The sequence below is a fragment of the Canis lupus genome, chromosome 8 (assembly GCF_003254725.2).
Source record: "Canis lupus dingo isolate Sandy chromosome 8, ASM325472v2, whole genome shotgun sequence".
In the NCBI taxonomy this organism is placed as follows: Eukaryota; Metazoa; Chordata; class Mammalia; order Carnivora; family Canidae; genus Canis; species Canis lupus.
This window is the reverse complement of record NC_064250.1, coordinates 34,525,388-35,652,217: the sequence shown is the minus strand read 5'-3', so window position 1 is coordinate 35,652,217 and position 1,126,830 is coordinate 34,525,388. Positions and strand designations below refer to the sequence as shown.

Below are 1,126,830 nucleotides of genomic sequence, written 5' to 3'. Positions count from 1 at the left end.
GTAACTGGAGCCCCAGTTACACTTTGCTGAATGATTTGCCAGTGGATTGCACTGCTTAGAGGTCAATACAGTCTTACCTCAAGACTCCAGTCTCTTGTTTTGTTTTGTCTTGTCCTGTCTTTGACTTTTCCTAAATCAAACACCTGTAAAATAAATGATACATTTTTGTTTTCTTTCCTACATAATTTCACAGTCAGGGATTTTAAGAACGTAGTTATTGAGTGCATCTGAATTCCCTGATAAAGACGTATCTGCTGCATGTGAGAGTCATAGACTGGAAGACAATGAGGTCCTAGTCTTTTGTGTAAATCCATTTTGACATTTGGGGGAGAGATCTTGGTTTCCCTTTCCTGGGCCTCAAAGTTGTGTGTTGCTAGTGGATGAGAATAACATAAAAAAAGATCTAGAAATTAAAAAAAAACAAACGTTTTACTGTCTTTGAATTTACAGTATTACAATTTTACACTCTCAAACATTTATTCATAAGTTTAGTATTCTTTCAGGTGATACCATATGCATAAATATAGATATATGTTTATGTATTTGGTGGTCTAAATTTTTAGATTATGGAATTAATTCAATATCCTAGTTTTAAGATGCTGACTGTCCTAATAAGCTCCCAAGGTAGATTATTCTATTTCATGCATTTTTCCCCAGTATGTACCTTGTAACAAAGAACAGAGATGCCTCTTTATTGTGTATTCCTGAGAACAAACACCATTTGTCGATCTACACATATTTTATAGATTTCCTGGCACTGTGAAATTAACTGGCAAAAAATATTATAATTCAAATGTTCTAATTTTAAGAGATTAGAATATTTTTATTGTTATTTGCAAAATTATTCAGTTATTTTTTAAATGATTCAAAATTGTTTATGTTGTTAAGTGGAGAAAATTTGTGTAAAGCTTAAATGTGGGAAAATGTACCATTTGAAAGTAATGATTAATTAGCAGTAATTTTTTTTTTAATGTTAGGCTAACTATACAACTCTGTTTTGACCTCTAGCTTGTGGTTAATCCTAGGCATTTGAATGAGAATTTGTATTTAAACCAAAGAGTATATTATAAGTCATACTCTTTGTTTAAACTACAGTCTTAAATTCACTTTTCTCTTTTTTCTGCTTCTGTGGCATGATTCTAAATCTGCACAGGGCTAATTATACCACAGCATAACTTGCTTAGGGCTATACCACTGTGGGTTCTTGTATGAAGGATTAATGCTTAAAAATGTAACCAGCATGTCACTTATAAACATTTTATTATCAGTAATTAAACATTAGTTGAATGACTGGAAGAAGAATTAATTCGTAGTTCTCTACTGGAACTTTATTTTTTTCCACCAGCAGATTATTTTTGGCCATTTTCAAATCCAAGATCAAAGTATCTTTCTAAAATATACATAGAAATCTTAAAATTTAATGGAGTGAAAGAGTGTAAGTTCTTTTATGCCCTTTAGGATGAGCCAAACAGTATTCATGTTAAATTATGTGTGTGTCACGTATATGTATTAATTACATGTATTTTATGTGTAAATAATAATTTCCTTCCAATACTGTAAAATCAAATAGAGGTATTAGCCTCTAATAAAAACCTAAAATTTCCTGGTAATCCAGTTGGTTAGCATAAAATAGTTTTAAAATATTGTGTTATAAAAATAAATAAGTACTGCATTACAAAAAAATACATTTACATGACCTCTTATCTTTCAAAGCAGCAAATCTCAACAGAGAGCAATTTTACTCCCCCTTTCAGGGGACATTTAGCAATGACTGAAGATACTTTTGGTTGTCACAACTAGTCTCTAATGGGTCGATGCCAGAGATGCTGCTAAACTCTTACAATGGACAGAACAGTCCCCCAAAACAGAACGTCAATAGCACCACTGTTGAGAAACTGCTTCAAAGAATCTCAAAATAATCATCAAGGCATAGACATACAAAACATGCTAAAATTCTTTTTTTTTTTTTAATTTTTTATTTACTTATGATAGTCACACAGAGAGAGAGAGGGAGAGAGAGAGAGGCAGAGACATAGGCAGAGGGAGAAGCAGGCTCCATGCTCCGGGAGCCCGATGTGGGATTTGATCCCGGGTCTCCAGGATTGCGCCCCGGGCCAAAGGCAGGCGCTAAACCGCTGCACCACCCAGGGATCCCTGAATACTTATACATTTAGAAATATCTCTGGAAAAGGTGGAGTTTTGTTTCTATCATGTTGGAATTTATATTGTTTGAGTAATTGGTGGGATATGCAACAATGGTTGAAAGTTATTCTTCAGCCCTTCTCTATTTTACAAATGAATAAAATATGAAAACAAAGGAGGCTAGTGATTACTTATGTTGCACAATGATTAGTGGCAGAGATAGATTTAAAACACAGATTCAAACCTCTATCCATTATATACCTTACTTTCCCTACCCAAGGAAGATGGTATAAATGCAGTTGAGTTTGAGCCCAGAGGCTCTGAATCACACATGAATATTTATTGGTGGCTGCCATGTGTGAGGTCTTAGACTGTTTCCTGTTGCTGTGACTTTCAGAGGTGGGTGCACTCTAGTTCGTGGTTCTCAGAGATATTTAAACCATTCTGGGTCTTGTCAAGTTTTGTACCCTTGCAAGCCATTAAAAGGCCTAGAATTTCATATGTGACTTTGGGACTTCTCTGAGGGGGTGGGAATATTGGAGTCTGGGTTTAATTGAAGACCTTTCTCTGAGTCATCATGCTGTATACTATGGGAAAATGGGACTGAATCCAGCCTCTTGGGGAGGAGAGATTGGAGTTGAGGTGCTGGAAGGCTTGGTTTAAGTAAAAAAAAAAATCTGAACTCTTTTGTCAGGTTTTTCAAAAGAATAACAGTGATGCTCACTAGCATTTCTATAATTAACAAGCTGTCAACATTTCTATTACAACCACAGAAGTCTATTACAGACCACAGAATTGTGATAAATGTTTCTTTAGGTTTGAAATGTTAGCCTTCATCTTCTTTTCAGCCTGAGGGCAATTTTTGAAACCAATTTTGTTTCAATCATTTTGGATCAGTTGTGTGGTAATTTTGGAAGTGCAGATGCTCTAGGCCCACCTATTGAAATAAAGATTTTTAAATGGAAACACAGAGAGGAGTCTGCTTAAGCCCCAGTGGGGACCAGCTGCAAAGCTCTGGTAGGGAATTATACAGGCAGACAGTGGGAATAGATTTAGAAAAAAAATTAAGGGACAGAGAAATGTGTGTGTGTTTCCTTTAACAGCACTTTTTTTTTTTTTTTCAGATCCTTCAAACTATGGAATTTTAATTCTCTGCTTTTTCTGTTTTGTATTCTGTCTGTTATTACTTTATTATTCTGGGGTTTTGGTGAAATTTGTGTAAGAAAATTTGACATTACAGCTATTAAAATTTGAGGCTGAAATGACTTTTTGGAATTTTAGTATTTAATTTTTACCCTTCATTTAATTAAATTTTCTTCCTATTCCTCTCATCTCTTTTATGCTTACCTACCTTTTTATCCTTACCTATCCTTTTTGTGGACTCTGAAAGTTCATATTTCCCAATGATTGTAGTTCTCTGTAGTGTAATGATTTGTATTTATTTTCTCTCTTTTCTGTTTGTTCCCATTCCATGACCCCTTCCTTCTGCTTCCCATTCTCCATTGCCAAATACCTCCTCACTAAACTAAGCCTTGTTAAAATTGTGAGATAGACAAAGTGCTTACTCTTGTAGATAGGGAATGGGAGTGGTTCTCAGAGAAGAGGGGTATAGTGTCACTATAGTGATATTTAAGGGAAGTGATGCTTCTCAAGCTAAACTTTGTGTAAGTAGATAAAATAGTAGGAATAGCAAGGACTCTAAATAATTTAACTTTATATCATTACACTAACCACATGATATTAAGCTGCAGTTTCTTTATTGGATTCTGCATGACTATTCCTTGCATAGTGCCTGGCTTATAGTAAATTTACAAGTATTAGTTCCCTTCTTGTGGAAAACCATCCAGTTAATCTGTTAGTTTGACCCTCTATGTTTAGTGATAGGCTCACTTTGCATCTTGTCCTCCGTCTCATAATCCTTTGGTGTTCTGCTAAGTTCTTTTGAAACTTTCCAAGGAATAAATTATTTTAAAGTAGACTTCGCTGTTCTGTGGCCCACTATTTTTGCAATAGGTTAGTCTAAAGAAGTCAGTTGATAGTTACATGAAATTTCCCAAATGCTCACTATATTAGTTTCTAATAGCTGCTGTAACAAATTATCACAAACTGGGTAGCTTTAAACAACAGAAATGTATTCTCTCACGGCTCTGGAGGCCATAATTCTGAATCAACATGCAGTGCTCCCTTCAGAGGCTCTAGGGAAGAATGAGTTTCTTGCCTCTTCGAGCTTCTGATGGCTTGCTGGCATTTCTCAGTTTGTAGCCACATTTCTCTAATCTTTGCTTCCTTCACACCACATCTTTTCCTCTCCTTTCCTCTTTTTCCCTGAACCCCTGCAATCTTTTAAAATAAATTCCAATGTTGGTAACAAACAGCTATATTATTTTCAGGTATATAATATAGTGATTCAATAGTCCTATACATTACTCAGTGCTCATTAAGATAAGTGTACTCTTAATCCCCTTCACCTATTTCATTCTCCCCACCCCCCACCTCCCCTCTGGTAACCCTCTGTTTGTTCTCTATACTTAAAAGTCTGGTTTTTGAAGTGTCTCTTTTTTATTCATTTGTTTTGTTTCTTAAATTCCACGTATGAGTGAAATCATATGACATTTGCCTTTCTCTAACTTATCTCACTTAGCATTAAACTCCCTAGCTCCATTCATGTTGTTGCAAATGGCAAGATTTCATTCTCTTTTATGGCTGAGTAATATTCCATGGTACATATGTGCCACATCTTCTTTATCCATTTATCCATTGATGGACATTTGGGCGGCTTCCATAATTTGGCTATTGTAGCTAATGCTGCATCCTTTCCTCCTGTCTTGCTCTCACTCTCACTATCTCTGTGAAAACTCCTTTGGTTTATATTTTGTAAATGCATGTGATTGCTTTTAGGGCCTACCTGTTTAATCCAGGATAAACTCCTCTTCTCAAGATCCTTAACTTAATCATATTTTTGCCATATAAAGTGATATTCAGAGATTCTAGGGGTTAGGAAGCTTTTTTTCTGAGCCTACCACACCCACTTATATGACAAATGTGCTAGTCTCAAATGTCTCTTGGAAGAAAAGTAAGAGAATAGGGCATTATAAGTAGTCTGCAAGTAAGAAAATAACCTTTTGGCTTTGTTATTATAAATTATAGACTTCTAACCTCATCATTATTCAGAGTTAAGATCGGCAAGATCCTAAATAAAGGAGAATGGTCATTAATTTCTTTATTTTCATATTAACTTTTCTTTTAAAGCTTCCCTTACAACAATAACTGAATTAAACAATTAAAGTAGTAGATTTATCTTATGTGGTAAGATAAAAAAGAAGATTCTATCTCTCTGCATGTGTTTATTATAAAAATAAAACATATTATGGTATTAGGTTGAAGTACAATTCACAGATATGAGAAGAAATTTACAGTTTATTTGTAGTTTTCTTTAGTTCAGTTAGTTGAAATATATTTTGGAAGTTCTGCAGTCATTTTTAGTCCATCAATGGTTATGTTTCTTTGCCCTGCTCTCCTTGATTGTTATATATGACTCTACTACAGTTTATAAACTAGATACTCAGGGACACCTGGGTAGACTCAGGTCTACCTTTGGTTTGGGTCATGATTCTAGGGTCCTGAGATCGAGCCCCACATCAGGCTGCCTGTTTCTCCCTCCCCCTCTGTCCCCACTCATCCTCTTTCTGTCTCTCTGCCAAATAAATAAATAATAAACAAATAAATAAATAACCTTTTTGAAAGATACTTAATATTCCCCAATCAAGATGTACTGTTTTCCTACCATAAAATTTTCCACAATGGTGCACCAATTTGCATTCCCACCAATGGTGCAAGAGTGTTTCCCTTTCTCCACATCCTTGTCAACACTTGTTGCTTCTTGTGTTTTTGATTTTAGCCATTCTGACAGATATGAGTTGATATTTCATTTTGGTTTTGATTTGCATTTTTCTGATGATGAGTGACTTTTCACATGTCTGTTGGCCATCTGTATATCTTCTTTGGAGAAATGTCTATTGCTGTCTTTTGCCTATTTTTAATTGGATTATTTGTTTTTTGGGTACTGAGTTGAATCAGTTCTTTATATATTTTGGATACTAATCCTTTATCTGATATGTCATTTGCAAATATCTTCTCCCATTCAGTAGGCTACTTTCCTTCAAATTCTTGGAAGTGAAATGAATGGGCTAAAGGATTTGCACATTTGAAAAATTGATACATTTCCAAATTGTCAGCCAAAAGGATTTTTACTTCTATTCATACTATATAAGCAACTAAGAGTATAAGATTTCCTCTCATGCCCTGACTATTGTTATTCTTTTAAATTTTTGCCAAATTGATAGATGAAAAATGGTTTTTCATTTTTAAAATAGGCATTTCTCTGGTTATTAATAAGGTAATATTTAGATTTCCCCTTTGAGAATTTCTCAATTATATACCTTGATTGGGATTCTTTCCCCTTCATTTGTAATATTTCTCCAAAATATTAAAGATCTGTTTTTCCCTGTCCTATATTGCAAATGTTTTTCCAACTTTTTCACTTGCCTTTTAACTTTTGGTGTTGTTTTCCCTCTAAATTTATAATTTTTACATAGATCTATCAAATCCAATTCTTTTTTTTTAAAGATTTTATTTATTTATTAATGAGAGACACAGTGAGAGAGAGAGGCAGAGACACAGGCAGAGGGAGAAGCAGGCTCCATGCAGGGAGCCGATGTGGGACTCAATCCCGGGACTCCAGGATCACTCCTTGGGCTGAAGGCAAGCACTAAACTGCTGAGCCACCCAGAGATCCCCATCAAATCCAATTCTATTTTGGATATTGCCTCCCTTTCAAATTATATAAATAATCTATATATTTTTTCTCCTACTCTACCTAGATTAAAAACATGGTTTTTTTCCCCTTCAAATTATTTTCTAATTCTTCTGCAATGCATTCTTTTACTATGGATTTGAGGTGCCACCATTATCACGCACTAAATTTTTATATATACATATTTCTATATACTCATACAATACATAGGTATTCTTCTGAACCTTTTATTCTTTTTCTTTGCTATGTCTAGTCCTATGATTTTACTGTAGTTAAAATACATTTTAATTTTTTATATTTTTAAAAGATTTTATTTATTTATTTGACAGAGAGAGAGCATAAGTAGGGGGAGCTGAAGAAGAAGAGGGAGAGGCAGGCTCCCCATGGAGCAGGGAACCAGTCATGGGGCTAGATCCCAGGACCCTGGGATCATGACCCGAATAGAAGGTAGACACTTAACTGACTGAGCCACTCAGGTGCCCTTAAAATACATTTTAATATTTGATAGGGCAAATTATTCTTCAGCATTTTTAAAAGAAAATTCTTTGGCTGTTCTGTCAATATTTTCTTCTAGATAAAGGGTCAGTTTTGTTAAGTGTATTTTTCACACCCCAGGAAGTCCAGTGGGAGTTTTTGTGGAATTGTGTTTATTTGCAAACTGGCCCCCATGTATGGAAGGCAGGAAGAAACCAAAGAAAGAAACAGACTACTCCAGATTGGTAGGTGGCAGATTTAATAAGCAAGGTAACTTGCTTACAAGATAAGTAGATCTCTGTACCTGCCTACCAAACTTAAAAGTTTATATAGAGGCCATAATTGGGTTCAATCATGATTCAGGTTTCAACAATATCTTACCCTCTCAAGGCTATGTCCTTGAAAATGTCTCCCACTGTGGAAATGGTAGGCAGAACTTACATTCCAAGGATAGAGAATGGGGTGAGGAGGCTCCAGTTGACTGGGCCCAGCTCTCAGGTCAATGTGTAGTCATGTCCTCTCAATGACGTTCTCCAATACTCCATCCTTCATGAGTGGCTCTTACAATCTTACATACACCCATCTTCCACATTATGCCCTGAGCAGTCAGTAAGGGATTTCATTAGCATAAAGATGGCCTATTTGGTGGCTTTCTAGCAGTGGGATGACACCATCCTGGTGGGATGCCCCATTGTAAATTCCAGTAGATGTTGCCTTTCCCAGGTGTGATGGAGCTTTGGTGTTCTCAGGAGCATAGCAGGCTTTTGTGTATGTGTGTGTGTTTGGTTTTTTAAAGGAGAGAGAATTTTATTGAATACACTTCAAGGGAATGGTGGGTAGGAGAGCAAAGGAGAGACTGTCTGCCATGAGGCAGTGGGTGTGGCATATACTGCAAGGGAGAGGCATTCAGGACAGCAATGGAGAGGCTGTCTGCCAGCAGCATAGCATGTTGATCCTTGGTGAGAGCTGGGGCAGTGGCTGTTTCCTACAACTTCCATATCTTTATGGTATTGGCTATCAGTAGGAGTCCCCAGTCTGGCATATGGGGGCAATAGGCCCTACTGGTTGATCATTCAAATATATTAGAGCCTAGGACAGTAGTCTATTTGGCCAAGGTGGTCTTAATTTAATCTGTTGCTTTAATATTATATTTTCCTTTCTACTAACTCTGCTGCTTATAGATTATAGGGGAGATGGAACTTCCATTCAGTGTCATGTTCTTTGATACATTTTGCATATCATGACCTTTCAAATGTGATTCCCAATCACTGTCTATTTGATGAGGGTATCTGTACATAGTACTCAGATTTGCTAATGCTCTAATGGTGGTGGCCAGGTTAGTGCAGCAATAGGGGAAAGCTTGGGTTAGGCCATATGCAGTATCCATACAAACCAAGGCACATTTAGAACCCTCACTCTGAGGGATGAGGCCAATATAATCAGTTTTCCCATTTTTCACTGGTTGAGAACTCTGGTGGATGGCCCCAGACAATTGTCTCAGGTATTGTTTAGAACAAACAGGGCATGCTATTACTGCATTAACCAAGTCACTGTATTTCAAGGGCAATCCAGCATCCTTGGCAATATGCCATCCCACCCGGGTGCTGTGGTGGCTGCTCTTTCTATACACCAAATCTGTAGCTATTGAAGGGTCAGTTGCGAGGGCTCATACCCAAGCCAAAGGCATCAGCTTCCTGATTGCCAGCAGGTGCCAGTGCCTTATGAGCTTGGACATGGAAGATAATGAGGACTGCCTCAGGCTCTGGCAGGTGAATCCAAATGTCTTTCTATATATCCTAACCACACAAGGGCTTATTCATGATCATCTACCCCTCAGCTTGCTATTATCCAAGCCAAAGGGTTAATCCCTTCAGAACAGCCTGTCAGTGCAGAGGGTAATGGCCAGGGTTCATAAGTCAAACTTATGATGCTGAGCCCATTGAAAATCACACATTGAACATCAAACTGTTCTAAGTTTAGCCTATTGGCTGCTTTGGTTTGTTCCTGTTTCCAAGCATCTGTATACCAGGCATCAGTGGGAATTCCCCCCACTCTCTCTCTACAGCTTGCAAGGGTCATCACAAGAATAGGAGCAGGAACCAGGTGCCTGGATGGCTCTGACAGTCAGGCATCTGGCTTTGGCCCAGGTCATGATCCCAGGGTCTTGGGATCCAGCTGCCTGAGCAGGGAGCCTACTTCTCCCTCTCCCTATGCTGCTCCCACTGCTTGTGCTCTCTCATTCTATCTGTCAAACAAATAAAATCTTAAAAAAAAAAGAAGGAATAGGAGCAGGAGCATTTGGAGGATCTACATACTCTACAGGACTTGGTAACACAGCATTTATAGAGACAATGGGCTGGCAGACAGGATACTCCTCTGTTACAAATAAGCATGCCACTTAGACTTAAGAGTTTCAGCTATGGCAGAAGTGGGTCAAAGGAACATATTCTCCATGAGCTGCTTGATAGGAAGGGAAGATCTTACTGTGATATGCTGTTCCTTTGTGAGAGGCTCTACCTAGAGGAACACTGTATACACTGTTAGAAGCTGTGTGTTTATGTGGGGTATATGGAGTTTCTGCCCCCTTCCAGAGCTGGGACAAAAAAATCCCAAGGTTACTCTCTTCTATTTCCTGTCCCATAGTGCCCAACCCATACCTTCTGGAGACATAGACACTTCTCACTCAAATGATAGCTCTGTGTGGGAGATGCCTAGAGCTTTAAGCTGCTTCACTAGTATTTTTGCCTTTTTAAAACTGGCTCTGATATCCAGCCCTACATGTACCCTTTCTTCACCAGGTGGTATAAGAGACAGAGGCACTGTAACAGATGAGGAATAAAAGTCCTCCTAAATCCCAAATCCTTATAAAAGCTTGTACCTCTTTCATATTCTTAGAGGTTGGCTAGGCTTGCATGTTATTGATCACAGCTTCTGGGATAACATGCATCTTTCCTGACCAAACAATTCATAGAAACTTTACAGCAGTGACTGGGCTCTGAATTTTCTGTGGGTTCACTGTCTATTCTCTCCCTCACAGATGTTCTAGCAAAGTCTATAGAGTGTCATGCAGAGGCAAGACTTTACATGTTAGTTCTGTATTGTCAACATAATGGGCCAATTTTACTGATAAGAAGAACAGGGATAGGTCTCAGGCTACTATTTTATAATGCAGGGCTGTGCGGATAGCCTTGGGAAAGCACATGAAAAGTCTATTATTATCCCTCCCATGTGAAAGCAAATTGAACTTAGTTATCAGAAACCTATGCTTGTCAGAGTCTTTTCTATAAGTATCTTTGACGATGAAATACTTTTGCAGGAACACTTATATTAATAACATATTTATGTGAAATAACTTAAAGTTTAGCATCACTTCTTTTTTTTTTTTTACAATGCTTTCTATGTAATTTTACGTGACAAATATGCCTGATTAGTCTAATATCTCTCTTTTATAAGGAGAGAGAGCATATTTTTTGAGGTATTCTAGGGTTCCTCTGAAAAATCCCAAAGTTAGCTCAAGGTCAATAAAAGCTTATTTAGAATTTGATTTTGGGGAATTTTGTCAAAATTATCAAAAAGTTAAAACTCTTGATTAAATAGGATTATAGGTCACTGTGATACAATACTTCAGTTATCCATTTAGCCAAAGTGATAATTAAAGACTTCAAATACCCAGGAATAAACAAGAAGGTGAAAGACCTGCACTCCGAAGCCATAAAATACTGATGAAAGAAATTAAAAACAAAACAAACAAATGAAAGGTATTCCATGCTCATGGATTCGAGGAATTAATACTGGTAAAAATTCATACTACCCAAAGCAATCTACAAAGACAATGCAATCCTTATTAAAATACCAACAGCATTTTTCACAGAAAAAATAATACTAAAATTTTTATTTTAGTATTTACAAAAGACCCCAGATAGCTAAAGCAATCTAATCTTGAAAAAGAAGAACAAAACTAGAGGTATCACAATCCCAGATATCAAGATATACTATAAAGCTATACTAATCAAAGCAGTGTGGTACTGGCACAAAAATAGACATATAAATCCATGGAACAGAATAGAGAGAATCTGTGACAAACAAGACAAGATATACAATGGGGAAAAATTCTCTTCAATAAATGGGGTTAGGAAAGAAAATTAAGTTTCAGTTTAATGTAAGAACACTGTTGATTTTAAATCTTTTTTTTCTGTAAGCCAATTGAATAGAGCTCTCTTACAAATTAATTTTGGCAATACCTTCTGGAGGCAGAAAGTCATCACATATATATAACATATATTCACAGACATGCGTAAGCATACAGACAAAATCAAAGACTCTGTAGTTTTCATTCCAAAACTTTATTCTTGAGTCAGGTATAACAATGTAAAACTCACTAATTTCTAAAACCCAAATGTGTCTCTGATGAACCCAAATGTGTCTCTGATGCAACAAGTTAAGGTTACTCACTAATGTGGCTAAAGCTTTTACTATTTGTGGAGAAGACTTTTAAGATTTGTATTTGCCCTTTACTAGTAATCTTTTGGTGGACTGGATCTGGAGCAAGGAAGGTTCTGTAGCTGTCTTTATTTTTAAAAACTTCTAGTGTGTCCGGGTATCTCAGTCGGTTAAGTATCTATTTTTGGCTCAGGTCCTGATCCTAGTGGGACTGAGCCCCAAGTCAGGGCTCTCTGCTCAGTGGGGTACCTGCTTCTCCCTCTCCTCTCTCTCAGCCTCCCTCTTCCACTGCTCCCTCTCCCTCTTGCTTTCCACCAGCAAGTGTTTTTATTGGTTTTTCCACCACCTGCTTGTGCTCTCTCTCTCTGTTCAAATAAATAAATAAATGAAATATTTCTTTTTCCTTTTCCTTAAAAAACATTTTATTAATTTATTCATGAGAGACACAGAGAGGCAGAGACACAGACAGAGGGAAAAGCAGGCTCCTTGCAGGGAGCCCGATGTGGGACTTGACTGGATCCCCAGACCCCGGATCGCGCCCTGAGCTGAAGGCAGACAGACATTCAACCATTGAACCATCCAGGCATCCCAATAAATGAAATCTTAAAAAAAACCTTTCCCTCCCCTTTTTCTTCTTCACTTTCAGTCAATTGTAGGTCAATGTTTTAGTTATCTGCTGGGATGTTTACATTTCAAATATGATAAATTTACAACCTCAAAGGACAAAGAAAGAATACACATTTTCTCCTAGGAGTTTTGGGGTATATTTTTCTATTTTCAGAATTCTAGGATAATTACTATTTAAAATTGTCCTTTGTATTATGGGTCAGACAGCATGGGACACTCTGTATCATTGTGGATAACCACAATGATACAATCCACTTTGCTCTCCTCACTTTTTCAGTAATTCTACCTTTTAGCATCCTAATCAGGCTTTGTCACAGGTGTTTGGATCTTAATCTTTGGCAGTTTGTGCCCTCCTTGCTTTGCAAAATGGCATGCTAAAGTCTCCAACTTATTTCAGAAACTTACTTCTGTAGACAGAGGGCAAGAGAAACCAAAGGAAGAGTCAGACTGTTTCAGGCTGGTAGGTGGCAGGTTAAATAAGCAGGGGAACTTATTTACAAGTCTTATCTTGGGTGGCACAAGATGAGTAGATCTCTGTATCCACCTGCCAATCTTAAAAGTTTATAGAGGCCTTAACTGGGTTCAATCATGTATACAGTCCAGTTGGTCTCATTAATACCTTACTCTCTCAAGACTATGTCCTTGGTGGGACATGGTAGGCAACCCAAGGATAAGGGAGGAGTTGAGGAACCTCCAAGTGCTTGGGTCTTGCTCACAGGTCAACCAGCAGCCATGTCCTCTCAATGACCTCCTCCAAAAAATTGCATTACATAAATAGATTAATTTGGGATAAAGTACAGCTTTACGACGTTGAATATTCCCATTCAGGTACGTGGAATGGCTGTCACTTATTCAAATGTTCTTTTCTGTCCTTCAGTAAGATTTTATAGTTTCCTCATATAGGAAAAGCAGACATGAGAACTGCTTTCAGGTTATTATTAAAAAGGTCTTAAGTCCTATACAATTCCATAGATTTTGTAGGCATCATTATATACAGCATTGTACAATAATGAATATTTACTATTGTTTAAAATGAGGGCAGCCCTGGTGGCACAGCGGTTTAGTGCCGCCTACAGCTCAGGGTGTGATCCTGGAGACCCTGGATTGAGTCCCACGTCAGGCTCTCTGTATGATGCCTGCTTCTCCTCCCTCTGCCTGTGTCTCTGCCTCTCTCTCTGTCTCTATGAATAAATAAAATCTTTAAAAAAATTTCATTAAAAAATAAAATAAAATGAATGAGGAAGTTTTTCTGTTGAATCTCCCTGAGTTGGTAGTTATAGATAATTAAAAGGGGAAGAGGAGCAGAAAATGAGGTTATAGGGATCCCTGGGTGGCTCAGCAGTTTAGCGCTACCTTCAGCTCGGGGCATGATCCTGGAGACCCAGGATCGAGTCCCACATCAGGCTCCCTGCATGGAGCCTGCTTCTCCCTCTGCCTGTGTCTCTGCCTCTCTCTCTCTCTATCATGAATAAATAAATAAAATCTTAAAAAAAAAAAAGAAAATGAAGTTATAGCTTGAAAAATTATCCAGAGCAGGACCGTGGTAAATGGACTCTGTTATCCCTTCTTACTCCTGTGAATGCACCCAGACTGAAGCCTAAGAAATAGTCTGTAATGAAATTGAGTGATTAGCCTGGCAAGGTATTGGTCTCTCAAAATAGTGTTTATGCTTATTCTGAGCTTAGAAATTATGCTAGTACATTTAACAAGTAGTAAGGCACCTGAGGTGTTTAATGATATGGTGAAGAAGATATGTGATTCTTCTCTTTATAGGTGGGGAAAAGTATAATTGAAACTCCAGGAAAAACAAAGTATGTATAAGAAATCATGGACCAAATATGAAACAAACTAAAACATGGCATGATTATAATTAATTGATGGAAACTAAACAAAGAAAATTTAATGAACTTTGATGCTTGGGAACTCAATGCAATGAATTTTCAAATGGCATATGTAATGATACAAAATTTTATCATCTCTGTTTTTCTGCATTTAAATATAAGTGCAGGCAATATAAACTGAACTTAGACTATCATGAACAAATAGGGAATCTATTGACTTATAGAACTGGAAGTCCAGGAGTAGTTGACTCTTCTATATCTTGTTTCTGCTTTTGTCTCTGTTGCCTTCATTATAGGGCAGGTTTTTCCATGTGGAGAGAAGGACACTGAGTAGCTCCAGCGTTACAAGGTTTTTGAAGCTCAGTAGCTTAGAGAGACATTTTTCTTTTATCATTCTGCACATACCATTTAAGGAAAGACTGGCCCGGGGGATGGGGTACTGTGATTGGCCAGGCCATTCCTGGCCTGGTCACATGTCCATCCCTGAGATGAGCCCTGTGATAGCTAGATACATAGTGTGATTGGTTTCTGTTAAGATAGAGGAGTTCTTTTTGTCTGAGAAGGGACTCTTGAATGTCCTAAGCCTTTATTTCTCTACAACTGATTTAATTGGGTCAAGAAGAAACTTTCCAGTTGAGAGGAACATTGAACACAAAGCCATGGAGGCTTAAATAAACATAGTGTCTTCATGGATCAGTGAGAGAATTGGGCTGCTAAAAAGAGAGGATTTTGTTGGGAAATAAAATCGAGGTCAAATTATAGAAGGTCTTAAAATAGTACAGACATTCCAATTTGAAGGAGAGGAAAATATAATCATTAATTTCTTTCAAATTAGATGGATACCATAATGACATAGATGCAAGAAAAGTCAGTATTGTTGTCAGATGGAATAGGAAGAATATAAGATAGATCAAAGGGATTGGATCATCCCCAGTCTGTTATAGTAATCCTGATATGAAATGATAAAACCATTTCTTTAGCACTTCTCATTCATTCATTCATTAAAGTATCTGTTGAGTGTTTATCTTGTGTCAGGCACTGGCTAGATGTTGGGCGTACAATGGTGAATAAAAAGGAATAAAAGTAAAGAATTATGTGACATGAAGGATAGAATAAGGGAGGTAAGTTAGAATTTAAGATCTCACTTATTAGGATTTTAGAAGTAAGTAGATATACTTAGGGAAATAGGATTGCATCAAAACCAGAATCAAAGATACCTGAACAGTAAAACAATGAATGGGTCAAATTAACATTAAATGGTGCCTCTGAGATCTACAGGAACAAAAAAGGCTGTTTTCATTTGTTTGTTTGCATTTGCCTAATATGGTTTGCATGCATTTAGAAGGAAACCTACTAGGATTAGGATTATAGTCAATAAAACAGAGCAGAGTTGTCAAATAACTACTCGTATTTTATTGATGTGGTAATTCAAGGAAGTGATGAAAGTACAAACCTAATGTGGCCAGGAAGGTGATCTAATCTTACCACAAGGGATCAGATGAAGAAATAAAGGAGAGAGGGTTGTTTTAATTAATATTAACATGTAAATTTAATAATAAAATGTAAATTTCATCATGCATATTTGAAAATCTGGGCATGCTTTAAGCTTTTTATATTTTTCATTGACCTGATTGCCATTTATGTAAATAAATTTGTGTTAGCAAATTCAAATTGCTTTATTTCCTCCTCTATGATTGTTTTCCCTTATAAGGACTGTTCTTAGAATGGGGTGCCATTTAATACCTTATAATTGCATGTGAATTGAATTGGGATTATTCTTTGTGGCTATCAAAGTGTTTGTGTATTGGGGGAGGGGTAACAGAGGGGATGGGGCCTGTTCTTAGGAAATCTAAAATATAATGGATGAGAGAGATATTTATATAATAATTACATAATGTAGAATTATAACCATGTTAAAGGCTATGAAGGATGAATACATGAACTCTGAGAGTTTATAATGAGCATTACGAGGCTATGATACTTGAATAGAGATTTGAAGAGTTAGGATTTTATTAAATGAAGGATAGAGCATTCCAGGCTGAGCAGCCAGCAAGTACAATGTCTGTAAAGGAACATGTTAAAAACTGAAAGAAGGTCTATAAAGCTGGATTCCAGGGAAGAAAATAAGAGTTGGTATAATATGAAGAAGCAGAGGTAGATAGGGACAGGATCATAAAGGGCCTTACAAGCCATAATAACAATTTGGTCCTCAGAACAATAATAGAAAGTCATTGCCATTGAAGTGTTTTAAGGTGTGTGTGTATTAGAGACAGAGAGACAGAGACAGATACAAAGAAAAAGGGAATAATAAACTTGCATTTAAAATCACTCCACTGAAAGATGAATGAAGAATGGACTAAAGGGCCAGAGTAGATATACAGCAAAACTAGTTTGGAAGCTATTCTAATAATCAAGGTGAGAGAATGATGGCAACCTGGACTAAAATAGTGGCAATTGAGATGGAGAGAAATGGATGGATTTGAAAGATATGTAAGAGGTAGATTAGATATGGCAGATGATATGAAAGGAAAACTGTCAATGATGATGCCTAGATTTATGGCATGTACAAATGGACACTGGTCATATTTATGGAAAGAGAGATAACAAAAAAGGCCCAGCATTATTGGAGGGAAAAACATGAGTTATGTTTTGGCTAATTGTGTAGGCAATTAAGATATTTACATCTGCAACTCAGAGGATAGGTATCATAGAAAGTTTCTGTTATTTTTTTTACTTCTCAGCATTTAGATTCACTTATAATTAGAGAATATTTTTTACCTTCAGTCTTAGGGAAACAAGAGATGGAGCATGTGGCCTAGGCTTCCCCAAATCAAATGTACCCATCCCAAATTTTGAATTGGGAGTGACACAAAGAAGTGTGCCCTGGGAAGAATTTCCTCTGTCAGTGGTGGCAGTTAAAATAAGATCAAGTTTGTAGGGCAGTTTTGGTAGTAGAGGTAACAGAAGCATCTTGTGCTGGTGGTAGTGGAAAAAACTATAGTCCTTAGTGCTTTGTGGTTGTGTTGTCTTGACCTCCAATTCTTTGATATGAATTTAGGTATTGCTCCTTGCTAGGTTGCCTCTGAGTCTGGTTCTGTAGCTATTCTGGGGATTTTGTGATAGGCAATATCATTTAAACAAATTCTGTTTTTGCTTAAATCTGCTACAATCACCTTCTGTTGTTTGCCACTAAGGATGTGGATTGATACTAGAGGTCTGGGCTAGGGATTTACATTTGTGAGTCATCTGTATAGTAGTTGTAGAGCAAGCTGCGTGCAGGGATGAATTACTTTAATGTAGAGTACAGAATAAGGAAAGGGCTAGGAATGAGCCCAAGGAATTTATAACATTTTGTGATTAAGTAGAAGATGAATCTGAAAGAAGAGATCAATTATTAGAAATAGAAAAAACAGGTAAATACTGTATCTCAGAAGTCAAGATGCTAGGTTTTTGTTGTTGTTGTTGTTTTGTTTTGTTTTTAAATAATCTCTAAACCTTACATGAAGCTCAAATTTACAATCCTGAGATCAAGAGTTACCTGTTGTACCAACTGAGTCAGCCAGGTACACAAAGATGTTAGACTTACTCATTCTCATTTTATATTTGAGGAAACTAAGCTTGGGTTAGAAGCTTGCCCAATGCTTTAACTTAAGAAATTATAGAACCAGAAGTTGAATCCATATCTGTATGCCTACAAAAACGGTTTATGAAGTTGATTGGATATATATGAGGGATATATTAAAGAAAAAATCAACAAGACTTTGTGAATAGTTACAAGAGATGAAGGGAGTAATGAGTCATAAAAGATACCAACTTTCCATGTAATTGATTTTGGGGGAGGATAACTGTGCTACTGAGACAGATGTGTTAGAGGGAAAGGAAGAGATGACTTTGAATTTGGATCAGATTGAACCCAGATTGATGGAAAAGCATGTAAACGTAAATATTTATATAACTCTCAGATAAGAAGATAGGACCAGAAATACAGATTTGGGAATTTAAAGCACAGAAATAACTAAAGTCATTAGAATGAATAATCCAAAGAAAAGAGTATAGAGAAGGGCAGAGTTCAAGAAAAGGCTTTGATAAGAGTCCATAGTTGGGTAGTGATGGTAAACAGTAAAGAAGTAGAAAGCAGAATCAGAACTGCAGGTAGGAGAGGTAGAAAACTATGAGAGACTAGTGTCTTGGAAGTCAGGGTTGCAAAGACTTTTCATAGGACCAAAGATGGGGAAGTTTTTAAAAAAGGTGGGGGGTTAAGACTGAGAAAAGACCATTAGATTTGGGGTAAAATATTTTATTGATTATCTGATAAAGCAGCTAAATGTGATGGGGATAGCAGATGAGTTTAAAAAGTCAACGGGGAAAGGAGTGGAAATCAATAGTAAATAGGAGATGTGTTTCTGTTGGATAGATTTAGAAGTGAAAGGAAGAAAAAGAATACAGTACAATTAGAATGGGGAGCAGGTTTAAATAATTTCTTCAGTTTCTGATTTGCATGTCTGGAGCAAAGAGGAAGGTGCTAATAATAGGTAGGAAAGGATTTTTTATGGGAGTACTTTCCCAGAAAATGATTTGTTAGGATAAGTGTTTACCTGAGTCAGTGGTCTGTAAGTTTTCAAATGGTGCTGTATATTTTATTGGGGTAATATAGAAGGAAGAATAAAATTTGTTATTTAAAACTCTCCGGTAGGGACACCTGGATGGCTCAGTCTGTTATGTGTCTACCTTTGGCTCAGGTCATGATCCCAGGGTCCTGGGATTGGCCCCTCACCTGGGAGCCTGCTTCTCCCTCTGCCTGCTGCTGCCCCTGCTTGTGCTCTCTGTTAAATAAATAAATAAATAAAATCCTTAAAAAAATAAAATCAAACTCTCTAGTAGTTCCAAAATCAACTTCTTCATTTTCATTGCTTTCCAGAAGGAATTTTTTTGGAATGGAATCCGTAGTAGTGGTTTTGGTAGAATGCAGTTGTATTTTTGTGAGAATAATCAGGATATGCATAATGTGAATTTAAATGCAAACACATTTATTTTCAGGTGTCAGCAAGGTGGGGTTTCTAGGTTTCCACAGATTTTTATAAGAAAATCTACTTTTAAGTTGAACTGAATCAACTCTTTTGACCTACCAAATTGTCTTGACAGTCATAGCAATGTAGTACCAACAAATCTAAATAAGTTTAACTTTCATATTTATGCTCTTATGCCTTCCTAAACAGATGTCATAAACAAGTATAAGAATAAAGCTGTTAAATCTCTTACATCATTCAAACTTCGTTTTGACGGCTTACTATCATTAATACTAATGAGCAACTTTACATCACATAATAAAGTCAGTTATGCACACATAATCTGAGGTATATAAGCAAGAAAAACCTCTGAAAATTTCTTTTTCATTTTCATAATCTGTGAGTTTGAGTTGCGAATTGAGGCAATTATTTAGATCATTTAGTATTAAAAATGTCTTTACCAGAAATATACCAATAATTAAAACAATTGGGGGCTAATTTGCTTAAATAACTTTTTTTCTCCACTCTTTTCTACTTTGGATATGCTGACAAATTCTAAGAGCACAAATTATCCAAAGCTAAGCAATTCGACAAAAAATATTAACGTGCATTTTAGTTGAAACTACACAAACGAGTCACTCAATGTTTGTTGAACGAAAATGTGTTTGAATTACCACGCTTGCTTTTAAAGAAGCTTTGAAAATGCTCAATGCAAAATTGAATTCCGATGATTGATTTCGAGTTTTTTTTTTTTAACTTTCACGTTACAGTAATTACCAATTTTTATTGCCGTTCTCTCAAAACACTTTTTTAAACTGTTCTGTCACGAGAGGAATGAATAGTCTTAAAACAGCATTTGTCTTCAAGGCCACAGGAGAATCCCTGACGGGTCCCCCGTCCCTCTTGTCAGGGCTCCCGCCTCCCCACCCCTCCGGGGGTTCCAGGGAGCTCGGCTCGCGCTTCGCCGGGGGAGGCAGGCCGAAGGCCGCGGCGCAGGTCTCGCGGGGAGTTCGATCTCGCTCCGGAGCGCGATCTGCAATTCCCGCCGCGGGCTCCGCGGGCTCTCCCGGGGCTGCGTGGCGCCGAAGAGGACGGCCGCCCTCCTTTCGGTGTCGGCTTCTGCGTCCAGGACGCCGCGCCGGTACCCTGAGTGGAGCTGAGGGACCCGGAGAAGGGACGGTTTGAACGTTCGGGTCCCCGAGGGGCCGTTGAGGTGGGCGGGGAAGAGAGCTGTGTGCGGCAGTTCGTCCCTGGGCCGGCGAGCCTGAGGGGTCTGAGGGGTCTGAGGGGCTGACGGGCCGCGTCCCCGGAGTTCGCGCAGCGGTCGCGTGGGGGGCTTGCGGGCGCGCGGCCTCCCCCTTCCCGCGGCCCCGGAGCCGCCCCAAGCAGTGGGCGCCTCCGCGCGGCCGGAGGGCGGGGAGGGAACCGGGTGAGGGGAAGCGCCTAGGCCGCGAGGGTGGGGCTCGTGAGCGAACTTCGCGCTTCAAAACGGCTCCTCGAATCTGCGCGTGACGGGTAATACGAGTCCCGCCTCGGGCGTATTTTGTAACGCGGCTTGGCAGTCCTGTGGAAACCTCCACTTTTTAGATTTTTTGGTGGGAAATTCGTTAAGTGTAAATTAGCCCTCTTCCTTGTTTTTTTTTTTTTACCTTGGTGTCGGTTAAGGACTTTCCTTAGGGATCTTGCTAAGGCGTAGTAGCACAAACGCTGAGAAATGAGAAAGGACATCCTCAGAGATAATATTCATTTTAAAGGTCATATCCTCTAGAGAAGTCTTGGTGTCTGTGCACTCCAGAAATTCAACGAAATGTTGCAATACCCCGTATGAAGGATTATGAGGCCCCTCCCCCCGCTCGCGCCCCCAGATGTTTCAGTCCTGCAGCGAGTTTCCGCAAGTTATTCACTAAGTGCCTTACTAGGGCTGTGCCCAGTCCTGGGCTGAAGGGGTCTCGCGCCTCCTCACTGCTTGCTCCCCCCACATTTTTCTGTAATAATGCCTGGTTAAAAAGGTTGTTACCGAACGAATATATGCTATTTTGTATATGACTTCAGAAAATCCTTAACAATTCTTTTTCTTTTTTTAAATACAGTATTCAAGATGAATGACAGCCTCTTTGTCAGTTTGGACAGACTTTTGCTAGAATTTGGTAGGTATAAAATGAAAAAGAAATAGGTAATTATTTGTATTATCATTTAACATTTTAACAATGAAGTCACAAAATAATTACTGTTTTTTTTTAGTTTTCCAGTATGAGCAAGATATAAGTACCAAAGGAGATATGATTCAACGAATTAATAGTAAGTCTTTTTGCATGATAAAGTTATTCTGTTTTTTAAATTTTTTATGGTATATAAGACAATAAACATCTGCCTTGTTTAGGATAACTTATAGTTGGCATTTTAACTTTTGTGCCAGTTCTATATAGTGACTAATACTAAGCTGTTTGCCCTAATTACAGCTTTTCAGTACTAAATTTCTGTATTCATCCTTCAATGATTTTGCATTGAAGAATTTTGCTTTAAGCAGACATAATGACTTAATTAAGCACAGTTGAAAATACGTTATTTTTCTCAAATAACAGGTTATTTCAAACGAGTGAATTTTTTGATTTTATTTCTTTTTAAATTTTTTTAAAGATTTTATTTATTTATTCATGAGAGACACAGAGATACAGGCAGAGGGAGAAGCAGGCTTCCTGCAAGACGCCGGATGCGGGACTCGAAGGCAGACACTCAATCGCTGAGCTACCTGGGCGTCCATTGATTTTATTTCTAAATTTATTTTTTTTGTAGTTTCAAGTTTTTATTTAAATTCCAGTTAGTCAACATGCAGTGTAATATTAGTTTAAGGTGTAGGATTTAGTGATTCATTACTTACATGCAACACTCAGTGTTCATCCCCAGCATCCTCCTTAATACCAATCACTGATTTAACCCATTTCCCCCACCTACCTCCCTCTAGCAAGCCTTGGTTCTCTATTGTTAAGAGTCTGTTTTGTGGTTTGCTTCTCTCTTTTTTTCCTGTGTGTTCATTTGTTTTGTTTCTTAAATTCTACATGTGAATGAAATCATAAAGTATTTGTTTTTCTCTGACTGACTTATTTTATTTAGGATAATACTCCCTAGCTGCATACGTGTCATTGCAAGTGGCAAGATTTCATTCTTTTTAATGGCTGAGTAATATTCCATTGCATATATACACCACATCTTTTTTTTTTTTTAGGATTTATTTATTTATTTATTTTTTAAACTTTTATTTATTTATGATAGGCACACAGTGAGAGAGAGAGAGAGGCAGAGACACAGGCAGAGGGAGAAGCAGGCTCCATGCACCGGGAGCCCGATGTGGGATTCGATCCCGGGTCTCCAGGACCGCGCCCTGGGCCAAAGGCAGGTGCCAAACCGCTGTGCCACCCAGGGATCCCTAGGATTTATTTATTTATTTGAGAGACAGCATGAGTGAGAGGGTTAGAGGGAGAGGGAGAGAGAATCTCAAGCAGACTCCACACTGAGCATGGAGCTGTTTGGGGGGCTCAATCACACAACATGGACATCAAGACCTGAGGTGAAACCAAGAGTCAGATGCCCAACTGACTATATCCAGGTGCCCCTACACCATATCTTTATCCATTCATCAATGGATGGGCATTTGGGCTCTTTCCATAATTTGGCTATTGTTGATAATGTTGCTATAAACATCAGGGTGCATGTGCCCCTTCGAATTTTTTTTTTTTTTTAAGAAAGAGAATGTGCAGGGGCGAGGGGGTTGCAGAGTGAGAGAGAAAGAGAATCCTAAGCAAGCTCCACACCCAGCACAGAGCCTGACCCAGGACTCCATTTTACAACCCTGAGATTATGACCTGAGCCAAAACCAAGAGTTCATTGCTTAGCTGACAGCCACCCAGGCACCCCTCGAATCAGTATTTTTGTATCCTTTGGGAAAATAATTAGTAGTGCAATTGCTGGATCACAGAGTAGTTCTATTTTGAACTTTTTGACAAACCTCCTTACTGTTTTCCAGAGTGGCTGTACCAGTTTACGATCCCACAGCATTATAAGAATGTTCCCCTTTCTCCATATCCTTGCCAACATCTGTTGTTAATTTTAGCCATTCTGACAGGTATGAGGTGATCTCTCATTGTGGGTTTTTTTTTAATTTTTGTTTAAAGATTTATTTATTTATTCATAGAGACACACACAGAGAGAGAGAGAGGCAGAGACACAGGCAGAGGGAGAAGCAGGCACCATGCAGAGAGCCTGACCTGGGACTCATCCAGGGTCTCTAGGATTACGCCGTAGGCTGCAGGCGGTGCTAAACCGCTGCGCCACCAGGGCTGCCCTCATTGTGGTTTTGATTTGTATTTCCCTGATGATGAGTGATGTAGAACATCTTTTCATGTGACTATTAGCCATCTGTATGTCTTCTTTGGAAAAATGTCTGTTCATGTCTTCTGTTTATTTAACTAGATATTTTGTTTTTTGAGTGTTGAGTTTGATAAGTTCTTTATATATTTTTGGATCATTTAAGTGAATTTTAAAAATCTTTTTAGACATAGTTGGCTATTGTGGACATTGCTGCTATAAACATTGGGGTGCAGCTACCCCTTTGGATCACTATATTTGTATCTTTGTGGTAAGTACCTAGTAGCTATGGAAAGAAGTCAGATGTCCATTGATAGATGAATGCATAAAAAAGATGTGAGATATATGCATATATATGCATAAATATATATGTATATATATATGAATATTACTCAGCCACCAAAAAGGATGGAATTTACAATGATATGGATGGAAGTGGAGGGTATTATGCTGAGTGAAATAAGGCAGTTGGACAAAGACAATTATATGGTTTCACTCATATGTGGAATTTAGGAAGCAAAAGAGATGATCATAGGGGAAGAGAGGGAAAAAATATGAAATTAGAGAGGGAGGAAAACTATAAGAGATTCTTAAGAATAGGAAACAAACTGAGGGTTGCTAGAGGAGAGGTGGCTGGGGAGTTGGATAACTGGATGATGGTCGTTTAGGAGGGTACAAACATGGACGAATAACAACTCTACTTCTGAAACTAATGATACAGTATATGTTAACTAATTGAATTTAAATAAGTGAATAAAAATAAATCTTTTAGATGTCATTATTAATTTCTTAACAGTTCTGAAAATGTAGAATTTGGTTAACATTCTGCAACAAAAAAGAATGTAGTGTTAAGGCTTTATTTTAATCTTTAAGAAATTGCATTTTTGTATTTATTCCCTAGTAACAAAGAAATAAGTGAGTTGAAGGTGCATTTAATAATTAGTTGACATGGAATCAATGAAGACAAATTTTATATTTGTCAAAACCAAGATCAGCTAAATGAGACTAAACATTTACATGAACTCATACTGTCATAAGATGCCATTGATCTTAGATGTCACTTAATCTAGCTCTCTTATGTTAAAGATAAGGAACAGGGACATTTCTTTCTTTTTTAAGTTTTTATTTAAATTCCAGTCAGTTAATTTCTAGTATACTATTAGTTTCAGATGTACTTCTCTTCTGTCCCAAACACAAATCCTTTGCTTCTGGATCTAGGAGCAAGCCTGGTTCTGGTTCTGTGCTTTTTAGTATTGGGTCTTCCCATCTCAGTCCTCATTTCTTCTCCTTTCTCTAATTCTCCTCCTTTTAGGTCAGTTGCTATACCCCTTTTTCCTCTGTATTTGTTAATTTTGAGTTTATGATTTCTACCTTAAGAAAATAAACATTTCTCCTTTCCAGAATGCTTTGAAGATATTAAAGAAAACAAGGCAACTATTTGTAAGATACATGAAACTATAAATACAACAGATGAGGAAATTGGTCATTACTGTAAACATAGTAAGGAGATCAAAGACAACTGTAGTAAGTGAGTATTTGAAAGAAAGTAACTTTCAGTAATTGTTAGTAGGTTTTTAAAAAGATTTTATTTATTTATTCATGAGAGACACACAGAGAGAGGCAGAGACACAGGCAGTGGGAGAAGCAGGCTCTATGCAGGAAGCCCGATGTGGGCCTTGATCCTAGGACTCTGGGATCATGCCCTGAGTCAAAGGCAGACGCTTAACCACTGAGCCACCCAGGTGTCCCTGTCACTAGATTCTTTATTCAAGGTTTCTGTTATTTATAATTTATATCATTTATAATTGAAGACATTGTTGCTTTAAAGTAGTGTTTTGTACTATTAAATAATCAGGTCTTAAATTGCTTCGCTACATGCTTTGGTAAAAAGGGATCATAGGAAAATCAAAAGAAAAGTAGAAGTGCTGTAAGATCTCTCTAATTAATACAGCTCCAACTCCAGAATTCTACAGAATTTTGAACCATATAGGCTCAGTATATAAAGTTCCTATTAATTAGGTCAGTACAGTTGAAATGATTTCTGTCTTTGAGTTTTTAAGATCATTATCTAGGGGAATCTAGACTCAAATAAGTTCCTTTTCAAAGTAAAAATATTCAGTATGTTAAGAATTCTTTCAACATGGCTTCAGGTTCTGGAACATAGTAGTTAAATTTATTATAAGACATAAACATTTTGAAACAGAGGCTTAACTAATGGAACTTTATTGTATATTAAGAAAATAAAATGTGTTAGTTTTCTGTGCTTTATGTAGACCGTTATCTTTGTATTAACTACTATACTTTAGAATCATATTTGTTTTAAAAATATTTATTCAAAATTTTAATGTCTTTTTTGATTTTCCCTTTTATAAAGATAATACATACCTAGAATAAAAATTTAAAAACTATATAAATGTGTAGAGTAAAAAGTTATTTTCTGCCTGCAGTTCCCACCTCAACCCTGTCTTCTTCCCTATAGGTAATCATTTTTAATGGCTCTGGCTATCTTTTCAGACATTTTTCAATAAAAATTCAATGTCATTATTAAATAAACTATGTGTACATCTATCTATGTATTTCTTTTTACAAAATGGGATCATACTGTACTTACTATTTAAAAAATCAACATTATGTTCTGTAAATGATACTATACATGTAATGATTATGTATAGATTTCAATCTTTAACAACTCCATAGGATATAGTCTTGGTTTATTTTAAATTTAATCATTCTCCTATTATAGACAGTTCGGTTTCCAGTTTTTCCCTCTTATGAACAACCTGTACAGGTATCCTTCCACATTTATAGACCTGTTGCTGTATAATGAGTCTAGAAGTGTGGTTGTTAGATCAGAGAGTATGCATATTTAAACATTTGATAGATAATGCCAAACTTCTCTCCACAAAAGGATTATATTAATTCATACTTTGGCCAACAGTGTATGAGCGTTCCTGTTTCCTCATGCCCTTGCCAACACTGGAATTATGTTTATTTTTTAATTTTTTTTATTTTTTAAAGATTTTATTTATTTATTCAAGAGAGACACACACACACAGAGAGGCAGAGATACAGGCAGAGGGAGAAGCAGGCTCCATGCAGGGAGCCTGACATGGGACTTGATCCCGGGACTCCAGGATCACACCCTGGGCTGAAGGCAGGTGCCAAACCGCTGAGCCACCCAGGGATCCCCTGGAATTATGTTTAAATTATTTGCCAATCTGATCAACAAAACATATTGTTGAACTTTCTCTTTTATTTTGATTTAAGCTTTATTGTAGGACATTTTACCAGTGGTTTCCCTCAACTAGCTGCAGTGGTCGTGGGAAAAATAGTTTCCTTTTAGAACCTGCTGTGTCCAAGATATAATGTACTTCATACGTTTAATCTCTGCTGGGTTCTGAGGACAATTTTTTTTAAAAAGGTTTTATTTATTTATTCATAGAGACAGAGAGAGGCAGAGACACAGGCAGAGGGAGAAGCAGGCATCATACAGAGAGCCTGACGTGGGGACTCGATCCAGGGTCTCCAGGATCACGCCCTGGGCTGCAGGCGGCGCTAAACCGCTGCGCCACTGGGGCTGCCCGGTTCTGAGGACAATTAGTAGGATTTTAATACCATGATATACCTCTAATTCATGATTTCAGCATACTGGTTAAGAGATATAAATGTGGAATATGAATTCATAAAAGTACTAGAAGAAATATAAGTGGCTGTATAATCTCGGAGAGTAGAAGGCCTTTGTAAGTGTAACATCAAAAGTAGAAAATAGGGAGATCCCTGGGTGGCTCAGTGGTTTAGCTCCTGCCTTTGGCCCAGGGCGTGATCCTGAAGTCCCGGGATTGAGTCCCGCGTTGGGCTCCCTGCATGGAGCCTGCTTCTCCCTCTGCCTCTCTCTCTCTCTATGTCTATCGTGAATAAATAAATGAAATCTTTTTTAAAAAAGTAGAAAATAAAAGGAAACAATGGATAAATATGATTACACACAAATTAAAAAGAGAAATGCCCTCAAATGATACAAAAGGCAAAAGGATAGGGTAGGAAAAGTATCAAGTAAGTGCTAATTTTTAAAAATACAAAGTACTTGTGGAAAATAAGTAAATACCAAAATGAAGAAACATATGTCTAATAAATATGTGAACAAATGCGCAATCTTACTGTTAATCAGACATCCAAATTAAAGCAACAATAAAATGCTATTTTTTTTGCCTTTAAGTTTTGCAGAAATTTAAAGAAACACAATATCCTGTGTTGACCAGGGAATAAGAAAATCACTTCTCTTGTACACTATAGTAATGTACACTGGTATAAACCTTTTAGATGACCCATCAGTGTATTTTTAAAAAGCTTTAAAAATAAGCCTGACTTTTGATTAAAAGTTTCCATTTCTGAGAATTTTTCATAAGGAAATAATTAGGCACAATACTGTACAATAAGGTGTTTATTTCAAACTTTTTAAAGATTTTATTTATTTACTCATGAGAGAACAGAGAGAGGTAGAGACATAGGTAGAGGGAGAAGCAGCCTCCCCATGGGGAGCTTGATTCAGAACTTGATCCCAGGACTCTGGATCACGCCCTGAGCCAAAGGCAGACGCTCAGTCACTGAGCCACACAGGCATCCCTATTTCAACCTTTTTTTATGATGGGAAAACATTGGAAAGATCTAATGTTCAACATTAGGTGATGGGTTAAATGAATTTTGGTATATGCATATGAATTAACAGTAGGTAGCCAATAAAATTATAAGTGTATATTTATTGATATGGAAAGATGTTAACTTTCTATTAATATGGAAAGATGTGTATTACGAAGTAAGCAAAGCAATGAAACAGCATTCATAGTATGAGCCCAATTAACTAATTGTATATATATAGTAGAAATAATCTAGGAATATGTATGTCAAAATGCTTACAGGAAATACCTTTTTAAGGAACATGTATTTCTTATGGAATTTTTAAAATACTCAGAATATGTGTAATGTATAACCTTTGACCTTATTCCATTTTGGGGAAATGATTTCTAAGGAAATGATTGGAAATTCAGACAAACATGTAAATAAAAGTTCTATTTATAATAGAAAGACAGATAAAGCAAAAATGGCCAACAAAGTGGGAATAGTTAGAACAGTTATGGAACATGATGTATTTATTAACAGTGAATTCTTAGTGACAAGGAAAATGTGTATAATTTAAAGGGTGATAAAGGAGCATACGTTGTTATGTATATGAATATCATCTCAAAGATGTAAAATATAGGGATGCCTGAGTGGCACAGTCAGTTAAGCCTCTGACTGTTGGTTTTGGCTCAGCTTGTGATAGGGTGGTGAGATCCAGCCCTGCATAGGACTCCACACTCAGCGGAGAGTCTGCTTGAGACTCTCTCCCTTTGCCCCTTTCCCCACTATTCTCTCTCTCTCAAAGATATAAATAAGTCTTTAAAAAAAGATAATAAATATATACTTTATAATAATTTGGAAATAATTTAAACAATGATAGTAATTATTCAGTGTTGAGAATAATGGATAATGGTTATTTTCTTACATATACTTTTCTGTGCTTCCAGAGTGGGCATGTGATTGTTTTGAATCTGAAAAGAATATTAAGACATTAGAAAAAAGAGAGAAAATAGTTGAACAACACTTAGAATGGAAGCTGACATGGTGTATGCAAATTTTAGATTTTTCCATACTGGTAACATTTTTTAAGTCTTGTAATAAGACAAAAAATATATAAGATAGCTATTCATTTTATTCTTAGCCTCTGCTTTTATAAATTATTTTGGTCTAGTTTCTTTCTTTCTAGTTCAGGAGGGTATAGCAACCTGACTAAGTTTCAAAAGAAAAAAAAAAAGCTTCTCTTTAACCCCTGTTCTTTGAATCCTTAACTCCAAAAGAATTTCTTAGCCAAGATCTTAGAAGTATGATGGAAGAGAAGCCCGATGGTGGAGTGTTGCACAGTATCTTCTAGAAATGCTGGAGCAATACACAGTCCAGCCATGTAACATTTGCTCCTGCCTTAGTCATGGTTCCACAATGGGTTTTATGTAAAAATTAATGGATATTTTTCCTTGAGTGTATTATGATTGCCTGAATGATGGTAGTGGTGGTGATGGGGGGTAGGAATATTTTTTTGATATAAGCTTATTTTCTCTAGGAAGAGAAAGATTCATTTATTTCTAAATGGTTAAATTCATTTTTATTATCTCTTACAACTTATCATTCTGAGATTCTAATTACATTATTTTTTTTTTCCATAGCTGGAAGCCAACATGTGATGTTTTTCATAAGCATGAAGACTATATGCAGGACCAATTTGCTGTTTATCAAGAAACTATTGAAAAAGACAAGTACAATACATATATTAAGTTATCAGTTCTATAATTTAGTACTGATAGGATATGCTTAGTAAAAATGTTGCTTAAAAAAATGCAGAAACTTTGTATATTAGGAGAGGTTCTTTTTGTTTTTGTTTCTAAGTAAACACAGTGCTTTGGACTCTTTGGGTGCCATTGGAGGCCTACTTATTTGTTATAAAGTTCTACCAAACTCTGAATATGTTTAGATGTGTCCTTAGAAAAAAACAATTTATCAGTAGCAATTATTATACAAGAGTGCTTTGATTAATGGTTTTTATAATTGAATTGTTAGAGGTAAACATCTGGGGGAATAGTTAGCTATAGAATTAGCTTATGAAAAATTTGGAGTATTGACTTTTGAAGGGGATTCTATATGAAACTTCTTTTTTTCAGAGAGCTTATGTAGTGGGGTGTTATATTCTAATGTAGAGACCCGTTGTATAGGTTTATTTTAATAATGTATAAAATAACCTCATTTTGAGGACTAAATATAATTAGTGAATATAATGGAACAAGGTGAGAGACTTTGAACACATATATAGCATTATAATTTCACTTAATTTAAAAATTTAAGTGTTTTCATTTTTAATATAATTGGACAAGAGCATAGTTTTATATATACACACACACACACACACACACACACACACAACATATATATATAAGAGAGAGAGAGAGAGAGAGAGAGCACAAGCAGGATGAGGGACAGAGGGATAAGCAGACTCCCTGCTGAGTGGGGAGCCCCATGTGGGATCCAGTCCTGGGATCATGACCTGAGCCAAAGGCAGATGCTTAACCAACTGAGCTACACAGGTGCCCTGATTTTTTAATATTTTTTATATTTTTGTTATCTTTTTATACTTTATTTTTATTTTTTACTACTTTTCCTCCCAGCTTTATTGAAATATAACTGACATAACATTGTTTAAGTTTGAGAGGTACAAACATGATGGTTTGATACATGTATATAATTTAAACTGTCACAATAAGGTTAGGAAGGTAGCACATCTGTCACCTTGTATAAGTACTATTTTTTTTGTAGTAAGAACATTTAAGATTTACTCTTAGTAATTTTTAAATATATAATGCAGTATTGTTATATTTACCATACCGTATATTAAATCCCCAGAACTTAATTCACCTTATAACTGGAAGTTTGCATCCTTTGAGTAACACCTCCTTATTTCCTCTACTCCTGGCCCCTGGCAGCCACCATTCTACTCTTTGTTTCTATGATTTGGCTTTTTAAAAATTTTACATATGAGTAGGATCATACCATATTTGTTTTTCTCTTATTTAGTCAGCTTAGTACTCTCAAGGTCCATCCATGGTGTTGAAGATGGGAGCAGTTCTATTTTATGACTGGATAATATTCCATTGCATGCATAAGATTCATTTTATTATTATTATTTTTTAAAGGGTTGAAACTCAGTGCCCAATGTGAGGCTTGAACTCATGATTGTGAAATTGAGTCACATGTTCTCCTGACTGACCCAGCCCAGGTGTCCCTATATACACATTAAAAAAAGTTATTACTGAAGAATAATTGATGTACAATGTTATACTATTTTCTGGTAATACAACTTAATGATTTGACAATATTTTTAAAAGATTTCTTTATTTAGCTTAGAGAGCACTCACAAGCAGGGAGAGGGGCAAAGTGAGAGGGGGAGAGAGAATTTCAAGCAGATTTCCTGCTAAGTGTGGAGGTCGATGTAGGGCTTGGGATCCCATAACCCCAGAGATCATGACCTGAGCCAAAACCAAGAGTTGGACACTTACCTCACTGAGCCACCCAGGTACCTTCTCATTTATTTTATGACTGGAAGTTTAAACCTCTTTTTTTTTTTTTTTTTTTTTTTTTAAGTTTAAACCTCTTAATCTCTTTCATGTATTCCACCTCCCCTGCTGCCCCTATCCTGGCAACCACTAGTTTTTTTTTCTGTATTTAAGAGTCTGGCTTTTTGTTTTGTTTGTTTTTAGATTTCACATGTAAGTGAAATAATGTATTTTCCTTTCTCTCTGTGACTTATTCCACTCACATTAGTACCCTTTAGGTTCATCTATGTTGTTGCAAATGACAAGACCTTATTCTTTTTGTGGCTGAGTAATATTCCATTTCATATATATATATGGATGATATATATATCATCTATAGTATGTGTGTGTGTGTGTGTGTGTATATATATCTCACTTCTTTATCCATTCATCTATTGATGGACACTTGGGTTGCTTGCATATCTTATCTTGGCTATTGTTAAACAATTCAACTGTAAACATACGGGTGCATGTGTATTTTTGAATTAGTAGTTTTATTTTTTTGGATGAATACCCAGTAGTAGAATTACTGGATCATAGAGTATTTTGGGATCATTTCTATTTTTAATTTTTTGAGGAATCTCCATACTATTTTCTATAGGGTTGCAGCAATGTACATTGCCACCAATAAGTGCACACGGATTCTTTTTTTTCCACATCCTTACCAATAATTATTATGTCTTGTCTTTTTGTTACTAGTCATTCTGACAGGTGTAAGGTGACATCTCATTGTGGTTTTGATTTGCATTTCTCTGATGGTTAGTGATGTTGATCATCTTTTCATGAACTTTTTGATCATTTGTATGTCTTTGGAAAAATGTTCAGATCCTCTGCCCATTTTAAATATGAATTAGCCTTTTGCTATTAACTTATATGAGTTTATTATATATTGATCCATGAACACAGAATATCTTTCCATTTATTTGTGTCTTCTTCAATTTCTTCAATCAATGTCTTACAGTTTTTAGTGAACAGATCTTTCACCTCCTGGATTTAATTTACTAAGTATTTGATTATTTTTGATGCTATTAGAAATGGAACTGTTTTATTTTCTTTCAGATAGTTCATTGTTAGTGTATAGTGATTTTTGTATGTTGATTTTGTAGTGTGAAATTTTACTGAATTTGTTGATTAGTTCTAACAGTTTTTTGGGTGGAGTTTTTTATGTGTAAGATCATGTCATTTTGCAAACAGAGACCATTTTACTTCTTCCTTTCCTACTTGGATGACTTTTTTTCTTTTTCTTGACTAATTGCTGTAGTTAAGATTTCCAGTACTGCACTCCTATTTGATTAGGAGTGGTGGGAGTGGCACCCTTGTCTTATTGGTGTTTTTGGAGGAAAAGCGTTTAGTTCTTCAGAATTGACTGTGATGTTAGTTATGGAATTGTCATACATGGCCTTTATTATGTTGAAGTATGTTCCTTCTGTACCCAATTTGTTGAGATTTTTTATCATGAAAGGGTGTTGAGTTTTGCCAGATGCTTTTTCTGTATCTATTGAGTGGATCATATGAGTTTATCCTTTATTCTATTAACAGTGGAATATCATGTTTATTGACTTGTGTATGTTGAACCATTCTTGCAACCATGGATAAATCCCACTTTGTCATTGTGTATGATCCTTTTAATGTGCTGTTGAGTTTGGTTTGCTAGTATTTTGTTGAGAATTTTTTCATCTATATTCCTCAGGAATATTGGCCTGTATTTTTCTTTTCTTGTGGTGTTCTCATTTGGCCTTGGTATCAATGTAATGCTGGCTTCATAAAATGAATTGGAGGGTGTTGCCTCCTCTTCAACTTTTTGGAAGAGTTTGAGAAGTCTCTTATGATCCTTTGTATTTCTGTGGTGTCGGTTATATAATTCTTTGTATTTCTATGGTGTAATAGTTCCTCTTTCATTTATAATTTTGCTTATTTGAGTCCCTCTCTCTTTTTTCTTGGTTAGTCTAGCTAAGGGTTTGCAAATGTGTTAATCTTTTCAAAAACCCAACTCTTTCTATCATTGATTTTTTTCTGTTGTCTTCCTCTTCCCTATTTCATTTATTTCTGCTCTAATCTGTGTTACTTCTTTCCTTCTGCCATCTTCAGGCTTAGATTGTTCTTCCTTTTCTAATTCCTTGAGGTATAAAGTTAGTTTGTTTATTTGAGGTCTTTCTTTTTTCTTTTCTTTTCCTTTTTTTTTTTTTTTTTAAGATTTTACTCATTTATTCTTGAGAGACACACAGAGAGAAGCAGAAACATAGGCAGAGGGAGAAGCAGGCTTTCTGCAGGGAGCCTGATGTGGGACTCGATCCCTGAACCTGGGATCACGCTCTGACCAAAGGCAGACGTTCAACCACTGAGCCACCCAGGCATCCCAGGTCTTTCTTTTTTCTTAATGTAAGCATTTATTGCTATAAATTTCCCTTTTAGACCAACTTTTGCTGCATCCCCTAGGTTCTGATGTATTGCATTTTCATTTTCGTTTGTCTCCAGATACTTTTGATTTCTTCTTTGACCCAGCACTGATTGGGAGTGTCTTGATTAATTTCCACATATTTGTGAATTTTTCATTTTCCTTCTGCTGTTGATTTGTAGTCCTATATCATTATGGTCAGAAAAGATACTTGATATTATTTCAGTCTCCTTAAGTTTATTAAGGTGGCTTTGTGACCCAAGATATGATCTCTCCTAGAGAATATCCCATGTGTGCTTAAGAGGAATATATGTTTTGGTGTTGTTAGATGGAATGTTAGATTGAATGTTTTATATGTGATTGTTAGGTCTATTTTGTCTATAGTGTTGTTATTCAGATATACTGTTTCCTTACTCTGTCTGGATGATCTTCTAAGTATTGAAAATGGGGTATTGAAGTCCTTGACCATTATTGTTCTTATCTTCAGTTATGTTAATGTTATGTTATGTTAATATTTGTTTTAAATATTCAAGTGCTTTAGTGTTGGGTTGTGCATATATTTTCAATTGTTATATCTTACTGGTGAATGATCTTTTTATCATTTTATAGAGATTTTCTTTGTCTTATGATTGATTTTGACTAATGTCTCTTTTACCTGGCATAAGTATAACCACTTATTCTCTCCTTTGGTTGTCATTTGCATGAAATATCTTTTTCCATTCCTTCACTTTCAGCCTTTGTGTGTCCTTAAAGCTAAAGTGAATTTCTCATAGATGGCATATTGTTAGATCTTGTTTTTTATTTTATTTTTTTAAAAAATTTATTTATTTTTAATATTTTATTTTATTTACTTCTTTTATTTTTAAAATTTATTTATTTGACACACACAGAGAGAGAACACAAGCAGGGGGAGCAGCAGGCAGAAGGAGAGGGAGAAGCAGGCTTCCTGCTGAGCAGAGAGCCCAATGTGGAACTTGATCCCAGGATGCTGGGATCATGACCTGAGCCAAGGCAGAGGCTTAACCAACTCAGTCACCCAGGCACCTTCAATCTTGTTTTTTAAATCCATTAAGCTCTGTACCTTTTGAATTTAGTCTGCTTATGTTTAAAGTAATTGTTTTTTAGAAGATGTATTATTTGAGAGAGAGAGTGTGAGAATGTGAGACTTTGGGGCAGAGGGAGGGGCAAAGGGAGAGAATCTCAAGTAGACTCCATGCTGAGCATGGAGCTTGATGTGGGGCTTGATCCCACATAACCTGAGATCATAACCTGAGCTGAAATCAAGAGTTGGGCACTCAACCAGCTGACCCACCTAGGTACCCCTAAAGTAATTATTGATAAATAATTATTATTGCCATTTAGTTAATAGTTTTCTAAGTTTTTAAAATGGTTTCTGTCTTCCTCTCTTGTTATCTTTCTTTGTGATTTGTTTTTCATAGTGGTATGCTTTAATTCCTTTCTCTTTATCTTTTGTGTATCTACTATAGGTTTGTTCTCTGTGGTTACTATGATGCTAACATAAAACATTTACAAATGTAACACTATTTTAAGCTGATACAACTTACCTTCAATGCATATAAAGACTCTACACTTTCACTTCCCCTCCCCAAATTTTATACTACTTACGTCTTTATTTTTTTAAAGAATAGGGGTTATATAGGTGGTTTATTAATTAATTAATTAATTAATTAAAAAGTTCCTTTTATTGTTTAATACATTTTTAAAGGTAATCTCTACCTCCAACATGGGGCTCAAACTCAGGATCCCAAGATCAAGAGTCAGACACTCCACTCACTGAACCAGCCAGGCGCCCCACTTTATATCTTTTATACTGTGTATCCATTAATAAATTATTGTAACTATATCTATTTTTTAATATTATTGTTTTTTAGCTTATATACTAGAGATAAAAGTGATTTGCAAGTCATTAATACAGTAGTATAGTATTCTGAGTTTGACTATATGTTCACTTTTACCAGTGAATTTTATACTTTTATGTGTTTTCATGTGGCCTTTGTCATTTCAACTTGAAAAATTCCTTTAAAAATTTCCTGTAAGGCAGCTCAAGTGGTAATGAATTCTCTGAGCTTTTGTCTGTCTGGAGATGTCCTTATTTCTCTTTCTTGAAAAATGATTATTTGAGTTCTTTGGAGGTAAATAGTAGATCCCTATTCCTTTGGGGTTAGTTACTAAAGCTTTATTACTTTCCTGAGTGGTTTCATATTTTCCTGGTATTTTGTGATCTGTGTAGCTTTGCATTAGTGTCTTTATACTTGAATGAACAAAAAGCTCTTTCAGTCTTTACAGATTGGTTTTGGCAGGTAAAGACCTTTTCCTGTTGGTTTCTTAGACTGATGAGATTATCCCTAGACTTGCAGTCATGCTGAGTTAGAGTTGGTTTTGAGGCAGTCACTTTGTCTACATTGGGATCCATGGTTGGTGTGCTTATTATGAGGGACTCAGGCAGGTATGATCCTTCCTGGTCCCTGGGTGAGTGTAACTGCTTCCAGTACTTCATTAAGTTGGATAGCACTTGGGACAAAGGTCTGCTTCAGGTTCCACAGTTGATCCCCAGTCAGCAGGACTCATATGGCTCCCACTAAGAACCTGGTAGAGCTCTTGCCTGATCACTGGATGGATCTGCGGGTGGTCAGAACTGGCTCTAAACTGTGGCCAGGAAGGGCTAGAACTGAGCCTCAGAGATGTTTCAGGTTCTACAACGAAGACTGAGGTCGGTAGTCCTGGTTCTGAAGGCACAGATGGGCATGTCTGCCACCAGTTCCCTGGGTAGGCTGGAGTATTCCCTGACTGTATTTGGGGGACTGGAGCCAAGTATAGGGCCCTTTTAGGATCTCCAGGGGTACATATAGGAGTACCTATTTCTGGGTTCTAAGGCTGGCAGTTCTGCTGGTGGCTTTTAGCTATGAGGGACCTGGAGTATACCCAAGTATATGGTTCTTTAGAATCTATTAGGGTGCAGATAGGAGTGTCTCCCACTGGGAACTAGTTTCTCAGTACTGCTGGCAAACTGTGGCTCTGAGGGGGTTGGAACCAAGTATAAGGCGCTTTCAGGATCTTCAGCGGCACAGATAGGAGTGTCTCCTGCTGGGTCTCTGTGCCAGCAGGATTCTTTGGTGACTGTGGCTGGATTGGGCTGGACCCCAGTTACAGGGCCATTTCTGAATCTATGGTCTGAATGAGTTTGGCAGGCTAACCTCCAGGGGCTCCCAGATTGCAGCCACAGGGACTGGAGCTGGTTCATGGGTCACTTCAGGATCTATAGCTGGACCAGAGTATGTATGCCTATTAACTGACACATGGATAGGCATGACTTCTTCTGGGTCCTTTAGTGAATGGTGCTAGTAATAGACCCAGAACCAAATGGGGCTGTAGCTAAGTTCTCAGGGGGTATTAAACTATTTCCAGGTCTGTAGCCAGGACCACAGTCAGTGAGTTAGCCACCAGGATGTGAGCCTGCTTTCTCAAAATGACTCTCCTTAGTGTTGGACTACACTAGGGCTTCAGTCTTCTATCTGGATCCAAAAGCTCCCCCCCCCCCACTTTTGTCCATGGATGGATGTTAAATAATTATTTTTGATGTGCAGTACATGAGGGATGTTTTATTCTGTCATTTTGCTGACATCACTCCAGTTTTTTGTATTTTAATTAAAAACAAACATGTAAAATCTAGACTACAATGCCCTTTATATTTAAAAATGAGTCTTAAGAGAAGGTAGGGACTAAAGTAATAGTAATGAATTTCATATAATTTTGATGTGTCATGAAATATTATGATGACTTTTTCAATAATTTGAAAGTCCCACTTAAGACTTGTGCCCAAATAGGTGACCGCCTATCTCTACCTGAGTTGGACTGGAGGAGTGCCTCCAAACTGCTGTAATTTTCTTCTTGTTTCCCCTAATCTTCCATTCTAGACATTCATGAAGACTAGTATTGTTGGTAACAGATGAGATAGTCACGGTTCTTCCTGAATCATGACTTGGCTCTGCTGGTGTCTGCTAAAGTCCCTGTATGGAGCGTATAAGAAAGTGGGCATGAATATAGAAACTGGTGACTCAGACTCAGTTTTCTAATAGGTATTTCCTTCTTCCCTGGACCAATTCCCCAAGAAGTGAGAGATTAATTAGCAAATACACATTTAGAGGAATAGGAGTTTGTTTTGGGCTCAACTGCTTTATTTTGAAAAGGAGACAGAGTTATTAAGTTAAAAGTTTTTCATATATTAAGAAATCAAAACGTTCAGAAGATTCAGATCTGCTGACCAGTACAATGTTGTTATCCTTATTTTTTTCCCTCAGTATACAAGCATTTATGAAAACTATTCTTGTTTTCTCATCTACTAAGATGAGATCATCATTTTAGTATCTTTAAATAAATTTCCCCCATATAGTATGTCTTGATTTAGAAAACTTATAGAATTATTAGGAGCATAAGGACTATATATATTTTTAGAAAATTTTCAATGAGTAGTTCTTAAAACTAAGTATTTGACAAAAATTGAGTAAAAGGATCTAATAATATATTTGCTATAATGAACCTGGATTGAACGTTCTCATTGTTGTAGATTAGGATTGGCAAACTTATTTTTAAAATAAAAGGCCAGATAGTAAATATTTAATAATTTTAGGCTACTTGTTATATAGTCTCTGTTGATACTTAACCTGCTGTTGTAATGCAAGGACAACTTTAGATAATATGTAAATGAATGTGTTCTAATAAAACTTTTATTTGTGGATATTATAGCTTGAATTTCATATAATTTTGATGTGTCATGAAATATTATGATGACTTTTTCAATAATTTTAAAATTCAAAGATTATTTTTAGCTCACGGGCCATACAAAGGTGGCAGGTTAGATTTGGCCCTGTAGGTGAGGATTAGCAAAAAAATGAGATGGAAGAATTAATATCCTTTTGCAAGAATTAACTCTGCCACTCAAGACTTGTGCCCAAATAGGTGACCACCTATCTCTATGTGAGTTGGACTGGAGGAGTGCCTCCAAACTGCTGTAATTTTCTTCATAAAATAATTAATGGAGTGTGTAATAATGATTATGAACCCAGAGTTCTAATACATAAAACATGATCTTCTGTTAAAATGCCAGCTTAGAGAATTGAAGACTTAAAAGACATAGTTATAGAGATAGCTGAACTGAGGAGAGTAGAAACTGAAAACTCCAGGAGGATAGAGATCAGGAAGTCATTGGAAGAACCATGTTCTCATTGTAGTTCTAATTTGTGTTTCCCTGATGATGAGTAATGTTGAGCATCTTTTCATGTATCTGTTGGCTCTCTGTATATCTTCTTTGGAAAAATGTCTATTCATGTGTTCTGCCCATTTTTAATTGAATTATTCATTTTTGGATGTTGACTTTTATAAGTTCTTTATACATTATGGGTACTAACCCTTTATCAAATACGTCATTTGCAAATATCTTCTCCCATTCCATAGGTTGCCTTTTAGTTTACTGTTTCCTTTGCTGTGCAAAAGCTTTTTATTTTGATAAAGTTCCAAGTATCAGCAACACAAGAAACAACCATGTGTTGGCAAGGGTGTGGAGAAGGGAAACTCTCCTGCACTGTTGGTAGAAATGCTAGATTGTGCTGCTACTCTGGAAAACAGTATGGAGGTTCCTCAAAAAGTTAGAAATAGAACTCCTCTATGATCCAGCAATTGCACTACTAAGTATTTGCCCAAAGAATGAAAAAATAGTAATTCAAAGGGACACATGTACCCCAATGTTTATAGTAGTATCATCTACAATAACCAAATTATGGAAACAGCTCAAGTATCCATCAATTGATGAATGGATAAAGAATATATAGTACCTATATACAATGGAATATTACTCAGACATAAAAAGAATGAAATCTTGCCACTTGCAATGACATGGATGGAGCTAGAGAATATTATGTTAAGCAAAATAAAAAAAAAAAACACAAAAAAACCCAGAAAGACAAATACCATATAATTTCACATATATGTGGAATTTAAGAAACAAATAACAAAGGGGGGAAAAAGAGAGAGGGAGGCAACCTGAGAAACAGACTCTTAACTATAGAAAACAAACTGATGACTACCAGAGGAGAGGTAGGTGGAAGGATGGGTTAAATAGGTGACAGGAATTAAGAAGTCCACTTGTTGTGAGGCTGGGTGATGAATGGAATAATTATATTTTATATCTGAAACTAGTATTACACTGTATGTTAACTAACTGGAATCTAAATAAAAACTTAAAAAATGTAGGTTCTGCAATGTCAATTAGGATGAGTAATATAAAGATCACTGAGTTAGACAATTAGATCATTGGTGATCTTGGGAAGGGTAGTTTCTTTGCAATGGTGAGAGTAAAAGTTAAATTGAAGAGGATTAAGGAATGAATCACTCCGGTAATGAAGAGAAAGACTAGACAGTTGAAAAATGTAATAGAGTTTAGGAAAATTTGAAGGGCAGACAGTATTTTTTTTTAAATATTTTATTTATTCATGAGAGACACAGAGAGAGAAAGAGAGAGAGAGAGGCAGAGACACAGGCAGAGGGAGAAGCAGGTTCCATGCAGGGAGCCTGACATGGGACTTGATTCCGGGTCTCCAGGATCAGGCCATGGCTGAAGCAGCGCTAAACCGCTGAGCCACCAGGGCTGCCCAAGGGCAGACAGTATTGAGGGAATAGGGATAAGTTGGTATTTGGCTTGCCTTTTATGCTTAACTTACTAGACTTTAACAGGTGATACTTAGAAAGTTTTTAGATATATTCTTGTTATATTGACATTATTTCTTTTAATTTTAACAGAAAAATGTACCATGGTTATATATGTCAGTATAAAGATGTTTTGAAGCAGTATCAATTAAAATACTCAGAAACACCCCTTTCACATGAATATTATAAGAAGAAAAGAGAACATGAAGAAATTCAAAATAGAGTGTTGGCTTGTACTGAACAACTAAAAATGAATGAAACTATCTTTATGGAATTTCTAGGTATTAACATTTTTGTTATACATTGTTTAAATAATGATATCTTCGTAATGAAAAAATAATGAATCAGACTAACGTATGATTTTGTTTTTCAGTGCCTGCTCCTTTTCCATCACTTACTAAATGGACATTACATATGTATCCACAAAGTATTTCTACCTATAATTTTGTTAGATAAATATTATTTCTGTATTTTAATTGTTATTGTATTTCCCTTGTAAGAATCAAATGGATTTGGAGTTTTTTTATTATATATATATTTTATTGGAGTTCAATTTGCGAGTTTTTTGTTTAATTAAAAAAACTTACACGTTACTTTGAAGGTCATTTGAGGTTAGTTTTCATACATGTGCATGTGATCAGAAGCAAGCAATTCTAATGAGCATAAAGTGGTATATGTATCTAAGTGTTGTATCTTAGCAAAAAAAACCAATGAAAAAGTCATCTTGGTCTGACTTACCAAAGAAAGAATTCCAGTTAAATCAGTTGAGTTATTATTTGTTAGGATGGAAGGTGATAAGGTGAGTCACAATTATCTACTCACCTATAGTAATTCATTGGATATTGTGCCAGGCAATGCTCAAAAAGATACAGAACTTTCTTGCAAAGGGCTCACATTTAGTAGGGGAGACAGACATGTAAACAAATATTTCTAATACAGTGGCATTGTCACTGATTAAGTAATTCTTAATTGGTCTAAGTCTCATCTGTTTGTCCAGGAGATTTTCCCTGATGATGAACTTAGAACTTTAATCCTCTTCCAACCTCTACAATCCTTCATATGCTTTCCTATCAGATTATAACTCCACTGTTTGTACTAAGACTTCTTTATCCCTGCATTCTACCTTGCTTTATCGTAAATTATCCTTTTAACTCCTTAGCTCTTTGTTCTCTTCACGTTTAGATTTTAGTTTACCCTGTTTTTAGTTGTTCATTTGCTGCCTATCTGTGTTGTAATTTCTCAATGGGAAGAGACAGAAATTGGTTGATACACGAAGTATAGCAGGAGGTTAGGAAGTTTGATGTAGGAAGGGATAAAATATAAGATTATGTAAGAAACAAGAAGAGGTGATGGAGGTAGGGAGAATTGAACATTAGGATTTAAATGTCTATGTAAAAATTTTATGTATACTTTTTATAATAATATAGCATTAAAATGATATTCATTACATTCTAGCATATATATTATGTGTTTTAAGACAGAGTAGGAAATATTCTGCCTTAAATAGACAGGTTTTCTCTGGAGTTCTTAGTTCACTACTACTATTCTATTAATTTTTAATTTCTCCTTGATGGTTTGTAGAGTAACTTAGGAAATTGTAGTAGTTAATAACCATGCAAGATGTCTGTTAATAGGTGAGAAATTCTCTACTTAAAATTGGGTATAAATCCAGTCCATGCAGAAAGACCAGATGGAAGATCTAGCTGTCTTTTAAGCCCTGCAGGCTGCACTGATGAACCTTACAGAGCAAGAAAAAGGAAATTGGGTGGATATTTATTTATTTATTTATTTATTTATTTATTTATTTATTAAATTGGAGTTCAATTTGCCAACATATAGCATAACACCCAGTGCTCATCCTGCCAAGTGCCTCCCCTCAGTGCCCATCACCTAGTCACCCCAACCCCCCACCCACCTCCCTTTCCACTACCTCTTGTTCATTTCCCAGAGTTAGGTGTCTCTCATGTTTTGTCACCCTCACTGATATTTTCACTCATTTTCTCTCCTTTCCCTTTATTCCCTTTCACTAATTTTTCACTGGATTTTTATTTTATCTATCTATCTAGCTATTTATTTATTTATATTTTTTAAAGATATATTTATTATTTTAGAGAGAGCATATGCGTGTGTGTGAACAGGAGGGGCAAAGGGAGAGAGAAAATTTCAAGCAGACTCCCTGCTGAACATGGAGCCCCACTGTGGGGCTTGGTTCCATGACCCGAAGATGAGGACCTGAACCAAAATCAAGAGTCAGACACCCAACTGACTGAGCCATGCAGGCACCCCAGGTGGATTAAAATAAATATTGGCTTTGGAATAAAGAAATAATGGAAACACAAGAATTTAAATTTGGATCTGAATTGATTATTATTAATCATGCCAAATGACATGATGAACTTGGGTAAAAAAACAAAAGCAAAAAAACCACCTATAATTATTTAAGTGAAAGAAAAAATTCTAACATATTTTAGATGAAATGTTTGCTCAATATATAACATATAATTTGCTCAATATATAACATAGGTAAGCAATAAATTATCTTTGTCAGCAAAATGTTTATGTTAGCTTTATCTCTATTTTCAGGTACTGTTATTGTTGCTTATTGCTTACATGGAACATATATATAATGTTACATAATATTAACTATTTCTGATATGGTACATGTATTATAAATATAAAATTTACTCCCATAACAAAATTCCTTAACATGAAAGTGTTAATGTGAGATGTAAAACACAAGATATTCTTAAACATGCCAGCAATTTTTCCAAAAGTTCATCTGAATTGAAGAAAGAAGTAGATGAAGTGGAAATAGAAATTAATTATTTAAACCAGGTATATATTTTTAAATATGTTTCTAGTGTATGTATTAATGTATAAGTATAATGCTGTTAGTCAACAGTCTTAGAAGAGCTGTTTCTAAAGAGCCTAAGTATGGAGAAAGACTTTTTTTTAAAAAAGATTTTATTTATTTATTTGAGAGAAAGAGAGAGGAAGCATGAGCACGGGGAGGAGCAGAGGGAGAAGTGGACTCCCTGCTTAGTGGGGGTCGAGACTCCATCCTAGGATCCTGGGATCATGATCTAAACTGAAGGTGGACACTTAACTGGCTGAGCCACCCAGGCACCCCATGGAGAAAGACTTATGATAATTTATTTACCTTAGATTGCCTTTGGAGCCAAAATATGTTTTAGGTACTGAGTATATTTTATGAGTTTTAGGGAACAGTTTTCTTTGGCAGCTGAAAAAAAATCAATAAAGAACAAGATGCAGCTTAAGAACAGGAATTTAAAGGCACTAAAAGGGCTTACAACAATGTTGTTAAAAAAGAGAACAAGACAGTGGATTGTTCAGAGAATTTAATCTTGAAAATTTATGGCTATAATCTTTATAGAGCCAAGCTAGAACTAGTTTAGCCTTTAAGATTGATGGTGCATGTATTTTCTTGAATACATGTTTAATGTCATCTATTGAAATGGTTTTAATTGAGAACTCATCAAAGTCACTTCCAAATTCTGAGAAAAAAACTGAATAGCTAATTTTCTGAATTTTTTGAAAAGTCTATTAAAGAAGATATATTTACCATTTGTAGCTATAAGGTTCCAAATAACAATAAAATAATTTTAGTAATAAAAAAAAAGTAGATGCTACTTCCTTTAAAATATATGGTAACTATATCTATATATAGGAAATTGATACCTACTTTGCTTCTGACTGTCCTTTTTAAAAGAGAAAATGGAGGGGATTCCCAGTGGCTCAGAGGTTTGGCACCTGCCTTCGGCCCAGGGTGTGATCCTGGAGACCCGGGATTGAGTCCCACATCAGGCTCCCTGCATGCAGCCTGCTTCTCCCTTTGCCTGTGTCTCTGCCTCTCTTTCTCTCTCTGTGTCTCTCATGAATAAATAAATAAAATCTTAAAAAAAAATAAAAAAGAAAATGGAAGTTCATTGAATTTAGGTTTGCTAATGGAGTTGTAAGGAAAAGTTAAAGGAGTATGATTTGTTGTTAATTTTGACCCTGTTTTAGCAACTTTCACTAAAAGATACCTAATGCCACAAAAGCATAAATTCTGTGATTATATAGAAAAAGTCATATTCATTAGTTGAAGCATATGTTTCTTAATGCTTTGCAGATAATTATTTTGTTTTGTCATTTTATTTTTTAGCAGATTGCAAGATTTCATGAAGCTAGGAATCTTGCAGAAACTCTGGAAGAAAAAAATAAACACATGGAAAAGAGAAAGGAATTGAAAGAAAGGTATTGGTAAACTTTATTTTTTTTTAAGGTTTTATTTATTTAGGGAAAGAGCATATATGAGCAGGGGGAGGGGCAGAAGGCAAGGGAAGGAGAAGTCTCTATACTGAGTGTGGAGCTAGATCCAGGGCTTGATCTCATGACACTGAGATCATGACCTGACTGAGATCAAGAGTTGGATGCTCAACTGACTGAGCCACCCAGGGGCCCCTGGGTAAACTTTAAAATGGGTTTGGGTTTTATGAATGGTTATTCTGCATCTGAGCATTTGATTCTATATTCTATCCCAAACCACTAATAATCACATAGAATCTATATACATTTTTTGTGCAGGCTATTTTCTGCTTATTTCTTATGAAAAATACTGATTTTACCTTTAAATATTATAAACAAATACACTTGTTACTTAGCAAGGACAAGGATAATGTGTAGAGAAATAACATAGTAGCAGCACATTTGCTGTTTTATAACCTGTCATTGTACATTTCATTGAGTTTTCCATGATGAGTCACCAGTAGGAATAAAACAGGAACAGTAGTGGGAACAGTCTTGTATTTACCTTTTTATCATCCTGTCACCAGCTTGATTAGTTCTTTTGCCACAGAGAGTAAAGATGAATCAAAATGCTATTGAATCTGTGGAATAATATGTTTCCTTGTCTTTCCTCCTAATGGTGAAAAAGTAGACATCAGTGGTGGGGGCGTTAAAAAAAAGATTGATTTTGTCTGTTATTGTGTGGCAGAAAAATAGGTGTATTGCTGTTGCTGTTTCTGATTCTGTCTCTTCTCTTTCTGCCTGTACCCTTTTTAATTCTTAAAGTCGTCTCTTTAGGCTCCATTACTATTGTCCTGACTTTTCAACACTTTCCTCTCCCAAGTTAATTTCTCATATCTCACTTCCTTGGATCTATTATTTTCTTGATTCCCCCCTTCCACTTCTCACAATCATAATAATGTGTCTTTAATTCTGTGAAGAAGTCGATTAGAAAAATAAGTACGTGTACAGAATTCCACTTCATTGACAATGTTATAGTATTGTAAAACCCCTCTATATTGACAGGAACTTAGTTATTTTTTACTCAATGTCTATTTTGATTGTTATAAATAACATCATTTTTAAGTTATTTAACAATCAATAGTTAAAATTATTTCTTTAATTTAGGAAAAATTCAATGAAATTATTCTTCCAGTAAAAAACTTTAAAGACATATTTATGATTATAATATTGTTTTAGTGATTTCTAGATTCATGCTAGCTGATTTGTTTCTGAATAATTATTTTTAAAGTTTTTAAATAACTATGAAATTTATAGCATGCTTTTTGTGCATAAGTTTTGGTTAAAATGTTTTTGACAGTTTTAGAAATTCTTTAAAAATGATTATGTTTTAAAAACAAGAGTTTGGTATATCGAAAAGAGGACTTTATCAGGAAAAGTGTGCTTTAGTTGTGACACCAGTAAGTAATTTAATAATATTAGGCAGATCTGTTAAATTTTCTGGAGCTCAATTTCACTGTCTGCAAAATGATTTTAAACTATAATACATAAATATCTCTCCTAGCTTTAAAATATATTAATTTTTTACTTACTAAATATTTAATGTAATTCACTTTTAGAATTTTTGAAAAAGATGAACAACATATACTTATATTGAATAAAGCCCCTCAAAACAGTCAATTATTTCTTCCATATGAATCTCAGAAATTAGTCAGACCAATGAAGATGCATTCTTCAGAACCAGAAGTTATAGGTACAGTATCTGTTCATTATTTAAAAGCTTAATTTTCTCTGCAAACACATAGAAGAAGAAATAGAAGCAATTTTTGTTATCATGTGGTGTAGGCAAGAACAAACAATACTAGAGACTGGTAGACTCAAGAAAGTACCAGTTTGATTCTTTCTGAGAGCAAACAAGTTATACGGTCTATAGCAAAGTTTTTTCTCTAAAAAAAAAAATCACTCAGAAGATAATAAAGTATTCTTGTCTGGTTGCACAGCTGTCAGAAGAGGATGAATAATAATAAATTTTTCATTTGAGAAGTTGTGTTATCAGTATGTATAATTAAAGTGGGTAGCAGACTTGTGTTAATGGTATTTGTGACTTAGTCACTAAGATATTTGAATCATGTTTCATTCAGTGGATCCACAGATTAGATTAACTACATTGTAGTAGATTAACTGCATTAGCTGTTCTTTTTCTTCTAGTCATTTTTGGTTCCTTATTATAAAGATGTAATTTTGTAAGCTGGCTTTCATTTTACATTCATGCTTATTGTAATAACTGGTATATATATAGTGAGGAATTAAAAGTTATGTAGGAATTTCACATTTCTATATTTTAATTTAAATATTCATGTAACTTGATTTTTTAAATTATAAGGGTAGGTTGAATGTTGGGCATAAATATTGATTCTGTCTCTGGAATTCATTTGAAGTTGTACAATTTAATAACCTAGATAAAAAAGAAGAAAGTTCTGTGAAGCAGGCAAAGCTTGCCAATATTGATTTTAGACAGAAAGAAAACAAGATGCAGGTAGGCATTTTCTTTTTTCATAGTATAAATTAAATATTTGCTTGCATTAAATGAGATAGGCAATGTACTGCATTTAGAACATGGGTTTGTGTGTGTGTGTGTTATAAATATATTAACTCAGCTGATACTACAACCTCAAGGTCTAAAAATCTTAAAAAGAATGTCAATATGGCAGTCTGAACATAGACTGTGACCTTCTCACTCTTAAAAATACAAAAGATATTTTACAATACCAAGCCCTGGGGAGCTGACTGACTAGAATTTGTCTTAGGTTATGATCTCAGGGTTATGAGGTTGAGCCCTGAATTCAGCACCACACTGGGTGTGGAGCCTTTCTCTCCTTCTGCCGTGGCCTCTCCCTTGCATGTTCTCTCTCACTCTTTCTCTCAGAAAAACAAAAAACAAAAACCAACAACAAAAAAAGCCCCAACCAAACAAACCAAGCTGTGTTCCTGGTAGACCAAAAACATATTTCTGAAGGAGGAAAACAGGATTGGATTGAAGAGGGAAATTGTGGCCCAGGATTTTCATACAATATTCTTGCAGAAGGTATAGCTGAGGGGACAATGAATAGGTAATTGATTGGGTTACTTCAGTGGAAGTTAGTTAAAACCTGTTCATCTCATATCCCCTATGCCTTTGGGCAGTCATCAGCAAGGGGATGACTGTCTCCAGGTGGAAGCAGTAAGTATAGGAGCTTGGGTTAGAGCAATAGATGGTACCTTAGGGGATTCTTGATGCTTATGGAAAACAAGGAACATACCACACAGAAAGCTAGCTTCTGGTGTGGCACATCTGAAAATTCTCCCTGAAAATAATCCTGAGGGAAATTTTCATTTTTTTTTTTTTTTTTTCAATTTTTATTTATTTATGATAGTCACAGAGAGAGAGAGAGAGAGAGAGAGAGAGAGGCAGAGACACAGGCCGAGGGAGAAGCAGGCTCCATGCACTGGGAGCCCGATGTGGGATTCGATCCTGGGTCTCCAGGATCGCGCCCTGGGCCAAAGGCAGGCGCCAAACCGCTGCGCCACCCAGGGATCCCCTGAGGGAAATTTTCAATGGAAAATATGATTGCCTTTCATTAATTCATAATTAATATATACAGATAGAGATGTACTGGTAACCAAAGTAATTAGTGAAACTTACTAATTCTCAATATGTATTAATGACAAAAAATATAAAAATCTGGTATTTAAATTTCACACAAGATCAATATGGAATGAAGGTGGGAAGATAAATGAAGGAAACAAAAGTTTACCCAAGTTTTTTTGTTTTTTTGTTTGGGGATGGAGGTAGAAGAAATAAATACTGATTCACTTATATATTTTTAGAAAAATGTGAATTCATGCATGTGTATTAAACATGTAAAGGTAACCAACATAAGAGAAGTAGAGTGTGTAAGTTTTAAAATAGTAGAAGAAAAAAGATAAAACAAAAACTTAGTCTAACCAAAGACAGGAATGGGAGAGTGGATAGAATAGCTAGAACAGGGCAGCCCAGGTGGCTCAGCGGTTGGCACCGTCTTTGACCGGGGATGTGATCGTGGGGCCCCGGGATTGAGTCCCATGTCGGGCTCCCTGCGTGGAGCCTGCTTGTCCCTCTGCCTGTGCCTCTGTGTCTCTGCCTCTCTCTCTCTCTGTGTGTGTCTCTCTTGAGTGAATAAATAAAATCTTTAAAAAAAATAGAACACATTATAAATAGAAAATAAATAAGATGTCATAAATAGTTCCAAACAAATCAATAATCAGAAATACGACAGAGTGTGCTTCTGTGGGATATATACAAATACAGCCATATACTTTTTTTCTCTTCCAAGTTTTTAAATTCTAGTTACTAAACAGAGTGTAATATTAGTTTCAGGTATAGGATTTAGTGATTCATCACTTACATACAACATCTAGTGCTCATCACAGTAAGTGCCCTCCTTAATACCCATCACCCATTTAACCCATTCCCCCTTCCTACCTCCCCTCCAGCAACCCTTGGTTTGTTCTCTATAATTAAAAGTCTGTTTTATGTTTTGCCTGTTTTTTTTCCCCCACAGTGTTCATCTGTCTTGTTTCTTAAATTCTACATATGAGTGAAATCATATGGTATTTATCTTTTTTCTATTTCACTTAGCATAATGCTCTCTAGCTCCATTCATACCATTGCAAATTTTCATTATTTAATTATTTTTTATGGGTGAATAATATTCCAGTGTGTGTGTTTGAAATCTGTGTTTTCCTCTTTTCTCCCATACTTGCCTTATTCGTCTGTCACACACACACATACACACCTTTCAGAACACACTAGAATTGGGACACCTGGGTGGCTCAGTGGTTGAACATCTGCCTTTGGCTCAGGTCATGATCCCAGGGCCCTGGGATCAAGTCCTGCATCGAGTTCCCCACACAGAACCTGCTTCTCCGTGTGCCTGTGTCTCTGCCTCTCTCTCTGTGTCTCTCAAGAGTAAATAAATAAAATCTTTAAAAAAAAACCACACACATCAGAATCAGTTTTCAGGTGCATTCTACCAAACCTTTAAGGACTAAATCAGAGTTTCTAAACTGTTATACTATTCACATTTTAGGCCAGAAAATCCTTTGTTATAAGGTCATCCTGTGACCTCCTAGGGGCCAGTAGCACCTCACTCCTAAAAAAAAAACAATAGAAAATGTCTCCAGACATTGTCAGATGTTCTCTGAGAGGCAAAATTGCCAGTTAAGGTCAATTTTTTTATATAAGCAATTCTAGAGTATAGAAGAAGTTGGAAACTATCCAACAAATTATGCATGGCTAATCCATTAGGTAGCAATGATAAAGGTAGTGAAAGAAAAAAATTATACATCAGTCTCAAGAATGAACATACATGTAGAACTCCAAAAAATTAAAAAAAAAGAACTCCAAAAAATTATAAGCAAAACTAATTTGGCAATGTAACATTAAAAAATAATATAACTAAAACTTGGTTTTCCCAAGAATTGCAATGATGGCATTAGAAAAGTCCGTCAGTCATATTGACAGTACATTAGCAGAATACATGATTTTAAATAAAGATTTAGAATAAAAGATCTTTTTAAACATTGTAAGGAAAACTCCTATTCTTAGATATCAAGATGTTTATCATAAAATTCATTTTAAAATGTACATCTCAGTGGTTTTTAGTGTATTCATGAGGTAGTGTAAACATCACCAGTCTTTTTTTTTTTTCACATCACTGTCTTAATTCCAGAACATTTTCATCATCCCAGTTTTTTTTGTTTTTTTAAGGAAGGAGAGAGAACAAGCGAACCAGGGTGGGAGGGGAGGGGCAAAGAGAGAGGAAGAGAAAGAATCTTAAGTAGGTTTCACTCCCAGTGCAGAGCCCACTGTGGGGCTTAGTCACAAAAACCTGAGCCAAAATCAAGAATTGGTGGTTTCACTGACTGAGCCACCAAGGGAGCCCCATCCCAGAACACTTGTAAACATTATCAAAATGCAGTGTTTATAACAGTGTGGTATAAGTAAAGACAAATTGATCAATGTACTACATCAAAATAAAAAACTTCTATGTGACAAAAGACACCAACAAAGTTAAAGACAATGACAGAATGGACAGGAGATTGTATGCAGAATCTATAATATGTAAAGAAATACATAATGCTTACAAATTAATTTTTTAAATAGGCAAAAGATAAGATAGTTTACAGAAAAAGTGTCACGAAACATAAGAAGGTGCTTGAGCTCAGGGGTGCAGAGAAATGCATATTAAAGCAATGACATTCTGGATCAGATTTGCATACACTACAACATTTGATAATATCTAGTAAAGTCAGCAATAATGGGAATGTAATTTGGTGTAATTACTTTGGAAGACTGTTTCATAGGTACTTATTACAATAAAAATGGAAATATTCAGCAGTTTTAGTTATTGGCATCTAATCTAAACGACGACTAAATTTGTACTAATACCTGTACCAGGAAACCCATACACAATGTATGTTTTTTAAAACATACATCAAAACAGTAATAACACTTACTCTTTAAGGGACAATGCAAAGTCTTTTCCTATGATCTAAAAGCACAACAAAATGACAGAATTAAGACCAGTGGTGGTTATAGCAAAAATAAATGGGTAAACTTTCATATTAAAATAAAAATATTTTTATGTTGAGTCAAATAAGAAAAATCCAGAACTCTTCAAAATGAGTAACTGACAGAGAATGAATAACTTGAAACAGACAATACAAACATTAGAAAAACAGTGGCTTAGATATTAATATTAAATGAAATTTAATTAAAGTTAAAAATTAAATAATACCTTTTTCATACATATTTTTTAAAAATTCAGGTTTTAATCTTTTAACCTATTTTGCTTTTTTTGTGTTCAATTTAAGAGGTTGTAGAGAATAGATACAGAAATCATTTGAGAAAACGTTAAGATTGACTTGATTAGTCATAAATATGGGATAAAAATTTTAAGTTTACCTTAAATGTAGAAATACTACCAAGCATAGTTGTTATATGTGTCCAAAACCTCAAATTCCGTAGGAGTCTTAAACTTTGTTTCCCAGTATTTGACAATATTTTATATGTAGTGGTTTCAGTTAATGTGTATAGTTGCTGTTCATATTGATAATGATGAGGAGGAGAATGACAGTATTCTTGGAGGATCCTCAGTCACTATGGCAAACAAAAGATTTGTTTTCTGTGTAGCCAGTCCTAATGTTTAATTTCTTTTGTTTAGGTACTTAATGACTCTACTCTGAATATCCATTCAAAATGCTCAAATTCTGTGGCTATTAAAAATTCACAAAATATGATGCATTTCAGGTAACTTTCAAAAGTAGGAAGATGCTTTGATTTCTGAAATAATTTATCATCAACTCAGCAAATAATATAAAAATTTTATTTATTGTATTTTAGATTGTTAACTCCACAGAAACAATCAGCTTGCAGTCAGTGGTTTGAAAAAGGAGATGCAGGTATTTGCTGTTTATGTTTTTCCTAAGTGGAAGTAACAAATTATATCCAGTTTTTATACTATTCAGATACATTGTGGATTATTTGCATATCTGGTTAAATGACATGCATGCCTGGTTTTAAAAACATTTTTCACTAAATATAAAACATACCATTTCATTGTAAAAGACTTGGAAAACAGAGAAAAATACAAAATAAACAAATATAACCATCATCCAGTTATAACTAACACCGTTCATATTGGTATATATCCTCATCCTTTTTTCCTATGTATATGTGTTTTTTTATTTCTTCCCCCAAATTTGAAACATACTATGTATATCATTTTGTAACCTTTTCTTTCTACTTGATATACTGTTGAGGGTATTTTTCTACGCCATTAAATAGATTTTATTTTTAATGACTGTATCATACACCATTGTAAGGATGTGCTATAATTTATTTAGCCATTCTCTCAAAATACTGAATTATTTTTATATCAAATTATTATACTTAGCCATTCTCTTTTAAAATATTAAATATTTTATTGTTTTCAGGTTGGGGTTTTTTTTTTGCTATGATGAATAATGCTACTATATTCTTTAACATAAATCTTTTTATCTTGGATTATTTTCTTTGAATAAAATCATAGGCCACAGGATATGTATATATATATGGATATGGATATACAGATATATGTATGTATATATGACTTTATTATCCTAGAATCAACTAGGTGTTGGAAATTTTTAAGGGTATCATATCCTTGAAAAAACTCCTTCATGTCTTTATGTATATATATAATATAATGTGTAACATAAGACATCTCATATGTACATATACATATATGCGTATATTGGTAATCCAGTAATGAATAACAGTTATTCCACTATGTATATATTAAGCCATATAAAAAGTTTTCACTTATTACTTCTGAAGCATGTGGATTACATACTTTTATTTTGAAGTTTTTATAATGGCTAATTCTGTTGAATTAGTAGTAAAAAAAAATCTCCCAACAAGTAAAAGTCCAGGGCCAGATGGCTTCACAGGCAAATTTTACCAAACATTTAAAGGAGAGTTAATACGTATTTTCTCAAACTATTCCAAAAGATAGAAAAGGAAGGAAAACTTCAAAATTCATTTTATGAGGCCAGCATTACTCTGATACCAAAACCAGATAAAGACTCCACTGAAAAAGAAAACTACAGGCCAATATCTCTGATGTACATGGATGCAAAAATTCTCAAAAAATACTAGCAAACCCATTTCATGATTGGATTGTTTGTTTCTTTGGTGTTGAGTTTAAGAAGTTCTTTATAGATCTTGGAAACTAGCCCTTTATCTGATATGTCATTTGCAAATATCTTCTCCCATTCTGTAGGTTGTCTTTGAGTTTTGTTGACCGTATCCTTTGCTGTGCAAAAGCTTCTTATCTTGATGAAGTCCCAATAGTTCATTTTTGCTTTTGTTTCTTTTGCCTTCGTGGATGTATCTTGCAAGAAGTTACTATGGCCGAGTTCAAAAAGGGTGTTGCCTGTGTTCTTCTCTAGGATTTTGATGGAATCTTGTCTCACATTTAGATCTTTCATCCATTTTGAGTTTATCTTTGTGTATGGTGAAAGAGAGTGGTCTAGTTTCATTCTTCTGCATGTGGATGTCCAATTTTCCCAGCACCATTTATTGAAGAGACTGTCTTTCTTCCAGTGGATAGTCTTTCCTCCTTTATCGAATATTAGTTGCCCATAAAGTTCAGGGTCCAATTCTGGATTCTCTATTCTGTTCCACTGATCTATGTGTCTGTTTTTGTGCCAGTACCACACTGTCTTGATGACCACAGCTTTGTAGTACAACCTGAAATCTGGCATTGTGATGCCCCCAGATATGGTTTTCTTTTTTAAAATTCCCCTGGCTATTCGGGGTCTTTTCTGATTCCACACAAATCTTAAAATAATTTGTTCTAACTCTCTGAAGAAAGTCCATGGTATTTTGATAGGGATTGCATTAAACGTGTATATTGCCCTGGGTAACATTGACATTTTCACAATATTAATTCTGCCAATCCATGAGCATGGAATATTTTTCCATCTCTTTGTGTCTTCCTCAATTTCTTTCAGAAGTGTTCTATAGTTTTGAGGGTATAGATCCTTTACATCTTTGGTTAGGTTTATTCCTAGGTATCTTATGCTTTTGGGTGCAATTGTAAATGGGATTGACTCCTTAATTTCTCTTTCTTCAGTCTCATTGTTAGTGTATAGAAATGCCACTGACTTCTGGGCATTGATTTTATATCCTGCCACGCTACCGAATTGCTGTATGAGTTCTAGCAATCTTGGGGTGGAGACTTTTGGGTTTTCTATGTAGAGTATCATGTCATCGGCGAAGAGGGAGAGTTTGACTTCTTCTTTGCCAATTTGAATGCCTTTAATGTCTTTTTGTTGTCTGATTGCTGAGGCTAGGACTTCCAGTACTATGTTGAACAGCAGTGGTGAGAGTGGACATCCCTGTCTTGTTCCTGATCTTAGGGGAAAGGCTCCCAGTGCTTCCCCATTGAGAATGATATTTGCTGTGGGCAAAGAAACAAACAATCCAATCATGAAATGGGCAAAAGACATGAACAGAAATCTCACAGAGGAAGACATAGACATGGCCAACATGCATATGAGAAAATGCTCTGCATCCCTTGCCATCAGGGAAATACAAATCAAAACCACAATGAGATACCACCTCACACCAGTGAGAATGGGGAAAATTAACAAGGCAGGAAACAACAAATGTTGGAGAGGATGCGGAGAAAAGGGAACCCTCATACACTGTTGGTGGGAATGTGAACTGGTGCAGCCACTCTGGAAAACTGTGTGGAGATTCCTCAAACAGTTAAAAATATACCTGCCCTACGACCCAGCAATTGCACTGTTGGGGATTTACCCCAAAGATACAAATGCAATGAAACGCCAGGACACCTGCACCCCGATGTTTATAGCAGCAATGGCCACGATAGCCAAACTGTGGAAGGAGCCTCGGTGTCCAACGAAAGATGAATGGATAAAGAAGATGTGGTTTATGTATACAATGGAATATTACTCAGCTATTAGAAATGACAAATACCCACCATTTGCTTCAACGTGGATGGAACTGGAGGGTATTATGCTGAGTGAAGTAAGTCAGTCGGAGAAGGACAAACATTATATGTTCTCATTCATTTGGGGAATATAAATAATAGTGAAAGGGAATATAAGGGAAGGGAGAAGAAATGTGTGGGAAATATCAGAAAGGGAGACAGAACGTAAAGACTGCTAACTCTGGGAAACGAACTAGGGGTGGTAGAAGGGGAGGAGGGCGGGGGGTGGGAGTGAATGGGTGACGGGCACTGGGGGTTATTCTGTATGTTAGTAAATTGAACACCAATAAAAAATAAATTAAAAAAAATACTAGCAAACCAAATCCAGCAGTACATTAAAAGAACCATTCACCACTATCAAGTGGGATTTATTTCTGAGTTGCAAGGGTGGTTGAATATTCACAAATCAATCAAAGTGATACATCACATTAATAAAAGAAAGGTAAGAACCATACGATTTCAATAGATGCAGAAAAAGCAGTTGACAAAGTACAACATCCATTCATGATAAAAACCCTTAACAAAATGGATTTAGAGGGAACATACCTCAACATAATAAAGTCCATATACAAAAAACCCACAGCTAAAATCATCCTTAAAGGGGAAAAGCAGAGCCTTTTCTCTATGGTCAGAAACAAGACAGGGATGTCTACTCTCATCAGTTTTATTCAACATAATACTGCAAGTCCTAGCCACAGCAGTCAGACAACAAAAAGAAATAAAAGGCAGCCAAATCAGCAGGGGAGAAGTAAAATTTTCATGATTTGCAGATGACATGATATTCTATATAGAAAACCTGAAAGACTCCACCAAAAAACTGCTAGAACTGATAACATGAATTCAGTAGAGTCATAGAATGTAAAATCAACATACAGAAATCTGTTTCATTTCTATATGCTAATAATGAAGCAGCAGAAGGAGTAATTAAGGAATCAATCCTATTTATAATTGTGCCCAAACTGTAAGATACCTAGGAATAAACCTAACTAAAGAGGTGAAAGACTTGTATTCTGAAAACTGTAAAACACTGATAAAGAAATTGAAGATGACACAAGGAAATGGAAAAACATTCCATGCTCATGGATTGGAAGAACAAATACTGTTAAAGTGTGTACATTACCCAAAGCAATCCATATACATATGATGCGATCTTTATCAAAATACCACCAGCATTTTTCACAGAGCTAGAACAAATAATCCAAAATTTGTATGGAACCACAAAAAACCCTGAATAGCCAAAGCAACCTTGAAAAGCAAAGCTGGAGGCATCACAATTCCAGATTTCAGCTTATATTACAAAGCTGTAGTGATCAAGACGGTAGGTACTAGCACAAAAACAGACATGTAGGTCAGTGGAACAGAGTAGAAAACCCAGAAATGAACCCACAGTTAAATGGTCAATTAATCTTTGTCAATGCAGGAAAGAATATCCAATGGAAAGAAGACAGTTTCTTCAACAAAAGGTGTTAGGAAAACTAGACAGCCGTATGCAAAAGAATGAACTGGACTATTTTCTTAAACCATACATAAAAATAAATTCAAGATGAATGAAAGAGCTAAATGTGAGATAGTAAACCATTAAAATCCTAGAGGATAACAGTAACCTCTGACATTGGCCATAGCAACTTCTTACTAGATACATCTCCTGAGGCAAGGGAAACAAAAGCAAAAATGAAGTCTTGGGACCTCACCAAAATAAAAAGTTTTTGAAGGAAACAAAATCAACAAAACTGGTATCTGATGGTTACCAGAGAAGAGGGAGGTGGGGGGATTGGTTAAATAGGTGATGGGAATTAAGGCATGCACTTTTGATGAGGAACAGATGTTGTTTGTAAATGTTGAATCACTAAATTGCACACCTGAAACTAATATTACACTGTGTTAACTAACTGGAGTTCAAATAAAAACTTAAAAAATAAGGGGCACCTGGGTGGCTCAGTTGGTTAAGTGTCTACTTGTGGCTCAGGTCATGATCCCAGGACCCTGGGATGGAGCCCACATCGGGTTCCCTGCTCCAAGGAGAGCCTGCTTCTCCCTCTCCCTCTGCCTGCTGCTCCCCTTACTTGTGTTCTCTCTCTCTCTAAATAAATAAATAAAATCTTTAAAAAAACTGGCTCATTTTGGCAGTAGAAAATTCTGTAAATGTATATTCAGAATGGTCTTAAACTATTTCTATTTCTCTCACTCTCAATATAATATTCAACCAGTATAATGTGCTTGTTCCATGTAGATGGATTTTTTTCCTGCTGTCTTCTGGAATAATTATATCTTACCTGCCCCAAGTGATTTGTTCCACCTGTTCATAATCCTCTGTATATACTAAGCTGATAAAATGTCAAAGGAGGAATGGCTGTTTTCTAGGAACAGTGCACCCCTAATACAGATAAGTGGGGAAATGCATAGTCTAGCTACCATTCAACATATATGGTAAGGCTTCATACCCAAAAGGGCGAGTAATTATATGAGGAGAAAAAAAGGACTCTTCAACAATCTCCAAGTCTGTTTTTTGAGGAAGTTAATATGTGGTAAAAATAATAGTTGTGACTTAAATGCAACAGGCAAAACTACAAAGCTTTCAGATGATCAAATAGAAAAACATCTATTCTAGGTAGGAAAGAATTTGCTAAATAAGAATTTAAAAAAAAATTAAAAAGCCCAATCATAAATGAAAGGTTGATAAATTTGGCTATATAAAACTTAAGAATTTCTGTTCATCAAAAGACATTATAAAAAGCATGGAAGATGAAGATATATTTTCAACACATAAACCTGTCAAAGAACTGGTTTCCAAAAAAGTATAAAGAACTACAAACCAAAAAGAAAAAGCCCAATTAGAAATGTGTGCAAAATATGCAAATAGGCATTTAATATGTAGAAACTCATGGCAAATAAACACATGAAAAGATGCTCAGCAAATTAGGAAACTAAAAAATAAAACCACAGTGAATTATTACACATCCAACAGATTAACAAATTCAGAAAATCTGACAATACTAAGTATTGATAGGAATATAGGAATATAGGAACATGATAACTCTCATAGCTATTGGGAGGAACTCTCGTTTATAAATGACTATATGTTGAGACTGTATCTAAATTATAATTAGAGCTAATAGTTTGGTGAAATTGAATGAGTTCCTTAGGTAACTTGGGATGACTGGGTACCACAACAAAAATTGATAGTTTGGAAACTAAGCTTTGGAGAATATTTTAAAATTTGGCAAAATGTAAGATAGACACACTTTATGCCTTGTAATTCTACTCCTAGGTATATACCTGGAGAAATGCAACTACATACATACCAGTATATATAAAGTATATATAAAGGAATGTTCATATCATTACTGTTTGCAATAGTCTCAAAGTAGAAACACCCCAAATGTCCATTTGCTGATAGAATAGATAAATGTGTTGTGTTTGTACAATGGAATACTTTACATCAATACAAGTAAGCAAACTATGTCTATATCAAACAATACAGATGAATTTCACAAGCCTATGCTGAACAAAAAAAAGCAAGACAAAGAATACCTGTGTTACTGTTTCATCATGTAACATTTCAAAACAGGAAAAAAAAACTGTATTACTTAGATGATAAAACTATATAAAGCAAATCAAGGAAATAATCTTCACAGAAGTCAGGATAGTGATGACTGCTGAGGGGGATGATATAAGGAATATGGGCCTTTTGAAGTATGTGTGATGTTCTGTTTCTTTATCTGGGTGGTGGTTACATGGGTATTCTCTATAATTTTCTTTATTAAAATGTTCATATGGGTTTTATTCTTTTATCTGTATGTATTGGGTTAAGCTGCATGAAATTGCTATTTTTGTAGGTCAAAGACAGTTAAACATTGGAAATTTCTTATTGTTCATGTGTTTTATTTACAATAAAATTGCCAAAAGCAATAATAGTTTGTTCTCGTATAACAAACAGATGCTGAGTGTGAAGTTAAAGGGACAGTAAGACAATTGAGAGAATCAAAATGTACACATGTAAGTCAAATGTTTGGTTTCTAATTCCTAAGCAAAATATTCCAATTTAAAATATTGTTTCCACTTTAATTTCAGATTAAGTTTAAGGAAGATTATATATGTGAGATATACATGTTATTAGGGTAGTAATCAAGCTCCTGTGGTGTCAAAGCTTCTATCCCTTAGATAAGTTTTAGATTAAAAAATGAAGCCACAAAAAGTTACCATGAAAATATACAAAAAGAGTTGTCACTAATATTTGACTGTATATATTGACACCACAACTAAATCACAGCTGAAGAAAACAATTTTGTTAAAATTGAATGATTTTCTAAGGCAGTTCAAGACCAGTGGTTGCCACAGAAATATCTTCAAGATATTTTTCAGTAATGGAAACCTTCAATGATAGATGTAGAAACAATGTATATTGACTTACTAAGTAGCTACCAAGGGTTAAATCAAGACTAATGACATAGTAGAATTCTGCTCAAGAAATGCAGGTAAAAAGAACATTATAAATTTTTTTGGTAGACCCAAATTTTTTCTGAAATAGGATTTAGTATAGCAAACATATTTGAGAAATCATATTCCTACCCTACAAAATGATATAAAGGAAAATTAGTATTCAAGTGCTCAACGTTTGCAGAGAGAGTAAATATAATGAATCTGTAAGGACAAAAAAGTACAAAACACAGCCAATGAGAATAAGATTGCTCAGAAGTAAATTACTTTTTCCATTTAAGGAGATATCATTCACAATTCCTGAGCCAGAGCATGATGTGGAAATTAAAAAAAAAAAAATCATTCCCAACCATTTTTCTTCATCAATTTGAGTATGTTCTGATTATCATTTACTTTTTTCAGGTAGCGGTAAGGGAGGTGGAGCTGGGAAGAAAAGAAAAATTAGAAAATTAAAAAATAATTATTTTTCCATATTTTGTACAATTATATTTTGGTATTACTTTTATCAGTTATTTTTATTTTACTTATTTTGTCTATGAAATGATAACATCATAGATTAATATGGTGTTTTCTACCTCATTTTTACGTATGTGAATTTGTTAATGTAATAACATTCTTTTTAAAAAATAACAGTTTTATAGTTTTCTGTTATTTTAAATTTTCAGGTTATATGTGCAGAACATTTTGGGAAGCCAATAGAAAATAATAGTGATGAAGTAGAAGAAAGGGCTGAGAATCTTCCACAAACTCCAGAAATTCCTATATTTTTAAGAACTCCTGAAGCTGTGAAAACACCTGAATATTTGGAGAAATTATTGTTCCCTAAAACTCCCTCTTTTGAAATGTAGGATTTTAATTAATACTTATAATTAAAGAATCTATATATATATTGAGCTAATATTATATAAATAATTGATAGGAGTAGTAAAATGTCTAGTTCCTGTAACTTTAAAAACTTTTATTATGGAATATTTCAAATACACAAAGGAGAGAGAGGCTAGCATAATGAACATCCATGTACCTATTATCCTGTTTAAACAATTAACATTTTGCCATTCTTGTTTCATAGAACCTCTTCCCCATTTTTTCTGCATGTAGCTGAAGATGGCATAAATTCTGAGTACTTATCTAGTGGGCAATACTGTATACATTTAAGATTTTCCAAAGGATAAAAAAATACAGAAAAATTAAATGTCAAGCTAAAAAGCTATAATCATGTATGGTAGATTGTGGACATTATTGAATAATGTTCCAGCTGTCATTTTTCCTTATGTTGTAGTGTGTAAAGCAAGAATTGCCACCTGTTAAGTTACCTTGGTAGGCAGAAGTATCTCTAACCCAATTATTTAACTTTGGAAACCACAGATTTGTGGTTTACAGCCAAGAGAATAGGCTGCATTTAACCTTTTTGTTAGTTTAATCCCTTTAAAACTATAAACTTTAAGATTTTTAAAAAGATCTTATTTATTTATTCATGAGAGCACACAGAGAGAGAGAGAGGCAGAGACACAGGCAGAGGGAGAAGCAGGCTCCATGCAGGGAGCCTGATGTGGGACTCAATCCCGGGTCTCCAGGATCACACCGTGGGCCGAAGGCAGGCACTAAATCGCTGAGCCACCCAGGGATCCCAAAGATTCTTTTAAAACACATGTCAAACAGATTCCTCTTCAGAAATCTCTTACCCATGTTCTACTTCTGCATTTTAAATTGCTAGTAAGAGTTTTATATATATGAAAGTCATGCTGTGGTCTCACATACAATATATTCAAAGTGGAACCCATCAAATATAAGAACTGTAAAAGGATATGGCAGCCATATGCTAAAATCTCTATTTATGAAAAAAAAAATAAAATCTCTATTTATGGATGAGAGAACTGATCTGCATCTAAATATTTTATAAATATTGCTTGGGCAGCCTGGGTGGCTCAGTGGTTTAGCACCGCCTTTGGCCCAGGGTCTGATCCTGGAGACCCAGGATCGAGTCCCACATCAGGCTCCCTGCATGGAGTCTGCTTCTCCCTCTGTCCGTGTTTCTGCCTCTACCCCCAACTCTCTTTCTGTCTCTGTCTCTGTCTCTCTCTCTGTCTCTGATGAATAAATGAATAAAGTATTTAAAAATATATTTTATAAATATTGCTCATTTAATATTCACAACTTTATGAGATGTAAATACATTATGCTTATTTTATAGAAGAGGAAACAATCCCAGGTGATACAACTTGTCAGTAATTGAGTTGAAATTCAAACTCAGGCAGCTCTATCTCCAGAATTCATGTATTTAGCCACTCTATTCTCTAATTATTTTTCCCAAATAATTTTATAGTTTAACTTCCTTATGCAATAATATATAATAGCTGACTCCTCATCAAGACTATAACCTTGTAATTGACACTCAAGATCTTGGAGACAGTATAGCCTCAAAGTTAAGAGCTTGGACTTTGAATCTGGATTGTTGAATTCAAATCCCAATTCTGGCACTTAAATTTCTTGAGAGAAAGTCATTTAACCTTCCTAGATTTCAGAATTTTCTTTTGTAAAATGGAGATGGGAATAATAGTACCAATTTCATAGAGTTACTGTGAGGAATAAGTACGTTAATGCCAGTGGAGATATCTAGAATAGAGCCTGACAGTATATTCTCAGTTGGAATTGATTTTTATTTCGTAATTGATTGTTCTACTTTAACATTATTCTCCACCTCAAGCCATCTTTTTCTCAAGAGGTTTGTCACTTCAATAACTATTCCCTCCCTTTCACTGCTGTGCTAATTCTTACTTCTGTGCTATTGCTTATGGTGCTTACCAGCCTGCAATATTTAGTAATATATTTTTAACATTTTAATTATTTTTTATTTTTCTGTAACAGAAATAGAAATATAATTCCTGAAGGTCAAACACAAAAGGAATCCCCTGGATTTTCTTTTCTTATGAATTATACTTCTAGATCTCCTGGATTGAATTTATTTGATTCTACCATATTTGATTCAGAAATCTCATCAGATCAGGTAATGTGAGAAGTTAAAATTTTATTTCTAACAAACTGTACACTGGAACCTCAAGTAATATTTGTTTAAGAGGGAGAGAGCACACACATACACACACACACAAACGGGTAGGGAGGGGCAGAGGGAGAAAGAAGGAATTTTTCTTTTTTAAGATGTATTTATGAGAGAGAAGGGGCAGAGGGGGAGGGAGATAATCTTAAGCAGACTCTCCACTGAGTGTGGAGCTCTGTTTGAGACTCCATATCACGACCCTGAGATCATGACCTGAGTGGAAACCAATAGTTGGAGGCTTCATTGACTGAGCCACCCAGATGCCCCTCAAGTAATTTCTTTAGTATCAAACTGTTTGGGACAGAGTACAAAGCAGAGGCAATTTTAAAAAAGATTTTATTTATTTATTCATGACAGACACAGAGAGAGAGAAGCAGAGACACAGGCAGAGGGAAAAGCAGGCTCCATGCAGGGAACCTGATGCAGGACTCGATCCCGGGTATCCAGGATCAAGCCCTGGGTTGAAGGCAGCACTAAACCACTGAGCCACCCAGGCTGCCCAGCAGAGGCAACTTTTTAAAAAAGATTCTGAGTATGGATAGTGTGGCAGAATTCCCCCATTATGTTGTTTTGAACTTCAGGTGCCTTCAGTTGATATCTGTTGATAAAAAAAGCAATTTCAGGATAGGGATGACTTAAATTGCAGTTAAAGGGCAGTTTAAAATTAATTTGGCTTTATAGTTCATGTGCCTAACTTCTAAATGAACTTTGCACATTCTTATTGTGAAAAATTCTCCAGGTTATATGTGTATGTACATAGCAACATTATTAGTTAATAAAAGACCTAATTTTCTTCTAATAGTGATTTCTGTTATACAGTGATAAAACAGTCAAGTGCTTATTTCTATATTTGGCAATTGAAACTGAAAGTTAAGATGTGCTTTATTTGATCAGTAGAGACAGCATGGTGTAGTGGCTAAGACTAGACTCTGATGCCACACTAGTTGAGTGTGTACAGGATGTAGGATTTTGAGTACATAGCTCTCCGTTTCTCGTCTGTAACATGGAAATAAGAACTTTTATCTATTGGTTTTATGGATATTGAATGAGTTTATATGCATAAAGCCTTAGAAAAATTCTACCCACTTAATAATGCTAATGTATGTAGCAGTGTAATATAATAAGTATTGTATTTTTGTTGCTCATTTAAATTAGTCACGTTTAGCTAATTTTAGTGAATTAAAATATTTTATTCCTACACCCCTCACATTATATTAAATTGTTGAAATTATAAGTTTATTAATGGTTGATATAGTACTATACATTTCATAGCATTTCATGTCTTCAATTTTTTCCCAATTTTTATTTCAAAGCTTATTTTAAAACCAGGTAATTCCCAGAAGGTATGTGCTGGGTATAAAAAAAGTAGAATATAGTTAGACAATTACCATTTACAATATTAACTTTATTTATTTATTTATTTTTTCAATATTAACTTTAATATAAAATACATATATGTAACATTAACAGGAAACATGTACATATGGATAAAGCAAACCACAAAAATTACTAAAAACTTATTGAGTGCATGGAGAGACATACCAAGTAGATAGATGGGAATAAAATACTGTAAATATGTATTTCTTCCCAAAATAATTTATAAATGTAATCCAGTTCTAATCTAATTGGGATCCTGGCAAGATGGTTCAACTTTAACTTTTTGTTTTGTTTTACTTTGTAGTAGTGTTGGGGTGGGGAATGAGATTGGCAGATAATTGCTAAGTTTCCTGGTCAAGCATAATCAAGAAAATGTTCAAATTAAGATTGGCAATAATTAAAATGGAATTCTAAAAAAACCCCATTAACCCAAAATAAAGCAGAGAATTAATAAAGTAACAAGACACAGAGAAAGCAAACAGAATACAAACAGTAAAATGTTAGACCAAAATATGAGGTTTTAATAATCACATTAACTATAAATGGGCTAAACACTCCATTAAAGGTGGAGATTTTAAGAGTGGATCAAAAAGCATGACCTAACTATAAGCTATCAATAAGAAACACACTTTATTTTTTATTTTTTCAAGTTTTTATTTAAATTCCAGTTAACATGCAGTGTAATATTAATTTCAGGGTAGAATTTAGTGATTCATCACTTTTACATACAACACCCAGTGCTCATCACAGTAAGTGCTCTCCTTCGCACCCATAAAACTTTCACTATTTGCAAATGATATGATACACACACACACACACACACACACACACTGGAATATTAATCAGTCACTAAAAAGAATGAAATCTTGCCATGTGCAATGATATGGTTGGAACCAGAGGGTATTATGCTAAGCGAAATAAGTCAATCAGAGAAAGACAAGTAGGATTTCATTCAAATGTAGAATTTAGGAAACAAAACAGATGAACATGGGGAAGAGAAGAAAAAATAAAGATAACAGAGAGGGAAGAAAACTATAAGAAACTCTTAACAATCAGGAACAAACAGTGTTGCTAGAGAGGAGATGGGTGGGGGGATGGAGTAAATGGGTGATGGGCATTAAAAAGGGCACTTGTAATGAGCACTGGGTGTTATATGTAAGTGATGAAGCAGTAAGTTCTACACCTGAAACTCATACTGTGGTTAACTAACTGCAATATAAGTAAAATCTTGAAAGTAAAAAAAGTAAATGGAAAGAAAAAGATATATAAAAAAACTATAAGAAGGTAAAATGGCTATACTTATATGATTTTAGGTAATCTTCAAGGCAAGGAATATTGCTAGATATAAAGAAGGAGATTTCTTAAGGATAAAGGGGCCAGTTCTTAAGGAAGATATAATAATGACAAATGTGTATATGCCTAATAATAGCTTCAAAATACAGAAACAAATGAAAAGCAGACAATAAGTAATACAATGATATGTAATAGCAATGTAATGGGACAGATTGTAGCTATCAATGTGATGAACATAGCATAATATATAAACATAGCATAATATATAAACTTGTCAATTCACGAAGTTGTATACCAAAAACTAATGTAACATTGTATGTCAACTATACTAGAAAAAAAGTACAGAAACAAAAATTGACCAAATTAAAGGGAGAAATAGAAAAAAAAACACAAACTTGTGTGGAGATTTCTAGTACTCTTCTCTCAAAAATTGATTGAATTACACAACATAATCAATAAAGATCTATAAAATCTGAACACCACCACCAATTCCCTTGACCTAACTGACATGTAGAGAATACCAACCACATCCAGCAATAGCAGCTTATATGGGCATGTCTTATTTTATTATACTTTGAAAATACTGCTTTTTTTTTTAATAAATTGAAAGTTTGTGGCAAACCTCTGCCAAGCAAGTCTACTGGCATCATTTTTCCAACAGCATTATCTCACCTTGTATCTCTGTGTCACATTTTGGTAATTGTCACAATATTTGAAACTCTTTCATTATTATATTTGTTATGGAGTTCTGTGGTCAGTGATTAAAACTCACTGAAAGCTCAGATGAAGGTTAGCATTTTTTTTTAGCAAAATGTATTTTAAAATATTAAGTATGTGCATTTAAGACATGATGCTGTTGCACACTTAATAGTATGGTGTAAACGTAACTTTTTTTAAAATTTTTTTTAAATTTTTATTTATTTATTTATTCATGATAGTCACAGAGAGAGAGAGAGAGGCAGAGACACAGGCAGAGGGAGAAGCAGGCTCCATGCACGGGGAGCCTGATGTGGGATTCGATCCCGGGTCTCCAGGATCACGCCCTGGGCCAAAGGCAGGCGCCAAACCGCTGCGCCACCCAGGGATCCCGTAAACGTAACTTTTATATGCATTGGGAGACCAAAAAATTCATTTGATCTCCTTTATTGTGTATTCACATTTTTGTGGTGATCTGGAACCAAATTTGTAATATTTCTGAGGTGTGCCTGTATATTCTTTTCAAGTGCTGCTGGTACATTCACCAAGACCATATTCTGGGCCATAAAATAAGTCATAATAAATTTCAAAGGATTGAAATCACAAGAATATGTTCTCTGCCCACAATATAACTAAATTAGAAATCAATAATAACAGAGAAGAAAAATTGTAAATAATTAGGCCATGGATCAAAGAAGAAATCATGAGAAAAATTAGAAAAGATTTTGAAATGAATGATTATGAAAATTCAGTATATCAAAATTGAAGAATGTTGGCAAAACCAGAACAAAACCATAGCTTTAAATAATTTAATTATTTTAAGTAATTCAATTAATAGAAAAGTCTTAAATAAGTAATTAGGTTTTTACCTTGAAAATCTAGAAAAATAAGAACAAAGTAAACCCAATGTAAATATAATGAAAAAATAAGATAAAAGAAATGAATTAAATAGAAAATGAGCCTTATTTTACTATAAGCAAATGATAGGTTTTAAAGATAGGTCTCTTTTTTTAAAGTACAGTAGTATGCTATAGGCTCTTATCATTTTGTCTATATTTATTATGCTAATTAGAAGAACCAGGCTTTATAGTCAAATATAAATGCCATATATATACTGTTCTACTGACTTCATGAGTAATAATGAATGAAAATTATTTTTTCAGTTTAGTGAACATAATTCCGCAGGAAATTTAAACCTTCTCTCATCACAACAAGAAATTGGTAAGTGATTTGAAGTTTGCTGCATATAAAAAACATGTTAATTTCTCCACTTTTTATTTAGTTTGCCTCTGATTTTCTCAGGCCCTCAGTTTATTCTTTTAAAATTGTTACTTCTGCAACACTCACTAATTATTTCTGGTAGCAATTTAACTTCTTTTCTCACTACTCCACCAAATTCTCCAGTATTACTAGTGACTTAACAATTATTAAACATTATGGGAATCTTGTGTTTATTATCATATTTACTATCTTTGCAGCATTTAATGTAGTTGACTATTCTCATCTTTCTGAAGTTTATAGATTTCCTCTGATCTCTTTGGTGCTTACTTTTTATTGGATCTTCTTTCTTCTTTTGTCCTATGATTAATTCAACATATAAATATATATATATATGTGTGTGTGTGTATACATATAGTATATTTTATATCCAGTATAAAATATTTATGTTTTTATATTTTAAATGTATGTGTATATACATATAGTATATTTTATATTTGGCTCTGGTCATAGAATAGTGGACAAGAATGAAAAATTCTAATGGGGTTTTTGTTCTGGTGGGAGAAACTGAAAGTAGAAAAATGATTATATGTCAGGTGCATGAAACAGCAGTTGATAAGGGTTTGAATAGGCAGTTGGATCCATACATTACAACTTTTAATCTAATATTAGATTTACTTAGGTTTATAGAAAGATACAGAATAGGTAATAACAGCATTTATGGCATCTTAATCTCACCAGCCCACCAGCTCCCCAAATTATAAGGTTTCATTTGTCACCTCACTCACACGGGACATGTTAGGCTACTATGGACAAAAGGTATGGTGCATGTAGATCACCTTGAACTCATCTCATCTACTTCAAGTGCAGTCCCTCACAGTACACTAGGAAGATACAACATTATACATTTATTTTAATTCTGTATTTTCTAAGAAAATAGTGCTGTGAGAAATAAGACTTCAAGATCATTCTTCCAGGTGGTCTTGAATGAGTGCAGGCTTGATGTTACCTCTTTACTTACTGGTGGTGATAAATATTATTAAGAAAAGTGAAACAGAGTAAAGGAAATAGGGAGTACTTGGATTGGGAAGGTGATTGTGATACAAGAGAGTAAGGGAAGGCATCACTGAAAGGCATTGAGCAAAGACCAGAAGGAAGTGCCAGGTACAACCTACTAGGATAAGTGTTCTAGGCAGTGGATGCAAAGGTCTTGAGATGGGAGCATGCTCAGTATGTTCATTGAATTGAGGGTAAATTAGTGGAATCAAGTAAGAAAGGACAAACTCATAAGAGATTAAATCAGAAAGGTTGGAGGGAGAGCAAACCATATGGGGCCCTAAGACAATTAAGAACTTTGGGTTTTTCTCCTAAGTGAGATGGGAAGCTTATTGGAGAGTTTTGAGCAAAGGACCGAAGTGATTTAATAGGTTTTAAGAGAATTATTTAGCTGCTATATGGAGAATAGACTGTATGGAAACAAGGGTGTAATCAGGGAGATTGATAGGTAACTAAAATAATATGTGTGAGAATTAATGATGGCAAGGATAGTGGTAGTGGAAGTGGTGAGAAGTCGTCAGATCTGGTTATTAAGGGTTCTTTTTTTATTTTTTTATTTTATTTATTTTATTTTTATTTTTTTTCCTGAAGATAAAGTTGTATGGATTTGCTTATGGACCAGATGTTAGGTATAAAGGAAAGAAATAAAGATAATATGAAGATTTTGACATGAGTAACTATAAAATGGAAATGTCATTTATTGGAATATGGAAGGCCATACATTAGAGATTGACAGGAGCTGGAAGTTTAGTTTTGGAACTGTTAACAACTGAAAAGCCTATAATATTAGATAGCTAAGTAAAAGTAAAGTAGGAAATTGTATATATGAATCTGGAATTCAGCGGTGTGGAAACATAAATTTTGGAATTATCATAAATGGCATGTAATGCTTTGAGACCAGAATGTATCTACCAATTGTAGACATTCTTTAAATGCCTACTATCTAAAATAATAAATTTATTTAATATTCTTTCCTTTGACAACCTTAGTCATTTGACACTCATTCACTTCAAATATTATAATATAGGTCCTGATCAAATTTATATGTTCCTTCCCTGACTTCTAAACTTTAGGACCTTATTTTTCTAGTCTTTTTTCCAGTTTTATTAATATAATTGACATACATGACTGGATAGATTTAAGATGTACAGTGTAAAGGCTCAACTTACATATATTTTTAAATGATTATTGCAGTAAGTTTAAAGAATATCCAACATCTCATATAGATTCAGTAAAAAGAAAAAGAAAAAATGAAAATAATTTTCTTTGTGTTAAGAACTCTTAGGATTTACTCTCTAGATATCTTTCCTATATATCATATAGCAGTGTTAACTATAGTCATCATGTTGTACATGACTTCCCTAGTACCATTTATCTTATAACTGGAAGTTTGTATCTTTTGACTACTTTCCTTCAAATTCCCCTCCTCCGCCCCCAACCTCTGGTAACTACAAATCTGATCTCTTTTTCTGAGTGGGGTTTTCTTTTTTCTTTTCATTTCTTTTTTCTTTTTCTCTTTCTTTCCATTCTTTCTGTCAGTTCCACATATAAGTGAGATCATACATCATTTGTCTTTCGCTGACTTACTTCACTCACATAATGCCATTAGTGTTACTGTAAATGGCAGGATTTCCTTGTTTTTTTATGCCTCAATAATATTCCATTGTGTACACACACACATATATATAACATATATACACATACATATATATACATGTGTGTATATATATATATATATATACAACTGCTTTATCCATTCATCTACTGATGAACACTTAAGTTGTTTCCATGTCTTGCCTGTTACAAATATTGCTGCTATAACATGGGGGTGCACATATCATTTTGAGATAGTGTTTTCATCTTCTTTGGATATATTCCCAGAGGTAGAGTTGCTAGATCATATGGTTGCTCTATTTTTAACTTTTTGAGAATCCTCCATACTGTTTTCCATAGTGGCAATACCAGTTTACAATACTACGAGTGGTGTTCAAGTGTTCCCTTTTCTGTACATCCTTGCCAGCTTTTATTATCTCTTGTATTTTTGATAAGGAGCATTCTAACAGATGTGAGATGATATTTCATTGTGGGTTTGATGATGGCAATCATCAATGCTACTGATTTTTTGCATTTCACTAATGACTAGTGATGTTGAACATCCTTTCATATACCTGTTGGCCACCATAGTACCTGTTGGCCTTGTAGTATCTTCTTTGGAAAAATGTCTACTCAGGTCATTTGCCTGTTTTTAATGGAATTATTAATTTTTTGCTATTGAGTTGTGTGAGGTCTTTATATATTTTGGATATTAGTCTTTTATCAGATACATGATTTGTAAATATTTTTCCTGTTCTCTAGGTTGCCTTCTCACTTTTCACTTTATTTTTTCTTTTGCTGTGCAGAGACTTTTTAATTTGATGTAGTTCCATTTGTTAATTTTTTGAATTTTGTTGCTTATACTATAGGTGTCATACTCAAAAAATCATTGTCGCCTTCCTTTTCCCTCTGCCTCTTTCTTGGCTCATGTTCTCTCTCTCACTCAAATAAATAAAATCTTTAAAAAATTATTGTCAAGACCTATGTCATGGAGTCCTTAGGACTTCCATGGTTTTAAGTCTTAAATTTAAATCTTTAATCCATTTCAAGTTAATTTTTGTGAGTGGTGTAAGATAGGAGTCTAATGTCATTCTGTTTACATGTAAGTATCCAATTTTACCAGCACTATTGAAGAGACTGTCTTTTCTCCGTTGAGTATTCTTGCCTCCCTTGTCAAATGTTAGTTGACTATATATATGCGTGGGTTTATTTCTGGGCTCTCAGCTCTGTTCTGTTGATCCTTTTGTCTGTTTTTTATGCCAGTGCCATACTGTTTTGATTAATATAGCTTGATAATTTAACTTGAAACCAGGAAGTGTGATGCCTCCCATTTTGTTCTTTCTCAGGATTGTTTTGGCTTTTGGGGGTCATTTCTGGTTTCATATAAATTTGGGGAGCATTTTTTCTACTTTTATAAAAAAATGCCATTGGAATCTTGGTAGGGATTGCATTGAATCTATAGATGGATTTCAGTAGTAGTGATATTTTAACAATCTTAATTCTTCCAATACATGAACACAAGATAACTTTCCATATATCTGTGTCTTCATTAATTTCTTTTACCAATGTCTTGTAGTTTTCAGAGTAGAGGTCTTTTAGCATTCTTGGTTAAGTTTATTCCTAAATATTTTATTCAGTACAATATTTATAATATTAGCCTATTGTAAAGAGGATCATTTTTAAAAATTCCTTTTTTAGATAATTTTTGTTGGTGTTTAGAAATGCTACTGATTTTTTGTATATTAATTTTATATCCTGCAACTTTACTGAATTAATTGATTAGATATAACAGTTTTTTGGTAGAGTCTTTAGGATTTTCTATATATAAAATCATGTAATCTGTACATAGAGTCCGATTTACTTCTTCCTTTCTAATTTGAATGCCTTTTATTTCTTTTTCCTTGCCTGATTGCTCTACCTAGTACTTCTAGTACTACTATGAATAGGAGTGGTAACAGCAGGCACCTTTATCTTGTTCCTGATCTTAAAGGAAAAGCTCTCCTCTTTTCACCATGAAGTATGGTGTTATCTGTGGGCTTGTCATATATGGCCTTTATTATATTGAGACGTATTCCTTCTATGCCTAAATTGTTAAGTTTTTATCATGAATGGATTTTGAGTGTTGTCAATGCTTTTTCTGCATCTATTGAGATGATCATATGATTATTTTCTTTTATTCTGTTAATGTGATGTATCTAACCTTGTTCTAACATATATTTTAAGCTTTTTTTCTTATAAGAATAAGGTATACTTTTGGCCAGACTGAAGAACTCACTACGTCCCAAATATGCCCACCTTTCTTTCCCATATTTTTCTTCCTGAAATCCTCAGCTTCCATTTCTTTTTTTAAAAGATTTTATTTACTTATTTGAGAGAAAGACAGAGAGACAGAGATAGCAACAAAGAGCACAGGCGGGGAGGAGAGAGAGAAGCAGGCTCCCTACTGACCAGGGAGCCTGATGTGGGGCTCAGTCCCAGGACCCCAGGATCATGACCGGAGCTGAAGGCAGACACTTAACCAGCTGAGCCACCCAAGCACTCCAACTTCCATTTCTTTCTAACCATCTTGCAAGACCAGGTTCCATAAATCCTTTTTTTCCCTTCAACTTTTCATTCCAAAAAGATCTTTCCTTCACTTTTCTGCATTTTTCTTTTTTGATATACTTTTAAATATTCTATTTTTTGTTACTATTTATCAATATATATAAAATCTCTTCTAACCACAGGTCTTTGAGGACAGGGGTTCTGTTTTATTCACCTTTGAATTGTCCAGCACCTTGCATTATATTATTTATAATGATATATATATAATTTATATATAAATTATAATTTATAATTATATTATTTATAATTTATAATGAAGACTTCATAAGAACGTTTTTTCTGAAATTAAATTAAAAATCATATTCATTTATTCAAAGACAGATTAGAGATTTTAGTTTTTTCTGAGCCTGTAGCTATATTACAGCTATTTTCCCTTGTTTAAGTCTTATGGATGTGTACTGAAGTCAATGGAAAAATAAAGGGATAGAGGAAGAACTCAAGTATCTGGTAATTAGTCCATCTGTCTTTCTAACCATCCCTCCATGCACCCATCCTAATTCTGGTTGGCTCAGCTTTATCTAGGGTGACATAATTGAGGTTTTTAAAGATACATGAATCTTCAAAGTACCACAAAGTAAATTGTTCTGCTTAATGTACTAATTGAATTGGTTCTCCATGGAAAAAAATACAGGTGCTTTAACAGACTTGCTTCAAGTAAGATTTTAGATTACTGTGCATTTTGAGTTTAATAATAATTAAAAATAATAATAAATATACTAAACATATTTTTATATTTACAGTCTTACATAATATAATGAATATTAAATAATGTTCTCCCTAAGGGGCAATTCTTGGAGTCATTATCCAAATAATCAGTTAAGCAAAGTTGATTTCAGAAATTCCCACCTGAGTGGCTCAGTTGGTTAAGCATCTGACTCTTGGTTTTAGCTCAGGTCATGTTCTCAGGATCATGAGATAGATAGAGCCCTGCATAAGGCTCCATGCTCAGCATGGAGTCTGCTTGAGATTTTCTTCCTCTCCCTTCCCCTTTGCCCCCCCCAGCCCCCACATACACACACACTTGTACTCTCTCTCTAAAATAAATTTTTTAAAAATCTTAAAATATTCCTTTTAGAACTCTAGAACCTTTTCACTATTCTGTCCGTTTCCTTGAACAATGAATGCCACAAGCAATACATTGTAGTAACTTATAAACAATAGTTGAATAAGTTTGACTTCTGCAGTATCTCTCAGATCCAGCATTTCTTATTTCTTTCCCTATTCCCTTTGCTATGACTATAAGACCAAACTTTTCGTCATCTCTTTCCTGTTATCCCTACCCACTTCTAGATACTCTACTATTTCAGCCTCTTAATGCATTCTTTCCTTAGTAATTCTCAGAAAGTAGTTCAAATCCTGTCATATCTCCACTTGAAACTTAAAAAAATTTTTTTAAAATTATTTTGTTGGGAGGGAGGGAGAAGAAGAGTGAGAATCTTAAGCAGTCTCTACAGCCAGTGTGGAGTGGGAGATGGGACTTGATCTCACAATCTTGAGATCATGACCTGAACAGAAGTCCAATGCTTACCCGACTGAGCCACTCAGGTGCCCCTCCACTTGAAAACTTTTAATGGCTTCCCCTTACATATCAAAGTCTGGATTCTGGACTGAATGTCCATTCAGCAGTCTTTCCAAGCTCATCTTATTTAATACCTTTTAATAACTTATTATTTCTCAGTGCTCCTGACAGGCTGAACTGATTTCTCTTATACTTCTATGCATGCCTGTTTCTGTGCCTCTGTGCTTTTCTCTCCATTTGAGTTGTTTTATCCCCCACCCTTTTTTTAAACCATATATGCTACCCCTATTTACACTTGAGTTCAAATTATTTGAAAGTAAGTTTGAATCTACTTGATTTTTCATAGTACAAAGGACAGTTGTTTGCACATAGAAATACAGTTAAATATCAACTTTATAAGTGATTCAGTGTTACCCTATTTATTGTTTACAGTATGTTGTAATTCAGTAGATTATGCAAATAATGTAACATGAATAGTATGATATTGTGATGTTTATCTTCCTCAGGAAACTTATTTGGGAAATCAGAAAGAGAAGATGCTTTTACATTTTCTTTTTCATCAGACTCTTCAACTCATACATTTGGAACTGGAAAAGATGATTTTAGTTTTCCATTTTCATTTGAACAGGATCAAAACTCAACATCTTCTTCTGTAAAAGGTTTTTCATCTTCCTCACAAAATACAACACAATTTACTTTTTTTTGAATTACTAATTTCTCAAATTATTTAACTGCTCTGTGATCATTTAGGGCATACATTTACATTATTACTTTAAAAATGAAGACTACTATCTTTTGTTGATTAAAGCAATAATAGATTATTATAGTTATATTATTTGATTAAATTTAAATATTGAGGGAAATTAACCCTGTGTCATCAAATTTTGTTTTTATTTGCGGTATTTGCTATTGTTATTTATTTTGGTTTTGATTTTGCAAGCCATTTTTAGGCAGAATTAATCTTAATAGAATTTGATGCCTTTTCGTTAGTCTGTACTATAAATTTTAAGTCTGCTTCTCCCCAGAAACTAAGTTTCATTCTGGTAGTATTTTAGGTGCTTTGATAAGAACCAGAACTTTAGACCCTCAGAAGATCTTTTAGCAGTAACTAATGCACAATTAATGCTGAGGTATACTTTGTACATTAGCTACTAAAAAATGCTTTTAAAACTACTGTGTTTCATGTATGCTTCACTTTTGTTGTAGTATAAAGAGTGGTACTTTAATAATAATCTCACAGAATTCATGTTATTGATAGTGAATGAAATGTTATTTTCTTCTAATATAACAAATAATAAAATTCTACTTTTATTAGTTATTCTAATATCTTTAATGGAAAGAAATTAAATACGAAGGGCTCAAATCATTTCTGAAAATTAGATTGTATTAATGATGATACTGTTATATTTTCTTGCTTAAACTTTTTTGAAGAACATTTAAAATTTTGTTTTCTATCTCTAACAAAAAAATTCACCTTCATGTTTTATATGCAGCATTTGCTTGTTAATATAGGTTAAATGAAGATAATTAAAATTTGATGAAATTTTATAAACATATTACTCAACATCTTTGTATTTTGTGTAATTAGTTACATTGAGTTATTGAGTAATAAAGAGTTTGACTCCAAATTTTGGTGTGTGACTGCTGACAGATTTTAAGCTTCACTGCATTTTCTTTCCCTTCTGCTCCATATCTGATCAAGCTGATAAGAAAGCCCAGATGTTCCTACCTTTAGCACCAGTGGGAAGTTCAAGCTATACATAGGAACTCTTGTTCTGGTCCCACTCCCAAACAGCATGAAAACTCACAGCTAGTCTCCTTTCTCTGATTGCTCAAGTCTTTTTCAGACAAACTAGGTCCGGCCTACTCTTGCTAGAAAATGTCATTATATGAGTAATAAATCTTTTCATAACCTACTGATTTATAGAGAATCTTCAGGTGTTTTGACTTGGTTTCTGAAGCTGATAAGGAACTTCTTTCTTAAATGCCAGAGTTGCAAGATAAAAGGAATGACTAAGAAACATTAATTAGGTAATACAGTTAGAGTTGGGAGAAATTAGAACTAAATCAAGTAGGAGGCAGTTGCGCTGGTCCAGGTATGTGGTGATAGGTTCCAGGTCATAACAACTAATTGTGTGGTAGTTTGATGCTGCTGACACCTAAAATTATAAAAGTATATATTGCTTAAAAGAGATGTATTTGATTGAATGCCATCTGGATATAAGGTAAAAAGAGAAAGGAACCTGGAGTTATTTGATTGTGTTTGAATATCATAAATCTCAACTAGTGGAAATATGTACAGTGTTTCTAATATAGACCACAGAAATAACTGTAAAATCAAATAGCCTTCTAAAGATAATTTTTTAAAGAGCAATATTCCCCTAATGATGAAATCTTCAAAATAGTTGTCATCTTCAAAATAGGAATTTATCTCCACTTCTATTCAATAAGGCTTTAGAAACGTGGAGTCCAATCCCAGAGCACCCTGTTACATTTAGTAGAAAGACTAAAACTGCATATCTGATTATGTTTAAGAAATAAAGCTATTTTATATGATGATTATGTTTAAGAAATAAAGCTATTTTAATATGATTAGATTAAGTTTTTCTCTATGATTAGGAAAGGTATTCTTTTTTTTGGTTGTTGATTTCCTTTATTGATTTGCTATTTTCAATCTCATTGATCTCTCCTCTAATTTTTATTATTTCTTTACTTCTGGTTACTTTGGACTTTATTTATTTATTTATTTTTTGTTCATCACTATTTTTTTTTAATTTTATTTTATTTTTTTATTTTTTATTTTTTTTTAATTTATTTTTTATTGGTGTTCAATTTACTAACATACAGAATAACCCCAGTGCCCGTCACCCATTCACTCCCACCCCCCGCCCTCCTCCCCTTCTACCACCCCTAGTTCGTTTCCCAGAGTTAGCGGTCTTTACGTTCTGTCTCCCTTTCTGATATTTCCCACACATTTCTTCTCCCTTCCCTTATATTCCCTTTTACTATTATTTATATTCCCCAAATGAATGAGAACATATAATGTTTGTCCTTCTCCGACTGACTTACTTCACTCAGCATAATACCCTCCAGTTCCATCCACGTCGAAGCAAATGGTGGGTATTTGTCATTTCTAATGGCTGAGGAATATTCCATTGTATATATAAACCACATCTTCTTTATCCATTCATCTTTCGTTGGACACCGAGGCTCCTTCCACAGTTTGGCTATCGTGGCCATTGCTGCTATAAACATCGGGGTGCAGGTGTCCCGGCGTTTCATTGCATCTGTATCTTTGGGGTAAATCCCCAACAGTGCAATTGCTGGGTCGTAGGGCAGGTCTATTTTTAACTCTTTGAGGAACCTCCACACAGTTTTCCAGAGTGGCTGCACCAGTTCACATTCCCACCAACAGTGTAAGAGGGTTCCCTTTTCTCCGCATCCTCTCCAACATTTGTTGTTTCCTGCCTTGTTAATTTGCCCCATTCTCACTGGTGTGAGGTGGTATCTCATTGTGGTTTTGATTTGTATTTCCCTGATGGCAAGGGATGCAGAGCATTTTCTCATATGCATGTTGGCCATGTCTATGTCTTCCTCTGTGAGATTTCTCTTCATGTCTTTTGCCCATTTCATGATTGGATTGTTTATTTCTTTGGTGTTGAGTTTAATAAGTTCTTTATAGATCTTGGAAACTAGCCCTTTATCTGTCATTTGCAAATATCTTCTCCCATTCTGTAGGTTGTCTTTTAGTTTTGTTGACTGTATCCTTTGCTGTGCAAAAGCTTCTTATCTTGATGAAGTCCCAATAGTTCATTTTTGCTTTTGTTTCTTTTGCCTTCGTGGATGTATCTTGCAAGAAGTTACTGTGGCCGAGTTCAAAAAGGGTGTTGCCTGTGTTCTTCTCTAGGATTTTGATGGAATCTTGTCTCACATTTAGATCTTTCATCCATGTTGAGTTTATCTTTTTTTAAATTTTATTTATTTATTCATGAGAGACACAAAGAAAGAGGCAGAGACACAGGCAGAAGAAGAAGCAGGCTCCATGTAGGAAGCCCGATGTGGGACTTGATCCCAGGTCCCAGAATCACACCCTGAGCCAAAGGCAGATGTTCAACCACCAAGCCACCCAGGCATCCCTAGGAAAGGTATTCTATATTTACAAGAGGAATATTCCAAAATCAGTTAAGACTGATTTATCCTCAAAGGAGGTCTAATCTACTATAGTTACTGTGGTATCACTAATTCTCAGTGGATAGAGCTAGGAAATATGTTTATATTAACCCATGTACACATCTGTCTATCAGTCATCTATCTACATACTTAAAACATGACTTTGTACTGATACTCCATCAACATGAGGGTCATTCATTCTAGTGTTCTCGTTTTATTTGAAACCTCTTTCTCTGACAGTGAGAAACTTGGTTTTCATTAATTATAATTTATTTACTCTTTTGTTCAACCCTAGTATACATGTAATTTCAGAATTGTGAACCCATATCCTGTGAGAAACATTTATACATTAGGGTATGTTAGTTTCCTATGGGTGCTGTGACAAATTTGGTGGATAGGAATAGGAAATTATTCTCTCACAGGTCTGGAGGCCAGAAATCCAAAATCAGTTTTACTGGGCCAAAATCAAGGTGTGAACAAGACCATACTTTGTACAGAGGCCTCTTCCAGTTTCTGGTGGCAGCTGGGATTCTTTGGCCTGTGTCCTCCATATCACTCCAGTTCAAGGCTATTATGTTAGAGTTCAGAGAAACAGAACTAATAGCATCCATCTCTGCCTTTTGTTTATATATCCATCCATCATCTAGATTTATTTTAAGAAATTTGTTCTCAAGATTGTGGAAATTGCAAATCCTAAATCTATAGGGCAAGTTGGCAGGCTGGAAATTCAGATAAGAGTTGATGTTGTAGTCTTGACTCTGAAATACACAAGGTAGACCAGGCAGGCTGGAAACTCAGGCAGAGTTTCTATGTTACAGCCTTAAAGCCAAATTCCTTCTTTGGGAAACCTCAGTCTTTGCTCCTAAGGTCTTCAAATGATCGGATAAAGTCTGTTCACACTATGAATAATAATTTGCTTTACTCAACATCTACTGATTTAAATGATAATCACATTTAAAAACACCTTCATGGCAAAATGTAGAATAGTGTTTGACCAAACAATGATACATGATAGCTTAGCCAGATTGACATATAAAATTAACTATCACTGCCAGGATCTTCAAATCTTTCTCTGTCTGCTTTCACGTGACCTTCTCTATGTATATGAAATTTCCCTTTGCTTTTCCTTTATAAGAACATGTAGTTGCATTAAGGGTCTACTTGGATGGTTAATTCAGATAATCTATCTTAAGATTCTTAACTAAATCACATCTGCAAAGATCCTCCCTCACCCTTTTCTTGTCATATAAGGTCACATCAACAGGTTCCAGGGAGTCGGATATGGATATTTTTTGGGGGGGCCATTTTCTGGCCAATGACAAAGGGTATATATAGTGTTTGTGTACTTTCTTTTAGTCTGTGGTGTTAGATTATCTAGCCAAAACACTTTCAAACTTACTTGGGATAGCTCCTTGTCTTCCTTACCCCCTAATTATGATTATGTCACTCATAATCCAGTTACATTCATTTGTGCAACCCATCTTAAGTTTATCTGAATTCCTCATTGATCTTCACTTTTTTTTTGAAAAATTTATTTACTTGAGAGAGTGAGAGAACGAGCACGTGCAAGCAAAGAGAGGGGCAGAGGGAGAGGCAGAGAGAATCTCAAGCAGACTCCCCACTGAGTGTGGAGTCCGAAGTAGGGCTCAATCTCATGACCCCAGGATCATGACCTGAGCCGAAATCAAGAGTAGAATGCTTAACCAACTGAGCCACCCAGGCACCCCTAAAATTTTTTATGTATTAAAACTCCCTCTTTGTGATGTACAGTTCTATTCATTTTGACAGATAGAGTTATGTATCCACCACCCCACTACCATATAGTACAGGTCCATAACCCCCCAAATTCCCTAGTAACCCTTTGTATTCAACCCCTCCTTCTACTTCCAAAGCTGGAAACCATGGGTCTGTTTTCTGTCCCTTTAGTTTTGTCTTTTCCAGAGTGTCATATAAATGGAAACATACTATATTTTAGCCTTTGGGGTCTGGCTTCTTTCACTTAACAAAGTATTTAAGCTTCATCCCTGTTGTATGAATCAATTAAGTGTTCCACTGTATGGATATGGTACAGTTTGTTTGCATGTTGATAGGTAAGTGGATTTTGGAGATTATGAGTAAAGCTGCAAAAACATTCATGTATGGAATTCTATGTGAATGTAAATTTTTATTTCATTTGAGTAAATACCTAGAAGTGGGATTCTTGAGTTGCACAATAAGTATATGCTTAACCTTACAAGAAACTGCCAAACTATTTAACAAGGTGACTGTACCATTTTGTGTCCCTGCCACCAATGTATGAAGACTCACATCTTTGCCAAAACTCGGTATTCCAGTTTTTATGATTTCAGCCATTCTCATGGATATAAAGTGGTGTATCATTGTAGTTTTAATTTGCATTTCCCTACTTGATGTTGAGAATTTTTTCATATGCTTATTTGCTATCTTAATACCTGTGTTTGTTAAAAAACATTGGAGGGTATTTTTTATTGTTGAGTTATGCAAGTACTTTATGTATTTTGTATACAAGGCCTTTATTAGATAATGTGATTTGCAGTTATTTTCTCCCCATCTGTGGCTTATCTATTTATTCTCTTAACAGGGTCTTTCACAGAGAAAAATGTTTAAAAATTTTTAAACATTAAAGTCCAGTCTGTCATTGAATTATACTTTTGGTTATTTTTTAGATATGCTCTTTGCCAAACCCTAAATCATAAATTTTTCTGCTATCTTTTCTTTTAAAAATTTTAGTTTTTGGGTGCTTAGCTGGCTTTGTTGTAGGCATTGGCTCTTGATCTCAGGGTTGTGAGCTTAAAGCCCCACATTGGATTAAAAATTAAATAAATAAACTTTAAGAATTTCAGAATTGGGGCACCTGGGTGGCTCAGTTGGTTAAGCATCTGCCTTCAGTTCAGGTCATGATCCTAGAGTCCTGGAATTGAGCCACTTGGGCTCTCTGCTCAGTGAGAGTCTGCCTCTCCTTGTCCTCCTGCCCCTGCTTATGCTTCTTTTCTCTCTCAAATATGTAAATAAAATCTTTAAAAATAATTAGAGTTTTGTATTTACATTTAGGTCTGTAATACATTTAAGTTCATTTTTATATAAGGTGTGAGGTATGTATCAAGATAAACTTTTGAGTGGCACCATTTGTTGAAAAGATTGTCTTTTTTCCATTGAATGACTTTTGTATCTTTGGCAGTAATCAATCGGTATGTTTATATAGGTCTATTTTTTTTTTTTTTTTTAAGTAGGCTCCACTCCCAGCATGGAGCCCAACCTGGGGCTTGAACTCACAATCCTGAGATCAAGACCTAAGCTGAGATCAAGAATCATCTAGATGCTCAACCAACTGAACCACCCAGGCACCCCTATATATATATCTATTTGGGGGTTCTGTATTTTTTCCATTGATTTAGATGTCTATTTTTCACCTACAATATATTGTCTTCATTATTGTGGATTTATAATGAATCCTGAAATTGAGTGGTGCAAGTCCTCCACCTTTATTCTTTGTAAAAATTATTTTAGTTCTTCTAGTTGTTTTGCCTCTCCATATATATTTTAGAATCAGCTTGTTCATTTTTAAAAATATCTTTGGAATCTTAATTGTGATTGCATTAGACCTATAGATTCAGCATTTTTTTTTTAGGGGAAAGGGGGAAAGAAAGAAAGAATCCAAGGCAGACTCCATGCCCAGCACAGAGCTTGACCTGGGGCTCAATCCCACAACCCTGAGATCATGACTTGAGCTGAAATCAAGAGTCAGATGCTTAACTGAGCCACTGAAGTGCTGCTGCCCTATAGATTCAGCATTTTGACAATTTTGAATCTTCTAATGATCAGCATTGTATATTTCTCTATTTACTTACATCTCTTTGATTTTTTTGATTAGTATTTTGTTATTTTCATAGTGCAGGTTCTGCACATATTTTCTTATATTTATTTTTCTTCTTTTTCTCCTTTTGGTACTGTTGTAAATGCTGTATTTTTTCTACTTTTTAAATTTTGGATGCCAATTATTTATTGCTAGTATAGAGAAATAAAGTTGATTTTTGTATATTAACCTTACATCCTGTGATCTTGTTAAACTCACTTATAGGTCTTGTAGCTTTTTTATAGATTCTTTGGGATTTTTCTATGTAAGTAATCATGTTGTCTGCAAATATAGGCAGATTCGTTTCTTTTTTTTCCCTCAATATACATGCCTTTTATTTCTTTTGCTTACATTATTTCACTGGATAGGACTTCTAGTAGGATGTTGAATAGGACATAGGGAGTAAGGACAGCCTCGCTTTTTACCTAATCTTAGGGGGAAAGCATTCAGTCTTTCACCATTCAGTGAGATAGCTGTAGATTATTATATAGTTGCCTGTATCAGGTTAAGAACATTCCAATCTAAATCTAAAATTTCTGCTGTGAATTTTTAATAGGAATGGCTGTTGAATTTTGTCAAATTCTTTTTCTGTATCAATTGAATAGTATTATGATTATTTTTTTCAGTCTCTTAACATGGTGAACTACACTGATTGCTTTTTAAATGTTGAACCAGCTATAAATTTCTGGGAGACATTCTGATGTATTGTCCTTTTTACTATATTCTGATTTCAATTTGATAATATTCTTTTGAGGACTTTTGCAATTTATGTTCATGAGAAACTTTAATCTGTAGTTTTCTTCTATTGTCTATTGATATTAGGGCAGTGATGGCCCATTAAATTAATTAGGAAGTGAATTAGGAACCTTTACTATTTTCTGTAAGAGTTTTGTAGAATTTTTTTTCTTAAATGTTTGGGAAAACTTGCCAGTGAAACCATCTCAATTAAGTTCAGTTTCTTAAATAGAGGAATATATTATATTTTCTTCATAAATGAGCTTTGGTTGTTTGTATCTCAAAGAATTAGTCCATTTTATCTAGGTTTTCAAATTAATAGTCATAGGGTTTATAATATATGTATAATATTTCCTCATTAATCTTTTATTGTCTATGTGGTCTTTCTTTTTTGGGGGGGCTAAAATTTTACATTTATATTTATTTATTTATTTATTTACAATTTTTTTAATTGGAGTTCAATTTGCCAACATTTAGCATAACACCCAGTGCTCATCCCACCAAGTGCCCGCCTCAGTGCCCATCACCCAGTCACCCCAACCCTCTGCCCACCTCCCTTTCCACTACCCCTTGTTCATTTCCCAGAGTTAGATGTCTCTCATGTTTTGTCACCCTCACTGATATTTTCACTCATTTTCTCTCCTTTCCCTTCATTCCCTTTCACTAATTTTTATATTCCCTAAATGAATGAGACCATATAATGTTTGTCCTTTTCCGATTCCCTTTCACTAATTTTTATATTCCCCAAATGAATGAGACCATAAAATGTTTGTCCTTTTTGGATTGACTTATTTCACTCAGCATAATACCCTCCAGTTCCATCCACGTCGAAGCAAATGGTGGGTATTTGTTGTCTCTAATGGCTGAGCATATATTCCATTGTATACATAAACCACATCTTTATCCATTCTTTATCTCTACACTCTGAAGAGTTTATCCATTCATCTTTCGATGGACACCGAGGCTCCTTCCAAAGTTTGGCTATTGTGGACATTGCTGCTATAAACATTGGGGTGCAGGTGTTCTGGCATTTCACTGCATCTGTATCTTTGGGGTAAATCCCCAGCAGGGCAATTGCTGGGTCGTAGGGCAGATCTATTTTTAACTCTTTGAGGAACCTCCACACAGTTTTCCAGAGTGGCTGCATCAGTTCACATTCCCACAAATAGTGCAAAAGGGTTCCTCTTTCTCCACATCCTATCCAACATTTGTTGTTTCCTGTCTTGTTAATTTTTCACCATTCTCACTGGGGAGAGAGGTGGTATCTCATTGTGGTTTTGATTTGTATTTCCCTGATGGCCAGTGATGCGGAGCATTTTCTCATGTGCTTGTTTGCCATGTCTATGTCCTCCTCTGTGAAATTTCTGTTCATATCTTTTGCCCATTTCATGATTGGATTGTTTGTTTCTTTGCTGTTGAATTTAATAAGTTCTTTATGTATCTTGGATATCAGCCCTTTATCTGATAGGTCATTTGGAAATATCTTCTCCCATTCTGTAGGTTGTCTTTTAGTTTTGTTGACTGTTTCTTTTGCTGTGCAGAAGCTTTTTATCTTGATTAAGTCACAATAATTCATTTTTGCTTTTGTTTCTCTTGCCTTCATGGATGTATCTTGCAAGAAGTTGCTGTGGCCAAGTTCAAAAAGGGTGTTGCCTGTGTTCTCCTCTAGGATTTTGATGGAATCTTGTCTCACATTTAGATCTTTCATCCATTTTGAGTTTATCTTTGTGTATTATGTAAGAGAATGGTTTAGTTTCATTCTTCTGCATTTGGATGTCCAATTTTCCTAGCACCATTTATTGAAGAGACTGTCTTTTTTCCAGTGGATAGTCTTTCCTGCTTTGTCAAATATTAGTTGACCATAAAGTTGAGGGTCCACTTCTGGATTCTCTATTCTGCTCCATTGATCTATATGTCTGTTTTTGTGCCTGTACCACACTGTCTTGATGATCACAGCTTTGTAGTACAACCTGATATCTGACATTGTGATGCCTCCAGCTATGGTTTTCTTTTTTTAATATTCCCCTGGCTATTCGGGGTCTTTTCTGATTCCACACAAATCTTAAGATGATTTGTTCCAACTCTCTGAAGAAAGTCCATGGTATTTTGATAGGGATTGTATTGAATGTGTAAATTGCCCTGGGTAACATTGATATTTTTACAATATTAATTCTTCCAATCCATGAGCATGGAATATTTTTCCATCTCTTTGTGTCTTCCTCAATTTCTTTCAGAAGTGTTCTGTAGTTTTTAGGGTATAGATCCTTTACCTCTTTGGTTAGGTTTATTCCAGAAGTGTTCTGTAGTTTTTAGGGTATAGATCCTTTACCTCTTTCATTAGGTTTATTCCTAGGTATCTTATGCTTTTGGGTGCAATTGTAAATGGGATTGACTCCTTCATTTCTCTTTCTTCAGTCTTATTGTTAGTGTATAGAAATGCCACTGACTTCTGGGCATTGATTGTGTATCCTGCCACACTGCTGAATTGCTATATGAGTTCTAGCAATCTTGGGGTGGAGTCTTTTGAGTTTTCTAGGTACAATATCATGTCATCTGTGAAGAGGGAGAGTTTGACTTCTTTGCCAGTTTGAATGCCTTTTGTTTATTTTTGTTGCCTGATTGCTGAGGCTAGGACTTCCAGTACTATGTTGAATAGCAGTGGTGAGAGTGGACATCCCTGTCATGTTCCAGATCTTAGGGGAAAGGCTTCCAGTGTTTCCCCATTGAGAATGATATTTGCTGTGGGCTTTTTGTAGATGGCTTTTAAGATGCTGAGGAATGTTCCCTCTATCCCTACACTCTGAAGAGTTTTGATCAGGAATGGATGCTGTATTTTGTCAAATGCTTCCTCTGCATCTATTGAGAGGATCATATGGTTCTTGTTTTTTCTCTTGTTGATATGATCTATCACATTTATTGCTTTACGAGTGTTGAACCAGCCTTGCTCCCGGAGATAAATCCCACTTGGTCATGATGAACAATCTTCTTAATGTATTGTTGGATCCTTTTGGCTAGTATCTTGGTGAGAATTTTTGCATCTGTGTTCATCAGGGATATTGGTCTGTAATTCTCCTTTTTGGTGGGGTCTTTGTCTGGTTTTGGTGAAACTGGCCTCATAGAACAAGTTTGGAAGTACTCCATCTCTTTCTATCTTTCTGAACAGCTTTAGTAGAATAGGTATGGTTTCTTCTTTAAATGTTTGATAGAATTCCCCTGGGAAGCCATCTGGCCCTGGACTTTTGTGTCTTGGGAGGTTTTTGATGACTGCTTCAATTTCCTCCCTGGTTATCGGCCTGTTCAGGTTTTCAATTTCTTCCTGTTCCAGTTTTGGTATTTTGTGGTCTTCCAGAAATGCGTCCGTTTCTTCTAGATTGCCTAATTTATTGGCGTATAGCTGCTCATAATAAGTTTTTAAAATCGTTTGTATTTCCTTGGTATTGGTGGTGATTTCTCCTTTCTCATTCATGATTTTATTATTTTGAGTCTTTTCTTCTTTTTAATAAGGCTGGCTAATGGCTTATCTATCTTAATAATTCTTTCAAAGAACCAACTCCTGGTTTTGTTTATCTGTTCCACAGTTCTTCTGGTCTCTATTTCATTGAGTTCTGCTCGAATCTTTATTAACTGTCTTCTTCTGCTGGGTGAAAGTTTTATTTGCTGTTCCTTCTCCAGCTCCTTTAGGTGCAAGGTTAGCTTTGTATTTGAGTTCTTTCCAGTTTTTGAATGGATGCTTGTATTGTGATGTATTTCCCTCTTAGGACTGCTTTTGCTGTATCCCAAAGATTTTGAATGGTTGTATCTTCATTCGGTCTTTCATTCTTGATACTGATAATTTGTAGTCTGTTTGTCAGTCTCTGTCATTTTGGCTGACAGAGGTTTATCAGTGTTACTGGTTTTTTTCCCTCTAGAACTACCTTTTGGTTTCATTGATTTTTCTCTATTTTTCTGTTTTCAATTTTATTAGTTTATAAAACTTTTTAAATTATTTCCTTCCTTCCATTTGCTATGGCTTTAATTTTCTTTTATTCTTTTAGTTTTTTTAAAGTGGAAGCTTATATTACCGATTTGAAGCTATTCTTCTTTTCTCAAAAGGAGTTAATGCTATAACATTTCTTCTAAGCTCTGCTTTAGCTATCTCCATCAAATTTTGATATTTTATTTTTATTTTCACTTAGGTAAAATTATGTTTATATTTCCTATTGGACTTTCTTTTTGACCCATGGATATTTAAAAGTTTAATTTCCATACATTTAGAAAATTTTAATTATCTGTATGTTGTTGATTTCTAGTTTAACTTCATTGTGGCCCAAGAAAAACTTTGTATGATTTCTTTCTTTCCTTTCTTTCTTCCTTTCTGATGCAAAAAGTGCTTTTACAGCATGGGGACAGGATCTGTGGGTAGAAAGAGCTGTGATTGTAAGGTGTGACTGATTCTATATTTTTAGGTTGGAGATGGTTAAAGATAAGGGAATTCTCTAAAGCGATTTTTGTACTTTAGAGAAGACTTACAGGATCCTGGAAGTCTGGCTATTATCAAGCTAAGGTTGCTTTTAGTGTCTTGAAAAGCATTAACTTTAAGGCAGCTGTGAGTCCCTTGAGAAATGTCACACTCTACATACCTCAGGTATTTATCAAAGGGCTGCAACTTATAAGGAAATGTAATTTTATCTGCATTTCTCTTGCCTTTGTTCTCCTCATTTTCACCCCTGAACAATTTTGACCCTTAAATCTTTAAGGTTGTTGAAGGTGGGAGGTCTTATCTTCTGTAACTTCTTCCTGCTGAAAAGGGCATAGAGATATCCCTACCTATGGGTCAAATTTGATCATTTGGGGAATTTATATATAGAAGTTATGAAAGACAGAGGCAGCCAAATCTAGGGTAGACAACACATATCAATCTCCCTGAGTAGAAAGGATCATGTGTCGGCTTGAAGTCATGGCAGTGAAGGAGTCTCAGCTCCAGGTGGAGAGACACTGGAAAAGATAATAAAATAAAGGTTAATATTATTATGAGAAAGGTATGTCTGAGTGACTCAGTTGGTTAAGCGCCCCACTCTTGATTTTTACTCAGGTCATGATCTCAGGGTTGTGAGATAGAGCCCCATGTGGGGCCCCATGCTGATGAGAAGCCTGCTTAAAATTCTCCCATTCCCTGTCCCTATGCCCCTCCTCTCCCTGCACACACTTTCTCTCTCTCTCTCAAAAAGTAAATATATATGTGTATGTGGTGTGTGTGTGTGTGTGTGTGTGTGTGTATAAAATTAGGAGATAAGCCCAATAAGAAGACCTTTGATGGTTATCCAAAATCTTCCGCCAGTCCTGGAATTTAACCAATAATTAAAGGAGAGGGAAGGATCATGTAAAGCACTAGTTTGAGTGTTTATATCTTTTATCAATCTTGTTACATGATTTATTTCTTTTCTTTTAAAATTGTTACAGTTTTTTTATGACCAAGAATATATCTTGGTAAATGTTCTATGTATAGTTGGGAAGAAAGTACATTCTGCTATTTCAAGGTGGAATTATTCTAAAAATATCAGGCCAGATTGGCTGATAGTGTTGTTTACGTAATCTGTATTTTTTTCCATTTGTATTTTTTTTTAAAGATTCATTTATTTGAGAGAAAGTGTGTGTGTGAATGACAGGGAGGGGCAGAGGGAAAGAGTGTGTCTTAAGCAGACTACAGGCATTGTGTTTTTGAAGTGCTGTTGTTAAATATTCCCATATTTAGGATTATATCTCCTTAGAGAATTGACTCACCTATCGTTACACAATGCCCCTCTGAAGTTAACTTTGATGTTAATATAACTTTGTTTTGATTAATGTTTATATGGGATGTCTTTCACCATCTTATGACTTCAAATTATTTATGTCTTCATGTTGCATTTCTTTGTAGACAACATATAGTTGGGTTATACTTATTTATTTAATCTGATAATCTTTTTATTGGTATGTTTATATTTAATGTCATTATTGATTGTTGTATTAAATCCTACAATCTGGATGTTTATTTGTTCCATGTGTTCTTATTTGTTTCTCATTTCCTATGCCTTTTCTTGAGATAACTGAACATTTTTTACAATTTCCTTGTATTTCTTCTGTTGGACTATTTTGCATGCCTCCTTATAATTTTTTTTTTTTTGCTGTTTATATCTTAATCAGAGTATACCTTTAAATACTATTATACCACTTAAAGTGTAGTGTAATTAGGTTTTGATGGTCTATTTGTAATTCCACCTTTTCATCCTTAGGCTATTGTGTTCACATGTTTTACTTTTATATATGCTATAACACACAATAATATATCCCTACTATTTTTACATTAGCCAGTTAGCTTTTGCATCAAATGATGGAAAATAATTTAATTTTACCAACTGTTTTTCAATTTACAGTGCTCTTCTTCCTTTGTGTAAGTCCAGCTTTCTGTCTTGTATCATATTCCTTCTGCCTGAAGAATTTCCTTAATCATTTCTTAGAGAATATGTCTGCTGACAAACAACTTTTGCTTTTCTTTGGAAGTCTTTGTTGCTTACTTATTTTTGAAAGATATCCTCACTGGATATCAAATTCTGGATTGCTAGGAGTTATCCCCTCCCACGCCGCCACCCCCTCCTTGGCACTTCAAAGATGTCACTCAATGATTTTCTGATTTGCATGGTTTCTGAATAGAAATCTACTGTAGGGCAGCCTGGGTGGCTCAGCGGTTTGACACTGCCTTCAGCCCAGGGTGTGATCTGGAGATCCCAGATCGAGTCCCGTGTCGGGCTTCCTGCATGGAGCCTGTTTCTCCCTCTGCCCGTGTCTCTGCCTCTCTCTCTCTCTCTCTCTCTCTCTCTCTCTCTGTGTGTGTGTCTCTCATGAATAAATAAATAAAATCTTAAAAAAAAAGAAATCTGCTGTAATTCTTATCTTTGTTCTCTGGAGGTAATGTCTTTTTTCTCTGGGTGCCTCTAGGATTTTCTCTTTGTTTTTTGTTTTCAGAAGTTGGAATATGATATACTTAGGAATTTTTTGTTTGTTGAGCATTTATCCTTCTTGGAATTCTCTAAGATTCTCTTGAGTTTGTTGTTGGACATTACTTTTGGAAAATTTTTAGGCATTGTTTCTTCAAACATTTCTTTTGCTCTGTTCTCCCTCTCCTTTTCTTCTGGGATTTCATTTATGTGTGTGTTAAACCTTTTTATATTGTCCACAGCTTGCAGATACTCTCTTTTTTCTTTGTTTTATTAGTGTATTTTCTGTAGACCTATCCTCAAATTCACTGATTCCTTCTTCTGTTGTGTCAAACCTACTGATGAACCCATCAAAGGCATTTTTCATCTTTGCTACTTTATTTTTCTTCTCTAACATTTCCATTTGATTCTTATAGTTTCCATTTCTTTGCTATAATTACCCATCTAATCTTGCATGTTGTTTATGTTTTAGAGTCTTTAACATATGATTCACTGTTAAATTCCCTAACATACTGTTCAATATCTATGTCCTATCTGAGTCTGATTCTGATGATTGCTTTGTTTCTTTATTTTTTCCTTTTCGTATACTTCCTTTTTTTTTGCTCAAAGCTGAGCATCTTGTTTAAGATAGGAGTGGCTAAGGGAAATAAGTTTTTATGCATCCAAGTGGAACACTTTTCTTTTTGCTATACCTTTAGTGTGGTGGTTTTAGTTAAACTAATTAGGAGTTTGGCTTGGTTTAAGATTTGTTGTTGATATTGTTACCTTCAGTTCACCTCAGGTGTCCAATTCATCTAGTGAAATCCTGTGTTTAGGCTATTAATTTATTTTATAGAGAGTGTTTTCCTTCAACACCTGCTCCACCCTCAGCTTTAGATCTTTTCTTTGTGTGGTTCTCCAGAAGAATCTCATTACCCTATAATATTAACTTGGTTGTAGTGAGTAAAGGAAGGGAGAGCATTCTCCATCATTATGATTAAGCATCATCATAGTCAGGCCCTATGTCCCTGAGTCTCAGAAGTATGGTCTTCTTCTTCCTGTCTCTGGCATAATTTTGAGCCCGGCACATATTTCTGGCCCTTCCCTAATTGTAGAGATTTTCCCCTTTCTTTTCCCCCTCCTCGGCTGCAGTGGATTTTGCCACTTATAAAGTGACAGTATTTGTTTCACATCCACCCACAGATGAAGGTGTATAGGGGAGATAAAGGTAAAGTTACTAGCAGTTTTGTGCCTGTCTTGCAGTAGCTAATGTTCTTCCCCAGTTCCATATTACAAGGGAGATTTCTCAGGACTCTCTGATACTTTGCCATGAGGACCTGGTCAGTTGTGGAGTAAAAGCCTGCAAGACAGTGTGAACTCCCATGTGGCTTAATTCTTGCCTATAAATACCCAGTTGATGAGTATTTGCCAATTTCCATCAATTTGTCAATTTGTCTGAATTCCTTATACAAGTGTCTAGCTGCATCTTGCCCAGTTAAGCTAGTGCTTGTATCTGGTGTCTCCATGCAGGTCCCTGTCTGTATTTAGATTTTGATCAGTTGGTTGCCCTCAGAACTTTGATAAGTTCAAGAAAAGTTGTAAATTTGGTGTTTGTCCAGCTTTTTTGGTTGTTGTAAAGTTAGGAGTAATGCTCCTTCCCAGCTCCCTTTATCCCTGAGTGGAAATTGGGAGAAACAATAAGTTGTATTTTCAAAGTTTGTCAGTTTCATCTAAGTTGTTGAATTTGTTAGTATAAAGTTCTTTTTTTTAAGATTTTATTTTTAGGTAATCTCTACGCCTAGAGTGGGACTTGAACTTACAGCCTAGAAATCAAGGATCACATGCTCCACCAACTGAGCCAGTCAGGTGCTCCATATAAAGTTCTTTATAACATTTTCTTACTATCCTTTCAGTATCTGTAGTGATAATCCATGTTTCATTCCTCATATGGGCAATTTCTATTCTTTCTCTTTTTTATCAGTTCAACTTTGGGCTTATCAATTTTGTTGATGTTTTGAAGAAACAACTTTTTTTTTTTAAGATTTTATTTTTAAGTAATCTCTACACTCAAAATGGAGCTTGAATATATAATCCTAAAATCAAGAAATTCATGCTATATTATTGACTGAGCCATCCAGGCGCCCCTCAACGAGCCAACTTTTGACTGACTTTGTTCATTTCTCTATTGTTTTCTATGTTGTTGTATTCTGCTTTTTCTTATTTTATTACTTCTACTTAATTTGGGTTTTTTTTAAAAAAAGATTTTATTTATTTGAGGAAGAAAGAGTGAGAGAGCACAGGCAGGGAGGAGGGGCAGAGGGAGAGGGAGAAACAGACTCCCCACTGAGCAAGGAACCCAATGTGGGGCTCAATTCCAGGACCCTGGGATCATGACCTGAGCCAAAGGCAAATACTTAACCAACTGAGCCACCCAGCTGCCCCTTTTTCTAACTTTTAAAGACACAACCATGAATCATTGATTTTATTTCTTTCTTTTTTATAATGTAATAAGCATTTAAAGCTATAAATTTATTTCTAAGCACTCCTTCTAGCTACATCCCAGAAAATCTTATGTGGTATATTTTCATTTTTATTTAGTTCAAAATAGTTCCTAAATGTCTCTTGTAATTTCTACATTGACCTATGAATTGTTTAAAAGTACTGTATTTAACTTCCAAGTATTTGGGAGTTTTGAAATATTTTTTTGTTAATATCTAATTTAATTCTATTGGGATCATTCAGAATATGATTTCTATTCGTTTAAATTTGACACTTATGTGAACTCACATATAGTCTACCTTTGTAAACAAAATATGTGTACTTAAAAAGAATGTGTGTTTGACAGTTGTTGTGTGAAGTATGGTAGTCTATAAAATACCAGGTAGGCCAAGGTAGTGGATCATTTTTATCAATTGCTGAGAAAGGGCTATTAAAAACTATGACTGTGGGGCACCTGGGTGGCTCAGTTGGTTAAGTGTGTGCCTTCAGCTCAGGTCATGATCCCAGAGTCCTGGGATTGTCCCACATTGAGCTCCTTGCTCAGCAGGGAGCCTGCTTCTCCCTCTCCTCCCCACTTGTGCCCTCTTTTGCTATCTCTCTCACACACACAGAAATAAATAAATAAATAAAAACTTTTTTTTAAAGCCATAATTGTGTTTTTGTTTTTCCCTTTAATTTTGTCTCTTTTTGTTTCATATATTTTGAAACATTGTCACTAAGTTTATATGCATTATGATTGTTATATCTTCCAGATGAACTGAAACTATTTTTTTTATTTTTAATTTTTTAATTTTTTTTTTTATTTTTTATTTATGATAGGCACACAGTGAGAGAGAGAGAGGCAGAGACACAGGCAGAGGGAGAAGCAGGCTCCATGCACCGGGAGCCTGACGTGGGATTCGATCCCGGGTCTCCAGGATCACGCCCTGGGCCAAAGGCAGGCGCTAAACCGCTGCGCCACCCAGGGATCCCGTATTGAAACTATTATTATGAAATCTCTCCCTTTATCTCTACTAATATTCTTTCTTAACTTCTATTTTATATTATATTAACATAGCCCCTCTAGCCTTCTTATTATTCCATAATATATTTTTTCTATCCATTTATTTTCAGTCCATTTGTGTCTTTATATTTAAAGCATATCTCTCGCAGATAGCAGATGTTTGGCTTTTTCTTTTAAATTCATTGTAATAATCTCTGTACATACTCCCTTTCAAAGTTCCACATTAAAAAAATAAAAAATTGAAAAAATTGAAAAGTTCCAAATTACATTTTGGCTTTTGTCTCAGAATGACTCCTACCTTAATTGCAAGGGAAGCTGAGAAATGTGGATTTTAGGGGAGAATGTTACTCAGGGTTTTATTACTAAGGAAAGAGAGGTGACTGGATATTGAGAAGCAATTAAACATATAGTATCTTCCTGGATATATTCCTTCTATGGTCAAGTACTTTCTCAAGAGTAATTTCCAGGATTGTCCTTGAACAATAAACTTTCTGAGGCTTTTTAGGTCTGGTAACATCTTTATTTTCCTCTTTCACTTATTTTTAAAAATTAAATTTATTTTTCTAAAGATAACATATTACCATGAGCACACACACAGATACACACACATGCACACACACACAAAGGTAAACAGTGAAAATTCTCCTTATCCCTGTCTCCTCTATGTTTCCTACAGTCTTCATTTGTAAACATTGTTATTTGGGTTTTTTTTTCTATTCTTCTAAGGTTTTTATGCATAAAAAAAGAATAAGGCCATTCTTATTTTCCCTTGTTTCACACTTAAGACACATTATAAGATATATTATATTGTACCTTTCTTTTCCCACTTAATTTATATCAAAGATCTTTGATTTTGCATTTATATAAAAGTTGGACTAGATACAACCATTTTTAAAAAGATTTTATTTATTTATTCATGAGAGACATAGAGAGAGAAGCAGAGACATATGCAGAGGGAGAGGCAGGCTCCTTGCAGGGAGCCTGATGTGGGACTCGATCCTGGGACTTCAGGATCATGACCTGAGCCAAAGGCAGATGCTCAACCACTGAGCCACCCAGGCACCCCATAGATACAATCATTTTTAGGAATAATTTTTGAAAACTATTTGTATAAGGGAGTGGAGGTGAAGGAAATATTTAGGGGCCAGCTAACCTGCCTGTACTTCTCAACTGCTCAACAGACCCAGATGTTTCCCTTCCTTTTCCCATCAACATGTTGCCACCACCATGAGGGTAAGATAAAGGGACATACCTAAAAACTTGCCAACAACATTAGCTCCCAAAAGTGCATCATGTGATGGCTAATTTTATGTGCTTACATAATAGGGCCACAGAGTGCCCAATTTTCTGGGTGTTTTTATGAGGGTGTTTCTGGGTGATATGAACATTGGAATAAGTAGACTAAGAAAAGCATATTGCCATCGGCAGTATGGGTAGGACTCATCTAATCCATTGAGATCCTGAATAGAACAGAAAGGCTGTAAGAGACTTGACTCTCTCCTTGACTGTCTTTAGGCTGGGGCAAAAGTCTTTTGCCTTTGGACTCAGACTCAGACTGGAACTTATACCATTGCCTTTCCTGCTTCTCAGATCTTCACACACGTATTAGAACTATACTGTTGTTTCTTCTGAGCCTCCAGCTTTCCTACTTCAGATCTTAGGACTTCTCAGACTCCATAATCTAGAGCTGATTCTTTATAATCAATCAATTAATCAATCAGTCTTTGAAATATATAAAATTTTCATATTTCTCTGGAGAACTCTGGCTGATACAAGTGTTCGGCCTAATGGTCCTTATATAAGTTTTGACAGATATCTCACCTTTTCTCCAGTTTTGTAATGCCTTTAGTTTTAGGTTTGAGGAGAGACCCAATGTTCACTTGCCATTTTTGTTTTATACTCTTGTTTGGCTTTTATTGCATTTTTAAAGATATCCCGTTTTTGCTTTTAGTTTTGTTTATCCATTGTTTTTTTTTTAGATTCCACATATGAGTGGCATCATATGGTATTTGTGTTTCTCAATCTGACTTATTTCACTTAGCATAATACCCTTTAGGCCCATCCATGTTGTGTCAAATGGCACAATCTCATCCTTTTTAATGACTACATAATATTCCTGTGTGTGTGTGTGTGTGTGTGTTTGTTCAATTCAGTGTAAATAATAAGGAAACCCACCATTTAACTGACCTTGCTCTTTTTGAGTGTTCTGTTAGATTTTTAAGAGTGTAATTTAGACCAAATTTAAAGCGCAGAGAAATGAAACAATTTTCTACTTGTATATTGTAGCATTAATATACCTTAGCATAGTCAGGGAATAAGATATAAATACTACCGACTAGAACATATTGAAATGTGTAGACTTATAGTATAAAAAGCATAAAAGATAGTAAACTCAAAGAACTAATAAATAGAGAGATACTCCATGTTCATGGATAGAAAGACTCAATATTATCAAGATGTTAGTTCTTTCCAACTTGATTTAAAGATTCAATTCAATTGCAGTCAACCTCAACAAATTATTCTGTAGATATCAAAAAGATTATTCTAAAGTTTATATCGAGAGGCAGAAGACCCAGTGTAGCCAACACAATATAGAAGAAAAAGTTGGATGACTACAGACTACAAGACTTAGTATACAGCTCCAGTAATCAAGACAGTGTATTGTTGATGAAAGAACAAATAGATCAATGGAATGGAATAGAGAACTCAGAGACCTACACAAGTTCATTCAATTGATCTTTGATAAAGGAACAAAGGCAATACAATGGAGTAAAGATAGTCTTTTCAAAAATGATGCTGGAACAACTGAACATCCACGTACCAAAAAGTGAATCTAGATACAGAACTTCTACTCTTCACAAAAATAAAATGGGTCACATAAATGTAAATATAAAATACAAATCTATGAAGTTCTTAGAAAATTACATAGAAGATAATCTAGATGATGTAGGCTTTGGTGATGACTTTTATTTCTTTTTTTTTTTTAAGATTCATTTATTATTAGAGAGTGTGTGTGAGGTGGGGAAGGGCGGAGTGAGAGAGAGACAAACAGAGTTGGGAGCCCAATGCAGGGCTTGATCCTAGGACTCCAAGATCATGACCTGAACTGAAATCAAGAGCTGGATGCTTAACCCACCAGCCACCCAGGCAACCCAATGACTTTTTTCTAGTCATTAGTATAATACTAAGGCACAATATATGAAAGAAATAACTGATAAGCTGAACTTCATTAAAATTAAAATTTTATGCTTTGCAAAAGACACAGTCAAGAGAATAATAAGAAGACACGGATCGGAGGAAAATATTTGCAAAAGACACAAAAGAGATTGTTATCTATAACATACAAAAATTCTTAAAACTCATCAATAAGAAAAAAAACCCCTCAACAGTAAGAAAACAAACCACTCAATTTAAAAATGGGCCACAGACCTAAGCAAACACCTCATCAAAGAAGATATACAGATGACAAATAAGCATATAAAAAGTTGCTCCACAACATACACCATCAGAAAAATGCAAGTTAAAACAAAGAGATACCACTGCACATCTATCAGAGGGCCAAACCCAGAACATTGACAACACCAAATGCTACCAATAATGTAGAGCAATAAGAATTCTCACTCATGGCTGATGGGAATGCAAAATGTTAGAGCTATTTTGGAAGACAGTTTGGCATTTTCTTAAGAAACTAAGCATGCTCTTATCACATGTTCTAGCTATGGTGCTTCTTATATTTACCCAAAGGAGATGAAAACATATCCACACAGAAACCTGCATACAGATGTCTATAGGAGCTTTATTCATAATTGCCAAAACTTGGAAGCAACCAATACGTTCTTCAGTAGGTGAGTGGGTAAACTGTGGTACACCCAGACAATAGACCATTATTCAGGGTTAAAAAGAAATATGTTATCAAGCTACGAAAGGACATGGAGGAAACTTTTTTTCTTAAAGATTTTTTTAATTTATTCGTGAGAGACAGAGAGAGGCAGAGACACAGGCAGAGGGAGAAGTAGGCTCCTCACAGGGAGCCGGATGTGGGACTTGATTCCCGGACCCAGGATCACGCCCTGAGCCAAAGGCAGACACTCAACCGCTGAGCCACCCAGGCATCCCAGACATGGAGGAAACTTAAATGCATATTACTAAGTGAAAGAAGCCAATCTGCAAAGACTACATACTATATGATTATAACTACTTGACATTCTGGAAAAGGTAAAACTACAGAGACAGGAAAAAGGTCAGTGGTTATGAGGTATTAAGAGGAAGGGAGGAGTGAATAGGCAGAGTAGATGATTTTTAGGACAGTGAAAATACTCTGTATCATGCTGTAATAATGGATACGTGTTATTACAAGTTTGTCCACCATAGGATGTACAACACAAAAAGTGAACCCTAAATAACTTATAGACTTTGAGTGATAAATGATGTGTCAATGTAGGTTCATTGATTGTACAAATGTACCACTCTGGTGGTAGATATTGATAATGAGAGAGCTATGCATGTGTGGGGGTAAGGAGCTTATGGGAAATATCTACCTTTTGCTCAGTTTTGCTGTAAACCTGAAACTGCTCTAAAAAGTAAAATCTATTAAAAATCAATATAGGGAAAATTTGTACAAGACACACACACAGCTTTAAACCTTTCTACTGCTTTGCTGATGGCAGAGTTGTAAATCCTTTTTGAGTAATGGAAAATGTAAATATTAATTTTTTATTTATTGTGACAGAATTTCAGGGGCCTACACAGGTGACTGACTGGAGCTTTGATCACTGCTAGCTGATGGCCAGAGAGTGTTAGTAATTTTGAAGTGAAGAAAATTACAATTTTTAAAATAAAGTTTTTCTCATCTTTTGAAGAAATGAATGAACAAGCAATGTATAAACGTGGCTGGCATGTTGATGCTTTCTCTTTGAATTTCAATTTGCTCCGTATAACTTGCCTTAGAGGCTGAATGGCTCATTTAGAAACATTCCCATTGCCTTGCTTTTATAGTTTGCTCTTGATTTCTCCAAAGCTGACACAAGTCACATGCAATCAAATTTATATCCCTGCTGGACAGGCCTGTCCTAATATTCTCTGACTCACACCCAGGTTGTTTGCAGCGCAGCAGTTCTGCTTCTAAATACATCATTTTGTATTCTGATGTTAACATCTTGCTGAGAATTTGTCTCTTAACATTATTTCTTTAATAGTGTAACTTTTTAAAAATATTTTATTTATTCATGAAAGACACAGAGAGAGAGGCAGAGACACAGGCAGAGGGAGAAGCAGGCTCCATGCAGGGAACCCAACGTGGGACTTGATCCCGGGTCTCCGGGATCACGCCCTGGACTGAAGGTGGCACTAAACCACTGAGCCACCAGGGCTGCCCTAGTGTAACTTTTTTGATTGGAGATGAATAGGATACTCTTCTTAGAACATTCCCCTACTTTTTAGAGGGTAATTTTTCCAAAGTATCAGCTAACCTTTTAATAAGTTTTTGGTGCATTTTAGGAAGTATTCTTTTCAGGAAGAAAGTTTTTTTTTTTTTTTAAGATTTTTTATTTTTAAGTAATCTCTACACCCATTGTGAGGGCTTGAACTCACAGCTCTGAGATCAAGTGTCATGTGCTCCACAGACTGAGCCAGCTAGGCATCCCTTCATGATGGATTTGTAGTTTCAGATTGATTAATCACTAAAGAGTATAGCAGAAGGATGATGGATAGAGTATTGAATAGTAGTGGCCCTGGTGTTACTATTCAGGTTTAAACACTAGAAGATTCATGCTGAAGTGTGATCTGGGCCAATTATTTATCCTCTTTGCTTCAATTTCCTCATTTTAAAAATGGGGTTGATTGTCCTACCTATCAAGGAAGATTGTTGGGAGTATTGAAGTGTTTGATCTGGTGCTTAGCTTACAGTCAAGTGCTAGGTGATTTAATTTGTTTTAGAGATGGATGATGGAGATTTCCATGCCAAATATAGGAAAATTTAATGTTCATATTTTCAAAAATTTATTAGGAAATGCTAAATACATCAAATGATAAAGATATATTTTAAAATAACTTTCAGTTATTTCAGACCAATGATAAAAAAAAAGTATTCAGTAAGAAGGCATTTTATATTAATTCAGTTACATCATGGTCCAAATAAGTCTAAAAAATAACTATTTGTAAAAGTTATGTTTTTTCTAGCCAAGGAAGAAATAATTTGTTATTTCCCAACACATCATGAAGGGATAACATTAAAATATTTACTCCTTAATATCAATTTTTATATTTTGCCCAGCTTTATGATTAATTGATGCCTTCTGATGATATAAAAATATTTGGATTATGCATTGAAGTTTTTTTTTTTTGCATTGAAGTTTTTGATAGCTAGTAATATCTGCATCTGTTGAATTAGTCTATCACTTTCTTACTCTCTGTACTTAGTGTGTAGAAAAATAAAAGGATCTCAAAAGTAAAAATGTGGCTAACCTAATAATAATTAATGTAAGAAATACTTGTTAAGATCTACCAAGTAGGAATGATAGGCAATACACAAAACTTGCATCAATTCTTAAAATGTTCTCAGTAATGACCATAAAATGGGAATGGGTCCTGAGGCAAGAACTGGGTATTTCCAGAATGTGGAAGTCAGTATGGCCAGGGCATAGTGAGTGAGAAGGAGAAAAGAAAGGGAATATAGTAGTGTTATTTTATCTGAGCTAAACAAAAATTAATCCTCCATAACAATAGTAACATCCCTATAAGAACCTGAGTTTATTCATATATAAAACCAACCTGGTCTCCAAAACACAGTTGAGAATATAATACAAACATTTTTATTCCTATATTCCCACGTAACACATTGAGAATAAATTATTATGAGTGTATTTCTGACAGATAGCTTAAATTAAACATGCTTAAAAAATAAAATCAGTACAACAGTATATTTTTTTCTTTGTGAGTAGAGAATTACAAGGGGGGAAGTTTCTTACCTGCTTCCATTGCTTGAAATACCACCTCTATGCTATTTACTTTTACTTATCCTCCACAACTCAGCTCAAAGACACCTCTGTGAAGCCTTCTCTGACTTCACTAAGCAGATCTCAGCACTTTTTTAAAGGTTTTTTTTTTCTTTTTTCTTTTTTTTTTTTTGGTAATCTCTGCACCCATTGTGGGGCTTGAACCCATGATCCTGAGATCAAGAGTCACATGATCTTCAACCTGAGCCAGGAACCAGGCACCTGGTCTCAGCACTTCTTATATGCTCCAAAAATACTTTGGTTATACCTGTTACCATAGCTTTTACAACACTCATTTATTAATTACCTATTTGTAAAATTAGACTTTGTATTTTACACTGACAAGGATTATGCTCTAAAAATCTTAGTATCCCCAACTACAATGATGCATTAATCATTTTTATAATTATTGAATAATTCTCATCTTCCCCACCTGACTAAATCTAATTTGTTTGATACTACTGCCTCAGATAGAATCTAGCACAGTACCTAGCCCATGTAGGTGCTCAATAAATATTTGCTAGAAGAAAAGTGAATGGCATGAGCTAATTATGCCAATAGGCTAGTCAATCCTATGAATCAAAGACTACATGTTAATCATTTTTATGTCATCACTTTCTATCGCTACTGTTTTATAGAATATAACTTTTCTTGAGAATTTTTCTCATAATTCTAGATATGAGCTCCTTGAGAGAAGGGACTTGGCCTTTAATCTTTAATATATCCTCATTCCCTGGTTCTTAATAGGTGATCAACAAATGTTTACTAAATTACTATGTAGCATGTAGTATACACTTGGTAAATGTATGTGCAGATGATAATTTGAAAAGCATTCCTAGATATTCTTTAAAGTTATTTAAAAATACTTGAATTGAAATATTTTGTCTTAATAGATAATAGCTTGACCTAAAGTATATTCTGTTTTTTAAACAAAAAATGTATGAAGTTCTGACATTAATCAGCATTGAATTATTACATTTTCTTTAGAGAATGAACTTCAAAAAAAATTACCTCAGAAAAATTATTTGCAATCTGAAATTAACTTCAAATAGCAACCTAAAATCTAATAATTGACTTTTCTTTAAATATCTTTTTTCTTTTAAGATTTTATTTGTTCATGAGAGACAGAAAGAGAGAGAGAGAGAGACAGGCAGAGGGAGAAGCAGGCTCCATGCAGGGAGTCCAACGTGGGACTCGATCCAGGGTCTCCAGGATCACGCCCTGGATTGAAGGCGGCGCTAAACCGGTGAGCCACCCGGGCTGCCTTCTTCAAATATCTTGAACAAAGTTATTTTATATCTTGACACTAAATGGCATGTTAGTTAGACTCCTCAGATGTAAGCAAAAGATATCCAACTCATAAAAGCTTAAACACAAAGAAACCATAGATTTGGCTTCAGGTCTGATTAGAACGATAGGCTTTGTTCCACCAATATACTCACTGATTCATGTCACTTTCCTAAAGAAGCCTTCCCTTTCTCCCATAAACTATTAGGCTATCTCATAACATTCTGCATACCTCCTTAATGTAACTTTACAACTTTAATTACATAAGGAATTATGTATGTACTTTAATGTATATCTGCCACTAGGCTATAGGTTCCAAAAAGTGAGAGATCAAGTTTGTCATTTTCACTGCTGTCTCTGAAATACCTAGTACAGGATTTTTCATATAATAATACTACATAAATTTTTGTTGAATAGATAATTAAAATTCTTTTTGAAAACTACTGGAATTTATAGACAGTAAAACCAAGGGAAATATGCCTCAGAAATGGTCATTCAATTTTTTATCAGATAATGAAGCAGTCTCTTCTCCCCCATATAAAAAAATTATAATTATGCAGCAAGTCTTCTTCTATATTAGGAAAAAAATTAGTCCTTTCTGGAAGGTACATGTGGCCTAAAGCAGAACAAGGATTACAAAAAATACACTGATGGATTAACTCTCTTGAGATTATACCACTGCCATTTTACTTTTAAGGATTTTCACCTATCCATACCCACAGCTACATATTCTCTGGTTTAGATAACAAGGTATAACACAAAATATGCTGTATGAGAGGAATAATTATTTTATTTACAATTTAAGATGTTTTATGATCTGTTTCTTCCTGTTTGCAAAATCAAGACTAATCTAAAATAACTATTTGAATTTCATGGGACCTTATGTGTATTTTCCTTTAGTTCTTAAAGGAAATGAACTTCAGAATTAAGATCATCAGAGACTAAGCATGGTGGTTGGATCAATTGTTAGTAGTGACATAATGTAAAACTATCTGTATTCCTGGTTTTTGTCATTTATTGCCCCTTGTTAGTTATGATGATTACTTTGACAAGGGAATGCTGAAGGCTTAGCAATTTTTTCCAGGACTTCAAATATAGTTACCTTTTCTCTGGGCTATCAATATATGAGAGATGACATTTGATGGTCAGTGCTTACTGCATCTTTGTGATTTAAGAAATAAAATTGGATGCAAATACATGTATTTTATTATAATGTTAATACGTATGGAAACGGACTCTAAGTTAAGCCAAATAAAAGGTGGAGTGATCAGTGAGGATTTATTTGAAGGATGAGAATAGTCTGTGAAATAGAAGCAAAAGCTGAACAATTGGTTTCTATGACACAAGAAGTACAATAAGGATCTATTTGGTAAACTAAGGAAAGAAGACACGTAATGAACACTCACTTCTCTACATCGTGGCAGCTCTCCTTCAGCTTCACCTTGACTTGAGTTCCAGGACAGCTGTTGCTGATAACTCATAAGACATAAGCTTTAGCCATGCCTTGCTTGTCCCGAAGTAGCAAACTGGAGGTCTGAGGGTCTTGTTAATCTTGCGCAGTGTTATAAGTAATTGCTAACATTAAAAGACTAGGACAAAGGAGAAATGACTAAATGCATTGTGGGATCTAGAATAGATCCTGTTTCAGAAAAAAAAGGATATTAGGGGAACAATTAGTGAAATTTGAAGGACTGCACATGAGTTAATAATGTGGTATTAATGTTAGTTTTCTGGTTTTAATAACAGTACTATGGTTATATAAGGTATTAACATGACTATAAGACTAAAATTATTTTTAATAAAAAGAGTATTTTTTTTTAATTTATGATAGTCACACAGAGAGAGAGGCAGAGGCACAGGCAGAGGGAGAAGCAGGCTCCATGCACCGGGAGCCCGACGTGGGATTCGATCCCTGGTCTCCAGGACCGCGCCCTGGGCCAAAGGCAGGCGATAAGCCGCTGTGCCACCCAGGGATCCCTAATAAAAAGAGTATTAATAAAACCTCATTTCTACCTTCTCTGGAAAAATGGGAAGATCCGACAAGATTATTTTGATGGAATGAATTATTTTCTAAAAAAATAATTATCAAAATTGACTCAAAAAGAAAAATGATCATGTAACAAATTGAAAGGTTTATTAAAATTAGCCACTATAAGATTTCCCAGCCCTTAAGGGTTTTAATGGTTGTTACTATCAATCTATCAAAAACAGATAACTCATGTGCTTTTAAAAATATTTCTGATCACAGAAAAAATATGGGAACATTTGATATCATAACTGATATGAAAATCTGGCAAAAATTACACACAAAAGAAAACTATACACAATTTATGAATTAATTTGGAATAACCTCTGAATAAAATACTAACAAACAATGCCCAGAAATCTATTAAGTAAATAATTCCCATAAAAACTTTATTTTGTAAAATGCAATGATGGTTTAGTATTAGGAAAACTATTCAGCTGATTTATTATATTAATAAGTCAAAGGAATAAGATGTGTCATATTGATAGATGTCAAAAAGGCACTCATTAAAGCTCAGCATTTTTTCCTGATAAGATGCACACATACACACACATCTCCAAAAAAAAAACACAAAAAAAACTATCTCAAACTTGTAACCAACATTGTACTTAATGTAAACCCTAGAGATATTAAAGAAACAAAATAAGGATGACTGAGAAAACTGATTCTTTAATATTACTTTGGAAGCTGAAGTTTCAAACTAATCAAAGACAAAAATAAAGGAAATGACAAGCATACAAACTACAAAGCAGGATGCATCCAAAACTTTATTTTCAACTTATATGATTGATTGCCCAAGAAAATCAATGGAAAACCTATTAGAATTAATTAATTAAAATTAATTATTATTAATAATTAATATTAATTATTAATTAATTAATAAGAAATTTTAGAATGGGAGTCATACACGAATAAAAATATGAAAATCTATGCCTCTTAAATACCATCAGTACTGGGATCCCTGGGTGGTGCAGCGGTTTGGCCCCTGCCTTTGGCCCAGGGCGCGATCCTGGAGACCCGGGATCGAATCCCACATCGGGCTCCCGGTGCATGGAGTCTGCTTCTCCCTCGGCCTATGTCTCTGCCTCTCTCTCTCTCTGTGTGTGACTATCATAAATAAATAAAAATTGAAAAAAAAAATACCATCAGTAGTAACTGTTAGAAAACATAATGAGAAAAAGTACCAATCAGACATACCATTTTATAAAAATGCATAATTTTTATTATATACATTTTATTTATTTATTTTTATTATATACATTTTAATGCAGACTTTTTTCTTTTCCTCTTTTTCTTTGCTCTACTTTTTTTCCTTGTTCTACCATACCGATGTTCCCAAAACCTTTTTCTCCCCAGGTAACCCCATCAACAACCTGATTTGTACCTTTCTGTATTTTTTTCTATGCTCATGTTATCATACAAAAGTATATAAACTCATGTAAATATATACATATATTCACAAACACATAGTAGTTTTTGTCACTTTTTTTCCTTTATTAAAAAGGGACTTTGTTTCCTTACTCAACTTTGCAAGAACTCTTTCAAATCAACTGGTATATTTCTAATTCATTTTTTAATAGATGCATAATATTATATATCATAATTATTCTATCACTACCAAATTCATGGGTAGTCATCTGTTTCTGGGTTCTGCCACTAAGAACAAATTCAGTAAGTGCTTATATGTTTTTATACCCTGATGGATTTATTTCCATGGAAGAAATTCTCAGGCCTGAAATTAATGAGACTAATTAATCCCTTTATGAGAGATATTGGTCCGTAGTTTTTTGTTTGTGTTCTGTCCTTGTCTGATTTTGGTGTAACAGCAGACTTATAAAATGAGCTAGGAGGTGTTTCCTCCTCTTCCATTTTCTAGAACAGATTGTGTATAATGGGTGTTAGTCCTTTAAATGGTTTATAGAATTCTCCAGTGAGTCTACCTGGGACTAATCATTTCTTTTGGGGGAACTTTTTAATTACAAACTAAATTTCCTTAATTGTTGTAGGATTTATTGAGATTTTCCATTTCATCTTGATTGAATGCTGATAGTTTGTGATTTTTGAGGAATTGATTCATTTCTTTTATGTTTTCAAACTTATGAGCATAAAGTTGTTCACAGATGTGATGGTTAATCTTATGCGTCAATTTGGCTGGGCCGCACTGCCTAGATATTTGGCCAGACATTATTCTGGATGTTTCCATGAGGGTGTTTTTGGATGAGACTAACATTTAAATTGGTGGACTTTGGGTAAACAGATTGCCCTCCATAATGTAAATGAGCGTCATCCAATCAGTTAAAGGCCTCAATAGCATAAAGACCTCACCTGACCAAGGAGAAATACTGTACCAGATGGCTTTTAGACTTGGACTACCACATTAGCTTTTCTTGGGCCCCCTAGCCTGATTGCCTTCACTCTTGAGCTGCAACATTGGCTCTTTTCTGGGTTTTCAAGCTTGATAGCTTTAGAATTGAGCTGTAGCATTGGCTTTTCTCTGGGTTGCCAGCCTATTGGCTCACCATGCTGATTTTGGACTGCCAGTGTCCATAATCACATGAGTCAATTCCTTAAAATAAATCTCTTTCTATACATGCACATCTTATCAGTTCTGTTTCTCTGGAGAACCTAATAATTATTTCCTCCTAATGGCTGCAGGATCTGTAGTAATATTCTCTGTTTAATTGCTAGTATTGGTGGTGTGGGTCTTCACTCTTTTCATCTTTGTTGGTATCATTAGGGATTTATCAATTTATTGATTTTTTTTAAAAACCTAGCTTTAAAAAAAAAAACCTAGCTTTTTGTTTTATTGATTTTTCTCTATTGTTTTCAATTACATTAATTTCTGCTCTTCAGTGTTTTATTCCTTCATCTTCTTTAGATTTATTTTTGTCTTCTTTTTCTAGTTTCTTGAGGTAGAAACTTAAGTTATTGATTTAAAATCTTTTTTTCTAATGTAAGTATTTAATACTCAGCACTGCTTTAGCTGCATCCCACATATTTTCATTGTTGTATTTATTTTCACTTTCACTCATTTCTATCTATTTTTAAATTTTTCTTTAAGACTTCCTCTTTGATTTATGGATTATTTAGAAGTGTATTGTTTTACTTCCAAGTGTTTGAAGAGTTTCCTAATTGTTTTTTTGTTATTTATTTCTACTTTGGCTCCATTATGGTTATAGAATATACTCTCTATTATTTCGGTTCTTTTAAGTATGTTGATATATTTTCTGTGACTCAAGATATGGTACATCTTGGTGAATGTTTTTCACGGGCACTAGAAAAAAATGTGTATTTTGCTAGGTATATTATTCTGTATATTTCAGTTAGATCTTGTTGGTTGATTGTGTTGTTCAAATCTTACATATCCTTGCTGATTTGACATCTAGTAGTTGTTTAGTAGTAATTGCTGAGAGTGGGATATTTAAGCCCCCGGTGTATAATTGTGGATTTGTTTATTTCTCCTTTTACCCTATCAGCTTTTGTTTCATGGTTTTGAGGCTCTATCATTTGGTGTATACATATTTAAGATTAAGTCTTCCTAATGGATTGGTCCTTTCATCATATGTAATGTGCCTCTTTGTGCCTTGTAATTTTTATTGTTTTGAAATCTATCTTATCTGATGTTAATATAGCCACTCCTGCTTCTTAAAAAAATAATGTTTGTATGGTATGTCTCTCTATTCTTTTACTTTATTTTTTTACAAATTAGTTTTTTATTAAAAAACATTCAAATCATTAGTTTTCTTAGTGAAGAATATTGTGCATGTTCCATTTACTTGACTTATATATTCAAATACAAATAAATTCAGAGTAAAAAGGAGGGGCACAAAATGATAGGTGCTTTGCAGAACACATAATTAGATACAATTCCTGTAAAAGTTCTTTTAATCCAAAATATTAATCACAAGTAAGGATCATTAATAATTTTCTTTATTTTTCAGGCTTATATAGAATCCTTCCTTCTAAAATGTCAACAAATGTAACCTCAAAGGCACTATATTTCAATGCTAAATAACAAGAAAAACCCTAAAAAATAAAGCTTAAAAAATAAAAATAAAACTTTCAAAATTGCTATAAGCTTGTCATAGAGAGACTTTATTGGTTTGAGATAAATTCCTTCTATACCTAATATGTTGAAAGTTTTTATCATGAAAGGGTGTTGAATTTTGCCAGATGCTTTTCCTGCATCTATTGAGATGATCATGTGGTTTTTATTCTTCATCTTATTAATGTATATCACATTAATTGATTTACAGAACTGAAAGCCTGGGGGTATTGGAAGTTCACATCACTCTCTCTTCTTTCCTCCCACTGCAGGGGAGGAGTCACAATCTCTCTCCCTGAGCTGTGCCAGGTTCAGGGGACTGATGCAGAAAAAGTGAAATTGCTCTTTTTTCCTGTTTTAGTACAGCTGATCTCAGGTTTTTTACTTATCTAGGGTTCTGCAACTTCTTAACTGAATTCTGGAGTTTTCATAAAGGTATTTCATAAATTATGTTGTTAAATCTGCATTGGTGGAGAGGTGGAAATGAGGGCTGGGACTTCCTATTCTGTCATTTTTATGTTACTTGATCTTTATTTTACTTTAAATTTACTTGTGTCATTGTATTTGAAGTGAATTTATTATATACAGCATATTTTTAGGTGTTTTCTCAGCCACTCTGTCAATTTCTGTCTTTTAATTGGTGTATTTAAGCTATTTACATTTAAGGTAATAACTGATAGGTTAAGGCTTAAGTCAGTCATTTTATTATTTTCCCTTTGTTTCTTCTGTTTGTATTTTCTTATCTTCTTGTGAGACCTTTGAACATTTTTAAGAGTGGGTTTTAAAAAAAAAAAAAGAGTGGGTTTTTTTCCATTGATGTTTGGCTGGAGCAGGACAGGTATTGCCCAGAGCTTTTCTGTTGTTAGGCCATTCAATCCTTTGGCTAGGGGAAAGATTTTTCTTGGAAGTGTTTTTGTTTTTTGCCTTTGCCTGTTCATGGAATCTTCTTCAGAAGTTTGGAATCTTCTGCAGTGCCTTATCCAGGATATGTGGAAAGCAACAAGGGAACTCAGGAACTCATCGCTATGTTGTTCCTCAAGTCCTGAGGTCCCCAAGCAGTTTACTATCTTTCAGAGTCTTCCTATCTTTGTTTGTTGTGTATGCCTAGGGTTTTTTAGTTGCAAGGAGGAGGTCCTAGGAAAAATAAAAGTTCTCCATCTTGGCAGAATTGGAATGTATATTTTTTCATAGCTCTTTCTAGATTGCTTTAGTGTGCACTCAATAGGATGTAATTGCCTCTGGCTTTGATTGATGGCAAATTCCAGTGTTAGAAAAACTTCAGAGGATATATTTATTTTCAGTACTGACAAATGAGATAATTAGGGTAATAATTATAATATGTTAGGATAACTAATATATGAACATTCCTTTTTTACAAGGATTGTTTTATTAATCTTCACTTTGGAGCACATTCAGATAACATGCACTAAATCTTTTGTCAGTATTGTGTTTGTTGGTTTACTCTGTGTGTATAACATTCAAGAAAATAAATACTCTGCTCATATTAACTCATTAGAATAGAAATATTCTAATTTTCTTTAAGATAAGAAAAATACAAGTAACAAGAACAAGAATGAAATATAGTTGTTTTACTGGATATTTGTACATATTCTCTATGAATATAAACTGTGCTTTAGTTATGCAATTGAAGTACCCAGTCAGAAGTATGGTACCTGAAATCAAGCCATGTAATGACAGAAAATGTTTCTGCATTCAATGTTTACTTTAAAATAAAACAAATTACACACACATATCTATATATCTTTGTTTCTATATCTACATATTCTAACCAAATCCATAAAATTATATGGAAAGTGCTTATTTTGCTTGAGATTCTCTTTGATACAGTGAATTTTATAGGTTAAAAAGGAAAGGAAGAAAGACTCTATTCCTAATGATTATAAAATCCATTAGATGTTTTATAACAGATGCAGTAAAAATGTGTAGAGTCACATGAAAAAACCATAAAACTTAAAAGAGACATAGAAACCTGGAATAAATGGAGAGAAATTGCTTATTCATGGATGAAAAATATATAAAGATCTTAATTCTCCTGAAATAAATCTATAAAGTAGATGGAATTATAAAATTCCAATAAGTTTTTTTCAAATAATTTAGCAACATGTTTTAAAGTTAATTTGGAAAAATAAATGGATGAGAAAACCCAAGAAACTTTTGAAACAGATGAAAACTTATTAAAAGAATATAGTTAAAAGAGTTAATAACAGTTAAAAGTTGATACTGGTATAGAAATAAATCTCAGGGAACAGAGTAGAATTATCATAAAGAACACATCTAAATTCCTGGGTAAAGAATTTAATAAATGTGGAAGGCTATGTGTTAAGGAATTCAGAGGTGAGTGATCACTAAAAATGACTATTTGAGTAGGGAAGATGTGGGATAAAGGTGATCCTAAAAGATTAATCAGACAATGGTGTGAAGGTTGAAATGGCAGTGATAAAAAAACAGAAACCAGAAATTAGTTCAAATATAATTGTAATAATTGAGCTGTTTTTATGCAAAATCCAAAGAGCAACTGGAAATGGAAAAGAAAGGGCAGATGAAAACTATGAAAAAGAAAGAATTGAAGCTTTCTCGCTAATTGGCTCTGACATTAAAGGCCTCAATGATGATGCCTAGAGGAAGAAGAGCTGAAAATAATGAGGAGAGAATAAGTTCAGATTTTGTTATATCCTGCTTAAGATGGTGATGATGATTCATGAGTTTAGAAGGCAGTTGGAGATAAATGACTGAAGTTTATCCCTTTAGTGAAAGGGATAGGGCTGAGAATATTTATTTCTCACTCTTTCCACAAAAGACTGATGGATGGGGATATATATGAATTTGGAAATCATTCACTTGGAAGATGATTGGAATTTATACTTAGATTTTGAGTCACTGGTTCTATTAGGGAGAAACAATAAGCAGAAGAGAAGATAAATAGTTGAGTACTGAGTCTTAGGGACCACTCATTGTTAGAGAATAAATAAGCAGAAGAGTCAAAATGGGTAGTCAACAAAGTTAAAGGAGAATGAGGATAACGCAGTAGAATGGAAGCCAAGTGCATGGAGAGTTTCAAAGAGGAGGCTGTAGGTCGCTTTAACAGCTACAGAAAGGTAAGGGAGAATAAGGACTTAGAAGTAATAAGGATGGAATCCTGGATGGCACAGTTGGTTAGGTGTCTGGCCCTTGGTTTTGGCTGGGGTCATGATCTCAGGGTCATGATATTGAGTCTGGCTTCAGCCTCCATGCTCAGTGTGGAGTCTGCTAAAGTTTCTCTCTCTCTCTCTCTCTCTCTCTCTCTCCCTCTCTCTCTCTCCCTCTGCCCCTCCCCATGCTCACTCTCTCTCAAGTAAATAAATAAATCTTAAAAAAAAAATAAGTAATAAGGAAACCACTGATGGCTATGGAAAATATGGTTTCAACAGTGTAATGGAGGTGGAATTACAGGATGATTGCTGGGTCCTGAGGAATACTCAAAGGGTTTAGACCACAAATTAGTAGTAAATGAAAGAAGAGATTTTATTTTTACTTTTATTTTTTAAAGGATTTTACTTATTCATGAGGGACTGAGAGAGAGGCAGAGACGTAGGCAGAAGGAGAAGCAGGCTCCCTGCAGGGAGCCTGATGCAAGACTCAATCCCAGGACCCCAGGACTATGACCTGAGCCAAAGGCAGACGCTCAACCACTGAGCCACCTAGGTGCCCCAAAATAAGAGATTTTAATTTAAGCATTAATTTAGTACTAACTACAAGTCATATACACTAAAAAATGAGAAATATTTCACAGGGAAATTTTTAAAAACCAAAATAACATAAGTATGTACCATGTTTATAGATTTAAAAGCTCAATTCTATCAAAGTTTATAGATTCAATTCAATCCCAATCAAAATATTAATGGGATTTTTTTTTTTTTAGAATTTGACAAGTTGATTCTAAAATTGATATGGAAAAACAAAACCCAATCTTGGAAAAAAAATTAAAGCTGGTGGAGATACATACATATATATATATATATATATGTATTTTTTATGTATTTTTTTAACTATAAAGTTACAATAATCAAAACACTGTGGTGGTGTTATAAGGACAGACAGTGGACCAGAACACCTACACGTATGTAGTCACTTGATTTTTTGCAAAGGTGGCAAGAAAATTGGCTAATAAACTGGTGCAACAGGGAAAAGAAAGCCTTCTCAACAAATGGCACTACAGCAAAATGGTAAATATTTATAAAAAACAAACATCAACTCCTACTGCACACATATCACAAAAATTAATTTGAGGTGTATTATTGACCTAAATATAAAAGCTAAAAGTATAAACTTTTTTTAAAAAAGATTTTATGTATTATTTACATACAGGGGAGCAGGGGAGGGGCAGAGGGAGAAGAGAGAGAGCATTTCCAGCTGACTCTGCACTGAGTGCAGAGCCCAAAGCAGGGCCAGATCCCATGACCCTGAGATCACAATCTGAGCAGAAATCAAGAATCTGATGCTCAACTGACTGAGCCACCCAAGTGTCCCTAAAACTATAAACTTTTGGAAGAAACATAAAAGGATATCTTTGAGAACCTGAGTTAAACAAAGACTTATTAGAGGACACAAAAGCATTAACCATAAAAGAAAAACATTGATAAAGTAGACCTAATCAAAAATTAAAACTTTTGCTCACCAAAAGACAACAGTTAAGAAAATGAAAAGACAAACCACAGTGTCCCTGCTATCAATTTATGGCCTATAAGTTCTAAATTCACCCTTCTCTGGAACATTTATATATTTTTCCATTGCCACCTTTGTCAGTAAAGGACTTTGTTATGCTCATTCAGACTCCTACTTAAGCTTCAGGCTCCTGCAGTATTTGTAGCTTCTCTAGCACGGAGGTGCTGTGCTGTAGTGCATAGTGGCCAGCAGCACCCAGTGGCAAGCAACTTCACTTGGCACTTCCCTCAGGCAGTTTTGTGCCAGACTGCTCAAATGAGACATTTCCCTATGAACAGGCTTCATCAGCACATTAGAGGCATACTTCTAGCAAGTTCCACTGATGTGGCATCACAGTGACATCTCTGTCAGCTATTTGGTAAGCATAGCCAGTACCTTCAAGATCTACATCTCAGCTCTGGTGAGGCTTCTTCCTTGGGCACTTTATCTCAGTCCTAGGGATAGTAAATGTTCTTTATACCTACTATTTCTATATTCCTTAAAGCTCTTTTATTTCTCACTGGCCAGTCTTTTGGTCTTCAATCCCCGGTTATTTTTAAGAATTCATAAGCATATTAAACTCTTCCTGTTCAAACTACATGGCTTCTCTATCCTGACTAATACAGACAAGAAGAAAATATTTATAATATATATGTCTGAACAAAGGAATTCTATCCAGAATATATAAAGAATTCCTAAATCAGTAACAAAAGACAAACAATTCAGTAAAATATGGGCAAAAGACTGAACAGACCCTTCTCAGAAGATGTGCAAATGATCAATACATGAAAAGGTGTACATCCTCATTGGTCATCAGGAAGATACAAAATAAAATCACAATGAGATGTTATTTTTACCCATTAGAATGGCTAAAATTAAAAAGATAGATAATACCAAATGTTGGTGAGAATGTGGAGAAACAAGAGTTCCAATCCATTTCTGGTAGGAGAGCAAAATAGTGAATCACTTTGGAAAGTTGTTTGACAGTTTCCCATGTTAATTAATCATATACCTGCCCCCTGACCCAGCAATTCCACTCATATCTATTTCTCCAAGAGGAATGAAAACATCTCCACACAAAGATTTAAACAATAGTGTTCATAGCATCTTTATTCATAATAGCCAAAAACTGAAAATAACTCAATTATGAATTTATAAACATTGTAATGAATCCCTATAGTGGGCTATTACTTAGGAATGCACTGAACTATGGATGTATTTAACAACATGGACAAATCTCAAAAACATTGTGATGAGTGAAAGAAGTCCTATTCTCAAGAACAGGAGACAGAGCTGACTTTTTTTTTAATTAGAAAAATTATTTATTTCTGCTCTTTTCATACATCTTATTGTGCAAGAAACAATCTCACATACATATCTGAATAATGTACTGTCACACTGTTTACAGGCAAAGCACCATAGGTAAAGCTGATCATCTGTCCAGAGTTCTCAGCTTATGGGATCTCGCTTCCTGATTTTACATTAATTTTTGAAAGTCAGAAATGTCATCTCCACAAAATGTTAAGGGGGCTGTAAAAAACAATCACTTTATTCAATATTATAGTTGTGGAAATGGAGTATATTTTCTTTAAGAAATGAAAAACTAAGAAGAAAATGCTACTAAACATCGTTGGTGTGTCTGTACAGGCCAGCAGGAGAAATACTGTGAGAAGCTTGTCTCTTTGATACCAAGAAGACATTCTAGTTCAAGCTTTAATATGATTCCTATTTCTCACTAGATGCTTCTTTTCTACTGCTTCACTCTTTTTCCGTATTTCACATCAGAGGATTGGTACAGCCTTTAAAACTTCATTAACAGGAGCAAATCCAATATCCACTGATTTCTTGTCAAAAGGCACTTTTTAACCCATCAGGTAGCCCAGCAGTTTCATTCTCATGGATACTCTAGCCCTGACAAAACTCAATAGGACACAGATGAATCCAATGAATAGAAGAAGAAATCTATTGAGTTTTGGAATGTTTGGTGCATTCGATAGGTCCAGGATTATAAAATCTAAACGTCCCATTGTAAACAGGAAGCTGGTTGCAAGTCCTTCCATTATATATTGTCCATTTACTCTGTAGGCCAAGAAAGCTACTGGTCTCTGATGTCCATGTTCATCAGTTATAGAACCAACACTTGGAGGTTCAACAATAACATCATAAATTATTCCTCCAGTGATGAGGAAGTAAGACACCACCACCAGAGCGTACACCATCATGGCCAACAGCATGTGCACCCAGGGTGGCTTCTTCAGCTTCAGTTGGGGCATTCGAGCACTAAGAATGGGATGTGGTACAAAGTCTCCATGTTGGTGGAATGAGGGGTTTCTCTCCCAGAGCTGACTTTCTTAACACAGAAATAGGAAGAGACAAAATGAGAAGACAGAGAAATTGATCCCAAATGAAAGAACAGGACAAGATCTCAGCCAGAGATTGAAGCTAAACAGATATAAGTAGAATGCCTGATAGAGAATTTAAAGTAATGATCATAAGGATGCTCACTGGTCTTTAATAAAGAATGGAAGACATGAGTGAGACCTGTAACACAGACATAAGGAGATTAACATAGCAGAGATTAAGGACGCAATAAACAAAATGAGAAACATGCTTGTTGAAATGAACAGCAGGATGGAAGAAACAGGAATAAATTAATGACCTAGAACACAGAGTAATGGAAAGTAAGCTGAAAAGAGAGAAAAAAGATTTATGCAACACGAGAATAGACTTAAGGAATTCAGGGACTCCATCAAATGTAGTAACATTCATATTATGGGAATCCTAGAAGAAGAAGAGAGGAAAGGGGGCAGAAAATTTACTTGAAGAAATAATATGCGAAAACTTCCCTATCTGGGGAAGGAAACAGATATCCAGGTTCAAAAGGCATAGAGAACTCCATAAAAATCAACAAAAGCAGATCCACCTCAAGACATATTGTAATTAAGTTGGCAAGATATAGTGATAAAGAAAAAATTTTAAAGGCAGCCAGACAAAAGAAGACAATAACTTACAAGGGAAAATCCATAAGGCTAGCAGGACCTTTTTCAATAGAAATTTTGCAAGCCAGAAGAGAGTGACATAATATTTACAAAGTGCCAAATGGGGAAAATCTGCAGCCAAGAATACTCTAAACAGCAAAGCTATCCTTCAGAAAAGAAGGAGAGATAAAGAGTTTCCCAAACAAAAGCTAAAGGAGATCATCGCCACTAAATCAGCCTTGCAAGAAATATTAAAGGGGACTCTGAATGGAAAGGAGAGACCAAAAGTGACAGTATAAAGGTAGGTAACAACAACAAAAATGTAGGTAACATAAAAGCAGTAAAAATGAATATTTCTGTAAAAAATCAGTCAAAGAACTCACAAAATAAAAGAATACCTAAAACATGGGGAGGAGAAGTGCACAGAATGGGTTCAAATTTAAATAACCATCAACTTAATATAGACTGCTATATGCAGAAGGTTTTTATTTTTTCCAAAGATTTTTACTTATTTATTCATGAGAGACACAGAGACACAGGCAGAAGGAGAAGCAGGCTCCATGCAGAGACCTGATGTGGGACTCAATCCTGGGACTCCAGGATCAGGCCCTGAGCCAAAGGCAGATGCTCAACCGCTGAGCCACGCAGGCATCCCTGCAGAAGTTATAAAGAAGAATCTAATCTTTCCATTTGCAAGGACATGGATGGAGCTAGAGAGTATAATGCAAAGTGAAATAAGTCAGAGAAACACAAATACCATATGATTTTACTGATATGTGGAATTTAAGAAACAAAACAAGTGAGCAAAGGCGGGGGGAGAGAGAGAGACAAATTAAGAAACACTCAATTATGGAAAACAAACTAATGGTTATCACAGGGGAAGGAGATGGGGGAATAGGGTTAAATAGGTGATGGAGATTAGGAGGGCATTTGTTGTGATGAGCACTGGGTGAGTGTGGAATTGTTGAATCACTATATGGTACACCTGAAACTAATATAATCCTGTATGTTAACTAGCAAACTTTAAAAAAAGTCATAGTGATTTTTTAGGGGCTTAAAAGCAGCAACGGAAACTGTTCTTCAAAGTAATTTCTAAATTCTATCTCCTTTATGTCATTTTTCTGTATCAACTTAGTAATGATGGCTTCCATTCAGAGGCAGATTTATGGAGACACTACTAAAGCTTAAGCAATTCTTTGACTCCTTCCAATAGGCACATACTTATGCTTTTGTAAAATTTGAAAGACCAAGGTATTTTAACTGTAATCAGTTAAGACCACTTGTGTGAGGTGGTGTTGAAGTAGCCAGCGGCACTTTGGGATTCAGATGAGGAACAAATGAGTTGGAGGTATATCTTCTTTGAATTTTTTTTTTTAAAGTTTTATTTATTCATGAGAGACACACACAGAGAGGGGCAGAGACCCGAGCAGGCTCCATGCAGGGAGCCGGACGTGGGACTCGATCCCGAGTCTCCAGGAGCACCCCCTGGGCTGAAGACAGCACTAAACCGCTGGGCCACCCGGGCCACCCTATCTTCTTTGAATTTAACGGGGTATACGGGGTATATTGAGGTAGTTTGTAGTTACTTGCATGTCTATTTAAGGCATTATTAGATGTCAGAATAGTGTTGGAATGGCTTTCAATATGCTCCCATGGCCCACTAAGCCTGCTTAGCCAGCAGTGTGACAGGAAGGTATTAGGCTAGAGTCCACAGTACTATATGAAGTTGTCCTATGGTGCTGTGACAGACAACTCCTAGAATGATGCTTCCTGACATTCACACTCTGTGTAATTACTTTCCCTTGAGTGTGGGTGGGGCCCAGGATTCCTTCCAACTGAGTAGTGAAGAGATGTCACTTCTGTGATTAGGTTACAAGAAGACTGGCTTCTTGCTAGCTTGTTTTCTCTTGCTGCCAAGCTCTCTCTTGCCCTCTTGCCTGCATGTACTTCCTCTTGCATCAAGTCAGCTGCCATGCTGTGAGATACTCAGTGTAGAGGCATGCATGGAAAGGAACATTTTTTTAAAAATGGTATTCATGTTAAATAGAATTTATCACATTCCATAGGCTTGTAACCACAACCCTGTAAGAAACATACAAACAGCAAATACATCGCTTTTTTTTTAGCTGGTATTGAAAACAAATTTGACAGGAATATTCAAAATTGTTTTCTATAAAAACACTGGGGAAAATGTATTCTAGAAGCTTTTCAGGCAATTAATTTAAAAATTGTTTTCTTGGGCAGCCCCCATGGCTCAGCGGTGTAGGGCCGCCTTCGACTCAGGGTGTGATCCTGGAGTCCTGGGGTAGAGTCCCGCATCGGGGTCCCTGCATGGAGCCTGCTTCTCCCTTGGCCTGTGTCTCTGCCTCTCTCTCTCTCTCTGTGTCTCTCATGAATAGATAAATAAAACCTTTTAAAAATAAAAATTCTTTTCTTGATTTCATGTTTTCAGTAGATTTTTGTACTTTACTGTTATTTGTTTCCTCATCCTAAATAAATATTCATTTTCTCACTTTAAAACTTGATGTTTTGTCAAGGAATTTCATTATTGCATGCATTGTGTTTAAAAATGGAATTATCATTTTTAAGTGTTTTGAATGTTTTGGAAGAAATGTTATGAAAATAGTACATTTATTTTTAAAAGATGCTCAGGAAAAAATAGGAAGTGGTTCCTTTTATATAGAGAGAGAAACCTCAGAATTTAAGACACCTAGCACAAATAAATATTTGTGAGGGAGGAAGGTACAGAATGAATGATTGTACTTCTACACAGGACCACAATATGTTTTATATCACAATAGATGCCTCATTATTACCACACTTTGTCTAATATACTTAGCACAGCACTTTAAGAAGTAAACAAAGAAGAAAATTAAATTTTAAAGGTACTTTATTTATTTGAATCTACTGATCGACATACAAGGTTTCCTAAAATTAGAATTTTTGAGAAGTTAGTAAAGTCTTTTAGCTATGAAATATCATCACACAAACAGAAGGAAAACAAACAGAATTATACCTTTTAAATATACCTTTCCAAAAGAAACATATTTAGCAAGGGCAATTGAATTTTTTATTTGATTAGATGCCAGCATTACATACCAAAGACTATAGAACAAGTTGGCATATCACTCTATTTGTAATAAAGCTACATGAGGTCCCTTAATGCTATAGATATTCTTTAGAGTTGATATACCACTTGCTTAATCTAATTGGTTTGGTGATTTCCAAGTACTTTAAAAATTATATTGATTTTCACCAAATCCTAGTGACTGAAGTTCATACTACGAAATTGATCTAATTATAGGATATATCCCTTTTTTTAAATGAAGACCATTATAAAACATCTTTCTTGTTGATTGCAGTTTTTGTATTTAAATAATCCTTGCCTATTAGACATGGAATCATATGAATGAGTTAATGCAAAACAGACACAAAGTATGAGGAAAATAGCAAAACGAAAAGCTTGTTCCAAACAAATATCCATAAATTTCTGAAAAAACTGCAAAGGATTATTGCAGAAAAATAATTAATAATTAGTGTTAGGTTTTTAACAGATGCAAAAGGGATATTAACGTAAACCTATTAGTACATAGCTTTCATGATGCATCCTTATGTTTTTTAGCACAACTTATTAACTAAAAGTGAGTTTTTAGCACTTAATGAAAAACAGACTCTGCTGCGACATCAGAGATAATCAGCCACCAAATATCAAAGTTTATTAATGAATTTTACTTGAGATAATTTTCTCTAATTATATTAGAATGACAAACTAATTTAATAATGGCCCCTGGTACATAAATAAATATAAGTATTTATTACATTTCTTAAAAAATTCATTAGGCTGAAAAGGAAAAGATACATAATTTCCATACTTTCAGGCTCAAATTTTAAATTTGAGATTTTTATCCATTTTAATTTAAAAAAAAAGATTTTATTTATTTATTCATGAGAGACAGACAGGGAGAGGCAGAGACACAGGCAGAGGGAGAAGTAGGCTCTACGCAGGGAGCCCGATGTGGGACTGGATCCCGGGACTCCAGGATCACACCCTGGGCCAAGGAAGGGCAGGAGCTAAACTGCTGAGCCACCCAGGCGTCCCTTTTATTATATTGAAATTTTAATCACTTCTCCTCAGGAAAAGGCAAAGGATTAAAAGGCTATAAAATTACCTTTTTAATTTTTTCCCATTTTTTATGGATATAGAGAAATTAAAATGATATATCATTACTAACTCACTTAATTCCATGATTTTAAACCAATGACCAAGTCTCTGCACAGCCCACTGAAAAACCAAGAATTTGTTAAAAGGAGGAGAACAAGGGTGCCAGGGTGGCTCAGTCAGTTGAATGTTGGACTCTTGATTTTGGTTCAGGTCATGATCTCAGGGTTGTGAGATTGAGCCTTGTGTCAGACTCCATACTGGGTGTAGAGCCTGCTTAAGAATCTGTCTCTCTCTCTGCTCCTGCCCACCCCACCCCCAAATAAGTAAATGGAGAACATGAATCAAAATGATAAAATTAAGTCAAATTTAAAGTAATCCTTCAAAAAAAAAGTGATCTTTGAAATTCATTTTAAAGTCTTAAATTTTAATCACTTTAAGAAAACTACTGGAGGGCCCCTGAGTGGCTCGGTGGTTAAGGATCCATACCGTTGGCTCAGGGCATGACCTTGGGGTCCTGGGATTGAGTCCTACATTAGGGACCCCACAGGGAGCACAAATAAATAAATAAAATCTTTAAAAAAGAAAAGAAAACTACTGGAGGGGTGTCTGGGTGGCTTAGTTGGTTAGTTATCTGCCTTCGGCTTAGGTCATGATCTCAGGGTTCTAGGATGGAGCCCAAGTTGGGCTCTCTGCTCAGTGAGGGTCTGCTCGTCCTTCTCCCCCTGCCACTGATGCTTTCTCTCAGTCTCTCTCTCAAATAATAGATAAAATCTTAAAAAAAAATTTACAGGAAAAAAATGAATTCTAGGGAATTAATGGTAGACACCAGCTTCTCTTTTTAAGTATATTAATTTAGTTCATTTGTTCAGCAGCTTACTGTTCAACAGATACGATGTGAACACCTACCATGTAGTAAGCACTATGCTAAATGCCGGGGATATAGTGGTGAACCCAGAAGACATGGTCTCTGCCCTCATGGAACTTCAGCTTCCAAGATGCTTTATCTGACCAACTTAGAAACCTGCTATGGAGCCTCACAAAATGATTGCAGTTTTAAAGAGTGTTTTATTTGTTTTTGGAGGGAAAATCTTATTAAGGTGTTAAAATGTGAAATAATCCTGTAAGTTCAATTGACGTCATCACCTAGTCTTTCTGAAAAACAAGAAGAGGAACAACTTATTGTTCTATCTACACCAAACTCGAATCAGCAAAAACTAGCAGAAAAGCAGAATGGAGTATGGCCTAAAGGAAAATGTGTCTATGCTTCATTGCATTCCTGCTATTGACTCACTGAATTATATTGGGCAACTAAGTTAACAACTGGGCTTACATTTTCTCATTTATAAAATGGAATTATCTATGAAGACTTTTAAGATACATGAGATCATATATGAGTGTTCAGAAGAGCCACTACTTCAAGCTGTTATTTATTGTACATTATTTTTAACATCGATTGTCAAAAGGAAAGATAAGGAAGCAATATACTGAAATAAAGTCAAGTTCGTTGTGTTGCATAGGTTTGGACACCCTTCATAAGAGACTGGGGCTTTTAGCTCACTCTCAGAATATCAGAAATAAAAGTTCTCTAGCTGAAGTGAAGTAAATCAATCAGAGAAAGACAATTATTGTGTGATTTCATTAATATATGGAATTTAAGAAACAAAACAGAGGATCATAGGGGAAGGGAGGAAAAATAAAACAAGACAAAATCAGAGAGGGGGACAAACCAAAAGAGACTCTTTTTTAAAAAAGATTTTATTTATTTATTCATGAGAGACACAGAGAGAGAGGCGGAGACAAAGGCAGAGAGAGAAACAGGCTCCATGCAGGGACCCAATGTGAGACTCTATCCCGGGACTCCAGGATCACGCCTTGGGCCGAAGGCAGACGCCCAACCGCTGAGCCACCCAGGTGTTCCAAGAGACTCTTAATCATAGGAAACAAACTTAAGGTTGCTGGAGGGGAGAGGGGTAGAGGATGGGGTAACTGCGTGATGGACATTGAGGAGGGTACGTGATGTAATGAGCACAGGGTATTATATAAGACTGATGAATCACCGCTACCTCTGAAACCAATAATACATTATATGTTAATTTAATTTAAATAAATTTTTTTAAAAAGTTTTCTAGCTATCCCATTGTGTTTGGTGATGATCAAGAGTGCCAGATTGGACCTGCTTTCCCCAACAATGTGATCTCATCTCCATCATCACACATGCATAGAACTTTCAGGCAGCCACATTTCATAGACATGTATTATAGAGAGTCAAAGGCAGAGAATTAACACCTGCATAAAGGATGCAAACTAGGCCATCACATTAAAGAGTATAAATTGATTAAATGAAAATGTAGTAAATGACATCCTAATGGTCCTTATTCTGGCTTCCTAATTCTCTCTGCATAAGATGCTTTTATGCACCACTGAAGTAGAGCCATCACAACCTCCAACTAGCCCCAGTTAGTCTAATTACAGCCTAATGCTCTCCAAATATGTCTGGCATAAAAGCCTGCATAACCTGTCTTGTCTTAATTTAGAAAGGTCAGATCGAACACTTTTAAAAATCTGAACTATAGTATGACCCTACAGCACACACAAAATATACATTCTTAAGGAAAATGTGCATTTAAAATATTTTTGGTATGGTAACCTGTGTCTGTACACAGATCTGTACAAGAATTTGTGAAACTGAGGAGTTTGGGGATTAAGATGAAGTGATTAAACTGCTATGAAAACCCTAAAAGACATTATTTAATCTCCATATCTTAATATTTTTATTCACTGTGGGCATGAAGTTTTGTCTTAATACATGTAAGGGGCACCTGGGTATCTTAGTCCATTGAGCATCTGCCTTTGGCTCAGGTCATGATCCTAGGGTCCTGGGATATAGCTGGGCATCAGGATTTCTGCTCAGTGGGGAGTCTGCTTCTCTCTCTGCCCCTCCCCTATTTGTGTCCCCCAACAAATAAATAAATAAAATCTTTAAAAAACATGTAAAATTAGATAATTGTTTTATAACATAACCAATATAATAATAATCACTAATAATAAGCACTAATTGCCTTACAAGAGTTTGCTCATTTAATCCTATAACAGCCCTAATCAGAAGCTACTCTTAGTATTACTATTTTAGAGATGAGAAAAAATGAAACATAGGTTAAATTATCTCGGGCCACACAACATGTAAATGATAGACCTGGGATTTGAACCCAGGCAGTCTGTCTCTAGGTCAGCTCTTTTAACTATGATGTGGGAATGCTATAGGGGTGTAGAAAGTCAAGGCCTATTATGCAGGCTATCTTAGATCACAGAATGTCTAGGAGGGTCAGAGAGCCAGATGTGGGGCCATTAGTCTGGAACAGTGTTGAAAATCATGCCATAGACCTGGTTCCTTAAAACCACTTTAGTTCTCCCCTCTGCATACAACACCACTGATACTAGCCAAGGTGAATTCTGAATGCTGCTGCCAGAATCTACTACAGCCTCCCCCAGTCAGTGGACATAGCCATCACTTCACCAGAATTGATTTTGCCAAGTCCCCACTTCTTTGCATTCCTAGGTCCTTTATCCAAGTCCAGCCTCTAAGGCTGATAATGACCACAGAGAATACGTTCTATAAAGACATTGGAGGCAACACATTGTTTCAGGTGAAACAATTACGTAAACATCTGAGAAAGAAAGCAATTTTTAATTGTTGATATGTGTCACCACTGAGAGGAATTTAAAGTCACCAAGAACATTTCCATTAATTAGGCACAATCAATCTGTGGAGATAATGGAAAACATGAGTGTTTTCTCAAGGATGTATTTTCCATTTAGATTAGCAAACAGTATCTCTGAAAATCCTCAGAGGAAGTGAGTCATCACAGGCAATATCTACTGAGTCTACATCTTTTTTGCCTGTAGAATGTTTCACCTCATATGACGCTAATGAAGAAAAAGTAGTTTGTTGTTTGAGTGTAAAGACTAAATAATGATAAATTGGTTGCCTGAAGTGCAGTAAAAAAAGAAACAAATAGATGTGTGGCATTAACAGAGTTAATTATAGATGCAGATTAAAAGGCAAGATTAAGTAGTGGAAGAAAAGCAGAGAGTCACCTTCGGCCCAGACCCGCCAAGCAGCAGTGGTCAGTCACCTAGCAACAAGTTTCCTATCCCCGCTGTGCTCTTTAATTCAGCAAATCTGCTCAGGATGGCAGGCTGTTCTCCTGACAAAACGCATTATGTAGGAGACGGAGGGATACAAAAATCCACTGTACACAGCACTCTGCTCCCTATTGACCACTGATCCTTTCTCTCAATCCACAAAAGAGGTTCACATAATGCCCTGAAAGGAGAAGAGTCTCCACAGAGAAAACATTTGCTTGTAATTGAGATTGACTACATAATGAAAATGATGTTCTTTTTAAAATTCTGCTTGTTGAGGCCACACTTTTGTCTCCTGGCACTCAAAACACATCCCTGCTGAGAAAAGGGGCAAACATTGTAAAAACTCAAAACTGTGATTTTTTTTCTTTTCTTTGCATTGAAAATACCCATTCTATAACAAAATGGCCAGGTCTCTCTCCTTAGAACTTAAACAAGTGATAAGAAGGTAAACAGGAAAACTTCTATTCAGAGTTGCTCTCACAAATGCTTGCTTTGCTGAAGGCACACAGGCAATACATGCTCATTCATTTGCAAAACAACTGGGCAAAAATAGTCGAGAGAATTTGGATTTCTTGATTGTGCCCTCTGTGAAGAGACCATAAATTGCTGGTCAAAACTCAAGTCACCATTTCAAACACCCATTAAAATTTTAACCTGGCTCAGAGACAGGAGTAAAGACAAGCAGAGAATAGAATAGCTCATTTTCTTAATCTAGACGACACTATTCAAGGGCTTAGGTTGATTTCCTATAAATGATTGTGTTAAGATCTTTGAGAGGACTGCTCCAGTATAGTCACAGTTGTTTTAAAGCCAGGTCATTAAATTAATTAACTTTGAAATAAAACTAAAATTATTTTTAAATAGATTAGCAAACATAATATATCTGACTGCATTACTATATTTCTAGGGATTTTATCATAAAAAATAACATGACTTTTACAAAACATAAGTGATTTCCCACACATTAACGAAATGCTCTTAGCAAAACATGCATTCAACAAACTTTTATGAAACACTGCCTATAGCAGGCACTGTTATAGATGCTGGGGTTCCAGACATGAAAAATAGAGAATCCTAGCCCTCAAGAAAAACTGAGGAGTAACATACAATTACAGCATGGTGTGGAGGATGTTGATATAGAATTGGGTACATAAGGGAACACCCTGAGTGATTTATGGCCCAGAATGTGGGGAATGTAGGAGGATGTTGTCCATACTGGCTAGATATTCTGAAAGAATGACATCAGAGCTAATCCCTAATCTGGTTAGAGATTGTCCAAGTGAAAGAGAAGTTCTGGCAAAGAGAATATTGTACAAAGATTCTAAAAAAGAGAAAGATCATGGTGCTTTGAGTGACAGAGAAGTTCGATAGGGTGGGAGGCTGGAAGTGCAGATGTATTAGAGGACCATATCATTTATAGACTTGTATGCCAGGCTAAGAATTTTATTTATTTGTTTATTGATTTTGTTTTATTTTTTAAATTTTTTAAAGATTGTATTTATTTATGAGAGACACACGGCGGCGGGGGGGGGGGGGGTGAGAAGCAGGCTCCATGCAGGATGTCCGACTTGGGACTTGATCCCAAGTCTCGATTCACCCTGGGCTGCAGGCAGCGCTAAACCGCTGAGCCCCCAGGTTGCCCTGTTTTTTGTTTTATTGAGAAATAATTGATATTCATCTTGATATAAGGCATGCAGCATGATTATTTGATTACATATATTGTGAAATGATTACCACAATAGGTTTAGCTAACACTCATCTTCCCATATAGATACAATTTAAAAAAGGATAAAGAATAAAGGGGAAAATGTTCTCCTTATCATAAGGACTCTTAGGATTTACTGTCTTAACAGTTTTCCAATATATCATACAGCAGTGTTAGTAGTAATCATCATGTTGCACATTACATCCCTCATGTTTTTTTATCTTATAAGAATTTTTACCTTGACCACCTTCCTCTAACCACCCTCTACTCCCAGCCTATTAATTAAAATCTGATTTCTTCTGAGTTTTGTTTTTTCAGACTCCACATATAAATGAGATTATAGAGTATTTGTCTTTCTCTGTCTGACATATTTCATTCAGCATAATGGTCCATCCATGTTATTGCAAATGGTAAGATTTCCTCATTTTTATGTCTTAATAATATTCTTTTTCAATTTTTTTGGTCCTCTTTGATTTTGGGGGGAAGAGCTTGAGAAGGATTGGTGTTAATTTTTCTTTATATGTTTGAAGCCATCTGGTCCTGGGATTTTCTTTTTGGGGAGATTTTTTAAATTTATGATTTAATTTCCTTACTAGCAATTGTTCAGTTCAGATATTCTATTTCTTCCTGGTTCAGTCTTTTGTAAGTTGTAAGGAGCTCAACTCCTGCTGAGCAGGGAGCCTGACTTGGGGCTCAATTCTAGGACCCTGAGATCATGATCTGAGCTGAAGGAAGACTCTTAACCAACTGAGCTGCCCAGGTGCCCCAAGTTGTAGGTTTCTAAGAATTTTTTCATTTCTTCTAGATTGTCCAGAAGTCAGTTGTTTGGCATGTACATTATTCCTAATAGCCTCTCTTTGTTTGGCATGTACATTATTCCTAATAGCCCCTTGAATTTCTGTGATATCAATTGTAATGTCTCCTTTTTCATTTATAATTTTGTTGGTTTGGGTCCTTTCCCCTGGTTAGTCTAGTTAAGGATTTGTCAATTTTGTTTTTTTCAAAGAACCAACTCTTAGTTTCGTCAATCTTTTCTGTTGTTTTTCTGTTCTCTATTTCATTCATTTCTACTCTAATCTTTAGAATTTCTTTTCTTCTCCAAACCTTGTCTCAGTTTGATCTTTTTCTAGCTTCTTAAGATATAGAGTTAGGTTACTCATTTGGGCTCTTTCTTGCTTCTCAATGTACATATTTATTGCTATGAACTTCCCCCTCTTAGAACTGCTTTTGCTATATCCCATAAAGTACCAGTATGTTCCATTTCCATTTTCATTTATTTCAAGAAATTTTATTTCCCCTTTAATTTCTTCTTGATCCATTGGTTGTGTAGGAGAATGTTGTTTAATTTCCACATGTTCATAAATTTTTCCTTTTGTTATTGATTTCTAGTGTATGCCATTGTGGTCAGAGAAGATATTCGGTATGATTTCAATCTTCTTGACTTTATTGACACTTATTTTGTGAACAAACATATGATCTATCCTAGAAAATGTTTTGTGTTTCACATTTGAGAAAAATGTGTGTTGTCCTGTTCTGTATGTCTGTTAGATCCATTTAGTCTATAGTGTTGTTCAAATCCACTGTTTCTTTATTGATTCTCTGAGTGATCTCGCCATTGCTGAAAGAAGGGTATTACAGTCCCCAATTATTATTGTATTGCTGTTTATTTCTCCTTTTAGCTCTGTTAGTTTTTATTTATATATTTTAGGTGCTCTAATATTGAGCACATAAATATTTACAGTTATATCTGCTTAATGTATTGACACCTTTATTATTACATAATGACCTTCTTTGTCTCTTTTTACTTATTTGCTTGTTTGGCTTTAGAAAGAGGGGCAGAGAGAGAGAGGAAGGGCAGAGGGAGAAAAAAATCCCAAGCAAGCCTGACACAAGGCTCAATTCCACAATCTTGAGACCATGACACAAGATGAAATCAAGCTTAACTGACTGAGTCACACAGGCACCTTACTTTTTACCATTTTTAGTTTAAAGTCTAAGTATAGCTACTCCTGGTTTTGTTTGGGCTACCATTTGCTTGAAATGTGTATTTCCCCCTTTTACTCTCAGTCTATGTGTGTCTTTAAACCTAATGTCTCTTGTAGGCAGCATATTGTTTGATCTTGTTTTTTATCCATTGAGCCATTCTATGTCTTTTGATTGGAGAACTTAATCCATTTATGTTTAAAATAATTATCAATAGGTAAGAACTTATTATTACCATTTTTTAAATTGTTTTCTTGTTTTCTATATATATTGTTTCTTGTTTCTTATCCGTCTGTCTTTTTCTGTGTTTTGATGTATTTTGATATCAGTATGCTTTGAGTTCTCTATCTTGTTCTTTTATCTAATTACTACAAGATTTTCCCTTGTGGTTACCATGAGGTTTACATAAAATATTTTAAACTTATAACATCCTATTTTAAACTGATAACAACTTAGCCTCAATAGAATTTGTATACTTAACACTTTTACTTCTCCTCACATTAGGTTACTGTGGTTACAATTTACATGGTTTTTATTATGTAACTAATAACAGATTGTCTTATTTGTGATTATTTTTGCTGTTTTTTTTTTAACTTTTAGAGTTGTGAGTTCAGCAACTATTACCATATTGAAGAATCCAACTGCGACTGTGTATTTACCACTACCAGTAAGTATTCAGAGATTTACACTACCTTTCTGTGTTTTTTATGATGTTAATTAGCATTCTTTTACTTCCACTCAAGAAAACTCTCTTTAGCATATCTTATAAGGCAAGTCTGGTGGTAATTAACTCCTTCAGCTTTTGCCTGGTCAGGAAAGTCTTTATCCCTCCTTTGTTTCTGAAGGACAGCTTTGCCAGGTGTAGAATTCTTGGTTGAGTTATTTACTTTCAATATTTTGAATATGTCATGCCATTCTCTTCTACTGGCATGAAAAGTTTCTGTTGAGAAATCTGCTGATAGTCTCATGGGGTTTCCCTTGTATGTAACTTCTCTTTTTTTCTCTAGCTGCTCTTAAAATTCTTTCTTTGTCTTTGACTTTTTTAAAGATTTATTTATTTATTTTAGAGAGAAAGAATGTGCACAAGCAGGGGTAGGGGCAGAGGGAGACAAAGAGAGAGGCAGAGAAGCAGACTCCCTGCTGAGCATGGGGCCCAATGCGAGGCTCAATCCCAGGACCTGAGATCATGACCTGAGCAGAAACCAAGAGCTGGAGCCCCAACTGACTATGCCACCCAGGTTCCCCTGTCTTTGACTTTTGACATTTAATGTAATGTGCCTTGGTGTGACTCTGTTCTGGTTCAACCTATTTGGGATCCTTTGGGCCTCATGGATCCAGATATTCATTTCTTTTCCCAGGTTTAGGAAGTTTTCAGCCATTATTATTTTAAATATATTCTCTGTCTCTTTCTCTTCTCCTTCTGGAATTCCTATAGTGTAAATATTGTTTCTTTTCATTGTGTCCTATAATTCCTGTGGATTTCTTCAATCTTTTAAAATTCTTTTTTCTTTTTGGTGTTCTGACTGTGTAGTTTCCAATGTCCTATCCTCCAGAACACTGATTCTTTCTTCTGCATGGTCATGCCCACTTTTGAAATTCTCTATTGAATTCTTCAGTCTAGTTACTATATTCTTCAACTCTAGGATTTTTGGAGTTTTTGTTTGTTTGCTTTTGTTTTTGATGGTTGCTATTTCCTTGTCAAACTTCTTGATTTATTCACTTATTTTCTTTCTTAATTTCACTTAGTTGTCTATGTTTTCTTGGAGTTCACAAAACTTCCTTAAGAGGATTATTCTGAATTCTTTGACAGTTCACAGATCTCTGTTTCTTTAGGGTTGATTATTATTAACTTTAATAGTTTCCTTTGATAGTATTGTATTTTACCTGATTTCTTTGTAATCCTTGATTCCTTATATTGTTATTTTCACATTTGGATAATGAGGCTTCTCTTCCAGACTTTGCAGGTTTGCTTGGGCAGAGACAATTCTTCACTGGCTGGCTCAGTTTGGTTTCTGGTTATGTCGGCTGGTAATCTTTGACTAGGTAAAGTCCAGTATTATAGTCTACTTTTGGATGTGGCAACTGTTTGACTTTTGAGGACAGGACATGGGGGTGTGCCATTGGGTAAAAACAGCTGGAGCAAAACTGCAGGCTTGTTCCCTACTAGTCAAATGAGACTGTAACATGGGCTCCACAATTGCCTGAATCCTCTGGTCAGGCTTACTAGTTGGTTGTGACTGGGTACTATATTTAATAGTAGGTGGGGCTATAAATTTGCTTCCTTGCCCTGGCAGGAGAGTAGGCCAGGGCACAGAGCCTAGAAAGCTAATTGTTTAAGGGCCTGAATCAGGCCTGAGTGTGCACTGAATTTCCTGGTCTGGTGAGGTTTTGTCTGCAGACAGGGGAAGCCACAGGCTGTGCTCTCTCTTCAAGTGCTATTATGTGGAGGGCTGTTGAAGGAGCTACACAGCTTCTTGTGTGCTCTGGTTAGGTTCCCTGGTCAGACAGGCTAAAGCTATATTCAGCAGCGATCAGGGCCATAAATTAGATTCCCTGCTTAGATGTAGAAGGAGAAGCAACTCTAAAGCTCTTTGATGTTTTAACTCAAACTGACTTATACCTCAAGTTTCTTGGCCTAACAGAGCCACTGGCTTTGCTCTGAGAGTTATTGTCTCTTTCCATCGTTCTTTTAGCTAGAGCACCAATAATTCCCAAGAGTTGTCACCAACTCTTCTTGTCAGATAAGACCAAAATATACTTCACAGTGAGTAGAGCTATCTCTCAGCCCCTTTTCCTGGGCAGGATGGAGGGGGAATGTCCTACGCTACTCAATTTCCCAAACAGGCTCTCAAGTTTGAATGGATTAGGAGCTACCCTCAGCCTTTGCTAATAATTAATCCCCTACCTGTACATAGCATTGGAAGTCTTTACGTCCAGTATTGGCTTTGCTCTGGGGGTGATCAGCTCTGTCTACCCACCTTTCATCTCAAGCGCCACTGGGCCACACAGCTTCCAGGAGTTGTTACTGCCTTTCTGGTTAGATGGGGCTAGAAGGGACTACTTTTTTTTTAGAGAACAGGGGAGGGGCAGAGGAAAAGAGAGAGAATCCCAAGAAGGCCCCACACCCAGCTCAGAGCCTGGCATAAGGCTCAATCTCATGACCCTGAGATCATGACCAGAGCTGAAATAAAAAGTCAGATTTTTTAAAAAAGATTTTATTTATTCATGAGAGTCACACAGAGAGAGACAGAGACACAGGCTGAGGGAGAAGCAGGCTCCATGCAGGGACCCAAATGTGGGACCCGATGCTGGGACTCTGGGAACACGGTCTGAGCTGAAGGCAGATGCCCAACCGCTGAGCCACCCAGGCGTTCCAAGAGCCAGATTCTTAACTAAGCCACCCAAGTGCCCCTAGAAGTGACTCTTAACAGTGGGTGGGTCTGTGACTCAGCACCTTGTCCAGGTGTGGGCAAACTCTAGGGCCAGCAAAACTCTATATTTGAGGATATGAATCATGCAGATCTGCATCCCACTGAGTTTCCTGGTCAGAGTGTGCTCCTGACTTGGTTATGCAGATGAGCAAAAGGGCTGATTAGGATTACTACTTGGGCACTGCAGTTATGAACTCAGTCTGCCAATATCCATGTAATGGTCATTGAAAGCTTCTTCTTGCTTCTCTATCACAGTCAGATGCCTAGCAGTTTGGCTTTACAGGTTTCTCTGCAATTCCATGGTGCAAGATCAGAGTAGGGGCTCCTTAAAAGTGAACCACAATCCTGGAGGAGGCTGGTTGTACCCCTGGTTCTCTTTTCCCACTGGAGGAACTAGTGGCCCAGGAGTAATCTCTCTGTGTGGTACTGTGCTATTCTGTAGGAAGGGCAACATGGTGTGCAGCTAATCACTTTTCTTACCCTTTTAGTGCAGTCTGTCTTGGTCTCTGAGGTGCAAGGTGTTCCTCAGCCTCAGCTTCTTGTTCTAGGAGTCTCTCAGTGACGCCTTGTCCTTGAATAGATGTTGGTTCTTGTGAGGGGGAGTGAAGTCAGGAATGATCTATGCTGCTATCTTGGTGACATCACTCTCAGGACTTTTCTTGAAGGGAGTGAGGAAATACTGATAGATCTTAAGATACAGCAGCATTAGATTTGTAAGGGCATTAACAGGTAATTTTTATTTCCTCTTCCTGCAGAAAGCTTCCAAGTAATAAAATAATGCAAATTTCCCATTATGAGTTACCCTTGACTTAGATGATAGAGTTCAGATTTTGCTGAAAACTCTGATGGGAAAAGAGAATTGTCGGTTTTATGGAGTGGTTGAAGGTGAAAAATAATTCAGTTTTCAGGGCATATTGAAGTTGTGAATCCTTGCTATTACTGAGGCTGCACCATATTGGCCCAGAGTGAAACAAAACAAATTATAGTTAAGGCATTTTCACATCATTATTTTGTTGATTAATAAAATTGTGGTAGTGACTAAATTAGAATAATGGAGCAAATAGGTTATTTTCTGGCTTTCTAGTCTTGATTGTGTGTACTATGAATCTGGGAAGAAAAATGGAAGATTATATGAAACACAAAACAGATCGCATAAGACCAGTGTATTATCTACACAGAGGCATGATTAAAGACATGTCAATACACAATATAGTAATTGTCTGATAGTTGTCATTGAATGCAGTACTGTACTGTCTGCAACACAAGCACCTGCCTGTCGTTTCTGCCCACAACCTCACTTCCCACACCGTCAGGGTACAATTTTTTTTAGACAGGGTACAAGAGGCAGAGTCCAGTATTTATATCAAAGCCAAATATGAACCAGTTCCAAATGATAATTTCAGATCTCTGCTAGGTGACACATTCCCAAATTCACCAGACTGCTGATGGCACCCAATTTGAAGTCTTAGCACAAAGCAGTCCAAGTATAGCACTTCTTGGTTGGATGGTTACCTAATTTTAAAAAGTCATCTCAGATCTCAAGAGGTAAAAAGATCACGAAAGATGAGAAAACTGAAATCATGCTATAAGGACAGGAACTAAATTAACAACACACTCAGGGCCTTCCATTTTGCAGCGAGCCCTTGTTAAACTGATGCTGACAGCCTTCGCAGACTTTAGTATTCCTTTCTTCCCTCTCCCCAAGTGTGTCCTTAAAAGTTTCATAGTGGGTATTTCAAGGGTTACTTCACAGTAGCTTTCTTCTTTACTAAGCACAATCTGTTGGGAAAACAGGATCACAACAACACTGATCAGTTCTCTATAAAAGGTGAGTTTAAACTATCAAATGAAAATGGGCTGTATCAAGTCTGCATCAAGAACCACAGGGGATTTATGAGAATGATGTCAAAGGTTGTAGAAATGTGAGGGTTAGGGAGTCTCACTCCAATAGTTTCTTTCAGAGACCATGCTTAATAACTTTGCAAATATCACCTTCTCGCATTTATGTCTAATCAGTTAAACCACATTATCTACCTTCTTAGCTTTCTCATAGAAGATTATCTGACATTTAGCATTCACCGGTTTTTCTGAAAAGGTTAATAGTTCACCAGCCAAAGTTGGAACTAAACAGAATTGACCATTCCTAAAACTTTTGGTTGAAATGTGAGGGCTTTGTGTTGACAGCCAAGGGATTGTAATGAGTCTTTCGTACATTCTTAAGGCTTGTTTCATTTGCCCTGTGAATGGAGAGAGTAAAATTATAGTCTCTAGGTGTTTTCCATGGTTCTTTCACATGCAGGCTTCCCGACACCAATTAAAGAGATTATGTCATCAAGTGAAAGGAAAGCTATATCTTGTATGTTAATGCTGTGATTACTTGAGACAGGGTCACAGGACCCAACAGCATAGCAGCTGACCTTCAAAAAATTAACTTTGAGCTCAATTCCTAATTAACCTTTTTCAATGTAAGAAAGTATAATTTCAGGCCATTGGCCCTCTAAAATACTCTTATACAATGAATGTGTTATGAAAATCAATTAGTAATTATCAAGATATTTTTCCCCTTAATGTTGTTATCTCTGAGGATGAAATTTTATTTCCACTCCAAGTATTCTGTTTTCTCCATTAATAAAACTGCAGGAAACACACTTAAACCTACAACAAGTTTAGAGTTAAAATAAGTTCTTGTTGATGCACAAAATGTCAAATACATATTATACTCTGCCACTGCATACTCAATGATGTGAGATTATCAAATATTTGGACATATAGAAATATACAAAACTTTTAAAAGTCCTGTCGGAATCCAAAAATTTCATTGCTTTGAATAGATGTTCTCTGTAATTCTTAAAACTTTGCTCCGCTATATGATATGTATTTTGGTCCAGAAATTGCTCTCTGATAAAAGTACTCCAATTATATTAGCTCTTACTTAGTCAGGCCTGAAGTTAATAGCTGATGGACTTCCCAAATCTTATAATCTCTAGTGTCCTTTGGCTGAACAAAAGAGAAAGTTACTTTTAAGGTAGTGCTACATAATGGTTGAAGGATCATGATAGTCATGATTTGCCTCTGGAGATTATAAGGGTTCTCTGAATAAAAGATTTTTCCATCATTTAGTAATTGTTCTCTTATGACCTCTATATTAAAGCAGCATTTATCAAATTTAAAATCAAAATTAGCATTTTTATGCCATAGATTAAGGAAATGCTTTAAATGTTATTTGAAATGTGGGTTCTCTTAGCTCACTCTTGACTGTTTGAATCCAGATTGTGGATAACAGAGGTTGAAATATTTTTTTAGTAATAAATTAACAGAAACTATTCTAACGACACCTGTGTTTTTCTATTTTGCATTTCCCCTCATTTTGTAATAGCAGCATATTTTATTCTGTTAGTAGTGGACAATACTCTACAAAATTCTGTAATATTTTGATTTAAAAAACTAGTAATTATTACCCTTCTGGTTAAAAGACCTCAACATTTAGATCTGAAGAAGTATTGTGGTAGAAATAGAGCAATAGACTTTTTTTAAAGACTCCCACAAAATGCTCTGAAATTCACTGGCAAATATGAATCTCTCACTTACTCTTTGACTCATGAGCAATATACAGAGGAATACACTGCTGTTTTGTTTATCAGTTGTATTTCTCTTGGAACATTCATATATACCAGAATTGAAAAGAAGAGCAAGGACCGGTAATGAGACACAATTAATGTCTTGCATAGGTTTCACTCAAATCAGAAAAATGGTACCAAGAACATGGTAGTGAACACAATAGAAAACAGTTGGAGCACAGCTGGAAAAGTTACCTTGATATCTAAGTATGCAATTGGCATTGATCTTTAGGCTTTTAAGATGAAACAGGAAAAAAAAAAATCTTCCAGCTCTCAACCCAATCTATAAAATAAAGAAACACATGTTAGAAAAGCAAACAAAATTTGTACATTCTCAAAGCTGATTTTATATAGGTTTAGTGTTGTTTCAAAATAAAAAATAACCCTAGAGAGGAGAGTTCAGGGTTTTTGTAAAGTATGTGTGTGTGTGTGTGTGTGTGTGTGTGTGTGTATGTGATGTACTTGTCAATTGGAGAATTGGGCACAGAAGGAGTTTATCATGGTAATAAAATAGATTTTTCTATTTCAGGGAAAGGCAAAATGACTTCTGAAGTCACCATCAACATACTTATTTTCACTCTTGGTGGAATCTTTTTTTATTTTCTAAGATTTTATTTATTCATTTGAGAGAGAGAGAAAGTATGAGCAGGGGGAGGGGCAGAGGGAGAAGCAGACTGAGCAGGGAACCCAATATGGGACTCAATTCCAGGACCTGGAGATCATGACCCAAGCCAAAGACAGACACTTAATATATATACAATATATACAATTTATCATCTTTAAAAAAAGATAATCTGTAGAGGCACCTGGTTGGCTCAGATGGTTAAGTGTCTGTCTTTGGCTCAGGCTCCACTCTTCAGTTGATAAATAAGGTGACTTAGAGCACAACAAGTAGATGGCTAATGCTCACTACTAACATTTACCTTTATTTGGTCAGCTTAAATACGTATTAACTCACAGAAAGTATTAGGTAATTATAGAAGGGTCAGTTATCAATAAATTCTAATAAATCTTGGCAGATAAATGCATTAAAATATTTATAACATAATGAAATATTTATTGGATTTTTGTCCTCAGCTAGAATTATCTCCTTGATACACAAAGGAGATGAAATGCAATGATTCCTGGGTTCTTTTCCCAGCTCTCATTGATCTCTATTTCATTCTCCAAAATACTCTGGAATTTTGGAGAACAAAGAGAATGCTTTGTTCTAAATATCCAGTAACAAGTACCACCATCAGTATCTATGTGTGCCCCTCTACTAGTTGTAGAAGGCCACAAACATATGCATTTCCACTTCTTCTCATAAGCCTTTCTGCTTTATTGATTCCTATAATAGCTGATCACCTATTCACCAATGCATCTTTTAAAGTCTTGCCGAATTACTTTCCACCTTATTTAATTCACAAACATTTGATGAATGTCTATTCCAGGCCTTCTTCAATCTGTAGTTAGCTCTATGCCTTTCACAAAGCCCTTAACCATTCTTGGCTTTTTATCCTTATAACAAAATCTCTAAAGTCCCTAGTGAGTCTGTATGAACTCTCATGTAACTCTGTAAATCCTTTTGAAATCTTTTTCTGAAAAAAAGACAAAACATATATAAATAGATACTAACATGTATATTTTCAATGTGCATTTTCTTTAATAAATTCACTTGTGGATGTCTGTGTACATAGGACAAAGTTCATATCAAAAATAAACCCAGAGGAGTACCTGGCCAGTTCAGTCAGTGGAGTGTGTGACTATTGATTTTGGGGTTGTGAGTTCAAACCCCACAGGGGGTGTAGAGATTACTTTAAAAAATAAAATCTTTAAAAATAAGTTAATAAACTGCAGATATAATATCTTCATATCTCTAAGTTATAAATGATAGGGAGTAGGTGGTATCACTTAGTTCCTATTACGTATAACCTAGTGCCTTTCATTTAGTTAAAACATATTTGAGGCATAAAATTCCACACAATATAGGGAGTTGGATAATCCAATGAAATTCACTGTAATGAGTTTTGATAATTATACAAATGTATGCAAATATCTGCACCTATATGCAGTGACCAATGTATGAATGTGTGGAAATGAGAATGTGTATGGGTATGATACTTGTGTATGATTGTATTTTAAGTAAATATTGCTGAAAACGTTTGGATGGAAACCTCTTTTAATCATTACTGGTGTTTGCCAAGAATGTATGAAAACAGCTGAAGAAACTATTTGAAGAGTTTAGGGACAATGTGTGTTCTTAAGATTGACAAACCCTAGAGTCACAGCACTGTAAAATAAACTATGAAGGAGAGGAAGCTTCTGGTGAGGAGAGAGGCTTCTTGAATTCTCCTGCCTGGTGAGCAGCTCAGGGTGCAGACAGGAGTGTAATGTAATTGCAGCAGCTCTTGTGGAGGAAGAGGAGCTGGAAAACTAGTGGTTAACAGTGAACACTTAATAAAGACGTTCCTAAACCTAGACAGAGCTGTAGCATTTAGTGGATTCATGTCACACTTTGACAACCATTAGAAAGGTTCCTTAACAGAGACGGATAAACTCAGAGGAGTAATAAGCCATCACTTCTCTCCAACTCAATAGTACAGTGAGAAGAAGAAAAGAATTGTAGTTTTAAAAAATGACCTTGCATTGTGTTACAATGCTAAGAAAAAACAATGCTAGTGTGCCCTATAGTCAGCATTTAGCTTGACAGTGGACTTAAGTCTTTATATTAAATATTATCATTGATGTTATTTTAATGCAACCTTGAATGCTAAATTTATTTGAGCTGATACTGAATTTTTTAATCCGTTAGTTTTCAAATAACTTAAACATCACTGGAATAAATTTGGGAACAGGGTTTACTCCGCCACCTGCTGGTCATTTGAAAATACTGCTGTTCTCTGGAGCTTGCCACAGAAACAAGGAGCCTGACCCTGGTTTATGAGAATGGTGTGCTGTAAAGGGGGGAAAAAACTTCACCTAGTGGGTGGTGGTAGAAATCTCACTGGGCTGTGGCAACGAGGGGGTGACAACGAGGCAGTGGTGGTGGTGCAGGAGTCTCGGTGTTATCACTTATTCTATGCCCAGCTGCCTAAGGCTCCCTCCATGAGAGCCCCTCTCCCTCCCTCTCCAAGGACTCTACCCATCCCTTTAATTCCCTCCTCCCCAGAATAGGTGTCATGAGACCTGCCTTACATACCTCAAATGGAAAAATACTTTTTAAAACTGTAAGGCATTATATAAATAGATATATTGGTCAGAAGTAAGGGGTTGGATTAACAATATGTAGTAGTCCTTTGGCTTCCTATAATCTGTATTTCTTTTTTTTTTTTTAATTCTTAAGTGAATTTAAGTAGGCTCCACCCTCAACATGGGGCTCGAACTCACGACCCAGAGATGGAGAGTTGCATGCTCTATGGGGTGAGCCAGCTAGGTGCCCCCATAATCTGTATTTCATGTGGATATTGTGAGAAAAGTTTTAAAATCCAAAATTGAACTGAGGTCACCTTAAATCACCTTTAGAAAAATGGAAAGTATAAATGCATATGCATATTTGTATATTTACTGAACCACTTTCCAACTTCAGCCAATTCCTCACCTGTACGGTCTCTTCCATCTTTCAAAAGTACCTATTCCAATTAAAATACTGAAAGTTTTCCAAATTGCTTCAAATAGAGATAGTGCCAGTAATCATAAACACAAAATTACCTTCACCATCTTTTCTAGTTATGGCAAATAGTATTCAAAGATGGCCTTAATGGAACTCAGGGAAACAAAATCAGGATACACACAAAGCATAAAGGTCAAAATTGAATTGATTCAAATTGCCAAAATCAACTTTCTTCCTCCCCCCACCAACAATTTCTTGATTTCCTAGCTATGGACGATCCATTTTTTTAAAACCCCAATAAAATTTCTACAATTTATCTTTGTGAGGAACTCTGATGTTGAGATTTAATATAAATTTGCAGGTATTCACAAAAGGCAGGTCAGGCAAAAATCACATCCTCCCCAATTGCTTTATTTCTTCACATAAATATCCCTTAAAATAGGCTTTTTCATGCTCCTGAACAGCACTGCAATCACTCTCACAAAACAAACATAGAATTCTGAACCTAAGCAAGCCACTTAGTCTGCTTGAAGGAGACAATGTCTTTATTGTCACTTGATTTTGTCCTTTTTTTTTTTTAGAAGAGGAAAGTTTTTTTTCCCCCCTCCTGTTTGCAGACCACCCATGAATCTTTTTATTTTTCTCTTTTAATCTGAGAAAGGGGAGAAAAGGAGACTTGTTGCCCTTAGCAGTTCTTGGGCTTTTCTGCCAATAGGGTAAGTTAATTATTTTAACCTACTGATGAAGGGTGGCCAGGGCAGTCAGCCTGGGAGGGAGGGGGAAACAGGTGTTTCCAACACCTGCATTTCTAGGCTTAATTGCTCTGAAATCTTGTAGGCTCTCAACTGCATTCTCCTTTCTTTACAGAGGCTCAGGGGGAAGGGTTCGTTTGTGGAAGTTTTCGCTAATTGTAGCATAAATATGCAACCACTTTTGGCTGAACAAATTATTTTCTTTAAAATGAACTCCAGGTAAATTTAATTAGGAAAAAGGTGATTGGCAGGTATTACTCTGAATGCAAGGATTAAAAGCCCTACTGTTGTCAAAAGAAAAAGTCAGAGTCAATTGCCAGCCATAATGTAGTTGTTTTCTTCTCAGAGCAATGAGTTCAGGTAAAGAAAACCCAGATCAGTGATTCTGGAATTCTCCATGTTGTGTGACATAGCCACTACAATTAAGTACCAAGAGTAATTTTGATTTCACTAGAATGCGTGGAAAAAATCTGCTTTTAAAATATGTTGGGATAACCTACGTACCAAAATGAGCATTTAATGTGGGTATTTTACATTCAGCTTGAATGCTTCATAAACACAGTTTATAATAGAGTGCTTACCACATGCCAAACATTCTTTTATATGTGTTGTCTCATTTAACCCTCACACCAACCCATAAGGTATTTCCGATTATTAGCCTCATTTTACAGGTGCAGAAGCTGAGGCATAAGGAGATTAACTTATCCAAAACCAGATAGTAAGTGGTTGAGTAGGGATTCCAACCTAGGCAGCAAGGTCCAGAGTCTGTGACTCCCCATCATATCATTAATTCACTGGAAGCCAGTAGCTAGTAAGTCTCCCCACACCGATCTGTTCTCCAGGAAGTTTTCTTCTTGATTCTCAAGGGTGGTAGAGGCAATATAGGGATCAGAACTTTCAGTGCTGAGTGAAAAGCTCAAAGAGTTCTGTTGCCGAGTCAAGTTGTAAGAACAGCCCTGGTCACACACAGTATTATTTAATAAATGGTATGGGAAGATTCTAGAAAAGCACAGGACTCCAGCATATCCTGGATAGCCTGAAATCAGGAAATCTTCGAAAACTAATTATTTTGGAATTAACCCTCCTGCTCAATAACTAATCTGTGGTCCAGAGAAATTAAGGGAGATTTTGTCAAACTTTCACAGCAGGGTCAGAGTCTGGTGCAAAATTATAATCCAGAAATACTGCCTCACAGCCAGTGCCTTTTTATCCCCAGTAACCAATTTTTCTTCCTTAGGTGAGGATAATTAGACCAATCAATTAGGCCAACAATTTAATGATCTTGCCATGTGACTGACTTCTTGTGTCTTGGTGAAAAGGCCACTAAATGGAAATATAGTCTGTTACTGACTTAATGGTTCTCATCAGGCAGCAGCCAACACAAGCTCACTTGGCACAGGAAATCAGGTGTCAACACTGGCTGAGTCTGGCAAGTCGATATTGTAGCCTCAGACAACAGAGCCTTAGTTCTTGCTTCTGCTTTCCTTTCCGCCTGCCCATTTTCACCTGTGCATTTTCAGGACGTGGAGGTGTGGAAATAGGAAAGAGGGAGATTCCCCACTGGGGACTGCCTGAAACTTCTCTCTGCTTCCTGATAAATCCCAGACATAGCCTTCCATCGGGCCTGGCTCTGCCTCTCATTTCCCAGCCTCCCTGAAGTCACCTTAGAATGGAAGTCAGTGAGACATACTAGAAGATCTTGCTAAAGGTTCTGATGTGGGAGGTTTCAGGTGGGTCTGAGAGTCTGCATTTTTAGCCAGTTCTTTGGTAATGTTGATGCTGCTGGTGTGTTGATCCTACCTTGAGTAACAAGGTGATAGAGTAGATTCAGCTCGTTGAAGAAGGGCATCCTATTCCAATTTTTATGAATAAATTTACAATTTTAGGGAAAGTATTTTTAGAAATAATTATACTTCTGTGCATCCATGAGTTCTGCTATCATACTGTGGTCTGGCCTGTGTTTTTCAAATATGTGAACCGGTTAAGAGAATTTGAACTACACAATTGATCAGTCTGACTCACATGCTTAGAAAATTCTTGTTGATTTTGATGTTTAAGTCTGCATTTTAGATGTTTGAAGTGTTTGAGAAAATCAGATATGCTGAATTTATAATCATAGTTTAAAATATCTAAAGGAATTTGAATAACTATGTAAAAGTTATAAAAGTTTAGGGGAAATTTGATCTCTTAAATTTAAATTAATTGACTATTAATCAAAGAATAAGACAAAGAAACATACCTGACTCAGAGATCAATAAACAAATTATAATGAAAATGAGAAAATATTGAGAATGGAATAACAAAATACTACATATCAAGACTTGTAGAATAAAGCTAAATTGATAGTTATAGAAAAATTCAGTTTTTAATCCTTATGTTAGAAAAGAAGAAAGGCTAAACATTAGTAGTTACAAAAAAGAAAACAAAATAAATTGAGAAAGAAGAGGAAGAAGATAATAAAGAGTGTAAATTCATGAAATAGAAAAGAAGTAGAAAATAAAGAGAATCAACAAAGTTCTAAATTGGCTATTTGAAAGTGCATAAATCACAAATTTCCATAAAGATTAATCAATTAAAAATAGAGAACATATACAAATAAAATCAGTAATAAAAAAGAAACACTACTACAGATGCTGCAGAGATTTTTTTTTGAAAATATTATAAATTGTTGCAAATACATCTGAAAGCTTAGAAGAAATGGACAAATTCTAAATATATATATATGTCATAAAACTGACTCAAGAAAATCTGAATGGTTCTATAACCGTTAAAGAAATTGAATTTAGTCATTTAAAAATGCCATAGAGATTAAACACGAGACGCCTTCACTTTTAACAGTTTAACAAACACGGGAAGGAGTAGGAGAAAAAGGGAACACTCCCAGACACACGTCTAAATGAAAATTCCGAGTGGATTAGAGGCTTGAACGTGAAAGGCAAAACTATAAAGCTTTTAGAAGATGAATACCTTTGTGGACTAATGATGGGGAATTATTTTTTATTCTTTATTTTTTTTAATAAATTTATTTTTTATTGGTGTTCAATTTGTCAACATACAGAATAACACCCAGTGCTCATCCCATCAAGTGCCCACCTCAGTGCCCGCCACCCAGTCACCCCCACCCCCTGCCCACCTCCCCTTCCACCACCCCTAGTTCCTTTCCCAGAGTTAGGAGTCTTTCATGTTCTGTCTCCTTTTCTGATATTTCCCACTTATTTTTTCTCCTTTCCCCTTTATTCCCTTTCACTATTTTTTATATTCCCCAAATGAATGAGACCATATAATGTTTGTCCTTCTCCAATTGACTTATGGGAATTATTTTTTAAACAAGACACTAAAAGCACAAACTGTGGCGGAAAAGTCTTACAATAACATAAAAAGAAAATTTGAGGTATCATTTCACACTCCCCAAATTGGCAAAAAATTTAAAGTATGACCAAATCAAGTGTTGGCAAGAATGTGGAGGAAAAGAAACTCTTATATGCTACTGGTGGGAATGTAGATTGTTATAACCACTTGGGAAAACAATTCAGCCTTACCTAAAAAACTTGAAGACATACATGCTGGATGACCCAGTCATTAGATATATGCACCAGGAAACATGTACAAGAACATCCGTAGCTGAAAAATTCATAATAGAAAACTTGAAATAGTCAAAATGTTCACTCATGTTAGAATAAATAAATAAATAAATAAATTGTGATATTAGTGATACAACAGAAGATTGAAAATGTGTTGAAAATGAATGAACTGGGATACCTGGGTGGCTCAGCGGTTGAGCACCTACCTGCCTTTGGCCCAGCGTGTGATCCTGGAGTTCCGGGATCAAGTGCCTTATCGGGCTCCCTGCATGGAGCCTGCTTCTCTCTCTGCCTGTGTCTGCCCCTCTCTCTCTCTCTCTCTCTCTCTTTCATGAATAAATAAATTTTAAAAAGATCTTTAAAAAAAGAAAATGAATGAACTAAATAAAGCTACACACAACAACACTGACGAATATCAGGAACACAGTGTCACAGAAGAATATAAAAGCAGCAGGAAGCTTTATACACATTCCTTTGCTTGGCACTCATATCTCTTCATAATCCATAAAGCCCATTTAATCTATCCAATCTCATGTCCTTCCCCAAAGCACATTAAGTCATTGACTCTACTAGGCACTGCTTCTTTCATAGGTCCTCATGTATGCCATGATCCTTCCTTCTTTCCTGATTTTACTGACATTTTTACCACTTCTAGAGTCCACTGAAACAGCCCAGTTTTCACAGACCCCCTGGAGCTCCACCACCACAGGAAGCCATTTGAGACAGTTCAACCTCTCTCCTCTGAACTTCTACTGAGTTTACTATCAAACCATGATATTTTGTGATAAGCTGTTCTCCAGGTAAACTTGATTTGACAGGTACATAGTAATCCCCCATCAGACAATCCAGCCTGTGGGAGGTGCTGCAAGGGGCACAGAGATGGGTATAAAATAGTCCTGTCTCCAGTTCTGAAAAGTGAGCCATCAAAACTGGTTGGGAAATTAGGCAAGGCTTCACAGCTGAGGATGCTCTTGAGAAAGTTATAAAGCACCAGATGGTGAGGTGTTTTGAGCATGGAATTCACAGACCAGCTTTCTACCACTGGCTCCATCCCATGCACTAGTGGTGTGACCTGAAGAGAGTCATTTGACTTTTCTGTTTTAGGTTCAAGTATTGTATTATTACTCATGTCATGTGCTGTGATGGGAGTTACATCAGACGGTGCATTATGGTCTTCTGGGGGCACTATCTGGCCCATAGTAAGCATTCTAAGTAAGGGAAAACAGTGGCTAGCAACAATGAAGATGGTGAGTATTTCCATAGGTAGAGATGATGTAGACAGGAAAAGTTGCTTCCTGTGAACATTCCAGTTTCCTGGAGTACAAAATTGAGGCAAGGGGAGTCCAGGTGAAGGGAGTGGTTTGGGTCTGTTGTAGAGAAAGAAGTTGCATCTGAGAAGTGTGTGCTTAATCCTGCAGGAAAGGGTATTGGGCAAGGTGAACAACAAGACTATGTTTGTTTCTAAGAAGGCCCTGTGGAAAGAGTAGAAGCAGAGAAACTGATCAAAACCACCACAAAATTTTACTGTTTCGGCTATCGTACAAAGTAATAATGCCATTAACAGTTGAAAATTGTAATAATACTAAGTTTACTTTGCTTCTGTGGAAACAAAAGAGAATAAATTTTAAAATGATATAGATTTTTACTCTGTAGCTTAAATTTAACTCCATTACAATTTCCAAAATTTCTAATGATATTGATCATTTTATTGCCACAACTCTATGGTACAAACATAAGATTTTCATCACCAAGGACACTGTGAGAGGGCAGCCCAGGTGGCTCAGTGGTTTAGCGCCGCCTTCAGCCCAGGGTGTGATCCTGGAGACCCAGGATCTAGTCCCATGTCATACTCCCTGCATGGAGCCTGCTTCTCCCTTGGCCTGTGTCTGTTTCTCTCTCTCTCTCTCTCTCTCTCTCTCTCTCTTCTCTCTGTCTCTCATGAATAAATAAATAAAATCTTTTTTTAAAAAAGGACACTGTGAGAGTGACTCAGTTCTCTCAATGGCAAATCTGGCTAGCATGTCACTGACTCTCATCTCTGTTCTGGGAGGTAGTTGGGAGAGGTTGAAAATGAAGGCCTGAGATGCTGCTTTGAATTGATAGTTTTATTTTTAAATTGCCATGGTGAATAGTTATCATGTGACAAATTATGGCTATCATCTAACAAAAACATGGGCAAATTGACTTAAAGAGTAAGCTAAATGCTTCATAGTCTGCAATATTTTTGAAAACTCTGAAACTCACCCAATCCACTTTTGTATCCAGACTAGACTAGAAAACCCCTGAAAGATCCTCTAAGCCTTATCAATCAAAGAAGTAGAAAAAGGACCTTCTTCCATCATATGTACTTTATCTTGGGCCTTTGAGTCACTTTGTGGTCCCTACTAAAGATAAAAAGATAAAGTAATTAGAAAGAAATAGCATGAGGATGCCTGAGTGGCTCAGTCAGTTAAGCATCTGCCTTCAGCTCAGGTTATGATCGGGTCTTGCGTCAGGCTCCCTGCTCAGCGGGTAGCCTGCTTCTCCTCTGTCTGTCTGTGTGCCTGCCGCTCTGCCTACTTGTGTTCTCTCTCTCTCTGTGTCAAATAAAAAATAAAATCTTAAAAATATATATCATGAAATCTGTTCCCTTCGTGATTTTCTGGCTGTGACATAGAGACCCCTAGAGTTTTGACACAATGGGTAGCAGATTCTTCATGCTGTGAATATAGGCAATAAAGATGGAGGACGGTCTCTTTCACAACTAAGAAATAAAAAGCCTTACTCTCCTTCTCTGAATGCCTGACTTGCCCTCCCAACAATTCTCAAGATTATGGGTTAAGTCTCACTGAATTTACAAGTCAACAAACTTAGAAAATGGATTGAATTATTCATTATGACATAACCTACTTATAAATTAATCATAAAAGAATAAATCTCTCCACAAGAATAGCCAATGTTTCTCTTGCATTCTATCTCTGTGGACTATTTTTTAAAGCTCTTTATTTTGTTCCACTATAGGTTTGTTTTGAAAATCTGAAAGACTGGATTTTGCTAAGTACAGATCTTGCTTATTTCCATTTCTTAGGTATGCACAAAGGAATATTTGTAGCTCATAAGCAAATGCTAGAAAACATGCCAGGAAGTCTGTGATAACATAAGATACATAGCTTTGCTGACAAAGAAAAATAGCCCTTCTTAAAAATGAATTTCAAAAGGAGTTCTTACATTTATAATACACCATAATGCTCTAAAAATCACCATGGTTTCCTTTCTTTAAAAGAAATAATTTATAGGTATTTCAATTTTTGCCATCAACTGCCACAGCTTATGAGATAGTTCAGAATACTGTATAATCACCTGACTACCACAGATGCTCCCTTGAAATGGAAATAATAGGAGCTGATCATATTCCCTCCTGAGGCAGGATTCCCAATGCTGAGATAGCAACTGTATGTGTTTGAGAAGCGGGAGCTCAAAGGACCATGGACAATATGGGGGCAGAAACATACTGCACTGTGAGAAAGGCTTTATTACTAATGTCAGAAGCCCTATTTATTGTTCTAACTTTAAAAAGCAGACATACAAGGGGCTTCTGGATGGCTCAGTCGATAGAACATCCCACCCAACCTGGGCTCAGGCCTTGACCTCAGGGTCGTGAGTTCAGGCTCACGTGGGACTCCACACTGGGCATGCAGCCTACTTAAACAAATTTTTTTTTTTAAAAAAGCAGGCACACATTAGGAGAATAAAAATGTGTTATGAACCTTGTAGTCAGTTAAGAAGAGTAGGGACCATTTACTGAGAGTGTACCTGGCACTGTTTTGAGTACTCAATGTGTAAGTACTTTTCTCACTTCATCATAACAACTGATAAAGTTGGTTCTGTCGTTATCCCCATTTCACAGATGTGGAAACTGAGGCTTACACAAAAGAAACGTCCAAGTCACATGGTAAGAGGCTCACCTAGGGGATCAAACACAACTTTGCTTTTCTGAGACCCCAACCCCTAACTACGGTGCAGCCCTCATGTCCCAGAGAGCTGAGCTCTGGTTCCTCTGCTACTGGCCAGGGCTGGTCTGGGGTGGTCCTTTGCCCACAGTCATAACCCAATGTCAGTGCTGGCAGAACAAGAAGAGCTCCTTCCATCTTGCTCCCCTTTCTAGAGATGTGAGACACAAAAAAAGTGAGTGGTGGAGCAGGGGCTCCATTTCCTGCTTTCCTCTCTGCCACACTTTGCTCTGCTCTCTATAATCTGCCAATTTTATTTGCAGCTATCCTAACAGTTTTGCTATTGCCAAAGCTACTGTGAAGGGAGCGTTACTATTTGGTTGCATTATAAGGGCTTCCTAAATTCAAGTCCCTCTATGTGAAGCCTTAGTTCTCACATTAGACAGGACCATCACCCCTTGAGTAAGTAGCCCACAGACCTTCTGTTTTTTGGAACAGGATTGTGCCATCAACCAGTTTCTGTCACTGATATGACTGGAGACCAGATGAATGGAATCGTTTGCTAAGATGATTCAGATTGGCTATTCCACAGTTGGCCTTACTGCTCATTTGACTATGACTTAGACCAAAAGAAGATATCCTGCCCACATAGCTGTTTGTCTCTTCATCTTAGACACAGGATTCTGGAGAGTGGGACTAAGCCACACTCAGCAAATGCTGGTGGCGTCTTTGTGGAATATGAAGCAACTGCTGGCCTTTCATAGTCATAATCCCAGCCCCCTCACAGGAGTAAGTCTTCCAGGGGAGAGACAGTCAAACAAGGGTTTGTGAGGGTTATGTGAGAACAATGGAAGAGCGCCTAATTCAGAATTGGGGATCTGGGGTCAGTGAAGCTTTCTCTGCGGAAAGATGTCAGACCCAAAGAGAAAATAGGAATGACGCAGAATGAATGGCCTGAGGAAGGAGTGAGGCAAAGGGAAAGATGGGTAAAGGTGGAGGGAACAGCATGGCAAAGGCTGGCAAGTCAGAGGGAATACGGCGCATCTACGAACTGGAAGGGGTTCCCAGGACTATGTGGCATTTGCTGGTTTACATACGGGCCAAGGAACCTCCTGTGCCAAAGATTTTATCCTTGTCCAGCTGGGGTTTGGAAATATACAGCCACGATCAAAACCAAACTGTGGGAAATGTTTGCAGAAAACGAGGTGGGCGACGTGGATGGAACTGGAGGGTATTATGCTGAGTGAAATAAGTCAATCGGAGAAGGACAAACATTATATGGTCTCATTCATTTGGGGAATATAAAAATTAGTGAAAGGGAATAAAGGGGAAAGAAGAGAAAATGAGTGAAAATATCAGTGAGGGTGACAAAACATGAGAGACACCTAACTCAAGGGGTAGTGGAAGGGGAAGTGGGTGGGGGTTTGGGGTGACTGGGTGATGGGCACTGAGTGGGGCACTTGGTGGGATGAGCACTGGGTGTTATGCTATGTGTTGGCAAATTGAACTCCAATAAAAAAACTTAAAAATTAAAAAAAAAAAATATAATAAACCAAAGTTGGAAAACTAAAAAAAAAAAAAAAAAAAAAAAGAAAGAGGTGGAAGTCAGGTGTGAGATGGGGGGTTGTGCGTATGCGCCGAACAGGCTGGCGCACTTCTGGGTGCAAGTGGCTGCACAGGGGACACCTTCCCCTCCACCCACAAACTAACTGTGACCCGGAAGGTGCAGTCCTCTTTTTCCTGAATGGGAACTCGGATCTCTAGACATACAGCGCAGCCCCTCCTTCACGTCTGTCAGCCTCAGGGAGGCCGCTGACCCGTTCTGCTTGCATTGAGCCAAAGAAGTTTTCTGCTCTGTCCACATCCAGGCAGTGGTGACCATGGAGAAGAATGAGAATGAGGTAACACTTGAGCAGGACCTCTCTGGAACTCTAGAGGCTGGAGGCCACGGGGGCCTGGCTCAGGTGGCAAAAGAAAGAGAGTATTACTCTGTCATATTCGGGAGCTCAAGCAACCTTGCTTTGGGAGTCCAATGGGGCAAAAGTAAAAATAGATCCTCCTGTCTTCTCGAGAACAGTGATGCCCCCTGAACACAGCACATTCTCAGCCCTACCGTCACCCTGGTGGAGGTCGTGGCTACAAGGGCAGGTCCTACAAGGGAAACCTCCATGGAGTTGTTGGGTCCTGAGGTGGAGTTGGTGTCTTGGCCACCAGCAGCAGCAAGGGGCGACAGGGACTAATTTATCGATTCCTGTAAAGACCTTGGAAGTTCCCAGAGATACTTTAGCAAGAGGGACCTCTGTAAAAGAAGGTATTTTCTGTGGTCGAGGAGGGAGAAGAGACTTAAGGCCTCTGAAATTTGGGCATGAATGGGTTTCCGTCTCTACTTACCTGGGGAAGGCTGAGCGAGGCGGGTCACTTCCCCGAAGCATCACTAATATGGATGAACGTGAGGTTTCATGGAGTGGTCTGTGGTCCAGTCCTCTGTAGCACTGCCCACATGTCTTGCACACAGTAACATTTCATAACTATGTGACAATCTGATGATGGACTACATATTTCTCTATTGGATCTCCCTCAAAGGAAAACCTGTAACCACAAAGACAGAATTATGGTGACACTGAATGAGCTATGTGTACCCCTAGGCATGTGCTTGGAGAGAAACAGGGAAAACTTGCTGGAATACTGATTTTTCTGAAGAATTTTTGGACACACACTAAACATTTGAACCAGTAAGTAATTTAAGACATTCTGTACGAAAACAGGCATGGCTGGAGGCGCCTGGGTGGCTCAGTCTGTTAAGTGTCTGCCTTCGGCTCAGGTCATGATCCCAGGGTCCTGGGATCGGGCCCTACATCGGGCTGCCTGCTTAATGAGGAGTCTGCTTCTCCTTCTCCCTCTGCTCATGCGCTCGCTCACTCGCTTGCTCTCTCTCTCTCCCTCTCTCAAATAAATAAATAAAATATATTTTTTAAAAAGACATAGCTGTATTAAGAAACAGCATCTTAAAAAGCACACTGAAAAAAAAAAGCACACTGAATCTATTCATACCATATAAATGATGTATGAAACAAAGGGAAAACAAGTGTTTTTAAACAAATATCAAGCTTGCACTAGGACACTTAGAACCTTACCTCACCTCTGTCCTCCCAGGGTTTGCGTCTTCACTGCCTTCAGCCAGTAGAAATACTTGAACAGAAAAGTCTGAAAAACACTGCTGGACAGAGGGGTGGGTGGTGTTTAGGAGATACAAGTTTTAACTTTCCACTTAATAAAAATAATAATCCATTTTCTACTTATTAATAGTAATAGCAATAGTAGCAACAGGCTGGTGTCTAGCAAATGCTTACTAAGTGCCAAGTACTTTTAATGCCTTATCTTATTGAAACAACACACACACACACACACACACACACACACACACACACAAAGCTTCTGAGGTCTATCCTACTAATGGGTCAATTTACTGATGAGAAACTGAGGCACAGACAGCTGAAGTTACACAGGGGCTCTGGAATGGAGGTAGCTTTCAAACTTGGGAGTGGCTCTTCAAGATCCACATTAATCAAAAGGACCTCAAGATGCGTGTGAGCTACGCTGCCCCCAGCAGGGGAAACAGGTTGCTGGCCTAAGGCAGAGCAGCCCCCTTTGGGCTGAACCCATGGCCTGTAGGGTGGCCAGACAAAAAAACTTGGCCCCAAAGGCATGTTTTTTATTAGTGATATCCAATGATGCTGTTTGTATTTTCTTGAGAAAAGTAAGACCATCAGAAAGAGGGTACTGGGGCCAGAGGCAATACAGGGGAAGCACAGCAGGAAGAAAGAGGCAGAGGGTGATGCTGTCAGGAGAAAGTTGAGCCCCGGTACCCCTGAGTTGCTAGGAGAAACAACGTGGTGGCCAAGTCCCTGGAGCTTCCCTTGAAAAGTCAGGCCTACTCAGTCTGTAAGAATGGGATGCAGTGCTCTGCCTCCCCTGGGGGCCTAGAGGCGCTCCCGAGAGGTCTCCCATGAGTCCTCACCTCCTGTGTAAACTTACAGTCATCCCCTGGCATCTGAGGTGGCCCATCTGTCTTCTTTACAACCTGGCAACCTCACATGATACCAATTCAGCGTAGGTCCTTGGGCAAATCCCTTCTCTCTTCTGGTCCTCAGACTTCTTTTCAGTAGGTTAGACAGTTATGTTCATAAGTGAGGGTGATACTGCCCCATTGAGGTCACCCAGAATGTTTGTATAGGGAGGCAGGGGGTAATATTGATTGTGAAAAAGAGATGGAGGGGGTGCTACTGGCATTGAGCACCCGGAAGCCATCAGTGCTAAACATGCCGAGAAACACTGGGTGATTCTGAGTCTATACAGGTGCTCCTTACAGGGTAAAGATATAAGTAAAGCCATTTTAAGTTTTGAAGTTCTGTTAAACGTGCTTCTTAAAGTTGAAAGTTAAAATGTTAAAGGGTGGTGAGAAAAATAGCTCATGATTTATATGGAGGCTTCCAAACAGACTTTTAAATACGGGGTGATTTTCTAAAGGAAACAGCTTTGCTGTGACTGGAACATTTCTGGCATGTTTCTAATGCCTTTGAGCTCTAAAGATCTAAAGCCATGATCACATTAAACACAGATGTCCTATGAGCCAGAAAATGTTATGTTGATAAATTGTACAGTTGAATTTTCTTGAATTGCAGGAAAAAAATTCTTTTTCTTAAGCCATTGGTACCTGATTTCATTTGTCTGCTAGTGAAGACTAATGCAATGTTTGATGGAGTCAGACTGGAGCATACCTTGTCAAAGGCCCCCTTTTTAGGGCCCAGTGCACTTGCCTTTTTTGGTCCTCCTGGGTCATATATGAACCCATAACTTAAATTTTAGATGTTCCTTACTGCTTATGTTATTTTTATTGTATCTGATTACCATGTGTTTTAATTAACTGAATATTTTTATCAACTCACTTTTTAAAAATTTGCACCTTAATTTCTGCTAAATGATGCTTTGATAAGATATTTATATTTTTCAAATATACCTTAAAATATATGCACAACTTAAAAAGTTTTAAAGTTCCGTATACAGTCTCTTAAATCACCTCCAGTAACTATTACTATAACCATAACTGTAACCTATAACAACAAAACAAAGCTTTAAAAATCCAGATCCTATATCGGAAGCAGAGGGATTAAAAGAGAATAAACCTGTGTTTGTAGCACGAATACATAGAAGTTTATGATAAGAGTTGACTTAAGCATGAGTTAGAATGTGTGACTTTGTGTGTGCATGCGTGTGAGCATGTGTGCATGCATATGAGTGTGTATGCGTGCATGCAATCAGTTATATCTAATATTCTTTGTGGCCTGATGTTGCATTCTAGTATTACCCTCCTCATTTTCCTTGGTAGGTAATTGGTAAAATAATCAGCGTTATCACAATGAATTATGAATGCTGTAGCCAAAAGCAAAGAAATTTGACATGTGTATTAGTCTGTTTTGGCTCATGAAGAGTGGACATACAGTTTCTTCTAGGCTTTGGAAACCACTGAAACAGGTCCTTTGGCAGAGACAAGGGAAAAAATAATATGTGGCCATGGAATTGAAGGTGGGGAAGGAGGGAAATGAAGACAGAAAGAGGGTCAGGGAGAGAGAATTAAAACGAGTTAATAGACGGTGGTCCCACTGAGGTTGGGTACCAACTTCATCGAATTCATAAGAAGGAATTAGGACTCTTTTCTATTCTTTCAAACATAAGGGTTTCTCTATCAGCTATGCCTTTTTCTTTGAAATTATTGAATAATCACAATGATACCGTCACATGTACAGAGGACCCTTAGTGTGTCAAAATTCTCATTAAGTCAAAAGGAAGGATTCTATTTATAGGAAACTAGTGCCAGATCATTGTCGGGTTGACATTGTCCATAGATTTCATCAATTTATCTTGCTTCTTGCAAGCTCCAAGCTGACAGAGATTCTCACCTGTTTTGTCTGAGCACCTGGGCTTAACACACAGAAGGCACTTAATAAACATTTTCTGAATGAATGAATGAAACTTGGTCTTTCCCAGCTTCAATGAAAAGCACTGCAAGGCGACTGAGAATAAGGAAACCTGGTCCCTGAGATTTGTTGATGGAGGGGCCAAGGAGTCCATGAGGACTGAGGAGAGGCGGCTTTCCCATGCCACACAGGCCAGCGTGAAACACATGAAATGCACCATAACCCCACGCGGTCATTCTTGAAGCCCATTTCAGGGACTTAGAACTATAGCCAGAAAGTGAAGAAGTCGTTCTCCTGCTCCCTCTCTGGGGACAGTTCCATCGATTTAGAGAAAAACCGTCTGATGCATCCCATTCCTCTGGACTTCGACCTTCAATAGTCTTTGCAACTTGAAAAATCACAGCACTGCGTGGCTACTCAGTTCTCAGAACTCGTCAGTCCCTTCCCTTTGGCTCTGCCTCTCCGGGTCTCCCGCCACCAGTGGTAAACTGAGAAGCCTGACTCACCTGCTCTGTTTCGGGAATCATCCCCAAATGCTTAGTGCTGCCCAACTTTATTGTATTATTTCCAATAAAGTAGTTTTAGTGTATTTCTAAAAGCAACTTAACTTGCCCAGCTTCGTAAGATTTCCCCCATCTGAATATGCAAATGATAGACCAAACAGAATCATCTGACAAGCTATAAAAGGTAGCCAGTCCGTGCATGATGGATGTGGCGGCTGGAAAGCAGGCTTCCCACAGGGAAATCGTGGCTATGGCACTTTCACCGGGAACCGCACTGTGGCGCCCCCTCCAGGCCGGCTCGGGCCTTGTAAGGTCGCGGAGGGAGACCGCGTCTCGGCCGCCGCCCACGCGTCCCGGGCGCCGAGCCCCGCAGGCCCGGAGGAAGGCGGGGTCGTTGACAACCCGCTGGGGGCTTGCGCGGGGCTGCGGCGGCCCGGGGGGCGGGGGGGCCGGAGCGCCGCCTGGGCTGGGCGCCCGCAGGTGCACGGAGCGGATGGAGCCCCCGCCCCAGGCGCTGCACCGAACCCTCCTGCCGCGGGGTCGGGAGACACGCTCAGCCCGCTCTCGGGGCCCCGCAGGAGTTCGCCCTCCTCCCGAGCCCGGTGCAGGCAGCTGCACCCCGCCCGCAGCCCCCCTCGCGCACCCCTGAGCGCCCCGGGGCCGTCCCGGGGATTTGTCAGTGCGCCCTAGATAGCGGCAGACAGCTGCCATCTGTTATGTTTAGTAACCACCCCGCGCCGCTCCCCCTCGCCCAGAATAAGCCCGCCTCGGCCAGTAAGCCGGGAAGCTCTTTCCCCAGCGCCCCCACTGCCCGGCGCAGGCCGGTCGCGCCCGTTAGGCGGCGCCGCGGTCCTGAGCGCCGGGCCCTGCGGCCTCCCCGCCCCCCTCCCCGCCCAGCGGGGCGCACGAGGCCGCCTTCTCCGTGGGCCTGGGCCTCCGGGCAGGTGCCTCACTGCCCAGGCGGGGAGGGCACCTCCCTCCGCGCGTTCACTGGAGAGAAAAATCTGTGCTGTGTGCACCATTTTAATGCATCGTATTTCAGTTCTGCACATGCGAAGTGTAAATTGGACCAGAGCATGATTGTGAATCAGAGCAGACGTCATGATTAATTTATCACCGTGCTCCAGATACATCAGCTAAAATAATATGAATTTAAAGTAACCGTTCCTTCTGCCTTTATGCTTGCTGGTGAACTCTAAAGAATAGATCCCTAAAGAAACACAGGCACTCAGATGCCACTTTCTTCTCCTATGGGCAGAACGTGACTGTAATTAAACATTCTCAACCAGGTTTCTAACACCGATTGGAATTGACTTTGCCCACTGACATTTTCTATCAGCCTATGTCCTACTCTCACTGATACACCCTAAGCTCCTGAAAAACACTGAAGTGGAAGTAAGCTTTTTTCATATTTCAAGCAACATATGAGATGCCTAAAGTTCTGGTTCTCCAACTGGCTGATTATTAGGTTTTCTGGGGCACTGCCGCTCAGAGTGTGGTCCATGGAACAGCCGCACACCATCATTTTCAAGATGGTTAGAATGCAGAACCTCCGGCCCTACCTCAGATCTATGGAGGTAGATCCCGAGAGCCTAAATTTTTAACAAGACCTCGAGTTAAAGTTTGAGAAGAAATGGTTTAGTTTTCTAAAACCGCAAATACTCTGGCCCAGACTTCTAGGTGTGTTGAGTAAGCAGCCTACGTGATTCTTATAAATTGAGTGGTCAGGTTTGGAGATCACTGTGACAAAAGTCTAAGGTACAGGTGACTTTTATTTATGCTCATGACATCAGCCAAATTTTTGAATCAGTAGAAATGTCTTTGGTGTCTTTTGGTACAAGTGAATTTATCTATTTGGTTGTCCATGAGTTACAGATGCAATAAAGCTTATGAATTTTTTGATTAAACAACAACACATTTATTGCTCCATTAGGAAAGCTCAAAACCTCCTCGGGTGGGTTTCCTCCCTAGTAACTGGGTTTTCGCTTCCAGACTGAGTGTAGGCATGAGAAAATCTTTTGCTTGGCCATTCAAGTTGCCCCCTCCCCATTCAAATGGTCTGACTTGACTTATAACAACAGTACCTTTCATTCAGAGGGACACAAAAGTCCTTTATGCTGATGCTCAGTGCTGTTTACTGCCGTACGAGAAGACTGTGTCTCATTCTGGGATTTATGATAAAAGAAGGATGTGGTGACCTTGGCAAAGGTTTAGAAGAAATTCCTAAAGGTTATTTTTAAGATTCAAGTGAATCTTCAAATCTAGGAAGTGGGCATCCATCCATTGACATAAAGAACATGAAATGAACCTTCACTGCAGCTTGAGAGATTTTCACTTTTAGAGAAATTAATATTGTAGGAATAAATAGAGAAAGAGGAAGGAATGAATGTCTCTGGCACACAAGTTTTCCATCTTAGTTGCACATCACAATCTCCTGGGGAGGTTTTAAAACTCCCAGGGCCAATTAAGTCAGGATCTTTGTGGACCCAGGCATCAGAAATTTTTAAAGCTCTCCAGGTGATTCTGATGTGCAGCTAAAACTGAGAAGAGAGCAACTGTGGTGTGTATTAACACCATCTGGGGGGCTTATGAAATGCAGATTCTGATGAAGCAGGTCTAGGATGGGACCAGAGCTTCTGCAGTTCTAACAAGTGCTCAGGGGATGTCAAAGCTCTGGTCTCTGCACAGGCTTTGAGTAAGGGGCTAGAGGCCTTTGGCAGTGGACATATCTCCTTCCCAGGAAGAGTCCTTGATCTTATTTTCAGGCTATCCCAAAGTCCCTATGGCTATATGACATTTGTCAACATGCAAAAGAGATCACTTCAAGCATCATATAAACCAATGAGAAGAAATCAAGAACACTGCTTTGGAAGAAAATATTTATTATTATTTTTTTAATTTTTATTTATTTATGATAGTCACAGAGAGAGAGAGAGAGAGAGAGAGAGAGAGGGCAGAGACACAGGCAGAGGGAGAAGCAGGCTCCATGCACCGGGAGCCCGACGTGGGATTCGATCCCGGGTCTACCAGGATCACGCCCTGGGCCAAAGGCAGGCGCTAAACCGCTGCACCACCCAGGGATCCCTGGAAGAAAATATTTAACAGTGATCAGTATCTCCTTGAATGGAAAAGTATCTACAGAATTTAAAGGATAGAAATATTCCTGGCTTTGGGGGACAATATTACCATCCCTAATCTCATGTTACTCTTTCCTCAAAATGACTTCAGTAGCAGACTCATCACAATGGTATCTGGTCAAGTTCAGGGGCAGCCAGGCACTGGGGCTGCTGCATCTGTGCTAATAACATCTGGCCCCAGGCAGCATCATCTCAAAACCTAGAGGTTTCTCGGAGTTCTTTGCTTAGGAGAACCAGCCACTTTGTCATGAGATGCCATTCAGCCATCAACATGATGGGACAAGTAACTAAACTAAATTTTTAAATTTAAACATGTCCACAGTGATAGCGATGAGTAGCTTAAATGGCAGGATTTTAAGTGTACGATTTCATTTAATTCTTTCAACAACCTTATGGGGTGATTACTATTACTATCCCTCTCCTTTTTACAAATAAGATAGGCAGAGCTTAGAAAAGGTGAGATGCTTTTCCAAGGTTACACAACTAGAAAGCAGTGGAACTGAGATTTGGACCCCACTTCTGTTTTTTTTTTTTTTTTTTTAAGATTTTATTTATTTATTCATGAGAGACACAGAGAGAGAGGCAGAGACACAGGCAGAGGGAGAAGCAGGCTCCATGCAGGGAGCCTGAGGTGGGACTTGATCCCGGGTCTCCAGGATCAGGCCCTGGGCCGAAAGCAGGTGCCAAACCCCTGAGCCACCCAGGCGTCCCGGACCCCACTTCTGTTTGACTCCAGAGTCCCCACACTCAGCTCCTCCGTGTAACGGTAAATCCAGATTGCCCTTTGGAATATTCTATGGATATCGCTGCTGCTTTAAGCTGAGTGTTCATGTTTTTCCCTAGGCTGTGGTGCAAATATTTTTAAAAAGCAGCCTTTTAATGTTTTAATTAGCCCGGTTCTCCAAAGATAAAGCTCTTTAAAGGTCAGATGTTAACTTAATCCTCTTTGGGTTATCGTTGAAAAAGATCAGCTGAATTGACCTTGACAAAACCGCCTCAGAGGCTTGGGGACAGGCCGCCCCTTCAGTATCAGTGAACGCAGACAGCTGCTGTTATGGGAAGGGGCATTTTCTGTGCTTTTGATAGCAGGCAGATTGGCTTTTCTTGACAAGACCCTGAGTAAAGAGACTTAATATCCATCTTCAATGTGAATCGAATCGTGTCCTACTGACATTAGATCCCCAGCCCCCGGGAACACCAGGCCGGCCACCGAGGGGCTGCATTAGGCGGACTCAGTGACCGCGAGGAGAAACAGAGCGTGACAGGGGCTGCGTCACGTTGCCAGGAAGGGCAGGCCCAGCACCCGCTCGCTGGCCCTTCTCTGCCGCAGAGCCTAACCAGTGACACAGGACAGCGAAGGCCCACGGCTCGCGTAACATTTCCCCAAGGACGGGCAGGGTTTCTAAGATATTAACCTAAAATGCAGAGTTTGCCTGAAAGGGATAAAAATCTATCGGCTTCAAGTCAACACAGTAACAGCTTTTACACATGACCAATCTAAGGAAGTGTCACTGTCCTGGGTCTGTGCTAGGAGCCAGCTGCCTGCCCCCCAAGTCTGCTGCCTGCCCCCCAAGCCAGCTGCTTGCCCCCCAAGCCAGCTGCCTGCCCCTCAAGTCTGCTGCCTGCCTCCCAAGCCTGCTCTCTGCCCCCCAGACCTGCTGCCTGCCCCCCAAGCCAGCTGCCTGACCCCAAGCCTGCTGCTTGCCCCCCAAATCTGCTGCCTGCCCCCCAAATCTGCTGCCTCCCTCATCCGCAGGGCTAGGACAGCAACAGCTCTGGCCGGCATCGGCTGGGCAGGCTGTGGCCCCAGCCGCAACAGTCCGAGTCCCTTGCTGGGATTTTTAAAACTGGCCATAAACAAAAGAATCTTTACCCTCTGAGTGGCAGCACCGGAAGGACTGAGGTTTAGGAGTTGTCACAGCCGTTTTGCTCCCGACAAGGAGGAAGCTGGTCTAACATAGGACGTAAGAGAGGCTAGGGAGAGAGTAGGGAGAGTGTTCCCAGGCCTGTCCCAGCTGTCGCTGCGGCCCAGGCGCATTCCTGACCAGCCACAATTTAGTTGTGCAACAGTAGTTATTCCCCTTTGGCCTAACCTACTTTAGTTACGTTTCTATCACTCGTCACCAGGAAAAGTCCTGACTCCTATAGAGGAAGTATGAAATGTGACTTGAGAAAATCTACACTTCTGAAGTGAACGAGCAGTGCATTTCTGCAGGGGACACTCTTTTCTCCCATTTCAAACCCAGCAGGTCGATGATGGCGCCTTCCCAGAGGATCTGACTATCAGCTTTCTGTGGTTTTTAAGAAAAAGCTGAGAATTTCAAATTTTCTCCTTTGGGGAAAATCTGCAATTTCTTTAAGAATGGAAAAAGAAGGTGCCTGGGTGGCTCTGTTGGGTAAGCATCCAACTCTTGATTTTTGGCTCGGGTCATGTTCTCAGGGTGTGAGACTGAGCCCCACATTGGGCTCCCTGCTCAGCGGGGAGTCTGCTTGAGAGTCTTTCCCTCTGCTCTCCTGCACCCTGCTCACTTGCACTCTCGAAAGAAAGAAAGAACAAGAAAGAAAAAGAAAGAAAGAAAGAAAGAAAGAAAGAAAGAAAGAAAGAAAGAAAGAAAGAAGAAAGAAAGAAAGAAAGAAAGAAAGAAAGAAAGAAAGAAGAGAAGAGAAAGAAGAGGAGAGGAGAGGAGAGGAGAGGAGAAGAGAAGAGAAGAGAAGAGAAGAGAAGAGAAGAGAAGAGAAGAGAGAGAGAGAAGAGAAGAGGAGAAGAGAAGAGAAGAGAAGAGAAGAGAAGAGAAGAGAAGAGAAGAGAGAAGAAGAGAGAGAAGAGAAAGAAGAGAAGAGAAGAGAGAGAAGAGAAGAAGAGAAGAGAAGAGAAGAGAAGAGAAGAGAAGAGAAGAGAGAGAAGAGAAGAGAAGAGAAGAGAAGAGAAGAGAAAGGAATACCTTGCAACTCAATAAACTGGTAAGTGCAGGTACTTTAGAAAAGAGCAGGTCTTCCAGCTGTTGTTCACATAACATCACAATGTTGACCCTAAAGGTTTAGAAATAAAAAAGGATGGGCGCTTATGGAATATGCCTCACACATTGTGAGGCTCATTTTATAAAATAATCGCTTACTATCACAGATAAGAACTCTAGTCCATTTTGTAATGTAGCTGAGAAATATTATGATTTTCACTCTTTTCCAATGCTTTTTTTAAATTTTTATTTACTTATGATAGTCACAGAGAGAGAGAGGCAGAGACATAGACAGAGGGAGAAGCAGGCTCCATGCACCAGGAGCCCAACGTGGGATTTGATCCTGGGTCTCCAGGATCGCGCCCTGAGCCAAAGGCAGGTGCTAAACCGCTGCGCCACCCAGGGATCCCTCTTTTCCGATGCTTTACCCACCTTCTTTCTCTTATCATTCAAACATCCATGGGCCTTTCTATATGGATAGTATGAAAATCCTAGCAGACAGAAGAAAATCCTTGCTGTTTGAATTCAAAAGTAGATTTTAAAAAATTTATAGCAGATATCAGACTTTCAAATGTAAGAGCCAGGCACTTGAATAATTTTTGTCTTTTTAATTCTATAATTTTGTTTCCAAACTAAAGACCAAAGACAAGAGTACCACGAGTCCAGACTATTCTATAAATCAAGGGTCAGCAAGCTATGGCCTGCAGGGATAAAGCTGTTATAAATAAAGTTTTACTGAAACAGTCACACCCATTTCTTTATGAATTCTCTATAGCTACTTTTGCACTAGAATAGCAGAGTTGAGTGATGGCATCAGAGATTGTATGGAATGCAAAGCCTAAAATAGTTACTGTCTGGCCCTTTTCAGAAAGTTTGCTGACCTCTGCATAAATCATAGAAAGGAGGAAGAATATAAGAAGAGGTGGTGTTTTTCTCCACGCCAAAAGAGATAAGGGTTGACCTGCAGGAGGAAGGGAGAAATTTAAGGATGGGTGACTAGAGCTTAGAGATTTCTGGGTCCTGTAGATTGGGCACAGAGCTCACCATCTGGAGCTAAGTTCAAAAGAGGGAAATAAAAACCACAGATTGACTTGGAAGCAGAGAGCACAGAAACTTTTGTCTGCATGTGACCCCATGAAGGAAGTGGAGGTGGCCTCAATACTGAGTGATCTATAGGAGTTTCCAGAAGCTTCCTATGTCCCCTTAAAAGGCCTGGAGGTGACTGAGAGGGCTGATAGCCTGGATAAAGCCTTAGTTATGACATGGGGATGCCCTCAACAGTATAAGCTGGACCATACATGTTAGAGACCCCAGCAGGACTAAAGCATCCTTAGAGACTGAGCCAATACTTAAATACTATCAAGGACAGAGGATGTCACAGGTTCTGGATGCCTTACCCTTAATGCCAGGATAATTCTTGAAGCCCCTGATATACCCTCAGAACTCAGATTATTTCTTGGACAGAAAGAGAAGATGGGATCGCTGTCTAAGTGGCTCCCTGGGCTGCCTGGAAAGCAGTGCACTGTCCCTGTGAACAGTATCTTTTAGCTCCTCCATCAGGAGTTCTGCCCCAATGAAGTGTCATCAGCATTAGGACAATCATGCTGGTGTCTAAGACAGGTCTCTCCCACAGAATTTTCCACTGTGGTGCAAATGTTCTATGCTGCACCATCCAATATGGTAGCCACTAACTGCCCGTGGCTATTGGGTGCTTGAAGTATGGCTGTGCAAGTGGAGAACTGAATTTTTTTTTTACTGGCATTTGATATTCATTAATTCATCTTATAATTTGAATAGCTACAGTTCAGGTCTAAGGGATTAGATTATTTCCTAGGTAAAAATGAAAAAGAGTAACTCAAGAAATCCAGTTTGAGGGCTAGGGGACATTGCGATGTCTGCTTTCTGGTCCCTCCAGTTTTGTTTCCGTATTAAGTTCCTAGAGTATTCCTGGAATGTTCTCACACGTAATACAGATTAGAGAACCCAAATGAAGAAGCCAAACACAGATTGTTTGACATGAGATGCCCCCAGAGCTTTTATTTTGATCCTCACAGGCCATCTGGAGTGTGGGAAGATGGACAAAGATCTGAGATGAGGAAAAAACACAGATCAACAAGAAACCTGAGGTAAGAAGAAAAAGTGCAGGGGCAAGGTTGGGATGGGAGATGATGGACCCTCCTTGGGTGCCTCCTTCTCATCCCCAGTGCTCCCCAAACTCCTCCTGAGCCAGTCTCCACACCCAGCCGTATCTGGCCTGCCCTCGTCCCTTCGTTCCTCGCTGTCCAAGCCTGTAATTACTGACACCAGGTGCACCGCTTCCACTCACCTCCTGTGACTTCATCATTCACGGAGCAGTGAGCAGTAATTTGCCAACCACCACGGAAGTTTCTTTTTAAAAGCAGAATACTCGGGGTATAATGTTACATCACTCAGAATCCTTAGACAATAGAAAAGGAAATAGAATTTACCCAGGAAGCAAAGGAGCCTGCTGCTTACTTCTCCTTAGCGCTAGACAGCACCGTGGAGCTGAGAGCGAGGCTCCGGAGAAGGGGCCGGAAAGGGCGTGTGGCAGGAGAAGCTCCCGGGGTGGGTGCTTAGTACTCTGAGCTCCCGGGGTGGGTGCTTAGTACTCCGAGTGGGGCATTTGCCCTAAGGCCAAAGTGAGATCAAGGCCAGGAAGCCAAAGACTGGTTTATCCTCCCAGCAGATTGCCAGTGAAGACTGCAGAGTAGTTAGGGGCCTGGATTGGAAGGCGACGTCCTGTTCAAACCCTGGCTTCCCACTAAGCGGTGGTGCCCCCGCGGACGAGGCAGCCACCTTCTCGAAGCCTCAGCCGTTCGCCTGAGTGACAGGACAGTTCTTGTGCCTCTGCCGTGGTGTGGCTTCAAGGATTTAAAGGAGATGCTGCACGGGAAGCACTTAGCACAGTACCTGGCACCGAGTACACACACACAGTGTCAACCACGTGCTGGTGCTAGTTTGACTTCTTTGCCCAGCCCTGTGCCGAGTAGTCAGAAGGCAGAGGCCATGCTCGGGGGGCGTCTCCCCCTGCGCCTGCCATGCTCGGTGTCTTGAAGAGAATGACGCGTGCAGCTGGTCTTGTGTGTCTCTTGCTTCTATGGGCCTCTGTGCAAGTGTCTTTCCTTAGGAAGGCAGGCTGACAAGAGACTCCTTCCTCCTTTCTGGCCTTCACCTCGCTCAGGAGACCTACTGCTGCAGACTGAGAAGTTGGGGAGGCCCCTCCAGTGAACTGAGAGAGATAAGAAAAGACTCAGTAGTGAATAACTTGCATCTCGGCTGACGGAGGAAGAAATCACCTATTGTGACTCAAATACAAGGGACTCTAAGCTGTGTGTTCACCGTGTCCCCCTGTGTTGGGGTTTCCCTGGGGGTGGGAGAATGAGGTACAAACCCCAAGGGCCCCAGGGAGGGTCTCCAGTGTTTTCCAGACCAATGCATTTTCTAAGGAGCCAATTTTGGAGGATTTAAAATCTTTTGGTAACCAGGTTTCCTTACCACCCCTCTCCCCATCAGCTCCTCTGTGGGCGAGGTTACCTTTGAGAAGTTTGTGGGGACACCAGTTCTCTAGTCGTGTTCACTTCTCTGAGAGAGAATTTGGAAGAATTTAGCAAGGCAAGGCTTTAGGAATAAGGTGGAGTGATGACGTGTGACTCCTGGGAAGGAGAGTCCATGAGGAAGGAGCAGACACCTGCTCACAGATGAGACGTGTGATGATCATCAGCCCCAACCCCCTTCCTGAACTGGCCTGTGGGACTTAATCTTAACCCCTGGCAACAGCCGAAAACACTGCCTCCCCTCCATTTAAAAAAACAAATCAGGACGCCTGGGTGGTTCAGTGGTCAAGCATCTGCCTTTGACTCAGGACGTGATCCCAGGGTCCTGGGATCGAGTCCCGCATCAGCCTCCCAGAAGGGAGCCAAGTGCTTCTCCCTCTGCCTATGTCTCTGCCTCTCTCTGTGACTCTCATGAATAAATAAATAAAATCTTTTTAAAAAACAAACAAACCCAGCTCACAAATTAGAAATGAGGCCAAATTTAGTCACAGGGATACAATTCCCATTCACATCCCTTGAAAACCTGCCCTGGCCTTGGGGGCAGTCACTTTGGGTGGCTGCTGGTCCCCCTCCCCCTGCTCCCAGTTCCGTCAATGGGGAGATCACAGTGCCGGCCTCTGTGCTTCCCAAAGGCTGAGAGCCTGCCTATATATATGTCAAAGGTGACTTCTCAAAAGTCATGTTTTTGTGGTGAAAGGAGTAATTGGCCAATTTGAACTTAAGACCCAAATGGACTTTACAAGCAGTAACTGCAGTGCTGCATAAAATATTCCTTACTATTCATTCAGCTCAGCTCATTGACCTGGGAAGCACACATCTGAAACCAAGAGCTCACACCATGCCTGCAAAGTGGTGGGGGGAGCCCCCACATGAGCCTTCGTCCTGCCCAGGGGGAATCACAAGGCTGGCTCCGTAGGGGCAAGGGGACACCCAGGGAAACACAGTCGCTTGCTGTTCAGGAGGACCCTCCGGCCAACTGCTGTGGTTTGTGGCTTTGAGGAAGCTGAAGGTGCCCCAACAAACCTGGTAGAAATTTATCTGAATACACAAACTCCAAGACAGACATGGGAGCTGTGCCCATGAAAGGATGGTGCCAGCTGACCGGCTCCAAGCCAGGGGTAGGCTGTGGGGACTAAAGAACTGTATGTACTCAGAGCTTCAAGTGCCAGGTGACTACTCCTATTAGCCCTGCCAGGTGCTCACCAACCCCCCCACCCCCCACCCCCGCCTGGCCACCACCTCAGGGTAGCCCTGAGGCAAGAATAAGGAGCTTTCTGGAATGATAGTGGCAGCCCCCAGGGACATGGCAGCTCCTGGGGGCTCTGTCCCAGCTGCTCACTCCCGTTTGCAAAAGCAGCTGCACCACCACAGACTGGTTGTGCCTGCCCCCCAACCGATTTTTGTCTAGCAGAGCTGGGTGGACGCACGCGCACGCCTGGGAGGTCCAGGATGGGGCTTTATCTGCTGTCTCACTAGTAACAGCTCTCACTTACTGAGTTGTCATTAGGGAGCATCCAAGTTAAGCAATTGACCTACATGCTCAACTCAGGGGGAGCCAACATTTTGCATCAGCTGAATGCTGCATTCTTTCACTCCCCTGTTCATTCATAAATGTGAGCAGCATCCAACACTGTTTCTCAGGGACAAGAATCAAGTCCTTCTCACGTCTTTATCTCCCACAGAGATCAGTGCAGGGGGCTGGCATGTGCTGTTAGAAATGTTAAGTAAAATCCTCCACTTCCATGTACTGGACGTCATCTACTGAGGGCCTGCCATACTCACAGATGATCTTGCCTTACCCCTTGTGCCTTTGCTGCCTTACGTCAGAGGTTGGCACCTGAGGCTATGGTCAACAAGGGGCAAGCCAGAGATGGGGAGGGGAGGGGAGGACCAGCCCAACCGGACTCTTGGGAATGGATGCTGACTAGCCAGCCAATCAGATCCTCTCTCTTAGGGAATTTGGATTAAAGGTCAATGGAGTTCATCAGTTGATGGTAGCAAAAGTAGAAGAAACAAGTCACACATACTGTGGAATCCTGGGAGTGAACAGCTAGGGCTGCCCACTTGTAAGAGGCTAGAGCTGGTATATCCTTGAATGGTGTAACCCTGAAGCTTTGTCTAGCTAAAATTAAATGCTATACTAGGAACATGTTTACTCTTCTACAACCACCATCCAAATGTATAAATACTATAAAAGAGTTTGGGAATATAAACTGAAATTAAAAAACAGCCGAACAGTTTCTTAGCTGAGCCCATTGTTTTGAAATTCAGGACCAGGCCAAGCACTGTCTATTGCCTGCACCTGCTTCTTTCTCCTCTTCCTCACCCAATTCAATGGTCTCCCATGACTAACTGAGATGGGATCTGGGCCACACAGGCTGCTGCACCTAGACTATGGGTCACTGCCTTATTCGCCAGAGGGGCTGTGGGTTGAGAAATCAAACTGATTGTTGTGTTTCTGGTTGGCCAGGGAGGGGCATCCCCAGGATATGGTGGATCTAGTTTGATGTCTACTCTCTCCATGTAGTGCCAGACAATAGATGACTTCCAATTGGTAGATGCTATTTGTCAATTTCTAGGTGATTTTATTTTTCCCAATGTACACTGTCCTTTTCTATCCTCATTATAGTTTACCTGTCTAGATAATGAGGAGTTGAGCATTCTAAGTAAATCTGCATATTTCCATGTACATCCATGTAAGCTGCAAACATGTTTACACGATGGGCATTACCAACAAATGTGACACGATAACCAACAATAATTACTACATTCTAGAAAATAAGTGCCACCACTTATTTATTAATAAATAATAAATGACCATTTATGTATTATTTATTATTCAGCTAATAACGTGACCAGCTAATAACAAAACATGATTTTTTTTTGCCATGAAGTCAAAACACATACACATTGCAAATATGTATTGCCAATTGTCCACAAAAATCATGACTATATTAATCTACATTTCAAGAGTGTGGAAGTTTGTATGTTCTCTCACATTGACCAGCACTGGATCTTGTTATTTTTAGTTTTTGCCAATCTGAGAAATGACAACACCTAAGTAACAGCCATGAGTTGTCCTTGTCCTAATGGGTGATGTAGTTTTATCAGTCATAGTCCAGTCATTTTCTTTTTTTTCGAGTCATTTTCTATTTAGGAAATTTATTCCAGCTTTTTAGTCTATCTCCTATAACTGGTATGAAGTAACTTAAAAAGGAAAAAAAAATGTCTGCTGGCAAAGGACAAATGTAGTCGGAAGGATTGGAGCCCCAGCATCACACGGTGGAATTGAAAAGAAGAGATTTGGAACTGAGACTTGGCTTTAGCTTCAAGACCAGTGTATTCCCATGGTCACTGGAAGTTCATATTTCTCTTGTGAATTTCCTATCCACAGACAATGCATCTATTGCTTTTGCATTATCTTTTTTTTTTAAACGGAGTTTTTAAACAGTTGACACGATGTTACATTAGTTTCAGGTGTACAACAGTGGTGATTTGGCAAGTCTGTGTAACGTAACATGATTTTGTAATACTACAAAATCTCCTTTCTCAACTCATTGTGGATCTGAGTACGTCCAACCTGAATGCAGCTAGAGGAAATAGAATGTCACAGAGTTTCTGTTAGGATATTTTTATTCAAATGCTGCTTAGAAGACGGTGGTTCCTGAGAGTTCTGCTCGCAGGTTAGTGCATTCAGGCTAGGACTTTAAAGTGTGGGGTTGTCAAGAAGCAAGGGACTTCAGGTTCTAGTCAAGATGGAGTATTGGGGACCAGATTTATCCTTGCATATGAAACAATTAAGGACATGGACAAAATATATGCAACACAGGTTTTCAGGACATTGGACCATCAGGCAGTAAGGCACTGGTGTCCCTGCAAGAAGGGAAACAGAAAACTTGAGGCTGTGAATGCCAACTTATTGCCGGGTGGAGGGGGGAGAGGCTACATCACAGCAAGGGCAAACAAGGGGGAGCCTGGTGACCCCTCTATGTTAGGCAGACAGAGTTTGGAGTCAGAGAAGCTCAGGCACGAGTTTTCAGGAGAGAGTCTCTGAGAAAGCTGAAAAGAAAGGGCTCTAGACAGCAGCAGAGGCTCCTGCACGTCTCCAGCTGAGCTCCATGCAGCACACACATGTGAGGAGACTGCATGAGGCAGGTACGAGACCTCCCTGCACTGGGTAATGTCTGAATATTCCACATGTTCAGTAGCAAACTTGATGTGACTTCAATTTAGAGAATTTTTAAAGTATCACCCTCTATTTGATGAATGGAGATGACTAGGTAGTGATAAAACCCCCTTTTGCACAGGCTACTAGAAAGCCCCAAACCAAGCAAAGCCCATATGAGATGCATTCTATATTCAAGCCGTACTCCAGGCTTAATCTGACTTTTGCTATTCTTGCTCCTTGTCTTAGTTGGGGTTGCTGTTCAAAAGTACCACAGACTGGGTGGCTGATAAAGAACAGAAATGTATTGCTCACAGTTTTGGAGGTCAGAAGTCCCAAGTCAAGGTGCCAGAATGGTTGAGTTCTGGTGAGGGCCCTCTTGCAGGTTGCAAACTGCCAACTTCTTGTATCTTCACACGGTGGGTAGAAAGAGAGCTAGCCAGCTGTCTGGCCTCTTTTCATAAAGGCACAAATCCTATTCCTGAGGGCTCTGCCCTCAAGACTCACCTCCAAATACCATGAGATTAGAGATTAGCATTTCAACACAAGGATTTCTAGATATGAACATATGAGACATTTGAACAGTTAGCCCATTTTATTTTCCCTAATCCCTGATCTTTCTCTCTCTCTTTTTTTTAAAGATTTTATTTATTTATTCATGATAGTCACACACACACAGAGAGAGAGAGGCAGAGACACAGGCAGAGGGAGAAGCAGGCCCCATGCAGGGAGCCTGATGTGGGATTCGATCCCGGGTCTCCAGGATCGCGCCCTGGGCCAAAGGCAGGTGCTAAACTGCTGCGCCACCCAGGGATCCCCCCTGATCTTTCTCTTAAAGTCATTGGTATAGTTTTGAAAACTACCTTTGAGGACAAGGCATAAATAGTCAAACCAGGACTCATGTTTTGAGAAGAAAAATCTTAGTTTTGACTTTTGGAAAAACCAATGAGACAAAGATTAGCATTGAAAGTATGTCTAAAACATGCAGGATTGACGGAAAATAGTAGAAAACTATAAGATGTAAGAGAGGGAATAAAATACTTAAAAGGAAGTGAAGATTGACATAATATGCTCTCTGAGGTAAATGCTTTTAACAGCACATTATCAATGTCCAGTCTACTCTCCAGGGCACATTATCCAGACTCAAGATCAAACGTAGGGTAGGGTGAGTGGGAAGGTCCAGACTTGGGGGAAGCTCAGAGATGCAGCAGGAGTCAGGACTGGATGGCAGTGAGTCGAAGACCAAGCTCAGGACTGGAGCAGGGATCAACAGTGGGTTGAAGCTCAGGATAAGGAAATCAAGGATGGTGTGAGAATATGCTGGGTACATGTATTAATTTTTAAAAAGCGAAAAATTGGAAAGAAAAGGGAAAGCCATTCCTCAGAATGTAGAGAGTTTGGAGTTATAAAATCAGTTGATGCTAAAACTGGTGGGTGAGAGATGAGGAAAGTCTATTTACACAGCCTCAAATAATCTCCCCACAAATTGCACATTAATTACAAAGGGAAAAACAATGACTTCACAGTGGAGAAAGTCAGCAGGGACCACCTTCATTGATCAAAGATAACATCACCGAGAATGGGACAAATAGATAATAGGCACCTCCCAATGCGGTGCATCGGTTTTGCGCTGGTGCTGTCCACACTGCATCATCTGAAATAGTAATGAGAAAACACTGGAAAAACCCCAGTTGAGGGATAATCTCAGTTGGCTTCTATTCCTCAAAAGTGGCAAAGTCGTTAACGACCAAGGCAGGCTGAGGAGCTGTTCTGCAGTGAGGAGACAGAAGGAACAAGACAGCTGCTTGCCCTACGCCATCCCGCGCTGAACCCTGGCATGGCAAAAATCGCCAGAGACATATTTTGATGTAAGTGATGAAATTGGAATATGGACTGTGGGTTAGGTAACTCTCTCATGAATGTGATATTACCTGATGGTGAGAAATTGGGCTGTGCTTCTGTAAGAAAACATCCTTGTTCTCAGGAAACACACCCAAGTATTCAGAGGGAAAGAAGCAGTGTTTCCAGCTCATTCTCAGATGGTTCAGAAAACAGCATTGCTGCTACAACAAATAGTGGCGTGAATCTATCTAAATGTTTTAGATGATTTGCCATCTTCCTGCCATCATTTGCCCCAACACTCTTGCCAGTTGTTGGTTAAGTTCACCATTTAGTGCTTCAGCTACTGAAGGCAAAAACTAAAGAGCAGACATCACAGAGATTTCCGGGACTTGGAGCAGTAGCTGATGACACTTGGTATGGTCTCCCTCTGGGGAAGGGCTAATGCATTTTTGAAAATTGCATTAGGTGAGGTTGGGAGCATTTGGGGAAGCATATGAGTGAAAAGGATGTGGATGGAGATATTGGGAGACCAGCAAGGTGATTTATGGCAGACAGTTGCCATCAGTTATTGCCTGGTATTCACCCCCCGATCCTGGGCGCTGATTTCCTTTAGGGGCTCTCTTATCCAGCCTTATGTATGGTCTTGGTGCATCACTGAAATTTGGCATCTGCCTTACTATGAAGCGAAGAGGATAGATTTTTCCTCTAATTACCTTGGTTTCCACCCATTTCCAAGCCTGATATTCTAGCCTTCTTGTAAGTCTGTGAGCTGCTAAGAGCCTTGTTATAAAGTTCCCTTTTTGTTTAAATTACCTAGAGTCAGGATCTATGGCCTGGAAAGACTGATCCATTCACTGTGTGATGGGCACTGTGGTAGGTGTTTATCATACACTGTCAACAAGTCTCAGAGCCCCCTACTAACCTCATGGAGAAGAGAGGCCTTTAAAGGCTAATTGCTAGTAGCAAGAACCACAGATCCATTTGTCTCTGCTAATCGGGGAATTTTAAAAGGGGAGCATAAGTGCAGTTTTTAGTGTAGGAATCAGGAGTTGATCCTCACCAGCCAAGGGGAAGAAGCAGTTTGCAAGCTTTCTCCAGCCTGTGCCTCATGACAGGTGAGACAGGAAGAGAAATCCATCATCATAAAGAGTTAATTTTTAAAAAATTCTTATTTAAATACAATTTACCTAACATACACTGTATTATTAATTTAGGGGTAGAATTCAGTGAGTCATCACTTGCCTATAACACCCAGTGCTCATTCCATCAAGTGCCCCCCTAATGCCCATCACCCAGTTACCCTGTCTCCCCATCCGCCTCCCCTCCAGTGACCCTCAGTTTCCTAGAGTTCATCACTTATGGTTTGCCTCCCTCTTTGTTTTTATCTTATTTTCTTTTTTCCTTCACTTCCCTTATGTTTATCTGTTTTTTTCCCTTAAATTCCACATATGAGTGAGATCATATGGTATTTATCTTTCTCTGACTTATTTTGCTTAGCGTAGTACCCTCTAGTTCCATCCATATCATTGCAAATAGCAAGATTTCATTCTTGTTGATGGCTGAGTAATGGTGCTGGGAAAACTGGATATCCATATGCAAAAGAATGAAGTTGGACCCTTACTTTATGCCAAAAAATGGATCAAAGACCTAAATTTAAGAACTAGCTAGTTCTAAATTTAAGAACTAGTCCTTAGAATAAAACACAGTTGAAAATCTTCATGACTTTGGGTTAGGCAATGATTTCTTCAGTATGACACCAAAAGCACAGAAGAAAAAATAAATCAGGCCTCAACAAGATTAAAAACTTCTGTGCATCAAAAGACACTATCAACATAGTAGAAAGACAGCTCACAGAATGGAAGGAGATATTTGCAAATCATCTATCTGATAAGAAATTAATATCCAGAATATATAAAGAATTCCTATAACTCAACACACCAAAAAGCCTGAACGACGCAGTTAAACAATGGGCCAAGGTTAAACTAGGCATTTCTCCAAAAAAGATACACAGGTAGCCAGTAAGCACATAAGAAGATGCTCAACATCACTAGTCATCAGGGAAATGCAAATCCACACCAGTGCATATCCATTAGGACCACTATTAGTCAAACAGAAAAGCATTGGTGAGGATGTGGAGAGCGGAGCCCCCAATCATGGCTGGTGGGATCTCTGTGTCTCTCATGAATAAATAAAATCTTTAAAAAAAAAAAAAAAAAAAAACATTGCTGGTGGGAATGTAACATGGTGCAGCTGCTGTGGAAAACAGCAGCTCCTAAGTAAGTTGGACACCGAGTTACAATATGACCCAGCAATTCTACTTCTAGATGTATACCTGAAAGAGCTGAAAGCGGGAGCTCAAACTTGTACATCTATACTCATGGCAGCAGTACTCACAAGGGCCAAAAGGTTAAAAACAAACAAACCTGTCAATCAGTGGGCAAATGGGCAAACAAACTGCGGTGTGCGCATTGCCATAAAAAGGAATGAAATTCTGGCACATATTAGAACATAGATGAAACATGAAGACATGGTGCTAAGTGAAATAAGCCAGACACAGACAAATAGTGTGGGATTTCACGTATATAAAATATCTAGGCTAGGGGAATTTCTAGAGATAAGAAAGTAGAATAGAGGTTGCTAAGGGCTGAGGGGAGGGAAAATGGGGAGTTATTGCTTAATGGATACAGGGGTTCTGTTTGGGGTGATGCAAGTGCTCTGAAGGTGGATGGTGGGTAAACAACACTGTGAATGTACCTAATGCCACTGAAATGTAAGCTGACAGTGGTAATTTTGTTATGTACATGTTGTCATAAAGAAATTATCAAGATAATAAGGCTGGTGAGATCTTCCCTGAGAAGTTAATTTGGGTGGCTAACGATCAAAGATACTCGAAAAAAATACTGTTTTATCCCAGGCTTGAGGATTTTTTTTTTTTACAGGTTGTTGTAAAACATGGTTGGAGGTAAGTCTAGTACATTTCAATTATTAATATTCCTGTTTATACCATAATTCATTTACACTAGAATTTCTATTTGATTTGTCTCTTCCCTGAATCACAAGAAAAGGATTGGCAAGATTGTCATTGAACTCGAGGTTTAAGTGAGTCTCATTTAAAACACAGGCTCTGTGGCAAACCTCAAGTGCACTTTGGTGCTCCTCCCAGGAGCGCCTGACTACCCTAAGATGTACATTATCTGCAGAAGATAAGACCGAGGGCCCAAGTGTCTGCTGGCCCCCAGTGCACGGTGGGCGTGAACTGCCTGCTGCGTCCCAGAGGCAGAAACCCCAGCTGCGGGTGAGGATGGCAGCCACGGCCTCTGACAGGGACAGCTTTGGCATATTTCAGGGTTAGGAGGGCCTGGCTTCTTTATTTAACACTGGTTACTAACTGTACCCAGCAACCGGGGGCAGGACAGCCAGGGCCGCAGGACCATGAAACAGCCAGCAAAGCATTCAGGACCCACACTGTTGGGTTTTGCTTTTGTTTTTTGTGCACCACTTCTATTCAGAGCATCTCTCCTCCAAAGTGATCCCGGGGTCCTGGGATCAAGTCCTCCATCGGGCTCCCCATGAGGAGCCTGTTTCTCCCTCTGCCTGTGTCTCTGCCTCTCCCTCTCTCTGTGTCTCTCATGAATAAATAAAATCTTTTAAAAAAAAATCACATTTACTAAGAAGAAAAGCATATGATTGTTTCACTGCCTGTCTTAGCCGCTACTGGTACAGGTTGCTGTTTTAGAATGGAAGGAAGTGCATAGTGGGAGGAGGGCAGCTTTCTGATTAAAAAAAAAAAAAAAAAAAAAGCCTCTTGCAATGTTTGTCATTGTCATAGTCACATTGTCATAGTCACAGAGGATGGACTTGGGCAATAGCTGTCAAAGCAGCTTAAAAACATGCACAGGAAACTGTACATCTTAGGGTAGTCACGTTAGAAATAAGTTGCTGATAAATTGGAAGCTGTTTTATAGAGCGTTTTTTAAATGATGACATATGTTGTCCATTGTTGGCCCTTGAGAAGTGACAAACCACCCAGGGCTTCCCTGCTCGTGGCGACCCTCGGTTCTGGATGCGGGTGGCGGAGGCAGCAGCCCGCAGCCGAGCCCACGGGCCAGCGGGAGCGGCAGGCCCTGCGGTCGGGTCGGCCCCCTGCGCCCGCGCCTGCCTCGAGCGCACCGTCGGGTGAGACCGCGCCCGGGCGCCTGCAGGCCTGGGGGGGGCTGGGGCCGGCTTCAGGCGTCCCCGCTCTGCGCGTCACTGCCGAGGCTCTTCTACAGCCCGCATCTCTTCCAGAGGCTCCAGAACGCTCCCCGGGTGGAGGACATAACAGATGGACTTTCTGAGCGGGCCGCCGGCCACAGGGGCTGAGGGACTTCGGTTTGGGGCAGCGCAGGCGGAGGGCGCGCGCGTCGCTGAACCGCGGGGGCGGGAGCGCAAAGCGCGTCTGTCCGAAGGCAGCAGCGGCGTCTTGGGGCCACAGACCCCGCGGAAAGCTCTGAAAGCCGCTCCCGGGAGCCGCCCCTGCTCACCCGCCTTCTCACCGCCCCGGCTGCCTGACTTTGCACTGCTCGGCTCCGGGGGTTCCTTTACTTGGAAAACATCCTGTTCAGCTCTGTCCGTGCAAACCTAGCCTCACCCTTAAAGCCAGGTGCGCCGCTTCACCCCCAAAGATGCAGGAACGCCGACCTCCAGGAATCACGAGCACTTACAACAGGAGGTCAGGAGGTCGTCCCGATTGGTCTCGCAGCTCCCTGCGGCCTGCGCGTCTCCAAGTGAACAGTTCGAGGAAGACCGCGTCCCCGGGAGCGTATACACCAGTCTCATTTCCTGCAGGCACATACACATGCACAGGCTTATTTAGCCGAATGGATACCGTGCATCCATCGCACTTACTGGGCTTACTCACAAATACTCTGATTTGTTCCTTTCAGGTCTCCTGAAGTTAGATGTGACTTGCTTGGGCCAATGAAACCATCCAAGTAGAGGGAACAGGAAAGCAAGTTCCCATTTAGACTTTAGGATTCTGGGGACCAGAGTGGCTGAAGCAAAGCAAGGGAGGTGAGTCTGAGAGGTCTCGGGGAGCACTTCATAGAGGGGGGTTTGGGGGCCACTGTTAAGGACGTGGGCTATCACTGAGGGAAACGGGAGCCAGCTCAGGAATTCCAACACAGGATCTGCTGGGCAAGGGAGAATGCAGGTGCTCACTGCGGATGTGATGGTGTGTGTGGGTGTGGGTGTATGTAACCTTCCAAGTGCACCTTGACTGATGACAGACTTTTTAGTTTTCTAGGTCATTCTATCTTGCAGGCAAGTTGAGAACCACCATTTCAGAGAAGCCAGGGGACCAATTAATGGAAGGGAAACCTGCAATCCTTATTTTAAACTTCATTTTTATTGTTTTCCTAATCACACCTACAAGTTGATGGCTGACGCTGGGTCCTCCCCTCCCTCCCCTCATCCAGGGCTTCTGAGAGGACACACTAGAGGGAGGACAGAGACTCTTCTGCCAACCAGTGATGCCTGATCCTGACAGCTATAAAAAAGTAAGGGTCATCTGTGGAGCCTAGGTTGATTCATTGTTTTTAGTCTCAGAAAAGTAGAATTATCTTAAGAAAACCTGAAAACACTTTAGAACCCCTTCTTCTTGCCCTTTTCTTCCCTGCCTCCACACTCCCTCTTCCTCTTCCTCTCTTGCCAAAAAGAATACTGCCAATTTCATTAAATGACTCCAAGTTAAAGTCTAAGAAAATCATAGATTCTAAGATTAAAAAGTACAATGATTCTCACATAAAGCATTCAAATTTTTATACCTGATTTTTGACCAAAAAAGTTTGCTTTTCAGCCCAAGAAACTAAAATATCAAAACAGTTCCAACAGATTTAGAGAACCAACTACATGATCTTCAAAAACTGCTACTGCATCATCTCAAATCATGGAGACTTGCCCTCCAGGAAGTTTCCTTCTTGGAGCCCTCCTGAGATGAAGCTTTTACTGACACTGTAGTTCTGTCAGATGCCAAATCCATCTGGTTGTGAAGCAGCCAACCTCTCTGAAGGTCAAGTTGAACCAGTAACACTAGTGACATGCTCTGAGTTGACCTTGAACAAGGGCATTTATATATGCATATATAACACCCTTATAACCATATTGTCATCAAACAGTCCAACCTACATATATTGTAGAAATCAGGACAGAGCATAATGCAAACCCTTAGGATATGTGAGGATGCAGAATTCAACACCCTCAGACTTTTCTAAAAAAAACAAATTTACATGAAGTCCTAAAGCGAACATAGTCTAGCAACTTAACATATTTAAAACAAAACCAAAGGAAAAAAAAACACAAGGCAAGCATTCTGATTTTAGACATAAAAGTAAATACTAAGGAAGAAGGACACCAAGCAGGCTTCCTTTCTGAGATCCAGGCACATTAGCAGTTTTGCTGCCCTTAGTAAATGCTAAGACTTCGGTCTTTTCATCTTATTAAGGATCATTGCAGCAAAGTCTGTCAAAACACATCAAGAAAAGTGGACAGTTATAAAAGTTGAATTTACGCCAGCTACATGAAGACTTTTATTTGCTTAATGACAGGTTAAAAAGTCACTTCCCATGTGCTTTTCTACATCAAGTCACTATAGTTGTTTTGTTAGGAATGTTCTGGAGACCTTTAGTTAAGAAAAAAAAAACTTTGTTATCAAGCAGTGAAAAGATCAATGGCTAAAATAACTTGAGAATGACCCTGCTGTTATAATGATACATAGTGAATCTTTGTTTTCTTCATCAAATAGAATCGAATACACACTGAAGATTATTAAACTGAAAATTTAAGAGACAATCCTTGGGATGATTTCAGTATGCTAATGTGAGGTACACATATAACCCATTTGACCCAGAATAGTCACAAACTCTTCTAGCAAACCCTTTTTCAATACCAAACAATTTTAGTCAGTTGATAGCAAAACAAACACAATAGCAAAATATAATACAAAAAGGATCTTTAGGAAGTACACAGAATTGCTACAATCTAAGTCAGAGTTTGACTGTCACTTAGAGCCCTCATTCACCTCTTCTTTTAAAACTACACTTAAAAGAATAATTTTCAGAGATTTCAGTGATGTCTCAGACTGAGGTGGATCCATAAATCTCAACACCTTTACTGTTTGAAAGGAACTCTCCAATTACCTCAATTTTATGTAATCCAAAGGAAAACCTGAAAATCGTTTTCCTATCTATCTTTATGCTATAATCCAGCATTAACATTTAATTCAGTATTATTTTCTTTCCGAGTCAACTGCTAGAATAACATTTCTCAGATCATGTCCAAGCAAGTTTATTTAATATTAGAGCATCGGAGGGCGGGGGGGCGGGGGGGCTCTATGTAAAGCTGAAATGACAAAAAAATAATTTAAAATAAAAACATCTTTAGATTTAATTTCAAAGTAGGAATCATAAAGTTGGTTTTTGTCTATATCAAACTTTATATATGCAAGCTTTATATATGTATGTTTTTTCTTTAAACCGGTCACCCAGTTCGAGGATCCCTAGGTGGCTCAGGGGCTTAGCGCCTGCCTTTGGCCCAGGGTGTGGCTCCCTGCATGGAGCCTGCTTCTCCCTTGGCTTATGTCTCTGCCTCTCTCTCTGGGTCTCTCATGAATGAATAAATAAAATCTTAAAAAGAAAAAAAAACGTTAAAAAAAAAAGTCACCCAGTTCTAAGAGTCAATTCTAAGGAGACAGAGTCTTTTTTTTTTTTCTTCAAGATTTTATTTATTTATTCATGAGACACACAGAGAGAGGTAGAGACACAGGCAGAGGGAGCAGCAGACTTCATGTAGGGAGCCCAAGGCGGGACTCCCCGGGACTCCAGGATCAAGTGCTGAGCCAAAGGCAGACACTCAACCACTGAGCCACCCAGGCGTCCCAGGAGACAGGATTCAATTGAAATAACGAGAAAAGTACTGAATTGCAATCTGATCATTCAGGAACAACTGACTTCAACTGACTTCAGAAGCTATGAAATTGAACCACATAAAAACTGCCATTTTTGTAGATCAAAAGTGGTCAAATTAGAAATTTGAAATTAGAAATTTCAATTAGAGGGGCACCTGGGTGGCTCAGTTGGTTAATCATCTCTCTTTGATTTCGGCTCAGGTCATGATCTCAGGGTCGTGGGAAATGAAGCCCTGCATTGGGCTCTGTGCTCAGCATGTAGTCTGCTTGTCTCTCTCTTTCTCTCTGCTCCTTCCCCTGCTCACTCTCACTCACTCTCTAAAAATCAAAATCTTTAAAAATAAAAAGAAATTTCACTGGTTCTAATTAATATCTGGAAAACCTCTTGTGTACCTATAAGGAAAGCCATGGAGAAAATGCTTTGGTTTGGAGACCCAAGCCCATATCCAAACTATAAGCAAAGGAGGAACACATATGCAGTATGTTTAGCTCATCTACTATCTAGGTAATGGTACAACTATTACCACAAAACTCAATCCTATAAAAAGCTTTCTAGGTACTCTGTATCACCTTATATAAGGTATCAGAGAAATTAATATGAATCTCATTTAGACAACAGGCAGCAGAGCACAAATCATTTACCTGTCTCTGGTAAGTGATTGGTTTTGTGACAAGTAAACAAAATCCTATTGACGGCATACAAACTAAGTTTTTATAGGGTAGTTCATTTAAGAATATATTTTTCAACTAGAATAAAAATTTCTGTGATTTGATGGGAATTTCAGTCGAAGCAATTGATAACAAGGAAAGAGAGCCCCAATACTAGTATCTTGGTAAGTAATCACTTAAAAGTAAAAGAGTAATTGAAATAAACAATTTGTACTTAAAACACAAAAAACAAACCCTACCTTCAATGTTTAAAGGAATTATTACAAAAAAAACAAAAACAACACTCCAGGATATGAAGTGACATTTTGACAGGTGAACAGATCGATACTAGTTACACGTAAGCCAAATACATTCTTATTTGCCTCAAACTTACTTTGAAGACTCACTACTTAACTGTGCTTAACTGTGCTTTCATTCCACATTTTATAATGAAAGTAAACTTTTGCAGTTCTTACAACTTCACTTACATTACCAATTGAGTGTACTTTAAAATCCCTCTAATTCAATTATGCAAGCCTATAAAATGAGTCACACTTTCAGACATGAACACAGGTAATACAACAAAATTTCAGAATTAGCAAAAGCATCAAAACACATATACTCAGACACACACACACACCCCACTATGAAGTGAGCACTACTCCTGGGACACTAAATGAGTTACGTTCCAGACCACTCCTAATTCCTAGTCTCAGTTCTTTAAGGGAGTAAGAAATTTTATCATCTATATAAATAGAAAAAGGGGAATGTTCTTGCCAAAAGAGGAACTACTTTTGTAGTTTCTGGAATGTTTTTATGAAAATAACTATCAATTCAAACTTACTTGCTTTCAGTAATCTTCCTAAAATCAAGAAAGGACAAGTCTACTTCAAATTATGATTATCAGGCTCTATCTTCTTTAGCCAATTAACCAAGTTGAGTTGAACAAAAGTTCTCTTAATGTAGCCTAATAACCTCAAAATTTCCATGTTTCTAGGCAGAACAAAAATGCTCCTTGCAATATCAAACAATCATAAACACACACACATTATGCAATTGCCTGTTTATTTAGTGGCACCAGTTTTGCAAACTAGAAATTATTTCTACTTTTCATCTCACATACAATCTGCAATCATTCACAGGCTGAATGCAATTTCTTCAACAGACTTAAAAAAAAAAGTACATTCTTAAAGTTAGAACTGAATTCACATGTTTTCTTTGGACCAGGAAAATGGTACATAATACAAAATATACATTTATGGAATTTCTTTAAAAGTTTGGATCACATAAACAGCAAACAGTGGGTGAGTTAACTGTGGAGAATTTCGTTATACATTGTTTAGGAAAAATATTTCTTCAGTTGTATTAGTCTTACATTTATAGATTTAAAAAATGAATATATATATAATGAAACATGCTTTTAACATGTATATGGTCTCTCCACTCATAACAATTATACAAATTAAGTGAAATAAATCATTTCAAGAGTAAAACCAACTATTGGGGTGTATTACTACAAACAAGATATTTTCCTGCAGATATGCTGTTGCCTTAATCAATGGCTAACCAAGTAAGACAATTGGTTTTTGTTTCAAAATTCCCACAAATGGGAATTGAATAAGCTATAACTGAACACCCAATTTTGGCAACAAATGCAACAAGCTAATCAATTTTTTCATGGTCGTTATATTTTAATAGAAAAATCCCATTAATCCTGTACATTAATGGCCATATGTTACATCTTATTTTAACTTTCTGTATCACTAAGTAAATACCTAATTCCTTAGAATTTGAAGTAAATTATACATTTAATGAACTCTTCTAAGACTAGGGAGCTCAAAATCTTAAAACCTGAGTGAGATCTGACAGTTAAACGTGTTATGAATATACTATATTTGCACTATGCAGGTCAGAAACATTCCAAACTTTCAATTTCCATTTTTTAAAACCCCTTTTCTATTGAGTTTCACGTGGCAAACTTAAGAGTGATGTTGTCCTCCAAAACTAGTACAAATGCTCTATTTTATTCATCTTTAATCACTTGCTTTTCCCCAAAATAGTCTTTAAAAAAGAATTATTTTAATGCCAGGATCTAGTTTAGTCTCCCATCCACCTCTTCTATCTTTTAAAAAGTGAAACACTTCCTTAAAATAGACTCTAGTTATTTTGATGCCCTTGAAATTTTTATGGGCTTTGCAGGAAAAAGGCTGATGGATCGCTGCATATTTGTAAACTTTGGGGAGTTATGTACATTACATGAATTTTCCTGGGTAAGGAAGTTCCTAGGATTTATCAATTTCAAAGGGTCTAGGAACGTAAAAAGTTAAGAACCACTGCTAAAATGATTTTGTACCACTCACTGTACCTAATTATTACTAATTTTGTTCTGCAGCTACCCAATCTAAACAAATCTTACTTCAGATAGTACCATACAAACACAAATTTACTAAATGTTCTTTACTGAATCAGGAGGACTATATAAAAGAAAGGAAAAACATTAAAATTTTCTAAACATTTAATTCAATAAGCAAGCTAATAGAAAACTATTTTAGAGCAATTAAAGGAACAAAACGATTGGGCTTGGGGTGAAATAACCTTGCATTTATTTTTCTGTTTTTAAGTTGAAGCAGCAATTTTTATCATTATCTCCCTTGCTGGGAAAAATCAAATGATCTGAAGAAACAAAGGTCGGTTCTTTGCTGGTTTATGTGATGCAACAGTTCTTAATAATATACAGCTGGGCTTAAGGAGGACCTTCCTATGGCTTTTAAAATAATTAAGAGTAATCCTCTCTGTCTTCCTCACTGGCATCTCCCCACCCCTTAATCTCCCAAGTTTTCTTATTTTTGGCCCACTTTTATATAGTGTTATTAATTGGCCTTGGTAAGGTAATGCACCCAAGAAAACAGAATTGGCCTGCTTAAAAAGAGACAGAGAGAGAGAAAGAACATCACTAAGAGGGTAGTAGAGGAAATAAAGCAACATTTCTGCTGGATGAGGGAGGGAAAAAAAAGTTACTTTTTTGTTTTATCAATTCAAACAACATATTCCCCCATCTAATATAAGATGTCAACTACAATTTCAACAGATGTGAGTTCTTCTACTTGGCGCACTCCTACGTGCTGGTAATATAATCGGGGAAAACATAAGAGCAGAGGCCATTAGGTTAATATATGTATAGAGCAGGTAAAAGGGAGAGAATCTGTGTGAAGGTGAACAAAAACAGAAATGTTCATTTGACAATGAAGTGGAACCAAATGCCTCTCATCATTTCTGTATGGCATTCTGATTATCAGTAATAACTAACACTTGAGACATATTATTCTGACCAACAAAACAGCAGTATTATACTCCCAGCATTTAGAAAATGTATTCTTAAATATTTCAAGCATATTCTAAAGTAATGTATAATTTAAAAATACAATCCAAAACTCATGGCACATTATTGAAGGAAATAAAGTAAAATTAGGCTCCTAAAGTTTTAAACTCTAACGAAGTCATCCTAATGTCTAAAAGAAAAACTAATTAGACTAGATCACTCAAATTACAAAATGGTCATCTCACCAGCAGTATCTGCAAGCAAAAGTATGAAACTCTTTAAGGTTCCTTCAAAGAAAAACCTCAAAAGAGAAACATCTATGTATTGAAATATTTACATATTTTCTACTACCAAATCCTAACGTAATACTGTACAAACATCACAGGCTTACACCTCTAATTCAAACTTTATGAATTAAAAGTATATATATGCCATGAAATTCAAAATTAAAACAAAAAAGAAAACCTGTAACCAATTTTGTCAGTTCTTTCAGAAATCACAAATTGAATTTGTCCAATAAAGATGGGCAGTGAAATTATCTTAAAAATTAAAACATAGTAATCATTTGGCTAAAGCCAGATATTAAAACTGGCAGTGTTTTTTCAAGAAACAGAATTTTTCTTAAATTTTTATATATGTGTGTATATATACATACACACACATTATACATATATACACACGTGTGTGTGTGTGTGTGTGTGTATATATATATCTATATATATATATATTTTTTTAATGCCTTAAACTCAAACTCCCAACAGTATTTCCAGGGTTGGAGAATTCTAGGAAATCCATGACCTATTTCTCTGCCTGGCTGCTGTCAGCAGGAAGAGTACAGGCCATTGGTTAAAAGGTAGTGAGTGAAGCATACTCCTCAGTCCAATTCTATTACTATGCTGAGTAAAATTTTCTTCTGAGATTTTTAACTTTGGGGAAAAAAAATAAATGAAGAGTTTCAAATGAATAATGGAAGTATAAATGAGCTCTTCAGGGCAGAGACCTGCCTTGTTCGGGAAAATTATCTGGCAGACAGTAGGAGGGCAGTAACCATTTTTTTGAATGAGTAATTAAGTTATAGTATTAACATACATTAGATTATAAATTGTACTCAAATGTAAACTTGAGCGCAAGGACCTATTCATTTCTTTATAGTTCCAAAGTACTTAGCCTAGAACAGTGTTCTGTAGATAACCCTCAATACATTTTGTGGAAAAGCTGAATTATTAGTGGAATTAATATGTGGTCAAATGGATGAATACTAAAAGTGTTGGTATAATTCAGATTATTTGAATTACATAACTGATTTATTCTTAATGTACTATTAAGAATTTACATTCTTAATAATACAATTTGTATTCCAAATTTCTTAATGTACTAAAAAAAAAATAAGTGGCTGGAACAGTACACTATTTGCACGGTACTCTAGAAGCAAGCATTATAATTAAAAATGTTTGACATAGTTCTAAAGCAAATTAACAAAAATACCTACCACTTGGATTTTTTAAAGTTAATGCTAATACTGAGAACTGCTTCTGTTATCTGTAAAAGTATATTTCTTAAGAAAGTGGAAATTAAGAGAGCTTACCTTGCTAAAACAGTAAGAGATCAGTGACATTTTTTAATGTTAAGGTAACAAGAGTCTGCTACACAAAATGGATTTCCTATTAAAAGCAGCAAATTGAGTTCGTCCTATTAAAACACATAAATGAAAGTACATTTGAATGGTATACTATCATCACACAAGAACTTTCATCCTCCAAAGAAAATAACATACAACACATGAAAAAATTTCGAGGCATTGCCCTGAGATGCTAATTAATTAGCACACTAAAGGGGGTCGGGAAGGCAAGAACTTAAGTGGTACAAAAATGAAGTGCACAAGAGAGGTGCAAAAGTGCCTTTTAAAAGTGTGGTTGGTTCCCACCACCACCACCCTCTCCCCTCCCCCCCCAGAATCAAGAACACACATAGTCTATTATGATGTATACTTCCTTTTTTACAATGAAAAATTATATATTGTATGGCAATGCTGACTCATGTGGAAAAGATTTAGTCTTCTCAGAGAACAATTAATATAGTTTTCTCTCACTTCCAAGCTTCATTTTCAGTACTAATAATGTTAACAAGGAATATCTTAACCTCTTTTTATTTAAAAATTCTCAACCCCCCCCCCCCACCAACCTCTAAGTATGCTATTATGGTCTGAAATATAGCTTTTCATCACATATTTTTACTTGTGATTTAACAATTTTGCATCTCAAAATCTAATTCAAGGTTTTGAAATTTCTAGAAGTAAAAAATTCAGTCTACTTTAAAAATTAAGGAGTTGTCTTCTTATACTAGGAATTTAGTTTTCAGCACTAGTAGGTCTAGTAACCACTCTACACTAGAAGCACTGGTATCTACTGAATGCACACTGAGATGCTTGCAAAGCCATAACAGAACATTGTCATACTTCGCACTCTACCACAGATTTAGACACTGAGCATTTATTTGTAAGTTTGGAATTGGTTCTGTAATTCCAACTGTTAGGAATTTCTAAATATAAATAGTACTTGTTTTTCTTCATTCATGCTGGATTGAGATATAAATTAAATACAATTAAATTACATTGAAATCTCCTCACAAATAAGAGGGATAACGAAAAGGTTTTGCTGGTATGTAACTACTTAAATCTGAGACATTTCACATTACTTTGCCCACTACTCCCCTAACTTTACATTAGTTTTTAAGGCTATATATACAAATATGTATATTTCCAAGTTAGGGAAAAAACAAATATAACAGAACTGATTATACTACCTTTTATACAGAGTTTCGATTTTGTATTCAATGCTGTATTGTAATCTTACATGTTAATAGTTTCCTAGTGGAGAATCTGCCTACTGAATGATTAAATTACACGGCAATAAATACAATATCCAACCTAGACAGACAAAAATACAGAAGGGCACAAAACAGTAGTCTTTTCTGAGTGACAGATTTAAAAACTTACTTTCACATGCTTAGAGGAATTTAAGCCTAAATTAGATTAGGTTATTTTTATATCTACAATTCTTTAAGCTTTGAAAGTTATTTTTAAAGGCCAACAGCTAAATATTAGCAACATGCTATATTTCAAATCACAAATACATCTTAACTACTTGGATTCTAAAGACATGGGCCAATGTAGAATCACAGGCAAGCACACACTCACAAACACAAAGGCACGCGCACACACACATACCTACACACACCCCTACTATAGAGTGTTAGATTGTCAAGCTCTGACAATTATTTTAATGAAACAGTAGGCAAATTCAAGCTGATCCACATCTTAATGAAAAATAAGCAGCCAGAAAGAAATCCATTAAAAAACAGATTAAGAAACAACAGAGACTTAAATCTTGTAGTCTTTCTAATGGAAGGGAAACAGTTTCCATCTGTGCCTTGCAGTACAGTAACAGTATTTCCCAATAAAAGAGACTAACATCTTTCCCCATGAGAAACTTCTCATTTACAATGGCATGGTGTTTTAAAAGGGTGAGGTAAAGGAGGAATTACACATACATGATTAAATTTCTTGTTTGTTAAATCAAGCTTTATTGATAAAATGGAATTCAGAATACCTTACTAGGAACAGCAGCAGGCCCAGCCAATCATGATAGCAAAAACGTGGCAGTCTCCTACTATATGTAGGAAGCTGCTGCTTATCAATTAGTAATTCAACGTAAGGACTTGTAAAAGAGGTGCAAAGAATCAAGGCATTTTAGCCCCAAGATTGATATTCTTATGAATATACTGTATTACCTGCAATACTCCTGGCAACAAGGCAAGAACAACCTAAAAGACAGTTAAAGGAAGGGACCAGCTTTATCAACAGTGCCAACCTCACTGCCAAGATAGTTTTCAGTTAACTCCCTGCATATTGGGCTTCGTAAGATTTTGGAATTACTCTCCATAATCGTGTGCACATTTGAGCGTGTAGCTGACATGGCTGCTGCTCTCCCCGTCCCAACCCCAAGTCCAAACACGACATGACTTGAAAGGGCTATATATCTGTTGCATCACACAACAAGCCAAACATTTTTTTGTAACTTTGATAGTGATTTAAAGCAGTTCATAATTAAATATGAGCATTTTGTACAAGGACAATTACACTTTACAAAAAACAAAATCATACAACAAAAATTGCTGGAGTCTGATTTACAACATGAATTATGGTTTGAAATCACGTTTACATAAGTCTCAAATTTACAAAAAAACAAAAAACAAAAAAACAAAAAAACAAAAAAACCAGTCCTGGGCTAGCTGTTGTACGGCTGAAGCTCTCTGGTGTGATCCACTCTCACCCATGTCTCATGTCCTTCTTTAAAGTTGAGGATGGATGTTTAAAAGGTTCAAGGAAGTTGAGCTGTACTCTCCTTTGGAGGTGAAGGTAAACTCCATGGCTAGATGAGCAGTTTTACCACATGTCATCAGTTGATGTAGAGTCCTTCATAAAAGGAAACAAAGCAAAACAAGGAACTACATTAAAGCTGAGAGGTTCCAACATATTACTTTCTGGATAATGCAGAAAGATAGGGTTTTGTAAAGCTGACATTTAGACTAACACTTTTTATAGCGTAGAAGTAAGTGTATGTGTGTAAATGAAATATCAGTATTCAATTTGTTAAAAAAAAATGTTAACCCTTTGTTTTGTATTGAATGAAATATCTGAAATAGCATTTTACCATGATGTTAACCGAATGTATTTCTAAACCAGTATAATTGCTAAAAAAATTTATTTTCAATTAAAACCTAATTTTTTTAGAACACTACTTGTATAAACTTTTATTACATAAGAAGAAATTAAGGCTTCAAGTAATGTGAGATCTGAGGATTCATAATGCAATATATATCTCAGAGCCGTGCCCAAATGATTTTAAGTTCCCACTTTTCTGTAAACACCAATACTACAACAGAATTCTAACAGGAAATTCAACTGCAGAATATGACATTCTAATGTCTTTTTATATAAGTAGAATTCTCTATGTTAGGATCTAAATGAAGTATATACTCCATGGTTCTCAGCAAAGGTATTTCCAAATATAAAAACTATTTAGTGGAGCTGCGTATTCTGAAATTCTGTTGCAGCTGCTTATAAAACTCAGAATAATTCAAGATTCTGAGCAGAGCTATTATTCCCAACTTTAAAAAATCATTTAGTGGAGGTAAATCTTTTGAAGCTGATTGCTTGTAGAGGCTTAAAAAAACAAAAATAATTCAAAGGGACTTTCTTCTTTTTTGAGAGAGGTGGCCACTCACCATGATTATGTCCTCAATCACTAGAACTGTGGTGCAGCCAGAATTCAGAGCAATCAATCAGGGGTGTGTGTAAGAGAATGGGTACACTGAACAGCTCTGCAAAAACAGGTAGGAAGGATATGCATTTAGAGTGGAGGGGAAGGGAAAGTAGACAGAGCCAAAATGCTACTTACAGTGTCATCATTTTTGTAAGGATTCAGTCTATTGTAAACGGCTTCAATTACATTCCGCCTAAATTTAAAGAAATGCAGAAAGTTAATTCTTTAGAGCACAAAACTGTTTAATACTTCACAGTTAGGTGCTCATTAAAATGTCAAAGATAATCTTATACTTAGAAATTATTTTAATTCTATTTCTTACTATCAATAAGTGATCCTCACTTTAAGACATTTGAGCCCCAATGATAACTAGAGGTGAATTTACTCTAAAATGTAACATTCCACCAACCCAATTACTAGAAGAAGACTAAGCCATGGTTTAAAAAAAAAAAAAAGCAGTCTACTTCATTTATATATTGTCTATTTCATTTGAACTGGCTTCTGTGGTTATGAGTCAGCAATGACGATGCAGTTTTAAGATATAACACTAACATTCTGGTTAAGAGTTCAATGTTAGTTTTGAAGTAGAAGTAACTTCAACGTCTGTTGCAGTAAAATAATTTAAATAAAATTTACATTTAAATTTCAGCTTTTTGTAATACCCCTTTTAAAAGGCTCGATTTTAAAGCTGAAATTTCCCTGCCGAGTACAGGACCTTATTGAATAACATTTTGTTAAAAAATCTGTAATGGTATTTATAAGTTATAGCCTCCGTACTTCCAAAACTGACTTGAAGCAGTTTAATAGTCATTTCACAGAAAGTCATATTGGAAGAAAAGGTTTCTAAGAAAAGCTTCAAATAGGAATTTCTACAATTACTAGTTAGAGAAATGATTATAAAGAACATGGCTACATTTACAGAATATAGTAGAGAATGAAGGAAATTGTCTAATATCTTTGTAGGTCAATTATGTGGATATCATATAGAGGTAAAACTGTTTGAATTATAAAATTTCTTAAAGTCTCCACTTAAGTTTATAAAGATGTAAGCTTAATTAATATCTGACACAAATTAGTCCAGTTCTATGAACTGGAGTTCACATAGAAAAAAAAGCAAGAAACGCATCCTCCTATCTTCCCTCACAACAAAATCCAACCAACTAGGAATCAACAACCAAAAACAGTGGGAAAATCAGAGATGTAGAAAAATGGAAAAAAAAAATGGCTTAGATGGAAGAAGAGAAAGATGTTCATCCCTGGGATGATAAATTATCCAGGGATTGACAAAATCAAATTATAATGTAATAAAAATGTAATAAATGTAATAATAATAAAAATGACAATTAGAATTTTGTAGTGCTACATAATTTAGTTTAAAAAATTCTTTCACTATTTAATGCTATCAGGCAATCAATGTAACCCAAGCCTCCACTAAAGACAGCCTTCAGTACAGTCAGTTACAAACAATGACATTCTGACATCTATCCTAAACACACGGCATTTTATCATTAATAATGAAAAACAATGAATCACAGGCTAAACATTTGAAGATACAGGTAATTGCATCACTTTAGCCATTAGGTAAGTATACATCTGATCAATGAACACCTAACATTTTTATGTACTGAGATAAATTTTAACAGGATGCAGAATATAACTTACTTGCTTGCCAATTCACCCCCCGGTGGGAGGCTGGGGATGTTCTCACTTGCTAATGTGCGCATCACATGGACTAAGTCAGGGACGCCTTCCCCCTGCTTCTTTATGATTTCTGGGAATCAGAAGTACTTTTTTTGTAAGTGTTATCCAAATTTAATTTTTTAAAAAAAACTGAAACAAAGATAACTTAGGTTTTTAAAGATGGCATTTACCACATCTGAGATTTTCTAAGCTGGTATTAGGAAAAAAATCAAGTTGACCTTTGAAAATTTGACAAAGGGATGCACAAAATAACACAAAAAATGAGATACTTTCCAGATTAACTTCAAAGAATGAAAATAAACAAGATAAAAATGTGGAAAAATGTCATGTTAAAATCAGTATATTACATCATCAAGGATATGGGTATATGAATGAGAATATTCTTAAGATGCCAACTAGTTACTTCTGAGGAGGTCAACTCCTCTCTTCAGACTGGAAACATGTTTCCTGAATTTTGCAGTTTAAAAAAAAAAAAAACCAACATCAAAATTTGAAAGGGAAAAAAACCTTTTAAATATAATGGAATTTACTGATTATATACTAACCCAAATCATTTTTACGTATCTTTGTATTTGCAAAATGATATGTAAGTAGCATGTGCAGGTTAGGTTATATAACTGAATACCACTCATAGCTTAATTTTTGTCTGAAGATCTTTAAGCAGTAAACAGCTATGTAATACCATTTCCTTAGTTCGTTATTTGAACAGGGCATATGGAATGGAAAAAAATCTAAATTTCATGATAAATTTTTACAAAGAAAAAATTAAAAAAACCATACAACTGTATTTAAAATTGTTAATTTCAAAACATCCAGTTACAAAATGGGTCAGTGATATGATCTGCAGTGTTGCCATGTAGATGCATACTGTTATTCATACCACAGAATACCAACAATTATGTACAAACAACTTAAAGAATTCTCAAACTATCAAGTATAAGAAGTCTTTTCTTGGAGTTATTTTTTCTAAATGCAAGATCATACTAAAGGTATTTGTAAATTAAAAGTTCAAGTTTTGCTCAATTATCTGTTTTTAAATGTTTATACTAAGACATTTTCTTTGTCATCATTAGGGCAATAAAATTATCATTCTAGTTCTCAATTTGTAAATACCTTTGAAAATCACAATGCATATAAAGATCTTCCATCCTTTGGATCAAGTCTCAAAATATCAATTCCTCATTAAGGCCACATTATATTAAAAAACAGACACTGCTACTCATATTTCTTTAAATGGCTCAAATTGTCCTTTTGGAATTAAGGCCAAATTTCACCATGTATTATTTTTTTGCCTTTTTTTTTTTTAAACCAGTCTTAAATCTGAACAAAAAGCAAGGATCTCAGATTTGGTTTGCCAAGTTCCTTTATTGTATAATCTTTAACAGCTAGTATTCTACATGGTTCTAATGCTGGAAATCTGCTGTACAAAAATAAAGGGTTTTGATGTTTACCTATGCTGCACAATTTCACAATCTAAAGCTGTAATACACTTAACATACAGTCTCTGCTAAGCCAATACAATTATTGGATAGATAACTAAATACAATAGAAATGAACACTGATGATAAATTCAAGCAATGATAGTTTCAGGTCTAAAAAACATTACCTTAATCACCTATATTTGATGTATCTTACATCTCCTTTGTTAAAATATTGGGGTATTTTAATTGTGAAGAAAATTACAGGAAGACAAATTCTTTAAAAAAAAATAATGTAAGGCTTTAAAAACAGTTAATAACTCCTATTCCACATGGGACAATACATTTAAACTGTCTTACCATTAATGCTACACTAGCATTGCTTCTGCTTTTAAAAAGGAAAACAAAATGAATTTTAAGAAATATTCCTTCACTTGCTCTTGGACTATACATTTTAAATAGAATTGTAAAAAGATTGAATGCTTTTACTAAAGAATATATATATATGTATAGAAGATATGTTTCTCATACTAACATATAAACACATTCTGCTCTTCCCCACTTCCCTCCACACCAAGTCTGAGGGATCCTAGCAGTCATCTCCAAATTAACAACTTTAAAGCTCGGGCAGTCAGCAGAAAAGATTTAAAAAGTACAAGAACAATCTTAAATTGGCTTAGAAAGACCACAAACTTAAGTGATATAGTTTAAATTATGAGCTGAGTCTTTTCATCGCAACCCTAGAGAGAGTCAAGTATTTAGAAGGGCACAGGTAATAGGAGCGCTGAAAAGTCTTTCCTTTGATGGTGTGGACAGAGAAGCCAAAAGTATGCAAAATAAATAAAATGAGGTTTAGTAGGTCACAGCAATTTTGAAGACATGTACTTAAAGAAATAAAGAAAAAAAAAAGAAAAATATTCAGTGCCTGTTTTAGAAGCTGAATGCAGTACTTTTTACTTAGAACAACTTTTGCAATATAGTTACATTCTATGTTTTAAAATATAGTAGCAATTTTAATTAATGTAATATTTATCCTCTAGTTGCAGTCTTATCAAACCTACCTCAATAAAGAATAATTCATCAATAAAGAATATGAAACTTGATTTGTAACATAGTAATCTCAAATTGAATGATACAAGTATAATACTTCAACATATCAAAAATACTGAGTATTGATGTAAACTGTTCAGGTGGTAATTCTTCCTTGATAAAAAGCAATAAAAAAACTTAATATTATAACATAAAATTATGTATATAAAGCAATTATTTAGAATTGCACCAAAAACTTAAAAGAGTGCACACGAAAGAGAAATGTTGTAATTCATTTCTAAAAACATGATCCTATTTCATAGTAAATGAAACGGAAGTACTTATTCTTTAAATCAGTAAGAAAACATGTACACCCAAATTACTTAAAAGTGCCAATAAATCAAATACCAATTTATCCCAATACATATTCTTACGGTTTCATTTTTCCACTAGCCAGCAGTTTGAACCAATGTGATAACTTGGTAGCATTCTAAATATTTTATTTTACTGTATTATATATATAAATAACATTTCAAAATGATTCATTTAAAATATAAAAATTCCAAGAGCCTTAGGTAGTAGTGAGAAAACAAACCCATTGAATAGTATGTCCAATGAATGAAATACTAAATAGTACATACATATACTAGATATATCACTATCATGTGGGGGAAAGCGATAAAAACAAAATAGCAGCTCTAGATAGTACTGAAAATCAAAACCAATCATGATTCTAATAGCAGACTGATTATAATTGATATCAAACAGTAAAAAGGGAGAAAACAAAATTAAAGTGCATATTAGTTTTAATAATGTAGGCACAGCGGAATATAATAGTGTGTAGGTCAACGCTTACATGCTATTAGATCTTTAACGTGCAAATTCATGACATTAGGAGCCCAAAATGCATTTTAACGCTATCATAGGCATGTCAAGTTTTTCTGCTTAAAGAAACTGCAAATCTATATGCTTATTGCATATATGTAGCGAAATGGAATTCTCTGGGGAGACCTTAGCATTATAAGTAGTAGCTGCATATAAGGTCATTTATATTTTTTCAAATATTTAAAGGCATTACACTAGAGAGTTACAAACATCTTTCTAATTGTCTCAAAGTAATTTGCAGAATTAAGACAAACATATTTCTGGAATTCCCAACTTATTTTTGCTTTTATTCAGCATTTATATTTCTGCCAAGTAGACACCTAGTGTATCTTCTATTCAGGTCTATGTTGTCTTGGTGAGGAAGTTTATGGCTTAGGCAAGATGACTTGAAACAGTTTAAAATATATTTGTAAAAGCTGTGGCATATGAAAGTTTCTAATAACCAGGCTGTGATCTTCAAGTTATTAAAAAAAAAAAGTCCTAAAGATCTTAAATCCGTATACATAGCTTTACACAGAAAGATGGTATTCAAATTATTACCATCATAAATAATCTGCTTATAATTAAATAAACCACATATCAGACTTTCCTGGCATAAAATTACTCATGCCAGTGAATTCATCAAGAATTTCAAAGCATACAAACACTTTTTAGCCTTTTTAAACAAAAGTATCCTGAACAGAATGTATAGGGTCACACTAGTTCTTATTTCTAATATAACTGTAATAGGACAATCAAAAGCATCTGAACAGTTACTACAGAAATGCCCTTTCCCACTTTTGTACACTAAACACTAGATGTCAAAGGCATGTAAAGATCTAAAAGCTAAAATATTAAAGTTTGATTGTGTTGAGGTTTTTCTTTAATTAAAGCTACTTATTTTTTGTTAAATGATCCACCTTCTACTCTGCTTTCCAGGTACTTGTCCAATTCTGCCTCCTTCTTCACTGCTTCTGGTGATACTTTGGGGGCATTTGGAAAACAGATCAATATCACACTCATGTTGTCTCGACTTCCCTGGGAAGAAAAAAGTTTGAGAAATATTATGCTTTTGTCTTGCTCTTTAAAGCCTTGAGAACTTCTACAGCCATGACAATTTTAATTATACTTGCTCTAACATACATATATATATATATATATATATATATATATATATATATTTCAAGGAGAAAAAATATGCATATGTAGAGAGGCACACCCCTGTACACATATACTACATATGGTATACGGTATAACTAACACTCCAAAAGACAGGAGAAACACTACAGGTTAACCTCCACTACAACAATCATTTTTTTTAATGCTATACAGCAAAAAGATTTCTGAACATTTTACTGGTGGCCTACTTAATTTGAAGTGATACCTAATAAAAATACACAAACATACACACACACACACTCATTCAACAAAACTGAAAATTCTAGTGGCATTACTTACAAGAGGATTTGACCTATACTTACATGTATACTTGAGACACTTATATTTAAACTAATTTGCTTCATAATAAATAGAAACATGGAATTAGAAGTAAAGCTATATATATAATTTAAACATTTTTAAAATTTTCATAATTTAAAAAAATTAACTTTTAGGAAATATATTTATTTTTAAAGATACCTAGGTATGATTAAAATACCTGAATCAATGTTAGCATCCCTAATATTCCTCTCTCTCTTAGGAACTGGAGTTAAATTTTACATCTTAAGTATCTGATTCCTCAATATGGGAGAACTGACCTTATGCCATTAGTTTAAGTAAACCAAGGAATTTAATATTAAAAAGAATCTTGGATAAAAACAGTATAAAATGCGGCAGATGATAAGGTACTGAATAATTTTTAAAATGGAGAATGCAGAAGAGATAAAGTGTTAGATGAGTCCTAATTTACTAGTGTCTGAATGTTACAATTCTCTCAAGAAAATAGCATTTAATTTAGCCAGTGACTATTTAATTCTCAAGAGTTCCAGAATTAAGACCAACAAATGGATACTACTTTTATGCATACTAGAAGGGACAAAGAACATATGCATCACTGTTCGGGTCTCCTCAAATTCAGAAATCAGTAGTGTGCACTAGTAAGTTGCTGCTCTATTTGTTGTTGTTGTTGTTTTTAACATATCTGCTGGATATTACATAAGCTTGATTTGTGTTGGATGTTACATAAATCTGATTTCTAAGTATGATCAGATTTTAATTAAGATTTTAAGTAGAGCTGGCAGTATGCTTATAAAACTACAGAGAACATAAAGATGGCTTTCTATTTCTACATGTTAAAAGAAAATCAAATATGTAGCCTCAGAAGTTTTATAAAATCAACATTTGTTAAAGAAAAAGAAAAAATTACTAACAAAAAATTTAATTCCTCAGCAGTCCTATAAGTTAGATACTATGATCTCTACTCAATAGCTGAGAGAGGCTGAACAATTGGTCCAAGACTATGGAGTACAAAAGTGACAGAGGTAAGCCTGACTCAAGGCCTGACTCAGGTGGGCTCCCTCTTGCTCAGCTTCCTCCTCTGTAAAATAAAGGGGCTGAGCTGGCTCATCTACGATATGATCCCCTTTGATCATCCCAACAACCCCATGAGACAGGGTGATAGTATCTCTTACCTTTTTTACAGTTAAAGAAACTGATTTTCCAGAAAGCTGAAATAGCTTACCTGAAGTCATACACAGTCTTACACCAAGTTCTTCTGACTCCGCGTTCAAGGCTATTTTTATCATATCATGCTAGTTAATCACTAAACTTTGTTAGTGCTACAGATTCATTAGACTATAGTCTCAAAGTACTTCCATGAATGTAAGGCAATATCACATGATAAAAATAAATTATTAAAATTCTAAAATGCTTTTTATTCATTAGACACAGGGGCCTAACCCTCCCCCCCCCATGCCTTTCCTTTTAAGACACACACCATGATATAGTCTTTCTGCCTTTGATAATCTTCTACAATATTAAAAAGCTGAGGTAGTCATGGTTACTAAAAGACCATTCAGATTATAACTCTTGCATATTTAGTAATTGGATAATTTCTAAAAATGTTTCCTAAATGTTCATAATTGGTAAAGAGTATCCTACAGTTTTGTGCCCAAAACTCATTTCTGAGAACTAGTTTCTAAAATGATTAAATACGAGAGTAATAATTAAGATGACATAAAATCATTTTTATCTTTTAAAATAAAGTCTAGCTACCTTATACAAACAGGTGTCGACTACTTCATTGCAAACTTTCTCAAGGTCATCAGTGACTTCAAGTCTGGATCTTACAAAATCACAGAGCTCTTCATTTCCCATAACATCCCAAATACCATCACATGCAAGGATAATGAATTGATCATCTTCTTCAGATCTTTCAATATCATGGACTTCAGGCTCTGGTGAGACAAGCTGCTCTGTAGGACCTTTTCCATGGACACATTTGTAATCAAAGTCCCCAAGGGCCCTCGATACAGCCAGAGAGCCATTCACACGCTGAATCATTACAGAACCACCTGCATTCTGAATTCGTTCTTTTTCCAGCGGATTACTTGGTTTGTGATCTTGTGTGAAGAAGTGAACTTTCCTGTTTCTACAAAGTAAACCTCTCGAGTCTCCACAGTTAATGAAATAAGTATGTTGAGGAGAAATTAAGACACCCACAGCTGTTGACCCACTTCTATCTGCACCATGTTTCTTCTCTGACATAACTCTCATGTGTTCATCAATCTCCAGAAAACCTGTTCTGATTCCATTCTTTACATTTTCCACAGAAGGTGCTCCTGCAGACCCTTTAAAATCCTGGTTATTGGTGATGTGATCTAACAAATGCTCACAGCAGTATTTGGCAACCTGAGAACCAGCATGCCCATCATACACAGCAAAGAATGACCAGGTTTCAAGTCCACTTGGCAAACCGATCACAGCCGTATGTGCATCCTCCATTTCAACTCGCCAACCTTGCATGCTGCTTAGCCCATATCGCAACCCATTACCCTGCCCCTGGGCATTATGTTTTTCCATCTTTGGTTTGTCTAAAAATGCTCCCATTATGTCTTGATATTCTAGGTCTGCAAAGGAAGAGAAACAGAAAAGTTAATAACTATCTTATATATAAAATACATTTCCAACATCCTTTTTAAGAGTGAAAGAGATATAAAGAAAGCTTTAATTAAGAAATCACAACTCAGGGGCAGTCGGTTAAGCATCAGCTCATGATCCTGGGATTGAACCCCATGTCATCTGGCTCCCCACTCAGTGGGAAGCGGACTTCTCCCTCCCTTACCCCTCCCACCACTCATGCTCACATGCTCTCTCTCATTCTCTCTCAAATAAATAAAAATCTTTTAAAAAAAAATCACAACTCTTATAAGCAGACACTTATTGTGTTGCTGACTTAGAACCTAGAGATTAACAAGAAAGAATTGGGAGAGAGGTTGATCAGGCACAACTTAGAATGAACAACAGGCAGAGGGAACTCAGGCATCAAGATAAAAGTAGCTGACATGACACTTCCCCACCAGAAACAACCACCTGAGGTAGAAAGGAGACTGGCAGTGGTTATCAGTTTCCATGAACCAGGACAAGTGTTTTAGGATGCAATGAACAGGTGAATCTCTCTCTAAATTGTATGTGTATGTTAATCAAGAAAAAGCCAAATGAATTCACAACATACCAAAAGCCTACTAATTCAAAGCATCTTGGTTGAATATTTAGGATTTTCTAGTTTTATTCTCAACTACCTACAATTTTGTTCCTACTATATGAACTCTCTGAAAAAGTAAAAAAATGATCTACTCACAATGATCCAAATTTGCACACTCATTCCTTTAAGTGTCTGCTCATATCAGTCCCCTTAACTGGAAACCCTTGCCCCCCTCCCTACTTAAAGAAAAAAGTATATCCATCTTGCAAAATCTAGTTCAAATTCTACCTTTTCCATAGGTTTTTCAGTCTTTGAAAAAGCCATTAGTTATTAAATTACAATAAGGAGTACAACCTCAACTGCCAAAGTGCAAAGCAATTATATATACACACAACAAAGCTTGTTATATATAACAAAATCAACCTATTGTGATCTACTGTTCTATCAACTTAGCAGTAATCACGTGTATCATTATTATTATATTCTATGACCATTAGGTATAAATAGTAAAGGAGATTCGAGGGTCTAGGAACAGCCATGTGGACAAGCAGGAAAGCTGAGCTATCTAATCCTTTCCCAATAATCAAAAGCTAAAAATTCTGGTCTGAAATGGGCCCATACAACACAGAGAGACAGCTGGTTAAAATTTAGGTTGACCTTTACTTGAGTAATAGCCTAGGAATGTAGAGACATGGGATCAAAGTCATCAAATAAGTCACAACTGAACTCAAACCAATCTAAAAGAAGGACAGAATTAAATTTAATGGAGGTAAAATGGTGAGGGGAAATATGGGTAGGTAAAAGTACCTAGATAAATCAGGATGCAGTTATGAGACTAAGGGATTGATGATGCTAGTGATGCTAAGCTCTGAGAAGAAGTTGGGAGAAAAAGGGTAAGAAAAACTCCTTAGGAAGGTAATAGTTTCCCAGTAACCTTTTCCCCCTTCTTTTCCTACCAGGGCCAAACTAATACACAAGAGAGAAGTTTGGCTGATTGGTGTGATCAAACAATCTCCTGCCTACTCCTCTGTCCCCCAGTACAATTCCACTAATGAAGGTAAATAATGAAAACTAGCCATCATTCTTTATGAGAGTAAAATCTAATCTTTATGATTAGATTACCAGATATCAAGTTGGTATACATTATTATGATAAGAGTGAGTGCTTTGACTGGACAAAGGATAACATAATGATGATATCTTAAGAGCAGACAATATTTAAGAATAATTCTAAATCATTCATTCATTCTCAACAACCCTCTAAATTGGGTAATAATATATCTTCAATTTATAGATGAATCTTAGTAAGACAAAAGAACTTGGCCAAGGTTACTCAACTGGTAAGTTTAGAGGAATCAGGACTCTAATTCAAGTACCATTTACTACTAAGACAATGGTCTTGATCATGGATATACAAAAGAATTATTTGTGGACTTTTCGAAAAATTATAATTAACAAATCAGAATTTCCAGGATAGGGTTGGAACCTAGGCATCTATGCATCTGTAGAAAAGATTAGATGGGATGCCCAGATAGGTAAATGGCTAGATGATGACTGAGCCATCATGAAGTTAAGTCATATGCTGAAGGTCAAAAGCAATTTGCCTCATCTCTGTACCTCAATACCTTTAGCTAGGCTAAAGGAGAGGAGAGAGATACACTTAAGATGCTTGATATCTACTAATATAGCATTCCTTATCTGTACAAAGAACATACTTATACTTACCTCTGAATGTTGCTTCAAGGTTTAAATGAGGTAGGCAAAAATAAGGCACTCAGCAAACTAATTATTACTACATTCCTACACACATAGTCACATCTGGATTCTGATATTACCTAATAGGGAACTTATTATTTTCTTTTGCAGAAAAGTCCAGTAGCTATTTTCCAGATATATATATATAAAACTATCAAATAAATAATTCTTTGAAGATAAACAGGGTAAAATTCCTAAAAACAAAACCCAAACTTTCAAAAAATGTATTAGAAATGTAAATACGTAACAAACCAAGTCAACCATCTGATAAAATTTTAGGTACAGATCCAGAGCAAATATAAAAATCTACATACATCAAGGACAAATTAATAATTTTGTGGTTGGACTTTCACAAAGTGAAAATAGACAATTCAGAAATCTTACCTCCTGGGATTCTGAGTAATTTGTAGAATCCAAGTGAAGCAGCCAACAATAGCTACATAAATATAGCAGATGGTTATGCAAATACAACACTTACCAGAAACTACTTACTTATAAATACTATGTTTACATAGTCATCTTCCAGAAGTGGACTACTAATTATATAGTCAAATTATTAAGTTGGCATATATCTATAAATAGTAAATCCAAGGAGATTCAATTTGCCCATGAAAGCTTAAGCTAGTTTCTAAGAGAAATTCTAGAGTCGCTTCGTCTTAAATCTACTCTGAGCACATGCTGGATGGATCTCACCACAACACTAGCTTATCAGTTGATCTGAACTTTTCAAAACAAAGTACTATGACAATCACAAGACTGAATTCATCTTTGATATAATCAGAAAATTTAGTGAACACTTTTTGTCTTTGAAAACCAAACTAACTCCTAAATTGAAAAATTCTAAGGTTGGGCCAGGAAGTCATTCATTAAAGTTCATCCACTGGTTTTTATTAAGCAAAATTGATCCCATAATCATAGCAAAAAATCTTAAACCTTGTCATTTGGTTTAATCTGCTCAAATATCCTGCCCCCTCCCCCCGCCCGCCCCATAAAAGCTCTATATAGTCAACTGTTAAGATCCTTAAGTAACATATTAGCCCCAAAACAAGAATCATTCAAGTAACAGTTTGAGCAGTCTCTTAGCAAAAAAACTGAGGAGTAAAACCATACAAGGTCTTTCTCTGTTTACCTATGGGGACACAGTCTAATACAGAACCCCTCCAGGCTCCCTAAACAGAGAACAAAATAGACATATGTAAACAATGTAGAGAAATTATATTCTAAAGACTAGGGGGAATTAAGAGGGGGATAAAAAACTATATATGAGAGACTAGGAGCTCCTTGGGGAAAGAGGGAAAAAAATGGAACTAGCAATATAGGTGGCAGTGTACATAATATGGCAAAATTCAAGTCATGTGCAGTAGGCTGTGGGATATAAACTCTTTACTACTACCAAATGTTTATTCTACACTGCCCACTAATGCTTATATATGAACAGACTTGGTCTTTATGTGACTCCTTCTTCTCTAGCTACCCATCTGCCTTTCCCTTCCCTTTGTGATTCAACTTCTTAAAAATAAGTGTTGATGCTCCACATTATTGCCCGGCCATTCCACCAAATGAGCTCCTCCAAATTGCTTAATCCAATGAACATTTTTAGTCCTGATTTCACTGACTCTTACAACAGCATTCGATACTCCCTCTTCCAACTTCCCACTGGCTTTTCAAGATGTTACACACACTCCACTTTCCTCCTGCCCTTAGCTTTTCCATTCTTGTTCCTTTTGCAGGCCCATCTTCATCTTCTAAGCCATTAATATTGACATTCAAGGCTTAGACCTAAGCCCTTTTCTCACTTTATGCTGGCATCTGAACTATTATTCATGTGTATGAAGGAAAGGGAACCAGATGATATTTTAAGATACACAAGGATCAAAGTATACACTCATACTTTTTAAATGAGAAATCCAGCCAAGCAAATATCTACTCACTGTGTTTTAAAACTATGTTCATCTCTATGATGTGTCATTAGTTTCTCTTAAATAACCTGCTTCTTAAAAATCATCTAAAAAAAACAAAACCCCACATATAAAGTAAAAAGAAGTTGCAAAATTGCCTACTTATCCAATTTACTACTAAGGAGACACCCATTTTATGTCTATAAATGGAAATAGCTTTTATAAGATTAAACTTAAAAGTTATAGATGCATCCAATATGTGACTTTAGACAAATCCTTTAGCTTAATTTCTAACTCTGTCATTGATAAACAACCTTGATTAACCATTTTCAGAACAATTACCTTGTTCTGAGAAATGTTGAAGTGAGAAGCCTAAAATTCTAAGAATACCTAGGTAAATGGCATTAGTAAATACTATTTCAGTCTAAAATCATGCTGATGAATTCCATTAAAAATTTTTTATTCCCGATACTAAAATAAAGATTGTGAGATAAAATTATTTTACAACAGAAAAATCAACCTACAGAGAATGAAAAAAGAAAAAAACAGCTACCAACTAGGACTACAAACTGGTAGCCTGAATTTGATCTTCACATATATTGTTAGCCCCTGCCCCTGAACATGTGTTCTCCAGAGTTCCTACTGCTCCTCCTTATTGACCACATGGCATGTGAGCTTGCATCATTTGATAAAGAGGACAATGCTTGTGACTGTAACAGCATTCAATCCATAAGGATTTACTCTAATCTGATTTTTCATGAAGTGGCTACCTCATCTCAGAGAAGCAAAACAGAATGATACTTGTAATTAGCTGAATAATGGCTTCAAAGGTACCAGGTCTCAATCCCATAAATGTTACCTCATTTGGAAAGAGTCTTTGCAGGCATGATTACTAAGAAACTTGGAATAGGGAGATTATTTTGGATTATACTGAAGCCCCTAAATGCAATCAGAAGTGTCCGTATAAAGAGGCAACGCAAGAATTGTCACAGAGGAGAAATGATGTGAAGAGATTTGAAGATGCTGGCCTTGAAGATTACAAGAGATATATGGCTACAATCCAAGGAATGCTGCATTCTTCCCTAAGGCCTCCAGAGTGAACACATTCCTGCCAACACTTTTGGAATGGTGCCCTCTAGAATGGTAGGTAAGAGAATAAATATGTATGACAATAAGAAACTGGAGTATAAAAGTATTAATAGGGCTAAGGAAAGAAATTTAAGAGATAAAAATTATTGTAATATTTTAAATGGCATGTAGAACAATAATGAGCAAAGAACCTATAGAAAACAATCTGCAAGGGGTAAAATTCAAAGTAAGAGAAAACTCACCCTGTATGCAGTTAAGAATAAAGAGATAGAAGTAGGTTAAGGATACAAACAATGCAGATCCAACAATTTACTTAGTACACTGTAAAAAGAACATCAAATAATGGAGAAGAAATAAAACTTCAGAGAAAAAAGAAATTAATCCTAAACTGAGGGAAAATTTGAATTGATGATTGAAAGTGTTCATCAAGTAGTAATTTTAATAGAAAATAACCAACACCAAGTATAGTTTGATAATAAATTTTAAGAATACAAGAACTCAAATGAAACAGTCCAAAAAAATAAAAAATAAAAACAAAAATAAAATCAGGTTGGGCTCAAACTTTTGTCACAATATGCAATAATGAAGTAATGCCTAAAAATGTTGAGAGTAAAGGAGGATAGTCCCAGAATTCCACACCCAGCAAAGGTGGCATTTATATGTGAAGATAACAGAAAAGTTATTATCAACTATGCCAGCACTAAAAAAGTATCATTCAGGGGCGCCTGGGTGGCTTAGTCAGTTGAATGGCCAACTTTTGATGTTGGCTCAGGTCATGATCTCAGAGTCCTGGGATGGAGCTCCACATCAGGTTCCATGCTGAGGGGAGAAATCTGCTGTGGATTCTCTCTCCTTCTCCCTCTGTCTCTGCCCCTGTGTGTGCATGCAAGTGTGCACAAATTCACTCTCTCTCAAATAAAGTCTTTAAAAGCCTATTTAAAGAAAGATTAATGCTATCAAGAGATTAATCAAAACCAGAAATACAATAAATGGAGATGTCATAGGATATATAGGACTTTGGGATGGGCAGAATACACTTAAGCAAGTACAGCTGACCCCTGAAAAACATGGGTCTGATCAGCACAGGTCCACTTACTTATACGTCACTTTTTTTTTTAAATAAATGCAATACATTACTATAAATGTATTTTCCCTTCGTTATGATTTTCTTAACATTTTTTCTCTAATTTTAATATTAAGAATATAGTATATAGGGGCATCTGGATGGCTCAGTGGTTGAGTGTGTCTGCCTTTGGCTCAGTTCGTGATCTGGGGGTCCTGGGATCAATTCCTGCATCAGGCTCCCCGCAGGGAGCTTGCTCCTCCCTGTGCCTATGTCTCTGCCTTTCTCTTTGTGTCTCTCGTGAATAAGTAATTATGGTGCTCCTAATCTCCATAGTGTCCAATGGTCAACTGTGTAACAAAAGTCAAGGGTTGTGACTTTAACTTCAGAGAAAGAAAAGCATAAGGAATAAGTCAATAAATAAGACTTTTTTAAAAAAATTGAGGAGCGTGTACTCTAAAATTTTAACTTATGAATTTTATGAGCTAAATATTTTTATGTCAGATAATTCAAAACTCAAAAATACTATGTGCTAAAATTAAGACTATATTTTCTGTTCAAATATGCTTAAATATTGATTAAAAAGCACGCATTTAACTTGACTGAATATTGGAAAGCAAAAGCTTTAAAGTTTCTTAACATACTCCCACCCATCCTATCCCAGGTACCCCTCCCCTCATAAAAAAGAAAAAGAAAAAGAAAACAAATGACACAGACCATATTATCTGACTTTAACAATAACGGTAGATGTTAAACGGTAGATGTTGGTAACAATAAAGAAAGAAGAAAACTTCAAACATCTGGAAATTACTTTCCAGCTTCTAATCAACCTTGCATTGAGTTTGCATATTTTTACAATTACAGAATATTTAGAAACAATAATGATAAGTAAAGCCTTTTATCAGATTTTGTAAGATATGACCAAACCTTACTCAGGAAAATTCATTTTCTTAGTAAAAAAGTGATAATCAGTATACTAAATCTCAACTGAAAAAGTAAAAAGAACAACCACTTGCATACACACAGACCTAAGGAAAGAAATACATTAAGGAATATATCAAGAAAAATTAAGGTAAACATGATATCATGAGAGAAAAATGAGTAAAAGAGATAAAACATTAGGTAGTCTGAGAAAAACTATTATTCAAAATTAGAACTCAAACAAGCTATACTTGCCTCAGACATAGGTGCTTTGTTTTGTTTTTATAAAACACATTGTACAATTCTTTGCTAATAAAATTGAAAACGTGGAGGAAATAGACAATGTTCTGGAAAAACAAATTACCAAATTTTTTTCAAGCAGTAACAAAACAGAGACCAGTAACTCTGGAAATAAATGAGAAAGTTACCAAAGAACTAACCTTCAAAAGAACTCTAGAGCTCATGAAAAACAAAATAAAAAAAGCAGAACCACCATTCCAGGTTAAAGAAAACCACAGAGATATGACAATAAAGTGTAATGTGCAATTGTGCACTGGCTTATATATATTTGTGTGTGCAAAAAGAATATGCACAAAGGGAAAAAAGAAAATTTATAAAACAAATGTGGCAAAAAAATTAGTCATTCAGGTAAATACGAAAGTTCACTCTACCTTTCTTCAAATTTTCTGTAAATTTAAATTGTTTTCAAAATATAGTTATGAGGGACGCCTAGGTGGCTTGGCAGTTGAGTGTCTGCCTTCGGCTCAGGGCATGATCCTGGAGTTCTAGGGTGGAGTCCCACATTGGGCTCCCTGTGGGGAGCCTGCTTCTCCCTCTGCCTATGTCTCTGCCTTCTATGTCTCTCATGAATAAATAAGTAAAATCTTTAAAAAAAATAAAGTTATGAAAAATAAGTGTATCAGACAATTTCACAACCAAGATCTTGCAAGCCTTAAAAAACATAATACTGCCCCAATTACCTAAATTACCTAGAGAAAAAAGCTTCCCAGTTCATTTTTCAAACTTACCATAATCCTGATTAAAAAATGGCAAAGACAGTACCAAAAAATAAAACTATAGTCCAAAAATATTTAGATACAAAAACTCCAAAGTAAAATACAAGCATATAGAACAAATCACCAAGTAGAGCTCATCTTAAGAATTTAACTATGAGCCAACATTTAGCAACCTATTAATGTCATCTTTTTTAAAAAGTTCAAAGAGAAAAAAACTACATGATCATCTCTTCATCTGATAAAATTTATTCCATAATACGGTACTATATATTTCAAGCCAAAGAGGAAGCATAGTGATTAGAACAATTCCCAGAAAAGAAGCAAACACAAGGATACCTGCTACTCTTACCCTAATACTTAGGGAGGTCTAGAAATAGAGATCAATATGGTTAAGATTTTTTAAAAAGGCATAAAATTATGAGAAGAGATCAAATTGCTATTTGCAGATAATAACTGTGTGATGGGAAACTCAAAATCTAAAACATTATTAAGAAAAAAGGTTCAGTATGGTTATCTGACTACATACAGAAAGCTGTTAATAATAACCACTTAGAAAATAAAAAGATGCCAATAAAAGTATACCTAAATAAATAACCAAAGAAATATTCAGGACTTTTAAGAAGAGAGCCTCAGAATAAAAGACACTCCTCTTTCTGAGACAAGAAGACTCAATATTGCAAAGATGGCTATCCTCCCTTTATTAATCAATAAATCCAGTATAACCACAACTGGGCCTTTTTGTTCCCAGACCTTGATGAAATGATCCCAAAATTTATATGAAAGAATAAATGTTTGAGAATAGCCAAACATTCTAAAAAACATTAGCATTCTCCATTTCTAATATTAAAGTAATTTCAAATTATAGTATTTAAGAGGGACTACCGTTACAGGATTTATCAATATAATAGAATTGAGACTCTGGAAAGACAACTGTGAGAACAAAAATTCAATAAATGGTGTTAAAACAACTGGCCTATTTCAATCCTTCCCTCCCTATCACACATCTTAAAAAAATTACCAGGTAATTAAAGATTTAATTTTGAAGTACTATAATAAAACCATACAAATACATCTAGGTAAATATTTCTATAACCTTATGGTAGGAAAGGAATTTCTAAGTGTAACATTTTTTTTGGCATTGGGCAAAAAAAGACTCTAAAGGAACAAAACGCAATTCCATAGGAATAAGACTTCTACACTATAAAACCAAACTCATAAGCTTAAAAGGCAAATATCTGTAAATAAGTATTTGCAAGATGTATGGTAAAGTTAATATTCCTAAAATAGACAGAAGTCTCTTAATAAGACAATAAAATGAGCACTTTAAAGGAAAAGAAACAAAGAACAGGCACTTCAATTTATAAAATAATACAAATGGACAATAAATACATGGAGTAATAACCAATCTCAGTAGCCAGTAAATGCAAATTTATTTTTTATTATCAAAAATTATAATGTCCAGTATTGGCTAAGGAGTAAAATAAAATATGCTTCTCATAGGTAGAAGAGTAAACTGCCACCTTTCTAAAGGACATGTACCACACACATTGATTTTAAATATTGACGTCCACTTAAATGGTTTTTATATTCACACTCTGAAGTGCCCTTCTATTCCAAAAGTACTTTAAAACAAAAGGACTAGGGACGCGGGGTGGTTCAGCGGTTGAGTGTCTGCCTTTGGCTCAGGGCGTGATCCCGGGTCCAGGGATCGAGTCCACGTAGGGCTCCCTGCAAGGAGCCTGCTTATCCCTCTGCCTATGTTTCTGCCTCTCTCTCTCGCTCTCATGAATAAATAAATAAATCTTTAAGAAGATCAAGCCACCTGCTAAAGATAAACTCTTGTAATACAAAGCTTTTTGTGAAGCTGAAACCATGTGCCTCCCGGGTTCAACTAACAGAGATGGACAAGAGTCTACATCCTATATGAGTAGTAACAGAGATTAAAAATGCCTGGTGCAAGGCTGGGATAGTACTCAAGCTCCCTGAAACTCATGCCTGGGGTTGAAGGGCTCTGTTGCCTATAAAAGGAGCTGAAAAAAAACTACTAACCATAACCTGGAGCTATAGTTGAGATGAAGTTAGGTGCCCAGTGAGTAGAAGTATAGCTCTTCTTTTAGTCTGTCTTTTCTTGGAGAGAGAAGCCTGATTCTGATGTTATCAAGAATCAGAAACCACACCTCCAATATAAGACATGGTTTCAGACTAGGCACCCCAGGGCCAAGATGTTGGCACATGCAAAAACACTGGATAAGAAGGGTGAAAACAAAGAAAACAAAACAAAAAACTTCCATTTGATATGAGAACACAAAACCAAACTCCAAAACACATGAGGAAAAAAAACTATGATAGACAGCCAACAGCATCAACAATTGTAGGAATTCAAACTAGAAGGAAAAATAACAATCTGAAAATAACTTAAAATGTGTGTTTAGGATCCTTCCAAAGTTAAAAAAAAAACAAAACAATAGACATGAAGAGGAAAAAATTTTAAACATGAGAAATCAAACCAGAATAGGTGGCTATTAGAGAGAGAGAACCTGAAAAGGAGAAAAATATTCATTGAGGAATAAAAATAACTCTAGCTTTATAAAGTCAAGGAGTTAAGTTTGTAAATTGAAAAATGATACTTAGGAAATGCCTAGAAAATAACACAGAAATTAAAGAGGAATACTGGTAAAACAATATTCAAAAATAAAGGGGCGCCTGACTGGCTAAGTGGGTAGAGCATGCAACTCTTGATCTCAGGGTTGTATGTTCAAATCCCATGCTGGGCATTGAGATTACCTAAAAATATAATCTTCAGAAAAAAAGGACAATATAAAGGTCAAAGAATTTTCTAGAATTGAAGAAAGATATGCATATTTAGATCCACAATGTATTTCAAAGAGTACCTCCATATAGCCCAACATACACATACCTAGGCACATGGGATTGTGTTCAGGGCTGTCAAGTACAGGGGAACAAATACTAATATGCCACACTCAAAAAACAGGGCTCTGTCCTGCATATATTTTACATATATTAACATAATCATTGCTACAACCCCTATTATATTACAGATACTATCTCCTTATCTCTGTTTAGAACTCGCGCAAAGTCGCACAGTAAATAGTAGTGACAGAATAGAGAAAAGTAATCATTTAAAAAACTGCTATAAAGAGAAGAATTACATACAAAGGCCTAACAACTAGGTAGAAATCAGACTTCTCAGAGATCCAAGTTTCATAATACAATGAATTATCTTGAGGGTACTAATAGGAAGGGAGTGGGGGGAACCTACTAACCAAGAATTCTTTATTTGCTAAAAAAGGAAAGTAATGTATAAAACATACTTTCAGGGAAAGATTACTAAAGATATACATCTTAGCAAAAGGAAAGGTAAATTCAGGAGTGAGGTACAACAGGTAAGGACAGTAGAATACTTGGCTGATTAAATTAGGTATTAAATATAAAAAAGAAAACTTTTTTCATGCTACCAAAAGAGGAAATAAAATCGTAGTTATACGGATGTTGAAGGAATGTTATTTTTAATAAAATATGAGCTCAAAGAAAAAAATCACAAAATATACAAGGAAACAGGTTGCCAGGAGGAGTTAACATAACAAATATAAGATATAAAATAACTACGTGTGAAATGTTTAACAAGATTTCACACACCAAAAAAAAATAGGAAAATGAGAAGATATTATTTAAAAATTCACCAGGAAAATTGGGAAAGAATTAAATACCACTTTTGGAAATTAAGAATTAAAAATCATTGATACTAAAATTTCAAAGGATGACAAGAGATTAGAAACAAATGCAATAAATTTAGTTCACTGAATTGAAGAAATAAAAAAAAATATATATGTTCACTTCAAAAAACCTACAGCCAAAGGATAAGGAGAAAAAAATAAAATTCTCCAACAATATTAAGTAGCATATATAGTCCACAAAAGTAGCCCTAAGAAATTTTTTGGACTTTGTATAGTGCCCCTGAAAGCCCAGGAACTATTAACTAATCTCTCTGTTGATGTCAACTCCCTAGAACATGGCTATGGTAGTAGCACAATTCTTTATATTCTAAGTCAACATTTATTCTACTGAGAGAATCAGAAAACACCAGGAAAATAACGGTACCTTACTCCGTAAGGCACAGCTTAATCTCATTTAACTAATGCTCTTCTGGTATCTCATTTTCTTTTTTAAGATTTTACTTATTTATTCATGAGAGACACAGGAGAGGCGGAGACATAGGCTGAAGTTGAGAAGCAGGCTCCCTGCTCCCTCCCTCAATACCAGGACCTGAGCCAAAGGTAGAAAGAAGCTCAACCACTGAGCCATCCAGGTGCCCTCATTTTCTTAATTAATATACCTAAATCATAGCAATCTTTAAATTTGTACATCTTTACTTTAGAGGTACAAGTTTCCTATAGGGCCCATTAGCTTACAGCTCATAGGGCTAAGAATATTTATCATTAGTTCTCATCCAGAAGTGCTTTTTACTTTGGGTTGCTCAGTAGGTCTTCAGCCTTCCCTAAAGTTATGAAGATTTGTATAGAGCTCTTTTGAGTAGAAAGACTTGTTATACACATATAAAAATTACACACATACTTTGAAAACTTGGGTTCCAAAACTAAAAACATTCATTTAAATCAGATAACAGGGCAGCCCCAGTGGCGCAGCGGTTTAGCATCGCCTGCAGCCCGGGGCGTGATCCTGGAGACCCTGGATCGAGTCCCACATCAGGCTCCCTGCGTGGAGCCTGCTTCTCCCTCTGCCTGTGTGTCTGCCTCTCTCTGTCTCTATAAATAAATAAATAAATAAATAAATAAATAAATAAATAAATAAATCTCTTAACTCCTAAATAAATAAAAAGCCCACCAAACCCAGGTTTGGGGGTGAAAAAAAAAATAAATCAGATAAATTTTATATGCTAAATAATGAATCTCATTGTTATAAAAAAAAATTAAGTATTTTCATCACCTGCTCCTCTAGAAAGTTGCACACAAAATATTGTAGGCAATATTCTGATAAGGACCTGATTACGAGGTTTTAAACATATCATCCAAGGTGTAAAATAGAAGTACAAACAGTTCCCATTAGTTTGTACTCCCCTTCTCCCAAATTTTGAGTTTGCTTATTACAGGATTTTGCTACTTTATTGCTATATGTATGACTGCAGCTCTTTGGAGGCACTTTTACTGATTGTACCTAAAATCCCACTAACAATTCTAATCCAACCAGAAGGCCCTTGATCAATTCAAATTAGATTTTCTTTCGAAGGGCAGCCCCCGTGGTCCACCGGTTTAGCACCGCCTCCAGCCCAGGGCATGATCCTGGAGACCCAGGATCGAGTCCCACATCAGGCTCCCTGCATGGAGCCTGCTTCTCTCTCTGCCTGTGTCTCTGCCTATCTCTCTCTCTCTCTGTCTCTCATGAATAAATAAATAAATAAAATCTTAAAAAAAAAAAAAGATTTTCTTTCGTGCTAATTCTAGATCCCTGAAGTAGTCCATTGAGTATGGAGGCACTCAGAATAGGATTTTACCCCTTCAATTTGAAAACCCTCAGGGGACAGTGCCATTCAATTCTCTGTGGGATTTCTCCAAAGTATCCCAAGGTGATAATGGTTTCCCATGCTACACTGGTTCAAACCTGAACATCTTCAAATAACCCAAAAAAAATAACACATGACTATAGTTCAGCTTCAAAATTCCTATACAGAGTTCTGGAAAGAAAGTATGTCAAGGGTACTAAACCTTATCAAAATGTGGGATTTCATTTGTGCTTCATTGACATGATAACTAAAACTAAAAGTTCAGAAGGGAAAATTTTTTAAAATCATTATCTTCTACTGCATGACATTTTTGCCTTTTCTTTCTTCCCTCTAGGTCTTATTCTCTCCTAGGCAATCTCCAAGTTTTATTCTTCTGTTCACAAATTCAGTATCCTGGGGCGCCTGGTGGCTCAGTCGGTTGAGTGTCTGCCCTCGGCTCGGGTCATGATCTCAGGGTCCTGGATCAAGCCCCATGTCGGGCTCCCTACTCAACAGGGAGTCTGTTTCTCCCTCTGCCTCTGTCCCTCCCATTCCCCCTGCTTATGATCTCTCTCAGATAAATAGATGAAATCTTAAAAACAAAAACAAATTCAGTCTCCTTGCCAATTTTATACCATTTCTATTCCTGTTCTCATCAGTAGAACGGTGTCCCTGCCCAGACTGATCAATTTCGTCTTCTATTTTCCTGTTCTTGCCTTTAATTCTAATTCTTGGATTTAGGGGAATAAGAAGGTAGATAGAGTTCGGGCAAGTCAGCTGCAAGGGGAAACATTTCTGTGAACTGCAAGCCTGAGTTTGAAAGACAGAAGAGAAATGTCTACTCCACCAATACTTTAGGGAAAGCTGAAGAACTACTGAGCAACCCACAGTAAAAAGCACTTCTGGATGAGGACTAATGATATATAGTCTTTGAAATTTTAATACTAATGAAGAGCCTAATTGTCGGTTTAAATTTGGATACAGGGATCCCTGGGTGGCGCAGAGGTTTGGCGCCTGCCTTTGGCCCAGGGCGCGATCCTGGAGACCCGGGATCGAATCCCACATCAGGCTCCCAGTGCATGGAGCCTGCTTCTCCCTCTGCCTGTGTCTCTGCCTCTCTCTCTCTCTCTCTGTGACTATCATAAATAAATAAAAAAAAAAAATTAAATTTGGATACAGTCTCCCAATTACTGAATTATTTTTCCTGGTCAGAGGAGGAGGAAACAACCATTATTTAAGCTACAAAAGGAAGCTACATTATTCATCACTGGTTATCTCACAAGATATACAAGCTGTTTATAAAGGCCAGAAATTAACTGATTAAAAAGTTATCTGGATTCCATTTATATGAAATATCAAAAAAAAAGTACAGAGACAGAGAGTAGATGAGTGGTTGATACTGGCTGGGGGAGAGAAGAATGTGGAGTGACTGCTAATGAGTACAAAGTTTCTTTGGGGGTGATGTAAATGTTCTAAAATTAAATTGTGGTTAATGGTTGCACAATTTTGTGAATACACTAAAAACTACTGACTGCTAACTTTAAATGGGTAAATTTTATGCTATGTGAGTTATATCTCAGTAAAGTCATTTAAAAAGATTGCTTTTTAATAGTTTTATTAAAACTATTAATAGTTTTATTAAAAAATAAAGATTGCATTTAATAGTTTTATAGTTTTCTGTATCTATATTTTATTTTGCATAAAAAGATTTTAAAAATGACTGGAGTATATGAAGCAACATGGAAAATACGATATTAAATTTTTTTCAAAAATTACTGAAAACTTCCTCAGTTCAACATTTCATCTTATAGCTTCAGCTAAATATTGACTTCACTTTTTGAATTAAATACTTTTTCCAAAAAATCAAATTTCATCCAAATGAATTAAAATGCAAGAGTGTCACTGAGTTAAATATCTAAATTTAAATGCCCTGAATTAACCTTAAAAGTGAAATTTCAAAAAGCAAACCATAAGTAACCAAACCAACCAAAATAAGTCAGATACAACTCTTCTATGCTAAATAGTATTTCCATTAAGTCCATAACACGTCATTTTTTTTCCTACCAAAAATCATTAAAAAATAATCAGTCTTTGCTGAATTAGGTAAAAATTTACAACTACCGAAACCATAGTTGCCTGGTGTAGGTATTAGCAGGGGTCTCAATTTCACATGGTACGTGTAGACAGAGCTTGCCACTTTTGAGGTTTCCTTCATATTTCACAATTTTTTAATATATCAATATCTTCTAGACATGTACTGTAATATGAATTACATACTCCATGAGGTAGTCATAAGTTTCAACAAAGGTATGTGCCTGCACAATTTTAAAAATAAACTTTAGAAGTACATAATTACCTGAAAAATATCTAAGCTTAATTTAGTTGGTGGGTTCTAGGGACTATAAAAATTAGATACTGACCTATTTCCACTAACAACTAAAGTATGAGCAAAACATTGAAAAGATGTGGAAAGCATATTTAGTTTTCAAAGTTTTCTAAGAATGTTCAATAGTATTCACAATCTCAATTTGCCTCACCTGTTAACTATTTCCAGTTTCTCAGTTTTGAAACTTGACTACAGAAGTGGATTCAATTTCCAGTTTGCTAATTTTTTAATCCTTGTATATTTGAGGATTCAGACTGAGACTGACCTAGAAAATAATAACTGCCTCCCTTAGCCAATCCATTCTTTTTTCTTTTGCCTAAACAAACAAAACCCCCTGTGTGACAGAACACTTATAAATGTATGATAGTAACCTGAAAGAAGGGGAAAATAAAAGTTATTATATATTTAAGATGACAAATGGTTTATTCACAAACTATGCAGCAATTTTAAGTATTTTACACATGAAATGTCACTGCTAGAAGAACCAAAATGTATTTGCCTCTAAGAGAAAGACTTCTGTCCATAAAATCTAACATTTTGAAGAAAAGATTCATTCACTGAGTCCACAAGTTTTGATGAGATGCTTTGTGTGTATTGAAAAGTGTTGGGGGAACGCCTGGATGGCTCAGTGGTTGAGCATCTGCCTTTGGCCCATGGTATAATACTGAGGTCCTGGGATCCCACATCAGCCTCCCCACACAGAGCCTGCTTCTCCCTCTGCCTAGGTCTCTGTGCCTGTGTCTCTCATGAATGAATAAATAATAGAATAGAATAGAATAGAATAGAATAGAATAGAATAGAGAAAAGAAAAAGAAAAAGGTGTTGGGGAAGTAAGAGGAAAAAAATTTTAAGTGAAAATTCCATCTTTCTAATAGCTTAAAAATATATCTAACTACCTCCTATACTTGATTAGCCACAGCTCAAATGACATGACCTAAAATGAATTTCTCAATTCCCTGCCGCTTCTCCTAACCAGTTCTCTGTCTCAGGAAATAGATCTACCATTAGTCACAAGCTCACAGAATACTGTATTTCACCCTCATCATAGTATATAAGACCCTGTGAATTCTCTCATTTTAGATTTTAAGATTCATGAAGGAAGGGATCATGTCTTTTCTAGTCATAATACTTTATAAATAGTGAGACACTTGTTTAATATGTAGGACAAAGGAATGATAGCCATCATCATGACTTCTCTCTTGTCAACAGACTTAGGAATTCTTTTCTCCCCAGGAAAATGTATTCCCATAGAAGAGGACCCGAAAACAAACTGTATATTACCATTTCCATTTTCTTATTCTACAGAATGCATAGTTCTAATTTTTAAAATCTCAAAGAAATGTAATTATTTCTAATAAGAAAATACTGGTTTCTAAAGCAAATGTGCAACTCGTCAATTAAAAACTTGATTTGGGATCCCTGGGTGGCGCAGCGGTTTGGCGCCTGCCTCTGGCCCAGGGCGCGATCCTGGAGACCCGGGATCGAATCCCACATCAGGCTCCCGGTGCATGGAGTGCATGGAGCCTGCTTCTCCCTCTGCCTGTGTCTCTGCCTCTCTCTCTCTCTCTGTGACTATCATAAATAAATAAAAAAAAAAAAAATTAAAAAAAAAAAGAAAAACTTGATTTTCAGATCGTGTTCATTCATGATTTTTAAGTTTCCTGACATCATTGACACTCTCATTACTAAAAATGCCCCATAAAATATATTGGAGGGGACAAAAGAGAAAGATGTAGTTCTGATGAGAGGTAGAGCCTATACATTCTCTTTCCCTGAGCTATTTATTTATTTATCTGCTCATTCAATTAGTGGTCACGAATGGGTAAGTTTTTTTAAAAAGTGTTTTCTAAAAAAATAAAAAATAAAAAAAAAAATAAAAAGTGTTTTCTATATGAGAAGTAAAATATAAGGTAATTTAGACACAAAAGAATAATTTCTGAGAGCTAGGAAACCCACTTTCAATGTATTTTAGACAAGAACATCTTTAACTTAGTCTGGGAGTTTTATTGTATATAAAATGAATTAATCCCATATGCATGTAAGGAGCTCCTTATTCTACTGGCTGTAGCAAACTAGTACAAGATCACACTAGATGGTTGACTAGTTGAAGTACTTACTTGCTTATACTATCAGGAAGCATTTACACAGAGAAAAATGAAGATGACAGAATATGGAGTAATAAAGGGGTTAAGCCGAGGGCGGACAAAACAAAAATTGCCACATCTAAGATCAGCCCCTAATATCCAAAACAGCCTTATAAGAAGACTCTCAGCCAGGGTAATAATCTACTGCTTTATAGAAAGTGAAAATTTTATTTACCAACTATTTACATTCTGAAGCATGATGGAATACTGCAGAGATATTTTTCTAAAGCTTGGTAAGTTTTGCAATGGTCTGCAAAACAAAACCCACAAAAACACTATATAGGCACTCCTTGCTTATCCTTATCATTAATATTTTCATTTCTGAACTTTGATAACAAAGGTAAGTAAGCAAGCTGCATCTCCTATAGACATAATACCAAGTTAGATGCAATTTTCTACCATTCATGCTAAAAAAAAAAAAAAGTGCTAAAAAAAACCCCAAGGCATTTGTTCAAAATCAGTAATGAATTACATTCTTAGAAATAGCACAATAATTCTTGAATACATATTCTCTAAATAAAAGAATTAAGCTACATACAGCATGATTCAAAACAAAGTAACACCAACACCACCACCACCAACCCATTTATCTACATCTTTGCCTGAATGGTCATGTCACAGATGAATTAAAAGAACTAGCCTAGGGGCACCTGGGTGGCTCAGTGGTTGAGCGTCTACCTTTGGCTCAGGTTATGATCCTGGGGTCCTGGGATCAAGTCCCACATCAGTCTTCCAACAGGGAGCCTGCTTCTCCCTCTGCCTAGGTCTCTGCCTCTCTCTCTCTCTCATGAATAAATAAATAAAATATTTTAAAAATAAATAAAAGAACTAGCCTAAATTTAAAATGGATTATATGAGACCTATGCTCTCACAGTTTGCTATACTTCTGGCTCACGTTCAATTTTCTTTGTCAAGTGTTTATCAGAAAATAAGCAAGTAGACTACAAAGATTAAACAATCATATATTGAGTATCTATTAAAGTGAATAAAACCTGGTCCCTGCTTTCAAGGAATTTATTTTTAATAAATCTTAATACTGAAATACTCCATTTATGGTATAACTTCTTTTTTTTTTTAATTTGTATTTATTTAAGAAAGACTGAAAGCAAGAGAGATCACAGAGAGAGGGGGAGGGAGAAGACACCGCTGAGTAAGGAGCCCAATGTGGGGCTCCATCTCAGGACCCTGAGATCATGACCTGAGCCAAAGATAGATGTTTGACCAACTGTGCCTCCCAGGTGCCCCTATTGTGTATCTTCTATTGTAAGCTTAATTAGGTAGCTTGTGTTTAAGACCATCTCCTTAAATTTACTAAGAATTTAATTTGAATAAAGGACTGATGAAATCATTTGTCAGTGGGTTGCAAAGTAATGAATAAGCCATAAGGCAAAGCTGTGTATGGCTTGTGGTACTAGTTGTATTATGCTTATATCTTATATTTTTCTTGTCTTACAAAATTTAATAGCTCCGTGAAAAGTTCTAAAAGGGAACTGACATAACATAGGATACCACACTTTTCAAATTTAGTGTATACTTTCACCTCAATCCCGATTCACTCACTGGATACAATGGAACTGTAGTCTTACCCTCATAACCAAGGATTTTCTAAACCATCACAACTGCCAACAGTTTTTTAGCAGGAGCAATAAAACTGCAGTGACCCATATATATATTAACTATGAAAAGTCCAAGGACATGTTTAACTTCTATTACTAGCTGTGAAACTTTGAAAAGGTAACTTAACCTTTGTCTCAATTTCCTCATCTGTTAAGATACAAGTAATAATAGTACCTATCTCATATACAGATAGGAAGATTTAATGATATAGTAATTAAAATTTTTCTATGATAATGCCTGGCATACTGCTCAATAATGTCAGCTATCATTATTAGTAGCTCATGTTAAGGCTAGAAAACCTTAAAAGGGCCACAAAGAATCAAATTATTCTGGTCTCATTAGTATCATACTCCAATAAATGGGCCTAAGCAACCACAGACTGCCTATATAAAATTATCCATTTAAAAATTCAATAAAGGAAATTTTACTATGCATTTTCCAAATACTGGAAATAGTTTAACAGTTTTGATATGGTTTATTTACTTATTTTTAAAGATTTCATTTATTTATTCATGAGAGACACACACGGGGGGGTTGGGGGGGGGGGCAGAGATACAGGCAGAGGGAGAAGCAGGCTCCATGCAGGGAGCCCAATGGGGGACTCAATCCCAGGACTCCAGAATCATGCCCTGAGCCAAAGGCAGGCCCTAAATTACCGTTGAGCCACCCAGGGATCCCCTGGTATGGTTTAAAATTTAGCTTAAATGTTTATGAAAACAGACCACTCATCTATTAGGTATTTGCTTTGGTTCAAATTCAATCAATTATCTCCCTTCTTTAACTAATACATCATCTAATTACTGTGATTCCACAGCTCTCATTTAAAAGGTTGCCTAGTGCAAGTATCTGTAAAGGTATGTAAAGGTATATATGCATAGTATCGTGCATCTGGAAAGAAATGCATAATTATGAATGTCCTGTTAACCCTCAAAGCAAAAACACTGGAAGTTAAAATGAAACCTTTAGGTCTAGAATCAATCAACCTAATTTTCTATACCAACATAAGAACTCTGTCGCATTTCTGATTTGTATAATCTTCACACTTAAATATCCAGGTTCAGCCAAAATAATATATAGGAAAAATAGTCAGTCGTATCTGCTACCTGAAAGCTCTTAACTTTTCCATCACCTCCTACAGCAATCATTTCTATTGTCAGGCAGATTTTGCTTAATATTTACAAAATATCTGAATATCTACTATCCACAAGCCACTGTGGTAAGCTTTGGGGATAATAAAAAGTTCTTGTATGTTCCCCTTCAAAATTTTATGATTACATTGAACACAGTTATAATTAGAACACAAATACCTAGCAATAAAGTATACAACTAAAGCCATGCTAATAGTACAGTGAGATACTGCTACAGAAGTACAGAGAAATGAGAGATCAAACACTGATCAGAGAATGCTTTGTAGAAGAAATATTAGAAATGAGCTCTGATAAAGAGGAAAGCAAAAGCTAGAAAGGGAAGGGCAAGAATTTCAAGCTACCAATTAGCATTAGCATCGATCCACTGAGATAAAAGTACAGGGTGTGTTCCAGAGATGGCAAATGTACTGGTTTGGTTGAAATAGATCAGCCCTAGGGCGCCTGGGTGGCTCAGATGGTTAAGCATCTGACTTCTGATTTTGGCTCAGGTAATGATCTCATGGGTCATGAGATCAAGTCCCACATCTGGCTCCCCACTCAGTGGGGAGTCTGCTTGAGATTCTTTCCCTCTGCCCCTCCCCCACTCACTCCCCTCATACTCAATCTCTCTCCAAAATAAATAAATCTTAAGGAAAAAAAAAAAAAAGAAATAGATCAGTCCTGAGGTTCAATTATGTAAAGTGTCAAATGCCCAGCAAATTCTAAATTTTATCCTAGAGAAAAAAGGGATTCCCGAAGTATACTGAGAAGAGAAATAATACGATATAAACAGTACTTAAGGAGTTTGTGATGGTTTATAGAATGGAGGAGAGAGAGACAGCACAAAATGAAAGGGGGAAAGACCAACTGGAGTGCCAAAAACCATGGTGTGGGTATGAAGTGATAAGACCTGCACTATTCTAACAGTTTTTCAACCTTAAATAACACAGGACCCACTACAAAGCCTTAATACCCTTTATTTATTTTTTTTAAAGATTTTATTTATTTATTCATGAGAGACACACAGAGAGAGACAGAGATATAAGCAGAGGGGGAGGCGATGCAGGACTCAATCCTAGGACCCTGGGATCACAACCTGCGTCAAAGGCAAATAAATGCTCAACCAGTGAGCCACGCAGATGCCCTGGCCTTTATACCTTTTATATAAAGACTCCCTATTGTTGGTTTTTTTTTTTTTTTTTACAAGAACTAGAGTTAGTTAGAATTTATTTTCTTACTCTCTTGTATTTTTTCCATAGCAGTATCTTTTTGCTCATTTCTAATCATAAACTGTACCTTCTCTTCAAAATACCCACCCTTTCTTCACTTACTGATCATTCTAGTCTGAACATTCACCTTTGCTTTATTACTCTACTCTTTATCCTCTATTTAATCATCTATTCCCACCCAACCATTAACTCAAACCCATGACCTCTTCAGCTTCATATAGTCAAATACATCTACTCATACTCAACTTTCTCTTCAATTACCTCTTAACATTTAACTTTTATATGTAAATTCTATATGCCTACAACTTTTATAACTTCTTCTAAAGTCTCTACTCAATCTCTCATAGTAAGGTTTCCAGGATCACTACTAAAACCGTACTCAAAGACTCACACTCAGTAAGTCTCTATTCCTCTATCTCGAGATTTCACAAACTCAATAGCAGCTACTATTTATTTAGTACTTTCTTCATGGTAGAAAACATCAAGTATTTTAAACAATCATCTCGCTTAATCTTCAAGAATACCTTATGAGAAAGGCTCTCCCATAAGACACATAATACTGAGGCTAGGAGAAATTGAGGAACTTGCTCCAAGTCACCCCATCAGGAAATTTTACTACCAACTCCTCTCTAAAGCCTTTAATGTGGCTCTATGTATGACTGTAAGTACTTAGAAACAGTTCCCTTAGTCCTTCATTAAGGATATCAACCATTTGAGAATTTCATATTGATTCTATTCCTCAATCTAAACAATGATAGTTGAAGACATAAAACTGTTTCGCTCTGTTGACTCCTGAAACTTAGGAAATGAGAAAATGAACTTCTTAAATCTTTTCCAAATGTTTCAGAAGAGACTCCTGTATTGGAAGACTTTATTCATAAGTTTATAAGGTATCATTTAATTTGAGGAATTCGAATCATAGTGTTAACATTGTTAACATTCAGCTTTTCAGGTTTTGATTCCTAGGAAAAAGACGGCTCATCTAGCTGGGAAAAATTCACTTAGGAATATTTTGAAAATAGTTTTATATCTACACAGTTCTGATCCTGGCATGTTACTTAGATTCTATGAGTACATATTTCTTCATTTGTAAAACAGAAATAACATCATATAATTTACAGGGTTGTGGGGAAAATTAAAGCCTGACAAATGGTTAATAAACTATAGCTTTTATTATTCACTTTATTCTGTATCAAAAGTAGTCTGTTCTCACAGGATTTTAATTCAAATCATATCAGCTACAAAACCCTAACAATCTAGATCCTAAATATGAATACTACATAAACTTTGTCCATGGATTCCATATAAACATACTAGGAATTATAAAAACTCAATCTCCCTCTTTTATCACACATTTATTCAAGGAATGTTTAAAACATCTCTAATTTCATAAACACAGTATCAGTAGTCTACTTTATTAATACACATTAAACATCTAGTACTTTTCCCTCTGTTTCTTAAAAAAATTCTAAAGCCTGTTACATTTTAGATAAAGGTATATAAAGCTCACCTCTCTTAATCGTTTCCTTTCTCTATCCTCCTACCTGCCTCAGCAAAAGAAAAGCTAGGTAAAGAGATTATCTAGGTAGTACATAGACAGCAAGGGCATGCAAAGGTCAAAATCATCAAGGAATATATTTTGGAGACTCAATAAAATATAAAATTGTTACTCATGTAACATGAAATACATTAGACATTAGAAAGAGCAAAAGAAAAATATAATCAACCTTTTGATTTTGATATAATTTAACCCAAGCTTCTTTCATATAAGGGTTGTTAATAATCTCTTAAGATAGAAATTCAGAGAATTTCTTGGCTAATAAATGCGATAATAAATGAAGAAACTGAATTTTAAAAATTTGTTACCAACATTATTTGAGATGAAAGAACACATTCTGGCATAAGTTACTACCTAAGGTATAGGAAGATACAAACTTTTACCTAGTTGCCTCACACCTTCCCCTCACCCAAGGTCCACATATTTCACAGAGCCACACCTTGTTTTATCTTCTTGCTTAACTCTTATAGGACTCCGTTTGAGCCGATTTTCTTACATGGCTGCTTCCCTTCTCTGATCTAAGGATGGAAAGTAATCAGTACTACTCAAGAGTCAGGTGCCTAGGCAAGAGTTAGGTAATCACTTGGGGGAAGGAGGCGAATCGTCAAAATATCACCCTATAATTAATTATATCTACATGATCACAGACTTACAGCTTAAGAAATTAATGCAGCTCTCATAGGTGAGCATTTCAGGGACAACAAGCTCCCTGTGGACATATGTACGTCACTCTTCAGTTTTTAATTTCTAAATAAATAAGCATTCATAGCTAAGCCAGAATTAGCTACACATTCTATTAGCTATTATAATAAACAGTCTAGGTATAATCTAAACAAATTAGAAGACTAAGTTTTTGGTAACTGCTCAGCAATGTTTACCATGTGACATGACACTGCTATGGATTCCTTTGAAAAAAAACCTAGGTATTAGGAAACAAATTCTCAGACAAAGGTTTATTAACAAGTCAAGATAAGCAAGACCCAGCTTGAACTCACAGAAACACCTTCATAATATGTTCTTATAATGCCTTTCACATCAAACTACCAAGGGTCCTGTGCTTGTTCAAACCTGTAGTCTCAACCACCCTTTGTCTCCTGTGGAATCACCATCCTTCTTCCACCCAAGTTTTTCAAGACATCCCATTCCCAACAGAAAAATCAATAAAGCCCACCTACAGGAATATCACCCCATAAGACCAATCACCAACTCAAAATTATTTTAAAGAAGACACTTATTTTTAAATAGCATGCAGGTTTAGAATACTGAAACATCTAAGTGCCTGGCATATACCAGGCATTTTGTCAAGGCATATTGAATAGACAATGTTAAAAGAATAAAAAAAATTTAACAACTGGCCATGAATTTAATATAGTATACCACTCTGGCTTTACTGATTTTTAGCTGAGACTCAAAAGGTTAAAGGACTTGTCCATGGACACTTACTTTGGAGCACAGCCATGACTAAATAATTCTTATCTCCCTAGTACAGTGTTCCCTTCAACATGTTATACTGTAAATATGGTCATCTCTCCAGCCCTTCAAACTAAAATACAAAAAACATATAATCTGTTTTTTTAAAAAAGAATTTTTAAAGAAAGTTATGTAAATTTCCACCGAAAAAGAAACTAAAAAAAATTTTAAGTAAGCTCCTGCCCAAGGCAGGGCTTGAACTCACAACCCTGAGACATGACCCTGAGATAAAGACTTGAGCTGAGATCAAGAATTGGAAGCTTAACGGACTGAGCAACCCAGGCACCCCTAAAAAATAAATTTTATTTACTCTATCATTCAACCCTGTTATTTCTCAAATATATACTGAGGTAGCTAGCCAAACTTCCTGGTCTTATATACCTCCCCCCTAATGAAATCACTTCACTGATGTGAATAATGTTTGATGATATCAAATCAAAAATGTCTTAAGTAACTTCCATGTGCGCTTCTCATTAAGGTTTCAATAATGTGGTACTGCCTAAATCTGAAGCTTAAAAGTAATCATCCCTATGTGACTGAATATTTATTCAGATCCACGAGTTACATGTAAGAACACAACTACAACGTCAGGTCAAGGAATGTTACTTTGTGCTTCAAATCATTTACTAACAAAGAAACATTAGATCAAAGGTAACATCTATGATTAGAAAACAGGAGAGTGGGTCACCGTCTCCCTAATCAATTTTCTAATCTGTAAAGTGCTAAAGAAATACAATATTTGTAAAAGGCCCACCATGTAAGAATACAAAAGTTGTAACAGTGAAGTTGTTGCGGTTGAAGAGGAATTGAAGAGTAAGCTCGGTTGAACCCTCTGAGCTCTGGAACCCCTAAGGCTCAGCAGAGGGCCGTTTAAATAAATCCTCTGACTCTTCAGAGCTCGTTGCATCTAAAACCTGGTTGTGTTTAAAATCCCAACATGCAAATCTGAAAAGATCAAGCCTTTTCCCTCAGAACAATTTTTTTAAAAAAATTAAATCTCTTTCAATAATGTCAAAAACCCTCTACTCTGGTCAAACAATACCTCTGTATCTCATTGATTTTTATACCTCCTCCCGTCACTCTTCCAACCGCTTCTTAAAATTCATTCCGCTCATCAGTGCAATTTGCAGAAAATTCAGGGGTGGGGATGGGGGCGGCGCGTCTAATTTCTCGGCTCGGCCAACTTAAGTATGACCTTTGTGGGTTTCTAAGTACCGTGCGGTGCTTGAAAAGAGAAAAGGAAAAATACCTCCGGTGATGAAATTTTCAAAACGTATCTAAACTGCGGTTGGTAGGAGGCTCTCCGAAAATATTTAAATCTACGAGCAGAACAGAACCCATACCTCAACCACCGAACTCTTAACAAGAAGAACTTTCCTCGCACAGTCAAGAATACGAGAAGGAATCAGGGTGATGGACTCCAGGGGAGGTGTTCGAGGTCTCAATAATGAATGGGCTGGCGGCATCACAGACTTGAGTTCTGGGGCGGCCCCACGCTCAGCTCAGCCCCCCTACAAAACCCGAAGCAAACCCTCCAGGGTCTGGTGCCTCGAGGCCAAGCCCGGTCCAAAGGAAACCTACCCCCCTTCTTTCCTCCAGGCCTCCCTCCCAGGGGCTGGAGCCCTGGGCCGCCCGGCGGGTGGGGGCGCCGCGACGCCCCACTCTTCGCTCCGGAAAAGTTCCGCCCGCGGTTCTCGGGCCAGGCTGGCCTGGGGCCCTCGCCCGCGTCGCGGCCGCGAACACCCGCCGGGCCTCGGCGGCGGCAGGGTCGCGCCCCCTCCCCGCGCCGCCGCCCCCGACACCCCGCCCCCGCCGCCCCGCCGCCCCGCCGCCCCGCCGCCACCGCCCTCGCGGAGCGTTAACCCCTCTCCGCCCGGCGCCCGGCTTCGGGGAGGAGGCCGGGCCAGGGGGTGGAGTTGTCGTGTCTCCTCCCGGGAGCGCCCGGGCAGACGCCCGGCTTGTTTACAGGCCCCAGGCCCAGGCCTGGCCGCCGCCGCCGCCGCCGCCGCGCAGGCCCGCCCGCCCTCGGCCCGAGCGTCGCGCTTACCCGGAGCAGCCGCGGGCGGGCAGGTCCCTGGTCGGCCAAGGCAGCGGCGGCGACGGCGACCGGGGAGGGGGCTGCAAGGGGGTCACCGCGGCGGCCGCCGGCCAGGTCGGGCCGGGGAGGGGGCGGCGGAGGGGAGGAGCCGGGCTGCGTCCGGGCCCCCGGCTCTCGGCGCCCTCGCGGCTCAGATCATCCGGGCGTTGGAGCGGGAGGCGGAGAGCGGGTCCCGGAGGAGGAGGAGGAAGAGCCGAAGATTCATCGCTTTCGCGCCTCACCTGCCTGGCGCCCCCCCACCCCCCCTCCCCAACCGCCCGTTCCGGCGCTGCAGCCGCCCGAGCACCCAAAGCTGCGGGCCGGGCCGGCGCCGAGACCACTGCTCCCTCGCTCCCGCGCGCGCTCCCGCCCGTAGCGCCGCCGCCGCCGCCGCCGCCGCCGCCGCCGCCGCCGCCGCCTCGAGCGCGTCCCCGCGCAGGCGCGCTCACGACGGCGCCGGGCCGCCCCTCCCCGACTCCTCCGTCCGCCCCGCCCCGCGGGCCCGGCGGCCGCTACAGCTGCGGCGCGGCGCGGCGGAGCAGCTGGAGAGACCCGGATGTCGTCGGGCAGGAACTGCGGCGAGGGCCGGCCGGCGGGGGAGGGGCAGCCGCGGGTGACGTCACTGCCCTACCCAGCCTCTCTCGCCGCAGCCCCCTCGCGGCCGGGGCCCCAGCCGAGGCCGAAGGGAGCATCCGAATCCCGGGCCGGAACCGGGACCGGGACCGGGACCGGGACCTTCGTGCCCCCGGCCCTGGGGGCCGGGCCGGGTGTGTGAGCGTCAGGAGCCCCGGCCATGGAGAGCTTCTCCGAAGCCGGCAGTCCGTGGAGCTAGAAGTCGGGAGCTCCCGCTAGGGCGTCGGCTCCTCCCGCCCCGGCGCTCCCACTGGTCTTAAATACACACCCCACTCCCCGCAAGGACGCGGCTCCCAGAGCCCGGAGCGCAGACCCCGTCCTTCCCCCTGCCTCGGGCGCAGTCGCGGCCTACTTGCCGCCGAGCTGCTGCGGCTTGAACGCGCTGCGGAGCCCAGGCCGCCGCCAAACCCCCTCCCCCAGGGCCCCTCCCCTCCGGAGCCGCCGTCGCGGGTGACCCCGGACTGCCCCTCGCAGGTGCCCCCGCCGCACACCTCTGGTCCCCAAGGGCAGCAACACCCTCCCGGCACCCACCCATGCGCGGGCGCCACTGATAACACGCACGGGGCATATGCTCTGAGTTTCTGGCAGGTTTTCCATCTGCAGCTCATCAGGCTCCACATCGTATTTATTTGCACATGTTAGACAGTCACGTGATTCTGTCACAGGGGACCTCCAACGACCTCCAGCAAGGTTTAAGGAACGCAAGATTTTTCTTGAGGATAATCAGAAACGTTATCAGCTGCTTCCATTAGAAGTTAGCAACTGAACCTAACTGCAGCTGCATATGCAGGCGGCCAAAATCCAGTTTAGCTAGCTGGACTACAGAAAACCGACCCACGCTGTTTGCAGACGCGGGGATAGAATGACAAACCCTAGGCGGCCAATGAATCAGAACTGGGAGCAGTACATCACCAGCACGAGCTCCCATTGGCTGGGGTGTCTTTTCCCTCTCTTGTCAGAAGCTTAACCTGTTCATGGGTTGGACCCATACCACGTTTGCTGGAAGAGAAGTTTAAAAGAAAAAGCCGTGTTTTAAAAAGATGCTCTTGTATAGACAAAGAAAAATAAAAAACCAAATAGTTAAGTGCAGGAGGCAAATACTTTAAAAAAAGAACACCTGAAAATATTAGTCAAATTGTGTTCTGGCCAATAAGAAGGTAAATTTGTGGGAGGCCTCTCCGTTTTATCTTAAGAACTCCCTGTAGCAATATATACCCTGTTACTTTGTATATCCTAAAAGCACTTTGTTGCCCCAACTCTTATATCAAAATCTATTTACTCTGTCACTCAGGGAACACTTAGCTGTTTTTGAAGCTGTGAAAGCCATCTCCAATTTTTTCTACATGACTTTTTTTGGATGATTCTTTTCCTTTCACATTTAGGCCTGAAACCTAACAACAAGCGAAAACGGTTTCACCAAAGAGTCACTGGCAGGCCAATTCTTCAAGGAACCCGAAAATCACTCTACCCAATGTTTATGGCATTACGATTTCTTAGAGGAAGACAGAGATGGATCTTTTCCAGGTATACAATGTGAAAATAAAATTCACTTATGCACTTGGTCCCGGTATCATCTGAGGACACATTTCCTAATTACTTTTCCGTACACTTGCCAAAAAGGGGGAAATTAGATCAAAGATCTTTGAAACTGTGCCGTATTGAAATCCTTAATACTTCAGACAAGTAACAGCATGATTAGCATGCTAGTGGACTCATTACAATTCTGAAATTGAAAAGCCCATGTGGCAACCATTATTTGAAGTGCCCCTGGAAAACAAATTTTCTTGTTCATAAAGCAGAGCCTGGGTAGCCAATGACAGTAGTGGACCATAGAGAACGTTAAAGGCCTTGCCTATCTTTCTGCTTCCTTCCTTTAGGCTTCCACATCTTTCTTCTCTCTGTTCTACACATGTAGGAGAATCTGGGTCAATTATAGCAGAAGAGGTAGAAAAATAGAAAACATGAGCATAAAGAGATTTTTAAGGAGGCTACAGAGTGTACCACAGATTGCTGATAAAGCTGTACCTTCCTACTATTTCTTATTTCTGGATACAGCTTGCAGGGACATTTTGGTATGAACTAGGAATCTCATGGGTTATAAGATAACCATGGAAAAGTTTGGAACAAAGATATCTTAATATTGTCTGAATAAATATGTTTGATATTATAATACCCCCTTCCTTATTATTATATTATATTGAACATTATGTTCCTGAAATACTATGCTATGGGCAAAACCCCACTATTTAGAAGGGAGGAAAGGACATTGGAAACAATAGGGTTAAAAGTTTTCTTTTTGTTTGAACTACAAGGTTTTGCGTGGGCCTCCTACAGGTATTTAGGGTGTTCTTAGTTTCTGTGAAACCTCAGTGAGAATATATTCCCATAATTGTATTTTAATAATTCTTACAGGTGTATTGTAAAACTATTCTACCCTGCTCTGCAAATCTGTTTACATTTCAGTTACCAAAGAGGAGGATTTTCTGAAAGATTGGCTTTCAAATTCTGAATTTAACTGTGTGCCATTAGCCCAGTAATCGAAAGGCATGGGGTGAGGATGGGGGCTGAGGTGAGGAATCAGAAGCTCTGGTTAGCAATACTCTCTCCTCTGTTCTTCCACAGTCACAACTTAAAGTGAAGGTTACTTTCTGCCTCTCTCTGTGTCTCTCATGAATAAATAAATAAAATAAAATCTTTTAAAAGGGCAGGGGCACCTGGGTGGCTCAGTGGTTGAGTGTCTGCCTTTGGCTTAAGCCAGTGATTCTGGGTCCTGGGATGAGTATTGCATCAGGCTCCCTGCAGGGAGCCTGCTTCTCCCTCTGCCTATATCTCTGCCTCTGTGTGTGTGTGTGTGTGTGTGTGATGAATAAATAAAATGTTAAAGAAAAAAAAAGTGAAGGTTACATTCCTTGTTCCCAGATTACTATTCTGAATCCATCCAGGAGAATAACTTATGAGACAGCCTGGCTTGGGCCCCTCAAAATTAAAGATTGAATATGTAAGTGACCCCCTGAGGGGAGTATGTGAGAATTCTCTTCACTTGAGCCATCCATCCTTTCACACTAAAGTCAGTCACTACTCAAGAGTCACCAAGCCAAGCAGAACAGAATTTCAACTCTTCCTTCCTCCTCCACCTTCACTACCTGTTGCACGTGTCTTTCTCACAAATATCCTCTTCGTATGTCCTCCTCTTCTCTCTTTTCTCCTTATCACTTTTCTCCCTTTCTTCTGTTCTTTCTTAATCCCCTTTGCCCTTTTTTTCCCCATTCTTCTCTTCTCACTTTTTCTTAGCTTAGTCCAAATTATAACCTCTGCTACCCACTTTCTCCTGAAGCAGTACATATTAGTGGATAGTGCCCCTAAACTAATTTTATGAGTGGGGGGTATGCCCCCCACCCTAGCCCTCTTTTCTCCATCCTCCCCCCTCCCCCTCCCCCCACCATATAGGGCCATGAAAACCTTAAGTCTTGAAAGCACTGTCACAGAATGAAAAGGATTAGAGAATCCAGTCCTATGTGACATCACTGAGGCAGCTCCATTAGGGTGAAGCAGATGGGAGCCAGCAGTCTCATGTTACCTCTGTGACTTCTCCCCTCCTGGGCCTTTTAAGGAGAAATGTGGGTGACCATGAACACCACAGGCCAAATCCTAGGGAGTCTTTACAGTAGGCTCTCACCTACAAGAGAACTGTATATGGGGGCATCTAGGTGGCTCAATCTGCCATTGGCTCAGGTCATGATCGCCTCTCTCTCTCTCTCTCTCTCTCTGTGTGTCTCTTATGAATAAATAAATATAATCTTAAAAAGAGAGAGAGAGAGAACTATAAATGGCCAGAGCCCCACAACATTGGTGCAGATCCTTTTGGACAAATTCATTTTTTCTACAGATAGTTATTATATGCCAGACTAGTAGTAGATAAGGACATGAAGGGGCAAAAGGATCTGATATTACAATCAGGGTAAAGACAAAGAAGCAACAAATAAGGAAATTAAAATTGGGATCAGTGCTATGAAGGCAATAGATTGGGGACATGACTTAAAATGGATGTTCAGAGAAGACCTTTGTAAGAAGATAGCATTTGAATTCAAGGGTGAGGAGGAGTCAACTTTGCAAAGAATCACGGAAGAGCTTTCTTGGCAGAGGGATCAGCATAGGCTAAGGGCCTGATGTGAGATAGGCTTTGGCAGAAAGGTTGTCTACAGACCAAGAAGTTCAGTAAGCTCAATGTATATGTCTGATAAAGTCAGTCAAGTTTAAATTTTCATCCTGTGATATTTGGGATACTTAATCCAATTTAAGATTAGGAAACCATCTTGAACAGAAGGGCATGATCCATGCCAAATAACTTCATGAATTGGCCCAAAAAGCAAAGGAGCTTGAAAAATCGAAATTAAAAATCAAAGGACCTTGATTCAATTATTGAAAATAAGATGCATTTTACAACCCCAGAGAGATATCCCCTCAGACAATCCAACAGCAGCTAGAAATAAGTAAAAAGAATCATTTTTCTCCCAACATAGATAGCTACTCTTAGTGGATGAAGACTAGCAAAAATTTGGATTTCTTAAGAACAATTTTTCTGGGTGTTTACTGTCTACCATGGGCATTAGAGAAAATGTCAAAATGAAACCATATCTTTGAAAGCTGCAACACATTTTGCATCCTTAATGATGGTGGCCTGGTTGAAAACCAGTGCTGAAATGATCATCATATTAAAGGCTTTTTTTCTGTATCTGCCTCTGCAGTTTTCGAAGCACTGTCACTTAGGCCCAACTAGTTTAATCCTCACAGCATCCTTTATGGGTAGGCAAGGTAAGAACTGTTCTAATCCTTTACAGAAGAGAAAACTGAGTGGGTAGCAGCCATACAGGGGCACCAAAAGTAATACTTGGTAGCCAGGTTTTTCCCTGTGTGCTACAGATGGTCCTAGCTTTTACACGCAGTGATAAAGGCAGTAAGGAGACTCGGTGGCATATGCAAGGACTTAGGGTCAACAGTGACATGTGGAACTGGCTTATACTACCTCATAAGAGGAGACTGTTAAATTTTCAGGAATTTTTCCAGTTGTTTGTTAAACAGAATCATTATTAAAAATTAAATTATATAAAACATCCAATTAAAGAAAATGTAAACAAAGCTAAAGTATATTTAAAAACTCATCACTTCCAAATTTTTTTAATGTATCTTACTATTATCTATGCTCTTGAGGTTACTGACATGTATTGTGTCTGTGTGACGAAAATTCTCTATAATGTATTACTGCACATTTCTCCCCAATGCTGTATTCAGTGACTTTACTTTGGTAGCTTGAAATTGGCTATGAAGAAATATTTACACCATGGAAGTCACTAAGTGCCACAAATCAAGGCTTGACTTAGGCTTTGTTGATTGTCTAGACTTAAGTGACAAAGAAGCTGTTCATGCAGATTAAACTTTAAAAAGCTTGTTGTATCTATAGCTGTTATATGGTGAATGGCACAGAACATCCAATTCAACAAAGAAGCCCTCACATCATTGACAAGTAAGTTCCCATATACATGTTTACTGTTGCAGTTTTATCAAAATACTAACCAACAGATATGTCAGAACTGTATTCAGAAAGTTGGTTATTAAATATTTACCAGCATACTAGTTCAGCAAAAGAGCACTCACATCATTGATAAGTAAGTCCTTGACCACCATGTCCTTCTTCCTTCTCACTGGTGGATCTTTCTCTCACTACAGTTTGAAGATGGATAATGTCTCTCCTAGTCTCTCTCATAGCTTAGAGCACAGTTTCCAATCATTATGCCAGCACACACTGGTGTGTCTTGAATGAGTTAAAGATATGACAATGTATTGATTCCTTAAGCCCTTGGAATATTTGAGTGAGGGTCAGCTGCTGAGACTGCCCTGTCTGGCCACAAGAAACCTCACCCAGGTACGCCTTTACATCATAAAAAACAGTATCTTTCTGTTTGCATCATGATGTGAAAAAATTGGGAAGTAGTGGCCTAAGACATGGATATGTGAGGCAGTTCTGACCAATGAACCTGGGGGAAAAGTCTTGGGAGATGGATCTAGGAAAGATTTTCTTCCTAATAAGAAGAGTCACCCAAGAGAAAATGCCTTCTTCAACCATGTGCTGTCATGTCTGTGAGTGAGCCTGGAACTTCTGAGCCATCTCCAGTGTAATGTGGAGGTGAATGATGACAAAAGGGTGGGTCCTGCATATTATTGAGCCTTTGAGCCACTCTTGCAACTGTCTACCTTGGGAATTTATTTTGGGAGTGGGAGTGGATAATATTTCTCATTGTTTAAGCCACTTTTATTTTTGTATTCAGTTATTTGTGGCTAAAATCAGCCAAATACAGAAGAACTGGTACATCCTTGACACCTAGTGAGTGCTCAATAAGATTAGCTAATTACCAAATTAGATCCTTTGTCTTTAGAAAAGCTGTATGGTGAGATGTATACTTATTATTTAATATTTGAAGGATTTGTTCAGTATGTAGAGTAACTTTTAATCTTTATCTTGATTCTTCCCTTTTTTAAAAGATTTTATTTATTATTTACTTGGAATGAGAGAGAGAGAGAGCACAAGCAGGGTAGGGGCAAAGGAAAGGGAGAAGCAGGCTCCTAGCTGAGCAAGGAAGGAGCCCAACGTGGGGCTCATCCCAGGACCCTGGATCATGATCTGAGCTGAAGGCAGATGTTTAACTCACAGAGTCACCCAGGCATCCCTTGGTGCTTTCTTAAAAGTGTTTTTAATCAGGTAGTAAAAGTAGTAATTGAAAAATGAAGTCATTTTAGGCTTGAGAGCAATTGATACAGAGATGTTGATATGGATATCATTTTCTTGAAAGCTCTAGACAAATTAAAATTTTATCACATGAAAAAGGTGATAGAATCCCTTCAGGTTCTGCAGAGCAGAACAAGAACCAATTCATGGGAATTCAGAGAAGACCATTCTAGTTCAATATAAGGGGAAGGGAATGAACATGGTCTAGAATATGCCAAGCTCCATACCAGGCCCCTTAAGGGTGTTATTTAATTCTCACAATAACCTGGCAACAAAAGATACTCCATCCCACCCCCCATTTAACAGAAGAGAAAAATAAGGCTGAGAAAGAGAGCTCTTTTCAGATCTGAGACCATCTGAGTCCAAAGGCACTGCTTATTCTGTCCCAGGGGCTGACTGGCCCACTTGAGGTGACTTTCGGTCTTCTTGAGGCCCTTTCCACTGCAGTTTTCCATCCAAGAAAAGAAGAACAAGTCCAAACATGGTGCCTTTGCTGAAGATGTCTTGGGAAAGGAAGTACACAGCACATTGAACAGTAAAATCTTTCTCATGCTACCCGTAAAATCACCACTATCTCAGAATTTTATTTCTAGCTGTCACCAATTCCATTCTCCTACTCTCTCTACTCAAGGAAAACTCTCTTGCCTTCTCCCAAGACTTTCCTTTCTTGTTGGCTTATTCTTTACAAATCCCACTTAGCAAGACAAAAGCCAGAGTAACAGCATTGACCCCCAGCGCAAGGGTCCTTAGAGAGCATCCGGTCAATGATACAAACAGGGCAGAGGCTTCCTGTAGAGAAACAGCAGGTAGAAGGAAGAATTCAGATTAGCGTCAGAGACTGACAACTCTAGAGCCTGTGGGAGGGGCCAGGCAGGCCCACTGCAAGTGTGAGGCCAGGCCGGACATAACAACAGGCAGTGGTGAAAACTGTGGAGGAGAAGAACATATTTATTCTGTTTGAAGATATTCTTAACAATCATTTTTAAATATTTTAAACATGTGAGAACCAAAAAGGACATCCCAAAGCCTATCTGTGCTCTGTTTATCCTGTGGACAAGTTATTAACCTCTCTCAGCTTCGGTTTCTTCATCAGGAACATAGGAATAATCACCTTGCAGAAACAGAAGAGATCTTGCACAGAAAGAACCTACCACATTGGGACCCCTGGGTGGCTCAGCTGTTAAGCATCTGCATGCCTTCGGCTCAGGGTATGATCCCGGGATCCAGTATCAAGTCCCTCATTGGTCTCCCTGTGGGGAGCCTGCTTCTCCCTGTGCCTATGTCTCTGCCTCTCTCTGTGTCTCTCAGGAACAAATAAATAAAATCTTAAAAAAAAAAAAAAAAAAAAACACACATTGCCCTATATCATGGTGTGTAGACACACAAGAAAACATAACTGTTTCTTTAAAGCACATGATACTTTTCATAACACATTGCAAATGATTTGACACCTTTCATGCAATATTTTATCTCTTCTGTAGGTCTACATGGGTTCACAATAGAGTTGTCGGTGGTAAGGCTAAAATTATTATTTTCAAGGCCTGTTTTGACTTCTAGACCTTTGGCTTCCTCAGGGCCTGTGGGAATGTATGTGTGACCTATGACAAGGATCCTCTGCTGGAGCAGTCTGCCACCCACCACACTGCTGAACCTTTCTAGTGATTTTCTACTTTATGCGGTTTACACCAGAGGTGATCATTTGGTTCTGAACCAAAATCAGAACTCTGGATTGTTCTTCTTATACTGCTTTAAAAGAAGGGTTCCAAACCCTGTATTTTATATGTTATAGTGTTTGTCATTTTTATATTATAGGCTTGAGTCACCACCATGCATTTTACCTAATCGATAGGTATTGAGTACTTCAAAAATGCCAGGCAGTGCTCTAGAGGCTAGGGATATTGTGAAGAAGAAAGGTAGTTTTCATAGGGCTTATTTGAGGTTAACAGAAAACAAACAAGATTCTTAGGAATAAAAACTGTAATAGATGTAAAAAAAAAGAATGATCTGGACAAGCAGTGTGGAAGGGGGTGCAAAGGGAAGGTTCCTTTACACCAACTGGTCAGAGAAAGCCTGTTTGAGAGGTGGCTGCTGGGCAGGCAAGGATGACAGAGGAAATCACCATGTAAAGCTGTAAGGGGAAAGCCCAGGCAAGAGCAAAGGCCCTGGGGTGGGAGTGTTCTTGGCATGTCAAGGAACAACAGAACTCTGGGATGTCTGGGGCACAGTCAAGGTGCAGAGAGTGCTATGTAGGCAGGGTGCCTATAGGCCACAGCAAGCATTTTGATTTTATTTCAAGTTTGATGGAAAACCACTGGAGGTTTTTATTCAGGGGAATGATGTGATCTGATTTATATTTTGCTCTTGCTGCAATATGGAGAAAAGATTTTAGAAAAGTAAGAGTGGTAGTAGAAAAATCCTTTCATGTCAGTTTCATAAATCCTTAAAGAGGAAGTGAAATTAGTTTTCAGCTTTAAATGGCAGAGAATGATTACATTTTGGTGATAGGAATGTGGTCTTTTAGACAGCTCTTGTTACTGGAGCTTATGTTTTCATTTTCTGAGAACTATACTTAGATATTTTTGCCAATGACTCATCATGTAACCTTTCTTGGTTTGTGTAGTAAAATGTAGCAAGGAGTACCTTGTAGGAAAGGTTAAATTAAGAGTAGGTAAGATAGACTCCAATTCAAGTGGTTCAATTTCAGGTGAATATCTACTGCCCTCAAAAATACTCTCAACCATCCTCATTAATCTCTCCCTCTCCACTTGATGCTCTCCCAATACACATCTGAAGGCCGAAGACTCAAATTCTACCAGTTATTTATATCTTGTGCTATCCAGTGAAAATGGTGGTTTAGGTGTCCTTATCTAAGGCAGATATTTTTACATCTTAATATGAAAATCTTTAGATCTTTTGAATAGTCAAATTTTAATGCTTGGGAAGCAAGTTTTATTGATGTGCATTAATGGGATAGGGTAAGGGAAATTTGCGAAGGAATTTGGTAAAGACCTCAACAAAATCAAAGATGAATTCTACTTCTCCCACAGCCATATCTAGTTTCAATGTTGCTCATGGACCAAGAATGAAATACAAATATTTCATGTTTAGTCTTCTTATTTGCTACTGAGTTTTCTTCCATTAATTTAATGGCCGTATATTGGCAATCTTCAAAGTAAACCTAGAATAGGTGTTTGATAAACAAGTTTATGTTTAATCTACATTATAAATACCCAAGAAATATTTCATGGTAAAAATTGTTATGGCTATTATATTACAACTGTAGGATATGTAGTCTGCATCGGTGAGCCAGACAACAATTTCTGCCTATGGTGCCAGATTCAGCCTGTGCACTAGATAGTGTAAATCATAGGCATCTATCACTGGTAAAAATAATCCATCATTCAAAACCAAGACTGATTATGAACCTACAATTTGTCAAATGTGGTTAAATATGGAGAAGGATGCAAATAATAGTTGCTGCAACATATCGCAAACTTCCTATTTATCAGACTCTGGTATATGTCATGTCAATTCTATTAAAAATATCTGTTAGAAATAATATATTGTTTAAGTTACATTTTATAGCCATCGTAAGTTCTTGAAAGAATATTTAATAAAAATATATGGATCTGTACTTTTAAAAAACCATATGTACATCTCTTGGGGAGGGGCAGTCAGTAAAATTACTGACCTTTGTCCAAGTAGGCAAGACATACAAAACTCTTTTGTGTTGTCAATCACAACAAAAACATGGAAAGGTTAAACGGAACAATGTGAGTCCTTGAAACATGGGATGCCAAAAAAAAAAAAAAAAAATCTTGGCTTGATATAAAATACCAGTGATTTATATGGACTGGTGAGTCATGTGTATCATATCTGGGTTATGTACCCATAAACATTGCCTTAAAGGCAGTCAGACTATTTGGACTGTCATCACTAAACTCATCATCACATGTCAGTCCTGCCTAAATTCAAAAGAAAAAACTAAAATACAGAAACACATGGAACTGACAACATATAAAATTTCTTCTGTCCTACACTTAGAGTCCCAAAGGCAATGTTACAAAAGGGTATTTAAAAGTCCATGAAAAAAAAAAATCCATGAAATGCTCCTTGTAACTCTATCTAATTTGGATTAGATAGATCCTTTTTGATTATTAACTTTTGTTTGAAGCTGTCAAGGGCAAGATATTTCACTGACTTAATAAAATGCTCTAGATAATGTAAATCACAACCCCTATACCTATGAAAAGAATTGTTAGTCAAACACCAAGTTTGGAATAAAAACATAGTACGTGAGATGCCTGGGTGGCTCAGAGGTTTGGTGCCTGCCTTCAGCCCAGGGGGTGATCCTGGAGTCTTGGGATCGAGTCCCACATGAGGCTCCCTGCATGGAGCCTGCTTCTCCCTCTGCCTGTGTCTCTGCTTCTCTCTCTCTGTGTCTCTCATGGATAAATAAATAAAATCTTAAAAAAAAAAGAAAAGTAGTATGTGTCAAATCACATTAAACATGGCAAGAGATACAAATGGGGGCTACCATTTATTGAGCACTTCCTCTTTTGCTAGAATCTTGATTTCTACAGTATCTATAATATCCCTTCAAGGTAGCTGTTATTTTATATTTCACAGATGAGAAGTGGAAGCTCAGAAAGGTTAAGTTACTTGTCCAAATTCATAGAGCAAGGGAGTGGATAGAATTTGAATCCCAGGTGACTCCAAATATTGCTGGTTTTTATAACATAAAATTGACGTTTAAAATATGATATTGGGGGCACCTGGATGGCTCAGTGGTTTAGCGCCTGCCTTTGGCCCAGGGCGTGATCCTAGAGTCCCAGGATCGAGTCCCACGTCGGGTTCCCTGCATGGAGCCTGCATCTCCCTCTGCCTGTGTCTCTGCCTCTCTCTCTGTGTCTCTTATGAATAAATAAATAAAAATTAAAAAAATAAAATAAAATATGATCTTGGTGTCTATTAAGACATCAGGTTATACAAAGACCCTCTGGCCTCGGAAGTCAGAACACAGAGTTTTAGTCTTGGCTCTGATACTATGCCACTGTGTACAACTTAGTCAAGTCATTTCATCTTTTTGAATTTTGAATTTCCATTTTTCTAAAATGAAGGTGTTGAGTCAAATAATCCTTGTAGTTCCTTCCACCTTCAACATTCCACTGCTCTAGCAATGAAAAAAACCCTGACTCTGGAATTGAACTTCTATTTCTTCCACATTCCAGTAATAGTAATATACATTTCTTTAGGAAGGATCACCTCTTCCTCTCAGTATAATTCCTTCCCCTGATCTCAGAATCAGGTGCAAGGTTGGACACATGCCCTAAGTGGACCAATTTGGGTAATTCCTAGGAATTGCTTGGGAGTCATTAGAAGAAAGACATCTTGTTCCTCTATGGTTTTTAGCAGTAAAGGTGATGAGAGTATGGAGCTTCTTGGGACATGTGCAAAGATAGCCTCTCCTCTGGAGTGTATAGTTTCTTGAGGCAATACATTCTCTATTTTATTAAGCCAGTTTAACTTGGAGTTTCTGTCTGGCTCATAGAGTCACAATACATGTACTCTTTGAAGGATAGGCTGGATTTTCTTTAAGTTGGATTTCAGAGCGGAAAAGCTATGCCCAGAATCTTTGAGATGGGCATGACTCTCTTAACTGGATTGGAAATGAAGTGTGAAGAGGTGATTGGATATCAGCAATGAAAACTGGTTTGTAATAAATAGAATCTTTAAAAAAAATAAAATAAAACTGGTTTGAGACCGAATTTTCAAACACATGTTGTTAAGCTGCCAGGAGGGCTTTAGACTTGGATGGTTATGTCAGATTTTATGTTTCAAAAAAGACCCCTATGATATTTCGAGTTCCACCTCTCCTCTTCCAAACCTTGATATTTTTCCATCAAAAGGTGGGAGAAGATTTATATCTTTTCCCAGTGATCCTAGGTAAGTCTTTAAAACTGCCTCAACAAATTGAATGTGATTGAAACAACACTGCATTACTTCCAAGGCTAGGTAATACAAGGCAATGTGGTTTCCATCTGGTTCTCTCTCTTTCAGAACATTTGCCCTCGAAACCATACTACAACGTTATGAGCAGAGAACCATGTGTAGGTGTTTTAGTTGACAGCCTGTTTAATTAAGAATTTGGACTTTTTCCCCAGTTCCTGGGAAGTTACCTTTAAAACTTTGGAATGTCCGGGGAAGCCTGAGTGGCTCAGCAGTTAAGTGCCTGCCTTCAGCTCAAGACATGATCCTGGGGTCCCAGGATCGAGTCCCACATCAGGCTCCCTGCACAGAGCCTGCTTCTCCTTCTGTCTATGTCTCTGCCTCTCTCTCTCTCTCTTTCTCCCTCTCTCTCATGAATAAATAAATAAAATATTAAAAAAAAAACGTTGGAATGTCACAAGTGATAGTATCTTTGTTATTCATCATGTTCCCTGATAGTTCATGCTGATTTGTTGACTTAACAGTGGGACCTTCAATAATTTAAACAAATGTGATGACCCAGGATAGAAGCTGCCCATGCCAGAAAGACCAATCGTGTGAGTAGAGGTTTGGGGTTTTGAATTGGGTGATATTAGCCCAACCTACGTGAAGGGGTTCAGAACACCTAAAACACAGGCCAGTGGCTTTCAGACCTAGGAGCAGAAAGAGAAGACTTTGAGGAGAGTTAGTGAAGAAAGTTTTTTGTAGTATGAGGGGGCATGGAGGGGGGATAAATTTCAAGCACAATTTCAATAACATTTTGTGCACAGTATTGGGTAAAAAATTATGAAGTTCTCAAGCAGTTTCAAATAATAGTGCCTGCTTATTTTGGGGGGGAAGGAAGATAATGCAGTGAAAAATTATGGGTAAGAGGTGGGCCTCAGCTTAGTAACTAAGATCCTTGTATCAAAGTTTTATAGAAGGACATCCGTGAGCCATGCAAGAGTCAGTAGGGAAATGATAGGATTTGATAAGCCTTTTGGAAAGATAACACTAAAGGAAATGTGCAATCTGGGCAGGAAGGCAGCGATCATAATCACAGAGGTTTAACATTACGCACACAGTTGGGAGTCATTGTAAGGTTTGTCGACGTCTAATGACTAGCAGCCAGAGTCAAGGAAAAAGAGTTTGGGGGAGTCATAAAGAAATAGAAGAGGATGATCCCAGAGCCATCTAAAGTAGACAGCCTTCTAAGATGGCCACAGTGATCCTCATCTCCTGGTATTCTTATCATTTTGTACTCTCCTTGAGTACGGGCTGGACTTAGTGAGTCCTTTCTAACAAACAGAATGTGGCAAAAGTGATGACCTGTTACTTTCAAGATTAGGTTGCAAAAGACTGTGGTTTCTGTCTTGCTAGATCTCTCTCTTTCCTTCCAGCTTGTTTGTGCTGATGAAGGAAGCTGGCATGGTGTGAGCTGTCTTCTCCATAGAGAGGTCCATTTGGCTAGGAACTAGGGGCAACCTCCAGCCAACAGCAAGTGAGGAACTGAGGCCCTTGGTCCAACAGTGTGGAGAAACTGAATCCTGCCAACAACAGTGTGATCAAGCTTGGAAGGGGATCCATCCCCCATTGAACCTTGAGGTCACAGCAGCTCTGTCAAACATTTTGATTTTAGACTGTGAGAAACCTTGAGCCAGAGGAACCAGCTAACCCACCCCCCGATTATTGAACAGACTGTGAGATGTGTTTGTTGCTTTAAGCCACAAAGTTTTGGGGGTAATTTTAAAGCAGCAATAGATAACTAATATAGCATCTAAGCCCATGATTTCTATACTACCTCTAACATTAACATTCCAATGCTGCTTAAAAAAATTTTTTTTGCAGCACAGTTCTTTCTGTGTGCCCCAATATATATGGTATATTTGTTTAAAGTTAGTGTGAATAAAAATAAGTTTCATCTTGACACATTTTTAAAAAGTTAACAATGTCTTTGGAAGTAGTTAGAGAAATCCTATAATGTCCCAAACCCAAGGGTGCCTATAATTTTGGTAACTAAAATGGACTGAAAGACCTTATATTCTCTTCTTCTCCAAAGATGTTCAAATCTTAGCAGGTTTATTCCAGATTTGTTACTTACAATTTTTTTTAAAGATTTTAATTATTTATTCATGAGAAACAGAGAGAGGTAGAGACACAGCAGAGGGAGAAGCAGGAGACCTACACGGAGACCGATGTGGGACTCGATCCTGGGACCTCAGGACACCACCCAGACATCCCCATTTTCTTAATTGAAAATCAGAATACAGATAGATCTAGAGTCCAGAATTATAAATAGGGAGGATGTGGTCTATTAGCATCTTATAATAATAATTCTTCCTTAATTCTCTGTGTATGTATATGTGTATATATATTTAAAGCAAATATTCTTACAGTGTGGTGAACAGAATAATGGCCCCAACAAAATATTCACCTCTAATCCCTGGAACCTGCAAATATATGACCTTATATAGCAAAAGGAACTTTGCAGATGTCATTAAGTTAAGGATACAGAGGTGGGATGATTATCATGGATTGCCAGAGGTGCAGTGTCCTTTTGGGAGTGAATCAGGAGGAGCAGAGTCAGAGAAGAATATGGGATGATGGAAGCAGAGGTCAGAATGATATGAAGAAAGGGTCTCAAGCCAAGGAGTTAGGTGGATCTCTAGAAGATGGAAAAAGCAAGGAAACTAATTCCTCCATAGAGCTTCCAGAGGGAACATGGCCCTACAGGCATGTATCACTATTTCTGATCTCCAGAATAGTAAGATAACACACTTATGTTGTTTGAAGCCACTGAGCTTATGGTAATTTTTAAAAAGATTTTATTTATTCATTCATGAGAGACACAGAGAGAGGCAGAGGCACAGGCAGAGGGAGAAGCAGGTTCCCTGTGGGGAGCCTGATGCAGGACTCGATCCCAGGACCCCAGGACCACGAACTGAGCCAAAGACAGAGGCTCAACCACTGAGCCACCCAGGCGTCCCTATGGTAATTTGTTATAGCAGCAGCAAGAAGCTAGTGCATATACTTTACTTCTTTTGGATCTTAATTTGCTTCTTACTGCTATTAGAAGATATTTTCAAATATAACTAAATAATGGCATTTTATTTTTTAAATTTATTTTATTTTTATTTTTTTAATTTAAATTCAATTTGCCAAGATATAGTTAATATCCAGTGCTCATTACTGTATGTGCCCTCCTTAATGCTTGTAACCTGGTTACTCCATCCCCCTATTCACCTCCCCTTCAGCAACCCTCCATCTGTTTCCGAAATAATGGCATTTTAGTACAGAAAACCAACTGAGCATCAAAATCACTTGGAAAGCTTTTTTAAAAATACATTTCCTTGAGCTTCATCCCCAGGGATTCTTTGCTCCAGAATAAGTACGGCTTAAAGGGAGAGCCCACTGTAACAGGATGGATGGTTAAAGTGTAAATGGCAACTTTAAGCACATTTATGGTTAAGGTATATTTTTAATGAAACTTTTACAATCAGGCTAATTGTTTTTTAAACCTAGGATCTGGACTTCTCCAGCATTCACAGATATCCCTTTTGATGACCTCTATCTGATGAATGAACTCGGATGCAAGCATCACAGAGATAAGCTGATTGCTATCCAGTGATGGTAAACAAAACAAAACAAACCTCAATGCGACTGGAATAGGTCCTGACACAGATGCGCCAGCACCACAGTGGGTTGAAGATTATACTAGTACCCTGGGGCTACCATAACAAAATGCCACAAGCTGGCTGGCTTAAACAACCAAAACTTATTGTCTTACAGTTTGGGGGCCAGAGTCCACAATCAAGGTGTTGGCAGGGCCATGCTCCCTCTGAAGGCACTGGGGAGGAATCTGTTCTGGGCCTCTTTCCTAGCTTTTGATTGCTTAGCTTGTGGCAGCATAATGAAAATATTCACATGGCATTCTCCCTGTGTGTGTGTGTCTCCAAAGTTCTCCTCTCTTTGAGGACCCGGTCGTATTGGAATAGGGGCTCACCCTACCGTAGTATGACCTCAACTTGACTCATTATATCTACAAAGACCCCATTTCCAAATAAGGTCCTATTGCAGTACTGTGCATTAGGATTTCAACATGAATTTGGAGAGGACGCAATTCGACCCAAAATAGGGATGAAGGTCCTGGGAGACTAAAAATAAGGCTTGTCAAAGAGATGGTGGGGTAATAACAGCCACCTTTTATTCTCACAGAGACTGTCCCAAGTAGGTGTTTTTCTCTCTTGCTTTGAGATGAGGAATCCGAGCCTGGGAAGGCCTAGGCAATTGCTCTGAGTTCACACAGTTGGGGGGCCCAGCTGGGTACCAGCCCAGGTTTCTCTGGCTCCAAAGCCTGAACTATCAATCACTTTACTCCGCCACCTCCAGGAATAGTCACAAGAGCAAAAGACCTGGTTTGTAGGCCCAGTTCTGCCACAAAATAACAAAGACATTTAATAAATCATTTAACTTCTCTAGGGCTTAATTTTCTCTCCAGTAAAATGAGCCTAATAATAATATATGGGGAAGTAGAAAGTGCTTCATAGACTGTAAAGCATCCTGCCATTGTAATAATTGTTATTAAGAGCAGCATCAGCATAAGGCAAAGACAATTAACATATTCTCAGGGGAGAATGAGGATATATTTCTGTTCCCCAGGTTTTTAGACTTTGTGTTGCTTTTATGACCCTCCAACCTCCCTACCTGGGCTCCCCATCAGTCCATACACCTATCATCTAATCTTTTACTCAGTTCAGACCTCCTGCTTTGAATGGACAAATGAATTCCAGCCTGTTTTGTTTGTTTGTTTGTTTGTTTTTTACGATTTTATTTATTTATTCCTGAGAGACAGAGAAAGAGAGAGAGAGAGAGACAGAGAGAGAGAGGCAGAGACACAGGCAGAGGGAGAAGCAGCAGGCTCCATGCAGGGAGCCTGATGTGGGACTCGATCCCGGGTCTCCAGGATCACACCCTGGGCCGAAGACAGACACTAAACCGCTGAGCCACCCGGGCTGCCCCTGTTTTGTTTTGTTTTGTTTAATGCAAGTTTCCTGGGGTACCTGCATGGCACAGACAGTAAAGCGTCCAACTTTTGGTTTCAGCTCAGGTTTCCATCTCAGAGTCATGATCTCAGGGTGGTGAGATCCAATCCTGTGTCAGGCTCTGCACTCAGTGGGGAGTCTGCTTAAGATTCTCTCTGCCCCTGCCCCCTTGTGGGCGTGAGTGTATGTGTGCCTGAGTGGATGTGCTCGTGCACACTCTCTCTCTCAAATAAATAAATAAATCTTAAAAAAAAAAAAAAGTTTCCTAAATTAAAATCATTGTTTTATTGAGACAGTTCTTTGAGTAGCTGAGAAAAAAAATACAGTGTCTCAGTTCAGGCTGTTATAACAAAGTACCACAGACTGGGTGGCTTATAAACAACAGAAATTTATTGCTCACAGTTCTGGAAGCTGGGAAGTCCAAGATTAAGGTGCCGACAGATTAGAAGTCTGATGAGGACCGCTTCCTGATTCATAGATAGCTGCCTTCTCACTGTTTCCTCATATGGTGGGAAGGGTGAGGGAGCTCTCTGGGGTCCCTTTTATAAGGGCAATAATCTCATGCATAAGGGCTCCACTCTCATGATCTAGTCACCTCCTCAGACCATCACTTTGGGGTTTAGGATTTCAACATATGAATTTGGGGGGGAAATATATGCATTTGGTCTGAAGCATACAGAAAATGGGGCATTAGATCTCTTCAGAAGCTTGCTAAATTTTCCACCATCCTTTGCAGTTGAATTATCTACTACCAAACTGCAAAAGGCAAACACAACCAAACAAAAGACCAATTAACCCACTTGACAATTTCAGATAAATCTATTTGGTTTTCTAATGTAGCTTTTGTTTACATTTTTGATATCAGCAAAAATATGTTCATAATATAGCATTAGAAGTTACCAATAAAGGGGATCCCGCCTGGGAGCCTGTCAGTGGATTCTCTGACTCTTGATTTTGTCTCAGGTCATGATCTCAGTATCGTGAGATTGAGCTCTGTGTGGAGCCCTGCATAGGGCTTGGAGTCTGCTTAGGATTCTCTCCCCCTTTTCCTCTGACCCTCCCTACTCCAAAAGAAAAGAAAAAAAAAAAAAAAAGAAAAGAAAAGAAAAAGAATTTACCCAGTAACTACCATGAAAAGAAAACCTACCAATAATTTCATATCCAAGAGAAAGAAACTATTAATATCTTGGTTATTTGTGAAAAAGTAGATTTTACTGAACATTTTGCTTTTTAAATTTAGTATTATGAGTATTTTCATACCATTGAATGTTCTTTAAGAATATGAGTTTTAATTACTATATAATATTCCATGCCATAGATGTATTATAATCCATTTAACCAATTCCCCATTGTAGAAAGATTATATTCAGATTGTTTCCATGTTTTTCCTATTATAAACAGGGCTTGGAAGGATATCCTTTTATTTAAATGTACACATCTAATTATTTACTTAACATATCTCCAGAAAGTGAAATTACTAGGTTGGAAAGCTTCCTGTACATACTACTATATCAGTCAAACAACAGAAACCACTGCAGGAATTTATTGCAAGGTGTTGGGCAGCCCACAGATTTATCAGGAAAGCTAGAACCTCAGGCATAGGTAGTGGGCAGGAATGGAGGAAGGCTGGGCAGCCAGAGCCCCAGCCAATGTCTAACCAATAACAAAGTGCAGCAAGAACTCCTCTGCCACTCCCACTGAGGTGGAACGGGACCCTGCACTTGCTGCCACTGCTGGCGCTGGGCCTGGACATTAGACACCACACTGGCACTGCTGCCTTGGTGGCTCTCGGACACTGGGTGTGGCTATGGCAGCCAGAAAGAGTTCTGCTCTCTTCCAGTTTCTAGGCATGACAAACAATGGACACACAATCTTGAGTCGTTACATCTAAGCGCCCAAACCTAGAGGCTATGATTGACAGTACCGGTGTTTGTACCTCTTATGGGGAGAGATGCCTTCCACCAAGACTCACAAGGTGGGAGAGTGCACTCACTGCCAGTTTGATAGGCAAAAATTAGTCTCTTTGTCTTCCTTTAATTTGCATTTGTTTGCTAGAGATGATGGATCTTTTGGATAGAACTATTGATAGCTTGTGATTTTTGTTGTTGTTAACTCCTTAATCACATCTTTTGATGCCTTTTCTATAGGAATATTTCTATTGGGGCAATATCTGTCCTTTTTATAAATACTACTTTTAAGAGACTATGAACACTTAAACAGCCAAATATGTTTTATCTTTTCTTGATCTTTAGCTTTATTTAGTTGTTTGTAATTTTATTTTATTTATTTTTTTTCAGTATTGGTAATTTTATACTTAAATCTATCACCTTTTCCCATTAGGGTTTCTCACTTTGCTTTTAAAATTAAGCCTTCCCTAATCAGGAGTAAGAACAGTGGTCCCCTATATTTTCTAGCTAATCCAAATAAATCTAACTTCCAAATTTTCAAGTGAACTGGTCAAACTGTCATAAAGTCGCAGAAGGGAGGTGCAGTTCTACATCCTAGAACACAGGAGAAATCTACCAAAATTCAGCAAACACAACATAGGAGGGGTGTTCTTTTCCCTTCAGCACTCCTAAGGGCATGTGAGAGCCTACTGCAGAAGTAGGTTAGAAGTAGTTGGGTTAGTTAATAGTGCATTCTACTCTGACCTTACTTTGATGAGCTTCCATGTGTTGTATGAAAGTGAAAAAATGAAGTGGCTTCTTATTCAGAGTAGTGGAGTTTTAAAAAGGTGTATTACTGTATAACTCTCTGACATTTGAGTCTCCGTAACAGAAACTCCCTTTATTTCTCAGACTATGTGTGTATGACCTCAGCGCGTTGGGATGGATGTAGGAGAATATTGAAGAAGAGTGGAGGACACTAATGTTGCCAGAGAAAGATCGTGACACATTCAATTATTACTTTTTATTGACTTGAAGTTGCTTCTGAATTCCCCCTATGTTGTTGTTGGCATTGTAAGAGTTGGTAACTTGCTAAGTCTGAACTTAGCAAGGTCGGCAAGTCTGGGAAAATGCAACATGCAGCATTCCAGAAGGGCAGCAGAAGGAGTCAAAAATCTGTAGGGAATGGATGCATCCTAGGAGTGCTGAGAAACAGGCACAAGAACTAATAACCACGGGATGAACTTCAGGAATGGTGTGGGCAGAGCTGTTTTAATTGCCCCTGCTTCACCCCATCCATAAGGGAAAGATTCCCACCCTAGGATGATGGGGATGGCTGTGGCACTTGACCCTGAACAGATGAGTTCAACAGCAGTTTATTGGTCATTCATACTTAGCCTGAGGGAGGACACTCCATGCCACACAGGGCCACATGGGGGTTGCATTTAGGGTCAGAGTGGAAAAGCAGGGCCTATGGGAGGTAGACTTCATAGTATCAAGAGGATGAGGTGCCACTTGACTCCCAAGGGAAGATGTGATTGGCTTGTTTGAATAATTCTGTGGGCCTGCAGGGAAATGAAACCTACAACTCAAGGATGAGCAAGTGGTGTGCCTGGTCCCTATGATAAGGAGGGTTGCTTGACTAAGAGACCTTATCTGCATGAAGAGGGCAGGGAGGGGAACTTGCAGTTAGGCCACTGGGGGACTTCTAGATTTTATAAGATGTCAAAACAGCAAATAATATTGAACCTTCATTTCACATCTTATACCACGAAAGCACTTCGGGAGATTGGTTGATGCTGGGCTCTAGTGGTGAGAAGGAGAGAAATTCAAGTTCTGGGCTGACGTTACTTTATGCCTTCAGAAATCAGGAATCTCTAAACCAAATGGCACAAACAAGTCAAATTATCAGGACAGGTTGGGAGTCAAAGGTTTGAGCTAAGAAGGATCCCTCTCCCCTTGGTAGCAGTCAGGAGGCTGCTTGTTGCCCCAAACCAGTGCCCAGTGCATTGAGTAAAGAAAATGCCTATGTATAACTTAACCTGTTCTCTACAAAAAGTATGTATCCCTCAGCCAACAGTGTGTGTGTTGCACTGTGAGAAAAGGGGAAGGGAAAGTGAATGCCATTGGACTGGTCTCCGGAGACCCACATGTCACTCAAGTGATGGCAGCAATAGAAAGCAGCCAGACAAACTTCTGGGGGCTTCCCAGGAATGTTTTGTCACAGTCTGACATAAGGTGCTGGGGTGGTACTTTCCAAACAAGCAACCCTATCTTGGACCTATGGTTAGCAGCATAAAGTACACGGTCCCAGTGTACGGTCAGTGCTTCATGAAGTATTTGATGAACACTTACCAGACACCCAGAATTCCATATCAGGTCTGCATAGGACAGAATTCCTTCCCTCGTGGGGCTCCTACTCTGCTTGGGGGAATAATGAAATTTTTATATGAAATGATGGTGTAAGAAGGTGTATAAATACATTCCAAGAAGAAGAGCATGGGGAAAACAAAATAATAAGTCAGAATGTTTTCTTTGCAATTATATTGCTCGTATTCTATAATTTAAATAACTTCCCATACAAAAGACACTATATGGTGAAACATTTTCTTGACCTATGAGATGAATCTCTTACAAACTAATAATGGCTAAAGTTTATCATTGTTTTAAAATGTGTCCATTTTTGTCCAAGTACTTACAGGCACCAGTTAAGTCGGGTACGGTAGAGAGGTCTCCTCACTCTGCACCTTGCAATGAACACATGGCTTGATAGTGTTCAGTGTCTCCAATCCTTCAGCCAACCTTGCTGTGATCATTTTCCTAGCTCCTCGTCAAGACACTACGGAGATACCCAGGGGAGATAGTTAGAGGAATACATTGAGATTTGGTCATTTGGATGTCAAGTTAGATGAATCTAAAAGGTATAAGTCAGTTGGAGACTTTCCTAATATATCTTCCCCTATTCCAGATGAACTCCTATCCAAGGGTAGAGTTTGAATCAGGCTGGATAGATTTGTGTCCTTGCCATCCATGGAACTTGATCATATTGTGAGTCCCAGAGAATCTGCCCCAACTCCCGGTCATTCCTGACCCCTGGGTCGGTAGTGGGCAGTCTTGGCTGTCCCTTAGTCATCTGTGGGGGTTTTAACTATACAAGCCCAGTTCCTATCCTTAGAGATTCTGATTTAGTCTGGAACTTGTGCTACAAAATCCATGTGTCAGGGTTGAGATGAAGACCAGGCATCCACTTTAATGTAAAGGGAAAAACTTCAAACAGTTATAACTGATCGATAATATGATCCTTTCTGTGAACTCATTGTTACTGGAAGTTTTCCAGCAGAGGCCAAATTTATGAACAATTACTTCTCTGTCTTCATCATAAAACGTAACTATACCCTAAAGTACCTTTCTACAGTATCTCATTAATCTGCACAAATGTCCTACGGGAGAGGTGTCATCATTATTCTCATTTTGCAAATGAGAAAAGTAAAATACAGGAAGTATAAATTATTTTTAAGAACAAATAGTCAAGAGAAGATGAAGGCAGAACTACTGTGAAGATAATTCCTGATCTATTATATTACCCTGTGTGGCCTCGATTCTGAAGACATGCCTTGGCTCAGGGACATGGCTGAGAACCTAGGCCACCTGTCAGTCCATTCAAGGACCCTCAGATCGAATTGGAGATCAGAGTGGTCAGGGGTGGGGTCACCACAGCCAAAGATCACAATACTGCAGATTTTCTTTCCTAGTTCCTTCTGCTTATGCATCTGAGGCCCTTGATTTCTTCTGCTCAGTAGTCACTGAGGAAATAATTACCATTTATTAAGAACTTCCCATGTATCCAGGATGTTGTGAGCTGATTTATATGTGCTCATGTAATCATTACAACAATCCCAGATGCAGAAACTGAGGCTGAATGTCTTGTCCAGGATCATATAGCTAGACCCTGAACCAAATTCAGATTTTTTTGTTGTGAAAGCCTGTGCCCTACAAAGAGGTCACTCTTTGGGCAATAATGTTCTGAAAGGCAGGTAGGATCTATAGGAATTCACTGCAGCTTTGGAGTCTCCCACTGTCTCCCTGTGTAGGCTGGCGAATATTCATGTAGTTAGCCCAAGGAGCACCAAAAGATGACATTTTGTTGGGGTATCTCCAATTAGAACCATTATTAGATATAAGAGGCTCTAGGATTCCTGGAACTCAACTGGCTGTTAGGGTTATAGCAGGTACAGATGCAATGTGCTCAGATGGAAAGCATGGTATGTGTGTATATGCAAGCATGCATGCACTCACACACACACACACACACACACGGTTATATGATGTAGAGGATGTTAGGAGCATGAGGTTCTGGCCTTGTCTGCCACTTGTCTGTACATTTAAGAAAGTCCAGAGAGGAAGTAGAGAAGATCTAGGGCTTTCTGAGGACATGGGTTTTACTCTTCAGATGAAGCCTTAGATCTTCTAAAAAATCTTACAATAAACTCTTCAGTCTCCTCACCCTCTAGCCTCAAGCACTTTTTGGCAGCTATGAATCTCCTCAGGCCATCACCAGTTCCTTTCTCTGAATGGGATCTGGGGCCGCATTGCTGGCACCGAGGTCCATGGGAGGCCACGAGCGTCTGCTCCTGGGGCCATTTAAAGGCCACTGTCACCTTTCAGAGCTCAGAACCACAGGAAAATCAAGACTTCCAAAGGGTACTCCCTTCTGTATATGGAAGTTCAGCCTACTTTAAAACATGATTTGGAAAATTATGTCCACTTTTGATACTAATTGTACTTTGAGTCCTGAAAGGTGTCTTGGTGTCCTGCTCCCACGCTTTCTAACACTGAACGTGACTTGTGTGTGTCATCCTCTGGCTGTGCCTTCCCTAGGGCACAGAAGCCTTTAGAAACTAGGTGGTCTAGAGAGGCTATGCATAATGGCCTCTCTAGAGCACCTAAAAGCACAGGCCTTTAGAGCAGAGAGCTGTCTCCCAGGGTTGTTAGTTTAGGACATGGCTTTGGACTCAGACAGACTGGAGTTTAAATTCTGATTCTGACCCGAGTAAGCTGTATGCTCTTGGGAAGGTCACATGCTCCTCTGACCTTTGTTTCCTCCTCTGGAAACCAAGGGCATGAATGCCTGCTGTGCAGTGGCCTCAGATAGCCTCTGGCCCTGACCTGGCAAGTGCTGACTGCACAGAGGTGGTGTGATTTTAGTGGCACTGAGAAGGACCCTCGGGCCAAAACAAACCCTTTCTCAATCAACTTCCTGACATGTTCTGGCCTCTACCCACCTCAGCTTCAAACAGGAAGAAAGTTCTCACTCTGCTTCTTGAATAGCACATGCTTTCTCCTAATGCCAGATATCGGTCTCTGTGTTCCCTCTCCCTGGAACATTGATCTCCTCGCACTTCCTCCCTGTTCATCTGGTTAGTACCTTATCTTCAGGTGTCTTCAGGAGTCTCAGCAATGTCCCACCTGTGTGATTATTTTATTAATGGGGGGAAGACAAGCATTGTTTAAAGAACAGAAGCTTCATGAAGGTGCCCATTTTACCCACTGGTGCCTCAGTAACTATTTGTTGAAAGAAGAATGAATGAATGAGAGACTCATTCATTTAACTTAAGGGAATGCATTTGTCCCAGTGCTAGTGTCCCCTAAAATGTGAAATTATCCTGAGGGCACAAAAAAGTCCATGGTCAGATAAGTTGGGACACCTTGGATAAAACAAAATTAGATAGGTTCCTTCTCTGGGGCTTCTCCATACTTCAATATGCTAATGTGCACTGTGAATTTCTAGGAGGAAGAGGGTTAAAACCAAACAAGGGGCCATATTTGTCATTTATACCTCATTGTGAATGAGTGTAACCAACACTTTGCGAGTGAGTGAGTGATGAAGTAGAAGATGTGAGTTCTGAAGATGAGGAACTCTGCCTCTCTGCCGCTGCCCCCAAACTCAGAGCCCACGGACTCCTGGGAGCAAAATCAAATCAAGTCTTATATATCTGAGGCAAGGAGATCATTCACAACCCCCACCCCCACCCCACAACAGAATCTTGGCCCAGCAGTCTCAGCCTGGACCTGAGTTCTCCTTACTGCTCTTCTTACCAAGACTTCTTACTTACATCAGCGACAGAGGGATTTTATCTGTTTGTCATCTTCAATAAAAAGTGACTCCGGCAATGTGGTGTTAAGGTTGATGTGTCCCAAGAAACAGACCTGTTCTCTGTCTGGTTTTGTTTTCTTTTATTGCTTTTGAAATCTAACGTTCTTCTTTTTTGTTGCTGGCTTGGGCTACAGGGCAGTACTGGTTTCACTCAAATGGAATATCTATTTGGAGATGATTGAAAAAACAAAGCTGGCTACAAGAAGGGGCAGGCCAGTCCTAAAGATAATTACAATAGAAATAAAAGGGTGACACATAAGCCAGATGGGTATCCAAAACTTTGTCAGTTTCTATATTCCAAATATCAACTTCTGGGAAACCACGTTTGAGGAGTGTGATGTGGGGCAGTGCCTGAAACCTCACAGCGCACACAGTGTGTGAATGAGGTTGAATAGAATGGAGTTGACATGTGGCTCTGAGTCCTACTGCTTCCAACATGTCCCCACAGTAACAGGAGGAGTATTTATAGGCACATCAAAACTTCTGGGTAGGAAGAATTTGTCTCCAGCCCATCTTTTCCACATCTTGCTGCCTCCTCACTCACTCAAGATTCCATTGCTGCTTCCCACCTCAGCCTGCTGGAGGAGCTAACTTATTTCCAATCCCATTCATTCAAGGTCCTGCTCCAGCTTTGAAAAACCAATGGATGAAAAATGCGACTTCTTTCAAACTGAAGCATTTGAATTTTAACAAGGGTCTTCTGGCTGACACCAAACAGTGGGAAATCAGGCACTGGGTGGATATTTCAGGGTAGATTGTCCTTTGGTTTCCTTCGAGGCCTCCACAGAGGCAGCTGTCTGCTCTGGCTTGGCAGGGCTGGCACAGTGACAGGTCTTTGCTGTGCAGTAAAGGTGGGTGAAAGGGCGGTGGTGCACCAAGTGGAACCGAGAATAGAAAACAGCACATGGAGATGGTATTTGGTCCATGGATGGGGGATTACTATCCTAAGCAGCCAGGATTTTTCCAGTAGACTTTTACACAATAAAATAAATGTGTTCTGCACTTTTAGTGTTTAAATAAACATGAAGGATTTATTTCTAGCTATAATGTAAATTGGTGATGTGGAAAGTTATGGAAAGAGAATGCATGCTAAAACTTCAGACCTCCTGGTTTCTGTCACTGCTCTGTATACTTGAACAACACCGATTCCTACAGAAATAACTTACCTCTTATATAATATCTGTAAGATATTTTATTCTAAGAATATATATATTTATATATATAAAATTTTCCCCCACTGGAGTTTCTGATTTCCTATATTTGTGTTTAAAATTATAATTGGAGATTATGAGCCAAGATACATCTTCCTAAAATATACTCTAAATATTTGTCCCATTTTTTTACTTTGACCTGCAGTAATAAATCTATTTTACCTTGTAATCTAACATACACACACACACACACACACTCACACACGCACACATACACATACACTGGAAAAAAAAAGTTTCACAAAACTAAGCTTACACTTGTTAAATGCAACACACTCCAGTATTTTTATTCTATTTTTCTCTAATTTATTTTTCTCTCATATTTTTTTAAAAAATGGATTGGGACCCTCAGTTTAAAAAACACTTCCTTAGAGGAACTCTTGCTCACATGTGTAAAAATGTTCATAGGAGCACTTTAGAAATATGAAAAAAAGGTGGGAAAATTGCATCCAACCAATGATAAACATTGTGTATGGAGTAATGGCAGGGGTAAAACTTGGGTTGAGGTGTCAGGAAAGAACTTTTTGAGGAAATGACATTTAAATTTAGACTGGAAGGCAAAGCCTGGAAAATAGCATTGTACACTGAGCAGATCCTGGATAAGCCAAGAACTTGGCGCTCTCAAGGAACTGAAGGAGGCTAATGTGGTTGGGTCACAGGGAGCCAAGGGGAGAGACACGTGATGAGACTGGGCTGGTAAGAGGGAGATAAATTATGCAATGCTTTAAAGGCAACACCAAAGTTAGCAGACTTTTTTTTTTTTTTTTACAGAAAATAAACTGATGGCTGCCAGAGGAGAGGGGGGTGGGAAGTTGGGCAAAATGGGTGAAGGGGGAAGGAAGATACAGGTTCCCAGTTATGGAATGAATAAGTCACAGGAATAAAGGCCACGGCATAAGGAATACCATCAATGATATTGTAATAACAAGGTAATGGGACAAATGGTAACTTCACTTGTGGTGAACATAGCATCATGTATAAACTTGTCAAATCACTAAGTTGTACACCTCAAACTAATGTAACATTGTGTGTCAACTATATTAAAAACAAGGATACACTTCTGGTGATGAGCACTGAGTAATATATAGGATTGTTGAACACCTGAGATTTATTTTACATCTAAGATTAATACAGCACTGTTTATTCATCATATTTGACTAAAAAAAGTTTTAAAAAACCCAAAGATAACAGAGTTTTATTCAAGTGAAATGAGTAGCCATTGAAGGGGTGTGCTAAGCTGGGAAATGGCATGATCAACTTTATCTTTTCAATCATTGCCAGGCTTATGTGTGAAGAATGAATTAGAGAAAATATAGAGGAAAATCAGTTAAGAAGCTATGATAAAAGCCTGTGGTGGTTTAAATTGTTGTTAGGACAGAAACAACTAGAAGTAGATTGATACAGGGGATATTTTAGAGGTAAAATTTGTAGGACTTGGAGATGTCTTATTTGGAATTGAAGTTGGGGTTGAAGGAGGGAGGTGAGATGGAAGGTAAGGGCCATGTCAAGCACAAAGAAATGAAAAAACACAATTGCACTACTAGGTATTTATCCAAAAGATGCAAATATGGTGATTCGAAGGGACAACTGCACCCCAGTGTTTATAGTGGCAACGTCCATGATAGCCAAAATACGGAAAGAGCACAGATGTCCATCAGCAGATGAATGCATAACGAAGACGTGGTATATATTTATAGTGGAATACTACTCAGCCATCAAAAAACGAAATCTTAACTATTTGCAATAATGTGAATGGAACTAGAGGGTATTATGTTATGTGAAATAAGTCAATCAGAGAAAGACAATTATCATGCTCTCACTCATGTAAGAAATAGTGAAAGGGATTATAGAGAAAGGAGGGAAAATGAGTGGGAAAAATTAGAGAGGGTAACAAACCATGAGAGACTCCTAACTCTGGGAAAGGAACAAAGGGTAGTGGAAGGGGAGGCAGGCAGGGGGATGGGGTGACTGGGTGACCAGCATTGAGGAGGGCACTTGATGAGATAAGCAGTGGGTGTTATACTATATGTTGGCAAATCGAACTTCAATAAAAAGTATATATATATGTATAAAAGGAACTTAAACAAAACAGATAATCATAGAGGAAGGGAGGGAAAAATAAGACAAAATCTGAGAGGAGACAAACCATAAGAGACTTAACTAGAAGAAACAAACTGAAGGTTGCTGTAGGCGAGGTGGGTGGGGGGATGGGGTAACTGAGTGATGGGATTAAGGAGGGCACTTGATGGAATGAGCACTGGGTGTTATACGCAGCAGATGAATCAGAGACAAACTATCTTTGAAACTAATAATATATTATATGTTACTTAAATTTAAATAACAATAAATAAATAAACATTAAAAAAAGAAAAAAACAGAAAAACATTCCATGCTCATGGATTGGAAGAATAAATGTTGTTAAAATGTCTATACTGCCCAAGGCAATCTACATATTCAATGCAGTCCCTATCAAAATAACACCAGCATTTTTCACAGACTTAGAAGAAACAATTCTAAAATTAGTGTGGAACCAGAAAAGATCCTGAATAGCCAGAGTAATGTTGAAAAAGAAAACCATGGCTGGATGTATCACAATTCCAACTTCAGCTGTATTACTAAGCTGTAATCATCAAGACAGTATGGCACTGACAGAAAAACAGACAAATAGATCAGTGGAACAGACTAGAGAACCCAGAAATGGACCCTCAACTATGTAGTCAACTAATCTTCAACAAAGCAGGAACACTATCCAATGGAAAAAAGTCTCTTCAACAAATGGTGTTGGGAAAACTGGATAGTCATATGCAAAAGAACAAAACTGGACCACCTTCTTATACACAAAAATGAATTAAAAATGGATGAAAGATCTAAATGTGAAACAGACATCCATAAAAATCCTAGAGGAAAATACAGAGAGCAAGTTCTTTGACCTTGGCCTCAGTAACTTCTTACTAGACATGTCTCCACAAAAACAAAAATGAACCATTGGGACTTCATGCATATAAAAAGCTTTTGCACAGCAAAGGAAATAATTAACAAAACTAAAAGGCAGCCTATGGAATGGGAGAAGATATTTGCAAATGGCATATCAGACAAAGGGCTAGTATCCAAAATCTGTAAAGAGCTCGTTGCACTCAACACCCAAAAACCCAAAAATCCAGTCAAAAAATGAGCAAAGACATGAACAGACATTTCTTAAAAGAAGATATACAAATGACTAACAGACACATGAAAAAAATGTTCAACATCACTCATCATCAGGGAAATACAAACCAAAACCACAATGAGATACCACCTCACACCAGTCAGAATGGCTAAAATTAACAAGTCAGGAAACAACGGATGTTGGCAAGGTTGTGAAGAAAGGGGAACCTTCTTATGCTATTGGAGGGAATGCAAACTGGTACAGCCACTCTGGAAAACAGTATGGAGCCTCAAGAAGTTAATAGAGCTGCCCTATGATTAGGGCAGCAATTGCACTATTAGGTATTTATCCCCAAAGATACAAAAGTAGTGATCTAAAGGGGCACCTGCACTCCAATGTTTATAGCAGCAATGTCCACAATAGCCAAAATATGGAAAAAGCCCAGATGCCATTGACAGATAAGGACCTCACTCTGGTAGTCATCCTCTCTGTTTTGTATCTTCAGCATCTTACACAATTGAGAGTCAGCTGCCTACACAGATGAGATCATTCTGGGATGACAGAACAGAAAAAGAAGAAGAAGAAGAAGAAGAAGAAGAAGAAGAAGAAAGAGGAGGAGGAGGAAGAAGGAAGAGGAGGAGGAGGAAGAAGAAGAGGAGGAGGAGAAAGGCTAGGAGAGAGCCATGAAGAGGGCCAACATTCAGAAGCAGCTTGAGGAGGAATCAGAACAGGAGTTTGAGATGCCCTGGCCACAGGAGTGGTAGTAAGCCATGAGTATGTGGTCTGATAGGAGACAGATAAGAGTGTCGTCAATAGTCAATGGTATCAAATGCTGCTAAGAAGTGAAATACGATAAGGCTGAGAAGCATCTGTTGGATTTAGCAACATAACTGTCACAATGATCTTAGTAGGAGTTCTTTTTATAGATGGATGGCATAGAAGAAGGAAAGGAAGTAGAGAGGATGAGTGAGCCTTGGCTGGAAATGAGAGAACAATAGGAATACAGGCAGTGAAGAACGTATCATCAAGGGAGGTATTTTTTGTTTGTTGTTTGTTTGAGAGTGGAATATATAAGAGGCTTTGAACGTTGTTTGGAAAGTTTGGGTGGAGAGTAAGAGGCTGAAGATGCAAAACAGAGACAATGATTACCAGAGCAAGGTCCTCAGCTGGAAGGCAAACCACATGTGGCTGAATGACTTTTGATCAGAGGACAGATGTTCCCTCTACTGTGGAAGAAGGAGAGAAAGAGTGTGTGGGGTCCAAGAAATTCTGTGGGATTCACGGTTGGGAGGCACTGTCTCTATCCTCTGTGACAAATGAATTAAGAGGGTGAGTCAGTTTGGGATGCTTTGGCTGCAAGTAACAAAATGCCCAACTAAAAGCTGCTTAAACAAATTAGGGTTTAGTTTTCTCCCTTAATCATAAAGCCCAGGACTAAGCAGTTAGAATTATGAGAATTGAGTATCTTCATCTGAGAGGATGAAAATAATTCACATCCTAGTTTGCATTTAATGAACTTATTGTCCTAAACTTGAACATAAATAGAAACTCTACTTTTCATAATATAGTTAAATCTATGCTGTGAAAAGTTACAGAAAATACGAGAGAAAGAGGGGCAGAAGATAATGGGCACTTGTCAATTCAGGCTTACAAAATATGTAATGATGGTTGTTAATGGGACTGCCTGAGAATGGTGCTCCCTGGGGTTGTACAATGTTGTAGCACTAGTTGGTAAGAGCATAGTAGAATCCACTGCATATTTCTGTTGGGATAGTCCAAAACATGTACAAGGATGGTAGGTATAAATCAACTAGCAAGGGCATGCTTGATGTAGACAGCCAGTTGAAGATGTTCACTTAAGGAAAAATGAATGTGGATTTACAATATTCAATAATTTTTTGGTATATAGTCGTGAAAATGTTATCCTACTAGTCTGAACAAATAAATAAAACATTAACTGTAATTCGTGGTATTTTACTCTAAGCTGTATTGTTACCTATGGGAAGTCAGCACAGAACCTTTCACCTCTTCTTCCTTGAAATCCAACAAAATACACAACTGAGGCACAATCAGAGACACAGATAAAAGAAAAGTATTCACCTGATACTTTTCACTACCGTGAATGGTAAAGATTCAGAGAGTAGCTCTCATGCAGATTGGTACTAGCCAGCGTGCTTATTACAATCTTGAATATATGGAGGGATCCCTAGGTGGCTCGGTGGTTTAGTGCCTGCCTTCAGCCCAGGGCGTGGTCCTGGGGTCTCAGATGGAGTCCCACAACGGCCTCCCTGCAGGGGGCTGGCTTCTCTCTCTGCCTGTGTCTCTGTCTCTGTCTCTCTCTGTGTCTCTCATGAACAAATAAATCTTTTTAAAAAAAAATCTTGAATATATGAATTCCAAGACAGGGAAATCCTGGAATCTTGCCAAAGACAAAACAAGGTACACCACCTTTAACATTTCTTAGAAGTCATTAAATGAAAGTTTTCATCCCTCCCACACTCTATATCATAATTCAAGATATCCTGACATAGGTCAAATGTCCCATTTCCAAAACTATGCTTCACTTCTATTGGAAATATATCAAAAAGCCATGAATTCCTATTATAAGTTTATGATGCCTTAATTAAAGAAGCTTCTCTGATAATATTTTGAAATCTCCCTTGATTTACTGCATCAGAGCTTACATCACTGTACAATTCTGCATGGTAAGATTTAAAAAAGGTGAAATGCATGAATTTATTCTATAAAGCCAAAAAGGGTAATTGCCAGAGTGATGTGAGAATAGAGGACCAGTAGAACATTTTCAGGCAGATTAGTGCAGAAACATTTGCTCAAATGTGATTCCATGTCACTGAAATAAAATCAGGATTTCATAATTAAGGACAAAACTACAATATCTGCTACAGGTGGTCTTCTGAGAGTCAGGGTCAAAGGAGGTCAGAGAAATAGTGGTTGGGAAGAGCAGGAACTCAAACTTTCCAGAGAACAAAAGATTGAGTTCTTCATAGAGAACAAAGTAAACACCCACTGAAATCTGTCATTGAGATTTTATTGTGATACTAACCTGGATTGATTTTGTGACTCTTGTTATAATACACAGTTGCTCAGGCACAGCCACAGGGGGAGGTGGGTGGTTCATCTAGGACTGGAGTCCTGTGAGTAGATGCTGTGAAAGAAGCAGCTCAGTAAGCCCAGCATATTTGCAACGGGACAAATATAAGCATGTGCCCAGGAATCTAAGCTAGTATGGGGGAAAGGAGGAGAGAAATACAAACAAAACCCTCAAACCACAAAAGAACCAAGGCAAAAGGATCCATGAATCTAAAATCTCAATGAGGCCAAGTGGGAAAGCTACAAAGGAGAGGTCAGGGATGAGAAATGGGATGTCCGAAGTTATGATTTATGAGGTGATGAATTTCTGGTGGTAACAAGTACAGAATGCAAACATGGGTGGCTGTGGAGGAATGGAGATCATTAGGAATAGGGAGGTTACGGAACTGAAATGGAGGGATGTTACACTCCCGCATGATGGAATCTTCAAGAGTAATGGTGGGAGCCATGTAGACAGCAAGGCCCTTCAGTCAATAGGAGCAGGAAGCAAAGAGGTGATCAGCGGACTGTTATGCCAAGGTGGGTAGAGCATGGTATAGTCTGTACAGTGTGAACCAAAAAGAAGAAGAGTTTAGGATGAAGAAGAATAGCCTGAAAGTGTCCCCAAAGAGCCAGAATACTTCCACTTCACAACTCTGAGGGGTCTGGTGCTTATCAGATCATATGAGCTCTTTGTATGCTAAACAGAATTCCACTTGCCTTCCCACGATTGAAGTAACATTATGATTGTTTGTAGTTCTCCTGAGTGTTTGCATGGGGTTAACCCTGAAACTTTGTATACCTGACACTGAGAAATAAAATTAAAGTGAAAAAGATTCAGTTGGCCCTTAAAAACCATACGACCCTTGAACTACAGGGTTCACTTACATGCAGACATTTTTTCAGTACATGTATGTACAGATCTGTAAATATATTTTCCCTTCCTTGTGATTTTCTGAATAACACTTTCTCTTCTCTAGCTTACTTTGTTCTAAGAATATAGTACACACCATACAAAATATGTGTTGACTGTTACCGTTATTGGTAAGGCTTCCATTCAACAGTAGGCTATTATTAGTTATGTTTTAGGGAGTCAAAAGTTATATGTGGATTCCCTACTTGTGTAGGGATTGGTGCCTTTAATCCCTGTGTTATTGAAGAGCTAACTATATTTAAAAATTCATATTTTCCAAATGCACGGATGCTTATTTTACAGAAAAAAAAAAAAAAAAACAAGAAAAGTTCCCAACACTTTAAAATTTTCAGCCACATCTTTGGTACTCTTTTTTCCTGAATTTAGGTAAGATGCAGACCTTCTTACTCTATGGAAAGATATTAAAATTTATTTTTTTCAAATTCTACCAACAGAATAATTTTGGATTCCATGGCCTGTACCTACTTTTTCCTTACATAGTGAGTGCCAGTCACTATGCCAGGCATGGAGTCAATGGTTAACAAAATATAGTTTTTCTCCCCCCAAGGAGATTAATTTTTTTTAAGATTTTATTTATTTATTCATAAGAGACACAGAGAGATGCAGAGACATAGGCAGAGGGAGAAGCAGGCTCCCTGCAGGGAGCCTGATGCAGGACTTGACCCCAGGACCTAGGGATTATGACCTAAGCCAAAGGCAGATACTCAACCATTGAGCCACCCAGGGGCTCCCAAGGAGATTAACCTAAAAATAAAAATAGTAAAGATTGACATTAGATACCTCATTAATATATTTATCTATCCATACATTGATTTATCCATCATTTGTCCATTCATCCTTTTGTCAGCAAACATTTACCTTAGTAACTTTGATCGTTGTGCATCTATAAAGATCTATAAACTGTAATTATGGGTCTGATCAGTAAATTCTGGTGTTCCTTAAGGTAAAAAGCACATTTTATTAAAACTTGGCATTTGGTAAAAGGCATGCATATGACCACCAAAATGCTCTAAGAGGCAGTAAAATGTGGCTAAGAGCCTGGATTTTTAAGTCAAATCGGTTTGGATTTGATCAGATGTCAGGCAAATTTAATCTCTGTGCTCTTCAATTTCCTTATCTGTAGATAGGGAATAACACTCATCTCACAGAGCTGTTGGAATTGAGCAAGATAATATCCATCTAGTGGTGAGCTTAGTAACTGACATGATGTCATTGACAAATATTTATTAAGGCAAATAGAAACAGACAAGACTGTATGGCAGCACTCCATCACTTCTTTCTTGCCTTCCTTTCTGTCAAATTCAATAACAACCATTTTGAAAAGAAAAAATATGGAAAATACAAACATGCACACACACACACACACACACACAGATCTGTGAACCTGCAGGCAGAATGGAGAGTCCTGACAGCCCACAGGGTTCCTATAACCTCTGTGACAAAAGGCTTTTTCCATTTTACCAAGGACTGAGCTGTTCAGAGTGCCAGTTGTAAAATCGCCTTGTCTAACAGAATTTGAATTGCATCGGTGAGATGCTTCGCCTGAGGCTGAGAAAGCCACTGCTTCAGATCTGACAGTGTCAGAATTTTGCCATATTTCAGTTTCATGTTTTTGCCATCTTTGCCATTGTGGCTTCGCCTGATCAATGAGTGAAGGTTGTTAATTCCTATAGATCAACTAATATTTTAACTTCCTGTTGCACAGAGGCTTTTTAACTGCCTGTGCGTTAAAATGTTCTGATGCCAGGTCCCACCCACAGAGGTTCTGATCTTACTGATCTGGGATGCAGCCTGGCCATGGGGATTTTTTTAAGGTGCCCATGTGATTCTGATGAACAGCTGGGGTACAGAATCCCAACCCTAGAGCCTAAGCTCCAGCTTAAGTCACAGAGGAGTTCCCATCTATATTGTGAGAAGCAGATGGTGTCCATACACACACACACACACAAAACACTCTAGCCATCTGCTATCTTTGCCACCTCACTGAGAAACCACAAAGTTTGTGTTCAGTCAGCAAGGTGGTGGAGGGCAAGACAGTTTTTCTATCTTGTTCAGCATCTAGAGGCAGGACTCAATGAATTATTCTCAGGCTTTTCTCCTGAGCTAGGGTTACGAAAGTGCCATGGGCAACAGCAGCTGCTCTTGTCATGTGAAAAGCCATCAGAGTCTCTTCACAGGCTATGGTGAAGACAGGACATCATGTGCACTTGGAGGTTCAGATTAGTGAAGGGCTGGAGAAAGGAGACTGTGCTTGCTCAGGCCTTGAATGGGAGCCGTCTTGGTTGCTCACAGCTAGTCACAGTTCTTTCTATGGTTTACTGTGTGGAAAGCTGCAGACCTTCATGAGGATAAGCAATTGCTAGAGTGGAGAATTCAGATAATCGTGTATGTAGAAATCTCTTGGGAGACTTGGTAGTACTCAGATTTGTGGGCCTTGGTCCTCTTCCCATTCTGATTCATTAGGTCTGGGACAGGGTCAAGGAATCTGTACTCTAACAGGTGCCATAGGTGTTTTTCATGCAGGTGGTCCACTGATACCTGAGGACCCTAAGCAAATTGGTTGTCAATTATATTTAACAAGTCAAAAATATGAAGTTGCATTGGAGGAGCATACAGTCCATTTACTATTAGAAGATATGTGTATATGAGTGTAAGAAACAAGGGCATTATAACAGGCCGTAGGATATAATGACTGTTATACAGAGATGCAAACCACGCATGTGGGAACTGAAATGAGACAAATATCACATTTGGCTGAGAGGAACAGCAGAAACTCCATGAAGGAGGTAGTGCTGAATTGGACTTGGATGTATGGATAGGCATTCTAAAGGTGGTAGTGGAATAGAGCAGAGGAGAATATTATTGTACCCTCACAGAAGGGACTGTCAGTAGGCAGGAAATACTTGACATCTCACACTCTAGCTGATTGGACAGTAAATCAGGTGATCCCACCATCTGGTCAGAGTTCATTAGACCAGGTATTGCCATTTCATTAGAGTGAGCCCACTCATAGGCTTGCTGGCTATCTGCTTTTGATATGATCTGCTCACAAAAATATGCTCTTCTCCTGGGAATAGGGAACTGGGAAACTGAGTGACTGAGTAACACTTAAAAGAAAAGTTATGTCAAGATAAGTTGTTTGGAGTTACTGGGAATTGATTTCAAGATCAGCATCACCGTGGTAGTGACAAATGGGGGAAGATTTGGTAGAGGCATGATGTTCCATGAACTTTGTTGAAGAAATCCACAGCCATGAGGATTTGAGGAAAGTCTAAAATGCTATCTCCTTTTATGGTATGCATGTGTAAGCTTGCATGCCCCTAGACAGAGCTTCTCAGGCAGCATTTCCAATGAAACTCCAAGCCTCTGGGTGAATGTCAAGGGTGTGGTCTCCACTCATATTCCCTTCCTCCCTCCTAGATCTCCAGAGGAAGTCCTCCTTCTAGAATGCTCAGGTGATCCCAACCCTAGTCCTGAGAAAACTTCAAGTACAGGAGCCTCTCCCCACCTCCTTCCTCTCCGTGGGACCCTCCTGCTCCTTCCAATCTCCTCCTTCACTTCTGTCACATGAGGTTACTTATTGTTCAACTGGCTGTTTGTAACTGTGGTCTCCCACCACACATCCTGTACTCTTAGAGCCTTTCTCCTCTCCAGGCTCCAGAATAACACCTTCTATTTCCGTCTTTCCTTTGGACTGTGATGACTTCTATCAGGTCAGGGATCATTTCTCAGCTGGGAGGAATTGAAATCACACCATAGTATAGATAACACATGCCCCAACAAGTATTATGTCACCAGGGCTAGTTACACCCTAGAGAGTTAACCTTGAGTAATGAATTTGTAATAGTGGCATTTTTGTAAGACTTACAAACTAATAAGGAAGATATTTTTTTGTGGTGGTTAAGCTAGTTAGCACCAATAGAAGTACTAGAACCTAGTTTTCCTATTGCCCAGTTCAGGGTCCTTCCAGCCTTAGTTTTGCAGCCTCTCGTTTTCTCCTTTATAGAGATTCAGAATTCTCAGCGCTATGCTATAATGTAAAGAAAATTCTAAAAAAAAAAAAAAAAAAAAAAAAGAAGAAGAAGAAGAAAGAAAAGAAAATTATATCCTTTATCATTTTATTTTATTTTTTTAAAGATTTTATTTATTTATTCATGAGAGACACCGAGAGAGAAAGAGGCAGAGATACAAGCAGAGGGAGAAGCAGGCTCCATGCAGGAAGCCCGATGCGGGACTCGATCCCTGGTCTCCAGGGTCACGCCCTGGGCTGAAGGTGGCGCTAAACCGCTGGGCCACAGGAGCTGCCCTCCTTCATCATTTTAGAGGAAAAAATATATTGCTATAGAATAGGACATTGTTTTTAGTCATTGTAATATGAGGCTTATTACCTCATAATATTTCCAGTTTAAGCAAAAAAAAAAAAAAAAAATCAAGATAATATTAGTCCTAGCTAGACTGTTCGACAGATAGTGAGCTCTGGACTGCCCGGACTTAGTGAACCTGGTATGCGCCATAGCTAGCTCAGCCACACACTAGCTATGTGACCTTGGTGAGCTTACTTAAACTCTCTCTGTTTCCATTTCCATTCTGTAGAACACAACCAGCGAACATACATAGCTTATAGGGTCACTGCTAATATTAAATATTAAATGAGTTGATGTGTGTAAAAATACTTGTGTGCCTGGCACAAAGCACTCAATAGATGTTCTCTATCAGAATTTAGCAGGCAGAGAAATGGAAGTACAGGGTATAATCTACATACACATTTAGTTGGATGCTCAAGGCAGTAAAAGATTTGTCAAATATGTTGCTGAAAATAGTCAGGAAAACTTTTAAAAGCATAATAATAAAATAAATGCTTGTATTTCCAGGCATTACAATAGACAAATCAATGCAATCAATAAAACAAAGTGAGACTTTTCCAACAGTAAGCAAAATAAGGGGACACTACAGAAATCTTTGAAAGCAACTCCAAACACACCAGAATTTAGTATCTGACAAAAATGACTTTTAGAATGTGAATTTGAAGAAAAGTGAAGCCACTCAATCAATAATGGTGAGATGAATGGTGAACAAGAAAAAGTTGTGGTAAGAAAGAAAAGTTTTCATGGGGCACCTGGGTGACTCGGTCTGTTAAGCATATGACTCTTGGCTTCAGCTTAGGTCATGATCTCAAAGATTATCTGCAAAGATATTCATTGAAAATTTCTCATAATAGAGAAAATTTGAACAAAACAAGGGATTGAGTAAATAGATTATGATTTTCCCATATGAAGGAATTATATATAGTCGTCAGAAATAATGATTATAGGAAATATAATGATATGGAAAACTGCTCACGGTTTATTAAGGGAAAAACAGTAGCTTATAAAACAATATGATACCAATATGTTTAATATGAATTTTTAAAGTCTGGAAGGATATACTTCAAAATCTTAACAGTTGTTTATTTCTAGGTGATAAAATTGAGCATTCTTTTATTTGTCCTCTTTATATTTTTTCTTTATTTTCTATATTGCCTGCAGAGAGTGTGTATTATTGTTTCAGTTGAAATGTTAACTGAGATAACTGTATGCTCACATACAATTTTAAGAAATAATACAAGGAGATCCCAGGTACCCTTTCTACAGTATCCCCCAATGTTAATATCTCACAAAAAATAGAGTATCACAACCAGAAATATTGACACTGATACAATCCGTTGGTCTTGTACAGATTTATTATTTCATTGTACTTGTGTATGTGTGTTGGGGGGTTCTACACAATTTTATCACATCTGTTGGTTTGTGTGTCCACAATCATATGCAAGATACAAAATAGTTCTTTTATAGTAAGAAGCATCCCTCCAGTTCTCTTTCATACCCACACCTCCCTCCCTCTTCTCCCACCCTCCCTCTTGATCCCTAATCCAGGAAACCACTAATCTGTTCTCTGCTTCTCCAATTTCATATTAAATAGGGTAAATAAATGTTTCAATTTGTTAAATAATTTAAACTATGGAATGTTAAATGTTCAAAATGTTAAAGTATATTAAATTTTGGAATGTTAACATTTAAATGTTAAATAAAAAGAATAATAGAGTATATAACTTTTTAGGATTGGCTTTTTTTTTTTTTCTCAGTATAATTCCCTGGAGATTAAATTATTGTGTCTATCAATAGTTTTCCTCACTCTCTCACATGCTCATTCTCTCTTTTTTTCCTGCTGAGTGGTATTTTTGATACGACTGTGTTACAGTTTGTTTATTCATCTGTTGGAGGACCTCTGGGCTGTTTCCACTTTGGGGCTATTATGAGGAACATTTGTGATGAACATTTGTCAACTATGAACATTTGTGTACAGGTTTTCATGTGGGCATAAGTTTTCATTTTTCTGGGATAAATGCCCAAGAGTGCAATTGCTACATTGTATGGTATTTGTGTGTTTAGTTTTCTGAGAAACTATCAAAGTATTTTCCAAGAATGGCTGTTCCATTTTACATTCTCACCAGTAATGTAAGAGTGATTTAGTTTCTCCACATTCCTTGCCAGCATTTAATGTTGTCACTAACTTTCATTTTCATCCTTTCTGCTAGGTGTATAGTGATATCTTACTGTGGTTTTAATTTGAATTTTCCTGGTAGCTACTGATGGTGAATATCTTTTCACGTGCTAATTTACCATGTTCAGTGAAATATCTGTTCATGACTTTGACCATCTTCTTGGATGATTTGAGGTGCTGGTGTTTTTTTTTTTTTTTTAGTGTTGAGTTTTAATTGTGTATATATTCTAGATGCCACTCCTTTGTTGGATATATGGTTTGCAAATATTTTCTCTCAGTCTGCAGCTTGTGTGTTTATCCTATTCACATGGTCTCTCACAGAGCAAAGGTTTTTGTCTTTCTTTTCTCCCTTCCTTCCTTCTTTCCTTCCTTCCTTTTTGCCTATGATTGTCCAATTTATTTTAAAATCTATCTAAAGAGGGGTACCTTAGCAGCTCAGTCGGTTAAGTGTCTGATTCCTGATGTTGGCTCAGGTCATGATTTCAGGGTTGGAGATGGAGCCCCATTTTGAGATCCATGCTAGGCATGCAGCCTGCTTGGGATTCTCTCTATGCCTCTGTCTCTTCTAAATAAATAAATAAATAAATAAATAAATAAATAACCTATCTAAAAAAATAAAACCTGTCTAAAGAGTATTTCAGGGGGTGGGGCAAGATGGTGGAGGAGTAGGGTCCTCAAGTCACCTGTCCCCACCAACTTAACTAGATAATTTTCAAATCATCTTGAAAACCTACGAATTCAACCTGAGATTTAAATCTCTTTTTTTCCCATTTTTTTATTTATTTATGATAGTCACAGAGAGAGAGAGAGAGGCAGAGACATAGGCAGAGGCAAAGGCAAGCTCCATGCACCGGGAGCCCGAGGTGGGATTCGATCCCGGGTCTCCAGGATTGCGCCCTGGGCCAAAGGCAGGTGCCAAACTGCTGCACCACCCAGGGATCCCTCAACCTGAGATTTAAAGAGAGAACAGCTGGAATGCCACAGAAAGAAGGGTTTTCACTTCCAACAAGGTAGGAAGACAGAAAAAAATAAAAAATAAAAAAGAATCAAGTGGGGGAGGGGCCCCATAAGGAGCCGGATTAAGGGGGGTGGCGAGAGACTCCAGGCCAGGAAAGCCCAGTCCCAGAAAAGCAGGAACTTTAAAAATCAGCACCGGATTCTTCCTGGACGGAAAGACGCTCACAGGGAAACCCGGCGGGTCCCCAGGAGGGGCAGGGGAGCCCCCAGGCTCCCAGGGTCACTAACAGAGGAAGTGTGCCCCGGGGGGAGAGCGCCCCACACACCGCGGTCTGAGCTCTCTAAAGGGCTGGAGCGCTCCCAGCGGGCCCGGGAGCAGCTCAGGCGGCGGCTCCGCGCCGAGGGGACTGTGCGCCCCAGGGGGCGATCCCAGCAGCGCAGGCCCTGGAGCCCAGGGCGCGGGGGACACAGCCCAGGATCCTGCGCTCCACCCAGGACAGGCGGAGTCCGGGAGGACTCAGGACAGCAAGGACGCTCCTGCCACCGGGCGCCCCCGAGCTGTGCAGGTCAGCGCCCCCCGCCCTCCAGAGCATCCAGGCCCCTGCGGACGGGGAGACTGCGGGAGTTACTGTGGGAGCTGACTCCAGGGCTGGAGAGCTGGCCGCCACCAGTGGTGGTGTCCCTCCTGGTGTCACCCTGTGCCTGGGACGGAGCGGGGTGCCAGGGAACCGGGGCCTCACAGGATAAACAGCCCCCAATGAGCCCGGCACCCGGCAGGGGACGGGGCAGCTCCCCCAGGTGCACACACCTGAGACTCAGCACAGCAGCCTCTCCCCCAGAAGACCAGCTGAAAGGACAGGAGAAGAGCAAGTTCTTGACTGAGCAGTGCTGGAAGGCTCCAGGGGAAGTCAAGGGATTACAGTATAATAGAACCAGAGGATACCTATCCTTGTTATTTTGTTTTGTTTCTTTGTTTCTTTTTTTCTTCCTTTTTTCAATACGACTCATTTTCACTCTGCATTGAGCAAAATGACTAGAAAGAAGAACTCACCACAAAAGAAAGAATCAGAAATAGTACTCTCTGCTACAGAGTTACAGAATTTGGATTACAATTCCATGTCAGAAAGCCAATTCAGAAGCACAATTATAAAGCTGCTGGTGGCTCTGGAAAAAAGCATAAAGGATTCAAGAGACTTCATGACTGCAGAATTTAGAGCTAATCAGGCCAAAATTAAAAATCAATTAAATGAGATGCAATCCAAACTGGAGGTCCTAACGAAGAGGGTTAATGAGGTAGAAGAAAGAGTGAGTGACATAGAAGACAAATTGATGGCAAGGAAGGAAGCTGAGGAAAAAAGAGAAAAAAAATTAAAAGACCATGAGGAGGGGGATCCCTGGGTGGCTCAGTGGTTCAGCGCCTGCCTTTAGCCCAGGGTGTGATCCTGGAGTCCCAGGATCGAGTCCCGCGTCAGGCTCCCTGCATGGAGCCTGCTTCTCCCTCTGCCTGTGTCTCTGCCTCTCTCTCTCTCTTTCTATGTCTATCATGAATAAATAAATAAAATCTTAAAAAAAAAAAAACATTTAAAAGACTATGAGGAAAGGTTAAGGGACATAAATGACACCTTCAGAAGGAAAAATCTACGTTTAATTGGGGTTTCCGAGGGTGCCAAAAGGGACAGAGGACCAGAAAGCTTAGCTGAGAACTTCTCTAACTTGGGGTGGAAAACAAGCATTCAGATCCAGGAGATAGAGAGATCCCCCCATAAAACCAATAAAAACCATTCAACACCTCAACATTTGATAGTGAAACTTGCAAATTCCAAAGATAAAGAGAAAATCCTTAAAGCAGCAAGAGGCAAGAGATCCCTAACTTACATGGGGAGAAGTATTACATTAACAGCAGACCTCTCCACAGAGACCTGGTAGGCCAGAAAGGGCTGGCAGGATATATTCAGGGTCCTAAATGAGAAGAACATGCAGCCAAGAATACTCTATCCAGCAAGGCTCTCATTCAGAATAGAAGGAGAGATAAAGAGCTTCCAAGATAGGCAGAAACTGAAAGAATATGTGACTAACAAACCAGCTCTGCAAGAAATATTAAGGGGGACTCTGTAAAAGAAAGAGGAAGCCCAAAGAAGCCACAAAAACAGGGACTGAATAGGTATTATGATGACACTAAATTTATATCTTTCAATAGTAATTCTGAAAGTGAATGGGCTTAATGATCCCATCAAAAGACAGGGTTTCAGACTGGATGAAAAAGCAAGACCCATCTATTTGCTGTCTACAAGAGACTCATTTTATTTTATTTTATTTTATTTTATTTTATTTTATTTTATTTTTTCATTTCCTTGAAGTTTATTGACTGTTACTGGTGGCAGAGCAAATTCCACAAAAGAGCAGGTTCCATACAGAGCAAGTGGAAGGGGAGCTCTGAGCTGGTGAGGAAGGATGCTTGGAGTGGGGACTTGTAGTGAAGACTGGAAAGATAGATATTTCCCTCCTTTTTCCCTCCATTCCCACCAGGATACTGGATTTATAGTAGGGACATCTTGCTTAGCATTCCCTTTCAAATTGAACATGAGAAGACAAAATTGATACAAAGTAGAGGAGGAAACACCTCACAGCTCCTCTGTTTCTCCATCCAAGGGGATGTCAATATCCACATTGTAATCTACTCGTTCCCCAGAGCTCAGCCAAGGAATAGGGGTTCGACTGAAAGAAGGCCTGTTGGAGAGGCTCTGGTTGTAGAGGACCAAGGGTTCACTCACTAGAGGCCCCAGGTCAAACTTGGGCATCTGGAAGGTCATGCGTTTGGAGGCCTTCTCATATCCACCATAAGACATTGCCGTCCTGTTAAAGGACTTATATTAGGGAAGTTCAGGTTTGGCCCCATAGGCCAGTAAGTCGATGCCAAGCTCCACTTTCTGCTGAGAGTCCACCCCCATGGCTCGCTCCCATAGGGAAATATAGGTCTTGAACACAGTGATATGTTTTCCTTCTCCACCCATCTGGTCTCCTGTTCCTGTTTCGCCAACCCCTGCTGTTCCAGCAGCTCCTCCTCTGCCAGTCTTGCCCCCAGGACCACCTGTACCCCCAGATCCAGACCCAGAGCCCTGATGGTGATGCTGGTCAGAGCCATGATGTGTGGCAGAGCCACTTCCCCCTGCCTGGCCTCCACTGCTGCCTTTGCTATAGGAGAATCCCTGACCAGCTGTGCCCAGCTGTCCCCCAACAGTGGGAAGGAACTTCTGGAAGTGATCCATTGAGCTGTCGGAGAAGACATCAGGGTGGTTTTCATAAATAAATTTCTCTACCCACATCTGCCGCAGTTTGAACATCTTGGAGCCCCTATTAGTGAGCAGCGACAGCTCTTCCAACATCACATCCCTTGGGACACTGATCTTCTTGCCCAAGTTCAGGCCTGAGCTCTCCCATCCACCTCCAGTGAGTTCCATGATTAGCTTGCTGGATTTCCTCTTCTTGTTGGGGGCTGGGGTTCCTGAGAGCGGCATTGTGGAGGCAGATTCAGCCGGCTGCTCAGGCGGTGGTCAGCACTCCCTGGGGTCCAGCAGCTTTGGAGGACTCAGGGGCTGTGACCGGAGAACTCGAGCTGGGCAGGCGTCGGGACAGCACTGTCTGCTTGGCTCTGCCGCTTGGCAAACAGCTCCCCACCCCTGCCCTGCAGCCTGGCGGCTCAGGAATTCCAGCCGAAGGGGTTGCCCCATTCACTAGCCCATCAAGGAACCCTCTAGGCGCCAAGACTCATTTTAGACATAAGGACACCTACAGCCTGAAAATGAAAGGGTGGAGAACCATTTACCATTCAAATGGTCCTCAAAAGAAAGCACAGGTAGCAATCCTCATATCAGATAAAGTTTATCCCAAAGACTATAGTAAGACATGAAGAGGGACACTATATCATACTCAAAGGATTTATCCAACAAAAGGACCTAACAATTATGAATATTTATGCCCCTAATGTGGGAGCTACCAAGTATATCAATCAATTAATAACCAAAGTAAAGACATACTTAGATAATAATACACTAATAGTGGGAGACTTCAACACGACACTCTCTGCAAATGACAGATTTTCTAACCACAACATCACCAAAGAAACAAGACCTTTAAATGATACACTGGACCAGATAAATTTCAGATATTTACAGAATTTTACATCCAAACGCAACTGAATACACATTCTTCTCAAGTGCGCATGGAACTTTCTCCAGAATAGACCACATACTGGGTCACAAATCAGGTCTTAACAGGTACCAAAAGATTGGGATTGTCCCTTGCATATTTTCAGACCATAATGCTTTGAAACTTGAACTCAATCACAAGAAGAAATTTGGAAGAAATTCAAACACGAGGAGGTTAAAGAGCATCCTGCTAAAAGATGAAAGGGTCAACCAGGAAATTAGAGAAGAATTAAAAGATTCACGGAAACTAATGAGAAGGAAGATACAACCATTCAAAATCTTTGGGATACAGCAAAAGCAGTCCTAAGAGGGAAATACATTGCAATACAAGCATCCCTCAAAAAATTGGAAAAAACTCAAATACACAAGCTAACCTCACACCTAAAGGAACTGCAGAAGGAACAGCAAATAAAACCTACACCCAGCAGAAGAAGGGAGTTAAAAAGATTCAAGCAGAACTCAATGAAATAGAGACCAGAAGAACTGTGGAACAGAGCAACAAAACCAGGAGTTGGTTCTTTGAAAGAATTAATAATATAGAGAAACCATTTGCCAGCCTTATTAAAAACAAAAGAGAAAAGACTCTAATTAATAAAATCATGAATGAAAAAGGAGAGATCACAACCAATACCAAGGAAATACAAATTATTTAAAAAACATTATGAGCAGCTATATGCCAATAGATTAGGCAATCTAGAAGAAAAGGACACATTTCTGGAAAACCACAAACTACCAAAACTGGAACAGGAAGAAATAGAAAACCTGAACAGGCCAATAACCAGGGAGGAAATTAAAGCAGTCATCAAAAACCTCCCAAGACACAAAAGTCCAGGGCCAGATGGCTTCCCTGGGGAATTCTATCAAATGTTTAAAGAAGAAACCATACCTATTCTAATAAAGCTGTCCCGAAAGATAGAAAGGGATGGAATACTTCCAAACTCGTTCTCTGAGGACAGCATCACTTTAATTCCAAAACCAGACAAAGACCCCACCAAAAAGGAGAATTACAGACTAATATCCCTGATGAACACAGATGCAAAAATTCTCAACAAGATACTAGCCAATAGGATCCAACAGTACATTAAGAAGATTGTTCATTATGACCAAGTGGGATTTATCCCCGGGATGCAAGGCTGGTTCAACACTCGTAAAGCCATCAATGTGATAGATCATATCAACAAGAGAAACAAGAACCATATAATCCTCTCAATAGATGCAGAGAAAACATTTGACAAAATACAGCATCCATATCTGATCAAAACTCTTCAGAGTGTAGGGATAGAGGGAACATTCCTCAGCATCTTAAAAGACATCTATGAAAAGCCCACAGCAAATATCATTCTCAATGGGGAAACACTGGGAGCCTTTCCCCTAAGATCAGGAACACGACAGGGATGTCCACTCTCACCACTGCTATTCAACATAGTACTGGAAGTCCTAGCCTCAGCAATCAGACAACAAAAAGAAATAAAAGGCAATAAAATTGGCAAAGAAGAAGTCAAACTCTCCCTCTTTGCAGATGACATGATAGTGTACCTAGAAAACCCAAAAGACTCCACCCCAAGATTGCTAGAACTGATACAGCAATTCGGTAGTGTGGCAGGATACAAAACCGATGCTCAGAAATCAGTGGCATTTCTGTACACTAACAATGAGACTGAAGAAAGGGAAATGAAGGAGTCAATCCCATTTACAATTGCACCCAAAAGCATAAGACCCCTAGGAATAAACCTAACCAAAGAGGTAAAGGATCTATACCTTAAAAACTACAGAACACTTCTGAAAGAAATTGAGGAAGACACAAAGAGATGGAAAAATATTCCATGCTCATGGATTGGCAGAATTAATATTATGAAAGTGTCAATGCTATCCAGGGCAATTTACACATTCAATGCAATCCCTATCAAAATACCATGGACTTTCTTCAGAGAGTTGAAACAAATCATCTTAAGATTTGTGTGGAATCAGAAAAGATCCCAAATAGCCAGGGGAATATTAAAAAAGAAAACCAGAGCCGGGGGCATCACAATGCCAGATTTCAGGTTGTACCACAAAGCTGTGATCATTAAGACAGTGTGGTACTGGCACAAAAACAGACACATAGAATGGAATGTGAATAGAATAGAATAGAATAGAATAGAATAGAATAGAATAGAATGGAATAGTATAGAGAATCCAGAAATGGGCCCTGAGCTCTATGGTCAACTAATATTCGACAAAGCAGGAAAGACTATTCACTGGATAAAGGACAGTCTCTTCAATAAATGGTGCTGGGAAAATTGGACATCCACATGCAGAAGCATGGTGAAAATTAACAAGACAGGAGACAACAAATGTTGGAGAGGATGTGGAGAAAGGGGAACCCTCTTGCACTGTTGGTGGGAATGTGAACTGCTGCAGCCTCTCTGGAAAACTGTGTGGAGGTTCCTCAAAGAGTTAAAAATAGAGCATACCCTTCGACCCAGCAATTGCACTGCTGGGGATTTATGCCAAAGATACAGATGCAGTGAAAAACTGAGACACCTGCACCCCAATGTTTATAGCAGCAATGTCCACAATAGCCAAACTGTGGAAGGAGCCTCGGTATCCATCGACAGATGAATGGATAAAGAAGATGTGGTTTATATATACAATGGAATATTACTCAGCCATTAGAAACGACAAATACCCACCATTTGCTTCGACGTGGATGGAACTGGAGGGTATTATGCTGAGTGAAGTAAGTCAATTGGAGAAGGACAATCATATGGTTTCACTCATATGGGGGATATAAAAAATAGTGAAAGGGAATAAAGGGGAAAGGAGAGAAAATGAGTGGGAAATATCAGAGAGGGTGACCGAACATGAGAGACACCTAACTCTGGGAAACAAACAAGGGGTGGTGGAAAGGGAGGTGGGTGGGGGGTTGGGGTGACTGGGTGACCAGCACTGAAGGGGGCACTGGATGGGATGAGCACTGGGTGTTATGCTATATGTTGGCAAATCGAACAATAAAAAATATACAAAAAAAAAGAGTATTTCAGAAACTAGATATTTTTGATAGTGCTAACATAGATTGCTGGGTTATATACAAAACCAATTAATGTCCAAAGGGCCACAGTATAATATTTGGGGTTACCTGTTCCACCAGGCAGAAATTACGTGCACCAAACAAGAAGCTCTATGTTCACCTCCACTCCTACAGAGCTGTAAGTCCCCCAGACAATGCAAGAGGATTGAGTAACCTTTTTTGCTTCTTCCCAAGTTTAACAGTGTGCCAGGAATACAAAATTAAACTAAAGCCAGTGAGAATCTTCAGATTTGAATTTGAAATGATAGACTTCAAATGCACAAGTAATCGACGCAAACTTCTGGTTCTTGAGAGAATGTTTAGTTTGGGGCAGATTATCCATGCTGACCAATCAATGGAACAAATTGCTAGGTGTTATGCTTTCCATGGCAGCTTGAGAAAGGCTCAACAAGCTTAACTAGTATCTTCTTGAGCAGCTGTTCATAGCCTGGGAGTGCTTTAGGTGGTTTCCCTGGTTGTAGCAAAATGTCATGACAACCCTCTACTCCTCATTACTCTCTCATTCTAGGTTCCATTAAAAATTGTTGGAGTCCTGCCTCCAGGCTAAGTCCCTGAAACCTTTTCTTTTTCATCTCAGAGAACTTCCAGAGGCCACAAGCCCTATGAGGATTGTCCAGATAACAAACATGCCTGTGTTCATAACTCTTCATGACTGCTAGAGACAACCTGAATTCAGGTACAGAAGCTGCAATCTCAACTTCTCTGTTGGCAGGAGAAGGTGCCAGCCTGCATGAAAAGAGGACTCCTCCCAGTGCATGAGCCTCCAGGACCTGCGGAGAACTCTCATTTCCACTGTATGGAGGCTTTCCAAGGTACAATTCTTGCTGGTAATACCTTGCTTTGATGAATTCAAAAGACCACATTTATTTACTAGGTAATGATTCTGAATCATGTTCCTGGACAACCAAATCCTGAAGGTGGTTTGGTTTCATTAATCAAGATCGCCATTAATTTCTCTACCTTTCACTCCTACTTCAGTAACTTGAAAAAGTGGTTTCTATTTCTAGAAAAGGTGATTTCTCAACCTCCTTACTCCTGACACACAGGAGTCTTCTCTCTTTGTTAGGGTCTCCTCTTTTTTCTTTTTCAACATATAAACTACAAAGAAAGGAATGTAAAACACAACTGTACCACTATTTAAAGTAAAATTATAAAGTGAACACCTCATCAAGAAGGAACACTTCCAGGCCAGAAGCCCCAGCGTGTTTCTTTCTTTCTTTCTTTCTTTCTTTCTTTCTTTCTTTCTTTCTTTCTTTCTTTCTTTCTTCTTCCTTCTTCCTTTCTTCCTTCCTTCCTTCCTTCCTTCCTTTCTTTCTCTTTTTCTTTCTTTCTTTCTTTCTTTCTTTCTTTCTTTCTTTCTTTCTTTCTTTCTTTTCTTTCTTTTTCTTTCTTCTTCTTCTTCTTCTTCTTCTTTCTTTCTTTCTTTCTTTCTATCCTTCTTCTTTCTTTCTTTCTCTCTCTTTTTTTTTAAGATTTTATTTATTTATTCATGAGACACACAGAGAGAGAGAGAGAGGGAGGCAGAGATGTAGGCAGAGGAAGAAGCAGGCTCCATGCAGGGGAGCCCGAAGCAGGGCTTGATCCCAGGACTCCAGGATCACCAACCAAAGGCAGACACTCAACCACTGAGCCACTCAGGTGCTCCCAGTGTGTCACTTTCTAAACAAACTCTTCTTCCCTTCCCTCTCCAGAGGTAACTACCATCTTGACATCTGAGTTAATCATGTCCTTACTTTATAGTTTTGCCAATTTTGTAAGCATCCCTAACTGGCATTGTTTAATTTTATCTGCTTTTAAACTTTTCATGAATCAAGTCATACCATGTATCTTGCTTCTTTCATTCATGGTCATCCTTATGAGCTTCATTTTTTTTAACGTTATATTTATTCATGAGAGACACACAGAGAGAGGCAGAGACATAGGCAGAGGGAGAAGTAGGCTCCCTGCGGGGAGTCTGATGTGGGACTCGATCCCAGGACCCCGGGATCATGACCTGAGCCACAGGCAGACGCTCAACCACTGAGCCACCTAGGTGTCCCTTCATTTGTTTTGTTAAGTCTAAGAGTAGTTTGTATGCATTCACTGTTATATAGAATTGCATGATTACACTGTATGCTTACCTTTTTTTTTTTTTTTTTTTTTAAGAAAATCCATTCTACTGTTCATGAACAGTTAGTTAAATTGAGGGGCACCTGAGGGGCACAGTCTAAGTTCCTGACTTTTGGTTTTGGCTCAAGTAATGATCTTGGGGTCATGAGATGGAGCCCCTTTTTGGTCTCTGTGCTTAAGGCAGAGTCTGCTTAAGACTCTCTCTTCCTCCCCTCTGTCCCTCCCCCTCCACCATGCTCTCTTGCTTTGATCTCAAATAAATAAATATATCTTTTTTAAAAATGAGCACTTGAATCGTTTTCAGTTTTTGGTGACTAGGATAATGTGACTGTAAACATTTTTGTATGTATTTACTGGTGTAAATGTGCCAGTAGTTTTGCCAGAGTAAATACCTAGGAGTGGAATTTCTGGGTTATGGTGTGGTTACGGTTATCTATGGTTGTAGATACCTCTGTCGTTACTAGACAAAGCCAAAGATGTTTGCTAATTTACCCTTACCAACAGTCTGCACTGATCCATGTGAGCAGGTGTATTTTTAGAGTTCTGGTGGAAAGGCCTATGTGGCTAGTGATTTCATAGAGTGATGCCTTTTTCCTTTGGTCCTGCAGATCCATGCACACTAAAGTAGCCAGGTTACCCAAAGCCCAGATTGAGTCTAACTCCAAGACAGTAAGTACCAAAGTCATCTTCACAGAGTAGGTAGCTATATTGCCATAATATCACTGAAACATTGCCAAAGAAAGGATATTATGTTGACCACAAGATAATTTTGTAAAGCATAAAAATATTTGTCACACTGAGTGACATCAGCACAAAACAAGAATAAAAATTTATTGACACTTTTGCCACTCAATGAATCACACCGTTCTTCTGTTTCCTTCCAGACCTAGCTCAATTTACTACTTTAGTTTTTTACAAAACTGTAGTCACTAATGGAGATATTTTGTCTTTTGCTCTATTCCCTAAACAAGATAGCATGAGCATTTTTTCCTCCCTTGCTACATAAGCTTCCTAATAATTATTTTATTCACTGTGCAATTTTCTGCCAGTGGTCACAGGTGTAGGGGAGATAATTGGGGTTTAATGTCCCCCAATCTCACTCTTCATTCCCCACAAGCAACCCCAAATAAATATTCTGTCTTAAAAAATAATATTCTGTCTAAGGAAGAAAACAAACATGTACTCTGTCTAAATGCAGCTTTGAGCCCTCTGGCCTCTCTCCAATGGAATTGTATCTTAAACCCTTACCATGTGGAAATGCTGGCATTCTACTGATGGTCAAGGCCTTACCATAACTAACTTAATTGTTCCCTTGGTGGAGAGCGTTCGGATAGTTTCTCATGCCTTGAGATTTTAAATCATGCCCATTCATACATCCATTTTCCTTTCTTTAGATTATTAGCACAAATTCTTAGGAGAAGGTTAATGAGGGGCATCTGGGTGGTTCAGTCGGTTAAGCATCCAACTCTTGTTTTCAGCTCAGGTCATAATCTCGGGGTCCTGGGATTGAGCCCCATGTTGGGCTCTTGCTCAACAATGTGCCTGCCTGAGGATTCTCTCTCCCTCTGCCCCTCCCCCACCACGTGCATGCGTGTGTATGTGTGTGTGTGTGCGCACAAGTGCTCTCTCTCTCAAAAAAATAAATAAATCTTTTTAAAAAGAAGAGAATTGATGACTCAGAGATGAATTTTTTTGTGGATCTTGATATATAATACTAAAGCACTTTATAAAAGTGATGTTTCAGTTCATATTTGCACTAAGGATTTATGAATGTATATACTATAATATATACATATATACTATGTTAATCAGGATTCTTAGTTGCAAACTAAGGAATTTGTTGGTGCAGAGAGTAAGTCTTGGAGACTCAACACAATGAAGGATATCCATGCCACACTGTAGGGCTGTTCCAGAAAAGATTGTCGTCATCAGGAGATACCACCACAGCTCATCTGCTGAGTCTGGGCAATGGCTGATGCCAGAAACTGCTGCCTTCAAAGCTGGACACTCTGCTATCATCGCCAACAGGAAATGAATTCTGTGCGTCATCTGCTTCCTCCTATTTCCCTCTTCTATATCAGATTCCCAATTGGATGTATTTGTGGGTTATATGTTGACATCCCTGTTGCAAAGGAACTTGGGAAAATGAGTTGTATCTTTTTTCCTTTAGAGACACAATTCATAATTTGATAACTTTTCCAAATATAAGAAGTTTGTTCAAAAGATACTGGCGGCCACCAACATGAGATATGTCTGCCTCCCCTTCTATAGCTGTGAATGTTAGATAATTAAATTGTTTTTGCTGACTAGTTATAAAACATTTCTTTTTAAAAAATTTATCTGATTACTATTTAAATTTCTTTTCACATTTCTACATGCCAGTTTTATATCCACTCACAGACTCTATCAGTCCATCTTCTTCATCAATTAGAAATATTAGAAATATTTCTACCAGAAATCTCTGTGAGATTATTAATATATTTCCTGTAGCTGTGTAGAAACTTCATTATCCTGTAGAGATAAAACTTAGTTGTCAACATTTTTATCTTTCGACATCTAAATGTCATAATCATTTCTATGCTGGGTGAAAGCCAGGTAGGCTCAATCTGTCTGGTCTTTGTGTCCCTTTGTTGCCATGATATCGTTTATTCTAAGAGGTAGCTAGTCTCTTGAGACTTATCCCCAGAGTACTCCTGGTAACTCAAAAAAGGGAAGAAAAAAGTGAATCTAAAACAGCAATATTTGTTTTGTGCCTTTGTACATATCATATCATGACTCTAGTTATGTAAGGAGGCATGAGAATATTATGCCTGTAAGTGGCTGAAATTCTCGTGTCTCAGGCGGTATTTTTTGAACAAGAGAGATGGACATGACCTTGACATCTTTCTCCTGGTTTCATCACGGATTGATGAGACAGGCAAGGGAAATATTTATTCTTTATGTCTAATCTTTCATCCAAAGGATGATTAGTTTACAAACATGGATCTCAAACTGAACCAAAACCCTAATTCTACACTCTAGAAATGGCCATTTTACATGTACGAGATAAGCAGCTAAGGTATTTTATTAAGGTTATAAATACTTTACCGTCAGTGTTGTAAATTGGATATTTCTCAGTTTTGACCTTTATTATTACTATCTCATATGCCCTTTATACCGAATTGTACAACCGTCAAGTCACATTTTCAAGAGCCAGGGCATTAGGCAGCATTCTTTGGAGCACTAGGCCGTGCTCTTTTCTCCTCCACCAATAAAAGTACAAAAAGTGCAGGTTATCTCATAGACCATTGGGCAAATGCCTAAATCCTTCTGGATCAATCTGCCCACACTTCTGATGCACAGGGATTTGCCCTTGCTAATGCTGCCTGTGATTATAAATATCTATGGTAGCACTTTGATGGATGAATGGCACTTTCTACTTCCTGGTGAATTGTGTGCTCCCATGGATAATAAAAATAAATACAACCAAGATTATTGCATTTCAGACAAGGGGTGGTAGAGCACCGAGCAACCAATCAAAAGTATCTAAAGCACCAAATTATGCCCCTGAGGAGTCATCTTGCATATCCTTGGTTCTGTTTCCATGGTAGTAAGGATTGCTTGGGATATTCAAAGGCAATTTAAATGCATTTAGGCCACAGCTTACAAGGGGATAATCTTAGAAAAATCAGAAGTGAGTAAACATTAACAGCTAGTAAGAGAAGCAGTATTAAAAACCATACTCCATCTTGCTTGCTTTTTTATTTAGTGAAAAGTAAAAAATTTTTGACATCTGGAAATTATGTCTGCTTCTAACTTGGTCTTGGGATGACTCATTTCAAGAAAGTGCCACAATTTCCATATGCTAGAACACAGTAATTTGAAGCTGCTTGTTTTTTTAATTTAATTTTTAGGCTCAAAGGTATGAATTTGCATTATTCTCCCCAAGCCAGCCTCAGGCACAGACGGATTTCCAACCCCCGCCCCCCCCATCTGAAAATACAACTCCTGACATGTCAGTATTGCAGGTTCATTTCTTTCTTTCTTCTTTCTTTCTTTCTTTCTTTCTTTCTTTCTTTCTTTCTTTCTTTCTTTCTTCTTTCTTTCTTTCTTTCTTCTTTTTTTTTTTTTTTTTGTAGATTTTATTTATTCATGAGAGACACAGAGAGAGAGAGGCAGGAACATAGGCAGAGGGAGAAGCAGGTTCCCTGTGAGGAGCCTGGTGTGGGACGCAGGACCTGAGTCAAAGGTGGATGTTCAACCGCTGAGCCACTCAGGTGCCCCGCAGATTCATTTCTTTCTTTCTTTTCTTTTCTTTTCTTTTTTTTTTTTAAGATTTTATTTACTTATTTATGAGAGACACAAAGAGAGAGGCAGAGACATAGGTACAGAGAAGCAGGCTCCCTGTGGGGACCTTGATGCAGGACTCCATCCCAGGACCCCTGGATCACGCCCTGAGCCAAAGGCAGACGCTCAACTGCTGAGCCACCCAGGCAGCCTGCAGATTCATTTCTTTAAGCTCTGATGATTTTCAGTCTTTCAGAGTCTCCAGGGGGAATTCAAAGGCCACTTGGAAAAGGAAGCTGAGATTGGCATCTTAAATATCACCAGTTGTGATCTGCTAACACCCTGGTAGGCACTTGAAAAGGATGCTCAAGATAAAGGAAGAAGGAATCAAAAGAAGGAAGTGCAGGTAGGAAAGACAAAATGCCTATTTCTTAATTTTCCCCTAGGGCTTTGCTTGATTTCAAAAATGAGACAACAGCCTCCCGAGGCTTTATTTATTTTACAATTTTGTTTAACAAATACTTGTGTAGTACTTGCTAGGCCTTAGACACCATTCCATGCACTTTATGAATACTAGCTCCTGTTGTTCCTCATGGCTACCTTAAAAAGGCACGTTTGATTATTTCCAGCAGAAAGATGAGGAAACAAGCACACATGGTGAAGTGTCCCAAGGGTCCCCAAGAACAAGTAAGTGGAGAGCTGAGATTTTTAGTTCCAACTCCAGATATGTCCCAGAGTCTCTGCTCTTAACCATTCCACACAACTTGTATACGAACCACAAAGTTTTTCAACTCTCTTTGAAAGCTTTGGCATTAGGGGCTGATGGAGGAGGAGAAAGGTCAGTTTAATGGAACAGCTAGCCCTCAGAATTCAGCTTTCAGAAGGAGAATATATAATGTGTACAGAAAACTCAGGAGACAAGAGCCTTTTTTTTTTTAAGAGTCTTGAAATCTAATTCCTTAGTTGGCTTTGCTAGCATTTGGAGAGCTATAGCAACTCCTGCCTGCCCTATTTATCTTTGAATGGAGATTTTGATGTTGATCAGATAAGAATCAAATTTTCATATAAAAAAAAAGGTTGAACTCCCCCAAGGGGCAATTGGGCATTAGCTTGATAGCCTGTGAAGGAAACCACTTTTTGTTCATTTGAAAGCAGAGAATAGTCCCATGGGAGAAAAAAAAAGGGGGGGGGGGATTTGAAGTATTGTGTGGAATCTGAAACTTCTCTTAGCATCATGGGAATCATCTTGGTCTTTGCTGTGAAGGTGGCATGACCCCCTCTCTATGAGAGATGTGAATTATTCACCATTTCCAACTGTACAATTGCTTCATTATGTCCACACCCACATTTTTCTGTTTACAGCCAAAGAAAGGCCCATTGTTGATGCCAAATAACTACCTGGAAACCAGCATATCATAATTCACCTAAAATATCTTAGACTTTTCTGGGGAACATTGTATTTTATTTGACTCTGGAAAGCATTTTCAATCATCCTTTACTTAAGAATATAGTATTAAATCTTTCTAGGTATTTTAAAATGACCTAGATATTTAAATGTGTTAAATCTTTGAAAGAATTGCAAATAATCTTTCCCAACCCTCAAAAGGTGTGTTTTACTTTTTAAAATGTTATGTGTCTTTGCATGTTAGTAGTTTATTCACAAAAACCTGGGTTTCTGGCCTTTGAGAGCTACAGGACACTGAAGTGGCTGTAAGCCATTGTTCAGAGACCAGTGCATTCCAATATCTCAATGGAGAGTGATTTTGGTCCCCCGGGGGACATTTCTTTGGCTGTTAACAGAGAACCGGTGGTGGGATGTTTTTACAGGCATTTAGTGGGTTGTGGATAGAGCACCGCTAAAGATCATACAATGTGCCAGATAGGTCCCTATGACAAAGAATTCTCTAGACCACAGTGTTAATAGCGCTGAGATTGAGAAACACTGAAATAGAGATTTTCCAAATCTTATTTGTAGGACTTTTTACATAGGCCTTTTATTTTATGTTACTTGCCTTATAAGCCCCCTGTAGGCACAGCTAGTCAGTCCATCTTGAAATTTACCAGCTTGTGATTGGGTGCCCAGGACCAGCAGGAACTCAATATTCACAGAGGGTCAAAGAAGCATTTCAGGGCTTAAGCTTCCAAACCATATTAAAAACAATTATTATTATTAAATTATTAAAAACAATTTTGTGAGCTTGCTCAAGAGCCTAACTTTCACTTTATAGCTTAGAAAAAATATTTGAAAAGTTCTGGTCTTGGAATGAACTTTTGGCATGTACCTGTTTGAAAATTGGGTACCGCCCCAATTGCATTCCTCAGTTCACATCCCTGGGATAACAGATGTGTCTGCATTGTTCAATTTCACACTCTGTAGCTCCTGGGAACACTAAAGAATAATCACTAGTAGTGGGATGTTCTGTCTGCAGAGTGCAAAGTATCATGGAGTGGGGGTGTGATGATGGGCTTTGGATCCAAGTGTCCTCACTTTCGTGGTCTTCCTGGCTCTAATCATCAGTACATTCATCTGAAGACACCAATTTTTAAAGATTTGTTTGAATGACATCAAGTGGTTTATCCAAATCCTGTGCTCCAGTGTCTGGCACATAGTAGATGTTCAGTACGTGCTAATTCTCTTCTTCCTACCCTATTTTTCTTGGAGAGAACACTTCCCTTCCTCTCCCAGCCCATCAAAATGAAATGACCACCCATTTCACATGGAGCTTTGTGTTCCCTCTGGGTAGATGCAGACCTCAGGGGGTGACCAACGGGCTTGATGAGCAGACTGTAGTTTATGCAACACAGACTCAAACTGGCATTCCTGTTTGGCTAATGAAGTGTGGGTTGGGTTTCGGGTCCCACCTGCCCCTTGGCTAGCACCCTGTGCAGAGGACAATTAAACTATTGTATACATTCTCCTTTTTAGAACTGCCCTGACTGCAAAGAGCACACATTTTCCTTTGCCCCTGATTCTGTGAGCTAGCACAGCTGGGTCAAAGCCTAAGGGTAGGCTTTCAGAGGCAGACCTGTCTCATCTCTGTGTTTGATAGGTATGAGGCAGGCGACTGCTCAGCAAGCCTTGCCTAACTTCCAGGGTCTAGAAATCTACACTGGAGGGGATGGAATAGGAAGCCTGATTTTGGCTCCTAAGGCCACATGGCACTCTCTGACTCTTAACTCTGTTGCTCTGTAGATGAAAGAGGTAAGACTAGCATTTCAGAAACTCCAAGAACATATTATTAATCCATGAATCCATTTTTACATTTATTACACAGATGTTTTTCGACATGTTCATATGACAGGTGCGATGCTAGAGCTTGGGGGTAAAACTTTGAATCAGACACAGTCCCTCCTCGAAAAATACCCATACCCCAGTGGGGAAGAGAAAACAAGTCACAACAGCACTGTAACTCTTTAATAGAGGCACATGTGGGGGGCTCTGGAAACATGTGACCAGATCAAGAAGTTAAGTCAACCTGAGAGGAGCAGAAAAATCCAGGCTCTTCTCAGAAGTGACCTCCGAACTGAGTCTTGAAGGCAGAGAAGGAATCTTTTAAGTATGTGAGGAGGTGAGCAGGAGAAGGGCATCTAGAGTGATGTTCAAATGTCTGACTTGGACAACTAGGTGAATAATGGTGGCTGTAATTAGGAAATAGGCAGGAGAGAAAGGAGTTCTAGACATGGTGCTTGGAAATGATGGCCTGTGTGTCACCTGGAGGCTGTCTAATAACTGGGTGGATAGGGCAGCCCAGGTGGCTCAGCGGTTTAGTGCCGCCTTTAGCCCAGGGTGTGATCCTAGAGACCTGGGATCGAGTCCCGTCTGGCTCCCTGCATGGAGCCTGCTTCTCCCTCTGCCTGTGTCTCTGCCTCTCTCTCTCTCTCTCTCTGTGTGTGTGTCTCTCATCAATAAATAAATAAAATCTTTTTAAAAAATAGCTGGGTGGATATAGGAGTTTGGAAGGAAGACAAAAAGAGAAAAGGACAGTAGTTTTTTAAAACTTTTTAGAAAGATTTTATTTATTTATTCATGAGAGACACAGAGGCAGAGACATAGGCAGAGGGAGAAGCAGGCTCCCTGTGGGAAGCCTGCTGTGGGTCTCTATCTCAGGATCCTGGGATCACAACCTGAGCCAAAGGCAGATGCTCAACCTCTGAGCCACCCAAAACCATGTTTTTATTGAAAACCTAATATATGCCAGATACTGGGTTAAGTGATTTACATGCTTTATTTCACCCCATTTTTGTCAGGCTCTCTGAGTAACATATTATTGTCTCCACCTTACAGACAAGGAAAGCGAGGACTTTTCAAAGCCGCACAATAGCAGAGCTGCAGCTTGAATCCAAGGTGTCTATGCCAAACCCTGTGTTCTTTCTAGGATCTTTGGGGGAGTTAGGAGTCTCTGTGTTGGGAGTCTCTAACCCAGAAATGATGGTTCATTCCGTTTCTGCATTTGTCTTATGAAGATTGCATCCAGGTGTTCTTGTCATGGTAATTTATGGCATACAGTTTAATTTATATTAGATATTCCTCTTTTTTTCTTTTTTAAAAATTTCTTTCTTTTTGCTTTGTAAATGCTACTTAAGTATTAATATCTTTTTTTTTTAAGTGGAGGCCAATAAGGAGCTTGAACTCCTGACTGTGAGATCAAGACCTGAGCTGAGATCAAGAGTCAGATGCTTAACAAGATGAGTCAAGTAGTAATATCTTTTAATGACTCTTTATTTTTTTTCTTATCTTAGAAGTCAAAATTTGGGCTACATTTCAGTCAGTTTTAATGCTACTACTATGTCAGGTATCAGGTATAACAGTTTGCTGGATGACTCCCAACCAACCACAATTTAATCTGCTCAGGTAGGAACATACCATTTTCATAGCAGGAGAAGCGATCATTACAGTTGACTAAACTCAGCTTACATTTTGTCTCAAGAAGATAAAAAGTTTATCCCATGAGCCAGAATTAGCACACACATTAGAAGAACTGCAGCTGGTGATGTCACAAAGAAAGCATTTACTTGAGTTTATTTTTGAGGTTGCCAAAGTAGGAAACCAGTCCCCATGTGCTCAGATGAGAATTCATTTTCTCTCTCCCCTCTACCTTTTTGTCTCTCTGACATTTTCTTTCTTTGTTGTTAATATATGAGAATTCATTTTTTAAACTTATGATTCTCAAAACTAGAAAATTAAGCCCTTTTTCTCGAGGAACTTTTTATCTCACCATATTAGTAGGTATGGAGGGATATCTAGACAGCTCCGATGTCCTAGTTTCCATTAGTTTTTCATTGATGTTAAGAAAAAATATCAAAAATCCTATTTTAAAAATCATTTGGTGGTTATTTATTTATTGAGTAATAAACAGATCATCCAGTAGAGGGCAGTGCTAACTTATTCATGGATGGCTTCAATGAACGATGCAAAATTTGGTATATAATAAAAGCCTTAAAAAATGTTTTTAATTGTAGTTAAGACACAATGTTATATTAATTACAAGTGTACAACATAGTGATTGTATAAATCTATCTCTTATGCTATGCTCACAAGTGTAGCTGCCATGTCACCATATACAGTGCTATTACAATACTGTTCACCATATTCCCTAACCTTTGTCTTTTATTCCTGTGACTTGTTCACTCCGTAAGTGGAAGTCTGTACCCCCCCCCCCTTCATCCACTTTACCCATACCCCTTCCCTTCATCCACTTTACCCATACCCCTTCCCCACACTCCTCTGGCAACCATCAGTTTGTTCTCTGTAGTTATGGGTCTGTTTCAGATTTTTATTTTTTTATTTTGTTTAAAAAAAATTTGTTTTTAAAGGAAGCCTCTGACAGACAGCATTCATCAAACATGACTTTGTTACCAAAGAGAAGCATGGTCATCAGCTTTGTTGTCAGAACATCCAGGTTTCTGTGCTGTCTCAGCCCAGGCACTGATGAAAAGGTACCTTTCTGAGTGCTGAGCCAAGACTAGGATAGTATGGGCACTATGTCCCACACTCCCAGGCCCAGGGCCCATTAATGTTCCTTTATAGACTTAGCTATGGGGCTTGTGCTGGGGAAGATGATTCAGAGTACCATCTTGTCCCTACTGGTCCTTAGGCTGGTCTGTGGCTCCCATGAAGAGAAAGGTTTGAGGCTCGTAGGGTCTAGTGGAGTTACACAAGCTTTGTGAAGCTGATGGAAGAGTATAATACATAAGGCATAGGGGAGGGAAGAGACTCTTCGGGAAACCAGTGACTATCCCACAGAATGGAAATCTTGGAGACAAAAGTCTTGACACCTAACTTGATGTTCTTGCAATGGTGGGTGGAAGCAGTGAGGTTTCCACAATTGATTCCGTAGGAGTCAGTCATGAACAAGTGGGAATAGAGGCAAAAGATGAGGATAGATGATTTGAGGTTGTTGCTGACATTCTGCTTTGTAAGTACATGTGAATTTCCTCTTTGGGGACACTCAACTATAGATGGGAGACATCATTTTTTAAATGATGTCATATCTTTTAAATTGAGATATAATTGAGATATTATATTAGTTTCTAGTGCACAGTGTAATGATTTGACATTTGTATATACTGCAAAATGACCGTTGCAGTAAGCGTAGTTAACATCCATCACCATATAAGATTACAAATTTTGCGTGTGATAGTAACTTTTAAGACCTACTCTCTTACCAATGTTCAAATACACAATGCAGTATTATTTATTATAGTCACTATAGTCGCTATATGTTACAACTCTGTGACATTTATTTTATAGCTGGAAGTTTGTACCTTTTGTGAAAGTAGTTTCACTCATTTTGCTCACCTCACAGCCCATGCCTCTGGCATCATCAATCTGTTCTCTGTATCTATGAATTGGCTTTTTTTTTAAAGATTCCACATATAAGTAAGATCACATGGTATTTGCATTTCTCTGTCATATTTCACTTAGCATAATGCCCTCAAGTTCCACACACATTGTCACAATGGCAAGACTTCATTCCTTTCATGAATGTTCTATTATATGTGTATAACACATTTTCTTGATCCATTTATCCATCTATGGACGCTTAGGTTGCTTCCCAGGCTTGGCTATTACAAATAATGCTGCAATGAACATTGAAATGCATTGATCTTTTCAAGTTAGTGGTTTTGTTTCCTTTGGATGAATACTCAGAAGTGGAATTGCTGGATCATATGGTAGTTCTATTGCATTTTTTTTTTAGGTATTTCCATACTATATTCCATATTGGCTACGCTGCCTTACATACAACCAACAATGCGCAAGGGTTCCCTTTTCTCCACATCCTTATCAACACATTTTTTGCCTTTTTGATAATAGCCATTCTAACAGATGTGAGATTATAGCTCATTGTGGTTTGATTTGTATTTCCCTGATGTTTAGTGATGTCGTGCACCTCTTCATGTACATGTTGATTACCTGTAAGTCTTCTTTGGAAATGTCTATTCAGATCCTCTGCCCATTTTTAATTGGATTGTTTGTTTTGTTTTGTTGCTATTGAGTTGTATACGTTCCTCATGTATTTTGGATATTGTCCCCTTATCAGGTAATACAATAGGCAGATGGTTTTTCCCATTCTGTTATGTTGCCTTTCATTTGTTAATGGTTTTCTTTGCTGTGCAAAAGAATTTTAGTTTGATGTAGTCTCACTTGTTTATTTCTGCTTTGTTGTTTGCTTCTAGTATCAAATCCAAAAAAATCATTGCCAAGGCCCATGTCAAGGAGCTTACTGCTTGTTTTCTTCATGCAGTTTTATGATTTTAGGTCTTACATTCTTTAATCCATTTTGAGTTAATTTTTGTGTATGGTATAAGATAGTGGTTCAGTTTTATTCGTTTGCCTGTAGCTGTCCAATTTTCCTGACATTAATTAAAGAGACTGTCCCTTCCCTATTGTATATTCTTGGCTCTTTTGTCATAAATTAATTGATCATATATGTGTGAGTTTTTTTCTGGGTTCTCTTCTGTTCTATTGATCTGTGTGTCTGTTTTTATGCCAATGCCTTATTGTTTTGTTTAAAATGGCTTTGTAATATAGTTTGAAGTCAGGAAGCATGATGTCTCGAGCTTTGTTCTTTTTCTCAAAATTGCTTTGGCTATTTGGAGTCTCTTGTGGTTCCACACAAATTTTAGGATTGTTTGTTCCATTTCTGTGAAAAATGACATTGCAATTTTGATGGGGAAATTCTTCTACTTTATCAGATGTTTCTTTTATAATACTTTCTCCTTGTCTGTAGCTTGTCTTTTCATTCTCTTGACCCGGTCTTTGCAGAGCAGATATTCATTTTTTTGCATATGAATGTTCAGTTGTTCTATATCATTTGTTGAAAAGATTGTTTTTGCTCCATTTTATTTCCTTTGCCCTTTTGCTAAAGATCAGTTGACTATTTTTGTGTAGGTCTACTTACAAGCTCTCTATTCTGTTCCATTAATTTATTTGTGTATTCTTTCACCAATACCACATTATTTTTTTAAAGATTTTATTTATTTATTCATAGACACACACACAGAGAGGCAGAGACACAGGCAGAGGGAGAAGCAGGCTCCATGCAGGGAGCCCGATGTGGGACTCAATCCCGGGTCTCCAGGATCACACCCCAGGCTGCAGGCGGCGCCAAACCGCTGCACCACCGGGGCTGCCCAATACCACATTATCTTGATTTCTGTGGCTTTATAGTAAGTCTTAAAGTCAAGTAGTATCAACTTGTCCTTCATCTCCAGCTTTGTCCTTCATCAATATTAGGGTGTCTATTCTGGGCTTTTGCCTCTCCATATTCACTTTAGACTCAGTTTGTCACTTTCCCCAAAATAACTTGCTGGAATTTTTATTGGAATTACATTGAATCTATAGATCAGTTGGGAAGAATTGACACCTTGTTGAGGGTGTTTCTGGAAGAGATTAGTATTTCAATCAGTAGACTGTGTAAGGTCACCCCTCACCATTATGGGTGTGCATGATCCAATTCATTCAAAAAAGCAGAAGAAGGGCACATTTATTCTCTGCTTGAGCTGGGACATCCATCTTCTCCTGCCCTAAGACATCAGTGCTCCTGGTTCTTGGGTATTTGGTCTTGGGTGGTGACTTACACCATCAGCTCCTTTGGTTCTCAAACCTTCAGACTTGGAGCCAATTACATCACTGGTTTTTCTGGTTCTCCCTCTTACATACAGCAGATCATGGGACTTCTTGGTCTCTCTGATTGTATGAGCCAACTCCTATAATAGATATCTTACACACATACCCATAACTTTTGGTTCTGTTTCTCTATGGCAGGTCATGGGACTTCTTGGTCTCTCTCATTGTATGAGTCAACTACTATAATAGATCTCTTACACACATACCCATAGCTTTTGGTTCTGTTTCTCTGGAGCCCAAATACACTCTTCTCTCTTAGCATATCAATATACTTTTTAAAAAACTTTTTTTAAGTGATTGCCCTAGAATTTGCATTGTACATTTATAATCAATCCAAGCAAACCCCAACACTATTTGGCTTTCCAGGTAGTGCAAGCATCTTATAACAAATTATTCCTACTTTAAAATAATTACAGATTTACAGAAAGTTGCAAAAATGGTACAGAGAAGTCCGTGTACTCTTCACTCCATGTTCCCCACTGGTAACATTTTACATAATTTTAGGACAGAAACAGAACCAGGAAATGGTTATCAGCACAATTCATAGACCTTATTAAAATTTCACCAGCTTCACATATATGCATCTGTGTGTAGGTGTGTGTGCCTGTGCATATAGTACTAGGCAATTTTATCACTTATGTAGATTTGAGTAACAACCACCACTGACTGTAACGGTTATTACCAAATGTAAGGGGAAGTTTGAAATGAGACATTTTGTGAGAGAGAAGGAGGAAGGGACAGAGACAGAGAAGGAGAGGGAGAGGGGGAGAGAGTGAATTAAGTCTAAGAGACTCAAGATCTTGTGGAAATCAGCTATCTAAAAAGACGATCAATTCAATGATATGCAAGGACTACATGTGGCCAACAGTGCAGTGAAATCTTCTCATTGAGGAATCCCTTAAGATTACTAAAGATAAGGAAACAATTTATATGAGACACAAAGACACAAAACTATTCTGGTAAGACCAGATCTGCCTGCAAGAATATCAGAATAGTACACAATAGCCAGAATGCATATATAATGAGTCCAGGCAAGCAGATGCAGAGGAATGCGAGAATATTTCCCTTCATCAGAGAAGAGATCAAGGGGCACGTGTCCACCAAGGTTGGGCTGTACAATTTCTCTACAGGGACACTGGGGGCTTTTGGGGTCAGACAATTCTCTGTTGGGCATGCTTTTATAGGCTGCCCAGATCTTTAGCACTTCTGGCCCTTGGCCACCTGACACCAGGAAAACAAAATACGTTCAACAAAATAAGTATCTAGAGGTTGTGATAATAACCCCAAGCAAGAAGCACAAACCCATTCTTCTTGTCAGAAGAATAATCTTCTCCCCCCACTTCCTCGAGGCTGTGTTTCCACTCAAAGGATCTTTCTTTTTTGTTGTTGTTTTGTTTTTTTCCCCAGAGACAGCCAATAATGGGAGATCTGGATTTTTTTTGGATCTGGATTTTTAAAGTTATTTTTATACGTGCTTTTATTATGGAAAGTGACCGTTTTCTTACACGTGACTGACTTCCATCTCTGCTGGTCTATCCTGAGTAGGCCTGAGCTCATACCACCAAAAAGTGAACAGTACTGAAAGGAAAGAAGGGGTTACCATTCTATCACAGCTGAAATTTAAAAATAAGGGTACAAATTATACAAAAGGCCTTGGTTGGGATTTTATTAAAGTATTTTAATGACACTCAGGGAAGATTGATTTGTTAAATTCTAGCAACGCTTATTCTATCAACTTGAGTTAAGAACTACAAGGAGGTTTAACTTTTAAGAAAAGGAGAGTTCAATTCAATGTGGGCTTATCCTTTGTTGTATTAACACTAAGCTAAGTACTGTAGACTCTTCAAAAGAAGTACTAGCTTTGGTACTTGATCTCAAGAAACTTAGTTTCATTGGGGTAATAATTTATTAACCCTGAAAATAGAGATATTAGATATAGTTCCCATCAGAAGTAATTATAAAAAGAGGTGAGCCTAGGGAAGAGGTGTTTATGACTCCTGAGAGGCACAAAAATCTTTCTAGAGGAGGATAGGAGTGGGGAGCTGGGGTAGAGGTTTGCAACAGGGTTGGAAAGGGAGAAGGAAGGCTGTTTAAGGAAACTTAATTATTGCAGGTAATAGTCAACACATTTCAAGACAAAAGAGAGCAGAAGCTTGTTAAGCAAGACTGAAGAAATAAAATGTTGAGGAAGGGAGCCATTGTCTCTCTCACTTTCATCACTGTTTTAAAGTTACAGGCCAAGTAACAGCCTTTGACACCAGAGCATAAGAGGTATTCTAGGAATTAGAGAGGATGGACGTACTATTGCATCAACACCTATGACATTCTCCATTAGACTGTCTATGGTTCTCAGCCATGACCTAATTTCTATGTACTCTAACTAGGTTCCTAGGGGTCTTGTGGATCAAAAACCCTTATTTTTATAGTCTTAATTTTAACACATGTAGGTGTTTAGAAGGAAGTAATTAAATGTTTTGAAGCTCCTTTCTAGTGGAAATGAATCAAGAATAATATCTTGGTATTTTGTGCAATTAGTGCTGTTTTGATTATATTCTCTGTTTTTATTCTGCTGTTTCCTTTGGGAGGTAAATCACAGCGTGGGAACAGGGATATTTAGCACCCAACTAAAATTTGCTTTGCCAAAACAGATAGTTCGGCTAAGAGTAAACTTGTGTGCTATCAGAAGCACATTGTAAAGCACTGAAATACGGCATGTGGCATTAGTCTTTTTTTCTCTAACTGTGCAAGGACTCTGTCCTCAGGGGCCATGGCCTTGGCTCATGGGAACTTGTGTGATGGCCACTTTACATCAGCACTGTCCTGGCTTCATGAAAAGAAACGGAAATGTGAGTAGAGGGAGCAGTCGAATGTTCTTTCTAAGTGGGAATGAAGAAGGGGTTGAATGGAGAGTGCTTCTTTTTTGACTCTGGCAGTCATTTAAGTTTCTCTGTTCATAATGGAAATAATGAGCTGGTATTTGAATCTACTTTTTAAAATTATTGGAATTTTATAAAATGATTGAAATTGTCCCTGAATGAACTAATCCAGCAGAGGCTGGGGTTCCACTGTTCTGCCCATTGTCCCCTATGGGCCTCTGAGGAGTCCCTTCTTTTGTTTATTCATCTGTCTTTTATCTGCTTTGAGCACTCTGGCTCCAGTTTTGAGATAAATTCTGCTCAAAATAGCAAGAGGCAATCCTGATGGATGCTACTGCATTAAGAACTTGCTGAGTATCTTCACCAGAGGCAGCAGATTCTGAGGCTGGATTTTTCTCACTGGTGAATAAAACAAATGAGGATAATTAGGCACTGCAAAGATACTCGCTGTCACAGTTGTTTTTCTGAGCATAGTGACTGCTTCTTTAAACATCTAATTGAATTCCAAAACGAATTATGCTTCCATTCAGGTAAAATGAAATTTATAATGTTGAAATTTGTATATTAAACTATTTTTTTAAAGATTCTATTTATTTATTCATGATAGTCATACGGGGGGCAGAGACAGAGAAGCAGGCTCCACCAGGATCGCACCCTGGGCCAAAGGCAGGCGCTAAACCGCTGCGCCATCCAGGGATCTGAATCTATTGTTATTTATAATCTGCTAGTGAGGTTAAATGACCCTGTGGTTTTATTAAAGTTTGTGTATTAGTCACAGTTTTCCATAAAAACAGCTCTGTTCCCCTTTCACCCTCCCCAGAGCTGGAGTTTGTGATGGAGAATCCAGAGACACATCCATTGAATGGTCTGGCTTGGGACACTAAATCTAATTCAATCCTTAATTTTACAGAAGGGGACCCAGGCTCAGAGGAAACTCTTGAAATTTTTTCACAGGAGTGAGATTCAGTGTGGTATTTTTAAGCACCATAGTTTAAAAGTCATTTATCATAAGACAAAACCAATATTGCAAAGGTAAACTAAAGAGGGCAGCTCTTGAGCAATATTATATCAAGTTATAGTTGAGGTAAACAATCGATCAAAATCTAAGTTTAGCTAGTGTACATATTCCTTGGAGAATGAGATCCCTATCAGTACAGGATCTGATACATCACAATTTAAACACTCTTACCGCTTTCACAAGCAAGGGCAATTCTATACGACCAGAATATAGCAGTTTATAAACAAAGTCCCTGTCTTTCAGGTTGGACTCTAAGAAACGATAATTATAGTGGAGAAAATAAATAATCATTAATAATGACAATTCTCATAGTTATCAAAGAATGAATATAATCATTGCGTACGAACTACTGTGCCCTTCACTGGCATTTTATTTAAACTTCCCTATTCTTTGTAGCTACCTAAAGATAAATGTACTTAGGTTGCTGAGGGTGGAACCTGCTTGGGTCAAGGTCCCCAATCCTGCTAGTCCTCGTGGACGATCTTGACTGAAACTGCACTTTCTCGTCCAGCAAGGAGGCAACTCTCTTTGCAATTGCTTCCCAAATGTAAACCGACAGGGTGCCAACTCAGACTCGCGGTTATTTGGGTGGGGGCAGGGTGGAAGACAGTTTGATAGTTTGTTCGGTTCGTTTAGTTAAAAATGGAAAGATGGGATCCCTGGATGGTCTAGTGGTTTAGCGCCGCCTTAGGCCGAGGGCGTGATCCTGGGGACCCGGGATCGAGTCCCGCATGGGGCTCCCTGCATGGAGCCTGCTCCTCCCTCTGCCTGTGTCTCTGCCTCTCTCTCTGTGTGTCTCTCATGAATGAATAAATAAAATCTTAAAAAAAAAATAGAAAGATGAGGATGGAGGAAGTGGCGATCTTAAGTTGGAACATCTGTGCTCTTCCTTTTGACACAACCCCAACCTTGAAACTACAGGCCGTCAAAGCAACTGTTAGAGGATCGTTCTTATCTCACAGCCTTGTGGCCGGTGTCCTGGCAGCAGGTGGCGCGCAGCCTCAGAGCCGTCCACGCCTCGGGTCCCTCCTGCCGCCCTAGGCCAGGCGCGGACGCGGGCCGGCGCGCCCCTCTCGCGGGGTTCGGCGGCGCGGGCCTCGCCCACACTCCCCGCCCAGCCCGGGCCGCCCCTCCTCCTGCCACTCTCTGGGCGGGGCCCGGGGCGCGCGGCTCTCGGCCCGGGGAGGCGGCCGCGCCGACTGCCGCGAGCTGCGGCGGCTCCGAGGCGGCCAGTCCTCCCCGGCGAGCCGGGCGCGCGCGGCCGCGATGAGCTGGGAGCTGCTGCTCTGGCTGCTGGCGCTGGGCGCGCTGCTCGCGCTCCTGGTGCAGCTGCTGCGCTTCGTCCGCGCCGATGGCGACCTGACCCTGCTGTGGGCCGAGTGGCAGGGGCGACGCCCAGGTGAGGCCCGGCCGCGCCTCGGGAGCGGGAGGCCGGGCTCCGTGCGGCCGCCCCCGCGCGCCCCGCAGCCCTGGGGGCCGTGCAGCCTGCAGCCTGGGGCGGCCGGGGGTGGGGGTGGGGAGGACGGAGCCGGGCCGAGGTGGCTGGCGGTCGTGCCCCGTGGTCTCCCGTCGGGGTCGGCGAGGGCTCGCCCGCTGGCCCAAGGAAGGGGGCGCTGCGCTGGGCGGGACGCCCTCGGGACTGGCGGCTCCCCCCCCCCACCCCGGCGGCCCCCCTTGGAGAAACAGCGCCCGGCCCCGGACTTTGCGGGCAAGCCTTCTTTCGAGAACCCGAGCCCGGTTTTTCTACTTCCTGAACTTGCTCCTTCTCCCTGAATTGTGAAATAAAATGAGATAATCCGGAGTGACTCCCCTAACTAGCCAAGGGCTAGAAGGATCACCCCAGTTGGAACTGGATTTTGCGTGCAGTGAGGTCATTACTGGCCTGCTGAGGGGCGTTCAGCCCATCCCACTGTCACCTGTACCCTGGTGAAAATTTGGTGTCGTTCACTAAACACATTCTCTGTGCGACAGCGATGTGCTCCGCCCTTCGCACACCTGACCTCTGGCCTTTACAGACTCTTACAAAGTAGGCATCATTAATCTTACTTTCCACACAGGGAAACCAGGCTTTGGATCCCTAAGGACTAGGGGCAGTGGGGTTTCCCTGGACTTCGTTTCCTGGACCCGAAAAGCATGTGAGGAACTTTACTGGGAAGCGATAGCAGTTCAGAAGATGGACTCTGCTTTCAAAAAGGCCCTGGGAGGGAAGGGAAGAGACAGGGCTCCTCAGGGTGTCAAACCTGGTTCTTGAGAATCAGATAAAATCTTAGATGGTACCGTGTTTTAGCCCAACCCTACTGGACAAAATTTTATTCCTTAATGTTTCATTTCTCTCGTTGCATTTTCTTGGGAACGACCTCTGGAGTGCTGCCATTATTGGGTTCATGGGAAATGCACCTATGCGAGGTCAAGGCTACAAAGCGATGGCAAATAGATGGTTGTGATTGTCAGGCCTTCTCTTGATGGGTCTTTCTCTTGTCTGATGGCTGCCTTGTGGCTGCTTTGTGGATATTTACATTTGACCCCCAGCGCTTTTGTGTTAACTTGGACTTTGAGATTACCTAAAAATAGCTTTTTTAAAAGAATTTAATTCTGCAAAAGTCATTGGATCCATCAGTTATGTCAAGTGGTGAAGAGGAAGAATGTTGACGATGTCCGAATGAATATCTAACAACTAGTTATATTAAGGTTTTCACCTATTAAGCAAAAATTAAAAGTTGACTAAAACTAATTTTTAAGAAATTCATTAATCTGTTCAATGTTTTGCTGGAAAAATAATTTTGAAGGATTTTAAGATACATTTAATTACATTGCTATTATTATGAACTTATGTAATAGGCTAATTTGCATACTAATTTGATAGGTTATCATTTATCTAATTAGGTTATCATTTATCTAAGTAGATAAATGACATTAAAAGTTATTCTGCAAATACTATAATAAAATTACATGGTAATGGCTTTTAAATTTTAATTTAACTTTTAACTTAATTTTTAAATTTAGTCATTCTCAAACCTGCATTGACTGAAGAATAAGCTTTCTTGAACTTCTTTTTTATGTATAAAGCACAGATATATGTATGTACAGTACATAAATAGATATATAGTATATCTGGTGATAAAATTTCATGGGGGAGTTTTTTGGAAACAAAAATGCTTAGAAAGACTACTGAGGTTTGGGAGAGTGATAATAAAACAAAGTTAAAGGCACATGGAGGGGATCCCTGGGTGGCTCAGCAGTTTAGCCCCTGCCTTCGGCCTAGGGGGTGATCCTGGAGACCCAGGACCAAGTCTCGTATCAGGCTCCCTGCATAGAGCCCGCTTCTCCCTCTGCCTGTGTCTCTGCCTCTCTCTCTCTCTCTCTCTCTCTCTCTCTCTGTGTCTCTCATGAATGAATAAAATCTTTAAAAAAATTGTTTAAAGGCACATGGTGATGCACTCAGGTTCCCATCAGGTTCTCAGAATAATTTAGACTGGAAAGATGGGCAGACTCTATTAAGGTACAAAATATATTTTTTTAAATAAATAAACAAATTCTCCTTGTCTTCTCCATAGGTTTATTGTTTTTGTCACCTTAAAAAAATAGATAATATATTCACATGCTACAAAATTTAATGACACAAAAATAATATGGTGAAAAGTTGCCCCCAGCCACCAAATATGCCTCTCTAGAAGCAACTAATATTTCCCACCTAGAGAAATTCTCCATCTTCCAAGCATATATATCACATGGTAAAATTTAAGGGTGACTAATTTTAGATCCTGCTCCTAGTTCCAGAAAGATCCCTGGCTCTAGTCCAGAGCAGGGAATGTCACCAGCAGCAGTGCGCCAGAGGAAAACTTGGGTTTTAGTTGGCAATAGCCTCCCTCTGAGTGACCTGTGAAATGACTGCCAAGAAAGATTAGGCAAGCCTAGGAGGCTTGTCATGTCTGAAGCAACAAATGGCAGTGCACAACAGATGCCTTCTAAATAGCTGCTTGTATGTATCTGCCTCCGTGCTGGACCCTGGGACGCCCCAGTGACTGAGCCAGCCATTGTGGAGACCCCACGGTATCCTGGATCCTTTCTGGCCACTCCTCTTCAATAGGAATATTGACCAACTAGAGTTTGTGCAGAGGGATATGAGCCAAAGAGTGGGGAAACCTGAAGCCAGGTCCTCTGAGGGAAGGTCGCAGACATTGGAAGTGTTTATTTAGCCTTCGAGAAGCAAGAGAAGAGAGAATTTAGGGAAGACACGTAAGCCATCTTCAAATTCGCCAAGGATTGTCTTGTGCAGTCAGGCCTGATGTGTTCTTAATGTTGGCACAAGGCAGAGCCGCTGCCAACTGCCGCAGGGCAGGAGAAGTTAAAGGTATATCACAGTATAAGAAAGAATCCTTGGGGATCCCTGGGTGGTCGGCGGTTTGGCGCCTGCCTTTGGCCCAGGGCATGATCCTGGGGCCTCGGGATCGAGTCCCACATCGGGCTCCCGGGGCTCCCGGCTTGGAGCCTGCTTCTCCCTCCTCCTGTGTCTCTGCCTCTCTCTCTCTCACTCTCTCTTTATGTCTATCATGGATAAATAAATAAATAAATCTTATAAAAAAAAAAAAAGAAAGAAAGAATCCTTGACCCCTTGAAGGATGAGACTCCTCCAGAAAAGGAGGGGGTGCTTTGGAGATAACTAGCTTCCTCATCCTGTGAAGGAATTAAGTAGACATTAGTCAATAGCTTGAGGAGAAAATTCTCAAACTGGGTTGGGGTTGAACTCTCCTGAAGTTTTCTTTCCAACTCTGAGAATCTGCTTTCAGAGACTCTGTAGGGGAGCCATTATGTCTGCTAGATTCTATGGAAGTGGTAAACAAAAATTGATGCTAAATACAAGTTTTCTTCTTCAGGGTGGGAAGAAGGGGGCCAGAACTACAGGTGACCTAAGGTCTGCATGAGCCTGGGGGGTTTTCATCATTGGTTTTAAGTAATATTTGCTTAGTAGTGTAAACGTGAAGAAATTTTTATTAATTTTATGCTGGTTAATGAGTAGTTAACAATATTTACTCTGTAGTCTTGGGTATTACAGAATTTTGGAACAAGGAGTCTTCAGTGAGTGAATACATGATTATCTGAATATACATTCTGCTATTCCCGATGGAGTCCTCTGTTGTGCATTTCCATAAAAGCACGTTGTAGCCTAGACATAGGCTATTTGGGATGTTTCCAACTTTAGTTCAGATCTTTACATGAAACTTCTTTTCTGAAGGCAAGGTGTATTTTCTTGAATGGCTAAGAAACAGTTGGGCTTTAAAATATTGATCATATTAAAATGTGGACACCATGGGCTAGTGGTCAGAGTGTGGGCTTTGGAACTAGATGTACTTGGGCTTATATCCCAGCCCTGCTAGGGTTGTTGGGTGTTTACTCAACAGTTACCGGGTATCCCCGGTGGCGCAGCGGTTTAGCGTCGCCTGCAGCCCAGGGCTGATCCTGGAGACCCTGGATCGAGTCCCACGTCAGGCTCCCTGCATGGAGCCTACTTCTCCCTCTGCCTGTGTCTCTGCCTCTCTCTCTCTCTCTGTGTATCTATGAATAAATAAATAAAATCTTAAAAAAAATACTCAACAGTTACTGATGGAGTTCTTAATATATTCCAGGCTCTGTGCTAGGCCCTGAACAGTGAATAAGGCAGACAGGGTCCCAGCCTTAAGGGAGTATGCAGTCTAGTGGGGCAAATTCATGTCTATGATCCTCAGTTTCCTTTTTTACAAAATTAAGAGAATTCTTATTTCATAAGTTTCTTGTGAAGGTTTTAATAAGGTAATGTGTTTAAGCACATAGAAGTCATGGAAATATATTAAGCCATTATAGTTAGTAACCCCATTGCCCCTGGCTGAACACATGAGAATACATACGTTATTGCATGAATATTTTATGTTTTGCTGCTAAAAAGTCTATTTGTTAAACAGTTTAGCAATAATTAGTTGATATTTCATTAGGCACTGAATATGTATCAGACACTGCTCTGGAGACTTATTTTAACTCATTTTTTCTCAACAGTGCTATGAGGGAGGTTTTATTATTTATCCAGTGGAAAATTAAGGAACCAAGTTTTCTCATGGAGGCATTTCATTGTTCTGGGTGACAGAGCCAAAATTTGAACCCTGGCCATCTCCAGAGCTTATACTGTTAACCTGACAGTTAGGTTTTAGATTTGACTAAAAGAATAAACTGATTTCCCAATTTTAATTTTTATGATCTAAAATCAGAAGTCTGTGTGGTTAAGTGATGCCTTGTTTATTGTTTTTTGCAAAGATATTTGAGAAAGAAAGAGAGCATGAGCGGGGGATGGGGGCAGAGGCAGAGGGACAAACTCATTCCCCATTGAGAAGGGAGACGGATATGGGGCTTGATCCCAGGATGCTGAAATCATGCGAAGTCCAATGCTTAACCGACTGAGCCATCCAGATAGCTTGCTGTTTTTGATAACACATATTTTAATAAAGAAAGTACACAGGAGTGTTGTACCACAATGACTCTCTAGGAATTCAGATAGACAGTGGTTATCCTGTCCTACAATGCAAGTTAAGTTTTTCATTGGAGAAAAGGAGAATAAACCACCACTCATTGCTTGAGTGCTGTAACATTTTTTACAGTCTTTAACAATAACATAATTGGGCAGGCAGAGAATAGCATTTCATTTCTCTATCGTGTGCATTTCATCTTGGGTGAGCAGTTATTTTCCAAGATGGAAGCTCAGGCATTTGGGGAGCACTTTTACAAAATGGCCTTCACTTGATAGGTATCAGATACGATTGGCAAATGGGGAAAGCAAAAATCCAGAATGATTCCACCGTGCTGTACGGTAGAACTTGGTATATTCAGAGTCATCATCAATACCTCCATTGCAAGAAATCAGAATAATAGAATTCAAAACTGTCATGGGACCTTTAGTGATCATCTTATCTGAATCCCTCATCATGGGTAATGAAAGTGAGAAGGTGAGTCCAGACAGACTTTTTGTCCACTTAGTCTTACCTTTCTTAGTTGAATATATAGATAAATAGACCCTTGGAGTCAGACCATCGAGTTTACAAGGCTCACCCTAAATAAAGTCTGGAAAATGCACCCAAGAGTGGAATATCCAAGGTAATGTGTTGATAACTGTTACTAGTCAGATTTGTATTCACGCTTTTTAAAAAAATTAGGTTAGGTGCTTTCTGAGGATATTTAATTAAAAACATTTTTAAGTCACTTTGTTGAAGTATGATTAGCATGTTAAAAAACTGTATATTTAATGTATACAACTCAGTTAGTTTGAGGTAAGTGTATACCTGTGAGATCATCACCAGAATCAAGACCAAAATATAGGATATTAAAAATTAAAAACTCCACACATTATGTGTTCATATTTAGTGGTAGTGTTTAAGACTATCTTTTTGGTAATCTTTTATTTATAGGTATAATCCATAACTTATTTTCTGCCTTTACTCCATACTTGTTTCTCACTAGAATGGGAGCTGACTGATATGGTGATATGGGTGACTGGAGCATCGAGTGGGATTGGTGAGGAGCTGGTTTACCAGCTGTCTAAACTAGGAGTCTCCCTTGTGCTGTCAGCCAGAAGAGTGCAGGAGCTGGAAAGGGTGAAGAGAAGGTGCCTTGGTGAGTAAATCTAAAATGGCAGCAATGCTTCCTAGAAATAAACCAGAATCCAAATTCAAATACAATTTTGAGAATTTTAGAGGAAAGAGTGGGATTTTCCTGGGCAATCCACTCTGGTTCCAAATGCTTCAAATGCTCAGATCCAAATCCTCTTCCTTTGGGCATCCTCTCATTAACTGCCCTGGCCTTTTTCTTCTCTTTTTCTGACACCTTTCTACTTTTCTTTGTTTTGTTTTTTAAGTTTTAGTTTTAATTCCATTTAGTTTACATACAATGTTGTATTAGTTTCGAGTGTACAATGTAGACATTCAACACTTCCAAACAACACCCAGTGCTCATCACAAGTGCCTTCCTTAATCCCCATCACCTATACCCCCCATCACCCAGCCACCTCCCCTCGGGCCACCATCAGTTTGTTCTCTGTACTTAAGAGTCCACTTCTTGGTTTGCTTCTCTCTCTCTCTCTTTTTTCCCTATACTTGTTTGTTTTGTTTTTCAGAGCTTGCTTTGGCAGCACATATACAAAATTGTTTTGTTTCTGAAATTCCACATATGAGTGAAACCATGTGGTATTTGTTTTTCTCTGAATGGCTTACATCACTTAGCATAATATTAACTCTATTCCATCCACATCGTTGCAGATTCTTCCCATTTCTTTAGTTGGGTTCTTTGTTTTTTGGGGGTTGTTTTTGTAAGTATCCAATATATATTTTGGATACTAGCTTTTTACTGGATATGTCATTTGGAAATATCTTCTCCCATTCCAGAGGTTGCCTTTTAGTTTTGTTGATTGTTTCCTTGGCTGTGCAGAAGATTTTTATTTTGGTGTAGTCCCAATAGCTTTTGTTTCCTTGCCTCTGGAGACATAGCTAGGAAAAAGTTGCTACAGCTAATGTCAAGGAAGTTACTGCCTGTGTTCTCTTCTAGGATTTTTTTTTTTTTTTTTTTTTTAAGTAGGCTGCACACCCAGCCCGGAGCCCACCCAGCCTGGAGCCCACCTTGAGGCTTGACCTCAAGCGACCCTGAGAGCAAGACCTCAGCTGAGATCAGGAGTCAGCCACCCACGCACCCCTCCCTTCTAGGATTTTGATGATTTCCTGTCTCACATTTAGGTGTTTTATCCATTTTAAATTTATTTTTGGGTATGGTGTAAGAAAATGGTCCAGATTTCATTCTTTTGCATGTGGTGGTCTAGTTTTCCCAACACCATTGTTGAAGAGACTGCCTTTTTCCTATTGGATATTCTTTCCTGCTTTGTCAAAGATTAATTGCCTGTATAATTATGGGTTTATTTCTGGATTTTTTTCTGTTCTGTTCCATTGATTCATGTGTGCCTTTCTACGTTTCTTTTGCACTGACTCTTGGTATTAGGGAGTGACCACCAATTCTCTCAAATGCTGGTGGGTTTTCAGTGACCACATATCTTACATTTTTTTGTCTTAAAGAACAGTTTGGTTCTTATGTATGGCATACATGTATGTAATCATAGAAGCTTAATTAGAAAGGATCCTTCGTTTTGATAAAATGTCAGATATTAAAGTCATATGGGATACTATAAGATTTTTATCAAAATGAAAGAACAAAAAATGAAAGAACAGGCATTAAATTAGGTCTTAAGATGCAGCTTGAGATAATATTCGCATTCACAGAATATAGAGCAACAATGTTCATTTTTATTTATTTTTTGGTTTGAGTTTGGTATAGTTATGTTCACTTGAAAGCAGTCTCAAGTAATAAAATAAAATGTCTCATGGGACATTTAGTACCTAAAATTAGATAATTTTGAATTTTCAAGCAGACCATTTTTTTTTTTTTTTGTCATCTCTCTACTTGTCATTCCTTTAGCATCTTTGTTTTAGTTTGCTGCTGATGATGTTAACCACCCAAAAAAGAGAGTCAGTAGCCAAGGCCACAAGGCCTCTGAAGGCAACTGTCGTGAAAGAGGCCTCTTGAGACACGTTGCCTTAAGAGGCCTCTTGTGTTTTGCACTGGAACACTTCTTATGGTGGTTGTTCCTCCAGCTGTTGAGAGTTTGCAAGTCCTATACTGGCAGAAAAGCACCATGTCAGCATTTCTTGGCTGATTATTTTCCTTTTTTTCTGTCTGATCATTGGTGCAAACATTTCCATTTCTTTTAAAACAGGTCATGTTTCACAGTTTACACTTTGCCCATAAAACCTTTCTACCTCTTATGTTTTCCCTACTGGCTTATTTTCCTTATTGGCATTCTAGTTGTATTTTGAAGTTAGAGTCTTATTCTTCTGATGAACTGTAATAGAAAGGGCCAGTATAGGTCAACATGTTTCTTTTTTTTTAAAGAATTTTATTTATTTATTCATGAGAGACACAGAAAGAGAGGCAGAGACATAGGCAGAGGGAGAAGCAAGTTCCTCGCAGGGAACCCGATGCGGGACTCCATCCCTGGACCTGGGAACACGCCCTGAGCTGAAGGCAGATGCTCAACCACTGAGCTACACAGGTGTACCTCAACATCTATCTTGATTGGGAATTTCAGCATTGTGTCCTGTTCCTTGTTTGCTTCCTGGAATCCTTTTCTCTGGAAGGAAGATTCTGTGTGTCATGTGACTGGGGAATTCTGAATGCCTTACGAGTATAAAACATAAATGGTTTTTATTTTTCAATTTGTATTAAAGAGCAGCTATACTCTGTGAACCTATCATAAGACAAATATACCTCTGTACTTGAAGAAATAGCTCTAAAAAATTTTTTTAGCTTGTAGCATAATCTTGATTTCTTCTAGAGTCTGTTCCAGTGTTAGACTATATATATTCCAATTGAAGAGAGCCATTCTACTTCCTGTGTACCCAGCCAGCTTTTTGTCTGATAAGATGTTTTCTTATTACCACCAGTCCTCTTGGGCACTGAGAGAAATTCTTCTACAGGGCCACCCAAAAATGAGTTCGTTGCCAAGTCCAGTTGTAAGAGCGGGTATTAAACTGAATTCAAGTAGAAAGAAGCTTGATTGAACTATCTCATGACTTCTACACTAATTTTTAAATGTTTTTATTTAGAGAATGGCATTTTAAAAGAAAAAGATATATTCGTTTTACCGCTTGACCTGACCGACAGAAGTTCCCATGAAGCCGCTACCAAAGCGGTACTCCAGGAGTTTGGTAAAGTAAGGAGCTATTTTGAATTGATAAGTCTTGCTTTGATATAGCAACAACAGAGATTCCTGTCTTTGTTCTATCATTGAAAGGGCTTGAGGTAAATGGGTCCACTAGTGAGATCAGTGCCCGTGAGTCTCTTACACTCTAAGTCTTTGTCTTTATGCAATTAGTACTTTCCATACCTTAACAAGTGCTAATTCCTTGATATAGAACACAAGAAGGTAAAAATTCACTCTGCCTTTCATTTTTATGACATTTAATAATTCCATAGATGAATTCTGGTTTTTATTTTATCTCTTTATTGCTGACTTCTGGAAATTCACCATTCCGTTGATTTTCTAAGTTAATGATACCACCAGCCATCCCTAAGAATTCCATCATTCCATTTACAGGTCATCCTCAAAATGCCCCTTTTTCTGATTTTATTTAACTAGATCGACATTCTGGTCAACAATGGTGGACAATCCCAGCGTTCTTTGTGTGTGGACACCAACCTGGATGTGTTCAAGGAGCTAATGGAGCTTAACTACTTAGGGACGGTGTCCTTGACAATGTGTGTTCTGCCTCACATGATCGAGAGGAAGCAAGGAAAGATTGTTACTGTGAATAGCCTCCTGGGTATCATATCTGCACCCCTCTCTAGTGGATATTGTGCCAGCAAACATGCTCTTCGGGTAAGGCTGCTCAAACTCAACTCTGATGGTACTGATCTAAATAGGCATATGGGAGATATGCCATCAATGCAAGAGGTCATTGGAATTGGGCAGTGATGTAGGGAGACAGCAAGAGAGACCCAAGGAGACCTTTGGTGAGGACATCCCCAGAAGATGCTAAAAGACTTAAATCTCACATGCCTCTTCTGAATTCAGCAAACATGTATTGAGTATCTGTCTACATTTCTGCCATGCCCTTGCACTGCCACAGATCCTGGGGATATAAAGATAAGAAACTGTCCCCACCCTCAAGAAATGTATAGTCTAGTCAACCTGTCACCCATATCCTCACGTCTACCACATTTTCATGGCAAATTTGGGATCTACCCCTCGTTTCTTCCGCACACACTTGAGGATGTACTTGTCCTTCCTGTTTCTGTGACTACACACACACACACACACACACACACACACACACACACACGAAATAGGAGCTCCCCATGGGATGATTAGCCCTAGGTTTTATATCCCTACTGGGACTGGGCTTGACTCTATTGACCAAGGCTTCACTGAAAGAAGAAAATCTAGTCAAAGCAGAGGCTAGGAGAAAATCTTGATTTGGGTTGCATAACTTACTAGATGTAAATATTGGAAGCAAATGCAGTTTTAATGCTGGCTTAAGAGTGGATATGAAGAGGTATTAAATTGTAACATGGAACAAATTAGAGCCTAAAGCCAAGACACATAATTTATAATTAATGCTGTTGAGGGTCAATGTAAGTAGAATGTTTCACTGTTGGAATAATGAGATGCAACATCTGAATGGTCATCACACTTTCATGAAGATCTGAAACTTTGGTTCTTTAGGGTACCCTGTTTCTGCTGTGGAGAGCAAACAGTTGCAAACTGGTGAAGCAGGATGCTACCCTAATGATTTCCCCATATTTGGTAATGGGGTAGTAGTCACTTCCTGCAAAACAACTGGGCAAGTCTCAGGTAGGCAGATAAGGGAAGGCAGCCAAGTTTCTCATTGACATGCACAGTGCTTTCAATAAAACACAACTGCATTGTCTGGCCTGGCTTCCAGGACTCACTGTTTTATTACTGGATTTGATCCTCTGATACAATGTAGCAGGTTGAGACTCTAGTTCCTTAAGCCAGTAGCTGAACACTGGCACCAGGAGGCACTTTTTTGAAGAACAGTTTCCTACCCTGATTCCTGATAAGCTGTAGAGTCAATTTGTTTATCATTAGAAAGTTCACACCCTATACCAGTTGTGACTTCAAACAAGGAGATGTATTAGCATCTGAAGGATTTGTGTTCATGGTGTCCTGTCTCCTCTTTTGTTATAGAAAGGCAAAAAGTTAAGGGTAGGGGAATTCCTGAATTTACAAAGCCTTTTTTCCTGTCCATCTGGGTCAGGTGCTTTATAAGTCTGTCTGACAGTGTGAACCCTTACAGTCTGTTCGTTAGTGGTCAGCATTAAGAGCTGGTAACTGTTTAATGTTACCATAAATGAACACACTCTGCGTTAGCTGTTTAGGCTTTTCAATAGTTAACTCAGCTTATACAAATGTAGTCTTTGAACATTTCCTAATTTAGGAAAAAGAGACGAGGGGAAGTAGATGTTTACTCCCTAGTTGGTCTTGAAATGGCCAGTATCTTTAAGTCTAGAGGGTCTGGCTTGTTTTTACAAAAGCCATCAAGTTAAGCAGTCATATTACATTTTTAACCAGCCATGTACTCTCTTGCTAACCCTAAAAATTTTGCTGAAATGAATTGTCCATTAAAATAGTAATAGAAATAGAAAAAGTTAAATCCTTCCTAATAATTTCTGTTAAGTATTACTAACCCCTCTCGCTCCCTCTGGTGCCAACATTGGCACTGTAGACCACTTTGAGGGATAAAAGAAGCCCAACCTCAGTGATTCTTAAAGGAGAACATGCACCTTTGGAATGGGGAGCTGGGGACTGGTGTGAAGAAGGTGTGTCTGAAAAATCTCCAGGGTTAGTTTTTCACTTGTCTAGCACCTACCATAAAAAAAAATCACTGATGTTATGAGCCACCACTGTCAAAGGGGTGAACTATTCATACCAGAAGATGATGACACCTAAGGATGCCTGTTCTAGATTCCTCCAGTATTACAGTTAAAAACGTTTAATGAGCTTGCCGAGTTATATTACTTTGTCCTTTACTTGGCATTTCAAAACATATTTTGATAATGGGCCACTATTGTCCCTCATAAAAAGTTGAAGAAAAGTAATTCCATGCTAATAGCAAACATGAGATATGTATATTTAATTTTATTTGTTGCCCCTTTTTTTTTTGGCCTCTTAGGGTTTTTTTAATTGCCTCCGGGTTGAACTTGCTGAGTACCCAGGTATAGTAATTTCTAACATCTGCCCAGGACCTGTGCAATCAAATATTGTGAAGAACTCCCTAACTGAAGAAGTAACAAAGGTAAAAATGTCTAGCTGGAGAATAATTTGGATGCTTTATTAGTTATCTATTTGTATTATACCACTCTGTCTCAGGGCTTAGAATTTTTTCTAACATGTTAGACTAACATGTTATCACATTATGAATTGTTTACAAAACTTAACTCATGGCATTAGGAACACTGTTAAGGTTAGCTGATGGTGCTTTGGCATTCAGTTTTAATAAAGGCTAAAGAAATTGATAAGATACTGCTTAGAAGTAATCCACTATTATGTGGGCTGTCAGTATTTTTAAAACCCAGTTTCTATCAATTCACAAGTTATAGCAACATTGAAAGGTTCTATGTGGCTGAATTTTAATACATCAAATCTTACTGGAATTTCAAAGAGGGGCTAAAAGTGAAAAAGCCTTGGTGAATTGTGATAATTTTAGGTTAGCTTCACCTGTACCAACCAACCACAAGCCTGTGTTTCCCTTGGCTCATGGATTACGCATAGTGAGTTCCCCAGTAGATGACAAATGTCTTCTGAAGAATCCAGTATCACTCAATAATACAAAATCCCACTAAAGATCATGAAATTTTCTTTCTTCTTCATAAAGATCACTTTCTACTGAGATGTAGATCGATTTATGATTCTATGTAAAAGTTTACAAATTTATATTTTCACATTTTCTGTGAGGCTCTAAGGTAAAATAGAATGAGCATGCTATTCTAGGAATCAAGTGACTTGGAATGTAGACCTGGTTACTGCTAATGATCTGTGTGAGCATAGAAGAGTCACTAACTTCCTGGCCTCAGTTTATGTATTCGTAGAGTGGTGGTGGGTTAACTAGATGAGCAGTACCAGATTTGTTCACTACCAGAAACTGCTTTTATCTTCTTCCTCCATTTTTATCCCTATGAACTCCATGTTTTATAGAATTTCACTTGCTAAATATATTAATAATTTGTTTAAAAACTTTCATTGCCAAAATGACATATAATTATCAGTAAATACATTAAAGGCAATCTAAGTAAAAGCAAAGAACCTTCATCTTTTATTTAGCCTGTACAATCTTATCTGGTAAGTGTATGATTTCTCTTAGCTTTTTGAAATTTTACAAATAGCTTATAGACAGACACTCATTAGTACCTGTGGGGCTACGAAGGGGAATGAGGTCCCAATGAAAAAGTCACTAAATGACCTATGCATCCTTTCTAGCTTAAAAGTTCTATGAAATATCTTGGTTAAAATACTCAGCATTCACTTTTTTTTTTTTTTTTTAACATTTTCTTAGTCTGTAGGCATTGATACAGTCCAGTCCCACAAGATGGCGACCAGTCGTTGTGTGCGGCTGATGTTAATCAGCATGGCCAATGATTTGAAAGAAGTTTGGATTGCGGATCACCCTTTTTTGTTGGTGGTATATTTGTGGCAATATATGCCAACCTGGGCTTGGTGGCTAACCAACATATTAGGGAAGAAAAGAATTGAGAACTTTAAGAATGGTTTGGTAAGACCAATTTATACAATTCTTAATCAGTCTTGTAGTAAAGTATGGCATTTTCTAGTGCTTGAAAACTTTTTAGTAACCCTCCACCATGATGTAAGAATTGTGTCCCCCATGCAGATCTGTTGGTTTACTATAAATTACTACTGGTCTTGGAGAAAGAAGTTTCTACAAGGTAAAAAGTCATACATTGCCATTTTATCTTCAACACTTCCTGACTGATTGGTGTATGTGTCAGAATACTCTTTTGCTCCTGTTCTTCACCACAAGTTCCTACCTCATATCATCTCCTTGGGTTGCTACCTGGCATCCCCTCCCAATTTCTCCCCAGGACATGTACCTTAGCTCTGTACTTAATTCTCTCAAAGCACTCTTAACACTCATGCACTCTCTCTGTATAGTGCTGCTTCCTTTGGCCTCATTCTGGAAGCACTGTGTACCTATGAGATGTACCAAAATGTCCGTGTCTGAAAAAAATATAGTGATTATTCATTCTTTAGGCACTCATTCTTACAGAAAAGTGAGGAATGTTTTGAACTATTTCTCAGAAAATTGTGACCATCACAGGAGTTTAATGTATAAAGAGCACAGAAAATGTAATGGGTTAGGTTAAAAATTATGGATACAATTATGCAAAGAAAGCCCATTTCTGTGGATAGTTTTTATTGTTAAAGTATTTTTTCAATGACTACTAGAAATAAGGTAGCAGGGATCGATACATAAAGAGAATTATTCAGTGGGAGCATACCACATGTATCATTATATAACCTACCAATATTTAAACAATCCACAAATTGTTAGGCACTTAATTTGTTACCAGTTTTTGCAGGACAGTGAACATGAATCCATGAAAAAAGCAAAAACAAACTAAAATACTTAAAGAGACTTAAAGATTATAAAACTTCCATGATACACTAACAAGTCCAGAGCTTGAAAAAAATCATGAAGGGGGCTATCCATTTCTACCAAGGTGTAATGTGGGCCGTTTATAAGTGTTTTGGTAATGTTGGGATATAGAAATGTGGGATGGCTCCAAAGGTAGAGCTTCAGCAAAGATTTACATGTGAATTTTAAAGTCAGAGGACAGCTGATATAGTGATATTGTGCCCATTGATGGATAAGAGTTGAGAAAGAAAGGCCTCCATACTGGGGAGGTGACATAGCATCCTGGTTAAGAGCATGGAGCCTCCTACCAGGCTCCCTGCAATGAAATCCCAGCTCTATCCTATGACCTCATCCCTCAGTCTCAGGCAGGTTCTTTCCTGTAAGTCAATCTTCCGTCCCATCTACAAAATGATGCACTTAGTCATAGGATTGTCATGGGGATTAAGTGAGTTAGTTTATGGAAAGCACTTAAAACATATCTTGGAACATTATGTTAGGAACTAGCCCTTAATGCTTTTCTTTTGATGGTAGTAGGATATTTAGCTAATAGTAAAGATCACAGAGTTAAGCAATAGGGTGAAGAAAGAATACATTATAGAAGTGATTGTTTTTGAAGGAAGAGGGGACCAGGGCTAGAGTTTTGGTACTACAGTATCAATTGTGCTATTTGGAATGTCCACAGTAACATTATTTTGTTTGGTGTACAGATCATCTAACTGTAAAATGTAAATATTACTCAGTAAATCAAGCATTTGATTATGTCTAGTCTTTGCTAAAATGATGGCCTTTCTCTTCTTAACACCAACTTTAATATATTGCTTATTACATGGTCTTTTCTTTTTAAAAGATTTTATTTATTTAAGAGAGACAGCAGAAGCAGAGGGGCGGGGCAGAAGCAGAGGGAGAGGGAGAAGCAGTTTCTGCTGCTCAAGGAACCCAACATGGGGTGGGGCTCAATCCCAGGACCCCAGGATCATGACCTGAGCCGAAAGCAGGTGCTTAACTGACCAAGCCACCCAGGTGCCCCTGCTTATTGAATGGTCTTATTGCTAATCACTTTTTTAATGATTATAGACGAGGCATCCTTTCATGTCCCAAGAACATTTCTGAGATAAAATACCTCATTTTTTACACTCCATATGAACTTAAAAAAAAAATTGTTCCTTTTGTACTCAGTTTTCTCTTCCCTTTTTTCCCACCCATTATTTTGTATTGCATGTATATATGCAATAGATATATATATATATCTCATTTGTTTATTAAAGAACTTTTTAAAATATTTTATCTATCTATGAGACACACACACACAGAGAGGCAGAGACACAGGCAGAAGGAGAAGCAGGCTCCATGCAGGGACCCCGAGGTGGGACTCGATCCCAGGACTCCAGGATCAAACCCTGGGCCGAAGGCAGGCGCTTAACTGCTGAGCCACCCAGGGATCCCTCATATATCTATCTCCTTTTTGAAAATTGCCTATAAGGCATCTATATTAAGGTAATGCCAATAAAGCTAAATGTACTTGTTGATAATACTTGAATTTCTGTTTAGAGTAGGAACATTATGTCTGGAACTTTGTTTTTATGAGTGTATATCATTTTTCAGGATCAAGAACAATAACTGCACTGAATTGTGTTATTTTTTTTATCTTAGTGCAAATTGTTAGAAGTGGTAAATGCATATCTTCCCAAATGAAATGTCATGTTTTAAGGATTATTGAGTTGCCTTGGTTTACTCTGTTAAGCAATGTACTAGAAATTCATAAATCATTTTAGAGTGGTCTGTCAGATACTTAATTCTAAATACCCTGACCAATTCTTTGTATTTATTTAGTTTTCTTTTTTTTTTAATTTTTATTTATTTATGATAGTCACACAGAGAGAGAGAGAGAGAGAGAGAGGCAGAGACATAGGCAGAGGGAGAAGCAGGCTCCATGCACCGGGAGCCTGATGTGGGATTCGATCCCGGGTCTCCAGGATCGCGCCCTGGGCCAAAGGCAGGTGCCAAACCGCTGCGCCACCCAGGGATCCCTAGTTTTCTTTTTTAAAGATCAATTTTTTTTTTTGAGAGAGAGAATGCACATGCACAAGTGTGAGCAGTGGGGGAGGGGCAGAGGGAGAGGATCTCAAGCTGACTCCATGCTGAGTGTGGAGTCCCAATGCAGGGCTTGATCTCACGACCCCGATATCATAACTTGAGCTGAAATCAAGAGTTGGAGGCTTAACTATGTAAACTACCCAGACGCCCCAATTCTTTGTATTTATTATAGGTATGAAAGACATGTTGGTCCAGAATAATAATAAGATGTTGCAGCATTTAAGAAGTGGCATGAGCAGATGCCAATGATATTTATACCTGATAGAGGATGTAATAATACTAAGCCCTACAGAGATATTTTTCTGTAGATCTAGAATTCTGGCTATGACTTTTATTCTAATTTGAGCATTTGCCCAGGTTTTAAAAGGATTCTTAACAGTGAATCATAATGATATAGCTCCTAAAAACAGAAGGAACAGAAGGAAGGAAATAAAAAAAAAAAACTAGTAAATATGAGGTAAATATGAGGAGTTGATTCATGTTCTGTCACTTTGTTATAGGATGCAGATATCTCTTACTTTAAAACCTGGAAGACAAAACATGATTGAAGGAGTGCTTGCATTTTTTTAGACCGCTGGAGGGAGAAATGAAAACTGCAATCTTCTTATACACTGAAAATTAACTTCGGATTTTATTTTTCAGTAGATAAAGCTTTCCTTTCAACATGTAATAATTAATAAATAAAAGCTTGCCACGAATCTTGCAATAAAGATATTAACACATGCTGCATTCTTGAATAAAATGGTTTTTCTTTCTTTGGTACTTGTTTCATTAGTTTCAGAGGTAGAGTTTAGTGACTCATCAGTTGCATACAACACCCAGTGCTATTTCAAATGCCCTACCCATCTCCCCTCCAGCAAAAAGCATTTTGAAATGCTCCAGCATATATATTTAAAATCTAGGTTAGTAGAAATGCTAACCAAAAAATTATAGCAACCCACTAGACATAAATGTATGGATTATTATATGAAACAGAGTGTGGGATAATGAGCAGATATAAAGATGTAGCTGAAGTGGACCTGCCTCTAAGGTACTTACACTCTCAGCTGACAGGTGCAAGTGACTATAATTTGAAGCAGTGGGTAGGGCTCATAGCACCCATTATTAGACATCTGTCCTATGGTGTTTGCTGTTGAGGTGCTTTGTATGAGATAATTCATTTATTCCTAACAGCCCACTAAGGTATGTGTGGTATTATCCACCTTTATAGAGGAAGAAAGAGATGCTCAAAGCAAGTAGGTATTACTTTCCCAAAGTCACAGAGCTAGTAAAAGGTAAAGCTAGGATTAAATTCAACTCAGGTAAACTCCATTGGCAACTCTTTAGTTATTATTAATTTTACTTTTTTATTATGAGTTTTACTTTAATGTTTACCCCTTTACAGTAGAAAACATACATAAGTACAACAGAAAATCAGCAAATATTCCTTGACCACCTACCATCAAGAGGGATGTAGAGAAGAAAAATGTTTCTTTTTTATAAGCAGTTAATAGTTTAGCTATAGTCAATATACATAAAATAACTAGAATAGTTGGGTAAGTTCAAGGCCACTCGGATGGCTATCCTTAACAAAAGGGGGAAGTGACAGAGGTATACCATGGGGTACAGCAGCAATGGAATAAATGAACACATGGCAACATGCTTATATCCTAAGAGAGTGGCAATGAGTAGAGGACATAAATGATGAGCCATAACACAATTCTGTTTACATGCACTTAAATTTACGTGCATGGAAGGTAGTGCTCATTTTATAAGAAAACATACAATAAAAAGATATACATTAGATTTATTAAAATGGTAACTCAGGATGAGGAAGGCAATGAATGAGGGTACAGTATGGGGATAAAATATAATATACAAGAGGGCTCTTGCACAACCAGTGATGAAAACGGGCATTATGATTGAATACACCACACCTGAGGTTAAAAAAAAAAATGAATTGTTGGAAAAATTCTAGAATGCTACAAAATAACATTGTCACATGGCATGGTACTATAAGCACAAATAATTAAGAAAAGGGAGAGATTTGAATATAGAATAGTGCAAGGTGAACATGATAATCACTATGCTATGGAAACCCCTCCGGGGCAGTTAGAAGTGTGGAAATCCTTTGTGGAGAAGGTAATTTGCACTGAGCCTCGAAAGGGTGGAATTTAGACGAAGGTTTCAAGAGACTGTTATCCAGGTCAGTTCTGTCATTAAATCTCCAAAACCTTGTCATTATGGTCACCAATGTTTAGGGTTTGTTGAGAGCATGCCAGTCTTCCAGAATGTTATGAATGAAAACTCAAAGCATAGTATGAGGATGAAGGAACAAATGGTTCGGTTTGCTCAATTACTCCAGCCAATGAAGAGTAGAAGAGGCATAAACAAAATGATCTTTACAAATTCATCTGTATGGCATTTTTCTATGACATATACAATTATGTACCTTTCTGTGTTATAAACCCTCTCTTCCTCGGTCTTTTTTGTGAGCAGTCCAAGATGGAAAGGCAGCTTTTTGTCAAAGATAGTCAAGATCTATGAAACCAACTGTTCACATACATTTAGAAGTTTATTATTTTGCTCTGACCTCTCATTTCCTAATCATCTCGACTGGCCCTTTGAAATAGGAAGGAAATGATGTGTTCATTCTATCAATGCTGAAAATGAGGCAGAGATGGGGTTGTGCAAGGTGACAACTGGTGAGCCGGTTAGAAGAGTCACCAGCAGAAGCTATGGCTTCAGGCTTAGTCTGCTGACTACTGGGTGCTGCAGTAAGTCACATCAGACCTCAGGCACAATCAGTTATTCAGGGGCGAAATAAACATATCTTATTAAGTAAATAAATAACCTATTATTTTTAACACCTCTACTGAAGTATAATTGAAGTATAATTGATGTACTATGGCTCCACATATTTAAAACATACAATTTGAAATGTTTTGACATATAGGCCACACTTGTGAAACTATTATTAGCACAATAAAGAGAGCAAACATATCCCTCAGCCTCCAGAGTTCTTTTGTGCCCCTTTGTAATTGCTGCCCCTGCCTATCCCACCCCAGGTGACCAATGATGTACTTTCTGTCACTATAGATTTGTTTGCATTTTCTAGGGTTTATACATGAAATCATAGTTTATATACAGATAATGCTGGTGGGAATGTAAAATGGTACAACTGATTTGAAAAAGTTTGGCAATTTCTTAAAAGTTAAAAATATACCTACCATATGATTCAGCCATTCTAGATCTAGGTATTTTCCCAAGAGAAATGAAAACATATGCCCATACAAACACTTGCAAATGAATGTTCATAACAGCTTTTACATAATAGTGCCAAACTGTAAAAAAACCCAAATGTCCATCAACAGATGAATGAAATAAACATATTGTGGATTATTCCATACAATGGAGTATTAGCAAGAAAAATGATCTATTGATACATGCAACAATATGGCTGAATCTAAAAGAAGAGCATCTGAGTCTGGATTATTCTTTTTCAGGAGATTTTAAATTAAAAATTCAACTTATTTTTTTTTTTTAAATCTTTCTTTTTTTTTTTTAAATTTTTATTTATTTATGATAGTCACACAGAGAGAGCGAGAGAGGCAGAGACACAGGCAGAGGGAGAAACAGACTCCATGCACCGGGAGCCCGATGTGGGATTCGATCCCGGGTCTCCAGGATCGCACCCTGGGCCAAAGGCAGGCGCTAAACCGCTGCGCCACCCAGGGATCCCAAAAATTCAACTTATTTAATGGTTATAAGATATTGGGATTGTCTATTTCATCTTTTTAAATTTTGGTTGAGTTTCAGTGGTGTGTGGCCAAAATCAAGAGTCGGATGCTTAACCAACTGAATCACCAGGCACCAGGAAGCAGCCATAGCTTAATATTTTTTATTGGCTACAATGGACATGGAATTTAGAAAATGCTTACTATTTTTTAAAAATTGAAATATCACTGACAGATAACATTAGTTTTAGGTATATATAATGATTGAATATTTGTATATATTATTCTGAAATGATCACCACAGTAAGTCTAGTTAACATCTGTCACCATACAGAGTTATAAATTTTTTTTTTTTGTGATGAGAACTTTTAAGATATACTCTTAGCAACTTTCAGGCGAGTGATATGGCATTATTAACTATAGTATCATGCCTCTCCATGACTTATTTATAACTGGAAGTTTGTACATTTTGATCTTCACCCATTTCATCCTCCCCTACCCACTTCCTCATGCAACCATCAACCTCTGTACCTATAAGCAGCAAAAGAATGAAAATTCTGTTCGTATTATGAAAATTTTTCTTTCTACCTTTAGATACCTAAGACACTAGTAACCACTAGTCCTAGTGGGTCAAGTAATTCTCCAGAAACAGTATATTTAATTGAGAAGAAATTCTTAAGAAGTCACATCTACAGAATGGTCTCTAGCAGTCACTCATTATGTTGTACCCAAACACTTAATTCTGATGAACAAGGTAAACCCGTTTCCTTTCACATATATCAAAAGGATACTGGGAAAGGAAGGAAAATATTTTATTGGAAGATGTTTTATTAAAAGCTTTTAAGGTTTATGAATTGAAGCATATGAAAAGAAAATGAATAGATCATATGAAGACACTCAGACCATGTTAAACGTTAAAACAGCACAGTTTGAAAATACTATAAAATTTAATATTTCGAATAAATATATACACATTATGCAACTTTCAATAGGACCCATTATCATTACATGAAAACACTGATATGTGTGTATATCTTCTAGTAAAAGTCAACATTGTTGTTGACTTCTGTAAGGCAAGTCACCTATCACATATTTAAGAAAACATTAAGAAACTCATTACATAATCTTATACAAATGTTTCATATTTGCTAAAGTCTACTACAGTTCATAGGGCACAAATATTGGCCAACTAGTTCTAACTTTTATGTTAGACAAAGTTTGTTTGCTTTTTTAATCATTAAGATAGCTAAGAGAATCAACTTTACACAGATTGCTTTTCCCAGGCATCTGACTTGTAGGAGGAAAAAGAGAAGTTCAGTGAAATTATAAGGAATAACATTGTTACTCTTCTAGAATGAAAAAATAAAAACATCTCAATTGAGGATAATACACTTACAAGTCAAAATGGGCTCTAATACAAGTGTATGTGGAGAGGTTTTGAAGAATAAATTGGATATCCCAAGGGAGGATCAGCTGCTTGTACCGTAAGGTTTCTTAAAAGTAGTGGATGAGCTTGTATACTATATCGTTCCTCATCATCGTTTGTGGCATAAAGCAATTCCCATGAAAGATTGGCCCACTGACCTCTAACAGCTTCAGCATTTAACTTCCCAACTTGGACCAACATTTCTTGAAGAGTAAGTACTCTCCCAGTGTAAACTCCCTTTGAAGTATAAAAGGGGGATAAAGAGATTACATTCAAGCCTTTATATTTTATTTATAAACTCAGAGAAAAATTCCATTGTGGTTAGGCAAATTTAAACAGAAAATAGTGTATTAAAATGTACACACAAGTTACTTGTCTTCATAATCAAGAATCACCTCTATTTGGTAGCTCTCTGAATAAGCTTGAAATGACATTCATTCAATAACCCAAACAGCAAAATCTCAGCACTTCTCTTTCCTTTCCTTCTCTATTCCTTCATCCCATCCGGCTTCAACAGAGATAAGTCAGTCATAAATACTAGTCAGTGGATAATTACACAATAGACTCTTTTTAAAAACAGTGTTATTGAGATATAATTCACATTCTATACCATTAACTCATGTAAAGTGTATAACTCAATATTTTTAGTATACTCAAATATATATAAATATCTCTACAATTTAGAACATTTTCATGACCTCAAAAAAGAAACCCTGTACTCTTTAGCAATTACCCTCCTATCCCTTTATTCTCTCAGTCAGAAGCAACCACTAATGTACTTTCCATCTCTATAGTTTTGCCTTTTCATATGAATGGAATAATAAAAAATGTGGTCTTTTGTGACTGGCTTCTTTACCTTAGCATAATGTTTTCAAGCCTCATTCATGCAGCATATATCAGTATTTCATTTCTTTTTATGGTGGACTAATATTCCATTGTATGGATAAAACACAATTTCTTATGGATTCATAGTTGATGGATACTTGGACTTTTTCCACCTTTTGTCAGTTATGAATAATGCTACTATAAACATTGATGTACAAGTTTCTATGTGGAACTATGCTTTCATTCCTCTTGGGTGTATGTGTACTTAGGAACAGAATTATTGAGTTCTATTATTGAGTCATATGGTAACTCTAAGTTTAATCATTTAAGAAACTGCCAAAATGTAAAATGGTTGTATCATTTTACATTTCTGCCAGCACTATATTAGGGTTCTAATTCTCCATATCCTCACCAATACTTATCTGCTTTTTTAATTCCAGCCATCATAGTATGTCCTATATGAAGTGATATATCATTGTGGTTTTGGTTTGCATTTCTCTTATACCAAATGATGTTCAACATCTTTTCATGGGCTTATTTTTGCCCATTTGTAGATCTCCTTTGAATAGATATCTATAGAGATCCTTTGCTCATATTTTAAATAAAAATGCCCTTTTATTATTGAGTTTTAAGAGTTCTTAGAATATTCTAGTAACAAGTTCCTTCTCAGATATATGCAAATATTTTTCCCTTTCTGTGAGTTGTCTTTTCGCTTTCTTGATTGTATTTTTTTTTTAAGATTTTATTTATTTACTTGACAGAGAGAGAGCACAAGCAGGGGGAGTGGCAGGCAGAGGGAGATGGAGAAGCAGGCTCCTCACCAAACAAGAAGCCTGATGTGGGGCTCATTCCCAGGATCCTGAGATCATGACCTGAGCCAAAGGCAGATGCTTACCCTACTGAGCCACCCAGGTGCCTCTGATTGTATCTTTTAAAGCACAAAGGTTTTTTTTACTCTTGATGAAGTCCTATTTATCTATTTTTGTTTTGTTTTCATGCTTTTGGTGTTGTATCTCAGAATCCACGGCCATATTTGAGATATAAAGATCTACTCCTATGTTCTCTTCTAAGATTTTTATAGTGTTAGCTCTTATATTTAGGTCTTTATTTTGAGTTCATTTTTGAATATAGTATGAAGTAAGGGTCTGCAGTTGGCTGAATACTATATCTTAAAGAAGACATATCCCAGTACTAATGATAGCTGTAAATTTTATTTGGGCTATGTCTTTGCTCATGTAATTAAGAATCTTGAGTTAAGATCATTCTGAATTTAGGTCACCTTAAATCCAGTGGTTGATACCCTTAGAAAGGGATGGGAGAACTGACATGGGGTCTATAGAAAAGGCATCCATGTGAAGACAGAAGCAGTGATTAGAGTTATGCTGACACAAGCCAAGGAATGTGAGAGGTCACCAGCAGCTGGAAGAAGCAAGATTCTTCCCTAATATCTCTGGACAGAGTGTGGCCCTGTTGGCATCTTGATTTCAGGTTTTTGACGTCCAGAATTGTAAGAGAATAAATTTTTGTTGTTTCAAGCCACTCAGTTTGCAGTAATTTGTTGCAGCAGCTCTGGAAACTACTACAGAGTCCAATGACATTCTTTGAATGTGGCTGTCTCAATACCACTTGTTGAACATGTTTGAAATTCCTATGAATTTTAAAATCAGCTTGACAATTTCACAAAAAGGCCAGCTGAGATTCTGATAGGGACTGTACCAAATCTGTGAATCAAATGGGGAGTATTGCCATCATATCATTTTGAACCATGAACATGGGTTGTTTTTCCATTTTATTAAATCTTTATTTCTTCCAACATTTTATAGTTTTCAGAGAATAAGTTTTGTGCTTTTCTTCTTAAATTTCTTCCTAAGTATTTTATTCTTTTTGATGCTATTAAGTAGAATTGTTTTAACTTCATTTTTGGATTGTTCATTCCTAGTGTATGCAAATACAACAGATTTTTGTATGTTTATCTTGTAACCTGTAACCATGCTGAACTGATTAGTTTTAAGTTTTTTAGAGAATTCCTTAGATTTTCTATATGCAAGATCATGTTATCTGTGAATAGAGATAACTTTACTTCTTCCTTTCCAATCTGAGTATTTTTTTCCCTGCTTTATTACTTTGGCTAGAATCTCTAGTATAATGTTTAATAAAAATGATGAATAAAATCCTTGTCTTATTACTGATCTTAAGGAAAGCATTCAGCTTTTCATCAGTAAGTATGAATGTTAACTGTGGGTTTTTCATAGATATCTTTATCAAATTGAGTAAGCTCCTTTCTATTCCTAATTTAAGTGTTTTTGGTATGAAAGGTATTGGATTTTGTCTAATGCTTTTTCTGTATCTACTGATATGACTACACAGTTTTTTTTTTTTTATTCAATTGATATGGTATATTACAGTAATTGATTTTTGGATGTTAAAACAACCCCACATTCCTGGGATAAATATCACTTTGTCATGGTGTCTCATTCTGTTTATATGTTAGTGGATTCAGTTTGCTATTATGTTACAGATTTTTACAACCATATTGATAAGAGATATTAGTCTGTAGTTTTCTCTCCTTGTCTTTATGTGACATTAAAGACATTTTAATGTCTTTAATGCTTTTGGTATCAGGGTAATGCAGGCTTCATAGAATGTTGGTAAGTGCTCCTTTTTCTTCTATTTTTTTGGAAGAGTTTTTGAAGAACTGGTACTATTCTTTAAAATATTTGGTAGAACTATGTAACAAAGCCATCTAGTTCTCAGATTTTCTTTACGGTTAGTATTTTGATTATTACTTGTTATAGGTCTGTTCAGATTACTTCTTCTTGAATCAGTTTCAGTAGTTTGTATTTGTAGGAATATGTACATTTCATCTAAGTTATATAATTCATTGGCATACCAGTGTTCACAGTATTCCTTGATCATCATTTTTATTCTCATAAGGTCAGTAGTAATGTTCCCTTTTTTTTGTATTTCATAATCACCTTTCTTATCTTTATTAATTTTTCTTCTGTATGCTTTTAGTTTCCTCTTCTTTTTCCAGAAGTGTTATAAGGTAGAAAGTTAAGGCATTGATTTGAAATCTTTCTTCTTTTTAAATAGGCATTTTAAAGCTACAAATTTTGTTCTAAAGACTGCTTTAATTGCCTCTTACAGGTTTTGGTATACTGTGTCCTCTTCATTGTCATTTATCTCTTGGTATATTCTAATTTTTTCTTTGACCACTGGTGACTTGGCACATGTTGTGATTTCCATATATCTGTAAGTTTCCTAAATTTCTTCCTCTTACTGATTTTTCATTTTCTTTTGGTCAGAGGATAAGCTTTGTAGTATTTCAATCCTTTGAAATGTATTTTATGTCTTAGTATATGATTTATCCTGGAGATTGTTCCATGTACACTTCAGAAAAATGCATATTCTACTGTTTTTAGGTGGAATATTAAATAGATGCTTGTCTGCTGTTACAGGTTTATAGCGTTGTTCAAATATTTTTCTGCTGATCTGCCTACTTGTTCTATCCATGACTGAAAGTAGGGTTTTGAAATCTTAAATTATTATTGAATTTTCTATTTCTCTCTTTATTTCTGTCAATTTTGCCTCATAGATTTTGATGATTGTTAGCTCCACTGAACTGAACTGACACTTTTATCACTATAAAATGTCCCTCTTATTCTCTAGTAACATTTTTTTTTGTTTCAAAGTCTATTATTTTATTCTTTATTTAACTTAAATTCAATCAGCCAATATATAGTACACCCTTAGTTTCAGATGTGTTCAATAATTTATCAGTTGCGTGTAAAACCCAGAGCTCGTTACATCATGTACCCTTCTTAAAGTTTATTATCTTCTGACAATAGTCTAGATACTTCAGTTTTCTTGTTGCCGCTTGCCTGATATATCTTTTTCACCTTTTTACTTACGTTTTTTTTTTTTTAATCCAGTCTGACAATCTCTTTCAACTGTTTAATCTTTTAATGTTAGTTACTATTGATATAGCTGGATTTAAGTCTGTCATTTTCCTTTTGTCTTCTAATCTCATCTTTATCCCTCTATTCCTCCTTTACGGCTTTCTTTTGCCTTAAGTGAATATCCTCTAATGCAGAAGTTTAATTTCTTTAATGATTTTTTTAAAGAATTTATTTATTTATTTATTTATTTATTTATTTATTTATTTGAGACACACAGAAGTTTAATTTCTTTAATGATTTTTTTAAAGAATTTATTTATTTATTTATTTATTTATTTATTTATTTATTTATTTATTTGAGACACACAGAGAGAGAGGCAGAGACACAGGCAGAGGGAGAAGCAGGCTCCATGCAGGGAGCCTGACTTGGGACATGATCCCGGGACTCCAGCATCAGGCCCTGGGCTGAAGGTGGTGCTAAACCGCTGAGCCACCCCCGGCTGCCCTGATTTTTTCTTTTTCTTTTTTCTTTTTTTTTTGCCCTGATTTTTTCACTTAAAACTATTTCCTCAGTGGTTGCTCTAGGGCTTGCCATGAATAACTTATTAGAATCAGCATTAGTTTATACTAATTTTGGTGAGATATATAAAAAATAATCCTGTATAGTTCTATTCTCCTTTTGCCACTTTTTGTGGTATTGTTATACATATTACATCTTTAATGTTACAAACCCAATAGTAGATTGTTATAATTATTTTACATCTTTTAAAGAAACCAAGAAGAAAACAAGTGTATATTTATTGCTTTTGCTACATTAACTTTTTATTTATTATTTCTGGTTTTCTTTTATTCCTATGGATTCAAGTTACCATCTGGAATAATTTCTTTTGCTTAGTATAGCTTTGTTTCCACTGACTTCCATTCTGCAATTATTGGCAAATACACCTTTCTATGTGATATAGACACAAAAATGCACTGAAATCAGGAAGAATGATGCTTTCAGCTTTGGTCTTTCTCAGGATTGCTTTGGGTATTTGGGGTCTTTTGTGTCTCCATACAAATTTTGGATTGTCTGTTCTATTTCTGTGAAAAGTGCCACTGGAATTTTGATAGGGATTGCAATGAATCTGTAGACTGCTTTGGGTAGTATGCACATTTTAATAGTACTAATTCTTCTAATCCATCTTTCCATTTATTTGTGTCTTCTTAAATTTCTTTAATGTATTCTAGTTTTCAATGTACAGGTCTCTCACTTCCTTGGTTAAATTTACGCCAAGGCATTTTATTTTTTTGATGCAATTGTAACTTGTTTTAGCTTCCCTTTCTGATAGCCTATTAATGTATAGAAACACAATGATTTTTGTATATTGATTTTGTATCCTGCAACTTTACTAAATTTGCTTATTATTTCTAAGTTTTTTATAGTAGAGTACTTAGGACTTCCTATACATAATATCATGTCATCTGCCAACAGTGACACTTTTACTTCTTCCTTTCCAAACTGGATGACTTTATTTCTTTTTCTTGCCTAATTGCTGGGGCAGGACTTCTGATACTATGCAAGAGTGGGTATTCTTATCTTATTCCTAATCTTAGAGGAGAGGCTTTCAGCTTTTCACCACTGAGTATGAAGCTGGCAGAGGGCTGTCATATATAGCCTTATTATTGAGGTACTTTCCTTCTATATCCACTTTGTTGCCTACTTTATTTTCTTCTTTAAGTATGGTTTCTTTCAGCCCTTTGAACATTTTTATACTGGCTACTTTGGAATCTTTGTTAAATCTGACATCTTAGTCACTCATAGGCAATATCCCCTCCCTGGTGCATGGGTCTGACTTTCCTGTTTCTTATGTCTTATAATTCGTGTTGAATACTGGATATTTTATGTAACACCACTGCAATTCTGAGCATTGATCCTTGCCCACCCCCCCCCACCCCCCGCCGCCCCTTACCCTAGGGCTTGTTATTTATTTGCTTGTTAGTTTAGTAAGTGGCTGGATGACTTTAGTGAAATTAATCCCTAACCTTCCCAACAAGTATGAAGCCTTTGATGTAGTTCCTCAGGGACTGCAGCCTTGTGAATGTCCACAATTACGATGAGATGGCAGTGGTTTTAGCAGGGCTCTCTTCATCTATAATTGCTCACATTCAACTGCTAAGCTCCAATGACTGCCAGGTGGTTGCTTTGTTTTCAACAATGACCTGGGAAGTAAATTGTTTTATAGACTGATCCAATTAAACATGGACACTTTTGACCCCAGGAGGGCTCTTCTCTATGGATTCTTTCCCTGGATCTATTTACCTATTCAGCCTAAAGTTTAGTTTATGTCTCTAACAAATTTACCCGTAGCCCCTTAATTACTTTTTACCATAAGCTCCATTGTTTTTGAGAGCATCTTAGGTGTCAATGTATACATACTGCTGCAAATAAACTAATTTCCTGTGGGAGAAATTTAGAGTTCTCTTTTTCAATGGTCTGCTTCTCCCACTGGGCAAAATCTCTGAGCCAGAGCTCTGTATCTGGGGATGAGACAATGGCATGCTTCTCTCTGAGAGACACCTCTGCTTTAGGAGGTAGAAGGGGAGCAGTAATCTCAGGCCTTCTTGGCTTGCCTCTCCCAGTGTGGAAACTCCACCTTCCAAGGAGGTAAGAGTGGCCAGGGCCCCATTATTCTCAGTGGCACCAAATACAGGGTAAAGTCTCCACCCAAAGTGATGGGGTAGCCAAAAAGGAATTCTCACCTCTTAACTATACATGCTCAGAATCTAACATCACAACAGGCAGCTAAGATAAGAAACACCGAAGCCCTGACTCTCCCAGGAAAACAGTCCTCCAACTAGATAGGAGCTGAAGTGAGAGGGAACTCTTCTTGTTCATATCAGTCTGGGTGGAATTTCTGTCTCAAGTTGGGAAGGAATGGGTCTTGGTTCAAATACTGCAGTCCCTCACTCTTCTTACTGGGTTTTAGTTGAAACTCTTGGATAAATGTTTCTTCATTTGCATATGCCCTGAGGACCATTCCAAGTCTTTAAATGGTTGTTTTTTAAAAATAACTTTTGGGTGCCTGGGTGGCTCAGTCCGTTAAGTGTCTGCCTTCAGCTCAGGTTGTGATCTCAGGGTCCTGAGATCAAGCTCCATGTCAGGCTCCCTGCTCAGTGGGGAGCCTACTTCTCCCTCTCCCCACTGCTTGTTCTTTTTCTCTCTCTCACTACCTGAAATAAATAAAACCTTAAAAAAAAATAACTTTCATTATTTTTGATGAAGAGCACATCTGTGGAGCTCCTCAAGCTGCAATACCAGATATGAAACCTATAATGAGCTTATAACACTGAATCACATTGTGCACACTTGATGACATTTTAAATGTAATGAGAAGAGCCACTAATTTCTTTAAAAAAAAAGAAACTCCTGGGGATCCTGGGTGGCTCAGTGGTTTAGTGCCTGCCTTCGGCCCAGGGCGTGATCCTGGAGTCGCAGGATCATGTCCCACATCAGGTTCCCTGCATGAAGCCTGCTTCTCCCTCTGCCTGTGTCTCTGCCTCTCTCTCTCTCTGTGTGTCTCATGAATTAAATAAATAAAATCTAAAAAAAAACAAAAACAAAAACTCCCGGAGTCTCTGATTTTTCACAGGTCAGAGTTGCTTCAATTAAAACATAGAAAAAAAATAGAAAAAAAATAAAACAGAGAAGTCAGCAAAAGGAATACTCTGCCACTTATAAATTAATTTTTCTTCTAGGAGTCAAGTCCAAAATGATAAGTCATGACTCAAATTTGGCACAGGAATATAATCCATGTAGTCAAATATGTTATAGCAATTTAAGAAATTAAGTTTACTTGGCTATCTTATAGGTCAGTTATTACACAATGGCTACACATTTTTAATTGGCTCACATTACGTTTCCAAAAGTAAATAGTCATTCTAGGATTGTACTATGTTGGCCATAAAGTCACGGTTGCAAATGCCTTAACAAGATAATTAATATATCCATACCCAGAATGTTGTATCTCTATCAACTAGTTCAAATACTTTATAACTGATTTCTGTTATTTAAGGTTAATATACAAAAATGTTTAAAAACACATTTTTAGCCTTACCATATTAGGGTCATATCCCAGAGAAAACAAGTATGGTTTTTCTTGTAAAACTGCTTCCTTCCACTTTTCATCAGATACCAAACCAATGTACCAGTCAGTTTCATATTCTTCAAGGCAGTTAGTCAGCTCTTTAAAGTCTTCTATTGAACCTAAACTTGCTTTATCAATCATTAATTTCAGAGTATACCTTAAAAATGGAGAAACAAAGAATTTTAGAATTTTTAATAAAATTTATAAAATCAACCTTATAGGTGAAATAGATTTTGTTCAATCAATATTTTTAAGACTCTGCACTGAAATCACACATATTTTAGATAAAAAGATCAAGGAGAATGATAGAGTGAAGTGAAAGTGAAGAAATCCATTAAGTCATATGAAAAACAGGTTCTCCACATAAACAAAATAAAAAGAAGTAGAAATTAAAATGTACTCCTGATATAATCGCTAAGCATCTTTTTCCCCATTTTTAGGAAAGTGATTATTTTTGAAAGTTAGAAATGAAGTATCTCCTTCTAGGTTATTTTTTAAAAAATCAGTATTTTCTACCAGTAATTTATATATAATCAAAACGAATTACCTGAAAGCTTTCAGTGCTAGTTGGAACAGTTCTGGCTTTTCTGTGAGCCAATCCAAGGCAAGAGACCAAGGCAAAACACCACTGTAAACTCTCAATAAATGACCAGGACTGGGAACCATATTATCTACTCCAAAAAAGCTAAAATAACAAGTCATTACTGCATGAACATAAAAGTCTTTTAAAACTTTGTCCTTTGCAATTTCTTCCAGTACATTTGAGGCATTTTCTTCTGAATGAAAACATTCCAACTGCCTTAAAACAAATTGATACCACTCTTCTGGAAATAATGAGCTCATCTCCCTCATTTTGGAATTAGGCAAACAATTAGATGTCCACTCTTCAGGTAAGCTTAACAAGTGAGAATGAGAACAACTGAACTCCAGGAGAGGGATATATGCCATATCTTTTGGTTTTCCTTTGTCAACCACAGGGTATCCCAATATAACTGACTTGTAAAGACTGCTTTCAGGAACTGTGCCTAAAAAATGATCGCCAACCTCCTGTGCTTCTAGTGATCCTGGAATAGGCAAATTTATACCTGGTACAACCTTTAATTGATCTTTTTCTTTTCCTTTTTTGATAGTTGGCTCATCGCCAAAAATATTATCATCAGACCAGTCATCCAAAATTTCTGAATTTAAACTATCTGTGTCTTCTGGGGATTGGGTTTGTGGTGAAGCAGTCAAAGCAGGCAGGATTATTGGGGATGCTTTCCCTTTATTTTCCATTTCGTGAACAACCTTCTGCACGTTGGGTCTTCTGGAGCAGTACTGAACAAGTATCCACACAAGTACTTTAATAAGGTCACCATTAAATTCTTTTAAATTGTCATGAGAATCGATTATGCCAGATAGAACATTCCTGGCATCAGAATAGAGTTTTACTGGCAAAACAGTACAAGGTGTCAAGACATTTCCAAAGTGTTCATTAATAGAACATATTCTTGAAGATTCTTGTTCAAAGGCACTTTGAAAAACTTCATCAACTCTTTGAGCTTCAGCAGTATGACAGGACGTCTCTTGCAATTCTAACCCCTAAACAGGAAATAAAAAGTACTTCAGTTTATGATCACTTATTACACAGAGAAAAGCAACTACTTTTCTATGTGCCCACATATTGGATTATAATTAAAATATAGAAAATGCAAAAAAATTTATTTAACTCAAGAACTATTCCTTTACTCAAACTTATTGCCACTTAAACACACTTGATGCTGCATACAGATGAAAAATGCTATTTTAAAAGAAATTATAGAATGCCACTAGAAATTACCAAAACAATTTAATTGACTATGACTGCAATTTTGAATGACTATATGTATAGTCAAGGTCAAATCACACTTACAAAAAACTTTTTAATATAAAATTTTTTTGGAGGGTAAGAGGTAAAATTGGAATTATATAGCATATACAGTAGTTTTTTATCCTACTTTATATGAAAGCATTATTCTACTGTATGGATATGCCACAATGATTTACTCATTTTCCTGTTCCAGTTTTTAACATCATCATCATCATCATCATATAGATTTATGTATTTGGTTACTGTCTGTCTCATCTAAGTATAATGTAAACTCCATAAAGCAGCTCTCTTTTGGATATTACTATACCTGCAGTGCCTAACCAGTACTTGGCACACAACAGGTATGCAGCAAATATATGCTGACAGAATGAATATTATGAATATGTTTTTATTTCCTTTTTACTTATTTCCTTTTTATTTTTTTAAAAGACCTTATTTATTTATTTATGAGAGAAAGAGAGAGAGGCAGAGACACAGGCAGAGGGAGAAGCAGGCTCCATGCAGGGAGTCTGACGCAGGACCCGATCCCGGAACTCCAGGATTACGCCCTGCGCTGAAGGCAGGCAGTAAACCGCTGAGCCACCCAGGGATCCCCTTATTTATTTCCTTTTTAAAGATGTATCCATTCATTTGAAGGGAGGGAGGAGTAAAGGGAGAGGAGACAGTACCAAGTAGACTCTGCACCCAGTGTGGAGCCCAATGTGGGGCTCAATCGCATGATCCCAAGATCATGATATGAGCCAAAACCAACTCTGATGCCCAACCTGCGTCACCCAGGACCCCTGAATGTGTTTTTATGTGAATTTTAAACACATTTTTGTTACTTCTCTACAAGGAATCACTTGAAGAGGATGAACCAGGTCACTGTTTTCTGTTATTATTGCTACCATTGTTCATTTATTTACACATATTTACAAAATTACCAGTGCCTTTAATAAAAGACAATGCTGTCGGGTTGTATTAGGATCCAAGCAGTGAGTCTGGAATGTGACATCAGAAGCCATTTTTAAATCATGGCTTTACCAGGTGTTAGTACATAATCATGAGTAGATCACTTATCCAGAGAATCCTTTTCTTTCTCTTTCAAAGAAAACTAATCCTTGCACATAGGGTTGTGAAGATTTAAGTAATAAAAGTGCTTTGTTGGGGTGCCTGGGTGGCTTCATCAGTTAAGCCTTGGACTCTAGATTTCGGCTCAGGTCATGGCCTCAGGGTCCTGAGATCTAGCCCCACAACGGCTCTGTGCTGGGCGTGGAGCCTGCTTAAGATTCTTTCTTTACTTCTCCCTCTGCCCCTCCCCTCTAACAATCTCTTTCTAAAAAATAATTTCTTAAAAAGTGCTTTGTAAACTTTAAAGCATACAATAAATAAATATTGGTTAAGATGATATTGCTAAGCCACCTTATGTCCAAATAAATGAAAAAGAAAAAAGTTTGTCATCAAAAAAGTGTAATCTTTACATATATGACAGAGCACAAAAGATCAATAAAGGATCCACATTATTAGGTATTATAAAACATACCATTTTAAAAATACAGCCTAAATGAAGCAGTATGTCCTCATATTTTGCATGAGTTTTTGCCTTCTCTTACCTGTACAGGTTAGACTAGGTTCTCAAACTTTAGGTAAGTCAGAACCACTGGAGGGCAGTTAAAACAGACTGTCAGCCCCCCACTTCTTGTTTCTGATTCAGTAGGTCTGAAGTGGTGCCCAAGAATGTCCATTTCTAATAAGTTCCAGGAGATGTTAGTATTACTAATCTAGGGAGCTTAATTTAGAGAACCACTGGGCAAAAGAAAAAGCTTTTTAGTCACCAGCAATTTTATCCTGTTGGTGCTAAGACAAAACATTCATTCATTCACCACTATTCATTCAACAAATATTTATCAAGGGCCTATTATGTGCCAGACACTGTTCCAGGGGCTTAGGATATGTCTCTTCAGAGAGCCCTGCCCTTGTGACATTTACATTAGAGAGTAAAGGGGACACAGACAATCAACAATGAAAATAATAAGTAAATTATATAGTTTGTTAGAAGGTATAAGTGCTATAAAAATAAAGAAAAAGTAAAGCAAGCCAAAGATGACTGGGAGTGCCAGGATGGGTGTGGGAATACAATTTTAAATAGGATAGCCATAGTAGATCTCACTGAGAAGGTGACTTTTGAGAAAGACTTGAAGGTGGTAAGGGAGTTAGCTGTGTGCTTATGTGAAGGAGGGGTGTTCCAGGTAGAGAGAAGAGCCAGTAGGCTGGAGTAGAGAAGATTCAAGATTCAAGTAGTAAGATGAGGCCAAGAGGAAATAGCCTGACCATCCAGGGCCCTTGGCTTTTACTCTGAATTAAAAAAAAAAAAGAGATACACTGTATGGTTTTGAGTAGAGAATTGACATGATATGAGTTAGATTTTAAAGGTAACTCTAGTTGAGAAGACATAGGGAGGCACAGGTAGAAAGAAGCAGGGAGACCATTTAGGAGGCTATTGCAATTACCTGGAAAGAGATAAAGAGAGCTAATAGTAGGGTGGTGAGACGTGGTGGGATATAGGATATGGCTTAAACACAGAGCCAACAGGATTCTTGTTGGAGTGCATGCGGGGTATGAAGTAAACAGGAGTTTACTTCACTGGACTAAAGATCAGATGCTTTGGGGCTGAGCAACCAGAAGTATGGGGTTGTCACCAAAGACTGCCAGGCTCTGGGGCAGTCTGATATTAAGAGGTCAAGAAAGGTACCTGGGTGGCTTAGCTGGTTAAGTGTCTGCTTTGGGCTCAAGTCATGATCCCAGGGTTCTGGGATGGAGCCTGGCATCCAGCTCCCTGCTCAGCACGGAGTCTGCTTCTCTCTCTTCCTCAGCCCCTCCCCCACTCATGCTGTCTCTCAAATATATAAATAAAATCTTAAAAAAAAAAAAAAAAGGAGGTCAAGGGAAAGAGAAGGAACCATTAAAGGAGACTGACAAGGACTGACCCATGAAATAAGCTAAAAAAAGACACTGACTGTGTCAAATGCTGCAGACAGGTCAAATAAGACCAGGTCTGAGAACGAGTCATTGGATTTAGTAATGTGATAGCCACTGGAAACTTGGACAGTTTTGGTACAGTAACAGGCAACAGGGTCAAAAACCTAGAGTAAGTTGAAGAGAAAATGGGAGAAATGAAATTTGATGTTTGATTATAAGTAATCCTATTAAGGCATTTTGCTTTAAAAAGAGGAGAAAAACAGGGTGAAGCAGTTAGGGGAGTAAGGATCAGAATAAGCTCTTTCATTACGTTGAGAATGCTTATGTGATGTAGGAGTGAAAAAATATTACTGAGTCACAATTTTGAGATGCTCAACTAGATAAGGATAAAAAGAACAGGACTGGACAAAAAGAGGGCAGGTGTATTTTATTACTATGCTCTATTATGCAATCAACAGTAGCCTACCTATCAACATGTGCATATTGAAATACACTTTAAAAATCCCTAGGTGTTTTCACAGGCTGATAAATTGATACTCTTTTTTTCTTAAACTGATACTCTTAAATTGAAATATTAAGTGTATGATATGTCTATAACAGGTAAAAAAATTTTACACACGTGCTATAATACTAGAAAGAGGTTTCAAATGTACAATGACCTTAATGTTAATACAGCAGTATGTATAACCACATTCTAGAATCATTATCCATATTAAACGATCCTGAAAACGGCCCAAGTAATGAGACCCAGGTAAGAGGAGACCTAAAACAAATTAGAGAAAAAAGGTAAGTAATATTCAAGCTTGTTTTATTTTGCCATGTGAATCTTCAAAATTGATAGCACATTTGGAATGTTTCATAGCTCCTTTTATTCTCTCTTTATGTCAAGAATAGAAACAATTATTCATTGCATATCAGGGGGCTAAATTAAAGCTCTTTACTGGAACTGGAACAGGAACAGAAGAGAAAATCTATAGGTGATAATACATAAAAATTCAAGGATATATTTTCTAGAGAAACAAGTAGAATCTGCTATATAAAATCCTAAATACAGTAGGAAAAATACTAAAAGTATAAAAGTATTAAATGTAAAAAATGCATAAAACTGAATTTCACATTAATTATTTACTTAAAGCATTTTGGACACTTTTATAAAGAGGCATATAAAAATGTTTTGTGGTGTTAAAATTTACAGTAATTGCTACCTACCACACTGTACAAAAACTTTAATACTGCAGGGATTAGCTTTGCGTAAGTCTGCTTATACAATGTACTGTACAGTAAAGAGTTAAAATAGCAGAATTGATGGCTACCCTTTAAAAGTCCTACTTGCAAAGCTGGTTGATGGTGGTGACCCTGATAAAAGTCTCACTGTGCCTAAACAGTTTGTACAACCAATAGTTTATTATTTTTTTAAGATTTTATTTATTTATTTATGAGAGACACAGAGAGAGGCAGAGACCTAAGCAGAGAGAGAAGCAGGCTCCATGCAAGGAGCCCGATGTAGGACTTGATCCTGGGACTCCAGGACCACACCCTGGGCTGACAGCAGGCACTAAACCACTGAGCCATCCAAGGATCCCCCTGTACAAACAATACAGTTTATACTGGACACCTGCTTTCCTTCTGGGAGTCTGGAATTTTGGTACATGCTAGGTAGAGGGTCTCAAATAAGCTTTCCTAGTAGTCACCATATATACAAGTTGTGACAACATATGGGTGGGGAATTAAGCACGTTCTGTGGCATTCTATTGGGAGAGGACATCTGGAAGCTTGCACCATGTTTTACTCTACCTAACTTTTCTGTTCATTGATTTTATTCCGCATCCTTTTGTTATAATAAATCTTAGCCGTGAGTCCAAAGATATATTGAGCTCTGCCAGTCCTCTTGTGAATCACCAAACCAGGATATGGGCTTGGGGACCCCCAAACCACATGTGTAGAAGTTCCTCCAGAATTAGAATCTAATTAGAATTATGGAACCTAAAGCTAAATCCCTAGGTTATGGGATATGTACACCTTTACTACAGACTATTTACTCTTCAAGGTGGTTCTATGAATTTATATTTCCTTCCGGGAGGGTATGAAAGTTCCCATTCCACATATCCTAGCCAGTATTTGGTAATTTTAAACTTTTATATTTCTGCCAGCCAGATATATGTGAAATGTTATCTCATTGTTTTTTTTTTTGTCCCCAGGGAAACTTTATGACACACTTCTTGCTGAGTATAACTGATTTGATTATAAAGTATTAATTTCTACCTATTTATTACTTCAGATGTAAGTCAAATCTCACAGGTATTTTTAAAAGTGGCATAGTATTAGATAATAAACATTAATTAGAAGTGGATGAAATGATTAAAAGGGTATTTTCTTTAAGAAAGAAATATTATTCATTAAAAAATTTATACTACAAAGTTTTTCCTAGATTACCTAGCATATTTTAGATAATAGATAATTAGAAAAGTTCAATCCAAGTAAGCATTTCATTAAAATTCCAATTTGAAATTGCTATTCTGCCTGGAATAGGTTTGCCAAGATGTCACTGGAGATTTCTAAAACAAGTTTCAAGAGCTAAGGCATATGGTAGGAGACAACACACTACTGTCATCAGCTTGTGCCTAACCTGAAACTAACCTCAAGAAGTTAAATATAGTTGAATTTATAGTTGGCATACAATGAAAGCATTAATTCATAAAATTAGTTCATCCTCATCAAAAATATTTTTCCTTATGGATACTTGCATAGTACTTCATTTTTGGGAGACTACCGATCATTGACCACAGCTTTTGTTATCTTGCCCTGTAACCTTGTCAGACTGCTTACGTTGCTATACAATAACTAATAAGATATGAACAAACTCTCATAAGCCCTTCAATCTGATATTAAAGCTAATTTTTCCTATTTATGGATCTAAGCCATTGCATCTACTTGATGTGAACACACTATAAATTCATGGAAATTTTGGGAGATAGGTGTTTTCATGGTATAGTGCTGGGATTAGAACCTGATTTTATTTAAGGAAATGTTTTTTAAAAATGTCAAATTACCTTAATGAAATTTTTTCTTACTATTTTTTATTTTTTATTATTTACCTCAAAATAAGAAGAGATATACTTCTATTTCATATTTACTCCTTCTGCCATATATCAAAAATATTAAAATCTACATAATGGTTTGGATAAAAGACTTTTTCTCTATATTCATGTTTTTGTACTTTACATTAGTGAGGATTTTTAAAGCACAACCCATGTACTTACCTAAACTTCCAGCTGCCATTGCAGACTGCAATGCAGTGGTCAAACTTGGGACCATCTGGTAGTAGTATACTGTATCTGCACACATGCAGGCTGTGGTGCCCACTGCTCCTGGCCAAATCTGAATAGGTCGGGGAAAGCCCACCAAGAACAAAGGAAGGGTGAAGAGGGGGAGTAAGGGAGAGGAGAGTAGTGTAGAAAAAACTATGAAGACCAACACGAATGGAAAGAAGACAATGTTGAGTATACATAAAGAGGTGGTTGACTTTCGACGTTTTTTCTCAGTCCACGATGCCAAAAGTACAGTCACAGCGAATTGTAGTTTAGAGATGAACTGAATCAGACGATCACGCATGATACCAACCTGTAGAAATGTAAAAATGATTTTTTTTATTTTCAAAGACTTCATGAATTTTCAAGATCATATAAGGAAAACTGTAGAATTTTATTATGGCTGTAACATTTTTGAGGAAATAGTCCTTATATGAGATTCTTTGTTATAATTTTTTCCAACCTCACAAATAATAAATGTCTACATTTTTAAAAGTTTGAGCTCTCTTAGAAAAAAAGTAATACTAAAGAGAACCAACAGAGTGCTAGCTATGTCTCAAGATTGACTAACTTTTCTATTTTATGCTTGTTAGGTCACAAGAACCAGAAGTGGTAAATAGCTAAGCAACTATCCTTAATTCATCCTTATTTTAGAGAGTATTTTTTATAAATTAAGAAACAGAAGCCATGCCAAAGACAAACTTAATAGATTGCAGTTATACTAAGTTATGTTCATACAAATCATGCAAAGTATGTTCTTTTTTTTTTTTTAAAGATTTATTTATTCATGATAGAGAGACAGAGACAGAGACAGAGAGAGAGAGAGAGAGAGAGGCAGAGACACAGGCAGAGGGAGAAGCAGGCTCCATGTAGGGAACCCGACGTGTGACTTGATCCCAGGTCTCTAGGATCACACCCCGGGCCAAAGGCGGCACTAAACCGCTGGGGCACTGGGGCTGCCCACAAAGTATGTTCTTTAATCAAAACAGAATTAAATCAGCAATAGGAATAAAAAACAAATAGAAAGACATCTTGAAATTAAAAGACACATTGCAGGGGTGCCTGGCTGGCTCAACTGGTAGACTATGAAAGCCTTGATCTTGGGGTTGTAAGTTTGACCACACTGAGTGTAGAGAGTTCTTAAAAAAAAAAATCTTACAAAAAAAAAAAAAGAAAAAAAAACTTACCAAAAAAATTTAAAAGACACATTGCTAAATAACCAACAGGTCAAAGAAGACATCACACAAAAAAATGAGAAAGCATTTTGAGATGAATGAAACAAAAATACAACATACCAAAACTTGTGTTTCAGCTAAAACATGCTCAGAGGGCAATTTATAGCTAACTTTAAATGACTACTTTAGAAGATCTTAAATCAATAACCTAATCTTCCACCTTAGGAAACTAGAGAAACTAGAAAACAAAGCACAAACCGAACCTTAAGTAAGCAGAAGGAAGGAAATAATAAAGATTAGGGCAGAAATTAATAAAATAGAGCATATAAAAACAATAGAGAAAATCAATGAAATCAAAAGCTAGTTTTTTGAGATCAATAAAATGGACAAACTTTTAGCTACACTGACCAAGAACAGAACAGAGAAGACTCAAATTATTAAAATCAGGAATGAAAGAGGTAACTTAACCACCAATCTTACAAAAAAAATTAGGATTATAAGAGAATACTATGAACTATATGCTGATAAATTTAATCACTTAGATGAAACTGGCAAGTTCCTTGAAAAACATAAAGCAACTCAAGAAGAAATAGAAAAACTGAACAGAGCTATAAAAAGTAAAGAAATTGAATCTGTAATTTAAAAGCTACTCACAGAGAAAAGCTGAGGCTCGGATATTATTATATTATAAAATACTACATACCACAAAAATTTTAAGATACTTATCAAATATAATCAAACATTTAAGAATAATGTATGAAATTCCTAACTCATTCTATGAAGTTAGTGCTATTTTGATATTGAAACCAAAAAGATATGACAAGAAAAGAAAGCCACAAATACATGTAAATATCAACCACACAAAAATACTAGCCAACCAAATCCTGCAACCTATAAGCAGGATTAGACACCATGACCAAATGGCATTTATTCTTAGAAGGCAATGTTGGTCTAACACCAGAAATCAACATATTACACCATGTTAACAGATTAAAGGACAAAAACCACATGACACAGGAAACGCATCTGACAAAATCACTTTAGACACTCTTTATGATGAAAAGATCAACCAGACAGAAGGGAACTTCCTCAATGTGCAAAAGAACATCTACAATAGCTGATATTGTTCTAATGGTAAAAGACTAACATCAACTTAATGGAGAAAGACTGAATGCTTTCCTCATAAGATGTCTACTTTTCTTTTCTTTTTTTTTTTTTGATGTCTACTTTTCTACTCAATATTATACTGGAGGTTGTGGCAAGGACAAGTAGGTAAGACATTTAGATGGAAAAGGGAGAAGTAAAAATATCTCTATTATATCTAATTTGCAGATGATGTGATCTTACACACAAATTGTCTTTAAAAATCTACTAAAAATCTGGGCAGCCTGGGTGGCTCAGCGGTTTAGCACCACCTTCAGCTCAGGGCGTGATCCTGGGGATCTGGGATGGAGTCCCACATCAGGCTTCCTGCATGGAGCCTGCTTCTCCCTCTGCCTGTGTCTCTGCCTCTCTCTCTCTGTCTCTGTCTCTTGTGAATAAATAAATAAAATCTTTAAAAAAAAATCTAAAAATCTGCTAGAACTAATAGAAGTTAGGTTTTAGGACACAAGATTAAAATTAAAAAAAATCAACTGTACTCTAAACTCAAGCAATAAACAAGCTAAAAAATGAATTAAGAAAACAATTCCATTTATAATATCATCAAAAATAATGATATACTTAGAAAAAATTTAATAGAGGTGTAAAACTTGTAACACTGAAAACTACAAATCATTGTTGAAATAAAGATTTTAAATATAAAGACATGTCATGTTGACGGGTAGGAAGAATTAACATTTTTAAGATGGCAATTGATCTACACATTTGAGGTAATCTAGCAAAGTTTCAGGTATCTTCTTGTAAAAACTGAAAAGCTGAAACAAATATTCACATGGTAATGCAAGGGCACTGGGTCAAAACAATCTTAAAAAAGAACAAAGTTGGAAGACTCACACTTCCCGACTTCAAAACCTACTACCAAGTATAGTAATAAAGATAGGATAGTAGGAGCATAAGGATAGACACACAGATAAATGGAAAAGAGTTGAGAATCCAGAAATAAACTCTCACGTTTCATTTGATTTTTGACCAGAGTACCAAAAAAAGACATTTCAATAAATGATGCCGGGACAATTGTATATACCATATATAAAAGAATGGATTTGGAACCCCACCTCACATCATATACAAAAATAAACTCAAAGTGAATCATAGACTCAAATGTAGGACCTAAAACTGTAAAGCTCTTAGAAAAAAACACAGTAAATCTTTATGATTTGGGAATAGGCAGTGTTTATTAGATATGACCCCAACAATACAAGAGACGGAAGAAAAACGAAATAAACTGAACTTCAGCAAGATCAAAAACTTCTTTGCTTCAAAGCATATTATCAAGAAGGAGAAAGACAGCCTATACAATGGGGGAAAATTTTTGTTGATCATATATATGTCAAGGAACTTGTATCCAGAATATATAAAGAACTGTTAAATTCAACAATAAAAGAGCAAGCCACGAAGTGGAAGTGAAATTCCAGTCCTAGGTATATATAGTTAAAAGGAATGAAAACATGTGTCCAAAAAAAAACCCTATGTTCAAAAACATGTACACAAATGTTCATAGCAACACTACTCATTATAGACAAAAAGTGAAATCAACCTAAAAATCAATCATCTGATAAATAACACAACCAGAGAAACAGAAAGTACATTAATGGTTGCTGGGGCTGGAATGGGGCGATGTGTGAGATGGAGAGTGGAAATAGGAAATGACGTTAATATGTGTGAGATTTCTTTTTGGAATGTTGAAAATGGTCTAAAATTAACTGTGGTGATGGTTGTAGGATTCTACTACTGAACTAACAGAGTAAGTGGGTGATTTACGGTATGTCAAATACATCTCAATAAAGCTATTAAAACACAGGATGCCCGGGTGGCTCAGCAGTTGAGCATCTGCCTTCAGCCCAGGGCATGATCCTGGAGTCCCAGGATTGAGTCCCACATCGGGCTTCCTTCATGGAGCCTGCTTCTCCTTCTGCCTGTGTCTCTGCCTCTCTCTCTCTCTCTCTCTCTCTGTCTTTCATGAATAGATAAATAAAATAAATAAATAAATAGAGCTATTAAAAATATATACTTACCAGTAAGAGTCTGATTCCTGTATCCAGGCTTCTGTTCCACCACACATCTGTACTGGAGATCAGCAAGTGTACTACTGACACAATGACTGTCTCCAATAAAGCATTTTCTGTACTCTGCCATACCTGTAGTACCAGAGTATCCACTTTATTAGGTAGAGTTTAATGATTTAAGTAAATTGGTAGAATAAACAACATTGCAATTACATTTAGCAGTACAAAAATACTGTTGGGTGCTTATCTGGATTACCTTTCTAAAGGCTCTTGTGAATCCAATGGAGACAGACACAGAGTGGAGCCCCTGTAAGGAACTGTCCAGTGAAAGAAATGCTATCATAGCAAAGGGTGACACTAGGACAAAAAAAAGAGAGAGAGAGAGAGAGAGAAACAAATTTAAAGCAAAATAACTGCTTCTACCATATTTTATTTTGGCTAATATGATTTTTATGAGCATATTTAAGCAATTAACTGAAAAAAAATTAAGAAACAAACATAAAAGAATAAACGCCTGCATGCTGTATATGCAAAAATATGGGAATTCCATATAGATTTTATCTTCCTACCTAGATTTAGCAAAATCCGTCTGACAACACCAATCTTCACAAGTCTTGTTTGCTTCTCCAAGAATAAAGTCACAGTTTGCACATCCTTTGGATACAAAGGGTTTCGGACAATTCCAAAGATATAAACACTTTGAATTTCTCTAAGTATCCATAGTATTATAAGCAATATCATCAAAATATAGCCAACAATAGCCTGAGGACTGTTATTGGAAATCTGTGGGAAACGAGCAAAGTGATGCAGCAAACTAGTTTCTGTGAGAGCCAAGACTAATATGATGATGTAGAAAAGGCATTCTTTCCAAGTAAACTGTTTTTCTGAACCACTGGGTGAAGCTTTAGATTTGGTTCCAACTCTGGTGACACTGTGTTTGAAGACAAGACTCATGTCACTTAGGTTAAGACTTAGTAAGAACCCCAGTCCAGTCATGAAAAGAACCACACCAACAGTACTGGGAATGAAATATGATGTTACAGCTGTTCCAGCAGAAATGGTGAACATTACTAATAACCTGCAGAGAAAAAGAAAGATTTGCTTTAAAAATTTTTAAATTATACTTTAAGAATAAGTTACATACAACTTTAATATTTAAGATGATTACCATAAGTGAGTTGACATAGATGAGCCTCCAAGGCCAAACTCTAAAACCTGCTCCATTGCCCATAAGAAAAGTGCATCAGGTGGGGGCAGAGTCCCAAGTGCCCACAGAAAGGGTAAAAATATAAATAAGATGTGTAAAATCTGATTCATTTGTTCTAGAGCTGGCACATTTATCATAAACCTATAAGAAAAAGGATACATTTAAATCATACCAAATGATATACAGAAGAGGATCTTTCCAGGAAAAACAATGCATGCAACCCACTCCCCAAAACAAAGAACACTTACAAAAAGATCCTAGTCCCAAACTACAAAAGATCGACATTAATAAATTGTGACCATTGTCCCTCCCCTTTATCAGCGACTATCCTTACTCAATTGCATAGATTAGCACTTAGAAAATATGTGGATTCAGGGATGCCTGGGTGGCTCAGTGGTTAAGCACCTGCCTTCAGCTCAGGGAGTGATCCTGGAGTCCGGGGATCAAGTCCCACATCGGGCTCCCTGCGTGGAGCCTGCTTCTCTCTCTGCCTGTGTCTCTGCCTCTCTCTTCTCTCTCTCTCTGTGTCTCTCATGAATAAATAAATAAAATCTTTAAAAACAATTTGTGGATTCAAATGTAGAAAGAAGGAAGAAGTCAATAAAAGCGATTTACTTAGAATATAATTGAATTTAGGGATTTGTAAAGCTGAACTGAGCCCAGAGCAGAAACATTTCACTCTTAATTGTCTAAACTACATTGGCTGAAACTCTACCAATGATTCTTGAGTTTAAAATTTTCTAATTTAAAATTGTAACTCTGGGAAAGCCAAAGCCTTACTGATGTTCTTACCATTAGTTGCCAACAAAGAGAGCTCTTCTTGCTTCCTACCATACTGTCTTAACCCCCAGACCCAGATTTGAAGTCAGTAGAATTAGTATCAGGAGTCGAGAATATAACGTTATGAATGTGCCTCTATGAACTTAACTAGCATTTTTTTTAATTAAAAAAATTTTATAACATTTTATTTGAGAGAGAGAGAAAGAGAGAGAGAGAGAGAGAGAGAGAGAGACTGTGAGAGCATACAAGTACACAGAGTGGCAATAGAGGGAGAAGAAGCAGGCTCTTAGCTGAGCAGAGAGCCTGAAACGGGGCTTGATCCTAGGACCCTGAGATCATGACTTGAGCTGAAGGCAGATATTTAACCTACTGAGCCACCCAGGTGCCCCTTAATTGGCTTATAATACTGTTTTTATTTTATATAAATAGTGGTATGGAATTGAGAATACAAACTTGCAAAATAAAATCTCATAAATTAGAGATGGCTTCTATAAGGTGGAGAAATCGGTTCTTGGTACAGCACTTACCAGTTAAATATAGTATTATATGGTTTTAAATAATTTAACAAAAATGTAGAAAATAAGAGAATAAACACTAAGAATATCTTACTAATTCTTTAGAATAAAGTTGACCAAACACTTTGTCTGGAAACCAGTAATGTCAGAATACAGGTTCCAAAAATAACTTGCAAAAGAGAAAACTAAATCTCAAAACTTATAGCGTAATTGTACTTGAATACCTGAGCTGCTAAGAATCAAAGTCAAGGAGAAGGCACCTTCTGTAATAATTACCCACTTAAGTGTATGTTAACAGCCCAGAAGCAAATGTATAGCAAACATGGATTATAATAATGACACAATGTGTTCGGTTACACAGCTATCAGGACTATGGTGGTTAACGCACTCTGTCTCAGAATGTATGTCCTTCAAATTTTATAAGCAGAGAATTAATGAATACAAGGTTAACAATGTGATGCTAAATTAGAGGACAATCCTTTTTGTAGTATAGTTTTAAAATACACTTCATTTTCATTCTGGGAAGAAAATACTCAAGTAACAAAAAAAAAGGAAAATCAAACCACACATAATAAACTGCAGGAAGGTCAAGGAAAACATGCAGATCTGTAGTTATTTTTCTTGTTAACGACAACATTTCTAACATATTCAACGACAGTATAATTTATGTAAAATAATGTATACTCAAGAAATATTTTACCCAAATTCGATTTAACCTCCCCAAATCTTCTTGTTCTTAAGCAATGACACAGAAAATCTGTCTATATAGAAGAATATCATACACAAAAATAAGCATACATAACTTAAGCAACCAAACACTGTGATCACTTTCCTGTATGACTTAGACTCAAATAATGATTATTGTGGTTAAGTCTTTCAAATAATATGATTATTGTGGTTAAGTCTTTTTGTATGGAAAATATGTTTAAATTCTATTTCTGATGATGTAACAGGAATTTTCTATGGTAAAATATCTCAGCTTTCCAGAGATATTTTTGAATATCTAACAGCTATAAAAACATTTCCAATTCTGTATACTCACTAAGATCCACCTGCCCAGAAAAAAAGTATTTATAGTAACTAAGATGATATAAATATGCATCATTCATTGAAACAATTCCTGAGATCTAAGAACTAAAAAGCACTAAAGATTTAACACTTGTCTTTAATAAAAATGCAGAAAAAGTCACTTAAAATTATGAAAAAAAGTATTTATAGTAACTAAGATGATATATATATGCATCATTCATTGAAACAATTCCTGAGATCTAAGAACTAAAAAGCACTGAAGATTTAACACTTGTCTTTAATAAAAATGCACAGAAAAAGTCACTTAAAATTATTAATACACAAGTATACTGAGTAGAATAAAGAACAGGGAAAGAGAAAATATTATTATACTGTGAGGCTGGTCTCTTCGACTTTTACATTCTCTGAAATAAAATTAAGACACAATTTGATTTATCTGACAACTGTCCAAACTTCAACAGTGCACACATTTCATACATTATTTATCTACAGTATCATACCTACTATATAAAGATCATCTTGATTCCTATTTTGTTTAAATTTCTAAGTCAAGTGGGAGGTAACTGTTATGCACAAATATATCAATCTTTTTCTATAAAAATAGATTTTGGCCTGCTTTTGTCTTTTCCTTTTAGTTGAAAAAAAAAGTGAACTGTCTTTGTAATGATCAAACTATAAACATTAAAACTGTATATTAAATCCAACTAGAATTTAGTAAAAAACATTATGCTTTTTCATTTAGAAATGGGTAATGCACAGAGTCAAAGTAACCAAATTATAAATTAACTGAGATTTTAAAAAAATTCCAAGTATTTAGGGCATCATTTTAAATGTAAAGATGTAATATAGGCAGGTATGGAATTTCTGATTTCAAAAATAGCACAGTGAGACAATAACTACAAAATCTAAATTCTGGGGGTGCCTGCGTGGCTCAGACGGTTGAGTGTCTGCCTTCCACTGGGTACATGATCCTGGGGTTCTAGGATGGGCGTGGGACTGGAAGTCTCAGAGTCAGGCTCTCTGCTCAGCGGGGGGCCTGCTTCTCCTTCTCCCTTTGTGCTCTCTCATGGTGGAGAAAGAGAGAGAGAAAGCTCTCTAGTTTTTCTTCTTATAAGGGCACGAATCCCATTAAAATAGGACCACCCTGATGACCTAATTACCTCCCAGAGACCTCCATCTCCAAATACCATCACACTGAGGGGTTAGGGCTTCAACATATGAATCTTGAGGGGGCATATACATTTATTCCATAACATTCCACCCCAGTCTCCCAAATTCATGTTCTTCCTATATGCACAATACATTCATTCTATCCCAACAGTCTTAACAAATTCCAGCATCAACTCTAAAATCTATGGTGTCCAAAGTTTACCTAACTACCATCTAAATCAGATATAGGTGATACTTGAGGTACACTCTATCCTGAAGCAAAATCTCTCTCCAGCTGTGAACCTGTGAAATCAGGCAATTTATGTGCTTCTAAAACAAAATGGTGGGACAGCCCCAGGATGGACATTCTTATTCCAGAAGGGAGAAATAGAAAGGAAGGGGTGGCAGGCTCCAAAAAAGTCCCAATAGCAAGGCAAATTCCATTAGATCTTAAGGCTGGGAAAGAATCCTCTTTGGTTTCACACTCTGCCCTCCAGGCCTCCAGGGTTGCAATAATTACCCAAACAGCTCTAGGTGGGGGGTCCCATTCCCAAGGCTCTGTAGGGCAGTACCAGTCCCAAGGCTTCCAGCTTCTAGTTTGTTGAAACCAAGGAAAAATATCCCTGACAATCTCTGAATCACTTTTGGGGTCTTTTTCCCTCTACTTAAACACCTGTCAAATCTAAGAAATCTAACAGCCTTAGTTCATTCATCTTGTCTCTGACCCCTTTCATTGAAACTGACAGTATTTTTGGTCATACAACCCCATAAACCATTGAGTGGTAGTTCAGTCACACTCTTGGTGCTCACTTCAGAACATGCTTTCTCTTTTTTTTTGGTAATACAGAAAATTTTCCAAACCTTCAAGTTCTGGTCCATTTTTATTTATCAATTCCTTCTTCAATTCATCTCTCCTTTCATACAAGCAGTCAGGAGGAATCAAGCTGTTCTTTCAAACACTTGCTTAGAAATATCCTCACCTCTATATCCAATTTCATTACTCTCAAGTTCTACTTTCCACAAAACTTTAGAAAATGGTTTGGCCAAGTGCCACTTTATAGCAATAATCACCTTTTCTCCAGTTTCCAAAAATAGATTCGCATTCCTAACACTTCACCAGAAATGCCTTTAAGTCCATATTTCTAGCATGTACCTCAAAACTCTTCAGCCTCTACCCATTACCCAATTTTAAAGCCACTTCCACATTTTTACTTATCTGTTACAAGAGCAACCCACTTCTTGGTATCAAAATCTGTCTTAATCAGTTTGGGCTGCCATAATGAAATGCCACAGACTGAGTGGTTTACATAACAGAAATTATTCTGGAGGCTAGAAGTTCAAGATCAGCGTGCCAGCATTGTCAGGTTCTGCTGAGAACTCTCTTCCTGGTTTGCAGACAGCAGCCTTCTTACTGTATCCACATACAGTGGGGAGAGAGAGAGAGAGATTAAGCTCTCCAGTGTTTCTTCTTAAAAGAGAACTAATCCCATCAGATCAGGGCCCCATCCTCATTTTCCTAATTACCTCGCAAAGACCTCATCTCCAAACACTGTCACACTGGGGGATGGGCTTCAACATATGAATCTGAGGGTGGACATGAATATTTAGTTTATTAGATGCCTATACATTTCTACCTGGACACAAACTTGTGAAAGAGAAAGCTACAATCTACAGAAACAGAAAAATAAAAGTCAGATTTAGAAAAGGCAAGTAAAGAGGGTTATCTAACAATTATATAAATAGTTGGTAAACAATTTTGTTTAAAAACTCTATTTTCTATTTTTCTACTATAACATAAAAATTATCACTATTCCTTCTAATAGTTACAACAGAATTAGAAATGTTATTCATCTTAAATTTACTTAATCTGTACATAATATTTATGTGTATAATTTAAAATTCTTCATTAGATCCTCAAAGGAAAGTTTCATCTCTTTTCATAAGTCTCAGCCAGGCTATCTTACAGATTCATAGATCCTTACTTAAAGTGAAACAAAGAATTGAAATTTTGCTTATTTATCTTACCTTATAAAGGATTTTCTTTTACTTTTCAATAAAGTTTAGAGACTGTGTTAGCATGCATGTTTTAACAGAGATTACTCCTAAGAGATTAATCATCAAAACAATCTTATCATCCAATGGTTTGGTCTTGATGATTTCAATTCATAGAACCATTTTTTTTAATACTAAGGAGAGCTCATATTATGCATGCTTAAAAACAAAGCAAGTTATAAAGTATTTGATAACTTATTACCTGTGTGCAAGATCTACAGAAACAAAGACAAAAATATAAAGAGGTCTCATAAGAGGAGTGATTTCATAAGTATCCTGGGTTTGGAAAGTCGCAGTCTCTGCAGCTGTGTTTACAATTAATGAATATTCTCCTATACATAATGTCATCCATCCAAAGACAAACAGTAGAACAGTGCCTCCTGCACTGTTATACAGCAGGGATATTCTATTTGGGAGCAGATACCATGTTCCAAGACCACACATTAACCCAGCAAGAAAAGAATGAAGAACTGTATTGGCTATGTATTTCTTGCCAGGAATGAGAAATTTGATCGTTTCAGCACCAGCACAACTTGTAAAGTCATGTTCATCTTCCTCTGCTAAGGTATCTGTGGTTAGCATTCTTTCTACTGAAACCGATTTGTTTCTGGCATATAAACTTGTGAACTGGATGATAAATGCAGCAAAAAGCATTAGTCCACCTGAAAGTGCTGCTGTGTAGTAGTCTTCCAAAATGCCCAATTGATACAAAAGTGTTCCTAAACCACCCCAAACCCATGGCATCAGAAAAAGGATAATTTGATTAACATATACATAAGGAGGGGCACAATAGCCTAATTTGAATCGAGGGCCTCCAAGAAAAGTCTGTGGAAAACGCTTCAGAAAGAAGTCCTGTTTGTAATCATTCAGCAGAGGCACATCTGGACTCATCCTTCTTATTCAGGATTGTTCTGAAAGCCGCATCTTCTTCTGTAACACAGCAGTCTCTAAGAAAAAGAAAAAAAGTCACTATTTGACCATGTCATACTTAAAAGATGGTGAGGGGAACCCCACATTTCTATTTTATCTCCTTAATTCCTTCAAGGACAAGATTTATAATTTCACCTCTCTAGCTCTTCCCCATTGCCTCACACACATGGGGCACTAAACAAATAGTCATGAAGTTGTTTTTTCACTTGAAAAAGAATCATTCACTACTAATTTATTTAGATATTTGGGATTAGATCTTAAATTAGCTAACATTTTTAGATTTTTAAGTCAAAGAAAAGTGCAAAAAGCCAGTTCTTCCAATGCAAATCTGCCAGTGATTTAACTGTTTCCCTAAGAGTTTTTGATGTTTGTTTTTAAACTTTCCCTCTATTATAATGGTTAGTAAAATTTTTCTCTAAGGGCTGAAGAGTAAATATTTCAGCTTTTGTGGACCATATGATCTCAGCTACAATGACTCAATTCTGCTGTTGTATATTTGACAGGAGCACAAGACCATTCAATGGGGGAAAGGATGGTCTTTGCAATAAATGGTGCCAGGAAAACTGAGTATCCATGTGCGAAAGAATGAAATTAGACCCTTAACATCATATACAAAAATTAACTCAAAATAGACCTAAGTGTAAGACCTAAAACAATAAAGCTCCTGGAAGAAAACATAGAACAAAAGCTTCCAATACTAGATTTGGCAGTGGCTTCTTGGATATGACACCAAAGGTAACACACAAGTAACAAAAGGAAAATAGACAAATTAGACTTCATGAAAATTTAAAAATTGTGTGCATCAAAGACACTATCAACAGAGTGAAAAGGCAACTCACAGAATGGGACAAAATATCTACATATCTATCTGATAAAGGATTACTATCTACAATATATAGACAGCTCCTAAAACTCTACAATAAAACAATTCAATCATTGGCAAAGAACTTGAATAGACATTTCTCCAAAGAAGATATACAAATGGCAATAAATACATGAAAAGATGCTCAACACCACGAATCATTAGAGTACTCACAAAATAAGAGAACTACAGGGCCAAATGGAACCTTAGTCATTGATGGTTCAATCTCAAGGAATAAAAAGTAGTCTCCACTCTGGATGAGCTTAACTCCTGTCCTGATGTCAGGTTCAGTGTATTCCTCTATTCTAATATGATTGTTCGGGGTGACCCGGATGGTTCAGCGGTTTAGCGCCGCCTTTGGCCCAGGGCGTGGTCATGGAGACCTGGGATCGAGTCCCACATTGGGCTCCCTGCATGGAGCCTGCTTCTCCCTCTGCCTGTGTCTCTGCCTCTCTCTCTCTGTGTCTCTATGAATAAATAAATAAAATCTTTAAAAAATATATGATTGTTCTATAGAAGCCAAAGGGTAAGTAAGGGCATACTCCTGTGAATGGGTATAAATATTCTGGTTTAAATTATCCACAGAAGATGCCATCAGAAGGGAAAATGAACTCAGATGTCTGGCCTGGGCTTTTTCAAGAGACTGGATGTGCCTGGAATTTATTCAGAGTCAGGTAAAAGCTAGTCCTTTCTGCTCCACTGAGGCAAATCAGTCAGGAACAAGGTGAGATGGCTTGCTGGGAAAGGAAGCCAGAAACTGAAGACACCTTATGAACCAGATTATCTAGCTGCATGTTACTACCCATATTCATTTACCTTTTACTACTTTGGAATCTTTGGTAGAGCATAGTTGAAATGTTATTACCCATTTGATGGAATACTCTGTGATTATATTCCAAACTGAAATATTCTGAAGATCTGTTGTTTATGTGGAAACAGAAAGATGCCATATGTTGAAAAGTGAAAGACACACTGATGATCCCATTTGCACTTTCAAAAATAAAAAGTACACACACTTATGGTTGTATACAGTTTGTATAGGTGCAAAAAATTCCAGATAGTATACACGCTAGGGTGTGCTTGTGTGCCTGTGTATTTTACATGGAACATTTTGATACATCCTCAAATTATCAAATAACCTCTAGAACTCTCAGCCCCATGCCCGCAAACAGGTTCATCTAGTCTTTTCTTTCTGGGTGCTTCTGCTCATGCCCTCTCCTTTGCCTAGGATGTCCTTTCTTTCGCTCCCTAATTGGTATTCTTGATCAACTTTCAAGATTGAGTCTAATCCAGGCAGCCCCAGTGGCGCAGCGGTTTAGCGCCGCCTGCAGCCCAGGGTGTGATCCTGGAGACCCCGGGATCGAGTCCCACATCGGGCTCCCTGCATGGAGCCTGCTTCTCCCTCTGCCTGTGTTTCTGTCTCTCTCTCTAGCTGTGTCTCTATGAAAAAATAAATAAAATCTTTAAAAAAAAAAAAAAAAAAAGATTGAGTCTAATCCTTTCTGAAAATTCCCCAGAGTACTCTCTTCTCTTTGCGTATTAAACATTGATTGTTCATACCACTCATCTTGTAACATATATCAACATAGGGCATTTCTTCTATTGTTCACCTCTTTATGTGTTATTTTTTCATATATACATCTTTACTAATACGTTATTTGTGGGCAGGGGTCAAATCTTGAGACACTTCCAATTCTCCATTAATATTTAGTAAAATATCTTGGCATGGAGAGAAATGTGATACATTAATTGTGTAGCTTAAATAAGATAATTAAAATTAAAACATTAAATACTGCTGTTTACAAGGGAAGTTGGGAGTGTTTACTGTTTTTGTTTTGTTTTAAAGATTTTATTTATTTATTCAGGAGAGACACACACAGAGAGAGGCAGAGACACAGGCAGAGGGAGACGCAGGCTCCATGCAGGGAGTCTGACGTGGGACTGGATCCTGGGTCACCAGGATCAGGCCCTGGGCTGAAGGCGGTGCCAAACCACTGAGCCACCTGGGCTGCCCAGTTCACTGTTTTTGAAAACCTCTTCTTACATACTCTGCTTCACTCACAACAATAAAGTTGTAAACTATTCTTGTTTTTTAAATGTTTAAAAATATCTTAATTTATTTTTAATATAGAATAAATAATGAAAGTACTTATTGATAGTAATAAACATGGTTAGGTTTCTGCAACGGAGAAGGAAATGGCTGGAGAATTTTAACATGTCAGAAATCCATGCTACATTTTAACTTCATTATTAGGAAAGAGAAGCTAGATCATACGAGTGAAGAAGAGCAGAGATAAAATAGCAAGTACAAGAATGAAAATGAGGCAGGAGCAATCAATAAAGAAGTGAGAGCACATTGAGAAGTATGAAAAGAGTGTTCATACTTGAGTTCCCTCAAGACACCTTAGAAGCATTTGGGAGAGGGGCACCTGGATGGCTCAGTTGGTTAAGCATCTGCCTTTGGCTCAGGTCATGATCTCAGGGTCTGTTCAGTAAGGAGTCTGCTTCTTCCTCTCCCACTGCGCAGGCACTCTCTCAAATAAATAAAATCTTAAAAAAAAATAAAAAAGCAGCAGCAAGTGGGAGGACACTGAGATGGTGATTTGAATTATTTTTAATGTGACAGTGAAAGCAAGGCTGTAGTATACAGAATTATTTGCCTTATACAATGTTTCTTAAAAGGGGGCTCATGGCCAAAGAAGTTTGAGTAATAACACACTAGACTGTTATCTTGAAGGGTCATAGTAGGTATCAGCAAACTGAAGACTTTGAGACATCTTTGAAGTTAAAAAGAAAAAACAAAACACAACAACACACTACTGCAAACCTGCATTAAATGTATCATTTGAATTTTCCAAAATTACTTGAACAGGGAACTCATCTTTCCCAAGATACCTAGCAACAGTTCATGTGTGTAGTGTTCTATTTAAACCACTTTAAGAAATATTGGTCGAGCTACAATTAGGATCTTAAAGATTTAGCTAAGCCAAGAGAATTAAAAAAGATATACCAATCAAGTAGAAATTCACAAAGGTAGACAAGGAAAGAGATTATGATGGAAATTTGACAAGTGACAAGTATATCAGGTTGCTGAAAAGCTTATTTCTAATATGGGTATATTTTCCCTAATATTTTAAGGATAAAGGAAGATTGTAGGACAGATGCTAGAAATTCATTAAAGCAAAAATTATGATAAATTGATACTGTGATTTTTAATTTACAGATTTAAATATTTAAAAAAATATTTTCTTCATAGGAAGCAACACTTAACATTTATACAGAGACCTTTTAAATCCTAATCTGGATTACTGGAACGGAAAGTAAAATCAGAATAATTAAAATTTAACTTCCTGAATGAGATTTTTGCATATATTCTTAGAGATAATTTCTAAGCAGACTAATGCATTTGTATGGCTGCTGCCTCCAACAAGTTAAAACGAAATGTGTCTCAAGGCTTAGGGGAAAAAAAACGCCATAAAAGAAAGGTTAAGGGATAAAGATGGCATCACAACATTGATTTTGGCCATATGCTTTCTTCATATGCTACTCTGAAAGTGGGCCAACAAAGTAGCCATAGAAACGCTGCTTTGTTTGGAATTTGAGCCATGTTTCTTATGCATTATCCAGAAGGCTGAGAAATAGATCAATTTGGCAATATGCTAGGAGGGAATTCTTATTTTTCAGCTTTAACGCAGGAATCAGGCAAGATATCAACCTGAAAAACCCCTTTAAAAAAAAAAAGATAACAAAAAGTAGCATTTTGGTGGGATTACAATAAACTTATAGTTTTCTTAGTTTGGCAAACAGAATTCCTAAAAAAAGAAGTTTTAGCCAATTGTCTGATTTTTATTTAGTGAAGTTTACTTGTTTTTATCCTATGTTATTTTTATTGATTGGTTAATTTCATTCATTGAACCCACAGTTTTTTTTCTATTAGATTCAGATTTTTTTTGTTAAGAACACTTAATATGAGATATATCCTTTTAACAATTTTTTAAAAAGATTTTATCTATATATTCATGAGAGACACACAGAGAGAGAGGCAGAGACACAGGCAGAGAGAAAAGCAGGCTCCATGCAGGGAGCCCGATGTGGGACTTGATCCTGGGACTCCAGGATCACGCCCTGGGCCGAAGAGGGGCGTTCAACCACTTAGCCACCGAGGCGTCCCCTTTTAACAAATTTTTAAGCATATAATACAGTATTGTTAAGTAACAACAGAATGCTCTAGAGTGGATCTCTAGAACTTACTCATCTTGTACAACTAAAACTTTATATGGCAAGTCTTCCACCTATTTCTTCCTCTTCTAAGTTCCTAGTAATCTTCATTCTACTGTTTCAACAAGTCTGACAATTTTAAGATACCTTATATAAGTAGAATCCTACCGTATTTGTCCTTTTCTGACTGGCTTATTTCACTATGTCTTCAAAGCTTACCCATGTGATCACATATGGCAGGATTTTCTTCCCTTTTAGGGCTAGCCAATATTCCATCATATGTATATAACACATTTTCTTTATCCATTCACCCACTGACAGATACTGGGTTCCTTCTACTTTTTGGCTAAGGTGAATAATGGTGCAATGAACACAGGAGGCAAGTATCTCTTCAATATTCTGATATCAATTCTTTCAGATAAATACCCTTAAGTGGGATTGCTGGATCATATGGTAGCTCTATTTTTAATTTTTTGAGGACCTTCCACACTATTCTCCACAGCAGATGCATCATTTTGCACCCTACCTACACTCTACAAGGGTTCCAATTTTTCTACATCCTTGCCAACATTTGTTATTTTTCTTCCTTTTTTTTTTTTAAATAATTGCCATCCTCACAGGTGTGAGGTAACATTGAATCCACATATATTTATTGAGCACTTCTGCATTGTGCCTCAACTGTATTTTATTATACTTTCAGGAAACTTACTATATCCTAATATATTTGTCAAATTTTATTAAATCTTTGCTCTCATATTTTATTTTTTTTTAATTTTAAAAAGATTTTATTTATTCATGAGAAATAGTGAGAGAGAGAGAGAGAGAGAGAGGCAGAGACACGGGCAGAGGGAGAAGCAGGCTCCACACAGGGAGCCTGATGTGGGACTTGATCCCGGGACTCCAGGATCAGGCCTTGGGCTGAAGGTGGCGCTAAATTGCTGAGCCACCTGGGCTGCCCTTATTTTTAATTTTTAAAAGTACATCTTTAATTCCTAGATGTTCCCCTTTTTATAGGATTCTATTATTATTTCATTAATATGGTCTTTCTGAGAATATTCACTATACATGAGTGTGTACACGCAGATAAATGTCATTTAATTTCTCTGTAAATTGTCTCTTTTTGTCCTTTGCCCCTTTTTCTTTTAAAGTGTTCATTTCTCTTATTAATTTGAAAAACTTTTTATATATTAAGGATATTAACTCTGACATATGTTCTAATCTTTTTTTCTCCCCCTATGTTAACTTGTGCTTGAAGCACTGTTAGAAGATGCTGGTAAGGGATCCCTGGGTGGCGCAGTGGTTTGGCGCCTGCCTTTGGCCCAGGGCGCGATCCTGGAGACCCGGGATCGAATCCCACGTCGGGCTCCCAGTGCATGGAGCCTGCTTCTCCCTCTGCCTGTGTCTCTGCCTCTCTCTCTCTCTGTGACTATAATAAATAAAAAATTAAAAAAAAAAAAAAAAGATGCTGGTAAGAATTAAAGAGTTCATTTTGACAGTTGTTAATATAGACAAATATGTTAACCTTCCTTTCATAGAGAGATAGCTAAATGAAAATTTAATACTCTCAACATATTTAAATTTTTGAATTCCTACAATGTACTAGGTAATGGTAATAAGACTGGTATCTGATCCAAAGAAGTTTATAATGGGGTAGGGGAGGTAATTTATCATTTCCCTCTCAAATAATTATTACTGGTAAAAGCAACCCTGGATTTACTTTCATTTTCATTATCAAGAGAATAAGCAATATACAGTTTATAAATAACATAAAATTTTTAAACAAAATTAACTCATCAAGAAAAATTAATTTCTGCTTTTTTAAAAGATTTTTTAAAAAATCTTTTAAATCCCGAGATCCCCAATTTCTGCTTGTTTAAAAAATGCCTACACAAACTTTATCAGTAATAAATAGAATGTCCTCATCCACGTTCCTAAAAAAGTATTTTTAAAAATCTGAAAGGAAAAAAATAAAAAAATAAAAATGTGAAAGGAAATATACTGAAGTTCTACTTTTCTAAGCATCACACCTTTATTAATTTGGAAAAAAACACAAATTTGGTATGCCTGGGTGGCTCAGTGCTTGAGTATCTGTCTGCCTTTGGCTCAGGCTGTGATCCCAGGGTCCTTCTCCCTCTGCCTATGCCTCTCTGTGTGTGTTTCTCATGAATAAATAAATAAAATCTTTTTTTTTTTTTTAAAGAGGGGATCCCTGGGTGGCTCAGTGGTTTAGCGCCTGCCTTTGGCCCAGGGTGCGGTCCTGGAGTCCCAGGATCCAGTCCGTCGGGCTCCCAGTATGGAGCCTGCTTCTCCCTCTGCCTGTGTCTCTGCCTCTCTCTTTCTCTCTCTCTATCATGAATGAATAAATAAAATCTTAAAAAAAAAAAGAAAACAAAAACTTCATGTCTGGAAAAGAAACAAAATGGTTTACTCAAAAACATTCTAGAACACAACCTAATTCTAGTTTGCACTGGATACAATGACTTGTTACTGTGAAAGAAGTTCTAAAAAGCAAAAACCTGTGGACTTTTTTTTTGATAGCTAAGTGCTAACAGTTGAGGATATTAATAGGAATCTAGAGATGAAAAGATAGCTACCCCTATAATCCTGAAAATACTCTATGAATCTTAACTAAATGCCATACAATGGACAGTTAAATTCTCGAAGAGCCTTTTGAAAGACATTTAGTGCTAAAACATGAAAAACACATTTCATGTTATAGTTTATCAATTATGTAGTAAGCACCCAAAAGAGTCTTAAAATGAAAGACTGTATCATCTCCTTGATCTACAAAATGGCATTTATTCAAATTCAAGATTTTAGAAGGGTCTTTGACTCTAAGAGCTTTCTGTAAATTCACAGGAATTAGAGAGAAAACTATAACTGGATGGAAAGGGTAAGTAGATAGCTCAAGGGATCTATTTATTGCAGAAATTGGGAAAGCTTCACAGGTAGAATGATGAGTTGTCAGTTCTACAATTCACCTTTCCCAAGTGCACAACAGTAGAATATGAATTGTTAGCATTCTGTTACTTTAAGGAAAAAATAAGATGGTAGAAAATAGCCAAAAGTCACATCCGCACATCACAAATGTGCAGCAGGGCCAGCTGACACGTTTCCTTCTCTCCCAATTTACCCTTTCCACACTGTATATCTTACCAATTATAAATTCAATTAATTCAACTTAATTAAAGTTTTTCTTTCAAAATCAAGTATCAGGTAAATGAAGTCTACCATTCACATGGAGTACTAGAAGTAAACCAACTTACTTAACAGAAAACTGAGAACCAGTGAAATTAAGTGACTTAACCAACACACCACGTCAGTTGGTGCCTGAGTTTTTCAGTCATACTAAGTCATTGACAAATGAAAGGGAATTTTATTTTTTGAGGCTAGAAAAAATAGAAGGTAATTTGAGAGAAAGAGTTTTCAGGGAAAAGAGGGCCTAAGAGGAATCTCCAAAATGTCAAATGGGAAACTTTTGTCAGCTAAGCCGGCATGACGACACTGGCATGCAAGCAAGACTCAACAAGAGTTAACAAGTGGGAAAGTGTCTAGAAGAAAAAGGTTCTCACTATTAAGAAAATGAAAACAACCCATAGAATGGAAAGAAACATTTTGCAAATCACATATATGATATGGGACTTACACCTAGAATATATAAGGAACCCTTATAACTCAATGGTGAAAAAAACAAGTCACTTTAAAGGATTAAAATAGACATTTCTCCAAAGATAATATACAAATAGCCAATAATCACACAAGACAATGCTCCACATCAGAAAAGAGAAATGCAAACCAAATCCATGAGTTATCACTTCAAACCCACTTGACTGGTTATGAAAAAGATGGACAATAACAAGTATTGTTGAGATTGTGGAAAAAATAGAACCCGCAAGTCGCAAGCTAAAATGGCCCAGCTGCCTTCAAAACTAGTCTGGCAGTTCCTAAAAAGGCTAAACTTAGAGTTACCATATGACCTAGCAATTCTATTCCTGGGTATTCACCTAAGAAAAATAAGAATATAAGACTACACAAAAATCTGTATAGGAACATTCACAGCAAAAATATGAATAGTCAAGAAGTGGAAACACCCGAAACGTCCACTAACAGATGAATAAAATGTAATAAATCCACTCGACGGAATATTATTAGGCTACAAACAAGTATGAAGTCCTGACATATGCTACAACATGGATGAACCTTGAAAACTGAATGCTAAGTGGAAGAAGACAATCACAAAGGGCCACATGTTGATGTTGTCTGCTTTCATTTATATGAAATGTGTGGAACATGCAAATCTATAAAGACAAAAGAACAGGTTAATGTTTGCCTAAGGCTGGAGGAGATAGTGACAAAGACGGGAGGGAATAATCCTAAAGGGTACAGGGCTTTTTTGAAGGGGGATGAAATGTTCTAAAATTAACTGTAGTTATAACTGCACAATTCTCTGAATATACTAAAAACAACTGTACACTTTTAAAAATGTTTAATACATCCAAAAATGTGTAATGTACACTTTTAATGAGTGACTTCACTTTTAATGAGTGAATTATACGGAATGTGAATTATATTTCAACAAAGTTCTTAACAAAAGAAAAAAAAAAAACAGATAAGTTCCCCAACCAGGTCTTGTCTAATAACTCGAAGGAAACTTAAGAGTGGCTGACAGATGTCTCAGTTAAATTATTAAATATATTTTTTTAAATTTTTATTTATTTATGATAGTCACAGAGAGAGAGAGAGAGAGGCAGAGACATAGGCAGAGGGAGAAGCAGGCTCCACGCACCGGGAGCCCGACGTGGGATTCGATCCCGGGTCTCCAGGATCGCGCCCTGGGCCAAAGGCAGGCGCCAAACCGCTGCGCCACCCAGGGATCCCCAGTTAAATTATTAAAATGGCAGTATCTCTGGTCATGAGTCTGGCTCTGGATGTTACGATAAAGGTTTGGAGATTTGGCATGGGTGGCAGTGGACACTCAATAATATAAAGGATAGCCTTTACCCTAATCGTAAGAATGATTTAAAAAAAAAAAAAACCCTCACCTAACATTATATAGTTGAATAAAAGAGAAATGGTTGGTAAAGAACAAATAATCAGGGTAGCCCGCGAAGCGCAGCGGTTTAGCGCCGCCTTCAGCCCAGGGAGTGACCCTGGAGACCCGGGATCGAGTCCCACGTCGGGCTCCCTGCATGGAGCCTGCTTCTCCCTCTGCCTGTGTCTCTGCCCCTCTCTCTCTCTCTCTCTCTGTGTCTCTCGTGAATAAATAAAATAAAATCTTAAAAAAAAAAAAACCCACCCAGATAATCACTCCACAGGTCTGATAAACAACCTCTGTTGCTGCAGATTTCACTGAAGTAAACGCTGGTCCTTGATAGGGTTGTGAAGAGACCAGCAGATGGTCATTCATGTTCAAGGGGCCAGAAGCTGACTACGTTTGGGCAAAAGTGGTTTAGCTGGAGGTAAGGAATGAGCGCAGTATTACCCTAGGGACGCAATTCACAAACTTTATTGAGAATAACAAGGACATCACTAAATCAAGACGCAATGGGCCATTGTCCATTTCGCAAGCATCTCTTAGAAACAAAACGCGGCAACTCAACGGGCTACAGCACTCGTTCGAAAGAAAGTTAAAGTCCCACTGTATAGATTCCTCCAGCCACTGAGTTCACCTTCTGTCTAAAAAGCGCAATAACCGCACTTAAAGGTCGTATAACGAAGAACGAGGAAATCTGTGGGAATCAAAACTGCAAAGAAACGCGTAGCTCTGCACGGGCTGGGAAATCAAGGTGGGCAAGAAGTCCCCAGGTGGGTGACGGGGAATCAAACGTACCTCGAGTCACCCGAGGGAAGAGGCGAGGCGAAGGAATCCCGGGAACTGCATTTCTGCAGGTAAACCCGGGGTGGGCGACGCCGCCCGGAGGCTCCCTGCGACCCGAACGCGGAGGCGGAGAAGCGCGGGCGGCCGCGCCGCCAGCTCCCCGCGCTCGCTCCGGAGCCCGCTCCGCGTTTCCATGGCTAACGTCAACTCCCGCGCGCTCCGCCGCCGCCGAGGGCTCGCCCCGCCCCTCGGCTTGCGCTCGCCTCAGGGGCGCTTCCCCGCTCGGCGGCTGGGCGGGGCGAGGCGGGGCTGGCGGGAGAGGCCCACGCTCCCTCCTCAACCCGCGACTGCGGGCGGCGGGAGCCTCTCGAGTTCCGGCCGCCCCCGGGGCCGCGAGGCCTCCACCCGGACGAGAGAGAAGGGGCTCAGCCTCAGCCGTGCACTTTCACCCGGAGCCCCGCCCCTACGCAAGAGCGCCGTTTCCCTGGTGACGTGACGTGTCCGAGGGGCGGGTGGCGCTTTCCGGCCGATTGACGTGCGTGCGGCCGCCATTTCGCGAGCTTTGGCTTCCCGGGGGTCTGCCCGCCGACTTCCGCTAACCGCGTCCGCGCTTTGCCTGTCCCTCCGCCGCTCGCCGCGGGTGATGCTTGCTTTTAAGGGCCGCTTCCTACGTCCTCTTCGGCTTGGAAGATTGGAGCTGAGTCGATGTGCCAGCGGTGTCCTTCACTGCGTCATTGCCACTAAGGAGGCGTCTGTTTAATAAGGCAAAGCCCCCCCTGCCCCCCCCCCCCGTATCCTAATCGGAACAAAACAATAACAAAACCAAACCCCGTGGCGGACTGTTGTACTTAGAGGCAGTTTAAGATGCGGGAGTCTCTACAGGGTGGCCACAGAGTCCCAGTCCCAGTCCCAGTTTTGCTGGTTTAAAGTTACACGCCCAATGGAGTTAGAGTCCTTGCCCGTGTTCTGGACATCTTCCAGATTGCCAGTTGGAAGCCCACGAGGCGGCCCCTTAGAGCGTTAAACTGGTTCATTGGTCTCCAGTGATTTAGAGGCTCTTTGAGGGAACTCTGAAGCCCGTTTGTCAGTATTGAGGTACTTGGGTTTCCCTAAGTGATTGACACTCTAGCAGTTGTGCCTACTTGGGACTCCTGAGCGCTCCAGGACGGCCTTGTTTGGGTCTCTTTAACCTCAAGGCTGTAAATGCAGCCTTTGTTTGTTTTCTGGCTTTCCTGGAGATGATGTCTTAGTTCTTAAATATCTAGGTTTTCAGGCCATAATAGGACGACTTTTTGTGCTAATATGAAAAGAAAGCCAAAGCATTCTTTTATATATAGATATAAATATATGTAAAAGGTACTACTCTATAGATATAGATACCTATATACAAAAGATACTACTCTATTCAGAGGGAAAGTGTAGTTTATTTTACGTGTGTGGAAGACAACCCTGTGCATTTTTTTTTCTTTTTTACGTTTATTTATTCAGAGAGAGAGAGAGAGAGAGGCAGAGACATAGGCAGAGGGAGAAGCAGGCTCCATGCAGGGAGCCCAACATAGGACTCGATCCCGGGTCTCCAGGGTCACGCCCTGGGCTGAAGGTGGAGCTAAACCGCTGAGCCACCTGGGCTGCCTCCCTATGCAGTTTCAATGATGTACCTACACTTGTCTTCAAAGACACAGTTGGTGGATAGAACCTTTCACGGTTGGATCTGAAGGGGGAATGGACTCCGTGTTTCCCCACATTGTGGGGGAAAGACATAACCTTAGTCATCGTGTGTCAGAGTACCACATTAAGCATCTTTGGGGCATCTGCAACTGCTAGGAAGTCCGGGTAGTGTGTCAAGAGTAGAGGCTCTGGAGTCAGGAAGCCCAAATTGTTGGAACCCTGACATCACAGCTCACTGCTTGTGTGATACAGGATTGTAAAGTAGCAGTAATAATAGAGACAATTTATTGCGCAGGGAATTGGGTAGATTGGATTACATTAACTGACAATCGCTTAGTTAGGCACAGCTTCAGTGCTTAGGCTGAACTATTCTCTTTACATAGAAAGGCCGTATTTTTGTCACCTTAAATTAGGATAATTCAATCAGAATTAATATTTTTGTTTTTGCGGTACCTGCTGCAGATATTTGGTTGTTAAAATTTTCTCTTTTTTTCTTTTTTTTTTCTCTTTTTTCTAGTATGTTTATTACTTTGCACTAGGAATAAAATTAGTAAATTTAAGGTACAAGGCCTTTGGTTACTTGTATATAAAAAGTATTCATTCATCATTTATTGAAATAGTGGAGGCTGTTTGCCAGGAACCATACCTATTGCTATAGATACAAAATCAAGTAACACAAGATCTGTATCCTCAAGGAATTTACCAGAATATAATGAGAGACTTAAGGACATCAGTAATTACAGAGTGTGTGATAAACAGGCACTGCAGCCATAGAAACACTGAAGTGGGACATAGGAATCATTCTAGGGAAATTCAGGATGGCCGCAACGGAAGTATAAAAAAATAAATACTAGTTAGCTGGTGAAGATGCGGGAGAAGAGGTATTCCAGAATGAGGAACGTTATCCATTCAATTAGCAAATATTTTGAACATAAGTCAGATATATATGGACCCTATATAAACTTAACCTTATGGAGGTAGCTTATTCTCATGTCATATATAAGGACTCTGAGCCTCAGAAAGGTAAGTGAGATTCGGAATTGAGCCTATATCTGTATGTCTTCAAGATCCATATTTTTTCTGTTAACCCTGCTGATTGACACAAAATGAAATATTACCAAGAATCTGAAGCTGCTGCTTCAGCCAGAGAAAATGTTTAACCCAGCCATTATCATGGCATACATGTTTTTGTGTAATGGTGATGCCTGTTTTCAAGTTACTCCTCTTGCCAAAAAGTAAAAAACAAATGAACAAAAGAATCCAGAATTATAAAATCCTCACTCTGCCCTATTGCCCACAGACCACTGACCAGAGGGCTCTGAAGATAATACAGAGCTGCAGCAAAGGGTAAGATGATTTAAAGTGGAGAAGTGGCTTCAGGGAATTTGGAAGCTGAGTTTCCAGGGCAAAGAAACAGAAAAGCTAAAATTTGGGAAAGGTTTGAGCCTAAGCTTCAAGCTATGTGAGGTGCCCCAAAGTAGGCATAAGAAGAATAGGTTTGGAAAGAAAGATCATCCACTTGAGACATTATGTGTTTTAAAGGCCTGTGGGACATGTCCAGTTGCAGATACAGGATTAGACCTTGGTCATGACCTAGAGATTTAGAAGTGTTCTACGCTTAAAATAAGTTATATGAAATCATGAGATTGAAAGAGAATGCCAAAGTTTGGATATTAGTAAACATAAAGGAAACCATTAGGAGAGAGAAAAGGGCCTACAAAATGAGATGATTTTTTACACGGCTTTTGAAATTCATCTAATTTCTTTATGTCACAAAACATGATATGTATATAAATGTATATAAAGACCCTGTGAATGGGCATGTCATCATAGGTAGCAATTTTAGTATGCTCACAGGCATATGGGTTGGGTGACATTGAGTTATGAGGATATTAAAGACAGGGAGTAGGATATAATGGTAAGTGAAATAAAGTCCGAGAAAGACAAATACCACATGCTTTCACTTATATGTGAAATCTGAAACAAAAAGCAGAAACAGACCGATTAATACAGAGAACAAATTGATGGTTGCCAGAGCGGAGGAGGATTGTAGGATGGGCAAAATGGATGAAAGATAGCGATTCAGGCTTCCAATTAGGGAATGAATAAGTCACAGAGATAAAAGGCTCACCATAGGGAATACAGTCAGTGGTATTGTAATAGGATAGTATGGTGACAGGTGGTAGCTGCACTTAAAGTGAGCATTGTATAACTTATAAACTTGTCCAGTCTGTGTTGTACACCAAAAACTAATGTAACATTTTGTATCAACTATATTTTAATAAAATAAGACAAGGAGTGACCAATAATTAATTATAAAGTTTCATATTGAAACTTCCTTTAATATAAAAAAGAATTTCATGCTAGGTAAACATTCATAAATAGGACCATAAACAATACATAATGTAATTGTAGCTTGTTATTAATTAGTTTTAAACTGTCATAAAATACATTATATTTGAAATTACAATTCTGAAAAGTTTAATTTCTGTGTTGCATAGGGTGAAAAGGATAGAATTTCTCAGATATTGGTTTTAAGAATTTTTAATTTTCTTAAATTTCATTATTCATATCAGTAACTTAACAGATTAGATTTTAATTTTAGGAGTGCTTTAGTTAATACTATTTTAAAAAGTTGTTCCAAAAAACGTTTTAGGTATTCATTTAAAAAGAACACAGTAGAATTATTGGTAGATTGAAAATCACTAAAATTGAAATATTTAAAAGGCCAGAGTTTTGTTTTTAAAATTATGTTAAATTTGTAAGAGTTTGTGAATATAACTTTCACTGAAAGATCAAAATCTGTAAATATCCACATGTGTTCATGATTTGACTCTACAAAAATTAAGGTACACATGGATCTGAATTAAAACAATTTCCCCTTATTTTGGCACATGTAAATAAGAACTGACTGCAAATGAAATTTCATAATCTGTTCCCAGTGTTCTACACTAAGATTGGAACATAAATTAACTTCTATTGATGCTGTACCAAGGATATGTCTTAGTAATACTAATTTCTAAAGCTAGAGGTGGAGTTCTTAGACGTCCTTTTCTGGCATTTAACTGATAACTTCTTTATTTATAAATGTATGGATTGTTTACGATTATGTGAATGTTATCATCACTTTCCTTTAGAATGAACATATAAGGATGTGCAGTGAGCAAATTGCCTGATAAAATTTCTGTTTGAAATTGTAATTGAATGTGTGTGTCGGGGGGAGGGTGGAGAGGAAGTTCAGTGTAATTAGTCTAAAGGTAGAAAAAAGTTTATATACTCACAGTCTTTCCAGAGTCATGATACTATTGCTGTTGAATGGAAAAGTCCACACTTATTAGAATTACTTCCTACAGCTTATCCCGGGAGCACTATGCCCTTTTCATTGCCACTGAGCCATAGATTTATAGCCCTACAGGAGCTCAGGATTAATTTCCTTTTTGCCCCACTCCACCTTCTGCCTTGTTCTGGAGAGATTCTGGAACACCAGGCATCCTAGCCAGGGCCCTTTTTGCACTAAGGCTCTGTGCTGGGATGCTGGCATGCTGCCATGCTGCCAGGCTCTGCTCTGGATCCATCAGGCTTCTGTCCTTGACCCAGCTGGACCCCCGGTTTCCAAGTAGAGAGAGGCTGGATTTGAGCTCTGTCCAGCTGCTGGCCTTGGCCTGAACTAGGACCAGTCTCAGATCACCACAGTTTTAACTTTCTTATCCCAAAGACACCCAATTCTAGAGCACAGTGTTCTAGACACATACAGAGCCATATTTCCTTCTGAATCAGCTCTAGGACATAGACCACGACTCTCAGCCCTTCCCTCCAGGATGGAACCTGGGCTTCCATAGCCATATCAATGCCCATATAGAGGGGATCCCTGGGTGGCTCAGCGGTTTTGCGCCTGCCTTTGGCCCAGGGCGCGATCCTGGAGTCCTGGGATCGAGTCCCGCTCGGGCTCCTGGCATGGAGCCTGCTTCTCCCTCTGCCTCTCTCTCTCTCTCTCTCTTTCTCTCTATGTCTATCATAAATAAATAAAAATAAATCTTTAAAAAAAATGCCTGCTTTAGGTTAATAAGTTTAAAAATATAAAAATTGGAGGTTACTCACAGATAAATATTTAAGGGAAAGAAACCACATCTAGCAAAAAACAAACAAAACACAAAAACCTTGTACATAAACTATATCAACAACAAAATTTATACATGAAATATAAATAACAGCAATATCAACAATAACCAGTGTTGGTGGGTTAGTTAGTAGATTGCAAACTTTGAAACTTAGCTTGGCTCTTTAGTTTCCTTTGACAGAGAAATTTCATTTCTAAAAAAGATATCCCACCTTTACAGATTTCTCACCTAAGTATGCAGTAATATTTGTACAAAGATATACTCAGAACTTAGCAAAACACAAAACATTCTTCAATAGAGAGCAGGTTAAATTAGGTTAAAAGGGAATATATGTGTGTGTGTGTGTGTTGCTCTGCAAACGTGTCTAACTTAAAAAATTTAAAAATTCCAGTTTTTATAAAGTTATAGTATGATCTTATGTTAAAACCTAGATGTAAGCATGAGCATGCTTTGGATATGCTTATTTTGAAGGATACATAAGGAGCTATGAAAGAAGTTAACCTTGAGAAGTTAATTGGGGATTGATGAGAAGGGGAACTTTTGCTTTTTATGTCACTCTTTTATGCTATTGTATTTTTACAACACGTATTACTTTTATCATCTTCAGATAAATAATTATATACAAAATTAAACTGACAAAAAAAAATATCTCTACACTTCCAAAAAATCCACTTGGCATAGGGAAGTTTTGTTTTTTATAATAGTACACTTATCCAGAAAATGACTGGAATATATAGTTGGCTAGTTTCTATGAGTAAATGATTACAGTATTCATGCTTTCATGGGGAGAGAAATGCTGTTATTTTCAAATGTTATATTACAGTTGGAAATCACAATAAGTTACTTGGCATATCAGTGCATTTTGAGCTCTGGTAATCAGAGACTGCTTTAGAATCTGGACTACTCCAATGATATATCTGTAGGAATCCCTAAAGTGAGTTTATTTTATACTAAATGAGAGCCTTTGCTGAATTTATATATATATTCTCAAGATTAGGATTTCTTTGTAATGTTGCACATAAAATTTTTAGTATGTAAATTTTACATGTATTAGTGTTATTTATACAGATATGTATATGTAAACTACTTGTACATACGTAAAACATGTATATAACAATAAAGTATATGGGAATCCTATTTTATTGAGCTAACAATAACTAAATGTTAATGGAAATTTTATATGTGACTTATCTTTTAGCAATATATTTTTTTTGTAAGATTTTACTTTTATGTCATCTCTACACCCAACGTGGAGCTTGAACTCACAACCCTGAGATCAAGTCCCATGCTCCACCAATTGAGCCAGCCAGGTGCCCCTAGTAACATAACTTTTTAAAAACTATTTTATTTATTTAAGAGAGAGTGAGTGAGCAACAGAGAGAGAGCACCAGCTGGGGTTGGGGGGAGGGTGTGGGGAAGAAGCTGACTTCCCACTGAGCAGGGATTCTGATGCAGGGCTCCATCCAGGGATTCCAGGATCATGACCTGAGCCAAAGGCAGACACTTAACCAGTTGAGCCACCCAGGCACCCTTAGAAACATAATTTTTAAGTACAGCAATTTTGGTGGGTGTCTGGGTGGCTCAGTCAGTTGAGCATCCCAACTCTTGATTTCGGCTCAGATTATATCAGGGTCATAGATGGAGCCCTGAGTTGGGCTCTGTGCTAGGTGTGGAGCCTGCTTAAGATTCTCTCTTTCCTCCTTCTGTTGCCTCTCCCCACCCTACCCCTAAATAAAAGTACAATTTTTAATAAAACTTATTCCAAGAATTAGACAAATTTTTTTAAAAATAAGAGCTGCATTTTTAGGCTTATAATTTAAATGAAAACCAATGTATAGAAATGAACATTAAAATAATAATTAAACCTACTGAATTAAAATACTGTTACGGGGACACCTGGATGGCTCAGCGATTGAATGTCTGCCTCAGCTCAGGTCCTGATCCCAGGATCTGGGATCGAGTCCCGCATCAGGCTCCTTGTGGGGAGCCTGCTACTCCCTCTGCCTATGTCTCTGCCTCTCTCTCTCTCTGTGTGTATCACATGAATAAATAAAAATATTTAAAAATAAATAAACTGTTACGTATGAATTTCAAGCCAAATATTGGATTCACTTTTTACGTAGAAAGTTTCCTCCTAGGGATCCCTGGGTGGCGCAGCGGTTTAGCGCCTGCCTTTGGCCCAGGGCGCGATCCTGAAGACCCGGGATCGAATCCCACGTCGGGCTCCCGGTGCATGGAGCCTGCTTCTCCCTCTGCCTCTCTCTCTCTCTCTCTGTGACTATCATAAATAAATAAAAATTTAAAAAAAACTTTAAAAAAATTTTCCTCCTAAAAGACTTTGTAATTAGAAAACATATATAACAACAAAGAGCAGCATGCAGGAAAGATGTATTAACTTGTGGAAGCAACCATGTATTAAGAACCAAACAGGGGAGGTAAGTGGAGGGGATAGGTTAACAGGTGATGGGGATTAAAGAGGACACTTGTTGGGATGAGGACTGGGTATGTAAATTCTACACCTGAAATAAATCTTACACTGCATGTTAACTGGAATTTAAATAAAAACTTGAAAAAAAAAAAAACTATGGATCGTTTTTGTTTTTTGGTTTTGTTTTTTTTTTTTTTAATATATAAAGCTAGTCTGAATTTTTTTTTTTCCTGTGAATCTTCTCCCTTGTAACTTTTCCTCTTGGCATCAATGAATAAAATTTTAGAAACAAGCTTTCTTTAAGGGCACATAGGTCCTGTCTAACACGTGTAATAAAAACCAACAAATATGGGCAGCCCTGGTGGTGCAGCAGTTTAGCACCCCCTGCAGCCCAGGGAGTGATCCTGGAGACCCTGGATCGAGTCCCACGTCAGGCTCTCGGCATGGAACCTGCTTCTCCCTCTGCCTGTGTCTCTGCCTCTCATTCTGTGTGTCTCTATGAATGAATAAATAAAATCTTAAAAAAAAAACAAACCAACAAATATTCATGTTCTCTGCTGAAAAACTCAGATGAAACTATTTGTATTCTGAATGGCACAGTTAGTGTAGAGGCATATACTTGGCATCCCACGATTCAGTCCGTATCCCTGTGCAACTTGTCCCTCCATCATTGGTATGCTCACATATACTCTGGGCTAGAACACTGGACTAGGAAAACTTACAAGTTACATTTACTCTGTAAAAGGACTTCTTTTTAAAAATCTGTGTCTCTTTCCCCCAACATTTTCTTTAAAAATATAGTACATCTTAAAAATTCTAACCTGAATGTGATGTGGATTCCTCCAGGAAAAATTTTTATTAGTTTTTGTTCTGGTGCACATAGTGAATAATGTTTGCCTTATGAGAAAGTGAACAAGTAGGGCCCTACGCTAATTTCCCCTCCTTTTAGTTACAGCATTAATATCCCATCCATTATTACCTCCTCCCAAGGAAAATGACCCATTCTGTTCGGAAACAAAAGTAGTCCTACTGGAGAATGCTCTGAAATACTTTGTCCCTTTTTCATAATCCCTATTTGTTAGACAAATATTTTCTTCACCCCTTATCAAAGCATTAACTTAAGTGATTTCTTCCCTTTTGGATAAATGGACATGGGAACTTCAGATAACAGCATGGAAATTTAAGAAAACAGTATTCTTAATGTGAAAGAAATTCATGCAAGTTTTTTTAATAAAAATTTTACTTATTTATGAGAGACGCAGAGACTTAGGCAGAGGGAGAAGCAGGCTCCCTGTGGGGAGCCCCATGTGGGACTTGATCCCAGAACTGGGATCATGCCCTGAGCCAAAGGCAGACGCTCCACCATCGAGCCACCCAGGCGTCCCAAACTGATGCAAATTTTTAAGGTGTGTAACTTTTCTAAATAATCACACTTTAAACATAGGAATGAGCCTTATTTACTGTTAAGCAGGCCAAAACATGATTATCATTGGAAAATTGAATTCTACTGACTTCAGTATTGACCACTTTTCCTGGGACAGTGATTGCTGTCGGTATTAACATAGGTAATTTGTCACCCTAATCAGAATTCATTAACAATTTACTGAGGGCTCTCTCTTTAAGATCAATTAAATAAAAATGTGAAAGCCAGTATTGTTAAGATTTCTGGTACATAATAGTCAAATTATTTTATATTTAGCCTCTTTGATTAAAAGTAATGGTCAAGGATGTTGAAGCCATGAAAGGTGATTTTGAAGATAGAGAAGTGCTGGAGCTATCCAGGCAGCAATCAGAAACAATTAGGAAAAATGTACCAAATGCTTCATTCTTTCTCTAGGCTGCATGACAAATTACATTTAATATTTCAGGCTTGTTGCATTTTAAAATAAAGGCCTCCAACTAAGCAATTTTCAAGATAACTCCAATCAAAAGATATTGCTTAAAATTTTCTTATTGCCATAGAAATGAAAAGAGTGATTGTCTATGTTGATTAAATTGAAGATTGCTTTGGGAAGAATTTGACAGTTTTGTAACATTCCCATTATCATTTACAACCTGTGAAGAAGAATTGAATACTACATTGAATATCAGGATAGTTTAAATCTTTTTGATAATTTTATTCTAGTAGTTTAACATAAAGAGGGTACCTTATGTGTATTTTTAATGGATATATAATTTATTTTTATTATGATTCTTTAAAATTATTCTCAATTAGATCAAATAAAATATATAGCATAATATATATACCAAAACTATTTGTTGATTCCTACTATGCAAAATTTTGTCAGTTTGGCAGATACAAAGATGAAAAAGAAACATTAATGTCAGAAACTCAGTTTAATGGCTAGAAAATTCACAAGAAAAAATAAGACAAAGAAAACTTAAAACCAATTACATTTTGGTTATGACGAGTTGATGGCTGATACTATTTTGTTTGCTTATACATAAATGCTAAGTAGAGGTTATATCTACCCAATACTTAAGATGGCAAGTTAGGAAAATGACCCCACAATACAATTTTATGTTTAGAAAGTTTGTAATTGAGTGAAATTACATTACACCTGGAAATGTATAGGAAAATATTTACATATCAAGAAAGACTTTTATGCTGGCAAGAAGATTCATTTTTTTATGGACCTTCTGATTTGCAGGCCAAAAATTTTTTAAATAGTTTAAGCTAGTCTAAAATGCAATGGCTATCGTAAATTAGCAAACAAAATAAAATTCAGTAATGCTGAGGATTAAGTTAAATGGAATTCTCATTTATTTATTCTTGAATTCAATTAGTAAACATAGATTGTGTGTTTACCAGGTGATAGGCAGCTTGTTAGAGAATTAGAGATGCCTGGAAGGATAACTCCCTCCAGTCATGGGTCACTGCAGTGAGACTGCTGGGGTAATACAAATTGTTATGATCCCTTTGGAAATAAATTTAGTGATATTTATCAACTCTATAAAAATGTGTAAACTTTTTAACTGATTAATACCTTCCTATGGAAAATATTCAACAGAAGAAAAGGATTTATGAACATAGGTTTATCACATATTTCTAATGTAAAATTGGAAGCAACTCGAATATTCAAAGTTTCAATGATTAAGAAAATAATAGTATCTCCCTTTGGTTGAATATAATCCAGACATTAAAATGATAATTTGGGGCTTTTTTTTTTTTTTTTTTTTTTAATTTTTATTTATTTATGGTAGTTACAGAGAGAGAGAGAGGCAGAGACACAGGCAGAGGGAGAAGCAGGCTCCATGCACCGGGAGCCCGACGTGGGATTCGATCCCGGGTCTCCAGGATCGCGCCCTGGGCCAAAGGCAGGCGCCAAACCGCTGCGCCACCCAGGGATCCCTATTTGGGGCTTTTTAATATCATGGAAAATGCTTAGAAGTATAATGCAGAAAAAATAAAAAATATAAAGTATTACAGTTCTGTAAAAATAAACAAATGAGAAAACTTTTGGATTTTAGAAAATAATAGCCGTGTTAGCATGGTTAGATGATCATTTCAGTGTTTGTTTTTGAAATGCACACTATTTAAAAATAATAAAATATTTTAATATATAAAAGTAGTTCTCAACTGAACTCTTGTGCATTGCCTGTGGAAATATAAAATGGCACAGCTGCTGTGGAAAATGGTATAGTGGCTCCTCAAAAAATTAAACATAGAATTACCATATTGCCCAGAAATTGTACTTCTGGGTATATACCTCAGAGAAGTGAAAGCAGGGAGTTGAAGAGATATTTGTACACCAATGTTCATAGTAGCATTATTCATAATAGCAGAATTATTCCATGAAAGGTGACAGCAAACCAAGTTCATTGATGGATGAATGGGTAAGCAAAAGGTGGTATGTACTTACCATGGAATATTATTCAGCCTTAGAAGGAAACTGTGACACATGCTATGACATGGATGGACTTTGAAGACATAATGCTAAGTGAAATAAGCCAGTCATAAAAAGACAAATACTATATGATTCTACTTATATGACAGTAATCAAATTCATAGAGACAGAAAATAAAATGGCTTACAGGAGGGGGAATAGGGAGTTGTTTAACAGGTACAGAATATCCGTTTTGCAAGTGAAAAGAGATCTAGAGATAGATGGTGGTGATGGTTACACAACACTGTGAATGTACTCAATGCCACTGATCTGTACAATTGAAAATGGTTGGGGATCCCTGGGGGGATCAGTGGTTTAGCGCCTGCCTTTGGCCAGGGTGTGATCTTGGAGTCCCGAGATTGAGTCCCACATCAGGCTCCCTGTGAGGAGCCTGCTTCTCCCTCTACCTGTGTCTGCCTCTCTCTCTCTCTCTGTCCCTCATGAATAAATAAATCTTTAAAAAAAAAAAAGGTTCAGATGGTAAATTTTATGTATATTCCACCACATTTGAAAAAAAATATTACAATGGTAAATTTTGTGTTCTGTATATTTTACTACAATAGAAAGTTTTTAAGTGGTTGAAGCTACGAATGGATTTCTAGATATGCATCAGAAGTTGAAAAGAGGGCTAGTTAATAGATTTAAAAGTACAGTATGGTGAAACAATGAAAAGCATAGAGCGGTTGGAAAAAGAATTTGATATCATCAAATTCTGTTGCATTATGCTCAAATTTATGATTTGAAATTTTTCTACTTACTCTTCATGCTTTTCTAAGCTTGTGTATGTTGGTAGTAGCCGAGAAATTTAATTGTCAGACTGAAATGAACTTTTAATGTTCAATCACAATTTTAGGGGTGAAAAGAGATGCTTGTGTTAGAGGTGAGAAACCAGAGGTCCAGAGAAGTTAGGATTTTATAGATGGGTAATGGGTCCTTTGACTTTTATTACTATATTATTTAAGTTGTATACCACCTTGTACAGGCCAGATTGTAATCTTAAAAAAAAAAAACCCTTATGAAACATTTAATTATTTCTTCCCTGTTAAGAAAGTCTTATATCAAATGTGATTTCCTATGGTATAGCTTTACTCTATGTCTTACTCCTGCTTTTGAGTTTCTCAAGCAATTAACTTCGCAGCTTTTCTTTCCCCAGGCCATAGTTCCTTTGATCCTAAGAGAAGTTACATTTTGTTTACTTTTAAAGCTAATCTGTTTTATGAATTGATGACCAAATATCCTTACTATTGTGGGAAGTGGGGGAATTGTATTTCTTCGTTACTCTTTAATTGTAGAACTCAAAACAGAAAGGATATCATCTTCTACATCTTATGCATTGCACTATGTCAGAACACTTTCGGTTGCAAATGACAGCAATTGAATTCCCCAAATGACTTATCAATTCATGTAGGATTGATTAAGGATAGATCTTAAGAAAAAACTGCATCCAGAGGCTCAAAGACCATCGTCAGGACTTTCTCCACTTTTGGTTTTGCATTGCTTTATTCTTCAAATAGATTCCTAATGGCCTACAAATGCCTTCAGAGGCTTCACACTCATAGTGGAAAAAATAAATCACTGTCCCGATGTCCATATCTCAAGTTCAGGTCCTGTGTGCCCACCCCTATCATCGGCAGCCCCAACACTAACCTGATTAGAAATTCTTTTCATCAGTAAGTTAAGGAAATGGTAGAGACGTTTGTGAAAGTTACAGGAAAAACTGTATGGATATATTATTTGTAGCATTGTCTACTTCTGCTGAGAAAAGCACAATGAACAATCAGTTATCTCTATTTATTTGTAGGTTCCATATGATTTTTGATGGAAGCAAGGAACTTCTGTGTTGACTCTTAGTTCTAATCCCACTTTTCTATTTGTGCAGAATAAACCTGGGCCCATAGCAAAGGATGGGGAAAGCTATGTAAACAACAAAGAACTGGAACTCCCTAAATCCCCAGCCAACTTATACTTGACAGGAAGATAATAAGCTCCTTCATTTTCTCAATGTAAAAACTCTTCCAGGTTATGATTGCCATAAGTACAACGGATAAGTTACTATGGATACATAACACTTGATTACATTATCTGATTATATACAGCATAAACCACACTCAAACTTAACATCCCCAGACATTTTCCCAATATAGAGCTAGCCAGACCGTAAGTTATTTTGCCTTTAATTCTCATGTACTTCATGTGTGTGAGTTTGGTTGTTTTTGTTTTCATCATAATATCACTTTCATATGGTGGGGCTCCCATTGCCAGGACAACCTATAGTAGTCATGAGGAAGTCTTCACCAAAACCTTAATCCTTGGTAGGTAGCATCCTTAGCTTTCTTTCAACTCCTTGGGTTGAAAACAATGCAAAACATTCTTTATTTCTGTTGGGTTTCCCATTTTGTCTAATGTTCCTCAAAGTTTCTATGTATATACTTCTTGAATATACTAATCAAACACATTTTATTTCTACTAACCTTGATAAAAACCAATCTTTAATACACTATATTCCCTTTAGATTGATATAGCTTTACTCAGCATTTTGGACATTAAAGACACACATGAATTATTTTTAAGTGTTTAGGAAAGACATGAAAATCTTCATTAAGAATTTCTAGATTAAGATAGGCAAATGAATCACTGTCCCCCAATTTCTAACAAAATAACAACTACAACAACAGAAACAATAAAAAAAAAATCACCATCAGCAACCACAGAGGAGGACCTAACCATAAACCTTAAATACTGGTTACCAGTAAAGGAAACAGAAAAATTCTGGAGCATGGCACAGGGCTACAGCTAGTAAGATTTAATAATAAAGAAAAAGAATTCTTTAGGCTTTTAGCCCAAAATAGTAAATTACCTACAATTGAGGGGGGGAAAAGCCACAGTACAGTTGGCGGTGGAGTAGGGCTGGGAGCTTAATGAGCTGGATGCACAATGCTATAGATTGCTGTACTGCACAACAGATTTGGTGCTTAGTCAAGCATGGTTTTGAAGAGAGTTTTTTCAACCAGGAAAACTGATTTGTGCAAATTATCCACAAGATTCTTGGCTCAGATCACAAATGAAGATTTGTTTAAGGACAGCCTTTTGGCAGATATTACATCTAAATGCTCTGAAAATTTCTCGGGAAAGACATTCATTAGTAGTTACACAGATGTATGGTTTACTTTACTCAATCCTAGAGAAATTTAATCTTTGCAAACTTGACAAGGGTAGTCTGGCCCCCTTACTTAGGCTGAAATTAATTTCCAGAAAAATCAGTGATGGTCTGATGACACTTCTAAAATTATGGACTTTAAGACTAAATTTCAATGTTTACAGGATTTCAAACTTTAAGAATATGAACTAATTGTGCAGTTAGTTTTCTCAATACTGATAATGAGAATGAATAGTTATAAATGGAATTTAGTGAATTGAAAATTAAATAAAGTGACATTGGAGTACCAGAATTCTATAGACCTTGCAGGAGTAATATGTAAAAATACTGTGCAAAGATTTTTATCCATAATTAAAGTTCCTGTATTTGGGAACACTTTTTTTTTTTCCATGAGGCTGATTTAAAAATATGGCTCCCAGAATTGAAGTCTGTATTTCATGTAGCACATCACAACTCCAACCTCACATTAACATCTTGCTGTAGAAGAAAAAGATGTCAGGTATCAGTTCCAAACAGATGAGTAACAAATAATAAAAGACCAGCTTTGGTGAAACATTACAAATTTGCAACCGCCTTAGGCCTGAAGGTAAGAGGAGGGCTCAGTTTGCTAGAATCCAGAGTTTTAGGAGAGCCCAAGAGGAGCTGGGGCCCTTGTAAAGGAATTACTACTAAAGCCTAAATTTTATTCTTCTCCCTTTCTTTGATATACTGCCAGTGTCTCCCATTGGCTAAACCCACCTGCCAGATAGAGAGACAGAGAACCCTAATTGATGTTGTCAATTGATGAGTCATTCTCTAGAATCACAACGTAGGAAAAAGGTGGTGAGTATATCTGGAAGGGCAAATGGAAGCTAGCACATTTTATTTTAGTAAGAGTGCAGTCAATTATATTTCTGGCTGTTAATTTTTGTTTTATCTGATCTCCTTTATTTAGGTTATATGACAGGTCCCTGAAGTCTTCTAAGCTTGTAATTCTTAGGGAAATAATTTCATAGATCATGGAATTGGCTCTGATATTGTTTTCTTTGTTATACTGATATGTTCAGTTGAAGATTTGATACAGTATATATTTGAGTTTTTGGTCTCCCAGATGGAGAATTATTATTTTATAAATGTAAAAGAACAATAATAGTATCATGTCATGAACTAGAAATGATCTACTATGTGGAAAGACAGCTCTTTGATTTATATATATATTTTTTGTTACTTGTGTATCTTCTATTCTCTGCCAAAATAGTATTCATGTGCTTAGCTCTTTAATATATAGGCCATTTAGGGGTACCTGGGTAGCTCAGTCGGTTAGGTGTCTGCCTTTGGCTCCAGCCATGATCTTGGGGTCCTGGAATTGAGCCCCATGTCAGGCTCCCTGCTCAATGGGGAGTCTGCTTCTCCCTTTCCCCCTACCTCCCAACTGGTGTGTGCATGTACTCTCTCTGTTTCTCAAATAAATAAATAAAAATATTTAAAAAATAGTATATAGGCCATTTAGCTGTAGTAGGCTTGATCACACATACATGAAAAAGTGACACATATCAAAGGAATAGTATCAATTTTTAAAAACTTATAAGCCCATAAATTTCTAGTATTTTTTAAATAATCTTATACCATCAGTTAAATTAGTGAGTAGATTTTAGAATTGTTTTAAAAAATCATTTTTATTCTTTTCCCACCACATATCATTGAAGGACTCATTATAAACACAATAAATACAATTATAAAATTCAGTGAGAAACAAAACAGTATATATTAATAATTATTCTCTGGGTAAAATAACTTAAATGTTTATGATCCAATAAGGGAGGTAAACTTCTTTATAATCAATATGAATAAAATTACCTTGATACCAATATTCTGCTTTGTTTTCACTTGATTTTCCTCATTTAGGCTTATCATAGTATTCTTTTTTGATCTTTTGAATATGATTGAAAGTGATAAAAAATATGCAGCATCTAACATTAGAAACAACTACTTCACTTTCTGAGTTATAAGAGAAATGGCTTCCAACCAAAAATTAATTTTCTTTCATTTTTTTTGTTTCTGCCATGAAAATAATATTCTTTAAAAATTAAGTTTGGCCTTTATGATCTTTAATAACTGTTTTTGATGATTTCTTTTCTAAGTATTGAAGTCAACCAAAATACTCATGTTGTAAGTACATATTTCTACTCTTATTTTCTTACGATGCACTGAAAAAAACCTGAAATTAGCATTGTATTGAAACGGTTCTTGTGACACTAAGAAATCTTCAGTGTTGTAGAAGTCCATTGTAGCTGTTGTTTAAATCCTTGATAATGTCAATATTAGTCAGTTAATAATACTAAGTCTAAATAGAATAAATAAATATGTAGAGCACTTAATAACAGAAAAAAGGATGATGATTATATGGCTAATTCTTTTTTTGAGAGTTAACAAATAGCCCAACCTGTTAACATTAATACATGTTTGGATTTTAGTCTTACTCAGTTTCTAAATTATTTACAGATGTTTTAGATTTGGTTCCATAGATATACCTTCATTCAAAACATAGTAGTAATATAATACGATATTAGTTCTTGGCCATAAGCAACTTTCAAGGTTATGTCCTCAGTACATACTTTATACACTTTCTTCAGCTATATTTCTGTAAAATTGTAAATTATTAACAACTATCACCATGAGGCTCTCACTATAAATCATTGAAAATAAAATTTTATTTATTTTAGTTACCAAAGCAGGAAAGTATATTGATACATTCAATAAAAGTTTCCTCAAAATGTAAAAAAAAACTTTTTCTGATTGACTGTCGGCTAATTAAGAAAACATTAGGCCATTCAATCACTCCACAGTATTCTGTTCTATGTGTTACATGTGTTATTTTAAATTAGTTTTCTTTTTCAAGTTTTTGTAATTGTACACTTGCATCTTTGTCACTAACTCTAAATTAGCCTTGTTTTTAAAGAATGGTAAGTTTGACATATATAGTGTACTTATTGCTGTAGTCTATAATGTTAAATTGTTACAATTATATGAGACCTATGTGTTGTATTTTTATTTGCATGTATATGTGTATGTGGTATGTACATATGAAATTCACAGATGTACACTATATTGTTGCTTAAAAACTCCAAAGGTGGCAATTTAAAGACTATTTTGTTGCTAATAATGGCTTAATATCTAAAACTGAACAGAGTCCTTCACAAGGTAAATTAACCAGGGAAATATGCCAATTTTGACTTCATTTCCATCCTATTGAATGACTGCATTCATTCTCTTTAGATTTAAAGCTCTTCATTCTACTGTTCCTCAACACTCTTTATAGAATTCCAGCTTGCTTTTCACCTTTTAACAGTTTAACATAGATGGCTGGATCAAGTCCATTGTTCCAATTGTATGTAGCTTAAAAAGCTCTTGCAGTATTTTACTCTTTCCATTGTATCTGGCTTCCCTGAGTGCTCTGCTCACTGCATTTTACTCCTACTCTCTGTTTTCTAAATCCATTTATGCCTATTCTTTCTCAAGACACTTGTTCGTCTGGGAGCTCAAATTGACTTCTCCCCATTCTATTTCCTTAACTAAAAATGCACCATCATTAAGGTTGATTGAACTCTTTTAAAGCACTTCATAAAAAAGTGAAAGACCATAAGAAAGTAGGCTACCAGTGTTTGTAAATACTTGTTTTCAGTCAAAATGATGGGAAGAAATAAGAAATAACTAGAAACTTAAAAATGTTATTGATATATTTTTTTTACAGATTAGCCTCTTTTGGTTGATCTTTGAGAAACATACTTGCAAAACATTTTGGGGAGGAAGAAAAGAGAAAGGGAGCATTATGCTATAATTAAAGATTATAATTATGTTATAATTAAAGATGGAACTAAAGTTTAGTAGAGCTAAACTGCTAAAATGAACTAAAACATTTTCTAGAAAAGAATGTTTTATAGTAAGCAAGGTGTAAAACATGCAGGTCCCTGATTAAAATCTACAGCTTTTATACCACATGATCTTATTTTTTAAATTTAAAATAAAGATGTTATTTAAAAATAAATGTAACCAAAAATGGCTTACAAAAATAGTAAGATCATCACTAACCTTTCCCCCCTCTTTGTAATGTTTAAAAATCTAACTCTTTTGGTATGAAATATATTTAAACATTTGTAAGTTAATTAGAATGTTATCCATAGCCTACGGAAATACTAATTTTTAATGAGAAAAAGAAAAATCTATTTTAATTTTAAACAGCATTTCAGAATCACATGTATTTTATATAGAAAATGATGATGTTGATGATTTGGTTTTTGATATCTTGAAGAGACCATACAGTTAAAGAAAGGCCTAATAAATAAAACATAAATGGTTACTAATTTGATTTCAGATGATTACCACTTTCAAAGCTACTTCTGAATTCCTTTGAATATTCTTTTTTTTTCTTTTTTAAAGATTTTATTTATTTATTCATGCTAGCCACACAGAGAGAGGCAGAGACACAGGCAGAGGGAGAAGCAGGCTCCCTGTATGGAGAGCCCAATGTGGGACTCGATCCGGGGACTCCAGGCAGACATACACAACCACTGAGCCACCCAGGTGTCCCTCTGGATATTCTACATTCAAGTTACTGCATTTCATGTTTTGGCTATAAAATCATTCATTTTATCATAATTGTAAGGAAAAATCCTCACCAAAACAAAAATTTAAGAGAGAAAAAAATGCACAAATTTGTTTTTTTTTTTTTAAAGACTTTATTTATTTATTAATGAGAGATACAGAAAAAGAGAGGCAGAGACACAGGCAGAGAGAGAAGGAGGCTCCATGCAGGGTGCCCGACTTCTGGACTCAATCCCGGGACTCCAGGATCATGCCCTGGGCTGAAGGCAGCGCTAAACCACTGAGCCACCCAGGCTGCCCACAAATTTGGTTTTGAGAAGTGTCTTTTCAGTAGTTTGCAAAACATTTCTTTTTCTTTTCTTTCTTTTTTTTTAAAGAATGAGGGAAAGGAGGGACAGAGGGAGAGAGAAAATCTTCAGCAGGCTCCATGCCCAGCACAGAGCCTGACGCTGGGCTGGACCTCACAACCCTGAGATCATGACCTGAGCTGCAATCAAGATTTGGATGCTTAACCAACTGAGCCACCCAAATGCCCAGATTAAAAAACATTTTTATTCATCAATAAAATAAAAATAGTAATAAAGAATATTATAATTCATATTTTTAAAAGATAAAAACTTCTGGAAATAAAATATTACTAAAAAATAACCGCGTACTTCTTGACTTAGTTCTTAAAGGCGACTGTGAACTAAAATTCCAATTTTTTAAAAAGATTTTATTTATTTATTTGAGAGAGAGAGAGAGAGAGAGAGAGAGCACGAGCAGGGGGAGGGGCAGAGGGAGAGGGAGAAGCAGACTCCCTCCACCGGTGGGGAGCCTAACTTGGGGCTCACTCCCAGGACCCTGAGGACCTGACCTGAAGACAGATGCTTAACTGACTGAGCCACCCAGGTGCCCCCTAAAATTGCAATTTGTACAGTTTTTCTTTAAAACTATTTCAAGGGATCCCTGGGTGGCGCAGCGGTTTGGCGCCTGCCTTTGGCCCAGGGCGCGATCCTGGAGACCCGGGATCAAATCCCACGTCGGGCTCTCGGTGCATGGAGCCTGCTTCTCCCTCTGCCTGTGTCTCTGCCTCTCTCTCTCTCTCTGTGACTATCATAAATAAATAAAAATTTAAAAAAATTTAAAAAAAAATAAAAAAATAAAACTATTTCAAAACAAAACAAGAAACTATTTCAATAGGGGCACCTGGCTGGCTTAGTTGGTAGAGTGAGACTCTTGATCTTGGGGTTGTAAGTTTGAGCCCCAGGTTGGGTGTACTTAAAAAAATAATAAAAATCTTAAAAAATAGTATTCAATAGTGAAGGCAAGCACAGAGAGATGAATAAGAAAGCAAGTAAGCACTTGGAAGTCATCCAGAAGCTCTAAGTATTATAACAGAGGAATCTAACAAATCAGCCAGTTTCTACCTCATAAAAATAATTGATTTGATCTGATTCATTGAATAGCCAACAGAACTTGGCCATAAGTGCTTGCTTCTACTCTTATAGAACTATAAATATTTTACTTCTTTTTACGTAACATTTAATTGAAACAAAGAGCCTATAGCATGACTAACAATAAGATCTAATGTTCTAAAACAAACACTTCTCATAATATATGAAAGATACGAATAAATAATGAAATGGCATGTTACTTAAATATAAGGATTATTTTAAAACTGGCCATGAATGCCTACAAACATACATATGCAGTGCACATTAAATATTCTAAGCAAAACTATGTTCACAACCATAGTTAATTTTGTGTCAATAGTCAGAGAAGTCTAGAACTATAAAAATAGAAGTAAATAATAAATTTCTTATTGAATAATTATAGTCAATCTTCATATATAGAAATTGAAAGATCACTTCGATAATGTCTATATTCAGTTCAGCATTGTAGGCTCCTCATTTATAAAGTGCCCTAATATTTAGCTTTCCTCATTGTGGAATTGTTTTTAATTTAAAACAAGTCATGTATCCATGCATATGGCTACATACAAAATAAATCTATCAGGACATTTGCTGGGAGCAAAGGACTAATTTTACTGTAGAAATTATGCATTTTCCCTAAGCTAAATACACTGGAAGATAATGATAGTTTACAGTTTTTAATATATTAGGGCTCTATGACAGCTGGTTACATAGCACATGAATAATAATTAAATGTTGATTCACTCATAGTAATTGAAAAAGTAATGAATTGGGAGTTGAAAAAAAATCTAGGATTTGATATGATATCTACTCTTTTCCTTATTCCCATTTCTTTATCTATAAATGGAGAAAATACATTTCATATCTACTCCATAGAGTGGGTTATTAGGATAACCATGTAAAATATGGGCTAGTGGTTTGTAAATTTAAAGTACTACTTGCCTGTTTTATCGTAATCAGTTGTGAAGTATGTTACAAAAAATTTATAACTATAACTTAAATTCCTCAGTGTGTGTATTATTTACTTAAATAATTCAGGGCAGATCTAAAGTCACTCTTATAAAAACATCCCTCGTGTTCAATTACATCTTTTTGTTTTGTCAAACAGGAAAGGGATGAAGTTTTAGCTATTGTTTATGAGCTGCACATAACCAATGGCTTAACCCATCTAAGCATTCCCAGGGGAGCATGTTGTCTATCATGTCAGTGTCATCTGCTCTCATGGCAGAAAAGATTCAGAACTGTGCAAATTATGCTAGTAATCATCTCCCTCATTGCTTTATATGAAATTATTTAGCATGTATTCATATCAAAATGTTCTAAAGGTTGGATTCATGTCTGTTTTCTGTATAGTACCTAGCAATGCCTAAGTACATGTTCACATTATTTTTCGTGTTATTATCAAATTATGTATTATTACTGGGGTCCCTGGGTGGCTCACTTGGTTAAACATCTGACTCTTGATTTTGGCTCAGGTCATGATCTCAGAGTTGTGAGATTGAGCCCTGCATGGGCTCTGTGCTGAGCATGGAGCCTACTTAAGATTCTCTCTCCCTTCCCCTCTTCCCTTCTCTCTCTCTAAAAACAATTAAAAAAAAATATGTATTACAAATTAATTTACTTTCAAGAAGAAATTCAGATATAATTAAAAATTTACAATAAAATGGTAAGATATATCTAAATTTAATGATGTATAGTACATAAAAATCAAATGATAGATCTCAAATATATTACAAATGCATAGAAAAAATGGCTACAAGAAAGTGTGCTAAATGTTAAAGGGATGCTGAATAATGAGGTATGTTTTTCCTGCTTCATACTTTTCTAATTCTTGAAAATTCCTTTTCTCTAAGTGAAAGACAGTTACATTTACTTTTCCCACCCAGTTTATTATTTAAAGATAATTGTCATTACAAAAGCAACATATATTCAGTATTTCATTTATACAAAATCATAAAAGAAAAAAGCCGATGATACCAAGTTAGTAACAGAGAACAGACCATCATTGGAGCACTGCAAGGAAAGCAGTTGTCAAAACTAAAGGGCAACAAAGACATCTTCTGGACATCTTAAGAACTGCATAGTTGTTTTTTAAACAAAGGATCTTATTTCCACCTAAGAGCAATAGTTGTTTAAAAACCACCCATTAAGAAGTATCAAATCAATCTATTAAGTTTGAAATTTTAAATGTTACATAATTACTTCATAAACATCAGCGTTTAAAGACGAAAAGATACAAATTATTGCGTATGCATTGGAATTAGTTTCCAAAATATCTTTCAGCCTATTTCCAGGTAGATTATAAAATACACACATTTTAGTAAAAATTTATTTTCATGTAAGGAACATCTAAAATAGTAGGAAAACTACATGCAGTGTTGAACCAATACCTGGAAAATTATAGTAGAATAATTCATGAATCATACAGGCCATTTATATAAAAATATGATTGGCAAGTTAGTCATTAATTTAAAGAACTATATTTAATAAAACAATGTAATTCAAAACCATATTTTTTTCAAAACCATATATGATTGATTTGTGATCTGTCCGAGCAGCATAATGTTTTAGAAAAATTATTTCCAGTGAAATACAATTGTTAAGGGTCTTGAATTTAAATGTGTCCACTCAGTTTGTCCTTTTTAGCCTAAAACTGCTTGTAAAATTATATTACTATGGGTACAATTAACAAATCCTTTATTTGAAATAGTACTTTTTTATTCTTAGAGCATGAATACATGGTTGCACCAACTCTTAGCCACCTTTAGAAAGTACTACTGATGCCCATAATTTGCATCTCTAAACAAATCCTAGGGAAGATATGGTTTAAGGTATTTTTTCCCAATTATAGTCCTAAAATACTAATTTGTAGCTCAGTGAACAAAGTTCAACTTGTTTTAGTAATAGTTGTGTTTGGTAAGAAATGTATGCTTTAGTTTTAGGTAACTCCAACTAAATAAATATTCAACAAATAAAATATACTTATTTACTAGAATTGCCTTTTTTAGTATCTTAATATGACAGGCTACAATAAGATTTTGTAACTAAATGCTTCCAATACTAGGACTAAATATTTGATTCTCTGTTTTATGTCACTTCTATCTTTTCAAATTGTATGATATAACGGTTCATGGTTTTTCTAATATAGGAATTCAAATAAATAATAAAGGTAATCATAATGAGAGTTTAAGAGGGGTGATATTAAATAAAATTCAACCAGGGTGATAGAGATTATCTTCATATGGAACTGAAGTGCTTCAGTAAAATAAGTAACACGATTATCTCATATATTTTTTTCACCAGCTCTGTCTGCTAGTTTTTGTATAACTCCTAAACAGAAATAGGTTTCTTTGTGTATATTCATTTCTCTAGGCAGTTTCATTTGATTTGATCTTGGAAAGTACTGCCAGGAATTCTATCAGAAATAAAATATTTATGAGTCAAATAATTATGACTTATTTTCTTAATGGATCAGCTAATTAAGGTAATTCTGCAGTAAAAAATTTTATGTGTTCAATTTCAAAAAGACAGTACAACAGAGAAAGTGATCCTATTCTTGGACATCTAAAAATCAGGTTATCCTAAGGAGTCAGTAGAATGTGACCAGACTAGCAGGGAAGTCAGTAGAGCGAGAGCCAGGCCTACCCTAGGTCTGCTGCTGAGTTGGTCACTGATATATGACTGGAGCTTGGCTATCAAGAAGCTGGCGGACAGGAAATAACTGGAAATCTAGGTGGACAGGTGTTGAGCAACAGAGTGGATTCCTGATGAGAAGTTGCAGGTTCTCAGGCATTGAGCTGGCTACTAGGGCTAGCCTCTCCCAGAGGAGAGGCTTGAAGAATTTAAAAAATTCTTGGGCTTTGTGATTTCAGAATTGAATTTTTCTCTTGTTGAAAATACAAGTGAACTGCTTTGCATATTTGAGAAGTGATTTGGGAGAGAATGCAATTACAAGTGTTTATTTCAGTGTTCATATAAGTATTAGATGAGCACTATTCTACTTCTACAGCCATTACTAAGCCTCTTAGAATTATGATCTAAATACACAGGACTTTGGGAAAGTTGGGTGATTGTGGGAGAAGAAGCCTTATGCTGACAGTTTTTCCCAGCTCTCAGTAAGCAAATAATAGTAAAACACAATATTTCCTATTTTTATACATGACTAGCAGATTTGGGGAGTGTTTTTTTTTAATGATGAGAAATGATATTAAAACACAGAATAGTTTTACCTTCCCTCATCCGGGTTGCTCTGGTACATCTGTGTAGTTGGAGATGCCATACCCTGATGTGATAAAAGAGGTGGAGAGAGATTTATCCCTCTGAGTTGCCGAAAAGCTATTTCTGCATGGATGCTCCGAGGATTATTTGTCAGAATGCCTGCATTCTTGTTTTTTTTGTCTGAAATTAGGAATTGTGGAACAATGAGAAACACTAAGTAATAAAATGAATTAAGTAATAAAGCTTTGTTGCCCTTTTGTTGAATGTGTGCTGTACATATTTCATAACATGTATTAAACATCTTAAATAAAAATACAGAATTGGAATAGATTTCTAGCATTTAATGCTGCTTAAATTTCTCTGAGTTCGTGAATCTATTTGATTGTTTCTAGGTAATTTTTAAAATTTAAATATCTAGAGCTCTGTATCATAATAAATGTACAGATAAAGTGACCATGATTCTTTTTTTTTTTTTAATTTATGATAGGCACACAGTGAGAGAGAGAGAGGCAGAGACACAGGCAGAGGGAGAAGCAGGCTCCATGCACCGGGAGCCCGACATGGGATTCGATCCCGGGTCTCCAGGATCGCACGCTGGGCCAAAGGCAGGTGCTAAACTGCTGTGCCACCCAGGGATCCCAGTGACCATAATTCTAAAACAAAACAAAACAAAACAAAACAAAACTGTGGCAACAGTCTGGAAACAGGAGAGAAATTACAGGACTTTTCAAGAAAAACATAAAAAATAGTCACACTACAAATCCTGAAGACAGAAATCTGAGAAGGATGTTATGGAGATGAATCCAGGGTGGAACTAGTGCCGAAAAAAAAAAAAAGATATTAATGACATTCCTGAAGATGATGTTGTACTGTTGAATAGCTAATAATTTGGCATTATCTCACTTTATTGACAGTTATGTCTACTAGACAAAAGCATAAAAATTCTCACTATGACTAAAATCTTAAGTATTTAGAAGTATGAGATATAAGTTGAACAAAAAATAATATCTTAACAAAGTAAATTATTTTGGGTTTCTTTTGACTGAGCTTCCTTTAAAAATAATCACACAGAGCAATCTATTATCCTTAGTAGAATCTTAGACCATTTTATAATTACTGTGATTTTGAATTTTATTCTCTAATAGTGATCCCATGCAAAGTGGGATGTAATAAGGAATGGAAGAGGTGAAGATCTGGAAATACGCAAAAGTCTTGATCTACCCTAAACTAAAATGTATATAATAGAAGGAATTATTTCCATGCCCTGTCCTTTTAATGGACTCCCTGCTTTAGAGCTCTACCTCTTGAAACTCTTCTCTAGTATTAGCTTCATGGTTTATTTGTGGTTTCAAGAATAAAGTCTGATCTTCTCTTTGTGCTCCAAGAATTGTTGTCACAGATAGTTTTAAACCTTTGACTTTCTACTTTTAGAAGGACACACAGATGAATTGGTTTTAGCAGTCATGTGCTATGACATACATAAAATGAAACAAAAGCTTTGAAAATAAGTAATTCAAGAAATAATTGTGCAAGTATCACAAAGTTCACATTATGAGCAAATGTTTAGGTACAACATATTAGTAGTTGAGCAAAACCTCAAAATACTATAGTCTCTGAAGTCAGAATGACTACATGAAACTTGAACAAATGTGCAATTTTAGGAAATGTAAATTTAAAAATGCAGTTTTAAGAAATAATGGAAATCAAAGTGAGATTTTTGTTTCAAGTGCAGTGTTTTGTTCATTTGCTTTTACATTCACTAAGAAACTCTGTGAAAATACCTTCAACTTCAGGAGTTAAAGTGAAGTCAGATCCCAAGTAATGGCTAAATCCCCCTGGCATTATTACATTCGTAATCTTTATGGGAGGAGCTTTCACTTGGCCAAATGATCCACCATCCATTGGAGAGCTGGTAACAGGAATAAACTACATAATAAAAGAAAAAGAGTTAAGAATGGCTCACCTTCCAAAACTCAGATCAATAGATTCAGTCCTTACCACAAAGCCCTATTTGATAATCAACTTAAAATTCTTTAGTTCAGGAGTTATATGACTGAACTGAGTTGGTTTGAGGCAGAACCTGTGAGAGACTGTTGAACCTTTAACCTCCCTCAGAACCTTACGTTCTGGCTTTTCAGATGGCGTCATCCTCATCACATATGATGGCGCTTCCCCCTTTCCAAAGGGTCTTAACAAGGTAAGTGCAGAAAATGAGAATTAAGTTTTCCCCCCTTTGTTTCTTTTTTACTGAGTGGGAGTTTTCAGTTGGTAAGAGTTGTATCTTCTACATCTTCATTTTCCTCATCAGGTGCCTTGCAGTTAGTTAATTAGTTTTTCAAAAACAAATAAGTAAATAAATTGGGGACTAAGGAAAGCATCTTATAACAATCACTTCTAATGAACGTGCTCTCTAAATGGTGTTTACATTTTAAGTTAGTTGAGGATTAGGAGGCTTTTAAAAGAATTTCAGGAATCAGCAAACAGAAGAGGGAAGTATTTTAGGCTGGAGACTCTTGGTTTCTCTAGAATTTTATGCTTGCTCTGTCTTCATTAAGACTGACCTTGTTTTTATTTTTAAAAATATGAATTCTTAATATATGATTCAACTTATTTAGACATACAGGCTTTTGTCATTTGTGCAAAATGACTGATTGCCCTGTTTCAATAGGCGTTACCAAGAATGTAGCTTTATAATGAGCACTAAAGTATCAGGCTTTTTACTAAAGCTAGTCGTCCCAAATTCCCTAACTAATTCCTTTGTAGGAGTTCCCATCACTAATTTAGAATGCTGTCCAATTTTCTTCTGAAGCCAAAAGCACCAGAATCTTCTAGTTTAAAGGTCAACTTTAGAGTTCATGGATTCTCTCTTGCTGTTAAAAAAGGAAGAGCAGTAACTGAAAGAAAAATAAATTAGACTGAACTGACAAATTCTGTTTTTGTGTCTCCTTAGTAGCTCAGTTTTGTTCTAGCCATGAAAATAAACATTATTATTGAATTTTTAAAAAGATTTTATTTATTCATGAGTGACACACAGAGAGAAGCAGAGACATAGGCAGAGGGAGAAGCAGGCTCCCTGCAGGAAGCCTGATGCAGGACTGGGCCCCAGGACCCTGGGATCACCACCTGAGCCAAAGGCAGATGCTCAACCACTAAGCCACCCAGATGTCCCTGTTATTATTGAATCTTAAAATAGATTTCTCTAAAATAAAGACATGAAATATTCCCTTTATTTTATTAACCTGTATAGATGAATCTTAAAAAAATAATGATTTTTAATAAAATGTTCACATATAGAGTAAGTGGAAAAATCATTAAGTTCTTATAGATGGCACTGACTCAAACGGCAAGATTATGTGTCTAGATCCACTCAAGACATATTATTGTATCATAGTATGGTAATGGGAAAAGTCTGACTTTACATTGTGAAAAATGGAAAAGAATAGCCAAGAAGCAAATCCTTTAGTGAAATACTCATCAATTAAAATTTGAGTTTATGGACTTTTTCTGCTATATGAAACTAATCAAAAAATACATATGAAAATTGGGATCTTTAAAGCTAAGTGATTTCTTTATATGTAATTTAGCGAATTTATACATAATTTTTCAAATTTAGTCAACATTACCTTAAAATAGAATTTATAAATTTCAATGTGATAGTTTTTATAGGTCTCTCACTGGAGCCCTTACAAATATGGTATGGGAGGCAGAATAATGCCCCCCCAAAAGATGTCCACATCCAACTCTCCAAAACCTGTGAATACATTACCTTCCATGGCAAAAAGGGACTTTGCAAGCATAATTACATTAGTTTAGAGATGGGGAGATTATCTTGGATTATCTAGGTGGTGCCAGTACAGTCACAAGAGTCCCTATAAGAGAGATGGATCAGGAGGATCAGAGACAGAGAAGATGTGATAATGGAATCAGAAGTTGAAATGATGCTATTGCTGGAAGAGGGCCATGAGCCAACGAATGCAGGTTGCTTCTAGAAATTTGATAAGGCAAAGAACAAATTCTCTCCTTAAACTCCAGAAGGAATGCAGAACTAACTGCCAATGTTTAGCCCTGTAAGACTAGTTTTTGGTTTTCTGACCTCCAGAATTGTCAGATAGTAAATTTGTGTTGTTTCAAGCCACTTAATTTGAGGCAATTTGTTGAAGCAGCAATAGCAGGCTAAAGTTTCCTTTAGTTTTCCACTTCTGGAAGTAAGAAGTGACTTGCTCCTGGAATACAGAATAGAGAAAAGGAAAGGAGGCTTAAATCACTGCCCTAATTTTTTTTTTTTTTTAATTTTCTCTCTTTTGAAAGACTGGGGCCTGCGACAATAATTTCAGTAGATCACATTAGATGGTGCTCTTTCTTAGTTATAGCATAGAAATAAGCAGCTAAGATTTTTTTCACAAAGCGTAGTTTTCAGAACAATTTTTGTAGATATAGCCTACAGATGAACCAATTTCCTTTGCCTAATCCAGATAATCTTTATTAACATTGTACAACTTTAAGTCTTGCAGGTCTCTGTGGCTACTTTGACCTATAATAGAAACTCCTTGGTTAACCAAAAAAAGTTAAGGTTAATGAAAATATTCAGGGAATAGTAAGGAATTATGTGTATAATTCATGTCTATTTTTAAAATTTAAAACATAAATGCACATGCACTCATCAATCTTGTGATGAAGGGCTAAGGCCTCTTCTGTAAGAGTCCCTCAATTGGTATTTTATCTAATTGTTCGTAGACAAATCCATCCTTAAAGTTTTGCCTACAATTTCCAGTATGGGTTTCTTGAAAGTACCAAGAATTTAAAGACATGTGGAGAAAATTTGAACACAAAAGCTGTCAAAATTTTAAAAATAGTTTTTCCACATACTGTGCCTGAATTTTTATAATTTTTTCCCATATTTTACAAATTTTTTCCCAACTTAATTTGACATTATTTGTGCATGCATGTTTGAGATTGATCTTTACCCAGATTTTTCAAAGTATCTCATTTTGGTTTTCATAGAAACATAGAAATAATAATTTTAAATTTTCATTTTTAGCATTTCTGTTTATTTAAGATAAAAGAACTGACATGTAAGTTTTTGAAAAAACATAGCCAACTCTTGATAAATGTGTGAATCTATTGCTGAAGGCAGAAGTGGACTGGAGAGGAGCCTCTAGTATCAAACTTCCAGTATGCTGAGAATCAATTTGGTTTGCAGAAGGGATGGAGAGTATTGGGGAATCCACTGACTTAACTAAAAGTATCTACAGTAGTCTCACCTCTTTTCTCTTCAATATGCACTTTAAGAGTAATTTTTGTTCACTGACTAATGTCCTTGCTCTCTGACTTTCACTTACATTAGAGGTTCACTTATCTTCTTACTGCCCCACCCTAGTCTAAATCTTATAATCTCCCTCTTAGATTATTCTAAAAGCCTCTTAACTGGTTTCCCTGCTTCTAGCCTCTTTCTCAAACCTTGCAAAGGCACAGCTCTATTAAGGTTACTCTTTGTTCAGAAACCATAGCTTTTCTCTGTCTAGTCTTGTGGAGGATGGTCATGAAGAATCCTGGTGGTCAAGGACATAATTTCCTAATGATATCCTTTTGTGGCTTCTGTCTCTAATCTCTTTCATGTCATGGTCAGATACCTTTTTAGGGTTTGTGGGTAAAATGTGCAATTTTTCTGGCCAACAAGAAAAGCAGTTCACATCTCCCTTCTTAGATGAACTACCTAGTCTGGAGAGCTGAGGTCACAACTTCCCTTCCTATCTGCTAAACTCTAAGAGCTTGTTAGTTTCTGTTTATAGAAGTGATATGTTATAGATTCTTACTCTCTAGCATTATCTTGTATATTGAACAAGAGGTACACAGATTTTAAATAATTTTCTTTATGCCAAATTACATTATGGAAAAAGGAGCTTCTGTGGAAATTTGTGTTTGTGTGGATGTGCTCTATTCACCAGGTTAAGGTGCTTTTGACAGTAATCACTAAAATACATATTAAAGAAATCTACAAAAACATCTTAGCCCAGATTTACCCAGTAAATTGATTTTAATTTACTAATAATTATATATTTTAAAAGGAAAAGTATACATAGAAATATTACCGAAGTTTTCTTTGCTTGTAGCTCAGAGAAGTGAAATTCAGCTTTTGCCCTATCATCTGAATTCACAGGAATTCCATCTAACATCTGTAAGTTAGGCAACCGAAATACGAGCACGTGGCGATGTAATGTTTTTCTGCAAATCTGAATAAAGTTAAAAATAACAATTTATTCCTTTAAAAAACCTTTTATTTCAAAGATTAACCTTTATAGAGAAGGCAATTTAACACAGTAGTAAAAAATAACAGGTAATAGCTAATTTGTTATAGTAGATGATACAAATATGGGCTCCCTTTTTGAAAGTTTTCTCAATTCCCTATTATACTAAATGAAGATCCAAGCTTTTCTTTATTGTTATTTTAAAAAATTTAAATTCAATTAGCCATCACCAGTTACACCTACCTCCCCTCCAGCGACCCTCCTTCCTTTCCCATAGTTAAGAGTCTCTCATGACTTGTCTCCCTCTCTGATTTCTTCCCATTCCGTTTTCCCTCCCTTCTGCTATGATTCTCTGTGCTGTTTCTTGTATTCTTCATATGAATGAAACCATAAGATAATTTTATTTTGCTCAGCATAATACCCTCCAGTTCCTTCCACATTGATGCAAATGGTAAGATTTCATCCTTTCTGATGGCTAATATTCCGGTGTGTGTGTGTGTGTGTGTGTGTGTGTGTGTGTGTGTGTATATATATATATATATATATATATATATATATATATATATATATATATATATACCACATCTCCTTTATCCATTAATCTGCCAATGGACAAGTCAGCTCTTTCCATATTTTGGCTATTGTGGACATTGCTGTTATAAACATTGGGGTGCAGGTGCTCCTTCAGATCACTACATTTGTATCTTTGGGGTAAATACCTAGTAGTGCAATTGCTGCTCTAGTCAATTAACTTCTTGAGGAACGTCCATACTGTTTTCCAAAGTGGCTGCACCACCAGTTTGCATTCCCTCCAACAGTGTAAGAGGGTTCCCCTTTCTCCACATCCTTACCAGCATTTGTTGTTTCCTGACTTGTTAATTTTAGCCGTTCCGACTGGTGTGAGGTGGTATCTCATTGTGGTTTTGATTTGTATTTCCCTGATGCCAAGTGATGTTGAACATTTTTTTCATGCATCTGTTGGCCATTTGTATGGGAAGAAATGTCTGTTCATGTCTTCAATGGATTTTTTGACTGGATTATTTGTTTCTTGGGTGTTGAGTTTGGTAAGTTCTTATAGATCTTGGAAACTAGCCCTTTATCTGATAAAGAGATTTGCAAATATCTTCTCCCATTCCATAGGTTGCCTTATAGTTTTGTTGTTTCCTTTGCTGTGCAAAAGTTTTTTTATCCTGACGAAGTCCCAATAGTTCATTTTTGCTTTTGTTTCTTTTGCCTTTGGAAACGTGTCTAGTAAGAAGTTGCTGTGGTCAAAGTTGAAGAGGTTGCTGCCTATGTTCTCCTCTAGGATTTTGATGGATTCCTGTCTCACATTTCGGTCTTTCATCCATTTTGAGTTTATCTTCGTGTGTGGTGTAAGAAAATGGTCCAGTTTCATTCTTCTGCATGTTGCTGTCCAGTTTTCTCAACACCATTTGTTGAAGAGACTATCTTTTTTCCATTGGATATTGTTTACTGCTTTGTTGAAGATTCATTGACCGTAGAGTTTAGGGTCCATTTCTGGGTTCTCTATTTTGTTCCTTTGATCTATGTGTCTGTTTTTGTTCCAGTCCCATACCATCTTAATGATTACAGTTTTGTAATATAGCTTGAAGTCTGGCATTGTGATGCCACCAGCTTTGGTTTTCTTTTTCAACATTCCTCTAGCTATTCTGGGTCTTCTGGTTCTATACAAATTTTAGGATGATCTGTTCTAGCCTTGTGAAAATGTTGATTTTATTTTGATAGGGATTGTACTGAATGTGTAGATTTCTCTGGGTAGCATAGACATATTAACAATATTTGTTTTTCCAATCCATGAGCATGGAAAGTTTTTCCATTTCTTTTTTTTTTTTTTAAGATTTTTATTTTTCTTTATTTGAGAGGGAGAGAGAGAGAAGGAATGGGGGTGGAGGGGCATAAGGGGAGAGGGAAACTGACTACCTGTTAAGCAGGGAGCCTGATGTGGGGCTTGATCCCAGGACACTGGGATCATGACCTGAACTGAAAGAAGACACTTAAGTGATGGAGGCACCCAGGTACTCCCATTTTTCCATTTCTTTGTGTCTTCTTCAATTTCTTTCATAAGCGCTCTGTAGTTTTTAAGAGTACAGATACTTTATGTCTTTGGTTAGGTTTATTCCTAGGTATCCTATGGTTTTTGGTGCAATTGTAAATGGGATTGACTCCTTTAATTTCTCTTTCTTCTGTCTCATTGTTAGTGTATAGAAATGCAACTGATTTCTGTGCATTGATTTTATATCCTGCCACTGATGAATTCCTGTATGAGTTCTAGCAATTTTGGGGTAGAGTCTTTTGGGTTTTCCTTATAGAGTATCATATAATCTGCAAAGAGTGAGAGTTTGACTTCTTTGCCAGTTTGAATACCTTTTATTTCTTTTTGTTGTCTGATTGCTGAGGCTAGGACTTCTAGTATTATGTTGAACAACAGTGGTGAGAGTGGACATCCTGCCATGTTCCTGATTAATTGTAAAACTGAAAAAGCCACGCTTTTATGCATGGAGGACTGTATCATTTATTGATCCAAAAATTTTGATCAACCTTAGGGGAAAAGCTTTCAATTTTTCCCCATTGAGAATGATATTCACTGTGGGGTTTTCATATATGGCTTTTATGATATTGAAATATGTTCCCTCCATCCCCACTCTGTGGAGTGTTTTAATCAGAGAAGGATGCTATATTTTGTCAGGTACTTTTTCTGCATCAGCTGAAAGGATCATATGGTTCTTTTCCTTTCTTTTATTAATGTGATGTATCATGTTGATTGATTTGCAGATGTTGAACCACCCTTACATCCCAGGAATAAATCCCACTTGGTTGTGGTGAATAATCCTTTTACTGTACTGTTGGATTTTATTGGCTATATCTTGGGGAGAAGTTTGGCATCCATATTAATCAAGGATATTGGCCTATAATTCTCCTTTCTGGTGGGGTCTTTGTTTTTTGGATCAGGGTAATGCTGGCCTTATAGAATGAGTTTGGAAGTTTTCCTTCTATTTGTATTTTTTTGAAACAGCTTCAGAAGAATAGGTATTAATTCTTAAATGTTTGGTAGAATCCCCCTGGGAAGCCATCTGGCCCTGGACTCTTGTTTGTTGGGAGATTTTTGATTACTGCTTCAATTTCCTTGCTGGTTATGGGTCTGTTCGGGTTTTCTATTTCCTCCTGCTTCAGTTTCAGTAGGTTATGCATTTCTAGGAATGCATCCATTTCTTCCTTGCCTAATTTGTTGGCATATAGTTGCTCATAATTTCTTAAAATTGTTTGTATTTCTTTGGTGTTGGTTGTGAATTCTCCTCTTTTATTCACGATCTTATTAATTTGGGTCCTTTCTCTTTTCCTTTTGATAAGAAAGACTAGGAGTTCATCAATCTTATTAATTCTTTTAAAGAACCAGCTCCTAGATTCATTTATCTGTCCTACTGTTCTTTTGGTTTCTATTTCATTGATTTCTACCCTAATCTTTATTATTTCTCATCTCCTGCTTGGTTTAGGCTTTATTTGCTGTTCTTTCTCTAGCTCCTTTAGGTGTGTGGTTAAGTTGTATATCTGAGACTTGTTTCTTGAGGAAGGCCTGTATTGCTATGTACTTCCCTGTTAGGACTACTTTGCTGCATTCCAAAAGTTTTGAATATTTGTGTTTTCATTTTCATTTGTTTCCATGAATTTTTAAAATTCTTTAATATCCTGGTTGACTCATTCATTCTTTAGTAGGATGCTCTTTAACCCCTAAGTATTTGAGGTCCTTCCAAATTTCCTCTTGTGATTGAGTTCAAGTTTCAAAGCATTGTGATCCGAAAATATGCAGGGAATGATCCCAATCTTTTGGTACCAGTTGAGACCTGATTTGTGACCCAGTATGTGATCTATTCTAGAGAATGTTCCACGTGTACTTGAGAAGACTGTGTATTCTGTTCCTTTGGTTGGAATGCTCTCAATATATCTGTGAAGTCCATCTGTTCCAGTGTGTCATTCAAAGCCCTTGTTTCCTTGTTGATCTTCTGCTTAGATGATTCTTGTCCATTGTGGTGAGTAGGGTGCAAAGTCCCCACTATGATTGTATTATTATCAATGTGTTTCTTTAATTTTGTTATTAACTGGTTTATATAATTGGCTGTTCCCATGTTAGGAGCATAAATATTTATAATTGTTAGATCTTCTTGTTGGATAGACCCTTTAAGGATGATATGTATCCCTCTTCATCCCTTACTAGTCTTTGGTTTAAAATCTAATTTATCTGATATAAGGATTGCTACCCCACCTTTCTTTTGATGTCCATTAACATGATAAATGGTTCTTAATTCCCTCACTTTCAATCTGGAGGTGTCTTTGGGCCTAAAATCAATCTCTTTGTAGACTATATGGATGAATCTTGCTTTTTTTAAAAAATTTATTTATGATAGTCACACAGAAAGAGAGAGAGAGAGAGAGAGAGAGAGAGAGAGAGAGGCAGAGACACAGGCAGAGGGAGAAGCAGGCTCCATGCACCGGGAGCCCGATGTGGGACTTGATCCCGGGTCTCCAGGATCCCGCCCTGGGCCAAAGGCAGGCGCCAAACCCCTGCGCCACCCAAGGATCCCAAATCTTGCTTTTTTAATCCAATCTGATACCCTGTGTTTTTTGATTGGAGGATTTAGCCCATTTACATTAAGAGTAACTATTGAAAGATATGACATTTAGTGCCACTGCATTACCTATAAAGTCACTGTCTCTGTATATTGTCTCTGTTCCTTTCCAGCCTATGTTGCTTTTGGGCTCTCTTCATTTACAAGATCCCCTTTAATATTTTTTGCAGGGCTGTTTTAATGATCATAAATTCTTTTAGTTTCTGTTTGTCCCGGAAGCCCTTTATCTCTCCTTCCACTCTGAATGACAGCCTTGTGGGATAAAGTATTCTTGGCTGCATATTTTTCTCATTTAGTACCCTGAATTTGTCATGCCAGTCCTTTCTGGCCTGCCAGGTCTCTGTGGATAGGTCAGCTGCCAGTCTAATGTTTCTACATTTGTAGGTGGTTAAGGATCTCTCATCTCAAGCTGCTTTCAGGATTTTCTTTTTACCTCTGAAATTTGTAAGCTTCACTATTATATGTCAGGGTGTTGATCTATTTTGATTGATTTTGAGGGGGGTTCTCTGTGCCTCCTGGATTTGAATGCCTGTTTCCTTCCCCAGATTTGGGAAGGTCTCAGCTATTATTTGTTCAAATATGCCTTCTGCCCCTCTCTCTCCCTATCCTCTTTCTCAGGGGAAATAGTTATTCTAATTATTCTATAATAGTGTTATTCTAATAGTGTTATTTTAATAGTGTTTAGCTTTTATAGTATTGCTGATCTCTTGAAGCTCCCCCGCCCCCATGAACCAGTAATTGGTAATTGTTTATCTCTCTTTGCCTCAGTTTTCTTATTCTCCATGATTTTATCTTTTATATCGCTGATTCTCTCCTACGCATTTATCCTAGCAGTAAGAGCCTCCATTGTTGATTGCATCTCAGCAATACCCTTTTTTTTTTACCCGATTAGATCTTTGTTCTTATATTTCTCCAGAAAGGGATTTTCTTCTTCTATGATTTTTTAAGCTCAGTTAATATCTTTATAATTGTTATTCTGAATTCTACCTCCAACATTTTACCAATATCCATATTTATTAAGTCTCTGGCAGTGAGTACTGCCTCTTGTTCTTTTTTCTGGGAATTTTCCTTTTTTCCTTTTGATCATTTTGTTCAGAGAAGAATAGATGAACGAAAAAAGAAAACAATAAATAAATAAATAAAAATATCAACCATGAGCCTAGCAAAATATACACTAGACAAATCAGAAGAGATCAGAAATGAAAAAAGAAAAAAAAGGGGTGGGGGGCAAGAGAGAAAAATATAATCAAACAGGTGGACAGAACAGAGTGATACATTTGGCCCTCAGTGTATTTTGGTCTGTTTGTTAGAAGACCCAGATCCCAAAATTGTAAAGAAAGAAAAACTTTTATATATAAAGAATAAAATTGAATACAGTGAAAGGAAGCCAAAAATGAAGAATATATCTATAAAATGTAAATGTAAAAATGAAAATTAAAAAAAGACTTAAAAGAGTTAATAAGAAACTAATTGAAAAGGAAAAAAAGAAAAAATCTTTTTTTTTTTTTTTAAGAAAAAATCTTAAACTGAAAGACTAAAGAATCATGAGGAAAAAACCTTGAATTCTATATACTATTTCCCCAAGTGTTGGGGTTTTTCAGTTCTGTGTGATCTGTAAAGTTGGTATTAGCTGGATGTTCCTGTTGGTCTTCTGGGGGAAGGGCCTGTTACACTAATTCTCAGGTGTCTGCCTGGGTGGAGTTGTACCACATTTGCCAGGGGGCCAGGCTCAGGGTAAGTTGCACTGGATTGCTCTATGTGCCTTTTGTTCCCTAATGGCTTTCTGCACCTCTTTAGAGGATGAAAATAAAAATGGTGGGACCCTGATCTCCAGCCCTGGAGCTGCAACATCGCAGCCCCCACTCTTCAGTACACCCTCATGGAAAAGCAGTTAATCACTTTTGTCTTCCTGATTTCCAATCTCACTCTGTGTTCACCCAGCCTGTAACCAACCATTTTTTTGTTTGTTTGTTTTGTTTTTATCTGAGACACGTGGCCCAATTTTGAGTCTCAAAGCCCTGCAGATTCTTGCCTTGCACACTCACACCACTCCTTCCTGGGGAAGGGAGAGGGTCTCCCTGCAGCTGTGCCACTTGCCGGGCCCCTGCTCAGAAACTGGTCTTTATATCCTGCCCCAGTTTGCAGTTTATGGCAACCCCAAGCTGAAGACCCACCCCTGTGTTTGCTAATTGTAGCTGGCTTCCCCCCCTCCAATGCTTGGGATCTCTGCCACACTCAGGCCCCCTCATTCTTTCTGTGACCCTGGGGGTTCCTAAGACTACACTATTCCACCTAGAACTATGTCCCGATTCATTACCTGAGCACCTTTCAGGGACGTTCCTCACCAGAGCCGATTTCTAAAAGTTCAGATTTTGTGCTCCACTGCTGTATCACGTTCCAGTAGCCAGCTTAGGCTCACGGAGGCTCCCTCCTACCCTGTGGTTTATCTTCCAATAAATCCCCTCAGATTCACTACTCTGCACTGCCTACCCTGCAAAAGGTGGTCCCTTTTCTATTTGTAGAGTTGTAGCAATTCCTTTTTTTAGATCGCAGGTCAAATTTACAGGTGTTCAGAATGATTTGATAGCTATCTAGCTGAATTCATGGGACCAGATGAAAACTAGGATCCTCTGCAACTCCACCGTTTTCCTCCCTCTCTTGAACTTTTTAAAATTTTATTTAAAAAAATATTTTTAAAATATTTTATTTATTCATGAGAGACGGGGGGGGGGGGTGGTGGCAGAAACATAGGCAGAGGGAGAAGCAGGCTCCATGCAGGGAGCCCGATGTGGCACTCAATCCGGATCCTGGGATCATGTCCTGAGCCAAAGGCAGATGCTCAACCACTGAGCCACCCAGGGGCTCCTGAATTTTTTATTTTTTAATCAAAACTACCATTTAGAAGTTTAGTCTCTTTTTAGAGTATATAATATTGTTCATTAACTATAGGCAACCCAATTCATGGATAGATTATGTTATAAAAATTCACTTATAAGTAATTACTTTGAAACTTATATAGCATTTTCCCATAGGTACTATCCAATATAATTCAATACACATCTACTGAATTGTATGATCCTCACTTTGTAGTTTGTCAGCCTACTCTAAAAAATATTTGTATGTGTGCATAAGAAGGTATACAGAGGGTCATTGGTGGCGCAGCGGTTTAGCGCCACCTGCAGCCCGGGGTGTGATCCTGGCGACCCAGGATAGGGTTCCATGTCGGGCTCCCTGCATGGAGCCTGCTTCTCCCTCTGCCTGCGTCTCTGCCTCTCTCTCTCTCTCTGTGTCTCTCATGAATAAATAAATAAAATCTTTTTTTTTTTTTTTTTTTTAAAGAAGGTATACATTAGGGCATCTGGGTGGCTCTGTCAGTTAAGCATCCAATGCTGGACCTCAGCTCAGGTCTTAATCTCAGGATTGTGAGTTCAAGCCCCATGTTGGGAGCCTGCTTAAAAAACAAAACAAAACAAAACAAACAACAACAACAACAACAACAAAAAAAACAGAAAGAAAAAGAAAAGGTGTACGGAAAGAGTTAATGTAGTAGGCCTGAAACTGCTGTCTTTAGAAAGGTCTGCTTGTGGGGATAGCTCTTGACTTGTGTTTCGCACTTGAATTTTGGAAGTGTTCCTACCATTCCTTAACTGATTAAGGGTAGTTCACTGTGCCTAGATTGCTTAAAAAAAGATATGACTTATGTTCAACTTGCTCTCCTTCTGGGAGTCTGGAATTTTGGTATGTGATACGCATAGGGTACATATGGACCAGCTTCCCACAAAATTCTTGAATGCTAAGTCTAATAGAATTCCCTGGGTAGAAACACAAACACATGTTGCTGCATTTTTGTTGCTGGGTGAAGAGTGAAGAATGTGTCCTGTGTGACCCCTCATGAGGGAGAAAGAACATAAGGAAGCCTACATATCAATTCCTCCAGACTCTGCCTGTGTCTTTCTCTATCATCACCTGGCTGTGTATCCTCACTGTCTTTGTAATAAATTTTAGCCATGAGTACAATTATATGCTAAGTCCCATGAGTCCTTCTGGCAAATATCTGAATGTGGGGGTGATCTTGGGGACTGACAACACAGAAAAGCTATGTAGCACTGTTTGTGATCATGAAAAAAAAAAGAAAAAGAAAGAAACTTTCATCAAAAGGGAATGAATAAACAATCTATTTTTTAATGTAGTATATAAATAAACATTAATGGAGAGAGATCTCTCTAAGATATATAATGGAGTTAAACATAATTAACTGCATTCTAGGCCAGAAAGAAAGTTTCATAAATACCAAAGAATATATAAAATAGACTGTCTCCTCTGATTAAAATGCAGTAACAGAAAATGACAAAAAGATAACCAAAAAAGCCTCATAGGTTTAAAATTCACACACACACTCAGACAGACACCTCTCAATCATTCACGAATTAAAGAAGAAATCTTTTGGAGATTTTAAGAAATAAAGAACAGGAGAAACACGACATATCAAAACTTTTAGGATGCTGTTAAGCATATTTTGAAACCTAAAATTTATTCAGTTAGAAGAAATATTAGAAATTAATGAGCTAGATATCCTACTTAAGATTTTTTTTTGAAGTATATTCCAGGGCAGCCTGGGTGGCTCAGCGGTTTAGTGCTGCCTTCAGCCCAGGGCTTGATCCTGGAGACCCGGAATCGAATCTTGCGTCAGGCTTCCTGCATGGAGCCTGTTTCTCCCTCTGCCTGTGTCTCTGCCTCTCTTTCTATGTCTCTCATGAATAAATAAATAAAATCTTTTTTTAAAAAAAGTAAATTCCATTTTAACATTTGTTCTTCCGATCCTTGAGCATGGGATATCTTTCCATTTGTTTGTACTCTCTTCAATTTCTTTCATCAGTTTTTATCATTTTCAGAATACAGGTTTTTCACCTCTTTATCAATTTTAGCAGCTTTTTGGTGGAGTCTTTCAGGTTTTCTATTTAGAGTATCATGTTATCTGCAAATAGTGAAAGTTTTACTTCTTCCTCACTGATTTAGCTGCCCTTTATTTCTTTTTGTTGTATGATTGCTGTGGCCAGGACTTGCAGTATTATGTTGAATAAAAATGGTGAGAGTGCACATCCCTATCTTGTTCCTAACCATAGTGGAAAATTCTCAGTTTTTCCCCAGTGAGGATGAATTTAGCCGTGGGTTTTTCATAGATGGCCTTTAAACTGTTCCCTCTAAACCTACTTTGTGGAGAGTTTTTTTTTTTTTTAAATCATGACTGGATGTTGTACTATGTCAAATGCTTTTACTGCGTCTATTGAAATGATCATGTGATTCTTACCCTTTCTTCTATCAATGTGATGTATTTGCACATAATGTGAACCACACTTGCAACCCAGGAATAAATCCCACTTGACAGTGGTGAATAATATTTTAAATATTGGTAGATTTTGTTTGCTAGTATTTTGTTGAGGATTTTTGCATCTATGTTCATCAGAGATATTGGCCTATAGTTCTCTCTTTTTAAGTGGTTTATTTATTTGGTTTTATTTGAAAGTTTTCTATTTTTTTGGATTAGGTTGAGAAGAATAGGTAATAACTCTTCTTTAGATGTTTGGTAGAATTCACCTATAAAGCCATTTGGTCTTGGACTTTGTTGGGAGCTTTTTGATTACTGATTCAATTTTTTTGCTGGTTATTCATGTATTCAAATTTTTTATTGCTTCCTGCTTCAGTTTTGGTAATTAATATGTTTCCAGAAATTTATCTATTCCTTCTAGATTGTACAATTTCCTGGCATGTAGTTTTTCATAATATTCTCTTATAATTGTATTTCTGTGGTGTTGGCTGTGATTTCTCTTATTTCATTTGTGCTTTTATTTGAGTACTTTTCCTCTTTTCTGTTGGTAAGTCTGGCTAGGGGTTTATCAATTTTCTTAATTTTTTTTAAAGAACCAACTCCAGATTTCATTGATATGTTCTATTGGTTTTTCTTTTTTTAGTTTCTGTAATATTTATTTCTGCTCTAATCTTCATTATTTCCTTCCTTCTGCTGGTTTTATGCTTCATTTGTTGTTCTTTTTCTAGATCCTGTAGATGTAAGGTTAGGTTGTTTATTTGAAATTTTTCTATCTTCTTGAGGTAGGCCTGTATTTCTATATACTTTTCTTTTAGAACTGCTATTGCTGTATCCCAGAGGTTTTGGACTATCATGTTTCCATGCTTTTTAAAAATTTTTTCCTGACTGACCCATTGATTGTTTAGTAGCATGTTATTAAACTTTCCATGTATTTGGAGGTCTTTCCAGATTTTTTCTTATGGTTGACTTCAAGTTTCTTTTCTTTTTTCTTTCTTTCTTTTCTTTTCTTTTCCTTTCTTTCTCTTCTTTCTTTCCTTTCTTTCTCCTTCCTTCCTTCCTTCCTTCCTTCCTTCCTTCCTTCCTTCCTTCCTTCCTTCCTTCCTTTTAGATTCATTTTTTGAGAGAGTGTGTGCACAGGGGCAGGGGCAGGGGCAGAAGGAAAGAAAGAATCCTCCAGCAGACTCCCCACTAAGTGTAGAGCCTGATGCAGGGCTTGATCCCAGGACACTAAGATTGTGACCTAAGCTGAAATCCAGAGCCAGCCTCTCAACCCACTGGGTCACCCAGGTACCCCTGATTTCAAGTTTCATAGTGTTGTGGTCAGAAAAGGTGCATGGTTTCACTTTGATCTTCTTGAATTTGTTGAAACCTGTTTTGTGGCCTAATTTGTGATCTTTTCTGGAGAATGTGTCAGGTGTACTTGAAAAGAATGTGTGTTCTGCGTTTTAGGATGGAGTGTTCCGAATATATCTGTTAGGTCTATCTGGGCCAGCGTGTCATTGAAAGCCATTGTTTCCTTGTTGATTTTCTGTTTAGGTGATCTGTCCATTGATGCAAGTGGGGTATTAGAGTCCTGTATCATTATTGTATTATTATCAATTAGTTCCTTTATGTTTGTTTTTAATTGTTTTATGTAGTTGGGTCCTCCCATGTTGGGTGCATCAATATTTATAATTGTTACATCTTCTTGTTGGATTATCCCCTTTATTATTATATTATGCCCTTCTTTGTCTCTTCTTAAAATGTTTATAGTAACCAAAGCAACATACACATTCAATGCAATACCTATCAAAATACCAATGGCATTTTTCACAGAGCTAGAACAAACAATCCCTTAATTTGTAGGGAACCACAAGAGACCCCAAATAGCCAATGCAATCTTGAAAAAGAAAAGCAAAGCTGGAGGCATCACAATTCCAGACTTTAAGTTGTATTGCAAAGCTCTAATCATCAAAACTGTATGGTATTGGCACAAAAATAAGACACATAGATCGATGAAACAGAATAGAAAACCCAGAAATGAACTCACAATTATGTGGTCAATTAATCTTCAACAAAGCAGGAAAGAATATCCAATGGGAAAAAGATAGTCTCTTCAACAAATGGTGTTGGAAAAACTGGACAACTCCATTCAAAAGAATGAAACTAGACCACTTTCTTACACCATACATAAAAATTAAATCAAAATGGATTAAAGACCTAAATATGAGAACTCAAACAATAAAAGTCTTAGAACACAGGGTAGTAACTTCTTTGACATCAGCCATAGCAACTTCTTTCTAGATAAGTCTCCCGAGGCAAGGGAGACAATACAAGAAAAATAGACTATTAGGACTATATCAAAATGAAGAGCTTCTGTACAGCCAAAGGAAACAACCAATAAAACTAAAAGACAACCTACTGAATGGGAGAAGATATATGCAAATGACATATCTGGTAAAGGATTAGTACCCAAAATTTATAAAGAACTTAAAACTCAACACCCCAAAAATGAATAATCCAACTAAAAAATAAACAGAAGACATAAATAGACATTTTTCTAAAGAAACATACAGATGGCCAACAGACACATGAAAAGATGCTCAACATGACTTATTATCAAGGAAGTGCAAATCAAAACCACAATGAGATATCACCTCACATCTGTCAGGATGGCTAAGATCAGAAAGAGACAAAAGGTGTTGGTGAGGATGTGGAGAAAAGGGAATCCTCTTTCACTGTGGGAATGCAAACTGATGCAGCCATTCTAGAAAACAGTATGGAGGTTCCTCAAAAAATTAAATATAGACCTACCCTATGATCCAGCAATCATACTACTGGGTATTTACCTAAAGAATACAAAAGCACTAATTCAAGCATATATGCATCTTGATGTTTATAACAGCATTATGTACAATAGCCAAATTATGGAAACAGCCCACCTGTCCACTGATTGATGAATGGATAAAGAAGATGTGGTACATAATGGAATATTATTCAGTCATAAAAAATAATGAAAATTTGCCATTTGCAATGACACAGATGAGCTAGAGAGTATAATGCAAAGTCAAATAAGTCAGAGAAAGACAAACACCATATGATTTTACTCATACGTGGAATTTAAGAAACAAAAACAGATGAGCAGAGAGAAAATCAAGGGGGAGAGACAAGCAAACCAAGAAATAGGCTCTTAACTACAGAGAACAAACTGATGGTTATTACCAGAAGGGAAGTGGGTGGGAGGATGGGTTAAATAGGTGATGTGGATGAAGGAGTACAGTTATAATTATGTAATGAGGACCAGGTGATGCATGGAAGTGTTTAATCACTATATTGTACACTTGAAACTAATATTATGCTGTATGCTAACTGGAATTTAAATAAAAACTTAAATAATTAAAAGCTGAACCATAGAATCAGTATTATGCTAAAAATAGTTTCAATAAGTAATGCTAAAAATTTCAATAAAAATGTTAAAAATAATAAAGTCAGAAAAGTGAATTCCAAGAAACAGAGAGAAGGAAATAATAAAGGGTGGGAATTATTGAAATAAAAACCAAATACATAAACCATTGATAAAACCAAAATACGGTTCTTTGAAAAGATTAATACAATAGACAAACCTTTAGCAAGACTTATCAAGAATGAAAGAGAAAATGCAAAAACCAACAAATTTAGGTATAAAAAAGATGACAAACACAAATATAGTGGAGATTTTAAAAATTCATCAGTTTTATGATAGCAATACATTTAAAATTTATATAAAAAGGACAAATTTATATAAAAATATAAATTCTCAATATTGACTTTTGAAGGAATAGAATATATGATTGAATTGATAGCCATTAAATAATTTGAACAGGTAGTTTTAAATCTAATCTCAAAAAATACTGAGCCCAGATTGTTTTAGAGACCCAATTATCCTTCAGGGAACACATGGGTTTTTCCTATATAAGCTAATTCGTAGACTAGCAAGAGAGAGCTCCCAATTAATTTTATGAGGCAAGAACAGCCTTGACAAACTTAAAAGAATAGCATAAGATGATAATTATAGATCAGTTTTACTTATTTCCATAAATACAGATATAATACCTGAAATCTTAGCAAACTGAATCCAGCAAAGTGTAAAACATGACCCAAAAGTATTGAACTCAGGATTAATGATGGTTTAACACTATTGTCTATTAATGTAATTCACATATTAACAGATTAAAGAGGAAACTGCATTGCCAATTATTCAAAATCCATAACCATTCATGATAAAAATAGGTAGTAAACTGAATTAGAAAGGAGCTTCCTTAAAATCTACCTACAACCTATAGCGAACTAATATTTAATAGCAACAATTTCGAAGCATTTTTTAAAAAGATTTTATTTATTTATTCATGAGAGACACAGAAATAGAGAGGTAGAGACATAGGCAGAGGGAGAAGCAGGCTCCATGCAGGGAGCCTGAGGTGGGACTCTATCCTGGAACTCCAGGATCGCACTCTGAGCCTAAGGCAGAAGCTCAACCCACTGAGCCACCCAGGCATCCCTGGAAGCACTTTTTCTTTTTAAAACAAGATTTTATTTATTTATTTATAGACACACACACACACACACACACACACACACACAGACAGAGAGAGAGAGAGAGAGAAGCAGGCTCCATGCAGGGAGCCCATTGTGGGACTCCATCCAGGGTCTCCAGGATCACGCCCTGGGCTGCAGGCGGCGCTAAACCGCTGCGCCAATGGGGCTGCCTAGAAACATTTTTTGAAGTCAGTTACCTAAGATCAGTGCTTCTATTTAACACTTTTCTGGGTGAAAAGAGCTCTCTGATATGGCACTACTGGGCTCTCTCAACCCCTTTACCCCTCTACTAGGAGCAGAGTGACCTAATTGATAAACTTGGGAAAATTAAACTGAGCATGTTTAGCTCGTCCTTCCTGTCTTGGGAAGGAACATATTGCTACAGAATGCGCTCTCTTCCTCCAGCAGAAGCTCTTCTCCTATGTGGAAAGAATTTGGTTAAGTATTTCCTGTTGCTGGGAGATCATGATTACCGATTTTTGGGATCTGTTAGCAGGCCTGTTTGACTTTCTTATGAAGCTAATCAAAATATTTTCACCTCTCCATCTGTCATGTCATATTTGTCAATTTGTTCAGATGTTAAGTGAAAAGGTGCTACTTATTTGATCCCTCCAAAGCCTCCAACAGCAAAAACAGCAGATTTTTCCTCAAATTAATTTATATATTCCATGCAATTCCAAATAAAATGTCAACAAGACTGTCACATAACTTCAAAAGCTGTTTCCTAGAACTCTTAGTAAGTGTAAAGGGTCAAGAACAGCTGAGACAGTGAGGAGAGAAAAAAAGGAGAAGAAGGAAGGGAAGGAAAATTGGAAGCACTTACTCTACCTGACACCAAGACTTAATATAAAACCTTAGTAATTAACTAGTATAATATTGGTACAGGGGTTGACAATAGTCCAATGACTAGAACCCTGAAACAGATCCTCTTATATATGACAATGGCAGATTATATTATCATCAGTTGGAAGAGGACAGTAAATAAATTATACTTGGATAACTATCTATATATATGGAAACCAATAAATTCTCACATATAAAAATTGATTATGTACAACTATAATTGAATTAACCGACAAATTAGAAAAGTAACATACTCACTGGATTGCCATACACTGTAAGCTCTCTGAGAGAAGAGATACCATCAAGTTTTTCCAGCTCTGCCATATCCTATTGAAAAGTTAATCAATAAATTACTTAGTGGTTAGATTCAATATCTTTAAATATATGCTGATTTGAAGTAATCATATGGAAGTACTGGATTGCAGCTAGTTCTTGATTGAATTCTCCAAAGTGAGCTTGAGTGACACATTCTATATTGTTGATTAAGAACAAATCTATGTACTATTGATTCCAAATGTATGACTGGTAAAGATGATAATCTAGCAGGGGAAGTTGGCCATGTGGCAGCAATTGCAAGAAAAGACCAAATTTCTTCTCAGAAAATTATGGTCTAAGTCTGAGATTATATTTGGTTAATTCCCCCAGAGGATTGACCCAGAAGTGTGGAAAAGATGGTGAATCCAGTCTAAATAATTTTAAATACATCCCTAACCGTACAGGAACATGTGATATAGAGTGGACTACATCCTGATATATTTTCTTAGAGTATATATAGTTGAAAAAGTATTTTTCTAGTGGAATGACTTGTCTTCCCTACTGGATGGGGTTATTTATTATTACCTATTTAACACTGGTGAAAGTTTGCAAGTACATTTTAATTTTTGCAAAATTATTTTTAAAAATGCTATTTCTGACAAAATTTAGGTGACAAGCTCAGTTTCAGTTTGCTGCTAGTTTATAGTATTAAAATAAAATTATTGATATGCTCCTATTCTTATTTGGAATGACAAGTAGACATAGCAAATTCACCCAGTAACTATAAAGAAACTTAGACTTAATTTTAGACCTTTGGAAGTGGAATTTAAATGCTGATTTTCATAATTTTGATCTTAGAAGTATCATAAGGGAGGACTCTGGAAAAGCTTTGATAGTCCATTATCTATAGAGATATTATGCATTTGACCCACAGGTAGTTCCTGTATGTGGAACCAAAGCCTGACTGGAAAGCATAGAAATGTGAAAAGTCTTCTGAATTATTTTCGCAAATTAAACAGATTTTGGCAGTGTTCACTAGTGAAATATTTCTAATTAAAATGTTTGTTTCTCCTGGAATATGTTAATATGAGAAACCAAGTGTTAAATTTGTAGAGGATAATGCTGGTATAAAGAGACATCAAGAAAACTAATATGTTCATAATTGGGGAAGAGGGCCAATGGCTTCCCAATTTTAATGTAGAGTAGTTTTTACAATGGAGTTGTTGTACCACCTAGATTTGGTAAATTTTCAGGAATTTTGTGATATGGTGTTCAGCTTGAAATTGACCATGGTGGAAAAAATTATACTGCCAATTAAATTGGCAAATACTATTGATAAGGACCCCCACCCCGCCTGAAGAGCAGGCCATTAAACATTAACCAGCACACCAATAGTGGTTACCTTTTTTTTTTTAATTTATTTTTTATTGGTGTTCAATTTACCAACATACAGAATAACCCCCAGTGCCCGTCACCCATTCACTCCCACCCCCCGCCCTCCTCCCCTTCTACCACCCCTAGTTCGATAAAGGAGGAAAGACTATCCATTGGAAGAAAGACAGTCTCTTCAATAAATGGTGCTGGGAAAATTGGACATCCACATGAAACTAGACCACTCTCTTTCACCATACACAAAGATAAACTCAAAATGGATGAAAGATCTAAATGTGAGACAAGATTCCATCAAAATCCTAGAGAAGAAGAATACAGGCAACACCCTTTTTGAACTCGGCCACAGTAACTTCTTGCAAGATACATCCACGAAGGCAAAAGAAACAAAAGCAAAAATGAACTATTGGGACTTCATCAATAAGAAGCTTTTGCACAGCAAAGGATACAGTCAACAAAACTAAAAGACAACCCACAGAATGGGAGAAGATATTTGCAAATGACATATCAGATAAAGGGCTAGTTTCCAAGATCTATAAAGAACTTATTAAACTCAACACCAAAGAAACAAACAATCCAATCATGAAATGGGCAAAAGACATGAAGAGAAATCTCACAGAGGAAGACATAGTGGTTACCTTTTGAGTACATTTTCAGGATAAGCTCTATGGCAATCATGGTAATAGTTAGACTTAGATTGGCGCCTTTCATTTAGGGCAAGAAATAGCAGTGGATTATTTCCTGGAGTCATTTCTTAGCCTTAGGTGATTACTGAGATGTTTAAAAGCAGACACGGTTGTTTGATCCCAGATAGGGAATCATTTAGACACAGAAACCAAAATAGGACTGTAAAGCTGATTAAATAAGTCACCTTTCAGTCATGTTTCTGGTATTCTATCAGCAAAGGCAGGACTATAGGTAACAATTTTCCAAATCTACATTATAGGTCCTGATGGCTAAGTGAAAAGCTTCACACTGGAATCTTATCAAGAATATGCAGTTTATGAAAGTTTTTAAAATTGGTTAATGCAGGGCAGCATATACCTTCATCTGAAGTATTGTTTTCTTAATTTTTCTATGCCTTTTCCCTCCTACTCTAGACATCTTTATCAACCCAAGGGTTATAATCTGATTTCCCATTTGTGGGAATTAATGCTGGTGTTAGCTTGCCCATGTTGGTATGAATCTAGAGAAAAAAATCTCTCCTATAAAAGAAAATATGAATGGAGAGTTAAGAATTTTGAAGAACATAATATCTTCAGTAGAATTAAACAGAATCTCCAACTCAACTTCTTACTCCTCTTAATGTTTCCCAGCTAAATGTATGTTCACATTAAGGTACTATAATATTAATAGAATGAGTTTGATTGTATAATGATCAATCTAAATTAAAGGAAATTCTATTTCAAGGATAAAAATAATGTTGGGTTGATCATTAAATAATCAATATCCCTTCATTCCATGTTATATGCATAATTTCTCATGATTTATCATATAGGTTGTCTATAGCTACATTAAATTTTTATTAAAAAATTACCTTGACTAGGCATTATCCTGCTTTTTACTGGGTTGGAAGTTGTTACAACAGTGGATCTGCCATTCATTCTCTTCTTTTAGTGGGTTAGAAGGGTGGGGATGTGAGGCAAGGACACTCCTGGGGAAAAGCAGGTTACCTGGTCTAATCACTTTATAATTATGTGGATAAATAGCTCTGCTGTCAAATAGACCAATGATATTTGATAGGAAGAAGGTCCTTATTTATGAAATATTCTTAGTACAGGATCTCCCTGGTTATAGTGAATAAACCTACAACAATGGAATTATCAAGCATGGTTACCTATAAAATAATCACATAAGCACAAGAAGAAAATGGAGGTATTTCATAAATGAAACATTCCCTTTTATATGGATCACTCAAAATCTCTCTCTTTTTTTAAAGATTTTATTTATTTATTCATGAGAGGCACAGAGAGAGAGAGGCAGAGACACAGGCAGAGGGAGAAGCAGGCTCCATGCAGGAAGCCCAATGTGGGACTTGATCCTGGGTCTCCAAGATCACACCCTGGGCAGAAGGCGGCGCTAAACAGCTGAGCCACTGGGGCTGCCCAGATCACTCAAAGTCTCACTTGGAGATCTTATATTTTACTCTAAGCTAGAGAGTATGTAAAAAGAAAGGACCTGAGAAGCCACAGGAGTGTTCCAGATCCTGTGTATCCTTGAAATTATAGTAAAGCTTGATACTGGATAAGATCTCTTAAGTCTGATATGACAATGCTTTGCGTCACCTTAGTTGCTATCACTGGAAAGATTTCCCATAGGATTGCAATTTTCCCAATTTAGATTTCCTCTGGATAAAGCTTTGTAAGAATCATTGCATTTGGAAGGCTTTTCTCAGATGAATGTTGTTTGAAATTGAAAAATTAGTTGTATGTCATTTTTCTCTGTATGTATATTTCCTAGTTGCTATGTAGGACAGGGCTCATGATTTTTTTCTAGCATTGAACAGGCTTTTATATCACCCCAGAAGGGGCTCCCTGAACTTTAGCAAGTAAAACCACAAATATTGATGGCATAATTACTATGTACCAGGTACTATGCTACATACTGATACAAATGTGGGCAAGATATAGTTGGTCTCTGTTCTTGGGTAGAAGTCCACATTTCATTTTGTCCTTGAGATTGTTTAGAGGTATGGGCAGAAGTAAAATTGGTAAAAGGAGGGCTAACATCATCACCAAAACACTGAGAGAAATGTTAGGGCTGTGTAAGGCTATGTATATCTTCAACAGTCTTATCTGCATACTGTATCAGGAGAGAGTCTGAGCAGGCTCAGTTGGGATAGGGCCTAAAGGAAATAGGTTGAATTCCGAGCAGGTAAAACCAAAGCAGGACCTTATCTAAGGGAAGCCTTAAGTGTGTAGAGATGGAATATTAAGGCTAAATAAGGGCCATTATCAGGAACCAATTCAAATGTCAGTCAGATCAAGGACAAATGCCAAGTTTAAAGGGCCACAGGAAGGCTGGGATTGAGATGCAGAAATAGCTTGGACCAAGAGTAGCTAAGAACAAAGATATCTATTAGAGAGAACTGCTGAGAGGAGCTTAGAACATTTAAAGCTAACTCTTTTTTTAGCAGGTGGATGCATGTGGGTTGGTTGGATTTATAAGTCAGAGTGGACATCTTTGCATCAACAGACTATTTATATGCCTTTGTTTCACAGAGTATTTACATGACATAAAACAAGTTAGCACATTAGCAAAGTTTTCATTGGTGTGTTTGGAACTTTTATGTTTAAGAGGAGTTAAGTCTTATAAACTTCATTTAAAAACTACAAAATAATGTTACCTGGATTTTATTATATCCTAGGAAGAGTTTCTCTAATTTTACCAAAGGTTGTAATCTGCTCAACTCTCGTAGTCTGTTTTCCTCCAGGTGAAGTGCCAACAGAGAGCTTGGTTTGGCAAAGGCACTGTCATTAAATGCTCTGATGCGGTTATGGTCCACTACCAATTCCTGAAGGACTACTAAATTGTCAAGCCCTTCAATTTGACTGATTTCATTTCCTGGAGAAATAGAAGTCATGATATGTCAGGTGAGCCTAAACTTTCTGAATAAAAGGTTACCCATTTTACTTAAATATTTTTTTAAAGATTTTATTTATTTATTCATAAAGACACAGAGAGAGAATGAGAGGCAGAGACACAGGCAGAGGGAGAAGCAGGCTCCATGCAGAGAGCCCGATTTGGGATTCCACCCGGGGTCTCCAGGATCACGCCCTGGCTGCAGGCGGCGCCAAACCGCTGCGCCACCGGGACTGCCCTTTACTTAAATATTTTTTGTAAAATGATTTCTTAAAAAGTAAAACTGTTAAAAAGAACATATTTCCAAGGAGAAATAGAATGTATTTCTCCATCTCCATTTCAGCCATCATCATCAAATAATATTTGGTAAAATTTCTCCTTTATGTTTGAAAGACCAAGATATGATGTATTAAATGTATGTAATTGACCCAATCTGTTTAGTAATTGAGTACTAAAATAGCTGGTATTGACAAAAGTAAATGTATAAAAGTGCTGCAGAAGAGATACTTCCTGAGTATCTATTATTCTAATATTATTCTATTACGCAAATAGGTATATTTAAGTATTTATTAAAATAAATGAATTATTGTGTTTTAATTTGGAAGAATGTACCTTAGTTATGCTGTTATTACCTTCCCAACATATTTTTGCACCACAACCACATACAAAAAGTAAAAATGAATTAAACGTACATTACATTCTTTGAAATTTCAATCCTTTCTTTATAACCTGATTTCTCTCTACTATAGCAATCACTAACTTTGTAAGTATTAATGGTAATGATAATTAATGAGAGGGGGACCCTTGAGTTGACAAAATGCTTTTTTTTTAATAAAGATTTTATTTATTCATGAGAGACACAGAGAGAGAGAGAGAGGCAGAGACACAGGCAGAGGGAGAAGCAGGTTCCATGCGGGAGCCTGACATGGGACTCGATTCCAGGTCTCCAGGATCACACCCTGGGCCAAAGGTGCGTGCTCAACTGCTGAGCCACCCAGTGATCCCGACAAAATGCCTTTATACGTGTTTTCTACTAAACTCTCAAGATAGGACAGGGAAAATATCATTTTTTAAGAATCAGAAAAATGAGGGTCAAGAATTAGGTAACTTGGACATAGACATAAAAGTGGCCTAACCTAGACAGCAGGCCTAACCTAGATCTTTACATTTTAAGCTCAGTGTTGCTTCTATTATACCATACTATATATCATTTTCATTCACTACTCATCCTCCTCGTTTGTTATGGGCGCCTACCAAATTCATATATTGAAGTCTTACCTCCTAGTATCTCAGAATGTGACTGCATTTGGGAATAGGGTCTTTAAAGAGGTAACTATGGTTAAATGAGTTCATTGAGGTGAGCTCTAATCCAGTATGACTGGTATTTTTGTAAGAAAATATTCGGACAAAGATACCCATAGAGGGAAGACCATCTGAAGACACAGAGGTCATCTAATAAACCAAAAAAAGATGGCCTCAGAACCAATCCTGCTGACATCTTGATCTTGGCCTTCTAGTCTAGATCTGTGAGGAAATAAATATGTTGTTTGAGCCATCCAGCTTGTGGTACTTTGTTATGGCAGCTCTAGCAAACTAATACATCACTGAATGTGTGATCCTGTGATCTTGGAATTCGTCTCCTTGAAATGTAACATATTTTATCAAATTTAAGGCTACAAAAATTGTTAAGATATGTCAGTATTTATGTATACTAAGAAAGAAAAAAATTGGTTAGGTAAACTATGACATGCTATCAATTAATAACATAGCCAGATTTCAGATATGTTAAAGGAATAAGTGTCTCAGAATTGGTGAACTATGGTAAATTTATTTTGTACCATTCTTATAAAGAAGTTTATAAATCACAACCTTCAATAAAATTGCTCGCATAACTAAATCACAGACTTTGAAACTTTACCAGTGCCTTGCTTATAAATGAAAAAAGTTTATTCAAGTCAGATTGAGAGAAAGTGTCTCAGTTGTGTTAATATATTAATTTTATAAGATTATGTATTTAGACTATCACTTTTAATATTTTAAAGCCAGTGGTATAAAAATTATACAGAATAGTTTCAAGTTCTAAATAATGTCTACCATAGCATATTTTTGGCCACTACTCATTTTAGAATGCTCATTAAACATATTTAAGAAAGGAAATTCCAAAAACAACTATACAGAATGTGATTTCAGGGATCTTACATTTCTTTTACTAGGAGCATTTACCATTGTTTGAAAAATTCCCACTTACTTAACTAAATAGTTAAATTTTAGATAAATTTGACCTCTAATCCTTAAGGTTCTAACTTGCTTCCCTACAGCCTCACTCTGCCCTTCCCTAAAGATTCCACCTTCCTCATATTCTTGCAAATTTAACACAACAGGTGAACTGTAGGTTCATAAGCTCTCTCATGGACCCTGGCATGGCCTCATCTAATCACTGCTTATGTTTGTGTACTCTCCTACAGCTTTTTCCCCTCTTGCCCCTTTAGATTGATCTTAGAATTCTCTCTTCTGTTTAGTTATTAACCTAACTTACCTCTTTATAAACCTCCAAATGTGTTCTGAACCTCACTAGCTACCTTCTGAATTCTTACCTTCTTTTTAGGGAGAAGCTTCTTGAGTATACAACCTCTATCTGTTGTCTGTACTATCTATGCAACCACTTCCCTCTACATTGTTTTTGAGTTTTACTCTTCCCACATTTCCAAATTGGATTCTCTAACACTTACCAGTGGTCTTCTTTTTGTTGAATCCAGTTTTCTTTAAAAAAAAAAATCCAACACTTTTTTTTCAAAGGTCTCATTCTTCCCATCATTTGACTTTGAGGCCATTTATCCTTTCTTTTTCTGACATTTAGAGTCTGCATTTCTTGGTTTTCTTTCAAAATTTCTTGTATGACTGCTTTGCTATTTCTTTTTTCACCAGCCTTCTTAATGCTGGGTCGGAGGCATAGTGGGATGTGTGTATGGGGGTTTGTCTCCACACCTCTTTTGGCCTTTCATTCTTTCTCTATGCTTTTTTCCTAAGTAAGCACATATACTTCACCTGTCACCTCCTTTGGTATAATTCCAAAATACGCATTTCTAGTCCTTTTTTTAAAATTTTTATTTATTTATGATAGTCACAGAGAGAGAGAGAGAGAGAGAGAGAGGCAGAGACATAGGCAGAGAGAGAGGCAGGCTCCATGCACCGGGAGCCCGATGTGGGATTTGATTCCGGGTCTCCAGGATCGCGCCCTGGGCCAAAGGCAGGCGCCAAACCGCTGCGCCATGCAGGGATCCCACATTTCTAGTCCTAACCTGTGGTCCAGTACTACTGCTTTAAAAAGTTTCCATTTTTACATCTCAAAATTATCACAACACAAACTGATTGTTCCCTATTGCAAATTAGCAACCTTTCCCAGTGACTTTACCTAGCTTTAGTATCTCCTATTGCCCAATCTCCTAATGAAATAATGAAAACATCTTGAACTATTTTTCCTCTCCTTATTTATCTAATTAGTCACTAAGTCCTACTATTTCTTTCTTTTAAAATGCATTTTTGAATTACCATTTACTCCTCCTTTCCACTGACACTACTTTAGCCCAGACCTTTATTATGTCCTTTGTGTTGAATAGAAGATGCATGTGCTTTGGAGTCAGACAGAGCTGTGTTTGACTCTGCAACACACCATTCACTGGTGCAAATGTTGGAAAATTACTTAACCCTACTGAGATTTAACTTCTTCTTTTTTTGTAAGATGCATATAAAATTATTTACCATGTTGAATTACTGTGAAGATCGAATGAGATAATCTATGTAGACAAATACCTTGCCTAATGACTCAATAAATGATAACCATAATTGTCAGAGTCAATTGCCTCAGTCTCTGTATAAGGCTGCTCCAATCTGATTTGCCATGCTAGACATGGCAAAAGAACACATTCCCTTTTTACATTATTAGATTTAAACAGACTTTCCAGGGTTAAGTTGTCTGCTTTTCTCATATGTTACTGTATCTTTTAAAAGATCTGTCATCTGTGCTCATTTTCTTATTCTTTTAAGGCTAAGTCTCTGTGTTTTTGATGCAATTCACAGGACCTTTGATAGGCAAAAAGGTGCATTAAAATTTTTAAATATGGTCTAGAAAAGCCTGTCTTTCAGAAAAAAGTTACCATATGCAGATCAACTACACAAGTATCTCCCCACATGTCTCAATGATGGGTCTTCCAACCTTTCTTCTATGTCATTAAATAATGTTAGACTAATGTTCCAAACTGTTTCTTCCTCATTCCACTTTTCTAAAGGTTTATAACTCCTACCCATTTTCAACTGCAAAATGAGCATTCTATATCAAATTGGTCATGTTTAGAGGCTTTAGAACTCTCTCAGAGAACTGCATACTCTTTGTTTTTATCAGGTTGGTCCCTTTTCAAATGCTGGCCCACAGACAACACAACTGTGCTCTTGTGACTTTTTTCCTCCCCACCACTTGCAAAACTCTTGGCCATACTTAACCCCAATATAAATTCTATCAATCATTCAAAAAGTCCCATATATGTTTCAATTTAGAGAAAACTCTAAACTTCTACAGCACTTAGGGACGCCTGGGTGGCTCAGTGGTTGAACGTCTGCCTTCGGCTCTGGGTGTGATCCTGGAATCCCGGGATCGGGTCCCGCATCATGCTCCCTGCCTGGAGCCTGTTTCTCCCTCTGCCTATGTCTCTGCCTCTGTGTATGTGTGTGTGTGTGTGTGTGTGTGTGTGTGTGTTTCTCATGAATAAATAAATAAAATCTTAAAAAAATAAACTTCTACTGCACTTAAATTAGTAACACATAGTTACTCAGAACTAATTCATCATTAAAAAAAAAAAAAAAGAACTGATTCATCTTTCTTTCAGTATGTCTCCAGAGGCAGATCTTAAACTAGTTTAGAATAAGGATCTCAACTATATGTAATGACAATAATATAGTGTTTCTGTATATTTCTTCATAAGAAACATATTTCTTATGTTTCTGTATGTTACTTCTATTGGTTTTTTAGTTGAACGTGAGGTAAAAGTAAATTATGATATAATACCATATTATATCATATGGTATGATTGAAACTTTGCAAGCCCAGTAAAATTGCATTTTCTAGGGCTAGAAACACAATATTCTCTAGCCCTAGAATATTGCATTTACATTATTTATGTAAATAACCCAAGAAAAACCAATTTGTGATTACTAAAACATTTTTATCAATCTGTTTTAAGTAAATGTTGATGCTAATTTTGCTTATTAAAACAATATTTTCAAATCAATTTATTAATAAAGACTCACACATTGACAGTGTTGCTACTCACCCTGTAGAAAGAGGAATTTTAAATTTCTTAGCCTATTAAGCTGTAGCTGAATTAAATTACAAATTCCATTGTAGCCCAAATGAAGTACTTCTAAACTGTGCATTATTGGAGGCAAATTTTCACTACTCATTATATCTCTGAAACACAAGCATAAGTTTGAGCCCATAAATTTAATTTCAAATGAGTTGTATCAGAAAAAAAAACTGATATGTACTTACTATAAGTTGAAGTTTAAAAATATTAATTTAGTAGTAAATCAGAATTAAATGATAATCTTATCTCTTTGTATTTCATATAATAATCATTTTTTATTCTTTTTTAAATTTAAATTCAGTTTGCCAACATATAACAGTGCATTATGCACTTTTTAATCTTAACATAATATTTTTGTATGGTAAAGAACAAAGTACAGAAAGACTTAAAGACTTACTTGAAATGAAAACCAAGTGCCAGCACAATCAATCAAAAAAACGGGAAAAAGATGCATCCAGATTGGAAAAGAATAAGTAAAACTGTCTTTATTCTCAGATACATGATCTTGTATTTAAAATATCCTAAAGAAGCCACCAAAAAACTATTATTGCACTAATAAATGAGTTCAGCATGATTAATATACAAAAATTAATTGAATATCTCCATATTATCAATAAACTGAGAATGACATTAAGAATTCTACTCATAATATTTTAAAAAAGAACAAAATGCTTCAGAAAAAATTTAACAACAGTTGTATAAAATGTATACACAGAAAATACAAAACATTGCTGGGATAAATTAAAGATTATGTAAATGGAGAAATATTTCATGTTCTGATTAGAAGACTCACTATTACTAAAACAGCAGTTCTCCCCAAATTGATCAATTGATTCAATGCAATCTCCATCAAAAGTCTAGCAGGATCCTCCCCTCCATTCAAAAAATGTCCTTATTTATAAGGAAATGTAAAGAACTCAGAATATTCAAAACAATTTTTAAAAAGAAAAAAAGTTGGAGGGTGTATAATCTCTGATTTCAAAACTTTTAAGCTGCGGTAATCAAACCAGTCTGGTACTGGCAAAAGGACAGACAGATCAATGGAATATGATTAAGAATCCAGGAATAAGGGAATCCCTGGGTGGCTCAGCAGTTTAGCGCCTGCCTTTGGCCCAGGGTGTAATCCTGGGGTCCCGGGATCAAGTCCCGCGTCGGACTCCCAGCATGGAGCCTGCTTCTCCCTCCTCCTGTGTCTCTGCCTCTCTCTCTCTCTCTCTGTGTCTCTATCATGAATAAATAAATAAATATTTTTTAAAAAAAATCTTAAAAAGGAAAAGAATCCAGGAATAAATTTTACTGGTCAATTGATTTTCAACAAAGATACCAAGGCAACTTAATGACAGAAAGGGAAAGGATGCTTGGACAAATGGATAGCCACATACAAAAAGAAGAATTTGAGCTAACATTATACCTTGTAAAATACACAAACATTAACTCAGAATGGATCTTAATCCTAAATGAAAAAAACATAAAATTGTTCGAATAAAATGTGAGAAAATCTTTTTGATGTTAGGGTAGCACCAAAATCACAATCGGTAAGAGGAAAAGTTGATAAATTGGACTTAGTCAATTGTCCTTTAAAAGACACCATTTAATTAAGAAGGGCACATGATGTGATGAGCACTGGGTGTTATACATAACTGATGAACTACTGAAAACTGCATCTGAAACTAATGATGTACTATATGTTGGCTAATTGAATTTAAATAAAAAAAGACACCATATAAGAAAAGATAAGTCCTTTAGAGAAAATGCTTATAAATCATGAAATACCACTTCAAATCCTTAGAAAGGCTATAGTAAAAAAGACAATAACAAATATTGGTGGGGATGTAGAGAAATTAGAATCCTCATAAACTGTTCTTATTAATGAAAACTGGTGTAACCACTTTGGAAAATAGTTTGGCAGCTTCTTACAAAGTTAAACATGAAATTACCATATGACCCAGAATTTCACTCCTAGATTTCTACTAAGAAATGAAAACATAAGTGTTTCCAAATACGTTTACACAACTGTTTATAGCAGCATTATTATTATTACTAGCCCCAAAATGGAAGCAATCCAGATGTCTATCAACTGGTGAATGGATAAATGGCACGTGGCATATCCATCCAATGCAATACCCAGCATGTTCAGCAATAGAAAGGGATGAACTACTAACAGATGCTATAGTATAAATGAACCTCAGAAACATTATGTTAAATATAAGAAGTCAGATACAAAAGACAACATATATGATTCTATTTATAGGAAACGTCTAGAAAACATAACTTTATGGAAAGTGAATTAGTAGTTTCTTGGAGCTAGAACTGGGAAAGGGAACTGACCAAAAATGGACATGATGATCTTTTTTGGTGTGATGGAAATGTTCTAAAAGTGTATTGTGGTAATAGTTGCACAACTATGAATTTAGGAAAAATTATACACCTAAAATGAGTGAATTTGGTATGTAAACTATACTTCAGTAAAGCTGTTGAAAACTATGGATAGTCCCAAAATAAAGGATATGTACAAATCAAATATTCATAGTAGCTTTAATCAAACTAGCCTCAAATTGGAAACAACCCAAATGCCCATCAACAATAAATGGATAAACAATTTGTCATATAATCTATAATGGTATGCTACTAAGCAGTAAAATGAAATGAATGGCTGACACTTGCAACAACATATATGAATCTCAAAAGAATTATGCTAAGTGAAAGAAGCCAGACACAAAAGACTCCTTACTAAATGATTGCAATCATATGAAATTTTAGAGAAAGGCAAAATTATAGTGATAGAAAACAGATCAGTGGTTGTTTCCAGGATCCAGGGTGTTGGGGAGGAGATTGCAAAAAGATGTGAGTTTGGGGGATGGGAATAGTTTACTTTGATTGTAGTAATGGGTGCTCGTTTCGGCAGCACGTATACTAAAATTGATTGTAGTAATGGTTATATGACTGAATATATATATTTTTAAAGATTTTATTTATTTATTCAAGAGAGAGAGAGAGAGAGAGAGAGAGAGGCAGAGACACAGGTAGAGGGAGAAGCAGGCTCCATGCAGGGAGCCTGATGTGGGACTTGATTCCGGATCTCCAGGATCACACCCTGGGCCGAAGGCGGCGTCAAACTGCCGGGCCACTGGGCTGCCCTGACTGAATACGTTTGTCAAAATTCACTAAACTTAAGTTGGTGAGTTTTATTATATGTAAATTATACTTCAATAAAGGTGGGTAAAACCACAATTCCTCATTGGAATAACTGGAATGAAAATATTCTGTGTTGGAGATATGTGGATCTCTTCATGTTCTACCAAAAATGTGTAGGAAGGTGGGAGTTAAGTCCTCATCTTCTTTGTAAAGAATCTTTTCCATTGATACTGGGGCATTAAGTGACCAGATAAATAATTTAGGAACACAAACAAAACAAAGGTTAAAAGAAACCTAAGTCCATGCTACTTTCATGGGGTGATGAAAACACTTTGGAATTAGATGGTCATAGTGGTTGCATAACTTTATATATATGCTAAAATACTTGATGAATTGTATATAAAGGATGAGTGTTATGGTTTGTGAATTGTATCTCAATTAAAAAAGCATTAAACTTAGAATATCTTTTCTTTTTTTTTTTTACAATATAGGTATGAAATGCAGGAAGCAGGGAAAAAGCAATGACAAAGGACTATTTTGAATATCTTTTTATTTGTGATATTTATTATTAGAATGTAGCTATTAAATAAGTATTAAAGTAAGATAAATGTAGATTACTGCTATTACTAATGTGACTAACTGCTTTATAAACTCCCAACCAAAATTGTTTATAATTGTGAAAGAAAGATAGTACCTGTTTATTTTTGAAGTTCCTTGTTGTCCATAGCCACTTGAAGGCACTTTCTGGTAGAGTAACTGCCTGTTGGTCAAGTGAGTCTGAGGTTTTACTCTGGGTATGATGGATTCAATATGATTATAATTGAGGCACAAGACCTATAGAAAGAACACCTTATTAATCAGACATTTAAATATGAAAACTACCGTATATATATTTTTGGTTTTAGATTATTAACATCCTAAAAACTATTAAGATGGTATAGGTAAAATGTGAACTATCCAACATAATTTAATAATATATCAGTGTTAAAAATGACATACATTTTTATATCCCAAATGGTCTGGACGTGGCTTTGAATGTGTTTTTTTTTCACAATCTGACTTACTGGGAAATGACAATATTTTAAACAAAATAATGGAGACCCTAGAAAGCTGTTCAACATTCTCAATCAGCACTCCTGACTTCTTCAAGCCTGATATAGGTGAAATAATTCTTTGTTGGAGAGATCACCATTTCCCTATGTTTAAAAGGACTTTGTAGATGGCTTAGCCAAAGCTATAGGACAGGAGGCAGTAAGGTTGCTTTAAGAACTTCAGTATCTTCCAATTTCATTCCATACCTGCTCATTATAGAGGAACCCTTCCAAAATAAATGATAGCGTCAGAAGGAAAAATCTATGTATAATTGGGGTTCCAGAGAGTGCCAAAAGGGACAGAGGGCCAAAAAGCATATTTGAACAAATCATAGCTGAGAACTTCCCTAATTTGGGGAGGGAAACAGGCATACAGATCCAGGAGATAGAAAGATCCCCCCATAAAACCAATAAAAACCATTCAACACCTCAACATTTAATAGTGAAACTTGCAAATTCCAAAGATAAAGAGAAAATCCTTAAAGCAGCAAGAGACAAGAGATCCCTAACTTATATGGGGAGAAATATTACATTAACAGCAGACCTCTCCACAGAGACCTGGCAGGCCAAAAAGGGAAATATTCAGGGTACTAAATGAGAAGAACATGCAGCCAAGAATACTCTATCCAGCAAGGCTCTCATTCAGAATAGGAGGAGAGATAAAGAGCTTCCAAGATAGACAGAAACTGAAAGAATATGTGACCATGACCACCAAACCAGCTCTGCAAGAAATATTAAGGGGGACTCTGTAAAAGAAAGAGGAAGCCCAAAGAAATAAGCCACAAAAACAGGGACTGAATAGGTATTACGATGACACTAAATTCATATCTTTCAATAGTAACTCTGAACGTGAATGGGCTAAATAATCCCATCAAAAGACGTAGGGTTTAAGACTGAAAAAGCAAGACCCATCTATTTGCTGTCTACAAGAGACTCATTTTAGACCTAAGATACTTACAGCCTGAAAATGAAAGGTTGGAGAACCATTTACCATTCAAATGGTCCTCAAAAGAAATCTGGGGTAGCAATCCTCGTATCAGATAAATTAAAGTTTATCCCAAAGACTGTAGTAAGAGATGAAGAGGGACACTATATCATACTCAAAGGGTCTATCCAACAAGAAGACCTACCAATCATGAATATTTATGCCCCTAATGTGGGAGCTGCCAAGTATATCAATCAATTAATAACCAAAGTAAAGACATACTTAGATAAACCATAATACACTAATAGTGGGAGACTTCAACACGGCACTCTCTGCAAATGACAGATTTTCTAACCACAAGATCACCAAAGAAACAAGACCTTTAAATGATACACTGGACCAGATAAATTTCAGATATTTACAGAACTTTACATCCAAATGCAACTGAATACACATTCTTCTCAAGTGCGCATGGAACTTTCTCCAGAATAGACCACATACTGGGTCACGAATCAGGTCTTAACAGGTACCAAAAGATTGGGATTGTCCCCTGCATATTTTCAGACCATAATGCTTTGAAACTTGAACTCAATCACAAGAAGAAATTTGGAAGAAATTCAAACATGTGGAGGTTAAAGAGCATCCTGCTAAAAGATGAAAGTGTCAACCAGAAAATTAGAGAAGAATTAAAAAGATTCATGAAAGTAATGAGAATGAAGATACAACCATTCAAAATCTTTGGGATACAGCAAAAGCAGTCCTTAGAGGGAAATACATTGCAATAGAAGCATCCCTCAAAAAATTGGAAAAAAACTCAAATACGCAAGCTAACTTAACACCTAAAGGAACTGGAGAAGGAACAGCAAATAAAACCCACACCGACCAGAAGAAGAGAGCTAATAAAAAGATTCAAGCAGAACTCAATGAAATATAGACCGGAAGAACTATAGAACAGATCAGCAAAACCAGGAGTTGGTTCTTTGAAAGAATTAATAATATACAGAAACCAGTCTTATTAAAAAAGAAAAGAGAAAAGACTCAAATTAATAAAATCATGAATGAAAAGGAGAGATCACAACCAATACAAGTAAATACAAAAGATTTTCAAAACATATAATGAGCAGCTATACGCCAATAGATTAGGCAATCTAGAAGAAATGGACGCATTCCTAGAAAACCACAAATTACCAAAACTGGAACAGGAAAAAATAGAAAACCTGAACAGGCCAATAACCAGGGAGGAAATTGAAGCAGTCATCAAAAACCTCCCAAGACACAAAAGTCCAGGGCCAGATGGCTTCCCAGGGGAATTCTATCAAACATTTAAAGAAGAAAACATACCTAGTCTACTAAAGCTGTTCCAAAAGATAGAAAGGGATGGAATACTTCCAAACCTGTTTTATGAGGCCAGCATCACCTTAATTCCAAAACCAGACACAGAACCCACCAAAAAGGAGAATTATAGACATCACAATGCCAGACTTCAGGTTGTACTACAAAGCTGTGGTCATCAAGACAGCGTGGTACTGGCACAAAAACAGACACATAGATCAATGGAACAGAATAGAGAACTCAGAAATGGGGCCTCAGCTCTATGGTCAACTAATACTCGACAAAGCAGGAAAGACTATCCATTGGAATATCCCTGATGAACACAGATGCAAAAATTCTCAACAAGATACTAGCCATAGGATCCAATAGTACATTAAGAAGATTATTCACCATGATAAAGTGGGATTATCTCCAGGATGCAGGGTTGATTCAACACTCGTAAAACAATCAATGTGATAGATCATATCAACAAGAGAAAAACAAGAATCACATGATCCCCCTCAATAGATGGAGAGAAAGCATTTGACAAAATACAGCATCCATTCCTCATCAAAACTCTTCAGAGTGTAGGGATAGAGGGAACATTCCTCAGCATCTTAAAAGCCATCTACAAAAAGCCCACAGCAAATATCATTCTCAATGGGGAAACACTGGGAGCCTTTCCCCTAAGATCAGGAACACGACAGGGATGTCCACTCTCACCACTGCTATTGAACATAGTACTAGAAGTCCTAGCTCATCAATCAGGCAAGAAAAAGAAATAAAAGGCATTCAAATTGGCAAAGAAGAAGTCAAACTCTCACTATTCGCAGATGACATGATACTGTACATAAAAACCCTAAAGACTCCACCCCAAGATTGCTGGAACTCATACATCAATTCAGCAGTGTGGCAGGATACAAAATCAATGTCCAGAAATCAGTGGCATTTCTATACACTAACAATGACACCGAAGAAAGAGAAATGAAGGAATCAATCCCATGTACAATTGCACCCAAAAGCATAAGATCCCTAGGAATAAACCTAACCAAAGAGGTAAAGGATCTATACCCTAAAAACTACAGAACACTTCTGAAAGAAACTGAGGAAGACACAAAGAGATGGAAAAATATTCCATGCTCATGGATTGGAAGAATCAACATTGTGAAAATGTCTATGCTACCCAGGGCAATTTACACATTCAATGCAATCTCTATCAAAATACCATGGACTTTCTTCAGAGAGTTGGAACAAATCATCTTAAGATGTGTGGAATCAGAAAAGACCCCGAATAGCCAGGGGAATATTAAAAAAGAAAACCAGAGCTGGGGGCATCACAATGCCAGACTTCAGGTTGTACTACAAAGCTGTGGTCATCAAGACAGCGTGGTACTGGCACAAAAACAGACACATAGATCAATGGAACAGAATAGAGAACTCAGAAATGGGGCCTCAGCTCTATGGTCAACTAATACTCGACAAAGCAGGAAAGACTATCCATTGGAAAAAGGACAGTCTCTTCAAAAAATGGTGTTGGGAAAATTGGACAGCAACATGCAGAAGACCACGTCTTACACTATTCTCTTACACCAGACACAAAGATAAACTCAAAATGGATGAAAGACCTAATGTGAGACAGGAATCCATCAAAATTGTAGAGGAGAGCAAAGGCAACCCTTTTTGAACTTGGCCACAGCAACTTCTTGTAAGGTACATCTATGAAGGCAAGGGAAACAAAAGCAAAAATGAACTATTGGGACTTAATCAAGATAAAAAGCTTCTGCACAGCAAAAGAAACAGTCAACAAAGCTAAAAGACAACTTACAGAATGGAAGAAGATATTTGCAAATGCCCTATCAGATAAAAGGCTAGCATCCAATATCTATAAGGAACTTATTAAACTCAACAGTAAGAAACAATCCAATCATGAAATGGGAAAAAGACAAGAACAAAATTTCATGGAGGAAGGAAGACATAGACGTGGCCAACAAGCACATGAGAAAATGCTCCACATCACTGGCCATCAGAGAAATACAAATCAAAACCACAATGAGATACCACCTCACACCAGTGAGAATGGGGAAAATTACCAAGACAGGAAACAACAAATTTTGGAGAGGATGTGGAGAAAGGGGAGCCCTCTTGCACTGTTGGTGGGAATGTGAACTGGTACAGCCACTCTGGAAAACTGTGTGGAGGTTCCTCAAAGAGTTAAAAATAGAGCTACCCTATGACCTAGCAATTGCACTGCTGCTGATTTACCCCAAAGATACAGATGCACTGAAATGGCAGGATACCTACACCCCAGTTTATAGCAGCAATGTCCACAACAGCCAAACTGTGGAAAGTGCCTTGGTGTCCATCGACAGATGAATGGATAAAGGAGCTGTGGTCTATGTATACAACAGAATATTATTCAGCCATGAGAAAGGACAAATACCCACCATTTGCTTCAATGTGGATGGAACTGGAGGGTATTATGCTGAGTGAAGTAAGTCAATTGGAGAAAGACAAACATTATATGGTCTCATTCATACAGGGAATATAAGAAATAGTGAAAGGGATTAAAAGGGAAAGGAGAAAAAAATGAGTGGGGAAATATTAGAGAGGAAGACAAAACATGAGAGACTCCTAACTCTGGGAAATAAACAAGGGGTAGCGGAAGGGGAGGTGGGCAGAGGGATCGGGTGACTGGGTGACAGGCACTGAGGGGGACACTTGACAGGATGAGTACTGGGTGGTATACTGTATGTTGGCAAATCGAACTCCAATAAAAAAATATACCAAAAAAGGAGGGGAGGAAATCCTTCCATCTCAGCTCTACTGCAGAGTAAGATTTACTGCTTACAAGACAATCATATATACCTGAAGTCAACGGAAATAGTTTTGGAAAGTAATACTTTTTCTTTCTTGGCAAAAAAACCCTTTAGGGGTTTCTTTAATAACATTAAAATGAATTTTAATCCAAAATAAAGATTACAACTTGCACTGAAAACCTTGAAAGAAAAAAATTCATGAATGACTCACCTTCACATTAGGCAGATAGATTAATCCACTGAATGACGTAAGATTATTGTTTTGTAGGTTCACATTACATACATTTCTAAATTGGTCAACTGGAATCAAATCCACAGTTCTGAATTTAGATAAATATAGTCACAATTTTAATAGAAAAATTATGCAGGAGAATCATTCATGTACAATCCCAAAAACATTTTAAAAACAACTCTGACAAATGCTATGAAAAAGAATTGCCTTGGTGTAAAGTATATGGGTCAAATAACTGGATAAATATATGTTTTTGTTGGACACATATGTAAGAAAGTGACATAGAATTTGATTACTTTAAAAATATCCATAAACATAGCACTATCACAAAAGAAACTTTTAAAATAAACATCTACAATTTCTTTATAAGCTTACATACATGTTCATGAAATTGCAGTGAAGTGATGGAGTAAATCATAAGATTTTCAGGTTATAAGCTGCAGGGGATATATGTGAAACACGTTATTTCTGAAATACCAGGAAGACGTTAGGGATGGGAAAGAAAAAGGGAAAGAAAGCAGGTGAGGTCTTTGGAAAAAGAGTTTTTTGTGAAATCTCCTAAAAACTTTTATGGCATTCCATCTTGTAAGGATGCTTTCATAATTAAAAGGAATGCTTGATTCCTAGTCCATAGCTGTACAACTGTTCCACCTTTCTTTAAGCCATGATAGAGAAGATTACCTGCCTTAACCACTTCTTTAACTAAATCCTGAATCCTGTAGTTAAAATTATGACATACTTTTATCCATTAAGAAGGCATTCATTCAATATATTTTTATTAGTATTTTCTAACTACAGACTATATGTTTGGAAAGGCTACAACAAATATGAAAACGCACTGTCTCTGCCCTCATGAAATGGGATCCCCAAAAATTAAAATAAGAAAGGAAAGTGAATATACTAGAGTTAGATGTTATGGCATTTTAGGGAAAGAAAAACTGATCTGGAAAGTCAGGAGTCACTTCACAGTGGAGAAAGATTTTAAAATGAGCCTTGGGAAATTTACAGGGATTTGTCAGGCAAATTAGAAGAAGAGTTCCAGATAGTGGAACAAGCATAAACAAAGGCAGAAAAAGAATCATAGCATCTTGTGATTGAGATTAAGGAACTGAATATTTTAGAACTTCTGGAGTATAAAGAGTAATGGGCAGTAAAGGTGAGGATTATAAGAGATAAAAATAGGTATAAAAGTTGACTGGTAAAAAAAAAAAAAGTAAAAAAAAAAAAAAGGTAATTAAGAGTCTTCCATGCCATTTAAAGGAATTTTACATTTTATTTTGTAGACAGTGGAAAGCCACTGATCAATGTTGAGAAGGAAGTGATCTGATAAATCTTGCATCTTAGAATAATAAATGGATTTGCGAGGAAGTTTATGAAACACAAAAAACCCAAAACTATCACCAAGAGAGTTTCTAAAATAGTTCATTTCCCACTGTAGGCCAGTGGTAGTGACTGTGGAAAGAAGAGGGGAATTATGAGACATACTTACAATATGGACTCTGAAGAACGTGGTGATCAATTACAAATGGAAGACAAAGGAGAAAGAAATGACCCTTAGATTTTTGTCTTGGGCAACATCAGGTGGATGTTGTCTTTTAGATGCTATTTGAAGAGCAACTGAATATTCAAGTAAAGAGCTCAAGTTTGGGCTAAACTTAAAGGGCCATCATATAAATTAAAAATATGGCTAAAATGTCTGTCTGTGAAAAGTACAGAATAAGAAACAGAGACGAGAGGAAAGATTTGCCAGGGGGACAGTGAGAAGAATAGCATCAGAGGAATGATGGCAGTAGAAGCCAGACTGCACTGGGTTAGAGTAATATGATGACATCTTATTTATTTTTTTAAAGATTTATTTATCTCTTTGAGGGAGAGAAACAGACTCCCCACTGAGCATGGAGCCAACATGGGGCTTGAGCTCACAACCCTGAGAATATGATGACATTAAAAAATTTAAAAAAAAAATTTTTTTTAATATTTTTATTTACTTATTCATGAGAGACAGAGAGAGAGAGAGAGAGGCAAAGACACAGGCAGAGGGAGAAACAGGCCCCATGAAGGGAGCCTGATGTGGGACTCGATCCCAGGACTCCAGGATCACGCCCTGGGCTGAAGGCAGGTGCTAAACTGCTGAGCCACCCAGGGTTCCCTATGATGCCATTTTAAATCATAGTGTGTGATAATGCATTTCAAAGAGTGGTGAAGTTACCATGAGATTTTAAAGTAGGGAAGATGATTTTTTGAATTATTGGTTATATCTGGATAAGATGTATATTAAATTCTAAGCCTTAGAAAATGACAATAATTACATATTTATAATATCAAAAAACATATAATGAAATGATTGTACCTGATGGATGATGAAGTCCAATTTAGTTCTTGCATTTCGGTGAAGTTTGAATGTCCTTGTCGTTCTGCAATCATGTCAGAAGTAAGTCTGCCACCAAATAAATCTTTTGCACATTCAGTCTCTGGTGCTTCCTATATATGAGGACATTTAGAAAGTGATGTCTTCTCTTACAGATGACTAAATGGCATTAATTCTTTGGTTTTAGGTCAAAATGGAGCGGACTCATTTCTTCTTATTCCTCGTCTTAAATACCGCCGAAACTCCTACACATTATATATATGAAATAAACATAAAGTAGACCAAAAGGTGCAGAGAAGGTAGACCAACTAGGGACCTTGGGACCTGAGGAATGGCACTGTGGTGAGCTCCCTGGCATATTATTGTGATTTATAATAAATATATATTTAGTCTTTATCCACTGTTCCTGGCCTGGCCATGTGGTTAGGCAGGAGAGCAAGGGAAACCTGGCCTATTAAAGGGATGCCCATAAAAGTCAGGGCCCCATGGAAATTTAAGGAGTACAGTACAATAAGACACATTGATGCCTATGAGAACTCCCTTCCAGGTTTGAAAGGTGATGGGAATTGACAAGCAGATATCCCCGTATGCTCACTTAGGGTGGCCACCTGGCTTTATGAAATAGACACTGGAGGGTCTGCAGCAATGCAGAGGTGGTCTGAATCTAGACATTTTTCTCTTGCACCCTCTGAGGCACAAAATACCAATAAGTACTGTTCTGTCTGCCAGCAAAAGAGACCAAGACTGCAGATGACTATGTGGCAGATCTCCCTCATGGGAAGGCCTTGAACATAGCTGGCAAATCAGACTGATTCTGGTAGCCCTAAGGACTGCAGAAGGGTCTTGACAGAAATAGAAACTGAATCTGGACTGGATTTTGCTTACCCAGTGGTAAATGCAAGTGCTCAGAGTGCTATAAAAGAACTGAGACAGAAGATATCAATGCCAATTTAGACAACTGACTGTTCTTTCTTCAGACCAAGGAACACATTTGAAGCCCCAAATGTCCAACAATGGGCAGTAAGATCTCTTCAAGAGTAATTGCTTGATAGAGAATTGGAATGGGAATTAAAACATTGGTTGTCTACAGTGGGAGGATAAAAGCATGAAGGGCTGGTTTACACATCTTCATGAGAATGCTCACACTCAGTGTGAACATGAGTGAGGCTAAAGAGATGTCCATAGACTTCTGTTTTTCTCCTGGTTCTGAGGAAGTATGCTGATATGACTGTGCTATTCTTGCTAAGGGAAGATGATGCTCACTTGAGCATGATGATGATACACCACTATCCTCTTTAATTCAAACCTAAGTTTGGTATCATATTAGTCATAAGGCAATGTTGAAAATGATTATGGCCTATGGATATATGAATATGAATTGGACCAAATGCTATGAGTCACAAAACAGCTTACAATAGAGATTCCATCCAAAGCTTTCAGTTCTGGAAGATGAAATATTACAAACAACCGGTAGTTTTCTTGATTCCATACAATAATGTTTCCATGCATGTCAAGAATGACCAGGTTGCATAAACCCTGGGTAATAAAAACACATACATTTAAAAATATATCTATATATCTCTATCTATCTCTGTTTCTATCTCTACCTACCTACACACACACACATACGTGTAGCAAGTTTTTTCTACTACTCTAGCAAGTTTTTTCTTCATAAGAGTCTAATCATCCTTGAATTTTAATAATTGAATTGCTCTATCATTTAATAGTGATTTCAGTGTTTTTAAGTATATATTTTATTGCAGGAGTTATCCTTGCAGACCAGTAAGTTCTGATTTTGTATAATATTTCAGTGGGATGTGTTAGATGATAAGAATCTCTTTTAGGATGCTGTTGCTAAATGTATTATCAGTAGTAAAGATGTGGAAGGAACTTTGGTAAGTCTAAAACCATATGTTTTGTGTATGGGATAATAGTCTATTAAATAGTATGCATGTTTGTATATAGATATAACAGGAATGAGAAACACTGCCTTCTGATGAGGGATAAAACTGATGTGCTTCTATCTTTTGAGAAAGTAGCAGAGTCCATCTTAAGGGAAAATGTGCTTTCTTATTAGACAGGACATGCCGATGTGCCTTCACTGCGCAGGAAGAGCCCAGAGCAGAGGTGGATGGGAGAGGTTAAGACCAGTGGGAGTAACACTACTCTCATCATGATGTAAAATGGTTTATTTTCCTGCTGCTATCATTGGTTAGGTTGCCTCTGCAGCTTTAGAAGAAGTAATTATATTGAGGGAGTAGGAGGGGAGAAGACTGAACACAAGGAAAGATAGAAAATGGACATAAGTTTTTGGTAGGAGGTAAAGTACTACCTAGTGATATGGTATCAGCAAACAGAAAGAGGCCATCGTGAGAGTACCAGTGGTAGGGAACGGCCATTGAACTTTAGAAACAGTGAAGTCACACAATGCATTTGAGCGATTTCCTATTCTGTGCTATAGTAAACTTCCCTTTTATTCAAATTTTCAGATGGGGCACTGGGTGTCTCAGTGGTTGAGCATCTAGATGCCTTTGGCTCAGGTTGTGATCCTGGGGTCTGGGATTAGAGTCCTGCATCAGGCTTCCTGTGAGGAGCCTGCTTGTTCCTCTGCCTATGTCTCTGCCTTTCTCTCTGTCTCTTATGAATAAATAAATTAATTAATTACTTAAAAAATTTTCAGGAAAGCCTATTATATAGTAGCCTTGACTTAGACATTTCGTTGGGAGAATTAAAGAGGACAAAGCTGGGCAAAGTCATCCAAAAAGAGTTGGGGTCACCAGTAAGAATCGATGAGAGATAATCAAGAATTCCTCTGAGAACAGGAAATGTTAAAGACTCTAACTCCCCAACCACGGGGACATTATACACGTTTATGTATGTATAAATAGAATGCAAATACATTTTAGTAAACCTTGTTATTCTTGATTTTTACTTTCTTTATATTTTTCTATATCTTCCAAACTTACACATTGAACATGCATTATTTTCATAATATAAAAAGACAATACATATTTTAAAAAACAAAAACTTTACCACCTCAGATAGTCACCTTTAAATTGTAGATCTCCTGATTGAGAGCAATATAGTTGTTGCTTATGTATAATTCAATCAGAGTAAGAGCTTTTTGTAAACCACTCAATGAAGTTATTCTGTTGTTCTCAAGAGAAAGGGAGTGAAGATGAAGCATGTTATCAAAAGTATGTTTTTCCAGACCAGTGAGAAGATTATTATTTATGCTGAGGCGGGTTAATTTAGTCAGTCTGGAAATGCCTAGAAAAATAAGCAAATACAAGAAAAAATTCAGATAGCACTGAAAAGCTAATATAAAAAATGGCTGGCCATTTTACTCTTTCTCTTTAGACTCTATAGTATTAGCTATCATTGTTTTAACTTCTGTTTAAGATGGATATAATGTATTCCAGCTAATATATTAAATTCCAGTTTTGGATTTCTAAGTAGACTCAGTCTTCTTAGGTGTTAAGGGAAGCTATTATGTAGGAAATATTGAGTTTTGCTTTCAAATAACCTTCATAATATAATTAAGATTTTCACCATCATAGTCACACAAAGCTAAAAAAAAAAATCACCAGCCCCTATTTTAAAACATTTAAAATAAAGCACTAGATACACCACTTTGGAAAGTATTCCTCATTGTGGCATCATTTGTATTAAAAAGAACCATTTGGCCTAATTCTACCTTTAGATGCTTAAAAGTACTTCAAGACAGAACTTTAGAAAATGCCACCCCTTACTACCTCTAGCTCTTATGGATACTAGGTACTGGAGGCACTTTTTAACTATATGTAGGTAGGATGGTGCAAGTTGAAAGATGAGAACTTTGGGAGTCAGAGTTTGTTCCAAAGTATTACTAGATTTGGGATCATAGGTATATCATGTAAAATGTTGTAATTTCTGTGCTTCGTTTTCCTCATCCATAAAAAGAATGTACTAAGGGGAGCCAGGGAGGCTCAATCGGTTGGGCATCTGACTCTTGATCTCAGCTCAGTTTTCTATCTCCTGACTGTGAGTTCAGGCCCCATGCTGGGCTCCACACCTAGCTTACTTAAAAAAAAAAAGGACAGACTGAAATCTGCTTCTTTTTTTAAAATTTATTTGTTATTGGTATTCAATTTGCCAACATATAGAATAACACCCAGTGCTCATCCCGTCAAGTGCCCACCTCAATGCCTGTCATCCAGTCACCCCCACCCCCCACCCACCTCCCCTTCTACCACCCCTAGTTCGTTTCCCAGAGTTAGGAGTCTTTCATTTTCTGTCTCCTGCTTCTACGGGGTTATAGAATCAAATGGAATGGCATTTGGAAAACATCATTTATAGTTTTGGCAAATACATTTTGTGTATGCTGGCTTTTCACAGCAGCCTTCATCATGGGACTATGCAATGCTAAATTAACCTGATCTAGGGCAAGTTAGGATAAAACCATCACAGCAAAAAATCCTTAGATGGATATTAAACCTATCTGTGTCTGGAGAAAAGAAAAGAAATACCTGTTAAAGTTGAGTGAGGTAAAAATATCATCTCTGAAAAATGGGTATAGGAAAAATATAGGTTAGAGGATTCTTCCCTTCAGTAGGCTTATGGATGAGAATAAAAAGGAAACCAGGTTCTCATTATACATACAAAGCAAAACTAACACCTTTTGTATAGGAATGGAAGACTAGTGATGGTTCTAAAGACAGATGTCTGAGCTACCCCCAGGTTTACTCAATTGAAATCTACAAAGGAGTGGCTTGTGAATCTGTATATTCAATAAGTTTCCCAAGTGATTCTGATGATCAAGTAAGTTTTAGAAGCAGATTGTTAAGAGTAAATATAAAGTATAACAAATGTTATACATACTATTTTTTAAAGATGTTTATTACTTGATTTTGCATATGTAATTTTTTGAAATAGAAATTTTCTATTTTATGAAAAAGCACACACACATACAGCTGAAAAGAATCCAACAATTCAAAAATGAGTAAAGTATAAATTCTCTTCCAGCCATGATTTTCCAGATCTTACCTTCTCTCCTTGACAAGAACAAACATGTTAGCGAAATGCACAACCAGAAATATTCTATACCTAGATAAACCTAACATTAGTAAAGCTGCTCAACAATACTTCTTTATATGGATCCCTATAAAAGGTTATATAGTACATTTGCTTTTCAACCTCTAGTGAATAAAGTTTTCATTTTTGTTAGTCTTCACATTTCCAAATGTAACTTTAATTCCATATTTTGAAAAATGAACTGGGCTGCTTTATCTTTTTCAAAAGCACACTTCATTCATTCATTCTTCACATTCTATAGATATTAATTACTGCCTAGTTTATAATGCGCTAGGTTTGGTAATAGGTGGTAAACACTGTCACAGAAGAGAGGAGAGGAAAGTTAGAGGAGGTAAAAGTCTGCTAGCTGGGCTTATTACGTATAGCAACTGGTCCCAGATCCTACCAGCATGAGTGTAGAACGCTCTTCCCCAAACCTTGGAACTTCTCTAGACATCTCCCTCCTCAGACTCAGAAATTCTGTCCTCACTGTTATTCATTGTTTGCTCTTGTTAACTAGACATTCATACTTTAAGATTTTCAAATTCTCAGATACCTTCTATCTTTGAGATGCAGTTTCCATCCAAAGTGAGCTCTTCCAAGTTAACACAAGATTCTAAACCTTCCATTTTGGTGAGATTATTGTTGCTGAATGACGCCCATTTCAAATTTTCCAATTTTTCTAAGTTTGTGATTTCAAAGAGATGTTGCCCATCTAAATTTAAAGCAGTTATCTGTAGAATAATTCACATTTTATATTACTTCCGAATCTTATCAATAAACTCAGTGCTACAAAAAGGCTAATGAAATAATTAGTGACATCAAAGGAATTAAAAACACAGTGAAGCTTACAATAGAGTAAAATTTGATAATATTATAACTCCAAGAGGACTTATATGGTTTTATGGACACTGTGCTGTGCCAGATTCACACCAAAGTGAAAAACTTGTCCCAGCTTCTAAGAGTGCTGCTAGCAGAAAGCCTTTGGTTGTCAGTGCCTTTTGGGACAGCCTCAGCTGCACAGAGCTGTTTTGCCCAAGGTCATGCTGTTTCCCAGGCTGGCCCACATCCAACAATAGAGGGATATAAAGGCCTGGCCATCTCAACCCAACCTGGGGCAAATTTATAAGGCCATTAATTCTAAAATTCACTGTGGTGTCAGCCAGAGCTGTCACTGGGCCTGTATCACACCTAAATATATATATAAAATCTGGTAATAAAAATAATGTATAAGGCTGCTTTGTGCAGCAAAAAGAAGCTGGTGGTGCTCTATAACCCTTTCCCTTATCCTTGGCTGAATTCTGATCAGTTTCCCTAGTCCAATGCCAGGATTCTTAATTTCTTTTACATTGCTGCCCAAACTTTTGGCTTGATTTCTGGTTCTGAGCTTTAAAGCTTGCCTGCTTATTTTGTATTACCAAAACATACCTTTTGGTCTTACAGTGTATCTTTATCTTAAATCTCCAGTTTTATGATGACCACCATTAATGCCTAGTCCCTGTGACATTACCACTCATGACTTGACCTCTCTGTCCATTTTATTTTTTAAATTTATTTTTAAAAAAGATTTTATTTATTCATGAGAGACATGGAGAGAGAGGTAGAGACATAGCCAGAGGGAGAAGCAGACTCCTCGCAGGGTGCCTGATTTAGAACTCAATCCATGGACCGTGGGATCATGCTCTGAGCTGAAAGCAGACGCTCAACCATTGAGCCTCCCAGCCATCCCTCTCATTTGACTTTTCCAGTTTTCTGCCCCTTACCTCTTTGTGCCCTCTTTATGATGCACAGACCAAAGCTTACTAAAAATCAACTGAATTAAGTTTTTATATTAGGTTTAATAGAATTAGCTTTTACCTTCAAGTACCAATTTCCACTCAGATGTAAATGTGGTCCTAACTTGGAAATCTGTGTCAGAATTTTGGCAGAAGGCCATATACTAAGTATCCGTGGTCTTTCCTCTTTAATACTAGAATGCTGTAAGAGAGATAACTAATAAAATAAAAAACATATGATGAATAAAGGAAATGGCATAAAGAAGGGTCATTTATATACAGTTAAAAGTATTGTTTCCTAGGTGAGTGGCCCAATGTATAATCTTAAAATGTGTCATTTTCTTTGCCTTAAAATGTTTTCAGTATCTAGATATATATTTTACTTTTTGTTTTAGCAGATATTTAACCATTAGAAAATAATATTTATAGAACTATAAAAGGATTGCTGTAATACAAATATCCATATAATCTATCCATTGAACAAGTTCCAGAGCTAGAATATTCCTCCCTGTGTGCCCATCCTAATCCTTTTCCTCTCCTTCCCCTCAGAAGCTATCACTCATCTCACATGATCAACCAATGACCTAAGAAGCAAATGATCTCCAATTTTATATCTACCATTCATTTGCTTTATAGACCTATGTTTGTGCCCATACATAATATATCATTTAGTCTTATACATATTGGAACCTAATGCACATTGAATAATAAATTCATATTCTTCTATGGGTTGCTATTTTGCTCAACATTGTGTTCATGAGATTCATCTGTGCTGCTGCATGTGGTTGTAGTTCATTCATGTGTCACTGCTCTCCAGTATTTCCTTAGTGATTCTCCCATCAATGAACACTGGGGCTGATTCAGTTTTTCATACTGTTGATATGAATATTCTTGACTCCTGTTGCATACATGCAAGAATATCTTTAGCGTATATACAACTTGCTGGGTTTTAGGGGAAGTATATATTCAGCTTTCCTAGATAATGCAAAATTATTTTCCAAAGTGGTTAAACCAACTGTACTTTTACTTCAAATTTTTGCTAAAACTTGATATTGTCAATAAAAAGAAATAATTAATTCCTGAAGAAGAGTTGGGGATTTACCCTCCCAGAAATCAAAACTTACTAAAATTGCCAACTGGTGGCTATAAATTGGTAGATTATGTGGTTTTAATGTTTATTTTCTTGAATGCTAATGTGGTGAAGCATCTTTTCCTGTTATTTGGCTGTTCTGATTTCCTCTCCAGTATCTTTTGCCTATTTTTCTGTTTGATTGGTTGTCTTTTTTCGGATATGTTCTGGATATGTAAATAACATCTTTTGTCAGTTAGATGTGTTGCAAATTTTTCTCCCAGTATGTAGCTTGCTTTTTCTCTTTCTTTATGGTGTGCCCTTTATGGAACAGATATATTAATTTTAACATAGACAAATCCAGTCTTTTATATTTATGTTGTTTTCTTGAGTAATAAATTCTTCTCTCATTCAAAGTCATAATGATAATCTCTGATCTTTACTTCTAAAGGATTCTTGATTTTGACTTTTACAGTCAAGTCCTTAATGGACCTGTCCCAGTGCCTTTTATTGACTAGCCTTCCTGATCTGTAAAGGTAGCTCAGTTTGTTATTTATCAAGTTTCCGTGTATATATGGGTCTATATTGGTTCTGTTCTCTTGGTCTGTGCCGAATCTACCTTTTTTTTAAAAGTAGGCTCCACACCCAGCATGGAGGCCAATGTGGGGCTTGAACTCATTGACCCTGAGATCAAGACCTGAGCTGAAAATCAAGAGTCAGACACTTAACCAACTGACCCACCTAGGTGCTCCAAGTCTATTGTCTTCAGTGATTTTGTAAGTTTTGATTTCTGGTAGGATAAATCCCCAGCTCTTCTTCAGGAATTAAATATATTTTTATTGACAAAGGAAGTTCTTTCCTTCATTTTGAATAGATCCCAAATTAAACATCATATTAAGGAACTAATACTCAAATATCTCACAAAGAGTAAATAGCTAGAGAACTAGAGTAAAGATATTTAAGATGAAGCTACTTTGGCCAAAGTATAGCATTCTTAATCTGGATAATATGAACTTTCTCCATGCACCCCAAGTTAATAGGTTATGTGTTTTTTATTTTGTTTTTTTCCAGATACATATCATACCAATACTAGGTAGGTAGTTCACTAAGTGCTTTATTAAGGCCTCTAAGCTTACCTTATCCACAGTAAGTTATTTTCATTTCTATAAAGGACTCTGGTGAGTTCAGGTTGACTAGGAAAAAAAGTTACCCTAGAGGAATTTTTGTTGATTTTTAGGGTAGTGCATTAGGGATGAGTATCCACACAATCAGCTGGTATTTAAACGGGATATATTTAAACAGGAAAAAAGTTCAGGTGTATGATTGTTATATATTAACTGACTTTTTTATTAGAATGCTAAGAGAGCATACAACATCTTAATAACAAAGCAAGAGTATGGACAATATAATTTGTATATTCTAAATTGCACAGGAAATATTAGACAGTAAAACCCAACCTGAGTAATCTTTGTTCCAGTAATAAATTTCATAGCTGCTGTTGCTTCTTCTTCAGAAATGAGGAGTCCATCTAAATGAGTGAGAGTCTTTAATCTGCCAATAACACTCAGCCTTAATGTGGCTGGCTTGGGAAAAATAACAAAAAGTTAATTTTTACAAAATATATATATATATTATGGCATGGAAAGGAGTGCTTCTTCATTCCTTCCCATGTAATTCAAAATTATGCATCTCCCACTTTATTAGATATATCTACAAATAAGGGCTTAACTTAGTACTTTAATAGCTGAACTTAAATTATATTTAAGAACTAATCTGTTTTGTTTGAAGGTAGATGGCTCTATTCTTATGAAGGAAGGGAAGTCCTATAACCTGTTGAAAAGTATGGTGAAAAAAGTGTTCAGAGAATTGCAGTGTCTCTGCTTATCCAGATCAGCAGTTAGTCAGCTCTATTTGTGATTCTGTATCGATCTTTGACATTTAGTTTGGCAACAGGAAGATAGCTGTACTATGTCCAGGCACATTCTGGGTTTACTTTGGCAAAAGAAAAATATCCTTCAATTCTTCTGAGCAAGAAGGAAGAGATACAACAATGTAAACACAGTAATATGGCGAATTTAATAGAACCAATCATTAGCCTTTTTTGAAAACGTTGAACACAGTCATATATATTTTTGAAAAGCAAAGGAGGATTTTTGAATATATAAAGTTGGGGCTTATTTTAAATACTTGAAGATTCTTAAACCTAACTATTGATACTGAAATTTCTAGCATGAATCTATGTCTTTTTGTGATGAGAAAAAAATAAGTGTTCAATCAAATTTCCATTTACAGCAGAACATAAGCCTTTATAATACAGGTTCATCATGGGAAGTGACAAATTTGTTCCCCTGTAATGGTATGTCTCTGTCACTGTATTCTATTATCCTTGACCCCACTGCCTCATTACCATAGGTTTTATTAGCACACTGAACTATATAAATTCTCCCAAGGATTGTAAATGGCAGTGGTATCTAACACTCTTTAAGCCATAATACTCTCAAGCTATTAGAGCTTATCAAAAAAATCTTTTCTTATGTAATATTTGATTCATTTGATCACTACACTAAATTCAGCTTATGAAATACTTAAAGGAATTCTAACAAAACACAGATAGTTTGCCTATTTCTGGCTATTACTGAATGGTAGTAAGAAACTGGCTTTGAAATAAAAATGATCGTTTGCTTTTTTATAAACACATCTGCTGCATACCTTTTGCCATGGATTATGCCTAATATCAAGAGTAAGAAGGCTTGTGGTGTGTTTGCATAACATATTTATTTCATCACCAGATTTTTTCAGTTGATTCCAGCTCAAGTCTAAGTGCTTCAGTTTCATCAGACCTCTAAATCCCTCCAGGGTTATCACATGGTTATGGCTTGCATCCAAATATTCAAGGTTATACTGCAAAACATACAAACAGAAGTGGTGCAAAAAAGGATCATAGATTGTATTTACAGAGTTATTTTCTCTAAGATTCACTAAGTACTTTATATAATTTTTGGTAATTCTTACAGAAAACCTACAAAGTAGATATATTGCAATTATGGTATCAGTCTATGTATTATCCCAAAGAGCTACAGGCATTTTATTTGTAGACTTTTCTTATTCTCACTTCACCCTTATAATATACAGTGACCGTGTTTGTTTTCATAGAAAAGAAGGTGAAGAGTAACTGACAAGATAATTTGTCCCTAACAAACAAAGAATTACACATAATGCTATCTGGGCACTGACTTATACCATTAAACCCATACATAGTCTGGCTAAAAAAGGTTCATCTTTAGAGGTAGAAATTAGGCCTATTCTATAATTCTCTCTTTTAAAAGTACATGACTTTTAATAATTTGAAAATCATTAAATTTATGCACATTCTAAATTGGAAATTTGGGAAATATAAAAAAATTGAAAGAAAAATAGAAAGCACATATAATTCTATTGCTCAGAAGGAACCACTGAAAATCTGTTTTTAAATTATATGCACATATTTTCTTACATAAAACAGACTGTATTATATAGAAATTTGTATCCCTTTAACATTCACACATCATTAAATATTCTTCAAAATTGTTTTTCACGATTGTATAATATTTTAATGAGTGAATTATTAGGATTATTTTAAACATTTTACTATGAACAATTATGTGGCTTTAATTATTGGCAACATGACAACAAACATCCATAATCATGATACTTTAACTAAGACTCTACTATTTTTTCAGAAAAGATTTTTAGAAATGAGATTATTAGTTTTAAGGATTTCTATATTGTTAGATTTTTTTTTTTTACATTTTCTTTTTCTTTGAAGTAAGCTCCATGTCCAGTGCAGAGCCCAATACAGGGCTCAAACTCATGACTGTCAGCTGAGATCAAGAGTCCGATGCTCAATCAACTGAGGCATCCCTATATTGTTAAGATTTTTGATAAATGCTGCTAAATAATTTTCAAGGAAGTTTGTACCAATTTTTTCTTCCAACAGTAGAATATGGGAATGGTCATTTTCTTAAATACTAATTCAACTGCCTTTTTAAAATTTACATTGCTTATTACCAGTGAAGTTGAACATCTTTCCTAAGTTTTGTATTAGTCATTTAAAAATTTTTTTTGTTTATTGTTTCTTATCTTTAGCCATTTATCTGTTCAGATCTTCATTTAATTATTTTTAAGAAGTCTTTAAGATTTCAGGGGCAACTGGATGGCTCAGTTGGTTGAGCATCTGCCTTTGGTTCAGGTCATGATCCCAGAATCCTGGGATAGAGTCTGGCTTTGGGCTCCTTGCTCAGCGGGGAGAATGGTTCTCCATCTCCCCATCCCCCTCTCTCCTCTTGGTTGAGCTCTCTTTTTCTTAGATAAATAAATAAAATCTAAAAAAAAAAAAAAAAAAAAAAGAAGAAGAAGAAGTCTTTAAGACTTTAATTTGTTACAAATAAAATTTTCTTTTTTTTAACATTTTATTTATTCATTTGACAGAGAAAGAGGGAGGGTGCACAAGCAAAGGGGAGTGGCAGGCAGAGGGAGAGGGAACCATACATCATAAAAAGATAACTGCCTTCTTTCCTTGAAAATGGGGATGGGGCCTTCATGTTTATATTCCCACGGGATAAAATAGACTCTATGAACTCGGTAGATATTCATGGAACAATATTTTCAGTTTGGTAGCAGGGGTCTTAATATTTTTGTACTTCAGTTTGTCTTTCTTAAATTATAATACACTAAAGCCAGCTTACAAAGACTGAAACCTACAACACCTCTTTTCAGTATTCTTAGAGATAAGGTTCATTCTCTAAGTATAAATTAGCTCTCTCTAGACATCAGGGACACTTTAGCAATATATTTTTCATTGGAAAAGATAAAATGGAACTATTATCTCAAAAAAAATTGGCACATAATCTACAATAAGATTGCAAATAGCCATACATATCTGTCTTTCTCTGGCCAACTCTGACTGTGGTGGAACTATTTTCGGAGAAAAAAAAAATCTCTTCCTGTTCCTTTCTCTTAGATACTCTCTTTTCCTGATAGTTCAGGTAAGAGAATGACAAACATGCAGCTTAGGACTTTTAAGTTTATCTTATATGGATGTCTTGTTTAGAGTTTTAAAAACTCTATAAATACCATATTGTGTATATCTTTTTCCACCATTAATGAAGCCTAAGTCTTCCATTATATAAGCAATGTTATGTTGGGTATTTTGATTTAAAAGTCAAGGTCTGGATGATGAACATTTAAGAACAATATATTTACTTTCTGCAACCTAATAGAAGCAACTTCTGACACACAAGAAGGGAAACTCTCCATGTTAGAGACATGCTTAAGGGAAATGATAATAAAAATGAGATATCTCAAAAGCAAATTAAAAATTTTAGAAGATAGGGATGCCTGGGTGGCTCAGTGGTTGAGTGTCTGCCTTTGGCTCAGGGCGTGATCCCAGTTCGGGAATCGAGTCCCATATCAGGCTCCCCCCCACTTCTCCCTCTGCCTGTCTCTGCCTCTCTCTCTGTCTCTCATGAATAAATAAATAAAATCTTAAAAAAAAAAACCTTAGGGGATCCCTGGGTGGGTCAGTGGTTTAGCACCTGCCTTTGGCCTAGGGCATGATCCTGGAGTCCTGGGATCGAGTTCCATGCCGGGCTCCCTGCATGGAGCCTGCTTCTCCCCCCCCCCCATCTCTCTCTCTCTGTTTCTCTCATGAATAAATAAAAAGCATAAAAAAAAAACCTTAGAAGACAATAGGAATGACAGGCAAGTGATGAAATTAGATCATAGCCTTTTATAATGCCAGGATAAACATAATTCATATATTTTTAAAAATTATTTTATTTATTTATTTGACAGAGAAATAGAGAAAGCCAGAGAGCACAAGTTGGGGAAATGGAGAGGAAGAAGGAGAAGCAGGCTCGCCACTGAGCAGGGAGCCTGATGCAGGGTTCTATCCCAGGACCCTGGGATCATGACCTGAGCCGAAGGCAGACGCTTACCTGACTGAGCCACCCAGGCATCTCCATAATTCATATTAAACATACATACAAAGCTCAGTACTGGCAGCACGTTTTCAATCTCTCTGAAACCCCACATGAAAACAGAATAAATACATAAAACCCAAATTCTATGGACATTTCTAACAAAGTTACGTGACAAGGTAGCCTCATAAGCCTCCAAAGAAGTTGTAAGGATAAACCACCAACAATAAGATCTACATAGTATCCATGTCTATGTGAGAGGAAGAAGGAAGTATCAGGGCAGTATCTGATCCTAAGAACAAAAGAGCCCCCATATAGCCAGCCAATGTTTCCTGGAAAGTTTGGAACCAATATGATACAGCTGGGAGGAGTTTTGCCAGATGAAAACCTGGGACCCACAGGAGAAAGGTCTGAAGCAGCTGGAGTGGTATAGCACTTACCATCCCTAAAACTGCCCTACCAGGGCTCCCTTCTAGAACAGAATCCTTCTCAAAGAAGCAACTGTTGAGGTTAAGTAAAAAATTAAACAGGCAAAAAAAGAAAAAAGAGCAAAAGAGGAGAGAGAGAGAGAGAGAGAGAGAGACAAAGTAGAAGAAGGGAATAGAATAGAAAAGAAGAAGGAGGAGGAGGAGGAGGAGAAGGGAATAGACTCAGGAAATCTCACTACAGGTTTTTTTTAAGCCCATATAAACAAGAGAGGGAGATCTGTGAAGGTAGGAAAGCTTTCCCAAACCTCACTTCATTTTAAAAGTTAAAAAAAAACTAACTTCACTAAAAAATGAGCAACAGAAAAGTATTGAGATCAAATCCCAGACAAAGCTAGGAAAGCTAGCACAGGAGTGGGAAGGAGAGGGAGGGAGATGGGGGTGCGGAAAAAGAGAGAGACATTGGTGTGGGCAATAAAAGTACACCAGAAAGATATGCTCGAAATTTATTACTATTAACTGTTTTAAGACAAGCAAAAAGATGTTAATGATACAAAACATAAAATAACAAATATGGATTAGAAAAACTCAGCAGTGAGGTAAAAGAACCCAGAAAAGAATTTGAAATAAAATAAAAGCATTTCAGAAACAAAGACTAAATAGTCAAACACAAAAGCAATTAAACACAATAGATAATGCTTTGACACAGAAGGTAAAAAAAAGAAAAACTATAAAATCAAATCAATTTGAAACTTTAAATTAAGAGATAAAAAGGACTCAAGAGAAAGTGATAGACAGTGAAGATAGCTAAAGATTCAGCATATGGATAATGTGAATCCCTGAAGAAAACCAAAGCAAGGAAACAGAAAAATAGCTAAAAAGTTCCAGTTTAAAAGAAGAAAAGAAAGGGGGTACCTGGGTGGCTCAGTTGGTTAAGCATCCGACTCTTGGTTTCAGCTCAGGTCATGGTTTCAGCTCAGGTTATGGCTTCAGGGTCATGGGATTAAGCTCCAGTCGGGCTCTGTACTTAGTGGAGAGTCTACTGGAGATTCTCCTTTTCTCCCCATCTCTGCGTCTCCCCTCACTAGTGCTTGTACTCTCTTTCTCCTAATTTATTAAATAAAATCTAAAAAAAAAAAAAAAAAAAGAAAGAAAGAAAGAAACTAGGGCTCCTTGAAGAAATAGCTGATCCCATGTCTACAAAGAAAATACAGAAAATGTATGTGGAATATCTTTTATGCCAGGTGGTAAAGAAGCTATCAGAGACCACTAGGATCATGGCAAAAGAAACTAACTTTAAAATGCTCCCATTGGCTAAGGATGAGACAATCTGAGCTTCAATCATGATAATAATTGCAATGGATGGACTCTCATCAAATCTATTTAAGTCTCTCCATTCCTAGTGATATTAAAAAAGGAATTGCTCATCTTTGGGAAATCACAAAGAACCAATTCATTATCTTCAAAACGGTAAATAAAAGCAAATAAGCATCTATTCTGCACTTTTTCCCTTTTTCTTTAGGTAATTCCTGCACCCAGCATGGGGCTCAAACTCACAACCCAAGATCAAGAGTTGCATGCTTTACCGACTGAGCCAACCAGGTGCCGTTATTCTGCATTTTCTGTATGACTGGTACCACTGGTAACCAACTAACAGATAAGGGGAAATGTCTATCCAAAAATATTCCAACTAATAAATGAAAAAGAAATGACAGAATAAGAATATTGCCATTTTGTAATCATTGATGAATTAATTGATATAGGCATTAATAATAGCTACTGGCATCAGAAAAGTAAGTCAACAAGGATCTTCTGCTTCCTACACAGTCTTGCCAGAGGAACAGAACCCAAGTCCCAATCTCTGGATCTAGTTGCTAGTTTACAGAAAATATGGAGGGTGGAGGGCATGTAGGGTTTTATTATAAGCAAATCAGCAGAGTCCAGACCGTGGGACACTTTGGGGATTGGAAGGTCGACGTATTTCTACAGATAAACTATGGGGAGTGAAAAGGGACAGAGGGAATAGAAAGGAAATTTATAAGGAAATCTATAAATTAAAAGAGATTTACACAATTTTTAGGATAGCAAAACCAAACTGGGGATATGCTTTTGGGTGATGGAAATATGGGGGGAAATGCAGGGAGAGGATTACTATAAAGTCAAGATAATGATTTCTTGAAGGGAAGGGGAATATATAGAAGGGGCTTATGATGTAGGTTACAAATTTCTATTTCTTGACCTGGGTGCTAGAAACAAGCACATTCACCTTATAATAATTTACTGAACCACATGCAATGTAGTTTTCAGTATCTGTGTTTTTACAATAAAAAGGTGAAAAAATATACAGAGTACCTCCTCTCTCTGATCACCCCACCCCTAACATCCCCACAGTCATTTTTTGAGACATTTATTTATACATCAGATACCTGATGTTTGAGAAGTTTATATCTAGCTACCTTTGCTAATCTTAAAGTTTGAAAATACCACGTGGGCATAAAAATCTGTCCAGTTCTCTTGTCTGTAAAATGGTCACAGTCGTATTAATCCAATAAATAGGCTGTGTAACTACAAAGTTAAAAGAAAATCTTTTGGGCAGCCCGGGTGGCTCAGTGGTTTAGTGCTGCCTTCAGCCCAGGGCGTGATCCTGGAGACCCAGGATCGAGTCCCACGTCAGGCTCCCTGCATAGAGCCTACTTCTCCCTCTGCCTGTGTCTCTGCCTCTCTGTGTCTCTCATGAATAGATAAATTTTTTAAAAATTTAAAAAATAAAAGAATATCTTTCCATCTAAGGAGAACAATGAAACTGTGCTGCAAATTATATGCTGAGCAGCTGGCTAAGTTCACTCACTATCCAAGTGCCTTGTGTGACTTAAGAGTTTACTTTTTTTTTGTTAAAGATTTTATTTATTTATTCATAGAGAGACACACACAGAGAGGCAGAGACACAGGCAGAGGGAGAAGCAGGCTCCACGCAGGGAGCCCGATGTGGGACTCGATCCCGGGTCTCCAGGATCACACCCTGGGCTGCAGGCAGCGCTAAACCGCTGCACCACCAGGGCTACCCCAAGAGTTTACTCTTTTCAAAAAATATTTATTTATTTTCAAGAGAGAGGGGGAGAGAAAGAATCTCGAGCAAACTCTCTGCTGAGCCCAATTTGGAGCTCAATCTCAGGACCCCAAAATCATGACCTGAGCCGAAATCAAGAGCTGGATGCTTAACTAACTGAGCTACCCAGGAACCCCAAGAGTTTGTTCTTTAAATTTTGTGCCTAAGCAAAATCATGACTATCATTAACCTCTGGAACCACTGGAAAATCATCAGAAAAAAGTTAAATAAAAAATGTCAATGATTTACATGATCTTGGGACCACTATTAAAGTACTTTTTTTCTTCACCTACATATCAAACCCAGACTATCAGGGATTTGTTAAACAGGACTTCAGCTTACTAAAAGAAACAAGGATGAGGATTTAGTACTAAAAATTAAGGTCAGTAAGCAAAGCAACAGATCCCACCACACTGGGAGAAACAGCAATGCAAGGGCTTTGATATGGTTGAAAGGAGGTAGGGAATGAATAAGAGCTGAGAATGACAATATATTCTGAAAAGTTAGGTCAGTGGCTTGGGACCTTTATCTATTAAATTGATCATTTTATTTTACTTAAATAATTTCAAAAGGACAGTTCTTACCAAGTGGTATACATCATCTAAACAAGTAAATTCATTAAAGCTGATATTAAGTTTTCGAAGTCCTGTTAACTTGGAGAGATCTTTAAGTTTACTCAAGCTGTTTCCATGGAGATTCAGACTCTGAAATAAAATGAAATGTAAATAAAAAATAAGATTATGTTCTACATCATAGTTATTTAAATAACATTAAGAGAGAGCCAATAAGAAATAAATCTAATGTATGATTTTAGAAGGTAGAGTTTATAATAGCATTATTGGACCCTGTTCTGGATTGATTTGATTTTCCACTTGGTCTAAAAATTCTTTTAGAAAACAGGTAAATACATTGTTAAAGTATTTACTGGGGCATGTCTATTTCTCAGGCTAGCCAGCGAACAATGTAGGCCCTGAGGATTTGGGGTATTGATTAGGATACCTCTCAAGAGAGAAGATGGCAAGGCTGTACCTTGACTGCAGGAAACTGTAGGAGGGAGGGCACTGGACTAAGGAGCAAAGGGTGAGGATGTGAAAGCAGGAGGACAGATGCTCAAAGGAGGAGGCAGGAAAGTGTTTTGCATAATCAGAAATTGGCCTAGACTTTCCCTGTCCATTTGATCCTGGCCTCAATATGAATAAGTGTTATTACAGTTTTACATTTGGGGGATATCCTGATGATGACGTATTTTTCTGTCTTTAGACAAAACCATTGTGAATGATATCAAGTGAAGGTTACATTTATGCATAGTCTACAGCATAAGTAGTGGCACAAGAAAATGTATTAATATAATTGACTGCAATATTCACAACAAATGGGTATTATAAGAAAATCAAGTGTCTACCTCCCAACTCTCTTCACTCACCACCACCATCTTATACCTTATTATACTGTGGACATAACATACATTCCTGGCAGGGAGAAACATCTAAATGTCATATAGTTGTCAAAACTGGTTAAATAAACTGTTAAGAAATTGTAAGATCAATTTACGCAGAGTAGTTTATTCTACAGGTCACATATAGGTAACATCCATGATAGATTCTACAGATACCTTTTGCTTAACATGTCCAAAATGAATTCATCATTTTCCCTATATATATGTGCCTGGCAGTCTAGTTTTTTAGTCCTGATTAAGTTTCACTGTCCAACAGATATTGTTGACTACTCCCTTTACCTCTTCTCCATATACATTTGATTCTAGAAATGCTTCTCAAACCATTACCACTACAAGTGCCTAGTTTAGACTACTATTTGTTCTTTGGACCACTGCTGTAGTTTCCAATGGATATCTATACATCGGTCTCTCAAATCTAACCACAAATTGCCAAAGTGGAGGTCTTTAAAAACACAGAACCTGTTTCTTAAAGAAAATGTAAAGTTTATAATTTGCCTTCAAAAATCCATCCTGTTGTGGTATAACCTCCTACTCTTCTAGCCAGAGCCTCATTTATCTTCCTTGTATTCCAACCTACCCCTTTACCCTCCTACCAGCAGTCATCCTATGGTTCCCTGATAACTCTAGGATCTTTCAAACCATGGGCTTCTAAATAGAGTAATTCCTCTGCCTAGAAGATGTAAACAACTAAATTTCTCGTATCCTTTGAAAATCTGCACAAAACTTTTCTCTTTCTGTGGAGCTCTCCCAGCAACCTCAAGCTTTCTATGTTTGTTTACATATCTGTCTCCTTCACTAAAATGATGTCCTTGAGACAAGGAAAATAACTAATTCATTTTGAACTCCCAATACTTACCTCATTGCCTAAAACATAGCAAATGCTCTGTAAATGCTAGATGGATTTATCATTGCAAAAGCCAGACATGCAACCAACAACTCTATTTTTCTTATTCAAGTAAAATTAACATACAGTATTATATTAGTTTCAGGGGTATAATGTAATGATTCAACAATTCTATGGTCAATAGAATTGCTCAATGCTCATCAGAATAAGTATACTCTTAATCTCCTTCACATATTTTACCCATCCCTCCCCACCTCTCACCTTTATTTCTAGATATTTTATTTATTTTTATGGATGTCCTCAAAAAACCCCATCTAGTGGAGAAAGCTGAAAAGAAAATAAGAGGTATGTACCCTGAATTTCTCTTACCGTACTGGCGCAAAGGAAGGAGAATAAAGGATATGATGGCTAAACATTCTTATTGTAATATCTAGCATTCTTACTAAAAGCTCTAGAAGGTTTTTCTGGCTTTTCAGCCATATAGGCAAATTTAAGATGAAAAGTTCTTTCACTCTTATGAGTGTTGATTAAATGAAGGCAGTCAGGTGGAGGTTGTGAGCAAGCCAGAGTATTCTGAAGCTTTATACTCACTGTTTTTTTTATCTTATAAAAGATAAATTGGTAAGATTATTTTACCAAAGATAATAAAAAGGATCTATTTTATTTTTTGTTTAACTTTTATTTAATCCCTTTAAATCTATAGAAACATTTGTTGTAGAAGCTCAATCCAATGAAAATTCATTTATTAAACCTTTCATTCATTCATTTCAAAGGTTTATTATCAAAAATAAATTACTAACATATGAAATCCTGACATTATAGTGCAGAGACGATAATTTCCCCATACTGTCAGCTCAAAAATTGTTCCTGCAATCACTATACTGTATAATTATGATACAAATGGTGATATTGTCATCACATTATGAAACTTTCCTTCCTCTCTAATAATAACTAAGGTCAAAACGTAATCTTTTAGGCTTTAAGATTTGGTAGATAATGCTGATATAGTTGGACAAAAGCAATCCCATAAACAACTTGAAAAGAGATGTTTTTTAAATATTTTCAGAAGCAAACTCAAAACTATCCACACATTATTTTAAAAAATATTTTTGCATTCTTTTTGTTTCACACAGTCACTTGAAAAAACTGTCATCATAAACAAGCGATCTAGAAATGTCACGTTGGAACAATGTGGTTGACTTTCAAGATCAAAATCATTTCTGAATTTTTTTTTTATCTGTAGCTCAGTACACACATAAATAGCGTCATGTGAGAATAACTTGTTGGGCAGCCTGGGTGGCTCAGTGGTTTAGCGCCGCCTTCAGTCCAGGGCCTGATCCTGGAGACCTGGGATCGAATCCCATGTCGGGCTCCTTGCATGGAGCCTGCTTCTCCCTCTGCCTGTGTCTCTGCCTTTCTCTCTCTCTCTCTCTGTCTCTCATGAATAAATAAATAAAATCCTTAAAAAAAAAGAGAATAACTTGTCTTCTCAAATATTTTTATCAGCGTATCAATCAAATATCAATTTGCTGGCTACTTCTGCAGGTTCAATCAAACCCACTTTCTCTGTAATAAACACTTGCTACAAACATTGAAAAGATACTTTTTTTTTTTTTAATGAGTAGCTGAGGTGTGCCAGGTATTGTGCCAGAAAATGGCAGAGCTGATGCTAGTCTACACAGTGTTTATTAGTAAATTAGAAAATGGCATTCATCCTTTCCTTGAGACACCTTTATTTTTAGCTTTTAGAAAATTGTCCGGATATGCTGATTTTGTTAGTACAAAAAATTTTATGAAGAATTATCAGAAAATTGTACTAAAGATACTCTATGACTTCAAAGGTACCCATTGCATATGGCCCTCTTGTGCAATGCATGCTGCACCACCTTACATTGTTGCCTTGGTACTGAGGATATACATATTGGAGAGCAGCCATAGCCTCCGCTCCTGTGGAATTTACAGTCTAGTAAGGATACAAAGCATATAACAAAGGAATCTGGCCTTGACTCAAAGGTAGGAGAAAAATCTAATGCTTCAGTATAGACCTAAAATGTGTGTGGGAGTTTACCAAGAAAAGGGGATCAGGGGAGAATATTCTATGCAGAGGACTAGCAAATGCAGTGGCTCTGTGTTGGCTGCAGACAAAATGCACTTAAGAAACAGAAAGGAGGCTGAAAACAGAGAGCTAAAGAGAGGGTAATATGAAAAGAGACTGGAAATGTAGGCCAGGGATCAGGGCATGCAAAATCGCATGGACCATATTAAGGACTTTGATTTTATTTTTATTTTTTTTATTTTTGGTTTTATTTTTAAAACAATGGAAAATCATTTGAGGATTTCAAGTAGGAGTGGTGAGGGATGACAGAGATGTCATGATCAGATTTGCTTTTTGAAAATATTGTTTTAGCTTCAACATGGAGAATGAGTTGGGGGCTCAAAGTGAAAGCAGGACAGGGCCTCTGTTGCACAGTTCTAGGACGCACTCCCTAACTCCCATATTGAGTTATATTCAATCAGATAATGAATGGCACCCAAAGAATGCATTAATAGAATATAATGTGAATTGCATTTTCTGGAGCTGTGCAATGGTATGATGGTAGATTGCAGAGAGTCCTGTTAGAAGGCCAGGCCAGTAATCTAGGTCAGTGATAATGGTATTTCAGACAGAATGGTAGCAGATTTGAAATAGATAGATCTGAAAGTCAAGGTATGGAGGTAGGCTTAACATCTCAATAGAATTGCCTCAGTATAAAGTAAGTTGCTTCAACAGTAACTCAAATTCTGTTGATTAATTTGTAAAGATAAAGCTCTGATAGTCTATGTTGATTAATCCTGGAAACTGATTTGAATCTTATCTGTCTTAATCATTTAAAGAGAGCTTATTTGCTATTCAGAAATAAAAGACCTTGTAAACTAGAAGGCTGTCCTCTAAGTCTATGCTGTCCTGTAATGGTAATCACTAGTGACATGTGGCTATAGGGCACTTAAAATGTGATTAGTCTGAAAGTGCTGTAAATGACAAATATATTCCAAACATCAAAGACTTAGTTGAAACTATCCGATTAATGACTCTTCATACTGATGGTATACTGAAATGATAATATTTTAGATATATTGGATTAAAATTAATCTTACCTTTTAATTAAAAAATTTTAACACGGCTAATAGAAAATTTAAAACTACACGTATGGTTCATATTCTATTACTACCAGACAATACTGATCTAGATCCACATAAAAGGAAAGCCCAAGGCATTTTTAACTTTTTTTTTCATTTTTAATTTTGACAATACTGACAATTGTTTTATTTTTTAAAGTTTTTTAATTTTTGAAGATTTATTTATTTATTTATTTATTTATTTATTTATTTATTTATTTATGATAGACATAGAGAGAGAGAGAGAGGCAGAGACACAGGCAGAGGAAGAAGCAGGCTTCATGCCGGGAGCCTGACGCGGGACTCGATCCCGGGACTCCAGGATCGTGCCCTGGGCCAAAGGCAGGCGCCAAACTGCTGAGCCACCCAGGGATCCCCCAGATAGGTGTTTTAATATCTTTAGACTTCATATGATAGATTATGATTCTGAATTCAAGGTTTCCATCCCCAAATTTTATTCCTTATAATACTCACCACAATATGGCTGTAAATGCTAGTCTTGGCAAGAGAAAGAATTGTTTTATCATCCAAACTAGTAAGTTTTGGTCTGGCCTTGATCCTGGGATCCATTTTTATAACTTCATCATCAAATTTCAAATCCTGGGACAATACTGATCCTTCTGAGTTTTTTTTGCTTTCTTCTAGAATAATATTGTTGAATGAGGAAAATAAAGAGTGAGCCTTGACCTAAAAAATTTATTAAAAATATTGAAAATTTGGTTGCTATGATTTTGAACAAGAAATAGGCTATGTAGCAAAGATAAATTATCTTTTTTTCAATTATATAGTAATACCTATGATGATTAGAATCACATTAGGAAATCCATGAGAGTAGATTAAAATTGTGGACTAAGAATAAATGGGTTCATCCTCTCCCACTGAAAATTCCTTAAAACTGGCAAAAGTTAATTTTTAGTTTTTCACAAATGAGAGGGCACCAACAAAAGACTAGAAATTGTGAGATATAAATGAGAAGGGACTGAATTGAATAGGAGGAGAAATGTAACTTGCAGTCAAAACATATATAGGAGACAATCACTTTGAACAACAGACCCAGAGAAACTTGGTATTCACAGTGAATAGGTAAAATAGCAGTAGGATGCTCGAAGTAATTAATAGGTAATTAAATAATTATGGTAAGAACTGTAGATGAATGAGCACAAACAACATAAACAGAAATGGCTCTACAAAAAACTAAAATGGTCCATAAGAGAATTTTTTAAAATCCGGGAGAATAAAGCATCTAGAATAGACTGCTATAGGAAAGAATAAACACTTTAGAGTCAAAATGAAAACAATTCACGAAATAAAAATAATCAATAAATGCTCAGAGAAACCAAAATGGATATGGCAGCAGATCAAATTAGCAAGGCGAGGCTATTATTAAGGAAATCTTCCAGAACAGAGAATTTAAAAATGGAGGTGTGTAAAGTATGAAAGAAAAAAATTTTAAAGTCATGGAAGATCAACTCAGAATGTCCAATGTTTAATCAAGCTTCCAGAGGGCTGAACGCAGGATGGAAGAGAAAAAATAATCAAGCAGTTAAGAGAAGAAAACTTCCCAGAAGTGAAGTGAGACCTCAATCTTCAGATGGGAAGAGCTAATGAAGTGGCAAGGAGATGGATGATAGAGCTAAAGTCTCTGCTGACATTAATCACAGCAGAGTCATAACAGCTGGGTCTGCTCACCTCTCAACTTCTTGTTATTTGAATCATTTTGCTTACTATTTGTCTAGGCTGCTGTGTCTTTTTGTTGGAAGCATACTTGATTGAAACAGTCTTACTCATAATAGCATTATAAAATATAAATGCCCAGAAGTATACTTAACACCTGTATGACAACTGTAAGAGATGACTTGAGTGAATGGAATCACATCTCATTTTCCTGAATGAGAGGCTTTGACGTTGCAAAACAGTTCACCCCAAATTAAGTTTTAAATTCAACAAAACCTCAACAAAGTCCTAAAAAAGATTTTTAGAACTTAACAAGCTGATTCTTAATTTTATTTGTAAGAGAAAGTGTTCAAGAATAGCTGAGAAAATTTTTTAAAAAATGAGTGGGGGCAGAGGAAGGGAATTTGCTCTATAACATATCAAAGCGTATCATCGAGTTTGTGATAATCAAAACAATATGGTAGGGGTCGAAGATTAGATAAGAGGACCAAAGGAACAGATAGAAGGATCTATAAATAAATCTCTTATTTATGAAAATAATTTTAACAATAAAGATGGTATTTCAAAATAGAGCAAAAAGATGATGCTTGGTCAAGTAGCTATCCATTTTTAAGGAAAAAATTATTTGATCCCCCTCTCTTGCAAGATATAAAAGAATTTCCAGATGGAAGTTAAAAAAGTTGAAAGCTGTAGAACTAGCCTATATAAGTACTGGAAGAAAATAAAGGAGAATATTTACATAAGCCTTCTGAAATGAGACATAACTCTCAGAACCCATAACAGAAAAGATGGACAGATCTGACCTCTTGAAAATGACAAGTAAATTACAAATTAAAATTACAGGTAAGGTTTTTTGCTACAAATAAATTTAAAAGACAAGTGACAGAAAATACTTGCAATGTATATATAAGATAAAGGTTTAACATCCAGAATACATATAATGGTTTTTCCAATCATATGAAGAAGATAGAGTCCAAGAGAAAATGGTCAGATGATATAGGTGATTTATAAAACTAAATAACCCATAAGCATTTGAAAGAGTAAAGTATCTTTTTCTTGCCCAGCAGAGTGGAAATGTAAAAGATTAATAATATCTTATTTGGGTAAGGATGCAAAGAAATAAGCACTGTCACATACTGTTGGAAATTTGTAAAATGGCCAAGCCTTTGTGGGGATCTACCAAAAATTTAATAAGTGTATATACTTTGACTATCCAATCTTTCTACAAATCTATTCTGCAGAGAAACTTCCATTATTTGTATAGAAATGCAGTGATAATAATGTTCACTGAAGCACTGTTTTAAAGAGTAAGAAAACTGGAACAACCTGTATATTTCATCAACAGAGGAATAGTTAAATGAATCAGAATATAACTTATGCAGTCACCAAAAGAATATACACCTATATGCATTAAAGTGGAAATATGTCCAAAATATATTGTTAAAGGCAAAAAACATCACAAAATATTTAGATCTTGATTCTACTATGTTAAATAGTATTTGTTGTTATATATGTAAATACACAGAAACAGGATTGAAAGCAACCCACAAAGCTATTAGCAGTGGATTTCTTCATGAAAGGGAGTGGTGCTGGGGTTGAAGTGAAATCAGATTTTCACATTTACTGTATACTCTTCAATATAGTTTTAATCTTTTTTCAGTGAGACTATAGCTATATATTACTCAGGTAATATATTTGTGCATATATAAATATTTAGGTGTCATAATGATTTGTTTTGAAAATTAAACCCTTCACCAAATAACCATTATATATTTATTTATGTATAAATATATATATAAGTATCAACTTGACATTATATTATTAGACTTCAAATTACTGTTCTGTTCTTATTTAAGGAATTCCAGTTTTAAAAATATATCCATACCACTGTAATATACTCAAATTCAACGATGTATTCTGGCAAAACAAGGTCATGATCAAAGACAAACCACTTGCACTGTCGAATGCTGCAATCACAGTTTCTTCGTCCCATGACGGAATCTAGAGTAAAATCAAAAACAAAATAAGAAAAACACTCTTCAAAATGAAACATAATATACTTTTTATTATTACATAGATTAATAACAATAAACTCAGTATTTTCCAACTACGGTTATTAAGAGTGTTTTATTTCTTATATTTTTCCACCCTTCCTAGACAGCTTTTTAATTCTAGAAATACTAATCACCCTTTCACTTTGTAGACTAGTAGAGTTTAATTTTATTCATGTCCTTTTCCTTTTTATACTTTTCCATTTTTCAATTCAATGTGTGGGCCATATATTTTTGACAAATGTATTATTTGAAAATCTTTATTGTTAAATGTGGGTTCTGGGTGCCTGGGTGGCTCAGTTGGTTAAATGTCTGCCTTCAGCTCAGGTCATGATCCTGGATTCCCAAGATTGGGCCCCATATTGGGCTCCCTGCTCACTGGGGAGTCTGCCTCTCCCTCTGCCCCTCACCCTGCTCATGCTCTTTATTGCTTTCTCTCTCAAATAAATAAATGAAATCTTTTTAAAAAGTGGGTGGGGTTTTTATCTTTTGAAGTACATATACATGAAATATACAGACTACATGAAACACATAAGACATATACTATATAATATACATAAAATATAATATATGGGAGACATATAATATATAGTATACATGCACAATATATATGAAATATGTTTAACAATATGTATGGGTCTGTGAATATAAAATAAAAGTTTGCAAAATAAAAAATCTGCATATATACATATATAAATGTTACTGCAGTAGGGAACAGAAAAATAGAAGCTTATTAGTAGCTAGCAAAGGATTTTTTAGAAAAGTTTACAGATTTTGTTAGGTAGAGGTTAAACTCTACACATCTGTATTAAATATAAACATTTTATACTCAGAAAAATTAAAGCACATTTCTCTTTATGGCAGACATACTTAGTATATATTTTCGAGGAACAAACACTGAATTAACCATTGGATAGTTAGCTTGATTGATGGAGTCCTGTTCACGAGCTTGAACACTCTGGCCAAGGAAGACCTTTGTAATGAGGAGGATGCCTAAATATGAATAAAAAAATTTTTAACAAGAATTCATTTTGGTAACTTTCCCATATCACTTTACTTATTGCTTCTAGACTTGACCAGATGTTCTATAAGGGAAGAAATCCTGGCTACCTCGTTTGCCATTGTATAGTAAAACAGAAGCTCACTAAATATTTGTTGACCAAATGAAATAATCATGAAAGAGGATTCTTGTGGTTATATCAAGCAAAGCTTTATAGAAAAAGAAGGAGGAAAGAAAATAATAAGCCGGCAATGTTTTTTATTAAGTAATCTAAAGTAAGAAACTTTTTGTTGTTGTTATTTACTGGGTAAAAATTCATCTATCATCAGCACTAGCACATAGCTTAGGTCCTAGGAGGCACTCAATACATGTCTACTGAATGGATAAACATTTCTTTTCCTTTTAGATTCCTAAGGAATCTTTGGATTCACTCAATCCTAAGGATCTCTAGGAGTCAGTGAATCCTATAAAGTAACTTGTAATCACTAGACAGAAAACATTTAGACGACTTTTTTTCTTTTTACCATGTACAAGTTATAAAATACAAATTAAGAGAACCTAATTATTTTGGGAAATATATTTCAGAAGGAACTAGAAAAGACAACATCATGAAATGTTTCTTAAGATGGGAATAGAGGAGAATGAGAAAAAAGTAGCAAATGGTTTTTTCAAATAAGGAGTTCTTTCTAGATTCAATAATCCCTTAATTTTCGGATTATTATTAACTGAATGAAAGACTGCAAAACACATGTATGCATGTGTTTGTTATACATGCATAATAATGTTGAACATGTATTTATGTTCAACATTAATAATCATAGCAGAGCTATTATCTGGAACCTAGAATATTACTCTTGTAGACTTAACCAAATTTCTGACTGCCTAGTCTTTGTAGGTTGAAGAGTGGAGACCAAAGAATAGGTGTCCCTTACTCCCTGACCTGTTTAATTCCCCTTATTATATGTGTGATTATTAAATGTTTGTCAATACCATAAAGGCGCACTGTGTCTAGTTTGCATAGACTGTATCCCTACTACCTACTGAGTGCCTAACGTGCATGAAGTAAGCATTGCATAATATTGGTAGAACTGAAGAATGAACAGTGGGAGGATGAGGCAAGAGGACCTAATGAACTGTTTTTTTTTCCCCAATCTGTGGTTACCAGGGGACTTCTCCCAGATGTCCTGCAAATTGGCTCATATGCTTTTATTTATCTGTATATTCAAGATGCAAATAAAGAGTACTGATCGCTGTGAATAAATTAAAGTACCAAAAGTTTATCTTCTATGATGCAATTTATAAAGCAGACTCTACACTTCTGTTTGTCTTTAGCCAGTTTTAGATTTACAACCAGGTTTTCTTATCTTCTATTACAATGATTAAAGACAAATAAGGCCTGCCTTCTCAAGTGCTTGGGTATGATGATGACTGCATAATTAGGCCAGGTTCTCTTTTCTCTTTCCTGTGAATTAGGGGTGTGGTGTGTGCCTCTGTGTGTGTGTGTCTGTGTGTGTGTGTGTCATGCATATATACTGAGTTTATTTTTAGGACACAAGTTAATGAAAAAAGGAGACAGAGAGAGGAGTTAAAATGGCGATGTAGTAGGAGGGCCCTTGTCTCTCGTGTCTCCAGTGAACAAAGGAGACTGTGAAAAGTGCTTGTTCCACATAAATTGGATTAAATATGAGTAACAAACAAGTCCCATCCTATTAAATTGACACTATAATTGTAAATATTTGTTCACAACTTGCTTAAAGTAATAGATCAGAGAGTCATATATTACTACACTGGTAAGTAATAAGTAAAATAGTTTTTAGAAAATCTTCCTGATTGATAAAACCAAATATTAAAAATATTATGAAAATAATTAATGAATACTTAGAGCTAAAAAGTTCAGAAATACTGTATATTTGTATTACCATGCCTGAAGAGCTCATGCTCAGGGGAGTTCTTCTCATCCTTATACTTTTGCTGTAAAAATTCAATTCTGGGACATTCACACATACTGAGGCTGTTAGCAAGAATAACAGCTTCTTTTCTGAGAGGCACCTATGAAGAAAAAACAAAGTCTGAGTATTTGTATAAAATTGACAGTACTTCAGCTTCAATACAGATGGTTTACTGGTTTATGTTTATGAGTCTGGGCAAAGGGAAGTCAGGTTAGATTCGCTGAAAGGAAGTAGATGACCTTCACATGCAATTTTGTTGTGTAAGGCCATTTATATTTTAAATTTACATGCAAAAAAGTTTATGAAAAGTGATACAGAATAGTATTTGTTCCTGTAAAAGCAGCCAGAGTCAAGATTGACAACACTGTGTGGTGAAGGAGCTGTAGTTTTTAATCTTTTCAACGATCCTCCACTAGTAATCGTTCAAATTACAAAAAGCAAAGCCTGTGTGATATTTTATGAGTAAAGGTTCTAATTTAGATGTGATGTATACATATAGATATAAGATATATAAATAAAGATTTGGTACAATAGCAGTTTTGGTTTAACAATCTACACTGCTTTCCAGATATATCTCATTGTGCTAATGCATAGAAATCTTAGTTTATGCTGTGACTAAATTTATTTCTTGAAATGTTTTATCAGAAATACAGTACTACAGTAAAATTCATATTACTTGCTATGAAAGCAGCTCTGAAAAGCAAATAAAATCTCTATTTTTAGTAGTAGGTAACCTAGAACTAAGAGAGATTAAACAATCTATCCAAGAACAGAAGTAAAAATTAGCAAACTCATGATTTGAACTCAGGTCTGCATCTCCTTGTCACTATCTCAGAGTTTTGAAATTATTACTAGTTTAATAGTAGTAGCCAAATTATCTAAAAATATATGTTTTCTATAAATACTGAATTGCTATATATTTTTTCTCATTAAAACCTGTTATCCAAAGAGGTTTTTTAAAAAAATAAATAGAGGAGGAGGGGCAAGATGGCAGAAGAGTAGGGTCTCCAAATCACGTGTCCCCACCAAATTACCTAGATAACCTTCAAATCATCCCTGAAAATCTACGAATTCGGCCTGAGATTTAAAGAGAACACCTGGAATGCTACAGTGAGAAGAGTTCGCGCTTCTATCAAGGTAGGAAGACAGGAAAAAAGAAATAAAGAAACAAAAGGCATCCAAGGGGGAGGGGCCCCGCGAGGAGCCGGGCTGAGGCTGGGGCGAGTGTCCCCAAGACAGGAGAGCCCCGTCCCGGAGAAACAGGAGCTGCACCAATCTTCCCGGGTGGAAAGGCGCTCTCAGGGAATTGGAGCAGGACCCCAGGAGGGCGGGGATGCCCTCAGGCTCCCTGGGACACTAACAGACACCTGCGCCCTGGGGAGAGTGCCCCGAGCTCCCTAAAGGGCTGCAGCGCGCACGGCGGGACCCGGAGCAGCTCGGAGGGGCTCGGGCGGCGGCTCCGCGGAGGGGGCTGCGGGGCGGGATCGGGAATCCAACAGCACAGGCCCGAGAGCACTGAGCGCCGGGGACACAGCCCAGGATCCGGCCTCCCCCCGGGACAGGCAGAGGCCGGGAGGGCCCAGGACAGCGAGGACGCTCCTGCCCCAGCTGAGCAGATCAGCGGCCCCACCCCGGAGCCTCCAGGCCCTGCAGACGGAGAGCTCCGGAGTTCCTGCGGGAGCTGAATCCAGGGCTCCAGAGCTGACCGCTGCCACTGGGGTCGTTCTTCCTGCGGCCTCACGGGGTAAACAACCCCCACTGAGCCCTGCACCAGGCAGGGGGCAGAGCAGCTCCCCCAAGTGCTAACACCTGAAAATCAGCACAACAGGCCCCTCCCCCAGAAGACCAGCTAGACCGACAAGTTCCAGGGGAAGTCAAGGGACTTAAAGTATACAGAGTCAGAAGATACTCCCCCGTGTTTTTTGTTTTTTGTTTTTTTGTTTTTTTGCTTTTTGATTTGTTTGCTTCCCCCACCCCTTTTTTCCTTTATTTATTTATTTATTTTTTTGCTTTTTGATTTGTTTGCTTCCCCCACCCCTTTTTTCCTTTCATTTTTTTTGCTTTTTGATTTGTTTGCTTCCCCCACCCCTTTTTTCCTTTCTTTTTTTTTTTTTTGCTTTTTGATTTGTTTGCTTCCCCCACCCCTTTTTTCCTTTCTTTCTTTTTCTTTCTCTTTTTCTTCTCCTTTTTTATTTTTTTCTTCCTTTTTTTTCTTTTTCTCTTTTCTTTCCTTCTTTCTCTCCTCTCTTTTTCTCCTTTTCCCAATACAACTTGCTTTTTGGCCACTCTGCACCGAGCAAAATGACTAGAAGGAAAACCTCACCTCAAAAGAAAGAATCAGAAACAGTCCTCTCTCCCACAGTTACAAAATCTGGATTACAATTCAATGTCAGAAAGCCAATTCAGAAGCACTATTACACAGCTACTGGTGGCTCTAGAAAAAAGCATAAAGGACTCAAGAGACTTCATGACAGAAGAATTTAGATCCAATCAGGCAGAAATTAAAAATCAATTGAATGAGATGCAATCCAAACTAGAAGTCCTAATGACCAGGGTTAACGAGGTGGAAGAACGAGTGAGTGACATAGAAGACAAGTTGATGGCAAAGAGGGAAACTGAGGAAAAAAGAGACAAACAATTAAAAGACCATGAAGATAGATTAAGGGAAATAAACGACAGCCTGAGGAAGAAAAACCTACGTTTAACTGGGGTTCCCAAGGGCGCCGAAAGGGCCAGAGGGCCAGAATATGTATTTGAACAAATCATAGCTGAAAACTTTCCTAATCTGGGAAGGGAAACAGGCATTCAGATCCAGGAAATAGAGAGATCCCTCCCTAAAATCAATAAAAACCGTTCAACACCTCGACATTTAATAGTGAAGCTTGTAAATTCCAAAGATAAAGAGAAGATCCTTAAAGCAGCAAGAGACAAGAAATCCCTGACTTTTATGGGGAGGAGTATTAGGGTAACAGCAGACCTCTCCACAGAGACCTGGCAGGCCAGAAAGGGCTGGCAGGATATATTCAGGGTCCTAAATGAGAAGAACATGCAACCAAGAATACTTTACCCAGCAAGACTCTCATTCTAAATGGAAGGAGAGATAAAGAGCTTCCAAGACAGGCAGGAACTGAAAGAATATGTGACCTCCAAACCAGCTCTGCAAGAAATTTTAAGGGGGTCTCTTAAAATTCCCCTTTAAGAAGAAGTTCAGTGGAACAATCCACAAAAACAAGGACTGAATAGATATCATGATGACACTAAACTCATACCTTTCTATAGTAACTCAATGTGACGGGCTTAATGACCCCATCAAAAGGTGCAGGGTTTCAGACTGGATAAAAAAGCAGGACCCATCTATTTGCTGTCTACAAGAGACTCATTTTAGACAGAAGGACACCTACAGCCTGAAAATAAAAGGTTGGAGAACCATTTACCATTCGAATGGTCCTCAAAAGAAATCAGGGGTAGCCATCCTTATATCAGATAAACTAAAATTTACCCCGAAGACTGTAGTGAGAGATGAAGAGGGACACTATATCATACTTAAAGGATCTATCCAACAAGAGGACTTAACAATCCTCAATATATATGCCCCGAATGTGGGAGCTGCCAAATATATCAATCAATTAATAACCAAAGTGAAGAAATACTTAGATAATAATACACTTATACTTGGTGACTTCAATCTAGCTCTTTCTATTCTAGATAGGTCTTCTAAGCACAACATCTCCAAAGAAACGAGAGCTTTAAATGATACACTGGACCAGATGGATTTCACAGATATCTACAGAACTTTACATCCAAACTCAACTGAATACACATTCTTCTCAAGCGCACATGGAACTTTCTCCAGAATAGACCACATACTGGGTCACAAATCAGGTCTGGACTGATACCAAAAGATTGGGATCGTCCCCTGCATATTCTCAGACCATAATGCCTTGAAATTAGAACTAAATCACAACAAGAAGTTTGGAAGGACACCAAACACGTGGAGGTTAAGGACCATCCTGCTAAAAGATGAAAGGGTCAACCAGGAAATTAAGGAAAAATTAAAAAGATTCATGGAAACTAATGAAAATGAAGATACAACCGTTCAAAATCTTTGGGATGCAGCAAAAGCAGTCCTAAGGGGGAAATACATCACAATACAAGCATCCATTCAAAAACTGGAAAGAACTCAAATACAAAAGCTAACCTTACACATAAAGGAGCTAGAGAAAAAAACAGCAAATAGATCCTACACCCAGCAGAAGAAGAGAGTTAATAAAGATTCGAGCAGAACTCAACGAAATCGAGACCAGAAGAACTGTGGAACAGATCAACAGAACCAGGAGTTGGTTCTTTGAAAGAATTAATAAGATAGATAAACCATTAGCCAGCCTTATTAAAAAGAAGAGAGAGAAGACTCAAATTAATAAAATCATGAATGAGAAAGGAGAGATCACTACCAACACCAAGGAAATACAAGCGATTTTAAAAACATATTATGAACAGCTATACGCCAATAAATTAGGCAATCTAGAAGAAATAGACGCATTCCTGGAAAGCCACAAACTACCAAAACTGGAACAGGAAGAAATAGAAAACCTGAACAGGCCAATAACCAGGGAGGAAATTGAAGCAGTCATCAAAAACCTCCCAAGACACAAAAGTCCAGGGCCAGATGGCTTCCCAGGGGAATTCTATCAAACGTTTAAAGAAGAAATCATACCTATTCTCCTAAAGCTGTTTGGAAAGATAGAAAGAGATGGAGTACTTCCAAATTCGTTCTATGAGGCCAGCATCACCTTAATTCCAAAACCAGACAAAGACCCCACCAAAAAGGAGAATTACAGACCAATATCCCTGATGAACACAGATGCAAAAATTCTCAACAAGATACTAGCCAATAGGATTCAACAGTACATTAAGAAAATTATTCACCATGACCAAGTAGGATTTATCCCCGGGACACAAGGCTGGTTCAACACTCGTAAAACAATCATGTGATTCATCATATCAGCAAGGGAAAAACCAAGAACCATATGATCCTCTCATTAGATGCAGAGAAAGCATTTGACAAAATACAGCATCCATTCCTGATCAAAATTCTTCAGAGTGTAGGGATAGAGGGAACATTCCTCAACATCTTAAATGCCATCTACGAAAAGCCCACAGCAAATATCATTCTCAATGGGGAAGCACTGGGAGCCTTTCCCCTAAGATCAGGAGCATGACAGGGTTGTCTACTCTCACCACTGCTATTCAACATAGTACTGGAAGTCCTAGCCTCAGCAATCAGACAACAAAAAGACATTAAAGGCATTCAAAATGGCAAAGAAGAAGTCAAACTCTCCCTCTTCGCCGATGACATGATACTCTACATAGAAAACCCAAAAGCCTCCACCCCAAGATTGCTAGAACTCATACAGCAATTTGGTAGCGTGGCAGGATACAAAATCAATGCCCAGAAATCAGTGGCATTTCTATACACTAACAATGAGACTGAAGAAAGAGAAATTAAGGAGTCAATCCCATTTACAATTGCACCCAAAAGCATAAGATCCCTAGGAATAAACCTAACCAAAGAGGTAAAGGATCTATACCCTCAAAACTATAGAACACTTCTGAAAGAAATTGAGGAAGACACAAAGAGATGGAAAAATATTCCATGCTCATGGATTGGCAGAATTAATATTGTGAAAATGTCAATGTTACCCAGGGCAATTTACACGTTTAATGCAATCCCTATCAAAATACCATGGACTTTCTTCAGAGAGTTAGAACAAATCATTTTAAGATTTGTGTGGAATCAGAAAAGACCCCGAATAGCCAGGGGAATTTTAAAAAAGAAAACCATATCTGGGGGAATCACAATGCCAGATCTCAGGTTGTACTACAAAGCTGTGGTCATCAAGACAGTGTGGTACTGGCACAAAAACAGACACATAGATCAATGGAACAGAATAGAGAACCCAGAAGTGGACCCTGAACTTTATGGTCAACTAATATTCGATAAAGGAGGAAAGACTATCCATTTGGAAGAAAGACAGTCTCTTCAATAAATGGTGCTGGGAAAATTGGACATCCACATGCAGAAGAATGAAACTAGACCACTCTCTTTCACCATACACAAAGATAAACTCAAAATGGATGAAAGATCTAAATGTGAGACAAGATTCCATCAAAATCCTAGAGGAGAACACAGGCAACACCCTTTTTGAACTCAGCCACAGTAACCTCTTGCAAGATACATCCACGAAGGCAAAAGAAACAAAAGCAAAAATGAACTATTGGGACTTCATCAAGATAAGAAGCTTTTGCGCAGCAAAGGATACAGTCAACAAAACTAAAACACAACCTACAGAATGGGAGAAGGTATTTGCAAATGACGTATCAGATAAAGGGCTAGTTTCCGAGATCTATAAAGAACTTATTAAACTCAACAGCAAAGAAACAAACAATCCAATCATGAAATAGGCAAAAGACATGAAGAGAAATCTCACAGAGGAAGACATAGACATGGCCAACATGCACATGAGAAAATGCTCTGCATCACTTGCCATCAGGGAAATACAAATCAAAACCACAATGAGATACCACCTCACACCAGTGAGAATGGGGAAAATTAACAAGGCAGGAAACAACAAATGTTGGAGAGGATGTGGAGAAAAGGGAACCCTCCTGCACTGTTGGTGGGAATGTGAACTGGTGCAGCCACTCTGGAAAACTGTGTGGAGGTTCCTCAAAGAGTTAAAAATAGACCTGCCCTATGACTCAGCAATTGCAATGTTGGGGATTTACCCCAAAGATACAGATGCAATGAAACGCTGGGACACCTGCACCCCTATGTTTATAGCAGCAATGTCCACAATAGCCAAACTGTGGAAGGAGCCTCGGTGTCCATCGAAAGATGAATGGATAAAGAAGATGTGGTTTATGTATACAATGGAATATTACTCAGCCATTAGAAACGACAAATACCCACCATTTGCTTCGACGTGGATGGAACTGGAGGGTATTATGCTGAGTGAAGTAAGTCAATCGGAGAAGGACAAACATTATATGTTCTCATTCATTTGGGGAATATAAATAATAGTGAAAAGGAATATAAGGGAAGGGAGAAGAAATGTGTTGGAAATATCAGAAAGGGAGACAGAACATAAAGACTCCTAACTCTGGGAAACTAACTAGGGGTGGTGGAAGGGGAGGAGGGCAGGAGGTGGGATGAATGGGTGACAGGCACTGAGGGGGGCACTTGACAGGATGAGCATTGGGTGTTATTCTGTATGTTGGTAAATTGAACACCAATAAAAAATAAATTTATTAAAAAAATAAGAAAAAATAAATACAAAAATGTGGCTCCTGTTACTATAAGTTCCACATCCTAGTAAATACAACCTTCTCAGATTTCCAATAAACACCACTAAATATCCGTTAGATACAATGTAATGTGGATGGCATTATGCAGCTACATACAGAATATTCTCAGCCCTCATGAATAAGAAGGAAGGACTCTGGAGAGAGTACAGGCAGTAATCTTTCTGACATCAGCTATGGCAATATTTTTCTAGCTATGTCTCCTGAGGCAAGGGAAATAAAAGCAAAAATGAACTGTCAGGACTACACCAAAGTGAAGTGTTTCTGTACAGCAAAGGAAACAATCAACAGAATAAAAAAGGCAACCTACTAAATGAGACAAGATATTTGCAAATGATTTATCTGATAAAGTGTTAGTATCCAAAATATATAAAGAACTTAAAAAACTCAACACCTAAAAACCAGAAACTCAATTCAAAAATGGGCAGGTGACAAAACATGAGACTCCTAACTCTGGGAAACGAACAAAGGGTAGTGGAAGGGGAAGCGGGTTAAGGGGATGGGGGAAACTGGGTGACAGGCACTGAGAAGGGCACTTGATGGGATGAGCACTGGGTTTTATACTATATGTTGGCAAATCGAACTTCAATAAAAAAAATAATCTCAAAAATGCGGAGAAGATATGAATAGACATTTCTCCAAAGAAGACATACAGATGGCCGCGAGACACATGAAAAGATGCTCCACATCACTTATCATCAGGGAAATGCAAATCAGTACTATAATGAGACATCACCAAACACCTGTCAGAATGGCTAAAATTAACAACACAAGAAACAGCAAGTGTTGGTGAGGATGTGGAGAAACAAGAACTTTTGTGCACTTTGGATGGAATTCAAACTAGGGCAGCCAGTGTGGAAAACAATATGGAAGTTCCTCAAAAAGTTACATATAGAACTACCCTATGATCCAGTAATTGCACTACTATTTACACACCAAAAACAAAAGCACTAATTCAAAATGAGTCGTACACCCCCATGTTTATTGCAGCATTATTTATAATAGCCAAATTATGAAAACAGCTCAAGTATCCACTGATAGATAAATGGATAAAGAACATGTGGAATATATGTACAATGGAATATTATTCAGCCATGAAAAGGAATGAAATGTCATTTGCAACAACATGGATGGAACTAGAGAGTATTGTGCTAAGTGAAGTAAGTCAGTCAGAGGAAGACAAATACCATACAATTCACTCATATGTGGAATTTAAGAAAGAAAATAAGCAAGCAAAAGAAAAAAGAGAGAAACCAAGAAACTATAGAGAATAAACTGATAGTTACCACAGGGAAGGTAAGTGGGGGGCTAAGGGAAATAGGGAATGGGTATTAAAGAGTACACTAAATTGTTATGATGAAAAAATGATTTAAAAATAAAAAATACAATCAGAAGATGTAAAAAAAAAAAGAAAAAGAAAAGGGGAGACAGAATAATACCCACTAATTAAAAATAAAAACCATCAAAAGATATGTCAAATAAGATCTCCCTTTTTTCTTTTTTTTTAGGTGGGGGAGGGGCAAAGGGAGAGGGAGAAAGAATCTCAAGCAGGCTCCCTGCCAGCATGGAGCCTGATGTGGGGCTCAACAGGGCTCATTGTGGCTTGATGCAGCTTGAATAGGGCTCAAGTGAGGCTCAATCTCACAACCCTGAGATCATGACCTGACCCCAAATCAAGAGTTAGATGCTTAACTGAATGAGCCACCCAGGCACCCCTCCTTTTTGAAATGAAATGATTAAGAACAAGTTTGTAGAGGTAAGGGATCAGTGCTAGGCTTTGAAGATTAGACATAATTCCAATAATCAGAAATTTTAAAGGAAAGTCTTTTTAAGAAGAGGAAAGCATATGAAGGTATAGAAACAGGTATGATTGTTATCCACCCACCTATTCAACTATCCATCATGCATGAATCAGATTTCCACTAAGATCTCTTAAGAAAGTCCCTGTCCTTAAGGACTTGTAGAGAAATGCACACACAATTGTATTTCAATATATGAATATTTTTCAATATAACAAATGTGCTACAATTCTCAACTGCCACTGATTACCACTTAACAAACTTCTACTTAACCAGTTCACAGAATTAAGCAGTATTTCTATCCTTTCTAGAACCTATGGTATGGTGATAGTTCAAGGATAAGACAGCACTTTAAAAAATACTGATGTGCTAGCATAGGGTCAATAATACTGTTAATAATGTTGGTGACAGATGGTAATTACACTAGCGGTGGGGGACACTGAGTAATACACAAAATTGTTAAATCAGTATACTGTTTACCTGAAACTAATATAACATTGTATATCAACTATACTTCAGTAATACAATTTTTTAAAAAAGCATATGTATTTCTATTCCACCCAGGTGTACTGCATGCTTATGAAAAGTCAATTGTGTTCCTAAACTTTTTTATACCAGTTGTATTTGTTATTGAAATTATACAGATTAAATAAAACAATGAAATATGAGAAAAAACGAGAGCTGTTTATCTGAAAACTAAGTGGAAAGCTTTGATAAGATTGCAGAGTGAGTAATCATTAAAAGCTTCTGGTAAAGCATGTGTAGGTGAGGCAAACACAAAAGTTTGGTGGTGGCAGGGAGGATCATACAAACTAGAACTAAATTGATTTTTGCACTTGAGCTGCTTTGCAAGAATCTTTAGTTCATGCTCAACTTTGAAGAAAATGAAACTAGCATGTAATATGGTTGTGGCCTGATCTAAAAAAAGACTATCAGGAGTTCCAATCTCATATCAAAGGCTTTGGCCCCACATAAAAAGATAGACAAATGAAAGGGTGCCTGGGTGGCTCAGTCAGTTAAGCGTCGGCCTTCAGCTCAGGTCTTGATCCCAGGACCCTGGAATCAAGCCCCCAGTTGGGCTCCCTGCTCCATGGAGAGTCTGCTTCTTTTTCTCCCTCTGCCCTTCCCTTCCCCCTCTCTATTCCTGCCTCCCACCCCTGCAACCTTACTAGTGCTCTCTTGCTCTTTCTCTCAAATAAATAAAATGTTTTTTTAAAAGACAAATAAGACAAATGTAATAATCTAAGTTTATATGTTTTTTTATTATTTTTTTAAAAATTTAAGTAAACTCAAAAAAAAATTTTAAGTAAACTCTACTCTATACATGAGGCTCAAACTCATGATCCTGAGATCAAGAACACATGTTCTCTCAACTGAACCAGCCAGGTACTCCTGTAAGTTTATATGTTGTAAGTCTGCTAAAGGGGTGCTCATGTTGGCAGCATGTATATTAAGTTTGCTAAAGAGTTCTTTAAGTAATCATTTGTTTATAGTTCCCCATATTAATTGACTTTTTGATAAACCTGTAAACTAGGTAAGAGGGCTCCTACTGTTTGAGAACTCAGGGAAGGCTGCATAAAGGTGGAAGTCCTTGAGCTGAGACTTGAAGGATAAGTTTGCCATAAGAGCATTTCATCAAAGGAAGCATGGCACTGAGGTATGTTTAGGAGAATCACAAGGAAAGTACATGTTTCATTTGAGATATTTGTTATATTTGGTACTAGGGAGTTAGGTTGAAGCTAGATTTTGAGGGGCCTTAAATGCCAGGCAGAGGGATTTGGATTTCATTCTCATGAGTAATAGAAAGCTACTGAGGTTTTTTTTTTTTTTTTTTTTTTTTTTTTTATCTTGAAACAGTGCGGTGTGAGCTATGAAAATAATATTTCAGGAAAGATTACTTTGTACTATCAAAGGAGATGGACTAGAGAGTAGCCCAAGGGCAAGGTTGCCTACTAGGAAACTACAAGCAAAGATTAGAGGGATATTATTATTATTTTTTTTTAAAGTAGGCTCCACACCCAGCATGGAGCCCAAGGCAGGGCTTGAATTTATGACCCTGAGATCAAGACCCGAGCTGAGATTAAGAACTGGACACTTAACCGACTGAGCCACCCAGGTACCCCTAGATGGAATGTTCTAAGTGGTGGTGGGCAATGGGGGGAGGAAAAGGAAGAATGCAAGTGATACAGTAAAAGGAAGAATCACTACAAACTATAAATGATTAGATACAGGGGATGATCAAAGAGGGAGTGTTCATATGTGATTTTAAGGCTTTGAACCCGGTGAGTGGAGAGAATGACAATATTAAGAGTAGAAATAAGACAAGAAGACAGGGAGAGAGTTGCTTATGGGCAAAAGATGAAAGGCTGGTTTTAGATATACTGTATAAGGAGATAGGGCAGATTAATCAGGTAGGAATGGCAGCTGTGGGAGTCGGAGCAGACAGAGATCAGGAGGCAGGCTGGCTGAGGATGTACATTTTGGAGAAAGCCAAAATGGAATAAATGATACTTTCTATGACTATTGACCAAGTCCTTGGATATCAAAGAGAGTATCTTATCTTCCCCTCTGCCCTCCAGCCCTCTGCCTTACAAAGTCACTGCCAATCTAAGCCAGATTAGTCTTCTAAACTGCTTATGCAGCTCATGTTTTTAGTCTTATTCCATCTCTTAAATGATGCAGTACATAAGTATTTATTTTTGCTCCTTGCATGCATACCATAGCATAAAAATCTAGTTTATCAGATCTATGTGCTACACAGTGATTTTTCTAGCCAATTATGTTCCCTTGTTTCTAAGATTTTAACAACAAGAGTAATTGGTAGTGTGTGGAGGAAAAAGGGCAGAATAGTGAACCTTAATCTTGTGGTATTCTCAGGTTTAGAGAGAAGGGGAGGAATAAAAAGAAAACAAAGGCAGAAAAAAAAAAAAAGAAAACAAAGGCAGGACAATCAGAAAAATAGGAGGGTAACAATAGTGTAATATCATGGATGCCAAAGGAGAGTTTCGAAACAAAAAGAGCAATCAATATTATCAGATATCTTAGATAATAATGGTAAGTTTTACATAAAAACTTTCCATGTGCCAGGAACTGGTCCAAGAACCTTTGGGTAAATTTTAAGAATACATTTTATTTAATCTAATATATCTGAAATATTATCATTTCAACATGTAATCAATATAAGCAATTATAGTCTTTTCTCTGTACTAAGTCTTTCAAAACTGGTATTTGTTTTAAACTTTTAGCACATCTCAATTCTGATGAGTCACATTTCAAATGCTCAACAGTCACCTGTGGGTAGTGGCTACCATACTGGACAGAGGGCCGGCAGAAGGTTTATAGATACTGTATCTCTTAAGGGAGGTGCAGGAGATAAAGCAGTAGCAGTGTCAGGCAAGCAGAAAACACCAGGAAATGTTAGCCCCAGTCTTTCTGCCAACCTTTGTGCCCATGGTAGCCCACACACAGTTCTCTGGAAACACCCTGAGCACTCCAGTCGGCTTTCAAATCCTCTATTCCTCACCTCCTTCTCACCTCTCTTCCAGAAAGTACTGTGAGGGTACTCTCACCATACCACCTGTAAAAGCCACCACCACCTCTAGCATGAGCTGCTGCAGTACCTCCCCCAGAAACTGCCTCTGTCATCTTCTCCTATGCCCTCTAGTCCCTATTCCACTGAGTGGCTGGAATGCTCTGTTGGTGATTTTTCTTTATTGTGGTAAAAAATACATCAAGTAAAACTACCACTTTAATCATTTTTAAGTGTACTATTCATTGGCATTAAGTACCTTCACAGTGTTGTGCAACCATCACCATTACTCATTTCCAGGACTTTTCATCATCCCAAATAGAAGCTCTGCACTCATTAAACAATTAACTCCCTATCCTTCCATCCTGCTCATCCCTGGTACCTCTATTCTGCTCTGTCTCTACCAATTTGCCTATTCTAAGTATCTCATACAAGTGGAATTATACAAATATTTGTCCTTTTGTGTTTGGCTTATTTTATTAGCATAATGTTTTCAAGGTTTAACCATGTGTCAGAATTTAATTCCTTATTATGGCTAATACTCCATTGTATGGATATACCACATTTTGTTTATCCATTCATCTGCTGAAGTGCATTTGGGTTGTTTTTAGTATTTGGTTATTGTGAATAATGGTGTTATGAACATGGACGTACAAGTATCCAAGATCTCTTTAATGCTTATCTCACTAAATCCTAACAACAACTCTGTGGAATACATACTATTATTACTTTCATTTAGATAGGAAGAGACACAGAGAGGTGAAGTCACATAGCTGGTGAGCAGGAAAGCCAGGATTTACATGCAGCAACATTATCATTTCACTTGTGCCATGCTGTTAAAAGGATTAGGAAGCACTGCTTTATACCTATGTGTTACAGCTGCCTCATCAAGAGGGTAGAAGACTAAGAAAGGATGAATGGATACTTTAGAGCTTAGAGGACCGGGCTGCAAGGTGGGGACAATGAAGTAGAGAATAAAGAAGTGGTGGCAGTAAAAAAGAAAAAGGAAAACAGAATGGTAGCTAGACAGCACAGCAATGTTGAGTGAATGGATTTCTTTTTTCAAAATGGGGAGTGTTTTTAAGATGGACATTAGAGAGTTTAAAACAGAGAAGTAGATTTCAGAATCAACAATAACAGGATCACAACAGAAAATAGAATACCTAGAAATATTGTATATGTACACGAAATATATGTACAAAAACGTGAGAGAATTAATTCATAGCAAGAGTTAAACCTATATGGGAATACAGAATATATATATATATATATATATATATATATATATATATATATACAGAAATATTAGATAGTCAGACAGATAAAGTAATTGAGGGACTTACTCTGGTATAATACAAAGAAGGAAAATGCTATACTTTCCAGCACCAAGCTCTCTGTGAAACAGCAGTTTGCTATAAATATGGATAAAAGGATTGAGAATTGAATCCTGTCTAACCAGCGGCAAAGCTTTATTCATTAGGAAGAAAACATTATTCTGAAGGACATTCTATGCTACCTTGCTTGTTTCACTGTCTTTGAATCCCTTTTCAAGTATTTGTAGCAGATGCTTTTTCTTCACTGTAACTTCAGGATCAAAAACATAGAAAAGACATTCCAGCATCTTTCGATAGCGCCTTAAAGATAATTGAGAAAAAAAAGAAGTTTGAGAATTGATTTCAAAGTTTAGCTATAGACAAGGCAACCGTATATCCTGCCCAGGATATTTCGCATTTACAATGAATGTTCCAGATTCATTATTAAGCCTCCAATCCCCCTCAGTCTCACAAAGAGCCTCCGTGTGGTTATCCCACTAGTCATCCTAGTCAAGGGAGACACATGAAAAGGAAATATTTACCAACACGGTATATTATCAACATTGTAAACTTTTAAAAGACTCTTTTACACCATAAAATCAGACTTCTATAAAAATGTTCCTTATGGAATTTAACTTCTTACTCTGAATCATGCATTTCTTCATTGTCAAAAAACTTTTGGAATTTCTCTTCAAATTTTAGTCTCAGAATCCGGTTGTTAACTTTGATGACACGTTTTACTTTCACTCCTGTAATACCATATGTTCTGAAGTCCCATGTACAAAAACGTGAGAGAATTAATTCATAGCAAGAGTTAAACCTATATGGGAATACAGAATATATATAAAGAAGACAACAGATTGTCCTTAAAATGTTGAAGAGCACTAAGTTACACATGATAAAAGTTACAGCCCATATTTTATGTTTTTTGCTAAAGATACACTGTCCTATGTAGCTCTGTTTTCAAACTAGGTACACTTATTCAATCAATAAAAGAGATGCTACACTTTGAAACATAAAAGTAAGAGTTGTTTTACTAATTATTATATACGTGCTTTGAGTAAAAGATATATTGGTTGAGTAATCCTCTATTATTGAAACACTTTTTTTTTGGCTTCCGTGAAACTATACGTTTTTGACTTTCTTATTTGCTGCTCCTTCATGGTTTTCTTTGCTGATTATTTTTCCCCTGACAGATTTCTAAATGTTGGATTGTACCAGGAATCCATCTTTGGCTCTCCTCTTGCTTCCATGAACACTATCCCTAGGTGATTTCATCTGGTTCCTTGGCAATATATAGAAAAATACTTTTTATATATACCAATCCAACATTTTATTTCCAGACTTTATACCTACCCAACTTAGGTGGATACCCTGACTTGAACATCCAACTGCCTACTTGGTATGTTCACTTGCATATGGAACAGGCCTTCCAAACTTATTCATCACCTGCCTCTGAGCCTGCTCCTCCTGAGTGTTTTCCATCTCAGTCTATGGTACCAGCATCTAACTGGTAGCTTAAGTTAAAATCCCAGGAATAAACCTTGCTTCCTCTCTGCCCCACCACTAACCAATTCTTCAAGTCTGTTTGGGCCCTATGTCTAAAATACATCCTGAATATAACCTTATGCCATTAGCATCACAGCTCTCATTTGGACTACTGCAAATAACTTCATAATTAGGGATATAGATGTGAAAGGGGCAGGGTCCCTGCTCTCAGGGAACCTCTAATGCAAGGAGTTGGCCAATAAATAAACAAGACATAAATAAAATCATTTCTAAACTGATAAGGACTTTGAAGAGAGAGAATTTTAGGGTAAGGGTTGGAATGAGGGCTACTTAAGACTGGTCTTGGATAAGATCTTTCAGAGAAGATATTTGAACTAAGAAAAGAAGGAGGGGCCAACTATGTGAAGATCTCAAGAAAACGTATTGGAAGTGCTCATCTGCTCTCTACTGCCCTTACTGGGCCATGTCCTGTCTTAAAGTAGCACAGAATTTGGATTAAGATGAGATTTTAAAGTGGATCAATTTGAAAATGTGAGTGATCTTATACAGGATACACTCACTTGTAATGAGATGTCTGGTTCTTACTGGCTTATCAACCAAGGCCTGAGTAGGGTGTGGGCTAAGATCACAAAGGTGAGCTTCCGGGTGGGTGGTCTGTCCCTGAGACAAACCTATTTAAGAGTGTTTGCCTTTCTTACTAGCGAAGACTAAATCAGTACAGCTAGGAGTTGCCCAGTTACTCTTCCTTTGGAATTGAAAAGTGAGCTGCCAAATCAAACCATTCCCACAGGAGCACACAGTCCATTAGGAGACAGAGATAGGTAGTATTGCAACCATCATGCACTGATAATTAGTTCAGAGGTCTGGCTAAATAGCATCATCATCATGAAGAGTGGGAAACCTACAGTCTCATGTACAGAGGGATCATTCCAAGTCACCAGTTATCTTTACTGATTGATTAGCAAATACCAAGTGCCTATTACATTCAGACACTGTGTTAGATGTTGTAGCATAGTCTAAAAGGAATGTTATGGAGACCTGTGTGCATGGGATCTGGGTCACAATGGAGAGGAGAGAATGAATGCAAGAGACATCATGGAAGGTCTTGGCCTGATTGGATGTGGATACTGAGCAAGAAAATGGGAGTCAATGTTTGTTGAATCTGCGTGACGGGAATGGAGGAGTCAGTAGAGAGGGATGGTTTGTAGGTAGGAAGAGGGAAACAAAACCTAAATATTAAAAACTAAGCATTTTCACATGATCTTATTTAATCTTAGTAATATTTTGTGGTAGATTTTTTTATTTTTCTCATTTTTATAGATGAGGTTCAAATGGGCTAAGGTTCAAATGGGTTCCAATGGGTTGAAGTTATTTTTCTCATTTAATAGATGAGGTTCAAATGACTGTTTCAAGGTTATGTAGATAGAATTTGACCTAGGTTTTCTGACTCTAACTTTACTGTATTTTATTATTCACAGATGAGTTCTCTTTTGAATGTGTTGAGTTTGCCTTGCCAGTTGGACATCCAGATAGAAATATGTAACAGGAATAAAGGAAAAAGACTGTAACTTTAAGTATTTTTTAAAAATTCAGGAATACAAGCAACTGGGAAGAGGATATAGAAAGGAAATAGAAAAATATCTAAGTACAAAAAACAAGAGAGGTGAGGGACACCTAGGTGGCTCAGTTGATTAAGCATCTGCCTTTGGTTCAGGTCATGATCTCAGGGTCCTGGGATCAAGCCCCACATCGGGCTCCCAGCTCAGTGGGGAGTCTGCCTCTCCATCTACCTCCCTCACCTGGCTCGTGCTCTCTCTCTCTCATATAAATATATAAAATCTTAAAAACATACAAACAAACAAACAAAGAGAGGTGAAGTTACAAAGAAGGAAGAGTTAGCAGCATCAGGTACAGTAGAGGCCAGGAGAGTGAGGGCCCATCATTTCATTGGGTACTGTCACTCATCCAGTGGTACCAGAATTTGTGAGCATCCCTAGTGGTGATGATATACATCATTGACTGAGATTAGTTACAGAGAGAGATGGCTATAATCATTCAATAATCTCCAAATGATCTACTCATTTAGTAAAATGTACAATGCCCATTTTTAAAATGGCTGGAACTCAATAAAACCTATTAAAATATACATTAAAATCATAAACAAGGGTTTAATAAATACTGTCAACTTACTTGCTGACTTATATTAATATCCTCAGTATAAAACAAGTTTATGCTGCTATAACTCCCTGAAATAGTACAGGAAGAATGAAATCTTTATATATGAGTTAGATTACAGAAAGTCATTATATATACAAAAGTGAAACTGTTAAGTATATATTAAGTGATGTGGAAACAACAAATAGTAGTTATTTATGGAGTTATGAATTCAGCCAGCCCTATGCTAGGTGTTGTGATTTATGAGGTACATGAAACATTTTATCTGTCCCCAAGGAATTTACGTATTGTTTTGTGATGTTTTGAACTTATTTCTTTAAATTTTAAATGCCCCATATCTATAACCAGGTTCAAAGCTTCTCAAACACAAGGACAGTGTCTTTTATGCTTTGGAGTCTTGACTTGACCAATGTCATCTGTTGTCAATGGCTAACTCAATTGGTAATACATAGATAGATAAAATGAATCTGTAATAATGCCACAGTGGCAAAAATCTACTCATCAAGGAAGTCTCTATAAAATAAGGTCTTTTTTAAACTGAAAAATATAGTCCTTTTATCTCATAAAATAAATGAAGCTAAGAATATATGATACACAATTAGAAATCTGCAATGCTCTTTTGCTAAGAAAATAAAGGCTATTTTGACAGAAAATCTTTGTATTTGGGTTTTAGCTCTACTTAGTTTTTTTATTTAAATCCTAAATCATTGGCTTTAAAAGTATTAATAAAAGAGAAGCCAGTGTTTAAATAACTAGATGTTTAGCACATAGAGGAATTTAAAGCACTTCAGTAGTTATTTCCTTTTTTTAAAAAGTAATCTCTACCTCCACCGTGGGGCTTGAAATCATGACCCCCAGATCAAGAGTTGCAAGCTCTTCCAACTGAGCCAGGCAGGCACCCCAGTACTTATTTCTTAACATCTGTAAAAAATCACAGCTAAGGTGGTCAAGCTTGTGGTACACTAAAAGTAAAAAACAATTCTTCAAAATCTGCCAGCATATATTTGATTTTCTTCTTTTTAAAACCAAGTAAAAAATTGCTAATGCTTATCAAAATCCATCAAAGGTGGGGCGCCTGGGTGGTTCAGTTGGTTAAGCATCTGACTTCGGCTCAGGTCATAATCTCAAGAATCCTGGGATCAAGCCTGACCTGGTCCTGGGATAGAGCTCTGTGTGGGCTCTGCGCTCAGTCTGCTTCTCCCTCTGCCCCTCCCCCTGCTCATGAGCTCTCTCTCTCTCTCTCTCTCTCTCTCATATAAATAAAGAAATAAATAAATCTTTTTAAAAAATCTATCAAAGCTAATTTACTATCAGGCTGAATAGTTACCTAAATGGCTTTTTAGTCATTTTGCTTTTATGTATATTTTTTCTCTATAATCTACTTGTTTTGTGAAGACCCTCCTCTGCAAGTTAAAAAGAAACAAAATAATAATACACAAATCTGTGTAGGTTGAGTGAATATACATGAAAGACTGAAAAAATATTCATGCATCCTGTAGGCAGACACCATTCAATTTTTGCACTTGAAAAATCAAGGCCTTTGTTTATATGAAAATTGGGATGAATACCTTTTATATCTTTGTACATAAAAATCAAGTATTGTGTTTAAGCAAGCAGTGGTAACTGCTGGGCAAATGGATGCAATGACACAAAAGAAAGTATTTTAAAAGGTCTCTTTCTCGCTGGGCAGAACTTCCCAGACTTTTCTACCAGTGTACCCCCAAGGCCCTTGAGAAGCTTTTACTCACAGAGGTAAGAGCTACATATAATACAAACCAGGGGTTTGTTTTAAAATAATCCATAACAATCATTTATTTTTCTTTATAAAAAGTTAATGCAAATGTTGCATTTTACTCCATAAAAGTCAGGTGTTTGTTTCAACGCTGACTGTGAGTAAAATCCTCTGGGATGATATATCAAGTCCATTCTGTAGCTTTATGTGCTTCCTGGTTTCTCACCACACACCCAGATTTGCAGTATGTTTCTAGGATTCTATGGCAATCTTTGGCTTGTTCGTGGGCTCCCTAATTTTGAGAAAATGATTGCAGAAATGTGAAAGTAAAAATTAGTAATATTTTTGCGCTGCAAATTTTCTTTCCCTTCTTCCTTCCCTCGTTTTTCCCTTCCTTTCCCCTTCCCTCCCTCTCTCCCTTCCATTCTTAAGAATCACTTCCTTGGTTGTACCCTGGAGTTGAGGCAACACAACCACTTCTTTTTTTTAATAATAAATTTATTTTTTATTGGTGTTCAATTCACCAACATACAGAATAACACCCAGTGCTCATCCCGTCAAGTGCCCCCCTCAGTGCCCATCACCCATTAACCCCCACCCCCCACCCTCCTCCCCTTCCACCACCCCTAGTTTGTTTCCCAGAGTTAGGAGTCTTTATGTTCTGTCTCCCTTTCTGATATTTCCTACCCATTTCTTCTCCCTTCCCTTCTATTCCCTTTCACTATTATTTATATTCCCCAAATAAATGAGAACATATAATGTTTGTCCTTCTCCGAACACAACACTTCCTTGCCTATACCAGTAGGCTTCGATTTTGAAGTGTGTGTATGCCTGTTTCCTGCTTCTGTTTCTGGTGGCTCTCTCCATTTTTATCTAAATGGGCTTTCCACCCAAATTCCTGGTTTTTAAGTATATGCCTTGTTTTAATTTACAGAGTCCATGTGCACTCTGACCCTGGCTACTTCTGGACAATTGGTTTGACTTTTATGGATCCCCAGGAAATTTGCTAGGGAGCCTTCTCCAGTGTTTGCAACCTGCTGTTGCCAGTCCTGCTTTTGCCTTCCTTCTCTATTCTAGCTTCTTAAACAATATTCAAAATCCAAGGCTATGTTCGGCTCAGAAATGAACAATATAAACTCATATAAAATGAATACTTGGCCACAGGCTTTTAAAACTTTTATTCTGGCAACAGAAAATGTACTGGAAGCAAATTAAGTAATGGCCAATTTACAGTGGATGAATATTCTATATGAGAAGTGTTTTGAAAATTAGACATTTTGAGACTTTATAAGTTGATATTTTGGTTATCTTAAGCACCTAAAATTATTTTGAAAGCTGTAACTAAATTTCAAACAGATTTACCAGTAACTAAATTTCAAACAGATTTACCAGTCATCAGATCGAGTGCCTTCTTCAAAGTGGATATTTCCCACAGTCTCCAACTCAATTAACAAAAATGGGATCAATAATCCATGACTTTTCTTCTTTTGCTTTACTTCCACACGATAAATTGCTTCAATTCTATTCAAGAAAAAAAGAAATTAGCAAAAACAAAAAATTACATTAAAATTAAAATAGATTTTCTTTAAAGCTGATATTAAAATATAAGGCTTTTGTCAATGGATAAAGAAAGCCTGGTGTTAACAGTTAAACCAAGTAAAAGACATTCTATTTCTGGCAATTAAAATCACTTCAAATTAGATTAACTTCAGGATACATGAAGATTAGAAGGCTACCCTGGCTTCACCACTTATGGCTCTCAGATTTTTTTATGCTGTATAGTAAAATGGGAATATTAATAGTACATACACCTGAAAAAGCTTTTTTGAGGATTATATGCAAAATACTTATAAAGCTCTTAGCAAAGAATTTGACACAAAGTAAGAACCCAATGCATTAGTAGTAGTAGTAGCATTTACACGGCAAACTAACTTATCCATTTAGTACCCTAGTAGATAAAAAATTCACAGTATTTACTAAGTCTTTCTGATTTCTATTTCTAGTTGATACTCAATCAGTTTGTTTCTCCGTGATTCTAGACAACTGTGTATGTGCTTTGCTCAGTCAGATCTATGTGATGAGTTTCTGCATCAGTAGCAGCTCTAATGTGTTTAGTCTGCAGACACTAGAGCAGTGATGTGACAGGTAGCCACTGGGGGGAGTTTGCTGTGCCTAAGTATTGATTGCCTCTGGAAAAAAAAGAGATATGTCAGCTTTGAACCAATGATGTCTAGCTCTACTGGGCCCAGAAACACATTCCATGTTTTACTTCATAATATAATTCTTTCCATGTGTGGAGAAGAGAACGGAGCTCAACCAATAGCCTACAATGTTCTATTCTTTCATGTTTCAAATTTGAACAACTAGACAATTCATAAAACATACTCATCTAGTTTTTTGTTCCAGAATGTTACCCTTTCATTCAAGGCATTTAGTTTGGTCACTATCTTCTGTTGAAGATTTGGTTCTTCTGTGACAGTTTCACAGTTCTTTGATTTTTCAAGTTCAGTTACTTTATTGTTATTGGATCTATCATTGTGCCCTTTGCCAGGTCCCTTGAGCTCAGCAAGTTCCCGTTCCAGCTGTTGAAATTAGTGTGCCAGAGAGCAAAAACTTTTAGTGGAATTATTAAATATATACTTAATGTAAATGAACAAAATAAAAATCTAGATAATAAGTAGGTCAAACTTCATAAAAACAAGCTAAGCATGTGATTACAACTTCAGTACAAGTTTAGTCAGCTAATTTCTCTTGACCAAGGGACAGTCTTAAATACTTCAAATGTGGCAGTTCTTTTAATCAAATATGAGAAAAAGCAAAGAAATGGATTTTTAAATATTGAGTGATGAGTTTGCTTCTATTAAAGCCAAAGTAAAATTGTAACAAATAATGGTTTTGGTATAAATAAAATATCTAAACTTCAAATTAATGTGACTTCTAGCACACCTACTTCTCAATTTTTCAATATTTTTTCCAAGTACTTTGATACTCTGGGGGAAAAAAATCCACTATAGAAAATATACAAAACATATATATAGAGAAGCATATTTTTCCTTTTGCTTCAGTCTCCTATATATGGGTCAACACAGCAAGGTCTTTATTTAACGTTTTGATATTTTGTTTTTTCTTGTTCATATTGGGCTTTTTTGGCATTCATTTGCATTTTTAAGAAATATTGTATTAGGTATGAGTTATTGTGATTACTGAAGTTTTTAGCATTCAGATTTTGGGCCCACAGTGAGTGCCTCACTTGCCTTGCCTTAATTCCAGCTTTGCAGGTTTTCAAGATAAATTGTACTATACATGGAGAGGTGTATATAAATAGAAATTTGCTAATTATCTGTACTCCCCCTCTCTAATGGCTATATCCAGCTGTTAAAAAATAAATTAAGCATATTTATAAAAATGTCTATGGTTTATCTAATCTAGAGGTATTATTTTTTCACATTTGCAGGTTTTACTTAATACATGCATTTCCATATAAAAATAGATACAAAGTGATTTCCACATACTGGCTCATTTTTTATTCAAAAATAAATTTTGTTAATGTTTCACCTTAAGGATAACTTTCTGTTATATTATTAATTAAAACCTGCTTGTTTTAGAAATATAGTATGTTATATATCAATATAATTAATTATAATTAATGTATTTATAAATATTAAATATATTTTTAAACTTGGTTTTTAATGGTAGTATACTATTCTATCTTAAGAAGGAATAATTTTTTTTCTATATGGTTAAACATTTAGGAAGTTTCCAATTTTTTTGTTTATAATAGTACAGTGATGAATATCTTATGTATGTAAATATTTATCCAGATCCTTAGAGTGCTACATATAGATTTACTGCGTCAAAGGCTACAAGCATTTTCAGATTGTGAATACATACGACCCAAATTACATTCCACCGGTGCTGTAGTAGTGTCACACTCTTGTGTGTGAGTACTGAGTGTGTGAGTACTGCCTGAGTACTATCATGTATCATGCTCTGACAATTTTATAGGCAAAATGGTTGTTATCTTAATTCACATTTGGAAATAATAATCAAGTTGAGCTCTTCTTTCAAATATTTATTAGTCATTTTTAATTTCTTCTTTTATAAAATAGAAGTTTATGTGCTTTGCTCAGTTTTTCTATTTGAATATTTGCTTTTTGTTTTATTTATGACTATTTATACTAAGAATATCATGTTTGTCCAGGATATTAGTTGAAGACATTTTTCAGACTGTCATTTGTTGTTTATTTTTATTAATGATGCTTTTTTAGTACCAAAGCATTTTACTTTTATTTTTTGCAATCAGATCCACATTCTGTTCTTTTGTGATTTCTAGTATTTCTTTTATTTAGCAGGCTGAGATCAGGTAATATCATCTGTATATCTTCTACATATTCTTCAGTTTTTCCAGGTTTTTAAATTTTTACATTTAGTTCTTTTTTCCCCACTGGCATTTATTTTTGGTAAAGTGTAAATTAAGAATCCAATTTCCCTACTCTCAAATAGTTTATTTTTCTGACACCATTTATTGAATGATTATATTTTCTTGCCTTAAAAAAAAACAGTAAGTTCTAATATATACAAAGTTCTATTTGAGGTTAATAATCCTTAATTTTTCAGAGTCTACTTTTGGTAAAGGAAATCCAATTTACTCCAAGTAAAAAAAGCACACATAATATAACTACTAAAGTATAGCTTGATTTAAAGTTCCCACCTTGTTTTAATACCTGAATAGTATAAACAAAGGGCTATTTTAGCACTTTAGGTAAAAAAAAATGAATTTTGAGCACAGCCTGAAGGTATCTAATAAAAATGCAACTGAAGTAACTTTAATAAATCTCTAAAACTTTTGGAATCATACTGAATTATGCAGCTTTTAAAACGTTTATAAATTAATAAGCCTATACCTTTTTACAGTTGCAGACTTCTAAGCACACAATGAAGCTTAGTCAACATGTGGAATCAAAAGTTTGGGGACAAACTTGGAAGTATTAATAAAATAATTACTTCTATACATGTATGTAAATATAAAGTTTAAAAGATAATGCTGTCTTATCACCAGTTTTCTTAAGATATGGCTACTGAAATTTTACAGTATTAGATCTTACATTTTTTTTCACAAAGCTAAATAATTTTATTCTTTCTTCTGGCAACTTCTGTAATTTGCATTTTCGATCATTCAGTTTTTCAAGGTCTTCATTAAGATGCCTCTGAACAGTTTTTATACGCATATTGTAATACATTATTTTTTTCATTGCTGTGGTCTAAAATTGAAAAAAAATAGATTAGCTGAAGCAAAAAACATTATAAGTAATTATTAGTGGCATTACAGAAATGTGCGATGTTCTATATAACCACTGGAAAGTTTTGCATGCTCAATACTAATAATGATGATAGTTGAAATGATAACGGCTAGAGTGCTGTATTTATTTATTTTATTTATTTATTTTTTAATTTTTATTTTTTTATGATAGTCACAGAGAGAGAGAGAGAGAGGCAGAGACACAGGCAGAGGGAGAAGCAGGCTCCACACACCGGGAGCCCGACGTGGGATTCGATTCTGGGTCTCCAGGATCGCGCCCTGGGCCAAAGGCAGGCGCTAAACCGCTGCGCCACCCAGGGTTCCCCGGAGTGCTGTATTTAAACTTAATAAGCAAAATACAAAATTCCAAAGATTTTCTTTGTGGGTAAGTGTAAGGCATATTCGCATTTATTTTGAGGATGACAACGTAAAGAGCCTCCAGACAGAATTCAGTTTACAAAATATCATTTAGCTTAAGAGGTAGTACTATCAAAGCAAAAATGTAACTACATTATTCATATTTGATTATTTTAGGTAAAAATACATTGAAAAGCATTAAAAGCAAATGTAACATTATTCAATTCAGTTTTTTAAAGCATAGCTAAGAAACCATTGATTTGATGGAGATTTTTCCTCAATTCTCTAAAAGGATGCTCTAAATAAACTTGTTTTATTTAGATTGAGCAAATAACTAATTGTCAATCTACTCATTACCCAGATACCTTAATAAAAGTGGATCACTCAGTTATTAATAAATACATGATGACAAATCAATTATTGAAAAGTACACCAGCTATACTAAGACTATAAATACAGCTAATATTCATAAGCAATATTAGTAAAAAAAGAACTAGCTGGCGACAAAATAAACAAATCAGTTGCACTATTAAATGTGACCTAGTTTTAATTGTTTACCTGAAATTCTCTTCATTAGGAAACCTGTACCTCAAATAATTTGGAAGGCTTCTACACTGTTCTGGGATTGTATTTTCAGATGCAGGCTCTTGTTATGTGATTTATTTGGTAGAGAATGGATAATCAAGGTCCCATCAGAATTATTTGGCATAAAAGATGGAACAGACACAAATATGTGGCATGATGAACAGGCCAAAAGAATTCCTTTGCCCACGCATATTATAAAGTTTTGAAATTGAAACCACTACATTCCTCCACAAAAATAAGGTACTAATAACAGAACAGTTCGGGGGGAAAATGTGTTTTAGGATCATGATTAAGATATAAAAAACTTCCTGATAAAGAAGAGCTTATTTTGGAAGTGCAAACTGAGTTTGAAGAAAAACTATAACTAAGGAAATGGCAAGTCATGTTTCTTAATTATTTGTCTATTTGTAGAAAATGGAAAATCCAATAAAGAACGCTTTGAGTCAACAGCAGCTAAAAAATTTCTAATGAATTCTTAAATCTAAAACAAGAGAACGTGGGTAGAGACAGGATTGCTAGATCAAATATAAGATGCCAAGTTAAATTTGAACTTCAGTTAAACCATAAATAATATTTGAGTATAAGCGAATAAGTATAGCTAAGTTTAAGAAGTATGATATTAAGACAATATTTGTTGCTTATCTGAAATTCAAATTTAACTTGGAGTCCTTAGGTGGGGGACAAAAAAAATACTGCTTTTCTTTGTTTTTAATTTTAAAAAAATATTTTATTTATTTATATGAGAGCAAGAGAGAGAATGCATGAGTTGGGGAAGGGGCATATGGAGAGGGAGGCAGACTCCCCACTAAGCAGGGAGCCCAACATGGGGCTTGATCCCAGGACCCTGGGATTATGTCTTAAGCCGAGAGCAGATGCTTAACCATCTGAGCCACCCAGGCACCTCTAATTTTTATTTTTGGGTAAGTAATATATTCATGTTTCTAACACCAAAATAATTGAAAAGTATATAATGAAAAGTCTACTTCCCACACCTGTTTCCCATCTGCCCAGTTGCCCCACCTTCCACAGATAAGTACTGATAGAAGTTTCTAGTATATCCCTGCACAGTTTCTTCCTCTGTACTTTTGTGTTTTATTAAGAATATATCTTTACCTGCATTTGGGCACACACACTGTGATATTTTACTCTTCCTGAACACTTTCAAAATCACTTACTGTTCATAACAATAAATAAGAGTCATCAATCAGGGTTTTTTGTTCTTGTTTGAAATTATATACTAAGACTTTGGAAAAGTAGGGAAGATTATGTTGTAAGTTATAAATACATGGTAAATCAACTTTGTAGGCTTACTATATTCAATTTGTTTTGTGTTTGGACTTTTGAGAATGTCGAAGTCATTTTTCACTCAAGTCCACTTTGGTGGAATTACTCGATTACAGTAAAAAACTTTTTTTAAAAAGTCTAACTAAAATGGTAACTCCAGTTGCATGTTTGTACTAACAAACAAAATTTGTTCCATTTGCTTCTTTGATTACCAAAAATAAAGAAAAGTCATAGGCTTAGCTACAGTTTCATAGTGGTTATTTTTATAGCATTTAACAATTAAAATGGACTTTTATGCCAATTAACTCATTGGATCCCTACAATAACACTCAGGACAGGTACTGTTTTTTATCATTACTATTTTAATAGTTCAATAAACTTTAGTTGGGAAGGGAAAGGCCTTGCCTAAGTGACAGGTTGTAACAGATACAACTGGAGCTTGAATCCAAGTCTTCTGTTTTGAACTCTCATATTCTTCCCTCTTTTCCATGCTGACTCTCTGGTGGTCCTCCTGACTTTACTTGCCTTTTATAGTTTACATAAACAGCTCCACGAGTGAAAATTTGAAGAATCAACAGTACTCTGCTCAAGAGTTTATCACATCAGAGAATTGCCACAACCTGGCACAACCTGTCTTCTTATGAATGGTAATGAAGAAAAAGCATCTTGAAAATTCATATGCAATAATAAATACTTTGAACTTAAAAAATCATCTTGATCTAAATCAAAACTTGAGCCATATTATATATCTTATTTTTGCCTTAAAAGGGTGAAGAAAGAGAAGATATAAGGAATTATATATAAGGAATTGCATAACAATTCCCAATTTGTTCTTTTAATGATACTACTGACATACACAAAACTAAACCAAATGTATGACAGTCTTACCCAGAATGTCAAAAGAACCTGCCTCTCTTAGTTCTCTTCTTCCATCTCTTCTGCAAATTCCTCCTGCTAGAAGAAGGAGGAATTCCCCATTTATACCATTCCCTTAGTGATTTATCCAGTCTCTAGCTCTATGCACCATCTTTCTGCCTTCAACCCTCATATTCATATCTCCAACCCAGGCAACTCTCTTATATAACAGACTCATATCCCCAACTATTTATTGAATATATCCTCTTAGATGTTGAAAAGATTGCTCAGAATTTACATGCCTAAGGGGCACCTGGGTTGCTCAGTTGGTTAAAGTCCGACTTTTGATTTTGGCTCAGGTCATGATCTCAGGGTTGTAAGATCGAACCCTGGGTCAGGCTCCATGCTCAACAGAGAGCCTGTTTCTCTCCTTCTCTCTCTGCCCCTCTCCCCACTCTAGCACAAGTGTGCTCTCTCTCTAAAATAAATAAATCTTTTAAAAAAGAAATCTTTTACATGCCTAAAATTAAACCATGATTCTTCCTTTTAACCTACTCCTTCCATATTCTTCCTCATCTCATCAAAGAGCAACTTCTTCCCTCCTGCTGCTCAGGCCAATAACTTGGAACTATTCTCTATTTCTTTCCTCTGCACTTCACATCCAATCTATCACCAAATTCAGATGGATTCCACCTTCTACTACAGAATTTGACTACTTTTCACCACCTCTTCTATTAACACCTTGTATCAAACCATCAACATCTCTCATCCAAGTGACTGGAATCTAACTGGTTTCTCTGTGCTCACCTTCTCCTTCAAATCCTCCATTCTTTTTTTTTTTTTTTTTTTATTTATTTATGATAGTCACAGAGAGAGAGAGAGAGAGAGAGAGGCAGAGGGAGAAGCAGGCTCCATGCACCGGGAGCCCGACGTGGGATTCGATCCCGGGTCTCCAGGATCGCGCCCCGGGCCAAAGGCAGGCGCCAAACCGCTGCGCCACCCAGGGATCCCCAAATCCTCCATTCTTAATCCATTAGCCAAAAGGATCCCTTTAAAACAGAAGTCAATTTGACTCTCCTCTTAGAAATTTTCCAGTGGCTCCACCTTATTCAAAGTAAAAGCCAAAGTCTTTATAACATCCTACAATCTCATATGATCTCCCCTCACCACCATTCCTGTCTTCATCTTTTCCTTCCTCTCACTTACTCAGCTCCACCCACACTAACCTCCTGTTCTTTAAATATGAGACGTATGCTCCTGTCTCAAGTTCTTTACATTTGCTGATCCCTGAAAAGCTTGCTCACTTACTTCCTTCAGGTCTCTGCCTGACTGTTGTCTGAGTAAATCCTCTCCCAACTCTTCTGTATCCAATAGCCAACATTCCTCCCTCTGTCCCTAATTAATAATCCTGTTTCCTTCATGCTTGCTTTATTTTTCTCCATAGCATTTATCACTACCTGACATACTAGTTGTTTTCCTATTTGTTTGCCTACTATTTGCTCTCACAAGAATGTAAACTCCAAGCAAGCAGGGAGTTTGTCTGTTTCGGCTACTCTATATATCTAGGGCCTGATCTGTGCCTGTAATGTAATAGGTATTAAATATTTGTTAAATAAATTAATAAGCCAAGTAATTTCATGAAGCATGAACCAGGTCACCCTTGAAGAAACTGCCTAATGTAAAACTCTGCAGATAGTAATGGACATTTCCAAAAATGTGTTACTGTGAAGTTGTACTGTTATTTCTGACTCAACACTGTTAGAGAAGACATTCTTCTCTGAATCTCTAATGACTCTGAACATCTGCTAGTAGACAAGGACTCTAGCCCTTTGCTTGATATTGCAAGACAGTTCACTTTTTATTTTGGGGTGGGAGAGAGGATAATCTCAATTACAGAAAAGAGAAAGGAGAGAATGGAACCTAAAATAAATCTTCAGGATAGCAAGAGAAGAGAAACAAGACAAATAGACAAAGGCATGCTTTATGTTGAGATGATGGATGAGCCACAGGGAAAGGATGGGAGGGCTCATGTGGGGGCATCCTCATGTCTGGCACACTCTAGATACTCAAAACCTATTTAGTAGATGGTTAACTCAATGAACGAATGTGGCCCACTGGCCTGGAAGGAGAAGAAGAAATATAATATAGAAAGACTATTAATAAATATAGAGAATTACTATCCATTCCATTCTGAAATTATAGATTCTTCGATGGCATGCGCAAGTAGCCCCTTTACTGTGACGTTCACCATCAGTGGCAGTCCAGGAACAGCTCTCTTCAAGATTTGAGAGATCTTCCAAGATCTTGGCAGTATGGGCAGATCCACTTATATTTCTGGGGAATCCCAAATCATCTTTAATTAGATTAAAATCTACCTAATCCTGGCATACTACCAACAACCATGGATATTTTCTACTTTTGATATATAGTATTACAAATGAGAGGAGGTTACTTATTTCATTTGTACTTTAGTTAGGCCTTATTACTTTTTGTATAATAGCGCAAATTCAATTATTCTTAACACTCATGATAATTTTTCAGATTTCTTTCTTTTAGTTTTGTATAAATTCTAATGTTTTTCTACTAACTCAACTTCCAGTACTGCCATCAAATTTGAGATTCTAGTACTAATATTATTATTTATACATATTTATTTGAAATATCCAGCTCACTGGGGCAAAAATAGAGTTGGTGACAAGACTTGACAAGATAATACTACCTACCATATGTGGACACAGTCAGAAAGAAGCAGTTAATTAAACTTAAGGCACAGATATCTGATTAAGGATGCACTTACATCTGCCAGTTCCTTGATCTGTTTTGCTGACACATCAAACGTGTCAAGTCTCTGAAGGCTAGGCAAGTGATACAATACATGTGTGGAATAATTACATAGCAGACAAACTGGATTGGTTTTATACTGAGGATCATTCAGGCACAAATCCTTTAAGCGATGCAGCCTGGTTAAGTTAGTAAGGTCCTAAAACAACAGCAATAATAATGTTCAATTAATTAACTGAAACTGATCATTTCTAAGGAAGGCATTTAAACACTTAAGATCACCCATAACTTAATGTAATGCATTTTAGTATGTGCTTAAACATGTTAAAGTGATTTGGATGGATAAAATGTTTTTCTCTAGTGAAAAACATGTCAACTACATGAAGAATAGAGAGTAATAATTAAACAGCAGACTCTTCTATAACTATGTATTTTTAAATACAAAAGGTCAAAGAATATTTACTAAATCATGTATTTTACCTGGAAACTTGGAGCCAGTCACCTGAACACATTTATTTTTTATTAAGTCAATGTTGCCTCCTCTGCACACCCCCTCTACTAACAATTGTCCCCAGTGTATCTGTAGGTCTCCTGCTTCCTTTGCCACCATTTCCCACACTTACCACTCTAGTAACACTGCTCACTATTTCCCCAGGCCACCAATCTGCTTTTCTCATCAAAGGTGAGGAGACTCCAATTCTATTATAATCATCATTGAATTCCTGATTTTTAAGGGGTTTTGTTTCTTTGTTTTTCCTGTAAATGTCCTTTCTACCAGTTAATGGCAACTGAAACCTAGCTTTCTCCTCATTTTCCTCACACTCCAAGGAGGGGGGTGGGATTGATAATGCATTTCCAGACCAGTGCTTCTCCCGAACACCTTTGATTCCAAGGTTTAAGCCACTGTTTACACCTTTATTTATTTGGCATCTGGCCCTTGCTTAACTCGTCTGTCTTGTCTCTTTTGCTTCAACTCTAACATTTCATGTTTTAGCTGTACTATACAAGTGGAAATTTTAGAATGTGCCAGACCCTATCTTATTGTTAAATCCTCACTCATCTTACTGCCTTTGAGGGCACTGAACTTCATCCCAGTTTCACCTCTTAATCTATCAAGACTCAATCTAGTATCATCTTTTCTGGAAGTCTTGTTTCATCACCCAAGCTTGAGGAAGATGCTCCTCCTATGAACTCACTATGCCACTAGGTTTACCTTTGTTATAGAATTTATCACAAGTCAATTACCAATTGCTTATGCATATAAGGTCTATAAGCTAAAGGTCTATATGGGCTTTGGCCCTCAGTCTCTAAGCTAGGAATGATGATTATATTTCTAAAGTGTTGAAAAAAAAAACAAAGAAGAATTCACAACAGAGGCCTGGTAGAAGAGGGTATACTGTGATGGGGTTGACCTTAAACCGATGTGATGCTAGTTAGTAGAGTCAGAATCAGAGTTAAGGGAAATCCAAACCAAACCCAGGAGGCATTAGTTCTAAAGATGGTGTACAAATGGAATGGGGAAGTAAGTAATGAAGTCAGGCCGCTAGAGTGAAAAATAACACAGGGTCAGGTAGCTAATGTGTGTCCAAACTCTCTCTGGCAAGTGAGAATTTGGCTCGCTGGCTGGCCTTGAGGCTAGTACTGGGCTCATGGTAGAAGTAGAACTAAACAGAGTTGCTCTGAAATGGACAGAGTTGTGTAGAGAATTATTTGGTCAAGTTCTGCAGGGGCAGGGAAGTAACCATCAGACTTTTCCAAGGAGTAAACACTCTGATTTCTGGGTGGCTATGTTGCCTTTGACCATCAGTCTGGGCTATGCTGGGTAGGAACTTTGAAGTTTTACACAGGAACCACTCCCCTTCAACTCCCCACCTATAGTCAAAAGTCAGATGACATTGGAGTTTATGAAAGCACAAAATCTCCCTGAAAATTAGTGTTGTAGTACCTATTATGGACAGAAAGTGGCACAGAAATTATCCCATCACTACCACTATAGTATCTTTTTAGAGTGGGTGGAAAAGTTAGAGATAAAAATTCAGGATAATAATAGTGTTTCAGGAACATTCTTAATGTGAGAAGAGTAAAAGTTGTTGTGAATCATGTTTCAATGTTTTTCTGAAAAACAGTCATATTATAACCAAGAAACTTTTTAATTGTATGCCATATAATACATTTTTATAATCCAATTTTTATCCTCATTTTTTTTATGAGGAGATTGAAACAGAATAGGTTAATGTAATTAAGGAGATAGTAATCATAATATAGCATATCTATTGAGTGCTTACTGTGTGCTAGTCATTATTTTGAGAGCTTTACATCATTATTTTGCTTAAACTTCATGTTAATACACTACAATGCTGCCTCTGGCTTGTGGTAGTGCTAGAAGTGACAGATTATTCTATGAAGCTATGCTCTTCAGCACCACAAGGCTGAAGTACCACATGCCAACCAGGGTAAGATAAACTTCTACGTGGCTTCTTGGTAGGACAAAACCTTATCCAGACAGTATTGTGTACTTATTTCTTTCAGTTTAACTCATGATTCTCTCCCTCACTCTGTTCCAGCCACAGATTTCTAGATTCTTGAATTTGCCATGCTCTTTCCACCACTTAGGTCCTTCACACTTTGCCTGGAATGCTCTTTCTCTAGGCACTTCCTACTCATGTCTCATACGTTAGCTTAAAAATTACCTCCCACAACATTCCAAATTTATCTTTCATAGCTCCCTCTGCTCTCTTCTGCTGACATTACTCAAATATACCCCTTGATTTCTTACCACCACATCTTCATGCATATTGTTCTCTCCATCTTAGAATGCCTACCTCCCACCATATGTATATATATTCTTTTCAGAAATCTCTCCACCCAACAGGAGGCTTGAACTCAAGATCTCAAGATAAGAGTCTCCCCCACTGCATTGTAGATGATCCTTCTCCAATGCCTGTTGAAATTCTGTCAGTCCCTCAGTGTTCACATCAACTATCTCCTTTTGAATTTGACCAATAAAATTTTGTTTAAACTTTTTATGTTTTTAAAACTTCTGGTTAAAGCCTTTATAATATTCTGCCTAATTCTATAGCTTTTTGGAGTCTTATAGTCTTCTCTGAGTAAGAGAATATGTATTTTAATAATGATCAATTCAAAATTATTTCTATAGTGAATTTACTCATCTTTCTTCATTACTCTCTAGAGGAAGTGTTCGAGTATGCACTTTCAATTTGACACTGCCAAAATTATAAATGCCATATGTTTTCACCTACATTATATGCCACAAACATGAAGTCTTTTTGTTTTCCTCTCTTTCATTCAAATGTTTTTTGAGATTTTACATGTCAAGTACTGTTTTAGGTATTGTTGATACAGCAGTGAACAAAACAGGCAAGATTCTATACTCATGGAGCTTGTATTCTAGTAAGGAATGTGGATAAGTGCTAAGAAGAATAAATAAAGAAAGAGTGATGGGAATGCTTCAGGTTAGGGAGGGTAGTAGGAGTTATTGCTATTTTACCTAAATTGGCCAAGAAAGGTGTCACTAAGAACATAACATCTGAATAAAATCCTGAAAGAAATGAGATGAGCCATGAAGATATTTAGGGGAAGAATATCCCAGCAAATGCAAAGGCCCTAAGGTGAGAATGCTAGCTACCTATATTCAAGGACGAGCAAGGAGTCCAGAGTAGGTGGAATGAAGTAAACAAGGAGGAAAGTGGTAGAAGCTGTGGTCAGAGACACAGTGGGGGTGGGGGGACTTATATAGAGTCTTGTGGGCCAACATAGGAACTGGCTTTTTCTCCGAAAGAGATGAGAAGACAAGGGAAAGTTCTGAGCAGAAGTTTTTGAAGGAGCAGGTTGCTGTGTAGAAAACAGACTGATAGTAGTGAAAGGGTAAACACAGAGAGACCTGTTTGGAGGCTTTTTCCCCCCAAAATGCAGGTTAGAGACGATGGTGTCTTGAACAAGGTTAATAGAGATATAGGTGGTAAAATAGTCAGACTGGACAATCTAAAGGTAGAGCCAAAAGAATTTGCTGATGGATTGGATATGGTTTATGATGGAATAAGAGGAGTAAAAAAATAATCCTAAGCATTTTGGCTTAATTTTTTAGAAAAATAAAGATGCCATTTAGAGAGGTGGAGGAGGCTGCAGGAGAAAAGGATCAGTAAGAGAGTAAGTCAGTCTGAGTTAGGATACAAGATGTCTATAGTTCTGGGGAGTTATTAGGGAAAGCAGAAACAGAAATGATTGTTAGGGAAAGTAGAAAGTTAGGAGTAATAAAAGGTATTTAAAGCCATTAGATGATGAAATTATTTAAAGAATGAATGCAGATAGTAGTGAGAAAAGATCCTGGACTAACCTGGACCAGTTTATGTTTTAGATGCTAGGAGAAGATGAAAAAGCAGAGGTGTAGCCAGAAAGATCGGAGGAAAACTAAACCAAGTAAATAGCTTCTTGTTTGGTTTTAATAGTGTCAGATCATTAGGGTCAACTTAATCAGCTGCCTCTAAAATTTCCTAGAGTATCGAGTAGTCCAAAATAATTAAATTCCTCCACGAAAGGGAACTATTTAGTACATTTTCTGCAATAAGCTGGTTCATCTAGGTTGGTAAATAGACTGTTCCACTTAAACATACCTTGAAGGAACATATTTGGTTACCAGAAAGGTTTAATCTTTCCAGCTGTTCATTGGGATCAAGACATCGACCTTTAATTTAAAAAACAAGATGAAAGAACAATTAAATTTCTTATTTTGCCTGTTGTTCATATCCTGTAATATTTCTTGCCTATAACTAAGACTAACAGTAACACTGTATAGTTAGTAACAACTAATTAATGGGTAATATTTTCACATCCTATAATCATAGATTTAGAGATACTATGCAAAATATCATACAAAACAGTATAAAAAAAGAAATCCAAGAATGTGGTTTTCATACTGATGACAAATTATTGTAGCATTGTTTCATATTCCAAGTAAAATAATACATACCAATGCTGCTTATTAGATTTCCAGCAAGATTGAGGTCATTTAAATTCTTCAAAGTTTGCAAGCCCTAAAAATTTAGACAACATATCATTTAGAAGTTAGTAAAATACATATTTATAAATGATCTGATCAATCTGGTTAGTTCTCCAGGTGTTCTGAACTGGGTGCTGTGTACTTCTCAAGCACAGGGCTAAGTGGTGCCTTAATGAAATCATGTTTGTTTCTCTGCAATATGGGGAGAATTATTGGAGGAGGAGGGAACAGGGAGGGAAGGGGAGAGGAAAGGAGAAGATAAGTAGGAAGAAAAACACATCAGAGTGTGTTTATAATCTTTGGCAAGTTATATATATAATTTCTCTGAATCTCTATTTATTTAACCTTCAAAGAAGAAATAATACCTTACCTCCAAGGCTTGGTGGGAGGAATAAAGAAAACAATATATATGAAGTTTTCTACACATTATAAATGCTGTATACATGTTAGTTTGTCTTAACAATAATTAAACTAGTCCTAAATATGTCCATAATATGATCTTGGACTTTGTGGTTAAAACTCCACAGGACTAACTGACTTTACATATAAATTATCGAAATTATCTTACCTCAATATTTTTAATTGTATTGTGGTTCAGCCAGAGAACCTCCAATCTGAGTAATTTCTCTAAATTTTCTATTTTGGAAATTTTATTATAATATAAATACAGTTTTTCTAAATTTCTACATTCTTGAAGACCTCCAATTTTCTGTAAAAAAAAAAAAGAGAGAGAGACTGAATAGTGTTAATTTATGGTTTTGGAATTATCCTTTTAATAAAATAGATTTTAGATACAATTTCTTTTAAAAATCATATTTTATTGCAAAGTGTATCCAACAAAATGAACTAAATTTTTTAAATATTTTATTTATTTTAGAGAGAGAGAGAGAGCACCCACCTGTGAGCAGGGGGAGGGGCAAAGGGAGAGGAAGAGAGAGAGAGAGAGAGAGAATCTCAAGTAGATTCTGCTCTGAATGTGGAGCCTGATGCAGGGCTCCATCTCATGACCCTGAGATCCTAACTTGAGCTGAAATCAAAGAATTGGACACTTAACTGACTGAGCTACTATGAGATAGAACTAAACATTTTATTTATTTATTTATTTATTTATTCATTCATTTATAAAGATTTTATTTATTTATTCATGAGAGACACAGAGAGAGGGGCAGAGACATAGGCAGAGGGAGAAGCAGGCTCCCTGTAGGGAGCTTGATATGGGACTTGATTCCGGAACTCCAGGATCACACCCTGAGCCAAAGGGAGACACTCAACCACTGAGCCACCTAGGTGTCCCTGAACTAAACATTTTAAAAGAAAAAACATGGAATCCCTCCACCTAACTGCAGTATTTTCAATATTTATATTCTTTTAAAATTTTAATCAATTCTATACTTATTTTTATATTATAATCATAATACCTATATGATTTTGTGGATTTTTTTAAACTTAAGACAATCTAAAATGTTTTCATAATCATTCAAATAATAATATCTAATAATTACAAAATATTTCATGAAGTTATAACAACTTTCTTAAAAATACCTGTATGTAAAAAAAAAAAAAAATACCTGTATGTGTGAAATATTTGTTTCAAATTTTTAGCTCTTATAAATAGTACTGCAACGAATAATTTCATGTTTTTCTCTGCTGTTGAATTACTCCTCCAGGTTAAAATCTTAGAATTAGAGATTTCTGAGTCAAAAAGATTTTTCTTAACTCATTATACACTTTGCAATATTGCTTTTCAATATATGTGTTACAATTTTCTTTTTTTTTTAAAGATTTTATTTTTAAGTAATCTCTACACCCAAGGTGGGCTTAAACTCATAACCTCAAGATCAAGAGTTACATGCTCCACTGAGCCAGTCAGGCTCCCCTAGATGTTACAATTTTCATACAACCAATAGTGACTAAACCAATTTAAACCAATTTACTATTAAGCAATACTGGATATTATGTGATCTGATCTGATTACTAAAAGGTAGAATATGTCTATATTTTGATTCTTTATATGTATTTTCTCCTTTGTAGAAATCTATTACCCGTTTATCTGTTTTGTTCACTGGGTAAAAGGTTTTACTTCAATTCATCATGTATGTCCCTCCCCAATCATCTGTGTTGATACATGACTCATGCATGTATTTCAAGAACTATTTTTCCAAAGCCAAAGAATTCAACATAAAATACTTCATATAAGGTTATATTCAGACTTACCTCTATGCAGCATTCAGCAATCCAAAGTTCTTTCAGCCGTGAACAAGTTTCTAGCCCTGAAATTTCTTTTATGTCTTGAGCAACAATTGTGAGGCTTGTTAAATTAGGAAATAATGACAATCCAACTATACGGGGATACCCTGAGAAGAACATCTCCAGTTTTGACGTATCTGATCCTTCTCGTCCAACCATCTCATAAGACAAACCATTGCATAAACACTGTTTCAAAAAAAGAAATTGGGTTTCCTTTTAAATATATTTAGTACTTAAATAAATATTACTTATTTAAAATAAAAAAATTAAAAATTATATTTGCTGTTAGAAATGACAAACTGAAAAAAAAAAAAAGAAATGACAAACTGTGAATTGCACTGATGTCTTCACAAGAAGGAAAGCTATACCATATATATGATTTTTCTCTGCTTCCAAAGGTCATGGAGTAGAAGAAATCTCTAGGTAAGCTCCAGAAAGGAGGGTAAAAATGTTCCATTTAACACTTATGCAAATGTTATTGAAAAGAAATTTGGCTTTGACTCACCAGTTCCTTAATTATTTCTTCTTGGTTTAGGTTTTCACATTCAATCATCTTCCATTAAAAATAAAGATCATAATAATATATCTGTTAAGGAAAATGAAAAGTTGAAATAAAATAAATTCTAGAGTTCTGTCAGTCTAAGTTGAAGGAGGCTTAAAGCTACTTAGGTGGAAATTTTCATTCAGTAAAATGAAAATTGTGGCCTGAAATTTTCATACTGTATAATACCAACTGTTTGTCTAGGTCCCAAGACAATCCATTCCATCTCTAAAATTTTCTATTAGAAAGTCATTTTTTATTTTGAATTTAATTCTGTCTCTCCATAACTCCAATCTATTGTTATTCTACCTGCTGAGTTCAAATAAAACAGTATTTTTCTTCTACACTGTAAGCCTTTAATACTTGAAGAACATAGTCATCTCTCGTCTACAACTTTACCTCACTCCCCAGTTCATGTCTTTCAGTTCTCTCACTAGAGAGATCCCTGTTTCTCTCCTTTGAACATGCTCCAGTTTATCCTTCCCATTATACTGTTGTGTACAAAAGTGAACATAGCTCTCCAAGTGTATGAGCAAAGAAAAGAAACTTCAGGGCTTAGTGACATACCTGGCATGGGAATAAGTATTTATTAAAGTTAGCCAACGTTTTTTAGATGTTATGAACTAAATACCTAAGTAGCTACAATAAACAACCCATTTTTTGGTAATTCTTAATATATTCTTTATATGATTCCAGACATACACTATTTTTAAAATACAAGGATCTAGGTTTTACTTACTTATTTTTAAAAAAGATTTTATTCATTTATTCATGAGAGACAGAGAGAGAGAGAGAGAGAGAGAGAGACAGAGACAGAGACATAGGCAAGAGGGGAGAAGCAGGTTCCCCGCGGGGAGCCTGATGCAGGACTCTGTCCCAGGACCCCAGGATCATGGCCTGAGCCAAAGGCAGACGCTCAACCACTGAGCCACTCAGGCATCCCAGAACCTAGGTTTTAATATGATGACACAACAAAGCAAAATGTAGGTATGATATTACTGTGATCTTACTTTTTACAGAAATTCCCCTGTAGTTATATATGGGTGTACATCTGTGTATGTATATGTGTGTGTGTGTGCATGCGTGTGTGTATACTCCTTTCTCTGTAAGGAGAAAATATGTAAAGATACATACTAAATTGTTAACATGAGTTACCTTGGATGCAGGTAGTTTGGTTATAATAGGCGTTGAGAGGTTGGATAGGGATAGATCTAGGTAAAATGGAAAAGAAAAAACAACTTAAAATCATGTTTAGTATTGTATACTATGAATATATAAGCCATTTATTTATTCATTCTACTATTAGTAGACATTTGGAATGTCTCCAAGCCTGAAGGTAAATAGTGCTTCCTTGAATAGTTTTATCATGCAAGACATTTGGTACACAATTAGTCTGAGTCTATACCTATAAGTGGAATAAGAAAGAAACTATTGTATACAATATGGATGATTCCCATAAACACAATGCTGAGCAAAGGAAGATACACATACAGTGAGATTTTTACTCTGTGGCTCTGTTCACACAAAATTGGAAAACAAACCAATTTATGGAATTAGAAGAAGTTAGGATAGTGGTTACCTTTCAGGAGTGAGTGACTAGGAGGAGGTAAAGAGGGGCTCCAGAGTACTGATGATGTATTTCATAATCTGTGTGCTGGCTAAAGGAATGCATTCACTTTGAGAAAATAAAATTAGATATCCAAGATCTGTGTGATTTCTTTTTTTTAAATTTTTATTTATTTATGATAGTCACACACACAGAGAGAGAGAGAGAGAGAGAGAGGCAGAGAGATAGGCAGAGGGAGAAGCAGGCTCCATGCACCGGGAGCCCGACGTGGGATTCGATCCCGGGTCTCCAGGATCGCGCCCTGGGCCAAAGGCAGGCGCTAAACCACTGTACCACCCAGGGATCCCCTGTGTGATTTCTATATATATGTTACACTTAAAATGAAATTTTACTTAAATATTTATTTAAAAAGTATATGTTTACTTTCGTTCATTCATGCAAAATTATATATTGTACACATAAATTTAAAATTTTAAGAAAAAAATATGGTGACTTGTGTCTATCTACCTACCTTCTCTCCCCAAATACCACTAAAATGACTAGCAAATATGAAAATAAGAAGGGAATATATAGCAGTGCTAGGAAAAGAGATTGATTGCCAGAGATGTTGAGAAAGATATTTTGCTGTTATTGTTTTTATTTAATTTCCAGTATAGGTAACATACAGTGGTAAATTCGTTTCAAGTGTACAATATAGGGATTCGACAATTCTATGTATTATGCAGTGTTCATCATGATAAGAGTACTCTTAATCCCCTTCGCCTATTTCATCCACCCACCCACCTCCACTTTGTTAACCATCCATTTGTTCTCTCTAGTTAAGAGTCTGTTTTTTTAGTTTGCTTTCTTTTTTTCCCCCTTTGCTCATTTGTTTTGTTTCTTAAATTCCACATATAAGTGAAGTCATATGGTATTTGTCTTTCTCTGACTGGTTTATTTCACTTAGTATTATACTCTCTAGATCTATCCCTGTCATTGCAAATGGCAAGATTTTATTATTTTTTATGCCTGAATAAATAACATTCCATCGTATGTGTTTGTCTCCTCTCTCTCTCTCTCTCTCTCTCTGTGTGTATATATATATATATATATATATATATATATATATATATATCTCCATTCTTTATCCATTCATCTATTGATGAATACTTAGGCTGTTTCCACAGTTTGGCTATTATAAATCATGTTGCAATAATCATAAGGGTGCATATAGCCCTTCGAATTAGTGTTTTCCTATTCTTTGGGTAAACATCCAGTAGTGCATCTACTGTATCATAGGGTAGTTGCTAAAAATATCATAGCTATTTTTAATTTTTTAAGGAGCCTCTATACTTTCTTTCCACAGTGGCTGCATCAGCTTGCATTCCCAATAGTGTATGAGGGTTCCTTTTTCTTCACATTCTTGCCAATAACTGTTGTTTCTTGTGTTTTTATTTTAGACATTCTGACAGGTGTGAGGTGATATCTCACAGTAGCTTTGATTGGCATTTCCCTGGTGATGAGTGATGTTGAGCATCTTTTCTTGTTTTTTGGCCATCTGCATGTCTTCTTTGGAGAAATGTCTGTTCATGTCTTCTGCCTATTTTTAATTGGATTATTTGTTTTTTTGGTGTGTTAATAGTTTGGATACTAACCCTTTATCAGATATGTTGTTAACAAATATATTCTCTCATTCAGTAGGTTCTCTTTTAGTCTTGCTGTTTCCTTTTCTGTGCAGAAGCTTTTTATTTTGATGTAGTCCCAATAGTTTATTTTTGCTAGTTTCTCTTGCCTCAGGAGACATATCCAGAAAGATGTTGCCACTCCAATGTCAGAGAAATTACTGCCTGTGCTCTGTTTTAGGATTTTTATGGTTTCAGGTTTCACATTTAGGTCTTTAATCTATTTTTAATTTATTTTTGTGTATGATGTAAGAAAGTGGTTCAGTTTCATTTTTTTGCATGTAGCTGTCCAGTTTTCCCAACACCATTTGCTGAAGAGACTTTTTCCCATTGCATATTCTTGCTTCCTTTGTTGAAGATTAACCATATAATTGTGTGTATATTCCTGGGTTTTTAATTCTGTTCCATTGATCTATGTATCTATTTTTGTGCCCATAACATCCTGTTTTGATTACTGCAGCTTTGTAATATAACTTGAAGTCTGAATTGTGATACCTCCAATTTTGTTTTTCTTTTTTAAGATTGCTTGGGCTATCTGGGGTCTTTTGTGGTTCCATATACATTTTAGGATTGTTTGTTCTATTTCTGTGAAAATTGCTGTTAGTAAGTTGATAGGGATTGCATTAAACGTGTAGATTGGTTTGGGTAGTATAGACATTTAAATGATATTTGTTCTTCCAATCCATAAGCATGGAATATCTTTCCGTTTCTTTGTGTTGTCTTCAATTTCCTTCATCAGTGTTTTATAGTTTTCAGAGTACAGGTCTTTCACACCTTTGGTTAAGTTTATTCCTGGGGATTTTATTAAGGAAAAGTCTTTTGAATGGAAATGAAGTAGACAGATTGAGACTGAGAGAAAAGCCCATCAGTACAAACCAGCCCCCCAAATTCAAGGTACCAGGAAAGAAGTTTTACAAAACTATCTTTAAAAATTCCCCAAACTTGGAGCAGCAGTAACTGGGAAGGTGGCGGCTGTGAGCCACCCAAGGGAACCAAATCAAAGGGCTTTGAGATCTGTGTCAGAGTCTATTTGTATTCAGGCTTTGTAAATTGGAGACACAGGTTGACCTTGCTGAGTTGAGAAGATGGGCTCCAGCTAACATCACAGATACAAACAGCTAACATCACAGACATAAAAAATACAGCCAGAAAATTATCCTAGAATCTCTACCTATTTATCCACTCATTCATTAATATATGTGTTGACATATTGATAATCTACCTGTCAGAAAGTGATAGGGGTAGGAGGAAAGAAAAACTTTTCCAATAAGGTAGCATGTGGGCAAAGAGCTGAAGGAAATGAGGGAGTGTGAGCTCTGAGGAAATCTGAGGGAAATGCATCTAGGCAGAGGGAAGAGCACATGCAAAAAAAGAAAATAGGGTAAAAGGGTACTTGGCATGCTTGCAGAATTGCAATGAAAATGATATGGCCAGAGCACAGCTAGGGAAATGGAGACTGGTAGGATGTGACACCAGAGAGGTACTGCGGGCCAGATCATGTGCTAGTTTGATTTGGAGGCCCTTGTGAGGATTTTAGATTTTATTATTATGAGTAAGATGGAAAGCTCTACAAGGACTTTGAGGGGGAGAGTAATGTGAGCTGTCTTAAGTTTTGAAACGGATTACCCTCAAAGGATCTGCTGAAAATAGACTGTAGGGGTCTAGGGTAAGAAGCAAGGAGACCAGTTAAGGGATAGTTGTAATAATATAAAAGAGAGAGGATGGTGGTTGGAGTGGGGTGGTGGTAGCGGTGGTGGTGAGAAGTAGTTAGATGATGGATTTACACTGAAGGTAATACTGATCTTTCCTTTTTTTCTTGGCATCAGCAACTGTCTCTTCACCCCATTCTTTGGTACCCCCAAGATATTACAGCACAGGCTGCAGGAGTGGCTAGGCAAGGGAGCACTTTGCAAGGAACAGCTTGAAAGAATTTAGAGACCCGTTAGAGGCCCATATATGGATGCAGGCCACAGTCATCCCTCCCTAGGATTATTCGGATGCCATACTAAGTAAAGGAGGGCTTTGTGCCACCACTTCTCATCAGAAAAGAAGCCCCTACATGCTGGTTTAATGTCTGCACACACAAAATGAAAGCCTGCCTTCCCACTACCACACAAGGAACAAAGCCTGTTCTCAGTACATCCAAAGTCACCCAGTGGTGATCCAAGTTATCTAGTCTATATCCAAGATGTCTACTCCAAAAAAAATTTAACTATTGTCTTTGTTATTCACTAAATTATCACATATATTTGAGCCTAATTTTGGACTTTTCAACCTGTATTTTCCCTTAGCGCTGTCTTTTCCTATAGTATCATTCTGTTTTAATTATTGTGATTTATATTAATTCCTACCTCATACTCTTTTTTAAACAAATTCTTGGCTATTCTTTCACATTTACTTTTCCAAATAAAATGTGATAATTTCATATTTAGTGTCTAAAAATTCACTTGGGGTTTTGAGATTCTATTGTAAAGCTTAATTTAGAGAGAACTTCCACCTTCACAGTATTCTGTCTTCCTTAAGAACATGATTTAGCTCTCCATTTATTCAAGGAGACTACTTTGTCTTGATAGAGAAATATGCATATTTTGGATACCAACTTTACTTCCCACTTCATTTTATTTAGGAAAAAATCTGTTCTAATTCAATAGTTAATCAGCAAAACAACATTCAATTAAATCGCCTCCAATTCTATAATTTGTATAACTACCTCTGCATTAAGTGGAGCCTGAACCTCCGTGGTACTTCCAAGCCTCCTATGTTTCTTCAGTCACAAGCGGGCCCAGGGCTTCCAACTCAAGCTTTTGATTCCGTCAAGAATCAAGAAATGTGTCCTGTTGGCCAGCTTGTACCCACTCTCTTCCACTTCGGGAAAGTACTTTTCAGGGCCTGACCATCTAAAGAGACCACAGGTCTTCTTCTCTAGTCCCTTTAGGGAACCAGGAGGCACCAGGAGCTTCTAGAGCTTTCATCTTTAAAATCCCAAATTGATCCAGTCCCCTCCCCTCCCCTCTCCACTCTGGAGTGCTACTGGATGATTTCACATAACCTGGACAGAGCTGAAGTCACTGCAAATGCATGGCCTCTAACTTTATCTGGATCTTCAACGACAGATATTTTATATTTTCCTCTTTGACTTTGCCTCCTAGAGAGTAGGGCTAGAGATACAGGTCTGGGATTCATGACATAGGAACTATTCTTAACTTCTACCACTCCTCTCAAATTCTCCTTCCCACCCTTCCTCTGTGGATGATCTTGTTCCCTCCTTAACAGAGAACAGTGATACCATCAGATAGTCATTCCTTAAATTCCCTTTCCTCCTAAAAAGGTATTTCTTTCCCATCCTGACTCCTGTCTTAGTAAAAGTATTCTTTCTCTTGTCTAAAATGTGTGTTCTGATCCCATTGTCTTCAGTCTCTTTCAGAAGACTGTTATGTCCAATTTTCCTCCTCCTCATTTATTCCCATATTTTCTTCTCTAGGGTATCTCTTTTCTCCATATATCGATGTTAGATCATTTCTGTCTTAAAAAAAAAAAAAGTCCTCCTATCCTGTATTCTATGAATAGCTGGTTTTAGATATTTTCACAGAAAATATTTAAGATACAGTAGTCATTATAGCAACACTTCACTACCTCCACTCAGTTCTTAACTCACTGCAATGTGTGGATAGGCTACTACTGCTTCTTTTGCCAAAGTCAAAATAATCTTCTAGTTGCCAAAGACACTGGACCTTGGCATGGCATCTGACAATGTTGATAACTCCCTTCTCTTAAGTTGTTTTCTTTGGTTTGACTTTTTCTCCTTGGCTTCTCTTTGTTATTTCAAATCTACTTTTCTGATCAATTGTTTTCCATCTTGATGAAAAATTACTAATCTTTATCTTCCTTTTTCCTGTACAATAAATCCAACTTCCCATATGGAAAGCTACATCTGAATGTGTCATAAGCATCTCAAATTCAGTGTGTTTGATACTGAAGTCATATTTTCCAGCCAGCCTGCTTCTCCTAGTGTATGCCTTCTTTTCTTGGCAAATGGCACATCTTTGTAAACATCCATATCAGAAACACAAGATTTAACCACTCTTTTACTCTTTCTTACAAGTTCACTCACTCATTAAATCCTTCTGCATGCTTTCTCTCTGTCTCTTATGAATAAAATAAAATCTTTAAAAAAAAGTAAAAAAAAATCCTTCCGCATGTACTTCTTAAATGTCTATCATTTTCCCTCTATTCTCTATTCTATTTGCCTCTCCATTCTATTTGCCTCTTTTGGGTCAGGACTTCATTACTTCACCTTAATCAGATGCCCTCTTTATAGTCCTACATCCCTCCAGTCCATCTTCTACACTACTGTGACAGCCAGCCTCCAGAAAGGTAAATTTGTTTAGACTACTCCCCTTGGAAGGTATTCACAGTATCCATGCTCTGACTCCTGCCTACCTTTCAAGCTCATTAACCACAAACTCCCAACACCCTAGGGTCTGGCCATAACTGGAGTTCTCTGTATGGGCTGAGGTATTTCTGTATTTTGGCATATGCTGTTTTCCTTCCCTAAAATGTTTTTTTCCCTTGACTTTATGGTATACTCCGTACATCCTTACAGATTTAAATCAAGGGTCTTCTTTGGGAAGACTTTAGTTCTCTCTGGTAGTATTACAATCATTCTCGTCCTTGTGATTCCAGTTAAGGCGTGCATATGTTCTTTTTTTTTAAAGATTTTATTTATTTATTCATGAGAGGCAGAGAGAGAGAGAGAGAGAGAGAGAGAGGCAGAGGGAGAAGCAGGCTCCATGAAGGGAGCCCGATGTGGGACTCGATCCCGGGACTCCAGGATCACGCCCTGGGCCGAAGGCAGGCGCTAAACCACTGAGCCACCCAGGGATCCCCGCATATGTTCTATATATAGTATCTGTCCCACTGTATTGTGATGCTTGCAGGTCTTTCCTCTCTACCAGATTACAGGTTTGCTAAAGGCAGGGACAATAAAACTATCACAGGCCTGGCACTTGCCTGGTGTTCCATAAAATTTGTTGAATAGTTTGAATTACTTGCCATGCTACAGAGTCCTATTGTGGGATAATTTGGAATATAATATAATAATATATAAATATTTGCTGTACATGACCAGAGTATAATTATAATAGAATATAAAGCACTATGTTTCTGTCTGCCATGAGAGCTGGGTGGGGTATTATCCTGAGAAAATCAAATTTCTTTTCTACAAACTAGAAGCCCTGTATGATCAAACTGTCTGCTTCCTTGGGTAGAAAGAGATGAGAATCCATGTGTTGGCACTAATGGGCCCAACAGACGCCCTTTGGGTTGTAGGTGAACAGTGTCAACTTTGGCCAAGGAGCAGTTGGTTTTCTCCGTTCTATACCTTAACGTGTACAGAAAAGGCTGCACAGGTGACACCTTCCCTTTCCTCTTCCTCTTAACCTTTGCTCTGGACACCCTGAAGGCCTCCAATAAAGACACGTCACTGTCTCATTATTACTGTCATCTCCATTGCGCCATTACTGGGCTCCTTTGACTTCGACGTTGCTTCTCTCCCGTCTTCCACCCGGGGGGTAGGGGGGCGGGCAGGCAGAGAGTGAGGAGAGGAGAACAAAGACTCCCGGGCCCGCCCACAGGTGATGTAGGCCCGGAGGCGACAAGGTGACACACACTCACCTTATCCCAGAAAGATGATGGATTCCAAGGCAATCCGACACAAACCAGAGTCCGCTCTGACCTCTCAATCCCTGTCTTGCAACAGCAGGCACGACACCTTCTCTAACCCGGGGCCTGGTGTGTATACACTCCCAGCTCCGGTTGCCTAGGAAACCTGCCCTCCGCCTCGCGCGACCTTGGAGTGGGGAGGGGGACCACAGAGGCGGGGAAAGCGGCGGCCGAGGCCGTTTCTGGGTCACGTGGCGGCACCCTCCAGCCAATCAGCAGAGGAAGGGGTCCACCCGGAAGCCCCCGCTGGTGCTGCTGGGAAACGGTGGGGAGCGGCGGGTCCGCGCGTGTGTCTGAGCCGGAGCGCATCTTTCCGTCTGTCTGCGCTGGGTCAGGGCAGCGGTCCGGAAGCACCGAGTTGTGGGCATAGTGGCAGGGACCTAGTCGCGAGGCCGCCTCCAGCCCCGGCTCTCTTTCATCGAAAGCCTGTGGCCCTCGGGGCCTGGAAGCCCGGAGCCCGGCTGGACTGGAACCTCAGAGTCCCGGCGCTGTGACGTCATAAGGCGAGCAGCCAGGCCCGACCGGGAAAGCAGCCGACGGGCCGGGGGGAAGCACGGCGCGGCCGAGGTGGGCCCTCCGAGGGACTTCTCAGCCGTCCTGGGCCGGCTCCAAAGTTACTGAAAAAAAAAAAAAAAAAAGCAAAGTCAAAGTAACTGTAGCTGTCCTTTCATTTCCTAGACCTGCCTGCCCCATGTGGGAGCCACTAACCCCAGGCACGCGTGGCTCTTGTGCTCTTCACCTTCCCGACCTAGTAGAAATTGAGACGTACCCTAAACTACGCGCTGTATCTTGAAGGTTTGATGTGAGGGGGGAGGAAAAATCGTGTTTGTTGAAGTCATAATATTTTTTAATATATCGGGTTAAATAAAAATGCGGTATTAAAATTTTACTTTTTAAAAGCAACGATTAGAGATTTTTGAATTACATCTGTGACTTCTATTATGTTGTTGGACAGCGTTCCTGGTTTTGTTTTGTTTTGTTTGTTTTGTGGTTCAGTTCTTTTGCGTAGAATATTTATGACGTCCAATTCAAGCGAAATAGTGCCTGTACTACCCTTTTTCCGTCACCAGATGTCCGCCTCACTCAATAGACTATAGTTTTAAACTGTTTTCCTCAAGAAAAATAGAAGTGCAGATTTAAAATATATTTCCAGGGGGCTTGTGTGGCTCAGGGGGTAGAGCATCCCACTCTTGATCTCGGGGTATAAGTTTGGTGGGGAGCCTGTTTAAAAAAAAATTCTATTTATCTAGTAACAGCATATTTGTTATGATTCCATTATTTTTTCTATCATGTTGACTGTAAACGCATAAACGTATAAAAAAGTAAATTAATTTTCCCTCTACATTTTTTATTTTACAGGAATTTATTGTCCATCTGTCATCGATTAGTTAATAAATTAATTAAAATATTTGTGACTTAGGGGTTTAAAACAAATACGGGTGAAGTCTGATTCGTATTTGCATTCTTAATATTATTTGAAAATCTAGTTGGGGACGCCTCGGTGGCACAGCGGTTGAGGTGTCTGACTTTGCCTCAGGGCCTGATCCTAGAGACCGGAAATCGGGTCCCACATGGGGGTCCCCGCATGGAGCCTGCTTCTCCCTCTGCCTGTGTCTCTGCCTCTCTCTCTCTCTCTCTCTCTCTGTCTCTCTAGTTGAACAAGATGACCTGTCTTAGCAAATATTCATCTTAGGGTACAAAGACTAGATAAAGATGGTTTAGAAATCTAAATTTGTAGATTAAGAATTTAGGTCAGAAATCAATGAGGATTTTATACATCATTTAGGAGGATGGAGCTCTTTTGGATACAGTAAAGAGATGATTAAAGTATATTGTTAACAATCTGTTATGACTCTCCTAACCAGTAAAAGACTAAGGAGAGAACTAGCACACAGTTTTCTTTATATAAACAAGTAATTTTAAGACCTATTTCTAAAAAAAAAGACCTATTTCTAGGTTTTGTATTCTTCCGATGGCTTTTAACTGTAATCACCTTTTGTTCCAGATACCATCTAGAGTATGTTAACAACAGGCAATTCTTTAAGAATTATTCAGGACAAAGGCTTTAGTTTGGCAAATCACTAATGGTTATTAGCCTGCAGCTACACAAGAATTCTGATTCAATTGCTGACTGGCCCATCCTTGAGCTTTTCCAATAAATATAGAGGTGCATGTATCTTTTTTGAGTTAGTGTTTTATTTCTTTGGGTAAATACCCAAGAATGAATTACTGGGGAAATGCAAATCAAAACCACAATGAGATACCACCTCACAGCAGCCAGAAAGAAAAGAAATGACAAGTGTGAGTGAGAATATATATGGAGAAAAGGGAACTCTTATGCACAGTTGGTGGGAATGTAAGTTGGTGCAGCCACTGTGACAAACTCTATGGAGGATCCTCAAAAAATTAAAAATAGGAATACCATATGATCCAGTAATTCAACTACTGAGTATTTATGCAGAGGAAACAAAACACTAATTCAAAAAGATATATGCACCCCAGTGTTTATTGCAGCATAATTTACAAGAGCCAAGAAATGGAAGCAACCCAAGTGTCTATTGATGGATGAATGGATAGAAAAGATGACCTCACAATTTATACATCACAACCTATAGTTGAGTACTACCTTACATATTCCAAACAAGTGCTGCTTTGATTCTGTAGAGATTTATCCACATTTTTTCCAGCTATAGTATTTTACAATAAAATACTTGAGAAGTTAACAAATCAAATGTAAGACACCCCCCCCACACACACACACACATACACAAACATCATTGGTGAAGCTAATCTATAGCATTAAAAATACTGGGGATTTGCTCCTGTTTTCATCTCTCTGTGCCCCAGACTAGTAGGAGCCAATTTTGCCTAAGTGAATCTTCATTGAACCAAACTTTCCCTCAGGTGAACTGTTGCAAGATCCAGTGGAAAGAGGGAATATTAGCACTTTTCTCTACAGATATACAGCCATTTTGCCAATGGCATTTCCAGGATTAAAGCTGGTATTTTAAGCTCTATATGTCTCATGACCATTTCCCAGTTGATTTGAAGCTTAGGAGGGAAAGAAAGGGGTATTATTTATTCGCCTTCTAAAGCCTGGTTCTATAGTTTGGGTTAAGTGTATTTTTGTATAATCCAAATGTTTGAAACTTAAAACGCATATTGACGCTGAAAAAAGGATATTCTGTTAAGTCAGAATAAAGAACTCTCTTTCCATTTTAGGAAAGTGAAAAGATTGCTTTACTGTTACTGTAGATCTACCTCCTAGCCACATGTACACAAAGAAGATAGTATCTGTAGAATTTAGAGCCAGTCTACAGAGAAACACTTGATTTGCTTTATAAACCATAGCTAATGTCCACATCTGTGTACTTGACCAGTGGTCTTGGGAAAGAGATCCAGCACTGTTATCAAATACAGGGAACTCTAGGACAATTGCTATTTGTGGCCAGCACCATCTTGCCAGCTCTGCCCAGAATGATCATTGCATGAGCCAACCCGCAAATCCCACACCTAAGTAGAAGCAGAATTTTAATTGTGCAAACACAAGATGAACTCCACCAAGCAGGACATTAAACTGTAATTAGGAACTTCAAATGACCCTCTTAAGTTATATCCAGGGCATCAAAAATAAGAAATGCATACATGCCCTTGAAAACATACAAGAAAAGCTGATACATATACAATGTGAATGTCTTAAATGTATTTTCATTTGTTTATATGTATTTATAAAAATAGAAGAATTTTACCTAAGCAGGTTTTGAATGGAAGTTATCAGTTTTTAAATTATTGTGCTTAGAAGACTTTAAGCATTTAATTCATCTTATCAGAGTTTTTAAATTATTGTGCTTAGGAGACTTTAAGCATTTAATTCACCTTTGTCTTAATATGGAATCACATTTAAAATCATCCTAGATATTCTTTCTTTGAAAGCTATGTTAGCAGTCTTCTGTTTTTATTTAAAAAGCCCCTATTGGCAGGACCTGTACCCCGTGCCTGACCTAGATCTGAAATGCTATGGACTCTGTCATCTTTGTCTTTTTTGATCTTCAGAAAAGATACTTATCCTCATATTTAAAAGTCCGTGTTCAAAAAAATAATAATAAAAAGTCCGTGTTCCCATCAGTTCTGTTCAATAGAAATAAAATGTGGCCCATATATGTCATTTTAAATGTTCTCTTAGCCACATTAAAAAAGCAAAAAGAAACAGGCAAAATTAATTTTTATGATATTTTTAAAATCAATTTAGCATCAGAAAAGGCTTTTTGTTTAAATTGAGGTATAATTAAAAAAATAAATTGAAGTATAATTGACATACAACATTATATTAGTTTCAGGTGTACAAATTTGATGCTTGTATATATTACAAAATGATCATAATAAATCTAGTTAATACTCATTATCATATATAGTTACAGAATTTTTTCTTGTAGGAAGAAATTTTAAGATTTACTCTTAGCCATTTTCAAATATACACTGCAGTATTATTAACTATAATTATGATGCTGTATATTGCATCCTCACGATTTTTTAATTTTATAACTAAAAATTTGTACCTTTGACTCCCTTTATTTTGCCCAATCCCCACCCCTACCTCTGGCAACCTCAAATCTGTTCCCTATATTCATAAAGTTGATTGTTTGCTTGTTTTGTTTAATTTTTGTATTCTGCATATAGGTGAGATCATATAGCATTTGTCTTCCTCTTTCTGACTTATTTCACTTAGCATAGTGCCCTCAAAGTTCTTCCATATTGTCACAAATGTTGAGATTTCATTCTTTTTTTGTTTCAATGTATGCATATGTACTACGGTGCCTTTATTCTTTCTCTGTCAATGGGCACTTAGAGTGTTCCTATACCTTGGCTACTGTAAATAATGCTTCAAGTTACTGTTTTCATTTTCTTTGAATAAATACCCAGAAGTGGAATTGGTGGATGATTTGGTAGTTTTATTTTTAATATTTTTTATGAACCTCCATGCTCTTTTCCACAGTGGTTGCACCAATTTACATTTCTACCAACAGTGCATGAGGGTTCCTTTTACTCCACATCCTCACCAAAACTTGTTATTTCTCATCTTTTTGATAAATCTTTCTGACAGGTGTGAGGTGATACATCTCGTGGTTTTGATTTGCATTTTTGTGATGATTAGTAATGTTGAGCATCTTTTCATGTGTTTATTAGCCATCTGTATATCTTCTTTGGAAAAACATCTATTCAAATCCTCTGCCAGCTTTTTAATCAGTTTTTTTGGGGGGGTTTTTCTCTCTCTCTCTTGAGTTTTATGAATTCTTTGTATATTTTGTACATCAACCATTTATCAGATATATGGTTTGCAAATATTTTCTCCCATTCAATACATTGACTTATTTTGTTGATGGCTTCCTTTCCTGTGCAGGTGAAATCAATTTTAATATTTTTAACCTAACATATCAAAGTATTTTCATTTCAACATGTACTCTATATAAAAAGTCATTAATAACTTATCTTCCATTCTTTCTTTCATATGAAATTTTCAAAAATCAGAGTATATTTTGTCTTAACAGCACATCTGAATTCAGACCAGCCACATTTTAAGTGCTAATAGATACCTGTGAATCATGACTACCATGTTCAATTGTATAGTTCTAAATGATAGCCTTTAATTTTTTTTATTCAGAATTTAGGTGAACGTTAGGCCTAGATTTGTTGCATTGACAGAAAACACAAAATAATCATAGCTTTAAAAAGATAGAATTTTATTTCTTTCTTATACAAAGTTGAGACCTAGTGGTCTGGGGTTAGAAAGGTGTCAGGATCCGGCTTTTTTGTCTTCTCTGCTGGGTATAGCCTTTATTAGAAGGTCGCCTCATGGTCTAAGATGCTTGCTTCTTCTCCAGTCATCACATCTGCCTGCCAGTCAGTAGATAGGAGGAAAAAGAATGGGGGGGAGAAGTTTTATATAATAATCATGTACCATCAACCAGAACTTAGCCACAAGTTCACAGGTTGCACAGGGTGCAAGAGAGATTGGAAAATTTAATGTTAATTTAAAGCAGTCTGTTGTCCAGCTTAAAATTGGAGGTTTTGCTACTACAGAAGAAAAGGGAATGGCTAAGGAGGAGAAATCAGTAATCTTTATTTCAAGAGGGTCTTTGAAAATTCAATAGGTTTTCAAAGAGATTGTCTTAAATATACCTGTCGCTGGAAGTGAAACAAGGCCTCTTTAGGGTTATGCCTTCTCTAGTAGAATTAATCCACAGATTTCTCAGTTTACTGGCAAATCTGCTGATACTTAACATCCAAAAGGTAGAGATTCCAACAGATTCCTTAGTACTCTAGGGGCACAGAGAACTATGCTTGGGTAACATTCAGAGAGGTTTCTGCCATAGTAGAAAGGTCTCCTCAGTCTTGGCTTATAGCCAGATCATCTGACATGACCCAGTTTTGTGTTCATATGTGCAGATGTTTAATTTCTTAGTTATTAAATTTCAGTTGTAACGTGTATAACATATGAGTTATCTGAAAAGGGAGCTATTTTCTGGAGAAAAAATCGGCTAAATGGGGGATAGGTCCATTTTGCTCCTTTTGGCAGGTGGCTTTGTTACCATTTAGCCATTTTGTTAGATATCTTTTTTTTCTACCTAAATATAAATAACCAGAGGTCAAGGGCCTATATTTTATTACTTTTGTGTTTCCCACACACAACGTTAGTATTTAAATAAATCCATATTTGGTATTTTTAATTAAATGCACTGCTCCTTTAAAGCTCTGAAATCTAGGATAAATACCTAACGATCAGGATTACTGAGAGTATAAAACACTCAAATCCATACTCTTCCTGCTTTTATTCAAAGATGGTTTGCCTACTTTCTCAAGATATATCTTAAAAGTTGAAATCAAAATTCTCTTATTCTCCCTCCGTCAATCAATATTCTTGATTTCTGATCCCACACAAAGCATCACTGTTCCCAGAAAATTATTTAAATTATGTGGAGACTTGGGCAGCCTGGGTGGCTCAGCAGTTTGGTGCCGCCTTTGGCCCAGGGTGTGATCCCGGAGTTTCAGGATCGAGTCCCGCGTCAGGTTCCTTGCATGGAGCCTGTTTCTCCCTCTGCCTGTGTCTCTGCCTCTCTCTCTTTCTCGAATAAATAAATAAAATATTTTTTTAAAAAGCTGAAAATTAAAAATAAATTATGTGGAGACTCAAAGCCTGGTGATAAGTAAATGAGTTTCCAGCTCAGGTTTTATTACAGTGAACTTTGGTAATCCAAACAGATACAGCAAAATTCTTAAAATGAATTAATTTTTATTTAATTTAGTAAGTGAATGCTTAAATTAATAGATAGCTTGGGTTTGTTTGAGAAAGGAAAGAGGAACCAATGAAGGGAAATAAATGTCATCCAGCCAAATAGATGGGAGAGATTCACTATGTGCATTTGAGTCTCACTGCTACATTCTCTACTAGACAAGGCAACTCTCAGGGAATGGGGTCCCTCTCAGTCTCCATCTTCAGGTCTCAGAAGTGCACTTGCCACATAGCTGTTAGTGGGCGTGTATGTGTTGTGAAATGACGGAGCATTCTTCCTCATTGCAGTCACATCAAGAAATATTGGCTGAAATACTGCCAATATCCTTTAACTAACTAAAGATGGTTGAGTTAAAAAGATACTTGAGTAAAAATGATTATTTTAAAGAATGCACTTGCCCTTCCCACATCAAATTCTTTTTAATAAGTATAATTATGGTTGCGATTCTCATTTAGAATGATGTCAGCAGCCTCTCGACTGTGTTCAAAGGGAAAAGAAACTAGGAAAGATTGAAGTCCTTTCTAAAGGTGTAGATCAGAGAATAGAGATGAGAGTATAAATAAAATGCTTGCAGATGAGATCTTTGTGTTTTTTGATTGTAGATGTTTCTCCTTCCCTTGGATGCCCTTTGTATCTAATTCTTCACTTACCATCTTTAGTTCTTGTTCCATTGAAACGATTATAATTCATCTGAAATCATTGTTTTGAATGCCTCAGTTCTTTTTTTATTTATTTGTCAGAAGAATTTTTCTTTATTCTGTAAGTGACTTCCCCTTCCCTGGAATGAAATAGCAACACTAATCTTTTTTTTTCTTTCAGTTCTTGAATCATGAATATAATTAAGTCTTCAAATGTAGCCATGACATTGTTTTATAAATATTGTGAGTTAAATTTTATATTTGTTGGTTAATTGAATAACTTCCACTAAATATATTTATATTATTTCTTTTCAAATAATAGCATCATTTTTCAGGCAATTTCATTTTATTTTATTTTTTTAAAAGATTTATTTATTTATTTATTCATGAGAAACACACAGAGAGAGAGAGATAGGCAGAGACACAGGCAGAGGGAGAAGCAGGCTCCATGCAAGGAGCCCGACGTGGGACTTGATTCCGGGCCTCCAGGATCACACCCTGGGCTGCAGGCGGCGCTAAACCGCTGAGCCACCGGGGCTGCCCTTTCAGGCAATTTTAAATGAGCTAAACTGATTTGAATAAAAAAATGTGTTGGTGACAAAAAAACTGTTGTCATAAAGTGAGATTTGGGTGATGTAAGATGGAATTCATGTCTCAAAAATTCCAAAGGGAGGCACTTAGGTGGCTCAATTCTTTAGAATTTTCCAATTGGATATTCCATCTAAAGGGAAGGTCATTTCTTCAAGACTTTTCAAAATATTCTTAGATTTTTTGTCACTAATTTTCTTCCCTTTAGTTTTATTTCTAAGTTCAATTTAAATGAGTTCCTAAGCATTAGCAGTGTTATTTGAGCATAAATACAGGGATTCAAATGAAAGCCACTCTAGACACTGATGAACAGCTGTGATAAGTGACTGACAGGTACTTTGAATTATAAGTTTATTGTGTTGTATTTTTTCTGTAATAATGACACACTGTCTTAATTTGTAGAATATCCTTATCTTTCCCAGCTTTCTAGACTATCAAAGCATATTTACCAGAGAGAACTTTAAATTTAGAATTTCATTACAAAAATTTCTTGATTGGAACAAGTATTCTCAGGCTTTTTGGTCTCCTTTATAGTCTTAAAAATTACTAAGGACCCCAAATAACTTGGTCTGTGTGAGTTATACCAACTGATATTTACCATATTAGAAACCAAATCTCAGAAGTTTAAACGTGTTTATTTAAAAAAGAATAAATGATTACATGTTAACAAATAGCATGTTTATATAAATAATTATACTTTGTGAAAGAAAAACTTTAGTGGGAAACACAGAATTGTTTTACATGTTTTAAAAGTTCCTTAGTGTCTGACTTAAGGAAATATATCTGACTTAAGTGTCTGACTTAAGATTTTTTTTTTAAAGATTTTATTTATTTACTCATGAGAGACACACAGAAAGAGGCAAAGACATAGGCAGAGGGAGAAGCAGGCTCCTTGCGAGGAACCTGATGCGAGAGTTCATCCCAGGACCCGGGGACCACAACCTGAGCTGAAGGCAAATGTTCAACCACTGAGCCACCCAAGTGCCCCTGACTTAAAATTCTTACATATGCTTTTTTAGTCAGTCTGTTGTAAAATCTCAGCTCATGTATCTTCATACATTCATGAGAGAATGAGAGTGAAAAGCAAATTACATCCTAGTATTGTTATGAAATCGGTTTTGACCTCACAGACCATGAGAGTCATCCACCACATGTTGAGAACCACTGGTCTTGAATAACATTTGGTCCATGAAGAATAAAAGGTTTAATATTCATAATTGAGAGTAAAGGATTTTAGAAATCTAGGCCTAAAAGCTACCCCATTAGTCATTGGGACATAAGTTTTAAATCCATTTTAAATCTTTTTTTAAAAAAAGATTTTATTTATTTATTCATAGAGAGAGAGAGAGAGGCAGAGACACAGGCAGAGGGAGAAGCAGGCATCATACAGAGAGCCTGACGTGGGACTCGATTCAGGGTCTCCAGGATCACGCCCTGGGCTGCAGGCGGCGCTAAACCGCTGCGCCACGGGGGCTGCCCTTAAATCCATTTTAAAATAATTTCCTCACCATTTAGCTTGTAGAGGTCAAGATCAGTTTTAAAATTCTGAAAAATTCGGGGCACCTGGGTAGCTCATTGGTTGAGGGTCTACCTTCGACTCAGGTCCTGGTCCCAGGGTCCTGGGATGCCGTCTGGTATCAGGCTCCCTGCAGGGAGTCTGCTTCTCCCTCTGCCTGTGTTTCTGCCTCTGTGTGTGTGTGTGTGTCTCTCATGAATAAATAAATAAATAAAACCTTTAAAAAAATAAAATAAAATTCTGAAAAAATCCACATATGTACTTGACATTATTGAGTGTATGACACTATTGACATAAGGATATATATCCACATTGAGCAGAATTTTAAAAAATGTCTTCACAAGTTGTCATTTGTGATCTTACTATTTTAAGTAGTTACTACCATCATGTTGCCTAACAGAGTCAGCAGGGTGCAGTAGAAATAGCTCAAGGTTTTGAATTCTAACTTCTGAATTGCCTGGCTTTTGAATGTGGGCAAGTTATGTCACTCCTCTAAACGTCAGTGTTTCCATTTGTGAAATGGTCATAAAAGTGCCTGCAACGCAAAACTGTCCAGACTAGAGGGTCTGTGTGTGTGTGTGCAAGATGGTGTTAGAGAGCTAATAGCTGTGACTATAAAGATGAAGGCCTCTACCTCATCTTTTGCAATCCATCCTTTTGCATGGATTTTGATGGATAGCCATGCTGAATTCCACCTGGAAACAGGTGAGGGCAGTGGTGAACTGCATAAGTAGGAAGGCTTTGGCAAACCTTAGCAGGCAGATAGGCTGCATAGACCCTACTGAAAGCACATCAGGCCAATTCCAGCAAGATGCAGCAGTGGCATTGGAGGAGTGCTCAGATCAGAGTTACCATGAGGTATAGAGACGTAGAAGCCAGTGTGAACCCAAGAATGAAAGCCAAAGAACAAGCTGCCACATCACCAGAGAGGAGAGTCAGATCAAGGCCAGGAATAGGAACAATTAAGGACCTGGAGAGAGAGCAAAGAATCTTGAGAGAGAAATTTCAAGGCCTGGTTGAGATTAGTGACGGATGAAATCCTTTGAGGTGGTGGCCTGGGGCCAGTCATACAGGCCCAGCCTGATCTAAAAGACAACCTGCCCCATTTTGGCCATAGAGAAGGGGAGAAGCTTTTACCATGTGGCTTCTACCCAGACATCAGACAGACCCAGCCTGGATAAAATAAATACTCTCCCTGCATCAGCACCTCTTTCTTCTTCATCTATAACAAAATGCTTGTTCCCATGGGGAACTCATGCCACCTAGAGAAAGTAAGGTGACCAGTTTTCCCAGTTTGCCTAGAACTGAGAGGATTCCCCAGGACACAGATTTTCAGCCTCAAAAATGGAAGAATTCCAGGGGCATTAGGGGGGTTCAGTTGATTAAGTGTCTGACTCTTGATTTTGGTTCAGGTCATGATCTCAGGGTTGTGAGATCAAGCCCAACATGGCTCTTAAGTGCTGGGCATGGAGTCTGCTTAAGATTCTCTGTCTCCCTCTAGAAAAAACAAACAAACAAACAAACAAACAAACAAACAAGAAACCTGGAAAATTCCAGGTAAACTGGGCCATGTTGGTCACCCTGTCCCGTAGTACAACCAACCCCCACTCTAAAGCAATGTACACACATATCATAAGTGAGGGTGATGGAAGTCCTCCCTGAGACATTCTTCTCAGAGCTATCAGTAAAGATATTTCTATGGCTTCTGGCTAACCAAAGTTAGTGGGATGGATGTCAGGATCTGCCAAGGTCATTTCAACCACTACAGGGAGTATTTTTGTCTGAGACATAAAGATAAATCCTGATCCCTAATGATCATCTCGATCCAGCTGAGCCTGAAGCAACACTACCCAGGGACCTTTCGGTGACATGAACTTATAAATTCTTATATAAATTCTTTCTTCTGCATAAGTTTGGATTTGGCTTCTAGCCTGGTTTAATATAGTGGGTACCTTGAACAGAAGTCAGCTTATAAATCATGGCATATACTTAGCTACTAGAAACCTTTCTCACTTTGTAAGAAATTAGAGCTGACTGGGTTAAAAGCTATAATACAGGACTCCTATACTATAAATTGTTCTGCTTTGACCATGTCCTATGATATAAATTGTTCTGCAAGACCAATGTCTTACATTGACTTGATATGTCTGGTCATATAGCCTTTACTGGATTACTCTGTTTCTTGAATACTGCTAGGTATTGTCAGTGATGTCTTCCTGCCATAAATGTCCTCACTATCCTCGCCCCCTCTGTCTTAGCTCTTCTAGCATTATACCTTGCTTTAAATATCCATCCACACTTCTTCCAGCTACTTGCTAGTATATTTAATGCTCTCAGCTCCACCAGTATTTCTGGGTTCCTAGATAAAACACGTTTTGACCTCCTTGACTACAACTTGGCCATGGTTACCTGTTCCAGTCCCTGCTTAGCCTGGCCTGCCGTGACCTTGGCAGGCCAGGAAGGACTGAGAACCAAGGAATGAAACTTTGGCTTAATCTTTAGACACTTAAATGATGTTCTTGGTTGCAGCAGCCTGTTTTTGTCATTATTGGAAATACAGTCATTTTCTAAATAATTCTTTCAGGCTTTGTGCTACTTTAGTGGTCAAGAACTTCCTCTCCCATATTATATAAGTTTGACTGGGTGGCTGGGTATGGCAGGAGATGGGGAATGGTAAATTTGCAGAATAGATTTGTGAAAATGATGAGTCAAGACTGAGTTAAGAAGGATACTGCTACAGCTATAGTTTTCAGATTTTAGTGGATATAAGAATAACTTGAGGGGTTTATTTAAATTGCATATTTCTGAGCCTGTTTCCAGTGAATCTGACTCAGTAGGTCTACTCAGTAGGGCCTATGATCAAGCATGTTAAGCAAGAATATCGTGATTCTGATGTAGTTAGGCTCTAGAATATACTTTGGGAAATATTTCTCCATAGTGTGTTCAGAACATGTGCTTGGGGGAGGAAAGGCCCTGATAGTCTGGGTGTACTAGATTAGATGCAGGGCAGATCATCTTTGTGATTTTCAAATCCTTTTGTGTTCTTTATGATGCTTGGCTTATTTTCCTTAAGAAGTTTGATAAGCTTGAAAGTCAGGAGAGAGAAATATAGCTATGTGGATATATATCTATGCCATAGTATTCCACAAAACCCAAATTTACCAGAGACTGTTGGGGCTCTATGGCCTGCCTAATCTGTGTTTATCATTGAATGTTTTGAGGGATATGAATCTAGAGAATTGGCCTTTACAGTACCATTTTGATTGATTCAGCTCGGTAAAGAGTCAATATTGCTAGCAGCAATTCAAGGTCATAAGAGAGAGGGGGCCAGGTCCCTGGAATTGTGAGACAATTATCTGAAATATAATTGCACTCCAATCCAACATGCATCAAAAGATGTTGTTCCTTATTTGGAGCATCTTCACAGACTGGTTAGAAGGAAATCTTGGAGTACCTGCATCTGCATTCTGGGAGGGATGAACATGGCCCATAAGAACTGGGGCTCCTAGCACCAAGATGGTAGCTTCCATGATACTGTAAGTATTCTGGAAGTTTTGACACTTCCAGCATATCTCAGGAAGGTTTTGCTTGGCTGCTGGTTTCTGGACAGAATCCAGGAAAACCATAGACCTCTCTATGGGAGCAAAGTGCGGGTCTAAGGTGGACCACAAATTCTGAGACCTATATGGAAAAAAGTGGGATTTGTATTACACTAAAGGATAGAGTCTTTTAGTAAAACTGAATAGTCATCATGAGTAGCTGATTTCTCAAGTTGGCCACCAATGGTCTCAATTTCAGTGGGGCAACAAAAAAGGCTGCTGCAGTATTTGGCTTCTCAGGACATTATCCACATAGAATACAATGGGCAAGGAGCTCCATGGTATATTTGTAATATAGTAACACTGGAGACAACACTGTATAAAAATGGATGTGGTCTTTAGTTATCAGGCAAAGTTATAGTTCCTGAAACTATTTAGGTTGGTAGAACATTTGGAGGATGTAGCTGGATAGATGGAGGTGCTGGGGTTGTCCATGATGAGATTCATCCTTTGATAGGGACCTCACTTACACCAGAGCTGTTTTTTCTCACTCTCTTTCTCTACTGGAGGCTTTTAAATGGCATACTGCCTCACCTGTCCAAGCTCAAAGAAGAGAAAGGTTGGAGTCAAATCCGCTTAAGGGCATCACTTCAAGGCAACCTCTATGGAGGCCACCAAGTTGGAGCATAATGAAGATACCTAAGCTGGTATTTAAAGGGGCCTTGAATCAGCTTCATTTAGTAATAGGCACAGTAATCTGGACAGAATCACAACTATTTCCACTTAGGTGGCCCAGATGGACTGACTATTGAGAACTTCCTGAAACTCATTAACTAGAGTGGCTTTATTTCAATACAAACTGAGTAAGCTAAATGAAATTAGTAATCTAGACCAAGACTAAGCTATAGCTCTGCTATTACCACTGACACTTCCAGACCCAATGACCACCTCTCAGCACTCTTCAAAATCCACCACAGTTAGGCTCTGGATTACCCAAAACAGTAGAGCAGGAAACTATTATCATTGCAGGTTTTTTCTTTAATCTTCCATCTTCCTGGAGTGGTGGTTTATGAGAAAGTCCAAACTTTAAGTCACCTAAGATGATGTCTATGGGTCCAAGATTTTAACTAAAATTAAATCCATGCCAAGAGGCTGGAAAGAGTCTTATGTTTCTTTAAACTGTATTTAGAAGGCTAAGGAGAAAGATTATAGGAGAAACAAAAGAATTAGGTGATGGACTTCAGTTCTCAAATTATTTAGGAATGCTGTGAATTTCTATGTGGCCTTAAGCTGGGGGTGGTACTCCTCTCTGCATATTTGGGGTCAATGGGCAGCATAGGAATGATTGACAGGGCCCAAGAGTTTAACTTCAGAGCCTGCAGGTAGCAGAGCTTCACAAAAGCCTCTAGGCTATGGGTGACAGATGTAGAGAGCAGAAAGCCAAGGAGTGGAGAGCCAATGATTTGGGTTTAACTTGGTGGAACCTTGCGAGGTAAAATGAGGCTGAAACAAAACTGGGGAAGGACAAATCACCAATGACCAGAAGGGAAGGCTTGTCTGAGGGAGAAACCAAGACAAGCAGAGATTGAAAGCTGAAATCTCAGTCATCCATCTCCAGAAGGAAAATATTGGTTAAAGCCAGGACCCAGGATATCACAAGATCTGGAGGTGCCTGATGGAGATATCTCAGGGTTGAGATGGAAAAGCAGTGTTTTTTAAAGGAGGAGACCCTGCTAGTCTAAAGGATCCCCAATGTGTCTACTTCTACTCCACACTTGGCTCATTTATTCAGCCATCATTTATTAAGTATCTACTATATGCTAGTCACTGCTATAAAATAGGCATATAAACCAGTGGGAAGAAAAAGACATCCAAGAACTCAGTGCTACCCTGTTCAACACAACATATAGGAAGAAGTTCATTTTTACAAGACCAAAATAACTCTTAGTCAACATGTGTCCATCTTCACAATGCTCTTTCACAATCCCTCTCCCAGCAGTGGGCCCAGCTGGTCCCAAACACTGCTGTTTCTTAGCATTTCTTAACCAAGCAAAAGCATCATTGTCTGTGGCTCTGCATTCATTGATTTTTTATTGTGTTTCTTCAGCTTGAAATTATTTCACTTTTTTGTTCATGTCAGAGCAGCTACCTAAAGTCTTAAGAGCATTCATGCTTTATATGTGTCTGCTCAGGTGTGGTGTTAAATGCATCCTTATTTCTAACATGATTTAGTTTTTAGAAGTCCAACTTTCTACCACTGTGTAAAATCACATTCCACTAATGGTAGTTGGAATGCTGACATTGTCAGTTAGGCTTTAGGTAAACCAATGTTTGTTACTGGATCAGAATCGTCTTGAAAAGAAACTAAAAGCATTCCTTTTAGAATCATTTGAAACTGTTTATTGAGTGCTGACTATATGTCAGGCACTGTGTTAAATATATCATAATAATAGTGTTTATTATTAAGAACTGACTATATGTTAAGTGCTTTATATTATCATGTCTTTCAATCTTCACAACAGTGCCGTGAAGAACATACCATCATTCCAATTTTGAATTGAGATAACTGAGGCATAGAGGGTAGCTCACCTAAGATCTCACAGCTAGACTGTGATAGAACTGGTATCCAAACTCAAGCGGTCTGATTGCAGAGCTCATTCTTTTAACCATAAATTTGTAACCCACCTCATGTAATGTCCACAATAATCTTATGAGGTCTACATTATGACTGCTGTCTTAAAGGTTATAATATTATTATTATGGATATAGATACTAGAAACTGAGGCTTTAGGGGTGTTATTTGCCCTAATTGAGTAAATAGGAGAGTTATAATTTGGATCCAGGAAGTCTGATGCCACAATGCCCCTCTACTCTTGTTACACTATACTGCCAGAATGTGACACAATTGAATTCAAATCCTGCCTGACTTCACAGTTTCTAACCAATTCAATATCAGTCAATCTCACACAGTTCCCTTTGTGTTTGTTTGTCTTGGTTAATGATTTGTACTAAGACTTAGAAGTAGTGGGATAACTACTGCAGCCACTTAACTCCACTGGAATTATTGAAGAACTTTTAGAAATACAATGTCTTAAAATACTTTGTGTATGAAAGTTTAAGTTGATTATTCATTTGACTATATTACCTTCCAGACAGAGCATATTAGAATGCTTTTGATAAAGAACAATCAGAAAGCTCTTTGATAATGTTGGAATTCTGCATTTGAAGAATAGAGTCTAGCAGAGCTGAGTAAGAGTGAACTGTAAAATTATAATAGTAGTCACTTGGAAAAAGCAATACAAATTACAAATGTTAGGTTTATATGCAACCTTTCCTAGTCTTCTGAAACCCTGCTATTGTCACCTTCATGGTTTGATGATGACTCTGCCTTATACTTCACTGAAAAGTTATAAGCCATTTGATATGAACCTCCCTCATCTACAGCTCAAACTTTTTCTCAATATTCATTTCTTCTGTGTTCTCTTTTCTATTTCTGAACAAGAAGTAGATTTTCAACATTCTAAATTCAATCCTTCCTCTCAAGGACATGTATGAGGTTGGGGGTCCTACGGAGAGACTAAATTAGGTAAGATGTTTTCCTACAGTAGATGGGAGCTGGTTAAATTCTAGGGGTGAGTGTGAGCTATGTACCGAAAGGAAGGCCAACATTAGTATTGGAAGTAATTATGAAGCATCCACTTCAAGGAGAGCCTGGAAAGCTACAGGGAAGCAGTCAGGATCCAAGAGACGCACAACAGACGAGAAAGTGGAGTTCTGGAGGGTCCAGATGAAATGGTTTAGAACATAGGCAAGGACAAAGGGAGCGAGTGGGAAGTTGCTTCTTTTGGGAGATGAATATAGCAGGTAAGGAGAACAAAGTGTGGATTCCATCTTTATCCACTGGCTTCGTCAATATTTCCTCTTTTCCTTGAATCTACAGTTTTTCTCTCTCCATATTATCTTTCCCTTTAACCTATATTCTTTTCCTCTCCCTTTCTAAAAGGCCACATTTTCCCTTAATCCCTTTATTTCTTTAAGCAAGTATCATCTTTTCTCTTTTTCCCTTCCAGTGGCCAAATTAAATGGCCAAATTCAGGGCCTAATTGAGCTATCATCACCATTAGGTTCTCTGTGGCATTTCATATTGTCAAAGGTGGCCACACTTGAAACTCCTCTCTTGGCTGTTCTTCCCCCCTACCTCCCTGGATATTCTTTCTTCTTCTTTGGACTCTTAAATATGTATTTCTTAAGGCTATGTTCTTGGCCTGCTTCTTAGCCCTCTACTGTCTCCCCTGGTATACCTATCAAGCCTTATGACGTGGATTATCTTCTCTACCCAGGTGACACCTCAGTCTGAATAACCAGCTTTGACTTTGACCTCTTTTTCACATTTCTAGTATCCAGCTAGATAACATCACCTGTATCTCATCTGGACATTAAATTCTGCATGGCCAAACATTAACTAATTATTCTTCCACAACTAGCTTCTCTTCCTGGGTTTTTAAAAAATCCCTGTTAATGACATTTATGAACTCTCCATCCCCCAAATTCTAGACTTTTGGGTCAATCTTTACTTTTCCCACATTTAATCAAGTATCAAATTCTGTTGATTGAAATATTTTTAATATATGTCCCTCTATTTTTATTATTCCTCTTTCCCAGTGCCTTTCATCAAAACAACTTTAATAGCCTGATAGCTGGCCTCCCTTCCATTGTTTTCCTTCCCCAAATCATTTTATTTGCTACTATCTTTTCCTGAGTAATATGTCATACCTCTCGTTAAGACTCTTACCTATAAAAAAAATCCCAACATCTTAACCTAGCATTCTAGTTTCTTCACAAGCTGAGCCCAACCAATTTTTCTATTTTTATTTATGACTTTTCCAGACCTTTATTCTAGAAAAAAAACAGACTTAATCTTCTCTGTAAGTGCCCTATAACTTCTCTCTTCCGTGCCCTTAATGTTTCTTAGATCAGAATTATCTCTATTCATCAGCCTTCACGTACAAATTCTACAACTTTCAAAGCCTTCCTCAAGTACTTTTCATCCCATGAAGCTTTTCTTGATCTCTCCAGATAACGGTGATTTTTATATCTTCTGATTTGCCATAGCACTTTTTGTACCTTTTTCCTAGTGCTTATCACCCTCTACTTTGGATTTTGATTATTCACATGCATATTTTATCATCTCCATGACTTGATTATATACCTATTAAAAAGTGATTCACTTTTGTATTCCCACAATGCCTGGTATAAATATTTGAACAAATTTGATTGGACTAACCAAGTATTTCATGTACTTCTTTATATTTTCCAGTATCCTTTGCCATTAGCCTTGGGGCATATGATTAGTTCTGGCAAATACTCTGTAAAGAGTTACATATAACATTTCCAGTTTGAGGTATTTTGGAATAGATGAGAATCCTCCACTCTTCCTTCCTTCTTCTCCTTCTGTGGCAGTCTACAAGGCCATGTATTCCAGCTGCAGCCTGGTGGAGTTTCTATGTCTGAGTTTCTGATTGATCTGTACTAGAACCGTACTAGATGTGAGTCCAACAGAACATGAGAGACTCCTAACTCTGAGAAATGAACAAGGGGCCGTGGAAAGGGAGGTGGGCGGGGGGATGGGATGAACTGGGTGACGGGCACTGAGGGGGTCACTTAACAGGATGAGTACTGGGTGTTATACTATATGTTGGCAAATCAAACTCCAATAAAAAATAAAAAAAAAAGATGTGAGTCTAAGTAAGAAATTTTAAAATTTCAGAACTAATACTTTACTGCAGCAAAGTCTATCCTAGACTGACAAATAGAGGAGTATTCAATACATTTATGAATGAACAAATGAAGAGGATATCTATTGAATAAATTGTGTTGGTGGAATTATTCAAGAAACTTGGTCCACAGTCTGTAGGGGATTTCAGTTTCAGAGGTGTCTGTGCAAAAAGGACAATATCAGTTTGTAAGTAGTCTACCATTTGATATCATTCTTCTTACAAATATCTTATAAACTCTTTGCTTTGAAAAATTTATTTGGTAGTTTCATAGAGTGTTTTTGGGTAGCAAAATTTGAGGTTAGGCATTAAGAGATGCATTTCTCATTGAAAGGTATACATGAGGCTTTCTTAATGCAATCAAATGCATAATCCTTACCTTCCTCTGGCTTACTGACAGCCTGTAGTGCTCCTTTAATGAATTATTTTTAAAAATATTTTATTTATTTATTTGTGTGTGAGAGAGAGAGTGAGCACAAGCAGGGGGGAGAGGGAGAGGGAGAATCAGGCTTCCCTCTGAACAGGGAGCCTGATGAGGGGCTCGATCTCAGGACCCTGGGATCACAACTTGAGCTGAAGGCAGAGGCTTAACCAGCTGAGTTAAGCCACCCAAGTATCCCCATGAATTGATTCTTGATGCTTAAAATGACCTTACATGAAAAGTTTAAAAGCAAAACTTACTAGTATCCAAAAAATACTGGCTGTTTACCTTTGAGACTTTTAATATAACCTCTTTTTTTTTCTCAGAGAATTCAGAAAAGATGAAAAATGTTTAAAGAATAAAATAAATGTTTTCACAATTCTAGAGATAACTTCTGTTATAATATTACAATCTGCAAGGATTGGTGAGAAGGTTTATAGTTTGTTGAAATGAATTCAGCCTTGGGGAAGTTAAGCATCTTCTCTGACTCTCAAGGACCTGCAATGTCAATCCTGTGGGCTATTGTCCTTGGGCAATGTGAAATACTTTGGCTTTAGCCTTCTATCCTTATCAAAATTTAAGCTCAGCTTAGTAAAGTTGTCTGGTAATTTCACTATGAGATATCAATACAATGAATGCCAAGTTACCATTTCTGGAGATGCTGCCATTTATAACAGTACTGACCTGACAAATTTATAAACTGAAAATGTTGAATTTCCAATACCAATTACAGGCTAGAATAGGAGCAATGTTTGGCAGAAAGATCTTTCTGAAGTCTCCACAGTTAAGCTGCACAGGAAGCCATTATTCTGTTGAAGAATAACATTATTTCAGAGTAACACCTCGATGATTCTGCAGAGCAGTTGTCTCTCTACTTAAGATAGTTGACCTATTGCTTATAAAACAGAAAGCTAACCTCATGACTAATGTTGTAATATGCTATATCCATTTCCAAGAGACAAATTTCAAGATTCTCTTTTTCTCTTATTTCTTCAAGTGAAATGAAACAGATCCAAAGTGTTTCTATCTCTTGATTATGTGCTAGGTATCCTGTACTATCTTCATGCTCAAGACTTTTATTTGGAACCTTCTACTACCATTAGGACTTTCACCTAGGTTGATTTCCTAGTCATTATAGGCTTACCTTGATTTATTACTGTCCTACACCTGTAATCAAAAAGGCTGCAGTGAGATAGATGACCAATGACTCAGGACAGTTCATAAGTGCATATAAGCCACAGATTTTTTTTATTTTTCAAGTTTTATTTAAATTCCAGTTAGTTGACATACAGTGTAATATTGGTTTCAGGCATAGAATTTAGTGATTCCGAGCCATAGAATTTTGTGTGGTCCCATCTTCCTTATGAGTTTGTATTACGGTACCATAACTTGTGTTACAGTATATATGGAATCATAAATATAGCCTGGCTCTGAGCACTTTTACATCAGCATGCCTCTCAACTCTTCTTGGCACTCTCATGCGAACTTAACCTTTTGCCAAGTAATGTCTCAGGACCCCACATACAGTGGAGTTCCTGCTAGTCCCTAAGTTTGATGGAAAGGCAGCTTTATAGATAAGGAGCTCCAAACAAGGAGAGAAAGAAAACAATTTATCCTCAGACTAGACTAATCTCTAAGAAGCCCCAGGTAACTTTCTTAACATGTTTGTCAGGCCCAAAGATGAGGCCATGTCACTTCACAAAATGACAGACTCTTGGAAGATGCTATGATATTTTTCCTCAGGAGAGACTAGGGCCATATAAATAGGGCCAGTGCCCTTTAAATTGGAATGAACTCCATAATTATGGGCCAACCACAACTCTGGAGTTTCAGTAATTATAGTCTAAAGTTAGAAGAAAACTCCAGTTTTTGCCTAAGGCTCCTACTGAGCTGTCCAAGGTTCTGACTTCCACACAGGCCATCAGTACCTCTTATCTTTGGTCTTGATTCCAATGATTTTGCTTTAAATTTGGAATACTTTGGATGTAGTCTGTGATTCCTAACCTTGAATACCTCTGTGGTCTATATTGAGCTCTTCTGGGCCAGGATCTTGTCAATGGCATAGTACATACAAAGTGAAAATTTGATTTTACTATGTCAGGACTTTAAATTTGGAGAATTTAAGTCCTAGAGTCAGAAGACTTAGACTTAAGTAACAGCTGCTTTAGCCATGCGACTTTGAAGAAATCTCCAAAGGTTTTTCAGAACTTTGGTTTTCTCACCATCCCTAAACAATAAAAGATGACAAATATCTGCAACATAAATAACATTTAAAAATATTTAAGAAAAAAAAACTTGATTGGAAAAGGCAATTGGACTGGACACAAAAAGCAATTCACAAAATAAGATAAATTACCCACATTATATATAAAAATTAACTCAAAATGGACCAAGGGTGTAAATATAAAATGTAAAACTATGAAACTCTTAGAAGAAAAGTTAGCTGTAAATCTTTTGACTTGGAATTAGGCAATGCTTTCTTAGGACACCAAAACCACAAGCAACAAAAGGTAAAGTAGATGAATTTGACTTCATAAAAATTAAACACATTTGAGCTGCAAAGGACACTATCAAGAAAGTAAAAAGACAATCCATAGAATAGGAGAAAAAATTTGCAAATCATATATCTGATAAAAGACTTGTATCCAGAATTACAAAGAATCTCTACAACTAAATAATAAAGGACAAATAACCCAATTTAAAAATAAGCATAGGATTGAATAGACATTTCTATTCAGAAGATATACAAGTGGCCAATAAGCACATGAAAAGATGCTGAACATCATTAGCTATCAGGGAAATACAAATCAAAACTACAATATGATATTACTTCACACCCACTAGGATTACTGTAATAAAAAAGGCAGATAATGACAAGTGCTGACAACAATGTGGGCAAATTGAAACCCTCATATTCTGCCAACAGGATTTTTAAATGGTGCAGTTAATTTGGAAACCAATTCTCCAGAAATCTGACAGTTCCTCAACAATGAAACACAGAGACCCTATATGACCCAGCAATTCTAATCCTAGGTATATATACAAGATAAAAGAAAATGTACTTTCAAAAATCCTGTGCACAAACAGTTATAGCAGATTTATTCATAATAGCCCAAAAGGAGAAACAACCTAAATGTCTATCGAGTGATGAGTGGTTAAACAAATTACAGTATATCCATACAATGGAGAATCCATACAAGAAAAAGCAGTGAAGTACTGATATGTACTATAACACAGGTGGACCTTGAAAACATTATGCTAAGGAAAGGAAGCCAGTCACAAAAGGGCACATATTATATGACTCCACTCATATGGAGTATCCAGAATTGGTAAAGTTATAGAGTTAGAAAGTAGATTAGTGATTGCCTAGAACTGGATTTGGAATGTGAAGGTGGAGAGTGACTGCTAATGGGAATGAAGTTTCTTTTTGGAGAGATGAGAATGTCATACAATTGATTGGGGTGATGGTTGCACAACTACGTGACTATACTTAAAATCATTGAATTAGACACTTTAAATTTATTGTACATACAACAATGCAAATTATCTCAATAACGCTTTTAAAACAAATAAATACAAATTACCAAGAAGGACATTTGAGATCTTCTAATTCATTGATCATCAAGTAAATAAAAACTTACTGTGAGATACCATATCTCTCACCAGAATTTGGAAATTAAAAGTATGCATGTGTGTGTATTCAAATGAGATCTGTTTGCAAAATGCAAAGAACTATTCAAAGGCAATTTACTTCCATCATGTATATTTTGCTTCCTTCCTCACATTCAGAATATCTTAAAAGATGTTTTGTGGGATGCCTGGGTGTCTCAGCAGTTAAGCGTCTGCCTTTGGCTCAGGGTGTGATCCTGGAGTCCCAGGATCAAGTTCCACATCAGGCTTCCTGCGTGGAGCCTGCTTCTCCCTCTGCCTATGTCTCTGCTTCTCTCTGTCTCTCTCTCTCTGTGTGTCTCACGAATTAATCTTTTTAAAAAGGTGTTTTGTGAGTCCAAAGCATGGAGAATTCATGTTACAGATATCTTAATTCATGTTTTTGCTCAAAGAAATAACAAATCTTTGCAGTTTTACCCAAATGCACAAATTCTATAAGAAAACCAAAGCTGGGTTAGTGAAAAGTGATCAATTCTCTTCTTTTCTTCCTTACTGGAAGACATTAGGAACATCTATGCTTTATCCCCTTGGGTGGCAGCATAAGTAACAGCAGCTACTCCCTATGGACAGAAGGAGCCTGGTGTGTTCCAAATGTGTTGTGAGACATTTGTGAGTGTTGTGGTGGTCTCCTGGAGAAAACACAGCTGTCTTGTGCACCAGCCTGTGGTCTCCATAAATTTGTTTCAATCTAAATATTCTTTCACTACAGAAGACATGGAGGACTCTTTTCCATATAAAATTCAAGAGCCTCTACCCAATGTAGTAGAGTAACAACCACATGGCATCATGAACTGGATGCTATAGACAAAATAAGTTTTGAACCAACTCCACAACACAAGGATTTCAGAAAAATTTGAAGCTGCAGAATGAATTTCATCTTGAGTCAAACACTTTATCTTACTAAGTCAATGGGAGTGATTTCACAGTTGCATTCTTTCCCAAAAAGTTTCAAAAGTACAACCTTGGCTTGCTTGGGTGCTGAGAAACATATATAAGCCAGAGAAAGCAAATACTTGGCATATTTTGTCACATCTCTTTTACTTACCTGCGTGTAGCTATTGCTTATCCTTGTAGGCACTTTTTTCTACTGAATGAACATAGCCCAAGACTCTCAGGACAGTGCCCCAAGCATTCATTACTATCAATCAATAAATTCTATTTGCCACTCCTGACATAGGCTATTCCAAATTGAGATGTGTGTGTGTGTGTGTGTGTGTGTGTGTGTGTGTGACTCAACTATTTAAAAGAGCCTTTGCAGTATATTTATCTTTATTTAAGGTTTACCTTTCAGAATTATAGGATTTACAAGAAGCAGACCAATAGTCACTCAATAAAGGGTAATGTTTCTCATTTAATTTGTTTTAAATGCCTTCAAATTTGTTTGAAATGTCTTGATTCTTTGGCTTTGACTCTTTGATTTTTGCAAATATAAAAATGCAGGCAGAACTTTTACCATTAGAAGCCATTTTCTGGAAATAATATGACATGTGCTATTATACCTTAATTATATACCTACTTACGTCAACCCATTTGGTGCTCCCCCAAACCCTATACAGAAGATTCTATTAAAATAACCAGATTACAATTGAGGAAACTGAGACACAGAACTCTTATGTAACTTTAATACTGAAGCTGGAAAGGACTTCATCTTGGTTAAAGTTTGTTACTTGGGGTGCTTGTTTTGCATGTCTTTATACCTCCTTTCCCCATGATATAAGGTTTTGTCTAAGAAGCTAAGTGTTAAATAAGTGTTCCTCACCAGATTCCTTCTTTTGAAATAATGAACAAAAACTTCTTTTCCAAAAAACAATAGCTTTGTTTTTGAAGACAAAACCTGACAGTTCTTTTGTCTCAACTCTTCTTGCTAAGAATTCTTTAAAAGTGCCTGCCTTATTATTATTGTTTTTTGTCTCCAAAGCAAGTTAGAACAATTCATAACTTGGAGCAACCACGAAGCCCTGGAATTCTACAGTTGATTGTGTGTTATGCCCATAAATCTTCAAATTAGTCAAGCTTAGTCAGTACACAGGAGTACAAATATAAAATAACATGGATAAACATTGGTAATTTCAAACCAGAGCGCAAACCTGCAATTTTTTTTCACCCAAATAGACAATTATTTATATATATCCAGAGGTAGAATCTAAAAAAATAAAGATAGTTGTGAAAATTGCTAAAACTGGGCAGCCCGGGGGGGCTCAGCGGTTTAGCGCCGCCTTCAGCCCAGGGCCTGATCCTGGAGTCCCGAGATCGAGTCTCACATCAGGCTCCCTGCATGGAGCCTGCTTCTCCCTTTGCCTGTGTCTCTGCCTCTCTCTCTCTCTCATGAATAAATAAAATCTTAAAAAAAAGAAAATTGCTAAAACTGAAGCAGTGAATGCATCTCTTTTCAGCAGAGCAAAATAGAATCATTTATCAAAATGGAATTTCAATTAAATTGGAAATGAAAATGGAAGTTTTCTATTTCCTCTAACAAGTAAAATCTAAATACACTTAACTGGCTATTTCCTCCACACATTCTCAGTTAAAGTATTGATCAGCATCTGATGAAATATGGAAAATAACTAGAATTCTATTCCCAAATTCCTTATCTGTTCAGTCATGAGGAAGTTAAGAGGTTTGCATAGTTATTCTAGTTTTTTAATTATGATTTTCATTAGGTTTCTCAGGCAAACAAAATAATATACACTGTATAATTCTGTATTTAACTCCCTTACCATAACAATTCTCAAATATCCAGTATCCATCCATAACCACTTAAATTTTATATCATTAGAGTTTACTGTGTTCTTGGTATGTTATCAGCAATGAAATTAGAGGTTCCCATCTAGTATTTATACTGCTTCAAGGAACTCTAACCAATAGATTTGAAAAAAATCTTACAAGTGTCCTTTGATTACACAACAGGATTAAGCTCCATGGAAAGATAGCAGTGGAATAGCTTTTCATCTTTAAAGATTTCTTAAGCAAGCTTGCTTTTCCCATGGAAAGAGTTCAAAAACCATGATGATTCATGATAACCAAGAATTTTTTGGTGGTTGTTGTTGGATGATTTTTTTATAGCTTTATTGAGGTAAAATATACATTACATTTCACAATATGTATACACCTGTGAAGCTGTCACCATAATCAAGATAGGAACACGTCCATGATAGTTTCTGAAGATACCAGTAATGTAAGCTTTTGGCGATCATCTTATCTCCAGGGACATCCGGCACTAGTAGGCCATATTTATTGTCTATTGAGTGAATACATTTTCTCTAATTTATTATCACTAGACGTCTTTTGAACATTAGTGTACTAGAAGAACAAAGGGTTGGACAGAACTTAGGCTTTTAAGTTTCAGCATTTCTGAGAAGCATCTGCATAGTGCTGAAGTCGGCGTTTGAATATAAAAATCAACAGGTCTGAGACCCTGGCTAGGCCTCCGGTGGCTTAGCAGTCTCACAAAGCCCAAGTCGTTCAACTCCGTGCCCCACCTTTTCCAGAGAAAGAGTGATGGATACGCCTATTCTTCTACTATGTGTGGGCCCGAAATGTATTTTTTTCCCCAACCACGTCAGTTTATAGACGATTAAAGAACAAATAATGCACAAGTCTTGTTTGAAAAGATGGGTCAAAATATGGGAATCATACATTTAGAAGCCAACTTCTCTGAGTCGGGTTTATCTTTCAAGTATCTTGCACTTTGTCAGAGACAGCTGTAAAGGAAAAAAAAAAAAAAGAAGCAGCAGCAGGAGCAGCAGCAGCATGGTGCCTGAAATGTCCACATTTTCAAATGAAATAGACTGCACAGACAGCTTGTCACGTATATGGCTTTGGCTTTTTGTCCTGCCTAGTGACATCGTATGTGCTTTCGGTGCTGGTACGGACGAGGTCCGGTAGGTATAAGCTTGTCTCCGAGGCTGTCCGGGAGGTTCTTTCCCGTACTCCACTATCTTCAGCCCTGTTCTGGAAACAACCGTTCTTAAGGACGCAGCAGTTAGCCTCGGGGTTGCAGTTCCCTGGCTCCCGCCAACACTCTTCTTCACCCTTCCCCGCGCGGACCCACGGCCCCTCCGCAGCGGGTACTGGTCCCCCTGAGAGCCGTGGCCTTGAGGTCTCTAAGCTTCCCTCCGCGGCCCGGGGTCCCAAGACACCGGTCCCGGGCTCAACTTCGGGAGTTGGGCGGGCGGCTCCGGCTCGGAGCGGCTTCTCCCTGCTAACCCCCTCCGTAGGTCCTCAGCCTAACGGGAAGAAGGTTCGCGTGCTCTCGGCCGCTGCCCTAGTCGGTCGGGGCCTGCCGCCCGCGGGCCGGGGGCTGCCGCGGGAGGCGGGGGGGGCGGGGGGGCGGGGGGGCAGGCCATTTTCACCTGCGTAATGACAGGCTTGGGAGCAGCGAAGCGGCGGCCGCGGCCGGAGGAGGAGGAGGAGCGCCAGCGGCGGCCACGGCGGGGCCGGGAGGAAGAGGAGGGGGAGGAGGAGGAGCTGAGGCGGCGAGAGCGGCAGCCGGCAGCTCGGCCGGAGTTGCAGCGGCGGCGGCGGCGGCGGCGGCGCTGACGGCGCAGCATCCCCGAGCCGCGAGTCCCGGCGGGGGCCGCGCAGCCACCGCACCTTGGCCCCGCCAGACCGCCTTGGCCGCGCCGGTGGAGCGGGGGGCACCGCCAGCCATGGCCGCGCCGCCGGATCCCCGAGACGAGCTGCTGCCGCTGGCAGGCTCCGGGTCCCAGTGGCTCGGGGGCCGGGGGGAGGGGGAGGACGAAGCGCTGCCGGCGACGGGGGCCAAGCCGGCGCCGCAGGCGGGGGAGCCCGGCCGGGGGTTGGGCGCCGGGGCCGGGGAAGCGGCGCCGCGGGAACTGGACTCGGGCCCCGCCCGGCCGCCGCCCGTTGCCATGGAAACCGCATCCACAGGTAAGGCGGGCGCAGCTGCCCCGCAAATGGCGTCGGGGACCCGGGTCCCCCCCCCCCCAGCCGCCCCCTTCCCCGCACCTCGGCTCCGCACCTCGCCCGCGCTCTCTACCTTGAGCACCAACCTCTCAGCCCGCTTCGCCACGGGCGACTGGCAGAAAACAGGATTTTTAAATTGTATTTATTTATTTATTTATTTTAACCTCCAGAGGCTCGGAAGAAGACGCGATACTACTGATTCATCTTATTTTATTATCATTGTTATCTCGGCTTTGCAGATTGTCCTCGGAGGCAAGCCGCAGCATCCTGGCCGCAGGCGCGCCCGCGGACAAGTTTGTTCCTTCCGCCGAGGGGTTGGGGGCTGTAGGGCCCGCTCGGCCAGTTGCGATGATTTTTTGGGGCGTGTTTGCGCTCGGCGTGCGCGCGGGCTCCAGGGGACGCAGACAACAAAGCGCCGGGCGGGCGGGCCGCGGCTGGATCCCGCTGGGGCCGGGGCACGGCTGTGGCTGGACGTCTCCCTTGCCCCTTGGCTCCACACGTCGCCACACCCTGCTCCCTCCCAGTGCCCCCCTCCCGTTCCCCCCTCCCGTTCCCCACCTCCCCGTCTCTGCCGCCGAGAGCAGAAATCGCAAGGTGTGCGTGTCTCGTTCCCGAGGGGCAGCTTTGCGAGAGGACTGGGAGTTGTGACTGCCCCCGCCCGGAGCTGCCCCGATGTCCCCATCTTGCAGGGAGCATTGAAACTTGGAACCAGTAGGAGCTGCCGGCCTGGCTGCGGCGTGAGGGGGCTTGAGTGGTGGTGCAGCGAACGAGGCACAGTTTACCGGCAGCCCGAACTCCCTCCCCCCACCCCAACCCCGGGCATTTGGAAATTGCCTTCATTTCGGTCACTCTTAGCCTGATTCCCCCTTTTCAAGCCAAGCCCGGAGCGCGCGGGTGCCCAGCTGGGACCAGGGAGGGCCTCGGAGCATCCAGGCCCAAGGATGCGGGAGGGGAGCTTTGGGGAGGGGCTGCCGGCCCGAGGGGCCCAGTGTTTCCAGACGGAGGGTTTGAGGGGGCCCTGTTGTGTTGTTTTCTGCAAAAGCTTTGCTGTAGTGGGATGCGAGTTGTGTAGCTGTAGTCCTCGAGGATCTGGGGTAGTGGGGGCTTCCGGGAGAGGGAAAGGGGGTGGGACTGCCTGCTGTTCTTGGCAGCTGATTTAGGGGAACGCCTTTCTTAAGCCACCTCCTCTCTTAAGGGTCATGTAGAGTGCTTTAGGTAGTCTTAACTCTGGTCTAGTACAAAACATTTGAGCTGAGGAAAGCAGGTTTGGGGAATGCGTTAAGTAAAACATTTCAATATTCTGGTGGGATGAGAAAAAATTGGGACCATAATCAGAAAAGAGAGAGAGAGAGAGAGAGAAAAGAAAACTCCAAGGAAGAAAAGCCCATTTGTCATATATTAATTATTATATGAGGGGGTGCGGGTGGGAAGGATTTAAGACTAAGAATTGTTGCCCGGCCTCTCAACTTCATTTAAATGAAAACAAAACTCAGTATAATTGCAAAGAAAGATGGAAAACGATAATAAACAAAGGGAGGTATGTTTTTTTGTTGGTTTACCATTACTGTTCTTTGTAGCTCACAGTTCAGAACCTTTATCCACCATCATCAAAGTCAATTATTTCTTTAGGAATACTCCCATTGGTGTCACAAAGGTTAGGAGAACCTGAGAAAGGAAGCTGGTACCCTGTGTTCAGTAGCATACTATGCACTAAAATGAGTTGTTATATATAAACTATTTAGAACCTCTCTTGTCACAAAGTAGCCATTTGCAATTTTTAACATTGTTATTGTTATTAATATGGGAAATTATAGAAATATTTTACTTTGTTGAATGTGTTGGAGGTTTCCTGTCTTAAACAACAAATACGCTAGTAAAATGGAACATGATCATGCTATGTTTGGATGGGAAGGGGATGAAGGGAGGGAAAGGAGCATATATTTTGCATATTTATAGAGGACATTTTTATTTTATTATTGCTGCTTGAAGGAATGTCTCATATAGTTGTTGATTATTTACTATTTTAAATCTACATGTTTTATATTTCTTATACTGGAGAGGTTTCTATTAGAGACCTAGATGCTGAAATGATATCTAAATAAATAGCTAGGTTTTGAAAAATCCAAACAGAGGCTGACTCAGATTTTGTAGCTCCCTTGTCAGTTATTGTGGCAGTTTTATTGCTATAAGCAAAGTCAGGAGGTGCATCTTTAACTTTATCAGAGACAAAATCCAGAGGGAGCCTATTAAATACACTGATTTACTTTTTTTTTTTTTTTTAAAAGAATGGTGCTCTTTGAGACTCAAACTAAGAAGTAGCTTGGATTTTGAGCATGACGCACTGTAAACAGATTTTGTTTCTTTTTCAGATAGAATTATAAAGCGTAAGACAGATATTGATATTTTAAAAGCTTTTCTTTCTGAAAAACAGCACTAATCGTGCCATCTGGACAGAAATTATGTTTTTATTTTTATACATTGATGGTAATTAGAGCTCCTAAAGGAACATTTCCAAAAATATTTCTTAGTAATGGTCCTGCAATGAATATATGCTTAAACATCATTAAAACTGCACTGTATTTTCAGGTATTCTCACTACTTCTGTCCGTTTTGTGGATTGGAAAAGTTCTTAATAAAAAGTAACACTTTCTTTTAAAGCTGCAATTTTTCATGTTTAAAATTGACAATGGGCATGCGAAATGATGTCTATTGCCAAGGGAACATTTAATACACCATGTGTAGGCCACAACATGTTAGAGTTGTTAAATCATGAATCAGTGCCATCATCTAATAACTTCATACAAAGGATGGTAAGAGCAACTGTTTTGTTTTTTCATGATCAGTTATTTTATTCCTGGAAACTATTCAAAGGAAGCATACAATAACACAAGGATAGAAGAATGGCCCATTGTTTAAAGGAAGAATTTAAAATAGAACATTTGAACAAAATGCAGTGGTGAGAAGTTAACTCATGGTCACTTTGGAAATTAACTCATTGACTGTTTTATGTGTGCAAGGCAAAATGAAGAGCAGAAGGGAGAATGGCCCAGAGAAATTGGTATGATTTGCTTCTAGAATACTACTACTACTACTACTACTACTTCTAGAATACTACTATAGATAATTTGACTTAAATTTCTGGATGATTGGAGAGAGAAAGAAATCTTTATTTGGGCCACAATGCTCATAAATTTTTATTTTTCAAAAGTTGAATGTGATACTCGTTTGAAAAAACTAAAAATTATCTATCATGATTTAAATAACTTCAGAATATTTGTATATCCTGTGTTTACTCTGCTTAGTATAATAAATTATACCATATACATTACTGAATCACTGAAATTCAGTGGAATCTAAAATTCATATGGAGGCTGGATTGAATCTTTTAACTTGTGGATGTGTTTGAATGATGTGTGTACATTTTTTTTTTTTTTGGAGCCATTCCCAGCAATCACCTTCAGAAGGTGTAAATTTCAATTTTCTGTTTTCTTTCATCTTTTGAGAAAGCTACAGTTGTGTTGGAATGAGTAGGAACACTACTTTTATAATATTTTGCAGAATGTATGAGAAGAATAGAGTTTCCAAAGTAATTTATTTCTCTGGACATAGCCTCTGGTTATAATCAATAACATTTTTGGCAGAAAGTATGGTATATATCCTTTCATATAGGGAATTCAAATCAGCTTAAGTTAAAATTTAGAAATACCTACCCTAAAAATACATTGATAAGGCCTTCTTGCCTCCCCTCTCTTTTCTAGGGTGTTCATCTACTTCTGATTCTGCAGGTTTGGAGACTAGTTGTGGATTTTCTTGCTCATTATACTGTATCCTGAATAGTGAGGGTTCCAGAAAGTTTGTATTATCTGTAAAGTGAGAAACTATTGCCATTCAATTCAACTCAGTAAACATTCATTGGATGCCTTCTTTTTGTAAGTGTCTGTGCTAAATACAGGTCATAGTTTCTTTGAATATGTATGTACATCTTTGTTTCACTTTAGTATTCAGTTAAATGAAGTGGTTCCTTTGGTGTCATTTTTCATTTTCCTTATTCATAAGACATCACTGGAAGCTTGACTAGGAGGGCATTATAATCTAACCAATGAGCACAAGGGCATGAGCACAAGTTTCTGAGGTCAACACAGGATAAATACACACAAGCACAACTTTCTCAGGCCACACAGCTGTGGGAAAACAAAAATCTATATATCTGCATATCTATCAATCTGTGGGGTTGGGAGCAAGGGAAGGGAAGGTTTTATTTTTTTACTGGGGGATTTTAAAGCACATTTGTAAAGCAATACAAATGATTCAGTAGGGGTGGAAAGATGGACAGTGTAGGAAAGAGAGTGCATTTCCTGCCACTGAATAGGTGAAGGGAATGGATCCAGGGCACAGCAGAGGGATGATGCTAGATGGACTTAAGGGCAGTTTGTGGCTATAACTGGAGGGAAGACAGGGGAGTGGGGCACAGGCATGGAGTGGGGCCGAGCTCAAGTAGTGGTTCTCTTCCAGCTGTTTCTATTTTCAGTGAACTAGGAAGCCAGGTCAAGAGCAGAGCTAAGATGGGAGTGGAGTTGGAAGTTTGAGAGGAGGGAAGAAAGTATAAAATTGCTAGAATGGCAGGCTGAAAGGACTAGTGAAAACTGGGAATTCTGAGCAGTTCTAAGGCTCACTTGGAGTTTGTGGTCATGAGCTTGACATGAGACCAGTTACCATATATGTTATCTCTCTCTCTCTGTCTTTTTTTTTTTTTTTTTTTTTTTTTTTTCAGTCACGTTCAGCAGCCTGGGCATCGGTTTGGAGTAGGTGGATGGTTGTACTGTTTTTTTTTGTTTTTGTTTTTGTTTTTGTTTTTTGTTTTTCAGTGAGTATGACAGGAAGAGAGGGGCCTTGGAGGTGAGGTACTGATGGGTTAGATGGGTTGTGGAATCTGAGGAGGAGGAAAGGAGACAAAAGGGGGATGATCCACAGTGAGAAGATGATATAAATGGTTTGTATGTGCTGGTAGGGTGGAAGAACAGATGGGACGGGGATTCCCAAGTAAGGGAACTGAAGGATAAGAGGTAGTGCTTCCAGAGTGGGTGTTTGAGACAGAGATTAAGAAGGGAGTATAGTTATTGAGGGAAGCAGGAAACAGAGCTGGAATGGAAGACAAGGTCTTTGGAGGAGTGGAGTCCAGAAGAATGGCAAGGGCAGGAGTATGATGACTGAAATCACAAAGAACCATGGCAGGGATTGGAGAGAGACAGTGAACTTGGTGCTGACATCTTTAGGAAAGGACACAGTGGAGCAACCCCGGTAGCTCAGTGGTTTAGCGCTGCCTTCAACCCTGTGATCCTGCAGACCCGGGATCGAGTCCCACGTTGGGTTCCCTGTGAGGAGCCTGCTTCTCCCGCTGCCTGTGTCTCTGCCTCTCTTTCTCTGTGTGTCTCTCATGAATAAATGGGTAAAATCTTAAAAAAAAAAAAAAAAAAAAAAGGAAAGGACACAGTGGCCTGGGCTTCAAAGCTAGGAGTTTTTCAAGGGAGATGGAAGACAGTGTCCTGTAAAATTATACATGTGAAGTCCTGACCTGAGGTTCTGCAGACTCTACTTAATATGTACAGAACGTAGGAGCTGCAACTTAAAATAGTTCATTGTGGGGGATGGGAACTTTGAGGGTTGTAATTAAATATGAGCTAGTGGTATGGTGAAATTACTAAAATCTCTTATGTAATTTTAGATAGTATTAATACAAAGTCTTGGGTACACATTATATGAGGTAATAATTCCTCTAGATTTTGTTCTAGGTAGATTTGGAGTCTTGTACTAAACAATGGATACCATGCTGTGAGAGACACTAATGAACTAAAAAAGGTTGAGAAAAGGGTGACCAGATTGATGAGGCTTCTAGAAAAAATGCCACTTGAGAAATGGCTGAAGAAGTCAATAATTTTTAGCCACAAGAAAGGAAGAATTAAACGAGATCTGAATGCTGAATCTGAATACCAGAAGCTCTCTTCTGAAGCAGACACATGACTCGGATGATTTCACAGGGCAGAATTGGGATGGTGGGTAAATTAGAGAAGCAGATTCCTACTTAGTGAAAGAGAAAGGTCTACTAACTAAAACTACCTGGAAAAGAGGTAGGTTGCCTGTCAATTACTGACATTCAAGCAAAAGTGAGGTAGTTGTTTATTGGCGGAAACTTTGAAAGGAAGGTATTAGTTATACTAAGATCTTTATACCTTCCTAAGAGAAAACAATGTGCCTGACTTTATGCTGTGGTTGTTAACATGGACGTATTTCTCAAAAGTGAAAAGTGTACTAATGATATCAGAAACAGAGTCCATCACAAAAACCATAGTTAACTTCAAACTGACTACCTAAAATGCACTCTCCACAAAATTGTGGCCTCCTTGAAATTCTCTAGTTCTCCATTGTCAAGAAAAACTCCATAATGTAACATATTTAAGAACTACACAATTTTAAAAAAAGAACTATACAATGTTATTCCACTTGGGGATTATTAACCTAAATGAGAAGCATCATATTTGCAAGGATTTTTTATTTTTTTTCCTGAACTATCTTTTTCATTTTTTGGTAACATATCTAATTCCATAAATATTCAACATATTCTAAAATGTTTGGGGGAATTCATTAAATAATTCTGTAGTGCTAAAGGCATCATCTGAATCTCTCCTTAGTCCTCTGCCTCACTATCTGTAAATTTATATGAGATTATTCATTGTAAAACCATGTCTGCTGGGCTTCCTAATGAATTACATTTTTAACTGGAACAGTTCTGTATTCTTATTTTCATCTCTGATCCCTAAATGGCTTTTCTAATTCATATACTGCTTGAGATTCTTATAAAACCAGTTATAGACCAAATTCTTGCTTCTTGAATGTGGGGAATTTGTTGAATATATCATCTTCCAAAATACCTAGAATTTTGTTTTAGGCAAGGCAAATCTTTATGCATTTTCAAAAAACGACTCTTGGATAACAAAAAATCATGTGTGTTCAAGTTATTGCTGATCTAGTTGATGAGCATAAGAACGAAAACCAATGTCACATCTATCTTTGGCATGAATTTTGCAACTGATCCTGAAAAATCAGGGCTTCTCAAAATGTGGTCTGGAGACTGTCTGCTTCAAGATCACATGAGGTAATCCGCAGACTTCAAACTAGGAAACCAGCCTGCTAGATGCATATTAAAACTTCAGGAAGCACCAATTTATTGAATTTCCTCCTTATGCTTGGCATTTTGCTAGGAACTGTGGGGAATAGAGGAACATGAGCTATCTTCCCTTTTTCCCATTCTTCTGAGCTTACTGTCTAGATGGGAGATAAGACCATTGCACACAAAATAAAGGTAAAGGAGTCAGAGTCCAGCTTGCTGCTTCGATGGGTGGTACGAGCTCTAAATACTATGCCAATTTCATGATTTTATGGATCCCAGAGTACCTGGTCTTTTGAAAGAGGTGGAGTGTGACTTATATCTAAAGGATAGACAAGAATAGGAATGAGCGGAAGTGAGCTGAAAGATTGGGTGAGGTGAGAAACATGGGTGACAACTTGGGGATGACCAATGGGTAGGCTGGTTTAACCTGTCCATCTGGATGAGGGGAAATAGATTCTAGGGGACTTGAAAACTACTCCCAGGACTAGATTCTTTGTATGTGGCTTCTGGGACCTTTGAAGGTTTCTGGGTGGGGGAAGTAATATTATAAAGCTGTGTTAAGGAGGACAGTAGCGCAGAAGATGAACTTAGTGGGGAAGGCTGACCCACTATCAGTGTCAGGGCCTTGAATAAATAGCCATGGGAAGAAATGTGAGGGGCTTCCCTGAAATATTCAATAGGACTTTGTGACTGACAGGATGTGGGGTGTGAGGAAAAGGATAAAAGACAGCTCTAGAGTTCTGTGTCCAAGGTTGGGAGGATATTGATGTTCTAGAGGCGTAGGGAGGGGGAACTAGTTAGAGATGTGAGGGTAATGGATTCATTTTTAGTCACATGGGGCTTGATAGGGTGATAAGACCCTTGAGTAGAAATCTCCACTTGGCACTGAAAATAAAGGAGTGGATTTTAAAGATGAAAACTGGGTTATTGATATAGATTTAGAAGGTTGCAAGAGAAGTCATAGAATAAATTTGATTTTTGAAATAGAGTATGTTGTATGGGAAGAGTAAAGGGCCAAGACCAGAGCAAGAGCTCCTTGCCTCTTACTAGCTGAGTGGCATTAGGCAAGTTTTTGAACCTCCCTGAGCCTCAGATTCTATAGTAGTGTATATGGTACTAGCTCTTGTAGAGGGTCTGGCAATCAAATGGTAATTACTCTTGTCATTAAAGTTTCATGGAAGCCAAGATGGCATGGTGTAGAATGAGCTCTGACTGAGAAAGCAGATTTTTTTTAAAGCTTTAATTATTTCAGAGAGAGAAAAAACACAAGCAGGAGGAGAGGCAGAGGGAGAGGAACAGACTCCCCACTGAATGGGGAACCCAAAATGGGGCTCAATTCCCGGACCCCGAGATCATGACCTGAGCCGAAATCCAGAGTCAGACACCTAACTGGCTGAGTCATCCAGGTGGCCCTGAGAGATTTATTTCATCTTGGCTTTGGCACCTAATATCATGCCAATGTGGGCAAATCTACTTTACGTCTCAGTTTCTTTATAAGATGGGTATGAAACTGTTGTCCTGGCTATCTCACCGAGCTGTCATGAAGATCAAGTGAAGTAACATGGGGAGGCAAATGCAAATTGCGAATAACTAATTATCTGTAAGGTGCTATTAATAGGAAGCCTGGTCGGCCCTGCCAGAATGCAGAGGAGAGGTCTAGGAGAACAAAGACGGAGAAACAGACATGCTACCTTAGCCTTAGGCTTTTTAATAGAAAATGCTTGCTGTGCTTACCTGGACCTCAGCCAAATCTCAGCAGGGAGTGTCAGGAGAGCACAGAAGAATGGGGGTGGGGAGAAGTCTGTTCTGGTGGAGTGCATCGGAAGACATTTTGGCTACAAGAAGTGCAGTTGGGATGGTGACCTGCTCCATTCTTCATGTCCTTTTGAGTGATCTGTGACCAGAGCAGGGCTGAAGGGTGCCTAGGGAGGACAGCTGGAGTGAGTGCAGACAGCAGATGGAAGGGCAATAAAGGTAGGAAGCTATCCTAGGTTTGCATGAGAGTTGGTCTGGAAGAGGCTGTTTTTCTCACCAAAGAGGGTATAACAGTGAAACCCAGCTCTTGCCATTACCTACCCCCCACCTCTTGCTCAGAGGGCAAGATTAAATCAACTGGTCCTGTGGTCTTGTGGGTATCTGCAAGCTACTCTTATGGCCCTGTAGGTTAAAGTCATTTATAAATAGACTAATGCCTCTGGAAAGATGGAGCAAATACACTTTTCTTTATTCCCCCTGCTAAGTATAGCCTAACCTCCTGAACACTGTATATAAAATAAACATAAGAAGACTCTGAAAAGTGGAGAGAAGAAGGCAGACTTACTAGGGACCATGGGACCTGAGGAAGAACACAGCGGTGAATTCTCTGAGTTTTCTTTTTCCCTCATATAGCTCAGACTGGGTACATGAGAGGCCAGCAACTGAGAAATGCCGATGGGCACAGACAAAAAGCACCTGCAAGAAAGCCTGTTCTCTCCAGCCAGAAGACCAGGAAGGGAACAGCTTAGCTAGACATAACTTTTTGACAAAACTTCTCAGCTCCAACCAAACACCACAAAATAAACTGCTTGCACCCATCCCTGTCCCACCAGCAAAATCCATGTGGGGAGCCTAGACTTCCATCCTGTGAAGCTGTAGGAGGCACCCCAACAATCCCAGTGGAGACCATGTGGGAAGCCTGGACTTCTGCCCAGCAGAGGAAGGCTTTGGACTTAATAGGCCAGCCAGCTAGTGTGTGTCAGGGTTCGCTGAGAGGAGAGACAGGCGTTTTAACACTGCTCTCTGGTAATGAGACTGAGTGGTGAACCTGAACTCCATCCCTAGCCTTGTCCTCCACCCCTGCCCCAGTAGTAATAAGGCAGCATTCTTCTTCCTCTTTACTATGGCACTTAAATAAAATCTGTAGCCTCATAAGAAAACACCCCAGATGTCCAGACTTTAATTGAAAATCACTGGTCATACCAAAACCCAAGAAGATCTGAATTTAAATGACAAGGGATAATCAAGACAAAGATGACACAGATGTTGGGATTATATGACAAGGATTTTAACGCAGCCATCAGAAGAAGGCTTCCATAAGCTGTTATGAACTCACTTGAAATGAGTAATAAAATGGAAAAAGTCCCAGTAAGGAAATAGAAAGTTTCAGTGATGAAAAAATAAATGGAAGAGCGAAGAACCAAAGGGAAATTTTAAGACTGACAAATACAATAACTGAAAGAATTGGATAGAAAAACCCACAAAAATTCAACGGATGAACTCAATGGTAACATGGAAAGGATAGAGGGAAGAATCTGTGAACTTGCAGGTAAACAACAGAAACCAGCAATCTGAACGGCAGAGAGAAAACAGACTGCAAGTACAAGTGAAGGAGTAATGAAACCCTCCAGACTGTGCAGCACAGACATGGGTTCTGGGCCTTGTTCCCTTTCTCCGATGTCCCTCAAGCATTGATGTGGACAAACCACAGTGAGAACAGACTCGGGTTTGCTAAGTGCATAAAGTCTAAGCCGTGTTGGCTGAGATGTGGGCTGTAGGGAGAAGAACCTAGCAGTACTATTTTAAGTCCTTGAGCTTTTTTCTACATTTGCAATACTTACTGGTTTCTGACTGTCTAGTACTTAGGTAACTAAATATGTACACGTATTAGCTAAAGTATTTATTTAACAAGCACGTCTGTAGCACATACAATGTATTCTGAGCTCTTTACATTTCACTGTTATGACCTCCCAATGAAGGTGTAGTGATCCATCCCATTTTACAGATGAGTAAGGAGAGATGGGGAGGGGTTACGTGACTGCCTAAAGTCAGGCAGTGAGTGGCAGCAGAGATTGAACTCTGAGTCTGTGCTCTTAATTAACCCACCCTTGCCTATTTTAGGCTTTTCTTAGGCAACATCTATTTTATGATCTGTGTAGTACAAGTTGTGGGCTCATGAGGCATCACCCTGTGTGAAAGCCTATCTGAACTAGAGAGAGGCTGGGTGAGGGGGACAGTAGCTAAAATTTGGATTGAGAGTCCTCTGTAGGAACCTCAGCTGAAAGAAACAGTTACATTTAAAAGTGGAATTTTGGGACAGTTGTAAAATGTTGCAGTAGGATCCTCAAACTAACTATTAAAAAACAGAGTGGGAGGGTCATGGGGGAAACTGGGACACATATAAAGAAAAAAAATGGGGAGTCTTAGTTGGCTAGAAGTTAACTGTAAGTCAATGGGGTGAATGAGCTGCCATCAAGGTGATGGTTAGTCTCTGTTTAGCAGAACTATGTGCTTTTGGCTGGGGTGCAGGTGGGATGTGCTGTTGGGGAGGTGCTGACCACCTGTGTGGCTGGGTGAGGTCCCAAGTGCATTAAGAGTGTCAGAATGGAGATGGTGCAGTTAAGCAGAAGCCTTAACTCTGGTTGAAAGAAATGAGGATTTGCAGCCTGCACAAGAGAAGATAAGGATGGGTTATGAAGGCTATCTAAAAATACATGAAGAACTATCAAGTGGCATAGGGACTGAATGTGTTCTGTTTGACTCTGGAAGATGGAGCTGTGGTCAATCAGAAGTGAAGCTGCGAAATATGAAAGTAGCCAGGACTGCTTGAGTTTCTTGTCATTGGAGGTATGTAAGCATAGGTGGGCTGGTCATCTATATAGATAGAGAGGATACACTGGATTAGTAATTTTTTATCTTTTCAGGTTCATAGACTCCCACGGGAGAGTCTGATGAGAGCTTTGTAATCCCTTCCCAGGAAAATGCACTTATAAACACCATTTTGCATACCAATTCTGGAGTTTTTCAGAGGCCTTTTGTGGATAGAGGAATTGAGTAACTTTCCAACTCTTAGAAATCAAGAATTCCAGATAATCTCATATAGATAGATCACTGTTTATAAAAGGGCACTAATTTTACAATTCAATAAAATCTTAGTGAATTTATTTATTCAACAAATATTTAGTAAGCACTCTCTAGATGTGTGTGTATGTACAAATACGTACTAGGTATGAGTAGGTGACGATGGAATATAAAAATACCAGAATATAAAAATAACCAGAATATAAAAATAAATGCCATAGAATAACAGTATAGCCAGACTATGAGGAAGAACAGTTTGTATTAAGGAAAAAGTCTGCATTCCATAAATGCTGTTTCATTATTTTCGAGACTATGCTGTAGCTGAATTTGTATCTCTCAAAGGATTACCAAGCCATGCTCTTTCTACCCCGGCTATGGGGAAGTGGGAGAGAGTGTGGACTTATAGATGTCATTCTGGATTCCAGCTCTCCTGATAGCCAGTAGCTAGTCTCAACCTCTGTGGGCAGGGCTAAATGGTGGCTCTAGGTAAATCTTCAGTGTCCAGATAAATGAGGTATCATTTGCTCATTTGCTGCTTTTGTGGATGTTGTACACTTCTGTGTACACTTTAGTCATTGCTGAAGTTTTTGGAACCTGTTCTTACTTAAGGCAACATTCCTTTACTGTTATTAGGAGATGCTTGAGAAAGGGGTAAGAGAAGATCTTACTTCTCCCTCTAGTATCCCCACCAGCCATCCAATGCAACGAGAAGTAAATAAACAAATAATCTCTGATGTGGACAAGTGATACTTTTTCAATTTTATGTAAAGTACAGTGTGCTATACTACTTTTATTTGTGTCTGAATATATCATAAAAGTAAAAACGGTGTGCCCTGCACAAAGCCAGCTTCAAAATAAGTCACCTGGCTCTGCTGCCAACCAGCCTGTGGCCCCAAAGCACTATAATACAGGAAATTTTGGAGTGGCTCCTACAATTAATTTAGCAAACCTTTTATTATAGATAATACAAGGGTAAATTGCAACCCGGCATGTTTGCATTACCAGTATTAAATTTTGAGTTTATTTTTTAAATAAAATCCATGGTGTTAGAGAAGTCTATTTTATTTCACCAGAACTGTGAAAAGGAACAAACACCTAGTACCAGTTCCTAGAAATTGCATAATCTTTTAAAGGCCAGGCATTTTATAATTTGGATGTTTGCCTATCAGAAGTCTCAGAGGAATCGGTTTCACTTCTATAAATAATGTGGAACAATTGCAAAAATCTTGTTTTAGAGAGAGGTAATGTACATTCTAGAGAAATGAGCCCCAGAGATATCCTGTCTTGAAGGTAGACATGTATTAGGAGAAGGGAAGAGTTTGCAGTGGGTTGTCAGGCCAATTGTGTGCCCCCCCCCCCCCGCCCTTTCCAGGTATAATACTCTGCTTTGTGCTCACTACATATCTAAGCATTATAATAACTTCCAGGAACATTGGTTCCCAAATGAAGTCTCCATCAGTTTGCCAACAAAAAAGCTCGCCATTCATTCTGTCATCCAGGAGACATCCAGGTGAACCTTTAACTGTATCACTTAACATGTAATGATCGGGTTTCCCTGTGATCAATTGTGTGAAAAAGTCTCTTAGATATTGATTTGATACTGAAATGCTCCATTGTATCATGAATCTCGTGCAGTATAATTTTCGGTTCATAAAAGAGAAACTTGGCACTTCAGTTGAAAACAAGAGCATAGAACTTTTCTTCTATGAAGGGCCCTGTCCTACATGGGGGGAGAAGTCAGTGGATGACTGTGGATGAGTTAAATGGAACTTAATTTAGTTGATTTTCTTAGTCATATGGAAGGATTTAATTCCAGTCTTGTTTTAAAATTATAAAAACAGGGGCACCTGGGTGGTTCAGTCAGTTAAGCATCTGACTCTTGATTTAGGCTCAGATCATGATTTCAGGGTTGTGGGATTGAGCAGGGCTTTGCTTTCAGCAGGGAATCTGCTTGAGATTCTCTCTTTCCCTCTCCCTCCCTCCCCCCTCCATGTCTGTTCCTCAACATCCCTATGCACTTGCACTTTCTCTTTCTCAAATAATAAATAAATCGTTAAAAAAATAATAAAACAATAAATGTTCACAAGAGAAAAAAATCTTATCATCATATCTGCTTTGCACAATTCTTAGTGCCAACCTGGTATTGTGGTTTAAGTGTTCAATGAAATATTTGTAACACTTGACTCTTAGTGAGGACCTTAGAAATGTTTGCCATTCTTATTATTGTTTTTAATTAACTATTAAATTTTTTATTTGCATAATCATCACTAACCTCCCTTAAGTGCTTTAGAATGGATAAAGCACTGATGTCATTTATCTAGTGATCCTCATTTTACAAATGTCAACTCTGAGAAAGGCCAAAGCCCCATCTCTAACTGAGGTGATAGGCATGGGGAGGAGGGTGGTGATGGAGGAAGAATGCTTGACCCTTGGAATGGACACAAATAGATTAACAGGGAGGGAAAGTAGGGGAATATATATGGATTTATTTTAAAAATGAGCAAAAGAGAGATAGGTAACAGCTTTCCCAAATTCTAGAAATGGGGTTCTTGGCCTTAGTTTCCTCCAAAATTACAATTTGCATTTCTTTAATTGTTTAGATCCTTAACTTTGAGAGGTTTTTCTTTCCAAGTGAGTTGACCACAGCAGGCCCCTGAGGCTCAGGAGTAGAAGCTTGGGGTGTTCAGTGCAGGGATGCCCAGAGCTTTCTTACCTGAAGGCTGAATGAAATCAAAGTAGTGGGCTGAGTCAGGCCTATGGGCTGAAATGTTCCTTCTTCCACTAGGGATATTCCAAAGGAGTCACGTTAGCTTTATCTAAATGGAGAAAAAAATAGCTCAGAGTTTTCTCTCGGAAATAAGGGATTATTTGTAAACTTCTCTAATCTGCACAACTAGCTCTGAGATTTACAAATGTGGTGGTTTGGATAGCACTACTGGAGGGTTAACTGGTTGTCCTTTACTATGCTTAAGTATAAAAATGTACTTTATACCTTGACTGAGAAATGGGGGTAGTTAAGGAAAAGAGAGGAAACAGAACAAAGTGAAGAAAGTTAACATTTATCTAGCATTAGCACATTGGGCTACTCAGGCAGCATCTGATACACATTTCATATACCTTCTTAAGTTAGCTTTAGTATCCAGTGGCCTATTGAGTAAGTAGTGGAAAACTGCACTGTCATTTGATTAATGGTGGTGACCACTAATTTTCATAAGTCCCTTTACTTGCTTCTAGCTAGGTCCAGAAATTAGACATGGAACAGGAGTCTTCCAGTGAGATCCCACTAGGCCTGTTGAACCCAGATGTTGGGGTTCAAGTCGTAGCTGGTATGATACATGTGCATTTTCAGGAATGTTTTTTTAAACCACATTCTTTGGGGGGGGGTCTGCTGAAATAGCCACCTGAGGATTTGGGGTCCTCCCCACGCTTTCATCAATGTGATTTATGTATATGTACTTATTCATACTGTATCAAGTACATGAATGTTTTTTTCTCCTTGTCTAGATGAAAGCTCCTTGAGGCAGATGTTATGTCTCCAATAGTCTATAATCCCTAGCAGAGAATCAAACATAGTAGTGTCAGAATTTCAACCTTTGATGATTTATTTTGTTCTTTGCTTACATAAAAAGGTCTTCATACCGTATTGGGGCCATAGCACATTTTCATAAGCTTTTAGTGTTCACAGAATTAATGACTGTTGAAAGAATTTAGAAGTAGGATTTGGATCTTTTATGTATTACTCATGTGACCCCTATGAAATAAATTACAATGTAAATTCTTCTGTTTTATGATTTATAAGAACAATCAGTAAAAAAATTTTATATGTCCTATCACTTTGAATTTCTTTAAAAACTCTAGAGTGCTAACTTGAGAAAGAATTCTTGGCAGTTATGATTAAAAATGATGATAAATGAATTCTGTTAAAGTTTTTTAAATTAATTGAGTGGATGCCCTTGATAAGGTATTCAATTATCCTGAGAATTTACATAATAAAATGCAGTAGTTTGCACAGAGATTAGTTTGACACAATTGTCATTAACAGCTCCTCCTTAGCACCTGGCAGCTCACCTGGCAGCTCAGCCTTCAAAAAGGGGAAGTGGCATTGAGGTGTAGATCATTACAGATTAGATCCTCATTTTCTATTAATAGGAATAATGTTGAATTAATATCTTTCATTAGTTTGTGGGTAGCAAGACAAGTCTTTTCAATTCAATTCTCACCCTTTGAAATCTGGACATTTACTTGAGATGAAAGAGGATCCTAGAAATGGAGCTTGAAAACAGATTTGGGCCTGGCAAAAAAATTATTTCAAGTACCCCGGCAAAGATGGCCTGGTTAAGTCTTCATATGGGATTTGTAAATAATATTCAGGCCCTAGGCTCACTTCCTGACTGTAAGGTTGAGCAATCTATGTCAGCTTTCCACATCTCTTGTTGGCCCTGCCTGTGTATGCTACTGTCTCTCCCTGTGGCAGGAACAGTCTGTGGGTTCAGGAGTTAGATCTGTGCAGAAGTAAATGTAGCATGAAGTGGGGTGTTCACCATCCCTGGAAGGTTTGAGCAGAGACTGCATGATTTCTTTTCAGGGATGTTTAAAAGGAAGCTTATTTTCAAGAGGGAAGTTGAACTAGATTACTTCAAATATTCTCTATATTCCTTTTGTCTCAGGATTCCATGATTTTACAATAAAAACTGGGACTTGTGCACTAAGTCCTGTGAATGACTTTAAATTGACACATGCATTTTTATTATTGAGGCTTTATATCTTTAGCTAAAACTTGCATGAGTCCATATGAGCAAACCAAAACACCAGCAACCTAAGTTAACAGGTAATTTTAATGCTGAAAAACATTTTCCACTTGTTATTTTTATGGCATGATCAGATAAAATGGCTTTGATAAGTAAAACAGAAATAGCAATTAATCATTATGTTCTTTAAAATGCTGCTGGTAGACAAAAATATAAAGTAGTGCTCATGAGGGACAATGATGAAAGATGGGCACTAATTATTCATTATTATATACTTACAATGCCAGGTATTATGCTAAATGCTGTTGACAGAATGTTTTTAAGAAAATCTTTTCTCAAGAAACTTATTGTCTAATGAAGGAGATAAATAATGCCATAATTATATTTTATTGTGGAGAACTATGATAAAAGTATGTACATAATGCTATGTCAAGCATCTGAACAGAAGGGAAGGTCGGAAAAAGCTTTTTACTGCAAGTGGTCCTGAAACTGAGTTTTAAAGGATGAGAAATTAGCAAGATAAAGCATGGGGAAGACCATTTGGGAAGAAGAGCCCTGCTTAAACCATATTTCCCTCTTCTTGGTTTTTCAAAAATGAATCCTTTTTTTTTAAGAGTCTCTCAGACCCTAGGTTTCTAGAATGGTGATAAAGGGGTACAGAGCTCTTTGTTTGTTTTTAAGCCTCTAGTTATTTCTGGTTCATAAGCAAAATCAGTCTCCTCAAAATGGCCACTTCTATGAGAGTACATATGGTTTTCAGAATTGGACAATCTGTGTATCCCAAACAGGAGTGCAGACACCTGGCTAAGGACCAAGGGCACTCAAAACCAGACTAGACAAAGTCAATTTTCCCTAGTAGTAAGTCTTTTAAAACACTGGTCTTCATTACAAAATAAACAGATCCATTAGGGAGGAAATTCACATGGAGTTTTCAAATGTGAGATTTTAAACTTCCTTCATCATGCATCTAGGTTATGCACAGGCCCTGGGGATACATACTTACTCTTCTTTTTTCTGTGATGCTTACTTAGTTGGAAATGTCTGAGGAACACGCGGCAGAAAGGTGTCTGGGTAGATGCTCTGGGGTGACGACTGAGGATGTCAAGAACAAGGTGGCAGATGAATGTGTATGTGTGAGTGTGTGTGTGTGCGTGTGTGCACGTGCATGCACCAATGCATAGGTATGGGTGTTGAGGTGAGAGGAATGCTGTGGAAAGGAATGCGGGGCTTGATGAATGGTGTCTGCCACATGTGAAAAATGAGAAGGGAGAGAAGCAAAGCTGGGGCAGGATTTATCTCTTGGATCACTCTATTTCTCCTCCCTCAGGAAAGTACCAGTTAACCTGTAACTAGGAAGGGGTACAAGAGATGTCAGTTCTGGTCCTGATTCTTTCTTCCATGATCCTTGTGTTGTAGTGTCACAGACCTTCTCTTATATCGCAGCCTAAATCCCGGCCCTTAGTGGTCCACCCCTTACTGAGGCTTACAGACATCAAGATTGCTATTACAGAGAGTTCTTGGGCTTTTTGCAGTTGTTCTGAGTTCAGATTTTTATATAAGGAGGCTTCATCAGCTCTATGTTAATCATTCCAGCTGCTGTTGTACCTCATCTATGATAGTGCAATTATGCTTGATGCTGGAGTTTATGGGATGGTGTGGGTTTTTTTTTTTTTCTTCTCTATCATGTGCTCTATAGAATTGTCCATGGTACCTGCCCTAACTAGCTTCTTTCTCTGGGTCTAGAAGACTGTCACATGCTGGAAAATTGTGGGGGAGGACTTTCTAGGAGAGGTCAGTGAGTGCGAATAAGTAGTCTTGTAAAGCTGGTGCAAGGGGGATAGACCAGTGGTTCTAGGTGTGCCAAGACCCTGCTGGGAAAAGGGGAAGGACGAGGGAAAGGTGGAGGGGGACTGGGCTGTGAAACACTTAGAGCTGTTGGATGCCATACTATGAACTTTATTGGATTTTCTGTTGATAATGGATAATCCTTTGAGGTTTTTCTCATTGAGATAGGAGCTCTCTCAGATTGACATTAAGACAGCAGTCTGGCAAATGTGGGAAGTGGAAGTGGGAAGGGTGGTGAGGGGTGGGAGGTGAGCTGGGGGGCCTCCAGGGCAGTCCCATGGGACATGGTAAGGCCAGAAATGTGGCAGTGAATAGCAAGACTGGTTGGGCTGGAGAGATTTTATAAAGTACAGTGGATAGAACTTGGAGATGAGAAACACCTAAAAAGGATTTCTGTTCCTGGCTTGAACACGTGGATGCAGAGTGATGCCATTAAGTGAAATGGGGTTATGGAAAGAGAGAATCAATGTAAAACACTCTCAAAGATAATAGCACTCTGTTGCAAATGTAATGTATTAATATTAAAATCATATTTCACTTATCTTTAAGGTAATGGCCGTCCACAGTGTTGATTACACAAATGTGGAGGAACCATTAGGAATCACAAAGCTAGTGCTTTTGCAAACACTATACAAAAAAAAGCAAACTATAAGCCCTTTTAATTTTCAATTTTTAATTGATGCAGGGAATGTACAATATCAAGTTCATGTATAAGGTGATTACATTTTACTTTGGTTATAGGTCTTACTTTATTAGCTATTTATGATATGGAGAAACACTAACCAGTTCTGACTGAATATAGGTTGATTGCACAACTGCATCCTTAGAATTTATTTAGCACCCGTAAGTATTAACCAAAATTGTTAAGTCTTAGAGAACAAAATAAAGCTTGACAAATTATAATAAGATGCCAGAAAGATCCTTGGTTATAAACTCATTTGGTAATTTATTAAAGCAACAGGAGAATTCGTTACTTATTTAACTTTCCCCTGTGGTTGTCTTTTTTAAATATTATTTTAAATTGTGGTAAAATGAATATAATATTTACCATCTTAACCATTTTTAAATATACAGTTTAGTGATATTAAGCACATTCACATTATTGTGCAACCATCACTGCCATCCATCTCGAGAACTCACTCTATCCATTAAACAACAGCTCCCCATTCTCCCCACCCCCAGTCCCTGGCAACTACTGTTCCATTTTCTGTCTATAAATCTGAGTACTCGAGAAGGACTCATTACTTTTTCAGCAAGAGAAAACAATACGGTTTTCCTATAACCTCTAATTGGTTTTCTGTGTTGGCTCACATGTAACTGACTCATTGTTGGAATAACTTTTGAAAGGTTTTTAAAGCAGCACAGTGCAGTGGGCTTGTAGAAGAGTAGCATTACCACATTAGTGATCCTTGAACAAGTCCTTCAGAAGCTACCCAGTTCAGATCAGGAGCTAACCAGCAGTCTCCTGACAGGAAGTAGTCTGAGAGTATGGTATCTGGAGTTGCTTTTGGTTTGAATTGGGGGCTACCATTTCCTAATTGTGCAATGTTGGGCAAGTTGATTGGACTTTGAGAGTCTGTTTCTTCATCTGTAAATCACTAGAACCTTGCTTACAGTGTTGTCATGAGGCTTAAATTTGTTATCCTACATGAAAGCATTTAGAACAGAGGCTGGCTTACAATAGCATTTAATCAATGTTAATACTGTTACTTCTCAGGTGAGTTGTTATTCCCAGTGCCTTGCATTGTCAGTCTGAGCTGATCAGGGAGCAGAACTGGACCGTGGCTATAGAACATTTTTTAAGATATTGCTGCAGTGTATTTGAAATCAGCTAGAACTGGAATGTAAAATATGGTCATGGTTAGTAAAGTTAATGGAGTTCTACTTTGGACCTGATGTGTTTCTACAGTTTTGATAATGGAAATATGAAGGGTGAAAATTAATAAGGCCTTAATGTGGTGACTGACATCCCTGAATATGCTGTACACTACTCAGAAAGATTGTGAATCAAAGCATCACATACTAGAAGGCTTGCCTGTGTTCCTCTGTATTACAGCAGAATCTGGCCATGAGGTAGACTGTGGCCCCTGGTAGGGATTTTCCTCCTTTTCATTAGCTGGAACCCTCTTCCCCTTCTCCTAGGGCTTAGTGGAAGAAATGGATCACTCTAGTTGAAAATTCAAGAGGTTCCTTCATCCCACCCTATTCTTCCATAGTTTCTTTCCCATTCCGTACTAACAGACCAAAACAGGGTTGTTCTTTCTCTAAGGATAGAGGCTTTGACTGTCACTTATTCACAATACTTTCTGATTGACGTGGTAAAGCAAGTAAGGATTATACCAGCAACTCTGTATTCAGAAACCAGTGATAGCAACTCATTTTTGAACACCTGGTTCATTTTTCTTGTTTACATTTCCTGAAGTCTGAATATCACTGTTATATTTCCATAGCCCATAGCAATGCTTGGCATAAGAGTGTTCAAAGCATATTTATTGAAGGAAAGAATATATAAGTGAATGGGTGAATAGCAGGTTTTCTCTGGCAGAGAACTGGAGGAGATTATGGGGAGACATCCAGAAGCAAAAAAATCTAAGCCCTAAAATTTTCAGGTACTCCATTTAGTTCTTCCTTATTGAGAAGGTATCCTGTACTTCTTCACCGCACCTTGCCTATTTTTTTCTTTTGTATTTCTCCATCTTAAAACACTTTTAAAAATAATAATCATAAACTCTTCTTTTTCTTTTCATGTGAGTAAGTAACAAGGCTACTATTATAAACTGTTGTTTATCCCTCTTCCATCCTGAGCTTATGTTTATAAGACCTGTGTACTTATGCCCGTGAGAACATCCACAAGTTTTCCTTGTTCTTTTGCCCAGACAGGACTCAATCCTCCATTGCTAAGCCAGCCTGTATTCCTGCAGAGACGCTGGGAGTAAGGACATCCCAAGAGGATGCTAAGATTCTCAAAGCAGCTTTTTTCATGGAGCAAATTAAGGACAAACACAAATCATTGTGGGATTTTGACCTAAATCTTAACCCATTTATTTTCTTAAAATAAATCTCTTTTTTCTAGTGCCTTTAAAATATTTGTAAAAAAGCACTATGCTATGACTGTTGCTTTCTAAGTGGAAGACTTTGAGAACTCCAATGGCTAAGTAATTTATGAACGTTTTATAAAGTTTATCTAACCATTTATAGGGCATAGATTCTGCAAGTTTTGCATTTTTCCAGTGTCTCACTTTTGTGAAATTGCACTCACCATTTCCTTTCTTAAATCACTCCCTTTTCAATTTGTTTTAGCTTATCTTTCCAAATGCATACAGTCATACTTGCTTACCAGATGTTAGTAGTAGGTATTTAAGTTAGAGTAACAGTAATAGATATAATCTGTTAAACATTGTCCGCATGTCAGGCTGATTTTGTGATTTAACTTAACTATACCATTTAATCTTTTAAAAATACTGAGATGTAATTTACATATAGAAAAGTAAACAATTGGGGTACCTGGGTGGTTCAGATGGTTAAGCATCTGCCTTCAGCTTGGGTCATGATCTCTGGGTCCCCTGATGGAGCCCCACATCTGGCTACCTGCTCAGTAGGGAGTCAGCTTCCCCCTTTCCCTCTGCCTCTCCCTGCTGCTCATGCTCCTGCACACGAGCTTTCTCTCTCTATTTCAGATGAATAAATACAATCTTTTAAAAAAAGGAAAAAAAGAAAGAAAGGTAAACAAATCTTACTTGTACCAGTAGGTGGATGCACATTCATGTAACCATCACCCAGATCAAGAAAGAACATTTCCATCATCTAGGAAGGCTCATTCATACCACTTCTTCCAGTCAGTCCTCCATTCCCAAAGGCAACCATTATTCTGGCTTCTATCACCACATAATAGTTCTATGTGTTTTTGAACATATGAAGGGAATACTTTTGTATCTGGCTTTTTTTCCTTCTTTAATTCCAGTTAACATAGTGTTATATTAGTTTCAGATATACAATATAGTGATTCAGCAATTCCATACATCACTCAGTACTCATCACAACACATGCACGCCTTAATCCTCATCACCTATTTCATCCACCACCCTGCTCTTCTCCCCTCTGGCAACTATCAGTTTATTTTATATAGTTAAGAGTGCATTTCTCGGTTTGTCTCTTTCTTTCTCTTTTTTCCCCTTTGCTCATTTGTTTTGTTTCTTAAATTCCATATATGAGTGAGATCATATGGTATTTGTCTTTCTCTGACTTATTTTGTTTGGTATTACACTTTCTAGCTCCATCCATGTCATTGCAAATGGCAAGCTTATGTTCTTTTTTATGGCTGAGTAATATTCCAGTGTGTGTGTGTGTGTGTGTGTGTGTGTGTGTGTACCACGTCTTCTTTATTCATTTATTAATCAATGGACGTTTGGGCTGCTTCCACACCTTGGCTATCATAATTAATGCTGCTATAAACCTAAGGGTGCATTTATCCCCATGAATTAGTGTTTTTGGGTAAATACTCAGTAGTGCAATTGTTGGGCCATAGCGTAGTTCTATTCTTAAGTTTCGGAGGAACCTCCATGCTGTTTACCATGGTGTCTGCACCAACAATGCAAGAAGGTTCCTTTTTCTCCACATCCTCACCACCACTTTTTGTTTTTTGGTGTTTTTTATTTTAGCCATTCTGACAGGTATGAGGTGATACCTCATGGTATTTTCGATTTGCATTTCCCTGATACTGAGTGATGTTGAGCATATTTTTTCATGTGTTTAGCTTTTTTTTTTCCTAATAAGATGCTTTTAAGATTCACTCATGTTATTATGTATCCTGAGAGTTTGTTATTTTTTTTGTATTGTTGTGACATATTCTATAATATGAATATACCACAATTTGCTTACCCATTTACTTATTGGTGAACATTTGGGTTCTGCCCTTATTTTTTGGCCCTGATGAATAAAGCCGCTATGCACAGTCTTGAACATATTATCTTGTGGACCTATAGAAATGTTTCTCTTAATTATGTACCTAGAAGTATAAAGGAAAGGCATAGGATAGGCTTCTGTTAGTTTTACTAGAAACTCCAGAACAGTTTACCAAAGTAGTGGCATCATTTTGTTCTCCTGTCAACAGTATATGAAAGTTGACATTATTCCATATCCTCACCATTCCTTGTTATTGTTAAACTCTTTAATTTCAGACATCTGGTGGACTTGTAGTGTAATCTCCTTGTGGGATTTTTTTTCCCACTGAAATGTATCATGATGTAATTTACATATAATAAAGAGCCCTCGTTTTAAGTGTATAGACTGATGAGTTTCCAAAAATGTATTAAACTGTGTAACTACCATCCCAATCCATTTTTGAATATAAATGTCCTGTCTGTAATTGCCAATTAGGTCAAGTTAATAAAGAATTTTTTTCATATATTCTGTATCAACTCTTTGTAACTGAGGTTCTGCAGATGAGTCATAATGCCTGACACATCCATTGTATGGATCTGGAATGGTGCTAGTTATATACCATCTTTGGAAAACTTGAAAAAAATAGTTATTCAAATCATTTTTTAAGTGCCTACATTTTTTTTTCAACTCTAGTTCAGGAAGGCTGCTGTATATCCTTAAAATTTTTTGTCTAATTATTTTAACCATTTCTGAAAGAGGTATTTTTAAGTCTCCAATTATGATAGTGGATTTTTCTGTTTATTTCTTTAGTTTTTTTAATTCTTTGCTTCATATAATCAAAGCACTGTTATTAGTTGCATACACGTTTATGAATGTGATGTCTGTCTGATAAATTGTCCCTCAAATAATTATAAAACTATGCTAATAGTCCTTATTTTTGAGTGTACCTGATTTTGCTTTTCTTAATGCTTATTGTTTGCATGTATATCTTTGTCTACTACTCACCTTTTCTATCTAAATCTTCATAAAGCATGCCTCTTATGGACAACATACCTTTGAGTCTTACTGTTTTATTCGATCTAAAAAATCCCTTCTTTTTTCCTTCAATTTTATTTTTATTTTTAAATTAATTAATTTTTAATGGAATTATAGTTGACATACAATGTTACATTAGTTTAATTTAGCACATGGTCATTTGACAAGTTTATATGTTATGCTGTGCCTTACCACAAGTGTAGCTACCATCTGCCCCCATACAATACAGTTACTGACAATTCTTTGTAGGTGGAGTGCTTAGACACATTTGTGTTATTTATTGATATTGGTATTGATTGATATGACTGGGCTTAAGTCTACCTTTTTTATTGTTTCTTTTTTTATTAGTCTCATTTGGTTTCTGTTCTTGTTTGTTTCTTCTTTTGTGTTAATCAAAATTCATTACTATCCATTTTATTTCTTCTATTGTCTTTATTAGCTACTGTTTTTAATGGTTGCTATATAGCTAATAGCTAATATCCTTAATTTATCAAATTCTACTTGGAATGGAAATTTAGCATTTTTAGCATTTTTAACCACTTAATCTTCACATCTACTCTCTGAAGTATGCATTATTTTCTAGACTTTCTAGACAGATGAGGAAAGATGCTCAAAGAGGGTATGTAAGTTGTTTAGAGTGATGTATGGGAAGAGATGGAACAAAGACAGCATCTAAAGAATGTGAGGTGCTTAAATGATCCTGGTCATATTTAGTTAAGTGGTTTGTTCTCTCCATATAGTCATTGCTTATGCAAATTACCTTTGTGAATAGCATCAAATATTTGTGCTAAGGACTTAGTGCAGGTTCTACTTGATCTGTCATCAATTGCTTCTCATGAAAGAAATTGACATCTCAAGGCAAAGATTGGCTGCTTTCTCAATGAAAATTTTCTTTAATCACATGGAAATATTATTGATAAGTTTCCCCAAGAAAGCAAGTCCATGGAAGAGGAATCACAGAGGGAAAGTAGTGAACATTTTGAAGTTTGAAGATGGAAAAATATTTTAGCTTTGGATTTATTTTGAGAATGAAATGTATTAAGTGCTTTTCAAATATCATCACATTTTTTTCTCTTTATTTCTTTGCTTATGTTGACCAACCTTTCCCTATTTTCTCCACCTCCTTACCCTCAGTAACTACCGTTCTACTCTTTGTTTCTGCGAGTTCAACTTTTTTAGATTCCACATATATGTATCTTTCTGTATCTGGCTTATTTCACTTAGCATAATGTCCTTCAGGCTCATTCATGTTGTCACAAATGGCAGAATTTTCTTCCTTTATAAGGCTGAGTAATATCCTACTATATACATATATATTCTATTATATAAATATTATATGTATTCATTTAATATATTCATTTATCTGTTGATGGACACTTAGCTCATTTAGATATCTTGACTTGAGTAATGCTGAAGTGATCATGGAAGTACAGATATGTCTTTAAGACATTATCTTTGGTCATGTACCTGGAAGTCGGACTGTTGGATCCAAATATTATCACATTTAATCCCTACAATAACCGAATGTGATGGGTACATTTTTATCTCTAGTTTGCAGAAGAGGAAATTAAGGTACAGAAATGATATGATGTGCCCAAGATCACACACCTAGAAAAAGGCAGAATTAGGTCAACTCAAAAGTCTGTGTTCTTTTTTTTTTTTTTTTTTAATAATGAAAGTCTGTGTTCTTAACCACTATGTAAATTGAAGGTAGACAGTTTACAGCTCTTCTGGACTGTATTTCATGTAAGCCTTACAACAACTTTCTGAAGCCAATAAATGCAGTTATTCTCTTAATGATGGGGAAATGGAGACAGTGGTTAGGTGAGCTCACCAACATCCAGTATTGCTATCTGCTGAGTCCAAGACTTCTCCCCATCATCAGGATGGGTCTATGCTGGAGTGGAATAGAAGTAGAAGACGCAGGACCATATCAAATGAAGTGCCGAGCATGCAGCGGTTCCAAAGGCTGAAAGAGGAAGAGTTTGAAAATGATTCTGGATACTTATTTTGAAAAGTTTGGGAGAAGAACAGTAAGAAAAAAGGGAAAAAATGGAAAGAAAGTTTAATTATAGAATACAAAGAAATCAGGTGATCTTAGAACCTAGGAAAGGGTAAGTTTACAATGCAGAAAAGATCTAATTAAAATTTTTTTCCCTGCGTGTTTAACACCGAAAACAGATTTTTCAATTATTCTATATGAATGAGAATTCTGCAAAGGAAATTCATTGTCTAAAATTAATTATATGTAGTAGACAGAGAAAAAGCTGAGTTTTCCCTGTGGGTAAAGCTGAATTTATTGAATTTTTAGCTTTGATTTATGGAAAAGATTTCCTGCTTCAGGATTCAAGTTAGTAAAGGTTTTGAATCACTTTTGATATTTTTCCATTGATTTTCTAATAAGTAATATAGATTAATACTTTACAAAACCACAACACATTTTGCTAATGGCCTGAACTTTTTCTTTTTAAACCTATAAAACCAAAGTAAAATAAGTATTTTAGAGACTTCCAAAGGACAACGGTCCAACAATTAACCTTGATTCCTCAGTAGGATGGATTTAGTGGTGGAAGGAAGATTAGCAACTCTTTATATTTCTCTGAGTTGTCTGACAGGTTACAGTAAGCAGGCATTACTTTGAAAAAGCAATAATTATAGTAATAATGAAAGGAAATCATAATGTATTTTATGAGGTAAGGCTAAAGACAAGCTAATGTGCATTTTGAGCTTCTGAGAGGAAGAACAGGGTTCATGTAATCAGAAAGTATTTTTGTAATAAAAGATATATTAAAATTTGATTTCTAGTATAAACTGGGTTGTATCTGCATATGTTTTTTAGGAACATGAAAAAAATAGAAAGCAAAAAATCTAAATATTATCCATTCAAATGAATTCACTTGATAGTCCAATTTTATTGATCATTTTCAGTCTTTCTCTTTGATTCATAATGAGGAATTTCAATGAGAAATCTGGAAGATTTTGCTAGTAAAATAGTCTGGAGAGTGCTTCTCTTTATTTTTGTCTGATGCTGTCTCCTTATTAAGCTTTAGTGATAAATATTTGGGTTCATCATCACTTACTCTACTAAGTCCAAATCCTTTTCCTTTTACAATCCAGCTTCCACCCTCTCCCCTTTCCAATTTTATCTCCTATTACTTTCCAGCATATGCCTTTTGCCCTGGATAGTCTGGCCTTCTTGCCTTCCCTTAATGAAACATTTTAGCTTTCCTGCCTCCACCCCTTTGTTTACATAATTTTCTCTGGGTTGTCATCCCTTCTGTCTTTTCTAATAGCAACAAGTTGTAGCAAGTCCACAGATGAGAACAAGAGACTATAGCCTTTGGAAACCATGAGTTATGAAGAAGAATTGTGAAAACTGACAAAATTAGGTGTATGACCTGGGAAGGTCCTTAATGCCCCTAAACTAACTTAATAAATCTCTCTGTGGAATGGGGACAAGATTAGGACCCACCTCATAAGATTGTTGGAAGGATGACATGGGTTGAGGCAGGCAAAGCACTTGGAAGCATGCTTGGGGCACAGTGAATACTAAAAAAGTTAACTGATGTGGGAGATGAAATAAAGTGTTCTTCACCTGAAGATGTCTGTGTACCAGTCCCAACAACCTATGAATGTTACCCTACAGGGAAAAAAGGACTTTGTAGACATAATTAATAAGGAGTTTGAGATGGGGAGATTATCGTGGATTATCCAGGTGGGCCCAGTGTGATCGCAAGGGACCTCATCAGAGAAGGACAGGAGGGTGAGAGTCAGAAAAGGAGATGTGATTACAGAAGCAGAGAGCAGAGTGATGGGAGGAAGGAATTGAGAGGCAAGGAAATGATTCTCCCCTAGAATCTCCAGAAGGAACGTAACCCTGACGACAACTTGATTTTAGCCCAGACTTCTGATCTGTATAAATGTAGGCAAACATGTTGCTTTAAGCCCTTAAGCTTGTGGTAATTATTGCATTAGTAGGAAGTGAATACAATGCTATAATTAATTTTATCATCATCATCATCATCATCATCATCACCATCATCGTCATCATCACCATTAAACCTGGAAAAAAGAAGCGTTATGATATGATCTCAGTCTTAATATAGTTAAAGAATTTTCATACAGAAGAGTAATTCTATGTGATCCAGGGGGCAGAACCAAAGTCAGTGATAGGAATTTATAAGAAAAGATATTTTGAGGTAATTAAAAAAAAAAACCTGACTTCGCAGAAGTATAATAAAAAAATTACTGCTATATTGGAGTAGTTGAAGGAGCCACTGGATAACCTCTTATTGAATGTGTTGTACATGCACCCTGTAGAGAGTCAGACTAAATTTCAGTCTTTGAATCTAGCTTATATTGCCTTTCCTTTTAGTTATTTTCATTGTTATGCCAAAAAAAGGAATTGCTTATACACATTCTCTCTCTGCTTTATTCCCATTACTGTTGGATGTCCCACTTCCATGCTATTTATCGCATAGGACCTATGTTAAATATTTAGATTCCAGGACTCTTGAGGACCTGGGCAGTGTCTCGCACTACTTAGTAACTTACACATGGTTTGGCATGGTTTCTTGAACTCACTAAAAATATATTAAAGGAAAGATGAAATTCATCACAGTTCAAGTGTGTAAAATAGCCAAATTTTCATACATCTTCCTTGAATTGGTTCATGGAATTAGAGACGATTTCTGTAAGTATTTTAAGGTTGAGTCAAATTTTTATTTTAAATAAATTTTGAAACCCAGGATATGTGCCCAATACCTATCGAAAAGAAAGCCTATTTCTCTGCCTTAGAAATCGTAAGAAAATTATATGCATTGTTTTAAACCCTAAGCTTGGGGCACATAGGCAGCTCAGTGGTTGAGCGTCTGCCTTTGGCTCAGGTCATGATCCTGGGGTCCTGGGATCAAGTCCTCAGACTTCCCATGGGGAGTTTGCTTCTCCCTTTTCCTATATATCTGCCTCTCTCTGTGTGTCTCTCATGAATAAATCAATAAAATCTTAAAAAAACAAAAACCCTAAGCTTGTGGGCTTCCTGTTACTGAATGCTTTCTGCTTATCTTTTTATATGATTTGCCTATAGAAATTTTGAAATCCATGCGGTCTCCTGGAAACTTGCATTCTATTCCTGATGTGTACCAACTTTAAATGCAGGCCAGAGGGAACCCTGACCTGAATCTTGCTCTTAAGAGGACTCTGTGTATGGCAAACACTAAGACAAACATTTAAAGATTAAACAAAAAAAAAACCTTTCCATCTTGTAAAATTTATTTTTTCCAAGTTCAGAAACCAGCTGAACAAATGAGGTGAGTGCTTGAGCCCTTGCCCAGGCAGGGACTCAGAGGTGAGATTTGCATGAGTCCACAAGCAAGGAGAAAATGATAGCTTCTGTCCTGGACACCAAAAAGTGCTTGGGCCCACAGAGTGCCCCAGGTAACTGTACTCCTGCTCTCTGCTCTGCTCAGGTGATGTCCTTTTGAGAGGCACCTGGAAATCCTGGGTCTGGGAATTGAGGCTTGGGGGGAGAAGCTTGGTTCTGGGAGTCCTCTCAGGATTCAGGGAGGCCCAGTTTCTATTTCGCCCCTACATTTTCATGCCCTTATTCAGGCTTGCAAGCAGCAGGGTTGGCTCTGTAAGAGCAGCTCCTTAGCCTCTAGCTCTTGGGGCCCAGGAGAGAATGTGGGCTGGAGAGAGGCACAGTTTGATTTATTGCTTTTATATATTAAATTTGTGCTGTGAGCCTCTGCACTCTCGCCTCAGGCCCAGCATATGTTAGGGGAGGACCTGATCCTGACTCTATCAGTTTCTAACTTTTTTCCTGGACTTAAATAATTTTTAAAAATGAAGAGGATAGCTTTGTTTGGGAGGACCACAGGATGGATTTTTGTCTAGTTTGTTCACTGTTATAGCCTATACCTGTAGTGGTGTCTGGTACAGAGTGGGTGCTCAACACATTTTTGGTGAGTAAATGCATAAAATTATTATCTTCTTTTGGAAAAAAACCCAGTTTTATTGAGGTATAATTGACATAATAAACTGCACATACTTAAAGGATATATTGAGTTATATATATATATATATATATATATATCTGATAAACCACTGTACAAATCAAAAGAATGAATATTCCCATGCCCAAAAAGTTTTTTGTAACCCCTTTGTGATCTATCCCTTCCACTCCTACCTCCCAATCTGCTTTTCTGGGATTTGATATAAATGCAAGTGTACAATATGTACTCTTTTTTTGTATAGCTTCTTTTATTTAATGTAATTGTTAAAAATTAATCCATATTGTGTGTATCAATATTTCATTCCTTTTTATTGCTGAGTCCATCACATGGATACATCAGAATTTGTTTATCCATTTTATCTGTTGAGAACCGTTTGAATTGTTTCCAGTTTTTGGCTGCTGCAAATAAAGCTGCTGTGAACATTATATACAAGTCTCCATATGGACATATGCTTTCATGTCTCTTGGGTACCTAGGAGTAGACAGGCTAGATCATAAGGTAGGTACAGTTTTAAGTTTGTAAGAAACTGCCAAACTTTTTTTGAAAGTGCTTTTACGGGGACGCCTGGATGGCTCAGTTGGTTAAGCATCTGCTTTTGGCTCAGGTCATGATCCCCAGGATCCTGGGATGGAGCCCAGCATTGGACTCCCCGCTGAGCAGGGAGCCTGTTCTCCCTCTGCTGCTCCCCCTGCTTGTGATCTCTTTCACACTCTCTCTCGCAAATAAATAATTAAAAAAAAGAAAGTGTTTGTGTTTTTTTACATTCCCATCACCAGTATATGAGAATTCTAGGTCCTTTATATCCTCACCGACATTTGGTATTGTTAGTCTTTTCAATTTTGGCCATTCTAATAGGTGTATAATGATACTTCATTGCACTTTTAACTTGAATTTCTCTAATGATTCATGATGTTGAACATCTTTTCTGTTCATATTTGTCATCTACACATCTTTTTTGGTGGAGTATCTGTTCAAATATTTTGCCCATGTTATTAATAGATTTTTGTCTTATTGAGTTTTGAGTGTACTTTATATATTCTGCACACAAATTATTTATTGGGTATGATTTACCAATGTTTTCTCTCAGTCTGTGACTTGCCTTTTCATTTTCTTAACAGTTTATTTGAAGAGCAGAAGACTTACTTTTTATTAAGCCTAATTAATCAGTTCTATTATAGATTGCTGTTTTTATGGATTTTCATCTATATATAAGAAATCTTTCCCTAACTCAAGGTGACAAAGGTTTTCTTCGATTTTTTTCTGGAACTTTTATAATTTTAGCTTTTGCATATTGATCTAAGGTCCACTTTGAGTTAATTTTTGTATATGGTGCAAAATATGAATACAGGTGCTTACTTTCTTCCCTTCATTCTTCCTTCCTTCTAGAAGTGGATATTCACATTTTTTTGGGTACAATTTGTGGAAAGACTCTCCTTTCTCTCAATTGCCTTTGTTGAAAATAAATTGTTCATGACCTCCCTTGCACTGTTGGTGGGAATGCAAACTGGTGTAGACACTGTGGAAAACAGTATGGAGGTTCCTCAGAAAGTTAAAAATAGAACTATCCTGTGATCCAGCAATCACACTACTGGGTATTTACCCAAAGAATACAAAAATACGACTTCGAAAGGATACATGCACCCCAATGTTTATAGCAGCATTGTATAACCACATTATGGAAGCAGCATAAGTGTCCATTGATTGATGAATGGATAAAGATGTAAACACACACATGATCACATGTGGGCACACACACACACACACACACATAGGAATATTATTCAGTCATAAAATGAATGAAAGCTTGCCATTTGCAATGACATGGATAGAGCTAGAGAGGATCACACTAAGTGAAATAAGGCAGTCAGAAAAAGACAAATAGCATATAATTTCACCCAATGTGGAATTTAAGAAACAAAACAAATGACCAAATGGGAAAAAGAGAGAGAGAGAGAGACGAACCAAGAAACAGACTCTTAACTATGGAGAAAAAACTGATGGTGACCGAAGGAGAAGGTGGGTGGGGGGATGGGTGAAACAGGTGGTGGGGATAAAGGAGGGCACATGTTGTGAGAAGCACTAGGTGTTGCATCGAATTATTGAATCTCTATATTGTACAACTGAAACTAATATAACAATATGTTAACTAACTGGAATTAAAATAAAAATTTAAAAAACAGAAGTTGTCCATGTAAGAGTGGGCTCTAATTCTTGATTATTTTGTTCTATTGATCTATCTTTAAGCTAGTACTACACTCTCTTGGTTATTATAGCTTTATAATATGTTTTGAAATTAGATACTGTTTGTCTTCCAACTTGGGTCTTCATAAAGAAATGATTTTTAAATTAAAGGAAAATTCTGAAGTATTATTTAGAAGAATCTTGCAATGCTTCAGAACTAGCATTTGCTTTGGGGAGCAAACATGTCTGTGTGATCTTTCTTATTGTTTGTGCTCTGAGAAAAATGGAAGTTACCATATTTACTAGATCATGCATTGTTTCTAAATCTAGTGTATAAATAATTTCATTAACTTTTAAACTATTATTTAATGTTTTCTTATACTTAAAAATTTACACTACTACTTTGAATATTTGCCAAACAGAAGATAGTCAATATTTATTCTTTTTCATTCTTTCTGTAGCCCTTAGATTTATATCACCCATATGAATCCATGAGGATATAAATGTCTCATTTTCAGATAAATCTCTGCATTATGAGCCATTTCTCTAGGTTTGTGAGCTCTACATCTTGGAAAATATTTGTTCAAGCTTCAGTTTGGCAGTTACCCAGATGTGTCTTGTCATTTATTTTTCTCCTGAGGCCCTTTGTCATATTCTCTTCCAGACATTCTCTGTGTACCTCATTTATAAAGATGCTTCCTGATGTGTGATCTTTTTAGAGTGCAGGCTTGACTTGCTTTGCATAGGTTTTTTCGTGTCTACCTGTGCTCTGAGGAGAATGAGGGAAAAAGTGACAAAGTGGATTCAATGACTATTCCTAGATAAACGAGAAGAGAAAAGATAAATACATTGTCTATAATTTATTATAGATAATTATGAATAATTATAGATACAGTAAAGAGCAAATATAATTATTTTTATCTTTATAAAAACCCGTATCTGAAACTAATATTGTACTCTATGTTGGCAAATTATTTTTTTTAATTTTTTTAAATTTATTTTTTTAGTTTTTTATTTTTTTTTGAAGATTTTTAATTTATTTATTCATGAGAATACACAGAAAGGAGAGAGAGAGAGAGGCAGAGACACAGGCAGAGGGAGAAGCAGGCTCCATGGAGGGAGCCTGACGTGGGACTCAATCCCGGGTCTCCAGGATCACGTCCTGGGCTGAAGGCAGTGCTAAACCGCTGAGCCACCCGGGCTGCCCAGCAAATTGAATTTAAATAAAAAAGAAAAGATAACAATTTTTTTCATCTTTATAAAAATATAAGTATTATTACTTATTTTTATAGGTAAATATAGTGGCCCTTTTCTGATCCTTACAATCCTCCCTATCTCAGATTATAATTATTCCTGTCTCTACTCTTCAGATACTTGGTGTGAACTGTGACTCTTGGAAGCCCATGGTCTTGAGTCTGTCAGATTTGCCAGAGTGCAGGGAGATAATCAGTGTGATGCCCAGGAAATGCTGCCTCAAAAGGCAACTATGCCTCAAAAGCCTTCATCTTCTGTGCCCCAGAGCATGAGAGGTGAACAGAGTATTGGAAGTGTGGCCTTCCTTTCAACTATGGTGGAAGGAAGTTGGTTTTTTTCTAATCTCAAGAGGCTAGAAAAGTAATAATAATTTAACATTTTTTCTTTTAATTTATAACCTGTAATTTTAACTTTTATCTTAAAACCCATGTTCACTGGGAACCTGATCTAAAATACACTTGTATCTTCTTGTGAACTCATCCAGGACACAGAGCTGACAATTCTAAGTGTTGCTCCTGCGTCTTGGACTTTAATTTACTAATAGTAATAACACTGATAGGAGGCAGTAATTATTTAGCCCTTACTACATGCCAGGCATTGTTCTAAGGGACTTACATGTGTTAACTCATTTATTCATTACAATCACCCCATGGATGATGTCTGTTTCTATCCTTATTTTACAAAAAATTGAGGCACAGAGAGGTTAAGTGCTTGCCGGAGTCACACACCTAGTTAGGGACAGAGCTGTTACTTAAACACAAACGATCTGTTTCTTAATTAGGAAAGGGTGCAATTCTGTGATTCTGAAGAAAGAGGGGACAGGAAGAGAGTAAAGGATTTTCTGAAAGGCACTTGATGTCTAGGAGGCAGAGCTGGGATTTGTCCTCAGGTACCTGTCATCCCTTCCAGGTAGCCCCTGCTACGGTCTGTTGCCTGACTATAGGCTCCTTTTCCCTGGGCTCCCCTTTCCTAATCCTCATTGAGCACTTTTTGTCATCCCTGCCTGGGCTGGAGAACTCCCTGAGCATCCTGATTTACTGAGCAGTGCTGGTGTTAGCTCCGTGGGCACGGGAGGGTCGGGTGGTCTCTTGTGGCTTGCTGCTTGATCATTTTCTTACAGCATGCACTTGAAGAGTCAGCACAGAGCATCTTTAGTGCTGGCACTGAAGAAGTTTGGCTACTTCCATATTCAGACTCGTATCGGGTGGAGCTGGGGTTGCTTTCCAGCAGGCATTACCCGCATCGATCCGGATTCTCTGTAATGCCTTCAGGAAGGCATTGTAAAGGCTCTGTGCTGCCGGTGGGCCAGACAGCTGAGGGAGCAGAGAGGACCTCCCAACCGCTCCTTCTGTGGCTGGCTTGTCTGCTTGACTGTGTTCCAGTGAAACTCATTTCAGAGTTTACTCTGCTATCACAGGAAAAATCACACTCGAGAGCAAATACGTGCCACAAGCACTTATTATTTTTCATTGAAAACTCTTCAAGAACCAGTGCCCGATTTGACAGCTTGTGTCCTTGGGTACAGTAGTCATTAGTGCTACTTGCCAAATATTTTTGGTCTTCCTCTGGGCACATCCCCATCCCCTGGAAGTTAAGGATGGCCGTGTGATTGGCTTTGGTTGATGGAACATGAGTGGCAGTGTCATGTGCCTCTTAAGGGTGAAAGCTTCAGGAGGTGCCTGTGCTTCACAACGTGGGCTTTGACCTGCTAGGTGCGGGGGTGGGGCTTCCCTGGGACTGGTCGGGGTGTGTGGCCTGCAGAGCATAGCGCCCCAGCCAGCCTGCCTGCACAAGCCTCATGAGCAAGACATGAAATGTTGCTCTTTACTCCCTCACTTGCCTGGTTATTTGGACTTTTCATACTGCAGCAATTATAGATTTATAAGAAATTGCAAAAATAGTACAGAGAGGTCCTTCACCGCATTTTTCCCAGTGGTTCTATCTTACATAACTATACAATGCTACTTTGAGTCACTGAGATTTGGAGGTTAACTTAGCATTAGGTATTGAATTTTGACTAATAGAGATGTTTTCCTTTCTTAAAGCTACTTATCTTAATTGCAAGGACACGGAATTCTTTCAGACTCATATCATATTTTGATTTCCCCTCTTTCATCAAACAGAACATTTTTTCCCCTGTATTGTAGTTGCTCATGGATATTTTTATTCTCTTTCTGTCAGATCACAAACTCCCTAAGAGAGCACATCTGATTTGTTTTTGAATCCCTCCCAACGTGGTAGTGTGTGTTGTGTACTCTAAAATGTTTATTAGTGAACGAATGCTTGGATTGGCTGTGTAGTTGCTAGTGTCTTAGGAAGAAAGGATGAGAAATAAGAAGCTGATCTGGGGACCTAAAAGGTGCTAAATATCCTGAAGTTCATCATTATCCAGCTGCTTCAGTATTGAGCTATGAGATCAACCGGAGATGTGGTGGGAGCTTAGGACGTTGCATAATGCAATATTTGGCAGAAGTGGGGCTGGCAGAGAAGGCACTTACCATACAGCTTTGCTTCATTAGACATACAATTCTGCCTTGCATCATTTATAGGCCACCTTGCTTCCTTATTTCCTATAGCTTTTTAAGTGCTTTAGAAACTTTATCTGTGAATGTGTATCTTTTTATACTCAAGATTTTCATACTGAAATCGTGAGACCTCCCCCTCCCCCACTACTCGGATTTTTTTTTTTTAACCATCTACCTTTGTGCCATGGAAGCAAAAAATCACATTGTCAGTTGTAGCCAGCAGTGCGTGTCCCCCCAACCCACCGCCGTGGCATAGCAGGGGGGATCTGACCAGGTGGTAAAGGGTGGAGGACCCTTCTCTAGCTGCATTGGTAGCAAGCCATTGCCTGAGACAAAAACTGGGGCATCTTTGGACCACAGGTGTCTGGTTTTAAGGCAATTTGCAGTTCCCGTGCTGCTGGTATGCAAAAGGATGCTCTGCAGCCTTCCCTCCAGGCCACCTAACACCTGCTCATCCTCACCAATCTCTCCTTTCGGGCCCCTGTCATCTTCCCTCTTCCCTCCAGTATCCTCTTAAGGTGGGCTTTGTCCAGCCCAGAAATGAGCACAGCTCTCCAGGGAGAGTCAGGCTAGTCAGAACATAATCCCTGGCTTCTGTTTATGTATTACAGCCAGCCTCTCTCTCTCTCCCTCCCTTGTTCTCTCCCTCTCCGTCCCCCTGGCTCCCCGGCACCCCCCTCCATTCTGGCTATATACTTAACCCAATACTTCAGTACTGAGGAAATGATTCCCTTATGGTATAGGCTTGAGCAACATGTGTTCAATTCTTTTAAATTTTTAAAAAATTTTTTATTTATTTATGATAGTCACACACACACACACACACACACACACACACAGAGAGAGAGGCAGAGACATAGGCAGAGGGAGAAGCAGGCTCCACGCACCGGGAGCCCGACGTGGGATTGGATCCCGGGTCTCCAGGATTGCACCCTGGGCCAAAGGCAGGCACCAAACCGCTGCGCCACCCAGGGATCCCCATGTGTTCAATTCTTTAGCTCTTCTTTTAGAATAAAAACTAAGAACAAATGTTTGAAGATCTTTGGGAAATAATGACAAAGAAGCACAGAAAAAATATCCATGGCAGGAGAAAGGATTCTGAATGGTCGTTGAAGATGTGAGACTGCATTTGCTAAGCTACAGTCCAATGTGAAGTGAACAAAAGTAAATAAGCCTCCCCTGAACTCATTTCCTGGGAGATAACTAGGGTGATAGCTTATTTTGGTCTGACATGGCTCATTAAACATGGAAGTGCCTTGTCCACTTGCTTGTATGGAGTGTATGGGAGAACTTAAAGTAGGTACCAAAGATGAGTAGAAACGAATCCTACATAGGCTGCGACTTCTGGGAGTACGTCTTCATGAAGTATCTGAAATCAAAATACTTGTCTCAAATGAAAATGTATCCAGATGAAAAGATATAAGAAGTTTCACTATGGGAGGAGAACACTGTGTGGTATCAGACAGAGCTATTATGGGTCATTTGGGTTGACTGACTGGAGCCTTTTGTTGAAAGCAAGGAAGAAACTGGTTTAAGAAGGCTGAGCTTATTATATTTGTGAAGGATAGGCAATGACTGAGGCTTTCTCCGGGGGTAAAGCTGCCTGATTTATTTTCAGTTACAGCCAAATAGTCCTTGGAGCTGATGTAAAGAGTTATGGAATCTATTGTTTTCTCAATAATGTTTCCATGACTAGTTGCTAGGATTGGGTATGCACCGAGTGTGGGCTGGTGAGTGACTGGGTGGGCAAAATAAAATGGTCTGCCCAGGTTGCTATGGCAGCCAACAGGAGGGCAAGTCCAGTGAGAAAATGAACCCAACCGATGCAGAGAAGAAACGTGCAATAAGAATGGCACATGTCCAGGCCCCTGTTGGCTGCAGATTCATTTAGTGCCACCGGACCTTCATCTGGTTGGGTGCTTCTGGCCATCCAGATATTAGAGGGGCCCTCCTTGACTACCTGTTCTAAATACCATGCTACACGTCCCATCACCCCCTGCCAGTCAAGTCTATTAGTTTTCTTCTCTCTACTCATCATTAGCTGATTTTGTGTTTTTGCTTATCTGTCACTAGAATGCAATAACCATGAAATCAGAAATCAGGCACTTGTCCTCCCTCCATGCAATCTATCCTCAGAGCCTTGCATAGATCCTAGCCCAGAATAGGAGCTCAGTAAACATTTGCTAGATGCAAAGCTGTGTACTGCTTGTGGGGAAATCCTATATTGTTTATTTTTGAATTGTACATTTCTGGCTCCAAAGCATTTATTGAACAAATTTAGGCTACTGTAAAGCAGAGAGATTATTCCTGTGACCTTTGTTTTCCTTGTCACTTGCTCCCAGGAGGCATTAGCCAATGAAAAGTATGGAAAGAACTCAGGGCCTTCCAGTGAGCTGCTCAAAATTATGGTTATCTGGCCAGATTGGGATTGGAAACATGATAGTCTGAATATGGAGGGGAAACAGACACAGCTTGCTGGAATACATAATGGTAATCACTAATAGTTATGAAGTACTTACAATGTGCCAGCTACTATGCTGAGCACTTTATATACACTGTGTCACTTAATCTTTACAACTGTATAAAGGATGGAGTTCTATCATTGTACCCATTTTACAGAAGAGGAAGCTGAGGTGCAGAGAGTTTAAGTAACTTACTAAACGTCACCTAGGTTTTCAAAGGTGGAGTCAGTATCAAATATACATCATCGGATCACGTGGAGAACTGGATGATTACTTAAAAGTGTGCTTTGTGCTCATAGATTACTGTTTTCTTCCCCCTCCTCCTTCTTTCTCTTTCTCTCTTCTTGTTGATGCTTTTTGGATCCCTTGGTATTGTGGTTCAATACTTTTCTATCGATTTCTCTTTCTCCTCTCTCTGGTGGGGAGATACAATTTATACTCCATGTTTAGTAGTTCAGAATGTGCGGGTGTAAATACCAAAGCCAATGCTGAAGAATGAAACGTTTGAGTTAGAATACTGGGAATGGAGGCCACAATCTGCTGGGTGCCTAATTCCACCGTGCCTGGAAGGAGTGGCACGTGGTCTGGTCTGAATTCAGTTGCTAAATAGCTTTGTGACTCGGTGTATGCCATTTTGCCCAGACGGCCTCTGTTTGGTTTTCTTCAAAACTGAAGGTAAGATGGGGCCCTTGCCTTCAGGGAAATGTAAACTTCTTTGTAACTTTAAGAGCACATGATAGCTTTCTTCCGTGGCCTTTTCATGCTTTGTGCAGACTCATTGGTTTGATGAATGAATGCCGTATGCTCTGCTGGTTGGCCTTACACAGTGGTGCTGGGGGCCTGGAGGCCCGAAGGCCCGAAGGCCCGAAGGCCCAGACATGATGCTACTATATTCTTTTCATGCTGCAGGCTGCAAAGCAGACAGCTCACCCTCAGGCTGATGAAACTTTGAAAAATCAGAAAGCACATTTTAACTACTTCATTATTATTTTACAAAAACTTACTATGAGCTAAAGCATTTTCCTGGATATCCCAGGCTTTTGACAGCAGGGAAAGCTAGGAGAACAATGTGTTTGCCTAAAACATGTTAGAGCCCACAAGCGGGGGTCAGAGATCAGAGAGCCCAGAGGTGGAGTTCAGGAGGGTTACCTAACTTTCTCAATAGAGGGAGCGATCCCCCATCCCTGCTCCAGAGGACATTTGGCAATGTTTCCAGACAATTTTGTTTGACATGACACAGGAGTGCCATTGGCATCTAGTGGGTAGAGGCGAAGGATGTTGCTAAACATTCTACAGTGCATACAACAGCTGTCCACTATAAAGAATTATCTGGCCCAAAATGTCAGTAGTGCCGAGGTTAAGAAACCCTAAACTAAGATGGAGGAATCACACAAAGAGTCATATCTAGAAAAGTCTGAGATCAGAGATAAGGAACTAGGTAATAATCAAATTTAGTAACAGGAGAGCAGGCAGTGGGAGGTAGGAGGTTTGTTCCACAAACTTTCAGGAACCTAGTTGAGGATTAGGATTTAAGCCAGACATCTGGAAACAGGCATAGACCACCAGCAGCATGAAACTTCTAATGTGCCATCTGCTTTCTGAAGTAGGAGCCTCTTTTTCTTTCTTTGAGGACCTTGCTGGTGCCAGCTTCCTGCTTTGGGTCAAGTCTGGCATCAAGAAATAGGCATACTTCTAGCATCTGATTCTCATCACAGCTGTTTGAGATGGGTGGTATGGCCATTATTATTTCCATTATACTGCTGGGCCTTCTGAGACTGTGAGGGGCTAAGTGACTGCTGAATACAACATGGTAAATGAGTAACAGAGTCTTCAGAGTGCAAGTCTTGCACTTGTTTGACTGAGAAGGGTGGAGGTCAAGGTCAGATCATGTGGCCAGAGCAGGTGAGGCAGGGAGTGAGGATGGGGGTAGTTGTTCAGTCTCCTCCATCAATGCAGAAAGAGGGCAAGGAAGTGGTCAATGAAGGGGTATGTGGTTGTGCTCAGATTTTAGCACATAGGAATTTGGGAGAATTTTCTTATCTTTCATTGAACAGATCTCATTAATGAAATCGGAAATTTCACATATTCTGACAACATTAACTTTAATGATGCCTTGAGGTTGAGGGTCTAGACCTCTTAGTTGCTGAATAAAAAATTATAAAGTAAAATACAGCACAGTGGCTTTTTCAGCCAGAACTTATTGTTGCTACAGTTCCTCCAACTATAGTTTGAAAAAATTAGCTACCTCTTAGATAAAAGAAAGACTTCAACATGGGAGCTGTCACCAAAAATTTCCTTCAGGATGACAAGGAGGGTATTTCCTGAACAATGGGTTTAAGAAGTAACCACAAACATAAACATTTGTATGGTAAATACTATATAGCATCTTACTTTTCTAGAGATCACATTTTGGGCAATTTTAGGAAACCGTTGTGAACCAAAGCATGAACTGTCTACCTCACCTCTACCCATCATAAATTTAAACCATCAATATAGGTGTCCCAGCATCCAGAAAATAAAGCTGAAATATTAGCAGAGGTTCATGGGCTCTCCTTCAAAATGTGTTTATTTTACAAAGGCTACTCTATACAATAAGAACAAGGAACATACGTATAATAGAGAAAATGGTAGAATGGGAGAAAATATTTTCAATCGTTTTGCCTGGTTAATGATTATTGCATAAAATGTAATGAGTACTTTCTTTTTTTTTTTTAAAGATTTTTTATTTACTTATTCATGATAGACATAGAGAGAGAGAGGGGAAGAGACACAGGTAGAGGGAAAAGCAGGCTCCATGCAGGGAGCCCGACGGGGGGGGGGGGGGGGGGGCGGGGGGGGGGGGCGGGAGGGGGGGCTCCATCCCCGGTCTCTAGGATTGTGCCCTGGGCCGAAGGCAGGTGCTGAACGGTTGAGCCACCCAGGGATCCCTAATGAGTACTTTCAAATGTAAAAAAGAACACCATTAAATTGATGATGGATATGAGATCCCTTGGTGGCTCAGTGGTTTATCGCCTTCCTTCAGCCCAGGGCATGATCCTGGAGTCTCGGGGTCGGGGTCGAGTCCTGCATCGGGCTCCCTGCTTGGAGCCTGCTTCCCCCTCTGCCTGTGTCTCTGCCTCTCTGTCTGTGTGTCTCATGAATAAATAAATAAAATCTTAAAAAAAAATAAATACATTGATGATGGATAGATGGGCACGATAGTAATCTATTAAATGTTTGCCGCATCCTAGATAATGGATTTAGCATCTCAAGAACATAATTTCATTTGATCCTACACAACACTGCAGGGATAGGTACTCCTTTTTTTTTTCTTTTAAGATTTTACTTATTTATGAGAGAGAGAGAGAGAGAGAGAGAGAGAAACAGAGGGAGAGGGAGAAGCAGACCCCCGCTGAGCAGGGAGCTCGGTGTGGAACTCAATTCCAGGACTCTGGGATCATGACCTGAGCCAAAGGCAGACCAGCTTTAACCACTTAGCCACCCAGGTGTCCCGGGATAGGTACTCTATCCCTATTTGATATATGAAGAAAGTTAAGCTTGGAGAAGGTCAATAATTTGTTCAAATGACATAAAAAAAATAAAAAAAAAAAAACCCAAAAAAACAAAAACCAGTTAATCAGCTTTTGAAAACTGTTGAAGCTCACAGCAAAGAAGCCAGAATGAGGCACTGGTTTGTATCTATTTGAGTAGCAAAAGTAGAGAAGCCATTGAAACGGGCTGCTGCCAGGGCCGCGGGCAGCGAGGCGCTCGCCCCCACGCAGGGCGGCCAGCGTTCTGGGCTGCAGGGCCTCCCAGGAGGCACCACAGCACTTACACTATTCCCCGGCACTCCTGCTCCTCAGAATTTTTCTTGAGGAAAAGAAAGTCAAAGGGAAAATAAATATGTAGACAGAAGTTTTAGTGTGTTACGAATTGCCTGCTAGTAAGGAGGTGGTGAAGAGCGTGTGGCCTATTTATTCAGAGGGCTGCGAGTTGGTCTCTACAAACAAGAAACAGGAAGATTATCTTCTTCAGGGTAGGCTCCTTGTCAGGATCTTGGAACATGGGGTTATTTTCACAGACATTTGGAAGAGATTATAAGGTAACTTGATGGCTTTTTAAGAAACTGATTGAGATATGCTTTTATCCTTTTGTTTGAAAAATGCAATTTCCTGCCTACTGAAGCATCATCTTGGTTCTGTATTTAGGTTCATAGCATCTTTTATTTTTTCTTCATAGCACCTGTCACCATTTGTAATTACATTTTTATTTTCTTTCCCACTAGTTCGTAAATATCTGTTTTTGCCACTGGACTATAAGAGGTCCTCTAAGGACAGGGACCATCACTCTTATAACTCTAGGGTTTGATTTGACGCCTGTCACACATAGGCACTTAGTAACAATTTCCTGAATAAGTGAGTGCATATATATTAGAACTTGAGCTCTATGTTTGACTATTGCCTTCAAAACAGAAATATTTCTTAAGATGCTTTCTTGTAAGTTCACTGTATACTGTTCATCACACTGGGGGTTGCCTTTAAGATATACATGAAACAACCGTTATTAATACTGGGCATTTTATAATATGATCCTTCACAATATTATTTCACAGCTCCTCACCACCCCCCACACACACTGGTCTTAATTTTATTCTGGATGCTGGTCACAACCTGGTGTGTGTCTTCCATCTCAAAACTCATTTATATATGCAGTAAATATTCATTAAGCCCCTATTCTATATCAGGCACTGTATGAGGGCTGGAGACACAGAGCTAAATCTGGTTCAGTTCTGGTTTCCTAGGAACTACGTGGGGATCAGAGAAGGCAGACAGCACACCGCATTGCCATGTGGTCAGCTCTGTAGTGAAAGAGAATTGGACAAAATGCTAGTGGAGATGTGTGAGGGTGAACAGTGGCTTCCCCAGGAATGGCTATTTCATTCTTTTTAAAAAATCTGACTCAGAATTAATGAATCACCCGAGTACCTATTATGTTTGTATTTATGTTTAAGTATGTGGGTGTGTGTGTATATTTACATAAGTTAGTCTCTAAAATTATGCTTGTAGTATGAAAGAAAATCATAGAAGAAATAGGAAAAAAGGATCCTACAATCAGGCATCAGGGAGAAATTGTGCTTCTGTGTATTAGGGGATGTTGAGTAAAATAAGTGGTATGAGGATTAATCTGGGAAGGCCACATGGAGGTACTTAATATCTCTAAGAACAGGTGGCACAAATGACTTCACAGTGGTAGGGAGAAGCATTGCTAATAGAAGTTGAGCCCTGAGCAAAAGCATGAGGAGTTGGTAAACAACACAGGAAATAGAAGATGAACTGAGCTACTGCAAAAGGATGCAGATATGAAAGGGGAACTTCAAGGCCTGGAAATCAGAATTATGGATATGAGGAAGAAAGGAGGGCCCTAAGAAGGGAGGCAGGATGTTGAACAGGCTGACCCCAGGAGTGGGGTTGGGAGGGAGGTGTGTGAAATCCATATGGCACGGGAGAAGGGCTGAAGGACAGAGAGAGAGCTGTGATGAGAAGGGAAAGGCCACTAGGAAACACCTTTGTGTCTCCACAAGGGCACAGAGATGGAGGGGTCTATAGGTAACTTCTACAGATGGGCCTGCCTGGCTCAGGAGGCACTGGTTGATGGACCAGGAACTTGTGATGAGTTGAGAGAGCAGGAGTTGAGAGGTGAAGACAGTATAGATTACCTACTGCTAGGACTGATGTGAAGAGATGAGATAGGGAGACCATGGCAACTGCAGGGGCATGTGGGACTTGGGAGGGGACCCTTAAAGTCAGGAGGGAGCTTTCAGTACAAGAGGGATGGGGGATGATCCACAGAGTGACGTCTCTGGACAAAGCAGTAGGAAGGTGCCTATGAGCTGGAAGGAGACTTGGACTCTGTACTGGGGGGCCCCAAACACTAGTTCCTCCAGAGCTATCACCCTCAGAATGCAAAACCCAAAATTCTATTTCTGTTTCAAGTTATGGGATGGAGCTTTACACATGGCAGTGTGCAGGAGAGTAAAGAATAAACATCACAAGGGTTGTCAGCGCCCGTGACAGTGACCTTAAAGAAAAAGCTCTTTGAGAAAAAAAATCACTTTGCAGAGTAAATATGAGCTGTCTTGCTTTAAGTGGTAGCATCTCAGCAGTAATGTATTACATGCCTTGTTTGGAGTAAATGAATAATGCAGCAGACTTTTGAGTCTTGAGCAACATAAAATAGCCGGGACATAATGAGAAAGCAATGTATAATCCTGGCCTTAAGTACTACTATTTCTGCTGTTTTAGCAAAGTCGCTGAGTCTATTACAGAGAGGGAAAAAAAAATCTCAAAAATACTACATATGAGCAAATCAGGCAGGACACAAATCAGGACAACTTTTCCTTATCAGGATAAAATTATCCCAGAGAGAACTTGGCTGCTATTCTAAGCTGTGGACATTCTGTATTTATTTCTTTGTTTGGGCTGCCTGTCCTAGCCTAAAATCATTGAGGTTGCTTTCCTTGGGCGAATGAATGAGTTATAAGTCATGAGTGCATTTTCAGCCATTTCCAGTCAGGGTTTTCCCGAAGAATATTTTGAGGCTGGTACCAATCTGGCTTATTAAAGCTGCGATGCTCGGATGTACTATTTGCAAAAATAAAATAATGGGTGTGAGAGGGAGTAGGACAGAGAGAGGTTCCTTTGGCTTTTGCTTCCCACAGTCTTCCTCTACATTGAGCTGATGACTCCAGAGAAGCGATGACTTCATGTCTTCAGAGCCTGCGCTTCCAGATGTAGAGCAGGCTCCAGGCTGTTGCCAGTGAGGAGGACCCCACGCCCCGGCCCCACTCTAGAACACGGCTGTCCTTGCAGCCAGCTAGCAGGCATGCTTCCTGCCCCCTTCCCTACAGTAATTCTTGTTGAGCCTAATTTCAGCCTTTGGCTCTGTTGTCTGCTTTGATATAGATACGAGACAGCAAGAGGCTTAGTTGACCTCCTGGGATTTTTTCCCCTGGCTGCCTAGCCCTGGGTTACTGTCCAAGCCTTCAGCAAATGTGTGGATTCTGTCTTTTTTTCTCCACCTTTCCCTCTCCTTCCTGCCTGTAAGGTGGACACGATGTTTAAGAGTGCAACAGGCATCCTGTGTGCATGAGGGTAAATCCCTATGTGAAATAAGGCGTTGTGAAAATAGAGGCATGTGGACCTTTCATGAATCATAGCCTAGGACCACCTATACTTGGGCTTCCTTTTTATGAGAAAATTAAACCTCTAAAGTGGGATATCTGATAACATGGGGTTGAATGCAGTCTTTTTTTTGTTTTGTTTTTTTTTTTTTTGAGAGAGAGAGGGCATGTGTGTGAGCAGGGGAGGGGCAGAGGGAGAGAGAGAATCTTCAGCAGGCTCCATGCCCAGCCTAATATAGGGTTCAATCTCATCAGGTCTTGTGACATGAGCAAAAGTCAAGTCAGATGCTTAATCGACTGAGTCACCCAGGCACCCCTTGAATGCAGTCTTAACTGCTTCATCTCCCCATGGTCTCTCGCTGTGGTGCCCAAAACATTTTTTTTAAAGATTTTATTTATTTATTCATTAGAGACACACATGAGTATGAGGCAGAGACATAGGCAGAGGGAGAAACAGGCTCTGTGGGGAGTCTGATGTGGGACCAAATCCCAGGACCCCGGAATCATGACCTGAGCTGAAGGCAGACACTCAGCCACTGAGCCACCCAGGCGCCCCCAAAGTATTTTTTTATTGGAGTTCAATTTGCCAACATATAGCACATCACCCAGTGCTCATCCCATCAAGTGCCGCCTTCAGTGCCTGTCACCCAGTCACCACAACCCCCCGCCCACCTCCCTTTCCACTACCCCTTGTTCATTTACCAGAGTTAGGCCCAAAGTATTTTTGATCATGATGTCTAGTAATAAAGAAAAAAAATTGAAAACATATTTCTACATATTTATGTGTATTCTTATTTACTAGCTACCCACATGTACTAGTATAATAGAGAAAAGAGATAAAGGCAGAAAACATTTAAAAATAATTTCATATTCCATTCTGTTTATTAATGATACAAAATCTTTTTTACTCAAAGTAGAGAGCAGCATGATTATAATTAATATGCTTTCAATCTTTTTTCAAATTTCTTGAAAATCTTAGCCTAGCACTTTTGTAATGGAATGCTCTGAATGTCTGTCTTCAAGGTTAGCTTAGCTCTATATGTGGTTTTATTGACTGTCAAATCTGAGAAAGATGTCTCACAAAGATACATATTTTCAAAAGGCGTAAGTAGGACATCCATTGAACATATTAAATATGGATACTCATTATTCACCTCCATCTGTCAATAATGCAAAGTTGTTCTTGTTTTAATTATTAAATTTGGCTAGTAAACCTCCCTCTTCCCTGATGACTTTCCATGCAGACTGATTGGGAATGATGCTTTTTATACTTTTCAACAATTGACTTCAAAACCCACAGATGGAAATTCCTCATGTGGAAGATTTTTATTTATTTATTTATTTATTTATTTTTTGAAGATTTTTAGATAGATCAGGAAATTCAGTTTCCAATTTAATGTGTGTATATATGAGAATTTTTATATGTGACACACATCCATTTCAGCAACAAAACAAAACAAAACAAAACCTATTAATGGAGTCCTTTCCAGTTATTTGTTCTCAAAATACTCCCTCCAGAGCCCAAGTCTCTTTTGAAAAATTGCAATTTCTTCTCATGGTTCAAATGCCACCTTTACGATGAAAACAGACTGTGTGTGTGTGTGTTTCTATTAAAATTTCTGCTTGGTACCATATCACAGAAGGCGTTTGTTGTACCAGGAGAGGTCGGCAAATTTAGATTACTATTGTGTGTGGGGGTGATTTAACTTAAAGTTCCAAGAATTCTTTTATTTTCTTTACAATGAGATAACCAGCAAACCTTGATGTCATGGAAAAATTTTCTGGTCACTCTCCATCTCATTGCAAATTGTTGAAAGATTATTCTGTATTTCAATGAATGACATCTATAATCTTAAGCACAGTCAGTTTCTGCTGTAAAGCTTATTTGGAAATATGAGTTTGTTCCAAGGAATACTTTGAGCATAACACAAATTTTATGTTTGCTTATGCAGTTTCCTCCATGGGAAACCAACTGTATGTGAAGCTAGGTGAATGCAGAAAATACCTGAATCAAGACACACACACACACACACACACACACCTCAGACACCTACCAGCTGCCTCAGATTACCATGTTATGTTCTGTGTTATGTGTGTTGTGAGCCATACTTGTTCTCATCTGGTGTTATGACTTCCCTTCAATTTCAGATAACCCTTCCTTACCACTTCACGGTAACTCACAAATGCAATTCCCCTGCCACCTATATCCACAAACCTTTAGGCCTTTTTCAAACTACAGTGTGCCAAATTTAATATATATTTATGTATTTCTTAGCTATCTAACATGTAAAACTTCTGTGCTTCTGTTTTTATTACATCTCCAACCTTTTTTAAAAAAATCTGGGGCGCCTGGGTGGCTCAGTGGTTGAATGTCTGCCTTTGGCACAGGGCATAATCCTGGGGTCCTGGGATCGAGTCCCTCATCATACTTCCCACAGGGAGCCTACTTCTTCCTCTGCCTATGTCTCTGCCTCCCTCTCTGTGTTTCTCATAAATATATAAACAAAATCTTTATAAAAAACCTGTCATTGAGGAGTTTTTTTTAGTATTTTGGGCATTTTTTAAATAAGCCCTGTGGTTTTTATTGCAATTTTGCATCATATGGTGCTGTGATTTTGAGAACTATATATGTCATGTTATAACAGAACTGACCATACGTTAATGACCTCCAGTAGCAGTTTGTACAATCCTGGCTTTAACTGCTTTGCGCAATGGTTTGCTTGTGAATGATTCAAGAATGGGTTTCAATGAGATGCTATCGCTGCAACCTTTCTTCCTTTTCTTCTTCCTAATACAAGAAGTATTTACAATGATTCTGATTTAATTGGGCTGGGAAGGGACCTGACCATAGGCATTTTTCAAATGTGCCCGGTGTAGTTAGGGTTGAGAATCACTGCTTCAGTCCTTCATCAGAAGTAACTCTTTGTGTATTTTATCATTGAAACAGAGTCCAAATACCATAAGCTGAGACATGTTGAAACCCCTGTACTCTCATCCAATCATGTAGCAAACCTTTGTACTAATTCAAGTCTCTTCAAATATGCAGAAATATTTTTAATGCACCTTCCAACAATATTTTCTGGGTTGAAGCACATATAATATTAAGCAACATTGAAAAAATTGTAACTTTTTAAAAAAGATTTTATTTATTCATGATAGACACAGAAAGAGAGAGGCAGAGACACAGGCAGCGGGAGAAGCAGGCTCCATGCAGGGAGCCTGACGCAGGACTCGATCCCGGGACTCCAGGATCGCGCCCTGGGCCAAAGGCAGGGGCTAAACCGCTGAGCCACCCAGGATCCCAAAAAATTTGTAATTGTTGACTCCATGTTTAGGATGCTTGTTTTTAAATGTCTTGCTAATTGTGATGACTTGGCACAGACATTAGCTAATATGTAAAGAATCAACAGACACTTAAAATGCTGTTCATCTTTATCCATTGTGGATATAAATCCATATTTCAATTAACAAGAAAACGAATTTCTGTGGTCAGATCTGATTAAATTATCATTGATTATAGCTTGTAATGTGGCTGATGAAGAAATTAGACTAGAGATGACAACCCATTTTCAAATCATTTGTTTGTGTTTGCATTATTACTATAATTGTCAGTCTGTGGCTTCTTTACTGGAATCTCTTTAAGCCATTTGTCCATGTTGTGAGGGTTAGTTTCAAACTATGTCATGTAATCTTCGCATATTCTTCACTCAGTGTTCACAGACTGCAGTGCCACAACATGCTAAAAGGAGCTTCACACTCTTAGGAATCCCCTATATATAGATCTTCAGATAGATTTATGTAGATATATATAAAAGATCCATGTAACCCACAAGATAAAAAATACAGATTGTCAAGTGAGGGAGTGAATGTCTATATATTAAATATTAATAAAATTATTTTAAAATGAAAGTTATATATATGCATATATATATTCCAATCTATTTTCTCAAGTGCTAGAGTAGATTGCCTTGTATGCCTTTCTTTGGAGACCATAGGACTACAACTAAAATTTAGGCTCCTGTGAAGAGCTATGAGGGCTTCTATCTACCGTTCCAGCCAGAGTCTGGTTTAATTCTGCATTCACACTTGATGCTCCAGCATCAGTGAATGGTTTAGTCCTGTGTATACACCATGCTGTTTTGCTGTCAGATCTTTGTATATGCTTGCTGCCTTCTTCACTTATTGACTCCAATGAATACTTGAAGATTCTGTTTCAAGTATCATCACCTCCCAGACACCTTTCTTGACTGTCTCTCCTCTTTGATTTTGCATTGTACACATTATACCTGAAGCATATTTCTCTCAGACAGTATACACATTATTTCAGAAATTTTGTTTTTATTTCCCCAAGAGACCATGAGTTCCTAGACATGAGGAACTGAATGTCAAGAATAGAAATGGTTGGAGATATTACCATTCTTACGAACCACAGTTTTAGATGCTAATAGAGATTCTGGGTCAGAGGCAGAGAACTCTGCTACAGCATGGCAGGCAGCATGAACTTCATGTTTGCATTAGTTCCCCATACTCAAATTCCATGAGGGTGATGCAGAGCATACCAGATAGATGCTGCACACACAGTGGGCATGTGTCACAGCCAAGGAACTCTGAGCTAGGAAAACCTCCAGCCTTCTCAGGGGCTGCTAGCAAATCTGTCCCACCTTTGCCCTCAGAGGAGACATCATATCCTGGTTGGGAAACAAACCTGCCCTTTGCCTAGCAGGGAGATACTCTCCCTATCCTCCAAGATTATTTGCTGTACAAACATTCTTGAGAGGATTGTCAACATAGCTGTCAACACCTCATCATAAGACTTGCAGAAGCACAAGAGACCCATGGAGAATTATCCCCCCAACATTAATCTTTGTTCTTTCTGGCAGCTAGCACAGGGTTGGGAACATAATGGATACTCAGTAAATATTTTTTGAAGGATGATTGAGAGCAGCTGGAAATTGAAAAAAAAATTGGAGGGGCGATTAAAAAGTGCTTATTTCAGAAGATTTCCCTTCAAAAATCTTTGAACAGGGATCAGTTTCTTTCAGTATATATAAAAAAGCATCAAAATCATCCTGAGACATACTATCTACCTTACAAGGCACATCCGAGTGCTCTCTTGTGCGTTTGCACTTGGGAAGTTCTCAGCCTTCATTCAGCTGCTTTGTGGGAGTGGGCCCCAGGAGGGAGACCCTCATAGAGAAAAACCTCTGACCACATATCTAGGCACCCTGGGAACTCTGTTATTTCCTGGCCAATGGCTGTGTTAAAGCTGAATACTGAGCGCTGATGCCTACTACAAGGAAGGACAATTAACGAACTCATTAGTTAGGCTTCTGTTTACCCTTATATCACACTAAATCATTAATTTGTATAATTATGGGCTTTTTCTTTGGCTCAGTGATATTAGCATAAGAAAGTGTTTGCTGGATCTGATTCCTGCTGTAAAATGATGGGAAATTCCAACATGCTTATAGAGATAAAAACACTCTTATTTATTGCAAGTAAGAACCAATTACTAATGTACTTTAGGGTGTATTGAAGTAATAGGGCCCATGGAGCTCAAACAAAAACTTGACTCTTACCCTTTGCCCCCTTTACCGTCTGCTTTGTGGGGTGAGTTCTTCTTTGCTTTTTCGATCAGTGCTAAAGTAGTTCCATAATGTGTCTGGTCACTGTTGGAAAACAAAACATCCTCAGCTACATTGAATAGCAAAAAGCTGTCACATTTAGCATGTCTTTGTTAATGTGACATAATGTCATGTCCTTGTAAACTTCATGCCAGTTCATAGAAAGTTAAAGCTTTCCCCTCCCATAGCCTGTAGGGCTACTCCAGTAGAAAAGAGGGGGCTGGCAAGCTTTTCTATTAACTCTGTCATGTCCTAGGGCAGCCTGTGACTTTCCAGGGCTAAGATGGTGGTGGGGAGAGAAAGCATCAGGAAAAGGTTCACTTGAAGGACCGACGTAAAGGGCCGTTCACCTCCTCGGAGTGTAGCAGGTGTTTAAATTAAAGCTTTTATGAGGTATTGGGGATTCTTTGTAGATTGTCCCCTCCCTAAATGTCTCTTGCCTGCAATTTCTTTGCATCTCTAGTGGACTTCCACATCCTGAGGACCAAATCTGGCCTCGTTTTTTGCTGAAGTGCCCTCACAGGTCCAGGCCAACTTCTGGGGATGGATCTGTTGTGCCCAAGATCGCGAATCTGAGAAACCACCAAGGAGCCGACACCGATGCAAACACACGAGGGTTTATTTACAAGCTCAAGCCTGGGTCCAAGTGTGCCCGACACAGCGGAGCAGGGACTTGGATCCCAAGACTAAGAGGTTTAGCAACTTTATAGGGACCAGTGGCCAATGGGATACGCAGAAAGTTTCAGTCATGCTGGTCCGGACACTCGCAGGTGGTCAATTGAGTTATATTTTACCCTAAAGTATCCATTTGAACTGGCCTATCACTGAGCTGATTTCCGATTAGGGTGTGCCCTGGGCTTGACTAGGGTGGGGCAGTGCCCTAAGCAATAAGCAGGTTAGCACAAGGCGGGTGCAGCACAAAATAGAGTCAGTCCTGCTCTGCTTGGCCAGGGGTAGGGGATTTTTGTTAAATTTCCTGGGTCCCACAGATCTAAGACAATGGAGGTCAACTCTCCTTTGGCTGTGATAGATAGAATACCTTTACTTCCCCAAACCAGCTCTCCACTCTGCAACCACCTCTGTCCTCATTGGCCACCAGACCACAGTGCTTCCAGGCACTAGAATACAAATCAAGCTGGGGTAGGCTCTCCTGGAAGGCATTGTCATTTTCCTGAAGGCACGCTGACACTTTCCATCACTGAAATAGTCCTCTGGGTAACTCTCAGCCAGACCAACTTTAACACTTTGATCACACTGAACGAGTTAGGAGCAAAGAGTTATAAATTTAATTTTCCCATTTCTTTTGGAATATAGGAATACTAGCCACCTAGTCTTTTGTTCTCAGCCTTTTGGGGCCTCAGCCAAATCTGAGATAAAGAATCTCACTTAAAAGATTTAGCTCTGAAAGGGAAAATATAAAAATAGTTTGCAATTTATGTTTGTTAATTCAATTTTTTTCTGCTGGATTACAGTCAGACTTAGAAAAAAATTAAATCTCCACAGATTAACATTGAGAAGAAAACATGTATATATAATGGGAAAGAAATATAATTTTATGGGCTGTGATTCATACTTTTATTAAATCAAACATATAAAATTACTTAGGTATATAAGTAATATAATCCATAGCAGATATCCTCTGGTCCTAATTTTATGAATGCCTCCCAAGTAGGATTGAGTTCAATAAACAAAACGCATTATACATTCTTTATCTTTGTTTTGTGCTCTTTCTTTTCTGGGTCTTCTTGATGTAATTTGGGAAAGTACCAAATAATGTAGAATTCATAATAGTCCCTTTAATTGTAAAAATCAGGAGGTATCATTTAGGAAAGCTAACTGATGAAAAATAAAATCTTTTGTAGAAGAAACTTTTTTGTTAATTGAGGTATAATTGACATACAACATCATAATAATTTCAAGTGTACAACATAGTGATTCATTACTTGTATATATTGTGAAGTGACCACCACAAGTCTAGTTAATGTCTATACAGAATTTTTTCTTGTGATTAGAACTTTAAAGATCTATTCTCTTAGCAACTTTCAAAGATGCAATACAGCATTATTAACTATAGTCACCATGTTGTACATTACATACTTATGACTTCTTTATTTTATAAGTGGAAGTTTCTATCTTTTGACTCCTTTCATCCATTTGGCCTACTCCCTGTCCCCCAGTCTCTGGCAACCACCAATCTATTCTCTGTATATATGATTTCTGTTTTTTGTTTTTTAGATTTCACATATAAGTATTTGTATTCCACATAGAAGTATTCCACATACAGTATTGATCTTTCTCTGATTTATTTCACTTAGCATATTGCCTTCAAGGTCTATCCATGTTGTCGCAAATGCCAATGATTTCATTCTTTTTTACAGCTGAATTATATTTGTTGTATATATACATACCACATTTTCCTTATCTCTTCATTTGTATATGGACCCTTAGATTGTTTCCATATCTTGGCTTGTGTAAATAAAGTTGCAATGAACCTGGGTGGCTCAGTCAGTTAAGTATGTGCCTTTGGCTCAGGTCATGATCCCAGGGTCTGATCTAGTCCCACATCAGGCTCTCTGTTCATGTAGGGTTTGCTTCTCCTTCTCCCTCTACCCCTTTTCCCTGCTTGTTCTCTCTCTTTCCCTCCCTCTCTCCTACATATATGTGCATGCTCTCTCTCAAATTAATAAAATCTTTTTTTTTAAGACAGTGTTTTTTAGGTCAAACTTTTTTGTTTTGTCATAATCCAGTAATCCAGGTTTATGACGCTATGTAAGCCTTCCAGGAAAGGCTCATTCATGGGTGTAATTTGAGCATCAGTGGTTTTGGCTCTAAGCTGTTACATGGTCCTAATGTTATATCCATTGATATAAATGAGACCTTATTGAGAGGCAGGTGGATGGCCATGTCAGTGGCTCAGTCCCAGTCAGGACTTGGCCAGACACCGCTAGGTTCAGAGCAGAGACTTGGCCAGGCACAGCTAAGTTCTTAGGTGCTCCAGGCCAGTGACCTCCCTGTCTTCTTCTACCTTGCTTAAGCCTATAAGTCTGTGGGCCAGAAACTATTTTGAAATTTGAGCAGTGAACAAGGAAAAGTCCCTGCTATTATGGAGTTTACATTCCAGTGGAGGTGATGGAGAGCAATAAACAAACAATGTCAGAGTGTATAAGTATCACAGAGAAAAATGAACAGAATAAGGAGACAGAGGCCTGGGCTTGGGGGTGCTGTTTTAGATGCAGTGGTTAGAAACCACCTCCCTGTGAAGGGACCTTTAAACAGCTGATACTATCCTTGAAGATAGATTGTAATAAGTCAAAGTATTCTATAATTAGAGAAAAGTGCAGTATTTTTACCTCATCCCACAATTTTCCATGGGATATCTCAGTATTTCATGAATAACACATGGAAAAAAATATTCCATAATCAAATAGAAGTTTGGGCAGCGTTCAGCAAACTTTTGAGACCCGTTAACATGCCACTCCATCTTATGCAGCATTTCCTAAATGTCTGTGAGTATGGAAACATCTTAGAACTCAATTGTGTCAGAAGATACGTAGTTTGGGCAATGGTGCCTGGATATAGCACATCATGGACAATTGAAGTTTTGGAAGCAACCGGTAAAGTTTCTAATGTTAAATGAAATCTGCAAAAAAAAAGGGGAGGGCACTATTTTTTCTCATTGGTTCCATTTATTGATGAGTAAAAATAAAGTCGTGGAAAATTTAAGGATTGATTTATTAAAACCCAGAATTGTGTAAACAGAATTGTGATCTTTTCAAAGGAAGGGGCTAGAGCATTGCTAGTCAAAGTGTGGCCCGTAGCCTAGTATTACCTGAGAGCATGTTTGAAATGCAGAATTTCAGACTATGCCAAAAACTTCCTGAATCCCCAAATGGAGCAGGCTAGAAAAATATGTCGCACTCGGCTGCAGTGGTGTGGAATTTGACTTCCTATATGTTGTCTTACCTCTGGGGATACGGTTTAAATCTCTCCGAATCTGAGCTATAGAAGCATCAGATTTTGCCTTTGCTTCAATGACTGGTAGAAAAAATTCTTAATTCAAATGCTGGTTGTTGATATACACTCTTTACACTTAATGCTTATGTGTAATTTCAGATGAAATAAGCATTTGAAATTCAGTAATGCACTTCAAATTTATGTATTTAACGTTTGAGGTTTTCTTTAGTTACCACTTCCAATACTTAAGCAGCCATAGCCACGAAGGAAGCTTCTGGATTGTCCACGAATTTCACTGCTGGGGAAGCTTCACAGGTTTTGCCCTCCAACTATCTGACCATAACCTGAACCAAAATCTCACTTGCTAACATGGCAACGGCTTTTAATTGTATTACCAAATCTTTTTTCTTTCTCTAGAAGGCTGTCACCATCTTGCTAAGCCGGAGGCAGACCAGGTGCCATTTTTCTTGCTTGTCTCAAAGTAACAATAAAATGGAAATAGTGCTTTATAAAAGATCGGTTTTACAAAGAGGAGACAGGGAGTTGGGAATTCACAGGTGACATTTAATTCTCACTGCTTTCATCACTTAAAAAAAGAACCTACACAACAATCTACCACCCCTTTGGTGAAACTGATAAAGACAACAGCCTGTCATTTACTCTGGGATAAGCATATAGGCCAGGCAGAAAATAGCTGTCTGTCTACATGAAATCACAAGGACTGGATGGCTCCTTTCTCATTTGACCAGAAACAGCTGGAGCGAAGATACCTGTAATCAGAACCCCCTGGAGCTGTGATTCTGGCTGGCTTGCCTGATTACCTGATGGGGGAGAGCAGAGTCGATTCTGTAAAGACATTGAGCTGCCTGTGACTTGCTTCTACTCTCAAGGAGTGTGCAATTGAGTTAAAGCCTTTACAATCTAATAATTCAATCCAGATGTGAAAGTTTCCAGACCTGTCAGTAAGTTTTAATCCTCCAGGAAGGGAACGAGTATCTCAGGGAAAGGATGGCCTATTTCCCTCAAAGGCCAAGTCTCCACAGTCAAAGCAAAGAATTAGGGCAACTATCCAGAAAATTCAGGCCACCGAAATCTATATGGGCCTGAGGTATTCAAGTTAAAGAGCATTGTAGGATCTGGTCCCCCATAAATTCAGGGTGATTGAAATCCTCCAGCATTTTCTTTCTTGGGAAATCGGCATCGTTTTCTGTCTCAGCCAAGAGAGGTTAAGAGCATTAATGTAACCCACTTACATCTGTCCTCTGGCTCTTTTTGCCTAGATACATTACAGTTTGCTTTCCATTCTAAACAGTACTGTCCTTTTCTGAGCTGTATTACCTGTGACCTGAGGGAGAAACAGCAGTAACTAGCAAATGAAACAGTAAGCAGGTAGGTGGTTTAGGACTCTTGGGAATTTAGAAATCTGAGGCCTCACTCTTCTATGCTCTATTGTCTATATGTGATAAAGACTCCCTTTTTACACTGAGGATTTTATTTATTACTTATTTATTTTAATAATTATCCGTTTAAACACTATCTAGAGTAGTTTTGGGTTTGCAGAATAGTTTTGAAGATAGCACAGAGTTCCCACATACCCCACATCCATTTTCCTCTATTATTAACACCCTACCTTAGTATGGTACAATAATTACAATTAATGAATCTAGCATTGATATGCTATTATTAGCTAAAGTACATAACTCATATTTTCTTAGTTTTTCCGTAGTGTCCTTTTTTGTTTCAGGATCTCATCTAGCATGTCACATCACATTTACTTGTCACATCTCCTTAGGCTCATCTTGGCTGTCAGACTTTCCTTGTTTTTGGTGACCTTGACACTTTTTGAGGAGTACTGATCAGATAGTTTGTAGAATGCCCTCTGTTGGAGTTTATCTGATATTTTTCTCATGATTTTGCTGTGGTTGTGGATTTCTGGGATGAATGCCATAGAGTATGGTACCATTCTCAGCATATCAATCAGAAGTATAAGAAGTGAACATGACTTATCATTGGCCATGTTGATCTTGATTACCAGAGGTGGTGTTTGCCAGGTTTCTCTACTGTAAACATACTGATATTAACTGTTAATATCATACTTATTATAAATCTATATTCATTTATATCTAAATAAAAATATATATATTTAAAAATACTAGCCCTTAAAGTAATTTATTTTAAAAAGAATTATGGAACACTTATGGTCTAATGAATTCTAGAGTCTGAAGAAGTCACTGTGGGCACAAAAGATTATTCACATCAAAACACTTCAAAAAGTGTTCTGATAAATGTTTGCTATGAATGGAGGTCATCAGAATTATTATGAAAATCATGCAAGAATGAGGAGGCCATCCCCTGGCAAAACTGGGTGAGCAATGAATTTCCTCCTAGAAATTCAGCAGTTTTCAGGTGCCAATTCTCAGCCATTATCTTTTCAAATATTTTTCTGCCATATTCTCTCTTTCTTCCCTTTCTGAGGTTCTGATTACATGTATGTTAATTATTTGAGGTCCCACAGATCTTAGATGCTCTGTTCTATTTTCCCCTCCACCTTTTTTCTTTGTGTGTTCCTATAATTTCTATTTTTATAATGCCTATTTTTATAATTAAAAAAATAAAGTTCCGTTTACTTATTGGTGGTTTTCTTTCTTTTTGCAACTATGTTCAGTAATCTGGTAAGCTTTTTGAAGAAAATTTTTTACATCCTTTCATTTAGTTGTAGTATTCACATTAGAATCCTTTTAACTTTTTCCATATCTCTCTTATTTTTCCTATTTATCTGTTCATTTTTTAACCTTTTCTACTGGATCTTTTATCATGTGAATCAGTTATTTTAAAGTCACTGAATGGTCTTTTTGACATATGTGTCATTTCTGAGTCTGATTCTGTTGATTGCTACTATCTCTTGACAATTAAAAAAATTATGTTTTAGGTGTGCCTGGATGGGACAGCCGGTTGAACATCTGACTCTTTATTTTGGCTCAGGTCGTGATCTCAGGGTTGTGGAACTGAGCCCTATGTTGGGCTTCACATTTAGCACAGAGTCTGCTTAGAATTCTTTCTCCCTCTCCCTCTGCTCCACCTGCTTGTGCTCACTCTCTCTTAAAATAAATAAATCTTAAAAAAATATATGTATTAAGTTTTATTTTTGTATTTCCTACAAATTTTGAATAAATACCAAATATTATGGATAGAAGAACAACAGAGATTGAGGTAAACAGCATTTATGCCTAGCCATGGGGCTTCTTCTGAAAGGCTGTTAGAGTTGAGGGTTGAGTCAGTGGTTGAATTGATCTTGGGTTTTGTCGTTTCTATAGTTACTTTCATCGTCTCACAGTGTCTTCAAATTTCTCTCATAGTAGGTTACTGTTACTCTGTGCTTACTGTGGTCATGTAATGCCAAAGGGCTTTTCTTAGTTTTCCTGCCTCACTCTCATCTGACAGCAGCTCTACATATTTACTCCACAGAGTTAGTCTCTCTCTCTTTGTTTTTCTTTCTCCCCAACCTGTAGACTTCTTTTGATTATTAGTGCAAGGCTTGTGGAGGTGAGAATTCTGCTGGTCCAGCTTTATTTTTAGGCAAGTCTTCTGTGCTTAGAGCTTGAAGGTAGAGCTTTCTAGGTGTTCTTGTCCCTCTTCCATGTTGGCACTCAAACTCTGTCTTGTATCTCTTGCAGCCCTTGGAAAGTATAGATTCTTCACCCCAACCACTCCCTACCCTGCCCAGTGAGTACACACCCGTGCTAAGGATCCTGGTCCCAAAAGGTTTTCCTGCCCTTCCCCCAGGAGTAGAGGGCTCTTATATCTACCCTTCTATAAGCAGTAGATTTGTGCTTGAGTCTTGGCAGTGAGAAGGTTTCTTATCCTTTCACCCAGTGGCTCAAGGTATTTGCTTTGTAAGAGAGAAGAGATTGTTGAAGTGGGTGTTATTTCATATCTGTCCCCAACTGGTAGCTGATTATTACCTGAAAACCTGTGTCATTCAGGTGGAGCTTTCCACATCTCTTGCCCTTTACAAATCTTTCTTGTGAGCACCTCATAAGATCCATGGAGAAGAATGTGAATTCTCTGTTTTTGGGACTCTTAGTTATTCTAAATTATACACTAACCCACATTTAGCCTCTACAAATTTGTTAAAACTTTAGCTGATCTCTTATGGTAGCTATCTCTTCCCTCCATGCTCTGGCAAAGTGAGAAAGCTTTGTGTCCCATATATTCTTGGGGAAGATGTACCTCTTTGAAACTTAGTTCATTGATTGTTTTATAACCTCAGCTCTCTGATGGGCTTGGGAAAACTGATAATTTTGTAGATTATCCAAATTTTCCTCAATGTTAGAATGGGAATGATGTTCTCTTGAAGTTTTTTTTTCTTCTGAAGAAGGAGCAAAATTCCTTTCTTCACGGTTATTATGATGAATGAAACATGATGAGTGTGGCTCAGTAGCTTATTCTTATTCCCAAATATTTGTGTTCTTATTCACAGTGTTGTTGTTGGCCTCTTCTCTGAGTGCCGTTTTAAAAGAATTTTAAATCCTTTTTTTCATCTCAAATTGTGAAGTAGTACTCTATGTTGTATAAAGTCAACCATACGTTTAAAGTAGTACAACACTTGTTTGTTCAGTCAAGTCATAATTCACCTGACCTCATTACATTTTCACAAAGTGTGGGAATTGTTTCTCAAGTGACCTTGGCAGATCACAGACTGTTATTGGGGATCTGAGAATCCTTTGATTATTATTTTAATAATTTGAGTCACTTTTTAAGTCATCAGCATTTGAAATGTTTTATCTATAAATTTATTAATCTAAATATGTACATTGTAGACAGAATAATGCACCCGCCAAAGATGTCCATGTCCTAACCCTTGAATGTGTTACCTTTTATGGCAAAAGAGACTTTGCAGATGTGATTAAGTTACATATGGACATTAAAAGGGAGAGAATATCTGGATAGGTCTAATGTTATCATAGGTCCTGATAAGAGAGAGGCAAGAGGGTCAGAATCAAGAAAGATGTGATGATTGAAGCAAGGGTCATAATTAGAGAGAACCAGGATATGCTACACTGCAGCTATGAAGATGAGAATGGGCCAGGAGCTGAGAAATGTAGGCAGCCACTTCTAGAGGGTAAAAAAGGGAGGAAACTGATTCTCTTCTAGAACCTCGAGAAAGAACCCATGCCTTGATTTTAGGACTTCTGACCTCCATAACTGTAGGGTAATAAATTTGTGTTGTTAAAGTCACAAGGTTTATGGTAATTTGTTATAGCAGCAAAAGGAAATTAACATAAACTTTGAAAGGCTAAAATCTTGTTTCTTATGCCTTTATAGCATAAGGAAAGCAATTATCCAGTGGATGTGACCATTTCAAAGAACATTCAGTCAAGTGAGCATTTCGTTGGTAATCCTAAAATGGGTCCTTTATGTTGTCACTAGAGCTGCTTAATGGATTTTGTCCTATGATTTTAGCAGATATATATTCATGATAAGTGATTTGTTTTAATGAAAGAGAAGAGCCATGATTTTTAGTGGCTCCTTATCCTGAAAGTGGATATTATACCCTTTATTCCAGAGATTTTCTGCGATGTCCTGTTGTAACATGGATAATAATGGACAACAATCTATCCTCATAATGGGGAACATATTTCATATATATGATATTAATAATAACAAAAATAATATATTAATAATATATAATGATATGTCATTATATATAATATGTATGATTATATATAATATATATGTGTATATATATCTATATATATGGCCTCTTCACCATAGAATTTGTTGCCTTGATGAATTAAAGCTGAGCCATTTGGGCGCCTGGGTGGCTCAGTGGTTGGGCATCAATCAGCCTTTGGCTCAGGGCATAATCCTGGGATTCTGGGATTAAGTTCAGCATCGGGCTCCCCACAGGGAGCCTGCTTCTCCCTCTGCCTATGTCTCTGCCTCTCTCTGTGTCTCTCATGAATAAATAAATAAATAAAATCTTTTAAAAAATAAAGCTGAGCCATTATTATTTGTAGCAGTAACAACAATAAATTTCCTTCTACTGTGAGTCATATACTATGCTAGACACTTAAAATTTATCTCATATAATTCTTATAGTTACAAAAATAAGTGATTCTTTTCACTATTAAAACATAGTAATTAAAAAAAAACATAGTAATTAAAGCTCAGAAAATTGATATAACTTGCCCAAGGTCATAAAACTAGTCACTGGAAGAGCTAGATTTGTACTAAAAGACATATGTCTCCAAATATTATGATCCTTATTGCTATAATAAAACATTGCTCCTCAGTAGTACTAACATGGGTGTCACTATAATAAAACACTACTAATTGCTTTGCTATATAATAAAACACTACTATAATAGTTTATTATTGCTTTATATATTAATATATAATAAATAAACCATAATAAAACACTACTTCTCAATAGTACTAACATGGATGGCACAAGGCAAAAAGGTAGATTTTTATCTTTAATATGACTTGAATCCCTCTACTTCCATATGAGGAAGGAGTAGACCTATTGTCTTAAACCAAAGGAATGACTCAAATAATGGGCAGATAGTTGGCAGCATTCAGACCTTTTATTATATCTTTAATATTATGCCATGTAGATAGCTGCCCTAATCCCTGGGTTCTGCTTACTAAATAATAGATTCTACTTACTGGTTGCACAGGGGAATTTTTCTAAAAGTTTTTATTTAAATTTCTATTAGTTAACATACAGTGTAATTACGACTTTCAGGTGTACACTGTAGTGATTCAACACTTCCATTCAACACCTGGTGCTCACCACACGTGCACTCCTTAAGCCTCATCACCTGTTTCACCCATCCCCACCTCCCCATCTCCCCTCTGGTTACCATCAGTTTTTCCTCTATAGGTAAGAATCTGTTTCTTGATTTGCCTCTATTTTTTCCCTTTGCTCACTTGTTTTGTTTCTTAAATTCCACATATGAGTGAAATAATATGTATTTGTCTTTGACTTATTTAGCTTAGCATAATACTTTCAGTGGAGTCTACCTGGTTTTGGTACCAGGGCAATGTTGGCTTCTAGAATGAGTTTGGAAGTTTTCCTTCCTTTTCCATTTTTTTGAATAGTTTAAGAAAAATAGGTATTAACTCTTCTTTGAATGTTTGGTAGAATTTGCCTGTGAAGCCATCTGGCAGGACTTTATTTGTTGGGAGTCTTTTGATTGCTGATTAATTTCTTTGCTGGTTATCAGTCTATTCAAATTTTCTACTTCTTTCTGTTTCAGTTTTGGTAGTTTATATGTTTGTAGGAATTTATCCATTCCTTCCAGGTTGTCCAATATGTTGGTATATAGTTGCTCATGGTATTCTCATAAAATTGTTTTTATTTTTGTGGTGTTGTTATTTTTCCTCTTTTGTTTGTGATTTTATTTATTTGTGTCCTTTCTCTTTTTGATTAGTCTGGCTGAGGGTTAATCAATTTTACTAATTTTTTTTCATCTCCTGGCTTCATTGATGTATTCTATTGTTTTTAAGTTTCTATATCATTTATGTCAGCTCTAATCTTATTTCCTTCCTTTTTCTGGCTTTAGGCTTCATTCATTGTCCTTTGTATTGCTTCTTAGGTGTAAAGTTAGGTTGTTTGAGATTTTTCTTGTTTCTTGATGTAGTCCTATATGGCTATGTATTTCCCTCATAAGCTTGCTTTTGCTATATCCCAAAGGCTTTGGACCATTGTGTTTTCATTTTTACTTGTTTCTATGTATTTTTAAAAGTTTCTTCCTTAAAAAAAATTTCTTCTTTGATTTCCTGGTTAGTTTCCCACTTACTGTTTAGTAGCATGTAGTTTAACCTCCATGTGTTTGTGGTCTTTCCAAATTTTTCCTTCTGGTTGACTTCTGGTTTCATTATGTTGTGGTCAGAAAAGGTGCATGGTATGATTTCAGTCTTTTTGTATTTGTCAAGGCCTGATTTTTGACCTAATATATGGTCTACTCTGGAGAATATCCTATGCACTTGAAGGTAATATGTATTCTGCTGTTTTAGGATGGAATGTTCTGAATATATCTGTTAGGTCCATCTGGTCCAGTGTGTCATTTAAAGCCATTGTTTCCTTGTTAATTTTCTGTTTAGATAATCTGTCCATTGACATAAGTGGGGTGCCAAAATCCCCTACTACTATTATGTTATTATCAATTCCTTTATGTTTGTTATTAAATGTTTTATATATTTTGGTGCTCCCATATTGGGTGCATAAATATTTACAATTGTCCCATCTTTATTGGGTTGCATTGTCCTCTTTATTATGACATAGTACCCTTCTGTGTCTCTTGTTATAGTCTATTTTATTTTTTAAAAAGATTTTATTTATTCATTTGAGATAGAGAGAGAGAAAGAGAAAATATTAAACAGAGTACATGAGCAGGGGCAGAGACAGAGGGAGAGGGGGAGGGAGAAGCAGACTCCCTGATGAGCAGGGAGCCTGACACGGGACTTCATCCCAGGACCCAGAGATTATGACCTGAACTAAAGGCAGGTGCTTAACCATCTGAGCCACCCAGGTATCCCTACAGTCTATTTTAAAGTCTAGTTTGTCCAATATAAGTATTGCTAGTATTTAGTTTTCTTTTAACATCCATTTGTGTGATCAATGTTTCTCCATCCCCTCACTTTCAATCAGCAAGTGTCTTTAGATCTAAAATGAATCTCTTATAGGCAGCATATAGATTGTTTTTTTTAAATCCATTCTGACACTGTATTTTTTTTTTACTGTATGTTTTTTGATTGAAGTATTTAGTCTATTTACATTCAAGGTATAATTATTGATAGATATGTATTTATTGCCATTGTTTCTGGAGATTTTCTCTAATCTTTTCTTTTTTAAAAAAGTTTTATTTATGTAAGTAATCTCTACACACAACATGGGGCTCAAACTTACAACCTCAAGATCAAGAATAATACGCTTTTATGAGTCAGCCAGGTGCTCCTCTGATCCTTTCTTGTTTTTGCCACTTTTGGTCTCTCCTTTGCACTCATAAAGTTCCTTCTAATATTTCTTACAGGGCTGGTTTAATGGTCACGAACTTCTTTAGTTTTTGTTTTGTCTGGGACACTCTTTACCTCTCCTTCTATTCTAAATGATAGCCATGCTGATAAATATTCTTGGCTGCAGATTTTTCCCATTCTGCACTTTGAATATATATCATGCCATTCCTTTCTGGCTTGCCAAGTTTCTGTTGAGAAATCCTCCTGCCAGTCTTATGGTCTTCCCTTGTAAGTTAAGGACTTCTTTTGTTTTGCTGCTTTTAAGACTTTAACTTTATCAGTATATTTTGCAAATTTAATTACAATATGTCTTTGTGTTGGCCTGCTTTTGTTGATTTTGGTGGGAGTTTGCTGAGCTTCCTGGATGAGGATGTCTGTTTCCTTCCCCTTGATTAGGGAAGTTTTCTGCTATGATTTCCTCAAATAAATTTTCTGCCCCCTTTTCTCTTTCTTCTTCTGGGACTCCTCTGATACAAATGTTATCACGTTTGATGGAGTCACAGAGTTTGCTAAGTCTGTTCTCGTATTGCATAATTCTTTTTTCTCTCTTTTGTTCAGCTTCAATATATTCCATTATTTTGTCTTCTAGGTCACTGATTTGTTCCTCTGCTTCTCCCAGCCTGCTGTTCATTGCATCAAGCCTGTTTCCAATCTCATTTATTGCATTCTTCATTTCTAATTGATTCTTTTTTAACTCTTTTTTTCTCACTGTGGTAAGGGTCTCACTAAGATCTCCCACTCTTTTCTCAAGTCCAGTCAGTATCCTTATGATTGTTGCTTCAAATTCTCCATCAGGCGTGTTACTTATATCTATTTCACTTAGATCTCTGGCTGTGGCCTTCTCTTGTTCTTTCATTTGAGAGATTCCTCCATCTTGGAATTTTGTCTAAGTCTCTACCTTCTTTTGTGTAATAGGCCAGTTATGTCTCCTGTTCCTGAAAGTAATGGCTTTGAGAAGAAGAGGTCATGTAGTGTCCAGGGCCTTGTGCCAAGGACTGGGCCTGGTGCTTCAGGGAATATCTCTGGTTTGTGTTTTGTGTGCTCTGCTGTGTGTTTTGCCTTTCCTATATTCTAGGCCAGTCATCTTCAGAGACTCTCCTTGCACAATGGACTTTTGAGTAACTAAAAAGAAAGCTCTCTCTACAGGTTTACAGGAGAAATACTGCTGGGTATTGCACTGCCTTTCCAAATCAGAATCCACTGTTTCCTACTTTGACTTATTCCAATTTTTATTTTTAATGGCACAGTAGGTTGCATTACCAATACAATTGGCCTATTTGAACTAGGCAACCCAACATAGTTGTTGGACAAGGGGGTTTTCCTTACAGTGTATCACTGTTTCATACTCTGTACTTGTAGAAGTTGCTCAGAAAATGATACAGAATGGTGGCGATAATGATTTGTTTAGTGTTTAGCAATGGCGTGTTACAAAAAAAAGGTTCAAGCTGCTTTATGCATAATAAATAATGAATCTTTAAAAAAAACCCTCCTTGAAAGCCAAAAGCTTGTGTTACTCCAAACAATGATGGGGGGAGATGTTCAGAGAATACAAGTAACTTCTGTAGAATTTGGAGAAGTCGTTTATTAATTACAGTAATTTTCATTGAGTTCATTTACAAACTTAACACACCTTAACTTTTATTCATTAACTCAAGAAATTTTTTTATTGAACTCTTATGTTGTATAAGGTACTATTCTAGGCACAGAAGATATAAAGATGGACAGGATAAAATATAAAGATGGACAGGATAAAGATATAAAGATGGACAGGATAAAACCCCTCCCCACAGTCTAGTGAGTGAAAGAGGTCAGTAAATTAACAGTTAGAAATAATGCAATGTATACAATCAATGAGAATGATTTGTTTGGATAGAATTAGAAAGAGTACCTAATACTGTTTACAAGGCTTAGGGAAAACTTTCTTTCTAAAGAGGGTGAAACCTGAGCTGAATGTTAAAGAATAAATAGCAAACAAAGAGAGGTGAAATTTAAACAGGCTGAGGTGGGAGTTTATGTAAAGACATGGACATGTGAGACAGGATAGAATATTCCTATAGCTATAAGTACTGATGTAAGGATAAAATGTAGAATGGTACAGGGAAGTGCTAAGTAAACAAGAGCTGATACATTATTATTCCTGTATATTTTGCCAAGAAGTAGGGGTATTTATCTGCAAGCAGTGAGGACATTGAAGGTTTTAACCACCACCAACAAAAATGATCTGAACAGTGCTTTATTGTTACATGACATTGGCTATATTACCAGGCAGCATACATCACAGGGGCAGGGATTTTTGTCTCATTCTTCTTTACCTATTAGTACTTCACACAGTACTTGGAACATAGTTGGTAATTAATACATGATTTTTGGATTGATGTAAATTGTTTTAATGATGATACTTATTATAAAGCCCAATTCTGGTCTTTTCCTTATCCCGAGTTTTAATTACATCCCAAGTTCCTATTAGATTATTGAGGTGAGAACAAACTCATGTTCTGTGACATTCATCAGCAACAATTAATGTATATACATCTAAATCTGTCAGTCCAGAGGTGCCTGGGTGGCTCAGTTGGCTAAGTGTCTGCCTTTGGTTCAGGTCATGATCCTGGGATCTTGGGATCAAGCCCTGCTTCTCCCTCTCCCTCTGCCTGCTGCTCCCCCTGCTGTGTTCTCTGTCTGTCAAATAAATAAATAACACCTTAAAAAAAATCCATCAGTCTAGGTGTGCCTATGTGCTGCTTAGGTACCAAACATCAGTGTCAAGCTTTGGCCTCTGTCTTTTGGTGCATCTCTCTCTCTCTCTTCTTTAAAAGATTTTATTTATTTATTCATGAGAAACACAGAGAGAGAGGCAGAGACATAGGCAGAGGGAGAAGCAGGGTCCATGCAGAGAACCTGATGTGGGACTCAATCCCAGGACTCCAGGATTATGATTTAAGCCAAAGGCAGATGCTTAGCCCCTGAGCCACCCAGGTATCCCAGTGAATATCTCAGTAAGTTATTTGTTTTAAAACTCTGTATGTGAATGTAGCTTCCTAGGCACGAAGAAGTTATTTATAAAAATCTATGAACACTAACAGATAACACAAAAAGATGTATTTTATGCATTAGAACAAGTTCAGAATTCTGGCTATGGTTGCCATTATCCACAACATTTAGCACTAATCTAGTTATTTTGAAATGGTTGAAAAACAAAAACATTCTCTTCTTTTTTTAAGTAGGCTCCATGCCCAGCATGGGGCTTGAGCTCACCACTATGCGATCAAGACCTGAGAATGGGATCAAGAGTCAGATCCTCCACCAACTGAGCCACACAGGCACCCCTAAACCATTCTCTTCTTGACTGACCTTAGATAGTAAGTGCTCACATTTGTTGTACTACCATTCTTTAAAAATCTTAAATGTCATTCAAGTGAAAACAATTTGGGCTAATTCCAGTTTGTCCTATCAAAGATTAAAATTAGTCACAGAATATTGAAATTAACCAGAGTTTGAACTTTAGTTGGTATGCACACAAACATACACACAATATGGAATTATTTTCATGTAGAACTCAGCAGATGGAATCGAAATTCTGCTAAATTGGAGTGGATATTAAATAGGTTTAAAAGAACAAATAGAAATAAATTAGTGGATCATAGGAGATAGATTATTGCACCCATAGGAGACAATCTGGGTGAAAGTTGAGGTACAGAATTAATAGTTTCCTTCCAATATCCATTCTTTTTTCCTCCCACAATGGAAGAATCTTTCACTGGACATATGGCTGCCCAGATAATGATCACATATCTCCGCCTCTCTTATAGCTAAACGTGGCCATACAACCATCTTCTTGCCATCTTCTTGTTTTTTTTTTTTTTATTTTTTTTTCATCTTCTTGTTAATAAACTATGACTATATGTGGTATGTGCTACTTCGGAATTTTGCTCTTAAAAGAAAAGTATAGGCCCTTTCCTTTCTCTTTTCCCTTCCTCATTATTGAGCCAGGAACACAGACTTGGTGATGAGCCACCTTCTACCATACAGGTTACAGCACATCTAAAGTGTGACAGGGCAATAAGATATTAAGAACCTGGCCCCAATACCATAAAGCAACCATATTGGCCTTGGACTAAGTCATTGTTATTTTGGATAACAAATATTTTAAAACTTTATTCTAATACAGTTAGGAAGGAGGAGAAAGCTGTTGTATTGCAAATAACAGAAACTCAAGCCAGACTGGTCAAAACAATAAGGAAATCTATTGGTTGATAAATGAAAACTCTAGAGGTAGACAGGCTCCAGGGGTGATTTAATTCAGTGGTTCACAATACCTTCAGGACTGTGGTGCTTTTTGTCCATAATTCTTTCCACTTGTCTTCCTTGGTAAGTCAAAAAGGTACTGCTGGAAGCCCCTAGGACTGTGTACATTTTCGTTAACACTCTGAGGACAGATGGTAAGGGTAAGAGCTTCTTGTTCCTCCACCACTGAACAGAACAAAGAAATCGAGTTTCATTTTGAATGCAACAAATTTAGGTCTCATGTCTACACCTGAATTAGTCACTTATGACCAAAATAATGCCATATGCTTACTTGCTCATCTCTGGGTTATTGAGAATTGTGGTAAAGGGAATGTACCATCCTGAATAGCTTAAGCCAGTGAAGATCCCTGGGTCTGGATGAAGGGTCAGTGTAACTCAAGTTTCATGGCTGCTACTCATGGGAGAGGAGTGAAATGGATGCTGCAGAGGCATCTAGATGGTATCCGCTACCAAATATGAGCAGACTGAAGGAGAGAGCATGGGGCTTATGTGGTTCAGAAGTAGAATATACATGCTGAGTGGGTCTGCTATAGAAGGTGTTTGAAAGTTGTAATCAGGATTTTGTTTATAAGTTGGGCATTTGGGCTAAGGCTAGATAGAGCAGGACTCAATGAAGGTGATTTTTTAAAAAAGATTTTATTTATTTATTTGAGTGGTGAGAGAGGAGCAGAGGGAGAAGGACCAGCAGACTCTATGTTTAGTGTGAACCTGACAGGAAGCTTGACCTTACAACCCTGAGATTTGGATCTGAGCTGAAATCAAGAGTTGGATGCCTAACTGACTGAGCCAGCCAGGTGCCCCTGATGGTGATTTTTGATAGTAGCACAACAGCAAGTGTAAATTTAGTATAATGATACTTAAGAGAGTCTAAGGGAATATATGTCCAGATAGCTTATTACTTGTGTGTGTGTCAGTGTGCGTATATAGTCCTGAGAAGGTAATGGAATTTTTGTGAATTCTTTGTTAAAAGGTCCTGGGCACAGAGAATGGATTATATATGAATAAAAGCACACCTACACACTTACATACAGTAATCAGTCTCTTACTACATTTCTAAGGTTATGAGTTGGGTGTTTATTGTTGTTGTTGCTCTTGTTTTGATTTTGCCTAAATTACCCAGATAAATGACACAAATCATCTACTTTGCCTTGGCTAAGCAGACTTGGAATGGAGCCTAGTGCTTCTTATGTTGCACTTATAATTTAGCACCACCTTTCATCTTATGGGTGGCTGAAAGTAAAGGTGGCAGCTATAGTTTATATATCTTGAATCATCTGGCTGTGCCCAGCATAGAGCTCTGCTTCTGTCACTTGGCAGGATGAATAAAACTGGGAAATCAGGTTTCTGTAGAAAAAAAATATTAGTTTTATCTAGAACAAAGTAAAATACTACATACTGGTTTTAAAATGTGTACTCTATGTTTATTATTAAAGGCAGCTCTGGGGCAACCTGGGTGGCTCAGCAGTTTAGCGCTGCCTTCAGCCCAGGGTGTGGTCCTGGAGACCCAGGATCAAGTCCTACATCAGGCTCCCTGCATGGAGCCTGTTTCTCCCTCTGCCTGTGTCTCTGTCCACCCCCACCCCCCATCTCTCATGAGTAAATAAATAAAATCTTTAAAAAATAAAAATTAAAAAAATAAAGGCAGCTCTGTTAAAGCTAAGTCTTTGTTTCTCAGAAGAATTGCTATGTTGTATGTTCTTCAGATTTTCCATGTTTCAGTAATTTCTTTCTTTCTTTCTTTCTTTCTTTCTTTCTTTCTTTCTTTCTTTCTTTCTTTCTTTTTTTTCAGTAATTTCTATTTATGGCTGTCATGGCTTGACTTTGGGGCCGGGGGAATCAATTGCTTTAAACAGTATTTTTAGAGTTTAAAAAAAAAAAATCAGGCTAAGATTGTCATATGATGTCAGATAGATTTTCATTGTCTTATTATGTTGCTATTGGCTCATGAAACAATATAGATCATCTTAGCATGTAAAAGAAGCTTTTTTGTTCATTCTGGAGGCCACAAAAGAAAATTCCATTTAACAATTCTCTTTGCTAATAGAAAAATATTTACTAGAACTCCCAAGAAATCTGGCAAAGTATTATTGACTATTTCTTTATTCCTATGAGTAATATTTGAAGGATTCTGCTTTTAAATTCTGTTTTTAAAATATTCACTAAGTGTGATTGGGTTAAATTATATTGACTACACCTTGCTACTTTTGGTGAAATTGGAATGGTAGTAATTACAAAGAAAGCAGGAAATGGAGGATTTTGAATCCCTTTTTAGAACTGAGCAGTAAAGAGTACTCTTCATCCTGGTTTAAATTCCCTGATGATAGTAAGGCAGTTGTTACCTTATAATTTTTTTTATTATTTTTTTGGGGGGAAGATTTTATTTATTTGAGAGACAGCAGGAAAATACAAGCAGGGGGGGAAGGGCAGAGGGAGAAGTGGACTCCCCGCTGAGTAGAGAGCCCAACGTGGGGCTCGATCTCAGGACCCTGGGATCCTGGGATCATGACCTGAGCCCAAGGCAGACGCCCTACTGACTGAGCCACCCAGGGGCCCCTTATCATTTTTTATAAATACATAAAGCTTACCCAAGTATTAGGATGTCCAGTTCTCTATTTGGCTTTCACATTTCCTTACTCACATTTCCTTACACATGCACACAGATACATGAATGTTTTTCAATAGATATGTTACCTCAGAACCTTTTTTTCTTAGGATGAATTGATCTTTTTTATGTTTTTCCTGTTGAAGAGTAAAATTTACTTAGAGTTGCTTTTGGGAGGAGAGCCTTGATATATATAATCTTAACTCTACTTCCAGAATAAGATGGCAGAATGAAGCCTGATCACAGAATCCTCTCTTCCAAAGAGTCCATGTGTGGCATGCCCCGAGATCGAATCAATTTCAAAACCAGCGACCACAATGCTGGCAACCATGAGATAAAGGCAGAAGTACATCTTCATGCAACACAATAGCCACAGAAAGAAGCATGACTCCGGGAATCTACATGGCTCCTAATTCCATTCCTTTTCTTCCTGCCCCCCTGAGGCAATTGAGGGAATAGGATGTGAGTGGAAACTTCTCAGAAGTCTCTCCAGCATTCCTCAATTTAGATAGAAGCAATCAATGGATTGTGTAGGTATCCCTGGGGAAGAATTTGAAAAGCCCTTCTTATGCCCTCTATGTCTCACCCAAGGTAGAAAAGCATCATGACTAACCTTTATGAAACCGACTAGGTGGAAAGAAAGCTAAGAGAGAACTGGGAGTGACTGTAATTACCCTGGGCAAATGCTCTCCAGCACTAATGTTGAGGATTTAGCTGAATGGAGGATGAAGGATAAACTAGAGGAGAGAGGTAGGAACCTAGAGGAAGAGGTACTTGGAGGGTCCAGTTGTTAGACCATAGCAGGATGTTACTGCAGCCCAAATGCTTTACTTTGGTCTCTGTTGGCTGGGAAGAGAGTGGGATCCATGACTGGTAGAGGAAGGTGATGCAGAGAATGTTGACACTGGGTCAGTCTAAATGAATTTTCCTTAGCTTGGCCTTTGGGAAGTGGAGACAATGAGGATAAGAATCCTCAGCATAGGGAGAATTAGGAGATGTGCACCAAGATGCAAGATCTTTATTTATTAGGAGCAGAGTTGCCAGAGCAGCGGCCAGGGCTATTAACCATAGCTGCCTGTAGTCCCAGCTGAACTCACCCCCGATAGAACCTGCAATTCCCATCTCCCTGACTAAAAATAAAAGAGAAAGTGAAGGGATCAGATAATGTGGAGGACAGCCAAGAAGCAATTACATGGTCTTGATAGAGCTGTTCAGGTTAAACATGAGCAAGGGGGAAAAGGTAACACATGGAAACTAGGCAAGGATTAAAAAGCAAAGAGGAAAAACAAGAGAGGAGCAGTGAAAGTCAAAGAGAAAGAAAATTTATTCTGGAAGAATACTAGCTGTGAAATAGAAACATATTATCTAGCTGTTGCTTTCTGCTATAAAGAACTTAGAAGGGGATCCCTGGGTGGCTCAGCGGTTTGGTGCCTGCCTTCCGCCTGGGATGTGATCCTGGAGACCTGGGATTGAGTCCTGCAGTGGGCTCCCTGCATGGAGCCTGCTTCTCCCGCTGCCTGTGTCTCTGGCTCTCTCACTGTTTCTCTCTCTCTCTCTCTCATGAATAAATAAATAAAATCTTAAAAAAAAAAAAAAGAACTTAGAAGACCATGAATTCATTGAAAAGGGCACCAGAGATAAGATGATAGAACTATAGAACGAGATAAAAAAAGGAAATGCCAGAGTCAAGGCAATAATAAAGGGCTCTAACAATATTGTTACCCTAGTGATAAATAAATTAGAAACAGGAAGAAGAGGATAGACATGGATAAAACCTGAAATAATGACATAAAAGAAAGGTTTGAAAGAGTCAGTGGATATAAAAGGGAAAGATGAAGATTTAAACATTAGAAGATAATAGTTATAGAACTCAAAGATGGTCAAAGGAAAGGAAAGGAAAATTGGTATATCTGAGTTAGAAAATAGAACAAATGGGTTAGAAAAATATTAAAAGAAACAACAACTGAGGGGGACACTTGACGGGATGAGCACTGGGTGTTATTCTGTATGTTGGTAAATTGAACACCAATAAAAATTATTTTATTAAAAAAAAAAAAGAAACAACAGCCCCAACTCTGAAATCACTGATTCTTCATATCAAAAGAACATACTATGTTCTAGGAAAAATTGATGCAGAAACCTCAATGCCAGGATATTCTCTGGTTAAACTTTGAAGCTACAGAATTAATTCTTCGGGCATCTTCACACATAAAAACCAATCACTGACAAGTAGGAAAAATCAGGCTTATCTTAGAATTCTCTAAAGCAGTACTCACAGCCAAAAGACAGTGGAGCAAAGTGTACAGAATTCTAAAGAAAAAGAGTAGCTCATGAATTTCATGTATTAGTTTAAAATTTACAGATAAACAAGCAAAAAAAGATGCAAACCCCTATTGCTTACTAAACAAAACAACGGTGGCTACCACTCAGAAATAATTACAGTTAATGGTGTGTCACATTCTTGCCACATTTTCCTAAGTGTGTGAATGCTTATGTATCAGACATAGTGAATTACTACATTGTTACCATTTACAAAATTACATGATTACAGATAAATTAGAATGTCCCAGGATACATACCCAGACTCTTAATTAAGTATATTTATCATTCCAATCTTCATGCTATACTTTTATATGATATGCACCTATAAAAAGCATACAATGTGTTTATGTGTTTTCTTTAATGTATATAAATTGTATCATGCTGTGTGCATTATTTTGCAACTTGGTTTATTTTTTTTAACAAAAATGTTTACATCTGTCCTCACTCATACCCATTTAATGTTCCTTATTCTTTTTAACTTATGTGCTTTGTTATATTGTATGTAGATATTTAGAATGTTTCTAATTTTGTTAGTTTTACAAATAAAGCTGCAAAGGACATCCTTAAATATTTCTGCACAAATGTGAATGTTCATGAACCTAAGGTAAACATTAGAATTTCTAAGTTGCAGGATTTGTGCATTTTTTAGCTCATCCCAAGCATGTTATACCCAGCCAAATTGTTGACATTTAAGGACAGCAGAATATTTCAAACATGTAAGACCTTCATGCATGTAATTCCTAGAGAAGCATTTATTTCAACTAGACTTTCAAATGTATTTGCATAAAAATTTGAGAAATATTATCTTAAAAATCATTTTGTTTTTCTTTGTCAAATTTTCGTAAAGGGTAAAAAGCATGATCATTTAGTAGATGTCAAAAAGGCACTGGAAAAAATTCAGTCTTGAAAAAAAGGAACAAGTACCTTTTAGCAAAATAAGAATAGATGAAAATTTTCTTAAACACTAGTAAAAAAAAATCAATCTTTAATTTGCCTGAGATTTTAAAAATTGATGAGGAATAAATTGACCCTGAAAACTAAAAAAATAAAAAAAATTAAAAAAATAATAATCATACATTAACTTTTTGTCCCATTAAAATCATGAGCAAATGCCATCTATCTTTATTATTTAGCATTTTTCTGTTTTCACAAAAGAATTTAGACCAAAGAAAGAAAGAAATACCCCTAGGAAGGAGGCAAAATACAATGTATCAAGAAAAGCTGAAAGAGTCAAACTGGAAATGCTGCTCAAAATGTTAAGAGAATATAGTAAGATGGCTCATTACATAATCAGTTAAGGAAATAAATTATGGAAATACAATGGAAGAAGATATCCTATTATAATAATAACCAAATGGCAAAAATGTATAGGAAAAATTTGGCAATATTACCTAATATGTGAAAGGCCAGTATAAAATTAACATGAAAAATCTAGCAAAGGACATACAAGGAAGACTTATGTAGATTTGTACCCTGTTCTTGAATAGGAAAATTCCAAAAGATGTTGTTTTCCCTTAAATTAATCTCTTAATAAATATCCACTAGAAGTCTAGGTATCCTTTTTGGAATTGATAGAATGGCAATCAAGACCATCTAGAAAAATAAGTCTGCAGAAGATTATAGGGAGAGGACAATAACCAGTCAAAACATTGAAAATAAATTATGAAGTTCTAATAGCCAACACTGCTTAGAACTGAAAAAGAAATCGATTGGTGGAAAAGAATAAAGATTCTAGAAGCAAACTAAAATTTGTATAAACACGAGGCATTAAAAAATGAAGCATTTCAAAGTAATATAGGAAAAGATATGATAAACGGCTAAGTTAATTTAGCTGGTAAAAAAGGAAGAAAAAACCCTTCAAATAGAAGACTGGACATGGAGTATGAGCAGGAATTTCATAGAAAAATAAATACAAATGGCAAACAAAAACAAAAACCAAAAAATATGATAATTATGTCATTTATAACCAAAGAAAAGCCCAAGAAAATGGTATGTTACTTTTTGTGTATCTGATGGCAATATTTTCAGCATTTGCTAACGCTCAGTGTTGGCCAGGGTAAGCGGAAGCAGGAACTCTCATGCTGTGGGTAGGAGTGAAAATTAATGCATTATTTTTAAAGGAAAATATTTGGCAGTATTTCTCAACAGGAAAAAAAAAAAAAAAAAAAAAACACCTACCCTTTAATTTAGCAACTCCATTGCTGGAAATTTACCCTCTGGATAAATTTTGCAAAAATATGTAAATTTATGTGTACCAGGATATTTATTGAAGTGTTATTATAAAATGCTGAGAAAAAATAAATGTCCATCGATAGGGGTTGGATTAAAAAAATTAAAACACATTCAGAATGCCTCTGAATCATTACTGAGCAGGAGACGGATGCATAATTGCATATGTGGAATAGGTTCTGAGTTGTATTATCTAATGAAGAAAGGAAACAGGTGAGAAAGATCACATGTCAGCGGTGACTTTGTGTAAATAAAGAGGAGGCGGTTTTGATGCAGGTGTAGGGCTAGAAAAAGTATAGAGATCAATGTAGGCTAATATAGGCATATAGGATTTCCTAAGGGACACATAAAAATAGACAACATTAGGTATCAGGAGGTGAGGAAGCTGAGGAAGCCTGTTTCTTTCAATCTTACGCCTTTTGTCCAGTTTGGGTTTTTAACCATGTGTGCATATCCATGACACCCAGTCTACCTGGGACCCAGCCTCAGCAGTCCTGCTGCCAGCCTATTCTCTTTCTTCCTGTTGGGGAGTGCACTTGTACCATGTTCAGCGTTTTTCTTTAGTGCTGACTTCACCCTGGCAGGTAAATCTGCATAAGGAATATAGAGAAAATCTTGCCATTGTTTGTGCTACCAATACTAGTAGTCACTGATGTTTACTCAGTGCCGATTATGTTGAGCACCTCCCAGTCATGGTCTCAGTTCCTGCTCATGAGGACTCATGAGACTGATACTATTTTCATGTCCATTTGCCCAAAAAATCTTACCATTTAGGACAACATGGATGGACCTAGAAGACATTATGCTAAGTGAAATGAGTCAGTCACAGAAGGATAAATATTGCATGACTCCTCTTATATGAGGTATCTAAAATAGTCAAAGGTAGGGAAGTACCCAGTGGAATGATGGTTATCAGTGGATGGGGCTGGGATACGGGAATTGTGCAAGGGCTATAAAGCTAGGGTTATACAAAATGAAGAACGCTCTGGAAATCTGCTGTGTAACATGGTGCCTAGAGATAGCAATAAGGTATTATGGACTTAAAAATTTGTTAGGAGGGTAGATCTCATGTTAAGTGGTCTTGCCACAAAAGACAAAGCAAAAATAAAAAAGGGACACAAAGGAAACTTTTGGAGGTGATGGATATGTATATTACCTGGATTGTGGTGATGGTCACACAAGTGTATACATATTTCTAAAACTCATCAAATTGTACACATTAATTATGTGCAGTTTTTTTCTTTACCAATTATATGTCAATAAAGCTGGGGGTGGGGAGAACATAGACTGAGGATTATACAGATGTAAATACTTGCCCAGGCCCTAACTGTCTAAGAGGAGGCAGGTCAAGACTTCCAACCCTGATGTGTCTAACCTCTGCTAGAGCTTCGAAGCTTTCACTGTACCATTGTTACTCTCTTCAAAGGACAGCTCAGCCCCAGGGGGTGTTGAAGTGTGTTTCCCGGGCCCAGGCAAACCTCCCTTATGGCTCCTTTTTCTTGATGGGGATGTGAGTTTCAGGTCCATCGGACTCAGGGTCCATCTGAGTCCGATGGACCTGGGGGAAATCTAAGTCCTTTATAAGCTGAGAACCATCTCAACTTAATGGGTTTTTTCCCCCTGCAATAATACATGTACAGCCAGAATTCTTTAAGTACTTTACTGTCCTTTGATTGCTCTCCCCAGATAATTTCTGATTGCTTGATTTTAGAGTTGCCAGGACTATTTTTGGTACCACACAGGTGTATTTTTGGAATTACTCATTTTGCTTCAGTTCATTTACTAGATTCTGACATGATGCCTCTTACAGCTAAACATTGTTTCAGGCAAGTTGCTATTTTTCTCTCTCAGTAGCTATGTTTTTCTGACAACAAAGGTGAAAAATTGGCCCAGCATGATTGCTTTAGCCTACATATGCATGAGACTCTTTGAACAGAAATTAAAGGGGAATTTTTCCTTAGGTTATAAAATTTTGCCTCTTTGTGTTCTTCTTTCTTAATCCAATCCTCCCTCTTAATCCTAAACTCTTATTCTTTCTCATAACTCTTACTGCCCTTTCCTAAAATCCAGAAGCTAAAAGGCACCTTCACGAGGCCAGTTGTTATCTTCCCTACTGAAAGTAATAGTAGTAGTAGTAGCAGTAGTAGTAGTAGTAGTAGTAGTAGTAGTAGTAATAGTAGTAGTAAAATTATTACTTATTGGGTACCAATGATGAACCATGTATTGTTGTAGGCACTTTATATTCAATATCATTTATTTCTCTGCATAGAAGACAGAGATGCTCAGGCCTACACTTCTAATAATAATCTTAATTGTAATTGCCATTAATGGAGTGCTGTGAGGTGATTCTATTCACTCCATTTTACAGGTGAATAGAGGCTTTAAAAAGTTCTACCCAAAGTCATAGAGTCACTGTGAGTCTATGTCACTGGAATTCAAACCTAGGCCTATTTGACTTCAAATCCTTTGTTTTTTTCCATGGACTTATGTTCAAAATAGGATTTCCAGTAGGCCATCTTAGACATACAAGTAAGCATAATAATATCTAGCAAGGTCCTTGTCCTTTTTTCTATTCTAGGTTGCCTATGGTCTTCACTGAGCCATTAAATTCTGTGAGCTGTTGTTGGTATCTTTCAACTTCTAAGTAGTGAGGCAGAGAACTTTCTATACTCTCCTGCCTGCTGATTGGAGGGGAAATTTTCTGAGCCTTTGTGGCCAGTAAGAGGAAGTACAGGGAAGACATTTGGAAGAAAGAGGGAAGATCTATCTCTGTGTGTGGCCCATCTCCTGCTGGGGTTTCAGCTCTTAAAACCTCCCTCAAATCTACTCTTACCTAAGAAATGCCATTGAGAGCCCCATCTCTGGAGTCCCCAACAACACCATCCTGACCTTCACGGATGAGTAGAAGTGTGGAAGAAGTAGCATGTATTGGAAAAAGAAGGGACAAGCTAGATAAGACTAGCTCAAATTCCAGTTATGCCACTTAAGAACTGTATGACTGTAGGCAAATCACTGCACAATTTTCATACTCAGTTTCTTTATATGTATAATGGAGATAATATTGTAAGGACATAAAGTGTTTGATGGGGACTAAATAATAAAGTATGCAAAATTTCTTCAAATAAAGATTATTTGCCATTTGATACAGAAGCCAGATTAATTCTGGGACAAATGTTAATTTACTTAAATACGTTTCCAAACAGATGGGAGAGAAACAAATGTACTTAGGTAGAGACAAAGCACCAGATGACAAAATTTGTCTTGGCACTCAGATCTTATGTGTTTTACTTTTGTTACAATTTTTTGTATGGGTTTTAGCAATGTACTTGTATCATTAAGCACTAAAATTAATTCGCGTAATGCAAAATGAGACTATTGTAAGAAGAAAAATGAAATCAATGTTGCAGGAAGAAATAAGATGAAACAGTTTGAGCATTGATGAGTTTTATTAATTTGATTAACATAATGATTAGGAAACATTATTTTGTAAGTGAAAGAGTGTCAAGACAATGCCTGCTACATCAGGGTTTGTGAAACTCAGCCATTTAGAACATGAGCTAATATATTTAGTGTTGTATGACATAGACATGGCTGTATTTGAAGCAATTACTGCAGGATTTATCCAGTAAGGTAAACTCTGGATTAAGTTTTGTAATGTTGTAAGATCTGTGCAAAGAAGATCAAATTGGAAACAAAAAGTGACAGTTGGAAATTTATTTAAATCTATCAGGAGATTTGGGAAGATTTTTTGTTACTAAAATGTATCAATTAAAAGATAGAACTATATGTCCAAAAAGTTTACTGTTCCCGCTCTCATTTTCAATCTTATTTTCCCTGAAATATATACCCCAATAGTTATCATTACTTACTTCTCAGCCACTAAGAGTCACTTAGCTATCGCAGCAATATGAATTTGCATGTGGGATGCAGTTTCTTTCTACCAACATATTCAAATTAAGGAAAGTGAAATAACATGTTTCACAAAAGTGAATTGTCATTCTGAAAAAGAAACTTCTGAATTGCCTTCCCAAAAGGCTGTACCAAAGCATACTCCCAGGTGTACTCTGGTAATACTTTCTGCACGATACACAAAACCCAAAAGTCATATCAGCAAAGATATACAGATTTAAACACAAGGAAATTAAAAATTCAAGTTGAAAATAGTGTCATAGAGATTTTCTAAAAATATATGAAGACAAGATCAATAATCATAAAATATAAAGAGTTCCAACAAAGTAACATAAAAAAGACAAATGACCTGATAGAAAATATGTAAAGGATATGAAGAGTCAGTGCACAGAGAAAAAAGTGATAAATAGCCAGTAAGCATTTGTAAAGATTCATACCCTTTCAAGAAATCAGGAAAATGCAAATTTAATCCATGAAACATAATTTTTTTTTAGCCACAAGATTAGAAAACTGTAAGACTTTATTACCTACTTTTTTTCATCTGTCTATACTACACTGTTATTTTCTTTCTTTCAAGAAGAATGAATTCATACCAAGTATATTTTCCAACCACAGTGGTACAAAACTAAGGGTCAATAATAAAAGCTAGAAAATCTACAATGTAAATATTAAATATTTAATATGTAAAAATTAAACAATACACTATTGCCCAAGCAAGGAGCCAAATAAGAAATCAAATGGCAAATCAAAATGTGTCTCAAAACAAAAGAAAAAGAAAACCTAATATTCCAAAACCTATGGGATGCAGCAAAAGAAGATGATAGAGTGAAATGTATGCTATGAATGCTTGTGTAAAAGTGAAAAAAGTTCAAATAAACAACATTACACCACAAGGAACTAGAGAAGGAAGAGACTTAGCTGACATTTAGGAGAGGAAGGAAATAACAAAGAATATCAGAAGTAAATAAAATAGAGGCCAGAATAAACAACAACACGGCATTAAAAGTAATGACCAGTTTTTAAAAATGGCAATGCTATAAAAAAAAAAAAATGGAAATGCTTTAACTATATTAACCAAGAAAAAAAGAGGACACAAAACCAAAATGAGAAATGGAAGAGAAAACAATACAATGGATAACCACAGACATGCATAGTCTGCATAGTGTGATGATAGGTTACTATAAACAAAACTAACAAATCAGACAACTTGGGAGGAAACTCAGATAATTCCTAAAAATGTACAAGCTACCATGACTGAATCATGAATCTTTAATTCAGGAAATAGAAAATCTTCTTAGACCAATAACAAGAATGAAAGTTGAATTCGGAATAAAAAATCTCCCAGCACAGAAAAGCCCAAGACCACATGATTTCATTGGTGAATTCTACCAAAAGTTAAAAAAAAAAAATTAATGGCAATCTTTATCAAAATATTACAGATAATGGAATTGAGGGAACATATTCAAAATGATTTCATGAAGCCAGTACTACCCTGTCACCAAAGCAGGTTAAAAGCAATACTCTTTTCATTTGTCTGATGTAAGTGTTGCTACTTGGACTTTCTTTTGATATTCATTTGCATGATCATTGTTTCTCCATCCCCTCATTTTCAATCAGCAGGTGTCTTTAGGTCTAAAATGAGTCTCTTGTAGGCAGCATATATATGGATCTTGTTTTTTTTATCCATTCTGACACACTGTGTCTTTTGACTGGAGCATTTAGTCCATTTACATTCAATGTAAGTTTCAAAAAAGATTTTATTTTTTATTCATGAGAGATACACAGAGAGAGGCAGAGACATAGGCAGAGGGAAAGCAGGCTCTCCATGAGGAGCCCAAAGTGGAACTTGATCCCAGTACTCCAGGATCACACCCTGAGACAAAGACACTCAACCAGGGCACCACCCAGGGAACTCACATTCAAAGTAACTATTGATATATATGTATTTATTGTTATTTTATTACTAGTTTTGTCATTTTTGGAGATTTTCTCCATCCTTTCTTGTCTTTGTCACTTTTGGTCTCTCCTTTGCACTCAAAGAGTTCCCTTTAATACTTCTTGCAGGGCTGATTCAGTGGTCACAAACTCCTTTAGTTTTTGTTTTGTCTGGGACACTCTTTACTTCTCCTTCTATTCTAAATGATAGCCTTGCTGGTAAGTATTCTTGGCTGCAGATTTTTCCCATTCTGCACTTTGGATATATATCATGCCATTCCTTTCTGGCTTGCCAAGTTTCTGTTGAGAAATCCTCCAGCCAGTCTTATGGTCTTCCCTTGTAAGTTAAGGACTTCTTTTGTTTTGCTGCTTTTAAGACTTTATCAGTATATTTTGCAAATTTAATTACAATATGTCTTTGTGTTGGCCTGCTTTTGTTGATTTTGGTGGGAGTTTGCTGTGCTTCCTGGATGAGGATGTCTGTTTCCTTCCCCTTGATTAGAGAAGTTTTCTGCTATGATTTCCTCAAATAAATTTTCTGCTCCCTTTTCTCTTTCTTCTTCTGAGACTCCTCTAATACAAATGTTATCACGTTTGATGGAGTCACAGAGTTCCCTTAGTCTATTCTTGTGTTGCATAATTCTTTTTTCTCTCTTTTGTTCAGCTTCAATATATTCCATTATTTTGTCTTCTAGGTCACTGATTTGTTCCTCTGCTTCTCCCAACCTGTTTCTAATCTTGTTTATCACATTCTTCATCCCTGATTGATTCTTTCTTAACTCTTTTTTTTTCTCTGTGATAAGGGTCTCAGTGAGATCTCCCACTCTTTTCTCAAGTCCAGTGAGTATCCTCATGATTGTTGCTTCAAATTCTCCATCAGGCATGTTATTTATATCTATTTCACTTAGATCTCTGGCTATGGCCTTCTCTTGTTTTTTTTTGTTTGTTTGTTTGTTTGTTTTGTTTTGTTTTGTTTTGTTTTGTTTTCATTTAAATAAATTCCTCATCTTGGCATTTTGTCTATGTTTCTGCCAGTTATGTCTCCTCTTCCTGAAAGTAATGGCTTTAGGAAGAAGAGGTCATGTACTGTCCAGGACCTGGTGCTTCAGGGAGTATCTCCAGTTTGTGTTGCATGTACTCTGCTATTGTGTTTTGGCTGCCTTATCCTTCAGACCAGTCATCTGCACGCTGTTTTAATTGCTCGAGGTATATAGTGCATTTTGCTAGCTGGTGAGGAACATGCCCCTTCGTTGTTTTCCTCTTTGTGTGTTCCCCCAAGGAAGGAACGATATCCTTGATGACCTTCAGTGATACTCCCATGTTATTCACGTGTCACTGGCCCCACTCCCTTCCCCTGGTTTGCTATGAGGAAAGCGGAAGGTTTGGTTTCACTGTTTCTATTACATGTGTGATTTTGAGTCTGGAGGCTGTTCTTCACTGCTCTCAACAAGGAATCCCAACACCCAGGGCATTTTGTAAGTTTAGTCTCTGCTAAAAATCAGAAGACTGTGGGGGAGGAATCCTATCCCACATCACACAGCTTTGACTACCCCACCTACTGTTCCTCTCACCTTCCACCCCTTCCAAAATTCAAGTGAAAGTATTTCTTAGTGCACTGAGCCTCCTGGGAATGTAATACAGACCCCACTCCAACTACTTCTCCTGTGGGTTGTGGCCACATCAGGGTAATTTTCTTGCCTGATTCCTTCTCTGCACCCCAGTTCACACAGAATCTTGGGGGCTATATTTTTCTCCATCTTATTGCACATACAGTAGAAATTTGGAGATCTTTGTGATTGACCAAAAACAGTTATCCATAGGCAGACATGTAGGAAGCTAACACAGCATAGGGTTCAAGGAATAGGTCAAGACTATATGTCTTTGGACAACTTTCTTAACTTTTCTGTCTTGTTTTCTTTATCTGTATAGTCAGATCATTGGAGCTTTCCTTATGTAGTTGTAAGGCGTAAATGAGACTATGTATGCAAAGTGTGCCAAGTGCTTAGCACAGAAAAAAGGGTCATAGTAAGCAGGGCCATTGCAGCCATCACCAAACCATCTCTCAACACAGCCCATTGGGTAAACTTGGCTTCCATCATCACCACCCCTCTGTGGGTGATAATCAAACAATCATTCTGGCCAAGAAGAAAGGGAAACTCGTGACTGAGACAAGAAAGAAGAAAAATTGCACTGACGAGTAACTGCTCCAATTCAGCAACATTACACAGCAGTTACTTGAAAAGGTGTTGGTGAAGTGCATGCTTTTTCTTGTAGTTAATGGGACAGCTCGAAATTAGGGCCCTGACCTGAAAGAAAACCATTATAGAAGGTAATCATCACATATTATTCTACTTCATCCATTTGGTTACATTTTGCCTCTTTCTAGGCTCTTAATAATTAATTTAGGTAGAGACCTGGGATAAAAGGCTGACTTGACTTCTTTCTATTTCTGCAACTGTCTGCAGTGAAGTTTTATTGGTCCTTTAAGATGGTTCTAGTTCTGTCAAGCCAGGGGAAAATTGCACTAGCTGACTTGATAGAGAGCTATTTAGTCTTTCCAACTTGCATTCTTATTCCTGGCTACTTTCATTGTAAAAGAAGAGCCCCAAACCAAGGGATTAAAGTGAGAATCGATCTTCTCTTTCCTGTGAATAGATCTTGAGGGATAGAGTTGCTGGGTAGCTGTCTTCCAATAACACTGCCCACATGACCTACCTTCCTGTACTGAGTCTATGCACTCTTTAATCATATCTTCAAGAAGTGTCTTTCATCTCAGAAGTGTTTTTACATCAGAAGTGTTTTAAAAGCTATCTATTATTTTATTTTTTAAATCTAATTCTTATCCAACTTACTTCAACAGTTTTGCAGTTTTAATCAAGTCATGTGTCCAAGGAACTCAGTATACAAGAAAAGTAAGGTTTAAATAATAGGCACTTTAGAAATTCTTACAATTTATAAACACCTCGATGGCAATTAATGATAATAGGATTGGAGGGGAAAGGGTACATGAAATCTATATATGGTTATTCAAAAGGAAATGGCCATTTTAGAATATTTTATAGCTTTAAAATGACAAGTGGCGTAAGCCATATCAGAAGTTGGGGCCAGATTTTAAAATATTGAGTAGAAAAAGCAGAGACTCAAAATTATATCCTGATTACAACTAAGCTAAACATTAGCATATATAGTGACAACAACTGGAATAGAACAGGAACAGGAACATAAAGAGTTGATAACTGAAATTCTGGGGATTTTTGTTACCGTAAAGATGATAGAGTCTACAGCGAAGTCATTAAAAAAGAAAGAAAATCATCCATGAGGTCTGCTCTGATCTTTGTTCTGGTCTGCTCTGAACAAGTAGAAAGGAGATGGCTGAGTGATGGAGATCCTGGGCTCTCCTGGATTCAGATCCCAGCTCCATTCTGTCCATGTGACATTTGTCCAAACACTTCCATTTCCTTATCTGCATAGTGGGGATAAGACACCAGTTCCACAGGGTTGCTGGTGAGACTAAATAAGGTGATAGGAGTAAAAGGTGCTTTGCATGGTCTGTTCATTATTATGGTACATATTATTGTATTCTAATACATATACCTCCCAGGCAGGTGCCTGGAAGTAGAGGCTTTGTTTCTATTTCTAAGACAAATGCTTCCACCCCTCACATGGTATCTATTGCTGTTGGAAGTTGCAAGTGAGGTGAATAAATAGTTGTGGAACTAATGGCTTTGCAGCACCTTTTTGTATTTACCTTGTTCTCTATGATATAATTGGATTCACTGCTGCCAAAATGAGCTATGTCATGGTAATTCAGTCTTTGCAGTCCTTTATTTGTATGAAGCAATGAGAAAAAACAAGGAGAAATGGAGTTGTCCTTAAATAGTTGAGAGAGAGAGAGAGAGAGAAAAGAAAAACTAGTGAATTGTATGAGATATGAGATCTGCACTAGACATTGGCACTAGACTTTCAATAGCTTCTTCATTCACTTAAAATGAGTCTGTTTCATATTCTCTCTCCAGTTTGATAACCATCAGCTTTGGTTACCTCCTGGATGGTTGGCACTGTGGAGTAACACTTGCTTGTTATGGTTTTTCTTCCAAACTTCCTCTCGGTTTCATGACAGTTGGATCTAAATCTAAGATGATGTGTTGTTAATATTGGTCATAGATTCACTTTAATTTATTCAAATTTCTTTGCTTTTATAGTGATATTCACATGCTAAGAAAGTTAGGTCTCAGTACAAGCGCTGACCCTCCTCCCCAGACCTTCAGATAGAATTCAGCACCCCCTCTCCACCCTCAGTGGCATCTGCAAAGACCTCTTCCATAGCAGAAATCACAGTGTTTTTCAGTCAAGGAGGCCAACCTCCCAGCAGCCTGGGAGCTCCTTGAGGACGAGAATCATGCCATGCCTCGCCCAAGAGTGGTGAATGAAGGACTGAAGCCAGAATGTGCAGGAAATACCAAGTAGTGGGCTACTTATGGATTTTTCTTTCTAGTCCTGGTAGAATTTAAGTTAAGGAAAAGAAACTGGATGATTCTGGGTTTAAATTCTTGCCTATTGACAAGTGATGTAATCCTTGCTAAATCATTTAACATCTTTATGTTAATGTTCTCCTCTGAGACTGCAGGGTGAAGGTTGGAGAAAGCACAAAAGCAGTGAGGTTATGAGTGATAATGAAAGGACTTAGCAACATATGGGCATTTTAAATGCACAGAGCTGTGCTAGGTTCTCCAGAAGAGATGAGCAGATTCTCAGAATCACTAAGTAACCCGGGAAGAACGTGCCAAAACACCATGAAAATTCCCCAAAAGGAAATACAGTGTATCAGGAGGAGAGTGTGATTTTCTTCATGTGGTGGGAATCATTTTCCATTCTTTATTGTTTAGAATAAAAATGTTGGGGATCACTGTCTTCTTTACTGACTCCAGCTCATGAGGCCACCCCAGAAACGTAGGTGTGGTTCCTTGGCATTCTGGCCTTCCTCCCAGCAGCCCTCCCCATGGCCTCATTTACATCCGGGGCTTTACCTATCAATGCTGAGCTGAGGTTTCTCGTCTTCATTTCTCTAGCCCAGTGGCAGCTCCACTACATGTTTCCTGTTTAAACTCTGTTTAAAACTCACTGGGACCCCAAATATAATTTGTTTTCTGTCTTCCCAAACCTGTCTCTGCCCTTCATAGGTGGGAAAGTTACCATCCACCTAATTAGCCATGCTCCAAACTCGAAGATCACCCCAGACTCATCCCTCACTTTCACACTAAGTGGGTATCAGATCTTATTGATTCCTCTTCCTTTAGCATCTCCTGTATCTGTTCCCCATCATCTCTACTGCCACTGCCATAGTTCTGGTTGTTATTACTGCTATCCTGGACCACTGCTGGATCCTCTATTCTGAGCTTACAGTTTCCAGACTCACCTGACCCTAATCTGTCTACCCTCCTCACTTCAGAGTGACTTTTCTGAAATCTGGTCAGATCTCTTTGCTTAAGACCTTTCAGTGATTTCTCATAGCTCTAACATAATGCCCAAGGTCTTTGATGGCATATGAAACCCACCCTGACCTGATCATGCCCAATCATTTTAGTTTTGTAACCTGTGTTCTGGTGCCTCCAATCATTGCTCTATCTTAGAAGGCTTTGCAGTCATAGTCTTTCATGCCTTTACTTCCTCCATCCTAAAGCCCTTATTACCACTCTGTTTGGTGAGTACTTGCTTATATTTCAGGGTTCACTGCTCTTCTGTTAGACCAGTGCACCCTCTCCTGTGTAAACCTGCTGTATACTAGCTAGACAAACATCCTAACCTATAAAATATTTTATTTGACTTATTTGTTTGCAAGCCTCTCTCACCAAAAAGACTAGGAGCTCCTTAAAGAATTGTGGCTTATTTGTTAGTTTATTTCACTCTCTGGCATAGAGCACAGCAAGCAGTGAGCACTCAATAAATATTGGATGAATGCATGAATAAGTATGGTCTCAGGCTCCATCACTTACAGTGACTTGGACAAATCATTTAGCTTAGCAAACAGTGCTTCTTTGTCTTAAAAAATTGAATTTAAAATATCTATAGCATAGGATTTTCTTGGAATTTATTAAAGCATCTTATTCATTAATTCAAAACATGACTTCAAATGTCATGAGGAACAAAAGCGTACCTGGTTCCTGCTGCCACAGATGATGCAATCCAGTTACAGAAATAAAATAATCACAAAAATAAATGTGAAATTACAACTGCAACCAGTACTGAAAAACAGAACCACTTGGGGCCTAGAGAGTCTATGTTAGAAGTACTGACCTAATCCGAGAAGTCAGGAAAGCCTTTCTAGAGGAATCAATGAGTGAACAGAGATCTGAAGGATGAGGAGGAGATGTTAAGTAAAGTGAGAGGAAAGTATTTTTCTAGGCAGGAGACATCAGTGCACGGTATATCCAAGGAACTGAAAGAAAGTCTATGTCTCTGAGATACAGAGGGCAAGGGATGAGCATAGAACGAGAAACAGAGGCAGGTGGAGGCTACGTTGTGCAGCCCTTGACTCAGCACAGCAAAGACATGTAGTTTTCCTTGTTTTGATTTTCCCTCATCCTTGATTTCTAAAGACTAAGAAAAAAAAAATAGAGGAAAAAGGATCCTTCTGTTTTGCTGAAAATGTAGCATCAATCTCATTAGACACCCACTCATTCCCTAGAAAAGGTAAGACATCGCTTGGTACTAACAGTGGTCCTGAAAAGGGACAAAAGAGGCAGGATTCAGAGTCTAGCATTAAAACATCCTTAGCTGAGCCAAAGAAGCCACATTGACTTCCATTTTACTCCACAGAGAGATTATTTGGAAGAAGTGCTCCCCAAGTTAATGACCAAAGCAAAGAAAGAGCCAGCAGTAGGTACCAGTCATAATAGAAGGGCATTTAGACAACAAAGTCACTGGGTTAGCATAAGTTTAATTTTTTTTTAATTTTTATTTATGATAGTCACACAGAGAGAGAGAGAGAGCGGCAGAGACACAGGCAGAGGGAGCCCGACGTGGGATTCGATCCCGGGTCTCCAGGATCGCGCCCTGGGCCAAAGGCAGGCACCAAAACGCTGCGCCACCCAGGGATCCCTAGCATAAGTTTAAAAGGAGGTATTGCTTAATCTCATTCCTGCAGCTTCAACAAGTATAATGTGCTCTACTTCCAACTGATCAGCAACTGTTCCTGGGAGAAAAGAAAGTGTTGAGAGGTAAAAAGTCTGTGGGCTATGATGAAAGACAAACAGGAGAAGCAGACTCCCTAGGATTTAAGGGTATGCCTCTAAACCAGGAGATGATGGATGTTCCATTATGCCCGTGACAGTGATAGGTCATTTGCTCTCTTCCAATACTGTGACATTAGACAATTGAGAGCGCAAGGTGGGGATCCTGCATTCTATTCTGCAATGTGAGCAGAATTCCCATCCTGAGGTTCCCTGCACTGAGGAGCCACATTTGCTCATGCTAACACATTTAGTCTTCTTAGGTGAGGGGCTTCTCTCCCCATGATGAACACTCGCACATTGTTGGCCTATGGTGATAGCAAGTGAATTATTTTTAGTTTGAGAGCTGTAACTCAAGTAATTTAGGATATCAGTGGGAGTTTCAGTGTCAATTAGTCTCACACCTTCCTCTCTGAGTTCTGAACCAATCCAGTCAGATTCAAGCCTATATGATTGCTTTATTTCTGGTAAACCTGAGTTGGACAGCACAGCTTGGATCTGCAGTAGTAAAATGGACTTCTTACTCCTCCTGAAATGAATTTCCCATTGGGTCCCCAGCATAGACTCCTACTGATGGCAGAAAGGAGGTGTGTACAGCTCCAAAGGAGAATCAGAGAGAGTGAGAGGCAGGCTCAGGGGAGGCAAATTGAAGCTCCTTAGCTCCACCCGGCAGAGGAAAGCTCACCCTTTCTTTTTGGGTAGGGACAAGTGAGGCAGAGAGCAGGCCTAAATAGTTTTTTATCCTATCTAAGCAATATCTCCTTTTAAACTTATGTCAACCCAGTGACTTTGTTGTCTAAATGCCCTTCTATTATGACTGGTACCTACTGCTGGCTCTTTCTTTGCTTTGGTCATTAACTTGGGGAGCACTTCTTCCAAATAATCTCTCTGTGGAGTAAAATGGAAGTCAGTGTGGCTTCTTTGGCTCAGCTAAGGATGTTTTAATGCTAGACTCTGAATCCTGCCTCTTTTGTCCCTTTTCAGGACCACTGTTAGTACCAAGCGATGTCTTACCTTTTCTAGGGAATGAGTGGGTGTCTAATGAGATTGATGCCACATTTTCAGTAATAGTTTCCAAGACAAAGGAAGTTCCTGCTTTATAGACCTTGACAGAAATCAGGAGAAAGAACAGTGGATGGGCAACTGATGTTTTTCTCACGAGTATTGACACAAAGTGTTTACTCTCCAAGACACCATAAGCTTTTAAGTTCAGAATAAAAAGGAAAGTGATAGAAAGGGGCTAACTCAATTATAATGGGGCATCTTATAGAATCACATTTTATGTAATTTTTATTATTGGATATTATGTATAGTAATTGATCTCTGCTACCCTTAATTTAAGACTTTTTATTCCTGATTATAACAGTTACAATTCAGCCTTCGAATGGCTTTTCTTCTTTATTTCAGCTATTAGCGACAACTTGTTCCATGAATAAATGGTTTTTTATTTTTTTAATTTTTAAAAGGTTCTATTAATTAATTGAGAGAAAGAAAGAGAGAGAGAGAGAGAGAAAGATGTGCAGAGGGAAAGAGAGAATCTCAAGCAGACTTCAGGTTGAGCGTGGAGCCCAAAGCCAGGCTCAATCTCATGACCCTGAGATCATGACCTGAGTCAAAACCAAGAGTCAGATGCTAACCAACTGAGCCACTCAGGCATCCCTGAATGGTCTTTATAATAAAGTAGCCTACCAGTCCATAATTTTTATTGCTTATTTATAGAGTGCATTAAAATATATATTAAGACAGAGGACTTTGGTATGTGTCATTTAAGATGTACAAAATGTCTTTTTTTTTTTGGTCTGGAGATGCATCATCTGGTATTTCAGTTGAATTTCTGTTACTGTGTGTTCTTAACCTCACTGTGCCTCAATTTTCTCATCGGAATAATGAATAGAACCTACCTCATGAAGCTATTATAAGGATCGAGTTGATTTAGGTCACGTGTGGCACACAGTGAACAATTCATAAGTGTTAGGTATCATCATCACTATCAAGATGCATCATGTTCTAAATGCTGTGATAGACTTTCTCTGAATTATAGTAATGCTAGTTGCTATTTAAAACAAACAAACAAACCAAAGATGTATAATTGCTCAAACACAATAGAGATTTATTTCTCACTCACATAAAGCCTAAAATGTGTGTTCCTAAGGAGCATGCAGATGGCCCTCAAATGGTGACTCAAGGACCCAGGATCCTTCCGTATTTTGGTTCTGCCATTTTTAATATAAGGTTTTCAATGTTATGTCAGTCAGAGACATTCACCCAGTAGACAGAGCGGAGGAACTCAGATACTCCCTTCTTAACCACCTGAGCCTAGGGGTGACACACATCATTTCTGCTTACATCGTGTTGACAAGAACTGGTCACATGGTTCCACCCAGGCAGCTATCTTTGCCATACCGTTAAAGGAGGTTTCTGTTTATTATTATTATTTTGATCATAGTTGACACACAATGTTACATCAGTTTCAGGTATACAATATAGTGGTTTGGCAGCTCTGTAGTTTATGCTTTGCTCATGTAAGTGTAGCTACCCTATGTCACCATATGATACCATTGACTATCTTCCTTTTGCTGTACCTTTCATTCCCGTGACTTATTCATTCCAAAGCTGGAAACCTGTATCTCCCACTACCCTTCACTCATTTGATCCATCCCACTCCCCTCTAGCAACCATCAGTTTGTTCTCTGCATTTTTCTATTCTTTTGTTTTGTGTTTTAGATTCCGCATATAAGTGAAGTCATATGGTGTTTGTGTTTCTCTATTTGTCTCATTTCATGTAGCATAATACCCTCTAGGTCCCTCCACATCATCACAGATGGCAAAAATCTCATTCTTTTTTATGGCTGAATACTATTCCATTGCATATTTCTAAACCACTTCTTAATTTTTTTTTAAAAAAAGATTTTATTTATTTTTTGGCAGAGAGAAAGCGCAAGTAGGCAGAGCAGCAGATGGAGGGACAGGGAGAAGCAGGCTCCTGGCTGAGTAGAGGGCTCAGTTGGGGTTCAATCCCAGGACCCTGAGGTCATGACTTGAGCTGAAGGCAGGTGCTTAACCGGCGCCACCCAGGCACCCTCCATTTCGCCTTTATCCATACATCTATCAATGGATACTCAGGTTGCTTTCATATCTTGACTATTGTAAATAATGTTGTATTTTTGTAAAAACTGTAATATTATAAGTAAATATAGGGAAAAAAAAGTAAATATAGGGATGCATATATCTTTCCAAATTTGTGGGGGTTTTTTTGGGGGGGGGTTAAATACCCAGTAGTGGAAATACTGAATTTTATGGTATTACTATTTTTAATTTTTTGAGGAAACTCCATACTGTTTTCCACAATGGCTGCACCAATTTACATTCCCACCAACAGTGCCCCATGGTTCCTTTTTCTCCACATCTTCACCAACATTTATTTCTTGTACTTTTTATTTTAGCCATTTCTGACAGTTGTAATGTGATATCTCGTATTTTGATTTGCATTTCCCTGATGATCAGTGATGTTGAACATCTTTTCATGCGTCTGTTGGCCATCTGAATGTCTTCTTTGGAAAAATGTCTATTAAGATCCTCTGCCCATTTTTTAATTGAATTATTTGTATTTTTGGTGTTGAGTTGTGAAATTTCTTTTTGCATTTGGATATTAACCTCTTGTTGGATATGTCATTTGCAAATACCTTCTCCCATTAAGTAGGTTGCCTTTCTGTTTTGTTGATGGTGTTCTTTGCTGTGCAAAACCTTTTTATTTTAGTATAGTCCCTATAGTTTATTTTTGCTTTTGTTTCCATTCCCTGAGGAGACATATCTAGAAGAATGTTGCTAAGACTGATGTCAAAAGATTACAGCCTATGTCTGTCTATTATTGCAACAGTTTCCCTCTGAAATATTAATTAGGTAAAATTAAGTAAAACAATATTGAAGTGGTTACTTGGCCATATTTGCCGTTTGATTAGTGAGAAAAAGATATTTTATTTTTTATTTATTTTTTATTTTTTAAATTTATTTTTATTATTTTTTAAAATAAATTTATTTTTTATTGGTGTTCAATTTGTCAACATACAGAATAACACCCAGTGCTCATCCTGTCAAGTGCCCACCTCAGTGCCCGCCACCCAGTCACCCCCACCCCGTGCCCACCACCCCTTCCACCACCCCTAGTTCGTTTCTTAAAGTTAGGAGTCTTTCATGCTCTGTCTCCCTCACTGATATTTCCCACTCATTTTCTCTCCTTTCCCCTTTATTCCCTTTCACTATTTTTTATATTCCCCAAATGAATGAAACCATATAATGTTTGTCCTTCTCCGATATGGAACTGGAGGGTATTATGCTGAGTGAAATAAGTCAATCGGAGAAGATATTTTAATTAGCAGGAAGATTTTATAGAGGAGTGACTTCCAATCATGCCATCTCCCTGTGGGGATATTGGTGGATGTTTTGTGAGTTGCTGTTGGTTGATTTTACCATACCACTCCACAAAACTCAACTTTGGTAGTTGTGAAATACTGTGATCAGATTTGTCCCTATGGTTTGTGATTTGTTCAGAAGGGAACATTAAGAATACATATGTAGGGGCACCTGGGTGGCACAATTGGTCAAGTATCCAACTCTTAGTTTCCAAGTCATGATCTCAGGGTCATGAGATGGAGTCCCAGATCCGACTCCATGCTCAGTGCACTCTCTGCTTGGCATATTCTCTCTCCCTCTCCCCTGCCCTTCACACTTAATGCTCTCTCTCTCAAAATAAATAAATAAATCTTTAACTTAACGATAAAAAAGGAATGTGTATGTAAATATTAGATTCTGAATGCAAATTACCTGAATTTCAGTGACTTCACATGTTTTTATTTGAGGTTTTTTTGGGTAAAAAAAGTAAAGAATTGGACTATTCTGAACTGAATTTATCAGTGTAGAGTGAGACTGCCAAAGAGTTTATTTCTCAGTCATATTTTTGGCCTGAATTATTTGCCTAATTACTTCAGCTTTCAATTTTGCCCATGTCGACACAGCTAAAACAGCAGGTGACATAGCTAAAACTGCAGAGGTGGAAAGAAACCAGCCCCTCAGAGCCAAATTACAATAATCTGTATAGTGCTGTATAGATTATACATCACTTTTGTACACTTTTTATTCATAGTTGATTCCACATTCTACCTGGTGGAATGCAGAATGCTTTGGGGGGAAATTCAGCAATTTTTAAAGTGAGTTTAGTAAGCAATTCATATTTTTTTGGTCATAGAACAATAAGGAATTATGCTATAATTAACTCAGCAGTTGCATTATGTTATAATTCTGCTACTTAAGGCATTTAAAGTTTTCCTTTCATTTAAGTGGTACTAGCAGTTCATTATAGATATTCTTTTACCATAGTGTAAATACTAGCCCAAGATTTGTAAATTTGATATTCTAGTTAGAAACACATCTTTCAATAATGGAAAAATAACAATAACTCTCCGTTATTAACACAAAAGAAAGGTGTTAAGTGGATAAAACCTTCAGATAATCTGGGTTGCCTGGGTGGCTCAGTCAGTTAAGTGTCTGCCTTTGGCTCAGGTCATGATCCTGGGGTCCTGGGATCGAGCCCCACATTGGACTTGCTGCTCAGCCCAATCTTCTCTCTCTCTCTCTTTACTTTTACCTCTCTCCCTGCATGTGCTCTCTCTGTCTCTCAAATAAATAAATAAAATCTTTTAAAAACCCCTTCATACAATCTAAAATCCTTATTTCAGTCACTGTATTCCATCATCCTATTATGATACCCCTTTCTGAATATGCCAAAAATGAGGTACCAGAGGATGGGCTGAATATTCCTTGCTTTTCCTGTCTCTTGTCCTTTTCTTTCATCTTCTCTTGGGTGTAATAATTAATGAGATTGTCAAAAAAGCAGGGTAGAAAGGAGAAGAAAGACAGTAAAGGAAAATCCAAGATATATCATCCCTGCATACTTGAGAACTGACAATGCTCCCACCCCCCTGTCGGAGCCCTTATCAATGCCCTTGTGCCTACTGAATCTTAAACATAGAGGGATGAGTTGGTAGCTCAGGTGAGGACACTACAGTGTCTTTAGGAGACTCTTCACATGATAGAACAACTACTTTTGATACTTGATTATGGAAAATTGAGCTTTTGTGAGCTATTTAAAGGTTTAATCCAAAATGAGAATATTTATCCCCTGTAAATGAATATTGTTTTTGGTTTAAAGTGAGTTCTCTTTTCTGTGCTGGTTTATTTTTCAGAAATTAGCTTTTAGCAGCAGAATATACATAATAGATATAGAATGCTTCCTCATTTATTCTTGGAACCACAACAGTAAACGTACATGATTTAATACTACCTTTATTTTTTAAATTTATTTTTATTTTTATTTTTTTAAATTTTTTATTTATTTATGATAGTCACACAGAGAGAGAGAGAGAGGCAGAGACATAGGCAGAGGGAGAAGCAGGCTCCATGCACCGGGAGCCCAACGTGGGATTCGATCCCGGGTCTCCAGGATCGCGCCCTGGGCCAAAGGCAGGCGCTAAACCACTGCGCCACCCAGGGATCCCTAGTTTATTTATTAATGAGATTTAATATGGTATTCTTTTTATTGTAACAAGAAATAAATGGTGAGAATGTTTTTTTTTTATATATAACTAACTAGGCATGGTAATAATTTATAGCTAATGAGATAGAATACCCTTTGAAATATGTCTCTCAGATTTGAACTTTATGGGGATCCCTGGGTGGCCCAGGAGTCCCGGGGATCGAGTCCCATGTCGGGCTCCCGATAGGGAGCCTGCTTCTCCCTCCTCCTGTGTCTCTGCCTCTCTCTCTTTCTCTCTCTATCATAAATAAATAAATAAATAAATAAATAAATAAATAAATAAATAAAATCTTAAAAAAAAGATTTGAACTTTACTGTCTTTGGGGCCCCTCTTACATTGAGGAGCCACTTAAAATACTTCAGGAAAGGATAATGCAGTTAAGGCCTAATTTATGAACTACTTAAAGGTAAGGAATTACATCCATTAATTAACAAATTTACTATTATACTAATTTATAGCAAACCATCTGAAATTCATTGCTCTGGGATCTTTTTGTAACAGTCGGTATTCATTAAGGGACAGAATGCAGTGTAAATTTGGCATGACTTGAACCTCATCCAAAGGAGCACGATGACTGGTGTATCATAGAGCTCCATCACCTAGAGCTGGACCATTTAACTGGAATTCAATCACAGGGATCTCTCAGATATAGCCACAGGGTTTCATAAATAACACATATTTTAATTTGTTCCTAAGCTCTAAATTTTGCCATATCTAAAATGGCAAAAAAGAGTCCCTTCTTGACAAATAGGGATATTATTTGTGGTTTGCCTACATTTTTGAGAACCTGAGATATTAAATAATGAAGGACAAAAGCTGTGTCTCAGTCTCATTCATCTTAGGGAATGAGTGTTTTTCACAGCCTGGGAGCTTCCTTGAGCAGAAATGCAGGGACCTAAAAGATGCCTAGTCATAGTTGCCTGATTTAGCAACATGTTAGCAAAGGAATCAGCTAGAAGCAAAGATTTCCTCTTATTGCACCTTATTTTTTTTCTTAAATCTTGTGAAAGGAGAGGAAGGAATTAGGCTGTCATGGAACTTAATTTGGAAAGGCATAAGCTGCTATATTGACCTTGTTTTGCTTCTTTGGCACCTAAATTTCCAAATAGAATGCCTAGCACACTGAAAGCAGTTAAAAGTAATTGTTGATAAGTTGAACAATGGAATTGACTTATAGTGAGCCCATTTGTAAATGCAAGTAAGAAATTAAAAAAAAAAAATCCCAACAGATAGCATAACTCATTCAAATGTAAAACTACCTCAGGATCCTTCTAAAAATGTGGAAACAACAGGTTGATTAATACAGTTCAGTTTTTTAAAAGCCAATTACATGATATAAAAACAGATCTTTTTTTAATGTTCTGTAGATGAGGCATCAGTTGATTGACTAAAAATTTTATTTTCCCAGCAACTATGTGTGCCCTGGGCCTCCACATATAAAAAGTAATTTTCAGTGTCGTTGTCTTCACAGATTCTATTTGTCCAGCTTTTATGAAATCTTTTAGTCTCTGTATTCTTAGATGTGATTATAAAAGGCAATAGCAATAAATAATGAGTAGTATACTGGAGTCTAAAATAAAATAGTTCTTTGACAATTTAAATGTAGACATTCCTTCTCTTTGCATTTTTTTGTGGTCTCATAATTTTAAAACGCACAGTGCAAAATGATGTGAATTCATACATGAGTAATTCTTCTGAGAATGTCTTGTCATATCCAAAGACGCATAATTATACTTGCATATAAGCCTTTTATTTACTGATAAGGATAATTGAACATGAAGCACTCCAGTGAAGATTTCACCATGTGGGAGAAGTTACCCCATTCCACTGTTTATTTGAAATTTATGGTGAGAATATTCACAGTGAAAGAATAATCTTTATGGCCTCCAGCAGCAGTTTGGCATTTTATTATGAAGTATTTTCATGGCTGAAGATACAGCATTCTTTTGCTAATGTGTCTCAAATACTGCCATGCCTATGCAGTATGTGGGTGTTTAATAAATACTATTTGGTGATAAGACTTAATTTAGGCATGACATTTTATGAATGCTTATGATTCACACACCTCCATGATGTTCACAGATGCACTTGGCACCTTAAAAAGCAATGCCTGTACTTCTTGTGCATAGTTCAGACTGATGCTCTACCAGCAACTCTTGGTTATTCTTAGCCTGTTTGGTGAGAAGCCCACTGAAGACCCCTATAGAGGCCTTTGATTTTGATGGATTCTATGACTGTGGTGGCTCCCTGCTCCTACTCTGCCATTTTGAAAATATAGGACCAAAATATCAGTTGGGGAATGAGAATATAAAAGGGTCATCATGAGTCCCTTTTAGAGAAATAATTCAAAATACACATCCTGCTGATGATAGGTGACTTTGATATAGGAAGAGGAGCTCATGTCATTACATAATTTTTTTAAAGATTTTATTTATTTATTTGAGAGACAGAGAGAGTGCAAGTGGGGGTGGGGGGAGAGGCAGAGAGAGAGGGAGAAGCAGGCTCCCCACTGAGCAGGGATCCAGACAAGGGCTCAGTCCCAGGACTCCGGGATCATGACTTGAGCCGAAGGCAGACGCCTAACTGACTGAGCCACCCAGGCAATCCTACACAATTCTTTAAATAAAACATTCAAGGCTGGCAAGGCTTCTGGGAAATAAACTTGGTTTGAAATTTTGTCTTTTTTTTTTAATATCTGTAGTTGATCTAATCACTATTGATTCCTATGAATTTCTAGTTTATGAAAATAAAGATACAGATCCACATAATACATACATACATAAGGTTAACTAAAACATTAAGGTTTTTGATGATAAATTCTGGGAAAGAACCGTAGAAATGAATAGGGGTCTAAGAATGTTGAAGTGGCCTTAGTGCATACTTGATACATTTCCAGAGCCCAAACATCTAAATAAAAGAAAACCATGCATTAATCATTGAAATTGCAAGTTCTATGTTGTTTTGGCTTTTGCTTTGTTTATTTTATTGTGTTCCACTTATTTAGTGTCAATTGATCCACATGATAAATCAAGGTGGATTTTTTTCCCCCTGAACCAGCCAAGAGGTGCTTAGGCCTTTGATGTTTACAGGGATTGTGTAAGACTATTGTGTGATAAAGTGAAAGAGAAATAACTCTTTTTATCTTCTGCTTAAGTTTACTCTTAATACAAAACAAGATCTGCATGGCTGATCTCATGAGACTGCATTTCCGTCTTCTGCTTTCTAAGCTTCTTGCTCCTTGGGACGGTTCAGCAAGGAATAGGCCTTGCTCCTTCAGGCTACCTAACACAGTTGTCATCAGTTGTTCTGGAATTCTAGAGGCAAAACAACTCATCGCTGGGGAAAGTGTTCACAAAAAAATGTATTTCATTTCTAATGAGGTTTAATATTCATGTTCATAATATATAGCCTAAGAACTGCTTGCCATGGGGCAGCCTGGGTGGCTCAGCAGTTTAGCGCCACCTTCAGCCCAGGGTGTGATCCTGGAGACCCCAGGTCAAGCCCCACGCCAGGCTCCCTGCAATGGAGCCTGCTTCTCCCTCTGCCTGTGTCTCTGCCTCTCTCTCTCTCTCTCTCTCTCTCTCTCTCTCTCTGTCTCTCATGAATAAATAAAATCTTAAAAAAAAAAAAGAAATGCTTACTATGTATTGATACTTTCTTCAGGCATCAAATCATAAAGTGTCTTTCTTAGGGGACCTGGGTGGTTCAGTCAGTTAAGCATCTGACTCTTCATTGCGGCTTAGGTCATGATCTCGGGGCCATGAGATCAAACCCCACATCAGACTACACACTGGCTGTGAACTCTGCTTGGGATTCTCTGTCTCCCTCTCCCTCTGCCCCTACCCCCACTCCATAACTGTCTCTCTGTCTCAAAAAAAAAAAAAAAGCAAGCATCTCTCTTAAAATTCGTATGTTAATAGTGTTTTGAAAAACCCTGTGATGGAGAGATTGCAGTGCGTAATATTATGACTTCATGTAAAAGACTTTCTGGCTATCATTGTTTTCACTTAACATTTGCCAGATACCCTAGAGAGAATTTCCATTCTTTTTAGTAATTGTCTTCATCAGCTCAGGCTGCTATAACAAAATACCCTAAAATAAGAAGCTTATAAACAACAAAAATTTATTTCTCACTGTTGGGGAGCTTAGAAGTCTGAGGTAGGGTGCCAGTCTGGTTCAATGCTGGTGATGGTCTTCTCCTGGGTTATAGGCTTCTCGCTGTGTCCCCACGTTGGGGAGAGCAGACAGCAGCAAGCACTCTCACAACTTCTGGAGACTAATCTCACTCATGAGCGCTCTGCCCTCAAGACCTCATCTAAGTCTAATTACCACCCCAACGTTCCATCTCTTAATACTATCACATTGGAGGGAAAGGATTACAACATGTGAATTTTAGGGGCTAGATTCAGTCTATAACAATGATGAACACACAAAAAAATCAAGCAGTATAGCATCATAGATAAATGCAATTGCCTTCGAATCCAACTACCAGGGTCAGATTCTTCAGCAACGTGTAGGATGACCAACTTGTCTCGGTTTGTCCAAGACATTCCCACTTTGAACACTGAAAGTCCTTTGTCCTGAAAGACCATTTGGTCCTGAGCAAACCAAGATGACTGTTAACCTTAATAGTGTGTTGCCTTGTTCAAGTCATTTATTTTCTCTAATTCTCAGTTTCTTCATCTCTAAAATGGGGGTAATAATAGCACCTGCCTAAGGGTTATTATTTAAATGAGTTAATGCATTGACAACACATAGGGAAGTTAAATAAATGAGTTATTGTCATTATTGGCCAGTGTATTTTGTTTAACAGTGAGTCACAGGGAATTAAATGAAAGGAGGAAAGCAGGACTAAGTAAACATGTCAGTGGCAAAGCTCAAGGCCCCCATATAGTCATTTCATGGCTAAGGCTGCTCTCCTTGAGTCATTGATAATAGAGACCAGGACAGAGGAGTGAGTGTGCAGGACATGTTTAGTCCTCTAAGCACAGTCCAGGGCACTGTGGCATGTGAGCAAAGGTGCCAAAAGCAGACCAGATCAAGAGCCACAATGCATCCACCATTCTGAGGTACAGCCACCCTTCAGTTACCTCGGGTTATCCAGCCCAACTGAGGGCAGGGCGGATGATCTAAATCCTCCTTTTAATCATTGGACCATTATCAGGCCTTTGGAAAAGCCGTCTTAAAAGGTAGAGCCATTTTGAGGTCTGAACTTTTTGTTGCCAAAGAAGAGGGAATTTCTCAAGTACTTGGTGAATCCAGTTTATAAACTTAGTCATTCAATAAAATTTATTGAACTTGTATTAAGTGCTGTGCTAGGGATACAGAGACAATGGGACCGTGCTTGCCCTCAGGTATCTCCCAGTCTAGTGTGACTGTAAGGTAAGGCATAAGGCAGACAACCATTTATAGGGTCTGTTACTGGCTGGTACGTCAGTTGATGTACATGACGTTTCACATAAAGGTGGTCACAGTGGTGCATCCAGAGAGAGCAGATACTCCAGTAATGGCCCTGCCCCAGGACTTGTACAGGTGTATAGTAACTGCACCCTGGTGTGTGGGCAAGAGTAAGAGAAACAATACAGTCAAAACATGGGGTGTCGGCACCATAGAGAAGTTGAAAAGCTACCTATTGCCTCTTCTCATCCTTTGATCTCAGCTCAAATGTCTCTTCCTCCGAGTGACCTGCATATTTTCTCTAAAGTCATCCACCCCTGCCCACTGATAACCTTTTGTTTTTTTTCTCTTTTGTTTCCTTCAAAGCACTGATTATAACTGTAAGTTATTTGATTTACTGGTATTAGTCAGAGTACAACCTAAACTGCTATGACAAAGAGATAAAAAAAAAAAAAATACAGTGGCTCAGAAGAGCTGGAATTTTATTTCTCTTTTATTTAACAGCCCAGAAGCAGGTGAGAGTCTGTCCCAGTAAGTCATCCAGGACTTTATTCCTTCTATTATTGCCCATCACCCTCTCAAGTGTCAGCTTCCTCTGCTAGACCATGTTGGTGGGCCAGCTCACAGAAAGGGCTAAGAAAGGGTGGAGGGTAACCAGCTTCTTCTTTAAAGACAGGATCCAGAAACCACACACATGACTTTTGTTCATATCTCAGTCATGTGTCCATACCTAGGAGGTTGGGGAGTATAGTATTTAGCTGGGTGACCATATGGTAGATTTGTGGGGGGTGGAGTTTGTCTATTGCTAAAGGAGAGAGGGACAGGATAGACACTGGGGGACAATTAGCAGTCCCTGTCATGCCTGTATAGTTGTGTTTTTGTTCATTTGTGGTTTGTTTCTGTCTTCTGTGGGGCCAGGACCTACATGTCCATTTCATTCACTGTTATTCCTCTAGAAACTGGGATAAGTACCTAGCACATAGTAGGCACTCAGTATATATTGGATGAATGAAGTTTAAAAACATTGAAAGATACACACTGATTTTTAAATAAAAATCACATTTGTTATATTATTATTAGGTTTGGCTTCAAAATATTTATTGATTAACTTGATGGAAGCTTTAGGCATTAGCAGGGTGACTGGCAGGCACATAGCAAGTATTCAACAAATGGTAAATTACCTTCTGTTTCTTTTAGTCAAGAAGAGAAGATTCATATAGAGGATATAAAGATATATTAAGAAATAATATTGAAACTGTTAATTTTGCAATTCACAGAAGAAATCTGAAGTATTAAAGAATTGAATTAAAGGATTCCCTTAAAGGTGCCTGGTTCACTCAGTCAGTGAAGTGCCAGACTCTGTATTTCTGCTCAGGCCATGATCCCAGGGTCATGAGACTGAGTCCCCTCTGGGTCCCGGCTCAACATGGAATCTGCTTGTCCCACTCCCTGCCCCTATCCCCGCTCACGCTCTCTCTCTCAAATAAATTTTTTTAAAAATCTAAAAAAAAAAAAAAAAAAAAGGAATTCCCTTAATGAGAATCATTTTCAAGGGTCTCTCTGAGATCTTCTGACAAACAATTAGCATCAGCTAATAGGCAGCTGTATAGCTGTTTGAACCCTTGGTTTCTTTTCAAAATATGAGCATCTGCCTTACAAACTTCCAGGTAAATAAAAAATACAGCCACCTTTGAACAGCCTAGGTTGGAACTGTAAGGGTCCACTTATATGAGAATTTTTGGATAAATATAGTACAATACCGTAAATGTATTTTCTCTTATGATTTTCTTGAGTATTTTCTTTAGCTTATTTGGTCATAAGAATACAGTATATAATCCAGTTAGCATACAAAATATGTGTTAATTGTTTATGTTACTGGTGAGGTTTCTGATCAACAGTGGGCCATTAGTAGTTAAGTATCGGGGACTCAAAAGTTATATGTGGATTTTTGACTGTGCAGGGAGTCGGCACCCCAACCCCCGCTTCATTCAAGTGTCAACTGTAATATGTTTGAATAGCATACATGGGTTTGGAGCAAAAATAACAAAGATAGAACAGAAGGTATACATCAACTCTGGCCCTGTTTCTACACAGTTTAGGAAAGAGGAAACGTGATTCTCTGTTTTCTTTCTAAATGCTCTCTTCAAGAAGCATTTATTTTGAAAAACTACTTTCTGTTGAGGGACAGATTAAAATTCCAGCTAATTGCAGGCAACTGGGTGGCTCAGTGATTGAGCATCTGCCTTTGGCTCAGGTCACGATCCTGGGGTCCTGGGATCGAGTCCACATCAGGCTCCCTGTGAGGAGTCTTCTTGTCCCTCTACCTATGTCTCTGCCTCTCTCTTCATGTCTCTCATGAATAGATAAAATCTTAAAAAATAAAAAATAAAAAAAAATTTCCAGCTAATTGTTAACCAATTTTTAAAGAACACACACTTAAATAGAACTGACTTTTGTTTGTGGCCCAATCTGTTAATTCAGTGCTTAACTAGAACAGAGTACAGTCGTAGGAGTCATGATTGGAGGGCTCCAAACACCAGATGCAGATGATGTCCTGCGGATTATCTTAAAGAGTTTTTAAAAACTATGAAAATTTAATGCTCATCTTGAATTATTGACACAGTAATTTGTTGCTGGTTCCTCTTCCAGGACGCATTTGATGGTGGCTTCTGCTTTCATTTTATGAGATCTTACAGGGCAAAGAAATGCTGTAGCCTCTGCAAGCTTTTATTTATTTGAGGTTTTCCTCAGGCAATTTCAACTGTTCACACAGTAGCTTGTTTAGAGTCAACTTTTTCACTCAAACATGACAGATTCATTTCAGACTGTTCAAAAAAGATGACTTGTGAGATGGTATCCAAACTTCAGATGGAATATATAGAAATTCACACAACTTTGTGAATGTGTTTGACTGAACATTAGAGCACCAGAATTCCATCCTCAGAAAGTATTTATTTATTTATTTATTTGTTTATTTATTTATTTAGCTTCTGTGAATTCTTCACATCCTTTGAGATTGAGCTTCAATCCCTGCAATTCTGTGATACTTTCCTAATTGGGCACTTCTGTTGTAAAAAGTCTTTTGTTTGAACTCATCTTCTCTAGTCTCTTTGAGAGCTATTGTGTCTGAGGTCTGGAACTCCAGGCTATGCTTAACTGCAAGTCCTAGTGAATGTTTACTATTTTTTCATAGCATCTGCTGGAACCACTCTTTTTCTTAGCCTCTGTACTGTTGAATCCTGCTCCTTCTTTGCTTGGTTTTCTTCTGATTCTTCCATTTTGACACAAAGAAGAATTTTTACCAGGGCCATTTTCAAGTAGCTATGTAGTAAAGTACAAAGATAGTTAAAAATATTTACATTCTTAAAAAAAAAATAAAAAAATAAAATAAAAATAAAAATATTTACATTCTTGACCTCAGTGGTCGGTCCCATCAAAAAGTTATGTTCTCAAAAGATGTTCATTGCATCATAATTCATAACAGCAAAAGAATAGTGATATCTAAATATCCAACAAAAGGGGAATGCTTGAATGAATTTTGCAACATTCATTCTATGGAATACTGACTTTTTAAATATAAAGTAGATCCCTCTCTCTCTCTCTCTCTCAGAGAGACCAGGAAGTAGGGATAGAGACTAACTTTTTAACTTGTGTATGTTTATATTTTTTAAAAATGTTATCGTGACCATGTATTATTACTTTTACAATTTAAAAATAAATCACAAATTTATTTGACATGACCCCCAACCTATATACTGCCATTGTGGAAGCTATTTATGCATTGATCACTCTGAAACAATCACTGGATCCCTACGTCCCACCACCTTTACAGAACCCTCATGCCAGCTCCATAATCCCGGCCACTCCTTCTGACCAGAGTTTCCTCTGCTTCCCAAACTCTTCTGTTGGAGTCGGGATTCTTCTCTACTCATTATTTTGCCCTTGATTTTGCTATTATCTCTGCCCCTAAAATAACTTCCAACTGCTTCCCTTTGTCTCTTTAAATCATACCTATTTTCAAAGCCCCAGAGCAAGTCTCACTATTCTCTGAACAGCAGCCCTTCTCCAAATTCCTAAAAACACAATGTAGGGGGCACCTGGGTCACTCAGTTAAGTGTCCCACTCAACCTCAGCTCGGGTCTTGATCTCAGGGTTGTGAGTTCAAGCCCAGCATAGAGCCTACATAAAAGTAATTTAAAGAAGAACCCCACAATGTATTTTTATTGATCATTTAGGTAGGTTACACTAGAAAAACGGAATAGTTTAGTTACTCCCTTAGGATGTGCAGGTGATTGAAATTTTGCATGAATTTCAGAAATTACGTATACTTTGAATCTATTGCTTGTTGTTTATTGTCCTTTTTCTTCCTGTGGATAAAAGGAAAGAAAGTAGAAAGAAAAGAAATATTGCTATAGTTTCCTACCTTAGCACTGAGAACCACTTGGATCAATACTCCCAAACTCTGGCACATCAATGACTGAGTTATTGTTTTGCTTTAAGCACACAGTTTACCTCAGCCCATAGATCAAAGGGCTCAGAGGAGCAAAATGAACATTCATCTTTCTTGTCACTTTCCTTGGTTAGTAGGGCTACCTCTGGGGTCTATTTTTTGTACACCTAGTAGAATGCATTTTTTACATATATTTTGATCTTGATTCTGTGTGTAGGTGTGAAAGTCAAAGGACCTAACTGATGTGCCCCCCAAATTCCAGTTTTAAGCTAATTTGTCCCAAGATGTCATTCACCTATTTCAGTTGTATAAGATATATTCCAGTATGAAATTATGTTTGAAATTAGGAATGCTCAAAACCCCCAAATTAAATTTCAAATATTCCATGACTAGCAAAACATAGGAGTTAGATTTTGAGACCTTGAGGAAGAATAAATGCTGTACAAAGGCAAAATGGCAGCTAATGATAATTACATTTCAAAATAAAAGGCTTGTCTTCTACCCAGGTACTTCCAAAAGGAGGTCATCCTAAGAGTTTTTAAAATCCACTTTGATAGACTCTCAGTTAAATCAGAAGTCCTAGAACACACACACTCTCTTGCCACAATCACTTAACGATTTATGTAAGAAATCAACATTGATCAGCCAGCCACTGAGTCTTTGTGCAGAGATCGTGCAGACAGTTTCTTTCTACTTGACTGCATTATTAGCTGTGACGTGACTCCAAATCAGATCCATCTAGCTTTGCTTAAGAAGCCAGCCACAAACCGTTTAGTCTACTTTAATCCTCCAGGCAATTCTGAGAATAGTGCTAATCGCATCTGCTTTGCAGTCCAATTGCCCTAAATCCAAGTTCTGGTCCTGTCATTTCTGGTTGTGTTCCTCAGAGCAAATTCCTGACCTCTCAAAGCTTCAATAGCATGAGTGTGGTGGGAAAAAAAAGAAATAAAGAGTCCCATAAACTGTTGAAGCTTAAAATGAGACAATCCATTTAATTATTTTGTTTGAAGCATAGTGAGCATGTAACTTAAATGTTATTGTTGTTATCTTCCTCTTTTCCTGAGAGTTTAATGACATTAAAGGTCAGTAACATGATGAAGATGGAACTCCAAGTCTTCTTGACGCCTGTGATTTTTCTGTCCCAAAATGCCATACCCAGAAGCATACCACACCATACACCATGCCATGTATTGCCAAGTCATGTCATGCTGCAATATACCCCAATACAGCACGTGGCACCACACAGCATACCACACCACACCATGACATGCCATAACATATTTCATAACACATCATGACGCATCACATGCCATGTCATCTTTCTAGCAGTATTATTCCCCAGTTGTCATCCATATTTGTCCTTCCTTATGGACCTCTCAAAGCTTTGTGTGACATTGTTTTAGATCCCAGTGGCCTTTGTTCAATAACCAACTCTGGCATGAAATCCAAGACTTTCAGCAGAGGATGCAAGCCTGTGGCACAGGTGTGTGTCCACCTGAAGAATATCTTTTTTTGTTGTTGTTTTTGTTAAGACACAGTGTGGACTGGTGGCAGCCCTACAAGAATGGCCGTAGGCTTTGTGGCCATACATTTCCCTTAATAAAACACATTCTAATGAGAAGACCCCAACTCCAGCACTAGCATTAGCTTGATTTTGTGGATTATTCCAGACTGAAGTAAATCCCCCTTTCTAGGGTTTCTTCGAGGTGTTCTACATGATAGATGCAAGTCATCAGCAATTATCATGAATATTCTTTGCCTCTGACTTTAATGTCTTTCAAGCTTATGAAATACACCCAGTACAATGGCTAAAATACATTTTGAAATTATGCATTTACTTAGAGAAATAAAACGACTTATATATTCACGTGTTTTGGTTAGCTGCATATGCAACAGGAGTTAATAGTGCAGAGTGTCAGGTCTAAAAGTTTGTGAATCAAGAAACAGACTCTTAACTAGAGAAAAAACTGATGGTGACCAGAGGGGAGGTCAGTGGGGGATGGGTGAAATAGGCAATGGGGACGAAGGGGTGTACTTGCTGTGATGAGCACGGGGTGATGGATGGAAGTGGTGGAATTGCTATATTGTACACCTGAAACTAATATTACATTGTGTGCTAACTACACTGGCATTAAAATTAAGTTAAATTAAACTTAAAAGTTTATGAATAAAAATAGGAAATTTACATCAAGGGAATCAAAACCAGTCAGGGAATCGTCTCTGTGCTCACTAGCTTGTAGTCAGGTCTAGCTCAGATTTTAGAGGGAAGAGGAGAGACTGCAGTGTATCCGTCCCCCAACAGAAACCAGTATGATGAGCCTGGAAACATATTTATTCACTCCATAAGTATTTACCAAACAAAATCTATTTGCTAGCAGGTATGCTAGCCTGAGAAAGCAGTGACTACAAGGTGTGATCTGTGTCTCTTTGGAACTCAATGCGGAGAGAACAAAACTCATGAAGGAGAGAATGAAGGGTTTTAGCCTGGGCCATCAGAACTAGGAAGAGGACCTGTCTGCCTTCACATCTTTGAATGTCTGTCATGTGGAAGAAGGAAGCTAGGTTGGGGATTCCCATCAGAGCTAATGCAACACTATTACTATCATCCTACATTGTTTTCTTTTTCTTTGTCTTAACATAAAATTAAATTTTTAAGTAGTTGGAAAAGGAAAACCATTTTTAAAAAGAAGGATACAATGAAAAGTCTCCCTTCTATTTCTGTTATTCTCTATTCCTGTCCCAAACCCATGGTTAATAAATAATTTCTCATGTATTCTTTCAGTGTTTCTTTATGCAGACACAAACAAATACAAATATATAGTCCTAGTTTTTCATTTTCTTACAAGAAAGTTAGCATTCTGTGTATCTGTATTATATCTATAACATGTTTTCTGCATCTTACTTTTTCAGTTAATAGTATTTATCTGGAAATCTTTCCATATTAGTACATGGATATTGTCTTCATTCCTTCATAGAACCACACAGTATCTATGTATAAAAGTACATAATTTGTTTGACTAGGCCCTGATCATGGATATTTGGGTTGATTCCAGTTTTTATTATTTCCAACTATGCTGTGATGAATAGCTTTGTTCATGTTCACTTTAAACATGTGCAAGGATGTCTATAGAATAATTTCTCTAAGATTGCTGGCTCAAAGAGTAAATGAATTTATAATGTGGAGAGACACTGCCAAATTGCTTTCCCTAGGGGTATATCATATTCCCATTGTACCAGCCTGCCAGCCTGCGCTTAGTATGACAGTGCCTGTTTCCCCCAGGCTCACCAAACAGTGAGTGGGTTGTCAAACTTTTGAGTTTTACCTGGTCTGAAAATGGAGAAATGTCATTTTAGGGTGTAGGGTTGTTTTAACTTGCCTTTTTATGTTCTGGGGTCATTTATATTGACTTTTCCATGCAATGTGCTTATTCTTGTCCTTTGTCTATTATTGAGTAAATGGATAGATGGCTTTTGCTTCTTGATTTCTAGGAACTCACTATATATTAGGGGGATTAGCTCTTCATATGCCATATTGTTTTACCAATTATTTCAGGTGTCTGTTTCTACAGATAGATTATGAAGACCTACCTGGGGGGAAAGGCTGAAAGCAATAGAGAGTTATATTTAAGCTAAATTTTAAAAATAATAGTGAGCCTTTCATATATATCAGCATAATGCTTAGTGTTTTGATTTCAGTATCTTTGTTTAGTTTTTGCAAAAATCCTAAGAGATGGTAATTATTGTTAATAGACGAAGCTGAAGTAAAAAGACATTAGGAAATCTGCCCCTGTTCACACAGGAGTGAGTCAGTATTCAAAGTGCTGCACTTGACCCCACAGCATAGGCTCTTAACTACAACACAACACTTATTAATAATTCAGCTTGCATAGTAAGCTGCCATCAATGCAAATATTCAAACTAAAGTTGGGAAATGGTCAATCCTTAATCTTGTGGATGAGATCTTGGGATTAGATGACTTCAAAGAACCCCCCCAACATAGTTTTTATTTTTTAGAGAGAGAGAGAGTGCATGTGTGAGAGAGAGAGCGCATATCAAGGGGAGAGGCAGAGACAGAGGGAGAGAATCTGCGTGGAGCCCAATGTGGGGCTCAATCTCACCACCCTGAGATAATGACCTGAGCCCAAATCAAGAGTCAGTCGCTTAACCAACTGAGCCACCCAGGCACCCCGCAAAGAATCATTTTGATACTTCTTTATTTTTTTCTGATAACACCATGCCTGACCAGAAAGATAAATCAAGATATACTAAATGTCGGGGCTCCATTTGGGACCTCCCTGCTCCAGTTATGACCTGTCCTGGCATTACTGCCATAAGCAATCATGGGGGACCCAAAATCCTGTTTAGAAACAATGGCTCCATGGTGAATGTTTGTGACACAGTAGATTATTAAGCATATGTAAGCATAAGAATGTCTTTCATTTTGGTGCTTCACAATGGTTAAGTGTTCAGTAAATTTTAAAAATTGGACTAATACTGATTGATGATAAAGCTCATTCCAAAAGCTCTTGAATGTGACCCAATCAGATGGTAATATGGAGGTAGTCGTCCAGTCAGTATTACTGGGTGTGTGCTATGTGCAAAGCACAGAGCTAGGAACTCAGGAGTGTGAAGAAGTATAAGACATGGTTTTCCACAGTATACAGAAAAAAGATAGGTGCCAACAAAGGCAGAAAAAACAGTGAGCCCTAAATAAATGGTCATGGCCCTTGGAGTAGGGATGAGGGAGAAAGCAGTGAGAGCTGGGGAGGCAGGAGGACACTTCCTAGAGGAGACAAGGCATCACCAATGACTTTATTTGGACTTGGGATGGAGTAAAAGAGCCTTTCAGTTCAAGGGGAGAGCTTGAGCAAAGGGTATAGAAGTTGAAATTCTCATGTTTGTGGGCTTGAACAAGTGTGTTTCCTGAACAGGCTCAGAAATAAAACCATAAAGGCAGACTGGGACCTCATTGAAGAGGATCCTGAATTCTAAGTGATAGAATGGGCAGAGACAGCCACCAGAGATTTTGGAGCAAAGAAGTGACATGTCAAAGGAGGGCTTTAGGGAAATGAATATGGTATCCATGTGCAGGGTGACACACAGAAGAAAAGGTGAGGCTGGAAGCCAGACACATAGGAACCTTTCATAGCCGTTCAAGTGGAGGGTGATTAGAGTCCACTGAGGAGGCAGCCATGGAATGGGAGTAAGGGAGAGAGATCACATAAAAGGAACTATGGGGGTTAGCTAGATGATTCTATGTGGGGGGAAGGAGCAAATGAGCCATTAATTACAAATATAAAGTATACCTTTAAAATATTTATTTAAATTCAATTTCCCAAAATATAGTATAACACCTAGTGCTGCTCATCCCATCACGTGCCCTCCTTAATGCCCATTACCCAGTCACCCTATCTCCCCACCCATCTCCCCTTCCGCAACCCTTTGTTTCCCAGGGTCAGGAGTCTCTCATGGTTTATCTTCCTCTCTAATTTTTCCCCACTCAGTTTCCCTTATGAACCCTTTCACTATTTCTTATATTCCACATATGAGTGAAACCATATAATAATTGTCTTTCTCCAATTGACTTATTTCACTCAGCGTAATACCTGCCAATGTACCTTTTCTTTCTGTTCATGTATACATAGCATTGAAATAATGTGACAAAAAAACATTATTTTCCTCTTTGGAAATCAGAGAGCAATATTCTATGCACAAATGATAAATAGGCTGGGATAGTTATTGTTTATGTTCCAAAGGTAATTCTTTGCACGGCAGAGGTAACTTAGAGCTTTCTCTGTATTGAAAGCATCAAGGTAGATAGAATGCGCCTGAATTAGGTGAGCAGATTAGGTAGTGATGATGATTGTAGAACTCTGTGAATATACAAAAATTGCAGAACTGTACACTTTACGAGGGAATTTTATGGTTTGTGAATTGCAAAACAGTAAAGCTATTTAGAAAGGCAGGCTGTAGGAAGTCCATGTAGGATTTTAGGAACCTTTTCTTAAGATCTAAGGAAATTATAAATGTTTACCTCCTCTTTCCTCCCAAACATGATTGTCCCCCAAAGAACGTCATAGAATCACATTTTCACCTTTAGACAAAATATATCCCACACTTCCAAGCTCATCAGAATTTCCACTCCCATTCCATCTCTGTGCTCTGCAGCTTTATGCTTTCCAAGGCACCACTGAGAACTGTCAGAGAAACTTAAACAGTGGTTTGTCTGCCAGGCCAGGTTTTTCCCTCTGCTAAAGTGAAAACTCCACAGGCAGGGCAAGTCCTGGCTTTTCATATGGTGGTGGGGGGGGGGGGGGGACACCGACAAAAACCCCAAAACTTGCTGAATCTTTTTTTATTAAACATTAATTTTGCAATCTCAACAGCTAAATCTATTATCCTGACAGGCAAGCTTTAAATAAGGCAGGAAATTGGAGAAAGAAAGAGTAGTTACTCATATTCTTAAACCCCAAACTTGCCATCAGCTTTGGCTTAGCGTCTTTTGCTAGAGAATGCAGGCTCATTTTTCTTTTTTGTACTCTAATAACTAATCACATAGATAAAATTTTAAAGAATGGATATACCTGGATTTTTCAACACCCATTTTTTATGTTAAATCACATACCACTTAATTTCAGGAGGAGAATGTTTTCTAGGTGACATGGAGGCTCCCGGAGCCTCCCTGGCATAGTCATCCCTCATAAATGGCTCTGTTGTCAAATGTGTCACAGCCTCCATACTGTGGGCCTGCTGATATCTCAGTGCTCAGAAAAGATGAGTGGGAGTTTCAGGGAAAAAGCCTTACAGCCTAAACGGTGCAGGCTACAGCCATCCATCACACAGGCAGCCTAAGGGCAAATGATTGTAAGGAAAAATGAATGCAGATTCACTCCGGGTCACTGCTTCTGGCCTTTAATTCTTGAATTTTAATGTGTATCTCTCATTCCACCCCCACTGCCATTCCAGTTTGTTTGGTTTTTTTTACCATATCCCCTTTTAAAAATATATTTCTCAATTTAATGGGACTAATGTCCCTTATATCTGTAAGTATTGGCTCTATTCAAACAATCATTGGTGTTTTCTGTTTTGTTTTGTTTTTAATCCAGAGAGAAGGGTAAACCAGATTTTTCTTTTTTTACCCCCCCCCCCTTTTAAAAAAATATTTTAAACCAGATTTCTCTAATGGAGCCTATCTACCTCTGTGCTGAGAAAACCTTTTGGTGTCATCAGTCTTTCTTTCTGGCATTCTCTGTTTCCATTTCAAAGCAGTAAGGGGGCTTTATTGAGTTATAAAGTATCATCTTAAACCATAAATCCCTTCTCTTAACCGGGAGGAGTCAGAATGAGGTCTATCCACAAGGGGAGAAACCTCACCCATAGACACTGAATACTTCTGTTCCTTTTTTGTCTATTCTCTTGGTAAGTTTCAACTGTTCACATTCAAGTCAGACATCACCACATGCACAGCAGGATCTACGTCAGTTGCATCACTAAAAAGTACTTAAGGAACAACCACTTGCTCATGATGCTGTGCAGACAGCCATGGCCTTGCTCTCTGGGGACTTGAGCATTTAAGGCAGATCCCAGAGTGCAACATGAGTGTGCTTTGTCTAGATTTAACTCCTGATCGCACCTCATTACAGATAAAGTACCAAACTAATAGGCAGGTGGGAATGTGTTGCAAATGGCTAGTATCCTTTTTGGAAAATAGAGGTAATAATAAAATCTATAGCTCTCATTTATTGAGTGTGTACCATATGCTCAGTACAGAGCTAAGTGCATTATGTCATTTAATCCTCCTAACAGCCAATACAAGAGGAGCTTTTCCTGCCCACATTTTTAAAATGAATAAACTGACTTACAGAGAGGCTCCCATAGTCTTGTATGTAGTTTGTAACCAACCGATAGTTACAAAACTAAGCTGTAGGCCACCAATTCAAGGAACTCAATTATGTGAGGATGAGTCAGAGTTTAAGAACTAAAGGATTTTAGGATTGAAACTTTCCTTGGAGAATGTAAAACCATCTTCTGCAAGTTGTCTTTACCACCTCATTCCTTAGTACTGCCAGGGAATCAAAAATATAAAATAAAATAAAACACTCACCTTTTATGAAGTCCCAGAATTTGTCTAGCTCGTTATTAGTATTTTTGACCTAGGACATGAGTAGACACAAAAGCCTGATTTTATCCACACATGTGATCCAATGACAATAGTTTGAGCTTGTTTTCATTCTTCTTCCACTTAGCTTTTGGCTAGAAATAGTGGCCTATGAGAGTCCTTCAGGGTTTGTGAAGGTTTTTTTGTTTTGTTTTTGTAAGCACATTCCTAAAAACCTACTTGTAAATTGAAATTTTATTTATTTATTTATTTATTTATTTATTTATTTATTTAAAGATTTTATTTATTTGTTCATGAGAGAGACACACAGAGAGGCAGAGACACAGGCAGAGGGAGAAGCAGGCTCCCTGCAGGGAGTCTGATGCGGAACTCGATCCCAGGACCCCGGGATCACAACTTGTGCCAAAGGCGGACGCTCAACCACTGAGCCACCCAGTTGCCAGGCATCAACTGAAGATTGAAGGTTCAATCCCATTTTAAATGCATTCAGGAAACTGAATTCACTGTGCCCTCTGGTCTCGCCGCTGCCTCTTGAGAGAGCATCTGCAGATCCACACATTGACTCTCGATGTACATCTGCCTCCACCCAGATCAAACTTCTAGACGGCCAAGGAAACAGCCAAAGAGAATGAGGAAGTCAGTTCCAAGGAATCTTTGGTTATATAAAGAAAGTAGTCATTTCTAGCCCAGACAAGGAAAGCGCTTTTATTTGGTGGATTTGTATTTAACAATGTAACAATATTGGTTCCAACCTGGGGCCACTGGCTTTTGCTCTCTGCCTCAGTTCTCACATTGGGCAGCTCTGCAGGAAGTGCTGACAAGAATTGATTGGCTTTCCTGAGCCTTGAGGCTCAGCTCCACTTCTCTGTTCTAACAATCCCACGAGACTCTGCCCTCACATAATTTACGGTCTAGAAGGACTTTCTAGTTTCACGAGTTCTATCTAACAGGCACTATATAATGTATACACATTTCAGTAAGTTAGGACTGAAGAGAAGTGTTCAGGATATTCAGCTCAGTGTAAGAAAATGGGACATTATTTGTTGCTGATTTTATGAGGATCCTAACATGGTCCCATCTAAAATGTGTGGTTTATACAAATGACTTTGTTCTTCTTTGTTTTTTAAAGATTTTATTAATTTTTTTAGAAAGTGAGTGTGAGCAGGCAGAGGGGCAGAGGGAGAGAGAATCTTGAGCAGACCCCCCACCGAGTGCATGGAGCTGGTCGCGGGGCTCGAACTCACGACTCTGAGATCCTGACCTGACCCAAAACCAAGAGTAAGATGCTTAACCAATGGAGCCACCCAGGTTCTCCATGGCTTTGTTCTTTTTCCTCCAGTTGGTGGTATGTGCAGAGTATGGCAACAGGGTCCTATCAATTTTATGCTGGGCTCTTTGAGCAAGACGAAGCTGACAGAACAAGAATTTCAGGGGTAGGAGTTCTTCTTAACTACTGATTCTACTTATAGACTCACAAATAATGTAAATGTACCCCAGATTCCATTCCCTGAGTTATCATTATATGTCTGGGAAGCCTCTATTCTTTATGGCATCACCTTGGGGAAAATTATATTGAGTCTCTTTTATAGGTTAAGGGATAAGAAGTAAAGGAGGCTGTGTGTGACTCTGGCGGCAGCCAATCAGTGTAAAAGTCAGAGAAGCTTGAAAGGGACTTCTGCAGTTGTGTTATCCAGTCTCCCATTAAATGCTTGCTCCTGCCTAGACAGGTGCTGGGCCCCTCTCTATCTGAGTGCCCCGGGGGATTAAAACACTCTTATTCCTGAGACACAGCACCATCATCTTGCGGAATAACTCTAATTCTAGACTGTTCTTTCACATGACAGATTAAAAACATCCTCTTTGTAACTTGCATCAGTTCTAATTTGTTTTCAGTAGCTGTGTAGGGTAAGTCTACTCACCGACTGATTGGTACATTCATTCATTTATTCATTTTGTATCAAGTACCTACTATGTGCGCTATAGCGTGCAAGACATGAGCCTCAAACTCCAGAAGGTGGCAGGTTAGTAGGACATGACATGGACACATACTGCATAAGCAGAATAAATTAGCTGCAACGGTAAAGAGAAAGGAGGACAATGGGAAGGGGTCACATCCTGACAGATGTGGTCAGCGAATTCATTGTGGAGGAGGAAGCATTTCAAGCTACTTATATTTAATGGCTTGAGGCAGAGATTTGGATGTGAAGATTGGAAGGATAAAGTGTTGGGGATGTGATGGTTGTTTATATTAGCCAGAGCTCAGAGTTTGAACTGGCGAGTGGAAGGCAGGTCTAGAAGGGCTGACGGAGTGAGTGTGAGGTTGTAAAGGGCTTTGTGTGCCCGGAGTGGAGGCTAAGTGAGAGGAGCAGCCAAGACAGAACTGTGAGTGAGAAGGTATGGCCTTCACATCATCTCAAATGCCCGGCTGCAGAATTTAAGGATTTCCCAGTGAGACAGGGTGGAGCCCTGGGGCCAGTGGCTGTGTATTGGACAGTTGGGTGTAGTAGGAGAACTGATGGCAGGAGACTGTGGGCCATGTGCCAGGTATAGGTGGTCGGGACCAGGAGCCCTGAGGTGGCTCCTGCAGGGGAAGCATCAGGTGGGAGCTGAATGATAACGACTCTGCCACAGCCCTTGACACCACCTACTACATATTCTCCAGGAGAGCATCCTCTTCCCTACTCTCCACACTGCCAGGCTCATTATATCCCTGGGCAAGACCCTCCTTACTTTCTGGTGACTAATTACTTACTAATACATAGAAGTACTTCCAGAGAATTGTGCTAGAGAATCCCAAGGTCCAGATGTCTGTGGCGAAATACCTCAGGATTGATTCCCCTTGCTTACAGTGAAGTCTACCTATGGACTGAGCCCATATGGTGAAAGAAACTTTAAAATACTTCCAACCTGTCTTCTCACACAATCCTATTATTTGGGTTTTATTCTGAACTTCAAAATTACCTTCTTTTATTTGGCAAGTATTGGAGTACTTACTATGTGCCAGGCCCTGGTCTAGGTGTCGGGCTACCTTAGTGAATAAAACTGCCCTCATAGAACACACCTCAACAATCAATAAATAGGGAATCAATAAATAGGTTAATTAAGCGTATTGTAGAAGGAGACTAGTGTTATGAGAAAAAGAAAAGGTACAGAGAAGGGTAGGAGAGCACAGGGTTGCCAGGGGGGTAGGGAGGGGAGGGCCAGTTGCAATTTGAGAGAGAGAGTAGTCAGAGTCATCTTCCTTAAGAAGGTGACATTTAAGCAGACTTGGTGGTGAAGGGGTCAGGTTGGCAGGTATCTGGGGGAAGAGATCTCTAAGGAAGGAAAACAGCAGGTGCAAGGTGGGAGATGCTGGAGGCGTTGCGCTTTTTCATTCCTCAAAGATATGCAGTGGCTTGAGTAACCAAGAAGAGAGCTAGGAAAAGACAAAAGCCAAGTTTGTTTGTAATAAAACTGATTCAAAATTACTTTAAAGAAAACTTCACAAAGTGACTTAAGGAGGTGTGAAGAGTATTAGGGAATGTTTCCTAACTTTGAGATCTATTGGATTTGAATCCTGGCTGGGATTTCCTTATCTGTAAAATGTGCCTAATGATAGTACCCTTCTTCTAGGATTGCTCTGATGATCAAATGAGTTAATATTAATTTAATGCTTGGAACTATCTCTGACACATGGCAAGCACTTAGATATTAGCTATTATTATTATTATATTATTATTATTGCTACTACTTTTTTTTTTTACTTTTATGAATTGATGCCCTGGAATATTCTTTGAGTATATCCTAAGGGCTTAGTGCATGTTTGTGTGTGTGTATTTGTGTGATGTGTTGAGAGTGTGGGGCTCGGTTTACAGAAGAGTTGTGAGAATTAGATAACTTCCCACTGTTTAACACCTGATAAGGCCTCAATAAATGTTAGTTTTCTTCCCCTCTGGCAGCATTTTATAGCAGAGAAAGACTATAGAGGCTTCCCTCTATAATTTTGCTTGCTATTAGCAAAATGTTTTGGCTGGTTTACGAAGAGAATAGAGGCCAGGTGAAAGCATTGCATAGACTCAAACTTTAGAAACTTGTTTTGCCCTTAGCACCACCAGTGGAACCCAAAAATTCCCAGTGGGTTGTTTTGAAAATCACTGGAAGATAGAAAGTGGGGGGTAGGTAGGTGAATGAGGAGGGAAACAAAATGAGGGGAAAACTGAAGAAAGAGGGAAGCGCTTATTAAGGTGATACCCCTTGGGGATGAGGCCAGTGGAAAACGAGGGGGTCCCTTTCTCTGAGGACCTTTACAAAAAGAAGGGACAGCACCAGTCCAGGAGAAGCAGATGTCCCTGCCTGAAAGGGCCAGGCCAGAGCATCTCTGGGGGCCTCTCCCAGCTCTCTGAGTCTCCAAGAGCAGCCCGTTCCCCCACTCAGCTGTCCCACTGTTGCATTTATAGACTTGAACAAGCCCACATTTCCAGCTGTGTTTAAAGAGCCAGTAATACTTGAGATACAAAGAGGGATTCTGCTGAGTAATACCCTGAAGGACCAGTTCCTTGTATAAGGAGATAGTAGATTTTGAAAATTCAGCTTTCCATTCCTCGGGTGTCTGTCCCCGAGCTTCTCTGAGTGTGACAGCTTACGTGAACCTGTGCGCTCTGCTCCCAGGAAACCACCTGTGCTGTGGGCCCAGAGGGGGACAAGGAGCATGAACATGATGAGTGTGCTCTGAGGAAGTCCAAGGGCTTCAGGAGAAAGGATGCCGTGTCTCCCCAGGACCGGGGTGGGTGGCGGGTGAGGCAGGAGAGAGACGGGAAGCCAGACGCCCACTCACTGTCTGCTGCTGTTTTGATTCATAGGTGCGGCAGATGTCTCCAGGGCCGGGGATCATACCTTTTCAACAGCGTCAAAGGACAGGGAAGGATCGTGTTACACATCTCTGATTTCCAACATCTGTTACCCACCTCGGGAGGATTCCACGTATTTCACTGGAATTCTTCAGAAGGAAAATGGCCAAGTCACCACTTCGGAGAGCCCTGGGGAGTTGAGTACCCCAGAGCCCGCCTTACCAGATGTGCCTGGGACAGAGCCTCGTGGCTTATTTAGTTCTGATTCTGGAATAGAGATGACTCCTGCAGAGTCCACGGAAGTGAACAAAATCTTAGCAGACCCCCTGGACCAGATGAAAGCAGAAGCCTATAAATACATTGACATAACCAGGCCCAAGGAGCCGAAATATCAGGAGCAATGTCACCCCGCACTGGAAGAGAAAGGCTCGGACTTTAAGACGAAGGACACTGGAATCTTGACAAAATCCGAAGAGGCTCGTGAACCAGAGAAACCAGTTCCTGTGGAGGGAAAAATCCTCAAGGACCATTTATTTGAAGAATCAACATTTGCACCTTATATCGATGATCTCTCTGAAGAACAGCACAGCGCTCCTCTGCTCACTGCCCCTGTCAAAATCACGCTGACCGAAATCGAACCTTCTGTTGAAACTGCGACCCAAGAGGAAACCCCCGAGAAGCAAGATGTCTGTCTGAAACCAAGTCCTGACACGGTCCCCACAGTCACCGTCTCGGAGCCTGAAGATGACAGCCCGGGATCAGTCACACCCCCGTCTTCCGGGACAGGTAAGGGAATGGTATTCCCTGCCTTGGGAAAACGCAGGATAGGGAGATCTGAATATTAAAGGATGTGAATCTTCATTCAAAATATTTTACTATAGGATCCCTTTAAGGCTCAGTTTAACTGATTTAATTAACATACATCTTTTTCGGCCTTGTGCCCGTGGTACAAAGATTGAGATTGGGGTTTTCCTAAAAGTTCTATCAGATTTGTCTTGTAAGGTGTTTCCTCGTTTGAGGGGAGAGGTAAAGAAAGATGATACACTGGAACATGAAAATTCTCATGTGACTCTACCAATCAGAGCAGAGAGGGAGGTGCTGCCTGCTTCTAGATTAGCTTCCCATTCAGACTTCCAGGTCTCCTGGGGAGGACATCACAGAGAGAGCATTCTGCCTGTCCTCCCTGGACCAGCTGGGCCACCTGGGACAGGGCATTGCACATTCCTTGCCTTAGCTCCAAGTATGTACAATGAAGAAGGGGCTGGGGTGCACATCAGGGTCTTTAGGGGGATGTGAGCAGTGAGAGGAAACCTAAAAAAAGGATACTCTTCTTTGTCCTTCAGTTGACTCAGTGGAGCCATTTTTTGTCTTTTTACCTTGTTGAAGTTCTGCATACAGTTTTATTTTTTATTTCTTTTTAAAGATTTTATTTATTTGAGAGAGAGAGAGAGAGAGAGAGTGCACGAGCACAAGCAGGGGGAGGGGTGGAGGGAGAGGGAGCATACTCTCTTGCTGAGCAGGGAGCTGGACTTGGGGCTGGATCCCAGGACCCTGGGATCATGACCTGAGCCCAAGGCAAATGTTTAACTGACTGAGCCACTCAAATGACCCTCAGTTTTATTTCTTAAACATAGGGAATAGATTTGATTAGAATTAAAAATTTCAGAATTCACTAAGCTCTGATCTTTTTCAACTTGAAAATTCTCCTACTGTGACCCAAGGCAGGGAGTTAAACCACACTCAGTATATCCTCTCAAATACAAAGGGGTCTCCTGTACCCAGGTGAGGGGTCAGGGTAGTAGCAGGAGCATCCCCACTCTACCCTGTACCACCACACCCCAGGTGGCAAAGGTGGAGCCTTTACATCTCTACCTCTCTTCAATGTTCAGGAAGCATCAGGATGGAGAAGATAATGAGAGGTTTTTGGATCTTCCCCTTCTTCCAGTGGCTGGCATTCCTACCCTAGTCAAAAGTGATTTACAAATCTTTCCTATATCCAAAAATTGATTTTCAGTAGTCAGGTGCAAGAGCTTTTACTGAAGTCTTAAAACAGATCCAAAGCCTATTAGGAGTGATTGCTCTAAATCCTGATAATACAGTAAGCGCAGGTGTTGAGAGGACTTAATGGAAGTCCCTCCAGTCCTGTTTCCCTAAAGATTTTAGAATCAATTTCTTCCCTTCCCTAGCCTGATCTCAGATTCATTCACCTATAAAGCTCCAAGGGTCTTAAAGATCCACTGCACCACATCCCTAATTTTCAAATTCATTCATTTACTCAACAAACACGTTCTATATACATTCTTTTGGTCAGGCACTCTACGAGGTACTGGTGAGGCTGGAACTGAAACAAACAAACAAACAAAACACCAGTTTCTGCTTTCCGGTAGAACAGATGACCAAGGAAATAGTCACACTCCAGTGTGATTTGTGTTCTGAGAGAGGGAGACATAGAGCGCTGAGGAGCATTGGGAATCCAGCAGTCCCAGGTCAGCAGAGCAGGAGGAAATAACCAGGTAAAAGGGAGGGTGGCTTTCTATTTTGAGGAGGTTCAAGGACATGGAGGTGTGAGGCCACAGTGAATTTCCATGGGATATAAATTGAGATTTGAGTAGTGACAACAAATAAGGAAACTGAGGCTCCAAGTGAATTAGATGTGACTTGTCCCAGATTACAAAATGATTTAGGGACTTACCTGAGTCTTGAAGCCTCCTTGTGGTCTTCAAGATAATGCATCATAAAACCCTTCTGTTATTCAATGACATAAAGGTATTAATGCTCTGAAGATGTAAGCTATACTATCAGTCATGTTTTCTCAACCTACAGGGTTGTCTGGTGGTCACTTTAGAAGAACTGCAGGCAGTCTCCAGGAAGCATGAAATGCTCCAGCACATTCATTCATTTACATGACACATGCCTAATGTAAAAAATACAGTTTGCAGAGCTGATGAGAAAGACCTGATATGATATAGGGTTTAGGGATTATTAAGAAATTTCCTTTTTTTGTTTTGGTAACCATAGCCCATTGGGGTTTTGGAGCAACTTCAAGATACGACAAAGACAGATTTGGCTGACATGATCTTGGAGTTTTATGACCTTGGGTTGTCCACTTAACAGCATTGAATTAGGGCAAAGGCATTTTTTTTCTGTAGTTGCTCCAAATAAACATTCTTTTTTTAAAATATTTTATTTATTTATTCATGAGAGACACAGAGAGAGAGAGAGAGAGAGGCAGAGACACAGGCAGAGGGAGAAGCAGGCTCCATGCAGGGAGCCCGACGTGGGACTCAATCCTGGGTCTCCAGGATCAGGCCCTGGGCTGAAGGTGGTGCTAAACCGTGGAGCCACCTGGCCTGCCCTCCAAATAAACATTCCAAGTAAAGTATATTCAAGAAAGAGAAAGTGTCAAGACCCAGTACATAGTTCTCTCCCATGTTCAGCTCCTCTCTCCACACATGCCTCACGTCATAACACCTGAGTCAAATGACAACAGGTAAGAATAAAATTAACAGGAAAGCTAGGAGGAATTAGTTTGTCACTGAGGCCTTTCTCTTTGTTCTTTCTATCCTAAGAGGTTACCCTAGTTCCCTCCCCATCTTGTGAGCCCCTGGCACTCTGGGCATGTGACATTCTGGTAATAATGATTCTAATTATCTATCTAATTCTAATCATTCTAATTATGTGAATTATGAATCAGGAGAAATTCTCATTTAGAATAATTTTAGCCACAGACCCTGAAGCTTAAGCAAGGAGTCTAATATATTTCCTTCAATTCCAGGAGGTTATTCCATTTTGTAATTTTCTCCAAAGTACTGAACTATTTTCATCATGTTAGTAATACACTCTGAGGTACAGAGGCAAAAGTTCTTACAGCTTACACACTGGAAGTTTCTTCTCAGCAAAGATCAGTCATGAATACAAGTGAAGCACTCTAGGAAAACATGCTCAGTGTCCTGATGCACACCAGACCATTGGCCGACTGGCACCACGTTGTTTCTGACACGATGCCTAGATGTATGTTATGGTGGTCATGGATGTTCTTAAAGATGTTAGCCTCAGAAAGGATAGTAATTAAGAGGTCAATATTAAACCAGCTTGTCTTAGTAAGAAATAAGCAATAAGAAGTAAATCAATTATGCAGCATCTGAAATTTTACAATCTGATTACTAGAAGGATCGATAGAGTGTTGAGTGTGAAGGGGTCAAGGATGGCCTCTCTGAGAAGGTGACATGTGACCCGAAATCTGAATGAGAAGAAGGAGCTCACAATTCAAAGGAAGGGGTCAAAAGAGGACCCAAGTACAGAGGAAAGCAAGTGCACAGGTCCCAAGGCTATACTATTTGGGAACTGAAAGATGGTGCAAAGAAGTATTAACCTTAAAAATAAACAGTTATTTTGCCAACAAACATTGGTTATTGAGGAATAGCAGAGCATTACAATTCAGGACATGCTATCTATGGTAAACCCATAGGCAAGTCCAACAAAGGAGAGGAGCATTGTTTTATGGATAAGACCAAGGAAGTTGGGAGGGATTGTTTTGAATGCAAGTCCATGGGAGAAAAGCAAGAGTTCAGGGTGATGATGATTTTTCATTGCCTGAGTTGCAGAGGTAATCAGCTTCTCCTAGAAGATTCATATACATCTTTTTGTTTTGGGGCCTGTAAGTGATCATTCTTTCCTATTGATGATTCTTCTATTGAGGTTTGTAATTGATAGTTCTTCCTGTAATTGGCATTGAGTGGTATAGCACCCTCATCTAGCCTCTGGACTCTACATTAGTGAGATTTCCTTTTATTAATTTTTAAAGGAGCAAAGGTTAAATATGGCATAGAACAGAGCTGCAGAGGTGGGCTGGGATTCCAGTGTTAGGATGAAGAATTTGGGTTTTGTTCCAAATGCAATGGGAAACCACTGGAGGGTTTTAATCTGGGAATAGACATCATTCATTCATTTATCCCTTCACTTGGGTTGACCATTTACTCCGTGCCAGGCATTGTCCCATCACCACTGGGGATACAGTGAAACCTAACAAGATTTCTGTTTGCATGGAGCTTGCATTCTTGTTGGGAAGACTTACACACAAGTTAATAAATGTATAATATAGTATCAGGTATTTGTAATGGTAATGAAGAAAAATAAAGCAAGATACAATGTAAGAGAGTGATGGGGGTGGTTGTGAGGAAAGGCTTCTCCCTGTTGAGGGCTGGGAGGGAATGGGGTGGGGGAAGGAGCAAATAATGCTCCTTCATACCCAAGGAAGAGGTGCCAGGCTGAGGTGACAGCCAGTGCCTGAGGTCTGGAGCTAGGCATGTCTTGTGTGTTCAAGGAATAGCTGCAAGGTCACTGTGGCCAGAGTGGGGAGAAGGAAGGGAAGGGTGGCAGGGTCAGATATATGTTTTCAGGGATCCCTGGGTGGCGCAGCGGTTTAGCGCCTGCCTTTGGCCCAGGGCGCGATCCTGGAGACCCAGGATCGAATCCCACGTCAGGTTCCCGGTGCATGGAGCCTGCTTCTCCCTCTGCCTGTGTCTCTGCCTCTCTCTCTCTCTCTCTGTGTGACTATCATAAATAAATAAAAATTAAAAAAAAACAGATATATGTTTTCAAATGATCCCTCTGGGTGATGAGTGATGACTGAGCCAGGAATACAGGGGAGACCGAATGGCAGTATCCTTCATAGCTGGATGGTGGCACCTGCAACTTGGTAAACTGGCCCCTGTTCACCTTCCCTTTTGTCATTCTAAATTATATCATCATAATTAGCAGCAGCAGCAAACCCGTCTCCCCAGGCAGGGCAGTTCTAACCTTCTCAGTTTTCATAATCTGTTCAAGTATTTTTGTTGACAGCTTCTAGCTTTGCTGTGTCAGTCGTGACGCATAAGACCAAATATCTTAGCTAGAGGCCCATCAATTTTAAAACTGAGAGTATAAGAACTTCTATTTTGTTTTAGTTTTCCCTCCAATTCCTCCTGGTACTTCGTTATACTTTTGGTTCCCATGAAGAACGAAGGACAGCCTGTATAATTTCTACCGAGAAGCTTTTGACTCATAATAAGGATGGATCCCTTTCAGAGTAGTACCTTCACCTGCCCAAGATGAAATACATCATGCCCTTCCATTCCCACATCCCACAGCTGCCTGATACCATCCTTCCTCTTGTGTAAGTGAAACAAGATTCTGGAGCCTTTTCTAAATGCTCTCAGTATTTTTCAACTGGAGGTAGGGTTGCCATATAAAATACTAATATTTCACAGGACATACATACACTTAAAACATGCATAGTTTAGCATAGATTCAAATGTACTGGATATCCTGCATTTTTATTTGCCAAATCTACCAACCCTAACTAGAGGTGACTATTAGAATTACCCTTTGAGTTATAAAGTACGATGGGTAGGCCCCTTCAGACTTTCTTCGACTAAGGCAGAATTTCTTTTTTTTTTTTTTTTTAATTTATTTATGATAGTCACAGAGAGAGAGAGAGAGAAAGGCAGAGACACAGGCAGAGGGAGAAGCAGGCCCCATGCACCGGGAGCCCGACGTGGGACTCGATCCCGGGTCTCCAGGATCGCGCCCTGGGCCAAAGGCAGGCGCCAAACCGCTGCGCCACCCAGGGATCCCAAAGGCAGAATTTCTGAGGGTAGTTTTGAGCACATGATTAAAAAACCACTGTTCTAAAGATTTCAGCTAGTCTTCACATCAGCCAGCTCCTGCACTGGGTCCTAGAGATATGACAGTGAACAAAAAGATGTTGGCTGCCCTTTGCCCTTCTGGTGCTTTCAATCTGGGGGTGAAAGAAAGTGGAGAAGGGTGAAGATACAGATGGTAATCAAATCATCACACAAACAAATACAAAGCCACTCAGGTCTCCTAGTTGTAGAAAATGAGTGTACACTAGCCAGTCTCCTGATCCATATAGCACCAGGCCATCTTGCACACGGGGCCCCTTGTAGCCCTCTGAGCCTGAGGCCTGGCCTGCTGCCTTCATGATCAGCTAGGAATGTTGTACAAGCAGGACTTTGGTCAGACCCGTTGGGCATCCTTGTGATACCCAGGAATCATTGCAACTCCCACCTCTGGGCCTTTGCACTATTGGCTCCCTTTGTTTGGCATGTTTTTTCCTCTGATTATTGTCCTGAGCCACTCTCTTGCCTCCCTATGTGATGAATTAGGTTACTTCTCAGTGAGGTCTATCTTGACTATCCTATCTAAAATTGCAGATTCATCCCCACCTTGTTCCAACCCTCCTGATCTCTTTACCCTACTCTACTCCTTTTTTTTCACAGCACTTAACATCTTGCCTACTATAAACTTTACTCATTTACTATATATAATTATGTATTGTGTTCTCCTCCACTAGAATATAAGCAGAGATTTTGTTACCTGTTTCATTCACTAAATGTCCCAAATGCCTAGAAGAAAGCCTAACACACAGTAGGTTCTCAATAAATAATAGATGAATGAATGCTGTGTGGATAAAGGATAAAATCAATGCTGTTTTATAAAGAATTAGACAAATCTAAAATGTTTTGTCTATCGGGTTCTCCCACAATCCTAAAGCAACAAATTACCTAGCCATAGTCTGCTCCCCTTCCCCCTGCCAAATCAGTGACATCAAAGCTTTGGAGAAATGAAAAATATTTCTGGCTTTTAAAAGGGCCAGAGACCACTGTCTGGGATATTGTGAAATAAGGCCCTACTGTACGACAAGGGAAAAACCAAGCTCCCAAAAGCTGTTGTCATGGTGATCCCGGGTCATCTCATCTAAGGGAAAGAAATATCAGCAAGATTGCTGGTGAAGTTTTCAGGCCATCTGGATAAACATCAGGCAGAAGGCAGGCATTCACCCAGGGGACTGGGGGTGACTCTCAGGTTTTGTTCTTCTCAAGAGGAGGGGAAGAAAGGAAAAAGAATGATAGTGGGGTCTACCATTAGAAGCCCAGGGAGATTGTGCATTACGGTAATCTGCACAGCCTGTTCAGGAGAACTGGCAAAAACTTTCTCTTCTATTGCTCTACTTTGTTACGCTTTTCACTAAAAAAGAGTAAAGGTATTGCTTCTTATGGGGAATGTAAAGCTCAGAAGTTAGATTCTATACAAGGATCCATTGAAAGAGGGAACATGAAAGGATGAGGAGTAATGGGTGGTTTTCAGATTTGTTGATACTGGTGGGCCAAATTAGAGGGTTCTGTACATCAGATTGCCTGATGCAATCTGTGAATTTGGAAAAGTTCGCTGATAAGGGGTCAGAAATTAAAACCATGACTTCCAGAATCCTTGTCACATTGAAATAGATAAACCCACTGAGGGGCTGTTGCCAAGAAATTGCTTTGTCATTTTTAAAAGTAGCTAGGTTAAGACAGAAGGGTATGCAAAACACTGATTAATTGGGCCATAGCAGTAATTAGCCTTTTCCTTCAGGTGGCCTGCCTTTTCAGCATAGCCCTGGAAACAGACTATTTTTGTGCTAATGAGATATGTGTTTCTTGAGCAACAAGAAAACATCTCCCCTCACGGAATTTTGTTTTATTTCTTCTCTCTGTGTCCATCTGTCTGTCCGCGTGTGTGCCTCTCCGGCTCTTTTCTCCATTCGTGGGACGACAGAACCATCTGCCGCAGAATCCCAGGGGAAATGCAGCATCTCCGAGGATGAGCTGATCACTGCCATTAAAGAAGCAAAGGGCTTGTCCTACGAAACCGCCGAGAGCCCGAGGCCAGCGGGCCCGGGGCCCCAGAGGCCCGAGGCCAAGGCCCGGTCCGGGCTGCCGACGCTCCCCAGCCCCCTGGACCACGAGGCCAGCAGCGCGGAGTCCGGGGACTCGGAGATCGAGCTGGTGTCCGAGGACCCGCTGGCCGCCGAGGACGCGCTGCCCTCGGGCTACGCGACCTTCGGCCACGTGGGCGGCCCGCCGCCGTCGCCCGCCTCGCCGTCCATCCAGTACAGCATCCTGAGGGAGGAGCGCGAGGCCGAGCTGGACAGCGAGCTCATCATCGAGTCGTGCGACGCGTCCTCCGCCTCGGAGGAGAGCCCCAAGCGGGAGCAGGACTCACCCCCGATGAAGCCGGCCGCCCTGGACGCCATCCGGGAGGAGCCGGGCTCCCGGGCCGAGGAGGGCACCGCCGGCCGGGGCGGCCAGGCCGAGCCCGGCCCCCTGCCCCGGTTCCCCTCGGCCGCCCCCCAGAGCCGCCCCGAGCTGCCCTCTGGGGACGGGGACGGGGACGGAGCCCCAGCGCCGCCCGAGGGGCCCACTGCGCAGCGGGACCCTGCGGACCCGGAGAGTCCCAGCCAAAGCCCCGTGGCCACCAAGGGCCCCGAGCCGCCAGGTCCTGGCGTGGCACCCCCTCCGCTGTTCCTCAGTAAACAACAAGGTAGGGTGACAGCCTTCCTCCCTGGGTGCTCCGAAGTGTCGGGCAGCCTGGCGGTTCAGGCCCAGCCCTGTCGCCCTGTCCTGGCGGGTCCAAGAGATGGCCAGAGACCGGGGGGACGATGGAGAGGAGAGGTCGGGGAGGATCAGATTCACAGCTGGGACTTGGTGGCAGAGCCACGTGCGCCAGGTGGCCCCGCTGGCTTAGCAGAGGCCCCGTGCCCAGTAATGAGCACTCCCACATACACTCCTGGATCTCCTGAACGGGATGAATGCGTCCTTCCTTTCCCCCCAGGGTTGCATTTCCTCACCTGGGAAGAGATGCTGGCTCCCTTCCATCTTCCCACCCCTCCGTGATGGCGAGTGGCGCCATCCTCCTAGAGGCTGGAACCCACCGTTAGCACCCATGCACTTTCGCCAGCCCCGCAGGTTCTTCAGTGGGCCCCGGGGATCTCAGCACCTTCCTGTCTCTTACCCAAGGAGCGGGGATTTGGACCTTGATGCGGTCCAGTTGTTTTGGTGTCCTGGCTAGTCAAGAAGGACAAGGACCAAAGTTAATTCCAGAATTCTTCTTGTTCTTCGGCAAGATCTAAGTTAATTTTTAAAGTCACTTATCATTTAGGAATGATTGCAATTTGGCCATTGTATTTCTCCCACAAGGAACCTTGAGATGAAGTCTTTAAATGCAGGAGAAATGGAAGTTCTTATTTTTATCTTACAGACACTGTACGTGAATAATGTGTAGCATTCTTCTTTCCAGATCATCTACCATATACCTGACTGCACCTGTATTACCGACTTCAGGAAAGGAATCAGAGTTAGTGAATAAATTAGGCCCTGTGCAGCCTAGTCCATGGGCTGTGTTGAGTGAAGGGAGGAAATGTCTCTCCAGTTCCGGGGTGCAGAACACCCAGGTAGAACTTTCGTCAAATGCTCTACCACTGAGCTATACCCCCCAGGTAGAACTTTATAACAAACCCTCCAAGCACAACTTTATTCAAATTCCCCTCCCACCCACCTCCTCTGCTTATTTGCTTCTTCCAAGGTATTTTGCCTTTGGGGATAAATTATTTCAAGGGTATGCCCTCCTTCCTGTGTATATGCTAATAACTTCAGTGATATTGGTAGCAATTAAAGTGTTTCATATAAAAATAGTGGGCAGATCTTTCCCATTGTAGATCAGAAGCTAGCTTCTAAATTCTTTAACACATTGGAACTGGGGCGGGGCCAGGGGAAACTGAGAGGGATGTGATAAAAAGATAACCCTGCTGTGCATGGTGGCTGGTGGCTTAGACATGTGGCATCATGTAGGGTCCAATAGAATTGACTGTTGATTTCCCAAATAACTCTTCCCTGAGAGTTTAACGTGTATTTAGTGTGTGCAACAGTGAGGATATTTGATGACAGATTTAAAGTGGGAATGTATGTTTGTTAAGGTGAAGATTAAAACCAATTTTGGATTCCTTTGCTACCACTCTGACTGTGATGGGGAAGGACCCTACAAAATGCGGGGAGCCCCGGAAAATAGTATGAGCACAAACAACCTTCCATCCCTTTGGGACCTGAAGCCATGGAGCTTGCTTGAGTCCTGCTGAGCACAAGTTCATATCACTGTACTTGAATGAACATGTGTTTCCATTTTATCCTATAATGTCCCTGAAATGGTCATCATGTGTGCAGTGCCATTTAAATATGTTTATTCTCAAAAGCAAATACATGGGAAGGCTAATGAGGAGAAAACAGAATTGTGCAGGCCCATTTCTCTCCCCAGTAAATCTGAGAGACAAGTCTGACAGCTGGAACTGACAGAGTGACCAGCCGTCTGATAAAGGGCAAAGGCCACGGAAAACTGCAGCTGTGAATACAAAGGCTTCAGAGCATCTCTTGCAGCCAATTCTGGTGTCATTCTCACCCCTGCGTGAGTTGTCCCATATGGCTTGGACCCTCTGCTGCCAAGTTGAGACAGTGGAGAGGAGTGAGTGGCAGTCTTTTCAAACGATTCAGGGATGCCAAGGTGAATAACCTCTGCTCTCTGCACTGAGGGGTCCTTTGAATTCTAGTCTCCCGCCGAAACTGACTGCTCAGCTGCATTATCTACAAAGGAGTCTAAAAGGCCGTTCTGGGACAGCCAAACACCAGAGGTCTTGGGAGGATGACTCAGTGCTGCCAGCATGTAATTTGAGCTCCGAGGTTCCTTCTGGTCTCACCTGCTCCGTCTCAGCAGGTGAGAGGATCAGTGCTGCCCAGCCTCCCCGAGGCTGTTCTTCATCACTGTCATTGGGCAGTTGGATTGTGCTCGTGTCAAGCAGGACTCTGTCAGCAGTGAAGTCAGGTTGGTTGCCCGCTCTTGCCCACGGAAGCTGCTGGCAGTATAAATGCGTTTAAGTTCAAGTATTCACAGTATGCTTATCTCCCTGGTTTTGGAGCCATGCTGCTGATGCTAAGCTAAGTTGAGAAAGGTCCAGACTTATTTAGAATAAGGTCTGGCAAATATCTGAAGGCGTTGTAGTATATACTGTCGAGGAGCTTCAGGGTTTGCTGGTGTGCATGGCCTCATGAGGTCTATTTTTGGAGTTTTTCTGCCTTTCAGAGGCTCTGGTGCTGTTGCACTGGAGACATGTCATGTTCCAGTTTCCCTCCTCTGTGCTCTCCGGAACCCTCACTGCCCTGTAATTCTGCTCCCCGACACCTTCCAGGAAGGCCTCTTAAGAGTATCAGACTCTGAGAGCATAGCTAAGTTCTCACTGCTGCAAGGTTAGCCTGGACTGCCCGGAACATCCAAGTGAAAAGACGAGAAAGAGATTCTCAATAAAACACTGACACGCAGTGTGACTCATTGGGATGGCTGCGTGGAATTTATTTTACCCAACCTGCTTAATTGCAGGACTTTTTTCAATCAACATGTTCCTTGGGGTTCATCTTCTGGAGAACACTTTTTGGGAAACAGTGGTCTCTTCCTACTCATGTCTACTCCCTACATTCAGATTTCTTTACTTTGCAACTCGAAAATATTGAACCAGTCATGTGGGTCTTATGTGGGAGCCTATTAGATCTCACTGCATCCCAGACAAATAGAGTCAGAATCTGCACTCTAACAAGTGATTCCTATGCCTGGCAAAGCCTGAGAAGCAGTGTTTTAGACGATGGCAGTCAGCTTTCACATTCTTACCTGTAACCGTCCTGAGAAGGGTCACCAGTGCCACCTTCTTGCCCCTAAAATGGCCTCTTTTTAGTCTCATTTTTCTTGTCCTCTCTGGTAATTTAAGATCATAGCTCTGGCCAGTTAAAACATCAGTGAGAAAGTAGTGTATGTTTAGAATAATAAATATAAACCGAACAAAATGGTGCCAAATAAAAGCTACAGTTCCCCTACTCCACCCTCCTGATCTAATTCTCAGAGATACCCACAGCCTTTTGTTTTGGTTTTATTGTTCTGGTTCCTTTCAGAAATTTTCTCTAAGTGTTCAGATACATAACTTGTGATGGCACAAGTGAGATCACATGAACAGGCTGCTTCGTAACTTGCTTCCACTGACGGTAAAATCAGGGACAATGTCCACTCACATGAACACTGTTATCTCCTTCTTAGAACTGTTTCCACCCTTATCTTCCTGGTGTTACTCCTTCCTGCTCTACTCCTCACTCTCTGACCTCTTATCCAATCTTTTTTTGTTACCTTCCTTCCAGTTCCTCCCTCTTGCTTCTGAGTTCTGTCCCTGTCTTTCTTTGTCCCTTCTTTCTTTGCTGTCACCCACACAGGTTTTCAGCTACTGCCTTATGTGTAGCACCTCCCAAATCTCTGGCTTTGCAGAATTCTCCTGAGCTCCAAGCCCATTTTCCCACTGTTATTGGACATCCCATAGACCCTCCAAATGCAATTTGTTGATGCTACTTGTCAAAATCTGCTCCTTTCCTTCCTTTGTGCCCTTCCTGAGCCAATGACGAGATAGCATTTGGGCTTCACTTTGACATGAATTCAAATCAAGTCTGGATCTAAATAAAAACTCACTAGCTTAAGACAAGGTTAAAAGTACAACATGAATGTAAACATTTGGTGGAAGTCTTGTGGCAGTGTTTGGTCATAAAATTATCATCCAAATGATTCAGAATTTTTAAAAATATTTTATGTATTTGAGAGAGAGAACACAAGTGGCCAGGGAGGAGTGGAGAGGGGTAGAGGGAGGAGAAGCAGGCTCCCTGCTGAGCAGGGAGCCCAGTGTGAGGCTTGATCTTGGGACCCTGGGATCATGACCTGAGCCAAAGGCAGATGCTTAACAGACTGAGCCACCCAGGCACCCCCAGAATGTTCTTAACATTTGAAATATTATTAAAATAAAAATACAAAATGTGAAAATTCTCTTTGTGGGACTCTCAAGAATGCATCCGGTGACACCAGTCTGATAAATGTTGGTTTAAGCCAGTGGCCCCCAAAGTATTGCCAGAGCATCAGGTTCCTCAGAACTTCCTGGAGTCCTGATTAAAAATGCAGGTTCCCACTCTGCTCCTGCACCAGAACTGCAGAATCAGAGTGCATCAGGGCACAGACCTGTACTTATAATAAGCGTGCTAAAGAGAATTTTGGTTGTAAGCAGATGAGCTGGGCAGCCCAGACCTGTAATAAAAAACCACCTTGGTGAACATGCCCTAGGCATGTCATTTTTTAATTAGGGAGACTGAGGGGGCACTCAGCTGTTTCCATCCCTTCCTGTGCCCTGGGAAGCGGGCCTCTGTATCTTCCCTTTGTGGCTCAGCCCCTTGCAGCAGGGAAAAGCTTATGTCCTCCTTGGGGGAATGATTTGCAGGAAGGCTACCAGATGGAGGTCTTCTAAATAGACCTAGCATTTATGATGTTTATTACTGCTTCTCATTACTATGCCAGGTATTACTTCTGTCCTAAAACATTTGAAGGGAACCAAAATAAGTGTGACCCATGTACTTTTCTTCCTATAATTCTAAAAACTAGTCATCCTCTTTTTGTCCCATATTTATTTGCTTTCATGAGACTGAATTCATAAATCAGGCTGTAAAGATTCTTGGAAGGTCTCTATCTTTCACAGTGCAGATTTCAGAATCAGCCTAAGGACTAAGGCCCCTTCCACTGTAGCTGCTGCCCTCGAGCCAGCTTTCAAGAAGATGGACCAGGAACTGCTGGGTAGAGCTTGGCTTCTGTGAGGACATATGCAATGTATGACTTAGGTGGAGACATTGAGTCTTCCATCTTAGACTATTCGAAACGATTAAGCTACTTTTTGTGAGACTTTGCCCATTGACAGAAGGTGCTCTCCTGACCTAGGCATCCCAAATGAGGTTGCCAGTAAGCAGCTCAACCTCATTGGCTTTTCCTTCTGAGGTAGTTACAAAGTTAGCATTGTCTGGAAGATTAATCAATGTTTTTTGAATGGTGACTTGAAAACACTGGGGAGGTTTTCTTCTCAGGTTTAATTAGAATTGCTTCAAATCTTGGTGGCCCTGAAGCTTATTATTTCTAGGCACAGATATTCTTGACATTTCAACAGGCTGTATATATAGATCTGAAATGGTTATTATACCTCTGTAATATTTCAATGTCATTTTGGGGGGACATGGTAAACCTTAAGTCTCTAGTATATTTGCCTGGGCACAGAGTGGAGCATAGATTAGCTCCTAATCTGGATTCAAGTCAACCTTGAACTTGCCTGTAGAGATAGAGTTCACAGATGGCAAACATTATGGTACCTCTAATAAATAATGACCCTACTAGATGGATCCTGATTCACTATCCAGCCCCTGTACCCCTCACATAAATCATCCTTTCTTGCTGATATAATCATGCATCTTGAAGGATATAATTCACATGCTTCTAATTCTCAGAGGCAAGACTAACTCCAGAGGATTCTCCACCCCTTTTAAATGCTAACCTCACTTTCCACTAAAGTCTGGGTGGGATACTCATAGTCTCTGCACTTCTGGATTCTATCTTTGCAACCCCACAAAATACTCTAATACAGAATGAAATAAACTTTACCTAATATTATGCCAGCCTTGCAAAAGCAAGACCTTACCGATTCATTCATCCTTCTTTTGATTCAACCAACAAGGTATACTACATGCCTGATGCTATCAATATAATGCTGACAAGGCAGACATGAATCCATCTCTCATAGGTCTTGCATTTATAGAAACAGAGGTTTCAGTTAAAAAGAAAATCAATAGAGTGATGTGTGAGAGAGTGAGAGGGTACCTGTTGGTAGTGACACTTAGGTAGGAAAGTGAGAGAAGGAGGAAACTGTGTGGTTAGCTATGGCAAGAGATAATTAAAGAGAATTCCAAACAGTAGAAAATACAAAGGCCAGAGGCAGGAAAGTTCTGGGATCATTCTAGAAACTGAAAAAAAAAAAAAAAAAAAAAAAAAGTTCTGCATAGCTGGAGTATGGTAGGCAAAGGTGACAGTGACAAGAAATGGGATTGGAAGGTTAGCAGTGCCGTTTCATACCCAGACCAGGGAGCACAGTTTGGTCTTTATACCAACCATTGCAAGGAGCCATCAAAAGAGTTTTAAGCTAGGAAGAAACATGACCTGCTTTCTATTTTTTTAAGGCCACATTGGCTGCTATCAGGGGATAGTGTTGGAGGAGGACAAGTGTGGAAGCAGGAAGACTGATCAGGAAGCTAGGGCAGAAGTGCAGGCATGGGATCACAGTGACTGGGACAGGATGGTAGCAGAAGGAGAGGAGTGAATGGATTTGAAGTAGATTTTGGAGACTGATTTCATAGGACTTACTGATCCATTCGATGGGTGTTTGGGATGACTTTATTCTCAACACCTCTCAAATTATCTTTCAATTTTCAGTCACCATAATGATTACAAGTAGATGCAAAAACTTTTACAATAGGGAAAAAATACCCTAAACTTAGTGCTGTTTCACTAGTCATTGAACCCATTTTTTGTGTGTCTGCTGTTTAAAAAAAATCCATTTGAGTGATGATGGCACTGAAATATTCTCTCAATAGTTTGAGCTCTGTATCTAGTATGTTCCCATGGCCAAGCCATTGAGGGGGGTCTAATGGTCGTCAATGTGTTTAGGTGACTGTGATATTTGGTTGGCCTGAGACTGGACCTGGAATGAGGGTCAAATAGGGTACCTGTGGAGGTTAAAAAAGGCATGTGGTAGGATGGGCAGGGATTATGGACAAGCAGGTCAGTTATTTATACAGAATTAGGTACAAGTTTGGCTAGGGCCAGGAACTCACAAAAACTTCAGATAGCCTAAAGTACTGTCCTGGATATGGGTAAAAATTATACTAATAGACAAAGAAAAGCGAACAGCCTGCCAAAGAGCAGAGGTTAAAGTCAGAGAACAGGTGGAGTCTGAAGTAGGGACAAGCACACCACTGAGTCTGGTTATGTCATCTCAAAGCTACAGCTGACCATGGTCTTTGTGCTTGCTCAGTGCTTCCTGAGTCAGCGCCATTTCTATAATGATCCTTCTGGGTTTTAAATGACCTAGGTGTGAAGCAGCAGTCAGGTGAAGTATTGGTCCAGGAATTTTCTCTCTCCTTCTGGAGATTTGGGTCAGTTGGTAGGAAGAGAGGATTAGGTGCTGTGGGGAACTGTTTGGCTTTTCTCAGCAGGGTTCCTTAGTGTTGTTGTTGGACGATTTATATCAGAAGCTCTTTGTTAGAATACAAATTCCTAGGCTCACCCCACAATCTCCTAGGGAGGGGCTGAGGAATCCCAGTGAATCCTAGGTACACCAGAATTCAAGAATTACTGTTTGAGGCACTGTGTTGAGGTTGAATTTTCAGAACATTCAGGGTAATCTTTGGCAATTTTTGGCTTGCCTTTCGTTTCCTTTCCTTTCCATTCCATTCCTTTCATTTCCATTCCATTCCATTCCATTCCATTCCATTCCATTCCATTCCATTCCATTCCATTCCATTTTTTTCCTCTGAAAGTTGGCTTTTCTGTTTGGGATTAGGTATTGGTTTTATTTATTTTTTTATTTTATTTTTAAAGATCTTATTTATTTATTCATGAGAGACGCAGAGAGAGAGAGAAAGAGGCAGAGACACAGGCAGAGGGAGAAGCAGGCTCCATGGAAGGAGCCCAACGTGGGACTTGATCCCAGGTCTCCAGGATCACACTCCGGGCTGCAGGCGGCGCTAAACCGCTGGGCCACCAGGGCTGCCCATGTGAGGGCTTTAGAATGAAATGTATACTGTTAACTCTCAGACTTCCACCTCCTCATGGGAGAAATAGAGGGCAGATGTCAATCTTGCCAGTCCACTCTGGAGGATGCTCCTAACAGCTCCCCACCTCACAGAGCCTCCAGAACAAAGACCCCAGAAAAACATGATGGGAACACAGATGGCTAAGCATTCACATTCATAGTAGTTTAGGGCCTCCTGAGTCAGGAGAGTCCTCCAGGTGGCCTCTGTTTACAGCTTGGAAAAAATCATAGGAAGAGAGAAAGGGCTTGAGGGTGGGGTTGTACCAGGCACAAGTGAGGAGCTACAAGCTTGATCTTACACAAGATAAAAGATTTCACTGCCACTAGTAAATAATTCAGTTGAAAGCCACAGATTCTAGTAAATACAACATTCTGGCTTACGTCTTCTCTTCTGGCAGTTACCTTATTTTCTTACAACTCTTGGCTGAGCAGTGAAATCATGGGGGATTTTTCTACACACAAATCACTTGCAAAAGCAGATGATATGTTCCCAAACTAATTCTTTTACTTCCAAGCTCACTTTTTTTAACCTCCCCCTAATATCTCAAGATTTGATTCTGCATCTAAAAGTACAGAAGAAATTTTGTAAGGCAGAAAAGTGGTTTTCCTATTGATTATCTAAACTCAGTGTTAATGTCTGTTGCCATCCAGTGGTTGTGATGAAAATATCCAACCTTTACTTTTTAACCTCATCTCAAACCACCAGATTTGATATTTACAGATCTCTTGGGTTATGATGTAAGAAAATATATCTTTAAATGATTTTACAGTGTCCACTGAATAGCTAAATGGCCGGACCATTTTGTGGTGATTGATCAGTTAAATCATCATCCATATTTTCCTTGGAACAAGCACAAGGACAGAGTTTCAAAAAATATTCTCCAATGGGCAACTTAGTTTTTGCCAGAATTAATTTTAAGCTATAGCATTTGGCCTGTGCCAAACAATAAAATATAATACCATGTAGAATTTGTGAACCATGCCTACTAATTGGAGTTTTTGGATCAATGCCCTCATTTTAAATTGGAGTCAAAGACTGATGCATCGCAGTTGTTTCAGGTGATATTTCAGGGTCAGACTCTTATGCAGAGCCCTTTTCCAACTAAATTGATTTCCAAATAGTTGGCTTGTTTATAAAAAAAATCTAAAAGTTCTCTATGTCAGGTTACTTTAGAATTTGAAGGTATAAGGTTTACTATAGTTAATGTATATTGATATAAATAGGACTTTCATCATAGTACACCATATGCGCAGTTAGGTCAAGTGTTAGCATTGTCAGTTAGCTGGAAATTTAGTCCAGTTACTTGGAAAGGTTTTAGTTTTTCTTTAATTTTAGGTTAGTCAACAGATAGTAAATCAACTTTACATAAAAAGTCATAGTTTTGGGGATCCCTGGGTGGCGCAGCGGTTTGGCGCTTGCCTTTGGCCCAGGGCGCAATCCTGGAGACCCAGGATCAAGTCCCATGTCGGGCTCCTGGTGCATGGAGGCTGCTTCTCCCTCTGCCTATGTCTCTGCCTCTCTCTCTCTCTCTCTCTCTCTCTGTGACTATCATAAATAAAAAATAAAAATAAATAAAAATAAAAGAAAGAAATCTCATTTTAAAAAAGTCATAGTTTTATCCAATGTTGGAAATAAATAAAATCACAAGTAATTTGATTCTAGATAATTTTGGTACAGGTAAAATGGCCTCATTGTCAATATACCTTTTATTTTCTTTCTTTTTCTTCTATCAGGGGTCCACATTTTTAGGCTTTTTTTTTTTGTTTCTCTGAACAGAATCTTGAAATTTGGGGTAGATTTCATATGTTTTGCAAGGATGTGCTCTAATTCCAAAGCCAAAAATCTTGGCTTTGACTTTGATTTCTAAAGCCATTTCATGGTTTCCATTCTCATTCCTGTGGACACCACACCTTTCCCTCAGATCCCATTTATATGGCTAAAAATGTAAGAGGATTCCTTGTTTGAGAAGTGTCTGAGCCAAACCCTAGAGGCTGAGGGCAAAGTCCTAGTGAGGAGACGCTTTTTGGAATTCAGCCTTACTGTTCATCTGTCACATCTGGATTGATAGGCCTCTAGGATGAGATACAGATCATTTACTTGAATTGTAAGTTTTATCTCTCCATCTGTATATAATGTTTGCTCTTCCAATTTATATGATGCCTATTTTGTAACAGGTAAAGATAAGATAAACTTTCTACCAAGTTGATACTTTCATTTCCATAGTATAGAGTTATTTCTGGCAAGTGGCTGCTCAGTTAAGCCCCAGATTTCTCAGACCTCCTTGCATCTAGGTGAAGCTGTGAGCCTGATTCTTATCAATAGAACATGAGTGGAAGTGAGTTGGGCCCCATATGAGGCAATGTTGAAGACACAGTTGTGTGCTGTCCTCCTTCAAGGCTCTACATCTAGGAGATGACAAAGAGAAAAGAACTAGGTCCCCTAGGAAAGCTGCTTTCCTAGTAATAAACACCATGTTGGTCTATTAAGTTAGCTCAAAATAAATTTCTCCCGTGTTAAACCACTGAAATTTTGGGGTTGTTATGTCCCATAATTGCATGATTTTGTCTTGCTTCTCCTCTACACCCTTTTACTTTGTACTCTGCTTTGCTGATGCCAATCAGTCCCACTGCTAGAATTACTGTTGCATTATTCTGAACCTACTAGAAAAAGACAATCCTGTCCTCAAGACATTGTATTGCTACTTAATGAAATATTGTCATAAAAACTGAACAGATCTTTGATAACCACAGGCTGAGTAGCTGGTGCCCTCTGGAGTTGTGCAAAATAAGAAGTAGCCCTTGTGGTGACCATTAGGATTAACAGAGCAGAAGCATATGAAGTTTTTGTGAGATAGACTGCTGGGAGAACTAGAAAAAAATCCCTCTGTCTAAGGCTATCCCAGGCAAAATTGGAAAATAGGCACAGTATCTTGGAGTCCTCTGCCTCCCACCACTCTTTATCCCTCACCTCAACATTGTCCCTCAGCTGTTTGAGGCTCCCAGTGCTCTTGAGCATTTTTGGCTTCCCTTTCAGAACACATGTTCCCTGTATCCTGTATCCTTGAAGTCCTTCATTTCTTAGGGTGTACCATACAGGCTTAATTTGATAAACCAATTCTTTTTCATGTAATAGTGAACTAGTGTATGATTCCTCCTATGCAACAGATCTCCAGAATGAGCCACCTTAAGGTAAGGCTAATCACTGTTTTAGGGAGTTGTTTCCTTAGTCCAAGACTCCATTCTCAGCAGCATGTGTTCTGAAATGCAAACATATTAGAATCTGGTTGAAACCAGAATGCCCTTTCTAAACTTACACTGGACATGTACCAGGGAAACTCCATCCTAATGTGGAGATCAGTTCATTGTTGCCTGCTATAGAATTAGAGCAAGAAGAATGGGTAGCTTCATTGGAAATTTCCATCTCACTTTTGTGACCTGTGAACTGTTCTCTAAGGATTGGGATCCTCAACCAGAATCAGAGCAGAATCCTTGAGCCATGCCTGAGGTCCTTCCCTCTCTAGTGGTCCCTTGTCTAGATTCCCCTTCTTTGGATTCTATATGATTTTAATTGTGTATCTTTCTCTTCACTGGGACAGGGATGCAGGGGCCAGCTGGGTTTGGATCCTAGTTCCACCACTACTACTAACTGTGTAATTTTGAGCAAGTTAAACTGTCTGCACTTCATTTTTTTCATCTGTTCAAAGAGGAGAACTGTACCTGCATGCAGGATTCCTGTGAGGATTAATTGAAATCATTTAGGTTAAGTAATTACTCTCTTGTTTTATTCCTATTTAAATATTTATGTTAATAATAATTATACAATGAGAAGGAACTTTGGAAGAGTCTAGCCCAGTTACTGACTTAATGCAGGAATTCTTTCTGCAACATCTTTCATAACATTTTAATTAATAAATTTATAGGCTTTCTTCTTATGTCATAGTTTGATTGGCTGCTTTCCAGTGATTTATAGGAAGTTGACTTGATCTCACTAATAAGCTCCTTCCCAAGCATATTGTGGGACAGGTTGTTTCTGGGAAGGCTTCCTAAAGCCAGCTGGCCCAATTTATCTTCTTCTGTTGAGTGTTGGTTTTCTACCTCAAATATATAGGCCTCACCCTAAACATCCCAGAGTATAATCTTTGAGTGTAATGTCCATACATCAGAATTTTTTAGAATTCCCTAGGGTGTTCTAAAATGTCTGTGCAAGGTTTGCAGCCACTGAGTTAACCCCAACTGTGGCATATGGCGACTGAATCTTAAGCCCCATTTGTTATTTCTCCCCAGGATCCAGCATTTTGTGGTTTTTTTACTTTCAGGCCATACTAGAGTACAAACCCCCAAGTCTCAGTGGCTTAGCTCAACAGATATTTATTTCTAGCTTAAGCAAAATCTGATGCTAGTTGATGGGGACTCTTCTTTGTCCAATTACAAAAGCATCCAAGTTCCTTCTTGCCTATGCCACTGAATATCAGCATACGGTTTCCCAGGTTGCCATGCCAGGAGAAGAGAAAGCGGGAGAGACATGCTAGTTCTTCATAGCCTCCTCCTAGAAATGACACATGCCACTTTTTGCCTATGGTCCATTGGCCAGAATTAGTAACATGACTCTCTGCTGATGCATGGAGCACACTAGAAATTCGATGAGTCCTTATCAAAGACCTCTTGCACAATTATCTCTTGTTTTAGAACTTCACAGAATGTATCATAACCCACTATATTATATGTGCATTTGTTTATTTGTTTATTGCTTGTCTCTACCATGTAGATTTTAAGTTCTTGAATATCACACACTTTGATTTGCTGCTGTGTCTCCAGTGCCAGGAAGCAGGGACACAATAAACATTTGATAAATAAATGCATAGTGACTCTGGACATGTAGGTGAAGACACTGAAGTATATTAGGGGACTTTGTTGTATGTCAGTGTGCTTTATAGCTGTGCTCTTTTCCAAGAGCTCATTTAAATGTTATTGAGTCCAGTGAAAGGTTAAAGAATAATAGGCCAATTAAGAGGAGAATATTGTGTGTGGATCCCCGACTGTTACTCATGAAGAGCATTTACCTCTTGTCTGTGCACTCCTGGAGTGATCATCCCAGGAAAGGACAAATGGAGTCAGCAGAGAAAGACGCTTTTCTGAGGTTCAGCTGACATAGCCAATAATAGAGTTGAGTTGACAAAGCAGAAGATGACATCACTGGAGGCCTGTGTTCAGCCTTTCTTTGCTGAGCCTATGGAATTTGTACAAGTCCAGTCTATTGAAACTTTATAGCCCTTATAAAATGGAAAAACTTTCTGCAGTGAATGCTTCTTGTTATTTGGAACACAGCAGAACCCAATTTAAAACAAGACTTGCTATTAAGGTTGATATGGAGACAGGCAGTATTACATAGTGACTAAGGGCATGAGCTCTGGAATAGACATACGTGAGTTTGAACCTTGATCCACCAGTTGCTGACCTAAAATTTCCCAAGCCTCTTCTGTAAAATAATAATTCCTACTCCTTAGAATTGTAATGAGATTTAAATTGAATTCATTAAATAATGTTTTAAGGGGCTTAGTTTACTGGAAGACCTGGCACATTGTAAACAGCAGCAATTATTATCACATATGGTTGAATCATGTTTTCTGTACCAGATAAGGCTGTGTACACCCAGGTTATAGTCAGTGATGGCAGTTGCCAAGGATACGAGAAAATGGAAGGCAGCAGAGGTGGGCTCTCCGCAGTGGATCAGCCCCCTAGCCTTGGAGACTGGCAGTATGGCAAGCCTCTACAGCACAGCAGTGGCAGCCTGGCCATGCACCTGAGCTCCATCAGCAGCCCATCTTCCTTCTGTGCACTGAACATTATTACTGTTCCCCGGGATGGGGAGGATCTGAGTGGGCTGCTTCATTACCGTCGATGCTCACCTGTCATAGTCCATCTCAGGGACATTCTTGCCCCTCGTCGACATTTAGCTGAAGCCCCCAACACTGGTCCTCTCAAGCAAGAATAAGGGATTTCTCCCAACACAGGAGAATGACCAGCAGCTTTAGCAGAACCATTAAGGCTACTTTCCTTTAAAGGGAACTGAATTCATGGCAAGCTTAGAATTTTACATTCTTCTTTCTCATTTCCTCCCAAAGTGTAACTCTACACATAAAGAAGGTTCAGCCTTATGATTTATTTTTACGGAAAACTACCTTTTGAATAATCAGATTCTTTAGGAATATTTGAAACAATATTTGGGGGAGAGGTTTAGCTATATTCTTACAATGATAAATGTGGACTAACCTCTTTAAAATGGATAAACGTATCCTTGAGGATTTGATTCTTACGTAAAATGCTTCCAATGACTGCCATGTCTCTCGAAAAGCTCTTCCATTTTTGTTATATGCATTCAGTCATTCTAAGTGGGAAGGAAGCTTTGGTGTGCTTCCAATTCCAGGCAGTGTCATCTGTGCGGTTCCATACAGGCAGGCAGACTGGCACAGGGCAGGGGGCAGGGTTTACGGAGAATTTCTTCCTCCATTTATGGAGGTTTCTTGTAATATCTTGCTTGTTTAGTGCATTTTTCTTCATCTTCTTTTTCCATCATTTAAAAAAATATTTATTTGTTTGTCTGAGAGAGAGAATGCATACACATGCATGAGCAGGAGGAGGGGTATAGAGAGAGAATCTCAAGCAGACTACTCCTGAGTATGGAGCCCATGTGGGGCTCTATCCCACAATCCTGAGAAAATGACCTGAGTCAAAACCAAAAGTCAGATGTTCAGCCAACTGAGCCACTCAGGCACCCCTCCACCAATTTTCATACTTTCAAAAATAACTATGCATCAATTAACTCCAAAAATCCATATAGACTCTTTCATAGGCACTGGCGAAGACTTGTCATCCATAAACTAGTCTATATTTTAATTATCCTTTAAAGAAGACAAGGTTATGGTCGACTCTTCACACATTTAACTTTTATCTATGATTTGAAAAATGAATACTCATGGTTCTTTTTTAAGATATTTAAAATAAATTAGTATAGAAAGTTGCCTACAGATTGGAGAAAATACTATTATGCACATATAGATCACATATAGATCAACAAAATTTATAAGTCATTACCGTTTTTTTTTTTTTCAGATTTGTTTCATTGACTTCTGAGGGGAGCATTTTAAAATTAAGTCACAGCCATCAAGTTATTTTATCCCTAAATGCTTTAGAGTATATCTCTAAAAATAGGAACATTTACTTATGTGACTACGGTATCATTATTACATCTAATAAAACATACCTCCCATCATCTAATGTTCAGTTCATATTCAGATTCCCTCAAGAATCCTCTAATTTTTTTCAGTTGGTCACTTTTTTTAAGATTTTATTTTTTTATATTTTTAAGTAATCTCTATACCCAATGTGGGGCTCAAACCCAAGACCCTGAGATCAAGAGTCACACACTCTATCAACTGAGCCAGCCAGGCGCCCCTTCACTTGGTCACTTTTAATTAGCCAATGAGCAAATATCTCTCAGCTTTTATTTTTCCACTACACTGACTGTAATAAGAGCATGGAACAGTGAAAAGTTCCTTTGATTTATATATTGTATGATGATCAGATGTATTTCCTTTTTTCCCAATATTTTATTATAAAAATTTTCAAACATACAGAATAGTTAAAAGAGTTCTTCAGTGCACCACTGTGTACATGGTTCTATTTTTAATTCTTTTTCTGACTTGCTGAGCTGACTAGGACTGGATAGTCTCCATACCTCAGATTCAGTAAGAAAATGAATGTTCTATGACTTCTTTTTAGGTGGAAGCCTTAAATAATAGCGGCAAAGCAGATAGATAGTGTACTTATTACTTTGCATAGTTTATAAATCTTGAGAGTATCTTCTTCAACTAGGGTAGCTCATGCCAGCCTATAAATATTATTAAGCCTGACTTTCAGCTGACAGAAATTTTCTGGGATATCCCCGGAGAGCCAGGTGTGGTTAAGTGAGAAAATGACAAGCCACCCTAATACTGAAGCAATTGGAATAGGCAGTGTGTTTACACCTTATGCAATGTCAGTTGTATTTCAACATTACCCAAAAATATCGTGCAAAGGTACTTGGAAAAGAGAAAAACAAATCTGGTTTCTAAAGTGTCTGTCTGAGGGTTGCTGCTGTTGCTATGGAGATCGGAGAAGCAGATTTTCATGGCTTTACCACGCTGAGCTTGTTTTTGAACAGATTCATGAGACTGTGGGCTTTTCTCTCTCTCTCTCCTATTCTGGGTGGTTTTGTTAGACGTAACCTTGCCTGAATAATATTAACATATTGCTTGTGTGAAAGCACTTAGATGCTAATGCTTAGAGTTGTTTTTAGCAAAATGATTTAACAGTACAGGATTCATTTTTCATTTGAATGTTTTAAAATAGACTGACTCCCCTAATCAGCATTAACATAGAGCTCAGCTTGGAGCATAAGGAAATGTTAGTTTAATATTTTAGTGCCATCTGCTGTAAGTTTCATGGCATTCGACCCCATCTGCTTTATTTGCTGCAATCCCCCCCAGCCCACCGCCCGCCGCTGCTGTTTTAGAATTAATAGAACGCAGCAAATCTCTTTCCAAACCTTTTATACTGATTGGCCCTGTTTCTTCCTACTGGTCACTGGATGAGGCTTTTGTTAGAAAAACATATCCCCTTGGCTCTAGGTGTCAATTTCCTGAAGACTCCTGCTTCAGCTGAGTGGATGTGCGCATGCGTGCATGTGATAGTTGTCAAGCAGTTAACACATTCCTAGACCTCTGTTTACCTGAAACAAACGCCTGACTCTTCTAGAGTGGACATTTGTAAATTCAGGAACATCATTAAATAAATAATTATGAAAAATCTACTACATGCCAAAATCTTCCCTAGGCATGGTGGGTGGTGGGGAGAATGGAGAACAGAGGGGATACCCTGCTTCCATGGAATTCCGTTTCAGAGGAGACTAACAGTACACTAGAAAACACACGTGGTGGTAGGCGCTGTGAACTAAAAACTAAAACAGGCAAAGCTATTTTAAATAGGATGGTTAAAGATGGATGATGGGATTAAAATATTGCAACGGACATCGCCAATGTATTACGATTGCTAACAAGGACAACAGATGTATCCTCCAACCCTGTGCCTTGAAGCTCTTGTTAGACAGAAATGCATTGTTAGTTATCTTTCAACACTAACCAGCAACATTACACAGATGAAGAACAAGTCTAATCTTTGAAGCCGTCGGTTCTGCTGTTGGGCAGACCTTGGATTTGACTCAGTTTGACAGTTCTTTAATTCAGCACATGGTTTTAGCTTCTGTATGTGTCTAGGTCTTTGCTGGGTTCCATGGGGGAGCACCAGAGGATTTTAAGTCAGAGCCTGCTCTCCAGGAGTTGCTTTCCACTGAGTACTTTGCCAGCCTTCAACCCACCCAGGGGATAGAATAAATGCAAATGGAGCATTTAAATAAAAATGCCAGGTACTGTTGCAATTAACTCTCACTAAAAAATGCTACCGGTCTTAAGTGCAATCATGTTGGATTTCAGAAAAGGGAGAAGTATTAAAACCAGTGCATTTCCCTTTACTTACCCCCTTTAAATGTCAGTTTGAGCTAAACATTGAGCCCCATGGAAATTACTAATATTTCTGTAATTAGAAAAAAAGGAGATTCTGAGGAAATTCGAACCATGAGCAACCCATTTGGATTTTTCTGTATGTGCGTGCACTCACTAGGGCACATGCTCATTCATTCATTCATTCATTCAAGAATCAAGTCTCAGTCATCCACTGTATTTGAGTGACTAGGCTGTGACTGAGGAAAGTAGGATGAATAATGCCCACAGGCATTTGTAGGGACAAGAATATAGACAATTAGTGCAATAAAGTGTGATAGGAGCAATGAAGGCATATTTGTCCTAGCCCTGTGTGTGTTATTGATTTATGCTGCATTGGCTGAGATGCTATGTGAGTGTTCTGACCTTTCTGTGCCTATTTCCCCATTTCTTAAAGAAATCTAGGGCAGAGGGAAGTATTAGCAGAATAATGATTCCTACCCCTTTCTTACCTTAAGGAGGAAGGTTGAATTGTCCCAAAGTGGTGAGAATATTTGTTTTGGCTTACTGGGAAATAAGCCACATAAAGAGAATCATTGTTTTAATAGCTGGAGTAGCATTATCAGATGCTATAGAGATAGCACACCAGTGGGAGAGAAGCAAATGGTAAGATTATATTATCTCCCTGTTTTCCTATTTGTACAATGTACATGGAGTTACTGGATGACTTAAGAGACTCATTAGTCCTCAGTACTGTTAAGTGTCAGTGCTCACCTCAGTAGAGGCTGATTGCAGGGTAGCAGCAGATTGAGGAGAGTGGGTACTGTCCTCTCTCCTGTGCCCTGTGGTTGGGAGCCTGGGGTAGCTGTGTGGAAGGCAAGAGTAAAATTGAGTTTGGGAATAGGAAGAGGCTGTTAAATATGTTATTTATTTCCTACTCTCTGGAGTGCTTTTAAAGTGGTTTTTCTGGGCATAAAGAAGAGATTTAAGCCCACCATATTATTACCCTTGCTGTATATAAAATTCCTACCCAATTGAGTACCACTCTTCAAAGCCCGGAAAATATCTGTCGGGCTAACTAAAAGCCGTAGTTAGCTTTTTGCTGAGTGTTTATATTGATGATCCAACCCTCTGATTACCCACTTCTCTTTTCCCCCAATCCAATATGCTTGGCTGGCATCGACATGATACTTTTATGCTCTCTGGCACAGCCTTTGTGAGAGATGGATTTCCCTTCTCATCACAGTGTTGGGGAAGATCAGTGGTGGCGGCAGCAGCAAGTCAAACTCAGACCAACAAGGATTCCCCCCAGATGCTTTCCCTGACATTTCTATATCTTGACTCCTCTCTCTCAGTAGCTGGCAGTTTGATTTATTTCTCTGAATGGCTTCACTTCTGTACTGTCTGTGCAGGACAATGCTGAATTCAAAAAAAGAAAAACTTAGCCGGCACTTCATTCTATGGCAGGGGTACCTTGTCAAAGCAAACAAGGACTAGCGTGTACACTCTAGTGATTCCCTAGCCTTGGAACTCTGAAAGCTGACTCTTTAGGTGCCAGCGATTTTCAAAGCTCTGACTATTTCTGTTTCTCCTTTTCCCGATGGCAGACCATATTGTACTCACTGCTCTTTCATTCCATCCTCACAAAGACATAAGGAGTAATTTGTTGAGAGGGAACATCGTTAAATATTGGATGGGATTTCTGAGCAATGCTAAATAATCGTCTAAGTAGATCTTTGAAGCTGACAGAGATTTGACTATTTTGAGGGCCTTCCTAAAGGGATTGGAATTCAGGGTTTCTTATGCTGGGCCCCTGCTATGGTCTGAATATTTGCATCCTCCAAATTCATATGTTGAAATCCTACCCCCCAAAGATGCTGATATTAAGAGGTAGGGCCTTTGAGAGTGACTGGGTGGCTCAATTGTTTAAGTGTCTGCCCTTGGCTCCCATCATGATCCCAGGGTCCTGGGATTGAGTCCCATGTAGGGCTCCCTGTTCAGCAGGGAGCCTGCTCCTCCCTCTCCTGCTCCCCCTGCTTATGCTTGCTCTCTCTGTCAAATAAATAAGTAAAAAAAAAAAAAAAAAAAAAAAAAAGAGGTAGGGCCTTTGGAACATGCTTAAGAAAACATTGTCTAATCCAAGATCACAAGAGGTTCACTCCTGTTTTTTTTTTCTAAGAGTTTTATAGGTTTAGCTCTTATACTTAGGTCTTTGGTCCATTTTGAGTTAATTTATATTTAATGTGAGATAGGAGTTCAACTTTATTCTTTAGTGTGTACGTGGATATCTAGTTGTCCTGGAATCAAATCTTTTTTTTTTTTTTTTTTTTTGAGAGAGAGAGAGAGATTGAGAGTGAGTGGAGATGGGAGTGGGGGGCAGGTGGTAGAGGGAGAGAGAGAGAATCTTAAGCAGGCTCCATGATCAGCATGGAGCCCGACAGGACTCGATCTCACGACCCTGAGATCATGACCTGAGCTGAAACCAAGAGTGGGACATTTAACCGTCTGAGCCACCCAGGTGCGCCCTGAATCATTTGTTAAAAAGACTATTTATTTCCCATCAAAGTGCCTTGTCATCTCAGAAAACAATTGACTAAATGTAAAAATTGATTTCTAGACTCTGAGTTCTATTCCATTAATCTGTATGTCTAGCCTTATGCTAGTACCATATTTTTGTGATCAGTGCAACTCTATAGTAAGTGAAATCTGGAAGTATAAGTCCTCTAAACTTGTTCTTCTTTTTCAATATTGTTTTGGCTATTCTGGGTCCCTTGTACTTCCATATGAATTCTAGAATCAACTTCTGTCTTACAGAAATTGATAGGGATTGCTTAGACTTTGATAGAGCTCCATGGTTAGGGATTGCAATGAATCTATAGTTTGTGGAGTATTGCCATCTTAATGATGTTAAATTTTCCAATTCATGAACATGTCATATCTTTCTATATATTTAGGTCATATTTCATTTATTTCAACAATGTTTTGTAATGATCTTTATACAAGTCTTGCACTTCTTTTATTTGATTTATTCTTAATTACTTTATTCTTTTTGATGCTATCATACCACTACCTTTTTTTAAAAAATACAAGCTTATTGGAACACAGCCACACACTCATTTGCTTATATATTGTCTTTGGCTTTTGTGCTGCAAGGCTAGAGTTGAATAGTTGAAGCTGAGACTATATAAAGCCTAAAATATTTACTACTTGGCCCTTCACAGAAAAAGTTTGCTAATCAAATAATTTGTTCCTAGGAAATACTGATTGTTTTCTTTTCTTCCCTCAGATGAGTTTTGGACTTAGTGAGATCTGAGTTCAAATGCTGGGCCATTACTTTTTCTATTTCATCTTTCTGATATTCTGTTTCTCTTCCTTGAAATATTAGTATCCTTTTCTTATGAGGGAAGAAAGTGACTTGCTAATGTCATATGTAAAAGCCAGTGTTAAGAACTGGGCCCAGAACTTGGCCCACGATTCCAGAACTTCTACCTTTTTGTCCATTTTCATTTCCATGGTTTAGAAGTTAAACTTCTACCTGGGAGATGTAATTTAAATACATCTGGGTGTACTTAAATGGATGCCTGAATGGCTTAATTGGTTAAGTATCTGCCTTTGGCTCAGGTCATGATTCCAGAGTCCTGGGAGTGAGTCCTGTGTCAGGCTTCTCACTCAGCAGGAAGCCTGCTTCTCCCTCTCCCTCCGCCTGCTGCTTCCCCTGCTTATGCTCTCTCTCTGTGTGTGTCAAATAAATAAATAAAATCATAGATAAATAAATAAATGTTGCCCCTTCCCTAGTTCCCACATTAAATTCTTAATATCAGCTTGCTAGATGTGCCTTTATTACTTATTTATACCATTTGCTTCTTTTCCATAAAAATTGAAGGGTAGAAAACTATGCTGGTTACTCAGTATTAGGTGATATTGAAACAAATTTTGTTTTGTTTGCTGTCCCCTTAAGGAAAAGATGTTACCTCTATTTCTTGTAATGGTGTTCTGGTTTGGCTCTAAACATTTACGTTAAATGTAATGAAATGGAAAACATAGAGGTTTCAGCCACCAAAAGCACATCTCCTGCAGTATCTATTTTGTTGGTATAGTTGACAACAGACTTCCAGCTGGAACAGGTTCAAATGGGCTTCCACTTATTCCTTTTTTATTTTTTTGAATCTATTCCAAAAGAATGTTGACTGTACTAAAACAGATTAAGATATTATTCAGCAACTTCAGTTGTACACATAAAATCCAGACTTCTAGCCACAACTAAAAGTTTCAACAGACTTCGAGTATAACCCTATGGTTATCTGGGATGCAAACCTTAAATCTAATGCTTACAGAAAGACAGAGGCCTTACTCAGGCACAATATTTTTTTTAGCTTGATTCTTAACGCCTTGCAAAACATTAGCTATTATAACCTATTAATAAAATGGCAGGATATTATGACTACTCATTCTTTCTAGTGAGACATAATATTAGAAATTATCAAGTGTGGAGATCATTTTTGTTTAACCTGACTGATCAACGAGTTCAGAATCAGAGAATTTCCAGGTTGGAAGGAATCATTTTACAAAAGACCTTATGAACATTCTCAGTGACAGGAACTCTGCTTCCAAACTGACTTTCCATCCTTGGTCACTTCTGAAATTTATCTCATATTGATGCTACTTATCCACTAATCCTATTGTATCATGTAGGGCCATAAAATGAAAAGTTAACTGTCATACTAACCATGCATTTTTGCTTTTCTGGAGTCCATATTTCATTTCCTATCACCCAACACAGATTGGTTTCAAGTCCATGTACCATTTATCCTCTTTTGTACACCCTCTAGTCCCTCCAAATCCCTTTTCTGAGATGTCCAAGAAGAACATCTTTCTGAGGAATGTGTGTACTGGTTAGTGTATTCCACAGCAATACCATGGCTTCTCCCTCACTGTGGATACCCAATTCCTACCAATCCAACCTATGGACACATTACCTGTTTGGCACTTACATCACATTGTTGACTTGTGTTGAGTTTATGTCATCCAATATTCTTAAGATTTTATTTATATGTGCTAGCAATAAGCTATATTTCCTATATCTCATATTATTATGGTTGGCACTTTGGAAGGAAGTACTAAACCTTGCATTTTATCTCTGGTAAACTTAATCTTGTCAGGTTAACGCCATTTTCCTAGCCTGCCAAGATTTGAGAGAATTCTGTCTCTCAGTACATTTGCTATCTCTGCCGAGTTTTGCATTATTTGTAGGCATGATTGCTTGCTCTTTACATATCATTGATGGAAGGCTTGAGAGCCCAAATCCTGTGATTGACTATTAGAAACTTCTCTCTGCATTTAAATTTAATTCCATAAACATTTAGTGAGCATGTACTTGGTGAGGAACTATGGTCAGAGTTGGGAATTCAATGGCAAACAAGATAAGATGGTAATCTCAAGCAAATCACTAGTCTATATAGAGAGGAAGACATAAAAAAAATAAACATGGTATACAATGAGGAGTACAATAACAAAGATGTGAACAAGGAACACAGAGGAGAGGTCAGTAATTACCTGACGAGGATAATGATGTGTACCAAGACAAGGTGATATTTGAGCCAAGTGTTAAAAGAGGAGGAGGTACTTGTGAGAGGAGAGGAAAGGCTTATTGTCATTCATTAATCACCATTTATTCATAGGAAAACAAAATGTTATTTTCCTGTGAGTTCTTCCATTGAGGAGCAAGTAGATCAAATAATGTTAGCCCACCTAACCTAGACGCCAGAGTATCCAGGGGTTACTTCACAATGATAACAGCAATCACATGCCATCAGAATGGAAAATTCCATTTAAAAATTGTCTAGATCATGTGTTTTCTTGGTTTTTTTTTTTTTTTTTTGCCTTTTGAGGGTAGTTAGGAAACTCTTCCTGATGTTCCTTAAATTTAGGTTCTAGGAGCCAAGAATAGGAAATCCTGAAAAATTGTTTCTTGATAGCTAATCTTTCTTGGCCCAAATTTCTCCTCTGTGACAGATTCAACCATCTTGGAGGAACAACTCTTACCCAGAGTAGATCCTCCAATAGTTAGTTTATAGTACCTTCCAGCCTCTTCAATCAGTATTTGGGACCCCAAAGACTCACAATGGACTCCATACCTTCATGGAAATTCAGAAATTTGTTGCTGATAATAAATGGATTTGTCACCACGCCTGCCAGCCCTAAAGCCAGGACGAGCTCATGCGGCTGTAGTGAATAGCATTTTCCATTTAATATCTCTACAAGGACAATCAATTTAGCAAGAGATTTTCTCCTTTAAAAACTGAAACAAAATTAAAGCTTCCTCTCTTCTTTCACAACAAGACTTGTAATATAAAAGTACTTGTCATTTTATTAAGTTATGCTGCTGACCTTTTAAGCAATGTCCTGGCCCTGGGAATGATGAGTGACTTGGGCAGAAAGCCATCTCAAGACCAAGGTAGTTCTGCTGCAGGCCAAGTCATTCATTTAGTCAGAAATGCCCATGCCATTTAGCATGATCCTGCAGCTTTTCAAAGCAAAGTCATTCTAGCTGCTGCCTCAGCATAAAGGCACATGACCTCGTCCACTGCCAGGCAGGTAAATGCAGGTATTAAATTACTGTTGACAGAAGATAAGTGGAGAAGTTTAACACTTAGCTGGATTGTTGGAGACTTAGCTGAATAGGTGTTCTGACTTCAACAAAGTCACCTGCTAAGTCTGTCTAAATCTCCAGAGAAGCCAAGAATAATACAAGGGCCCAAAAAAGTAAAAATTTTAAAACTACATTAAACCTCTCATAGCTTGCTATTCTTTGCTTTTATCATGGGTTTTAGTTAAAGATGTATTGCTGTATTCTTTCATTAATGATTATGTTCCCACTAGAGTGTGAGCGCTAGGAGGGCATGGATTGTGTTCTATTTACCATTGTTTAAATGCTGACTACCTAGCACAGTCAGTGTCTTCTTTGATGTGAAGCAACTCAGAGTTCACTGGAAGAAAAGTGACAATTACTAGTTGCTCCTACCTTTGCCTCTCAAGCCACAGCCTAGTTTCTTTTGTGGTTTTGCGCACATCAGCCTAGAACTGAATGTTTCTAGAGGATGGTACTACTGGTGAAGGTTCTTAAGGCACAGTGAGTACCAGAGAAGAATCTTCTTTGGCAATCTCTTTACTTCTGGTCAAAGGCAGCACTTATGAACATCTGTCTGGGATGAGAAATAGTGAATGTAATTCACAAGTATTTTCACTCAACTTCTTTTTTGCCTGTCATTTAAACTATCGATAGGGAATTCCATCACGTATATGTTTATTCTTTCACTCATTCAGTAAACATTACTAACTGCCTGTTATTTGCATGCAACCTATATTAGACACCACATGGAAATAAAGCAGAAATAAAAATATGGAAATCATGCCAGCATTTCCCTCTGGTGGTTCCATATAAGGCTTGGGGGAATAATGCAAACCAGAAGGTTGACCAGGGTGGCTGGGAGGATTTGCCTGAAGGAGGGGTACATGATGACATATACCTACAGTACTTGTTGGTTCTGGTTTACTGCTGGTGTGCCATCTTTGGCTTTTCTGTATAAAGGCTGCTTAAGATTACCGTTCCTTTCCCCCCATTGTTCTAATGTATGGTAAATATATATATTGTAAGATTTGGGGCCAAATAAACATAGCATTTGAATTTTTTTTTCTGTAGACTCAGTAAGGTGCTAGGATTTTTCTGAGATAGATAGATGGATAGATAGATTGACGGATAGATAGACGACAGACACATAGGATATATCAAAATGGTGCTAAAATAAATCAAAGGTATTTTTAGGGAACAATAGTCAAAGTCAGATAATAATTCTCAGAGGGAAAAATAAAGAATATCTTTAATTCATGGGGATAAAATAAATGGTAAATATTTTCGTCACCATCTAAGGCAGTGAGTACTTCAGCCTTTTCTAGTTTATAACAAATAAGCCCCAGATCTCAGGGGCTTACAACAAGAAAGAGTTTTTCTTCCACACATCACATCAGGGTTTGACTCTGCTAAACTCTGTTAGGCTCTGCTCCATTTTGGAAGCCAGGCTAAAGGAGCAGCCTCTGTCTAGAGCATGTTGTTCTCTTGTTAAAACGATGGAGCAAGAGGGCACCAACCAAGCCACACAATTGCATTAAGTTTCTGCTCAGATGTGGGAAGTGCCATGTTCCCTCACATCCTATTAGCGAAAGCATGCCACAGAGTCACATGCCACAGAGCATGCCCAAAGTCAATGGATAGGCAAGCAAGTTGAAAGAAAGGAGGGAGAATATAATGTAAACAAATAATTACAGAGCGTAGCATATTGGTATCAGCTAAAAACCTTTTAGCTCAATGTACATCAAGGAGATTTGTGTTCTTGTGTCAGAGCCACATTTATTTTTATTTCTATTATACTTTAGTTGTTTGTCTTAGTATTTGCTAGGGTGAATTTACTTTCTTTTTTTTTTTTTTTGCTTCCCAAAATTGACTTAGTTTTGCGTGGCTCCTTATTCTTCCATATAACTTTGAGAAAACATTTTCCGTATCCTCAAAAAATCATACTGAAATTTTTTATTAGAATTGCATTGAATTTGTATATTTAACTAGGAGAAAATTAACATTTTTTAATGTTAACTTTTTCATTCATGCAAGCAGTATATATATCTCCACATACTGGAGTTAGTTATTTTTTTGTGTGATGATTCAATAGAATTTAAATTTTTTCTGAATAAAGTTCTACATTTTTAGGTTAATTCCAAAAGTTTTTAGGAAATTCCAATTTCCTAAAAATTCCAACATTTTTAGGTTAATTCCAATAGCTGTTGTTATAAAGGTAACATATTTTTGTTGGTTATTATTGGTATAGAAAAATACTCTGGTCTACTTCTGACAAGTTCGCCAAAGTTGTGTATTAGTTCCATATCACGTCTACTGAACCTTTCTATATAGATAATCATATCTTATGCCTGGTCATAAAGGAATGCACTAAGTATGATGTCTATAATTTGATTTTTTTTTAATTTTTATTTATTTATTTATGACAGTCACACAGAGAGAGAGAGAGAGAGAGAGAGGCAGAGACACAGGCAGAGGGAGAAGCAGGCTCCATGCACCGGGAGCCCGACGTGGGATTCGATCCCGGGTCTCCAGGATCGCGCCCTGGGCCAAAGGCAGGCGCCAAACCACTGCGCCACCCAGGGATCCCTATAATTTGATTTTGACATATAACCTTTATGAAGGAAGTTTCCTCAGTTTCCTAATTCTCTAATATTTTTTGTCATAAAATAGTAATTATTAATACTGATACAAATATCAAAGTTCTAAATAAATATTACCTAACCGACAGATATTTAAATGCTATGTAAAATAGCAGCTAATCAAACCAGAGTTTGCTTTAGGAAGGTAAGACTGTCTCGCTTTAGAAAATCTATCAGTTTAGTTCACTACATTAATTGACCAAAAGAGAAAAATCACAGGATTATCATAATAGATACAGATATTTTTTTAAAGATTTTATTTATTTATTTATTTATGAGAAACAAAGAGAGAGGCAGACACACAGGCAGAGGGAGAAGCAGGCTCCATGCAGGGAGCCTGATATGGGACTCGATCCCGGTACCCGGGGATCACGCCCTGGGCCGAAGGCAGGCACTATACCGCTGAGCCACCCAGGAATCCCCCAAATAAAATGTTTAAGTTAAATTCCTATTTTATAACACTTATAGAACATTTGCACCATATCAGACACTGGCCCAGGACTCTACATATATTAACTCATTTAATTCTCATTTTACTGATGAGGAACCTGAGGCATAAAGAGGTAACATTCCCAAGATCACACCATCTAGCCAATGGTGGAGCTGCCATTTGAATTCAGAGAGTCTGGCTGTGGCATCTGTATTCCTACATGCTGTGCCTTACTGCTTCCCATCAATAAATGGAGACAATAATCATTGCTGCTTATATTGCCCTCATCCCATTTATACTTGCAACATAAAATTATGTCGATAGCTTTCCCTCTTTGTCTCTTTCTAGAACAACTTGTATAAAATAGTCATTATGTAGTCTTTGAAAGTGTGATAGAATTGAAGTGTAGAAGCATCTGGAATCTATAGATTTCTTTTGGGGAGGAAGTCTTTGATTACTGTTTCAGTTTCTTAGGATATTGTTGTTCCAAATTTCTGTGTCCTTAATCTGTGAATTTCTATGCAGGGTTTGTTAAACTTTCCAATTTCAATTTGTGATGAATCTATTTCATCCCATAGTTTGATCAATTATGCTTCATATATTTTGAGATTCTAGCTGAGCCCCTCATGATAAGCCTGGGGACTGGCAAAGGGAATGTTCTTCAGAGTAGAACGCCTTTCCTGTTGCGATCTGGGTTGGACCTTCCCTCCTGCCTTATCTCCTCACTCCCTACCACCCCGACCATATCACTCACTTGTGACACCACCAAGCGGCCCTGTCTTTCTGGAACTCTTCTCTGTACCTTCCCCCTGGAGGAAGAGGGAATGCTCTGTCACTCTGAAAAGCTGGCATTCCTGTTTTTCTGCCTCCAGTAACCTATACCGGAGTAATAAAAGGGGAAAAAAATCTAAAAAGCTCCATTCCAGTCTTAACTCTGTGAATGCCCACTCTGGACTGCTGTCTGCTGTCCACACTGGAACCCAGCTACTACTCTCCCCTGAGAGTTTCCCTGATTATATATGAGTTTCTGAGATCTGTCAGACTCTTTTTCCTTTCTGTGGCATCTCCAGGGTCAGGATGGGGGAGGGAAGCAGCAACTGGCTTACATTCATAATCTTATCAAGGTACTTTGTGTTGGGTAAACAGTAATTTGCATATCCTAACTATAAATTGATCCATAATGTTGGGAGGTTGGCAGTCAATTTTGAATTCATATTGGGTATAAGAATACAACAGAAATTCTCTTTCAACCTGAATCTTTAAGGTTCTAAGACACCATATGGCATTTTTCTCAGTTTTGTGATTGATGTACTTCAATGTTTTTGCACTGTGCAAATTTTCAAAATTATTTTCAGAAATTTGTAATTAACATTCTTTAAAAAGATATTTAATTATCCTCGTCACAGGAAATATATTTTAATGGGATTCTGACTCTCAAAAGAAGAGTGCACACATACTCACGTATGCTATTTCTTCCTTCCATTCTTGGAGCAGTGGTCAATCATTTCTGCCCATTGGGAGTGATTTTCACTTCCTCTCTCCCTCCTGTCCTGAACTGTGGCTCTCCTTGCTTCTAGATAGATAATATGCTAAAATTAGTTGTCATGCTAGCATTACTTTTATTGAGAATTAACTATGATCAGTATCTTATTGAAGTTTAAAATTCCTGCCTTAAAAAACAAAATTGCTACTGCACCTGAGGAATAAGAGCTGGGTGATAAGACACTTGACTGAAGAAAGCGAACACCATGAAGACCCTGTGCTGAAAGGGGGTATTGAGAATTAAGGTTTCAGAACCTAAATGGACCGTTTGCTTTGAGATGTATCTCCTTTAAAGCAAACTGAGTTGTGAACAAAGGTGAAGGGAACTGAAAAAGTCAGTCTGGTTCTGAACATGTTGAGTCTGGCAGAAATCGTCTTTAGATGTGTTGCTGTGGGGCAAGCACACTTCCTTTTTTGGCTGAACTCAGGTACCTGTTGAGGTGCAGATTAGCCTTTGTTTGGATTCTCATGGGCTCGTTTATTGCATGTACATTGTCTGAGTGCATTATAGGCAAAAGTAAGCCACACAGAGAAAAACAACCTTGGACAGCAGTGTCTGTATTGATTTGGATGACTAGGGTTAAATCAAAGTGTACAAAACAGTCAAAACCAGGAGCCATGTTCAACAAGATGAACATACAGATGTTCATTAATATTCCAGTAAATGCTGCAAAAGACGAATTGTGCAAAATCTTATTGGTCCTCTGCTTCTACTCTGGACCCCTATAGTCTGTTCTCCACATGGCAACTCGAGGATTTTCAATCAGAGAATGTCAACTACTGGTTTAAAATCATTGATTATCTTTGCAATGTTCATAGAATAAAATCTGAGCTCCCCAATGTGATATAAAAGGCCCAGCAAAATCATTCCTGCCTCACTCTCTGACTTTACTTTCTACCACTTCCTTCTCGTGCACTGACCTTCTTCATGGTTCTATAGCACACCAAGTTTGTTCCTACCTCAGGGCCTTTGCACTAGCCATTCTCTTTGCCCAGCATTCTCTCCTTTTCTCATTTTTCTGTGGCTTTTTCTAGGTTGTTATTCTGTTCTCAGCCTACATGATCTATATGATCCCTCCTCAGAGAGGCATTCCATGACCACTAAATCTAAAGTAGCCACCAGTTAGTTGCTTGCACATGATCCTATTTTAGTTCTCTCTCTAAAGTAGCTAATTAAATTCTGGGGGATCCAACAGGGTTCTGGTTACATAATACATAGAGGACCTGCCCTTCAGGTTTAAGAGGTATTAGACATTTTATGCAGACACTCTGATTTTCAAATAATGGCAGAATCTTGTGATACTAAAGAAGAGTTTAGAATCCTTAAATATTAATTCTGGGAAGAAATTTAGAAAGTCCTTATTAGCCTTCTTCACTTTGAAAATGAAAGAAACTGACACAAAGATGTTCAGTGACTTAACCAATAATTATCATTTATAATTTCTATAGCAAAGCCAGGACAGATGTGTATTAACAAAACAATGATTACATATTCAGAGCAAAATTTGCCAACAGAATTAAACTTTTACCAGTCTTTAGAAGATGTCCAGAATGGCTTGAACACTCAATTGCACCCGTTTCTCCTCTCTTCTGTTTTCCCACTGAAATGACAGAAAGTTTTTTTAAAATAATAAATTTATATATAGGCACTAGAAAATATGAACTAAATGAAATCAGCAGACAAGGAGTTTTGAAGATTTTTCTGAAAAACAGAAAGCAGATGGGATTGGCAGAGGAATTGCAAAAGAAATTGTAGTCCAGACATCAGCTCCTGGTACAGTTCATCTCAAGAGAATCAGAGAGGCTCCCAGCTTACAAATACCATGGCCAAGGGGGCTAGGGGACCTCTATGTGTGCGTTTGAATAGATGAGATAACAGGGTTCACTCTCCTCTTTGACTATGGCTGGTAATGGGACTTGAGCCCCTCGATTAAGATAGAGAACCTCTCCAAAAAAGTCTGGGGAGGGCACCTAGCAAAAGAAATGGGGAGAATGAAAGGAGAATAAAGATTGAGGGCATGGGTATCATCAGTCAGGTGGTGTATTTCTGAACGGCACATGAGAAGGCAGAGGAGCAATGATTGCAGATTTGTGCAGAGAAATGATTTTGAACCAAGACTTCTGTAATCGTGCAAACTCTTATCCATATAAAAGAGCAAAATCAAGATATTTTCTGACTTGCAAACTCTGAAAGGTTCTGCACTCAAGTAGCCCATATGGAAAAAAAAAATTCTCAAGGAGATGACCTTAACAAAACAAAAATAAATTCAAGGAAAAGATGGAGTAAAATATAAGAAAGAATAGTGGCTGAATATGACATATAAGAGCAAAGACAGTTGAAAAGAAATTTGTAGAAAATGTATTGGATTTTTTTTAAAACGATTGATTGATTTAAAAGAGAGTGTGGGCATGTGTGTGTGGAGTGGGGAAGGGGATGCAGAGGGAAAGCACAGAGCCACACTTGTGACCCTGAGATCATGACCTGAGCCCAAACCAAGAGCAGGATGCTTAACTGACTAAGCCACCCAAGTATGCCCTGTATTGGATCTTAATGTTTAAGGTTTTTTTTCTGTTGAGCAGTGGCATCTTTAGTGGTAGATTACTACTTTCCCTTTTGTTGAGTCTAAACTCACTACTTATTTTTTTTAGTAAATAATATTTAAATAATCGTAGTGCTATAAGTATAAATACCATAAATTTTAGAATCACCTCCATGGACAAGGCAGAGAAGTCCTAATTACAGCTCCTTAAAAGAATGTAAATTTTAGGGGTGCCTGGGTGACTCATTTGGTTTAGCATCTGCCTTTGGCTCAGGTCCTGATCTCAGGACCTGCTCAGCAGGAAGTCTGCTTCTCCCTTCTCACTCATACACTTTCTCTCTCTAGTACTTGCTCTCAAATAAATAAATGAACTCTTTAAAAAAAATGTGAATTTTATAAATCTTGGCACTAAAAATAGAGTGAAAAATCAGTAACAGGAAAGGAAGTGAATGGTAGTGAAAATGTACTAAGTTTTTAAAAATTTTTTATAAAACAGATACTGTCTAAAATTAGTAAATCGAGAAATGGTTGCAAAATAGATTCATTTAAATAAATCATAGTAACTATCATACATAAAAAACAGAAACTAAGCAAAAGGAATAGGGTGGCGTGAGGAAGACTCAAAAAAAGGCCATTCTAATTAAAATTCACAGAGCCTTTTGCAGTTATATTATTACCATTGCAAACTCAATATGCACTCTATATATTTTGCTTGATTCATTATAAAATTCTAAATGTGGAAGCTTTCTGAGCCTATGAAAGTCAGTCACTAAAATTACTTTTAAGAAACTTACTCAAAGCATGATACTTGATAAGAAGAATGACACAAAGACTATCAGAATACTAGCGTACTATTCATAGTGAAAGGAGCTGGCTTTGACAAGAATAGAAAACCAAGGAAGAGCAAATTAGATGGATCATCAGTTTTCTTTCTTGGCAGACAAAAGCCAAAAACACTTTTCTGACTAATAAGGTCAACTACCTGAAACCAAAGAGGAAATAAAGAGTAATTCTAAAGCAAAAGAAAGGAGTCCTTCAAGGGCCCTGCTATTGAGCTAGAGTATCTAATCTTTCAGGAAATAGAATGAATAAACAGATTTGTAACTTGGCTCACCTGGTTTGAAGAACAAAGAAAGTTTTCAGAAGTTGTGGTAAAACCCATCATTTGTGACATTCAATTCTACGATGAATGGATCTTAGGAAAGTACCGTAAAGTGTTCTGTGACCAGCCAGACACTCTTATCAAGATTCCTTTAATTTTCTAAAAGAAAATTGGAAAAAAAAGAAAAAGAAAGAAAAAATAAAAGAAAAAACCTAGTCTTTTTTTTTAAGTATTTATTTATTTATTTGAGAGAGAGCAAGAGTGAGAGAGAAAGAGAGAATGAGCAGGGATGGGGGGAGGGGCAAAGGGAGGAGGAGTCTGATGCGCAACTTGATCTCAGGACCTGGGGATCATGACCTGAACTGAAGGCAGATGCTTAATTGACTGAGCCACCCAGACACTCATAAATCCTAGTCTTAAATGTTTAATAAGTTGGTAAAGATTTATATTGAATGCATATCATTTCAAATATGCAAAATATATTTTCGATCTCAACCATATTGCAAATGTGCAGTTTATTTCCCTGATCCTGGAATGATTTAGAAATATTTAGATAATTAAGTCATGATGTTAATTCCTGAAATTTAATACCACCTTTTTACATTTTTTAATTGATTGATTAATGTATTTTTTCAGTGAGAAGAGGCAAAAGGTGGATGCCGATTATTGATTTCCAATAGAACAGAACATGAGATTGAGTTTGCAATAAGCCGCCATATAAAACCAAAAGAATGCCTTAGTAGAAGAGAATGGGGTTGACAGATTCATATATCAACCACAGTGTAAATGTCATTAATTTTTTTTAATTAAGTAGGCTCCATGCCCAATATGGGGCTTAAAATTATGACCTTGAGATCAAGAGTCATGTGTTCTTCCAAATGAGCCAGCCAGGCACTCCAGCAAACCTACGTTCTTAATAAATGTGTATGTTTTGACTATACCACCAAAATGATGACATTTTACGTTTACAAAAGTAACTCATAATTTCCAAAGAGTAGTGTTTGATACTTCATAACAGAGAAACACAACAACTCTATGTTTCCATGAAGCAAGATCAACTACATTTAGAGAGCACATGGTTCACGAGTTCTTAGAGATGCTTTAAGATATGAGTGGATAATTTCTGAGTTCCTCATAATCCTGTGATTAAAATGACTGAGAGGAGGAAGTATGTTTAGTCCCACTATAGTCCACTTCCAGAAACTGTGATTTCTAATACACACTGCACTCATTTGCCTGATAGAAATCTTACTTGTGGGAATTATTCAGCAGTTAAAGCTAGATATGCCTTAAGCTACAGGTAAGAGAAGGTAGGCTACAGGTAAGAAAAAGAAACATTTGGTTCTCCACTGAGTTACATTTATTTCTTTAAACGCTACTCAGTGCTCATCATGATAGGTGTACTCTTTAATCCTCATCAACTATTTCACCCATTCCCCCACCAACCTCCCCTCTGGTCATCATCAATTTGTTCCTATAGTTGAGTCTGTTTCTTGGTTTGTTTCTATGTGTTTTTTTAAACAATTTTTTTAAAGATTATTTATTTATTTATGAGTGAGCGAGCAAGCGAGCAAGAGAGAGAGGCAGAGACACAGGCAGAGGGAGAAGCAGGCTCCAGGCCGGGAGCCCAACATGGGACTCGATCCCGAGACTCAAGGATCACGCCCTGGGCCGATGGCAGGCGCCAAACCACTGAGCCACCCAGGGATCCCTTGTTTCTATGTTTTTTTCCCTTTGTTCATTTATTTTGTTTCTTAAATTCCACATGTGAGTGAAATCATAAGATATTTGTCTTTTTCTAACTGACTTATTTCACTTAGCATTATACTCTGCAGCTCCAACCATGTTGTTGCAAATGGCAAGATACACCATATGTATATATATATAATATTCCATTATATATATTCCATTATACATAACATATTATAATTAATATACAATATACTATAATATTTAATTGTATATTATTAGTTTTGATAATATATCCAAACTAATTCTTTATCCATTGCTTTATCCATTCATCTATCAGTGGACATTTGGGCTGCTTCCATAATATGGCTATTGTAAATAGTGCTATTATAAACACAGAGGTACATATATCCCTTTGAATTGGTGTTTGTGTATTTGGGGGGTAAATACCCAGTAGCAGATGACTGAATCGTAGGATATTTAACTTTTTGAGGAACCTCCGTACTGTTTTCCACAGTGGCTGTATCGGTATGCATTTCCACAAACAGTGCACCAGGGTTCCTTTTTCTCCACATCCTTGCCAACACTGGTTACTTCTTATCTTTTTGATTCTAGCCATTCTGACAGTTGTGAGGTGATCTCATTATAGTTTTGATTCGCATTTCCCTACGATAAGTGATGCTGAGCATCTTTTCAAGTGTCTGTTGGCCATCTTTACATCTTCTTTGGAGAAATACCTGTTCACATCTTCTGCCTATTTTTAAGTGGGATTATTTGGGTTTTTTGGTGTTGAGTTGTATCAGTTCTTTATATATTTTGGATACTAACCCTTCATCAGATATGTCATTTGCAAAAATCTTCTCACATTCAGTAGGTTGTGACATTTTGGTTCTTGATTAATATTTTAAAAGTCTAATGACAAAATATTTGATGACTTGTGTTCTATTTGATTGACTGTGAACAGGAGTGCTAGTTACCAGAACACAATCTGAAGAGAAGACAGTGCAGGTGAGATGAGTTCATAGATGCCTATGAGACATTTAGGGATATCTGTTTAGTAAGCAATTAGTGACCTGAGCCTGGAACTCAGAAGCAAGATCCAGGCTAGAGATACAAACATGGTGGTACTTATATCTGGTGGTAACCATGAACATGACTGAGACTGTCCAGGGGGAAAATATAAAATGAATAACCCAGATTCATTATTTTCCAGTGCCTACTGCAGTGTATGTTTATCATTTAGAGATGGAATTGATATGATTCTCATTGTCTATAATCATTACTGGAGCTAGAAAAAAGGGTTGGAAGAAAGCGAGATGGTGAAAATTTTGGTATTTTCAAATTACCTTTTTTTTTTTTTAGGTTTAGTGTTTGTTTGTTTGTTTTTCCGATAGAATGATAGTAAATTGTAGGGGGAAAGATTAGCTGAGAACCAAGTGATTTAAAACCAAAATAACTTTTTTTTATTAGAGAAGAATATCTATTCATATGTCCAAACTAAAAATTGTTCCTATAATAATGCTTAGTAAGTATTTGATGGATGGGCACAATAGAATTCTAAATTGTATACAGTAAATATGCAGATAATAAAATAATTTTAGTTTTATTTTATAGACGCTTCGTATGAAAGGAAAGAGGGAAAGAAAAGAAGAATGAGTAAGATAGTGATAGACACACCAATACTATTAGCTCAGAAATGTAAGAGGACAAAAATAATTCTCATCCACAATGCAACCACCTAGGGCAACTGTCACCAATTTCAACATTTTCCAGTTTTTTACATTTTTTGTATACTTTGTATATATCATGCTGTATATATAATTTTGTGTGATTCTTTTTTTTACTTATTTGATAATCATGTTCCTAAATTATTACGAATTTTTCTTAAACACTATTTTTAGTGACAGCATAAGATGCCTATCACCTTCTAATTATTTGTGTACACGTTCTTTATTGTTCAACATTTAGGTTTTTGGTTTTTTCTATTTTAAATACTCCAGTGAGCATCTTTGTTAGAAAGCTTTGTGTCTATTTAAAATAATTTTCTTTGCATAGGTTCCTCAAAACAGAATTACCATATTAAAAGGTGTTTCGGTCTGAAATGTTTCTCTTCCTGGTATCCAGGGGAAGAGCGTTTGTTATTTTGTTTTTAGTAAAATTAAGCAGTATTTAGCAACAGTTTTGGAGGGATTTTTGTGGCTTCTTAAAAACAGAGAGTACCTCACTTATTTATTCAAGAGCAAAGCTTTTAGGAGGCAGTAGCTAAGGGCTATATTACTAACTGATTATTCCAGGAGTGCTGCTCAGCTACCATGGTGATAGGTACCATGGAAATAGACATACTTTGTCAGATGTATGGTAAATGCTTTTCGGTGTGAGGGCAGCAAACGCTGCAAACATTTTATTATTGCTGTATTGTAGAGATTGTACAACATAGCAAAGCTTATTTTAGATTCTCTTGATAGGTCTGACCTACATTAAAAAGAAAGGTTCTTTAAAATAAAAAATTAAAAAAAAAAACAAAAAACAAACTTAACCTATGAGACCTAAAATGAAATGAAAGCAATTTGCAAGGCTCACAGGCATCTTTTAAGAGAATAAGCAGGTCTGTTGGGAAGCTGCAGAAAATTATATGGTATTCCAAAGAACTGTGAACTTTGAAGTGTCTCTTGCTGTAGATGATAGGCAGAATGTGAATAATCGAAATCCACAAATAATCCTCAGATTTCAGCTAAGCAGTTCAGCTTCTGATTGTTAATTTTTATGGTGACAATGTGAAATTATTAGCAGTGCTTACTGGTATTAACACCTATTTAGTGTCCTTCTTTTTTCACTGGTCAGTCCCTTTAACAACCCTAAAAGGTGCATATGACTAGCACTAGAAGCATGCCCATTCCATAATGGGGGAAATTAAGGTATAGAGAAGAAATAAAGACCTCACAGTCTCAGCTGAGATGGGTGGAGTTTGAATTGATGAAAGTGAGAGCCCCAAGCCCCAGCCTTACTTTATGAACATTGATACAATGGCAGAGACGAAACCTAAGTCCATGGATGTATGGGGTTATCATTGTGGCTCTGATTAATAGACAATGCAATTTAGCAGATAGTGCTGTTGTTTCATTTGGGAGCACCTACACGACTCCCGGGACTGAAGAGGGACATGCAGAATACTTCTCCAACTCATACCCAAGCCACTCTAATGGTTAAAACTAATACATGGTACTTGATAAGTCAGAGATTATGCTGGTCTTTTTTTTACCTAATTCCCACCTGTGCCCAGTTCCTCCCAAATGCCATTATCCCTCACAATCCAAGTGCTAACTTTCTAAATCTCAGGAACAGACAAGACCCAGATACTGTCCCTTGCTTTTTGAATTCACTGTTGAACTCAAGAACCAAATAGATTAGAGACTTTGCACCTTCGTTCATGATTCTTATACTGATCTATGTGTAAGAATTACCTGGGGAGGGGTGCCTCCTTGAGCATGCAATCTTGATCTCAGCTCAGGTCATGATCTCAGGGTTGTGAGATTGAGCCCTGAGTAGGGCTCTGAGCTGGGCTTGGAGCCTGCTTGGGATTCTCTCTCTCCCTCTTCCTCTGCCCCTCCCCTCTATCCATCTAAAGAAAAAAGAATTACCTGAGGAACATGTTAAAAATGCAGAGGAACATGTTAAAAACACAGATTACCTGCTCCCCATTCTGACTCAAGAGGCCTGGGGTGGGAAGCTGCATTTTAACAAATTTTTAACAAATTCTTGTGATGCTTCTAAAGCAAGTGGTCTGTGGGTCTCATGGGGACAGCGGGGGGGGGGGGGGTGTAGCGAGGGTTCAGGAGGTGGGGTTAGTGAGAAGGGAGGCCTGTGCCTCTGTGCCTGGGGAGCTCAGCAAGGAGCCTTCTGTCCTGAGTTCCCAATATGTGCTGTGATCCAGACTGGCTCTGTGTGTGCGTGAAAAAACAACAGGCCTTCAGTATTTACAGAGCAAGAGGCACAGGTAAAACAAGAATGGGAATGCAGTACCATGACATCTCAGTGAGAGGCATCTGTTATTACTTAAGTGTTTAAATCAATTTTTTCCTCCCAGACAGTGAAAACCAGCATGTACATGAAACAAAGACTAGGCTCCAGCCTTTTAGAGAAGTGAAAGGTTTTGTGACTTGTTGGTGGCTTCAAACTTGCTGATAGGGAAGGCTGGCCAAAGTAGCTAAAATAACTGACCTGGGCCACTTTAGCCTTACCACGCAATACTTAGATTAAAACTTTGGAGAAACGCCTTTTTCTCATTCCCTTCATGCCCCCCCAACCCCGCCACTGCCTATGCTTTGTCAGCCTCCCAAACCCTCTCAGAGCCCCAAGCAGGACCTGTCCACTTGGCTTGTTTTCCAGGGCTTATATGACACCCTTGTTCCCTTCTTGGCAATCCAAATGGAGCTCTCTCCGGCCACAGCAGTGGTAGTCGTTGTTGTAAATAGCTTTGACTAATTTATCTTTCTAAAATGCTTAGAATAGCATTTAGATGCCAAGATACTTGGAGTGAGAAAAGAATGTTATTTTTATAAGAAATACTATTTTAGGGGATTGTTCTAACATTAAAAGACAGAAACGGGCCAAATGGTTTGTTAGGAAATTTACTTGCAAAACTAAAATCCATGTTACTGCCTTGCATGAGTGGGGTGGCTAGTCACTTTTCCACTTTCTCTTAAATGAGGGCATGATTCCTGACTTATGGCCACCTCTCAAAGCTAGAAGAAGGCGTGAGTCTGGCCAAGTGTTTTGAATTGACTTAAGAGAAAGCCATCATAGGATTCATTGATTTCTGACTACCTGGGGAAACCAGGTCCTTATCTTCCTTTGGCAGCAATTATGTATCATCTCCCTCCCCAGGGCCAGATTTTTATTGTTGATGTTCTATTCTTTTGTTTTGGTGATTAAAAATCTTCAGTTTTGGGGCATCTGGGTGGCTCAGTTGATTAAGTGACCAACTCTTGATTTTTAACTCAGGTTATGATCCCGTTGTGAGAGATCAAGCCCCACAATGGTCTCTCTGCTGGACATGGAGCCAACTTAAGATTCTTTCTTTCCCTCTCAAATAAATAAAAAATAAGTAAGTATGTAAATAAATAAATATCTCCAGTATTAATATCAATCTTTGGTTTATTTCCTTCTACATCATATTCCACTCATTTAATGCTGTATTTGACCTCTTAAGCTACCTATCAAGTAGTAAATCTCTCCTAATGTCTCCTAAAGAAATAAGGACTTTTCTTCTGCCTTTATGTATTGCTTTTATCTTCCGATAATCAGTTTCCCCATTGAGCAGAGTAGTGAGGTACCATCATCCCTGGAAAAAGAAGTCTGGAATAACCTACTATGAAAATCAAATGGAGAGAGCCTTTGCCTGTTAGAAGCTCAAAAATCTGAGAAAAAATCAAAATGATGTTGCTTTTTAAATTCAGAATGCATGAATACATCAAACCAACCTAAGTGAAAACCAACATCTACGGGTATGCACCTTATAGAAAGACTCAAAGACTGGGATTCTGGAGGAAGGGGTTCAGAAGGCACATCAGAAAGAAGAAGGAAGCAAGGCCTAAAGACAACTCTGAGGTGACAGCCAACACCCCTCATTTGGGGTGACATGAACAGAGGGCCATGGAGCAGGTGCCCAAGTAGATTTGTGAGATCTGCTTCTTGAGTAGGATGTGGTGAATATGATGAATCTGTTCTCATTGTCTGAATTCTTAATGCCGTTTCAAACAATCTCTCTAGGCTGTGCATATTACCTCTTAGAGAATAAACATATCTGAACCTTATTGCCCTCTGTGCTCTTGTTATTTATCATGTTTCATGGATTTAAGAACTAGAGGGCCTGTTTTTTCAGTTCTTAATAATAACCCAAAAACCTGTTAAGATGCAAGTTCTACTAATTCTCATTTGGTTAATCAAGGATGGATACAGAAATTTTCATTTTTAATGAATATATCAAGTAATTTTTAAAGCTAATAGTTAACAGAACATTGCCCTACTCTTTGCTTCTATTTGCTTCCATCTTTCATACAGTCCTGCCTCCTTTTTGGCATTCTTCCAACACACATCATGCTTGTGTATTTGCCCTTTGCCATCAGAGGTCTTTTCTAGTCATCAGCCAGCTAGGTTCTCACTTAAGCTTTAGCTTATTTGTTAGGCCTCTCACAGAATTTCATTAATTTTTCTTTGCATCAAACTCTGACTTCTCTCTCAGGCTATAAAACTCCTGGTAATTAATTGAACTTGTTCCCTAATTGCTGTCACTGCAGTTACAAATGATGGTGATACTCTCAAGGTCATTTATATGCTACAAAAAATAAACAGCATTTGCCATACACACAGAACCTTCTGAGGACCTGGAATACAGGTGTCCTCTCCTATCTGAAAGTAGAGAGTTCTTATGAAACCTCTCATGAGCAGAAATGGCACAAAGTGAAGAAGCAATTACCATTTCATAAAAGGGAAGATTCTCTTTGGATTTCTTTCAGTTTGCAAAATAGGTGCTAGTATAGGTCTTTTGTAAAAGCAACATGGTGTAAAATGAACTTTCAGATAAAGGGAGAAACCTGTGTGCAGAAGACATTGACTCATTAATCTGTACGCTCTGTGCAAAAAGTAGCTCACATCATTTTTCCACGTGCCGATTGAAGACAATTGGTCATAAGTGTACATTCCAGTGTTAACTTTTTCCTATTAATCTTGTTTTAGAAAATTCATCTACTGGGTATTTTATTTTATTTTTAAAGATTTTATTTATTTATTCATGAGAGACACAGAGAGAGGCAGAGACACAGGCAGAGGGAAAAGCAGGCTCCCTTTGAGGAGCCTAATGTGAGACTCTATCCCAGGACTCCAGGATCACAACCTGAGTCAAAGGCAGACGCTCAATCACTGAGCCACCCAGGTGCCCCTCTACTGGGTATTTTAAAAGTAGCTGCCATATGTCAGCCACTGTCCTAAGTGCTAATGAGTGTCAGCCACTGTCCTACCTTCATAAAAGATTACAGTCTATTTGGGGAGCAGACAAGAAGCTAAGAGGAATTATGAGCACGTACGTGGTGGTACCTAACCCAGTACTGGAGGGGGTAGGATTGTCAGGGATGTGTCTTGAAAAACTAAAAGTAGGACTAAAGATGTCATTGGAGGCTGAATATATTGACCCTAAATCATGTCCTCGGTGGTTGGTTTCATTGGTTTCACTTAAAATAAAACTCCAGAATTTATTTTCTTGTAATTTTTATATTAATTATGAAATTGCAACAGAGAACAGATAGTAAAAAAAAATAATCCATTTAACTGAGGACCCTAGGTGTTGGAATTGGACCCCTCTGAGTTTAAATCCAAGCTCTAGCACTTATACATGGTGTGACTGAACAGTAACTTAACTTCTCCAATTCTTAGGCTTCTTAACCTGTAAAGCAAAATGGATCACCCCTAAATCACAGGATTGTTGTGAAAAATTAACGTGAAGTGACACATGAAAAGCATCCAGTGCAGTGTCTGGAACATAACAAATGCTCAATAAATTTTAATGTTCTTCCTCCCAACTGCCGTCATTCTCAAATAATTACATTCTGTACTTTAATTAGTCTCCTGACCCTCAAATTTACATGCTGGCTTCGTGCTGAGCATTCCGACTTTCACCTCCAGATTTCCTGTCCTCAAGGACTTTGTGGATGCACTCCCATTTACCCCTTCCACTCTCCCCCCCCCCTTGCCCCATAGGCACACATTCTTTGTGTGACTTAGTTTACCTCCTTCAGAACTCTTTAGACACCGCTTCCTCCTGGAAAGCCTTCCTGACCCTCTTCACTACATCTTGGTTAGCACCTCTCTCATGAGCACTGCAATTCAGTGTCCTTCCCTCAACAGTGCCTCCCACACTGTATGGTAATTGTGTGCGTGCTCGTCTGCATACCACCTCATACTTGGGGCCCCGTGTGTAACTTGCTCTCCTTTTTATGTCCAGCACGTAAAAGGAAGTCTGGCCTTTGATAAGTTTACAGTAAGTATTTCTGAATGAATAAATGTATCAATTTCCCCCTAATTTTAGGTGAAGAAAGTATTTTATGCATATACAACAGCCGAATTTGTCTTCTCATTATATCTTTTTACAAATCACTTATCTTTTCACCCTTTGCCATTTGGAGTTTTTAAAGTACTTACTTACCTCTTTTGCTGCTTCCCCCCTTTTGTCCAAGTGTGCTCTGCTGTTTGCATCTTTCAATTCAGAATTATTCATGATCAGTGTCTTCCTTTTCAAGTATGAAGCTATGAACTTCTTTCAATAGAAATGGTGAAGATCTTTCAGTATGTTGAATACTACACACACACACACACACACGTACACTTTTTATGTTTGGGGTTTTTTTGAATGACATGTGTTAAATAATTCCCTTTGGTGGTAAATCCCCTAGCTTTAAATAAAGTCATTGTTCAAGACATTTTTAGTGGTTGGTAATTTTTAGCTATCGTTAAAATAGCTCTTTATTTCTCCAACTCTCTGCTCCTTTGTCTGTACTGGAAACCAAATATTTGAAATTGTGATATCACCTGCATTGCAATTACTGCTTTACATTTCTGTCTCCCAATTACTGATGAGCATTTGGACTTTATTCATCTTCATTTCTCCAGCACCTCGTACATGCCTGAAACACTGGGCACTCAACTGCTTGTTAAATTAAAAATGTGGGAAAGTGCCTGCCACGAGTATGTTTCCTTACTTGCCACACACAAATCCAGGATTGTTGGAGGTGACGATATGAAGACAGACTTGGAGTCTCACTGAATTTTAATCTGGGGGCTGGGAAACTGAGACTCGGACTAGGACTCATGTGGACTTGGACTCAGAGATATTGTCTCCTCCAGTTTTTAAGAGAGCTGGCAGATTGGCTATAGGAATGATTACCTTGGAAAGCAGAGAAAAACATGTTTACTTCAAAAGGTAAAGGAATAGGCTATTGACTCAATGTGCCGAGGAGCTGTATCTGGAAAACAATGTGGTCAAGAGTCATTGTGCCAACTCAGGACCTCCCATATCCTCAGTGTTCCAAGGACTATAAGATTTGGTTCTCAGATAGGCTCCGCAGCTGGTTCCCCACAATCACTGCCAGGATGGATGCCAGATGGTAACATCATCACCTTGCCTTCTGGCCAGGTTAGCCAACATCGCCAACAAGGCTGTGATGAGGCTTAACCTTGCTTTTAAATATGTATTCATTCCTACTTATCTCCTGTAGATTTCCAAGACATGTAGGTAATAGGCCTATTAAAAATAGAATTAAATGTGGGAGAATTGCACCAGGGGAGTGAGGTTAGAGAACGGACAACAGGAGAGACTTTTGTGGTGTTGGAACTATTTGGTGTCTTTACTGTGATGATGGATACCCAGACCTGAACAAGTGATAACACTGTAAAGAGCTTAACACACACACACACACACACACACACACACACACACATACTCACGCTGGTAGATGTAGAAGGACAAGTCTGAAGGTTAGGGGATTAAATCAATGTGTACTCCCCGATTATGCTACTGTAGTATAGTTTTGCAAAATGTCACCATTGGAGGAAATTACACAAAGTAGTCAAGGATCTCTGTGTATTATTTCTTAAAACTGCAAGTGAATCTACAAGTGTGTTAAAAAAATTTCAGTTTAAAGAAAATGAAAGTAGAGGCTCCTGGCTGGATCTTTCAGGAGAACACTCGATTCTTGATCTCAGGTTGTTAAGTTCAAGTCCCACATTGGACGTAGCTTACTTAAAAATAAGTAAGTAAATAGAAGTTTTAAAAATCTTAAAATGAAAGTAAAAAAAGAAATAGGAAACCAAGTCCATAAAGAAAAATGAGTGAAGTAAACGTGCTATGATAAATGTTAGCATGGTTCCTCTGATTTTATATTACATTTGGCTTTGAGCTTCCTGATTGAACAAAAGTCAAGGTAAAAAAGAATGCTTTGTATTCATTCATTTATTAGACACCAAATTATTTGTTAAATAGCCATCATTATCTAATAAAGCATAATTTATTTTACAAAAGTTAACACCTCCCTCAATATAAATTTGAAAAATAAATTGCCTCATAGTGTATCCTTTGTGTGGATTATGTGAAACTCAAAACACCATAGTGGAAAAACAGTAGTTCTCCCTGAAACATAACAGTGTTTTAAAGTAACATCCTTTCAGGGTCCTGAGGTAACTTACTGCACTTTGCTTACTACTGTGGGATGGCTTTTTATGTTAAAGTGCACTGTCTAATTTTACTCTTTTCTGAACTGGCACCAGCTGCTATGTACTGAACACCTGGCCTATTTACCTGTTGTGGTAAGCATTATCTTCTTTCTTCTGCTGAGGTATCTGAGTGCAGGGAAGTCAAACTGTGAGAAGGAGTGAGACCAGTAAATGGCTGATCCAGAACCCTTTCTTCTATTACTGCATCTTAAGCAGACTAGATTCACATCCCACAGTCCAGAGAGAAAGCAAGACTGACTTCAGAGACTCTCAGCATTTGTGTATCCAACTGATCATTTCCTAATCACTGTGGCATCAAGTCATATGGTATCCATTTCGAGAAAGAGAAAGGCAGGAACTAGAAGTCAGAAATGTAATATCTGAGCTGTCTTGTTTTCATTCTGTTGGCATTAGCCAATGACTGAACAAAACATAACACTGAACACACCGTGTCCTCTCTCTTCATTGAATTCTGAGCCCCAGTCCAGCTCTGTAGAGGCTTGGAGCTGTCCCCTACCTCGGGATTGGCCTTTTCAGGTTCAGAACCTGTAGACTCTTTGTTTACCCAGCCTCTGGCTCCTCTGGTACAGACAGAGGGTGGTTGTTAGGAAATGTCAGTAGGCAATAAAGTATCCTGGATCACAACCGGAGTTCTGAAGCCTGGGAAACCTGGATCCGAACCTGACTCTGCCACTGAGGGGCTTTGGGGGCGGAGTCAAGTTACCTACTCTGAGCCCCAGATTCTCTTTCCCTCAGCCACCTCCCCTCCCCTGTAAAATGGGAGTATTAACAGCCCTTCCTTTTAAGTATGTTGTAATAAATGAGAGAGTCCATGTGAAATGCTTAGTCTGGTGTCAATCGCTTGGTATATGTTAATGAACGTGTGCTACTTTTGGCATCATTCTTATTCTTTTGAACGTGGAATGTTTTTCTCTGCTCTTTGATTTACGTATGAGTTACATTTAATCTTCATTCCACATTATCTGACAGTTGCAAAAGGAAGAATAAGGACTTCTTCCCCACAAACTCCTGATGGTTTGTCTTCAACGGGGATTAAAAATAGGAAATTAGAATCCTCCACACATCTAGTAAGGCTACATAAAGAAGGATATTCAAAGAGGGACAACTCTGACACTGGACATTTTCCCTTTCACAGATTTGACTCTTTGACATGTAGCTTTACGAGACAAACATCTCTTTAAAAACTTAAATAACAGCCTTTTCTCCTCCCCATGTATATATGAAACACAGACTGAGCCAGTGTGTACTGCTGCAGAGTCTGCTACTTAAAGCATGGTAAGATGTGGGGAGGGTGCTCACTGTGGTAGGATGGGGGCGTGTGTGCTCACTATGACAGCACTGCTGATGGCTCTGCGTGGTGGTCTAGGTGGCAAAGTCCTCAAAAGATACTGTGCAAACATAACTTGCCCAGTGGCTTATATTGGGAATTGCTTAGAAGACTTGGTTAGGGTGCCTGGATATTTCAGTTGGTTAAGCATCCGAATCTTGATACTTCAGCTTCAAGTCATGATCTCCATCCTGAGGTTGAGCTCAGTGAGCTCCGCATTGGGCATGGAGCCTGCTTGGAATTATCTCTCTCCCTCACATTTCGCCTCTCCCCCACTTGCACATGAGCTCTCTCTCTAACAAATAAGCAAAATTTAAAAAAAAAAAAAAAGGAAGAAGACTTGGTTAATAACCATATTGATACTTAGGAGCATTCAAGGGAACTACTTCTTGATCATACTAAACACCTTCTGACATGACTCAAAATACATTGCAAAAATATACTAGACATTATTTATGATAATGGGATATCATTTACCTTCTTTGAGCATAATGACTTAGTATACATATACATATTCAGCTTATACCAGCACATATTTTTCTTGTTCAATCACATGAATGGGCTGAGAGAGTGCTGTACTTCCATGGAGCTGCTAAAACATGTGGTTGAAGGAGACTGGTCAAGACACTCCTGATTTCTTTTAACTTCAAGTATAACATCAGATGTCAGTTTTGCTGAATTATTTTTAAGTCAGTGTCTCTAACCTTCAAGACTCTTAAAAGCCATCATCAGGGATCCCTGGGTGGCGCAGCGGTTTGGCGCCTGCCTTTGGCCCAGGGCGCGATCCTGGAGACCCGGGATCGAATCCCACATCGGGCTCCCGGTGCATGGAGCCTGCTTCTCCCTCTGCCTGTGTCTCTGCCTCTCTCTCTCTGTGACTATCATAAATAAATAAAATTTAAAAAAAAAGCCATCATCACTTAGATCAAAGGAAAAACAAGAATATAGTTGGAGCACAGCTCTATATTTTATACCACAGAAGTCCATGCTAAGAACACTGATGCTGAATCAAGAAGTGGCCACAAGTGTATTTCTGCAATCAATAGCCCTATGAGAAGACTCATCAGTATAGATCTTCAGTTAACCAACTTCAAAAGCATTCCTTCAAGGTCACTAGACAAGAACGAAGTCCTTATAAGCATCTTTTAGAATTCACCTCACATGAGTTTTTTGCCTGGGACTCGCTATGAGCATTATTCTGAAAGAAAGAATACCTTTCTGGTCCCAGAAACTTCTAGACTCACTATAACACAGATACAACCCAACACATTTTTTTAAAAAAGGAAATTCCATGATTATTAGGTTAGCTAAGGGTGAAGAGATGCTCATAGTTTAAGAAGCGTTTGATTCAGTCGTGGTGTTTTTATTCCTTTGAGCTCCTATGGCTGTGTGCCACAGAACTTTGCAGTGGGTTTTCTCTGGTACTCATTCTATACAATAATTGACTGTCCTTGTCCTTTGTCTGTTTATCTTTTTTTCCTAACACAAAGCCCTCCTCTGAAATTCCAAACCTTAACTAGTGAGACTCTGGTTTTGCGGATTCAGGTTGCCTCTTGCCGAGAAAACATTTCAGCGCTGCTTCAGTGGCTTCCTGGGCTCTCACATTCACATTTTTAAAATTTTCCTTCTAGATCTGTTAGGGGTGGTTTGCAAAATTGTAACTGTTTGCAAAATTTACTGCTGTGCTGTAAATGTTTAATGAGATCATCATTTTTAATCCAGTTTCTGGTCCTTGTTCATTAGTGCATGTTCAGCAGAGGAAACTTTTTTTGTGTGTGTGGTGACTTTGTGCTAATAAAGCACTATTGCAAAATCATCAGTATCTCCTTTCTATGCTGAATGATTTATTGGAAATGTTTCTTTTACATTGAGGTACAAGGCCAATTTTTCAATAGCAACCCATTTCTTTAATTATTCTGTAGCTTTCTGTCAAAGTGGTCAATGATGACCTTCGAAGAAAATGTTGAAAATGTCTAACTCATTCATGGTAAGGATCATGTGCAGGATATGGAGACAGAAGGTGTTGTTGCTCTTCACTGGAACAAGAAGTCTATATAATAAATGAGGGACCAGGAAAAAATACACCAGTGTTAACCCTGCTATATATATATAGAACCTCAGTCTGTCAGTCTGTCAGCAGGAAAGCTTCTGGCTACAAGTGACAGAAAAATCCAAACTAGTATCAGTGTGAACTAAAAGGACATTGAGTGTACACTTAATAAGAAGTGTAGAAGTAGGTGATACCAGAGACACTGATGGCTTAACACAGTCACAATATGATGGCACTATACCATTTACAGTTATCATGTCTTCTCTTCATGATCACAAGATGGCTGCAGTGGTTCCAACCATCATGTCTTCAAAGAAATCGGGAGGCAGCAGAGTGAGAAACAAGTTCTCCTCCTTGCTTTTTCATCAGGAAAACAATTTTTCCCAGAAGCCCTCCAACAGACTTTCTATCTTATTGGCTAATACCTGGCTTAATTGCCACTGCTTTGTGCAAGAGATTCTGAAAAAGCTATTGGGTGTGGGGGGGGGGGGTGAGAAGGAGAGAAAGAGAGAGAGAGAGAGAGAACATTATTATATATACAATTAGCCACTGACCAACAGGTAGCAATGAAAGAAACTTAAAATCTGGGGCCACTCATAGTTAGAGGGCAGGAATGAAAATCCCTAGGAAGAAGAAAGTCTGCAAATAGAGTTATGTCCCTGGTCTAGTGGAAATGTGCAGACTGCAGAAACGAATTCAAGTTATGTCCAGCAATAGAAATTCTGAGAAATGTGAGGGGAAGGAAGGACCAGGAAACGGACAGCAATAAACTCAGGTTGTCAAGGAGCTCCAGAGAGCAATTTTGGCTGGAGCCACAGTTGTGCTGTCAGGAGAGGCTGAGACAGAGAACAAGGCTGGCTTGGAGGGTGGGCTAAGTAGTGATCCAAGCTGCCATGCAAAGCTGCCAGGTTGTGCCCTTTGTAAGAGTGCCTGGCCAACATGGCAAATGAGGCTTAATTCCAGCTCCCACTCTGATCACCAAGCCTCATGCCGAGATGCAGCATTGCAGCCATCTGGAGAAGGAATCTTTTTTTAACTGCATATAATCTTTTTTTTTTAATTCCAGTATTGCTAACATACATTATTATATTAGTTTCAGATGTACAATATAGTGATTCAACAATTTTATACATTATTCAGTGTTCATCGTGATAACTGTACTCTTAATCCCCATCATCTATTTCACTCATCCCCCCCACTCACCGACCTCCCCTCTGGCACTATCAATTTGTTGTCTATAGTTAAGAGTCTGTTTTTTGGTTTGTCTCTTTTTTCTTTGCTCATTTGTTTTGTTTCTTAAATTCTACATATGTGTGAAATCATACGGTATTGGTCTTTCTCTAACTTATTTCACTTACCATTATACTCTCTAGATCCATCCATGTCATTGCAAATGGCAAGCTTTCATTCTGTTTTGTGGCTGAATAATATGCCTTTGTTTATATACACTACATCTTCTCTATCCATTAATCTATTAGCAGACACTTGAGCTGTTTCCATATCTTGGCTATTATAAATAATGCTGCAATAAACATAGGGTGCATATATCTTTGTGAATTAGTGTTTGCATATTCTTTGGATAAATACCCAGTACTGTAATTACTAGATCATATGATAATTCTATTTTTAATTTTTTGAGGAACCTCAATACTATTTTCCACAGTAGCTGCAACAGTTGGGATTCCCACCAGCACTGCAGGAGGGTTCCTTTTTCTCCACACCCTTGCTAACGCTTGTTTCTGACATGGTTTTGTTTTATTTATTTTTTTATTTTTAAGTCATCTCTACCCTCAGTGTGGGGCTTGAATTCACAGCCCTGAAACCAAGATTCACATGTTCTTCTGACTGAGCCAGCCATGCACCCTGGTTTCTTGTGTTTTTTTTATATTAACCATTCTGACACGTATGAGGTGATGTCCCCATTTTTTCACTTTCTTGATGGTATCCTTTGATGCACAAGAGTGGTTTGGTTTCTTTTGGAGGTAAAAAAAAATGATCAAAATTGAAGTCCAATTTATCTGTTTTCTTTTGTTCCTTGTGCTTTTGATGTCGTATCTAAGAAACCTCTGCCTAATCCAAGGTTATGACAATTTATGCCTGTTTTCTTCTAAGAGATTTCTAGTTTTATCTCTTACACTAAGTCTTTGATCTATTATGAGTTAATTTTTGTATATTGTATAAGGTAGGTGTCCAACTTTGTTCTTTTGTATTGCAAGTTGTCCCAGCACCATTGTTGAAATATTGTTCTTATGCCCCTTGAATGGTCTTGGCACCCTTGTTGATTATCAATTGACTGTATATATAAGGGTTTATTTTGAGAATTTCAATTTTATTCCATTGACCTATATGTCTAGCCTTATGCCAGTAGCACACTGTGTTGACCACATTGTCTAGTGTAGCTTTGTAGTAGGTTTTGAAATCAGGAAGTGTGAGACCTACAACTTTATTCTGTTTCAGGATTGTCTTGTCTGTCATGGGTCCCTGGCATTTCCATACGAATTTTAGGATTACTTTCTTGATTTCTGAAAGAAAAAAAACTTAGCTTGGATTTTGACAGGGATTGTGTTGAATCTGTAGATTAATTTGGGGAATATTGCTTATATCTTAACAATAATAAGCCTTTCGATCTATGAACAAAAATGTCTTTCCATTTAATTAAGTCTTCTTTAATTTCATTCAACAATATTATATAGTTTTCAAAGTATAAGCTTTACATTTTCTGTGTTAAAAGTTACGCCTAAGCATTTTATTCTTTTATATGCTATTGTGAATGTAACTTTTATTAACTTCATTTTTGGGTTGTTCACTGCTAGTGTGTAGAAATACAGTTGGTTTTTGTACAGTGATCTTAAATCCTGCAAACTGCTAAATTTGTTTATTGCCTCTAAATATTTTTTTATTCCTTATCATTTTCTATATACAAGATAATTTTGCCTGAGATAGTGTTACTTCTTCATTTCCAATCTGGATCAGTTTTATTTCGTTTTCTTGTTACATTGCCCTGGCTAGGATCTCTAGTGCAATATCAAAAGAAATTGCCAGAACAAACATCCTTGCCTTGCTCCAGATCTGAAGGGGAAAGCTTTTGATCTTTTGCCACTAAGTTAGCTGTGAGGTTATTTTGAGATTTCTTTTTGTCAGGTTAAGGAAGTTTCCTTCTATTCCTAGTTTTTTGAGCATTTTTTATCATGAAAGGGTGATTGATTTCTCAATTGTCCTTTTCTGCATTAAGATGATTATGTGGGTCTTGTCCTTTATTCTGTTAATACAGTGTATTATATTGGTTGGTGTATTACATTGGCTGTTTTATCACTGGCATAAATCCCACTTAATCATAATGTATCTTTTTTATATATTGATGGATTCAGTTTGCCAGTATTTTGTTGAGAAATTTTGCATCTATATTCATAAAGAATATTGATCTGTAATTCTCTTTTTTTTTTATAATGCCATTGTCTGGTTTTTATCAGGGTGATAGTGACCTCATTGAGTGTGATGGAAAGTTTTCCTACTTCCTCTTATTTTTGGAAGAGTTGTAAAGGATTGATGTAAGTATTCTTTAAATGTTTGGTAGAATTCATTAGTTAAAACATCTGGACCTGGGCTTTTCTTAGTGGGAAGTTTTAAAATTACTAATTCAACGTCTTTTCATCTCAATCTATTCTTATTTTCTACTTCCTCTTGAGTCAGGTTTGGTAGTTTATGTCTTTCTAAAGACTTGTTCATTTTCATCTAGGTTATCTAATTTGTCTGTAGTTGTTTATTGTATTTCCCTATAATCCTCTTAATTCTGTAAGGTTGGTAGCAATGTCCCCTCTTTCATTGCCAATTTTAGTAATTTGAGTTTTATCTGTTCTTCTCAGTCATTCTAGCTAAACGTTTGTCAACTTTGTTGATCTTTTTAAAGAACCAACTTTTGGTCTCATTGATTTTCAATATTGTTTTTCCTACTTCATTAATTTCCACTGTAATCTCTATCATTTCTTCTGTACGCTTGCTTTGGGTTTAGGTTGTTCTCCTTTTCTAGCTTCCTAAGACAGAAGTTTAAGTTATTGACTTCTTTTTTTTTTTCTATCATAGGCGTTTACAGCCATACATGTTCCTCTAAGTATTATTTTGGCTCTACTCTCTGAATATTTATTTCATTTTCATTCATTTTGAAATATTTCTAAATTTCCCTTGTGATTTCTTCTTTGACCCATTGCTTATTTAGAAGTGTATGGATTAAATTTCACATATTTGTGAATTTGTAAATTTCCTGGTTATCTATTTCTAATTTTATTCCAAGTGGTTGGAGATGATCATGATAAATAACACCAAAAAAGACAATAGAGATGGATCTGGAGGGTATAATGTATGTGAAATAGGTCTGTCAGAGAAAGATACCATGTAATCTTACTCATATGTGGACTATAGAAGACAAAAGAGAAAAAGAGACAAACCTTAAAACTAACTCTTAACTATAGAGAACAAACTGAAAGAGATGAGAGGGGAGGTGGGTAGGGCAATAGAAGACATAGGAAAAGTGGATTAAGAATATACTTAATCGGGATCCCTGGGTGGCGCAGCGGTTTGGCGCCTGCCTTTGGCCCGGGGCACGATCCTGGAGACCCGGGATCGAATCCCACGTCGGGCTCCCAGTGCATGGAGCCTGCTTCTCCCTCTGCCTGTGTCTCTGCCTCTCTCTCTCTCTCTGTGACTATCATAAATAAATAAAAGTTAAAAAAAAATTAAAAAAAAAAGAATATACTTAATCATTATGAGCACTAAGTAATATATAGAATTGTTGAATCACTATATTATACACCTGAAACTAATATAACATTGAATGTTAACTACACTGAGATTTAGAAAGACAGATAATAGAAGCTGACCCATAGATAAGCTGGATATTGAAGTTAAAGTATTTTAAATAACTATTATAAATGTGTGAAAGAAAGTGGATAAAAAGATGGAGAATTTCAGCAGAGAAAAGCTATTTATAAAAGTAAAATGAAATGAACATTCTAGAACTGAAAAATAAAATTTCTGAAATTAAAATTTAGTTAGCTACATGTAATAGCTCTCTGGACACAGAAGGAGATAAAATTAGTGAATTCAGAGGTAGCTCAATAGGAAATATCCAAAATGGTAAAATAAATAAATAAATAAAGTATAAGAAACTTGTCAGAAGACTGAACCTATGAATATTGAATTTCTAGGAAAGGAGAGAAATGGGGCAGAAGGAATATTTGAAGAAATATGGATGTGATTTTTTTTCAAAATTGATAAAGGCATCAATCAGTTTTTGATTTGAGAAGATCCATAGACACCAAAGTAAATATAACCTTATTGTAATCAAACTACATAAAACCAAAGCAAAAGATAGAAATCTTTAAAACAGCCATAAAAATAAGAAATATTACTTTCAAAGAAACAAAGGGATTAACTGCTGACTTTTCAACCAAAACTAGGACAATCAGTGGGATAAAATGTTTAAATTGCTGTAAGAAAAAAAATCTGCCAAATTAGAGCTCTTCGTGCAGTGAAACTACCATTCAAAAAATGAAAGGAAAATAAAGGTATTTTAAGACAAAAAAAAAAAAAAGCTGAGAGAGTTGGTTGCCAAGACCAGAATTGAAAGAAATAGTAAAAAAAATTCTTTGGGTTGAAAGAAAATGATCCCAGATGGAAATATGGTAGGGCGAGATGAAGAACATTGGAAAAAGCATATATGTGAAAAAATGTAAAATACTATCAACTTTTTTTTTTAATTTTTTATTTATTTATGATAGTCACAGAGAGAGAAAGAGAGGCAGAGACACAAGCAGAGGGAGAAGCAGGCTCCATGCACCGGGAGCCCGACGTGGGATTCGATCCCGCGTCTCCAGGATCGCGCCCTGGGCCAAAGGCAGGCGCCAAACCGCTGCGCCACCCAGGGATCCCTACTATCAACTTTTTAAAAACAAAATTATTATGTTGTTTGGTGTTTATAACAATTCTAGTTTAAAAGTGGCAGGCAGTAAATGGAGTTCACAATTGTAAGATTCTTTAATTGCATAGGAAATTATAAAAGTACTATATAAGATAGACTCCGGGAAGTTAAGGATGAATGTTATCATTGTAAGCTAATCACCAAAGTATTTAAAAAGGTGCAACCAGGGATGCCTGCGTGGCTCAGTGGTTGAGCGTTCTGCCTTCAGCTCAGGATGAGATCCCGGAGTTCTGGGTTCAAGTCCTGCATCAAGCTCCTGCATGGAGCCTGCTTTTCCTCCCTCTGCGTGTGTCTCTGCCCCCTCTCTGTGTCTCTCATGAATAAATAAATAAAATCTTTTAAAAAATAAAAATAAAAAGTGCAACTAAAAATTATTGTGGGAAATAAATGGATTAACAAAAATCATGCTTGCTTATTTTTAAAGAAAGGCAGAATAAAGGGGCAAAGAAGAAATGTGGTGAATAAGAAATAAATAGCAGGATGAGGACATAAATCCAGACATATCAATGATTATATTAAATGTAAATTGACTTGACACTCACCTTAAAGAAAACAAAGATTACTAGCCTGAATTAAAAACAAGACCCAAGAATATACTGTTTTTAAGAACATAAAAAGATACAGATAGTTTGAAAGTAAAGGATGGAAAAAGACTTACCATGTGAACACCAACCAAAAGAAAGCTGTTGTGTATATATCCATATCAGCCAAACTAAATTTTAAGTCAAGAGTGATACTAGAGATAAGGAGGATTATTTCATAATGATAAAAGGGTTAACTCAACAGTAAGACATGATAATTCTAAATTGATAAGACCCCGATATATATTAAGTTATATAAATTGACAGAATTGAAAGGAAAATAGAGCAATCAACATGAAAGTAAGATGTTGGATATACTTATTTCAATATCTGGCAGACATACAGCCAAAAAATTAGTAGGGAGGTAGATTATTTGAATAATACTGTTAATCAATGTGACCATATGGACATTTATAGAACACCCTTAAAACTTTAGAATATATATTCATCTCCAATTCACACATATATCAAAATAAATCATATTCAGGACGCCTGGGTGGCTCAGGTCATGAATTTGGGGTCGGGAGATGGAGCCCTGAGTCGGGCTCCAAGTTCAGTGCTTTTCTCCCTCTCCCGTTGCCCCTCCCCCTGCTCTCTATCTCTCCCAGATAAATAAATAAATCTTTTAAAACAAATAGGTCATACTCCAGACTCCAAAACAAGTCTTGACAGGTTTCAGTGGATTAAAATTGTACAGTTTGTTGTCTGACTACGGGTGAATTAAACTGAAAATAAACAATAGGATAGTTAGAAAAAATCCTCAGGAGTTTATGATTCTATATAATCAATGGACCAGAGAAAAAAAATAACAGTGACTGTTAGAAAATATTTCGAACTGGACAATAATATGAACATAATGTATCAAAACTTGTAAGTTGCCACTAAAACAGTGCTTAGAGGGAATTTTATACTTTTAAATGAATATGAATATATTAGAAAAGAAGAAAGGCTGAAAATAATCTAAGCTTCTATTTTGTGGAGCTAATGAAAGAAAAACAAAAAGTAAAAGAAGGAAATAACAATAATAGTAATAGAATGAAATAGTATATACAAAGATATACAAAAGAGAAAAAACAAAAGAAAAATTTTATTCTTTAAAATTCATTCATAATAGTGATCAACCTCCAATAAGATGATCAAGAAATCAAGAGAAAAATTAAAACATAAAAGTTACCAATATGACAAATGAAAAAGCAGACATGGCTACAGTTCCTTCAGATTATAAAAACAGGAATGCCTGGGTGGCTCAGCAGTTGAGCATCTGCCTTCAGCTCAGGGCATGATCCTGGGGTTCTGAGATCAAGTCCCGCTCCAGGCGAGGAGCCTGCTGCTCCCTCTGCCTATGTCTCTGCATCTCTCTCTGTGTCTCTCATAAATAAATAAATAAAATCTTTTTTAAAAATTATAAAAACATAAAATTATGATGTAAATAATTTATACCAATAAATTTGACAACATATTTAAAATAGATGAATCGATTTGAGGAAAATAAAACTTAAATAAAATTGACATAAGCAGAAGTTAAAAATCAGAATAATCCCATATATATTAAGGAAATCTATAATTTAAAGACATCTCACAAAGAAAACTAGGTCTAGAAGGGTTCACTGGTGAATTCTTCCAAACATTGCAAAAAGAAATAATACCACCTTACATAACGTCTTTCAGAAAATACAGGGGGAAGTAATACTCTTCAGCCTGTTTTGCGAGGCCAGCATAACCCTAATACAAAAATTTAAGCATATTACAAGAAAAGAAAGGAAGAGGACAGATCTCATGAATATAGATAGAAGTCTACACAAATCATTAGGTAAATTGACTCGAAATTGAGTAGCAATATATAAAAAGAATGTCACATCAGAGCCATATGGGATATATTGGAGGAATACAAGGCTGGTTTAACATTCAAAATTCAATCCATGTTATTTATGTATTAACTGAATTAAGGATAAAATCCCTGTGATCATTTCAATAGCTTCAGTAGAAGCATCTGATAGAATTCAATAACTGTTCATGGCAAAAACTCTCAAAAAACTAGGGATAGAAAGCATTTGCCTTAATCTGATAAAAGACAGCTAAAATATTTACAAGCAACATCATATTTAATGGGTCAAATTTTGAGTATACTTTTCCCCTAAATCCAAGAATAAGACAAAAGAATATATACCCTTTACCACTTCTACTCAACATTGTATGTGGAATTCAGTGCAGTTAAGTTAAAGAAATAAAAGTATAAAGATTGGAAGGAAGAAATAACACTATATCTATTCAGAGAAGATATGATTAGATACATAGAAAATTCAAAAGAATCCCCAATTAAAATTAATAAGTGAGTTTATTAGCAAGATCATTATCCAAAAATCTATTACCTTGGTATAGTCTTTTACATCTCTACTTTTAACTTCACTGTGTCAGTATGTTTAAGAACTTTCTTTTATTAATAGCCTTTAGCTAGATTTTTTTCATCCAATCTAAGTGTTTCCATCTTTTTGGTTGACAGTATTTGAATATATTTAGATGTTTTCTAATACTTTATTTTATGCTTTCTATTTACTAGTTCTTTATTTTGCTTCTCATTTTTTCCTTTCCTGACTTCAATTTATTAATTACCTTGTTTATACATTTTATTCATGTAGAAGTGATATGTTCTAGTTATTTCTAGCAGTGACCCTTAAAGGTTTAACCCACAAATTTGACTTTTCATAGTCTAAAATTAAGTTCTCAAAAAAAGTAATATCTCTAATATTCTGAATAGTACTAGGACATTAGGATGCTCTTACTTTTATCACTCCTTCCTACCTTATGTTCTATTTTTGTCTACTACTTTAATTTCTCCTTTCTTTTATAACCCCTCAAATTAGCCATTACAAATTTTTACACTTAGCATTCTTTCATGCATTTCCCTTCTTTCTTCTGAGTTCAGTTTTCTTCTGCCAAAAGTGCCAACCTTGGTTGCTTTTTCTGCAGGGTTTGTGGTTAGGAAATTCTCTCGTTCCTTACATTTGAATATACCTAGATTAGTCTCGCTGGGTACAGAATTCTAGATGCCAGCTATTTTCCCTCACTACTTTGAGGACATTATTCCATTGTCTTCTGGCTTCAGTTAATGAAAAGACTGCAGCTGGTCCAAGTTGTCTTTTACTTATGCCTACTTTTGAGATTTCCTCTTGTCTTTGATGCCCTGCTTAGTTTCACTATGATGTAGGTCAGGGTATTGATTTCCTCCTGTCTTGCTCACGGCTAAAATGTATGTCTTTTAACGATTCTGGAAAATCCTAAGCCAAATTTGGATAAATTACTCAACTTCTCAAGATGTTATTCCTCTCCTTGAAACTCTGCAGTGTTTTCTTCATTTACTGACGGTATTATTACTTGGATCTGTCTCACTGTCCCCTGCATCTGTCTGTGATTAAGTTTCCATATCTTAAGCCAGGAAAGCCCTGTCATGCAAACTGGTGATCCTCTCTCTTTTTTTGTTCATAATGCAGCTTTATGACCATCTATTCTCTGAAGTCTTTCCTGAAGCCTCTTCTTCCCCCCAATCATTGTGTATCCACTCTTTCCTGCTCATACACCTGTCAGTTGATTGCATTTATCTATTTATGTGTAAATCCCCACTCCCCCACCCTACTAAACTCAAGTTTCTAGTGGGCAATTCCTTTTGTATTTATAGAATCAGGCACTTAGTTTGGGCTTCATAAATGTTTGCACATTGAATGGATGAATGAATCAAGAAAAAGAAGGTAAACACCATCTAACTCATAGGGATCTTGTAACAACTAAATATATACCATATGAGAAAGCACCTGGTAAATAAAAAGTGATAATCTGTTGTTTAAATTGAAGGCAATTTATGCATTATTTTGGTGCAGTGGATTATGTACCAAATTGGTTGTTACTTTACTTTTCTTTATTCCATATGGCATAAAGCAGAGTTCTGGGTGTTCTTTGATCATAATGAAGTACTTTTTTGGTTTTGTGCCTTTTCTTCCAATTGCTATACTTCCCAGAGCATTAAAAACACACACAAAAAACAAGGAGTTCTATGAGCTTAATATAATTTACCAGCTATTACATTCTGTCCTGAAACTCAGTGCATTTGTAAATGCTCTTCTCCCATTTAGCCTAATGGCTTTCTCCTTTTTTTTTTTTTTTTTTGTTTGGCGTCTGCTCTAATTTTACCTTATGAGATAGACCTTTGCTGACCCTCCTCATAAAATAGTAAGCTTTCACCCCACCCCATTCTCTATCCCCTTTACCTGCTTTATTTCCCTCTGTACACCTGTCCACAAGTGAAATATACATTTGCCTCTTTTATTATTATCTGCCCATCCTACTAGCATATAAGCTTCTTAAAAATAGCAATTTTGCTTTTTGCCTAGAATGGTATCTAGAATACAGTAGGTGCTCTGTAAATGTTTATCGAATACATGTATCAATATAGGTGTCACTGATTCTCATCAGTAAAATCCCGGGGCTACAAAAAAACAGACGCCATACAGCCACTCTGGGCATGGTAGTCTTTAACATTTCTCTGAGATGAGATTTCAAAACTTGACTATTTTGTTTTTCCTTAGAACGGAATGCCTACAGCATGATTTCATCCTGAAAACTAAAGACATCACTTCCTCTCCTGGCAGGCACCTAAACCAAGTTCTGAGCTGGCTGTGTACAAAGCCCGTCTGTTCTCTCCTGGTTTAAAGACAGTGGCAGTTCCTGCCCGCTTTTAGCAAGCTTTATTTTGCTTTCTGTTTTCTTTCACCACTCAAGGACAATTTACATATCTTTTCTACCCATTTTATCATTTTGATCTTGGCAAGAGCTTTCAATTAATACTGTGTGGCGACTTGTGCAAAGAAAGTGCCCACTTTAGCATGTCTTCAAGAAATAAATCATTTCATAGAAACAGAAATCTAAAGCTATACTTCATTTGTGTAATTCATTTCTCATTATGAGAGAAAGGTGATAAATACTTCCTGAAGGCCACATAACTAACTTTTGTAAGTAGGTCTAATGCCCAGAACCCCCTCCTCCAATTCTCAGTCAAGTTCTTCACACTTTTCTGCCCGATTTTTCTTTAATAAATTCATTTATGTTTCTTCTACCACCTATGCCTTAACTGAAAGCCCCCCAGTTCTTATTTCATGGGTGTGGGATCTCTGTGGCATCAGACCCCTTACCACAACCTTCAACTATCAAACTGCTGTCTTGACTATCGGGGCATCATCAAGCTTTTTTGTCTTCAGATTCAGCATGGCTAAAAGGAATGTGGTCTTTCAGTGAAGCTGACATTCCAAGGTCAGCTCTGTGGCCAATGTACATGTGTGGCCCGAGACATCTGACGTAGCTCCCCACCACCTGAGGGAGAGCCGGCCTCCGCCTGTTCTCCCTTGCCAGGGATGTCCTGCCCTAGCCTGCTGCCCAGTACTGACTGTCAGGTTAGCAATGAACAGTGGCTCTGGTAAAGTGGTAGACACTTAATACTCACCACTAAGGCTAACTGGAGGGCACCTTCTGGACCCAGGGCTGATGACCGCGGCTATCATTGGACTGGCAGTGCCTCCTAGTGGCCGAGGTGCCAAAGGTCTTCAGCTCAAAAGTAGCCAGCATAGGCAGCCCACATGGCAAACCCTTCCTTCTGAATTTCGTCCCCACCTGTTTTTAGTTTGTCCTGCCCTACTTCACAGTGAGGATTCAGTGCTGGTAGGATCATCAGATCTTTTTAAGTATTTTTTGACTGAATTCCCAAACATGACCATGTTGATGAAAAAAAAATTCGGAGTGGGGCTGGAAATATACATATACAAATAAAAATACATGTATGTATGTACATATATATACATATACACACACACAATCAACTAGAGCACATCAGTTTGAAAAGTACTTTGTAATAACTCTATTCCTTCCTGTCAGCCCCCTGGTAGCTCTGATACCCCTTCCTCTTGGAGACTTCAGCTCAGAAGTGCCAAATCATCCTCCTGATCTTTCTTATTAAACTTCCTTAGTAATTTCAGTTACGTTACAGAGCTATGGAGAGAGGCTCGGTTTCTCTAGAAGCTTGCATCCTAAAAAGAATATGCATGATCCCAAAGATCACATTTTAAAGTGTATGCTGCTCATAAAATGAAAGATAAATCATAGCTAGAAGCATAACCTTGAGACTACGGTCTTTAAGTCCTTCCTGCTGCAGGATGTGCAAATGTAGATTTGGGTCTGGCAAGGAACCTCTCTGGGAACTGTGGAAGAATCGTGAAGGCTCCATTTCTCCTTGAGGGAGAGACAGAAATGCTGTGTAACCGCTAATGTCATGCCACAGCAAATAAAATGGGAACTCCTCCTTCTGTATGCCCCTGTGGTTCCAAAGGTGTCCTCTGGCCCCATGTTAGATTTTGTCTTCCTGAGGGTACCTTCACCAGGACTGTCTTTCCCAGACAATACCCAAACTCCTGTCCTTTCTGTGTGCTATCTCTACGTTTTCCTCATCAAAATGCACCTATCCCCTGTCCATTCATTCTCTCAAGGCCTTGATGTATAATCTGATAAAGAATTTCATGGCCAAATTTAAATAGGTCACCACCCACTGTTCTTCTCCTCCCATTGACCTCTGCATTGTAATGGGGGACTTGAATCTCTTGACTCATGGGGTTTGGAAACTAACTTTGTATCTCCCAAATGATACACACAGCCCACCTCCATCTGCCCCCAACAGTCGATCCCAAAGATGATGCTATTGAGGCAAAATACCCTTTGCTTCCCCGAGTTCTGTTTGGATGTCCCCACAACTGACCTCTCGCAGTGTCAGTGCAGTGACCAAGAACTATCTGTGCAGGAGTCCCAGGGCTTTGAACCTGAGCCTACAGCCACCTCATTCTGATAGATACTTATTCATTCAAACCACAAAGTGAGCTGGAGAAGACAGGCCGCAGGAGAAACACACAAGACCTACTGAGCAGCAACAGGATGTCTTTCCAGTGATTGTGGCTTGCCAACAAAGGTTTTGGATAGCCTAGAACATTCCAGAAAGAGGGAGAGATCTGGCAATTGCCTGGAAGATGCCAGGCAATTAAAATAAATAGGGTCTGGGGGCATCTGGATGGCTCAGTGGTTGAGCACTGGCCTTTGGCTCAGGGCCTGATCCTGGAGTCCCGGGATCGAGCCCCCAGCGGGCTCCCCAGAGGGAGCCTGCTTCTCCCTCTGCCTGTGTCTCTCGTGAATAGATAAATATTTTTTTTTATTTAATGTTTCCAAATAAGTCGGGGCCAGAATGTAAAGAAATGGGGAAGAGAGAGGTGAGTGAGCAATGGGGACAATTAGAGGGGGGCATTCTGCTGGAAGTCTGCCATATGTAGTGCCATCACCTGCGTCTCTTACCCTACAGGTTTCTCGGGTGTCTAAGAAATTTCTAGAATACGCTCCCTGTGTCAAGAACTCCCAGGAACAGCCCAAGCGCCGCACCCTGACCCTCTCCCTTGGCCCTTCTCGCACACCTCGCGCGTCGCCTGTGCCGCCCAGGGCAGCCCCTCCCGCCCCCCGCCCCCCGCCCCCAGGCCGGCCGGCGGGCCCAGCGGGCGCTCGGGCGTCGAGCGGCGGCCGCAGCCCCGTGCGCACGGGCAGCCCCGGGGCCGCGCCGCGCTGATTCGCTGCCGCGGAGACTGCGGCGCTCGCGACGCGCCCGCCCCTCGCCGCGCGCCGGCTGGTGCAGCCTGTCAGTCTGCAGCCGCGCGGCCACCGCGAGCCCTGCCGCTGCAGCCGGGGCGCCGACCTGAGCGCCCGCTCCGCGCCCCGAGGACAGCGCCGGCCACCCCGACGCCCGCACCATGCAGGCCACGGCCGATTCCACCAAGATGGACTGTGTGTGGAGCAACTGGAAAAGTCAGGGTATTCTCTTTATTTCGGTAGTGCATGCCTGCGGTGCACGGGAAGCCCGGGACCCGGACTCGCCATTGTGCAGCATTTCACCTGTGGGACCTCTGCATGCTTCATACCCGAGAGATTTTTGTTGCGGGGCGCGGGGGGAGAAGGGGGGCAGAGTAAACTTGTCATGTCAAAAATCAAAATGGATGGTGTTTGGATTCTTTTTCTTTTTCCTTTCCTTTTTTTTTTTTTTTTTAACCCCCCACCCCCAACCCCTTTGTTTTCTTGTTGTAATGCTAGAAATTTAAATAACGCATCAGTTGCCTCCTCCCGGAGCTCTTTTGGGATCCGTTGATCATTCAGTACCTGTTTAATCTCTTCTCATCCCCGGAGTTAAAAATGCTCTCTTATTGTTCCATGCATCCCAGTGCGTTTGATTTCTGCGGAAAGGTTGGAATCTCCTGGTAGAGCCATTAAGTGAGAGGGCTCTAGTGCATCCTTTTAAGAGGACACACCCATTTCAGGGTTGTTATTTGTGGTCACACAAAGGAGCCTGGAAATGCAGACTAGCTCTCGAGAAATCCTGAAAAATATGATGGCGTAGCCACCTATCAGGATGGTTCACTTTGAGATATTTCAGGGGTTTTGTCTGGCGTGGGGGTAACCTGTAACTCCTATTTATTAATAGTGGGTATCCGTGGAGCAAATGGAGGAGGCATAAAAAGCGGTGCGGAGTGCCCCCCGGTATAACAGATTTATTTTGAAACAGTCCGTATTAGCACTGGGTGTGGCCACCCTCCAGCCTCGCTTGGATCGCTTTTCAGCCATTTTTATTCAGCCTCACACTTCACACATCCATCTCTCCTTTGTTACATTAAGATTCTCTCTTTCACCTTGCTCGGCTTGAGATTATGAGGAGAAAGGGAGAATTTGGAAGAATGCAAAGGTGTGTGGTAAACTCGGGTGTTTGTAAGATGAAATGTCTTTCAATGTTTAACAAATAAGGTTCTGAAGAAGGTGCATTTGACTGAACCTGAAGGGTCCCCGCATCCCCCAGGGGACCAAAAATAGTCTGGAGCAGAAGCGGAGTTTTTTTTTCAGCCTGGCATCTTCCCCTTGTCATTTTATGTCACAAAGAGTAGACTGGCTTTTCATCTCTAGGGACCACATAGGATTTTTCTTCAGTAAATGTTTTAAGCTAAGGCAGAAGTAAACATGAACCTCAGAATTAAGAACACATTTGCTCTGTCTCTTATTCGTGGGTTTGGGTGGCGGTGACAGAAAATAGAACAGTTGAGTTGAAATTATGTGGGTCTTCTGGAGATACAACTGTGAAAAGTAAATAAATGAGCCTAATAAATGTAAAAGCAAGGAAATAAGAAATGTATGGCAGTTTAAGGGCATAATTGTAGAGAATGATGACACAACATGAAATCGCATGTTTTATCCAGAAGGCAGTTGTGAAAATGCTTGGTGACGTTTCGTTCTTATGTGTTAGACTCATCAGTTTATTTGATATACACACTTCACAAACAACTATGGCTTGATATACAGCAAGTTTAGTTGAACGCAAAGACATTTAAAAAAAGTTGGTTTTTAGACTGTGATTCTGGGTTTCTTCTATTCTTACCAAAAGTAGATGCCAAAACATGGCAGATTTTCTGTTTTATTTGCATAAGACACTATTTCATTTCAATCCCATGTGTTTTGCCTCAGTTGATTTTCTCACTGCAGGGGTTAAAAAGATGCATGGCTGTTTATAACCAGACAATAACACAAATGTCATCATTTGTCTATTGAAGACAATCATTTTCATTTTCAGTCTCCAGCTACTTGTGAAGATTAATGCAAGATCGTTGAAGGTCTTTTACACTCCATGACCTTTGGTCGTCTTCAGTACCACTGATTTCCTTTTGTCAGATAGAACAAAGCCATTATCTTGAAAATTGACTAATAACTGGGTGGGTGGGTTTATAGGCATGAAAGAGAAATAGTAAGAAGTAAATTATTCCTTTCTCTTTCCACTAAGGGAACTTTTCATTTAAACAAAATCTATAATAAGATTTTTGTTTGGCATTTTCAATGTATCTTCTTTACTTTGGTTCCCTCATTATCATAAACAGCTGTTCTTAACACTAGCTACACATTAGTATCACCTGGGGAGCTTTTAAAAACACAAAGGATGCCTGGGCCCCACCCCTAGAGGTTCTGATTCAATTGGGTCAGGTATCAGTATTTTTTTAAAAAGATCCTCAAGTGAGTTTAACACAGAATCAGGGTTGAAGCCACTGGTGTGTAATGATTCTTAATGAGACCAGTCTGTAGCCCAGCAGAGCAGGGTCCGGTGGACAAATGTTGAAGTGGGTGTGATCTAGGCAGCTTTGAATGCGGTGGCACGAGGCAGTGTAACATTGTTGAGAATGTCCTCCAGAAGGATTACAGGTGAAAGTTTTGCCTGGGGAAGCAAGGGGAATAAAGAAAGTGAGATTCAGGTTTTCTCCATATTATTAAACATCCCATGGAGAGGCTGCAGCCCATTGACTATTTCATGAAGACTCTACCGGAAGTAATACAATTGTCATAAGAACTATAGCACACATGCAAAAGGAACCTTATATTTACTTTATTAATATATAAGATTTCAGCTAGAGATAGGAGCATTTGAAGAGAGACTAAAGTCCGCATTATACCAGTACAAAGAGTCTGTAATACATTATAGAACATTAACACACTAACGCATGCATTACAAAGATTCTACTTCCAGTTGAAAAAAAATGATACCAATATTGGTTAATAAACCAAAGCCCACCCAACTCAGTGAAAAAGCAGAATAAAACAGTAACTGATAAAACACCTATATAGCTAGTAATGTTACAGATCACAATAATACTAATATTTTGGGAGCACTTTTGCTGAATGTTTTACTTGCATCATTGCATATAATCCTCACAAATCCTGTGATGTGTAAATTTTATTATCTCATTTTGTAAGTGATAAGCTGAGGCCTCCACCAAGACACATGGCTAGTAATGCCAGGAGAGGCTAGATTCAAGCCTAGGCTGTCTGACCACAGAACCCCTCTCTTCTCACTGCTTTACCATCTGCCACAATGGTAGATCATAACTTTCTCGGTCATTTTTCTAAGAATATGAATTATGTAGGTAATGGTGATTGTATTGGCTTAATAACCCCTCACATTTATGTAGTTTTTATTTTGCCAAATGTCTTCTCACGGAGCTTTTCAATTTACTCTTAGACATCATGAGGCTTAAAGAGGTTAAGTGATTTATCCAAGGTTTTTGATAAGTGGTGAACTGATTAGTGAAAAGGTGCCTGCTTCAAATCCAGAACTCTTCCCACAACAGCACTACACATCTTTTACTCATGCTGAGTTATAGAGTGAACTTCCATTGACCTCTGCCGAGATATTTTTAACATAGTTTCTTCCTTTACATGTAGCAAAATTTGTGAGTGAGTTAGTGATCTTGATCAACCTATGCCATTGTTGTCATCCTCACCATCATCATCAATTCATCATCCCAAATTCTCCGCAAATATTGGCTATGTCACAGTAGCTATCCTAAACTCTTGCTACATGTGTATTTAAGCTTTCATGAGATGATTATCTTACTCCAATTTAAAGAGGGGGAAACTGAAGGTTTTTGAGGCAGAGGGGGCCAGGAATTTGCCTAGGACTTAACTGGGTCCCAAACATAAGGCAAAGTCTATGCTTTTAATGACTTTATCATACTGCCTAAATCCAAATAGTATGGTAGCCAGGGAACAAAGCTTGAGCAAAAGCATTCATTCATACCATTCTATTTGAGCGCCAAAGATAGATACCACTGTACTTGACAAATTTACCTGACAGGATGCTTGGTAGACTAGGTTGATGCTTATCACGTATTTGGGGCCACTGGTCCACTCCCACTTAACTGTGTTGCAGCATTCTGTAGTTACAGCTTTCCCAGTGTGGAAAATATCAATGAAGGGTGAAACCGTTTCCGGAGAATATAACTTAAAAGTATTTCTGGTGTTTTACAAAATAGAATATTTTACACCAGTGCTCTGTGGAACAACTGTTTATGGTGGTCCATTCTGAAAAGTGCTAGTTGTAAAACAGCCAACATCCTAGAATACACAGGAAAAAAATGTCTGCTTCAGTGGCAGAAATGGAAAGAAATGCTAGTATTACGAAGTTGGCATTTGGTAAAGATAATACTTATATAAAGGCAGGCCAGTACAACCTTTTATCACACACCTTTTATTTAGATTCAATCTCATTAAAATACTGTACAAATATAACATAAGTACTACACTTGCAAACTCCCTCTCTGGAGATTCTAATGAGATCCAGTGGGGAAACTGGCTTAGCTGAGGATCTGGGTTTTTTGTTTTTGTTTTTTGTTTTTGTTTTTTTAGAGAAAATGAGAGAGTGCTTGAGCATGAGTAGGGAGGAGATGTGTGGGGGGCAATGGGGAGTGGCAGAGGGAGAATCGTAAGCAGATACCATACTGAGCATGGAGCCCCAGTATGGGGCTCTATATTAGGACCCTGAGATCATGACCTGAGCCGAAATCAAGAATCAGGCACTTAACAACTGAGCCACCCAGGTGCTCCTGGGACTTTTTTTTTTTTTTTTTAATGAAAAACAACTCTCATTATACAGATAATATACCAAATACAAGTAGTTATGACTCCATTGAAAAAAGAAACTCTACTTTTTCACAATGCATGATTATTTTCAAGAGAATCTTTGTAAGGGAACATTCCAAAGTTTAGGGAGACAATAATGGCTTTATTCTTTTTCTAAAAGATACATACACATTATGTAAATTTCCATTTGTTCAGAGAGGTTCAAATGAAAGCCACAAATCGCCCAAAGTCCTACCACCTAGAGTTAATCAGCATTAATATTTGCTGAATATTGTCCATTATCTCCATGCCATGTAATGTGAAGCTAGAGGACTCAGTTGGCAACAAAAACAGCTTTTATAAAACAAGATTGTATATGTCTCAAAAAGTATTTGAAGTAATTTAATGGAAGAAACTGACATGAAACTGAAATTGCTGAACTTCAGATACGTTTCTTTACTGTATGAGCTATTCCTTCCTAAAATTAAGAAAAAGTCTATGATAAACATCAATAGATCAGGATAATTTTTTTACTTTCATGCTTTGGTTTTAGACTATACAAATGGACTCTCTGCAGGGTCTAACTTTTTTTTCTTAAAGATCCATCATGGGTGAGAAAGGTTGACAAAAATGATAATCTAAATCCACATCTTCAAATCTATGATTTTTCTTAGATTTCCATGAATTTTTATTTCATTTAAAAACCCAATAATATTCCTGGGGGATCCCTGGGTGGCTCAGCGGTTTGGCGCCTGCCTTTGGCCCAGGGCGCGATCCTGGAGTCCTGGGATCGAGTCCGTGTCTGGCTCCCGGCATGGAGCCTGCTTCTCCCTCCTCCTGTGTCTCTGCCCCCCCCCCCCTCTCTCTCTTTCATGGATAAAAATAAATAAATAAATATCTTTTTAAAAAAACAATAATATTCCTGATACTATATGATTAAATCATTAGGATTATGATAGATCCCTATTGCATCCTAATGAAAAGGCCCTTCCTTCTTATTTTGAAAAGGTTTCTCTCTTTCCCTTTTTCTACCTCTCCCTCTCTCCTTTGCTTTCTCTCCCTTTCCCTGACTCCTTCTCTCCCATTTCCTCTTTATATTTGAAATTATATTTCTTATTCAATTCTCTTTCATCTCTAGGCTAGTTAATATATTTGGGAACAGAATCTGTGAAGTAATTGATGTATTTTAAATTACCTTATAGTAGAATTAAATGTTAAAATTCACTGAATCCAGCAAACAAAAGCTAATGTAGGTGGATAACTTCCAGAATATCACCTCTCTTTTTGGAAATAATTAAATGTACATCACCACAAAATTTCCCATCCTTCTCAACCTGATCTCCTAAGGTGTGTACACATTTGGCCATGTATTAATATTTACATATTGTTACCTTTCCAATTCTTATGAAAGTACACACAACCATTCAAAAAAATGATTGCCTTATAATTAAACTCAAAGTTTGAAAGCTAAGAATTTGACATTAATAATTCTTTGAAATCTTTTACCTAGATGACAATTAATAATTACACTAAAACCTTGGTCATTGTAAATGTATTTCAAATTTGTAGCATATATTTTTAAATAAGATAAGAAATTTGGGGATCCCTGGGTGGCGCAGCGGTTTGGTGCCTGTCTTTGGCCCAGGGCGCGATCCTGGAGACCCGGGATCGAATCCCACATCGGGCTCCCGGTGCATGGAGCCTGCTTCTCCCTCTGCCTGTGTCTCTGCCTCTCTCTCTCTCTCTCTGTGACTATCATAAATAAATAAAAATTAAAAAAATAATAAATTTGTGGGGCACCTGGGTCGCTCAGTTGATTGAGCATCTACCTCTTGATTTCAGCTCAGATCATGATCTCAGAGTGGTGAGATCAAGCCTTGTGTAGAGCTTCACACTTGGCATGGAGTCTGCTTGAGATTCTCTCTCTCCCTCTCCTTTTGCCCCTCTCCCTGCTCATGCATGCTCCCTCTCCCTCTCTAAAATAAATACATACATAAAATCTTTATAAAATAAAAAGAAATGTGTTAGAAGTTTTAGAACTTTGCAGTATAGAGTTCTATGTTCTCCAAATATGTTTAAGCTATATTTTTAAGTTAAATCTAAGTAAGGTTGCCTTATAATTCAAGCATTACTTACAAGCTCTTTGCCCAAACTGATGTTAATTTTGAAGATATGAAAAGTACAAATGCAACAAGTTTTAATTTTTAGACTTTATTACAGCTCTATCCATTAAGCAATTAACATGTCTTGCTTTCAAAAACATTTTACCAAACTGCAGACCCAATATTATTATGATGGACTACCACCAACCAAACCAAATGAACAGTTTTTTATTTTGATCAAGCCAGAAAGCTTAAAAAACAGAAATCACATAAGGAGATCCATTGTTTAATGCTTTGCACATCTTTATGTGTGTTTCCCTCAGCCACCATGTGCCTGAAGCCTATCTCTCTTTCCATATGGCCATCTCTACCTTTGATGCCAGTGCCCTGTGGAGACCCCTCCAAATGAGCCCACTTGCTAAAAGATTTAGCAGGAGCAGCTGGCCACACTGTCTTAGATACTGGGCCCTGCTGTTTCATTTCCTGGCCTGGTCCCCCCTTTCAAGGTGACCACTGGCCTAAGCCCCATTGCGTTAATTTCATAGCACAGAGAGAATGCAGTCCCCAGTGGTTAGAACTAGCATGTGGATTAAATGCTGTGCTCTTTTTCTGTCCATACAGAACACCAGGTATAATGGATCTCCTCCTTCAAAATATCCACAGAATTATATAAACATCTAGAAATAAGAGTGTTGGCATTTTTTCTTGACAGTCATATTGGCTGCATTCAAGTGGTGAGAAGGAAGGCCTGGAAAATGTATTGTAAATGTATTCATCTGAAGGTGAATCTTATTGCAGGGAATCACTGCAGATGTCTTACGAACAAAATTCCCTTCCAGCAGCCCCACCCCACCCCCAGCCAAACCTGGGCTCAGGGCCCCTGGATTAACATTTAAAGTTTAAATTTATGTAGGAGATTGTTTCATGGTAAAGGAAACTCATGGAGTAGTTGACTAGGAGATGTCATCTTTGTGCATGTTTATAGTTTTGTTTTTTATTACATCGATTCCCATCATGTTTCTCCAGTTTGGTGACAAAATGAGGGAAAATGAAGGTACAGAAAGCTGCTACTGTTTCCTCTTGTTAACGTTCTTGTGGTGATATTTTGTTGGCCCCCTGAAAATCAGAGAAACTGGCCATCATTGCTTTGGACGCTGGGCTGTAAAGAACGGAGGTTTTTCAAGCCTCTCATTCTTTTCAGAAGTTAGTCAAGTATTGTAGTCAATTAGTGGAAGCTTGCTGAAAAGTAAGCTAGAGTCAACAGCATATCATTTTTCAGCAATCTTTTTGATGAAACACTGGTGTTATATATAAAAACAAGATTTTCTCACTTGGCCTTTTATGAAGTAGCCTTCACTGGTCACATAGCAAGTGGTACAATGCTGCCTGAGATCTCTACTGGACCAAAATGAAATATAAGTAAATACTTCTAGGAATATGGTGCAATAATGCAAATGATCATGCACAGTTTATTCCCATTTCATATCATCCACCTGTACTACATTTTGCCTTGTAATAAAATATGAATAATTGCACCACTGTCTTTCACTTCGTACATTTTTCTGAATACTGCTCCACTATTGGATCATATAATTGAATACATTTAAAATTATTTCCTAGGGCACCTAGGTGGCTCAGTGATTGAGTGTCTGCCTTTGGCTCAGGTTGTGATCCTAGTGTCCTGGGATCGAATCCCATATCGGCCTCCCCGTGGGGAGCCTGCTTCTCCCTCTGCCTGTGTCTCTGCCTCTCTGTCTGTGTCTCTCATGAAAAAATAAATAAAATCTTTTTTAAAAATAAAATGTTTTCCTAAACCAAAATAATCTGGACAGCAGCAAAGGGCTTTCTGTCTAGAAATTTTACGTAGCATTTCATTTCTAGTTAGCTATTAAATCAAACCTTGGATCACTTCTATTTTTCTTTACTGTCCTTGATTGGATTATGGAAATAAGGGTAGCAGTGATTTCTGCATTTGAAATCAGCATTCTTCAAGTCTGCCAAATCTGCCAGGTCAGCCTTGACTGAGTTAGTTCCAGGTGAGCCCCAGGCAGGCTCCCACCTGTGGTCTGGATACTGTGATGAGATCACCAAACCCAGTCCATTTTTGCAATTTATAGGGCGCACTGATCTCTCATTTAATGCCAATGGGTTGTTCCTTGGTTTTTAGCAAAATAACTTCAGTTTTTATAATTGGCAAAGCAGTAGTAATTTACCTGCCTTTGTGAGGATGCTTAGCGAGTATATACTCCGGTGTCTAAGGTCTCATATGACTTTTCTGCATTAGAAGGATATTAAAGGAAGAGAAATCTGTCTATATTTTGTTGTACCCAAAGACTACTGGGGTTAATTTATTGCAGTTATGGAGTTACTTATATTTTTGTACTTGGGTTTTAAGGAAACTTTATTCAAATATCCATTTTTCTGGATAAGCTACTATAAAGCTTCCTACACAAGTTTACATCACTCTGAGCAAAATTAAAATGTGAAAAATCATCATTTACACAGCAGATTGGAACACAGAAATTCTTCTCTCTTCTCTGATCACACTTTACCATTTCCTACCCTTCCCACTGAATCATCGTGGGCCATTTGCTGTCACTCTGACCACACACAGCCATTGCCATTCTCCCAGCCCATGAGCTCCCAACAGTATTGGCTGTCTGTCATTCCCAGCCTGAGCCCAAGTTGTTCATTTTGACTCTGTCCTCTTGGATCTTCGACTCCTCTAACTGTGATGCTTGTGCAAGTTCATGGCCCTGGCTCACTCAGCTCCTCTGTCTACTTCTTGGAAAACCAAGCCCCTAACCCTATTGACTGGATCCACTAGAGATCCTTGACTTTAACCAAACCCTCCTTACTTTCTGGCAGCCCTTATATTGCTTCCTTTTTGACATACTGTATTTTTCTAGATCAGCACTGTCCAATAGAATTATAATGTGAGCCACTAACTAGAAATCTTAAATTTTCTAGTAACTTCCTCATTAAAAAGTAATAAGAAACAGGTGAAATTAATTTGATAATATATTTAATCCAACATATGCAGAGTATTAGCCTTTTAACAACAAAAATCAACATAAAGTTTTAATGAGGTACTCTACATCCCTTTTTTTGGGACTGATTCTGAAATCTGAGAAGTAGCTTACACTACAGCGTATCTCATTTGGGACTAGTGCTCAGTAGTTACATCACTACTGTACTGAACAAGGCAGGTTCGGACCTTTCCTAATCTCTTAAAGCCCTACCCTTTATCATCCTCAGTCTCAAGAAGACCTCCTAACTCATTTTCCAGGATTTGAGTAAATCTACCTCAAGCCACTTCCAGCCACTTTAATTGTTCCTTTTCCAGCTCACCCATATGTTCCCAAAATGCCTCTCCCTCTTTACCCACTTTTTTCATATCCCCCCTTCATATTCTACCCCCCCCCAAAAAAAACTATGACTAATCCCACCCTTTCTCCCTTCCTCTGAGACTTTGCTCCATCAAATCTCTCTCTTTCCAGAATCTTCACTCCTCCCTTTCCATTAATATCTCCAGGCTTTGCTTAACCTAAAGGTCTGCTTTTGCTGCTACTTGCCCAAACACTATTGTATTTGCCATCTTTTTTATTACTTAGAACTTCCCACCATTTATCCAACCCTTTGCAATATGGTCTCCGTCCTCACTACTGATAATATTTTCTGCCAAGTTAGAAATGACCTTTCAGCCTCCAAACCCAGGGTCCTTTCTCAGTTATCATTTCCCTTGTTATGTCTTCGGCATCCTTCACTGTAGTCTACTCCTGTGTCCTGGGAGGTTTCCTTCTTCTTGACTGCTGTAACCTACACTGTTGGGGTCCCCACTCTGACACTCAGTTGGGACTCTTTTGATAAGCTCCTCTTACTCCTTTGAGTCTGAAACTATGGTTTCATCCTCAGTTGCATTTCTTAGTCTCTCCTTTCTTGGAGGTTTCCTCCACTCTCATGGTCTCAATCATCCTTTCTCCTCAGAATATACCCCAGTGGAAATATTCAGCCCTCTTTACTAAATTTCAGTCTTGCATTTCCAATTTCCTACTGTACATATGCATCTCAATGTCACTAGGCTATGATATTACTGGCCATTTAACTCAGGGCTACTGGGACAAAGCCTGAAAAAAAACCCAAATCATTTGATTTCTCAACTTTAAAAAATTTAGGAAGTATTATAATGGTCAGCTTCATCTCACCTGTAATCCCTATGTCGTCACTGTCCTAGATTGTGTCAAAATGCTTTGATGTCATCATGTTAGAACCGGGAGGTTTAAAAGCAAGCATTCAAGTTATCCTCAACCATCTCACCCTCCAATTTCCTGTTTTTGTCAGGAAAACAGTTATACTAATCAGTCACCCAGCTTTGAAATGTTGCCTTCACCCTTAATTAGCTCTTCCTCTTTTCTCCCACGGCTAATTAGTCACCATTCTTGTTGACTAATCCTTCATAATATTTCCCTTTATCCACTCCATCTCCTTAACAAATTGTTCGCTACATTCACAAACCGTCCCACGTCCTCTTTCATCGATTCCGGCACTATCCCTTCCTTGAACTCAACTTTTGCCACCTCCAACAACACAAAACATATTGGCAGTGATTCAGCATTTTTAGAGTAAATGTCAGTCCTCCCAGCTAGATCTTAAGTTCCTTAAAAGCAGGAACAGAATTTTATGATCTCTTCATTCCTGGTTTTACTAAATGAATAGAAGACCAATAACCGTTTCCTGTTGATAATGGCTCGTTTTCACTTAGAAACTTGCCCTTTAAACATCTAGCTCTGAAAGCAGATTTAAACAAATCAGGTTACCAAAATTAATTTTGCATGCTTTGGGGAACATTCAACCTATAACCACATATCTGAGAGAGGCAACTGTATTGTCTTGGAGGAAGCATCAAACTTAGTTTGATCTTGCTTCTCCCATTAACTAGTCAGTAGACAGATTTCTTTTTTTTTTTTTTTAAAGATTTTATTTATTTATTCATGATAGTCACAGAGAGAGAGAGAGAGAGAGAGGCAGAGACACAGGCAGAGGGAGAAGCAGGCTCCATGCACCGGGAGCCCGACATGGGATTCGATCCCGGGTCTCCAGGATCGCGCCCTGGGCCAAAGGCAGGCGCCAAACCGCTGCGCCACCCAGGGATCCCAGTAGACAGATTTCTTAACTTTTAGCTTCTTCACCTGTTATATACCTATCCAATGGAGTTAATTGTGAAGTTTAAATGAGGTAATATCTGAAAGTCCTTTGAACATTTCAGAATCTATGTAAATAGATTACTGTATCACAAAGTACTCAGAATTAACTTCCCATTGATATTGTAAGATGAATCTTTTGATAACCTCCTCATTAGAAACCTCGGCAATCTTAACACATTGAGTGAAGCACCTGTTGTGTAATGGCTACACCAAACTAATGTTTAGTTGACCATCCACACTCTCTGCCCATAGTTTCTTCTCATGAAGCTCCTACCCAGTACGTGCCATTTTTAACATGTGTCAAGGAACTTAAGTGGGGGTTCACTTGGTAGCAGCAAATTTTATGTTTTCTTTGCCTGAAAACTTCCCTCAGGGTCCCCCATGACCCTTCACATCATTTCAGATGTGGGTAAGCACTAAGGATTGCCCTCTTTTTTTTTTTTTTTAAGGATTGCCCTCTTTAGCAAAAATCATGCTGTCTTATCATGTATTTGTTTCTAAATGCATCTGCCATGTGAATCTGTGGGTGTCATAAAGCAGATTACAACTTACTCGTGTGTGGCTTTTCTTTTTTCAAAAAAAAAAAAAAAAAACCCAATTCATTGATTTTGATATCCGCAGAACCTAGCACAAAACCTGGTGCTTAAAAAAAAGTTCTTGCTCAATAAATATTGAATAAATGAACAAAATGGGAAGGGGGAAGAGGCAACACTGCAGATAATGGTGATGTTTTAGTCTTTTTATTCTCCTACTGCCCCCCTCCACCTTCCTCTACATGAAACAGAATAAATGCTAGGAGGCTCCAGTTTCCCAGGGGCCTTTAGCTGGTCTGGACTTAGGCGTAACCTTACCTCAATTTGTTGCTCCAAATCCACTTAACCCCAGGGAGCACTGGGCTTCTGTGGAGATCCCTTCTGCTCCCACTTCTGTCACCTACGCTAAGAGGCCCAGTGGTTTCTTGTGTCACATCTTCCAAAAGGTCCCTCTTGTCTGCCTGGAAAGGATTATTACCTTGGTGCTCTGTTCTCAGCAAACTCTTCTAAAACAAAAATCATTTGGTGAGCTCATTTATATTTTGTGGTTAACGATAAGCAAATCATTAATGCATTATCCCCTTCTCAGATCTTTGCAATAAAGAAAAAGATTTTTAAAAGGGTAAATATAAAGATAAAAAGGATTAATCTAAAGGACTGAAATTCTGGGGCACCTGGGTGGTTCAGATGGTTGAGCATCTGCCTTCAGCTCGAGCTGAGCCCCATGTCGGGCTCCCTGCCTGGCAGGGAGTCTGCTTCTCTCTATGCCCCTCACTCTGCTTATGCTTTCTCTCCCTCTCTCTCTCAAATGAATACATTTTGTAAAAAGTAAAAAAAAATAAAGAACTGAATTTCTAATAGTAGAATGTCAGTCTGTGAGTGACTGGGGAAGGGAGAAAAGGCTTTGTAGCAGTAGTGCTTTTCCTTTTGCCCCTGGAAACCTACTTGTAGAACCAGCCCACTCAAAAGAGAAAAAAATCTTTGTTTCACACCAAAACAATGCTTGTGATCCTCTCCTCTGCTTCCTATGCAAAAGTGTTGTAAGAGAAAAAGGACAAATTTTTGCCAAACAAAATGGCAGACTCCTACAATCTTGTGTGTTAATGTCATTGGTGGACCCGCTAGGTGAGGAGTAGGTGGGGATGGATGAGAGATCAGCTCCAAAGTAAATTATCTCTCCAGCTTCAGATTTCTGAGGTATCCTCAGCCTGTTTTAAGAGAGCCCTCACCCCACCCCTTAAGTCCCTGATTTACTCTCCAGCCAGCCTGAGGTCCGCAATACTCCTCATATCCCCTCTATAGCATTAGAGGCTTGTCACAGCCTATGTGATCTTTTCAATACTGTTCCTTCAGCTAGTTACATACCTGTGTATGATGGGAGCAGCCCTCTGCTCTCTTCAATCTGGTCACCTTCGTTTTTCCTCTGAGCAGATGACTAGTATCTAATTCTGTAAACCAGATGCCTCCAGGTACACTGCACATGAAGCTGGCAGTGTAAGCAACTGCCATTTTAATTTGGTTGTAAGATGGGAAATTTGTCTTATTTTCTTTCTGAAAATGTATTGATGTAACGTTTTATAAAGACCATTTGTGGGCAGCCCCAGTGGCCCAGTGGTTTAGCGCCGCCTTCAGCTCAGGGTGTTATCCTGGAGACCCGGGATAGAGTCCTGCGTCAGGCTCCCTGCATGGAGCCTGCTTCTCCCTCTGCCTGTGTCTTTGCCTCTCTCTCTCTCTCTCTCTCTCTCTGTCTCTCTCTCTGAATAAATAAATAAAAATCTTTAAAAAAAAAAAGACCATTTGTTGCAACAACATGGATGGACGTTGAGGCCATTATGCTAAATGAAATAAGTCAAACAGAGAAAGACAAATATGGTATGATCCTCTTTATAAGTAGAATCTAAAATAGCTGAATTTGTAGAAACAGGAGAATGGTGGTTCCTGGGGTTAGAGTGTGGGGGAACTGGGGAGATGCTTTTGGTCAAAGGGTACAAACTTGCAAAATAAATTCTGGAGACTTAATGCAGCATAGTGATTGTGGCCAACAATATCGTATTATAAACTTCAAAGTTGCTAAGAGACTTGATCCTAAATGTCCTCACCACAAAAGAAATGATAATTATGTGCTATGACAAATTTAATGCTCTGGTGGCAATCATATTACAATGTATAAATATATCCAATCAACATGTCATGCACCTTAAACTTACACCATGTTATATGTCAATTATATCTTAATTTAAAAAACACTTGTGACTTGCCTCACTGGAGAATGAATTTGCATACATTCTTCAGCAAGACTTCTATGCCTTTTTCATACTCTGGTGGCTGGAATATTGAAAATACTGACATTCTGTATCATATTTGTTCTTTTGAACTTAATTTTTTTATTTCTAAGTGAAAGAGGGAAATAACTAAATGAGAAATACGATACAGATTTTAAAGCTGAATTCCAGATTTTTTAAGTCACAAAATGTGAGCAAATAGATTATGCTGTACAAGAGGGTTTAATCCAAATGGCAGCTCCAGGGATTTGTGAGACAGCTACTAACTTTTCAGTTTTGCTTGTTTTGAAGGTGGGCCATATCTTTACTCAGAAACCTTTAGCTTTGGCTAGGTCTCTGGACCCACTGCCATGCTTCTGAAGGTACCACTTCTCCAGAACCTCTGCTTCCATCACAGCTGTCCCTTTTCAGCAGTGGGAACCTTTGTATGACTGAGGCACACACCTCTAGGCCACCACTGAGGCATGAAGTTTGTCAGCAGGGCATCAAGATGCACACAATCCATGCCATCCAAAGGAACAGAACCCGTACTTCTGGGTCCTCTGCACTTTCAGTTTTGTTTCAAAGTCACAGATGGTATAGCCCAGCGAGACACACTTACAGAGGTATAGTCTCTGGAGATTCAACAGCCTTATCTGTGAATTTATGAACTACCCTCAGGGATGGAAAAAGTCCTCTAAAACAAAATACAATGACAGTAAGTGCCCTGGCCAAAGCCCTATGTCTACTCACTTGTGTTTGAGACTCCAGAGGCCAGGTGAGGACCTGTAGTGACCACGGCTTTGGGATGAGCCCCGTGGCAGCCCCCAGCAGCACTGCCCATGTTAAGAGTGTGTGTATGTGGGTTTTGTCTCCTCCCCACAGCTATTGACCTGCTCTACTGGCGGGACATCAAGCAGACCGGGATCGTGTTCGGGAGCTTCCTGCTGCTGCTCTTCTCCCTGACCCAGTTCAGCGTCGTGAGCGTCGTGGCCTACCTGGCCCTGGCCGCACTCTCGGCCACCATCAGTTTCCGCATCTACAAGTCTGTTTTACAAGCAGTGCAGAAAACCGACGAGGGCCACCCTTTCAAGTGAGTGTCCCAGCCAGACCAGCCCTTGCCCAGCCTCTCTCAAAACTCCTTCCCTCTGACTCTGGTTCAGCTCCTGGGCATTTGTGTGATGTGTCTCTGGGAACTGACCCCTCAGAGTCTCTCAAATGCCCTTTTATTAGCTGATATTGCTGGTGAATTTCTAAACCAAGCTCAGTTATGCCTATTGTAACACTTAGTGCTGTATTGAGTTTTTACATTTTCATTGCTACTAGCAAATTAATATGCATATTTAACATAAATGTATATTATTGATATTTTATATTTAATTACCACTAGTAATCATAATCCACCATATGTGTATAGTGTTTTATAATTTAAGGAGAGGTCAACATTTAATCCTCCCAACCCTGGAAGAAGGCAGAGCAGTGTAATCCCTCTTTATAGGTGGGAAAAATTGAGACTCTGAGAAGTAATGTGACTTGCCCAAGGTCACGTGACTAGTAACTAGCACAGAGTCAGGACTAGGGTGTTTGGATTTTTATTTATATGGTCTCTGGAAGCTTAATACTGAAGGGCCAACTTTCTGAGGGGTGCAAGGTTTATGAATAGTCTTATAATGTACCCTTCTCTGCATTTTTATACTAGGAAGTCTGACTAAAATGAACATTGAAGAGGAATGTTTTGTTTTGTTTTTTATTTTATTTAAATTCAATTAATTAACATATAGTGTATTATTAGTTTCAGAGGTAGGGTTTAGTGATTCATCAGTTGTGAGGAGGGATTTTTTTTTTAAGGCTATATACTGAGGCAGCCCAGGTGGCTCAGCGGTTTAGTGCTGCCTTCAGCCCAGGGTGTGATCCTGGAGACTTGGGATCGAGTCCCACATCAGGCTCCCTGCATGGAACCTGCTTCTCCCTCCGCCTGTGTCTCTGCCTCTCTCTGTGTGTCTCTCTGTGTCCCTCATGAATAAATAAATAATTTTTTTAAAAGGCTATATACTAAGAAGATGAAACAGGGCAGAGGGAGGTAATAGCACTGCCAGCTGCATGCCACCCAACTCCACCCCAATTATCTCCCAACTCTGGCATTTCAGCACTGGCAATCAGAATTACCCTCTCCTTTGGGGCTGGCACCAGAGTGCAAGCTGAGGTATCCTCCGTTCCTATAATGGAGGGACAGTTCTGAGTCCTTGATGGGCATTGTAGATGCTGCTGCAGATGGCTTCTGGGCCAGACCCAGTCATTTGCCAGGATGCCTCTGCATCCTCCGTGGCTCACCTTCACCCATGAGCTTATGAAGGCCTTAGGGCACCAGGCTCTTAAAAGGGGAAAAGATGCCTGGGACTTATTGACAGAAGGGGAAAACACTGTGTACCAGACCTCCCTTCCCAGACTCTGTTCCTGGCCTCGGTGTTAAACTGTTACAGTCCGAGGATTCTTGCCCTTGGGATGTAGTCGGCCTTCTTCTAATGCAGAGTTAGTGGATCTTCTAGGCTGTAACTTGGCTGGACAAGTTCCCACCCCGAAGGCAAGAGAAGCAGGGAAGCAGAGTGTCTTCATACCGGGGTTATTCCATGCCTATTTCAGGGGCCCCAGCCTGTGACCAGGGTTCACATGTTCAGAGTCCTGCTCTGCCCCAGCCTCTACCCTCAGCCATCCAAGGAAAGCTGGTGTCTTCCACGTTCTTGGCCTCTAAGACTGTCACATTCAATTAGCTCAATTACTTTATCTTCCTGTAGGAGACAAATTTAAAATAAAAAAACTCTCCTTTGGCTGAGTTGTCTTGATCGGTAAAAGGAATATCTGACTCAGACTATATTTTGGATCAAAACTTACTATCTAGACAAATCAACATTTTTCTATTTTTTTTCTAAAGAGTAGGAAAGCCGTAAGACTTCAGTGTAATCTCCAAAATCCAAACCAAATGCTACTTTACTTTTTTTGGTCTCAGTTCACAGAGTTAGGTAACACTGTAAGAACTCTAGAAATATCCTCTAGGTACACAACGTGGTGCTGTCTTAAAACAGAAGAGAGAGAGAGGGAAGGAGGAAGGAAGGATGCACCCATGGTGGGCAGCGTGGCCAAACGAGAAGATGGACTATTTGAGGAGCCTGGTTTATATACCCATAATCACATGTCACATTTTGAACAAATGAAAAATGTAGTCACTAAAAATATTGCTCTTAGTAGAAACAGTGAGCTTTTGAATATGGCCTAGGTCACTGGAGTTTTCAGGGCTCTCTACATAAAACCTGGAAGTATTTTCCCAAATTTTCGGCAATGAACAATGATTGGCAGCTAGGATTTTCAGGTACCTCAGTTACTTAAAAAGATAATACATCTCCATGCAGCCAACAAGAAATGAAGACTTTCACAACTACCTAGTGGGCCAGTGATGTAGGGAGGATACATCAAATGAGCTGATTTTAGACTGACAAAAATTTTCTCTGGCTGTGGCCAATTGCTCTGTATTATCAGCTCACCCATAATGCTATCTTGGGGACACAGAAATAGTCATAGCACACCACTAACAGCCATAATTCCCAGGTTCCCCATTGTCCTGGCAGTGGGTGTGTATGGTGCCCTACAGCCCCCTGGCTGGTGGTATAAAGCCCCCAGAGTTGACCCAGTGGTTGTCAGAGCGGGAGAAAGAAAACTCAGCTGTTTGGAGATTACCTCTGATGGGGCTTTCTGTGGGGATGGTTTATTGGCAGGACCTACTTGGAGCTCGAGATCACGCTTTCTCAGGAGCAGATCCAGAAGTACACGGACTGCCTGCAGTTCTATGTGAACAATACACTGAAGGAACTGAGGAGGCTCTTCCTTGTCCAAGACCTGGTGGATTCCTTAAAAGTATGATTGCTTATGCCATTCACTTGGCAGTCTTGAGTTTCATTTTCCCCAAAGGTATACTGTAAACCACCACAAAATGGTGAATAAGAAGCAATTGCTGGTTACATTCAAGAATGAGAAAACCTCCAGCTGTATAGTCCCGAGCGCTCATCCAGTCCAATCCCCTCATTTTACACCTGCCAAAACTGTGGCTCAGAGAGGCTAAGACATTTGCCTGAGATTGCCCAGTGAGTCACTGGCAAAGTCGGAATCAAACAGAGGGTCACACAGCTTCTAATTCTGTACTTTTTACAACATGCTAGGTTGTTTGTCCTTACCATTTTCAATTCCTCAGCCAATTTCTAAAATTAATTTTTAAAAAAATCTAGTTTGGGGAATGTGAAAAACATATATGCTTTCTTTGTTAAACACTGGCCTCTGCTAACAGTGAGCTGTCCATGTATCCTTATGTGATGTGGGCCGTGAGACTGAGCCTCCGAAGCAGAAGACCTTGGGCCCCTGGGTGCTACTCCTGGCACTCTCATTGAACTTACCAGGTTTTTTTGAACAAGCAGCTTTTGCCATCAGGCAGTGTATGTATAAGACTGAAGTCAGTCAGTAATGGTACGGCAGGGCCGGAGTGAGGTTGTTATGTGTTCCCAGGATGCTTTGTACATACTGGGCAGGGGTCTTTTAGCAGGGACTCCCAGCAAGTGTCTGAGGAGGGGCAGAAGCAAAAGTGCCTAACATGGCTTTGACCCTCAAGATGCTTTCCTGGAATAACATCTTTCCAGGTAATGACTAAAGAGAGACTCAGGGAGATTGTAATTACCTACCCAAGGACTTTTAAAGTGATGTTTCTATTTGTAGAATAATAATGGGCTAGAGCAGAGGTCAGCAGTCCTTATTTGCAAAGGGCCACATGGCAAATACTTTAGGCTTCACATGCCTAGATCTCTGTCCCAGCTACTTAGCTTGCCATCGTAGTAGGAAAGCAACCAAACACAATGCATAAATGAATGACTGTGGCTGTGTGCCAGTAAAACTCTATTTATGAACACTGAAAATTGCATTTCATATCATTTTTACATGTCACAAAATGTTATTCTTGCTTTGATTTTATTTGACCATTTAAAGATATAAAATTCATGCTTAACTCATGGGCCCATAGAACACAGGCCAAGGGCCATAGTTTGCTGATCCCTACCTTATTATTTCATTGGATCCTTCAAATCTTATAATTGGAAGTAAAGATTAGATCCTCTTTCAGTAATTCTGTGATGAGCTTTACATGTTTACATTTCCTACTGAAACCACGGAGTATTTTCCCTCAAATTTTAATCTAAAAAAGTCAATGAAATAAGACTCTCATCTGTCACAAATGACTTTAGAAGCTCTGATAATCATTTTGTTGTTTAGTTTGCAGTCCTGATGTGGCTCCTGACTTACGTTGGCGCTCTCTTCAATGGGCTGACCCTGCTGCTCATGGGTAAGGACAGATGAGTACGTTATGTCTTTCTTCACATGCTCTGTGAGCATAAAGCTTCTTAGGCTATTAGCCGTGAGTTTGTTGTCATAGATTCCTAGGAACAAGACACCACATAGTACAGGGCATTTTCCTGACCATCACAGTTCAACTAAAGAGTATAATATATATTACACATTAATAATGAATTTCTTAGTCTGAAGCATTTTTTTTCTCTTTAAGCACGACTCATTTTATTTGGTTTCCAATCAATATCTGTCTGCAATAGGCAGTTATAGACAAAAACTCATTTTCATCATGGGAGGGTATAGTCCATCCTCATTCCAGGAATCATAGCTTAATATCTGTAAGATACTCGGCATCCTTTATTTTCCTTATGGACTGCCCTGCCGTCTTTTAGCTAAACTGCTAGCTACTATAAAATAATGCTATAAATTACATAATTGCATAAAAACGTATCTAAAAGCTTATTCTCACTCTTAACTCTCGGAATTTTAATACTGTGTTTGCTTTTTCATCCCAGCTGTGGTTTCAATGTTTACTCTACCCGTAGTGTATGTTAAGCACCAGGTAAGTCCTGTGTGATGTCCAATATTCATCTTAAATTTTGACCTTGTGATCTTTGGATTTGCTCATGATTTCTTACTCTTCGTAGGCACAGATTGACCAATATCTGGGACTTGTGAGGACTCACATAAATACTGTTGTGGCGAAGTAAGTTACAAGTGCAATTCCTAAAAAGGAGAGACTGTCTTAGGCAGGCATTTGTATGGATTCGATAGGGGTAATAAAAGGATAATAAAATAGTAACTTCATTTATGATCACTCACTTATTTGAGTCTTGTATGCACTCCTTTCCCAATCATATTACTTCAGAAAATAGGTATACCTTTTAAAACTCTCAATTAAATAAAACTTTAAGTGGTTTACTTTGGGTATCGTGATGCATGAGCATTAATGAATAAATAACATTAAGCTCTGTCTGGGGACTAGCTCATGTCCAAGAACAAAATGGGCTTGAAGGAAATAAGGAAGCCTAATTCAGAAAACTAAAATTAACTTATAACAGTTTAATTGAAATAAAAACAAGCAAGTTAACATTTTCAACAATAAATACCACTGATTTTATAAACCATTGAAATTGTTTATACAACTTGAAAAATTTTTTAAATCTGTAACAGCTGTTATGATTCTATTACATCATTTTGACTCAACAAGTGTGTGTTTATTGACTTACTTAATTAACACCATTGCTTTTTAAACCTGAGTCTTCAATAGACTCTACTTTATGGTCATTTTATGTATCAGGAGATAAAAATTCCAGTTGTAAGTAGCCACAGCTAACATAGACATTAATCTTAGTTTTCCATAACTCTTAAGTTAGTGTTTGTATCTCTTCAACTAAAAATGATAGTTTTTATTTACGTTGTCATTTTATTAACAATTTTGTTTTCATCAAAAGCTGACCTAGGCTCCAACCAGAAATACATTCCACAGAAGGGCTAGACTTTATGAACACAAACTCATAATCTTAGACTCATGTGGCTGGACCCAGGTGGTGGTCAGAAGAGAGGGGTAGCATTTTAGCCAAATACATCTAAAACAAAACAAACAAATAAAACAACCACTTTAAAGTTCTACTGGTATCTGATTTGCATATTATCAGTTCTGATTCTCTCCTAAAGTATATAAAAATTTTTGGTTTTTACTGTGTACTGTTCATATTCTTCCTCTTAAATTCATGGTGAACTTGGATCTAGATCTGATCTACAACATACTTCAAAATGCCGAAATTATCACCTTGGACCCAAATGCAGCTAATACCTCCATGAAAATCCACATATTGAAGATAAAGTATTCATTATTTTGTATGGAGAAGTATCAGCATGGTATAGTATGAAAGTTGGTGGTGCTAAGACTGGGGAACCTGTTAAAGACCCTAGTTCCCAGGTTCTTAAAACAGACATGTAAAATTAGAATTTCTAGGATTGGGGACCTGGAATCTACTCTTTAAGGAAGTCCCCAGGTGACTTTTTGGCAATGAAAGCTGTGTTTTAGGGAACTATAGCAACACCAGAGCAGGAGAACACCAAAACACCAGAACACGAGCTTAGAAACTAGAAGATAGAAATCCTAGTCCCGAGTTGTCCAATACTTAGTTTGGGGATCTTGAGCAAATCATATCTATTAATTTTATTTCATTGATTGGTCAGTTGGTCCCAAAAAAAAAGACATCCCTGTGATGTCCCAGGTACTGCATGTAATAGGCACAGAGGGTATAAAGTTGAATGAGATGGTCCCCACCCTAGTACAGCTCTCAGCCTCTTTTCTTTACAGAACTGTAAAGAAATAAGTATGAGACAGTATAAGAACTACAGTGTAGTTGTATAAAATGTTAAGGTCAGGGAGATAAATAACTGTTCCTACCTAGAGAGATAATGGAAATGACATTAAATCCTCACTAAAATGAAGGCCTTTTGTTTTAGTTCAGGCTGCTATAGCATAGTACCATAGACCAGGTGGCTTATAAACAACACAAATTTATTTCTGAGAGTTCTGGAGGCTGGAAGTCCAGGATCAGAGTGCCAACATGGTCATGGTCAGGGCTGTCTTCCAGGTTATATACTTCTCGCTGTGTCCTCACATGGTAGAAATAGAAGGGAGCTCTCTGAGGTGTCTTTTACAGGGTACTAATCCTTACAGGGCTCCCTCATGACCTAATAAGTTCTGAAAGGCCTCACTTCCTAATACCAACACAGTGGGGGTTAAGTTTCAACAAATGAATTTGGAACGGGAGGACACAAACTTTGGGTCTAGAGCGGCCCTGGAGGATGAGTGACCATTCATCATGTGGGTGATGAGGGGAAAGACATTGCAGGAAGAAGAAATAATATAAGCAGAGGCAGAAGCATGAAAGTGTAGGTCAGGTAGGAAACAATGAGTCAACCAGTATGTCTAAAGCTTAAATGAGTAGAAAGATCAACTGGAAAGAGTCTAGAGAGAGAGGCTGAGGTCAAGTGTTGAATGCTCTAAGGCATGAATCTGACCCAATGGGAAATGGCCAGCCCCTGATATTTTAAGCCCGGGTGATGTAATCAGAGCTGTGTTTTATATAGAACACTATGACAATCTAATGGGAGGAGAATTGAACAGGAGAGTGGAGACCTGGCGGTCAGAGTGGCTAGGAGGCTATCATAGTTCACCAAAAGTGATAAGGGTATAGGCCTACTAAAGTGACGAAGAAGGAGAGAAGACAAAGAACATACAGTGTATGTACATACATGTACAATGCAATCGTTAAATTAAAATTGGGAACCAAGGCTGTGAAAAGGAATAGAAAGAAAATGTACCCATGAGAACTACTCTGGTTTCTGTAACTGAGCTTTATTCGGATTTGGCTCTGAGCGTCTTGGTAGCTCGAACAAAAAGATAAACCAGGTTAAGTTGCATAGATCTTATTATCAGAGAGGAGGGAACCAAGAAGTTCTTTGAGAGAACTTGTTTTGGCTGACACTAAATTTTGAAGGAAATTTCTTGGTAGAATCTTACCTCTAAGACTCCTACGCCTCTGAAATTCTGACTCCATGTTAGAATAATCCCCAGCAGAACTCACATCATTTTGCTAAATAGTTAAGAACATGATCTTTGGGATCAGGCTAGTTTGAGTCCATTTCTGGCATCTTTAGCTATAGGAGTTCACCATAAATGTTATTTGACTCTGTGAACCTGTTTCTTTATTTGCACATTGGGAATGTTAATACTTAACACTTAGGTTTCTGGGGATTGAACAAGATAAGGTCTGTAAAGTACTCTGACTTGGATATGAGACACACTCAATAAATATTGGGCATCCTCCTCCTCCTTATTGTCCTGTTATTGCCTGGAGATCTGTTGAAGAGGAGTGTGACAGAAAGTCCTAGACTAGGTCTGGAGATCTCAGTGCCACTATGAACTCTGTGCAGAGTAGATGGATGGAGCCTGTCCTGTTCATTTCTGGGTCTCAGTTCGATATGCAGAAATGTGTCTCTATTGCTGCATAGAAATGTGTTCATAGACACTCCTACTTTACTATTGTAGCTTTTATAATATGAAGCTGTTTGGTCAGCTAGCTCGTTAAAGCAACAACACATAATGAAGTCACAGAATGATTTCATTAACAACACTTGTGGCTTACTGTTTTTTGATATTGTCTTTTTAGGATTCAGGCTAAAATCCCAGGCGCTAAAAGGCATGCTGAGTAAATCGATGTCCCACCGGGGATTGGACACAAACCAGAATGTCTGGAGTGGTAACAGCTCTTCTTACATGTTACTGCAAATTGATTGTTTCTCCCCCCAATACCGTAATCTTAGAGACAAACTTTAAAACAGCTGTTTTTAGGCTGTTCCTGTACTCTTAGGATATTTGAGTCACTTGTGTCAAGCACTAAAGTATAGAGAAAAGTGTATTAGATGTGGTTTTAATTTTGTGTTGCTAAAAAAAAGTGCATGATGGTGAGAGCCCAACTTATTTTCTCTTCTTCGGTGTTCTCCTCCTCCTCTCTGCAATGCTTCTGTAGCTTCTAATGTCCCCTGTGGCTAGGCCTTTCCCGCCGAGTGCACCAATGCCGTAGTGGAAACCGCTTATATGTCCTTGGGTTGCTGGTTGGATTCATCTTTAATAACAATATATAGAAATGTAGACTGATGTTTTAGTGTTTTTCCAACACACAACATAAAAATAAAAACAGTCGACCGTACTTCTGGTAATCAGTTTTGTATAACTTAAAATAATTAAATAAATGAATAACCCCTCCCCCTCAAAAAAAAAAAAAAACATGCAGTACTTTTGTTGTGTGGGACTGACAGGCTGATTCACATGTATGGTAAAAAAAAAAAAAAGTACCAGCATGTTAACTTTATTACAATTTGTATTACTTTCTCTGTAGTTCCTAATGGACTTAATTATGGACTCTGGATATTTGCACTTATGTACTTGATACTGAATGCATAAATAAATGTTACTAAATGTAAAACCTTCTCCTTCTCTTCTTGTGGTATTACCAGAAAATGCAAAAATTCTAAGAGACATTCTTCCCAGGGCAGGCTAGGAAGCCTGAGACCAAGAACTCACTTTGTTTTTGTTTTTTGTATATTTTTTTATTGGAGTTCGATTTGCCAACATATAGTATAACACCCAGTGCTCATCCCATCAAGTGCCCCCGTCAGTGCCCATCACCCAGTCACCCCATTCCTCTGCCCACCTCCCCTTCCACTACACCTTACAAGAACTCACTTTGTTCCTGTCTCCAGGAGCACATGGTGCAACCCCAACTTGGCATATGCTCCTTTGGGTTATTGATAGAAGTCAATGAAAAGTATAAGACTGGAAAACAACTCTTCATGCTATACTCTGTGGGATTGATGCAGATGTTTTAAATTGCTTTTTAAGAACTTGAAAGTGTTAGAAATCCTCCCATAAACCTCTTATAATATGCAACAATGTATTTGCTATGAAGTCACTCTTTTGGTAATTATTTCTTGAGCACCAACTATGTGCCAAGCCCTGAGAATAGGGCTGGGAATAAGACACATCCTGCCATCACCAAGACAGACCTTCTTTTTTTTATTTTATTTATTCATGAGAGACACAGAGAGACAGGCAGAGACATAGGAAGAGGGAGAAGCAGGCTTTCTGCAGGGAGCCTGATGCAGGACTCAGTTTCAGGACCCCAGGATCATGATCTGAGCTAAAGACAGATGCTCAACCACTGAGCCACCCAGGTGCCCCCACCAACACAGATCTTCTAAGGATTGCTTGCTGCTTCTCATAAAAATCCAATTGCCTATTTCATTTCACTGTTAGGGTCAAAAGTCAAAAATGATGAAGTAGAAGAAGATGAAAATAGTGGCAGTGGGAGGAATAAAAGTAACAGGAGAAAAAAGGAACAGTAACTTACAAAAAGCTGCCTTTGAGCCATTTCACACTTGGGCTCAATAAGCACTTATGGAGGTACCCTTCTGTGCAAAGTGGTGTGATGACCACAAGGACAACTGAACACTGTGCCAACAGACAAGATGGGGGGAGATGGGAGGCGGCTATGTGGAAATGCTAACTAAATAAAAGGCAGCATATGAAATAAGAGCTGTCTTACAAGATTAGAACAACAGAGAAGGATTCTCAGAGAAGGTGAACTTTGCAGCCAGATCCTGGTATGGCTTGTCCCAGATGGAGAAGGTGGTTCATCCCAGTATAAAGAAAGAATGTGAACTAAGATGCTAAGGCACAGAAGTGCATGGCACATACAGAGAGAATGGTGAGTGACCATCTGAACCAGGTAACAAGGTGCTTGGGGTGAGGATGAAGTGCCAGGTGAGGCTGAAAAGCTGGGTCAAGACAACTTGAATGCAAAGGAGTTTGAAATTTATTTTTTAGATCTCAAGGAGTCACATAAACACACTGAGGGTGCAGGATAGTAGAAGAATACGAGTGATTATAGTAATACAACTAACACCAAAAGGGTGACAAATGACTAGGCCTCTGCTAAAGCAACTACAGTGAGAATATAAGGGAGATGCTCACCTGTCCTCCATCCTTTCTCTTAGTTCAATATGCCGAGACCCACTGTGCCCAGAGGAGCCACTAAGAGATGATGTGGAGGGAGAGGAGACCTGAGTTGATGATTGACCAGATGTTGGGTTTCAAGACCAAAGCTGCCCCTGAGTTAGTGCTTCCTCAAATTTCATACCCAGGCAGCTCACTTGCCTCACCCTAGCCCCAGCTCTGTCTAAGACTAGCTGTTCAGGATAATGCAGCACCATTTTTCAGGAGAGAGCCCAGAAGACCTGGTGTGAGGAAGGAAGATAAATAAGCTGGGTTTGGTGCCCACCATTTTTTTATGGTTACTAGATACAGAAGAGGATCTTTCTTTCCATGTGTGCTTTCTAATCGACAGCCTTTAGGATCAAGTTTCCTGTAAATGGCGTCACTGTGTAGAATTAATTAACCTTCCTCCCCATCTACATTTGCAGTGTTTTCCTTCTTCCTGTTGGCCCAGAATTCCTTTCAAAAGCAGCTGCTCATTAGGAGGATCTGAGGATGAATTCAATTTGTTGGCAGTGGTGGAGAATATTTCCTGAGGAGACTCCTGCCTTTACGAAATTATAGGTGTGGACATAGAATTTTACCAAATGGGCACGAGGAACATAATATCAGTCAAGATGATATTAGAGGTGATGGATACAACATGAGGATCCAAATAACAGGTAAGAAGAGGACCAAGAACAGAATCTCCAGGGACCCAAAGTGAGTGTGATCCTGAAAGCTGTGAATAGTACAAAATTTGTACAGCCTATGGATGAGCTGAACCACCAGAGGGTAGATAGATACAAAAGCTGTGGTATGCTTTATGGATCATTTCAGGAATAAAAGAAGTAGAATAGTTCATACATATCTGCTCTTTCCCCACCTATGTTAGTTTCCTGGGGTTGCCTTAACAAAATGCCAAAAACTGAATGACTTAACACAACAGAAATTTACTCTCTCCCTATTCTAGAGCCTAGAAATCCCAAATTAAGGTGTTGGCAGGGCCAGATTCTCTCTGACTGCTGTAGGGGAACCCTTCCTTACCTCCCCTAGCTTCTGGTTGTTGCCAGCACTGTGTAGTGCTCTTTGGCTAGTAGATGTCTCATTCTAGGCACATGGCCATCTCCCCACCCCACCGCCGCCTGTGTATCTTCACGTGGCCTTCCCTCTCTATCCAGATTGCCTCTTTTTACAAGGATAGCAATCATATTGGATTAAGGCCCACCCTCGTGGCCTCACTATAATTTGATGGTCTCTGTAAAAGACCCTATTTCCAAATAAGGTCATATTCTGAGGTACTGGGGTTCAGGACTTTAGCATATCTTTTTTGGCAAGACACAATTCAACTCATAACACCACCCCAGGCTTCACATCAGCCCTTATGCCATTGTGTAGACTTTTCCTCCTGTGTAGAGCCCAGAACTGTTTCTCCTCCTATTCCCCACTAGGGAATTACTGCTGAGAAGTGGAACTGCTCCTCCCTTACTCAAGGTCCTTGAGTGTGGCTGAGCGCTGGATCTTGCTTCTCTATTACAGGATTCCAGCAACTACCACACTGTCCTTGAAGAGAGCAGCTCCCAACACCCAAACTCTAGCACTTTCATCAGAGTATAGAGAAGCAGATGGGGGATTTAAAGAGCCACCATTGGTGATTTGGTGTTAGCCAGTGTAGTAATGACTTCTTGCTCTGCTGATCCAGGCAAAAGGGCTATTTGCCTTCATACTCCAACCTGCCTCTCTACTGCTTTATATTGGCACCATCTTCAAGCTCCTAAAAATGATTTTTTTTTCTTTTTTGCTTTTCTTTAGTTTAATACACTCAATGTCCAGAATTAGTTTGGCTGGCCACTTTTTCTGTGACAGATAAATTGAAATGAATTGTTTCATATCCTGCGCCACAGGATTCCTTCTAAAGGAAATCTGCTGGAATGAGCTCTTCCTGGTTGTTCAACAGAGTTTTTCAAGTAGAAATTAAAGGACACTACATAGGGACACAAGAAACTAAAGCATTAAACTCATTGGTAAAGTAGATTTTATTTTTTATTTTTTTTAATTTTTTTTATTTATTTATGATAGTCATACAGAGAGAGAGAGAGAGAGAGAGAGAGAGAGGCAGAGACACAGGCAGAGGGAGAAGCAGGCTCCATGCACAGGGAGCCCAATGTGGGATTCGATCCTGGGTCTCCAGGATCGCGCTCTGGGCCAAAGGCAGGCGCCAAACCGCTGCGCCACCCAGGGATCCCCGGTAAAGTAGATTTTAAATCAAAAGTTGTATTTAGAGCCAAAGAAAGTGATTATATAATGATGAAAGGGTTGATCCAATGGGGACATATAACAATTGTAAAAATATATGCATCAAACATCAGACTACCTAAGTATGCAAGACAAATATTGACATATCTGAAAGTCTAAACTGACAGCAAACAATAATAGTAGGAGATTTCACTACCCCACACTCAATGATAGAACATCTAGACAGAAGGATTGAAAGAAACAAGGGACTTGAACAACTCTATAGACCAAATAGACCTAACAGACATTCAGAACTTTTCACCCAACAACCAAAGAATAAATAATCTTCTCAGTGCATACAGAACATTCTCCATGATAGAACACATGTTTGCTGACAAAACAAGTCTCAACAAATTTAAGAAGATACAAGTTATACCATGTATCTTTTCTGATCACAGTGGAATGAAACTAGAAATCACTAAAACAAGAAAATGGGAAAATTCACAAATATGGGAAGCTAAATAATAGACTCTTGTAATAATCACTGGGTGGAAGAGGAAATCAAAAGGGAATCTTTTTAAAGATTTTTATTTATTTATTCACAAGTGACACAGAGAGAGAGGCAGAGACATAGGCAGAAGGAGAAGCAGGCTCTGCAGAGAACCTAATGTAAGGCTCAATTCCAGGATCCAGGATCACATCCTGAGCCAAAGGCAGACACTCAACCACTGACCCACCCAGGTGCCCCAATGGCTCAGCTTTAATTCATCATGGGAACAAATTCTATGGTAAAGAAACTATATGTAAATATAAATATAAATATATAAATATAAATATAAATATATAAATATATATATATATATCTCCCGGAAAAAAATGAAATAGGAAATATGCTCCTCATTATAAAGATAGGTTAGCAAAATGAATTAAACAATAGCATCAAAAAGATTATATTCTGAGGTGCCTGAGTGACTCAGTTGGTTAAGTGTACAACTCTTGGTTTCAGCTCAGGTCATGATCTCAGAGTCGTGAGATCAAACCTCTCGACCTGCTCTGCACTCAGCATGGAATCTGCTTAAGATTCTCTCTCTCCCTCTGCACCCCCTCTCTGTTGAATAAATAAGTCAATCTTTTTTTAAAAAAAAAAGGTCATATTCTATGGCCAAGTGGAATTTATTCCTGGGATACAAGTTTGGTTTGACATACACAAATCAATGTGATATACCACGTTAACAGAATGAAATATAAAAAAATCATATGATTTTCTCAGAGGCAGAAAAAACATTTGATAAAAATCAACATCCATTCATGATAAATATACTTTAAAATAAGCATAAAAGGAAATTTTCTCAACATAATAAAAGCCACTTATGAAAAGCCCACAGCTAACCTTATGATCAATGGGGGAAACTGAAAGCTTTTCCTCTAGGATATGATACAAGGAGAGGATACCTTTTCTAACCACTTCTACTCCAGATAATACTGGAAGTACTAGCAAGAGCAATCAGACAAGAAAAGATATGAAAGGCATCCGAATCAGAAAGGAAGAAGTAAAATTATCTCTATTTGCAGATGACATGATCCTATATGTAGAAAACTCTAAAGACTCCACACATAGAAAAAACTGTTAGAACAGTAAAGTTTCAGGATATGAAACCAACGTACAAAAATCAGTTGCATTTCTTTACACCGCTATTCATCTATCCAAAAAAGAAATCAAGAAAAAATGTCCCACTTATGATAGCATTGAAAGGAATGAAATACGTAGGAATAAATTTAACCAAGGAGGTAATAGATCTTTATATACTTAAAACTATAAGACATTGATTAAAGAAATTGAAGAAGACACAAATGAAAAAATATTCTATGTTCACAGATTGGAAGAATTAATATTTTTATTTATTATAATTTATGTATTTATTCATGAGCAACACAGAGAAAAGGGCAGAGACATAGGCAGAGGGAGAAGCAGGCTCCCTACCAAGAGCCTGATCCAGGACTCCATCCTAGAACCTTGAGATCACAACCTGATCCAAAGGCAGAAACTCAATCAGTGAGCCACCCAGGCGCCCTAAATTAATATTTTTAAATGTCCATACTACATAAAATGATATACAAATTCATTGCAATCCTATAAAAGTTCCAATGGCATTTTCACAGAAATAAAAAAAGCAATTCTAAAATTCATATTTTAGAAAGACCCTGATTAACCAAAGCAATCTTGAGAAAGAAGAACAAAGTTGAAGGAATGGTACGTCCTGACTTCAGATTATATTACAAAGCTATGGTAATCCAAATAGGATAGTACTGGCATAAAAACAGACACATAGATCAATGGAACAGAATAGAGCACTCAGAAGTAAATTGAAGCATATGATTAACTATTGACAAGGGCACCAAGAATATGCAGTGAGGAAAGGAGGTTCTCTTCAATAAATGGTGCCAGGAAAACTGGATATCCATATGGAAAACAATGAAATTGGACCCTGATACCATATATAAAAATTAGTTCAAAATGGGCTATAGACTTAAACATAAGACTGAAACCATAAAATTCATAAAAGAAAACTGGGGAAAAGCTCCTTGACATTGGCCTTTACAACAATTTTTTGGATATGACACCGAAAACTTGGGCAACAAAAGCAAAAACAAACAAGTGGGACTACATCAAACTAAAAACCTTCTGCTCAGCAAAGGAAACAATACACAAAATGGAAAGGCAGCCTATGGCCTGGGGGAAAATGTCTGAATGGCAAGCTCACCTGACTCCTGCACTGGGCAGTGCTCTCAACACAGGGAAGCAGAACAGGTGTGAGTCTGAAGGGCAGGCCAGGCTGGCAGAGAGAGAGGGTCTAGGCCAGGCCTTCTTGGTTCCCTTTTTAGAATCACTGGAACAAAGGAATAGCATTGTGTGGAGAGGGCCTTCTGATGGGACTGAAGCTTTCAGAGAAAGGAGGCAGCCAGCCCTCCAACACTGTCAGGGAAAAAGTCCAGGTATTAAGAACTTTTTGCTGTTCTTTTTTTTTAAGATTTATTTATTCATTTGAGAGAGAGAGAGAGGATGAGTGGGAGGAGCAGAGGGAGAGGGAGAAAGAATCTCAAGCAGACTCTGCACTGAGCACAGAGCTGAATCCAGGGCTCAATCTCCTGACTTTGAGATTATGACCTGAGCTGAAATCCAGAGTTGGAAGATTAACCAACTATGCCCCCGCCACAGGCAACCCCCTTTTTGCTGTTCTTTTAACTATCACAGAAAATTATTCTAGGCTCTGTATTCAAAAGGTAACCTTGAAAACTAAAAACTAAATGTTTCCAGTGAGTCTGATGAGGCTTTCCCCAACACACACACACACACACACACACACACACACACACACCAGAGCCTGTACACTTGTCATAAACTTCTAGTTATCTGTATTTTCTTTCTGATACTCACATATTAATGGTTCAACACAAAACAGCACCTCGGCGTGTAAATTCTTATCTGGACAAATTGTCCAATGAATGTGATGCATCCAGTCTGAGATAACTAAAAATTGAAATAGGCAGTATTATGATTTCTCATATGGCACTCATCAAATTACCCAGAAATCCTGCAGTACTTGTTATGCTCCAAATACATTTTTTCGAAAGTGCTCTGATTATAAACAAATCTACCACACTATAATCTCTTGGTGGCAAATTATTCCCATCTTCCTTTCTGCTTAATAGAATGTAGCCCATGGCTTTCTGTTTCCCCTAAGTGGGAGAGAACACCCAGATGCTGGCTACCATGAAGTATATTCCCAACTAAGGAAATGGAGCTTTCTTCAGGGACTCTATTATATTCTGTTAGGTTATCTGTGCGAACCCATTTGGGTGCCCCATTTGGGTAGGATCTTTAGCCTTCATTGGAAAGAGCAGTGCTAAACTAAGAGCATTTCCTCCTGCTCTTATAGGGTTTCTTAATAGGTAAAGTACATTCGCGTTTTTTCATTTTTACAAACATTTTCCTTATTTTTAATTTTCTTTAATTTCTAAATTGGTTATATTAAATGTACTTAGCCAATTGACTAATATATATATGTTAGCTATCCAGTTTATTAGTTAATAGATTATTTTAAACCAATTATTTTAAGGCTATTAAAATGAAACCTTTTAGCAATAATATAGCATCATCGAGTCAGACCCTATGCTAGTCTCTTTACAAACATTTGAATCCTCAGAGTTTCAAAATTCTACATGAGAGACAGAACATGAGAGACTCCTAACTCTGGGAAACGAACTAGGGGTGACTGGGTGACGGGCACTGAGGGGGGCACTTGATGGGATGAGCACTGGGTGTTATTCTATATGTTGGCAAATTGAACACCAATAAAAATAAATTTATCAAGTGAAAAAAAATTCCACATGATTAATATTTTCATAATTCTTGTCCAAAGGAAGAAACTAAAACTAAAGATGTTTAAATAACTGGCACAAGTTTACACAACTAGTAGGTGATAAAGCAAGGACTTGGAACTCTTTTTGTCTGATTTTGAGGCCATGGCTCTTTTTTAAAAAACGATTTTACTTATTTATTCATGAGAGACACAGAGAGAGAGAGGCAGAGACATAGGCAGAGGGAGAAGCAGGCTCCCTGCAGGGATCCAGGATCCCAGGACTCCAGGATCACACCCTGGGCTGAAGGCAGCGCTAAACCTCTGAGCCACCCGGGCTGCCCTGGAGGCCATGGCTCTTACTGAGCCATACTGCTTTTCCTTGTTTCTCTGCCCCTCTCCCTACGATCTCTAGCTCAGGAGTAGTGCTGCCTCAGCAAGACTATTTGGTTGCTAGTAAGGAAAAAACCCACTGAAGTATATGAACCATAAATGGGCATTTATTGGAAGAACATAGGGAGTCTAAAGAATTAACTGCAGAGGATTGAGTATTTTCCTAAACACACAATTTTGCTGCTTTGACCTTTGTGGTTAAAGATGGAAGTACTTAAGTTCAGGCATTACCTAACAACTCGAGCATCAATAGAGGCAAAGAAGAAAGTGCCAGAAATCTGAAAGAGCTCTATACCACCACTTAATTTTACATACACATTCATCCTGAACCAGAATCCACATCTGTATTGCAACAGAAAAAGAAATCCTAACAGTTGGAGCCATGGTGACAATTCAGTCTTCAATTTCGGAAGCTCATTCATCTAGCAGAACTGAGAGTTCAGAGTTCTCATTAACTTTGAAATCATGGTTAAGTAAGAGTTACCTTTTTTTTTTTTTTTTACTTATTATTTTTTAAGAGTTACCATTTTAAAAATAATAATTAATAATTCTATATAATGAAATTCACCTGGAACCAAACTTTAACTATATACAATTTAATTTGGTGATTCAAAATGTCCTCAAGGTCTTGTAATAGTAATGATGATTAAAGCCACCATGAATGTCAGTTCTTGCCATACATGCCGATAAAGAAAAGCGCTGTGAGACCTTGAGGAAGTTGCCTATTTCTTCTAGTATTTTTTTTCTAATAAATCATGAACTGCAGTAGATTTTAAATTCCATATTTTTAAAAATTCTGAATACATGAATCTTCCTTATTATCCATTTCAACAATATCTTAAGCATCTGTTGTGTGTGAATTGCTGTGTTGGGTGCTATAAGAGATTCACAAATGAGTAAAATACTGTCCCCACTTTTTTAAAGAGTTCATAGTATAGAGATAATAGCAACAAGTAAATTTATGGAGTGGCTCATCTTGTTCCTGGCATTGTTTTAAACACTTTATATTAATTTATTTAATTCTCATGAATACCTTACAATGAAGGCCCCATTTTACAGATGAGAACATCGAGGCAGAAAGGTTACAAAGCTATTTACTAAGGAGGTATTATACAGAAAAACTATAAGACCACTCAGCCTAGGATAATTGCCACCCATGAAAAGTTTGAACAAAGTGCTTCAGAGATCTGAGATTATTGGGATCAAGGAAGACCTTATGGATGAGACCACTTTTGAGATGGGCTGACAATGTCAGTGTAATTTCAATAGGCAGAGAACCACCTGCAACAACAGACTCTGATTTTCAACACGTTGAATTTGACATGTGGCAGCACAGCCAGACAAGAATGCTTAGTCTACAAGACTAAGACTTAGGGAAGAGGTTGGGCAAGAGATACATACTGAGAGTTATTCACATAGATTCAACTCTGTCAAGAAAGGAGTTTAGCGAGCATGAAGAAAAGACCAAGGATGGAGCCCAGGTGAAACATCCCCTCATGGCTTACAGGAGAAAAGGGACAAGGAGCCAGTGAAGGAAGTGAAGAGGGAACGGCCAGAACCAATTAGGAAGTAAATGTCTAGGGATGGGGGCGGGGGGACACTGGGTGATGGTGTCGAATCCTTCAGGAGAGAAGATGGGTGCCAACAGGCCTTGAGAAAAGACCAATAGAAGATGAAGAAGAGGAAATTAAGAATTCAGAGTGAAGGGATGCATGACCGCCCAGATGTAGACCACATTTTTTAAGAAGTTGGTAATGAAGGGAAGCAGAGAGGGAGGGTGGCAGTAGGGTTCAGTAAAGATGCTCAGGCAAAAGTTCTGAGGAACGCATGAGGTGAGGGGGAGCTGATTGAGAAAGGTCCTTGAGGGGGTGGGAAGGAATGGGATTGAGAGCTGCAATGACTTACTTATATTTTTATTTTCCAAATGAGTCTGGAAAATCTCAACTGCATCCATATATGGAAAGAACAGTCAGCCAGTGTTATCTGACATTTTCTAAATTTGCTAAAGACCAAAAAAGAGAGAGAAGACAGATTTTTAAGTCAAATGGAGAGCTTACCTACTCCCGTGATCTTTACTGAATCATTTTCAGATGAATCATCGTATCTAAAACACTTTTTGGAAATAATTACATTGATTAAAATAAGGAAAATAAGCATACTGCTACTTAAAGATCTTGAGTGCTGGAAATATCTATAAGAAATGCTAAGTGAAAAAAAAAAAGAAATGCTAAGTGAGCATTAACAATCATCCTTGCTACCTTTCTTTTTTTAAAAAAAAAGATTTTATTTGTTTATTTGACACAGAGAGAGAGAGAGAGAGAGAGCACAAGGAGGGGGAGCAGCCCGCAGAGGGAGAGGGAGAAGCAAGCTCCCCACCAAGGAGGGAGCCTGATAGGAGTCTCGATCCCAAGACCGTGAAATCATGACCCAAGCTGAAGGCAGACATCCAACCAACTGAACCACCCAGATGCCCCACCCCACCTTGCTACCTTTCTAAATGAGGATGCCCCCTAAAGCATCAGTGACTTAAGATAATAATAAAGACATTCTTGCTTTATTGGCATTGTTGTTTCAGGCCCAATTTCATTTCTGATTACTCTGCAGATGCTCACTTGAGAAAATTACAATGCCTGTAATTGATAATGATATTCCATCCTACCATGAAGTGTTACCTTAGGCAGAAATAAACTGAACCACCAAGTAGCTGCCAACAGGGAGCAGCTTAATCTGTTCTCCATCAACATTCTCACAGCAGCATTGCCCGAGCATCAAATCCAAACTCCTGAGTTTGGATTTCAAGGCCCTTTGTGGTAAAAACACAACCCAAATTTCTGCATGCACCTTTCCTCTCCATGCACCCCATGCTTATCAGCCACACCTCCGTGACCTTGCTGACATCCTGACCCACCCCAGCCCTAACTCTGTGCCCTGGTGGTGTAGTCTTGAGGTGGTTCTGGGAGACGTGACTGTGTCGCAGACCTGGAGTCAGGAGATTGTTCTGTCGTTGTGCTAAGGTTATCCCCAAGACGACTGACTCTCTCATCATCATGTGATTTTCTGAAAAAATTGGATCATCCTAATAATCACCCTGGAGAATTATGATAAAGACTACATAACTCGTGGAAGCAGTTCTAAAATGTACATTTTATAAAAAGCACACAATGCTTTGGAGGTGTGGTACCCCCCTACACTGTACAGGAATTACATCTGGTTATGAACTGTCCTTCAAACCTTCCCCTTTCCTCCCAATTTCAAGGCCATTTTCTGAAGAATGGGGGCCATATCTTACCCATGTGTTTAGTTGAAGCACCGATGAGAGTATTGGTATGTGACAAAGTCTAACTGATCTGGATTGATCAGAGAAAGTGAGCTTTTAGGGATAATGCAAAGAAAGGAGAATCTTTTGAGGTTGGCAGCTGACATCTCCAGATTCCTACCTCCACTCTCTCCTGTTCCCCTTCTTCTTTCAATTTCTTCTTTTTGTCTTGTCTTTCTCTGAACTCTGTTTTCCCTTCACTAAGAGAATAGCAAAAGAAGCCTCACTCCTTCTCATGGCTCAGGTCTCCATTCTTCAGAGAGTCCCTCCCTGGTGCCACCTAAAGGTCTCTGTTGTATGCTCTCAGGGCTCAGCACAATGTCCAGCACATAGCAGGTACACAACTAATCCGTGAACCAATGAGTCTGATGCCGGCACACGTGTGACCATGGCTTTCTCTGGTGCCTGGCAGGCTTCTTTCCCTCCATGCCAACATTTGTCCTCAGAACCCTCACTGAGTGCTCCAGGCAGCCACTGCTGTCCAACATAAACAACCTGGAAATGAAACCAGTTTCCAACCTTTGGGACAGCAACACTTGATTTAATTACAATAATTTTCACAAAAGGTTGAATGACTGAGAGGTTTAAGGAAGGTGAGGGATGCAGAAAGGACATTAGCATTTTTATTTCAGAAGAAATGCTTTTTATTTTCCATCTAGTAGAAGGAAAAGAAAGGAAATAGCATGGGGTCTGTGGTAAGAACATCGTTATTCTGCTGAAGCTTCGTAATTCCAGTGTGTAAAACTCCACTTTACAAATGAAGAAGGGAGATTAAGAGGTTAAACTACCTAAACTAATCTAAAACCATTAGCAAATGACACGATCAGTATTTTGATCAAAATCTGTCTGGCCCCAAGAAATCGCTGACTATAGAGGAAAACAAATAGTCAAGAGACAAATTTGAAAAGGAGAACTCTTACTCAAGAGTTGTTCCAAAGACCATTGTGGTCTGCCCATAGTATAACTTGATCACGGGCACTAATCCATCTATTTGCTTCTCTAACAATCTGACATTACATAGGGGACTTGTTCTTCCTGCCACTTTGCCACAAATGACTGTGATGGAGGCACAGAAGCTGAGATTTATAGCCTAACTATGAGACAGGCACTTTAAAAGCCATGTGAAGTCCAAGGGGGTAGAGAATCTTTGTCTAATGTATAATCTCTTAGAGACCTAGGCATAGAGTCAATGAGAAGGCTTAAATAGGAGAGAACCTACCAATATAGAGGAGGACCAAGACATCCTTCCTATTCAATGCTAAAAGTTTCACTGATTTCTTTGCAACCCATAGGAAAAGCCCACCCAACCAGTTGGTTTGGGCCTAATGTTGCAGCTAATAAATATTAGTCTGGAGAACATATGCATGGCTGACATTCCATTGGTGATCCTCCAGCTATTTTGAAGACTCTTCTTTCCTGCCAACTCCACAGAAGCTGGAAATCCAGACACTCACTGTCCTAAACTCCCTTTCATGAGTAGTCTTGTGACCCAGCTCAGGCTGTTGAGAAATAAGTGTGTCAAAAGTACTCTGGGCAGATTTCCTTCCTGATGAAAGGACAGGGGGCTTCTACATGTCTCCCCTTTCCAATTCTTCCTAATTTGTACCAGTGCATGATGTCTAGGGTTATGATAGCCATCTGTGACCATGAAGCAACAAGCCTGAGGATGAAGCACAAATTCTAAAGATGGCAGGACATTTGACAAAAAGACCCTATTGACCAACCACTGTTGGGGAGCCAAGGTCATGTGCTAGACATTAGGCCCTGTACTTGGCACTGGTAGCGTCAAGAGTGAGGAAGACAGAGACTCAGTTTACTAGAATTCTCATTTCTCGAGGTTTGAGCACAGTCTAGTACTGAATCATCACATATCCTGAACACAAAGCACTGCAACATGCAACCACCTTCCATAAGTGAGTTGTTCGACACATCTATCAAGAATGATACCTTGACCAGGTCTAAACCAGGATCTAGACACACAACTCAGAAGTTGGGGCTGTCCTTGGAGGTACTAGATTTATGGAAAGAAGCAACAACAAGAGCAATATCATCCTCAAAGACCATGTAAACCTCAGATACTGCAGAAATTGCAACAAGCCTTAATACAGGAATATATATATATATATATATATATATATACACATACTTTCAGGGCTCAGCACGATGTCTAGCACACAGCAGGTACACAACCAATATGCAAACCAATGAGTCTGAGTCTGACTATATATATACCTGAGTTAGGGGTCAAACTCCAGGCAGCAGTTGGGTTCTCCTGGCCCTGTCAGCAGCAAAAGGTAAACAGAAACAATTGCTAACCACAACTAAAGCCAAAAATCAATTTCAGCATGAGCTTACAGAATTCAAATATGTTGTCCTGGCTACTAAGCAAAAGTCTGCCTTAAAAATATTAACTGGAACAGGGTCACCTGGCTGGCTCCCTTGGAAGACCATGCAACTCTTGATCTCTGGGTCATGAGTTGGAGCCCCACATTGAGTGTAAAGATTACTAAATAAATAAATAAACCTAAAAAAGTTAAATGGAACGTGAATGCATCTGTATTACCAAAGTAAGAAAGATGCACAAGAGAATTGAGATGTAGCTTTTGACTCAGTGAACAGCACCTATATAGCTAATAAAGGCTCAGAAAGCTTTTTTATACACTCAACTATATTAAATTTGTATATTTTCTTTATTTTTTTATTTTAAAAAGCTTTATTTTTTCTAATTACAAAGGTATACATGGTTATGGAAAAATATTTAAATACAAAAATACGGTAAAGAAAAAAGTTCACATTACCCACATAAGAGTTTCCTATTCCTGTTATAACAAATTATCATAAATTTAGAGGCTTTAAACAACACATTAATTATCTTCCCCTTCTGGTGGTCAGAAGTCCCACTGGGCTAAAATCAAGGGGTCAGCAAGGCTAGGTTTCTTCTGGAAATTTTGGAGGAGAATCTCTTTCCTTGCCATTTTCACTTTCTAGAAGCCATCTGTATTCCTTGGCTCATGGCCCTTTCTCCATCTTTAAAGGCAACGAGGCAGTGTCTTTAAATCTCTGACTCTGATACTGATTCTCCTGTCTCCCTTCTTTAGTTCTAAGGACTCATGATTACACTGACCCATCTGCATAATCTAGAATACTTTCCCTATCTCAAGGTCTATGGATTTTAACCCCAAATTCCATCTGCAACTTTAATTACCTCTTACCATGTAACATAACATAGTCACAGTTTCCAGGGATTAGGACATTTTAGGGAGGTATTATTTTACCTAACACACCCATAATTTTATTAACCAGGATAAACCACAGTGAACATTTTAGTGAACAATTCTTCCCAGGCCACTTCCCATGCAAATGCACATAGAGATCTACTTATATACATTTATTTATTATATGGATATATAAAAATTGAATATTACACCTGTCTTTTGCTACTTGCTTTTTTTTTACCTAACCTCATGGGAAATGTGTGTGTGTAAATTTCTACCCATTATTTTTAATTAAGTGCTCACTTAACTTAGTCCTTACAACAGTTCTATGAACTAAGAGCTAATATCACCACCACCATCCCTTCAGAGCAAGGATACTGGAGGGCATTCATAGATTAATTTGCTCAAGAGACACCTCATCTGGTTGATGGTAGTACTCATTTTAACTACCCTATAACCATGCTCTTCACCATATGGTGACCTGCTTTCTAGAATATGAAACACAGATGTCCCTTAGGTTATTTAAACTCAGTGTCCCACCATAAACCATTTTGGCTGTTTGTAAGTTTTTACTATTAAAACTAGAACTGAAAGAAACGAGATCATACCCATGTCCTTGGACGCACCTGTGATGATTTTTTTAAAGAACAATTCCTAGAAGTATTACTATATGCTAAGACTTCTTTTTGTATTTCCAAAATGTCCTCCAGACAAGGTATAGTAAATTCACACCCCCAGTGTCAACACTTTGAATTATTATTCTTTTTAATCTTAGTAAGATGAGGAAAATGAATGTATTATTTTTTCTTTGCTAATTTCTTTAAATGTTATTTCAATATGTTTCTTGGGATTTTTTTTTTCTTTTATGAAGTGCTTGTTCATATTACTTGCGCAGGTTTCTACTTGGGATTAATAAAGTTCCCTTTGAAAAGGATGGTTTGGATTTTGTAAGGTCATCCCACATGGAAGGAACTATGAGTCAAAGTAGAAGCTGGAAATACCTCAGAAAGCATGTTCAGGAAAAAGAATGGAAATAGACATAAAAAGTCATAAAATCTGGGTGCCTGGGTGGCTCAGTGGGTGAAATGTCTGCCTTCAGCTCAGGTCATTGTCCCAGAGTCCTTGGATGGAGTCCCACATTAGGCTCCCTGCTCCACGGAGAGCCTGCTTCTCCCTCTCCCTCTGCCTCTTTCTCTGTCTCTCATGAATAAACATATAAAACCTTTTTTAAAAAGTCATAAAATCTAAAATAAATCCAGGAAGTGGGGATGCCCCCTTAAGGATTGGCCTCATTCATAAACAATGGAGAGCAATGTGGTCCAAATGAGATGATGAGTAGAAAGAATATTCTGGTAACAGTATAAAGGTTGGCTTGGGGGGAGGGAGGGCGTTGTGCCAGTCTAGGTAGCTCAAGAAAAGAGGAATTTGGTCACAGGGAATGTTCTACAAGAACGATAGAAACCAAAGGAGATGAAAAGAAGGCTCCAAGGATCAGAAAGCTGTACAACCCTGTACTGTGCCCACATGCCCACACTGACTGCTGAGCAGTAGCAGAGTGCTGAAGGCACTGGCTGGCTCCCTCCGGCCTTCTCTGGAGCCACCAAAACTAGGGAAACTGCCACTCCTGGAGACTAATGTCCCACCAGTCTTGGAGGGCTAATGTCCCACCAGTGCCTCCTATTGGTGGAACTTAGGAAACCATCTAGCAAGAGTGAGAAATGCCATTTCCAGGCGTCCTGCCTCTGCCACACAGAGGAACTCACAGAAGAGCAGGGATAGATCTGAATACTAATAGACCAAATCTAGCGAAAAAGGGGACTCCGGAGAGTGTCCACGGCCAGGCTATGGCTCTCCCTGGAAGGAGACCTGGATTCCAGAACTAGTTTTGTTATTGTCATGCTATGTCTTCTCCAAGGCAGCATATAGTGTGGTGATTCAGGGCTGAGGCTCAGTGTCCTCATTTGAAAATGGGAAATAATACCTACCTCAGAAATTTTTAAAAAGTTAAATGGGTACTATAAAGGACTACAAAAGGTGCCTGGAACTTAGCATTCAACAAATGACAGCTATTGTCATTGTCACTATCTGACCTCAGTTTTGCCAACTGTAGAAACGTTACAAGAGGAGGGTTAAATCATCTTCGGTGATTTCCTGCCAGCCAGAGGAAACGGGAACTAATAGTTAACCTCAATCAGTGCCTGGCTCTGGGCTGAATTTCGGAGATGCAGAGAGAAATAAATGATATCCCTGCAGAGAAAAATAGATAATATCCCTGCCACCCAGAGCTCACCATTTGATAAGAAGACAGAGGAAAATCACTGATTCAAGGTAAAATGTGCTCACCGATAGACCAGATACAGTGAGAGTTCTAGAGGAGTACAGAGATGCATTTTGCAGCATCGTGGAAAGATTTATACGGGCTCCACTTGAAATCCAAAATTATGTTCTCTGCCCGTGGGCAGATCGCTTAGTCATCCTGGCCTGTTTCCTTGGCTGGAAAAGTGGAGACCGTAGAAGAACCTGCCTCACAAAGCCGGTGTAGAGGCGCAGAGATGCCTCCAAAAGTGTGCCTCCGGGGGTCCGCGAGAAAGGGCCCGCCCGAGCTCAGAAATGCAAACGCAAAGGAGGAAAGGGCGGCGGACGCGCGGCCCCGGGCCCCAGGATCGCTTGGTGACTGCGGCCCAGGTTGGCAGAACCCGGCAGGCGCCACCCCCGCGGGCGCCCGGGGCCTCGGCGTCGCTGTCGCCCGTGGCAACCGACCGCCGGGCGCCGGGCCTGCGAGGCTGGGCGCGGGAGCCGCAGGATGGCGCTGAGCTCCGGGTCCCGAGAGCTGGGGCGCGGCGGGCGGGCGCTGCGGGCGGCGGGCGTCTCCACCGGCCCCTCCCTGCAGTGGTGCGCCCTGCCCTCCGCCCTGGGCTCCGCCGTCGCGACCGCGGCGCTGGAGCAGCTCTTGGCTGTGGGTGAGCAGCCTGCGGGCGCCAGGAGGGCCGGCGCCTCGCCGGTGGCACCTGGCGGGCACTGGGCGGGGACCTTCCCTCTCCCCAGGGAACCGGGGTGGCCCTGACTCAGGCTGAGTCCTCTCAGGCTCCTTGCGGGCGGGGGAGACGGCCCGCTGGGACCCAGGGCTCTGATCTCGGGCTCCAGCGCCACTGGAGTGACGTGGCCCAGCTCACACTAGCAACTGGCGACAAACCCGGCCGGGGGCAAAGCCTGGACTCTCAGGCCACTGCCATTTGCCTGCGACTGGGACCCCACTCGCATTCAGATTATGCATTTAATTTCAGCTTCCCCCCTTCTTTTTTTGTTGTAAGTTAACTTCCTCCAGCATCGTGCCAGGGTCAAGTGGAGAGCTTAACAGGCAAACAAGAAAGGGGGCTCTTAAGAAGCTCTGGTTGTGTTAGACAAGGACAATTAGACAAGGGTGTTTAGGAGATGCAAACGTAATGGCCTTGGATTTGGCCAGCTTAAAATGTTGCTTCAGTTACAAAGCTGAACCTGTAATCAAAACACCTAAGTTTAAGGTTAAGCTAAAACACCTGAGTTTAAGGTTAAGCTATGGTCCAATAAAGGGCATTTCTTGTTTAGCTCATAAACCATTTAAGCCAAACAACAAAGCATCTCCTTGCTCTACTATCAGCATCTCATGACTTCAAGGTAATCACACTGATTTCTATTATAATGTTACTGCTAGTTTGGGATAGTTTCTCTTTTTTCTTCTTAGATGAACTAATTTAACTTCACAATCCATGTGAGATAGGCTTGCATGAGTATTATCATGAGGAATGTTAACCACCAAAGAGACTTAAATGAGTCACTATCACTGGCCTGGTAGAGGTAGGGTCTCGAACTCTCTTCAAACTTGATCAACATGTGCATTTCATCCCAGTGCTTCTGTGCAAATATTTTTCTGCTAGTAATTTCTGGACTCTCAAAATTTTTTGTAGGAAAAAAAAACTTCATTAAGCCTCTTGTGGGAGTAAGAAAATATGCAGCTCTCCAGCGTATTTGCAAGCGGAAACAGCTTGTGCTCATTCATTCCATTAGGAGAAAGGGAAGGATAACAGGCAAGGCCTGTCCCCTCCCTACTAAACACACACTTGCTTGCAAACCCAGTAACTGATTTTCACTTGGTTTGAGAGCTTAGTTGATTAAGAGAATCCAAGTTCCCAGGAACTGAGGGCAGAAATTGTTCTTTACTCTTCTGAGGGGTAAGTGTGACCATTGAAGCCAAGGACTCTCAAATCACACTTGTGTTTGAATCTGGACTCTCTCAGTGATGGGCTCTGTGACCTTGAACATATGATGTAACCTCAAAAGTCAGATTTCTCACCTGTGAAATGGGATTCATTATAAGCTCATAGTAATCAACTTAGATAATGCAATGTAAAACATGAATCCCATCAAATTTATCCCGCATATCAAGATGCAGGCCTGGAATTCATTTGGACCAAGTCTGTGTAACTCAGTGGCACCAGAGCCAATGTAAGTATAACTTCCTCTGTTCTTTCTCCTCCTCCTTTTATCCATTTTCCCCCCTTCCTTCTTTCCATTTGGTATGTATCAGGTCTTCATTACCATTGCTAACATTTCATAAGCCTGTCCTCCTCTGTGCTTCCTATTTACGGTGTGTGAGGGAAAGGAGACATCCTTCATATGTCAGTGAATCAAGAGGGCTTAGAAATTCTGCCTACCTCACACCTACCAGTTTTACAAATATTTACTTTCATCCCAGGATTAAAATATTGGCACAGAAGTAAACATAAGGGACTTTGAAACAGTTAATTAAATGAGTAGGGTTTTTTGCAAAATATTATATTTGCATATATACAACTATATATATATGAAAACATTCTTAAATCTACATTATAGGCCTGTTATATTTATTCCTTTCATAAATATTTATTGAAATTCTTGTCCTGTTCTTTATAGATTCCTTCTACCATGAGAGATGCAAAGATGGAATATCAAGAGGCGTTTGTCTTCAAGAAACATTAAATATATGCCTAAATTAGAATACTATGAACTAGGACACATGTTCAAAAGAGAGTCATATTAAGTACTATAGGAATTCAGAGAAGATAACATTTTCAGCTGAGCAGGCATTTGAGCTAGATCTAAAGGATTAAATAGGATTTGGACAAATAAATAAGAGATCTTCATTTTCTAATTTTTTTCTTTAGAACAATCACTACAAAGTGACTATTTTAAATGCAACGAAGAAGCTAGGACCTTTCTTAAGGACACTGCTATCGCTGTTAAGAAATTGGTATAGTATTATCTCTAAGAGCTATTTTTTTCAATCTTCTGCTTATTTCTTCATCAATTTTTAACTTAGCACCAACTCTGTTCAAGATACTTGAATAGATGAATAGGGAAAATGTTTATCTCAATTCACTAAGTATTTGTACCAGTGTCGATCAGCTGGGGAGTGTTGCCTGATTTTTTTGTGAAGAGCATTGTATTAAAGATCTGTGCTATGGATGAGGGAGGGCAAGCCTGCTTGGGAGAGCAATACTGGTGGTAGCGGAGCTCCATTAAGGGGTGGTCCACATGGGCAAATGTTTGACCCCAATATATAAGCCGTGCACAGTGCCCATTTACTCAGTTGTCTATAAGCAATTTCTTACATAACTGCTAAAAGACAATTTAGCACCTATTCCATTGGAGTAGATGGTGCCAGTCAGTGAAAACAACTCTGGTTATACTAACTTGGCCCCACAAAGAAATATTTAAAGAATCTCCCTCTGAAGTATCACAAGTGTGTCTCTACTTGGCCCTGGATGATGTTTACAATGCTTTCCCAGCAGGCTGAGAAGGGTGAGGTCTCTTTATTTGATTTAAAAATATCGAGTAAGAATCTACAACCTATCAAATATCTAAAAATGTAGAAATATGGCTGTAAAGGAAATGAGTTTAAATCTACAGACTGCTGAAAAAAAATTGTCTCCTTTATATTTTTCTGGGATTACATATAGTTGTGGATGTATACTACAGCATTATACTTTATAATCCCAGTTAATTGAATACATATCTGTAAACCCCAGGAGTTTGTGTGTTTGGTGCTGCCCTGTGCTTCCATGGAAACCTTCTTCTTCTTTGTTCTTTGAGTTTTGTTTTCCTCCCTGGCTTAAAAGGGTCAAAATATGCATTGTGGCTTGTTAAAGTATCTAGTATGTTAATAGATGAGCTGTTAAATCTCTTAAAGATTAATCCCTCCATCTTTTAAAACAACACATTTTCACAATTCTGAAAGCACTGCATGTTTACCCTGAATATTTCTTTAAATAGACAAGTAAAAAGAGGGAAATAAAAACCACCATGATCCCAGCACCCTAAAATAATCATAATTAACTCCTTGATGAATGTCTTTCCTACTTTCAGGGAATAGATGATGCTTGTATTGAATTTTATTTTTTAATAGAAAAGTGATCACACTATATATACAATTATGTAATCAGCTTTTTATTGCTCATAAAATATAATGGCCATTTCTCAGATCATAAAAGAACTATAGCCATCATGACAATTTATTTAAGAGATGATTTATCTATTTTTTCCACTAACAGATTTTTGGATGGTTTTCTTTTTTTTTTCCTTCAAAATAAGCCCCACCAAAAAACAAAGCACAGAAATCCCCACCAGACTATTTGTTTGGATTTGTGGGTATGTATAAAAAATATTGTTCTGTATACCTAAGCATATTTTTATTGGCATTTTCCATTCTTTAATTAAGCAGATTTTTCTCTCAGCATTACCTTTTTTGTTGGAGTCTCTTCTTTTAAACTGATTGAAATTGCATACAAGAAACATAAGAAAAGGTGATTTCTGAGAAGAAATTCAGCAGAGACTAAAAAGACAAATTAACAATGACATCTTAAAAACTGATTATAGAAGAGCAATTTTTCACACTTTCTATTCCAAATAAAAATAAAAGCAGAAGGTGTTGAATGGAAATCAAAGTTTGATTGCTGAAAACATTTATAATAGTGCATTGCTTAGGAAATCAATTTTATTAGTTTAATGCCTTAACTTTTTGAATATGTAATTTAAATTTTCAGGAAGAAATGAGAAAAGCCACAATTGATCGCCTGGAAATTGAAAGCATGGAACTCAGCAGACTATATTTTCTGCTGGAAACTCTTCCCAGTAGCATTGGCAGAGAATTGGAAGGTACTTTTAAGATGATCAACCATAGAAATTTAGTTTATCTTGTAAGAAAATAGAGCCTACTACTTGTAATAAGTTTAATAGTTCATGTCAAAATAGCTAGAAAGAATACACAACACAAACACAGATCCATAATAATTTTCCCTTACATTTTAGGTGGAAATGATATTGATATATATATACACAACTTGAATTTATACAATTTAGTTGCTAAATAGACTAATGATACATAGATCAGCCCATTCCAAATTGGTATTTATCCAATTTAATCAGGCACTTTGATTCAGCTAAACCAGCATTCTGCTTTCTGTCCCTGTAAGTTTGGGGATTATAGATACCTCATATAAGTGGAATCATATAATACTTGTCCTTTTGTGACTGGCTACATTTCACTTGGCAGGTCTTCAGGGTTCATCCATGTTGTACCATGTGTCAGAATTTTCCTTCATTTTAAGGCCAAACTATATTCCATTGTATGTGTATACCATGTTTTATTTATCTATTCATCCACTGATGGACCCTTGGGTTGTTTCTACTGTGAACAAAGCTGTTATAAACATGGTGGTACAAGTATCGTTTGGGTCCCTGCTTCCCAGTACTTTTGGGCATATACACAGAGGAAATTGCTGAATTATATGGTGATATGGGACTTTAAGTTTTGAGAAACTGCCATACTGTTTTCTATTTTTTAAAAAATATTTGAGAGAGAGAGAACATGAATGAGGGGGTGGTTGTTGAACAGAGGGAAAAAAATCACCCTCCCCACTGAGCGGGTAGCCAGACATGGTGCTGGATCTAGGACTGTGAGATCAGGGCCTGAGCTGAAGTGAGGCACTTAACCAACTGAGCAACACAGGCACCCCTGCCATACTGTTTTCCATAGTGGCTGCAGTATTTTACATTCCACCTACAATGCACAAGGACCCTAATCTCTTCACGTTCTTGTCAACATTTGTTCTTTTGTGTTCTTTTTGGTTTTTTAAATATAGCCATCCCAGTGGGTGTGAATTGGTATCGTGGTTTTGATTTGCATTTCCCAAATGACTAGTGACATTGCGCATTTTTTCATTGCTTATTGGTAATCTGCTTACCTTCTTTGAAGAAGTATCTATTCAGGTCCTTTGTTCATCTTTTAACTAGGTTGTTTGTTGTTACTGAGTTGTGGGAATTCTTCCTCATATAGTCTGGATGTTAACCTTTTATCAGATATGTGACCTGCAAGTATTTTGACCCATTCCATGGTTTGTCTTTTCACTCTGTTGATATTGCCTTTTGATGTACAAAAGTTTTAAATTTTGATGTCAGTCCAGTTCATCTATATTTTCTTTTGTGGCCTGTGCTTTTGGTGTCCTATTCTAGAAATCATTGCTAAATCCAATGTCATGAAGATTTCCCCCTATGTTTTCTTCTAAGAGTTTTATAGTTTTAGCTCTTACATTTAGGTTTCTTATTCATTTTTAGTTAAATTTTATATTTGGTGTAAGGTAAGGATTCAATCATCTTCCCACCTGCCAGGAGTATTGGCTGAGGCTCACAATTCAGGTCCTCTACAGGAGTTGCCCTGGACAAGAGAGGAAGGCACCGCCCCCTGCCCCATCATGGTACCTTCTCTCCTCAGGTGTCACCCACATTCAGGGATCAGTCACCATGAGAATACAAAGGTCCACCTCCCTTGCTCAACATAGAACAACTCCCAAGTGTCATCACAGTTCCAAAGTTTACTACCCTTTTATCTCCCCCTCCCCCACCCAGTAGTCTAAATTTAAAGCAAACCAAAGCAACAGCAACAAAACAGTTTTTAAGTCGATGTTCCACTTATCCATTTATTGCCTTGCATCTCCAAATCTACCTTCATCGCCTGCTCTATGTTAAGATTGCTGGCACTGTAATTTCCCCCTTCACCAGCTGGCACGATTTTGAGCTTTGTTAAGACAGGGTCCTAGAAAGATACTGAAAGAAAAAGGGGTTCTCTTTCTGGTCCCAGAGTACTCAGCTTGGCCAGCTCTTACAGTGCACACTCCATGTTGGGCTCCTGCAGTGCCCAGAAGCTTCCTCCAGGACCCTTTGGGCAGCTTCATGGTAGATTTCCACCAGTGAGGCACCAAATTGTGACAGCTTTTCTCTGGCATTGTTTGGGTGGTTTTGCAGTAAGTTCGGAAGCATTGCAACTCCTTGTGGACAGGTCCCCTCAATTCCCCCAGAAGCCAGATTTCCATGAGTTTGACCAGCCCAGCATTTCATGAATTTCTTTGCCACCCAGTAGCCACCACCCTTTCCAATGAGGGCTGGATCTCAGGTCTGGAGGTGCTGATTCCTCACAAACTCAGCCCTTGGGGTAGTGGCTGCTCCTTATGCCTGCTGTTCCTGAATCCTTTAGAGTTCTCTTTCTCATTATGCAGTGCCTCATTACTCTCATCCTCCACTAGACTTAATAATTCTCTATGATAAAATTCCCCTATTCATAAGATTTCAATCTCCTAATTAGACACTGAGTGATACAGCCAATTATAAAACAGTATGCATGGTGTTAGTCTCATCTGGCAGGGAAAATACAACAAACTCTATATACAGGGGAAGAGAAGACTTAGAAGAATCTGTGCTGATGACAGAATTAAGAATATTTTGGCTTTTATAATCAGGAAAAGTATTTAGAAGGAAAAGAGCCTACTAGATGAAGAGGTTCTTGATACACACTGTATACTTAACCACATAAATTTCATTGATATTATGTTATACAGCTTTGCTACTCAAAGTATGGTTCTTGAATCAGCAGCATCAATGACATCTGAAAGCTTGTCTAATAAGCAGACTCTATCAGCCCACCCCAGAACCACTATATCAGAATCTGTATGTGGGGGCACCTGGGTGGCTCAGTCAGTTAAGCATCCTACTCTTGGTTTCAGCTCAGGTCATGATTTCAGGGTCCTGGCTCTTGAGCCCCATGTCAGGCTCCGCATAGAGTCTGCTTTTCCCTTTCCCCCTACTTTTCCCCTCACTCATGCACACTCTCACACTCTCTCTCTCAAAGAGATAAATAATATCTTTAAAAGAAAAGAATCTGTATTTCAATAATATCCTCAGGTGATAATATATGCATATTTGAGACCTAAAAGTCTGGGAAGCCCTGCTACAATGAGCAAAACTAACAATAACCTGGCTCTCTCAGATGGAGCTACCAGCTAGTTTCTAGAGAATTTATTGTGTAGAAATGGGTAGTCCAGTACCTTCTAAACATCAGTGTCAAAAAAAAAGAAAATCATTTTTCTATCATGCTCTGAGGTAAACCTCTGAAGTGTTCTGTGATTTGTTATGACTATCTGATTTGTTATTTGTTGATGAATACTTCGTTCTTTAACACACTGAGTTCCCCAGAAAGCAGAGCCAGAGGCTTTTACACTATTATTTGGGAGCACAATCCAAACAGGAGAAGGTTCCGGGGCGGGGGGGGGGGGGGAGGCTGGGGAGGAAGAGAGTGGGATAAGGAGACAAAAGCAGGGAGAAGAGAGAGCTGAGGAGGGGTACAACGTGATGCCAACTGCCGTTACATGCAACTAATTAAGTATGGAAACATGGCCCAAGACACACTGTTACATCTTCTCTGTACTGTCCAGGCAATGGCCGCTGCCTGTCATTGGTCCAGTGTTCGCCTGCCTCCCACACTTTGGGTAACACGTGCACAATGTGCATATCTAAAGAAGCCCCATGGTAGGGACAAGGGGGTCCTAGACAGGAGGTGAGAAGGGGACAGAATAAGCAGGAATGAGGTGCTGCCAGACTATGCCAGTCTGAAGTCGTTCAGAGCCCACAGAAAGCTGTCACCACAGCAGCAGCTGAAGTAAGGGAAATAATTGATAGGTAAGATTGAGAGGACCCAAAGGGGTAAGAGACTGGAACATAATTAAGACAGGAGGCACCACTGCCAATGTCATATATGCTGCAGTTACTCCTCAAACCAGATGTGTATTTACTGTGTTCTGTAACTTCTGATTCCTTCACCCCAACACCCAACATGCCTAGTCCATCTTTTCTTCTTCATTCACATTCTGGGATCCAATGTATAAATTCCATATTGCAAGTATTGTGCATAACTCTTCTAAAGGATCTTATTTTGTGTACTATATATGTCGGAATATAGTGTACATTGCCATATAATGTAAAAAGACAATGCAACCAGCTATCTGTTGTACCAACTAAAATACCAAATTTTGAACAGTGAAAAGAAACAGGAATATGAACAGGAACATAATTAAAAGAATATTTCAAGGACCTAATTTTGTCATGATTTGAAAAGTCAATATCAAGTGTGCTGTTTCTCAACCTAGTAACATTTCCACTTACTTTTAAGAATGTGTCAGAGATGCACGGAGATTAAATCTTTTTGAGATAAATCAGATACAGACAGACATTACAAGAATGAATAATGAAATACAGTCTCTGAAGATGAAAATACTTGATCTGAAAAAAACTAATGAAATTCTAGGGTATGTATTTTTTTTAAATTTAGTACTTGCAGGAGTTGGGGGTCTGTGCCTGGAATGCAAAAACTGTCCAAGGGGTCTGTCTTCTGGTCTGAACTGGTGTAGGGTCAGTAGGGGGTGGGTATCACATGTAGCAGATGACTCTGGCTAATGAGGGGCATGTAATGGACGTGCAGAGCTGGGGAGGAGAACCTAAAATCTTTAACCACTGCGGTCAGGAGACCCGTAAAGTTTCAGAGGCCATCCGGCTTCCCAGCAGCAACTACTGTGTGTGAATCACACCACCTGTAAAGGTGGAGGCACAGAGTGGTTTTAATTTCCATCTTAGTAAAATTAAGTTTACAAGCCGCAACCACTAAAGCAAGAAATCTGGCTGGATATTGTATTGTAGATAATAGTATCAAACCAGATATATTGTAGCTAATTTAGATTCTTAGAGACATTCAGCCCCAAACTACTGGAGGTCCGAGGACTGGATTGGTTCCCATCAGGGAGTTTCAGATTTTATCTGTAATTAAATGAGATAATATATATAACTCCCTGTAGCTCAGATTCTGACACCTGTTAGTTTCTTCCCTTTATTCCTGAGCTGTGTTGCCAGGACTTTACCCCATAGGCCTCATTTTCTCCGTTTGTAAAATGAGGATTACAAGTTTGAATTTGTGCACTCATGGAGGAAGAGATACATTCTGGAAAAAAAAAAAAAAACTACAACAAAACCTTAGGAACAACTCTGCATTGTGAGCAAATCTAATGCTTAAATATCAGAATGTCAGTTTGTCAGAGAAGAAATGTAGAAGAAATGTTGAAAGAACCCCCATGAAAGAAAAAATCTTTTTGGGAAGTGAAAATGATTAGAAGAAGTTGTTTAGTGCACATGATATCAAAGCATCAGGAATTAGGTGGAGACCTCAGGGTCCAGAGGCCTTTCCCAAATTAGGCCCTCAGAACACCTGATCACATAAGCTTGAAAAGTCTAACCTCTGTTAGGGAGTCACAATGCAGATTTGTACGTGGTGCATGCTAGCCACAATCACCAGAGACTGCTGTGTGAACTAGACTACCAATTTCTAGACTAATAACAAGGAAGATAACATCCAGGCTGGAATAGTCTGGTCAGTTGGCCAGCACCACCACACCTCTGCAGACCAGTGATTCTCAAATTTGAGTATGCATCAGAATCACTTGGAGTGCTTGTTAAAACACAAATTACTAGAAGCCTCCCCTCCCACCCCAAATTTCTGATTTAGTAGGTCTAGGGGGTAGGAGTAAGAATTTGCTTTTCTAGCAAGTTGCCAGGTGATGCTAATGCTGCTGGTCCTGACCACACTTTGAGAATCACTGCTCTAGCAAAATCTTTCTGGATAAAGATTTATACATAAGGTAGGTTGCTTGATTCGCTGGTGTCATCAAGCTATAATCTCATTGCATTCATTTTTCAAAGAAAGATGTATATCAAGATGCCAGCAACATTCTCTGACAGTCCTCAAGAACTGCAAGCTCTTTGAATGGGTTTTCCTTAGGTCCCATGTCCAGTTTCTGAGTGTTCTCTTCTCAACCCTTCTCAGTACAACTAGTTAGTTTTTTTGATTTGACTTGTTTTGATTTGCTCCACTGAGACTACTTATCTTTAGGTTGACTTATTCTTAGAAGGCCTCTACTAGACCCACAAAGCACCCATTACCCGACCCTCTCTAGCTTGGGCTTTCTTTTCTTTTTTTTTTTTTTTTTTTTTTAAGATTTTATTTATTTATTCATGAAAGACACACACAGAGAGAGAGAGAGAGAGAGAGAGAGGCAGAGACACAGGCAGGGGTGAAGCAGGCTCCATGCAGGGAGCCCAACGTGGGACTCGATCCTGGGTCCCCAGGATCACACCCTGGGCTGAAGGCAGCACTAAACCGCTGAGCCACCCGGGCTGCCCTAGGTTGGGCTTTCTATCACACTTCTGTGGTAGAGTTGACTTCTGGAAAATAAACTTACCAACAATCTGTTTCCATTTTCCTGAGACTTTGCACACAATCTCACTGGATAACTTAAATCTTTAGCCCTGGGGATTAGAGAAAGGAAAAAGATCTTAACATTGCAGAAGATTTTAAAAAAGGAAAATACAGAAATGACACTCATCGTCCTTCCTTCCAGTCTTGCATTGTTAGCTCTAGGGTAGATCTTCCTCAGATGGACATGGCTAGCAATGGATATGTGAAGTTCATGTCTCCTCTTGAACTCAGATTTAGCTGCAACTAAGAAAGGATAAGAGAGTTCAGATTAGGTTTCAAGCATCTTCTGAACAGTCAAGATAGACTTTACTCTCTCCTCCTTGACTTCTGCTTATCCGAGGAGAGCTGGCTTTCTCCTGGCCTTCCCTGCAAGGCAATGGCATCAGAAGGTGGCTGGAGGGGTGGTGAGATGTTTATCTTCCTTTGGCTTAATTGCATGTCTCAGGATAAGATAGTTATGGCAATGCTGCCTATCAAATCATTTGGTCAGATTCCATTCACCTGTTCAAAACTGTTCTTGAATCATTGCATAATTTAAACCAAGATATCGAGTGGCGGGCACTGAGGTGGGCACTTGATGGGATGAGCACTGGGTGTTATTCTGTATGTTGGCAAATTGAACACCAATAAAAATAAATTTATTATTAAAAAATAAATTGAAGATAAAAGATGAAAAAAATAAATAAACCAAGATATCTCATGGAACAGGATGGGTGCGGTGAGGCAGGACACATGATATTTTTGCAGTGGTAAACAGTTGCAAGACTGACATTTGTCTTGTGTTTCCTTTTGTCCTCATTCTAACCAAATTTAAGTGATCACAAAAACAACTCTAAAATAAATATTTAAAATTTCCCCCTTTTCATCTCAGTAAACAGACTTTAAATTCCTTTCTTAAAAGCCATACTTATCATTACATGAACTATTCTTTTCTCCTAGTGAAGAGCAAGAGGAGCTGGCGAGGAAGCATGAAAAGTTAGTGCTGTCGCTCAACCACACGATGGAAGAGAAAGCTACTACCACTATTTACATCAATGAGACTTACACCAAAATAAACTCAAAGAGAAAAGAAATAGAATTGCAAATACAGTATCTCAAAGAAATACAGGAACAGTTGGAAAAGGAAAAAGCAGAACATTTGAAAAGAAAACAACAATTGAATCAACAGGTAAGTGGAATGATTTACTTTCTTAGAAAAATCAGAACCATATAGAATCTTGGGCACGAAATGGGAAGCAATTTATTCTCGAGGCTACAAGCATTCAGTGCAGTATCTTCTGTTAACAGTGGAATGGGAATAGAGCAGAGATGCAAGGACACTGGAGCTCCTTGTAGAAGACACTGTGTCATAGCATCTCAGGTCATGGGAAAAAATGTGAATGGCGGGATTTGCAACACTGGGGTGGCCCCTTGCTCATATGCAGCCGTATAGGGATAAGGAACTCATTTTCATGGCATCTCATTGCCTCTGACCATTCTGAGGCCATGTCTCTTTGGACATGACCAGGGAGTTCCATCCTGCAGGAGCCTTCCAATTCCTGCTAAATGAATCCGAGCAGAGCAGCCTACAGAAAAGTGTACTTTGAGACTAACAATTTTCAGAGGGTCGAATGGGAATAACTACTGCATTTTGATGTCTGCTAGAGTACGGTAATTAAAATTCACCATCAGAGTTGCTTGTGATGGTTCCTCTTTGCTCAGCTTCAGCTACCCCAGGAAAGGCAGAGCTGTCTCCATAGGAGGTGTTCCCAGAGGTCTTTCCTTCTCCCCCAGGTGTGATGGCCTACCTCATGATGAGGATTCCTATTGGGTCCCTGCTGCTGCCCTCTCCGTGATGGGAATGGGCATAACTAATGCAGAAAATTGGCTAGTGCTCACTATCTATGTGACAACCACCAGCATTCACTGAAGGCACATGGTAGGCTGGAGATCAGCCTGTTAATTTCCTTTCTTTCCTATGAGAAAGGGAAAATGATTACAGCTGTCAGAGTCTTCTGATTGTAAGCTCTCCCCTGACACAAAGCAAAATATCTTTTGCTAATATTGTGCTGTGACTGCAAGACCTTGGGAGAAGTCTTTGGCCAAAGAATGAACACAGAATCCTAATTTTCAACAAAATTTATCAATCACAGAGTTCCACTCACATGCACCCATTCCCTGGTGCTGAGATACTCGACAAAGGTCATGTTCATTCATAAGATGCTTGGGTTCAATGGCTTTCACAGAAAGCCACCCAAATGTACATTTTCATAACTCTTTAATACAGAGTTGAATATGCTTTCTCTGGCCTTACTACTCAGTTACTTTGTTCTTGATCATTCATTTGGCCAAATGCATTGATGTGTTTGAATTTGATAAGAGGATGACTCACTTCATGGGGTCTGACAAGTTATCAGAACATGTTTAATCTTGGCAGAATGTTAAGTTGTCCAAGATTGTGAGCTGCCCAGTCTTCAGTGATTTTATTTACTCTGTTTTTAGTCTGTTTTCTTTCCTGTCAAAAAAAAAAGTGATTTTTGATGTCCAGATTATTCATCATTTTTTTAAAAATTTCCTGATCTTATTAGTATATTGTAAATCTAGTAGCTGTTGCAGTGGTGCTTTACCAGGAAATTGCTACAACAGCAGTTGCTTTTAGAATTTGCTATTAATGATCATTGTTTTATTGCTCTTGTAAATTTACTATTTCAGTATTTATAATTACAGTTCCTTGTAGTTCACTATTTTTCCTGTGATGCTACAAAACAAGCAAACCCTGTTTGGGGGTGAGGGATTGTGTTTTTGTTGTTGATAGACTGACTGTGGTATACTTAGATTACATATGAATTAAGCTGACAAAATAAAAAGATTTCCTAAACTTTGTTTTTCTCATAAGTTTTTTGATTGGTTTATCACTACAGATTGAGGAATATAAAAAATTCTGTGAACTTAAGAGAAAGGAGACTTATAAAAAGAAGAAAGAATTGGACACATTAAAAGTTAAAGTGTCAAAAATGAAGGAAACAGTTACGACCACCACAGTGGTAAGAGTAAAGGATGTGTTTTCAAGCCTGTCTAGATATACACTGCCTTAAATATAACCAATGGCAGGTACTTTTAAAGGAGCTAATTTTAATTCATCTTCAGGCCATTCTTAGAGAATGTTTTTGACATGTTAACATTTTCTGACACTTTGTTTAAAGTGTTATAATGCAACTGTGTTTTCATCATTGGGAATATGGTCAGAGGGACGAAGTTTGAAATGCCTTAGGTACAGATTGCATTCAATGGACCAAAATACTATAAAATGAATTTTTAAATTGCACTCAGAACTGACCAAATGCATTCAGAACCATATGTAATATCTCCATGAGATTGCTTTCTTATACATTCCAAAATGAATAACCAGAGGCAAATTCCTTATTTCTGAATGTGTGATAATAAAACAGTTTAGGCTCTTCAATTATATTGGCTACAGGAGCATTGATATGGAAAGGGGACTATTTGTTTGAATCAGCAAATACTTCAGGGCTCTGTGCTTCTATTTTTTAAAATTGATAGCATTGATTGAAAGCCAGCACTCATAAATATTTTGTGAGGATTATCCTTATTTCAAAGATAAGAAAAGGGAAGCTTACAGAGGTGACTTTAGTAGGAGAGGTTAATGATAATACCATTTCTGTATTAATTAGAACAGAAACACCTATTAATCCTCTATCACAATGAGTTGAATTAACGAATCTTTAGTATATTCTGTCTGTATTGAGAATTACATGTAAAACTATATGGGGCAACAGTCATCATGTTTCTTACCAGAAACATCACACTTCTAATCAGAATATTCAGTGAATTATATTATACGTTTTATAAGGCAGTTCTGATATCCTAGTTACAGCATGTCTATTATATCCCGTTACAGAACATGAGCAGAATCAAAATTTTTACCCAATATGTGCCTTCAGAAAGATCATTATCTGCTTTTTAAATATCCGTATAGTAAGGAGGCTCAAAGAACATAGGAGTTTTATCACATAAACTTTATCTACTGGCTTAAATTCATATCTCTAGTTTGGGCCTCATAAATCAGAAGTCAGGTACACCACCAACCCAGCTTGGGAAGATACCGTACATATTCCTTAACCTGTAAGGCAGAGATCTCTAAGATCAAAGCACACAAGGCTGGAAGGTGACAGGGATACACTCACCTCCAGTGTCCTTGCCACCTCCCACAAGCCAACCTGACCACCGCATCCCTTACCAGTGGACAATAGTGTTTATTTACTTTTTAACAATTTTTTTAAGATTTTTATTTACTTATTCATGAGAGACACAGAGAGGCAGAGACATAGGCAGAGAGAGAGAGAGAGAGAGAGAGAGGCAGGCTCCCTGCAGTCAGGATCACGCCCTGGGGCTGAAGGCAGGTGCTCAACTGCTGAGCCACCCAGGCGTCCCATCCCAACAATAGTGTTTAAAGCAGGAACTCGAAGGTCACAGAGACCTGGGGTTCAATTTTTTAACTCTACCAACCTGAAGTTTCCTCACTCATAAAATGGGGTAATCACATTGCCTATTTCAAAGGGCTGGAGCTCAAATGAGGTCATACCAGTAAGGCTTTTAGCTGAGCGCTAACTCTGAAACTAGTTATGACCCAGAAGTGGAGGCATGTGGGTGCTTTCAAGGAAGAAATAGTTGGGGGGGAGCTTTCAGCCACCTGTCTCACCTAATAAGAAGAGCACCTTGGTGCCTCCCCACAGGTGTTTCTCTGGCTCCACATTGATGTGCAGGATTAGATAGCATTGCACAATCTGCCTGTGGTGACTCCATGCCAGGGAGCAGAGAAATTTGTCTGATCAGCTCTCTCTTCCCTCTATTCTCCCTCACAGCTGAAATGCAGACCCAGGGCTCTATAAATAGGTTTGCCTCCTGTCCTTTTTTTTTTTTTTTTCTTAAGTAAGCTCCATGCCCAGCATGGAGCCCAACATAGGGCTTGAACTCATGACCCTGAGATCAAAACCTGAGCTGAGATCAAGAGCCAGAAGCTTTAACCAACTGAGCTACCCAGGAGCCTGTGCCTTCCTTTCCTTCTCTTTATTCTAAAACTGCATTGTAAAAATATGTTTCATTATGAATTTTCTCCATTTATACTTCATTATTTTAAATCACGTTGACATTTTAGCACAGTACCCAACTGTTGCATTTCCAAAATACTGATTAAATATTTAGAAAAATTCTCTCCAACACTATCATATTTCTCAAGGTAATTTGTTTTTACTTTTTTATAATACTTCTATTTTATAATACTTCTATTATCCTAGAATATTTTGAAGATGATTATGAAAATACAGTGTTTAGATTTTTTTTTAAATGTAGCCAAAATGAATTCATGTCTTGAAAGTTGTTTATAGTTTTCACATTCTTGCTACTATATTTGATTGTGCTCTCCCCAAAATTTTGGGGTTCTTATGATTTCAGGATCATTTCTACACAGGTTTGTTTTATGAAGAAACAATTTTAGTGATTACATTTTATTTTAGCTAAAGGATATTTCAATGTAAAAGTTGAATGGGTAATACATAAATATTTAGTGAATCAAACACTGTCATGAATAATTTGGTGACCATTGAATGCCATAATTATGTTGAATTTTCAATAGGTTCTTAGTGATCACAATTTAGAGATAGCACGACTACAAGAATCAATAAGACTTTGGGAACAAGAGGTCAAAGAATTGAAGAAATCCTGTAAGATACTGGAGGATAAAATGTAAGTTTGATACTTTATTTTTTCTGAAGCATTTCTAGATGTTCTATTTTTTTCATTTAAAAAAATTATTTAATATTAGATGAAAACAATATTCTCTTAATTTACTAAAAGTTGTGATTGTCAGCTTTATAAAACCATCTCTTTGCTTGGAAATTAACCAGTCTTTCAGATGATCAAGAGAAAAAAATTGAGGATGAGACAGTCATGGTAGGCAAGGGAGGGACTCTCGGAATGAATTATTCTCACTTCAGTTGCTGATTCCCTACAAACACATATGCCACGAGGGGAAGGCATTAGTGGGACCTCCCCTAGGGCTCACCTACCCTTGTTCTGACAGTTGTTCTTAGTCAAGGGAGACTTACAGAACTTATTGAGAAAATACAAGGAAGTTTCATGGCAAAACTTTTACCCATGGGACTGGAACCTTAAACTTGAGGAAATCTTTCCATCCCAAAGCACACAGTCTCTGCTTCATTTTGGGGACCATGTTTCATTTTGTCTTTATCTACATATAGTGTTCTATCCTTGATGAGCCCATGGCTAAACATGGCCATTCCAAACGCTCTGAGTTTACCTGTCTCAGGTCTACCTATCTTTAGAGATTGACCCACAGACTTCTCCCAGAAGAACTCCCAGATTTCTCATCAGAATGTGTTTGGCCCAGCTCTGACCAGTAAACGAGGTCTTATAGTACAAATATGGCTTCCAGGCCTACCGTCAGGTTCTGATGACAGCTTAAAAGACAAGTTTTGGACTTGAGTAGATTCCCCAAAAGGCAAGTAACTTCATATGTGGAATCTTGTTATAATATGGCTTATTCCTACATAGGATTAAATGTATTGTGATTAAAATTATATCTTCTAAAAAGCACTTGCACAATACAGTGCAGTTCTACCATCATCCTGCCATCTTTATGCTTAGTACCAGATTTATAAGTATAAAAGCTCAAGTAATACTACAATTAAAACTCAGAATAAAAAAATCTTTTTCTTTGAAAGTGATTCAACAGTTTTAGTTCATACATATTTTAAAGAAACACTAGCGAATAATCATGAAGGAAGATACCAATTAGCTCTTAAATTATTTCTAGGAGTTATGATTAAAAACCTTGCTACATTAATGAAGTTTTATTTAAAAGCAGTCTTCATGTTAGCTAATTTTAAATACATATTCAAGAAAGCAGGATTCACTGATCTATTTTTAATGGCACGTCTTTTTTTTTTTTTTAATCCCAGCTCTTCAAGAGTTTTCATTCATATGGAATCTCCCTGAGGAAAATTGCACTCGATTAATTTGGTGGTTGAAGTTTTAGTTTACCCTTGCCTTGTTATTAATAAAAGTATACTTTTTCCTCTTTCTTACCAAGCAAATTAAAGAAAATTCTTACACTCTTTTTATTTTCTCTTTTAGTTCATTTTCTCTATCTATGGAGGTGGGAAAAGTCACATAAATCTTGGTTGGTAGATTTGAAGAGTCACACAGTGTTGTTTTATAATTGTTTACAAGATTCTTTAAGAATAAATTATATAAGAAACTAAAATAATTTGCACATGTTCATCTTCCTATTTCTCCATAAACTTTCGTCTTTCTTCCACGAACCTTTTAATTTGCAAGCTTGTTACATATTTTGAGGTCTAAATATCGAGGAAAAACAAGTCACTCAACCATGGATTTACATTCTTTATGTGGACCTCAAATGTTCCATGAGTCCACAGGAGGCACTGATAGTCTAAACCTTGTTCATTATTATTATTGATGTCCAACATGATGTGTTTGCATAATAAAGGCAGACGTTGCCTACCTTTCTAAATGGGTATGGCCTCTCTTTGCCATTCAGCTGGTTTTCAGGACATAGGAAACAGGGGGTTGGAAGCTAAATCTTACAGATAAATAACATCCAATTGGTGACCCAAAGCATATACTTGCCATTGCAATGCAGAAGGCTATGAAAATTACAGATGCTTATTGAAATGATTCCAAAATTGCCATGATTGCCAATGACTTTCATCCTGCCAAACTTTAATGATCTAGTCTATTTCTTAAACTTCTTGAATTCCTAATGGAATGTAACATATTTCCACTTTCTTGAAATACTTTATTCACGTGGCCTTCCAGACATCATATTCTCTTATGTCACTCATTATACTTCTCCTTCTCAGGATCCTTTATTTGTCCTAATTCTTCTTTCTGACTCTAAATTTTAGAGTTCCTAGCCCTTCTCTATTCACATCCTCCATATATTATTTCATCCAGTCTTACAGCTTTATATACCTTCTGTACCCCAGTGACTCCCAAATTTATATATCCAGTACTGCATAGTAAATGCATGTACTCTACAGCTTATTTGTTCTCTCCATTTGGAGGATATCTGTTAGATATCTCAAATATAACATGTCCTAAACAGAACTCTTAACTTCCCATTTCATTTAAACAGTTCTTCCCTCAGTCTTCCATCTTGTCATTTACCTAGTTACTCCAGCTGAAAACCTGGGAGTCATCCACCATTCCTATTTCCTCACTACCTAACCCTAATCCAACTAACCAACTAACCTAGCCCTAACTCAACTCAATTCCAGCCAATTCCAGCCAAACCCCAAAGTATGTCTTGTTATCTTCAGAATATATCCGGAATCCAGTATTTTCATATTACCTCCACCACTACATTAGTTTGAGCCAACATTCTCTCTTCTGGACCACTGCCATAGCTTTCTAAATAGTCTGTCTTCCTGTACCGTTGTCGTTCTCTGCTAAGTAGCCAGTGTCATCTTTACAGGATGGAAATCAGTTCATCTCTCTTCTTTGCTTAAAATAAAATCTTCCCCTGGTTCTCTTTACAATAAAACCTAAACTTCTACTTTGTCCCGAAGACCCTACATGATCTACTCTGTCTACTTCTCCAGCCTTCTCATAATCCTCTCCTCATCAAGTATATAAAACTTGTTCCTGCCTGAGAATATTATCACTGGCTGTACCTTCTACATGGAAAGTTCTTTCTTCTGATCTTTACTTCTCTGGCTTCTCAATCATTCAGTTCTTCACAAGTCATCTCAAGAGGCCTTCGCTTACCACCTATCTGAATTTCAGGATTTCTCTATCCTTGACCCTACTTTGTATTCGTTAGAGAACTTAACACTATCTGAAAATAAAATAAAGCACTTAAAACTATCTGAAATTTATTATTTTTTTATGACTTGCTTATATTCTGATTACTTCACTAGAGTGAAATTTCCATGAGGGTAGGGACTTTGCCTGCACTATATCTCTATTACCTATAATACCTGCGGAGTATAGGCATTGAATAATTGCTTTTTAATGAATAAAGTATTAATTCATCAAAAGAGTAAAATATTTTGCTTATTTTAATGAACATATCAATAAGAATGTTGCATAGGAAGTTGGGGACTGGAAGTTTCTGGTGTCATAAGTAATTGTGACTTTGCTAGAAAACATGACCTAATATTAATCTGATTTCCTTTGACCATAGACAATTTTTTGTAAGTACCAAAGAAAAACTGGAAGAGTCATCTGGTTTTGAAAAAGGTGAACTTTTACAAAAGATAACACAGGTAGGAAGATGGAAATTATGACTTTTAGATTATAATTCATTTTTAGTTAATATTTTAAATATATTTGAGAAATGTAAAACGTTCCCAAAGTAGATTTTTCATGATTCAGTAATAATCATGATCATTCACAGTAATTGATTTAAAGATTTTATCCCCTCCCAAAGTATTTTAAATATGTGAAAGACTGGGGTGCCTGGGTGGCTCAGTCAGTTAAGTGTCTGCCTTCAGCTCAGGTCATGATCCCAGGGTCCTGGGATCGAGCCTCACATCAGGCTTCCTGTTCGGTGGGAAGCCTGCTTCTCCCTCTCCCCTTGCCCATGCTCTCTCTCACTATCTCAAATAAATAAATATTTTTTAAAAATATGTGAAAGAGCAAATGTTATCTATGTGAAGATGAATCACTTGTTTGGTAACTTGTCATGTAGTTGTGCTTATTTTACATTAGAAATATGTAGACCAATGGATGTTTTTCATGTGAATTATCATTTTTTAATAATGGGACCTTCTTTTTGTTGTGGTACCTGTAAAGCCTATCAACCCATACTATACTTAGTGATGTAGCGAAATATTTGAGTCAGATTTAGCCTCTGAAAGAATTCTCTGGACACTTTGAATCTTAGGTTGAAAGAAATATAAGTATGTAATTATGGTGTAAACCAACTTTTATTTACAAGGTATTCAGTAAAGCATTCATTATTATAGTTGAAAAAGTAGAGGAGAGATACAATTAACGTCCAACAAAAGGGTCTTAGTTAAATAAGTAACAGTTCATGCTATTGTTATTGTGTGACAAATAGAATATAAAACAGTACAAGGCAGATCTCTCCCAGAAGAGTGATTTGAGCCAATTAAATTCTTTCCATTTTTGGTTATAAGTTAATAGCATTAGGGATGGCTTCTCTCCAGATTAGATCTATTCTGATTCTTTCAGTTGTAAAGATACTGAAAGACAGAAACTAGACAGGGTTGGTTGGTTGCTTGGCTGGCTGGTTGATTTTTAAAGTTGTCTTTCATTCTCAAGACAAAGGATCTCTTTTTACTTTCCATTTATTACCTATTGTAGGAGCTGCTAGGCAGGCTTTAGGCAGGCTTCAAATGATAACTCCATGGGTTATAGCCCCTTGACTGACTGGAAAATCCAGGACCCCTACACTGGCATGGCTTACTTGCCCAAAGGGGCAAATGCAAAGGAGGGTTTCCCCTTAATCCATAGCCTTCATCCAAATTCTGTGAGTACAAATCAATGACTGCTTCAAAAGGATTGGGTCTTTGACCCATTTATTATTCCACTGGACTCTTGGTGGCAGCCAATCTTAATTCTCATGAAGTGTAAGAGGCAAGTTCAGTGACGACATGAAATTCTATTGTAACTTTATTTTTATCTTTTTATTAAGATAATCTTTTTATTATAAATATTACACATTTACAGAACAGTACATACACTGTAAATGTGTAATCTTTATGTACATATCTATCTTTTGATGGATGTAATTTATTAGTTGTAATGAATCCAGTTTATCGATCTTTTCCTTTTTGGTTTTTATGTTCTATGTCATGAAGACACTCTTCTTTCACAATCTTCTAGATGTTTTATTGTTTGACCTTTCAAATTTAGGACTACAAGCCATCTGGAATCTGTGTGTGCATATTTGTGTGTATGTGTGTGTGTGTGTCTGTACACTGAGAGATGGTGGTGAAGATTCATATTTTTCCATAAGGTTGTCCAGTTAAGTATCACCACTTAATGAAAAGATTGTCTTTACCTGTTACTATATTGTAATGGCATGTTTGTCATAAATCAAGTGTAGACCATAAATACATCATAAATATGTGTGTAGATCTGTGGACTCTCTATTATGTTCCTTTGGACTCATCTCTCCTCACGTTAAAACCAGACTTAATTAGCAGCTTTAACAATAGCCTTTGTAGTTAGTAGTATAAACCCAACTTTATTCTTCAAGATTGCTTCTACTATTCTTGGCCCTTTGAATTTCTATCAGTCTGTCAGTCGTGCCAAAGAACCTGTTTGCATTTTTTATTGGGGTTGCATTATATCTATAGAAAAGTATGGGGAGCTCCGACATGCCATGTCCACTAACAATATGTTGGACCAGCGAAGGCCGAACAAAGTGCTCAGGTACAAGCCCCCACCGAGCGAGTGTATCCCAGCCTTGGACGACCCAACGCCGGACTACATGAACCTGCTCGGCATGATCTTCAGCATGTGTGGCCTCATGCTCAAGCTGAAGTGGTGTGCGTGGGTGGCCATCTACTGCTCCTTCATAAGCTTTGCCAACTCCCTGAGTTCTGAGGACACTTAACCAATGATGAGTACCTTCATGCTGTCCATCTCTGCTGTGGTCATGTCATATCTGCAGAACCCTCAGCCCATGACACCCCTCTGGTGATGTCAGCCTAGGACTTCTCTCTACACCTTACCCCAGGCCTGGCCCCTGGCTGCTCAGCCTCCACCCTCAGCTGTTGTCCTGGGCTCCCCTGAATGAGGTAGTCTCCCGGCTTGCAGCTGAATGGAGGGAACCTGACCCTTTCCCTGGGATTCTACTTCTGCTGGGCAGAGGGGAATACCTTAGGCCTACCCCTCCTGCCTGCCTTCCCCACCCTGCCTGCTGCTGGGGGAGATGCTGTCTATGTTTCTACTTGTATCTACTCATCTTTTTTGTTGTTGAAACCAGTTAATAATAAAATTTTGCATTCTGAAAAAAAAAAAGTATGGGGAAAATGTCAGATTCTTACAATATCGAGGCTTCCAATCCATGAACATGGTGTACCTCATTTCCTTAGGTCTTCTTTGTTCCCTTTAATTAGTTGTTCTGTTTCTACTATGATATGTCCATGTTTTCTTTTTTATTTCTTCTGGATGGGATTCACTGGGCGTCTTAAATTCATGAATTTCTTACTTTTATAAGTTGTACAAAATTCTTAGTGATTATCTATTCACATATTTCACTCTTTTTCCTCTTCTTCTGAAATTCCCGATTATATGTGTCTGTTATTTGCAGCAATATACATTTCCTCTATGTATTTTACCCTCTCTCCTGTGTTTTCTACCTTTTGTCTCTCCCTGCTGTATTCTGGGCAGAATGGTCTTGTTTCAGCTCTTAAATTTTGGTTATTGAGTTTTTTAATTGGTAATTTTCAAATTTGCTTTGTCATTCTTCACTCTTTTTAGTTCCTCACTGTAATTATCAAGTATGTCTAATATTTCTTCGATTATAGTAAGCACAGTATATATATAGTTCAGTATCTAATTCCATTCACTCTTGGTTGTTTTAATAGGTTTGTTTCTGCAGTCTGTTGTTTCTGTCAATTTTTGTTCATGTTGTCTTATTTCCTTCTGTTCCTGGTAGAAAACTGTACACCAGACATGTATTTTAAAAAATGTTTATAGAAGCAATTTGAAGCTGAGGATGATCAATCAGATCTTCCTCAGGAACAGACTTTCATTCACTTCCATCAGTTGGCTGAGGTGTTACCCATCCCAAACCACCACCTTCATGCACCTTTAGGTTCCCTGGTGATAGAAATCAGCCTGGACCATGGCTTGTTAGCTTCCAACTTACACTTCTCCAGAGTATGAAGCTTTTTGGGATCCTAGACGAAAGTGTTGGAACGTTTATCAGACTCAATACCTGGATGAGCTTTAAGTATTGATTTCTGTCCCTCTTATCAGGTAAGAGAACTAAAATCTTGTTTCCAAATGGCTTCTTCCATATCAGTAAATGTCCTCAGAGTGAAAGGAGTTTTCAGTGCTAGATTTACTACTATGGATTCTCAATTTCTTTAAGAATTCTTCATTATTTTCTTAGCTATCCATCACTTCTAAGTTATTTTTCTTTATCCAGCTATTTTAGCAATCCTCAGCCAGTGTGTTATTTTGATTACTCAGCCCATCACTCGTACTAAACCTAATCTCATTTGAAGCAATTCAATAGAGATATCTTAAGTACAAAGTTCACTAATGAGTACTATTTTTGTCCTTGAATAGAAATATTTAATGGGAGGCAGCCATAGTTTTGAGCCAGAGCTCCTGTTGGTGTTATATTTTCTTTTCCCTAGGGTAGGGCATAACAGATCCTGCAGAATGATCTCAGTTTATTTATTGATATCAATTCTTATTTCTTTTTTTTAAGATTTTATTTATTTATTTGAGAGAGTGAGAGATAGAGACATAGCAAGAGAGAGCACAAGTATGGGGGGAGGGAGGATGGGGAGTGGGAGCCCCATGTGGGGCTCGATTCCAGAACCCCAGGATCATGACCTGAGCTGAGGGTAGATGCTTAACTGAGCCACCCATGTGCTCCCCCCCAATTCTTATTTCAATATGAATTTTTACTCTGTGGTTTCTGCATCCGTGTTTACTACCTTTCTACACTTTTGCCATAATTTATAGAAGAGGTCCCAAAAGGCAAATTGCATATTTGATATAGAATTAAATCCCTTAATATTTATGGTATAGTCATACTGTACTAGGTAATATACCCAGTGCTCTAGAGTTGCCCACATGACTGATTCCCATCCAAGGAAATGTGAAGCAAGTCCTCTACTTTGTTTTTTTCTAGATGGCTGAAAAACTACACAAAAATCGTTTGGAGAACAAAGATCTACAGGGGAAACTGCATACTCTTACCAGACAATATAAGATTGTCTTAAGTGAGGAGGATAAACTTTTTATGCAGAAACAGAAAATTTACGTGGAGTATGTTTCTATCCATGATCTGTACATGAATCGACATGTCGTAGCTATGGGGTGCTTTCCCTGGCATCAAATGGCGACTCTATGCTTAAGCATATCCTAGTTTTCAAATATGTTGACAACAGTGAAGTATTATTTCCCTCAAATAAATAGACATACTCCTATTCTGCCTCTATATATACTGGGTAATGCTTTCCTCCTATGGATCAGATCAAATCCATAAATACCATGTGCATTATATTTACTCATAAATCAGATTCTTGAAAAAAAATAATCCTGCTTCTACCCCATTAACTGTCTAGGGAAACTGTGAGATCCACCTTCATCAGAAACTGGCTCTGCACCTCTATTCCCCATCTCAGACAACGCTTTGGTTATTGACACAATCCCCTAACCCAGAGACTGGAAAATCATTCAAGGAAATTCCTATCTTTTACTACTCATCAGACTCTATGCAAAAGCCAAGGCTTGTCAATGCTTGTCAATTCCACCTCCCAGATATTTCTCAGATATATCCCATTTTCCTCTCCAACTCCATTCTTGTCACCTCTTTCAGCTTCCTTGCTCTGGCTTGTCCCTCAAAAGTTCTTCCCACTTTCTGCTTACCACCCTTCATTTGTTCCTCTCCCTTCCACCAGAATGATCCTTCTGAAACATCCCCTCTGATGCCATTCTGTTCCATCAGACACTGCACTGTAATCAGCGGGGCACAAATCTCTCTGTCCCTCTCAACTATGAACCATTGTTTTGCCTTATTCCATGCTATATTCCCTCGTACATTGCTTAGCAGGCAGTGGGCATTCACCAATATTTTGTTAATGAGCACAGAATAACATCTTGGAAGCATGAATTATAGAAATGATTCATTCCTACACATAAAGTTAGACCAAAGGGAAGTGTAATTACAGTGTCCAGACTCACTGTTGTGAAAATGAGTTTACAGTCAGTGCAGCATTTGAGCTGCAGAGAGTTGCTGTGATCATAGTATCTCATGCAATTGCACAGTCTACTGAGAATCTGTTGTTAGTAGTTATTTAGACAGAAATTTTCCTCAGATCAATATTAAGTGACCAGTTTTAATCATAAAATGTGCTGATGACAAATCAGTGTAACACTAAACCATTTACTATCATTAATGATTTTTGTCATCAGCTTGGGCTGCCATAACTAAACACCATAGAATCAGTGGTTTAAACAATAGAGATTGATTTCTCAGTTCCAGAAGCTGGGTGTTTGAGATTAGGGTGCCTGTATGGTCAGATTCTGGTAAGAGCCCCTTCTCCTGGTTTGCACATGGCTGCCTTCTTGCATTTTTTTTCATGGTAGAGAGAGGGAGAGAACAAGCTCTCTGTGTGTCTTCTTATGAGGGGCCTCCCTGTCATGACCTCATCTAAACAAGCGACCTGATAACTTGGCAAAAGCCCCCTCCTCAAATACCATCACACTGGCTATTAGGGCTTCAACATTATAAATTTGTGGATGACACAATTCAGTCCATAGCAATTTTGAAGAAGATGTTTATATAAAGCACTTTCTGTTATAGGAATGTTTCTATCAATGTCTGGAAAATGTGACCTCGAACAAAACTGTACACTTGTCATTATTCTCTCTGCAAACTGGAGACAAAATATAACCACTTTTTATAAAATGCCTCATGGGTGCCATGACACACACTGCTTAAGCACTTTACATCTCATTTAATCCTTATACCTGGTGACATATAGGCATTGTGATCCCTATTTTATGAATGGAGAAACTGAGGCTCATCCCCAGGCAGAGTTTCTTTTTGAGGTCACACTGTTAGAAAGAGGTAAGCCAGTATTTAAAAGTTGGTCTGATGGACTCCTTCACTTTTCACAAAAGAACACGTTGAATTGATAAATGCATGAAAAGAGACACCCCCCACACACACTCTGAGGGATGGAGTGCTATAGATCTCTTCTTGTGGTTTTATGGTTGCTATTAAAATTAATGCTCTTTCCATGGTGTGGAGATTTTCGTAAGTTTATATTGAGCCACCACCAACAAAAAGATTTTGTTTCTATTTTTACTAATTTGTTTGGTAAATAGTTTGAGTTGAACTTTCCAACCTTTTCTACATTCTTATTTGCAATTATATATCCTTTCTTGTTGAGGAGTGAAAAATGATGATTTTACCCTTCAACATATGATAACTTTGTTTCTTTTCATGGTAGAAATCAGAAACAACTGACATTTATTACTCAGAAAGAAAACTTCCTGTCACAAAGAAAAGTAGACGTCAAAAATATGGAAGAAGGACTTGTCACGCTCCATGATCTTCTTCAGTATGTTTACTGTCTTTGAAACTTCATCTTCAGCTTCTCTGCATTTATTTTTTAATATATGGTAACAATAGATCTGATAATGTCTGATATCCTATAGGAAAGGAGGCTTTCAATTCGCAGTCTCTCTTTTACAGTCTAGGGGAGTCATTATCATTGAATCTACTGTTGAAAGGAGAGGCAGGTCCTGAGTTCCACACAAGCTGCTGGACATGAGAAGTGGACCCAGTAGGATTCTACTAACAAGAATGTGCCCAAACATTATCATACCCCTACGGTGTTCATTTTGGCCACTCTAAATCACCTTGATTTTTAATTTTAATTTTTCTGATTAAAAACGTAATGCTTGCACCTGATTTTAAAATTCAAATATAGAAATGTGTAACTTAGAAGAGTAAAAGTTACCCTAATCTCCATCTTTCCCCTTCCTGAGATCTCACTGTTAACACTCTGCTAAGCATGCTTTTCATATAGCAGTGTGCTTGTACATCCAAAAATGGGATTGTACTTTTCTATAACTGGTATTTTTCCACTTACATTCGGGTAACTTACACAATATTATATTTCAATGATATCTTAATAAAAAGCTGGAAAAGACATCTGGGAAAATGATAAAACAAATATGGTAAATGATAACATTTGGAGAAGTTGGTGAAAGGTATACATGGGAATTCCTTGTATTAATTTTTATACTTATCTGTTGATTTTAAAACTATTTCAGAAGAAGACAAAATTCCTATATATCCGACCTCCTTCCTCATTCTTTCTTGAACTGTATAATATTTCTCTATTATGCTATGTTTTATTTAACCAGTGCCCTACTTATGGACTTTTGTTTTTGAGGGTTTTTTTATTTAAAGATTTTACTGATTTATTCATGAGAGACACACACAGAGAGGCAGACATAGGCAGAGGGAGGGGTTAGGCTCCCTGCAGGGAGCCTGATGCAAGACTTGATCCCAGGACTTCGGGATCATGCCCTGAGCTGAAGGGAGACACTCAACCACTGAGCCACCCAGGCATCCCTGTTTTTGAGTTTTCTAAACTATAAGCACTTTTAAAAGTTCACATCTTTTAACATATATATCTCTGTCTAACTATACAACTATTTCTATATAGTAAGGTCCTAAAAGTTGGATTACTGGATCAAATGGGTTTTGCATAGTTTTCGTTTTTATAATTTGAATATATTCTATTATTTGAATATAGGGCAGTGGGGTAACTAGCTTATAGAACTAATATAGGTGGTGTTGAAATTTGACCTGTACCAAAAGAAATCTAGAACATAGCAGGATGTGTGGGTTGCATGTCCTTTGCACTGTGAAATAACATATTTAAACATCTATTTATCATGTTGGTTTCAGAAGGGAAATTATGAACTCTTCCCTGTAAAAGAGCAGGAAAATAGAATTGGTTTGAATAGGGGTCTTATATTTCACAAGAATAATGCAGATTTCCATAACCAACTATTGTGTCATCATTGCTCTGGTCACCAGGAAGCTCAGAGCCAAATCTGTGACCCAATATTGGTTTCCATTTAGGACTTTTATATTATTGTTGCATTATTTTAGATTAGTTCAACTCCTTTGTGGATTACACTAAATATATAAATAAAATCAATGAGGTTGGGGGCAAATTGTGAAGATTCTTACAGTTCCAGGGGAGGGATAATAGATTTATGGAGGTAAGAAATCAAGAGCCCACACTATGATTCAAGCAGAGGAAAAACCATGAACACAGTTATGTTTCTAGTTTCACAGCCTTACCTATTCTGTTTCAGTTACAAATATTTCTATTTTTCAAAAGACGTGAAGTCACATTTTACTTTTCTGCACCTGAAGCACTTAATAGGAAAAAGGGAATAAAAATAATCAAGGCTTTTAATACCTGTGTTAGACTCTTCATGTTTCTATCCATCTTAGATTCACAAGGAAATCTCCCATCCTTAATTACTACCTATCCCTAGTACAAAAATTGATACTGGCTTTTGCAATTATACATTGCATCAAATCAGGACTCAATCTAGAATCCAAAGTTCCTCACCAGCCCCGTATAACTGTTATTCCTTTCCTTTGTGTTCACTGTCCACAGCAAGTCTTTATTGGCCATAAGAGTCTTGATTTGCTTCTCCTTTTCTGTGTCTTTGCAAATGCCCTTTCCATATTCTGGCAATTCATGTTCCTCCCTCTGTTAAACATTAACCTCCAATAACCCCTTCTCAGCTGCCTCTCCAGAATCCGTGCTTCCTTTCCCTTAGGTATCCACTGCAGTACTTGCAAAATCAGTTTGCACTTGTACAAGACCATAATTGTCTTTCTCTGAGTCTAGCACTACCTTTAGTTGTTTCACTAGGCTTGGTTTGTCTTCCAATTAGATGGTAGTCTTACTGTGCACAAGAGTAATACATAAAGTCTTTTATATATTCTGGCTTCCACAAATGCAAAACCCAATGTATATTTTCTTGTTTTTAGAGCAACAAAGGCAGTGTATCGGAAACAAATAAAAATCCTGAATGATAACCTGGAAAGAGAAAATCAGAGATGGTAAAGAAAAAAATCATTTATGTTATGAGTAGTATATGTTTATCTTAATGAACAGTGCTCCAAAGTAAGGAGGAAACCAGAGTACTTGTTGCTTGCTAGAGTCCAAGGAAATTTGTTTCCTAAATTAAATTAGGTCAATTGCCTCAGATCTAGATGTGTTTGTTAGTTTGATTTTGGGGCATTGAACAGAACCAAAGTTTTCCATTTCATTTGATCAAACTCACCAGAGTGAAATGGCCAAGATTTGTGCAGTGCCCCTTGCTCACCAGGCTTCTGTGTGGTCCAGTATGGGAGGTGGCGTGTGGTGACAGAGGAACGTGGATAGTGAACAGGCTCTGAAGACGGGCTCTCTGGTCGCTCCGTCTCTTCCTAGCTCTGTGACAGAGGCTACATTATTTAACAACCTCTCTGCTCCCATTCCTGTAAAGTGGCCAATGATGGTAGCATCCACCCGGTGAGGTCACCATGAGTGGTAAATGAGATGATCTCCATAAAGTATTGAGATGACTCCCTGGTACCTAGGAAGTATTTGCAAAAACTTAGCTGTATTTTATTGTTGTCATTAATCTCATGTATAAGACTCCAATTGCACATTTTTACCCTCCTCCAATGTAGCTTTTTTATATTGCAGTGGAAAGAAAAATTTGAGAACCCAGAGGGTTGAAATCCCTTATTAGCACTCTGGGTAATTTAGGTAATTTCACTACAATTTCCACCTGGGTCTCTTCTCTTGGCCTTCTGCCCCTGAACCTTCTCCATTTCTATTGTTTACCTAAAAGAGGTGAGCTGCCACATGTGGTTTGTCCACTGTCCTATTGGACATACAGACACCCCCACGACTGCGAAGCAGCTGGTGAAGACGGACAGCATGGACACAGTTAACACTTTGGCTTATTTTTTCAGCTGATATGCATGGTCCGCATCACCAATAGCACAAACAGATTTGTATAATCATAGTAATATTTGTTTGCTTTGAATTGCTTCATCTTTTCAGCAAATCGTTATGTCAATTTAATGATGATTCTTTGTGTTCTAACTTCTAGTATTATAACTCAATGGAAAGTAGCTTGTTTGCGAAAAAAGCATGCACGTTGGAAAAATGAGCTAATCTCTGAGATAGGAGAAATTGTAGAGAAAATACAGATTGTGGAACTCAGACACACTGAATTATTACAAGAGGTAAAGAAGCTCCAGGGACTTAATAGTATATTATTACTCCCTATTAGCATGGACTTAAAATTATTACTGCATATCAGTGATTCTCTTTCAATATTTAATTATAGCTTATCTTATTAAAAGAGATTTTCCTTTCTGGTGACTGATGTTTAGAGTGAATTATTTAACTTTCTTAAGAAATGTATCTATTTTTTGTGTAATAATTGTAGGGATTTGGCAAACAAAGTAGCACTTCTCTCTAGAAGATGCTTTTGAAACACACAACTAGAAACTTATTTGATGTTAACTTTTAAGGAAACATTCTCTTAAAAAAAAGAGAGAGAGAGAGACCAAACATCATTTATTTAATTCCAGTATTGGCCCACTGCCCACCCTTGGGCCCCCACCACTGCCATTCCTTATTTCCTCATGTAGATTAACAATATTATTTAGGGGAGTGGAAGATGAAAAAAAAATAAAGATATTGTTTGGTGAATAAATTAAGCTTTGCAGGAGGGGGGGAAAAAAAGAAAGAAATTCCCTCTATGAAATAATAGAACCTAACATTGGAGCCGAGTCTCATGCAAAGAGATATTAACTCTTGGCTCTTGGAAAATGTAAGGCTGGCTGCTCAAGGAAAAGGACAGATCTTCAGGTTTGATTTTGTTTTGTTTGTTTTTTTTCTAATCAGACTGGTTTAAGAGAAAAAGAAATCACTGAATTTTTGGCAGAGATTGAAAGGGTTACACGTGAATTAAAACAAGAGGAGGAGGAATTTATTGTCAAAGAAAAAAAGTTAATTGAAGAGTTGAACAAGTATGAGGTAAGTTTTATTTTGCATCTAAGAATAATTTTAGATGGCTATATTGGGGGTAGAGGATAGTTCATGCTATTCTAAACAGTTAAATATAAAATCTTCCAGTGTGAACAAGGCTACAATTTCATTATGACTCTTGTTTTGTTTTGTTTTTTTCCTGAAAAAAAAAAAAGAGCAAGAAAAGAAAAAAAAAATCAGTAAGAAAAGAAAATCAGATGCTCTGAGTTACGTAGAAATGTTGGCAAAGTCTGTGGGGGCAGGTGGAGCGTTTCAGGGAGCCATTCCGAGCTGGCCCAGGAGTGGCTGGAGGAAGCAGCAAAGGGCAAGGAAGGCAAGTGAGACTAAACTCAGAAATCCTCATGAAAGAGAAGGCATCTTACTGAATTGGGAGCTGCTAGGAGCTGGCCTGGCATAGAATAGAGCATGGGTGCTGGGGAAGGTAGAGAGAAAAGGCACCGAAAGGACCCAGGGGGCCCTGAGGAGGTGAGTCTCTGAAAACACAACAGAAAGCACAGCTTTTCAAGGTGATGGAGTTACCTTGAAAGGTAAAGGGGTGTTACTTGGAGACAGAGGGGCCTTATTTGAGGACAACTGTCCCATGTGATAAGGCAGCAGAGAGTCCTCACATTTCAGAGTTGAGATCTTGCCCTGGGCTCAGCCCATGCCTCTCTGCACAGCCACCATGGAATCCTGCAGAAACTGTCCTCAGGTACCTGGTCCTAGAGGAGCCAGTTCTTTCCTAATACAAATAACACAAAAGGAGCAGCTGTGTCCTCCACACAAAAATACTATGAGAAAAATAAGTGAAAGGGGGAACAGAACTTTCCAACAACCGAAGAACAGTCAGAAAGATGGTGCTGGAACACATGAAATCTGTGATGAAATGTTCCTCTGTAAATTAAAAAAAAAAAAAAAGTAATTTTGTAGACATGCCAAGGAAGCAACATAGAAGCCTAGGAACTTAGAGAAGAGGTGTCCAAAGGCAATGGCCAGAAATAAGAAGAGGTGAAACAGAAACCCACACAGCTCAGAGAACAAACAAGGGGAAAAAAGCTTTGCCCAGATTCAGACAAATGAGAAGCAGAAGGGAGAAGAGTCAGGGTGGGAAGCGTTTCTCAGTCAGTTGCTGTCTGTCTGGGCACCTAACATTCAAGATACTGAAAAATATACACAAAAAAAGACAGCAAAACTCTGCCCTTCTGGTGCTCTCATCCTGCTGTGGGGAGATTGAAAAGAAACAAGCAAAACAAGCAGGACAATTGGTATATTCAGTGGTGACAAATGCTACAGAGAAAGACAAAGCAGGGAGCAGGGATAGGGCGAGCGTGTGCAATGCAGTCTGTGTGCCAGTAAAGAGGAGGGTTGGAGAAGAAAGGGTAGAGTCCTGGAGGGTGTGGGGAGGTGGCCTGGAGTTAGCAGAGGAGGCAGCTCCAGGTGGAGGGCATGCCCACCACGAAGGCCTGGGGCAGGAACAGCAAGGAGGCAGTATGGCTGGAGCAAACAGGAGGGAGAGGGACCCATTTTCTGGAAGTAGATGCTGAGATGGATGGAAGAGTGCCAAGGTTTATTAGGGAGTGTTGCCTATGAAAGGACTGGGTGGGCGAAGCGAATAGGCCTTTAGGTAACCCTCAAATTCAGTCAGTTGGTTGGGGGCCACCTCCTTGAAGACCATGATCTTCACTACATGACCAAGGAGACCCTGAAGGGGCCGGCCGTTGGAGGCTGGCAGCTGACCACACTCCTTGGCACAAGGCAGCGAGTCAGCCCTTCCTTGAGGGGCGGTCCAAGAGGGGCATTCCCAGGTCTGCCACCTTATAGGCCATCATGAGTGCTTTGTCTTTTCTTTGCCTGGGAAGCCGGAAGAGGGTTCTGAATGACAGGCTAAAATAATTGGATTTTCATTTAAATAGGATCTCTCTAGCTGCTCTGTTGATTAAAATTTAGGAAAGCAGTGGTGGGTGCAGGAAGACTAATTAGGAAGCAAAAGCAATGTTCCGAGTGGTCTGTGTAGCCCAAACCAGAGTGGTAACTGAGGAAGTGATTGGGAGGAGGCAGCCAGCGTGTGTCAGGCATTTCTTGAGTCAGAGCTGACAGAGTTTACCATCATACTTACTGGTAAACCAGTGAAGACAATCCCCTTAAAGTCAGCAATAGGATGAGGACACTAGGTAACGTTGCGCTCGAGCTTGAACAGTGCAATTAGGCAAGATAAGAAGATAGTCTTCCAGCATCCACTCCACCCCATTTGCCAGGCTGTGTGCCTGCTGTAGGGCTGTGTCCACCTGTGTCTAATTCATACAACCATGGGCAGATGGCAGCTTGTGTGCTGTTATTATAAAGATTTCCCCATGATAAACATCATCAATAACCCAGAGCAAATTGGAAATCAGAACCCCATTTCTGCCTTTGGCTCAGTTGTATGAGGAGCCACGGGGCTTCTACAGCATTCTGACCTAGTGCTGCCACAATGGGGCATGGTTGGATCTGCTGGGTCCTACATTCTTATGTCTTGCAGGGTTTCGTCTGAGTAGCAGAGCCAGTGGGAAAGGGGTCTGTTAGAGGATTTGACATCCGCAGTTGCGGGAGCTGGTTACACAGTCTAGTGAGGCTGTCAGCCTTCTGTCTGGAGCTGGGGCCTGAAGGCTGCAGGGCAGGCAGCTGGGAAGGAGAGATGGACAGGGAATCTTAGGATGAGCTGGAAGTTCTCCTGATGGGCAGGGACTGGAACCTGCATCTGTCTCCCTCTTTTCCAAGGCTCCAGTTCCATGGGGTTGCAACAGAAGCCAGAGCCCTTTGCCACTGAACTAACTGTGCATGTGGCTCAGGAATCAGGGAAGTTTGGAGGAGCTGAAAAAGCTGTGGGTCTGGCTTCCTGAGATGCAGCAGCACCGGGTACCCAAACCCTCCTTCCAAGTGGGAAACCAGAATGTGGGTTCTTGTCAGGGCACCGGTGGCAGCTAAGCCAGTGGAGGCAATAGTAATGAATTAATGCATTATTCACAGACCTTCTGAGACCCCCAAGCTGTTCTCTTAGAGATCCTAGTATAGGTAATACACAATTGGTTTCTTAACACTGCCGTGCGGACAAATTGACTCCTGATTCTGCATTAAGGTATGTTTACATGAAGGTGGTTTTTTGTTTTGCTTAAAGATTTTATTTATTTATTTTAAAGAGAAAGAGCACATGAGCAGGAGGAGAGGCACAGGGGAGAGAGGGGGACAAACAGACTCTGAGCAGAGTGTGGAGCATGATTTGGGGCTCAGTCCTACGACCCTGAGATCATGACCTGAGCCAAAACCAAGAGCTGGCCACTTAACCAACTGATTTAACTAGGCGCTCCATTAAATAATGGTATTTTTATGTATGTTTTTGTCTTTCTATATTCCTAAAGATTCTAATGGCAGTTTGGGAGGGGACATTTCAGGCTGACATATCACTGTATTAATTAGGGCACAGACAAGTTGCTTTGTCAAAGAGATGCCAAAATCCAGTGAACAGAAGCAAATGTAGGTAGTAAAGGGTTAGCAACCTCCCTCCTTTATTGGGAAATTGACCTTGGCTTAACTTTCATTCCCCTGGAGCCTGGTAAAGGTAGACAACTAAAGTTGTATTACCAGGCATCATTGCTTGTAGGGAATGACCCATGATTGCCATGCTACATCTTGACTGGGAGGATAACTGGTAGGAAACTAGAGCATTGAACCTCCCTAAGTTTAGTGTCTCTTTCAAGTGGGCATGCCCCTTTTGGGGACCTAGCAGATACATCCAAACAGTATTGGTCACACTCACCCATGTGAGTGTCTTCCTCTTACATCTGAGTTATCATTTTGGTGGGGTCAAAGAACACTAGCATCTGGTCAGCTGTGTTGTGAAGGTACTTCCTACTGGGGAAGCCTGCCAAGCATTGCTCTGCTGGTACCTGGGGTTTCTTTTGGATTATGTGTGTATGCAACTTGGTTAAAAATAAAAAGTAAAAAGAGTTTTTTTAAAGAATGAACTGGGTCAAGTATAGCCTCTTCAAATCTTAAGAGTCAGTATCTAGTTGAGAAGACCCCCTGATGTGGTCATTACAGAAGAAAGGTGTTTATTTCTCTTTCCCATTACAGGCCAGGGGCAAGGGATCTAAGTTTGGAAGGGAAGCTCTGCCATCCTCAGCATGAGGTTAACATCTGTGGATACAAGTGGCAGCTTCCATTCTCATTCTTTTCCAGCCAGGCCAAGGAGGGAAGGACCAAGGGAGCACATACCACTTCCTATTGAAGGGGGAGGACCCAGAAGTGGCACACATCCCTTGGATGCACAAACTCATCGATCACACCCACTTGCAAGGAAAGCTGAGCAATCCCTCTAGCTGGCAGCCATGTGCTGAGCTAGAACTGAGACGTCCTGATACTGAAGGACAGGAGAATAGATAGTAAATGTCAGCTGACTGTCTCTGCTTTAGTCACCATTATAAACACATCCCGACTTCTAAGGGAGGTCCAACTGTTCCCTTTGAAACTAAATTGAACTTGAATAATTATTCTTTTAAAGATTTTATTTATTTATTCATGAGAGATACAGAGAGAGAGGCAGAGACACAGGCAGAGGGAGAAGCAGGCTCCATGCAGGGAGCCCGACGCGGAACTCGATCCTGGGACTTCAGGATCATGCCCTGGGCCAAAGGCAGTCACTAAACCGCTGAGCCACCCAGGGATCCCTAAACCTGAATAATTAAGCAGGCATCTTCATGTTTTGTGTGGGGGCACTTTTTGCCCATTTATTGTAGTAACATATGTAATTATTTCTACCCCTTCCCCATTTCCTACTTATATCCACACTTCTTAGGACTTGTGTATATTCTGTTTTGCTGCCTGGCTTTTTTCCCCCCATAAAATATGATTAACCTAGAGAAATTTTCTCAAATAGATGTTGAAGGTACACATATGTTAGCATTAATAGAATCTTAACAGTAGGGCCAGAGAACTGAACGGATCTTTGGATAGCCCATTGAATCTAATCTCTTTACAAATTGCCAGAGAGTAGGTCAATCAGCCAACAAATATTTTTCAAATACCTAGTATGTGCCAAATACCTTTCTGTGCACTTCAGGATAAGAGGACACTAAGACAGAACTCTTCCTCTTGAAGAGTTTCCATTCTACTCTAGAGCATAAATTGCGTAAATTCTCAAAAATTTTACTCAAAATTAGCTTTATTTTCTTTAAAGGAAAGATTTATTAGGGAAACAGAAAGTAATAAAGTAAAGGAAGAGGAACTGGTTGAGTGTCTTCCACAACTTCAAGTGGCAGAAGAAGAGTACATAAACAAAAGTGGAAAATTTGAAGAAATCAATAATATTATTACAGGTATGTATGAGGCTCTTAGTAATTGACCTTAAGCCCAGGTAAGGATGTCACTGTTTTCTTCTAACACAAGTGGGGAGAGAGGGGAGTGGTCATCAGTCCCAAGCCAATGGTGAAAATCTTCAAACTTTTCCTATCACCTTCAACTTCTTTCTCTAGTTTTTGCCTCATCTATTAATTTATTCTCCTTTACACCACAGTCTTGCTGTTGCTCTTGTCAAATTTTTCCTTTTCTCTTTTAAAGACTTTAAAATTAAGAATTAGTAGCAACTGTATTATGTAGTTTCTCTCTATTCTTTGTGAAGGTGGAAAGAACTCCTTTAACTGCTACCATGTAGAGTGATTTTTGTTTCTTTTTTCTTAAAGATTTATTTATTTGTTTTAGGATATATGTATTTCTTTAAGGAGACAGAGAGAGCACACAAGCAGGGGGAAGGGCTGAGGGAGAGGTAGAGAATCTCAAGTAGACTCTCTGCTGAGCATGGGGATAAAAATCAGTCTATCTTTGACACAGCAAGTGCCTGTGTCAAAAAGATACAATCATATGGAAACCCAGTATGTTGAAATGTAAAACAAGTATTTTAAAGTAAATAGTGGTAATTACCAAGGGAAGTGAATTTTAAGAATATATGATTATAAGCCCAAAATAGCCAAAGTAATGTTAAGAAAGAAAAGTAAAGCTGGAGGCATCACAATTCTGGACTTCAAGCTGTGTTATGAAGCTGTAATCATCGAGACAGTTTGTACTGGCGCAAAAACAGACACATAGATCAATGGAATGAAATAGAGAACCCAGAAATGGACCCTCAACTCTAGGGTCAACTCATCTTTGACAAAGCAGGAAAGAATATCCAATGGGAAAAAAATAGTCTTTTCAACAAATAGTGATAGGAAAACTGGGCAGCCACATGCAGAAGAATAAAACTGGGGCATTTTCTCATATCATACACAAAAATAAACTCAAAATGGATGAAAGACCTAAATGTAAGATAGGAATCACTCAAAATCCTAGAGATGAAGACACAACAGCAACTTCTCTGACTTTGGCCACAGCAACTTCTTGCCAGACATATCTTCAAAGGCAAGGGAAACAAAAGCAAAAATAAACTATTGAGACAGGAAGGCAAGAGAAACATAGAAAAGGAAACATAAGAGCAATGTGTTCCAGAAAGTAGGAAAATATGCTTCCCCTGCCAGCAGTGAGACTTACAGAGATAGAATTGGTTCAGTACATATAAAGAACAATGTTATGACTTTTGGTTAAATATGATGGGTAAAACATGGATCTATCTTTATTCCCTAATGAAACTTCATAGAAATGTGTACAAAAGATGTTCTTAGAGGAAAAAATTTATAAACTCAGAGGTACAGAGACTGGCAGAGAAAATATTCACAGATAATAAACATCAACAAATTTTTAGAAAATATAATTGGATATAGGTCTTAACAGGAAGGGAAATATGAATAGCAAGTGCCTGCAAAAAAAAGCATACCATGAAATCAAGACGTACTCTCCACAGGACCTGGCAAGTCTTGGGCATTGGAGGACCCTGAGACAGTGAAGCTGAGATGACTCTTAGGCCTAAAGATCGGTTGAAAATCTTTATAATATGCAGTGAGACCTCCAGGTGCCCTCACTCTTCTGTGCAGCTGGCAGAGAAGTTGGCCCAACAGATTCTAAACTGCAGGATATCCGATATGACTAAGGGTAGAAGATAAATGCTGTACAAAGACCCCCTTCCACTGTTCAGCTTGATGAAGGCTGCCAGCCCATTGTGTGTGACTATTCTGTAATTCCTTCCCCAGTTGGAAGAAGGAGATGGTTGGATTCTTCTCTAAAGAAACCAAACACTCTCAGAGAAAAGCCCCACATAATCTAACATTTATGGATTCCCCAACAACACGACTGGTCCCTTCTGAATCACTGTACAGTGAAGCCCACTCAGGGATTGAAACTTTCAGTGCCTTATGCTTAAATAGGATTAGACAGTCAAAGATCATCAGATACCTCAGGAAAATTTCCACCATGAAAGGCAGAAACTAAAGCAGACAAAAAAAAAAAAAAAAAACCAAAAAACCAGAAATGAATGGAAACATAGATGACACAAAAAATATAATACTTTTAAAGATATATTCTTAGAAAAGATCTACTCTCTATATTATATATATATGTATATATATAGTCTCTTTGTATTATAGAAAATATACATTATATTATAGAGGATATATCTTAAAGTTATATTTGTAGAGAAAAAAAGATATTGCACTTATGAAAAAAGAACAAGATACTTAAAGAACAGAAAACAAGAAAGAGCTCTGAGAAATGAAAGATATAACAACCAAAATTTTAAAGTCCAAAAGAAGGATTCTAAGAAAAGTTGAGAAAATCTCCCCAAAAATAGAACAAAAACCAAGGAGCAGAGGAACAGGATAAAAGAGGAAGAGAATTAGAAGACTCTTCTGAGATTTGAATATCTAATTAAGAGGAAGGCCAGAAAAAGAGGGCAGAAAAAAATGCAAAAGATAAAGCTGTCCAAGAGATAATAAAAAATATTTCTGAGAATTGAAGAAAATGAGTTTACTATCTGAAAAGGCCCATCAAGTCCCCAGTGCAATTTCTGAAAGAAAAGACAGTAAATAGCATCACTGGGATTTCAGGAGGAAAAAAAAATATCCCAAAGGCTTCTAGAGATAAAAAGAAGATCTTACACAAAAGATAGTAATCAGAATGGTTTTAAACTTATCTTTAATATTGTACTAAAAAAAAACATTGCCTTCAAAATTCTGAAAGAAAATAATTTACAGGGGGGGGAGGAGCAAGATGGCGGAAGAGTAGGGTCTCCAAATCACCTGTCTCCACCAAACCACCTAGAAAACCTTCAAATTATCCTGAAAATCTATGAATTCGGCCTGAGATTTAAAGAGAGACCAGCTGGAATGCTACAGTGAGAAGAGTTCGCGCTTCTATCAAGGTAGGAAGACGGGGAAAAAGAAATAAAGGAACAAAGGCCTCCAAGGGGGAGGGGCCCCGCGAGGAGCCGGGCTGAGGCCGGGGCGAGTGTCCCCAGGACAGGAGAGCCCCGTCCCGGAGGAGCAGGAGCTGCACCGACCTTCCCGGGGGAAAGGGGCTCGCGGGGAGTTGGAGCAGGACCCAGGAGGGCGGGGATGCCCTCGGGCTCCCGGGGACAGTAACAGAGCAACTGCGCGCCCAGGAGAGTGCGCCGAGCTCCCTAAGGGCTGCAGCGCGCACGGCGGGACCCGGCGGGACCGGAGCAGCTGAAGGGGCTCGGGCGGCGGCTCCGCGGAGGGGGCTGCGCGGCCCGGGAGCAGCTCGGAGGGGCTCGGGCAGAGGAAGAGGCTCCGTGCGGAGGGGGCTGCGCGGTTCCAGGAGCAGCTCGGAGGGGCTCGGGCGGCAGCTCCGCGGAGGGGGCTGCGCGGCCCGGGAGCGCGAATCCAACAGCGCAGGCCCCGGAGCACAGGGCGCCGGGACACAGCCCAGGATCCCGCCTCCCCCGGGACAGGCAGAGGCCGGGAGGGCCCAGGACAGCAAGGACGCTCCTGCCCCAGCTGAGCAGATCAGCGGCCCCGCCCCGGAGCCTCCAGGCCCTGCAGACGGAGTTCCTGCCGGAGCTGAATCCAGGTTTCCAGAGCTGCCCCGCCACTGGGGCTGTTCCTCCTGCGGCCTCACGGGGTAAACAACCCCCACTGAGCCCTGCACCAGGCAGGGGCACAGCAGCTCCCCCAACTGCTAACACCTGAAAATCAGCACAACAGGCCCCTCCCCCAGAAGACCAGCTAGACTGACAACTTCCAGGAGAAGCCAAGGGACTTAAAGAACACAGAATCAGAAGATACTCCCCGGTGGTTCTTTTTTTGTTTGTTTGTTTTGTTTTTGTTTGTTTTGCTTTTTGATTTGTTTCCTTCCCCCACCCCCTTTTTTTCTCCTTTCTTTTTCTTTCTCTTTTTCTTCTTTTTTTTTTTTTTTCATTTTTTTTCTTTTTCTTCCCTTTTTTTTTCTTTTTTTTCTCTTTCTCTTTTCTTTCCTTCTTTCTCTCCTCTCTTTTCTCTTTTTCCCAATACAACTTGCTTTTGGCCACTCTGCACTGAGCAAAATGACTAGAAGGAAAACCTCACCTCAAAAGAAAGAATCAGAAACAGTCCTCTCTCCCACAGAGTTACAAAATCTGGATTACAATTCAATGTCAGAAAGCCAATTCAGAAGCACTATTATACAGCTACTGGTGGCTCTAGAAAAAAGTATAAAGGACTCAAGAGACTTCATGACTGCAGAATTTAGAGCTAATCAGGCAGAAATTAAAAATCAATTGAATGAGATGCAATCCAAACTAGAAGTCCTAACGACGAGGGTTAACGAGGTGGAAGAACGAGTGAGTGACCTAGAAGACAAGTTGATAGCAAAGAGGGAAACTGAGGAAAAAAGAGACAAACAATTAAAAGACCATGAAGATAGATTAAGGGAAATAAACGACAGCCTGAGGAAGAAAAACCTACGTTTAATTGGGGTTCCCGAGGGCGCCGAAAGGGACAGAGGGCCAGAATATGTATTTGAACAAATTCTAGCTGAAAACTTTCCTAATCTGGGAAGGGAAACAGGCATTCAGATCCAGGAAATAGAGAGATCCCCCCCTAAAATCAATAAAAACCGTTCAACACCTCGACATTTAATTGTGAAGCTTGCAAATTCCAAAGATAAGGAGAAGATCCTTAAAGCAGCAAGAGACAAGAAATCCCTGACTTTTATGGGGAGGAGTATTAGGGTAACAGCAGACCTCTCCACAGAGACCTGGCAGGCCAGAAAGGGCTGGCAGGATATATTCAGGGTCCTAAATGAGAAGAACATGCAGCCAAGAATACTTTATCCAGCAAGGCTCTCATTCAAAATGGAAGGAGAGATAAAGAGCTTCCAAGACAGGCAGCAACTAAAAGAATATGTGACCTCCAAACCAGCTCTGCAAGAAATTTTAAGGGGGCCTCTTAAAATTCCCCTTTAAGAAGAAGTTCAGTGGAACAGTCCACAAAAACAAAGACTGAATAGATATCATGATGACACTAAACTCATATCTCTCAATAGTAACTCTGAATGTGAACGGGCTTAATGACCCCATCAAAAGGCGCAGGGTTTCAGACTGGATAAAAAGCAGGACCCATCTATTTGCTGTCTACAAGAGACTCATTTTAGACAGAAGGACACCTACAGCCTGAAAATAAAAGGTTGGAGAACCATTTACCATTCGAATGGTCCTCAAAAGAAAGCAGGGGTAGCCATCCTTATATCAGATAAACTAAAATTTACCCCAAAGACTGTAGTGAGAGATGAAGAGGGACACTATATCATACTTAAAGGATCTATTCAACAAGAGGACTTAACAATCCTCAATATATATGCTCCGAATGTGGGATCTGCCAAATATATAAATCAATTATTAAGCAAAGTGAAGAAATACTTAGATAATAATACACTTATACTTGGTGACTTCAATCTAGCTCTTTCTATACTCGATAGGTCTTCTAAGCAAAACATCTCCAAAGAAACGAGAGCTTTAAATGATACACTGGACCAGATGGATTTCACAGATATCTACAGAACTTTACATCCAAACTCAACTGAATACACATTCTTCTCAAGCGCACATGGAACTTTCTCCAGAATAGACCACATATTGGGTCACAAATCGGGTCTGAACCGATACCAAAAGATTGGGATTGTCCCCTGCATATTCTCGGACCATAATGCCTTGAAATTAGAACTAAATCACAACAAGAAGTTTGGAAGGACCTCAAACACATGGAGGTTAAGGACCATCCTGCTAAAAGATAAAAGGGTCAACCAGGAAATTAAGGAAGAATTAAAAAGATTCATGGAAACTAATGAGAATGAAGATACAACTGTTCAAAATCTTTGGGATGCAGCAAAAGCAGTCCTAAGGGGGAAATACATCGCAATACAAGCATCCATTCAAAAACTGGAAAGAACTCAAATACAAAAGCTAACCTTACACATAAAGGAGCTAGAGAAAAAACAGCAAATAGATCCTACACCCAAGAGAAGAAGGGAGTTAATAAAGATTCGAGCAGAACTCAACGAAATCGAGACCAGAAGAACTGTGGAACAGATCAACAGAACCAGGAGTTGGTTCTTTGAAAGAATTAATAAGATAGATAAACCATTAGCCAGCCTTATTAAAAAGAAGAGAGAGAAGACTCAAATTAATAAAATCATGAATGAGAAAGGAGAGATCACTACCAACACCAAGGAAATACAAACGATTTTAAAAACATATTATGAACAGCTATACGCCAATAAATTAGGCAATCTAGAAGAAATGGACGCATTCCTGGAAAGCCACAAACTACCAAAACTGGAACAGGAAGAAATAGAAAACCTGAACAGGCCAATAACCAGGGAGGAAATTGAAGCAGTCATCAAAAACCTCCCAAGACACAAGAGTCCAGGGCCAGATGGCTTCCCAGGAGAATTTTATCAAACGTTTAAAGAAGAAATCATACCTATTCTCCTAAAGCTGTTTGGAAAGATAGAAAGAGATGGAGTACTTCCAAATTCGTTCTATGAAGCCAGCATCACCTTAATTCCAAAGCCAGACAAAGACCCCGCCAAAAAGGAGAATTACAGACCAATATCCCTGATGAACATGGATGCAAAAATTCTCAACAAGATACTGGCCAATAGGATCCAACAGTACATTAAGAAAATTATTCACCATGACCAAGTAGGATTTATCCCTGGGACACAAGGCTGGTTCAACACCCGTAAAACAATCAATGTGATTCATCATATCAGCAAGAGAAAAACCAAGAACCATATGATCCTCTCATTGGATGCAGAGAAAGCATTTGACAAAATACAGCATCCATTTCTGATCAAAACTCTTCAGAGTGTAGGGATAGAGGGAACATTCCTCGACATCTTAAAAGCCATCTATGAAAAGCCCACAGCAAATATCATTCTCAATGGGGAAGCACTGGGAGCCTTTCCCCTAAGATCAGGAACAAGACAGGGATGTCCACTCTCACCACTGCTATTCAACATAGTACTGGAAGTCCTAGCCTCAGCAATCAGACAACAAAAAGACATTAAAGGCATTCAAATTGGCAAAGAAGAAGTCAAACTCTCTCTCTTCGCCGATGACATGATACTCTACATAGAAAACCCAAAAGTCTCCACCCCAAGATTGCTAGAACTTATACAGCAATTCGGTAGCGTGGCAGGATACAAAATCAATGCCCAGAAGTCAGTGGCATTTCTATACACTAACAATGAGACTGAAGAAAGAGAAATTAAGGAGTCAATCCCATTTACAATTGCACCCAAAAGCATAAGATACCTAGGAATAAACCTCACCAAAGATGTAAAGGATCTATACCCTCAAAACTATAGAACACTTCTGAAAGAAATTGAGGAAGACACAAAGAGATGGAAAAATATTCCATGCTCATGGATTGGCAGAATTAATATTGTGAAAATGTCAATGTTACCCAGGGCAATATACACGTTTAATGCAATCCCTATCAAAATACCATGGACTTTCTTCAGAGAGTTAGAACAAATTATTTTAAGATTTGTGTGGAATCAGAAAAGACCCCGAATAGCCAGGGGAATTTTAAAAAAGAAAACCATATCTGGGGGCATCACAATGCCAGATTTCAGGTTGTACTACAAAGCTGTGGTCATCAAGACAGTGTGGTACTGGCACAAAAACAGACACATAGATCAGTGGAACAGAATAGAGAATCCAGAAGTGGACCCTGAACTTTATGGGCAACTAATATTCGATAAAGGAGGAAAGACTATCCATTGGAAGAAAGACAGTCTCTTCAATAAATGGTGCTGGGAAAATTGGACATCCACATGCAGAAGAATGAAACTAGACCACTCTCTTGCACCATACACAAAGATAAACTCAAAATGGATGAAAGATCTAAATGTGAGACAAGATTCCATCAAAATCCTAGAGAAGAACACAGGCAACACCCTTTTTGAACTCGGCCATAGTAACTTCTTGCAAGATACATCCACGAAGGCAAAAGAAACAAAAGCAAAAATGAACTATTGGGACTTCATCAAGATAAGAAGCTTTTGCACAGCAAAGGATACAGTCAACAAAACTCAAAGACAACCTACAGAATGGGAGAAGATATTTGCAAATGACATATCAGATAAAGGGCTAGTTTCCAAGATCTATAAAGAACTTATTAAACTCAACACCAAAGAAACAAACAATCCAATCATGAAATGGGCAAAAGACATGAACAGAAATCTCACAGAGGAAGACATAGACATGGCCAACATGCATATGAGAAAATGCTCTGCATCACTTGCCATCAGGGAAATACAAATCAAAACTACAATGAGATACCACCTCACACCAGTGAGAATGGGGAACATTAACAAGGCAGGAAACAACAAATGTTGGAGAGGATGCGGAGAAAAGGGAACCCTCTTACACTGTTGGTGGGAATGTGAACTGGTGCAGCCACTCTGGAAAACTGTGTGGAGGTTCCTCAAACAGTTAAAAATATACCTGCCCTACGACCCAGCAATTGCACTGTTGGGGATTTACCCCAAAGATACAATGCAATGAAACGCCGGGACACCTGCACCCCGATGTTTCTAGCAGCAATGGCCACTATAGCCAAACTGTGGAAGGAGCCTCGGTGTCCAACGAAAGATGAATGGATAAAGAAGATGTGGTTTATGTATACAATGGAATATTACTCAGCTATTAGAAATGACAAATACCCACCATTTGCTTCAACGTGGATGGAACTGGAGGGTATTATGCTGAGTGAAGTAAGTCAGTCGGAGAAGGACAAACATTATATGTTCTCATTCATTTGGGGAATATAAATAATAGTGAAAGGGAATATAAGGGAAGGGAGAAGAAATGTGTGGGAAATATCAGAAAGGGAGACAGAACGTAAAGACTGCTAACTCTGGGAAACGAACTAGGGGTGGTAGAAGGGGAGGAGGGCGGGGGGTGGGAGTGAATGGGTGACGGGCACTGGGTATTATTCTGTATGTTAGTAAATTGAACACCAATAAAAAAAAAAAAAAAAAAAAAAAAAAAAAAAAAAAAAAAAAAAAAAAAAAAAATAAAATTAGGTCTTTACACTGGCAAAAAAAAAAAAAAAAAAAAAAAAAAAAAAAAAAAAAAAAAAAAAAAAGAAAATAATTTACAACATTAGATACCCATCCAAACTATTAGTCAAGTACAAATGTAGAATAGAGATGCAATCAGATATATAAGATCTCAGAATATTTCATTTACTCTGTCTCAGGAAGTTAGTACAAAATTTATTTCAACAAAGAGGGAATAATCAAGAAAAAGAGGAGAATGTGAAATTCAGGAAACAGGAGTCCAATGTAAGGGGGCTGCAAAGGAAAGTCTCAGGTGTTCAGCTGTGCAATTGGCCTAAAGAAAAACAAAAACAGAAGGCAGTGGAGGAGGGAAGAGAAATGGAGCTGATAGATCACCTAAGGTGTTTGACCACATGAGAAATAATATTTGGAAGGTTTTACAATTCTGTTATAGATTTTGATGAATTAATGTGTACATGGAAAATTAGGCAAGTGAAAACAATGAGGTTATTTTCAACTCTTAGAAAAAGCAAGAAGTATACAGTAGAGGAGGTATAATCTTACTACACCATTTGTCTCACCTATGAATAATACTTACATTGCCATAATGATCTAAACAGTTAAAATTAATTCAAAAAAGCATAACTTTATGCAGAGGTTAGACATAGAGGTTGTAAGTGTGGGTGAGGGCCATGGGGATGGGAATAAGCATGCTATGTTCTATATTAGGAAGAAAGTAGAAAATATCTTAACATGACAACTGAACAAATAGCCATATAAGCATTTTTTAAAAGAAATAGAAAAAGAGTCAAAATGAGTTTAAAAATGATTGATTTTAAGGAGTCAAACACAAGGGGTGGGCACTAAGTTGAAAAGCACCTGACTTCAACTCTCCCTCTTCGCCGATGACATGATACTCTACATAGAAAACCCAAAAGCCTCCACCCCAAGATTGCTAGAACTCATATAGCAATTTGGCAGCGTGGCAGAATACAAAATCAATATCCAGAAGTCAGTGGCATTTCTATACACCAACAATGAGACTGAAGAAAGAGAAATTAAGGAGTCAATTCCATTTACAATTGTACCCAAAACCGTAGGATACCTAGGAATAAACCGAACCAAAGAGAAGTCTACAAACTACAGAACACTTCTGAAAGAAATTGAGGAAGACACAAAGAGATGGAAAAATATTCCATGCTCATGGATTGGAAGAATTAATATAGTGAAAATGTCAATGTTATCCAGGGCAATTTACACATTTAATGCAATCCCTATCAAAACACCATGAACTTTCTTCAGAGAGTTGGAACAAAATATTTTAAGATTTGTATGGAATCAGAAAGGACCCTGAATAGCTAGGGGAATTTTTTAATAATAAATTTATTTTTTATTGGTGTTAAATTTGCCAACACACAGAATAACACCCAGTGCTCATCCTGTCAAGTGCCCCCCTCAGTGCCTGACATCCAGTCACCCCCCAAGCTAGGGGAATTTCAAAAAAGAAAACCATAGCTGGGGACATCACAATACCAGATTTCAGGTTGTACTACACAGCTGTGGTCATCAAGACAGTGTGGTACTGGCACAAAAACAGACACATAGATCAATGGAATAGAATAGAGAATCCAGAAGTGGACCCTCAACTTTATGGCCAACTAATATTCAACAAAGGAGGAAAGACTATCCACTGGAAAAAAGTCTCTTCAATAAATGGTGCTGGGAAAATTGGACATCCACATGCAGAAGAATGAAACTAGACCACTCTCTTGCACCATACACAAAGATAAACTCAAAATGAATGAAAGATCTTAATGTGAGACAAGATTCCATCAAAATCCTAGAGGAAAACACAGGCAACACCCTTTTTGAACTTGACCAGAGTAACTTCTTGCAAGATTCATCCATGAAGGCAAAAGAAACAAAAGCAAAAATGAACTATTGGGACTTCATCAAGATAAGAAGCTTTGGCACAGCAAAAGATACCATCAACAAAACTCAAAGACAACCTACAGAATGGGAGAAGTTATTTGCAAATGACCTATCAGATAAAGGGCTAGTGTCCAAGATCTATAAAGAACTTCTTAAACTCAACAGCAAAGAAACAAACAATCCAATCATGAAATGGGCAAAAGACATGAAGAGAAATCTCACAGAGGAAGACATAGACATGGCCAACAAGCACATGAGAAAATGCTCCACATCACTTGCCATCAGGGAAATACAAATCAAAACCACAATGAGATACCACCTCAAACCAGTGAGAACGGGGAAAATTAACAAGGCAGGAAACCACAAATGTTGGAGAGGATGTGGAGAAAGGGGAACCCTCCTGCACTGTTGGTGGGAATGTGAACTGGTGCAGCCACTCTGGAAAACTGTGTGGAGGGTCCTCAAAGAGTTAAAAATAGATCTGCCCTATGACCCAGCAATTGCCCTGCTGGGGATTTACCCCAAAGATACAGATGCAGTGAAACGCTGGGACACCTGCACCCCGATGTTTATGGCAGCAATGTCCACAATAGCCAAACTGTGGAAGGAGCCTCGGTGTCCATCAAAAGATGAATGGATAAAGAAGAGGTGGTCTATGTATACAATGGAATATTACTCAGCCATTAGAAACGACAAATACCCACCATTTGCTTCAATGTGGATGGACCTGGAGTGTATTATGCTGAGTGAAATAAGTCAATCGGAGAAGGACAAACATTATATGGTCTCATTCATTTGGGGAATATAAAAAATAGTGAAAGGGAATAAAGGGGAAAGGAGAAAAAATGAGTGGAAATATCAGAAAGGAAGACAGAACATGAGAGACTCCTAACTCTGGGAAACGAACTAGGGGTGGTGGAAGGGGAGGTGGGTGGGGGGTGGGGGTAACTGGGTGATGGGCACTGAGGTGGGCACTTGATGGGATGAGCACTGGGTGTTATTCTATATGTTGACAAATTGAACACCAATAAAAAATAAATTTATATTAAAAAAAAGCACCTGATTTCTGTTTTTTGTTATAAGCCTTGTAATAGTATATGACTTTTAAAGCTAGGCACATGCCTTATTTTGATTAATTTTTAAAACTAAACACTGTGGGTATTTATTTTTTCTCTTATAGCACAAAAGCAGGAGCAGAATTTACTGAGTGATTACCTTTCTCAAATGGCAAGAGAATTTACAAGATATTTTAGCAACACGGTAAAGAGTTAATACATCCATTCTTCTTTCTTTTATTAGAATACTGATATATACAAACTGTAATACTCTGTGTGTGTGTGTGTGTGTGTGTGTGTGTATGCACACATAGGCTCTAGATACAACTAACATGTAATCATGGGAAAATCTTTGGGGTAGGGGGAGCTCAGTTTTCTTAAGGTAGAGATTGGAAGATGCTTTCTAAGGTTCTTTTCAAGATCGGTTATTCTGTTAATTTCCTGTGAAGACCAGGGTAAATGCACAGAGGTTGCAGATGTGGGGAGGGAGTGGATGAAATGAGAGCAGATAAAGAGACATTTACTACCTTTAAAAATACATACAGCCAGTAGTTAATGATAAACATGTGTGTAGAGTTGGCCAATTAAAAATAGAAGCACTTGTACACAAAAATAAATAAATAAATAAAAATGAAACACTATTTTTTAAGATGCACTGATATCAAAAGTAACTTTCAACATGTTGTGAGTATAAGAAAGATGAAGGGGAAGAATGCTAGTAAATATATATGCAACTCTATTCTCTTAGTATGATTCCACTAGTGATTATTATACAATGACTAAAGATTATGTGATTTATAACAGTACAAATGACTAAGAATTGAATACAGAATTAGAAGAAAATTCCGAAAAATCCATAAATATTGTCTTCTCCACAAGAAATCCTCCCTGAAAAAGCCTCAGTAAACTTCTCTTCCCTCTCCCCCATTTTTGCCATACAATTGTTCATATACCAAAATATATTTTATTTTATGATGTTTTCTTAACAACTTGTCTTAACTTGCTTCCCAGAGTTAATGAAAACATTTCCATGAGTCATATTTGGAGTTTTATTTATTTTTTATTCAAGTATAATTAACATCTAATTTGTGTTTCAATTTGCATTTCCCTGATGATGGGTGATGTTGAGTATTTTTCATATGTCTGTTGGCCACCTGAATGTCTTTTTTGGAGAAATGTCTGTTCATGTCTTTTGCCCACTTTTAAATTGGCTTACTTGTTTTTTTGGTGTTGAGTTGTATAAATTCTTTATATTTTTGGTTACTAATATGTGTATGTCAGACATATCATTTGTGAATATCTTCTCCCCTTCATTAGATTGCCTTTTAGTTTTGTTGATGATTTCCTTTGCTGTGTAGAAGCTTTTTATTTTGATATAATCCCAATGGTTTATCTTTGCTTCTGTTTCCCTTGCCTCAAGAGACATATCTAGAAAAATGTTACTGTGGCTGATATCAGAAAAATTATTGCCTGTGATCTCTTCTAGAATTTTTATGATATCAGGTTTCCCATTTAGGTCTTAAATCCATTTTGAGTTTATTTCTGTGTATGATGTAAGAAAGTGGTTTAATTTCATTCTTTTGCATGTAGATGTCCAGTTTTTCCACTACTTTTTGTTGAAGAGACTGTCTATATTGCATATTCTTGCCTTCTTGAAATTAATTGACCATATAATTGTGGGTTTATTTCTGAGCTCTCTGTTCTCTTCCATTTGTTTATATGTCTATTTTTGTGCCAGTACTATATTATTTTCATTTCTACAGATTTGTAGTATATCTTGAAATCTGGGATTGTGATACCTCCAGTTTTGTTCTTTTTAAGATTTCTTTGACTATTCAAGGTCTCTTGATGTTCCATTACAAATTGTCGTATTATTTGTTCTAATTCTGTGAAAAAATACTATTGGTATTTTGATAGGGATTGCATTAAATCTGTAGATTGCTTTGGGCAGTATGAACATTTTAACATATGTATTCTCCCCATCTATGAGTACAGACTATCTTTCCATTTGTTTGTGTCATCTTCTATTTCTTTTGTCAGTGTCTTATATTCAGAGTACAAGTCTTTCACTTCCTTGGTTAAGTTTATTCCTAGGTATTTTAATATTTTTGGTCCAATTATAAATGGGAGTGTTTCCTTAATTTTTCTTTGTGCTATATCATTATTGGTATTTAGAAATGCAACAGGTTTCTATATATTGATTTTGTATCCTGCTAACTTACCAAATCCACTTATCAGTTCTAGTAGTTTCCTGGTGGAGTCTTCAAGGTTTTCTAGAGTATCATGTCTTCTGTAACCAATGAAATTTTTACTGACCAATTTAGATACCTTTTATTTCTTTTTCTTATCTAATTGCTATGGCTCAGACTTCCATTACTATGTTGGAAAAAAAATGTGAAAGTGGACATCCTTGTCTTATTCCTGGTATTAGGGAGAATGCTATCAGTTTTTCACCATTGAGTATGATGCTGTGGGGTTTTCATACAAGGCCTTTATTATGTTGAGGTATGCTCCCTCTAAATCTACTTTGTTGAAGGTTTTTTTTTTTTTAAATAAGTTTTTATTTATTCATGAGAGAGAGAGACAGAGACATAGGGAGCCTCATGTGGGACTCGATCCTAGGTCTCCAGGATCACACCCTGAGCCGAAGGGAGACACTCAACCACTGAGCAACCCAGGCATCTTTGTTGAAGGTTTTAATCATGAATAGATGTCAGACTTTGTCAAATGCTTTTTCTGCATCTATTGAAATGATCATATGGTTTTTCTTCATTCCTTTGTTGACATGATATATTTTGTTGACTGATTTGCAAATATTCAACCACACTTGCATCCCAGGAATAAATTCCACTTTAATCCTGGTGAATAATTTTTGTAATATACTGTTGGTTCCAGTTTGCTAATATTTTGTTGAGGAGGAATTTGCATCTGTGTTTGTCAGAGATACCGGCCTGTAATTTCCTTTTTTTTTTTTTGTAATGTCTTTACATGATTGTGGTATCAGAGTAATGTTGGCTTCAAAGACAGAATTGGGAAGCTTTCCTTCATCTTCTATTTTTTTGCAAACATTCTTTAAATGTTTGGTAGAATTTACCTGTGAAGCCATCTGGTCCTGGGCTTTTGTTTGTCAGGAGATTTTTGATTGCTGATTCAATTTCACTGCTGGTAATCAGTCTCTGTTCAAATTTTCTATTTCTTCCTGATTTAGTTTTGGGAGCTTATGTGTTTCTAGGAATGGTTCCATTTCTTCTATGTTGTCTAATTTGTTAGCATATAATTTTTCATTATTTCTCTTAAAATCTGTTGTATTTCTGTGATGTTGGTTGTGATTTCTCCTTTCATTTCTGATTTTGAGTTCTCTCTCTCTCTCTCTCTCTCTCTCTCTGTTTTATGGTGAGTCTGGCTAATGGTTTATCAATTTTGTTGACCTTTATAAAGACCAGCTCCTAACTTCATTTATCTGTTCTGTTGGTTTTCTTTTTAGCTTCTATTTCATTTATTTCTGCTCTAATCTCTATTATTTCCTTCATTCTACTAGCTTTGGGCTTTGTCCATCTTTTTCTCCTTTATGTATAAAGTTAGATTGTTTATTTGAGATTTTTCTATCTTCTTGGGGTAGGCCTGTATTGCTCTAAATTTCCCTCTCAGAACAGCTTTTATTGCATCCCAAAGATTTTGGACTGTTATGTTTTCATTTTCATTTGTCTCCATGTACTTTTGTATTTCCTCTTTGATTTCTTAGTTGTCCCATTCATTGTTTAGTAGCATATTAGTTAGATTCCATGTATGTATTATTTCCAGATTTTTCCATGATACCTAGTTTCATAGCATTGTGGTTGGAAAAGATGCATGGTATGATTTTAGTCTTCTTGAGTTTGTTGAGGTTTGTTTTGTAGCCTAACATGTGATCTATTCTGAGGAATGTTCCATGTGTGCTTGAAAAGGATGTGTGTTCTGCTGTTTCAGGGTGGAATATTCTGAGTATGTCTGTTAAATCCATTTGGTCCAATGTGTCCTTCAAAATCACTATTTCCTTATTGATTTTCTGTTTAGATGATCTATCTATTGATGCAAATGGAGTATTAAAGTCCCTTGTTATTATATTACTATTGTTTGCTTACTTTTTTGTTGTTGTTGTTGTTGTTATTAACAACAACATATTAACAAGCTGTATATATTTTGGTGCTCCCATGCTAGGTGCATAAGTATTTACAAGTATCTTCATGTTGGATTGTTCCCTTTATGATTATGATTCCCTTTATGATTTTTTGCCTCTTGTTACAGGGTTTATTTTAAAGTGTATTTTGTCTGGTATAAGTATTACTATCCCAGCTTTCTTTTCACTTCCATTTGCATGAGAAATGCTTTCCCATCCCTTCACTTTTGATCTACATATATCTTTAGCAGTGAAATGAGTCTCTTATGGGTAGCATGTAGTCTTGTTTTTTTTACTCATTCAATCACAATATGCCTTTTAATTAGAGTGCTTAATCCATTTACATTGAAAGTAATTATTGATAAGTATCTACTTAGTGCCATTTTGTTACTTGTATGGTTGTTTTTGTTGTTCTTCTCTGTCCTTTCTCTTGCTTCTCTCATAGTTTGCTGGCTTTTTAAATGACATATTCAGATTCCTTTTTCTTTATTTTTTGCATTTCTATTACAGGTTTTTGATTTGTGGTTTTCATTAGATTTATATATCTTCTTATACATATAGAAGTTTATACTAAGTTGAGGGATCCCTGGGTGGCGCAGCGGTTTGGTGCCTGCCTTTGGCCCAGGGCGTGATCCTGGAGACCCAGGATCGAGTCCCACGTGGGGCTCCCGGTGCATGGAGCCTGCTCCTCCCTCTGCCTGTGTCTCTGCCTCTCACTCTCTCTCTCTGTGTGACTATCATAAATAAATAAAAATTAAAAAAATATATACTAAGTTGATAGTCACTTAAGTTTGAATCTATGCTAAAAGCACTAAATTTTTACTCTCCTCCTCCCCAACATTTTAGGCATATAGTATCATACTTTATATCCTTTTATTTTGTGAATCTCTTGACTGATTTTTGTAGATATGCTTAATTTTACTGCTTTTGTTCTTCCTACTTTCTTAGTCCTGCTTATGTTTTTCCTTTCCACTCAAAGAAACCCCTTAACATTTCTTATAATGTTTCTTGGCTTAGTAGTCAAGAGTCTCCTTTAACTTTTAATTGTCTAGGAAACTTTATCTTTCCTTCTATTCTGAATGGTAGCCTTGCTGAGTATTCTTGAATGCAGGTTTTTTCCTTTTAGCACTTTGAATATATCATGCCACTCCCTTCTGTCTGTGATGTTTCTGCTTTAAAAATTGATAGATCTATGGGGTTTCCTTGTATGTAACTGTTCCTTTCTCTTGCAACTTTAAAAGTTCTCTATCACTAAATTTTGCCATTTTAATTACTGCATGTCTTGGTGTGGACCTCCATGGTTTATTTTGTTGGATGTTCTCTGTGGCATCCTGGATCTGGATGTCTATTTCCTTCCCCAGATTAGTAATGTTTTCTGCTATTATATCTTCAAACAAATTTTCTTCCCCCTTTTCTCTATCTTCTCCTGGGATCCCTATAATGTGAGCATTATCACACTTATGGTGTCATTGAGTTTCCTTTTACTACTCTTTTTTCTCTCTCTTGCTCAGCTTGATTGGTTTCCATTATTTCATCCTCCAGGTCACTGATATTTTCTTCTGCTTTCTCTGGTTTACTGATTATTTTTTATTTCATTTATTGAGTCCTTCATCTCTGATTGATTCTCTTTTACATTTTCTATCTCTTTGCTAAGGGTTTCACTGAGGTCCTCCACTCTTTTCTCAAGTCCAGTGAGTATCTTTATGGCCATTACTTTAAATTACATATCAGGCCTATTACTTATTTCCTTTATATATATATATATATATATATATATATATATATATATATATATATATATATATTATTACTTATTTCCACTTCATTTAGCTCCCTTGCTGATTTTGTCCTGTTCTTTCATCTGTCTCCTCGTTTTGACTAACTCTGTCTGTTCCCATATGTCAGGAAAATCTGCTATGTTTCCTGTTATTAAAAGTAGTGACCTTATGAAGAAGAGGTCCTATAGTGCCCTATAGTGCAGTAGCCCCTGTTCACCAGAGATTGGTGCCTCAGGAGTGTCTCCTATATGTGTTGTGCATTCCCTACTTCTGTGGTGGTTCCTTGTTTGCCTTCAGTCAAGCTCCCTGCAATGGCTCTCTCTGCCTGTTGTGGGCAGGGCTTTGTGCTGTTAGTGGGCCAGTCTGGGGTTACCTTAGGCTTGAGCTGAGTCAGACTAGACATTTGCCAGAGCTGTGGTAGCACTGAACTGCAAGGCGCTCTCCCTGTGTTGTCCTCTGAGAAACTTTCATTGTTGAGTGGGCCTACAGTCAGACCAGATGTCTGCCCCCAGCCCACTGCTGGAACCTAAATCAGATGAATGTGTATGGTTACAGAATGGTGCTGGCCCCTGTCAGGGCTGCTTGCACATTGCCAAGCTTGTGGCATTGCTTTGGATGGACTCCCAGGAAGGATAGGTCTACAAGAGAACGTGAATGGGTGCACATTGTTAGGAAATTGTATGCTAGTCTGCTGCAGAAGGGGACCCGTGTCCTGGAGAACTGCCAAGGGCAGATCTGCAGAAGAATGCAGGGGTCGGGGGATAAAGTGCCAGCAAGGTCTCACCAATTTGGAGAAAGGAGGTTTGAGGAAGATCATTAGGGCAGGGTGTGCTATTAGCAAGCTAGGCATAGAGGAGTTAGGGCTTCACTGTCTTCTGAAGGTATCTCTGTATCTAGTTTAAGGGTCTGGGAAGGGAAATGGTGCCCATCAGCTCCTTTGTTCTTGGAGAAGCTTCCCAAAGATCCCCATCCCTACCAGACTTGCTCTGAGAATAGTAAATAAATCTCCTTCCTGTGTACCCCAGACACAGGGGGTGTCTACACTCCATTGCTACATCTCAATGGAGCTATTTGTGGTGACTTGTCTTTAAGGGTGTGAACTCTATTTTCTGTTGCTTTCCAGCGATCCCAGGGCCCAACCCTCTGATTTTTAAAGTTCCAGGTGTTAAGCCCCACTGACTATAAGAACTCACTAAGTTGGCCCATCTGATTTTCAAAGCCAAATGTTGTGGGAATTCATCTTCCTAATGTGAGTCCCCTGGCCTGCGGTGTCTGGTGAGGGGTCTTATCCTTTCCCCTCTCTATGCCTGTGGTGTCCCTCCTATAGATTATTTTGGCTCCTGACCAGGTCTCTGCCCTTCCTATCCTTTTCAATGTGGCCTTCTGTCTGCATTTAACTGTGGAGAGTCTGTTCTGCCAGTTTTCAAGTTGTTTACTGGGTTACTTGCCCTGATGTGGGTGTTCTCTGTATGTATCTGTGGGACAAAGTGTGCTTAGGATTCTCCTATTGTGCCATGTCTTGTTGTGGTTTTGATTTGCATTTCCCTGATGATTAGTGATGTTGAGGAATTTTTCATGTGTGTGTGTTGGCCCATCTGTATGTCTTCTTTGAAAAAAAAATGTCTTTTTATGTTCTCTGTACATTTTTTAACTGGATTGTTTGGTGGTTTTTGGTGTTGAGTTGTATAAGTTCTTTATATATATTTTTGATATTAATCCCTTATCAGATTTATCAATTGCAAATATCTCCTCCCATTTAGTAGGTTGCCTTTGGTTTCATTAATGGTTTCCATCAGTGCAAAACCTTTTTTATTTTGATATCCCAATAGTTGATTGTTGCTTTTGTTTCCCTTGCTTGAAGAGACATATCTAGAAAAATGTTTTTTATGGCTCATGGCTTGTGTCAAAGAAATTACTGCCTATGTTTTCATCTAGGAATTTTATGGTTTCCAGTCTCAAATTTAAGTCTTTAATCCATTTTGAGTTTATTTCTGTGTATGGGGTAATAAAGTGCTCCAGTTTCATTCTTTCACATATAAATGTGCAGTTTTCCCAGCACTACTTATTTATTTTTTTAAGAGGGGGAAGGGTGGATGGAAAGGGAGAGAGAAAATCTCTCCAGCAAACTTCATGCCCAGCATGAAGCCCAACATGGGGCTTGATCCCACAGCCCTGAGATCATGACATCAGCCAAAATAAAGAGTTGGATGCTGAATGGACTGAGCCACTCCAGCACCCCGAAAAGCACTGAGTTTTTACTAACCCCCCCATATTTATGTTTATGATGTCATACTTTACATTTTTAAAAATTTTGTGTATCCTTTGGCTGATTTTTATAGATATAATTGTTTTACTCCTTTTGTGCTTTATCTCCATACTAGTATTATAACTGATTAATCTACTTTTACTGTATGTTTGCATCTACTTGTGAATTTTTTTCCCTTCATAGTTTTCTTACTCTTTTTAAAAAAAGATTTTATTTATTCATTCATGAGAGACACAGAGAGGCAGAGACACAGGCAGAGGGAGAAGCAGGCTCCTCATGGTGAGCCCAATGTGGGACTCAGTCCCAGGACTCTGTGATCATGACTTGAGCCAAATGCAGATGCTCAACCACTGAGCCACTCAGACACCCTTTAGTTTTCTTATTCTTGATTATGGCTTTTTTTTTCCACTTAAAGAATTCCCTTTAACATTTCTTTGAAGGCTGGTTTAGTAATCATGAACTTCCTTTAACTTTGAGAAACTCTTTTATCTCTCTTTCAATTCTGAATAATAGTCTTGCTGACTAGAGTATTCTTGGTTGCAGGTTGTTTTTTCTTTCAGCACTTTGAATATGTCATGCCACTCTTCTGGGTTGTAAAGTTTCTGCTGAAAAATCAGCTAATAGGCTTATGGGGTTTGCTTAGTATATACAGTTTTCTTTTACTGCTTTTAAAATTCTCTCTCACTCCTTTTTGTCATTTTAATTACAATGTGTAGAACTCCTTGCATTAATTCTGTTGGGTGCTCTCTCTGCCTCCTGGGTCTGGATGTCTCTTTCCTTTCTCAGATTAGGAAAAGGTTTCAGCTATTATTTCTTCAAATTTTCTGCCTCCTTCTCTCTCTCTTCTGGGATCCTTACAATGTGTATGTTATGCTTGATGACATCACTGAGTGTCCTTAACCTATCCTCATTCTCTATTATATTTTTTTCTGTTTGCTGTTCAGTGTGGCTGCTTTCCATTTGTCTTCCAGATCACTGATCTGTTCTGCATCCTCTAATCTGCTGTTGATTTCCTCTAGTGCATTTTTCATTGCAGTTATTGAGTTCTTCATCTCTAGTTCTGTCTTATATTTCATATCTCTTTATTGAAGTTCTGAGATCCTTCACTCATTTCTCAAGTCTGGTGAGTATCCTTATGACCTTTACTTTGAGTTGTTCATCAGGCATATTTGTTTCATTTGGCTCTTCTGCTGTGGTTTTATCCTGTTTTTTTCATTTGGCCTTTATTTCTCTGTGTCCTCATTTTCATCTAACTCTGGCTTTTTTTTTTCTCTATGTATTAGAAAAGTCAGCTACATCCCCTGATCTTGAAAGTAAGCACTGGCTTTATGAGAAGAGGTCCTGTAGTGGCCTGTGGTGCAATGCTCCCTGTTTACCAGATCCAGGCACTTCAGTGGCATCGCCTTTGTGAGTTGTGTGCACCCCACTGTTGTGGCTGAATCACACTTTACCTATAGTCAAGTCAGTTGCAGTGGCCCTCTTTGCCTGCTTTATGTGCACCAGGCAGGGTTTGGTCCCTGTGCTGTTAAAGGGACATTGTGGGGCTGCTGAGGGCTTGTGGTTAGGTGATATCAGCATTCAAATCAGATGCCTCCTCTCAGCCCATCTGCTGGGACTATAGTTGCACAGAGCCATAGGGCACTGTCCTTTCCTTGTCCCCTGAGAGGCTTTGTTGGTGGGCAGGGCCTGCACTCAGACCAGATGTCTGCCCCTAGTCAGTATGTAGGGGCTGCTGGCTCAGTGCTCAGCTGGGTACTCTCACTGGGCTGCCAGCCATAAGGTTCAGCTGCTGGGACTGGGACACACTGGCATGTGGGATATCTTCCTCTCCCCAGGGTAGGAGTCACTTTGGGGGGATGCTTTTGGTGCATGGCAGGTTGGAGTGTGCCTGTCTGCAGGAGAATGCAGGGGCAGGGCACTAGTTGTCAACAAGATAGGTGGAAAGCATTCATGCTGTTTCCTGCAAGTGTCTGGCCAACTAGGTTGGGGCTAAGCAGGGAGGAAGAGAAATGGCAACCACGACCACTTTTGTTCTATGATGGTCTCCTAAGGATCCCTCCAACATACATTCTGAGATTAGTAAATAAATCTTCCTGTATACTCCGGGTGCTTTCAAACAGCTGCTTCTATGCTATGTCTCAGCAGGGTTATTTGTTATGCTGGCTCCATAAGGGTGAGGATTCAGTTTCCTCTTATCCTCCAGCTCTCCTAGAGCTAAACCTACTGATTTTTAAAGTACCAGAATTAAGCCCTGCTGATTGTAAAGACTCATGAAGTTAAGCCCCACTGGTTTTCAAAGTTAAATGTTATGGAGCCTTTTCTTGTCAGTGTGGGTCCCTCATGACTGGAGTGCTTGGCTTGAGGTCTGATTTTCTGGCTTCTTGTGGTGTATCTACTGTTTGTGGGTTAGTTTTGTTGGGACTTAGATTCCTAACCATGTCTCTGCCATTCCTACCCTTTTCAATGTGGCCACCTCTCTGTGAAAGCCTGTTCTGCTAGTCCTTGGGTCACTTTCGAAGATAGTTATGCAGATATGGCTGTTATCTCAGTGTGTCCATGGGTTGAGATGAGCTCAGGAGCCTCCTACTCTACCATCTTCCCAGAAGCAAATCAACTCTAGAGTTTTAAATATCAAGTTTTCCTAAGGGAAGGTATACATAGCCTCTGATGATGATTCAGAAATTCAAAATAACCCCTCTCTGAATGTGGTTCAGGCAACCTAATACACTGGTGCCCTGCTTATTTAACTCTGAGATAATTGTGGATTTTATGTTTGAGCAGGAAAAAGTGAAGCAAGAACTCAAACACTTACGAGATCAAGAAAGCCAGAAGATTAAAAGTCATTATGAAACTCTAAAGAACTTAGAAAATGAAATCTATGTGCATGACTTAAAAGTAGATGCTTTGCTCCTGGAAAATGAAAGATTAAGAAAAGTAAGTTCAAGAGCACTTCACTTTGCATGATGATTTTGATTGATTGCCTAGATCTATACTAGTTATAAGAGAAAAGATTATAGCAAGACTAAAGTATATATAAAACAGTACACAAATCATAGGTGAAACAAATGATAAACACACATGGGTAACCAGCACCCAGATTAAGAAACAAAGTATTGACCATGTCTAGACACCTTCTTTGTCCTTTCTTTTTTTTTTTTTTTTTTAAGATTTTTATTTATTTATTCGTGAGAGACACACAGAGAGAGAGAGGCAGAGACACAGGCAGAGGGAGAAGCAGGCTCCATGCAGGGAGCCCGATGTGGGACTTGATCCCAGGACTCCAGAATCAGGCCCTGGGCTACAGGCAGCGCTAAACCGCTGAGCCACTGGAGCTGCCCTTCTTTGTCATTTCTTGTCACTAACTTCCCCACAAGGAAAAGTAACAGTATCTTGGCTTCTGACACCAAAGACAAGTTTTTTATGTTTCTGAACCTTTTAAGTATGGAATGATACAATATGCGCTCTTGCTCAATACTTTGTTTGCAAGGTACATCTTTATTATATTGAATGCAGTTATGGCTTGTTCAGCCTTAGTGCTGTATAGTATTCAAGTGGTTCAAGTGTATGACTATACTACAATTTATATGCTCTATTGATGGGAGTTTAGAGAGTTTCTAACTGGGATTTTTACTAATAGTATTGCCATGAACAGTCTAGTACCTGTGTTTTTGAGGAACACATGTACATATTTCTCTTGGGTCTACCCCTCAAGTGGAATGGCAGAGCCATAAGGATGTGGACCATCCGCTAGTGCACAGTGCTGTCTGCCAAAGCAGTTACAGAAATTGCCACCCCCAGCATGGTATGTGAGAACACCACTGGTTCCACATTCTCACCAAACTTTGTTTTTGTTGTTGTTTTTTTTCCACTTAACCATTCTGGAGAGTGTATAATGGTGTCCTGTTGTGTTTTTTTCTTTTTTTCTTTTTTAATTTAAATTCAATTTGCCAACTTTTTTCCTTTTTTAAATTTAAATTTAATTAGCTGACATATAGTACATCCGGAGCCATCATGGTTTTAATTTGCATTTTCCTGATAATCAATGAAGCATCTATTCATTCGTTGATGGCCTCTTTGTGAAGTACCTGCTCAAGTTTTTTTGCCCATTTAAAAAATTTCTGTTTTGTCTGTTTGATTGTATCTTTGTTTTTTCAATAAACCACAATGAGTGACCTTGAGGAAGGTTCTCTATCATTGTGTCCCTAGCGTTTTGCCTAATGGCTCATGTGGAAAAGGGATTCAGTCCCATCTGATGCTTACAGTAACCTTTAATGTGGATAATATATTATGTCCCTTTTAGAGATGAGGAAACTAAGGCTCTACATTTTTAAAATAATTTTTAATAGCTAGAAAAATAAAAACAGTCTCACGGCAATAAGACTCTAAGGGAAAAATCCTTTTACCAGCCTAGGTACTCTTTTTTGTAAGTCAAATGGCAATGGTTATCCACCAATGTCATGTGTTTCAGTAGAATTAAAATGGCATAAGAAGTGCTAATGTACTTTGAAAAGGTAAATGTGCTCCAGAGCTCAGGTACCAGCATCACTAACCGGCACACATGTAATACATCTTCATCCTTCTAGCCCTTGAAACAGTCTTAATAAGCACTTCATCTATCCATGGAAATATTCCACAGTTTTGTCTTCCTATCAAGATAATATAGACTATGTATTAAAATACTTAGAATTTTTATTGCTACTTTGGTAATGGATAAGCAAATGGGTATATGAAAACCTAATTCTAAAAGTTCTGTTTTCTAATTTCTGTCCATCTACTAGGTCCTGAATGATGCTGCTATTATCTTATTCCCTCACTACTCTGTTCTGCTGATTACATCCCTTCTCTCAGCAGGCATGTTAAGCATCCACTGAGTCCTGAGGCTTGGGAAAGGTGCAGTGAATACACAGATGACTAAGACATTGCCCCCAGTCCTTAGGAAGCTCATCATCTAGCTGAGGAAATGAGTGAATGAGTAGATACATTACAATTCATTATGTGTACACATTTGAGAGTTATGGGAAACCAGCTGAACCAGGCAAACCTACAGTGATCCACATTCAAAGAGGGGCAGGAAAGATGACTTGGACTTGGCTTATTTATAGGAGTTTTCATGCTGGTTACCTCAAAACCAGCCAATAAGCCATACAGACTGACACAAGATCAAGGCTGCATGAGCAGACCCTATAACATACTTATTGACAGTTCTATGTCTCCTGTGGTACTAGACGCAATTTCTTTTTTTTTTTTTTAAGATTTTATTTATTTATTCATGAGAGACACACAGAGAGAGGCAGAGACATAGGCAGAAGGAGAAGCAGGCTCCACGCAGGGAGCCCAATGCAGGACTCGATCCCAGGACCCCAGGATCACGACCTGAACCAAGCCACCTAGGTGCCCCCTAGATGCAATTTCTAAGATTTATTTTTATCAGTAATTTTTGGTATCTGACTGTTTCTGTCTTGAAACTGGGCCAGTGCCAAGTTTGAAACTGGGCCAGTGCCAAGTTTATATCAAAGCCCATGCTTTCATTGTTCCCAAAGACTTTAGCATTCCTGAACATTGGGTGGTCAGAACAGAAAGCAATGACTTTAATACTTAAACCATTTCTACCACCATCACCCAACCCAGTGAAACATCTGAATAGGATGAACAATTCTGTGGGGTCTCCAGACTCGATGAATCCTCTCTTGGAGGTCTTATGCCGAATTCCTCCAGTCTGGAAGCATTGCTGCCTTGGCACATTTTCTGCACACATGTTTTGCATATAGAACAGTTTTTTTTTTTTTTTTTTTTTTTTGCGTATGGGCACAATGCATTTAGGCAGAATATCTTTTAATTTCTTTTGTGGCATATTATATTCAGAAAGCCATGTTTAATTGGGTGCTTACATATTTACTGGGAAGTTTGATCCTTTATCACCTTCACTAGAATGTAAGCTTGACAAGGGCCCTGCTCACCACTGTTAGCCTTGTAGTGAGAGCAGTCAGTGGTACAGAGAAGAATCAGTCAGTGTGTGCCAAATGACTGCATGCATAATTAATCTATGGCAACTAAACTGGTTGAAGCAATCACGTGCTTTTTGTTTCCAGTATATTGCATACATGAAGAAAAAGATAGAGCAATATAAAAAGAGAGAAGAAGATCTCAAGTCCACGTCAGGTGACATGTCTTGTCAATTGACAGCTCATCAGAGTAAGTAATGTGTCATGAGTGATCTGTACATATAAAAATATTTTTTTGTTTAAATAAATTTTACTGACTTCCATATGATAAAATGAACCCATCTTAAGTTCAATGAGTTTTGATAAATGTACATACCACTGTAACCACTGCCACTTCAAGCAAGATAGAGAACATTTTTTCCCTGAATAATTTCCCTTGTGTACCTTTTTAGTTGATTTCCTACCCTACCTCCACTGCCTGGAAACCATTGATCTGCTTCCTTTCTTTTTCTTCTTTAAGATTTTATTTATTTATTCATGAGAGACAGAGAGATAGAGAGAGAGAGAGAGAGAGAGAGAGAGAGAGGCAGAGACATAGGCAGAGGGAGAAGCAGGGCCCACTCAGGGAACCCAATGTGGGACTTGATCCCAGGACTCCAGGATCACGCCCTGGGCCAAAGGCAGATGCTCAACCACTGAGCCACCCAGGGATCCCCCACTTCCTTTCTTTTTTAGAATTCATTCTCTTTCTATCTCTTTTTCTTTCTTTCTATCTATCTATCTATCTATCTATCTATCTATCTATCTATCTATCTATCTATGTGTCTATCAGAGAGAGTGTAAGAGCAGGGGGAGGAGACAAGGGGAAGGAAGGAAGAGGGAGAAAGAATCTCAAGCAGACTCCATGCTGAGCATGGAGCCCAATGTGGGGCTTGATCTCACAACCCTGAGATCATAGCCTGAGCTGAAACCAAGAGTGGGAGCTTAACCGACTGAGTCACCCAGGTGCCCCTGCTCTGCTTCTGTCACTAAGGATTAGATAAAAATAGAATGATGGAATAATACACATACTTTTCTATTTGGCTTCTTGTACTGAGCAAATTTTTTTAGATCCATTCATGCTGTTGTATGTATTATTGTTTTGCCCCTTTCTATAGCTGTATATTAATATTCCATTATGTAGACATATCGTATTTTGTTTATTCACTATTTGAAGGACATTTGAATTGTTTCCATTTTTTTGGTTACTATTTGCTTACATGTGTTTTTGTGAATATTTGTTTTCATTTCTCTTGGGTAAATACTGAGGAGTGGAATTGCTGGGGTATATGGTTAGTGTATGTTTAACTTTATAAGAAACTGCCAAAATAGTTTGCCAGAGTAGTTGTGCAAATTCATCATCCCACTGGCACTGAGGTACTCCACATTCACACCATTTAAAATTGCCAAAACAGGGGCAGCCCCACTGGCGCGGCAGTTTAGTGTGGCCTTCAGCCCAGGGCCTGATCCTGGAAACCGGGGACTGAGTCCCACGTCGGGCTCCCTGCATGGAGCCTGCTTCTCCCTCTGCCTGTGTCTCTGCCTCTCCTTCTCTCTGTGTCTCTCACGAATAAATAAATAAAATCTTTAAAAAAATAAATAAAAATAAAAAAATAAATTGCCAAAACAGGGAGCACTGGGGGTGGCTCAGTTGTTGAGTGTCTGTCTTTGGCTCAGATCATGATTCCAGGGTTCTGGAATCGAGTCTTGCATCAAGTTCCCTGAAGGGAGCCTGCTTCTCCCTCTGCCTCTGTCTCTCTTTCTGCGTCTCTCATGAATAAATAAATAAAATCTTTAAAAAATAAAAAACATAAAATTGTCAAAACACTTAAAATTGTTAACATAATGGGATTTCATTGTGGTTTTTATTTGCATTTCTCCGGTGACTGATGTTGAGTATTTTTTCATGTGCTTCTTGGCCACTTGTATACCATCCTTTGTGAAGTATCTTGAACCAATTATGTATTGTGGCATAACAAATATTATAGATCATTTGCTTTGCTCCTAAATTGGTAATTTGGTCAGACTCTGGTGGAGACTACTTATGTCTGCTCCACGTGATATCAGCTGGGGCAACTTGACAGCTGAGGGTAATTCAGCAGCTGGGAACTGGAATCATCTGAAGACAATCCGCTCATTCATTGTGTCTGGTGTCACTGTTACCTGTCAGCCAGAGTCTCCATGTAGTTGCTTGGCCAGCTGTATTCAAAAGCTAGCATCCCAGGTACAAGGTGGAGGGGGACACAGATACACCACCACTAGTGGGAGGGGTGTCAGCATCACGTTATGGGAAGAGCATGTGGAATGGAATATATTGTGGGGCCATCTCCAGAAAATATACTCTGCCGTATTTCTGTCCAAATCTTTCGCTCATTACTTTGTGTTGTTTGTGTTATTGAGTTAAAGTCTGTGTATTCTGGAAATGAGTCCTTTTTCAATATGAGGCTTGACTTCTCATTTTCTTAATATTGTCCTGAAAAAAGCAGAACTTTTCCATGTGGATAAAGTCTGCTTTATCTCTTTCATTTTTTCAGGGAAGTCCTTTGTGTGTCCTAAGGACTTTTTTTCCCTAAGCCATGTTCTCAAAGATATTCTCCTATGTTTTCTTTGAGTTTTTAGTTTTTATGTCTAGATCTCCAATTCAAGGTCACATTTTCAAATAGTATGAGGTAAGAGTTGAATTTCATGTTTTCTCTTACGTATATCCAATTGTTCTAGTACCATTTTTAGCATTGTACTATCCCAATGACTTTTTCAAAAATCAATTTTATGTTTCTTATTCTAATTTTACACTAATATACCACACTGTCCTGATTACTGTAATTTCACATTTAGCCTGGAAATCAGGTAATGTAATTTCTCCACACTTGCGCTCCTCTCTCAGAATTATTTTGCTGATTATAAGTTCTTTTGATTTTCATCTAATTTTTAGAATCAGCTTATTAATCTATAATTGCACTCATCTGCTGGGGTCTTAACTGGGTTTGTGTTGAATCTGTAAATCAATTTGAGAATTGACATCTTAACAATATTAAGTCTTCCAATCCAAGAACATGGTATGTAGCTCCATTTATTTAGAACTTGTTTTTCTCAGCAAGATTTTGCAGCTTTTACGTGTTGTATTAGGGGCCCTCAAGACTATAGGCTCAATGATTAGCTAGGATTCAGTAGGCTCAAGTTTTTATGGTTATTGTCCATGACTGTGAAGGATATGGAATAAAACCAGCAAAAGGAAAAGGTGCATGGGGCAAAATGTGGAGGAAACCAGATGCAAAATTGCAGGTGTTGTCACCTAATGTAGTTGCACAGATGTACTTAATTTCCCCAGTAATGATGTGTGACAAAGTGGTGCCCAGCAGGGGCACTTGGGCTTGGGCATCCAAGGTACTTCCTAGAGCTGTTGGTCATGAAGGTGTGCAGTGCCTGTGTGACCTCAGGGTGCTCACATGGTGTTTCTCCTTTATGCTGTTAGGATGATAAATTGCACTGATTCATTTTTGAATGTTAAGCCAATCTCAGAGAAAACCTGCTTGTTCGAAACCTATTATTGTTTTTATATATTGCTGAATTCAATTTGCTAATCTTTGTATAGATTTTTTTCATCTGTGTACAGCCTGCCTTGTTCTACTTGCACTTAGGTCTGGAAAGTGTCCCCAGCAGAAAGCTGAGTGATCATAAGGCTTGCCTCATTTGCCCCCCTTCTTTTAGGTATCACAGTCCTGTGCTGCGCATTCTCCAGTGTCTGCAAACTGGATATTAAAACAGATATGTTCAGGGCGCCTGGCTGGCTCGTGATCTCAGGGTGTGAGTTCAAGCCCCATATGGGGCATGAAGCCTACTTAAAAAATAATAACCAATATATTTAATATTTTTTCTCCTTGTTTAGAGTGGGAGGGCAAGTCTGATCCAGTTATTCTGTCATTTTGGAAGTAGAAATGTTTAGATAAACATAATTTTTGAAAAAGTGTTTTTTTTTTATAAAAATTTTCACATTATTTCTGTAACCTTTGCATTTTAAAAATCTTTATTGTAGCACAGTATTTGGATTTGTGGGCTGAATTTCAGACTACAGTTAAGGTAAGCTTTTTTGTGCTGCCTCTATGAATATATTTCTAAAAAATATTCACCTACCTAATAAGTTGTGTGTGTGTGTGTGTGTGTACACATGCGCCTGCTTAAGGTAGGAGGTCAGGACTGAGGGAGAGTGACAGTCCTACTATGATCATATCTTAAAATGTATGCTTTGTGTTGTTAAAAAAAAAATTCAACTGATTGATTTTTTAAATATTTTACTGACTTTATTCAATGATTCATGAATCCAGCAGCAACCAAGCTAGCAGGTGAAAAGGTGCTCTGAAGAGCTATACAAAATAGAAGACTTTTATAGGCAGAAGGGAGCAGGAACAGAGAAGCTATACTAATAAGCAAAAAAAGCAGATTGGTTATTGCAGGTTATTGCATCCTGTAGGGGATGGCAGGGGCCCATTAGGCAGATTACCTAATGTGCTATTTAGGTGATTCCTGATTGGCTGGTGTAAGATTCCATTTCCAAGAAAGCCAAAACTGTAGTTAAATTAATTCTCAGTTTGGTAATGTGAGGCCTAGCATATGTGACTCCATTTGGGGCTGTTGTCTTATTTTTAGGGGTGCCAAATGTCACTATGAAATCTTAATTCTTTGGGAAATTGTCTTCCTACTTTACCAATTTGGTTAAAGGGAATGACTCCCTCCCCCTGCAAATACAAATTGAACACGAACTATTGTAGGACAAAGTTGTCAGGTTTGAAGTCCATCTGTCCTCCAGGTTTTACCAGCCCTGCTGCCTCTCCACCTCTCTCTGCTATAAAGGCTGGTTGGTAGGCTGGGGTTGAAATCCTGGCTTGCCCACTTTCTAAGTATTTAAAGTACACCCAGGATCCTTGCTTAGCCTGTTTAACATTTTTCAGATGAAGCTACCGAGGCTCAGAGTTTAAATAACTTTGCCCAAGACCAAACAGTTAATGAATATGGGGATTGAAAATTCAGATCCAGCATGGTTCCAGAGTTCTTTCTCTTAAACTGTAAGCCATGCTGAATATGCTCTGCAATTCTGGGCTGCTCTGAAGGTGAGCTGGCTTTTATGCCACCATCACCACCACCACCATCCTACCCAGTTATAAGAGTGCAGTGAGGATTCCATTAAATTGTCTCATTTGCTAATCTACTTTTCTGAGATCTTCTATAGAACTTTGTGAATGTGCTATGTATACTTATTTTGCATGAGTAATGCCAACTTTGCATATATATTTTTGTCTTGGACATGATTCACTCAGAATGTTTTTATTTTTCTGGTTGGAATTTATATTCACACACTCCAAAATTTTATTTTTTTAAAGGAATTGGTAAACAGTGGTGGTGAGACTTTGCAAGAAATAAAAAACCTAACAGAGAAGCTAAACGAAAGAGATGAAAATATTGAACGTATCAGCATTTGGCTACAAGGGAATCTTGAAGAGCTGCGTTCTCTTATGGAACAGGAATTGAAAGTGGACCTCCTTAGTAAGTAACATCTCAAAAGCTTTGAGTAACAAAGAACCTCTTGTTATTTTACTGTAACCAGTAATATCAAAAAAGCATTTTTAAAAAAGCTAACCAAATAACTTTGTCATCTCCAATAATCCATCCCCAATTAATGTTGCATTCACCTAAACACTAATTCTCATTTGTGGGGTTGAATGTGGTAATGCAGCAGTGTTGGACAACTCTCCCTTCCAACAACATGAGTTTCCTAAATAACCAAATCTTAATTTCTTTGTGGTTTTTTTGAAACTGTTATTTTGCACATTTTCCAAAGAAGTCTTTTTAAAGCCTTTTATGCACTTCCTCATCTTCTTAAAAGAAGATTTGGAACATAATTTTACCTTTTCTTCTTGAGCTTAGTTTAGTACTAAAAACAGTAACTATTAGGACTCCCGGGTGGCTCAGTCGGTTGGGCATCAGACTCTTGATTTCAGCTCAGGTCGTGGTCTCCAGGTTGTGGAGCTCCACACTGGGCATGGAGCCTCCTTGGGACTCTCCCTTTCCCCTCTCTACACCCCCACTGCTCACATGCACATGCTCACTCTTCTAAACCAATCAACCAACAAAACCCCAGGTACTATTGCCTTCTCTGAAAATCTAGTGATAGTGATGCCTTCTGGGGCTTCTGTAATATAACACATCCTTTATGAAATGATTGCCTCATGAGCGGTCCAGTTTCTTCAGAGGGTTATCAACTTCATCCTCAATTTTTACTTAAATGTCATGTTAGACATGAGGGCCACAGAATTCCATCCAGATTTTGGCTGTAGTGGGAAGAGGACATCAATTCTTGCACAGATACAGCCCAGAGGTCCCAGACTGTGGGCAGCTAACCAGGAATCCCTGGGGAAGACGGGATGATGGAGGTAGAAAGGGCTGAGAAGGAAGGGAGAATGAAGTGTAGAGGAGAGACAGAGTGATAAATGAAAATAATATAACCTAGCAGGGTTATTAAATTTTCATTGTAAAGAATGTCACCACTAGATAATCAATTTTAAAGGTGAGTTGTAGAATGTAAAATGAAATTGAAAGTGTTAGGACTGAAAACATTCCAGTATTTGGTCAAAGCAATGTTCTGAGAGCACTGCTTGACAAAAGAAGTAATGTTTTCATGACTAGTGAAGACTTTTGTGAGTAAGCTTAATCAGCCAAAAAGCTGTTTTTGTGGTCCTGCTCAAGCCTGGTGACACTTATTATGTGTAAGTGCATAGTCGGTCCCTGGACAGCCCTGGTGACTGCAGAATTGTCTTTGGTAAGTCAGGCCATCCCCAGCAACTGTCAACTCAAACTGTCAATTGCGCTATTTTCCACATGAGCGAGTCTTCCATTTTTGTCTGAAACCTGATGGAATTTTTTTTAAGATTTTATTTATTCATAGACACAGAATGAGAGAGAGAGAGAGAGAGAGAGAGAGAGAGAGAGAGAAAGAGAGGAGAGGCAGAGGAAGAGGCAGGCTCCATGCAGGGAGCCTGATGTGGGACTCGATCCCGGGTCTCCAGGACCAGGCCCTGGACTGAAGGCGGCACTAAACCGCCGAGCCACCCGGGCTGCTCCTGATGGAATTTGATGTTGGAACAGATTTAAATAGATGATCTTGAAAAGCTAGGCCCACCACATCCCCCTTTTTTCACATACTTTGAGGACTGTCTTATTGATAACTATATGGAAAGTAGAAAATTGCAGTATGGAAATAAAGACCAGCTAAGTGCAAACAAGCCGAGGCATACAGCTTGGTATGGCAAGGACAGGAGCGTCACCATCACTCGCTTCTGCAGGGAGGGGGATGGGAAAGGTTTACTGTGAAAGGAAAGGCCTCAGGTATGCTCTGATGGGAGGTTGTGGGCAGCTAACCAGGAGCAGGACTCCCTCTGTGATCCATTAGTACGTGTCTTTGGCTTTGGTGCTTCCAAAGTTAGAGGGCTCAAAAAGTAGGGAAGTTAGTGGTCATTGATGATGTTATGAATTCTGGGCCATTTGCAGAGTCTGTAGGTCAGAGAAGTCCTCAGGCTGTCATTATGCCAGCCCTGGTATAGTGGGAGAATTGGTTACTACACAAAGCTATGTAAAATTCCTTGTCATAGGGATTCTACGGGTGGAACATAGAACTATGAGAGAACCTAACAGAAAAGAGACTTGACCTAGTTAAGGAAAAGGGGAGAGGCCTCTCTGGAGGACTGAGAAATGGAGCTGAGATCACAAGGAAGGTTTCTGGCTTCCCTCACTCCACTATTTCTGCTCCTGGAGCATGGGCACTGTGTAGGGTTTGAAGGTAGGTGGACCTGGGCTCAGATCTTGGCACTGCTGCTTATGTTATTGAACTTCTACTCCCCAGTTTCCCTGCTTGTAAAATATGGATAGTTATGTTATAGAGCATCAGAGCCAAATGAGGCACGCCATCAGATCTCTTGAAATCTAGCATTCTCCTGTCAACCTTGGCTGGCTCCTTGGATTACTTGACCAGCTCTGAGCCACCTGTAATCTAGCTTTTGGATTTTCCCCGTTGAAAGTTCTCTGGGTGAGGGCACTTCCAGAGAAGCCTTTGATCTCTTGAGCTCAACAGCCCTCTCCTGTCCTCTTCTGGACATACTCTGTCACTGCAGCCATACAGCTCAGGGCCTCTGACAAGGAACGTGGGCTAGCTTCAGTAACACGTGGAGCAACTTTTGAGCCTGGCACCACAGTACATACTGCAGGTTCTAAGTTGAATAAAACCCAGTCCCTGAGCCTCGAAGTGCATACATTGTGAGAACAAAGAGCTGATTCAAATACAAAGGATTCCTTTTAGTGAGTGGCTATGAGAAGGTAAAGAGAGGCACCTCTAAACATTTTTAAGTGTTGGGACTAGAGGTCTTCCTTGAAAGGGCAGTAGACATGCCCTGGCCAAGGACAGCGATAGCATGGCTATCTGCTGAGTGGGTATCTTCTGGGGGTACCGACGGGCACATGGGGAGGATAGGTTTCTTAGAACTTCAAATGTCAGACTTCATCTTGAAAACCAAGATCTTTACTTTTTGCCTTAACAGTCCTTCTTGCAAAAAAAAAAAAAAAAAAAAAAAAAAGCAAACAATTCTTAGTGTGTAGTCCTAAATAAAACAGTAACTGAGTACAGATTACTTTTTAAGAAGTATTAAAAATAATTTTATCTTAAAATTCTAGAAGTCCCCGAGTTTTATACCATGTATTGTAACTTAGGTTATGGATAAATAATTTGTATATTAACCAAGCATTTTCACTTGATATATGTGCTACAGAAGACTGTTTAAGTCAAAGGATATTTTAGAAGAAGTATCAAATTTGTATACACTGTTGGTTATATTTTGATCATTTAATTCTGGAAAAGAAACATTATTAAAGCAGAATCAAAATTTAAGAAATAATTTTTAAAAATCATTTGCCAAAAAAATGTCAAAATGTCTTGAAAAAACTAAAACCTGAACTAGGAAGAATTTAGACCCTATTTCTCAAGCATTAGCATCACCTAGAAGAGGTTTTAAAAATCCTCCCGCTAAGCCTGCACCCTTAGACCAGTTCTGAGTCTCTGTGGGTGGGGCATGTTTTTAGACCTCTCTCCAGTGGGATCCAACGTGCAGCCAAATCTTGCAAACCAACAGTTTTAGACAAATACATAACAATGTAATTAAATTTATCAACTGACCCAAATTAATCAAAATATTTGACCTTTAAATGACCTATCTAGCACTTGTTAGCAAAATAATTACCATGCACTGTAGCAGTGAGAGTCCCTAATGCCTTACAAGTCAAAACTGAACAAAGCTGAACTGGGACAAGGGTGATTTATTTTTTTAATGACCATATTTTAGCATATTATTTAGTAACATTAGCAACCACAGTTGCTATGAATTGTTCTGGTCTTGTTCTTAAAACAAATTAATAATGCAGATATCTAAGTATTCCTGAAATCTTTGCATTTGAGGAATTTTAATAATTACTTGCATGATTTTTCCTTTTGCATACATATGTCTCTGCTAGGAGATCAGAGAAGATAATTGTTAAAATGGCTCCAAATGTAGAGGGACAGATGGTGTTGGTAATCAGATATATGGTTCTCTACAGTCCCTTCCCACAACCAAGTCTCAGATTATACAATTGTCCAGTTGAGGATCCTTTGGGAAATTTAGAATTTTAATGCACACTAATAACCATCCAAACTTGAGTGAGATACACAGCATTTTTATGTTTTTATTCCTACAGAAAAGAAGAAACACATTCCTATCAAAAAAGTCCATCCCCCAGTGGGTGAATGTAAAAAAACTAACAAAATAACTTCAAGGCTATAACTGCTGTGAATTCAAAGGGCACAAACAAAACTACAGAACAAGTGAGTACACTTTCTTCATGTTTTGCAATGATCTATGGATGTCTTAACAAAATTGCATAATCCCCACCCAATAGCAGAATCAGTAAATAACCTTCTAAATACAAATGGATATACATGGTTGGATAAATGTTAAAAAAAAAACAAAAAAAAAAACCCTTATTTTGCTTCCATGGTTCCACATGAATCTCTTAAAGGCTTTAGAGCATAAAATACACAGTACACCTATCAATAACCACAGGAAAAGTGTATGTTCTATATATTCTGTATTCTGTTAAGGCATCAATTGTAAGATGCATCCTAATTCAGAGACGTCACAATGTGAAAAATTTTAGGATCAATAAAATATTATTGCACCGTGTATATATCCTTCAAAAAGGAGACCAAAGAGGAAGGGAATGTGTGAATCCATGTATTTATTCACTTGGGAAAGAAATATTCCTCTTTTTAGTCTGAATTATTTCCACAATTAAATGTCAGAACACCTGGGATTTTTTTTTGTAGTTAAGCATTTTATTGTTTTTCTTAACAGAATCCATAATCAGAAGAGGTCTTCAACCAAACTACCTATAAACAGAAAACCTGTTATATAAATTATACTCTATTTTTATAATCAAAATACTGTACTGGTAAAAATAAATAACAAACAACATACTTCCCTTTCATGTTTGCTACCAGACCCACAGGTATGTTTGTCCTTCTTATTCCTTATACTTGAAAAACAAATTGAAACACAAGAGGCATGCAAATTAGACCGATGCTAAGGATTTCAGATTATACTTGTCTAGGTATAGAGGAACACGATTTTGTTCTAAAGGATAACTAAATTGTTGCAGGAAGCAAGTACTTCCTAACATGCTTGTAGTGTCCTGGTGTGCTAAAGTGTGTAAGTGTATTATACTATGTCATAGACTACAGCATTTTGTATTTTCCAAGTCTATCCAGAAAGTCTGTTAAGTCAAAAACGGAAAACAAACAATCTTCCATACACAACAGAAGAGTATTAATGCATTTTATGTTTTTTTACTAAGAACACTTTTTAGGTTTTTTGGCATTTTACATTCAGTGTCCATTGGCTCCTTCAGAGAGTATCCGTGAAGGCTCAGTAAATTTCGCAGTGAACAAGTAAAAAAGAGCTGGAGTGGGTACCAAAGCCAAAAGCGGCAAATCTTGCTCGAGTTTATCCACTCTGGAAATGGATATTATTCCATAGGCATGAAGTAACCAGTGGCTGAAGAGAACAATAAGTCTTTTCTTTCTCACCAGAAGATCATAGCAGTTCTGTATAATTTTTTAAAGGAAGAAAACAAATACACATTATCAGGCTGAATAAGCTAGATAATTTGTTGCACTGTAATTTAAATGTATTATTTGTTGGGAAATTGGCAGAATAGGAAGATCCTGAGCTCACCTCGTCTATGGATACACACTGAGATAACAGACACAGTGCAACTCTGAAAATGACTCAAAGACTGGCAGCAGACCTTCCATAGTTAATTGTAGAGAGGAGGCCACATCAAAAAGGGTAAGAAGGGTGGGACATGGTTAGGAACAAAGCCCTGGGAGAGCCTAACCACACACAGGAGGGACACCAAAAGAAGCCAAAGGATCAGAACCCCCACCAGTAACCCTAGGCCCAGGGAGCCAGCACTAGGAAAATGAGTCCCCATAACAGCAGGCTTTGAAAACCGTGGGCCTTACTTTAAGCATTTTTACCATCAGTGGCACTTAGCTCCAGGAGAGCTGGAAGGTAACAAACTCAGTAGTCCCTGCCATTAAAGAGCCAGCATATAATAGGTAAGTAATGAACCACTAAATTCTACTCCTGAAAATAATATTACACTATAGGTTAACTAACTAGAATTTAAATAAAGAGCCAGCATAACAACCCAGCAGAGATACAGCACAGAAATACCAGTTTGAAAGGCACCAGATGTATATGTGAAGGAGATTTACTAATCTCATAATGTGCAAGGGAGGGGCAGGGATCTTTAGGAAACTCTCCAAGACTAAAAGAGCCGGCGCAACCGTTTCTCCCCACTCCCCTACTTGCATGACCAGAAGAACATGTTCCACCTCACTTGCTAGCACCATGCCCAACCCACGTTCTCTTGCAGATTCACTCAGCAGGTGTCCCTCCAAAGTGGCTCCTGCCCCAACACACTGCAAACAACCCCAGGAGAGATGGCACCACTCCAAAGTGGCTCTTGCCCCAGAAAGACAATCACATACGCCAGTGTGTCTGCAATCCCAACAGCCAAACCTTGTAACTGAAAGTGCAGAGAAAGAATCCCACTACTCACTGCCACTGTAGTTGCAACAGCTTGGGGACCAGAATCTGCTAGCCCCACCAAAAAGCAAAAACCTCTTAGGGAACAGGGAAGGGAGAGTAGTGCCCTGGAGACTGTTGTAACTGCAGCCCCAACAGAATAGGGGCAGGAGTCTGGTCTGACTGCCGATCTGCCCAACTACAGGCCTTCAGTGGCCCCAGACTGGCACCTTCACAGAACAGGGACCAAGTCCTGCCTGGTGTGCCCTGAGCAGATGAAGTAGGCCATTGCAGCTGACTGGACTGAAGGCCAACACAGTATAGCCACTACAGCAGGGTCCATGTATCCCACATAGGAGACATCCATGAAGCACCTGATTCTGGGGAACGGAGGACATTGCACCACAGCACCTTTTCCTCAAATGCCACTACTTCAAGATCAGGAGATGTAGCTGACTTTTCTAACAGAGACAAGGAGACAGAAGAATAAGTCCCAAATGAAAGAACAGGATAAAAGCACAGCAAAAGAGCCAAATGAAACACAGATAAGCAACATGCCTGATAAACTCAAAGTAATGGTCATAAATAAGCAGAGGATCTCAGTGAAACCTTCAATATATAAAATAGAACCAGAGATGAGGAACTCAATAACTGAAATGAAAATTACACTAGAGAAAAATCAATAAAGGATCAGTGATCTGGAAGACTGATGTAATAGAAAGCAGCCAAGCTGAACAGCAAACAAAAAAATATAATAAAAAATGAAAATAGGGTAAGGGAACTCAGTGACACCATAAAGCATAATAATATTCACATTATAGGGATCCCAGGAGGAGAGAGAAAAGGGGCAGAAAATTTATTTGAAGAAATAAAAGCTGAAACTTCCCCAATCTATGGAAGAAAACAGACTTCCAGATGCAAGAGCACTGACAGCACCTAATAAAAGTAATCCACGGCACATAAAAATTAAAATGGCAAAGTAGTGATAGAGATTTTATAAGCAGCAAGAGAAAAGAATGGAATTATGCATAAAGGAAACCCCAGAAACCTATCAGGTGATTTTTCAGCAAAAACCCTGCAGGCCTAAAGGAAATGGCATGATATATTCAAAATGCTTAAAGAAAAAAAACCTATAAAAGAATAGTCTGTTGTATTCAGAATGGAAGGAGAAATAAAGGGTTTCCGTGACAAAGTTAAAGGAGTTTATGACCACTAAACCAGCCTTACAAGAAAACATTAAAGAGAATTCTTTGAGTGGGAAAAAACTCTGTAATAAAGATTATGAAAGGAAAAAATGTCACAATATAAACATATAACAAAAGATATAAAACCACATATAAAACCAGTATAGAGATTAAAGCACAAAAGCGGTAAAATCAATATCTATAAAAATCAGTCAAGGGACTCAAAAAAGGAGGTAAAGTATGACATCATATACATAAAACATGGTGGGGGGGGGTAAAAATTTAGTGCTTTTAGGATGGGTTCAAACTAAAGTGACCCATAACTTAATATAGACTGCTATACGTTAGAAGTTATAAATGAATATGGTAACCACAAATCAAAACCTATAATACATACATAAATAGAAAGGAATCCAAGTGTAATGCTAAAGCCATTAAACCACAAGGGAAGAGAAGGAGCAAAGAACTACAAAACAATAGTAAAACAAGTTAACAGAATGGCAATAAGTACATACCTATCAATAATTACTCAGTATAAATGGACTAAACGCTGCAAAGGACATAGGGTGCTGAGTGGATAAAGGAAAAAAAAAAAAAACCTCTAAGTGCTGCTTTAGACTTACTTTAGACCTAGACATACATGCAAGATTGAAAGTGAAGGAACTGAAAAACATCATGCAAATAGAAGTTAAAAGAAAGCTGGGTTAGCAATACTTAAATTATTTGACAAAATAGACTTTAAAACAAAGATAGTAGGTACCAAGGGACAAAAAGGATATTACTGAATTAAAAAGGGAACAATCCAAAAAGAGGATAGAAAAATTATAAATACCTATGCACCCAAAAAGAGGGTACCTAAATACATAAAGCAACTATTAACAGACAGGAAGAGACTGACAGTAATACAATAATAGTTGGGGACTTATATACTCCACTTACATCAGTGTATACATTATCCAGGTTAATCAACAAGAAACAATGGCTGTGAATGACATATCAGACCAGATGGACCTAAAAGATATATTGAGAACATTCCATCCAAAAACAGGATTACATATTCTTTTTAAGTGTACATGGGATCCTCTCCAGAACGAATCACATGTTGGGGCACAAAAAGTCTCAACAAACTAAATCATGCCTTTTTTCCAACCACAACGGTATGAAACTAGAAATTACAAGAAGTCTAGAAAGAACACAAATATATGTAGGCTAAATAATATGTTTTACTAAATGATTAATGGGTCAACCAAGACATCAAAGGAAATAAAAAAATACATGAAACAGATGAAAACCACAACGGTTCAGTATCTTTGGGATGCAGCAAAAGCTGTCCTAAGAGGGAAGATTATAGCAATAGAGACCTACCTCAAAAAACAAACACCTCAAACTTAGCCTTACCCTTAAAGGAGTTAGAAAAAGAACAAAAGCCCAAAGCCAGTAGAAGGAACAAAATAATAAAGATGAGAGCAGAAGTAAATAGAGACAAAAAAACAAAACAGATCAGGAGCTGGCTCTTTGAAGATAAACAACATTGATAAAGCTTTAGCTAGACTCATCAAGAAAAAAGAGGCTGCAAATAAAACTAGAAAAGGAGGAGAAATAACGGACACCACAGATATAGGACTTTAAGAAATGAAAAACTATATGGTAATAAACTGGACAACCTTAAAGAAATGGATACATTCCTAGAAGCATATAGCCTCTCCAAAGTGAATCAGGAAGAACACTTGTAACAAAATAAAGTCCAAGACCAGATGGCATCAAAGGTGAATTATACCAAACATTTAAAGAATTGGGCAGCCTGGGGAGCTTGGCGGTTTAGCGCCACCTTCAGCCCAGGGCCTGATCCTGGAGACCGGGGACTGAGTCCCACGTCGGGCTCCCTGCATGGAGCCTCCTTCTCCCTCTGCTTGTGTCTCTGCCCCTCTCTCCCAATCTGTGTCTCTCATGAATAAATAAAAAGTAAAATCTTTTAAAATAAATAAATAAAGAATATCCATTCTTTCAAACTATTCAAAAAAAAAATGGAAAAGGAAGAAAAGTCTCCAAATTTATTTTGTGAGGCCAGCATCACCCTGATACCAAAACCAGATAGACACTACAAAAAAAGAAATCTATAGACCAGTATCTCTGATGAACATAGATGTAAAATTCCCAACAAAATATTGGTAAACCAAATGGAATAATACACTAAAAAAATTATTCTCCACAATCAAGTGGGTTTTATTCTAGGTTGTAATGGTGGTTCAATATTTGCAAATCAATCAAAATGATAAATCACACTGATGAGAGAAAAGAAAAAAACCATAGCACCATCTCAACAGATGCACTAAAGGCACCTAACAAAGCACATCCATCTGTGATAAAACCTCTCAACAAAGTAGATCTAGAAGGAAGGTACGTCAACATAGTAAGGGCCGCATATGAAAACCCTACAGCTAACATCTTACTAAATGGTGAAAAATCAAAAGCTTTTCCTCTCAGATCAGGAACAAGACAAGGAGGTCCACTCTTACCACTTTTATTCAACAGAATATTAGAAGTTCTAGCCACAGCAATGAAAAACCAAAAAAAAAAAAAAAAAAGGGAAAGACATCTGAATTGGTAAGGAAGAAGTAAAACTTCTACTATTTGCAGATAACATGATACTATATATAGAAAACCCTAGACTCCACCAAAAAACTACTAAAACTGATAAATGAATTCAATGAAGTTGCAGGATACAAAATTAATGAACAGAAATCTGTTGAATTTCTATACACTAATAACAAAGTAGCAGAATGAGAAAGATTTTTAAAATCCCACTTACATTGTACAAAAATAATAAAACCTCTAGGAATAAACTTAAGGAAGTGAAAGACCTGTACTCTGAAAATAATAAAACACTGATGAAAGAAACTGTAGGTGACACAAATGGAAATTCCATGATTTAATGCAATCCCTATCAAAATAGCAACATTTTTTATAGAACTAGAACAAATAATCAGCATTTTCTTGGGAATCACAAAAAAAAACCCTAAAGAGCCAAAGCAATACTGAGGAAGAAAAACAAAGCTGGATTTAATGACAATCCCAGATTTCAAGATACTCTATAAAGCTGTAATAATCAAAACAGTATGGTACTAGCACAGAAAGAGACACATGAATCAATGGAACAGAACAGAAAGCGCTGAGATAAACCCCAGCATATATAGTAAATTAATCTAGGACAAGGGAGGCAAGAGTAAATAAAACGAGGAAAGAGAGTCTCTTCAATAAATAGTGCTGTGAAAATTGCACACCTACATGCGAAAGAACAAAACTGGACCATTTTCTTACCCCAGACACAAAGACAAACTCAAAATGGACTAAGACCTAAATGTGATACCAGAAACCATAAAATTCCTAGAACAAAATAGGCAGTAATTGGACAGTGGCTAGATCTGTCTCCTCAGGCAAGGGAAACAGAAGCAAAAACAAAGTACTGAGACTACACCAAAATAAAAAGCTGTTACGTAGGGAAGGAAACCATCAACAAAAAAGGCAATCTAATGAAGCAGAGAAAATATCTGCAAGTGATACATCTGATAAGACGTTAATATGGGTATGTATCCTATAACTTCTACAACTCAACACGCAAGAAACAATCTGATTAAAAATGGGCAGAGGACCTGGACAATTGTCCCAAAGACATAGAGATGGCCAAGAAACACAGGAAAAGATGGTCAACATCACTAATCACCAGGGAAATGCAAATCAAAAGCACAATGAGATGTCATCTTATGTCTGTCAGAGTGGCTAAAATCAAGAACACAAGAAACACATGTTGCCAAAGATGTGGGAAAAAATGACCTTCGTGCACTGGGAATGCCAAATGGTGCAGCCATGGTGGAAAACAGCATGGAGGTTCCTCAAAAAAATTAATCTGAAAAGATAAATAAATGCACTCCCCATGTTTATTGAAGTATTATTTACATAGCCAAGATATGGAAGGAACCCAAGTGTCCATGGACAGATGAATGGATAAAGGTATGGTACATATAAACAATGGAATACTACTTAGCCATAAAAAAGGATGAGATCTTGCCATTTGCAACAACATGGATGGACCTAGGGGTACAATGCTAAGTGAAGTCAGTCAGAGAAAGATAAATACCATATGATTTCACCCATGTGGAATTTAAGAGACAAGGGATAAAATGAGACAAAAACAACATCATCAACAACAACAACAACAACAAAAAAAAAAAAAAAAAGAAAAGAAAAAAGACTCAAATACAGAGAACTGGTGGTTACCAGAGGGGAGGTGGGTGAAATAAAGGGGATTAGGGGATTAAGAGGACACATATCATGATGAGCACTGAATAATGTATAGAATTGTTGAATGATTATATTGTACACCTAAAGCTAATATAACACTCTAGGTTAATACTTCAATGAAAATAAAATGTACTGTTTCCACGCAATAACCTCAGCATCACACCATGTTTGACCTAAAAAGGACCTAAGAAATCACTCATTACATTTTACAGATGGGGAAACTGAGGCTTTCAACAACCATATAGGCACTCAGCAGCAGCACCAAAACAGGAGGCCATGTCTCTAAATTCTAGTCCAAAACACCATTCAACCTTGGAAACACTATAGTTTCTTCTGAGATATGAACTAGAAGGGAACTCTACATGATGGGCCTCCTTCCTGCCCTGATCCACCGCAGCTGAGTCTTATAGGTGGGAAGTAGGAGGTACATAAACTCAACTTCCTTAGTTTCTAGTATCCTTGGGGTCTGCTGCCTGGATAATTAGAAGGGAGCAGAAATGACATTTCCTTTTAATTTTTAAACAGCTCTGTAATATGTAGAAATAGGAGACTTCAAGTTATTACAAAAGTAGTATTTAAAGGTGCTAACAGGGAATCCCTGGGTGGGTCAGCAGTTTAGCGCCTGCCTTCAGCCCAGGGTGTGATTCTGGAGTCCCGGGGTCGAGTCTCACATCGGGCTCCCTGTATGGAGCCTGCTTCTCCCTCTGCCTGTGTCTCTTCCTCTCTCTCATGAATGAATAAATAAAATCTTTAAAAAAAAAATAAAAATAAAGGTGCTAATAAACACACTAAAATGTAATTTGCAGGAGGTTACTAACTCTCTCTTATTAAATAACTCATCAACTCACCAGAACTAAATTTCCTGATTCAGGTCCCTATTCCGATTCTTTATAGAGTGCTAATTGAAGTACACGAACATTTCATATGGAAGAGATTCCTGGAGCAAAGATCTAAGTTTCAGGCTAATTTAACTATCCATAGTAGTTATAGGTAATAAAAATTCAAGAACTTCATTTTATTGAACTATCCAATCATTCCCTCCCTCAAGTTTTTCCTTGGAATGGACAAAGGTGACAAAATGAATCTGCTTATCTTCTTTGAACATATTGTATTGTTGACTAAAGATTACACAGGAGAAATGGAGATAGTATACAAATGAAAAGATCTGAATCACCACAAAAACATTCGCTTGGTTCCTCTACTACTATTCTACCTGAAAGTCATTCCCTTTCACTCTTTCACTAATGCAACAGAAAAAGGAGCAACAGCAATGACTCCAAAATAGGTGACAACTTCCTTCTTTGGGCTGAACTTTTTTATGAAAGAATGAGAAAGCACACGTCTTTATCAACTGCAGTATGCAGCTGAAGGCTGTGCCTAGATTAGCAAGCAACATTTTTTTATTCCTTTCAAGTTAAAGGTATAACTCAGAGTTCTTTCTAACAGTGGCCTTCAATAAAATACTAAGATAGACAAAATGGAGATCTTGAAACAGGAAAAGTATCAAAACTAGTATGACTATAATATTATTTCCAAGTCACCGAAATATTAGAATGCAAAAGTAAACATCCATAATCAAGAAAATAAAATTGGGAACAAAATATAGAAGGGTATAAAATGTATTTAATACTGATGACTGTCAGTGTTGCCATTGTAAAATAAAGTGTAAAATTAGTTCTATATACCATAAAGCGGTTCATGTTTCCTTCAAAGTAGTAACGTTCAACATTTCAATAATTAAACATTTTCTATGTGAGTAAATTATGTGAAAAGATTGTTTTTTTTCTCCAACATACTAGGTACTTAAGCCTGCTACTGCACTAATTTCCCTAGCAAATACAACATTTTATAAACTTAACTAACATGCTAAAAGCTACTGAGTGCCATCAATTAGCTAAGGATTACTAAAACAATCAGTCGTACCTTATCATATCATAGGTAGATTCTCCTACTCAATTGCTAAATTTATTAAAAACAAACACACACCTTTAACAAAGGAAAAAAGATTTCCTACCTCTATTTCAGAAGCCGACATGTACACAGCCAGAGTAACCAAAGATAATACTAATATAATGTATGGGAAGGCATAATCTGAAAAACAAATCGGTATTATATTGAAAATTAAATTTTCTGAATAAACCATCAAAATAATTCAGACAGTTTTTTAAATTCTCTCAATAGTTGAAAACTTTCTCAACCAGTCCTTTGTGAGACTTAAGCCCTAATGGCCTAAGGCAGGGGTCAGGAAACTTTCTGTGAAGGACCAGATAGTAAATATTTTTGGCTTTGCGGGCCATACAGTCTGTCTCAATAACCCAAGTCCCCATTGCAATGGGAAACAGCCAGACAATACACAAATGAATGGGTGTGGCTATGTTCCAATAAAACTCTAGGAGCAATAAATTCCAAATTTCATATAATTTTCACACATTAAGAATTACTACTCTCTCTCAGAGCACCCCTCTCTCCATTTTTTTTAACCAAAATAAAAAGATAATGGTCAACTCAGACTCCGTAAGAAACCCACACTTCAGATAAAAATAGCCCTTTTGATAAGGGCAACACAACTCAGTGTGGGAATAAGAAAAGTGCAGAGGAATGTTGAAACTATCCTGGATAAGATCCCCTTATTTTTTTCTACTGTTTAAAAAATGTAAAACTATCCTTGGCCCAGTTTTGAAGACCCCTGCCTTAAGGCATCCATTGAATGTAATGATTAGTTTCTGTCTATGCATCTACAATACTAGTATGTACCAAACTTGGGAGGATTGAGAAAGTAATTATGCAAATAATTTTGTTTTGTGGTCCAAATGGGGGATGTTGGTTGAAAAAAGCTACATGGTTTTAATTACTCTTTAGAAAAGCTGCTATATCAGTAACCTCATCATTCAGTGTTCTTTATGTCAAAATTCTAGATATTTTGGGACGCCTGGGTGGCTCAGTGGTTGAGCATCTGCCTTCAGCTCAGGGTGTGATCCCGGAGTACTGGGATCGAGTCCCACATCAGGCTCCCTGCATGGAGCCTGCTTTTCCCTCTGCCTGTGTCTCTGCCTCTCTGTATCTCTCATGAATAAATAAATAAAATCTTTAAAGAGAAAATTCTAGATTTTTCTACTTCAAGCAAAATTTTTTCTTATAAAATACTTTCTCTTAAAATGTTTTCAATTTATAGCACACTAAAGCAAACAAAAACATTGAGAATAAAATCTTGAATTACTTTTCATATAATTATTTTAAAACAACTTCAATTTATGAAACCACTAATCATTCTACATTGCAGTGGAACCCATTTGGAACAATTTCAAATGTTAATTCAGAATGTAGAAACTCTAACTTATCTATACAGGCTCAATTCCAACTTACTAAGTAAATAACTAAATGCCTTGTTTGACATTTAAAACCTTTCATTTCATAGACCGTAATTAGGTCCTGAACCAACCACACACACACACACATACACAAATCCTATTTAATTTATAAATAGTTAATGTTGCTAATGCTACAAATCTAAGACTGAGTAGTAAAAAGCCATCTAAGTTAAAAAGAGAAAGAAGTTTCTAAAAAGGCCCAAACTTGTGGGGAGTAGAGGGTGGTCTTGGGTTCATGGAAGCATTTAGGTCTTGCACTCAGGCATGGCTGTTACAAGGTTTTAAAATTTGAGATTTTGAGCAACTAGGCCTAGGGGGTAAAGCCTGAGAATCTGCATTTTCATTCCCCTAGTGGTTCAGATGCAGATCACACTTAAAAACTGGCTTCCAAATTCCAAGCAGGTAGAATTTGTCAGACCTCTTCCTAATAACTTCTCATCAACCTATTTTATTTGCTTTTTCAAATATTTGCTTCTGTTGCTCTATTCAGTAGTTACTAAGTCAGAAAGCTACTCTATTCTCCTATTCCCTCACCCCTATGTTTAGTCAGTTACCTAGTTAACTGATCTTCAAAATACTCTCCATTCCCAGTGCTTCTCTGCTTTAGGCCAGTCAGACTTGGCTAGCTGCAATAACCTCTTAACTGATCCCCCAGGTCCTCATCCCCTGCCAATCCATCTTCTACACTGCTAGGAATTTTCCTTCTAACTTGCATGCCAGTCTTCTGCCTAAAATCCTTAAAGGGTGGGTCTCTATTCCCTAGAACAAGAATAGCAACCTCACATACCCACAGAGGCCAGCCAGGCAGGTAAACAATAGAAGTGGACCAAATCTAAGACAACAGGAAATGGTAGGAGCTAGAAGGAGCTATACATTTTCAAGTACTATGCAGGCCAACTGAAACAATACATCTGTAAACTAGAATATAAGGGATAACAGACTTCTGACTAGTCTCCAATTTCCTCTTCCCTTGGCCTCACCTTCACAGTGCCATCCTCCTCTAGAGTCAAATTCATTACCAAGCTACAAAATGATGCCAGTCTTGCCTAGCCCCTTTAGACCAGAAGACTTGCCCTCTGTACCTTGGTAGGCTCCACGTAGATGGCATCTAACATCCCTGCAATATTCAATGCCACATATTCAAATAAGTACTATACTACATCATCTCAGCTACTCATAGCTTTCCTACTAGTATGTCAGCCCTTTAACACCAACTTTTTCCTATTCTTCTTTTGAGTCATATTCAGTCTAAATAGTTGAATAAATGAATGGCTACATTGAAATAAAGAATATACTGAAGATTCTTTTACTGTATCTAAATGGCTTTAATAAAGGCACTCAAAAATTGAGGACATAACTTAATAATAAATGTTAGTACATATCATCAACAGTAACTTCCATATATTACATGCAAAAACAAGTTCTTGCTTTTTATTTTTTTTAAGTTTTTTTTTTAAGTTCTTGCTTTTTAATTCATACTCAGGTTTTTTAAATATTCCTACTTAGTTTATAAGCTTCAGATACAAAGTACTCTCTAAATAAAAATCAGCTTTGACTAACTTGAGACTATTCCATCCCAAGCAGCACATTTTTTGTTTTTATAAGACTGATTATGTTTTAGCAAAAATATTTTCAAGGATTAAAAAAACAATTTAAAGATCCAAAGTTATAGAGAATATACTGTTTATCAAATATACAAATATATTTCATTGACTTGACCCGTCAAACTTACATAAAAGGCCTCCACCAACTGCCTGAAGCACAGTTAAAATTGGGAAGAAGTAAAGTGCAGCATAAATACTTTTAAATCGATCAGACTTTCCTAACCCACAGGCAATCTTCTTTACCAGAAGGGGTCGGAGTAGCATCATGAATACCAAGCAGAATGCATAATAGATAAATACAATAGTGTACCTGTAAAATAAGTCAAGGAATCATAACATTGAAATTATGTTTTAAAATATCTATTACTGATCAATTTAAAATCATAGATGCTAAAAAAGGTTTAAAACGTATATTAAGTCAACCTACTAACTCAAAGTTTTAGTAATGTAAACATTTTTTATAGTAAGTTTCTAATAATAGAAATTTGCATGCTGTTCCGTGTCTCATCTAACTAAGTTCCCCTCAAAACTACAATTATCAGTATAGTATCCCGGTATTTTTCAGTCTGTAAGGAACAAGGCTATATATACCAATGGAGAAAATAATCAATGTAATAGTGTTCCAAAGGCTCCTGGTAATTTTGTGCCATTACTTTCTGTTGACCCACAAAAGAAAAAAATTTTTATAACTTTTGGTAGTCCTGAAGCTTTTTTTCTTTTTAAGTTTTGTTTTTTTTGTTTGTTTGTTTTTAGTAATCTCTATGCCCAACCTGGGGCTTGAACTCACAACCCCAAGATCTCAATCCTGAGATCTTCCAACTAAGCCAGCCAGGCATTCTGGGTAGTCCTGCTGCTTTCTGAAAAGTTTAGCTCCAGTCTAGCCATCTAGTTACAATTAAATGGCTATGTAAAGTAAATAATATGTATAAAACCAATATTAATTTGTATGATTAATAAAGCAGACAGGCCACTGCACAGTGACTGTTGGTAAAGCTACTGAGAAAAAATATATATCTACTTAATTCAAATTCTGATCAATGAAGTTGTATGAGGATGTGGCTGTATGGCCACAGAATGAGGGTCGAGGGCACCTATTTGCCATCTGTTCTTAGAATTTGCTGACTCTCCTACTATATGCTTTATAGATAGTATGAAAAACACTATCTATGTGACCAGCAATAAATAAATCTGATTTTGTGTTAAATAAGATAGTTATATATAATATCTGATTCCCTTATTCAGTTCTTTAAATAGAACGAGGTTAAGTTGGCAGTCCCCTGGATAATATACGAAAAGAGAATAACTGAAACTCTGAAACCAAATGAGAACACTTTACTGGTCTTAATTGAAACTCTGAAACCAAATGAGAACACTTTACTGGTCTTTTATATACAGTATTATATATAAATTATATGTATATATATAGAGAGAGACAGCATATATACAGGAAATAAGTAATTTACAGGGCTTAATAGTAGGCAGGTGGAAAGATGTTCATATCTCTGTATCTGGAACTTTTTACATTGCAGGTGTTTTTCCCACTTAGTACTCTTAAGAACCTGCAGAAAAAGGACTATTTTCTTGAGCATATTATGTAATGGTAACTTGCTACAACTATGGGAAACTCTCATATTACACCTTTACCAAGAAAAAACATCAAAATGAACATGAAGAGAAATTCTAAAAATGAAGTAGTCTGGCACAGTATTACATAGAGTCTTATGGATTTAATATTTTTAAAACAAAACATTCTCATGAAAATTATAAACATTTGCTTTGGAAAAAAACAAAAACAAAAAAACATTAACTCTAATAATAATGCCAGCTACTATCTTGTATGTAAGGCACTGCACATGGTGTCTGATATGTGCAGACTTATTTAATCCTCAAAATCACCTTATGAGGTACCATTATTTCCATTTTTACCAATGGGAAAACAGAGGTTACAAGCTCTTAACATGATCACGTCACCACAGTGGCTCCGGATTCAAACTCAAGCCTGTTTTTAGCTTCAAAGCCCACACTCTTTCATCTATGTCAGATATTGCTTCTCTGTTGCATATCATAAAGGTTTTCCTTAAAACTCTCTTTTAAAGAAAACAGATATTGCTTATTTTAGAAATGCTTCTACACACTTCAACACCAACACAAAAATACTTTCACTTGTATTATACTAAGATGCATTTCTATTCCCTTCCCTAAAGAGAAGAAAATCATTTCTATCTCCCCCATTGCCTAGAAGCCATTTTTCAATAATCTGTTGAAATGAATACATTTATAATTATCATTTTTTAAATGATCTTCAGTCTATATAAATACTTACAGAGGGTAGACAGCTTCATGAGTACAGTGCACTGTGGTAACATAGTCGGGACTTGGATTGTAAAGCATCGTATACCAATCAGAAAGCATTAGTACTCGACATGAACGGATATACAGAACACCAACTGGATCACTCACAAGTAAGGTGATAATAGCTGCCATACTGCATTCAAATAATGCAGTGATGTGCTGGAAAAGTGCACTGGAACTAGTAAAACAAAAGTAGCACAATTACCAGAAAATTTTCACTATTTAGATGGTTTTAAGAAAACTTGTATGTTCCAAATACAGATTCTAAAAGGAATGTTTAACTGATAAATCCTGAAACTAAAGTATCTTCTAAATAGGTCAGAAAAGTCAAACATGAAAACCACTTGAGTTTAACCCTCCATCCTAAAAAAGGGATTCTCATCCCAGATAACACTATGCCAGTATTTTCTAAATGTAAAGAGCAGAAATTAAAATGTTCCTTTATCTCAAGTGACTTGCCCAACTGTTTAGAATGTCTTAGTTACCTATGCATCATTATCTTAAATATAAAAAGCACAGAAAAAAACTATATTAATACAGATTAGTTATCAAGTATAATAATAAAAATTATAAGTTCATCATCTAACTCAATAACTAGAACATTAGCAACCTGTATTTACCTCTGTTCCTTCCTCATTCCCTAATCCTGGCTCTTCCCCAAGAGGTAACCATTATACTAAATTCTCTTTATCACTTTTTCTGAAGTTTTTATTCCAACTAGATTATGCTTCAAAACCACTCTGTCTAGTTTTGCTTATTTTTAAAAATTTATTTATTTGAGAGAGAGAGAGAGAGAGAGAGAGAGAGAAAGAGCACACATGAGCAGAGGAGCAAAGAGAATCTTAAGCACACTCCCCACTGAGCATGGAGCCTGACTTGGGGCTTGATCTCACCACCCTGAGATCATGACCTAAGCCAAAATCAAGAGTTGGATGCTTAAGTGACAGAGCCACCCAGGCACCCCAAGTTTTGCTTATTTTTAAACACTATAAAGTGATACACATCTTTTTTCCATTCAAAATTACATTTCCAAGATTTATCCATGGTATTGTTTATACCTAAAGTTGTCATTTTCACTGCTGTATAATATTCTGTGTGCCCATTCCATTATCCATTTTTGGTGTTTTCCAGTTTAATTATAATGTGAATAGGTATGAATTTCTTCTTTATTCTGCTTGGAATGTGTTTTGCTTCCCCAGAAGCAATTCTGCAAATCTATTTTTCACGATTTCTGTAAAATCCAAATATATCTTTAAATGTTGGTTCTCCTTCATTTTCTCTATTTTTTCTGAAGACTCTTATTAGAAACTATGCACAAATTTAATAAAACTTTTCATTCTTACACAAGACTCTTTCAGTTAACTCTAGCTCAGTTTCTCTGGAAGCCAAAGAAGGGTAAAATGTCAACTTTACTGCCAGGCAACACTACTTAGGATACGAACAATTCCTTGATTGGCCAACTGTATCTGGATTGAGGAGAACTATAAATAAGCAATAAGTATCTGATGGGGACACCATGGTCTGGTTTGACTTCAGCAATTCTTATAACTGGCATGTCCCTTGCAGGACTCTGGCAGCTATACTTACGTGGAAAGGTTACAGAAACACTGGCTCCTTCAGGGCAAAAGACCTTAAGCTTGGACTCCCACACCCACTCAAGTGTGTATTTTATCTTCCTGCAGCTGAGCTCAACTGCTTCAAAAGTTGATGCTGCCTTGTAGGCAAGTTGTGTTCCTTCCAGGTAAACTAGTGCCTGTTATGACCTATGGTAGACTCTAGATAATGTTTAATTGAACCTAACTAGATTCCCAGCAGGTATTACAGACACATATTAGTTTCTTAACCTATGCTTCATTTCTCTTAATGTATTTCCTGTTTTCTACCTCCTTTTCTCTCAGCATTGCATTATTTCTTCAGATACATGTATCTCCTAATGCACTAATTCTGCCTTCAACTGTTTAATCTGCTGACCTACCATTTTAAAAATTTCATTTCTAGAAGTTCTTTTTGTTTTTTCAAACCAATCTGTTTGTTCATTCCCAATAATTTCTTGTTGACTCTTGGAGATCTTTGGGACTACATCCTTCATTTCTTTAAGCACTATACAAGCAGCAGTTTTATGGTGTATAGCCGAAAACCCATTCTCTGCAGTCCTTCGGAAGCATAACTATATTGTTTGTCTACCCACTCTCATAGTGATTTTATTTGGTTATCATGGAGTATACAGTCATTAATAAATACTGATGAGTAAGAGTTTTATGGGCCTAAACTGAGAATGGAGAAGCTGCAAAGAGGATCTGCTACCCACTACCATCTTGGGCTTCAGCCTCTTGAGAGTCCAAGCTTCACACTGGCTGCCTCAGATTCAGTACCTGCTGCTGGCAGCAATTAACTGCAGGCAACAGTCCATTCCTACTGTCTGCTCTGTCACTCTGGCCACAGCTTAGGGTGGGTTGGTTTGTTTTCTAAAAAAAGAGAATTCTTGGAGATATCCCATCTCCCGTGAGACCAGCAATGTATTAAATAGTATTATCTTTTCCAAACTTCAATTATTTCTTGCAGGAGTGTCACTTGGAACTCCTAATTAGCCCATATTATTGGAAGAACTCCTGCATGATTTTACACAGTTGGAAATAGTGAATATGTAAAGAAACATTTACAATTTCAGATAATATAATCTAGTATTTTGCTTCCTTATAGAATTCATATTTTTCGAAGCAATATCCCAACCTCCTTATTTCTTGCTATTACTTTTATAACCTTACTAGTCTCTTTTCTCATCATGCCCCCTTTCAGTCTGTCTACAGCCAACCACATAATCTTTACAAAACAAAATCAGATCCTAAATCTCCCCTTATTAGACTATTCAATGAGTCCCACTTGTCTTTCAGGAAAAATACTCTTTACCAGCATTATTTTCTACATATCCTGCCCATACTACCTTCCTTTTCTCCCCAAGGCTCCACACATGTGGGCATGCTTCACTTACCTATCTGGCAAGCTGTGTATCCTTTAAGAACAGCTCTGGAGCTATCCCCAGGTCTAATGAATATTTCCTAAGATTCCTGTAGCCCCAAATCTCTTTATATCCTGGTCTCATTAGTCCTTATTTCTCATAGGACACTCAGCTCTCATTTCTTGAATATACTGTGTGCTTTTTGGCCTCCATTACTTTTGCACATCTTTTTCCCGCTCTTTCTTCAATTCCTATCAAAATCTACTCACTCTTCAAGTCCAGCTTAAAGTCAGTTTTTTCTTCTGTGACACCACCCTATTTTGAGGAGGCAAAATTAATTTCTTTCTTCTATATTCCAGTCTTAAAATGCTCCAAAAACCTCTATTATGGAACCTCATAAATATTGTGATGGCTTGTCTATCTCAACCACTGGACTGTGAGCATCCACATTTCAGGCATCTCTGAATCTGGCAACCCAGTACAGCATCTGGCATATTGCAAACATCTTTAATGATTGCTGAATGAATACATCTTAAAAGTTATGAATTACTTTTCATAAGAACAAATAAGAACAAATCACATAAGAAGCACAGCTTCTCACTATACTGCATAAAATTACGAAATTTTGATTATCTTTGCCTTGATCTTTAAAAAAAAAAACAAATTAAAAAAAAAAAATTTAATACTCAACTCTGGGGAAAGCAAAAGTACCAGAAAGGAAAGTTCTGCTGAGAGTCTGGCCCATGCATTCTCAATGGGTGACTTCACTCCTAAGAGGGAAAGAATTGGCTCTTGGGGATAAAATAATCTTATATTTATTATATATATATTATATATGTATTATATATGTATTATATACATATTATATATATAGGATGCACACAAATATATATAGCACATAGATGCATATACAACATAAACAGATAAACATTTATGACATTAAAATTTTATTGGGGTAGGTGGAATTAGGAAAAAAGAGTATTTAAAAAGGCTCCTTATTTAAGGAAGTGACAATGAATAAAAGGTTGAGAAACTCTGGTCTAGCCTGAGACAAGTAGACCTCTACTTCCTTGGTTACAAGGGCAACATCTCAGGAAAATGCAAATGATGGCTCTTATGTACTCTGCTGCCAATTTCCTAGGCAAAGCATACCTAAATTATGCAAACTCCTTCTTTTTAAACCCACTTGCTTTTCCCGCCTGAGCACTAATCACTCCTCGGCTCTACCCTCAAACCAAACCCCACCCTTTGCTCCAAGACTCTCCCTCCAAACATACCTGATGTTTTAATTCAAATGCATTTGGTAAGTTACATCTCTATACCCCCATCTCTTCCCTGCTTATGGCTGATAAGTTCCAACCAACTAGCTGAGCAATTATTCCACTTTAGCTTTCAATTTATCACATCTCCTTTCTTGCCTCCATCTCTCATCGTTCTAAACAGAAATTAAAAGATGAGAGCTACTTTTTAAAAAACCTATTCACGGTTCAATCTGAAAAAGAACAAATGCTTTTCCAAGATAAATAATCAGCCTGGATTTATTAGGTAGGATCCAGAAAACTACTAATTCTATTTCCATAGGCCTATCCTTTCCACTACCATCCACACTACTGGAGTCGAGCCATCCCTACTTCTTGGAAAGTCTTCTAATATGCCTCACCTCTAATCTACCGTCTACAGAAGTCATTTTCCTAAAATATACAGCCAGTGATGCTACTTCTCTAAACAAAAACCTTCACCAATAAATCATTCACTCAGCAAATACTAAATGAGCACCTGTTATGTGCCAGCTGCTGTGCTGGTTTCTGGAGATTCCATGGAAAACAGAGATGGACACTGCCTTCACAGACTTCTAATCGGGAGATGGGAGGTAATAAACTTAACCATAAACTGTATTGAATGCTAAATGCAAGCAAAACCAATAAAATGAAGAATGCTATTAAAAAAAGAAAAATAAGGGGGACAGACCTACTGTAGATTGGGTCAATGAAGTCTTCTATGGGTATAATTTAAACTGAAATCTGAAGGGAAAAAAAGCGGCTAGGTAAAAAGTTGTAGTCAGAAGGAGAAGAGAGCATCTGAGGCAGAGAAGAGGTGGTGAAAGGGAAAGGACCTAAAGCAGAAAGATACTGAGAAGATACTAATTTAGCTCCTCAATCCCAGTATAAACTTTTTCACTTCCTTGAACCTTCACATTCTGGAGGCACCTGAGTGGCTCAGTCTTTTAGGCCACTGACTCTTGGTTTTGGCTCACATCATGATCTCAGGGATGATGCCCTGCCATCAAGCTCCACACTCAGCGTGGAGTCGGCTTGTATCTCTCCCTCTGCTCGCACGCGCAAGCACGTTATCTTTCTCAAATAAATAAACAAACATACTTTCACATTCTGGTCTCAATCTACTTTTCCCACTCTCCTGTTTATTACCCTTCTCTGATGAGCCATCCATACTGACCAACCCAGACTACTTCCAGTCCCACCTTCGATACAGCAACACATTTCATACCTCCATGCCACTGTTCCTGCTATTTCCTCTGCCTAAAATGTTTTTTTTTTAAAGATTTTATTTATTTATTCATGAGAGACTCAGAGAGAAAGAGAGGCAGAGACACAGGCAGTGGGAGAAGCAGGCTCCATGCAGGGAGCTCGACGTGGGACTGGATCCCAGGTCTCCAGGATCACACCTCAGGCTGCAGGCGGCGCTAAGCCACTGCGCCACCGGGGCCGCCCCTAAAATGTTCTTTTGAAGTCTTTCACATCCCACCAGGCACAATTTATCTCTTATATTATTTGTGATTCCAGAGTATTTTCTTCATAATGCCTTTTTTTTTTTTTTAATTCATAGAGGCACACAAAGAGAGAGAGAGAGAGAGGCAGAGACACAGGCAGAGGGAGAAGCAGGCACCATGCAGAGAGCCTGATGTGGGACTCAATCCAGGGTCTCCAGGATCACACCCTAGGCTGCAGGCGGTGCTAAAACCACTGCGCCACCGGGGCTGCCCCTTCATAATGCTTTTTTTTATAGATTTATTTTAGAGAGAATCTCGTAACAGACTCCCCACTGAGCACAGAGCCTACATGCAGGCTGTAGGCCTGGCCCCCATGACCCTGAGATCATGACCTGAGACAAAACCAAGAGTCAGATGCCTAGCCCACTGAGCCACCCAGGTGCCCTTCATATTTAAAAACTGATTTATATTATAATTAGTTGTACACACACTTGTCTTCTCTATAAGATTATGACTATAAACCACATCAGTTATTTGTTTACCTCCTCCCCTGATCTAAACATAAAACACAGAGCTCAATAAATGCATGTTGATTTAATGTTTAGTATCAGTTTTCATAATTAGGTTGCAGCTATATCATTTTAACTTCATTATATATAACTAGTATTAAATCAAATCACAAAGAATTTGTTCAATATACAGTTTGTAATCATAATCAATTCTTTGTAGAAAACCCATAAAGACTGCAATTGAGAAAAGAAAAGAAAATTCTTTCAAGATCATTTAGAGTAAAACAAAGGACACTTCCCTTTATAATTACTGAGGCATGCCTTATCATTTAAGTTCTCTTGCCACAGTCAGAAGTAATCAGAATATAAAGCAAAAACAGGTTCACCGCAAAATTATTTCATAAGATCTTCTAAATTATCATTATTCTAACATCAGTCCATCCAGATACATTCACACAAAGTGCTAACCTCTTTTTCCCCGAGTACCATTCAATGAAGAACCAATGTAAAACAAGAGGAAGCATAGCCATAAATCCAAGATACAGCCAATCATAAAGTTCTGGAGACTCTGTGCAAGGCTGACAATATTTCTGTGCATTTGTTCTCTGTCCTCTCGGACATACCTACAATATAAAAACAGTATTTTATGTACAGATATTATTTTAGAATATTAATATCCCAAAGTCATTCTATAAAGACATCTCATTTCAGTTTAAACACATATATATATGCGCATCTTGTAGAAATAAAAAAGAAAGTGCACACGTAAAAGAAATCTACATTGTATTTGGTTCATCTGTATAACACTCTTTCAAAAGATTCCTTTTGCTAAGTTATTAAAATAGTTGACTAACATTAAATCATAAACTTAGTAATGCTATATAAAAATAATTGCAGAGAAAAGTTCTGGAGTTTTAATATTAACTTACTGCCCAAGACACTGCACTATAGAATAAGTAATTAAAAATTACTATAAAATTATAAAATGTTTTTAAAAATACTTAACTGTGACTGTTAAGATGTATTTTGGACAATATGACAAGAATTTTATTAATGCCTCATTTTTATAAATTAATGAGGATATTGAAGAAAAAAGATATTTTACACTTGAAAATACTTCAAAAGCAAAGAGAATTTAGCAATGAAATAACATTCAAATGTTAAAATTAAGACTTACCCCACATTCTCCATATATTTCAGTTGAGCCATTTTTAAATAATAGGGTCTTCCCACAGTAAAGTCCAAGGCATGCTGGTTGAATATCGACAGCTTTTTAAAAACAAATGCCAGTAAAGTAACATCTTTTGTGATTATAAAAAATAATATATTAACAGCTGAAGAACTTGGCATAAGTATCTCATCACAGTTCAATAAGAAGTGATACATATTAGACAAAAGTTTTTATTTTTAAAGATGCAATTATTTTTAAAGTTAAATTTCCCCTTTTACGCTGTGACACTGCAGAAAGTTATACTGCAACCTCGTGGTTAATGCTATTCCTAATGATTAAGACCCCTCAACCAGTAGAGTGGCATCTACCCCCTGAATTCAAAGCTTAACCTATTATGTCTCCAATGGCTCCAGCAGCTGGTCCCCCTCGATTAGTCTAGACTTTCGCATTTTCATTTTTTATTTAGAAAACTAATAGAGGATCACCACCTCTTATTTTGCCCAGTCAGAACATTAAGTGTGCACACAAACACAGAGACACATAGAATATCACCTTCGTTTATAATAGAACACATTTTAATACCAGAAAAGCAGAAAAGATATAATTTCAAAATAGGAGGTAAATGTATTTAAGGTAAATAAATTCACCTTTACAAAAAGCTTACTCTACTCTCCTACATTTCGTCATTTTTGTTGAGGACAGGTGAAAATTTCATCAAGGTCGTCCCTGGGCCTCTGACCAATATCTGGGAACAACTACCTTAGAATCAACCCCCTGCTCTCAAGCCTTGTGCAAAATATAAAGTTCTTCTTTACAAAAAAAAAAAAAAAAAAAAAAGGGGGGGGGGGGCCTAGAGAAGTTATTAAAGGAGTTCTTTTTTTCCATCAGAGACATCCGATTTCCTTCATTCATTCAATAAATGTGCATCATTATGTATCAGATTCCATGGCTAGGGATTTCTAAAGATCCACAGAGCAACAAACAAGAGTCTCTGCCCTCAAAGAACCTACAAGCCTAGAGGAGAATAAATCCAAAACAACTGTGGTCAAATGTGAATTAATTTAGAAAATTATGCATTTTATGACTATTGTGGGGGCCAAGGGCAGGCTCTCAAAACGTCCCACTTTGGCATACTGATCATTTTAAGTAAAAGTTACTTAAGAAACAAGAGTGGCAAGGACACTCAGCCCTCCTTTGTCCCCCTGAAAGCAGAGAACAAATCTCCCACGTGAAAAATATCCTCCCTATACTAAGACATAAAAAGACATCCTTATTACCAGTGTTAATGACTTTAAAGTCAAAAAAGCTGCAGAAAAAAAAGCCCTGTTACTTTTTCACTAAGCTATTACCTTATTCCAAACACCTGTTTTCCTTTTCTTGTAAATTCCTCACAATTTAATTGCTTCTTTGTCAGCAATGCATTATAGAACTGCCTGCCTTGGTCAGTTCTTTAGGTCTCAAAACCATACTTGGGCCTTCATGCACACATAATAAAACTTGGCAGGTTTTTTTTTTTTTCTTCCTGTTAATCTGTCTCATGTAAATTTAATTTTCAGTCCAGCTGGAAGACCCTGCGAGTAGAGAAGAACTTTTCCTTCGTTTCACTATTCTTGAATAATTTCCCAAATTCTTCATGAATTCACACTAGAGACCGCTTGGTCCACAATGCCCTTTCTCCTTTCAAAGTCAAGTAGGCTTTTGATTCTTTCTCCTTGTGCTGCTGAGAAACAACAGAAATAGCACCCACTACAAGGTCTCAGGTTTAACATTTTCACTTTTACCACATTTCTGACTTCTTACCCATGGGCTTCTTTACCTTAATTAGCACTTCATTTTTAATCAATTGTAATCACCTATGTCCTAAGCAACTAAGAGACAAGAATGAATTTTCAGAGTTTTTGAGAAGACAGAAGCTGAACAATTGGAGGCTTCTTCCACATGGATTTTGCATTTAGTGGATGTTGAAATAGATACATCTGAATGTGAATAATCTAAAGTTCTTAAAGCCCAAGGCCTGAAAACCACCATGGTAAACTAAAAACAACAGCTCATCACAGACCAAACGGCTCAGCACAGGCCACTCGCCGTGTCCGTTCAGTTTCCCCTCCCATTTCCGTTTATCGGAGGGTGGTTAAAATTTTAAGATCCCCCCCCCCTTTTTTTTTTGCAACGGTCTTGTCCCTTCGTGAAGGGCCTTTAAACTTAAGGTCTGATGCTGCAGCGGGCAAGAGTCCTGCAGGCAATTAGCTTCCGCTTCCCTTCCTGTTTGCTGGCACTTACGCCCGCGCTTTAAAGTCTCAAGTCAACCCTCACCAATGCTAAACCAAGAGACCAAAACAAAGGGGCTGAAGCGACCTCCCGAACGGCCCCGGCCTGGCCTTGGTCCCGGCGCGCAGCCCGCCTCCGCCGCAGCCCGAGAGCCGCCGGGACCGCCCCGCCCCCGGGGAACCTCCAGGGCCCGCCACACGAGGATGCGCCGCCATCCCGAGGCCGCCCGCGGGGCAGAGCCCGAGTCGCCGGCGCGGGGACTGCGACGAACGCTTCCCGGGACCTCAGCGCCCACACTCACCCATGGGCCGCTCGCAGGTCTCCCCGAAGGAGCTCCGGGACCAGCCGCCCCGGCAGCAGCGCCGGACATCCGGGCCCCGGCCGCCCCGGCGGCTCCGCCTCCCGGTAACCCAGGCGACCACCGAGGCCCCGCCCCCGCGCTTCCCCGCGGCTGCCCCGAGGCCCCGCCCCTCTCGCGAGGAGCGAGCGGGCGGGCGGGAGGCTGGAGGCTGGAGGCCGGGGGCGCGCGCGGGCGGGCAGGTGGCGGGGCTCCCGGACGCAGGCGATGGCGAGGCCGCTGGCGGTGCCGCGGCTGCCCCCGCACGGCCCGGGGACGCCGGCGCTGTCGGTGGTGGACATGCACACCGGCGGCGAGCCCCTGCGCGTAGTGCTGGCGGGGTGTCCGGAGGTGGCCGGCCCCACGCTGCTGGCCAAGCGGCGCTACATGCGCCAGCACCTTGACCACCTGCGACGGCGGCTCCTGTTCGAGCCGCGGGGGCACCGCGACATGTACGGGGCCGTGTTGGTGCCTAGCGAGTTGCCGGACGCGCACTTGGGCGTCCTGTTCCTGCACAACGAGGGCTACAGCTCCATGTGCGGCCACGCGGTGCTGGCGCTGGGCCGCTTCGCCCTCGACTTCGGGCTGGTGCCCGCACCCCCGGCCGGCGCCCGCGAGGCCCGCGTCAACATCCACTGCCCGTGCGGGCTGGTGGCCGCCTTCGTGGAATGCGAGGACGGCCGCAGCCGCGGCCCGGTGCGCTTCCACAGCGTCCCAGCCTTCGCGCTGGCCACAGGTAACGGGCGGCACCCTCCCAGCGACTAACCACGCTGTCTGTCTGTCTGGCTTGGGACTCACGCAGTGCAATTAACCCACCCGCGAGCCTTTGCAATTAATAAAAGGATTACTCAAAATCAATGCAAGTGTGTGTCAGCATCTTAGTCTTGCATACTTGTGCGAGGCGTGCAATTCGACTACCGCGCAGATTAGTTCATCTTGATCTTGAGCCTTGAGCACAGAATTCCGTGTCTCCCTTATTCAGCGCCTGTTCCCCCACTTTCAGACATTCCTAGAGATTTCACAGTTGGGTAAGTCTGATCCGGGCAAGGAAAGTGCAAAGAACAGCTAGTGTACCAAGGTTCATGAGCTGCTTCAGAATACACTTAGTAGACACTAACCCGAAATGTTACTAAACCCTGTCTTGTTTTCCTCACCTGTAAAAAGCGCCTTCCCCACTTCTTTGGGAAAGAAATAAGAATGGATGGACTAGGCAGTTTATAAATTAGGAACATACAGATGTTGCTGCCTTTTTTTTTTTTTTTTAATTCGCTCATGATAGACATAGGGAGAGAGAGAGAGAGGCAGAGACACAGGAGGAGGGAGAAGCAGGCTCCATACAGGGAGCCTGACATGGGACTCGATCCCGGGACCCCCAGATCACGCCCTGGGCCAAAGGCAGGCGCCAAACCGCTGAGCCACCCAGGGATCCCCTGCTCTTACTCTTTAACAGGAACAGACATTGAGTCCAAATCCTGACAACCCCTTAAAGCTAATCAAATTACTAACCTCTATGTGCCTGTGTTTTTTCATTTGTTATCTCATTGAGTTTTTGGTGAGAAATTAAATGAGAGCATGCAAGATACTTAGAAATTTAAAAAATACATTCCTAGTGGCAGAAAGATACAGGGTTGCTAGTTAAGAGTTCTGCAGGTGTGCTGACCCTTTAAAAAGTTTTGGTGGGTTCCCTAGCACAAAGCCTAGTCATGTAAAACAGGATGTATGTAACTATAATCCTTACAAAGAGGGAGATCTCTCCAAGGTAGTCATTATTGGAAGTGACCTGGGAGCTAGTTTGGTCAATTCAGGAATAGGGTTATCACTTCTCATAAGTCTTCAATGCATGCAAATCATTCTATTAGATCTTTTTTTTTATTTCAAGTTTTTATTTAAATTTTACTTAACATATGATGTAATATTGTTTCAGAAGTAGAATTCAGTGATTCATCACTTACATATAACACCCAGCACTCATCACAAGTGCCCTCCTTAATACCCATCACCCATTTAGCCTATCTCCCTATCCACCACTTCCCCTCCAACCCTGTTCTCTATAGTTAAGTGTCTCTTACAGTTTGCCCCTTACTCTTTTTTTTAACTTTCCCCTATGTTCATGTGTTTTGTTTCTTAAATTCCACATGAGTGAAATAATATGGTATTTGTATTTGACTGATTTCACTTAGCATAATATACTCTAGCTCTATCCACATCATTGCAAATGGCATCATTTGCAAAAAGATTTCATTCTTTTTGATGGCTAAGTAGTATTCCATTGTGTATGAATATACCACATCCTCTTTATACATTCATCAGTTGATGGACATTGGGTTCCTTCCATTACTTGGCTATTGTTGACAATGCTGCTATAAGCATTCTATTAGATCTTGATCTTTCTTGAGGATTTGGATTCTAGATGCAGTAATAGCCCAGGCATATGTCAGTCTTAGGGCAACCTCAGACAGCTAAAACACACAAGTTGATGAAGAATTCTCCTGCAGAAATTGATGGCACTTTGGCCTCTAGGAGAGAATGGTATAATATCTGCATTGGGGGCGGGGGAGGGGGGAAATGGCACTTGAGATAGACAGGAGTTTGTTTAGGATTGCATCTCAAAAATCTCAGCAGTTTAAATGGTTTATCTATCCTATTTCTCCCTAGGCAACCCCAGCTGCAGACTGGAAGCACTCTAGATTTGTGGGAAATGACAGCTAGCAGTAGGATCACCAACTATATCATTTTTCAGGGCTGGTTGGGGCAGGGCAGCCAATCTCTAAGCACAGTGGCTACTGAGAGCATCACTGTGAGACTATACAATAGTCAGTGAGCAGAAATGGTCACTCTGAGTCATTTAAAAAAGTCCTAAATTCTCTATTTTGAAAAATGCTACAAGGGTAGACTGATAGTGTTCAGGGTCACTGCTCTGCCCCTCTTCATCATGATGACCTTGTGAAAGGGATCCCATGCCTCAAGGTCATCATCTACAAAATGAAGATGACAACAGTACCCACCTCAGAGGATTGCTGAGTTCATTTCCATTCCAATGTGTTAAAATGTAAACCACTTAGTTTTGTTACTGTATTCAAGTGCTAGAACAGTAGGTAGTCAATTAATATTTGTTGAATGGTAACTAAATAAGTGAAATTGGGAGAAGAATATGGTAATTAGCAAATGAAATTATCCTCTTAAGAACCTTATCCTGGGGTGCCTAGGGCTCAGTCAGTTAAGTGTCTGCCTTCTGCTCAGGTCAGGACTTCAGGGTCTTGGGATGGAACCTGCTTCTCCCTCACCCTCTGCCCCTCCACCCTGCTTGTGCTTTCTCCCCCTCATATAAAATAAAATAATAAATAAAATAAGTAAAATAAATAAATAAAATAAAATAGGAACCCTATTCCGATTGGAAATTAAACTTTTGGCCTTACTATTAACATTATTGTGCTCCTGATTTGTGCCAAGCACACCCCACACATTATCACATGGAATTCACACAACAGTCCTTTCAGAAGTGAATAGCAGTTCCATTTTACACACAAAAACACCAAAGCTACACTTAGCTTAGCTTTCCAAGCTTCCAGCAGCCCCTTATCTCCATCTGCTTCCTCATACTCCTTTCATTAAGTCTGATTTTTATGTTGTACCAGCATCAAGATAAAGGCATGTTTCATTCATGGTTGCTCTTTTACAGGTATATTTTACCTTCTTCATTATAAACTTGCTCTGTTTTGACACATCATTTGTTAAAAGGACTCTGGGCTAGCCTGGAACTGATAAATATATATAACTTACACAGAAAAACCTTTTTTTTTTTTTCACTTTGTTTTGACATTACAGTTGAAGAAAGCCAATTTGTGAATAGGATCAAAAATCCTATATTCAGCAATTCGTAGCAGCATGAGAGTGGACTTACAATTTCCTTCATAGTTTTCACAGGTTGATGTCCCAGGATTTCTCTTCTCTCTGCCTCTATGAGGTTTCCTAGCAAAGACCTTCAGAGTAGTTAACAAAATAAGTATATATGATTTAAGAAAAACATGGCATTAGATGTTCTAAAACTTATGCAAGCATCATTAAGTTAAAAATCAATGCACTCAGCTAAAGGTCTATTATCATTTGATGCTTTCTCATTTTAAAAATGAAGTTGTGGGATCCCTGGGTGGCGCAGTGGTTTAGCGCCTGCCTTTGGCCCAGGGCGCGATCCTGGAGACCCGGGATCGAATCCCACGTCGGGCTCCCGGTGCATGGAGCCTGCTTCTCCCTCTGCCTATGTCTCTGCCTCTCTCTCTCTCTCTCTCTCTCCATGTGTGACTATCATAAATAAATAAAAATTAAAAAAATAAAAAAAATAAAAATGAAGTTGTGCTTCATTCCTTTTTATGATAGGAAAAAGTGCCCCTCCACCAAAATACACATATTAAAAATGCTGTGCATCGTATTGCCAAAATACTATAAACAAACTTATTTTCAAACATATCTTTTTTAGATCTCTTAGTGGATGTTCCTGGTCATGGAAAGATGGCGGTAGACATTGCATATGGTGGGGCATTTTATGCATTTGTTAGTGCTGAAAAGTTAGGCCTTGACGTTTGTTCTGCAAAGACAAGGGACCTTGTGGATGCTGCGAGCACAGTGACAGAAGCAGTCAAAGCTCAGGTCAGTACAAACACTGCTTTCATAACAAGTGCTCTCCTCTGCGGCAGAGAAGAAATATAAATTACATGTCTACACAGAAAAGTTAAATATCTATATATTTAAATTATTAATAGTACTAGAAGCAAGGTACTGGTTACAATCTTGGGCTCTATAGCAAGACTATCTGGGAGTCTTATGTGCAAAGGACTTAGAATAGTGCCTGCCTATAATAAATGGTCAATAGATAACTTATTAACTTTAATTATATACATAGTAGTATAATTTGTGGTTATTCACACACAGAAAATGTATCAAAAAGTATTTCACTAATTTGAAACACATATGCTTTGCTTTATGTGGTCATTCTGCAAAACTTGCAAATAATAAATGTCAATTATAGATCACAAAATAGATTTCATTAAATCTGATCAGACTGTCTCTAGATGTTCACGGTCTGATTCCTCTACCTTATCCCCTTCAAGCTCCTGAAAGTGAGCGTATGACTGCCATCGCCTCTCCTGTTTGAGCAGCCATGGCCAGTCTGTAGCTTAACCATCCTGGGGTCAGTGCTTCAAAGAGTGTGAGCATTTGGAGTGTGTATGTGTATAAAATAGGACTGTTCCTTTAGTAGAGGCTATATGCAGGACAAATTCCTTAGAAAGGACTTAAAGTTTGAAAAGAATCATAACTTCAATAAAACCATGTTTATTTATCTAGATAAAGACATCATTTACTGCCTTGACTCAAAATGTATTTTTAAAATGAGAGTTAAAAGTGAAGCCTAAGAGTGCCCCATCTACATTATTTATAAAAATAAGTTTGAATCAAAATATTTATTTTACATGTAATTTTACATGACAATTTATATATGATACTTTTTTTGTTATTATTTGTAGTTTAAAATTAATCATCCTGAGAGTGAAGACCTTTCCTTTCTGTACGGAACTATATTAACAGATGGAAAAGACACTTATAGTGAGGAACCAACCACCAACATCTGTGTGTTTGCAGATGAACAGGTATTAAAACTGTAATGTTTGGGACAAAAGCCAGTGTACAGACCTGGAACACTGTGAACACTCTTATCTTCATTTATTCTGAAACAGGTTGACAGAAGTCCTACTGGCTCAGGAGTGACAGCCCGAATTGCCTTACAGTATCACAAAGGCCTTCTAGAACTGAACCAGACCAGAGCCTTTAAAAGCAGTGCAACTGGCTCAGTATTCACAGGGAAGGCTGTGAGGGTGAGTGACACCCTTAGCTTCTTATTTGTGTGTTACTTTGGAAACTGAAGAGGTCTGAGTTGGGTGTTCAGTAAGTTTCACTCAGCTCTGAGAAGAAAACTTTAAAGCAGGCCTGTAAAACCTTCTGATCAGCTACAACTGTGGATAGGAAACTGTGGGCATCCCTAAGGTCCTTTCCAAAGGTCCACAAGGTCAAAACTTGGTATGCATTAACATTAAGACATTTGTTTTTCACTTTCATTGTCACATGAGTGTACCATGGAGCTCTCCAGAGGCTACATGATAGGTGACAACCCAACCCAGTTGCCTAATCTAGTAACGGACATTTAATCATAAGATTTAGTTATCCTCATGTTTAAAACTTAGGAAATGAGGGGCACCTTGGTGACTCAGTTGAGCATCAGACTCTTGGTTTCAGCTCAGGTCATGATCTCAGGTTGTGAGCCCCTCCAGGCTCCATGCTCTCAGCAGGGAGTCTGCTTCTCTCCCTTTCCATCTGTCCCTCCCCCACTCACACTCACTCAAGTGCTCTCTCTCTCTCTAATAAATAAATCTTTAAAAATATTAAGAAATAAAAGGATACTCTGTAAATAAGATTTGAAGTTACTTCTTTTATAGTTAATAATTCTACTTGACGGGACAGCTTCACCCACACACATGTGCCCTCCCTCTCTGTCCAGACTCTTCCAAGCTCTTGGATGGTACCTTCTCAGTCTCTTCCCCTGCCCCCCTCACTGTCCCTGTCCTTCCACTTATGGGTCCCCAGAATTTCAGCCTTAGTTTCCTTCTCATCTCATCTGTATTTTGATGCCACTGGGCAATTTCACCCGCTTGTGAGGCTTCGACCCACTCCCAACCACCCTGATGAGGACTCCCAAACCTTCATCCCTCCCATGCCTACTGTGTGCCTCTCTCCTGAGTCTAACACTCGTATTCCCAACTGCCCACCAAACTCATCTCAAAATGACTGTTAGAAAGTTCTTCCTGGGCAGCAGCCCTGGTGGCGCAGTGGTTTGGTGCTGCCTGCAGCCCGGGGTGTGATCCTGGAGATCCGGCATCCTGGAGATCCGGGATCCCGGAGATCCAGGATCGAGTCCCACATCTGGCTCCCTGTGTGGAGCCTGCTTCTCCCTCTGCCTGTGTCTCTGCCTCTCTCTCTCTCTCTCTCTCTCTCTGTCTCAATAAATAAATAAAATCTTTAAAAAAAAAAAAGAAAAGAAAAGAAAGTTCTTCCTTCCCCCTGAACATGCTCCTCCTGTCTCATTTTCTATCTTGATTAATGGCAGTACCTGCCTCACTTCCCAACTAGGAGCTGTGCCCATGCTGAGCCCATTCCTCCTCCTCACCTCCCACACATGCTAGTCCCTGGGCCAGCCAGTCCTGCCTGCAAAGTAGCTCTCTTCTCTTCTTCTTCATCTTCCCTAAAATCTGTCCTCATGACTCTAGAGTCAGTCAATGAATGAAGGTTACCTCTGAAGAAGTTTCTAGGTTTCTAATTGCTTTCCTCTCAGATTTATTCTCATTTTACAGCTAAACTTAGCTAAACACAAACCTGATCATGTCACTCTCCCTAAAAACCTTCCATTACCTACAAGATCCATCTTGAGTTTTCTTTAAAATGGTAGAAATCAAGATGATGATGACTTTTGGGCCAGACAGAACATGAGTGCAATATTTTGATATTATACTCCTTTCATCTTTTCTCAGGAAGCAAAATGTGGGGATTTTAAAGCTGTTATCGTGGAAGTCTCTGGACAAGCCCATTACACAGGTACAGCAAGTTTTATAGTGGAAGATGATGACCCTCTGAGGGATGGATTCCTTCTCAAGTGACTTCTTCAAGCTTTTCAGAGCTTTTTCTGAATGATGTGGAAAATGATATGAAACTGTATGACTTCTTTATAAAATATTATGCTGTGACTAAATATAATCATTATACGTGCACATGTAATTGGTATAAATGCCACTTAGGTCTAGCTTTTAAAATGCTGAAAATCAGAATATTTTTGTAGTTATTAACATATAAGGTAAAATTCATACCTTAGTCCTGTTACTTTTTAAATATTACACTATGCCACTTACTATAATTGTTTGTTTTAGACGCTCTTTGAATAATAGTTTGAATTGTAGCCCTCATAACAATGACTCTTACAAGTTCATTATTTCAGTCTTCCAGTTTTTGAGTCAAAGACATCCTATCCTGTACATAGGATGCCGTGTACATCCTACATGTAAGGAGGATGGATTATTATAAGGTACTCAACATTTAGCATACATAGCCTGGGAAGAATTGGGGTGGTTCAGCTTCTTTGGATAGATGTCACTTACAGCTGCTGCCAGGATGTTCTGCGGGCTGCAAAGTCCAGCTCCTACTCCAAGGTAACTGAAGTGCCATAAGCTGATGTGAGAAGACCAATGAATAATCAGACTTTTGTTATATCTTTAAGGCTCTTATAAAAGGGATTGTGTCATTACTGCATTATAAACACAGTGGGAATCAATGAATTACTACAGTAGAGTGAGTCTCATACACTATCAACTACGTGCCAGATTTAAAACTTGAAATAAATAGTTAACTGTTAATTTTTGCTAGCTAATTGTCTGTGAACCAGTTAAAAATAAATTGGATCACTGAGTTAAGTGTCTTACTCTTGATTTTAGTTCAAGTCATGAGCTCACACTTGTGAGATGGAGCCCTGAGTCAAGCTCTGCACTTAGCATGGAGTCTGCTTAAGATTTTCTCTCTCCCTCTGCTCTTCCCTGCACTCTCTAAAATAAATAAATAAAATCTTTAAAAATAAATAAATAAAATGTGATTTTTCAGTCACTATAAAATAAAGTATTAAAAAGTTATTCAATATGTGATGCTCCCAATAGTCAGTAGACTCCTGTGAAGTATTTTTTTCTGAGCATACAGAAGCTAATAAGTAATTAATTTTAACTGGTTTCATCATCAGTTATTAAGTCTGTGATTGAATTACCAGACTAAAATGAAAGCTTTATAGCTTTGTAACTTTATAGTTAATGTTCTTGATTTCCCTATTATACAAAAACTAATGTTTTCCACTCATTTTCTATAAAATTCTGTGGTAAAGGTACCATTTATCCTCAAAAATGACACTACCACTAGTTTACTATGGGTAAGAAATTTTGTACACATTAGGGAGATTTGCTGTACTTTCTTTGTAAAATGAAAACAGAGGCAGCCCAGGTGGCTCAGTGGTTTAGTGCTGCTATCAGCCCAGGCATAATCCTGGAGACCCGGAATCGAGTCCCACATTGGGCTCCCTGCATGGAGCCTGCTTCTCCCTCTGCCTGTGTCTCTGCCTCTCTCTCTCTCTGTGTGTCTTTCATGAGTAAATAAATGAAATCTTTAAAAAATAAAATGAAAACAGAATTACTATTTTCTCTCCAAATTTCACAAGTCATAATAACTTATCTATGTTAAAAAGTAGATATTGCCCATATTTTCCTAAATTCTAATCCAAACCAGAGTGAAACCCTCGCAGTGATATTCACCTCTTCTGTATGTCACCATCTCTCTTGGAGTCAACACTAGGGAAATGAACTCCCACCCCACACCTCCATGTGACTAACCAGTCACAAAGCCCTACTTGAGTCTACCTTCTAAATACTGCTCACAATTATCCTTTCCCATCCTTGGAAGGGTCTTTCCTCATCAATTAACCCCTTTCAAGCCAACCTGCTTCCCCTCACTGATCTCTCAGCTCTAGGTACTTAAATGTGCTTGTCATAAACAAAATGACACAAACTTCCTTTGTCTGCTTCCGTATCTAGTTTGCTGTCACCCGTTTCCTTCCCTTTGTAGTCAAATTTCTACATTCCTGACACTCTGCTCATTGGGTACATTTTCTTCCATTTGTTATTTGACTATTGTAATTTGGTTTCTACCTCATTATTCATTGGAAATTATGCCTGACCTACCTAACTGCCAGATCTAACAGTCACCTGGGTTTTTACCCAATGCGTGGTGGGTGCTGCCGCACACTCCTGGCAGGGAAGTGTGGTACACTTTAGAGCAAGCACCTCCATGCCCTTGGTGCTGGGTCAGTCACAGAAACACTGAAGCTCTCAAGGTCACTAGATTAGTACCCAGTCTTCATTAGTACCCACCAGTGCTGCAACTGGGTAGGCCCAGGGCCATCTCCTCATCACCATCAAGTTGCAATGAGTTTTGCTCCAAGTCCTCTAGAGACTCCATAAGAGTTGGGGCACCCTCCTCTTCAACTCCTAAAACCCACAAATTCCATACCATTCCTCCTTAGGATGATGTGCCTCATACATGTGGGTATGAATTACTTGGGGATCTTAAACTAGATTCACATTTATTAGGTCTGGGGCGGGGGTGGGGGGCAGTTCTAGCAAGCTCCCAGGTGATGCTGATGCTACCGGTAGGACTGCATCTGAGAAGCAAAACTTCTTTAACCAATTTATTTTACCCATTTGGATCTAAGCTTTACAGTTGAGCCTTCTTTTCACTCTAAAAGACATGAGGAGCCTATTAGCTCTCCGCCTAGAGGTGACCTCATGGTCACAGCAACTTTCCTGAGAAGAGGCTGAGAAAATGACCTTACTTTGAAAAGCAAAACAAAATGAAAATCCAAAACACAAGTCCTCTGACTTCTCAATTGGCCCGTATGCCTCATTAAATATTTCACTCATCTGCCTGGTTTTCTCCCTTTACCTGCTTCTTAATTCTTAATTTTTCTTCTAACCCTGACCCTAACCATCACATTCATGCCCATGCTTTTAGAGAGAGGCTGACAACTTCCAAATCTCTAAATTCTAAGGTCTAGAGCCATACTGCAGGTCTACTACTTGGTGGACAAGTCAAACTCATCTGCCTCCTAAAATGTGCCCCACCTCCTGTATTCTCTGCCCCAATGAATGGTACCCCCAGCTCTCGAGCCAGAACTCACGATTTATCCTTGGCTCCTTGTTCATGCCCTTTTGTCTTTCTGCAGATGTCTGTGGATTCAGCAAGCATCATTCTCTTCCCCTAACTTTAGCAACAACACTCACTTTTTCCTGTGGAAAACTACCCATCCCTTGCATGCAGCCTTAGCTGGGATGGCCAGATTCTTTCTCGCTGGACCTGGGATCTTGAGAGAAATGACAGAAAGTCTGAAAAATGGCTGAAGTAGACTTAGTCCAATAGTGCTTTAAAGAGATCACCTTCAATTAGTTTCTGCATCTCTATCTGCTATCCCTGCCCTGATTTCTCTTGTTCTTGGGGCTAGCTGTTAGATTTTTCTTTTGTAATTTGAATGCCTTCTATCCTTCCAATAAATGCCTTTTTTGCTTAAGTGAGATAGTGCCCTGTTTATATTGCTTACATCCAAAGACACTAGTCCATATACTACCTCCTTAAAATCTTTTCTCCTTCTTCACTATGCCTTAATTCAGAGTCTTGTCATTTCTCCTCTGGGTATTACAGTGACTTTTCTTAACTGGTCTCCTTGTTGCCAGATTCTCCTACGGTGAGGAAGAGGAATTAAGGTAGAAAGGATTCTAAGTTTTCACCATATAAGCCTGATAGAAGATAGGGCCATTTTCGGAGATACAAAACGTTGAGGACCAAGGGTTTTTAGGGAAAGTGGATCATGAGTTCCATTTTGGTCATGTTGAGTTTGGGTACTTTTGCACATCCAGGGAAGATGCCACATAACAAGCAATAGGGTAGGCAGCCCTGGTGGCTTAGCAGTTTAACACTGCCTTCAGCCCAGGGCGTGATCCTGGAGACCCGGGATCAAGTCCCACATTGGGCTCCCTGCATGGAGCCTGCTTCTCCCTCTGCCTATCTCTCTGTCTCTGTCTCTAATAAATAAATAAAATCTTTTTAAAAATTAAAAAACAAGCAATAGGGCTTAGGCAAGAGATATAATATGGAATTATGAATATATCATTTTCAAACTCTGGGTGTAGGATGAGGGAGGCAGTTCAGAGCTGCCGAGGACCAGGCCTTGATGGACTCTAACGTTTAGAGGCCAATGATGGGGGGTGAACAGGCAGGGGGCATTGAGGCAAACAGGGCAGGCAGAAAACTAGGAGTGTGTGAGGTCCCTCTTGTCTTTCTGAACCATGCCTGACCATGGCCTTCCCGTGCTTCCAACTCCTATTGATCAATGGCTAGTGCCAGCACCCTATCTGCCCCAATGCAGTTCAATCTGTAATGTGGCACGTGAAGTGTTTGTAAGAGCGTGCCAATCAACCTTTATCATTTATCATTTTATGATTTATTTCTCTCTTCACTCCCTAACCTCACTCACCAGCACCCAAGAGTCAGGTACTCAGGCAATGACCTTCAGACTTTGCACGGGAATCAAATGTCCTTCCCTGTCTTCTCTTTTTGGAGAGTCCAATGTCACCACTTGTGTGAAGTCTTCATCAGCTACCCGAAGAAAAGTCAGTCACCTCAATAGAATTTCATTATATTTTTTAACAACACCTATGATACTGTAATATATTTGTGTTTGCCTAAAACTGTAAGCTTCTTTGGGCTGAGATCCTTGTTATCTCTGAAAACCTAACACAGAGATTTGCTAAATAAATTCATCTATTAAAATAAATAAATAAATAAAAATAAATTCATCTATTATATATATTCATCTTAATTCAGTGGTTCTTGGTTGTGGTCATCCTCTCTTCCTCAGGGACATTTTTGTCACTACTGCCATGTTGTGGGCAGAGGCTAGAGACACTGCTAAACATCCTATAATGCAATACTATGATGCATTAGTTTGCCACCTTAAACTTCTATTCATACTGCAAATTTCCAGTAAGATAATTTTCCTCACTGAAATAAGTATCCCAAGCACTAATACCAGTGCATTCTAAGATCTGCAGATGTACTGGTCATTCTTTAGAGCAGTGTTTCTCAAACTATACTGTGCATCAGAATCACTTGCAGGGCATATGGCTGGGCCCCACCCCCAGAATTCAGATTCAGTAGATTTCAGGCAGGGCCTCAGAATCTGCATTTCTAACAAGGTCCCAGGTAATGCTAATGCTGTTGGTGTAGGGTCCAAATTTTGCAAACCACCGTTTTAGAGAATGTAAGGGTTTATCACATTTCCCCCCTTTAGAGGCTATGCTCAGAAACTCGGGATGCAGCTTTCCTGGGCAGGCGGGACCTTTTCTGTTCCTGAATCTCCCAGCCTGATGCCAGGAGCTGCATCAACTGGTGACTCCCTGGCTGGTAGTAGTTTAGATCCAAAACATACTACATTCCAGAGGACTGAGGAAGGCTGCCAGGAGGGCAAGGAACCAGTGGCTCTCTACCCTCCTGCCCCCATGTGTGAACCAGTAATGGTCCTAAGGTCTAGGCCCTTGAAAACAAGATGACATGCTGCCTCCTGGACCCATATCCTAGCTCCTCAGAGAAGCTGTATCAGAATTACCCGTGCTGTTTAGATTCATGGGCCCAACCTCAGTCATACTCCCAGTCACCCAGTGAATGTGCACTTTAATAAGCTCACTACCTTAGTGCTTCTCAGAGTGTGGTCCTCAGACCAGCAACATCATCATCACTACCTACAAACTTGTTAGAAATTTAAATACTGGACAGGACCGCAGACCTACTGAACCTGAAACTTGGGCTAGGCCCAGTCACTTTTTTAATTTTTTTTTTTTTTTAAGATTTTTAAAACTCTATTTACTCATGAGAGACACAGAGAGGTGGGGGTGGGCAGAGACACAGGCAGAGGGAGAAGCAGGCTCCATGCAGGGAGTCCGAGGTGGGACTCGATCCTGATCCCGGGTCTCCAGGATCACGCCCTGGGCCAAAGGCAGGCGCTAAACTGCTGAGCCCCCCGGGATCCCTCTAGACCCAGTCTCTTGTATGTTAACAAGCCCCCTCTACCTGATGCTGTTGCACGCTCCAGTTTGAGAACACCTGGTTTGTATTATCCTGCCCCTAAAGTTGAAATCTCCGGATTTGGACTGTTTTTCACTTCGGGTTCTAGGTGGCTTTCCTGCCTGCCTGCGGGTGCCAGAAACGTCAGCAGGAAGCACGAGGTCCGCAACAGAGGCCTCCTTGTAGGACATCGGTAACCAACGAGACGGATGGAGAGTGACGCCTTGTCGAATGCGGTCGTTTACATGACGGCGGGTCCCGCTCTTCCTGGGCCTCTGGAGGGTCCTCTGGAGGGTGCCTGGTCCCCTCTGGGGCCCCGCCCGCCCCGCCCCGCCGGCTGGCCGAGCTCGCGGAGGGGATGCGGCGGGCCGGCGTCTCGGGGGCCCTGGGTCGGCGGCCCGCCCCGCGCTCCTGCGTAAACACCGTTCCCCGGGCAACGCCTGGAAGCCACGTCAGGGCACCGCCGGGTCCCAGGCGACCGCCGAGCCCGACTCCCGGCAGAGGCCTCCGGCCCGAGCCCCAGGCCGAGCCCCCACCCCCCCGCGGGCTGGCGGCCGCCTCCCCCGGTGCGGGATGAGCGCCGCCGCGGCCGCCGCGGGGCCCCAAGGAGGAGCAGCCGCCGCCGGGCCGGCCGCCCGCGGGGATGGCCTCGTCGGGCAGCCCGCCCCCCGGGGGCCCCTCCGCGGCCGGCGCACCTGGCGGGACTTCCTCCGCCGCGACGGCTGCCGCCGTGCTCTCCTTGAGCACCGCGGCGCTGGGGAACCAGAGCGATGGGAGCGGGGGCGACAGCACGGGCGCCTGGGCGGGCGGCGGGGCGGCGGGGCGGCGGGCCCCGGGCGGCGGGGAGGCCCCCGCCGGGCCCCGAGGCGGCGGCGCCGCTGCTGTCGCACGGGGCGGCGGTGGCGGCCCAGGCGCTCGTGCTCCTGCTCATCTTCCTGCTGTCTAGCCTGGGCAACTGCGCGGTGATGGCGGTGATCGTGAAGCACCGGCAGCTCCGCACCGTCACCAACGCCTTCATCCTCTCCCTGTCCCTGTCGGATCTGCTCACGGCGCTGCTCTGCCTGCCCGCCGCCTTCCTGGACCTTTTCACGCCGCCGCCGGGGGGCTCGGTCCCCGCCGCCGCCGCCGCCGCCGCCGCCGCCGGGCCCTGGCGCGGCTTCTGCGCCGCCAGCCGCTTCTTCAGCTCGTGCTTCGGCATCGTTTCCACGCTCAGCGTGGCCCTCGTCTCGCTGGACCGCTACTGCGCCATCGTGCGGCCGCCGCGGGAGAAGCTCGGCCGCCGCCGCGCGCTGCAGCTGCTGGCGGGCGCCTGGCTGGCGGCCCTGGGCTTCTCCCTGCCCTGGGAGCTGCTCCGCGCGCCCCGCGCGGCCCCCGCGCCCCCCGCGCCCCCGCGCCCCCGCGGCGCAGAGCTTCCACGGCTGCCTGTACCGCACGTCCCCGGACCCCGCGCAGCTGGGCGCGGCCTACAGCGTGGGGCTGGTGGTGGCCTGCTACCTGCTGCCCTTCCTGCTCATGGGCTTCTGCCACTACCACATCTGCAGGGCGGTGCGCCTGTCGGACGCGCGCGTGCGGCCCCTGACCACGCACGCGCGCGTGCTGCGCTTCTTCGGCGAGGTGCGCACGGCCACCGCCGTGCTCGTCATGATCGTCTTCGCCGTCTGCTGCTGGGGGCCCCACTGCTGCCTGGTGCTGCTGGCCGCGGCCCGCCAGGCCCCCGCGGCGCAGGCCCCCTCGCCCCTCAACGTGGCGGCCGTCTGGCTGACCTGGGCCAACGGGGCCATCAACCCTGTCATCTACGCCGTTCGCAACCCCAACGTTTCCGTGCTCCTGGGACGCAGCCGGGAAGAGGGCTACCGGCCTAGGAACGTGGACGCCTTCCTGCCCAGCCAGGGCCCAGCCCTGCGGGCCAGGAGCCGGGATCGCCTCCGAAACCGCTGTGCCAACCGGCTGCGAGCTCGCAGCGGGAGGTCACCTTCCAACCCTGCCAGCGGGATGCGGGGGGATGTGGCCGTGTGGGCGCGAAAGAACCCCGTCGTGCTTTTTTGCAGGGAGGGTCCCCCGGGGCCTGTGACTGCAGCGGTCAAGCAGCCGAAGTGTGAAGGCGGGGATGCCAGCCTCTAAGAAGGCTCGGGATGCATAGCTGGTGAAGGCAAATTTTCCACCTGCTGCGTTTAATGATGCAGGATTCCGGGGGAGAACCGTGTATTTCATGAAGGCAAACATTTAAAAAAAAGAGAGAGAGACAAAGGGGGAGGCTTACCACTTCCCCCAAACAACATAGGAGACACTGTGCCCTTCTTCAAAAGTGCCAAATGTAAAATGCAAACATTAAAACAATATCAAACCACACAACCGAGCATTGTGAACTCTAAGTGCCAAAAAACGACAAAAATAGAATTCACAATTACCGCTAAGCTCATATTACAGGTATCACACTGTGAAATGAACACACAAAAATCATTGAATGCCACCAGGATTTGTCTAAATACAGAGTTTCAGGAAAGAATGGAGATCTTCAGGATTACTTGAAGGGCCCTCTAAATCACCAGCATTCAACAAAACTTGAGATTTTAGAACTTGCACCTTTGAGACATGCTTTGGCTGCTTAGGTTAGGAACGAAAAATTCTTATCTTTACACACTCTGGTGTACTTCCCTCCCACCCCATGTCCCTGTAATCTTTGTGGGAAATTGTATACTCCTATCCCATTTTAAACCATTTCAGAATTTTGAAATTGTGTCTTGTTGCCATAAAATCGACCATCTGAAGGGCAAGTAGAAGTATGAACATAAAGAAATGTGGCTGTTGAAAACTGTATACCAAAATTAAACTTTACCCTTACTCTCACTTGCTACTTTTGTCTCTAATCATTTTGGAGATGCCGTTCTCAGAGTACTTTCACATTAAAAAGAAATAACTTGCATAGTACAAAATCTTTGCCTTTTGAGGTAAATATGATTCTTAAATGCATCCAAAAATGTAATTTGAAGTCACATTGATTGAATCAGGTGAGTAATGCCACTTTTCTTTTATGTATATAAAAAACGAGAGCTCTGTAAAGTAACAAGATTGGTTTTCCTCTGTGGCTTACCAACCCAAGATGATTACAAAAATCTCTAGAGCTATTTTGAGAAGTGGCTGTATTCTTAGAATAAGCATAGTGCTTTCCATGGGCATTATACCCTTCTACATTTGGAAATTTGGGTATATTTGTAATAAAAAAAATGAATACTTGCTTTTATAGACATAATTTGTCTAAAATAATGTGGTTGTTATTAGAAAAGGAGAATAGATGTAGTATTATTACATGTAATAGGGTGTTAATAATTTGGGTATGAAGTCAGAAGGAAACTTCAATCAAGCTGGAAATGTTTTCAGAAATGTGCAAAACAAAGATACTTTTTAAAATTCAAAGGCACAATTCAGGATTTGTGTGCGTGAAATTTCTCACAGTAAATGCCACTATTCACAGAATCATTTACTCAGAATTTTAAAAGATATTTTTGTTTTCTCCCTCTTTCCTTTCCTTTCCTTTCCTCCACTGTGCCTCTCTTCTCTTCAGCATTTCACGGCCTTACTTGAATAAGTACTTTAAACTAGATATGGAATGACATCAGCTATCTTATAATGATTTCAATGTGAAATAGCCACTTTTTTTTTCCCCTGTATTTAAATATTTTGATGAGTATTTAAACTTTGGTGTAATAAATGGGTGTATGTCATTATTTTGTAATCAAGGATGGAAATACATGATTCATGTCAGAGCTAAAGATATTTAATTTTTTCCCATGCTCAAACATAAGTTTATAAATTATCTGTATATATCTTGCCACACTCAATATAGACAAAGTAGATGAGATCATCTCTCCTCTTTAGCACTCATTATATATATACAGACTTAATGCAGCTGAACTAACATTTAACAAATATCTATAGTGTTTGCCTATTAAAGCAAAACAATTGTGTATTTTTTGGCCTTCTGAGAAAATGGAAGTCATGTCTGGCATTTAGGAAGAAATGATAAAGTCTTCCAGTTAGGAAAGCTATCAGAGAATAGGAATTCAGCGACAATGAGTAAAGTAAGGGATCTTAGGGGAAGGAGGCAAATGTGGTGCAAAATGGGAAATTGCCTCAAAAGAAAAATCAAAGGAAGATATTTTAAAATAAACATGGCATGGGGCAACCCGGATGGCTCAGCGGTCTAGCACTGCCTTCAGCCCAGGGTGTGATCCTGGAGACCCAGGATCGAGTCCCACATCAAGCTCCCTGCATGGAGCCTGCTTCTCCCTCTTCCTGTGTCTCTGCCTCTTTCTGTGTCTCTCATAAATAAATAAAATCTTTTTAAAAAAATAAACATGGCATGGAATAAACTTTCCTGGTGAGTGAAGGGAAAATCTGAGAGATTGCAAGTGACAAGGTGGTGGCATGAGAGACGTTAAGGCAGGAAAGGAAGCCCATCCTAACTCTTGGTAGGTGGTGGTAGGAAGTTTTAAGAAAGGGGTGGCTTGAGAAAGAGACCATTCTGCCAGGGGCTGTAAGCGTCACAGTTGGCAAAAATGAAAGGGGAAAGAGAGAACAGTGCCAATAAGGTACTAAAAGAAATTACAGTGTTGTTTGCTTGTTTGTTTATTTGAAGCCATACTACTAGTCAGTGATAGAACTAGTCCGCAGTCTGTCCAGACTTGGGAGCCCTGTATTCTCTTCTCTGCTCTCTGTTACTCCCACAAAGGTCAGTGGATAGGGAAACTAAGGATGAGAAGTTGGGGCACTATTATCTTCAGCAGCAGCAACATCATCACCTTTATTACCATAACCATCATCACCAGCACCACCATCGTCTTCCTCTCCACCACCATCACCATCTACAATTTTGATTTCCTATTTTATATCAGGCAACTTTCCTGGGTGCTAAGGCTACTTGGAGGTAGAAATCACAGAACCTGCTTTAAGAGGGCTTACCGTCTTAACTGGGGACCTTGTGCTTTGTAGCATTGGCCCTAATCAAGGACTCTACCTGCAGAGAAGAAAAGGTGTAGCATTTTCAGAGATGGTTCTCAAGGGAGACAGATTTAGAAGTGAAAGATAGGTCAAAGCCAGCAGCCAATTTGGTCCCTTTGTAAATACTTAGAGATAGACATTAACGCCTTGAATAAAAGATGGAGAAAGAATGACTCTCAAAAATGTTTTAAGAATTTATTTGTTTACTTTTTAACAGAGAGGGAGAGAGTATAAGGGGGGGGGGCAACAGAGGGAGAGGGAGAAGCAGGCTCCCCACCAAGCAGGAAGCCCAATGCGGGGGGCGGGGGGAGGGTGGGGCTCCATCCCAGGACCCTGGGATCATGACCTGAACCAAAATCAGACGTTTAACTGACTGAGAAGATCAGATGGATCAAGATGCCCCATGACTCTCAAATTTAAGACTTAGACTTTTCCTCATGCTGACAAAGTGCACAATTACAATGATTTTGTTCGAAAAGGAGAAGCTATATTAGGATGTATTAAATATTGCATAATACATCAAGGCCAGAATGTAATCCTTCCTGTCATATTCGGCTCCCAGTTTGAATGTTTCATTTGAATGACAATAACAGCAACAAGTCACACTCAGCCTAATACACACATTACCCTATCTGATCCTCAAAGCAACTCTTTAAGAAGGTGCTGTATTATCACTACCCCCATCTTACAGATGAGAAAACTGAGGCACAGAGGTGCAATGTGATTTGCCTAAGGTTACACAGGAAGTGTGTACCAGACATAAGATTTGTACCTCGCACCAATAAAAAATAAATTTATAAAAAAAAAAGGGAAAAAAAGATTTGTACCTCACAGACTGACGCCAGAAGTCCTGCCTTAACAACTGCACTGTGCTGTCTGTCTCTCTAATTTGCAAAAGAAAGTGGAAAACCTGGAAAAGAACCAGAGAAGATAAAGACAATTATCAAAGGGATGGGGAAATAGATATAATAAAATGTAAAGGAAAGGATTTGATAACACTTGTATAAGAAATGTGATTTTAAAGTATATGAAGAAATTCTGAGCAGTTATTTTCTGATATAATCCCAGCCCTGAATGACCCAATCATCTGTCTTCTCCATTCTTGTTCCGGAGTAGTTGAGCACAACTGGAGGAAAGTCATAGATCAGATCAATTAGTACCCTCTGCACCTAGAATCCATGGCCTCTTTCAGCCCCTCTACCCTGCCCAGTAATTTGAAACTTTTTGCTCATCAGCTCACTCTTTCTGCTCACTTTAGTGAACTTTCGAACTTTCTCTGCTCAAACCATAACTGACCCCCCCAAAGATGACCTTTGCTCCTACTTCACCAGGAAAGTAGACACCATCATATTTTAGTCATAAAGCATTATAAACGACATTGCATTTATACCAGTCCTCAGCTCTGTCTTTCCAATAGTAAAGAAACTGGTGCTTTCTCCAGCCTCAGGAATCTCATGCTAGCCTCTCCTCAGTATCCTTAGTCTGGTACCCTTAGTCTTTCCCACCGAACCAATTCCTTCCCATGAGCCCATAAGCTCTCACTTAAAAGGAAAACCCCCCAAAGCCTCTCTTCTTCTTCCTTCCCTTTTCTCTCCCTAGCTCACTGTCTTCAGCTGAACTTGTCAAAAAAAAAAAAAAAAAAAATTGCCTATACTTTATAGCTGATCTAAATCCTAGTCTATGATTTTAATGGTGCAATAAAGCTGTCATTTTTATGCAATTTGACTTTTTCCTAATTCTCTCTTCTGCTGCATAGCAAATAACTTAAGATGGTGGCACCTAGGTGCTAGAGGCTTATTTAGCACCAAGCATTGATAACCATCAATCCTCAGTGGTCATCCGTCTGCCCTGGCATCTGCCAATCAGTCTCCAGCCACATCCAAAGTTTGCTACATGATTATCCCCCACTAAGTCCAGGAGGCTCCAGCTCTAACTGTAGACCACTTTAGAGCTCCTCTTTGAACATGAAAAAATTATTACTCCATCTCGGCATCATGGAGGGCTGTGCCACATCCACAGTGCTATCTCTGGATCTTTTTTTTAAAACCATTTTTAAATATTTTTGATTATTTGGTACTTTTTGGTGCTGTTGGGTCAATAAATCAAAATGATACATAAAGTATACATTGGGAGTTCCATTTGTGGAATGGCAGTGAGGATCTCTGTGGACCCACACCAGTGAAACAAGTATAATTGGTCAAAATTATTTAAAAAGCAACCATTTGAGGTCCCTGGAAATTGTTGTAACAGCAGACAGCAAATGAAAAAACATTTATTCAAGAAAACCTACTGTGTAATTCAATAAGAAGACCAAGAGCCGGTGGCATCTGAATTATAAACCCACTCGCTCTCCTTGCTCCCAGCCCAGTGTGACAGAAACTCCACTTCAGGCCAACACAACCAAGTACATGGGGCTCCCTCTTTCCCAGCTCCCCGTTGAGGACTGGCATCTCCCTGGGAGAAACAGGCCATGAGAATTTCTCATTTTTCAGCTACATGTTGCAGAGGCTCAATTCCAGGTGAGTGTAGCCAAGAGGTTATAAGTTCTCTTCTTCCACTCAACCTCCACTCCTAGGACAGATGCTTGATCTCAGGGAAAGCATGCTGGGAATACCGGGGTACCATTGTCCTCAACTCAGCTCATTTGTAGGATGGAGACTCCATGCTGGGACAGACAAGAAGACCACAGGCTCCTGCCCACATGCAGTACCTTGCTCCTAAAGCACTGTGTCACTCCAAAAACTGTAGGCCACTGTCCCTGCCCCTAGCCTCAGAGCTCTGGCTCAGATAATTTGGCCAGGGGTATAGACAGGACTTTAAACAGAGTGCTAAAGCTCTCCCCAAAGCAACTAAATTTATGTGAAACAGAGTATGGGGAAGTCTAAGTCTAAGGGCATTCCCGATACAATGGAGTTTTGGTGGCGCATATATATATGGGGGGGGGGGGGGCTATTAGCTGCATCAGTGAGAGAAATGAGCTAAAACATTCTCCAGCTGGTTTACCAGAGAGAACCAGGGAAAGAAATAGCTGAGAAAAGCCTTGAATTACAGTTGAGTTTTAAAAGTTCTTTGTTTTAGATAACAGTCTTTTATCTTTTGCAAGTATTTTTTCCCCCAGTCTATGGCTTATCTTCTCATTATCTTGGCCTTTTTAGCATAAACAAACAAACAAACAAAAAACCATGAAATTTGACAGTTAAGACCATGACAAAAAGACAGTCATTCTTATCAATTAGAGTCTTCTCCTTCCCTAAGGGGAACTTTGGAAATTTGTGGGAGCATTTTTGGTGTCACAATGTAACTGGCACTTAGTGAGTGGTGTCTAGGAATGCTAGATGTCCGGCAAATAACATAATACTGTCCAATGAAGACCGTCCCTTCATTCCAGACAGATTTCAAATGTCCCACCAGATGCTGAAACAGCTGAAAATCTGTGAATCATTATTTAATTCCATACATTTAATCTGTTCTGCATAGAAACACAATATTTTAACTGTGGTTTTAACAGACACCGAAAAGTTCCCTGAAGTGCAACTGTTTCGTAAATAGGAAATTTATTATATTTGTTTTATTTAGGTTTTTATGAAGCGATAGTCACCATTTTATTTTTTTTAAGATTTTATTTATTCATGAGAGACTCAGAGAGAGAGGCAGAGACACAGGCAGAGGGAGAAGGCTCCATGCAGGGAGCCTGATGTGGGATTTGATCCCAGGACTCCAGGATCACGCCCTGGCATTAAACCGCTGAGCCACACAGGGCTCCCAACAGTCACCATTTTAGAAAGCTATATCACAACTTGCCACACTTCTCGAGGTCATGGATTGTGAAGAAAACACTAGGATCTGTCTGCATCTGTAGCTCTTGCAAACACTGTGATTCTACATTGAGGTATAAACATCCAACTACTTCACTTTGTGTGTTTTGCAGTAAAAAAAGAACTACTGGTGACAATAACAGATGGATGCTAGACGTTTGGCCAAGAAAAAAATCTGCCTAATATGATCTCAAGGGTCCCAGTACATGGGCCAGCATAGAGGAAACAATTGTCCCCTTGTTCTCTCTCAAGGAACCTAAAAGTGTCACTGAAAATATTTTTTAACTCTGCCTTACTTGTGGCTGCACGGACTAGAGACAAACTAAAGGAGAGATGTCAGAGTTCACCCCTCTCTGGTGGTCGTTAACCCCTGCCCATTTCTGGATGTCAAGGGCCTAAGCCAAGTATCTTAGTTTCTTGACAGCACAATGACACACGCTCCCATTGTGAAGCTGGCAGGGGTTCTTAAACAACTTTTCACCTGTGATTACAAAGCCTGAAATACTCTTAATTCCCCACAAGGAGGCTCCATTATCAAGTATAACAGTTTTCAAAGGGGTGGGAGAGGTGAGGGGAATACAGCCATTTCTCACGGTGTTTTAAACTCCCATAATCTTTAAATGCATTAACATTCTTACAGATTACAGTTCAGTTCTCATTCTCGTATAAAAAAGTCATGTATCATCTTAGTGCTATGCAAAGCTAGGGAAAATGCATCATGTATTAAGTCCACAACTTAAGCTGAGTATACAGAGCAAGACAAAGGGGGAGAAGATGGAGATTGGTAATTATAGGAACAAAAATTTAAAAGAAATTTCCTTACACTCAGTTATTACTTTGACCCAATAGTTGTCGCATAGGTTCAATTTTGGTTTTACAAGCCAAATAAGAAAAACTATGGCTAACATTATTTCCCTTAAGAAAGCAAACCATTCATTATTACCAGTTCAGCAGCTCTTTTCTTACTAACACATATGGCCATGGCATTGTTTTAATATCACTCTTTAAAATTAAAGTAGTGAATACTTCTTATTGGATGATGTAATATCTTAAAATATTGGTAGCAACATTTCTAAATGGCCATAAGTTTGACTAAATACATAATAAATAATTTTGCAATTAAGATTTTTCTCAATGTACGGCATTAAAACTAGATGTAGCACTGTATGATATTAAACTTTTCCTTAGCCTTCTTAAATTTTCTGAAAAAAAAACTTAGAACATGATTAGTGCTATACATGTTTAATTAACTTTGTGTTTACATCATTTGTAACATATGATGTGTGAATAAAATATGTAAGAGCAACTGAGAAATAAAGCAAATTTCCTTGCACGGAAAATGGAAGTAGGTTTGTAATTTAGAAGTTTTCTAAGATTTTATTCTTCTTTAGAGAGTAGGATTGGGAGTCTGAGAGGAAGGAGGAAATTAGAGGAAATGCAAGGAGGGTAATCTTAACTGGGAGCTCATAAAAAGAATGATTTATATGCGTTAGCATATCTTCCTTGTCCTCATCAGCCCCTTTGCTGCCAGATGGGTGTCTATTTTTTGAGTCAATTGAATTTAAGCATCACTATTATGCTTGAAATATAAGAGTGAAATTGGCTTCCCGTGATAACTTTTTAAGGATCACTGGGTGCCCACGCAACCAGCTTCTCAATGTCTGGTCACTCTTCTTAAAGGTCATGACCACACCTAGCTGACCCTAGTAATAGAGTAGACCTACTGGCTTTTCTCAGGTCAGCCTGAGCCAAGTGGTCAGGAGCTCACTGAGACTCACAGATGCCCCCTGTGCACGCGGAGGATCAGGCTCCTTATTAACCCCCCTCCCTTCCCTCTGCCAGCATATAGTGGTAAAAACCTGCAACTTCTATTCGCCTACATGGCTGGGGAGCCTCTCCTATCTTCCCAATAGAAGGGACAGGAAATTGCATTAAAGCTCGCCCTGATTGCTCTTAACTTGTATACGGACCTACCTTTTTAGAGGAAAGAAAAGATTCTCCTGGCTTTGTCTTTGGAAATGGGATGTTAGTCTTATATATAGTCTTACATTAAGGCTCACACAGATAGACTGTCCCACAAAGACTGTCTCTGGGAAATGGGAATGGTCGGGTTCTTTTAGAAATTGGATACAAGGTAAAGGCTGGATGGGAATGTTTTTTCAGTAGTGGATTTCTTGTCTTAATTATGTGAGGCACACACACATCTCTTTTAAATGCTAAATAAAATTCCGTAAATTCAGGGTTCACAGAATTTGGTAAAAATGCAAAAACAGTGGAGGAGGAATCAATATGATCATATGTAAATTAATTTCTACTGAACATTCCCTAATGACTGTCTCCTAGATTTCTTCCTGTGACCTACTTTGAAGGGAGAAGAAGGGAGGGGAGGGGAAGAAATCCCTTCCTAGTGAGAGGAAAGGTAGAGAAGGGGACTGAGGAGGGGGGGAGGGGTAAAGAATATTTTAAAAGGTAAAAAGAGGGGAAGAGAGAAGTTGGCTGCAATTATGTGGTGTCAGATGAGCAATGAAAACTTCCTGCATTTGTTAGTTTGACATATATTTATTGAGCATCTGCAATGTGCCAGGCTCTCACACCCTAATGGAAAGCAGGGAAATAGTTGTGTTGTCTTGTAGAGCATAGAGATTAAGGGAAGCAAAATTTATTAAATAAATAAATTTATTAAAGAAAGTAAATTAGATTGCTGACAAATTCTTAGCTCATTCTATTTTTATACTATTCCTCTCATCCTCTGTAAGTGTGTCCATAAACCCAAATGAATAGAAGTGAACTACTCGACTATTAAAATATCATGTTGGTTCAAAAAAACATCCTCCAATTTATTTTTTTTATTTTATTTATTTGTTTCTTTCATGAGAGACTTAGAGAGAGAGAGAAAGGCAGAGACACAGGCAGAGGGAGAAGCAGGCTCCCCACAAGGAGCCTGATGTGGACACCATCCAGGGACTCCAGGATCACACCCTGAGCCAAAGGCAGCCACTCAACTGCTGAGCCACCCAGGTGTCCCAACATCCTCCAATTTAACCTTATTTTTCCTTTTGCTTTCTTAGTTGGGGTAATGTTTTTTTTGTTACTGCATGTCTACATATTTTAAAGGAGCTGATAAAATATAGTTGTTCGTTCCCATATTGTCTACTTTCTTAGCCTATTTGCAAAATTTTCCTGAGAAATGTGAGGAGGAAAAAAAGTCAGAGTCAGTAGTGGATTTTTTAAAAAAATAATAATTGGGATAGAAGCAGGACAAATATAATTTGAATTTAAATGCAGAATGTTGGATTTAACATGAAGTGGATAACCTGACAGCCTATCAAAAAAAAAAAAAAAAATCAAACACTCTTGTGTACCCAAGCATTTAAGTTGATAACAGAGGTGAACTTGAGGTCAATGCTGTCAAATAAGTTCTAAATAGATTCCAGACTGGCTCTTTGTCTTTGCTGCCAAAAAGACTAATCAACTTTAAGTATGTACATTTTACCTTTGAATGATCAAACTGCAGGTGTGATAGACAAAATATTTAAAAATCACTATGTCCTTGACACAAACGATGTCCATATATCTGTACTTTTTAGATGCATCTTGTCTGAATAAATATCCACCTTGATTGTGGGGAAACTGTTAGGTAGTTAGCATGTGATAACATTTCCCCCCTGGTCTATTAAAAATTAGAAAGAGTTAATATAGCCAACTTCATCCTTAAACAGCATGGCTAACACAGGAAAGAAGGAGAGTACATTCCTCCTGAACAGATTCACCAGCATTTTTTTTAAAGATTTATTTACTTATTAGAGTAAGAGGGGGAGAGAGAGAGAGAGAGAGAATCTCAAGCAGACTTCACGATGAGCATGGAGCCTGATGCCGAGCTCCATCTCATGGGCCCCAAGATCATGACCTTGGCTGCAACCAAGGGTTAGTTGCTCAATTGACTGAGTCACCCAGGTGCCCCATATTCTCCACTTTTGGACAACTTCAGAAAGTTTCTACAATAACACGCTGGCATTCTGGTTATCGACACTACATTAAAAACATATAGAGGGTGCAATTGGAAAATAGATGTTTGTTTAGTATACATTGAAATATCAATAACCTTACTGTGAGACACACAGAGGAAGAAATCAGAGGCTGGAAACTCTAAATGCCCCTGGTGGGAGAACCTAGCTATGCTTTTGGACTGCATTGCAAACAACCACAAGTTCTGCAGGACGGAGCACTGCTATTAAGGACTGGGAAGGAAAGAATAGGTTTGGCTCATGTGATTCACTGGGCAATTTTTAGTATTCTCTTGCCTAATTTGACAGTAAAAGAACAAGTGCACAACTTGACTTTGGTGAGGGCAGAGTGAGCAAGAGTTTGGATCACACAGTAATAAGGATCTGGGTCACCTAAGCAGGTAAGCCAGCGAGGCTAGCAGAAGTTCTAGCCAAGGATGAGGAAAATTTAGGTTGGGTAAACAGGGAAGGGAAATGTTGAATGTTAGTTGCAGCCCTGAGATCAACTGCAATAGTGAGGATCACACTTCATCTCGTTAACTTTTCCTTTGAAAAGAAACCAACCAGAATCCTGAAGAAGCTGTACTCAGATGGAATGAATGGCTTCTACAGAACAAGTGAATCCAAGCAATGCAAGGGGTGAACTGGGGTATTTTGTCTGAATACCCCTTTCAGGAGCATGGAACTCATTTTCCCCAGCGTGCAGAAGTATTACCTGTTGATGGCTCATAGCTAATCCCTCCCCAAGAATTGCCCTCGGGGGAGAGAATTGCTTCACTTGAGGTAATTGCCATTCCCCAGGAGCAGCCCAGACCTGGTGACTGGTCAGTGTGGGAGCACAAAAATCCAGTCCTCTTACCCTAATTTGGGAAAACTCCAGAAGACTACCCTGGCTCCTGAGCTTCTATGGGATCTGCTGAAGCCTTTCTTGCAATTTCATCATAGTTCAACTTCTCCTGCCAATCCTGCTTCCTTAACTCCTCACAATTTTTATTCCTGAGACCACTTTATGATAAACTTCCTGAATGCAAATTTCTGCTACTGTATCTTTTTCCTGGGAAACACGATGTAAGAGAGCTATTTTAAACATATGTAGAAAAGTATATGTTTGTGATGCATTTTGTCAAAAGTATGCTGGAAATATGCTGTGTTTGAGTTTAGGTTAACTAATTTAGCAAACCTCAGTAAAACAAATAGAAAGATTTAGCAACAGGATAATATTTGGTTATTCTAAATCACTGGGCAGGCATTCCAAACATGCTTATTTTAAAGACTATGCTTTATTTTTAAGTAATTAATATATATTCAGCCAAATCAAACAAACTGCTTTAGTTCTTTTCATAGCATCTGAGGTTAATTAAATAAACATCAATGATGCTATGCTTGTACTTTTTCACATTTTTAATTTATCAAAAAAATTTTCGTCTATGCTTTGTAGTCATGACACACATTTTTAAGCCTAAAGTTTATTAATTTTCAACCTCATGCTTTCAGTAGTTTGATTTACTCTAATATGACAAATTTTAGAATTTATTAAAAATCATTTTGTTGAAATTTCATTTTTCTAAATGGGAGATGCTACATTCGAAGTCTTGAAAAGTTCATCTCAAAACTACATTGATGTCCGTGAGGCCTGAGAGATAGAAAATGATAAAGTAAACTTGCAAAAGCCACTCAGAACCTTTGCTTTTTACAACAGCTTAATTGAGATATCGTTCACATTCATATGATTTACCCTTTAAAATATGTAATTCAGCCGGTTTTAGTATATTTACAGACTTGTGCAACAATTATCACATCTGACTTTAGAATTTTTCATCACCAGAAAAAGAATCCCCATACTCTCCAGCAGTTGTCTCTCATTCCTGGCTCCTCCCAGCCCTTGGCAACCACTAATCTACTTCTGTCTCTATGGATTGGGTTATTGGGGACATTCCCTATAAATGGAATTATACGATATACGTTTTTTGTGTGACAGGCTTCTTTCATGCATATTAATGAAACTTGTTTTCAAAGTTCATCCATGTTGTAGGATGTATCAGCATTTCATTCTTTTTATTGCTTTATTCTTTTATTGCTGAATAATATTCCATTGTATAGATATACTATATTTATTCATCCGTTAATGAATGGGTTGTTGTTTTTTAGCTACTATGCATAATGAATGCTGCTATGAACATACATAGCTGTCATGTATAAGTTTTATGTGGACATGTTTTCATTTCTCATGGGTACCTACCTCGTAGTGAAATGTCAGGTTAAATGGTAAGTCTATGTTTAATATTTTTAGAAACTGCCAAACTTCTCCAAAGTTGGCTGCACCATTTTGCACTTCCATCAGCTGTATATGAGGGTTCTCCACATTCTCATCAATGTTTGTTATGGATTATTGGTTTGTTTGTTTTTAATATTAGCCTCTCTAGGGACGCCTGGGTGGCTCAGCAGTTGAGCATCTGCCTTTGGCTCAGGGCGTGATCCCGGGGTCTTGGGATCGAGTCCTACATCAGGCTTCCTGCATGGAGCCTGCTTCTTCCTCTGCCCGAGTTTCTGCCTCTCTTTGTGTCTCTCATGAGTAAATAAATAAAATCTTAAAAAATACATATTAGCCTAATAGGTAAAAAGTGGCATCTCATGGTGGTTTTGATTTGCATCTCCTTAATGACCTGAAACTGTCCTGTGAATAATAGTGAATAAAAAAATGGATATTTAATTTGGGATAAAGGAAGATTTAGGCAGGAGGAGGTGATAGTTATCTTTAAGTCTTAGAATCGAGAGACAGAATTTTGTCATTTACAGATGAATAAAGAGCTGATGTTGAACAGAGGCAGAATTTAGCTCTATGTAAATGAAATGTCTAATGAATAGGTTGAAGAGGGAGAGAGAGGGTTCCTTTCCCTACAAATGTCTAAGTAGATGCTTAGAAGGATTCCATACGGGCTACCCTTGGTATGGTATGGTTGGTAAACCAGTGTGGCAAATTTACAAAGTATACTGTGATTAATTTTTAAGCCATACATATATAAGCCTGGCAAGGACATTTTTCCTAAGCAAGGCGTTCACATATTACTAAGTCCTCTCTGGCAAACAGACTCTCATACCAGTTGGAGCCTGTGGGGTGTGGAGTATATTGGGACAACAGCACTTTTCAGAAGCTCCTATATTAGGTGAATGCCTACTCCATCTGGATTAATCATGCTAGAAGCCACCAGAAAAACATTTTGCTGACTCCTGGATTAGAGTCTTTTTTCTAAATGCTCTCAAATCACTGTTTAGCAATGTCCTAAAGAATTTTTCTAGGGCATGAGATTGTGTTCTGAGATTCACCGTTTTTTTGAAAAACAGAATCTTCACTACTAGAAAGAGAATAATATAATTCCATATATATATATGAATGATATGTATGTATACTTGTATAGATGTGTATGTATACATACACATATGCATATGTATATATGCATACACACACATGCACACACATATATATGTCAGTAATTACCCATTGAATGAATGAGTAAATGATGGTGATTTAATGGTAAAGGGAGTGAGGCTAGAGAATGTAAAGCTGCCTCCAAAATATGACACAGGGGAAGAATAGACAAATGTGTGGACAGTTCTAAATAATTTTACTGTAATTTATATGACTCCTGGTTTTCCAAATGGAAATATAAAAAAGGGAGATTATTGAGATCAACCCTCACTGAGGCTAAGAAAAATGATAGAAACACCAAATACAATTTTTAAAATAATTCCTAATATGGGTTTGTTTACTAGCAGAGTTTGAAAAAGTTTATTATTAGAGATGATCTAATGTTTTGCTGTGGGAATTGACAGAGGTTTTGTTTTGTAAGTTTTCGAGTATAAAGTCTACACGCAGTTTATAAAAAGTAAATATTGCCTACAAATTAATATTTCAATAAAATTAAATAGAGAATAAGCTCTTGCTTTTTCTATTTTCTCCTCTCTCTCTTTTTAAAAGATTTATTATTTATAACTAATCTTTCTACCCAATGAGGGGCCCAATCTCACCTCCCTGAGATCATGACTTGAGTAGAAATCAAGAGTCAAACATTTAACCAACTGAACCTCCCAGGTTCCCCCACGTTGTCCTTCTATAGCTACATCCATTTCCCTTCCACATTCTTAACCTCTGCTAACTACAAATCTGTTCTCCATTTCCATAATTCTGTCATTTTAAGAATGTTATATGAATAGAATCATACATTATGTAACCTTTTGAGATTGCCTTCTTCCACACAGCGTAATTTTCTGGAGACTGATCTAGGTTGTTGCATATATGAATAATTGGTTCCTTTTTATTGATGAGTAGTTTTATGCAGTAGGGATGTACACAGTTTGGTTAACCAGGCATCTGTTAGAGACATCTAGATTGTTTCTATTGGGGGCTGTTACAAATAGAGCTCATATGAACATTTGTGTGCAGACTTTGTGTGAACATAAGTTGCCATTTTCTCTGGGATAAATGCCAGGAGTGCAATTGTTGGGTTGTATAGTAGTTGTATATTCAGTTTTTTTTGTTTTTGTTTTTTTTTTTAAGAAACTGCCAAGTTACTTCCCAAAGTAGCTGTACCATTTCATATTCCCAGGAAGAAGGCATGAGTGATCTGGTTTCTTTTTACCCTTGCCAGCATGTGGTATTGTCACTCTTTTTATTTTAGTGATTCTGAAAGTGTACACTGATACCTCATTGTGGTATTAATTTGAATTCCCCTAATGGCTTAATGATGGTGAATATCTTCCCATATGCTCATTTGCTTATTTCAACTGCAATCTTCTGAGTGCCCCTGGTGTCACTGTGAGGTAGATAGGACAGCAAAGAGAGCCAGCTGTGGCTGTAACCTCTGTTTTCAAACCTATTTCACTTTTAAGCAAGATTTCATTTTATTTTTCAAGATTTATTTTAGAGACACAGAGAGAGTGAGCACAAGCAGCAAAGGGAAAGGGAGAGGGAGAAACAGACTCCCTGCTAAGCAGGGAGACTGACTTGCAGCTTGATTCTAGGCCCCTGGGATCATGACCTGAGCCAGAGGCAGACGCTTAACTGACTGAGCCACCCAGGAGCCCCACAAGATTTCATTTTCAAAAGGTTTCTTTTGCTTAAAAATATATGAAGTCAACTTCATATATTCGATGAGTAATTTTATATGGAAATGACTTGACTATCCAAGATCCTAGATATATGATATAGACATAAAGTCAGAATTAGAAATAAAGAACTCAACTATATCTGTATAAAAATGTATTCAAAAGCCAGCGTGTGTTTTTTTTAACTTTGTTACTTCTTTACAATGAATGAATGCAAGCCGACTCTAATTTTTAAAAATGAAAATTATCTCCTACTAATTCAAAAATGGCTAATACATCTCTCAACTGCAGACTGGACCACAGTTTCCTTTCATATATGATCAGCATTTCAATTATGCTTCTACACATCAGGCAGGAGGAGCTCTGGTGTGGAAGAAAGAATAAGAAGCAGAAAGAAATAAAGGCTCTCATCATTTGGTTGCAATACCTTAGGTATAAACATAATATACTTGTAACATCTAATAGTGATGTTGAACATGTGCAAAATACATACAGTCTGATTTTGTGATTCTATAGATTAATTATTAGAAAATAAGCTGTTCCCAGGGAGCAGGAGTCCCCCTCATCTTGTATTCCTCTGGAGGAAAGTTCTCCTGGAGACACTAGTCTTTTAGCCTTTTCTTCCCATACTCAGACTCTCTTGCTTTTTCATTAAGGAGAGACTTTTTGAGTGAAGTCAAAAAAGTATCAGGAAAAAAAAAAAAGATAAAAAAAGATATCTCTACTACACTTTTCCTAGTAATTTCCACAGCCCAAGGGTGGCAGTGTCAGAGTCAATGTCCCGGGAGGGGAGACACAGGAGGGCATTCTGTAGCTAGGCTGATGCAAACTTGCCAGTAACTCCAGCTTGCCTCAGTGAGGCCATCTGAGGTGACAGCCTGCAGCAGGACATGAGCCAGCATAAGCCGCATCCTCCCGGGGGATTGAAAGACAGAGGTCACTCCATCCCAGCTCCCAGGGAGCAGCATGACCTCCCCACCCACTGCGTGAGCCAACTGGGGCTCTATCCACTGCTGCCTATCCACGTGTATGCAAACAGCTCTCCAGAGGAACACATACTGGCCACAGTGGAACATTTTTCTCCCATATTATCATCCATCTCAATTCTTCTGCTGGGAAATCTGTGAAAAGTCAAGGATAGATCTGGTGAAAAGAAAATCAAAACAAAACAGAATCATGTGTCTTCGTTCTGCACACGAACCTCCCCAAATACTGTGATCCCCACGGCTGCATTTGAGGGCTTCAAACATGGTGGTCAGAAGGCTCTCTGGAGAAGTTCCATGCTATTGGCTTGCGTGTGGTTTTCTTTCTCTCTGTGTGTGGTAGAAGGAATTAGTTGGGGGGTAATCTCTTTTAGAATAATATATTTTATGTTCCCATTGGACCTTGGGTTTGCAAACACAAGTGAATGTTTAGGAAAAGTGTTTGCACCAAGGTAGAGCAGAGGCCTGCTGGCTGACTGGACCCCAGGGAAGAACTTGTGCTGTCTTAATTCATGCTTCATTGGATTCCCCTTCCCAGGCCAGTCTGGACCCCAGCAAAGCTGGAAGGCAGAAACAGGGTGCCGGCCAATTCCATCATTCCCATGAAAAAGTTAATGTCATTCCCACCAAACTCTAACACCAGCCAGAGGATCCGGGGCTAGCAAAGCATTCACTCTTTTTCCTAGAGGAAGTAGAAGGCCCTAGTGCCTAACAAAATGTGAGACTTGAGCCCATCCCCAAATAATTATGGAATCAAGGCAATTATAGTATCCATCTGGGGCTGGCTGTTCCAAAATAAATGTGGCTATGAGTTTTAGCAGAAGAGCAGTGTTGTTCTGAAGGAGCATACTCTCAATTTGTGTCCTGGTTTCAAAATAATCCAAAATGACCAATAGCCGGAGAAACGAGAGAAACATCTTGAAAAGAATGATTAAAATTTTGGATTGGGGGCACCTGGGTGGCTCAGTGGTTGAGCGTCTGCCTTTGGCTCAGGTCATGATCCTGGGGTCCTAGAATCAAGTCCTATGTCAGGCTCCTGGTGGGAAGCCTGCTTCTCCTGCTGACTATGTCTCTGCCTCTCTCTCTGTGTCTCTCATGAATAAATAAATAAAATCTTTTTAAAAAAATGTGGGGGATCCCTGGGTGGCACAGCTGGTTTGGCGCCTGCCTTTGGCTCAGGGCGCGATCCTGGAGACCCGGGATCGAATCCCACGTCGGGCTCCCGGTGCATGGAGCCTGCTTCTCCCTCTGCCTATGTCTCTGCCTCTCTCTCTCTCTCTCTCTCTCTGTGTGTGTGTGTAGACTATCATAAATAAATAATTTTTTTTAAATGTGGATTGGGCATTTACAAATATTATCTCATTTAGTCTTCAGAATGACCTATGAGGAAAGTACTATTATGAGTCCCAATTTACATCCTTGGAAACTGAGAGGTGGTAAGGTTAAATAACTTTCCCAAAGTCACACAGCAAGATGAAGTGCTAGGAATTGAACATAGGGTTTGGCTCCAGTGCTTTCATGCTAAACGCTCAGCAATACCGCCAAGAACTCCCAAAAGGGTTATGGGAGGTCATGGGAGAGACACTAATGGATGGGCTAGGTGTGGGGGCTGACAAGGGGGGAATTCTCATAGGAGTCAAAGCTTGTGCTCAGTCCTGAAGGACAAGAAGGAGTTGGAAGGGGGAAGAAGAGTCCAGAGGTGGGAAATGGAAAGATCAATCCAGAATGGGACATGGGAGGTCTGAATGTGTTGAGGTAAGAGAGAATATTGCAAGGTGGAGGAAAACTAAGTGGGGCAGTGTGCTCAGGTCATTGAATTTTGGTTGAACTGACCCGGGGAGTGGGGGGTGGAAGCAGAAATAGGAATTAAAACTGGAGGGCTTTGGAAGGCATACTGAAAAGAATTTAATTCTGATGGCAACACTAGTTAAGAGATGATGCCTTAACTAGTCTTACTCCAGGAAGAAATGATGAAGGTGTAGACTAAGAGAGTGGAAGGAAGGAATGGACCAGAGAGATGTTAAGGGAAGGAGGAGGACTGGTGACTAACTCGGTGTGGAAAGTAAAGGGCAGGATGTCCACAGTGCAGTAGCAGTTAAATATTGCGCATATACACAACAGCAGCGTCCATTCAGCTGGAGAAGGCGGGGTGAAGAAGGGGACAGGCCTGGGAAGAAGAAGGAGAATCAGAGCAATTTAGAGAATATTGAATTTGAAGTCATTATGGAGTATCCAAGTAAATGCTCCAACAGGGTGTTGGTTGAATGCATCTGGGGCACAAGGGAGAGGCTTGGGCGAAGGAAACAGCTTTTTGAATCTTCCTGTAGTTTTTGAGGCTATGGGGTTGTGCTGATTTCTATTGCTCTATTCAAATTTGCTCTCTGTGATCATGCTCAGATGCTGGAGCTGGGATTTGGAAAAGCACATTTCTGCTTTGCCTATTACCTCCTTCTTCATCTCTGACAACAGAGTGAGGCTCAGAACTGCAGGAGGGAGGGAAATCTGAGTGCCCTTGACCTCATTTCCTCACTCTAGCACCTGTTCATTTCAGGATCCAGTGTACAGCTTGTCTAACGCTTGCAGAACCATCTTCTTATCCCCACTGAGAGATGCTCCAATGTCCAGTTACCGCCCACCCTTGGTGTGCTCCCCCCTGGTCTGGCTCCCACCCCATAGGAACTTTCTCTTAGTTTTAATAAATTCAACCTCTTCCTTTGTTCCTTCAGCCCTAGAGGTGGAGCTGCTTCTTGTGGGTGTTATATTTTAGGATTATCTTTTGACCCTTTCAGTTATCTAGTTAACTACTCTATGCCTAGCTAATTCATTTTTCTTTTAAATTTTATTTATTTATTAATAAGAGACAGAGAGAGAGAGAGAGAGAGGCAGACACAGGCAGAGGGAGAAGCAGGCTCCATGTGGGGACCCCCATGTGGGACCCGATTCCCGGTCTCTAGGATCAGGCCCTGGGCTGAAGGTGGCACTAAACCACTGAGCCACCCGGGCTGCCCCTAGTTAATTCTTTATACTGATTTCTCATGGTTAAAATAACTGGCATGGTTCCATCTGTTGTAGGGTGAGTATGGATACCCAAGGAAAGTATAAAGAGACATGAAGAAGAGGGCTTTGGAAAGAACATGAAACCACCTACATTTAAACCACCCCCTGGACCAGGGAGGTGCTGAGGAATCCAGAAGAGTCTGTGTCTGCTAAGGAAAAGACTCAACTAAGAGAGAGAGAACTTCAGACCAAGACGATAGTAATGGAGCAAGATTCCCAAGAAAGTTGTTCCTTGAAAGGAAAGGAAAGGAATGAAGGTGGGTGAGGAGTAGATAACTTTTTGAGTCAGGAGGTGCTGAGAGGACAGGATGTGGGGAATTGATGGGGTCTGAGAGAGCAGGAGAAGGAGGTCTGAAGAGGATGAAAGAGAAGGCTGGCCACGGGCATCCTGTGGGACAGACCTGAGGGGGAAGGGAGGGGTCACTTAGGGAACTAGAATTTGAAGAGGCTCCAATCCACAGACTGGATGTGTTCTTTGTTTTATAGTTTTAGGGCATAGCAGCACTTTGTAAGGCATGGCAAGGTCAGACAGTGGAATTAATCCAAGGAGGAAGTTTGCCTGGAGCTCCTGGGGGATGTGGATATTAAACCCCTTGAGAGGATTTACTATGGACGACCTTGGGCCTGAGCTGGTAAGAATACGAAGTGAAGCTCATGCGGGGCTGATGTACCTTAACACACAACTCTGTGTGAGCTCATGTATGCGGTGCTCTGTGTTTAACTCTCTGTAACTAAAGCCATAAAAGGAAACATTTTCAAATGTGCTCTGGCCAGAGAGAAGAAAATCCCCTATGGGGACTGGACACTAGTTTTCATCTTAATGAAAGAAACATGGTGGTACCTCCTTAGGCCCAAACTCATTTACAAATTACCTTTGTCAAATGGCTTATGAATCTGTAGATTTTAATTTTTTATTTCAGGGCAAGGAACTGTTTTTTTGAGAAGCGTGATAAAGGGCTTAGAAAACTTTAGAACACCTCAGATATGAAGATCAGGAATACTGTTAATGAGATGAGTCTGCTTTGAATGCCACTTTTTTTTTTTTTTTTAAACTACTTCACCTTTTCTTAGGGCTGAGATCAAGTCTGATAAGCACTTTAACTTAGGCAAATAATGATGGCAATAAAATATTATGCCACTGCAAAATACACTAAGTGCCCAGGCTTCTGAACCTTTCTTTCTTTCTTTTTTTTTTTTTTCTTGTAAATGCATTTGTATGGCGGTAGTTTTCCCGTAGGATAGACCATAATTTTAAAAACTTGTATTTACTGCAGCCCTATAAATTACTGTTTCCCCCTTAATGTTGGCAAGTAGTGATTTATTTTAGTAAAATTGCAGACCTCACTAGGCATGCTTTACTGTGTATGTACTTCCCTGGGGCAAGTGAGACTTTTTTAGCATATTGTTTGGGGGAAGTATAAAAGGTATTAAATTCCTAATTTAATTTACACATGAATTCTTAGTTTGCTCTGATCTGTCATATATTTTGTACAAAATGGCTCTGATATTTGCAGTATCCGTAAGAAACTAAAATATACAACTATCAGTAATTCCTCCATGTTTAGAATAGAGCTTTATTGCTGCTAAGCATTTTCAAATTTATCTTTTTCATTTCTGCAATCCTGATTATCAAAGGCATTTATAAAATAGGGCATATCTAAGACTCATTTTTCCATTGATGAGATTTATTGTAAGCCTTGTCTCATCACAGATCTATGTAAGAAAGGCACAGGAAATAAAATTAAACTGAACTAGGTATAGATTTAATTCAATTAAAGAGGCTTTTGAGAATAAAATGTATTCAGAAAAATAGACCAGTGAATGTAGCATAAAATGGTAAAATCCTAAATGATTTCAGGGGAAACAATTCAATGCCACAAATTGCAGCTACTCCATCACCTTTAGAACCTGAGTATTGCTGCATCCATCCAGGACTCTAATGAACTTTGTAGGGTTCTTCAACACGCCTGACAGAAGTTATCCAGTAGAGGGGACCCTGGGTGGCTCAGTGGTTGAGCGTCTGCCTTTGGGTCAGGGCATGATCCCAGGGTCCTGGGATCGAGTCTGACATTAGGCTCCCCACAGGGAGCCTGCTTCCCTGCTTATTCCTCTGCCTATGAATAAATAAAATCTGTGTCTCTCATGAATAAATAAATCTTTTTTTTTTTTTTAAAGAAGTTATCTAGTAGAAAAAATACTTGAGCTAGACGAACAGAAGTTCAACTTCCAGCTTGACCACATACTAGATTTTGACCTCGGTCAAACTTTAACTTATCTTCATCAGTTTCCTCATTTGAAAATTAGAGATAGAGTAATTACCTCTCAAGGTCCTTGGGAGAAAGCATTGTGATTACAGGTGTTGAGTGCTTGACCTCCTGTCATGAGTGTCCCTGACTTCCTCCAGCCTCAGAGTCAGACCTCCCAAATGAACATCTGAGGAGACAGCAAGTAAGATTTCACTACAACCTAAATGACAGATGCCACCAATAAGCCATCATCCTTGGACTGATGAACTTTAAAAGGTGGGACTGTTTATACTTTGAAGACTTGATGCAAAATGTGTGATGGTGTTTATTCTGGAAACTGTCTCCATCAAAGAAAGGGACAGTGGATGGAACCACTGAATCGTATACCAATGCCTTGCCTTAAAAGCCAGCAAGCATCATTACTTAATTTGGAAACATGGCTAAAAGAGAAGACTCAAGAAGCAGTTAGAATGATCAACACAGTTATTTGAAGCATACAGAAGCAATTTTTTTTTGTTAAAAAAGGAAAAAGCTTAGCTTAAGAAATCCTTTGCTATCACATCTGATCCAAGGACTAGCAGTGTGATTATTTCATTTGACACTAGAACTATCAAAAAAAAAAAAAATCAGTTATACCATTGGTTCAGGAAAGGACTCCCGTGACTTTCTCCACAGCAACTATTCATTCCTCCACTTCTCATCAATTTGAGTCTTTGCAGTACTTGACAGTTTGTGAAGGATTTTCCTGTTGGTAGCCTCTTTAGGCATGCAGGACTGGTTTCATCTCTCTCTCCTCAGTTCTGGTTTCTCTTCTTTTTTTATGGCAATCTTGGCTCTCCTGTGAAGATCTGTGTCACCCACCTCCTCACTTCCATCAATAGTTCTTGGCAGGTAGCTCCAGAAGCTCTAACTGGGACTTCTCCTCCATGCTCTAGTCCCCATTCTACTCATCTGCTAGACACCTTCGTACTAGTGTCTCACAGGTACCTTCAACTCCTCAGAGCTTTCCTCTGAACTCATTCTTCCTGATTAATGGCATTATTATTTACTCAGGAACACAGGCTCAAACATACTGGCTTCTCTTTTACCTCCAAAATATAAGCAGTTGCTATTTTCTGTATAGGCCGCCTTATAAAGCCTTTCTAAGGAACTCATTTGAATTTCTATGACTCCTGCCTTATCTCAGGTCCTCATTACCTTTTCCTAGGACTACAGCAACAGCAATCTAAAGATAGCCCCAAAAGATAGCCCGATCTTATCCCATTCTACGTGTTCCTGCCCAAGCCCACGTCCAATGATGGTGTTTCCCTACTGCAAATTCTTTGCAATTTCTTTTTGCTTAGGGATTTAAGTTCTAAGTTCTCATCCCACACCAAAGCTCACTGCATTATGGATGCAACCCACTTTGTGCTTCTTTGTACTTCCTTATATTCCAACCAAGGCACTCAAAACCAACGTTTTATTGAACACTTCTATTTTAGGCACTGTGATGAACATTTAAAATATATTATGTTGTTTAATCCTTAAAACGTATTATGGTAGGGGTGCCTGGGTGGCTCAGTCAGTTAGGCATCTGACTCTTGACTTCAGCTCAGGTCTTGATTTCAGGGTTGTGAGTTCAAGCTCTGTGCTGAGCTTGGAGCCTACTTAAAAAAAAAAATCATGGTGTCTGGGTAACTCAAGTGGTTAAGCGCCTAACACTTGATTTTGGCCCAGGTCATGATATCAGAGTGGTAAGACTGAGCTCCACATTAGGCTCCACCCTTAGCGGGGAGTCTGCTTGAGATTCTTTTTCTTTATCTCCCTCAGCCCCTTCCCCCCATTCTCTATCTCTCTAAAATAAATAAGTAAATAAATAAATCTTAAATAAATATATATGTATATATAAACATATATATGTATACACACACATATATAATGCTATTATTTTGCCCATTTTGCAAATGAAGAAACCAAGTCTTGGGAGATTCAAGTAAATAGTCCAAAGCATTATGGTCAGTAGTGAGCAGTGAGAACATTTAAATTTGAACTTCCCAAATATACCTTGTATTTTTTTTTGCTTATTTGCTTCTATTCATGCATTTTCCTTCATGTGAATTTCTGCAGTGTCTTCTACACATAACATTTGTGTATCAAAAACTTAACTCATCCTACAACAGATGTCAAATGCCACCTCTTCCTGAGGCCTCTCCTGATGTTCCAACTGGTGATACTTTGTCCCTGCAAAGCCAGCAAGTAATACATACCTGGCATCAGTGATTGGTGAGCTTGTCTCTGGTGCTGTGGGCTTTATGAAGACAGTGGCCACGTCTTGGTTATATTTTTACCCCCCTGCACTAAACACAAATCCTGGCACATTCCAGGTATTTAGTGTTGGAATGAATTGTCCCACAAAAACAGAAAAGATGCAACACTGATGTTGGGAAAATAATGGCAAAACATCCCTAAATTATAGTCCCTGTGTCTTCTCTGGAAACCATTGTGTTCTATATAGTAACTAAGTAATTAAATGTGATGCAAAGGAGGAGAAGGTGTCTTACTGAAAGCTTGACTTTGACATTAAACATCTGGTTTGCATGGCTGAATAACATAGATGCTTTCTTAATCAGTAGACATGGTTACTGACCAGCTGATTTGTCTTCTTTAAGTCAGAGCTGAGTTATTACCCAGCTCTTGTTTCGGCCAGAGAATTATGTAGTGATGTTGGCAACAAAATGGAGTCCTTCTATGTCAACGAGAACAACATTAACCGATATCTTCCCTAGTGTTCATCAGTGATGAAATCTGGAGGTGTCCTCAAATAACATTGAAAAGCAGTCAAATTGATATGATCCTGCAATTCCACTTCATGTGAAATATATGAAAAAATATACCCACACAAAAACTTGTGCATTATCCATAGCAGCCAAAAAGTGGAAAAACCCAATGTTCATCACCTTAGGAGTGGAAAAACAAAAGTGGTATGTCCATATAATTGAGTATTCAGCAATAAACTTAGTAATAAAAAGGAATGAAATACTGACACATTCTCCAACATGGACAAACCATGAAAACAGTAAGTAAAGAAGCCAGATGCAAAAGGCCATGTGTTATAAAATTCCATTTATATGAAATGTCCAGCATAGGCAAATCTATAGACACAGAAAGTAATGGTGTCTGCGGCTGGAGGGAAGGAGTGAGGAGAAATGAGGAGTGACTGCCAATGGGCACGGGGTTCTTTTTGGAGTGATAAATATGTTTGAACGTTGATTGTGGTGATGACTGCACAATTTGGTGAATATGCCGAAAGCCATTGAACATACTCTTCAAGCAAGTGAATTGTATGGTATGTGAATTATGTCTCAATAAAGCTGTTATTTTAAGAAGTAGCTAAATGATATCAAGGATTATTATGGGATGAGGAGATAGGTTAGTCAGTGGCTACGTAAGCTGCTAAAAATTCTGTTTGAAAGAAGAAATTCAACATTTGAATAGACGCCTACCAAGCTTTTCTCTTTCTCGAAACAGATTACAAGGAAAAAAAGAAGAGATAAAAAAGGAAAAGGTATTTGGCTCAGCCCCCTAGTACAGCCCCCTAGTACATTTTACTTTCATCAAAGATTATGCTTTGGCTTAGCTCAGTCAGGAAATACTTTTTCGATAATTTTTTTTTATTCTTCTATATCTTAAAAAGGTAAAAATGAATAGTTTATCATTTGGATAATGGGGAACTTTTTATTTTTGGCTTTGATTCTAATTTTGAAAGGCCCTTCACATAAATGAGCACGTTTAGCCAGCTGGATAGATGTGTTTTAACACAAGCAGTTTGAAACTTATCTAAGAGCATTTAACAATGGGCTGTCCAGAGAGACACCATAAAATGAGCAGCTGTAGTGTTAATGACTATTACGCACTCCCAGCCAGCTGGGCCCGGACAGAACGCTGGGCCACAGGAACCCCAGAAGTGAATAACATGGGAAACGGTCTATAAATAGGAGGACTATCAGTTATTTGCCAAAACACACAGACTCTGGTGTGACCACACAGAAAGGAGTAGGAACGCCACGGGGATCTCTGACAAGCTGAGTGATCCTTGGACACAAGGACACAGTAAAGACATTATGTTCCGAGCAGACTGAGCAGATGGTAGGGGCGAGCTTACAGGTTCTCTCCGATGTGGGTTACTTTTCAGCTCGCCCAAAGGGGAAAGTGGGGCCCGAGCGCTGGTTGCTGGACAGTGAGCTGGGAGACTTTGCCTTTTCGCTGGGCTCCCCGTGTGCTTCGAAGCCAACGCACAGGAGCGGGGCTGGCTGGTTCTGGTTGGCCGGGGCGTCCCCTCGCTCCGGGGGTGCCCAGAGAGTCTGAGGAGACTGGACAACCCTCGTGACCAAGGCTGCTGAGCAGAGCGGTGTTGTCCTGGTCCGCCGTCCCGGTGACTTTCTTCTGACAACCTACCCTTGAGCCCCGCCGGCTCCTCATCTTTTCCAAACATATTTCATTGATCCTGCTGTGTTTTGGTGCCTATTATTCCTTTTAGGCAGAATCTCCCTCCTGTCTGGAAACCTGTCACTCATCCTTTCGATTTTACCTTTTCTATGAAGCTTTTCTGAGAAGCTGCCCCCCCCCCCAGCTGCCTCAGGCAAAACTAGTCATTTCCAGCTCCAGCCTCCTAAAGCATCCTGGAAACCGTGCACGGCTCCCCCCCCCCCCCCGACAGTCCCTCAGGTGTAAGGATTACATCGTATATTTTTAAATCGCTCTCACTTAGTGTAGCTGCCATATATAAACAATACGTGTTGGTTGAATTCCACTAGATCGGGATTCTGACGTGTTGCCTGGCAATGTGGAGATGAGTAAGCCAACGGCCTGGTCCCGAAGAAGCAACAAGTGTGTGTGTGTGTGTGTGTGTGTGTGTGTGTGTGAGAGAGAGAGAGAGAGAGAGATTAATACTAAGTAAGAAACTATTTTTTTAAAAGATTTTATTTATTTACTCATGAGACACACAGAGAGAGGCAGAGACACAGACACAGGGAGAAGCAGGCTCCATGCAGGGAGCCCGTCGTGGGACTCGATCCTGGGACCCCGGGATGAAGACCTGAGCCAAAGGCAGACGCTCGACCACTGAGATGCACAGGCGTCCCTAAAAACTATAAAGCAGACCAATGAAAGCCAAAGGACCAATGGTCTCTGATGGACGTATTCCAGGCACCAAAGGGAGAAAAATTCATTGAAATCATATTCTAGTGAGTGTATTAGTTTGCTCTGCTGCCATAACAAAGTACTTATTGAGTGTCTTAAACAGAATTTTCTCATGATTCTGGAGGCCTAGAAATTTGCAATCCGGGTGTTTCTTCTGAGGTTTCTCTTCTTGGCTCCTTACAGATGGCCACCTTCTCCATCCATCTTCACACGATCTCTCCTGTGTGTATCTGTGTCCTAATCTCTTCTTACAGGGACATCAGTCATGTTGGATTAATATCCACCCTGGTGACCTCATTTAACCTTAATTTAACATCTTTAAAGACTCTATCTCCAAATACAGTCACTTTCTGAGATACTAGGGGTTAGACCTTCAACATCTGAATTTTGAGGAGATGCTGTTCAGTCCCTAACAGTGTGTAACTACCGACTTTGCCTGAGGTTAAGGCTTGTCTTATACACCAGTTCTGCGAACTTTTTAAATCCTCTTTGAACTGATCTTCAAACCTAAGCAATGTTGACAGAGCCCCTTTAAGCACACATTATGATGGTAATTGAAACCGGCACCTGTGTAGCGTGGATGCTAATGCAGATTGTCCTGCACGGGCTAGGGACACGTAGCCTGGGGGCCCTTTCATAGGATGTCCAAAGGTCCACGGTCCCTGACTCTACACCCTGCAGCCTACTTTCACAGGCTCCTTTTATACAGCAAGTGAATGTGCCATTGGAAGTCTCTGCCAGCATTTGCTGGGGTGGCTCTCTGGTTAGTGCTCATCTAACACCAAACCAGGTTAGGTGAGGCTTGTGCGTGAGGCTCAGGAGGAAAAAAGACCAGCTAAGGCTTACAAACAAGAGCTGTGTACAGCTGAAGAAATCCGGCCCCACTGCTGGCTTGAAAGCTCAGCTGATTACACAGTACATGGTTCAAGGAGTCCTGCTTTCCCGCGCAGGTGTCCATTTCAAAATAGTACAAAAGAGTCGTTACAACATTGTGAGACTGTTCCAGGAGGATTCCTCTTGGAAGAGCAGTACTGGAGTAATTTCCTGAGATAATATGAGTTTAGGTTTATAGGGCTGGCACTCCAGAGATGTTCTTCTCCTTCAGTTTAATATTTATTTCTTCAAGTGAGGTCCCAGGCTACCTCTGTTGGACTCACAGGGGTTTGTTTGTTTTTAAGATTTTATTTATTTATTTGAGATAGAGCATGAGGGCAGGAGAAAGCACAAGCCAGAGGGAGGTGGAGGGAGGGCAGAGGGAGAAGCAGACTCTGCTGAGTGGGGAGCCCAAGGGCTCCATCCCAGGACCCTGGGATCATGACCTGAGCTGAAGGCAGGTGCTTAACTGACCGAGCCACCCGTGCGTCCCTCACATAGGTTTCTTTAATCAAAACGTAAGTTCCTGTGTGCTACCTCATGCTGAGTCAGGATCTTTGGGTGGACCTAGGAATCTGTGTTTTAATATTGCCTCGTGTAATTTTTATCCAAATTGACATGTGCAAGCCACTGTTTAGTAACCCTGCCTGGAAATGTAGGAGGGGCACTGCCAGGTGTGTGCTTCTGCCTCGACTGTGACTTCATGATCCACTCAGCCTTCCCATGGGCGTGGTTCGCTGAGGCTGACACACAGGTGTTGTGCCCAAGATTGCGAATCCGAGAAACCACCAAGGAGCCGACACCGATGCAAGCGCATGAGGGCTTATTTGCAAGCTCGAGCTTGGGTCCAAGTGTACCCCCGGCAGCAGAGCAGGGGCTTGGACCCCGAGGCTAAGAGGCGCAGCAGTTTTATTTTATTTTATTTTAAATTTTATTTATTTATGATAGTCCCACAGAGAGAGAGAGAGAGAGAGAGAGAGAGAGAGAGAGAGAGAGGGGCAGAGACACAGGCAGAGGGAGAAGCAGGCTCCATGCCGGGAGCCCGACGTGGGATTCGATCCCGGGTCTCCAGATCGCGCCCTGGGGCAAAGGCAGGCGCCAAACTGCTGCGCCACCCAGGGATCCCAAGAGGCGCAGCACTTTTATAGGGGTCCGTGGCCAATGGGATTGTGACACACACAGAAAGTTGCACAGTCCTGTCGGTCCGCACGCAGGTGGCCAATTGAATTGCAGCTTACCCTGTAGCGACCGTTTGAACTGGCCTATCACTCTGGTCAGAATTGGCGCGCAGGTGTGGCGGGCACCAGGCGGGGTTTACATTCTGATGAGCCGGTGTCGGGGAAGGGTGTGCCCAGCGGCTCCACTAGGGTGGGGGAGGGCCTTAAGAATAAGCAGGTCATGGGGTCACAGAGGAGATGGGGGTGTAGCACAAAATGTAGTCCTGCTTGTCCAGGGGTAGGGGATTTTTGTTAAATTCCTTGGGTCCCACACAGGCAGTCACCAAGTCCAGGTACCAGCATCCAACTCCTGATTCATCCATTCATCCTCTCCAGGTGTCTGCCCACAGCTCTCATTTACTCTCTTCCCTGTCCTTGTGTTCTTTGGAGTCACAGCTTGGATCACCCCTAACTAAAAAAGAGAAAAAAAAAGGCACCTGAAAGTTTTCTAATCCTGATAGTACTCATTGTTGACACCATCATCAACATGGAGTAGTATCAAGATCACACCTCGCTGCTGGTTGTGTAAACTGGTACGATCCTTTCCAGAGGGCATTTTGGCAATCTGTAGCCAGAAAACCACAAATTCCATTTCCAGAAATGAACCCCAAGAGAAAATTAGAGGTTCTGGCAAACGCTTATACTGAAGAATATTCATCAGAGTTTATAATACTTGTTTATAATACTGATAAGTGTTTAACAGATAGGGAACTTGTCAGATTCATAGAAGTAAAAAGGTAGTTATTGAAAGTTCTGCTGTCACAAAATACCTTCATGTTAAAAAGTACTTTTACTATTTTTTCAAAAGATGAAAATCTCTCTATAGAATAATTCCAATTTTCTCCCCACAAATTTCTATCTGCAGAGAAATATATCTCGTACTTAAAAATGATTATCTTTATAGGTCAGGAGCTTCCACAGGCAGAGAAGAGCAGGAACTCTGAGGACAACATAACCTAAATCTTCAGCAAATTCCCGTTAATTTATTGCCTTCATCTTCACTCCACCTGAGATCAGCCAGCTTGAGTGGATAGAAATTTGGCTTCACAGTGGAGGTAGAAGTCAGAAATTAGAAACTGAAACACTTATGACAGCGGCTCTCAAACCTCAGCATGTAAATGGATCATCTGAGGAGCTGGCTCAAATGCAGATTCCTTGATCCCACTTCTAAAAATGTCTATGATGTAAGAGATGGAGCCTGATAACTTCATTTTAATAATCCCCTGATGTAGTTTTGTTGCAGGGGACCAGAGAGTAGTAACATCTGGGCGGCGGTGGGGAGGGGTAGTACAAACTGGAGAGAACCCTAGTGGATACCGAAGCAGAGGGCAACCGGGAAGCTAGGGAGAAGGACAAAGAAGGAGGTGTCAAACTTTAACATTGTTCCTTTATTTTCCATATAAGCCAGGACTGTTTACTATCACACCAGGACTACTGAATCATCTGAAAGTCCTTTGTAAACTAAACTTGAGAACATGGCTATCATTTTAACTTGATTTAAACATCTCCATGTTTAACATTTAACATGGAACATTTAAACATGATTCCACTGGAGTGTAAAATATGTTTCAAGTTTTAGTTTTAGGAAACTAAAACACGTGTCCAGTACAGTCCTTTGAGGTCCCCTCCAACTGCAGGATTCTACGACTACTGTTATTATTACCGTTGCCACTTGCTCTCAGCAGAATCCAGTTTGTTCCTATACAGGCAACTATCTGTCACAGCCTCCACACCATGAGGTTCCTGGCTAGGACTTGGAAAACCACCCCAACCCTGATGTAACAATTTAGAGGTCCTTCAATTTTTCACACTGACTTAGGCTCACTTATCAAAATAGGAAGAAAAAAGATAAAGCTAAGTTTGAGGAAGGAAGACAGATGGCCATGAATAAATAGAAGATTACACCCCATCTCAAGTCAAAAAACCTACCAATCAGATTTGAGCCTCTATGTATTTTACAAAGAACTTTGGATTCTTACCATTTTGGGAGAGGGATAGCATGAGGAATAGGGGTATAGCTTAAACCTTCTGGTTCAGCTTCCTTAGAGTTAGTTTTGAATCTGGAACGGTCCTTCAAAATTCTCTACATTTCAAATCCACCAACTCTAAAGAATAAATGGTTGAACAAATCTCTTTTGACAAGCACGGAGTAGGAAATAATGAAGAGTGCCAATGCTGAGTATGCACATAAATTGCCGTCGTGCATTGACAATTTGATGATGATAATACATTGTTTAAAAGGAAGTTCAGATGTGAGTTGGAACCATGTCTGAAAAAGTTGTCAACAGGAGGTGAGTTGGGGTGGCAGTTGTTTCCATGTCCGTGTGGATCAGGTACAAATAGTGGTGAGATTAAAGAGGCTCCAAATAAAGAAATAGGCTCCTAAAGGGCCCCCCTCCGCTCACATTTTAATTCATTTGCAAAATAAATGAACATAAAAGTCAAAATCAAAGGCCCCAAGAGGTGAGCTAGATGGTTAGTTTGAGCTCCTGAGGACTGAGGGTGTTTGGACTAGCTTTGTGATGTTTCTGATCTATTGAATAATAAAACCCTTGGTTCAAACAGAGTCCTTTGCTGAAGCAGACATGGAGGCCTGGTGCCTTGCTCGGCTGGGCCCTCAGTCTCTTGACTACAACACAGGATCCTTCAACTCCAAGCAACAGAGTCTGACTTTGGCCAGTTACCAGATTGCTGGGAAAACTAACGAACTAAGTCTCAGGAAAGACTGGAATCAGGGAAGCTCCTGAGTTGTGGGCAGTCTCTTCAGGGATTGTTCCTGGAACCAGAGTTGGTATTCCTCAGCTCTGAATGCCTTTCTTGGGTCACAGGTCCATCCCTTGTTTGAGAAGGGTGGGAGAGGATGGCTAGCAGAAGAAGTGGGGAGCTGATCATAGGAAACTAAAACACGTGTCCAGTGCAGTCCTTTGTGGTCCCCTCCAACCGCAGGATTCTATGATTACTGTTATTATTATTGTTGCCACTTGCTCTCAGCACAAGCAAAAATTTGTATAACTATCTTCATGGTGGGCTTATTGCGGCGATCATTTTGCAATACATACAAACATTGGATCACTATGCTATATACCTGAAGCTAATATAATGTTGCATGTCAAATATATCTCAGTAAATAATGAAAAAAAGAATTTTTTTTTAAAAATTAAAAATCTGTACTAAGATACTGATTACAATGAACAAAATTTGGCCACTCTTTGCCCCTGCCACAGAAGAAAAGACAATTCCCACTTGCAACAGCAAACCAAAATGGCCCCCAGCGAGCTAGCCACAGGCTCTGTTCGAATTTCAAATTTTAACTTCAGGAAATAGCAGCACCAATACAGAAGTAAAAACAAAATTGGGGGTGGGGGGTGGGGGGTGGTTAATAACAATGTATTTTGTGATTACTTGTTTATTGAATCCATGTTGAGGGCTCAGATTTTTTTGGTCAGATTATGTGTGAATTTATGTAACTCTGGGTAAATTTCTTAATCTTCTGAAGCCTCAGTTTCCTGATATGTATAATGGGAGTCATTGGGCTTTTATTGGTTGTTTCATGGGAAATGCTTTTTACAGTGCCTTGCCATAATAAATGGTAGTTATTGCTTTTATCCTAAAAGGGAGTCTATCTCAAATATTAATCATGAATACTTACAGTCATATTTTAATGAGTTCACTTTCATAAATTCATTGAAGCTTAGAGACAGAATGAACAGACAGATTCTCGGATTCTTAACAACCAAGCCCAGGGGACTAACGAAGTGAATGGTGGTAATTCACTGAAGCCGCAGATTTGTGTTCCATGAACACGAAGACAGATCAGAGGGATGGTGCCCCGGTACATAGCTGGTATTTATATTTGACAGCAGTTGGGCAACATTGTAGAAAGAATAGTACAGATGCTCACTTCAAAGATTCACTCTGACTCTTCCTGAAACAGTTTCCTGCCTAGTGACTTCCTCATAATAGCATGGATCCCCTGTTTCTGTAGGATTGTGATGTAATCAAAGTCGGTACATCCTCTGTCCTTTGGCAAACTGGAGCAATTGCTCTGACTCTTTGCTTCATCATTGTGATGACTCAAGCACAGATGAGTTTCAGGCCAACAGTGTGGACTGGGAATTATGAAACACATGCTTCCGGAAGCAACTCCCTGAAGGATTTTAAAACAAAGAGGAACTGAAATCTGGGGAGAGAATTCCACTCACTTAGTTCATCAGAAGCACCTTATTAGGAACGGGGAAAGGAACTGCTTCTAATGCAGATTTACAAATTATCCTGGTGTGACCAGAGTTATGTCTGAGAGGGAAAGATTCCATTGACAGAACCCACTTCCTTCCTCTGGAGATGGGGAGCTGCACATGCCTGTGTTCAAAAACTCAATGCCAATTCTCCAGAATTCCCCCATCTTCTTATTTTTAAAACTGATGAATCCAAAGCATTTGTTTACCTTTTTATGGGTCACCATCCTGTGTGCTCTCAGAAGAAAAGGGTGATTCAGTTACTTTTAGACTCTACCTAGGGAGACACGTAAACACATGAAATATTAAGACTGAGCAGAAAGCAGGATGAAATGCACACTCATTTTTGTGGCTCCCAGGCCTGGTGGGTCTGGACAGCTTTGTGAACTCTGCTGCCCACTTGCCAAAACCCCTTGCTCAGCTGGAGGAGATTTCAATCAGCAAGCTTATCTCTGCTTAATGAAGCCATATCCAAATTTGTCACCAGGTCATGTTTGAAGGAACAGGCAATTTGTTGAAGTCATTTCGGATGCAGGAAATCCTGTGTTTACTAGCTAGGAAATACTACATAAAGATCTGGATTTTTTCCCCCTTGTAATGCTCTTTCCAATTGAAATTTAGCAACAGAGCCAGTGCTGATAAGAAGAACATTGGTCAGGAAATGACAATATGGTGATAGCCAATGGTACACAATAGGCCTTACCTCTTTGTTCCCAGCCTGATTCTCAAAATTGCTGGATAGAATCACTTCCTTCAGGGAGTCCCCATTCCTTCACAGGTCCATGTCTCTTAAGTGCTGAGGCCTTTAGAGAGGCAGTGCAATCTCCCTGTAAATGTCAAAAAGAATGTAGGAGGGTAATGCCTGGAAAATTCTGGACTCATCCGTAAAGATGCTGGGGGATCATGTATAAGTGGGACAGGAAGCTTCTCTAGGTCTTGGTTAATCTAACTAAATCAACTATATGAGCATGAAGTAGGCCCCCTTTGAAGTCACCGGCTTAAACAATAATATCTATACTGATGACTAAAGAGCTCCCTCCGGTCAAAGGATCAGAGGACTGCAAACAAGATTTGATGGACATTACACAACATGCTGAAGCTATGAAGTAATATATTTAAAGAAAAAAGGCGTCAATAGAAGAGCACCTAGAAGAAGGGTAAGCAGACAAAGAGTGTCATTAGAATGTGTCCAACACCGTCCAAGAGTCACCAGTCTTGGAGTATTCTTGTCCTGTTGGCCAGGCTAGAATGTGCAAGATTCTTCCTTCAATTCAACTTAGCTGTGAGATATTATTATCTGAAATTACAAGTTAACTGGGTGCCCTGTATTTTATCTGGGCAACCCTATTATAAATAGATCTTTGATGTAGTTTTGGCTAACTCTGATCCAATATTTTTGGGAAGATTTTCCTCTCAAATGATTATGATATTTTCTTTGCTTAAACCTTTATTGTTAAATTCTATTCTTTTTTGTATATGTGTGGCTCATGTCGGAGAATGTAACCGTAGATGCATGCATTCCAACCAGGGACAATTTTACTCCCCAGGGTTATAGCTGACAAGGTCTGGAGACATTTTTGGTTGTCATAACATGGGGAGGTGTGTTAATGGGTAGAGGACAGGAATGCTGCTTAACATCCTACAATGCACAGGACAGCCCTCAAAGAATTTTATCTTAGCATAGAACGTAACAGCTACTGTTGAGAAACACTACCGTAAACATTTGGAAAAAAGCTATGTATCATTTTAACCATATATTTGTTTAAAGTATATCTATTGATCAACTTCATCAGTTGCATTATTCACATCATCTCTCTTTGGATATTTGATTTATCAAAGAAAAAGAGTGATATATTAAAGCAATTCATTCAATTTAACAGACATTTTTTGAGATCTCCCAGTATATTAGATCTTGTTCCTGGTGCTGCAAATCTTCAGCGAACACAGCAAACTTCTCTGACTTTATGGAACTTCCATTCTAATGGGTAAGGTAGGATTAGGTGACATAATAAATGATACACAAAATACATAAGTATTATGAAAAAAATTGAGCAGAGAATAGAGATAGTGCTGGGAAGCATGTGGGTTGTAATTGTAACATGAGTGGCAAGGAAGTCATTACTGAGAAGGTTATGTTGGAAGAAAAGTGGGGAGGAGATGACAGAGAAAGCAATGTGACATCTAAGGGAAGAGTGGTTTAGGCAAAAGAAACAGAAATGCAATGGCTCTGCTGTAGGTTGCTGCTTGGTATGACCAAGGAAGAAGAGGAAGACAGTGTGGCTGGAGCAAAGGGAGGAAGAGAGAAAGTAGTGAGGATGAGGTCAGAGGGGTAGAGGTGCTGGCAAGTGTTCAGATCATTTAGGGTGTAGGAGGCCATTGTGAGAACTGTCGCATTGACTTCTAAGTGAGATAGAAAGCCTCTGGAGAGTTGAAGTAGAGTGATGTGATTTTACATACATTTTGAAAGCATCACTGTCTCTTGTGTTGAAAATAGACTTTGGAAGGCAGGGAGGTGGGGAAAAGGCTGAAACCAAGAGACCAGTTAGGAGACAGACCATTGCCATACTTCAGAAGAGAGAGGATGGTGCTGTGTCTGGGATGGTAACAGTGGAGATGGTGAGAACTGATTGATTTCATCAGGCACATGTATGCACGACTGGTGATGCAGAATGGTACAGCCCCTATGAGGGGAACTTAGCAATCTCGAACAAAAACTGCTGTGTGTCTATTCTTTAACCCAGAAATTCTACTTCTAGGATTTTATTTTCTTTATTTTTTAAAGATTCTATTTATTTATTCATGAGAGACACAGGGAGAGAGAGAAATGGGGCGGGGTGGAAGGAGAGAGGCAGAGAGGCAGAGACACAGGCAGAGGGAGAAGCAGGCTCCATGCAGGGAGCCCGACGTGGGGGACTCCAGGATCAGGCCCTGGGCCGAAGGCAGATGCCAAACCACTGAGCCACCCAGGCATCCCCTCCACTTCTAGGATTTTAGACAAGAAACATACCCTCAATAATAACAAATAAAATGCACAAAGTTATTCGCTACAATGTCACATGTAATTGGAAAATATTGGATGTTGGTTGAATAACCAATGTTACCTGCACATGATGGAGTAAAAAAAGAGTGAGATTGAAGATCTGTATGAATTCACACAGGGTCATTTCCAGCAGGTATTAAGTGTAAAAGACTCACTGTGAAAAAACACATGTAGCATGCTGTCTTTTGCGCAAAAAAGGAAAAATAAGCAAACACACATGTATGTGTTTATGATTTCAAAAGAAACAAAGGAAGGATGAACCAGAAAATACTAAAGTTGGATACCTACAAGGAACTGTGGGGATAGGGAGTGAGCAAAAGGATACAGGAGAGAGTGACACTTCTCGGCTTTCAAATTACATTAGGAACCTATATGTTCAAGAATTAATAAAAATTAAATTAGTAAGAATGAGGAGACAAAAACCTAAGTAACCCTGAAAGAAAATGGACACAAATGAATCAGAGTGCATGTCAAATGATTACTATAACCATACCAAAGGGAGAGGAAAAAAGAACCAGTCCGTGTAATTTATGAACAGTTTTTGGTTATACAACCTCAGTCTGGAACAGACTAGGATGTGGGGAGGGGAAGCAGAAGAGGGAAGTAGTACAACTTTTGCACTCTCTGGTAGGTTAGTTTTTGTAGTGTGATGTTAGAAGCAATTTTGAAACAAACACTGCATGTCTCTGGATGGGAGTCTCTGGTACCACCTATGCTGCATTCCAGTCAAGAATGTATAACCTCAAAATAACAAAAAGAAACAACAGATCAACACAATACAAGGAAAACAATAGTTTGAAAAAGGTGGAGGGGAGGGAGCTTGTATTCCTTGTCTTGTGGTGCCCTTTCATCTTCAAAGCCAGCAGTCATGTTACTCCAACCTCTGTCTCTGGTCTTCCTGCCTCCCTCTTATAAGGATGCTTGTGATTATACTGAGCCTGCCCTGGATGATCCAGGATAATCTATCTCAAAATCCTTACCTAATCACACCTGCCAAGTTCTCTTTGCCGTGTAAAGGAACATATGCACAGGCTGTGGGTATTAGGATATAGACAGTCTGCCTCCCAGAGGACTCCTGTTTAAAAATGTCAATATCCTAGCACACAAAGACCAGAGAGTAAGAGGCTGGAGAGATAGGACAACGAAAACCCCATCTGATCTTGGAGTAGATCCTCTTCCAGAGGGGAGAAATGCTATAAAGGATATTCGTTATCGTATCAACTGACAAAAGTGGGACTTGGGTGGTTAATTCGATGGAAGTATCAACATAAATTCATGAAGCTGGTAAATGTACTGAGGTTCTGTAAGAGCATATCCCTACTCTTCAGAAAGGCATACTGGAATAGTCGGGAATTAAGGACCATGATTTAAGCCACTTGCTCTCAAATGGTTCAGAAAACACTATGTGTACACCAACACCCAAAGAAAGAACAAGAGAAATGAGGAAACAAATGGGGCAAAACATTAACAAGAAGTGTATCTGAAACAAGGGCACAACGTATTCCTTGCACTATTTGAATTTTTGCAATTTTTTCTAAGTTTGAAATTATTTCCAAGTAAAAAGCTTTAAAAACAAAATCATCTATCCAACCTGTCACTTAGTCCCAAACTTCTGAGTTGACACGTTTGAATGTCTGTAAGGATGGGTGAACTCAGTATCTTAGGCGGTAGCTTGTCCACTGGCTGGTCAGTTCACTACAAAATGAATTCTTAGGGTCGCCTGGTGGCTCAGTCGGTTAAGCACCCGAGTCTTGATCACAGGTCAAATCTTGATCTCAGGGTTGTGGGTTCAAGCCCCGCACTGGGCTCCACGTTGGGCGTGGAGTCTACTTAAACAAACAAACATGAACTGAATCTGTTGGTGACTTTCCCCCATTGGCTGTAGCCCTGCCGTGTGGTGAAAAACAGACTAGGTCTTCTCCCTCTTCAAATATGAGGCCAGCTCTCCTATCTCCTCAGTAATGTGTTTTGCAGGCTTAGAGCTTCTTGTCAGTGGATACTTCTGAGTCAGTTTTTAAACCTCCTCACTGGGATACATTTTCTTTTGTCAGAGTTGCTCTTAAAAATGCAGCGTCTGTGAGAACACAGCACTCCAGCTGGGCCCATCCACTTAGTTTGATTTGTTTCTTCCTCCTCTTCCAACCACACTCATCCTAGGTTACCACAACCTCTGCAGGGAAAAGCCACGCTCATGATATACATTGATTTTATGACTAAATCAATGCACATGAGTGGTTTTGGTGCAGCCCCAGTGGGGCTCTGAGGATCAGTGTTACCACAGTTACCTGGTAAAACAAAAGGAAACCCTCAAGTGAGCATCTTTGCTGCTGCCATGGAATCCACTCTAAAGCAGTCGCCTTTGCACTTTTCCCTTCCCAACAGGGCAGAGGCTGGGCTTCTTGGCTGTGGCTGGTAAACTGTGCAATTGGGAGAGTTTAATTTTAATTAGCGAATTGGCTGCAGTGAATCCCTAGCACCCAGGGTCTCGGAGCCTCAGAGGTAGGACTAATGGACATGCTGCAGTGGAGGTTTTGGAATCTTCCCAAAAAGGTAGCTAGGAGAGTCACCTGGGGTTACAGCTCGCATCTGATGGCAAAGGACAAACTCTGGGACTGAGTTCCTAGGTTCTGGTGTTGCTCAGAAATCAGTGCAAGAGAACTTGGGAGTAGTCTTTGCGGGGAACACTCTAATGACTATAGGTAAGTTCAGGATTGATGATGCAGGCTCACCTTCGCCACATTCTTGGGGTGGGGAGGGGAGTCCGCAAGGAGGGTCACTTTTGCCACATTCTTTTGAGAGGTCAATGCTAATTGCCCTCCAAGCATCATTTCCCCAGATCAAGTGAGAGAATCTTTCCTAAGTGCATTAATCCTTTAGCAGGGACCCCACTCCTAGCAGTGCCTCTAGCAGATGTTAGAAGTCCAAGCTTTTAGAGTGAACTCACCAGCCATAAAAATGTCAGGTCACTAAGCAGCTGTTGCTTTTCAGGGTCAAATATCTCACATTCAAGGCAGTAGGAGAGCTCTGTTTTCTGCAAAAGGCATTTTAGGAGAATTCTTAATAATGAAGCCTTTATTATGGTGGAGGTTTAAGGGGAGAAAGACAGGGAGGGAAAAAGGACAGGCTCTTCTTGGGAGCCTTCCGATGACAGTCACCTTGCAGAAACCATCTTAAACTGGAAATCCTAAAGGCTTATAGTCTGAACTGCCTGAGCATGATCAGTTTACTAGTGATTTTCTGACCACCCCCATCTCCACTCCCCTGCTTCAAAAGTAGAGTTAAGGACTATAGGATGAATATAGTCCTTTGCATTCGAGTCATTTATAGAACGGATGGCAAGATCCTTTCCATCTAAAAGTCAATCAGGGGTTTTGGAGACAGGGCTGAAGTCTTAAAGGCTAGTGGACTGAATGGAGGCCCAAAGAAGTCTAAGAGGCTACAGTGTTGGGCTTTGTACACAGGATGATATACACGGATGTGGATGAAGTCAAAGGGCAGGATAAGTCATCAAAGGGAGTTTAGCTAAGGACGGGGTATGTAAAAGGGAGTAGGGCAATGTGACCTGATTTGGTAGGCAAGTGTCATGGTCATCCATACATGGGCTTTTCTCTTTTTAAGCAGCTGGTAGAGACACTTTCTTCCCTCCCCTGTGCCTGTCTTCCTGAGTCGTTGCTCAGCACCACAATCACCTCCTCTCTGGGCACCCCTTCTCATTCTAGGAGAGTCAGGGTGGTTCTCAAATCTGATGGGACTCAGGAAAGATCCTCTACACTGGAAGTGGAGGTAGGGGAATGGGGTGAGGACTCTAACAAGAGATGCTCACCGTCTCACGGGTGACTGCAGATTCCTTTGCCATAGTCATGTCCCCAGTGACCGTAATGGGTATAAATGAAATGGGAGAAGGTACCAAAGATCAATACAGAACTGTTTCTTCTTCCTTCCAGTAAGAGAATCTGTATGCACAGAAGCATAAAAAACAAATACTTTATGTAAATGACATGAGAAACTTATACCTGGGAACCTCTCTTTTTCCCATGGCAGGAGGTGAGGGGTGGGAAACATATCAAGGTTTGATAAAAATAAGGATCTCCTTTGTCAAAAACCCCTAGTGTGCAATCCTGTGTTCATGTTGTTTGACACCATGGAAACATCGTTGATTGCAGTAGACAAAAGCATGTCAGGGAAAAGACCAAAGGTTAGATCTGAGGTTTTCCCCCCAAGACCAGTGAAAAATAATTCTGATTGGTCTTTGCTATGGAAAATATGAAAATCCTTATAAACAGGAAACTGCTTCCTCTAAGGGTTCCAAACTTTCTCCTGGATAAAGAAGTGTAGATTTTTTAAGCCATCTCTTAATTGTAGACTCACCAGGTTTTTAGATTTCAGTAGAGTTCATATTAATAGGGGCACAGAGATATGGAGGCAAACCAATATATACACCAGTTTGAGGAAATGGGCACATAGCCCAACATAGTGATGGTCTATAAATGACTCGAATGCAAAAAAGCCTTAGAACCCTGACTTTAGTTACACATAGTCTAATGGTTCTTTAAGTTAGTGTTTTTGAAACTGAATGGTATCCAGCAGCGATTAAACCTTGGGAGTTTGTTTTTTTTTTAAGATTTTTATTTATCCATTCATGAGAGACACAGAGAAAGAGGCAGAGACACAGGCAGAGGGAGAAGCAGGCTCCGTGCAAGGAGCCCGATGTGGGACTCAATCCCGGAACCCCAGAATCACCCTCCCCCTGAGCCGAAGGCAAATGCTCAACCGGTGAGTCACCCAGGCGTCCCAACCTTGGGAGTTCTTATTTTAGATTTACTACTTGGTAGGAAACAGCTGACGTTGTTTAAAAAAAAAAAAAAAAAAGTCAGAAAACTCTTTCTGAACTTGATCTTTTGAATAACTGTGTCTAAACTGGTTTAATAAAGATTATCCTTTTGCCTCACATAAACCCATGTTACAGAAAAGGCACAAAGTCCTGGAGGGTTCAAATAGCTTCATCCCTTTAACAGAAGCATATGTTCCCTCAGCAATGATCTTTTAGGGGAAATGGAAGACATAAAGGGAAATATAATGATCTGAAAGTTTCATATTTTTTTCTACTTCTGTCAATACTCTGTGAGCAACTGAGGGTCTCGGTGGTCTTTGTACCTAGGTCCACACTCATGTACAAATTGGTAATTGTATGTTCAGTTTATGGGATGGGATAAGAAAGTTGTCTAACACACAGAAGGTTCTCTCTCATCTCAATGCCCAGTGTAAGACAAAAGTAGTAGTCTTTAGATGCCAAGCAGCTCCCACTGACTAGATGAAATAAAAGGTGACTGGCAATTTTAAGACCAACAGGAGTCCATTCCAAAGATCAGAAGTGTTTAGGTCCTCTATTAACCATGAGGACAATTTGTTTTCAGCTTGACTTCAAATTGGGTTGAAGATAGCCAGGCAGCCAGAGCACTATAGGGCCAAGAGAAAGCCCCAATTTTCATAGGATATAATACACATTCCTTGTTCTGTACAGGGGACACTTCTCATGCTGACCTACATCATACATTAATTTTTAAAAGGGAAATGCTTTAAAATGAAAGACTTTGATTCTAGAGACATTCTTTTCTATACCACCAGTTGAATAATTTTACCAGTAGCGCTACTGAGAAACTGTGTAACTCTCTGGAGTCATACAAAGAGGTTATAGAAATGTTACAAAAAGAGGTCGCATATATAGTAATCTGTGAATATACTGAACGCTACCATAGAAAACTCTATCCTTCTAGGTCCAGTATGTACAAGCTAAAAAATATGCATTTTTGACTTGGTAAACAATTTGCAATATCTAAATAGTGCAAAGTACAAAAAAGTTTGATAACGTTGTTTTAATAACTCATAGAAAGCATATACACCCAATGAATTCATCTCTTTATTGCATATTGCTTTTTTTAAAAAAGATGTACAATCTCATAACACATACAACTTTTTTTTCTTGGTACTATAACAACAGTCTTGCACCTAAAGACTAAGTGTTTCCAACTACTAAGCTAGTAAGATACAAGACATATAATTAAGTTTACAAATTATAATGCTTTCTTTTTGGCATTAATTTAAAAAAACAAACAAAAACTTTAAAATACACACCCAAGAGAGAAAAGTGGCTACTTACACCAGCACCAATCTAAAAAGTAGATTTTTTTTTTCAACAATGGCACATGGAATTACCTGCACAAAGCTTTTGGGGAAAAGAAACCAAAAATGGAAATGGTAAAGGCCTACCAGGATGGCCGTATCAAAATGAGAAGGATTACAAGGGCAAGAGGGACATGCTACACGAACTTGCTCCTTTATGTGACACTCCACCCACTTGTCCATTCCTTAAACTGTAAAACAAAGCCATTTTCAAAATACAGTTCCAAAACTGAGCCAGACCAAATTTCTCCTGCTATAAATAGAAAAAAAGATAGAGGCACTTTTGTTAAGGAATAGACACATCCATCAGCATCTCCCATTCCTCATCTCCAAGCCTTTTTGAGCCAAGTCTTTGCACCTTTAACTGGGTGTATTGGCAGACCTTGGTAACTAGGGGCTGGGGGCACAACCTCTGCTGGGAGTTTATGACCGTTTTATTTGCTAGAGTCATTTACTTCCATAAAATGGGTAGAAAGTCTCTAAGTTTGCAATGATGGGGGGGAAAATGTAAAACCACTGCTCTTGACAACTCTTAGAGCACTATTTCACAGCTTTAACATAGTGCAGAGACCTTGCCATCTGCACTAAGCATTACAGTTTATACAAATCATTTTTAAATAGCATGATTCCTATACAGCGCATATTGGTATTCTATTCACCCCTTTATCCCCACTAGAACATAAGCTCCGTGGGGGTAGGGACTTTGTCTTGCTTATCACTGTAGCCCTACTAAGCCTGGCACATAGTAGGTGTTTAATAAATATTTGTTAATTGACTGAAAAACTCAATTTAGTGAGTAAATAATGTTCTAGTGCAACAGGACAAACTACTCTCTCCACAGGAAACCCAACCACAACAGGATTGATAGAATAAAAAAAAAAAAAAGAGAGAGAGAATCTTAGCCCCCCTCCCCCACTACAAATAAATAAAGCAAAGCTAAAAAAAAAAAAAAGTAACAGTCCTCTTTATATATAATTTAAGGATATTAAGAGTTGGTAGGTTAATGGTAAGCATCTATATTTTATTTTCTAATGTTCATTGTTTTTATTCATTTCTCCCTGAGAGCTTTATCTTTTGGACTGAAATTTTACAGGTAGCTTTACTGACACACAATTTAAAATGACAACATATAAACAACAAACCACTTCAAACATACTTAGAGATAAATAGATCTTGGCATCTCTGTTGGTGTTGTTGACATTTCATGCATTCACTAAGTGTCCTTTAGTCCAGACCTATGCTGACAGAAAATGCAGCTTGTCTTACAAAACAGAAAGGGGGGGGGGAAGGCACCCCATAAAGAAATTTAAATAATTTTTATCCTTTCAGAGAATTCCTCCTTTTAGGTCTTAGTGGGAAATTTTATTTTTAAAATTTATATATCTATATTGTTAGAACAATAAGCACATTCTGAATCTTGTTCTTTAACAAGAGCATGAATTGCATTTAGATAAATAGTGTTCTTTTTTCAAAAGCAATGAAAAGAAATCTTCAAGAGTGCTTGGCAGAGAACTCGATGAAATTAGAGAAAAAAAAATTGATGCCCAAGTTCTAAATATATAAAAAAAAGTCTGACTGACATTCTACGTAATTCAGATTGTGTGCAAGATGTTCTCAATAAACATTTATAGACTGTACCCCTACACCAACGTCAGAAATTCCAAGCTGGTCCTACCAATTACTGATGCAATACACCAGCATCGCATTGTCAACTATCAAAAACCATTTTAAATCTATATTTTTCCAACACCAGTTTCACCAATGAAAATAATTTTAAATTATATCAAGCTTGGAAACCATAAAATATTTCTCAAGCCTTTTTTTTTTTTTTTTTTTTGCTTTTGTTTTTCTTTTTTAGTGTAGGGAATGTCTCTGTCATCTCTTTCAGGAGATAGTATTGTGCTTCTGAACAGCCGTGGTGTTCAGGGGAAGAAAGTGAGCCATATCCAATACAAATGCATACACAAAAGGTTTCTGAGCACATACATTAACATAGATTTTTTTTTTAACCATACATTTAGGTCTCTAGACAACACTCAGACTCCTATATACATTTTTTTTAATATATATGTACACATACATTTACATACACACATTCGCGCACTCACTCACAGATGGAGGAAGAAATTGCCACTGTTTGGATTGCAAGGCAGTGTAATGAAAAGTTCTAGTCACTTCAAAGGGCTGCTAATGAGCTTTCTAAAAAAGTATCCAAAGAAAATTAGAAATTAAGTTTTGTGACAGGTCTCTCTCGGCTGCTGTCCGTCATCTGGTTGGTAATACGCTTGCGGTTCCGTTTCAGTTTAGAAAGGTCTTTGTCAAACACTTCCCCTGAGCGTAGAGCTGAAACCAGGTCATCGAACTCTCCGCCTTCTTCACTATTCTCTTTTGCTTTCCTCATTTTACGTTCCTTTTCACGTTGTTCCTTGAGCTGCAAGTAGAAAGCAACCTCTTAGAGAATACTTAGAAAACAAAGTATTGTTTTGTTTTCAGGGGAGATGAAGTCCATGAGATATGACAATACTTCAGTCATAACTATCCACATGCACCCATGCCCGCTAATCCCCTCAGATGTCACAAGAGAGAGGGAACTGGGACTTGAGGTCTCATTGTAGAAGAAATGAATAATGAAGAAAGATGGCCACTACTTCGTGATTAGACACTCACCACCTAGAATCTAGGTAAACCTCATGATACTCTAGTTAAAATAAGAGCAATCGAAGCCATTCATATTGTTATAATGGAACCAGAAAGTTATCACTTAGCAGTCCCCAGATACTGGTTTCTTTGACGGTACAGAGAAACCAAAGCAAATGCTCGTCGGGCCATGTTCCTCTTATCAAAGGCTTAGCTTGTATCTCCTGTAGCTACCTGGAGCCTGCTACACATGAGTTAATATAATTAAAAGGCAAATTATACAGGTACATTATAGAAAATTTAGATAATTCATATAAACAGAAGGGTGAAAACCATCTCTAATTCTACTGTTAAGAGATAACCACTGTAAACCTGTCAGGGTATAGCCCAGCACTATCGTTTTCCTTATTAACACTTACCTTATTTTAAAAAAGGGTTTCACATATAAATAATTTTGTAAGCTTTCTTCCATTAATAAATATTCTTTGAAAATGTGACTTTTAAGGACTGCATAAATATCCCATTATGTAGCTATTATTATCATTTAAAGCTAACAACTGGTCAGTAAACATTTAGGTTGTTTCCATGTTGAGGTATTGCAAAGACTGCTATTCCCTTTGTGTAAATTTTTGATTATTTCTTTAGAATAATTTCTAAGAAATGAAACCTCATATCAGAGGATATAGATGTATTTTTTCAGGCTTTGGATCTATATTGCCAGATTACACTTATACCGATCTACACTCCCAGCAGCATTCTAGAGAGTAGATGCCCTTCTCCCTGCTGGCACACTGGAGTGCTGTCTACAAACCAAGGAGCTGCAGCGTTGGACTTTCTAGGAGGTGGAAATGGCCAATTTCACCATTTTCTTACCTGAGCTTCCATGCGAGCACGCCGTTCTTCCTCCTCCTTCTTCTTTCTCATGTTTTCATTCTCTTGTTTGGCTTCTGACACAGCTTGAAGAAACTGATCAAAAATGCCAAAGAACTCATCCGGCTGGATTTTGCCAGCCTCTTCTCCAAAGTGTTTCACCGCTTTAGTAAACTGGAAAAAAGTAGGTTTTAAGAAGTTCAGGATTTCAAGAGAATTCAGTGATCAAATAGAAATCTCTCTAGAAGTACTAAAGCTCAAATAGAGTCAGATATAACTTGCTGGATTTTAGTGAGCCTGTATTTATCTTTGGCTGCTTAACAGGCCTGTCAATCATTTCTAAGGTAAAAAATTTAATACTCCTCGACTTTTGAAACCATTTATTCTTTTCCACCTCATTTCAGCTTAACACCAATGATTACCTGCTCTGACTTTTTATTAACTAAACAGTAGTAAAAACAAGAAAGCAAAATATCATAGGGCAGAGCACTCAAGACATAAAACTAATAGCAAACTCGGCAGGGGTAGGGAAACTTGTACTTTTAACTTTTCTTTGAAGTAGTTTAATATCATTTATTAGTGCCATATGGTTAATATCAAAAGCAAATGGGATCCAGTGCTTCTTAGCTGCTTTTCCTAATCCTAAGTAATGCTAGTATTGTGATATTTCCTGGGTCTCAGTTAGAAAACAGTCACGGACTACAGAATCATTAATGCAACCCCAAATTTATGACTGAGAATATGATTTTATTCCAGATCCTTTGTTAGAGAGAACTCCTTTCAAAACAGCTAAAATGTAAAATATTAAGGGATAATTTAAAAAAAATTAATACAAATATATGTATATAGTAACAAAATAGTATTTCCAATCTCCAGTTTTTTTTTCCCTTTGGACCAGTGAATGTGCCATTTAATATTTTAATTATTTAAAATGAAGTATAATTAACATACTGTGTTCTATTAGTTTCAGGCATACAACATAATGATTCAACAACTCTGTTCAGTACTCGGTGCTCACCAGGAAAAGTGCAGTCTCCACCAGTCACTAAATGTTATTACAATATTCTTGACTATACTCCTTATGCTGTATTATTCTAGTTTTAGTTCTCTTGGTAGTTATCTTCATTACTCAAGATCGCATACTTTTAAGGGGTCTTAGCGGTATCATGACTATCTAAATAATGTTCAATACCAGTCATAGTGTTTGTTAGAATTTTTTTTACTCTTTAAGAATCTAATGCTATTACTTCCAAGCTACTAAGGAAGGTGCTTCCAGCTTCAGAGTCAAATAAATTCTCATTCCTATGTCTAATCAACTATTTAACATTTTCCAGATCTTTAATTTTCTTATTTAAACTATGAAGTGTTTATGCAGTGCCCCCAACCCAAGACTTTCTAATTGCTTTTATTTTTCTTGCATTACTTGCCTTTATTATATTTTTTCTGATATTTCAGTAATACGAACTCCCTATAGGAAATGTTTTCAGTGTTTATTTTTTCCCCTAGTTTTACTGAAATTTAATTGACATATAGCACTGTATATAATTAAGGTATGCAGCATACTCTCTTGACTTCAATATATCATGAAATGATTACCACAAGAAGTTTAGTTAATATCCATCACCTCATACAGATACATACAAAAGGGTCTACTCTCCTAATAACTTTCAAACACAGCATGCAGCAGTGTTAACTACAATCATCACATTGTATATTACAACCCCTATACTTACCTATCATATAACTGGAAGTATGTACCTTTTGACCACCTTCCTCCAATTCCCCCTCAATATTTATTAGGAAATAAAACAATTACTAAGTCATAAATGTGTATGACATATTGTTATTTCATATCTTTAAGTTTATAAGAAAAGTGTTCTTTTGCCATTTCCTTCTTCACTGAGTTGTTCTCAATATTTTACTTATTTGGAAATATTCTATTAGAAATCAGAGTTCTTTAGGGAAAAATACATTTTTCACATGCCACACACAAAGATCTAGCTTGCCTTCATGGCTTTATAAGCTAATTTCTAAAAGTTCTGGTATGAACAAAATGGCATTAGACGTCCTACAACTGAGTTTCTAAACATTCAAGTTCATGCACTTCAAGTCATCATGAATGATCTTTTTATCTAGGAATTCCAGTGATGATGAAGTCATGTATATTTTAGTCTTAGAAATATGAAGAAAACTAGTTCCAGACTAAAGTTCCCACACTAAAATCTTAAAAAAATAGTAGGTGGTGCATAATCATGTGTTTTTACATAAAAAATTAACTGTATGGTTGATTCTTATAAAAATGTTTGAGCCCTCAAGGAAGTAGATTCTATATTGCCTGGTTTGGCTGGGGGAGGGGAGTGCTTTCCTTTACAGATCTGTATCATCCAGAGTAGGAGGGATGCATAAGACATGAGTGGGGTCTCTCACAGCAGAGGTTGGGGACATCAATCACGGGATAGCAGAAACTGGACTTTTAACAGCAGTCATCTGAACATGTATCATCTTTCCATTTATTTAATAATGTTGGAGGTGGGGTTTACTGTTGAGACTAGCTAATGTATCCTAATACCATCTTCTTCTGAACTTTCGGCAGTTGTGTATGTACACTATAAATAATCATCTATATCTATTACTAAACAGAGGACTACAGGGAAATGACATCCATCACTAAGCTTCAAAGATCAAGTTAAAGCAAAAGACTACTGTGGCAACTGAGAGATGAGCAGTGTGGAAGAACTCGACAGGACGCGTGGAGTAGATGCTTAAGATCACTTGTTAACAATGAGAAGGAGGAGGGTGAGAGAAAAATGAGAGAATGTGTACATGTCTATGTATATAGATGTGTAGTTTTGGAAGAGGAAATAGCGAGAGGGGGAGGAGTTAAGGTCCTAGTTATTAGCCAATGAAAATATTTCCTTTAGAGAAAAACAAAATTTTGAAATAGAAAAAAGTCATAAAAGGTACTGTATTATTAAAACATATGCTTCTTGTTATGAGGCTGTGAATTAAACTGTATCTCCTTTAATAAGTTCTGCTGGAGATTTTAAGAGGGAATATCCTGCCCTAAGTCTCTATCTCAGGAGAGCATATAACATACAGGTAACTGAGACATGTGACCTTGGTCATATCTCATCTCACATTCTGTCCTGCCTCTGGTTTTCATGATCTACTCTTTTCTGGTTCCCAGAGATAAATACTTTAATCCAGTATCAATCAAGAGAAAATCAGAAAATATTTACTGGTTTTACACCATTTAGATACTCTGAGGTCTTGCTAACCTAAAGGCAACACAGGCCAGTTAGACAAAAAGAATGTGCTTCAATTGATCACAGTCCTAGTTATGAAAATGTAGAGTATCTGCAAGTATTAGCCCTGTTAAATAACAGTAAGTATGCATCAGCAAACTTACCAGGTCTTTAGCTTCTGCTAGGAGGTCTTCAACATCAGAGAAACTGAAGCTGGCTACTGTAATGAACTGGCTGACAACAGACACAAACTTATCTCCGGGCTGTGGGGGCTGAGACTTCTGATATTCCAGCTCCTTAAACACAGGAAGTAGATAGTGTGAAGGCAGGTTTCAAACGCTGATACATCATGTCTACTTTTCCATATTCCTCAAATTTAATAAGTAAGAATGGCAAGTACATCAAACCTACTCTGAACACTTTGCGATACCCTAGGTCCCACAGACCTTCTGTCTACCACGTCAGAGCCATGCATGCCCCTGTGCGTGCGCACCCATATTTGCAAACAGCAATTTAGTCAATCATCTGAGTACTTCATCAATGTGATTTCTTATACTGGCTTCAGGACGTAAGTAGATTAGCATTTGTAGAAAATAAATAGAAGTTAAATAAGGAGAGCAAATTGGATTCAAAAGACGTGTGACTAAAAGCAAGACAAGTCAATTGTCGGTATTCTGTGCTCAGAATTCTGGTTCCTTGCTTTTTCTTTCTTTCCCTCTGGCCAAGTCTTCTGACTTTCTACACGAGGACATCTGGGTCAGTGGAATTTCAACAGTGTTTGGCACCATAATCGTCTACCATTTTTCTTCCTGTCTATACCATTTTGTTTTTGTGAACAGGTTACCTACCCGTAAGAGTATTAGTCAGTGTCTTATTAAATTATCCATATACTTCATTACCAGGGTGATGAACACACAAATTATTCAAATCTAATTTTAGTAATTAATTTCAACCATTGCCAGATGCACTTTCTTAATCCTTTGTGTGTGAGGGATCATTATCTTCATTGTATAGACACATAAATTGACGCTTAGAGGGATGAAATTCTTAGCTCGAAGTCAAGTAGCTGATATGTGATAGAGCTAGATTTTGAACTCAGGTCTGTCTGACTCCACAGTCTCAGCAATAACCGTGCTGGGCACCAACTGACTCAATCTAGATCTATTTTCTTCTGTAACTGTTTTGGCGGAGGTACTACGAGTAGGAGTAGACAAGTCACAGGCTATGGGTTCTGATTCAGTTCTACCACTGATTTGGTTCTTATCCATGACAAGTGGCTTGGGCCTCAGTTTCTTCACTTGTAAAAAGCAGGCAATATCCACATCACCATGAGAATCAATGAAATAACAGATTGGAAAGTTATAAAATATGGAACTTGCTCTGATTGGAATAAATTACCACAATTCTACTACTTTGGCCTTGAAAGTGAGCATGTATGGATGTGAGGTATAGAGATATACAAACAATTTTAAAGTATTTCATTAGTGTATAATTTCCTTTCAGACTGAATTTAGAAATCCATCTTTGATATCTTCAAACAATATAATCAATTCGTGTAAAGCATAATTAGGATACATGAATATTTAGACAGGCCAACGTCTACCTCTCAATATTTCCTTCTAGTGCTACAACTTGACATGTATGCTGCCAGGGGGAGGAGGAGGTTTCTGTAGCCCCTTTCCTATGAAAAGTGTTTTACAGTTGTATGTGACTCAAGTGCTGAAGTGATCTCAGCAAAACTACTTTTAACAAACCCAAAACTTCCTCCAAACTTCCTTTCCACCAGGGCCCCTCCCCATGCCTTGCTCTGAACTAGCTTAGATGCAAAGGTCAGAGCATCCATTATTAGGCTTTAGGGCTGTCATAACTGTCACACTAGTCTCGAGAAAACCTTCTACTGGGAGGAAATGGGACCAAGTGAAGGCTATAAGATGAACCTCATCCCAAACTGCCCTTAACCAGTTTGACTTCTGAAACCTGAGAAGGACCACCCTACTTGCTCACCAATGTTTAGGCCCACTGGGGTTGGTGGAACAAGATTTCATTCAGTTCATTTCCTTTACTTTTGAAAGATTATTCCCCACCCCCCAAAAAGGGGGGGAAAAAGCCTTACATGCTCCCTAATTTGTTAAAAACAAACAGAAAACGATCAGACATGGTGACTTTAACTTTTGTTAATTATGTCTTTAATGAAGTCAACCGCTCTCTACGGTACAGTTGTAAAACTGTAAATTTTGTAATATTAATAGTAATATTAAAAAAAGAAAAGAAGGAGGGTCCTCATGTTATTATTACCAATAAGTAATTTGAAAGGTACTTAAGAGAGGGGCACCCTTCCAAGCTGCCTGCAGAGCAGTCTCCTTTGTCAATGGCAGACTGGAGTGAGGACCACTCTCCTGAACAGGTTTCTCATCCTGACCTGCCTCCTTGCCCAAGGCAGCACTGCATGGTACCCATGTGGCACTCCACTGCCGCAGTCATGTTTAAGCACATTGACTCCTCTGCCTCCAGCAGTGTGGCCTGCTTTCCTTCCATGGAGGCCTAGCACATGGTGTTCTGCATACCAGGGACAACTTCTGCTCCTATGTACCTAAGTTCACTCCACCCTCCTTCTAAGCCACAGCTCAAAGTTCATTTCAGTGAGAAGAGAAGCTTCCTCTAATAAATGCCCATCATTCCATAAGATTTGGACTAACCTAAATCCACTCTTCTTCCTTAAGGCACTTTTGTAATCACTGTGCTTATCTGGATGTGGCCAGGCTGAGTAAATGTGAACGTTTGCTGGACCGGCTGCTCTTGGCTATTGCAATACCTGGAGGGCAAGGATTCTGAATCGTCATGACCTCTCGCCTTGAGAATGGACTGTGTATCCAAGGGTTTGTTCAATAAATACTCCCTAAAGGACCAACTCTGAGACAACAGAGGTATTCCACTGCTCTATTAAGAAAGAACATTACTTATTACTTATTAATTGAACATGGACACTGAGCGGATCCTTGAAGATTATCTTGCCCAAACCACTTTAATGAGTCCTACCTTACAGGTAGGAAATTGGTGCAACCCTAGGTCTAGCTTCCCAGTTCCTGCTCCTGGGATACCCCCATGACATTGGCAGCTGAGTCACCAGAGTGACACAACCTGCCTTTACTTCTTTACTGCTGTTTTCCTACTTATTTATTTTTTTTAATCAATAAATGTTTTTCTCTGGGCATATCACCTTGTTGGACATCATCAGCACCTAGAGGTAGTGAAGAGACTGGGAATTAGAAGAAGAAATGCATACTCACCATCTCTACTGCTTTTAGGCCACTTCTCAAGGTACTTATTTCTTTGTCCAGCTCAGTCATGCTGTTGTAAACAGCAATATTTTAGTATCCAACGTGTGACTTACATGTATTAGACAGATGATGGTTTACATATCTCATGCTTGGAAGTCCCACACTAGTTTATTTTAAATGCTTAAAACTCCCTTTATTGCTCAGATCTCACAGAATAACAAATTTTTAAACTTATGGAATTTAGATATGGAATTATGGCTTTTGTTTCCCACAAATAGCAGGTATATTTTATAGATTAAAATCTCACTTAAGCAAATTATTATATGTGGAAATAAGCTTTTTGCCATTATGTGGCTCCCTTCGAACAAGTAAAAAAAACTGTCTTATCCACAATCATGCTCATATTGTACTCTTTGTAATCAGTACATTTGCTTTTCTTCTTTTGCTTTTTTTAAAGATTTATTTATTTATTTATTTATTTATTTATTTGAGAGAGAGAGAGAGAGAGAGAGAGAGAGAGAGAGAGAGAGGTGGAGACACAGGCAGAGGGAGAAGCAGGCTCCACGCTGGGAACCCGACGCGGGACTTGATTCCAGGACTCCAGGATCGCGCCCTGGGCCAAAGGCAGGCGCTAAACTGCTGAGCCACCCAGGGATCCCCAGTACATTGCTTTTCACCAAAGCTCTGGTCATATGAACATTACAAGGTGATGGCTTAGATTTCTTTTTTTTTTTAATAATTTTTTTTTAAGATTTTATTTATTTATTTGAGAGAGCATAAGAGAGAGAGAGCAGAGGGAGTGGGAGAAGTAGGCTTCCGTCCAAGCAGGGAGCCCAATGCAGGGCTTGATCTCAGGATCCTGGGATTATGACCTGAGCTGAAGACTGAAGCAACCCGGGCACCCCTAAAAGGATGCCTAAAAATACCTAAAAGGATTATTTTTAAGTAATCTGTACACCCAACGTGAGGGTCAAACTCAACTCAATCAAGAGTGGCATGTTCTACTGACAGAGCCAGCCAGGTACCCTGGTAATGGCTTAAATTTCAATTGTTAATGATATTTCTTAAAGTTGTACTAACTAGATTTCATTGTCTCTCCCCCCCTTTTTTTTTTTTGTATGGAAAAATTTTCCTAGGTTTCTCCCATAAAACTTTCTATTTGATGGCTTTTAAACATCAGAGATTATAACCTGATTCTCTCAGATAATTCAGATGAATTTGCTTAAAATTCACCAATATTTCATTTACTTTAACCTTTTAATTTCATGTCTCGCATTTCTACCAAATTCTACAAAATGAGGGAAAAGATTAGCCTGCTTATCATACTTTCCAAATTCACTGTAAAAAGATGCAGTTTTAAATACACACACACACACACACACACACACACACACACACACACACATTTTATTTTTAAAGGGCCAAGAGAAGGAGGGAAGACCAAAAAGAAAAACTGCCTGCTCTTCCGTCTCTGAAAAGTGGTGTGAAGTCTGTGGCAAAAGTTTGGCAACTTTCCATTTTATTTTTAGTTTCTTCATTTGCATAAAGACTGCTTTCCATGAAAAGGCTGCCTTGGTTTCTGAGAGTGTGTGCACATGTGAAAATTACTGGCAACATCCTGACACTTAAGTTCTATTTGCTTAGCTATGTATCCTCATTAACTATGGGTGCTCCTACCTGTATTTATTAATAGAACTACCTTTTCAAAGTACTAGTGAAACCACATTCCTTTCTTATACTCTTAACAATTCAGAAAATTAGGTTTTCTGAAAGTTAAAAAATACATGTAGGAGTAGTCCAAAGGAGCTAGGAAACATATATATTCAAAACCATGTAACGTATTTCAGTGACTTGGATGGGATTCAAACTTTACTTCACATGCTATTCAGGGGAAAGCCAACAGAAGGGCCCTCTTCATGCAATGCCAGCTAACTACCTCAATGACTAAAGCACAGTCCAAGTGATTTTTAAAAAACTAAAACAATTCCCTATAAGTACTTACTTTACTTTTGCTGCTTGAGGAATGTCCCGCAGTTCTTCATTGAGATTGAGGACCTTGGGGTATTTATTTTCCACAATAGTTATGAGATAGTGCAAAAGTGTAATGTTCCTACAATTAAAAAAGGAAAAAGTATTAAACATGGTTAATATCTATATATGATTTGCACGTCCAAGCAGCTGAACCTGCAAGAACACTATATTCTTGCATTCATTTCAAACTTTGGAGACCCCTTTAAGGCAGGGATTCTCAAGAGAAGGGAATAAGGGGAGAGCCTACATGAGACTTACATAACTATATGACTAAAGGAAGCATATACTTTCAAAAGGGAAGATTTACTACTGTGGCTCATAACAAGCATCCTTCAAAATCTGGATGATGGAAATGAACTGGAACCACAGTCAGTGGGAACATACCTACCAAAGACAAGGTGTATCCTGAGTTTCACACCAAGAAGGATGCAGTGAGGGGGGGAGAGGGACTGAGGGATGTTTAGTTTGCTGCATAGGACAGCTATTTGTCAAATTTAAAAGTACACAGCAGCAACTCACTAATAAGAATTTATTGATCATTCTCATTTAAGTTTTTTCAACTCTATGAGGACTACTCCACCACTGCAACTATTTATTTTGCTAGCTTTTGTCCCCTCTGACTCATATGTTTTGCTGTTGTAGCAAAGGGTGGTCAGAAAGTTAGAAGGCGCCCTGGTTTAGGGCTGGGCCTGGGAGTGGACCAGGACTGTGCCATCAAGGCTAGGACATCTTTGAAGCCCAAAATCCATTTCCTAATTTTAGCAACACTTCAGCTCCTAACTATATAACCCAGATCCGTCTTTGGTGGTGACAGGACTGAACCCTGACTGACCTGGGTTGAAAAAGTGGATGTCTGATAACACTCTCTGTTAGGCCAAGCTGTGGTGGTCTGGTCCTGTTGTCCCTGACTCCATGCACATTACAGTCCCCTGGACCCCATATGCCTGGGCCAACCTGAGATTTATTTCATTGGAATGAGGTGGGGCCAGGCTTGGGTATTTTTAAATCCCCTCCACAGTAACTCTAAGAGCCAGGATCAAGAACCACTAGTCTAATGAAAGTTACCATAATCAAGAGGACAGAAATGTATTTTTTAAAAACATATTCATCATTTTTAGGCAGTTACTTTGCTAATTTACGAGGCTAAGTCACAAGAGCCCTACTCACCTCCAACTAAAGGGAAGAAGAGTTGTCAATTTCCTTTCCCATAATAATGAAATGGTTTTCATTTCTGGTTACCCCTGCACCTTCATAAAAGTCAATGTAATCCCATTCCTCTGAGTCAACTGACCCACATGTGAAAAAACTTTTCCTTTATTTTTCTTGCTTTAAGAAATAATTAGAAAACAATAGCTCTGCAAAGTAAAGCAGTAGCTAGTGATTCTAGCCATTTACTTTGCAGATATTGAGCTGTTACCCTTCTATTTCAGTCTTGCTGTTCACAGAACCTAAGTGTCGGCCCATGTGCTTGCTGCGTGAGGGACCAAAATCCTGGCTACCATTACAAGAAAGAATAGAGCCATTTCTCTTCACTTGTTTTACAGAGATGCTTTGTTATTAAGAGAAACTTAATTTAATTAACCACATATACTTTTCATAGTGTAGAAAGATTTCGTACTAGATCAAACATTCACATTTGTTAGCTATACAAATAACACCTCATTTGACTGAATAGAAATTCTTGAAGAATGAAAAACCACACAACAGCCATACATCTGCTTATTCACTGGTATTACTGGAAACAAGCCTTTAAAGCAGAGTGAATGTACCCTTCATTGCTGACTGTTCCATCCTTGTGCCGTCTTATCAGATTCAACTGAACATTCACTGAATAACTACTTATCACAAGGCAGTCTGCTGGGCACTATGGGTTTATAAGCCCCTGGTACTATTCCTAGGGACCAAATAGTCACAGGAAGAAGAGGAAAGAGATCAGAAATGTTTTTAATTATTTTGAAAAAGCTCGCATATTAAATTCTATAGTAACTTCAGTAAGCAGATAATCACAAAGGAAGTGCCAGATTATCAGTAATGATGGTGCAGAGGGTATCAAGGGACAGAGAGAGATGAACAAAAGAAGGGGATAACAGAGAGGGAGGAAAGGCACTAACTGGTAGTGAAGGTATTCTTCCTCTCCAACTTGCAAGTTCTCTCAAGTTGAAGAGAACACACTTCCTTAAAAAGGCGACTGCTTGTTATATGCAGGTAAGATGTTGCAGTTACCTACTACACCTTCCAAATAAGATCAAATCCATTTGTTGTTGAGTAGAGCTGAGGACAATAGAACAGGTATCATATACCTGCAAGGCCAAATACCTTGCCTTTGATCTTAGGCAAGCTAAATGAGCCACTTGACACTGCCTCAGTTTCTTTATCTGACAACAGGTGATGTAGCACTCAGCCTATGTACTCCACACAACCAAATATGAAACTGCTCTGGAAGGATCAAGTGCTTACATTAAAAATAAGGTGGTGACAGCACAGCTGTCCTTTGTTAATCTATCTCTACATGATGCAAAAAAAAAAAAAAAAAAAAAAAAAAAAGCTTTAGCTCTACAACACATTGCTTCTTATAGGATAGATTCAGGGTTGCCATAATGCTATGTATCACTAATTATATAGAAAATATGGGGTAAAAAGCTTTGCTAGTGGCAATAATTATGGTGAACAGTCCATATTTCTAAAAAGAATTTGGATGCAGAGAAGTTTATCTTAGAAACAACTGTGCAAGTTGCTTTGAAGTCAGTAGGAACCTTAGAGAAACAGCTCACAGGGAAACTAGTGTTACTATGCCTAATGATCCTACCTGTTAATGACACCAGAGCATTTTCACCTCTTAGTGTTTCTAACAAGAATCCAATCACTTAAATACACTTTCTATGAAGCATTTTGAGGAGTCTTAAAAGGAGCAGCTTAACAGTAACAAGCCAAAGTGTATTAATACCTCATAATTTTTTTAATAGTTGCTAGCTTCAATGTATAAAGGAAGGAAGACATACCCTAAAACTCCAACAAGCTTCACATTTTATAATCAACTGTCAGTTTTTTTCTTTTCCCTGGAACACAGTTCTCTGTGGAGGGGCCATGACTCAGGTCATGAGGAGACCAGTAGCACACAGGTCACATTGTGTTTCTTGATCTGGGCACTAGTTTAATTTTTTTTTTTTCAAATTTTATTTATTTATTTATTTATGATAGTCACACAGAGAGAGAGAGGCAGGCAGAGACACAGACAGAGGGAGAAGCAGGCTCCATGCACCGGGAGCCCGACGTGGGATTCGATCCTGGGTCTCCAGGATCGCGCCCTGGGCCAAAGGCAGGCGCCAAACCGCTGCGCCACCCAGGGATCCCTGGGCACTAGTTTAAACAGAGGTCCAACTTGTGAAAATTCATCCAGCTGTACATTTATGATTGGTGGACTTACCTTTAGTGTATTACACCATAATAAAAAGTTTATCCAAGAAAACCTGAAAACTTAGACAATAATATCCCTGGGGACTGAAAATGGATGAAGGATAATTGGCCTAATGGGTTATTTAGGGTTATTTGTGATTAGGAGAAAAGAAAGAAGTCAATGCTGGAGAAAGAATAAGCCTGAGCAAGAGACAAGCAAACCAGAGGCTGCAGTATTGGGGAGGCCCAGGAGGCCCACAGGGGCCCTGACCTAAGCTCCTGGATCCTCCAAGTGCTAGAAGGTACCATACTTACTTGTCAATACTAGATTTTGTGTCAGCAATCTTGTTTAGGCTGGATATCTTGAATCCATATGCATTGCCTCTTTGGCCTTTATTCATGTAATTTCCAAATGCCAAAACCACCTCTAGCAACTGCTTCAGCGCGCTGCTCTTAAACACCTCTTCTGAGCCAGAACGAATTGCTTCAAAACAAAGCACACATAAACACAACTACTACAACCAAGACTTCTCAGTGATACCCATCCTTAATCCACACACCTGAGAGCAGATACTGAAGATGTAAGACCGGGTTATTAGACTACCAGGGAGCACTTACAAAACACCCAAACCAGAAGCACAGAGCCAAGAGACAGGGATAACCAGCTGATGTTGTTCAACAGACCCACAGACAATTGCACAACCCTATCCTTTCTTAGTCCTGTTCTTGGGTGACTCATTAATTGTAAGCAGTTAGAAATACAGAAAAAGTGATTGCATTTCCCACATTCCTATGCACACACTTTCTTGCCTGGTATGAGTCAGATCAACAGGATTGCTAATCAATTCTATTGACAGAAACACCGGCCCAAAGTGTTTCGTGTTAGAGCTTGCAGGTGTCATCAGGGATTGGAGCTTGAGCAGGGTCCTGAGCCCAGCCTGCATTCTGTGGCTGTGCTCTTTAGCTTCCTATATTACAAACACTTAAAATTTTAATAGCCTTAAATCTTCCCTTAGAAATATCTAGTAAAGCATCACTGTGATAAAGCTAGTTACAGATTTAACGCTAGCAGCAGTCAAATATATTTCTCACCAACACCCAGGATGTGAAAAGCCCACTTCTACAGAGGAGCCCAGGAGATGTGCTGTGAGGTCCAAAACCCAGGCTAGGCCAGAGGGCCAAGTATGGACCTAAGTACTTACTCATCAGAATTCCAAAGGATTTTAAGGAAAAAAATCACCCAAGGGATCCTGTTTACTATCTGCACTTGTATTGTACTTGCATATGGGCACTTATGATGAACATCATTATCAGTCTGGAGGCTTGACTTTACCTTCTACTTTCGGTTTCACTTCTGCCACACGCTCTGCAAACTTCTTTTTGAAGTACAGTGATTGTAGTCTTTGTTGATAATGATTAATTCTGTAAGAGCAAGCATGGACTGATGAACATTTATGTACTTAATATGTCTATGTTCACTCAACGGGTATGGAGGTGGAGGTACCTTAGAGCATATCCCCCAACACACACACACACACACACACACACACACACACACACACACACACACAAATCCTCTCCTGGACAGGAGCACAGGAAATGAGGCCACTTTGCTTGGAGAGCCCATTTCCCTCCAACCAACAGGCATTATTCGGGCAATGGCAGCAGGATCCTTAGCTCTAATCAGACTGGGCAAAAGAAAATGAGAGTTGCCTCTTTCCCTTCCTCAGAGTCCCAGGAGCTCCTATGGACAGAGGATAAAAAGGAATGAAAATATAAAAGCCTCCCCATTCTGCAGCAAATAAGGAGCTGTTTCCTACATGTCTCCTATGCTTCTTAACTTTCCACAAAGTTTGTCAAAGCTATAGGGTAAAACTTGTCTCCAGCATTCTCTCCTCATAGCATTCTCTTCCCACTCATGTCTCCAAACCATCCTCTTTCTTTACCCTTAGCTCCCTATCTGCTCCCCTCAGGGATGGCAGGCTTCTGCCTTCCAAGATAGCAACTAGTGACTAGAGATAGGAGGGTGCAAACTGGTCTCTGGTCACCACTAAGAGAAGTTGCTGCTGCTGAGAGGGTGAGGGCCGGTATTCTTGCCAAGGCCTTCTGAAATCAAATCACTGCCTTACCTGTTCTCTAGTGGAAACTTCAGTCCAGTAGCCCCATATAATCAGACAGACCTGGGTTTGCAGCCCAGGTTCTCCTCTTGTTAGGTGACCTTCAACAGGTAACTAAACTCCTCCATTAGATGGAAGAGAATACCTCCCTACCCAAAGTCCTCCTGGAAGGGCTGATAGGAGGATCAAGGAGGATCTTTGATGCATGCATGGATCAAGACAATTACAAATGGCAGCTACTGTGGGTGGTCATCTATTTATCCACACACAGGCTTGCTGAGCACACCTATCAAAATTCCAAAACCATCCTTTGTCCTATAGTAGTATATAAAATGGCAAGATGAGATGGAATAACAGAAATAAGTCCAGATATGGCAGAAATGTAGAATGACAGATAAGTAAGTTCACCTTGGCTATACTCCTAGGCCTTTGGAACTCAGGGAAAGAGCTCTGCCTGGGGGGTTGAATGAGAGTCTCAGGGCCATTGGTCCTTATCTAATGCAGAATCAATTTTCCAGGCCTGGGATGGCAAGTAGACTCTGCTCACATGCCAAACAAAATTATGAAGCAGTGGCTGCCTCTGGGTTTTCTGGAGAAGGGTTGAGAATGCTTGCCAAGCTCTGTGGGAAGTATGCCATGATTGATTAGAGATGTCTGCATATGTCATGATTTGACATCCAGACCCTAGCTGTTCATTTATGTGGGCTCCAGGTCAACACTGCTGAGTCTGTCCAGTCTTTGAGATGCTGAGGTATAGGGAGAAGTGAGATACAATCCCAAAGCAGTCAAAGTGGTGGGGAGAATGACACTGACTGGAGCCAGGAAAAGTTATGACTTGTTTAGGTCCAGAACTAGAGGTAATTATGAAGAAATACTAAACCTGGCTCACCCACGGGCAAGAACTCACATAAACAAAACAAATTCCACACAGCTCAGACTTATGAAGATTTTGTAATTTAAAAAGGCTTCAAGTTAAGCCAGGTTATTGGCCCAAATAATTCAACGAGAATTGAAAGTTTAACTTCCTTAGAAAGGTAAGGGGCATGTTCACATTTTATGCATTTTCAAACTCACCGGCTCATTTCGAAAAGGAATCTATCCGCCTTGGCCATCCGATCCAGTTCATGTTTATGTTCCTCTAACAGGTCAATATCACTTTTTTCGGGAACAAATTTCAAGAGCTAAAATGTACATGCAGGTATTAAAACTGAGGTTTATAACTAGATGCTTGCAGTAATTTTTCATTCTTTCAGTTAATTTGCCCCAAGATGAGACAGTAACTTTTATTTACTTTATAAGTTCTGCGTACAGGTCATTGTTAAGATACAGTACAAAATTTAAATCTTTCCAGTTAGGTGGTCAAAAGGTACCAACTCCCAGTTATTAGATAAATTAAGTTCTAGGGATGGTATGAGGACTATAGCTAACACTGCTATATAATGTATAGGATAAGGAGAGTTGTTAAGAAGGTCACTTCTAAGTATTGTCATCACAAGGAAGAGTTTTTTCTTCTCCTCTTTTTTATTGAATCTATAGGACATGATCGATGCTACCAACTACACTTACTGCAGTAGTTATTTCATATTTGTAAGTTAAATTACTATGCCGCACACTTTAAATTTATAGTGATGTATGTTAATATTTCAATAAAATTGAAAATTTGTTTTTACTTTTTAAAAAATATTTTTAATCTTTTTTACTTTTAAGTAGTGAAATTGGCATTAAGATGCATTCCTGGCACCGCTCTATTCTATACTGTCTCTCAAATCAGATTGTAGAAGCTCTTTACCAGGATCCATTTTGCATAGACCATTAGAGGGGACTTTGGAGATTCAACACTCTCATTAGAAGATGATACAACTGAGGATCAGAGAGACAAAGCCAGTCACCCAGGATTACAAAAAAACTTTACGTAATTGTCAGAAATAGAACTCAGGTCTCTGACTCCTAGCTCAATGCTTTTTTCTATTACATCATGCTGGAATGAATTCTATGTGTATTTTCCATTCAACTTGTTTATTTCTCTGGCTTATCTAATTCCATTTCATTTTTTGCTCCACGTAGAGATGGATGAGAAGAATACAGTAGGATTTGAAGTTTTGGATTCCATATTTTATTTTGGTGGAATAAATGAGCATGCAATGTAGGAGAAATAACAATAATAAAGTTGAAAAGTACTCTGTGTCTGATTTCCTTTAAAGTTACAAATATGTGTGTATACATCCACAGTCTTGTCCATGTGTACTATTTTCCAGATCGAGTGCCCTTGGATATATACATTTTTTTAATGACATTGACCCTCTGGACCCCAAGATTCTCCCCATAACTTGAAGCTGGCATTTGGATGGTTCATTTAGTAGGCTTCCAAAATTTGTTGGATTTAAGGAAGGGACCTCAGAAAAGGCAGTCAGTCTGGGTGCCACCAGCAGGGAAAGAGAATTAGAACTATAGGTGAATGGTATGTGATCAGAAATATATTCCAAGCAGAGTGCATATCATGTGCCAGGGTCTGGGATGCACAGCACAGCATCTGTGCAAGTAGAACAGCTGTAATGGCAGTGGGGAAGTGCAGCAGTGGTCAAAGTCAGGGAGCAGTAAGAACCTTATCAGAAATTCAGTCTTTATTTTTAAGGGTTCTGGGATAGGACTTAAAACTTTAAGTAGGGGAATGAATTTACATTTTTAAAAAGACCACCATGCTCACAGAATGGAGAAATAATTAGAAAGGATCAAAAGTATTAAGGGGCTGTAATTAGACTGTTGGTACAATAATCCAGGAGAGAGGATGGTGGCCTGGATTGGGTAGTGGGTAGATTCGAGAGCTATTTAGGGGGATTGAATGGAACTGGCCTGACTTATTGATGGGACGCATCACAGTAGAGGGTCAAAAGGATGAGGTCCAGGCTTTCTGGTTTAGGCAACAATGTATACAGAATATAACAGGAAACCCAGAAAGAAATGGCTGGGGGAGAATGGGTGGGGAGAAAGTGAGTTTAGTGCTTGAAATACTGGCAAGAGAGCCAAGTAGTGATCAAATGGGTCTGACATCCTAGAGATCTGTTTGGAAGAGAAAGCACTGATAGTGGTTGTAACATGCAAGGATGTAAGTGAGGTAACTAGGGGAACCATCAAGAGAAAGCAGGGCTGAAGGGAAGCCAGTGGTTTTTTTTGTTTGTTTGTTTTTTGTTTTTTTGGAAGCCAGTGTTTGAGGAATGAGGACAAGAGGAAGAATCTTCAGAGGAGACAATGAAATGCCAAAGAAACACATTTCACCATGGAACATGGCCTGTGGTATCACATACCAGTAGCAAATCAAGGAAGATAAGGTCTGCAAAGTGTCCCCTAGCTTTGGCAACAAGGAAGTGGTGAGTCCTTGGTGAAAACAGCTTTAGGGAGGTGAGGAAGAGTTAACAGGAGGTGAGTGTGGACAAGCTTTCAAGAACTTTGCTTGTATCACAAGAGAGAGCACAGTAGCTAGATGGGCATGTGTGTATTAAAAGGTGTTTTGTGAAAGGCTGAGACTTGAACAAGTTAAGAGTCAAGAGGGAAAGGTGTAAGATCTAGGAGAGGGGGACAGGGTCCTCTGGTGTGGCCAGGTCTCTGAGCAGAAGGAACGCCTGGGCCAGAGCAGAGGCCAGAGAGACACTTTATTTCTAATGGGATGTAATGGATGTGGATGCCGGCAGGATCAATGGTCTGGTGGCCTGATAGATTCTAGACATTTATGTTCCTGTGTTCAAGTGGTGCCAGTGGACAGGACAAGTATCTTCTTCCTCTTCCTCTTCCTCAGTGCAGGGAAGAAGGTAGTAAGGCAAGGGAGAAGGGAGACAGAGAAAAAGACTGTTTTTTTCCCCTTAGTTTGGCCTTTTATCTCCTGGGCAAGGAAATTCAGTTCCAGTCTCAGGGATTCCCCTTTCCCCCACAACACACACTGGTTTGTGTGTGCTAAGCCCATAGGTCCCTGTTCACCAGAGCACAATCACTTGCTCTCTTTTGTGAACACTGCAAGAAGCACATGCTAAAGGTTCAGTCCTTCCCAAAGCAGAGGCAAGTGACAGATTATGTAAGGATAGCTTTAAGAGAGGAATGAAGAATTAGACCAACACCTGGGAATGAGGGGAAAGGTATGCATTCCGAGAAACAGCAGTGTATCAATCTTGCCTGAGTTCTGAGCTAAACACAGGAGAGGAGGGAATGAATGTGGCTCACATGCAAATCATAACTAGGAGTAAAGAGATGCTGGCTTCAAAGTTTGTCTGGGAGAAGTGCTGTGTGAAGAAGAGGAAGCAGAGGAAGAATAGCAGAATAAGATAGGAAAAGGAAGAGTACGGTAGATGACCAGAGAGTAAGACACAGAATTATTGGGGTAGACCAGGTCAAAAGTATCCCACTTGGCCAGATTCTGCTTCAGTAGATTGATTTTCTTACTTGTATTTATTTGAGGTAAATTCTATTTGCACTGCAAGCCCTTTTGGCAGGATTTTGAAATCCCTTCCCTCAAGGAGGAATTTTGCTGGATGCGATTTCACAGTAAACAGATCTTGTGGAATTTTAAACATATGACCTTGTCAATAGGGGCTGAAGGCCTAAGGACCAAAGTAGCTTTCCACATAGTTCTTCCCTTTGTGTGAGCAGCTTGTGATGTGGGCAACCAGAGTGCAGAGTCACCTGGGGGCCAGAGAGGGGGCAGCGGGGAACTGGGATGCAATTTTGGGCAGAGACCCTTGTTAGGACTGGTATGCAGATGGAGAGGGAAGAGTGTGCAGAGTAAAATGCTCTAAACAGTTAATTCTTGATTTAGGAATTATGTATAAACTATTTGTACACAAAGTATCCTAATAGAATATACAGTCATTAACTATTAATAACTAGGTCAAACTTCAGAAAGGATAGCATAACAACTTGGTCCATTGCTAGGTATGAGGGCTTCCCCAGGATGATTCCAGCTGCATGTTTTAGGTGGGGCAGGTGCACTGGGGTATGATGATCCTGCACACACTGCTCCATCCTGCTCTATGTCTGAGGCCTTTTAGGACATTGGTGAGAACACTATAGAAAATGCATAAGCAGATAGGCACTCCCCCTGGAGCAGCCATGCCATCCAAGATAACCGTTAACACCACAAAATAGCCTTTTCCTCTGCTTCTGGGAGCTGAGCACACCTACTAATGAGACCTCAAGTTTAGTCTGGCTCAGGATCATGGGTGTCCACAGTTAACCATAAGTGGACCTGGCACTAACAAAGGTGGACCTATAGACAAAAAACACTCAAAATAGGATTTTGTACCAAGGACAATGAGACAAGCAGAACAGTCTCAGAGTGTGGAGATGTTCTCCATATAGCACAGAAAAATTTAGGGCCAGACCAAGAGACAGGTAATAATCCCTGAAACATCTGCTAGTTCAACAACACTGTCATTTGGGGGACAAATGAACAAATCTGCTGAGAAATACCTAACAGAGTTGGAGTGGCGACACAGATTGTGTTATAGGAATACTGCACGAAGAGAGGCGAAGTCACTATATTCAGCTTGCCTGGCCATGGTTAATATGAATAATTTCGATGCAGATCACAGAGCTAGGGGTTTAACAGTAACTTCTGTGGTGTCGGAATGGTGAATCAAGGCCAAGACACAAACTGTATTAAGAATTCAGTAATGAATCAGTTTACATAGTAGTCTGTGATCTCGTAAGCTAGTGAGGTTCTCCATATTCCTGTCAAACAGACTTCCCTAAAGCTAGTAGATTTGTATGACCTATGGAGGCATAACAGGTTTTTTTTTTTTTTTTTTTTTTTGGAGGCATAATAGCTTAACTAACTGCAGCATGAGGGACAGAATCTGGCTTTGTGGGTCCCAGGCATTTGACAAACTTGTGACCTTCCTTCTCACCCAACATTTTGAGGAGCAATGAGAGAATAAACTCTCTTAAGAGTGCCACATTCAACCTTGGTTCAGAGATGAGAAAATTATCCACCAGCAACAAGATTTTCTCAATATCCCACTCCCTGCTGAAAGCCAGTTGTCACTTACGCTCTGAGATATGTCTGGCAGCTCACCTGTTCCAACATGTCCTTGGGCAGATCCTCCTGCTCGTCCATTGTTAGAATTGCCCGTTTGATTTCATCATTGGACAGTTTCAACCTGGATAAAGAATATTTTATTCTGTTGTTAACATTATTGGGTGAGTATTAAATTTTAACACAAGATAATGCATTCTGCTACTCCAGCTGCTGATTTTCAAGAACTGTTTTTTTTCAAAATCTTTTAGTGAAAGCTTATTTCCTGACAATATTGCACCTAAAAATAGTATTTTGAAAGTGCTTTAACATTCTTTCAGGACTTTGTAATGTTCTGCTGACACAGAGAAGAAAGCTGTTATGTCTTATTGTTTAGTTTCCTTAAGTAAGGGATTGGGGGATGAGAAATAGAGAAAACACCTATACATACCATTTTCTTTAATATATAGTATCCATAAATTGTAGATGAAAGAGAAAAATTAAATTCTTTTTTTAAGATTTATGTATTTGAGAGAAAAAGAGCATGTGCACATGTATGCATGTACATGCAAGGGGAGGCACAGAGGCAAAAGGAGAGAATCTCAAGCAGGCTCCATGCCCAGCACAGAGCCCAACCTCACAACCCTGAGATCATGACCTGAGCTGAAATCAAGAGTTGGATGCTTAACCTACTGAGCTACCCAGGCGCCCTGAAAAACTAAATTCTTAACTTGATTATTTATCAGGAATGTTTAAATTTTACTTTCAGAGTAAAAAATGGATTTTTAAAAGCTTGAAATCTGTTATTATTAAAAAGTTGAATAGTTAGTACACAGTATAAAATGCATAAGGCACTTCATGGTTGAGGAATTTTCACATATATGGATAGAGGTTTAAAATAACTGTGATGGTCTTTTTTTTTTTTTTTTTTTTAATGGAGGGCGAAACTGAGGCTTAGGATGACCAAGTGATTTGCTCAAGATCAAACATATGGAAAGTGGCAATATCTTAACACAAACCTGAAACTCTTGATTCTTAATTCCAAATTCCTTTTACAAATCTGCTTATCTACTTACTATCTTATAGGGAAGAATTTTATCACAAATCTGTTTTCTGTTTACCATAACTTTATATGATTTACTAATTTAATTAAGGATTTATGTCTTGATTATGTCAGGACAACAAAGTTTGTGTGGACTATAAAGAAGAGTCATGAAATTAAAACATACTTGTAAAAATGTGTTTTTATTAGACACAACCAATAGTCTTAATGCGGGAGGGGGGATCTTAATCAGATCATTAGCTAGAACAACAGAGTCACTCTTTTGTTCTATTTGTAAGCATTAGATCCAGACTTACTTAGAAAAAATCTTATTTCCTTATTAAACTTCCACTATCGTGGCATATTAACATTATTTGGTCTGTTCTAGTCTATGATCTTCAAAAAAATCACATTTAGGCCTAGACATAAAAATATAAACACACAAACACAGAGCAAGATGTACAGCCTTCACAGGTAACATTTGAAGTCAGGGTCTTTGGCATCAGGTGGGGCCCCTGTCCTGTGTGATGGTGCTGGACCAATGTAACCTTGGATAAAGTCTTTAAGCCTTCATATTTCTCATCTGCAGAGTGATATAATGCATGTGAAGCATTTAGCACTCTGCCTGGACACAGATAAGGCTCACTAAACTATATGTATTACTCTACCACAGACTTTTCTACCCCAGGGACAAGAAGCAACAGTACTCATGTAACCTAAACAGTCACACATAGCTACGTGATTGTTACATAGTGCTTAGTAGCCTTACCAGGAACACTTCCCAAAGCACTCTCACATTCATTATTTCACCAGTTTCCTCTCTGTACACAACATCCATCAAGACTGAGAGTATTAAACACAAATTAGAAGACAGGATTCTTATTTTAAAGGTGGTTATAATGTTTGGGAGAATCAAATGATAAGCAGAAACCCTGGCTCTGTCACAGATAAATGAGGGCAGCAGGAATATAGAGGTGGACGCAAAAGCCACAGAAGGAGGAAAGAACCCTGGACAACACACACCCCACTCTGGACAGCTTTGGCTTGCCCTCGTCTCTAGATTTCAACATTATCTCAGTAAAACCACCCATTTTGCTATTTACACTGCAAGTTGTTTCACATGCCAATAAGTAGGAAAGGGAAGGAACAAATTTGTGAATCATATACTAGTAGCATTCTCTTTTATCTCATGTTTTCAAATCCAAATATAGCATTCAGGCAATATGTGAAATTGCCTTTTTTTTTTTTAGAGAGGAAGAAAGAAGGAGAATGTGTGTGTGCTTGTGCACAAGCAGGGAAGGTGCAGAGGGAGAGGGAGAGCGAGAATCTTAAGGAGGCTCCATGTTGATCTCATGACCCTGAGATCAAGAGTTAGACGCTTAACTGACTGAGCCACCCAGGTACCCCCAAATTGCCCATGTTCTAAAATGAGACCCATTCTATCACTTAGTCTGAGGTGTGGTACCATCCTAATTCCCTGGAGCTAGAGAGACTTCTTCAGGTTGTTCTGGTCATTCTTGGGACAATCATTACCCCACACACATTTTCACCAGAACATCAGGATGGAAAACCCCCAGATTTAACTGGAACAATTTGGCCAAGTTGGCATGGGTAAAACATCTGATAGGGTAAACACGTATCCTGGCATCACTGTACAGCTCTGGGTAGCCCTCAATTCCAGGACACTAAAGGCTTTGAGTCAGTTAAGAACAGACACCACAGTCCAGCCATACAAGGCCAAGGAACAGGAACATTAAGGAAGGTTGAAACTGCCACTAATGAAAACCAACTGGCTGTGGAAACCTCTATAGTCATCCTGAGAAAAGCTCCACTGGTAAGAAAAAAATAAATTAGTTCTCTGTCCTTTTCACACTGAGCTGAAGAAACTACTTTATGGTGTAGTTCTGCTGGGTCCTTCTGTTTTGCATTTAAAAGAAAAGGAGTTGAAAATCAGAGTGAGAACAATACTTGAAGTATCAGATTTGCATTTCATTAGCTCCCCATATGGAGTGCAGAACTTCTTGCTTTTGAAATTGTATATATTTATGCTTCTCAACCCCCAGAGGCTGTCTGGACTAAACACTAGCTCTAATTCATAACAATTTTGGTTTCTCTTTATGTGTCCCACAAAGAGACTCGAGACTTTAATGGATAGTACTTAAGAAAATCTACCTGTCAACATACTGCCTTGCACGTGGCCTGTTGGAGCAGACAAAGAAACTGTACCCTTGGGGAAAGAAGAGAAGGGTACTCCGCCCCCTGGGACGGTTCTATAGGTTGCCGAGTTCTTAGTATCATCTGTCATCCACAGAATGAGTCGCTAATCTCTGTAATTTAAGGACCCTACCAATTCTAATGTTTTAATTGCTTTTAAGGCTTGGCAGTGTTCTGGTATGCTGGAGGGTGGCAACTTTTGAGACATCCACTTTAACTTTCTTTAAAAGGCAGGCAACAAACCAGCCATTTTAAAACAGTATTTAAGTCTACCTTGCTCCACTCAAGTATTTCAAAAATTTGCCAAGAGAACTGAAACATCCAGGCATAATTAAAATAAGTTAAGGATGGATGGCTAGATCAGCCTTAGCTCTGCTTCAGTGGATTTAAGCCAAATCCCCCTACTTTAAAGTAGCTTTTTGTGGTTTACTACACCCTGGCTGCCATGTTAAGTGAGCATCTGGAAAAAAAGAACGGCACAACACTTCATAAAAGTATATTTTAGGTGGGTTCATTTTGCAATATAAACCAGCTTCCAAATTTCTTTCTTTTTGGGGGGGAAGGGAGAGGTCTGTTTTAGGGAATAAAGCAGAGTAAATTTTAAATTGCCACATGTCGCCTATATACACACCCAGTAAGTTGTTGCTCAATCTGCCTAGGGCCTGAGGTGGAGGTTCTTAGTTTAAGGAACATCATGTCCATTCTACAGTATAAGAATGTGTAAGGCAGTGTCTCCAGTCTGTGTAAGGCATCCAGTCTGTGTAAGGCAGGGTCCTCTCATGGCCTGGAGCTTCTGCTTCAAACTCACACCTTCCAGGCAGTCTGCTTCTGGGAGATACAAGTGATCCTGGCCACTAAGGCTGTGAGTTCCATGTATAGGGCCTACACTTTCCTCCCCTGCTTAGCTTATGGGATAGGAAGGACCTTCCTTCCGACTCCTTTCTTTGCTCAGGGCAGGACTGTGGCAGGTGCCCTGACCAAAGGGTCCACTAACTCCTTCAGTGTGGGGATAAGGAAGAGCTTTTAAGGATAACCAAACACTGCAGACATATGGGCTCATTAAAATATCCCCCATGGAATACGCCACAGGCTTATACTGTGGTGGAATCTGGTGAGAACACCGTGTTGCTCGGAATTAAATCCCTAGTTAGCACGGTAAGAAACAGAGAGGGTTGGGTAGCCAGTCTTGGGGAATGAAATAAGTAAAAAAGAAAAAAGACGGTAAGTGTGGAAAGGAAGGAAATCTTGACATCTACTTGGAAATATTCCTATTCATTGTCCCCATGCACAAAACCAGTGTCTGGGTCTTACTGAGGGTTGTGTCTCTCTCAATTCTGTCTCTGGTCAGGTTGCACCTGGGCATAAGGAAGAGCCTCCTATCTAATGGCTGCCCTCCCAGCCAGCTCTCAACCTGTTCTCCAACTTGTCCTGCAAACCCTAGAGAGCAGACTTAAAACCTTATTAAAATAAACAACTTGCACTGATTCTTGATCTCATGGGCACAAACACAGGCCACTAACTGAACAACGACTGCATGCAGGTACCCTGTGGCTGCTTCACACACACTGGGTCTAACTCCCACACTGAGAGAGCCCACTGCAAGGCCAGTCCTCTCCTTATCTCCATTTTACAGATGAGGAGGATATGGCTTCGCCCCGGCTGACCACTGACCAATGTAAGGCACCAGGCATGGATCCCAGGCTGTTTTGCCCAGCCTCATTCATTACGATTGATAATTGCTACAATTGCAGGGCTCTCCTTATTAGCTGTGTGCCAACCTCTCGGGTGCCTTGGCTTCTGTGCGCCTCCTCAGAACTCCTCCCATCCCCCTGCCACATAACTGTAATTGCTCTTTGAGGCCCTCTTTCTCTGGGGAGCCCCGTTGGTGTCCTCACTTGGCTAAACTCCTGGCTCCTCCAGGTGGGATCAGTCTAGGCCTGAGCTGTTCACAAGCCACCTCGCCTAGGTCGTTTCTCTTCTCCAGTTAGCCACGAGTTTTCAAAGGCGGCAGTGCTACCTCAAGTCATGGTCCGTTCTGTGGCACCCCATGTAGTGCCAGGTAGATAAATGCTCCAAAGTCGTAACTCTAAGAAAAAAGCATCACACACACTTTCATAGATTTCTTCCTTCCTTACAGCCCCTAGCTCCTTTCATGTGTGGTAACACACTGCCAATGAGGAGGGGAGAATGAAAGCAAGGTGAACTGCTGACTGGTTAAACAACTAAATACAACCCAAATTAACACTAAATTTGCTTCATTTTTGTTACCTTTACCAGATAGCACATTATAGATCAGTCCTGTGCTTTCCTGACAAGAGTAAAACTATTGATCATGGAGCAGAAAAGCATGTGGGGCTGAATCCTCTGTGGGAAAGAAGGTTTTGGAACCTCATCCATAAGGTCTAATTATCATAAGGTCAACTGGGACTCAAAATTACCTTGTTATGTACAATGCGCTTTTTAATTATGCTCGTTATAGTAACACTCATTCATTAAATTGGATTTTAATAGATAATTTAATAGGCATAGGGCAATTTCTTAAAATTATCTTCTGTAGAGTTTAGATTCACTCAAGTTCTAAGTAATTTTAGGCTCTGACACTTTTGAGGTAACAAGAAAATTGTGTGCCACAAATATGAAATAATTCCTTCAATAATGGCATCGGAAATTTGCCAGAAAAAGTTCTAACCTCATCTATAACCAGTGTTAGTGTTATTATCCTCATTGACATCTCATGCTGAGAATAATCTGTCTATGAGGAACTAGGTCACAGATTTTAATCCTATGAGCACTTAAGTACTATAGAAATTCATAGTGATAGCTTCCTTTGTCAAGTTGTCTAAAAGTGTTCCTCTAAATTGCAAAAGCACAAAATACAGGCAGAAATTCTAGGATCTAGGGGGGAAAAAACTTCCCCAAATTTTCATTTACTGTCACTATTAAGAATGTGACTTGTTGAGGTACCTGGGTGGCTCAGTTGGTTAAGTCTGCTTTCAGCTCAGTTTATGATCTGAAACTGGGAGGGAGCCCCACATTAGGCTCCCTGCTAGATGGGGAGTCTACTTTTCCCTCTGCCATTCCCCCTGCTTATACTCTCTCTCTGTCAAATAAAATCTTGAAAAAAAAATGTGGCTTGTAAAAAGAAACTATAATAAAATGAATTATACATAGTATAGAAGAAAAGTAAGTAGTCCTTCAGATTATTTCGTTGGTATCTTCCTGAGCATGTGTTCAGGAAGAAAAAGTGGGGCTAAGTACAGGGCCTGGCCATTTACACAGCTTCCAGCCAAAGGCAGAAATGAAATGCTAACAGGATGGTTCATGTTACCTTACTAGTTGTATTAAAATTCAGGGATCTCACTCAGCTTCAATTTCTCTTTGACTAAAAGGAACATTTGCTCTCTGAAGTAATATATATCTGACTAATAATCAAGTTCCATGCTGTAAACCAAGCTGCAGTCCTTTGTGTTAAAAGAAACTCACTGTAAGACCATCTAAAAAATAAAGACTGCTGGGACACTGGGGTAAGTGTCCGATTTCAGCTCAGATTCTGATCTCAGGGTCTTGAGATCGAGCCCCACACTGGGCTTAGTGCTCAGTGCAGAGTGTGCTTGAGATTCCCTCCCTCCTCCTCTGCCTCTGCCCCTCCCCTGGCTTGTACTCTCTAAATAAATAAAAAATAAAGAATGTCACTTTTACTCTTTACTTTCCCTGAAAGAGAAGCTACCTTATACCAACTTTAATACATATACAACATTCTTTCTAGAATGGGATCAATGGGATTTCTACTTAATGCTCCCAAATTCTGGATCTTCATTTACCTCATAAGCATTAGGTATCTTTGCCTAACATAAAAGTCCGTTTTTGAGAAAAGAAGAAATTAAGATACAGAAAAGCTACTTGAAATGCCCAGGATGACCTGACACAGTGCCTGAAGCTACAAGCAGATTCCACCCCCCCTTTTTCTTTTCAAGTTTCAAGGCTGTGATGGTTCACTAATTATGAGAAAGATTTCTGAGCAGGGCTGAAATGGATAGATTAGCATTTCACTAAGGTTTGAGATTTACATATCTTTTTAGTCATAAAAATGTTCAAAAAGAGCATGAAATCATAAACCCGACGCATAAAAAGGTGATTTAGAAAAGCAAAATAAAACAAAGAGCTTTCATTGTTGCTGCTGATTCTGTGACAGTGCTACTCAACAGTCAAAATATCTCTAAAGCCAGGAAATATAAATAAAGGTAAAGTCCAGTTTACAGGCTCTCTGGAAAAATAAACAAAACAAAACATTGATTTGGGATGTTCTGCTCTTTAACTTTAGGAGTCTGTAGAAGTTAAACTCCAAGAAAGCAAGCATCCAGCTCTGATACATTCCACTCAGGGAAAGTAGGGGCCATGAATTCTCCTCACCGTAGACAGAAGAGAGAATCCAAAGAACTGAATCTCAGCAGAGTCTGATGAAAAGAACAAGTATAAACACGTGGTTTGGAGCCACAGGATAGAAAAGTTGGTCCTACCAGAAATATTTATTCAGCATCAACAATACCTCGATAGAAGGATGTTGCAATTCTGAGCTCTCCGACCATCAATCACCGAAAGCTCTTTGACTTTAAGTTTGGAACTCAGTGTGTCATCAATGGCATCTGCTTCTTTCTATAAAGAGCATGAAAGAAATCCATCAAAGTCAAATAGGGACATTCCGACTTCAGACACACACTCTTCCTTTATGTTTTTTGTTTATGCGTGCGCGCGCGCACACACACACACACACACACACACACAGGCGAAGCTGAGATGACAAGGGAGGGAGGACAGGGAGGTGGTGGAATTGAAACGAAGGGCTAAAATCTAGTTGACAAAGGGAAATAGTAAGAAAAGCTGACCACCCACATTTGAAAAAGCATTTTTGGAAGAACAAAGCGCATCTAAGTTGAAGATGCTAAGCGTGTATAAATTATCAGTGAGTGGTGCTCTCCTTTTGTCCCCCAAATCCCTATGGACAGCAGACAGAAGAACTGTCACTATGAATCAAGCTCGGCCGAGGCTTGCCATTGCCAGTCTGGCCATTTGCAGGGTCCATTCACTCCAGAACCATTTGCATCCTGAGCACTCAAAAAGCTGAACAATAAATCCTCCCAAACATCCTCATGTGCAACAGGAAGCTCCCAAGTCCAGATGGTACCTTTCATTACCCTGGAGTCTGATGGATAACAGACAGGGCAGTTCAAGGCATTAGTTCAATTACTTGAATTAACAACAAAACACTATTTGCATACTCTGCTGCTGTACAAAAAGCTATAAGCAATGATGACCAGTCATAATTTATGGTGGAAGAGGCATAAAACAGTGATATATAAAATACTATTTGAGTAAACTGGGCATCAAGGTGAAAATACAAACTTGATAAATAGCAAGTTTAATTTTATTAAAGGTCAGAATCAATTTTAAAAATGGATCATGGAATTTTTAAAATATAAGAAAACCAAAGAGCTCTGGAACTGTGTAACAGCTTAGGAAAACAAAGACAATATGGAGTTTTTAGTAAGAGACATCATGTGATCAAACTTCACCTATCTCCTGTCATGCTGAGATTTCAGGCAGACCTCTAAATGTCAGCTAAGAGTTGAAACCCAACTCGGAGTTACCTAAGCACTACATTACACTATCTGAAAAAAAAAAAAAAAAAAATGGATCAGCAAGACATTTTGAGCTTGACAGTGAGCCAAGAAGTTATATTAAGCAAGGTTTAGGTAGTTGCTCACTTACCTGCTTGGAGTTACTGTTCACAAAGAAATCCTACAGCCATGGCAGAGGCATGGAAAAGGCAAATCAGACACATGCAGTTCAGAATCACAGCAATAAGTGGGAGAAAGTCAAAGTAGTCAAGGAAATCAGTGACACAGGGTAAGAGAGGATTTATGTCCCAAGGATCAGCAATGAGAGTTGATGAAGATGGGAGAGGCTGGCTGAAGATACAAGAGCACAGAACTAAGCATTCTGGGGAGAGAGATGACATGTGCTGTACACAATTTTCAATGGGGACAAATCAAATTCAGAGAAGAAAGGATTTAGAACACCCCACGAAAGACCCAAGTTGGGAACAGAAAAAATTCTCTTTGAAAGAGAAATGGGCTCCATTTATTCAACATGACAATTTTCACTTGAAGCAGAAAAATATCAATCAATTCCAACATCTTGAGGAAACTACTCCTACAGTCATGTTCTACCAGCAAAACATGCTTTTGGGGAAGGAGGGAGAGGTTGAAATAAATTCCTGTCTTCTTGTGACATAAGGAAGGATTAAGAAAATACAAAAGACAAGTTCAACAATGTAGGTTGGTAATATTAACTCTCAGCATCCCTTGAGAGTCCAAACAATGCATGGCAGCACTATGGATAGGTATGAGGAGAAAGATAGAACATGCAATTAAGAGACAGTAAGTGATCATGTTGTGTGCAGCCCCTTGGTGGCCCTGTCCCAACTGCCTCATAGCTGTTCAAGCATGTAAGGTCAACAGCCTCTTCCTAAAATACTCCGAATAAGACTTGGAGTGAAGAAGAGAAAGAAGAAGAAGTAATTGGCATGTTAAGAGAAAGTTACAGTTTTCTTTACATATTTTTGTCATGCTGGAATGAGTAAAGCTTTGGTGTGCAAAATACACCCCAGCTTTCAGGCCAACTGCTTGTACAACTAGCAGTTGCTCAGCAGATTCCTTAAGGCCTCATTGGCCCTGGCAGCACTGCCAAAGCCAATTTTACACAGATGAGCTGTTTCACATCATTCTTCCAGTGAGAAACAAAACGTGTCCCTCTTTTGCTCTACCCATACAAGGAGGGATAGCTTTTCTAGAATGGCATTTCAAAATAAACTGATAACCACAGGAAATCTTTCTTCTTCTCTAATGCCAGTTTTCTTTCATCCTGGTTGTAATAACCACATTTTCTACTCTGAAACTCCTTAGGACACTTCCCTATAAATGCACTCTCTCCTTTAAAGGGCAGAAAAGGCTAAGATGATGTGAATTCCAGGAGATCATCCTATCCTACTTTTCTCTCTTAAAAAGTTGCTAGTTGAATTTAGATCCAGCTCTTATTATCCGGCCTTCAAAGAAGAAACTTCTATAAAGTTCTCTAGCAACTTATTCTCCATAAGTTCCCACTGTCAGAAAATTAAGACTTCTGACCTTTACTATAGTGGACTATGGAATTAGGCAACTACCATTTATTAGATGTGAGGCTTGGAGCTCAGTCTTACTATCTGCACAATGGAATCAACAACTGGATTATTATTATGACAATTAAACAAGATGATTCATGTAAAGCATTTTGTACAGTATCTGACACATATTTATGAGCTCAATACTTGAAAGCTATCATACAATATAATTATCTTTGAAGCTGATGATCGAGTCCATTTTTCCTCCTTTTGCTCTCTTCTCTTTTTCAGGGAGTTGAAGAAGAGCTGCTCAAGATCTCCCATTTGTTACCAGCAGCAGCAATGAGTCTAACAGTTAATAGCTAAGCAATGTATATTATCTTTCCAGAGGTGAGGATGAGGAATGCTATGGGAGAGTATGGTTGTTAGCCTTGTGATTTCCTTTAAGGGTCCTTTAACCAACACATTTTAAATAAAATCACAAAGCTTATTTAGATGGGGCATGTTAAAAACGATGATGCTCCCAGGCCTCTTTCAAATAAGTTATCATTCTTTTTGAAAATTTAAATTATTCACTAATTGGTTTGGGCCAAACACCACAGGATCAGCTATATTTGGCTCCACCTAACAGTATGTCTGATTTTTCCAGGGGATTTTCAGTATAGAGCTTTGGTAAGGGGATCCCTGGGTGGCTCAAGGGCTTAGCGCCTGCCTTTGGCCCACAACGTGATCTTGGAGTCCCGGGATCAAGTCCCACATCGGGCTCCCTGCATTGAGCCTGCTTCTCCTTCTGCCTATGTCTCTGCCTCTCTCTCTCTTTCTGTGCGTCTCTCATGAATAAATAAAATCTCTCTCTCTCTCAAAAAAAAAAAAAAGAGCTTTGGTAAATAGAAAGTTGGGACTTGTATTTCTTAGGAGCCAATGATGATAGATTCTTAGAGATAAGGTTCTGCAATGACATGATGATTCAACATTTCACAGAAAATAATAATCCTTACCTGAACAGTTTTTAATCTTTTTGAGGTTGAGGTCCCTTTGTAAATCTGATAAAAGCTAGGGATCCCTCTCCAAAAAAATGCTTACTATTCATACAGATACATACTGTTTATACAAAATCCTGCTTTTAATTAACTCTTAGCAATAACAGAATCTCTATCTTATACTTTGGTTTAAGAAAAACCTTCATTCATAATTTTCTCTTCTTTCTTCATGTGCCATAGCTAACGGCCAAGATTATTGAAATAAATATCCTAATTCATAATTTTTCAATGTGAAATCTAGATCAACAAAATAATGAAAATGTAAAAAAGAATAAGAAGGAAAAATTATTTGACCATTTATAAAGAAAAAAAAATCAGAAGATAGCATTGAAGAGTTCCAAATGAGAGTCTAAGGATGTCTTGTTTATTACATATTAGCAGGAGAGGTCAGATTCTGGAGCCTGGGATAACAGTTATCCTTTGTTTCCTAAATCAGAGCAGAGAGGTTTTCAAATGTTATACTATATGCAGATAATAGGGACCTGTAAAGAAGGAGTGTCCTCAGACAAAGAACTGGGGGAAGGAATGGTGATACAACTGTTAATTTATTGGTACAGAGATATGACTCCCTCTAGGTAAAAGTAAAATTCATTTTCCTCTATCCAACTGCATGGGTAAGGAGAATGAATTTATAAAATCTCAACATGAAAATTTCCCACAAAACCAAAATGAATATTGTTTAGCTCTATCTGAAATACTACTACTACTATGCAATGCACATTATGCATTAAAACAAGTCTTTTGTGGTTGACCTGGAAATCACGCATAATATAGTTTCAACAAGAAAAAGACGTTCTGAGATTCAAGAAATTGACTTTCAAATGAACTTCTGGAGTGTAAGCAGGGGAATAACTGCACGCTATTAAATTCCATTTCATGTGGCACATAAGCTTACATAATCAGCCCTGGAAACCTTTGATATCTACACCAAAAAAAAAAAAAAAAAAAAAAAAATTCTTGAATAGAAATGGCCTTATTCTTAAAACTAGTATAGAAAATCCTTACAAAGCCTGACCTTCATAATGAACAAGGCCATAACTCCTAAGAACAAAGTGAAACTGAGAATTTATGCCACGTGGTAACCTGTCTGTGCACCTGTTCAGACACTGAATATATACTAAGCCATATTTCTATTATTGATGAGATACGAATACCACCTCATAGAGCTGGTATGAGGATTAAATAAAAAAGTACAAGAGTGCCTTGAGAACTAAATTTTGGGGACACCTGGGTGGCTTAGGGGTTTAGTGCCTGCCTTCAGCCCAGGGCGTGATCCTGGAGTCCTGGAATCGAGTCCCACGTCTGGCTCCCTGCATGGAGCCTGCTTCTCCCTCTGCCTGTGTCTTCTCCCTCTGCCTGTGTCTCTGCCTCTCTCTCTCTCTCTCTCTCTCTCTCTATCTCTCTCTTTCTCTGTGTCTCTCATGAACAAATAAATAAAATCTTAAAAAGAGAAATTTTGGGGATGAGGATTGGGAGTGTGTATTTTGCACTCAGCACCAAAAATATAATGGTTACTTAATATTATAATTTTTTAGTCTATATCATGGTTATTTGCAGATTGTCCTCTTTGCTTTTATACTATAAATTGCATTGTAAGCCTGTGGAACAGCTTAATACATTTGCAACCTCTAAAGTATTTCATAATCAAGGTGGACATTATAAATACATTTTGATTTTAATGATGAAATATTTCTCCGATCAACTGGGCATATTTTGTGTATGTGTACGTATTTACATAAAATCTCTCCTAAATATCACTAATCAGTGTTCACCTAAATTTTACTAATCTCATACCTGAGATTTTGCTCAACGTCTGACTCAGTGTAGTGTTCTTGTTACAGGCAGGTAATGGTATTCATGCGTTCTTTTGCCTCTCTGAGAAACTAACTTGTTCAAACAACAGGCTTAAGTTCAGCCAGTTTGGCCAGGGTTTTATAACTGGAGGGAAGAAAGAGGAGATAACCATAGGAAAAAAAAAAAAAAGGTTCTCAGTATTCATTTGGGAGTGGAAAAGAGAGCAGTTCAAGTGTGGTGATAATTAGGTAGTGCATTGCCAAGACTGAAATGAAAATGCACGGTCTTAGACGTTGCCATTAGATATGAGACTAGGGAGCATTCAATGACAGGCACCCCATTTTCTCTACTTTGTCCTACATATTCCTACTAGAATGTCTGCATCTTTAGATTTTTTTGCCTCTCAACATTCAATAAACTCAATAAGATGGCTCATATTACCTTCATTTGGGAAATATATCTATGGTTTAAAAACCTCATCCCAAATTCTTGCACCAAGAGGGGAAACATACTTCAATTAAGCTGAGCCAAGTGCGTTGAAATTCTTTTCCAGGAAGTGCTATTGAAAATGTCACAAATGATTCTACTGACCAGTCTACTTAGCGTTAAGTACAACTGAAACGTTCTGGTCTATCCTGCCTGGAATGACTACTGATTACTTAAACAGTGACTGGTTGCTAGGAGACAATTACCCAATTGCTAGGCTTTCCCTAACTGTGTCTCCTAGAGCTCTTGAGAACTGTCCACATACTTGTCCCAGAGCATTTTGGCAGCATCCTTCTGCACCTTCTGCTGAAGGCCAGTTAATTATGAGTCTTGTAAACTTGGGTCTTTTAACCACCTGCCTTCATAATAAATGTAGCCTACATGCTCAGACTTGAATAGCATCATTTGGAATAACTGCTGTTTTCTCTTTCTTCAATATACTTTTCTGAGTTCCCAAACCTTCACCTTAGGTAACCATAATGGACCAGTATTAGTGACCAAAATCAAAGTGGGAAATCAACTGATGTGTCATGAGGTCAGAAGATTATTTGCATCTACCAAGAAATTTGCTAACATATCCTATGACTTCATGTCAAGACCCAGAGAACACCTTCCTGGGTCAGCAGAGAGAGAAGATCCATCGCAGCCAAGCAGGAAGTGTTTGAACCCAGCATCTGCCATATGAGACACCTAAAATATACCCTTTGCTTGTCCTTTGAAAGATAAAGTGTCTTGCTTTCTCCTGGGTGTGTCTTATCTTTTTTTTCTTTGTTTTCCTTTATTTTGTATGTACAACACTGGGTCATACTTATGAGATGGGGGAGGTTCCAGCTGAGGGTTCCTGTTTTAGTGTCATGCTACCACAGCAGACAACCACCTGCATTTTTGTACTTTACTAACATAGCGTAAAATGCACTTCAGAGAAGCTCTCCCTCACTCAGCGAAAATATTCTGGCTAAAAGACATACACTAAAAAAAAAAAAAAAAAAAAAAAAAAAAAGACATACACTACCTTTTCTTTTCAATTTCAGATACATCGAAGGCTTTGAAAGAAAAACCCATCAGTTTTGTTTCTCCCCAGCCTCAGCCCATGTTCTCCTTGGTGCTTGCTCATTCAGTTCTAAGACATTCTTTCTTGGGAACCAGACCCAGTCTAAGCAGACTAAGAAGTGCAGCTTGTCTGAGGATGCTCTCTGGGCATGAGGATTCAGGCAGGTGTTAAAGACCTCTCAGTGAAGCCCAAGAAAAGCACCTGTGCAGATGCTTGGCATCCACGCATTCCTACTAAGATGTGCTGTGTTCTCAGCAGCATCTCTTCAGTCATCCTGAAGGATCTTTTTGCTCACACTCCAGGACATAATGTTGCTCTTTCCCAGGTGTCTGATTGACTGAGATCCTACCTCACCTTTTCTTGTTTTTCTGATATCCTTTGTACCCAGCCACCTTGCTGTGACCCTCTTCTGGTCCACTGTTAGAAGGATCTACTAGGATGGCCTCTTAAAGGAGTAAGAGGTACCACTCAGATGTAACCAGGGCTTACAGCATAATACTCACTACCTGGCCACATCAACATGGAGAGTCAGCAAGCATTGAGTATCACTAGAATTCTCACTAGTATCACAAACACTTTGTTCATATTTCAGAAGCTTCTCTGGTCCTATGTGTATTAGTTGCATCCCCAACTTACTCAGCCTTCCCAATCCCACTTCTGAGCCTACTGTGTTCATGACATACAGTAAAAACTCCTCTCTAAGGTTCCAGCTAGTTGACAAATTATAGTTATTTACAAATTTCTGTGCTTCTAAAGGTTCCATCTATTTCAAAAAGCAGTCTACTTCTGATAATAACCACTAGATTTATATAATATATATACAAGTATATATATGTGACATATATACATATACATACATATATGTGTGTGTGTGTGTGTATAGATAATCTAAAATGGCTTGAGAAACAAACCCTATGAGGAAACAACACAAGTTAAGTGCCTCTCTGACTAATATTTTCTTCTGGTGACCCCTCTGGACTAAGCATAAGTGATAATAATATACAGAACTCCTTTCACTAATGGCAATAAGGTCTCGTGATCATGGTATCTCCCCTGCCAGGTAAGTATGGCAATAAGGTCTCAAACACACATCAGGGTATGTGGCTTAACACATTCACACACATAACTGACGGGCATCTAGACACACATGTAAACACACACACAACACGCTGTTTTGCAGGAATATACCAGGGTAGACACAAATAGCCTAGAACTAAGATGCCGATCACATCATGGTGTGGCAGATGGCCCAGGGACTGTGCACAGGACATGATTTTTAAAAATTTTTTTTTTAGCATCCTGGAGAGCACATATGGTTACCTGCTGTCTTTGGTAGGCAGAGAAAGTTCTTTCCAGGTCTTCAAGATCTAGAATTTTGAAGACCTTTGAGTCATCAATTTCGGTCCATACTGTTCCTTCCAGTTTATTCTGCAAATATCAAGTTAATAAGTGCTAGAGTTTATAGTTATACATAAAAAGAACAGACGTGGTTATTTTTTTCAGAAGTGCTGCTCTCCCCAATTTTTCATTCTACCAGATGCTCAAAGTGGGCTGGCTTCAAACAACATGTCATTTATTTCAGCTTTGTCAAGTAAATATCTGAGCTAGTGAGAACCCGAGTCCATACTAGAAAATGAAATCATTTAACAGCCAGGGCTGTTTCCCTTTTCAGTGACAACATAGTGAGCTGCTAATGCTATCCATTAGAGGGAAAATTAGAACAAATGGCTTACCTCAGGCAGCTTGGACCAGTTGAAGGATTTCAGGGCATTTGTGGGCTGAGGAATGTTTTTCTTCTTGAGTGCCAGACCCAGTGGAGCACCAGGAGGTGGCATGATCCCCCCTAATGGAGGAGGCCCCGGGGGAGGAGGAGGGCCACCTGGAGGAAGGGGAGGGGGCGGAGGAGGAAGCATTCCACCTGGCAGGGGTGGAGGTGGTGGGGGCGGAAGGAGGGACCCTGGCACAGAGGAAGGAAAGGGCCCCCCTGGGGCTCCAGGTGAGGGTCCACCTGGGACCGAAGCACAGACAGCTCTCTGAAAAGGTAAAAATAGGACAAGAGAAGGTCAGTGGAAGAAGTAAATTCACTGGATGATTCTGCGAATCTGCAACTCTGCCTAAAATGTATGCTGCAGAGAAATCGACATTTCTGAGAAGATGGTTATAAAGGGGCAGTAAATCAATGGACTTTAGGGCCTTCATGAACTACTGAGTCCGTCCTTTGTATTTGGAAGCTCAGTGCTTGTTTGTAAAGCATTTATTCACATATCTCTTACTTCTTGTAACATCGTGGTTTGGTTTTCACAAGATCAGTTTTCATTTCAAGAAATCAATGTAATTCCCTTTGCTCCGATTAGAGTATCTGTACTAAAAATGCACACTCCCACATCGCCTCTGCTGCCTAACCTACATGACAGCAAAGGGATCGAGTCTTATAACCACTGTGATAAATCACAAAGACTTATATCCCCAGGCAGAAGCTGTCTGCCTAAGGTGAGGGGCTCCAGGGTAAGTGAGGCCTCGGCAGCTGCCCAGAAATAGAAGACCCAGCCCGTGGCCCCGGCCCTCACCCTGCTGAGCTCGTGGAGCTGTGCTGTGAGATCTGCCACCTGCTGCTTGACTTGCTTATGCTCACTGGTCTCCTTTTCAAGTTTCTCTTTCATTTTATTTAAGGTCTGCATCATCTCTTCTTTCTCTTGGGTCTTGGCATCACATTCGCGCTCTTTCTTTTCCAATTTCTGTTGTAACTCATTGTGCTCTACACAAGAAAACAATGGGACATGAAAATAGGGGACTCTTCAAAGCTGAAGTGCTTTCTCTAAACAGAAAATTGGCTGAGGATGATTGTGAGGCTCTTTATTAGGTAAATATTATTTCTCTGTTCCATCAAAGGGAACGACTTGTGGGCTCAGGGGTGTTGGTGCTTTTGTGCTTGGAGGGGTCCTTAGATGAACAGCATTATTAGCTACATTTTGTAAAATACCGAAAAAGAGATCCTAAAGTCACAGTTCCAAAGATGCACACAGTGTGAGAAGAGAATGGTGCCTATTTGGTACTTAGCTCAGGATCCGGTCATAAAAATGCCCCTTTAACCACTCTAGGGAAAACAAATATTAAAAGGGCCTCTTTTCACAAATTAGAAATGAGAACTAGAGAAGCCATTGTTTATTAGCTAGGTTTCTGGCTCATGTCCAAGGAGCACAGGACTGAAAGGGAGGATCTTGCTCTGTGAGGAAATGCTGATGCCAGATCGCGTCTGTCCCAACATGGAGTCCTTTCTCCCCTTCTACTCTCAGAAGGCTACTTGGGACTTGAACTATCTCATGCTTCTGGCAAATAACTCTTAAAACTTGTGAAAGCAAATGTTATCATCTCAGCATTAAAAACCTTAAGGGCAGAGCATAAGAATCACTATAATCTGGGGAGAAAATATTAGCTCTCAGCTGTAATTTTACTGACTTCCCAATCCTGCTCTAATGGAACAAGGCATCCAATTTAGCCTAATGCTTATTTACACTGCCAATATGCCTACTGACTCCAGCCCTTACAGGAGTGAGAGAGGCTTTGGGAAAGAGGACTAATGAATTTTAGGCTGCAGATTTTTATTTCAAATACTTGGCCCCAATTCCTACTCTTTTTATATAGTAAACCCACTAGAGATATAATCCACTGGGGCAGAGCTACACAGATTTATTAGTCTCTATTTCTGAATCTGATAACACATTTAGATTCTTGTTTTCTCCATCTCTTACTTTCTCTCTTCTGAGTTCCCCCAAATCAACTTACAGAAAAAAGTTCAACCATTAAAAGCCTTGAAGTTAAGATAACCATCAATCCACTTCTGCTTTGCAAATGTGTCCCCAACTTCTTCAGAGATTTGTCTAAAAAGTACCTTACTGCACCCCATTTTCCTTCTTTTATCTCCACTTCACTTCTCTTCCACAATTGTTAAGATTTGCCTCTTATGGTCATGAAGCTTTGACAAATCCAGCTGTGTCTCAGAACCACCTGAGAGATTTTAATATCTTGGGAGTCTGTTCTATGGGGGATGCAGGGGGCGGGGGGATGGGTTGGAGAACAGGGCTTAGGAATTTGTTTTCAGATGCTCCTTAGAAAATTCTGATGTAATACCAGGTCTGGGAAGCTGCTGTCAAAGGATTCTCTCCACAAAGGACATCCATTTATCTCCACCTTTCAGGGCCCAAAGAACTTCCTATCTCCTCATAGCCTTCACCCTCTAGTTCATCAACATGTGCCCTCTATAATAATACAGCCTTGCTACTTGAAGCTTTCAGAAAATAATTTTTTATAGATAATTAATTAATTATCTATAATACCCCCTCCTTTATACTCCCCCTGTGACCTCACTTTAAACAATCCTGTTTGGCCCTACTGACCTTGGCCATTGTCTCTTGTACCACCTCCGCCACCCGAATCCTACCATAGTCCCTATCATTTACTAGGCAACTGGTATGTGACAGGCACTGTGTTAGAGTCTTTATATTTGTTCTGTCATTTAATCTTTGCAACAACCCTGTGAGTTAGACGTGATCTTCATCTTAGGAGAAGTGTGGAGAAGAGAATGTGACTGCCTACGCACACACAAAGAGCCCAGCATAGTACCTAATGCATACAGGTATTTGACAAGCATCCACTGAACAAATGACTGAAGGACTCTGAAGCTTCTGTCCTGTGTACTCTACTCCACTTGCACATCTTAATCCTCATGCTCTAGACTATACTCCTTAAGTATCACCCGATCATTTTCTCTTTGTTATCATCTCTTCACCCCAAACTTTATAGTCAGTGTTTCTCTTCTTTCTATAGCAGCTTCTGGAATCTATTAATAAAAATGTATGTGGCAACCTCACCAATGTGAGAACAATCTGAATTCACGTGAGGGACTTGTAAGTATACTTCATGTTTGGCAGTTTCCATTATCGGTGGCCTGGCTTTTCTGCTCAATGGAAAAGGACAAATATGACAAGGGAAAAGGAAATGCTCTGGCATCTCTTGGACCCTCTTTCAACACACTGACTATCAGGGTGAGTGCTATTGTGTTTCACTGGCTGTGGCTAAATAACTTGGACAAGGAAAAGGAAGTCAGTTAACCAGCAGAGAGAAAGAGCAGAGGCCAGGAATAGGACTGTTTTCACAAAAGGACCAACTTTAAGTTACTGGTATTTTGAAGGAAACATATCCACTCTCTGAGAGGCTGGCACAGTGATGGGCACAAATGACCCTCCTGTCATCTGATGCTGAGTCTTAATACCAAAGACATGTTCAAATACTCACCAAGAGCTGGTGTATGAATGCATCTATCTACAACAGTGAGTGATTTTCTAGATGATTTTTCTTTTTATAAGTGGTGCCAAATTAAGGTCACGTGGAGGATGGGGCTGCTGAATCAACTGGCCTGGGTTTTTCTTTTAAAATTCTGGTTATTCATGATGTTCTTTATTACATATCTTAAAATCTAGTGTGATTTAAAGAGCAGTTATGGGGTAGGGGCGAGGGCTGGAAGGAGTGGCAGTTAAGAAAATCTGAATTTATGAATACCAAAATGCAAATACTATAAGGTCTTCCAAAAAATTTACATAATTATAATAAAAGGATAAAATATTTGGCAGTCAGTATGACAACTGAAATAGCTTCATTTAAGAGAAAAGAGGGCAAAAATGCCTTTATGACATAGAAAAAACTAATGCACTAAAGTCAGTAAGAAGTATCAGCACAAATTTCTAAAATATGCAGAGCAGAGTTGCCCAATAACCAGTAACATGTCCCCTTGTCAGGACCTCATTATTTACCTTTTCTCATCTTTTCTGCTTGTTCTTTCCACTGCTTAACTTCATTTTCATTAACCAACCTGTATAATAGTTAAAGGAGTATTCATTATAAAAAACATAAAAGGCCCATTGTCAAAATACACGCTCTCTAGGTACAAAAAATAGTCCAATGCGGAGAAAATCATCAGCATGCTTGAAAACCATTTAAACTCAGAGGTCACTGAGATATATTACATATGTATATGGAGGAACTCATATTTGGCCTCTAGAACATTTCAGTTCTCTCAGCTGCTACTTTAAAGTAGGATACAATAAATGTCTTACATGGTGACTATTACCTCACAGACAGCAAAATAAGAAACTTACATCCGTACAACATTCTTTATGTTAAAGTTTTCCAAAGGTGTGGTGTCGGGGTCCTGTCCTTTGTCATTCTGAATAACTATTTGCTGTACGATTCTATCTAGTAGTAGCCAATACTGAACGGTGTTGCCACTTCTCTTGTCTAAAAAAGAAAAGAATTATAGAAAAACACTTCAAGTTGTTTCTAAACTAGGTTGAGTATTTTTCAATAGCAGTCATCCACCAGAGCCACAGAACCAGAGATGTTTACAACATTTGCACTAGCACTTCTCATAGCCTCTGGAATTCTGACATGCAATGATCATTTATGTGACTGAGAGGCACTTTCTACCCCTTTCGAAATGTGTTGCAAGTCATATATTTATTTTTAAAATCAAAGTAGGTGATAATTCATTTCTTTTTTGGAATGTCACAATACCTCCTGAGCTGTGTGGAAACACTTTGGACTGTCATAAAACCAAGGTCTGGAATCCCTGGTGTGCACCCAACCTAATCAGCACTATTCAGAAGACACAGCCCTTTGGATGATGTCCAAACATTCAAAAGCACACATGTAAGTCACAAACACACTCACAAGGCATTTGGAGGCAGTGGTGCAGGATGGACATGAAGTGAGGGTAAGCTTCACTATGGGTCAGCCTCTTCCTGGTCAGCTCAAACATCTGAGTCGCACTTTTTGTGTCTATGTGAACCTATTCCATATGAAAAAGAAATCTAAGTCAAACACCCAATATCCTCAATACCTGCAATGCAAGCAAATCCAAGGCAAACAGAGCTAATCCTGCCACTTAGGTAGCAAAACAGAACTTTGATTTTGCTCTTTGGTTATACCCAGTCCATGTCAACTTAACACATGTTACACCAGGGAAATTCCATGAGTTGATGAGTTAAATCACAGTAATTGTGAGCATACATACCAGTTCAAATCTTTTGGCAAATTCTAGCTCATCTTCATTTCGGAGCATTTCAAAAAAATCTAAATGCCTGAAATCCAATAAAAGAGAAGCTATTAAAAGTAGGACATACTCTAAACACAAGCACGTAGGAATCAGGACGTTAATACTAAGGCTTTTCCTAAATATTCAGAGATTTCTCTAAAAGAAATAAGACAAAATTTGAATGCCTTTGCTTAACTATGTTCTAAGGAAAAAGACATACTCTGACTGAAATAACAATAAGAGACAAACTTAAAAGCCTAGGATTCCTAGTACATAGTAGACAATTAATAAAGGTCTATCAAACTCAAAACCATCAAGTCCAGATTCTGCTCACAGACTCCATTTATGGAAAAACCTACCCATATATCTACACTTGCCTGACTGATGAATTAAGACCACAAAATAAATATTCACGCCATTAACCTATTCATTTTAAATATTTATTGAGCCCCTTCTATGTATTTTAGACACTAGGGATGATAAGTTCTATTAAGACAAATACATCAGGGTAAAGGCAAAAGAGAATGAGAGGAGGTGAGGTGAGTTGTGTATACACACTGGCTGGAAAAGGTCTGACAGGTATAAGGGAATAAGAAATTTGGACATCTGTAGGAAGATCTTTGAGTGCTGAGAAAAATGGCAAATGCAAAGGCCCTGGGGCAAGAGTATTTTAACATGTTCATACAATACTAAGGAGAAGAGCATGTCCGAGTATATGAATGAGGGAGAATGGTAGAAGGAAAGATCTGAGAGCTAGTGAGATATCTTAGAAGTAGTAAAATGATTGCAAACAAGTGCAAATGAATGAGAGTGAAAATTCACATTCATAGAATGCCTATCAAAGGTGCCAAGTGATTCTGTGTTTTATAGTCAATCTTTCTAACCACTCATAAAAGATAGTTGTCATCATTATTATTATCACTACATCACTATTTCTCAAAAAAAAAAAAAAAAAAAACCCAAAAAACAAAACAGTTAAGATTCAGAAAAATTGAGTAACTCGACCAGAATTCATAGCAGGTTAAGATGTAGGACAAGGATGTGGATTCAGTATGATGCCAGAACCCACATTAAGTTCTGTACAATGTGCTGCTTCTTTCACTGAGAAAGTCTTACATAAAAGCACCATTAGTTGAACTAGTATTCAGGGGCCAGTGTCTTATGTTACAGAAAGTTCAGAGGCACACACACATGGAAAAAGCATGAACTACCTCAGATGATAACAGTTTGACTTACCTATCTAATGTTGAATTTTCATGTTCCCTTAGTTTATCTATTACAGGTTGAATTCCTAACATCAGAAATTCATAGCGAAGATGAAGTCTAAAGTCCAAACTTTCCTGAAAGTGAGAGGGTAATAAAATACATATTTGTGCTTTTTGGACTACACCGAAATCTTTTTTAAAAAGATTATTCTTTAATACTACATGTTTTCAACAGCGGTACAGAAGGTCCTTACCACTCCCGCGCCTTGGCTTAGCACTGCATTGATGAAGGACATGATGGCAGTCTTGAGACTCACTTCATCTCGATACCGCCCTGTGCTTTTATCCAAGTCATTAATTAATGTCTACCAAGGATACAAATATAAAAACAAAGGATTGAATCATTACCAATCTTAAAGTCGTTTTATTAATTTTTATAACTCAGAAGTAAATTTTTAAAATTTTGTGTTTAGTCAGGATTGCATGGATCCAAAGAAAGCCATCTTTTATTTTTCTTAAAATTAGTTCAAAAAACTCTACTTTCAAAATTCCTACCATTACATATGTTCATTTATACATGTATACAAATAACAAAAGACTGTGCTTTGTTGACTTGGCTTACTTTTTATATCGGAGTATAAATATGGTCACATAATCTCACTGTTTATATTGATAGTAAATTAAGAATGGTAACCTGTAAAATTTTCAGGGAATGCTACATTTAGTGGATTTGAAAGATATGTGCTATGTAACGTTTAGGAAGCAGAAACACATTTTCAAAATTCAGTAAATCTAAAATCCCAGATTGATCAACTATTGAAAACATATTCTAAAACCCAAGAAGAAGAAACTTTAGAAGTAATCACCACAGAGAGAAACCTTAAGTTATGTTCCCCCTTCAGGAAAACACCTGTTGGAAGGGGTGAATGACAAAGTGGCAAGGGAGCATGCCCACCTGAAAGCGGGTTCTTTCGCTAGCATACTTCTGGTAGTGCAGCATGGCCTGCAGAACCTTCTTGTGGCCCCCGGGAACCAGGCACACGGCGCCCAAGATTTCCAGCACGGCCACCTTTGTTTTAATGTTCTCTGTGCTCAGACTCTGAGCAATCACATTAATACTCTCAGAGTGAGCCAGGACATGAGCCCGACCTTGAGAGTTGTTCATTAGTGCCTTTATACATCCAATGAGAGAGGTATGTATTCGAGACTCTGAGGTCTCGTAGTCCATGGTCTTTAGAAAGTTGAGAATACATGACAGGCCATCCAAGTCGATGAATCTGGTTACAAACCTGGCAGGAGAAGAACATTAAAATGTATCAGACTTAGGTCCCTTTGGAATTTTCTAATAGCCCTTGGAAAAGTTTTGCAATGGCAGGAGAAAGGAAGAGGTATGTAGTTCTTGTAGTACCAAAGAGCTACATTGATGAAGTCTTCTTAATTCCTGACCTCTTCCTCAGCACAAACCCAATGGTCAGGTCTACCAGAAATGTGAAATAATCTCTATTTGAAATAAACAGATCTCAACTGATACAAAGAACCAATGAACAATTATACAGCCACAGTAAATCAGGAACCAGAACACACTCAGAATATGTGTCTTAAGTTAAAGTCATCTGCTGATTCAGGGGCACCTGGGTAGCTCAGTCACTTAAGCATCTGCCTTCAGTTCAGGTCATCATCTCTGGGTCCTGGTATCCAACTCTATGTCAGGCTCTCTGCTCAGTGGGGAGTCTGCTTCTCCTTCTCCCTCTGCCTCTCCCAACGACTTCCCTCCTGCTCATGCTCTCTCTCAAAAAATAAAATCTTTAAATTAAAAAAAAAAAAAAAGGTTATCTGCTGATCCTGTGTCATTTTAACACCAGCCTCTAATCACCTTTACATTAACTGTTGACCCATATCAATGCAAGTCAAAGAGCATCCTTAAGCTCCAGGATATTTGTCTGTCAAACAAATGATAATCTATATTGCTAACATTTTGTAGCAAAACTCTTCTTTTGTATGATATGCTACTGGAATCCCTATATATAAAACAAATAAAGGGTGCCTGGCTGGATTAGTCCATAGAGAACATGACTCTTGATTTTAAGCCTCATGATGGGCCTGAAGTGTACTTAAAAAACTAAATAATAAACTGCTAAAACAAAACAAAAGCAAGCCTTTGTTACTGCACGTTAATTGATATCTAGGACACTTTATTTACTGTGAAGCTGACCAATGAGAATAATTCACAATGCACAAATATACGTGAAGCTCTGAAAATTTCAGAAGTAACAGAACTTGTTTATATGACTATTCCAGAAATTTCCAAACCTACTTAGTCTTAGATACCTATCAACATCTGAGAATGCAAAACAACACAAATAGGGAAATACTGATGTAGTTAGGATTGGCTACAAAACCTGTCATACAACTGCATAGAAATTTTGATAAATCAATAGATTTTTCTTAGTTAGCATCTTATAGTCAAATAAAGAAAAGGAAATCTTTATTTTCCAGCCATTTCATGTAGTCACAGGACCCAGATATAGCCCCACTGGTGGAAACAGTTGGCTTCATTCATAGCTCCTATGTTAATGAAATATACGTATAAGCACCCCAACATCCCACCAAACCTTGAAGACTAATCAATGGGAAATGAAGGTATAGGAGACACATGGTGGAGGCTGACTGCACCCCCCCCTTTTTTAGGAACAGTTTTATTGAGATATAATTCACATGCCATGAAATTCATACTTTCAAATGTACATTTCAGTGATATCCACAGAGCTGGGCAACCACAGACAGCATCTGATTTCAGAACACTCTAAAACATCCCAAAAGACTATTTCCCTCCTCTCCCCAACCATAAGCAACCACTAATCTTTCTGTCTGTACAGAGTGGCCTTCTCTGGATATTTCATATAAATGGAATCATGCCATATGTTGTCTTTCTTTAAACATTAAAATCTGGCTTCTTTCACTTTGCATAAGTATTTTTCAGGCTCTTCCATGTTGCAGCATTTATCAACAGTCTATTCCTTTTTAGGGCTGAATAATAATTCATTGTATGGATATATCACATTCTGTTGATCCCTTCATCAGCTGACAGAATTTGGGTTGTTTCTACTTTTCAGCCATTATGGACACTGTTAACATGAACATTCCTGTTACCTTGGCTATATACCAATGAGTAGAATTGTCAGGTGATATGCCAACATTATGTTCAACATTCTAAGGAAACTGTCCAACTGTTTCCTGAAGTGGCTGCACCACTTTACATTATTTCCAGCAATGTATGAGGGTTGCAATTTCTCTACATCAGCACCAAAACTTTCTAGTCTGTTTTTTTTTTTAATTTTAGCCATCTTAACAGCTGTGTGCATATCTTTTAATTGAAGAAAATCAATTTATTGAATGTTCAATGATTAAAAGTATTCCATCCATGGTTCAGTTGAATGCTTTTAATCTAAGAATTCCTATTGCAGAAAAAAAGAAGAAAGTAGGGTAAGAGAGAAGGGAGAAAGAAAGGACAGAAGAAGAAGGAAAAAAAGACAAGTAGTATGTTACCCAAGAAAGAATTACCTCATTGGTTTTGTCCTTAGTGCTGTCTTCAAACTCTCTATAGTTTTACTTCTCTCTTCTTCCTCTTCCTTCTCTAAAGCCAGGAGAGATTTTCTCTACGCAAAGAAAACTGAAGTTACCTCTTCAAATTCTATGATTCAATTAGGGTATAAGCAAGACAAGTCCACAGATTACATGCTATTATTACTTTTAATATATATAAAAAAAACAATAAATCTATGACTAGGATTACTATAAAACCAAAATACAGAGCAAAAGTACTAAGAATTCCAGATTTGTAATCTCTACTAAAAGTTCTTTCAAATTTTAGATAAAGTTTTAAGAAATGTTTAGAAATTTTCAGTAGAGATTAACTTGTCCAACTATAGTTCTGGTGAAAATATTACTATCTATATTTGATAGAAAGAGGATTGGCTCTGCAGTTAAATACAGTATTCTGGCAACTAAAGCTAATAACATTAACAACACTATCAAATCCAGGCGGTTTGTGTCATCCTCAAGCCGAAAAGTAGAATCTTTTACACTTTTTGTTCCATCAATTACTTAAGAGGAACAATCAAATCGGACATGATACGAAGAAGGACAATTCCTTCAGAGTAAACACTTTTAGAAATGATTCAACATCATTTGGAAATTAGGCTACAGAGTGTGTGTGAGGGAGGGAGTGGGGTGCTTACACCCTCCCCACCCAGGGATCTGTTGAGCAGCACTTCCCAAACTTTAATATGGACACGAATAAGCTGGGGATCTTGTTAAAATAAGAGTTCTGATTTGGTAGGTCCTGAGTAAAGCCCAAGATGCTGCATTTCTAGTTTCCATGCAGCCCTGATGCTGCAGGTCTATAGACCTCAATTTGAAGAACAAGGCTCTAAGGAAGTAGATCTCAGTTGACAGTACAGTCCTGGATGCTAGTAAAGTTTATATTTGTGAAAAGATCTTTCCCATTCCTTTGAGCCCAAGATCACCTAGTTGGATTAAAAGGATCCTTAAGTCTTAATGGCCTCAGGTGCCTCCACCCATGGAACCACTGGTCTCTTGCCTTCATCTTATTCTGAATGTGTGCTTTTCTAATTTCAGCCTTCTTACCTGTTAACAATTCTGATAAAAATGCATGGCTGGGAAACAGACTAGGGCATTGAAGGGGAAAAAGAAAGTTTGGCTCTTATCTATGTGTCTCAATGATCCAATCTCTCACTTCCTTTCAGGGCCACAAGTCATCAAAGGGTGATTTTATCTAATTTTTTCAAGTTAATAGTACCAGTATTAACTAAATGTTAACTAAAACCTAAATTTGACTTCACAATTAGGAGGGTTAAAGCTCCAAAGAAATATATCAGTATCATTTAAGGCAACAGAAATAAAAATCAGTGAAGTCTCGTTTTTCAAATGTGTTACTGTTTCTGCTGACATTGTCCTCTTGCTGGTGATGAGCCTGGACAGCTGTGAGGAGAGGACGGTAGGGGAAGAAGCTGTGCAGAAATAGCCAATAAATTTCTTCATGGCTCTGTGAGACCTATTGCCTGGAAAATTCAGCACGAATTCAGCCAAGTATGTTTAATCTCCTATGGCACAGCTGAACTTGTTTAGACTCTGAAGCAATCACTTTGAATCTGCAGCTCAGAATCAAGATGATTACAAACATCATTGCCTATTTCTAAGCTTAATCACACAAAACTATACCCAAATTAAAGACACACATTTCTTATTATGGCTCACTAATACTGAAGATATAGATATTTATTCTTTTAACACTGTTGGAGGGGGGGTGTAGTGCGGTGCCGTGGAACATCTGAATAAAGACAGACTATATTATGTCTCTCCCTAGTAGAACTGGGAGATTTATGAAAAGTCAAGAAAATTAAATTAGTATTTCCTTTCCCAGTGTGAGGACCATTACCTTCCTTTCAAAATAGAGGCAACACACTCTTTTCTGTATGTGATACACTTCAATTTGAATCTAAGATTATGTTCCTTAAACTTAGAAAAATGAGGATAGGCAGACGAACATGATAATTCTAATGTGACTTTTCAAAATAAGTTATATGGAGTCTAAAGCTGTCAAGCTTCACATTTAGGAAGAACACCTAATTTGTAGCTTTCCATAGAAAAAGGAGACATGCCTACCTTTCTAAAGATAGATGCTAGGCCAAATATGTAGTGTGTACCTTGGCATATACAGGACAGGTTTGTTGTGGCCTCCGTGGGGTCTCTAGGCACTTACTAAATCCCTGTTCACCTGAGAAGCGGACAAAGGATAAAGTGCCTCTTGGTAGAGGATCTTCTGATAAAACCTACTAAGGTGTATGTACACTGGAACATGCAGGTCCAAGAGAGATACACAAACTACACATAGAAATCATTCCTTTCTGGGAGTCTGGAGCTAAGCTTCTGTTTGAAACATTCCCTGGTGTGAAATCAGTAAGCCAGGCTGCTAAACACACTGCACTTTACCTCACATCTGTCTTCCCCGAGAGTGCACGCAGAAGCCACATACAAAGGAAGCCCGGGTCCTTCTTGAACCTGTTGGGCTGTACTTTTATTATACTGTTTTTCACTCTTTAAAAGCCAACAGATCACTCAGGGGTACTTTAAAGAACAAAGCATTCTTGTTAAGAAGCTGACGTAAAGGAACTGAACTTGTTCGGTGTTTCATAGACCAGTAAGTGCTGCAGTTCTCGACCCGGACTGTTCATCAGACCCTGGACACATTAAAGAAAACAGATGCCTGCCCCACCTCAGACAAGTTGGGGGGGGTGGGATTACCCAGCCTCTTTTACTCACCAAAGGGTTTTAAAAACTGAGTGAGAGGCAAATTAGAAAGGAATCTTTGAGCTCGGACTGATAGGTTTAAATTCCAGTTCTACTGTTCCTAATTAGATGACCTTGGGCAAGGTAACCTTCTTCCAAGTCCCAGACTCCTTATCTATAAATAGCAGTTATAGCACAGGGGGCGTGTAAGGATTTAAAACAACATGTAAAGTGCCTGTTAGACTGCCTGTCACATGGTGCACACTCAAAAGCAGTAGTAGCTAGTGATGCTGAAGACAATAGATGATAACAATGTGGATAAATCCCCTTCAACAAATCCCTAAGCTAAAGAGCTCAAGTTGAGCTGCTGAGCCATGAAAGGATTTGGAGACACTGTAGAAGTCTTTCCAGTCCCCAGGGACAATGTCTCAGGATCTCTGCTGTGTGTCATTGGGAATTCTCCAATACAGTTAGCAGAGAGATCAGCCTGACTCTAGGAGGAGGAGGTGGCAGCAACACATTTGGTGAGAAAAGCAGAAAATTCAGCATAGGGTTTTTGGTCTCATCAGATTTCCTTGTTCTTTACATACGCAGGAGTTCTGAGGTCTCATTAACTCAGGATTTGTTACTGCTTTTTACCTTTAACCCTAGAAAGAGGCCAGCTCTGTCCTTAAAGGAACATTACAAAGCTTTGTTAGGTGTTAAACACATAAAAAATAGCAAAGTGACTGACAATTTAATTGCCTTGAGATACTCTTGGAAAGGATTTCGGACTTGGAAGCAAATATAATTAAAATGTAGATGACTCATGACTGCAGCACAGGGTTGTCCAAGGAGCTGGCCGAAGGAGAAAGGAGGCTCTTAAAGAAATGCCTCCTACTGGCACATCATAGACCTTCTACTGCAGGAAATGGTCAGGTTGACTCTATACAAGGCATGGATTAAGTCACTAAATGACAAATTAACCTAATTGCCCCCCTCAAATTTGAAGAAAAGAAAATGCCAGAGTATTTAGTACTTCTCCCTTTATAGAAGTGAATTCATTAACGAAGAAGCAACTTCCCTTGTTACATCAAACAATGCTGGCTTAATTAGAAAGAAAGCCAGCCTGCCCCACAGCTCTTTTATCCCCCTAACAGCCAGGAACAAGAATTTAGAAACTAACCTTCACAAGCAGGAAATGTAAATGGCTCTAAATTATTATTGCTTGAGCTATGCATAGAAGATCCCTGATGGTCATCACAAGCCCCACACTTTGCTAACATATTCATACAAATGCTGAGATCACCCTTTTCTCATCTTTGCCATTGTGTAGGATGCCTTGTACTAGGAGGCTTTGGATACTCTTTTCTGCTGTCCTTTTAGACTAGAAATCCTCAGGGCAAAAGCTTATGCAGTTTCTTCTATAATTTATACAGCCCCATTCACATTTACTAGGCTGTTTATTATTCATTGTGCAACCGCAGAAGAAGCATCTTCAAATAAAAGGCTAGAAAAGAGGAAGTTACTAAAAGTCAAGGTCTCTGAAAGTTTAGTAAAAGTGTGGTTCACATATTCTAATCAGTTAACTTTGTAGCAGCAGCAGCAGCAAAATATTAGACATTTTTAAAAACGTTTGCCTTATGTGTTAAGCAGCTAATTTGAAAAGACTCTTGGAAGGGAAGAAAAGGAAGAGGTAGAAAGAGGTAGAGAAAAGTATTTATTATGGAAGCTATCATCTTGCTTGGATATGATAAACTCAAAGTTGAATCTAAAAGAGTGATCTTAAAATCATGAGTGTACCCACAGAGGCAGACTGTTCACTATAGGCAGTTGTCAATTTTTATTGACATGAACAGGATTTGAGTTACGAAGGCTCAAAGGTTGAGGACTTGTTTTCTGCTGTATATTTTAGCTGGGATCAATAGGTGCCCTTCAAGGTGCTCAAAATGCTGACATTACACAGACATATATGTGATCAGAATGCATATTTTAGACACTGAGATGCATTTTAGGCAATTACTTAACCAAAGGTTTCCCAAGGACGTCTCAGAGTAATTATGCCCTTTATTCACCACTTACTCCATAAACTCCTTTTGTTATTTATAGGAGTAAAAGAGTACCTGGCTGCCCTATAAAATCAGGAACTAAGTCAGTCCTAGGTGAAAAAGAGCTGGAGGAGAACAGTGAAGGAATAGTTTCATTGTATTATTTTAAAATGGTATTAACTTGTAGAATAGTACTGCCATAACAATGCTCCAAATGACTGGTAAGAGCAATTGCAAGTTAAGTTGAACATAAGCCAGATTTAAGATTACATTTCCTTTTACAACATTAAACTCACTTATATTTTAGTGTGTGCTGATTTTATGTAAAACATACTGGAAAAAATCATTTTGCCAAGTACCACTCCTACCCTCCTTCCCTCCCTCCCCGCCCCCCAACACTGAGTGTTTGGAAGAGAGTTTGGAAGATAATGACATTTGATAGTTCTTACTCAAGTGAATTTATTGTGCAATTGTGTGCGAAATTTGCATTTTAAACTGTATGCCACTGAACAGAAAGTATACCTACCGCAGCCATGGAATTGAGCTGATCGATGTAGAATTCGGGCCAACTTGTTGCTCCCTTGTTTTCCTCTTGGTCCTAAATAAAAAGCAAAAAAAGTAATATACATCAGATATACACACACAATGACCACAAGCACATCTGACTTTCAGAGCATCTAGATGATGGCCTATATAAGCGTTTAGGAGACAAGGAGATAGAAGATATTTGTCTTCATATGTTGGTTTTAATCATCAGACTGTCCTTTGGCCTAGGGACAAGACAGTACTACAGAGTTAGGTATGATAAAGGGGACATTTTCTGAACCATGGATCAAAGGGAATTTATTATTTTATCACTTTAATTTATATTTTTCAAAAATTGAAGAACAATGGACATAAAATATTGTATTAGTTTCAGATGTACAACATGGTGATGAGACATTCATATGATATAAAATGGCAACCACAATAAATCTAGTTACACCGTTCACCATAAAAGTTGTCACAGTAGGGGCACCTAGGTAGCTCAGGTGGTTAAGTGTCTGACTCTTGCTTTTAGCTCAGGTCATGAGATCAAGCCCCTGGGTGTGGAGCCTAAGATTCTCTCCTTCTCCCTTTCCCTCCACCCCCACCTAGCTTACCCATTCTCTCTCTTTCTCTCTCTCAAAAAATATTTTTACAGTATTATTGATTATAAAGAGGAATTTTTTTTTTAAGATTTATTTATTTATTCATGATAGACATAGAGAGAGAGAGGCAGAGACACAGGCAGAGGAAGAAGCAGGCTCCATGCAGGGAGCCTGACGTGGGACTTGATTCCGGGACTCCAGGATCACACCCTGGGCCAAAGGCAGGCACCAAACCACTGAGCCACCCAGGGATCCCCATAAAGAGGAATTTAAATGGGAATCTAGACACAGCATAGTATGGTATTGTTTTCCTTCAGGGGCACAATAATATTGGAAAGGACACAATGTTTGTTGTGAGGACAAAGGATCTCTAGGTCCTGTGTCACAGTGAGGACAGTGTTGCTCAACTATATGTCTGGATAAAATCCATAAAGGAAGGAAAATTGTCTCAAAAAATGACCACAGGGTTTGGCCAGTTGTTAGATGTTTTTAGTTAGTTTATTCCGACTCCAGAAGACAATAAAAATTTTGAAGGGTTTCATTTGATGTAACTAAAACTAGGTACTGCTTCAGATGAAAAGGTAGAATAAAAAGCTTGACCTTGGATGGAAAATAGTAGAATGAACACACATTACCCACAGGCCCAGCCGTCATGCTGTGACAGCTTGTGAGTCTGAGAAAACGTAAGGTGTCTGAGCTGACGAGAACTGAAACCCCAAAGAATTCAGGAACCCTTTCCTAAATCACTCTAGCCAGTCTTTTGTCTTAGCAGAACAGGATGACTTGAAGCCAGCACCATGGCCCTCTGGGCTTCTGTGCATAGAAGCCCCCCACCTGAAGCCTCACTCACCCCAAAATCAGGGGGCTGTACCTTCTGCTCCATGCAAACACCGAGTCCATCAGAAGGTGGCATGGTAGCTAGAGCTTTCCATACATGTTTGCAAACTTATGTGGCTATAAGTCATTTGTGTGATGCAACAGACTGGAAGAGCACAATTTCAGTCTTCTAGCTTCACATTCAGAGAGCTCCTCAATACAACTGATATCCCCTGTCCCCTTGGACTGGGCCAGGTACCGGTAGCTGCTAGGAGACAGTGAAGTAGTTACTACCTATTTACTATTGTCAGAATCCCAATCTTTGGGATAGCACTTTCAAGGTGGGGCTTTTAATTTCAGTCCTATACTTTACCTCAAAAACACTTTTTCTAAGCAAATCTTTCTAGACAGGTCTACTGTGGTGAGATAAAAAAAACTTAATTTCAAAACTATTTGTTAAGTAGTTACATAAAAGCAGGGAAAGTAACAAATGCTTCTGGTGCCTTAAAAGCCGGCAGTAACAGATACCTGAACTTGAGCAGTTGCACGAATTGCATCTGGAGACTGAAAGAGCCAGATGATGTGGACAAAAGGCTATAGCAGCAGCTTTGAAGCTGGACCGCATTACACTTGCATGGCTTTAAAAAGCTCAGGAAATCTGATGAGTTTTTAGAACAGTCCTTGATTATTATTTAACATGTTAATAAAATAGCTACAATTGCAGCATAAGTGCTGAACCCTTCTCTCCCCCTAAAATGGAGTATTAATGTTAGCAAAACCCCATGTTAGCAATGTATTCAGCAAGCCAAAACCCACAGTGATAGTCAATGGTATTTGAACCTATAAAATGAAATAAAAGGTGCCAGATCATTCTAGTCCCTCAAACCAGGGCAAATTTCCAAAATTACAACAAAGTCCTGTCCTGTGTCTGGGGTCCCCTGAGAGACTATCTATTGTAAGCTTAATAGTCATGGTTAACAGAACAGGAGATCATTTTAGAAGCTGAAGATTAGTATATAGAGAAAAATCTTAACACTTTGGAAATGTTTTAGTAATATAAACATATTAAGAGTAGACCTAGATACTGTAGTCAAAATAGGGAAAAGAAGGCTTCATTTTTATTTCACATGCCTCAGTGCTGAGAAAATCAAATGAGCTAACATACGTAAAAGCTTCTCATAAAAGTACTGTTATCACTATATTCCTGGGGGTGATCCTCAGAGTTCTTCATTTTGGCAATGTGTCTCCAGTTTCCTCTGTGCAATCTTGGTCCTTCTAAACAGATGTGTGCTCCAGTAGCCAAGTGAAACACATCTGTGAATCAACTCTCTGCTCCTACTTTGTGTGGCTGCTAGAGTCTGTAGTCATGTAGAGCCATAGGCCAGAAACAGATGAATGCAATTGTTCAGGGTGGGGATGGAGGGCTCCCCTAAAGAGCACTTAATACTGAGACATGCTGAGGGGAAGACTCTCTCCTAAGAAGTCCATGAAAGAAACTGCTGATGAAAGTCAACATGTCTGATATTCCTGAAAAGCAAACGGGTCCTATGTGTTGCCAGCCTCTAGTATGTGTTATTCTTTGAGCAATGTGCCTCTCTTCTTTTCTTTCTGTTTTATTTGTTATGGAGAAAAAGTGGGAAAAGTTAAACAAGATTGTATAAGATTGCATTAGTTGTAATGGAAGAAACAGCAATATTCAACATATACATAGCTTACTTGTGTCAAACACTGTTCTAAGCACTGTGCTCTTCATGTAATCTACCCAATGAGGTAGCTGCTGTTATTTCACTCATTTTAGTAATGAGGAAACAGAGGCAAAGAGAAGACTGGTGAGTTGCCGAAGTTCATCCCATTAGAAATTCAGAGGCAGTGGGAAAGAATCAAGGCAACCTCTTTCCTAAGATTAGACCTCAGATTAATCACAAGCAATTGGCACAGTGAGTGCAAAGCTGGCCTTTCACTCTTAATCACCTTACTGTATAAGAAACTCAAACATAGTTAGTGGCCAAAAATGAATTTGCTTTTCCCTAAACCTTTATTGCTATTTTTGCTATATTCAACATTTCTGAATATTATTCTAAGTCTGAATATTATTCTAAGATCTGATGTCTTACTTGGATTACCTCTGATCCTTCTTCTCTAGACTTTCTCTCTAGGAACTCTTCTGACCCTCTACCAATGCCTTATCTATCTATATGTGTGCATACAGATAGCATTTATGAAGCTTTTCCCTAACCTGTTCTCCTGTTCTGTTATATACTAGTCTAATAGCCATCTTCACATGTCTTTTTCAAGAGTGTTTGAAGACGAGCTGATAGCACCAAGTAGTTCTGGACATTGGAATTGCAAACAAATCTCTCCCTAAGTTATACACATCTAACTCTAGTTTTAACTACTGCCTTGATCAATTCCATTAGAACTTTTTTCTAATAACCAAGACTATTGGATTCATTCTATTCTTTCAAGAAGTTGTTTTTTCCTTCTTTTAAAACAGATTGTGGGTTAAGTGTTACCCACTTTATGGGTATAACATCTAGAGAAAGTTTTGCCCTATGAGAATACAAATTCTAGCAATCACATTAAACCCCTTTCCATTCCACCTCCAGAATGGTCAATTCATATTAAAATCTAGTTTTGATGACTTTTAAAAGTATTATAAACATTTATGTTTATATGCCTATCTTTAGGTCTATTAAATAATTAGCACTGAATTGATATAAACATTTTATGTCATTAAATTTTCTGAGGATTACTGTTTTTAGATAATATTTGCAAACACCATTTATTTTCAGGTTGATAGGATGGTGGAAAGATGACCAGATTGGCCATCTGAAGATGAGATATCAGAATTTACTTTTTGGTTTACTCAATTGGCATTCCTTGGTAAGTCTGAGAATCTCTGGGCCTCATTTTTCTTTCAAATTGAGAGGCTAAAACCAGACTATTTTTTAAAGTCCCTAGAAGCTCTAAGATTCTATAGAACTCTAATGGTGAGTGAGGTGTCATGGAAAACCGTATGTACTGCCTTTAGTTTAAGGGCCCAATTTCTAAAACTAATGTTTGTTTGTTTTTTTTTAATTTATGTTGTTCAGTGACTCAATTACAAAACACTTAACTTTCAACAGCTACTTCTTTTATAAGGTAATTGGAGAAGGAAAAAACCCAACATTAATTTTACTATTTCTCTAATCCACTCATCATATTTCCTTGGTAGGTTGATGGTCGTGAATAAGAGAATATTGGTGGACAAAACTTCCTGCTGGATGGAGGCTGTGACACCTCACTTTACTTTCAACTTGCACTAACTAGTTTTAAACTCTTTTTCTTGTTATCTACTTTGCTCCTATTATCTCAAATTCTGAAGAAACAAACAAAACAAAACAAAACAAAACAAAACACCTTTTGCTAGACAGGGAATCTGGTATAGTACAACGGACCTTCAAGAACATTCACTTTAAAAAAAATCAGCTTTTAATGAACTCATTTAGAAGATAAAGAAATACATAGTTTTTCTAACTTGGCCTCATTTTCAACTGGCACATTTTTCATTCCAAGTTTCAGGTCAGTAGCTAGTAAAAAAAAATTCCAAGAGATCCTCCCTGATTTGCTTTAAATGCACAAGGGTGCATTTATTTTTCTCAACATCACTTTGCTCATAAGAATAAATTTTGCACTGGGGATCCCTGGGTGGCTCAGCAGTTTGGCGCCTGCCTTCGGCAGAGGGTGTGATCCTGGAGTCCCGGGATCTAGTCCCACGTCTGGCTTCCTGGATGGAGCCTGCTTCTCCTCTGGGTCTCTGACTCTGTCTCTGTCTCTCTGTGTTTCTCATGAATAAATAAATAAAATCTTAAAAAAAAAAAAAAAGAATTTTGCACTAATTTGTACTCTTTCTCAGGTAAACATTTACAGCTATGTCCCAGACTTTTGTCTCTCACTTCATGATCATCACTCTCTACCAATCCAAGCTGGCTGTGTTCCCCTTCTATCACCATCAGCAGACACATACTTCAATCTTCAGCCATTCACTATTTATGGTGACTTACAGGCAGGCAAATTAAGTAACCTCTCTGTGTGACTCACTTTTAGTTTCCTTATCTGTAAAATGGATGCCTACTTTACAGGGTCATTGTGAGGATTTAATAGGTTATTACAAGAAAAGAAAGCACTGAGAACAGTACACACAGAACATGCTTGATAAATGTTAGCTAGGATGATAAGGATGCTATTCCAGAATCTCCAGCTATGGCCATTCTAAGGTCTTGTTATGCTAGGACTATAAAAATTTGGATGTGCATTTGGTGATAATTGTTCAAATATAAAACACAAACACAGCCTTTGACCCCTCTTTAAGATTACTTTCAGGAAGTTAGCCCAAAATTATACGTTTACACTTTTTTCACTGCTGTGCTGTTTGAATCAGCAAATAACAAAGTGAACGAATATATGGCAAGGGAGATGGTTGTATAAATTACTTTGTAGCAGTTATACAGAATTAAATAGAATCATATCATCAAATTTAAAATGACCAAATATAGTACAGGGCAGGGACAGGGCAAAGAGTAATGCCTCTGAATATCATTTCTCATCTGTAGGGAAAAAATGTACACTTAACATACAAACATTTCTGGAAATAAACACAAGAAAATTGAACAATGTCTCTGGGTATCTCTTTTACTTATTAACTTTCGTATAATTCAAACTTTCATTTTGCCAGAAATATGCACTATTTTCACAATTAAAACAGAAGTTCTAAAGGACTGTATATTCTGTTAGGACAAGTGCTTTACTTTTTCAAATGTTCCGTGTAACATGAAATGCATCAAGTCAACAAGGTCCTGCAATATTTGGGATGTCTCTGTTTTCTACGCCGGGGGGACCCTTCTGCTCTCTAAAGCAAAAATTTTAAAACACTTTGCTATTGTCTTCTCACTGGATTTTCTATTTCTATTACACACTACAATCCTATTATCAAATGTTTACGTAAAGAAATTTTATGATTTATACTAACATTTATGTACCAAAAGGATGCTAAAATTTTCAAAATTTCCACTTACATATTTGTGACAAACAATTTCTTAGTAACAGCTAAAATCTTTCAGTAAGATGCAAAGTATAGTTTAAAAACTAAGTCTTTAAGAGTAACTTCTTTTGAAATTACCACAGGGCAAATTTTTAATAGGATCATTTCCCAAGTAATAATATGTAAGAACTGGTAGTTTTTCTTCAGTTTCAGATGCTGTTGGTAAGACCTAAAATTGGCTGTACAAAGGTCAATTAATTGCAAAGGACATGTTCTGTGGTTGTTCACTAGACCACAAATCACAGGCTGAAGCAATATGCACTTGGCCAACTAAAGCCATAAATCTCCATGTTCACTGTTAAAAACCTATGAGGTTTTTAGATACTACTTATGAAAGACACATTCTTTCACTGTCTAGATTGGCTAAAAGTCCTCTAACGATGTATATAAGAGTACCATCAACTCAAAAACAGTAGAGACATATTAAGGTTTAACTAAATGAACTTCAACAGCGAAAAGATACTGTTTCAGTATAATAAAAAGTAAAATTCATTCTGATTATTTTTATTATAGGGCAAAGGCAACTAAACACTAATAAAAACCTGTTCCATTTATGAAGAAAATGTTACTAGAAAACATGTTAACTGTGATCATATATAGGATCAAGAAACCCTATCCCTTGTTAATTGTCAAAATAGTTATCTGTTGCATTAAATTGTCGTTGCTATTTTGGTTTTCAAGGACATAGCCCCATATACTAATGAATGCAACAGACATGAAATAAATTTACTCTGTACCTAGAATTTTTACAGAATACTGAGGACAAAGGGGCAGACAGGCCAAAATATTTTATTCTATTAGTTTTGACTCCCTGATGTGTGTATCACCTAATAAACTCAAGTGAATGATAGGCCAAGGAACAGGTCCAAGGAACAGGGAAGGGAAGAGCAGGTAAGATGGAAGATGGGAAAATATCTTGTGGAAGGTCTTGCTAATAACTTCTGCCAACTTGCCCTTCTGGCCCAATAATAGGCTAATCAGCATCTTCTCAAAAGACAGTCATGGTGAAGTGGGTAGAATAGCCTGACAGACCAGGGTTCAGCACTTTTTCTGCCAAGGACCAGATAACAAATACCCTAGGCTTTGTGGACCACATAGTCCATTGCAATAACTCAACTCTGTCATTGTACAGTGTGAAAGTGGCTACAGCTAACACTTAAATGAAGGAACACTGCCATGTTTCAATAACATTTTATTTGCAAAAAATATTTACGAGGCTAGATTTGGTCCATGGGCCACAGTTTTTCATTCCCGGTGCTAGAAAGAGCTTGGCTCTCAAGAAGGTGGGAATGCATCAAAGCTCGAACTTGGTCATCAATTATTTTCCAGGTTGTCTCCTCTCCTTGAAGCCACTCCCATCTCCAGTAAGCCCCAGCCGTAAGTTAGGATCAGCTCACAAAGTATATAGAATTTGCCTAGTAACTTGCATTGTTTTCTAGAGAAGCAGCAGGACTTACCATGCCTGAGAAATCCAGCATCTTCCTAAATTCACTATTCCTTGAAGATAGTTTAATCCCACTTTGTAAAATAGCACAGGCATTCATGGATGGCTCTATTGGTTAAGTGTCTGACCCTTGCAGTTCAGGTGATGATCTCAGCATCCTGAGATCAAGCCCCATATCAGGCTTTGCACTTAGCAAGGAGTCTGCTTGGCAGTGTTTCTCTCTCTCTCTCTCTCTCTCTCTCAGATACATACATACATACATACATACAATCTTTAAAATAGCATAGCATTGTTTGGTCTTTTAAATCCTAATTTTTGCCTCCAAATCTTTGTCCTGCTGTTCTTTCACTGGGAAGAGGAGCTGCAGCAGATACACAGACCTGGATTCCTGAGACTGTTGTTTTGCTCATTCCTTCCAACAGCCTTCCCTCACAGTAGGCTAAAACTATACCCTACATTTGAAGCTTGCCAAAGGGAGGTGGTTGGTTTCAAAAAATAATTCCTATGTTGTCACATTTCAAGACAGTCATGTGGTCCCTGGGACTGCCAATCTGGTTACATTGTTTGGGCACTGCCACAATTACATATCAAGTGGATCTGCTGTCCAAATCTGGTTGGGCCCACACAAAAAATGATTACAGAACAGCAGCTTCTGCATCTGCCAGGAAACCCAACACCTCCTCCTAAGCCTCAGACTGTCAGTCAGTTTCCGGAAAGACTAGGAGTGAGGGTTTGCAGTGACAAAGGCTTTCATATTTAGCATTTAGAACCATGTCAGAGAAGTAAATCTCCTTCTCCATTTTTCTTGGTGCTGCAGTACATCTGTATGTTTTTAAGGAAAGCCATCACATAATTACATAGCAAGGTCTTTGACCCAAGAGACACCCTAGTCCAAGTTTCCCCTCACAGGGGTCCCTCATATAAGGTCACCAGCAGGTGGTTGATCCTATGTTCCCTGAGAGAAAGTTTTGAGGAGTCCACAAATGTTTGGAACCAGAACCCTCATTGACTGTTAGAAAATTTACCTTAGACTGAATTGACAGATGTCTCCTTGTAACTTCAAGCACTTGCTGGCTTTAGTTTCGCCCTTGGGAGCTGAATGGAATAAGTCTAATTTCTCCTATGAATAATAACCCTGTAGATATTTAAACAATTTGAATAAAGCTATTATGTCCTCCCAAAGTCTTCTCTTTACCAAGCCAAAAATTCTCTACTGGATATAGCATAAGTTTATCTTCCTCAATTCATAAATAAATCTCAAATTTTCCATAAGCTTATCACACCCTCATGTCTACTTTTTGCAAAAATAACTCCAACAAATATATCTAAATTCCTCTGAAAGGGATATGCTCACATGTCAGTGATCATAATTCTAGACAGTCTCTACTAAGAGTGCATCTGGAAGATTTCTGACCAAAATAGCAACCCAAGAAAAAAAGAGAACAAGTTCTTGCTTTCTTGATGGTTCACAACAAATAACATTTATGATTTAGAATAAAAGAGACATTTCTCACAAAGCACAGTAAAATATGTGTAGTTCATGTTTTATTAAGTACATATATTGTAACAACACTGGCCACAAACTCAACAATAAAATAGATCTTATTATTGTAAGAGTGAGTATGCTTTATCTCTAAAACACAAATACAAGTTTACAGAATTAAAAAAGGGTGAGTAGGACCTAGGCTCCCTAGCTGCCAAGAAACTTTGTGGGAAGTTTAAGCTGCATTTAGATTATTGCTTGTCAAGTCTTTGGATTCCACTTACATTGCCCCTGCTTCTTCCCTGTACATCATCCTTTCAAACATCACAGGAATTTCTTTCTTGTATATGTGTGAAAACCTCTTCTGACCCCTGAGCCGTGTCTGTCCAGATATAAAAAAGCTCACTAGAATCGATATACAATGCACATTTTCCCAGAGAGTCTCCTGCTTTCCTACCATATACTCCAGTCTAAAATATTATTCAAGATCTCTGATCATTTAGAATAAGTTAGCCCTTTCTCTATCAATTCTCGAAGTTTACAACTCTATACTGATAGAGGATAACTTTTAAAAGGTAAAGTCGTGGCATGAACTGATTTTGCTGAACTCATTAATAAACAAGAGAACTCATAAGATGTTACAACAGGTTCAAAAAGAATCTAAGGGCAAAGGCGTATATAATTATGTATTTGTAAACAGATACAAAAATGGTCAGCAGGACTAATCAATTGTACTGCTACTAGTTATTTAAAAAACAATTTTCAGATTTCTTAAATAAATCAAAGATGGTAAAAAGTTAAGATCACTCTGAGGAGTACTACAGACAACTTTTGGTACATCCCCCCCTCCCTCATTTCAATGTAACTACAGTTTAGCAGAGTAACAGATGCATGACTAGTACTTTCTGGTTGAAGAGGACACACTCTATAAAAGTGCAATGTGGAAGCCATGCTATATGACTAACACTCTGCTCCAGGCTCTTCACACCTAAACTGCCCAGATGCTCAGGCTTGCCCAAAGCTCTTGCTCAAGAACACCTACTCTATCCTGACTACTTTACCTCAATCTGTTGGTTTCCACTGTATTGCCTTGGCTGTGTGGCAAGCTAAGGTTTCTCAGTGGTTTCTATTTGTGTATCACTGAGTTTCTGACTTGAAACCACTGAGACCACTCTACCCTGTCCTCCTGATACCGCAGTTACACCCAGTCTTCTATCCTCCCCAGAAGTTTGTTGGGGGATATTTCTAAGAATTCTTGCACAGCTCATTTGAGGGGAAAAAAGAAAAAAAGAAAAAAAAAAAAGCTGTGAGCTCAAGTGAGTTTAGATCTGGTCCTCATCCCTCCCATTCCCCAACCAGGAAAAAAAAAAAAAAAAAAAAAGCTATAATACTCGACCACTGTTCCCTAATAGTTTGGTCTGGATCCCAACACCATTTAGGAGTAACACATAGCCTAAATTGAGAGCAGTAGGAATACTGTACTGTTGTTGAATGCAGGACTTCTCAAGGGCTGGATAGGAGCAGAATCCCTCTACTCATCATGCCCAAAACTTCAGTGCTGAACTGAATCTAAAGAGTCATTTGCTTTCTTTCTCATTCATTTACTCACCCAATAAATATTGACTGAGTTTTATAATGGCCTGCATATTGTATTGGGTGTTAGAACACAGAAATAAAAGAACAAAGCTTTTGCTTTCCTTGTTAGTGATCCATGAATATAGGACACATGAGACTGATGAGAATATGCTTCCAAATGTTAGCATTAAGAGTTTCTTACACTATCACAAACTTCTGACCATAGGTTTTCAGTTATTACAAATAGAGTTACAAAGAACTGTACCCATTTGTAGATTTTACCCCCTTTTCTCATCATGATAAAAAGAAACAGCCAAGTATTATTAACTCTTCTGTATTTTTACTAATCTCCAGTTTTTATCAATTACCTTTTAACTTCAAAATAAAAATCAAATGTAAGCACTCCTGGGAAAAATGCTTTGAGACATTTTTTGACAGCACAAAATGTTAGATTAATATTTTTTCTATGTCACAAACTTTATTTACACTAGCAAAAATGATCAAATATTTCTGAATGAGCTGAAATGAAACACTCCAAATTAAAAATTAGGCTTGTGCTATTTTTCCGCCATCTATCATTTTTGTTCTCCCCCAAATCACAAACCCCAGAAAACAAGAGTGCCACTTGAAAAAGATCTAGTCCTTCTATGAGGATGGCAGCAATGGAACAAGGAAGGAGAAGAGTAACAATATGACTTCAAGGGTAAAGAGACCAATGGCATTTCTGAAACGGCTCTGGGGTTCAGTCTGTTCCAACACCCTGTTCTTTACTGAAAAAGCCTTGGCTGACTTTCCAGAACCAAAATCTTAAAAGTCATATGCTACAAGATCCTGGGGGAAAATGCATTTCATGTGCTGATGTATCTAAGAAAATAACCACAATCCTTACCTAGAACTAAAAGCAGAGACTTTACAGGCCACTTCCTAAACTATGAGGTATTTATTTTATTTATTTTAACAAGTCATATCTTTGGCAAAGCACTTCATAGCATGGAATATGACTAGAGCCTAAAAATCTCAATCAGTATAACTTCAACATCTGAAGCCAATTTTAGATGACAATTCCCCCTCATTTTCATGGCAAAGAAAAAGAAACATTCTCCAATTATTATTTTCAGAAATGATACAAACCCACATTCCCCTGTTGCCTATGACACAAAGGTATACAATGACATAAAACAAATTACTTCTACATAACTTGTTAAGAGTCAAGTCTTGGACCACATGTCACCATGGAGAGCTACAGACCCAGGTACAATTCAGTCCAGCTGGTTGGTAAATTAACATGTTTGGACACACATCACTAAACCCGTATGCAGTGTGGAAATCCAATCAGTGGTGTCAATGGCCTTTGTTGCCTCACATCTTGCTACCAGATTTGCTGCTACCAGACCAGCCTTTCAGAATGTCGTAAAGCAGGTTTTGATGTTCTGTAACCTGCTCTTGGGAAAACAATCAAAGTGTGTTTATGATTTGCAATATAATGCTTAACACAAGGCTATAAAGAGAGGGTTTTGGAAAACAGTAATTAAACTAAGCAGAGAATCAAGGGAAATAGTAATCCCGTAAAGGCATATTTCATCCAGAGAGGAATTCACAGGATGACTGTGAAAAATGCTAAGACAGGATTAATTGTCCCCAAGAAGGGAAGTCATAACCACGTTTCTGATTTTAAGTTATCATTTACTCTACGGCATACTACTGAATTAATGACAGCATTGTTGGCAGAAGAAATAAAAAAGAAAAGCATCAGTTAGAAGATGTCACCATCTAAGAAATGCCTAAATGTGAGGACGTGGGGAAGTACATCTAGAAACTGAGGAAACAACGTGCCCTTACTTACATAGGACAGATAAAAGGATACTATCTTAAGACTGCTTAAGGCAAATGTTGTTCCCATACTGCATTGAAGAACAAGAGAATTTAAGACACTGTAATTTAAAGTTGGTATTCTTTGGTAGACTTTCTACTGTAACCCATTTCTAACTCCACAAATTACTAGGTTCCTGGAGTATAAGGAATTTGGAGAACCCCAAATTAGAAGTATTAGCACATTCTAAGTTAAACTGGAAGCTCAAAGTTTCTTCAACCACTTCACAAGGGAGTGAAGCTCCGAGGTGCACCAAGTAGAATATAGATTCAAAAGTATTAGATGCGGTAGTGCTATTAGTGAAAAGAATAAAATAAGCACTTGTATAGGAAAAACTCAGAGAAAGGGTCTTTTGTACTTTGATCCCTCTCCTAAAGTGGATACTTCCCTCCATTGATGTCTTTCATAGACCTATCTCCAGGAGACAATGAAATCAGGCAGGCCTGGGGTATTTGTTCTACGAAACAAGGTGCCATAGCACTTAGAGAAGACCAGGGAGACACCCAGGGGGGAGGGGAAAAGATGGAATAGGATACTTATGTTCAACCATAACCTAGGAACAAGAGGAGCCCTCAAGGGCAAGGATGGCAAAATTTGCTACATACGCCACATTCTCCCATCACGTGTCATGGTAGACCTTACTAATTAATTACCGCACTAGTCTTATTGAATCCATTCATAACCTCTGAATGTTTCTCAAAGTGCTCCAGGCTTCAACCCCCAACTGTTCAGAGTTGGTAATCAAGATCAACCTTTTTGCCAACTGCTTGAGGTTATTCACAGTGCACTCAGTCAACCAGGGAAGGAAGCCACAGTCCTAAGGAATACTCAAACAAAGGACATGCATTGATCTGGAGTGTCTCCTGTGCCAGATGTCCCTCAGGGACCTACTGAGCTGGCAATAATGAGAATGGGCAGCTAGTTCTGGATTCTCAGATGTGAGATATAGTAACCTCTTTCCATCAGAGATACAGCTGCCACTGAGACACTCAATGTGTATTTCTATACCTGTAGATTGCAGAATTTTGGAAGTGAAATGGAACTGTGCCTAGCCTATGTGCTTCAGAACACACAGGCAAGGGGCTCAAAGGGCCTCATGCCACATTTAGAGCCCCTGCACCACAATAGTACTGTTGACAAGTACTCTATAACCAAGACTGAGAGCTCCAAGGTAGTTGTGCACTCCTAACTCTGCAATTAACACACAATGGAATCTGCTCTGTACCGGAGCTTTCAAAAGGCATCTGCTTAAGAATTAAGATTTGGGAAGCCAAAGATAGCTGCTCTATGGCAATTGAGAAGCACTGCCCTCCCAAGGAATCCATTCAAACCCAAAACTACAAGTCTTTTCCAGCAACTGGAGCTAAAATAGGAGTGTTCTCTCCTTAGCATAGCACCAAAGTAGGCATGAATGACAAGCACAGAATGAAATCTGGGGGAGTTGCTTGTCTAGCCCTCATTCCAGAGGGAAGATTAGGTCTCCCCAGGACACACTACATCCACTCTCCCCATTACTCCACATTCACTGATGTGTCCAACCAAGATAGCCTACTTTCCTCCAGCTCTATATTGCTACTTTTATTGTTGTTTGAATGATTATAAGTAAATGCAATTACAGGATCATTCTCTCCCACCCTCTTTCAACTTGGTGTTCCCTATTCACAGGGAAAGCAAGGCCTTGGATAAAGGGGTTATTACTCACTGCAGAAATGCACGTGTGAGGAAGCACACATGAGAGATGGTATCCACAAAGCAGATACATAACTGTTTTTACAATGCTATCAAAAACCAAATGGAGTATTTATGGACTTAAGAGTTAACAACTTCCAAATCCAGGAAATGACTTGTACCCAGAAACTAGTTCAGAATTTAGGCAAGGAGGACAGACACACAGTAATCATAAACTCAATTCCTTAACATCCAAAGGAATTGAGGAGTATGAGAGTATAAGAAAGGAGAGAGGCTTTCATGATTTTTATAGATGCTCGAGATAAAGGTACTCTGGTTAGAGGAAGAGAGAAACCAATTGTGGCATGTCTAAGCATAGCCAGTCAGCTTGCTTGTGCAGATGTGCTGGTTCTGCACCTATTAGTTGTCCATCAGGGAAGTGGCCAGTGCCTCAGAGGGACTTCCTGTGTTGGGTGATGGCATAGATCAGTCAAGAGGTTGCTAAAGATGGAAACAATTTGTCGGAGTCTGGGACTGAGGGTGTAAAAAGGCATAGAGGAGAGGAAGAGTGAACCACACACAGAGCAGCTTCCTTTGTAGTCAAGCCAAATAAACATAATGCTGAGTGAATTGTCCACTTTTATATACTGCTAACATTTTGGCTTTTTTGGGTATTTGAATGGAATGCTTTTTCTTTTCCAAACCTTGGGGTTTTCTTCTTTAAATGAGCACTTTCTATTCCAGTAATTTTTACTTCAGTTTGATTTGCTAAGACACACTGGAGAAAACTGAAGAACTTGAATGACAGCTTCTTGTATCTGAAACATTCAAACTTAAGTAAAGTGACTGATCAGGGGAACAAAATACCAGTTCCCTCCCCTCAGAGGATATTAATCCTTCAGATGGTTGGCAACTAATTTGCTGCAGTATAAATTGCTACAACAACTTTGAGAGCAATTAAAGGTGAAAATGGGGATCCCTGGGTGGCGCAGCGGTTTGGCGCCTGCCTTTGGCCCAGGGCGTGATCCTGGAGACCCGGGATCGAATCCCACGTCGGGCTCCCGGTGCATGGAGCCTGCTTCTCCCTCTGCCTGTGTCTCTGCCTCTCTCTCTCTCTCTCTCTGTGACTATCATAAATAAATAAAAAATTTAAAAAAAAAAAAAAAGGTGAAAATGTTCATAGCAAACAACTCTGTAATTACATGACTTGGTGTTTATCCCTGAAAAATTCTTGAACACATGCACAAGGTTGTTCATTGCCATATTTTTTAAAATAATGAAAAACTGCAAATAAGCATTATCCAAAAGGGTATATAATAATTAAACTGTGGTATGGTCATAAAATGGAACATTATATTGCAGTTAAAATGAAGAAAGACTATATATTGTTTATAAATATATACATGCAGAATAAGGTTATAAATGCATGGGCAAGGAAAAGAAAACATAAAAGCCTCCAGAATAGGTCACCTTTGGGCTTCCACTGTTATTTATAATGTTTTGTTTCTTTTTTTAAAACCCATGGTAATTATGATAAAATGTTAGCATTTGGCCAACATGGATGTTTGTTATATTTTGTACTGTTTTACAGCTTTAAAATTTCACAACAAAAATAAAATCACCAACCAGGAAATGGTAGTTTATCCTATGAGTGGAGGGGAAAGTTATCAGAAATTTTTTTAGTTTTCTTCTTTAAAATTTTAGAGAACACCAATTTATCAGAACCCAGAATGTCTGCTCTGGGAATTAGGTTTAAGATTCCCATACCTGTACTAAAATATTCTTTATCTCCTCAACACTGAAGTTTCGTTAGCTTAATTTTGGATATCACACAGCTAGAATGTACTACTGAATTATAATGCTGCAACTCTGAACAAGTTTTGTTGCTCAACAGGGCACCAGTAATTCCAGCTTACTTAACCTAATAAATTACTTATTTGTAAAGTTGACTTGTTTAGTGGAACCTCTTGGTGGTGTATCCTATGACGGATTTTTTTCCTCATTGCATAAAGCAGCAGGAGCAATGTTCTCATCTAAAAATATTTTCAGTTCTTGTACTTTAAAAACTGAAGATATTTTTCAACCACTTGCCTTTTCTAGGCAGCAAAGACAGGATTTAATTTTATTTAAAAACTGACTTGACCACACACATACTCATTTTCCAGAGTTCATCCCATGTTCACAACTGCTTCCAGCCAAGCACAATGATGGGAGCAATTCCAGGGACTATACCTGGTCAGCAGGGACAGAAGCACTTGTGATGGGCATGTGAATAAGAAGAAGTGGAGCAGAGACTTTCTCAGGGTCTCAGTCTTTCTAAATGTAAATTAAGGGTGCTCCTGATACCAGATTAAGGGCTCCATTTAGGAGCTTAGGGACTACATGTTGATCACCACTGCTCAAGAACTTCTGACATAAAGGGGGCCTCTTTTTACCAATTTCTGGTGCTAAAAGCAAAGATTTGCTTGGTTTCTTCCTTTATTTACACTGTATACTCCTAACTTACTATTTCTGCCTCCCAAAGTTTCTGTGGTTACTAAGGCAGAGGGCTTTTGAAATCCTCACTACTGTTCTAAGAAAACTAGGTATCATTATTTAAGAATATGGAGATGAATTCCAGACTTGCATGAGTGTGAACAAGCAGAAAATGAGTTCACGCTACTATTTTGATCATAGTCGCCATCGCTGAAATTGACAGTGGTAACAGCTGTCACGACCATGCCTGAAGTGCTCTGATAACTCTGAAATCATATTATCTCAGTTTTCACAACTACCCTATGATGTTGATCTCATTTAAGAGAGGAAGAGAGAGATATCAGAGAGGTTCGGAAATATGCTAGGATACCTAGTAAATGGTGTCCTCCTTCTTCTGGTTACCCTTCGAATGGCCTTTCACCATGCAAAGTATTTTCTCATAGCTATTACTATTATAATCCAGTTTAGAACAATTATGGGGGCAAACATAATTCAGGGAGCTTGCAGGCAGACCTGTTGGCTGAAAAGGCTTTTGGAGATAACCCACCCCAAGGCAAGTCCTTTTACTTGCAACATCTCAAGACTGAAAAACAGAGGCCTGTACAGAACCAGAATGTAAAACCCCAATGGAAGCCTACAGAACTTGTCCACGATATTTTAGATTTGTTCACTTCTCCGAACACCAAGGAAGATAGATATGTTTTGGTTCATCCTATAGGCAAGTCTACTTTCTTCATTAATGAAGCTGGGTGCCTACTGTCTATCAATATAAAACTATGAGCTCAGCACCATTCTGCACACTTCAAGACAGGGGTTGTAGTAGGCACAGCTAAAATGACAGAACTGGTTATCAATGGGAGGGGGGAAAAAATGCCCCAAATGGATGTCACTGAACAAAGGAATTATAGGAATAGAAGGCACATAAATATTCATGAACCGATCACCCTTTATTAGAATACGGCATTGGTTTAAAGCTGCCAGAAGCAGGGAACCTTGAATTTTCTACTTCAAATCTAAAACTGGGTGTTCATTTTGATAGCACTGGCTTTTGCAATAAAAAGAGAAGAAAGAGGGGCAGCCCGGGTGGTTCAGCGGTTTAGTGCTGCTTTTGGCCCAGGGCGTGATCCTGGGGACCCAGGATGGAATCCCACATCAGGCTCCCTGCATGAAGCCTGCTTCTCTCTCTGCCTGTGTCTCGGAGCCTCTCTCTTTCTGTGTGTGTCTCTCATGAATAAATAAAATCTTTTAAAAAATAAAAATAAAAGAAAGAAAGGAAATGGGTCACTAGCTTTGAGATCACATTACTAGGGGGGAAAGGGGAATAAGAGAAACAGCTTCAGGGGGGTTCTGGGCAGAAAACTGTGGAAATCTCACTGGGGCCAAGATCCTCATGTTTTCACAGTTATTGCCTAAATAGATATATGGTACTGAAAAATTTTGGGTGCTTTACAGATTCACCTTTGTTTTAATGTCACCAGGGAAGAGTGAAAAAATAGAGAGAGGGGGGAAGGGGAGGCAGGGTTGCCTTGACAACACAAACAGTGGTTACATTTTAAATAATATTTATTTTTCCTCCTAATTTCAGTATAAGTACGTGGTGGCTTTGTAATGTTCGAGTTGGCTAGGCTTGTAGGTTTCTGGATAGAGTGAGCCATAAGAGAGATTCTCACAGGAAATGTGAAGGGCGGAAACATAGCAGCAGCCATTTTATACCTCACACATGTTGTCCTTTATCTGCTGGCTCACCTTGTTGGTGTGGAACAGCAGGCGGGTCCACAACTGCTCCACCTTCCCCTGGATCCTCCTTCAGCTTCTCCTGAGCCAGGTGTGTGTGTGCAGAGCTCCATGACTAATGGCTCAGGTTTCTGCATGACACCCACATCAGAGTCAGAAAGTGAGAGAACTGACATGTGCTTCAGTCTGTCTTGTGGACTCCAGCCTATCCTTTCTCTATCCCAGTTTATATCTACCTTCCTTCCCAATTGCCTGCTCCAAGGACATGAAGCTCCAGCAACAGAAAAAAAGACAATAGCCTTATGGAGAGTGCTCAGACAGCTTCCATGATTATGTCAGGGTGAACATCTTTGCTCTGTGTGTCTCTGTCAGTAGTCCTGATTCTCTGAAACCTAACTGATACAAATACATTATATGCACGTTTTTAAAAAGACCAATTTTATTTTTATAGCTGAGGAAAAATATTCCAAAGTGAGGGGGTGAATGTACTGTAGAAAATTTGGGAAATATCCAGAAGGAAAAAAAAAATTTTTTTTTTCAGAAGGAAAAAATTTTAAGTAAATCACCCACAATCCCAACTGTTTGTCTGCCTTCCTCTACCTATATTCTTTTGCAAACTTTTTATTGTATTGATTATAGTTTTATACCTTTTTTAAAACCTTATCATTACATTCTCAGCAGTTTCCCATGCCATTAAAATTTCTTTGAAAACATGACTTTTCAATGGCTACAAGATAGTCTGTTAGGATTGTGTATTATAATATAACCATCCTCTTTTAAGTTGGGTACAATCATGGGCTTTCAGGAACAACATTGCAAAGAATTGCCTCACCCACAGTTCTTGGCCTGCATTTCTCATCACTTCCATGAGATCAACTCCTAAAAGAGGAATGTTTCAGGCTCTGAATACATATTATCAAATGGTTTTGATCACCATCTTCAGGTCAATCAACATTTTATACTTAGGCCAATGTTCAAAATACTTATCAATCAACATGGCATAGACATCAATGAATCAAAATCAATTATGTAATGTGGGAACAGGGTTTTAGGGTCCCCTGTTCTGTCATGCCAGGAGTGAACGCTTAAATTGTGGGGGAACCTGGTAGACTCTTGGGGGAACAGTCAGAGTGTCATGGAGATTTTTACCAGGATGGCTTGAGGCAACTCTTTACCAACTGGAAGTTGGCAATATTTTGACATTTCCATAGTTTCACTGGGGTAATTACACCCAGTGAACATCAGTCTATGTTGGAGTTTCTTTTTCTTTTTTCTTTCTTTCTTTCTTTCTTTCTTTCTTTCTTTCTTTCTTTCTTTCTTTCTTTCTTCTTTCTTTCTTTCTTTCTTCTTTCTTTCTTTCTTCTTTCTTTTCTTTCTTTCTTTTTTCCTTTTTTTTTTTTAACTATGTAATAGTTTCTGCCTTTCTCTTCTCCAGGCTGAATAAACTTCAGTTATTTCACTCTGCCTTGCCCTCATGTTTTTTTTTTTTTTTTTTTCAAAAGTTTAAGCCTCTTTACAAATTTCCTAACAAGTCCTACAAATTGTGTTTAGTGAAGATCAGATGAAGCCAACAGTCTACAGTTGACCTTTTCAGTTTTGGAAAAGGGACAAAGAACAAAGTATAAATCAAGAAGGAAAGTGTACAGTGCATGTGAACATAGTTCAACTGCTGCAAAAAGAGCCAGCAACTAGATGATGGGACAAAGGCATGACTACATCAGGCCTCTCACTGGTGTAACTGTTAGATAGGGCTAAGTGGTGAAGGAACTGTCTGAGTCACACATATCTACCCCCAAAGATTGGTGGCTCCTTCCTCTGTGCATCAGAGTCTGTTGGCTTACCCTTTGTGGGGCTTATGACAAGACTTGGCAATTACTTGATCTTATCTGCTTCTCCTACCAGGATCATCTACTCCAGGAAATTTGATTTACTGGTTTAACCATCCTCAGAATTTAGCCAGGAGTCTGCCCTAAAGGAATATACTTTAGTTGAAGTGCAAACCACCCTGCCCTTCACCAACTGCATGACTTCCTGCGTGAGGCCCCAGGTACTCCAGGCTAGTTGTTTCTTAATGGTTTGGTAAGGAGTTACATACAAATCCTCCTCTTTCAGAGTCAAGGAATATGCAGATAAGGCAGAGAGTCTCAGAGCTTGCAGAGCCACTGTGCTCCAGCTACTGTGCTTCCCTCATCTATTCTTCAGAGAAGTAGAGAGCAAAAGACAGCCCAATCTGATTTCTGATCACTTCTACTTGTACCACTGTCTTCAACCCCTTAGCACTTAGGAGTACAAATGCCAACTGAAATCCATTATCAGGTGAAAACTCAATGGCAGGAAACCAACTCAACTCCTTGTTGAAAGGTCTAGAAATATAATTACTGAAATCTAGTTGCTGCCCTTCTATTGACTTCCTCTCCGAAATCTTGATAGCTAACAAAGTGAATACTTGAAAACCCAAAGCTCACTTTACTGTATGTTTAAACAATTATAGTAAAGAAAGCTTCTCTTCCTTCTCAGGTCTTCCAGGTCTAGTGCCCAACCACTGCTTGGCATTAGGATACTGGGAACAACTAGAGGATAAACATATCATCTCACCTCCTTGTTTTACAGCTTGTTTCTTTGACAATTGTTTAGAAAGCTGATGGTTCCATTTGTCTTAATTCTACCACTTTAGCATATGTTCCTTTAAATGCAGGAGGGTCTCAGCTCTCAAGGAACTGAAAGAACTGTATCCTGATGACTGTACACAATAGAATTTTAATCTTTGTGTGTGGTGAAAGAAGAATTGCTTTTTGTGGAGAAGAGTGGGGAAGTGGTCCAATTAGGATATGCAAAGCAAATGAAGGGAGTGAATAAAAAGTATCAACTGAATTTTCAGCCACTTTTCCTAGATGTCTTCAGAATGTACCTAGCACCAGATCAGCACTTTGCACAAATCACAACTCCACTGCAGCCAGATTAGGTAAGATTCTTAAAGGATTTAATTAAACTACAGTCAAACACATACTCAGCAGCAGAGTAAAAATTCACCTTCTCCACAGATGACCTGAAAAGATGTAGAAATGCAATATGAAGAATCCAAAGCCATTTACTTAAAACTTGGCTTTTGAGATCAGAAACAAAAGGAAAGAAATTGGTGCACTCATCAAATTCTGATCTTTGCCTCAAATACCTGATGACACTACAGCTAATAGTGCATAAACACCATTCACCTACTCTTTAAACTTGGAAGCTCAAGGACGGGGAGCAAGTATTTTTTGGATATGTATAAGGGATGGGAGAGTGACAAACTAGTGCAATTGCTCCTGTGAAGAACTGCAATTAAAGATTTCTGCCAGTGCTGATAAGATCGCTGTCGCCATGATACAGTGTACACACCATTTTATTCTCTCTCCAAAGCCCTCTCTTACTTTTCCCAGGGTTTAAAAATCATGTTAACAATAAGCAAATACAGCATGGCCAGATGCCTTTCGTGGTCAGATGGTTCATTGTTTAAAAAGTTTCAGTTTAAAATCCAAAAGATTGTTAACAGATGCAGTTTCTGGCTAGAGACTGGGAAAAACCTCACTTAAACAAAAGAGTATGTTGTGATTGGAACGAAAAAGGGAATTACCTTTAAAGATAAGAACCACAAACATTTCCTATTTGAAAATACCTCCAGCTCCACCAACAGGACCTTTCTGTGGTCCTTTCACTAAAGTTTAAAAAATTTGACAGTGAATTGCTACATGACAAACCATGACTGACCAACCAGTCCAGTTGTTTTTTATAGATTTGTTTGGACTTTCAACAAGGCTGCAACATCCATCTCTTACTCTCCCCCGGATTACTCAATTAGGCAAACCTCCAATTAATTTCTTTCCAATTCTTTTAGCCCCAGAAATACTTTTGCTGCTCTCATTTTGGCTCTGGAAATGGGTTTTCAGCTAGAGATGTAGATAGAGGCAAGTGTGAGAAACAAGCACAGAGCTTGATAAGCAGACGGCTGCTGCCGGGACTCAAGTCACCATTGGGTGGAAAACAGCCACTTGGCGGAGGAAGGCCTGGCCCCCATCATCAGTTCCCAGTCTCATTTGCCTCCACAACTGCTGTGCACTTTTATACACAAAGTCTGCTTTTCACCAACTCATGTGTCTGTTTCTGTTGGCTTTCATGAGCCCTTACTCTATGGCTTCACTATGTGTGAGAATGTCTGTAATGCCTTGGGTTCTAATCTTGAGAGATAGAAAAACCTAAGAAGCCATGAGTGTGTAACTTTCCCTTGGCCTGAGAAAGGGATGTGGTTTGGCTTGCTGATGACAAGCCTGATTTGAAAAGGCTACCTAAGATATAGTCCAAGGAAAACAACGTGTTCTTAGGCATAAAGATGGCCACCATGTGCTCCATTTTGAGAATGGGCAACCTTCCCTTAGGAGATCACATTGCATGAAGTGAGGTAAACATCATGTCCTTTTCACACTTAGGTTTTTGTTCTCTTATGCATTGTATTATTTCCCTATTACAGTACCCCGAAAGGTCAGTTTCAGACCAAACACATAGCAGACTTTTAACATTTTGAGAAGCTCTGATCAAGAAAATCCTTAATTTAGCAACATTATCACCCATTTTAAAGTGAGGCAGATCTATGACCCATGGGAATCCCTAGAGTTAAAATGGCTTTCCCACTCAGCCATGATTTGGCTGTCACATAAGGAGTCCAGGCTGAGGAACAAAGCTAGCGGGAAAACTGCATTTCCAAAGATCTGTGCAGTCTGGCCAGGTAATAGTAGGAAGGGCCCATCCGTCAAGAAATGGGATTCTGAGGCCAGTGGCCACATCCATATCTATCCTCCAACAAAAAGGCAACCTCACCGTGCGCACATGAGACAGGGTTTGTTAGGGGATTTGATAGGCCTGGAAATTGAAAAATGAGCAGCAGCTGCAACTCCAAGGTCATTACTATCCTCCAGGGTTTGCCTTTTCTAATCTAAGGGACAGTAGTTTCCATGATTAACTTTCAATTGCTGTCAAGGGTGTAATAAAATCTGGGAAAGAAGAAAACTTTCCCCTCAGTAAGCTGCTCCCATTTTCCTGCCCTTTCCTTTCCTCCAGTGTATAGATTCTCAATCCTCACTTCATATTGTTTCCTAATTTTGAGAAAAAACTCAGCATTTGGATGAGCCAAAATAGGCAATGTCCTACGTACACACAGGCACTTGAAGATTTTTCCTGCTCAGTTCCAGGGGCTAAGTCTTTAAGATGGCCTCGTGAAAAGGTCCCTTGTTTTCAAAGAATATACAATATCATCACTTTCGGAACTGAACACTTCTTATTTTTAATTTACAATTCTTTCCCAATGTGTAATATCTGTTTCCTGAGTCATGACAATCAGTTCAACAAAAGAGATACATGTACAAAAGGGAAAGAGGACATAGTCATTCACAAACACATTTTCTTGGTTACTATAGATTAGAAATCCTTAAGACTACAACTTGGTCTGACCTGGTAGCAACTCAGAAATCATAAGAGAAGTTACAGCTGGACACATGTCTCAGCAAAGGCCCCCAGAACCAAACCCCACACATAGTTTCATCAATTTTAACTGCTCAGGGGGAAAACTAATCGTGCTTTACATTTTTCTGACAGTTCAACATAACACTAATGACAACTTAGTCGTTCACTCATCATACACTTATTTCAATGTGTCTGATGCTGGAGTTACAAAGATGAGTTAAGGCATGATGCCTCACCCACAGAGGCACAAAGTGTGGCTAGAGAGGGACATGTGGAGGCTCACTACTACAGAGATGTTCCTGCAAAGTATGGCACAGCAACCATACAAGGCAGCAACGAAGAGGCAGTGGTGCTGAGACAGTCACGTGGGCAACTGGCCTCAAAATGCATGCTAGTCACATAAAAAAAGATTTCTCTGATCGAAACTGTGTCTTGAAAAGAAATTGGATTGCTACAGTTTATTCTTATTTCCTTGGAGGCAAGAGTGTCTATTGCTTTAGAGAGAGGTAACATTTCCCTGGGGTGCATAGCCTGCCCTTCCTGCTTATCCCATCTTGATTCAAATTTCTATTGGAACAGAAGAAAAAATGGCAAAAGATGGCCAAGAACTTGATTAGTTCCACAGTTTTAAAGATGGCAGAGGGAACTTTATTGCAGGAGATACAGTCCATGGGGTAATGCCTAGTACCATGAGTGCTGACATCCATTCTCCCTTCTCCAAAGGTAAGAGAACCAGAATAAAAACTGCTTTCCTTGCAGGTGAGGCCATGTAGCTAACAGTGAGATGTGAGGAGAGTTCAGGTGGACGACTCCCAGGACATGGCCCTACGAGGGGAGGTGGAGAAGTCTGTGCCTTCTTCCCTTTTCCTTAGTTTGGAATATGAAATGGCCAGAGAGATCCTTGGACCATGAGGACAAAGCCACGCCTTAAAGGCGCTGAAATGCAAAGGTGCTTGCAGGTGGGAAAGGAGGACTAGGACCCAGAATACTACTCAATCTACCAAGATAACAACTTTTATGTAAAGGATAGAGGGAGAACTTTGATTTTTGTGTACGCCACTATTATTTTGGGTCTTAGCTGCATAGGATTAGAAATAATGGTTACAGGTGTGGGGGATATGGTGTTGGCACGGTGCCATGTAGCTACCAGGCCACAATCTGGTTTGTATGTTACAAAGAGTGGTCTGAATTTCGGTAGTGAAATGGGAGCAAAGGGCATGAAAAATGATAATTTTCCAGTTTAACCATAAACATAATGATTTTCTTACCTTTTTCTTGCTACAGTATATTTGCCATTTTTTCTCAGCTGGAAGTGCAAACATGGCTTCCCTGTGTTTGTCTGTCAGGTCAAGTTCATCCTGAGAAGAAAAATAGTAATTAGTATTTCATAGATTCAATGCCATTCCTATAGGAGAGGTTATCAGCACCAATTAGGGAAAAGGGGGGGAAAAAAGCGCCAACATACATTTCAGTGAACTTGGAAAAGACTGAGAAGGTAAGGTGTATGTTGCCATCACTAAGAAAGCATATATCCCTGGCATGGGGCTGAGCGTGGCAATAAGAACAAGGCTCACCCCACACTTATTGAAGGATGTGGTAAAGTGGGCTGAGCATAGACAGAAGGCCCTGAGCCAGTGTGTGCTTCTGTAAAGGACCCAGGGAACATTAAAGACCATCAGAGCTCCAGTGCTTGGAAGGATTACTCATACTACAGGGGCGGGATTGTGGGAGGAGGCTCCACAAACACTGAGTATCAGGCTGGACCTGAAGAACATGGACACGATGAGAGGAGGACAGCAACAGAAAGGCAGAGATTGCGAGAACAGACTAGGTGTGTTTGGGGGACAGTGACCGGCTTAGCTGAGGTACTGGAATTATGCAAAGAGAATCATCACTTAAAAGGTTTGGGAGGTGGAGAGTGACCAGTTTGTGAAAAGTCTTAAATGTCAGAATAAAGGAGCTATTCTCTTGACCAAGGAGAGCAAATGAAGGTTATGAGCAAGCGCATGGCATCTTCATTGCTGCAAACCCCACTAAGATTTATTCACCACTTTATGGGCCAAGCATTGTGTGTAGGCATTGTCTTGGTTCCCACAACAAACCTGAGTTCCACTCATTATTACATTCTCGTGTAGTAACAATGTCTGTTGTAATATAGCTGGGGGAAGTTGAGGTGGGAGTTTGGGTAAGTAGCTTGCTCCAGACCACACACCTGGTAAAGATGGGGCTGGTTTTCAGCCTGCAGCTGTCAAACTCCAGAACCCAGACTCAGCCTCTCAGATCAGTGTCTGGGAACATTAATTTTACAGTGGAGTGGAGCTTAGATTGGACACTAAGGGAAGGCAATCTACAAACACCCATAACTAATGAATAACAACAAGAGGATAATGAATATAAAGTGCTTAGAGAAAAGCTCTTGGCATTTTATAACTCAATCATCCCTGGTCTGTGTTACTGGTATTGAGCATCTGGTACATTTCTATTACTATAGGGAAAGTTATCTAGTTGAGGGTGCAGACGGTTGGGTGTAAGATAATGAAAAGATGCTGTAAAATAAGGCTCAATGAGGTTGAGATCCTTGGGGAGCATAAACATGTCCCCCCTCTGAATGCTTTGGTATATAAATGTAATGCTACCACTTAGACACGGGCTTCACATGTCATACTCCTACCTCCATTTATCAAGTCCTGTTATTTCTTTCTTGAAAAGCGTCACGATTTTTCCTTTTTTTTTTTTTTTTTTTTTTTTTTGATTCCCAGTGAAACCAAATCACCCAAACTTTAAGCTCTCATAACCACTCCATGGTTCCTGGCAATAGCCTCCCCACTGTTCCTCCTTGTCTTTCCCATCCTTCCTATGGTACACTCAGAATTCATTAAAGCAGTGGGGATCCTCAGTTTGCCTTTGAGACTGTTGATTTAAAACTCCAACTCAGGGGTTCCTGGGTGGCTCAGTGGATGAGCCTTTGTTTCAGGTCATGACCCTGGATCCTGGGATCGAGTCCCACATTGGGCTCCCTGTGAGGAGCCTGCTTCTCCCTCTGCCTCTGTCTCTGCCTCTCTTTGTATGTCTCTCATGAATAAAAAAAATAAAATCTTTAAAATAAATAAAATCCCAACTTACTTTGCCAGGCTTGCTTCTGGTTATCCCTTCTGCCCTATTCTGTTAACACCTGTACCTCCCTCCAAGGCCCAGCCACTCAGGGCCTGATAAGGTGCAAGCTTCCTAGGGAAGTTCTTCATCTCATTAAGCCTCTACTTCCTCATCTCCAGGATGGACATATCATTTATTTTGCAAGGCTATTGTGAAGATTAGCAACATGGACTAAGTATGGGGTAATGCTTGGCACAGGGAGGGTAGCTGGGTGGCCGCACTATTGTTATTTCTCTCGTCATTTAGACTTAAATCAGGTGCTCTTTTAAGAGCAAGGTAAACAGTTAGGTCAATAAAATACACACTCACACACCCACACACTATTACACTCTTACCACAAGAAACTAGTTAAGAATTTTAACAATGAACAATCAGGGAAGGAATGTAAAATATTTACAGAAAATTCTATTATGAGGGAACATGCTAAAAATATTAAGATTTTTGGCATGCAACCATTATATATGTGAATTGATTATTTTTCTTTCTTCCCTTTTTAATTTCCTATAAGTCATACTTGCTCTCGCCTATTGATGAATGAGGAAAATAATGTGACATCAATCACTTCCCAACAATTAGGGTTTTTTTTTTGTGTGTGGGGGGGCGGTGGTAGTCAGGTCAGTTATTCAAACAGCTCAATAATAATGGTGCTTAGTTTGGGAGAAAAGTTTGTGATTTGCGAGAGAAAACAGCATTACTCATGTTGCATCTTTTACTACACTACAGCAGTATGCTTTTGCAGAGCAGAGGTATAAAGAAACAGGTGAATCCTAAAACCTAGATATTCATAGCAAAGATTATTAATGTTATGATGTTTTACTGTTAGAGGTAGAAAAATGCTTCCACAGTTGAATTAGGACTTAGAAGCAGATGGTTTTATGCAATAAAAGAATTTCCATAAAGTAAAAATTAAAAATTGCTATAGGGTCTTTGGATATAATTTTGAATTACAGTAAGAAAACAGAGTAGGGGCTCCTGGGTGGCTCAGTCAGTTAAGCATTGGACTCTTGATTTCGGCTCAGGTCATGCATGATCTCAGGGCCTTGAGATCCAGCTCCACATTGGGCTCTATGCTCAGCATGGAGCCTGCTTAAGATTCTCCCCCTCTTCCCTTGCAGCACCCCAATCCCCCAGCACATGTTCTTTCTTTCTCTCTCCCCACCATCCCTATCATATAAATAAAATAAATAAAATAAATCTCTTTAAAATAATAAAAAAATGTAAAGAAAAAGAAAATGGGGAAAAAATAAAAGAATATTGGTAATAGTTAACAAGTATTGAGCACTTCCTGTGTGCTCGGCAGTACTATTTTATATGAATTAATTTATTTTCACAATAATCCGATAAGATGAGTGTTGTTATCCCATCTTCCAGGAAACTGAATCATAGAAAGATGAAGTACCTTGATCAAGGTAATAAAGCTAGTAAATGGTGGAGGAGAACTTGAGTCTAGGCTGTTTACGGAGCCCACGTCCTTAACCACTACGCTGTCCATTCTATTGATCATTCAACAGGTAGGTAGAATCACAGCACAGATGCAAATATGAAACTGTATCCATCTGCCACACTCACAGCCTACAGTGTCTATTAGCAGAAAGAAGAGGATATTGTTGTCAGGCATTCCTGAGTTCCAGGTCTGGCTTTCACGAGTTATGCAAACTTGCACAAGTGACTTAACCTCTGGACTTCAATTTCTTCATCTGAAAAATCTGATAGAATTCTCTCGAGGATTCATTCAGGCAACCAAAATTTTTTTTGGAGTGTTTATTAAATGCCAGGCATTGTGCTAGGTGCAAGGGACAAAAAAGTATCACAGAGCTCATATTCTTGAGCAAGAAGAAAGGAAATCAAATAATCACATGAACCAAGATACGATCACACAGGAAGCTGAGCTCTGACAGTCCATCTGTTGTGGAGAAAGGTAGGGCAGTGAAGGTTGTCCCAAGGAAGTGAAGCGAAAGCTGAGAGATGAATGGGAACTAAATAGGTAAAAAGCAGCACAGTGAACAGTAGCTTTGAAGGATACTATGACCTTTGATCTTTCTCATAAGAGCAACCTGAGGTCACTGGCAGATTCTAAGTAAGAATGACATAGATTAAATTAGATAATGGCTGGGAATGCCTCGGCACAAGGCCCAGAGTGTAATAGACACCCACCCCCCCTCCATTCCAAAAGTATCTCTGCTCTGACTCATTTCATTTTAATAATATGGCTGAATCAAGCATGCAAGACTCTAAGAGACTATCACAGCTTTAGTGATCAATCAACACTTACTCGCTGTCCTACCCATTCCAGGACCATGGCCAGACATTATAAAGAATACAAAGATGAATAACAGACCTTGATTTTATGGAATTTAAGAATTTAGTTAGGAAGACAAGATGATAGCTTTAGTGATTCCTTTTCTTTTCAGGATAGATCCAAAATTCCTTAGCAGGTAGGTAAAGGCACTTTGTGATATGCTAACTTGTCCCCTTTCCTCTTCTTCCGCCACCACCGCCGCCACCACCACCACCACCAGCCACCTTTTGGCACTTCTAATCACAGTTACCTACTTCTGAAACTTTTGCACACACTATTCCCCTTTTTTCAGAGACCCCTTCCCACCGCACCTAAGGATCAGTCCTATTCATCAAAGCTTTTACAAGGTGTCACCTAGTCCCCTTCAGATAGCCTTTCCTGGAGTGAGCAGCTCCCCTATTCTCACCTCTCTTACAGCATTTATCACATTGCTACTGTCATGTTACTGGGATGTCTAACGCCTATCCTGGACTCATTCCCAGAGGGAAGAAACTAAATTTGTTCTATTATCTTTGCCATTAATTGACTAACTATTGTTCTGAAACAATACCTGACATAGCTGGACTGCCGCCCCTCCCCCCCAAAAAAAAATAAGGGGAGGGAAGGTGGAGAGGCTGGGAGGAAGAAAAAGAGGGAGGAAGGGAGGGGATTATTGTAGGAACTAGTAATCATTAGTGTATTTGGAATATTAACACCCCTCCCCCTTTTCTGGTCAGTACAATGTACATACAGTGTAACATATGATCTTTTTTTTTTTGAAAGAATTTATTTTTTATTTTTTAATTTTTATTTATTTATGATAGGCACACAGTGAGAGAGAGAGAGAGGCAGAGACACAGGCAGAGGGAGAAGCAGGCTCCATGCACCGGGAGCCCGACGTGGGAATCGATCCCGGGTCTCCAGGATCGCGCCCTGGGCCAAAGGCAGGCGCCAAACCGCTGCGCCACCCAGGGATCCCTAGAATACAATTTTCCGTTTGGCAAGAGTATACACTGAAGTGGTTGTAGCACTCTACATTTGAAGAAACTGATTGTATCATCTTATTCTCCATTAGCAATATATGGCAGTCCACGTTACTCCACCTTTTCACTAAAAATTGGTGCTATGTCTTTTTAATTTTAACCATCTAGTTTAAGCAAAGAGTTATTTCAATGTAGTTTTAGTTTGCATTTCCCTGATAACTGATGCTGAATATAACCACTTCATGTGGTCACTCCCATGTGTTCTTTTGTGAACTATCCAAGCCCAATTTTATTGAGTTAAAAACATTACATATTTTGGAAACAGCTCCTTTGTCCTAGGTATATAGAGACTATTTCTCCTAGCCTACAGATCGCCTTTTTATTTTGTTAATCTATTTTGATCACTGGGTGTTTTAATTTTAATAATGTCTAATTTGTTAATCTTTTCTTCTAGAATTAGTGCTTTTTGTCTTCTCTGAGGGATCTTTGCAACTTGCAGGTCAAGAAGTATTCTACGGTTTCTCATGAACATTGCCTAGTTTTACTTTCAGTTCCTATGTTTGAATCTTACTGCATATCTCATAGACCTGACTCATGGGGTTCCTCTTTAAATATAAAATTGCTGGATGGTTTTTGCCTTCTCTCTTTACCACCTACTTGCACTCATTCAGACACATTGCTGGACAAGGAGGGGAATAAAATCACAGTTGACAGAGGAGGAAAAAGAACGTAATACAAACTAACTTGAAAATCGCCTTAATATATTAGGTCCTTCAAGCTCTGATACTACTTCAAGTAATATTACAGATTACAGAGATTTTTCATTTTGATACTTAATTCAAATATTGAAAAAGGCCACCATGGAAAACAAAACAGGATCACTATATGATTATTACATGAGATTTTTAGAAAAACTACATCTATGGGGCAGAAAGCAGATTAATGGTTGTCTGGGGCTAGAGGCAGGCAGAGATGACTGCAAAAATGGACAAGGTGGTAGAAATGTTCTGGAGGAGGGCTGTGGCAACTGCTGCACAGTTGCACACATTTACTAAAACTCACTGAACTGTACACTTACAATAGGTGATTCTATAGCACGTAAATTACATCTCAAAAAGCTGCTAAGGAAAAAGAATCAAGCTTGATTGTTGGAGCCCCAACGAAAACAAAAAATTCAGAGTAGAGATAACCTTGTGTACTCCATAAGGAAAGAAATTTCTGATTGAACATTAGATAAACCAAAAAGTTGGCTTAGAAGAGAAACTGACTTGAAAAAAAAAATGTAAAGAAAGGAAAAATGTGGGCCCCTTTAAGATAAGTAGTTTGCTATGGGAACTGTTAAAATTTCAGATACAATTTTTGTTTGAAACCAAAGATCACTTCTATGAAATACCCCTTCCTTGAAAATTAGATAGATTCTATTAATATGCATTCCACTTAGACTAAGAGATAGTATTTCCCCTAATTTAACATATCATATACTTTAATACCAAAGTAACATGATACATTAAATTAAATGATAAATCCTCAAGAACCTTTTCAGTGTTTTTGGTTTTGCTTTTCATTTTTCCCTACTGGTGGTGCTACAGAAGAGTACTGGCTCCTCTGTACCTCTGTGAATTAATAAGCAAGTTTTCCACAAAGGTTAACAAATGTAATGAGCTCAACCCCAGGAAGCATCCTGGATGCTCCTAGATCACCTTACTTTTTGTTTTGTTTTATAATCATGCTAAGTCAGATATTGTTTTGGGGACTGGCAATTAATGCCAAGACAAGCAAAACAAACTTAGTTCCTACTCCTATACCCTAGACTTGGGTGGCCCAGCTCCTTTCCCTGGCCACAGAATTTTCTTTCATATTATTCTTTGTTGGACAGAGTTTTAAGTTAATTAAAGGAAAATAATTTAGTCAGTAATAAAAGGAGAAACATTCGCACCAATTCCTCTCCCCTTAGAGCTCAAGCTTCTTGAAAACTAAAACCAGCAAACAAATCCTATAGGCTTTTCCTCTTAGAGAAGATATTATGTTTTTAATATCTTTATAAAATGTGTATTTGATACAGTATCTTGGAGAAAAGGAATAAATTATATAGTTTTTATTAAGAAGAAAGGATCTCTGAGGGAAGTCCAGCTGTGGGAACTAAAGTTCTAGGCTTCAATCTCTAACAAAGTATATTATTAAGACCTACTTCTAAAAGGTTCTGTACAAAGAAATCTCACCGGTCCTACACTCCATAGTAATCGGGCAGCGCTATATAGAAATCTACATAAATCATTAAACAATTGGCACAGTATAATAAATATAAGGAAATGGATTGATTTGCTAGATAAAGCAAGGGAAGGAATTTTGAAAAAAATATACAATAAAGGTCTTGAATAAGTTGAAAGAGCTCTTTTCAGAGATTTAGCTACCTTGAAAGACAGAGTTATTTATAAAGCTTCTAAAACAGTATTGAAAGCATTTATTCTTTGAAAACCCACCAAATCAATAGATTTCAGTGAGCCAGCAAGTAAGTTTCCAGATAACAAGAAACCACTAATAAAGGAATTCTGGATTTCTATTTCTAATGAGTTAAGCTAACTCTTTACATACATACTAATACAGATTCATGCAGAGGTAGGAGGATATGCAATTAATGCTGAGGGGAAGGGAGAATTTAAAAAATGAAAAGCAAAGATAGGTCCCAGGGGTCACCCTCCCAATTAACTTACTATTTTGTGTGTTTCATTTTTGCTTTTAGTGGTCCTTTACCAGGTAACCAGCCATCTGATTCAATGTACAGACCTCACTGAACTTCTAACCATATTATTACTCAGATAAAAGCTAACCTTTCTCCTTCAAATTACAAACTTCAGGTATTTGCCCACAGCATGGAGGCCCAATTCAGCCACCCTACCCCCACCCACCAAAGATTTCCCCACATGCCTGTAGGCAGCAATCCTTAGGTTCACCTCACTTATGCCCTATGTTAGCCTTTTCTGGATTTAACCTTCTGTCATTAACCCTTTCTTTCCATCCCATAATTCAACACTACTGACTGAAATAAGTCAGATGCTTAGAGGGACAAGTCACTAGGCCTTAAGTCATATGACATAGTGATAAGTACAATATCATGGGGGAAAAGGCCAAATTACACTTTTTGCAAATGTAGACAGAAAATGTACTAGTAGACTGAGACATTTCATCGAATTTACAAACATCTAGAGGCACCTGGGGGGCTCAGTCGGTTAGGCATCTGCCTTTGGCTCACCTGGGAAGAAGCCCCATGTCAGGCTCCCTGCTCAACAGGGAGTCTGCTTCTCCCTCTCAGTCTGCCCCTGCGTGCACACTCACTCTCTCCAAAATAAATAAAATCTTAAAAAAAAAAAAGTATAAACATATATCACCACCAAAGCAAATGGCCATCACATCCATAAGTCACAGGTTGCCACTTCAGCTCTTCAAATTTAACCACAGAGAAAGTCTTTTATTTTCACAGTAGTGATTTGAAATTTGAAGGTAAAATTCCATATTTGTCCATTTAAATAGAAGTACATTCAGTGACTTATTACCTGTTCCTAACCAGTCGGGAAAATATAAATGGAAAACAACTGAGCACTTTAAATCCCAAGATAGGTGTGTACACACAAGAGAACAAACCTTGAAGGTTTTCAGCCGGTAAGATTTCTGCCAACATTCTTAGTCATTACACGAAATACCACAATATGATTCACCACTACCTACACAGTAATGTTCTCTGTGTCTAATAAGCATGTTTTCATTTGATATATAAAAATAAGTGAGACCCCACAAGCAAAAACTGACTAATAGAAATAACTTTTAGTTTTTAACTACCAGTGGTTAAGTGTTTTATGCTATTTCCCTTCCTTTCATTAACAGTCGGCAACGCAAACTATAACCAGGTTTGCTAGACAAATTCTGCGGCTAAACCCATAGGCTTTTTATTTAGCTTCTTTGTGTTATTTCAACCAGAAACTCATTAGAGCAACTTTAACTTTTAACTAGTATATATCACCAGCAGTGTCCCAGAAATTTAAAATAAATAACTCTTTCTAAATATATGTGAAACTCCTAATATTCATCCAGTCACCTAAATATCCAGTCTTAACATCTATGATTTGGTACAACTTCTGTTGTCAAGGCTTAACTGAGAGAATTTCTAAGCAGCGTTTCCCTAATTGAATGAATGGAGGGATTTTGTCTCCTGGGAGAAAGAACCAATGTAAAGTGATGGGCGTAGAAAGGCACCCAAAGGCCCTGTGGGCAACTGTGAAAACAAGTTCCCCTTCCCTCAAGGACACCTGTGCTGCTCTTGCCAGACCAGGCCCTTCCCACACCTGCTCAGCATTCTCTTGAGAGACTTTTTGGCAGCCCAGCTGACACTTAAGTTTTATCTGGGTCAAAAGATATTTTGGCACAATAGGTCTCTTCCCACATTGCCGCTATTTATTTTATCATGTCATATATAGTAGAGAGACTGTTAAGGACAGAAAATAATTCTCAAACATTATCAATCTTATCCTCTCAATCTGCCACCCCCAGTGCCAGACACTTTGGTGCTCCCATATGAAGACTATGACTAAAGAGAATGATAACAGGTAGATGGGGGTGGGGTGGGGCAGAAGGGTATTGGGATCAGCCCAAATTCATCACTTCTACTTCAAGAATAATTCAGAATACATATGCAACTGCTGGAGGATTCAGCAGTCATTAATTCATACACATATACATACAAACATGCATTCAAACAGTTACTGAGCATTTCACGTATTAACCTTTAGTAATTACTCATCCAAGCTACATACATTTACTGAGCACCCACTCTGGGCTACACCCTACTCTAACCCCTGGGGTTCCTGAGAATGAAAAAGCCCGAGTACAATGCCTGTGTGTCATTCTGCTCTCTGAAAATCCAAAGTGTCTATCCATAGGTAGATTTAACATAATGAGTGTTCATATGGGAATAAACTCAAACCATCTGATTGTTCAAAGGTGGTAAAAGACTTGATGACTTTTTCTTCTACATCTAAGAAATGCCCATCTTTCCTGAAAACAACCTGTACATACATTCTAAGTGAGCTTTTAGTCATTTGGTTTAGTTCTTAACTATTCCAATGTGTAATGAATAAACAGCAGTTGTAGGAGGTTTCCAGTGGTTTCATTTAAAATTGGACAAGAGGGAAAAAATTGCTATATTTATTTATATTTTTAGGGATCTTACTTTCAAAAAAAATAGAGAGATATGGTTCTTCACGCATAAACCAAAAAATCATAACTAAAAAATGTAACTGGTACTGAGCTCCTACAACACACATTAAGAAAAAGTCTGAAATTCCTGAGTAATTCTGGGAATTGTAGATGGGGGAGGGGAGGATTCCGAGTATAGCAGATCAAGATTATTGAGGACAGTTAGAACTGAAATACACCATCCACATATTAGGCATTTACCCCCCACAGGTCATGTGACGTATGTTTTATGTGAGCAAATGATGTTTAGATGATTCCCAACGCATCAATATATATTCTCATGTGCAGTTATTTATACAAACTACCAGATTGTTCTAGCCATTACTGAAACATATTTCCAAAATTACACTTGAAAGCTTACTAAACCACATGACTTATGGAGATGAAATTATTTTCCCGTCTTTTAAAACCTGAATTGATTTATATGGGGACATGTAGAGAGCTGGCAAGTCAGTACAGTATGTTGACTTTGTGTGATCTGCACATGGTAGCCTGAGGATTAAGTTAAATAATCAGATTTTAAATTGTTGTCAAAAGCTAAGTAGGTATATACTGCTCAGTCTCTTTAGAATTTGTAGTAATGAAAATCATCAAGGCCAAGGGGATTCATAACCATTTTCTAACATCATTAATTCTGAGATGGCTTTGCAGCTATTTATATTAAATTTATATTAAAATTTAAAAGTTTTCATGTTTCTCTCTACACTCCCTCCTCCCATTTCAGTTTCTGTAATCTAAATTAGAAGCACCCAGAAATAAATGTATTGATTTATAACAAAGTATCTGACATGGAGTCAAGAATCTATACTTAACAGCCTATAGAAAAGGACATTTGGAATGATCTTGGCAAGATAAAATATAAATTTGGTACTAGAAGGAATAAAATAGTTTTGTGGTTTTACCTTAAGCTTTATTGAATTTGTTTAGTAAATCAGAAGACAGGTTGACCATCTTACGGTCTTTAAGCAGACAGGGCCTCCAACCAGTATAGAGAAATGTGGACTGTTCTTGGGATGAAGATCTACTGCCAACCCACTTTGATTCTTAGAAGTAATGTAATGTTCTGTCCAGAAGTACAACAGATATACGCAAGCAAAACCACCTATATTAACACCACCTTGTATCACAAATCATCAGTTGTTCTGAGGGCCAAAATAATTTTTTTATAAAGTTCTGGGTTTGGGATCATCTTTAAATTGACCGTATATTGGCAGCAGTTCATATCTTCTACATAGGAATGTTAGCACCGAACACATTTAAGCCCATATCTACATTCCCACTTCCCTCTGTGATGTATTGCATATTTTCACACTGTTCTGAACATTTTTCTATAAATTCATCAAGTTGATATATCCAAAAATGCCACAGAGTCAGAAGACGTACTCAATCTTTTTTTCATTATCAACTAATCATGTCCATTAGCTAAACAGAATTTTCTCTTTGATCTTTATAGGTTTGTCAAATGAAAAGAATTTTAACCTTATGGAAACAGTAATCTTTTTTTTAAAGATTCTATTTATTTATTCATGAGAGACACAGAGAGAGGCAAAGACATAGGCAGAGGGAGAAGCAGGTTCTCTGTGAGGAGCCTGAAGAGGGACTCAATTCCAGGACCCCAGAGTACAACCTGAGCCAAAGGCAGATGCTCAACCACTGAGCCACCAGGTGCCCCAAAACAGAACAATCTTAATATCAATTATTTCATTGGGTTCTGATTTTTGGCTTGCAGACAACTGAACACTTTGAGACTATTCCAGATATTTCTTTAAAGCCTTTATACAGTCTGATTTCCTCTGCTTAATTACTGAGCAATCCTTTAGACTCTAAGGAACAACAGATTAAAACTCTTGACTCCTTACAACCAGTTTTTTTTCCCTTCAATCAGGTTAAAATGAAATGGTCTTGCTACTCAATTTTTGCATCTTTTTTTGGAGACAGGGAACTGAATAGCTCCTGTAAGAAACTATTCCTTAGTCCTGGCCTTAGTGTGAAAGCCGAGTTTTAAAAACAAAGAGATAAAAAGTGCTGAAACTTGTCATCAATTCTAGTGATAATGGAAGAATTTTTATTTAAAAGACCTTAAGATAGTCCTAGTAATAAAAGAACTTATGTTGGCAGCCTGAGAAGATGGGTAACAATTCACACAGCTAGGAAAAGAACAAAACTTGTACACTGGTAAATTCATAAGACAAATTTGGACTCCTGTAGCGCCTTTCATACCAAAGTGACTTCAGAATATATTGAAAAATGAAAAGATTACCGATGTAGATTCCCAAGTGAACTCACTTGGCACAGCTTACCTTGACCGTGAATTCATCTGACTCTGTTACATCAACTACAGTCTCTCATTCCTGCTATCTTCGTTTCTCCAATTTTATGCTGGCTACTAATGTCCTCAGTAATTAGTAATAATAAAACTCACTTATCATAAGTAATTATAGTTTGAGGATATAAATCTTTCCATCAACCTATCCATCATTACCACCTTCCCTGTTAAGATTTAATTTTCATTGACAATCTTCAATAGTATAAATGGTAGCTTTGTGATTGTTAATGAATATTTTAAATAAGTTTCTTTAAAATAGTTTACATTGCCTGGAAGGTACAGCACTCTATATTATCCTAAAACATTAGACCCACTGGCCAAATAAATGAAGATGAGGCAGTGGATTCAAAAGAAAACAGATTAACCAGAAAAGTGTAAAATGTAATTGGTCACATTTCAGATTTAGGAAAACTTGCGTCCATGATGTAGATTTCCAATTAGCCATAAATTCATATCCATATTAGAAATGAAAGCTTTTCTCTATTACATCTATTAAATAAATTGGTTCCAAATACACACAACAAATGTGTGTTCTAGAGGAGTGGAGATTTGGTGCTAAGCACATCAAAACCACAACCAGGTTACAAACCTGGTTTCTGACCTAAAATCTCAGCTGGGTGAAGCAGCTGGACATATTGCATGTTTTACAAGGCAAGGGAGCTGAGGGAACCCATTAGGAGATACCAATTGTAATATCACTGTTGCTGTGGAATATTCTGTAGGGAATCCTTAGCCTTCCAATTTCTGGTGTATGCAGGAGTCTGTGCACTGGTTGGAAGAACAGAAGGGGGTGCTCCTCATAATCTTCTCTTTCCTTTTCATTTCAAAATTAAAGTACCCTGAGGAAGTATATGCTGTAGCAAGAAAGTATCTCACCTCATCAATTGGACTCAAGTGAAAACATACTCAGAATCTATTCGAGAAGACATGACACCTTTCGCTAAACTTATCAACACCTCACAGAGACTGCAAAGAGCAATGTCTATGTTTGTATAGGTAATCAATGAATATTCCACTGTACTTTCGAATATTTGGTTCACTGAGAAAACCTATAAGGAAGGACACCTTCCTTTCATTCAAATAAGATTCTAAGATGTATAACTAAATCAATAATACACCATCCCCATCCCCTTTTCTCAAAGCCCCAGTCCTCTCAGCCTATTTCATGTTCCATCTATATTGAGCTTTCTGTTCCTTGAGCCTTCCATGCTTTCTCTCAACTCCCAGCCTTCTACACATCCTGCTCTCACAGTCTATAACACTCCTCTCTCCTCTTTGCCTGGATATTCCTATTTGATTTATACTTCCTACATTAAATGAAACTTGCTCCACCAAGCCTTCCAACACCCTTCCATACTAGGTTAAGAATCTGTGGGGTTTGGAAGTAGGTGTCAGCAAATAGCAAGCTTGGGATTAATTGACAGTTAAGCTAAGGACCCAAGCAAAAATGGAAATCAAAATACCTACTTTTTTACACATGGAAGTGGAGTCGGAGAACCCAACTTTCACCTGCAGACAAGTGGCCTTGCTGAGATTCAATGCTGACTTAGACACTTACCCACCAGCTGGAAGACTGCGGAACTCCCCAAGGGGGCTCACTCCTAGGAAATTTATAGCACCAAGGGCCACAAAATGTGTTTCCAGAAAGCAAGTTGATTTGTAGAGAAATCGAGAAAGAAAGAAGGACTAAGCTATGCAATTCCCAAGAGGAGCTGGAAGAGAAGCTAGGAGTTACTGGGCAAGAGAGCTAAGGTTATACACATGGAACCTGTGAGTGGGACTCCCTCCCTCGTGAAAAAGGAGGACTGAACATTCTTATTCAACAATATATACTACTGGAGGAGCTCTCATAATCCTCAGGCACACTGGATAAGATTACGTATTTAATTGCCTGTTTCCCCCACTCGGCCTTCAGCACCAGAGATTAATGAAGAACCAGGACTGCTTTGCTTACCAGTTACTTCAGCGCATAGAGCAGGTACTTATCACACACATACACCCAAAAAATACTGACCAATTAATGACACATTCTTCTGTTCACCCCAAAGGAAATCTTCTAACATTGAGATGAAAAAGTTACTTGAATAAGGAGAACTTACAGAGTTATAATAATGCCTAGGAGTCTTCAAATAGGTTGGCAAAAATAGTCTAAGAACTTTAAAAGGCTGTAGAAAGACCATAGCTAAATCTTATTTGATGCGAATAGTGTTGAGTCTCAGATTGGTTATGCTTAGAATTTGTGGCTGAAGCAAAAGACAAAGCAGAAAAAATGGGGCAAGAAAGTGGGAGAAGTAATACAGGGGAAAAAAAAAAAGGATTAATGCTTGAAAGACATAAAATACATAGCAGAGATAACACAAACCCTTAACTGAATATTTTTTAAAATATATCAAATCAGTTAAAAATTGTTAGCATAGAGACTATTTCTATTTGACAAGTTACAAAAATAGTTTAAAAATTTCCAAATTACATATCCTCAGTTCTCCAGGAGCTACTGAACAGCTTTAAAATCAGCAGGTTAATCTGTAAGAGGTAATAACAACGTTGGCAAAGATGGGGTCAAACTGGAACCCTCACACACTGCAGGTGGGAATGTAAAATGGAATAGTCAGTTTGGAAAACAGTCTGGCAATTCCTCAAATGGTAAACATTATGTTACCATAGGGCCCAGAAATTTCACTCTTAGGTCTATACCATGAGAGCTGAAAATATATTTTCATGCAAAAACTTATATATGAATATAGTTTACAGCATTATTCATAATAGCTGAAGACTGGCAAAAACCCAAACATCCATCAATGATGAATGGATAAACAAAATATGGTATGTTCCTACAGTGAAGTATTATCCAACCGTGAAAGGAAATGAAGTACTGACATACAACATAGATAAACTCAAAAGATTATGCTGAAAGAAGCCAGTCACAAAGGGCCACATATAATATGATGCCATTTCTATGAAATGCCCAGAATAGGCAAATTCACAGAAACAGAAGTAGATTAGAGGTAGCCAGGGGATGGTTGAATTGGGGAGAAATGAGACTTAACAGTTAATAGGTAAGGGAGTCGTGAAACCATTCTAAAATTTATTGTGATTATTACTGCACAACTTGTGAATATACTAAAAGCCACTGAGTTATATACTGTAAATAGGTGAATTATATAGTCTGTAAATTAGAACTCAATAAAGCTGTTTTTGAAAGAAAAGACAAGCAGGGTTTTGGACTGGGACCTCCAGGAACCAATACATCCTGAAACTGGAAGGAGTCTGATTCCACTGCCTGTGGGCAGGTGCTCCTCGCTAACCACCTTCTTTACAGATCCTCACAGCTGACCTCCCATTCAGGTTTGCTTTATTTATGAGATGATAAGGCTGCAGTAAGCAATTCTGCAAGCAACCTACTGAGTACCACTCTTAAAGTGGGAGGCCGTTGTGTCATCAGAAAAGGCAAAGGAAACCAGCTTACAACAACCGGCTATGATAAGATGCTTTCCGACAGATAGAGGTAAAATGCCCTGCAAGTTAGGACTCACTCTGGCTCACTCACAGTAAGCAGATTATCTTTCAAGAAAAGGAAAAACCTGGGATATCTGCTTAGGGTGTTGTGCTCAGGAAATACCTGAATTACTTTCCATTCCTCTCATTGCATTAGGATGTAGGGTATAAAGCATTTAATAGGCACTAGGCTTTTTAAAGAAGTCATCTTCTTTACAGCAACCCTATCGGAGTGATGGTATTATCCCCATTTTATAGGCAAGGCAATAAACTTAAATTCCAACCTGTGGTGAAGGAAGTCACCACAGGTTGCAGAGTGATCTGAAGCCACAGGCCATGCCTCTTCATCTGACTCTCCTCTTCCCCACGTGGCCTCCCTTTCCTGTGCATAGGCAGAGGCAGAACTTCTTCTGTGAACACTCAAGAGAATCCAGAACAGAAAATTCCAGTGGCTTTGAACCCACCTCTCTTACCCCAGGACACCCCTGGCCATTGGATGGATTTGTGGTCTAAGTCCCCGAAGTCAGAAAAAGACAGAAATCCATCCGTCACTCACCAGGACAGATACAAACCTCAACATAATTTGTTTTCCAATGGTTTCAGCTTAAAGTCCTGGTTTGGCATTGGCTTTTTAACAACTAACAGCTGTAGGCAATTTTCACACAGAATAAAGACATCAATAAGGCAGAGAATGGAATTTTCTCCCTTATGAATACAGAACAATGAGCCGTCTTCAAGATGAACATGGAGCTGCCACCACACAGGCTCTGGCTTAGGTCTCATTTTGAGAGTCTGAGAGAATACAATTAAAAAGACAGTGGGGGAAAAAAAAAAAAAAAGACAGTGGATATGGATGCTTTGAGTGTACTAGGCTCTGCCCACCAGATCCACTACCACCAAGAAGTCCTTCATCTATCAACAACATCTATCTCCTTAGGTTGACTTTTGGTTTTAAAATACTTTAAGTGGGAAATAAAACCAAGCCTGTGAATACATCATTTTTGCCCTTCTTGATAGCCATCATGGTAGATGATTCAGTGCCTGTCCCTGGAAGAGGGCTATGTGTCCTCCCTCCTCCTCCCCATCCCCACCTCCCATGACCTCAGGATTGGCCATGCAATTTGTGGTGCCAGCCTCTACAGAAGGATGATCTATCCTTACCCTATGAACTCAGGAGTGGCCTTGTAACTTTTATTGGCCAAAGAAATGGGGGCAGAAGTGACATTTCTAAGCATGAGGTTAGAGCCTGCTAGCAGTTCACCATGTCTCTACTCCCTCTTCCCTCAGGCCTGGGTCTTGGATGAAAGATGGTGAGGAACAGAACCACAGTAGCCCCACAGTGGACACGCAGCACTAGCAAGTGATAAGCTACAGCAGTTTGTAACCACTAAGGCTTTGCTATCATGGAATGAACTAGGTTAAGATGCCTGAGACAGCCATTAACACTGATCCCCTCATTTCTTGTCTCACCTTCAATTGTTCCTCACAGCTTACCTCCTCCAGAAAGTCTTCCCTGACCACCTCCTCATCACTACGTCCTACACTCCACAACACATCTACCCACAATCTCTGCAGAGGTAGGTTGTGCTTCTTCCTTTAGTGGTGTTATAAACCTGTATGGGTCTCCTTTTGCTACTGAAACTATCGGCTATTTAGGAGCAGGTTCTAGTTTTCCATGTTGAGCCTCCTGATTAACACCTAGAACAGAGTCCCTGCATGCAGGGGCAGGAGAGGAAAGAGATTCTTTAAACATTGAAAGTATCCATCAACATCATAAAATACAAATATGCTGCCAAGAGCCCAACCAATTCTAGTTGGTAATAGGCCCATTAATCCACTCAGGAGACCAGAACTCAAATATCAGCTCCATAGTATTCTCTCATGGGCTTATGTCACACAATAAGCTTATGGGTACATTCTGGCCTAGAAGAGCTGGAGTGACCCACTCCGTTCAGATATTAGCCCTGGAGGGCAGTAACAAAGCCTTCGTTACTTTGTTGACTCAAGAGTCATGCAAAATGATTGCACTCTCTAATATCTGTTGAATGATATAAATGGTCTGGCTAGAACTAACTCTATTACGAAATGACAATGGTGATAAAGGGAGGATGGAGTACTCATATTACATTTATTGAGCACCTAATGAGGGCCAGGCATTGGGCATTCCCACTATTTATTATTCAAAGATATTACATCAAACCAGGAAGAGGCATTATTTTTTTTCTCACTTTCCAGAAAACAGGCTTATTTGCTTTTTCCATACTTACACAGATAATAAAGTCAGAACAGTAATTTGAACCAAGGTCTTCCTAATCCCCATGCCAGTACCCCTTAAAGTATGCCATAATATCCCCTAAAACAGAATGGAAAGAAACACTACCTCAGAAGTGTTTCAAGCAGAAAGTACACAGGGAAAGGCTAAGCTACAGAGAGCACTTACATCTTTTGATGAATGGATCCTATACCAGATATATCTTTTCTTTTTTTTTATTGGAGTTCAATTTACCAACATATAGCATAACACCCAGTGCTCATCCCATCAAGTGCCCCCCTCAGTGCCCGTCATCCAGTCACCCCAGATATATCTCTCACTTCAGTATAGTCCATTCTAAAATATGATAGGATCTACAAAAAGTTTCCCACAACAGTTATTACTGCAATCCTGTCATTAGGCTAAATAATTATACTGTACTTAAGTAATAATGTCTTTCATCAAAGGACCCAGGACAGGAGGAGGAGTATGACTAATTTTTAAAAAGACATGAATACTATCACTGAGAATAGGGGTGGAGAAAGCATTAGGGAATTGTGGAAGGTGTGAAGCAGATGAGGGAATTATTTATGCACATATTAGACTCCGACTGGGATGGAGAGGAATAGAGCAACTTAGGATGTAGTTCTGCCACATATTTGAAGACCTAAAGTTCTAAATCCCTACACTTTAAAGCAAAGCCCTTTGATGTAGTAATGCTGCCCTCTTCTTTCTCTTCCTCCAGAGAGCACCTCTCAGTGCTCACAGTTGGGGTGCCAACATAAAGGGGTCATTTCACTGAAGAAGGGCAAGGCCATGGCTAACCAAACCAAACCAAGCACATCCTCTCCTCTTCCTGCTAGCTCCCACACACCTCAGGAAGGAAGGTGGGGACTCACCACGAGTTCACTGAACATGACGTCCAGCTCCTCCACAGGGGGCATGGGTAATGCTGGCTCCATGGTCTGAAGAGCAAAGTTGCTATCGTTTCGCAGCCGATAGGTGATTTCTGGGTGATCATTATTTCGGAAACAGCAAAAGATGAACGAAATCCCCCGTCCACCTCTCTTCCTTGGGGCCATGGCTGAATTCTGTTCTATTTCTTGAAGTAACTAAACTCTGTAAAAAAGAGGACATGATACAGTTAAGGGTGAAAAAATGGATAAAACTTTTGTTTTAAGTCAGACCAATTCAAGAAAGAGACCTCTGTATTGGAAGCAGTTAATATACCCCTGTAGGGCACAAACAGGACAACCCTAAGAGGATTTGGAGCCCATTTGGGCAAAGAGCATATCCTTCTATTCACTTGTTGAATGTTTCCTGTGACCAACTGCTGAGCAAACAGTATATCCCTACCTCTCCATGCCACAGTGTATGTCCCAATCACATTGGTCATTCTTTGCCTAGCACATGCTCTTTCTTGCCAACCCATCTTGTTCTTTAACTCCCCTGCAAGAATGACCATCTTTTCCTTACTCGCTAGGAATCTAGGATCTCTTACCCTTTAAAGTTTGATATCAATTGCTTCTTTTTAACCTTCCCAAAATAGAATTAATGATACATATGCTAAGGCATATCTACCCATTCCAGTTCATATCACGTTCTAAGTTTCTTAAGAGAAATACCCTCCTGTTAGACCATGATTAACTCCAAGTCAAGGGAAGGAACTGTACATCAAGCAACTTGTTGGCACTCATGTCCTGCACAGTGCCAAGAAAGAAGGAGGCATTCAGTTACTGTTTATCATGTTGAATAATTTAAATTCATAACAAAGGAAGAGTGACTTCACATGACCTAGAAGAGTCAGAGATTTTCAAAAAGATCAAATGAGTTCACCAATAGGGAGATGGTTATATTTCACATAATAGAACACTGTGCACTTATTTTTTAAAAAGGCATCTGTATATATAGATATGGAAACATGTTCAAGATGCTGTATGATATATATATTCTACAAGATTACATGTTTAAAAGAATGTATATATGTACTTATGAATATATGTAAGAAAGAGCTAATAGCAGTAGCCTCTAAAAAATAGGGGACTGGAGAAATATTCCTTTTCATTTTACACCCTTTTGAATTTGAATTTTCACCACAAAAATACATTTTTAATGATTATTTGCTTTTTAAAAATTACAGTTATATGTATTGCCTTGGGAAAATTTCCAAGCTACACTGTCAGATGAAAAAAAAACAAAGAACGATGTGTACAACATGATGCCATATGGCTTTTTATTTTTTAACTTTTTAATTTTTATTTATTTATTTGAGATGGAGACAAAACAGAAGCAGCGGGGAGAGGGAGAAGCAGACTCCCTGCTCAGCAGGGAGCCCAACATGGGGCTCCATCCCAGGACCCTGAGATCATGACCTGAGCCAAAGGCAGATGCTTAACCAACTGAGCCATCCAGGTGCCCTAATATGACTTTTTAAAAACAATCTCATGCAATGATACAATCTCTGGTCAAAGTTTTCACAAATAACTATGATTTACAAATGCTTCTAGAGTCAAGATCTCTACTCACTCAAGGGATAATGGTCTCTGGAAGCTGGCAACTAGAAGTCTTTGGGATGGGAAAGGGAAGGAAATGTAAAGAGCAAGGTGTCCCTCATGTAGCCCTACATGATGATCCAACTGGCTCTGGAATAAAGACTTAGCTGAGACATCCAATATCCCAATCTGTTGAAGCATGCATCTCCTGGCCGAAAGTGTACTTGTGCAAGGTCATAGGAGACAATATGCAGTACCTGGGGTTCCTTTGGTAAATGTGTGTTAACACCTATTTTATACCAGGCACTATAAACACCTAAAGATACATAAATGAAATGGGTCACTAGGAGCTTATAATCTGGTGGGAGAGAACAGTGTACCAAAGAGGTATAACAAAGGTAATATGGCATATCATACCAGTAAGTGCTATGTAATCAAGCAAAAAGTACACAGGGAAGAATCTAGAAATGGTCCCTGACAGATGAGTGGAGCTTTGATAGACTATGGAAAGCAGAGCATTTTGGCAGAGGGAACAGTGTAAGCAAAGGCACAAAATGGGAAGAGGCATGGAGTATATAGGGAGTGAGTGGTGTTGTGACACAGGTTGTGCTATCTAACACCATCTTTCCACTGCAAAGCCCAGGGCTCTCATCTTCCCAATCAAAACCCACCAAAGTCTCCCTGATACCAATCTAATTGGCTTTCAGTGCTCCATCAAATCCAATCCAACTCAACTTCTGACTTTTCTAGTTCCTTAAAAGTATCTTCCACTTTAGCCAACAGACCATTTTCTATGTCCCATAAACATCCTGCACTCCTCTTATCTTCCATCCAAGTGGTCTGCTCATTCCTTCTGCCTTTATCTTTGTCAGTATGCTCTCCATCCTGACAGTACCAATTCCGACAACCCTCAGTATGGTGAGCCCAGCCCATCCAACGCTGGTGATAAGAGAAATTTGGTTCAACATTTCTGAAGGGCTATTTTTCAAAGCCTTGAAATAGTCATACTGTTGACCTACTATTTCTAATTCTAGAAATATATCCCAATGAAATATTCAGATACTATCAAAGATGTTGTCACAAAAATTTTCAAAGTGTTAGCTATAGTAACAAATAAAAAAGGGCAAAAATAAGTGGTAGTAATAGAGGACTATGCGGAAAGGGTAATCATGGTACAACTAAATGACAGACCATCAAGTAGTCCTCTGTAAAAGAATATTTAATGACATGTTAATTTTTATGATATGTAAAATAAAAAATAGGCATACAATGTCCCATTTATGTAAAATATACATCTAGGAGTAGAAAAAAAGTACCAGAGAAATGCACCAAAATGTGAGCCAACAGTTAGCTTGTATCAAATGTATGGCTTACTTTTTTAAAAAATGAAAAACTTTTCTGAACTTCCCAAGTTGCTGTCACAATGAAGACATACTACTTTTACAATAAGATGGATTAAAAAAAAAAAAAACACTCTGATTGTTTATATGACAGATGGAAGGAGGGAAATGTGTATGCAAAAATGTTCTTTTCAAAAATATCCAAGTTATGATGATCCATACTCCAGCTTCTCAAACTATCTGAGGTGAAGGACTAGTTGCTTTCCTTCCAATCTGTTAGAAACATTTTTTGTCAACTACAATGCAAATAGCTCAGCAAATAGCTACAACATTTTCTCTCAGTGCACAATTCTTGTATTCTTTGTTAACCAGCAAGGGTAGGTAGCAATAGCACTGAGGTACACCAGAGGATGGGAGTTAAGACTTACTAGCTCATCAAAATAGAACTGTTAATGTTTGTCTCCAATGTACATTCTAAGGGCAGGAACCATATCCCCCTTGGTAGGCAAGCCAGAGTTCTGCACACCTTGTCACTCAACTGTCAGTAAAATGAAGAGAGACTGCTCAGGAACTATTGTCAAGGTCCACGTGACTAAGTGCCTCTGTATGGGGGGGAAGGAGGTAGTGTTTAGGTTGTTAGAAGATGCATGGGGTGGGGAAGGGCCAGAGAAATTAGGTAAGAGCCAGCCCAAGGAGGGTCATATGGTTCATGCTCAACTTTCAAGTTCATTTCCAGGCAGTCTTGCTAACCTACCTAGTTGAATGTGGTCTAGGCCCTCTTAGCTTTTGTAACCCCTCTCAGGCATAACCAACAGTTCAAGTAATTTGTAGTCTGGGTCTTACTTCCTCTATTGATCCAACTCCATGAGAAAAAGCACCCACAACCTGTGTCAGCACCTCATACACATAAGAGTAGGACCAAAGTATGTGGGAAACAAACAGAGAGAAACTTTACTTTGCACTTTATAGGTTGTTTCACTTAAACCCAAGTTATATTACATTCTGGCCATATTGAGGTGGGGTGCATAGGAAACACTGAGATCAGTCTCCTCTTATCTCTCATCTGAATGACTACAACAGTTCTTCAATTCTTCTCCTTGGCCCATGATTCCCCAGTCTAGAGGTTGACAAACCTTTTCTGTAAAGGGCCAGATAGTAAATATTTTAGGGTTTGCAGGCCCTTAAGCCTCTGTCACAACTAGTTAACCCTGCCATTTTATTATGAAAGCAGCCACAGACACCTCTAAAACATGGGCATGCCTGTGTGCCGATAAAACTTTATTGTGGATAGTGAAATCTGAATTTCATATAACTTTCTCATGTCACAAAATATTCTTTAAAAAATTTTTTTTATTACTTAGAAATGTGAAAAACATTCTTAGCTCATGGGTCATACAAAAATAGGTGGTGTGCCCATGAAAGCCCATGGGTTGAAAGTCACCAACAGCTGCTCTACTCCATTACATTCACCATTTAATTCATTAAGTCAAAAGTCTGTTGAGTAGTCAGGTGCCTGACTGGCTCAGTCATAGAGTATGAGAATCTTGATCTCAGGGCCATAAATTCAAGCACCATGTTGGGTGTTAAAGATTACTATAAATAAATAAATAAACAAACAAACAAACAAACAAACAGTTAAAAAAAAAGGCTTGTTCAATACTGATTATGTGTTATTTTTTAAGGAAAGGGGGCCAAAAATGAGATGATGTAGGCTTCAGAGAGTTTTGGAAAAGTTATTTGTTTTGGAAAAGGTATGAAAGAAAAAGAAAAGTAAACTAAACTGTAACTATTAATTTTAGTTAGCATTACAGGGAATGCAAAAAATGAAAGAAAATGGTGCCGGGGGAAGCGGGGGGGTGCATGGAGACAGTGACTTTTAATACTGTGATCACAGACAGCCTCTCCAGAGAGGGCATTTAAGCTGAGACCTAATGGGTAAATGGAACTAGTCCTGCAAAGTACTGGGGGAAGAGGATTCCAGGCAGAAGGAGTATGTGCAGAAGTTCAGAGCAGGTGGGGAACTTGGCACATCTGAGTCAGAGAAAGAAGACCACTGTGGCTGGGGCATAGCAAATAATGAAGGTGTTAAGAGAGAAGCATCTAGGAAGGGGAGGGGCCCAGACCCCAAGGCCTTGTCCACTGGAGTGAGGAGTCTGGGACTTATTCTCGGCACATAATAAATCTGATTGTGTCACTCAGCTCTGCAGTGTCTTCTGGACACAGTCCAGCTTCCGGCATAGACTATAAGACCCTCCACGGCCTAGCCCTTGCCTACCTTATTTTCTACCCTCGTCTCCTGGCACCATGAACACTTCCCCCCGACCCCGCCCCTGGCAGCATGTGCACATAGTATCCAACACTGACAGGAATCACACTTCTGAGCCCATACATTCACAGTTCCCTCGGCCTAGGAGGCTCTTTTTCTTCTGTACCTATCTTCCACTCACCATTCAAGACCCACTCAAATATTACTATCCTAATGGGCCTTTAGTTTCCCAGAGATGGTCAACATTTCTTTCCACAGCTCAAGCACCATATACATGGTTGAGTGTTTTTGGGTTGTCTGGGATTTTTTTTTTTTTTTTTTTTTTTTTTTAAATTCACGTGTTTCCTCCACTAGACTATGAGACAGAAGACTAAGTTTCATTCACTCTCTGGCACATGGTATATTCACAATAAATGTTTGTTAAATGCAAAAACAAATACCTAAGTGAACAGATGGTCTTGTCTCTGAACTTTAGGGTTGTGTGACTGGGTGTTCTTCTCACAGTTGCCAGCAGATCTGTTTTTCACAAATGCCAAGACATTTAAAGTCAATCACATCACCAAGTGCTCCTTAGCCACTTCTCAAGCTTTCAGATGCTGACAGTAGCTTCACAAACAGACTTCATCCTGCAGCTTCCCTCAGGCGAGGAGCTTCTTTCTAGCTGAACTAGCTGGTGCTTGGTTTTTCCACCCACCCTCAAAAGTAAGCTCCATGGGAAAGAGACCCGCTGATAGAATCTTTTCCCCATTCCTTACATTCAATAAACACTTTACCCCAAGAAAGTATTTACTTCCTCAGCTATCATAGCTGAACTTCAATAAGCCAGACACAGCATTAGGTGCTAGAGACACAGACAATGAAAATTCACAGATTCAGGGTGATCACAGCCTAGTTGAGAAATTTAGGGAGCAGCTAAGTTGCTAACTCTATCCAACGAAGAGGGAATGCAGTTACTGAAACCTGGGGCCTATGCTTCCACATCTTGGCCCCTTTTTTAATCAGATCAGCCTGAGGGAAAGAACTAATTCCACCATGACAGCTGGGCCCTCAACCAGAACACATCTTCTAATCTCAGCTGCTGGCACCATTGCAGAGGGGAAGAAGTCACCTCTGGGACATCCAAAATGCAATCCATCTATAACATTACAGATGACTATTGCTATGCCATGCACAAGGAAGCAATTAAAAAGCTACTTAAGATTCTGGAGCAGGTGCATTTTGCTTAGCAAAGAATAAGAAATTTAATCCATCTGTGGCCTGCTTGAAGTCAGAGTCATTTGTACTGCTCTTTAACAAAACAAACAAGACTTGCAATGTGCTAACAGTCAAAAAATGAGGGCCAAATTTTCGGGAATATAGATGATGATGATGATAACGATGATATAAAACATTGGAGAACTTACAGTCTCCAAGAAAACCTTCCTTAACAGTTTTCTTTGATAATGCCAACACATATGTGATATGTAAGGTTTGTTTTCCACCAAGCAACACAATATTGGTGCCTAATGTATGGGGTAAACTTGAAAGTCACGTTGACAGAAAAAGACGCATACATCTTTCTAATTGCTTTATCAGGGACTTTTGCTACACATTGATAATGATGGCTCTCCACACTAAGGGATACTCTCACTGGCTAAGTCACCAAGGTTCTCCTCCAACCAAAGTGGTTACAGGGAAATAACTTAGATCCTGAAGAAGGGAGAAAGGAGAGACTGGGAGTTCCTGCCAGTCACCACCTTGGTCAGACAGTTGAGAGCTTCTGTATGCACTGGCCACATGTGGTAGGGGGACCGTAGACACCATAATCCACTTCTATTTTTTTAATCAAGACAGTATTTCACATTTAATTCTCCAATTTTAATTGCAATATTAAAATACTGTCATCATTTCTTCATTGTAAATGATCTCTGGAATTTCTCAAACAATGTCACAGACATGAAAGGAAGGAAAAGCAAAAAACAAACAAACAAACAAACAAACAAAAAAGTATGTCCTAAGATTAACTTTAAAGAGAATGGTTGGGGAACCCTCTGCTTTAATTGCCATACCTCTTGTTTTCAGAGCTGCAATTTGCCCCACATTTTGCAATTTTCCAAAAGGCCCTGATATGTACTTTTGTTTTCAACATGATAACATTAACCCAAATTCTCTTATCAAGAAGAATGTGAAAAGAAAAAAACCGCTTTGCTTCTTTCCTTGGCCATCTCTCTCCCCTCTCACATTCCTCATGTCTGGTTTCATTTCCCAAGCACACCAGATGCCAAATACTATTTGGAGCTTTAAAAAAATCATGGGATACAGTCTAAAGGTTGTAGAAGTGTTTGAAAGGGGATGTGTTTTCCTTGCAAGTTTCAATATCTTCTCCACCAGGAAACGGAAAGGGCGTTTCTCAGTAAGTGTGTCCAGTGGAGGGCCAGCCCTTTCCACACACTCGGTGCCAGAAGGATGTTCTAACAGAACACTTCTGGAAGTGGCTTTTGGAAATACACCCTGCAGTCAATCCCCTCAGCCACTGGCTTTCCTGAGGAAAGAGGAAGACAATACAAGTATCCCACCACTGATGAGAACACCAAAACCCAAACATTCAAAAAAGCCACTGGTACGCTGAAAGCACTCTCTGCTCCACTGCCTTAACCAGGATAGTGAATGCAAAGCACTCTCCCTCCTCTGTGTCCACTCCACGTTGGTGTAGGCAGGGGATGTGCACAAAGTAGAAGCCAGAACTTGTCCCATTCCTTCCCCACTTCCTCCCCAGATAAGGGATGAAGGAACCCAAGTGAAGTCCATGCACACCCTCAAGCCAGACCAAGCCTCAACCAGCACATAATTAAGTCATCCTTACAAGCCCAAGTCAGACTCCTGCCAGAAAACATCGCCCCCCCCTTCATGTAAAGAGCAAAGGAGAGATGGACCTCCAGGTTTCACCCTAAAAAGCTGGCAATGACTGTACTGTCATGACTCAATACTTTAACCATGAGTTGAGGACATAAATCCCTAAAGCCAATACAACCCGGTTCACGAGTTAGCAAGCTTGTGTTGTTCACGTGACAGAAACCAGTCTGGAAGCCAGGACATCTCGTCTTGATCCTCTGGGAGAAGGGCCAAACCAAAAGTGTCATTGGAGCTCCCCACCAAAGAAAGCACAGCCTTGCCAGACAGCCTGTGCCCTTGGGACTGCCAACCTGTTGCTAGTCTGTGAGTTAGGTCAATAAACAAATTTACACGAAGCCGAAAAGAAATGCAAACTGTTTTCCACCTTTAGGTTTCTATCTTCAGTGCCTCTAAAGGATCCACTTCGATTGTACAAAGACAAATTTAAAGGAAGGATTATACAAACATAGGAAGCTACAACTCACTGGCCAGTTGTGTCACATCAAAGCTCTCACTCTTCCAAGAAGCTAAGTTTTGCTCTTTCACAGACAGGTAAAACAAGCAACTTTCCTGAATCACCTAGCAGTTCTTTCAGGAAGAACAGGAGGAGACATCACAGTCACCAGAGGAGAGTACTTATACATTGCAAGGCACCAACAACTGCCTGTACCATATGCGTTCTGGACCTCTGCTGACCCCATGGAAGTGGCCCCTGAAGTCAGAGTCTTCACTTCTATAGGCAAACGTCATTGTGCCTCTTAAAAAACGCCTCCCTGCCACCATGAGCACACTTCACGTACGTCAGATTTCAGACCTTACCAAACAAATAGCTAAGGCTTTGGTGCTATCTACACAAAAAATCTAAGTGATGTTATAAACTCTTGCCTAAAAACAAGTAGATTATAACTCATTTGTTGGAATCTTCTCACAAGTGAAATAATTCTGGCAAATTCTAAGAAAGAAGAGGTTCAATAGGTATACACTTAGTTTTAACAACCATGTTTTCCAGATCTTCAAGTAAAGCTGAATATGAATTAGAGAAAATAAACCAGAGGTACTCTGGGCCCAGGACTCACAATGCCACCCTCATAGTAATATTAAGTTCCTCTCCCCACAAGGACCCTTGGAAAAGTGAGCACTGTTATGAACCCTCACAGCTCCCAAACCAGATGCTATCAATCTTATTCCCTCTCAAATACCATAACTACGTTTTATCATCAAGGTATCTCATTGCCAAGTAGATATAATTTTTACTTGTACACAGGCCTTTACAGAGAATAAGGTCCACTGGCATCCTAGGGAAACTACAGTTCTCTGAACTAAAAATAAAGAAATAAAAGCTTGCCTAGAGCGTTTTTATATGTTCATGTTTACTGTAAAAAAACTTAAAACTCACTAATTACCCTCCTCTGTTCATGTTCTTCTGACTACTTTTATGCCAAGATTAATATAATTGCAACAAGAGAAAATGAAACACCATGTAGAACAAAAGTTCTTGGTTAAACTTAGCCTCATTCTCTGGTAACTATTAAGAAACCCCCATCTTTCTCATGGAAAATGTCTGTGCTTTTCACTTAGGGAAAAACTAATGAACAGACAACATGACACAGGCAGCCGTGGAAACCTGACCCGGGTTCAAATAGCAGCTCACCCACTTCTTTCCTGGAGGAACTGTAGGAAAGACTTCAACATCCAAAAGTCCTCTATAAATGTCTGATGGATTTTGAGTGGACATTACAAAGGGAACTAAGAACTACATTAAAAAGTTGGGAGGAAAAAAAAAAAAAAAAAAGTTGGGAGGAGGATTTATATTTGTTAACTACTGTTTGGTGGCAATGTGTTAACCAGATTCCTTTCTCGGACATTCCTGTGTGTATCAGCAGAACAAATTCCTGGAATGAGGCTGGTTTCATCTCTACAGGGCAGTTGTCATCACTAAATCAAGGACTCTGCAGGTTAGTCAGCTTATCTGCAAATTGTGGGAAATTCTCAGAGAGTTTTAGGGGCAACGTGAGAAAAGGCACTCAAAAAAGTCTTTGCTTTCCTGTATATTTTGAGGCATTCGACAGATTAAGGATTTCAATCCAACCACTTACACAAGAATACCACATAGCACACCTGACTTAGTCACTGCAACAACGCTGACACTGGCAATACTGACCTGATTCTCCTTCACATTTTATGCAGGCACTAACCTCACCTACTTATTATTCTACTTTGTACATCTGAAGGCATCTTTCTATTTAGGGGAGTCATTGTGAATTGGTCACCACATTAGACACCCTACTGTAAAGCACCCAGGGCCACAAGCTTTCACACTTTTGCTTCAGAAACGTCATTCGGAACATGTGTGGACACAGCCACCATCTGCCATTACAAATGTAAAAAAATGTTTATAGAAAGCTAAGGCCATGGTGATTCCTGGGTTTAAAATCAGTGTGGTGAGTTGTTTACTAGGATCCTGAGTCTCTCTACATCTGCTACTCAGAGGCGTTCATTTTGGGCTTGGGCTGTTACTGAGTCCTGCCCATGACAGACAAGGAGAAGCCACCGAGAAACAGTAAGGACAGACGCTGGAGTCATATTATGAAAACTGCAACTCCCTTAGAAAGTACCACCCTACCCTTCATAAAAATCCTACTTACAAATTTTACATAATAAATCTTCAAGAGAGGCTCATGAAAAGATGATGGTAAAAGCTTCAATTGGATGCAAGTTCAGGTATAGAAATAAGGCAGTAAAGAGGCATTCTGGCCCTCACCTGTTTGAGATTTTGTATGGCTCTCATAGGTACTGCTCTTCCATGCAAGCTGTCCCAACCCTTCTCGAAAGACGCACATACCCTCTAATGATGGAAGTGAAGGCATTACTTTGTTATGTCGGCCTGTAAAACCAACTTCCAAAACACACAGCACTAAAAAGACCAAGAGAAGTAAAGCTTTGACATGGGATTTCCCCAATCTCTCTTCATGTTGGGAACCTTCAAAGGCACTTAGTTAGATATACAACCCTCTGAAATCTTAGATATACAACCCTCTGAAATCAGAACAAACTTTTTCATGATGGAGGCTGGGATGGGGGAACTCAGTTCCACAATGGGCAATCTAATAAGCCGTGGATAGGAAAATCAATTGTATCACCTCAATGGAATACAAAATAGCAATATCTATTGTTGTTTTTGATGTACTGACCCTCTGATCCACATCTAAGAATTCCTGGATTCCATATACAGGAATTAACCTATAGATATACTCACACACAAGCACAGAGATATACTAACAAGGATATTCACTACAACACTGTATCAGAAAACCCATTCATCATTTGTAATAGAGAATCATCTAAGTGACCCTTCAACAAGTGAATGTTTTAGTAAATGTTGGTATGCCTGCAGTATAAAAACACTGCTTCTGGGGATCCCTGGGTGTCGCAGCGGTTTGGCGCCTGCCTTTGGCCCAGGGCGTGATCCTGGAGACTCGGGATCGAATCCCACATCGGGCTCCTGGTGCTTGGAGCCTGCTTCTCCCTCTGCCTGTGTCTCTGCCTCTCTCTCTCTCTCCGTGTGACTATCATGAATAAATAAATTAAAAAAAAAAAAAACACTGCTTCTTGGGGTGCCTGGGTGGCTCAATAGGATAAGCGTCCAACTCTTGATTTCAGCTCATGTCATGATCTCAGGGTTGTGAGATCGAGTTCCACATGGGGCTCCATGCTGGCTGTGCAGCATGCTTAAGATTCTTTCTCTCCCTCTCCCTCTGTCCTTCCCCCTAACCCAACAAACAAACAAACCCACTGGTTCTCATATGCCAATTCCCAGGCTTTATTTTACTCCATACCAATTACATCAGATATTCTGGTACAGGGGGCCTAGGCATAAGTATTTGTCCAAACTCCACAGATGACTCTAATGTGCAGATAAGTTTGAGAACCAGTGCTACAGAATCCTATGCCCAGGTTCAAAGAATGTCCTAGGTCCATGAATACTGACATGGGAAAGAGATAACATATTAAAAACAGGAAAAAAGGAGAAGTCAAGTTGCACAGGAAAACATATTTATCACCATTTATGTTAAAACTAAAGCAAAACTGTATTTGTAACAATACACACACATACACCTATATATGTGAATGCACAGAAAGCCTTCCAGAACTGGAAGTATAAACTGTAAGTTACTGAAGAATTTAGTAGCCAAATGCTTGACACACACACACACACACACACACACACACACACACACAAAACAAAACAAATGCTTGACACATGGAAGATGCTCAATAAATGGTGGCTGTTATTTCCATGTGCATCTAAATTTTTGTAACCTGTAGTTTTGCATGGATAATGAACTCTTAAGTACATCATACAGTATTCGACTAAAACTAGAAAGTTTGCAAGCCTTCCCAATAACCTCATTAAAACTCTAAGTATACACCTGAATAACTCATTAGTCTTTATTTAAAATTACAGCTTACTTTGTGCATACTTGAAACCCATGCCCAAAAATGCATACAGCTTCATTGTCAATATTATATTGATTTGCAGATCCACCAAAATGGTGCATTTCAAAGCTATTCTACACTGAAAGAAAGAGAGAGCAAGCATGAGCTGGAGGAAGGGGACAGAGAGTAGCAGATTCCCTGCTGAGCAGGTAGCCAGACACAGGGCTTGATCCCAAGACCCCAAGATCATGACCTGAGCCAAAGTTTGATGCTTAGGGATCCCTGGGTGGCGCAGCGGTTTAGTGCCTGCCTTTGGCCCAGGGTGCAATCCTGGAGACCCGGGATTGAATCCCACGTCGGGCTCCCGGTGCATGGAGTCTGCTTCTCTGTCTGCCCCCCCCTCCTCTCTCTGTGACTATCATAAATAAATAATTTAAAAAAATTAAAAAAAAAAAAAAACAAAACAAAGTTTGATGCTTAACTGACTGAGACACCACGTACCCCTAGGGTCCTCTTTATTAATCATTAAAACGTCACTACAGTGCTTATAGAACCAAATGAAAACATGGTGATTATGTGAATTCATAAGAGGCAAGAGATGGTCTTTCCTAGACCAAGATTTTATCAAGGAATTTTATGAAATTGAGGTCTGAGTGCTGACAATAGTCCTACAAGATAAGACTCTAATTATTTCCTGGCTACACCTTCCAAAGTTTATGTAACTGAAATCTGACTCCTTCAAATATCAATAAATATTCATTACAAACAGCTGGAAAGGAAATCTATGATTCTGAGAACTGCAAAATGATTACCAGTATACTGGTATCAGTCCCTGCGAAACAAAGTTACCATTATTTTGGAAGCAATGAATTTGAAGCATACACTGGAAAAGGGAAAAGTAAAATGGATTTTTCTGAGATCATCACAAGATAATAGAAAATAAGTACACACAGCTCACAGGAAAATGACAACCAGGTCTGAACAAATGGTCCAGTATCAGTCAACATGGTATGCCCATCAAACTTTGGGAAAATATCAAAGATGGAAGGAACTCGATTTGATACCTATTGAATTAATAAGCTCCTTTGGCAAGTGAGTTCCAAGTCACTTCCAGAAATTCCATACGACCTCGGAAGAACGAGACAATGGTGCCATATCTGAAAGTTAAGAAGTCATACAGAGATAGAGTCTTAAGGAAGTATAAAGTCAAGGCATACGCTCTCAGAAAAAGTGCTTTCCTTTTAACAGGAACTTCAAAACTGTCTAACTTATACATGATAAATGCAATGCATAAACCTTGAGGATAAAGATGGGATGGGGAAAGTTGTGAGAGCTAGCAGGTGTTGCCACAGCCAAGAGAACACATATGCTGAGTGAGTGAACTAGTGAACATATATCATCTCTTTTCATAAACAAAGCTAACAATCCACCAAAATAGAAATAACCAGCAGCTACAATGAACACTGTATTCTCATTTGTGATGTCTCTCCATGTGACAAACATCCTTGGGAAGCTATTCACATAGCTTAACAAACAATTCTGAAACTGTATGAGCCAAACAAATGGCGAAGAAAGATCTTTACTGAATTTTAATTACTACACAAGGATTACTACACTCTTGATTCAAACCAGGCCAAAAAAAAAAAAAAAAAAAAAAAGGCTGTTCCACAGTCATCAAGGGGGAAGTGTGAAGGAAGCTGATACTAGCCAGTGTGCCTACTCCACCCTACTCTGTAATTTTCTATATAATTAGGTGAGAATAGTAATTGCTCTATTGCATAACTCAAGAAGACTAGACACAGAAGAGACCATCTCTCTTGCAAAATTTGTTCTAAGTGCCATAACAAGAAAAGCTGTTTTAAATAGTTACTTTGGAGGTACCTGGGTGGCTCCGTTGGTTAAGGGTCTGCCTTCTACTCAGGTCATGATCCCAGAGTCCTGGGATCAAGCCCATGTTGGTCTCCTTGCTTAGCAGGAGGCCTGCTTCTCCCACTGCCCCTCTCCCTCCTCATGCTCTCTCTTTTTCAATAAATAAATAAAACCTTTAAAAAAAATTGTTACTTTGCTTCATGTACAAAACGTGGAGTAGCTGGACTGAGGATAATATGTGGACTTCATATTCTGAAAAATATTGTTAAACAGCCAAGAGTGATCAAGTGGCTAAAGTCATCAAGAAGCTTTCGATAGAAGACTGGTTAAATGATGTAGGGTATCTCTGTATAATGAAATACTATACAGCCATTTAAAAAAATGGGATGGGTGCCTGGGTGGCTCAGCTGACTGAGGGACCAACTCTTGATATCAGCTCAGGTCATGATCTCAGGGTTGTGAGATTGAGCCCTGCATCAGGCTCCGTGCTCAGCAGGGAATCTGCTTGAGATTCTCTCACTACCTCTCCTTCTCCCTCTGCCCCTCCCTCCACTCATGCACAAGCTCATGCGCGCTCTCGCTCTCACTCTCTCTCTCAAAAATCTTTAAAAACAACAACAAAATCCACAGGACACCTTTTTATCATTAAGAGATCTAAAGTATATTAAATTAGAAGTCCAAGTTGTGGAATCAACATGGTATATCATAAATGTAAAAAGAATATACTTATGTAAACATGCAAAGAAATTGCCTAGCCTGTGATAAAATAATAGCTACAAAAACCCATTAAGTTGCTCCTCCTAGAGAAGAGAATAGACATTGGAAAAGGAAGGAAACTTGTTTTCATCTTAGTTTCTTCTAATTAAAAAAAAAAAAAAAAAAAAAAAAAAACATGGGCTTGGATTACTTTTTTTTTTTTTTTTTGTCTTGATTATCAAGCTGTTTCCAAAAGTTTAGAAAGTCATAAGTCCTTATAAAAATTAAGTGACTTTCTGGGGAGCCTGGATGTCTCAGTTAGTAGAGCATACAACTTGATCTCAGTGTCGTTGGGGTTAGTTTACTTAATTTAAAAAAAATTTTTTTAATGACTTTCATTTATCAGCCCTCTTCAATATGCCAGCCACTTTTAATGTGCTTTACATCCATTTGGTATCTCAATTAATAAAAGAGATAAGCAGTGAATCCTTAAGTGTCTCCCCGAGAACACAGTCCACTGTCAATGAATTTCTACACTCTGACCTAAGTTGCTTTAACTTCTGCACTTTTCCACTTCACCACACCCACCCCTACAATTGTTAGTTCTCAAAATGAAAACAATCTGTTCAACTGTAAAACACCAATAATGAACAATGACTTTTTTTCCTTTACACTTATAATTTATAAAAGGAGGTGGAGAGAGAAAAGGAGAAGCAGCTGCCAAACAATTTCCTAAAGACAATACTGCATATATCCATGCGATTCTAACTCATCACTATAGCAACAAATAAAGAGCTGCTCATTTTCACCAAAATGGTACAGTTCAGAATCCCCTTAAATCCATGGGATTCTTTGCTACAGAAGTAAATATTGCTATTCTTTATCTTCAGGTAATCCACTCTCTAGGTGGCAGCCTCAGGAGCATTACATAAAAGACCAGAAATGTCTAATGATAGATTTTTTTGTTAGGTATTTATTAGGAAGTTTGATCTAGAAGGAATGAATTTGCTTGAAAATCTTAAAGTCTTGCTTCCTAAAGCCCAAATTCTAAAGCTACTGAAATAATAGTACAGTGTATCCTCTTACATTCATAGCTTCTGACCCAATCTTAAATAAGCAAGCAAACACAGTCATGGGGAGTATAAATTAAAAGGGACCCCAAATGGAAGCATAACAGCTGATCACAAAAGATGAGGGTAAACACTGGTAACTTGTTTTTTAAAGGACAAGAAAATTAATGTCAAAATAAGAGATTGTATAACACTAGAAGAGACCTCAAAGTAGCATCAAAAATTTAGGCTATGCATCTTAAGTGAACATTCAATCTACATGAAGATGATGATAAAATTGCTTAATTTTTATTTATTCATGATTTCTACATATATACCACCACCTTTCTGCTGTGTCCCATGTCTCCTTTTTTTCCCCTCCCCAAATCATCATTTACCTTACATACACCACTTTCCATTCCACGAAAATAATCATCCAGGACAATCCATCTTAGGTAGGTCTCCCTCCTATTCATCAGCTGTGGCAAATGTTCTCACTAACCTGGCTATTGGCTCCTCTGTGGTAACTCCTCTTATAAACAGCACCACCTCACTGGGTAGTGGCACGTAAAGGTAAAAGCCAGTCTCTTTGTGGAAAAACAAGCTAGTTAACAACTGTACCTACTCAGACTGGAAAAGCAACCAGGACAGAGATGCCCAGAGATTTGTAGGTTGTAATCAACCTACAAATACACACACACACACACGTGCACACACATATACAAGCATGCATATACCCATGCAGGTGTCAAACTGGTTTTTCCTCATAGATACAATTTATAGGCAGTCAAGAATCACTCCCCTCCCCACATATATACACACAAATCCCAAGTTCATAATTCTGTGTGATAATTTACACATTTTATTCATTCATTCATTCATTCATTCATTCATTCATTCTTGGACCCAGTGTGTGCCCACTCTCCTGTTTAGTTTTGGGATACAAGGATGAACGAAACAGATGTGGATCTTGCCCTAGCACAACTAGTTCACAGGCACAGGAGCCCATGGCTTCTTAAGCCATTTCAAGGTTCCAGACTCTGGCTCTGTGAGCAGTGAATAAGGGGAGTAGTCAATTTCTACCTCATCTTTGATGGGGAAGAGTAGATTCTACTTGCTTCAAATAATAATTCAGTTTGCCAGTAACTTCCATGTTCCCTTGAATATAGCTTAGGAGAGGAAGTAAAATGAAGTAAAGGGCCCTTAACAAACAAGGGACAGGGGATCCCTGGGTGGCTTAGTGGTTTGGCGCCTGCCTTTGGCCCAGGGCGCGATCCTGGAGTCCTGGGATCAAGTCCCACGTTGGGCTCCCTGCATGGAGCCTGCTTCTCCCTCCTCCTGTGTCTCTGCCCCTCTCTCTCTCTCTCTCTCTCTCTCTCTCTCTCTCTCTCTCATAAATAAATATATAAATCTTTAAAAACAAACAAACAAGGGACATATAGTACCCTGCTAAGGTTTAGAACCTCAAACAAGACACCAGCCTTCCATTTCCATCCATGAAGGATTAACTGCTACAAAAATTGCCCTCCCATGGGATCCCTGGGTGGTGCAGCGGTTTGGCGCCTGCCTTTGGCCCAGGGCGCGATCCTGGAGACCCAGGATCGAATCCCACATCGGGCTCCCGGTGCCTGGAGCCTGCTTCTCCCTCTGCCTATGTCTCTGCCTCTCTCTCTCTCTGTGTGACTATCATAAATAAAAAAATAAATAAATAAATAAATAAATAAATAAATAAATAAATAAATAAATAAATAAATATTTTTTTAAAATTGCCCTCCCCCTATAAATAACCAGAAAAGTAGACAAAATACATGAAACAACTGTACTAATTACTAGACAAAGGCAATGCAGGACAATGATCCCTGAGGGAAGGAAATTACAAGTGAAATGAGCTCTACTATCACTCCAACTTACTAGGCAATAGTGCAGGAAGAGGAAACCCCAGTCAAGCCAAGCCAAGCTCAGAGGCCTTGCTAAGCTGAGGAGTCAGAGATAAACGTTCAGGGAGAATGAGGCAGCAACTCTGGAAATCTATAAAGAGGTCCTCTCAAATCGTGGGCAAGTACTGCTCTGCACAAGGACCTAAGGTTCGCACAGGGCTGAGAATAACTGGCATTCCCACCAACTGAGTAGAAAGAGCTGGTTTACATAAAACATCAGGAAGTGTCCCAAAAGGGTCCTAGACACAGGCTGCTCTAGAAAGGGCTTAAAAGGGCAGCCCGGGTGGCTCAGTGGTTTAGTGCTACCTTCAGCCCAGGGCCTGATCCTGGAGACCCGGGATCGAGTCCCACGTCGAGCTCCCTGCGTGGAGCCTGCTTCTCCCTCTGCCTGTGTCTCTGCCCTCTCTCTCTGTGTCTCTCATGAATAAATAAATAAAATCTTTAAAAAAAAAAATAGAAAGGGTTTAAAAGCAGCCTCAAAAGTGTCTCACTGATCACAAATAACTCGACTGTGTGCCAGAACCAAGGCCAACACTCTTTCAAGGGAGTCCTTTAGGCAGAAAGAAATTGATACCAGATAGAAATTTGGATCTATATAAAGCAATGAAGAATGCTGGAAATGGCCAACCTGTGAGTAAATATAAAACCAGATGCTGCCACTGACCTTCAGGATGTGCTTCTGTAGAAATCTAGTGAAGACCATAACAAGGTCAGAAGGTAAAGGTCAAAGTAGGTTTTAGCTCTACCACTAACTATCCCTCTAACTTCAGTCTCTTAGAGCCCTCTGGGCCACTATTTCCTCCAAGTAATGCCCTGCCTTGAAATGTCACTACACTACATAGTGACTAGTAAGGTGCTTTGTAAATTCTAAGGACTGAGCAAATTCTTACCAAGTGCCTTGTATGTCTGGAACTCAGTTTCCTTATCCATAAAATTAAAGTAATAATAGTACTCTGCACATGTGGTTGTTGTTTAGATTAAATAAGTAAATATATGTAAAGTATAAAGAATAATGCCTTGCCAGAGTAAGTTCTTATAGACATGATTATTATTACTATTTCTTCCATTACAACTACTATCATTATTGGGGCTGCTAATTAATGAAACTATAGGGTATATGATGATGAAAAAGACCAATTTGGTCCTTGTCCTCAGAGTCCACATTTTGAGTTCCCCCATAAGGAAGACAATGCTTTGAGGATAATTTGTCAAAATTTTGCCTGAGAAAAATATGGGATAGCTGGAAAAAATTACTAGTGTGAAGGGATCCCTAGACCTTAATTCCAGCTCTGTTCCTCAAGTAGCCCTGGGACCCTAATTACTTAGCCTGTTGGAGACTCAGTTTATCCTGACAGAGGTTAAGTAAGAATCTTCAAAGATCCCTTCCAGTTCTAACATCTGATGAAGTGAACCAGAGGACCCATTTTAGAAGCATATCATTCCTGCCTTTATCTCAGCAATTTAATCCGCATAGCACCAAATCCCTGTATAGGAAAAAATTAATCTTGAGGAAGGGAAGTCTGTGATTTAAGAAACCCATAAGAAATAAGCTCTATATCCAGGATCACTATAAAAGTCTATACATAATTCCCAAAACAAGAACCAAGGTCACCTGATTTCTCTCTCTAAAAATGGGACGGAGTGCAATAGCCCTCTTGTTTCCACCTATCACTGGTAAACCACCGTTTTGATTTTGAGAAGCTAATATAATTAGAGTAAGCTGGGAGGCTCTTCCTTTTGGTTACAATGTTTGAATTGGCTCCAATCAAACAGAATTCTCTCTCCTGTCTACAATTCTACAATTAAGGAGAAAAAATGATAGTACACTCTTGAAGTTCTTTATGCCTAAGAAAAAAGAACTTTGTAAACAGCTAGCTTCTTTGACTGGTTGTTTATACCAGTATGAACCACAATTGATAATCTATCAATTATAAACACAAAAGCTTCCACAAAATTAACTGGTTCAAATCTTACAAAATAGTTAATTTTAGCGAAGTCTCAAAAACTAGGATCTTCTTTTTTGATAAACACCATTCAAGATAGAGTTTCCACTGGAGGAAATAGGAAGTGGTAGAACCCTAAGAGAATGAATCTATAGCTAATTTTCCAAAAATAATTGTGAAAGCAACTTTTCTAAAGTTTTCCCAACATGTTGAAGAAGATGAGCCAAAGATTTTGCAGAATCTTATAAAGAGCCTCTATTAACTTTATTGGAGAGAACATGTCACACAACATGAACTTGAGGAAAAATATTTTTCTGTACATACATATAAAATGCTGTGTATCATTTCAGGCAATTCCCAGATTCCCTGTAGTTTACCATGGGCCTCAGCCCAAAAACTTTAACACACAACCAAAATGCACCAAAGGAGTCCTTAAACCATACTGGCACAAGCATGTGCACACACACAAAGTAAAATGTGAGAGTATGCTATTATCTGTCTTGGGACCTGTGACTGCTATCTCTAATGGACACATTTCTTACCAATTTGTCTACTCACATACCTATGGGAATTACCTCACTCCTCTTCCATGTGATTCTAGAAAGGTGGTCAACCTCTCTATCAATAGAGGTGGGCACATGGCAATGGCTTGGCCAATCAAGGCACTCTGTCCCCTGGGCAGTGACTGATCGAGAGATGGGCACCCAAAGTAAAGAAAACCAGAGGCTTTTATGTGCATCGATGCTGTAGATGAGAGGGTTGCTTTCTTTTTCTTGGAATCATGAGATACAAGGATCATAAATACCTGGAATTTACAACAGTTGCCTTTTCCACCATGTGTTGGAAACTGCCCAAAAATGAAGCCAGCATAGACAAAAGCAGAACTGAGAAATGGGACAAGAGGAATGGGGAGATGAGGTTTTAATGACATTGTTTAACTACTAGATCCAACTAAGCCTCAAGTCAGATATCCCTGCAACTTCCCAAAGCATATTTCAATGAATTTTTCTTCCCTTAGGCCAATTTAAGTGGGTTTTGTCCCTCAACAATGCAAAACAAACAAATAAATAAACAAAAAACCCTGATTCATGCTCCATTTGACTAAATGAGATGGAAACTATTACTTGAGTGTCTCTCAAGTATCAGAGACCACGTGGAACATCAATATGCAACATTTTAGCTAATTTTTATTATCATGCTAGGAAGCAGATGTCAAAGTTTACAATAAAGAAAGCTACCAAGAAAATCCATAGAACTAGGAGGTGTCCGCAAGGATTTAAACTCTGCCTGTCTCATTCCAAAGCCCATTCTCTTCCTACCAACTAACTACCCCCTGAAACCGTGTCTTTCAAGCTCCAGCATTATTTTCTAAGAATCAACCTAATAATCAAGCTGACAATCAAGCTATAATTCCAAACATAAATGTCTCATTTCAGAGGAGGCTCTAAAGACTTTGCTGCTCACAAATCAATATGAATAATGTAACACCTCTTTTCTCAAATGATTCCTATTTTTGGAAACAAATTTTGCCAGACTAACTTTCCAGGAATTTTAAATAAGCCTATGGGGGACTTATTCTTTGAGGCTTGGAAATAATAAGTTTTAGTGTGTATGGTGCTGAAAAGACAAAGTTAGAATATAGAATGTAAACGTCATCAGCACGCCTAAGCAGGAAGCATTCAGAAATAACCATTCCACCTCGCTTTTTCAAAGACAGGCCACAATCCAAAATTTTAGTCATTCATCTCTAACTTTGTCCCCAGCAGTTGAGTTTGTGAGAGACAGACTGTGTGGCAAGGAAAGGAATCTAACAAGGGTTGGGGGAGGAGGGGGGCACAAACAAGGCACAATTTAAGGAAAGTATCAAGAACCTAAAAATTCTACCATTAGGCCTTGCAAAAGAACGTATCACAGGTAAAGGTGTTAAAAGTTGGGGGAGGCAAGAAAGAAGGGATATTGCATAGCAATAGATAAATTATGTATATTTAACTGGGCATTACTATCCTTTTTTGCAGGACTTGGGTGTAACCAGTGGAACTGAGGCCCCTATTTGAGTAATAGACAACTGTCCTAATTATAAATTGGATTATTTATTTTATATAACCACAAGAAAAATGTAAATGTTAAAACCATAGGGTGTCACCCTATTTCATAACATGTAATAGTATATTCCCTAGTAAGGTAATTTAGTTTTCTAAGTACTTGTGTATGCATGGTGCCATTTGATTTTCCCAACAACCTTCAGAGGAAGAGAAGCACACGCAACCAGATACTGTTTTCACCTCTACTTTACACAAGATAAACTACTATTGAGCACTAAAGTGACCTCCACAAGGTCAAAGCACTCCTAAGCAGCAGAGTAGGGACTTGAATTTAGCCCATTCTTCTTCTAATATTCTGAACTGCCAGCCTGACTATCCTAGATTTATCTAACAGAGTAGCCTTGGGCTCTTCTGTTGAAAGCCTCTGATGAAAGAAACACTAAAATTAGATTTCAAATAGTTTATTATTATGTGTCATCAATACATGTAATGTTTTAGAGGGTAATACATTGTACTTCCAGGAGGTGTCTATAGTGGCAAAAATCATACAAATGTAGATAGTCCAGTGTTATATTGGGTCAACTACAGCTTTAGCGACTCTTCCATTCATCTAAACATTAATTAAGTGGCTATTTGTCAGGGGTTGTATATGAAGGATTAAGGAATATAAAATTGAACAAGCCATACTCTCTGCCTTTCAGAAATCAAACAGATAAGAGAGGCTGACTTGTTGATGCACTATGAGAACACAGAGGAAAGAGAAACTATTTCCAAAACTATCTCTACCAAGTGAGAAACTAGAGAAATCACCCTTAGTTCCAGTCATTAAGGAACTTAAAATCTAACAGAGAAGAAACTCATGAACACAGCAAAATACAGAGCAATAGATACAAATGCACAAAAGAGGTATTAAGTACTCAGAGGACATAAAGGGCACTTCTAATTAGGATGACCTCAGAAATTTTTTGAAAAAGATGAAATATGAATAGGCCTTTAGAAAAGTGTTATATCTTAGTGGAGTCTAAGGAAAAGACTACAAAAGCCAGTTGCCTGCTCCCTGTAAAGACACATCCTGAGAAACTTCAGGTTCCATGTGGGTCTATGACAACCATCTAACTGAGGACAATGGTGCTTTTGGACTCCCTTGAGTTTCCTCTTATTCATGAGGTCATAAAGACAACTCAACAAACAAACCAACCTGATGAAAAACATCCAAGACAGTCATCACTCATCTTTCTAGGACCTGAGCCATCATGTTAAGAAAATAAATCACTGGTGCCTACGCCATATCTCTCTAAATAGCCTTTGGACCCATTGATGGAAAGACTGCAATGTAAAGAACAAATATCTTACTCTTTAAGATTGTCAATTATATCCTCACAAAATATCCTTACCAAAACATATAGTTCTGAAGGAGAAACAAGTTATGAATATATCACCTAAAAGCATGCTAATACCATGAAAAGGATATATGGGCTTCACTAATTTTCCCATTTCCAGTAAAACTGGAGCTCATACATTTGCTCAACTAAAAATCATTACAAAGTATAAGAGACTTGAGAGATCATCTTCATTTTATAGATACCCAAGCTATGGGAAATTAAATGACTTCCTCAAGCTTATACACTAATTTGAAGACACAGAAATTTAATTAAGACTAAGGAGTGATTTTAAACGGATTCTTAATAACTGAGAAGTCTGACCTAGCAAATTAATCTCAAAATCCCACGTTTGTTTTTTTTTTTTTTACCACAATTTAAAACGATTGGTAAGTAAAAAACTACAACAAAAATCCTATACAAATGTTTTCCAGTTATTATTAACATGCTGTTTTAAGCACTGTTTGGATTTCTATCAAGATTCTGTTAGTAGAATAAGTCAACATTCACTGAATTTTCTTTAACTCAGTCACAAAAGAAAAGTAGAAACCCAGTTCCAGAAGCAAACTATGCAGCTCTCATCTGTGAATCTGTAATCCTTCAAATAACATAAAGAGTTAGTTCAAAATGACTTCTTGTCAACCAGCTGGTTGCTGCTCTGGGCAGTAGGGTGGGAAGAAGGGGAAAAGATCCAGGACCAAGAGTTTCCTTAGGTATTAGAAAGTTCAGGCATGTGGGGGTAGTGTCTTACTAGAGACAACAGCCTGTATTGATCCTCATACAAAAACATTTTATAAATTCAAGTTTTCACAAGTATGCCCAATAGCATACAGTTATCCTTGACTTATTCTTCTTTCAGAAGAAAAGTACATAAAGTGCTCCACAATTTCAGATCATTCCATTTCCTAAATTTGCTGCAGTAGGGCTAAACTTAACCATCTATTAGCCTAGGATGACCAGGAGTGGTCAAAATAAACATTTTTAATTTTCAACTCTCTTAAGTAATTCTCCTGGTATTTCCACTGCAACGCTAGGTCAGTACTCATTTTTTCTGTTACAACACTGTTAAATACGTATTTCACCCTCTATGGGATATCTCTTTTGGAATGTTGTTGTCATGCTACAATAAGTTTTACTATATGTTCTCTTCTAGAAGAACAAGAACAGATGTGCTTTTTTGTTTTTGGTTTTTTTTTTTAATTTTTTTTATTTATTTATCATAGTCACACACAGAGAGAGAGAGAGAGAGAGAGAGAGGCAGAGACACAGGCAGAGGGAGAAGCAGGCTCCATGCAGGGAACCCAATGTGGGACTCGATCCTGGGACTCCAGGATCACGCCCTGGGCCGAAGGCAGGTGCCAAACCACTGAGCCACCCAGGGATCCCCAAGAACAGATGTTCATATTCTCCTAGTTGTAAACCAAATGAATGTACAGACTCTCCAATTAAGACAGCTACTCTTTAAACCTCACTCTTTCACACATATTCCAGGATGTATAGGTTAAAATGGATGGACTCTACATAAAAGGTGGGCAAACTACAGCCTAAAACCCAAATACAGCACCCCACCCCACACCAATAGTTTTTATAAATAAATTTTTACTGGATCATAACCAAACCTAGGTTTACAGACTGCCTATACCTGCTTTCTGAATAGTTGCCACAGAGATATTTTGGCCCCCCAAACCTAAAACATTTACTGTGTAGCACCTCATAGAAAAGTCTGCTGAGGGATCCCTGGGTGGCGCAGCGGTTTGGCGCCTGCCTTTGACCCAGGGCGCGATCCTGGAGACCCGGGATCGAATCCCACGTCGGGCTCCCAGTGCATGGAGCCTGCTTCTCCCTCTGCCTGTGTCTCTGCCTCTCTCTCTCTCTCTGTGTGACTATCATAAAAAAAAAAATAAAGAAAGAAAGAAGAAAAGTCTGCTGACCTCTGGTCCATAGTAAGTACACAAAATAAGAGTTGGGTTTTTTTTTCAAAAACATTTTTACTTATATTAAAAATAAATTCATTCATTCATTTAATAAGCATATATCAATTAATCTTTGGAAACTGTTCTAGGATCTAGAGACCCATTAATGTACTGGAAAAATGAGGCCCCTGTCTTCAAGAAGGTCATATCCTAGTGAGGGGAGACGGACAAACATGACTATTTTAATTCCACATATATAAAATAGGATATTTGGAGAGAGTAGTCAAGGATTCTGAAGGCGTGGTAATTCTTCAGGAGATGCAAAGTCATGAGGATGACAGCTCAGGAGATGCCACTGGAATTGACATTTGAATGATGAGATGCCAGACATACAAAAATCTAAAGATCGTTTCAGGCAGAGGGAATAGCAAAGGCTCAAGGGGAAGAAATGCTAGGCCTGCTCAAGAAACAAAGGGGCAACTAATGTACCTGAAGCACTGGACAAGAGAAAGCAGCATAAGGTAATAAGGCCAAGAGGTAATAAGGGCCAGACCATGTGTGATGAATAATAAGCAAAATCATGATTCTAGTAAATGTCTGTCTTCAGCTCCTTAGCTATTAAAAAACACTACTAGATTTAAAAAACAAACAAAAACAAAAAACAACTAATCATAGCATAAGAATTGCTTTGGCAACTTCTTTTTGGCACAACTTCTTCCTTTTGATCTGCTGAAAATTACCTGAAGCTCAAATGCCTAATAGATCAAGAATGAACACTTTGTTACAGACAGTTTCTGCTAAGGAAGTAATTACCCCCCTCTCCCTGCATACCCTGCCTCCCAAAAAAGACTGACTGCTCTTCTCATTGGAAAGACATAAAGTGACCATTTCAAATGGGATTTTTTTTTAAGAAAGAGAAATTCCCGTTATTAAGCATAATTAAGCCTATTTTCCTAAGTCTCCTAGGCTATTCATTCAATGAAATGAGGTCTGTCTCCTCACCACCTCTGAGTACCATCTGTGTGCATGTCCCATCAGAAACCTTTCAAAGCAGTTGGCTAATTTACACAAAATGTAATATTCCTTGAAACCCTGGAAAGATACGGCTTGGTTTGCCATCTCCAAAGTAAATGGAGGACTATTTCACTGCAGAGATTTCAACATGTTGCCGAATAACCACCAAAGCAATCTCCTCTGTTAATGCCCTTTCTTCCTCAATTTTTTTGGGGGGATTTATGAATCTGAAAAGACAACTTTCCATTTTTAGATCAAAAAATAAAAGAAGTCAAGGGCATTCAGAAGAAAGGCCAAGACAGAGGTGCTCTGATAAAACCATGACTCTCAGTGAACAACTAAATGCAGGAAGAATGAGTGGTTATGAGATGTTCTGGAGGTATGACAACCAACTAGCCTCCACTAAGACATGACAAGGCACAGATCTGCAGAACAAGGCCCGCTCATCAGCAAACACTGTGTGATGACAGGTATGATATGGATGTTTAGAAGCACACTTGAACTACTACAGAAGAGCAGTGTTGAAAAATATACTGAAGGATGAAACTTCAAGCACAGCAAAGCCAGAGAAAAGGTAGCACACAACATCCCAAGAGAGTAAGTTTCCTCCCCTGTAAAGCAGGCATAAAATAGTAGTAACCTTCAGGCTGGTGGACACTATACTAGGTGCTCAATAAATGATACTTATCAAATGCACCAATTACTTCACATGCTTTACCTCACTGAATCCTCATTAAACCCAGAAGAGGGTCCTATTTTGCCATACTTACAATTGATTAGAAACAAATGCCCAAAGGAGTTATATAATTTGCCCAAAAATATTCAGATAGTAAATGGCAACACCTAGATCAAAAGCTGGCCAGTTCCAAAGTCTATATGCACAGAAGATGCATACTGGTCGTCCATCAACATGCTTTCTTAGTCCTACTCAGTGTTGGCTAATACTATGGTAGCAGCTAATGTTTGTTAAGCACATACTATTTGCCAGACACTGAGTTCTTCTAATGGACTATCTCATCAAGTCCTATGGTGTGGTTTTTATTATTGGCACTGTTTTACAGTGAGGCTCTGAGATTCAAAGATTAAATATATTACCCAAGGTCACATAGCTGATAAATGGTGCAACTGAGATTTGAACTCTGGCTGTCTGGTTCCAGAGCCAAACTCTTAACCACTAGACCAAACAGTCTCCTTAAAAAATAATGTTTTAAAATGTAGTTTTATTAATTGCCAAATAGTTAGACATCCTATTAACACAGAACTTTCATTCCCAAGCAACGACAATCTGATACACAATTTGCCATGGTCCCAGTACTGCCTACTCTTTCTCCAACACCAAGGCTAGGAGTCAGCTACCATTTTTTCATCATTATTGTTTTTGTTTTTTTTTTTCTTTCTCTCTCTCATGGAAGAATTAGGAGGAAGCTAAAATAATTCCCAGGCTTGCATTTCCAACTAAAGTGGGAAATAGAAGACAGTGAGCCACATGTCCAAAGAAAAATAGGAGAAAAATGGAAATGAATATTCTTGCACTTTAATAAGCAAAATGAATGACTGCTTTCCTTCCCATGCTCAGTTACATTACCTACCTGCTAGAAACATTTGAATTTGATCTGTCTTAACCTCTACATCATTATATGCAGCAAAAGACATGCTGACAGCAAGCATACAGCTGTTCAAGAGAGAAAACTTTTAATTCTGTCAACAGGATGATGGAAGGAGTCCCACATGCCATAGAATAATACTTCTTAAATTCAGATGACTTGGAAGTTCTCTGGTCAATTTAATATTTATTTTGTTTTTTAAGTGTATATTTGCCTGGATAGAAAGAAATCCATGCCCAGGAGGAGGCTCCGTGTTACCCCGTGGAACACTACTACCTCCCTGGGTATTTGAAAAAAAAGTCCCGGGCACCTGGGTGGCTTAGTCAGTTAAGCATCTGCCTTCAGCTCAGGTCATATGAGTTCCAAGTCTAGCTTCCTGCTCCTCGAGGAGTCTGCTTCTCCCTCTGCCCCTGCTCATGCTCTTGCTCTCTCTCGGTCTCTATCTCAAGTAAATAAAAATTAAAAAAGAAAAGAAAAGAAAAAAGTCCTCTCAATCTCCATGTCACCACCACCCTGCTTGCTGAGCTGCAATGTTTGCTTCCAGTTACACTAGTCACCAAACTACCCCGTCAGACTTCCAGCTGACAAAGGTTACCTAAGTCTAGTTCCACTACGGCCCCATTGGGGACCTATTTGTAAGGAAGTGGAAAGAGGCCCACCCAGATACCTGCTCTTCCACAGAGAAATAATGGATTTGTCATGTGGTTTGCCTCATATACATCTCAGCTGAAATTCCATTTGCAAAGGAAAGAGAATTAATGATCGGACTTAAAGTTCTAAATCCACTAAGGTTTATTATACCAGTAAACTGATAGCACTAAATTTACCCCGTTGCTGTTCCATTATCTCACACATTCTACTATTAAAATGGGTGGGGGAGAAACTTAGTGAACTATTTATAGGAAGGAAAATAAATGGCCACCATGATGAAAACCACCATCCAGAGACATGGCTTTGCTGAAGGGTCTCTGAGAATTTTCTAAAAACAGAAGCTGACCGAAAAGGTGCAGTTAAGCCTCCTTCCTTTGAATTTCAACCAAGAAGTTTAATCTAGCAGGTTTTTTTTTTTTTTTTTTTTTTTTTTTTTTTTTTATTTATGATAGTCACACACAGAGAGAGAGAGAGAGAGGCGCAGAGACACAGGCAGAGGGAGAAGCAGGCTCCATGCACCGGGAGCCCGACGTGGGATTCGATCCCGGGTCTCCAGGATCGCGCCCTGGGCCAAAGGCAGGCGCTAAACCGCAGCGCCACCCAGGGATCCCAATCTAGCAGGTTTTATACAAACTTACTTACTCTTACCAAGTTTCTAGAATCTATCACTATACTGTTGACACCTGTTACAAAGTAAAAAAAGTGAAATCTTTCTATTTACTTCAAATTGAGAGCAGAATGAATATATAAAAAGCCAGGATAAGTCATAAGTAAATGTGGGTCTTCCTTTTAATCTTATTTGTATGTTTTTTATTCTTGGTTTTAATTTCCTTTAAGAGCTATGTAAAGTGAATTTCGAAAAATCAAACTCACAAAAATCAGATCTATAACTCATCAAAAATCAAAAGCTAAATGATACATTTTTTTTTTTTTTTTGCGAGTCTGTGGTGAGTTTATTGGGGGTGGGGAGGGTCAGTCAAAGTGGGGACTGGCTAGGGTGGGGTAGGGCAGTAGTCTGTCTGGCCCCCGAGAAACCCAACTGGATTCCAGGGCCTCATCTGCTTCGAAGCCAAAGTCTTCCTCGACCTTAATCTGTACCGGGGCTAGTTCTGGAGTCAGCACAGCTCCGGCTCGGCGTCCGTCCCGGGGTGCTCACTGCCTCTAGCGTCCACTGGGCCCCTCCCCGGGGGTTGGGCTGCTGGGTTTTGGAGGTGCGGGTGTCCTTCGGGGTGGGGACAGCCCCTCTTTCTCTGGGGGCTCATTCTCAGCATTGCCGGGGGTGGGAGCATCTGTGCCCTGGCTGCCCTCCTCCTCCAAATGTAACGGAAAACAAACTACAAAAAGCACCCTCTGCTCAATGAACACCAAGAGTGTCATTAGTTAGCATGCTAAATCAGTAACCACTGCTGACAGGTCAGGTTGGGCAAAATGGCATAAATTAAAGAAACATCCTGTGAGGAGTTTTTCAAATCAGTCCAATAAGTGCTTCTTAGTTTCAATACTTACTGCTCATCACAGATATGATATTCATAATCTAATATTAATTTTAAAAAATCTTATTAGATGACTTCTCTAACATTTTCTAAATGTAATATAACTTTAAAAAAATCAATTAAAAATTAAGGTGTTTTAGAATTGAGAGGAGAAAAACAGAGAGTATTCATTCCACCAATAGACTGCCACTTGTAATGAGGAGAAATAAATTGCTTAAAATCAGAGGTAAGTCTGAAACAAAGTAACCTTTTGATCTACAACACTTAGGGGAAGGGTAGAGGGAAAAGGCAGGCAAGGAAAACGGGATTTATTCTGCTTACAAAATGACGTGTATGGAGTATGTTGGCCTCCAGGTGGTTCTTGAGTAAAGACAATAGTAAGGAAAAACCATCAAGCACAGTACACATAAATATGACCCTGGCCCTAGGGAGAAAAAAATCTGAGTAAAGAAGCCCAAATATAGGAGCACAATCTAAAAATAACTCTTCTGCTTCTACAGAGGTATTTTCCTGTTAGTATTCATTTGAAATGTGTGGGAAGACAAAACAGTTTGCATTAAGTGAATTTCCAGATATTATCAAGTGATGCTCTAAACCATATTCCACTAATAGTAAAAAAATCTCCTTCCTTTAGTTTTCTCTGTGGGGGCAGGCAAACACAAAGGAAAATAATGGGCAAGAATGTAATTTCTAAATTCTATGAGAAGCTGATACCATCTCTAGGCAAAACATCTTAGTATCTAACTTATATTATGGGAAACATTAGATCCTTGAAACTGTGTCCATGAGAACCACTGTAACTATTTTTTTTTTTTTTGCATAAAGAAAGATGAATAGAATATGACAGAATGTTGACACTGTGGTTACATTTTGCTATCATGCCACAAGTTTAAAAGATTTCAGTATCACTGCCTAGGGTGGTGCCCCTCTCAAAAAAATTTTTTTTAAAAAGTGGTGTAAAAAAACCCCCACAACTTATAGGTTGACATATGTAATTACAGTACTTCTTCAAAATATATGTAAGGGGTATCTACTATTAATCAGATTCTATGCTCCATGCTACCTCCAGCTGAGGTCAATCTTTTCCCCAATGGCAGGTAGAAAAAGACAGCCTTATTTCTTTTTTCCACATTTAAAATTATAGAACTACAATGGTAGTACAAAAATGAAAGAAATGGAATATCAAAGGATCCCATTTCACTATATAAAAGCAGAGATAAGGCGTAAGAGTGTGTCCTTTCGGTCATGTGGGAACAATAGTCATATCTCGACTATCAGTAGCAAAGATAGAGCTTGGTGGTAATGACTGGGTATAAGAAGTCACCAAGTCCTACTGTGACAGCCTCCCTTTGGAGCAATGAGTACAGCCCATTTAATAGTCCTCAGTGTGCATATGGGTGCCCAGGAGCGATGGTAGGACAAACAACAGAGCCCATCCCTGCTCTCAAGAAGAGTTCAGTTTTAATGGAAGAACTTAGAGTGTGAACAATTTTCCCTAATCACACTCAGGAGCACCAGATCTGGTCTGAGATGCCTGGTAATCTACAAAGTAAGTTTTTATAAATAACCTGTCCCAAAAATCCAAGCCCACATATGAACCCTCTCTTTTTTTTTTTTTTTTTTTGCATACTTTATGCAGCATAGGATGAACACTTAGAGGGATGTTCAAAGTTGTGACAAATTAAACTTGCAAATCACATCTCTGATACCTGGCCATCCCAAACAGGTCCTTCAGGACCTTCACACAAATGTAGATCTCACAATCTCACAGCCAGTTGTCTCAGTTGAACAACATAAGAAAACCAGGTGACCTACATAGGTGATCTATAATGGAGAGCCAGAGAATTCCCCCTCTTTTGCTGAAAGCACATTTTCTGGAGTGTGGGACAGAAGGAAAGAAATGAAAGGTACACCATACCTTTCCTGCTCATATGTAAACCCATTTCTGTATGGTGGTTCACTTTCTAAAGTACCACTGTATTTGCAATAGTCTGTATAAAGAATTAGAAGCTAAAATTAGAACATAAGAGTATTATTTTAAAGGTATACCATATATTAATTAAACTATGGAGAAATGAAAAGTTTGACTCAAGAGTCAACTCAGTTAGTTGTTTCACTGGAAATTCTACAGAAACCATGCTGAACACCTTTATTAAAATACAAAAGTGAGAAAAGAATCTGTCAGAAAGATGACTGAAGACCATGACTTTGTGTAATTCTAGGGTACCATTCACACTGTACTTTCCATTAGTGGAGCTAGGTAGCATCATCCAATGTAGACACATGGTGCCCCTTAAAATGATATAGGGATGCTATTGTTACTGAGTACCATGGGCCATTCCTAGATTCCAGGGAAAGGGCCCTTGTATTGTATTTTCAGGACAATTGCCTCCCAATCTAATGATGATCCTTCCTTCTTTAATCTTTCTCAGCTTCTATTTTTCTTGTTAGTAAAAGGAGAGTTGAACCCATACTGGCAGATACATGGACAAAAAACATGTTAAGTTGCCAGCCAGTTTCAGAGAACTGAGAATCCTGCTGAAATATAATGTTGTTTTTGCATGTCTAGCATACAGATTTTATAGGGAATCACTTACCTCTATTCCTTGCATTCTTGAGGTCATACTCCCTACTCTTCCAACCCTACCAAAAGTGTGCCAATGCTGAACACAGACCTAGGATAGGCAAAGTAGACTTTCTCCTCAGAATTCTAAATCTTTAGAGGTACTGGTGCTCTCCAGCTTTCTTATAGGTACAAGGGTATCTCACATTCCTCAGGCAACTTTTTTCCTTTTTTGGTTTACTTTCTCTTGCTTACAATCAAAATAATTCTGATGCACCAGCTAAAAGAAAAAAAAAAAACAAAGAAGTAGTGCCTTCGGTGCTACTTGGTGGCTTCTATATGATCTCTCAGGGGTACAAACCAAGTCAGCTCAGAACAACACACCAAGGAAGTAGGCATTAGTTCAATACTGTTCTACCAAGTTGAGTGTTCACAGGGACAGTCTACCAAATGGACTCCACTGAAAAATGTTCCAAGCTCCATTCTCAAACTATTGGAAAATAATTAGAAGTACCATGTTGATCACACAAACACAAAAATATCACCAGGCAACTAAAATACATTTTGGGCATACGTTCCATTGGATTCCTTGCAGTTGTTTTTAGTTGCCCTGATGCCATAAGTCTTGGGTTTCTTAACACATTCATGAATAAGAGGGTTCAGTGAGTGTAAATATCAATCCATGGACATACACAGGCAATTTACTACTCTTTTCAGTAGTGAGATCTTACATTTTATAGTACTGTGCAAAATGATTCCATGTACTATTTCTTCACTGATCTTCACAAGTCCCCTCTAAGTAGGCAGGGAAGCCAGGCATCATAATACTCCTTTTATAAAAGAAGTAAGTTAATAACACCTTGCCCAGAATCACAGAGCAAATAGTGGCAAAGCTGGCCCAATGATGGGCTCAAATCAAGACTTCTGCCCACCAAATACAGCACTCTACTGCACACCCTGAAAATCCAGAGTCCTAAAGCCACACTGTATTTAGTCCCAGGGGTTCTCACTGGTAATGGAAGAAATAGGGCTAAAGAAATCTATGGAGTAAAATGCAGAGGGGAAGCAATGGCAAAGAAAGAGCCCAAATTCTACATTGTGTTAGAGAAAAAAAACAGTTTCACTACTTCACAGTACTGCTTCACTAACCGCATTCAATTTTTGGCTTCATCATGAAAGCTATTAATTATCATTAATAGATTCATAGTAAGTATTGTTGGAAATAATGAGTACGCCTAATAAAGAAGCCATGTAATAAGACAGATCATTGTTCAAAACTAAGCAAACATCTTTAATATAAATGTTCAATTTTAGCACCTTAAATGATAATGAAAATGAAAAAAAAAACATACACCGAGCAAGTTTGCTCTAATTAATCAGCCAATTATAGGTTAAGTACTATACATTAAATACTTATAGGTTAAGTATAGGTAGTAAATATATTGTCCTTGCCTTTCAGGAGCTTAAAATTTAATTAAGTTCCATGATGTCCACAAAATAGAGCCATTAATTCTCTGACTTCAATGGATCTTTTCCCTAGATCATTCTATCTTCTGCCAGAAGCTTCTGGTAGAACAAAATCACAGAAGGAGAGACCTTAAAATGTGGATCAAATGCTTAAGATCAAGAACTAAATCCAAGACAATACTTTTCAATGTGGCTTAGTGATGAGTAATATTGATGCCATTCTGGAAAAATATGTGTTTTCAAAAAAACAGATAGTTACATCCATAGCAGGAATCACTCTGGGGTCCAAACACAATCTACGGCTAGCACTCAGCCAAGATAAATGTATGCATTTGGAGCAAGATGTTAGACCACAGTTAGAAATGAATAAAAGCACAGCTAGATGTAGTAGTTCAGTCCGAGAGGCAAAGGAGCAGGCACCTAAAGAATACTAGAAAAGCAGGACCCTGAGAACAAGAAGCCAGAGTAAGCACTCAATGAATCAGAACACATGACAGCCAAGTTCATGTTCAAACCAAATATTATGTGTTTATATGTTCAGGAACATATGAAAGACATCGACACTAATTTTTTACTAGATCTAAGACCTAGTTTTGAAGAGCAAAAATTCGAATTTTCTAGACTTTATCCCAGGTTTTACTTTTGGAGGAAAGAGTATTCTATTATAGTTTACATATAAATTTACCATGGACTTAAAAAAAAAAAAAAAAGGTGCTACCAACTTAAGCAGGCATGAAACATAATCAAAGAATAAAGAAAATGAGTGATTCTTCATGAAAGAGAGATTAAGTGCTGAGTTAGAATAAAAAGTGTTCTTGCTTGTCTCAGAAGACAGCAGAGAATAAGAACCATGATACTCATACCACAGTATGGCAATGGTTTCCCCAGGCGGTTATCCCAAAAACTGGCTAATTGCTATAGGGTTTTTTCCAGCCCTCAAGAAAATATTACTTATAGAAAAGAAAAAACAATTCATACAACCTCACTTACAAGATAGGCTGCTGATGGTGTTGGAGAGGGGGTGGGTGGGTGCTGGTGATAGTGTTAAATTCCTCTTCAGTATCACACCCTCAGCCTAAAAGGAATTTAGATACAATCTTGATGTACACACCATCACTACCAAACGCCCACACTAGAAAGAACACAGTTATATATTCTTAAACCACTGGGAACTATTCGAGGTAATGAAGTTAAAGAAAGAATGCTTACATTGGCTAGAAAAGGTCTTTCAGTTAATTGCCACTCCTCTGTCCATTTACCAGAACCCTCCTAGAGAGCTAACACGTTGTGTGCCTATTTTCTATGGTTTATATGTAGTCTCAATCCCTGGATATCGGTTACACAAAAGCATTAACAACTTAATAGTCTCTTGTGGTAGGGTGAGGGAGTGGAAGACTTGTGCCCAATTCTTCTGTTCATAAGCTTACAACTTGTGAATATAAATTTCAAGGTAGATAAACATAGTTAACAAATATCCAGTATTAAAAATATCTCCAAAGTACTAAAAGTCAATAGACATAAATTTAAACCAAAATGAAACCTAACCCCCAAAAGACAAAGCCTGCCTAAGATGAAACTCATACATTCATATGTGTGTCATTAGGAAACAGGCCAATAATGAGAATTATTCCTTGGTAAAATTTTTTTTTTTTTTAAAGATCCAGGTCCCCAGGATCACACCCCAGGCTGAAGGTGGCGCTAAACCACCAGACCACCGGGGCTGCCCCCTTGGTAAAATTTTAATTTATCCTCATCTCATTCCTGGACATAGAATTAGGGGTGTCAGGGTTTTTTCTTTAAGATGTCATTTAAATTAATTAATTAGGGATGTCTGGGTGGCTCAGCAGTTGGGCGTCTGCCTTCAGCTAAGGATGTGATCCCAGGATTTGGGATTGAGTCCCACATCGGGCTCCCCACAGGGAGCCTGCTTCTCCCTCTGCCTGTGTCTCTGCCTCTCTCTCTGGGTCTCTCATGAATAAATAAATAAAATATATTTTAAGTAAATAATTAATTAAATATGTTATTTTAAAGTAATTTCTACACCCAATGTAGAGCTCAAACTTACAACCTGGAGATCAAGGGTCCCATGCTCTATAGACTGAGTCAGCCAGATGCCCCTAGAAGTATCAGTTCTAATGGAAGGAATGGTAGATAGTCACTTATTTATAATGTTTCAGAATGTCTAACATGAGCAAGTCTGATTCCTGGACATTCACAGGCCTTTGGAAACCAAACCACAGCAAGGAAACACTGCCCAGAAGCAAGTGAAGCATGAATGACACATCCTGTTACTCCTCTCATTTTAGGCTAGGAATAGGCAGCAGCTATTTGCATTTGCCAGCACCTGAATTGACCTAAGCAAAGATTTCTCTTTGCTGTGATTAATGTCTTGCTTGGACCTTGTGGAATAGAGAAAAGTCTATAGTCAGCCAATTTCTTTGATGATGGACATGCTCCATCTCTGCAATGTCCAGTAGAGTAGCCACCAGCCACATGTGGCTAATGAAGGTCTGAAATGTGGCTAGTATGAATAACGAGCTCAATTTTTAACTTAATTTTAACTAATTATAATTTTAATAGCCCCAGATGGCTAGTTGCTACCATTCTGGACAGCATAGGACAGGTTTTATTTAGAAGAATCAAATCTCAGACTTCTCACAACTTCAATTACAAACCACACTGATATAATTAGAAGCCCATTAAAGGTTAAACTATCACAAAAAGATGAAAGGACAATTCTCCTTTATCAAATAATACTGGACTTATATTGGATAAACTGTAATGTAGAGAAATCCACTCACAGTACTCAAGTGAAAGGTAGCTATATGAAGTGTTACAGTGACTGGTGTCTTAGAAATCAGTCGCAGACACTCAAAGGAAGCTAGACCTGAGACCTGGCAGGTCAGACAGGCTAACTCTTTAAGTTCACCGTGGCCAGTAACAAAAAAGGCACATATACAGATTAGGAAGAACTAATTTCTACCCCCACCCACATGAGAACCAGCCTTTTCCAGACAGTTCTCTTTCTCCCAAGATCAGGTCACACACAATGCCAGATGAACAAAGATCTGTTTAAAAATTTTTTAAACTGCAGGAAACTCCTATTGGGGGGGGGGGGGGAGTATGGGAAGGTATTATGAACTCTCAATCCAGTCAAAGCATGCCTGGACCATAATAAGTCAAAAGATAGATACACATATACATATACATATGCATATATGTATATATAGTATATATACACACACACATATATTTAGAGTTCAATTCTTTATAGTTCCAATTAAAGTAATTAAGCCAAACACAAAGGTTATTAGAGAAATTACATAAAGGCATAGCTAACAGAAAACACATCAAAAAAAAAAAAAAAAAGGAAAACACATCAACTGTTACTCTAATCTTAAAGTATACCAAACTTCATGGTGATAGGAAATTGACCCTTGAAATAGTTGTACTTAAAATCTTTTTTGGGGGGGGGGCGGGGGGGGGCTAATCTATGAAATATAAAATGCATAGACAATCTGCATGGGTGTAATAGGCAGCTGCCCAAAAATCACCACCCCACTCCCCAAACACACCCATGCACACCACTAACCTCATTTTAATGAAAGCAAGATATTGACATGACAGAGATAACACAAGACCTTGAATGCATGTGCCTGAGATGGGCAGTTTTTAATGGAGAGCAGATAAGAACAGGAGGTCCTGTCCTGATTTGAGTAGGTTATGTCAGGGAGGTATTCTGACAAATCAGAGGAGGTAGGACTTGACAGTGTTTGCTCAGAGGAGCAGACCAGCTAAAACAGGGCTAGAGAGGACCTAGGGACCAATACTCACCCTTTCAGACCCTCCCTACATCACAAGGAGAGTGACAGAGGCTCACACTGGGTATGTGAAGGAAAATCTATAGAGGCAATCTACACTTGCAAACATCATTCATAAAGTTCTATCTGCAAGAATAAAAATGAGGGAATGTGAGAAAGACAGTCATCAGAGGCCTTCTCTGCTACAGTAATCTGACTGCTTACTGACAATACAGAACCCAAAGTAACCAATAGTGACCAGAAGATGATGGGACTTACATCTAGGTACTAGAACTAAGAAATGACATTTCATTTCTCCATTTTTTGTTGTTCCCTTCCCTACCTACTCCCCAAGTCCTACACAGAGCAAAGGATCTGGGATCTTGTCTTTGGCTCTTATACTGGGCCATTTCCAGGATCCCTGAACTTGCCGTTCATGGCCAGGGTGGATTATGAAAGGTCTTCTCATCCTGAGCTCAGACATGGCAAACGCAACCACCGCCTGGTGCAAGCCTGTAACAAGCCTGAGAGGCTGCAGCCTGCAGAAAGCATGGTCCTGCCAGCGGCCCCAAGCCAGCTGACCAGCATCCAGTCACCGTTTCTTTTCCAAACACTGACTGAACAAACCTTGATTCAGCTCTTATGTTACGCTCTGGTGGAGAACAGCACAGAGGAAGCACCAAGAGAATGATTTGAGAGAAACTATTCTGGGCATAAACCAAGTACATGTTCCCGTGGAATTGTTAATAACTCAGGGGTCTTTTATGTTTGTTTGAACCCTCCATGTCTAGCTGAGGAAAAGACATATTTCTTTTTTCTCCTCAGGGAAAATAAAAGCAGGAAAGTAAAATTCCTGGTAATGTCATATCCAGTCAAACAGGAAGGTTTGTAGGCTCAGGGCTGAAAGGTTTCCAGAACTACACTGAGCCAATCTGAAAATAATTTATTTGATTTTCATTTGTTTCATTTCCTCCAAAATTATCATTCAGCTCCCTGTTCCCATATCCACCAAGACTAGGGGAAGCATTCCATAAACACAACAAAAATACAGTATTTAAGAAACACCTGAGAGTAAAAAAAAAAAAAAAGAAAGAAACACCTGAGATGTAAGAAACTGGAACCCTTATTCACTGCTGGTAGAAATATAAAATAGTACAGCCACTATGGAAAACAATTTGGCAGTTCCTCAAAATGTTAAACACAGAGTCTCCATATGACCCAGCAATTCTATACTTAGGTATTTACCCAAGAAAACTGAAAACATATGCTCATGCAAAAACTTGTTCACAAATAGTAATGGCAGCATTATTATTAATAACCAAAGAATGGAAGTAACCAAAATGTCCAGAAATAAACAAGATGTGGTATATCCATAAAATGAATATTTGGCAATAAAAAAGAAGTGTTATACTGATACATGCTCTGACACAGATAAACTTTTAAAAACATTACTCTAAATGAAAGAAGTCAGTCACAGAAGGGCACATTTTGTAGGACTCCACTTATATTAAATGTCCAGAATAGGCTAAGTCATAGAGACAGAAAACAGATTAATGATTGCCTGGGATGGAGATGGGGATGGGGGTGGGGATGGGAGTAGGAGGAGGATGACTGCAGTCACAGAAGGCTGCCAATGCCTATGAAGTTCCTTTCTGGAGAGTCAAAAATGCTCTAGGATTAGGGGCACCTGGCTGGCTCAGGCAGGAGAGCATGCAACTCTTAACCTCAGAGTTGTGAGTTCAAGTCCCATGTTGGTTAAGAGATTACTTAAATAAATACAAAACTTTTAAAAAAAATTTTAAAAGAAAGAAAATGTTCAAGGATGAGACAGTGGTGAGGGTTATACAACTCTGAATAAGCCAATGAACTGAGAAAAAAAGCAAATTTTACTCTAAAATACATGCTTTATATACATGAAATATGTCTCAATATAGGAAAGAAGGAAGGGAAGAAGCAAGGATGGGAAGCAAGAAGCAAAGGCAAAGGAAGCCAGACTTGAAATGTCTTACCTGGAAGGATAATTATTCTTCTCAGGGTGTTTTGTTTTGTTTTTTTTAAGTCATCTTGACATAACCACAGACTTTAAGAAATTGCAAAAAAACACAAAACAAAATCCAAAAAAGGTACAGAAAAATTCCCTGCTTCTGCCATCGGTAATATCTTACATAACTATGATACATTATCAATATTGGGAAATTGTTATTGACATATTGCAGTTAACTAGACTACAGATCTTAATCAGATTTCTAGAAATGCCTTTTACTTAGTACTATTATTATTATTTTTTTTATAGACAGGGTACAGGTGCTGGGGGAGGGGGGGGCGGAGCAGAGAGAGCAGAGGGAGAGAGAGAATCTTAAACAGGCTCCATGCCCACCATAAGCCCCAGGCCTGGATCCCATAAGCCTGAGATCAGACCCCAGCCAAAATCAAGAGTCTCACGATTAATCAACCAAGCCACCTAGGCACCCCTCTAGGGATGCCTTTTAAAAACAGCTTCTGGGGAATAATCCTTTCAGTTATACTCCTACTCTTTCTATCTAAGTCACTCTGGTTGGATTACAGCAAACTAATCAATGATTCCAGGGACAAAGAGATGAGTGGTACACATTTTATAGTGAAATATTCCCAGTACTAGAAGTCCATATATACTTGAAGGCCCCTTCAAACTTGTGTGACTCGCCAAGCTTTCATGCTGGAAGGGAACGCGGTGAGTCTTTCTTGAGGGGCACTCAGAGTGAAGTGCTGAAGTAACTAAAGCTCTCTTAGAGTCTTTCCTTAGTGGACAAAGAACTTGCAATTTGCCATCCTAATTCATTCTGAAAGAAAATAGACTGTTGGAAAACTGACAGACAAGAGGAAAAGACAGCAGATAGTTATTTTAATTGCCATGTGGAAAACAGCAAGAAATTCCTGCTTGAATGAAGTCTTCCACTAAGTTCCCCAAACTTCCCTTACAACTTTTACAATTTAGGAGCAAAAATCACTCCTTAATTATCTAATAATCAGTTTTCCGATGTAACATTCTCTTATGTTCTTCTTCTTTCTTCCTTTTGATTTCCTAACTTTTCGCTCCACTGCTTCGGTAAAAAGTGAGCCAGGTCAGAGAAAAGTCCTTTCCCGTTCTCATCATGCAGTCTGTTAAAACATATGGAAAGGAAGAAGTTGAAACTATTGGCTGAAGTGAGGCATTTGGTTTTGTCACAGTGAAAATTGTCTCCACGAGACAGGTGAGGACCTTCCCAAGAGGGTGAGGAACCAAGTGGCCTGTCAGGGGTCAAGGGAACAGTCAGCACCATCTCAGCCCTGCCAACCACAAAGATGGGCAATGAGAAGCACTGAACACTCCACACCCAGGTATAGAGCAACAACACACAGCACCTCCACCACCTGTCACCAGACTCTCATTCCAGTTATCCTGGATCACCTACAGCCTCAAACAGCCAAGAGCAACAAGGAAAGCAACTCCTAGAAATCACAGCGGCCTTCAAAGGGACAGATATTTGGCTTTGTGCTAATGCCCCAGCCAGAATAGCGTAACCTGGGCCAAGTATGTTAAGTATCATATTTGGCTGGTATCTGGATGGCCATGTTGATTTGATAATGGCAACAGATGACCACTGCAGAGAAACAAGCCCTGAAATGAGGTTGTCCTTTGACAGATGGCAAAATCTAGGAAAGATACCAAAGACTCTGCTTGGACAGTGCTTAAAATCAGGACAAGGTAAAGCATGCCACAAACACAGCAAGGATGGAACACAGCATTGGGAGAAAAGAGAAGGGAAGCAGTCTGCTTGCTGCCCATGGCATCACTCTTTACTCTTTTAAAATAATATTTAAAAAATAAATAAATAAAAAAGCTTCGCCATCCTTCCACCCACCCCAAATAGAAGCCCACACCCAGACAAACATCTACAAATATGTATACCACATAACCTTTTATTCAAGGGTGGAAACAGATTTGGGTCCTCCCCTGGTATTACAACATAAACAATTTTTCTTTCCATATAAGTATGTGCTCTACTTCCAGCTGGCAGTGGTGTCAGCTTACATCCTCCACTGTTCCTATGAATAGCAGTTGGGGAAGGGGAACGAAGAGTGGCCTCCAAGAAGACAATTGGGGTCCTCACCCAGGCTCCAGTGTTAATAGGGTAACTCCAAAACACTTGGTGTAAAATGGGAAGGTGAGATTATGGGTGTTTTTCAATTTTTTTTTAAGCTGTGAAACCCTTTACCCAAATGAAATCTTGTGGAGAACCCCAATATAAAGAAGAGTTTGAAGCAAATAGGCTGGTTAGAGCTGGAAGGGGTGTGGAGAAAGGAGAACTCCCCAAGGCATCTCGCAGAATTGGGACTCCACAGTACATAGTATGAAAACCACTGATGAGATAGATCTCTTAAAAACAAAAATTCAATCCCACTTTAAAAATTTTAACTGAGGGGCCTCTGGGTGGCTCAGTCAGCTAAGCATCTGCCTTTGGCTCAGGTCATGATCCCAGGTCATGATCCCCTGGGATCCAATCCCCTCTTAGGGGGTCCCTGCTAGGCAGGGAGCCTGCTTCTCCTTCCTCTGCCCCTCCCCACTGCCTGTGCTCCCCCTCTCTAATGAATAAAATCTTTAAAAAAATTAAAATTAAACTGAAGCCAAGGGAAAAAGACAAAGTGGTAGAGAGTAACAGTTTCGAATGCCTGACTCTTGCAGGATGGGGATGGAGTGGGGGATGCACAAAGGTAATAATTCATAAGCATGTAAATGTCTCATGCCGATACATATGCTCATTTTCCCAAGTGAATCTAAATGTTGGGATTAACGAAACAAATTCATTTAAAGTGTTGCTAAATTCATGGTCATGTGGGAACCCAGAAGTTTTAATTAAAAAGGAATCATCATATTGGGAACCTATACTAAAGAGAAAGCCGTAACATTCCACTTGAATCCATTCCACTTGAATCCAGAATCTCAAAAAAAAACCTTCAATGACCTTCTTTTATTTTAAAGATTCTACTATCTACAATGTCAAACTATTTAATTTCCTTGTCTTTTAGCTGTGGCTATTAGAATATTGCTTCAAGGGGGATCCCTGGGTGGCACAGCGGTTTAGCGCCTGCCTTTGGCCCAGGGCGTGATCCTGGAGACCCGGGATCGAATCCCACGTCGGGCTCCCTGTGCATGGAGCCTGCTTCTCCCTCTGCCTGTGTCTCTGCCTCTCTCTATCTCTCACTGTGTGCCTATCATAAATTAAAAAAAAAAAAAAAAAAAAAAAAAAAAAAAAAAAAAAGAATATTGCTTCAAGGGGCACCTGGGTGGCTCAGTGGTTGAGCATCTGCCTTTGGCTCAGGTCGTGATCCCAGGGTCCTGGGATGGAGTCCCACAGACTCCCGCAGGGAGCCTGCTTCTCCCTCTGCCTGTGTCTCTGCCTCTCTCTGTGTCTCTCATGAATTTAAAAACAAAAACAAAACAAAAGAATATTGCTTCAAGGACTCTGAGGCCATGTCCAGGCTGAGAAGGAAAGAAATATCATGTTGGACAACCATTAGATAAACACTGTCTGCCATGGCTGCACAGGAAATAGGAAGTGGAGGGAAGGACATGTGTATGTGACAACCAAACTGTGTCAGATAGGCATCTAAGAGGTTAGTGGACACCTGAGCTCTCTAATTCTATCATTACACTAAATTCATTACTAGGCAAATCACTTATTCCAGATTTCAATTCTTAGCTCTAAAGAGGAGTCATCCTGACTTCTGATGCAGAACTCTGAGAGTCAGAAGACAGTGAATGCTACACTCCTTTAAAAACCACCGGAGAGGGATCCCTGGGTGGCGCAGCGGTTTGGCCCCTGCCTTTGGCCCAGGGCGCGATCCTGGTAGACCCGGGATCGAATCCCACATCGGGCTCCCGGTGCATGGAGCCTGCTTCTCCCTCTGCCTGTGTCTCTGCGCCTCTCTCTCTCTCTGTGACTATCATAAATAAATAAAAATTTTTTAAAAACTTTAAAATAAAAAATAAATTAAAAAAAATAAAAATAAAAACCACCGGAGACAACAAAAGTGTCAGAGAACTGGTAAGCTATTCAAGCCTCTCCATTTTATATCTGAAGAAATTGAAGCCCAAGAGATTGCTGGCCAAAGTCACACAAGGAGATAACAGGCTAAAGATTTTTGCATTCCCCCACTGAAGAGTTTTCTACAACATGAGCAATCATAATGTGTGGTTTGAAATCTTGACTTAAATACTTATATTAAAAAATAAATAAATAAATACATACATACATACATACATACACACTTATATTAGTTCTCCTAATACAGTATAAGGACTTTCTATTCGATACTATAAAAAAAAAAATTCTCGTTTCAAAAAAGTTCATGCCTCACAACTAGATAATTGTGCTAAATAAACTATAGTATTGTTGCCATAATATGAACTTACACTTTGTCCTTTTTTTTTTTAATGTTGGTTTATTTATTTATTTATTATTTATGATAGTCACAGAGAGAGAGAGAGGCAGAGACACAGGCAGAGGGAGAAGCAGTCTCCATGCGGGGAGCCTGACGTGGGACTCGATCCTGGGTCTCTAGGATCAGGCCCTGGGGCGAAGGCAGCGCTAAACCACCGAGCCACCAGGCTGCCCTGTTTGAATACTTTTAATTCAGAACTTTATCAGCCACAGAATAAAAGACTTTATAATCTTTATCATTTCCTACCAGGTTTTACCATTGCAAATCAAGAAAGCATTATAGAAAATTAAGATAAAATATTTCATGGTCCATTTTGCATTGGAGATGTCTTTTGTCCACAGAATGTGTGAATACAGTGTCTGATTCTCTACTTACAAAGGTATTTGGTACTCTTGGAAATTCTGGCCCATCAGTCAATTTTACAATGAATCAAACCACTTGTGATACAAATGGTGCCTAGGAAATAAGGAAACAGGTGGAGAGAAAGAGCCACTCTTGTTGTTTGAATCATTGTTTCAGAGAGAACTTGAAAGAAGCCTTCTCCTCAGGATCTTGGCCTCTTACTCCAGAGAATCCTCTCAAAATCACATCACTGGGTCAGATCATGTCTTTCAAACAAATGCACAGGACTAACCTGCCAATACTTGCTTTACTAGAACGCTCCATGGGATATGTTCTGTGTTTTGTTATTTCTTAAAGGAAGACAGCCATGGTGCCTCAAAATAGAGTCCCAGGGGAAACAAAACAAAACAAAACAAAACGTGAACAGAGCCATGATAACACTAAGTTGTCCTCTCTAAAGTATGCTGGTAAACACTGCATTATATCCTATTACTGGGTTACCATAATCTAAAATTAGTTTTAAAACATGGAACGCTCTCTTTGCTTGGGAGAGGATTATTTTCTGTTTAAATTAGAACAAACCTAGAGCACTTAAGGTAGGAGAAAATCCATTTCCCCTATAATATGGCCTTATGACACACTGACATGAAGACAATCTGTGATAAATACAGCATTTTTGTAATGTTGAGTGCTGTATAGGCAAAATGCTTTAAATATTTTAGGTAAGCTTTCAAATATCTGTTTTACAATACCATTTATAAACAAAAAGTACTTGGTATAACATTTCTTTTATCATATAAACCACTCTAATATAAACTTCAACCTCCCTCCTCATAATATTTGGATTATTTCATTGTTCTACCTCCTATTCTTCTAAACATGTTCAGTCCAATGGAAAAACTACATATCATCTCCCTGCCCTCTCAGTCTTTAAAAGTGCCTTCTACGTAGCAGAGTCTCACTGTCAGCAGAAAAAGCACAGATAGTAAGAAACAACTGAGGCAAACTCCAGGAAATGCAAATTGACCATAAAACGACGGGGGGGGGGGGGGGGGGGGGTGCAAAAACAAAAAACAAAAACAACAGGAGATGACCTAAGGTCTCCCTTCACATGAGGAAAGGGCTTGTTAAGATAATTATACAAATCTGCAGCCAGAGACCCTTAATCACAGAGAAATATTTTAGGTCATTTTAAATGTACTTGAAGCTCTCATATGTTTCCTTCTAATGGGTTCCATGATTGTTTACTGCATTAATGAAAAGTTCTGGTAGCTTCATATTTGCATTGCTAATTAATTTTGTATGATCCATTTAAATCATTGAGATAAATGGGCAAGCAAGCAGGCCATTTGAGAAAGAAAAAATACAAATAGCCTGGAGAAAAAAAGTTCTATTGAACAAATTTCTAAAATGCAAATTAAAATATAATGTGATAGCATTTGCCAGTTGTTCAGGCACAGATAATTGTAAGATAATAATACTCAGCATAAACATGAGTGAAATGAAAGATGCTTTAATACATTGATTCAGTGTCAACTTGCAAAACCTTTCTTGAGGACAATTTGGCAGTATTTACAAAAAACTTTAAAATTATATACTTTTTGACCCATTTATTTCATATCTAAGAATGTATCCTAAAAAAACCTGAAACATGAAAAAGATGTTCAAATGGTTTTTAATGGAAAAACATTGGGAAGACAGAGCGCCTGGTGGCTCAGTTGTTAAGTGTCTGCCTCGGGCTTTGGTCATGATCCTAGGGTGCTGGGATTCGGCCCCACCTGGGGCTCTCTGCTCAGCAGAGTCTGCTTCTCCCTCTCCCTCTGCTGCTCCTCCTGCTTGTGCTCTCTCGCTCTCTGTCAAATAAATTTTAAAAATCTTTTTTAAAAAATGGGAAAATGATTACAGTATACAGTACAAAAAAGGAAATAAATGCTGCTACGAAGTTTATGGAGTTGTAATAAACCTCATACTCATTAAGGTGGCTACCATTAAAAAAAAAAACACAAACAAAAACTCCAAGATGTTGCTGAGAATGTAAAACGGAACAAATGCTATAAAAAAAAATAGTATGGCAGCTTCTCAAAATATTTAAAAAAGAACTACCATATTCCAGGCTCTGGGTATATCCCAAAAAATTAAAAGCTTGGTCTCAAAGACATATTTGCATACTCATGTTCACAGGAGCACTATTCACAATAGCCAAGAGATGGAAGCAACCCAAATGTCCATCAATGATTGAATGAATAAACAAAATGTGGTATATACAAATGAATGAAATACTATGCAGCTTTTAAAAGAAAAATGAAATCTTATCACATGCTACAATGAGGATCTTATTATGCTAAGTAAAAGCCAGCCACAAAAGAACAAATACTGTATGATTCCACTTACATAAAATAACAGAGTTACATTAATAGAATGGTGGTTATCAGTGGCTGGGGTGGTGGAGATGGGGAGGCAAAAGGGAGTTGTTTAAGCGGTAGTGTTTTAGTTCTGCAGGATAAAAGGTTCTAGATATCTGTTTCACAACAATGTAAATATACTTTATACTATGGCACTATATATTTAATAAGAGTTATGAGGATAAATTCTATGATGTGTTTTTTACCACAATAAGAGTTTTAGTGTCAACTATACTTCAATTTTTAAGAAAATTTTAGTAATATAAAATATACTTATGACCACATTTAGTGGCGGAAAGGATGCAAAAAAGTACAGATAATATACAATCAAAAAAATGTTTAAATTTCATAAAGATGTATTCCCATGTTAACATTATTTGCCTCCTCAGTAAGATTTCTCTTTACACTTCCTTTACACTTCCTATTTTTTCATTTTTTTCATATAATAACCTGTATTAATTTTATAATATAAAAATATAAGTTTTGGACTTATAGTTTCAAAACAGCCTTGATTATGCCCCAGGCTGGGCAGGATGACATTTGTCAAGGAGGGACTACTGTTGAGAAAAAAAAACAAGATTCAGAAACAGACAAAACAGATTACTGGGTATCTTTTCAGTAGAATGCTATTTGTGGTCTAGCAGGTCCTCCAGGGATTATCTTTGACCCTTTTTTTTTTTTCTTTTAAATAGACCAGTGGTTCTCAAAATGTGGTTTGGGGATGCGTGGAGAGCCTCAGGTCTTGTCAGGGTGTTTATGAGTTCAAAACTATTTTTTCTAATAAAATATCAAGATGTTATTTGCCATTTCTCTCTCATTCTCTCAATAAGTACACAGTGGGATTTTCCAAAACATTCAACACCCATGATGAAGTCATCACTCAGATGACAACATAAAATAGAATTCATTATTTGTTTAATGAAAGAATAGTTTTATAGTTTCTCAATTCTGATTCTAATCTAACTAATACATTACACAAACAAATTTCTTTGGGGTCTTCAATACTTAATAGGATCAAAACATACTGAAACAAAAAAGTTTGAGAACCCACTGGTCCAGTCCAGACTATTTCATAGCTCTGTAGAGATAGGAAATTAACTCATAAAAAACATACAGCAATGTAATGGCCCTTTATCTATACAAAGCAAACAGATTTTGCCTGGTAGAGATACAACTAATTTACATACATGTAGAAAAGAAAACATTAATTTTTATAGTCCTTTAGGATATTAACTAGTTTTGTATCTACTATAAATTTATTTCAGTATTTCTAACTGTGGATCAATGGATGTACAGACATTTACCTTTTTTTCAAATTATCTTTTCAACTGGTCCTAACTTCTTTTCTTTTCTAACTTGATTTTACTGATATTTGTAGAACATTCTATTCCACACCAGAATATTTTCAAGTATACATTCAACAACTACATTATATTTTGAGCCATTAAATAAGGTTATTTTGTTTGTTTTGGTTTTGGCTACAAAAATTTTAAATTAAAAATGAATTTTTAAAGTTTAAATTCAGGGGCAGCCCCGGTGGTGCAGCGGGTTAGCGCTGCCTGCAGCCCAGGGTATCCTGGAGACCGGGGATCGAGTCCCATGTTGGGCTCCCTGCATGGAACCTGCTTCTCTGCCTGTGTCTCTGCCTCTTTCTCTCTCTCTCTCTCTCTCTGTTGCTCATGAATAAATAAATAAAATCTTTAAAAAATAAAAAAAAATAATAAAGTTTAAATTCAATTAATTAACATATAATATATTATTAGTTTCAGAGCTCAGTGATTTGTCAGTCTTATGAACTGGTCCTAACATATTACTGGTTCCTTCACTAATAAGTTAAATAAAATTGTTGATGTATTTATAATTTTGAGAATCTTATTTTTTAACTCTTTGAAAATTATTCTTTAGCATCAACTATCCAGAAACAGATCAGTTTCTGCATGCAGGCCTTAACACTAATAAAAACAGAGAATTTAATAATTAATAACCTTCTAAAATAGAAAGCACCAGGCCTGATGAGTTCATTGATTAATTCTACAAAATATTTAAGAAAAAAATTATGCCAATTCTCTATAATCTCTTTCAGAGAATATAAGTAGAGGGAATATTTCCTAACTCATTCTATTAAGCCAGCCAAAACCAGACAAATACATTACATGAAAACCAGACAAATACATTACATGAAAAAATAGGGCAGTATCTTATGAACACAGATATAAACCTCAAAAAAAATTAGCAATTGAATCCAACAACATATAAGATGAATTATACACTACAGTCAAGTGGGATTTATCCCAGGTAAGCAAATCACATGATCACATAAATAGATGCAAAAAAACTATTTGACAAAATCCAACACCCACTCATGATAAGGAAAAAAACTCTTCATAAACTAGTCAAAAAAGAATCCCTCCTCAATTTGATAAAGACTATCTACAAAAAAAAAAACATAAAAACAAAAACAAAAACAAAAACCAAACACACACACACACACACACACACACACACACACAAAACCCAGTCCTAGTTGCAGGATACAAGGTTAATAATACAAGCCAACTGCTTTCTGATATACCAACAATGAAAGAGTGAAAAGTCACAATGAACAATACCATTGACATTAAGCATCCCAAAAATTAGTTAGATATAAGTCTAATAAAATATGTACAAGATCTATATGAAGAAAATACAAAACTCTAATGAATGAAATCAAAGAAGAACAAAATAAATGGAGTGATATTTCATATGTATGGATAAGAAGACTCAATATTGTCAAGATACCAGTTCTTCCCAACTTACCACACCCATTTTTTGATAGTTTACATACTGTCTACTGTGGTCTATTTTTCCTACAATAATGGCAGAATTGAGTAGTTGATAGGAACAACATGGCCTACAAAGTTGAGAATATTATCTGTCTCTTTATAGAAAAAGTTCTGTATCCCCTTTTCTAAGTAACTATGCTCTAATTAAACTGTTTCTCATCTCAACCCAATGCTATTTTTTCCTCCAAAACAAAATTTAAATTAGATAAAATCTTTTTTCCATAGCAGTCATATATAATTGTTCTCCTAAAATAATATTGTTACCTTTTTTCAAAATAGAATTTTTCAATAGTAAGAATTTTAAATATACATCACGGTCTTTGAGGACAAAGGATAGGTAGGTCATTTGAGAACCTACAGGTAAGAAATAATTAGCAAAGCCCTATTACAAAAAAAGCAATTCTTTTATGATATTTCACAATTTTAAAATCTAGCTATTTTCTAAAACTCAAAAATGAAATACCTTTCTTCCTAAGAATTTTTCTTTTCCCTTGTGGAGCTAAAACCCAGTTTAACAAAAAACTAGGCCAAAAAACTAAACAAATCTAAATATCACTTAATGAATCTATATGTTGTATATTTCCTATAAGAATTTAACCTGTACTAATTCATGTACTGTAAGCATACAACAGATAGACTGCTCTCAGTAATAAGAGTCTGAAAAGCCTAACATACTTGCTCCACTCCCAAATACTTCTCTAAATATCTATACAAACATAAATCTATACATTCCTTTCACCAAATAAGTTTTTCAACTGCTACTAACCAGACAGGTCCACAGCATCAATTATTTTCATCTTAACTAATTTACAGGAAATAGAGCAAACAGAGATGTTGTACCATGAGATCTAGACTGTGGGAAATTCTATAGGACAAATAACCCAGTTCTTTTCACAAGTATGTTGCAAAGAAAAATGCTGCACAGGATTTAGAGAGGCTTAGAGATATTAAACATAAACAAATAAAAACCTGCAATGTATGAACCTTGTTGGAATCTTGAGTTAAGCTTTTTAAAAGCTGTAAATTTGAAAACTGATGAGATGTTTGGTAATTTTTTAAAAATAAATTATTTTAGGAATGATAATAGTATTTTAGTTACATTTTTAAAGAGAGTGCTGATATTTTTGGACATAAATACTAAAATATTAACAGATGAAATTCTAAGATGTCTGCAATTTGCTTTAAAATAATCTGAGTTGGGGCATCCAAGTGGCTTAATCAGTTGAGTGTCCAACTCTTGATTTCAGCTTAGATCATGATCTCAAGGTCATGAGATTGACCACCACATATGGTTCCACACTGGGCCTGAAGCCTATTTGAAATATTCTTTCTTTCTCTCTCCAAAATAAATAAATCTTTAAAAAAAAAAAAAAATCCTAGAGTTGATGTAAAATAGTTGAAGGTAAAAATGAAAGATTCACCATGAATTGAGCATTGATGAAGCTATGAATATATGTAAAATTCTCATATTAGCTATATTAGTCATTCTACATGGGTATATTTGTATAGTAAACTTTCAATAAAGAACTTTTTAAAAATATCTTCATTTTCACTCTACTTGAAACAAGAATTAACTAGGAATGGAAAGCCACAAATCTGAGAGGGAGGAATTTTAGGAAGACAGAGGGGATCCAAAAGCATATTTGTCAGGCGTCATTTTTTCCTAGATTTTTGGATGTTCATCTTAGTAATCACCAACAGTATACTGGGCTAATTCCTGCCATCTGGTATGATAGGCAGAACCTTAAATGACACTCCCCACTACCCTTTGAGATTGGACCTGAAGAATATGATGAGACAGACATCATTCTGTGTGGTTAAAGGGAGATTGTCCTGGGTGGGTTTGGCCTAATGAGGTGAGGCCTTAAACTTAGCCTTTTTTCTCTGGCTGATGGCAAAAAAGGAAATCACAGAGATGTGCTCCAGCTAGCGTGGAAGAAAGGAAACATCTATGTGTGAGCTGACAATGTGGGCGGCCTCTGGAAGCAAAAAGTAGTCCCTGGTCAACAGCTAGCAATTGTCAGTCCCATAGTCACAAAGAAACAAATTCATTCTGCCAACAACTATGAAGCATGGAAGAATCCCTGAGCCCCAAATGAGAACTGCAGCCTTAGTGGACCCATGAATGTTAGCCTGCTGAGACCCTAGGCAGAAAATCTAGCCACATGCCCAAACTTCTGACATGGTGGGGGGTTTTAAACCACTACATTTCTGGAAATAGCAGAATAAAATTAATATGCCTGGATAAGCATCTTAACCCAAAGAATATACCACAGTACCTCAAAGCCCACTTTCTGCGCATGACTTTATGATCCCATTGGCACCAAGTGAGTACCTAAACATTCAGCAATTTAACTTTTAATGCAGTGTTGTTCAAAGGATCATGCATCCAAATTTGAGAAACCTTGAGCTACATAATCCCTCATAAATGAAATATTCCTTATCCAACACACACAGTTAGCTTTACAGGCAAGATTACATACTTGAGTGCTTTTTACAGCGTAAAGACTTCCACAGCCGAAAAATACTGCAAAATAATCATATGGAACAAGTTTAAAGCAAATTGTGACTAAGCCAAATGGATCACCAAAACCTTTAGCTTTTCATCACAGTAGGTATGAAACAGTACAAAGCTATCTACCCTTTCATGCATGCCCTTGCTCATGATTAGGAGGCATGAAAAAATATGAGCCAGAGTCCATTTCTTTAGAACAAAGTTTCCAATGTCTCACGTGGTCCATAAATATTAAGAAATTATCACAACTATCCTTTGTCCATTTTATATATGTTATTTAGAGGAAAAAAATTGAAATGCACATAAAGAAAAGAAATGGCAAAGTATGTCATAGGTATTACCCCTAAGGTCTAAAATTCTGTTTCTAAGGTTGCACTTAGTAGGATTCTTTTTAGCTTTTTTTTTAATTAACATCTTTATTGAGATACAAATTCATACACTGTAAAATTCTTCCTTTTAAAATGTACAGTATAGTGGTTTTTAGTATATTTACAAACTGTTAAATATCACCATGATTTTTAGAAAATTTTCATCAACCCTAAAAAGAAACCCTGTATTCTGTCTTTTTAACTGTCATTCCTTCTTTAATGCCACATAATTTTTCTCTGGTACCAGAAAACACAGGTCACCTGAAACACAAAATCAGCACTTGGGGAAAAACTGAGGGTAGAAGATTTAATCTACAGGCATCACAAATACTGGAAAAACTGTGATTGGGGATTGTGGAGTATTGCTTCCTATAACTGATGCTATGAACATTCCTCTGAAAACACGGACATGATCCAAATACACAAAACATGAAACTACTTGCCAGTGAAAGCAAAAAATCTTTCACTGGAGAGATTCTTCCCCTATTGCACAATGTAATTTGCTTATTTCAGAAGTCGAAGATGGAGGGTGATTTGAACTTTAAGTAAATCAAGTATTCTGTATCCCAAAGGAACAAATCTGGAATTTAAAATAGCATTCTTACATGTTCACATCCAATATTAAAACATATTTTACAAGCCAAATGAATGAATGGATATTTTAAGGTGTTGCTTCTATGGCTTATGAGATGGTTCATAAAATGCCCAGTATATTTCCCCCTGAAACTTAGTTATTTCCTTGTCTCTGCTATGCTTGATAGAAATCTGGATCTGAAATTCTAAGTAGAATCCAAGTAAAAGGAGCCATTTTATTCTACTTCCCACCTCTGGTAGTTATAACTCTGGACTTTGTAGTTGGAGCTGCATGGTGGCATATGGCATAGGCTAAGGAAAGACTTGCAACAAACAAATCTACCCCATGTTAGTGAAGCCAGAAGAATCTCAAGAGAAACTCACTGAGTGAAACATAGCTGTGAAATATCTACATACTTTCTAGGATCTGGATTTTTCTAGAACAGAAGCTAGTAAGAACATTTAACTACTACTACTCTTCCACCCACTTTATCTCAAAGGCACTCCTGGTGTTGACCTCCTGGTGTTGACCATTTGTAATGGGGCGGGTTCTGTTTCCTTTCCCTTTTCTTTTTTTTTTTTTTTTTTTTTTCCTTTCCCTTTGAATAATAGGTGAATGTGCAAATTGAATCTCCTAGGGTATCATCTTGAAAAGGAGAAGAGAAGGTCTCAAATTTTTCAGATCTTTTGCTCATCCACTTGTTTTCAGTTCTGGCTAAATATCAGAATTGCCTGGGGAGCTTGAAGAACCCTGGAGATAGGGCCCAAACTCGGACACTTGACTAAATCAGAATCCTGACACATCCCCCGCAGAGGATGTTCTGACTCCCCTCCAGGGCAGAGAACCAATACACAACCTTATGTAAGAGGCATGGACCCCTTCAGAAGTCCCACTTAAATCTCTGAGAAGGGACTTTGGCTTCTGTTTTAACTGAAACTGTGTACTTCCCTAAGCATTATTTTTGCACTAGTTGCTCAAGAACTGAGTTTGGGTTGGTTAATCAGAACTTCATCACATTCCCCTTACGTACACTGAAGATCTTACCAGTGTTTCTCTCAGAACCAAGTTTGAGTGTTGACAATTTCCAAGTTTTAAACTCAAGTTTTAAAGACATTCTTGTTTGAGGGAGAGGAGGAAAAAATGAAACATCACTCAATCTTTTTCAGAGCTCTTCCCACATTGCTAATGTGAGATAAGCTGTTATTTTAAAAGGCTGAAAAACCCCCTCCCCTTTTCTAAGCATTCTGGCCTTTAACAATAGTGACAGAGGCAACCTCTTCTTTCCCCAAAGCCTCATATTCCTTATCCACAGATAACATTACTGACCTACCAACACAGGCCATGGGCTTCAAAGTTGTTTATCTGCTAACTCTGGTGGGTTTGTCCTGACCCAGCATCAGTGTCTCAAGAGAGTCCCCTGTGGTGACCAAGAATATGTTCTTAAAATGTGGCTGGCCTCCCAGGCAGTAGTCATGGAAGAATGGAGAAATGACCTCATAGGGTCTAATCCACTGACCTTTGTTTTGTTCTCACCAACTGCCCAAATAAATAAAAACAGCAAGGTAGCTCGGTTCCCCAGATGAATTCCAATTTATCCCAAAATATCCAAACCTCATCCAATGTTTAAAGTTCTCAGGCCATCCAAAATCTGTCAACTGGCTCTCAACCAAGGCCAATTTTGCCCCCCCCCCCCCAGGACATTTGGCAATGTCTGGAGATGGTTTTGGTGGTTAAAAGGGTGGTAAGGAAAAAAAAAAAAAAGGGTGGTAAGGTTGCTACTGGTATTGAATGGGTAGAGGCCAAGGATGCTGCTAAATATCCTACCATACAAAGTACAGCCCCCTACACCAAAGAATTATTCTGTCCAAAATGCCAATAACGCTGAAGTGGAGGAACCCTGGATTAGGTCATTTGCCAGCCCACTGGTTTGAAGAGACTCTCATTACAATTTTAATTTCGGGGGATCCCTGGGTGGCTCAGCGGTTTAGCGTCTGCCTTTGGCCCAAGGCGCGATCCTGGAGTCCCAGGATCGAGTCCCACGTCGGGCTCCCAGCATGGAGTCTGCTTCTCCCTCCTCCTGTGTCTCTGCCTCTCTCTCTCTCTCTCTCTCTCTCATAAATAAATAAATAAATAAATAAATAAATAAATAAATAAATCTTAAAAAAAAAAACAATTTTAATTTCGTTTAAAATAGGGATAGCAAACTCAAATGCCTTCAAGGTCCAAGGAGATAAAGAAATATCACGTAAACAAAGTGGCTCTGTATGAGGCACTAGACTGTAGTGTACCAAATCAGAATGAAATGCTCACTAAAATCATTCCATTTTTTAAAACAACATTGTATTAGCCAAACAAAACATGACAGTTGGCTACATCCATTCTGTGTACCACTGGTAGTCAAACTCTGGTATAAAGAGTTTATCAATTTAAGTAGAATTGGAGGATCACCCAAGACACTGCCTAACCTCATCCCTTATATCCTATGGAACTTTCTGAGCCCTAGGAGTGGAGAACATAACTAGAAGCTGTTCAGTTAAGAACAGATGAGCGATCAGATTTAAAGGGTTTAGCTTCAGCATCTCAGTTTTATAGTGCTAAGAGCAGGAACCAACGTTGGAAACTCTAAAGGTGAAAAACTTGAGTTCTCCTCCCATTCTCATTCTAGCTCCATTCTAGGGATACCCAGTGGATATTACACAATGGCATACAAGTGCAGTCATTATTGTAGGACAGCATTCTCATAAAATTTTAGAAAATTCGTATCGTTTCACAGATGAGGAAACAGAGGCCCAAGAGTTTTAAGTGAATTGCTAAGATTACCCACATCTGAACCTAAAATGAACTGGTGACTCTTTTTTCTCTATGCAATTACATCAGAGTGACCAAAAGGTGAAAAAACTTCATTTCAAGGTGCCATTCATGACTAAACTCTCTACCAAAATAAATAAGTCATACATAAACGTTAAACTTAAACCTACTGATCTTTTTCCATCAGAAACCTCTTCTTCCATCAGAAAAACATGAACATGGTTGCCCCAAGTCTCTGTTTTAAGATCTCTTTTCCACATAACAGAAGAATTAAAAACAGATTAGGTATATCCAGCCCTCCTTGCAGATCAGGCTGTCGAGAAGATAGCCAAGTCAGCAAATGGAGCACAAGAAGAAGGAAGCCCGGATCAGATCTGAATATCCCCGTGTGTATGCATGCTTTCGGTTGAAGGAATTCCTGGCCTGAGGAGACAGTGTAAACAAATGCAATCCAGAGGGAAACAAATGATAAGATAAGTGAGACCCAATCACCCCCTCTGTCCTCCTCTCCACCTACTTCCCCCAACTTATTTCACCAGAAAAACAATCTGAGCTTGAGAGGATTAAAATGAAAGCAGCCCCCTCTCTGCTCCACACAGCTACCTATTCTTAATTAGGAAGTTAAGGGGGAAGACATACTCATTTGTGACGTCAGTGATTGTGGCTCCCCTCACATGAAACCTGTCGGACTGGGGACAATCTTCTTCTTTGCCCACAGGGAGGCTATGAGTGCAGAACTGACAAGGGGCCCTCTAGATTCAAAGAACAATTCCAAGAGTATAGTAAGACAGAGAAAGTATGTTAGAAAGGTAGCTTCAATCACAGCCTGAAAAGAAACTAGGTCAAACTAAAAATAGTATATATATTCTTTAAAATTTTAAACCAATCCCTTAGCAGAAAATGTCATACGCAAGGCAGTTTCTTGCCACAGTTCCTGGAACTTCTGTTGTTGGAACTGTCACCTACACAGACTGTCAAGCCCTAAATGGGTCGTGGAGGTTTTCTAGTCCAATCCAATCTCCATTCTTGATTTTTAAAATGAGAAAATAACAGGCCTTTCATTTAATGTTCTGAGAACATGATGCAGTCTCAGACACTGCCTTCAATTCCAGCCCAATTCATTCCATACTGTCTCTGACTTTTGCTCAAATTACCGAGTGCTGAGTAATTGCAGGGAGGAGGGGCACCTCTCATTGCAAACAAGATTGCTACATACAGAATGGGAAATAAATGGAAATGTTTTTTTTTGCCACCATTATCCTAAATCAAATAACCACTGATATGGGGTTCATTTAAAAAAATAAGTCCTATGTCACTTACCTGGGATAAAACCATATGACATTTCTTATATTCACAATTTCACCAACTTTCGAGAGTAGGAGATGCAGCAAGGGCTTTCAAATTATTTGTCTGCTACATTTCCTTTTTTACAATATTTTTGGTAATAAATTCTCAGTTTTTAGAAGGGTCCTTACTCTAATCTCCTTGTCCCAGAAAAGAAGATGTGGTATATATACATATACATATAATGGAATATTACTCAGTCATCAAAAAGAATGAAATCTTGCTATTTGCGACAACATGGATGGAATCAGAAGATACTATGCCAAGCAAAATAAGTCAAAGAAACAATATCATATGATATCACTTACATGTCAAATTTAAGAAACAAAACAGATGAACATAGGGGAAGGAAAGGAAAAACAAAATAAAAACAGAGAGGCACCTGGGTGGCCTGTCTACCTTTGGCTCAGGTCATGATCGTGGGTCCCAGAATTGAGTCCCACATTGGGCTCCCCACAGGAAACCTGCTTCTCCCTCTGCCTATGTCTCTGCCTCTATGTCTCTCATGAATAAATCAATAAAATCTTTAAAAAACAAAACAGGCAAACCATGGGAGACTCTTAACTATAGATAATCAACTGAGAGTTGCTGAGGGGAAGAGGGTGGGAGGATGTGGTAACTGGGTGATGAGCATTAAAGAGGTCACTTGTTGGGATGAGCACTGGCTATTATACGTAATGATGAATCACTAAATTCTACTCCTGAAACAAATACTACACTATGTTAACAACTTGAACTTAAATTAAAAAAAAAAAAAAAGAATAACTACAGTTTCTAACTTAACTCATGTCTAGACATTTCACTGCTTGGTTTTACCAAATCTCTGTGAAACAAATACAAATTTAGATACATTTGAACAATCTAACTGACCTGGTGAATGGTTTTGACCACCATCCCTCACTCTTCTAGGATGCAAATCTGTGAAAGTTTTATGGAAGAATAGCAAAGCCAAGAAATGGCACCGAAATATTCACTAATGACTTGTCACAGCTCCAAAAACCAGAAAAGACCAAGGCTATGGGGCTTTGGCAAAGTTTTAGGAAGCTGCTCTTAGTTCTGATCCACTCTTCATAGGACACCTGTCAGAATACATAGTTCCTTCGCAAATTGCTGGCAAAGCCTGGCCTCTAACTTATGGGGTCTGAAAAAAACAGATCCCCATCAGTTCATATTATAATATGAAATATTTTGCCCATTGTGGTTATGGCCATGCATTAATATATCCAGGGTACGGTCTAGTTTCCTCTGTTGCCAAGAGCATGATGAATTTTTTTAAAGCGGAGAGGGACACCTGGCTGACTTAGTCAGTAGAACATGCAACTTTTTTTTAAGATTATCTATTCAAGAGAATGAGAAAGAAAGCGAGCGCAAATTGGGGGGGGGGGGCGGCAGAGAGAGAGAGAATCTGACACAGGGCTCAATGCAGTACGTTCTCAGGCCCTTGAGATCATGACTTGAGTCAAAATCAAGAGTCCCACACTTGACTAAGCCATTCAGGGTCCCCTGAACATGGGACTCTTAATCTCAGGGTCGTGAGTTCAAGTCCCTCCTTAAGAATGGAGCCTCCCTAAACACACACACACACACACACACACACACACACAAAACCAACCAACAAACAAAAAACCACACACACACATTAATTCAAATTTTAAAAACATCTTTTTTTTCTAAAGTTGACTAAAATTTCAGGTAGAGTCTGTGGCTCCAAAAGAAGGCAAACCGTACAGCCTTGACCCAATTTGTACATCACCAACAAAGTGAGCTTAGCCAAAAAAGCAAGAATATAGGAACTCATTTAGAAAGCAAAAGAGGGCATCTTTATTGCCCAGACAATGCCCAAAGCTCGGATCTGGGCTATCTACTCTTGGAAGCCTGAATTCAGAAAGCCCATCAGATGGGCAATGTTTGCCGATCACACAGATTCTTTTTTTTTTCCCAGAAATGAAAAGTACAAAGACCAGTTTAATAGTTGACCCTAATTATGTACCTGGCAAAATACAAGGTACCTTCAATTCCAATTCCTGATGCAATTTATAGAACAGAAGGAACTCAGGTTATTACTAAAGGTGACTGACATACTTAGGGAGTGTTAACAAGATGAATAAAAGAAAAAGCTCCTGGAGTCAATGTGCGTTGGATAAATGAATATTGGCCAGATAATTCCTCACGGCCAATAAGCCTTTTGTTTTCATTTTCTTTTCCTAGCAATATTTTGTAAGGGCATAGTTGTCCTATTATTTCCCTAAATGACACAGTTTGACTCAATTGTCTTCATTAAATATTGTCAAAGTGGCACAATACCCAGTTTTAAGCCAAAAGGAAAAGATCTATTGTAAGTCAGGAAATTGTACCAATGACATTGAAAACTGAACCTGCTTTTCCTCGCTTTCCACATTTAATTCACAATAGTGGCTATAGTTTAGAAGAACTGAAATTGTATATTTGACACTAAATTTGCTTCACTGTAAAGATAAGTAAAGTCTCCCTTCTGAGGTAGGAAATAAAAAAGCTTATTTTAACATCTAAGGATTAGCCAATATTAGATTACATGTTTGACTACTACTCAAGTCTTCATTATTTCCCTTTCAAAAGAGCTTTCACGATTTATGTTAAAAGACAACAGGGAGGCGGGAAGCTCAGAAGTTATGGGACTCTTAACTCACCAGTCAGGCTTCTGAGGCTCTGTTCTGGGTGAGAAGGGTTTTTTTCAGATAAGAGATTCAACCTATTGAAAAGTTATCTCAATTAACAAATACAGTGAATGCTGGACAGGCTCCAAATGGATTTAGAGATGGTATATTAGAGCATTTTTCTTTTCGAATAATTTGCCTATCACAGACATAGTAAAGAAGAGTGAATTCAAAAGTTTTATCATCCAAAGACCCAAATGTTACATTTTTAATCTCATGCAACATTTGCTGCTCCAGGGAGTCAGACTTTAAGAAACCATTAACTGAAGGATTTTTACTCTCAACAGGCGCAGCTCTTATTGACACAGCACTGTTTCAGAATTAAGAGATACAAAGAAAGTTGTGATTCCCCCGAACTCGATGGAAAGAAAAACCTATAACACCTAGGCAAACCAGAGGCAAAGCAATAGTATGGGGTGTAAAGAACCAGGCTGCCTGGGTCCCTAATCTACTCTGCCAGTGTCCAGTTGTATGACCTAGGCAAGTTCCTTAACTTACTCATGCCTCAGTTTCTTCATTTGTAAAATGATGATGATAGTACGTATCTCACAGAGCTGCTGAGAGGAGTAAATGGTATTTAAGCCCATGTAAAGTATCAGGAAGGGCCTAGCACAAGGTAAGCACCTTATATACCTTAATTAACTATTAGCATCATGTTAGCTATGGTAAGTTCTATGGTCAGGTTAAGGGCTCTAAGAGAAAGGAGCAGAAGAGATCAGTAAAAGCTGAAGCAGGGAAGGCTTCCTGGAATCTGTGGCACTCAAAATGGATCTGAGGGCATGAGGAGAATTTAGACACTCAGAGGAGCACACATTCCAAATAAGAGTAGCCATTACTACAGAAAGTCACAAAAGGGGTAAACACCAGGAGTGCTCTGGGACACCTGGGTAGCTCAGAGGTTGAGCGTCTGCCTTTGGCTCAGGTGGTGATCCTGGGATCCAGTCCCACAATCAGGCTCCCCACAGGAAGCCTGCTTCTTCTCTCTCTGCCTATGTCTCTGCTTTTTCTCTGTGTCTCTCATGAATAAATAAAATCTTTAAAAACAAACAAACAAATAAGAGTGCTTTAAACATCAAGAAGGAAAATAAAGCTCACCAAAGCTGAGTATGGATTTGGTAACCTCAGATTAATTGCAGGAACAGGAGGATATAGGGAACGGGAGATGCAAGGAGAGGCCTCCATATACTTGATGCAGTCCTCCTGGATTAATTAGCATTTAACTAATTTTTGGCCTGTGTACTATGAATGCAAACTCACTTTGAAATACTCAGTTCTCTCCTCCTGGAACAGTGGAAAGGATGCCAGAAAATGAAAAGGTAAACTTTCTTTTTTCCTGCAAAAATAGCCTGCTAGAGTGGAATACAGGTAATCAAAATCAACTTGCATCTCATCTCCAACTGTCCCTCTTTTAGTGGGGGTACTAAGTGGTGGCTTGGAGGAACCAGAGGGGCAGGGAGACACTTCAGATCCATCCTTCAATTCTAATTTCTATCAGCTGCTCTCAGACACTATAGACACAATCTACAGAAACAGACAGTACACTTGCTAAGCGAGTGTAACCTCAAAAGAGGTATCCCCCACCCCAGCCTGCCCCACCAACCAGATGCTACCCCCAAGCCACATAGAGAAACTGCCCTTCTTATTGATTTCTTAAATAGTACCTGTGAAATCAGTTGCCTCTAAACTGAGCTCTGGGGAAACCACTAAGGACAGATTCTGTGAGTGTTTAGGATACATATTCACTTGGAAGATTTCCTCCTTTACCAAGTTAGAAATTGTAATGCCAAAATCACTGACAGCAGTCCACATCTCTTATTCAAAGAAGAAAAATCACAAAACAGAATAGAAGAATTTTCATTTTGACCATGCCCTCTAGAGTTTGAACAAGTTTGCTAACCTAAATTGGCAAAGTTGCTTTGTTTCCTTCAATAGAAGGATAGACGTAAAACTCAGAAACACCAGGAGCATGACATGAAGCCAGGGAGGCCCCACAGAAGTTACAAGTTCTGTGATTATTTCCTGAACCAAACACCTAAGGCTTACAGTGGTACCAAGCTTTGTTGGAAAAGCTTGTTTCCCCTGATCCAACAGCTGTAACTTTTTAAGTGATTTCACAGAAGACCTCAAGATTCTCAAGCCAAAGCCACTCTTTATAACATCCCCAAAATATTTACACAATGAAACACTTTCAATCTTAACCATGTTTTGTTTGTAAACACCTTATTTGTTCTGAAGACCACAGTACCAACACTAAAAGCAGCCTTTTAAACAAAGTAGCTCAAATAAAACCACACACAGACACACAGGCATTCTTAACACCCAGAGCCTATCCACAGAGCAAGAAAGCCAGGATTCAAATTCCTTGGCACCTACTCACTAAGCTCCTGTAAGCACCACCCAAGGACATGACCCACTGCACCCTCGCTACTATCACGCCTCCTCACTAATTTATACTTCTGAAAACCTACAAAATCTGACTGTTGGATGATAAACAAAATGTTAACAAATATTGGACAAATGTTCCCTACCCCATTCTTCTCTCACAGTAGCCAGCATGGGACAACTGATCCTGTTTATGGGGAAACTACCATCCACCCACCCCCACCCTCAGTCCCAGGAAAGAGCCATTGTCCAGCTCCTCTACCCAAATGGTGCCTCGGTTGCCAGAAGTGGCCTGGCAAAACCTATAATTATCTTTGCCTTGATGTCTGTCTGTCTGTCTGCCCCCCTCTCTCTCTATTTTGTTGTATACCTCCTGGGAAAGTTATCTGGGTCAAGGATAGTACAAGAGAAATCTAGAAATATAGAAATATCTGCTTTGGTGTAATAACTGTATTAAGAGCTATAACAAGAACTTTAAGGAAAAAAAAAAAAGTCTTGTGAGTGTATGTATTCCAAAAGCAAATAATTATAAAATACATCCATTTCAAACACATGGGAGGCCTTTTATACTTCAAGTTATGCACTACATGGAAGTTTTCATTTATGCTGAGATGAAGCTACTTCACAGAAAGCTACAGGAATATTACAATTGATGCGAGAACTATCAATGGAAAGGATGAAATCTTGAATCTCCAAACATGTTTCTACTACTAACTCAACAAATACTTATTAAATACCTACCAATGGTCAAACACTAACTGCTAGAGAGATAGAGAAGGACAAGACAAGGACTCTGCCCTCAAAGACCTTAGGGGAGTGGGAAAAAAAGCCACACATTAGAACTGCTGTCAGAATTATAGGGACACAGGAAATAAAACAAGTAACAATGATAAGTTCTAGGACAAAACTAAAAACTGGGTGACAATTTCTGACTCTGTTTCCTCCTGAAGATGTAACCACCTACTCAAAACAAGATGATGAATGTCAACCACCTGGCACTCAGCATCCCCAAGCATTTACCTGCACATAAATGCACATGCATACACACACTCACAGATAAAGCCTTTTCCCCCTTTATCTGCAATATCTGTGATAATCCACCTTGGTATGTAATAAAAGCAGAAAGGAAGCAAAACATTTGTGTAATTCCATTACACTTAGTGCAATTAAATTACAAATAATCACATCCAACAAGAATCTGTAAAAAGGCAAAACCTAAGCAATTAATTCTAAGCTAAAAGGATAACTAGAAGTCCAGATACAGGGATAATACTAGTAATATTAGAAATATTATTACAAATAGTAACATGACTGCCTTCCCCCGTTTGAAGGACTGCCATGAAGAGCCCGGTTCCTTTGCCAGTCAAGTCATACAAGTAAGGCTCAGAGATATTAACTCAAAACCACAGTGTCAGAAGCTGAATTTAACAACTCTTCAGATTATTTTGAGAAAAGACAAAAACCAGGTCCCTTTGTAGAGTCGCCAAGATTTTATACCTAGGATCAACTTTGGGAAACCCTATCTATCCCTCCCCCACATTACTACTGCCCAAGGTCCCCTGAGGTACAGGGTTAACCCCAGGGTGGGGCAGCCAGCAATGACACAGGCAGAGCAAGATTCAGGCCTCCTAGATCTCTGCCCAGTCTGCCTCATTTTCAAGGACCTGCATCCTTTAGGCAGGCGGCAGGCTTTTAGATTTTATGAGAACCACAAGGGATGATACTGACTTCCAGAATTCAATTTCAGTCATTAGTTGTCCCTATAAATTTCCAGAGAACTGCACCCAGAGCAAATTGAGGCCCATCACTGGTGGCCTGACTCTCTACTTGCAAAACAGAGGACACGCCCTCCTTGAGAAAGCTGCCTCTAACCCAGTCAGGTACAGTATTAGGAAAAGTATGCATCTAGCCTGTAAGGCAAAAGAGATCATTCCACTGTAGTTTTCAGAGCTTGCCTCAAGAAACAGGCTCCGAACTCTGACTTCTACAGAGAGGGGAGAGTCCAGGTACGGGCACACAGAGTGGGGTAAGGGGTTTTGAACCGCGTCCAAGCTACTTGGAAGAGAACGGCGAGAGGCCCGGACTGTGAAATGCGTGAAGAAGCGAGAGCAGCTGGGCCCGGAACGAGCATTTGAACACACCCACTGGCCACGCCCTCCCAGCTGCCCGCAGAGCCACATCGAATTGAAACAGCAGTGGGAGCAGTTAAGATTCCGACGGCAGGAGTCGCCATGGCAACGGGATTCATCTTGCAGACAAACTCCGCTTCAATTCACTCGGTCCTTCTCCAGTCTCAGGCAACTACCAACTCAAGGAGAGCAAAAACGGTCACGGGTAGCATTTGCTCTTGACGCTCGCTCTCTGGCGGGTGGAGATCGGACGGGGGACCGAGGCGGAGGAAACAAAGCGTAGGTATCTATTCCTGGGCCCACTAAAATATTTTAGAAGGGGGCCGGGGGCGGGGGAGCAGAACACCCCAACGCCAGGCTGAGAACAACTTAAGAGCCATTCGCAGGGTTTGATGAATGAATATGATGAAAAGAATGAGGGTGCTAGGGAAAGGAAATCCAGAGGACTCTATTTATGTAGAGTTCGGGCCTCGCGCGCGTCTCAAGTAGGAGGGCAAGCCCACTCCAAGCAGTTGGATTTTCGACACCAGCTGGTTCCTATTGCCCAGCCCTCCTGCCCCACAGCGAGCCTCATCATTGGATTATTCGACGCCCCGCACCGCCTCACCACCTCCCAGCCCAGGGTTTGGGGCAGATGCTCCCCCCTCGCTCAGGTGCTCTTTGTGGCGGGCGCGATCGGAGCCGGGGGAGCCGAGATGCGCCCTTCCCGGCGGGGAGAGGCGGGAGCGCCCCGCGACGCCACGAACCCGATCCGCAGGCGGCGCAGCCTCCGCTCCCCGCCGTCCGCCAACACCCCCCTGCTCCTTCCGCAGCGCGAGGAGTTTCCCTCCTCTCCAGGGAGACCTTTGGCTTCCAACTTTTTGGGAATTAGTCACCCCGTCCCTTTCGAATAAACCTTGGAGTGAGGGCTGCGGCGATGTGTGGGGTTCTGCTCGGACGCGGGCCGGCGGGTAAACGAGTCCCTCCTTCCCCGTCGCCACCTCCGAGTCCACCGCGCCTGCCTCGGAGCCTCCCGGGCGCGCAGCTCCCGACCGCGGCGGGGCCCGCAGCCCCCGGCCGAGGCCGCGCCCCCCCGGCGCCCCAACGCCGCGGCAGGGCGGCGAGTGGTACCCTGCCTGCCCTCTCGGCATCCCAGCGACTCCGAAAGAAAGGAGGGAGGGACCCCTGTCTCCGGGGGCGCCTTCCTCGGGGCTCGCCCAGCTTTTCGCCGCGCTTGCAGCCATTTTCCCAAACCCAGCTTGGCAGCTGGGAGCTGTCTAGGTCCCGTTCCCACCCAGACCCAACCTGAAGGACGGGTTTAATATTTACCTACTGGCCCTGGGGCTCCGGAGAGGCAGCGGGAGGGCGCGCCGCGAACCCAGCGCTCGGCCGGAGGAAGCGCGCCCACCCCCGCGCCACCGCGCGGTGCTACTTAATGAATGAGTGCGGCGGGCGAGGCGGCACGTCCCCCTTACCTGAGCAGCCCCTGCATGCTGGAAAGGCGGCTCTGCGCTCCGGGTACAATGGGATCCGGTTAAACAGTTTCCTTCACAGCCGCCCGTAGGTTACCAACTCGCAGGTGACATCACCCTCTCCTCGCCTGATAGGATACAATGTGGCGCCCACTGCGCATGGACTCCCCAGCTGGGCCCGCACACCCCTGGGAGTTGTAGTCTCGCTCTCGCAAGCACAGCCTGGGCGGCCACGCTAAGTGGGGCTCGCAGAACTACACTTCCCGACGTATCCCTCGGCCGCTCCGTCCCCACCCCTTGGTCCCGCCCCCACCGGGACCCGCCCCCCCTCCCCGCCCTCCAGCCGTGCGGCGTTAGCGGTGGTCGTTCGCGAAGCCGACCTGCGGACAGCGCCTGCGAGGGCGGGGAGGGGGAGGGCACCCAGCGGTCGTGCCCTTTGACTTGACCTCCACTCCGCCCGCCGCCGGCTCGGAGGGCCACCAGGGGTCCGGCGCTGGTGCGCACGGGCCGGGCGGCTCTGACCGACCCGGCTCTTGGCCCCTGCTGGAAAGAGAAGATGAAGCCTTTCACTGCCTTCCCTGCGCGTAGAAACTAATTAATAGGACGCACTGGTTTCTGGGTTAAAAGCGGTCCTGGAATTCCCCCGCGTCCCGGACGATGAGGCGGTGCCGGCCCCGAAGACAATCGGGAAATCGCCGTGTGCCCCACTTAAGTACAATTCACCTTTCCGTCCTCTCTCCTTCCCCCATTTAACGGAGTCGGGGCGACCAGCCAGAACGCGGGGACCAGCTTAGTTGGCTGAGCTGACGGGATAACGGAGGCTGTCACTGAGAAAAATGCGCTGTAATCGACAGTCGCTGCAACCCTCGGTCAGGGAGCCTGCTGCGGCGGCAGAGATAGTACTATCAGCAGCCATGCTTTTGTTCTTGCCTGCAGCTGACTTCCCGCTCCGCTCCGACGGCGCTCCGCTCCCGGGAGGACGCAGGACGACGTCCTTGTTAAAGTTTGAATGGACAACACATATGTGCACATGGGCTTTTAGATCCGCAGCACTCTCCCCTCGTTTCCCATACCTTTCTCTGAAATATTTTTTAAATGACCTAAGCCAGACAACATCGTGCTGTTCATGAATGCCAAGATCTTAACACAGGCAAAGGTTTAGTTAAAGGTAAGCCAAAGGTGTTGTAGCAGAGTTCTGACCCTTCAGGAAGATCTTATTTCGCTTTCAATATGCGAAATTTTTCCGTGACCTTTTTCATTATTCAATGAATATCAAGTATTATCAAAAATTAACACCGAGAGCAAATCTCCAGGTGTCTTTTTAAGTGAATAGAAGAAATCAATTCATCCAGTTAATCCAGTTGTAAAGGTAAATTATGATGGCACTTGATGTGTCTCAATCACAAATAAGGATCAGCTCAAATCCTTATTTCCACTAGCAAAATCTCTAGAAGACTGTAAATCTTGTGGGGAAAAAAAAAAAATTCACGATAAGGATTTCAAACAACTCCACCTAATTATTGGTGGAAAGCTCATCACTCTTATTTTCTCATTTCATTATGCAACACTAACTTGGGTTCAAGAGGAAAATATTCATGGAAGTGGTTGAGGATCTCAGGGGAGAGAGAGAGATGCTTTGTTTTGCTGAGAGAGGAGTTTTAGTGCTGAATTCTGATTTTCTCTTAAGCAGCCTATTTCTTACAGACCAGACACATTTTTCTCCACTGAAGGAAGATAACTTTGAATGTTCTGAGCTATTCTATCCATTTCAAATATTGTGTTAGATGGAACCCAGACAATGCAAATGTTCCCTTGGCCATCAGATCAAGAATATAATCAGTGATATTCTAGTTAATGGGTAGGCTCAATGTGTTACAGCTCATTGTGGAAAAATATTCAGAAAGAAACTTGACCTGAAATGATTCTAAAGGCTCTCCAGTTTTATAACTGTGTAAAGCTTTTAGATGGAAACATAATCAGTGAGCCTGAAATTTATCGAGTCAATAAATTGGATGTGGAGACTCTCTGTAAGGCAGGGCTTATCCTTATAGATAAAAGTATATTATTGAGGTATACTCTGAGGAGTAACTTTATAGGACAAATCACTTTACACCAATTTCTCTTGGGTCTTCAGCAATGAAGGAGAAGATGGAGCCTGCCTGCAGAAAAAAAAAATTCCATTTTCTATAGCAATTAATATAGGGATGTGCCATGTTACACAGCTCCTTTCTAAGTATAAAGGACGTCATATACAGTAGACTCTAAGCACAGAAATGTGTGAATGCACACGTGTGAGCTGTCCTTCCTATTCAATAGAAATAAATATAGGTAACAAATACAGAAAGTAAGGTATTATATTTGGAAGCATTTTTCTGTAAGTGGTGACGGATTTGAACTGATCCCTGCATGCTGTTTCATTGGTAACCAGGGGAAACAAAGATGGCTCTTCAGCGTCAGAAATGCAGTCTGTGGATGTGGGACCAGAGGAGGATTAACAACTTCTATCTAGACAGAAGGGAACTACTGTCTCTCTCTACCTCTCTATGAGATGCTTGCACATACATTCACATACTCTCATTGTATGTGTTTGTATTTAATTCTCAGTGACTAAGTAGTCTCCTGAGACATCAAACACACCCACTCTGTCTAGCTTGATTTATATGCTCAAAGGGTTTCTTTGCTTTTTTTTTTCTTTTCTTTTTAAATGATTGCTGTTGTTCTAGAATGATCTTCTGAAAGACCCTGTCTTGCCCCCATGATCATTGCCTATTAATTAGGAAGCTGTGGGACTATGGAGAATAGATTTAATTGACCATCTACAGGTGGAGGAGGGGGGAAGGTAGTGCCTTGGGGTATTTTGCTGATCTTTCAAAATAACCTCTCTCAGTTCTGGTTACAAGGTTTTACTCTACACTTTGGGTTTTAGATAAGGGAGGAAATGGGAGATATAAACAGAGAAAGAATTTTAAGTTTGTAGCTTTGCATGTGTTTTCACACAATAGCTTGGTGTTTGTAACAATTGAAGTTATGTGCTGAGCCCAGGTTTGGGATCGTGCCATTTTACCACTTTTGAGCGACATGACTTTGCTTATTCTGTGTTGCTTACTCTCCTCTGCGCCTCGATTTCCTTATTCTTAAAATGGAGTTAACAGTAAAACCTACTTCACAAGATTTTTGAGCACTAAATTAGATGAGACAAATAAAAACACTTCTGACATTGAAAATTCAGATACTAGTTCTTGTTATCATTTGCAATTTTCCCCTGAAGATTATCTCAAATCACCACCTTAATTATGAAATGATAAAGAGCTACTTAAATTTTTAAAAATGTGTTAACAAGAAACTATTAGAAACTATATAGCGAGCACATATTATATCACTAATTTGTAAGTAAACAAAGTGTACTTTGAAGAACAAAACATGAGAAATCCACATTGAACAGTGCTAGTCCTTGGCTTGTTTTCAGATCCATGCCTTGTCCTTCCTCACTACCCCAAGCTGTCCTCACTATCACAGATCATCTTCCCCAGGCTCCTGAGCAGAGAGAGGCACTGCTGAGAGGTTAGAAGCAATAGAAAGCATGAGACCAGGGTACTTCTCCACTTCCACTTCCACAGAGTAACATTGGATGATGTTTCTGGCAAGGGCAGCAGCATTTCCCATGTTTCCCATGTTTCCCATCAAGGTTGGACCTTCTTCCACTTCACCCCAGCCTCTATTAATGCCACTTTCTCCCCTTGTCCTTCCAGCGTAGGGGTAGAGGTAGCTTCCTGCTCTTGCTAATCTCTTATTGCACATTTGGCTTCTCAGACTTTCTAACACCCCATGACCAATTTCCTGTACTGTATTATATCTATTTTAAATACTTCGAATGGTTTTTGTTTTTCTGGTGGGACCCGTAACTGATGTTAACTTGTGTCTTAGTTCTAGTTCTTTTAGGAGCAGGCAACAGAAACTTTTCTGTGGCCAATTTATGGAAAATAAAGTAATAGGATTAAGTGACAGGATTAAGTAACCAAGGTTCCACCTACAAGCAGGAACTGACCAGCTCAGAGAACTGAAACAGTGGTAGTTTTTGGAACTTCTCTTCAGAGGGCTGCTTTAACAGCCCTCAGTCTCCACATCTCTTTGTTCCGAGTCACAAATTCCTGAGACAAGCTGATAGCCCTATCTCAGGGTGACTATCCCTGAGTTAATTATCTACAGCAGTGGTTCCCAAAGTGTGGGGCCCCAGATCCAAAACATCAGTATCACCTGAGAACTTGTTACAAATGCAAATGCCGGGGCCCTATCCACAGATCCACTGGCAAAGAAACTGTAGAGATGGATCCCACAAACTGTGTTGTTAGAAGTCCTCCAGCTGATTCAGACCTGCATGAAGGTTTTGGAACCACTCCTCCAGAGAGAAGATGATCTTGTCATCTTAGATATGGTCACTCAGGACCTATTCCTGTGTGTCTGGGAGTCTTCCCAGAGAGGGAAAGGTGTTATGAATTTTGCAGCCACCTCAAGAGGTACTAGTAAAGCTGGCAAGTCTGGTCAAGGTCTTAGTGGTAAAATTTGGTTCTTCCTGAGGGAGAAGACTTTGTAGTATTCTGAGCTAACTAGTCAATTTAGTCACAGCAAAGTCACTTGGAAAAGATTCATTTCATTGTGTTTACTTAAGAACACAGAAAAGCTGAAAAACCAGCATTGGGGCAGTACAAGGGAGATGCAATCTTACAGAAATCTAAGAACAGGAACAACAATAAAATCAGACCACTGTAAGAGGGGACATGAAAACAGCTCCAGCCACTCAAAACTCTTCAGATCAGTCTCATCTCAACAGCTCCTGGGAATTTAGAAACAGCTCTCCTTTGAGAGGCACCTGATTGACTCAGTTACTAGAGCAGGTGACTCTTGATCTCAGTGTCATGAGTTCTAGCCCCACGTTGGGTAAAGAGATTACTTTAAAAAAATTAAAACTTTAATAAAAAAAAAAAGAAGAAACTCTCCTTTGACTATCTTAGCTAGGATCCCTACACTAGCTTATTCATAACTGGCTTATGCTTGGCCCATCTATGAGATCTGTATTATTCAATTATGTAGCCTCTGGCCCCATGTATCTATTTAAACTTGAATTAATTAAAATTAACTAAAATGTAACTATCACTTCCCAGTCACAACTGCCACCTTTCAAACAATGAGGCTACCTGAGGCTAGTGAGGATCTCAGATACAGAGCATTCCTGTCATTTGAGAAAGTTCTGTTGGCCGGTGATGCTCTGTCACCTAATGAATTTTCAGATCCTGTCATGCCAAAACCCATCTTTTTTTTTTTCCACATCTTTTTCAGGTCATATTCCAGAGAAAGAGAGAATGAAAGAGGAAAAAAGAGAGAAAAAAATCTGATTGTTCCACTTCACCATTTTATGCCAGATCGTGCCATAAATCATTGACTAGCATGGAAAAGGCAGATAACCCAACAACAACAAAAAATGGCCAAAAGTCTTAAATAGGCACTACGCATACACGCACACAAATCCCATATCCAAATGGTCAATGAGCATGTGTGCATGTGTCAAATTGAGCACGTGAAAAGATGCTCAAACCAATTAGTCATCAGGGAAATGCAAATAAAGACCACAGTGGGATACTACTACACACCTATCAGACTGGTTAAAATTAAAAGGACTAACTATATTAATGATTGACAACTAAATCATACACTGCCAATGAGAGTATCAATTTGAATAACTGCTTTAAAAAACCCTTTATTAGTATCTGCTGAATGTGAACATACACAATTCACTCCAGAAATATATCCAAAAGAACTGTGTATATGTTTTCACCAAAAGACACATATTTAAATGTTAGTGGCCATACTGTTCTTATAGCCCAGGGTGGCCAGGCCATATTTGGGATCTACTAAAAATATTGTTGGTTTGTCTAAAATTCCAATTTTAACTGGGAATTCTATATTTTTACTTGCTGAATATGGTAACGCCCTAAATTTATAGCCCCAAACTAGAAACAACACAGTTGTTTATGCAAAGTAGAATGAATATGTAGATTGTGGCATAGGCATATAATTCATACTATATAGCAGAAGTTGGAAAACTTTTTCTGTAATGGACTAGATAGTAAGGTCTTATGGGCCATGTGATCTCTGTTTTAACTACTCAACTCTGCCATTGTAGTATGAAAGCAGCCAAGATGTAAAGAAATGGGCATGCCTGTGTTCTAATAAAACTTTATTTACAAAATCATCAGCTGGCCCATGAGCCCTAATTTGACAATTCCTGCTATCCAGCAATGAGAATGAATAAATGATGTCTACTTGTAAAAATATGGATGAATCTCCACAAAAATAACAGTAAGTAAAAGAGTATATGTATTTACATAAAACTAAAAAATAGGGAAAACTAATAATGGTATTAGAAGATAGAAGAGCAGTTACCTTTAGGGGATAGTTACAGGAGGGAGCATGAAGGAAATCTCTAGGTTACTAATATTGCTCAAATTTTTTATCTGGGAGCTTGGTTACATGGATATTTGACTTTGAAAATTCATCATGCTATATATACATTTATGATTTGTATGCTTTTATGTATGTGCATTATGTGAAAACAAAAGTTACATAAATTCAAAAGTAGGCCAAATTATCTCAAGATCATTCCTATAAGAATTATTTTATGAATTCTTATACCCAAGGGTTTTTTTCTAATTATAACAGGATTTCATGTTTTTTTTGTAGAGAATTTAGAAAATACTGCTACTTAAGACAATAAAATCGCCCATGAGTCTACAAAGCAAAGAAAAGTAGTAACATTTCTTCCCCTGCCCTCCCCTTTCAAACATGGGATCATTTTATTTTATAGTTGGCTTATTTTATTTGAAATATATTTTGGGAATTTTCTATGTCAGTACATATTTTTTAATCTGCATTTTAATGGCTACACGGTATTTTATTATGTCAAGATAACTCTTTTATTTAATGAATCGTCTATTGTGCAATCAGTCCCTTTCCATTTTTTGGCATTTTTTTCAATTTTTTTTGTATTAATAATAACTCTGATATACCTCCTACTTCAATTTTTGTGTCCACCCATGAATATGTCTTTGGAACTAGATAGTACAGGAGGACATAAAGGCTTTTCATGCTTTTGATCTATATTGCCAAATTTCCCAGATACTTGTTTTTATTTGTAGGTGTTACAGGTTGATGTTTCCTATTAGCCCACATACGTCTGGTATTTGCTGAGAAGACTGAATCATGTCCTGAAAGGAACTTAAATTGGTAGAGATGAATTCTAATAATGCCAGTGGGGTAGTTGAAGGTACTGTCAGATAGGAATAAATGTCTGAGGAAAGAGTAAGCACCTTCTATTGTCCATAGTCATCTGGCCCTCTAAGATATCCTAGGTATATTCACCTGCTAGTGATGCATAACAAAGTACCATGGACTGGGTGGCTTCAATAACAGTTCTGGAGGCTAGAAGTCCAAAATCAAGGTGTGGTCAGGGTTGGTTCCTTCTAAGGGCTATGAGGGAAGATCTATTCCAGACCTCTCTCCTTGGCTTGCAGTTGGTCATTCGTACCATACCCTATGTCTCTTCACTTAGTCTTTCCTTCATGTATGTCTGTCTCTGTGTCCAAATTTCCCTTTTTTATAAAAACACCAGTCATACTGGATCAGGGCCCACCTTAATGACCTCTCTTTAGCTTGATTATCTCTGTAAAGACCCTATTTCCCAATAAGGTCACACCCTACAGTACTGGGGGTTAGAATTTCAGCATAAGACTTTGGGAGTGTGGTGGGGGTTGGGGAGTGGGGCAAAATTCAACCCAGAACACAGGGGAACCCAAACAAGAGAAAGTTGGCTTTGTTGATCTCAGCACCAGGGTTACACACTAGCATGTTATAGTCACATAAATTTAAAGCAGTTGAACATTTGATTAGGAAATGAAGATAGGACCAAAAAAACTGAAGATTGCAACCTGAAATTTATCAGGAATAACAAACAGAAAATGCCAAGTACTTCCAGTATCATGTGGTAGTTTTAATGCTGACCGGTTCTGGTTTTGAAGGCTGAAGTCTTGCCTCCAGGTACACAGTCCTGTCACTCTGGATCAGGAATTCTCATGTGAAGACTCTACTGACCTTCTATTGGTAGAAATTCCCTGGCCATGCATTTTAGATAAACCATCCCAAGTTAGCTCTCAAAATATCCCCTACAGAGTGTGTCACATAATTTTCATTTTCTTTTTCTCTTTAAACATCAAATCTCTGCATGGGCTCTTTAACCCAAAAATGGTCAGTCTACATGTGGCAAAACCTTATCTACATGTAAGAGATGGGCTGGGTGTTCTGTGGAGGGAGAAAATTCTATTTACTTTTTCTGTAACTTTCCTTGTTGGGAATTATCCTGGCAGATATAATCTCCTTTGTAGCTGAAATATGACAGCATGCAGGATTTATGTAAGAGCCTTGTTTCACAGCAGGTTATGCTAGCACTTAGACACTGGATTTGGAGATTAGGGGAGACTTTAGTCCTGTATTACATGAGAACCTTGTGATGTGGAATTTCTCATGGAAAGCCACACTTCAATACAATATGTCATGGCATATTATCTTTGTGAGAGTGTTTTCTCTTCACCAAACTGTGATTGTAACCTTTTCTCTTGGGTTGTCTATGCCCTCTCCCTGTGTCTCAAGCTCTTAAAATAATATTTTGGGTTGTCAGAAGACTAACCACCCAGCTAAAGTAGAAAAGGAGATATTGAAGGGAGATATTGAAATGCTTTATTCTGGCTTTGCATTCCTGCAAGTGGCAGGTTTTCTTCTCTGGGATTTATGTTATTGTTTTAGGAAATTATGCTCATTTAAATCTAAATGTAGTTAAAGCAAGTAAAATATAACCCCATTACTTTTCACTCACGTGTAACAGTGATTCTGAATAACAGGGTCATCCCCCTCTTGACTTAAGTATGAAAGTGAACTATGCTGGAAGCTATACCACCTCTGGCTACAAGCCCACTAGAATTTGCAAGTTGAGTAGCTTTGAGTAAGGTCAACATCAGGATGGGAGCCTCCAAAGAAAACCCAGATGTCTCAGAAGAAAACATGATTTTAAATATGTTTGATTGTATCCCTAAAACTCTAGTGGCAGATCCCTACAGCCATCACCTTAGGAAGTTTTTTCATGATACATATTCCTACTTAAAATGTATAGGTGAACAGTCTCCTGCTCAATGTATGTCTACATCAGTGGTACACTAAAGCCCCGTGGCACTGCCTCACAAAAACCCATTGTTAGATTTCAGGGATTTTGTGAGCCAGTTGGTTTTGTTTTGTTTTATTTTGTTTTCTTAAGAGAGAGAGAGCACACAATGGGGTAGGGGGAAAGAGAGAATCTCAAGCAGAATCTGAGTATAGAGTCCAAACCTGGGACTGGATCTCATGACCTGAGCTGAAATCAAGAGTCTGATGCTTACTGGACTGAGCCATCCAGGTGCCCCTGTGAGCCAGTTGCTAAACACAGTTAATATTAAAGACTAAATCATATAAACATAGTTAAATAAATTATATTTAAAACAAAGGTAATAAATACTCAAGATTCATCACATATTAATTGTTACTACATTTTACTATTATCTCTGATCTTGAGATTCCACCTGAATCTGAATGATGCAAATCCTATGTCATGGTATACCACTGCATATCTCTACCCAATTGCACTCTGGTCAATCCAGTCAGTGACATCACACTGGTAGCTAGAAATCAGTCATGGTGGGAATAGTTACATCATAGAAATCGGCTTCCCCTGCAGATCCAGTTGTTAGCCATTTACTGGCACCCTCCATCCCCTGTATTTCTAACAAAAGATAACACCCCTCCTCAGAATGCTATGCAATGCTCTGTATTTTTCTCCTGTGGCTTCATTTAGCTTTGAGTTCCAGAAATAAAGTACATATGTCATTTTACTCAAATTGGGCAGAAGTGTGGCAGAGAAAAGACCAGTTCCTTACTGGGTGCAGGGAGCTGAGCATTTTACCTCCAACAGGAAAGAGAAACATGGTGATAGGTTTAGCAGAGGGGAGTGGTTTTGAACCAGGAAAAGATGTCAGCTTGACTTTGTGGATTTCATCAGAGGGAATGAAGAGAGAATTCTAGAAGAACCGCACTAGTACTGAGGCTATAGCAGCTTAGAACAGGCCCCCATTAAAAACGTTTTTACCAGTCTGCAGAATAATGATAAAAATGATCTTAAAAAGATAATATGGTTCTTTATGAAATGAATTTTTTCATTAAAAAAGACTTTTATTAAGGGATCATAGATTAATCATCTCAAGAGTATAAAGATGACTTTATTAGAAGCATGAGGCTAGGAAAAAAAAAAAATAGAAGCTTGAGGCTAGGGATGCCTGGGTGGCTCAGTGGTTGAGTGTCTGCATTCCACTCAGGGCATGATCCCTGAGTCCCAGGATCAAGGTTCCCCACAGGGAGCCAGCCTGCTTCTCCCTCAACCTGTGTCTCTGCCTCACTCTCTGTATCTCTCACAAATAAATAAAATCTTAAAAAAAAAAAAAAAAAAGAAGCATGAGGCTATTATCCAAACTATATATATCTTAAGAATTATTTTGTCCCAAAAGTCCATTTGTGCCCATTTCACCTGCTTGTGATAGAGAATACTTGTTTTTTTCTTTAAAAAAAAAAATCATTTTAAATGGTGATCGTGTTCCCAAGCTAGACCAAAAAAGCAAACACACCACAGAATACAGTTAGTCACAGCATTAATTTTAGTAGCCTAAAGTCTGAATGGTGGGGCAAGGAGACAGTCTTTGCGGGAATAAAGAGGGTGGAAGAGAGGAAAAAGCATTCCTTTTCCTTCTCCTGAGCCAGTGGATGTTGCCTTAGGAAAATCTGAACCAGGTGAAGCATGTCCTCATCCATTTCCTCACCTCGCTTTGCACCTTGCTCTCTCCATAGTAGCTAGTGGCCCTTCTCACCAGATTTGCATTTCCTTGTGGCACTCAGTGTTCTCTACCACAGTACCTTCCAAGGTCTGACTGGATTCTAAAAGTGCTCCAAGTTCCACGGATTGCTTGCACTCTCCTCCCCTCAGTCAAAACCCCTCCATCCATTCTTCCAACACAGCTGGTCTCAGGTGTCATTGAACAAATTCACACAAATGTATGAATGGCTGATAGCTCCTAATTTTCTAGAATCATTTTAAGTTTTAGAAATGAATCTTGCCAACACAGGTTATCTCTAGTTGGCACTAGGTTGCGACATTTAAGACAAACAATACGAAAACCAAGGCAGAGTAAGAGTTGGTGGAGTATTAGAACAGGAGGGGATGGGCAGGTCCCACAGAAACACTGCAAGTGGGTTGCTTAATCCTTTAAAACATGTTTGTGATTTTCACAAACTCCTCCCTTTGACCCACAGATTTTCCTGAACTGACCAAAGTCGGATTTTAGTTAATCCTTGTTTTGGTAATTGCCCACTGGTACAAGCAGCCACAGAATAACAAATGTTTTAAGATTAAACATTATAATCCTCTACATTTTTTCAGATCCATGTTTGAAAAGCTTCTTGTTTCCCATGAGGGGTTTTTAATGGGAACTGTGGAGCTTTTAGCTCTAGAAGGGAGATGGTGCGAGGCAAAGTGTGTGAGCAAATGTGTGTGCATGTGTGTGTGTGCCTGTGCACACACATGTATGCTGGAGTAGACATATATAAACTTGTACAAGCTATTTATCATTTCGTGAGAAGAGCTCAATATGTAATTAAACACACAAACTGCTGCAACAGACTCCGGCTTTGCCCAGCTTAGGAGACATATCTTAATCAGCTCTAAAATCTAAACTTATGTCTAAAATTCCTTCTACCCAGCTATTCCCTTCTCAGACCAAAGTTACTGAATGCATACTTTATGTGCAATTCTAATCTCATTGCTTCTTTTTTCCCTGGTTAAACGTATACTTACTTACTCCCCCATGCTTTGCACCAAGCAGGTGTTTTCTGGTTCATGAATTAACTTTTGATCTTTTGTTCAGAGTTAACTAAAACTCTTTCCATCGCTTCATCAGCCTTTACTCATTAGCAATAAATGCTCATCAATTAGCTATAGTTCATCTATAAACCTGAACACTAATGAACCACCACAAATGTTGATGAACATCCATCAGGTGTGAACAATAGAAGAGAGTTTGCCCAGATGGGTCATTGTGGGCCAAATCGGTATCTTGCATTCACAATGGGTGAAGAGACACACAAAACACAGAAAGACAACATGGCCTCTAACTTTGAGGAACTGAGAGATCAAAAAAGTGAAAGTAAGAGTGCATCTCTCATTTCACCACAAGGAACATCACTGAAGAAAAGGAAAGAAATCTCAGCAATTTGAGAGAGGTTCAGAAAAAGTCGTTTTTAAAATGGAAGTTGTGCTTCTGTTTGGGCTAGGTTGAAAAGCAATAGAGTACCCACCTCCCACTTAACATTTTGCTAGGCAGCATCTGCTCACTTTTTCGTTCTCAGGCACTGCTGTCTGGTAGAAATACAAGTCACATACATAATTTAAAGTGTTCTAGTAGACACATTTTTAAAAAGTACAGAGAAACAGGTGAAAGTAATTGTAACAATATATTTAACCACGTATCTTTTCAACATGTAATTAAATAAAAATTAAGTAATTAACATTCTTTTTTTTTTACAGTCTTCGAAATCCGTGTATTTTACATTTATAGCACATCCCAATTCATACTGGCCACACTGCAAGTGCTCAATAGCCACCTGTGGCCAGTGGTCACTTAGCAAACAGTGTAGGTCCAGAACATTCCACCCTGGAGAGTGTTCCATGTGTATTAAAACCCAAATTTATTGAAGAGGAGACATTTTGCTTTCCTGTTCTGTCTCTAGATCTTACAGCAGAAATTGGTTGGAGCAGGAAAGGAATAGGGCAAATCATTTTTAGGGCTTTCTAAGGAATATTTAGCAAGGCTGGTTACCATCCTGAGGTACTTAGGGACTGAAGACGGTCCTTTGTCAAAAGCAGACTTTCTTTGTGTTGCATCAGAAGAATTCCTCGCATTCTAGGAAGTTTGATTGATGTCCTTGCATGCTCATCACCTATGTGATAGGCCTAGCCCTCTGTGCTTTGGATTGAGAGGAATTCCCTGACTCATACTATCTTTCTTATCTGGGACTACCTAAAGATAATTCATTCTGAAAGCATTATCCTTCTGTGTCTGGTCATCTGTAAAATTCCAAGGCTCTGCCTCTCAGGGAGCGTGACTGGTAACAATAGCTTCTTCCTCTTTGGTGTTGGAACTCTTCAAAGTAAGCTCAAAGACACTTCTGTGTGTTATCCTCACCTCAATTGTTAGGACTGGAACTTAAATGAAGAATCCAGGTTTCTGAAAAATCCTAATGATTCGGTATTAGTCTCTGGCAAAGGTTTTTGAATTTGAGAGCACATAGGAAATCTTCCAGAGTGTTTATTTCTGCTGATGCCAGGGCCTCTTGTGCCACATGTCAGGCCTTTTACGGAGCTTCCTTCTCAAGAAGCACTCCAGGTAATTCTGAGTCAGGTGTCTTGGCTCTCTACGGTGTAGAAATACTGGTAGATACTGGAATCCAGGTTCCTATACATGGAACGAATTGCTATGTCCTCAGCTGTCTCACATTAGGGGGTAATGCAATAAATCACTTGCATTTTCTTTTCAAGATTTTATTTATCTATTTGAGAGAGAGAGAGATAAAGATAGAGCAGGGGGAGCAGCAGAGGGAGAGGGAGAAGCAGGCTCTCCACTGAACAGGGAACACAACGTGGGGCTCCATCCCAAGACCCTGGGATCATGACCTGAGCTGAAGGCAGATGTTTTACCAACTGAACCACCTGGATGTCCTAATCACTTGCATTTTCATTTGAAATTATGTTTCAAATCCTTTTTGCCCATCAGAGGGTTTCCTTTGGCAGCATGAAATTCTGAGTGTCTTTTTGGGAAAAGGAGCTGCTGGATGGTTGTGTGTGTGTGTGTGTGTGTGTGTGTGTGTGTATGTGTGTTTAAGATAACAAAAGGGATGAATAAAAGCCAAATAAAAACCATATATTACCTAGGGCAATACTAGATATGCCAATGATTTATCTTTCTTCCCTATCCCTGCTAGATTCTTTTTCTTTTGTCAGCTTTATTTTTTAATTAATAAAGGCCCTCTTCAGATAAGTGAGAAAATACAGATAAAGTATAAGACACTTAGCCATAGATCCATCTTTCAGAAATGCTCATTTCTTTTTCACAAAATGGATTCCTAACATTAATTCTGTTTGCACCTGCCTTTCTTAAAACTTTAATCTTATACTTCTTGTAAGCTTAAAAATGTCTACATATTATTGTTATTTTTAACAATAGTTTCTTCTACCAAAGGAAAAGGTATACCATACCTTCCTTCTACAGTATACCATTATTTTATCAACTGTCTACGTTGGAACTTTTAAATTGTCTTTTTTTTTAATGGATTTTATGTTTTTAGGGAAGTTTTAGGTTCACATCAAAACTGACAGGAAGGTACAGAGATATCCCATATACCCCCTGTCCCTACACATGCACAGCCTCCTCATTATCCACATCCTTCACCAGAGTGGTACATTTGTTACAATTGGGGAACCTACACTCACATATCATTATCACCCAAAGTCCCTAGACATTAGGATTCACACTTGGTGTTATACATGCTATGCCTTTGAACACATGTAAAATGACATATATCTGTTATTATAATACCATACAGCTTGGTTTCACTGCCCTAAAAATCCTCTGCACTTCTATTCATCCCTCCTTTCCCCAACCCCTAGCAGCCAGTCATATACTATATAGCCTTTCAGATTTTTTTCTTTCCTTTTTCCTTTTCTTCCTTCCTTCCATCTTTCTTCTTTCTTCTTCTCCTCCTCCCTTCCTCCTCCTCTTTCCCCTCCTTCCTCTTCTCCTTCAACAAAGCAATGGTAAAGATTCTTTATATACATCTCTTTGGGAGAAGAGTTTGAATCTTTAATAAATAAAAACATAGAAAGCAGAAACAAATACTCATTTCCCACTACCCAAAATTAACTGCTATTAATGTTGCAACACATTATTTCCCAACTTTTCCATGTATATAAGTATTTTTAAAGTATATCAACATTCTTCTTTTAAAAAAGAAAGAGATGAGACTGTTCCAAGTAAAATGAAAACTCCCTTTGGTGACTGTCTACTCATTTGGTCCTCTCCTTTCTCTGCAGAGGAAATAACTATGATGAGTTTGGTGCATATTATAATCCATTTTTATACATACATAATATATGTATCAAAAAACATTTAGTAAAGCCTTATGTTTTTTACACCAACAGTATTGTTCTGCGTATATCATTCTGTGGTTTGCCTTTTCATTCAGCAATGTTTTGATAATCTGTTCCTACGTAGTTTTACAGAAATCTAAATTCATTCCTTCATATTATGACTTTACTATCTCCCATGTGTCTGTTCTTTATGTATGGAAATTTAGGCTGTTCTTTTTTGGTGAGGTTCTATTATAAATAGTATATGAACATGTACTTATTTCTCTTCGTAGATGTGTATCTTTTTCTCTGGTTAGGCACCAAAAGGTAGAGTCATTGGGTCAGAGTAAGCATAGTATTTTTTTTAATAGAGAGTGTCAAATTTGTCTTCCAAAGTGAATATACCTAGTTAGCTTCCTATCAGCAATACATATCCATATTTTCAGAACCTTGACAACAGTTGACATTGGAAAAAACGTTAAGCTTTGACAGTGCTGTGGATGAAATACAGTTTATTGTTTTCACTTCTCAGATTAGTTGTGAGGTTAATCATCTTTTTAATGTTTGTTAGCTAAACATACACTTATGGATAATTAACCAATTATATTCTCAGGAAAAATTCCTATCTGATCAAAGACTGTATTTTAAGGCTTTCAAAACATATTTTGAAATTTCCATTTAAAAATTTTGAAACTTTATATTCTTATCAAAACCATGATAAAATATTCATTTTCCACACTCTCACAAAACTCTGGATTACTCAATCTTTGCCAATCAAATAAGCAAAAAGTGTGCCTATGTTAATTTTTCATTTCTTTGATTATTGGCAACATTAATTTTTCTAAAATTCATATTCACATTTTTAAAAACTCACATTCTTATTCATATTTCTTCTTTTTTAGACTAGACTATGGCTTACAATAGCTGAACTTATACTGGGATATTCTTTTTCTTATTAACCCACTGTCATATAATTTACAAATTCTTCTCAGCTTGACATCTCGTTCATCTTTGTTTATGGTAATTTAGTGATATACCCATATTTTAAAATTTTTAAGTGTTTAAATGTTAACATATTTCCATTTTATTTTCTGCCTTCTCTTTTATTTTATTATCTTTTTAAATATATGGAACATTTGATGAATTTGCATGTCATCCTTGTGCAAGGGCCATGCTAATCTTCTCTGTATTGTTCCAAATTTAGTATATATGCTGCTGAAGTGAGCACTACCTTCTCTTTTAATAACTTTTATTTCTTATCTCAAAATGCATGTGCATTATGAAAAGTTGTTAAAATACAAATAAAAGAAGAAAGTAGGGATCCCTGGGTGGCGCAGCGGTTTAGCGCCTGCCTTTGGCCCAGGGCGTGATCCTGGAGACCCGGGATCAAATCCCACGTCGGGCTCCCGGTGCATGGAGCCTGCTTCTCCCTCTGCCTGTGTCTCTGCCTCTCTCTCTCTCTCTCTCTCTCTCTCTCTGTGACTATCATAAATTGGTAACAATTAAAAAAAAAAAAAGAAGAAGAAGAAAGTAGCAGTTCCTGGGTGGCTCAGTGGTTGAGCATCTACCTTTGCCTCAGGGCATGATCCCAGAGTCCCAGGATCGAGTCCCACATTGGGCTCCCTGCATGGAGCCTGCTTCTCCCTCTGCCTGTGTCTCTGCCTCTCTCTCTCTGTGTCTTTCATGAATAAATAAATAAAACTTAAAAAAAAGAAGAAGAAGTAAAACCCATGTAATTTTACCACCTGGAGATAAGAATTACTAATATTTTGAAGTGTATCCCTCCAGACTATTTCTATGCAAATATACTACACATACATATTTTCCAGTAATTCTGCTAGCATGTGACTTGGGAGTAATGTTCTAGGCCAGTGGTTCTCCAACTTTAGCACACACCAGAATCCCCTGAAAATACTTGTTAAAATACATCTTGCTGGGTCCCACTCCCATAATTTAGTGAGAGGACCCAAGAATGTGCATTTCTGACAAGTTCCCAGGTGATGCAGATGCTTGCTGGTCTGGGTACCACACTTTGAGAACCAGTTTTAGGTTCACCCTGTCTAAACTCTCACATTGCAGTCACTTCCCTACTTAAACCCTTTTTATGGTTTCCTCCTGTCTGCAGGACAAAGTCCAGACTGCTTGGCAAGGCACACAAGTCTTTTATGATCTGGCCCTGGGCTGCTTACTCTCCAGACTCACTCTTCACACTTGGCCCCACTCTCTGCCCCAGGAGGCTGACCTGTGTAGACTATATCAACAGGTTCTGTCCTCTGCCTTGTGGCTCAGCTGACAGGAGTCTAGAGGGTGGGAAAGACAGCAATCCCAGTATTTCATCCCCAGCCCCACCTTTGGGCTTCTTTCCCAGAAGGTTTGGCAGTGGCTACATTCCTCTACCTAACGTCCAAATCAATTTGATTCTCTCCTCTAGTTATGGCTCTTACCAAGTTCCGGTCATTTCCCCCTCCATTGGGCCCTTAGGCTTAGAAACCGTAACAAATTCCTGCTGTTGTTGGTGTGAGGAGAGCTTCATCATCCTTTTTGGATTCTTTTACCTCTGTCCACACCTCTGTGGCCAATCTCTTCATCACATTCTCTTGAATTACCCCTTTTTAGTCACTCCTTCTCTTTCCTACTGAGACTGGCTGATCTAGGTTCTCCTTTCCATTCTATTTTTTTTTAAAGATATATTTATTTATTTGAGAGAGAGAGTACGAGCTTGAGGGGCAGAGAGAGAGAGGGAGAGAGAATCTAAAGCAGACTCCTCACTGAGCGTGGAGCCAGTCACAGGCTCAAACTCATGATCCTGAGATCATGACCTGAGCCAAAACCAAGAGTCAGAGGCTTAATTACCGACTGAGTCACCCAGGCACGCCCCCTCCTTTCCATTCTTATTTCCCACAAATCTTTTTCTAGGCATGACTTGGTCACACATATCCCAAATACAGTTGACCCTTGCACAGTTAGGGATTGGGGCGCTGACCCCTGAGTTATTGAAAATCTACGTATAACTTTTGACTCCTCTAAAACTTAGCTATTAATAGCCTACTGAAACCTTACAGATAACAGGCGATAAACACATTTTATTAATATGTATTATATACTTTATTCTTACAGTAAAGGCAGATAAAAGAAAATGTTATTAAGAACATCATAAGGAAGAGAATGTACATTTACAGTTCTGTACTGTACTTATTGGAAAAATCCAGGAAAAAGTGGTATTCAAACCACCAGTTCAAACCAGTGTTGTTCAAGGGTCAACTGTACCACGTAGGTCACAATCCCTTACTTTTCTCTTTGGCTAAAAAGTCCTTTTACTTTATGTAGAAAACTACTCCTCAGCCTTTAATCTATAGGTCAAATGTCACTGTTTTCATAAAGATTTCCCTTCTCCTCAAACTTACTCCATGTTTCTGGGACTTTCTCATATACAGATTTATTGAGATATAATTCACAAACCATCACCATAATCTGATTTCTGAACATTTCATCATCCCTAAAAGAAACCTTGTCTCTATGAATGGTCACTCTCTCACTCCTTTCAGCCCCTTGGCAAATCATTCACGCACTTTTTTCTCTATGGTTTTGCCTATTCTGGGTATTTCACATAAACAAAATCATATACTCTGCTTTTATAGCTTTTTTCACTTAGTATATTTTTAAGATTTATTCATGTTGCAGCATGCATCAGTATGTTATTCCTTTTTATGGCCAAATAATATTCTACTATACAGACACACAACATTTTGTTTATCCATTCACCAGTTATAGACATGTGGGTCGTTTCCACTTTTTGGCTATTATGAACAATGCTGGTATGAACATTCATGTACACGTGTTTGTGTGAATATGTTTTCAGTTGTCTTGGGTATACACCTAGGAGTGGAATATCTGGGTCCTATAGTAACTCTATGTTCAACATTTTAAGGAACTACCAAAGTGTTTTTCAAAGTGCCTATACCATTTTACATTCTCACTAGCAGTGTATGAAGGTTCCAATTTTTCTACATTCTTCTCAACAGTTGTTATTGTCTGTCTTTTTAATTATACCATCCTAATTTGCATGATGAAGTGTCTCATTTTGATTTTGATTTGCATTTCTCTAATGATTAGGGGGTTGAACATCTTTTTATATGCTTATTAGCTATTTGCATGTCTTCTTAGGAAAAAATGTCTATTCAGGAATCTTTTACATATTCTGGATACTAGTCTCTTGTCATATATTTGATTTGTAAATATTTGCTTCTATTCTATGTGTTGCCCTTTCATTTTCTTGGTGGTGTCCTTTGAAGCAGAAAAGTTTTTAATAATTTTGATGAAGATCAACTTATTTTTAATTTGGTTGCTTGTGCTTGGGGTATTATATCTAGGAAACCATTGCTTAACCCAGGTAATGGAGGCTTATTCTAATGTTTTCTTTTGAGTTTTATAGTTTACTCTTACATTTAGATCTTTGATACATTCTTATGTTAATTTTTGCATATCATGTGTGAGAGAGGACCAACTTTTTTTTTTAACATGTAAATATATTCAGTTGTCCCAGTACAATTTATTGAAAAAACTTCTTTTTCCCATTCAGTCAACTTGGAACCCTTCTTAAAAATCATTTGAACTTAAACGTGAGGGCTTTGGGGACTTTTTATATACAACTTTACTTAAAACATTAACTTAACTTAATAGAATGTAAGCTTTTTGAGTCTAGGAATTGACCATGTCTGCTGATGTAGGTACAGCATAATGCCCAACATACAACAGTACTCAATATGCACTTCACTATTTAAATACATCTTAATGTTTTCTTCTGCTAAAATGCAAATTATATCTGGAAAAGGACACTATTAATTCCTCACCATAGAATAGTTCATCATATTAAGAGATAACAGGAACTCTAGGGAAGGAAGCACAGGACAAGTGGGTTATGATAGGAGTTAGGGGAAGGGAAAATTTTCAGCCTCAGTCTTGTTTGGCTAAGGGAGTATGTTGGGCAATTGGAAACATACTTCCTGGTGTTGCTTCCTTGAAAGGAGCTGTGTGGAACCAGAAAAAAGTAGAAATTAGAATGTAAAAGGAAGGAGCTGAAGAGGAATTCATTTAATTAATTAACAATTTTGTCAAGGGCCAGTCCACTTTCTGGGAAGCCAAAAGTCAAAAAAGTTATCAGAAAAGCTCTGGATATTCAGTTAAGATGAGCTGGTGGGTGATTGTGATATAGCACTTGGATTACCTATTTAGTCAATGTGACAATAAAGCATTTAAAAATAAACATTGAAACTAACACAATTAAAAAGAACCATAGCTCTATTGTAAGTGAGGAATCATTGAGGGGGCATTTAGCTAATAAAGGACATAATAAAATCAATGCGGGGCACAGAACATTTTTCTAGGACACAGAATTTTTGCTTTCCAGGTAGATTACACATAAAGTAGAGAATAATAACCCTTCATGTTGTAGGCAAAGGAATTAATCAGTAAACAAACAAAAAACCAAATTTAAAAAGCTCAAGCCTGAGCAAATATTAGTAAAATTTTTAAGATACTTCATAGCTTCTTTTCACACTTGGGTATTAAAAACTAAGGCAAATAAAATTCACTTTGAGTTTTGTCCTTCAAATTTATTTTGGCTTTCCTTTTCTCACTGCAAAGTGTAGGGTACTTTGAATTCTCTTCTCATTCAATTATAATATCTGGCTGGTTCTCTCATAATTAGAAAAAAATACTTTTCACATGTATATTTTATATTTGTATGAGAGTCATTATTTTATCCTTGTGTAAAAATTATTCTTTAACAGATGACACAGAGAGTCCTACTACCTTTTGCCACATGATTTTGTGACCAAGAACTCATAGGATGGGAGACAGCAATTTTCCTCTCCAGACTGAGAAATAGAAATAAAATATTTTACTTTTCCTCAGCACACCTTAATACTTGGGGGGGTCATCAGTTCTCTCATAGTTCTTTGGGTAGAAGTAATTCTAGGGGCACATGGGTGGCTCAGTGGTTGAGCATCTGCCTTTGGCTCAGGTCATTGTCCCAAGGTCCTGGAATCATGCCCTGCATCAGGGTCCCCGCAAGGAGGCTGCTTCTCCCTCTGCCTATGTCTTTGTCTGTGTCCCTCATGAATACATAAAATCTTTTAAAAAATAATTCTAGTGTGTAGACTTTTATGAAGAAAAAATCTATAATATAGAGACAGGCTTCAGTTTTGTCCATCTTAAAAGTCAGATTACTTTATTTATTTCCTTAGCTTTTCTTCTATATCTCAACTACCTTGATGTTGTTTTAAAGATTTTTATTTCTAAAAGCTTTTTGTCTGTTTGTTCTTCAATTTTTATAGCATTCTGTTGTTGTTTCATGGTTATGATATCTTCCCTAATTTCAATGAAGTTATTAATAAGGCTTCCTTTAGAAGAGTTGTTCTTACATTATTTTTATTTCCTCAAAGTACTGTCTTTAAATGTTTTATTTATTTATTTTAGTTTGCAGTTCAATCATTCATTTTCATGTTAGGAGTTTTCCTCATAGAGTGGCAATCTCTGGCTGTTCATGTTTAAGAGTGGGCAACTGAAAAGTGCCTTGAAAGCTCTAGGTGTGTTGTGGTTATTAGGTACTTCTTCCCTCCCTACACTCTTCTTTCTAACGTACTCTCCCCTACAACAACTGATAAAATGTTGAGCAAATGGGGGCACCTGGGTGGCTCAGTTGGTTGAGTGACTCTTGGTTTCAGCTCAGGTCATGATCTCAGGGTCCTGGGTTTGATCTTCCTCTGCTCCTTCCCTGGCTCGTGCTCTCTCTCTCTCATACACACAAATAAAAAATAAATAAATAAAACCTTTTTAAAAAAAATACTGAGCAAATAAATGTATCTGTAAGCAAAAGAATAGCCTTCAAATTACCCTGCAGGTCTCAAGAAATGGAAGGGGAGTGGAACTGAAAAGGGAAAGGGAAGGCCTCACACCTGGCACTGTGATAAGTAAGCACTTTGTGTACTTTGTTACAACAATTCATTGGTTTATGGACAAGAAGTTGAGATTCAGAGAGATTAAGTGATTTGCCATAGATTACACATGGATGATCTGGAATCAAGTCTCTCTGGTACCTCTAAACCTGTGCTCTGGGATGGCTCTCGGGGATCAAGACAGGTAGGGTGTTGGCTTTGGTGGGACTTTTGGTACTCTGATGGAATGCTCCCCTCCCCAGCCACTTGAGTACCTAAGCCTGTCCTTAGTGCATTTATACACTTTTTTTTTTGTTAAGTTTTTATTCAAATTCCAGTTAGTTGATAGAGTGTGATATTAGATCAAGGTGTATAATATAGTGATTCAACACTTCCATAGATCACCCTGTGCTCATCACAACAGATGCACTCCTTAATCCCCATCATCTATTTCATCCATCCCTCCACCCACCTTCCCTCTGGTCACCCATCAGTTTGTTCTCTCTAGTTAAGAGTCTGTTTCTTGGTTTGCCTCCCTGTCTCTTCTTGTTTCCCTTTGCTCATTTGTTTTGTTTCTTAAATTCCACATATTAGTGAAATCATATATTATTTGACTTCTTTCACAGCATAATATAGTCTAGCTCCATCCACATCATTGTAAATGACAAGATTTCATTCCTTTTTATGTTGAGTAATATTCCATTGTGTGTGTATATATATATACACACTGTATATGTACATCTTCTTCTTTTAAGATTTTTATTTATTTATTCATGAGAGACACAGAGAGAAAGGCAGAGACATAGGCAGAGGGAGAAGCAGGCTCCATGCAGGGATCCTGATGTGGGACTCCATCCTGGGACTCCAGGATCACACCCTGAGCGAAAGGCAGACACTCAACTGCTGAGCCACCCAGGCATCCCCACACCACATCTTTTTTATCCACTCATCAGTCAATGGACACTTAAGCTGTTTCCATAATTTGGCTACTGTAGATAATGCTGCTACAAATATTGGGGTGCTTATATCCCTTCAAATTGGTATTTTTGTATTCATTGGGTAAATACCTAGTAGTGCAATTGCTGGGTCATAGGATAATTCTATTTTTGACTTTCTGAGGAAACTCCATACTATTTTCCAGAGTGGCTGCACCAGCTTACATTCCCACCAGCAGTGTATGAGGGTTCCCCTTTCTCTGCATCCTCGCCAACATCTGTCATTTCCTGACTTGTTAATTTTAGCCATTCTGACTGGTATGATATGATATTCATTGTAGTTTTGATTAGTATTTTCCTGATGATCAGTGATGTGAAGCATTTCTTCATGTATCTGTTAGCCATCTGTATGTCTTCTTTGCAAAAATGCCTATTTATGTCTTCTGCTAGTTTTCTAATTGTATTATTCATTTTTGAGTTTGATAAGTTCTTTATAGATTTTGGGTTTTATTCTTTTAAATATTTTATTTATTTATTTGACAGAGAGAGAAAGCATAAGCAGGGGGAAGGACAGAGGGAGAAGCAGGCTTCCTGCTGAGCGGGAGCCTGATATGGGGCTTGATCCCAGAACCCTGAGATCATGACCTGAGCTGAAGGCAGACTCTTAACTGACTGAGCCACCCAGGTGCCCCTCTTTATATATTTTGGTTACTAGCCCTTTATCAGCTATGTCATTTGCAAATATCTTCTCCCATTCCACAAGTTGCCTTTTAGTTTTGTTGATTGTTTCCTTTGTGTGCAGAAGTTTTTATTTTGATATAATCCCAATAGTTTATTTTTGGTTTTGTTTCCCTTGCCTCAGGAGACATATCTAGAAAGGAATTGCTATGGCTGATGTCAAAGAGATTACTACCTGTGCTCTCCTCTAGGATTTTTATGGTTTCCTGTCTCACATTTAGGTCTTTAATCCATTTTGAATTTATTTTTGTGTATGGTGAAAGAAAGTGGAAGTCCTAACCTCAGCAATCAGGCAACAAAAAGGAATAAAAAGCATCCAAACCAGCATGGAAGAACTCAAACTTTCACTACTTGCAGGTGATATTCTATACAGAAAATCCAAAAGACTCCACCAAAAAATTGCTAGAACTGATACACAAATTCAGTGAAGTAGTAGATACAAAATCAACATACAGAAGTCTGTCGCATTTCTATACACCAATAATGAAGCTACAGAAAGAGAAATTAAGAAAGTAATCTCATTTACAATTGCACCCCAAACAATAAGAAATCTAGGAATAAACCTAACCAAAGAGGTAAAAGACCTATACTCTGAAAACGATAAAACACTAATGAAAGAAATTGGAGGGGAACCCTGGGTGGCGCAGCGGTTTAACGCCTGCCTTTGGCCCAGGGCGCGATCCTGGAGACCGGGGATCGAATCCCATGTCGGGCTCCCGGTGCATGGAGCCTGCTTCTCCCTCTGCCTGTGTCTCTGCCTCTCTCTCTCTCTCTCTGTGACTATCATAAATAAATAAAAATTAAAAAAAAAAAAGAAATTGGAGAAGACACAAAGAAATGGGAAGACATTCCATACTCATAGATTGGAAGAACAAGTAGTGTTAAAACATGTATACTACCCAAAGCAATCTGCACATTCAATGCAATCCCTAACAAAATACCAACAGCATTTTTCACAGAACTAGAACAAACAATCCTCTAACATTTCTACAGAAGCACAAAAAACCCTGACTAGCCAAAGCAACCTTGAAAAAGAACAGCAAAGCTGGAGGTATTACAATTCTGGACTTCAGGTTATATTACAAAGCTGTAGTGATCAAAATAGTATGGTACTGGCACAAAAATACAGACACATAGATCAATAGAACAGAATAGAAAACCCAGAAATGAACCCACAGCTATATGATCAATTAATCTTCAACAAAGCCAGAAAGAATATCCAATGGGAAAAAGACCATCTCTTCAACAAATGGTATTGAGAAAACTGGACAGAAACATGCAGAAGAGGGCACCAGGGTGGCTCAGTGGTTGAGCGTCTGCCTTTGGCTTGGGTCATGATCCCGGGGTCCTGGGATCGAATCCCACGTTGGGCTCCCCGTGGGGAGCCTGCTTCTCCCTCTGCCTGTGTCTCTGCGTCTGTGTCTCTCATAAATAAATAAATAAAATCTTAAAAAAAAAAGAAACATGCAGGAGAATGAAACTGGACCACTTTCTTACACCATACTTTTATTTAGAAGGTTGCTGTGCTTTTGGACTGAGGCTTTCAAAAAGCCAGGCAAGCAGCCTTACTAAGTCACTTGTGACTGAAACATGAGATTTGGTTCCCTGGGTCCCTCGTAGTGAATGTCTGGACTGCTCAGGGCATAATGCCTTATAAATGTCAACATTGTATTTATCAGCATGACTCTTAGCTGTAACAATCAATAAGACGTATCCTTCTTTTGCTAATGGCTGCAATAAATGGCATCTGTCCCTTTGCATTAGGAAATCACATTATACTTGTCTGCCAACTGACTGAAATGAAAAAGCATTTCCAACAGCTGTACCTCTTTCAGTGCTGCTGCTTTTTCTTTTAGGCTCAGCACTAAAAAGGCAGATAAGATAAACAGGATGGGACTCCTGGTTCCCTCGCCTTGCTTCTTCCTTACATGGGCCCTGACCATGGAACTAAATGAATAAATAAATGAGCTTTCCAAGCCTGTCATATGCAGCACTTCAAACAAACAGGAAAGTTCTAGAACTCTTTTCCACAAGCCATCTCTTCACTTAGCAGGGTCAGAGAACTCACCCTCCAGATGCAATTGAGTCTGGGGGCCTTGAGGAAATGGGGCATTTGTGTTGTAGGCTATACTTTTTTTTATTTGTTATCCCCAGGTTATTGGATGTAGGTCCAATCTGATTTGGTAGGTCCAAGGCCCGATTACACAGTTATCATCTTCATTAACAAAGAATATCACATATTTTTCCCATATCTGATTAATGGATTGTTACCTTACATATATTACAACTTTCTCTATGTTGCTCAAGCCATTCATAATTTAGCCTTTCCCTCGGGCATGAATCAGGGGTTGACTTTTGCACTTCTTTAGAGTATTCTTTTGGCAGAGTAAGTCATAAAAGCTCATGTGTATTCATTCCCTTTTCAGTTTGTGAATCTGATCCATCATAAAGCATTCTGACTACATGAAGAAAGAGCTTTGTAAAAAGAAGTATTATTAATGTAATACTTCCCCAGGCACATTTGCCAACCAAAATATTAGGCTCCCTTTAAAGAAATGCTTAGGAATTACTAGTTTAATTGCTCGGTTAAGGGCTTATGTGGGTGAAACTATTCTTCCAACCAAGGCTAATGTCCTTGCAATGTGATGTCATATAGAGCCTCCCAAAAGGGATACTTTGAGGTCTGCGATTTCCCCTGTTTGGGAGGTGCCCTAACTTTTCGTAATTACTGGCATGCCAGAAAGGTGTCCTTTTAGCATACTAGTCCAGTCTTGGATACAGTTCGTCGGCCATCTCTTTATGCTGAAAATGTAAATACCCAAATGGAAGGTTTTCTATTTACCACTTTCCCATTTAAACACATCGTTCATATCTGCTACAAAAATAGAGGATATAAACCAAAATGCACATTTAAATCCAAATAAGAATTATAGGCCCAATTTTTTTTTCCAGAAAAGCTTTGAGTATTAGTTCTAGCTTAGCTTACCTCTCCCACTCTGCTCCCTTCCTCTTTCTTTGCTTTGAATTCGACACTTGAAAAATCATCTGTCTTTTTTTGGTCTAGAATTGGAACCAACCCCTTCCCCCAACTCCCGTTCTCAAACAAGGTTACCGTGAGTTTGTGGCTGGGCAACGCAGAGCTGATTGCATCCACGCTCCTGGAGGGGGCTGGACAGGCACTGCTCGCAACAATACAACAGCTGTCACAGACAAGCCTCTTTCTTTTCCAGCAGAACTTGAAGGGGGCTGAGTCTCACTAACCACACTGGGCATCTATATTGTTTCCTCTGAAAGGGCAGGTGGTCCTAATGCAGCCTGTCTCTGGCCTACTCTTTCCCCCTTCGCCAGCACATCCCCAGGCGGTAAGTTAGTCACTCGAGGCTTTGGACATGAAATATGATGCAAGAGCAGGCAGGGAAATCTTAGACATGGAACAAAGCCATCTGAGAGCCATTGCATCAGCCTAGGACTTTGATTTTTGTGTTTGTGTCTTAAATGCTAGTTACTATAGCTACCATGAGCAAGAGATACAAAGGTGATAATGGAACCCGGCAGTGGCTTTTCAGGATTGTATATCACATTTTCTTTTCTGAGTTTTTTTTTGCACTGAATGTTAAGTCAAGAGTACCTACTTTAATTAATGGTTAAATTGGAATTGAAAAGGAAACATATATAATTAGCCACTTGATGTTGGTTATCTGGGACCTCAGAATTCCGGTATCCCAGTTTTCTGCCAAAGGTAGAAGTGTGCATGTTATAGAACTAGCCAGAAAGACAATCTCAGAAATCCACTTTAAGACTTACCAACATTGTTATTTATTCTGATTTACATACTCAAGGTCAGATTTATCCCACTAAGTTTAATTTGAAGAAACAATTGGTAGCAATCTCCCTGCTCTCCGCTCTTTCTAAATAATTAGATTAGCATTTTTCCATCTCATTAGACATTGCAAAAATTCAAGCCAATGAATCCTGGAGTCTCACGTAAAAGTTATAAAGACTCTTCATAAAAGCTGAAGACCAACCTACTATACAATTGTGTGGAATTTCTCTGGTTTTGTAATCTCTTTTCTCTTTATTGGCCTGCATATTGTCTAAACAGCCGTTAAAAACTCTTTAACTTCCCTTTCCTTGAATTAGCCAGTTCTATTGTCAGAGGCCACGCTAATGGGGAAATTTCGCTTTAGTGAAGCCTGCACTGCAAAACCAAACAATATAGAGACTTATAAAAGAGCTCCTCAAACCTAACAGAGAAGCAAAAAGCAAAACAGCTTCTCTGTCCCTGATGGAAATGATTACCAATTCATGATTACCCACAGAGAAGCCTCTCTCCATGATGCATGGAAAAGTTTCCAGAGCATAATCTAATAATAGCAAAAATAAATAGAAATACTAAATAAATACTCCAACAAACCCATAGCTCACATCACAAATGGAAACCCAGAGCTCTGACAGTGTGTGGGTTTTTCCTGTGACCCAGAGTGAGCAAGAGTTAAGCACCCAATCTCAGTGATATCATATCAAGGTGTGGGGTGTCATTGTGCTTTTCCATGTGGAAAAAGTGATGTACAGAAAATGGATATGGCTTGCCCAGGGTTACCTCACGCAGAGGCGAGTTTGTGATGGACACAAGCATCCTGATGCTCAGCTGAGGCTTGCTCTTCTGTTACACTGCCTCTTCTAGCACATAAATTCTCTTTTCACCATGAAACCTTATTACGCTTTCCTTCCATCTCACTGAACCTAATCTGGTGGCCAGAAAATTATTATTTTAACAATAGCTGTAAAAAAGTATGCCAGCAGTGGAGCTCCTGACTGGCTTGGTTGGTGGAGCAGGTGACTCTTTTTTATTTTGGACTTTTAAGTTCAAGCCCCATGTTGGGCACAGAGATTAGTTAAAAAGTAAAATCTTAAAAAAAAAGTATGCCAGTCATATATGTTCATTATAGAAAGACTGAAACTGTATTAAAAAAAAAAAAAAGAAAGAAAGAAAATAGGGACGCCTGGGTGGCTCAGCGGTTGATCGTCTGCCTTTGGCTCAGGGCCTCATCATGGGATCTGGGATCGAGTCCCACATCGGCGGGGAGCCTGCTTCTCCCTCTGCCTATGCCTCTGCCTCTCTCTGTGTGTCTCTCGTGAATAAATAAAATAAAATCTTTTAAAAAAAAAAGAAAGAAAAGAAAAATCAACTGTAGTTCTCTCATTTGCATTTCAGTGCATGCCCTTTAAGAAATTTTCCTTGGCATTTTCATCACATACAAATAATACACAAATGTGTAATTTTATTTTTTACCAAAATGGGATTGTGTAATACATAATTTTATTATTTTGCACATTTAGTTTACCAATATGCAAATGTGTTAATAAATATACTTCTATAACTTCATTTTTAATGGCTAAATAATATTCTATTGTACTGAATTCTATAATTCTTAACTAGTTTTTTATGAATTATTATTTTATGAGGTAGAAACAGAAATGCTGGGGTGAAAGTTTTTATAATTAATGTTTGCACACATCCTTAATAACAAATAATTATTCATTGATTAGTATCAGTCTAATGATGGTTTTAAGCCTAGCACCTTATAAACCATGTGCACCAGAAAAGTACGTTTCTTCTGAAGAGGATCCAAATCCTGCCTCCCTCGGGCACCATGTACACAGTTATCTGTTGAAAGCAACCTCGAGGGGATCCTTGGGTGACTAGGAGGTTTGGCACCTGCCTGTGGTCAAGGGTATGATCCTGGGGTCCCAGGAATCAAGTCCCACATTGGGCTCCCTGTGTGGAACCTGCTTGCTCTGCTTCTCTCTCTCTTTCATGAGTGAATAAATAAAATCTTAAAAAAAGAAGAAGAAAGTGACCTTGAACTTTGCAGCCATTTCTATTTTGGCAATACAGGCAGGCAGGATTTTTGTATCACGGAGACAGGAGAGATGAAGAGTTGAAAGGCCTGGTGAAACAAGGAGATCCTTACTGGAGGAGTTCAGTTCCATCCCATACGCAAATTCTGAACGGGAATGTTCTCTAAATGCCAAAGTGATCAAAAACACTCCCCTTGCAAAGGGGCAAATTGTGGGGAATAAACTGTGAAGGTCAGATTATCTTCTGAGAAGCCACATGGAGAAAGAAACTTCCTGATGACGGAATCCCATCCATGAGCAGATCTACCCTGAAATATGAACCTTGGAACCGTCGTGGGATATCATGCATCCTTCTAGGAACTGCAAATCTCCTTGATCTTTCTGCCTGCAGTGTTTTGGAGATGTTTACAGTAAAACTGTAACCTAAGACTTTCCTTTCAGGAAAAGAATAACTGGTAATCCGATCCTAGAAAGCTTTCTGCACCAGGCTTTTTAAAGAGTAAGCAAGTGGAAGGGTTTCCCTCCTCCCATGCCCCTGGAAAAAAAGGGGAAGGGAAGTCACAGGTGCCCAGCGGCTTCCCCAAGCTGGGGGCTGTGGCAGGTACTCTACATGCATCATCTCCCTGCTTCCCAGCCACCTCCCGTTTTTGTTTGCTTGTTTGTTTTTAATTTTATTTATTCATGAGAGACACAGAAAAAGAGAGAGGCAGAGACACAGGCAGAGGGAGAAGCAGGCTCCATGTAGGGAGCCTGACATGGGACTCGATCCCGGGACTCCAGGATCACGCCGTGGGCCAAAGGCAGATGCTCAACCACTGAGCCACCCGGGCGTCCCTAAGTGACTCATTTTTATTACATTTTATATAGGGGAGAAACTGAGATTCAGGGGTACTAAAACATTTATCCCCGACCATAGAGTTAGGTAGTTGCAAAGACTAGGTTTGAACACAGTGCTACCAACTGCAAATCACATGTTTTTTCTACCACCCTCAGGTGTTTAAACAATCTTCCCCACATCTTATCCCATCTTAGTAGTTCCTCTTTGCTTCAGGCTTCAGGCATTTGGGTGTTGTGAGTTGGGATTCCCCTTCCACATGGTGGCAGCCCTCAGAATACAGACATGAGGTGACCTCTAGTTTGCCTAAAACTTACCTCCCTCAGGTGACTCTGAATTCTGAGGGCCTCACAAACCTACTTGCTTTGTAAGTGGCACTCATGTGGGAGCCTTTAAACTGGGTGCTATTGACTTGGTAGGGATACAAAGGCCTCATTTCAGCTTTCTTTCTTTTTCTTCTTCTTTTTTTTTTTAAAGATTTCATCTATTTATTTGAGAGAGAGAATGAGTGAGTGAGGGAGAGAGAGAGAGAGATAGAAACAGAGCATGAGCAGGAGGAGGGGTAGAGGGACAAGTAGAAGCAGACTCCTCGCTGAGCAGGGAGCCCATTGCGGGGCTCAATTCCAGGACCCTGGGATGATGAGCTGAGCCCAAGGCAGACGCTTTGCTGACTGAGCCAACCAGGCACCCCTCATTTCAGCTTTGTATTCATAGAAGGCTTGGAGCCAGTCACATGTTGAAGAAAACATTTATGGAACTCTGATGGGAAGGACTACAGAATGATAGTTAAATATTATTTCAACATCACTAGAATCCAGTAATTCAATCCACTAAGGATAACCTTAATAATAATAATAATTAAAAGCAATAATAGCACTTAGCCTTTATTAAGCTCTCACATGTTCCAGTTATTTTCTAAGCATTTTATACATATTCTGACCCCAAATGGTATCTCATAATTCAGTTCTGGCTCTAACCACCCAAAGTGGGCACAGATGCCCCCAAGGGCCAGATCCTCCACAAGCCTGCCCTCACTGCAGAGGCCAGCCACACTTTAAGGTTCCCCAGGCCACCTGTAATGCTCACTGACTGGCTACAAACTTGGGGGTTCCCACAACCCTTGCAGGTTTGATAATTCACTAAAAAAATGCATAGAATTCAGAAAAACGCTATGCTTATCATTAAAGTTTTATAAAGGACACAAATCAGGACCAGTGAAATGAAGAGACACATGAAGTGAGGAATGGGAGGGTCCCAAACACAGAACTTCTTTGTCTTCTCTTTGTAGAATTGAAGTGTGTCACTTCCTGGGCATCAGTTGTGTTCACCAACCAGGAAGCTCCACTAAGCTTTGGTGTTCAGAGTTTTTATTGAGATTTCATAGCATATTAAATCATTGGCCACATGAGTGAACTCAATCTCCAGCCTACCCCATGCCCTCCAGAAAAGTCAGGAGGTTTGGCTGATACCACATGGCCCAAAGCCCCAACCCTCTAATTACATGGTTGGTCTTTTGGGTAACAGTCCCTATCCTGACCCATCTCCATCTTGATAGCAGGCACTCAGGGGCTACCCAAGAGGTTCATAAATAACAAAGACATTTGGGAAATTCCAAGGGTTTTAGAAGCTCTTTGCCAGGAATCCAGGACAAAGACCAGAAAAAATTCTTTATTATCCAACAGTACACATCATTTAGTTTGCCCCTTATAACATTCTATGAGGTAAGAATTATCTGTATTTACAAGAAAGAAAATTAATGTTTAGAAGAGCTATACATCTAGTCAATGAGAGCCAAGATTCAAACAAGTCTCCCTGGCCTCAAAGTCTACCCTTGATCTATCTTAATCACTGAGTAATATTGCCTTCTATGTAAACCCCTAATTACTCTTAAGAATACTTGTGTATGAGAGTGTGTGTACATACAACGCAGGCACACATATTCTGAAGCTTGTCATTTAACTACTATGGAAATGTTCTAATTGAACTCCAATAAGTATGCCCTTTGAGCAAGAAATGCTCTTGAGTTTTAGATTTTTCTAGACATCTTTGCATCTAGCTGTGTGTATACATGATGTATGTAATTTCTGGGGCATGCCTTTGAAAAATAGGTTGGTTGTCCTCTAGTTTCTCATTTCTTGCTTTTGATAGCTGGCACATGATCTAGTACTCATGAGCCACCATCGATCAGGAGGATGAGAGCAACTACTTAACAGGAAGCAAGGCAACAAAATCAAAGTGACCTGCCTCCCTGTCTGACCTTGAACCAGAGCCACCTACTTGCCCTGGAATGCTCAACTGCCTCTGGCCAATACTGTGTGAAAGAAATTAACCTCTGATTTACTTAAAGCACTGTAGTGTTGGGTTATAATATCTGGATCTGTATTCTAACCATCAGAACTACAATAGAAAGGTTTTTCTCCAGGCTTCTAGTATTGCATCATGACAGGAAGAGTGTCACCAGTTAGCATGCCTTCATATGTTACTTGTATACAGCATTACATCAGGCTCTATCCCTACTTGTGGTCTCCTGAGGGCTTTCAGGGTGGATTCACCTTGATCTACCCTCCTTTTGTCAGCTTGAAATGCTTATGTATTGAATCAGTTGTCCACATGATGAAGCCCACAGTTGCTTCTGTACAAATGCATTCTGCTCTAATATGATAGTCACATTTTTCTTCTATTATGAATCACTGTTGATAAATCTCACAACGGAGAGGGGGAAATGCCATAAACTTTCCTTCCTACAGCAATTCAGACTTGCACTCAAAATGCTGCTTGGCAAAACGTGATTTGTGCAGCTATTGCTCTGTGTCATGGCACTGTCCCCAAGCTGAGCGTGTTCCAATGCTAAGCTCAGCCAGTTTTGGTGGATTTTGGTCTTGGAGATTAAAGTTTGGCTGGAACCAGTATCCTGGGCCTTTGTTTAAATTTCTTCTCAGATACATTTAAAAATAGAACTTAACCCAATGTGTCTTACTAGAAAAGAAGAAGACTAGTTCACAATTTTTTAACTTAGAAAATCTGCAGCTACTAAAAACCCCACTACCTTGGCCTTTTAAAACTCAACCTAATGTTTGTCTCAGTGAATTCTTTGATAGCTTCTCCTTAAAAACAAATACTAGGGGATCCCTGGGTGGCGCAGCGGTTTAGCGCCTGCCTTTGGCCCAGGGTGCGATCCTGGAGACCCGGGATCGAATCCCACGTCGGGCTCTCGGTGCGTGGAGCCTGCTTCTCCCTCTGCCTGTGTCTCTGCCTCTCTCTCTCTCTCTCTCTCTGTGACTATCATAAATAAATAAAAATTAAAAAAAAAAACAAATACTAACAACATTCTATAGGGCTGTTTCTGAATTGTGTTCAGTGAAAAACTGACACACATTTTCGAAGCTGGCCACTGTTTTCCAAAATACTCTTAGGGAAGTAGTTTAATTTATGTATAACTGAAACTTAGAGAAGGGTGTGTTTATTTACATAGTTTGGGATTCCCAAATTACTTAACAGTAGTTAAAACCAGAAAAATGATTCTGTGTAAAGAGAAGACACAATGAAGGAAAATAAAAGCTTTCTTCATATCTTCTTTCTGGGTTTCTGCAGGAACACTTCATGGGAGCAGATGAAAAAGTAACTCTCTCTGAGGTCAACATATAAGATAACAAAACATAGTCATATTTATATTTGAAGGGCTGAGACTAAACAGTCAGAGAAAAGTGTATTGGAATGGATATAGTATATAGGAAGATGAGGAGGCATCCTTTCAAAGATGGAGTGCCCAATCGTTCCCCCTATTTATCTGTCACGGAAAAGGAAGGCCATGAAGAAGACAGCCATGCTGAGGGCCCCTAAGAATCCTATTTCATTATCTTTCTTTCCTCATTTAATCTAGCATATTTTTTTTTCTTTTTTTTTTTATATATATTTTTTTATAATATAACATTACTATGAGCTACTTGAATCAGCTAAGTTTTCTTAATTCCTAGCTAAGGAAAATACTTTGAAATAGATTGAAGAAAATGAGAATGCAGAATTTTATCTCTTTCATTTTATAGGGTACTGGTAGGAGTGATGGAGAGTAAAACCTATGTGACATTTTAAAAGAGGCTTTGCACAAGAGAAGACAACTTGGGGGTACTCAGCAGAGAGTGTTGTGAGGATGGCAGATCCAAGGTCAAAAAGGAGACAAGGAGGCAGCAAAGTTCCCTCCTATTCCCTCTTACTCAAGTAAAATTTGCTAGGTCTCTGGTGGTGTCAGAGATTTAACAATATCTGGCTTTGCCTGTTACCATAAAACTCTTTCACCCTAGCATCAACTGTTTGAAGAACATGCATGTAAAAATACAGGAAAAATATCAAGAAAAGAGTTTACATTTTGAATTACGAAAGCAGGGGTTAAGAACAGATTAATAAGATATACCAGATGTTGGTTACAAATAGGCTGCTTGTTGATATTAGAAATGCAAGTTTGCTGAATTAAAAAAAATCGAGGGAGATCCCTAGGTGGTTCAGCGGTTTGGCGCCTGCCTTCGGCCAGGAGCGTGATCCTGGAGACCTGGGATCGAGTCCCGCATTGGGCTCCCTGCATGGAGCCTGCTTCTCCCTCTGCCTGTGTCTCTGTCTCTGTCTCTCTCTCTCTCTCTCTCTCAGTCTCTTTGTCTCTCATGAATAAATAAATAAAATCTTTTAAAAAAAATCGAATGGAAGCATTTTTTTTCTGAAAACTTTGTGAAATGATGGTGGGTTCATCTTTACACAATGAACAAATGAAGTGAATAACATCATAACTTGGCTGAAATATCCAGGGACTATCACTGAAGTCCAAGTCAGCTTATATAGACTTAACCTATTTAAATAACCATTTGGTTCCTCTTTTGTTTTAAATGTGATATTAGTCATTCTTTCAAGCCGTGCAATGTTTTGGGGTTTCTCAACTCTATTCTGTATACTGGAGGATTTACTTGCAAATATCTGGTAGGCATCTATGCTTAGAAAACACCTCTCTCATTACGAGAAAGTATTGTTAATAAGTAAAAGTCTGGTATAAGTTTTTTAAAAGACTTATTTACTTATTTTAGAGAAAGAGTGTGTGGTGGGGTGGGGCAGAGGGAGAAAGAGAGACAGAAAGAAAGAGAGAGAGAGAGAGAGAGAGAGTCCTAGCAGACTCTGCGCTGATTGCAGAGCCCAGTGTGGGGTTCAGTCCCACAACCCTGAGATCATTACCTGAGCTGAAACCAAGAGTCAGATGCCTAACTGATTGCACCACTGATATGAGTTTTATGTACAAATAAGACCAAATCATTTGAGGGATGATCATCCACCCCTCTGTTGGTGATAATCTCTCTGCCATGGGCAATAATATGATTAACATCATCAAATATTTACTCAGTACCCACCGGAGTGCTGTTTCTGCACTTGGCCCCATGCCTGCTCTCTTCTGGTGCTTTAAATAGAGTTGAAACTTTGATCCCTCAAGGAAAATTGTAAGAAATCATTTGTGAATCAAGCTCTAAAAATTAGTATTTTTACGTACTTATATTTATCATGTAACTCACTTACGCTGAAGCCAAATTCTAAAAGCCTAAATATTTTTTAAAGATTTTATTTATTCATGAGAGAGACAGAGAGAGAGAGGCAGAGACAGAGGCTGAGGGAAAAGCAGGCTCCCTCTGGGGAGTCAGATGAAGGACTTGGTCCCAGGATCCTAGGATCACAACCTGAACCTAAGGCAGATGCTCAACCACTGAGCCACCAAGGTGCCCCCAAAGCCTAAAATTTTAAAAACACCAAGATTAAGATAGACTTTCTCTTTGAAACTAAATATCAGGTGACTGAAAACTTTCAGGCTATGATTTTTTTTTTTTTTTTTGGAGTAGGTTGGGGTGAGTGGGCTTGAGGGGAGCAGTCAGGGCTCTAGACTGTCTACCACTGTTATCAGTTTTATACATATACATATAGTGTGTGTGTATATATATATATATATATACACACATTTTACACACATGAAAATATATACAGTATGTTTAATCTTTAGGTGATTCTATTGTGGAAGCTCTTTCAGGTTTTTAATTTGGGAGACGTTCTTAATAAATAGATTTATTCTCATTTCATTTTCATGAGTTGTATGGAATTATACATCTTTACTAGGCTCAGAGAAATCCTAATACTTAGGCCTTTTCTTTATAAGAATAGCTTATTTCAGGACTCTTCTTTCCACTCCAGCTATGAGACCTAAATTGGTGGCTCAGAAGGGTTGGTTTACCATAAAGTATGGGGCCGACTGGAAAGAACATCTGTGTTCAGAAAGAGTGCCATCTCTGAGAAGCAAACCCTGTCACAGGGGCTGGTGGGAAATACAGGCAAGATGAACACATAATCTAGAGTAGTATTCCTTAAACTTGAGTGTTCATGAAAACCACTAGGATAGCTTGTTAAGACATGGAATCTTGGGCCCTATAGACAATCAGAGGTTCTGATTCAGTGGGATTGGGTAAGTCAAAGTAAATGATATTTTTAACAGTACTCTTAAGTGATTCTGCAGCAGGTGGTCTGTGGACCACACTTTGAGAAACACTGACTTACTGGATTGCAACATGGGTAACAGATGATAGTCAGGGATAGCAGTTGGCAACAGGAATGTTGCCTCCTGGGAATGGGATGTTGTGGAAGATGGATAGAGCCTCTGCTAAGGAATTCAGATACAGAAAATATTCTGAGAGCTGGACTGGCAAGCAGTGGTAGGAGGAAAGTCCCAAAGATCCCATTTCCCTGGCTGAGACAAGTCTCTTGCCTTTGGAATGAAGACAATTAAGAACAAGACAGTGCTATATCCTGGAAGACAGGGGCCCAGGCCCAGGGAACCAGGCACCCATATGACCCAGGGTGTCAGGTGGAGCCTGGCACTTGGTGTAAGAAAGAACCCTTGTTATGGGTTGAACTGTGCTCCTTAAAAAAAAAGATATATTGAAGTATTTAATCCCCACTATCTGAGAGTGTGACCTTTTTTTTTTTTTTTTTTTTTGGAAATAAAGTCTTCATAGAAGTAATCAAGTTAAAAGGAGATCATTAGGGTGGGCTTTAATCCAATGTAACTGGTGGGAATTTGGACACAGAGACGGACACACATAGAGGGAAGGTGGTATGAAGATAGACAGGGAAAAGGTGTCTATGTGACTGGAGCCGTGTATCTACAGGCTAGGGATTGGGGCAAATGCCAGAAGCTAGAAGAGTCAAGGAAGGTTCTTTGCTAGAGGCATCAAAGGAAGCATGGTCCTGCCAACACCTTGATTTCAAACTTCCAGCCTCTATAATGGTTAGGTAATAATTTTTTTTTTTGTTTTAAATCAGTTGGCTTATGGTACAGTCTCTAGAAAACTAATATGACCTTCATATATCCCATCTCTTTTGCCCTTAGCCTGGCTCTAGCCATATCACCATCTATAGCCTGGCTGAAGCCCTCCTCTCCAGCTTTGCTTCTTTCTCCTTCATTCTCCACCCCGTGGAGTCTTTCTAAACACAAACTGATCAATTCATTTGCTTGCTTAAAACACATTTGGCTTTCCATTTCTTTTGGGGTAGAGTTCAAACACCATGACTATTCCATCTAACCCTGCAAGCCCCATCCTTGTATCTTGTGATTTACCTCGTTTCCCTTACCTTTCACCTACTCACATTCTACCCTCCCAAACTAGGAGTTCTTAAACTAAGTCCTATTTTATTTCCTTCTGGCCTTTGTAGTTACCAAATCTTCTGCTTAGGGCTCTTTCTCCCAATTCTCTTGCTACCTAAGTCATATGATGTTTTAGGTCTCATCTTACTGTCATTTCCATGAACGTTGGTTCAGTGTCCTTCCTGAGTGTCCACAGCACTACTTAGTGCCCCGATCAAAGCACTTGTAGTACTAGTTTGTCACTGACTGCTTATTTGTTGATGTTTGTTGAGGGCAGGGATCAGACAAATGGTAGCTCCAGAATTACCATAGGAGTGGATTTACAATATGATTATGAGAAGGGCTAGGAATTTATTTGAGAGAGGGAGGGTTAATGGAGATTGTGGGGTATCTAAAATTTCCCCAAACTATTCCTTATATTGCCTTTGACGGGTAACATGCCTGTCTTGTTTACTATGTGTCTGACACATAATAAGTGTCAAAAATGTTGAATGACTGATTGAATATGTGGGAGGTTCCATGAGCAATTCTTGTGTCCAGGTCAGAGCCAGATGCACTGAATCTCAAATGGGACTAGAACATCTTTATACATATATGCATATGTATGCATACATATATAAATACATATGTATATATGTAAAGTATATAAATATATTTTTTTTCATAATTTTTTTAAAGTAGGCTCCATACCCACTATGGGCTTGAACTCATGACTCTGAGATCAAGAGTTGCATGTTCTACTGACTGAGCCAGCCAGGGATCCTGGGACTAGAAAATCTTAAAAACCTTCCTGCCTAAGGTCAGGATTGGTTGTGGGTGGCCCAAGCTGTTAAAAGACTGAAGATACAGAGACTTGGGGCCAGGCTAAGCCCCTTTCTGAGAAAAGCTGACTAGTCATTCATCATTACTTCCTTCAGCTTGGTCTTTCCTGCTACTCATCGAAAGTGCAACTCTCATTATTGACTCATCACCAGCTGTTTCCATCTTCTGCAGCAAAATAAAAGGGTACCATTTCTCCAAGATGGATGGTCTACATACAAATGATTTTATTGATCTCTAAAGATGCTACACAGCAGTCACCCTCTCCCTATTGAGTGGACATTGTCATTCAGAATCCCTTGAAATGGTGTCTTTTTAGGGAATGCTAACAGTTCCATTAAAAAGGGACATTAAAATGGAAAGGAAGAGAAAGAGAGAAGAAACATAACTGAATGTTGGACAGTGAAGGCAAACTTTGGAAGAAGAATTTATATTGAGTATGAAGAAACCTCAGAAGAATCCTGACAATCATATTGTTAGATGACCAATGGCTATGTATTATCTTCAAGGAGTATTGTTCTAGAAACTAAGGAGGACATGAAAGGGGCAAGAACTTCCACAGGTGCATTGTGGGTGTATTAATGGAGTATATACAACAGGAACATTTGTGTGTAGCTAACATATTTGGAAGGGGACTGGAACAGAGGGAAAGTCCAGCAGCCATGTAGCATTGTAAGTTCCCTGCTTTTATGTTTTCCAATGGAATCGTAGGCTGCATTCTAGGCCTGGCTGATTCTATTTCAAGTACCAACTAAGAGGGGTAATAGCTCAGAATGACAATAGTTGGTGTTGAGAAGAATCCTGAGAGTACACCAAGGCTCTCTGTGAAAACAGTGCCAGTTCAGTTAATTAGTGGTGTCTGCCAGTTAATGAGCAGGGAGAGAAGGAAGAACAAAGGTGCCATATATTTCATAATTTCTCCTGTTCTAGATCGTTGGCAGAAATCTGAGTATCTTCTGGGACTTTCAGTTCCTAAGTCCTTCTTAACTGTAAGCTGGAAATTTGCTCTTTCAGACATTCTTTTGATGAGATGGTAGATTGTGTCTTTTAGGTTGAAAAATAGGA

The 1,126,830-nt window shown here is 38.5% G+C and overlaps 13 protein-coding genes, 10 long non-coding RNA genes, 1 other non-coding gene and 2 pseudogenes across 62 annotated transcripts; 16 read left to right on the top strand and 10 right to left on the bottom strand.

Annotated features, from left to right (window-relative positions):
* The first annotated feature begins 20,376 nt into the window (after positions 1 to 20,376).
* On the top strand, positions 20,377 to 76,133 carry C8H14orf39 (chromosome 8 C14orf39 homolog). 6 transcript variants are annotated; one of them, XM_035719789.2, is made up of 18 exons: positions 20,377 to 20,556; positions 21,434 to 21,490; positions 21,585 to 21,641; positions 25,107 to 25,233; positions 29,960 to 30,049; positions 41,085 to 41,272; positions 41,365 to 41,407; positions 43,706 to 43,826; positions 45,160 to 45,248; positions 46,859 to 46,992; positions 47,699 to 47,775; positions 52,484 to 52,569; positions 52,663 to 52,721; positions 59,757 to 59,815; positions 60,922 to 61,100; positions 63,122 to 63,260; positions 67,841 to 67,898; positions 75,174 to 76,133. In XM_035719789.2, exons 2-18 carry the CDS (start codon positions 21,442 to 21,444, stop codon positions 75,371 to 75,373), a joined length of 1,755 nt encoding a protein of 584 aa, XP_035575682.1. In that variant the 5' UTR covers positions 20,377 to 20,556; positions 21,434 to 21,441; the 3' UTR covers positions 75,374 to 76,133. The 6 variants fall into 6 exon arrangements, with proteins under 6 accessions (XP_035575682.1, XP_025299030.1, XP_025299028.1 ...); XM_025443245.3 differs by having other exon boundaries at positions 20,378 to 20,556; positions 45,157 to 45,248; positions 75,174 to 76,132; XM_025443243.3 differs by having other exon boundaries at positions 20,379 to 20,517; positions 45,157 to 45,248.
* A 25,848-nt stretch (positions 76,134 to 101,981) lies between these two features.
* On the top strand, positions 101,982 to 148,193 carry LOC125755666 (uncharacterized). The gene is made up of 5 exons (XR_007412706.1): positions 101,982 to 102,115; positions 128,503 to 128,569; positions 145,876 to 145,942; positions 146,762 to 146,806; positions 147,303 to 148,193. It is a non-coding gene; the product is annotated as an uncharacterized LOC125755666 (long non-coding RNA).
* On the bottom strand, positions 114,791 to 115,239 carry LOC112656974 (oligosaccharyltransferase complex subunit OSTC-like; annotated as a pseudogene).
* Positions 148,194 to 173,137: 24,944 nt separating the features above from the next.
* Positions 173,138 to 226,053, top strand: LOC112657746 (uncharacterized). 2 transcript variants are annotated; one of them, XR_004817904.2, is made up of 5 exons: positions 173,138 to 173,669; positions 173,884 to 174,010; positions 174,415 to 174,495; positions 196,805 to 196,902; positions 224,728 to 226,053. It is a non-coding gene; the product is annotated as an uncharacterized LOC112657746 (long non-coding RNA). The 2 variants fall into 2 exon arrangements; XR_003135267.3 differs by lacking the exon at positions 224,728 to 226,053 and adding an exon at positions 209,460 to 210,961.
* On the bottom strand, positions 178,597 to 226,768 carry PPM1A (protein phosphatase, Mg2+/Mn2+ dependent 1A). Of its 13 annotated transcripts, none has more exons than XM_049113641.1 (7): positions 226,489 to 226,765; positions 223,877 to 224,344; positions 194,417 to 195,270; positions 192,124 to 192,241; positions 187,854 to 187,962; positions 186,327 to 186,384; positions 178,597 to 185,341 (listed from the first exon to the last, which is right to left on the bottom strand). In XM_049113641.1, the coding sequence occupies exons 2-7, from the start codon at positions 223,911 to 223,913 to the stop codon at positions 185,312 to 185,314; spliced, it is 1,206 nt and encodes a 401-aa protein (XP_048969598.1). In that variant the 5' UTR covers positions 223,914 to 224,344; positions 226,489 to 226,765; the 3' UTR covers positions 178,597 to 185,311. The 13 variants fall into 13 exon arrangements, with proteins under 13 accessions (XP_048969598.1, XP_048969599.1, XP_025299657.1 ...); XM_049113642.1 differs by having other exon boundaries at positions 223,907 to 224,344; XM_049113640.1 differs by lacking the exon at positions 178,597 to 185,341 and adding an exon at positions 186,174 to 186,249 and having other exon boundaries at positions 226,489 to 226,767.
* A 91-nt stretch (positions 226,769 to 226,859) lies between these two features.
* On the top strand, positions 226,860 to 231,905 carry LOC112657963 (uncharacterized). Of its 2 annotated transcripts, none has more exons than XR_003135406.1 (4): positions 226,860 to 226,962; positions 228,091 to 228,157; positions 228,804 to 228,866; positions 231,701 to 231,905. It is a non-coding gene; the product is annotated as an uncharacterized LOC112657963 (long non-coding RNA). The 2 variants fall into 2 exon arrangements; XR_003135404.2 differs by lacking the exon at positions 231,701 to 231,905 and adding an exon at positions 231,220 to 231,432.
* Positions 231,906 to 267,440: 35,535 nt separating this feature from the next.
* Positions 267,441 to 268,684, bottom strand: LOC112657273 (myozenin-1-like). The gene is given in 1 exon segment (XM_035719776.2): positions 267,441 to 268,684. A coding segment is annotated over 1 exon segment (894 nt). The 5' UTR covers positions 268,568 to 268,684; the 3' UTR covers positions 267,441 to 267,673.
* A 24,206-nt stretch (positions 268,685 to 292,890) lies between these two features.
* On the top strand, positions 292,891 to 310,781 carry DHRS7 (dehydrogenase/reductase 7). The gene is made up of 7 exons (XM_025443728.3): positions 292,891 to 293,125; positions 299,206 to 299,358; positions 302,391 to 302,497; positions 302,924 to 303,163; positions 305,481 to 305,603; positions 306,861 to 307,076; positions 310,553 to 310,781. Exons 1-7 carry the CDS (start codon positions 292,993 to 292,995, stop codon positions 310,598 to 310,600), a joined length of 1,020 nt encoding a protein of 339 aa, XP_025299513.1. The 5' UTR covers positions 292,891 to 292,992; the 3' UTR covers positions 310,601 to 310,781.
* A 3,137-nt stretch (positions 310,782 to 313,918) lies between these two features.
* PCNX4 (pecanex 4) lies at positions 313,919 to 344,124 on the bottom strand. Its single transcript, XM_025443723.3, has 10 exons — positions 343,436 to 344,124; positions 337,670 to 337,849; positions 337,071 to 337,579; positions 336,758 to 336,858; positions 336,511 to 336,633; positions 332,112 to 332,472; positions 329,511 to 329,614; positions 324,592 to 325,625; positions 324,015 to 324,201; positions 313,919 to 315,431 (listed from the first exon to the last, which is right to left on the bottom strand). The coding sequence occupies exons 1-10, from the start codon at positions 344,122 to 344,124 to the stop codon at positions 315,180 to 315,182; spliced, it is 3,540 nt and encodes a 1,179-aa protein (XP_025299508.1). The 3' UTR covers positions 313,919 to 315,179.
* LRRC9 (leucine rich repeat containing 9) lies at positions 340,290 to 502,085 on the bottom strand. Of its 6 annotated transcripts, XR_007412701.1 has the most exons (36): positions 501,406 to 502,085; positions 493,660 to 493,715; positions 492,469 to 492,549; positions 491,931 to 492,149; positions 490,285 to 490,425; positions 489,687 to 489,750; positions 489,331 to 489,401; positions 484,716 to 484,898; positions 478,644 to 478,799; positions 475,924 to 476,120; positions 474,928 to 475,059; positions 468,766 to 468,942; positions 468,326 to 468,443; positions 454,090 to 454,219; positions 452,041 to 452,163; positions 451,005 to 451,120; positions 447,920 to 448,132; positions 442,574 to 442,693; positions 435,211 to 435,402; positions 433,959 to 434,084; positions 431,515 to 431,649; positions 430,214 to 430,391; positions 427,655 to 427,875; positions 426,019 to 426,141; positions 424,588 to 424,718; positions 422,217 to 422,325; positions 416,557 to 416,696; positions 412,695 to 412,831; positions 407,135 to 407,352; positions 402,403 to 402,471; positions 386,623 to 386,763; positions 382,315 to 382,459; positions 380,545 to 380,713; positions 355,074 to 363,125; positions 342,706 to 344,180; positions 340,290 to 342,592 (listed from the first exon to the last, which is right to left on the bottom strand). XR_007412701.1 is itself a non-coding variant. In XM_049113636.1 (33 exons), the coding sequence occupies exons 3-33, from the start codon at positions 492,514 to 492,516 to the stop codon at positions 380,541 to 380,543; spliced, it is 4,446 nt and encodes a 1,481-aa protein (XP_048969593.1). In that variant the 5' UTR covers positions 492,517 to 492,549; positions 493,660 to 493,715; positions 501,406 to 502,085; the 3' UTR covers positions 378,184 to 380,540. The 6 variants fall into 6 exon arrangements, 2 of the variants coding, with proteins under 2 accessions (XP_048969593.1, XP_048969594.1); XR_007412699.1 differs by having other exon boundaries at positions 340,290 to 344,180; XR_007412700.1 differs by lacking the exon at positions 493,660 to 493,715 and having other exon boundaries at positions 340,290 to 344,180.
* On the top strand, positions 407,111 to 440,587 carry LOC125755665 (uncharacterized). The gene is made up of 3 exons (XR_007412705.1): positions 407,111 to 407,381; positions 424,793 to 424,947; positions 440,406 to 440,587. It is a non-coding gene; the product is annotated as an uncharacterized LOC125755665 (long non-coding RNA).
* Positions 500,917 to 502,356, top strand: LOC118355460 (uncharacterized). Its single transcript, XR_004817901.2, has 2 exons — positions 500,917 to 502,020; positions 502,132 to 502,356. It is a non-coding gene; the product is annotated as an uncharacterized LOC118355460 (long non-coding RNA).
* A 27,083-nt stretch (positions 502,357 to 529,439) lies between these two features.
* Positions 529,440 to 745,292, top strand: RTN1 (reticulon 1). 3 transcript variants are annotated; one of them, XM_025443725.3, is made up of 9 exons: positions 529,440 to 529,777; positions 648,443 to 649,216; positions 657,029 to 657,793; positions 735,793 to 736,000; positions 738,675 to 738,813; positions 740,212 to 740,281; positions 740,802 to 740,848; positions 740,934 to 740,992; positions 744,477 to 745,292. In XM_025443725.3, the coding sequence occupies exons 1-9, from the start codon at positions 529,537 to 529,539 to the stop codon at positions 744,517 to 744,519; spliced, it is 2,346 nt and encodes a 781-aa protein (XP_025299510.1). In that variant the 5' UTR covers positions 529,440 to 529,536; the 3' UTR covers positions 744,520 to 745,292. The 3 variants fall into 3 exon arrangements, with proteins under 3 accessions (XP_025299510.1, XP_048969595.1, XP_025299512.1); XM_049113638.1 differs by lacking the exon at positions 529,440 to 529,777 and adding an exon at positions 533,715 to 533,742; XM_025443727.3 differs by lacking the exons at positions 529,440 to 529,777; positions 648,443 to 649,216; positions 657,029 to 657,793 and adding an exon at positions 720,017 to 720,196.
* On the top strand, positions 597,274 to 603,019 carry LOC125755664 (uncharacterized). Its single transcript, XR_007412704.1, has 2 exons — positions 597,274 to 597,876; positions 601,640 to 603,019. It is a non-coding gene; the product is annotated as an uncharacterized LOC125755664 (long non-coding RNA).
* Positions 745,293 to 745,548: 256 nt separating the features above from the next.
* Positions 745,549 to 763,041, bottom strand: LOC112657646 (uncharacterized). Its single transcript, XR_003135198.3, has 3 exons — positions 762,700 to 763,041; positions 752,511 to 752,603; positions 745,549 to 745,669 (listed from the first exon to the last, which is right to left on the bottom strand). It is a non-coding gene; the product is annotated as an uncharacterized LOC112657646 (long non-coding RNA).
* Positions 763,042 to 763,144: 103 nt separating this feature from the next.
* CCDC175 (coiled-coil domain containing 175) lies at positions 763,145 to 837,046 on the top strand. Of its 3 annotated transcripts, XM_035719771.2 has the most exons (21): positions 763,145 to 763,316; positions 765,537 to 765,622; positions 767,415 to 767,526; positions 771,869 to 772,004; positions 774,941 to 775,169; positions 776,902 to 777,024; positions 779,634 to 779,743; positions 783,228 to 783,309; positions 787,890 to 788,026; positions 790,219 to 790,329; positions 792,798 to 792,869; positions 793,913 to 794,048; positions 794,716 to 794,847; positions 800,051 to 800,189; positions 812,417 to 812,496; positions 823,273 to 823,425; positions 826,581 to 826,683; positions 830,506 to 830,549; positions 831,848 to 832,010; positions 836,244 to 836,370; positions 836,900 to 837,046. In XM_035719771.2, exons 1-20 carry the CDS (start codon positions 763,160 to 763,162, stop codon positions 836,327 to 836,329), a joined length of 2,391 nt encoding a protein of 796 aa, XP_035575664.1. In that variant the 5' UTR covers positions 763,145 to 763,159; the 3' UTR covers positions 836,330 to 836,370; positions 836,900 to 837,046. The 3 variants fall into 3 exon arrangements, with proteins under 3 accessions (XP_035575664.1, XP_048969587.1, XP_048969586.1); XM_049113630.1 differs by lacking the exons at positions 826,581 to 826,683; positions 836,244 to 836,370; positions 836,900 to 837,046 and having other exon boundaries at positions 831,848 to 831,991; XM_049113629.1 differs by lacking the exons at positions 826,581 to 826,683; positions 830,506 to 830,549; positions 831,848 to 832,010; positions 836,244 to 836,370; positions 836,900 to 837,046 and adding an exon at positions 825,270 to 825,377.
* LOC112657792 (PAT complex subunit Asterix-like) lies at positions 784,193 to 785,996 on the top strand (annotated as a pseudogene).
* LOC112657790 (JNK1/MAPK8 associated membrane protein) lies at positions 836,207 to 875,474 on the bottom strand. 5 transcript variants are annotated; one of them, XM_049113631.1, is made up of 11 exons: positions 875,162 to 875,295; positions 873,570 to 873,691; positions 872,220 to 872,402; positions 869,608 to 869,677; positions 865,314 to 865,392; positions 858,814 to 858,905; positions 858,105 to 858,259; positions 851,415 to 851,621; positions 849,220 to 849,401; positions 846,134 to 846,210; positions 836,207 to 837,648 (listed from the first exon to the last, which is right to left on the bottom strand). In XM_049113631.1, the coding sequence occupies exons 3-11, from the start codon at positions 872,288 to 872,290 to the stop codon at positions 837,430 to 837,432; spliced, it is 1,152 nt and encodes a 383-aa protein (XP_048969588.1). In that variant the 5' UTR covers positions 872,291 to 872,402; positions 873,570 to 873,691; positions 875,162 to 875,295; the 3' UTR covers positions 836,207 to 837,429. The 5 variants fall into 5 exon arrangements, with proteins under 5 accessions (XP_048969588.1, XP_025299719.1, XP_025299720.1 ...); XM_025443934.3 differs by lacking the exons at positions 872,220 to 872,402; positions 873,570 to 873,691 and having other exon boundaries at positions 875,162 to 875,474; XM_025443935.3 differs by lacking the exons at positions 865,314 to 865,392; positions 869,608 to 869,677; positions 872,220 to 872,402; positions 873,570 to 873,691; positions 875,162 to 875,295 and adding an exon at positions 861,377 to 861,511.
* On the top strand, positions 861,620 to 869,919 carry L3HYPDH (trans-L-3-hydroxyproline dehydratase). The gene is made up of 5 exons (XM_025443939.3): positions 861,620 to 862,148; positions 865,887 to 866,056; positions 866,932 to 867,054; positions 867,142 to 867,279; positions 868,987 to 869,919. The coding sequence occupies exons 1-5, from the start codon at positions 861,641 to 861,643 to the stop codon at positions 869,110 to 869,112; spliced, it is 1,065 nt and encodes a 354-aa protein (XP_025299724.3). The 5' UTR covers positions 861,620 to 861,640; the 3' UTR covers positions 869,113 to 869,919.
* On the top strand, positions 875,365 to 878,002 carry GPR135 (G protein-coupled receptor 135). Its single transcript, XM_049112995.1, is given in 4 exon segments — positions 875,365 to 875,449; positions 875,734 to 875,977; positions 875,979 to 876,528; positions 876,563 to 878,002. Coding segments are annotated over 4 exon segments (1,593 nt in total). The 3' UTR covers positions 877,277 to 878,002.
* A 32,447-nt stretch (positions 878,003 to 910,449) lies between these two features.
* LOC112657684 (uncharacterized) lies at positions 910,450 to 911,848 on the bottom strand. The gene is made up of 3 exons (XR_003135222.3): positions 911,568 to 911,848; positions 911,074 to 911,141; positions 910,450 to 910,776 (listed from the first exon to the last, which is right to left on the bottom strand). It is a non-coding gene; the product is annotated as an uncharacterized LOC112657684 (long non-coding RNA).
* Positions 910,698 to 930,129, top strand: LOC112657683 (uncharacterized). 2 transcript variants are annotated; one of them, XR_007412698.1, is made up of 4 exons: positions 910,698 to 912,021; positions 922,578 to 922,765; positions 926,232 to 926,387; positions 929,557 to 930,129. It is a non-coding gene; the product is annotated as an uncharacterized LOC112657683 (long non-coding RNA). The 2 variants fall into 2 exon arrangements; XR_003135221.3 differs by lacking the exon at positions 922,578 to 922,765 and having other exon boundaries at positions 910,706 to 912,021.
* DAAM1 (dishevelled associated activator of morphogenesis 1) lies at positions 919,800 to 1,086,857 on the bottom strand. 6 transcript variants are annotated; one of them, XM_025443738.3, is made up of 26 exons: positions 1,086,541 to 1,086,857; positions 1,020,465 to 1,020,684; positions 1,001,101 to 1,001,190; positions 975,591 to 975,662; positions 970,290 to 970,384; positions 967,684 to 968,017; positions 966,983 to 967,093; positions 966,760 to 966,863; positions 965,503 to 965,569; positions 965,160 to 965,277; positions 964,589 to 964,727; positions 964,244 to 964,302; positions 961,004 to 961,191; positions 960,170 to 960,469; positions 959,757 to 959,864; positions 952,676 to 952,705; positions 951,456 to 951,562; positions 943,714 to 943,798; positions 938,730 to 938,836; positions 936,872 to 936,960; positions 935,854 to 936,022; positions 932,117 to 932,224; positions 930,124 to 930,184; positions 927,001 to 927,132; positions 923,595 to 923,765; positions 919,800 to 922,515 (listed from the first exon to the last, which is right to left on the bottom strand). In XM_025443738.3, the coding sequence occupies exons 2-26, from the start codon at positions 1,020,645 to 1,020,647 to the stop codon at positions 922,306 to 922,308; spliced, it is 3,237 nt and encodes a 1,078-aa protein (XP_025299523.1). In that variant the 5' UTR covers positions 1,020,648 to 1,020,684; positions 1,086,541 to 1,086,857; the 3' UTR covers positions 919,800 to 922,305. The 6 variants fall into 6 exon arrangements, with proteins under 6 accessions (XP_025299523.1, XP_025299522.1, XP_035575564.1 ...); XM_025443737.3 differs by having other exon boundaries at positions 1,086,687 to 1,086,854; XM_035719671.2 differs by lacking the exon at positions 1,086,541 to 1,086,857 and adding an exon at positions 1,036,984 to 1,037,119.
* LOC118355427 (uncharacterized) lies at positions 1,084,411 to 1,086,224 on the top strand. Its single transcript, XM_035719647.2, has 3 exons — positions 1,084,411 to 1,084,479; positions 1,085,156 to 1,085,511; positions 1,085,693 to 1,086,224. Exons 1-3 carry the CDS (start codon positions 1,084,411 to 1,084,413, stop codon positions 1,086,123 to 1,086,125), a joined length of 858 nt encoding a protein of 285 aa, XP_035575540.1. The 3' UTR covers positions 1,086,126 to 1,086,224.
* Positions 1,086,858 to 1,087,004: 147 nt separating the features above from the next.
* On the top strand, positions 1,087,005 to 1,092,930 carry LOC118355439 (uncharacterized). Its single transcript, XR_004817852.2, has 2 exons — positions 1,087,005 to 1,087,851; positions 1,092,018 to 1,092,930. It is a non-coding gene; the product is annotated as an uncharacterized LOC118355439 (long non-coding RNA).
* Positions 1,092,931 to 1,103,105: 10,175 nt separating this feature from the next.
* LOC112658091 (U6 spliceosomal RNA) lies at positions 1,103,106 to 1,103,212 on the bottom strand. The gene has a single exon (XR_003135496.1). It is a non-coding gene; the product is annotated as a U6 spliceosomal RNA (small nuclear RNA).
* Positions 1,103,213 to 1,126,830: the final 23,618 nt, after the last annotated feature.

Excerpts from the sequence above, each read along its gene's own strand:
- C8H14orf39 (XM_025443243.3), top strand. The coding sequence starts at position 21,442 with ATGAATGACAGCCTCTTTGTCAGTTTGGACAGACTTTTGCTAGAATTT. Across the intron at positions 41,273-41,364 it reads TATCTTTATGGAATTTCTAG|TGCCTGCTCCTTTTCCATCA; the intron begins GTATTAACATTT and ends TTTGTTTTTCAG. Across the intron at positions 46,993-47,698 it reads TTCAGAACCAGAAGTTATAG|ATAAAAAAGAAGAAAGTTCT; the intron begins GTACAGTATCTG and ends TTAATAACCTAG.
- PPM1A (XM_049113639.1), bottom strand. The coding sequence starts at position 226,687 with ATGTACTGCTTCAGGAGAAAGTGGGTAGCAGAGGTTATAATTTGGACT. Across the intron at positions 195,271-226,488 it reads GAGAAAGACACGTGCAACAG|ACCTAGAATATCAAGACATA; the intron begins GTAGTGAAGGTG and ends CTTCCTTTGCAG. Across the intron at positions 192,242-194,416 it reads TCGACACCTGTTTGTATAAG|GGAAGTCGAGACAACATGAG; the intron begins GTAGCTAGACTT and ends TTTTCTTCCCAG.
- DHRS7 (XM_025443728.3), top strand. The coding sequence starts at position 292,993 with ATGAGCTGGGAGCTGCTGCTCTGGCTGCTGGCGCTGGGCGCGCTGCTC. Across the intron at positions 305,604-306,860 it reads TAACTGAAGAAGTAACAAAG|TCTGTAGGCATTGATACAGT; the intron begins GTAAAAATGTCT and ends ACATTTTCTTAG. Across the intron at positions 307,077-310,552 it reads AGAACTTTAAGAATGGTTTG|GATGCAGATATCTCTTACTT; the intron begins GTAAGACCAATT and ends ACTTTGTTATAG.
- PCNX4 (XM_025443723.3), bottom strand. The coding sequence starts at position 344,124 with ATGAGTCCAGATGTGCCTCTGCTGAATGATTACAAACAGGACTTCTTT. Across the intron at positions 329,615-332,111 it reads AATGGCAGCTGGAAGTTTAG|GTCTCCTCTTACCTGGGTCT; the intron begins GTAAGTACATGG and ends AATTTGTTTTAG. Across the intron at positions 315,432-324,014 it reads TGGGATATGACCCTAATATG|GGAGTTTACACTGGGAGAGT; the intron begins GTAAGGCTAAAA and ends TATACTTCAAAG.
- LRRC9 (XM_049113636.1), bottom strand. The coding sequence starts at position 492,516 with ATGATTGAATGTGAAAACCTAAACCAAGAAGAAATAATTAAGGAACTG. Across the intron at positions 431,650-433,958 it reads CTGGAACAAAGATTACTCAG|TTATCTCTCTTACAGCATTC; the intron begins GTTGGGTTTTAC and ends TTATTTTATTAG. Across the intron at positions 412,832-416,556 it reads GGAACTTCAAAAATAAACAG|AGATATAATGAGTAGTGAAA; the intron begins GTACTATCTTTC and ends CTTGTGTTTCAG.
- RTN1 (XM_025443725.3), top strand. The coding sequence starts at position 529,537 with ATGGCCGCGCCGCCGGATCCCCGAGACGAGCTGCTGCCGCTGGCAGGC. Across the intron at positions 529,778-648,442 it reads CATGGAAACCGCATCCACAG|GTGCGGCAGATGTCTCCAGG; the intron begins GTAAGGCGGGCG and ends TTTGATTCATAG. Across the intron at positions 649,217-657,028 it reads ACCCCCGTCTTCCGGGACAG|AACCATCTGCCGCAGAATCC; the intron begins GTAAGGGAATGG and ends GTGGGACGACAG.
- CCDC175 (XM_035719771.2), top strand. The coding sequence starts at position 763,160 with ATGGCGCTGAGCTCCGGGTCCCGAGAGCTGGGGCGCGGCGGGCGGGCG. Across the intron at positions 794,049-794,715 it reads ACACTGAATTATTACAAGAG|ACTGGTTTAAGAGAAAAAGA; the intron begins GTAAAGAAGCTC and ends TTTTCTAATCAG. Across the intron at positions 812,497-823,272 it reads CAAGATATTTTAGCAACACG|GAAAAAGTGAAGCAAGAACT; the intron begins GTAAAGAGTTAA and ends ATGTTTGAGCAG.
- L3HYPDH (XM_025443939.3), top strand. The coding sequence starts at position 861,641 with ATGGCGAGGCCGCTGGCGGTGCCGCGGCTGCCCCCGCACGGCCCGGGG. Across the intron at positions 867,055-867,141 it reads GTGTGTTTGCAGATGAACAG|GTTGACAGAAGTCCTACTGG; the intron begins GTATTAAAACTG and ends ATTCTGAAACAG. Across the intron at positions 867,280-868,986 it reads TCACAGGGAAGGCTGTGAGG|GAAGCAAAATGTGGGGATTT; the intron begins GTGAGTGACACC and ends ATCTTTTCTCAG.
- LOC112657790 (XM_025443934.3), bottom strand. The coding sequence starts at position 875,346 with ATGTCCTACAAGGAGGCCTCTGTTGCGGACCTCGTGCTTCCTGCTGAC. Across the intron at positions 869,678-875,161 it reads GGAGCGTGCAACAGCATCAG|CTTATGGCACTTCAGTTACC; the intron begins GTAGAGGGGGCT and ends TTCTCACATCAG. Across the intron at positions 846,211-849,219 it reads AGTTGGTGGAGGCCTTTTAT|ATTATGCCTTCCCATACATT; the intron begins GTAAGTTTGACG and ends TTTGTTTTTCAG.
- DAAM1 (XM_025443738.3), bottom strand. The coding sequence starts at position 1,020,647 with ATGGCCCCAAGGAAGAGAGGTGGACGGGGGATTTCGTTCATCTTTTGC. Across the intron at positions 965,570-966,759 it reads GAAAATTCAACATTAGATAG|GCATTTAGATTTTTTTGAAA; the intron begins GTAAGTCAAACT and ends ATTGGATTTCAG. Across the intron at positions 930,185-932,116 it reads CCTCAAGCAGCAAAAGTAAA|CATGACTGAGCTGGACAAAG; the intron begins GTAAGTACTTAT and ends TGTTTACAACAG.
- LOC118355427 (XM_035719647.2), top strand. The coding sequence starts at position 1,084,411 with ATGACTGCCTTCCCCCGTTTGAAGGACTGCCATGAAGAGCCCGGTTCC. Across the intron at positions 1,084,480-1,085,155 it reads TTGCCAGTCAAGTCATACAA|CTACTTGGAAGAGAACGGCG; the intron begins GTAAGGCTCAGA and ends ACCGCGTCCAAG. Across the intron at positions 1,085,512-1,085,692 it reads CGAGGCGGAGGAAACAAAGC|AGTTCGGGCCTCGCGCGCGT; the intron begins GTAGGTATCTAT and ends CTATTTATGTAG.